Here is a 1,153,433-nt window from a genome sequence, read left to right on the forward strand (position 1 = left end):
CTTCTGTGAGTTTGCTTCATATTACTCTGTTCTCTCTAAATTTTTTCTAGTAAAAAAGTCCAAAAGAGATAAAGCATGGTGAATGGCCAGCCTCCAGATACTGTTCTGGGTCTGTTAAAGCCAAAAACATTTGAAAATAGGTCTTTAGTTTTGGCAGCAAGTTAGAATAAATTCTCAAAAAGTTCACATTTTCTTCAAAAGATTTCAGCTGGTGAGCTTTCACACTGTAAGTCATATACTTTTCATTCATGTGCGCCTATAAATGTATCTCTCTCCAATTCATCTTCCTCATCTGAAAGATCATCCACCTGTTCCGAGAGCTGAAACCGCAGGCCCTGGATTACATCAGCTCCCGACTTCAACTATTCTTCAGATCTTTTCAGAACCTGGCATGAGAGCTGAAGGGAATAGTTCTTTAAAAGGAAGCTCTGTGGTCTCCTCTGCGACTTAGCCATGAAGCATCATCGTCATGTCCCAATACTTCCAATCAAGTTTAGATGCTGACACTGCATCTGCTATTGGCACATCTTCACAGTTCTCTTTAGAGTTCAGGTTTAGGGTCTGAGGCCTCAACTGTACTGAATCACTCATTTCATTTGTGTGACCTTTCCCTTCCCTGGAATCCCCTATCTGCTTTATCAGTTAGACTTGTAGAATAATTTAACTCATCCTCAGGAAGATCATGGGTGGGCTTCCTTTCCTGAGCAGCGCTGCAGTCAGAAGTCTGCCACTGGGCAGGGCTGGGCTCTCCTTCCCCTCGTGTGTTCCCAGGCCGCCCTGCACTCAATGATGCTTGCCTCACTGAAAGGTGCATCTCTTGAGACTGCTTCAACTGCCTCCTCTCTCTTGCTGATAATGGACGGTCCTTCTTTTTGTTTTTGTTTTTGCTTTTTGGGTCACACCCAGCGATGCACAGGGGTTACTCCTAGCTCTGCACTCAGGAATTACTCCTGGCGGTGCTGGGGGACCATATGGGATGCTGGGGATCGAACCCGGGTCAGCTACATGCAAGGCAAACGCCCTACCCACTGTGCTATCACTCCAGCCCCGATGGTCGGTCCTTTGATGTTGAGACCTTAGTGGTCCTAGAACTTCTCACAGAGAAAGAGACTACCATGCTATTCTTTTTTTTTTTTAATTTTTTATTGTGGAAAGTTACAAAGTTACAAAGTTTTCAGGTTTAAATCTCAGTTATACAATGCTCGAATACCCATCCCTTCACCAGTGCTCATATTCCACCACCAAGAATCCCAGTACTACCATGCTATTCTTTTCAGTATCATTTGTGCTGATGTGACACCCATTTCTCAGGAGCAGAAAGAGAAGGCAAATGTCGAGGAAGAACCTCTTGGGATTCTCTTCTTTCCCTGTTCTAGCTTAGTCTTCCATTGCTGTCGAGACAAAGGGCCAGGCCCTGAGCTGTGTGGCTCTAAGCCTGGCTGAATCCTGTCCTGCTTTTCTGTAATGCATCTATCAGCAACTTAATCTTGGTCCTTCAGCTTTTGATGTGTGTGTTTGGGGGCTGCAGTGGCTTCACTGGAACACTCTTATCCCCGGTGACATCATCAGAGGACCATGTGGGCATTAGGCTCTAGGCTGAGGGCTGGGCGCAGTGTTATCCTGAAGCCTCTTTGTCCTTTGAGAAATAGTGTGTTTACTTTCTCGCTCTTCAGCAGCATCTGTGTCTCTTGGCTGATCTGCCAGGGCTTTGCTCCCTGAGTCCCTCCTCTCTGTAGTTAGGAGGTCAATACCCTCCCGGCTGATGGTGGCCAGTGATTCTGCAGTGTTGCTTGGGTCTGCTTTGTACATGGGATCTTTCATACTTGCAGGTGTCTACAAGGGCTCAACGACTATGGGTTTCTCCTGGGACAAACATCTGTGTTCACCAATTATGATTGTCTCAGAGTCCTCAGAAGAGCGTTGTTGGGAGGGAATACTTCATGATTTGAATCAGCCTTTCCAGAAACCACTGTAGCAACAGGCTTGGATTTAGAGTCACCATTTTAAATATTATTTTTGGAGGTTTTACCTTTTGGCCTCCAAAAGACAAGACTACTCGGTGTTTTATGTAAGGCTGCGTCAGGATGCTGTGCACAGAAGTCTCTCTTCAGGCCTTTTGCTCAGCTTTGATCTTAACAGTTGTGCCAGCTCTAACACTTGGCTCTCCTAGGTCTACCCACTTTTTGATGATGTTTGTTCTGGTTAGGAATACATTTGCGTTTTGAGATCTCGGGGAAGGGTGTGTTACTGCAGAACTATACAGATCTTAACAAACCACTCCACTAGCCGACTCTCTGGCAGAGACTCACCAATTCTGGCCCTCAAGTTTTCACTTAAATGATATCTTCTAGGCCTAATGATATTGCAGATGACAGATTTTCTCTTTGTTACCAAAGAGTATTTCATTATATGTGTTAGTTGTATGTGTTTGTTATCTAATGAGACTTGGATTTCTTTTGGTTCTTGGCTATTTTTACCAACTGTTCTTTATCCAGCTATCTGTTGATGGGCAGATACATTTATCCAAACTCATATATATTAATAATAATGCCATGATGGACTTTGAGTTGCACGTATCTCTTTGAATTAGTGTTTTTCGAGTTAACTGCCAAAATTTGGATGAGTAAATCATCAAACTACACAAAAAATTCACAAGTCTCCATACTGTTTTCTATATGGCTGCCTCACTCCAAAAGTGTGTAATGGTTTGATATGGAGTTTTTAATTACTTAAACTAGATGGGAAGACAGAAAGTCATTCACTCACCATAATATTTCAAAACATTCACTTCTGATAGATCAATAAAATTCAGGTGCACCTGACTGTATGTAACAGGTACTTTTAAATTACAATAATATCTGTGAAGTCTGGCTTGTCATTCATATTTTTCCTTTTATTGTAGCACTTTTATGTAGGGAGCTATTTTACCTTACTGATCTTATCCTATCACCATTTGTTTATCATTATCTAATGCCCATGCCACACCCTGCATTTCTATTGGGGGTCCCGGTAAGCATACTATACCACCTCCTCCCAGCAGGGAGGTATAAATACTGTAATTGCCATAGAATAAACGCCTTTTCTCCCTCTTCTGGGCTCTATGTCTGTTCATTCGGCTGTGTCCCCTTCTCAGCCCCATGAAGAGTTCTCCCTGCTGAAGAGGACGAGACCACCACACTTTTATATTTTGATTTTTTTATTATAGTTTAGGAGATAGGCTTATGATATTATTAAACTTCATAATATTATTGTCCATAGTTACTACATACCACCAGTACTCAACTGTCTATATGACCTTCCGCCTTTGTCCTTATGTCACCTCAGATGTAATCCTCAGCTCCATACAACCTCCCCCCACCCCAACCATCACCCTCCACTGTTTGCTAATCAGTTTTGAAATTCAAGGCCAAGAAGAGTTTACCATCATTTGTTATAGTCAATGACAATGTTGTTTATCTCCATTTTCCACAGATGAGATCATCCAAGTATTTGTTTTTCTCCTTTTGACTTATTTCATGATACCCTCCAGGGTATTATTTTTTGACACCCTCTAGTGTCGTCCATGTTGCAGTGAACTGAATGAGTTCATGTTTTTACAGCTGTGTAACACTCAGTTATGTATATGTACTATAACATTGTCCATTCATCTGTCATTAGACATTTTAGTTGTTTCCATATCCTGGCTATTACACTCAGTGCTTATTATAAATATTGGTGTGCATATTGCTGATCTTTTTCTTTAAAATAATTTTTGTTTGTTTGTTTGTCTTTGGGCCACACCCAGTGATGCTCAGGGGTTACTCTTGGATGTGGATTCAGGAATTACTCCTGGCAGTGCTAAGGGACCATATGGAATGCCATGGATTGAACCCTATTTGGCTCCATCTAAGGCAACTCTCTACCGCTATAATATCTCCTCAGACCCTGCATATTTATTTTCAAATCAATGTTTTTGTGTTTTAGGGAGAGTTGCCAAGCAGTGAAATTGTTGGAAAATTTTGATTAACCTAAACAGTTCAAACACATTGCTAACAAGTGCTTTCATTCTACCTGATACAAGTATTGGTATCCACATGTGTAGAGCCTTTGTTTTCCCGTTAGAGAAGAAAGAATTTCAGTTGTGAGGAATTATTTGAAAGAAGAGAGACAGAGAGCATGATTTTGTTTCGAGTTCATTATAATTTATAAGTAATTAAATTAAATTGGATTATCAAAAAAATCTAAGTCCCTACATCCTTTTGGAAAAAAAATACCTCAAATAGCATTAGGTCAAGAATCTGTGACCAAACTTGATGGTCCTTTTTCTGCTGTAGATCCTGTGAGACTCGAACCTGCAGAGTCCATGCCAAAGACAAAATGTAGTGCCTAGTGTACTTAGAGCTCAGTTTTTCTTCCCTTATCTTCATTTAATAGTACATCGGGTAGGGCGTTTGCCTTGCACATGGTCCACCTGGATTTGATTCCTCGGCCCCTCTCAGAGAGCTCGGCAAGCTACCTAGAGTATCTCGCCCTCATGGCAGAGCCTGGCAAGCTACCTGTGGTGTATTCAATATGCCAAAAACAGTAACAACAAGTCTCACAATGGAGACATTAGTAGTGCTTGCTCAAGCAAATCAATGAAGAACGGGGTAACAGTGATACAGTGATCTTCATTTAATATAGTTTCCTATGAGTTTTTTAGAATCCCCAGTGTGGGAAGTTGGGTTTTCATATCCAGCAGCATTGACTCTTTCCAAAGGCTTCTGCTGGCCAGGAATTAACATATGTGAGCTTGAAAGGAGCTGACGATGAATATGAATGTGACATGGTGACTCCAGCTGAAAGACTGGATTTTAAGCTTGATGGCAATATCTTTTGACACTTCACTTTCAGAAAAAAGAAAAAGAAAAACAGAAAAAAAAAGCCAAACATGGATGAAGGATTGAGAGGAGCTTATTTCCTGCTTAGACAGGGTGGAAAGAGGTTGATGACTCATAATTAAATATCTCTCTGGTTTCTAAAATCAAAGTCTGTTTAATTAAGGCTTGGGAATACTGGTTATAATTAAAATAAGTCCCTATCAACTGAGATAATATCAGTGTATCCTAAAAGATTCCTTCCAATCTGAAAGAGCTTAGCTAATGCAATTATATGGTATACTACCTATAAGAGGAGTATACTGATTGAAGTATTTGAGAATTTTTTTCTATTAAATTAATTTGGAACTGGAAAAGACAGATTTATTTGTTGTTTATGTTTTGTGACCTTTCAAGACAGAAAAGGCTGTTATCAACAAAATGAATTACAAAGATATAAACCAATCACATAGTAGAATTTCTTTTTTAATACTTGAATTAATTTTGACTTTTAACAAATGATTAATGGTTACTATAAAATTATATTCATCTTACTTTATTTTTGTTTTGAACAAAATATTATAGCTTCACAAGAAGTTTTTCAAAAGTAGAAAGAAAGTTGTGTGCTTATCATCTAGCTTCTGCCAACAGTGACATCTTACATAATATATTACTCAAGGCTGGATATTGATATTAGTAAAGTACAAAACATTAAGCCTCAGATATCAGAAGCCACTAAATCTCAAGACTAAGTAGACAATTTTAGTAGTTCTGTAAATTATAAAGAAATTCAATTTGTAATTTTAAAGCTTGTGAAAAGTAAATTTTCAGATAATTTTATTGAAGAAGTCTTAAAGAACTTATTAAGTAATTATAAGAATTCATGTCAGTTCTAGATCTCACACCTCCATAAAGATAAATTCAATATGGTTCAAAAATTTCAAGATATTCATAAAATATATTGAATATAACATCAGCAGAACTCTTCAGGAAGTGGACTGCAGAAGAGTTTTTCAGGAGATGATATCAGTTGCAGACAAAAAAACAAAAGTAGACAAATTTGACTACATCAAAATAAAAAAACTTCTGGACAGTGAAGGAAACACACTTTTTCAGCAAGATTTCTTTTGGTAGACATTCTTAAATATTGGCAAGACAAAGGAATTAGAGTAGTGCAAGTAGTTTTTAAAAAGAAAAATCTTGATGATTCACATTCCTCAAATGTAATATGCTTTTCTATATAATTTCACTATACTGAATATAAAATTTTATTTGTATTTATCAAATGTATTGTTTTACTATAAATTACTTTATATTTAATATAAATATATAACTTTATTATATAAAATTTTTTATAAATAATTTGCCCCTAATATGCTCAAACTTCTCTACCCTTTGAATTTTTAGAAAAGAATTACTATGATTATTTTCATCTTCTTTTTGATAATTCTAACATTGTTCTGTTATACATCAGTTACCATTGATTTCTTTCTCTCCTTCTGGTGTTCACAACTGCCAGCATCTTTGGATGTGTTTGCGTTTTTAAATGAATAGCAGGGAACGTGCATTTTACTTAGTTGGGCAGTAGATACTTTGGTATTTCTAGAAATACTCTTGACCTTTATTCTCAATGCAGTTAAGATACTTGCAAACAGAAATGCTCTAGTCTTACTTTTTAAATTTTTTTTTAAGGACATGAACATTTAATCCAGGGCTTTTATTTTATTTTATTTATATCAGTGAGCCAAGACCTTTCTGAGTATTCTACACCTAGAACTAGTGTTCCTAGAACTGTGAGGTTTTTCTGGAGGGAGCAGTCATGTGCTTTTTCTGATCTACAATGAACCACAGGTACCAGTTCTTGTTTTTTCCTCAGTCTTGGGTGTTTTCCTTACACGCATACACCAATTTGTCTGCAGACCGGAAGGGAAGCCTGTACTTTTTCCTGGCATTTTCTTCAGTGAAACTATTTTCTTACTCATACTCTTCACTTTGATTCTTGTCACCTCCATCTTTCTGGATTTTCAATTGCTTCTTCCCCACAGCGCATCTCTACAAAGCCTCGAAAACACTTCATGGAAGAAAACACACCTCATTTGTATACTATCACTTAGGGATTCCTCTCCTTGATCTGGTGCATGAAAGTATTTCATAGATTTTAATTTGTTCCCTCGCTCCTTTCTCCTCAGGGTCAGGTCCAATTTCTGACCCAGGGCTAGTCAGAATTGACTGGTATTTGCAGGAAATTCTGGAGTTTAAACCATGACCTTGTGATTTTTGGACAAGCCTGTCAAACCACTAACCCATAGACCCCACCCCTTTATATGCTTTTTTAAACAATTGTTTCAAACAAGAGGGTAAATTTGGTTTCTATTACTAGTTGGTTAGGTTGAGTATTCTACCACTCTAATTGAGATGAATGTTTGTTGTTTTCTACCTCTTCTTTTCTCCATTTTCATTTCTTCTAGAAAATTCAAAATTATGTAATTGAGCAAAAATTCTAAAAATCATGTTCATGAAAAAATGTATCTTGAAGAATGAAATTTAATGAAATAATACCAAAATGGTATAAACATCTTCTGTGGAAAGTACTTTTTATTAAAAAATTTTATTAGTGAATCACCGTGAGGTACAGTTACAGACTTACAAATCTTTCATGCTTGTGGTTTAGTCATACAATGGTCAGTGCCCGTCCCTCTACCAGTGCCCGTTTTCCACCACCAATGGTCCCAGCATCCCTCCCACCACCCCATCCCGTTCTCCCCTCACTCCACCCCGCCTCTGTGGCAGAGCATTCTCTTTTGCTCTCTCTCTCCTTTTGGGGATTGTGGTTTGCCGTAGAAATATTAAGTGGCCAGCATGTTCGGTCTATAGTCTACTTTAAGCCCACATATCCCATCCCGAACGGGTCCCCCTAGCACCCTTTACTTGGTGGTCCCTTCTCTATCTGACCTGCCTTTTGCCCTAGTATTTGAGGCCGGCTTCTACGTTGTGGAGTAATCCTGGTACTTATCACTACTGTTCTTGGGTGTTAGTCTCCCATTCTGTTACTTGATATTTCTGTGGAAAAGTACTCTTATCTTAATTGTTCTAGTGTAATAACTTCTAGTTATGCCTTTTACCCTCCATCTACTAATCAAGGATTTTTCAAAGGTTATGCAATGACCTCACATCTATTGATATTCATATAACCTTGTCTTCTTATCCTACTTTCCCTTACTCATCCTTTCCTTTATTCATTGCTTACTTTTTCTAGATTTAACTCACTGCTAGTAAAGGAACAAACATTTCCTTTGGCATATTTTTTAGTGGGGGTTGGCACAGGAAAAATGGATTGGAAAACATAGCCGTCATGGAAATGTGACTTTTTTTTTTAAGATTAACTGAATTTGAAATAACGTTATGCTGTTCATGCTGATGGTCTAAAGATTTTTCTTTCTGTGCTGAGTAGTTTATGTGTGAATGATTCTTCAACAACTCAAGTTTGCACTGAAGATTATCCACCTGCTCCCCTTTGTCATCTCTCCTACTAAGTCCTCTGGCCGTTGTCCAGAATTCTCTATTTTGTGCCAGTTTTACCCAATTCAAGGTTGGCATGATTACTGGATTTTATTCCAGGAAAGGCCCTTCCACTCTTTCCCCAGGCCAGCTGGCATCTCCTTAAATCCTTTCCAATATTTAAGGCCTATCTCATGTTCCAGGTTTCTCTTGCCTGGGCTTTTTTTCATCATGCACCAGATTCTCTAATGAGGCAAAGGCTATTTGCCTTGACTGGTGATGGGCAGAATTCCTAGTCCTATTACAAATCACCAAGCAGAAATTATTTAACTAGAAAGAAAAGGTGGCATTTGAAATGAAAAAAATAAGTCAAATGATTAAACTATAGAATAAAGTCTCCCATCTACACTTCAGGTAAAGATACCCAAGAGAATATTTTTTTTAAGAATTATAATATTAATTATCAACATAGGAAGCACATTTTGGAATGGGCTTCAAAATTGTATTCTTTATTTTAATGATTTGAAAGTTTGTGTGTAATGGTTTTTGAAGTTGTTTTTTCAGTTTTTAATCACGAGGGTGGTAGACTACAGAGTGGACGTGATATCTAAATTATATATCATTTATCATAAAATATTAATTAGGTACTGCATATCAGCAAAGAATGTGCTCAATTTTGGGAGAACAAAAGGGTCAATAATGGACATACACAATAATCTGCCTTCATGTACCTGTGTGGAATTTTAGCACTATGAGATAGGCTTAGAACTAAACTTAAACTTAAAAAAAATTTGGTACCTCTATAATATTTCTAATTATATAATATACTTATTGTACTTTCTAGAAATGAACATATTAATTAAAATACGTCTTTGTTCATATTCTTTGTATATCAGGGATGCAAAATTGGGTTAATAGTTATTTTTATTTTGTCACATGTTCTTATTTATATCTCCTGCATATTTATTTGTCTGTATATTTTTGTTTGCTAGAAATAACACAACAGATACCAACTAATCTAGCACTCAGCTTAGAAACTAAAATGTCTAATGATTTGGTCCTTGCTATATCTGCCATATACTTACTCTTGTTATTCTCTAGCCACTACCATTGTGAATCATACATGGAATTCTCTTGCTTTAAAAACTTGACACATAGCAAAGAATCCTTACAAAGTTACTTGTTTCAATTTTTGTATTTTTGTGAAAACATTATCATACAGTTATCTAATTTGTATTCCCACTTACATTTGTTTATTATTTATTTCCTCTTTGGGTTAGGTTCACACCTGGTGGTATTGAGTGTATTCCCAGGTCTGTGCTCAAAGGATCATGTATTGCCATGGATCAAACCTGGTCTCTGACATGTAAACCAAGAACTCATTGAACACTTTCCCTGGCCCTTTCCATTTAAGCTTAGATAAATTACATTTGTGCTGTATATAATATTTATTCATTTATTATTTAACAATGCTGCATTTTTGAAAGTGTAAAAATGTGCTACTTGCCACTGGATGTACTTTTTATTATATCTAGATTTTAGTTATTAGAAACATCACTGATTTAGAACTTCTTTCTTTATGCCTTGTTTACCTTTTAAGCAATTCTCTTTTCTATAAAATTATCTGAGTTAATGATGAGTTTCCTAAACATTTTAGGCAAATGGGATTGTTTAGCTTTTAAAATTATGTTAATAGTGTACCATAGAAAATTATGCTTATTATGATGAATATATGTGTCGTATTGTAATATACTTTGGTATGCCCCCTAACTTTATTTAAACAAGTTGTTCATGATGCATTTGTTAGAGCCTTTCAGTATTTCAACCCCAATCACACCACCACTGTGATCTTTCCTGCACCATCATCCCCGTTTTCCTAAGCACCTCTCAAGTCTGCCCTCTTACCAGGCCCAGAGTAATTCATTTTATGTTGATTGTTACCACGAAATGGCTAATGAAATTATAAAAAAATACTTCAGTAAAAGAAAATTTGTGAAAATTGTTATATCTTATCATGGGGACAATAAGTCATAGTCTGAACATTTGCTGAGATGTTATTGCTAGTTGAGCCTTCTGTGTTGTTTTTGTTAATTGAGCTTAGTTGGCTACTATGTCAATTTTCATCTAATTTGGTGTGCTTCTACTGGAGTAGTATTGTATACATATATATAGTACTGTATATTGTATATAGTGGGCTGAAGCAATAGCACAGAGGGTAAGGCGTTTGCCTTGCACGTGGCCGACCCGAGTTCGATTCCTCCACCCTCTCTGAGATCCTGGCAAGTTACTGAGAGTATCCCCTCCCCCCCGCACGGCAGAGCCTGGCAAGCTACCCATGGCATATTTGACATGCCAAAAATAGTTACAACAAGTCTCACAATGGAGACATTACTGTGCCCGCTCGAGGAGATCGATGAACAATGGGAGACAGTGCTACGGTGCTACTGTATATAGTATTGTAGAGTTTGGAGATGTTGCTCCAGAACATCTTAAATATTTAATTGGGCAGTGAGCTTACATGGTAGTGGTGGTGGAATGTGTGTGTGGCTGCCAGGGCTTCTAGAAATACAAGGGTTGGGGGCCATTGCCCACCCCCACTATAAGACTTGGGGTTTTCAGTCAAAAAAAAAAAATAAACCCAGTATACCTGAAAGTTTTGGCAGTTTGGCATCACTGTGGAGCTCAGTTGTTGCAGTAGAATCTGGCCCTGGGCCTGGCAGCAGCTGTTAGGGTTTGAGTGTGGCTGCCAGAGCTTTGGTCCGGCAAGAGCTTGGCCCACCTGCTCGTGAGATCTCCCTGGAGGTTTCCAATATCTGAGCAAGTTTTTCAGCTCTTGCTCTCTTTTGAGATTTACTCATGGATCTATGGAACAGTGCCAGTAAATGAGCTCGCATGATGGCCGTGGCAGAATGTGTGTGTTGCAATATTCTTTCTTACACCGTAATTCTTGGAAAATCTTGAATTTGCTATTCAGAGATTAAATTTAACTCACATTTTTTTTTCACTGTTGTCCAGTTTTCAAAAGTATACGCCATGCTCCTTTTACCCTAAAATGTTTTCTTCTCTTTCTTTCTTTTTATTTATTTGTTGTTAGGCACTTCAATTTATAAAATTACTGATAATAGAGTTTTAGTCATACCAGGTTCCTGTTTCAATGCCACCATCAGCATCCATATCTCTTCACCAGGTTTTCTTCCCATCCCCCTCCTTCTCAAACTGTCTCCTTGATAGACACATTTTTAAAAATTTATTTTGGCATTGTTTGGTTCCTATGTTTATAGTAGTGTTGGTTCTAGTGGTTTAGATATATACAGACACCCACTTCCATACCCCATCCAAAATCAAAGACTTTATATTACCTCCAGACTACTTCTTTTTGTTTTCCTCTCATTTTTTTCTCCTTCCCTGGAATTTTCATTTGGGACCTAGTGCCAAGGTTATGTTCACAATTAATACCTTTATCTCCCTAGTCATGGTATTCTATATGCCACAGATTATAAGGAATATCTGACATACATCCTTTTCTTCCAAGTTAAAAAAAAATGCTAAATACTAAGTCTAAGTTGTGTCTCACTTGGTATACAAGGTAAAGTAAAAAATATATTCATTTCTCAATGGTGAGAATTTCTCCTGTTAAACCAGAAAATGGAAGACAGGACTGTAAAAAATTTAGTATCAATGAAATGAAACCAGGTAGCATTGTTAAATAATATTTGCTTCATGTTGATGCTATGATTTTCAGGAGCCTCTCACAATTTGAGATTATCCTTTTGCTTTAAAGTTTCATATTAAAACCATTTATTTTGCTTTTCACAACACACAGCAAGCTTTTTCTCTATGATCAAATAAGCTCTTGGCTGGTGTTTCTTGAAAATGCCACCGAAAGGGTGACTCAGTTGGTGTTATGCTCTTGGATTTTTAAGGTTGCACTTGTAATTTATTACGTTACCACAAGGGTGCACTAAGGAGCTCTTATAAACACAAGAATCTGAGTTTTTAATCCTCTCTTACTCCTTTATGCTGAGCTGTAGAATGTTTCTATTACATTCATTTAAGATGTCTCGACTCATAGAATGTGCCTACCTTGCTAGAGATAGGAGTAATAAATTCTCCTCAACAGTAAAATACAAATTATAAGGATTTTTTTTTACAATCGTTAAGACTTAAAACTATTGCATAGGTTATTTCAGGCATAAACATGAATTTGATCAGAGTTTGAAACATTTTTATTTCAATAATAGTCTTTTTATGTAAATGAACTTTTAATTATTTTAGAGAAATAGTGATGGTATTTTAATATATACCAATTATGAGTTTTAAAACTCAGTGTGTGATGGTAGCAAGTTCAGGTAGCACAGTGGGTAGGGCGTTTGCTTTGCACACAGTTGACCCAGATTTGATTCCTCTGTCCCTCTTGGAGAGCCTGGCAAGTTACCGAGAGTATCCCCCACCCACACACTTGGCAGAGCCTTGCAAGCTCCCCTTGGCGTATTCGATATGCCAAAAACAGTAACAACAAGTCTCACAATGGAGACGTACTGGTGCCCGCTTGAGGAAATCTATGAACAACGGGAGACAGTGCTACAGTGTTACACAGTGCTACATTAAAAGATATGCATTTTGGGCTTTTATGAACCTTATATAAATCAAAAAGAAACTTTGCATACTAAATATACCAAGCTGATCTACTAGAATTGAGTTTTATTGTGTTTAATTGAACAAAGAAATAAACAACTATCACAGAGATTCTCTAATAAAAATTTTTTAAAAAGAAATAAACAACTGTACTCCTTTTGAATTATATCTCTATATAAGAAACCCATCACTTCTGTTATCTTAATGACAAAATGAGTAACACTTAGCAATTGCTGGTCTATATATTTGGAGATTTTGCTTATTGATTTTGTAACCTCCCAAGCAGTGCCTCGCGCACCTGGGAGATCACTCCAGGTTATGTTCGGCCAACAGGTCTGATGGTTCAGTCCTTGGGTCTGGGTGTAATAGTGCTTCTCAGACCACAGGGTGCTGGGAGTCATGAGGGAAATCCTGCAGTACTGAGGGGGGCGCATTTGGTGCAACCATTCAAACTTGGGTTGAACTGTCTCCCTGCCCCCTATTTGATACTTTTTCTATTTGCGGAGCCAGGGATCTAAATCAGGGACCCACACATGCAAGGCATGTGCTTTGTCTCTGAGCTCCAAGCTTCTTTTTCTCTGATGTATTTAGATCAGTCAGATCCTTTACTCTCAAGTGAGCACACCCTCACTGACAATCGTATCCCAGGGATTTCAACAGGACTGGGAGATTGGAGTCAATAGCTGTGGGAGATTCAGTTTCATGTATGGCATTTGCCATATATGAAAAGTAGACATAATTAGGAGTTATAATTACAAAAGAATATGAGGGGGTAAAATCTTTTCTTTTTTAAATTTTTAAAAGTTTAAAAAACTTTTTAAACTTTTTTAAACTTTTAAAAATTTAAAAAATTTTTTTAACAGTATAATGCAAAGAGAAAATTTTATTTTTGTAAATAGACCATACACTATTAAGTGAGAAGTCACTGGAAGAATTTTGTCATTCTCTATTCAAGTTACGTTTATAACTTAGCAAGCAGTATATATATTGAACAGACCATACAATTCATGCAAAAATCAGCATATTTGGAAATTATTAGGAAATTTTCATTAAATTCTTGTACCAAAATATCCTGCACTTGACAAGCAGTTTTGTAAATTCATATTGTTAAGAGAGTAAAAGCTGTCTTTCTAGTGTTTGTGGTAACTTATGATAGTGTACTAGTTGCTAAATATTTTAACATCATCTTTGCTGCCACCATTCAGTTTTTATAAAGGCTATTTTCTCTTTCCATATTATGAGGGGGTAAAATCTTTCTTTAATGATTATTACAAAATTTTCATTGACAACAATCAGAATGAGTTTATTGGTAAAGTACTCTCCCAGATTTTCCCGTTTTTTTTTTTTTTTTGGTAGTGGTGGGGAGGAGTTCTTCCAAGCAGTGCTCAAAGGGTCCCGGAACCACACCCTATAGTTCTTGGTGGTTCAATGCTGAGGCTCTAGGATGTAGCGCTGTTTGAGCACTGCTTTGCTGGAGAGCAATGGCATCACACTGGACCACTTGGGCGGTGCTCAGGAGCCTCTGGTGCTATATCTGTTGGTGACTGGAGTGCATGTGGTGCCAGAATTTGAACTCAGGTTCCCGTGCAGGCCCCTGACATCTGAGCTATCTCCCCACCTCTCCCACACCAGGCTTTCTGCTTGGATAGTTGAAGAAGTGCGCGGTTAAGAAGCTCAAATGCAGGGGTTAGTGTGCCAGTTTAGTCAATGCCAGTTTGGATTCAAGGAACTTCAAAAGATCTATTGTCTTATTTCTAAAATACAAGGGGTGAGTAAATAATCTTTCAACTTGCTTCGAGTTTTACATGCTATCATTCTTCTCATGTGACTGCATAATTAAGAGATGGGATTGACCAAAATGTGAAAGAAACTAGTTTGCAAACTGAGCATTTTGTAGTAACAGGACAATAAAGAAACTGTGGGCTTTTCATTTGAACATAAGGGCATTATTCATTTTTACAGTTTAGTTCAGCAGTAGGCATCTTGCCAATGTGATGGACACAAAACGACCCCTTACACTCAAAATAATCCTTTGACTACCACAACATTCCAGTCTGCTGCCATTCATTGCTGTAAATTTCTTGGTAGGCTATTTGACTCAGTGACGAAAAATATGGAATATCATTCCAAGAAATTATACTTCCTATTAAATATTTATCATTGTAAGACTTAAGTTTTACTTTTTCAGATTTGGGGGTGTTTGGGTTTGGGGACCACATACAGTGGTGTTCAGGGCTTACTCCTGGATCTGCCCAGGGGTCATATAGAATGCCAGAGATTGACCAAAGTCAGCAGGGTGCATAAGTGCTTTACCTTCTTTATTGTATTTTTTTCCACTGTGATGTAAAATATTACTGAGGATTTCCTTATTTTCTTTCAGACTTATTGCACACAAACCAATCTCAGAACCTGGAGGCTTTTGACAGAAATCCCTCCAGACTTATTACTAAAATATCAGAAATCCAAAATCGTGTGGCTGCTTCGTGGCCATGTGACATCATATGCTCTTCATAATCAGCAATAGTGAACAAATTATCTGATGATGCCTTTTCGGCAGGTCTGATTGTTGGGGAAAATTTCAAGTAATAATGGTGGGTCTTTCGTTGAAATATTGAATGTGATCAAAGTGGAGAGAGTAAAGTGGAAATCATATGCCACACAGGTAGGGGGAGGGATGGGATGGTGGGTATACTGGGGTTCTTGGTGGTGGAAAATGTGCACTGGTGAAGGAATGGGTGTAATTAACCCATTAACCCAATGGATCATTGTATGACCTAGACTTAAACTGTAAAGCTTTGTAACTGTTCTCATGGTGATTCAAAAAATAAAAATAAAATAAAAATTAAAAAAATGTAAAAAAAGAAATGGTAACTATGTATGTGGGTATATGTAGCTAGTAGCTTATACTCTGGTAGTGAGCATTTTGCAGATTATAAATGTACCAGACCAACATGTAAAGCCCTTATACTTACAACATTATATGTCAATTATATACCAATAAAACTGAGAGGAAGCAAAAGAAAAGAAAAATAACTAAAAATGGTTGTTGGTCTGATGCAAGTATAACAGTGGTATGGTACATGTGTTGATTATGTGAGGCCTCTGAGTTCAATGCTATCATTGGAAAAAGAACCAAACAAAAATCATAACCATGAACTTAGGGACTATCTCTTAAAACATTTCAAAAATATATAAATTATATAGTACATTCCAAAGTATTCATCACACAGTTTTATAATTATCTATCATGAGAATATCCCTTACTATATGTGAATGGATAATCAAATATCACTTCATTCTACAAGGAGAAATTCCTCCCCACCACCTAACTTTAAAATAGGATTTTTCGTAGTCCTTAAGTTGCTTGTATTTGACTTCCTATATGTCCATCAATGTATAGGTGACAAGAGATTTTGGGATGTCTGTTCAAGACACTTATTATTTATTATTATTATTATTATTTTTTGGTCACACCCAGCGATGCTCAGGGGTTACTCCTGGCTCTGCACTCAGGAATCACCCCTGGCTGTGCTCGGGGACCATATGGGATGCTGGGAATCGAACCCGGGTCGGCCGAGTGCAAGGCAAACGCCCTACCCACTGTGCTATTGCTCCAGCCCCATCGAGACACTTATTATCATGCTTTAGTCTTGTTTGAGCTTGATCACAAGCATACCATATATTTAGATTTTATGTCTTTTAAAAAAATTTTTAATTTTATGACTGTGAGATAGACCCTGGAAAAACTGTTCATGATTAGGTTTCAGTCACACAGTGTTTCAATGCTCATCCCCACAAGTGTACATTCCCTAGCAAATGTCCCCGGTTTTCTCCCATCACCCCCTCCCTTCAGCCTGCCTCTATGGCAGGTACTTCTCTCTCTTTCTCACTCTTTCTCTTCTCTCTCTCTCTCTCTCTTTCTCTGCTTTTGGGCATCCAGGCAAACTATATTATGCAGTCCTTTTGGGCCTGTCTGACCCCACAATTTAATGGATCTGATAGAACACAGCAGTTTCATATGTATGGTCACCTGGTTTTATATGATCAAGTGTTCCTTCATTTCCATGACCACATGTAGGTTTTTAAACTGAATAACCCTCCACCACAAATGGAATGATCTTGTTCCATTAAATGAAGTGCCTGCATTGTATTTCATCTCTTAGGAATTTGGCATAAATTCTGGACTACCTTTTTTTCTTATGAGTATGTTTTTATCTACCTCTATAAAGATTTGCAGAGCCTGGCAAGCTCCCTGTGGCATATTAGATATGCCAAAAACAGTAACAATGATTGGTCTCATTTTCTTAACCCTGAAAGAGCCTCCAATGTGGCACCATTGGGAAGGACGAGTAAAGAGATGCTGTTAAATATCAGGACTAGGACCAATGAAGATGTTACTGGCACCTGCTTGAGCAAATCGATGAATAACGGGATGATAGTGATATAGTTGAGATAAATACTTGAGTTTTATACAACCAGTGCTGGCATGGATGAGGGAAAAAAGGACGCTCTTTCACTGTTGGTGGGAATGCCGATTGGTCCAGCCATTCTGGAAAACAATGTGGGCAGTCCTTCAAAAACTAGAAATTGAGCTTTCATATGACCCCATAATACCACTTCTGAGAATATATCCCGAGGGTGCAAAAACGCATAGTAGAAATGACACCTGTACCTATATATTCATTGCAGCACTGTTCACAATAGCCAAAATCTGGAAACAACCCGAGTGCCCTAAAAGAGATGACTGGCTAAGGAAACTTTGGTACATCTACACATCTCTCCTATGCAGCTGTTAGGAGAGATGATGTCATGAAATTTGCTTATAAATGGATAGACATGGAGAGTACCATGCTAAGTGAAATGAATCAGAAAGAGAGGGACAGACCTAGAAGGTACGCACACAGTTGTGGAGCATAGAATAACCTTACATGAGGCTGACACCCAAGGACAGTAGATACAAGGGCCAGAAGGATTGTCCCATAGCTGGAAGACTGCTTCATGAGCTGAGGGGAGAAGGCAGATGGAATAGAGAAGGGATCACTAAGAAAATGATGGCTGGAGGAACCAGTTGGGATGGGAGATGCATGCCGAAAGTAGATAATGGAACAAACACAATGACCTCTCAGTGTCTGTGTTGCAAGCCATAATGCCCCAAAGTAGAGATAGAGTATGGGGAATATTGTCTGCCATGGAGGCAGGGGAAGGGTGGGAAAGGGGGGGTATACCTGGGATATCGATGGTGGGGAATGTGCACTGTTAGAGAGATGGGTATTTGATCATTGTTTGATTGTAACCCAAACATGAAATCTCATGGTGATTCAATAAAATTTAAAAAATAAATACATAGTGGGTAAAAAAATTTAAAAAACTATATATTGCTAAGACTTGTAAAAAAAAGATGAGCTTTATTATAGCTTAATCAGTAGTAACCCTACACTATGTCTAGATCCTTTTCATATTCCCTGTTTGCTCCAGGTCCAATCACAGATAGTATTATTTTGTGGTACCCAAGTCTGTGGACCAGATCAGTGTTCCTAAGTGAATAATGTGTAGTCTTCAGATTCTTAAGAAGTCAAAGAAGCACTGTTTAACCTCCTTTTTTGTTTGAGGGTACAAAATAACATCAGTTTATTTCTTGTCTTGACAAGCCTCCAACCAGTGACACTCCAACCACTTTGCTGATACACAGGGCCTGGAGTTTTAATAAAGAAGTAATTTCCTTCCTCTGGAGGTTTTGGTCATACCAGGAATTCCAGTGCACAACCCACTTTTTATTCATCTTGCATGATCATTATAATGTCATTGAAATAATGGATTAATGTGATGATATGGGGGATATTAATGTGATTCAGGTTTTTTGAACTGTGTTATGACATAGAGTCAGAGAACATTCAAACCAAAGAGTTAGGGACCAGAGAAATAGTACAACCAGTAAGACACTTGCCTTGCATATGGCTGACCTGGGTTCCATACCTGATATCCTATATGGTCCTCTCAGTACCACCATAAGTGATTCCTGAGTGCAGAGCCAGGAGTAACCCCTGAGCATTGACAAGTGTGGCAAAACAAAACAGAATAAGTCAGAGAATTTACCTGTATTTTGAGATAAAGTTGTGATTTTTATTGGACCACGAACCCAATGCAATAGCTACTACAACTATAAGAATATCTATCATAATTACTGATTTGGGGAGCAGGTACATGCATCCACTGCACATTGAATAAACTAGACTCTAGCCAAAACAATGTATTCCACATGAATAAGCCTCTTCTGTTCCTTATAATTGTAAATAAGCCTACATGTATAGTTATTATGGTCTTGAATGAGTCAGGCACCTTATAACCAATGTGCTTGAGCAAAGCCCTTATGTTTCCAGGAAAATAGCAGTGGAACTGCTTGGTTGAACTTGCAACAACACTTGGTCCTTGTCTCAAATTTATTTTTATTAGTCAAATTAGTTTATAAGTGGTTTAATATGATAGAAACTGCCAGTCTCAGTTTTCCACCATCCTATATCCACTTAACCTATAGGGTATAATATTTTCCTTCTTTTTTACTTCATTTAATTTTGGTTTTGGGCCTCCCCTAGCAGTGTTCAGGACTTACCCCAAACTCTGTAGTCAGGGATCACTACTGCAGGGCTCAGAAGACCATGTAGGGTTCCAGGGATCAAACTCGGTCAGCCGCATGCAAGGCAAAAGCCCTACTCACTCTATTATTGTTCTGCCCCCTGGATTTGTAATCAGTTTCTTCTCAAGTAGAAAGAACTTTTCTCCTTCTTTCCAAATACTGAGCCATTAATTGCTTTTTGGGTCACACCTGGCAATACACACGGGTTACTTCTGGCTCTGCACTCAGGAATTACTCCTGACTATGCTCAGGGGACCATATGTGATGCTGGGAATTGAACCCGGGTTGGTCACATGCAAGGCAAATGCCCTACCTGCTGTGCTATTGCTCCAGCTCCTGCTTTCTGTTTTTAAGCAATTTTTTATTTAAGTAGATTGGATGATATTTCCAACAAAAAATATTATGTAGTAATAGAAATAATGAAAATTTTTGTGTTTGTTCCTGACTTTACCAAGAACATCTGTAATATTTTACAACTTGGTAAGATGATTTTAGTTTTTAGATTGAGCTGAACATATTTTATAAAGTTGGTATTTCTATTTTCAAAAATGTAATTTTATTTTGTTTCTCTTTGATTTAATTTTTAGTTGAAAGCATTTCAAATTTGATAAAAAAGCACTTATTTTTATTGCATTGCTACCAAAAGTTAAAAAATATTATATTTTTTAATCCATTTTTTTTGTAGTCTATATCTTTATTTTTTCCCCTCTTTGATGTATCGTTTTTATTTCCTCTGTTTGGTACATTTTTAATTTATTTATTTTTTATTTTTTATTTTTTTTAAAAAGTCTTGATTTTATTATGTAATGAGATAATAAACATAATTTTACAAATTCTCACTTAATTCAATTAATTACATTGCTTCCTTAACACAGTGAACCATTCTACACATATGAAGTGAAAAACAGAACCCTTCAATTTTCTTTACTGGCAAAGCTAGGTGATGGCATTATGTTACAATGCTCCCTCCTCCAAGCCATCTGACTAGAGATCAACACTGATTCATCAGCTTTTCCTTCTACTTCTCCCACCTGGACGTCTTTTCTCCCCTGTGCATTCTATCCAGCTCCTTCATTCCACACTGACCTGAGCTGGCAGTCACGTAGGTCTTAGAAACCTGAGGCTTCAGAGCACATTTTTCTGCTCCCGAAAGGTTCCTCCTGCTCTCTGCCATTTCTCAGACTGTTTCCCTTTAGCAGCCCATTTCCTCCTCATTCAGACTTGCCAGTTTTTAACTTCACAACCCCATTTTCTCCATAGGGATTTGTTATTTAGATGAGCCCCAGCCCAATACCTGGGGGCTGGTCCTTCTCCCAAAGCCAGGCCGACAGAAGCAAACTCATATCAAAGCTCCATTCTATCATTTTCTATGAGTTGACCTTTGACTCAGCCTCCATCACCGTGAACTGGCAACCTCCTGAGGGGTGCTTCTCCTCTCACATGGACACTGGGGGTGGGTGTGGGCTGAGCTTATCTTCAGTCTCAGGCAGCCTCAGCCTGGGGGAGTTTGTCATCCACATGGTGAGCCTGAATCTGCTATGTTAGTTCCAGAACCATGTCCTGGGACACAGAAAATGTCCAGGCTCTTGACTGCGCAGCTGGTGAAGCTAAGTGCAGTCTTCCGCTGCTGGATTCTGTCTTTTCTCTGACCCTGATATCAAGCACTCAGAGGAGAGATCCATAGTCCTTATTCTCTCTTATTCCATTCCACGAAAGGTTCTGAGTTCTCTGAGAACTGTTGAATAATATCATTTGCCAATTCCTACTGTGTTCTGAAATTCTTCTCTGCAAGGGAAAAGGCATGCACCAAGAAATCCTGGATAAGATTTAGGACTGACTTCCTTCCCTGCAAAGGACAATTCTGTGCCCCAGCCTGAGTCCTCAAATCTCTGAATCATGGGTGGCAAGGATCATCTCCCACACCTTGCAGAAAAAGTGGACTCCTGGACAGCTTGATGGCTGTCTTGTGGGGCTGGTGAGATGTGAGGTTTGTGTTGTGCAGGGGCTCATGGCAGGCTCACATCTGTCCTAGGTTTCCTCCGACACTTTCTGGGTTACCAAGGCAGCTGGAGAGAGAAGTGGTAGACTTCCTCCTCGAGGCAGCTGCCTCTCTCTTCTTCCCACTTCCCGTAAGTCGTCTGCAGGAATAGCATTCTTCAAAGTAGCCATAAACCAGAAGTGATTCAGGTCTGTCAACTTATGAATCGAAGAGCTGAATGTGTGGCTTCCATCCCATAAAATCACTAGATGCCCATATTAGGTCCAAATTCATAACCTTGCAACTTCTTCAATTGTTCTTTCCCCTCCCGGGCGGGCACGGGGCCGAGGCTTAGTTCTCAGGCTGGAGACATTCTGCGAGGAGTTGCCCACGCTGAAAGAGGTTTTGCTGGGTCTGGATTCACGCTTGTGCAACTGCGGAGAGGCCGCACATGCGTGCGGCCCCCAGGATCACATCTCGGCGGTGGGCAACATTTTTAATTTATTTAAACATCATAATTTATAAAGCTATTCATAGTTGAGTTTTAGACATTCAATGTTTTTTAACATATCTTTTGATACTTGCACGTATGCTTCTGATAGTTATTTTATACTTATGGAATTATGGAATATCCTTATGCTCTATCCATCCTTAAGAGTTATTGCCCATTGATGTTCTGTATGAGTATTAAGGAATTTGGGCATTTGTTTCCTAGGTCTCCCATAGCAAATTACTATAACCGGAGTGCTTTATAAAACGGGGATTGATTATCTCTATAGTCTTGAGGACAGATGAATGTCTAAACTCAAGTTGTCTGCAGGGCCAGTCTCCCTCCAGAGTCTCTGAGGAAGTTTCCATTTTATGCCATTCTAGTTTCTGGCAGTCCGTTTCCTTCACTATCCAACAACCACATCAACTACCATAGCCACAGTGCCCCAACTCTTCTATGTGTTCCCATTCACATGTCTCTTCAAAGGCTCTTGTTGAATTTAAGATAATTCAGTAAGCTCTGATGTAAAACTCCACAATTCATGTGCAAAATTGTATTTCAGAATTTGAAGTGAATAACTTTTGACTGCCAGTTTTCTTTTAAAACATATTTCATAAAAATTATCCATCACCTAACTTTAACAGTTGTCATAATTTTTATTTTTAATAATTTGTGTTTACTTCACAAGTAGGGAGGAAGCAATTTTTAACAAATCACAGTGTCAGTCATTTTCACATCTTTTTTTTTGCAATTGATTTGAATTAGGCCTAAAGCATGGGATTCTTGCTTCATTTGATTATTAAGCATTCTGGATTATTACTAATGGAGTAAGTTCTTTTATTCTTTTGTGATTTCTATCACTGAGCAGCTAAAAAAAAACTGGGTCACATGTCCTGTAAAACGATGTGTATCTTGCATTTCCTTCTGTGATATCATTTAACGCATGACAGAGCCTGGCAAGCTACCCCTGGCTTACTTGATATGCCAAAAACAGTAACAATAATGGAACTCATTCCCCTGACCCTGAACACTACAGGGATGAGTGGAGACATTATTGATGCCTGCTCCAACAAATCCATGAGCAATGGGAGGACAGTGATACAGTGGTACAGTGAATATAATTTAACATTTTAAATTTACCTAAATTTAAATTTACCTAAATTTAAATTTTTCTATAAACTAGACTTTAGATTAGAAATTTAGAAGTAGGTTTCAACTATTTCAGGGTGCCTTTTTAGAATCACTGTATCACAGTCATCCTGTTGATCACCGATTTGCTCGAGCAGGCGCCAGTAATATCTCCATTTGTCCTAGCCCTGAGATTTTAGCAGCCTCTCTTTACTTGTCTTTCCCAACAGTGCTGCATTGGAGGCTCTTTCAGGGTCAGGGGAATGAGACCCTTTTTAGAATACTTAAACTAATATCTCTTTTTCTTATTAATACCCCTTACAAAAAATAGCATCTGTACTTTTATAGACTATATATATTATGATTGTTACTACCATTTAAAAGTTCTCTTGAAGCTTTAGGAGGTGGTTGTATTCTGGTTAAGGAATAAATGGAATTCTCCTTCCTTAGGCTTTTTAAGTGTCGAACTTAAGGGTATCCCAAAAAGGAATCGAAAGAACTATGCTTGGAGTATCACGTTTCACTCAAGTGAGAGAAGGAATCCGGAGTACTGACCTCCATTGATGGTCAAGAATCAGGGATGCTGTCTCGTTTGCCAAGGTGTCAAAAAATCAGATGGGACATGTAATGTGATTCAGAGACGACCACTTTACTAAAGCTGTTATTGATTGGATTCCATGGGATGTCAAAAGACCGAGTGGCCACCCACCAACGAGATGGTCAGACTTCTTCGTCAAAACCCTGTATGAACAATTTGAGGTTCTTCCTTTTTTTGGAGTGAACAGATATCATTGGTCTACACTAATGGAGATGTTACTGGCACCCACTTGAGCAAATCGAAGATCAATGGGATGACAAGTGAAGTGATACAAGTGAATTTTTAAGGGCTGGAGCGATAGGACAGGGGGTAAGGTGTTTGCCTTGCACATGGTCGACCCGGGTTTTATTCCTTCATCCTTCTTGAAGAGCTCGGCAAGCTACCGAGAGTACCCCGCCCTCATGGCAGAGCCTGGCAAGCTCCCCGTGGCGTATTCAATATGCCCTAAACAGTAACAAGTCTCACAATGAAGACATTACTGGTGCCCACTTGAGTAAAAAGATGAACAACGGGACAACAGTGCTACTGTGCTTTAATCCCATCTCTAATTAACTTTTTATTCATTATATATGTGAAGCTTGTAATGGACATCATGCTGATGACACTCACTTTTTGACTTGCCTAAACCAGTTTTCTAATAGATTCCTCCATGGAAGAAATTTCTGGTCATTGGTGTGTTTAATAGTTTGTTGTCCTTTTTTTGCGTATGTGTATAGTATATGTGGTAGTTTACCCTCATACAAAAATCACTGGTTTCGTTTTCATTTTCTATTATTGTGCTTTTTTTTTTTTTTTGGTTTTTGGGTCACACCCGGCAATGCACAGGGGTTACTCCTGGCTCTGCACTCAGGAATTACTCCTGGTGGTGCTCAGGGGACCATATGGGATGCTGGGATTTGAACCCGGGTCAACCGCGTGCAAGGCAAACGCCCTACCCGCTATGCTATCACTCCAGCCCCCTCTATTATTGTGCTTTTAAAATATATTTCTTTATTATCTTTTGGCAAAAGGTAAAGCTGTAATGAAATCTAAAAGGAATCCAACTTCCTTTTTCTTTTAGTATCTGATTATTGTTATCAAAATTTCAAGTTTCCCCTACTTTATCCTTTATTCCTATTTACTAAAATGTAGTGCCTTTATAAATGTCAGTTGTTTCCTATTCTGGAATATTTATCTAATATAAAGTAAGACTTATAATGTGTAGTTCAACTTTTTAAAGCACATTTTAAATCATATATTTGGAGTGTTCTGCTTCATAGCACATATTCATTTTCTTTTTCTTTTTCCATATTTCTTTAAAATAAGACAACCTCACAGAACTTGATGGCCCAGGGTCAAGCCTTGTTGATGCTCAAAAGTTATCAGATCTACACCCAGTGATGATTGTACGTTAATGTGATGCCAGGAAATGAGCTCCATTGCTCACACATTATGCATATACATGTGTCTTGAACCATATCCAGGGACCCAAGTATTGATTTTATAGGTTGTCTATTGTCCATATCCTAGTTATATACTTATTTATTATTGAGTCTACTTAAATATTTTGGTGGAGGAATGCCCCAGAAGTGATGGGTGTGCTATTCCAGGAGTTGTTTGGGGGTACAGTGCCATGCCAGGGAATCAACCTCGGGCTTCTAGATGCAGAGCACAATCCAGCTCTGTGATCCATCTACTTGAATTCATTTCATATTTTTTTTTTTGCTTTCTGGGTCACACCCGGCGATGCACAGGGGTTACTCCTGGTTCTACACTCAGGAATTACTCCTGGCGGTGCTCAGGGGACCATATGGGATGCTGGGATTAGAACCCGGGTCGGCCGCGTGCAAGGCAAACGCCCTACCCGCTGTGCTATCGCTCCAGCCCCTCATTTCATATTTTTTTATTGGATAACATTGATTTGTCATTTCTCCTCCCTCAGGGACCTTAGGTTTATTGAATTGCACCCATCACAGTGTTTCCGAAGCACACCCAATTCCATCAGGCACTAATAATCCTATATTGCTTTTCTCTTTCCTTCATGTTCTTTGCATGGTTTAACAATGTCCTTTTAGTATAGACACAGGAATACAGTTAATTGCCTTTGCAACTTGGGAATTAAGTGACTCCAATAACATTTTCTCCTGGGCATCCATAATATTTACTTGACTTAAGCCCCAGTTGCCCTTTCTTCCAAAGGACAGTCCTGGTGAGAAACTTGGATGGACCCAAGGTAAGACAGAAGCTACCCTGGCATTGAAAAGGGACAGACTAAGTGTCACAAAAAGTATTATAATTTCAGAACATGATCATGGAATGAACTCTGTCATAACTTCCCAAAAACGTAGCTGGATAAGGACCCTGCTGGGGTTATGAAAGACTAACCTGGCCTGAGGACTCTAGTTTGGAACATATAGTGAGATGTCCCCAGGAGGAGCCACCCTTTAAGTTTAATATATCTCTTACTGTGTTCATACAAAATGACTAAAAATATTATGAGAAGTAAATTTATTATGATTGTTTAAATGGATACACTGAATCACTTGCAGCTTTTTCACTTACAGCTCATATCTGGAGTGAAGGGAAATCCTATGAACAGCTAAAGGCAGAGCTGGGTGACGCTGCAGCCATCCAGAGGATCACCACAGTGAGCTGGACGTCTCGGGGAGGATGGGAGGAGCCAGGGAGCCGGGGCAAAGTGGGTTTTGTGTGTGTGTGTGTGTGTGTGTGTGTGTTCTTTTCTACACATGCACTGATTTTCATCTAGAAAGGCTGGTCTCAGAAGCAAGCTGCTCCAGGGTTGGAGGGCTCCACCCTAAAAAAATTTAGTTGCTAGGACTGGAAAGACACATTACTGTCAGTAGGGAGCTTGTGGGTAACAGAGTTCAATCCAAGGCATCTCGTCCTTGTTGCACACCAGGAGTGATCCTTGAATGCAAAGCCAGGAGTAATCCCTGAGTATCACCAGGTGTATCCCGCCCACTCGGCAGAGCCTGGCAAGCTATGAGTGGCGCATTTGATATGCCCAAAACAGTAATGGTAGGTCTCATTCCCCTGACCCTGAAAGAGCTTCCGTCGTTGGGAAAGTTGAGTAAAGAAGACTGTTAAAATCTCAGGGCTGGGAGGAATAGAGATGTTACTGGTGCCCGCTCGAGTAAATCGAGTAAATCGATGAACAACGGGATGACAGTAATACAGTGACAGTTTAAATGGATTACTGGCCAAGGAAAGGAGTAAACAATATGCTCTTTGATGGAATCCCACCCTTGAGTGGATCCCCTAGTAATCTAGAGTGTTGAATCCCCAGATGAGATTTTGTCCTTGAGTTAATCTCCTAGAAGATCTTTCCCTGAGGAAAGTTTTACAACTCTTTATTGTTATAATAATGTTCAATCACACCTATGTGTACCTCAAACCTTTACAATTTTATGTACTTATGCTGTGAGACTAGAATAAATGGCCATTGATTACCAAACAGCCTGTGACCCCATTCCTTCATTCCCCGATCCTGATCCTTTGTTCATTCATCCAAACCCATAATGTTCCATTTAATTTTATTTATTTATTTATTTATTTTTGGGTCACACCTGGCGATGCACAGGGGTTACTCCTGGCTTTGCACTCAGGAATTACTCCTGGAAGTGCTCAGGGGACCATATGGGATGCTGGGAATCGAACCCGGGTTGGCTGTGTGCAAGACAAACTCCCTACCCGCTGTGCTATTGCTCCAGCCCCTCATTTTGATTTTTAAATGTTAGGTTCTTTCCATTCTCTTTTCTTAAATTTTTTTTTTCAAGATGGTGCATGTGTGTGTATATGTGTGTGTGTGTTCTAATTTTATCTTCAATTCTAAAGAGATTTATTTATTCATATTTCTTTTGATTTTGGTGCCACACCCAACAATGTTCAGGGCTGACTCCTGGATTTGCACTCAGGGTTCACTCTTAGTGGACTTGGGGGACCATATAGGGGTGTCTGGAATCACACCCAGGTTGGCTGTGTACAGGGCCAGCAGCCTAACTGCTGTGCTATTACTCTAGCCTTAAGACTTATTATTAAATGAAAATTCCCTCTAATTTTTCATAGTATTTCCAGTATTTTAAAAAATGTAGTCATCACATTTGTGAGTTTGTATACTTATTTAATAGTTCATAATTAATACTACTACCTTAATTATTTGAACTTATCGTTAACAATTAGGTAACATTTATGGGAATGTTTTTCTAGTGCATTATCATTGTAAGGACATCAACTTATCTCCTTTGTTTCAGTTTTATTACAGTACACACACCTGTAATTCAATTGCAACCCTTTCTGTTTTCATGCTTGAGGCAAATTTTCTTCTCTCAAGAGAGAAAAAAGGGTAAGATAATATTTTCCAGCTTCACATTATTAGACCTCCATCTTCTGTTAGTGTAGTGAAGTGTTTTTTAATTTTCATATTTTTAATATTATAAGACCTTTCCCACCTCCAATATTAGATTATTATTTTTTCATTGCTCTAGTCCTATTTCCCACATCTTATTCCATTTCAATTATATTTTTCAGTTCTTTGAGGAGAGAACTCTGATTGTATATATTATTAATTTCATTCTCTTTTTAGAGTTCCAAGAACTTAGACTATTTTAACACCATATGATCTGCCATGTCATCCTATACTGTACCCTCCCTCTCAAGTTGGAGTTTAACGAGTCCTTTTTCAAATCAATTAGTTCTTCCACATTTGCTTTTCTGTCTTTTCCAAGCTTGGTGATTGAGGACTTATCTAGATCTCAAAAGTCGCTGTACTTTTTCTCTCTTTGCTCCCGTCCAGCTACCCAGTAAGACCACATAAGTTCTGCGTTTGGAGTATGCTTTTTCATATTAGCATTTTATGATTTGTGGGAAAACTTTCCATGTAGCAATGATGTGTATGTTTTCTGTGAGTTTTAAATATTGTTCCTTGAAGAGCCCCATCTGCTTCCACGATTAGCAAAGAATCAGTAACTGCTCAGTTTCAACAGTATCTGTTTGCTAAGTTGCTGGATAAATGCACTACAGACCTGATGTCTTTTCTGACAGAAATTTAATGTGTCACACTTCTGGAGACTCTAAGTGCAAGAAGGGAAACCAAAGGGCTAGAAGTGAGAGCAGTGCATACCTGCTCAAATTGTCTAGAGACTGTACAGTGATTATGTTAGGTCTCTGAAAGTAATTGGGAAATGTCTGGATAGGGATGATATGAACAACTTTCAGCGACCTTGAAATTCAGGCAGAGATTTTAGATTACCTGGAAACGTAAAATGAGAATTGATATTATTTGAGACATATTATGACAATTATATATAATTGAGACATGTGTTCATAACAAAGGTTGGGTTAGTCTGTCTGCAATAAGAGAGATCATTCAAAAAAAAGTTGAAAGTCAGTTAATTTACCATTAATTTATTTTATTTTGATTTTTGGGTCACACCTGTGATGCACAGGAGATACTCCTGGTTCTGCACTCAAGAATTACTCCCGGTGGTTCTTGGGGGACCATATGGGATACTGGGAATCAAACCTGTGTCAGCGCATGCAAGGCAAACGCCCTACCCGCTGTGCTATTGCTCCAGCCCAAGTAATTTACTATCTATAAAATATATTTAATTAATCTTCTTATGCTCATTGAAGATAAATGAAGACATTTTCTTTGAGAATTTCTGATATTAGCACAATAAATATCAGCATAATAGAATTAGTTTTTAGGATTGATATATAAAATTATACTTCTATATAGTCATAGGAATCTTTTTAATAATTCTTATTTATCCACTGTGATTTACAAAACTGCTAATAACAGAGTTTTGGACATACAATATTGCAACTGCAAATCCACCATCAGTTGTTGGCATCTCTTCACCAATGCCATCCTGAGGTTCCCTCTCATTTTCATTCTCACTTCCTTAGCAAACTTATTTAAAAAATATTTGTTATAATTAGGTCCCATGTTTACATACAATAGTATTTGTATGGCACCAATGCTTTTGAGATATATATTTATATATGTATATATATATATATATCACTGTATCACTGTCATCCGTTGCTCATCGATTTGCTTGAGCGGGCACCAGTAATGTCTCCATTGTGAGACTTGTTACTGTTTTTGGCATATCGAATATGCCACGGATAGCTTGCCAGGCTTTGCTGTGTGGCAAGATACTCTCAGTAGCTTTCCAGACTTACCGAGAGGGACAGAGGAATCGAACCTGGGTTGGCTGTGTGCAAGGAAGCACCCTACCCACTGTGGTATCACTCCAACCCAGCTTTAAAACTATGTAATTCAAAGGCTAGGGAGAGAGAGAGCTCAAAGGGTGTAGCTCATGCTCTGCATGCAATGTGGTAGCTCTGAGTTTAAGACTGAGCCCCTAAGACTCATGTATGCAATAATAACTAAATAATTCCCACCATATTCCACCTGAAAATAGCTAGAATAGTCAGCAAAAATAGCCAGATAAATCTGTGTGTGCTTATGGGGGGCGGGGGAAATCTGCGTTTCGCAGAGAAAGTAATAGGAGAATATCATTATTTTTCTTTTTGATGTATATTACGTCTGATATGAGATAATGGTCACCAAAACTTCTACAAACTCTTATATATCTGACTGAAGCGATAGCACAGCAGGTAGGGCGTTTGCCTTGCACGCAGCCGACCCAGATCCCGGTTTGATTTCTTTGTCCCTCTTGGAGTGCCCGGCAAGCTACTCAGAGTATTCGATATGTCAAAACAGTAACAACAAGTCTTCTTCCCTCCCTTCCTCCCTCCCTCCTTCCTTTCTTCCTCCCTCCCTTCCTCCCTTTCTTCCTTCCTTCCTTCCTTCCTTCTTTCCTTCCTTCCTTCCTTCCTTCCTTCCTTCCTTCCTTCCTTCCTTCCTTCCTTCCTTCCTTCCTTCCTCCCTCCCTTATCTCCCTCCCTTATCTCCCTCCCTTCCTCCCTCCCTCCCTTCCTTCCTTCCTTCCTTCCTTCCTTCCTTCCTTCCTTCCTTCCTTCCTTCCTTCCTTCCTTCCTTCCTTCCTTCCTTCCTTCCTTCCTTCTTCCCTTCCTCCCTCCCTCCCTTCCTCCCTCCCTCCCTCCCTCCCTCCCTTCCTCCCTCCCTCCCTTCCTCCCTCCCTCCCTCCCTCCCTTCCTCCCTCCCTCCCTTCCTCCCTCCCTCCCTTCCTTCCTTCCTTCCTTCCTTCCTTCCTTCCTTCCTTCCTTCCTTCCTTCCTTCCTTCCTTCCTCCCTCCCTCCCTTCCTCCCTTCCTCCCTTCCTTCCTCCATTCCTTCCTTCCTTCCTTCCTTCCTTCCTTCCTTCCTTCCTTCCTTCCTTCCTTCCTTCCTTCCTTCCTCCATTCCTTCCTTCCTCCCTCCCTTCCTTCCTTCCTTCCTTCCTCCCTTCCTTCCTTCCTTCCTTCCTTCCTTCCTTCTTTTCTTCCTTCCTCCCTCCCTCCCCTCCCTCCCTCCCCTCCCTCCCTCCCTCCCTCCCTCCCTCCCTCCCTTCCTTCCTTCCTTCCTTCCTTCCTTCCTTCCTTCCTTCCTTCCTTCCTTCCTTCCTTCCTTCCTTCCTTCCTTCCTTCCTTCCTTCCTTCCTTCCTTCTTGTTTTTGTTGAAACTAATTTAGAAAGACATGAGGGGAGAGGAAGAGGGAATTATGTATTTTAGATGAACACAGGCTTCTCCAGAGTGGAAATAAGCAAGCAAAGAAACAGAGATAAGCAAGACAGATAGTGTTCAAGGGAGAACAGGGGCTTGAAAAGGCAACATAATTTCTTAATAAAGTTGTTGAGAGAATTTTTATCACAAGATTGTTTTGAATAAAGAATTATGAGAGCCTATGGCTATGCATTTAGATTATATCAAGAAAGAAGCCCAGGTCCAGCTGTAACTGGTTAGAAATAGGAAATCATAGTAACTGGAGGAAGGAGAGGACAAAAATTCCACTTGTCTCACATAGGGAAAACTACATATATCCCAAAATAAATAAATTGTTTGTGGTTTCTTTAAAGTTAAAATGTAATTTAAAAGTACTGTATAGGGGCTGGAGAGATAGCACAGCGGGTAGGGTGTTTGCCTTGCACACGGCCGACCCAGGTTCAAATCCCAGCATCCCATATGGTCCCCTGAGCATGGCCAGGGGTAATTCCTGAGTGCAGAGCCAGGAGTAACCCCTGTGCATTGCCAGGTGTGACCCAAAAAGCCAAAAAAAAAAACCCCATAAAAGTACTGTATAGTGAAGATTTGATATTAACAAGTGAAATATCTGCAAAACTCCTCCATAAAAGTTATGAGAGAAATATTGAATGCAAGTTACCACTTCAAATACCTATTTAGCTATTCTAATAGTAATAAATATAACCCACAACTGTTTTACTTTGCCTCAGAAATGAGAAAAAAAAGATGACTCTCATACTAAATGTTAGGTAGTTTGCTTTACTAGAGTAATAGTAGTTCTGGGAAGCTAGAAGGTGCAGAAAACAGTGAGGAAAATGTTTGAGAAGAATAATCAAGATAAAAACTGAAAAATTTCAAGGATGAAAGGAGCATTGGACATAAGATGTTCTTTTTCACAAATGCTCATTTTAGTCAAGAATTTATGGCATTATCACATATAAGAGTATAAAGAAATAGCAAATATATTGCCATAAACAGATATTCAGTGGCTGAAAAGAATACTTAGTGGTATAAGTCATATTGCTAAAGAAAAATAATATCCTGAGGTCTCTCTGTTTTTTCACAGTGTTCCCATCTGTGTGAAAGAAGAGATGATGAACAGAAGGTACTATCATCCCTACAGAACACTTTTGACTCAGCAACTAAAAGTGACAGCTTAAGTTGCAGAAAATTGTAAGAAATATAATTGAATAAATAGAAGTCATTTTTCCTTCAAGAAGTTAGAGTATATAAACTAAGAAACTGGAGCTTGCAAAGCCTCAAGGTCCTTATCTTAGAGAAGAGGTAAGCAGATGCTCTTAACTTAGAATGAAAAACAAAAATGAGAAAGGATGCAGAATTGGGGAACAAAATGATAGTACAGTGGATAAGGTGCTTGCCTCATATGCTGCCTTCCTGAGTTTGATCCCCAAAATTCCATATGGTCTCTTAAGCCCCACCAGGAGTGATCCCACTGCTGCATATAGGTCCACATTCCCCCCCCCCCAAAAAAAAAGAAAGCATATTCGGATTGCTGATTTTATTTTATTTTCAGTCATTATCCAGAGATGAGGACAGATGTGTTAAAAAGTAAGTGAAGCAGCAACAAATGAAGACTGCTACCAATACACACAAAATAATCAAACATTAAAGTAAAGGAAGAAAAATAGTGGAGAGGAAAACATAATTAGATTCAGTTAATAAAATTAAGAAAGTATATGTATTTATTAAATTGTGAGTAATATATATGCAATAAATTTCAGAGCAGCTATGTTCTTAGGAGAAAAATAATAAACTTTTTAGTATTAGGTTTAGGGAACAGTCTGTTATTGAAACAGAAGCTTTGCACAGTGGCAGTATTGTAGTCAATGAGGTTTATCCGAGGTCCAATAATTGCTAATTGAAAACTATTATTGAAACAGAAAATAACAAGAGCAGAGTTTTTGTGGTGGTTGTTTTTAACGTGGGCCATATGCCAATGATGGTTGGAGGCCAGGGCCACTGCTGGTGATGCTTGGCCAGGTGATGTAGGGGTCCATGCAGAAGCTCACAGAACTGAATGTGAGAAGAGCTATACCCTAAGATTCTTGGGACGGACCATGGATTTTCATTGACTGGAATGGGAAGGAATGGGAGTGAAGATACACGGTAGGCAACTACTGCTGATGACGTCATTCTCATAACACCAAACATTAGCCAAGTGGCACAAATGCTGGCCGACTTTGACCATGAGTGTGGAAAGGTCGGACTGCAGCTGAATCTCAGCAAAACAATGTTCATGAAAAACGAACTAGTCCCTGATGTTCCATTTGCTCTCAATGTAACGAATGTCTCCGAATGCAGCAGCTATGTATACCCGGGTCGAGAACTCAACATGAGGAATGACTTGGCGCCAGAAATGTACAGAAGGAAGAGAGCAGCATGGAACGCCTTCAAAAGCGTTGAAGAAGTGGTTAAGAGGATGAAGAACCTCCAGCTCTGGGCACATCTTTTTGACTCCACTATTCTTCCTGCACTAATATATGCCTCAGAAACCTGGGGCCTACAAAAACAGGACGAGAAGGCTATTCGTGTATCCCAAAGAGGAATCGAAAGAGCTACACTTGACGTATCTTGTTTCACTCAAGTGAAAGAAGGAATCTGGAGTTCTGACCTCCATCGATGGTGAAGAATCAGGGACGCTGTCTCGTTTGCCAAGGCATCAAAAATCAGATGGGCTGGTCACATAACTCGATTCAGTGACAACTGCTGGACTAAAGCTGTTACCGACTGGATTCCAAAGGATGTCAAAAGATTGAGTGGCCGCCCACCATCGAGATGGTCAGACTTCTTCGTCAAAATCCTGAATGAATGGTTTGAGGCTCTTCCTGTTCCTGGAGCAAGCAGATATCATTGGACTACATTAGCACACGACAGGGACGTATGGAGACATTACTGGTACCTGTGTGAGCAAATCGAAGATCAACGGGATGACAAGTGACAAGTGCCCATGGATTTTCATTATAGTGTTTGGGGCCACGCAGTGCTAAGGATTGAACTCAGGGCCTTGTACATAGTAGATGCTCTCATATATAGCCATCTCCTTGGCCCAAACATGAGGTGTTTTATGAAAAAATAGTTATAGATACTAAAGATAAAGCCATTTAAAAACGTTTATATATGTATATAAAAGTCAATTATAGTAACATGATTCCATAATGTAGACTGACTCTAGTATCTTCTTTGGATATTGGATAGCAGATGTATTTCAGGCACTTTGCTTAGGCACTGGCATTTCTCAGGTGACTGTCAGAGCACCTGCTAGTAGGTTGTTTATAATGCAGTAAGAAAGAGACGTGTAACAGCAACATCTTCAATCAGGTACATTTGGAGAAGTGTGATGCTCTGCAGAATATAATAATAAAAGAGCTCTTAATATTGAAAATTCTCAGAATGATCAATTTGAAAACCATAGAGTAACATTACAATATTATTAAATACTGTATTTCCAAATACTGTATTTCCTAAAATTGTAATTGGAAAAGAAAAATACTCAGAATTTTTAGAATGATGATCAAAAATGCAATCACTCACTCAGTGCCTGCTAAATTTCAACATGGATGAGATGCAACAATTGGTGCTTCAGAAAAGGCAGAGAAACAACATACCAATATGCCCAATAACAAAAAAGAATAAAGGATGCTGATTATCTGGTTCATATCCAAGAGGATTATGTGTCTGGGGAGAAGAGGCAAAGTATTTTAAAGACTGAAGAGCCTGGAGAAGTGGACGGGACTTACTACTATGGATGAAAAATGTGTGGGATGTTGAACACATGCTTTGAAATTTGCTGAGCTAGAGAGAGAAAATCACTGTCATGCATTTATTTTCCCTAAAGAAAATAAGTTTCAACAGCTCAAAAAAAAATCTGGTTTAGATAGGGCTTGAATGAGAACCTCAATGAGAGTTGAGAAATTTCTGAGACTCGGAGAGGCAGAAAAATTTCTGGGGAAAAAGATTTAGGTTGCCTCTGGATATGAAGAGACACTCTAAGGTTCCTAGCAACTAAACTTCTTGTTTCATAGTAGAAGTCAGTTATTCTTCAAGAATTCTCTTCCATTTATCCTTGCAGTCTCTAAAGAGTTTTATCCTATGCTGCAGCCTATTTATGATAGATGATGGCTTATTATGACAAACTTTGGGGGAGTATCAGTGGTATGTGGAGGGTAACACAATAAAGTCTTTGATGACTGGTGCACATGGAACCTAGAACATTGCTTTGTAGAACATAGGTATTGTCTAGTAATATTAGTTGCCTTTGTCTATCATGACTACTTCTATCATTGTAAGTATTCAATTACGTCTTCCTGCTCCCTGAATCCATGAACTTTTCATGTAGTATTTGATTCTTTTCTTTTCCTTCTTTACCTAGCTTACACTTTTATTGAGGTAATTTGTTTCACAAGAGTGTATTCTAGAACTATCACCAAGGTGATGGAGGCTCCACAGTTGATTGGATATTTGCAACCTATTTCCTCTCCCCTTTGGCAATCTCAGTCCTGTGATTTAAGGAGTTGATTCTTCAAATACCGTTCCACTCTTGTTTTGTTTCTTTATATACCACACATGATTGTGATCATCTGGTATTTATCTTTCTCCTTCTGACTTTTTTCTTAGCCTGCCTACTATAGTTTCATCCAGGTTATTACAAAAAAGCATGATTCTTATATATATATATATATATATATATATATATACATATATATATATCTGAGCAGCATTCCATGTTGTATATGTAACACAGCTGTATCCATTCATCAGTTGTTGAGAACTTGAGTTATCTCCAGATTTTGGCTCTTGTAAATAACACTGAAACAAACTTAGATGTGCATAAAAATTTTCAAATTCATAGTTTTGAGTTAAATAAATATTTAAGAGAGAAATTGTTGGGTTATATGGTATTTCCTATTGGAATAGTTTGAAAATTTTCCATGCTGTCTTCAATAGACGTTAGGTTAGCATGCATTCCTACTAATAAGTGAATGAGAGTTTCTTTTTCCTCCCCACTTTACTTCTAGCAGCACTTGTTCCCAGAGTCTTTAATATAGTCTGTAAACAACTTTTATCCTTTTTATCCCTGTTTCCTAAATGTTTATCCACATTCCCTCAAATAAGCCATGCTAATCAATTCTATTAACATTCTGAGGATTAGGTCTAGGTGTCTAGGGATATCTAAATCAACCTAATCTTGTATGTTTATTTCTTGTGTTTGAATTTGATTTTCCCTCTAGTCTCAAAATTCTAACCAATCCACAAGGTCCACTGCAGATCCATAAATATACCTTTGACCCTAAATAAGTTTGTTTGAGTTCAGATCACTATTGGCTTTAGATTGGTACTACTTAGTGATTTTGAGATATGATATCAAGAATATAGGCTACTTGAACATCATGCATTTATATGTGCTTGAGTCCATCATGTGTTCCCCAAAGCTAAGCACAGGTTCATTAAGTGCATGTTTTTGATTTAAACAAGTATAGACCAAAGATCTTGGTCTTCAGACACTACTAAGACTTGGATCTTTCCTAGCTAGGAGAGGAAAGCTGACTATTTAGTACTGGAAATTTGCTTGATTCACTTTCTTTCTCTGTCAAACATCATTATCACCCCCTTTTTTGGTCATTCTATGCTTTTGCTTTTGCCATAAAAATTCTTCAGCTCTTCCTGTGGAATCTTTATGGTTATAAAATAAGATGAAATAATATAAGCTTATATAAAATGACATGGAAAAATTGTTGCATATCACTGAATAAGAGATGTTGCTCATTGTAAAGTAATGTGATTTGGTAAGGCCCACGTTACTGGAATGTTCTGGGTTTATTGTTGAGCACATCAAAAATGGAACAGTTACACCATGCATATATGACTTTACAAATGTATTTTCAGAATTAGTGAAGTAGTACCCATAAATAACTGCTTATATTTTTCTCTTTGATATATAAATAAAACACCTAAGTATAGACTTATCCAGTGACTGGGTTAGTCAACTCACTGTCACATATCCAAAACTTTTTGCTGTTGTGCAAATAGAAATGAAATAGTGGTGGTTTGTTTTTTATGCTCTATAAAGAGAAAATTAACTTAGTATATCAGAATGTGTGTTAATAATACAAATGTACAAAATATGTAAATTGGACAATTGAAATTAAACTGTTATACTCCTGAATATCTGTATCACAGAGTATTCTGAATATATAATTTTATAAATTAGACTAAATGACAAGTTAGAATTATATACACAATTATTTGATCTAATTTACTGAACTATGGTCATATTTTTTGATCAGTAACTTAGAATATTTGGAAAAAACAAGATGATATATTTCTGCCATTTTTCTTCAAGCAGAACTTTTTGTATTTTTACTGACCATAACAAAATTTTCTCCCTGATAGTGACAGAGAAGGGGAAATAGTCATTTTTCTCTAAGATTATCTCTGGTGGTTGTTCCCAGGAGAAATTGCCTAAAGGTCCTTTTCTTCAGTTATAGACTTTCTGAAAGACAAAAACAAAACAAACTAGCAAACACACACACACACACATACACACACACACACACACAAAGTGCCTCAAAAGCCATGTAGAACAAATTAATTCTTTCAGATTACTTTGTAACAAAATCTCTTCAGGACTTTGTCTCAACTATGGCCCCTCAATATATTTCTACCAGTCCTTATTTTAGAAATACTTAATTCAAAAACGAGAATTTAGAAATGCTTAGACCAATGCATAGTTATATTTACTCTAAAACTATTTTAAATTCATTTAAAATATGGCTGAGAACCCTAAGTGTTGGATAGCATTGAGTTATCCTTTCTCCTCCTGCAATTTTATTGTTTTACTTCCACCACAGTGCCCCTGAGGCACACCTAATTTCATCAAGCGCTAATAATCCTATATTCCTTTTCTCTTTCTTTTACGTCATTTTCATGTTAATTTAGCTCTGTCCTTTTGGTATAGACACAGGAAGGCGGTTCATGCTATGTTTTGTAGCATGGGAGTTAATTGACTCCAAAATAATATTTACTCCTGGGCATCCATATTTACTCGACTTAAGCCTCAGTTGTCCTTAGTTCCTAGCACTCCAAAAGCAGGGTGCCGGTGAAGGGACTGGATGGACCCAGGGCAAGCTGTAAGCTACCCTGGCATAGAAAGGAGACAAGCTAAGCCCCATAAGCATAACAAATTAAGAGCACGGTCATGGGACAAACTCTGTCATGACCCAAAAAGAAGTAACTGAATAAGGACCCTGCTGGAGTTAGGAAAGACTAACCTAGTCTGAGTACTGGGGCCTGATATATTTAGTGAGATGTCCCCAGGAGGAGTCAAACTCAAGCTTATTGTGTTCATACAAAATGATTAAAAATATTATAAGAATTAAATTTACTATGACTGTTTAAATGGATCACTAGCTGAGGAAAGGATAAAGCAGTACACTCTGGATGGAACCCCACCCTTGAGCAGATCTCCTTGTAATCTGAAGTGCTGAACCCTCAGATGAGATTTTATCCTTGAGTTAATGTCCTAAAGGGGTGACTTTACTTCTGTTGTTATAACAATGTTCAACCCCACCTATGTGTACTCCCACCCTTCATGAGTCCTACAGAAGTATGCTATAAGGGGGAAAAGGGGAGGGTAAGAACAGAGACTCTGGAGACTTTGAGACTTTGGAACTAGAAGGAAGATTAGATGGCAACAACGACTGGAAGTAGAGGACTATGAGACTATGACGAGATGTGGAAGAAGATATAAAGAAAGAGAGGACTTTGAGGTCTACGAGGAGACTAGGATGATGGAACTATGATGATGGGGACTATGACCAAAACTACAGCTACACTTACACTGTAAGGGGAGAGATCGGACTATGCTGGGGAGGAGAGAGATAAATAAACTGACTACTGACCATCCTGGGACCTAGTTCCCCAGTTTCTTTGTACCCCCAGTTTCTTTGTCCATGCATGGCCGTGAGCTAGCCAGGGTAACTGTTCTCAGCCACAGAACAATTGTGTCCCACATGACCACACCTTTGTAGATTTGAAACTCATACCTAAGTAGAAAAAGAATAAGATACATGAATACAGTATTGATTTTGATTTAAAAAAATTTTGCAATCCTCAGGCCTTTATTCTTTTTCGTCCTATTATTAACTTATTGTATTACAACTCTGCTTACATTTGTTACAATTTAGGCTTTCAGAATGAGCTAGGAGATACACTAGGTCTTTGCTGTAGATTTTGGGGCAAAGATGGTCTCCTCTATGAAATTTATTTATTCCAGAAGAATTGATCAAGCAACTGCTGTGTGGAGGTACATCATTATACGTCTAGTGAGTAGAATCAAGGACGATAAGAATATGTCCTTGAAGTAATCCCAGAAGTAAAATCATAGGAATGATGAAGTAGGACAAGGGCTTTAAGAAAAAATGAGTAGGTGTTCACTGAGTAAGAGGAATAAAAAAGGGCATCCACGAGAAAGAGACCGCCTATGCCAAGTTTCAGAGACAAGGTTCCTGCTTAGGAACAGGAAGTAGTTGTCAGGGCTTGAGGGAAGAAGGAGCTTTGTTGCTTTTTTTATAGTGCAAATATGTAGACTTTTTGTGTGGTAGTCATACAAATACATTCTAACTCTTAGCAATGATTTTTTAAATTAGATATAAATAGATTCCTTTGTTTCTTTTTTTTTTCTTTTTGGGTCACACCTGGCGATGTTCAGGGATTACTCCTGGCTCTGCACTCAAGAATCACTCCTGGCAGTGTTTGGGGGACCATATGGGATGCTGGGAATCGAACCTGGGTTGGCCACGTGCAAGGCAAACGCCCCACCCACAGTGCTATTGCTCCAGCCCCTAGATTCCTTTTATTAAACCAAAGAAATGCATCTATATTACCATTCTAATGGCTTACTTCCCACTTTTGGATGTATTGGAAGAAACAGAAAAGAGCTATATTGAAATGAGGACCACTATCTATGAGAAACATAATGGGCTTATAATTTATCGTTACTTACTTTTTTTTTTTATCAATCTGTCCTCAGGTGTTCAGCCACAACAAGGACTGGAGCAGTAGTAGTAGTTATAGAGGCATCAGTGTCTGAGTCCCACTACCACAGGGCAGAAGTCCTATATTACTCAGCTGACATAAGTGCCTGTCTTTTTATTTACTCATCCTTTCTCAAATCCCATGTACCCTTAAGCTGTGACAGTTGCTTCAACTAACATTGAGAATTTTACAGAAAACTGTTAGTTTATTTCTTCTATTTCTACAGTTAGACTGTTAAGTTAAATTTCTTGTTTTCACCAGTACTTATATTTTCTTTCCTCATCTCCCCAAACTTCCAGTCTGCAAGTATACAAATTTAGCAAATATTTTCTTCCTTGATATTAGAATGAATAACTAATGATATATAATTGTGCTTATCAGTTATCAATGTGTTTTATCTTCATCTTTACAGTTCTTTTCACTGATATTATGTAGAAGAAATGTAGTCAGGTATTTTTATTACAATTAGTATAGTGAACTGTACTAATATTTCTATATGGTAGGTAGTAATAGTACTGTTAGTCTACAATTGTATCCCAAGTTTTTACTGCAGTCAACACATAGACACATCTGAAGGTTTTGTTCCTGCCATATCTGCCTCAGTGCAAAATTTCCCCAGGGACAATCTTTTCCAAGCATTACCCATTGGTTGGCTGAGATTTCATCAGGTCCTCTATCACTGTTAGAACATTCCCTTGCTCAATCTTTCTTTCAGTTCTCTTTTTCTTTCGTAACTGTCAGATCTTCACTGCAACCCTGTCTTTCTTTGTGTGATTCTACTTCCTCCAACATTTATCTTTTGAGGGAATTATCACTCAATAAAATTTTTGTCTCAGAGACTACTTCCCAGGACACCCAACTGACAGGATTTTAAGTGGTTTGTAAATTCCACTGAAATTTATACCATTTTCCCTTTACTCACTTGATGAAGGTCCCCAAGAAGAAAAGGCTGACACAAGAGATTCCCTCCAGATGGTGTAGCTTGTAATGTCATTCCAAAGAATAAATGGGGCAACAGTTAGAATGAAACTGATGACCATGGGGGCGATTGAGATCATCACTGCAAACTACTGAGTCTCAGGGCCATGAAGACCTGTAGAGGAGGCTGTTCAATCTTCCACAGTCTTCTCCAGGAGGAAAGGGCAAAAGCAGCAATTTTCATCAACTTCTGTCCTTCACCAGTATGAGTTGCCATTGGGTTACTAACTTCTTTGTGCCACCTGATTTGCATATGTTAGCAGAATGGCCAAATGGATTTCTGACGACATTCGAACAGTGAGACTGCAGAGAATCATCCTTTGGAAAGGAAGTGAGAGGGAAGAGGAGCAGCTGAATTTAGATGCCGCCATTTACAAGTTTGCCCAGTTACTAGCTGCAACACAAGAACTAAAAGAAGGGTCAAAAAGATATGTAGCCTGCCGCATAGGTTTTCCATCACACCTCCTTCAAGAACTTCTGTACTTGAAGTTAAATTGCATTAAATTTCTCATATTCCAAAGTCTTCTAATGCTTTTATGTCTTTCAACATTTTAAAGGAAACAATAAAGTAAATAGCAAATTATAGTATAATTTCTGCATATCCAGCTTCAACAATACCAATATTACACTGATCTTCACTCATCAATCTCTTTCCTGTCCTTTTCTCTTTCTGTCTTGTATTTTATTATTTTTTTTGAGGGATGACAACCCAAGTAATGAACAAAGGGTACTGAGGCACTTCCGGCAATATTTCACCAACTGGAGTGGTGGTTCAGTACTAGGGCCCACAGATGCAGTACTTCTTGGTCCTAGAGTATTAAGGATCTCTATTTCCACATCCCACAATACTCAGGGGATCATAAGGAGCCAGGAATTGAAACTGGATTGAGCACGTGCAAAACGTGCGTCATGAACACATTGCTACCTTTTCTGCCCCCTCTGCTGTGTTTTTTAAACCAAATTTAAGGTTTAAAATTAAAGTTTATCAGTAAGAATTATATAGGGCTTAGAGAGATAGTAAAGCAGGTAGGTTGCTAGCTTGCCTTGAATATGGTTAACTGAATTCCCGGCATGCCTTATGGTCCCCTGCATATTGCCAGGACTGATTCCTGAGTGCAGAGCCAGGAGTAACCTCTTATCATCACAGGGTGTAACCCAAAAACAATAACAAAAAGAAGAACTTCAGTATAGTTCTCTATTAGATTAGGATAGTTAACACTTATCTCTCTATTAGATCAGAAACTTTCAACCTAATCATTTCAATTTTATACTAAGAAAATGAAACTGAATCTAGGACAGGATCCATATTCATTTTCTCCCAGCAGTTTCCAAAATGGTTTATTTAAATTGGCATATGAAGTGTATTTAGTTGAACATCTCTTAATTTCATTTTAGAAAATTTGTAACACCATTGTATATTTATTGAAGACAATGAGACATATATTCTGCAAATCCTCCAAACTCTTTATTTGACTGATTATAACTTCAGGGTACTATGTTGTGTAAAACACAAAAATAAAAAGAAAAGGCGCGCAGGCGGCGAGGCAGGCGAAGGAAGGAAGAAGGCCAAACTGGTTGCTCGATTGGTTTATTTCATGTCCATCTCCATTCTCCTCTGATTCTCCTCCTGCTTCTTTCTCCCCCATCCTACTTCATTCTCTCTCTCTCTGCCTCTCTCCCGGCTCTCGGTCTCTCTCTTGATCTGTGGATCTGGCCCCCGTGGATCTGGCCCCCGTGGATCTGGCCCTGTGGATCTGGCCCCCAACCCACTCTTACAGCCTAGTTAAATCTCCACAGCATGAGGGGGTTGGGGCATACACATAGGTGTGGTCAGCAATAGGGTAAGGTTCCTTTCCCTCAGGGGATGCTTCTCCTAGGACTTAATTCTAACAGAGTTTGATTAAGGGAAGAGCAGATAAACTGGTAGAAATGGTTACAGATAAACAAAGGAATGGGAGTGACTCAGGAGCACTTTGATGGGTGTGACTGATAAACCTAAGCTCCTAGTGGCAAGGGGGAAAGGACAAACCAATGATATCCAACACTATGTGAAGTTCCTTCACACCAGTACTATTAATGTGATAGTTGCAGACTCATTGGATTCAGGTCTTGGAAACATGGACAGGCAATAAAGCCATCAATTTATTCCAAAAATCAAATAGCAATTTAATATTTTCTTCATTGTGAATATAGGCAACAAACCTCAGAGGTAATAACATGACTATACATATATTTGAATTGTCTAAAATAGCATTATATATCCATATACATAATAGTTAATATCTGTGACACATCGAATACCTTGAAATACAGTTTTTCTTCACTTTAATTGTGTGTTTATTCACTAACTTGCCATAGTAGAGATTAAATTCAGTATGTGTTATAAAAAAACGTATAGCCTGTATCCAGGTCCCCAACATTAATGATTTTTACTCTGACTAAAAGCTACTTCAGTAGACCTCAAATAAGTGCAGTCTTCTTGTTCAAAAACCTGACTGGACAACTAAGGGACATAACTAGTTCTAAAAATAATTCAGTGACAACACAGTGATTTCTTGAATCCTGAATAAGCCACACAAGAATTTTTAGTTCTGTTTGTGTTGCAAAAAGATGATGACATAAGTGGTAGTACTTTATATTTTACCAAGCAAGTTTAAAAGATCCTGCACTTGAATTAAAAGAAGTAGCTGATATTAATATATATTTTTTAACTCTAAGTAGATTATATAATAGATTAAATTGTTTTATTTTTATAAGTTGTAAACTCTGTATCAGGGATTTGTTCTTTTCTTTTTGTACTGCTACCACTTAAATTCTGTCCATATTATGAAATACAATATTCACAAACAGAAAAATTAGCAGTGAACCATCATTTAAGAGGTTGTTTATTAAGTATAAGAAATCCTAGATGTTTTTGTATTGAATTCAGTTCAGATGTGTTTCTTTTGACAAACCTAAATTAGTTAAAAATCATTGCCTCAATTTCTGTCACTTGGAAATAAAGAACATAAAGAACTGTGAAAAAATATTGTTTTTGTTAGAGATGATTCTTTTTTACAATTTTGAGATTTATGAAAGTTTTTAAATTGTTGAGACTAATTCAGCAAATGACAAGTGACAAGAAAATATTAGAAAATTGTATTGTGTTTTGTCCTTTTCCCCTTGTAATTGCCAGGTGAGTAATTTTGGATAGACTGCCACTACTGCAAACATTTGATAAGTTCTAGTGGCATACTGCTTTTTCATTTTGCATTTTTTATAATTAAATCACTGTGAGATACACAGTTACAAAGTTGTTCACTATTGGGTTTCTGTCATACAATGTTCCAACACCCATCCCTTCACCAGTGTACATTTCCAATCACCAAAGTCCCCAGTTTATCTCAGTCTGCCTCTACAACAGACACTACTCTCTCTCTTTCTCTCTCTCTCTCTCTCTCTCTCTCTCTCTCTCTCTCTCTCTCTCTCTCTCTCTCTCTCTCTCTCTCTCCCCTTTTGGGTATCATGGTTTTCAATACAGATATTGAAAAGTTATCATGTATATCTCTTTAACTACTCTCAGACTCAATTCCTGTCCAGAGTGATTATTTCCATCTATCATTGTCATAGTGAGCCCTTCTCTATCCTAACTGTCTTCTTCTCCTACTCGTGGCAAACTTCAACCATGGGCCAGTCCTCCTGGCGTTTGTTTCTACTGTTCTTGGGTAATACTCTCATACTATGATTTTTATACCCCACAAATGAATGTAATCATTCTATGTCTGTGCCTGTCCTGACATATTTTATTCAGCTTGATATTCTCCATGTCCATCTATTTATAGGCAAGTTTCATGACTTCATTTTTTTAATTGTGGCTGTTTAATATTTCATCGTGTAGATGTACCATAGTTTCTCTAACCAGTCATCTGTTCTCAGGCACTCAGATTGTTTCCAGATGCTGTCTATTGTGAATAGTACTATGATAAACATTAAAGTGCAGGTGGCATTTCTGCTGTGTGATTTTAAACCTTTAGGGTATACACCCAAAAGAAATATTACTGGGTCATATGGAAGCTAGATTTCTAGCTTTATTCAGAAAGTGGCATACTGTATAAGTGTCACAGATAAGTTGGTATATTTTTTAAGAAGCTACTTTAAGTGTTACAATAAAATGATATTTAAGAAGTTATTTATCATTTATTCATATATTATAACTTAAATGCTAAAATATTAATGTTTCTATTTGAAAAATGACAAGATTTAGAATCCAAATAATTTTAATGAAATACTTCCATTTTAATAAACATCAATTTTTATATCAGTATACATCAATTTCAATAAGTATCAATTTACTTGGGGGATAAGGAATTCTTTCTTGCTATAGTTTTTAAGTCATTCGTTAAAACTTTGACCTTTGTATTCATAGTAATATAAGAACTTTAGTCTTTAAAAAAATGTTTTTGATTGGGATAATCTGATTTATAGTATTGTTAAGATGGTTTTCTGTGACATAATTCCAGCATCACATCCATCACCAGTGTATCCACCTTCCTGATGCCCCTGCTTCTCAAATCCCCCACTGCTAACTTAGTTCATGTATCAGTTCTCTCATTAAGTACTTTATTCTTGTAAGAATAATATGAACATGTTTGAAACTTAGATTGTAAGGATTTGGGATGACTCAATTAAGTAAGTTTGAGGTGGATATCAGGAATGTGTTTTAGATGCTGACGGCCAAGAAATCACACTTTTAACCAAAAATAAAAATGAAAACAAAAAAACTTAAAAAATAGAATAAAAATAAACAAAAAAAGATTAAAAAAAGAAATCACACTTTATGTATCTCTACTGTAAAATTCATGAAATTATTTAGTTTCCAATTCATTCATTTAAAAAACTTTAAAGTTTTTTAAGAGTGCTATGTGCAAAATCTGAAAATTTAGAAGAATACCAACCAATTGAGAAACTACACTCCTACATGACAGGAAATTAATCTGAATAATTGCCTTGGATCACTTTCTATTTATTTATTCATTATTTATTAAATATTTTTATATATGAAATTTATTTTTATTTGCTTTAAATTTTAATTTAAATAATTTACTTTTTTTTAATTAAGGCACGCTGATTTGCACGTTATTCACAGTTGAGTTTTTTTTTATATGATGTGACACCAGTCCCACTACTAGTGTCAATTTCCTTCCAGACTTGGTTCACTTTATATCATAAAATTGTTAACAGCATTTAGTTTCTACTTCAAATTTCATGTTTATATATTATTTATTCAGCACTCGTTATTTTCCACAGTAAATTAATAGACATTCTATTTTTAAAATCATGGCAATTAGATTTTAAAATAAAATGTTTTTGATTTAACACAAGTCATTATACTAAATCTGAAAAATGAGGCACATCTAAGTACCTTCTTTATAGAGTAGACTGAGATAGTCTACTTTGCGCAGGCACCCATAACCAAGTCTCATCAACTGGATGAATTAAACAGCAAGCATTCATTTCCCAGACTTCTGGAGCCTCAGAAGTCCAAGATCAAGGTGCCAGCAGGACTGGTTTCTGGTGAGATCTCTTTCTTGTCTCATTCTCATAGTGTCCTCATATGGCTCTTTTTCAGTGCCCTAGTATTACTGGTATTTTACTCTTTTATTAGCATACTGGTCATGTTACGTCAAACTTGTCATATTAGACCCCACCAGATGCCCTCTTTCTAACTTAATCACTTCTTTGAAGGGCCTATCTTCAAATACCATGTGACCTTATTTAACCTTAATCATCTCTTCAAAGGCCTTGTCTCCAAATATGGTTATATTCTCAGGGCCTGGGGATTAAGGGTTCAACCTTTGAATTTTTAGCGAAGGCAATTTATTCCATAGCAGAAACAGCTGTTACAAAGAAATTTACACTTGAGGATACAACTTTAAAATAATTTTCTGAGTTTGTATATAAAAGATTTTATTTTTCACACAATATGTCTGTTATATATTAAAAAGCTTTAATATTATTAGAACTATGATGGGCAAAAAGAATAAAGGATATTTACTCTGCATTTCACTTGGATAGTTATTTCAAATGTAGATTTTTAAATTTGTAAATTTTGCTGCATAATCCTACAGAAACAGTACTTCGGTTGAGAATCAGTTTCTAGAAGAACTGAAAGTCCACTTCATTTACAGTGGGGTTGAAGCATTGCAAACATAAACTAATATAATTCCCCTTTGGATTAAGTCACTGCCACAAATGTATTACCTCCTGAACTTTGACATCACATTTCATCTATTCATTCAACAAACAATTCAACAATTGTTTTGCATTCAGCGAATTATCTGATAGCCTAAAATAAGGCATTTCATATAATGAACAGTTTTTGTCACTCTTACATGTGAATAATGACACGCAACTGTGTTGTTGATGATTGAAAAATGAACTTTTTATTAGTCAAAAGGAAACTGTCCATAGCAATATTTGACAATTTTGGGTGCCCAAGTGGTCGAAAGCATTTTATCCTGGATAACTCAGAGGAAGGGACTTTATTAAAGAACTACCTTAGAAGATATATCTCAAGGTTGAAGAACAATGCAGGAGACTGAGTTTCTCAGAGCTTAATTCAGTCACTATTCTGAAGAATCCAAGAGGGGAAATACTATCATTGGAACTCATTGAGAAGGTGAATCACACCCGAGAATACTGGAAAGCTACTGGTGGAAACACAGTTGAAAATAAGGAAGCACTGAACATATAATCTCAATTTTCCTTTCCTGCTGATTTCCATTCTCCTGATAGTATCTTCCTTTGTTCAACTCTTAAAAAAAATCCAGGCATAAAATAAATGACATAAGGTCCACTGCTACTCCACTGAAACTAATAGAAAAGGAGGAAAATAGATGGGAGAAGTGTGATCAAAGATATAATAGCAAATCCCACTCACAGTTAAACTACTGGAAGTAGTGATAGCACACATTCAGACATGTGATTTGCAGACAAGAATACCAATATGAACAGCACTGCTGCTGGGTAATAAAGTTTAATCAGGTGATAGATAATGTATAATATGCAAAAAACTACCTAACTATGGAGAACAATAGTCATTTACAAAAAGGGAGGTTTAGACAGAGAAACCCTTGGTATCTCCCAATTTATATTTTATAGAAAATCAGTTTTGATCAATGAATTTATTTACTGGTGGGCTAATTTCTGACTTTGTGCCCAGTGTCATGGTACCTCCATGAGTGATATAAAATATTTTTTTCCAATCTGTGAAGCGGATATATTCTGCTTGAATGTTTCTGTGAGAAGTCTTTGACAGGAAGGTTTTGGCAATATTTCCAGGATGACAGTCTTTCTATCTTTGGAAAGAGCTGTACTATTTCAGAAACGGCTAAGGAAGTCGAGTAGTACATGGATTCAGTATAATTGGATAGTATTTTTAGGAGTTGGTGTGAGCATGAAATTTATTAATTGAAAAGGTAAATACATCCTCATAAAATTACAGGAAATCAAATATTTGTGCACACAATACAGTAAAAACTAGAAATAATTTTATAAAATAATTTTTGAATAATTGGAACAATTAGAAATAAGAAATCTACCATATGATCAAGTTGTTTTTGTCTCTGTCATATCATGGTTCTGTAAAATGAAGCATATAATGATTGACTATAATAATTATTTTTTAGTTTCTGTACCTTTTCAGATAAGTATTTCTAAGTTCAATCTATTATAATATATAAACTCTCCAAGTCATTATTCCCTTCGTTTATCTTTTGCACAAAAATGCATCCCTGCTTGAAATAATTACTTGCTTAATTGCAAGCTTTAATTCTATTTGTTAATTTTCTGCTTATTATCTGTATCATATATGTAGTAATGTGAAAGTTTTATTTTCTTAAACCTTAATTTGAAAAGAAGTTCAGTATGCTGAGAAGAATCATGCAGTAATAATCATGTAGGTTTGATGTTGGATTCCATGGATTTCTGACTCAGTTCTTTGATAGCTCTTTTTCTGGACCAAATTATTAAACCCTAGAAATGCTTCTCTGTTGTTGTTTATGATCTTTTCTTCCCTTTTATTTCAGTGTCAGGGATTGCACCCAGTAGAAACTTAATTTTCTTAATTTTTAAAATGAGGAACAAAAACAGCTGTTATCTTTATAATAACTCAAAATTTTAAAGATCACTACTTTTATTCCCCATTTTATTAATGTTTATTGTGTTATTATAAAGAACACATGAAAATGTATTCCTGATTAAGCAGCAATGGAGAGGTTTAAATTATTATGATTCATTAGTAGTACATATAAGTATCAATATAGGTATTTAAAATATGTATTAAAAATGTCTAGTTGCTTTATGCATCAAAATATTGACACATTATTAACTTTGGCAATCAAACACAACATAATATTCCCATACTTTAGAATATGACATGGTTACATAGTTTAGTTTATGGTACTCTTAAGTATTGTATAAAATTAAACATTTTAAACAATTAGTGTTTCTATATTATGGTTGCTGATCTCCTAAAATAACTTCTTACTAATGAGCTTTGACAAATAAGGTTTTTCACTTGAAGTAGTTTATCTCTACCACTGTAGCACTGTCGTCTCGTTGTTCATCCATTTGCTCGAGCAGGCACCAGTAACCTCTCCACTGTGAGACTTGTTACTGGTTTTGGTATATCGAATAAGCCACAGGGAGTTTGCCAGGCTCTCCTGTGTGGGTGGGATACTCTCGGTAGCTTTCAGGGCTCTCTGAGAGGGATGGAACAATCGAACCCCGGTCGGCTGCTTGCAAGGCAAATACCCTACCCACTGTGCTATTACTCCAGTTCTGGACTGGAGTTTATCTCTATATAAATAAAAAGTAACAACATGATTTAAAGAAAATATTTTAAAATATCAGGTGTTTCCTCTAGTCAAGTTATAAGGCATTGTAACGTATTGACATTTCCATCTGTTCTTTCTATGATTAGTGATGCAGGTGGTATATGCAACCTTCCAGGTAAAGAAAAATATCTTGTGGGCTTTAAATGATTCTAATATAAAATTAAAAGCATGTTGCACAGCAGGTAGGGTGTTTGCTTTGCACACAGCTGATCTGGGTTCAATTCCTCTGTCCCTCTCAGAGAGCCCAGCAAGCTACCGAGAGTATCTCGCCTGCACAGTGGAACCCGGCAAGCTACCTCTGGCGTATTCAATATGCCAAAAACAGCAACAACAAGTCTTACAATAGAGATGCTACTGGTGCCTGCTGGAACAAATCAATGAACAATGGGATGGCAGTGATACAGTGACAAGAGATAATAAAAATAAGTATTTTTCCATAAAAATGACAAAAATTAAAGTTATGTCTACACAGTGATATATATACATACACACATACACATAAATATATACACATATACACACATATAATAACAACACATATATTATTCAGTTTGGGGACACCTACTGTATTTGGAGGCTTCTCCTGGCCTGGTGACCAGGGACAACTTCTGGTCATAATCAGATGACCATAGGAGGATGGAATCAAACCCAGGATCTCACACATTATTGCCATAATTTAAAAGATCTTCCAGGGAAAGGATTATAGGAGATCAAAATTCTATATCTATAGCTATATTTGGCTTTTCTATTACACTATTCTATAATCTTTATGCTGCATGTTAGAGAAAGTCCCATAGAAAGTGAATTAAATTTTAAAGGTGATGTCTTGGCTTCCATAAATGTATAAATCTGGAAGCAAGCTGAGTTCATCTTGATATAGAACCTGAATGATATCTTTAATACTCTCTCCATTGTCCAGATAATTTAGAACTCTTTTCATATTGACAAAATAGCTGTAGTATTTCCAGTGTTTGTAACCAAACGTTTTACAGAAATAGGAGTGTTTCTTTCTAAGACTTTAAAGCAAGAGCCACAAATTAATCAACTAATTAATTGTTTTGTTTGGGGGCAACACACAGTGGTGCTCAGAGCTTACTTCTGACTTTGTACTCAAGGTCCACTCCTGATGGGGCACAGGAAACCAAGTGGGTTGTTAGAGATTGAACCTGGGTCAGCCATATGTGATGCAAGAGCTCTACTTTCTGTATTATGATTTTGGTCCAAAAATTAATTTTAATAAACTCAGACTTTTGTGGGATTGACTAAATTCACCTCTCTCTGAACCAATCATTATGTAAGAAAATAGAAATATGTCTAGGTAGTTGTATGTGAGCCTCTTAAATTTAACTGCCCTTTCACATCTGGGATGCAGTTTTAAACTAGAATTAATAATGGTTTTAGGAAGGAAAAATGAGTCTATAGATGATGGTTGGTGAAAAATAAAAACCACTGCCCTCACTTTCATCAACATTGAAAAATGGAATCTCAAAAAGCCTTAAAATTAATCTTGGGATTTTATAAATACAATTATGAACTTTAATTTTGTCTAGAAAATTATGAAAAGTCACACTTAATAAGCATATTCCCTTATGCTATGCTGAATGCTTACCTTTTTGACTCTTCCAAATGGATTTACATTCCTAATTTATCTATTTTACTAGGTAGACTTTATTGAAGACTATGGATATGAAACTCCAAAATTCTAAATGACCGTGGCTGTGTGTGTTGGGTAATGTATTCCAACTGAGAACATTATCAGTATGGGAACAAAAACTTATATTTTTGGAAGCTATGCATTCATGGAACGTAGCTCCTGGTGGCTTTGAGCAGATGCCATCATGCTTAGGCTAGATATCTTTACATTTGGAATTATGAATAATGATAACAATCACCCATTGCTCATCGATTTTCTTGAGTGGGCACCAGTAACGTCTCCATTGTGAGACTTGTTGTTACTATTTTTGGCATATCAAATATACCACGGGTAGCTTGCCAAGCTCTGCCCTGCCGGGGGGGGGGTACTCTCCGTAGCTTGTTGGGCTCTCCAAATCGAACAGGGTGGAGGAATCAAACCCGGGTCAGCTGCGTGCAAGGCAAATGCCCAATCCATTGTGTTATCGGGTCAGCCCAATGATAACAATATTAATAATATCTGCTAGATCTTGAAATTTTAGTAATTGAAGAATGCTGAAACATCAAAGTGATATACATCAGATGTCATTATTAATCACTTTTCCATATTTAAATAAACTCCTGGTAGCAATATCTGAAGATTGAGGAAGAGTTATCATTTGTCCTTTTGTTTTTCTTTAATTTTATTTTTATAATGTTCACAATGTTTGATTGCATTTAATATTCAAACACCAATCTCACCACCATTACACCTTCCCACCACCATGTTTCAGATGTTTCCATCCCAAATCCTAAACCCTGCCCCCAAAGCAGAAGTGAAATAATTTATTTTGTATTCCTTGTCATGAATAATCTGCTAAAAATGATCCAAAAAAGGTTTCTTAGAGAAAAGTGTATGAAGACTGTTTATTTCACCCAGGAGCCATTAAGCCATATAAGAGATTAGTAACATGTTTTAAAGGTTGAGCCTTGTGTGCTTGTATATTGATCTGTATAAATATATTTCCCCCCAAGATTGGTTGCCTTCTATTTTAAACTCAATCAAATGTGGTGTGCTACTCTTGGTATACTGCTGGTGTAAAATACGAGATGTCCAGGAATAGATTCACTGATGGGTGAGGTTCTTCCGCGTGTGTGGTGAGCGGCCATGAGCAGGGTGGTAGTTGAGTTCTGAAGGTTTTTGGCTGCTGGAGCTGGGTCCTTTGGGGTGGGGAGGGGCTTCCGTAGGGTCTGGATGCACGGCTATCACATTTGTCCTTTTGATTTTAACAAATGACTGAGTGAGCTGAGGTGAACATCCGGTTAGAATGAGTGAATTGTCCAGTTAGAATGAATACTGTTTTCGTATTTCAACACAAAATCAGAATGTTTTGTCTTAAAAAGCTGGTGAATATGTGAAATTCTTCAGGGACTGAAATAATTCTGTTAAGACTTCAAATAAATAATTGTAAGGATAAATCATTACAGTATCACATACAAATCTTTGAAGATTTTATAGGAAATTTAAAAAATTTAATACACTTCATTCATATTTATTGATCACACAATGAAAATAAATATAGGTTTGAATGATTGGCTTTAGAGGAAAGAGAATATTGAAGACATACTATTTAGGCTAAGTAAATAGTTTCAGGAGGGATTCTTGATAATATGTCTATCTTCATACCACAATAATAGGTAAAAATTTCCAAAACACGTTTGTGGTACTAGTATCTGAAAAGTCTCTGGAAGACAAGGCTGTTAAAAAATTGATAGCCCTGGTACTATAAACTATACATAATAAACAGTTACTTTTGTTAAACTATTCCTATTCCTGAGTTGATTTAGACAAATCAGCAAAAACTTGGAGGTGATTTGTGCTTAGTTAGGGAGAGAATGTGGGGAGGTGTGGAGATAGATCCTTGAGCTCTTTGGAAAGACTGAACCAAGGGAGGATCTAGCCAGCAGTACTGAGTTGGTGTTCTGGTTTAAAGTATGCCATTGGTTTGCTTTTCAAGCTGTTTGTTTTTACAATCTGGATAAAATCCCATACTTCCTCTCTTTCCCCTCATATCTTTTTTTAAAGTAAGCTCCAATTAAAACCTTTCTTGCAAAAAATGAAATGAAATACGATAGATAGAGATAAAGGTGGAGATTTGAGATAGAGATAAAGCCAGAGCCAGAACCAGTGTTCTGTATAGGGAGATAGAGGTAGTGATAGAGACAGAGAGAGAGATAGAGATTAAGGAAGATACTGAGAGGTAGGTTTTCCACTTGTTTATTTCTTCTGAGCAGGACAGCTTGACTCAGACCTGATGAAGCCTGAAAGAAATACTGTGTGATTGATCTGTTCTCTACTGAATTCTTAGCTTTGTAAGAAACAAGAGAAACTACCCTTTTCTTTAGGATAGCTAGAAATAGTATCCTAAAATACTATTTTCATGGAGGACCAGCTGTAGTATACACTCTCTAGTGTATACTCTCAGGCCGCCTTGAGAGTGTATTGGTAGATTAGAAATTTCCAATACATTGACAAAGACCAGAAAGTTGGCAGACAAAACCACAGCAGAGGGGGCAGTGTGTGGGTGTGTGCATTTTTCTTAGAGGAGTGGAAAGGTGATTTAGTTGTATTTGAACTATGGCACTTAAGATTATTTTTTATTGTTAAAGGTACAAATAGTACCATATCCCTTGGTTTTTTGCTTTTTTTTTCTCTCTTTTTGGTCACACCCGGCAATGCACAGGGGTTACTCCTGGCTCATGCACTCAGGAATAACTCCTGACTGTGCTAAGGGGACCATAGGGGATGCTGGGAATTGAACCTGGGTCAGCCGCGTGCAAGTAAGGAGAGGCTGCTAAAATTTCAGGGCTGGGGCGAATGGAGATGTTACTGGTGCACCCCTCGAGTAAATTGATGAACCACTGGATGACAGTGATACATGATATCTCAAGGAAAACAATGATGTATGCTATTTATATTATTCAGAGGGTTTGTCCCTTGCATTTTTTTCATAGTTCTGATTTCTAACTTAAGTAGTATACATAATAATAGTTTTGTTTTTCTTCAGTTTTAGTGTTTTTTTGGGGGGTTACACTGGTGATGTACAGGGGTTACTTCTGGCTTTGCACTCAGGAATTACCCCTGGTGGTGCTTCAGGACACCATATGGGATGCTGGGAATCGAACCCGGGTTGACCGCGTACAAGATAAACACCCTATCCTCTGTGCTATCACTTCAGCCCCTTATTTTTATTTTTATCTCATGAGAGGGTATGAAGTCTGTATAAATTAAGTAAAGGGGTCAGAGCTATAGTACAGCGGGTAGGGCATTTGCCTTGTATGCGGTGGACCGGGGTTCATCACTGGCATCCCATATGGTCTCCTGAGCACCGCCAGGAGTGATTCTTGAGTGCAGAGGTGCAGAGTCAGGAGTAAGCCCTGAGCATTGCCGGGTGTGACCCAAAAAGCTAAAAAAGAGTTAAGCACTTAAATGTGTGGAGGAAGATTTAGAGGTTCATTTTATTTTCTGGGAATCTGGCATATTAAAAAAGTTTTAGAGAACAATTCCTCAGCTTAAAGTCAGTTGATTTTATAAAGAGAGAAAAAGAAAGCAAATTAAATGGACTGGCATCAAATGGCTTCAATACATTGTCCTCATTTTGAGTTTTTTTAATGACTTACAGCAGAACTTTTTTTTCCCTTAAATAAATTTTCAAGTGTGTGGGTTATACAATAGTTATTTCATACTATTTCTTGTTTTGCTTATAATAGGTAAAATTCAGGTATTCTAAGAACAGCCTTACTTGGAAAAATAGACATTGAAATAGAGTAAATTGTGTTTCCTTTTTTGAGACACACCCAGAAGTGCTCAAAGCTTACTCCTGGGTTTGCATTCAGGGATCACTCCTGATCAGGCTCTGAGGACCAAATAGGGTGTGAGGAATTGGACTGGGTCAGCTGCATGCAAGGCAAGCACCACACCTACTTTATTATCTCTCCAGTCCCAATTAAATCATGTTTTCTGTGGAGTTGCAAAAGGAGACATACAGAATAATTTTTGTTTCTTTGTTTGGTACCATTTCTAATAATGCCTGGGGCTTACTCCTCTCAGTGCCCTCAGTGATCACTCCTGGCAGGCTGAAGGGACCGTCCAAGGTACTGGGGATCAGATCCAGGTCAGTCACATGCAGGCAAGTCCCCTGCTATCTCTCTGGCACCATGGCATTCACAATTTTAATTTAACACGTTTAACTGAGTGTCATCAAAGACCTGGTTGTCTGAGATTTTACAAGCATCTTTTCACAATTGCTGCCTTTTGGCTACAACTTTGTTTAATAATAGGTTTAGACACAAGGGAGGAAAATGCAAATGTATTTTATTCAATAAATTAAGACTCAGCAGTATCTTATAAACACAAATCCTGATATTACCTTTTAATTTCTTAAAATTAGGATTCTGAGTTCCTTCAGTTAGTGGTGGGCATGAATTAATAAAATATACTTATTATTAGTTTTCTATGAGTTTAAATACATTCAACATCCCTACCTTTTATAGTAATAACGTGGGTATCCAAATAAGAAAGCATGGAATTGTTTTAAACTCTACTTCCTATCAAACAGTTAGATATTTATCAAGTTCTATTATTTTCACTTCAAAATCTGGTCACATTTGTTCAACTCTTTTTAAAAAGAGTTTAAGAATTTACAAATTGTTTTCTGATTGTTAACTGCTTTTCTCATCTGTTCGCACTGCTTCTGGCTTTCCATTTAATTTTTTATTTTCAATCTACTCCCAGAAATGCTGGACTTGCAATGCACCGTGTCATAGTCTTGACTCAGCTCAAAACCATGGAGGTTCAAACTCAAGCTCTACATGAAAAGCCTTACCGTGGGGATTGTTTGACCACTAAAGGAAACAAAAATTTCCATTAACGTTTTGGTTGTGAGAGACGAGAAGATGATCTATTGTGGTACTTAGAAGAAAGTATAGCATGATGTTGATGCAAAATATGAATTTCATGATAATTTTCCTCTAATCTTCTAATCTCTAATTTCCTCTAATCTTATGAGTTTATTTCTATTCTAGCTTTCACAATGTTTTAACTTTTGTGGTTTGGCTTTAGAGCAATGTCCACTGATGCTCAACTTGGGTTTACTCTCAGCTCTATGCCAGAAAGGGGAGGAAGGCATTGCTTTTGGCAATACTCTAGGGAGTATGAGGTTTCAGGGATTGAGTCTAGGCCTCCTGCATGCAAAGCATTTGCTCAGCCTACACCTTACATGCTCAGAGATTTTCACAGTGTTTATAAGATAACTGTCTTGGTTTGTCTCTATACCATCAAAACATCCCAGATCTACTCTAAAGTGATGCTATTTTATAAATGCATATGTATTCCAACTACATCTACACTCATTTTTACTTTTTAATCTTGAAATATTTAGTGTCTGGAAAGTTCCCATTTGTGTTTAAAATCACAATCAATTTCACTACTAGGTGTAACTTTTTCTAACTCTCTATAAATACTCTATAAACCCTCTCTATAAGAATGGACAATTCTTATCTATTTTCTCAGTTCACAATTTTTTCCAGATACTGAAGCCTAATTTATAATGACCCTGTAGCCTTTGAACTCTTGAACCCACTTTGCCAACTTGCTGTTATATCTATTTTCAAAATAAGATTTGATATAAACAGATATAAGTACTTGGGAATAAACATACCTCGAAGAATATCCTAAATTGTCATATATTATTATTATTATATAAATTGAGTGTGGGGGCATGTGTTTTACAGGGATAATCTAGTAATTTGGTCTGTCCTTGGAAATTCCTTGATATTGGTGTCTTAACTCTACTAGTTCATGATGACTATTCTTTTCTGCAAATAATTTCTAGGTTTCAGTCTTGGCTCAGGCATTCTCTTTGGGGAGTTCAAAGTAATATACAGTTTTGTGTACTTTTCATAATATTTTGTACATGCTCTCCATGTACATCTTAAGTATATTCACTAGTTTTTATTTGTCCTGCCACCTTTTTTCAACTTCAGTAAGAGGTCATTTTTTTCTTTGCATTTCCATGACCAAGAGCTAAATATGACCCATGGAGAGCTTTCAAGAAATAGTTGGCAACTGAAATAAATTTTCTGGTTGTCATCAAAGTCTTTAATCTTATTTTCAGTCCTTTAACTAAACCAGAATTTGACCTTGCTAACGATTGTAAATTTTACTTCTGGGTCTACAATCCTGTACCTGCAATCCAGACTCATGTTTTTGCCTTCTCATTGATAATGATTCTGTTACTTAGGTTGTTCTTTCCTGAAGAACAGAAGAAAGGGACTGAGACAGAAGAGATGAAGAAAGTAAAAGAAGAAAAGATGAATCAAATTGGGTGAAAAAAGGAAAAAAATGAGGAACGAGGGATGAGAATAAGAAGTGAAGGATAAGGAGAAGTGGAAGAAGAAAGAGGAGAGAGGAGTGAAAGAAATGAAATGGAGAATATTAAGCGTTCAGACTATATCTGCTTTCTCTTTTCTGTGAATTAGATAAGGAAGTGAATGGCCAAGACAAAGCACATAAGAAAGCACAGGTTTGAAGGCAGAAGAAAGTGGATATAAAAAACTGTTAAGAAAATTACAGAAAGAAAAAAAGGAATGAGTTAAATTATCAACATCTCTTTATCAAAGAGCAATTACTGAGCATGTATCTGTTTCTAGTCTCATACTGAGCAGGATTGAGACTAGTGCACCTGATATATAAAATATATCTATTACTTTGTATAAGATTTTCATTCTAACTTTAAGGTCATATTTCCTCAATTTCATGCAAACAACACCATTAAAGTATAAGAATATCTATATATAAAGAAAATATACTAAATTATTTAATCATAGAAAGTCAGTATTCCTCCATAAGATATAGCTGTTATCAGTGTTGGAAACCAGAATTTATTTATTTATTTATTTTTGTTCAGTAAAGAAAAAATACCTCTGGCTATATTACTTTATTATCTTTGCCAATGTTTTCCAGAAAACAGGATATTGAGTCATTGTCCCAAAGCAGAAAAAGTGCTACTGGAGGTCTGCTCAGACATTTGCAATATATTCTAAAGTGTAATTTTATATCTAGAGTTTTCTGACCCATTTTCACAATCCTAAGAAATTTTAGGCCTATGGCAAAAGTCTTAATCTAATGAGTCAGGTTTTAAATTCAATCACAATCTTATATATTTTTTCTTTCATATGACATTCCCTTGGTGCTTTATCAGTTTTCTCCAAAAGATAAGCAATATCACATATAAAAATTACTATATTCTTTGGAACTTGAGAAAAGTTAATTATGCAATCGTAAACAATGCTGTGTATTACATAAGGAACTGTGTTTGATGTCTGAAAGACCTAAATATACATATATGTGTATATATATATATGTTTATATATATTTTTTCACTTATTACCTAAAGTATATATATATATGTTTTTACTTTTACTTATTACCTGAGAATATAGGAAAGGTATTTAAACCTACTGTGTTTTAGTTTTCTCTTCAAAAATGGGGAAAATTGAGTAATGCAAACTTTTAATATGTTAAAAGGTGGTAAACTCATAAATTTCTGTCTGGTGATGACAAGAACTTAAAAAGTGTGAACAATTCACATTGCTTATTTGTTTTTCTGCTTCATAATTTAAGTGGTCCTTTCAAAGAACTACCTTTTAATACTTTGGAAGTCCTTCATCTTAAACCCTGAGAAGGAAAAAAAATCAATTTTTTTATACAGAAGCTTAAATGGCAAGCATTTGTGACGCTTATTTGTCTAGCTGTTGGCCTTGCACTAGGTTTGAAAGGAAACCAATTGTCTATACTTTGAGTTAGATGCAAAGAAATACTCATGGAAGTGGCTCTGTCTGTTGAAAGTAGAGGCAACTGTAGCAGCAGAGACAACTGTAGGAGCAGCCGCCACTGAAGCAGCAGTCCTGAGAATGGCATCCTCAGTAGTTATTGATTGCACTGGAGGGTCAGCACTGGGAAGAGTGTCACAGGGCGTAGGAGGCTTGTAGGGTGTATGTAATTTAGCTCCTGTATCAGCAGGGCGGTTTCAGTGTGCATTTCCTTTTCTCCTGGGAATAAACTGGAATAATTCTTTAATCTTGAAGCAGTCAATATTAGTCTTTGTCTCAGTGAAGTGGCTGTTAATGAAGATCATCAGCTAATATAAAATTAGAATCAGAAATGTTTGCAGTCAATGGCCGGAGCGATACTACAGCTGGTTGGGCATTTGCCTTGCACCCGGCCAACCCAGGCTCGATTTCTGGCATCCTATAAGGTCACCTGAGAACAACCAGGAGTCACTCCTAAGCACAGAACTAGGAGTAACCCCTGAGCATCACCAGGTGCAGCCAACGAATAAACAAGCAAAAAATGCTTTCAATCAATAAGCTTAAAGGAAAATGGAGAGAACACATTGACAAATCTGGGATTTAGAATTTTTTCAATTTAGAATTTTCCTAAAGGCAGAACAATTCTGGTGGATATTAGAGGATAGGTAACCAATGGCATGTGGTACCATGTGATTCACTAATTAAATTATCCCCTGATGTCATCCACTATGAGAGAACAATTTAAAATAAGGAATATGAGATCAGTGGGTATTACTGTGGGCATAAAAGGTAATTTATGAGAACGAGAATTTTAAAAATTATGTAAATTAATGGATTTCTTTAAAAAATAATGGTTCAACTTAAATTACAAAATTCTTGGTTATGACATAATGGTAATTTTTAAAAATTATGTCCATTTAGAAGGAAAGGCAGTCTGCCATCAATCAATGAACAGAGCTATGATACTGAAAACTAAAAAGAACTAAGTTACTGAAAGCTGCACATACGCTTGCAACTGTGTGTTGCTGAATTGTGTAGGGTGAATCAGTTGCCTCACTTACTTTCTTAGATGAAAGTTGGAACACTTAATGGGGACAAGTGCCCAGGAAAATTTCAATTGAGGTATTTGGAAAATTTAGATATTTCAGCCTAACCTCCCAAGGCATTCTGAATTTTGTTTGCCTCTTGAAAGTTACCGTTCTTGCCTTTGATGAGATTGTATTTCTGTTTAGCTCACCTCAGAGAGTTAATTGCAGGAAAAAGTCAATTCTACCCCTATTCCCATAGATTTTTCCACCTGTAAACCAGTAAAAAAAAATAAATTCCAGCATCAAATTTAAGTTAAATTGTATGTTAGAAGTTCAATTAGAAAGGAAAAACTTGCAAAGCTATATACAAACACAAACATATTCACAAATAAAAAAGTTTCAAAAACTTACAAATTTATAAGCTATACTTACAGATTTATAATTTTTAAACTCTATAATTAGAGGTGACTGGCAGACTAATTTTGCTCCTGTAACTGTGTTTATAGGTAAATTTCTATTGGAATAGAAATTTCATTTAGTTGTATGCTCATTTTATTATATGATGTTTATGGACATTCTATCATTCCAATGGTAGACTCTGATAATGAGAATGAAAATACACCCTGCAAGTCTGCATATGTATTGTCTGATATTTACAGAATAAAAGTCTCAGACTCCCAATCTAGGAGGAGAGAACAAGTTTTGAGTAGACTTGAACTTGTTGATTTTGGTTGGTCATAACCAGTAGTTTTGGAGCCAATGTGTTACTTGAGCCTGAGAAAGTTGTTCCAACTCTTTACTTTTTAAAAAATTTAATTTCAACTTTATTTTATTTTTCATTAGATGTTTTATTGGCAAATTCTATATTAAGTTAGGCACCACAAATTCCTTAGTATGATGTACAAGATTAAGAAATTCTCAGTATTGGAAAGACAGTTTTGAATGGATTTAGTATATCTATAGAATTTATTTCCTTTAATTTTTCATATCCTTTGCCCTTATAAATATACAAAAATCAAAGACATATTTCATTTTCAGTAGTAAGTAAGGTTGTGTTCAATCTGAGTACTTTATTGATTCTATATATTTGATTTTCACTGCTGATATTATTTGAAGAAAGGTCTCCATTGCAAAAATATCTTTGAGAAGCAGAGGATATGATAATGCTTAATGCCCATTCCAAATATGAAATTCAATGAGTTAGTACTTTAACAATAACATTCATAAAATTCTACCAATTTTTAAAATATGTGATAATATATTAAAAATACTTGATTAATTTGAAAGAAATTAAATATATTTTAAATTTTATTATAAGTAAGAATATAACATTTGATAGTGGATAAATACATTAAATTTGAGAAGAAAATGCTTTTTTAACTTAATATTTTAGAAGTGTTGAATATTTGTCCTACCTTTTTCTAGCAATGTGAACTGTATAATTGCCTTGAACTCTTTGTTATTCAATTTCCTCATTTGTAAAATGTCCATGATAAATGTACTATTTAGTGTTTATAAAAAATATAAGATTTAAAAGCTTTTGGAGAGTTGCTGAAATCAAGTAGGCAGATAATGTAGATGAGTAATATTAGTAATACATATATTGAAATTGTTAACTCAATTATGTTCCCACTGATAATTTGAGTAACTAATTTATGAAACCACAAAATTAGAAAGGAAAATCTGGACATCTAGAATAATTTGAAGTAGAAATACAAAGGCAAGACAGATGGGCAATATCCAGAAAGAAAATTTTGGTTAGTATTGCCCATCTGCTACTCTTTGCCTGCATGCTTTGTAGCAATATAAATTTTCAAACAGTCAAGCAATATCATTCTCAATCTAGTTTAATTTGTGTTTGCACCTCATTGGTTGCTGGCAAAGGAATGCTTAGGTTCAGACATGATCACAGAGCTGCATAGTCCTCATGCTTATCCCCTGAGAAGCAAAGCTGTACAAAAGATTAAAAATTGTAGGCGGTGATTATTCTCCTTATTAATCAGTTCTAGACATATTTGGCAACTTTTCTCTTGCAACAGAAGTACTACTCAAAGGTGCTAGAGACTTCCTGTTAATAGGGTCATTTTAATTGACAACACCAAGTTTTCATTAGTAGTTTTTGTTAAGAAGTTTTAAGATTTACTTTTAGTTAAAATTACATAGCTTTTTTAAGCAACCATAATTATTCATTATTTTATAAAAATATGGTTATTTACAGCAAAATAAATTTAATTTTAAAATTATTTTTTCCTCAAAAATTAGACAACATTGCATTTTCTCCTAATGGAATAATGTTGATTTTTTTTTTCAGATAATAAATGACCTGTCACATATGCCCAGATCAGATGCCAAATGACATTTTAAAAAACAATACCAAGATAAAGCTGCAATATTCAGTAAGTAATTGTACTTCGCAGAAATAAAGGCGGTGTGGAATTTAGGCTAAACATTACTAGACCAGATGGTTAATTTTCTCTTTTATCAATCAGTTAAAACATTTAGGACTGATTTTAAAAATAACAATTATTACCTATTACCTACTCTGAGGCTAGTAGAGGAAGTACATGGAAGATTTTTTTCTCCAACTTCTCCTGGTGAAGGTTGGTATTTCTAGGGAGAAATGTGCTCTACTATATAGTCTACCACAACTCCAAACGGTCAAAAACTTATAACAACATCTGTGGTGTTTTTTCTTATTATTATTTTAAATCTCGACATGCCCAACACGCCCCTCTTAAGCTCCAGCCAATGGTAATGTTTTTGTTTGTTTTTCTGGGACATTACTAGTCCCCTTGACAGAGGGGAAGGAAAGCATGGCGAAATACACTGGGTGACAAATATCACGTTTCTTATTTCACTGGGCAACAAAAGTCACAGAACAAATCTGAGCTTAGCACTAAGAAGACGGACAATCTGCCCACTGGCAGGATCAATGAATATCTTTTGTGGGACAGCTTTTGATATCGGAAATTCCAATAAAACGGGCCATTTCAAATCCCTATAGGCCCACGTCTGAAATGTATAAGGAGAGAGAATTTATGTTGTGGGAAGAAGGAGAAGAGAATACACAAGTTAATTAATAAAATCTGACCTTTTCCACTGAGTATCTCCTCAGGCCAACCCTCAATTACACTGGTTGAAAGTTTTAAGAATCTGTATTTTCACAGGAACTTAGACTTGAATTTAAAGGAATTTTGCTCACACACAAAAAATTGAGTACCAATTTATATTCCTTGCCTGCAACTGTAAATTTTGATGTAAGAGCTCTTTCAGTGAAAACTTTCTGTACAACTACTCTAGTTACAAGGAAGACAAAAGCATGTGGTCATATTTCATGTGTTCCTTTTTATATAGACTTTGGTCACACCTGAAAGTGTTCGGGGGCTACTCTCAGTTCAGTGCTCAGTGTTATCCCCAGTAGTGTTTGTGAGAAATATACAGTACTGAGGAATTCACTCTAGGCCTCTCCTCCAATCCAGCATGCACTCAGCCTCTTGAGTTACCCCCAAAGTTACTTTTTTTTTCTTTTTGGGTCATACCCAGCGATGCTCAGGGGTTACTCCTAGCTCACTCAGGAATTACTCCTGGAGGTGCTGGGGGACCATATGGGATGCCGGGGATTTAACTTGGGTCCGTTATGTGCAATGCAAATGTCCTACCTGCTGTGCTAATGCTCTGGCCTCCCTTCCCAGTTACTTTTTAAAAATGTTTTTTGCCTTCCTATAGTTCATGATGAATTTTAATATCAAATTACACTACGAACTAAGGTAAAATAGGTTGCTGGGACATTTAGACCCTAAAGACCATTAATTTCAACTCTATTTTTCTTCATTAGAGGAGGACTATAATGTTCTTAAAACTTAAGTCAAGGTTAATGGTGCTTTTTCAGTTTCATATAATGGCTTTAAGGGAATATGCTGCAGAAATTGCATAAAAACAGCTGAAAAGTTTCCTTTTGGAGAGTAGAAGCTATTGCAGTATGCGTTCTTATTTTTGTTTGTTTTTATTTTGAGACCACGCTGGCTGTATTCAGGGATTACTCATGGCTCTACACTCATGGATCACTTGTTGCGGTGCTCAGGGAACATATGTCACGTGGGGAATCAAGCATAGGTGGGCCATATGCCAGGCAAGTGCCTTAACCCCCTACCATCACTCCAGCCCTGTGAGTCATTAACTGTGACTTAGTTATTCTTCATGCTTTTCCACAGCGGAGCCTTCTCAACGACACACTTAGAATCCAACTTCCTCTTCCAAGCTCTGGAAAAGGCCAGGCTCTATTGCTCTCATCCTTGTCATGTGGAAGGACAAGGATGAACACTGATGCCTCTCATTCCTACGTTCTCTTTTCTCCCTGTGAGGACAAGTGAACTTTCTGGTCACTAAACTAAAAAAGGAGGAAGGGCTGTGAAGGAAGATGTCCCTATTTTTGGTATTCAAGTGCTCACTTGGGTTTTCCATGCCATAAATAACTTTTATTTGGGTGGGGCACCGTATGTGCGAGATGGTATGTGATTTCAGTTGCCCAGGGTTGTCTGTAAGTGGGTGGGTAAGCGTCTAATTCTGGGAGTTTGTTCTGAGAAATTCTCATGACTCCAATGGTATCATTACACAGCCTGATATTTTATTTCTCCTCTCCCTCATTTCTTTGTTTCTTAGTTGACCCTGAACTGAAATAAGTAAAAAATATTGCTCTTCTTTTAACACTCATCATCTATCCTAACACAATTGCAAACATATCACCTATTTTATAGTTAAAAGCTTTTAGAAAATAAACAATTTAGCACCTGTGGATTTCATTTTACATTCCAAATTTTAATGCAAAGTACATATTTCTTAGGAACATTTTATATCTTGCTGATATAAAATCATTGCATACTTGCAATTATTGTCCCTGCAACATATCTCTTTCCTCACGTGTACAAGTAGATTTTTCTAATGATGCATATGAGCTCCTAAAAATTTCATCTCCATTTTGAAAAAACTTTTCTTCAAAATACCACCAGATTAAGTAACAGGGCATTAAAAATAAGGCAGTGGGAGATCTCTAAAACCACTGCATCTTTGAACCTAGAGCTCCAGCAAAATAAATCGGTACTTAAAGAAATAATGTTCACTGCCTTGGCAAGAGAGCTGTGTTCCCGAAGACTATCTCAGTAGGTCTGAAAAATTAGATGACAGATCAGATCATGCTGAAAGAATGCAGTCAAGGTTAAACCGTAAGCTGGTGGGTATAATTAAGATGGGCAGAGAACAGTGCAACCTGTCCTAGTTGATAGGCAGAGCTGAGGCTAATCCATCATGGAAAAAAATCTGGGTGATGGAAATTATTTTTAATTGTTTTTAAAACTTAATTGTTTATTTGGTTCAGGCCACACCCAGCAGTGCTTATGGTTAACGCCTGGCTTTGTGCTCGGGTATCACTTTTGGTGGGTTTGGGGACCATAAGGAATTCTGAGACCCTAACTTGGGTCAGCTGCATGCAAAGCAAGTGCCTTACTTGCTATATGATCACTTCAGACCAGAAATTACTTTTAATTCTTTTAAACATAGAGCAGAAATCCAGATAAAATTATATCAGCCCACCTATTCAACTGAAAATTAAATCTTTTACTCTGGATTTCTCTCCTAGCATGCTTGGGAAATAATATATAAACTACATAACTTTTGTGAATATTTGTATTAACTCTAGTTTATAAATTAAATATGAACAATTCACTCAAATTTGAGAAATTAACTAGGTAAAACTGTTTATGAAGCATATGCTTGCAAGTGAAATAACTGAAAAAAAGTGATGCTTGTTTTAAATATGCATTTCTGTCAGATTATTACCTAAGAGGATAATACTTTATGAAGATAGGATATGTGAATATCTTTTTTTTCCAGTAGCAAGTAGGATGAAGCTTTAATTTTTGGATTAATTTTTTTTTTACTCACCAGAGCAGGAAAAGATATTTCACTACTGTTGTTATTTATATTTCTGAATAATATACTGTACAAATTTATATTTTGGGGGAAATTATTATTATCATTATTATTTGTTGACATTGCTTGATATTTTGGGGGGTGGGAGATCATTCAGTGTTGCTCAGGGCTTACTCCTGGCTTTGTGCTGAAGGATCACTCCTGATGGGACTCAGTGGACCATATGAAATGCCACGGATTGAACCTAGGTCAGCTGAGTGCAAGGCAAGTCTCCAACCCATCGTAGTATCACTATAGCCCCTATTGCTTGCTTCTATATTAGGATATTTGCTTGCTTGGTTGTTCTTAGAAGTATGTTAAAAACAATGCTTATAAACCATGTGTGCTCATTAAATATTTGGAAAAATCATAGTCTTTTGCTATAATTTAATTTTACATGTGTTTTCTTTTCACATGAACAAAATGGAATGCTTTTATGTGGTCAATTCTGCTGTTTTATTCTTATGCGGTTCTTGGTTTTGTGACTTATTTAGGAAGAACTTTCAAATCCCAATGTCATTACCATTGTTTTTGATAATTTCATTTGTCTATTTGAAATTCTTTCGTTAGTTAAAATGTGAACCCAGATAATATTTGTTTTTATGCAATGTATTCTATCATTAACTAATTCACTTTTTTCCCTCAGTTGATAGTTAATAGTCTTGGTTTGAATCTTTCTACTATATTCATAAATATATTATGAGAGACACGTACTATAAAATTGATCTCTATACATGTTGCTAAGACTTTAATTGATTCCATTATTACTACCCCTCCTTCCAGTTTATAAAACTTTATTGGCAAAATACTTAAAAAATTATAGATCCTGGCCCCTGCACCAGGCTGTCTTCACTGGGGCCCTCTTGGAGAGGGGGTGAGTTGAGTTTCCCTCCCCACCCCACGCAGAGCCCCAGCAGCCAAAAACCTCCAGAACCCAGCCACAGTCATGCTTAGAGCCACTCCCCACACGGTTGGACAAGCCTCAGACATGAAGGAACTGACAGAGAAATCCAGGTATGTGGGACCGATGGCTGAGATCTCCAAGACTGCTTGGATTGGGACTGGGTCTCCTCCACCCAGATCCCCGGTTTTCCAGTAGTGTGTCAGCCACACCCACAAACCGCCCCCAGCGCCCTGTAATTTCATCAATGACCAAGATCCAGAGACTATAACACAAAGCTCCCAGAAGAGAACAATGCAGAATCTCTCACGGCAGAGCCTGGCAAGCCTCTGGCGTATTCTATATGCCAAAAACAGTAACAATAATGAGCCTCATTCCCCTGACCCTGAATGCTACAGGCAAAAATGAGACCTTACTGGTGCCTGCTGGAGCAAATCAATGAGCAACAGGACAACAGTGATACAGTAATTGCTTTCAAGTCAGTATAATGAAGAATTGTGCGCAGGACACATCAATGATCCTGACGTAGACTTAAGCTTTGTCAGCCCTTATTCATGGGTCTGATTGTAAATACTAAATATTTTGTCAAAAAGTTCTTTGGGTTAAATAAAATTTCCTCTTCTTTTACATTTTAATGACTCACCTTCTCATCTTCCTGCTAAGTTGAATGTAGAAATCCACAAGAATGATATAGAGCTTTAAATGAACTAGATTGTTTCCACAGTTCACAGTCACAGTGGTCCTGAGTTTATAAGCCTGCACAGGCCTAGGAAGAGTGTCAATTGTGGTCAATTAAGTCACACTCAGATTCAGGTCAATGTGGAGTGGCTTCAGGTGTTCCTCAAGTGCCCAAGCCTTGAAAATGTTGATGATCTGTATCACTGGACTCAATGCACCTGCCTTGCTTGATGGGATGTAAGTAGACTTGGTTGTTTGCTATGACTAAAGAACTGTGTCAGGTGAGATGATAATTGTATAGTGCTGCCAGAACTCTGATCTAGAATCTTCTAGGTTTAGAGCGAGGATTGGATATGAGTTTATGCAAGAAGTGTTTAAGAGGCTCAAGGGGGACACATCTTCCTGCCTATTCTTATCCAACAGGGAGAGCAGTTCTAATCAAAGGTCAGAAATGCTGTGATGTGTTGAGAATTATCCTGGTCATCCAAAAGGTGCTAGAGAGTCATTTGTCCACATCTGGAATTTCTTGAATGCCTCTAGAGCTATATTGGAAGCTGCTCAGGGATCATGTGAAGCTGAGGATGGAATTAGGGACAGACAAATGCAAACCATGTCCTCTAACCCCTAGCTATCTATCTCTTTTTAATATCATGGACCATTGTGTATTAAAAGTAAATTATATATATTTTCCTTAAGAAAGTTAGAATGACTGATACATTCTTTGACCAAAATTACATGAATCATTTTGACTCTTCTTATAGATTAGAACTTATCCTTGAGCATTGGCTATCATCCATGGAGAATCTTAATAAGAACCCTGCCAAGTCTGTTTAGAGTGAATCTTTTTTTTATTATCTTTTTTTCATGTGATCACCCACAATATCTGATCAAATCACTCATATTTCATCATCCCACATCATACATATCATTTTGGCATGCTTTTAGAGAGTCTTGTTAAGTCTTCATTATCATCATCATCATCATCATCATCATCATCATCATCATCATCATCATCATCATCATCATCCTACTGATTGTCGAATTTCTCGAGCGGTCTTAGTACCGTCTCCATTCATCCTAGCCCTGAGATTTTAGAAGCCGCTCTACTTGTCCTTCCTAATGATGACGCATTGGAGGATCTTTTAGGGTCAGGGGAATGAGACCCAGCTTATTACTGGTTTTGGCATATGAATACACCATGGAGAGTTTGCGAGGCTCTCACCTGTGGGCAGGAAACTCTGGATAGCTTGCCAGTTTATCCCAGGGGGAGAAGTAGGCTATAAGATATTGCTCGACTTCCAGTTGGCCATGCAGTTCCAGGAGCTTGGTTTTAAGTCTCTGGATGCTGGCTATTGGTGGGATTACACGGAGCCGGGAGCAGTCCCTGAGTGTGACCACCTAGCTACTGGAAAATGGGAAATCTGGGCGAAGAGGCCCAGTCCCGATCCTAGCAGCCTTGGAGATCTCAGCCCCGGGTCCCACACACTTGGGTTCCTCTGCCGGTACCTTCATGTGTGAGGCTCATCCAAACGTGTGGAGAGGGGCCTTGAGCATGGCTGAGGCTAGGCTCCAGAGAGTCTCTTGCCCGTGCACCTGGCTGTCTTCCCCAGGATCCCTTGGAGGAGATGGGCTCTAGCTTCCCTCCCTGCCCCGAGCAGAGCTTCCAGCGGCTGAAGACCTCCGGAGCCTGTTAAGTCTATTTAGGAAAAAGTATCCCTATCTTTGAGGTGACCTCTTAGTAATTTTACATACATTAATGCTACACATACAACCTTTCTTGTCTATGTATGGTCTTGTTATACTCAATCCAGTCGTTCTTATATTTAATGTTGAGGTAATCTCTCTTTCATGCTGTTAACATTTCACTGTAGTACTCTTATTTTGATTGAAACCTATAGTATCTAACACATATCAGAATAACTTTTTGTGTTTAAGTAAATCCAGTTAGACTTTATCAATTATTCTGATCTAAATTGATATTGATTAATTTTATAAACAAATGATCCTTTTATGTTGAATTCTCTCTTCAATAAACCAGATCTGCAATCTTATACCAATTGAACACAATGTCTTATTTTTTTCTCCTTTAAAAAAATCCCTTTTATTTCTTATGAACGCAAAAGAGAGTGATAGAGTGGAGAGGTAGCTACAACAGAAAATGCTAACCCACTCCTGGCTGACTTGCCAAAACAAAGTTGGTTCTAGTGAAGTCAGTAATAATAAACTCTGTACCTGGTCCTTCACAGCACAGACTCTAAGATCTCATAGAGTTCACTAAGATAGTCATCAGGATGCATCTAAAACAAACTTGTTTTGTGTGGCAAGGGAGTTCATCCTTTCCTTCTGAATGGTGAGGCAAGGAAATGTTCTTTATGTTCTTCATAGGAAAAAAAAATCAGGTCTTAATTTCCACACTGCTTCATTTCTAGGTTCATTATCTATTCCTGTGCGAAGGATTTTCCAGGGAAAACTATTAGCCAAGTAAATAGTTTTATTAAAGCCATGTGAGAGAGCGAAGAGAAAACTCATTATGTGAAGGACATACCTTGAAGTGGGATGTGGGAAACTCCAGAATGCAGTGTGCTTCGAGCCTTTTCCACGCTGCCTCTGCATGGGGCTTTTATGTTCTGATGAGAGTCAGATGCTAGGGCATCTTTAAGGAAAAGTCTTTGAGTCCTGGTGGTTTTCATTGAGAGTTTTGTCAGGAATTTATTCCTGTTGAACTGTCTCTTAATTGTTCCTGACCTTAGGGTTTGAGGTATATCCAGTTCCCCCCCCCCTCTAATTGTTAAGCCCTGAGATTTATAATACTGTTCATAATCAAGTTCAGAAACAGTGTTTAAACACCACACTCACCTTCATAGTGTTCATGTCCCTTCCCAGTGTATCAAGATTTCTTTCCACCTACCCTTGACTTACCCTATCTAAACTTAAGTCTTCAGGCAGGCTCTCAGGATCTTTTACCACTGACCATTAATTCCTATTATTATTATGTTTCCTTATATCCTAGACATGAGCTATCTGTAGACAGATACAGAATATTCTAGACATTCTGTATCTGTCCTTCTCCTTCTGGCTAACTTCACTCAGCATACTACCCTACAGCTCCAATCATGTATTGGCAAATTGTATGATTCCAATTTTCCCCCCTCTTATAACTAAGTAGTATTTCATTGTGTATATACACCATCGTTTCTTTATCCATACATCTATTCTTGCACACTTGGGTTGTTTACTGATCTTGGCCAATATACAGAGCAGTGCAAAATATCTTTTGAAAATAGCGTTTGGATATCCCCAGTATTGAGCTAAGGACTAGGTGAAGGAACTCCCAAAACATATCTTTGTGTCTGTGTTTTTCATATGGGTTTCCTGAAATTCATTGACAAGGAATCCATCTGCTTGAATAACTAGTTTACTTTTATTTTACTGCTTATAGATCTAGAGTAACAACATAGAAAAATACAAAAAAGTTGTAGTTTTAGTGACATGATTTTCAGTGATGTTTTTGGCAAGACTTCAGATCTTATTCTTCTGAAGTTAGATAAGCTTATGCTGGATCAGATATTTTGAACATGCTTTTTACCGATTTAATATAATTTGTACTGGGTAGCACTTAAAAATAAACCCCTTATTAAAAACAAAGTTTTGCTAATTTTTTCTTTAAAATTAGACTAAAATTAAATAAATATTCTCTAAACTTATAAGAATTCCTGATTATATGTTTACTGTTCTTATTTTTCTGCATACCTAAAAATGAACGAAATGCTCTTTTCTAATTTTTCCTGACAAATTGCCTAAGAACAAGATATGAGATCATTTATTTCATACTTAGCTTTGCAACATGGTCTTGTCATTTTTACTAAAGTATTTAGGCTTTGCTATAAATATCCCAATCTTAAAACCAATCTTGTTTAAAGAATTTAAAAAAAATACCAGCTTCTTATTACGTTTCTTCATTAGTTCTTCTTTAATAGTTAATATATCTAGTGTCAAATGGTTTGATGTATAAATTGTGAAACATTCATTGACTTTATTCAGTCTTATAGGTTTTGCATAATTTTCATATTAAAATTTGCTTATTGTATTTACGTACTGTAATTTTAAAGTAATAAATTATATATAGTATTTTTAAAGTAATAAATTATAATCAAAGTGATGGGCATAAGAGGGCAGTTAGGATAAAGAAGGGACCACTATGATAATTGGAAACGATCACTCTGGACATAAACCTGGTGCTGATAAAAGGTATAGTGCTATGCATGATACCCTTTCAATAACAATATTACAAACCACAGTGCCTAAAAAGAAATTAAGAGAGAAAGAGAGGGAGAAAAAAGAAAAGTTTCTGCTACAGAGCAGTCTCCGGGAATGGGGAAACTGGAAACAGTAATGGTGGAAAATGTGTTGGAACATTGTATGACTGGAAATTGGTCTTGAAAACTTTGTAACTGTGTTTCTTACAATGATTCAATATTACAATAAATTGTAGATTCAATAAAACTTATGAATTTAATTAAAATGTGTTTACTATAAGCAACGCTATGCTCCTTTTTTTTTTTTTTTTGCTTTATGGGTCACACCTGGCGATGCACAGGGGTCATTCCTGGCTATGCACTCAGGAGTTACTCCTGGCAGTGCTCAGGGGACCATATGGGATGCTGGGAATCGAATACGGGTTGGGTGGGTGCAAGGCAAATGCCCTACCCACTGTGCTGTCGCTCCAGCCCTAACATTATGCTCTTAAGCTAGAGGCTCTAGAAGAAATGGATAGAATATTTGTTATTTAATTTCCTAAAGCTGAATAAGGAGGAAATAGAAAGTCTAAATAGGTCAATCACAAGTAATAAAATTGAAACAGTAATTTAGAATCTCTCCAAGAACAAAAATCCCATTGAAGATGGGTTCTATGGTGAGTTCTATCAAACCTTCAAAGAACTTTTACTGCCTTTACACCTTAAACTATTCCAAAATGTAAGACACTGGAATCCTTCCTAAAACCTTCTATGAAGCAAATATTACACTAATACCCAAAGCAGACAGAGAAACTTCCAGAAAAGAAAAAGAAACTTCCAGAAAAGAAAATTTAAGACCAATCTTTGTGATGATTATTAATGCAAAAATCTTTACCAAAATCTTAGCTTATTGAATCAAAAGACATTTTAAAAAAATCATACACCCTGAAAAAATAAGATTCATCCCAGGCATGCAAGGCTGGCTCAACATAGGAAAATCAATTAAAATAATACTGTTGTAGCACTGTTATTCCATTGTTCATCCATTTGCTTGAGCGGGCACCAGTAATGTCTCCATTGTGAGACTAGTCGTTACTGTTTTTGGCATATCAAATACGCCACTGGGAGCTTGCCAGCCTCTGCCATGTGGGCGGGATACTCTCAGTAGCTTGCCAAACTTTCCTAGAGGGACGGAGAAACCAAACCCATGTCAGCCAAGTGCAAGTATCTTAACTGCTGTGCTAAATGTATTACTAAAATAATATATATTAGTAAAATTAAAGATTAAAACCAATATCAATTGATGTCAATGCCTTTGACAAGATCCAACATGCTTTCATGAAACAAAATTGGGGTGGAAATAATTTTCCTCAAGGTAATAATGGTTATCTATAACAAGCCTGCAGCCAGTATAATCCTTAATGATGAGAACTAAAAGAATTCTCTCTGAGATCAGGTATAGGGCAAGGATGTTCACTTTCTCTAATTCTATTAAACATGGTATTAGAAGTCCTGACTGTAGCAATCAGGCAAAAAATAATCAAAGGAATCCAAGTTAGAAAAAAGGAACTCAAATTCTCACTACTTGCATATGACATGATGATATACATAGAAGACTCTAACATGTCCACAAAAAAGCTCCTAGAAACAATAAACCAAAACAGGAAAGTGATCAGGTACAAAGTCAATACAAAAAATTGGTCAAGATCTTATAGACAAAAATGAATCAGAGGAAAAAACAACCAAGTACTCTATGCCATTTAAAATAGTATCCAAAACATCAAGTGCCTAGGAATCAACTTAACAAAAGATGTGGGAGATCTATACCATGATAACTTTAAATCACTTAAGAAAAAGATAGAAGAGCTTAGGAAATGGAAAATTATTACATACCCATGAATTATAAGAGTCAATATTATTAAAATGACTATTCTACCTAAGCTATTATATAGATTCAGTACAATACCCATCCAAATTCAGATGACATTTTTACAAGATCTAGGAAAGTTAATAATAAAGTTTGTATGGAATCAGAAAATGCCACAAGTAGCCAAAGCCGAAATGAAAAATAAGAAATAAAATAAAGTTTTTTTTTTAAATTAAGTAAATAAAATAAGCCAGAAGAAGAAAAACAAACACAGGATGATCTCACTTATCTGTGGCACATAGAATACTGGATGAGAAAACATATTGTAGTAAAGGGGGATGCCAAGATCACCCATCACCCCAGTGTTTAGAGAGAAGGACAGAGAGGGAAAGAAATCAAGGGTGTGGGGAGTGGAGAGAATGGGAAGAGACTTCCGGTCTTTAATTATACTGGTGATATAAGTGAGTGGTATAGCCGTATATCCAAAACACAGACTCAACAAAACTGAACACTTGAGATCTAAGCTGCAACTACTGGAACTATATGATATGCCTGTCAAGTTGACAGGCAGGGATTGGGCAAGGGTCGGACTGTGGAGAGAATATGGGAACACTGGTGGACAGAAGTTGACAGTGGTGGTGGGATTGATGTTGAAATATTATATGCCTAAATCTCAACTATTAACAACTTTGTAAATAACAGTTCTTTAATAAAACTAAAAAAAAAACCCTGTGGTAGTTACACAAAATGAAATACTACTCAGCCACAATAAAAATTAACATCGTAAATTGATTTTTTTCCTTCAAGTTCCATTTCTACCTCTAACTAGGTTGGAGACCTATGAAAGGTATGTAACTTTTCTGTGTTTCAGATTTTTTACTGCTTAAGCAGGAAGAATAACAGTATTTACTTCGTAAAATTATATCTCAGAGTTAAATGAATTAAATAGTGTAATCAACGTACAAATCTAAAGGAAAAGGAACTGAAGAAATTGAAGACTTGAAGTTTGCTGCTACAAAGACGAAAATGGTGAGTGAAGTGATCACTTGATCATTCTGCGTAAAGGTAGTGGATACAAAATGATCTTACTCTTATGTGGAGTATAAAGAAACATAGTAAGGGAAAATATGATGTCCATTTACAACAGACTGTAAGAGTGTTCCTACTGAACTGAGTCTGTGAGCGGAAATGGAAAGGGGAGAAGATTGAAAGTGGACCAGTGGCACTTTAGGGATGGTGATATTCTTGTGGCAATTGCAGTGCCAGCAACATTGTATTTCTGAAATGTTAGTACTAACAGCATCTTAAATCAAAGAGTCTAAATTTGAAAAATTAATTGCTTTAAAATATCTGTATTTTTGGAGTAAAATGTACTTTCAATATATATCAAGTCTATCTCATCTAAGTTGACATTTAATGCCTTAAATTTGCAGGTGATTTTCTGTCTCTGTTATGTGTATTGCTCTAAGTTGCATGTTATGTTCCCCTCCTATTATTGTTTTGCTGTCAATGTATCCCTTTAGGGTTGTTATAATTCACTTTATATATTTCAGTGATGCATATATATTAAGAATTATTTATTTCAGTTGTAGTGATTTCTTTTTCATTATGTGTCCATATTTGTCTCTTGCCATCATTTTTGGTTGGAAGTCTTATTTTATTCTTAGAAAGCTTGAACAGCTTCTTAGATTGCCAGAAAATCCATTTTGTGAAAAGTTTAAAACAAGGATATTCCGGACTTTTGTTTTAAAGCACGTCCGGAACCTGTCACTCATTTCCTCCCTTGTTATTCCTTTGGCTCAGGCCACCAATGTTCTGGATTTTTGTAGGAGCCTGATAGTTGTGTCTGCATTCGCTCCCAATAGGTTAACTTCAACACAGCCACCAAAGACATCTTTTTTAATGTACTATAGTAATAGCTACCCTCTCCACTCAGTAAAATCAATGTCCTGAAAATGGCTAAAATGATCTGGTCCATTACCCCTTACAACACTCCATCTCTTACCACTTTTCCTACCTTTTTCGATGTCCCTAATGGTCTTCAAGTGTACATTAGCTTTAGTTTATATACCACCTCGGATGTGTGCATGTGTCTTGCCTTCTACCTAGAGTAGATTGCTTTGTTCTCTCTGACCTTGGACTAGATGGCTAGTGTGGAGGCTGCTACTGCTTTAGATTTATGTCGTTTCTATTCCTGTTGTTTGTTATCCTTCTTTTATGTATGGGAATAACCTTATTACCTCCTGCTTTAGAGTGTCCATTTTGCCACTGACCTTGAAGATGTGGGCACCAACTCTCTATTCCTCTCAGAAACCCAGATATGTGTTACTTGAAAGCGTGAGAAATAAATTTCAAAGTGGGGAACTTTGATACAAGGGATAGGGGAGTTTGTGGATAAAGATGTATTCTTTCTCCCTCCTTTTAGAAGCAGAGTTATATTTTGTGACATTATTAAACTGATGTGAAGATCCAGTAATCAGCTTGTCATAAGAAGTGTCTAGCTCAATGATTGAGAAAGGCGCTTAACATAGATCAGTTGATTGAACTAAAAGATTGAGTTCTGGAACTAGTTCTACTGACTGCTGAATGTCACTGCCACGGCCACTGTAATATACCTGAGCTTGTCTCTACTTCTTTCTTTTTTGTTCTAGGTTAGAGAAGTCTTGCACGTGTGTGAGTATCTGAATACGTTTTGCCATCAATAGCTTTTGAAAGAAAGGTTTCTTTTGGTCTTCTTTATCGGGAGACAAGACTGCTCCTGTCAAATATTAAAAATTGTTGGGTTCCCCTCAAAGAATGAACTGAAAAAAAAAAGCAATGGTATTCCTTACAAGATTGCAATATTAAAGGTTGATAAATTAATTTGGAAGGACTGCTAATAAAATTAAATATCTAATGTGGTAAAATTCTGTCTTTACTAACTCTCCTTGTTAGGTATTAAAATGTTAGAAAATGTTTTGCAAATCACTTTAAGCACCTTTATTTTTAAATAGAAATGTGCAAATTTAGTTTGTTAGTTTCTTATTTTCTAATTATTTTGATATATGCTATGAATTATTGTTTCTATAGAAATTTTGTGTAGGTTTTTCTTGTTCTACTCAATTTGCTTTTAAAATAATTTTTTTTACATTTAATAATTAACATTATTTGAAATTTTATATCTGCTGTTCAGTGAAGATCTGACTCAATCTTACTTTTTCAAATATTCAATTTTCTAAGAATAGTTTAATGTTCCGTTTTTAACCTTATTAATTAAAAATGCAAATGAGCAAATACATGTTATTTTATGTGTTTACATTTGTTTCTAAGCTACTAGTCTCCTTTAATTATTCCCTTTATACCTGTTTTTCAACAGCACAGAGAAATCTATACTTCAATTTTGGGTCATGGGATGTTTCTGAAACTCCTTCAGAAGAACTAAAAATAACCAACTGGACATTTCCAATGGCTGTTACTTCAGCATGTCCACTCACATCTGGCAGACTTCCTGTCTTTCCTATCTCAGTTATGAAAACTGCCAGACAACCAGTTGCTACAACCTGAAATTTAAGAATGCCCCTTAAATCTCTATATCCGGTTTGTTAGCAATTCACTCTCTCAAGCGTCTCCGTCATTCTTTCCCTAGTGCAAACACTATAGCCATTGCAGTCCTATGCTCTGCTCTCCATTTCATTTTTCATGCTAGTTATAGTGTCTGGTATTTAGATTACAAAGGGCACTCTGTAATGACTTATCAGAATAATGAAGGAATGAGTGAATGATAGAATAATCTCTTGCTAAGTCTGTTGGCTTCTACTTCTCTTAAAAATCTTTCCTAACCAATAGTTCCTCACATACACCGACTCATTTATTTTTATTTATTTTTTTAATTTTTTAAAAATTTTATTGAATCACTGTGAGATAGTTACAAGCTTTCAGGTTTGGGTTACAATCTCACAATGATCAAACACCCATCCCTCCACCAGTGCACATTCCCCACCATCAATATCCCGGGTATACCCCCCCTTTCCCACCTCCCCCTGCCTTGATGGCAGACAAAATTCACCATACTCTCTCTCTACTTTTGGGCATTATAGCTTGCAACCCAGACACTGAGAGGTCATCATGTTTGGTCTATTGTCTACGTTCGGCATGCATCTCCCATCCCAACTGGTTTCTCCAGCCATCATTTTCTTAGCGATCCCTTTTCTATTCCATCTGCCTTCTCCCCTCCACTCATGAAGCAGTCTTCCAGCTATGGGGCAATCTCCCTGGCCCTTGTATCTACGTTCCTTGACACCGACTCATTTATTAAAAACAGATAGCACAGCGGGTAGGGCATTTGCCTTACACATGGCTGACCTGAGTTTCCTCCATCCCTCTCAGAGTCCGGCAAGCTACCGAGAGTATCCTGCCCGCACGGCAGAGCCTGGCAAGCTCCCTGTGGCATATTTGATATGCCAAAAACAGTAACAAGTCTCACAATGGAGACATTATTGGTGCCCGCTCGAGCAAAACCGATGAACAATGGGAAGACAGTGCTACACTGCTACTTTTATTATATTGCTTCCTTGTTTAGAAACTTCCAGTGTCTTCTTAAAGACAAGATGGATGCTAATTCCCTTAGGCCTTAATCTACTTTAAATAAGACTTGCAGTAGAATTAAATGTATAATGTTAGTTTTAAATCTTAAAATTAAATTTGGCCTCAAATTCTGAATTAAAATCTCATTTTCTGTTGATATTTCAAATTAAAAAACGGTGTGAACTTGGGAATCAGGAGATAGTATACTGGTACCTCAAGTCCTGTTGGATTCTCAGAACCTCATAGTCCCTCAAGTATTGCAGAGTGCAGTTCTGGAGGAACCCAGAGTACCACTTGTGTGTGATTGAATAACCTCAGCTTTCCTGCAGGTGCTGGAGATCCCTGGTACTACAAGGACTGAGTAGCTCGACATTCTCCGACCCTTGCATTGAACTACTGGCTTAGTTGCCCAAGAACTTTTGGTGATACCCCTGAATCTCCTGAGAATTGTTTGGGAGCCCACTGTAGCACTGTCGTCTCGTTGTTCATCGATTTGCTCAAGCAGGCACCAGTAGCATCTCCATTGTGAGACTTGTTGCTGTTTTTGGCATATCGAACATGCCACAGGTAGCTTAGGCTCTGCTGCGCACGCAGGATACTCTCTGTAGCTTGCCGGGCTCTCGCAGAGGAGCCCACCAGCTTAAATTTATAACTGTGTCTATATTTTTTACTTTTCAAAGGAATAATTTTTTTAATTGGGTCTAGGAGATAGTATAGCAGGTATGATGCTTGCCATTTACACTGCTTACTGGGGTTAAATCCAGGGCACATTGTATGGACCTGAGCCCCTCCAGGATTGAACCCTATGTATATCTATTTAAGTATCAACGATTCAGGTAATGTGTTGATACTTAAATAAATATACATAATTTTAATATTTTATGTGAAAAAAGTAATACATTTTTTCTATTCTTTATCCTCTTATATTTTATTTTCCCCCTTATTTCTTAATTAAGGGGTTATTATTTATAATTATTCATAAGCGAGTTTTAAGCATATAGTATTAAAGCACCACCTACCTCCAGTGTCAACTTTCCTCCCCCAGTGTCCCAAGGTTCTCTCTCACCTCACCATCCAGCCTACCTCCTTGAAAGGTATATATTTTCTTAATATTTTTGGCTACACCCTTCTGTACTCAAGACTTACTCCTGGTTCTTTCTCAGGGATTACTCCTGGCAGGCTGGGGGTCCATATAAGTTCCATGGACAGAACCTGGGTGTGCCTTGTTCAAGGCAAGTGACTGACATGATGTACTATCTCTCTGGTCACAACAAACATTTTGTGTGTGTGTGTCTGGGAGGTTACACAGGTGATGCTCAGGAGTTTCTACTGGCTCTGTGTTCAAGGTTCACTCTGGCAGTGCTTGAGGGACCATTGGGGATTTCAGGGATTGTACTCAACTTGCCTAGGTGGAGGGCAAGTGCCTTACCTGATGTACTATATCTGCTACCCAACAGACACATTTTTAAGTCTGGAACTAATGTTTTCAGTGTTATTGCCTCTGTGGTTTCGGTATAAAGTTGTATCACTTCCCTACACCACCAATGTACCTGAGGTCTTTGACCCTTAGCTCGTCTCCATTATCTCTTCTAACTTTCCTTCCGAATTTCTTTCCTATCTTCTGGGGTCAAGGGTGATCCTTGTTACCAACTCCCTTCCCCCTTAATATCTTACATTCCCTCATTCAGTTGTTTTGAAAAATAAGTGAAATCATCCTGTGTTTGCCTTTTACTTTAAGCTTACTTCACTTAACATGATGTCCTTCAGTTACATCCAAATTGCAGAGAATTGTTGGATTTCATTGGCATTTGCAACTGCATAGTATTCTATCATGTATATATATCACATTTTCATAGTATACGCATCTCTCCTTCAGGACTTAGGTTACTTCATATCATAGCTATTATTCTAAGTGCTGTAGTGAATAATGGTGTACATATCATTTTGAATATTAAACAAATATCTGTGTCTTGGCTGTAGATATCCAGAGGTGAAATAGCTGAGTTGTAAATATGGCAGGTCAATTCTTTCTTACTTTACTTAGAAATCGCCAAACTGTTTTCCATATGGGTTGAGCCAGACAACATACCCAACAGCAATGGATGAGAGTTCCTTTTTTGGCCACATCTCACCAACACTGATTGTTCCCATTTTTTCTTGATATGTGGTATTCTTGCTGGTGTGAGATGATGTCTCATACTTGTTTTGATATATTTTTCCCTAACCATCAGTGATTATGAGAACTTTTTCATGTGCCTATTAGCCATCATCTGTCTTCTTCATTTCCATCACTTTAATCATATGTCCATTTCCTCTCCCCATTTTGATAGGGTTTTGTTGTAATTGATCTTTGTGAGTACTTCACAGACCCTGGAAATCAACCTTTTATCTGGTGTGCTGAATGAAAATATTTTCTTTCATTCAATTAGCCAGTCTTTTAGTTTTAGCCCATGTTTTGTCATGAAAAAAATCTTTATTTTGATGCAGTCATCTTTTCTTTAAGTTTGTTTCTATTATTTTGGTCACTGCAATCATGTTGAAAATACCTTTGAGGTCTACACCTTGGAGCATACTGTCAACATTTTCCTCAGTGTACTTTATAGATTCCAGTTTGATCTCAAGGTTTATGACCCACATTGAACTGACTTTTGTGTAAGGTGTGAGATATGAATCCAGCCGTAATTTTTTATGCATGGATATTCAGTTTTCCCAGCACCTTTTGTTGAAGAGGCTATCTTTACTCCATTTCATTTTCTTAGCTTCTTTGTCAAAAATGAGCTGATCATAGATATGGAAATTTGTCCTTGGGTATTTGATTCTGACCTGTTGGTGAGAGAGACTGTTCTTATTTTATACTCTTTTTAATTACTATAGCTTTAAAATGCAGTTTTTGCAAGATAATACAGTTCAGTTTCTTATTTTTCAGCATGACTTTGGTTACTCAGAGTATTTTATTATTTCCTACAAACTTTACAACACACTCAATTGTGGCATATAGAATAACATAACATGAGGATGACACCCAAGGACAGTAGATACAAGGGCCAGCAGGATTGCCCCATAGCTGGAAGCCTGCTTCATGAGTGGAGGGGAGAAGGCAGATGGAACAGAGAAGGGATCACTAAGAAAATGATGGCTGAAGGAATCAGTTGGGATGGGAGATGTGTGCCAAAAGTAGATAATGGACCAAACATGATGACCTCTCAGCGTCTGTGTTGCAAGCCATAATGCCCAAAAGTAGAGAGAGAGTATGGGGAATATTGTCTGCCATGGAAGCAGGAGGAGGGTGGGAATGGGGCGGGTATACTTGGGATATCTGCGATGAGGAATGTGCACTGGTGGAGGGATGGGTGTTTGATCATTGTGTGATTGTAACCCAAACATGAAAGCTTGTAATTATCTCACGGTGATTCAATAAAAAACAAAACAAAACAAAAACTTTGCAACTGAGAGTTCCAAGAGGAGTCTAATCTGAATTTAAATGAGGATTGTACCAAATCTATATAAAAATTTAGATCAGATGGTCATTCTGACAACATTGATTGTTGCTATTTATGAGCATGGATTAGTTCTCCATTTCCTAAAGTCATCTTCTATCATTTCTTAATTGACTTAAGCTTTTTATGGTATAGATCTCCCATCTCTTTTGTTAAATTGATTCCTATATATTTGATGTTTTAGAACACTATTTTGAATGGGATAGACTTTTTGATTTCTTTCTTCTTTGATCTTTTAATATATTTATATATGAGAATTTATATATAGGAATTATTTGTATATATATATGTAGTAAATAGATAAACAACTAGAAACTGGGGAAAAATTAAAATCATGTTTTTAATTTCTGTATAATAGGCCATGTGATAGCAGGAAGATATTCTGGGAAAAGAGATTAATACTATAATACTAACTGGCTCCAGTGATTTATTCAACATTCCCTCTAGAGATGGTATGTGAATCCCTGCATAGTGAGAGAAAACCCCCAGAAGATTACTGCAGTCCCACTAAAATGCAGAAATACAGATATGATTTGGGGAGAGCTTAAGAAAATGCACAGGAAGCACTGGAGGCTAGTAGATTTGAGGGATGAAGCTCCGGAAATTTACTGGGAAATCCCCTCGTTTTTGTGGCTGAACATCAAACATATGAAAGTTTCACATGGGAGTTAAAGTCGAGTGTGTAGATTTGGGAGGTATGTCATTTCCAGTAAGCCACAATATGGAGATATTATTTTTGACTTTAGAATTTACTAAACACCCTAGAGCACTTATGCTTTAGCAATAGAGAAAGCTAGACCTAAGGGGAAGACCATTGCCATAATACTCTAACAAAGCTTAAAAGCTAACATTGAAAGGAACATGCTAATCTACAAAACAAAAATCATCCTTCAAAGGAAGATAACAAAGTACAGACAATTTTTTTAATTTACCATTTGTCTAACTAATAATTATTGGACACACACAATAGAAAACTATAACCCCCAAATCAGAATAAAATGTCAACAGAAAAGAACTGTGATAGGCAGATAGAACCACAAAAAAAATATTATCAAAGAGTTAAAGTTGAACATAAGAAAGGGTGAACTATCAGAGTTAAAACTAATAGAATTTTCAGACTGACACTAGTAAAAATGAAAAAAATGAACAAGTACCGGATGAACTTTAAAGAAGATTAAGATGACTTAGAGGAAAAGATAAATACAAAGTGATTTAGAGTAAATGTTTATGTTCATGTAAGTATCACATGAGGAAACATAATCTTTAATGTGATAGTATTTGGAAATGGCTCCTTTGAGAGGTGATTAGGTCATAAGGGTACAGTTCTCATAAATGGGTTTAAGTGGTCTTATGAAAGAGAACTTTCAGGGAACTTCCTGCCCTGGTGTCTTACAAGTAAAATGCAAGGGCAGAAAAAGGAAATAAATCTAGGATCAAGAGAGTGACTTCTAACTAGTCACTGACTCTTCAACTGTTTCATAAATGGACTTCCTAGTCACAAGAACTGTGAGGAATAAATTCTCTATTATATAAAACATATGGCTTATAGCCACCATATTGTTAATAAAGTAAGATATATATATATACATCAACAACTAAACAAACTGAAAGTGCAGAAGAAAATGTTTATTAATGAAATAAAATTATTTTAAAAATTGACCATTCATTTAATAATTAACCATTATTTAAAAAATTAACCAAAAATCAGATGGGCCAGACACATAATGCGATTCAGAGATGACCATTGGACTAGAGCTATTACTGACTGGATTCCACGGGATGTCAAAAGACCGCGTGGCCGCCCACCAATGAGATGGTCAGACTTCTTCGTCAAAACCCTGAATGAACAGTTTGAGGCTCTTCCTGTTCCTGGAGTGAGCAGATATCATTGTTCTACACTAGTACTTGACAGGGACGAATGGAGACGTTACTGGAGCCCGCTCGAGCAAATCAAAGATCAACAGGATGGCAAGTGATACAAGTGATACAACCATTCTTAGAAAATAAGAGGGAGAATTCAAGAAAGATTGTCAAAGATTGTCAAAATTTCTCAAGTGTTGAGAAAACTCTAAATTTACAGGTCTAGGAATCTCAATATCTTTGCAATAGAAGAAAGGAATTTATACCAAAACACATGAAAATAGATTTCTGAAGACCAGGTAATAATAAACTTACAAAACTTGCCAAAATTAAAATTAAATACTACTCTTCTAATATACATTTGACCTAAATAATAAATTTTAATATACTTTAGAGAAATCATTTGTATTGAAGAATTTTTTTTAAATCAGATTATATCTAAATCAGTAATATCTTTGTAGTGAAACAGCAACAAGCCCACTCCCACTTTCCACTCAATACCCACACAACATAAGTAGTCTGAGAGTCTTCTTAGGTAATAGCAAAAAAATAAATTGTAATACATGTATAATAGAAAATTCTACTTGGTTCTTTAAAATAAGTGTAATTTTCAACAGTGTTTTTTTTCTTATGGTGAGGAAAGGAATGATGATTAAGAGGAAAATTATTGTCTAAAGACAGGAAAATAAAAATAAGAATAAATGTATGCTACTTGCCAAAAATTATATAATCTAGAAAATAAGTTAAAACCTTAAAATGTCAAAAAACCAAAAACATCAAATGGTATTTAAGTTTATAATTTGGGGGGAGGGATACTTCTTAGGGTTCATTTGTAGCTTTGCACTCAGGGATCACTCCTGATGGGGCTTTGGGAACCATATACGGTGTCAAGACTCTAACCTGTGCTGACTGCGTGCAAGGCAGGTACTTTATCCAGCGTACTATTTCTCTGTCTCTGTACTTATTTTTTTTTTTTTGCATTAAAGAAACATTGGTTTATACCATTAACTTGGTTTCAGGTGTCATACTAAAAATCCGTACTATTATACAAAAAAGTTTGCTCTTATACAAAAAGTATATACTATTTTGTTTACTTTAATCCCCCACTGTACAATTAATCTCTTTGACCAGATACCCAATCTCTTCCCTCTTTCCTTCTGTGATCACTAATTTGGCTTTATAATCGAAAAGTTCTCTTTTGCCTGATTTAGTTCACTTATCTGTTCTGTTTTGCTATGTCAAACATGGGTGAAATTATACGGCATTTATCTTTCTCCAGCTGACATTCTTCTAAGCATAGTGCCCTCTGGGTACATTGATCGAGCTACATCTATCTTGTTGCAAATGCCAGGAATTAATCTTTTTACACACATATAATTTTTATATATGTGTGTATATCTGTTTATATAAATAACTGAGTAGAACCTCATAAACATTGACACCATATCTTCTTATCTAGTTTTCTGCAGATAAATGATTTTCATTTCTTAGCTATATTAAACATTACTATTAATAAACACTGAGGTTTGTATGTCTCTTTGATAATTCAAATGTTCTATACGTAAATGCCACGAGGTGGAATAACTGGACCAAATAGCCAATGACGAAGCATATGTACCAAAATATTGAGCTCTACTAGTTACAATTTTAAAAGTGGATATTCATCTCTAATATATCCTGTAGATGAGTCTGTCCCTGTATCTTGACTCCAACCTCATGAGACACTCAACTGAAAAGGATTTCCCAGGTTGTTCTTAATTTCTGGTTCAAAGTAATTTTGAGATAATAGAAAATACTGACCTTAAACTTCTAAATTAGGGGTTATCAGTATTCTACATATATTTCCTGTGAAGTAATAAAAAACTAGAACAAGGCTCTCGCAGTTTCGGAGACTGAGAAGTATAAGTCATGATGCCAACATATTTGGAGACTCGTGAGAGTCGACTTCCTGGAATCAAAGTCAGCTGTCTTCTTGCTGTGTCCTAATGGTAAAAGAGTACAAGAGTGTTCTCTGGAATCTGTCTTCAGAGGTCATTAATTTCTCTCAGAGGCTGTCTACTCATTATAGATACACAAAATCTACACTTCCTAAAATCATTACATTGGCTATTAGGATTTCGGACTATGAAACTTGGGGAGACACAAACAATGAGATCACAGCAATACTTCTCAAAATAATATGTGGATCAAGATATATGCATAATTTAAAAAATATTTTGGCAGGCCCTGGGATATGGCTTTTAGTACTGAATATCTGTTTTGCATGAGTGAGGCCCCAAGTGAGTCTGATAATTTTAAATAATAAATTGAGAACACTGGCATTGCTGCTGACATCTGGGTACCACAAATGTGACCTGTGGAGCATCACATCCAAGAATGAATTTCTTAGAAATTGCAACATGAGCGGCAGTAACAACAATAAAGGAAGGAGAAGAAGATATTGAAATTTAAAATTTAAAAAAAATATTTCAACATTTAAATTTTAAACATTCCTAAGTCTTTGCTTAGGGAAAATTTCAGAAGAGTTTTCATAGTTGTGCAAAAAGAAAGAAACATTGACTTTTATTGCTCTATGCTGCTATGACAAGGAGCTAACAAGAAGAGTAAGTGATTCTAAAATAAGCAGGATGAAGAAATTTTAGAATCAATGAAACAAAAATAGAAAACTAATTGAAGAAAACTAATGAAACCTAAAGCTTATACTTTTGAAGAAAAAATGAATAAAACCAACAAGGTTTTATGCAAAAAATGGGTATGAAAAATAGAGAAACCATGTATTACCAATATTTGAGAAGGGCGGAATCATTACAGCAGAAACTAGACATTAAAAAATAATAAGAAAATATTATGAGTAATTTTGTGCCAATAAATTTGACAACTAAAACAAAGAACAAAAACAACCCAATTCCTTAAAAGTTACATATTCTTTAAAAGATATAAGAAAAAAATCTATCCACTGACTGATCACAAAAATGAGTTCAGAGGGACCAGGAAGGAGGAGGCCAGGGTCAAACAAGACCAGTGAACTGTGGTAGACAGATCTTTCTACTTTCCTCAAGGTGTAGTTTTATTGTGGAAATGGTATGATAATATCTATTTAAGAGGCAAGAAATTGTACCCCTAAAAAGAATGCATCCATGTAAAACAACAGTGACTAAAAAAATGTACTGGAACCGAAAAAATAAAGGTATCCTTTTAGAATCTTAAAAGATTAAATGAAGTTACAAATGGAAAGCACTCATTCTCAAAATAAAAGAAAGAAATGGAATAATTATCGACTTAAAACATTGAACTGTGGGACTGGAGAGGTAGTATAGGTGGAATGATATTTGCCTTGCCCTCGGCCAACCCTAGTTTAATCTCTGGAGCACAGCTGGGCCTGAGCAGAGTCAGGAATAAGCCCTAAGCACCATAGGGTGTGGCCCCATACCCCAAAAAACCAACAACATAGAGCTATTATAAAAACCTTCCAGAAAAAGAAAGCTATAAGACAAGTATGACCTATTTGTGACTTCTATTGCTTAGGAAATAAAGTGTATAAATGCTATACAAAACTCCTTATTCCAACTAAATATATAAGGTCAACATGACCTATAAACTAAAATCAGATATTTATATTAAGATGAAAATTATATATTTATATAAATATATAATAATTATATATTATATATAATATACACAAAGATTATATATTTACATAAATATATAATAATTATATATTATATACAATATACATGAAGATTATATATTTATATCCTTCATGAAAATACACAAAATACTTAACAAAATCCAGAAATGCATAAGGGATAGTATACCAATAAAAATGGATTTATGTATATAGTCAATCATCTGTGTCTACAGATTCTGCATTTGTGGATTCAACTACAGATGGCTTGAAAATACACACCCTGTAGTTAAGCCAATCATGGCTGAAACTGTGATGAATATGTACAGAATATTTTTCTTATTCTTATTTTTTAATGAATACACTATAAGAACTATTTGCATAGCATTTACATTCATTAGTATTATAAATAACCTAGAGGTGATTTCCTCTACATGAGGATATTTATTTATTACCTGCAAATACAACGCCATTTTATTAAAAGAATTGGAGTATCTGTAGAATTTGGTGTTTGTGAAGGTATTAAAAATAGTCACCCATTGTAAAGTAAGAGAAAAATAGATATTAGTCAAAACATAAACAAACAACAACCACCTGCCCCCAAAAAACATACACATGATCAATTGACTTCTGAAGAGTTTATCAGATGGGAAAATATCTTTCTCAACAAATGATAATAGAATGAATAATCATCTACATGTAGGACAGAAAGTCTTCACCTAATTTTTAATTTAATAACAAATAAAAGATATTATTTCAGTAAATGAATTCAAATATAGTAGTCAAAAATATAAAATCTCCAACAAAAAATAGAGAAGGTGATGGTAACAACTTTGGTGAAAGTAAAGATTTCTGATTCTAAACAAATCAAGTAGTATAAAGAAAAAATGTTAATAAATTAGCCTTATCAGAATTAAACATTTGGAAAACAGTCAACACATTGAAAAGTCAAGTAACAGAACGAGAATTAAAGGTACTGTATTTTAATTTTTATTTATTTATTTATTTATTTATTTATTTATTTTGGGGTTATACCCAGCGACGCTCAGCGGTTGCTCCTGGCTCTGCACTCAGTAATTACTTCTGGCAGTGCTTAGGGGACCATATAGGATGCCGAGGATCAAACCCAGGTTGGCCACGTGTAAGGCAAATGCCCTACTTGCTGTACTATCACTTCGGCCCCCTAAAGGTACTTTACTAAGTATATTTGACAAACTTTTCTGCAAAATATATATTTTAAACTGCCAACATAATAATATGACAAATAAGTAAATAAAGAAAAATAAGTCAAATATTCAAACAGACATTTTTAACAAAAGAAATAAGAGAAATTCCTCTTGGGTGCAGGAAAACACTAAATATTTGCAAGGAAGTGCAAATGATGGAATTGGGATACTTCTATGCAACCATTAGAGTCAAAAACATTAAATAAGTTTAGTCACATGGTAAAGGTTCTAGAAGCAAAGCATTTAGAACTCTCTTAATGTTATGAGTGGAACATGAAATGATAAGAACCAAAAACAGAAGAGACAGATAATCCTAAGAGGTACTCATTCACTTCAGGACCACTAGGTCAGCGTTTTGCTATTTATTACTCAGCGATCCTATTACTTACTTTAATATATTTTAAAATAATACAATCTTTAGGAAAAAACAGTAGTCTAAATAGACTATTATTATTTTTAATATAAAAGTAGTTTATATATTATTTTATAGGTAAAAATCGTCTATATAGATTATTTATCTCTGTATGTAGGTGCTTGTACCATAGCAGACAGAATGAAACAAAAGCCAGTATTAGTGTGACAATGTGGTAGATGACGTACTGCTACCCTCTTGAAGACAAGAGGCAAATTGGAGACATGGGCAAATTTCCCATCAATGATTCCATGTTCTGATAGAGGAAAGAAATTTTGATAAAATTTTTTTAAAAAAGGACTTGGAGACAATACATGGGCTAAGGTATGTGTAATCTGGATTTGATCCCAAGTACCACATGGTCTGCAGAGCATCAGGTACTGGGTCTAGTGAGAGGTCCCTGCGCAGGCTGGTGAGGTCTGGAAACTCAATGATGGGTCCAGTGCTGGGAACCAATGCCTGGGAACAGCCAGAAACCCATGCCTGGGAACGGCCAGAAACCTATGCCTGGGAACCAATATGTCAGTACAAACTGACAAACTAGGAACAACCGCTACTTGGGAAAGGTTGCAGAACAATGCCCGGGGAAACTGCCACCAGGGCCCACATCCAGTTTCGTTTAACATTTGCATTCTTTGCTATTCCCCCATTCTGCCCTCTTCCTCATATAATCAATATAAAAGACTAGCTTAGGAGAAATAAAGTTGGTGCTTGCTCCCATTATTGTGTCTGTCTGTGTCCGTCTCTTTCTCCTTGCGTCTGTCTCCTTTTCACTCTCGCACCCTCTCCCTGTTACCCACGTTGAACAAGTCCCGCAGGACGGGACAGTCCAGGGCGGCTGAGATGATACGTGACATTAAAGGGCCTTAGAAGAACCAACTCACTGAACCAGTCATTTGAGTGTGTGGCCATGGGCTTCCTGAACCACAGCTTGGGTGACTGTGTCAATCTTGAGGTGTGGAGGAAGCCTTTTTCAGTTTCTATGGAAGGAACATCCTGGATGTGCAACACAAACACAAATATATATTTTCTGTGTAAAACAGACTGAAGTTAGGTTCCAATTATAATGCAAAATTGTCAATAGCTATGAATGCTTCAGAAGAACCTCACTGTCCGGCAATTTATGGTTTAGGATTGTTCCTCCCATTGTTGGATAAATAATTAACACTCCTCAAAGTCCATTAATGCCAGGAGTAACCCTTAAACTGAGTAAACCATTTTGCAAATCTTACGAAAATGCAGTAGGAAGTTGTCTCGAATCTTATGAGAACCAATGACAGAGGAGTTGGAAAGAAAACACAAAATTGGTAAAAAAAAATGGTTATTTGAACCTGGGATGGCAAAATATAAATATGTATTTATATATATAAATTCTGTTGAGTTAAAGGGAAGAAATAGGAACTGGAGCAGATGAACTTTCAAGTCTGAAAATGAAACAATTTCAGTGTATGTCTGACAACAATGGAAAGCATAGTTTTAAACTCTTTTATTTGTCATAAACATTGCAGAGAAGGAGTGGGATTTGTTTCGTGTTGCTCTTTCTTCCCTAGCTACCAGCCCATCACTCAGCAAGTCCCAGCCCTGATTTGCAAAGTTCCCGTGGGTCTTCTAGGGAGTTCCCTGCAGGCAGGGACCCAGGCCTTTGGGACCGGTCTCCAAGGATCACCTATGGATAGACAGCTGTTCTTGCTTGACCCAGCTCGGTCAAGTTCCTAGAGTTGCAACTTTCTCAGGAATAACGCTTTCCCAGGGCCGGCTTTTCAAGAGCTCGCAGAATGCTTTCTTCACTCGGACTTTCTGGAAATGAAAAGTTCAGCGAAGAGATCAGGCTCAGGAAAGAGTCCTTCTTCGAGGGAGGGGCTTTGGCAAAGGCTTCCCCGAAAGAGCACGCCTTTAGGGCCAGTTGCCTGGACGTCTGTGGGGCTCGAGCCGGGGAAGGGGGAGGGCGGGGGGAGTGTCCTCTTTCTCCCCGCACGCTCTGGGCGGCCGAACCCGAGCCGGTGGGGGCTGTCTCCTCCTCTTCCCCAGCAGCTGCTGCTCACTCAGCTCACAAGTCAGGGCCACGGGCCAGGGGCGGCAGCGTCTCCTCTCGGGGCTCTCCAAGAAGTGGATCGGCTCGGGGCCACCGCGATGCCAGGGGCGGCCGGGGTCCTCCTGGCCTTGCTCCTGAGCGGAGGCCTCGGGGGCGGCGAGGCGCAGCATCGGCGGCAGTCCCAGGCGCATCAGCAAAGAGGTACAGTCGAGGCACGGGCTTTGGTTCGCATCTTGTAACTGCAGAGGAGGTCGCGCGCCGCGGTCCTGTCTTGGGACTCAGCTCGGGACAGCTTTCAGACTTGGCTGGGGGAGTGCGCTTCTTCGGGGGCGGGGAGCACCAAGCTGCAAGCAAGTTCATCCCCACTTCCCAAGTGGTTTGGGGTGGAGGGGATGTCCTTCCCTCCCTCCCCAGCTCTCTCCTCCTGAAATAAGAATTAGGGAGCACTTTTCATTGTATATTTGCTGTTGAGAAAAGTTGCTGCACAGCAGATACTGCAAATTGGTTTCCAAAGTCTTTCCAGGAGGCAGATTTTGAAAGAGATGGATTTCCCCCCCCTCCCTTCTCCCAATCAGCTTCCATCCCAGCAGAGAATGGTTTCCTAAGCTGCGGTTCTTCGTGGAACTTTATAGAGGGCTGCTGAGGCGTCTTCTCCCCTCGCCACCCAATTTCCAGGGAAACTTTGTTTCCTATCTGCAAAGTTGAGTGGATATTCTTCTTTCATGGCAAGAGCTTCCCCAGCCTTAACTTTGCTCGGCTCGCACCCTGTCGCGAGTGTTTTACTAGAGTGAAATATCTCCTGGCACTTAAACCCAGACGAGACCTCTGTGTCATCTGTGTTTTAATTAAGACCACAGTGACCAAATATACACTTCAGGGGATGCTGGAAAACAGTTGTATTTAATGTAACCCAAATTATCCTCTTCAGAGGGCCTTAATGTTTATATGCATATCATTTCTGACTCTTGGGAGTCTTTGAAAGTTGCTTTATGATCATGCATTGTAAAAGAAGCACATGTGCAGCATTTTGAAACATAATCTGTAGGGCATTATTCCAGCAAACAATTTTGTAAATGGGAAAGCCTGTATCAAAGTGGGAAACACAAAGGAAGACATATTTAAGGTTAGGTTTCAACTATCAGATATTTACTCTAAGAGCACACACTCTGAAGGCATGCAACACTAGGAAGTTGTGAGGAGTCTGGTTCTGCTGAAGTTTTGAAAACACCGATTAACTGATTTTAAGAAATGTCTAAGTTCTCATACTTTTTTTCCCTCATAGAATAGAATTTCAAGCAGTAGTCTTATTTTATACAGGGTAATAAATACCCTAAGCCTCCTATAGTCATAACTCCCTGATTAAAATTCCAAGATGAAGTGACCTTAAATTTACCATAATAACTTTCTTCCTTCTAGTTTTGCTTTTCCTTCCCTGAAAGATGACATGGAATCGTTAATAGAAGCAGTGATTTTGGGGGGTTATTCCTGACAGTTCATTTTTAAAAATACTTCTAAGAGAATTGACCAAAATATTTTTTTTAAATAAAGATCACTCAATAGAGCTCAACTCCAGTACCCTGTAGTACTTGGCAGCTACCAGGCCACCCCCAGCCATGCTGAGGAGGGCTGTGTGGGGCCTAGGATGAAACTCAGGACCTTGTATATCCTGGGTAGAGGCTATTTCCCTAGGGCCATCTGTAATATTTTAATACACACAATATTTCAGTATTTTAGTGAAGTGAGGCTTCAGGAGCATGGGAGAAAACTGGTCAGGAGCTCAAATCTTTTTCACTGTTCACTTGGAATGGGGCAGAAGCTCAAAATGTGTAAAAGTTCATGAGAATTTCCTAGTGTTTGCCTATGCTTTGATTACTCCCCTTCACTGCCCTTCCACTCTCTCTCTCTCTCTCTCTCTCTCTCTCTCTCTCTCTCTCTCTCTCTCTCTCTCTCTCTCTCCTTCCCTTCCTCCTTCCGTCCCTCCCCTCGTTCACTCAGGTTTCTATGCTCCAAGCATATGGTGAGGTGAGTGCCTAAGGGAGACTATATTGCTGTCCCATAGAGAAATCACTAGAATGCTATAGACTCTTATTAAGTAATTATTATTATTATCTTAGAGCCACACCTTGCAGTGCTCAGGGCTTATGCTTGACTCTGTGCTCAGGGATCACTCCTATAGGGCTTGAGGAACCATATGGGCTGCCAAGGGTCCCACTCATCACCCTCCCACCCACATGGGTTGTTAATGCAAGCAAGTGCCCTATCCAGACTCACTGTCCTCAGCCTTGTCTAAGAAGTTATTTTCTTGCAGAATAGCTATCACATAGTATTCATTTTCTGCATTCATATATTTATTATTTTATATTTTATGGATGATTATATATTTAGATGTGCTCAAGAAAAAATGATTAAAACACATTCATATTAATACTAAAATTATTTATGAAATGTGTTTAAATTTTATAGGACATCAACCATCTAAAGACATTTTATATACTAATTTCATAATCTCATCCTCAGCTATTATAATTCTTTTGGACAAGTTTTTTTTTTTCTTTTTGGGTCACATCGGCGATGCTCAGGGGTTACTCCTGGCTCTGCACTCAGGAATTACTCCTGGCAGTGCCTGGGGGACCATATGAGATGCTGGGAATCGAACCCAGGTCGGCTGCGTGCAAGGCAAAAACAACCTACCCACTATGCTATTGCTCCAGCCTCCACGGACAAGTTTTAAAGGCTGGAATAGCTGTGACTTAAGTCCATGTAACTTAGAAAATAATTTTTATTAATTTATTTTATTTTTGGGTCACACCCTCCTGTGCTCAGGGCTTACTCTTGGCTCTGTGCTCAGAGATCACTCCTGGTGAAACTCAAGGGACCACAGGGCTTGCTAGGGACCAAGCATGATCTGGCTGCATGTAAGGCAAGCACCCTACACTGGGTACCATATTTGAAACCATCAGAAATGAACTTTTAACAACTAACATTTTTATTATTATTTTTGCTAAATTTACCTTTTCTGGTACCAATAATTATTTTCTTTTATTTTAGGAGGTTTTGTGACTTCCTTAGTGTTGTTATGTTATAAATCTCAGTGAAGAGCTTTGGTTCTGCATTTGATTAAAAAGTGTTTTTTGACTATTATCAGTTTTTCTCTTTTGATTATACTAGCACTAATCTTTTTGGCCAACCTCTAGTTTTTCAGAATGAGTTTTGTTTTCCCTTTGAGCATCCAGCTAATTTACTGGAATGTTGACATGAGGTAACCATTTTGAAATATTGCAACAGAATTTAAAAGCTATCAGATTTTTTGCTTCTTTTATTTTTTTATTTAATGGCATATAGTTCCATAGTATGCTAACTTGTAGTATGAATACATTCCATATATATTCTTTAGCTAGATCTAATATAAAAAAAAACAGAATGAGAAAGTCAAAGTGTCTCTGTATTCCAATAAGGCAGTAGATGAAATCTTTTCTTGATAGTTTTGTGAGTAACATGGAAATAAAAATGTAATGGTAGGTAGATTGAAATGGCTGAAAATAGATTACAAAGAGGTCTTATAGTTAATTTTCCCAGTAAATCAAGGTCAATCTGGACAACACCTTTACTTCATTTTTTTTTTCGGGTAAATGCTTGATTAAAACTGAAATTCAAGTTTTTCACAACTGCAAGTGGCACAAAATTAATTTGAGTGGCTAATCTGACCAATGAGATAGATTCAGGAAATTGAAAGGTATTTATTTCCTTGATCAAGAAAATAATCTAATAGAGTTGATTTTGTTGTTTGTATCTAGAAGTTAAATAATTTTGTATGCCCTCTTCTGGAAATTTTTTGTGTCCTTCATGTATACAGATATGAGTACAAAGATGAGAAAAAGCAGTTTATATTGTAGCAAATTCAGTATAAATGTACAGTGTGCCATATAGGTCGATGCCTACCCACTTTTATAAAAAAAATTCATAGAAGCAGATGAGTTAGTTTAGAACCTATTTTGGTTTTTCATTGAGATATGAATATACAATCAAAGGAGGAAGCATCAAAAATATTTTCTGAGAATGACTATTTTTACTTTGGAGAAAAAATTTTAATTTGTAGGGAGAAAAATGTAAGAAACCATAAGATGTATCCTCAAATTTTTGGAGAGATTTTTATTTTGGAAAGTAAGGAAAACCTTTTTTCTAAATAAAATCTAAACTTATAGCTAGAGAATAGGACAAAGAGGAATATGAGTTCAATAAAATGGGAATCCCACTCTCCCCACACTCTTTATTCAGAATTATTTAGAAATAATAGAATTGTGTTGTAGAAACTTTGGATATGTCCACAGAGTGGTCAGATGTGCAATTAGTTATAGATGATTTAGGATAAAATGGTTCTACAGAAAAGAATTAAGACTCACAAAATCTCTCATTCTTTTCAAAGTCTAACATTGTAGTTCTGTAGTAATTATTTTTGGAGTGCAGACCTTTATTTAAATTCTGAATTCTTATTGATATATTAACTAAGCATTAGGTGTATGTAAATGTGCACTGGTTTTGCTTCTGGCATTTAAAATTAAGTCATATTTTAGATGACCTTCTTTCACTTTTGGCAACAGTAAATTGGCAAGTTAAGAAACAAATGTAAGTTCCCACACTATATCACCATCAATTGCACAATTGTAAAACACTTTGGGAATAAAGGTAAGAATGCTTTGTAATTTGTTTCAGAACTTTTAAGGTTATTTATTGTGGCTATAAAGTCAAAGTATAATTGTGTGTTTGGGGAGAGTTTTCTTTCATATGTTTATAACTTCACTTTTAAAATTATATACTAGACTAATAAATTACTAAAACTGACTCAGAAGTGATAAAATGTGTGATAAAACTGAGTGATAAAACTGAGAATAAGATCATTCAACTGACTATTGTAATAGGTATGGTAGATTATTAAAATGTATATATGTATTATCTCATATAATCAATATAACCAAATGGATAGTGCTTTATCTTAGTCCTAAAAATATACTACCCTTAGAATACATGCAAAATATATCAAGACTTGCTAGGATTATGGGAAAAATATGCATAAACTCTGTGAATTCTTGGTTTCTGGAATAGTGTCACCTACTCTGTAATAACTACTATTTGACATTTCGATATACTGCTTTGAAACTCAAATACATTTCCAAAAGTTCTACCCAATAAGAAAATACAGATTTATATATAATGTGAAGGATATCATTAACTTGGAAGATGAATTTCTGAAATGTTGGTCCACAACATGACTCTGATGGTAAGGAAAGACAAAGAAGAGATAGAATTCCAGATTGATAAACAGAAATTAGTGAATTAAAAATGCTCAGTGAGTTAAAGAAATCCCCCCTCCCAAATAAAAGTCCCTGTTCTTATAAGAATTTCTACTATAGTTGGAGTTGAGAAGAAGGAAATATGAAATTATAGAACTAAGTATCATAAAAATAATTATGTTGTTTAAATATGGTATATTATAATATTCCAGGACAAAAAACCCACAACAGGGTCAAAGATATTGGGAATTCTAGAAGTGAGAATTGTAAATAGCAGTAAAGATAGACCACACTGAGAAAATCACATGTGAGCCAAAGTTGACAGGCAGATGAACACTTGAGACAATAGAACAGACATATAAGACTATAAAACCGAAAGAATGGGAAGGTCAGAGGCATAATGAGTGATTGTATCATTGTAAAGAGCCTGCCTTTTAAGAGACCTGAGAGATGTTAAGAGAGACTTAAGAGATAGGAGGCAAGATGTTGTCTTACATGTGTGACAGATCCTGATTTGGTTTGATTTTGATACCTTATGCAGTTACTAGCAATGCTGGTGTTGCCCCCAAATCTAGAGTTTGTCTTTCAGTCTGAGTAAGATGGAGTGGCATTGGAGAGTTGAAACTAGTTAATAGAATAACACAAAGTTAGTATTTCTATTCTTGAAGAGCCTCAAGTCCCCTAGGCTAGTTTAAATGTGGGATTAATTTATATTTGTCTCTTGTCCCAAACGTCCTATCATAGAGCATATTTAAGTGGCTCTACATTTCATCTCAATAGTCTTATTGAGAAGCTCAGATGAATTTTGTTAAACCTGTTTTTTGTTTTTCATTTGACAGCCCAGTGCTGCTCAGCAGTGAAAAGACTACCAGGACTCAAAACAACTCATTTGCTGGGAACTTCTATATAACCTTTTATTTTGTACTCAGTGTATTTGGAAATATGCCAACGGCATCTAAGAGTAATTTAAACTAATGTATATGAAAAAGCAAAAATAAGTCATTATTGCTCAATCCCACATGAGCATGTGTGTTCCTTAGAATTATTTTTAGTACTCCTTTCAATATCAGAGCTGAAGTTAGGCATTATTGTAAGAAAAATAGCAATGATGTTTTGATTTGATGACTTATTTTATGAAATGAGTTTTGAAATGTTACCTCCCTTTATAATCAGAAGATGATGCTATGTTGTTTCAATTTTTATAAGTTTTTTAAAGGATCACAGGGTGTCTTACAAAAATTTTTGGAGTCAATGTAATTTCGACTTGACTAATTTGTCATTTAGAACAAAGTTTGAATGAAGAATATTCAGTTTCTTCTTAGTATCCTGCTTAGGAACAAAGTATGGTTTTCAAAGAGAGTGTTCTAGCAAATAAACTTTTAAGAGAATAAGTAAGGCATAATTACAATTTTTGGTTTTATTTGTAGTTTTTGGGCCACACCTGCAGGTACTCAGGGTTTATTCCTGGCTCCTGTGCTCAGGGGTTAATTTTTTTTTTAAGTTAAACAGATTTTATTTGGAAGGTTTTGAAGGTGTGGGGGGGAGGGGAGAAAGAGAGAGAGAGAGAGAGAGAGAGAGAGAGAGAGAGAGAGAGAGAGAGAGAGAGAGAGAGAGAGAGAGAGAAAGTGTAATGCACTCAAGAGAGAATGAAGGCTTCTCCAAGGGCGGAGAGAGTCCCTACACACATACCAGCATTAGACATGAAAGCATGAAAGTACACATCTCAAGAGGGGAGATGCGGGCCACACATGTGCTCGGCCACATGGGCGCAAGCAGCACACAGGCTCGGGTAGCATATGTGCCTCAAGGGTTACTCTTGATGGTACTTGGGGGACCATATGGGATTCCAGTGTTAGCTATGTGCAAGGCAAATGCCCTACCCACTGTACCCAAATCACATATTTTTTTAAAATAATAGTTATGAAGAATTATTGTCTAAAGATACTTTTTGGCTAAGTTTAAACTTAAATGGTAAACTAAAGCTGCATGTTAGATTGTCAATGATGTCAACAATGTATAAATGATCAGTAAGAAAACTCACTTTCCTGTCATCTTAAATGTGAATTTTAACTGGAAATTTATGTTGTTTAGTTTTTTTTTTGACAGATAAATTTAAAAAAGTATCCTAGAGTACCTATTACTGGGCTGTTAATAGTAAAACTGGAATTCTATAACAGACCTTGTTTAATTCAAATAGTAAGTTAGTCCATGTAAAGTCCGGATTATGAAAACCTGAGAGTTAGCACCTGTTGACTGGGAAAGACATCTTATGTAATGCTGGCAGCGTCTCTCCCCAATGATTCTCCTGTTTAACTCCCACTTCAACCTACTTCTTATCTTCAAAAAGCCCTTTATTTCACTGCATCCTGATTGTTAGGTGCTTTAGACATGTTTAATAATATCTAGTACATTTTGAGTAGCAACTGTTTAGTCAGCCAATAAAATTGTCCTCATTTTATAGAAGAAAAAGATGCTTCACACTTTTTAAAGACAAACACAAATTTTGATGCTAGTTTTAGATTTAGGAATTAGAATATGTTCTTACTCCAGATTTTATGGATGCTGAGATGTCCTCTCTTTTTTAGTTTTAACTGCTGTTTAAGACTCTCTTGCCCCCTAGCCTGCTGTCTTCCCTGGGGCCCCTAGGAGGAGGTGGGTTTCAGTTTCCCTCCCTGCCCCAGCAAAGCTTCTGTGGCCAAAGACCTCTGGAGCCTTAGCCACAGCCATGCTCAAGGCCCCTCTCCACAGGTTCAGACAAGCCTCACGCATGAAGGAACCAGCAGAGGAACCCAGGTGTGTGGGACCTGGGGCTGAGGCCTCCAAGCTTGCTCGGATCAGGACTGGGCATCTTCTGCCCAGATTCCCCATTTTCCAGTAGCAAGGCGTTCACCCCAGAAACTGGCCCCAGTGCTGTGTAATCCCATCAACGGCCATCAACATCCAGAGACTATAAAACTAAACTCCCGGAGTTGCTTGTCATCTTATATCCTTGTTCTTCCTCTGGGAGAACCTGGCAAGCTACTGAGAGTTTCCTGCCCACATGGGAGAGCCTTGCAAACTCCCCATGGCGTATTCATATGCCAAACCAGTAACAATGATGGATCTCATTCCCTGACCCCGGAAGAGCCTCCAATGCGCCACCATTGGAAAGGACGAGTAAGGAGAGGCTTCTAAAATCTCAGGGCTAGGAAGAATGGAGATGTTACTGAGACTGCTCGAGAAATTCGACCATCAATGGGATGATGATGATGATGATGATGATGATGAATTGCTGTTTATTTTTATTAGATACTACAAAGCATCATATCTCCTTTTTGAACTACATTGCTATTGTAATTTGCAGTTAGACAGTCACTAAGCATTATAAAAGAATAAGGAACTCTGTAGTTTTCAAGAGTCTTTAAAAATTTAAATATATAGATATATTACTTAATTATATATGAAAATCTGGGGAGTAGTTCAAGGGACTGGAGCACATGTTTTGCATGCAGGAGGCCTGGGTTTAATCCCTGGTACTACAAGACCCTCAAGCACTGCTGACTCTGGAATACTGAAAACTATACCAGGTCTTTTACTGCCAGTGTGGTCCCCAAATGAGAATAACAAACAAGCAAAAATTCTATACAGAATTTAAAAATACATAAATTGCACTGTATCACTGTCGTCCCGTTGTTCATCGATTTGCTCAAGGGGGCACCAGTAATGCTTCTATTATGAGACTTGTTGTTACTGTTTTTGGCATACCGAATATGCCACGGGTAGCTTGCCAGGCTCTGCCGGAAAGCAACGGAGGAATCGAACCTGGGTCGGCCGCGTGCAAGGCAAACACCCTACCCACTTTGCTATTGCTCCAGTTTATAGCCATACCACCCGTCTATGGCCAAAAATACATAAATTAATTTAAAAAATTACTTAAAATTTACTTTTACTGTTACTTTTTTTGGTATATAGAATAAAAGTATTCAGCACACTTAAAAAAGTTTGATGTGGAACATGGGGCTACTCTTGGAGGTACTAAGAGAACCTTGAGGTGCTGGTATAGAACCCAGTTCTACACGCCGAACTCCAGTCATTTGAGCTACCTCCCTACTTCTCAACACATTTTAAACTTGAAGTTCGTAGAATTTCATTTATTAGACATTGGAGTCAAGAAAATATTCATTAATTATTTGGTTTTGTGAAGTCATATTATACAAATTATTTCAGCAGGCAGGCTGTATGGTAGTATATATTATATAAGAAATTCTTTAAAAATAATTCATGTGTCATTTAATGGGAAAAACAAGAAGTAGAGATAAAGACCTAACAATCAGGATAGAGTTAAACTTGAAATTCCTTCTGGAAAACTGTGGAGCAATGACATCTTCATAAAAAGATTAAAAAGATTTTTATTTAAAGCTGAACTGCAATTAAGAAAAAAATTAGGGGCTGGGGCAATAGTACAGCAGGTAGGGCATTTGCCTTGCACACAGCCGACCCAGATTCAATCCCGTTTAGTTCCCCAAGCACTGCCAGGAATAATTCCTGAGTGCAGAGGCAGGAGTAAACCCCTGAGCATCGCTGGGTGTGAACCCCCCCACCAAAAAAAAACAGAAAGTAAATTAAAAACCCTCATAGATTTTGCAATGTACTATGTCAGTGGGCTGGAGCGATAGCACAGCGGTAGGGCGTTCGCCTTTCACGAGGCCGACCCATGTTCGATTCCTCCGCCCCTCTCAGAGAGCCCGGCAAGCTACTGAGAGTATGGTACCCGAACCGCAGAGCCTGACAAGCTACCCGTGTGTATTGGATATGCCAAAAACAGTAACAATAAGTCTCTCAGCTCAAACAAATCAATGAGCAACGGGATGACAGTGACAGTGACTACGTCAGTAGATATATATGTACATATGCATACATACCTATACGTAGCATTCACTGCACATAATGAGCATGCCCTGTGGGCGAGATACTCTCAATAGCTTACCAGACTCTCCGAGAGGAGTGGAGGAATTGAACCTGGGTCGTCTGCATGCAAGGCAAATGCCCTACCGCTGTGCTATCACTCCAGCCCAATGTCTTGTATATTCTGGATATTAACCCATTTTCTGATGGGTATTGGGTAAACAATTTTTTCCATTCTGTGGGCTTTCTCTGTATTTTGGTCACTGTTTCTTTTGAGGTGCAAGAGTTTCTTTGTTTAATGTAATTCCAGTTGGTTGGCCAGTGTAATGTAATTCCAGTTGGTTGGTCAGTTGGTTGGCCAGTTGGTAATGTAATTCCTGTGGTGTTTCATCCTTAAAGATACCTTTAGCTTCAATGTCATGGAGGGTTCTGCTTACCTTTCCCTCCATGTACCTTATGGATTCATGTCTGATCTTGAGGTCTTTAATCCACTTTGATCTTTGAATAAATAGTTCTAATTTACTAACATGTGTGTGAAATATTCGGCAGCCAATCAGTAAATGTTATCCCTTTTTATAAAACTACTTATTACAAAGCTAAAAAGTGACTTTTTGCAATCTATGACATAACCTTTTTCTTTAAAAGGAGTAAAGCATTCTAAAAGTTTCTTTGAGTAGGTTTTAAGATATTGTATACAACCATTTTTTTGTGTTGAAGAGAGATTGAAGAAGAATTCTGTCAAGGTCACACAGTCAGTAACAGCGATAGGAAGAAACACAAGTTTCTATAATTAGGTAATTGTTATGTCAGTGACTCAATGTGAGAAGTGATTTAAACAGGCAACAGGATTGAAATGTTAGCAATACTTCACATCTAATTATATTTAAAATATAATATCACAAATATTGTTTTCATAGAACATTTTAGATAGTGATTTTATTAGACATTGATATACCTACTTAAAAGTAATTTTTAATGTATTATGTCTTAGAAAAAATACATGGCACATAGTAAGTACCCTATAAAGTTATTATTTTCAGACTATTAAGCATATGTCCTTGTTGACATCTGCTGGTCAGAGACAATAATTTAGCATTCTTGACACATAGTAGAAATTAATTTTAAAATGGCCTTCAGTGGAAAGACTAATTATAATGTAGATAAAAGCTCTTTAAGAGAACTTATTTATTTGCATTCTCTCTATTCAGTAAAGAGAAATAGTCATGGAATACAGTATTTAATACTAACTTAATGTAAAAATTTTTTAAAAGTCTACTCTGTATTGAATCTAATGGTATTACTTAAAATCAAAACAAAAATAATAAAATCTAATTCAAGGAACCATTAATCAACCAACAAATTTCTAGGGAAACCTGCTTTTCTAAACTTGGTAGTACTTAATTTTGAGAAAATTTTAGACAAGTCACTTCTGTTAATAATTGTCACTACTCATAAAGTTTCAGTTATGTTCACTATATAACTTACAGCAATTAAATTTTTATTCTAATATGTTAAAACAATCTGAATATCTTAGTTATGGATTTGTAACTGAAAATCTACAATGAGTTTTTTTTTTTTAATTTATTTATTTTTAATTAGAGAATCATCGTGAGGGTACAGTTACAGATTTATACACTTTTGTGCTTATACTTCCCTCATACAAAGTTTGGAACCCATCCCTTCACCAGTGCCCATTCTCCACCACCCGTAAACCCAGTGTCCCTCCCACCCTCCCCAATCCCATCTCCCCCCCACCCCACCCTGCCACTGTGGCAAGGCATTCCCTTCTGTTTTCTCTCTCTAATTAGCTGTTGTGGTTTGCAATAAAGGTGTTGAGTGGCCGCTGTGCTCAGTCTCTAGCCCTCATTCAGCCCGCAACTCCCTTCCCCCACATGGCCTTCGACTACAATGTAGTTGGTGATCGCTTCTCTGAGTTGACCTTTCCCCGGAACGTGAGGCCAGCCTCGAAGCCATGGAGTCAACCTCCTGGTACTTATTTCTACAGTTCTTGAGTGTTAGTCTCCCACTCTGTTATTCTATATACCATAGATGAGTGCAATCTTTCTATGTCTGTCTCTCTCTTTCTGACTCATTTCACTCAGCATGAAACTTTTCATGCCCATCCACTTGACTACAAAATTCTTGACCTCCTTTTTTCTAACAGCTGCATAGTATTCCATTGTATAGATGTACCAAAGTTTCCTCAACCAGTCATCCGTTCTGGGGCATTCGGGTTTTTTCCAGATTCTGGCTATTGTAAACAGTGCTGCGATGAACATACATGTGCAGATGTTGTTTCGATTGTACTTTTTTGCCTCTCTGGGATATATTCCCAGCAGTGGTATTGCTGGGTCAAATGGGAATTCAATATCTAATTTTTTGAGAGTCGTCCAAATTGTTTTCCAGAAGGGCTGAACCAGTCGGCATTCCCACCAGCAGTGAAGAAGGGTCCCTTTCTCCCCACATCCTCTCCAACAGCGGTTGCTTTTGTTCTTTTGGATGTGTGCTAGTCTCTGTGGTTCTACAATGAGTTTAATCTCAACTCTTTTTACAGATATGACTTAAAACAACAGATTTTGTATTATTTTGAGGCTAAATTTTCTGCCTAAAAATGAGAAGATTGTATCTAAACCTATCTCAGAACATTGTTTTATGGATTGTTATTTGTCATACAAAAAGTATGATAATTACATAGTAAATAGCAAGTTTGGCCAAAAGAATTATCAGTTTTATGTTTAGCTTCATCCTTTTAATTTTATTTTATCAATGTTATTGGTTTTTGGAACACACTTGGCAATGCTCAGAGCTTACTCCTGACTGTGTGTTCACAGATCACTCTTAGAGATGCCTGGGGTTCCAATGCATGGTGCCAGGAATCAAACCAGGGTTAGCCAAGTGAAATGCAGGTGGCCTTTAGCCATTTGGTCCTCATCCCTTTTATTTTATCTCTCTGGTGACTCTTGATACACTTAGTTTTTCTATAGCGAGGACTATATACTTTTCTGTATAACATGTAAGGGAAAAAAGTTGGTATAGAACGGAACTATTTTAATTTTTTTGTTTTCCCTCCTTATCTTTCTCACTCTATTTTTTCTTATAGAAAACTAATTCAATTATTAATGTCCACTGTTTTTAAAAAAGTTTTGTTCATCCATTTTCACTCCTTATATCACGGGCACAGATGAAGTCATCTAATACTTGTCTTTTCTCTTGTGGCTTATTTAGTTTCACATAGTTTTAAAAAACTATTTCCATTTTGCTGTGGCACATTTCCATATTTAAATTTAAAAAATATTTTATGTTGGCAATCCTAGGAATTGAATCTGGCATCTCAAAAATGTAAATCACGTAAGGTAGAACTAAGCAATATCCCTGGCTCCCATCTTAAAAAAATTAGCTAAATAGTATTCCACTGTGTAAATATAAAATATCCCTATTCAGACATCTGTGGATAGACACTGCAGTTCTTTCCATATTTTAGCTGTGACAAATAATACTGAAACATTTTGCATTCTTTGTTAGGATTTCCAGATTTTATGGTAGACTCTCTGTCCATAGAACATCTCAGAAGTAGGTGTGCAGCCACAGCTTATTTTTATTTTTATTTTTTTACTCAAAGAGGGTCTTCCAATACTAGATCCATGGAAAATTTGTCATAGAATAAAAAGTCTAAAAGATATAAGAGTGACCATTTCCTTGACTGATATCTAAACCAGATCTACTCAACCCACTATTGTTGGGAGAATTTTTAAAAATATTTTATCCAGATCAAGGTCATAGGCTGTCCTTAAACTTTACCATACAACCTTATCTTCTTTTCACTCTTTCTGCTCTTTCCTATCTGGGGAAAATAGAGTCAGTAACTCCTTCAAGAAAGCTTTCCCTTGGTTCTTCAGCTTGATTTGGGTCATCCTGTTTGTTACTTACTTTGAAACAGATTTGACTTTGAAAACAGCTTAAATAGACGTTGATTCCATAGTAAAATAATTTAGAGACTCATTTTCCTTTGTCTCTGTCTCCCAAGATAAGAGTATATAGAGGCAGATTTCTCACTGAGTTCCTTAGCTTTATTGCCAGGTCAAAAGCCAGGCATATTAGCATGAATCATGTTGTTCTGCCTCTAGAAATCAGAGCATAATAAGCATTGTGAATTTAGTTAAATAAAAAGACATCTGTTTAAGATTAGCTTTCTTGTGTTATGTGTGGGAGTTGACAGAATAATGTCGATTTCCCAAAATGCATTTTTCTTTTGCTTATATGCAAATTTAATTGATGGAGAAAATGAGTTAAATAAAATAATACACACTTTCATGTTTTTAATTGGAAGTTACTTGACAAGTACTCATAGGAATAATAATATAAATTCTAGAAATCAGTTAACTTCCAAGATTTTTCTGTACTTTGGGATATATTCTGAGCCATACTTTTCTATAGTATAAGTTTGACAGACCTTGAAATAGATAAATCTAGAAATTGCTATTTCCAAAATCTGCCTTCATTTTAGTATTCTTTAGAACTCTGACTAAAATGGTTCCTACTGTTAAGTGTCTTTTGCTTCTAATAATATGTATTTTGACCAATTAAGTATATGCAGGTAGCAAGACTGATTTTGAAAATAGTTTGTAGGTTGATTTTAAACCTCTTTACTATTTGGTTATCACAGAATTTCTTTATTGATGTGGTAAATAACAATTATGTGACTCAGGTTTTATTTGTATTCATTCAACTATTTCTGATTTCCCTGAGGACAAATTTTACTCTGGTTACCACTCTACTGCTGAGAAAAGGAGGCTTCTCTGAACATTATATATTTATAATATGATGGAAAAGCACAATCTCCTTTTATTTTATTTTTATTTTAAATTTTGATTGATTAATTAATTTTTTCCACAATCTTTTAAACCTCTTTTTTGATGTATAATTTATGGACCACACACACAAAAATATTTACTCACACATGTAGATTGATGACTTAGCCAATGTGTACATTCTGGACACCACTTCCTCAGAGAGGCCCTGCTGATTTTTTTCAGTCTCCTCTCATACAACAATCTCTAATTAAACTGGTTGCATCTGTTCTTGGACTTTCTTCATTATGAATGATCAACTATTCTCTTATGGATGTGAAGGGAACCTTCCAAACAGAGCTCAGTGAGTCCTGGGGTTCCTCTCAACAATTCTTGGCTAAACAAGCTTGTGGTTCAACAGGAGTCAGGATGCAGTACTGCTCAGGTCCTTTAAAGGCATGGATTTAATGTTGTGCTGTTTTCTTCTGGCAATATCAGTGTTTGGCAAACTAAATGTTAGGATTAAGATTGATAAAATAATCGCTTGCTCTTTACCCCTTTCTAATTTTGAAATTTAAATAGTAAAGGTAAAAATCTTGTTCTATATGCAAGAAATTTAAGAGACATTTTGCCATATGTAAGACTTCTATGAAATTCTACATGACTATGCATTCCTCATAAATATAGTCTGTCCAACTTTGAATCAGGAAATGAGGCACTTAATATTAATTTTAATTTTTAATTATGTTTCAATCATCACTGCTTTTAATGTATTATGTCCATGAGCAGTTAGAAAAATAATAATAAAGGTAAAAGAAACATTTCAGTGTACTAATTAAATGACATTGCTTTGAGCATATAGAAGTTTTCTATATGTTTTATACAAATTGAGCAATATGTAACTTCCTTCTCAATGCTAGTAAAAATAGAGAAAAATAAATCCACATACTCCCTGAGATTAAGAAAGGCAGTATGCATATAAAGAGATTTTTCTTGCAGTTAAAATAGGGAAGTGAGTGTTACCATCTTTAAGTTAGGACAATTTTACAGAGGAGATGGAATATAGTTGAGTCAAACAGAACAGAAAAATTTTGATAGACAGATCAGGAAATGAGGAAATCTTGAGAGAACGTGACGATTATGGCATATGTTTCATCAGAAGAATAGCTAAGTAAAGTAGGGTTGATAATCTTGGGAAGCAAAGAATTACCTGTACGTTTCTTGTTAGAAAGGAAACTGGTTATTTTGTGATGAGAGAAAGGAAGCTCAAAATTAAAATTTGAAAATGTATTCACTCTCAGGGATTATGAAAACTAAAGGTCAGTTCTAGTATGTTATTAAAAACATACGGAAAATAGTCTTTGACTTTGATGAAGTCTAGAAGCTGTGGGGAAAAGGTCATTGATTTGTTAGCATTTTTAAGTAACTGGAAACTTTTTTATATGTTTCAAATTTCATATTTTTAGTAACTTAAAATTTCATAACTTTTGCCAAAGAAGACCCCACTGTATCATTGATTCTACCAGTTATGATGATTTATTTGATTGGTCTACTTTTTAATCCAACTAAAGCAAATTTTAAAGACAACAGATTAGTTTTATTCTACCCAAGCTCTTTGCTATGACTTTCACATCTGATAAATATTCTTATATATTTAAGCTATGTCATTATCTCAGGTGTTCAGATGAAGCTAATAATTTGTTTTAATTTGTTATTTGGGGGGAAGGGCTCCCAAGAAGTGCTCAGATGAACTGGGGGAGACTCATTATTAACTACAGATGATTTAAAGCCCAATTCCCTTTAGATTTGTGTACTTTTCAATGTGGCAACATAGCAGCTGAAACTGTTATACTGCTACCTCTGGAATATGATTTATGGACAGTGTTTACAGTTTATTCTCTAACTACAGTAACAAAAAACTGAGAGCTAAGCTCTCAGGCTATCTTCGAGGTGCTTGCTAACAATAAAATACAGTCAAAATATAGTAGACATAAACATATTTGCATGTCATCAAATTACCTTATCACATACTTAATTTAAATTAAATGTATTTATAATTTAGGTTCGTATGTGAGAGAAAATTTATCCGTTGCACAAACTATATGTGATTGTAATCACAGCCATTCTTAACTCTCTTCTGAGAGTAGAGTGCCTTTAAGTGCTGCTCTCCTCCTCTGCGGTGAGGAAAAACATAGAGCAGAACTCAACCGAAAGAGAAATGGAATTGGGATGTGGCTAAGCAGTATGGTAGAGCACATGCCTTCACATGTGTGAAGCTCTGAATCTGATGCCTGGTACTATAGGTCCCTAAAAATACCACTTGGAGTGGCCCCTACAACCACAACCACAACCACAACCAAAAAATAAACTAAATTAAGAGAGAGAATGATAGCACAGCGGTTGGGTGTTTGTTTGCGTTTTACGTGGCCGACCTGAGTTCGATTCCCCCGCCCCTCAATTAAGAATTGAGCTGTTTTAAGACCTAGTAATCCCACTTCTTGGGCATCTACCCCAGGGACCAAAAAATCCTATTCAAAAAAGACACTTTCACTCATATTCACTGTAGTGGATGCGAATGTAGAGGGCTGGAGCAATAGCACAGCATTGGGCGTTGGTCTTTCACTCTGCCAACCTGTGTTCGATTCCTCCACCCCTCTCGGAGAGCCTGGTAAGCTACCGAGCGTATTGTGCCCCCACGGCAGAGCCTGGCAAGCTACCCGTGCGTATTGGATATGCCAAACACAGTAACAATAAGTCTCTCAATGAGAGACATTACTGGTGCCCGCTCGAACAAATCTACGAGCAATGGGATGACAGTGACAGTGACAGTTAAAGAGAGAGAGAAGGTGGGGAATTGAGACAGGGCCCTGGCAGTAGCTCTGGAGTGGAAGACCTGACCTACAAGAATAAAGCTGTGAGTCTGATCCCTGATGCTAGCCCACAGCCAGCACCACAGCTATGAGGGGGGCCTGACATTTCAGTGAAACATATGAATCATAATCAAGTGTGCAATCGCCAGAGTGCACTGCAACCAGTACTTGTGCGGTCACCACAACTGAAGTGTGCCACCCTTAGCGAGTACCACAATCTGGTATGGGAGGAAGCATTGTGACCAGGTTTGTGAGACCTCACTCATCACAAAAACAGAGAAAGGGGAATAGACAGGGATAATTAATTCATTAAATTAAATAGCACTGTAGCACTGTTGTCCCATTGTTCATTGATTTGCTCGAGCGGGCACCAGTAACGTCTCCATTGTGAGACTTGTTGTTACTGTTTTTGGCATATTGAACACACCATGGGTAGCTTGCCAGGCTCTGCTGTGTGGGCAGGCTACTTTCGGTAGCTTGCCAGGTTTTCCAAGAGGGACAGAGAAATTGAACCCGGTCAGCCACCTGCAAGGCAAATGCCCTACCCGCTGTGCTATCGCTTCAGCCCTAAATTAAATAAATAAATGAATATAGAGAAATTAAATAAATAAATAAGGAAGATGGAAAAGGAAATGTGTGAAAATGGAAGAGAAGAGGAAAGCTGATTTCTTTTTTTCTTTCCTCTAGGTTATTACTCAAAATGATTTTCCATCTTAATATGAAAATAGAGGAAAGTATTTCATTTTCATTTTAAAAATAGTTCTGTAGAGTTCAAGGTCATATTCTATTGTTTTACTGTAACAAATCTCAAGAACTACATGACTTGGGTATGTTATATTAATTTGATACTTCAAACATATGGTTGTCTTAATGGATTTCCTGCTGTAAATAGGGAATTAAATGCTACTTCAACAGTATTTAGGTGCCTTTGATTTTTGTACTTTAGAAACTGTATCTTTCTTTCTTTAGAAAAGTAAATGTTGAAATTAGCAAACAAAATGTGACATGAGCATCAAAGAAATACTATCTTTGACAAGAATTGATTTGTATAATTTGACTGTATAATGGTTCATAACATGTGTACAAATATAATACTTCAATTTTAGCATAACTCTCATGGCCGGCACATTCTAGTCTCAAGCATATCTAATTTTGAAATAGCTATGTTCACTTCAAAATTTGTTTTAACTTTGTTTTGATTGAAAGATGTACCATTTAGGATAAAAAGCAGTCAGGTTTCATGGATCCCAGGAATTCTTGAGATAATTCTTATACTTAAACCTTAGGATGAAGATGACAAATTCTCTATAAGTGATGAATCATTGAACTTATGTTAGCCATTCTTTAGTTTATTGCTTTATGCCAAATATGTTTTAATTTATAATGTCTAAAATGGGCTCTTGAAGTTTATTGAATATTTATATTATGCAGTATTTTAAAAATTTCATCTTCAGTAGATAAGAAAAATATAGTATTTATACTTCTTTTTTTATTAGCACTGTCATCCCATTGTTCATCAATTTGCTTGAGCGGGCACCAGTAACATCTCCATCGTGATACCTGTTGTTACTGTTTTTGACATATTGAATGCACCATGGGTAGCTTGCCAGGCTCTGCCATGCGGGCAGGATACTCTCGGTAGCTTGTTGGGCTCTCCAAGAGGGATGGAGGAATTGAACCTGGGTCGGCCATGTGCAAGGCAAACGCCCTACCCGCTGTGCTATCACTCCAGCCCCCAAACTAGATTTTGAAAAAATAATTTTATTTTTGAGAGTACCTCTACAAGCAGCACACAGAAGGTTATGAGTCTCTCCCTGTGGCTCTTGGCCAACCAGACTGGTGTTCAATGTGAGATCCGATGTTTGATGCTGTTTGGACTCTGCAGTGCTGGGTATTATGAGGTCCACCTCTGCAATCCAGAGATTCTCAGGGGACCCTGTGGTGATGGGAATCAAACCAAGATTGACTGCATACAAAGCATGTACTTTAAGCCCTAACTCTTTCTCCAGCCCTGAAACTTGAAACTTATGGCGGTTGACCATCGCTATTTAAAACATTACATAGATAAAAGAAATAAGGAATAGAGGAGGAAAAGAAAACCAAACCAAACCAAACGCAATAGCCCTACCCACTGTATGATCTCTGGCCTGAGATAAGAACTTTTAATATCACCACCTGAACTCAGAGCATGTCTGCCCCAATCAATACTGTGATAACCTGATAATTATCTTCAACAAAATATTTGTATACTTAGTATGTTTTATTGATTTTGAATGGTGGGACACCAGAATAATTAGCTCGATTCATTTATCAATCATTCTACTTGGATCTATTTCACACTTCCCTCTGTTAAGTAACAAGGATAAAGTTAATATAGAAGAATAGTATTTTAAGTTTTAGTACTCTTCTTTTCTTGAGATTTTGCATGAATATTATGTCTGTGTACTCAGTGTTTGACTAAGTGCTAAAAACCAACATATATTTGCCTCTGCCAAAATATTTTGTATATATTCCAAACAGATACTTATGTGAATAAGAAAGGATAATGGGGAAACGTTTCTTTTCTTACACACACACATACATATATCCGTTCCTTTAATTGCTAGTCTGTTTTCTAAAAAATTAGTTTGTGGCTGACTTTAAAGAGTTTTGGGAAATTCTACCCAGGGCACTTCTGATTCTCTTAGTATTTTGTGAAATAGGGAGAGAACTCTTTCAATTGTGTAGGATAAGTATAGCCCACTGAATGTTCCTTTAAAGCAGTTTACCACAAGCCAGTTATAATGTCAAAAATATTGGAACCTTTTCTTTTCTTTGCTATTTGAATAATGATAAACGCCTTCATGCTGGGTGAGCACTATTGAAGTGTGTTTCTCTGCAGGTAAACTTGGCAGTGTCTTATATAACTGCACTCAATGGGAGTATTACTTAAACAGTGTGAAATACATTGTCTGACAAGAATTATATCACAATTTAGAATGATGTTTATGCAAGTGGATAGTCTGCCAGTTATTTGTAGTTTAAATAAATGGACCTCCGAGGCCACAGTATAAAATCGAAGTCTTTATTTGGATATTTGTGGTGAAAATTATGATAGTTTCTCATGGAGACTAATGAAAGTTTGATCACTTGACCAGGCCTATCAACAAAATGAGTTAACTTTCCTGTTCTTGTTTTTAATATAAGATGTATAATATAGTTAATCACAGTTCTTTCAAGTGGGTAAATATAATTACATAGACATTTGATATTATTTATTTAACTAACTATTTGATTTTGGAGACACTCTAGGTACTCACGACTTATTCCTGGCTCTCTTTCAGGAATTACTCCTGATAGGCTCAGAAGACCATATGGGGTGTTGGGGATTGAACCAATGTCAGCCATGTGCAAAGCAAATGTCCTCTTCACTGTACTATCACTCCAGTCCCAGAAATTTCACTTATCTTTAATCATATATGACTCTATTGTCTGATCTCTTATTTGCAATTGGCTGCTGTTATTTATTCTCTAATTGCCATGCTATTCTTTATTGCTGCTATGTTGTGACCATCCATCTATCTTGGTGATCATAAACATATTTATAATGTTCTGTTTCAATAATTGTTCCATGATCCTAACTGGTAAATTAATAGCTAGATAACCAAAAAGATTGTTTGGTTAATAGGGTTATAGAAATGGAAGGTGATATTTTAATGTTCTTAGAAAATATTTTTACTTGATGTCTTCATAGACCTTCAAAATTAACATGATAATCAAAGTTCTTTAGGTGTAGATACCACTTTAGGAAACTGAAACTGTTGGTATCTGAATCACTAAGCTGTAATACGTTAACAGATAACAGACTAGTTATGATACTACTTGTGAAATTCACTGTCCAGTGCTCTAAAAACCGTGCATGTCAGTAGTGTACTTTTGAAAGATCTCACTGTTCTGATCATGCTTCTGTAAAATAACTGGCATCTGGGAGGATTTTGTCACTCCTGATACTTCGAATCTTTTGAATCTTACTTCCATTACCTTTTACTCTCTTTAATTCTTTTTCTTTTCAGTTAAAATATGGTTTGATTCACCTTCAAGATTCTTTCCTAGAGGTATGCTGTTTTGAACAACTTAGACAATAAGAAGCCTTGGAGATGCTGTACAACTAGAAGTGATTGCATAGTGTCATTAGGGACTCTAAGGTCAATCATGGATTTTCGGTGTATAATGAGTTATAGACTTCGCACCCATTTGTCCATGTGAGTGTTCACGTAAAATTGAAAATTTGTGAATCAGCAAGTCAAATCTTTTTTTAAAATAAGAATAATTTGTATAAATTAAAGTGGATACGGATAAGGTGTATTTGATATGCAAAAAACAGTAACAATAAGTCTCACAATGAGAGTACTGGTGCCCGCTCAAGCAAATCGATGAACAACAGGATGACAGTGACAGTGACAGTGATGGTAAGATTGGATTCTAGGAAATGTAGCTTTGGGAATTAAAACATTATTTTACCCTCCCTCCTTCCGTCCCTCTCTTCCTTCCTTCCTTCCTTCCTTCCTTCCTTCCTTCCTTCCTTCCTTCCTTCCTTCCTTCCTTCCTTCCTTCCTTCCTTCCTTCCTTCCTTCCTTCCTTGCTTCCTTCCTCCCTCCCTTCCTCCCTCCCTCCCTCCCTCCCTCCCTTCCTCCCTCCCTCCCTCCCTCCCTCCCTCCCTCCCTTCCTTCCTTCCTTCCTTCCTTCCTTCCTTCCTTCCTTCCTTCCTTCCTTCCTTCCTTCCTTCCTTCCTTCCTTCCTTCCTTCCTTCCTTCCTTCCTTCCTTCTTGCATAGATTTCTTTCTATTTTACTGCTCCCATATTATATTGTTGCTTCTTTCCTTTTTTCTAATAGGACACGAAATATAAGCTTTTTTAAAATTAGCCTGGTAAAATATCATGTTAAATGAAGTAAGTCAGAAGAAAAAACACACAAGATGATCTCACTTATATGTGGTATATAGAATACAGTGTTTGAAGAGAGTGCTATATCACCCTTGACCCCAGAGTATGACAGAGGAGAGAAATCCAGGGAGAAAGAGTAAATAGGAAGCAAATTGGAGCAGGTAAAGGGGATTCCAGTACAACAGTGATATAAAGGAGTGATATAGCTAAAATATCCAAACCACAGGGTCAACAACACTGAAAAAAAGAGTTTCAAACTTCAACAACCAAATTTAAAAATGTGCCTGTCAAAGTGGCAGGCCGGGAATAAGGGGTAGGGGAGTGGGTGGGAAGGAACCTAGGAACCCTGGTGGAGGAAGTTGAAACTAGTTGTGGGATAGTATGTCTAAAACCTAACTATGAATAGCTGTGCAAATGATGGTGCCTTAATAAAATTTTTCAAGTAAAAAATAGCCTAATGACAATATGGTGTAAATGATGTTTGTTACTTCTATAAATAGAAACTATATTTAAGCCCCCACCAAAAGAGAGAGAAAATTTTCCCATTATTTCACAGCAAAACTGAGAGTGTTTTGCAGATTTGTAAAAACCAAAATAAAACTAAACAAAACCATTTCTAATTCTTCATCTTTTTCTCATTTTGTATGTTTGGGAGCTAAATTAACATCAGCAGAGAAAGGTGATCCCCTTATTTCAGGATTTATATATATGTATATATATATATATATATAAAATCGAGAGATGAGGAAAGTGAGAGAAACTTGACATTAGCACTAGCTATTCTCTAGAGATTTTTTTTCCATAAAATCTCCATTTCAAACTGTTTACAAATTGAGGGTTTTCATTTTCTTGCAGCTTTCCTATTTATTTTACTCTATATCTTTACATCTTTATCTCTCTTAGTTTATTTTCCTATTCTTTATCTCTCCTCCTTTATTTTCATATTTAACATCCTTCATTTGTCCTTTTACTTCCCTTTTTAAAAAATTCACGCAATATAATAGTTTGAGTCAAGCTGCTATGAAAAAAGGCTAGTTTTATTGTCTTTTATTATGGAAAGGCTTAGAAGCAAGCAAAAGTAATTATTTTCCCCCACTTGATGATGTTTACCAAAATCTTCTCTCATTAATGAGTATTTTCTAAAAATCTAATTCAGTTTAATGAGGTAGAAATTCTGTTCTTGACTTTAGAAATACTGGAAACATATGTTTCAAGTATCTAATTCAGGTTACTAGACTGACAAGACACATATTTGAAATCTAGTAGTAGTTGTGTTTATCAAAGATTTAATATGACGTTAAACATAAAAATCTAGATGATGTTGCATTATCTAAAAAAATTGGAGTTAATATACATAAGGAAATACTGAAAGTGGGAAATTTTAGTCTTCTTTCAATAAACACTTTCTAAAAAATAATCACCAAAGCATTGTCTAATCAGAATCTGACTAGTATTTCTACTCTTATTTTCTAAATTCTTTACCATCTGTCCAGTTATCCCGGGCTGGAGCGATAGTGCAGTGGGTAGGGCGTTCGCCTTGCACGCGGCGAACCCAGGCTCAATTATTCCATCCTTCTCGGAGAGCCCGGCAAGCTGTCGAGAGTATCTCACCTGCACAGCCAAGCCTGGCAAGCTTCTCATGGTGTGTTCAGTATGCCAAAAACAGTAACAAGTCTCACAATGGAGACATTACTGGTGCCCGCTCAAGCAAATCAATGAGCAACGGGATGACAGTGGACAGTGATACCATCTACCCAGTTACCCCAAAACCCCCAATTATAGGTATAAAGTTCAAAATTGTACAAAAGAAACACCCTTTGTATTCTTTTTGTAGATTTTTTTTTGAGATGCTAACTCTAATTTGCTGAGGGTAAACAACTTAATTCAGTGGTTTTGGTGTAATTTTAGTTCAGTTTAACTTTCTACTCACCTTTACACTTAAAAGTTAGTCACTTTATGGGCTAGATGGTGGTACAGTGGATAAGGTATGCGGTTGACTTGGGTCCCATCCCCAGAACTACATATTGCCACCTTAACCTGCCAGGAGTGATACCTGAGCACTCGAGTCAAGAGTAAGTCCTTGAGCATTGCCAAGTGTGGACTAAAAACAAAACAAAAAAGAAAAACAAAACAACCAAAAAAGAGTGAGTTACTTTGTAAAGTTCAATCTCTTGTTCTTTCTTTTGGTATATAATGTGGTAACAGCTAGGAGCATTTGTAAAATCAGGATTATGAGGTTCTGCATTTTTGGAAATTAATTAACTGTTCTAACACTGACCAACTGCTCCAACTAGTAGAAATAATGTATCCTTTCTATAGACATATTAAGTTCACTCCCAATATTTAAACTGTAAATTTCATGGTTTTACACCCATGTTGTTTACATTGCACTGGTGATCTCTGACTTTAGTTCTAGTGATCTCTAGCTATTGAACTAACTCCCATACTGTCTCCTTAACGGTAGGGTCACATGAGTGCTTTCTTCTGCCTCTGCCTCTAAGAACCATGTAGCACTCATGGCAATTATTTAGTTTAAGGGTTTTTATGTTTATGCATGAACCATTCATGATCAACTATTCTCCCAATACCAAGAGATCGCATTCTTCTTAGTTTTTCGTTTTTTGGGCCACGTCTGATGTTTTGCAGGGCTTACCTGTGCCACTGTGCTCAGCCATCACTCCTGCTGCAACTGCTGGAGATGTTCCTGGGTATATATGTGGTGCCAAAGGTTGAATCAGGTCGACCACATGCAATGCCTTACCTCCTGTTTTATCTCTCTGACCCTAGAGATTGCAGTTTTCACTGTTCTGCTTTAAACTTCAGTGTAAAATTTGTCAGTCAACTCTAATAATAGTATAAATCACTATGAATAATATAATAAATATTAATATATTAAAATATCTAGTATTTGCCAAGTGCTATTACAAGCAGATGCAAGTAATATATTAACTTAATGAACTATCAAGACAATACATTAGAGTAGACAATACTGTTCTCATTTTGTACATGAAGGACTTGGGGCTTGAAGAACTTGAGGCATATGACTCACCCAAGGTAATATATAGTAACAGATGCATGTAATTTAACATTAGAGTTTGTATACTTAGTTACCAAACTTCTTGTTGGGGGCATGTGTATGAATGTCCTCTTTTAACTCCCACCAGCTATATTTTTCCTTAGTGGTCCAGGAAGTAGTCTAGCCTAAGGGATAGTGGTGGTAGACAATGAAGGAATGTGTTCATCAGAGAGAAAATTTGATCTGCTCTCAAATACCTGCAAACAACTCTCACCTGAATTCTAGCCTTTTACATTTAGCACCACATATTATGAATTTTTTCGTTGTTTCCTTCCTTGTGTGTTTTTCAATTGTTGATTTATATGACAAGGTGTATCCTTCTATTTAAAGATACAGTCATTATTGGTCACATGGGGGAAAACCAGGACACATTATTGTGTCTAGCTGTCAATTTGTCTGATACCCACTTCCCAAAGGAATTCAATCAATTCCATTTCCTGAAAACCTATTAGTTGATGAAATACATCTTTTGTAGGTTAAAATGGTGAAAAGCAGCAATTTTATAAGGTTCAACCTAATATTGCTTCATCAATTTCCTTACAGATTCACCGTCATTACAATGATTCAGGCCACCATCATTTCACAACTAGAAGTCATCACAGCAATCTTTAAACAGATTTTGCTGCTTTCAATGTTGCCCTCTCCCATTTGTCTGTTATACTTTAGCTATAGTAAGCTATATAAAACGCAATAGTGTGGAGTTACTCCTCTATAAAATGCTTTGATGGCATCTGATTGACCTCAGTATAAGATCCAGACACTGTTACTTTGATTTGCAAGTAATTTAGCTACACATCTCAATTAATCTCTTATAGTCCTAGATTATACCTGCTATCTCAACGTAATTATTGAAGGTGACCTTTTTATTTATGTAAGTGACATGAGTCAGATGAATTATATGCTCTCCTTGCTTATAAAGTATTTTATGAGTTGGTCTCACATTTCTCTTTTTTTTCATCTCTCACCACTTTTTAAATTATAATCCGACCTATACCCATCTTGAATTTATGGGACATGTCATGCTCTTTCTCAGTTCAGAGCTTGAGACCATGATGTCATTGCCTAGAACACATCTCTGTTAACTCAACTGTTTCATACCCATTTGTCTTGATTGCATTTGAATTCTTTCTACAGGAAGAACATTATGATCTCTAGACCACTTTGAGTTCTCCTATTTCCTGTACATACTAAATCATCTCTTTTTTCTACTTAATGTTTGTATATTAATTATGTGCTTCCATTCAGAATGTTAATCTTAGTAAGACAAAGTTTTTTCACCATTCTGTTTTTTCACCATTACATCTCCAGGGCTTCCTAAGTGGTTATTGTTACCTAGATAAGACTAAGATATATGTATATGTTGAATATTTTTGTAAAAAATTAATTTTAGTGTGACTAGACCATTTGATAATAGATCTTGACTTTTGTGAATGAAAGAGATATTGACAGAATTTGAAGCACTGTAACAAGGGAGGAGAGAAGGGAGATCATATAAAAATGACAAAGTTTTGAGTATTATGTAAGGAAAAAATGGGGAAAAAGCACTAGGTAGCTTTAAACTGACAATTTGGATGGACATCGGCATTCCATTTCGGATCCTCTAATCCTGTCTCTGCTCTGCTGTTCCCACTTAGCAGGGACACTTGAAAAGTCTGAGCCCATTATATTTTGCCTGCAGTGTGCAAACTTATTAGAACATCTTATATAGTGCCGTAATTTTCAGTAAGTGCAGAAAGTAATTATGTTTGAATGTGAGGAAGTGTTAGACCAAGATAAATCTCTCTTTTTCAAACTTGGTAAAAGTTAGATTAAACAACAAAACAGTTTCTAGAATCCTGACTCCAAATAGGTGCTGTTTAGATGTGATTTGTAGGATTCACTTCAGAAGATGAAAGTAGGCAACTGTAAGCTATTATTGTGAACTACGGTTTGCCAGCTACTGTTTTGTGTTGAGTTGTGTCTTCCAAAAAGAAATTTTAACTTGACCATCCATTACTATGAAAGTGTCCTTATTTGTGTAAAGGGATTTTACAGTTGTGATAAAGTCAAGAAGAGGTCTTATTGATTTAATTCAATATGGGTGGTGTCTTAATAAGAGAGGAAGAGACATCCGTAGGGAGAAGGGCATGCATAAATAATGGTAAAAAGTGGAGTGATGCGTATGCATGTTAAAGAATTTCAAGGATTGCTGGCCACCATCGAAAGGCAGGAAGGAACTATGAACTAGGTAATATCTCACAGCATCCAGAAGAGCCATATCTTCTGAGACACTTATTCTGGACTTCCAATGTCTACAACGAAGAGAGAACACATTTCTATAATTTTAAGACACTCAGTTTTTTGTCATTTGTTTTAACAGAAGAAGGAAACTAATGCAATTTTTTTAAAAGTAAAAAAGGAAGGTGCACCACTAGGTTTGAAATGGAAAGAATAGACATAGAATGGCATAATGATCAGAGGAATTCTTATTTAGGATTTAATTATGTGTTACTCTTAGAGCTCTCAATCTCACTGTTAATTCTTCTGCTAACACAGTTATTCAGCTGCTGTTGGGATGTTATAAACATTGACTCATGCTGTGGAGACAAATAAACTTTGAAATCTTAATAGCATCACATTTAGGTGCTATGCTCAGTCATGCTATATTATATTAGTCCATACTGGAACTACTGACAAGATTAGTATATTCTCTATCCAAAATTAGCCCTTATTTAAATGTTTTTTAGCATTTGATTCATTGAGGGTCAGGGACCAAAGCAATAATACAGCAGGTAGGTTGTTTGCCTTGTACGTGGCTCTTTCAGGTTCAACCCCTTACACCCCATATAGTCCCCGAGCACCACCAGGAGTAGCACCTGAGCACAGAGCCAGGAGTAATGCCTGAGCATTGCCAAGTATGGCCCACAAAACAAAAAACCCATTTTACTCTAACATAGTTTGAACTACTTATAATGAAGAGAAAGAGATGAACAGGTGGGACAGAAAGATTGGGGAGTGGATGTGGAATACACTGAAGATTTTAAGAGTAAAAGAAATATCCTGACATTTAAATTTACTATCTTGTTTCTCAGTTAAGATATCAAAATATGTAGTGCTCCCTACCACAACTCATTATTTATCAAATTATTTTTTAAAATTACTATATAGTCAGGGAATTTTACTTCTGGGTTTATAGCTGAAGTAGCTGTGATTTCTCAATTATTGAATCCTGAATTAGTGATTCCAGTAAATCAAGCATTTCTACCAATCTAGTTGTATTTATTTTTACAGTATTATATATCCATGTAGGAATAAGATTATGTAACCAGAAATTATATAGAAAATCTTTAATAGACATACATGGTTAAATCTTAGCATGTTTTAAATGTGTCTAAAAAGGGCTGAGATAAGTTCAGAAAATAATGACTTTTCTGTCTAACGTATTTTCTGCCTAACCTCTTCAAAGAATTTGCCAGTTTGAAATATTTAGTATATATTAAAGTTCAGAGTTAGGTGTTTTAGTATTCAACAGATATAAAGATGTAGTATTATTGGTAAGATTGTGAAACAATTCCCAGTACACCTAAGCTCTGCTAACAAAGACGAAATTGAGAATTAAGTAGGTATATGCTGAATCTGATTAAAGTTGACATCCAGTTTGAATACATTCATTCTCTAAGGTATAGTTTTGAGTATAAATTACCAACCAAGCATACAACAGAGAAGTTCAAAGAAGTAGGGCACAAAGAACTAGAGTATTTTTAGGAACTAATAATGTTCTATGACTACTGAAATGGAATCCATAGCTGATATTTGTTAATAAATATAGAGCGATGAAAGACATCCCTGTTCAAAGCATTACTCGTTTCTCTCCCCTCACTCCTAATGATTTTCAGTCTCTTTTATTATTAAGAACAATATTTAAATTAAGGCCCATTCTTTCTTACACATACACACACATTTATCTTCAAGCAAGATGCTAGAGAGTTAGCTATAGGGGGTGGAAAGAGTTTATGCCTCATGTTTAGCATATATGAGGCAAGAAGTCCCATCCCTTGTACCATATGGACTCTGGAACACGATTGGTTACATAGCCCATTATCTTTGAGCATTGGAGGGTGTGATTCTGGTGGATCAAACAACCTACATCACTGACCAGAGCACTAAACAGCAGAACTGCTGGGCCTGTAGTGATACCTGCAGGTCAAATATTACTCGGGTGGCCTTGTTACCCATCTGGCACTGGGAGGCTCCTATTAAGACAAAGCGTCATGGGACTAAAAAGCTAGTATGGTGGGTAAGGTTTTTTTTTATTTTGCCTTGCATGCAGCAGATTAGGGTCTGATCCATGGCACCCCATCCAGTCCCCTAGCTCTGACAGTAGTGATTCCTGAGCACTGCTGGGTATGGTAGCACTATAGCACTGTCGTCCCATTGTTCATTGATTTGCTTGAGCGGGCACCAGTAATGTCTCCATTGTGAAACTTGTTACTGTTTTTGGCATATCGAATACGCCATGGGTAGCTCTGCCGTGTGGGCGGGATACTCTCAGTAGCTTGCAGGGTTCTCCAAGAGGGACGAGGGGGATGGAGGAATTGAACCCAGGTCGGCCGCATGCAAGGCAAATGCCATACCCACTGTGTTATCTCTCTAGTCCCTGGGTATGGTACAAAAATTAAAATAAGGTTTTAAACAATACTTAGACTTTAGACATTCTATATACTTCAATATTTCTGATTTAAATTATTTTTAAAAAATGTAAAACATGGTCGTTTTTTATTAACTGAAACTTGCTTTGAAAGATGTGAGAAGTGAGTTGAAATGTGTTCAAGAGAGAACACAGGCTTCTCCAGAGTGGAAATAAACAAATAAAGGAATAGAGACAACAAGACAGTGTTGGAGGGAGAACAAGGGCTTGAAGAGCAAGCCTCTGTTCTAAATACTTTTGTGAAATGCTAACTTAAACCTAATAAATTTATTTCAATATCCATTCAAAGACCATAATAACAATTTGAAAAATCCTAGTGTGTTTCACTTAATGTATTTGAGTTCATTAGGAGAGTAATTGAATGTGTGTTGACTAAGCAATGGCTGGCTACAATTTACCTGCGCAGACAAATGAAACATATTTTTGCAAAGGATTTTGCTCATTACATCTTTACTAAAATTCTTTTTTTCTATAGATACTAAGGCAGAGCAAAAGTTCTGTATTTTAAATGTTACAAAGTTGCTACAATGCCATAGAGAGAATTATTTTTTATGTATGTACTTATGTATGTATGCACTTTATGTGTGTACTTAATCTTCATGAAGATTAGCAGTCTTCACTTTTATTTGCATACTAACCTAGGAATTAGCTACAAAAAGTGTCAGGTTGTATTAATGAACGAAAGAATCCTGAAGGATTCAAAGTTCATAATCACCATTCATTTCATTTTCAAATTATTTATTTATTTATTTTGTGTTTTGTGTCACACCCGGAGGTGCACAGGGGTTACTCCTGGTCCATGCACTCCTAGCAGTTCTCAGGGGACCAGATAGGCCACATGCAAGGTTAACACCCTGTTAGCTGTCCACCATAAACACACTATCCAGCCCCTCACCATTAATTTTAGTACTGAAAATACTACTGTTACATCTCTCTGAATAACTTTGGAGCTGCTTGACTGTATTATTTCATAATCATTAAATTTTCTTTCAAGAATATGAAACTTGTAGAATAAGATCAACATAGTCTCTAATGGTTCAAGAAAGTGGTAAATTAAATATAATGATGCGAACTTTGTAGTCTAAGCTCATAGCATTAAGCATTAAGTGGTTCTATATCAAGACTAAAGTTCTTATTTGAACTCTTCTGTGAAACCTAGCTTATAATTTTCATCTTTGGATATCCTTGCTTGTGTATCCCTGTGAGGACTTACAATTTATCATAGTTTAAACATTCTGTCATTACAATTTCATATTCTCTCCACCGCTCTCCTGTCACATAATCAGTTCTTTCTCTTTTGTTTCATAATTTCTGCAAAAACTGCAAAATGTCTTCCAGGTATAAACCCCTAGAGACATACTAGATTGTTTCTTAAATCTTCTTTATTATATCAATAAGCATGGTCTTACTTCTACTTAGAGAATCTTTTATATCCTTAATCCTTTTTTCTTTCTGTTATTTACCGTGAGTTGCATAGTTGTTTACTACAGCTTTTCAGGTTTACAATGTTCCCACTCCCAATCCCACAACCCTCTGTCTTCCTTCCATTTTACCAATGATGCTCTAAACCCCCATCTTGACTCTTTGACCGATGCATTTTAATTTAATTGTTGTAGTCTGAGTCATGCTTACATTATCCTGTGATCTAGTGGTTTAGTAACAGACAGATGATTGGTCTCTCGATCACAGAGGGGCACAAGGCACCTGACCCTTGCCCTATGGAACTTTCAGACTCCCTCTTCTTGCTTCTGCTCCCAGCCTGTTTTTCTTTTTTTCTCGGTATTTTTTGTTTCTGTAATCTAGAGTCAAAATTTTGCCCACCTTTTTAACCTACCATCACCTGGACACATTGCTCTATATACCACAGACTTAATGTGTTTTTTTTTTAAATTCCCTTCTAAATTATTTCAAATAATATAGGATACTTCAGTTCCATGCATGTTTCCAGAAATTGCATGAATTAATCATTCCTTGTGTCTGCACAGTATTCCATTGTGTATATATAACACACTTCATTACACACTCTTCTGTTGTCAGATCATTGGGTTCTTTCCATACTGTGGTTATTATATGAAGTGCTGCAATGAACACAGGCATAAACAGACCCTTTTGAATGCATGTTTTTATATCTTTGGGTCAATGTCAAGCAGTGGGATTCCCCCATCATAAGGTAAGTCTATCCTTAAGTTTTGAAGGAATCCCCATAATGTTTTCCAAAAGAACTGAACTAGACAATGCTCCATGTGAGTTTATTTTCATTTTTTTTGAAAGATCTTGGAAACTTTACTAGACTGTTAATATTTTTCATTGTTTTTTACTTTCAACTCTGTGTGTGTGTGTGTGTGTGTGTGTGTGTGTGTGTGTGTGTGTCTTTGGGAGATCCCACTTTTATCCACTGTCTGGAGAAAATCTTTTCTTGAGAGGGGCTACAGGAGGGTGCCATGTGGGGCCACTCACATTCTGACCATACAACGAACTTTTTTGTTTACCTCTAAGACCAAAAGATTTATTTTTCACACCAAGAGCTATACTCTTTGAATACTAAGAGGAGGGAAGATAGCCAAGGATTTCCTTGAGGCAATGAGCAGGAGGAGGCAAAATAGAGAAGCATTATAAGTTTTTATTGAATGAAACATACTTAAAGAGATTTGAGAGGAGAGAAAAAAGGAAATACATGTTAAGGAGGGACTATGGGCTTATCTAGAGTGTCAAAAGCAAGTAAACATATATAAAGACAAGTAAGTAAGACACATATTCAAGGGAGAACACAGACTTGAACAGCAAGTGAGAGAGTTTATCTTTTGCCACAACCTGGCTAGAGCAAGTTGTTTCTATACTTTGTGATATATATAATTCTCACTGATGTCCAATGATATCTTATTGTTAACTTAACACATTTTCATATGCTTTAGATCCTCTGCAGTTCTTCCTTAGAGAAGCATCCATTTCCTCTCCCCGTTTTTTTACTGTGTTAATGAGGTCTATTGATGTTAATATTTGTGAGAGTGTATATCTTGGATATTAATGGTTTATCTGATGTATTGTGCACAGCTATTTTTCTCCCAATCAGTAGGGTGTCTTTTTTCTTTTTTCTTTTTCTATTTTTTAAATTTTAATTTCCCCTTGAACCTAATATAAACATTGTGGTTTACAAAGCTGTCTGTGATGATTTGTTATAGACATTTAATATAACCAACTCAAATCTCACCTCCATTGTACCTTCCCACCACCATTATCTCCAGTTTTCCCAACAACCCCTTAAGTCTACCCTCATAGCTGGCCTTCAATACTTCATTTTATATTTCTTGTTATAGTTTTCTAAAAGAATGATCCAAAAAATGTTTCTATAGAAGAAAATTAGTGAAGATTATGAATCTTACCATGGAGCTATTAAGCCCCTGTAGAAGAGATTGCTAAAATGTTGTTACAGGTTGTCTTCTGTTTTGATATTTTGTTAATTAAGATCGGATGCCTTATACATTAAATCCCATCCAATCTCATGTGCTACTCCTGGTTGTAGAATTTGAAGTGTCACTCCAGGAAGTAAAAAATTTTTAACGAGGTCATGCCACCAGAGTCAATTTTTTTTGTTAAGTATGCATGTTTGGGGGTCTGTGTGTGACAGTGAGTTGGGTGGAGATAGCCCATCCCTGACTCTGTAAGAACATGGAAATTCCAGGCACAAAACCCGAATACCTGAGTCTTGAAACAGATTAATTTATGGATGACGTTCATTTTGAGCAGTGGAAGCCGGCTGGAAATATGGCGGTGATTGTGGGGTGTGGAGGTTTACAGCTGCTGGGGCTCTCTTTGGGCAGGTGCTGGGCTCACCCTCTTCGCTCTGGGGTACCCTGAATGACTCAGCCTTGTTCGAGATCTGGGAGAATCTCTGCATCTTGTTGGTCTCTCTTGAGATTTATTTATGAGTCTCTGGATTATGGCTGGTGAAAGAGCTTACATGGCATTGGAGGTGGTTTGTGGGTGTGATTGCTGAAGCATCTTAAGTTGTGTGTCTTTTGTTTTGAACCTGCATTTCTTTTGCGTGCAGTCATTTTTGAGTTTGATGTAGAACCGTTTATTTATTTTTGTTTCTTTTGTCTGTCTATGGGATCATATTGTTGAAAACACCTTTGAGGTTTAAATTTTGTAGTATTCTTACTATTTTTTCCTCATTGTGTTCTGTGGAATCTGTTGCACTCTTCAGGTCTTGGTTCACCCTGAATTGACTCTTGTGTAAGGTGGGAGATACGGATACAGTTATTTATTTATTTTTCTGCATGTAGCTTTCAGGTTTTCCTAACACTGTTTGTTGAAGACTCTTTATTCCACTTTATGAAATTGAATCCTTTGTCATAAATTAGTGGATGTATATCTGAGAGTTTGCCATTTAACACATTGTTCTATAGTCTATTCTTATTCCTGTAACATGCTGTTTTGATTACTATAGCTTTGTACTATAGTTTCATGCCAGGAAATGGAATGCCTTCTAATTTCTTATTTCTCTGGATAGCTTTAATTACATTTATGGTTCCACAGAAATTTTATCATTAGCCATTTCAAGTCCTTGAAGAATATCATAAGGATTTTAATAGAGATTATACTGAATCTGTATAATAATTTAGGTAGAATAGTCTTTTGACAATGTTGATTCTTCCAATCCATGAATATAAAATAAAGTTTTATTTATTGATATCCTCATATTTATTTATTTATAATTTTTATAATTTTTATTAGTGAATAACTGTAGACTAATATTTATTTCTTAAGAGACTTATTCTCCAGGTAAAGGTAAAGGTTTTCACCTTCTTTGGTTAATTACAAGATACTTGTGTTTTGGGACATTATTTGAATTGAGTAATCTCTTTGATCTCTCACTTCTGGTCCACTTTTTACATATAGCAAACTAAATCCAACAACATATCAAAAAGATTATATATCATAATCAATTGAGACTCACAACAGATGTGTAAGGATGATTCAACATTTGCAAATCAATTAATGTAATGCACCCTATCAACAAATGGAAAAATAAAAATCATATACCAATTGATGCAGAGAAAACTTCTGACAAAATTCAACACATACACATAATAAAAATCCTTAGTAAGATAGGGATAAAAGAAAGCTTCCTTAAGATACTAAAAGTAGTTTACAGTAAACCTGCAGCTATTATCTCTTAGAAATACCAAAAAACTACTAAGAAGACAAACACACAGCTGTTACTCTTAGAAATAACAAGAACTACTCAGAAAAATAGAGATTCCAAGTCTTCCCTCTCAGATCAGGAATAAAGCAAGAGTGCCCACTTTCCTGCTTTTTATTATATATGAAACCAGAAGTTCTAAAGGTAGCATTTTGTCCAAAGAAAGAAATCAAAGGATCCAAGTGGGAAAAAAAGCCAAACTGTCACTAGTTTCAGATGATATTATGATATAGATAGAGGACCCTAAGGATGCAACTAAATTTTTTTTAGAAAAACTAATCAGTGGAGCAAAGTAGAAAGATACAAAATTAATATATAAATGTCTTTTGTATTTCTGTGTGTAAATAACATTAGTTCTCTTTGTTTGTCTTGTTTATACTCTTATTATCTATTTAAAATTTTTATTAAAAACACCATGATTTGCAAAATAGATTATTGTGCAGTTGTTTCAAGTATTCAGTCCCATCCCCAACCTGTCCCCTTAGGCACATAACAAATTTACTGTATATTGCTTGTTCCAACAAAACTTTAAGATACAAATACCAAGAGAATTGATCAGAAAATAAACCAGAAAGAGCCAATTTGTGATTGCTATATGATTTGAGCCTATGTAAATAAGAAAATAAAATATTTAAATGTAATATAATAAAATTCCTTTTCTCATTTACATAATTAAGTTTTCACTCTGGAATGTAAAGTATATTGCATTAAACTTTATTTTATATTTGGATCTCATTATGGTAATAATCATGCCATACTTGTCTTGAATAAAACTTTTATAGAATTTCTGTGCTAATATATTTTGGAGTTTACATGAAATATGTAATGCATATTTGACATAAATTTCCCCCCTATACTTTATATAAACAACGTCGTTTGCAAAGTTGTTCATGATGATTTCTTATAGGCATTCAATATTTCAACACCAATCCTTCCACCATTGTCTCCCAATTTTCCCAACCACTCCTCAAGCCCACCTCCATAGCAGGCTCACAATAATTTATTTTATATTGCTTATTGTCAATAAATTGCTAATAGATTGATCAAAAATATTTTCTTAGAAAAAAATTAGTGCAAATTGTTGTGTCTCTGGCAAGCTACCCTTGGCGTATTCGATATGCCAAAAACAGTAACAACAAGTCTCACAATGGAGACATTACTAGTGCCTGCTTGAGCAAATTGATGAGCAACGGGAGACAGACAGTCTTATAGTCAAATTGTTGTGTCTCACCATCTAGACATTAAATCTTTGTATGAGGGATTACTAAGATGTTATTGCAGGTTTAACATTCTATGTTACTGTTTGGTTAATGGAGATTGGTTGGCTTCTAAATTTATATCCTAATTATGTTTTATTTTAAAAATATTGCAGTCACCTCTTGGCATTGAACTTTTACCCTCAATGGGGCTACTAATAGGTATTTTCAGGTATCTTAGCTCTGGGATCAAGGTTGGTCTGAACTTGCTCATCTTCTGAAGTATGCATAGCCATAGTCAAAGAAATGTGATATGTGTTACTCCAAGTCTTTAGAACCAGCACACAATTTACTATGTTATAGTGACAGTGATTGTGCCAGATGGATGTCTGAGTGTGAAGTATCTAAAGTGAGAGGGAGAAATAAATGTAATATAATTTACTGAGACTTTGGGCTGGAGCGATAGCACAGTGGTTGGGCGTTCGCCTTTCATGCAGTCGGCCCATGTTCAATTCCTCTGCCCCTCTTGGAGAGCCCGGCAAGCTACGGAGAGTATGGAGCCCGCACGGCAGAGCCTGGCAGGCTACCTGTGTGTATTGGATATGCCAAAAACAGTAACAATAAGTCTCTCAATGAGAGACATTACTGGTGCCCGCTCGAGCAAATTGATGAGCAACGGGATGACAGTGACTGAGACTTTAAATTTCCATTTATTCAATATTCTAGATTTAGACTAGAGATAGTACAGAAGATAGGGCACTTATTTACCTTGCAAACAGCCAACCTGAGTTTGATCCCTGGCACCCCATGTAGTCCCCTAATCAGGAGTATTTCCAGGAGTAATTCCTGAGTACAGAGCCAGAATAAATACTGAGCACTCCTGAGTGTGGCCCCAAACCACCACCACCACCACCAACAACAATGAAAACAAACAAACAAACAAAAAATTTTAGTGTCTCCTTAATCTATTAACTGATGTGCTTATTCCGATTCTCATCCTCTTCTAAGTATTCCCCATCACCATCAGTAATACTTATAATTATTACTAATAGAAATGTATGACTATTTTAGAGTCATCATGGTGGTCTTCAAATTAGTATTTATCTTTCTGTGTGAATAATCCTTGAGCACTTTGTGCCTCTTCATCTTTTTCAGTTCCTAAAAATGGGTTGTCTTGTCTGTTTAGTGTTGTCAAAAAGCTGCCTATTCTTAAATAGCAATTCACATGCTAACACCTTTTTGAGCTTTCTAATGGTCTCTTGAATGGAAGGATAAGAGCTGTTGCCCCATTTCTAAAGAGTTTTGAACCTGGAATGTAATTATAACACTTCAGAGTTACCATTGTATGTAGATTTCTAGGTTTTTTTTTTCAAACAGGAAATGGTCTTCTTTCACTTACATTCCATTGAAAATTACCTTGCAGAAAGCCTAGAATGTATTTTAAAATTTAATAAGTCAAGTGAACTAATTGATGGTAACAAATAATAGTTAAAACTGCCACCTTGTTTTTTAAAACCATGTAAAAAATGTCCTAAAGTTTATATATACATGTAAAGTTTACATATATATATTTGAATATATTTGTTTATATACCAATTATATATATTTGTATAAATAAAGATGTTTTATAGTCGTTTTATTTCAGCTTATCTTAAGAATATTTTTTTTTGACATTCACTTTTTTTTGGCTTACCATTGTATGACTTTTATGGATTTCTTTGTGACTCCAATTTTTAAATAGTAAAAATTACATTAGAGAGCTATTATTTTCAAGCTGTAACTTTCTAAGTAGCTTTTGAAAACTTACTATAAATTTGTTATTATTTTCCTTATAGCTGTATTACTTGATTTTAAAAGTATCATTTTAAAAATTTTATGTATTTCACAAATCACTTTAAGTGAACCATTCTTTTATGAGTTCAAGTACTCAATCCAATGAACATTAATCTACATTTCCTAACAATAATTGTTAAATAAAAATGTTATTTTGCTCTATAAAATTAAATGTACATAAGTCTCTCTAGGGGCTGGTGAGTGCTGGCTTCAGCAGCACATATACTAAAATTCTAGGGGCTGGTGAAATAGAATGGCAGGAGAAGTGCTTGATTTGTAGGCAGTCAACCTAGGTTTCTTCTCTGGCATCCCATGTGATCCCCTGAGCACTACAGGTTATTCCTGGCTCTGCACTCAGGAGTAACCCCTGAGCGTCACCAGGTGTGGTCCATCTCCCACCCCCAAAAATGCCTCTGTATTTTACAAAAGATTAGCCTTTTGACATATTGCAAGAGTCTAGTCTATTTCTGTGGGATTCTTCAGTAATATTCTAAAAGTAGAACTTTATGTCATTGACAGCACTTTTGCTGATGTGAAATTTTAAAATATATTTCCTGTCCTTATGCAAATCTCTCAAAGGTATATATATATATATATATATATTTTCAGTTATGTTTCCTTAGAGAGAGAATAAATCACTCAAACAGGTATTTACTGAGAGCTTACTGATACTCAGGCTTTAGGCTGTTACTAAAAAGAATACCGAGTGTGGGATATAAACTGTGATTCAGGGGCTTATGTTCAAATCTGACTTACATGCATCATAGGGAAATATGAGTAGATGATTAACTTTTAAATTGCTCTGAAGATGAGTAGAAGTAGCTGAGGCGAAGGAGAAATCAATATGGGACATTAGTAGTACAAGAAAGTGGTACTTAAGCTGCTTGTGATCACCCTAAGTAGCTCCCACTTGTCAGGGAAGGGTCTTCTGGATCCTGATGCCAATTTTATGTCTTGGCATTAAAAATTCTGATTCCTAAAGCAGGAGATACCTGGTTTGTCACAGTTTCAACACAGGTAAGATGTAACTATTGAGGCAACTCACTAGAACACTCTTCTTCAATTCCCTTATCTATAAAATGTGGATTATGACTATAATATGCATATATATCATTATCTTCATTTTTTCTTAATTTTATTCTTACCTCTTTGCTTTGTTTTTATGATTCTCAATCACAGACTTCTATAACAGATACAGTGGATAGCTTAAAGTAATTTGATTCATAATTCAGGAGTCTGGGTTTTAGTCCCAACTATTGTGAACATTTTTCTATATAGCATCTCATCTTAGCAATTCTCAAATTATTTTATATAGGAAAAGCCTGGCAAGCTACCGAGAGTATCCCACCTGCACGGGCAGAGTATGGCAAGCTACCCGTGGCATATTCAGTATGCCAAAAACAGTAACGATAGGTCTCATTCCCTTGACCCTGAAAGAGCCTCCAATCATTGGGAAAGACGAGTAAGGAGAGGCTGCTAAAATTTCAGGTCTGGGAGAAATAGAGACATTACTAGTGCCTGTTCGAGTAAATCGACGAACAACGGGACGTCAGTGACAGTGATACAGTGATATGTCTCACTGAATGGTGATGCTCAAATGAAATTGAAAATAGTTGGAATAGGGCATGGAATGTGATAAGTATTTGCTGTGATTATAACTGGTTTTATGAAGTTCTTAGAAGGCTTGGTGCTGCTTACCTGGATCATGTCACTTGATCTTGATCACCATCTTAGGAAAGTTTTGTATGCTCAAGATGAAGAAAGACTTGGAGAGGCTGCAGAGTGGAAATGTCACTGGAGAGCATATGGAGGATCTGGCATCCAAACAAAGATTTTCCCTCTAGCGCAGGAAGTGGAGGCTTTCACCAACACATCTCTCTCCCCAGCAAAGTATGAGGTCAGCATTGGGCTTGTTGGAAACAAGGAGAATTCAAGGAACTGGACAATAAAGTTTAAAATATCTGCTCTTTAGAGAACGTCCTTAGATGTTTTTCTTCCTACTGGTGTATTTATTTATTTGTACACATCTGGTTTTGATTTCTTATGCACCACAAGGAAATAAAGGAACACCCTAGGACGTTTAAGGGTGAGGCAAAGCATAGGTATCAGAAAAACGAGTTCTATTATCTAAATTGCCTGCCAACTCTTGTCCACACTGGCAATGTCTTGATCTCAGTTAAGCTTCTAGATAAGGTCACTCCGGAAGTTCAGAATTTCTTTCTGCATTGCTTGTTATTTCTGTGATGCCCAACCTTCACCCTAAAGTCTTATTATAGTTTTTAAACTCATCTTTGTGTCACTAACCTCTTCTTCTTTTTTTCTTTTTCCAACATCTTCTTTTGAGTAACCCTACACCCCACCCCAAAGCCATAATTATTTCAAAACAAAACCCAAAAAAGTTCTTTTAGATTTTAATTTTTCATCAGTTTTCACTCAGTTCATATGTTCATCATCCATTATCCAGGATTGATCATCTTTTTTGGCCTGTGGCCCAAGGACCACAAAGGCTGTATCTGTGTGTGTGTGTTTGAAGGGGGAGGAAAGGAGGGAGGGGTGGTTGAACTCGTTCAGTTTATCCAGTTTAATTTGCCCAGTAAATCCTCCCAGAGACAGGGTAGGGGGAATGTTGTTGAAACATAGAAATACTCATGAGCAGGGCCTTCACCTTTATCTTTAATATTCAACAATGAAAAATGTTGCCTTTTTTATGGAAATGGATACCTGTTTTAACATCAACAGTTTTCTTTTTTTGTTAGTTTCTGTGATAATCCTTATAATAATTTTTAAAAAATTTACGTTCCTCACTAGCACCATAAAACAAGCATTTTCTTGATTTTCTGATGTAAAATTACTCAGTCAATACTGTGCTGAGTGAGTCCATTTGTAGCATTTTTTTGAAGTAAAGAATTTTTGTTAAAAGTAAATAGGGAAAACAGACTCAAGACAATATGGTTTCTTCAGGAATAGGAGTGAGCTCTGTAAAGAGATAGAAAATAACTACACACCCCTGTACCAAACTATTTTTTCACATGAATTTTTTAAGGGTGAAAGTCCTTCTAAGTCATCTACTCTCTATTTTCTTAGCGAAATATCTGATACACATCTAGAGTAAATCTTGGCATATTCTATAGTGAGTCATAAAAGAAAATTTCAGTATTTAGAAGTCCTCCTAATTGTTAGAGTATTCAAAAATGTAAGGTTATAAACAAAGCAGAGTGATGGGGGTTGCGCAAGAAAGAAAGGATCAGTCATGTTGAATAGAAATGAAGAATACTCATCCCTCCAGCGTCTTATTGGCCGCCTTGCATTTCTCACAAGGCACTTAGCTCAAATATGATTTTCTCTAAGAAGTGAATGTCTCTCCTAGGAAGTTTGAATTCTACTGTTCTCCTCGTTCTCCATGAATCTCAAGAGTAGGTGCCCATTATTGTCTTCTAAATCACATTCCCTTATTCTTGTCCACTCTGATCAGTTCTCTCCATGAAAGCTGGATCTATAAATCATTTTGCTATTTGAAAGTTTATAGTCTTTTACCATTTTTTCTTACAATAATACTAAAAAAAGGATCCACCCTTTCCTATTGTGGGTTTTGCTGCACTTTTCATACACTTTTTTTTCACCCCCATAGTGTATCCGCCTTGAATGTGTTTTGTTCTTCTCACTTTGAACTACTACAACTCTGAGCCTTCTGAATATTTTGGAAGATGACCCCCCAACCCCTGCTGTAGCCAATTCAGTTTTTCAATCAGTTCATTTAGCACTTAGAGCAGTCTCATTGAAATGTCCTCAACTTTCCAACAAGACCCTTTTCCATGATTAGGGGAGCTATTGTTTTCTGTGATTTTTCCTCTTAGCACTCATTTTTGGTTATTATTGTTGAATTTTTGACAAGTTGATTAATGTCTGTTTACAGGGGTGAGAATATTTTGTTTTCTTCACTCTCCAACTATCTCTCTTACTCCCTCCCTCCTTTTCTCCTATCTTAACTTTTTTTTTGTGCTTGACTCATTATTTTGAATGGTTGGGTATCTAATAAATATTGGTCAAAATAAATAAATATTGAATAAAGAAATAAATGGTTAATGCATTCATGAATGGATATGGAAAAAATTTCGCCCCTCAAATGTGACAAATATTTTGTTTACTTCCATGGCTAAGTCAATATTCTAAAATACAGCCTGGTGATCAAAGGATCAAAGAGAATAGATTATATGTGTAGAATATTTTTAAATATTAATGAAATATTTATAGTATTTATATCACATATACTACATAAAGACCCAAGAACAATTCCATGAAAAAAGTATGACACTTAAGGTATGTTGCCTGAGAAGTAGGTTTTTTGGGGGGGGCGGAGGGACAGCAGTAGAAATAAGGTTGCTGAAGTGAACCAATTAAATAGAAAATCTTCAGAGTTAGAAAAAATTTAAAACCATGAAATTTTTGTTGAATTCAAAAGTTCATATAATATTGGTATTAGGGAAATTGAGGTAAGTGAGAGATTTATTGCAAACATTTAAGTTAGTAAAGCAGATAATCAGTGTTTATGTTTGCAAGGGCAATCTAAAGCTTTTGAAAGATGTACTGGGGATAGGTAGGTGTGTTGAACAAATAAGTGGAATGAAAGAAACTATCTTTTTGTTTGTTTATTTGTTCTTGGATACACCCCTGGCAGTGCTCAGAGCTTACTGCTGGCTTTCTGCTCAGGGATCAATCCTGGTGAGGTTGGTTGGGGGACCATGTATGATACCAGGTATCAAATCCTGGTCATCCGGTTCTTCAGCATGCAGGCAAGCACCCTATCCACTGTACTATCACTCTGGTCACAAAACTATCATAATTTTGCATGGAGACTTTGTTTATTCTTATTTCATTGCATTATCTTAATTGAAATTTACCTTTATATTCTCCTAATTCTTTGGTTTTGTTATACTTAAAGAGACTTCTAAAATATAGTTTTCAAGACTCAGAAACAACATATAGTGACAATGAAAGAAAGAGATAAGCTTAGAATTTAAAAATAAACATAAAGGAGCAAGTACATATATAAGTGAGAAGCATGATAATGAACTTCATTAACAAGATACACCAGTAAGTGCAAACATATTCTCCTGTGGTGAATGATAGTTTTATTCCCTGTGCCTAACACGCTGATGGTGATTTTTTTAATTCCCTGGGCAGCTCAGGGTCATCTCATAGCCTCATTCACCTCACTCATGTTGAGGTTCAGAGGTAGAAGATGAAGGGGAACAATATTGGCCTCCATTAATCTTAACTTGAAAAGAGCAACTCTGGAGAGCACTCTCTAAATTTAGCTATGTTTTTAAAGTGTTCTACCACAAAAGAGCAGCAGAAAACAATCTCATTAAAGAAAGCTCAGAAAACAATTCCAAGATATATGATTAAAAGCAAACCAAAGAACTGAAGCACAAATAGTGTGACCTTCTCTTGACTTCTATTTTCACAGCAGTACTTATTCAAGTCCTGGACATTAAGCTTTGTTCATAGCCATGACTTTTGTAGTTATTCACCCATCTCCAGCTATTATTTTTTGAATCTGTTTTCACTGAGTATTGGAAAAGCTGGAAAAAGTATTGACAAAGACTTAACTCAAGTTATTTTAAATAAATTTATGTTTACATTAGTCCTTAATATTGTCTATTCTATTGTTTACTTTACCACTTACTGAAAATTTATTGAAAACTAGAGAAACATATTTCTTCCAGTTCAGTTTAATGGGAAAGCAAAAAATATGGACAACAGCCAGAGACATGGAATAAATGATCAATTTATTTAATTTTCAAAAGTATGAATTGGCTTATTTAAGTGAATTATAAAAACATTGTGAATGAGTCTGAATATAATTTTCAGGAAGATTAAAAATTTTAATCAGTCATGTATGTTGGAAATGAGACTTTATTTCTACTGATACTTCAGCAGAAAAATATATAAAGAACCCTCTCATTAACAGTATTATAAATCCTGGTATATCAAAACAAACAGTTTCTGTTGAATTCTGTAGAACAATCTTCTCGTTTTTTGTTTCTTAAATTGTGACTTACTACCCTATATGGGAATAGGTAACTGAATGTACATAGGGGAGTATCACAGAATATCTGGCAGCAGCAAAGGTTTCCTGAATGTACAAAGACAAAAAATTATTTCAAAATCAAATGCATAATACATGTGAGGTACCTCTGGTAGAACTCACTTGTGTTGTATTTCTCAGCAAAAACGGATTGCAAGTAGAAAAAGCTTATGAAGCACTATTCCAGTTGACTCTTCTGTAGAACAAACTGTCACTGTCACTATCATCCCATTGCTCATTGATTTGCTCGATCGGACACCAGTAATGTCTCCATTGTGAGACTTGTTGTTACTGTTTTTGGCATAACAAATACACCACGGGTAGTTTGCCAGGCTCTGCCATGTGGGCGAGATACTCTCGGTAGCTTGCTGGGCTCTCGGAGAGAGGCAGAGGAACCGAACCCGGGTCAGCGGCATACAAGGCAAATGCCCTACCCACTGTGCTATAGCCCCAGCCTGGGAATAAAACCCGGGTCAGCCGTGTGCAAGGTAAACACCCTACCTACTGTGCTATTGCTCCAACCCCTGATGAAGTGTCAGTGAAAATGCTAAAAAAATTATTTAAAAGGACCAAATATATATTAATTATGTAGAGAAAATTGAAATGCAGTATTATGACATGGAAAAGAAAGATACTGTCTGCCTTGTGTGTTAACCACTATAGGGCAAAGGAGAGGCTCTTAAGATAGAATGCACCTTGTGAAGAAAGTCACTGATATTAATAAAGATTTAGATTCCAAGCTGTGGGGCAGACCTCCTAATCCTTATCTCTACAATTCTTGGTTGTTAGTCTCCCACTATGTTATTTTATATTCCACAGATGAGTGTGAGTTTTCTATGTCTGTCCCTCTCTTTCTGACTCATTTCACTTAACATGATACTTTCCACATAGATCCACATGCTAGGAGAAAAGGCAGCTCAGAGAAGGGAATACCAAGTAGAGGATGTCGGGAGGGTTAGAGGATGTGAGCTGAAAGTAGACTATAGACCAAACATAATGGCCACTCAATACCTCTATTGCAAACTACAACACCCAAAAGGAAAGAGAACAAAAGGGAATGCCCTGCCACAGAGGTAGGGTGGGGTACTGGGGGATGGGGTGGGGGTGGTGAGAGGGATACTGGGATCATTGGTGGAGGTGAATGGGCACTGGTGGAGGGATGGGTAAAGGATCACTGTATGAGTAAAATGCAAACACATAAGTTCACAAGTTTGTAATTGTACATCACAGTGATTCTCTAATAAAAATTTTTTAAAAAGGGAAAAAATATTTAGAGAAAAAACACCTACAATGTACGTTTATAGCAGCAAGTTCATTAGGCATATTCAGTAGTATTTGAATTTTGCCATTCCCAGTTTCAGTTACCAAACTGGTCAACTGATGCCTAAATATATTATTTATAGTGGTACATTTGAGAGGGAGGAAAATGGATGGGAGGAGAGAAAGAAACCTTATATACCTATAATTAAAAAAATGAGTAGACATTATAATTATTCTATTTTATTATTAGTCATTGTTGATGTCTTTCTGTATCTAATTATAAATTAAGCTATCACATGTATGTATAGGAAAAATAATATTTATATACACTTTGGGCACTCTCCTTGGTTTCAAACAAGTACTAGAGTACATTGAAATGTGTCTTCTGATAAAGATATGGATTTGTGTCTTTATAAATACACTATCTGATTACATGGGCGAGCAAAGCGAGGCCTCAAAAGATCTTTAAAGGTCAGCATAGCCATCTATAATAATGCAATTTATAAGTCACATGTCAGGCATTTTGTGACTTGTTCCTAAAAATCTGATAGTCTCATACTGAAAAATCCTGCAAAATCTTAGAGGGCTTCAAGAACTATAATATTAACTCTCTGGGGAAATATCTCAAAGGGCTGGAGCACATGCTTTGCAAGCAGGAGGACAGGTTTTATTTTTCGTTTTTGAGCCACTTCCTGTGGTTGCTCAGGGTTACTTCTGGCTCTGTGCTCAGGGATTACTCCTGGTGGGCTCGAAAGACTATCGAAGGGGCTGGGAATTGGACCAAATCTACTGCCTTCAAGACACGTGCCCTTGCTACTGTGCTTTGGCTCATGCCCCAAAGACCACGTTTGATCCTGAGCATTTTATGTTGTCCCATTACTGCCAGGAGCAAACACTGAGCACTGACTTGGGAGCACTTACTTGAGCACTAACAGATGTGTTTCCCTCAAAACAGAAAAACAGTAAGACCTAGACCAATAGTCTTACATGCAGATGACCTACGTTTTATCCCCAGCACAACATATGGTCCCCTCGTCTGGAAATGGACTGATCCCTGAGTATGGAGCCAGGAGTAACCCATGAGCAATTTGGGTGTGGCTCAAAAATAAATTAAAAAATTGCAAATGAGCCAATGGGATCTTACATTGGTTTTAATAGGTAATTTACCAAATTACACAGCAGGTAGAGCATTTGCCTTACATGCGGCCAACCAGGGTTTGATGCTTCCATCCCTCTCGGAGAGCCCAGCAAGCTACCGAGAGTATCCCACTCGAATGGCAGAGCCTGGCAAGCTACCTGAGGCGTATTTGATATGCCAAAAACAGTAACAAGTCTCACAATGGAGACGTTATTGGTGCCCACTCAAGCAAATTGATGAACAACGGGATGACAGTGCGATAGTAAATAATTCACTTGAGTCTAATTTCTCAAGGTTTGATAATATACATTTAAGGAACCCGACCCAGATTTAAATTTTTTTTTTTATTTTATTGAATCACCATGAGACAGTTACAAGCTTTCATGTTTGGATGACATTCTCACAATGATCAAAAAACCCATCCCTCCACCAGTGCACATTCCCCACCATCGATATCCAGCCAATCCAGATTTTTAAGGAAATTAATCAGAATATCTGAATTTGAGTTCAGAAATAGACATTTTTACCAAAGTCCTTTCCCAGTGGAGTTGGGAAACCACTGGTCTAAAGTAATAAAGATTATAATTCTCATCTTTCCTTTGTTTACTAAATTCAATAAGGAAAATAGAAATTTCAGGTGCCATGTTTCAAATTACTTGTTTTCCTATGTGACTAATACTGCCTGTTAGGGGCCACTGGAACAAATTCAGGAGAACAATAGTAGCCTCCAGCGCAATTGGTGGGCTCACTTAATTTTGCTCACTTAAGGAAGTTAGATTTCTAAGAGAGTGCTGAAAATTTTTTTTTCTCTGAAAAGAAACCGACAAAACAAAGTTTGGGAACTTCTGTTTCAGGAGAATTAGTTTTTGAAGGTAGGGTGAATGTGAGAATGGAAGTTCATTTGAGGAAAGGCTAAATAAAGTGAGGGAAATATTTATCCTATACCAGACTCAGAAAAGATATATGTCCAAATATCTGTGAATTACAGTAGGAAGAAACATTACATCCTTGTACCTAAATTATTCTTATTAAAAATGCTTTTTAGTAAAAACAGTCATCATTTTTTTTTCTTCCTAGGTCCCTCCATTTGAATTTTGTATATCTGGGCCTATGGAAAAATGTTTGTCAATAACATGTATTTGCTGGAGCCAACTTTCTCACTTCTGGACTTTTTAATCAGCTGAGCTGTAATCAAACTGACTGATCAGTTTGTCTGCTAATGCATGTGATCCATACCACACTAATGTAGCAAAACATCAAAATATCAGTGTTCTTATTTTATCCTCTTCCTGTCATGCTATCTCTAGATATCATTAGCTTCGGATAGGTGTTTCATCCAAAAATAGCATTTTATTAGCTTGAATTTAAACATCAGCTAATTTTTTCCATAAAATAAAATATACATTTAAATAGCACTGTGCAAATAAAATACGTAGAATTGGTAATTTTGAATTCTGGTTTGTTTTTAGGTGACAGGCCTGCCTTTCATCTAAAAATATTGAAGTGTGTAAATATAATATTTGTGGAATCATCAAGAGCTTTTGAGTGGTTTTCTTATTGTAAAATGGCCTCAAATGTCCTGATTCTGGCAGCACAAGTCTGATCAAATCACTATTCCCTTGAATGTGAATGGGACGAGCAAGTAATGATGGAATATCAATTCTATGATTAGGTTACGTTTCAGGACAAAGTAGAAGGGGAATTTCAAAATGTAATTCAGTTTCCAAAAGACATTATTTTGAGTAATCAAAGGAGAGATTACACTGAGTGGGTCTGACCTCCTCAAGTGAGCTCTCATGACTGCATTTAGAGGTCAGAGAGATTCTTGTGCTGCCCTTGGAAAAGCAAATAGCAATGTTGTGAAAAAGTCACTGTGAAAGGAACTTTGGTGCGGAAAACAGCCAGCCGCTGGTTAGTAATCAGCAGAGAGTAAAGCTAGGTCAACACCTGGATTGCTACCTTGTGAGACCCTGAACAAGGAGGAATCTAAGCTGTGTCGACTCCTGGTGCACAGTAACTGTGGTAGTGAGTGCTTGCTGCATTGCTTGGGTACTTCCATTGGTGCTTGGTGGCTATTCCAGGCTTTAAGCTGCAGGGAGAGAGGGCATTGTGACCAGCTGTACTGTGGAACCATGCAGTGGCAAGGATCAAAGCTGAGCATTTTCTCAGCTATTTGAGTCATCTCTCTGGCTCTAAATGCATGTTGTTTTGAATAAGTATGTGATGATTAGAAGCAGCAATAGAAATAAAATGCAGAAAGATTTAAAATTAGTAGGCCCAGGGAGATAGCTCAAGTGGAGAGCAAATTGTCACATGTTTTAGGTCCTGAGCTGATCCATAGTAATGAATCAGAGAACCACTGGGTGCAAATTTGGTGGCCTCTACGTACTGCCTAGTGTAGTCCCTGTCACTGTCACTGTCATCCCATTGCTCATTGAATTGCTCAAGCGGGCACCAGTAATATCTCTCATTGTGAGACTTATTGTTACTATTTTTGGCATATAGAATACACCACGGGTAGCTTGCCAGGCTCTGCCGTGCAGGCGGGATGCTCTCGGTAGCTTGCTGGGCTCTCTGAGAGGGGCGGAGGAATTGAACATGGGTCAGCAGTGTGCAAGGTGAATGCCCTACTGCTGTGCTATCATTCCAGCCCAGTGTAGTCCCTGTCACGAGAAAAGAAAAATACTGCCAACACCCAACTACTCAAATTGCTAGATCTTATTTTGGGGGGCGAGAGGTGAAACCACATCTGGTGGTTCTCAAGGCTTATTCTGGTGTGGTTTGGGGTACCATACGGGTGCCAGGGATTGAACCTTGTGTTGACTCTGTACAAGGGAAATGTCTTACCTGCTGTAGTATTGCTTTGCCCTCCCAAATTACTAAACTCTATTCTCTTACATCATTTTGCTTATATATGTGGTTTATAAATAATGATTAAAAGAATTTGATAACAGAACTGAAAATTTTAAATGACTATGTACTATTTTATTTTTTAAAATTCAGGTCAAAATTCAGTTTAAACAATGTTAGTTTTAATTTTCAGGTTATAATGCACAAAGAGTTGAAATTTTTCTTGTTGATCATTCTCAATTAACATTTGATATGTATGTTTTATCTGACACACAACTTAAACTATTGAAGTAGACTGAGAGATATTCTTTTTAATCAAGGGAAAAAGGGAAGCATGCTATCCATTACCTCTAATTCACGGGTATTGATTGGATAGTCTACAATTTCTGTGGTTCCTGAAATTGATGAATAGTGAGAAATAAATTATTTGGTCACTGATAGGTTTTTCAACTCCAAGCCATCAATTTTGTTTATTCATTTATTCACTAGCTCTAATGTTATATCAAACAGCTTATTAGATATGGGATACAAAGAGATATAGAATTCCTGACCTGTAGAATCTTTGAACCTTGTAGTATTATATAGGAGAAGAAAAATTTAAAAAGGTAAAACTGCCAAATATGCTTTACAACTGAGTTTACACATTTTTCTATATGCTTATGCTTCATTTGGATTTTCTGAGCCTTCAATGGTTCCATTTTTATAACAAATACAAAGAATTAATTATTTATTAAGTTCCAGTGATAGTACAGCAGGCAGGGCATTTGCCTTGCATGTTGATAACAACAGTTCAATTCCCAGCACCTTATATGAGTCTCTTAGCACCCCCAGGAGAAATTCCTGAGCACCCTTGAGTGTGACTTCCAAACCCCAATAGGTATATATGCATATATATTCATAATAAAACAATACATATTCACATAATAAATACTAAACATTCACATATATACATATACATGTATACATTTATATATACTGTCACTGTCTGTCATCCTGTTGATCATGATTTGCTTGAGCAGGCATCAGTAACATCTCCATTCATCCTAGTTTTGAGATTTTAGCATCCTCTCTTTATTTGTTCTTTCCAGCGGTGCTGCATTAGAGGCTCTTTCAGGGTAAGGGGAATGAGACCCATCATTGTTACTGTATTTGGCATATTGAATACGCCATGGAGAGCTTGCCAGGCTCTCCCGTGTGGGCAGGATGCTCTCGGTACCTTGCCAGGTTCTCTGAGAGAGAGAACTATGCTATAAGAGGTTAGACTGCTATATGGGTGCTGGTGAAGGGATGGTTGTTTCAGTATTGTATAACTGAGACCTAAGCCTGAAAGCATTGTAATCTTCCACATGGTGATTTAATGAAATAAAATTTTTATTTAAAAAAAAAAAGAGGTTACACTGCTGCAAATGTGATAGCGTGCTTCTGAGAGAGCTTTGTTCTATAGTTTCTGGATCTTGGCCATTGATGGGATTACACAGTGCTGGGGGCAGTTTGTGGGTGTGGCTGCAAAGCTACTGGAAAATGGGGATCTGGGTGGAGAAGGCCCAGTCCCGATCTGAGCAGGCTTGGAGATCTCAGTCCCGGATCCCATCCCGCATACTTGGGTTCCTCTGTCGGTTCTTTCATGTGTGAGGCTTGTCCAAACATGTGGAGAGGGGCGTTGAGCATGGCTGTGGCTGGGTTCTGGAGGTCTTCAGCTTTCAGGGCTCTGCTCTGTACAGCATTTCAACTACAGAACAAGTATTACTGCGTGTGGTCCTCTGGGTTTCCTGTGTATTGTTTTGGGGTTCTTACCTCCCTCAAATCAAAAATTTCCAATGTTGAATGAAGATAGAAATTATATTTAAACATATATTCAGTATGACTCCAAATTTGTTATCCCATTTGTATTTTTTATGAGTGAATATAACATAGAAAATCATTGGCTGTTGTGATCAAAATGTTAGTGAATTCATTCTTTGGTGACATTGTGAGTGATTTCTTTTAGGGGCATTCCAGGCGGTACTTGGATGCCCTGGGACCCTCCAGACCTTTGCGACCAACTGCGGAGAAGTTCAGTGTGAGGGCCCAAGGATGCCATGCTGCCTTATGGCCCCAGAGATTCCCCAGGTACCCCATCAGTGCTTGGGGACTCTAGGGCCACCTATGTGGTGCTTGGTGGCCTTCAGGATTATACCCAGTGATGCTTGGGGGACCATGTGATGTTGAGGACTCAAGTGTGGTTGGCTGTCTGTTAGGTATATACTTTTACTCTTGTGCTATAACTTTGTCTTTAAAAACAATGTTACTTTATTCTATATAATAAACATATATTCCTTTTAGAATAAAAATAAGACTTTCAAAATAGAGTGAGTTTATAAATTTTCTTTTATGTAGATAGTTTTTGATAATTCTGTTAGCCATTTAGTTGTATCAGGCAGTATAAAATAATTTTGTGCCTGCTAAGGGGCAAGTTTTGGGTTGACTGGGAAAATGGGGACAGTGGTGGAAGGAAGGTGACACTGGTGGTGGGATTGGTGTTGGAATATTAAATGCTTGTAACAACTGTATTATGAACAGCTTTATAAATCATGGTGTTTAAATAAAGAGAATTTTTTTAAAAAAGGAGTATGTTTAATGTAACAAATAAGCTAATAATACATTTTTGTGTAATTCAATTATGAAGGGAAAGAAAGTAATATTATAAATCCTGAATTGAGAAAGCACTGTAGCACTGTCGTCCCATTGTTCATTGATTTACTCAAGCAGGCACCAGTAATGTCTCCACCGAGAGACTTGTTGCTACTGTTTTTGGCATATCAAATATGCCATGGATAGCTTGCCAGGCTCTGCCATGTAGGCGAGATACTCCCAGTAGCTTGCCGGGTTCTCCAAGAGTGGCGGAGGAATCAAATCCAGGTTGGTCGCATATAAGGCAAATGCCCTACCCACTCTGCTGTCATAATTTTATGAAAGTGGATATTAAGTTACTTTGCAACCTATAGAAGAAATTGGATAGTGTATCTAACATCAAGGAAAGAAATAAATAGCACAACACACTTTTAGAAAAATTAAAATGACTCAGATTTTAAATCTGGTACAGGATTAGGCAGAATTTAAAAGGTAAAAAATCTTTTGTGGAACCATAGAAAGGACATGAAATTGATGTATCAGAATACAAAGACATGAATGTAGAAGTTGAAAGGAGGCCATATATGTAGACTAAAATTGGACCTTGAATTAGCAATCCTGGCCATTAAGTGCAATAGGAGAAAGTAGAGTGGGTGTGGAGCTAAGGCTTGAGAAAATCTAGAAAAGCCAGCGTTACTGCTGGCTCTGCACTCAGGAATCACTCCTGGTGGTGCTGGGGGTACTAAATGGGATGCTGGGAATTGAACCCAGTTTGATCACTCCCTTCCTCTCTTGCCATAATAAGAGATTTCATGGCAGACTATTGAGCAGAGTTGTGGCTGGTTCCTACTGTTACCTTGAGATTGGGCTACCATGAAATTTGACATTTCTATAGGAATACCCATTTTTCTCTTTCATAGGTTATCATAGAAAACATAGATATTTTGAGTTTATTTCTTAATCCAGTAGTAAAAAGTGCTGTTGTTTCAAGACACACCATGTCCACTTCTGCAGTGCTCCATGCCATACACATAGATTATGCTTCACTCATTCCAGATGACATGGTCATTTATGAACATTAGTGTGAAATTATGAAATAATAGAAAGGTGATGTTTAGTATTTTCTAGTTCATTGTATAGCATCCAATTATGCGATATGTATGGTGAGACTATTTTAATGTTTTGAAGAGTTCCTGACTAATTTTATTTAATTCCTGACAGCCTTAGTGAAGTATGTCTTGTGTTAATGTCATTAAAAAGATGAGGACAAGTCCGAGAGGGTCACTGAGTTCTCAAGGTCATCCTGTCTTAATGTAAGAGCTTGGTTTAAACTAGATTCTTTTTTCTCTCTGGCAGTGAGGTTCAGGGAAGAATTTAAAACGTTGGGAAAAATTAAACATGTGGAATGTCAGAGAATAGCACATAGTTAGCAGGGGAAAAATGAACAAAAATATCAAATGGGAAAAATCCTTCATTTTGAAGAAAGACATGATGGGAAGAAGGAAGGAAGAAGGCAAGGAAGAGGGATGTGTGCTGAATCTGTGAGGAATGTCTTTTAATTTTTTTTCTGCCACAGAAAATGTTCTATTTTTGTTTAGGTGCATTTTCCTTAAAAAAATATAGCAAAGAAAAAAATTTCCAACTAGATATTTTCTAGTAATTTAAGATATCGTCATTAGTTGAATTCTCATTTCATATGCTTCTCATCATTTTTTACTTTAGACACTTAAAAATTTGTAGACCTCTTTAAAATGCACAATGTCACTAAAAATGATCACATTTTTAATGTTAGGGGCATATATTTTGCATGACAACCTAACATTTACTACCGAGTGTTAAAGGGGAGCCAGTTTATAGAAAATTAAAAAGTTTAAAGGTGTATTTTAGGATTTTAGATTGCAAACTTAAATGTGAGGTACTGGTTAATTTCTGAAATATTTTGATCCTAATCTCTGCAAATGCTATGTGGGAGGGTATCCAGAACTAAATATTTAATAAAATATTGTTCAGTACTTATATGGTGGGCTGGAGCGATAGCACAGTGGTTGGGCTTTCACCTTCCACGCAGCCGACCCGTGTTTGATTCCTCCGTCCCTCTCGGAGAGCCCAGCAAGCTACCGAGAGTATGGAGTCTGCACGGCAGAGCCTGGCAAGTTACCCGTGTGTATTGGAGATGCCAAAAACAGTAACAATAAGTCTCTCAATGAGAGACGTGACTGGTGCCTGCTCGAACAAATCGATGAGCAACGGGATGACAGTGACAATGACAGTGACTTATATGGTATTATATACTGAGAGTATTTGGACACAATGATTATAATCTCTAGAGGTATATCATTTAGATAAAGAAAACAAAACACAATGTAATATGATTCAAATTTGTTACACTCTTGAATACTAGATAGGTAGTGAGAGGGGTAGGATGCCCAAGACTGCAGTCAGGGGAGAGTTTCTGATTGCTAGTATGCTTGCAAGGGAGGTGGGGGAAGTGACTTGGAAGGTCCATTATTCTGCTTCTCTTTCTTTCTTTCTTTCTTTCTTTCTTTCTTTCTTTCTTTCTTTCTTTCTTTCTTTCTTTCTTTCTTTCTTTCTTTCTTTCTTTCTTTCTTTCTTTCTTTCTTTCTTTCTTTCTTTCTTTCTTTCTTTCTTTCTTTCTTTCTTTCTTTCTTTCTTTCTTTCTTTCTTTTCTTTCTCTCTCTTTCTTTCTCCCTCCCTCTCTCCTTCCCTCCCTTCCTCCCTCCTTCCCTCCCTTCCTCCCTCCTTCCCTCCCTTCCCTCCCCTTCCCTTCCCTCCCCTTCCCTTCCCTTCCCTTCCCTTCCCTTCCCTTCCCTTCCCTTCCCTTCCCTTCCCTTCCCTTCCCTTCCCTTCCCTTCCCTTCCCTTCCCTTCCCTTCCCTCCCCCTCCCTCATTCCCTTCCCTCCCCCTCCCTCATTCCCTTCCTTCCCCCTCCCTCATTCCCTTCCCTTCCCTTCCCTTCCCTTCCCTCCCCTCCCCTCCCCTCCCCTCCCCTCCCCTGCCCTCCCCTCCCCTCCCCTGCCCTCCCCTCTTCTCTTCTCTTCTCTTCTCTTCTCTTCTCTTCTCTTCTCTTCTCTTCTCTTCTCTTCTCTTCTCTTCTCTTCTCTTCTCTTCTCTTCTCTTCTCTTCTCTTCTCTTCTCTTCTCTTCTCTTCTCTTCTCTTCTCCTTTCTTTTTTTTCCCTTTCTTTTCTGTTTTTATCACACCCAGCAATGCACAGGCGTTACTGCTGGCTCTGCACTCAGGAATCACTCCTGGTGGTGCTGGGGGTACTAGATGGGATGCTGGGAATTGAACCCGGTTTGGTCATGTGCAAGGCAAACGCCCTACCGGCTGTGCTATCGGTCCAGCCCCTCTGCTTTTCTTTCTTCTCTCTCTCTCTGTCCTCCTCCCTTCCTCCCTCCCTCCCTACTCTCTCTCTCTCTTTCTCATTTTTTTAGGCCACACCCAGTGGAACTTAGTGTTTACTCCTGGCTCTGTGCTCAGGGCTCTGACAGGATGCTGGCAATTGAGGTACTGGGGGATTGAATTCAGTGACCACGTGTAAGGAGAGTAGTCTACCCTGTTCCCCATGGGCCTCCACGGCCCATCATTCTGAAAAACTCCCCACAAAGGGGGCAGGAAAGGAGAATATGGAATGGGGGTGGGTGAAGAACCAGGCAGAGATATGCCTCATTCAGGGCACTGGGTGGAATTTGAAATTGTTTTTCTCTGTGAGTTCTATTAGTGCTAGTAGTACTAGTTGCTTTATGGATGCTTTGTGTACTTAACTGCTGATAGAAAATTCTTAACTTTCCATGTATTATCCAATTCCTAGATAATTAATGACTTGAAAAAGTGCCATTGTCAGACACTGTTTCAGTGGAATCCGGAATCCTATTTCCCTGGGACAATGCATTTCTGGGATTGGATCCTCAGCTCTTATTTATTAGCTTAGTTATATATAACCACTTTTTGCCTTATGGTAAAGGGGTGACAATAACAACACCAACCTCATGGAAATATTGTGGTAATTATATGTTACTGTATTGGTAAACAAACATCTATCCTAGCAGAGAACGTGGAGATATATAAATATACACATAGTTATGAAAATGTATGCATGTAGTTATATATACACATATAAATATACATACACATATATACACATGTAAATATACATACATAAACATGCATGTATGTATGTTTGAGGTGCTTAGCAAAGGCCTTGACACCTAATAAACTATGTATAAATTTTAGATACTATCATTCAGGTAACCTGAAACAATCAAATGGTATCAGACTTTGAAAAGGCATTCGTAAATCTCAAATATTGAAATGTTATCATATTTGAAGGTATCCGTATTAGAAAGGAGAAAGGTGAGAAAATACTCTTATGTTACTTTTCAGCTGTGAGTGATTGAAATCCAAATTTTGTCTTTATTGACCCTTCTGTCAGTTTGTATGGCGAGTGCTAATAAGACCTGACTTAGCCACCCTTTGACAAAGGCCACCATCAGTTCCTCATGACTCTCTGACCTCTCCTCTCAGCTTTCCTTCATATTTGTTTTTATTTAAGCTCCGTCCATAAGGTGCATAAGGAGGCATTAGCAGTTGCAGGATTAAATGTTATATGTCACAGTGGAGAAAGAACACTGTTATTTTTCAGGCCTGTATTTATTTCTGTTAGGCATACCTAGGTTTTATCCAACCATGGGCTCATAAGCATCAGGGGACCTTGGCCAGTTTGAGTCACATTTTCTTGAGTAACATCAGATACTGCCTGGTAAGGACTCCATAGATAGTAAATGATAGTTGGCATTGGAACCCGTGTTTCTTATGAACAACTGCCTGCTCTACTGAAAGTAATTTGCAACTAAATCTACCTCTCAGTTTGTTTCTTGGTTTGTGAAAAACTCTATTGCTCTCATTTTTATGTAAAAGAAACAAAAATCTAGATATATTTTGATTACAAAAAATCTAGCTCATCTTTACACTACATTTCTGTAGTAGATCTACTCTTTCAGGAAGATCAATGTTCTAAAGTATATTGGATTAACCATTATTGGTTATAACTAGCTGTGCTCAGTGCTTACTCAAGGCTTCAAACTCAGGAATCACTCCTGGAGGGCTCAGGGACCGTATGGGATACCAGAGGTCCAATCGGGGTCGGCCACATGGAAGACACGGGTCATACCTGCTATGCTATCTCTTCAGCCCCGTCTCCTAACATTTTTGGCAGCCTGTGTAGTAACAATGATCCATTTTCTTAGATATGCCTCTTGTAAATACACACATATCTTAATCCTGTCTTATTATGTACCCTAGTGCATAGGAATGTGTATACGTGTGAATGTGTATATATGTGAAAATGTGTACGTTCACTTGTAGTGGATGTAAGAAGCAAGGAAAAGAGTGAAAAAAAACATTGTTATGTTTTGATGTACTATGGTAATTTTGTTGAATGTTGCTTTTTATTCTCTTGCAATATGATGAAAAATAATTGGGTTGTTCTTTTTTAAAGGAGATGAACTTTTCTTTTCTGAGGGTGAATTGAAAAGAAGTTCATTTCTCAGATGTTTGAGTCAAAATGACAAACCTGTCAAGTACATTTGCATCATTCTACTCTATTTTATTGGCAGTTTTCTTTACCTTTGGAATCCCAACTGACTTTCTTGATCTTCAGAAAGTTCAGGGACCAAATTATATCCTGCAGATATTTTTGCTTATTGTTTTGCTAAATGTCTCATTTCATCTCTTCTGTTTCAATTGTACAGAGATGCAAAATAAAGATTGTTTGAAGATAGACATGTGTCCAGAAGTTTGTATCTTGGACTTGTGGGACGTTTTCCTAATTTAAAAAATCTGTAGCTGGCCTATTGAAGATGTTTATTTTGAGTGTGAGTGTATTATCATTATTAGCAGTAGAACATATTTTTTCAAAGGGCGAAAATATGGACTTTATAATGATGCCCTACAATGTAAGTTACTCTTGAAGTGGTTCTTATTTTAGAAGTTATAAAGTAGGAAAAATCATCACAGGGCATTAAAATGTAATATCCACAGTCACAGCAGCATACCATTAAATAAAGTGAAGACATGAATATTTAAATAAGGATTTGTTTTTTATACTGTATTATTTCAGGAAAAAATTACAAGCCCTGAAAATTCTTTGTGTCTTAGTGAAAGAAGATACTTTTTTTATTTTAAATTTTTTTAAAATTTTTATTTTATCATCATGTGGAAAGTTACAAAGTTCTCAGGTTTATGTCTCAGTTATACAATATTCAAACACCATCCCTTCACCAGTGCCCATATTCCACCACCAAAATCCCCAGTATACCCCCGCCCCCACCCCCTACCCCCAACTGTATAACTGATGAATTTCACTTCACTTTCTCTTTACCTTGATTACTTTCCATATTTCAACGCAAAACTCACTATTGTTGTGGGAGTTTCCCCCCAAAAAAGACAGCCCTACTAAGGAAGCATTTGATAATTAGTTTTTCATTAAAAGATTGTATGTTTTCAGTTTTTAGAAAAGGTTTGGATGTGTCCCAGTCCCGCATCCCGGAGCTGTGTTAGTTGCTGCTCAGTGTCGCCAGGGCTCCATCTGGAGAAGGTGTGGTGGCTGGACCTCCTCCGTCCGGATCCCTGGTGTTGCTGGCCCCGATTCGGGTCCGGAGGATTCTCCGGCCGCGTTGCTCACCAGAATGCCTGGCTGCTTCTCCAATACTTTTTTTTTTAAATATAACTTTTAAAGGAATATCTGCACCAGGAGAAAATTGCTAACAGTTGTCATTTTTGAGTTTTTTAATATTTCTTAGGCACCAATGATTGTTTTATTGAAGGAAATTTTGTTGGCATTTTACATAACTGATTTTTTAATTTAACTTTACTCTGAGTGCTGACATGTCCTAGGGGATTAATCTACTGCAATAGTATCACTGTCACTCTCATCCCATTGCTCATCGATTTGCTGGAGCAGGCACCAGTAACATCTCCATTGTGAGACTTGTTGTTATTGTTTTTGGCACACACATAGAATATGCCAGGGGTAGCTTGCCAGGCGCTGCTGTGTGGGTGAGATACTCTCGGTTGCTTGCCGGGCTCTCTGAGAGGGGCGGAGGAATCAACCTGTGTCATCCGAGTGCAAGGCAAACGCCCTACTCGCTGTGCTATCGCTCCAGCCCTGGGGAATAAATCTACACTATAGTAAAACTGTTTTTCTCAAGGGTGCAGCCAGACAGAAAAAATTTGAATAAACAATTGCAAGGTGATCAGTGGGGATTCTACTTAAGAGCTTTTAAAACAATCTTTTGGTTGAACACAGAGAAGTATTCTCCTATCAAACACTTCATTGCATAAGATGAGTCTGTGTGTTACAAGTTAAATTTATCAGTCTAAGTACTCTGACCACTTGAATTTAAATTTTATCATTATTAATGTGGATCCTTTAGGTTGTCAGGAGAAAAATTATGATTTACTAGCTATCTAAGCCTATGCAGCATGGGTATAAATATGGAAAGTGCTGATTAGGAATCACTATCCATAAGGAAATACTAGTAATCAAATTATTTTGTAAAGCTTCAGCTCCTTCCTTCTCCCACACCCACATGCCCAGAAAGAGTAAGAGCTTAATCTTACAGGAGTTATAGTGATAGTACAGTGGGTAGGATGTTTGTCTTGCTTGTGGCTGACCTGGATTTGATACCTGGCACCCTAATGGTCACCCATGCCCTGAGTGCAGAGCCACGAGTAATCTCTGAGCACTGTTGGTGTGGCTCAAAACCCAACAAAATTAAGAAAAAACAAAAAGTCTCAATCTAAATAATCACTGGACTCTGTAAAACAGGATAATGATAACTATCATGCTATGCCAAATGTATTAATTTCTTATAAATTGCTTTGAAATAAGAATGGTTCCTATCCACATTTTTCCAGTGAGGTTATAGGTAGTCCTCAAAACACTTTAGTGAGGCCACATAATAGCTAAGCGGAAGAATGAGAGTGTGAGCATGTCTAAAATGGCGGAGAAACTGCACCATTAATCAGTGATTATGGCATCAATAAGTTGTAGAAAATTATAGAGAGGTATTAAGTTTTAGCTCCATTGAAACTTGAAAACAAATGGCTAGGCGTGTGACTTAGTGATAAAGTAACTGCATTGCATGCATGAGACCTGGACTCAATGAAAACTAACAGTCAGATATGTCTTTATTTATGATTTTAAATTTCTCATCTATTTATTTTTATTTTCTGAGTCTGATTATACTTCAAGATTATCCAGTGAATTATCAAGTGAATATATAAATAAATAAATCATATATAAGTGATATGTTAATTATATAAATATATGTTATATTTATTGTATCAAGTGAATTAAAAAACTTCTACCGATGCTTAAACAATTTGTGGACAAACCCCCTTCCACACTTTGATGCCTGTTTTGCTTTGGTCAGTGGTGTTCATATTGATCATACTTAAGAAATTTTTATCATTATAGGTAGCACTGTAATCCCGTCGTTCATTGATTTGCTCGAGTGGGCACCAGTAACAGCTCCATTGTGAGACTTGTTGTTACTGTTTTTAGCATATCAAACATGCCACAAGTAGCTTGCCAGGCTCTGCCATGCAGGCAGGACACTCTCAGTAGCTTTCCAGGTTCTCCAGAGGGATGGAGGAATTGAACCCGGGTTGGCCGTGTGCAGGGCAAACACCCTACCCGCTGTGCTATCGCTCCAGTCCCATATTATATTCTAAAATAAGGAATTTAACTTATTCATTGACAAGCATTAAAAACTTACCTTACTTTTTAGAAGTCTGTATTTATTGCCAAAGAACCTCATGATAGTTACTCTTGTTGATAGTTGCAATTTCTCAGCATTTTATCCTTATCTGAAGTAGATACCTTTCTCTGTCTCTCAGAGTAAGCTAATACAGGCTTTAGTTTTAAGATGCAAATATATTTAGTTTATTTTTTTTTAATTGAGGGCACATGATTTACAATGGTATTACTATTAATGTTTTAGATATATTTGTCATTACAACCACGCCCACTGCTAGTGCCAATATTCCTCGGTCACTGTTCTCTAGGTCACTTGTTATGAACATTCCCCCAATCCTTTTCTTGGCAGCCTCAGTTCTGTTGGCCAGATCTCAAGGTTTGTTTTCATTGGCCATTGTATATCTTCTTCCTTTGTTTCTTTAGACTTCACAAATGAGACAGATCATCTGGTATTTGTCCTTCTGACTTCACATGATAGCCTCAAGTTCTACTCAAATTGCAGCAAACTGAAAAATTTGAGACTATTTTACAATTTCTAAAATTCTTAAAACCACTTGTATGTTTTACACATTTTTTTCTTATTTGAAGATAGAAAAACAACATAGTAAATTTCTAATCACCCATGGTGTTATGTTATTGAGGCATCAAATGTTGCATGCATCATTATAGCCTGCTGTGCACACTATCTTAAATTTTATTCTACCAGAGAACACACCTTTTCATCTGACTACCGACCACCTGTATGTCTTCTTCTGGAGCCTGTTAGTCATATGTCTACTGACCATTTCTATGTATTTTTTTTGGAAATGCCTGTTAATTACCTCTCCCCATTTCTAAATGGGGATATTGGTGTTTTGGGTTGTCAATGAGATTTGTGAATGCCTTTTTTTGGATATGTGACCTCTTGAAGATCCCGGCAAGCTGCCGAGAATATCTCGCCCTCATGGCAGAGCCTGGCAAGCTACCCATAGTGTATTTGATATGCTAAAAACAGTAGCAACAAGTCTCACAATGGAGACATTACTGGTGCCCGCTCGAGCAAATTGATGAGCAACGGGATGACAGTGATACAATGATACAGTGATACCAGAGAACAAAACTATAGTTTTTCATTTGTGATCAGAGACAGTTTTGGTTCGTTGTGATGATATTTGTATATTCTGTACTTTCTTAGTAGTTATTATAATAGATTTTAAAATTTAGAAGTAACCATAACATTTAATTTAATAAATTTAATTATCATCTCCCTCTTTTCCCAGTAAGTTCTTTTGTATAATTATACAACATATTTAAGAGCGTTTTCATTTGATTTAGTTGTTTCTAAGTAATTCCTCTTAGAATAAAAGTAGCACTGTAGCTCTGTCATCTCATTGTTCATTGATTTGCTCAAGTGGGTACCAGTAACGTCTCTATTGTGAGACTTGTTGTTACTGTTTTTGGCATTTCAAATATGCTATGGGTAGCTTACCAGGCTCTGCTGTGTAGGCGGATACTCTCAGTAGCTTGCTGGGCTTTCCAAGAGGGACGGAGGGATGGAACCCATGTTGGTCGCGTGCAAGGCAAATACCCTACCCACTGTGCTTATGACTCCAGTCCAAGTAACAGTGAATAATTCAAAAGAAAAACATGTGATTTCCCTATCTTTCCTTCAGTTAAAAACATGATAGATCTCTTCGCTAAATCTTCCACTTTTAACCTTGGAATTTTAAATAATAATAAAAATAATTGTATCTTGATTTTTAAATTTTGCATATTACCTTTATTTTCCTATTTAAAAGCATAAAGCTTTCTTATCCAATTCATGTAAATGCCTCCCCCTTTATCTTTAAGCATATGTTATATTTGAATACATATTTCATGCTAATAACATTAAAATTGTGAATTTTACAGTAGAGCTCTGTAGTAAACCATTCCTGTATTTTTCCTCTCTTACATCTTTCCTAGAGTTAATAATTACCTTAAATATGTATATATGTAATTATACTCCTTCACAGAATTTTACGAACCCTTTTTCACAGAATTGATTGCAAACTCTTCTCAACATATTCAGTTCCACTTGGAAATATATTAGTTGATTTTGTTTTGAAACAACATCCTGTGACTCTTTCCATTTTGTTAATAACATACTCCCATAGTGCCCCTAGAAAGTGAGTAAATGTGGATGTTTTTACAATTTGCATGTCTAAAAATGTCTTCTTTTCCCTCCTTTTAAAATGCCATTGATTATCCAGGTCTAAGTGGAAAGCATATCTTCTCGGAAATTTGAAGCTTGGGGGACAGAGTGATAGTACAGCAGATAAAGCGCTTGCTCTGCAGACACGAGCATGGGTTTTACTCCCGGGACAGCCTATGGTCCCCTGGCCCCTTCTGGAGTGATCTCTGAGAGCATAGCCAGAGGAAGCCCTGAGCACATCCAGATGTGCAACACTGGGTGTGACCCAAAAGCCAAAAAAAAAAAAAGTTTGAAACCTTGCTTCATGGCTGCCACAATCATCCCACTTGTAATCAAGCTGTCCTCTCACCATTACTACACTTATTTGCACAAATGTGTTTGCACTTCACACCTTTGTATTGATGGGTTCTTTGTAATGCTTCCCTCCATTATATTGGCAAGACTAAATACCTCCCATTCTTTTTTTTTTTTTTTTGCTTTTTTTTGGTCACATCCAGTGATGCACAGGGGCTCTGCACTCAGGAATTACCCCTGGCAGTGCTCAAGGGGCCATATGAGATGCAAGGAATCAAACCTGGGTTGGCCGAGTGCAAGAAATGCCCTACCCACTGTGCTATCACTCCAGCCCCAATACCTCCTATTCCTTAAAAAAACAGCAGAAGTATATTATTTTTCACAAACTTATTCTGATTTCATTTAGTTTTTTTAATAACAGCCCACATCTTTTGAATTCCTTATTCCACTGTATAATTTTTAGGGTATATATATTCAATTTTATATATAATATCAAAATAAACTGCACAGCTTACTTTTGTATTAGGGAAACTTTGTTTATATCATCTTCTCTCATGTACATATATTTATGTATGTAATATGTAATTTATGTGGCCATTATATTCCTGACACCAGGAATGTGTGTGATATAATCAGAAATTAAAATATATATATTTGTTGGCTGGATGCTCTTCTGATTCCCGTATTGAAAGTTAGAATTCTTGCCACTATTTCCTCACCATATCTTTGCTACTCTAAACTCTTAGGACTTTATGCTGAGTTCAGAGTCCTGCAATTTGATGAAGCTATGATTTACTATAAAATTTGACTCATACCTTTACCCATGAATTTATTCATGGAACTAGCTATTTGATAAAATCTTCATCTTTTTTCTAATATTTTGATTGTCCTTTTATTTTTATTCTACCTCACCAGAATGCCTTGGCTTTTATCTTATCACATTTTATTAACATAAATTTACTTTCAATAACTCATGGTGCTCAGGGTTTACTTCTAGCTCGGTGCTCAGAGATCACTCATGGCATCTGTACATGGTGCCAGGGATCAAACCCCAGTCGAACCACATGCAACACAGGCACCCAACCTGATGTACTATCTCTCTCGCCTCATCAGTGCACACACTGCTCAAACTTGGAAAGAAATTTATGCTTTCCTCTGCTTTATTTTGTTTTCATGGTAGATGTGAAATATTTATTACTACTCCAACATCTGAGGCACTAAAATTGTTAGATGTGTGGGTCAAACAAATTTATTTTTGTCAAGAAAATCTTGAGAGTATTATCAAGTTGTAATTTAATTGAGAAATTCCAGAACACCTTATATAAACACTATATTTGTGAACAGATATTTTCTAGCCTTTTTCTCTTCTACTAGCATTTTTTTTCTGCTGGGAATAGAATAAGAGCTGAGGGCTAATACTCAACAGCATTCACTGTGTAGATAATTTCCTTGTCTGTTTCAGCATGGATCCCTATCCTCACCTTCACTACAAAGATCAGGGACTTTCTGGTTTTATTTCTCTGGAGAATAAATCTCTGCTCTCCTGTCAATTTGTCTTTTGGGTAGAAGTTAGATCCAGTGGGATTGGTGAGAGTTTATTGACAACCCATTTTTTCTTCCAAATTTTATTTTTTTTAAAGCACCTTGAGTTACAAAGCTATCCGTAGTTAGATTTTTGGCATAAGTTCCACTACCAATCCTGGGGTGGGTTGGGTGGAGAGTGGCAGGGTGGGAACAGAAACAGATGTTATGTTGTCATAAAAATATCATTTTTTGTTTTGGTGGCAGGGAAACCTGGTGATACTCAGGGGTTAATCCTGCACTCAGGAATTACTCTAGGTACCGCTTGGGGGGACCATATGCAATACTAGGGATTGAACTAGGTTGAGCACATGCAAGACTAACTTCCTATCCACTGTACTGTGGCTCCGCACCCCTGCTCCCACTCATCTTGTCTATTTTTTTAAATTTTATTGAGTTACTGTGAGATTGTTACAAAATTTCATGTTTGGGTTACAATCATACAATGATCAAACACCCATCTCTCCGCCAGTGCACATTCCCCACCACCGATATCCTGGGTATACCCCCCCTTTCTCACCCTCCCCCTGCCTCCATGGCAGACAATATTCCCCATACTCTCTCTCTACTTTTGGGCACTATGGCTTGCAACGCAGACACTGAGATGTCATCATGTTTGGTCCATTATCTACTTTCAGCACACATCTCCCATCCTGACTGATTCCTCCATCTTGTCTTTCAAGGCATGTTTTTTTCCCATCTCAAATCTTATTCTACTTTATAAAGTATGTGTTTCAAAGATCAGATAATTTCTGGGTCTTAGCAGATAATGATCAAAAGATAATGATCTTTTTAGCATGGTTTTCCTCCACTCTTCCTGCAAACACCTTCACCCCAGTTTCTTTACTCTGTTCTAGAACTCCTTATTTCATCTGCTTTCTTCTCATACACTGTGAAGTAGTTGGTACTTCTCTTCTGTTAATATCTGTCAGTCATCTAGTTGCTATAGATTCTTTTATTTAATTATTAATTTAGGTTTTGTAGGTTAAGTAGGAATTAAAAGTATGTATGAAACCTTCTTTCACCAAAGTTCCAGTTACAGGTAATTTAATGTGAAACACAAACAGATTATTATATAACTTCCATTTTGAACTTTTGAGATTCTCTGGTTGAGCCCTACTTGCACTCAGAATCAAATTTCATGGTAATCATATTAAGCTGTTTAATTCTATGAATATTATATTACTACAAAGAAGTATCGGGTTACCTTACATTTTTCAATTACATGATATTATTTATATAGAGACACGGATAATGAAAATTTAGGAAAACTACAATAAGAATTCTATTAGAGTTAGGTAGTATTTAAAGTAAAAGTTATTTCTAACATGCTTTTCTAAAGAAAAAGAGGCCTGAATGATTTTCTTTTTAGAGCTGCATTATTCCTGTGACATGAACCTCTGAGTCCTAAGACACAAATATAGATCATAAAAAAATATTAGCTTTTAAAGTTATATGCATTTACTTATGTAGTTCATACCGGAGGTAGAAACAATTAAAATTATTTCAATGGTTTTGCTTTCCTTTATTTGAAAACATTTTCTGAAGTAAACAAGAGAAAATTACTCATCTTCTATTAATAACAGGGCAACAAGCAAATGCCTGTTTCCCCTTCAAAATAAAAGAAACTAAAGAGAGATTGCTATAACTCTTTTAAAAATTTTAATTGATTTTCAATTTTTAAAAACAATATGCAATTGTATTGAGGCATAAGAATAGTTTGTTCTCATATCATCTTTTGCTATTGAAGGATTTTAGTCTCTGATGTATTTTTGCCATATCTCACTGTAGAATTAGAAAAATGTCACTTTTCCTATGTTTTACCTCTCTGTATATGCTTTTTCCTCATTTAACTTTTTGGTACTAAGACAAAACTTTATACTCCCAGTTGGGTCACATTCTAATAGTTAAAAAAAGGGTCAATATTATTTTTCATTATCACATGAGAATTTGGGAAAATACAGATTTACACAATACATGGTGGGCACAAATCTTAAAATTGTAAAAACTCACATTTTGTGTAAAAATGAGGTATACTTTACCAAATTTTAATTCTTACGGAATAGTCAGTCTCTCCTTTGAGTCAGGACATACTTAAAAAGTGTCTCAGGGCTGGAGCGATAGCACAGCAGGGAGGGTGTTTGCATTTCACGCGGCTACCCCAGGTTCTATTCCCAGCATCCCATATAGTCCCCTTAGCACCACTAGGAGTAATTCCTGAGTGCAGAGTCAGGAGTAACCCCTGTGCCTCACAGGGCGTGACCCAAAAAGAAAAAAAAAGTTTCAATGTGAGTAATGAGTACAATTTTTCATGTATGAGAGTCCTTTAAACCCAATGCTATGTAAAATTCACCGAATACTTTAAACTCAGGGCTTTGTTTATGATATTAAATCTAAAATTTAAATAGTAGGAAAGCTTTATTCAAAAGAAACTCAGTAAAAGCTCCAAAAAATTTCACTTAGTAAAAAATAAAAACTCACACCATCAAAAAATGGGAAGAAGGGATGGTAAGACACTTGCTCAAAGAAAACATGGCCATGAGACATATAAAAAATGATCTGCATCACTGAGCATCAGGGAAATTTTGATCAAAATATCAATGAAATATCACCTCACATAACAGAATCAAAGGCCTTCTTTAAATCAATGAATGTTAGAGTGGCATCTTGAATCTTTGTGAAACCTCAATGAGCTTGGTCACTGTGTGGATAAGGTCAATTTTGATGAATCCTTTTCAGAACCCGGCTTGCTCGCATGGTTGTCCTTCACTTAGTGTTCTGCCAATCCTATTTGGGAATGACTCGTGGCAGATTCTTCAGGTGTTCGGGTATGACCTTGACTGGACTGGGTGCTATACACTTCTTAAACTCAGTACATCAGGATCCTTTGTGAGCAGTATTACCACCAGGATCTCACCATTCTACAAAGTGATCATCGAAGTAAAGAGAGGGGTTAGGCAGGGTGACAGCTTTTCACCAAAACTCTTCAGTGCCACCATCAAGAACGTCATTCGAAAACTTGAATGGCAAAGAATGGGAGTGAAGATAAACGGTTGGCAACTACACCACCTCTGCTTCACTGATGACATCGTTCTAATAACACCAAATATAAGCCAAGCAGCACGAATGCTGGTTGACTTTGACCGTGACTGTGGAAAGGTCAGACTGCAGCTGAATCTCACCAAGACAATGTTCATGAAAAACGGACTAGTTCCTGATGTTCCATTTGCTCTCAACGGAATGAACATCTCCAACTGCAGCAGCTATGTGTACCTGGGTCAAGAACTCAACATGACAAACTACCTGGCACCTGAACTATGCAAGAGGAAGAGAGCAGCATGGAACGCATTTAAGAGTGTCGAAGAAGGGTTAAGAGGACAAAGAACCTCTGGCTCTGGGTACATCTTTTCAACTCACTGTTCTTCTTGTACTAAAATATGCCTCAGAGACCTGGGCCCTACGAAAATAGGATGAGAACGCTATCTGGGTCTCCCAAAGAGGAATCAGAAAAGCTATGCTTAGAGTATCATATTTCATTCAAGCAAGAGAGAAGGAATCCAGAGTTCTGACCTCCATCAAAGGTCAAGAATCAGGATGCTGCCTCGTTTGCCAAAGAGTCAAAAATCAGATGGGCCAGACATGTAATGGGATTTGGACTAGAGCTGTTACTGACTGGATTTCATGGGACATCAAAAGAATGCCTGGCTGCCCACCTACGAGATGGTCGGACTTCTTTGTCAAGACCCTAAACGAATGGTTTGATGCTCTTCTTGTTCCTGAAGTGAGCAGATGCCTTTGGGCTACAATAGCACTCGACAGGGATGAATGGAGACTTTACTGGTGCCCGCTCAAGCAAATCAATGGGCAACAGGATGACAAGTGATGCAAGTGATACAAGTGATCACCTCACACAAGTGAGACTGTTGCACACTACAGAGAATAAAAACAACTAGTGTTGGAATGGATATGGGGGGGAAATGAAACCCTCATCCACTGCTGATGAAAGTGCTAAATTTTTTAACCTACTTAGAAAATAATATGGATGCTACTCAAAAAATTAATAATTGAGCTGTCTTAGGACCTAGTAATCCCACTTCTGGGCATCTACCCCAGGGACCAAAAAATCCTATTCAAAAAAGACATTTTTACTCATATTCACTGTAGTACTACAGCTAAGATATCAAAATTATTCATATGGCCATAAAAAGATGCTGGATAAAGAAATTATGGTATATATCCACAGTGGAATACTACTAAGCAATAAGAGAAGATGCAACTGGTCAACATATGGATGGAACTTGAGGCTATCATGTTGAGTGAAATCCGTCAGGAGAGACAGACTTGCAAAGTTATCTTTATTATATATGAAAAAATCAAATCTATCATAAAGGGATACCAAGTTGTCAAAAGCACCAGAATCTGAGAACTGAGGGGAGTAGGATGGAGATGGTGAGGTGTGGGGTGTGGGGTGGGTGGGTGACCCTAAGGCAATGGTGGAAATAGTGGAAAGAAATGGACACTAAGACGGGGCTCCGAGTGTTGAAATGTTATATACATAAAATCCTCCATAGGCAGTTCTGAAAAATTGTAAACCTCAGTGGTTAAAATAAAATTGAAAGAATAAAATCTTGCTTAATGCAAAAAACCTATTAGTAAAGAGGCACTGTTTATAGACTAACTAGGCTAATCATTCACACTTTGATGTAAGCTATCTGTTGCCTAAGTTCTTCAATTGTCCAATAACAGCTTGGACATTCTGATTACTTTTCAGAAAGTGTCATTCAACATAGTTAAAAATAATCCCTTCCTTTAGAATATCACCTGTATCCCTTGTCATTCCGTTAATCTTCGATTTGCTCTAGCAGGTGCCAGTAATGTCTCCACTTGTCCCTGTTGTGTGCTAGTGTAGCCCAATGGTATCTGCTCACTCCAGGAACACGAAGAGCCTCAAACTGTTCATTCAGGGTTTAGAATAATTGAAAGGAAAGAGAAAAAACTGGAGTATAGAATTTTTGCAGATAGAAATGTTAAGAAGTTGCTACCCTGTATTTTATAAATGAGAACAATCTCTATTATTACCCAAAGAATCTATACTTTATATCATTTCTGACATAGGGTAGGAATGCCTGATGTGTAGGCAATGTTGTTGAACTTGCAGTGTTTTCCAGCTGAACTGTTTTCTTACGAAGGTAGCATTTTAGTGAAATTGTACGTTTTTCTTTCTGAGAGGTTCTAATTGAAGTTTGAAGGTTCATTACAGTGTGCTTGGGATATGTTGTCAAATACAATTCACCTCTCTCAGAGTGAATGTTGGCATAATTTTATAGGACAAGGAACTCCATAGTAAACAACTGTCATCATGTTTGACTTTGATTTCATTCATCATGGATAGAATTTCTACAATATTTTGAATCTCACATTCAGATGTTACTCTACAGAGGCAAATATTAAAGAATAGGTCGAGTCTAAGTAGGTTATCATTGGCATTCAGATCATACATTGCAACTTAAATCTTATGTCTCTTTATATTGACAATGTAACCTTAGCATTTCACAGATATGTTCTAAAATCTCCCCCCAAAACATGCTACCCGATCACAGTCATATTCATTTAAGTATAAGGAGAAAACAGAAATGGAAAATGTTAGCTCTTATTATGCACCCACTTTTCATGCAACTGGACATTTCTGATTTTATTTAGAAAATTGAATATATGGCAGTTCAGATTGGGTTGCTCAGTAAATGAGTCTACTTCAGTGCACAGACTGTTTTTCTTAACAGATTTTATAAACTGGCTTGGTAGTTTCCAGTTCTGTGGCAAGACAATCTATCATAATAAACCTGTAACATAAATATACAGGATGCATTCTTGTTTCAAGAGTGTCTAAGCGGAGTCCCCTCATGAACAATTTATATGAGGGAATCATAAAATGAAGTTCAGCAGCAGCACAAGCAACTACAGGGAATGGTGTGTTGTGTGATTAAGGTCCTTTAAATCATGAGAAAAATACTTTAGAGGATTTATTAATCTTACCATATATATATATAGTCAAATGACAAATTGGAAGTAAGAAGTACTGAGCTGACTACATATTAGAAGAATAAATACAGCAGGTTAGTGTTTTCTGTTCTGAGCAAAATCTTTCACTCCATTTGACATATGTGTGAAACAATGGTTATGCCAATAACATTTTATTTTTCTCTTTTGTGAGTTCAATAAAATATTTATGGACTAATTTTTATTTGGGAAAATACAAGTGTTATTATAGTTAGAATAAATTGACCTGACAATATGAATCGGATTTGATGAAATCATCGGCAGCTAAGCTTTTTGTTTAATTATTTGTAATAGGTAACACAGTGAGAGAAAATGGTATTTGTTGATTTTTTTTTACTTCCTTCTCGTTTCTTGTTTGTCTGAATAATTCATTTTATTCTCTCAGTTTAGAAGGGCTAAGCTTTCAAAGGGAAATAAGAATTAATTTAACAAACAACCCCATATAAATGGCATTATTATTTATGGCATTTAAGAACTGTATTTAAATTGTTTAAAAGTATCTGTGGCAAATCATATTTATAATGTTTAAAAATGAAACATTGAAATATCTCCCAATGTCATTCCATCCTCAGAAAGCAAGATTTAAGTCCATCTGAAGTCATCTTTTATTCTAGTTTTTTCTGTATTAACTCTACAAGTAATAAAAAAAAATACAGAAACTTGATCTTTAATTTTTTTTTCTGTTGACATATAGTATATCCTTTGAAAGAGTCAGCATGGACTCTAAAACATGATAGCACAGCAGGTAGGGCATTTGCCTTGCATGTGGCTGACCTGGGTTCGATCCCTGGCATCCCATATAGTCTCCCCAGCACCGCCAGGAGTAATTCCTGAGTGCATGAGCCAGGAGTAATCCCTGTGCATCGCCGGGTGTGACCCAAAAAAGAAAAAAAGTGCTTAAAATAATCTGACTCCACTCAAATACCTCGTCTATTATTATCTAAAAAAATGATATTCATATAAAAACTAATAAAAATGAAAATTTTACTTGAATAACTTTTTGATAAATAGGAAAGTCGAGCGTGTTTTTTTTCTTTCTTTCTTGGGTCTCCACACAATGTTAGTGGGCCTTGGGGCCACTCCCATGATACTCATCCAACAAGACCAAACTGTTCAATGCTCTATTTGGGCCCCATGGCTGTGGGACTACATCCTGCACTGCTTTTGAGAATATTCAGTGCCTGTAATTGAACTTCAAACCTTTCACATCAATGCAATTTTCTCCAGCTTTTAAGCTATTCCTCTGGCCCCCAGAACAATATTTTATAAAAAAGACTTTTGCAGTTAGTAGAGCTTCACATTGAGTTCAATCTGGTATCTGAAATGTAAATACTTTGATTTGCTTTTTGTTTCTTTAACAGTTGTCTTAGGAGATTGGTCATAGATTAAAAAATATGAGTATCTTCATGAATTATAAGTTTAAACACTTCCTTAGGAGTAATTGAATATCTTAGCTAAATTCTCTTTAGGAAACATAAATTTTCTGTCTAATTTTTACCTTCTGTGGAAAACTTTTGAAATTCTTTCCTCATGTTCCTAGTTACCACACATGTTCTTTAACTCAAAGAAATGAACTAAAACAATAACATAAGGACAATGACTGGAAACAAAAGAAAAATAATTTGCACCCAAAGGATTTTTCTGGCCAAGGCCATAGACAATGTGCCAGCACTTTTTAAGAAGCCTGCATTTAGCTGAATAGATTGAACCATCCTTATTATTTTGATTAATGATTCCATTGTTGTCTCAATGCTGTATATTCATAAAATTTTCTATCCATTCGCAGTTTAAAATTTGGTAAATTAAGGGGAAAAACAGGTCAATCTGTTGAGAAATGAACATTGCTTTTTAAAAAAGTTAATAATTTGTTCATTAAAATGAGCAAAGATCAGCTCCACACAGGAAGTACTTGTGATAATGAGTGTTATATATAGGAAAGCTGTCCTTCCCTTTAAATCTAGAGTTGTTAATTACATTTTATTAAAAGATGTACTGCTTAAAACATATTTCAAGAGTATAAGGAAGTTTGGTCAATCAAACACCAGGTTTGCATAAGAAGAAAACCTCTCTTTTCTCCCCAGAAAAACACACATTGCTATTTAGAGGAGAATGAAAATTTGAATTTGAGCATGTTGCATCTTGTGTTGTTTCTAAGCTAATCCATCTCTAAGAACATACAATTTCCATCCCCATTTTCATCATTCCTCAAGACCCAGACTTGCGTATATGGTATTCTTTCAATTCACATTAGGAAAACTGTTTGTTTCTAAGGATTATCATTAAGCTAATCATTCATTATACTTTCTTTCTACAAATAAAAATATTGTTCATTGAACCAAACAAACGTAACCAATATGGAAACTGTTAAGGAAACTCCTTACTGCCAATCTGCTGATCAGTTGATTGGTCATATTGGGATATTTTCGCAATGACAAAACTAAAATTTTGTATCTCTAATGTCCTAGATGTAATGTTTCAACTCTAAAGATATTAATTTCATTCATTAATTTATTCATTTGAGAATATTTGGGAGCTGGGGCACTGCACACAATGATGGACCAAGTCTACTCCTGGCTGTCCGATCAGGGACCATGTGGTGACGGGAACTGAATATGAGCCTCCTACAAAGCATTTGCTCAGCCTTTTGAGCTCTCTCCAATCTAAACAGATATTTATGAGCTCCTGTTATTTGCAAGTCACATTTCAAGAAGTGGGAAAGCAGGAGTGTTCTAATGCTGTTCTTGTGATCCATTTTAGAGTGAATGGTCACCAGAGTGATAAGCTTATAGACAGGAAACAAGTTGATAAAATAATTTTATATACTTATAAAGAGTGGAGGGCTGGAGTGATATCATAGCAGTAGGGCATTTACTTTGCAAGTGACCGACCCAGGTTCGATTCCTCTGCCCCTCTCAAGAGCCTGGCAAGCTACCGAGAGTATCTTGCCCTCACGGCACAGCCTGGCAAGCTACCCGTAGCGTATTAAATATGCCAAAAACAGTAACAAGTCTCATAATAGAGACGTTACTGGTGCCCGCTAGAGCAAATCAATGAGCAACCGGATGACAGTGATGCCGGTGATGATAAAGAGTGAAAAGGAAAAAAAAATGTAGGTGACTGTGAGTGTTCCTAAGCCAGAAGTCTGGGTGACTGGGTGGTCAGGAAAGGGCTTGTTTAAAGATGAGAGGTGTTACTAGAAAGCCAAGTGAAGACTTTTCAATTATGAGATAAATGAGAAGTACTGGTTACAGATGGACCGAGAAATTCAAAGGCCATATGGTAGAAGCAAACGACTATGCGGGGATGAACTTTCCAAACCTGACTGAGAGAACCAAATATGTTAGGGCTACGGTGCTGTGTGTTAGGGCAAAAGTGGTAAAAGCGAAATGAGTATAGGTAAGGGTCAGGTTTTATATGTTTCTTTTAAACTGTGAAGCTTCATTTAAATTTTATTCTACATACATAAGGAAATCATTTGGTGGTTTAAAAATAACTTACAATTGATACTATGCCACTCTACATGGGTTTTTTTGTTGTTGTTTTGTTTTGTTTTTTGGTTTTAGGATCACCACCTGGCCGTGCACATCTGGTGGTCCTCAGGGTTAACTCCTGGCTCCCTGAACTCAGGGATCACTCCTGGTGGACTTGTTGGATCATACAGAATGCTGGAGATCGAACTCTGGCCATGTGGAAGCAAATGCCCTACCTGCTTGCCCCGCTTGATGTGCTATTTGGGCAACAGTTTGTAGAGACGAGTTAAATTCCAGTAACATTCAAGTCTTAAGTTTCATAGGAGCTTTTATCAACTCCAACTGCTATCAAACTCCTTGAGATTTGTTCCTCAGTTAATCCTCTTTGTTATGGGCAACACTCCTGAGCCCATGAAACTTGGGAACAATTCTGTTATTGGCAGGTGTGAATGACACCTTGACCAGCTGAAAGAAGCAAATGCCATTAAAAGAGAATGACGGAGGGACAACTATATTTTATCTGTAAATTTTTAAATCTCTTCTTTGGTTGCTTTAGGGTGACAACAACACTATAATAATGACATTAATGCAATTTATAGAAATTTGGGATCTTAGATTATTGGGCTGGAGTGATAGCCCAGCGGGCAGGGCATTTGCCATTCACCTTGCACATGGCCAACCCAGGTTTGATTCCTCCGCCCCTCTCGGAGATCCTGGCAAGCTACCAAGAGTATGTTGCCCGCACAGCAGAACCTAGCAAGCTACCCATGGCATATTTGATATGCCAAAAACAGTAACAAGTCTCAAAATGGAAAAGTTACTGGTGCCCGATCGAGCAACTCGATGAGCAGTGGAATGACAGTGACAGTGACGGATTATTGTGACATTTTAAGGGCAGTCCTCCTGATTTCTCATAGTTGCTTTAAGGATATATTTTAGTTCCAAAATGATCCTTTCTAAATACATAAATATTAGCCTACATCTTAAAATGTGGGTCGCTATTTTCTTAAACCAAACATTCTGTATACTGAAGCCAGAGCAGTAATATTACTATTATGTAAGCAAGAAAAATTTAAATGTGCTCTACAAGTAGAATGCTTACATATTTTAGAAATAACTTTGGTATTCTCCAGCAGATGGGCTCTGGAGTAAAAATCAATGCTAAATGCAATTTTAGCTGGAACTGTTATTTTGAGGGCTGGAAAGAAATGATAAATATATACCAGGAAGAAATAAATCAATAGAAATAGCTAATACCTTATGATTAAACAAACTGAGGAAAATATAGGGAGAAATACGATATATACTTAAAAATGCATACACTATAAATTGCAAATGATTAATATTCTGATTGTAAATTACAAATTTAACATTCATAAGAAAATTGAAGTGAAATTCTGAACCCTATGTTATATTGTAGTTATCTTTTTGTTTTGTTTTGCCATTTGATAATAAATTTATGAAAGAACACAAAATTATGATGAATTTTAATATACTGTAAAAAATTTAATTTTTTCTGCATGAGTAAATCATTATGGACTCTGAATTCAATGCATAAAGGTAGAAATTAAAGCACTAAAACACCTTCAAATATTCTATTACTTTCAATAGTTCTTTACTATATTACATGAATTACTAATTTTAAGAATTTGCAAGAGACTTTTCAGCACATTTTATCTTACCAACTAATGTGAGTACAATTAAGATAATGATTTATTTGGGTGTATTAAAGTTGAAATTGGATAAGGGTCAAAGATTCTATATGTATAAATAGACTTTTATTAAGAATAATAAAATTTATAAGAAATTGCTCTAACAAATTTTCTCTACAATCTATTCTTATATGTCAGCAAAAAAACTTACATTATCAAATAGAAAACCCAGTTGTTGAAAAATCATATTTTGTCTTACTCTAATAATTTGCTTGTCTTTAAATTATATTATATAGTTACTAATTGAATGAATTATCATTAAGCTGATCTTCTTTATTGATCTGTAAGGTCCAATTTGGGATAATTGTAGCCTATAATCAGGAACACTGAAAGTTTAGTGCATCTCTGGTGATGGGAAGAGTCTTCTTTGGCATGGCCATAGGAACTGAAAGTTTTACTGGTGGGTATGTGGAAAGATATGAAAGCCATAGAGCTTGTTGCTTCTCCTGCTGTGTTATGTTTCCCTGCTCTGCATCAGTCTTTCCATTTGACTCCAGAATGTTTGGTGTTCTTGGCTTTCACAAATCAGCCAAAGCTTGTCTCCTTTGCATTCCTTCACTGACAGTGGAAGGGAAGAAAATGATTTTCTTACCAAGAGAAGTTATTTTACTTCTATATTAATCTGGCATCATAACTGTATTGCAGTTTCAACAGTTAGCTCTTATTTCAGTGGGTAATTATTAAGTATTCACAGGCTTGGTGGTATAGGTATAAATGAAGAAGGGTACCTGCCTTGAGGAAGTGTATGCTTTTGTTATGGATAATGAGAAGAGATCTATTTTCATAGAAAAAAAAGATAAGCAAGACAACTTAGATAAATAGGTACTGTGAGAATGTATAAGAGCATCTTCTATTTACCAGGTGGATAAGAAGAGGACATTTCCCCAAGAGGCAGCGTTTGGGACTAATCTTGGAGAATGTGTTGACAGGAAATAAAAGAGAGATGACAGAGAATTCATCAGATCTTCCTGGCAGAAGCAGACATGGTAGCATGGATTTAGTTAAGAAATGTCCTGGGAGAGCTCTCTCAGCTTGCGGCAAGCAGTAAAGAGTGGGACAGAAACAGAACACAGAGGGCCTTTGGGAGCTGCCAAAAAAGCCTTTTGGTGCTGCCTCTGCTAATGATGGTGTTTTTTTTTTGAGAGATAATTTCATCATAGAAAAGATTTCTTTCATAAAAGAGGAGACCAATATCTTATACCCCATTCAATGAGTCTTTGACGGGGAGCCACAAGTGTGAAGTAGCACAAGTGATACTGTGACTTGCTGTGTGTTCAAGAGTGAGATGGCTGGAACCCACAGAGAGCAGAACCCAGGCCTGGCCTGGTGAGGCTATGTCATTAACATATAGCCCAGGCTGCAACTGATGGATGGATGGTCAGGACAGAGGGTCTGGGCGTCACATCAGTGGAATTTCCTATGTGGAGAGGTGCTACCATCCTAGGCAGTTAGGTGAAAGAGAAGCTCTTCATTAGTGCAGGTTAGTCGACACTTATAATTGAGAATTATTAGTTCTTTAACACTTCATTAATCATTGGATGTTGTTCCTTTCAACATTCTTTGAAGCAGTGACCCCATTTTGGAAACTCACTCTGCTTCAGACTCCATCTGTACTATGTGGACAGTCATGTCTGCTCATGCTTTTGTGTGAAATGCAGAATTCCACATGAAATAATCATCACATTGCCTTGTACATAATACATTCAGTGAATGGTGTTTATTTCTTCACTCCACATGGTCATATTTATTTTTCCACATAGGTTATTTAAGAACAGTGCAGTTTCTTTTCTGGAGGCTATTGACAGGGCTGGGACCCCAGTGAGGTGAATGAACTGCCTCAGGCCAACTTGTTTTTGCACAACCCTGGAGTGAGGCACTTCTGAAATGTGACCCAAAATACCTTGCTTAGATCATCATTGAAAAGTCAAACAATTCTGAATTTAAAAAATAACACCAGAAGAGATGGCTTAGAGATGTTGGGAGCATCTATAAAATCCATTTCTAAGAACATATATTAACAATGAAATGATTTTAGCAAGTAACTCCAACATAATTCTTTTTTTTCATTTTTTTTATGAAAGCATTGGTATCATTTCAGTTATGACATTGGTATTTCAATTTTGTTTTAATATTCTTTAATTCTTAAGATAGAATATTTCAACTGCATGGAAAGTATACAAGGGTTGAAAATAGACAAGGAACCAGCAAATTGCAAATTAAGCAACTTATTTATTAAAAGAAGTTTCTAGTGTTACTGAATAGCAATGGAAAAATAGTGTTTAAGATTTGCAAATTAACTATTGTTGCCCTAATAGCGGAAGTCTCTTTCATGTGGCTAAATCAAAGCCACTGTAAGATGCTCCAGACCTCTTAATAGTCTGGTTGGGATGTTAAAGAGTCCAGGACATCAGATCTCATTTGAGAGAGAAGCTGTGGTTGCCTTACTTTGCAGCAATTTTAATCTGGTTTTGTCTTAAAGACATATCCAAGCTTGAAAGACATTGATTATAATGGAGTTTAATATTCTTTCTAATTTTATTTCTGCAAGCATCACTTTGTAGTCTTTGCATCCAAAGTACAAGGGAAACACTGTTATTTTGTGCCTGAAAACTTTTAACTTATTGATTCTCCCTTGCTCTCTATTCCTTCCCTCTGTTGATCTTGTTGCATACACGCTTAGTTGTGGAGAGTGCACATTTTCAATTTTTTATTCATTTTTCTGGGGCGCTTCCCATCAGTGCTCAAGGGAGGTGGTGACATCTGCATGTAATACGTGGCCAAGCCAGCAGTTCAGTGCCCTGAGCTAAGACTGCAGTACTGCTCAACCCTTTGGAAATGGGGAGTAAAAAGACCACATGTGGTGGTGCAGAGGGCCTCCTGGAGAAGCTCAGCAGGCCAGTTGGTACTGAGGAATGAATCCAGATCAGACATATGCGAGGCATGCACCCTCAACTTACCAAACCCTCTCCTGGCCTCACACATTGCTTTTCAGGTGTGGTGTTCATCAGGGGGTGAGCATCTGGTCCAGAGGCTCACAAAAGCAGTATTCAGCAGAACTCACCCTGCTGTAGTTGCACCCTTGCTCTCTGGAGGTTGTGCTCTCTTCATTGTGGTATTTGTGCTCCGTTGTGGTACTGGTTGGGGGTCCCATGGTGCTCATAAGATAATTCCTGGGGATCATACCCCTGAATATAATGCTCACACATTGTTTTTGTGTGTGACTCAACATAGGTTTTATTGAAGAAAAAAACCCTTTTTTTTTTCAAAGATGTGAGAAGAGAGAAAGAGGGGAAAATGTGTTCAAGAGAGAACAGAAGCTTCGCCAGAGTGGGAATAAGCCAGCAAAGAAGCATTGAGACAGCGAAGCGAGATATGTATTCAAGAAAGAACACAGGCTTGAAGAGCAAGCTACCATGAATTTTGAGTTGCAGTATTTGCCATGGTTGTAGCCATTAGTTACAAGCCTCACACACCTGGCTGCCAGTGCAGCAAGAGTCGCTTTGGTACAGGACTCTCAGGCAGCAGAGCATGCGTGGTGACACAGGGGTCAAACTCAGATTTGAATTGGTAGGGCAAGAGCTGAGCCACTGTCTCCCAGTGCATTTTTTCTTTTATTCTTTCTCTAAAATAAATTTTGGGCTGCCCCTGGCAGTGCTCAGGGTTTGTTCCTAAGGGTACTAGAGATCAAACGATGTGCAAGGCTTGTTCCCAACCTGCTGTACTATGGTTCCACCCCCGGCACTTTTTTTTTTTTGCTTTTTGGGTCACACCAGGCGATGCACAGGGGTTACTCCTGGCTCTGCAATCAGGAATTACCCCTGGCCATGCTCAGGGGACCATATGGGATGCTGGGATTTGAACCCGGGTTGGCCGCGTGCAAGGCAAACGCCCTACCCGCTGTGCTGTCTCTCCAGCCCCCACCCCCGGCACTTTTTAAAAAATTTTGTAATGGTATCAACTTTACTGGTGATCAAGATACTAAAATTATAATAGCATTTATGGCATGAGTATGGATTTATTAGTTAATTATAGGTGTATATATTTATCTTACTGTGACTTAAAATTTTGGCTCTACTTTGCTAATGCTAATTATGAGATTTTTCCAGGGTTTTGTCTTGCGCATTTTAAAAATGAAGAAGTGGGGAAAGAGGAGATAAAAAGAGCTATGGAAGGCAATTTTTCTATCTAGGGAAGGTGTCTTCAAACTACTATTGAAAGGTCAACTCATAGGAAGCAGGCCCCAGGAAGTATAGTGTTCCTAAGTTAGTCATATCACTTTTCCTGTTCCCATGAATATATGTCTAAAATGATTTAGCACAAATATTAGTCACAATCAGAATGGATGAATTTCTTGCTCTGGGGTGATATTGCTGTGGGGACCTGTGGACTGGACCTCTTTCCTTTAGCTGGAATTTACCTTCTGGCTTCAATGCAGACTCTCATTTCAAATAAATGCATTTCCTTGCCCAATTGCCTTTTAAGCTCTGCACTTTAACACTGACCTAGTGTGCCCTCCTGAAGTCCCAAATACATCATGACAGTGGCTGCCCAATCAAGGTACAGAGTCAGACACCAGCCTGTTCTGTCCAGGTTGTCAGCTAGTCTTCCCTGCAATTCACGATACTCTATTTATGCCTAGTTAACCAAATGACCTCACCTTTGCTCTATTAAGCAGAGGCTTGACTGTTGAGGTCACAATCAGATGAAAAGTATGTCTGTTGCTTAAAGAAATAGTTTCTTGAAACCTCAGACTATTTGCCATTATTTGCTAACGTCCAGTTTCCGTGAAAAGACACGCTTTCATGATTTGTGAAGCAATCTTCAAGGTGTATAAGAATCTGAAATATTTATGCCTAGTGGGATGTATAGCAGCAGGCCAGGAAATAGTCACCACTATAGAATAAATATTATACTATCTTGTATAATATCAATTTTATTAGAAGTTTTCATGGGGCATAGGGTAAGAAAATCACTATTTTGTATTAAGATATGTTCAATATATCATGGGATGCAACTGAAAATTTAGGTGTTGCCTTTGGATCACACCCTACATCCAACGTTAATATAAATCAGGGGTTCTAATTCAGTTTCATGCTTGAAAAATTTGAAGACTCCTAGCTACACTGTTACTGATTTTTCATGGAAATATTTGCAGAATAAATATCTAGAAAAATTAGAGGAAATAATCTGGATTTAACCTCCCTTTCTTCCTTCCTTCCTTCCTTCCTTCCTTCCTTCCTTCCTTCCTTCCTTCCTTCCTTCCTTCCTTTCTTTCTTTCTTTCTTTCTTTCTTTCTTTCTTTCTTTCTTTCTTTCTTTCTTTCTTTCTTTCTTTCTTCTTTCTTTCTTTCTTTCCTCTCTTTCTTTCTTTCTTTCTTTCTTTCTTTCTTTCTTTCTTTCTTTCTTTCTTTCTTTCTTTCTTCCTTCCTTCCTTCCTTCCTTCCTTCCTTCCTTCCTTCCTTCCTTCCTTCCTTCCTTCTTCTTTCTTCTTCTTCTCTTTCTTTCTTTCTTCTTTCTTTCTTTTCTTTCTTTCTTTCTTTCTTTCTTTTCTTTCTTTCTTTCCTCTCTTTCTTTCTTTCTTTCTCTTCTTCTTCTTTCTTTCTTTCTTTCTTTCTTTCTTTCTTTCTTTCTTTCTTTCTTTCTTTCTTTCTTTCTTTCTTTCCTTCCTTCCTTCCTTCCTTCCTTCCTTCCTCTTCTTCTTTCTTTCTTTCTTTCTTTCTTTCTTTCTTTCTTTCTTTCTTTCTTTCTTTCTTTCTCTTCTTTCTTTCTTTCTTCTTCTTCTTTCTCTCTTTCTTCTCTTTTCTTTCTTTCTTTCTTTCTTCTTTCTTTCTTTCTTTCTTTCTTTCTTCTTTCTTTCTTTCTTTTCTTTCTTTCTTTCTTTCTTTCTTTCTTCATTTTGTTCTTTTTATTAAAATTTGACAGAAAAGAACTTGGCAGGTGATTGATGTAGAGGGTGAAGTCAGATTCTTAACTTTGTTTTAAAAAATCAGAAAAATAAAGAAACAGACATTATTGCTTGGATTAGCGTTTTTTGGAATGAGGATGTAGGTCCTCCTGGGTCCTCCTTGTTGGCCATGCAGGTCAGTGATTCAGTGTGTGACTGAGGAAGCCATGCTATTCATGTCCTGGGATGCTGGAGACTTCTCCCATCACCCAGGTTGTGTTTGGGGTGCTCCAAGAGGGACCAGGTGATTCCTGCTTACTAGATTCAGTTACCTGCAAGGAATGTGCCTTTACCTCTGTGCCATTTCTTGGCCCTTTTGATTAGATTCATTTCTTTCATTTTTTCTTGCTGGACAGATATTCTCATGCACGAGCCAGCCACCAGTTGTTCCAGCTCAGAGGAGAACTCTAGCTGATGATAATGATTTGTAAATTTCCATATCAAATAGCCATTTGATCCCATGGGAATGAAAACTCCTTGTTTTGGAAGCAGCTTATAGAGTGAATAATGAAAGCAGCTTATAGAGTGAATAATAAGGAGCACTGTGAGAAGCATCAGTATGGACAGGAAGGGAGCCTGGCTTCAGGGTATGCTCTGTTTTGATTTTTCTCCTTGAAGAAAATATCATGATAGAAGAAGAAATTATTATCCCCATATTTCTGACTTTTTACAGTGGGTTCTCATCAACGAGGAGAGTAAGTTGTGAATGCTCTTGATGTTCATGAGAAGTGGGTCTTGGTCCCTTCACATCTGCAATATCATCTTAGCACATATAAACCACTAGACATTCAGAGACATTTAGGTTAACAGTCTTGTATAGCGAAATATTCTCCCAAGATAGCACTTAGAAAACTCACTCATGTAGCAGTCTTATGACCCAGTGCCAATACATGGGCTGATTTATTCTATTCCTGAAAATGGGGTTTCTAGTATAATGATTACTCTATACTACTACAAAATAGGAGACATGGTCTGTATTTGATTAGCTTCTCCTCTTTGGGTATATTCATGGGTTCATTTTATTCTGGTGCTATCTGTGACAAATGCATTTTCTGACCTGTGACCTTTTTTGTTATGATCACTGTACAGAAAGATTGAAAGAACTTTGATTAGAAAGCATTTCAGGTGCTATATGATCTACTATCAGCCTCTCTCAATAATCTTCTTGCTCTTTTCAAGAGGGGAGCAGTTATTAAACTGTAAACACCATATTTTACTTAGGATAAATGCTGATTCATTAGCCTCGGCGCTGCTTTCAATGTCTGTTGCTTGGAGAGATGATTGTGTATACTTTACATTTTTATCTGAATTAGGTTTTTGTTGAGACATGTATTTTCTGAATATGTCCTCACTTCACAAAACTAATTTACTTTCAACCTCTCTCTAGTTTTATCAGTGTTTTTGATAAATAGTTTTATAGCTGAGGAAAATATATTGAAACAATTTCATGATATTTTTATTCATTCCCTCTCTAGATTGGAACTACTGCAAAATCAATGTTTTATTTTTAAATGAATCCAAAATGTGTACATTTTAGCCAAGTACCTTTAGCACTATGAGCTTATTTGCTTTTAAAGAGAATTTTTCCTTTTTTAAGAGAAGCCATTAAAAAAATCATTTTCTGAGTGACTCTATAATAGAAGATGAATGTGAAGAAGCAGTCTGCAGTGGCATAAATAACCTGATGCCCACCAATTTTATTGACTAGCAAACTGATCCACAGAGTAACCAAAGAGCTTTGAGATTCAAAGCAGGACCTGAGGAGGATTACCAAGGAATAACTGTAATGAATTACTAGAGCTGTTTATGAATAGTTGAAACTGCAAATGTGTATCCCAGCAACGCAAAAATTCTCTTAGCAATCTTTCTCTACTTTTTGTGGCTTTAAGTATAGATAATAAACAAACAACAGAAGTCCCACCTTTCTTTCCTTTAACATTAGTATAATTTAGCGTGAAGCAAGGTAAAAGACATCGTTCTTCAAAATATGCCACCAAAGGATGTGATCTTTCAGAACAATGGACATTCGGAGACATATCTCAGAGAAACTGAGTCTCCGAAGAATGAGAATGAGCTAGGAAGCTCATGACTATGGTGGAGCAGGGGGCCTGAAAGGCGTTTATAGAGAGCTATATAAATGTAGTTGTATTTGTATACTCTAAGATATGCAGCTTGCAGATATCGAGAAATTATGTTAGTATTAGAGCACACAAAGTAACAGAAGGAAAGTCTGAATTGAGGTAGAGAACTGACTATGCTAGGGCTTAACCATTAAATTAAAATTGTGGTTCATTATTCTAAGTAATGTTTTATATTTAAGTCAGAAATGGAAAAATTATTTGGCAAAAATGAGCCAGTTTACAAATTGTTGGAGCTATTTAATTCTGCTATTTTAAGGTAAAAGCAGTTGTGTGTGTGAAAGGGTGGATGAGTTGGTGTTACTATGTGTCAGTAAAACTCCTTTCACCAGAACTAGTCCCTGATTAGATAAATTCTAAAGGTATTGCATTATATCCAAGTTTCTCTATCAAACTGGTACAGAGACATTTGGGAGGACCTTAGCAGTGCATAGCCAGCTTCACCGTACCTTATTGAAAATTGGGTTAAGAAAAGAAATTGAAGTCTCTGATTTTACTTTGAAATCCTGAAACAAGAAGACAGCAGCACACTAGTTCCTCTGCCATGGGAAGAGCTTAAAAGGCAAAATGAAGTGCCAGAACTGGATTACTAGAGAGGAATGAGTGCTAGAAATGTTAAAAGGTTTCTTGAAAAGCAAAGATCCCTTGGAAAGTGAACTAGTTCAAAGCCTGCATTAACTCACCTCTTGCAGGAACAAACTGTGTTATAACACACTGCTGGAGCTTGTGTAATATACAACACCTGTTTTCTCCAGGGACAGCAGAATCTGTACGTAAAAGGCATTGAACTTAGTGGTTATGCTCTCTAGAATGATTTAGTGTCATGAAAGCATACTGATGAATTTGGAAAGTTAAAAAGGCTTTGAAAATATACATTTATCTCCCCTTTATAGTCATGGTTTTACATTTTTGAGTTGTTTCTGAAGAGTTTCTTATGCCAAAGAGACCAGTTTGTAAAATTCTTGCTAAAATATCACACAGTCCATTTAAAATTTATTAATGTCTATACAAATAGAATTGTAACACTGAACACAATTTAAAGAAAATACTGTTCTGAATAGGCAATATCTCAGTGGTTATAAAAACTGCCATTTAAAAAATCTATAATTCATGTCTATCATATTCAGCACAGAATTCTACTAATTATAGTCACTAATGGAGCAGTTAGCATCTCAATGCTGCTGGTAGCCGCAATTGAAGGAAAGAACTCTGGAGAAATTAAATACTTGGCTAGAAGTGATACATACTAATTTTCTTAGAGTGATTATAACTGTACTATGTCCCCTAGTTAGTCATACAGGATCATGATATTTAGTTTACCCATCTGTGTACTCAGAAAGAATAATATGAAATACTTAGAAAGCAATGTAAATAGTAGCAGTTTTATATTTTAATGTCTATATTTTAAAATATTATTTCTTCAGCTTGATTGGAATCAATGTAAGTTCAAGGAACTTGGCATTTTTGCTCAGTTTTCTATGTGTCTACAACAATGCCAGGCACAATGAGTGGCTCTGAAAATATCTGTTTAGTGAGTGAAATTCATTATCAAGCCTTGCCCATTGACAAGAGGTCATACAAAATAATGTGCCTATTCTTGAGATCAAAGATCTTCAGGAGTGTATCACACTGAACAGCATTCTCAGTAGTTAGAATTGAAATTTTTTCCCCTTAAGCTCAGGAATAAAACATGAATGTCCACTATTACCATTTCTATCTAATTTCGTACTAAGTTCTTAGCCAGAATAATTATACAACAGAGTAAAAGGAATCCAGGTAAAAGAGGAAGTAAACCTATCAGCATTTGCAGATATTTGTGTGCATATATCTATGTATCTATATATTTATACACATATACCCTTAATGACATCACTAAAAAGCAATTAAAAACAGGGAAAATAGCAAAAATAACAAGTGACTGTTCACATATGACTATTGCGATTTATTGAAAATAATAAGAAGTTAGAAATACCACTAAAATTGCCTCCAAAAGAATGAGATATCTGGTAATAAATTTGAAAAAGTGTTATACAATACAAAGTACAAGATTCTGTTAACAGAAAATGGCACTGAGAAATGGAAAGATATTCCATAACATATATGGGAAGACTTAATAATCAAAATGTTCATTCTACTAAAACCAATTTACATATCTAATTCAATCCATATATACAGAACCATGATGTTTTTAAAAAACTAAAATGAAAATATCAAGATTTATATAAAACCGTAAAAACATAGCTATGCCAATCCTCAGGAAGAAAAATAAAAATAAAGGTATTTGACATCAAACTACACTACAGGGGGCAAGAGAGATACAGAAAGTGAGCAATTTGTCTGGCATGAAACTGACCTGTGCTTGATATCTAGTCCCATGTATGGTCCCCTGATCCCCACCATGAATGAGCCCTAAGCATAGAGCCAGGAGTAAGCCTTGCACAGCTTACACAGTTTTGTATAATCCAAAACTCAAACAACAAAATTAGTAAAGAAAAATTTTAATAGTGAAAATTATACAATACTTGAATAAAGATAATATATATCTATGAAATAGGATTGAAAGTTCAGAAACAAATATGTGTGTGTGTGTATGTTTACCTTATGACAGAAGGTAAAAGATCGTAAGATGAAGAGAGTCTCTTCAGCAAATGATGCTGGGAAAACTAGGCAGCTACATGCAAAATAAATTAGAATATTCTCTAATCCATATATAAAAATAAATTAAAAATGGATGAAAAACCCGAATGTATTATTTGAGCTCATAAGTAATACTGTCAAAGATAAGATAGGTGAAAAGTCCTGATATTTTAGTGTTAATAGTATTCTGAGTTTATAGCTAGTAATTAGGGATACAAAAGTAAAGATAAATAAGGTGGAGTGATAGTGGGGTGAATAGGCTGCCAGCCTGGGTTTGATCCCCAGCACATAAGATCCCTGAGCCTGCCAGGAGTGATCCCTGAGTGCAGAGCCAGGTATAAGGTCTGAGCACTTCTGAGTGTGGCCCCAAACATATCAAACAAACAAAAAACCTAAAGATAAATAATTTGGACTATATTGAATATAAATTATTTGTACAACAAAGTTAATATCAACAGAATGACAGTACAGTGTGCTACATGGGAGCAGATATTTTCACACCATACATCTGATAAGGAATTAGTATTCAAGGTATATGAAGAACAAATATTGATCAACAGCAATCCAATAAAATATTGATTGAATACAAGACTAGATACTTCTTCAAAAAGGACATAGAGGGGCTGAAGTGGTAGCACAGCGGGTAGGGCATTTGCCTTGCACGTGGCTGACCCGGGTTTGATTCCCAGCATTACATATGGTCCCCTGAGCACCGCCAGGAATAATTCCTGAGTATATGAGTAACCCTTGTGCATTGCTGGGTGTGATCCAAAAAGCAAAAAGGACTTAGAGCTACATGGTGAACAGGCCTAAATAAAACTGTTACTCATGTAAGTCAGTGCAATCCTTTTAGAAAATTCTGTGGAGCTTTCTCAGGAAACTAAAAATATCATGATTGATTCATGAATCCCAATTTTAGATAACTACCAAAGTATCAAAAATATTAACACAATATTTATATTCACTTTGTTGTTCGTTGCAGAATTATTTTTGCAATAACTAAAATATGGAAGAATCTAAAAGATTTGTAGCAGAAGAATAGATAAAGAAGGTGTGTACATTTGAACAGTGGAATACTTTTCACCAAAAAAGAGAAAAAATTGCCATTCACATCCAAATGACAGAAGTGGGAAATTTGCATCATGAGTAATTTAGAGAATAAATTTAAAGTGATAGGTAATTTTACCTATATATGCAATATAAAATTATATAAATGAGGAGCAGATAAAACAAAATCAACAAATATAAATAAGTGAACTTTGATTATAGAACTAAGGTTACCTGAGGAAAGGGGTTGAGGGGAGAGAAATAAGATGGGAGATGTAAAAAAATCATTAGTAATTTGAATTCTTTGAAATGTTACCTTTGAAGTAAATATAAAATGATGATTGCAATTTATAATCAGTAATCTATGTTTAAACAGATACTCTTTAAAATATATTTTTTTCTTGAACAATGTGTTTTGCTGGGGGTGATGTTTCTCAAAGCCCTTTTATCACTTTTATGGATGACACTAGAGATTCTACACATTTGAACATGGGGGGAGATTTACTCTACTGCTAAGCATACTTCATAAACAACTCCTCAAATCTGGGTAATCATATAAGAATGGAGAATTTTGTTTTGCACATTAGTTGTTTGACTTTGATTATTAGGGAGGTAGAAAAAGGGGCTCTACTTTGCATAGCTAAATTAGATAGAAAGTAATGGGTGTCCAACTGTGTGTGGGATAGTGTGTACCCTAAGAGAGTCCCATGCCTCTACCTGTGCTCTAGTTTGGATGACAAATATCACTTAAACCTAAAGATCATTGACATAAACCGATGATATGGCATTAGCAAATGTCAGTAATCTGTGTGTGAAGGAAGCTATTGGGATATTTGTAGGATGATCCTTTTGAATTCATTAAAGAATGGGATAAGGTTAGTTGGAAGACTTTAACATGTACAAATAGCTATTGATGAGCTCATTTGAAACCCAGAGGAGGGTTTATTTCGGTTATGAAACTCACTAGAAAGTGATTATATGTAAAGACCATCAAGGGTAGTAATTAAGCTTATTCTAGATAAGTTAGAATAATAAGTTATCCTTAATAAGTTAAGATTTATTTTTAATTTATTATTTTTTTATTAGTGAGTAACTGTGAGGATACAGTTACAGATTTACATGTTTTTGTGCTTGTGTTTCAGTCATACAATGCTCAAGTACCCATCCCTCCACCAGTGCCCATTCTCCACCATTGATGATCCCAGTATTTCCCCCCCCCACCGCCATCCCGCACCCCCACCCCACCCTGCCTCTGTGGAAGGGCATTCCCTTTTGTTCTCTCTCTCTCCTTTTGGGTGTTGTGGTTTGCAATAGAAGTATTGAGTGGCCATTGTGTTCAATATATAGTCTACTTTCAGCATGCATCTCCCATCCTGAGCGGGTTCTCCAACCACACCTTACTTGGTGTTCCCTTCTTTATCTGAGCTGCCTTTTCCCCCAGCATGTGAGGTCAGCTTCCAAGGCATGGAGCAAACCTCCTGGTACTTATTTCTACTATTCTTGGGTGTTAGTCTCCCATTCTATTATTTTATATTCCACAGATGAGTGCAGTTTTTCTATGTCTGTCTCTCTCTTTCTGACTCATTTCACTTAGCATGATACTTTCCATGTTGGTCCACTTTCATGCAAATTTTATGACTTCATCTTTTCTAACAGCTGCATAGTATTCCATTGTGTAGACATACCAAAGTTTCTTTAACCAGCCATCTGTTCTCAGGTATTTGGGTTTTTTCAAGATTCTGGCTATTGTAAATAGTGCTGTGATGAACATACAAGTGCAGATGTCATTTCAACTATACTTTTTTGCCTCTCCAGGATATATTCCCAGAAGTGGTATTGCTGGTGGGAGCTCAATTTCTAATTTTTTGAGAAGTGTCCATACTGTTTTCCAAAAGGGCTGAATCAGTTGGCATTCGCACCAGCAGTGTAGGAGAGTCCCTTTCTCCCCACATCCATGCCAACAGCGGTTGCTTTTGTTATTTTGGATGTGTGCCAGTCTCTGTGGTATAAGGTGGTATCTCAGAGTTGTTTTGATCTGCATCCCCCTGATGATTAGTGATGATGAACATTTTTTCATGTGTCTTTTTGCCATTTAGATTTCTTCCTTGAGAAAGTTTCTGTTCATTTCTTCACCCCATTTTCTGATGGGCTTGGATTTTTTTCTTCTAGAGTTCAACCAGTGCCAATAAGTTAAGCTTATTATAAATATTTTCTATGTAAATGCTAGGATGATAAAATAATTACAGATATAAGAGAAGAAATAAATTCAATTTTTAAGTTATGAATGGGCCCTCAAACTAGAGTAGATGGTACAAAACAACGAATAGTCTTTGCTTTTATTTTATAAACTGGGCCAATATTCACTTTTGACATCATATATTAAGATGATGCAAGAGAAAAATAGTTATTTTAGTTTATACATTGCTATTGCAAATATTAACATTTAATGCACATTTTTAAATGTTTTCCTCATAACCCTGTAAATATCTTGGCTTTCTATCCTATTTACCACTTTAGATGCTGCTATTTCATAAAGAGGAATAATTTGCTGATAATAGTTCCACCAAACTCTTTCATAGTAATTAATGTTAGCAGAATGCAAAAGTTTATTTTGTTTAAAGCATATAGAGTAACACTCTCAAACACATGGTTCTTTTTAAGATTTAATTTTTTTGAAAAAGACTGTGTGTGTGTGTGTTTGTGTGTGTGCTTGTGGGTGTGCTTTAAGGATATTTCTCATGAATAATAGGTCATATTAGGTTAAGCTTAGGAAACTTATGTTTATCCAACTGTCCAGAGAGCTATTTAAAATTTTACATCTATAAATAAGTAAGCTTATTTCACATAGTGCCAGATGTATAATGAGAGCTTGATGGACAAAGATGTGTGGTGGATGAAATATCATGATTATTCTTCAAAATATTTCCTCTACATAATGCTTGGGCTGGAGCGATAACACAGCTGGTAGGGCATTTGCATTGCATGTGGCAGAACTGGGTTTGATTCCTCTGTCCCTCTCTGAGAGCCCGGCAAGCTACCAAGAGTACCTCGCCTGTCCTGCAGAGCCTAGCAAGGTACCCGTGGTGTATTTGATATGCCAAAAATAGTAACAAGTCTCACAATGGAGACGTTACCGGTGCCTGCTCAAGCAAATCGATGAGTAAAAGGATAACAATGACAGTGACATAATGCTTAGTATATTGTGTGTCTGTTGGTATGTAGAAAATAAAAGAAAATTTTATTTTCCTTGCTCCTCGAGGTCAGTCAATAGCAACAAAAATATATTTGAATTTATGTAAATATTTCAAGATTTCTTTGGATCAATGATAATAGATATTGGACATAAGTCTGGGATAACAAATTCTTTTAAACTGATGGCAAAGTAAGACAAGACTCAGAAAGTTTTACCTAATCTTTCTAGTTAAAATTTGATCATTGTTTGCTCCAGATGAAGCAACTTATTCTTTATTATATTTATAATTTGGTAAAGAACATTTTAATCATACATATGGATATGTGTGAAACCCAGAGTCATCTCCTTATTGTTTCTGCTTCTCACTGTCATGTGTAGTTAAGTCCATAGACTTCAGTCCTTAAATAAATTCTGATTACCTTCGTTCTTGGTTTTCAAATTCAGTGATCATCTTTCAAGCACCTTGTATTGTAAGAGAAGACCAGTATTTCTGCAGTGATATTTTTCTCATTTATAGCTTGTAATTTTCTCCTAAGTTTAAGTCATTCGTAGCTGATCATAACTCAAGATAAAGTTCAAACACTGGAGAGTGTGATAGAATTCTCACTATTTATCTAGTGAGACATTTAGACAAAAAATGACTACTAGTTTCTCAAAAATATCATTTCCCTCTTGCAGATTTATCTTTGGGAACAATATCTTACTGCCCTCAACACATAAATAAATTCTTCTGCTACTCATTCATCACCTTCTCCTTTTTTCTTAATTGCCAGTGCAATTCAGAGCCATTGTATAGTTCTCTTGAGTTAGACAACCCTTCCCTCCACTCATAAGAATTTATGGGTTCTCCTAACACAGGTTCAAATTGTTTTATTTGCTTCCCTTTTTTTGGCTGCATTATTTCTGAGAATAACAATGATGTCTTCATTGTTTATTTATTCTTTTCTAATGAAAACACTTTAAAATAAGTGGTGGGCAGGTAATAATAAAATACATACACATAATTTATTTGTAATAAATAACCACCATTTTACTTTTGTCATGTCTTTTTAAAATATAGTAAAAAGCCTAATTCTATTTCCTAAGTCCTGTTTTTTTCTGTGATGCTTTAGAAATATTTATAATTTATTTTAATTTTTTGTTGAATTAGGTGCCATGATCGTTATAGTGCTACATATTTAAGGTTTTGGTGTGTACAGCTACTGCCTTTTTATCATCACTGAAGTATCCAAGAACCTTTACCACTACCAAAAATCTTATTTTAATCCCCCCTTTTATACCTTTATTTAGTTATACCCCTGAAGTCATCTATGTATCAGGTTGTAAGTGGCCAACTTGCCTGGATGTGGTATCAACAGATTTATTTGTGCTGCATTGAACATAGCACAAATGAGCTCCATGAGCCTCATGCATGGGAGAGCTGGCGGAGGAACTCAGGTGTGTGGGACCCAGGGCTGAGATCTCCAAGGCTGCTCGGATCGGGACTGAGCCTCTTCCACCCAGATCCCCCATTTTCCAGTAGGTAGGCAGTCACACCCAGAGATTGCCCCTGGCGCCATGTAATCCCATCAACAGCCAACATACAAAGACTATAAAACCAAGATCCTGGTAAAGAGCAACGCAGAGTCTCTTGCCCCTGCTCCTGGCTGACGTCTAATAGCCTAGTTCTCCCTCTTAGAGAACCTGACAGGCTACCAAAAGTCCATTTGGGAGAGCCTGGCAAGCTCCCCGTGGCATATTCATATCCAAAATACAGTAACAGATATGTCCATACCTCTCACAGAGCCCGGCAAGCTCCTGAGAGTATCCTGCCCACAAGGCAGAGCCTGGCAAGCTACCTATGGCATATTCAATATCCCCAAAACATTAACAATAGGTCACATTCCCCTGACCTGTAAGAGCCTCCAATTGTTGGGAAAGACGAGTAAGGAGAGGCTGCTAAAATCTCAGGGATAAGTGTAATAGAGATGTTACTGGTTTCAGCTCGAGTAAATTGACGAACAAAGTGAGAGTGTTGAACATAGCACTTTGTTGTAGTGCCAGGGAACCTCAAATAGCAATAACATTGAGGTCACCTTTTGCATATGGGTTGCTGCTGGGGATTGAACTTCTGACTTTGTACCTGCAAGACAGTCATTCTGCAACTGAGCTACATCTCTGTTTCCTATTCTGTCTCTTATAATCAAACTCAATGATGGATTTGCATACCATCATATACCATACATATTTTTCTAGTTTTCAAATTGCTTCATACTGTTTTAAGCTATGGCCTTGCAAATTTACTTCAATATTATATCTATGTAGATATATTTAAAAAGCATAATATTTAATGAAGTATCAAAAACAGATACAGCTCCTTACCTCCTATGTCATTTCTGCCTCCTTTGTATTCAGGTACTGATTAGCATTGTGTAAGTATAAAGGGTTAATATTTTTGAAAGTCTCATCTTAGGAAAGTGGCACTGGCAAGGTTCTTTAATGGAGTGAAACAAAGAGTGTGTTTTTTCATTTTTAAACTTTTTTTTCTGTCTTTTTTGGGTCACACCCAGAAATACTCAGGGATTAATTCTAGTGGTGCTCTGGGACCCTGTTAAAACTGGCACAAGACAAATGTCCTTCCTGATGTCCTATCTCTTTGTCCCCTATTGGAAACACTGTAAATGAACTTTACTATGAGTAGGAGTACACTTGGGGCGCCCCAGAGTGGGGCGGGTGAGAACCCTCCCTGCCGCAAGGGACCCAGCCCTGGCAGCCGACCTCCACTACCCAATCACCGCCATGTTCCAGGCTGCTTTCTGGATGCTCCGGCCAAGCCTCACGTGTGAATGAAGTCCCACGGAATCCAGATAATGCAGAACTTTGTGACCTTGGACTCTGGACTTAACGGGACCCGGAAGCAGAGATCTTTGTGGCCGTGCAACACATTATAAGACACTTTGTACCCATTTTCCATAATTACCACACCATATTTGATGGAGTTCAGACAGTAGGCAACAAATCATAGAGAGGAATATACAAGCTACCAAAAGTATCTAACCTGCATGGGCAGAGCCTGTCAAGCTACCTGTGGCGTATTCGATATGCCAAAAACAGTAGTGATAGATCTCATTCCCCTGACCCTGAAAGAGCCACCAATCGTTGGGAAATACGAGTAAGGAGACACTGCTAAAATCTCAGGGCTAAGAGGATAGAGACGTTACTGGTTCCCATTTGAATAAATTGATGAACAATGGGATGACGATGACAGTGACAGTGATATTTAAAAACATAATATTGAGTGAATGTATCAAAGGTAGAATGTTTTCTAAAGCTTAATTTTCAGATTTATTCATGAAATATTGTATAATTGTTGCTTTTATTTCCTTTTGATTAGGAATAATATTTAAATTTTTTTCCATTGGCTATTCAGGTATTCCTGATTATGACAATCCTATAGATTTATGCTTTTTCCCCACTGAGATGGGATGAGTGCTTACAGGCTTAAAGGTATGATTATTTTCTAGAATGCTTAGGTAGATGAGTGATTAGTATTCCCTTTACTGTTGAAGAATAGTGAAAGAGCAGAATAAGAAGGAATATAGAGGAGTATAGTGTTAAATATACTAGATTTTATCTTCATTTGATGAAAATTTATTGCTGGACTCACCTAGGGAAGAAATTGCCTTGGAGTTTTAAAGAATCAGCTTGTGAAGAATGATTTTGAGGTTAAGGCATCTGGAAGGAGAAAAATCAACTTAGAAAAATGCTGGAGAAGGTCAGACAATAAATGGTAATGGTCTGAAATGAGTAGAGGGAATAAAGTTTAAAAGAATTCATTGCACTTGCTATCAACAGGTTTGGGAAATTGAATTTTCAAAATTTGGACTGGACCATGGATAAAGTAAGGTACTTTATGCACACAATGTAAATAGTAATCATCATATTTTAAAACATATGTATGGACTCAAGTTATTTTTTATTCATTAAAATTAAAATTAGGGTTTTTAGACCTTATTCACTATGTCTTGGGCTCACCATTAGATCAGTTCCAAAAATGCAGTGAACATCCAGAATGGATACTTTATCACACGCTTACGTTTGATATAGTTTTTATCTATAACATTTATAATCGCTGTATCACTGTATCACTATCATCCCATTGCTCATCGATTTGTTCAAGGGGGCACCAGTAATCTCCATTGTGAGACTCGTTGTTACTGTTTTTGGCATATCGAATATGCCACAGAATATTATATATAAGAACTATATATTAACTATGTATATATATTCTCTTTATAGTGTTATATATATTCCTATTCTAGCCCTTCCTAGATTTTTTGCAATTCTAATTTCCCCAGATATGATTCAACCATGTCATATTATTTTGCTTTGCTTTGTTTCTTGCTGTGATACTGCTGCAAATCAAACTACTAGCAAAATTTTATTAGTTTGGCATGATCTTTGTTCTGTTCATCAGCTGCTTAGGTTCTTGCTGTGTTGTATTCACTATGTATAACCAGTTTGACTCTTACTTCTTGCATTATGACATCTACTTAATTTAACTTTAACTTTCTACTCATATACATTTAGACATGAATATTATTAGAGATAAGTGTTCATGCATAAACTCCCTCTGCTTCGCTCTTTTAATCTAAATTTCTCATTTTGTCTATTCGAAACATTACTGTCTTTCAACTTTCTGGGTACTTCTAAAAACAGCCATGTCTTATAAATTCTGCATATTGAATTACGTATTTCTCTACTAAAATTCACTTTCCTATGGAAGAAACAAAGTTTGTGGGAATGAGAATGTAAATGAATGTTTTGCAGTAGGAAGTAGGAAAGGGAGAGATTTCTATCCAATTTTATTGGTTTCTATCTAAATTTCTCGGTAATTTAATCTTGATAGTCACTTTGGATGGTGACAGACATGGTTTAGTTAAATTTTACTGCATTTCTTATTTTCCTTGGGGAGTACCCTCAGCTGTATTTGTAATATAAAACAGTATAAGTTGCCTATATATACCTTGGGAATAACTTAAATGCATTGACTCAGGACAGTAAATATAAGGAAGTCATGAATATTTCAAGTTTACTAAAAACTACCACTTTCTAGGTCTTCTGCATAGATCCACAAGTTAGTTGTTAGCTTTGAGATAGATGACTTTTATTATACATTTAAAGACTATATTAGTTGTTTTCCTCTTGTATAAATAATAGTATAGTATCTTTTAAGACTAGTTTAAAAAATTCTAGTTTAGAAATGGCCTCATTCTTTTTAAATTTATGTCCAAGGAGTACATGATCCAGAATGTGAAATGGGGCTGTATGAAGAAAAGTGGGTCAGATAGATGGTTGCTTGTGTAGATTATGAAGAAACTGATAGTTTCCTGAGTTCTTTTGAAGGGGGCTGTTTTAAAATATGGATTAGTCAGAGTTTGCAGTGCTGATACTAGCTCAAATACTTCAAACCACTATGTAATTTTAAACTATTCAGTGCTTATGGCAAAAATCTGGCCTTTTGATGTTGGGGTGGTAGACATTTTACTGGAAAGACACAAAAAACAGAGCAAAACATTGGGTAGTTTTGGGGAGGAAACTGGTTTTCTTTCTGTAAGATCTTTGAGTCCTTCAAAATCTAGAAATACCAACAGAATGTAATTATAAAAAGAGTTTATTAGCATATTTAGGAATCTGATACTGATCTTCCAATGATGAAAATGTTGCTAAGCAAATTAAAAGCCATCTGAGGAGTGGAAAGAACAGTATAAAGAAAGTCTTAAGAATACATTTGAGGGCTGGAGTGATAGCACAGCGGGTAGAGCATTTGCTGACCCAGGTTCGACTCCCAGCATCCCATATGGTCCCCTGAGCACCACGAGGAGTAATTCCTGAGTGCAGAGCCAGGAATAACCCCTGTGCATCACCAGGTGTGACCCAAAAAGAAAAAAAATAGATTTGTCATATCAATGATTTTACTCATTTCATTGGTCTGTAGCATTTTGTTTCCTTCTCCCCCTGTCCCTAATTTTACTGTCTCTTTTCTTTCCCACTTAATTCTTTTGTGGAAAACCACAAATATTGTATCAAGAATGTGTAACATGCAAATATGTCATATATATCTAAAAGACAAGGATTAAAAAAATTGGTTTGGGGCTTCACCTGACTGTACTCAGGACTTACTCCTGACTCTGTACTCAAGAATCATCCCTGGCTGTGCTCCAGGGATCCTTTATGAAGCATGGGTAGAATTTGGGCTGGGTGTTGTAAGGCAAAAGACTTGCCCACTGACCTGTCTCTCTGGCCCTAAAAGACAAGGGTTTTCTTTCCTTTCATCAATTGATTTCCTTTGACTTACAACACTGTTAGTGCTGGCTTCCCATGCACATAATCCCATTACCACATCCATCACTAGTGTTCCCACATTTCACTCCTTAATTCTCCACTGTCCCCTCACTTTAACCCTCCTCCCTCCACAAATTGTTTTGTGTCTTTATGGGGAACATAATCCCAGTGTTGTTATACACTAATATCACTGTCACTGTATCAACGTCATCCCGTTGTTCATGATTTACTCAAGCGGGTACCAGTAACGTCTCCATTTGCCGCCCCCCACCCCGAGATTTTAGCAGGCTCTTCTCACTCGTCTTTCCCAACAATTGGAGGTTCTTTCAGGGTCAGGAGAATGAGACCTGTTATTGTTACTGTTTTTGGTATATGGAGTACGCCATGGGGAGCTTGCCAGGCTCTGCCATGTAGGCAGGACACTCTCGGTAGCTTGCCGGGCTCTTCGAGAGTCATATATGTATATAAATTTCCCTCTATGATTTTATTGAAAAAGGGTAGGGAGTGTCTTATGATGTGCTGCGTGGTCCAGGAATACGCATGAGTGAACGTATTCCTGGACACTAATATAAAAATTTATTTAAAATTATTGGTCAGTGATGTTCAAACATCTCTTGGTTATATGTTAGCTAGAATAATTACATAAAGAAAACTTTCCATCATTCACAATTTCTTTCCACCCTAGAAAGGGTTGACACAAGGAGACCCACAAATGCTATAATGGTCAGCCAAAGGCTCAGCAGAAAAGGGAGAGCTGGTCTGTGAAGAAATAATCTACACAGTAAAATAGTTTCGACAATTCACAAGTTTTATGAATTTGCACTAAATTAGAACCATTTTATTTTCTTTAAGCCTTTGAAATCATGAAACAAAAAGAAATTTGCTTCTTTACATTTATTGTCCGTTGCTGGGTATTACATTTTATCTGAGAAGAACTAAATAAATTAAAACTGAAGCATTCGATTTGGAAAAATCAGAAATATCTTTGGGCTAAATTTTTCATTTAAACAAGTCTATTAGATTCAATTCAAATTAATAAAATGCTGAATAAAATGAAATTATTCCTTCTTAGACTATTAAATGAACAGAAGAACAAAATTATATAGTAATGCATATTGAGTTTCTAAAACAGCAAGTTTCATTACTCTTCATGAAAATATTCTAGTGGTGGTGTTATATTGTTTAAAATAATTCTCAGTTATGGGGGCTGGAGTGCTGCACAGCGGATAGGGCATTTGCCTTGTATTCGGCCGACCCGGTTTTGATTCCCAGCATCCCATATGGTCCCCCAAGCACCAGCAGGAGTAATTCCTGAGTGCATGAGCCAGGAGTAGACCCTGTGCATCACTGGGTGTGACCCAAAAAGCAAAAAATAAAATTATAAAAAATAATTCTCCGTTATAAAATATTATGGTTATGTTTAATTCTGGGCACTGTAATATTTAGTTGAACCGGCTTATTGATACTTTAATTTTTGAAATAGCTGAAAAATCTGGCTCCATGATTCAAGGTTTCAGCAATTAAATATTTAGAACAGAATTTATATGTTAGACATTTCTTTTTTAAATTATTAAATTATAAAGATCAAACATAAATGATGAGAATGGAAATGCAGAGAAGTTAAAGACGGGAAGGAGTAAGTCTAAATTATGTGAGCTTCAGTTTATCTGAGTAAATGAAGTCATACATAGTATTTAAATGCTCAGATTTTTAGAAAGTCAATTTAAAAAACAACATTTGACTTTTTTGTATCTAACAAAGACCTTGAAATTTGTGCTAAAATTCTTGATGTACCTGTTCTAACTAGACTACTGAAAAGCAAAAGTGTCTCTCCTGCCTGAGACAATCTAAGTCTAAGTTATAGGACTGTCATAAATATTAGAAAAAATAATTTTTGAAAAACTGCCACATAGTAGGTGCTCATTAACTGTAACTTAGAATTTTTCATTTTACAACTGCATTTGTTGAAACTTAGAAAGTCAGCTTTGGGCTAATTTGCTGAATAGGATTGAGAGAAGTTATAAATAAACAGTATTTTTAAATACTTTCAAAATTTTATAACCTCTATTAACATAAATCTCTGGCCCCACACAAGATAGTTTCTGTAGCTTGGCTTCTGGAGAATTTTTATCGGGCTTCTATAGCATTAAAAAAAAAACATATTTTACTTTTCTGTCATTCAGTTCCTCAAATTATGCTACTTCAGAAAACAAAAATTATTCTCATCTTATTTGTTGTTTCCCTGAAGGGAGAAATTATTTTAATTATTGATTATTTATGGCCTAGTGGGAGGCCATTTTATTCTAGGACAACAACAAATGAGAACTATTTGAAACATCCATAAATGTGTATCAGACAAAGAAAGCATACATCTTCAATTATGAATATGCATTTAGAGTCTGGCCTGCTGCTGAGACTCAACAAGTTAGTGTTTCAACTTCCTACTGGAATAGATTCTGCAAATGGCAGCTCTGGGTTCACAGTTAGAGGTAACGACACCCTGTAGGGTTCTGTGTCTGGGAAGAAATGCACTTCCTCCTGATGAAGTGATTAAATATTTAGCAGTTTCTCTTGACCCAAGTACATGGCAAAGATGAGTTTGCATTATTATTTTGTTTTTAAATAGGCCACTTGGCTTTCTGTTTATCTTTGCATAATCAGAGGTCTTTGTTTATTGAAAGGCTTTAATTGGAAACACTTTCATTGTATGTACATTTGTTATCTAAAACAAATGAGCCCAAATATGTTTAACTGAGTTACAAGTGATGAGTTCTCACTATGTAAATTATACAATATTCTATGTCCCTTAGTATGCATGAAATGTTTTCACCCATATCCACCCTATATTTAGTGTTTGAAAGAGCTGCTCTATTGAGCTAAAATGCAGCTTTTGGAAAGGAAAATCAAGTTATCTTTAGAAAAGAGACAATTCCATTTTACTGCTCAATAACTGGAGATTATAATCCAGTCAGCTTAAACAATAAGTATAGAAATGATTATTTAGTTTAGATTTTTTTACTTGAAGAGGAAATTTTGGAGATTCAGTTCAGTAAACAATATATTCCATTCTAGGGAAAAAATCACCTTCTTTTGCTTTCAAAATTTATTTTTTATCCTCTGAAGACTGCCTTAGCCTGGGAAGTTTATTTATTTTCTTAGATTTGCTTCCTTGATATTTTTTTCTAACAATGATTGGTTTACAGAAAAAAAAAATATCAACAGACACAGTCCCTTTTCCTTCCACTCTTGATCTCAGTACTGCTAATCAGTCCTCAAATATGAAACACTATTGCTATTTTTTAGTTCAAGAAATATGCCTAAGATGTAAATGGATGAAAGTGTTTGATTTGACTATGAGAGCAGAAATATTGCATTTACTCTATAATTTTTCAGAGTAAAATACTGTAATATTTGTGGTCTCACATAAAAACTATTTTAGAATTCTTCACAATGAAATGAAGATAAAGAAACTCTTGTATTAAGAAATGAAGAAAGTCATGCTTTCAAAAGACTAGTTACTAACTTCTTTCTTTTTATTTTTAAGAAACCATGATTTACAAAGTTGTTTCTAATAAAGTTGTTCCAGACATAAAATATTTCAACACCAATCCTACCAGCAGTGTCCGTCCATCCACCAGTGTCTCCAAGTTCTCTGTACCCCCCAACCTCCCCTCATTGGCAGCCATATCACTGTATCACTGTCATTCCCTTGCTCATTGATTTGCTCGAGTGGGCACCAGTAACGTCTCCATTGTGAGACTTGTTACTGTTTTTGGCATATCGAATATGTCACGAGTAGCTTGCCAGGCTCTGCCATGCGTGCAGGATACTCTTGATAGCTTTCCAGGTTCTCCAGGAGGGGTGGAGGAATCAAATCTGGGTCAGCCACGTGCAAGGCAAATGCCCTACCGGCTGTGCTATTGTTCCAGCCCAGTAGCCATATAACAAATTTGTTTCATATTGATCGCTCCAACAAAGAAATGGCAAATGGATAATCAAAAAATAAAGCAACAAAAGTTAATTTGTAGTTATTGGTTGCTAAATGATTTTATCCTACATCAGTAAAGAAATTCAAATAATTTAATACAATATAGCATATTGCATATTCTCATTCACATAAGTTAGTTTTCAAGTCCAGCATCTAAAATTTCATTTATTTTATTTTGTGGGCTGGAGCAATAGTACAGTAGGTAGGGTAGTCTTCTTGCATCTAACTGACCCAGGTTTGATGTCTGTCATCTCCTAGGCGTCTCCTGGAGTAATCCCTGAGTGCAGCACAGAGCCGGGAGTAACCTGAGCGTCACTGGGTGTGGCCTCCAAACAAAATTTAAAAAATTGTACTTGGATTTTATTGCCATAATTATCATATCTCCCCCGTCATATATGAAGATTTTTGTTTTGTTTTATTTTTTGTTTCCTTGGAAGTCATATACCAAATTTATTTCATATTACTTGGTTCAAAAAAAAGCAAACCTTGAAAAATGTCAAATAGAATTATCAGAAAATAGATCAATGAAAGTAAATTTGTGATCATTAATTGCTATAGTTTTAATCTTTCTTAGTCTAGTTGAGGAGGAAACCTAAAGCACTATCAGTGTCTCACTCGATGTCACATGATGGGAAGTTTCTCCTGTCCTTTAAAAGGGTTCTCTTAACACTTCTTGCAAAACTGGTTTCAAGGCTCTAAATTCCCTAAGCTGTTGTCTGTCCATGAAGTGCTGTTTAGATCTTCAAGATACTTCAAATTTGAATGATAATCAAGCTTGTTAGAGTATTGTTGGTGAGGTGTTTCTTTTGTTGAGCTGTTGTATTACATCCTTCCATATTCTTCCGACTTGTAGAGTCTCAGTGTTAGATCTGCTATACATCTTATGAAATTTCCTTTGCATATAAGTTCCACTTTTTTTTTAAATCTTGCTGCTTTCCATATTCTATCTGTCTTTAATTTTTGTCATTCAGAGTATAACATGTCTTAGGATTTTTCCAATTTGTTCTATTTTTCACTGGGACCCTTCAGGTCTCATGGATCTAGGTACCGTAGGTCCTAAACTCTGGAAGTTCTTATCAGTGATTTTACCTATAATTTCTTCTTTATATTTGTCTTTCTGTTTTTCAGGGACTCTGATGATTCTTCTTCTATCGTTCCTCTTTAACTCAACCTGTAGTTCTCTGGTATGCTGTTCATTTCTTTTCAAACAGTTTTACATCTTTGTTTCCTAGTAGTGTCCTCCTTCTCATTTTGGAACTCCTTAACTTTTTGCTGGACTGGAGCAATAGCACAGCGAGTGGGGAGTTTGCCTTGCACATGGCTGACGCAGATTCAATTCCTCCATCTCTCTCAGAGAGCCCAGCAAGCTACTGAGAGTATTCCACCTGCACAGCAGAGCCTGGCAAACTGCCATGGCATATTTGATATGTTAAAAACAGTAACAAAAAGTCTCATAATGTAGAGGGTACTGGTGCCCGCTCAAGCAAATTGATGAACAACAGGATGGCAGTGCTACAGTGCTAACTTTTTGCATATCTGTTGTTATTCTGAGCTTCTATTGACTTTTAGATCACCTGCCATGTTCTTTTTTTCTGTCCTTTCTGACTATAGTAGTATATTTCATTTTATGTTCCTGTGTTTTTCTGACCACCTGTGCTATTGCTTCTTTGAACTCAGAACATTATACAGTTTTACTAATGACACAGAAAAATTACTGATATTTTTTATGTCATCATTGTTACTATTTTTACTCATTGAGCTTGGTTAGTTTCTTCATGTTTTCCCCATTGGTTTTTACTGTTCTTCCTGTGCTGGGGTTAAGTCTTTGCAGTTAACCTCCGTGGAGGGTTCTGAGGGATTCTCTGCCTACCCTCCCATGATGACAGGAATAATAACTGTGAATAGCATGCAATTTTTAAAAAAAATATTTAGTGAATAATCATGAGATACAGTTACAGACTTACAAACTTTCATGCTTGCACTTCAGTCATACAATGATTGAGTATGACTCATCCCTCCACTAGTGCCCATTTTCCACCATCAGTTGTCCCAGCATCCCTCTCACCACCCTCACCCCATTCCCTACATCCCACCCTGCCTCTGTGGCAGGGCATTCCCTTTTGCTCCTTCTCTCCTTTTGGGTATTGTGGCTTGCTATAGAGGTATTAAGTGACCATCATGTTCAGTCTATAATCTATTTTCAGCCTGCATCTCCCATCCCAAGCGGGTCCTCCTAACACCCTTTGCTTGGTGGTCCCTTCTCTATCTGAGCTACCTTTTCTCCCAGCATGTGAGACCAACTTCGAAGCTGTGGAGTAATCCTCCTGGCACTTATCTATACTATTCTTAGTTGTTGGTCTCCCATTCTGTTACTTTATATTCAACAAATAAGTGCAATCTTTCTATGCCTGTCCCTCTCTTTCTGACTCATTTCACTTAACATGATACTTTCCATGTTGATCCACTTATATGCAAATTTCATGACTTCATCTTTTCTAACAGCTGCATGTATTCCATTGTGTAGATGTACCAAAGTTTCTTCAACCAGTCATCTGTTCTTGGGCACTTGGGTTTTTTTTTTCTAGATTCTGGCTATTATAAACAGTGTTGCAATGAACATATAGTGCAGATGTCATTTTTACTAAACTTTTTTGTCTCTCCAGGATATATTCCCAGAAGTGGGATTGCTGGGCCAAATGGGAGCTCAATTTCTAATTTTTTGAGAAGCGTCCATATTGTTTTCCAAAAGGGCTGAACCAGTTGGCATTCCCACCAGCAGTGAAGGAGAGTCCCTTTCTCCCCACATCCACGCCAACACCGGTCACTTTTGTTCTTTCGGATGTGGGCCAGTCTCATTGTTGTTTTGATCTTCATCTCTCTGATAATTAGTGAAGAAGAGCATTTTTTCATGTGTCTTTTGGCCATTTGGATTTCTTCTTTAAAAAGTTTCTGTTCATTTCATCACCTCATTTTCTGATGGGGTTGCATGTTTTCTTCTTGTGGAGTTCAACCAGTGCCTTGTAAATCCTTGCTATCCCCTTATCACATGGGTATTGGGTGAATATCCTTTCCCATTCTATAGACTGTCTTTGTATTCTGCTCACTGTATCTTTTGAGGTGCAGAAGCTTCTCAGTTTAAGGTAGTCCCACTTGTTTATCTCTGTTTCCCCTTGCCTGGTCAGTGGTGAGTCATCTTTGAAGATACCTGTAGCTTCAATGTGGCATGTAATTTGTTAAGTAAATCCCTCAAGGCTGCTTCAGGAGCTGCTGTGTGGATTAACATGGTGTAAGACTCTACCTCCCATTGGAGCTCTGGTTCCCATTTGGAATCACCCAGTGATATTAGCCAGAGGGGAGCCTCACCTGGGATAGTGGAGCCACAAGCAGAAGGTCAGCCTGCAGTTAACTAACTTCTTTAGGAAAATCTTTTGATAATACTTTGGATTGACTATAAAATATACTCTGGGATATTAGAATTATATCATTGCAGTTATATAATTCATTGACTGATGAGAGATTTAGATAGACTGTTTATTTGGGTTAAGATTTTTATAAATGATACCTGTGTATTCCTGATATCTGTATATTTAATTCCCAATAAATTGAAGATACTTTAAAAAAATTAAAAACACTTTAAGTCATTAAATTTGAGTATTCACTTGGAAGATATATCCATAAAATAGTAGTTTATTTTTATGTCTAGAGTACCATGGATTTATCATTATATTATGGCCAGATCACATTTTTTAAAAATGCTATGTCATATGACATTGATATCATTAACTATTTAAAATGCTAAGTGGCTCAGTCTTGGATATAATTTATAACTTCAAATTAGAGTTACAATTTTTTCAGTTGAAAATGTGAGAAAGCTCAAAAGTATGGAGTATAGTTTGCAATTGGTTGAACAGGAATTTTTTGGGTTTTTAAGTTATACATCATTAACATTGTAGATTCAAAGGAAAGTACATTAACACAATCATAAAACTGTCACAATTATCCATTTTTAGAATTATATTTTAAGATTTCAAGCAGAAATTATCCATTTAGTATGATTACTATTTCCTTCTTGCTCCAGCCATTTATACTTTATTTGTTTTTTATGTTTCCATGAATTCTTCTATTGTAGGTTCCTCATAGAAGTGTAGTTATATATTAATGTCAGGACAGAAATTTGTATTCTCTGCTCATCAACAGCTACTAAGTCTGAATTACTACCTAATGAAGACATTATGACGTGGTTTTCTGTTAATTGTGACATTAGTTTTATGAAATAATAAAATTTTCATTTTATAGAAGGAACTGACACTTAAGAAGATCAACTGCTAGTCTTTTAGGGGTATTATGTAGTTGGATAGTTGTGGTCTCAGCATATATCTCTCAAAGATGTCACTGCTTTACGGGACTTAGAAGACATAGCTTATTCCATATCAGGTTATTTCAGTAGCTGAGAATGTTTGGTAGTTCAGTAGTTCAGTTTCTCCCTCTCTTTTAAAAGAGAAATATTGAGGTTTGAAAATGTTTGCAAATGGCAAAGCAGATAACTATAATTTGTAATAGAAGTACTTTTCTTTCTTTTTCTTTTTTGCAATTTATGGTATCAAGGTGTAGTACCTAAGATTTGTTACTTTAAGAAAGCAACACATAGGTTTTCACAGTTAAATTTATATAAAATGTCTACATTTGATAGTATTGATTTACCTTCATTGTGTATAGAGAAAACGATGAGTTGAATTCTTGATTAGCTAAGCTAGAAAGACTCTAATTCTGTAAATTATGTGCCATGACATCGTAGTTTCCCCCCAATACCTTATTCTTTATTCACTTCTTAACGACAGTTTTTCAATGGGTACTTCACCTTCATTATCTTACTTAATCTACTGATAAGAAAATATATATATAACTCAAGTTGAGAAAATGTCACAATAAACTTCTAAACTCAGTTATGTACAAGAGTTTACTAAAGAATAATGGAAACTTCATTTAAGATAATCAGATTTTTTAAATAAAATATTTAATTTTCATTTTAAAATATGACATTGCTGATGTTTAATTTTCTGCTTGTCAGAGAAAACCATTTTAATTCAAAATATTTCTCTGAAAGAATTCACCCAAATCCTAGCAGAATATGAAGTGGATTATTTAAATCAGCAACCATATTTTTCTGTACATATAACAGTTCATGCTCAAAATATTCTTACTGGCAAATTGAAATAAAATTTAAAGACACTATCTTTTATATATGGTAATGATACTGGCAGCTAAAATGGGAAAAAATATTCTCAAAAATTTTGATTCAATATAGATAGGTTCTGACTTCACTATGAATGAACTGGTAGTTTTCACAAATTCCAGTTACATTGTCTTGACAGTGGTTTCCTGGTGCTTCTGTGTTGCTAGGCAACTCGAAAGGGGATGGGAAATTTGTGTTCAAATTTACTTACCTATGTAAGATTTGATACATATTACATTGTGAATGTGTTTATTATAAGCTACCTTACATTTCCATTCTGTCTTGTGTGAAACTGATCCTTATATACAAAGAGTGAACATATTCTCCCTACATCCTTGCTCCCTTGAAACTAATGTGATTCTAACATACATTGAAATAGTCAACTTTTGTGGTTACATAAAAGAAAGCTTGTAGCCTCTGTGTTTGTCTTGGTGGGCCCATGTTTCGAAAACAATAAATCTGTGGAAGAGTGTCTTAAGCAGGCAAGGCACTATCCTGGCATGCAGCAGTCCTGGGTTCCTTTCCCAGCACCCAGCACCCCTTATGATGCTCATCAGCCACGCCAGGAGTGATCTTGAGCACAGAGGCAGGAGTAAGCTCTGGGCAACACTAATGCAAGGCCAAAAACAAACAAAAATTGTCACAGAAAAGCCAGTTCTCAGTGGGCTGAGCACATGCTTTGTGTCTGGGAGACCAAGGTTTGATCTTTGGCAGCACAATACCCAGCACCTGCTGGGAGTGATTTCCAAGCACAGAATCAGATGTAGTTCATGAGCATTGTCAAGTGATCAATCTATTTTGAAAAAAGAAAAAAAAATGAAAAGATTTGGTCCTTGATTCTATATGGTTTTCCTTACGTAATTGCTAAAATTAATAGGCACAGAAGAAAATGAATAGATGCTTAAATCCACTGAGATGGAAAGTCTAAACTATGTACATTGAATGAAAGTTTAATCAATTTGTGCCTTTTAGAACAATGTGGTGTTTAATAAGTGGCAGCATGATTTCAAGTGGGATTATTTTCCTTGAGAATTGGTGGTTATGTGAATCCAAATTTAAGAGTTGATATTTCATCAATGTCAGATGCCACAAATCAGACAATTAGATATTTATAACAAAAAAGATTAAAAGAGTGATGCATAATAGATTGTGATGATGATATGTGCAAAAATTGATGGGCCAAATCAAAAGGATGAATTGGTAATCTGTGGAATTATTAAATACCTGAAACAGTGTGAGGAGGACAGATAAGTAATGTGAAAAGTATGAAGGATTTATGTTTCAAAGAGAGTATTGAGCCCAAGCGGCAGAGCCTGGCAAGCTGTTCGTGGTGTATTGGATATGCCAAAAACAGTAATAATAAGTCTCTCAATGAGAGACGTTACTGGTGCCCGCTTGAACAAGTCAATGAGCAACGGGATGACAGTGACAGTGACAGTGATATTTACATAAGGCAGAAATTTTAAATAATCCCTTTCTATCTTTTCCATCTTCCCTCCTTTTCCTTTCCTTCTCCATTGATTTTAAATGTGTATATATATCACATTTCCTTTAATAATATGAGGGATAGGTAATGACTACTACATTCTCAGGCCATACTAAGATTGTGCTCTTATTTAAAAGCACTGATTTATAATATTGTCTATCCTGCTTTATATAATGAGGTTTAAAGAAACAAGCAAAATTTTAGCTCGCAGCTACTTGTATTATCCAAATTTATGGGCCTTATTAACTTTTGCACTCTTTATTATTAAAACACAGTTTCATAAATTTTGTAGTAATTACATATCTTAAGTCAAGTTCTGGCTCCTATATTTGATAGTTAAAGAATGATATTGTGATGATATAACAAGTTTTATTTTGTAAACATTATTCTGTTATTCTAAACCTCTTCAAATTGACCAAAGAAGTATTTCTCTCTCTCTCTCTTTCTCATATGATATATATATATATGTATATATATATATATGTATATAATGTTGTCTGTATCTGGGAAAGCATGTCTCTCAAGAGTTGCTCAAAGTTCTGGGGGTCCTTCTAAATAGTTATTGGAATTATTGGCCAACTGTAATTGCTAAAAGGTCTGGGGGTCCTTCTAAATAGTTATTGGAATTATTGGCCAACTGGGCCAGCCTTTCAATGTCAGCACCTGATAATGCACTGCTTCTTGAACCGTGTGATTCTAGGAATTTTCCTAGCCACTCAATGGTGCTTGGGGAACCTTAAAAGTTCAAAAATGCTAACATGTGGTGTCAGGGATGGAACTGACACTGGGTGCATGGCAAGTTATACACTGTACCTATGTTATCTCTCTGGATCATTTGTAGAATTTTATTATGAACCTTTGAGTAATTTTTTTATAAAGTTAAATATTTTATTACTAGTTTGTTACTAGTTGTAACAATATAATTTTAAGAAAGAAATTAGTGATGTTAAATTTATCTTTTTTAAAATTAAATATTCTTGTATTATGTTACACACTGGACACTATGCAGCATGATCTTTTTAAAAATGTATTTTTATTTAAAATTTTTAAAAAGTTTATTGAATAACCATGAGATAGTGCATTACAAAGCTGCTCATGATTTTCAGTCATATAATGTTCCAACATTCATTCCTCCACCTGTGTAATTTCTCAGCACCAATGTTCCCAGTTCCCCCTCCCGCCAAATCCCTCCCCACTCCTGCCTGCTTCCATGACATGCAACTTCTCTCTCTCTCTCTCTCTCATTTTAGGCATTATGCTTTGCAATGCGGATGCTGAAGGGTTATCATGTCTATCCCTTTATCTACTTTTTACACTCAGTTCTTGTCCAGAGTGATCACTTCCAACTAATGTTGCCATAATAGACCCTCCTCAGGGCTAGAACGATAGCACAGTGGGTAGGGCTTTGCCTTGCACACGGCCGACCTGGGTTCGATTCCCAGCATCCCATATGGTTCCCTGAGCACCTTCAGGAGTAATTTCTGAGTGCAGAGCCAGGAATAAGCCCTGTGCATCGCCGGGTGTGACTCAAAAAGAAAAAAAAAATAGACCCTTCTCTATCTTAACTACCCTCCATCCCCCACATCCTTGTAGTAATATCCAACCATTCACCAGTCCCCTTGGCCCATTTTCCCAGGCCTTGGATATTAGTTTCATACTGTTTTTTTATATTCTACAAATGAATGCAATAATTGTATATCTATCTCTTTTCTGAGTCATTTCACTTGCATGGTACTCTTCATGTCCATTCATTTATAGGCAAATTTCATGACCTCTTTTTTTCCTAACAGCTGTGTAGATTTCCATTGTGTAGATGTACCATAATTTCTTTATCCAGTCACCTGTTCTTGGAAACTCAGGTTATCTCCTGATTCTGGCTATTGTGAAGAGCTGCAATGAACATATAAATGCTGATGGTATTTCTGCCGTGTTTTTTGAACCCCCAAGGTATATTCCCAGAAGTGGTATTACTGGTTCAAATGGAAGCTCCATTTCTAGTGTTTGAAGATTGTCCATATTATTTTTCTGAAATGACTGGACCATTCGGCATTCCAACCAGCAATGAATGAGGGTCCTTTTCTCCCACTATTCATGCCAGCACAGGTTGTTCTTGTTCATTTGTATGTGTGCCAGTCTCTGTGGTGTGAGATGATACTTCATTGTTGCTTTGATTTGCATCTCCCTGATGATACATGAGCACTTTTTCATGTGCCTTTTGGTCATTTGAATTTTTTCTTTGAGGAAGTTTCTGTTCATTTCTTCTCCTTATTTTTTGATGGGGTTGGATACTTTTTTCTTGTAAAGTTCTAGCAGTGTCTTGTATATCTTTGATATTAGCCCCTTATCATATGAATAATGGCTAAATAATCTTTCCCATTTGTGGGCTGTCTTTGTATTTTGGTCACTGTTTCTTATGAGGTGAGTTTCTTAATTTAATGTATTCCCATTTGTTAACCTTTGCTTCCACTTGTTTGGTCAGTGGTGTTTCATCTTTAAAGATGCCTTTAGCTTCAATGTCATGGAGGGTTTTGCCTACATTTTCTTTCATGTACCTTAAGGATCCAGGTCTGATGTTGAGGTCTTTAGTACACTTTGATCTGGTGTGGTGTTAGAGGTCAGAGTTCAGGGGTTATTTTTGTTGGTTTTTTTGCTTGTAGCTATATAGCTAGCTGTCCAGTTTTCCTAGTACCACTTGTTAAAGAGGCTTTCCTTGCTCCACTTCATATTTCTTTCTTCCTTATTAAAGATTTTGTACTCATATATCTGAGAAGCTGTGCCAGGATAATCAACTCTATTCCTTAGGTCTGCTGGTCTGTCTGCATTCCAATATCATGCTGTTTTCATTTCTACTGCTTTGTAGTAAAAGTTTGCAGTTTGGGAAGGTGATGCCTCCCATCTTCTTTTTCCCAAGGATTGCTTTAGCTATTCATGGGAGTTTATTTTTCCATGTGAGTGTTTGATCAGGAGTGTCTGATCTATTTCTTTGAAAAATGTCATAGGTATATGTATAGGGACCACATTGAATTGTATAATGCTTTGGGGTGTATGCAGCATGCTCTCTTCTTTCTTTCTCTACTTTTTGATCTCAGAGAATAGTTCCATTCACCTATGTTTCCACACTACCAGCTACACTAAACACTTTCTTTTTGTAGTTAACATTCACTCAGCCATCATCTCTGACATCTTTTTAAAAATCCATGTATTTATAACTTTTTTAGAAATAAGAAAAATGCCAATGACTTTCTCCAATATCTAAATACTTTTTTCTTTGATAACTGAACAGCCTCTACAATAGTATCCTTCCACTCTTTCTGATTCTCTAAAGTAGCACTGTCATCCCATTGTTCATCAATTTGCTTGAGCAGGCACCGATAACGTCTCCATTGTGAGACTTGTTTCTGTTTTTGGCATCTTGAATATGCCACGGGGAGCTTGCTAGGTTCTGCCGTGCGGGCCGGATACTCATGGTAGCTTGCTGGGCTCTTCGAGAGGGATGGAGGAATCGGACCCGGGTCGGCCATGTGCAAGGCAAATGCCCTCCCCGCTGTGCTATCGCTCCAGTCCTATTCTCATACAATTTCTATTTAATAAGCTCCTAAATATCCCATCCCCCAATATAAAATTCATGTGAAAACTTTTTAAAAGTCTTAAATAATATTGTCCCTGTTAATCTGCCAGTGTTTGACATTTTCTCTCATTGACACACTCTACTGTTGTAATTTTATATTATTGTGGATAAAACCGCACAAACTTTTTCATAGATTGTTCCATCTGCTTCTTTCCTTAAAAACTACATTATTTCAATAAGTAGTATACTTCCATCTTAAAAAGATTTCCTGAAACTCTCTCTGATTCCTGATTAGCCCTAATTCTCAATAGGCATGACTTTGAGTTGGCAGAGGTTTTGATTCTTCTGTCATTTCCCATAGGCTGTTGCCTCAGAATTTGTGTCTGTTTGCTACCATAAAGTTGATTGGCTATGCAGAGGATCTTAGAGGAAACAGTCTGGCAGGGAGGTCAAGGAACATTTTCCTAAAGTGTATCTGTCAGAGCAATGTTTTACTTAAATTATGATGATTTGAGGACAGGGAAGCCAGAGAGATGACTTGGAAAAGAAAGATGGGATTATAAAGGATCCTAAACACCTCTTTGACAGTATCATTGCTCTTTACTACTTAGTGTTTGGCAAATACTAAGTTAACTGTGAATTATACTGCTATTCACTTGCCAATATTAAATTGCTTTTAAAAAGTAACCCTTTTGTGGCACTGAAATCTTAAAATGAACACTCTCCACCCCAAATAAATGCCTGACCCCTATGACTTGGTTCTGATATGTGGACACAAGTAATGAAAACAACCTGGTTAACCAAATGTGTAACTATCATATGAGTAACTAGTCTATTAGTGTATTCACCAATAAAATTTTAATGAAAAAAATCTACTTTTTTCTAGTGGTTTTCTGGTGGAGGTATAAATCAGAAGTATTAAAAGTCTGCGTTTTCTATTTTAGACTGCCATTTTTTCCCCTTCAGAAATTCTAGACATCACGTATGCCTAAATTGCTTTTCTGAAATACAGGAAGACAAGTATATTGTCAGCAAAATGGTCTGTGTTGATTAGTTTGTCTTTGGAGTGTGGTTGATTCATCGGATGACGGAGATGCTGCTGGCATTTCATGTAACCGGCTATAGTGTGTGGGCTTTATTGGTTTTCCAGCGGCAACACTGACATGAATTGTCAGAGTTTATGGGCAGTTTTAAGCCTAATGAAATGCATCCCTGAGAAACTTCCTTTGCCATTTTAGTAGCTATACAATTTGAAAGAAAAGAACCAATATAGGCTACACAACTCAGGGTAGTTGAGGATTGAAATAATGGAAGAGATGACAACATGCTTAATTTGCCTTTTGCACATGGTATCATTACTTGCACGATGGGGTACTGATCTGCCTCAGAGCCTGGTATTAATCTTTGTGCCAAAACTTGTAGAAACCTTGTGTGCATTCACTGGCATAAGTGTTGCTGTCCATCTTTTTGATCTTAAGATTACTCCTTTGAGGTCTAACGTAATATAAGCCTGCTAAACTTTAAAAAATATTCAAAGTTAGTGATGGTAAAAGATAATCATTTTCTTGCAATGCTGAAACTTTAGTGCCTAAAGCTACCCAAAAGAATGGGGTCCTATTATTGTTTGGTTTTGCATACATTATGCAACTCAACCAGAACCCTGAGAATTAAATATTGCTATTCCTATAGTACCGATGTGTTACTAATTGATTTACTGGTATTTTATAAAATCTATGAGAACCCAATATTATATTATTGAAACTATTTTTCCGAATATTCTATCAAATCACTTGTTTAACTGTTTTATCTTCGAAAAAACATAGATGCAAAAATACTACTTCCACAAATAAAAGTGATGACACAAATATATGTTCAAGAATTGCTAAACTTTTCATTTTTTCCTACTTCTTTAATTTTTTGGAAATAGTGAGATAATTGGAATCTATATTAAAGGAGTTGTAATATAATGAGTGATTACTGTTTATCAAAATGAAAGATCATTTGCAAGAATTTTCCAAATGATTCATAGAGAATCAAATTATTCTTTTGGAAAACATTTTAGAATTTGCAATTGACTATTATATCTAACATTTAGTCTGTTTAGTGCATTGATTTTTCTTTTGATATGTATAGTATAAAGACTTAGGTAGAAATGAGTAACTTAAAATTAATTTTTTGTGCAAGACTTTTCTATAAGACAATATCTTAATTTATTGAAGAATAATAAATAGGATTAGTTGAGAAATATCTTGCTAATAAATAGGATTAGTTGAGAAAGATCTCATCCCAATGGGATTTTACCTGGTGGTAAAAGAGAAAATGATTCTTTCCCTTGGTTGTCTTTGAAGAGTGAAGATGTTTTTGAATCAGACATAGGAATGCATAGTATAGAAAAAACTATATAACCATCTTGTGAAAACTAATTTTCTCCCACATAAAATATTTCATATACTAGAAAACAATTTTTCTCCCATGTGCTTTATAATTAATTATGGAATAGAATCTTAAAAAAATTAGTGTTGTGATTAATTTTTGAAATATTTTGACAACTATTGCACATTGTCTTCTATTAGTTATTACATAGTTATTTCAAAAAGTCACACTATGTTTAACCCCCCAATCTGGCATAATCTATTGAACTCCAGAGAAGTGAAGAAATTATTTGCTTTTGAAAAGTAATGAAGTCTTTACTACTTCATTACTTTTCAAATGCGTATGTTAAAAGTGATAAAATAGCTAAAGAGGAAAGATATGAGTGTAGATTTAGTATTTGAGGACACAGTTAGTTAGAATATACCCAATATCTGGAGAAAAACCTTATTGCCCTGAGGTGCATGTTGCCCAGGTTTTAGAAGTCCCAGGTTTGATCCTTCATACTACATTGTCCCTGACTAATCCCCAGAACAACTCTTCAGCACTGCATCAGGATTGGTCATTGAGCACCACCATTTATGGCCAGAAAAGAAAGAATAATAATTTGATATTTGACAGATATTCATATTGTAAATGAGCACTTTAAAAAATTTAAAACTGGGAATATGCTGCATGCAATGTGTTTTTTACATACGCAATGCAGTTCCTATTGCTATCCAGCTGTTCCTATTTCAGGATATGACCTTTCCTATAAATTTCATATGTTGCAGCTCATAAAATACATGACTCTGGAGGACAATTATTATGACAGGGATTGTGCTTCTTGATTATATGGTGGAGTCCTGGGCCCACCTCTATTTTTGAAGGATATTAAAGGTAGCAGACTTAAAATACTCCAGTTGTTTGTAACAGAGAAGACAAAATTGATCCTAGCTCATGGCTGAGTGTTTTCATGTTATTTGGCAATACTTATTGAAGATTATTGCTGGTTTCATTGTCAGGAACACTGTTACAACAATAAATCCCATTTAAACTGGTTAGTGAAATATTGAAAGCTGTTGTTGTTTTTGTTGTTTAAAAGTGGTAGACTAGAAACTCCACCTACCTTGGGACAACTTTTATTTTCTGAATTTGAGTAATGATTTTCATCACACAGTTCCTGAAACTAGAACAATTTGATTTCAGACATAGAGTAATACTGAAAAATTCCCTTCAGAGAGGGGCCAGCGCAACAGTACTAGCAGGTAGGCATTTGCTTTCCACAAGGCTGACCTGGGTTCCATCCCTGGCATCCCATATGATCCCCTGAGCACTGGCATCAGGAGCCAGGAGTAACCTCTGAACATCACCAGCTGTGTTCCCAAAGACTAAAAAATAAAAATAAATAATAATTTTCTCAAAAATAAAATCTTCCTATTGACAGACCTAAAATGAAGATACACTTGTTTAAAATGTTTGATTGTAGTTTGCAGTACTATTAATGATAGGGTTTCATGCGTAACAGTCTCTCACCACACCCTCCCCTGGAGGATAATATAGTTTATTACTTTTTTTTCCTCCCTTCTTGGTTCAGGTTAAATGGAGACTACAGCTTTGATGATTAGGGTTTTACAAGGCAAATGCTTATTTAAATAGTGGTTTGAGGAAATCAATTTTCATTAATCTGGAAAATTCTCTCTCAGGAGAGAAGGGATTTAGAAACTTTCATGATCTATTTAAATTCATAGTGTCTTTCTCTTATTTGAATAGTGAAAAGTGACTCTTAGGTCTTAAAATTAGCTTTTCCCTTCTTAGTATATTTTAGTATGCCATATTGAGGTAAAGGGAGAAAATTTCAGAAGGAAAAATATGGAGATAAAAGGTAATTCACTATTCTATTATTTTTATGACATTATCATCTTTAAAACTTTTATTATTCCTGTTATATGTATATATGTGTACATATACATACATATATATAACCTAGCTTTTTTTCTGAGTTTCAACATTGAAAAATTCACAGCTTTTAGTTTGTTGAGAAATAGAACGGTTTGTAGTTAATACAGAGTTTTAAATAAAATTCTACTCAATATATTTATTTCTGAACCTTATATCTTTATTCATGTAAGCATGTCCTGTTCCTTGTGTATTCAGGGTTTGTTCTTCCATATTCATGTTGCAATCTATCAGGATTAATTTTATTTTTATTCAGTCATATACTATCTTGTCTTTCTGTAAACAAAATATGTAATATTGTATTTCTAAACTTGACCATCCATAAAACATAGGGACTTTTAATATTATTTGTCAGCAAGAACATTTGAAATATCTTTGGCTATATTGTAATGAAGATAATATATCTACTTTTAAATCATTTATATTTGATGGCTTATTTTTGAATTACATACATTGTTAACATTAATAATGTTTACCTTACTTGCAAATAACTTCACTTTTATACTGTCTCACTCTTAAATTTATCTATTCAAAATCACTATATCCTGACATTAAAGGTATTAAAATTGCTAGAATTATCTATGAAATAAAGATTCTCCATGTTTAAATTGAACATATATTTTGTATATTAAGAATAATTTTTATTCTATTATGAAAATCTCCTGTTTCTGAATTTTCACTGGATACATTCAGTTTTGATTTTTAATTTTCAAATTTATTGCAGTTTGATTAGAAATATTTTTTTATCCAAGAAAAATAATACTATGCAAATAATTCTTGCTTAGTGAAGAATCAGTATATACTGTATTATTTTATTTAATCAAGGTGATGGTTCATAAAAAATGCCCAATTCAATAAGTTACTTATATATTTTAACATTATATAGAAATTAAAGAGCAATAAAGGAATATATGTTTTTAATTGGTTATACTTTTCCTCGCTAATTTTTTTGCCTATGGGATATAGATTTTAAAGACTTTGTTTAGAATTGGTGATATGTATAACATAGTTATAGATAGCAATATAATTTTTTAGAATGCAAATAGAAAAATGCTGAAATAGCCAATCACTTTTAACATAATCATATACGTATTGATTAATTAATTAAATTAATTGTCATTGTTAAATTTTTATCTCTTCTTGAAGTATTATTGATGATGATAAGGCTATGATATAAAACTCACATTTTAGAAAGTTTTATTTGGTGTCCAGGTACTATATATAATTTATTCTTGAAATATAAGACCTGAAGAAAATAGAATTGGAGTCTCATGGAACTCAAGAGTGATGGCGACTTAGAATGGTAGATTTCTTGAAAATAAAAAATTATTTTGGTATTTTAGTAACTAAGTCCAGAGAAATTTCTGCCAGAAGTTGCATCATTGCAAGCTCATACCTCTCTGCTACTTTATATTCCACATATGAGTGCAGTCTTTCCATGTCTGTCTCCTTCTTTCTGATTCATTTCACTCAACATGATACTTTCCATGTTGATCCACTTATATGCAAATTTCATGACTTCATCTTTTCTAACAGCTGCATAGTATTCCATTGTGTAGATGTACCAAAGTTTCTTTAACCAGTCATCTGTTTTGGGGCACTCTGGCTTTTTCTAGATTGTGGCTATTGTAAACAGTGCTGCTAAAATACTAAAATACAGAAATCCAAAATCTTGCGTCCGCTATTGTGGCCACATGACCTCATATCTCTTCATTCTCAGCAATGGAAAACAAATTATCAAATGCTTCTATTCCAGCAAGTATGACTTTGGGGTGAGAAACTTCAAGCAACAATAGTGAGTTTTTTGTTGAAATATTGAATGCAATCAAAGTAAAGAGAAAGTAAAGTGAAATTTATCAGCTACATAGGCGGGGTGGGGTGTGGGGTGGAGGTTTGCTGTGGTTCTTGGTGGTGGAATATGTGCACTGGTGAAGGGATGGGTGTTTGAGCATTGTATAACTGAGACTTAAGCCTGAAAGCTTTGTAACTTTCCACATGGTGATTCAATAAAAACAAATTTAAAAAATTAGTATGGGATACTTTATCATGAATTTCATGATACTAACAGGCCAAATGTAGTTAATAATGAAAGCAAGACAAAAAAAACAAGGAAAAATATAAAATCTAATTCCTAAAATAGTATAGTTATGAAAAAGTATGGTCATTGACTATTAATTTGTTTTCAATATTGTCATCAAAATTTAAGCATAAATATATCAGATATTATATTCTGTAAGAACTTTCAAGTCTCAGTCATTGAAATATAATTAAAAATCTTATTCAAAAATAAATCATATAGAATGTATTCTAAAGTAACAATTTAAATATTTCAAAATAACTGGGAATGTGCTTGTCTGAAATTGAATCAATGTAGATCATTTATCATAAAATACTATTTTAATTATATAATACAAACCTAGAGTTTTAAAAATGCAGACAATTTTATTTGGTATTATAGCAAGAACACACAAGAAATAGCTACCATTTTGTTTGGGGTGACACTCAGTAGTACTCAGTGCTTACTCCTGGCTCTGCAATCAGTGATTGATTACTCCCAGCGAGTAATGGCAGGCAGTCAGGGACACCATATGAGGTGCTAGGGATCAAACCTGGGTCTAATTTTTGTACTACCTCTTCATCGACCCAAAGCAGCTATCTTAACCATATCAAATAAATCTCCAGGATTTCTACTGTCCCCACTTTAAAAATGTATAGCACTTGGTGGAGAGATAATATCGAGATTAAAGATGATTTCACCTTTCATGAAATCAGCTCTGATTAGATCCACAGTACCACGTCTGCTATCTCCATGCGTTTCTAGTGCAGCAAGATAGCCCTATGAACCCCACCTTGCATGGCTCTAGAAGCCCCTCATTATTGCTGGAGAGTTGAGGTAATCCCCAGCACTCCAGGCAGGGTCTGAGCAGCACTGCATCTCTGGAACCCTGCATTGAGCCATAGCCTTGATGGTCCAAAACTTGCAGATAGGCCCCTGGGTCTCCTGAGTAATGCTTAGGAAGCATCACCCCAAATAACTTATAACTAATAACAGGTTTATTAATGCCTTTGCTTTGAGATCATCAAAGTCACGTGTTCAGTCTGAAAACCAGAAATTTAAAAAAAAGCGCATGATAAAAAAATCACAGAAGTGAGCCTCATTTAGGAAACCCAGAGAAAAGGAAATTCTTGGTCTCTCAATTTGTCTTTGCCTCTCTGTACAGTTTATCTGTATTATCTACATAATAAACATATCTTAAAATATTTAAAATATTTTACTTAATAACATTCAAAAGTATTTCACCATAAAAGGCTTTAAGCATTTCAAATATGCTACATAAAATTCATCATCTTTGATGAATATTTTATTGACAGTATTCTTATTTTTAAAGGATACTTCATATTCTAAGACTTCAGAATTTTAAACTTGTTATATATTTTTCGTTGATATGGTGTTGAATGAAAGCATTACTTTTGATAAGTGTAGTTTTCATCATTGTTTCTAATCAAAAAAGATTTCTTTTTGTGTGGTATGTGAAAAGAACTGGAAATGATGCATCAAAATGCAGCTTTTTATCTTACAAGGCTTTTATGCACCTTACAAATGGTTTGCATTTGCAAACCTGTGCAATTTTTAAATAGCCATTTGTACTTAGTATACTAGTTTTTGACTATAGTGGAAATTTGGATTGGAAACAGTAAGAACTGTGATGTACATTATACAAACTCGCATCCAACTGAGAAACTCCACTCTTGTCTGTGCTTCAATCAGCAGGAGGTTTTCTTTTAGTTTGTCTAGAAGAAACAATCCTGTCATCAGCATGGGATACACTATCCAACAACAGAAAAAATTACTGTTTCTCTTTGTGGCTTAAATACTGAATTCCACAGAAACATCTCTCTAGCTGAATGACAGTTTAAGCACTCATTGGATGATAATGTTAACAATAAAACTAAATAAAAATTTTTAATTCATCATACACAGCAGAACAAAAGCCTATGTCTGAATACCAAAGAAAACAAAAAGAATTCTCTGTGACTTAGATCAGATAAAATATTTTGAGAGGCCAAAGAGAGAGCCCAGGGGTGAAGGTGTTAGTCATTTATGTGACAAACATTGGTTCAATCTCCTGTATCATATATCATCTCCTGAATAGTGCCAGGAGTGGTCCCTGAGTATATCAGAGTATGGATCAAAAATTGAAAAAAAATTTTTTTTGAGAGCAAAACTGTTCTAACCAATGATTTCAATCTTAGCATGGATAGGTATTTGAAGGTATTAGTCATGTAAGGTATACTGCATAACAGGAAAAAATATATACAGATACCTGCTACAAACAACAGCTTGTGTGATTCCTCAAAGCTAATGTTGAGCAAAAGAAATCAGATGTAATACTACAATTCTACTTATGTTACAGTAGACACAAATTATAATTCTATTATAAATAAGGAGAGTAGCTGTTTTATTAGAATGGAGTCTCCCAATTGGTACTTAGGAGACCCGAGGCCCCACTGGCTAACTGGGTTAGAATTTCAGTGCAGAAGTCCAAAGATGTAATTCTGTGCCAGAGATATCCAGGACACTATAGAAGTGCTGAGGTTCCCCAGACAGCATCAGGTCATGCTGGGGTGACCATATAATATTGTGAATTAAAAATAGATGTGTACTTACTTATGCTTACATATGCCCTAATCAGTGTAGTATCTTCTACTACCTAATAATAGGTGGTAAGCCTAACCATTAGAGGTTGTAGACATAGGATATAAAAGGTATATTTCTGAGTGAGGTCTCTAATTTCTGATAAAATATACTAATGTAATGCTAATGCAATAATAATTTAACCTATAGTTATCCTTCAATCTAGGATTTCATTTTGTTTTTACTCCATGAAGCACTGTGTTTTTTTATATAATAAACATTTCTTATGCTGGTTTCCCAGTTAGAAAATGTCATCATAGAAGCATGATTTCAGCAATTAAGATTATACAAAGATAATATACTTTTAAGTTTTAATAAGATATGTATATGTTATTTAATAAGATATGCATTATATGTATACATATACAATATATGGCACATATGATAACACTGTATCATTATGTCACTGTCATCCATTATTCATTGATCTACTTGAGCGGGAGCCAGTAACGTCTCCATTAGTCCCAGCCCTGAGATTTTAGCAGCCTCTCCTTACTCATCTTTCCCAATGATTTGGAGGCTCTTTCAGGGTCAGGGGACTGAGACATGTTATTGTTACTCTTTTTGACATATCGAATACGCCACAGGAAGCTTGCCAGGCTCTGCGGTGCAGGCAGGATACTCTCAGTAGCTTGCAGGGCTCTCCGAGAGGTATATATATATATATAAGCATGTGGAAAGCGACCTGGAGCATCATGGCGGTTGGGTAGTGGAGGTCAGCTGCCGGGACTTGGGGCAGGGAGGGCTCTCACCTGTCCCCTTATGGGGCACCCCAAGTGGAAACAGGCTGGTGCGAAGTCTAGTGATGTGGTTTTAGGGCCTCATTTTATGCTCCCTTCTGGCAGAAGCAGCCATGAGTTCTGGAGGGTGGCCGATGAGGAGATTATACATATTATATATATGCACATTTATATAATGCAGTATGTTACTATATAAAATAGACCATATCTAAGGAAGGTAGAAACTCATGCAATAAAAATATTCCATTTACTGTGGTTCTTGGTGGTAGAATATGTGCACTGGTGAAGGGATAGGTGTTTGAGCATTGTGTAACTGAGACTTAAGCCTGAAAACTTTTTAACTTTCCACATGGTGATTCAATAATAAATAAATAAATTAAAAAGATTAAAAAATATTCCATTTATTCTTCTTTAGAGACAACTCAGTAATTTAAAGTTATGTATGTGATGCTTTTGTCAGGTATATGTATTAGGTAAAATAACTTAGAAATTCTGCAATTTCATTTAGACAGCCTATGGATCAAAAATGGAGCTAAGTTGAGTTGCAACATATATCCACTCAAAGGATTAAAATAAAAATTTGTCTTTGTACATAATTTTCAGTTACTTTAATGTAAGAAGGCTTGTCTATTATAAAAATATAATTTGAATCTGTTCATTTATTTTAATTTATCCTGTTCAAAATTTACTTCAATTTTTAGTAAAACATTTTATTTCATTTTACTCCATAAGGCAGTATGGTTTTATATAATAAATGTTTCTATTCTGATTTCCCAGTTAGAAAATGTCATCATAAAAGCATGATTGATTTCAGCAAGTTACTGCATGTATTAGTCTCTAAATTACTTCTCTACTGTTCAAATTGTATATTACAAATGGTAGAATATTTGTGTAAACATGCTTGGCATCTGACAACTAATGTTGATAACATAATGTCTCATAAAATTATTTAAAATTATTAAAATATATTATTTAATGGTCCAGACCAATAGCAAAGAGGGTGAGGTGTTAGCCTTGCACTTGGGCCGACCTGGGTTCGATTTGTCCACCCCTCTCAGAGAGCCCGGCTACCAGAGTACCTCACCTGCACAGCAGAACCTGGCAAGATCCCTGTGGTGTATTCGATATGCTGAAAACAGTAACAACAAGTATCACAATGGAGATGTAACTGGTGCCCACTCAAGCAAATCGATGAGCAATGGGATGACAGTGATATCCTGATATTATTTTTTCAGTCTCCTGGGTTAAATAATTCAAGAAATAATGAGAGCTGCTATTTAAAGGACATATGCCATGTGCCAGGCACTTACTATCATGGACGATTGTACATATATTATACATTTGTTTTCTGAGAATCCTAAGAAATAATTGTGTTTTTTTTGCCTTAAAATTGGTGGTCCTCCTAAAATTTTATCTCATGAATACTATTAAAGAGAAACTTGACCATTAAAATTAATTATAATGTTTCGATGGCTTTATCTGAGCTATCAAGAAAATAGTTTGGAGACTTCTCAAAAAATTAAAAGAGATTCTGTTTAATACTTCTACTCCTAGAACAAAACAGCATGAATCCAAAAGATCATATGCACAACTAGGTTCACTACAGCATTGTTTACAATATCCAAGATCTCAAAAAACAAAAACCTCAAGTGCTAAACAACAGATTAGTGATAAAAGAAAATATACATCTATAATGTGTATGTATATACATATGTAGATATGCATGTATATATGCATACAATGGAATACTACTCAGCTATAATAAAAGCTTAGTTATCCATCTTTCAACACTTTTTCAAGACTGAATTCACTAAACTGTTGCCTGTCCATAAAGTTTTGTATTATTCATGTAACTCTAAATGCCAAAATACAGCTGCATAGAGTTTTCTTGGTTAGATACTTATTCTGTGGAGATTTCCTTTGGTTTCTTTTGTGTTTACCATAGACCATCATTCTCTTCTGGTCTATAGTGTCTCGCTTGATAGATCTGCTGTGAAACTTACAGGAGTTCCTTTGTATGGAAGCTCTTTCTTTGATTTTGCTTCTTTCAGTAGTCTTCTTTGACTTTTATCATTCGGACTTGTAGATTTTTCTATTTTTGACTCTTTTTCTTTCTTGGATCTGGGTATATGCATTTTCAGAAATTTGTGTTTATGCTTGCTTTGACTAGTGGTTCATTGAATACACCTTCCTTTTCCTCAGGAAATCTGATGATTCTTTCTCTTTTTTTTAATTTTTGGGTCACACCCGGCAATACACAGGAGTTACTCCTGACTTTGAACTAAGGATTTACTCCTGAAGGTGCTCAGTGAACCATATGGGATGCTGGGGATCGAACCCTGACCCCGGTCAGCAGTCTTATAAGACTTCCCCACTGCTTTCCTGCAGCTTGCTGGTGTGCTGTTTATTTTGTTTCAGAATGACTTCTGTTGTGTTTTACAGGTTTCATTCATCTCTTCTTGGAGATCACCACTCTTTTGCTCAGCTTCTGTTATTCTACTACTCAGATCTTCTATTGCTTTTTTTTTTAAAACATTGTTTACCACACTCATAATATTTTTGTCATTTTGGGTTATAGTTTGTTTGTTTCTATTCTTATGTTTTCTTATGCTTTGACTATCTGTATCATTATTTCTTTGTATATATGCAACATAGTTTAAGTTAAGTAATTCCATGAGAATTATCTATGACAGTTATTTAGAGATAATTTAGTTATGCAAAGCTATGTGTGTGATATATTTATGTCATGTGTATGTATATAGTAAAATATGCTAAGTAAGAAATTCTTAGAGAACAAACAAAAAGCTGTTTGGTCCTGTTGGAATCTTCCTTGCTATTATTGTCACATATTGAGCTTGGTGGACTTCTGTGAGATTCCCTATTGAATTTGCTGTGCTCTGAGGTTGAATCTTTGTAATTGTCCCACTGGGAGTCGCTGAAGTCTGGGTGTTTCTCTTCACTACACAACAGGAGATAAAAATGTTCGCAGTAGTAGGAGTGTTGGGAGACCTGCGGTGCACCCGGGCAGTCCATGTAAAAGCAGCTCAGGTGGAATTATGGGTGTGAGGTTTGCTTGTTGGCTTAGAAGTTTGACTGAGCAAGTGGAGGGTCTCTGAGATGTTTATATAGCCTATTGAGATGTCAGGTGTTGGGTATGGAGACAGCTAGGATCTAGTCTGAATAAAGGGGGATTTATTTTGGTTCCAAAAGTGCTATGGGGAAGTCAGGGAGGAGGATAACCCCCTCCAAGAAAGTTGAATAAGAAAGTAGAAAGTCTGAGATGGGGATATCCCTTTAGATGCTTTAGGTTAACAATTTTTAGTTTATTGGGATATTTTAACATAAGTTCCTATTCATATTACTAAATTGGTTCATTATAGATACTTTGTTTTGATACTTTGTATTTGTAAATCATGCTTTAGATACCTTACATTCATTTTTGTTTGTTTTCTTATCCTCCCCAATTTTGAATTATAAATTACTGAATCACATAAAGTCCTGATTAATGAATAACCATATTGACATTTTAAAATCTATTACTTATTTCAAAATTGTTAGTTTTTGTTTTTGTAATGCAGGGATCAAGCCCAGTACCTTGTAAGGGCTAACTGGTATACCACTGAGATGCATTCCCTCACCCTATATCCTGATTCTCTTAATTTTCTTTCTGCTGAATTTGAAGTAACTTTGGAAGGAAAATTGTTCAGATATGAAAATTACATTTTTTGTATCAAGTAGATTATGGGTAGGTATAATTAGATATATGGAACACATCTTATTTCTTAAAACTATACAGAAAGTGTACATAATTCTGGAAATAAAACATTCAAGAGCTAAGAAGCTCTCTCCTTTTCTGTTAATTTTCTTCTATTTGCAACACACACATTTAGTGTAGTTGGTCTGTAATCATAAAATTAGTAGCAGATTTAGGGGGGAAAGTTAAGAAAATAATGCCCTGAGCATCATTTCAAATAGCTTAGGCAAGAACTAGGAGTTATTTTCTCAGGAGGAAATTATAAGGGACATTTTTTTTTTCTGTAATTGCAAGTGTGTCCTGTCCTGATAAGAACTTGAGGATAAGGAAACAAGAGAGTAATAAATAGCCACCGGTAGAAAGCTTACTGTGTGTCTGTACTTAAATATATGTCATTTCTTTAGGGATTGCAGGTTTTACAAAGGGATGTGGACTAATTTGGGATGCTACCTACCTCTGTTTCCAATGGATAAAGATTCATCATAATGTGGTTTTAAGTAGGCCATGGACAAAAAAATTGGCCACAAGGCATCTCAAACTACTTTATGAACTTTAAGGTTCTAGGAAATTTCACCCATTGGAGAGTTTCCCGTCGTTTAAAATAGTATTAGAATGGAAACAGCAGTAAAATTCAACCACATCAATAAAAGTTTCTCCTACAAGAAGTTACTGAGTGGTAAAGCCTAAGTTATTTTCACTATTGTTTCAATCGATTTGGTGATTTGTTCTGAATATTTATTTCTTTGCTTGTTGATTTTTAGTGTGTGAGCTTATAAAAATGAATCAGTGTGAATCACTGTCATCCCGTTGCTCATCGATTTGCTTGAGCAGGCACCAGTAACGTCTCCATTCTGAGAGTTGTTACTGTTTTTGGCATAACGAATTCGTCACGGAGAGCTTGCCAGGCTCTGCTGTGTGGGCAAGATACTCTCGGTAGCTTGCTGGGCTCTCTGAGAGGGATGGAGGAATTGAACCCGGGTTGGCCATGTGCAAGGCAAACTCCCTGCCGCTGTACTATCGCTCCAGCCCTATAAAGGTATGCTTTTTATGTATAAAAGTATACATAAAAATATTATAAGTATACAAATAAGTATATGTAAACTTTATATAAACTTTGCAAGTTCAATGTAGTAAAAAAAGTATACCTTTTAGGAGATATTAAGATAGAATTTTTTGAGTTTTTTAATGCTGACATTCCAAGTTCTTTTCTTAAAAGAAATGTCATAGTGCTGAACATTTTTGCTTATTCTACATTTTATTCATGAAACTCAGAAGAAATTCTTTCCATTGAAAAGCTCTCATTGGTATTCATCACTAAACTAAACTCTCATTTACTCCAAAATTGTGTCCAATGATATGCATTTTATAAATTCCTTCTCAGCTGCAACATTTACTTGATGCTTAAGAAATTTTACTTTAATCACCTTTGAGAGAAGATTTGGAAAAAAATAGCACATTGATATACAATGTTAGTGTGTTCTTAGATTTTGATAAAGGTGGACAAAATCTAAATGTAGATACCTAATGAAAATCATTTTACTGTGAAAGTTATTCTAGAGGTACTTCACAATGGACTTATCTTTTCAAAAGTATGAGAAAGTAGCTTGATAACAAGAAAGCGGTTATCTAAATTTTTATTCGTAGAGCATTTTTTTATAAAAGACAAAATAAAATTCATCAAAATTCAGTGAATTGCTAAGTTTACAAAAAACAGTTGTACTTGAAGTTAATGTATATAGTTATTTAGTGTTTCTGTTTTAGATGCTTGAGGTGACTATATACAAATATATAACAATATGAATTGAGCACTTTAAGTTTGAATAATCTCTATTGTTGGAGTTCAAGTCCATCTAGCGTATCGTGTGCTTCCTTTTCTTTTTAAAATTAATTGTAAACCGTTGATACTACCTTAGACGATTGTGAGATGGAAAGGTCACTTAATATGATGGCACTGTGGCTAAGAATTCACCCTTGCCCTGATATGGTTTTAGTGTTTTTGCGTGAGTATATATGTGTGCATTTCTGTGTATGCGTGAGAGGCTTGTCTTGATTAGGATAAGGGGTCAAATTCAAATCTGGTCCTCATTCTTTTCCAGTGTTTCTTCACAACTGTGAAAGAAGACTGGAACTATAAGTTTTGACAAGAATCTGAAGCAAAGGGAAAAGGGGAAATCTGGTATACAGTTGGCAGGGAATATAAAGTTTTGAAGCCTCTCTGGGAAATAATATGGAGATTTTTTAAAAAAGAAAAGAAAATGCATTTTGTTCTATCAATACTACTTCTAGGCATTTATTCAAAAGGAAAGAAAGCATTCACTCCAATGAGCGTTTACATCCTTATAGCTGAGTTTCTCACAATACAAAACAAAACCAAAAAATAGAATCAACCTATATTCTCATTTATAGATGACTGAAAAAACAAATTCCTGATGTCTATACAACATGATATAGTCTTTTGCTATTGAGAGTAGGAAATCATGTATTTGGGCACAAAATAAATGAGTTTTGAGTTGATTATTCCAAGTAAGATAGGAAAAGAGAGACAACTGCCAGATGGTTTGTCTATTATCTAACTCCTAGAGTTGGTGCAAACAATGTTACTAAAGAGAACAGGGAGGAAGTTGTGAGGAATGGGTTCTAGTCATGCACTTAATGGCAGGTGTTGTGAGAGGTCTCTGTATATATCTAAGGATTTGAAGCTTACTCCTGAGTGTCATCTCACTCCAAACCAATGAAATTTTCGTTAAAATATGAAAAAGAGGGGCCGGAGCGATAGCACAGCGGGTAGGGCGTTTGCCTTGCACGGGGCCGACCCGGGTTCAATCCCCGGCATCCCATATGGTCCGCCAAGCACCGCCAGGAGTAATTCCTGAGTGCAAAGCCAGGAGTAACCCCTGAGCATCGCTGGGTGTGACCCAAAAAAGCAAAAAAAAAATATGAAAAAGAATAAGTACCAATACATGCTCCTATTTAAAAAGTTAAAGCAAACAGGTTTTGCTAAAACTGGAGACAGCACATTTTGCAACAACTTTGCTTATAGGTAAAAAAGAAATTATATCTAAGAAAGGACTATGGACAAAGATAGCCATTTTTTACATAGACCAGCCATATAAGAATTAAGATTAAATTGAAAATAATTAAATAATCGAATCTTTTTTTTTTTGCTTCAATCAGTGTGATGTGCAAATTCATGCATTTAAAAAATGGGAGATTGGAAACTTCATAACTGCTGAGCAGCAGTGATGTGAATTTTGTGGCCAGGATGATGTAGGGTACAAAATACCTGTGGCTGCTTTTGCTCATTTAAGGAAATTAAATTTGAAACACACAGACTGCACTATGGAGCCATAAGAAAATTTACAGTGATTTCTTTTTAGTGGAACAAAGTACTTTCTCTTTTTCAGCTCAAAATCATTTCTCAATCTTTTCCTGCTTAATAGGCACTCAGATTCAGTCAGGAAAAAAATGTGCTTGCATTCATAAGTATTTGCTGTGAACAAACCTGCACACATACTCGCCCATGCACAATTTTACTTACCATTTATACAGTTCTTTGCACTTCCACAGAGCCATATATTAGAATTCATGTACTAGTCTGAACATTAATTTAATACCCCAATAAAAATTTCTCTTATTTTATTATTGCATATAGGCGTATTTGATATGCCAAAGTCAGTAACAACAAGTCTCATAATGGAGATGTTACTGGTGCCTGCTCCAGCAAAATTGATAAACAATGGGAAGACAGTGCATTACTGTGCATATAGAAATTTTATGATAATAATTTATTTTTTAGTGTTGTGGAATAGAATGGAAGGTTTATAAAAATATAACCATAGTATCAATTACCTATCATGAAGAATGAATTCTTTTGACTTTAGTACACTGTAGCACTGTTGTCTCGTTGTTTATCGATTTGCTTGAGCGGGCACCGGTAACCTCTGCATTGTGAGACTTGTTCTCACTGTTTTGACATATCCAATATGCCACGGGTAGCTTGCCAGGCTCTGCTGTGAGGGTGGAACACTCCCGGTAGCTTGCCAGGCTCTCTGAGAGGGACGGAGGAATCAAACCCGGGTCAGCTGCGTGCAAGGCAAACGCCCTACCTGCTGTGTTATCTTGACCTTATATATAAATATAAAACTTCTTATTGCTCAAACTTATCCATATTGTCTCCATTAAATGTGTAGATATCAGTTTATCAGTTTAATTTTATGATATTTAACTTAAACAAATATACTATCAAGTTGGAAGTAGCACAATACAAAATATTTTGGATTAAGACATTTGCCTAAATGTCTACTAAAATTTAGTGTAACAGCAAAGATGAAAGTAGTAACTACAAATTTAGAAACTCCAAGGATAAAATTGTTTACAGACAATTGGTATGTATGTGCTTTGTTAGACGAAAGAGAAAGTATTACGAGAGGGATTGTATTAACTCTTTCAGACCTATGGATCCTATTTTTCAAGATATCTCCATTCATGTAAGCAATATGCTTTATGTAAGTGAGATTTTTCAGCCTCCAGCTGTTTTCTGATGTTGAAAAGTTAAACACTTGGGTTTGAAATAGTTCTGGGGACACAGCCTTTCCTGTCAGTGATCTAGCAGATGCTGATATAATTTAATATTCGTGGAAGACAGAGCAAATATAGAATAGCATCAAATTGATTTTGCAGTTTTCAAGCCAGATGTCCCTTGACATTTACATGGAAGAAGTCTACTGTGTACCACGTTGCATATTTTTGTGTGTAAGTTCTCAGCCATGGTATGCAGTCTATGGTGTTTTGACAGCCATCTGCTCAGGCCTTAGTTATTCTATTCAGCCATAACAGAAGTTGAACACTTTTCAAAGTGGGAAAATCCTAGGGAGTTTTAATTATAAAAGAACAAAAATCTATTAAACTATTAAAAAATGAAAACTACTACATATAATTTGTTTAATAATAGCTCCTGTGTTGCAAGAATATATCTTATTAATGGTCATACAATTATTTTACACAATAAGTGCTATAAGGGCAGAATATCACACCTTTCTGATTGAACTTTTTAAATTTTGTGAAGATTCTAGATAGATACAGAAGGGAATTAAAGTCATTTTACACAGACTTCATAAAGATGGCTTTGTCTTGTACACAGAAATAAATATTTGTTGAATAAATTAATAAATGAGCATGTGAATTACTGTGATGTGCTATATATGTCATAGTTTAATTGTAGAAAATATTGCTTGTAAGTTTTAATATGCAGAGAGGTGTTTACATACACACATGAGTATATGTTATGTATATGTGATAAGTATATACATATATACATTGTAACTAAGTGGGAGTTAAATAAAGACTTTGTAACACTTTTCTGCACTTACTGGGCATTCATGTGATTCAAATCAAACATTCAATAGTTTTCCTAATATTATGAGACCAACTGCAAAAAGAGGATAAAATAAGAACATTAAAAATGGATATATATAGAGATTAGTGACGAATAATAGGAATATTTGGAAATATTTTATCAGCAGGTAAGTTTTATATGTCTTTTAAAATAAATATTAATTATAGATCCATAGGATTACTTTGGTAGAAAATGGCAGAGAGTGGTAGAAAATAAATAGCACTTAAGTGAGGTAGGTAGTGAGATCATGCTTCTCAAAGTGAGATAAGAAAGTTATTTGACTAGAAAGTGAAGTTTTAATTGAGATTGTAGCACTATAGCACTGTAGTCCCATTTGTTCATTGATTTGCTCGAGCAGGCACCAGTAACGTCTCCATTGTGAGACTTGTTGTTACTGTTTTTGGTATATCAAATATGCCACAGGTAGCTTTCCAGGCTCTGCTGTGGGGACAGGATACTCTCAGTAGCTTGGCGGGCTTCCAAGAGGGGCAGAGGAATCAAACCTGGGTTGGCCACGTGCAAGGCAAACGCCCTCTATTGCTCCAGACTAAGAGGAGATAAATTTGGGTAAGAAATATGAATTCAAGTAAGATTATGGGATATATGAAATACCTAGGTGCAATATTTCTCTTTTATGTAATAGACAAGTGAGAGTTGTTAGAGTCTGAGGTATGGCAATTATATGAAGAAAGTTTACTTCTGTGGAGCTTAATCTGACACTAAGGAACTGAAGCCATCAAATTATTTTAACTTCTACTTTTAATAATAATGGGGATATAGGGCACATAGTACTGACTGAGGATAATAAATGTAAAATGCATTTTGAAAAACATGAATGAGAAGGATTAGTAGAAGATGAAAGAAGAGGATTTGTGTTCATCACAGCTGAACAATGTAAAGTTACACACACTAAGCCATATTTTAAATTGCATATTGTGTTTCTATTTGCAGTAAAAAGTTTTCTGGTTCATTCTGGAAGCCACTTGTTTATGCTACACAAATTAAATCATTTATCCAATTGTTCTTGAACATGTTTTTAAATTCAACATTACATTAAGCTGATGCATTATTAAATAAATTTTCAACTAAGTTTAAATTAGTAGAGATGCTAAAAAATATTATTATGAGTGTGTCAAAATCTTAAGGTCCCAAATTCATCTATCAGTTTCATGAATGTGATTTAAATGTCTGCTTCTTTTCTGACAGACTAGACAAAATATATATCTCTAAAGAACAACACTCTACTGGGTGAGTTGTTGTAGCCAGGCAAATTTATAGTATTATGAACGTGTTGTTTAAATGTCTTGTTTCAACATGTTTGGAACAAGTTAGTGTTTACAGTTTTTTGAGTGATAAATATATACTATAAAAACGTATTCAATGTCAACTTAGTAGAGTTTTGAATAAATCTTGGAGCTGCAGAGAATTAATATGGTCCTAGAGTTTAATCTTCTATTTGTGTCTAAAGTTAAGTTCTTACTATAATAAAATTTTTATTTTTACTTCAATAATTTTATTCTGGGATATTTTTCTCTGACCAATATATTCCAACCAGAAGTCAGCAATTGGTAATCATGAAATTCAATATCAAAAAGATAAATTGACTCAGCTTTCGTTGCCTTTGCATGTCTATACTCCCCAAATATATCATTTCTAAATACCAAAATAATTTCAGGATTTTAAATATACATAATTTTAGTTGATATAAGATATTTTTAATAAGTCAGAAACATATAAAATGGATAAAATACTCTTAAAGTTATAAGGAATGGAGAGTAAGCTAGAGAAATGGGCAGACATAAATCAGAAGTTTAATATGAAAAACTAAAGAACAAATTGCTTTGGAAGCAAAAACCCCATGACACCAAAGCATGATGAAGAAATTACTCTGTGAGCAAGTGTGGAGAAAAAAATAGCATGTGTTACCATCGTGATCTGAGAGCTCATTATCCATCATCAATGAAGTACTCTAACTACTATGCAATTAAAACAAATACTCGAGAGTATAAATAAGAGTGCATCATGTTTGGGGGTAAATCGAAACCCAGAAGTGGACAGTTTAGTGAAATGATACTCTTGAAAAAAATTAAGAGATGTCTAATTACAAAAAGTTACAAATCTTTTCTATGACATCTTTCAAGCAAGAGCTCCAAACTTGAACAAGCAAACTTAAGGTGCCTGTCAAGATTGCGGGCTGGTGATGCAGCGGTCCTGGGTAGGAAGGAAGCTGGGGATCTGAGTGGAGGGAAGAAGACGTTAGTGGTAGGATTGGTGCCTGAATTTAGTATTCTATAAACCAATTATGAATAACTTTGTAAATTATGGGGTTTTAATTAAGAAATTTTATGTTTTAACTTCTATTTTTATTTATTTATTTTTTAAATTGTATTGAATCACTGTGAGATAGTTACAAGCTTTCATGTTTGGGTTACAATCACACAATGATCAAACACCCATCCCCCCACCAGTGCAGATTCCCCACCAACAATATCCCCGGTATACCCCCCCATTCCCACCCTCCCCCTGCCTCCATGGCAGAAAATAGTCCCCATACTCTTACCTCTTGGATATTGTAGTAAGTTTGATGTTCTAAAGATGCATCATTCCTAAATGTTGTCTTTCATTCTCAGCAGCATAATTCCTAGATTACATCAACTTTCTTTTGTCAACTTGACTTATAACTGAGTTATAGACTGAGTAAATTTCATGCTGGATAACTAGTTATGTTTTCAATTCCATTGACTCCAGTAGCAATTTACACATTCTGAAAATCTGGGAATACTTGCAATAGTGCTTAGTCTGAAAGAAGTCTCAACACAATTAAAAAAAATTTAAGGTTGGCTAAACTTATTAAAGAACATAGAATTGATGATAATGAATTATTTTCTTATGCCTACTCATAATTTTAAAAAATGCCCCCAAATGTATCTGTCACTGTCATCCCGTTGCTCTTTGATTTGTTCCAGCGGGCACCAGTAATGTCTCAATTGTGAGACTTATTGTTACTGTTTTTGGCATATCCAATATGCCACGGGTAGCTTGCCAGGCTCTGCCGAGCGGGAGTGATACTCTTGGTAGCTTGCTGGGATCTCCGAGAGGGGCAGAGAAATCAAACAGGGGTCGGCCACATGAAAGGTGAATGCCCTACCATTATGCTATCGCTCCAGCCCAAATGCATCTATTATGAAAAAAATTGGGGTACATGATCAAATAAAGAGGAATTTTTGGAAATGTTTTTGAAAAGCTGAAATAATCTAGTTTGGTAGCATCTTGAAAGTAGTTTGTAGTAGATTTTCCAGTTTGGACAATCTTAAATTCGTTTTAGGAATGTTGTGGCATGTCTTCATTTGACCACTAGAGCAAATAACTGTTGAGACTTACCTTTAACAGAGAGTCAAATCTGCCTTCATACTAAAGGGTACCTCTTGCTCTAAAGTACAGAACATTGAGAGATTCTTCTCTTTGAAAGGAGTTGATTCAGAATTAGTTCCTTTACTTAAGCAATTTTCTTTAATATCTTTGTCTCCAAATATGAGTTAACAAATCTTTACTTGGGTTTAATAGCATATACTATAAAAATTTGTTAAATTTCTATTCTCTAGATTTGTATTAATATTAACTTTTAGCTCACCCTCTGTGTTTGACCTCTCGTGACATTTACTCTAAGTTTCTTAAAGTCTTTACTATCCCCTTTTCACCCCTTACTCATGGTCCTTTATTTACCATTTGCAATGTGGGATTAATTAAAAACTATATATGTAGAAATTCTATCAATTCTCTAGTGTTGTTCTGAAGTTATGTGAAAGCTTGTGTGGTTCTTTCTTGTATAGTTACTGCCTAAAATGTTTGGATAGTTGTAGGAATTCAGTGGACAAATGTTGAACATAGTGGAAGAACTGATGTTGATTTTGAGAAAACAAAGTCCATATTTAGGAAATTATGTCATTGCTATATTTCATTATTTCATCTATAAAATTGAATGAAAGGTGTCTATTCCCTGTATCTTACATTTTCTTGTGAAAATCAGAGATAGCTGAAAATACTTTGTAAAATTGTTACCAAATTATAGTCATTGGTAAATTTTATTGCTCAAGTATTAATGGCATGTACCCAGTAACAAAGAAAAGATCATGTTTTGTTTTTGGTGATATTGTTTATGGTGGGGCTTGTGACCATGTGATCAGCCAGCTTGAGTATTTCTCCTTGGAACATTGGGCCAGTTTTTCTTTACTAGGCCCGGTGGTGGGGTCTAACACATGAGGTTTAACAGGGTCATTTTAGCTCTGTTGGAGGCTGTCAGGCTATATTCAGTGAAGCTTCGGGAGCTACATGGTGCCTGGATGTGCCATAACCTCTTATACTATCCTTTTTTGCCCCAAGATCATAGATTTTGGTTTTATTTGTTTTAAACAAAATCAGAACAAGTATAATTCTCTATGCATGACATAAATTTTAAATTAAACCTGATAAGACTAGGACTTCAAAGAGGCTCATTTATTAACGCAATTTGTTAACTTTAAGAACATTTATTAGGTACCTATTAGCTATCCACGAGTCTAGTTGTCTTTGAAAATAAGACATTTAATATCTATGGACTCATTTAATATCAATGTTCCACTTTAAGGAACTTAGAATTTATTGGCATAGAATATTGGTAAAAAGGTAAAAAATAAGTTTCTGACAAAACTACAGTATCTGAGAGCTTTTATATACTTGGCAAATAAATAGTATTATTAGCAACTCTATGCTAAATGACTGTAAAATGATGATTTTTCACTTCAAGTATTTACAAGAGCAAACAGAATATTTGTGAGTTTTTCTGCATATTTATGTGTGTTCAAACAGCTGCTAGAGAACAAAGTGTTTTTCTATAAACACTGTCAAATCTTACTTCAAAAAATTGTTCATAAAACAAGCATTTCCATAGATATATTAAAACTGCATAGAATTCGCTTTTAAAGCATAAAACAGAATTAGATGCTTGAGTCAGCTGGAGAGCATTTTTTTCATGCAACTCTCATTCTGTTTCTTCACCTTGTGTATCAGACTAAGACTTGGTGCAATTTTGAAGGAGATATTTCATAAGAAAACTCCAGAATTAACCCAACAGTTATTTATTAATACTGTATTTAATAGAGCCATACGTTTATGTTTTCAAAATAGTTTATTTTTCTGGGGAGGGAACTTGGGACTTGGGAAGCATAGACTGAGATACTGGGAAATACATCAATTAGTCAGACTGCTGATTTACCAATCAAATAAACCTAATCTCAGAGAGAATTAAAAATAATCTAGAACAAACAAAAAAAATTTTACTTTCATGACAGAAGATCAAGATCTGTCCAAAGTTTTCAGATTTGTATATAGGATGATAGCACAATAAACTTCCAGATTGTTAGTTTTAGCCTTTGATGCAGATATAGTACCTGTGCTGTCAAGTATCATTTAATAAAATAATAAAGGCTATGAATTTTATTGTTGTATTTTGCTTCTCCATATGTTTTTGTACATGTATATTTTTTTAGTGTTATTTTAGCTTTGTATCACACCTAGAGGTGCACAAGGTGTATTCATGGTTCTATGCTCTAAAATTATTTCTGGATGTGCTTGGGGAACAGGATGGGGTTGGCATTATCCAAAGCAAGTGTCCTAGCTGCTGTTCTGGCCCCTCTCTTTTTGTAAATTTTAATAAGTTGTTGGAGACTAAAGCAGGGTGAAATGATTGTCTTGACAACTGGGTTCAACCCCCAGATCCTCAGATGGTTCCCCAAGCATCTCAGAAGTGTTCTCTGAGCACAGAACTAGGAGAAAGCCCTGAGCACAGGTTGTGGCCCCAAACCAAAATAAAATGAAATAAAATATTAATGAAAGGAAGCTGCTCACCCTGAACAAGTAAATATTTTATATCCTGAATTCCAAGGTGAAATTTTCATTGAAAATATTTTTAAGCATGTTTTTACGTCTTGCTTTGGGCAGATCAAATTCTGAGCTCAAAACTAAACAAAGAAAAATGCTTTCCATCATCATGGAACTTCTGTTTCAGAAATGGAGATAAAATAGATAAACAATCCAACTATACAGAATTACACATCGGAATTGATGTCACTTAGGAAAAGAAGAATATACATAGGGATTGTAATGCAGGACTCTCAAAATATTTGGTGAGGACCTCAGTGGAAAGACAACACCAGGAAGCAACGCTGGTGGAGAATAGAAAAATGGGAGCTATGGAAGGAAGTTAAAGGACAGGGGTTTCTAGGCAAAATTCTAAAGACAGGAAAAGCACAGCCTTGTTCCAGAAATGGAATAAAGTGTTCTTTCACTGTGACGAGAAGATATTGCAACTCAAGATAACGGCAGAATTTTACCCTAGGTGCTATTATAATCTATTGAAATTTGAAAGGGTTACTCTTGTTCAGACTGACATTTTAAGAAAATTGATGTTAAAAATGGATTGAAGAAAGGCAAACGATAATCAGGACTAGGACTCCAGTTAAGAGACGATTGCAGAAGTCCAGATGTTAAAAATGCTCGTGACTTGGCTTCCAGTTTTGGCAGTGATACTGGAGAGAAGCAGATGGATCTGAAATTAATTTTGGAATTAGATGAGCCTACAGTGACAAGGATAGCATCAACAATGACAGTCCTAACTCTCTGTGGGAAATACTGGGTCTGTAAAGTAAAATGTTGAGAGAGAACACTGGAATAGTGTTGAACAATGCGTAGAGAGAACACTGATGTAGCTAATGTCACAGAAGAAAGTATGGTAGGGGATGCATTTGTGTGTAGAGGAAGAAATTGTGGTAGTGCAAAACAGTGAAAGTCATGAGCTCTGCTTTGTGTAAATGGAGCTTGAGATGATCCTGAAGCTTCTAAGTGGAGCCATCAAAAACTGGCCTGAAGATAGACATGGGAGTTGTTGACTCTGCAGATGGTATGAAAATAAGTTACAAATGGACATGACCTGAGAATGAAAATGAAGTAAGATTCCAAGATCGAGCCCCAGAAAATTTAAATACAGATTAAAAAAATAAATATAAAAGAACAAAGTAAATAAATGGGACTTTCCTTTTACATTTTGTCTTTTAAGTCAGCATAATACAATGTGGAATACTATATATTTTAAATACCACTTTTATCATTAGAAATAAGGAATAGTCTAGCACTTGTTAATAGTACAGGGCCCATGGGAAACAGCATTGTTTCTTGCTATTGTAGTCATCAAAGCTTACAAGTGCTCCTTCCGATGTATTATTTTGAAAGATACAAATTGTAGTCATACTCCCTGCATAGAAATTAGTTTTAGATGTATGTCATATGTTGTTACCTTGAATTATTAAGAGCAGAAACAAAACTCTTTTAAAAATGGTTTTTCTGTATTGAAATCACCTCTGTTTTAGGGTAGTTACCTAATTTTGGCTAGAAATTTCACATTCAGCAATTTGAGGGTGTTTTTGATTCTTCTACTTTGCTTTTCCACTTCTCATTTTTGGTTTGCAGACAGACCTGCCAAAGAGACATCTAGTTTATAAGAATGGTTTTGGAAACCAGGCAGAAGAGAGCAGATACCAAACATATGTTCTGCTGGTATTGATGAAGTGAGTCTGGAAGAAGCTTAGAAACAGTCTATCCCCACTGCCACCCCCTCAATGAATATTTTGGGTACTTTTATGCTAGTGCATTCTAAATAAATATCCCAGTGATTAAAATTACTTTTATCACATGATTTTCAAAACCTTAAAAATTTATTCAGGATTCTTCTACAATTGGAGTACAAAAAAAGATACTTTGTAGATGTTAATCTTAAATGAATATTGGTTATAGACATGGAGGTTTCCTTGTAAATTCTAAGGACATGAAATCTGATAAAGTGGTGTCCATAAAATAGTAGGAAACAATATATAATGACGTAGGCTGGAAGTTATTATTATTATCATTGTTATTATTATATTGCATTTCAAGAAGTCTATTCATCTATATTAATGTAGCCTACGTCACACAAGGGTGGTTAGAGTTGCCTCAAAAAATTTTACAGTCTTAATAAATTTAATTTTCTTTAACAGTAGCTAAAAAAAATTAACATGGCTTCATTTTCTTTGAAGCTACTGTTAAACACTATGCTCAGTTATTCAGAGAGCACTTTGCATATCTGACTCCTGATTTGATCTCTAACACTGAAAAGAAAAACCAATCAAAATTAATCGGATTAAATTTGAAGATCTAACTGGCTTTGTCTAAGAACTCCTGAATTGAGTTGAATTTCTATTGAAAAAGTATAAATTTAAGGCTTACTTCAGATAGAGCTATTCTTCCTGGGGGAGGGGGTACCTTCTGAAAGACTAGCTTGCAACTGTAGACCCAGGATTCTTGAGTGACGATATTATTTTTGTGGGAAAGGTTGAAACTGAAGTAAGTTAGGTATTAAATCTTGTTTTGGAGACACGAACCTTAATAAGAGCCTCCATTATGAGCTGGTGATCTCTTTTTTTCAAAAATATCTATTATGTTCTTGATGTGTTTATCTGTTAGCATTCTTATAGGACGTATATCTTACGTTGGCAGTTATTTTCTTATATGTGTTTAACTTTTAGGTCACTGTAAGTCATGATTATAATCCTTCTAATATGATCAATGATGTCTTTGGTAAGGAATATAAGATCTTAGCATATATAACTGGTTGAAGTGACTCAGTGTCATTTGAGTTCACAGTTTCCATAGTAGTCTTTGTTTTAGCATGAATTTCTGCCACATAGAATAAATATTGATATTCTAATAGCAAATCCATTGGAATAAGTGTAACTACATCAGCTTTATTTTTGTTTCTGGTGATGGGGAAAATACCTAAAAGTTTTATTATAATCTGTTTGGAGGAATAGAGTAAACAAGTTTTAAAGTTCATTCCACAGTGGAACATTTCTCCTTTTTCTGATTAAAATAGAAAAAAAAAGACCACACTGAACTAGAAGACTCCAGAAATATATTTTTGTCTTAGAAGCTTGAAAGGGCAGAACTAAGCAATTGGTACAGGATGACTCTGAAAGATCAGTAAACAAGAGTTAGAAATGGAGTACGTGTTCTCCTTAGTTTATTTTTGCTTGTGAACAACTGCAATCAGCCTTCTTTTCCCCCAGCTTACATGTATTGTTGTGTCTGGACAGCTATTAGTTCAAATTGGACTGATTTCCTACTTCTGTAAAACTCTTCATCTGCATGGTGGATCAAGAGCATTAAGTTACTTCCTGCAGTGCACAGCTGGAAATCATTCTCTTCTGCAACATTTTGTTTTGTCCCATTTTTATTTTATACCAGTGTGCTCCTACACACCCACGTAGCTCAGGATTTCAACAGACAAATATCTCCTTTTCATTCTTGACATTTAGAACATTTTAAATTGGCAGGTTCTCTTTTGTCTTTCAAATTTGGAACCGCTTGCAAACAAATCTGTTTGTGAGCATGGAATTTGTAAATGTTCCACAAACCTAAGGGACTAATGTGAAAAGTTAGAAACATTAAACTGACAGTTCTCTTATAATTTTTTTTGTGAGGTGATAGGTGCAACGTGAACAAGCAAGAGAAATATCACTTACCAGCACAAGGATGAGAGAGGTGGAAAAATGAAGGGAAAAGAGATGTGTAATGTCCTGTTATAAGTAATCTTTAGAAATTCTCAAACTTTGAATATACTCGAGAACTCATTAATAGACTGGATGACTTTTAAGTATCACCTGTTACCAATTAAAGTAATGATGCTTTTGCAAGATATTGATACGAAACAACAACTTGAGAAATTGGCATATATGCTATGCGTACTATTAAGTTATCTATAAGATAATATGTGAATATATGAATATTAATAGATATGCAAGACACAACGAAAAGAGCTTACACTACAACATTCAATTAGAATAATATTTAAACTGATGTAGATTAAATATGCATTTAGAATTCTTTTTACAAGATTTCCTTAGACAAATATTCTTTAGAGTCATGAGTTAGTGATAATTTAAAAATGGTAGTTTATCAAGCATAACAGTTAAAAGTGGTAAGAATATAGAGCATTGGGGAAAAATAAGATAATATTCACTATAAAGGAGAATTTTAAAGTGATCCTGTGCCACATCTGATTTTGATCATTACATAATAATTTGGTCCTTGTTTCAACAGTTGTGATTTTTAAAATAGTTATGTTTGCCATCACAGTATTGTTTCTCCACATTCTCATCCTAAACATGCTTAAAGGAAATAACTATCTACATATTTATTCATTTTTATCACAACAAATCTAATCTCCCTTGATCTTCCTATCTTTACTCTATGTGTATGTTTGTGGGGATGTAGGGGCCTGTGTACACATGTATATGATCTTTATATACTTTCGGTTCTTGGTCAGAGATAACAAGAACCACCAATGATGTTTGAGTTAAGCATAAAATTTATTTGAAATATGTCACACAACTTCCATAACTGTTGGAAATACTTCAAAGCCAGGCATGGATTATCTTTAAGGCCATTCTTAATTTTCACTATATGAGTAGTCTAGTCACATCATCCTTCCCAATTCCTTCTGGGACTGTAATGTCTTTCATTATCCTGATCTGATCTTCTCTTCCTTTTCCAGTCTTATACATGAGATGCTCAAAATTCTGAACCCTAAGTCAAAGTCATATGTATTTAACCAAAACTATGAGAAGGAGGTGGGAAGAAAGATTTTCCCTATTTTCACTTCCAAGGTGAAAGTACTTTGTATTTATAAGGAGAAAAATATCTACTCTATCCTAGTATAGAAATAAAGACTTGATGTTCGACAGTCAAAGCCAGTAAGTTTTTCCTGTATTTTTAAAATATGTTATATTTCATTGAATTATCTTGCTTATTATCTACAGTACTAAAGCAGACCCCTAAAGCCCCACTAAGTCTTGGGTCTGACTAGTTTTAGGACTTTTTGCTTGTCATATTTATTTCCAAAAAATTTTATAAATATATGTATTGATTATTTCTCAATACTTTTAAAATTGATTTTGTCACTAAGTAGGATAGCCTATTAGTTATTTTATGCATAATGGTAAATTTTTATTTTATAAAAATGGTAAAATTTCAATGTTACAGAATGTCATCTACGTTAGTACTACAGATAGCAAGAAGAAAAACATAAATTCTTTATGACAAAGTCAAAAATTTTCACAGAGCATAGAATATTTGACATAAGTCATAAAAAATGAACAGATGACCATGTAACAAAAAAAGAAGCACCTTATGTAGAGAAAGATGTTTGTAACAAAGAATTTTCAAAGCTGCTGATGGCATTCACAGGTGGGGAGTTATCAATATGTAGAATTGGTATTAAATCATGAAAGAAAAGTGCCCACACTTAATTAAATTAATTTATTTAATTAATGATTAATTAAAGAGAGTTTCTTGTCCGCACACCTGGCTGTCTTTCCCGGGGTCCCTTGGAGGGAATGGGCTCCAGAGCCCCTCCCCGCCCCTGCCCTGAGCAGAGCTCCCAGTGGCTGAAGACCACCTGAACCTAGCCACAGCCACGCTCAAGACCCCACTCCACACGTTCCGTTCCGATAAGCCTCACGCATGAAGGTACCAGCAGAGGAACCCAGGTGTGTGCAATCCCATCAACGGCCAACATCCAGAGATTTAAGAGCAAACTCCAAGAAATGTGAGGCCGCATGATATCTTTTAACCTACTTCTCCCTCTGGGAGCAACTAGCAAGCTACTGAGAGTTTCCTGCCCACAAGGGACAGCCTCACAAACTTCCCATGGTGTATTCATATGATAAAGCCAGTAACAAGCTGGATCCCATTCCCCTGACCCTGAAAGAACCTCCAATGCCGCATTGTTGGGAAGGCCGAGTGGAGAGAGGCTTCTAAAATCTCGGGGATAGGACGAATGGAGAGGTTACTGAGCCCACTTGAGCAATTCAATGATCAATGGGATTTCGTGATTTGTGATGGAATGATTGATTTATTAATTCAATTAATGATTAATCTCTTAATTAAATTAAATTATTTAATTAAAATTAAACAATTTACATTACTATTTTGTGAATTTTTATTTTTATTGAAGTTCCTTAATTACATATTATTAATTTAACTTCATCCATACATTATTATTCCAACCAAACCCACCACCTGAGTACCCACCTCCTTCATTAATGTCCCAAGTTTCCCTCCCACTCCTTTCCACCTAGCTCCAGGTAAATTCAGTTTTGTAGACCCACTCTTCACTAATTTATTGCTCTACATGAGAGATAGCATTCTGTATCTGTCCCTATTCTTCTGACTTCACTCAGATTCATCTATATAGCAGTAAATTATATAATGTCATCATTAGAAGGCAGAAAAGAGACTCTCTCCCACCCCCAAATGATTTCAGAAATCTGTTGAAAAACCCTCAGAAGTCCCATTGTCAGAGGAAATCAAGGCTTCAGTTATAGTAAGTGGAGGAAGTATATTTTGAAAAAGAAGGGATTTAGAAATAAGTTGTTAGGATTATAAAGCAATGATAAGAGCAGAACTGTGAATGCCCATAAAAATGAAAAAAAGAACTAGAAAAAAAATAATGGAATCATTTAATGATGTGGATGGGAAGATTTTTTCATTTAAAGCATGTGATGGGAAAAAAAAATAAAGCGTGTGATGGGAGAGAAATCAATGGGATACTAAATAAAGCTAAAGCAAACTACTGGATGTGTGATACTTATATTTGGGAATTAGGTATGCCGTATGGGCTCTGGGAATTATTTTCTTCACTTATGAAATTAATATTGAATATGTAGTTTTTGAGAACCAAATTAATTTTAGTCTTTCTACTTTAAGCCCCATCAAATGTGTTGCGTTACTTTTGGAATATGAGTGGTGTGAGGTCTGAGATGTCCAAGGATAGCTTCACTCATGGGTGGGACATGGCACGAGCATGTGGAGAGTGGACATGAGCATGGTGCAGTTGAGTCCTGGAGGTTTTTGGCCACTAGGACTGGATGCTGTGGGGTGGGGAGGGGCCTCACCCGTGCCCCTCTGGGGTGCCCCAAATGAAACAGCCTGGTGCAGGGCCCAATGGCTTGGCTATGGCGAGTCGTTTTGTGCTCTCTTCCAAGAAGGACAATGAGTTTCTGGATCATGGCCATTGATGAGATTATCTGGTGCCAGCCAGAGGTGGCTTGTGGGGGTGACTGCCGAGTTGCTGAAAACGTGGGGGAACATGGGACACTTGTGAATTAGCTGTTATTCCAAGTCAAAGTTATTCATTTTTTTTTTTAATTTAAAGTTCATTTTTGTGAAAAGTTATACAGGAGTGAAAGTTGCCTGCTGCTGGTAGACTGCAGATGTTACAAGTGAATTTCAGCTGTTTTGCTAACCAGAATTATTTTGTATTTGGTTCCTCTGATTCTGAACAATGTCTTAGAGTTTCTATTTATAGTAGCCAACAGAGTTTTCTACATTCATTTTAAAGGAGGAAATTTTTATTTAAATATTTATTGGTACTGAGATTATCAATTTATCAACATAAAAATAGGATACATCACACATATGCCTATACACAAATGCATATATTGCATACTTAAACAACTTTGTTCGAGCTTCAGTTTACTAAATAATGGCCTTCACTCAGAGTGCTGATGGGACCTGGGGGTCAGTTCCAGTGATTCGTAACACAATCGTGTGGGCAGAAGGTTTAGTGCTTAGGTCTAGTGAGGCTAAGGACTGCCAGGATTTGCTAGTGATTGAAATCAGAGACACACTTGCAAAGCATATATTTGGTCAATTTGCACTGTCTCCTGCCCTCGCATACAATTTATACACATTCTTTCCAAGTTCTATTTTTTTTATTTGCTAAAAGAGGCTATTCAGCCACTCTTCAGGAATCAATTGGTGATATTCTGGGGACCATATTGATCCAGGGTGGGCTATATGTAAAGCCGGTGATATAATCTCTTTCTATCTTTATGGCTCCTTTGTTAAATAACACTGTAGCACTGTCGTCCCATTGTTCATCGATTTGCTCAAGCAGGCACCAGTAACGTCTCCATTGTGAGACTTGTTGTTACTGTTTTTGGCATATCGAATAAGCCACGGGGGACTTGCCAGGCTCTGCGGTGAGGGCGGGATACTCTCGGTAGCTTGCCGGGCCAGGCAAAGACCCTACCCGCTGTGCTACTAATAAAGTGATCACCACCTAGGAAAATTGACATGAATGCAAACCCCTTTGTTTTCTGAAATTAGCATGTCTACATAAGTACCCATGCATCAGTCACATTTTTTTACATTGTAAACTTTATTATTTGATTTCAGTTCACTTAATTTTTATAGTGAGTGTTGACCTCAACACCTCACACACATGAGCAGTGTGTAGTATTTCTGAGGCACATTCCTTGCCCCGTTCTTTCCTTTTTAATGCAGTGAAATGTACAAGCCTTTGTTGGGAATTACATTCATTCAGTGAGCATAAGATTCAATGAATTTTAACAAATGTATATACCTATGTAATACAAACCTTTATCTGAATCATTACTTCAGAGATTTACTTTTTGTCTTTTCTCAGTCAGTCCCTTCCCATAAAAATCAATGTTTTTCTTTTGTGTTTATTTCCCAACAGAGTAAGTTTGTCTGTTCTAATAGGTCATGTATAAGAATAATAACATAGCATTCTTTTGTATGAAGTTTCTTTATTTAGTGTAATGCTTTGGGGAGTCATTTTATTTCTCCTTGTATTAGTAATTTGATTCATTTTTATGCTGAATTGTATTTCTCACCACAGTTTTTGTATCTGCTCTTCCACTGGTGGAAATCTAAACTGCTTCCAATTTGGATTATTTTGTAAAACCATCAACAAATAATTTGTACTGGTATTTTTATGAAACTGTGCTATCATCTCTCTTTAGCATTAAGAGTAGAATCTGGAGGCCATGAAGTAGTGTAGGCTAAAATTTAATAAAAGTTGCTTAGCAATTTTTATAAATGGTTGTACTAATTTGCACTCCCAGTAGGGGTGCAACAGAGTTTCAGTTGCTCCCATAAACTTTTATACACTGGATATTAATTAAAACATTTTTGCTATTTAATAAAGAATGCAAGAACTTTGTTAAATGTATATATACACATATAAATATATAGTTGATCCCCCTATCAACCATTTCTTTGTTACTTTCAGTATTATTAGAATTATGGTAAAATCTAAACTAAGTACTATGTAGCAACCAAGAAGGAAACAATGAATTCTTTGTGGCAATTTAAAAAGATTTTAGATGACTGGGCTATGTAAATGTAATAAATTTTTGTCATAGGCATGCAATTTGTACTATGACCCCTTCCAAGAGAAGATTATAGTTTTTTTTAAGAATCATGTATATGTATATGCATATATGTATCTTTTCTATGTTCTTTTTATATATGTATGTAAATATATATGTATATGTATGTTCTTTATATATTTATATATACATGTGGCTCTGTGATAAGGAATATAAATAATATGAATATATAAAACATAAATATATAAAGAACATAAGAGAGATAGTCTTGATTTATCTTGAACTTTATCTATGTCTTCTCATTCATCTTGTTTTCCATTGATCTTGTGGAGTGTTGTTTTTAAAATTTTAAACACCACATTTTTAGTTTCTAAAATTTTGGATATTTTTTAATTTTTTATTATACTTATGAGATTTCTTTTCTATGTTTTTATGATGAGTATTTTGTATGTGTGTGTTTAAAATATACTTAAAATATTTATTTGTGTGCTAATTCCAACAACTGGTTAATATCAACATTGGTCTCTGTTTATTGTTTTTATATTAAGTCTGGGCAGGATTTGTTATTTCTTGCTCTGTCTAGACTTTTTTTTTAATTGTGTTCTTGACACTGAGTGATACATTATTGAAACTCAGAATCCTTCGGTGTTTATCTGAAGCATCCATTTTCTATACTTTTGTTATATTAGTTGGTTAAGTTGTCTGGACTTAAATTCCAAACCTTTAAAAATTGGTGGGAGTATGAGGATATTTGATAGCAGAGCCTGGAAAGCCACCCATGACATATTTAACATGCCAAAAACAGTAACAACAATGAGCTCTTTGTGTTCCTGGAGCAAGCAGATGCCATGGGGCTACACTAGCACGAGACAGGGACAAATGAAAACGTTACTGGTGCCCACTCAAGCAAATTGATGAACAATGGGATGACAGTGATACAGTGATGAGGATATTTAATGAGATCAAAGGAACAATAGCACAGGTAGTAATTAGAGCTAGCAGTGCAAAAGAAAAGATGGATGCTGAAATGAGAAAACTGCAGGCAGAAATGAAGAGCATTGTAGGCAATTCAAAAAATTCAAAAAACTCAATAGTAGCTCTGAACAGCAGATTCGTAGCAGCTGAACAAAAGATAACTCATATGGGGAATATAAAACAACAGAATGGAAGACTAACACCCAAGAATAGTAGCAATAAGTACCAGGAGATTTACTCCATGGCTTTGAAGCCGGCCTCACATGCTGGGGGAAAAGGCAGCTCAGATAGAGAAGGGAACACCAACTAAAGTGTGGTGGAGGATCTACCCGGGATGGGAGAGGCGGGTTGAAGACAGACTATAGATTGAACACGATAGCCACCCAGTACCTCCATTGCAAACCACAACACCCAAAAGGAGAGAACAAAAAAGAATTCCCTGTCACAGGGTGGGGTTGTGGGGCAGAAATGCAGGGTGGGGGGTGGGAGGAACCCTGGGACCATCCCTGAAGGAGAATGGGCACTGGTGGAGGGATGGGTACTCATGTAATGTATGACTGTAACACAAGCATGAAATTCTGTAACTGTACCTTCACAGTAACTCATTAATAAAAAAATAAAAATTTAAAAAAAAAACAAAAAAAAGATCAAGGAGCTCCAAAATGAATGAAGGAAACCAGTAGGAAACAACAAAAGGTAGAAGATAGTTTGAAAATAAATGAACATCATACCAGAGACGTATAGGATGAGCTCAAAAGGAACAATATAAGAATCATCAGAGTCTCTCAACAATAGGAAGGCAATTAGATGAAAAAAAAAAACAGCCACCCAATATTTAAAGAAATCATTGACAGGAATGTCATAGATTTGAGAATAATAGGAACCAAGATCCAAGAAGCCCCAAGGATCCCAGGAAAAACTTGTAATATTCAAAGACATATTGCACTCAAAACGAAAGACTACAGAGATGGAAACAATATTGAGAGCAGCAAGATCAACAAAAGACACTTACATACAAAGGAGATCTCATGAGTCACTGCAGATCTATCAAAAAATTAGAGCCTATAAGCCAGAGTGAAGGGATATAGTACAAATTCAACAAAATGAATGCCTCATCAAGAATACTCTATCAAGCTAGCTTATCATTCAGATTTGAAGGAATGATACAAAGTGTCAGGGGCAGTCAACAAGTTAGGAAATTCCGTTTTACAAGTAGCTTTATAGGAGGTTCCTTAAAGGACAGCACACACTTCTCAGCACATGGCATTGAGTATGGCACTCACTCATGGTGCTTATGGTTGCCTTTTATTAGATAAAGGAAGGTGTGTTTACTGTTTGCTTGCTAAGGGATTTTATTCACTTTTGAAAATGAATTTATGTAGAATTTGCTATGTCTTATTATGTCCCCTTTCTTGGGACAAAATATTTTATACTTAATAGATTTCTTAAGATTTTCTCACTAAATTTTATTACTCTTTTTTACTTTTACTGAATTTCACAACTGTAGACTTTACCTATTTCATGTAAATTTGATAATATATTAGCAAAGATTAAAAAAAACATTTCTGTTAATGGCAAGGAATATAGGATTATTACCACAATGAGACACACGTACAACACAAAAGTTAATGAAATTATATTTTAGATGCCAGCGTTGAAAACTTACTTATGTCAATAAGAGTAGGCATTCTATTAATGCATTAAATTATTTTAAATTATTTATTTACATAGGTTAAATATATAGCAATCAATCATCTCAAAGTGACTTTTATTAATTTATTTTCTGATAACTCCATTTGCCATTCTCCTGTTGTCTTGGAGGAAGAAATATAAATTAAATTTGTTTTCTGCCTGATAAGGGGGCAGTCTGGTGGGAGGGGGAGGGAAAATAGGGACACTGGTGGAAGAAAGGTCACACTGGTATTGGGTTTGTATGATGGAGAAAACTATATTATGAATAACTTTGTAAATCATTGTGTTTTAATAAACATTAAAACATGGCTGTGGGTTGCACCTGGAAATGTTTAGGGTTTCTTCAAGTGGGATCATTCTTTGGTACTCCTGCATACAAAGCACATGCTCCAAGCTTTGTACCATTTTCATGACCTCTGAACTTCATCTACTATCTGTATGCTCTTCTAGTCATAACTGAGATGCATATAGCACATCCAGCATCAATGAGAGATTTGTGAATGATTTAGACACATATTTTGAGGTCCCCTTTCTGCGATTTTCTCTTTTACAGTATTTTAAACTCACATTGTTGGCTGAAGTAATTATCCTCAGTTATTTTCTTTAGTCCACCAAGATAGTAAAACTATGTTTTTATTTGAGCTTTAGCCACCTTCTGTGACACAGTCTGAAGGTCATTCAGGGTTTTTCTTTTAAACATATACATGCTGCCTGAGTTTTTCTCATTTCTTCAGGTTCTCTAAAAATAAATTTTTTTTCCCATCAAGAATAGGCTCAGCCTCGTTTTTTAATGCAAAGTTCCTTGGTCGCCAAATGAATTCCTCTTTTTTCTTTAGGATTTTATTTTTTAAGATTTTATTTTATTTTTTTAATTGAATCAGCGTGAGGAACACTTACAAAGCTTTAGTGTTTTGAGTTCCAGTAATACAATAATCGAAAACCCATCCCTCCACCAGTGTACATTTTCCCCTACCAATGTCCTCAGTGACCCTCCCACCCTATTCCCCCTGAATTCCACCCTTTTCCCTGCCTCTGTGACAGACAGTTTCCCTCTTACTCTCTCTACTTATGGGCATTGTGGTTTGCAATACAGATCATGAGAAGCCATAATGTTTGGTCCTTTATCTAGTTTCAGCACACATTTCCATCCAGAGAATCTCTTCAACCATCATTGACTTAGTGATCCCTTATCTATCCCAGCTGCCCTCTCCCCCAGCTCATAAGGCAGGCTTCCAACCATGGAGCAATCTTCCCTGACCATTTCTCCATTTTTCTTGGATGTCAGTCTCATAATATGATACTTTATACTCCACAAATGAGTGCTGTTATTCTATGTCTGTCCCCCCTTTCTGAGTTAGTTCACTTAGCATGATACTTTCCATGACCATCCATTAAAAGCAAATTTCATGGCTTTGTTTTTCCTAACCACTACATAGTATCCCACTGTGAAGATGAGCCAGTCATCTGTTCTCAGGCACTCAAACTGTTTATAGATTCTGGCTATTGTGAACAGTGCTGCAATGAACATACAGGTGCAGATGTCACTTCTGCTGTGCTTGGTTGCACCCTTGGGATGTATTCTCAGAAGTGATGTTGCTTCCATATTCATATGGAAGTTCAATTTCTAGTTTTTTAAGGAATGCCCATATTGTTTTCCAAAAAGGCTGGACCAATCAGCATTCCCACCAACAATGAGAGTTCCTTTCTCCCCACATCCAAGCCAGCACTGGTTGTTCTTGTTCTTTCTGATGTGTGCCAGTCTCTGTAGTGTGAGATGATATCTCATTGTTGTTTTGATTTGCATCTCCCTAATGATTACTGATGTAGAGCACTTTTTCATGTGCCTCTTGGCTATTTGTATTTATTTTTTGAGGAAGCTTCGTTCATTTCTTCTCCCCTTTTTTTGATGGGGTTGGAGGTTTCTTTCCTTGTACAATGCTACTAGTGTCTCGTATATGCTAGATATTAACCTCTTATCAGATGGATATTGGGTAAATATTCTTTTCCATTCCCTGGGCTCTGTATTTTAGTCACTATTTCTTTTGAGGTGCAGAAGCTTCTTAGTTTAATGTTAAACCCATTTGTTTATGTCTGTTTCCACTTGCTTGGTCACTGATGTTTCATCCTTCAAGATGCTTTTAGCTTCAATGTCATGAAGGGTTCTGCCTACATTTTACTCCATGTACCTTAGGGATTCAGGTCTGATATTGAGGTTTTTAATCCACTTTGATCTGACTTTTGTGCTGGAGTTAGACAGAGGTCAGTGTTCATTTTTTTTTTTTTTGAGGTAGATGTCCAGTTTTTCTCAGCATCACTTGTTGAAGAGGCTTTCCTTGTTCCACATCATATTTCTTGCTCCTTTATCAAAGATTAAGTGGTCATATATTTGAGAATTTGTGACAGAATATTTAACTCTGTTACATTGGTCTGTGGGTCTGTTTCTAGACCAATACCATGCTGTTGTAATTACTCTGCTTTGTAGTACAGTTTAAAGTTGGGGAGAGTGATGCCATCCATCTTATTTTTCCCAAGGATTGCTTTAGGTATTCGTGGGGGTTTATTGTTCCATATGAATATCAGGAGTTGTTTTGTCTACCTCTTTGAAGAATGTCATGGGTATCCTTATAGAGACCATATTAAATCTACATAGTACTTTGGGGAATATTACCATTTTGATAATGTTAATTCTCCCTTTCCATGAGGAGGGAATGTGTCTCCATTTCCTAGTTTCCTCTCTTATTTTTTGAAGTAGTGTATTGTAATAAAAATTTAATATTTAAAAAAATTATAACTTATTTGTGAGGTCTGTTTTTCTTTACTTGTCACGTTGAGAAGAAACCCAGGTGTTCTGTTACTGAACCACATAACTTATCCCTTCCACACTAAGGTTTCAAAAATTCATCTCTATTATTTAAAATCAGGAATTTTGAGGATTCATATACCACTTCAATGAAGGAAGCAGATATAGTAAAAAAAATTCAAGTAAGAATAGTAAAAATTTGATGAATTTTTACAACATTTTATAGCAGAATTTCTATTTTTAATGTGATGGAGACAGTTTTTATTCTACATTGTTTAGTCACTAAATGTATATATTATAGAAGACATATTGTATTTTAATTTATAGCATATATCATATTTTTTTGTAAAATATACAAGAGAATAAATATTATTTTATTTCCCTTCTGATATAAGTGTTTTATCCACAAAGCCAAATTAATTGATTTAATTTGGATACCTTTCAGAAAAACATGTCAATCATAATTATAAGGATAATGATCCTTGACTTTTAGGTTATTAACTTTACCTGATCTTTGATTGAATTAAGAGACTATAAATCAATATGCTCTAATGGTTCATCAACTATTTATAGTCTATTTACATTCAAAATGTTTATATATATAATATCTAACAAATTATCCATATCAAATAGTAGAATTAATATTACTAGTTTTGAATTGGAATAAACAGATGCAGTTTAATAGATTTGACATAAGGAAGGTAAACTTCAGTCTCTAATAAAAACTGCTAAAGATTCAATAAAAGCCCAGATATTGACTGACTCTTTAAATTTTTCATACAATTAATTACAGACCTTCCCTGACAAATATACGTGACTGATTAAAAAAAAATACACATCAAAAATAGCTGACAATGTTTCAAAAAAGCAAGTTTTCCTTGCCCACAAAGGAATACAATTAATGTTTGAAAGGTTACTTTTGAGCAGATGATCAATACAGGTAACAGAAGCAAATTAATTGAAAAAGCTAGAAGATAATAAGTGGAGTTTTTAATAATATAGTTTATAAGTGGAAAACTTTGGATAAAAGAGGTTGTAACTGAATAGTTATTTTATTAAAGAGATGCTATTTAATATTATTTATACTACATGTAATATATTGTTAAGTTGTAATTATTGTTTTTGATAATTAATTAACTAAATGAAAATCTTTGCTGAAAACCAGGTTTTGGTTCTTCATGTCATATGAGGATCAATACTGTGAGTTTAGTGCTGGAGCAATAATACAGTGGGTAGGGTTGTACTATTCGTATAAACGCAAATAGTCAACCAGACCAGAATTTGATCCCTGATGTTCCATATAGTCCCCAAGCATTAATAGGAGTAATTTTTGAGTGCAAAGCCAGGAGTAACTCCTGAGCATTATAGGGTGTGTCCCCCAGACAAACAAACAAACAAAAAATGAATAGAAGCAAAAAAAAGTGAGTTGAGTTCAAATTTTAAGTAATCGTCCTAATTGATAATTTTGTGAGCTTTTGTTCCCTAAACTATACTTTTTATAGAATGTGGGGCAAATAAAATCTAAATAATGGATAACAAGGGCATTTACATCATATGGTTAATGACCTAGCTATATCTCCTGAATCAAAGCTGCTTTTATATCTTTTTATTGATAAGTCTTTTTAGTCACATTATATTCATTTAACTGTCAGAAAATTGAATAAAATTTAATTAATATTTTTTGAGTACAATTCACAATCAAATAGTTTTTGCCATCCATCTTTCCCATTTGATCCTCTCCCAATATTACTCATATTTCATAAAGTAAAGGTCTAGTTAAATTCAAGTTAGTTCCTAGTGGGCTGATCCAAAGCAAGACATGGGGAGTCTTATTTATACCTACAAAATAACCCAAGGTCAGGATCAGAGATAAGACTACTCAGAGGTGACTGAAGTGACAAAGATTATAGAACAAAACTGACAATGTCCTGGGGCAGTTCCAGAGATGTTGGTCCTCAGAGATCACTTTTGTGTGAATAAATAAACTTCTTGTGAAGGGATGTGGCTGACTTCTTGCTGACCATCAAGATAAAACATATTGTTTTGCCCTATTTTCTTAAAAAACAGAGTACTCAGCTACAAGATGGATTAAAAATTGAAATGCTGGAGAAAATTTCAGTAAATGAAATTCCTAGTAGTGATAAAGAATCAGTGGTCTGTATTAAATATGTATCATTAAAAGGCCATGTAAATGTTGAATATTTTTCCTATGCATTTGTCTAATCTAACCATTTGGAGCAATTACAAACGAAAATATTCTGGAAGTCTCTTAGTATTTTAGAGTTGAATCCATACTCCTATGCTTTCCCTTTTCTTCTTTATGTTTGTGTTTTGCTCCTTGCTTTCTTCTCTTCTTTAATACTCAGCTTGATATCATTTTCCAAAACGAGCTCATTTTAGCAGAATTTTTATTCCCAAGTACTTTATGACATCTGTTATAATATAGCCTCAAGATATGTTTCATGAGAGAATAATTATATGGTTAAACAAATAATAATGAATGACAGAAGATAAATACAGATAAACTTTCATATTTAGTTCTAGATGATTTACAAACCTAAAGATATAAGGTGTAGGATAAAAAGGTTCTCTGTAATTACTATGAGTTTTATAATTACGAACCACAAAGTTGTTGCAGATACTATTTAGTAAAGCCTTGTTTACACAAACAAAAATGATAAAGAAATATATGTTGCTTTACCTTGTACATAATACACCCCATTTCCTCAAAAAATAAACTAAAGCTATTATAAATGTCTGATACTTTTGTGTAATATTAGCTGAACTCAACATCAGGTCTCTTTAAGTGAAAGTCACAGAGATAGAAATGGAGATAGAAGAAATAGATTATCAGGAAGAATTAACGTGATAATAATTGTAATTTTGAAAAAAGGAATAATAAGTTCACAACTCCTGAGGAGAATGAGCTGAGAAAAATTAGAAATCTCAAGTAATTATTAACTGGAGAAAAGCCTAGCTGTGGTGGTTAATGGAGAAGGACTGGATTAGAATGAAAGAACCTGAGAGATTTCAGAGACTGGTAAGTGTGGTAGAAGAAAAGGGAAGATTTACAGAGGCTTTAGGACAGCCCTGAGAGTGACTGAGATGAGATTCAAGGGTTTGGCTGATCATAAAAATTTATTTTACTCTAAAATTTTTGAGAGTGACTACAATAGAAATTCAAATTTAAAACTTATTATCTCCATACTTTCATTCCCATTCTGGGGATTGAATTTGGGACCTCACACATGCACAGCAAGTGCTCTACCTTATTCAAAATAACTTGTTTTACTTCAACACACAGCTTTGTTACTTGCTTATTGTAATTCTCAGGAATTCACTGACCATCTTAGGGAAGTAGTGGTTAAGTAGTGCTTAGTTTATATGGCAATTGTGTATTTCAAATCATTTCATGCAGATATTCGTAGGACACTGCTTGGTGAAGTGCCATGCATTATAAATATCCATTACTCTTGTTGATATCATTTTATGTAAAAGATACAGAACAGTTGCTCCACTTATATAACATTGCATAAATATTGAATGCTGTGGATCCAGCTGTGCTAAATTGTGAAATTGAAACACAAAATACTTATGACTCAAAAATTTAGGATCAAACTGGAGCAATACAGTACAATACAGTGCCTTATATGTGGTCAACCCAGATTAGATTCCCAGTACTCTATATGGTTCCGACTAGGCATGTGCATAGGTACAGAGTCAGGAAGTAAGTCCTGAGCACTGTCAGGTATGGCCCCAAAACAAAAATCAAAGAAACAAAGTCTAGGTTTTCAGCAAAATATGAATATTCTATAAATTATAATTATATAATTTATGTATATATTATTTATATACTATTTATATGTTAAATATTATATATACATACATGTGTTATATATGTATATATGAGACTTTCATGGAAGGTTGAATTAAGTAGATCTACTTGGTGTCTATGTAGAACAGAGACCACTTAGATCCTTACCATGTTTTCTACATAAAGGAGTCCAATTATCTATAATCTCAGATGCACTTTCTCTAATGTATTGTTTTCGTTATATAAAAAATGGCTTTTGATAAGTGAATTTATTGTCATTAAAAGAGGTCTATAAAATCCAATTACTAGACATGTATGAAACAGCATTTACTTTCAGTTATAACCGAAGTGAATTATAAGGAAGTTTTCCCCGGCCTTACACAGAAATGGGTCTCTGTGATTATGTCTAAACCAGTCTAAACTATTATTGTATCCTAGAAGTGGAAAGTGGTAATGGACACTATGATTACTTGTTTCCGATGTTATTTCTTACATTGGCAGCCATGGGGTTCATGTTCTTGCATTGAGTATCTGGTATGCCAGTTGGACCCATTCGATTTTCCAAGAATTGCTGGGTATAGGCATGGGACACCTGAGCCAACCTTCAGGGTGGCCCTGGTGGTTTATGATGCCAGAGACCAGAGTTACACTCCACCCTTGGACCTAAGAACTGCATTTTCCAACAGAATTGTCTGTAAGACATTAGGAACAGCCCTTCTGAGAACCCTGGAGGAGGCTCCTCCCCAAAGGAATAACAATAATTATTTGTGACTAAGTGATGATCGAACAATTAAAAGGAGCTGAGAAACATAGATATATTAGTTGTGAAAAATCTTAACATATGATTAGAGTTTGCTACTAGACATAAAATGCTTAAAGTGGAAGAAGAAGACAGAATCTGTACGATCGGTAAAGAGCAGTGTATAAATTGTTGCTGAAGCATGTGTTTGAGGGTCCAGGGAGTGAGTCCAGAGGTCAGGAACACATAGTTACTTTCATAGAACACTGAGTTTGATGACAGCACTGTGTGCCTCCCAAACAACCATTAGGTCTCATCCTTGAGCATAGCTGCAGTGACCCTGGGAGCCTTTGCACACTGGGCCACAAGTGTCACATTGCCAGCCAGAGTATTGAAGCACCTGGCTCTGTTTGCTGTAAATCAGTAGGGGTGATACTCAGTGATGCCACTGATTAGAACCTGATGTACCTCATACTTTCTGAGCACTGTTTGGAGGGACTTTCCCGCCCTATTCTTCCTAACATATTCACTGGAGATGAGACTTTTGCCAGCTTTCACAGTTATTAGAGGTTAAAAATTAAGAGTCTGTAGAGTCTATATTTAAGACTCAGGAAGAAAATAACATCATTTAATCTGCACTGCACTGTAGTACTATCGTCCTGTTGTTCATTGATTTGCTTAAGTGGGCGCCAGTAACGTCACCATTGTGAGATTTGTTGTTACTGTTTTTGGCATATCGAATACGCCCTGGGTACCAGACTCAGCCATTGTGACAGGATACTCTCTGTAGCTTGCTAGACTCTCCGAGAGGGATGGTGGAATCGAACCTGGGTTGGCCGCGTGCAAGGCAAATGCCCTAACTGCTGTGCTATTGCTCCATACCTACTATTTAATTATTTGATTTTAGATCACTTGAACATTTTAAAAATATTCCTTAATACCATGATATTTCAGGCTCATGTACCTTGATTTTCTCCATGTTTTTCAGGTCTATTCCCTGCTGTTCTAAATCTTGCTTCTAATGCTCTCATTACTACAAATGCGACGTGTGGAGAAAAAGAACCCGAAATGTATTGCAAACTGGTCGAGCATGTCCCTGGGAAGCCTGTGAGAGACCCCCAGTGTCGAATCTGCAATCAAAGCAGCAGCGATCCTAAACGTATGTATTTAAATATGTATTTCTCTGCCACTGGAGAGAATCTATAATTGAGAGTTCTTAAGGCAAAGTTGTATTATAATAAAAAGATTTGTGATGCCTAAAAATTCCCAGAATTTTTCTTCTTCTGTGAGATTCATTACAAACCTGCTGGGTCATAATGAGAATGATTTGGGTTGTTTTATGCATGTTTCTCTTACTATCTGAAAATAGTAGTTTCCTATGAAATACTTTGCAAGTCACAGTATCTAAAATCAAAGAATCAACTAATATTCATTTACATAAAAATTTTAACAATCCTAGATCTCAGAAATTTCTACCAAATTATATCAAATAATATAAAACCTGAGTAATATTAATGTAAAGTAAAAGCAGGAGTGATATGGTATTTGGTATAAGTGATATGACACTTCATCAAATATGAGCTAAAAAGGCAAAGAAGAAAGAGAGGAAAGAATGCTAAAAATAAAGATTGGAGCAAGGTGGAAAATTTTACTTGTCAAGGGACAAAAAGTAGTTAGAGTGGCTTGGACTTAAGATGTCAGGGATCAGAAGGTAGAGATCAGTTTGGTGCAAAGATGAGAATCAGATTACAAGAACTCTTATATAGTTGAAGCAGAGCGTTTTAAGAAAAGATACTGTGAAAAGCTTTTTTGCTAACCTCTATGAGCCACATTGATACTTCAAATTTGTTCATGTATTTATTCAGTATTTGAATGTCTATTAATACCTTATACTAGGACATAATGTTAACTTATACATAGCTTTTGGCTTAAGGAACTTGCAGAGGGATTAGTGGAAAGCTAAGAGTAAATGGAATTTGATGGTATGTGAAAGAGGTCATCTAAAGATCACTGGGAGAAAGTGACCCAAGTTATGTGAAAAGAAGTCAGTGATATGGGAAGGAAAAAAGTATGTTTAAAAAAAAATGTAGATCTTGGTGATATGAGATGGATCATTCATAGAACTATAAATAATTTTGTTTAAAAATTTATTTGAGAAAAGTAGGATAAATCATATAACTTTAGAGAGGAGTATTAATTTATGTACAATATTAAAGATAAAAGAATGAACAATCACAATATAATGGAAAGGTCAGTAAAGTGAATTCTTGAAATCAACAAGGTACAGTATAATAGCAATGAAACTCTTTAGTTACTTTTAAATTTCTCATTTGCAATTGTGAACCATTTATCAGTTTAGGTATACTAACATTAGTATATTTGGAGAATGGGTATGTCTGCTATTAAAACTGGCCTTATATCTGACAGAAAGTTGAAAATAGATAAGCAACAAATAATCAGAAACTTTCAAATCCTTCCTTGCCTTTTAATTAGTCTGATTATTTCATGTGCTGTAAATCAGCATTCTTCAGCCCTTCTGCATCCACACACCATTACTGCTCTGTGAGCCCGCGGTTGGATACCATTGCTGTGGGGTGTTATGTTGTAGATATACAAGTAGGAAGTTGTAGAAAAACACATCCTCTCTGTCTACAGTTGTTGGATAGAAGAATTAGGACAAAACACCTAGGTCACAGTCTTAAAAAAGTATTAAAAATTCAGGTTAAGTAGGTTCCAGGAGAGTGAGGGAGAGTTAGGAAAGTTCAAGGATACCAGAAAATAAACAGTATATGTGTTGAAAGAAAGAATTTTCAGGAAGAATAAATCGTCAGCAATGCTAATTTTTTCAACATTTGGAGCAGTAAAAATATAAAATGGATTGTCTTATTTTAAAGATATGAAATCCTTTGGAGGACTTGTCAAATAGTCATTGGCTTGTGAAGGCAAAAACACACTGCAGAGTTATAAAACAAATGCTGAAGAGGACATTCTCGGAGTATAGAGACACAGAGTTAGCAGAAAGACAGTATCAATGAAACCAGACCCTGAGTCTATTAATGGGGTTGTATATGTGAATGTGGGGTGTGTGTGTGTGTGTGTGTGTGTGTGTGTGTGTGTGTGTGTGTGTGTGTGTGTGTGTGTGAGTGCTTTATGTTCTGGGAGATGGAACCCAGAAACATTGTTTTAGGGATATTTGCATTCTAGTAGTGTGTTGTGGTGACTTAGTATTCTTAAAACAGGAGTGGGAAATCTTTTTCAGTCACGGGCCATTTGGATATTTATAACATTTTTCACAGTTCCTACAAAATAGGCAGATAGGCTGAAGGAAAGAAAAGCACACATCTGTTCCATCAAGTACCAGGGCCAGACCACATTATTGCACAGGCCTTATATGGCCTGCAGGTCAGAGATTTCCCACTTATTTATGCTTCTTAATATTTTTTTTTAAAGGAGAGGAATTTATGTAGGTGCTATGCAGGAACATTCTCTCAAATGTCCTTGATGTTCAAGAGGATGGAGGCAGAGACAGGAAAAGATGTGGTGTTGCAAACATTTTCAAAGATAGGAATCTGTGCATGTTTAGATCCTGAAAGCATATGGCAGAGAAATTAGAAATAAACTTGTGGTGAATGTGATATCTCTCCCAGTTTTAAAAAAAAGTGTTGGAGCTAGAGTCGGGGTAGATGGATATGGTGCTTGCCTTGCAGGCAGCCAACTCGGGTGCAATCCCTACCCAATATGGTCTTGGGTAGGGATTGGGCCTACCCAATATGGCCCAATATGGGCCCACCCAATATGGCCCACCAAGAGCACAGGCAAGAGTAATCACTGAGCACCACCAGGTGTGGCCCCCAAAAACAGTGTCATTTAACACTTGTGAAAAGCCTTAAATTAGGAGATACATACCTTTTGTTATCTGATGAATCAGTAAAAGGTAAAATGATAAGAGACAGAGAAAGGAAATAATGGGAAGGAAATTCTTAATTGTCTTAAACAGTTTATTAAGATGTGAGTCTGGTCTTCTGCTGAGGAAAGAAGTGAAATTGTATTAGCCCTGTAAGAAATGAGGAGAAAAATCACTGAGTCATACTCAGACTAAGATGAGAATTTATGCAGGAATAAATGAAAGAATATTGTTTGCACACATCTTTATTGAGTTTCAATAAGTAAGCAGACATAGTTGGGTATTACAAAGTACATTGCTTGAGATAATGATAAGTCACTATGGGAAAGGATAAATAGAACTGTGATTGGGGTAGAAAAAATGGAGTGGAAACTTTGGGCTGGAAAAATGAGTAAGATGCACTTGACAAATTGAAATCCCAGAAGGCCTCCATCACTTCCCTCTTCAGTGTCCTATATTTAAGATCTCTTCTGTGAATAAAAGACCCCACCAAGTCCTTCCACACTGAGGCAAAGAAAAAGTTGAGTAAAAAAAAAAAAACAAAAATGCATACAGGATATGCTTTCTATTTTCCCATTATTATTAGAGTATTTTTTATACTTGTCACAGTCTGAGTTGACTTTGTGAGATTGATTTTGTTAGCAATTTTCTTACATTTTTAAAGTTCAGCTTTGAAACTCAAAATTTAGAATAACACTACTACAAGCATAAAATTGTAGCAAAAATGTATTTTTAATAAGAATTGGATTAGCCAATGATAAAATTCTACTAACTCAGCCAATAGCGAAAGCAGAACTTGAAGGTCTGTACTTTAATTATCTAACACAGAAAAGAAAACTTGAACATCTTGGCTGTTAATAGATTGTGCTTCCCAATTAAAAACTAGCAGTTTGAAAGGTTTACTTCATCAACAATTTCCTTGCCAATTTTCCGATGCAGTTAGCCTTTGGATTGACTTGTATAGCTATCCCTGTTGTGGATGTTATACATTTCTATCTCCTTTGAAATAAGGGAAGTATGCCAACAATTAATCAGTATTCGCAAATTAATTATGATTAAACTTTCATAATGAGGATTGTGGTTAATTGTTGATTAATCTTCTTGTTTTCCTTTTCATGACTAATTCTCATATCGATTTGACCCCAGGTGGCAGATATCAAAATTTCCAATTAGACAGCTTCTCTCAGAATTACCTAAGGGTCACAGATATGTTTTGGAAATGTGATTGTTGTGTTTTTATACCTCATATTACATCCACAGTCTGTAAAGAAGAATCAGGAGGATGTGTAGGGGATAGTTGTGATATTTTTTTCTTCAGAAACAATGCCAGAAATATTTCATTTATGACTCTGATTCCTAATGTGCCAATTTCAGCACCAAGTCATACCACCAAGGACATTTACTTGATATTTAGTTATGCTTCTGGTAGTTGCTTTTAGTTGAAGACCTCTCACCTTCCCTAACTTCAACTGCTAATTATTAAACATATTCAGCAATTTTCCTTTTGACGAAAGGGTGCCTTATTTTATGATACTGCAAAAGGGATAAAACTTGGTACAAAGCAGTTCATCAAACTGAATGAAATAATTTCCAATAAGATGGCATAATTTTGTCCTTTCCTGTACTCCCAATTAATGAAAGTATTCTAGGAAATAAGTAGTTTTTAGTACACTGTAGCAGAATACTTTAATAAAATTAATATAGGCAAAACTGTTCACAAACATTTGAAAAGGAAACTTTAATAAGTTTAACTAAACTTCTTTATTTAACTTTACTTAACTTAATTCTTATTGACTTTTTAACTTGGGGGACCACACCCGACAGGGCTTGCTCCTGGCACTGCACTCAGAGCTCACTTCTAGAGGGGATGAGGGGAACTTAGGGGGTATTGGGGATCAAACCAGGGTCAGTCGCATACAGGACAAGCACCCTACCACTGAACTACCTGCCTAGCTCCTATACTCAGCTTTTTAAAATAGTAAGGTTTTGCCTTTTAAAGGAGTAGAATATGAATATCTTTTATGAATATGTTTTATAACTAATCATTTTTTAAAATGTGTTTGGAGTTGATTGTATTATATTATTAAACTTGTACTATAGTTCCTATTGAGAAACTTCATTTTTCTTGGTTGTTACTGTCCTTTACATTCTTTATGAGCTGCAGTTTGCTTCTTATTAGGATACAGAACAATGTATGTCTTGAATAGACGTGTAATTCATTTTGTGCATGTGTATTAGCATGATTGGAATACTAATAGTTTCAATGATTATCTGGTAAACTTGTGAGTGATACCTTCCCATCTAAGGTAATTCCACTGGTCCATGGGAGAATGAGAGTATAAGACATTAAAATTTAAAATAAAAAGAGTTTTTGGATTTCAATTCTTTCATTTTATGACATAATAGTAATGACTCATTAAATGGTAATTAAAATAAACTGGAAATTACTATTATTTGAAAAAATTACTATTATTTTATTATATAATTATATTATTGTGCTACAATATCTCGGCTGGAGTGATAGCACAGCGGGTAGGGCATTTGCCTTGCACGCTGCCGACTGGGTTCAATTCCTCCATTCCTCTCAGAGAGCCCGGCAAGCTACTGAGAGTATTCGGCCAGCACGGCAAAGCCTGGAAAGATACCCATGACGTATTCAATATGCCAAAATCAGTAACAAGTCTCACCATGGAGACGTTACTTGTCCCACTCGAGCAAATCGATGAGCAACAGGATGACAGTGCTACAGTGCAACTATATTATTATTTAATAAAAATAAGACCTTTAATGTATAATTCTGTATCTCTCCATGTGATAGCACTCTATTTATTTTAATTATCATTTATCATCTATTTTTTTTGAAATTTCTTCTCATGCACATTTTTTAAAACTTGAATATTTGGGGGTAGTTGGAGCAACAGTACAACAGGTAGAATGCTCATCTCTCATGCAGCTGACCCAGGTTCAATCCCTAAGACCTTATATGATTCCCAGAACACTGCCAGGAGTGCTCCATAAGTCAGAAACAGGAGTAAACTCTGACATCAATAGGTTTGGCTACAAAATAGAAACACAAAACAAAAACTTGACTCTTGATCCTGACGATTAAGAATCTGGAATCCATTTCTATGTAGGTTTTATTTTTAAATCCCTTTTGTAGGAATAGCAGGTGACATGTCTATGGTCAGTTAAATATCAAAAATGTTTCCAGGTAGAATATATAGATCTTGTATGGAGCTCCTCATTTTCCAAATCTTGTCCTCTCATTACTACTCTCATTAAAATACATGTTAGATGAGTGAATTATGTATCAAATCGATAGTGTAGGACTGTTCCTCGGAGTATTATGTTTTATTATTTGAAGTTCAAGTAAGAACTTGTCACACGCTTTTTGAAAATTTGGGTTACACCACTGTACTAGTCCCAAAGCACCTGATTTTGTTAATCATGTAAAATTCAAAGATTTTTTTCTTTTATGACAAAAGGAAAGAAAACAAAATTAGTGTTCAGTCTTTATGTCGCTACACTCACTAGACTAATAGCATGTACCCCAAGGAGTCAGTGATACCCCCAATTTCAGTCCCGGAAACTTCTCTGTATAGACTGCATTTATTAGGGCCAGAGAGATAGTACAGAGGCTAGGATGCTGGTCTGGCATGTGACCAACCTCTATCGGATCCCTGGCACTGTCCCTAGATGCCCACCTGTTGTGATCCGTGAAAACAGATCCAGGTGTAAGTCGTGAGCACGGCAAGGTATGGTCCCCCCAAATAAACAAATAAACAAAACTCCAAAACAGACTTTGCATTTATTATACCCTCCTGATTCTGAGCAAGGATCAGTGCTAGTTTAGATTTTGTGTATTTGGTATAGTTTGAAAGTAATTTTTTGAGTCTGGGAACAAAATCCTATTTTTTAAAAAATAAAAATAAACGATGAGACCAGAGAGGTGGACTAGGGGTACATAAGTTTGTGAATTTTACCTGGTTTAATTCTCCAGGTTACCTGGTTCCTGAGTATCACCAGGTACAGCCTTGGGGCCCCTGGGGCTCTGCTTCAGTGGTCTATGTGGTCCCTGTTACTGCAGGGACCAAAGAGCATCGCATCCCCAGACCTTGAACCACTGGTAAGTTATTGTTTCACTCTATGTGATTACTGCTTACAAAAGGTTGTATGGGGACACTACATTCAGATAGCAGAGAAGAACTCTATTTCTTCAATTTATGGGAAAAAAGATTCGCTTTTGAAATGATATTGTCAGGCCATTCTTTTGAAGTCTTCCCAGAGAATATGAGCAGCTAATATATGGAAGAGAGGCAGGGAAGCTAAAATCGACTTTGTTTATATTTTATGGGCAACATCGGCAGAATTCCAAATAAGATCGTAGGAAATGAAGGCCCATTGCTGCAGTTTGTGAAACAGAATAGAGACTCCTCCAACCAGTATTCCTGTCCTCCTCACCTATGCATACACTGGGCCTGCTTAGATGAGCAGAATGGAGCAGAACTTACAAAATCAGAGAAAGAAAAGAACAGTGGGAGAGGACTGGGTGCCAATGATTGTTCGCATTTTTTGTTTCCTTTCTCCAATATCCCTTTTAATGTCCCATATTCTTGTCTCTTTAGAGTAAATATAAGAGAAACTCTATTGGTAGCTTGGTGTTTAATTTGCCATCTCTTTCTGTGCTGTCATTATCTTCCATACTCTTCCACTGACTTAGGGATGATGGGATGGGAGTTATGGAGTATCTTTCATATTATTCTTAAATAGCCATTAACGGCCATTAAGGACTGGCTACAAAAGAGGCACATAGAAACTGACAGCATTTTATGTTAAAAAACCAGATACTTATTGGTTTGCCCATGTCTTGATAATAATGAATGTGTCAAAAGGGCAAATTTTCAAGGACCTTTCAACCAGGCTTCACAATTTTATGTTAACAAAGTTGATGGGATATAAGAGCTGTATCCAGCTTTAGAGATTTTGCTTCTTAGAATGATTGACACATCTATTAGATTTCAATATCATTTCTTCACACCTAATTTCTGCAGCTATCTTTAAATTCGCCCATTTGACTGGATGGCCAGAGTGCCAATAATTTCTTTTCTTGTAACCTAAGCATTTAACCATTTCTCACTACCTTGGGGAATTCTATAAAAAAATCAACATTAAGTAAATCCTATTAAAGATATCAGTTGATCTATCTTTATGTTGTTACTGTTTGATATCCTTTTGATCATTTAAAATTATTTTTACCTCTTGTTTTCTTTAACGGACCAGGTAGAAATTTATTTTATGATTTTTATCTCCTTATTTCCCATGTTGCTGCTAACATAATAGAGAGACACCCAATTACGAACGCTATTGACGGCAAGAACACTTGGTGGCAGAGTCCCAGTATCAAGAATGGAATTGAATATCATTATGTGACAATCACACTGGACTTACAGCAGGTAGAGTGCTCCTCGATTTTTTCATTTTCCAATTTTATTATTATTATTTAAATTTGTATTATTATTTAATTTTTTATTTTAGGTTTCAACATTTGCAGTATTGATAATTGCAGGGCATCATGAATAAAATATTCCAACACTACCTTCCACTGATATCAGCCTCCCTCCACCAATGTCCCAATTTCTTCCACTCTCATTCCTATCCCTCTTCTCCCCTGCAGTGATATGCTATTACAGGCCAGTTCTCAGTTTCTGTTGCCTTTGGGTATTGTTTTATTACCAGGTTTCTTCATATCTCATATATGAGGGAATTCATTCTATGTCTATCCATCTCCTGACTAATTACATTCAGCGTGATGCTAGCCTGACCTATCCACACAGCAGCATATTGAATAATTTTGTCTTTCTTACAGCCGAGTAGTAGTACGTTGTGTATATGTACCATAGTTTCTTTATCCAATCATCTGTTCTTGGACACAAGTTACTTCCTGATTTTGTTGACTGTGAGGGGATGCTGCAATAAAAATCGAAGTGCAAATGACTTTTCTAAATAGAGTGTCTGAGGCTTTTTTAAAATAGATGCCAAGCAGTGGAATTGCTGAATCATATGGAAGATCACATACTAATTATGAAGAAGAGTCAATATTGTTTTCCCTAAACACTGGACCAGTCAGTGTTCCTACCTGGAGTGGATGAAGGTCCCTTTCTCTGCACACCACGGCCACACTCATTGTGTTTATTCTCTTTATGTGTAACAATTTCAATGCTATGAGATGATATCACATTGTTTTAACTTGTATTTCCTTGGTGATGTAGAGCACTTTTTAATATACCCTTTGGCCATCTGCCTGTCTTCTTTGAACAATTTTCTGTTTGCTTCCTTCCCTCCATTTTGTTTTTTATGAGATTGGTAGTTTTTTTCTTATAAAACTCTACCAGTTTTATAATACCAATATTGCATTTTAACCCTTTGTCAGAGGAGCGGTGGGAAAATATTTTCTCCCAGTCAGTGATTGCCTTTTTATCACAGTTATAATTTGGCCATGAAAGGGGGAGCTGGGAGGGGAGACATACCCAGTGGTACTCAGGCCTTATGCCTGGCTCTGTGCTCAAGGATCACTCCTAATGGTCCTGGGGGACCATATGTGGTGCTGGGAATTGAACCCAGGTCAAGGTATTCAAGACTCTACCCACTGTACTATCTTTTCAGTGCCATCATCATTTTGTTTCTGGGACAGAAGCTTCTCAGTTTATTTTTGCTTCTGTTTTATAGACCAGCGGGATTGAATCACTGAAGATGTCAATATGTCCAATGTAATGAAATGTTCTTTTTTTTAAATCTTTTTGGTCCATACCCAGCGATGATCAGGGGTTTCTCTTGGCTCTGCCCTCAGGAATTACTTCTGGCAGTGCTTGGGAGACCATATGCCGGGGATTGAACTCAGGTCAGCCATGTGCAAGACAAATACCCTACCCACTGTACTATCGCTCAAGCCTGAAGTGTTTTAACCATATTTTCCTCAATATAATTTGTGGATTCAGAAGTGATATTGAGGTCTTTTATGCATTTTTATTTGAATTTTGTGCATGCTGTTAGAAAGGGATCTGAATTTATTTTTTGGCATGTGATCAACGAGTTTTCTCAAAGTATTTCTTGAAGGGGCTTTACTTGCTCCACTTTATACTTTTTTGTTCATTTGTCAAAGATTAACTGTACATATACCTGAGGATCTTATGAACTCTAACTAGACTTAGAGTTTCTTATTTTAAATTATACTATAAAGTCTTGATAACTTGTAGTTTTATAGTATAATTTAAATTGGGGCATAGAGCCTTCCGTATTCTTTTCCTTTAGGATATTTTGGTGATTCTGGGGGTTTTTATTACATTATATAAAACTCAAAAGCTCTTTATCTATGTCTTTAATAAATATCATGAGTATTTTTATAGGTTCTGCTTTGAATCAGCATAGTGCTTTTGGCGAGATTGCCATCTTGACAGTATTAATGCTTCCAGTCCATGAACAGGGAATATGTTTCCATTACAAAAGTAACCCAAAACTAGCAGAAGGAAGGAAATATTAAATAGAGTAGAAACTAATGAAAATGAAATTCAATCTAAATTAAACCAAAAGGTCAATGAAACCAAGAGATTTATTTTTGAAAAACTAAACAAGATCAGCAAACCATTATCAAGACTCACAAAAAGAGAAAAAAGAAAGAAGGAAAGAAAGAGGAAGGAAGGAAGGAAGGAAGGAAGGAAGGAAGGAAGGAAGGAAGGAAGGAAGGAAGGAAGGAAGGAAGGAAGGAAGGAAGGAAGGAAGGAAGGAAGGGAGGGAGGGAGGGAGGGAGGGGGGAGGGAGGGAAAGGAAGGAAGGGAGGGAAAGGAAAGGAAAGGAAAGGAAAGGAAAGGAAAGGAAAGGAAAGGAAAGGAAAGGAAAGGAAAGGAAAGGAAAGGAAAGGAAAGGAAAGGAAAGGAAAGGAAAGGAAAGGAAAGGAAAGGAAAGGAAAGGAAAGGAAAGGAAAGGAAAGGAAAGGAAAGGAAAGAGAAAACTCTGGTAAACTGAATCAGAATAGAAAGGGGAGACTGTACAATAGATACCATAGAAGTTCAAAGGATGAGCTGGGATTACTTTTAAAATCTTTATGCCATGACTGGGCAATTCTGAACAAATGGATACATTTTTGGACTTGTATAATCTCTCAAGGTTAAATCAGGATGAAGCCGGGCACCTGAAAGGGCCAATTACCATTGAAATCAAAATAGTAATCAAATCTTCTTAAAAATGAAGTCCCAGGCCCATTTATCTTTACCATAGTTTGCCAAGTTCTTCCAAAACTTTAAAGAAGACCTACTCCCAATATTTTTCAGGTTCTTTCAGAAAGTTAAAGAAATATGAATCCTCACCAACAGCTTTTATGAGGCAAACACTAATCCTGATATCAAAAGCAGAAACAGCACACTCCAAAAAACCCATACCTATATCCTGATGAACATAGATGCAAAGATCCTCAATAAAATGTGAATGCATGTATTGTATATGTCTACTGATTCTAGTGATTCTAGGAGCTTTTTTGAAGCCTTTAGAGTTTTCTTGGTACAGTATCATGTTATCTGTGAAAAGTGAAAGTTTACTACTTTTCCACTCTGGATGCCTTTTACATATTTTATTTGCCCAATTACTATGGTCAGCAGTAATGATCCTCAACAAAATCTACCAAACTGAATTCTAAAATATATAAAAAAGGTAATTTGCCATGACTAGATAAGATTTATCACAGGGGTGCAAGTATATTTTGATATACATGAGTCAATTAATGTCATATATCACATAAATACAAGAAAAATAAAAACAATATGGTCATATCATGCACGCAGCAAAAGATCCAATACCCTTTCTTGATCAAAACTCTGGGTAAAATGTGGGTTGAAGAAACTTTCCTCAACATAATTAAAGCTATTTACCATAATCCTGCAGAATTTATGGCAGAAAGTACATAAAGGGATATACATGCTAACCTTTCAGCAGCTACATTGCAAACCATAATGTTGAAAAGGAAAAAATGGGTGGTGCGTGGGGAGAGAGAGAAAGAGGGAGAAGGGGAGGGGGGAGGAAGAGGGAGAGAGTGAGAAAAAGAGAGAGAGAGAGCGAGAGCGAGAGAGAGAGAGAAAGAAAGAGAGAGAGAGAGAGAGAGAGAGAGAGAGAGAAGAAGGAACATATCTGCCATAGAGGCAGGTTGATGAGGGATGGGGGGAGGGAGGTAGGGTAGGGAAACTGGGGATATTGGTGATGAGAAATGTGCATTGGTGAAGGGATGGGAACATTGTATGCCTGAAATCCAATCAGGAACAACTTTGTAACTATGTATGTCATGGTGATTCAATTAAAAATAATCCTGGCAAGAAGACCTACAGCATCATAAAGGTGAAAAACTAAAAGCCTTCTATATAATATCAGGCACAAAACAAGGCTGGCCACTCTCTCCATTGCATTTCAATATAGTATTGGAAATTCTGACCATAGTAATTGGGCAAGAAAGATATGTAAAAGGCATCCAGATTAGAAAAGAAGTAAATTTCCACTTTTTGCAGATGACATGATACTGTATCAAGAAAACCCTAAAGACTACAAAAAAATCTCCTAAAAATCACTAGAATCAATAGACATATACAGTAAAATAGTAGGCTGCAAATAAATGCACAGAAATCCATCCCTTTTCTATAGGCAAATAATTCAATAGAAGAGGGAAATTAAAAAATAAATGCAATCACAATTGTGTCTCAGAAAATTAAGTATCTTTGTATCAGCTTACTGAAAGATGTAAAAGTCATATGCAAAGAACATTATACATCTTGTTTCTAAAAATCATTATATATTTTGGAAATTTTAGTTTTGATTTGCTATTTGTTTAGTAGATTGGAAGCAAAAGTCTGTTTTATTTCTTATCGCACTCCACTATATCTTTAAAACAGTGAACAAAGGCATCTATTTATTTTATTTATTCTTGTTTTTAAATATTTGACTTTTATTTCTGATGAATGACTGCAATGAAACCAAGCAAACAGTTCAGGTTGAATTAGTACCTGACTCTTGATTCATTAGAATTTAAAAAGATAAAAACAGGGGATCAATATAATTTTATGTAAAATATGAGTGTTTTTTAAACTTTATACAAATAACAGACCCCACAGTATTCCTGGTATTTTCTGAAAGGTTTTTGAACAATATCAAGGCACTTGAGTCAGTTGCCTTTTCTTACTGAGAGTTGTGTAAGCTGTGATAGTTGATTCTCAAATTAAACGTGGGCATTCAATGAAATAACAAATCTTGTAGTTGCATAAAATTGCTACTGGGAGTTTGTGTTTTAACTTAGTTTCCTTGGTTCTCTTTGACCTTTCACTTAATTCAGAAATTCAGGTGAGATTGACTTTATCAAGAGTCACCATCATCCCAAATTATTTAAATTTACAAATAAGGTGGCTAGCAAAATTTACCTACAATACAAAACACAAATTTATTTAATTGCCTGAAGGCTAAGAGTGGAGCCACTTTGAACTTAGATGACCTCTTTGATTCAGGTTTTCTTTCTCTTTTTGTCTGGAGTCAGATGAGAAAGATATTTAACCTCTCCCATCTGGCTCCATAGGGCAGTTAGGGAATTTAAGGTTAGCACAGGGGAGCAGGCCAAGATGGCTAATTACAGACACTATACAGGTCATCTTTCCAAAGTTGGCCAGAGTGGAGGGCAGTATCAGCCAGTCCTCTGGGGGTTGCCACATTCTACAGAGCCCTGATAAGTACCAAGCATTTTTTTTTTATGGAAGCTGTTTTTCACCTTTTGGAGCTATAACCTCCTAAATTCAGGGGCTGAGTCAGAGTGTCCACCTTCAGCAACTACAAAAGTTGACTGGCAGTCTTACAGGAGATTTTTAGAACACTTGGGTTTTCTCAAAACTTGGGCAACTTGGTGGAAGCAGGAACTCAGTGTAGCAAACACGTCTCCAACTGGGTTTATTTATACTCAGACAAGAAGTGCAGTATCAGTCTCAAATTAGTGAGATTTCTCAGGAAGCCTCAGAGAACGGTTGGAAAAATAGGACAAACTGCCACAGTGATCGGGCTTTAAATCAGTATAGTGGGATGTATGAATTTCCTGAAGACCACACAGTGGACTTTGTGCTCCTGATGACTTGGTCCTTACAAGTCATGGCCTTTCTCCCCCAAGATGTGATATTGAAATTTGGTTTTCCCATTCAGTAGTGTTTCTGTTGTCTGTTGTCTTTTACTATTGTCATCTCCTGGGATATGTGATTAATAGTGATGATTTTATTTCTTTGATTTGTTCTTCATTTGTTCTTTGAGACTTCATATAAAACAAGGGAGTAAATTATTAACATAATGCCATCAATATCTCCAAGTCCTTCTTTGTTTTAGTAAAAATAGTATTTATCAAACATAAAGCTTTCTCTTCTAATTTATAACTGAATGATATCAATAAGAATTTTTTACTAAATAATGTCTATCCTATCACTATTTGACAGGTCAGAGTTGACTTGGACACCCATTTTTAGTGGCACCATTTATGCTTTTCCAAGTTTGATTTGCATCTATGCACATCCATTCTCATACTGTATCTCAAGAGTTAGAGGAATTGGTTTTCTTTTTCCCTCTTCTATTTTTGTTTGGCGGTGGGAGCATACCTGGCATTCTTAGGACTTTTTCCTGGCTGTCCTCAGGGATTATTCTTAGAGATCCTCAGGTGACCATATAGATGCCACAGTCAGCTGCATGCAAAGCAAGTGCTTACCCCATTATATTATCTCTCTAGCCCCTTGGTCCCTCTTCTCATTTCCTTTAATGCTCATAAGATGAGCAAATGCTCAAATGACAGTTCAGGGTTTAAGTGACATAATTCTATTTATAATATGCCCTCATTATTCATTTGTTCCCCCTCCTTCCTAGAAATCCACTTACCTCGTGTCTCGAAAAAGTGGGACATGCTTATAAAATGAAATACTTATGAAATACTTATTTCACTTAACTAAATATTTTAATTTAGCTAATAATTTGATGATATAAGAAATTTCAGCAGGTGTGATAATTAGGTCTTATGGAATTTCTCAGACAAGATTGAACTTAAGAGCTCTGGAGTAACAAATTGAGGAATACATTTATGAATTACATACAAACTAAGGAGCATTATAAGAGGGCATTTTGAAACGTTGGCAATACAAAATGCAACCTTTATAATCATTTAATTTATATTCTGTAATAATCTTGTAAAGTAGCTAATGGTATTAGTTTATTTAATAGTTGAAGACTCCTGAGACATAGAAGAGTTAAAGAACATTTTTTTTTGAATGACACTGATTATGGACAAGATAAAGGTTTCAACCTGAATAGTCTGATTCCAGACTGTGAGTGGCACCAGTATTAATTAACTGGGAGTTGAAGATCTATTCTAGGAAACTGACATGAATTTAAAGTGTTCCATATGTTGTTTGGGTTTAAGAGATGCCACATTATGATCTTCTAGGTCTGAAAAGACCATAGCCTACATTTGCTTTGATATAAAACTTGGGTCTAGGTCTCCCATATTACAGTTCATTTTACTAAAATTCTATTAGCATAACTTCTGTCTCTTCCACTCATTCAATGGAGGTTTATTGGTTTTTCATAAAAATAAAAATGATTATTTAATCGAGAGTGAAGAGCAGTACTTATATGAATAGGTAAATACCACTGAACATTAGTTGTTGATTCAGAAAGAGAAATGGACATTTATTACTTCTCCCTTTTATTTTTTTATTTTTTTTTACTGGATTTTTTTATTTATTTTTTTTATTTTTTTTTTAATTTTATTAGTTTATTTTTAATTAGAGAGTCATCGTGAGGGTACAGTTACAGATCCATACATCTTTATGCTCATGCTTCCCCCATACAAAGTTCAATAACCCATCCCTTCACCAGTGCCCATTCTCCACCACCCGTAAACCCAACATCCCTCCCCCCCTCCCCAGACCCGTCTCCCCCCACCCCACCCTGCCACTATGGCAGGGAATTCCCTTTTGTTCTCTCTCTCTGATTAGGTGTTGTGGTTTGCAAAAGAGGTGTAGTCGAAGTGACATATGCACTTATATGTTCACCGCAGCATTGTTTACAATAGCCAGAATCTGGAAAAAACCCGAGTGCCCTAGAACAGATGACTGGTTGAAGAAACTCTGGTACATCTATACAATGGAATACTATGCAGCTGTTAGAAAAAATGAGGTCATGACGTTTGCATATAAGTGGATCAACATGGAAAGTATCATGCTAAGTGAAATGAGTCAGAAAGAGAGAGACAGACATAGAAAGATTGCACTCATCTGTGGAATATAGAATAATAGACTATAAGACTAACACCCAAGAATAGTAGAAATAAGTACCAGGAGATTGTTTCCATGGCTTGGAGGCTGGTCTCTCATTCTGGGTAACTCAGGGAAGGGACCACCAAGCAAAATGTGGTTGGAGGTCATGTGGGGGAAGGGTGAGGCGGGCGGAATACAGACTAGAGACTGAACACAATGGCCACTCAACACTTCTCCCTTTTATTTGGAGAACTAAAAAATTTTACAAATGACAATGTTTTGATGGTTTATAATTTGCTTTATGAAATAGCTTAAATTACTATTTTTAATATAAATTGTTATCATTGGAGATCCTGATTAACTATTGTAGATTACAGTGGGAAATTTCTTCCAGATTTTGACACACTTGATAAGTCCTAGAAAAATTTAATAATTCACTTAGGAGAAAGTAGCTACTTATTTTACAAATTGTTTATTATTAGATATTTATTACTGTGAGATTTTTTATTTTTTCCAACTCTGCTACTTACTCAAAGCACATTTTTAGCAAATGTTCTGATCATAATGTGTTTCAATTTATATATTAGCAAAATAAATATTAGAGTATCAGGGGAAGTCATTTGAAATAATGATAATATTAACATAACATCTAAATTCCATCTGGCAAATTATGTTTATTATGAATTCCTATTATTGCTGTAATCTTAAGGAGAAAAGTACTTGTTTTAATAGTATACATGCAAAAATCCTAGATAAATAAAGAAAAACGTGTATAATTTAAAAGACAACAACAGGGATCCAATAGATAATAGGATGGTAGATATATTCCATTTTATTTGTTTTCCAGTACAATTTTATATTATAATATGTATTATAATGTATAATATTATATTATGATAATAAAAATCTATTTTCTCAGAGCTGTTCTTTGATTTATTTAGGAGAAAGTTAACTGCAAAATGGGATAAACAAGCAGGAATACTTTTAAATAAAGTTTTGCTGCAAATATTGAAGTTATGGCTATTCTAGATTATTCATATCAGTTTTAGAATGAGATATTTTCACATGTAGTTTCCTCACTAACTTCAGTAAACAATTCACTTTACTCAAGTTCCCACAGAACTAAAAATACATTGATCAAAATATGTGATCTTTACCTACAGACATCAGCTTAGGTATTTTCTTTCAATGGGGTTGTATTTTGGGCCATACCTGGTGATAGTCAGAGCTTACTACAGGCTCTGTGCTCAGGGATCACTCCTAGCAGTGTTCAGGGACCATGTCTAGTGGCAGGGATTGGACTGACATTAGCTGTAGGTGAGCTGAGCTCCTTAATCCCTATGCTATCTCTCCATGACTTTTGTTTTTTCTTGACATAGTCTTTATTGACCTTTCAGGGACATTTTTAGTGAGACAGTTAATGATTTTACATGAGAGTTATGTCTTGTAGTACTGTTGTCCCTTTGTTCATTGATTTACTCTAGTGGGCGCCAGTAACGTTTCTATCACGAGACTTGTTACTGTTTGTGGCATATCGGTATGCCACGGGGAGCTTGCCAGGATCTGTCGTGCGGGCAGGATACTCTCGGTAGCTTGCTGGGCTCTCCGAGAGGGACAGAGAAATTGGACCTGGGTCGGCTGCATGCAAGCCAAACGCCCTACTTGCTGTGCTATCGCTCCAGTCTTGTAAGAAGTTTGAATTAAAACTAGTTTGCAATTATTTTCATTCTTCTGCATCTTTATGTGGATAACTTGGAAGAAAAGTTTCCTAGAGTCTTGAAGCATTACTGTAATGATAGAAACTTTCTATAATAATAAAACATGAAATTTATGAAAGTTATTCAATAATTCATCTTTTTAATTTAAAAATAAAAGTGGTGATCAAATTTTTAATCTTCCAGGAAGGCTGTTATAATTCTTTTATATCATCTTCTATTTTCATTCTCCTCATTTCTATTAAGATGATCTGTTGTCCCATATCTTAGAGAGCATTATGACATATGCCTATTTAGAATAAAATGTGAGATTTATGCAATTAATAATCATCCAACAGATAGGAATATTTACGATACACTCAGTATTTAATATTAATATCTCATTATCTAATAACGGGAAGATGACATAAACATAGGATGTATTTAAAAACTTAACAAGGGTTGGGCATGTGTCTCAGTGGAAAAATGCATGCTCTGCATGTATCTAACCTGAATTCAGTCCCTAGCACTACAAAACATTATACAACAAGACTTAAATATCCCCGGGTAAATATATTTCTTTTCAGCAGTCAAATTTACATAAAGATTTTTGTGTATAGAGAAATCGCTACAAAGCATTAGCTTATCAAATGATGATTCAATGTTTCTTTCTATGTAGTTTCACTAGGTTGTAAGTTTTATTTTAAGGTGTGGGTCCTCAATTTAAGAGCTCAGACTGTAGCAAATCTGCAGAGGGCCTTCCCCATGATGCTTGCTTAACTGGACCAGAAGTTCAGTGGCAAGGCCTAAATATGCAGTGCTACTTAAGCCTTGAGGCGCCAGGATCCATTAAGGTTACCCTGGCAGTGCTTGGAGCTGTCCAAAATTATACCTTGGCAATGCTTGGAAGGCCATTTGGTGCCAGGAATCAAACTTGGGCCAGCTAATTTACAGGATCTCCTAGCCCCAAATTGTTACTTCTTAAAAGTAGGGATGGGGGTGGTGGGAGGGATACTGGGAACATCAGTGGAGGAGAATGGGCACTGGTGGAGGGATGTAAACGAAATGCAAACATGAAAGTTCATTAGTTTGTAACTACCTCATGGTGATTCACTAATAAAAATTGAAAAAGAAAAGTAGGGATCTCACATAGTTTCTGTTTTCTTTTTCTTTTGCTGTTTTATTGGCAGTACTCAGGGTTTCCTCCTGTCTCTTCTGTACTCAAGAATCACTTGTGGTAGGTTTGGGGGACTGGGGATTGAATCATGGCCTGCCGAGCCAAGGCAAGCAGCTTACCTGCTGTATTGTCACTCTGACCACAAAGATATCTCACTGTTTATGTCTGTCGTAGTGCTATACATTTAGCAGCAACCCAAAAAACGCTCCAGAGCCACTTTTAAAATCAGTTTTGTTCCCCCCTGATTTTCTTTAGGTCACTTGCTAAATTAATGAATGCTAAATTAAGTCTGGACGAGATGATAATCTTCCTGTACAAAGTGCTCTACATGGATACATCTTCTTAGAACAGTAGAATATAATTAAAATCACAGTGCCTTACTTGCTTTAGTGGTTTTCTTTTTTTTTTTAGATCATTGATTCAATGTCACAAATAAAATTTGTAGTTAATTAAAAAAGGAATATATTGTCTCCCAAAATGAATCTCTACTGACCTTTTAATCATTAATAACCAGTGACTTGTCTTTATTGTGCAGAACATTACATCTAATTGTCTCTCCTTTCGTCTCCTCCGAGTACTGCAGTTCCATTGATCTTCGTACAAAATCAGATCACATACTCTTTTCAGTGAAACTTTCCAACAGATTCCCTCGTGCTCAGTGAGACAAGCACACCGGCCCACAGGCCTAGCCTTACTTGCCCTTTCAACTCTGACCTTTTGTCTCTCTCCATTGGCCCTGCTTGCTCTTTCACTGGGTCTTCAAAAGCCAGGATTCTCTGGCTTACAGTCTTTGCACTTGCTATTTTTTTCTGCCCGGAATTATTTCCCCTAACTTCCTAGAGCTTGTTTCCTTATAACATTTAGTTTTTATTTAAGTGTCACCTCTCAGCTAGGAACTCCCTTGATAGCCATACTTAATATTGCAACATCCTCACTAATTTGTAACCTATTTTTCTGGCTTTTTCATTATAAATGCTTTACCATCTTACTTGATATGTACATCTCACTAATGCATATCGAAGGAAGAATAAATATAATTGCATTTTAAATGCAATTTCCATGACAATGAAGGTGTTTTTTTCTGCAATATCTTTTATATTTACCACATTCTGAGTACTTACGATACAATCACTAAAGAGTATGAGGCTATTAAATGAATGATGCAATATTACTCTGATTGAAGTATTTATAAAAGAGATCCCGGACAACTTTTTCATCATTTAGACCACATTAATTACAATTCTTAATTATGTATCTGATATTAAGATTTTTCCTTTCCGTCATGGCTAAACCTCAATTTCAGATTTTAACTTTTAGTTTTGTGCAACTTCTGAAATATCTGCATAGTTTTTCATCCTTTGAGTAAATTTTTGAAAGCTGTTTATCTTCCAGTTCCTTTCCTCTTCAGATTTGGGCAAATTTCTTGGAGGTAAAAGCTAAGCAGAGGATCGAGCTAATTTCTCTGTGGCACATGCAGCTCATGTCCTGAGATTGCAGTACTGAACTCCAATGTTTATGTTCTCATCCTGTGAGCATATGACAGCTCTAGGATTTACCTTTTTTACTTTGAGCCTGTATTCACCCATTGATTTATCAAATCAAAGCCTTGAGAGGAAAAATGATTGCTCCTCCTGATCTGTATCCTTATCTTATAATCAAGTCAGGCTCTCTAGTTGCTCTGAGACGCCTGCCAATTGCTGTATTTCAGCATGTATTCGACTTTCTAGCTGTCTTTGAGATAAAATGTGCATTTCTTTTATCCGTAATTTTAAAAATAGAGTGTGCTATTTAATAAGAATTGTATGTACCCGGGTTCGATTCCTCAGTCCCTCCTGGAGACCCTGGCAAGCTACTGAGAGAGTATTCCGCCCACATGGCAGAGCCTGGCAAACTAGCTGTGGCTTATTTGATATGCCAAAAACAGTAACGACAAGTCTCACAATGGAGACATTACTGGTCCCACTCAAGCAAATCGATGAAGAACAGGAAGATAGAGCTATTACAATGCTACAGTGCTATTTAAAGTAGAAAGAAATAAAGGAAATACTGTCCTAAACTTGGAAACACTATGCCCTTATCTGCCTTGCATACTACTCAAAGAAAAATAATACATTTGTAAAGTATTTACTGAGAAGTACTTCACAAGCACTTTTTTAAGTCAAAGTTCTGACCTTGAAGATTATAAAATCCTTTTATTTCCAGAAGCTTCTTTCTTTCTTTCTTTCTTTCTTTCTTTCTTTCTTTCTTTCTTTCTTTCTTTCTTTCTTTCTTTCTTTCTTTCTTTCTTTCTTTCTTTCTTTCTTTCTTTCTTCCTTCTTTCATTCTTCCTTCCTTCCTTCCTTCCTTCCTTCCTTCCTTCCTTCCTTCCTTCCTTCCTTCCTTCCTTCCTCCCTCCCTCCCTCCCTCCCTCCCTCCCTCCCTCCCTCCCTCCCTCCCTCCCTCCCTTCCTTCCTTCCTTCCTTCCTTCCTTCCTTCCTTCCTTCCTTCCTTCCTTCCTTCCTTCCTTCCTCCCTCCCTCCCTCCCTTCCTCCCTCCCTCCCTCCCTCCCTCCCTCCCTCCCTCCCTCCCTTCCTTCCTCCCTCCCTCCCTCCCTCCCTCCCTCCCTCCCTCCCTCCTTCCCTTCCTTCGTCCCTCCCTCCCTCCCTCCCTCCCTCCCTCCCTCCCTCCCTTCTTTCCTTCCTTCCTTCCTTCCTTCCTTCCTTCCTTCCTTCCTTCCTTCCTTCCTTCCTTCCTTCCTTCCTTCCTTCCTTCCTTCCTTCCTTCCTTCCTTCCTTTTCTTTCTTTTGTTCTGTTTTGTTTTGTTTGTGGGCCACACCCAGTGGTGCTAAGGGATTAATCCCTGGCTCAGTGTTGAGGGATTAATCCTGGCTCTGTGCTCAACAATCACACCTGCCAGTGCATGGGTGCTAGGATCAAACCCAGGTTGGCCACATGCAAGGCAAGTGTCTTGCCTGCTTTACTATTTCTCTGCCCCCCTCCCTGCCAAGTCACATTTTAATAGGAGGACTTGGTTTGCTGGTAAAGAGATTTGACAGTTAATTTACATAATTTAGAAAAGTGGAAATATCATGGAAAAACAGAATAGGTCAGTACAGTCATGAGAAAAGACTTCACTTAACTCCTATGTCGTGTGTATACATTGTTGCAAAAGTATTTCTCAGTAAAGCAGTAGGGCGTTTGCCTTGCATGCGGCCAAGCCAACCGGGGTTCAATTCCTCCGCCCCTCTGGGAGAGCCTGGCAAACTACCGAGAGTATCTTGCCAGCAGGGCATAACCTGGCAAGCTACCCATGGCGTAGTCAATATGCCAAAAACAGTAATAACAAGTCTCACAATGGAGACATTACTGGTGCCTGCTTGAGCAAATCGATGAACAATGAGATGACAGTGAAAATGACAGTGACTTCATTTGATATTTGAGTGAAGAATTGAATAATAGAAAGTTACAGCTTTTGGGGGGAAACAAGTAAAATTTATACAAGGCAGACAAAAATTTCAGCATGTTGAATCCAAAAGGAGAGAGAACAAAAGGGAATGCCCTGCCGCAAAGGCAGGGTGGGGTGGCAGGGGTGGTGAGAGGGATACTGAGATCATTGGTGGAGGTGAATAGGCACTGGTGGAGAGATAGGTAAATGATCACTATATGAGTGAAATGCAAATACAAAAGTTCATAAGTAACTGTACATCATAGTGATTCTCTAATAAGATTTTTTTTTTAAAGTTTCAGCATAGTGAGGAAGGGAAAGAAGGCTAATGCAACTGAAACAGAGTGATCAACAATACAAGTTGCAGGATATCGGGGAGCTCTCCAGACCTACTTATTTACTCTGGGGACTATTCAATTATGATAAGGAATCAGAGTTAATCCTGGATATAACAAAAGAACTACAATGAGACTAAAGCAAGGAATAGTAATATGTCATTCATTTCATTAGAAGTATTACTCTACCTGCAAAGTGGAGAATGTAGTGGATGATGAGTCAAAATTAGGCAGAAATTAGAAAACTATTTTATTTCCGACAAGGACTGATGGCTACTTCAACTATGTTGGTAGTAATAGAGACACATGTGATAGGCTTGGATTTATAGTAAAGCGTTTTGTTTGCTTGTTTTATTTTGAACAACATAGGCAGGACTTACTCCTGACTACACATAGAAATGACTCCGGGTGGGACGATGGGGATCAAATGTAGTACTGGGAAACAAACTTGGGTCAACTGTGTGCAAGGCAACACCTCACTCTCTCCAGTCTTACAGTGTAGCTTTTAGATGAGAGGAGAAAGTTAGGAAGAAATTTTGAGTCCTAGGATTTTTTATTGGAAAAAACTATTGTACTGAGTTAGAACAGACTGAAGGAAGTGGAAGATTGTAGAAGCTCTGTGATATTTACAGACTCAGTTTCAACATGTTCTGTTTGAAAAGAACATTAAACTGCCAAGTGGGAATATTGAAAACAACTGGATTTATGAATTATAGTTCAGACTGAAACTAGTAGTGCATCAATTTGTATATCACCAACAAAGAGATAATGTTTAAAGTTTTCCTTGTTTTAGATCATCTAGAAAAAATAAGCATAGAAACAAATGAAGGCCTAACTAATTGAAGGTGGATGAAGAAGAGAGAAAGGGAAAGTAAAATCAAAAATTAAAATAATATGACTCCAAAAATTGAGATTTAATTTGGAGGCTCCCAGTACAGTAATCTATATTGTATTTATTTAAAGACACAGATGTTGACTGTCTGATTTTTCAAACTAAGGTAACAGCTAATAAAAAATACAAATAAAATAGATTAGAGGTTCTCTTACTTATTAGCCAAGTGATGTTAAAACATTAAAAGTAATATATAACCCATCAAAACACTTGCTTATTTGTTTTTATAAATATTTTAATGTGCCTTTTCAGCTGTTTGCTTTTGGAAGGTCATGATAGATTAATCTCAAATTACCAGAAACAATGAGCAAAACTAAAATAAAAATCAGCCTGGCAATATACTGTAACTCTGGAAACCAACCTCAAACACTAATGAGCAGTTGCCTTTTCACATTGGGTCATTATGATGCTATTAATGTAATGCCAGGGTGAAAGAAAATATGAATAAAATTACAAAAGAACAGAGTGCACTTAGCTATTTGCCTTCATGCTATTTACTATTTCTATAGCTTTGCAGTAGTAGGCTGGAATATACAATTTTTTCAGTAATCATACTTTAATACAAATTCCAGTTTTGTTTTGTCTTTACTGCCACTTCTTTCAATTAATTCATCATACATGATAAACTTTTCCATCCATCATTGTTGGAAATATTAGTCAATTAGTAATCTTGAAAATACAGCAATTAAAATAAAAATTCAAGAAATAAAGTAATAAAGTAAAATGATATATTCTCTGGTTTTAGAATATATTCAAGGAAAGTTATTCAGTCACAAAATAGATTCCATTCTAAGATTATAATTTAATTGATTTTATTAGAGTACTCTTAACTGAGATGTCATGAAACACTTTACTAAATACCTGGCAGATTACTGTCATGATTTTCATAATTCTCCATGCTTTTATATGATTCTAAGTGTCCCTATCACCTTGTTACATGTGTATCTAGATAAAAATAGTTAAAATTCAGTGAGACACTGTGGAGACATTCAGTAGGTATTTACCTTTGTCCATTGGGGCTGGTTTAATAAAATATCATAGACTAGGTAGCTTATAAACAACAGATATTTATTCTTTTACAGTTTTGGATGCTAAAAGTACAAGATTTCTCTTTTAAGTCACACATAACAAGAATTTAGAAGGCTTTGTGTGGTTTCTTTCATAAGGGCACCAATCAGATTAATGAAAGCATTAACTATGGATTAATTATCTCCCCAAATTCCACTTCCTAGTAATGGCACCTCAAGATCAGAATTTCAGTAGACAGTTTTCGGGTAGCCATAAACGTTCAAGCTGGTCTGTTACTCTGTTTGGTCATGAGATATAGAATATCCTACTTCATATATATTTTCCTTTTAACAGAAAGTCTTAAGGCTTCTTAATTCATCCACGAAAGTTTCATTTCTTATATTGTCCTTCGATGTCAGAAAAATTCTCTTTCAGAAATCTATTTTTATTCATATAATTATATACACTCACAGTCAGTAATAGTTTTCATTTTCTTTAAAAACGACTATGTTTCTCAATTACTTTTTTCCTTTTCCTCCTGACTTGTGCAGCAATGGGATTACAGTTTAATTTTTGACTGGGCTCTCAGAGTGCACTGTAGTTCTTATTTGGATTTCTAGTAAAATATATAACATATATTTTTGAATATTTGTCAATCACCATTTTATTTTGTGTATATAACTATTTTATGTGCCATATAAGGTGGTCTCTTACTATATCTATTTCCTGTATCTGGCTTATTTTATTTAACATAATAACTTAAAGTGTAACATAATAACCTAAAGTTATATCTGGTTGTACTATGTGTCAGAATTTCTAAGATTGAATATTTCATTGTGTGCAATGAAACATATTTTATTTAATTGTGTACTTGTCATCCACAGAAACTTGAGTTGTCTCCACTTATGGACTATTGCAGATAATCCAGTTATGATCACAGGCTAATTAATAGATATTTGAGGTTCTGTTTATATTTTCTTTGTGTTTTATACCAAAAGTGGAATTGCTGGATTATATGGTAATTCTATATAAAAAATTTTAAGGAACTACCATATTTTTCCACAGCAGCTATATTATGTACAAAACACATAGTTTTAATTTTCGTATACATTTTCCAATGCTAAATAATAATATTTTTCACATTTTCTTAGAGTTGCCATTCTAATGGGTGAGGTGGTAATGATCCAGATTTTAATTTTTAGCCCTCTACTAATTTTTGAGACAATTTTGGAAAAATTTTTCTGAAAGACAAACTTTTAGACCATATGCTGTTAGAAATAAGAGCAATAAAGATTGCCCATTTAAAATCTGAGAAGCTCAAAATATGCCAAATATATGCATTATATTGAATGAAGTTAAATCTTTCACAATTTTGCTCTAATTCCAGTAATAGATCAGAAATACATGGGCAAAGATAGCCCAAAGAACCATATACTAAATGAACTTTTATTTATATTTGTATACTTGGTCATTTTTAATAGAAATAATTTTATAATATAATAATATACATAGTGTACTTGTGTCTGGAACAGACACTTTCATTTCTATAAAATCACTGCCAATTTTTATTTGAAAGTCTATTCTTATCACAGGCACTGTCCTCAAAGTATCTTTCTTATTTTTCTCAACTCTATGATACTTTTAGAGATGAGAACATTTTGTATTTAGAGATATGGAACAACTATATCCAAATTTTACTATTGGAAAATAGTATAATTAAAGCCCAAATCAAGTTCTTTCTGATTTTGGGTCTTCCAATAATTTAGTTTTTAAAATGTCATATATAGATTCACAATATTTCTTCAAGTATCATGTTTGATAAAACAATATTTTATACTTAAAATTAGAATTTGGCTATCTAATTAAAGAGTATAATTACATAATAACTTGAAACATATGTTTAAATAAGAGTTCTTGGTAATTTCTTTATAAGTGTTCATTACTTTTTCAATAATTATATGGGTGCAGAAGATTGACACATAATAAATAGATGTCCATAAGTTGCTGTAAAATAAGTAGACATAATTATTAATTGATGCTGTCTTAAATTTTCTTCTTTGATTTTCTGTGATATCAGTTTACTTTCATTTTCTATATTGTCTATATAAATTATTGCTTAGGTAGCATAAATTCGTGAGCTAATCCAATGGAGTTGGAATGTAGTGTTATTACTACATTAGGATTGCACCTTCAACTTTCCAGAAGGGTTAAGCTTCACCAGGAAACAACAGTGTTGATTGATTGCTTAAGTGGAAATTTCATTAGGGAAAAGTACAAAGTGTTATTCTACATGATAAAAAGAAACCTCTTATTTTCAATTTGGCTATACTTTCAATTACATGAGAATTTTTATTCCTGTGTGTACACTGATTACATTAGCTGTTTTAATTCTCTTAAATTTTATTAAAATGTCTATTTCCAATATTATTTTGAACCTCATGCCTATATGAAAGTATATTTTATCAAAATTTTCCTTACATGTTGAGAAATCTTTATGTTATATTACTTCCCACTGAGTTTAAAATGAGTATTTTCAAATTTTATTCTTGACATGTTTTCTATTCCTTCTTTCTTCCCCGTTGATAGTTGTTTTTCCAGGTATGTCTTAAATTTATTAGCAAACATATGGCATTTTGGCACATAATCAGAATGATTTTATGACAATATATGTTTTGCAGAAAAGTGGGAGCATAGTAGTTGTGCAAAACCCCTTTTTAAAATGTGCCACTACTATTTAAAAACTGCGTGTACTGTTGTATGATGGCAATATTTGTGAAGTGAAATACAATAGATGCATGGATAATATTTTTATTGGGTAATTTTAAAATAAGAGTAGTTTTCATTGAGAGAGAGACAAAGAGAGAAGAAAATTGCCTGCCATAAATGTGGGAGGCGGGGGGCGGGCAGAAGGGAAACTGGGAACACTGGTGGTGGGAAATGTACACTGGTGAAGGGACGGGGGTTGGAACATTATATTACTAAAATCCGGTTATGAAAAACTTTGTAACCATGTGTTTTAATTAAAAAAAAGAGTTTTCTTCATCGTCACTAACATTAATTTAATTTGGGATTATTATGCAAATAGCATGGGGATGGAGATGGCATGTTTTGCTTGCATAGGAAACTGCTTTGCTCTCTATAACCTCTGTGTCCATCCAGAACACTGAATAGACGTAGTCCTGGGTCCCAGTCACCACTGAATGTAGCTCAGATGAATTTAAGTACCATCAGTGTGGGACCAAACACCGAGGTTCAAATATCACTGTGATGTTGAGCCTTGGCGTTCAGCCTACCATACTATTTGGCTGGCGAAATATTACCCAGCGTGTCTGCTGGGCTCCTGGAGCTCTGCTGGGGAGGCCTAAAAATTAAACAATCACGTCAGCAGCATTAACAATTAGGTCCATTTTCTTCCAGTTATTCTACATACATAAACCGAGATGTGCTCATATGCATAAATGCATTCCTTTTAAGATGGTCTCAAGCTGTAGATAAAGTTGAGGTTTTTTTAAAACTAATATTATATTATGAACACTTTCCTCATATAATTACATAGTCTTTGACAATTAGTTATTTAAGTATTAAATTGCAAGCATATGGTTTTATAAATTTGACCATGTTCTTTCCAGACCTAACTGTTGTGGATTCCTTGAGAAGAAATGAAATTTAAAAAAAAAACAAAAACACTTAACAGAATTTAAGAGACTTTCTGATATCTGAAAATACCATTAGAGCAAGCAAGCAATTTAATCTTTCAAACCCACTAATTAAATCTATCAATAAATAAATTATTTGAAAAAGTATGCCGACATTGCATTCATAATAACTTTTCTATATTCTTACCTATAATAATAATGATAATAATAATAATAATAAAACCAAACCAGACCAGACCAAACACCCAAACTAAATGACTTCCTTAAGGAGAATTAGGATAGATGGGAGTTAGGACTCATGTAAACCTGACTTCCAATTGCAAGATTTTTATCCACTAATCTAATTTCTCTGTCTCTTTGGGCCATTGTATCCTATTTCAGTTCCAATTTTCAGACTGTTTCTATATTTTCCTTATTAACAACACAAATGGTTGGTTTTCCTTGAAAAATTATGTAATAGTATAACAACTAAGATTTACTACATAAGCTAGATGACATTGTTGCTACTAGATACAATAGTAATAGTGAAAGCTCAGCTTTTCACATATATTATATTTCATAAGTACCACAAATTCGTAAAAGTAATGTATTATTAATTTCATTGTTCCATGGAAAAGAAGTAAGGCACATAAATTATGCAATTTTTAGGTGGTAGAACCCATTTAACACTACACTGCATCTGTATCTCAGTCAGCAGTTCCACTTGAATGCCTAATGGAGCATAACAAATTATTACAATTCAAAACAAAGGTCTAGATAATTTCCTTTCCCCAAACATGCACCCTGTCAGTAATAGCAGTGCTCTTAATTCTGCATTTCAGGAAAATAAGAACAAATATAGCTTCTGGAGACTTACCCTTTTTCATTAGTTTCTTTTCCTGCTCCTTATTCAAGTTCTGCAAACTCAACCTACTATGTATGTCCAAACAGGGTCACTTATTGCACCACTTCTATCGAAGTTAGTATTGTCCTCATCTCTCAATGGGATGGTTAAAGTAGTCTCCTGTCTAGTATCTGTGCTTTCACCAAATATCAGCCACAGGATGCAGGAACTTTTTACATCAGTACCATGCAGGTTAATATTTTTGTAGCCATGTTACCAAAATAACACATCCAAATTCTCCATTGGATTCTTAACAAACAAACCAAATCTGTACTCTTCATTGCATCCTGTACTGTCTTCTTGACCTGTCCTTATGTGCTTCTTGAAAACCACAGCAAACAACAGTTATTTCTGTTATATTCTCACCAACTTGACCTAAAAATAAACTAAATTCAATTCTGCATCACAATTATTACACTTACTATTTCCTGTACTTTAAAAGGCCCTTTTGTAATTTCTTGGCATGACTTCATCCCCTGTGTTATTGAAGTTTCTGCTTAAATACCATCATCTCATAAAATCAGTTTCTGTTATAGAAGTCACTACCAAAAAATAAATCATCACTTATTGACCTTGTTTATTGCAGGGATCTTGACAAAGGTTTAACAACTTAACTTTCCAGGGTAGAGTGTTAGGTAATATTCATGATGCGAATATCATCACCATGATTTCAAATATGATATCAAGCTTCTAATATGGTATTATTGAACATGAATTTTGAAGTGAATGCACACAGTTGGAATGTTGTATCTAGCACATTGCTAATATATTTAGTTCCTTTTTTTCAAGTATAATTTTTTTTTCTTTTTGGGTCACACGCAGCAGCGCACAAGGGTTACTCCTGGCTCTGCACTCAGGAATTACTCCTGGCAGTGCTAGGGGACCATATGGGATGCTGGGAATTGAACTCGGGTCGGCCGCGTGCAAGGCAAACGCCCTACCTGCTGTGCTATCGATCCAGCCCCAAGTATAAAATTCTTATTAGAATACAGCTGCATTATCTTCAGCAGTGCATTTAAATATCTAGGTTCAGGACTTGTACTTGAACCTGAGTTTTATCCCTTGGCATCCCATAAGGTACCACGGTACCACCAGATGTGAGTCCTGAATGCAGAGCCAGGAGTAAGCCTTGAGTTGCTCCCTGCCCCCCGGCCCCCAAATGATATGAAATAGTGTATTACTTAGTAATATTTATAGAATAAATCAATCAATTGCAGTGGTTTTATAGAATATGTATTGAAGTGTGAAATATTGGAATCTAAATCTATCATGGTAATTTTAGGAAACAAAGGCAATATTAACCATAATGACTTTAATCAAAGTATATATTCCCTTTTCACCCTTTAGAATGTATGAACTGTCCCATTACCCAGTGAAATATTCTCTTCTAATCCCCAAAGAGATTGCTGAGAATGTAAAGATTAAAGTGTGTTCTATTCATACTTAATTCCATTTATGTTTATGCTGCAAAAAAACTGAAGTTAATCCATTATGTCTTGTGCTTTAAGCATTTGATTTGTGTCTAAAATGTTGTTCTTGTCAGGAAATATCTACAATTCAAATCATGACCTTCCTTTGGCTTGCATTATAATTTTAAAGTTTATGACTTAGATGCAAATAAAGGATGACATTCAAGAATTTTAATAATCATTCTGCTATTTTCCACTTCTGTCTATAATGATAAGTGATAGCATATCATGCTTTTTTGGCAAACAATGAAAGAGTCTCTTATACACAAAACTTAGAAAGTAAGGTTTTAGGAACTGACTTTATTACCTGCCTCTTTTTCACTATTTGCAATGCCAATCATACCCTCACTACAAGCATCAAAGCCAGGATAAGAAACTGGACTGGCATGAGTAGTAGTACAGTGGACAGGGCACTGGTCTTGCATATGGCTGACCGGGGTTCATTCTTCAGCACTTCATATGATTTCTCAAGTGACAAGGTGTAAGTTCTGAGCTCTCCTGGTGTACCTCTCTCAGAATAAAAGAATCTGACTTTACAGAAAGTTAATTGCCACATTCTATAACTTTTATAATGCTTTGCTAATTGCTGTGATTCTTTAAAAATAATTCATTGTATTTTTTTTAACTGAATGGACTCTAAGCTATAGATATGATTCTTTTTAAAAGAGACTGCAGAGAGTCTCTTGCCTTAGCACCTGGATGTCTTCCCCAAGGCCCCTTGGAGAGGGTGGGCTTCAGTTTCTCTTCTCGCCCCAAGCAGAGCTCCTGTGGCCGAAGACCTCCAGAGCCTAGCCACAGCCATGCTCAACGCCCCTCTCCACACGTTTGGACGAGCCTCATGCATGAAGGTACCAGCAGAGGAAGCCAGGTGTGTGGGACCCGGGGCTGAGACCTCCAAGCCTGCTCGAATGGGGACTGGGCCTCTTCTGCCCAGATTCCCCATTTTCCAGTAGCTAGGTGGTCACACCCAGGGACTGCCCCCAGCACCCTGTTATCCCACCAACAGCCAAAATCCAGAGACTTAAAACCAAGCTCTAGGAAGTGACGACTTATAGCCTAGTTCTCCCTCTGGGAGAACCTGACAAGCTACTGATAGCTTCCTGCCCACATGGGAGAGCCTCACAAACTCCCAATGGTGTATTTTATGCCAGAACCAGTAACAATGATGGATCTCATTCCCCTGACACTGAAAGAGCCTCGAATGCACCATCATTGGGAAGGATGAGTAAAGAGAGGTTTCTAAAATCTCAGGGCTAGGATGAATGGGGACGTTACTGAGACCACTGGAGAAATTCAATGATCAATGGGATGATGATGATGATTTTTTTAATTGAATGGAATATAAGCTACAGATATGACACTTTTTAACAATAATAACTGTTTCGTTTGATACAACTCCATGTTTGTTTTTTATCTGTTTCCTTTGCTGTTGGAAACAAATTCACAAAAATGTCTCTGAGAAGATTGTACAGATATATATATATATATATATATATTCCATGTTTTTTCATATTTTATGACTTTAGGTCTTATATCCAAATATTTAGACAATTTGATTCAGTGTTGGATATGGTGTGATATAATGATCTAGTTTAAATATTTTCCTCTTCCTTTTATCTGCTGCCCTTCCCTTCTTTGTCCTGCTCTTCCCTTCATTGCCCTCCCCTGCCCTCCTTTCCCCTGCCTTTCCCTACCCTGCCCCATCCCACTCCACCCACCCACCCACCCCTTTTCTCCCTTCCCCTTCATTTCCCTCATCTTCCCATTTCCTTCCTTTCTCCCCCTCCTTTCCCACCCTCCTTTCCCCTCTCTTCTCCTCCCATTCCCACTCCCCTAATCCTGCCTCACCTCTTCTCTTGGCTATCTAGGTTTCTCCACCCATTTGTTTGAGAGGCTTTACTCTCTTCATTGTGTAATCTTGAGTCCCTTTACATACATTAACTGTCCATGCATGTGTTCATATGTATGTGGTTTATTTCTAGACTCAGTTCTTATTCCATTGGTCTTCATTTCTGTTTTTCTTCATATGAATTTATTTAAAATATTAAATATTATATTGAGAATTTTTATATTGAGTAATTGCACTCAAAATTTTCAAGAGTGTTAAGGATTATGCAAGTTTTTAAAATAAGGGTTTTCTCCGTAGTGCTAGTTGGGAGTTCTAGAGACACTATCAGAGATTCAGGTCTGTGAGTTTGGTATCTGGACCAGCCATACACTCCAGAGAGTGCTTGGGACATTGGGGTTACACTCAGTGATGCTAGGAGATGGTTCTGGGTATCAAATTCCCAGCCTTACACATGAAAGATATGTGTTGTATTCCTTTCTGCGATCTCTTCAGTCCCAGGATGAGACTTTCCGAATTGGATGTCACAAGTGAGATAAAGATTGATTCAATACTGGTATTCCCCCAAACATACTGTTCTTTCAGATTTGTGTTAGACATTGAGAACATCCAGATGTTCTATTGAATAGGATTTTAGAGTTAGAATTTAATGACAACATTTTGTCATACTTTCAGTGGAAAGACATGTAATGTTTTTCTAGTGAAAAATTTTTTATATACATTAGGTTTATAAAAGAATGATGCTGGAACTACAGAAAGTATCCCAAATCTTTTGTTCTTTTACTGGACAGCTATAGCTATGACTTTCAAAACCTGTTTAATTGGAGGGAAACTTGTTCTATGTCATTTTCTAGCGACTGATTTTGCCTCTTGCAGCATGGATTATAATTTGATTAGCTTTGGTTTTCATTAGGGGTAAAGTTAAAACACTTTTTAAGTGGATTTTTTTTTACTCTATTGGAATCAATTAAGGCTCAAAGAAAGAGTTATGTAGCAGCACCCTGTCTAACAGAGCAAAGCGCTTGTTTGTTAAAGCATTTAAGGCAAGAAATGGAAATTGTCTAAATGGTTTGTCTGATATAGAATTGTTTGGAAAGTCAATAATCTTGCAATCAGTCCTTTATGCTTTAAAAAATCTTTTTTTTTTACTTGACATAACCGAAGTTATATGATGGTTTGATCAGTTAGTAACTCAAACGGAATCAGGAGAAATCTGAACAAAATGCAAAAAGCAAATAACGTGATGGGTGATTGTTGTAAGAACTCTATCATATGTCCTGCTAAAATGGAAGCCTTTCATAGATACTTGTCATAATATTTTGTCATCCTATCTGTACGAAATGTCTATATAGTTATATGAGTGTCATCTCTTCTCCTTATTTTTAAATCACATAGAGAATGAGAGCAGGTTCTGTAGCTTTCTCATTTTTCATTTCATTTACACTCTTTATACTTTCTTGACAGGTGAGGTCACCTATTTAAAATTTGGGGTTTAGAAACCATTTGATGATACTTGGCACAATACTCAATTTTTCTAAAGAGGGAAAATATTAAAGGCACACATATCTAATTTGGTGTTATGGTAGTATTTTACCTCAGGACAATTGTGGAGGATTTGTTCATATTAATTTTTATTTTATTTTTTTGCTTTTTTGGTCACACCAGGCGATGCACAGGGCTTACTCCTGGCTCTGCACTCAGGAATTACCTCTGGCGGTGCTCAGGGGACCATATGGGATGCTGGGAATCGAACCAGGGTCGGCCGCGTGCAAGGCAAACACCCTACCCGCTGTACTATAGCTCCAGCCCCGCATATTAATTTTCTAATATTAAATGTGATTTTCTAATATTAAATGTGATTCACAAGGCTACTCTTCAGATACTTTTAGAAATGTACTAAAAATTATAATCTTAAACCATGTGAATATGGCATTTCCTTTCGATCACACATTCAACTAAATTTTTAAAGAAATGAGTATTTATTACATAAGAAAGCACTGAAAGATATAAATAGACAATTCTACAGTTTCTATTGCTAGCAATTTAAAACTTGGCTCCGATAGCAAAGTAAAAAAAGTGCAAAAAATCCTTATAAAGTAAAATTGTTATAAATTGTTATTTTGAAATATAAAATGGGATAAAAGGACATGGTTAAGTTAAAAAATTCAGATTTAAGGGGAAAGAGTGATAATACAGGGTTAAAGTGCTAGATTTGCAGGCATCTCACCCTGATTTGAATACTTTTACATTTTGCAATCATATGGTTACATAAGCCCTACCAGAAATCCTACCAGGAAAGCCCTGAGCACAGGTAGAAATGGCACAATGGGTTTTTGTTTTTTTACATAAAGAAATTAAGATTTGGAAAATATCCACACACAATTATTATTATATACATGGGGGTGTCATATGACAAAACTAGACAAAATATAATTTATAAACTCATTTTATGGTTAACTTACTATGGGAAGTGGAACAAGTTATTATTTAGTACCTAAACACCCCCTTCCCCTGATACTCACAATATATTACAATTCAGTTAATTAGAGGGATGACATGAAATCTCACTTGTCTCATGACCACTTTCTCCATCTCTAAAGCTGGCATCAGTGGAGCCTGTCATGCTCTGGTGCTCCTTTGAGTCCATCTCTAACTATAAGGAGCCTTGTGATTATAGTGGATTATCTTCCCATCTTAAGATCTTTATCATTTCTACAAAGTCTCCTTTGCCACCTCAGGAATATATTCATAGATTCCAAGGATTAGGTTATGGACTTCACCGAATGACCATTTTCCCATCCACTATATCCTAGCTCTCATTAGATTTTTTTTCCCACTCAGTTTCTAACAGTATTACAAAATTTTTGTTAGTAGAAAAAATGTTGCATGCACAAAAAAGTGTCTCACAAAATAATAGGCTCTGAATAAAAGTTTACTTTTCCTAATGGAAAGTTTGTTACAAAAAAAGAAAACTAGTGGACACCTTGGTGAAGAAACTCAAATTATAATAACTAACACCAGATTCCCACATAAGCATTTTCACTTTCTTTCCATTGTTTATGTACATTTGATGCAAAAAAATAAGTAAAACAAAAACTATTCTTTTTTCTTTTTAATTTTTGCTTTTATTCACACTATGCTATGCTCGAGGTTTACTCCTGGCTTTGTGCCTAGGCATCAGTCCTGGTGGGACTCAGAGGTTATCTATCAGGTGCCAGAGATCAAATCTATATTAGCAATATTCAAGGCAAGTGAGTAACCCACTGTATCATGCCTCTGGCCTGAGTTTTCCTTTGAAATTATCTCTAAGTAATAAATAAATTTTTTAATGAGAAAAAGTATTATATGAAAGAGGATAACTAAATAGTTGAAAGCTGTGTAGGCGTCAACAACCAGGATAGAGGGGAAAAAATTTAAATTTTCTAACCAGGTTGATGGTAAGTCTTTTAAAAGTGATTGAAGTTGGATGTTGGGTGGTATATAGATTGCAGGGATGGGGGAAAGGTGCCTATGTGAAATGTAAAGCACCAGAGGATATAGACAACTCTTAAAAAAGTCCTTAGAGAAGGAAGGAGAAGTGAGCAGTTTACAGCATGAAAATAGCAGATGTCATTTCCTTGGTAATAGGTAAAACTGAGTAAGTGTTAAGTGAGTTCGATCTGTTTAAAGAATTCATGAACCAAGTTCACAGAGCTTTGTACTGTCTTTGATTTGTTATTCTACACTGTTAACGTTATATTTCTAACTCTTCTCATCACTACAAATCTATGCTATTATTCCCCAAAAGCTTTGAACTGGAGTGATTCATTCATGTCTGCCATGGCATAAATTGGAGAATCTGTAGATTCTTCCTATCCTGGTAACTATAGAACAAAAACAAAGGCAACACTGGGTAGGTATTTCTCCAGGGTGAATAATTTTTAGAAGGCCATCTTTAAACTGTCACATTCTGCTTGTCTGTGATTCAAGCCAATATTGTGCTCTTGTGATGTCTTCATTGAAAGGACTGTCGTGCTCTGTGAGGGACTCAGCCTACCTGCTCTTTTCCCAGTAACTGGTGTGCAAGCCATGCTGTGCCAATGGCTTGCTCACAGGAGGCAGGTCAATCTTTTGAAGCCACAGATTGTTCCAAATGAGAGAGAAATATGTGAAGAGAGAATAGATGTCAAGGGCAGTGCTAAAGAGAATGAAAAAGCTTGTCTGAGTTTTACCTGCGGCTAACAATGTTAAAAAATGATAGCAACTTAATGAAGCATAGAGTACTAAATGCATTAGTAAGCTGGGTTGCTGAGGAAGAACTTGATTCATTCCAATTTGGATCCCATTTGCCAGTATTACTAGTTTTTTTTTTTAAGACTGGACTAAAATTTTGGTATGTTCTGGGTTAGCAATGCCCTTTAGAGTTCATAATTAATTTGAAGGAATTGTTAAGACATATTTCTTGAGTGCAAAATGCAGTGTAGTTACAGTATGAAGCAGAGTTTATTGAGATAATAAAATGTGTTAAATAGTTGCTCCTTTAGAACAAGCACTAAATTTCTAGCAATGGTAAAATTATGTGATAGAGGATTATGTATGAAACAATATATGGTTTTTATTCTGCTTTTGAATTTTTTTCTCCTGCTCAAACATATAGAGAAGTTCATGAATCCAAATAGATCTTGTGCCTACATATAAGAATGAATTTAGACACTAACTTTTTATTAACTCCACACTCATTCCCACCCTATTCCCATCTTTAATTATTTGGAAGCAAATTACGTACATTATAACTTTTTCTAATTGTACTCTGAGCGATAGCACAGCGGGTAGGGCATTTCCTTTGCACGCAGCCGACCCAGGTTCTATTCCTCCATCCCTCTTGGAGAGCCTGGCAAGCTACGGAGAGTATCTTGCTTGCACGGCAGAGCATGGCAAGCTACCTGTGGTGTATTCACTATGCCAAAAACAGTAACAACAAGTCTCACTTGGAGATGTTACTTGTGCCCACTCGAGCAAATCGATGAGCAACAGGATGACAGTGATACAGTGAGACAGTGAATTGTACTCTGTCTCTGGAGTATCTTTTGAGGCACACAGGTTTTTCTAGGAGAGCTGGTATTCTCAGTCAACTAGGCCAGGTAGTTCAATGTTGGGGCCCGAGAATCCCAGGGGTTACCTAGGGCACCCAGGCAGTGTTCAAGAGTCTGCCCACTGGTGGAGGGTGCTGGGCTTCAAACCAGATGTGCTTGCAAGGTATGCACCTACCCTCTGCAACATCTCTTGACTCCTGAAGCATAAGTATATTATAACTAGAACTATTGCCATTTCAAAACAGGATACTTTCTTAATCCTAGCAAATAATATATACAGTCCATAGAAAAAGTCCTAAAGTTTTCACATTTTTAAAAGCTTTGATAGAATATGACACACCTGAAAGCTACAGATTGCACCTATCTCTTAAGTCTCTCTTTCTGTCTCTCTTTTTGGCCGCTTTCTCTCTCTCTCTCTCTCTCTCTCTCTGTGTCTTTCTCTCTGTGTGTTTGCCTCTGTCTCTATCTCTGTCTCTGTCTTTGTCTGTCTTCTGTTTCTCTCTCTCTCTCCCTCCACCCCCCCCCGGGTTCAAACCCAGGTCATCCAAGTGCCAGTCAAGCACCTGTAATGCAATCTCTCCAGCACCTCTTCAGTCTCAGCCTATATCACCTGACTAGCGTTTATTTCCTTGCAATATGATTTTTGAAAAAAAAAACAGACTGTTTATTCGATAGCCTGTTATATTCTGATTTTGACTAATTGAATTCCAAAGTGTTTATATAAACTATATTTCCTGCAAACTGATAGTTAAATTTAAAGATACCCTGATTCAGTTCATGTTTGGGGGCTTGACTAAATCATAGATAGTGCGATGTGCATCTATCACTGTAGAAAACACAGACTTTTCACTTTTGCAGCTATTGGTGGCCCTTAGGAACCACTGATGGCTATAGCCACACTGTTTAAATTGAGGTCCCCTTCTTGGCAGCCAATAGTATCCAGTATAGCTATTGCTGTCTCTAAAATGAAATTTCCTTTGACATCGCTCCTCTCACTGTCCTTCCACCTTAGGTTTCCTTGTCTTTTCTTGCTTGCAGTTTTTTTTCCAAATAAACCTGGTGGTGAATTTGTTCCACTCTGGGGATGAAAATCCCTGATTTTTTAAAAAAGTGAAATTGTTCTGTATTGACATACTCTGGGTTAGTTGAAATAACTCTTGCTATTTTTCAGAACTGGAGATTTGGCTTTTATTTGTTGCTAAGTGGAATAGAGAAGCTCTCCAATGCATTTTCATGAGCAGTTAGTTGCTGATTAAAACCCTTTTAACAAACAATTTCAACAAATAAGTTTTATCTTCAGAAGATTATTATTTATTCATCAGTTATTGTTTCAGAGAAACACCAGAGTGGCAGAGTAATTCATTTTGAAAGAAAGTATGAACTTCAAATGAATTTGATGTAAGGAGACCAAAATAGCTATGTTAATTGAGGAAGAGCATTCAGAAACCTGAGAACCACTTGGCCTGAGGTGAAGTGGAACATTTGCTCACCTATGGGCTCTTCACATTTGCACTCAGCAGCTGCAGTACACGTGCAAAGGAGGGGACTAGAGGAAGAGCAAGTTGCAACTGAATAACAATTGCAAACAATTTCCATGTAGCACTGTCGTCCCACGGAGCGGGCAAAACAATTTCCATACTTGAAATTATTGCAGATGAATATAGCATAAAGAAAGTATAGAAGGGTAAAGGACTGTCCTTTGAACCTGTGCCTCCTTATTAGTCTAAGTTTGTTGAAGTGCATGTAAATTTACAGGGGATTTTAAGTTTAGAAAGTAACAATGCAGCACCAGTGAAATGGTACCGTGTGCAAAGGAGCTGGTGTTGCAATGCAGCAGACTCTGGTTTAATTCCTGGCATCACAGAGAGTGCCCCAAGAACAGCCAGGGGCCAGTCGTAAGCATAGAGCCAGGAATACCCTGAGCATAGCCAGATATTCCATTCTCCTTGACAGCCCCTTTTTCCCCCCAAACAAAAACAAAACCAAAGACAGAAACAATCCATTTCCAAAATATGTTTCATGGACTGAAGAGCTAGCACAGCCAGTGGGGTCAGTACTTCCCTTACAGGAGTCTGGCACAAATTAAGTTTCTTAACGTTAAAGTATTATGCAAATACTTGTTGAAAACTTTTAAGCATAGGTTTGATAATAATATAAATTCTTATTTATATTAAATTTAATGTTAAACCGGATTAAACCAAGGTCTGCTGCATGCAAGACAAGCTCCTTGTACACTATACTATCTCTCTGTTCCTGCATTTCTTATTTTCTAAATTTTAAGCCCCCCCTGCAAATTTATCTGCACTTCAAAAAATCTGTATATTGACTTCCTCAGAGAAATATCAAGATTAGAGTAAGCTACTTTTTTCTGCCATTGCTCAGAAAGTGTTGCTGGTTTGTAAGAATTTTGTCACAGGTTCTTCAGTGGTATTAAGTCCAGGACTTAATCCTCTATTGTGCCTTCCAATGAATTCCTTGTGACTGGCCTCTTTTTCATCTTGACTACAAGTAAGACTTGTCATTGTCAGGTTTTGCTGGACTTCCCTGGGAGTAGGTGTTAGGAGAATGTCCAAATCTGGATCAGAAAAAAAGATGCGTACTGGATTGTTGTGAATATTTCAAAATTAAGCAATTGAATTGTTATGAAAAGCTATTTGTCATAGAAAGTTTACAGACAACGATATGGGGAGGTGAGCTCTCAACAAGGGGTAGAGATAGTTATGCTACTCTCTTTGGATATTTTAGAAAAGGAGAAATAAGAAAAATCATTTAGGCCAAGTTCTTATGAGATGAATGAAGTATGATCTTCTTATAGAGCAGCCCTTATTAAGGTACAAAGAATAGGCCACTTCCCCTACATGCTGCTGACCAGATTCAATCCCTGGCACCACATATGGTTCCCCAGTCTTCAGGAGCAATCCCTGAGTGACTCCAGGAGTGAAGCCTGAGTATACTTGGGTGTGGCTACCAAACCAAAACAACAAAATCTTGGGGGTGGCAAGATAATACAGTGGGTAGGGCACTTGCTTCGCATGCAGTCAACCTGGCATCCCATATGGTCCCTGAGCACCACTGGGAGTAATTACTGAGTGCAGAGCCAGAGAAACCCCTGAGCATCACCAAGTATACTTGAAAAACAATAACAAAAATAGTGACCTTTATTAATATGTTTTTCTATTTTCACGAGAATTGGTCTTAGAAAAAAATTTCTGTGACCTGTTATGTTGTAAGAACTACAGTTTGGCCTGATTTTCTTCACTGTGTAGTGACCTTCAAAATCTTAATAAAATCTCTAAAACTTTTTTTTGTGGGAAATCATTCTTCTAGCAAAAAACCCAACTTTGGGATAGTCAGTCCCCTAAGTATCTAAAATAATTTAGATCTTCGAGAACAATTTAGGGTCTTTCATGGAGAGGGCAACATAGTGTGTCTCCAATTTGACTCAGTGATATATCCCAGCTGCTGCTCTTAATGTAACCATTTAACTTTGATGCGCTTATGAGCTCTTCTTAATGTGTCTGTCAATGTTAGCAATCTCCTCCACTTAAACAAAAGCACATGTTGGGAAACAGAGTTGGGGAGAGATATTGTATTGAATAAATGACTAATCTCATGTGAGCTGCAAAATGTGACCCCAAAGCTTGTAATGTCCTGTATTTGTTAGTCATGTGTGTTGTCACTCATTCTATGGCCTTCCTCCCCTCCACCCACAGGATGTAAGACAAAGGTGCCAATCAGATTGGCTTTATTGTAATAAATTGCTATGTCTTTGACAGAATTTTGCTTAGACTAATTTTTCAGAGTACCAAAGAACGGTAGGAAAATTGGTTTCTGAAAGTCACAGAAGAGAATGCATTGTTAAAAAAATTTAGTTGTCGATTCATGCACTAGAAACCAATTCTGGAAGTAAGTTTTACTTATATGGGCTAAAGGGGGAACTAAGAGATACCTTAGTTCCCACAGTGGCCTTAGTTGCTGCGTTGCTCACTTTAACCCATGAACTATTTTTCTTTTACTACAGTGCTATATGCTATAATAATATTGATGCATATTTCCTATTTTGCATTCCAATTAAATATGACCCAATTTGTACAATTGTCTCATCCATCATGAGAATAAGGATTACAAATCATGACTGTTTATGATCTTAATATACATCTTGTAATTTTGGAACTGAAGGATCCTCCCCAAAGATGTTATTATCCAATTACCTCCTAAATAAGATCAAATCATTAATATTTTGCTTATTAAAGAATATTACTCAATGCTGAATCAAGGAAGAAATTATTTGATATTAAATAACTGACATGCACAGAATCTGAAATATTTTAGTTTCAGAAAAATATTAATATATATTATTATTTCAAAAGGTATTTTGAATTTTACTGAGGCAGCAGGTTTATAAAATGTCTTCTCTATAGGAAGAAGAAATGTCTTTTCTAATCTTAATACCTAAAGTTTATTAAAGTTCATCATTATAGCATCTTTGTACTTTTTATTATGAGATAATTTGATTTTCTTCTTATATTCCTGGAGATAGGGTCTTATTCATCTGAAAATAAGGTTTTATAACTAATAATTTTAAAAAATTCTCTATCCAGAAATATAAGACTTTGTAAATAAAAGCAACATAAGTATAATAGAAAATTATTCTGGTAGGATCATTAAAATTTTAAAGTACTTAGAAAAATCACTGTTAAATTTTTCACAGTCATTCTCTGATAGCTTCAAAGAATACACCTACTATTCATTATGTTTACAATAATGCTATTTTCTACAATTTTGAAAGTTTATTCAAAATACTACATGCCAGCTCATTTAATTAATCTCACATGAAATGTGAAAGAATTCATAGAAAATAAATGAAAGAAGGATATTGTTTTGATATGAGACTCTTCTAATATACTCTAATGCAATGAATGCCTTTCCATGTCACTTATTCTGACTATAATATTAAATTATAGAAAGAATTTTCAGGGTTTCTAGCATAACACTTTTTCCCCATGGATTTTATCAATTATTTTCAGAGTCAGTATAGAAGCCCCTAAGTTATAAATACACATTGTAGTTCCAAGAAAATGTTCCTATAGTTGCTTTCTAAGCAAAGTTCATTATTCAGAACTTCAATGCATCTTTACTTCTCTTACAGCTTTAATTATGCTTTTCATCTCATTTTATTTTCTATTATAAATGTATGTGATATTCTTTTGGAAGGAAAGTTGCCATTCTAAACATTTTAATAAATTCCCCCTCCAACCCAAAGAACACAGACTGCTTTATGTTCATTATCTCTTCCATTGTTTTGACTTTAAAAAAGAAACAATGGAAAGCAGAGGGTAAAAGGGTTTAAGCAATTTTCTCAGTTCATAGAAAAGTAATGGCACAAACAACCAAGCATATATGTCTTAATTCTTGCAAGTGACATAGTATACCAGTGTTGATGGAAATCCACGCTAACAAAATCAGAAAGAAACGGTGCTTTTCAAATAAAAGTAACATGAAAGCAGGTTGCAATGATTTTGAATATTTTGTTAAAAATAATGAAGATTGACAAGCCACTACATAAAATGAACAATTAGAAGGAAATAACTTCTGGCCCCTAGCAATAACAAAAGATCAGTTATTTTTTCTGTAATTTTATATATAAGAATTTGTCAAAAACGTCTATTAGTAGAAATGAGAATTAGAGTATTTTATGTATGTAGTAGATACTATTATTGCTATTTTTGATCAGATTAAACAATAGTTATGATATCCAGAGAAATTCTGTGTACATTAGTTTTAAAATATCAACTATATAAAATAAATTCTGTGGCAGACATCTAAAACAGAAATAGATATCAGAAGTATTAGAAGTAATATTTTGCATAATGATTGATGATATGTCTATATTGATCCTACCTTGTGCTTTGTTTGATAGCTTATTTTGTTTTAAATTTTTCTTATTTTAAAAATGATTAAGGATAATTCTGAGGCATTTAGTCTATAGTAAAAATATAAGGTGGGAGACAAAACAAGAAAACCAGCAGTATTAACTGATGATAAACCTCTGGCTCTGGATTTAAAAATAATCTATCAACAGTAGGGTAGATGATGAGGGGAGAGAGATCATATTCGTGGTGATGTAGCAACATTGGTTGAGTATCCTGTGCACACTGGCTGTAATTCTGTTCATCAATATGATAAGCTTGAATGCTATTACCTCTTGGATTTGGGAATGAAGTGTTCCTCTGACTCTTGATTCCCAGAGATATTAGCTTAAATATATTCCTGAATATACTTCCTAAATGTATCTAAGTATGTTATATATTCATCTTCATATATGTATGTAAGTGTCTTTCTAAAGTCATATTTACTGGTAAACCTTTAATAAATAAACACCGAATATTTTTCATCTGTAGTGATTCAATAAAATAGAACAGTCAAAGCCCAAACCATCCACAGCAAATGCCTTGGCTGTTTCATGTTATTCTGAGGGTAACCAGATGGTTAGAAAATAGGAAGTATTTGGAAGGCTTGGCCAGCAGTGACTTGCCAACAGAAACAGAAGTATCTTAGTGTGTTAACCACTGCCTTGAACACAACACTACCCTAAAAAGCAATTGTCAGATCTACTCTTGATCATTTTATGGCTATGATTTTTCTTTCATTATCCATAGTGTTCCCATTTTCTAGTAAAGATGTCAAAAGACCAACATCTGAGCCACTTGCATTTTCTTTTTTATGCCAAAATTTTTCACATTTTTTATATTTACATTATCAGACCTTACAGTAGAGGGGTATAGCTGAGGGGAAGCCCATGTGCTTCGGAGTTTACTATTGATCATATTCATATATTTATAAAGGTTTTATGTCAAAACTGTGGTTGCAGATAAAATTTATTTCTGGAACATTCCTTTCAGTATTTCTTCTGTGGCCCAACAACCACTTTAGTCAGAGTTCACTGATTTGTCCTTCCTGTTCTACCCTTCGGTGACCCACTCAGTGCTTGGGACTGGAAAGGTCACCAAGTTTCACAATATGTGCTGGAAAAATAGCATTTTGCTTTATTATTAGTGAATCTTTGGACTCATTTTACAATATATGTCCAATGGATAGTAAGACTGTTACTTAAAATGCCTTCTATCAATATTATATCCCAGGCTTTGCATATAAATATCACTCAATATTTTTGTTTTGTATTCTGAACTGTATTGATAGTGATTTGATTATTTACTATTACACAATATCCCAAACACTTTTCTACATCTTCAAATTTGATGCATGTTTGAAAATATAGGATGCCACAACTCCCTTATTGTCGCTCTGTTGACTTATACTTAACTGATAATTTTTCTTTTTCCCTCCCACCTTGTAATGTATATAATTACTCCACACAGAAGGTATAGAATGTATTTTAAGATGTCCTAGTTTTAATAAGATAATCTGCACATATTCTAACGTCTCTATTTTTCTTTTTGAGAGATAAAGGAGTTGTCATTTATTGAGTTCTCAGTGTCAAGTCTTTTGCCAGATACTTTGCAAGTATACGTTATTTAACTTAAATTCTAGCTCAGTAAATAATGACCTTAACTCATAGTAGAGAAAGAATTATGGAGGAAATATTCCCAAGGTTACAGAAAGGTTGGCACTGCAATTTGACACTGTCTCCCAGCTCTGATGATTTTATAATAGCCCACTATACTATATCAATGGTACTCTTCCAAGGTTTTATAAAATAATAATCACATTTTCTAGCACCAAATTCCATTCATATAATGTTGAAAATCATATCTTTTACATCTGACTGTAAGGTGAGTGAGTTGAATACATAATGCATGTTCTAGATGATTTTTTCATTTTATTTATTTTTTTCATTTTTTAATTAAAGAATGGTGATTTACAACGTTATTGGTAGTTAAGTTTTAGGCACACAATGTTTCAACACCAATCCCACTACCACTGTCAACTTCCCTCCACCAGTTTTCCCGTATTCTTTCCCCATCCTACCCCCTGCTCGATCCCTACCTGTCAACTTGAGGGGGATATTAGAAGATTTCAGGGTTGTGGCTTAGATCTAATGTTATCAGTTTTCTTGAGTCTGTGTTTTGGATATGTTTTGGATATGTCACCCATATCACCAGTGAAACTGAAGTCCTGATGTCTTTTCTCTCATTACTTTTAGTTCTCTTCCCCTGCCCCCCAACCTTGATTTCTTTTCTTCTTTATCCTTTTCCTCTATAAACACTGGGTCAAGTGTGATCTAAGCCATCCCCCTTTCACTACATTTCCTCATCAAGTAGTCTACACACAACAGATAAGTGAGATCATCCTGTGTTTTTCTTTCTTCTGGTATAATTCACTCAACATGATATCTTCCAGTTCCAACTACATAGCAGCAAATTGCATGATTTCACCATTCCTTGCAGCTGCATAGTATTCCACTGTGTATATATATAACATCTTCATAATCCATTTATCTGTCATTGGACACCTGGGTTGTTTCCATGTATTAACTATTGTAATAGTGCAGCAATGAATAATGGTGCACTTTTCATATTTTTCATATGTCCTTTTGAGAGAGTGATTTTTTGTACTTCGGGATAGATGCCCCAAAATGGAATTGCTGGGTCAAATGACAGCTCAATTCTAAGTTTACTGAGAACTCCCCATACTGTTATCCACAGGGGTTGTCCCAGACAACATTCTATAATGGATTATTTTAAAACTAGGTGAAATAAAATAACAATGGATGAAATGAAGTTAGTGAGTTGTTAGAGATCTAAAATTCAAATTCTTTTAAAGCTTCATTTCTCTTTAATCCATAGCTGCCCAAACAAAACATCTCAATTTAGAAAAGTGTATTAAATATGAACACGTAATGGTAAATGATTTCAGAGAACAAAATAGAGTTATAGAACAAAATCTCAAGTAGAATCTACCACATGTTCTAACAATTGATATGAAATGTTGAGACTATTTGGGAATTTAAAGGTACACACGCGCTTTCTCTTTTTTCCAGGTATTCCAGATTGCATACGTGATTGTAAAAGCAGCTAACTCTCCTCGGCCTGGAAACTGGATTTTAGAACGTTCACTTGACGATGTTGAATACAAGCCGTGGCAATATCATGCGGTGACAGATTCAGAATGCCTAGTCCTCTACAATATACAGCCCCGCACTGGACCGCCCTCCTATGCCAAAGATGATGAGGTCATCTGCACTTCATTTTATTCCAAGATACACCCCTTAGAAAATGGAGAGGTAAGATTAAAAAAAAAAAACCTCGTCATTACTACTTTTATTTATTTTTATTTTACTGAATCATTATGAAGGAAAAAGTTAAAAAGATATTCATGATGAGTTTCAAGTATAAAATGTTCCAGTGCCAGTCCCTTCTCCAGATCAACGTCCCTCCACCAACGCCCCCAATTTCCCTCCAGTCCACCACGGTGCCTCCATGGCAGGCATTATTTTTCCCCTCCACCATTGTCTTAGTGTTCACTTCCCTAACTCCCCCACCCTAGAGGCAAGCTTCCTTGTGAAGACCACTTCTCCTACTCTTTGTTTCTATTGCATTTGGGTATTTCATATTACCCAACTATGTTTCTTTATATCTAACATCTGAGAAAGATCATTATGTGTCTCTCTCTCTCCTTCTGACTAATGTCATTCACAATACTTCTCCAGATCCACGTACATGGCAAAAAATGGCATTATTTCATTTTTTATCAAAGCTGAGTAGGATTATATTTTGTACATGTACCATAGTTTCCTTATCCAGTCATCTGTTCATGGATGCTTAAGCTGTTTCTATATTTTGTCTATTGGAAATAATGTTGCAATGACCATAGGATCATTAGAGCCTTTTTTGGATTGTGCTTTTGGGATCTTGGGATATATTCCAAGGAATGAAATTGTTGGGTCATATGAAACTCAGTTCCTAGTTTTTGAGGAATGTCCATATTATCTCCCAGGGGGCTGAATCAATCAACATTCTCAATAAGAGTGAATGAGGGTCCCTTTTTCCCCCACATCCCTGCCAACATTTGTTGTTATTCTTTTTGAAAAGTACCAGTCTTTATGGTATGAGGTGATATGTAATTGTTATTTTAATTTGCATTTCCCTGATGAATAATAATAAAATTTATTAGTATGTAATAATAATAATAATAATATGATTTTTAAAAAATCTTTTGGCCATTTATTTTTATTTTTTTGCTTTTTGGGTCACACCCGGCAATGCACAAGTGTGTGCATTACTTCTGACTCTATACTCAGGAATAACTCCTGGTGGTGTCAGGGGACCATATGGGATGCTGGGAATCAAACCCGGGTTGGCAATGTGCAAGGCAAATGCCCTACCCACTGTACTATCACTCCAGCCCCTGGCCATTTATATTACTTCTTTGAGGAAGTTTCTGTTTATCTTTCCTACCCAGTTTCATAGCTTTTTTCTTATTATTTTATAGAGTTCTACCAATGCCTTAACTATCTTGTATATATGAATGGTGAAAAAACAATTTATACCAATCATTGGGAATGGTGGGAAAATAATTTATGTTCATGGTTTCCTTTGAAATTCAAAGATTTTTTCTTTCCAAATGGAATTTGTTAATCTCTGCATCCACTTATTTGCACAGACTTTTCATCCTTAAACATACCTCTAGCTTCAATGTCTTATAGAGCTCTGCATACATTTTCCTCTATGCACCTTCTGGATTCCGGTCCAATATTGAGGACTTTTTTGTCCTAAAAATTCATTCTGATTTGAATTTAAATTTATTTTTGCATGTTAGAAAGAGGTCTGATTACATTTTTTTTTTTTTTGCATGTGGCCAACCAGTATTCCTAACATCCTTTTAGAAGAGGTTTTCCTTGGCCCACTTCATATATTTGGCTACCTTTATCAAAGATGAAGTGATCCTATATTTGAGTCTCCAGATTTTCAATTCTAACCCATTGATCTGACAGTCTGTCCTTATTCTAGTACAACACAGTTTTAATTAGTATAGCTTAGTAGAACAGTTTGAAATTGGGGAAAGTAATATCTTCTGTCTTATTTTTTGAGGATTTCTTTAGCTATTGGCGGATGGGGGTTGGGATTATTTTTCTATGTGAACTTAATGAGTGATTCATTTATTTCTTTGAAAAATGTTTTGGATAGGGTCTGAATGATAATACAGTAGGTAGGACACGACTTGCATTCTACCAGCCCAGATTTAATCCACATTTGGTCCCCCTGAACAGAGCCAGCGCTAAGTCCTAAGTGTGTGGCACACACACAGAAAGTCATAGGTATCCTTACAGGGATTGCGTTATATCTATATAATGCTTTGGGGAGTTTTGCTGTCTTTATGTAGTTAATCATCCTGATATGTAAGCAAGGGATAGGTATACATTTCCTTGTGATCATAATTTCTATAAGTAGTACCCTTGTTTTCTTTACATCTCTTTAGCTAAGCCCGTCCCTGGCTTAGGTACTTGATAGGTACTTGATTTTCTGAGGCACAATTGTGAATGGGATGTAATAATATATATATTGCTTTTTCGTTTCATTATTTGAATATAGGAAAGTCATGGAATTTTACATGTTTTATAGTCTGCAATTGTACTGCACAAATTAGTTGGTTATTATGGATCATTTTTGTAGAATCCTTAGGTTTTTCTTTATATCATGTCTTCTGCAAATAGTGAGAACTTAAATTTTTCCTCTCTTATTTGGATGTCCTTAATATTCTTCCCCTCCCCCCTAATTGCTATGACAAATACTTACAATATGATATTGGATAATAGTGGGGAGTGTGGCCAACCTTCTCTTGTGCTGATCTTAGGAGGAGGCTTCTGGTTTTTCCCAATTCAGTATAATTTTGCTATGGACTTGTGGTAAATGCCTTTGACCAAGTTGAGGAAAGGTCCTGTGTTAGGAAAATTCTCATTTTATTGAGAGTTTTTATCATTAATGGGTATTGGATCTTGTCAAACGCCTTCTGCATTTATTGATATGATCATGATTTTTATTTTTTCTTATGGTGAGTTATGATAACTGACTTGCATATGTTAACCCATCACTATATTCCTGGGATGAATCTCATTTATTCATAGTAGATGATCTTTCTGCTGATTTGTTGGATTCAACTCAACAGTATTTTTGCTGAGGACCTTTGTGTCTCATATTCATCCAGGACATCATTCTGGTTTTTGTTTTTCTATAAATATTCTCCCTTTTTAGACTGCCTATTATGTCCTTTTGGTATCAGAACAATGTTTGCTTCATAGAAACTGTTCTAGGATGTTTCTGTTTCTTCGATTTCCTGAAAGAGCCTGAAACAAATTGGCACTAGCTCTTCTTTAGAGGTTTGAAAGAACTCAATAGTGAATTCATCTGGGCCTCAGATTTTGTTCTTGGGAGACTTTTGATAGCATTTTGATTTCCTTAATAGTGATAGGTCTTTTCAGGTATCCCATAACATCTTCAGTCAGCCTTGGGAGGTTATCGGAGTCCAAGAATTTATCCATTTCTTCTAGGTTCTTTCATATCATGGCAGAAAGATTTTTAAAGTAATCCCTGATGATTTTTTAAAGTTCTCTTAGTACCTTGTGTGATGTCCTTCATTTAATTCCATTGATGAGTGTTCTTTCTCTTTATTTGTGAGCCTTGCTAGTAGCTTATCAACCTTGTTAATTTTTTTGAAGGAAAATCTCTTGGTGTTTTCAAAAAACCAGATCTTGTTTTTCTCAATATTTTAATTTTTTAAAATTGCAATTCATTAATCTCTGCTCAAAGTTTTATTATTTCCTTCTTCCTGTCTGCTTTGGGCTCCTTTTGTTGATCATTTTCCAGTTTCTTAAGTTGTTGAGTTTTGTTATTTATGCCATTCCTTTCTTCCTTCCTGATGAATGCTTGCATAGTGATGAACTTTCCTCTTAATTCCACTTTTGTTGTGTCCCACAAGTTCTATTAGTCATGTTCTCATTCTCATTTGTTTCAAGGCATCTTTTAATTTGCCTCTCTGACCCACTGGTCTTTCAGTAGTGAGATGTTTAATTTTCAGGTGTTTACCTTACTTTTCCATTTCTGATTGTGGTTTACTTCTATTTTTAGAGCACCATGGTCTGAGAAGATAGTTGATATTATTTAGAACCTCATAAATTTATGTATGCTTACTCTGTGGCCCAGAATGTAGTCTGTTATAGAGAATATCTTGTGTATGTTGGAGAAGAATGTGTTTCCAGCTGTTGGGGGATTAAAAGCCAAATAAATAGATAGATAGATAGATAGATAGATAGATAGATAGATAGATAGATAGATAGATAGATGTTCCTCTCTTCCTTTCTTCCTTCAAATTCAGTATTTCCTTGCTGAGCTTTAAGTCTAGTTGATCTAACAAAAGTTGACAGATCAGTTGAAGTCTCCAACTATTATTGTGTAGCTATCATGTCTTCCTTCAAGTCTATTAACAGTTGTTTGAAATATTTTGCTGGTCCCAAGTTAGGTGCACATATATTTAAAGTATAAATTCTTCCTATGTACATATCCCTTGTTTATAAAGAAATGACAGTCTCTGTATTTTTTTTAATCCTGAAATGATGATGTCTGATACCAATATGTACAACCCAAACTTTTCCTGAGGACTGTTTGCTTGAAATACTGCCTTCCAACCTTTGACTTTGAGTCTTTAATTGATATTACTATTAAATATATATTTCTTATAGGCAGTCAATGGCTGGATTTAATTTTCTCATCCATTCTGCCACTCTGTGTTTCTTAATTGGTGCATTTAGGCCAATGACATTGATTGAGATAATTATTATGGAGTTTTGTGCCATATTTTCTGTAGAAGTTAAGTATGTTTGTGAAGTTTTTCTTCGGATAATGTAGCCCCTTTATTTCTTCTTATAAACATGGTTTCAAGTCTATGAAGTATCTGAACTGTTGCTTATTCATGCCATTGTGTTTTCTCTCCAAACTGGAATGAAAATCTGGCAAGTATGCTTTGTGAGGCATTCATTTCACTGAAGTGTTTTTTATTTGTTTTTGTTTTTAATCGCACCATTTTCTTCAGGCCCACAGGTTTTTATTTGATTCATGTGCTGTAAATCCTAAGGATGCTCCTTTATATGTAATTTCCTTCATTGACCTTGCTGATTTTGGTATTTTCTGTCTATAGCTTTGATCATTCTAGATTGGATGTGTCTTGGAGTCTTTTTATTTGAGTTTCTTATAGTTGGTACACTTCAACCTTCTTGAATCTGGGTGCATGCACACTTCAACTCTGGAAACTTCTGTGATGATTTCTTTGACTAAAGTGCTTCTTTATCTAAACTGCCTTTCTGGGTTTCTAGACTCTGATGGTTCTTATATTAGTGCTCTTGAATTCATTCCAGAATTCTTTTTTCTATGGCTCATTTATTTTGAGGCACATTACCATCTTCAGCTGTTGTCTGGAGGTTTTCTGCATTTCATTTTAGAGATTACTGATTTTGTCCTTAGCTACTGTCAGTCTGCTCCTGAGGTTTTCCAGTGAATTTTTCACCTCACCTACCAAATTCTTTAGTTCTGTCATTTCTGCTTAGAGTTTTATCATTTCTGATCTCGTCTTCTTGTCTTTTTTTTTTTTTTTGGCTGCCTGTTCCATTGTTTCTTTTAGCACTTTAAACATTTCCATTTATATGAGTCCTTATCTGAGAGGCTCTATATCTGGTTAGACTGGTTGAGTCTTCACTGCTACTATTCTCACTCTTTTCAGCACAGTGTTCTGTGCTGCTTCCCTATTGTGCTTGTTGGAAACTGAATGAGTTTCTCCAGTTCACAGCTGGCTATCTACACCGACAGGGACCTGTCTGGATGGCCTAGCTGTTTGGTGCTCTCTTCATTTCCTGTTGAAACCATACAATATAGTCTGTTACTACTTATTTTGGATTTCTTGCTCTGGTCCCAGGAGACGCTGTTGCCTTGTGGATTATTCAGGAAGGGTGTGATTTTTTATGGCCTCTGGGACTGGCTGAGTCTGCCTACCTGGTCCAGTGTGACTTTAGTTGAATATGCGGGTCTAGGTGTCCATCAGCTGGGAGCCCAGAGCCAGCTTTCTGTGCATCACGGATTATTTGACACGGGCTCCAAATTTCACAGACCTGGGTGTTGGGACTGGCTGACTCTGCATTCCTACTCCTCTGAGACTTTAGTTGACCTGCTGCTTTGGGACTGCATCCACTACTGCTAGCGCTCACATAGGTATGTTACAAAATGAATGGCAAAATAGTCCTGTCATGAAACCTTGAATATATCAGTAATTAATGTCAGGGAAATTTAAAAAGAGGATTTAGCAGAAGTACATTTAAATGAGTTATTAAATAGAAAGAGAAAATCCAAAGTGATTAGAATGTTAACTGTCTTGGTCTATGATGTGTCTCCCATCTCCAATAAAGATCAGAGAAGAGGAAATGGGTTTAAGTAGGAAAGTCAGTGATTAATTTTACATATAAAAAGACTTTTCTGACAATGAAGATTGCAAATAATTGCAGAAGGTGTGAGACCTTAAAGGAGATCTTAGAACTACCTGTATTCTGATCTGAAGATAGGAACAAAAGAAGCAAATTTTCAAAGAAATATGATTTATAGAATGAACCAAAGTAAAAGGGAATTGTGCCAGTTTTTATATATGTTTTAGTTGGTACCACAGTAACTTGGGATTTTCTTTCCTTTTAGACTGATTATAAGTATAATTAGATGCCTAATTCAAATATGCTTTTGCTTCTCTATAGTGTCTTTTATCCTATTGTAGGATTATTGATTCATTTATTGATTTTTAAGTTGCAAGTTCAAACCGTGGATTTACATGTTACTGATTCTGTGATCTTGAGCCAGTCAGCTAAATTCTCTATGACTTAAGTTCTTTTCTTCTCCCATAAATCACAGTAATTCTTATTTTGTATACTTGACAGGAAAGTTCAACAAATTATTTTTAAAATCACTGGAGGAGGGTTGATATATATATATGTATATATACATATATATATATACTGAGTTCTTTAAGAAGAACTTCTTTGTTGTTGTAGTTACTAATAATCACAATTAACAATGTTGTGTTAAAAATATTATTGGTCTCAAAACTACACAACACTTGACTTTGTGATTCCAGTTAATATTTCTTTAATCTGTGTTCCTGTTTGCACATATATGTGTGCATATGTATGAATATATAGAATTAATATGTATATAATATGTAGCTAACAACAGGTCTCACAATGGAGACGATACTGGTACCCGCTCAAGCAAATTGATGAACAATGGGACGACAGTGCTACAGTGCAGTGCTAAAACATAGCATATATTCTTTTGGTCCTGACTGATTTTGTACATTTCTATTCATATCATGACTTATATTTTCTTCTTCCTATTCCACACCGTAGTGCTAGTATGCTATTTTATTTTTGTATTTCCAGTAAAATCCTACTCCTATTCTATCTTGCCATCGTTAGCCAATTTAGGATTATCTCTTTAAACACTTCTGGGAAAAGTTAGGTTATTGACAAAGCTATCACACTCCCTTTATATGTCATTATTCTATAAATGAATTCCCTGGTGTTTTAAAAATACTTCCAGATTTCAAGTATCAAAATAATGTTTTGGGGTAAAAAAGAAAACTTCAAAATACTTCTCTTAGTAGACATCTCCATCTGTCAGGTGACAAGGAGTCAACCGTGGTGAATAGACAGCTGTTCAATCTGCTTCCGGCCCAGAGATGTTCAGCTTCTGGCCAGAGTGGTCTGAGGATATGGGACTAAAAGTGTTTAGAGAGACTGTCTTCAAATGGAATTTTTAATTATAATTTACTAGGTCTATCATTTATTCAAGATTAGTAGATAGCTATATTTATGTAGCATTTCTTTACCATTTAAAATAGTTCAATTCTGAAATTTGTTTAATAATACAAAACATACCTAAATAGGTCAAATCATAGTTTCTGTGAAAATCCTCAAAGCATGCTTCCTTAATATTGATGATGGCTCTCTATTATTTCCATCAGTCTGCCAATATGAAGTCAGAAGTCATAAACATTTTATTTTATTTTTTTTCTCCCCAACCCTCAAAAGTCATAAACATTTTAAATCGAATGTTTTAACTCCTAGGCATGGACTGAAAGCTATTCATGATACCAACTATTAAAAATACATTAAGTTGACGTTTTAGTATATGTGCTGCCAAAGCAAACACATACTGGAGCGATGGTACAGCAGGTGGGGTATTTGCCTTGCATGAGGCCGACTGGGGTTGATTCCTCCGTCCCTCTTGGAGAGCCCGGCAAGTTACTGAGAGTATTCTGCCCGCATGGCAGAGCCTGGCAAGCTACCTGTGGCGTATTCGATATGCCAAAAACAGTAACAAGTCTCACACTGGAGATGTTACTGGTGCCCGCTCGAGCAAATCAATGAACAATGGGACAACAGTGCTACAGTGCTAAGTTGAAGTTGGAGTGCTAGCACAGCAGGTAGGATGTTTGCTTTGTTTACCTTGCAACTGGGTGACCTGAGTTTGATCCCCAGCATCACATATGGTCCCCTGAGCACCACCAGGAGTAATTCATGAGTGCAGAGCCTGGAATAACCCCTGAGCAAAACCAGGTGTGATCCAAAAAGCCAATATGTGTGTATATATATATATATATATATATATATATATATATATATATATATATATACTTTTTATGTGTCTGGTGCTCGCTCGAGCCAATCAATGAACAACAGGATGACAGAATATATATATATATATATATGTATATATATGTGTGTGTGTGTGTGTGTGTGTGTGTGTGTGTGTGTATAAATTTTTTCTCATGTGATGTGTTTAAGTTGATCCCACAGGACAAGTGGATAAGGTGAAGGAAAGAAATTCAGAATAGTTGAAGTAAATGATAATATTTAAGAGTTAAATTCAGAATCCTTCTAGGACATAATCTTCATTTATATGAAAATTAACCATCCTTAAACCATTGGGTTAAATCTGACTTGATTGTGTTTTTTTCACCTTCTGTTTTTTATGCTGTTGGGTTCAGTTTGTTAAGATTTTACTGAAGTTTTGGAATTGATGTTCATTAAGATTTGTCTGAAGTTTTATATTTTAGAAATGTCTTTGTTGGCTTTGTGTAACAGTGTAACAATGTTAGCTTTGTAGGTGTTAGGAAGGATTCCCATTTCTTCAATATGTTGGAAGTGATTAGGGATCAACAGCAATTAGTATTCTCTGCAGGTCTGATAGAGCTCAACAGTAAACCTCCTTGGACCAAGAATTTATGGGGGGTTGCAGGGGAGGGTGGTGGGATTCTTGATTACTGTTTTAATTTTCTTGCTTTTGATTGGCCTGATCAGGCTCTCTATTTCTTCTTCATTCAGTTTTGGTTTATATGTTCCCAAGAAACTGCCCGTTCTTCTACAACTTAACTAAGAGTTGTTCATAGTAAGCACTTATGATTTCTTGGATTTCTGAATGTCCTGTTGTAATTTCTCCTCCTTCATTTCTGATCCTATTTATTTGAGTATACTTTCTCTTTTTTTTTTTCTCTTCTTTTTTTCCCTCATGAATTTAGCCAAAGTTTTCTCTGTCTTTTTATTTTTTTGAGGAACCAGCTTCTGGTTTCATTGATTGTTTAATATTGCTTTCTTGGTTTCTATATCATTTATTTCTCTTATGGATTTTTATTATTCTATACTTTGTGTTCTTGTTTTCAACATTTATTATGAAATAAATTTTAGTATCACCAAATAATTTACCAACATTATGGGGGATATGTTTACTAAAAATAGAATTATAGGCTTGTAGTTAATTTTATTTGCTATATTTTGTTATCTTGTAGTTTATCATTTTTCTAACAAAGTAAACAACTACTCATTTTTAAAAATATATTTTAAGATTTTTATCTTTGTCTTTGATTTTCTGTAGTTTTGCTATAACACTCCAGATCTACACTGTTTAATATAATGGTGATTATCCACATTTGGTTACTTAATTTAAATTTCAATGCATGATACTTAATTAAAAATTTAGTATTTTACTTACACAACTGCATTGAAACTTAGTAGCAACATGTGAGTACAAGATACCATAGCAAATTTTACATAATAGGCCATTTTCAGCCTTGCACAAAATTTTACCATAGTCCTACTGTATTTGATATCTTTTTATTGCCTTGCACTTGGCTGACCCAGGTTTGATTCCTCTGTCCCTCTTGGAGAGCCCAGCAAGCTTCCAAGAGTATTTTGCCCCCACGGCAGAGCCTGGCAAGCTACCCGTGGTATATTTGATATGCCAAAAACAGTAACAAGACTCTTGGTAGCTTGCTAAACTCTCTGAGAGGGACTGAAGAATCGAACCCGGGTCGGCCTCCTGCAAGACAAACACCCTACCCACTGTGCCATTGCTCCAGTCATTAATATTTAAATGTTCAGATCCTGGTTTTTCTATTTAAACCTTGAGTCACAGTCAGTTGAGTTTTTATTTAATAATTTAGTATCTAGATTTGCTGAGTGTATTTATTTCATTCCATGATTTTTTATGTATGTTAGGATTATAATTATATCCATATTATATTTTATTTATATTATAATAGCTGGGGCGATAGCACAGCGGGTAGGGTGTTCGCCTTGCATGCGGCCAACCTGGGTTCAATTCCTCCATCCCTCTTGGAGAGCCTTGCAATCCACCAAGAGTATCCCGCCCACACGGCATAGCCTGGCAAGCTACTCCTGGCGTATTTGATATGCCAAAAACAGTAACAACAAGTCTCACAATAGAGAAGTTACTGGTGCCTGTTAGAGCAAATCGGTGAACAACGGGACTACAGTGCTACTTTAACATATTTTGTCTGATTGCTCTAGTTGTTGTTGAGAGTATGAACACCAATTATAGAATCCATGAAAAGTTTATTCTCATTTTTGTTTTGGTTGTTGCAACTATGATCTGATTAATGTAAAGCATACCTCTAACACTGAGTTGTAATTAGCCCTAATTGGAACTTGTTTCATATATTTTTTGAACATATTCTAAAGTCATTTTAAGTTTACTAAATGTATGAGGAATACAGGGAATTTCAAGTTTTCTATCCAGACTGCCCTAAAGATAATATCTTACGTAATTTAACAGGCATTTGTCAAAACTATGAAATTAATATTTTTTACTTCAATAACATTTTTTTATTATTGAATTACTGTGAGGTAGTATCTCGTATGGGCGAGATACTCTCGGTAGCTCGCCAGGCTCTCCGAGAAGGACGGAAGAATCGAACCCAGGTCGGCCGCATGCAAGGCAAAAGCCCTACCCGCTGTGCTATCACTCCAGCCCATTATCTGATGGGTATTGGGTAAATAATTTTTCTCATTCAGTGGACTCTCTCTGTATTTTTGTCACTGCTTCTTTAGAGGACTTTGAAATTAATTTTGATAATTAGTATTCCCTAAACCATAGATTTCCCCAACATTTCACTCATATTATCATTATGTTTATTTTCTTTCCTGGGATCCAATTCAGCTGACTACCTGCATTTAGTTATATTTACTTTTATAGTATTCTATAGTCTATGGCATTTTCTTAATTGTCCATGGCTTTTTCATGATCAACTTTATGAACAATTGTGAGTATGTTTGCAACATATTCCTCACTTTGTATTTGCCTGCTATGTGTTTATGATTTCATGAGGTTACTGGGTTGGGAGGAAGAAGACAACAATGTTGAAACAGTATTCTCACTGCATGCTTCATATTAATTAATGTTTTCATGTACATTTTAATCTTTTTTCTTTTAATTTGTTTGTGTGTTACTGTGCTTCTAATAGATTCTTATTTTGCATAGCCATATCTATTTAGTTTGATTTGAAATGTATACATCTTGACTCAGCATTATTCAAACTAAAATCATTTTCATCATCAAATATTTATCAGAGATAAAATAGAATGCAATATTAAATATCCATCCATGAATCAAGATACTATGAACTAAATAGGTTTTGTTTACTGCATACTAATTAAGCTGTAGTATTTATATTATGGTTATAAATATTGATACAACATAGGCTTATATTAACAAAAATGTATTGAGTATAAGGTTTATTATATTGTTACTTGTTTGAGAAATCTTATAGATACATCAAACAAAGGTTATAGATAGTTATTATATATTGCAAAGCAATATATTCAGGTAAAATATATCTTTTATTTGTTTTTAGTTTTTAAATTGAATAAAACATTTTGTCATATTCCCATTTCTTTCATTGTTGTTGATGTTGTGATGACCAGGGGTCTTACACATATCTGATTGTAGTGTTTGCACATTTACTTGTGGTGTTCACAAGGGTTACAAAGAAGTTTCAGAGTTTGCATACTGAGCCATGGTGCTCACCATTGATTGCATTGCTTTAGTTGTGATGTTCCCAGATATGACACGTGAACAGGTGTAGCACCTGCCAAGTGTAGTTGAGAAGCTCTGTGATGATCAGGAGTTGCACATCCTGGTACTTGTACATTTTGTCAGCTGTGGTACTCATTAGGTACCATTTGGTATGGTGCTTATATGCCACTTGACTGCAGTATATCCAGAAAGCACTTTCAGTGCTGGAAAATCAAAGCGTAAAACTTGCATGCTCAAACCACAGAGCTGCCAGAATTATGTTTGAGACACATGGTGGCACTGGGCGTTGAACTCTGTACTATATGTTTGCAAGGCAGGCATTCAAGCCACATGTTCTTCCATGGATTTCTAAAATATATAACATTTTAGAGATTTTACACTATCCTTATACTGTAGGTAAATCCTTAATTATTGAATTAAAAAAATCCTAGCCCTCAACTTTGACTTTTCCATTCAAATGTTATATATAACCTTACTCTTTCCTTATCTTTATTGGAGAACATTTGGTCTTTTATTCAAACTGTCTGCAGTATAACATATTGTTGCTGCATTTTGTTATTTTTTTCAGTTATATTTTATTTTCCATTCACTCCCATATTCTTCCCTCTACTCTCTGGCGTTCTGCTGCTCAACTCTCAATGCCATTTTGCCTGTAAGGGATCTGCATGTCTCCTAAATAATTAAATTAAAATATGATAAGAAAAGAGAAAATTCCTAGACTTGCACCCAAAGGGATGAAGAAACTTTAGTCTCAGTTAAGAATTAATAATATCTCAGGGGTTAAAGGCCAGAGCAATAGTACAATGGGTGAGGCACTTGCCTTGCACCAGCCAACCTGCGTTTAATCCCTGGCACCCCATGTGATCCTTAAGCACTGCCAGGAGTGAACCTCGAGTGCCACGCTAGGATTTAGCCCTGAGAACTTCTGAGTGTAGCTCCCAAACAACAACAGAAATAACACAAAGTCCTCATGATTTGTCAAAGAAAGGATAACAGAAAACAATTGGGTGATAATAGTTTAACTCTGTACATGTTATCCAGCCTGTGAATAGAGATTCTTGAGTAAAAGCTTTCAGAAGGGCTTTTAAGGCAAACAATTTTGTATCATCAATGCCAGTAGGGGGTTCAGCATATATCCTGTTGCACTTTCTGCAAGAGTATGATACAGAGCATCTCAATAGAAATTTCAGAGCACTGATTGTTTCTCCAGGTAAGAAACAGACTGAGGCAGGCTCCTGTTTATTTTTTACTTTGTGGACAACCAAATCAAAACACTTTGGTTAGAAATACCAGTCTCTTGGGTATTGCCTCACCAACAGTGCCACAGGAAGTCAGCTTCATCAAGAGCAACAATTACCCCAAGTGTGACCTCTGCTGAAATCAGTTGCCTATAATGTTCTTGAAAAATGCAAACCAAAAAACAGCTTTTTTCTTTTTTAAAATTTTATTGAATCACCGTGAGATAGTTCTGAGCTTTCATGTTTGGGTTACAATCTCACAATGATCAAACACCCATCCTTTAAAGGCATTACTGAGGACTATGTTTTGAACAGTGGTTCTTCCTATAATCAATTTTACTTGGATGTCTCTGGGAAGGGCTGGGAGTAGTGTAGAAGATGTTATTAAGTCAGTATATTTGGAAAGGGTTTAAAAAGCTCTCTAGGGGCTGGAACAATAGCATAGCGGGTAGGGCGTTTGCCTTGCACGAGGCCGACCCGGGTTCGATTCCCAGCATCCCATATGGTCCCCTGAGCACCGCCAGGGTTAATTTCTGAGTGCAGAACCAGGAGTGACCCCTGTGCATTGCCAGGTGTGACCCAAAAAGCAAAAAAAAACTCTCTATATTATAAAAATTATTCCCAATTGCTTTGATGTTACGTCTCTTAGATTAATATTCTGATTTTCCCAGACTTATCAAACTCTGGAGAAGAACATAGACTAGGAAACTTATTCCAAGTACTAAAGACAAAGGCTTACTTTTGGGCCTTGATATAGGATCTTTCTTCTTCAGGAATTTAGAATGGTTCCTATAGAAATTAATTAATCTAAGTTTTAGGACAGATCCAATTTGATTGTGAGAGGAGGTAAATACAAAGCCTCATTATTCATCCAGATTACTCATGGCTTAATTTTTGTATAAAAAAACATATAATTGATTACATGTTTCATCAGTACCACAATTATTATAGGTAATAGAATTAGTAAATTATGAAAAAATAATATTGTAGAGTCCTACAAATACAGTGTTATTTTCTTTCACATTAATAGTGTAGAGATAAGCATACAAGCACTAAATTATATAGTTGATAAATATTCCACTTGTTATATTTATTCATTATATTATATCACAGAAAAAGGATGTATTAAACTTTTCTGAACTGTGATTGCTATCTGCTATCAGTTATTGTTGGTTGCAATTCTAAGATGCAAAGAAACCACAGAATTATAAAGAATATTTTATGTATACTGCAATAGGAAAAGAAAGTTGTCAAATGCTTTATCGGGGCCAGAAGTGTGGCTCACAATATATGACATATCTGTGAGATACTAAATTTAATCAGCATCACCTCAAGAAAGAAAATGTTTTAATTGCACTAGCTATTGAAGCACCTGAGAACATTGAAATTTACCTTCGGCTATTAAAACTCAGTCTAAAATCCAGAAAAACAAAACATGACACCATAGCAGGTTATGTGATTCAATAATATCATCATTTTTCTGCACTATTATTATAGGAACTGTGCCTTCCACTTACAGTGGAATCTTTTGGGAAAGAAGAGAATAGTTGCTTCACAGTTGTTTCTGTTAATAACGTTGGTAATTGTCATTTTGTGTATAGTATTTCATCTGTAGTAAATCCTTTGTCATACTCACATCTGGTCCTCCATGAAACCTAAGAGACATTCAGAGCCTACGTTTTATCAATTTCATTTTGCAGATGGAAGCTAAGTTACTTGCTTGTGGTCACAGAGCGGTAAATGTTCAACATTAATCCCTAGTCCAAGTCTTGTTCTTATCTTCTGATAGCAGCTCTCGTAATCATTTCACTTCATAAACTGAGCCCTAAGGTCCAATCTTCTAAAGTGTATTTACCATTGCTCATAAGTGCTGTGTGACACTGTGTGGATAATTAAGTGCCAGCCACCATCTCAACTGGGAAAAACTTGAGGGTGTGTCAGTTAATCAGTCTCACACAGGAAAGATAATGTACTATTACCTTTCTGGCAGCATATACGTGAAATACAACAAAGAATTTCTAGACCACTAAAACAGCTTCTGGTCCTTAGGGGAACTATTTCAACACTAAACCTATCATCAAAAGTCCTTGAGACAAGTAACCTCAGAGAGAAATGGTTATGATTACATTTTATAAGCAAACTTAAAAAGATATCAGGAGCTGCTTTACTAAGTTTCCTGCTATGAAATGAAAACTGGGAAAAATCTCCAGTGAAGCACTGTAGCCTCAGGATGTATGCTCTTTTGTACTGTGGCACATTGATTGCAGCCAAGTCTTTTCATTGGAAAATATGTAAATGACTAATTTTACTTAATGCTATTACCTGGGAATCATGTAAGATATACAATTTAAATTCAAAATATGTGTATGGAAGTCCTATGGTATTTATTTGACATAAGAGAATGGCGATTCTGACAAAATTTCAAGTTATAAAACTGTATTCTCCTGGATAAATTATAACCTGGTGAAAATTATAGTTTACTTCGCTCTTCCATTTTATTTAGAAATAAGAATTATGTTTTCTTGTACAACTAATACATACCCTCTAAAACTCAGGCTACTATTAGGCTACACCACATTGCATTGCTAATATTTGATACTTTAGTCAATTAAAACAACAATTTTAAATGATTTAAACAAATGTATGCCACAGCATGAATATAAATACTCACATAAAGTTTATTTTTTATCATATGTCTTAGAGTATATATTATTTTGGCAAAACCTTTAAATAGAAAGTGAATCACTGAAATAATCACATGTTATTTATTAAAGGTCCTTTCTTCCATTTTATTAATATGGTAAATATTAAGCTAACTATGAGTCAGACTGGGTTTTTATCCTAATTTTTGTATAGATATAAGAAATATGATTTTCTTATGAATATTTAAGTATCATATTAGATGCTATGAAGAATTACGTAAAAGTTGAAGCTGTATGTATTACTAGTAACAAATTTGGGAAATATATTCTTTTGATTCATTGACTATATAACACTGTATGCACATAGATCTAGACGTAATAAATCACATGTGTAGATTGCTATTTGTATCAGGAATTGCAGCTACTGCTTTCTTAGAAGAATTCAAATACAACTACTGCCTTCTTAGAGAAATTTTATATATATGTTTAATTTTGGTAGTATGTATACATATGCTTTTAGATACTATATATGTTTTTAGATGTAAAAACAAACCTATGTATAAACCTACATATATGTACATGTATGTAATATATATGTATATGTGTGTGAGTTTGTGTATGTGTGTTTTGATCACACAGGGTTTATTTTTAGCTGTGCACTCAGGGATCACTCTTGGAAAGAAAAGGGATCATATAAGGTACTGGATATCAAACCCAGGTCAGCCACAATCAAGACAGGCACTCTACATTTGCTACAATCACTCTGGCCCTCAAATACATTTAAACCTGATGCCCAACTTACAGAAGTTATCAATCATTCTTTGAGGACGTTATAAAATTCTTATAAACATTCTTGAAGATTATGTTAGGAGGAAAAAGACAATTGCCTACAAACCACCTCCAGCTCAGCTATACAAGCTCATTTATTGGTGTTATTTCAGAGACCCATAGATAAGTCTCAAAAGAGATCAAAAGCCACAGTTAATCTTGGACATGCACATGGCTGAACAGACTGGGGTAAGTCAGAGGGGGGCAGATTGGCCTGGTGGCCCACCCAAGCAGAACCCCCAGCAGCCTCTTGCTTCCACAATCCAAAATTGCCGCAGTACCCCGGCCTGACTCCACTGCTTCAGGACGTACCTCACCAAGATATAATCTGCTGAAAATTCTAGTTATGTGGGTTTTGTGACTGAAATCTCCAGGCTTTCTCAGAGTTGGGGTGGGCTACCTCCTCCCATTTCGTGATATTTATGGAAGCACTGGCAGTTACCCTCACAAACCAACTCTAGTGCCATCCTGTAAGCTGCACTCAAGGCCTTGCTTCAGAAACCCATAAATAAATCTCAAAAGATATCAAAAGCCACAGTTAAGTTCAGACCCATGCATGGCTGAACAGACTGGGGTAAATCAGAGGGGGCGAGTTGGCCTGTACCTGCCCAAGCAGGGCCCCTGGCCGCCACTTACTTCCACAATCCAAAATCGCTGCCATATTCCTGGCCTTACTCTGTCTCAGGATGGACCTCACCAGGATATAATCTGTTGAAAATTTTGGTATGTGGGTTTTGTGAGGGAAATCTCCAGGTTTTCTTAGGATTAAGTTGGGCTACCTACACCCCCGCCCCTGTACTTCCAGAAGTCTCGGCAGTCACATCCACACGCCAAAGCTGCCACCAAACTGAAAAAACTACTCCAGCCTTTCTGCCCCAATAAAAATACAAAATGCTCTGAACAAACACTATGACCTCTTAGCACCTGTATTGCAAACTATAATGCATAAAGGGAAAAGAAGAGAGAGAGAGCAAGAAGAAAAGTGCCTTCCATAGAGGGAGGCTGGGGGTCGGGCGTGGGGGGTTGATGGGGGAGACAGGGGACATTGGTGGTGGGAAATGTACACTGATGAAGGGATGTGTGCTGGATCACTGTGTAGCTGAAACACAATTATGAACAGCTTTGGAATGGTGTATATCAAGGATATCCAATGAAAAAAATTTTTAAAAAGCAATGTGGAGTTCATGCCCAGTTCAATCAACTTAATCAATGGCTGAATAAATAGCAGTACTACTACATTAAAAAAATAAGTACAGTGGAGAACCTCAGACATTAATCACTGCTGCTAAGAAAATAGAAAAGACATTGAAATTATGCCTAGGATAGTTTCAGTCAACTACAGAATGACTTTATGTTATTGATGGGTTTTGATGAGTTTATTAGTATTCCTAAATGGTTTCTTTATTTTAAAAATATTAATAGTACTAAGAACTATCTAGGTGTTAAACATGGTGTCAGCTCCATGGGGAGTAATGCAACATATTAAATAAATCAGAGTAAACATCCTACATCTTGGGTAAGATGGTAGAAACATGCTTCACTGTATCACTGTTATCCTGTTGTTCATCAATTTGCTTGTGCTAACATCTCCATTCATCCTTGCTGCATTCAGGGTCAGGGGAATGAGGCCTATTATTGTTACTGTTTTTGGCATGTTGAATACACCATGGGTAGTTTGCCAGACTCTTCCATGCGAGATTCTGCATTGCTCTTTTCAGGGAGCTTTGTTTTATAGTCTGGATTTTGGGTGTTGATGAGATTATATGGCACGGTTTGTGGGTGTGGCTGCCAAGCTTCTGGAAAAACGGGGATCTGGGTGGAAGAGGCCCAATCCAGATCCAAGCAGGCTTGGAGATCTCAGCCACAAGTCCCGTATGCTTGGGTTCCTCTGCCAGTTCCTTCATGCATGAGGCTCATCCAAGCGTGTGGAGAGTGTCCTTGAGCATGGTCGTGGCTGGAGGTTTTCAGCTGCATAGTTCTGCTTAGGGTGGGGAGGGAGACTAAACCTGCCCGCCTCCAGCCTGGTGCAGGAGCTGGAGATTCTGCCTGAATAAGTCACTTACTAAGTGATTTAGGTATATTCTCAGTACATTCAGAAATTCCTTGTTATATTTTGGGCACAGTTTTTAATGTTTTTAAACTCTCAGTTTTTAAACTGACAATTTTCTCACTCTTAATATGTATTAATTCCCTCTGCCGGTTAGCCATCATCTGGGGAGCTTGTAGCACTAAGAAGCACGTTAGTCTTCAAGATTGTACTGTGCTCGGTGGGGTCAGGGAGATAGTACGGCAGGTATAGGCATTGCAACGGACTAGATTTGAAGTCCCAGCACCACATATGGCTCCTCTGAGCACTACCAAGGGTGACTCTTGAGTGTCTTCAGCTAGGAATAACCCCTGAGCACCACTACCTGTGGTGCAACCCTTCACTCCTACCCCTTAAAAATGACATCCTGCATTCAAATATCCAAACAGCTGTCTAAATTTCCTAACCAAGCTAAAGATAAAGATTGCTTACTGCTTTTCATGGCAAAATGGGCAAAAATGGTGTAATGGGAGAAAGGGTGGGAACACTTACTGAAGTGGTGAGAAGAATACTAGGACTTTGTTATTCTCTCAATGCCCCTAGTGAGAGCATCGATCAATCATCTATGCTTTCCTAAGAGCAAATTCTCTATTTTTAGAAGTCCACATTCATTCTAAAAAGATAAGGATGCAGATGAACCAAAATTAAAAACAGATCCACACATAATCTGTTCTCTAACCCCTAAACAGATATGCATAGATGGTTCACTGAATTTTCAGTTGTCATTTTCTTTCTGCTGAAGTTCCAAGCAATTAATTTCTTAATACTGCTGTCCCCAATCTCTCAGGAATTTGTCTACTTACCACTTAATTCTCACTTATTTTAAAACTTCTATCTCTCTTCTACTGAGATAGCACAGAACTATACTTTGACTTTCTGTAATTAAAAAGAATCAAAAGACCAGAGAGATAAGAGTTTGTGTGCTGGAGCAATATCACAGTGGCTAGGCTGTTTGCCTTTTGCCTTTTCGGCCATGTGCAAGGCAAAAACATGCTTAGCCCAAATATTGGTTACTTGGAGAGAAATGAAGACTATAGAGAAATGGGTGTTACAGAGGAAAAAGGGGAGGAGAGAGAGAGAGGAAGGTGGGGGAAGAAAGGGATATAGAAAGTGGGACAGAAAAATACTATGAACTGTCTAGGGAGGAGTTTGGTTGCCACAGAAAATGGAGGATGAGTAATAGGAAAAAGATTGTGTTCATAACAATTTCTTTCACTCACTCTGGTTATTCCATCTTTCAAAGTATTATTGCATACTTGAATAAATTTAGAAGAAAGACTATTGCACTTGCTTAGTTATATAGAATTTTTTATTTCAACTGTAATTGAGAAAATTCAGTTTTACACTTAGAGAAAAACAATATTACCTTGAAGACATATGAAGAAGCATATTTTAGGGAACAGAATTATTTCCCTATATAATAATTAGGGCCAGATGTTTGCTAAAATAAAAAGAAAGGATTTATTATTAGCATAAGAACTGAAAACATTGCTCACTACTTTTTTTTTTTTTTGGCTTTTTGCTTTGGTTCATAATATCAGGCCTGTTTTGGGATTGTTTCCCGACAAAGTTCATGCCATACAAGTACATTCTTCAGCTTGAATGTCTTGTTACTCTAGTTGAATTATTTTATTTATTTAACTTATTAATATAGTTTTTACTGATTTAAATTTGGTTTGCAGTATGTAAGTTTTTGGGGGATACACTTGCCCTGTATTCCCTCGAAGATATTTCATAGCCTCTATGTGCTAACTTCATTAAGGATATGATGCTTGCTAACAAGTCTAGGTACTTTTATAAGCAATTTAAATTGGAGGGCAAACAAACACAACCACTCATCCAACCAAATCTCTGTGAACACAGAAATGGTATGTAAACTTGGATCAAATATAGAAAATGGTATTCTAAAGAAACTAAATTATTAGGATGTTTAGCAAACTGAAGGGAAATGGCTTTATGGCCAATGTCCTATTTTTATGATTCCCCTGACTCGCAGAGTCATTCTGCTAAATTTGTCAGAACTCATTGTTATCTTGAGGGTCCCCCCTATATAGGAGATCCTAGCATGATCGCCTTCAGTCCAGCCCTGCCTAAGATCCTATGTTAAAACTGAGAGGAATGATGGTTTGGGCAATTTATTCCTATGTCTGATGAAAATAACAATAGGTGCCCAACTTTCATTTCTGAATCTAGTACAGTTAATTTTTAGCCAAGTGAGATTTGTATAAAAAGAGAAAATAGAGGTAGCTGATGGCAGTGCTATTGATTATTCTAAATTTTGTTTTAAAATAGTAAAAAAATGGGCTGGAGCAATAGCACAGCGGGTAGGGCATTTGCCTTGCACTCGACTGACCCGGGTTCAATTCCCAGCATCCCATATGGTCACCTGAGCACTGCCAGGGGTGATTCCTGAGTGCAGAGCCAGGAGTAACCCCTGTGCATTGCCGGGTGTGACCCGAAAAGAAAAATAAAGTAGTAAAAAAATCTCTAGGTATTTAATGCTCCAAAATCAAAATCAAAATTCTATATATATATCTGTATACATATATCAAAAAGAGGCTGACAAAAGATTAGGTAAATACAAATCAATGTTGAAATATATAATCAGACCAAGAGCAAACAGTAAAGTAGATGCCAAGCCAAACAATACTTTGGTATTCTGATTTGTAAAGTGAGTCTGGGATTGTTTTGAAAAATGTCACCTGTTCTCTGTCCAGAACTCACAGCTGCAGAAATAGAAGTAAACAAGTCATCCTATGAGAAATCTGCAAGGTTAAAGAACAACCGAAGACTCAAAACACAATGATAATTTCCACTGATAAGATTATGCTACAATTTCCAAGAGTAAAACTACTGCAAAAGTGGTAGTTTTTAGAGATCACAATATAAACACCACTTGCTTGTTTGCCTTTAAATTGATTAACAAGAATGATTATCAAGTCAAAGAAGCATTCTTTATTTTATTTAAATACATTATTTTATTTAAAAAATCTAAATTGACCCAATTTTCAGATAAGAATTGATCCATATACTGTCATATGCAAAATATTTTATAAAATATTATAGTTGACTTCTATTTTAAGATCATCACATAAAAATTCAGTTTATTTTATTTATTTTTTAATGTAGGAGTACTGCTATTTATTTAGCCATTGATTAAGCTGATTGAATTGGACATGAACTCCATATTATGTTTTTTATTCAGAATGTTAATTTTATTTTATTGTTTATTATCATTTTAATCACCGTGACAAACAGAAAACTTGATCGAACGTACAATGATCCATCACCCAACCCTTAACCAGTGCGCAGTTTCCACTACCAAGGTCCCCAGTATCTGTTTCATTCCACCCCTCCCCCTGCCTCTATGGCAGAAAATCTCTCACATACTCTTCATAACAAGCAATAATTTTGTATTACTTGTTATGAATAACATAAGAGGTTGCAAGGCCATAATTGTGGGCACGTGCTCCTGGAATTCTAAAATTTTAGATAATTAGGGTCTGGAGCAGCCGAGAGGTTCAGAGAGCGGCCTGGAGCGTGGCAGTGGCTGGGTAGTGGCTGTAGTGGGGGTCAGCCGGTGAGGTATTTATCTGACTTGGGGTGGGGCATCTGGGTTTGACCCCCTCCCTTAAGGTGCCGGCGATTGGAGGAAGCAGACAGAGAATCTTGTTGAACCTATAGTTCAAGGTCGCAAAGTTCTGCTTACTGGTTTTGTGGGGCTTCACTCATGCGTGAGGTTCAGCCCAAGAGTCTGGAGAGCAGACTGGAGCGTGGTGGTGGCTGGGTAGTGGATGTAGTGGTGGTCTGCCGGTGAGGTATTTGTCTGGCTTGGGTAGGGTGGGGCGTCTGGGTCAGACCCGAACACCTGAAGAATCTGCTGCCAGTACTCATCAATACACTGGCTTGGCTCTTCACAAGATACCTGTATGAATGCAAGGTTCCGTCCCAGTGGAAAACCAGCAGGACTGTTCTGTAGTCGAAGAAAGGAGACATCCACGGCATCGGCAACTATCGCCCAATCTGCCTGCTGTCTGTCACCCGTGTCATCCTGAATAGAACACTAGATGAAGAACACTAGATGAACAGTAGATGAAGGACACTAGATAAACACTAGATGAAGGACAACATGCAAGCAAGCCGGGTTCCGAAAAGGATTCAGCATGATCGACCATATCCACACAGTGACCAAACTCATTGAAGTTTCGTGAGAGTTCAAGATGCCGCTCTGTCTAATGTTCATCAACTTAAAGAAGACCTTTGATTCTATTGAGACTGCAGCGGTCATCAAAGCCTTAACCAAACAGAGCATTCAAACTCAGTGCATCAAGATCCTCTGCGAGCTGTATTATGGATTCACCACCAGGATCTCACCATTCTACAAGGAGTGATCATTGACGTGAAGAGAGGGGTTCGGCAGGGTGATACCATTTCAATAAAACTCTTCAGTGCCACCCTCAAGAACGTCATGCGATGACTGGAATGGGAAGGAATGGGAGTGAAGATAGATGGTCGACAACTACACCACCTCTGCTTCGCTGATGACATCATTCTCATAAGGCCAAACATTAGCCAAGCAGCACAAATGCTGGCCAACTTCTACCACGAGTGTGGAAAGGTCGGACTGCAGCTGAATCTCAGCAAAACAATGTTCATGAAAAACTAACTAGTCCCTGAGGCTCCATTTGCTCTCAGTGGAATGAACATCTCTGAATGCAGCAGCTATGTGTACCTGGGTTGAGAACTCAACATGAGGAACGGCTTGGCACCAGAACTGCGCAGAGGAAGAGAGCATCATGGAATGCCTTCAAGAGCATTGAAGAAGTGGTTAAGAGGATGAAAGACCTCCAACTCCAGGCACATCTTTTCAATTCCACCATTCTTCCTGTGCTAACTTACTCCTCAAAGACCTGGGCCCAATGCAAACAGGATGAGAACACTATTCGGGTATCCCAAAGAGGAATCTAAAGAGCTATGCTAGGAGTATCATGTCTCACTCAAGTGAGAGAAGGAATCCAGAGCTCTGACCTCCATCAACAATCAAGAATCAGGGATGCTGTGTCGTTTGCCAAGATATCAAAAATCAGATGGGCCAGACATGCAACTCAATTCAGAGACGGCCGCTGGACTAGAGCTGTTACCGACTGGATTCCACAGGATGTCAAAAGACTGTGTGGCCGCCCACCAACAAGATGGTCATATTTCTTCGTTAAAACCCTGAATGAATGGTTTATGGCTCTTCCTGTTCCTGGAGAGAGCAGATATCATTGGGCTACACTAGCATGCGACAGGGACAAATGGAGATGTTACTGGAGCCCGCTTGAGCAAATCAAAGATCAACAGGAAGACAAGTGATACAAGTGAAGTGTCTGGAGAAATCTCTGCAGCAAGCTGCTCCATTTGAAGATGTTTTTGTGTGTCTCTGGATCATGGCTGTTAAGGAGCTTAATTAGCAGTCAGAGGCAGTTTGTTGGCATGACCTCCAAGATCCTATGGTGGTGGAGGGAACGAGAAGGACCAGACCAGCTCACCCCCTATCCCTTGAGGCCTGCAGTTTGCAATCACTGAACTCGAATACCTCCAATTATCATTGCATTCTGGAAGTTGGCGGCTGCCAGGGGTCTTTAGGGGGCAGGTGGAGGGACAATGCCTGCCCTTCTGAGGCACCCTGGTGAAATAGGCCTGGCTTAAAGTCCGGAGGCAACTCTGCAGAGAGCTGCTCAGTTTGGAGTTTCTTTAGTGTGTCTCCAGATCATGGTACTTATTTCCACCTTTTCCAGAGAGATAAACTGTTGGCATATGCACTGTTCCCTGACCCTAACTGCTGTTTTGGTCTCTTTCGAGTTATGGGTCTCAGAAATAGGACCAATAAATGAGCTTGTATAGCTGAGCCGGAGGTGGTTTGTGGGTATGGCTCCCACATACCTAACTTTTGGCCCCAACTTGTTGGTGTCCGGCCAAAGACACAGTGGCAATTTTGGGGTATCAGGAAGTCTGGAGGCACCATCAGGCTGCTGATGCACTCACCCTGCAGATACAAGTTGACCTGCTGGTGGCACCCTACCCCCGAAAGATGCTTTTGTATTTTCTTTCAGAAAATAAGATCCCTTCTTTTAGAGGGATCTGCGTATTTCATTTAAAATCATTTACCATAAAATCTTTTCCAATCCTCCTTTCATAGATCACTAGTTTCATAAGCCTAGTAGACAGACCAGTTTAACAGACCTAATTATTGAGATTTTTGAAGAAGGAGGCCTTGGCATTCTTGATTTATTTTATTTTATTTTATTAGGAGGCCACACCCAGCAGTGCTCAGTGTTTACTCCTGGTTCTGCACTCCAGAATTACTACTAGAAGGTTCAGGGAACAATATGGGATGTTAGGGATCAAACTCAAGTCACCTGCATGTAAAGCAAGCACCTTATAGACTATACTATCTCTCCCATCTTTACGATGACTAATTCCTTTCTTGCATTTTGTCATTCTTCATTTTGCATTACATAAGTTTATGTGTAAATTCTTACACTTCTTGGGAGTAGAAATGGGACTTCACTTATTTAGTTTGAATCTCCTGATCGATGAGCTAGACCATTTTCAAGTATCCATTAAATTTGTGACAGAAAGGTAAGACCTTAGAATTTTGTAGTATTTGCCTGTGTCATTCATTGATGTGCTAAAGCTACATGAAACTCCCAGGAAAATCAAAGTCAAAATGAAACGGATTATTCTAGAATCAAGCTGAAAACCCATAGAAGAATATTAATAGGGAAAATTAATTGTATATTTTGGGATCTTGAATGCTTCCCTGGAGACTTATACTTAAATCTTATTTCATATTTTTTTCATTGTATTCTGGGCTACACCTGGAGATGCTCAGGGGTTACTCCAAGCTCTGTGTTTGGGGTCTTTCCTGGAAGTGTTCATGGGAGCATGAGGTTCCAGGGGTCAATTCTAGGCCACCCACATGCAATGTATGAGCTTTTCTTATTTTTAAAGCAAGTGCTTTCTTAAACAGTAATAAACAGCTTCCTGCTGCTATTTAGCAAGAAAATTTTTTTAAAAACCCACCAAACTAGTATCTCCACTTTAATTTCTCTTTGAAATGAATTTCCAGTTTGATATTCCTTTGCCCCTGGTGTTCTGGATACTCATTTGGATACATCTGGACAATTTTATGTTAACATCTGGAATTGAGATTTTTTTATTTTTCTGATGCATATAGAGTGCTTCTATAAGAGATGTATTTTCCCAGCTGCTGTTTATTCATTTCAAAGAGAGACATGGTTAAGTGTGTATATAACAACTTCTAAAATTCCTCAGGAAATACAAAACATGTTTAATACAAAGTTTCACCAATCTGTTTTCCCTTCTACCAGCCTTTCCCACAGCAGGAATGGTTGGGTGATACAGAAGGAGTTTGAATGGGAACATTTGATATCATTTTGTGCATGTGCCTTTGAAATCCAGCCTGGCTTAGTGCTCCTGTCTGTCTGGCAGTCAATATGTATGTTACACTGGGAAAATATTTAAAATGAAATTTCCTTGTCTCAAAACGGTGAAGGTCCAACACTGGTTATATCAACTCGGATTACTTACGTACAACTTTGGACACATGCAGGGAAGATAGTTCAGCGGGGACAATGCTTGCTTGGCATATAGCTTACTTGCATTTAATCCTTGGTACCACATAAGGTCCTCTAAGCCTTTCCAGGAATTATTCCTGAGTGCTTGGTAAAAAGTAAGCCCTGAACACTTCCAGGTTTGGTCCCCAAAGAAAAAAAGTAATAATTTGAGGGGGGGTAGAGAAGTATAGGATTGGTCCCTGAAAGTGTTTCTTTCTTTCTTTTTTTTTTAATCACACATGAAATGTTCAGAGCATTTTGAAATTGTATTGGAGCCTGTTACGTTTTATTGGTAACCTCACCAAAAATGATTCCTGAGCAAAGAATTAGGAGTAAGTCCTGAGCACTACTGGGTGTGGCCCCCCCAAAAAATTGACAAAAGTTAGGGACTTAATACATGACAACTTTCCTTATCATCACTTATTCTTATTTATTGCAGACTGCAAATTATTTTCCCCTCCATGATTTCCTAGAGATTTTTGGCATGCAACTCAGTTAACTAATTATTTATATAAAGTTTTTGACAACAACCTCTGAATCTAGTCTTTTAAATTTTTACTTTTTCAGTGAAAAAATAAGAAAAGCGTTAAGATGGCTAAAAATTCTGGAGAAGAAAAGTACACTTCATTTCTAAGCTTCTGAGCACAGACTCTGAAATGCTTACGTAACTGGAAGGTTTTGAACAATGTTTCAAATGCATGTAATAAAAATCCCAATTTCCATGGTGGCAAGGATAAAAAAGCATTTGTTAGCACAAATAAAATGTTGATCAGAGCACTTTGAAATTGTGTTGGAGTCTGTTACTTTTTTATTGGTAACCTGTTTTCTTGATTCTAAATGACTTTTGTATATTCTTTTCACCCAATTCATTCACCTTTGAAGATAAAACATTTTAACATTGATTATGTAAAATAACATTTTACAATAAGGTTTTGAACAGAACTCTGATAGATCTCAAATCTCAGGTATTGTTGAGATATGTGCAGAACCAAGGCAGTTAATGTAAGAATTTTCCATTTATTTAGTTGTGTGATTTTTTATATTTTTGTTAAAAAGCTTCTTTTTTCAATAATGTATTAAAAGGCTGTTTTCATAGGAGCATCAAAGAAATGATTTTAATAATTTGGATTTCACACATTGATTCGAAAACCCAATGACTTTTTTTCCTTTAGGGTATTGTGGTTTGCAATACAGATACCTAAAAGTTGTCCTATATATCCCTTTACCTACTTTTAATATCAAAACTTCTTATCCAGCATGATCACTTCCAACTATTATTGTCATACTGGTCCCTTCTCTGTCTTACCTACCCTCTGCCCCACACACACTTGTAGTAGACTCCAACCATTGAGGACTGGTCAATGTTAGAAAGCCCAGTAATTTTTAAAAATATATTCTCCCCTGTGCTATTGTTAATTTAAGGAAGTTAAGGATTTGACTACTGTTTAATTTTTCTTAATTTTTTTATATTTAGTAGGATTGGTACTCATTAAGACTAGATTAATACTAGCTATTGCTAAATGAATTTTAAAAAACGAAGTGATGGTAAAATAAATACATTTATTACCAGCGGGTAGGGCATTTGCCTTGCACACGGCCAACCCGAGTTCAATTCCTCCATCCCTCTTGGAGAGCCTGGCAAGCTCCCTGTGGCGTATTTGATAGACCAAAAACAGTAACAAGTCTCACAATGGAGACGTTACTGGTGCCCACTTGAGCAAATTGATGAACAATGGGACGACAGTGATACAGTACTACAGTGCTCTTTGAGTCACTTGGCAGTGTTCAGGGCTTACTCTTGGATCTGTATTCAGGGATCACTCCTGGTGGGGCTCAGGAAAACAAATGTAGTGCCAGGACTGAATGTGGGTCAACCACATGCAAGAGAAAAGCCCTACTTGCTTTACTAGTGCTCTAGGCCAAGAGATTCCTTTTTAAGCCTCCACTTATTCTCCTTTAACATACCAAATGGTACACAGTAAAAAAAAAAAAAACAACAAACAACAACAAAAAAAACATACTTTTAAACTGAAAAAGAATTCCAATGATTAGCAAAAAATTAGAGACACAATGCAGCTTTGCTGCTCATCTGGAATGAATTAGTTATTGCCATTAAAATCTTAATTTAACTGGTGAAAAATTTTCAGACAATTTTAGGGCAAGAAAAAAGCTGTTACCACAGTTTCCTTGTCTGACAATGTAGACAACCGTTTTCTTGGCTACAAATTTTGGGGGCTAAATTTTGATGCAGTTATAATGTAGAGACAAGATAGCAAAGACCACAAGCTTATTTTCCCTGATCACATAAGAAAGTTAAATATACTAGTATTTATTGCAACAAAAACTATGTCTCCAAGCAGCTGAGACAAAATGATTTAATTCCACAGTTTTCTGTCTAGCAACCCAGAACAGAATTCTGGGAATGGATGAGTGGTAAGTCCATTTTTTAAAAAAAAATATTCTTTTATTGAATCACCATGTGGAAAGTTACAAAGCTTTCAGATTTAAGTCTCAGTTACACAATGCTCAAACACCCATTCCTTCACCAGTGCACATATTCCACCACCAAGAATCACGGTATACCTCCCCCCACCTCCACCTCCCCAGCCCCCACCCCACCTGTGTAACTAATAAATTTCACTTTACTTTCACTTTACTTTGATTACATTCAATATTTCAACAAAAAAACTCACTAATATTGTTTGGAGTTTCTCCCCCCTTAAGTTGGACCTGCTGAAAAGGAAGCATTTGATAATTTGTTTTCCATTGCTGAGAATGAAGAGATATGAGGTCAAGTGGCCGCACTAGAGCCTCATGGTTTTGTATTTCTGTATTTTAGTATTTTAGTAACTAAGTCCCGAGAAATATCTGCCAGAAATTGCATCATTGCAAGCTTGTAACTCTCAGCTACTTTATATTTCACATATGAGTGCAATCTTTCTATGTCTGTCTCTTTCTTTCTGACTCATTTCACTCAACATGATACTTTCCATGTTGATCCACTTATATGAAAATTTCATGACTTCATGTTTTCTGACAGCTACATAGTATTCCACTGGTTAAAGAAACTCTGGTATGTCCATGTTAAAGTGCACTTTCAAAAGTCAACTGCACAATCTTGTTTACAGGGTTTAATTAGGTGGTGTGGACTCTAGGCATCATTTTTCTTTGTTGTTGCATAATTTTCTGTGTCACTCACACAGAGAATATAGCCCTAGCCTAATAGATAGCAAGAGTAGCAAGACCACTGCCTGCAGCTGGACCTAGTTTATTCTCCCCAACATGCATCTTGAGTAATAATAGCTATTATTTACTTGTTACATATTAGGTGTCATTATCAATACTTTGAATCTCCTGACTCACCAGACTTTCATAGTTTCCCCCATGTAATAGATGTTTTAATTGTGCCTGTTTATAAAAGAATAAGCAATAAGAATAAGCAACCTAATTGCTTATTATGGACATGGGGTCTGCAACAGTGATGGCAACTGTCACTGAAAGGAGCGCTGGGCGCCCCCCAACTGCACTGCCCAAAGCACAGGTGGGGGAGGGGCCAGCAGCCTGTCCTTTCTCTGCCTCCCCCTTTGTTTAATTATAAAGAAGTTAAAGGGCCAGAGACATAGTGCAGTGGGTAGGGCACTTGCCTTTCACACAGGAGACCTGGGTTTGAGCCCTGGTACCACATAGAATGGGCTGAATGGGCTGGAGCGATAGCACAGGGCATAGGGCTTTTGCCTTGCACATGGCCGATCTGGGTTCGATACCTCCATCCCTCTTGGAGAGCCTGGCAAGCTACCGAGAGTATCCCGCCTGCATGGCAGAGCCTGGCAAGCTACCCATGACGTATTGGATATGCCAAAAACAGTAGCAATAAGTCTCACAATGGAGACATACCTGGTGCCTGCTTGAGCAAATTGATGAACAATGGGACAACAGTGCTACAGTGCTACAGTGCTAAGCAACCTTGAGCACAGCAATATTGCTTTGCTCAAGATTATGCAGGTAAACGATGAAAGATTTAGGATTTGAGTTAGCTCTCATTTTAGGCTAATGAAGCAAATGTTATACTATAAGGTGTGTGAGCTAGAGCCCGTGTGCTTAACCAAATCAGACACTTACCTTAAATCTGCTTATGAATTTATAATAGAACATCGATGCTACCAAACTGATATTTTATATCCCGTTTCCCAGCACTCTGAGTGTTTCTGAAAGATTCTTGGGATATGGGGCATATGGGGTGCTATTAGCCTTCTTGCAAAGGGGGGCTCATTTTTTGTTTGCTTCCTTGAAGAATGGAGATTTCTGGATGAGGTGGTGGTTTTTGAGTGATTTTCTTTTACTGAAGAGGGGATAATTGACTCAGTATGTTTGGAACCTCTGTAAATTCTTTCATAAAATGGAATGGTGAACTGATAAGAACAATGGCAATAGGAGCAATAACTAAAATTTGTTTGCTTTATCCATGCAAGAATGCCATTGTGATGCTCTGCTCATTATCTCATTACATAGAGAATTGTGTATTGTGATCCTAGTCTAAGATGAAGAAAATAAAATGTAAGTTGTCAAGTCAAGAAGTTGACATAGTCCCTGGAATCTGATTGGAAAACAGTGTTCTCTTTCACAAGTAGTTGTGGGCTTAATATAAACTACATTAGATTTGATGAAAAAAAAAAAACGAAAAACAAAAACAGGGCTTAATTCCCAGTTTTACTACCCACACTCTCTGTAACCTACTTTTTCTGGGTTCTTCAATGTGCCCTTATAGCTATTCAATCTTTTTAGCTCAATTTTCATTTTTAAAACAATTTAAGATGCCTGCTCTCTGCACTCTCCAGTTTTGATTTGACACCAAGCAAAATACTGTATGTGCAATTTGACAGTGCAGAACTCACTCATTTTTGCCATAGGTGAGAGTCACATATTCATTTCATGTACAAGCTGTACCAGGTTATTTTAGTTCAGTTAAAAAGACAAGTAGCTCATCTATAGTCCAATTTCATGGTATTGAAAGTTGGAATTTCATCTCTTATAAATCTGCATTTAACTACACTGATTTTGTCATTGAAGAAATCTTAGTAGGCTAGAATATATGCAGATTATAGAAGTCAAAATTCTCTAAGAATCAAAATCTGATGAGAATTTTCTGAAAGCTCTGAAGGATGTGTTATTGATTTTTACCACTTTCCTGAAGAATGGAAGCAAAGAAGTCAAACCCAGTAGAAATTATGATGATTCCTTGTTCCTTCAAGATGAAGTGAGAAAACTAGTCAGAAAATTTGTCAAGGGGGTAATTATTCATTTTCAGAGTTTTGTATCATTGAAAAAATGTCTGTTATAAAGTAAATAGCACATTATATAAAGCAATCTTAAGAAGATAATTACTCTGTGATTGATAGTCCAGAAAAAAAATAATCCTGTCTTCTCACCAATCTGTTTTCAACTGCTGACATCTATTAACAGTTTGGTATGTGTCCTTACGCATTTCTTAATGCAGCTATGAAGATGGGACTAGGAGTACATCATGCATCATTATTTTCACAAATGGAGTTATCCTCTAGATGGTATTTATGATTAGCTTTTTCTCTTATAATCTATGTTCTGTTTCAGTATTGGTAGACTGGCATCACTTTTGTTTTTGCTTTGATATAGCCAATTAATAAATTATGTGTTCGAAATTATGTTTAGTTCCCCACTCCCTTTGCTGTTGCAGTGACTAGGGCATTGCACACTTTTGGTTGTAATGCTTAAAACTTGGCTGTGGTGCACCAGAGATACACCACAGTGTATTTCAGTCTTTTAGGTTCACAGGAGAAAAATATTTTGAGGGCATGAGTTAAGTCAGAACAGATTTCATGGGAAAGCTTGTAACTATCTCATGGTGATTCAATAAAATAAAATTTTAAAAAAGACAGATTTCACTATATTTCAATCTGGGTTTCTTACATATGTCTATGCCTGGATTCAGAGTATTCCGAAGAAATATTTAAATTTCCAAAATCTACCTCTCTCAGAAAGAAAGAGAGAGAGATTGATAAAGGGAGAGAGAGGGAGAAAGAGAGAGAGCTCTATCACCAACATAGTAAGGTAAAGTTTAATATTGAGCTTTAAATATTTTGGGATTTTTTAAAAACACTATTAGCAATATCTATAGTATAGCAATTTGTGAAGTTTTAAAAGAATGAAAAGTTAAATTCAAATTAAATAAAACAAATTAAATAAAACAAAAAAGAACAATTTGTTACATAAATCATGCACAATATAAGCTGCCATAATGGATCTGTAGTAATACATGTAATACATTTTTTGAACCTATGAATTTTATGAGGCTTAAAGTGAGCTAAAAAATGTTAATTATGTTGTAAATCAACATGTTATGGGATTTAAAATTCAAAAACCGAGACACATGAAGTAGTTTTAGAAAGCTTACTAATAGGTAATAATTGGTATATAATAAGTCATTTGAATTTTATACATGACTTATATGACCTTAGAAGTCAGACTTTTCTCCCTGAATCACTTTTGCTGCTGCTATTTGTTTAAAGAGTTATTTATTCTCTATCAAGTGATGTCCCTAAGACTTTCTGCATGTCTCTTCCAATTGCATTTAGAAATCTTCAAGGAAATCATTATCCTCAAAAGTCTACAGAATCCGTTACTATTGAATTTATTATGATTTAGAATGAAAGCCCAAAATACAGCAAAATGTAGAAGTGAACACTTGCAAAGAATTCAAATGTATGTAATGTCTTCCCATGCTACCTCTATGTAGCATTAAATTAAAAAATTGCTTCTGAACTATAGGGATATTTTTAGGTCACATGAATCAGTATGCTCCTTCAGTTGGACTCTTCAAGGAGAATATTTGAATGCTGAAATGATTAACAATTTCTGAAGTAAAATTGCACAAACTGTGTGGTGTTGTAAAAGTGGGTGGGAATGCATATTAGTCAGAGGCCCCTACTGAGTTCAAGACAAAGATCTTCTTACCACTGTCCCTCACTGCTGGTGGCCCTGCAATGTATTTTCAGAAATAATTACTTGCAGATCACTTATAAAAACAAGTGAGTCAGCCTCTTCACTATGATTGTTCCATTTTGAGATGATTATATACTAGGTTGTTGAATCCAAATATTCGCCAGTTTAATAAAAAAAAATATTTGCTACTTCTCTGAAGATCTCAGTGACTTCTGCAAATGCACTTTCCATTTTATTACAAGATTCTTTGATGCTATTGTTTACCATGTATTTTAACAGAATTTGAATGTCTTAATTTAGGATGTCATTCCTGCAGCATAACTTCTTTGTGTTCTAAGGTATTCCTATCTTCTCTGTGTTTTTGATGGCATGTCTGCTATTATAAATATCTCCTTGAACTTTGCCCTTTAGAACTGGCAATGTCTCATGGTACCAGAGAGTAAAACTCGAGGGAGTTGCTAACAATTAACCTCAAATCTGGAAATTGCAGGTCTTAGAAAAATAATTTCTTTAACTCATTAGCGAAGCTCAGGATTGGTAAATAGTGTAATAAGTGGGTTTAAGAAAATTTGATTGAGAGTCACTAAAAATATGGAAAAATCTGTGGCTCGAGAATGTTATAAGGCAGCAGCAAATTGTAAATAATATATTTTGAAATTATAATTAAAATTAACCAGAGTCAATTTTCTGAGGCATTGAACTACTAAAGATTTATGAGTTGCTTAAAATCTAAAATCATTCCTGAGGAATCGCTTCAGTTGAGATAAAGGAAAGGTATCTTATTTGCTGCTTCACTGCTTAAACCAGCATGAGGAAATTAAATTTGTGATTATTGCTCATTATTATAATGTTATTGTGAAGCTACAGTTAACCCTTAGATTAATGTGGAAAGATCACTAAAAGCTGTTTCTTTAGTCTTCCCTTTAAATTTTATAATCAGGATTTACAATTAATCTCTATTTGTAAGTTTCCTAGACCATTTTTTTTTACTTTATACGAATATGCTGCTTTATCAACCTATGCCTTATTAATAGAATAATAATAGAATATTTTTATCAATTAACAATGCTCCTTTTGAAAATGTCTATGAAGATTTATCTCCTATTTGTCTTTCAAGTCACACAAATATAGATTATGACATTTCCCTTCTGTATCTGGATGTCATTTTGGGAGAGCGTCATTATGTGAATGTGCTCATTATTGCAAACACAGCCTTATTATTAATACCATGAACCAAATTCTGGTAACATTCACGGGAATATACCAGAAAGTTTTGGAAATCTAAGACTTGAAAATCTTATACAGATACGTGATAGGTCTACACAGAACATGAGGAAACAGTATTATATATCAACCATACTGCATATCTGTTACCTAAGTAGTTCTCAGTGAACCATTGTAATTTGTGTTTTTCTCTGGGAGCTGAATCATGTTCAGACTTCCTGGACAGAAGTTCTACAGACCGATTTGTGGTAGATCATGTTCCCCTTGTGCAGACCAGATCTAACTCCTGCGTGTAGCTCTACTATGTGTCTGTTTTTGGACTTGATTCCCAGCTCAGTGACTACAAATCTTTTTTTTTCTCTTGGACACTTTATGTAACTTTTCAGAGCTTGTTTTTTCATCTATAAACAAACAAACAAACAACCCCACCCACCCAGGAAACATAGTATTACCTTCTTAACACCATAGGTTAATGAGATTAAAGTTAAGTTATGAAATCAGTTTAATTCCATTTTTTTCTAAGTGGTCTCTAATTCAAACCATTTATTCAAGAGCTAACTTCTTGATAAAATAGTATTATGTTGGTTAATAGTTGGAAGCCTAAATATTGGGCCTAAATTCATATGACACACGATGGCAAATTGGTATAAATTTTGAAACCAATCATAGTGATTGTCTTTGTTCCAGACTATTTTCAAAGATATTGATAGAGTAAAAATCTTTGGTATCTGTTTCCTATGAAGCAAAAGTCAGAGCTGCTTACACTTTTGAAACATATAGATGGTGTCACCCCCAAGCAAGGTGCAAGTACACTACTGTCCAACATGCGATATTTAGATTCCTTATGCTCAGTTTTTCTTGTCTATAACATGACACTCTGGAGTTGAGTTATCAGAGGGTTCTTGAATCTCTATAGAAAGTAAAGCTCTGAAACTGGCACCAAATATGTTTATGTTGTATCCCTTCCTGTTTCATAAATAATAGTCATTTTTTTCCCTTTGTAGAAATTTCATGTTATCCCAGCATTTGAAGTTTATGTCAGGCTAGTTTGTTAATGATTTTGTAATTAAATGTAATCAATGTGTTAAATTTATCATCAGTTTAGGGATACAACATAAATCTTTAAAAATTGTCACCACAATGAGCCTACTTAACTCATATAGGTACAAAATATGTGTATTTGCTTTTTTGTTTGTTTGCTTTTTTTTTTTTTTTTTTTGCTTTTTGGGTCACACCCAGCAATGAAAAGGGGCACAGGAGTTACTCCTGGCTCTGCACTCAGGAATTACTCCTGGCGGAGCTCAGGGGACCATATAGGATGCTGGGATTCGAACCCAGGTTGGCGGCATGCAAGGCAAATGCCCTACTCGCTGTGCTATCTATCACTCCAGCCCTATGTGTATTTGTTTTTGATACAAACTTTTTGTTTGTAATACACTTGACTGTGCTCAGGACTTACTTCTTGACTCTGTGCTCAGGGGTCACTCCTGGCAGGGGGCAGGGCTCAGAGGACCTTATGCAACACCAGGAGAATAGAACCTATGCCAGACAAGCACTTTGTCCACGGTACTATCTTTCTAGTTCTTTTTATTTTTTAAAATAATGTAGGAACATTGCTATTTATTCAGTCATTTGATTAAACTGGTTGAATTGGGCATGAACTCTGCATTACATTTTTTTATTCTATTCTGAAGGTTAATTTTATTTTATTATTTTATTATTTCCCCCCCCCTTTTTTTTTTTGATTCACTGTGAGATACAGTTACAAAGCTTTCATGTTTGAGCCTCAGTCATATAATTATCAAACACACATTCCCTCACCAGTGCATATTTTCCACCACCAAAATCCCCAGTATTCCCCCTCACCCTTCCCCTGCCTGTGTGGCAGACAATTTCCCCCATATTCTCTCTCTATGTTGGTTATATTAGATATTTTGATACCAGTCTCACCACCACTCAAACCTGCTGAAAAGGCAATGTTAGACGATTTGTTTTGTATTGCTTGTTATAGATATAATATAATGTCTAGGAAATTCTGTGTCATTCTCTTCCGGGTGCTTTAGTTCATAGTCTCTGGCTCTTGCCTGTTCATGAGATTACATGGCACCAGGGGCAATTTGTGAGTGTGAGGGCCAAGCTACTGGAAAACTGGGGACCTGGGAAGAGAAGGCCCAGTCCCTATCCAAGTGGGCTTAGAGATCTCAGTCACGGGTTCCCACATACCTGGGTTTTTCTGCCCATCCACTTTCTGGTGAGGTTCATTCCATTTTGGGTGAGGCTCGTGCCCTCTTGGATGAGGCTCATTCAAGCATGTGGAGAGTGGCCTTGGGCATGGTAATAGTTGGGTTCTGGAGGTTTTCAGCTGCTGGGGTTCTGCTTGGAGCAGGGAGGGAAATGCAACCCACCAACCTCCGAGGTGCCCCTGTGAACACAGCCTTGCTCAGGGTCAGGGCATTCTGAGGCGCTCTCTTCTAGGAGCTTTAGCTTATAGTCTCTGGGTCTTGGCCATTGATGAGATTACATAGTGTCAGGGGCAGTTTGTGAGTGTGAGTGCCAAGCTACTGGAAAACTGGGGACCTGGGGAGAGGAGACCCAGTCCTGATCCAAGCGAACCTTGAGTTCTTAGTCATGGGTTCTCGCCTACCTCTGTGCTACTGACCCTAACTGCATCTTTTGATCTCTTTCAAGATTAATGGGTTTTTTTAAATAAGGCAAATAAATGAGCTTATATAGCTGAGCCGGAAGTGGTTTGTAGGTGTGTCTCCCACATACCTAATTTTTGGCCATTTAATTTCTTGGTAAACTTGGTCCCAAGTTGTTGAGGTCTGACCAAAGGCACAGCAGCAATTTTGGGGTATCTGGAAATCTGAAGGCACCATCTGGATGCTGATGTACTCACCCTACAGGTACAGGTTGACGTGCTGGTGGCACCATACCCCCCTCTCTCCAGTTCTTTATTTTTTTGTTTATTTGTTTTTTGTTTTGGGGTCATACCCGGCAATGCACAGGGGTTACTCCTGGCTCTGCACTCAGGAATTACTCCTGGCCATATTCAGGAGACCATACGGGGTGCTGAGAATCGAACCTGGGTTGGCCGTGTGCAAGGCAAACACCCTACTGTTATGAGCAATCTTTAATATATATATATATATATATATATATATATATATAAAACATAGTACTATGAAACTACTGTTCTCAGGCTGTGTATTCTAGCCTTAGGACTGATTTTGCATAGAGAATAGCTTGTTATCTTGCAAATAAGTAAGATATCAAACTTTTCTGGTTTATTTGTCTTTTAAATTAAGATAAGCTTCACATGTTACAATTTAATATATGAATGTATATAGTTCAATAGCATATTCACAGAGTTGCCCAATTATTACAGTATAATTTTAGATAAATTGCAACACCCACAAAACCTATACACATTAGCACTGTAGCACTGTCATCCCGTTGTTCATTGATTTTCTCAAGTGGGAACCAGTAATATCTCCATTGTGAGACTTGTTGTTACTGGTTTTGGCATATCAAATACGCCATGGGTAGCTTGCTGTGCGGGTGGGATATTTGGTAGTTTGCTGGGCTCTCCGAGAGGGACAGAAGAATTGAACCCAGGTCAGCTGTGTACAATGCAAATGCCCTACTTGCTGTGCTATCGCTCTAGCCAAAAGCTACAGATTCCACCTATACACATTAGCATTCATTTTCTTTTCTTTTACCCCAATATCTGTGGCTGTTCTGTATCAATTTTCTATCATAACAAGGGAGACAGAAACAAAAAGGCAGCTAAGATTTTGCAGTGGATCATGGGGTTATGACAGTGGTTAGAGCAAATTTGGTACAGTGAAGGTTCTTAGAAGAACATTAATAGAAAAAATGTTTTTCAAGTGCAGGCTAGTATTTCCTGATATAGTAGATATGTGAGAAAGAATTTCTGATGAATTTTTTATGAGTAGTGGGAAAATGATAGAAGTGTACGATGAGTTTTCACCTGAAAAACTGGGAGGATTGAGTTGACAGGAAGTGAGTTAGGATAAACAGGTAAAAAGTTCAGGTGATAAAATATAAGCATCATCTTTGGCTATGTTAAACTATAAGTTCCTGCTGGAGACTATGGTGTGATGCAATAGACAAGGCTATCATATTCTAAAGTTCAGATGAGAAAAGCTGCCTGAAAAAAAATCAAGAATTTAAAGCCGGGCGTCTGCATGAGATTGCCCAGCAAGTGCAAAAATAGAAGAAGACCAAGAAGAGAGACCATCATAGAACTAAGTCCTGGGGCACTTCAACCTCTACAGGTCAGAAGTATGAGGTAAAACTAGTAATATCAAAGCATAGACAGCAGTTTTGGGCAGAGAGCTTGTTCACAACACTAAGCACTATATATTTTATTTGTTGAGGGATATGAAAATCTTTTGGGAGAAGGTATACTCAGAACTTTGTGTGATATTTTTTGTGTATTTCATTTGGTTTTTAAGAAAATGAAAATGTGAATTAAATAATGACAAGAGAAGAGGGCAAGACCCTTTATAAAAGAAGTTGACTAAATTTTACCAGTAAAGTGTTAACAATAAATTTACTAAAGAAAAGCAAATTATTGTATACTGGAGCTGGACCAATAGCACAGCAGGTAGGGTGTTTGCCTTGCACGGGACCAACCCGGATTTGATTCCCAGAATCCTATATGGTCCCCTGAGCATTGTCAGGAGTAATTTCTGGGTGCAGAGCCAGGAGTAACCCCTGTGCATCACCAGCTGTAACGCAAAAAAAAAAAAAAAAACCTAATGTATACTGTTTATATTTCTTGAAGTTGAAATTCAAATTGTTATATCAGACCTTAAATATGTTATTAGTATGCATAATCACAGTGGCATATATATGTATATATATGAAAGCCACAAATATATACATATATATTCCCAATACTTCCCCAATACTTCCAGCTAGTCTTGAATAAACTAGAAGGAGACTTCAATGTCACTCAAAGGTACAAATAATAGCTGTTCTTAAAAATGTTTCACTTGTTTATTTACCTGTTTACACATTTGTATTTACTTGCAAAAATGAGATTGTTTATAGTTTTCTTTTTGTGTACTATGTAAGTTGATAACATTTACGTTATAAATGAGTACTTTTCTTTGTGTCAGTACCCTGAAGCTATTTTTTACATTCCATTACATGAGTAAATAAGGGCATATTATGTTAGGAAAGAAACAAAGCACATGAAAACTGGTCTTCAATAGGAAACATGTCCCTTGAGGGGGCTAGGGAATAGGACAGGGGAGGGACAACATCAATGGGAAAGGAAAGCATTTAAAGGGAGGAGTAGGTGGTCCTGCAAGGTGGTAAAGTGCTATGTATGAATTCCTATCAGCTACAGGACTGTATGCCAAAAACACTTATTGTTTTAAAATGTTCAAAAAGTTATTTACCAAAAAAAGCACCTCTCTTAGCAGACTAGTGGATAGGAGGAAAATGGGGCAGGGGGACAGTGGTGGAGGGAAGTGGACATTGATGAAAGGATTGGTGCTGAAACATTGTCTACCTGAAAGGCAATCATGGTTAACTTTGTAATTTCATGGTGTCTTAGAAACATTCAGGGCACAACAAGGTGGTAATTATAATTGAAAGTTAGAGTTACTTTTTTTTAATAACATAGTATAGACTCAGTTGAAGAGTCACAGGAGTGTATGTATCTCTTAGGAAAGAGGACTGTTATGGCAAATTATTAGTATAAAAGTTTAAAAAGAGAGTTTTTTCAGAAAATACCCCACAATTCATAATTATACCAGCCAGACATTAGACTTTTTATAAACCAGCTACCTAGAATACTGCAACTCATTCAGTATAAAAGTGATCTTTGGGCCATGACCTTTGTTTTCAACTCTGCTCTATGGAGTGATAGGATAGTGATAAGAAAATTACATGTCTGAGTCAGTAGGCAATAATTTCATATACGTGAATATGTTTCTGATTCTTCTGTTTCTTTAAAGAAGAAACTGTCATACTTAGCCACATAATAAGGATGAAAACACTTGATGCTTTTAATTAATGTCTCATCAGACTGACAGATTATGGAATGGCAAAGATGTAGTGGTGAGAAACGGAAGATGTGGAGAAAATCTGTGTGGGAGAGTTATATGAGTGAAAGTGAATATTAGAACTGGAAAAGATGGAAGGATTACATTCTGGATAGTAAATATTTGCTGTTTATAGTGCTTTTATCAATAAACACATTTCACAGAGCTCGATGCAACATGTGCAATCATGACACATGCTAACTTTTAGGATTTAAAATTTTTCATTCTTTTAAGCTAGCTCTAAAAAGGAATTCATGCTATTTTTTAAAAATTGAAGAGATAAAAAAATAGATATCTAGGGGGAAGAGGGTGCAAAGCAGTCTTACTGGGATTTCTCATTAGAGCTAGTTTAGAATGAAAACCAATACACCAGCAAAACTGCTAAGTCCAACAGCAACATTCATAACAATTTTCCTAATTTAACTCCTTTTCTTTTTTGCTAAGGAGGAACAGTTGTATTTTTGTCATTAATAGAAAAGGGAACAGTGCCTAAGCAGCCTATTATAAGTTCTTCTGGGAAAGCATATTACAAATAATTGAAAACAAACTTGATTCTGTGAACTTGGCAACAAATGTATAACAGAAAGCAATTCTGTGCTGGTCCCTGGATGATTGATTAAATGTTTTATTCCCTGTACCTTTCATTCATGCTGCGTTTTTCAAAATAAAGAGAGAAGGGAATGCTGTAAAACAAAATCTACCTAAGACAAATAATTTGCAATAATGATCAATTACCTTTAATCATTTGTTTATTCATTTTCCCCAAGTTTTACTGTTTCCAAATATTCACTATTATGCCCAAGTTCCTGGAGAAAATGAGGCCCTGGTTTCAGCATGTCCCACTCCCCCGCCAGCTAACCAACAACACAAGCTGTATCTGAGCTTTTCTGAGGGCACGGCCTTGCAGCTTCCTGTGGTCACTTGTTAGTGCGAGTCCAGCAAAGGAACAAGGACACCGTGTACTCGGTAAATTTGCAGAAAACTTCATCTTCTGGTTGTGTGGGAGGAGAGGTCCCTTGGTGCAGTGTTTCTTTGATGGGACTGGAGAACTGTTGGTGCTGGACAGATGTCAGAGGTACGCAGAGCCAACATCCTGCAAACCTAGTAAATAAATGATCATGATCCAGCATTGTACAGAACCTGAAGGTAGAATCCTATTGACGAGGGGCCCTGTCCTATATTTTTGCTGCTGTAAAATTAATACCAGACATCCTCAATGAAACACTTTCCTAAAGCTTTGATGGTTTTGAATGGCCTCTTGCCATCTGTACACGTCACAGGCCAGTGCTGTAAAAGTGCTGGGCTCTAGTACAAGTTTTATTAGTAATCCAGATATTAGGGGTATCCTTTCTCAGATTTCATACTTTCCCTGTTAATTTTTCTTATCTTACAAGTTACAATTCAGACATCAGTGATTCTACAATTTCTTTCAGGCAGTCTTTGTGTTGACACGTGGCCATCTACTCTTTCCTTAATTCCAAAGACCATCATGTCAGGGAATATAGGTCATCTCATCTCATCTCATCTCATCTCATCTCATCTCATCTCATCTCATCTAATCTCATCTCATCTCATCTCATCTCATCTCATCTCATCTCATCTCATCACATCGCATCCCATCATTGCTCAATAGTGCTTACTCAGAGCTGAGATGTGGGGCATGGATAAGATGGGAATTCTTCTGTTCTTTCTCTAAACATTTGTGTGAAAATAAGGGGCCATAATGATAGTACAGTGGGTATGGTACTTGTCATGCACACAATTGACCCAGTTTGATATTTGGCATCCAATATGGTCTCCTTTACACCTAGGATTAATTCCTGAGTGTAGAGCCAGGAGTAAACACTGAACCCCATCAGGTATGCCCAAATGAAGAAAAATAAAGAAGACCAAAAGCCAAAACAAAACAAAAATAAAAACCAAGAACAAAACCTGAAACCCAAAACTGTGTGAAAATACATATGAATAAGAAATCCTTGAGCTGTCACATGTCATTTTCTTTTGATAAATCATTTTGCTTTGAAATTCAACTACTGTAGCATTTCCAAAATCAACAACACAAATGGGAATATTTTACTACTGCTTATGTTTTCTGAGGCTAAAGAATGACTATAAAGCGTATGACACACCTTGCTTAAACAGCTAACACTTTATCTTCCCATGGCTTAGAGATAATTCTATTCATATTACATGCGTTATCTCTTTTGATTAAAAATAGCATTATATAGTAGGTATTTACATTATTTGCATTTTTGCAGAAGACACTTAAATTATAAGTAGTTTAAGCAAATCTCAAAAAGGTATCTGCACAAGAATGTTAACCCAGATGCTCTCTACCCAACATCTATCTGTTTTTTTTCCCTTTTTGGGTCACACCCGGTGATACACAGGCATTACTCCTGGCTCCATGCACTCAGGTATTACTATTGGCGGTGCTCAGGGGACCATCTGGCTGCTGGGAATAGAACCTGAGTCGGCATCGTGCAAGGCCAACACCCTACCCACAGTGCTATTGATTGCCCCAGTCCCACATCTATGTTCTTGAACTGTAATGATCTACATGAAAAAAACCATAGTGAACAGAAACAAAATCCCATATTGAAAGTTACAAGAAAGCAAAGAATACGCAGTCAGTCAAAAGTCAAAAAAGCATAGTTCTACGTACCTCTTAAACGTGGTCTCACTGGCACTGGATTTACATATCCTCAGAAATAAAAGTTTCTCACTTAGAGTACTATAAAATTTTGCCTTAAAAAACCTCCAGTTTTTTTTTTGTTTTTTCATCATGCAGTGAAAAATCTTAACATCAAAATTTCTCTTCAAAGCTAGGCAAGAACCCACATTTCAAGTATTAGTACACATGATTTCACATGAAAGTATAGGAACTTGACCAACTGTGTATGTACAATTTCACTCTAAAGATGGAATGAAATGAAGCAGGGCAATAGCCAAAAGTGTGAAAGAGTGAAGAATAGCTAAATATAGGAAAGGAGACACCAAAACATGAATAACTTGAAAATAAAAATATGAGGGGAGAGAAAGGACTTCTCAGAGAATAACCGGACTCTTACATTGCTGAGAGTAGGCAACTGGGTGGCAGTTGGCGGAGGGAGAGGGCATGTGGGCAGTCGATCATGGAACGCTAGTTTGCCAACATATCTGTTAGGGGTAATGAGAATGTCACTTGTGGACATGGTTGATCTTGGGGTCCTTGTCTAAAGATCAGTATTTCTCCATAATTTTTTTCTTATAAGACGTCTTGTTCTTTTGAGATTGAACTTAATCTTACAACTTAAACTAGTTGAAGTTGTAAGTGGCCATACTAAGGTGGTTTTATATTTACAGGGAAAAATAAAATGATTGATTTATATGCTAGTTCTATACTTTCAGCACATATGCACTCACACGAAATTTCTCTCCTGAGTAAGAGCATGAGAATGAAAGAGACTGAATTTTCCTTTCAAGTATGCTTCAAGGTTTTGTTCCAATTCAATGACAAAGGATCTGGCACAGTTCTTAGACCTCTTGCTCCAAGATTTTATTTTAATTTTAAACAAGTGTTCCCACACAGGACTGAAAACAAAACAGGAAAATGTTGCTTAAGTTTTCCTTTCTGCTGTTATTACATGTCTTTCAAGTGTACTGATTGTTCTTGTCCTAGCAATGTAGGTCATCGCACTTTCAATGGCCGTATCCCTTATTTGAAGATTTCCTTAATGACTGTCTGCACTTAGGAAGAGCATGTAACTTAGTATTTCCCCATTACTTTCTACAATTTAGGCATTAGTATTTCCTAATTGGTCCAGTTTGCCATGGAGTGCAAATTAGTATTTTTGCAGTACTGAAGTGAATGGTTTCTACTTACTAAAATACTTAAATACCAAACTTGTCAAAAATTAATTAAATGCATTATGTTTTAGTAGGACATTAGGGATTTTTTTTTTCTGAGTGACTGATGTATAAATACTCATTTTTTAAATGTGTTCTTGTTCTGGTTTTTATTTCTGTAGAACTTTTCCTCCACTTTATCAGAAAGATCTCTACTGGTGTGGATCAATGCCAGAAAGTGTTAATCAGATCTAGGACCATTCCTTGGCTCAGTGACTTTTTGTGATTTAATATGCTTTACTCCTACATTCTCCTAAAAAATGGAGCACGGATTGCTCTGTTGGTTATTCTGAATGGCAAACTGGGGTTTGGTAAGAATTCTACCCTAAGAAGTTTGACACATATGCATCTTATAAGGCAAATCCAACTCATATTCATGAGGGAAAGCACCAACTAGAGAAAGAATACAAAATAGATAATCTCAGAGTTTAGGTAACAAAGAAAATATGGAATTTAAATGTGTTGATACGTAACATATAAGGTTCAGATGGAAGTGAAGAAAATGAAAGAATGGGGGCTGGAGAGATAGCACAGCGGGTAGGGCGTTTGCCTTGCACGTGGCCGATCCGGGTTCGAATCCCAGCATCCCATATGGTCCCCTGAGCACGGCCAGGGGTAATTCCTGAGTGCAGAGCCAGGAGTAACCCCTGTGCATCGCCAGGTGTGACCCAAAAAGCAAAAAAAAAAAAAAGAAAAAAAGAAAATGAAAGAATGTGAAAAGGTACATGGATAAGTCTCTAACTGCAATGATGAAAGTCTTCAAATATTTCTAGAAATTTTCAAATACTGTCTAGATAATCAGATATTATGCTCTCCCAAGTGTGTATTAAAGTGTGTATTTGTTCTGTGAAATACTATAGTTTAAGCTCAGGATCTAAGTCAATAAAAATCATACTAGAACTGGAACATATCCTAGCTGTGTTAGTCATATTTATTAAAATTTCAGTGTCTGTTTTCTCTTTAAAGATAATACCTACCTTATGGAGTAGTTGTAAACATTAAATGAAGTAGTACCATATAAATTATATAGTAAATATGCATTAAGCCATTATTTTATATGAAAGGTCCTGTGTATGACAAAGCAATTTCTGAAATAAGTGTGAAGTTGAACTAGATGACTGTTGATTCTATTTTCTGAGGCTGGTTTTGATTGAGGCTTACCATAAAGGATTGAAATGTTTGAAGAGAGTAAGAAAATTTTTCTCCTAGTGACTTTTCCTTTATACCATCTCTAAATTTATTCCTCTCCTTTACTAGCTGTGAATTTCTGATGTTGTCTGTATTCCACTAAAGTCTTTTCTTGATAGTTTAAATATTTAGTAATGACATCTATATTTGATAAAATTTATATGAGGAGCTCCCAAAAGAGAGTAAAAATGTTTGTTCTGACAAACTCTTCTTTTATCCATGCAAATATTTTATACTTTAACTAAGAAAATAAAAACACAAATAATAAATGAAAATTTTCTGACTTGGAGTATTTTTTCATTATTATTTGAAGATACCAATACATTTTAAAATAGATGTAAAATGAGATGTTGTGAACCAAGATCATTTTAGAGATAAAAGAGAGTAAGGTATTTGCATTTTATTTTCTCTTTTGAAAAATTCAGAGACAGAGTTGTCTTTGTTTTATATATCATGATGAGTGGAAAATATACCAAGATCATCCTTTCAATTGTGATGGATTATGTATCACCTATCTGGGCATGTTTCAGATGAAATAACCTAAGTTCATCTTGAACAGAGGGCTTAAAATAAATACTCTGCCAGATTGCTCTGAGCTGTCGGAAGCAGGGAGACAGCCAGGAGCTCTGTGAAAGAAAGACCATACCAATTTTGAGATTTTGAGAAAAACAAAACTCCAAAACAGCTAAGATTTTGCTTCTATATCTGATCTTGCAAAAAGAGCTTAGCCATTCTATCCTTTTTATCTTTGCATGTACTGCATAGTTCCGTATGTGTGCATCGCTGGGTGTGACCCAAAAAACCAAAAAAAAAAAAAGGTACCATAGGTGGTGTCAGGGATGCTTGGGGTGGCCGCAAGCAAGGAAAAGGCCTTATCTCATATACTCTCTCTCCAATCCTATACCTTTTATTCTTGGATTATAATTTTTCATTAAAATATAAACCGTTATCAATAAAACTAAAAATAAACTACATATCTTGAACATTTCTAATTGATGGCACTCCTAATAAGACTGACTGATTTTGCTATTGCACTGTATATGTAAATACAATACTAATTATACTGTTGATATGCCATTTTAGTAATAGGGCTCAAATAAAGATTTAATTTATTTAGAAACAAATATCTAGATAAATTAATATCTTCAATTATTATCTGTTGAATAATAAATTAATACTAATAACTAAAATTTTATTTTATAAAATAATTTCTGACAAATTAACCTCCTTTAGATATTTATGCTGTATAAGTCATTTATGTTGTATAGGTCATTTTACTCTATTTTATATTAACCTATATTTTACTAATTTTTTCTACTTTTATAGTTTGCTGATCAAAATATTGAGGCTGTAAAGAGGCGTAAATAATATTCATTAGATTATTTAAAATCTGTTTTAACTTTAGTGAAATTTACTAGAATTCTATATTTATAAATGAAAATATGGTATAAAATATTTACACTAAGTTTTCAATAAACAATCCAGAGAAAAATTAATACACTAATAGAGACATTTATAAAAGAGTAAAAACAATTGTATATATTTATACAAAGTTATGTATCCCTTTTAGTGGACCAGCGTTCCTTCTTAATGAAACTGAAAAGATTTTCTTTATGTACAGAGCAGAGTAACTGAATTAGTCATGTAAATCTTTAATAAATATCCCACTGTATTAGAAGTTTGTAAGTCCAAGCAAGACAACTGGTATTGTATAGTTAATAACTATAAGGATTCTTAAAAGTAAATTATTTTAATAAAATAAATATCAATGATATCCTTAATTAATATATTCCAATAGTAAAGGATAATGTCAGCTTAATGAGTTGTTTCATGAATATACCAGAACTACTGATAATTTTTGCCCCTGGCCTTACTATTGACAGTTTCAGTCTATCATAAGGTGATATTTTGCTTTAACGTCTACTCAATTACAAGCCCCTTGATACTTAAAACTGTTATCATACTTTTTAAAATAATTACAATTCTCACAATCGTGACTCCTATTTAAAGCTTTTCACTCAGGAATTACGCCTGGCGGTGCTCAGGGGACCATATGGGATGCTGGGATTCGAACCCGGGTCGGCCGCGTGCAAGGCAAATGCCCTACCCGCTGTGCTATCGCTCCAGCCCCGGTACCTTGAACAAAGAGCCAGGAGTAGCTCCTGAGCACTGCCAGGTGCCTGTCCAAATTCCATGCCTGTAGATCAAACAAAAAAATTAATCTCAATATAACCTTTGTATCTCCAAGAATATATCAATTTTATTATAAACTTTGTGTCTCCTATATTATAATTCATTTAAAAATACTGATTTTTTTTTTTAATTTACGACAGTGTTTCTTTTTTTTCAGTGAGTTTGCCTGTAGGTGCAGGCACATACAAATAAACCAATAGTGATACTAGAAGTGGGTCAGGGAGTTCAAAGTATTCAGAAAAGGAGCAATGTGACAGGAAATAGATGTCAGGAAGGATTTGACACTCATCTGAGTGCTGGAAGTGTATTTGTTCACTGAGGAAAAGTTGAGATACAGAAAACGCTTGAAAGAAATGAGAGCTGGTCTAAACCATGGCACAAAATAATAAATGAAAATAAGTCAGTGACTTGGAATATAATAGATGCACAACATGTATTTTTGAAGTTCAAATCGACTTACTATAAGAATGACTAGGAAATAGGAAAATGTAGAATGGAGTACAGAGATAGATCAGTGAAAATGTAATCATGAAATTTGCTGCCACGTGGATGGATCTGGAGAGTATCATGGTGACTGAAGTGAGTGAGAAGGAGAGGGACAGACACAGAATGATTCATCTCATAGATGTGCTGTAAGGAAATGTAGTCAAGTAATAACAAATGCCCAAAGGAAACTAAGAACTGGTATCTAGAAGGAAGCTTCCTACAGGAGGGGGTAGGTCGGTGAGAGACACTGAGAAAATGGTGGAGGGAATCCAACGCCTGGGCAGAGGGTGTGATGCTTGAATATTTCACATATGAAATCCTAGTCATTACCATTGTAAACCATGGTACTCTAAATAAATAAATAAATAAAAATTTTCAATAAAAAGTGAATGAATGGAAAATGCAAAATTGTAAAGAATGAGAGCAGAGATCAAGCTGTTCCAACATATATACAAGTCTTTCAGAACACGTTTCTGGATATGAAAATGAGTAGTATTACAAGTATTATAATCATCCTAATTAAATAACACCAATTGGTTGAATGAAATAAAATATGGGGTAAAGAAAAATGAAATAAGAACTAAAATGTGCCTCATCTAACTGGAAATAAAGAACTAGGAATAGATTTATTCCACAGTTTCGAATTGTCTCATTGCACTGTAGCACTGTCATCCCGTTGTTCATCGATTTGCTCGAGCAGGCACCAGTAACACCTCCATTGTGAGACTTGTTGTTACTGTTTTTGGCACATTGAATACGCCACGGGTAGCTTGCCAGGCTCTGCCGTGCAAGCGGGATACTCTCGGTAGCTTGCCGGGTTCTCTGAGAGGAATGGAGAACCTGATCGTCTGCGTGCAAGGCAAACACCCTACCCTATGTGCTATTGCTCCAGTCCAGACCTCATTAAGCTCTTAAAATTCTTGCTATCCCAATCTCTATTCTAAAGTGCTCAAGTTTCTTATTAACCAGTTTTATCGATTATATACTATTGAAATTATTTTGTCATGTGTTTTTGCATTATTTTCCTTATATGTAGGTGTGTCCAGATTTTAAGGATATTAATGTACACATTATTTTTAAAAGGTTTTAAACACTATAGTAATTTTGTCTGATATGTAAAGGAAGGTATTTTTGAATAATATATAGTTATATAATAAAACTAAAAAAATATCTAAAGATGAAATAATAGTCAGAACATAATTTTTCCAAAGAAGAAACTAAACAATGAGAAAGATTGACTTTTCTCTGGTCAACAAAATTAAATCAAGGAGGTCAATACAATAGTCAATAGAATGTTTGAATAAATACAGGTACAAATACAATGTAATATATTCGAAAAATACATTTGTGTTGTCAGCTGAAAATAGCCTTCTAAAATGAAACTTTAATGTAATAAATAATCATGTAACTAATGTTTAATATTAACAGATGTAATCTCCTTAGCAGTAAGAAAATGATGGTCCAAAGCTGTTACTTTTCTAATTTGCTCTAAATCAACTTAACGCAAATTCTTGAGTAGAAAATTATAAAAGGATTACTGCATTTAATTTCATTTGGTGGAAATAGCAGACTTGAAGAATTATTCATATATCAGAAAACTGATTAATTATGCAGTGAAATTTCATTTTAAATAGAAAACTCTTTGAATTTGCTAAATATTTAACAATTACATAAGTCTTGTTTGATCAAAAAACTTTTAGTGCTAAATTTTGGATGATCTAATCATATGAACTGCAGGTTATATCAGTGAACAAAACAACAAAATCTGAATATGTCTTGGAACTTCAGTGCTAGCAGAGGTTGGAAATTTTGGAGAAATCATGTGATCAGGCACTGGTACAGGATGAGGCAGACACATATACTTTTTAGCGTCTACCCATTGCCCTCCTGCCTGTACTGTAGCTTGCAAATGATGTTTTAAATATCCTATGGCCCCTTCCTTGGCATAGAAACAGTTTCCCATCCAGTCTTTCGGATAGAGAGAAACAATCAACAAGGTAGATAAATCATATTCATGATGTTTGAACGAAAGTGCTACAGAGAAGCCAGTATGGACAAACTGAGATGCAGGATGAACTTTATATTGTTAAGTAGTAAGTGACATTGTGATATCTGCACAGCAAGGCTTGGAATTTCAGGCTTGGGAACCTCAAGTATAAAAGCCCTGAAGTAGAAACCTATGTGGTGTCCTAACTAAGAAGCCGTCTGGGTGAATTGATGTGATAAGAGAAAGAAATTAAAAAGAACCTTGAAATATCATTGTTTTACTAGCAGTGTTTTCATGTGTTGAGAGGAGGGTTTTCAAATAATATAGGGTGTCATCATTTTATATAAAATGTGGGAGTACATTGTAATTAAATAGAAAAGCAGTGGAAGGTTTAAGGGAAAATGACGTGATCAGAGTTATATTGTAAAAGAAATATCTAGCTGTTGTCTTGAAAATAGACCTCAGGGAAGTATGGGCGGTAAAATAAAGGCCGAAATGGATCTATTTGTAGTGTCTAGATGAAATATGGTAAACTTTTTTTACCTAGAGGCTTTGACAAGAGTTGGTGAGAAGTGTTTGGTATTAGATATATTTTGATATCAAAAACATATACAGGAAAATTGGGTGCAGAATGAAGAAATTGTTTTGCTTGCCTCTCCATGTTGTTGGTTATTCACAGAAGAAAACATGGAATTAGTTAGTGAAACCAGGAACATTTTGGGATGTATAGCATGGACTCAAAAAGTACCACAAAATAGTTGCATTATATTCCGACCTTCAGAGCAGAGGTCAGGACCAGAGAAATAATTTTTTGGAGGTATCAGTAAAGATGGTATTTAAATTTGTGAGCTTAGATGGAATCATTAATTGCAGACAGATTACAAGAAAGAATCAAAGAATGAGTGCCATAGTGCTTCTATATTAGAGGCGAGGAGGTGATGTAGTAGTTAGGTTAAAGGTACTAAGGGAGATTTGAGAATGGGGAGCTAGAGACTGGGAAGGACACTAGGATAACGTATTGTCCGGGAAGTCAAAGGGCTGATCCCCATTTTTTTTTCTTACAGTGCCACTAATTATATGTTACAAACTTCAAATTGGTCATTTTGGTTAGTAATATAGGTAGTGTTAATAATGAAAGATACTGGTGATGATTCCAAGCATAACTTCATTGGATGATGAAGAATTCAGCTGGAATAGTAGGATATAGAGGACAAAGTTTCCTTCTGACCGCCCAGTGACTTTGTCCTGTTCTAACAACATTTAAAGATACTGGAGTGGTAGTTAAAGAGTTATGGTTCTTTCTTTCATGTGACTAACCAAGGTTTGATCCCCAAACTACATATGATTTCCCTTTTTCATAGGTATCATGTGATTCACTTTCTTTCTCCAAATACCTTTAAATTCCCATAGAAGACAAAGTGATATCTATTAGGTTATTTTAAAAAGTTATTTTGATTTACTTTCTCTCTATGAAATAACCTATTAGTAATGATTATATGTAAGAGGTACCCATAAGACTCCAACAACAGATTGCCTAGCCACATCTAAAAATAGGACCATCTGCTACATTATGCATTGTTCTATCTCCTGTCATCATCTGACTTTCAAGTTATATTCCAATAAACTTTTGTTTCAAGTGAGTTTTTCCTCCTCCTTCTCCTCCTCCTCCTCCTCCTCTTCCTTCTCCTCCTCCTTTCTCCTCCTTCTCCTCTTCCCTGTGATGACACAGGGGAGAGTCTAGTCCTCTCATATGAAATTTTATAATGTGTAACTCCATCCATTTTCATCACTCATTTTAAAGTTTTGGATATATGATAATGATAGCAGGCTTCACTCACTCATGTATTCTTTCACTAGACAAATTTGTATAGTGGTGAGAATATTAAGAATAAAACTCTTGGGGCTGGAGTGATAGCACAGTGGGTAGGGCGTTTGCCTTGCATGCAGCCGACCCAGGTTCGAATCCCAGCATCCCATATGGTCTCCTGAGCACCGCCAGGGGTGATTCCTGAGTGCATGAGCCAGGAGTGAGCCCTGTGCATCGCCGGGTGTGACCCAAAAAACAAAAAAATAAAATAAAATAAAACTCTTCCCGCAAACTAAAGCAGATGTAGTAATAGAAATAGAAAACGCCTAACGATAAGAGATAACTAACCAAATTACAAATCTAATTATTAGCGGCATAAATCACTTTTAAACTGTCTCGTTGTAAAAGTAAAAAAAAAACACAGAAGTTCTTATCCATCTGTGAAGGAAGCATGGCCTGTATAATATTCTTCTATCATTAAAAATAATTATTTGTTATTTGGAAGAGTTCGAACGTAATACTGATCTAGTTCTTTGAACATACATCGAGATATTCTGCATGTGATTTTCCTCTTCCTCCCCCCTGAAGACCAATTTCAAAGAAGAAAACAGAAGTGTAATTTTAAAATCTCAGACCCAAGTTGTAAATAAGGCTGATAGTTTCAGCTAAAATGAATTCCTTTGACAGCATGAATGTACACCCACCAGCAGCCCTGTAATAGAAATCAGTTCAGGACACACTAGACTGCCACAGATTTCCCACGGCTTCACAGCAAGACCAGGCTGGGCTTGAGGACTGACACTTTTCATCTTTCTGAAGACAGACACCCTCCAGTTGCCACTTCACAGGAGAGCAGGAAGTAAGCTGAACTCTCCAGTGGACGCGACTCCGTACAGCATCGTGCCAGGAGAAATATCCTGTCCAACTTTGTGACTTATTTTCAAGGAGAAAGGGGGATTGAAAAAAACAAGAGGGGAGGTGAATAATGGAGGAAACTGCACACAACATGGCCAAACAGCTGGCTGGTTTATGTCCCAGAAACAGCTGGGGACTAAGTATACTCACAAGATCTCTTGGCAGAGCAGTTTGATGAAAATACCAAAACTGTGAGGTGACATGTTCTTTTGCTGAATCCTGTACATAGCTATCATATGTTTTATGATCCTAAAAGAGAACACGTGTACCATTTAAGTAGATAGAGCTGTCTGTTTAAGTGAGGAGCTTCCTGACGCCATGTATAGCACAATGGATGCTTTATCAGAATATCAACACCAAGTAAATCTTGATACTTTTCAAAAGCATTAATCTTGGTCATGCAGTGATTTTTCTCCTTTCAGTCGAGTGCGGGAGTTGGATGAAACAGAATGTTTAAGCATGAATACAAGGACACTGGCAAGTTCTTGGGAGCCAAAATTTATCTCCATGGAAAGCTAATTTTTGCTTCATTCATATATTCCTTAGTTCTTTTAACTGTCATTGATACCTTTCTGATATAATGAAACAACTTAATTTTAATCCTTACCTTTGGTACACCTGCAAGATGCCTTAATTTTGGAATACATAGGACATGTTTTGCTCTTTTAGAAATGTTTTCATTGATGTCTTTTTCAAGTCTTTTCCGTTCCTGACCCCTTTTGAATCTTGTTTCCTTTCTGTGTCTCCCTCCCGGTCCTACTGATTGTCCCCTGCTCATTAATGCAGTTTATATCCATGACCCTCTTCAAATATCCTTGGGAGTTTTCAGGGGGCCATAAAGCCCATGGTTGAAAAAAGCTGCATTATACTAAGGGTATTTTTGGATCCAGTGTTTTAAGGAAACCTATGTTCCATCAACCTCAAATAAGTTAAATTAAATTATTTTTTCCAAACTATTCAGGAGCATTCAGTTAGTAAAATCTTTGCTTTTTATTTTTAATTTTTTTATCATATTGTGCCTACTTCTTTGTGACATCAATTTGTTTCTCATCTCAGTGTTTGCTGCATTTATTTCTCTAGTGAGCCAAGTGGTTTATTGGCAGTCAGTTTTTAAAATGCTCTCAGGGATTATCTAAAGGCAGGATGTTAGAAATGAAAGCAGGTATCATTGCCGGTTCTGTCAAAAAACGTAATTAACACACATGATGTATCATCTTCAGAAGTGGATGAATATTCCAGAGGTGACCTCAAGTCACAGTTTCCTGTGAACACACGGGCAGAGTGTTGTGTCTTTGAATAGCTCTGGCACTGCCTGGTACTTTTGTATATTTCTGCCTCTAGCCTGCTAAGTGTGGCCACACATGCTTGTGTGTGTTCAGTCCGAGGGCAACTTTCAGTGTCAGTTTCTTCTGCACTCTTGATTTACTTAATTGATTGTTAGATAATAATGTATTTCCAAAGTATGAGGAAGTGCAAAATACATTTCCCTAGGAGTATATCGTTTCCCCATTCTTCTTTAACAAAATGCCTATTGAACTACACAGACTTATACTTTAGTCATTCTCACACTAATGACTGTTAGGTTGTTTCCAGTCTTTTGCTATTGCATATACATAATGTCTGCAAAGTATTGTCCCAGAAGTGGGATTTTTGGATCAAAAGTCTATGCATTTTATATTTTGTTAGCTTTGACTACAGTCACTTTCACAGGTGTGTGTGCTATTTAATTCTTGTTTCTGTAAGTATATGATACTGACGTTACCCCTGAAGAAAATATTACCAATATTATCAGTGTCTGTGTAGTTTGGAAACCTGAAGAATAAAAATGTTTATTAAAGTTATTTTAAACAGCTTTTTTTTCCAGTGAGGAGGTTCAAATATTATAAAAATTTGACAGCAAACAGTATCTCTCTTTGAATAATATACCCTTTTACTTCTTAACCTTTTGTGTTACTGCTTTCTTGTTGATTTATAGGCATTCCTTATATACTTGGGTATTAATTCTGTTATTTGTGATAGGATATCTTTTATCAACTAACTTATTGCAAATAATTCTGTTTTTGTGAAAAATGTATCTTGTACCTTGTACAGTATACCTTATAGTATTATACTTTCATTCCTTCTTGTACCTTTGGAGGGTAATTCTTTATCAGGTTCTCCATTTATAATAAAAATAATGTAAGGCTTTTACTTCTTCTAGTATCAATTGTGATAATTAGTTTTCCTTAAAGTAGTACCAATCAATACAGGTTTTAATATATTGCAGTTAAACATTAGCCTTCTTGATCTTTTAATTTTTGAGAAACAGCCAACAACAAAGTATCCTAGTTAGGTCTCTTGCAGTCATTATAGATTTGTCCAATTTTCCTTGTAATATTCCAGTTTCTGCTTTCTATATTTTGAGAATACATAACCAGTTATTTTCAAGCTCCAAATTATTTTAAGTTCCTGTTAGGTTTCTATTCTTACATATTTGTAACTTTTTAAACAACATTTTATGGCTTCCTATTTTTTAAAATCATATTCTTAATTAATTTTAGAGTGCAATAATTTTCAGAGAAAAAATGATTTAAGAATCAATATAAATTCTAGGACTGTTCGCTAGAGGCCATTCCTTAGAATGGAGGAATAATCATTGCAGTATATAAAGAATGACTAAAATATGAGCAAATGTTTTTCCTCTACATATTCACTAACATTCCTGAATTACTTCACTATCTTCTATGAGTAAATATGAACCAGGATTTACTTGACTAATTTGCAGTGAGTGAACTTACCTTTATTAAGGAAAAATTTAAAAGTATTCTATATTTAATTATACACTAATTGTTAAATTCTTACCACATTGTGTAGATTCACATCTCTTTGATCAATGGAAGACCAAGTGCTGATGATCCTTCTCCTGAACTGCTGGAATTTACTTCTGCTCGCTACATTCGTCTGAGATTTCAGAGGATCCGCACCTTGAATGCAGATTTGATGATGTTGGCTCACAAAGACCCAAGAGAGATTGACCCCATTGTCACACGGAGGGTAAGTTTTGATGGATCAGATTGGTTTTTGTGAATAATATTAGACTCATCTTTTTAATTGTCTGATAAATAATTTAAAAATATGCTTCAATCTTTCACAAGCATTGTAATAAAAAATTTTAAAACTCAGTAGACCATTCTTAGTTTAAATCCAAAATCTGCTGATTAGTAGATTTTTTAATTAAACTTTGAAAAAATAATCATAAAATGTTGCATTTTCTTTTGTAAAATGGAGTTTATAATAATTACTTCTGGCATTGAGGTTTAAATTAGTTATCATTTATAAGACTTGTGTACCATGATCCTGCACTTGAGGAGGTGCAATAAGAACTCCATGGGCGGTGCCGGAGCAATAGCACAGCGGGTAGGGCGTTTGTTTTGCATGCGGCCGACCCGGGTTCGATCCTATCCCCAACATCCCATATGGTCCCCCAAGCACCGCCAGGAGTAATTCCTGAGTGCAAAGCCAGGAGTAACCCCTGAGCATTGCTGGGTGTGACCCAAAAAGCAAAAAAAAAAAAAAAAAAGAACTCCATGGGCATTAAGATATTTTGCTTGCAACCTACACTAAGATATATTTTGGGGGCAGAGAAATAGGACAGGGATACATTATTTGCATGCGCTGATTCCAGTTCTGTCCAACCTCAATCACTACATGGCATTGTTGGGTGTAGCCCTGGTGATCGCAAATATCCCGAGGATAGCCTGGTTAATTCTCCTCACTTCAAAGATGGGGCAAGTCAATTTTGGGACTCTCGCATTGAATCACATAATGGATTATTTTAAAAATCGCTCATAAATCTGGGTTCTTTTGAGCACTGCTTGGGAGGCAAAATAAATTGACATTATAACACATTATACACATATCACACATGTACACACACTTGCACACATCACAATACATCTTAAATTTTAATTGTGTCACTCTCTTCCAGGAGCTTTGTTTTATAGTTTATTTTTATAGTTTCTGGATCTTGGCTATTGATGAGATTACATGGGGCTGGGGGGTGACTGCCAAGCTACTAGAAAACTGGGAATCTGGGTGAAGGAGGCTCAGTCCCGATCTGAGTAGGAGACTTGGAGAACTCATCCACGGGTCTTGGGATACCTGGGTTTCTCTGTGGGTTCCTTCATGGGTGAGACTTGTCCAAGTGTGTGGAGAGTGGCCTTGAGCATGGCTGTGGCTAGGTTCTAGAGGTTTTCAGTTGCCAGGGCTCTTCTGGGGCTGGGGAGGGAAACTCAGCCACCCCTCACCCTGCCCCTTTGAGGGGGTCAGGGTGAAGACAGCCTGGCGTAGGGCAGGAGATTCTGCATTAAAATAAAGTAAATAAATAAAATTAAGAAAATGGTAAAACAAATTTCTAGTTAGGAAAATTGTATTTGTATTTTTATTCTTTATATATCTTTTAGAATTCATTTTTCATATATATAGTTTCAGATAAGACTACCACTGAGACATTTATTTGTATGCTATATTGTAATGAGAAGTGTTCTTACTATTGCAAAATATTATAGGCACATTAGCTGAAATGTTAAAAAATTCAATTCTGTAATTGTATGTAATTATTAAGTAGTTAAAATAATCATAAACATGATTCTATGTTAAATCAAGTAGAAGGATAATTGCATGGGCATTTTGACATAAAAAACAAACAAAAATTTTCCATACAGCTTATTCTTTATGTTAAATCAGTTTTTAACTTACATTTCAGTTTTTACTATGATTAAGATATGTATTATTTGAAGTAAGAGTATACTTATTCTTAACATTTTTTATTATATTCAAATCCTTCAAGTAAAAAAGCTTGTACCTACTTTCTGAGGACCAAGGATCTGGTAATGACCATAAAAGTCACTTTCTTTTAAGAAAGTAAATAAAACAACTTTATGAAGAATTCTTGTCCTGTCCTCCAACTTTTCCTCATAACAACTGGCTCGCAGACACTCCAAAATAAACTTTGAACTGTCTGTGGAAAGGAATTTCTAGTATTTCCATCTATCGAATATAAATTAGAGGCATTCTTTATTTGGATGTTATTATAGTGTAGGGACATACTCTGCCCCATTTATGAGACCACAGTTATCTTGGAGACACACAGATGTGCTTCAAACAAAGAATAAAGCCAGAAAGTAAAGATTTTAATCAAGTATTTCCATTTTTAGCTTTCTTTTACCTTGCAATCATCTTAACAGTCTCTCTGAATTGCCTTTTGCAGTATTACTACTCTGTCAAGGATATTTCGGTTGGAGGGATGTGCATCTGCTATGGTCATGCCAGGGCTTGTCCACTTGATCCAGCGACAAATGTATGTATATTTATAGGATGCTTAAGCAAAATGATTCCAAAACTGTAAAATGCTTCCTCAGAGGCTCTGCTGACAGGGCCACTGTGAATGGGTGTCAGGTCCTCACTTAGATGTTGTAACAGAAAGCCATGCCAGGGTGAAATAGAGCTGGCATTAGGATGATAGACTTTGAAGTCAGCCTTCACAGAATCAGAAAACAGATTAGGTTTTTTTTAAAGACTTCACACTCGTCTATCTGTTTTGAAACCTCTCTAGCTATGACAGCCTGAAACATGATTTAGCTTTGGAGAATGCCTACCATCAATCAACCCAACCGTATCTTTCAAAAGTTTTCATCAAAAAATTAATGCAAGCAAATGAAAAAATGTGCATGATGTAAATGTAAGTGTCCATGGACCTGGGTGCTAAGGTAGGGCAGAAAAAGAATAGGGTAGAAAAGAACATTCAAAGTATCTGGCTAGAAAATGATGGAGTGCTTTGGTGCCCAATTTTTCACTAATAGCATTGTATTAAGTGAACATAATCTAAAAAAGTTGCGTGGGCATCTATTTTTTGTCATAAGATGGTAAATGCATTAGCATCTACTGCAGATTAAATTGAAGAAGTGCATCAATAGTAAGCTCAATGAGTGTAGCAACCTATGCATAGATTTCTTTTCCCCACAAAAACTGTTGTGCCAGTGGGTTTCTCTCAAAACTTTGAGTAACACATCATAATGTTAACTCCTATGAACGGTTCAAGTATCTTGGGGGAAATATTGTGATATCTATCAGGCATATTGATGAACAGTGTTTCTCCAGCTTTCAGAGCCGAGAGAACTTGTGGGCTGATGCTATGTCATGAATAAAGACTGCACTTAGAACTTAGATTACAAATTCAGTCCTGGAACCAGTTGATTGTATTTTCCCAATTTACCCAGGCATTCTTCTTCTTACACCCCAAATTATTAATCGTATTTTAAGAAACACTTGAAAAATGGATAAATCCAGTCCAGAATACTTTCTCTGATCATGTTTTAGGTGGAAGAGAAAAAAAAATATCTATTTCAGTTCCCCTCACAGATGGACTTCTGATCTCTTCCAAGCCTGAACACAGTGATTCTAGAACCAGTCTGGGCTCCCTAAACTGGCATAGATTCAGTATATCCACTGGCTCTTCTTCCACGCCACACTAGTTGGGGTGTGTCATATTCAACATATAGTTGAGAAATATTCTCTTTTCCTCTCCCTTTTTCTAATTTTGCCCCACCTTTGTGCTTTTGTAATGCTGAAAGTATACTTCGCTCCACTTTTCATCTAGAAATCCCGCTGTGAGTGTGAGCATAATACGTGTGGAGACAGCTGTGATCAGTGCTGTCCAGGATTCCATCAAAAACCTTGGCGAGCTGGGACTTTCCTAACGAAATCCGAATGTGAAGGTATGTTCCATAGAGGACAAAGGCATGAACAATTCTTATTTCCTAGAACAAGATAATATTAACATGAAATAATATTTTATCCAGACAATAGCTAGTTCTTTCACACAAATATCTTACATACTGAAGTTTTCAAGGTTTTATTTCTTTCCCCAACCTGGTAGGTATTTACCAAGCACTGTACTTATCACTGTGGAATAATGTTAATTTGAAGGAAAAAGGAAGGGAGGGAGGGAGGAAAGAAGGAAGGGAGGGAGGGAGGGAGGGATGAAGGAAGGAAGGAAGGAAGGAAGGAAGGAAGGAAGGAAGGAAGGAAGGAAGGAAGGAAGGAAGGAAGGAAAGGAAGGAAGGAAGGAAAGGAGGGAGGGAGGGAGGAAGGAAGGAAGGAAGGAAGGAAGGAAGGAAGGAAGGAAGGAAGGAAGGAAGGAAGGAAGGAAGGAAGGAAGGAAGGAAGGAAGGAAGGAAGGAAGGAAGGAAGGAAGGAAGGAAGGAAGGAAGGGCATAGGCAAGACATTATACCTTATGTTAACACCAGTTTATTACTTGAAAAATTGTACTCAGACTAATCAGGTCTACTTACTAAATGGTGATAGTAAGGTAGCTGTTGGAAAATAATAAAAACAGTATGAGAAAAAATGGTAAGGCAGCCTGTTTCCAGGAAATAAAAATCGTATTTAAATAAGAAGCTTACAAACCTAATATTAGAAAGGGCATTGCTGTCAGTCATTAACATGGACTCTATTTAGCAATTCCTGGATAGTAATAACAAAGAAAATTTTATCATGAGAAGTAGTAAAAAAAAAAGAGAGAGAGAAAAAAAAACCCTGTCTGGCCAGAACTGTGTCAACAAAAACTCATTTATACTTTGAATCATTTTTGAAGGCCATATCTATGTTCATTTTTTTCCAAATGGGAAATACACAGGAAGTGTTGCAGATATAGCTTCATATTGCTATATTGCTTTATAGCCTCATATTGCCATCTAGCTCAACCTGGTAACAGGGAGATTAGAGCAAGTTTTGTTTTTGAAAATCTGTCAAGGCCAAGATGAAGCCTAAAATCAAAAGTTGTGCTGCACTATATTCCCAAACTAGCCCCAGAAACTAGTCTAGTTGAATTAAAATATTAGTTACATATAGTCTCCAAAAAAGGTTTGGTAGATGTTTGTAACTCAGATCAACCATATATATTTATTAACTATACATATGTTGACCCAGAAAGATAGTGCAAGAAGGTAAGATGCTTGCCTTCCATGTGCCCAACCCAGTACTGTAAATAGTTCTCTTTTTACATAGATCACACCTTCAGGAGTGATCCTTGAGTGCAGAGCTAAGAATAAGCCCCGAACATAGCTGGGTTTGATTCATCTCACCAACTTTTAAACCCATGTGTTAGACATTAGGCTGTTAAAATGATTCAAATTTATTTAAAATATCATTTATTATAAAATATTCCCCAACCACATAGTCAATTTTTCTTTCAATATAAGATTCTGCATATAATATCTATGCCATGAATTGCTTTATTTTTAGTACTTACCTCTTTTGTCTGCTGATAAATGGCAGCTTGTTTCTGAAGCTAATATGGTTTAGAAATTATTTAGCCTTGCTAAGACCCATCCAGAAGAATACCCACCACCACTGCCATTGTAAGAGTTGCATTGGATGCCAAGCCATGGTGTTCTTCAAGTACTCTGTCGACCCCTTTCTGATGCCTTCCCCAGGTTCTGCAAACTTTGCAAGGAGAGCAGTCATTTATTCCAAAGAATGAATTTATGTCACTGCCAACCATGGAGAATAGTTCTCAAGCCTCTTTAAATTTTAATTACACTTTAATTTTTATTTATTTTTTTTGTGTGTGGAAAATCAGTGATCACAAATGTGAATAGCATCTGAGGGTAGGAATTCTTTCTGTGGCCTCTGACATTCTGTCACACCGTTATAACTAGGTAGTATTGACTGGATCCAAAAATTCTTTTACCACTCTCCACATTGTACACATGTGTTTTAATCAGGAAAGAGAGAGGGTGCATAGATGACATTTTATCAGTATATGTAGACAAATATCAGTATATGTAGAATAATGCAGAAGATTATTCCTATTTGCTACTATATAAATTTTGAATGCAAATTGTAAAAAAAATTCTTTGTGGGACAGATGGGAGATTGCAGTTCCAAATTGCAATTAAGTGTTTTTTTTTAACACTCACAAATTAAGAATGGCATCTTAAACACAAATCCTTGTATAAATATTGTTCTTTTTGGCAATTTGCTTATTCCTGAAAGCTTCTAAAATTTTTTCCAGTTGAATTGTTCTATAATCACCTTAATATTTAGAAAAATCCTCCTGTAACATGACAAATCCCTTCATAAAATGATTAATCATTTCTAATTCCTTTGAGTTTAATTTGGATTTTCATCAATCTAACTTATTTGAGAGGGTGTATGTCTAAACAGCAAGAATATTTATCCCATAGCTGAGCTTTAACTAAAGACAGTTTCATATCATGAGTCTTGGACAGTCTGAATCAAAAACTGTGAAGAACAGAGCAGAAACACTCTGTTAGAGACACGTTCTATTCATTTTCTCCAATGCTATACACTGTGAATGCATTGCTCCTTTATTTATTTGCATTTTGTTGTTGCTATTTGTTTTATCCTGTTTGGGGGACAAACTAGGTTTTACTAAAGGGCTATTCCTGACTCAGTGCTTGAAGATCACCCTAGAGGTACTTGGAAGACCATGTGTGAAGTAATAAATTGAACCTTAACTTCCTGGATACAAAACAAACATTCCAACCTGTTGAGCTACCTGTCTGGCATTTTAGAGCATCTTTAAAGAGCATCTAGGGACATATGCCAAAAAGTACAATATGTGTGGAACGTGAAAAAAGACCCACTCCTTAACTATACTACAAATATTAGCTCATTTGAAAGTAAATTTTACTAATTTTTAAAAGCTTTAACAAGACATTACTTTTATTAAGAAATATGAAAAAAAGTAGAAGAAAGAGTATAGAAAGCCTGAGAGGATGGACACAGGAGGAAGGGGAGGAGAAAAAAATTGATTAAAAACTCATTAATAAGGCATGATGTTAATGATTGAACTGCTTTCTAATTCATTGTTTTTAAATGTCTTCATCTGACAATGACTTAATGATTCTGTCTTTCACATAAGTCCAGCCTTTGTAAAGTTAAGAAGCGATCCACACTGAATGACTACTAAGTAGTGAAAAGGACACCTAAATCTACTACTGGTGCAAATTAGCACGATCTCAACCACTGAAAACAAATAGCTCTAATTTATTATGACTTCTTATAATACACGGCAGAGCCTGGCAAGCTACCCGTGGCATATTCAATATGCCAAAAACAGTAACAACTCTCACAATGGAGATGTTATTGATGCCCATTCAAGCAAATCGATGAACAATGGGAGGATGGTGATACAGTGATAATACATTTTACTTGTCTCATCACATAATACTTGATTATCTTACACTGACGCAGTCTTCAGCTATACGAACTCGGGGGCCTCAATTGACAGAACTTAACCAGTACTGATTTCAGTATTTCCTTACATATATAATGCAAGTAACTTTTGCAAGCTACTTTTCTTGGTAACATTTCGGCACTCTGTATTAATGAAGCAATTGATAATATCAAACATGTGAGGATGTTTTTGAAAGTGAAAATTAAAGGAATTGCATACAAATACCACAAAATAGCATATGAAAAATCTTGTTTTAGTTGCTATTAGTGATAAAACAAAAGAACTATATCCTGACTGCTTTTTTCCATTGAATTTGACACAGATTTACTATAATATTAATTCCATACTAACTAAACATTTAGTTTAATATTTATTTTGCAATATTTTACCACAGTGACATAGTTTAACATTTATTTTGACATAACAGGGAATTATAGATAACATAAAAGTTTAAGATAAGGCCAAATATTGCTCATTTATATGATTCACTTTAAGTAGTTCACACTTGACTAAAAGTGAATTTATTAATGCATCCAAAAATCCAAATACTTTCTAGAAAACTTTGTACAATTTTATGTAATGTAACGTCAATGTAATATTATTTGCCATGTTATAAGACAGCATTATATAACTGAAAACAAATTATAAACGAATCTGGAAACTGCAAATTAATGCTTATGAGTTCATTTTGCTTTAATTCAGCGTGCAATTGTCATGGGAAAACTAAAGAATGCTATTATGATGAAAATGTTGCCAGAAGAAATCTGAGTTTAAATATACATGGAAAATACATTGGAGGTGGTGTGTGCATCAATTGTACCGAAAATACTTCGGGTATAAACTGCGAAACATGCATTGATGGTTTCTTCAGACCTAAAGGGGTAACGTATGCTTTTTTTTGCTTGCAGTGTTTTTTTTTTTTGCTTTTTCATGCAAAGATGTATTATGGTGGAAATAATTTTTATAGACTTCAAACTCTAAAAGGTGACTAGAAGTGTTTCATAATGGAAAGTGACAAATTTTGAGAATATGATATAAAACATTTCAATCTCTCTGGAAAGTTCTATTGTGGCTTATTTCAGTCAATCTCAACCCTTAGGCAAAGCTGTTCTGACTTTCAGAATATAAATTTCATTTGCCCTTTAGTGACTTTTTAAAGTCCACACAATTTGTTTCTTTCTTCTTTCACTTAGCATTTTGAGATTCATCAATTTTGTGTACATCAATAGTTCTTTTAAAAAATACTGATAAGTAGTATTCCTTTGTATGAAAGTATCACAATCATTAATTTATTCCCCATTTGTTAGATATTTCAGTCATACATAAACAATATTGCATGTCTCCTTGTGCTCATGTTTTATTAAGTTTGTGTCAATAACATATAAATGATGAAACTTCTGACAACTTGCAAAATAGTTATGGGATGATGTATATAATCCCTCAAAAATTTGTATGGATTCTAGTTTTCAGCTTTTTCTAATTTTTAATGTGTGAGGATGTTCTTGAATTAGTGGGTGTAGATGCAATTGGTACAGTGGGTATTTGGCAGTCACTATTTCCATCACTGGTGCTCAAGTAGATATTCAAATATGAATTTATGGTAGACCAAAGAATTGTATTTCTGTTGGGAGGAGAATGGAGACACTTGGTGGTGCTCAGGGTTTACTCCTGGCTCTGTGCTTAAGAATCACTCCTAGCACTGCTCAGGGAACCATTTTCAGCACCTGGGAATGACTTTAGGTCAGTTACATGCAATGCAAGTGCCTTACCCCTGCCCTACCTCTTTGCCCCCAATATTGAATTTCCTTTTAAGTGATGTAGGCTATTTTATATCTTCTTATGTGAAGTGTCTGTTTTAGTGGAACTTTCTTTTGTGGGGGATGGGGTGTTATTTCTAGAAACACTGCATGTTTAGGAATGTAGTTACAAGCTACATTTGTAAGTCGCTTGAAATATTTTAGACAATACTCTTCTGAATGTTTTTAGGTCATGGGGGGTACCCTGGGATGCTGAGTGCCCAAGACTCCTCACAGCAGTTCTTGTTAGCCAGATCAGCTCTTCAGTGATGGCCAGGTGTAGCACTGACTGGGCTCTGTGGTGCTGATTCTGATGATGCTCGGGTACCTCTAGGCTGCACAGAGATTCTTAGGAGGCCGTGAGGTGCCAGGGATCACACTGGAGTTGTTGTAAGAAGAACCTGTACTTTAATCCCCTCTACTATCTCTTTACCTTTTTTTTTAAATTAGTTTGAAGAATTTGTTGAAATAACTTGATTAAGTCAGTCTATTTTTGCTAATTTCTGGACTTCCAGCTCAGTTCCATGAATGTATGTGTCTCTTTAACTGCTAACAGCAAAGTATCTAGACTACTTTAGATTTATCAAGTCGAGAATTCATAAACATGCATTCGCTTTATTCATCCATTTGAAGATTGTTTTGTCTGTAAAAGATTCTTTACATTTCCATGCATATTTTAAAATTAACTTGTCAATGATAGACATGTTATTATGTTGTGATTGTTAAATAGAATCAGAAAACATGTGAAGAAGACAAAACTTTTTTTTGTTTTGGAATACTGAATATTCCAAAAATGAAATACAGTATATTTCTTAACTTCTTTATATTTTCCTTAATTATTTACAAGTGTTTTCAGTGTAGCAACCTTAAATTATTTTATTAAATTTAATATTTTTGTGATATTTTTATAAGTATACTTGTCATTGTCACTGTCATCCCGTTATTCATCTATTTGCTCAAGTGGGCACCATTAAGTCTCCATTGTGAGACTTGTTGTTACCATTTTTTGCATATTGAATACACCACGGGTAGCTTGCCAGGCTCCGCTGTGTGGGCAAGATACTCTTGGTAGCTTGCCGGGCTCTCCAAGAGGACAAAGGTATCGAACCCAGGTCGGCCATGTGCAAGGCAAATGCCCTACCCGCTATGCTATAAGTATACTTACATTTTGTTATTTTTGGAAATATTTTTGAATGTAGATGGCATATCCTATATCTAAGTTCAGTTTATATGTTAATTCTGGAAGGTTTAAGCTAGTATATTTAAAAGTATGCACATAAGGAATCATGGTATCCTTATACAAATTGATATCTGTTTCTTCCTTTGCAATTTATCTGATAATAACTAAGAATGTTAGAAACACACATCTGTGAATGATATCTCACCATTGCATAGGATGTGATTATAAAGTTTTCAAGAATGCTTCTTATCACATCGAACAGGTTACCCACTAAATGTAGATTTCTGGGAAGTCCTATATTATAGAGGCATGCTATTTTTCATATTTTTTTAGTATCTACTTCTCTGAATGCAAGAATTTTCTCCTTTGTTCTATTAATGTGATCAACTGTAACTTGGGACGTCCAAGTTCACACCACTTAAAATATAAAATATATTTACCACACCACACCCACCAATATTGAAAGTACCACTGTCCCTCTAACACAGCACTTTGCACCTCAATTCCCCCTTCTTTCCCTTCTCTCCTTCTACTAACTTCATTTCTGCATAAGAGTCTATGGGACTGCTTTTGTATGGCTTTGTCTGTTCTATTGATTAGCTTCTTTATATGTCATTGAGAATGAAATAATCTGGTATTCCATTGTGTGCGTGTATCTCACTATACTTCTCTCTCTATCTCTCTGTATATATAATATATTATATATTATTAAATGTATATATAGAACTGGAGCGATAGCACAGTGGGTAGGGCATTTGCCTTGCACATGGCCAACCCAAGTTCTATTTCTCTATCCATCTCGAGAGACCAACAAGCTATCAAGAGTATCCTGCCCACAAGGCAGAGCCTTGCAAGCTACTTGTGCTGTATTTGATATGCTAAAAGCAGTAACAACAAGTCTCACAATGAGACATTACTGGTACCTACTCGAGCAAATTGAAGAACAACGGACTACAGTGATATACACACACATACACACACACACACACACACACACACACATATATATATATGTGTGTGTGTGTATAATTTCTTTATCTACTTGTATATCATAGGGCATTTTTCTTATTTTTGTATCTTGGCCATTGTAAATAGTGCTGATATGAATATCAGTGTGCATATATCTTTTAAAGTAGTTGTGCTTGCTTGTGTGTTTGCTTGGATAGATACCTGATTCATGCTCAGGAATCACTTGTAGCAAGGCTTGGGGGACCATAATGTGATGCTGAGGATAGAACTCAGGTCCACTGCATGCAAGGCAAGCACCCTATTTACTATATTATTTCTCTAACCCCAGATTGATTTTTTTTTGAGGGGACTATATCTGGCTGTGCTCAGGGCTTACTCCTGGCAGTGCTTTGTAGCTAAGGTCAGTCACGTACAAGGCAAATGCCCTAGTTGCCTAGGAGTGGAATTCCTGATGATATGGACGTTCTGAGAGGATTCCAAACCATTTTCTAAAGAGACTAAAGCATGCAGCAATTCCACTCAGTTCCTCCTTCACCATGCCCTCCAGTGCTTATTATGTTCAGTCTTTCCTATAGACCATTCTTGCTGTTGGGAGTGAGATCTCACTGTCTCTTACTGTTGAGTTGTAAATGTAATTTGTAATTTGTCAGCTCTCTCGTGAATGTCACGCAAATATTGTTTTTATCAATTAGTAAGTTTTGAGAGAAAATTTTAGATTAAATTTGAATTTTATAAACTAAAAGCTTTGAAGTTCTAGCCTCATGTCTTTTGAAATGCAGGAGCTATTCAGTTTAAGGTAGCTCATTTGTTTACTTTGTATTCTTTGTCATTGAGGTCGTATTATTGAAGACCCCTCTGAGGTTTGAGATAGTGTAGACTCTTTCCTATATTTTCCTCAGTGTATTTCACATATATGTATATGTACATATATACATATATATGTTTGTTATCAAGGTACTTAATCCATTTTAAATTAATCTTTATGTAGGTGTGAGATAGGGATCTGCTTTAATGTTTGTTTGATATTTTATACATGACTAACCAGTTTTACTTCCACCATTTGTTAAAGAGCTTCTTTAAATTTCTGTTTAAATATTATTATTTCTATAAATATTACTTAACCTTATTGTATTATGTTATAGCCCTTTCCTTCTTTATCCCATAATGTTCTGTTTGTGTTTCTCTCTTACCACTTATTATGTTCCATTTTATCAAAGTATTTCAAGCCTGTTATTCCTATGAAATCAGTTAAGGAAAATATTAGGACATTTCTATCTTTATTTTGCATAGTCATCAATTTATGGAAAAATGAGTTAATGTACATTAATGATAATGTTAAGCCATTAGGTATTCATAGCTAACTGATGTTTTCTCTGACTTGTAAATGACTAGTTATGACATTTTGACTAATATTAGCAAACACATTTCCATTTGTTAATTAAGCCTAGATGTGTGTGTATATATATGTGTGTGTGTGTGTGTCTGTGTGTGTGTGTATGTGTGTGTGAAAACTATTCATAGAGGGAATAAATAATAAATATACAACTGTATTTCACCACATGTCCTTGTCCAATTACATTTGGAAAATAAATTATACTTATAAACACTATCCAGATTTCATTAAAATATATAATATCAAAAACTACTAATTATATTCTGTGTTTAATATATGTGCAAAACCTTATGAGATGCTTTATATGGTATTTATTGTCATTTATATTTAACATCATCTATATAGCTTCTATTATAATACTCATTTACAAGGGCAAAATAGGTTACATAAGACCACATAAATAATACATGGCCACCTTGGGATATGAACCCTGATTTTGTTTTTAGAAAGGAGGATTTGTGTCTCACTTGGTGATCTCAAGGCTTCTGGCTCTGTGCTCAGGGATTATTCCTGAAAGTGTTTAGGATGTTCTGAGGATTGAACTTGAGGATAAATGTATGGGGGATTGGCCCTGGGTAGGAAGCAGGCAAAGCAAGTGCCTTAATTCCTACAATATATCTTTGGCACTCAAGTTTTTAAATTATGGAACCTATATTATTTTCTTAGATTGTGCTCTGTTTTAGAAAATCGAGTTTTAATTTAAGCACTGTAGCAATGTCATTCCATTGTTTATGTATTTGCTCGAACAGCACCAGTAACATCTCTATTGTGAGACTTGTTACAGTTTTTGGCATATCAAATACGCCATGGGTAGCTTTCCAGGCTCTGCTGTGCAGGTGGGATACTCTCAGTAGCTTTCCTGGCTCTCCGAGAGGGACTGAGGAATTGAACCTGGGTTGGCCGCGTGCAAGGCAAATGCCCTACCTGCTGTGCTATCACTCCAGTCCTCAATTTAAGTAGCACTGTAGCACTGCAGCACTGTAGTCCATTCATCTATTTGCTCGAGTGGGCACAGTGACGTCTCCACTGTGAGATTTGTTACTGTTTTTGGCATATCAAATACGCCATGGGTAGCTTGCCAGGCTCAGCCATGTGGACGGGATACTCTCAGTAGCTTGCCGGTCTCTCCAAGAGGGGCAGAGGAATCGAACCCAGGTCGGCCAGATGCAAGGCAAACACCCTCATGCTGCGTTATTTTTTTTTTTTTTTACTTTTTGGGTCACACCTGGAGATGCACGGGGGTTACTCCTGGCTCTGCACTCAGAAATTACTCCTAGCGGTGCTCAGGGGACCAAATGGCATGCTGGGACTTGAACCCGGGTTGGCCGCGTGCAAGGCAAACGTCCTACCTACTGTTCTATCGCTCCAGCCCCCGAATATATATTTTTCCAATACCAGATATAATTTGGTGTGGGTGGGGCAGGCACACTGGCCACACTCAGGACAAACTCATGACACTGTGCTAAGGGATGACTCCTGGTAGAACTCAGCCATGGACCATATGGGGAACCATGGTCCCCCAAAATCATCCCTGGTTGACTCCTTGCAGGGCAAATGTCCTACCTGCTGTACTATAGCTCTGACCCCAAATATGAATTTATATTGAATCACTCAATAAGGCTTTTTAAAATGAAATGCATATTAGATAATATATCAAGCAAATATTGGTACAATAATATGATTATGAGAGATGCATACAGAAAAGTGGGGACTAAATTAAAACTTTCATTTGTGATATATCTTTTTAAAATTCAGCATAGAATACATGTGATAAAACTTACATGTCAAAAATCTTGGTAATTGTTGAGTTTAAGGAACAAATATATGAATTTGCCCTACTATCTGTTTTATTTCTAGATTCCATTTAAAAGAAATAATAAACCTTGAAACAATATGTTTTAGAGATAATGTCTTATCACAATATAATTTATTAATTTGTATTATTAAAATTAGTTTGTCCTTGAAAGTTTGTTGAATTGAAATATGTATAGGTATTTTTATTACATCAGATTAATAATATTTTAATATTTTTATTAGGTATCTCCAAATGATGCAAAACCTTGCCAGCCATGCAATTGTGATTCAATTGGTTCCTTAAATGAAGTCTGTGTTAAGGACATAAAGCATGCTAAACACGGTGAGAGCAATAGCCAGGAATGCTTTTTATAAAGAAGTAAACCTAAATATGATTATTTTCATGAGAACATTTTATGGTGAATTTTATTTCTCTAATTTTTTATATTCTTAAAGATTCCTCAGAAAACAAATTATATATACATATACATATGTCTATATCTTAATTATGTTTTAAAGGTGTTGGATTATTTGTGTTGCTTTATATATATGCATATATATGTGTAGAGAGAGATTTTATATATATATATATACATATATATATGTGTGGAGAGAGAGAGAGAGAAACACATATGTATTTGAGACTTTCTACATTTAGGCATAGTGATTTTGAATACTGTTAATGATAGGGTTTCATGCACATGGCATCCCAACACTACAACCCCACCAGTTTCCACATCCCACTTCGACTGTTTCAGGGTCCCTTCCTCCAACCCACTATCCCTTCCTGACACCTGAATTTTTATGTAGCTGTTCAAATATATATCTTCTGGCCAATCACACATTTTCAGTGCATATAATTTTTGTCTTGTTTAGATTGATTTGCAGCTTCTGTGATTTCTAGCATGAAATGACAGCATTTATTGCAGGATGTGCCTGTTACAGTGGGAATAGAGAGATCGCCTACTGAGATGTCGTCAGCAATAAAAATGCTTGAAGTGGACATATAAACCTCAAAGTGATAGGACTCACATGTTGAGGAGAGAGAGGCTGACCCCACTTATAGGCAATATATTTTTTTATAGGATTGAAGTTAATGATGATTTATGATAAACTCTGTACATTAAGGTATCAAATGCCAAAGTAACTCCTTGAGATAAAACATTTTGGCACTTTCTTTGCATGTTTTTAATTATTGTTTTTTATTTTTTAAATTGAAATACCATGAAATATTCAATTACAAAGTTGTTCATGCTTGAATTTCAATCGTACAATATTCCAACACCCATTCCTTCACCAGTGCACATTTCCTGCCCCCAATGTCCCATTTCCCTCCTGCCCTCACCCCCTCGGCCCCCAACCACACCCCATCCCCACACAGCCTGCCTCTATGGCCTCTATAGCAATTCATTCTCTTCTCTCTCTTTCTCCTTCTTTCTCTCCTCTCTCTCTCTGCCTCTCTCTCTCTCCCTCTCTCTCTCTTGCTCTTGCTCTCTCTTATTTTCCTTTAGTCACTCTAGTTTGCAATGCTGTCACTGAAAAGGTATCACACATATCACTTTACCTCCTTTCAGCACTCAGTTTTTGTCCAGAGTGATCTTTGCATCTTTGAGTGTAGAATATCTGGGCTCGAGATATAGAACAATGCCTAGGGCACTTGTTTTGCACCATGTGACTTGAGTTTGATCCCAGCAGCCCAAAGAGTTTCCTGAATCCTACCAAGAGTAATCCCTGAGTACAGAGTCAGAAGTTGTTTCATTATTTTTTTTTTGTTTTAAGTAATAATGTTTTTATTCCCAAGACATTTATTTTCATGTGATCATAGTTTGAAGGTAATTATAAGCAAAGGGTATGCATAGGTTACTGCTTATCTTTAATCCATTGTCATTATGCAGTTATAAAAATTACTGCTTGATCTTTGTCATTTATATAACAAGGATTTTTATAGTGTTGGTTTGCTGACACTTTTAGATTTGATCTCTATATTTTACATTCTTAATATTTTAATGATACATAAAAGATGCTGTGTTAGCGAACTTCTAAAGAGACCTTATACATTTTGGGTTTTAGCTGCTCTATTTTAATGTACATTGATAATCTAGTTTTCAAAATATCAAAAGGAAGATTTAAGATTACCCTACTGAAGATCTTTGGAACTACATGACACTTTCATTTTTAAAATGCTGGCCCGTCTTTCCTTAGGTCTGCCCCCTGGGTCCTGCCATTGCAAACCTGGCTTTGGAGGAGTGAGCTGTGAACGGTGTGCCAGAGGCTACAAGGGCTACCCAGATTGCAAACCGTGCAACTGCAGTGGTGAAGGAAGCACAAATGAAGACCCTTGTGTTGGACCCTGTAATTGCAAGGTACAGCTTTTCTTGTGGTTAGAGCCTGAGTCCAAATATCAGGTCATTGTCCTTAACTTCTCTGTTTCATCTGCAGGTATCAGGCAATTGCAAAATATCATGTAAATATCTGGGATCTGTTCAATATGTGACACTCAGAACACTACCAGTTTCAATAAAGCAAGCAACTGTCATTTTCCTGAAAGCAAATAGACAGAAGATGAGTCACCTGAAGATTCATTTTTATAGCAAAATCAGTTTCTCACACCTACCTATTGCTAATCTCACTGTCACTGTCACTGTCATCCCGTTGTTCATCGATTTGCTCAAGGGGCACCAGTAATGTTTCCATTTTAAGACTTGTTACTGTTTTTGGCATATCAAATATGCCATGGATAGCTTGCCAGGCTCTGCTGTGTAGGCAAGATACTCTCGGTACTTTGCTGGGGTCTCTGAGACGGGCAGAGGAATCGAACCCAGGTTAGCCGTGTGCAAGGCAAACGTCCTGCCACTGTGCTATTGCTCCAGCCCATGCAGTAGTGAGAAGAGTTATCTTTAAAACTACACACAGAAATCTACTATGGCTTTATATGCAAGCATAAAAATGAATTTACCAAACATTTTATTTTGAAATTTTAAGGTAGATTCTTCAATTTGAATTTAGAGTCTAAAAATACTATTTTCAAAATCCTGTGTTTACTTACCAAAAACTGTTAAGAATTTTAGTGCCATTGATAAAGGGCTTCCTATTTCCTCATCAGAGTATAATTTTAGAAAAAAAATCTTATTTTTTAATGTTTAATTAACATATAGCCATGTTAATGCAAATGGATATGTGATATTGCAATTTATATTGCAATATAATAGTTGAAAGGAATAAAAATGATCACCTATAGCTAAAATGATAAGTCCCGATTTATTTTCCAGTTGATCAAAATTAGTAGTAGCTCTATTAATTATAAGAACTACCAAGATAGTAAAAATGTTGGCATGCCATACTGATGCAGAAGTAAATATTACTTTCATTTGCTTTGCTTTCATTCATAGATGAAAGTTGCTAAGAATCTTTCCTTCACTCAAGTGGAAAGCATATATTTTGCATGTGTGAGGCCCAGGGATTGAGCCCCGGAATTTTGAGCCCTCCTCCCTAGCCTAGCAACCCCATCCCAGACTGCTAGGTGTGACTTTCTTAATATCAATGGCAGCAACAGCCAAAAAGAATATGCCAATTGCTGTCTTATTTGTCTTATCTAGGCAGCTGTAAGTCATGTGTTTATAATTGTCATATGTGTGCGTATGTGTTAGAACATTAAACCAAGACAGAGGGATAAGACACTGGTATCAATGTTAAGTATTGGAACTAGAGCATCTTGAAGATCAAGTTGACTATATTAGTTAAATAATATGTATATTAGGGTATTTAGGTACCTATCTTAGGAAACTAAAAAAAAATAATGTTCTCTATTTATATGTAAACAAGCAGAAAGACCAGTGCATGGCAGACCATTGTCATGTACAGGCAATAGTAAGTTGTCTAGACTTAGGGGCCATAGAAAGAAATTAACAGGCTAGCGTGCATAATTTGCATGCATTAAGTCCCAGTTCCATCCTCTACATAGATAACTCCCTAAGCATCAGCAGGTATTACATTTATTTATTTATTTATTTATTTATTTATTCTTTTTTTTGCTTTTGCTCCACACCCTGTTGTGTTCAGGATTTATTTCTAGCTCTGCACTTTAAGGATCGCTCCTGGCTGTGCATGGGGGACTGTATGTGCTAGAATGCTGGGATTGTTAAATCAGGTCAGCTGAGTGCAAGGCAAGTGCCTTACTCACCATATTGTGTCTCTAGACCTGGGATGACTTCTAAGGAACGAATGTCATACCAAGCAATGGCAGGTCTGCCCCTGCTCCTACACACACCAAAACAAAATCAAACAGAGACTAGAGAGATAGTGTAGCAGGAAGGCTCTGGCCTTGCATACATCTGATTCTTTTTCCATCCCAAGTACCATAAGTGCTGCCGGAGCACTGCCAAGAGTGATACCTGAGCACAGCATCCAGAGTAAGCTCTAAGCACATGTGTTTATAATTGTCATATGTGTGCAATTTTGGGAGCAGCCCCCAAACACAAACCGACCAAACAAAAGCAAATATAAAATGTCTATATATAGTTCATTTCACTCCCATGTTATATAAAATTAAAAATGATAATATTAATGCTGCCCTAGCAGAATGAACTGTATAGAAATATGTGTTAACTGAGTGTTTAAATTCCCTTTTCATGCCTCTCTGCTGCATCTTTTGGGGCAACCAACCAAACCTTACAGGCTCCTAGTATATCTCTAATATTTACCAAAATATACTCTCTGTGTGCTTTATTCCTTTTCCAAAGCTCTGCTGAAATCTCTATCTTCTACAGCTTTTTTAAATAAAGAACAGACAAAGTTGAGTATAAAATGGAAGAGAAAACTCCCCAGGGCCTAGAATATAGAAAATCAAGCTAGGAGGTGATTTGCGTTGCATTTTTATCCACCTGGTGTTTATAAGAAAAAAATAACTAGCGTGCTAGGGAGACTGACTTCACTTTCTTCGTTTTCCTAGTAAAGAGAGTGAGAGGGGCTACAGCAGGAGAGCGGTAGCCATTAGCAGAGCTCTAGGGACAGCTCCTTGAGTTCTGTCTATTCTCTGTCTGACTTGACATTGCACTAAGAGTAATTATGATCCTAACAAGAAAAGCACCTCCTACAAAGATGTTTAGAGTTCCATACAGAGAATTAAAGCATAACAATAAACAGCAATGAAGGACTCTTTAAGAAGAATGAAAGCTTTTGCAATATCATTCAGAGCTGCCTTGTGAAAGGGACAAGGTCCAGGCTGCCATTTCAGGAGAATCTATGCTGACTTCTTCTCCTCTTAAGCAGATACTTAGACTAATATACAAAGTGACTAACCCAAAACCTTGATAAGCAAAGCTTCACAATAAGGATGAAAAGGGGAACACTTAGATGGATGGGGGACAGAGAGATGCTCCCAAGAAAGAAACCCCACCACTGGGCAACAAGTGCAATGAGAAAGGCGGTTCTTAGATGGTCATTAGGTTCCTGCAATCCACATCTGACTGTTAGTAAGCAAGTCAGATGCTTGGCTCCAGACAGAGAGGGCACTGCAGTGCTCCCTAATGTACCTCGTGGGAATCCATCATTTGAACAGTCAGAAGATAACAAAGATTCAAACATTAAAAGGAAGAAATTAAAAATTGTGAAACATCGAGAGTTTCTTAAATTATTTTCTATTTCTTTTTTTTTTTTTTTGAAACACCAGGTGGAAAATTACAATGCTTTCAGGCTTAAGTCTCAGTTATATAATGCTGAAACAACCATCCCTTCACCAGTGCACATATTCCACCACCAAAAAAAACCCCAGTCTACTTCCCATTTTCCCCCCATCCCCTGCCCCCTGCCTGTGTAACTGATAAATTTCACTTTACTTTCTCTTTACTTTGGTTACATTCAATATTTCAACAAAAAACTCACTATTATTGTTAGGAGTTCCCCACTAGAGTCAGACATGCTGTGAAGAGATATGAGGTCTATCGCGGCCGCACGGTTTTGGATTTCTGTATTTTAGCAACTAAGTCTAGGGAAATTTCTTCCAGAAATTGGATCATTGCAAGCTTGTAACTCTCATCTGTGGTCCTCAAAATATGACAGTTGCCACGCCCTTCCTCCCCCCCCCCCCCGCTGCCAGCAAGGAAAAGGTGAGAGAGAAAAACCTTTCCCCTCCTGGGCAGGCATGGGGCTGAGGTTTAGTTCTCAGTCTGGAGACATTTTGCAAGGAGCTGCCAGTATCAAAAGTAGTTTAGCTGGCCTCTGGAATCATGCTCTGCAGCTTCAGTGAGGCCGCGCTCGTGCGACCCCCGTATTTTCTATTTCTTTTTTTTTTCTTAATCAATAAAGTGATACCAAATATTCCTTGCCTTAATCCCAAGTATAATACTGATATATACTACTGCATAAATATAATACTGCATAAGTACAAGTAAAACCTGTATAAGTATAATCTTAAATATCTGCTATATTTTTTGTTTATACTTTTTTAAGGATAATTTTTTCTTATTTTCCCTACTAGGATTTTTACTGTGTTTGTTAACATTTTTAATTGGTTTTGAATTTGTCTCCTTTCTACTTACATATAAGAATGATCACCTCATTAACTTGTTAGATATGAACCCCAGGCATTTCAACAAAAAAGGCCCTTAATTTAGTTGTTTTGATCTTTTTTACCCCTGTGGACTGGCACTGATGCTCAGATTAGTGGTTGAAAATCATTGTCAGTTAAGTGACAGTAACTTTTTCATTGACTGGTAGGAAATTCCTGTAAATGAGCACCAGTTCTGACAGATACTAGATGACAGACAGAAAGTTGAAAACCATTGTATTAATTTATATATTTGGCCCTGAATCTAACTTACAGGTAGATGTAAGATTTTTCATGTAAAAAGAGCACAAAAAATGTTTCTCTTGCAATAGCTACAGCTCAAAAATAGTGTAATAATTATTTAAATATCGAGGGCTAAGTAAGTTAGTGAAAAGTGCAAATTAATTTCTGTTTTCTCTTTCTCCTCTTTCTAATCCACTGTATTATTTAGCCTAGACACAGTGTATTTAAAGAATAAGCACTCAACAAATACTGCTAATTAACTAATTATCCCTCCTTTTGTTGCATCTTTTAATACTAGTATTCAGTAGAATGATGCCCATAGCAGAGAAAAATCTATAATTGAGTAGAAATACCCTTAAAAAACAAACATGACTGCAAAATTTCTAAAGCAATTATCACAAAAAATGACTTAAATGTCACTGGAGATTTTTCCGGTAGCTTTGTCAATGAAATTCCCAGTTGACTAACAATCACAGTTAAACATGTACTGCTGAAGTTGTACCTAATTTATAAAAAAGCTTCTTCCTGAGAAAGAGTTCAGGGAAACTATTGAGACTTTATTTCTCTAGAGAGAAACTGTACCGAGGAAACTATAGCACAAAGAAAATTGATGTCAACACAACAGTTTCTGACTTCAAGAAAGAAATAACACCTAGGAATCTTTTTCTAATTCACATTTGTTTTTAATGAGAATTACTACCAAAGAAATAAGAAAGAATTGTTATAGAAATTGTTGTCACATAGCCTGCATCATTAAATAATCAGTTAAATATTCAACTGAATATTTAATCAGTTAAATATTCAACTGAAATTTCTCCCTATGGAGATGAAAATAATTTTTAAAGGGGAAAACTATCATTCTTTCATATGGAAGCATTCATAGTATATATGGATAAATCATATATCTATATATCTGTAATATTAAGCTTTCATGGTGAGAAGATTATAATAAAAAATATTAAGAATGTTCCTCAGAGACATGAAAAATAGGTGGAGAGCCCAAGGAGGTCAAGTGACATTTTTTATTATGACAATATATAAGAATACTTATATAGATTTATTATTTAACAATGGGAAATAATTGACTATTATTAATTCCTGTATTGTCTTTGATAACTTAGCCCATTATAATAATGGTTTATATAAAAGAAAAATATTTAGTTTAAGAAAATAAGGTGACGTAAAGGAACATTAATCTCTAGGGAAATATTTTACAGAATTCAGGACATTTCATCTTGCTTAGGTGTAAAATGGATATAAAATTTGTCAATTAATATCACTAATGGACTACAAATAAATAAAGTATTAAACTGGGTTTACTGCAATGAGAGTTGCCCAGTCGGAAGCTGGAAAGAGAGATATATTAGACCTTATTTGTTTAGGTAAATGGTCAAATGGTTTATAAAAATTGATGAGTTACATTAATAACAGTTTAAAGTTGATCATATAAGAAGTGATAGAATAATAGCTAAAGAACGAGAAATCTCATAATGACTAAATAGCATTAGGGTTGAATGTTGCAAAGTCATTATTTTTATTAGATATACAGAATCAATTTATTCACATCTGTGCTTTAGAAACTGAGTTGATTAATGGCCAGGTATAAGGCATGATGTAAGCCCCTAAAGACCTTGTAATATAAATGTTAAGAAGAGAACAAAATGCGGTTTAGCTATAGTTATGTATCTACCTATCTACATGATGCTCAGTAGGGCAATGACCTTTCTCTACCCTGTATTATAGTTAGGCAATCATCCCTTTCTCTGCTAAAATTAACTGCAGGGCTAAACTTCTCTGAAGGTCATATGCTTTCTGGCATTTAGTATAGTATAACTTAGGACTTAGCATAGAAATCAGCAATTGTTTGATAAGTGAAGACATATAATAGAGGATGGAGGAAATTAGACAATGTTGCAGAATGTTTATTAATAATTTGACATTGACTACAATGGAAATTAATTACTCATGTAACAAACCTGTAAAGCAGATCGTATGGTCTCAAGCAGAGAATTAAAAAATAAGTCTGAGGCATTTATCAGAAGAGTATATTTTAATAATTATAAAAACTGCAATCGGGGGAAAGAGATAGTGAAGGGATTAAGATGCTTATCTTGTACTTGGTTAACTCACGTTTGAACCCAAGATGAACTTTGAACTGTGTATGGTCCCCTGTGAACCACCAGGAGGGGCCCCAAAACCAGTGCATCAAAAGAATATAATTGAGGACTGCTTCATGGATAATAGTGTTATTTTACAGCTTGGATGAGTTTTAATAGAGGAGTTATATACTAGGATTTCATAAGAGTTGGGTCATGTCCTCAGAATTAACCAACTGTTAGGAAGTGGGGAACCAAATTTTGTCTTTATGAAAGGTGTAATGAAGTCCTATGATACTGTTCCTATGCTTGGATTGTGCTAGACTAACTTGCTCACTACATACTAAGTATAAAGTGGATGTGCTCGAGTACCACTATTTCAAAATTAACGTGTTTTTTTCTTTAATTGAATCACCATGTGGAAAGTTACAAAGCTTTCAGGATTAAGTCTCAGTTACACAATGCTTGAACACCCTTCCCTTCACCAGTGCACATATTCCACCACCAAGAACCACAGTAAACCTTCCTCCCCACCCTCCAGCCCCCCACCGCAACTCTGTAACTGATAAATTTCACTTTACTTTCTATTTACTTTGATTACATTCAATATTTCAACAAAGAACTCACTAAGAAAAAAATTTTAATTGCTATCTTTAAATAAGAAATTACTTATGTTAGTATTTTTTCCCTTAAAGGATATTGGGGGGAAAAGGAAGTATTCCATAATTTTATAGCTGTTGAAGACTAAGTCAAAAACACTGTAGTGAATACAAATATATACATATATACATGTATTTAACATTGACCATACGTAGTATTTAATTGGCCTAATATTTATTTGTAGTAGAGATTGAAGAAAATCAAAGCCTAAAACTTTTCAATTGAATGGAGATAGCTCTGTTTAGCACTGTAGCACTGTCGTCCTGTTCATCGATTTGCTCTAGCGGGCACCAGTAACGTCTCCACTGTGAGACGTGTTACTGTTTTTGGCATATTGATTATGCCATGGGTAGCTTGCCAGGCTCTGCCATGGGGGGTGAGATACTTCCAGTAGCTTGCTGGGCTCTCTGAGAGGAACGGAGGAATTGAACCCAGGTCGGCCGCATGCAAAGCAAATGCCCTATCCACTGTGCTATCGCTCTGATTAAGTACTATTAATTACTAAAGAAAAAGTATGTTGTGTACAGTTAAAAATAGGAATATAAAATTTCAGATTTGTAATATTACATTTAATGATATTTTCTTAAATTTGAGACATGATGTAAAAATCTTATATAAGTTCTATGAAAGTATTATGATTTAATCATTTTTGTGGACCAGACATGAATTGGGCATAGGATTGCAGAACGGGATTAGCTAGAGAACCTGTAAAAAAGGGTATAGAGTATTTTAACTCAAACATTTGTCATAATACATAAAAAAAACTGCCACCCCAGTAACTTTATTTTTATAGATGTGGACACATTATTATCATTACTGTGTTATACTGGGGAGGGGGATTCAAAACAATCCTTATTTTCAATGATATACTAGAAGGACTTAGAACTCAGGTGTCTATGAGACAAATGGTTGTGATTTATTTCAGTGAAAGAATACAGATTAAAGTCAACAAAACCAAAATGGTTAGTTTTGATACCGAGAGAAAGACTAAGTGCAAATTTCTACTTAACCTATCCCAATAGATTCACACTGACAGTCCTTAATGTTTGTCAGTGCATTCCAACAATTCCAATGCATTCCAATCAGGGAAGGCCAACAAAGTTTGAGGTCAATGACCCGCACCCCCAATTAGTCACTTACATAAAGGATACTCCTGTGTTTGATTTTAGCTAAGTATACAGCATCTATTACCTTCAGTTTGAAGCAATTCACAGGGTGTGCGTGTGTGCCGATGTGTGTGTGTGTGTGTGTGTGTGTGTGTGTGTAAGAGAGAGAGAGAGAGAGAGAGTGAGAGAGAGAGAGAGAAAGAGAGGAAGAGGGAGAGGGAGAGTTGGTAGTTGGGGGAAAAGGTGGGGTAGAAGTGTTCAAAAGAGGACACAGGCCTTTTGTAAGAAAAAAAGACAGAATACATATCTCAAGTTGAATTATAGCAAACTTCCAGTGTGGGAGAATGTACCCAAATTCCACTACTTTTTGGAAGCTTCTTAAGTTTTCACAGCAGAAATTGCTCTTCCTCTTCTATCTGCCATAATTTATTTATTTTTCTGAGCTGCATCTATCATATTAAACTCTTTTGAAGAAACACAATTCACCAATTTTTATTATTCTTAAAAATTCTTATAAAGTTTACTGTATTTTAGATAATATGGTGACAGTGGTGTTAAAGTTTATGAAATTGATGTAACAGTTACTGACCTTCACCATGGCCAAATTGCCCATGACCCTCACCTCCGTTACTGTAATCTCTGGTCAAATCTTTATTCCTCTCCACCTTCCCCTCACTGTTTATTAATAAATTTGAAACAGAAGGCCAAAGGTTTGTCATTGTTTGATGTGGTCTATTCTTAATGCTTAAGCCCTAGATTTCCTACCTTACTATGCTGCTTCAGGTCATTAATTTAAACTGAGTATTGCGTTTATTTAATCATACTCATTTCAAGGGCATATTGTCAGACTAAAATAGAGCTAAGGAAAATGCAACTAATGTCTGAAAATTTCTAATTCCGGAACTCCATCTAAAGCAGAGAAAAGTAATAATACAACTCTCAAATTAGAATAAATGGAAAGTAGATTAGATCACACAGTGTACAGAACAGCTTACTATGTCCAAAAATGGGATAAGCTAAATTATAATTATAGATGTGCTTTATCTTTCTTACCTATGTAGTATTCTTAAGATACTCTCAACTTCAGGGCTTGGAAATTTATTTGTCACCTTAGCCCTGAAATTTAATTGATTTTTGATTAATCAATCTAAAATGTGATTACTTTTATTGATACCTGCCATCTAAAATTATTTAAAATATGCCCCTGAAACTGATAGAGTATCAGACAGTTCAACTGATACATCTATCAAGTTGCTAACTTTTGACGTAAATGGAATTTTTTTTAAGTAGATTTTATTCCGAAGTTTCTGAGGGAGGGAGGAAGGGATAAGTGGGAGAGAGAATAGTAAGAATAACGCGCTCAAGAGAGACCTCGGGCTTCTCCAAGGGTGGAGGAAGTTTTACACTCATCCTAGCACTGGACACAAAAGCATGAAAGTCCACATCTCAAGGGGGGAGATGTGGGCGACACATGTGCTCGGGCACCACATGTGCTTGGCCACATGGGCACAAGCAGCACATGGGCTCAGGCAGCATATGCACCCGTAAATGGAATTTGAGAAACCCCTTTGCTTAGACTTCTACCTCTGTAGAAGTGATAGAATTTGTAAATGAAGTTTGAAAGTCGAAACATTAATTGCATCATATTTCTCTCTTGGATACATGAAGAATATCTTTATATATGTAGCCATTATATTTATTTATTTATTTTCTTTGTTCTTGGATCACACTCAGCAGTGCTCAAGACTTACTCCTAGCACTGCACGCAGAAAACACTCCTGACAGGATACGTAGTGCCAGAGACTAATTTAGTTCTGCCCCATGAAAAAAGTCTTGCTAACTATACTATCTTTCCAGCCCTTATGTGTGGATTCTTATAAATTTCTCTATTTCTCTGTTGCCCTTTCAATCTTCTGTTTTTCCTTCAATTTTATTTTCTATAACTAATATCTAATATTGAATAACATAGTGTTTTATGAGCATCTACTATGTACATATCACTATTCTGTGCATGAAAAACAGTCATAATAAGACTTCTTTAAATTTAATAAGTGTTTTATTAAACTATGTTCCATGTTGTTCCAGGAATTCTGCCATTTTCTGGTACTAGTAAGATGAGTAAGACACAGTTTCTAGCTCTGATTAGATTGTGTTATATACTTGAAGACAAAATTGTAGAAGACATAGCTATGCTTTTTAAAATGTAGCTATAATACAAAACTTTATAAAGTTCTATAGGGAAACAGTTGAGAAAGTATAATTCCATAAGTAAAATGAAATCTTTGTAATTGAAGTAATAAGATTTTATAACAAAGAGGTAATATGTGGAGCAAAAACAGGTGTTGAAAATATTGAGAATTTTTTTCCTGAAAGCAGAGTCCTCATTCAAAAGATGTTAATCACAATTAAACATTATTTAACTTGAAGGATTGCACCCCTCCCAATTTTTCTAATTTAGTTAACTTTCTCTTGCCTTTGTTCAGAGGGTAAACCCACATATAGACAAATAACTTTTTAATGAACTGAGGCAATAATTATCAGTTTCAACATCAAATTTATCAGGTTGGACATCAGTCACTGAATAAAATTGCTTTTTTTTTCTCATAATGTCATGCAATGGTTAACTTTCTATGTCTCTGTGTTACAGGAAACGCTTTCAAAATTAACCAGGGAAAATTTTCCTTCTTTTCTGTTTTATGTCATCATAGAAATACTATGACACATTAGCAACAGTCAGTTTCTAATACTCTCCTAAGTGTGTTTTAAATCTATATGTATCAAATGGTTTTATATGTTGTAATACCAGTGTTTTATTATATCTATATATTAGTTTGATCAGTTTAATTTGTCAATATGTTATGTGTTTTAAGATTAAGTAATTCAGCAGAGAACAGTGAATTAAATTGATCCCATTTTCTTCAAATGACTGCTAAGAATGTTATGTAATATGTATACCCTACTCTCAACAAATATGAAATTCAAAGTTATAGCTTTTGAAATAGTTGGTTGCTACCTAATATTTTTCTTTGTCTAGTTACAAAGGATTTAACTCATAAAAGAGTTTTGAGAAATTTTGATCATTACTATTATTTAAATATGCTTTAGTGGTGAAATTCAAGATAGGCTGATTAATTTATTTAAAAAGAAAGGGACAGCTTTTAATCTGAAGAGCAGCTCTGTTGTTAACACACTTGTCTTTATAGGAAAATGTGGAAGGAGGAGACTGCAGTCGCTGCAAATCTGGCTTCTTTAACTTGCAAGAGGATAATCCTAAAGGTTGTGATGAGTGTTTTTGTTCAGGAGTTTCAAACCAATGTCAGAGTTCCTACTGGACCTATGAGAATGTAAGCAATACCTTTCATATTTGTATGTTTCTCTGTTACTTTGTTGCAACTTCTATTTCATTATGAATTTACGTAATGTGAGCTTCTACTTGAAGTTATCATGATAAAGTAATGGGATTTTCTCTCAAACATGGCATACATGTCTTTGATCAAAACCTTTAAGATTACATTTGTAATAAGGTCTAAATTAAACCTTAAAATAAGTAGATTTGTCTTAATAGTTTCCAGGATTAGTATCAAGGGAGATCTCACCCTAAGACACATGTATGCAGGATCATGCATTCTACCACCTAAGTCCTACACCCAGTCCTCTGGATTCTAATCATCGAAGAGTTGCTGAAGAGTTTTAGGAGAACTTTGATATGTCACCAAGATTATCTCTTTATATTTTCAAGGTTTTCTTTTTTAATTTAAGGGGCTGGAAAGATAGTAGAATGGGTAAGGTGCTTGCCTTGTACACCCTCAACCTAGATTTGATCCCTGGCATCCCTATTCCTCCGTGAAGTCAGTTGTAACACATGAGCATAACTCCCCCAATTCCCAAATAAATTAAAAAAAATTTAATTACAGGCACCAAATTCTCATGTCCCCCACCACTCCTCTCACTGTATGTTGATGTGGTTATTAATTCAAAGTCAAGAGTTATCATTGTTCAATACTATCTTTTCCCTTGCTTTGTCTTTATAATCCAAAGACAAAAAGATTTCATTGTTCCATACTGTCTATTCCCTTGTTTTATCTCTATAATCCAAAAACATAAAAGAACATCTGGTATCTGTCCTTCTTCTGACTTATTTTTGTGTAACACAAAAACATCTAATTTAATTCACATTATAGCAAACTGCATTATTTCATATTTTCTCACAGCTGCATGATATTCATTGTACATATACCACAAATAATGATTTATTAATCTGCCATTGGACATTTGGGTTGATTCCATATTTGGGCTATTGTATTTATCACAGCAGTGAACATAGGTGTGCATGTATCCTTTTAAAAATAGGTTTTTGTGTTTTGAAGATAGATGCAAAGCTCCCTACCATTTTTGAATAGAGCTTTGTCACAGTGATACAACAGTCTCTGGAGATGCAAGGTCAAATTATTGCCATAAAAATAAAAATGTATTTCATCCATATTTTATCACAGTTACCATTCTGCTACCCATCATAGGACCAAGATAAACATACACACACACCACACACACATATATACATATATACATACACACACTCCAACATAGATATATATTCTAGTAGGTCCCTAGTAGCAGAAAACTTTAATGTCCAGTGTTTTTTTTCCTGGCTTTTTCAAATTTGATTTATAACTGTCTGCCTTCTCTGATTGGAATATTGAATGGAATAGCAAATCATTCTGAATTCTTTAATTTTTTTCTGGGCCAATGATATAAAGTATGAATCCCCAAAGCACTTGTGATCTTTTGTAAAGAAGCAAGTGCTATATTCTTAATTATTATCGGACAAAAAAACCTGATGGTTTTTGATGTCCTTGAGTTAAAGTTGAAATTTAAGTTAAGAGGGATAGCGTGAAATACTGAAGAAAATGTTACCTTTCAGGCACTTGTATATTGTCTCTTTTCTTCCTCTGCTTTATGAATGCTTAGGAAGAGCCCTTAGAAATACTTTTTTCGATGACAGAAGAGATTACCTGTGACATGAAAAACATGAAATTCAAAATAGTTATTTTATTTTTTGTGATATTTTAACCAATTATAACTTATTTTGATTTTTTGCTTTATTTTGGTTTTGGGACCACACTGAGTTGTGCTAAATTTAATCTTTTTAATATATGCTCAAGGATCACACTGAGTGGTGGGGTAAGGGCTTGTATATGGTGCTGAGGATCAAAACTGGGTCCACCACAGACAAAGAGAGTGCCTTATCCATTGTCCTATCTCTCCAGTCCTATACTCCTATTTTGAAGAGATATCTGTTTTTAAGAAATACGGGTTAGTTTTTTGAATCATAAATTTTAACAAAATCATTGGGTCCATGAAAACAGGTTATTTAGTTGTACCAGGCAAACTCTTAGAAACACCAAAAAAGATGGGGGAGGGTATCTATAATGAATGCATATAAATTTAATGCTGTTTATAATACATATATCTTAATTGTTTTTGTTTTCACTTTAATTCCAATAAAAAGGAGATAGGCTAGTAATATGAAAGATGTGGATTAATTTCTTCCTAAGTAGTAATCATTCTATTTCTTCTTAAAGATACAAGACATGAGTGGCTGGTACCTGACTGACCTCACAGGCCACATTAAAGTGACTCCGGAGCAGGATGATGCCATTCCACTTCAGGAGATCAGCATCAGTAGTAGTGAGGCCCAGAAAGCCCTGCCAGAGAGCTACTTCTGGAGTGCACCGGCTCCGTATTTAGGAAACAAAGTAAGTCCACACAGTTCCTGCTCTTTTCTGTTTAGTGCTCAATGGAGAGAATGCTTTATTCAGTCTTTTATGAAAGATAAACTCTGATAACATGTGTATATGTACACATATATTTGTATATACTAGTTGCATATATATAACCCGATAGATAGATAGATAGATAGATAGATAGATAGATAGATAGATAGATAGATAGATAGATAGATAGATAAATAGACAGAGAGATCGATAGATATGTTGAAATGAAGTCCCATAAACAACCAAATGATTCACTTGTACATGTCTTCTACACCATATGGTAGAGATACAAATAAGAGAAATTAACGTGTCTCAGGACATTCACAGTTTTACATAGATTGGTGTCCTATACAGTATAGGAATAAGTAAATAAAGGTCTAGGAAGTTTTTGAAAAGTAATGGACCAATACTGGAAGAAACTTGTATTTATTTCAATGGCATTTTTTTTAGAGTAGATCTATAGTAGAACGCTTACTGAAGTTTTCTCAGATGTTTCTGTTTCATTTCAAGACTGATATTTATACCATGTATGAATGTTAATTGGAAATGAAATATATGAATAACTAATTTAGTGCTTGTCATGCTGCTTATGTAGACATCATATTTCCTGCCCTCAAAAGGAAAAGCACCTTTATAGAAATGCCAAGCACAGAAGATAGTATAGCAGGTGAGGCATTGCCAGACATGCAGCCAACCTGGCATGGATCCCCAGTATCACATGACATATTGTCCCTGACACTTGACAGGAGTAGTCCCTAAACCCAGCCAGGTATCCCACCCTACCCCCCAAAAAAGAAATGCCAAATTGAAATTGAAATCATATGTTTATTCAAAGTCACACTGCAACACATATAGAATTGTACAGGGATAAACATATGTAAGAATCTCAAATGTTGATGCTTTTTTGTCTTGGTGTGAATTAACTCTACCTAGATAAGTGACTTATTACTTAGTATTTTTATTTTGCTTTTAATCAATAATTCATTTGAAACAAAATCCCATATAGTTATTCTTGACATGAGTACTTGCTTATTCTGGAAAAAAGTAATGGCTTGTCAATTGATAGTTGTTGTCTAAAATTACACCAAAAACTATATTGGTCTTGAAAAATGTACATCATCAGATTAATTCATTCTACATATTCCTATCAGAGTATTGTGTTAATTTTGAACATAATGTCATTGGTTAAACAAATGGAAATGTTTTTTTCATCTCCAGTTTTCTTACGTGACACTTGAGACTCGAGAGAGAAAATCTTAATAGGTCATAGCTGTGAACTGGCCTAAGAAAAAACAAAAAAAGATCGTATTAGTTTACTTTATTTATTTTATTTTATTTACTTTATTGAAGAGATGGAGGTAACTTCCAAAAAGTGCTCAGGAGGTCTGGGGCTCCGCTGGTGATTATTGGGTAATTGGGTGATCGGTTTACTGCAGGGCCCCTAGGATATGTTGTTGCTTCTGGTCCTGAGGTGGAGGGGATTCCTGGGCTACAGTGCAGGGGGTCCAGGCCTACACCCAGGAGTACCCAGGGATCTCTATGGCTGCACTCTGTAGTGCTCAGGGGATGTGCAAAGACTTTTAGGTCAGAATTTGGATGATTTTCAAAAGTCTTCTTTGTTTCTCATTGTCATTTGTTTATGGAGATCTTATAAAAGAATTTCTTGCCATTATTTTCTATCGTTTATCTTCAGTTATATGCTTGCTTTCTTCGAATGCTGAAGACAAAACTGACAGAAGGAAAATAAGCAAGTGGGCTATGAATAAGCACTAGAGCAAAGAATTTGGACATCCTGTTTGTAATTGTTAGTTCCTAAAGATAACTTTCCTTATCCTCAATGAACTGTTTCTTATAGCCACCCACACTGAATCATTTCATAATCCCCACAGATCATTTTCAGATCCAAATGCTGTGCATGCCTGTGCTTCAGTTTCCACTCAGTGAGCAAAATAATGGTAACAGGGTGTGCAAATTGTTTGAATATGGAAGACAGTTTTAAATGCAAAGAGGAAGCCCTTCGTGGTTTACTGTCAGATATTTCAGTATGAATGAAACAATTTGCCTTAATAATTGAACCATATAAATTTTTTATACTACAATAATACTGCAAGCACTCACAAATTACCACAGTACATCTTAACTGTCATGTCACATCACATAAATTATAGTCATGATGACATGCTTAGTTTGGTTGATTTAATATCTTGCTAAGGAAATAGAAAATTGTAGGGCCTTGTTTGTAAATTTAGTAAAGCCATTTTTCTGAATAGTTGAGGCTAAATTCTTTACCAGTAATTGCTGTTTGAATCAGAGCCATTGCCAAAATCTGACAGAAATAGTGTATCAAGATACCAGTGCTTCTGTTTAGATAGTGAATTTCATTTACATCTATGACCAGGAGGCTTTTATGTGAGCTTTCATGTGTTGTTTTCTTTTTTACAGTGACAATTTCTAAGTCAAAAAATATTTAAAAGATGCAATTAGCTTTTCCCAAATATTTATATAACAATTTTAAAACATTTTCTAAATAATTTGATTATAAGGATGCTTATAGTAAAAGGGAGATGCATTGTGAATATTCTGCATAATAATGAAGATGTCACATATCATTATTCTCTATCACAAATAATAAAATGCTCTCAAAAAGGACACACATTGTGGGGGCCAGACAGATAGTACAGGGGAGAGGGCATTTGCCTTGCATACAGACAACCTAGGTATGATCCCCGACATCCCATATGGTCCCCCCAAGCACCACCAGGAGTAATTGAACAGAGAGCGAGCCAGGAGAAACCCCTGAGCATTAGCAGGTGTAGTCCAAAACGAAAAAAAATTTTAAAAAATGTACATTGCTAACATAGTTCTGCCTGATTGTAATAAAAGTCAGATAATAATGTAACCAGTTTTGTAAAAGGACACATTTTACCTTAAAAATATTTTAATTGGCTGCAATTCCTTTTTGGAGCATGGAGGCATACAGAAGTGCGTAAAAATGTGAATGTGAATATTAAATAAAGTAAAAAATTGTTATGTTATTATACTAGCCATCTATTTTTCCCATGATCTCAATTACAAAAAAAATTTTCTTAATATGTGATTGAATCTTTGGCACAATTAAGTATGAAAGATTATCCTTCACTCGAGATAGTCAAAGAACATTAAGTCAGGCACCCACAGTGTTACACTTGGCAGTGTTTCATTTTTAAAATGCTTGCAAGCATTGAAGCTTGGTCTTAGAGTATTTTTTTAAGGAGGAAGCCAGGCAGGATTGGAAAGTGCTACAGAACTGAGTCCTGCTGGTAAGCTACAGGTTCCAACTCTTCAGAAGCTGTTTGGGTATTTCCGGATGGAATAATTTACTACTTTGGTGAACGGAAGTGCTATGAGAGTATTGAAATAGTCATTTTCTTAAAGTTGCCCCTGTGGTCTGAAATAGTGTAACTTCCGAAAGCAATTCTGTTGGAAAACGTTCCCTGAGAATCAGCTTGGATCGTCCTCGATTCCTGTATTATTTATGAAGGCCTGATATTCTGTCTCTGAGAATTATTAAATTGTTTGTTATTTACATTTAAGAAGCAATTATTTTCTACAACACTATGCATTCTGTGTCTGAGATAAGCTTTTAAACTGTCTCATGGAGATGACCCGAATACCTGTAGCTTATTATAAGATGTGCATTATGCAGGGCTGCTGACAAAATAGCTTCTGGCTCCTGAAAGCATTCTTTGGTTCTTCTTTGTTGTCCTTGTTTAACTTTCAATTTTGTCTCTCAGATCCAAAATTAAATTTATGGGTTTAGAAAAAAAAAAGATTGATGTGTGACTTGAACAGGACAGGGTAGTTTTTGTTCCCTTATAATAGCTCAGCAAATATATTGTGACTAGTGTCACATACTAAATGCAACAAAGAAAAGAAATTTTGATAAAACTGCTCATAAATGATCTTAAGTTCCAATTTATGTGAAAGTTGAAAATTGGTTTCAGTCCATTTTTAAGCGTAACCCACCCTCTTTTTTATCAGTAATTCGGGTTTGTGGCTACTTCGCTCAAAATTTTTGTTTTGTTTTGTTTCTGTTTGGGGCACATCTGTGCTCAAGGCTTACTTACTCTTGGTTCTGCACTCAGGGATCACCCCTGGAAATATGGACTATATGGAGTGCTGGGGAGTGAACCTAGGTCAGCCAAGAGAGACAAGCATCCTACTTGCTGTACTATTGCTCAGAGACTTTACTTCAGAATTGTCAGATGTAGTAGTCAAACTGTCTTTCCATTCTTAAGTGTCTCCAATTAAGGTGCTGGATTAAATATATTAATAAGGAAGGCTGTTGTATATGTGAGGAATGAAATGATAATAAAAGTAAATAAAATATCAATTGATTTATTTTTGCCATTAATCAAATGTTATCAAGCATAATTTTGCAACAGAGAAATACCAACAAGAATGACTGCTTAAACAAAAATAACATTATTTATTAGGCTTCAGTGAGAAAATCATTCACGAAAATGTAAAATTTTGTTAATAATCCATTATTACAGGTATTGATGGCAGTCTCTAAAAAGCAAAATCAGTCCACCTATGAGGATTTCAGTTCAAACCTAAACATACATTAAACTTACCTAATATTGTCATATCTTCTTGGTTTCCTATTTAAATTAATTAAGTTGTAATAAATCTAGTATTTCCAAATAATAAAAACCCAAATATTTTAATATCTATATACAGCAGAGCTGGCAAGCTACCTGTGGCATATTCGATATGCCAAAGACAGTAACAACAAGTCTTACAATGGAAACATTACTGGTTGCCTACTTGAGCAAATTGATGAACAACAGGATGACAGTGCTAAAGTGCTATACACATGATTCAGTCATCATTCCTTATAATGAATAGCAATAAGGACAAAGATGAATTTTTATAGTTGATCAAGCAAGTGCTAGATAGGGAAGCATTCATTTAAGTAACTCAGTGGAGAAAATTTACTAAATAATTTCAACCTGAGTTGATTTTATGATATATTTGCCAATAAAACTCATGTAGTAGAGGGCTGACTATGTTGATAAGAATTAGCTTCTAAGAGCATAAAAAGTAATGATTATGTAATTTGCGAGCAAAAAAGGGTTGAATATTTAGTATTCTTGTGAATTTGTTTTTATATGTGTTAAGATACATAACCTAGGTCACTAGCTAATGAAATAATTCTAACTAAAGCAACAGAGATTGATTTCATTTAATATTTATTCATTTTTTAAGATGTTGTGTATTGGATAGATATTTGAACGGCTGTTCCAAAAAGTGTTAATAAATGGAAAATATATGTTACTTTATATTTCATAATTAATGGAATAAAAAACAAATATTAGGGGTCAGGGACATGGTACAGTGGCAAAGCACTTGACGTTGCATGCAGCTGATGTGGGGTGTTGGTCTCTGGTATCCTGTATGGTGCCCTGAGCCTGCCAGAGTGATCCCTGAGCACAGAACCATGGATAAACCCTAAGCACTGCTGGCTTTGCGACTCAAACAGGCAAACAAACAGAACCGAAATGTTAATAGAGAAGATTCAAATCCCTACACTCTTTGGAAAGGATTCCAAAGCAAGATTAAATGAGAAAAGGGGGTTTAAAATACACATAAATAATTTTATAAATATAAATATGGATATAGCAAAAATTATGCAGGAAAACTGAAAAATAATAAAAAAATCTGTGCAAAAATAACTGTAACATAAATATATTTCTAAAATTATGAAAATTAATAAACCTAATGCAAAGGAAAAACTCCTGGAGTCACAAGGATATCTAAGCAAATTGATTAATAGTGAAAAAAGTTGTCAGTAGGGCTGGAGAGATAGGACAAGTGCTTGCCTTACACTCATCCCGCTGTACTATCCGGGGCACCCCAGGAACATTACCAAGAGTTATTCTTGAGCTCGGAGCCAGAATTAACCCCTGAGCAACATAGGGCATAGCCCCAAAACAAACAAACAAGCAAACAAACAAAAAACCAAAAGAACAGAGTTAGGAGTAAGCATTGAGCATCACCAGGTATGTCCCCCATCAAAAGTTGTTAATAAAGAAACACTAGCTGTGTTTTGTTTACAAGCAGTTTCCATCAATAATTAAACTTAAAAAATAATCAATTTTATAGAAACTTTACTGAACCAAATTATAGAAACCATTCCTCAAGTAATTTGGGAGTTTGATATAAATCTTGACCAAAATAAAAAAAGAGTATGTAAAAGAAAATTATTATCCAAAGTTATAAAAATAGATAGAGGTTTTTTTTAATTTTATTGAATTGCTGTGAGATAGTTACAAGTTTTCATATTTGAGTTACAATCACACAATGATCAAACACCCATCCCTCCACCAGTGCACATTCCCCACCACCAATATCCCCGGTATACCCCCCTTTGTCACCCTCCCCCGCCTCCATGGCAGACAATATTCCCTATACTCTCTACTTTTGGCCATTATGACTTGCAACACATACACTGAGAGGTCATCGTGTTTGGTCCACTATCTACTTTCAGCACACATCTCCCATTACACCTGATTCCTCCAGCCATCATTTTCTTAGTGATCCCTTCTCTACTCCATCTGCCTTCTCCCCTCACTCATGAAGCAGGCTTCCAGCTATGGGGAAATCTTCCTGGCCCTTGTATCTACGTCCTTGGGTGTCAGCCTCATGTGATTTCATTCTATACAAACAAATGGGATACAGAGCTTTTAAGCAAAGCATTAGCAAGTCCATCATGTATAAAAATGACAAAACTAAGTTGGTCAATTGTTTTACTATAAGAGTTCAAAGTTTAATGTAACAATCAGTTCAACTAATTAACCATATTGATTGACTAAAAAAGGGAAAGAAATCTAACATTTACTATAGGTGCAGGACATAGATAAAATTAAATAATAATTCATGATGTGTTTAGGAATTAATAAATTAGGATGCAAAGATATTGCTTTAGCAATATTCACACAAAAAATAATTGCAAATATATTATTTAATATAAAATATTAAAAATGAAACTATTTTTATCATGACCAGTTTTATTGAAAGATGTATTATATCTTTAATAAAAGATAAGGAATATACATTAAGATAAAAATAAGTTATAGGCATATAAAAAGAAAAATAAGTTGTCAGCTGAATATTATATGATTCTATACATAAATATCTAAAATTTTATTTATGGATAAAATATTAGCATATGTAGATGATGACTGCTTTACAAACTTAAAAATATCTAGGGATTAATTATGAGCAAGAAAATCAAGGACCTAAGAATACAATTACTATATAAAAGTGTTGTGTTTCTTTATAGTAATAACTTTCCAAAAACACCTTATAAAAATGTGCTGATAAACTTAGAATATTGAATTATTGGAATTATAACATTGTAATCCATATAACTTTATCATTGTTGTGGTAACTGAGTTATAGTATTATAGGGATTTTGAGTGTATGTATATAATTATAAATTGACCTCTATCTAGTACATTATGCTTATCACTAAATGTCTAATTCCATCCTATGCCAAAGATTTGACCCCAAGTCATTTATAATGGTAATAAGTATCTAAAGTTCCTGACTCTGAGCTCAAGTATCATTCCTATAGTGGCTCAGGGGACCATATGAGGTGCCAAGATTTAAATCCAGATTGGCAGAGTGAAAGGCAGGCACTCTGTACTATCTCAGCAGCCCCTGTTTATGCTGTTTTGTTTGTGTAATTTGCTATCATGTGGCATAAATTGTTTATATATTTTGGCTTTACTTCTTTATCATATATGTTATTTCCAAACATTTTTTTACCCTTTCAAAAGTTGGCTTTCTGTATTTATTGTTCCCTTAAAGGTGAAAAAAGCTTTAGTACTTTAATTTGATGTATTCACTGGTTTATTTTACTTTATTTCCTTTATATCTGGAGTCATATCCAAAATACCATCAATTGACACCAAGACTGAGGTCAATGTACCTACCCTTCTATGTTCTCTTCCAGAAATTTTATGGTCTTGGTATCTTCTATTTAAGATTTTTTTTTGCTTATTGGGGTACATCTGGCAATGCACTGGGGTTACTCCTGGCTTTGCACTCAAGAATTACTCCTGGCGGTGTTCAGGGGACCATATGGGATGCTGAGAATCGAACCAGGGTTGGCTGCATGCAAGGCAAACAACCCTACTGGCTGTGCTATCATTCCATCCCAGAATTACTTTGTTTTATGTATATCATAAGAAAGAAAGTGGTGCACTTCTTTCTTGCATTATTTACACCATTTTTTTCCAAAAAAGTACTTTTCCCATTGTATATTATTGACTCCCTCTATTTCTGTATCTGTGTATCTATATCTGTCACATATACTCAAATCTATATTGGTGAGGAGGGTTGAATATTAGAGAAAAGATTACTGCAGGGTGAGGTGAGACACGAATGTGTACTTCAGATGTTTTTAAGGGAACCATCTACTCTGAATAAGTACTGAGCAGAAATTGAATGGAGAAAACTGCCTTGTGATTGTGGAAGAGCTTTAAAAGCATAATGAGTAAAAAATAAATTCAGAGGCAATTCAGAGCTAAAGGTAGTTCATATCCTTACCACCAAGATGCCTTCATTAAGAAGACCTGAGGTAAAGCCCTCAGAGTATATTACTGTCTTTGTTATTTTAATTCCAGTTTACTGATTGCTCCAGTTTCACCCTAAGAAATATTAAAAGCAAATGTGAAGGTTTTCTAATTTACTCCAAATAAAACATTTGCACTGCAAAACAAAGTTAAATCCTATTTAATTACAACAAAATCTAGCACTTGACAATGTGAAGTTCATCATGCCTGTCATAAAATAAAATATCATTTATAGCACAGAAATAGCTTAAAAGACTGAATAGGGAGATCTGTATTTGATCCTTGACACTGTATGATTTCCCAAGTATCTGCAGAAGCAAACCCAAAAACAGCTAGATGTGGTCAATACCCTCCTCCAAACTTACCAAACTTATGAACAAGTAGAAGCATACAAACTGTACCAAAAAAAAAAATAATCAATGGATAAAAGACGCAGATGGCAAGAAAATCAAAATAGTAAAATATTTTAATAAAAATGGTGGTCGATATTAAGAAACAAACCTTAAAAGCAGTTATAGAAGGAATATGTGACCCATGTAGGAGAACAAATGTCAGAAAGATTGTTAATAGATATATACAAGATAGAATACAATAGAGCGATATTTGAGTGTGTATTGGGGAAAATTACTAATAACCAAATAAAACCACCATTCTTAAAATTTTTATCAGACAAAAATATATTTAATAAATAATTAAAATATTTTCAAACAAATAAGTCAAGATAACTTTCATCAGCAGGTCTGTATTAGAAGAAAAATAGAAAAAATTTTAAAGAAAATGATATCACATAGAAATTTGTCTCTTCAAAGAGAAATTGAACATAGAGAAAATAGTAGAAATTAATGTTTTTTTGTACTGAACACCATCTGATACAGGACCTTAGAATAATCTCTTTAGCCCTAGGCTCAAACATAATGGAAAATCATCATTGTCATTATCATCATCATCATCATCATCATCATCATCATCGTCATCATCATCATCATTATCTCGTTGATCGTAGATTTTCTCGAGCAGCTCAGTAACGTCTCCATTTGTCCTAGCCCTGAGATTTTTAGGAACCTTTCTATGCTCGTTCTTCCCAATGGTGCCACATTGGAGTCTCTTTAAGGGTTAGGGGGACGAGACCCATCATTGGTTATTGGTTTTGGCATATGAATACACCACAGGGAGCTTGCCAGGCTCTCCCATGTTTACAGGAAATGCTGGGTAGCTTGCCAGGTTCTCTGAGAGGGAGAAATAGGCTATAAGATGTCTAGCTTCTGGGAGATGGTTTTATAGTCTCTGGATGTTGGCCATTGATGGGATTACATGGCACTGGAGGCAGTTTCTTGGTGTGGCTTCCTAGCTACTGGAAAATGGGGGATCTGGGTGGAAGAGGCCTAGTCCCGATCCAGTCAGGCTTGGAAATCTCAGCCCTGGGTCCCACACATCTGGGTTCCACTGCCAGTTCCTTCATGCGTGAGGCTCGTCCAAACGTGTGGAGAGGGGCCTTGAGTATGGCTGTGGCTGGGTTCCAGAAGTCTTCAGCTATGAAAAATGGCAAATAAGATTTAAAGAAACAAACACAGAGAACAGAATCTGATACTCTTTTTATGACATAGCCTATGAGATAGTTCTAAGGAAAACTAAGTAAGAGCACCAGTTTTTTTTTCTTCCTTTTATAACCAGAGTTTCTTGCCCCATCAATGGCCAACATCCAGAGACTATAAAACCAAGCTCCCAGAAAAGAGCTACACAGAGTCTTTTGCCTTCACTCCTGGCTGTCTCCACCAGGGCCCCTTGGAGGGGGTGGGTTGAGTTTATCTCACCGGGAAGGCAGCCAAAGCAGGCAGCCGAAGACCTCCGGAACCCAGCCACAGCTTTGCGGCTGCAAAGCATCTTATAGCCTAATTCTCCTTCTTGGAGAACCTGGCAAGCTACCGAGAGCTTCTTGCCAGCATGGGAGAGCCTGGAAAGCCCCTGTGGCGTATTTATATGACCAAACCAGTAACAATGATGGGTCTTATTCCCCTGACCCTGAAAGAGCCTCCAATGCTGCACCATTGGGAAAGACAAGTAAAGAGAGGCTTCTAAAATCTCAGGGCTAGGACGAATAGAGACGTTACTGAGATTGCTCAAGAAAATCGACAATCAATGAGATGATGATGATGATGATAACCCTATTGCTTATAGCCAACCTAAAGGAAAATTAGCAACAATTTAAGGCTTAAACACTTTTGCTGTGGTTGTTAACGACACCGAGTCATGTTTCAGCACATTAATTATATATACTCACTCTCAACCAAATCTTGGTATAGAATTCTACACTTTCTTTGATAATTGTTTGTTAGTTTTTTATATAGTCATATTTCATATTTCATATGACTATAAAATATAGTCATATTTCATATGTAGTTAGCTGAAAACTAAAGGAACTAAAGAGCTTACTTGTTTGATACCTAGTCCATGGCCTTGTGAGACAAACCTACACAAGCTGATTTTTGCTGCCTGTGATCTATTAGCCTACAACTATTGTAGGCGTTTAGTGTGGCAGTAATTTGAGAAAAGAGGGCAACGTGGTAGGGATGAGGGAAGCAGAGGGATGAATGAAGTGCCAAGGAAGATGCTTGGCTTACAGTGATGACCTGAGTTCAATCCATTGCAGTAGTTGTCTCCCCAATGTTGTGCTCAAGTCTGTTATCTTGATCATCATTGAAAATGAAGATTGCTGACCTTTATCCTGTATTCGCTTAATAATGAGATAGAGAGGAAAAGTAAAGCAATCTACATTTTAACAGCTTCCCCAAGAGATTCCTTAGATATATAATTCTGTGTTCTTCTCTTCTGTGATTGCATTTAAGGATTATTGAATTGAACTAGAGCACAAGGGTTAAGGTGCTTATCTTGCATGTGGTTGACTTCTATTTGATCCCTAATTCTGCAAATGGACCTCTGATCACAAGTAGGAGTGACTGCAGAGTGCAGAGCCAGGAGTAAGCCCTGAGCACAGGTGCATATAACCCCCAAATAAAAACAAACTAACAAACTAGCTAATTAGATTACACCAAAATGAAAAGCAGACTTATTGATCCTTATACTGCACTAGTGTTATACATTGATGCAATCCAAGAGGACGATTAAAGTCCTTCACTTGGGCTAAACAGATAGTATAGGGATCTAGGTACTTAGAATATAAGCTAATTCAATTCCCAGTACTGTATGGTGTCATGAGCACCATTACGAGTGATGCCTGAGCACAGTCATGTGAGGCACAGACACCCCCCACCATCACCACCCCCTCCCAGCTGCAAAAGAAAATCTTAAGGACCAGAGGAATAATAAAGGAATTAAGATTCTTGCATTGCATAGAAGAGCACAGTTTTATATCAATACTACATATGGTTTCCTGGGTGCCACAGAATTAATTCTGGAGCACAGAGTTAGGAGCAAGTCCTGAGCATAGCCAGGTGTGTCTTTGAATAAAATTAAATAAATGAATCTCCACCAAACTTAAAATTCACCAACGCATACATATTTATCTTTAAGGGATTTATTCTTCAGGGTTATATAAATATGTTAAAGGATATATAATTCATGAATGGTTGTTAAAGCACAAAACTATCTATAGTTTGCCAGAGAGATATTACAGTGAGTAGGATACTTGCTTGCATAGGTTCAGTTCTCAGCACCACATATGGTCCTCAAGCTCTGCCATGAGTGATCCTTGAGCAGAGAGCCAGATACCCTGGACCCCCACAGTGTCTATAATTGAAAAACTACATAAATGACTTCTGGTACATACATGCAATCGCGAATCACAAAATCCCACTGATCGTCGATTTCTCAAGCGGTCTCAGTAACCTCTACATTTGTCCTATCCCTGAGATTTCAGAAGCATCTCTCCACTCGGTCTTTCCAATGATGCCACATTGGAGGCTCTTTAAGGGTTAGGGGAATGAGATTCAGCTTGTTACTGGCTTTGGCATATGGATACACCATGGGAAGCTTGCAAGGCTGTCCCATGTGGGCAGGAAACTCTCAGTAGCTAGTTTCTCCCAGAGGGAGAAGTTGGTTATAAGATATCACTTCTGGGAGCTTGCGTTTTAGTCTCTGGATGTTGGCCATTGATGGGATTACATACACCTGGGTTTCTCTGCCGGTACCTTCCTGCATGAGGCCCGTCTGAACGTGTGGAGAGGGGCCTTGAGCATGGCTGTAGCTATGTTCTGGTGGTCTTCAGCTGCTGGGAGCTCTGCTTGGGGTGGGGAGGTAAGCTGGAGCCCATCCCCTGTGAGGGGTCCTGGGGAAGACAGCCAGGCATGCAGGCAAGAGACTCTCTGCAATCAAGATTGCATGAATACATACATGCAATCAAGCAGACCAAACCTCTCGATCAATAAAGAAATAATTGTTTGTATGCTAATATTGACTAATCCAACATATGTGATTTTACCTTGAAGCAAATAGTATGTATGTGACAACCATTTGTCTAAGTGATAATGGAGAAAGGAAACTATGTTTGTGATTATATGGTGACAGGTTAGGTACATAGATAATGTTTTAATTAGTTTGCCTCAGAAACTTTTTTTTTCATACGCAGAATAGTTTATAAAGTAAGAAACTTTAGTTATAATAGCTTTAATTTTAGTATATTATAAAATTATAAATGTGTTAAAAATTTGTTGCTTATTTGCCTATTATGAAAATACTGCTTTTGTATGTTCATTCCTGATGAATGGCTCAATCTTGTAATCTAAAATTTGTTGACATTAGCCACAAGGATTTGAAAAACATTTCTTTTTGGGGGGGGCAAAAACTGACTATGCTCATGGCTAATTCCTGATTCTGTGACCAGGGATCATTCCTGGAGGGCCTCAGGAAACACAGGGGTACCCCTGAACCTAAGCTGGTTTGACCGCATGCAAGACAGGTGCCCTTCATGCTGTGTTATCTCATGGGCACCCCTGAAAATTATTTCTGTCAATGGATTGTTTCAAGAATTTTTGCTAGAGTCCCCAGGGACTATCTAGAAAATAGGTAACTTACATTTTTCTTTCTGAAGTTTTCTCATCTTCTCGTGACATCCAACAGCAGCACTTGAACAAAGCAGGTGCACTCTGACCTTTCTTTGTGAAATTCTCTCTTCTACCCGGGTCTGAAGATTCCAGGTAGTTAAAATCCGACATTTAACTCATGGAAAAAGGAATTCTGTGATAAGACTCCATTCAGAAATGTGATGAATTATTGAACAGTTAGTTTGTTGGGTGATTGAAAATTACCTGCAAAAGGGTGCTTATCTCTTTGAAGCACTTCGAAAGCTAACGGAATTGAGCCAATTAGGCTCACTGTCTCTTCAATGAGTTGTGACCTATCGATGGTAATAGCTTATTATGATGATAAATGAACCCATCTCTCCAACTGAGCCTGAGTACACACTTCAGCAGTTTCCTTGAATCATGAGGCCATTACCTCTCAACTTCAAATCGACAGCAGTGACAGCTACGGAAGCAGACAGCATGCATGACTAGACACAGATGATTGTTTTACTCCGATGAATATATTTACAGCTATTTTCAACAAAATGGGACCTCCTCATGCATTGTGTGTTCACACCCGAGATATTTACCAGATGACGTTACTTTATTAGGAAGAAGAACTCCTCCCTGGTTGCATCTTTCTGAGCCAACTACATTTTGGTTTTCATTGGTTTTTGGTGTTTGTCTATTTTCAATATTTCAATTTATCATTTGTCTGTCTCTTCTGATTGGACAGATGTTTAGACTAAAAATAGTTTCTCACAACAAAGGTGCTTGTAATATTCATATAAGGGTGGCTTTAATTTAATCTTATTACATTCAGCTTATATTTGAGGAGGCTAGGAGGTACCACTTGGAGATGCTCCTATTTGTAGAGGAATATCACAGAAGTTGATGGCTTAAGAATTAACACAAATGTAAACACTTTAGATTTTTCCTCTTTATTTCAAAGAAATGTCAAAAATTCTTTAGGTAGTTGCTGAACTTGATATAAATTTCCTTGTTCTGCAGGTTTGAGGATAATTAGAAGGGGAAAGGCCATTTATCATGTTTATAACAAAACACAGCCTTCTAATTCTTAATCATAGATACATGTCTGTTGCCAATTTCCCAAACACATTTCTTAAAATATAAATCTGTCGACCAAGCTAAACTAAATTTGTTAAATTTCTATAGTAAAGTAATGCAGCAGCCAACTTGATAGGGTCTTACTAATGGTCAGAGGTGAAAATCAAAGAAAATACTCACAAGTTTTAGGGGAAAGGTTGGATGTTTTCAAGGTAAATCTTTTATTTCAGACAATTGAGTAGAGTGTCTGGCATCATAGCCCTAGATTTGTAACAATAGTGAGACAAGAATCTTGGACAGTGTATTGAAGAGCATGTAATTTGTATGTAAGTAAGCTAATTGTGATGGATAATAGTCCAGGAGCAAATTTTTCTTGGAACATATCTGCAGAACTGTTTAAAGTAGGGGTTGGGGATTACGCTTATACCCAGAATTGTTTAGCAGGAAGAAAACTGTGTGTTCATTAGTTTTGACAAGCAACAGCTAAGCAATGCTTTTAAGTTTAATTGCATACTTTTAAGTTTAATTGCATACTTAATTTTTTTCTTTTATTATTTTCTCATGTATAGACAATGTCAATACTCAATTTTTAGGATTATTGCAAAGATTGAATGAGTTAACACATATGCATCACTCAAAAAAATGACTGATAATTAAATGTCATTCGGTATTAGTTAATATTAAGTCTTCAGCTAGGTCTAATTTGAGGCTAAACATTATTTAACTGAATTTTTTTTCTTTTTGGGTCACACCCAGCGATGCTCAGGGGTTACTCCTGGCTTTGCACTCAGGAATTGCTCCTGGCAGTGCTTGGGGGACCATATGGGATGCCGGGGATCGAACCCGGGTCGGCCGCGTGCAAGGCAAACGCCCTACCCGCTGTGCTATCGCTCTGCCCCCCTATTTAACTGAAATTTTATTTAAAAAAATTTCTCACAGATACAGAAAGAAAAGGGAAGAGAGGAAGGAAGGAAGGAAGGAAGGAAGGAAGGAAGGAAGGAAGGAAGGAAGGAAGGAAGGAAGGAAGGAAGGAAGGAAGGAAGGAAGGAAGGAAGGGAAGAAGGTAGGGAAGAAGGAGGGAAAGAAAAAGGAAGGAAGGGCGGGAGGGAGGGAGGGAGGGAGGGAGGGAGGGAGGGAGGGAGGGAGGGAGGGAGGGAAAGAGGAAGGAAGGAAGGAAGGGAGGGAGGAAGGGAGGGAGGGAGGGAGGGAGGGAGGAAGGAGGAAGGAAGGAAGGGAGGGAGGGAGGGAGGGAGGGAGGGAGGGAGGGAGGGAGGGAGGGAGGAAGGAAGGAGGGAAAGAAGAAGGAAGGAAGGAAGGAAGGAAGGAAGGAAGGAAGGAAGGAAGGAAGGAAGGAAGGAAGGAAGGAAAGAAGGAAGGAAGGAAGGAAGGAAGGAAGGAAGGAAGGAAGGAAGGAAGGAAGGAAGGAAGGAAGGAAGGAAGGGAGGGAGGGAGGGAGGGAGGGAGGAGGGAGGGAGGGAGGAGGGAAAGAAGAAGGAAGGAAGGAAGGAAGGAAGGAAGGAAGGAAGGAAGGAAGGAAGGAAGGAAGGAAGGGAGGGAGGGAGGGAGGGAGGGAAAGAAAAAGGAAGGAAGGAAGGAATGAAGGAAGGAAGGGAGGGAGGGAGGGAGGAAGGAGGGAAAGAAAAAGGAAGTTAGGGAGGGAGGGAGGGAGGAGGAAGGAAGGAAGGAAGGAAGGAAGGAAGGAAGGAAGGAAGGAAGGAAGGAAGGAAGGGAGGGAGGGAGGGAGGAAGGAAGGAAGGGAGGGAGGGAGGAAGGAAGGGAGGGAGGGAGGGATGAAGGGAGGGAGGGAGGAGGAAGGAAGGAGGGATAGAAAAAGGAAGGAAGGAAGGAAGGAAGGAAGGAAGGAAGGAAGGAAGGAAGGAAGGAAGGAAGGAAGGAAGGAAGGAAGGAAGGAAGGAAGGAAGGATGGAAGGAAGGAAGGGAGGGAGGGAGGGAGGGAGGGAGGGAGGGAGGGAGGGAGGGAAGGAAAGAAGGAAGGAGGAAGGGAGGGAGGGAGGGAGGGAAAAGAGTAAATGGAAAAGGCGATATGACAAGAAGACTCTGCTCATATGTGTTTTAGATTTAGGGTATTTGGATTCCAAAAGATCTGTCTGCTGAAACATGTCTAATGACTATTCATGTCTAGACATGTCTAATGACTGTCTTATAACCCAAATATATCAAGAGGTATTCTGGTATTTGAGAAAATGCCTTTTTCTCCAGTTTTTACCTGGTACTGTGTTTGAGATGATCAGCAGCCTCAGTGTTACTGCAAATTAGTGCATTTTAATAAAATAGAATTGGAAATAACTCACAGGCAAGGAGTTTTTCAGACCACAGAAGGTTTCTAAAGCCATTTATCTGCCTTAACATATTCTTATTCATCATGAAAAAGAAAAATGAGTAGATTATTGTTCTTGTATCATATAGTTTTAAATTAAGATGACTTTCTAAAAAGTCAAAGGTTTTATTGTTTTTCTAAATTGAGAGATAAAATTCAGTATGTTCATATCAAGTTCTTATTCTTCTCCTGATCAGGAGTGCTTTGAAAACTTAACATAGGAAACTGCAGAGCATTTTTTCATATTTCCAGATATTTGGAAGATAATGTATGGAAAGAAGTTTGAAACAAGAAATAGCTTTCTAATATGTAAAAGAAACACACTGGTTTGCGGTGTGAAGGATTTGACGTGGTGTCCCTCACTTGTGCCATATTTTTAAAAAAGATGAAACCAGTTCTGGAGTTCAGAATAGCACAAGACTTCCTTTAAAAGCTTGTCAAAGGTACCAAAGAGGTACAACAGACTGAATGCAAGTTTTACATGCAGGAGGCCAAGGGTTCTATGCCCAACACTGCACAATCACCTGAATACTGCCAAGAGCCTAGCACCATTGGGTATGCCTCCCCACCACCCCAAAAAGAGACACACACACACAGATCTATAATGATTTCTCTAGTGTGGTGCTCAGACTCTTCTGGAGTCTTCACTGAAAGTGGAAATTGATGACTTCCTCCTGGATTCTTTTAATAAAGATATAGAGGGGCAAAGTAAAACAATCTACTTTCTACTGGCTTTCCCAAGTGATTCTTAGCTATAAAATTTTGAGACCCACTTTTATGAGTAATTAAAAAATATATTGATAAAAGATAATGGATATACAGGGCTTAAGAATTTGCTTTGAACATGGCAGCTCTGGTTTGGTCTCTGGCACTACATATGGCTCCCTGAGCACTTCCTAGAGTGATCACAGAGGCAGGTATAAGTCTTCAGCACAGTTTGTGTATTTCAAAAACAAACAAGGAAAAGGAACAGGAGGAAGAAGAGGGGGAAAAGAAGGAAGAGGAAGAAATGATAGGTACTTTAGTATTATACATGATTCCATAGACTTAAAATTATCAAGGCTAAAAACAAAGCAAAAACCCTGTAACATACCTTGGTTTAAATTCACCAGTTGACTTTCTTAATCACCAGTTTAACCCTACAAAAGTATTCTATAATAACAACGCTTAGCCACAAGTCTATGAACCAATTCATGTCTATTTATGTATCTCATTGTGAACTTACATATACAACCCATATACACATTCACACAGGAATTAAATAACCACTTCAAAACAACTGTTTTCTTTTTAGGGTGAAGTCAGACCCATTAAGACCTGAAATTGCTATAGGATGACCACAACATGCTCAGGTTCTTATCCATCCTGTCAGTCAAGATTGATAGCAGAGGACCAGAGAAGAGATGGCTGATTTCAGTATAGATTTTCATTTCACTTGAGGAAAGGTAGGGTAGGTTAGGGAAATTGAGCAATGGGGTGTTCTTGAGGAGGAAGCATGGCAAATATGGAAACCTTTTTAGATTCTCCTTAATAGGGGGATGGTTGAGCTTTCTGCTTTGGGCTTAATACAAAGGTGCATGGGAAAGAAAAGGATGCTTGTAAAGCTCATCCTTTTATATCTTGGGTGCACATCCAGAGCTCTTCTTTGACCATACTTAGGAACTTTCCCCCTGGGTCCATTCTTTCTAATCTCACCCTGCCTATGTACTCTTGTCCCTATGTGACTGTATCAAATAATCATGGCTGGACCAAAACATAGCCTGGAGATTACGGTCTTCTTCCGATCTAGAAGAGATCAGGCTCTTCATAAATGTGTTAACAGATTCACCATTTGAGCTATGTCACCCACTGTAAAGCAGAAATGAGAATTAATAAATTAATCCTCTCTAGTAGAGATAAACATTGGCAAGACCCCCAACTTTATTTAGTCTAAGGTCTTTATATGTGAAGTTGGAAGAGAGGAAAAAGAGGTTTACTATAATATCTTAGCACCAAAATCTATTTTTCAAACAGAATCACTCCCCCCCCCAAAAAAAAAGAGAAAGGTTCAAGAGGATGTCAGGGCAGCTTTGGATTGCAGGGAAAGGAACCGGTAATGAATACAGTGGATGGCAGGGGGTCTTACCAGGGGACAAGGCTAGGAGTTCTGTTTATATTATAGCCCCATGGTTTCATCGGTGAGTTCTTTGAAAGAAACATTGGTTCTAAAGAAGCATGGCATAAAAACAGGCAGATATATAAAAGTAGATCTTTTATAGATTTAAAACTATCTGATTCTGTCAACAAGTAGAATCATATGGTCAACTGACTGCTAACAGTGAAATAACTCTACAAAATATGGTAAAGTGACACCATGACATCAACTGGAAGGGGAAAAAATGCTACTCAGCTGAGCTATTTTTCTTATCCAGATGTGTTATTGGTACACAAACCAGCCATAGAAAATGTGGCTTACCACAGCATAGTAACTAAAATGACCCAAAGCATGGAATAGTTGGTGCTTAGCTGACATCATTTCTTACCTCTATTATGAGAAAAAAACATCAAGGATTCTTCTTTCTCCTGTCTCCCCAGCCTACTATATATTGGCTTACCTGATAGAGAACAGTTTGTATAAAATACAAATTTGGTTGCCCCAGATTCTTAATAAAATTTCAGTGTCAGAAACAAAATGAAAAGTTTAAGACATTTCAGACTTGTAAGTCAGGAAGGTGCACCATAATAACCCTTTATTTATTAATAACTATCATTAATAAACAATGATTTAATATAAATATATACATATAAATATGCATGAGCACACATGCAGATATGTGTGTATATATATGTATGTATAAATACATTTCATGTTTTTCATACTTGACCTATCTCACTAGTTTTGTTTTGTGTGAGCTTCTGTCCTATTATTTTTTCGATATACTAATGTTCATTTGTCTGTTGAATTACAATGCAAAGTCTAATCAAACTCTATAGGAAACATTTCTGATTATATCCTTTCACCCATACCCAGCACTGATTAAGTTAGACTTTCCTTGAGTTCTTCTCCGTGATGTGCACAGTCTACAGAATTATTCCTTCCCACACTGTGAATTCCTAGATGCAAGGGGATCCTATTTAGCATTTTTGCCTCTAGGATTTAGCTGATAGCTCGAGACTGATTAGGACTTTGATTAATGAATTACTTGTTGAAAGAATAAATATATACTCTATGAAATAGTATTTATGTGTACATAGAAGTTGAGTGGAAGAAATATAGCTCATATTCATCGGTAAGAAAAAAATAGAAAGGCAGAAAATTCTAGGTTAGAGTTTCTTTAGAAGTGCCTGTCTAGATTTTAAAATATTTAAAAAATCCAGTTGTGGAATCATGTGGGGCCATGTTCATTCTGAGCCAGGCAGACAATTGACATAGTTTGCTAAATTCTTTCAAAGCACTCAAATTTTAGAGCCTGGGAAGCATTGTTTGGGTAAAAGTCTCCTCTGTGACTCAAAGGAGGTTGAGATTTTTTTTTTTTTGGATATTTACACAGAAACAAAGAATTTCAGAATTGAAAAGAATTTGAGCTGCCTTCTATTCAGTGCTTTTTCACACTTTGATACATGTGCTCCTCCTGTGCTATGATAAGGGGGAGTGTGGAGAAAATAGGAGCCCTTTCCACCATTGCACAGATGGTTTTTCTATGTTGAGTGTGTATGCACCCAAATATGGGGACTAGGACCCTGCGAAAGGAAGTCATGAGGGAAATGATACACAGCTTCTCCAGGGTCCCAGCTGACACTGACGACCCCTTATGTCTGTTACAGATCTGTTTTTATTTTTTTATGTACAAAGTATTTAAAAATAGGCTATTCACACGAGGCGAGATAAAATTGTGATACTTGTTTACAAACTTCAATTTCGAGGTTATGCCACTAAATTGAAAAAGTTTGTTGACAAATTATTTTGCTTTCACTTAGAAAGCAGCTTCTTTTCAAGATAATAAAATAAATAGATGCAATAATATTTGATCAGCTGTGGCCTTTTAATTTAAATGCTTAACTTGAAGCTGTTTATAATCTTGTGCATTCCAAAACATTCTTCTATGAGAGAAGCGTACATGTTTTAAAGCTTTTCAAATATTTATTCTGGTGTCTTCGATCTGGCTTTTTTTCTGTGATTCTGCATTCCCTGAACAGACATGACAAATCTGGCCTCATATATTTTCTAATATATTTGTTATTTCCACAACCTAAACATTTTAAAAATGACAGATATAGGATAGGCATTTATATATATATATATATATATATATATATATTAAACCACACTATATCCATGGTTTTGCCTTTTCCAAAGTGTTATGTAGTTGAAAACAATAAAGTTTTTAGTCTATTCAAGTTGGTTTATTTTACTTAGTAAAATGCATTAAAGGTTTCTTGGTGTCTTTTCTTGACTTGTTAATTATTTTTATTGCTATGTGATGTTTCATTAGCAGAGTGTACTACAGATAATTAATCCATTTGTTATTTCCAAGTTTGATAAGAATGAATAAAGCTATTATGAACATTTATGTACATATTTTCATTTGAGGGGCTGGAGTGATAGCACAGCGGGTAGGGCGTTTGCCTTGAACGCGGCCAACAGGGTTTGATTCCCAGCATCCCATATGGTCCCCTGAGCACCACCAGGAGTGATTCCCAAGTGCAGAGCCAGGAGTAATCCCTGAGCATCATATCACAGGTGTTACCCAAAAAGGAAAAAAAAATTTTTTCGTTTGACTATAGCATTTTGTTACTTTGACTTGAAATTTGGGTTCCTTTAATCTGTATGGCTAAAGAAAGTTTACAAAAAAGTTTAGTGTAAAAAACAAAAAGGAAACACACACATAAAAAATAACAAATTCACCAAATTACCAAAATTTTCTTTAACTTGTCGTGCCATTTTACATTTTACAGCACCTTCTACACTGAGGGGGATTGCTGAAGCTTTATATCTTTTGACAATATTGGTATTTTGGGGACTGGAGGGATGACACAGGAGGGTAGAGCACTTGCTTTGCATACGGCCAACCCAGGTTCATTCCTCCATCCCTCTTGGAGAGCCTGGCAAGCTACCGAGAGTATCCCGCCTGCACAGCAGAACCTGGCAAACTACCCGTGGCGTATTCGATATGCCAACAACAGTAGCAAACAAGTCTCACAATGGAGACATTACTGTTGCCCGCTAGAGCAAATTTGTGAACAATGGGACTACAGTGGTATTGTTGGTCTTTTGGATTTTAGCCATTTTAATGATATATACTAGTATCTTATTATTTTAATTTGTGATCTCCTAATGATGTTTAATAACAAGTAGCTTACATGTTCTTTCTCTTCACAATATTTGTAAATCAAAAAGGTTGATCTATATATTTTTTAAAGAAATATTTTATTGAAACACAGTGAAAACAAGAAAAAAAATACAAAGCTTTCAGGTTTAAGTCACAGTCAAATACTGATTAAACCACCATCCCTACACCAGTGCACCCGTTCCACCACCAAGAACCCCAATACACCCTCCTCCCACCCCACACCCCATCTAAATAGCTGATGATATTCCCATTATTCTCACTATATATTGAGTACATTTCATATTTCCATACAAAACTCACTATTGTTGATTGGAAATTTTCCCCAACAAAGAGGCCTGCTGAATAAGCATCATCTAAAAATTTCTCTTCCTTGCTAAAAGTGAAGACTTTGAGTCCTATCGTGGCCACGCGGTTTTGGGTTTCTAATATTTTAGCTCAGTTCACAGTCAAAATGGATGGCTGCAAGAATCTGTTCTGGTGCCAAAATGGGTTAGGAGACCTCAGGATCACATTCAGTCGGCGGGAGGCTCTGCTTCTCGTGCCACGGCTCTCGGTTCATCTCTGGGCGGAAGGCGCGCCGGGAACACCCCCCCTCCCAGGATCACCTACAGGCTACGTCACTAAAGAAAGTCCTACCTCCTGGTGGAGGGGTCTTAGAGGGTGGCTCTCACCGCGTGGCTGCTGCCGCTGCCGCCATTTTCGCTCAGAAAAATGGGGTGGAGAGGGAAAAAAATCCCTCCCCGGGCTGCACGAGGTTGTAGTTCAGTTCACAGTCAAAATGCATGGCTGCAAGAATCTGCTCTGGTGCCAAAATGGGTTAGGAGACCTCAGGATCACAGTCAGTCGGCGGGAGGCTCTGCTTCTCGTGCCGTGGCTCTTGGTTCATCTCTGGGCGGAAGGCCTGATCTATATTTTTTAAATTAAATTTTTGATTTTACTTATTGTTGAGAGTTCAGAGTTCTTTGCACACTTAGTTTGCAAGTCTTCTCAGTTATTTTTCAAAATTTTTCTGTGAAAACTGATGTCTTTAGATTCCCTTGAAATATATTGTAAAATATATTGCAAAATGTATTTTACAGAGAAACTTCATAATTTGAATAAAATATAACATTGAGCACTTCTACTGATCACATTTCCTAGGTGAGCAGGTTGTGTGAAAGAGGCATGAGTAGAGGGATTTTGAGAACTTTGCTGGTGTGAAGTAAAGTACTACATCCAGGCCAGGCATGTCAGCACATTATAATACTATGATTTAAAAATATTGTGTTTTTATAAATTTACTGGAATATCTAAAATCATCTAGATTTTCTCCTTTGTTATCCTCAGGTGTGCTATAAGTCTTTGGTTTCATGAAGATTGTTAGTCTGTGGTTATTTTTTGTTAAGAGTATAAGGTCTCTGTATAGATCACATTTTTTTCTTTATGACACTTGAATTCCTTGTTTCAGAACCACATTTTGAAGAGTTCCTGTGCTCCTTTGTCAGTTTCATGAGTCTATTTGTGTAGATGTATGTCAGGGTTCTATCCAATGTATTCAATGTTCTATTGAATTATTTGCCTATTATTTCTATAGTACCACATTGTATTATTCACTAGAGCTGTAGGTTATGGGTAATGGGCTACCTAGAAATTGTTGCCTATACGATTTCATATAACTGATCCTGTAAATGACTTAATGGAATCCCAAGAGATTACTCAAAGTGGAGTTTTTTATTCTCAGGAAATTCATGTGGATCTATTCTGTCTCATTTTTCCCTTTGTTTTTTATTTTATTTGTACCACAATGCCTTAATACTACAGATTTATAAAAAGTAAAAAATTGGGAAATGTCAGGCACTGACATTTTTCTCCTTCTATATTTTGTTGTTTATTCCATATATTTGCCCCCTCTATAAATTTTAGAATCAGTGATTTGATACCCACAAAGTAAGTTGTTGGCATTTTGATTAGGATTGTACTGGATCTATGGATTGAGTTGGGAATGACTGCCATCTTAATGTTGTTGAATATTCTTATCCATAAATATAAAATCTTTGTTATTTATATAATTATTTAGTTCTTTAATTTATTTAATTTAGCTCTTGTAGTTTTATTATATAGACCTTTTATAATAATATAAATTATTATATAGATCTTGAGCTCTCCCTAAGTAGTTTTGAGGTACTTCAAAAATGCCATTGTTATTTATTTCAAATTTAACTCTTGCTCCTGGTATAAAGGCAAATAATTAACAATTGAACATTCTCTTCTTTAGATAGATAGTATCAATGACAGCAAGTGGCGTGTTGCTTTAGCTCTAATAACTATCTCTAAACTTTTAGGTTTCCTTCTGAAAAACATTTTCTATATATATTTTCTATATATATCAAATTTATGGGTAAAATGCCACTTATAAAATTTTTGTAAAGCTTACATAAAGCATAGAAGCATAGAAAGCAACCCCAGGAATTTTTTTTTTTTTTTTTTGCTTTTTGGGTCACACCCAGCGATGTTCAGGGGTTACTCCTGGCTCTGCACTCAGGAATTACTCCTGGCGGTGCTTAACCCCAGGAATTATTCACATCAGATTTTTGAATCCCAATGAATTCATAATGGTATATATACAGTATGTTAGCTACAAATCTAACCCAATGTCAAAACTACTGATTTACACCACTCCCCTATCTCCAAATGATGAGATTTATTTCCATCTCAGTAAGATAATGTTTCTTTGACACTCCATGCAACAATAACGCATTTCTGGAGGAAAGTATAATAGCTAACTCGTATCTATTTCCCAAGGGTTTTACTGTATTAAAGTAAAAACTTGGAGTCCCAAAGATCTGAATTTATATTTTAAACCAAATATTTGCTAATTTTGAGATCATGGATAATTCTTTCAGCTCATAAAATTTGTGTCTGAGGCTAGAACAACAGTACTGGGTAAGGCACTTGTCTTGCACATAGACCACTCAGGTTCAATCTTTGTCACCTCTTATGTTCCCCCAAGCCCTGCCAGGAGTGATCCCTAAGCTGAGAACACTGAGTACTGCTGGGTGTGGCCCAGAAAAATAAACAAAAGTCTTATAATTTTTTAAAAATTTTTCTTTAAGTTTCATTATATGGTAATTTAATAATAAAAACATGATCTATAATAAGAGCTTGATAATTATTATTTCCCTTGTTTTCCTTTTATATTTTCAGAAAACATATATCTCAGGTTATATATTCTATATTGTAATGGGTTGAGAGGTTTTGGAATGAGGATGTTTTGCTTCAAAACATGTTATTTTCCCCTTCATTTTTTAAAAAGTACCAATAGAAGAAATACTATCAGTGACTAAAAGCAAATTTATTGCTTACTGATTCATATAAACAAAGACAACATGATTAAATAAAGTGTTATTCTCTCGTGCAAAACTTAGAAATTATAAGTACAAAGTAAATTCTGTTTTAGTCTGTTTAGTTTGGCTTTGGGGCCATACCTAGCTGTGCTCATCACTTAACTCCTGGCTTTGTGCTCAGGATTCACTCCTGGAGAGCTCAGGAAACCATATTGAGACCTAGGGATAGATCCTGTGACCAAATGCAAGGCAAGTGCCCTCTCTGCTGTTTTATTTCTCCAGCCCAGTAATTCTATTTTACAAATTATGAATAATCACAAAACAAGTAGAAAGTATAGTTTCCAATAATAGAATACAGTTACTTGTAGTGACATTCTATGAAATCTACATCACCGAAGAGATAACATTATTATTGTTTATATTTGCATAGACTACTCTCCTTTTTTCATATCTATTATAAAGTAGAAGAATATACATAGAGTCAAAATGTTTTTTAATACATTAGACAATGTAAAGCATATTCTGGCACTTTCTATTATATTATGTAATTTAAAATTAAAATTATGCTCTTGGAATGAGGATTGAGATACAATGTTATCTGAAAAATTCTGAGCTAGTTTTGAACTAAGTAGAAATTTACTTTTTTATAATAGTTGATGAGTAATGCTATGCTATAAGTAGATATTAATGTTTAAAATATAAGAATGTTTTAGTTTATATAATATATATCAAAACTAAAGATAATTATCATTATAAGTGCTAGTTGGTATTGAAGCATGGAAGAATATATGAGACTCATTTTCACTAATAATGGAAATTATTTTGTTATTAATACAGTATATATAAATAAACTATAAAAGAGTAAAGTAAAATATAACTGAGATTCAATTTATGGTGTATGATATTTTTTCACAGTTATAAAATACTTAAAGTTGAAATTACTTAGTAAAGATTGTTTTTATGAGAAATACATATCAAAATAAAGGCTCTTGTTTTGAATCTACTTTTAGGGGAAAGAAAATAAACTGATGATTTTGTTCTGAATATGTTTGCATTTACCTAAATACAGAGAGTATGCTTTGAATACAAATCATATAGTTTTGGAATCTAAACCCATATTGCTTCTATATCCAAATCTCAACATATCATTTCTAGAACCAGTTTGTGTCTGTTATCTTTGTTAATTAGTTAATTGTATGGGCACAGACAAAGACTAAATTATTTGGTGAATCTTAGGGATCTTTCTGGAAGTTTCCTACTCTTTTCAACAGTGAATTCAGATACATGCAATTACCATATAAGACTATCATAGTAGCATTGGAAGAAAAATTAACTCAAGAATCTCCTGTAAATATGTCCATGAAAATCATATTACCTAGTTGATAGTAAACTAAAATCTCCCCTCTTTTCAGTCACTATTTATATTAAAACATAAAATTTTTCCTTCTTTAAAATTATTGCTAAATTGCCTGGTTGAGATCCTTTTAAATATTTCTTATAGCAAAACATGAAAATACATTTAATAAATGTCAAAGTTTTGGAGAACCCGTAGGTATGATCTATTTTAGACTGTCACTCAAAAAGACAGCTTCCTCTCTTATGAGCTTGGGGCCATTCAGCCTCTGTAACAAGACAAATGGATCATGTGAAGTTTCACCAAGTGTTTCTCAGAGTCCCTGGAGAAAATAAACTTGGGCCCATAGCCAATAATTTGTATTCCAGAAAATTTCATGTAAATGTAGCAGAGTCAAGGAATGTCTCTCTCTTTGCTTCTTAAAAGTATAAGGAAGAGGAGAGAGTTTCTACTGTAAGATACCTCCTTTTGTTGTTGTTGTTGTTGTTGTTAATTTTATTGAATCATTGTGAAAAAATACAAAGCTTTCAGGTTTAAGTCTCAGTCTTATAATGATTAAACCCCCTTCCCTTCACCAGTGCACATGTTCCACCACCAAGAACCCCAATATATCCCCCTCCAAACCCCTGCCACCTGACTTGCTAATGATCTTCACTTTATTCTCTCTATACTTTGAATACATTCAATATTTCAATAGAGAACTCACTATTATTATTTGGAATATTCCCCCAACAATCAAGCCTGTTGAAAAGGCATCATTTAATAATTTGTTTTCCATTGCTGAGAATGAAGACTCTATGAGCTCAGTTTTGGATTTCTGACATTTTATCTCAGTTCACAGTCTAGATGCATATCTGTAAGAAGCCGCTCTAGGTGCCAAAATGGGTTAGAAGACCTCCGGAGCATAGTCTTTGAGGAGCAGAGGGTCTGTTTCTCGAGTGGCAGCTGCAGATCTTATCTGGGCCAAGAGCGTGCTGGTAACACGCCCCCCTCTGTAAGATACCACTTCTATCCCAACACGGAAAGTTCTCAGCTCATACCACTAGACTACTAGAATTCAAAGCGGTGGCTTTATTTGTTTATGTTTTATATTAGAAACACCAAATGTTCATTGTATGGGTGTTATAGCATATTTTTAAGTACGTGGTAAAACTAGAAGGAATTAGAAGGGTTTAAAATACTCAAATATAAATTATGTGAAAACAATATCCTCAATTTGTTACCAATGGCTTTAAAAGCACTCATTAATAATTTTTATTTAATCCAAAAACCGTGATATACAAAGTTACTGATAGTTGAGTTTTAGGCCTACAATATTCTAACATCAATCCATTGGTATAACCACTGTCACCTTCCCTCCACCATGTGCCCTTGCTTCTCCTCCACCCCTCCCCTCCCCAACCTGGGCAGGGACATCTCAAAGTTCAATGGTTGCAATTTAAAATCTAATGTTTTCAGTGTTGTTGAGTCTTTGCTTTGATTCATTACTGCCAGTTCTCATCTTCTTATACTGAACACCCACCCTCGATTTATTTTCTTCTTGTCTTCTTCCTCCCTGTACCTTGGGGCCAAGGCTACTTGTTATGATATACAACATGGCAGTTAACTTAATGTATCAAAACCATAATTATACCCATATAGATTCAATATATCTTACTTGAAACATTTTTATCATGAAAAGAGATCATTTGTGCAGAGAGTATCTCCAACTTAAAAGTTTATAATGGGAGGACTAGTGTTTATTCAGCTTGTGGTGACCTCCCCTCTCCATACTCTCTTGGACATAATAGTGTTGTGATAATAAGTATCCAACAGTGTTCACTGTATTTTAAATTTTATTTGTTGAATTGCACAAATCTGGGACAAAATATCATATGTTTTTACTAACACATATTAGAAAATCTTTTATTTCCTTGTATCCTGACAAAACCATATTTACTTTTTTAAATTCTTGGGGAAATAGTGTTAAATATGAATTATGATATGATATAGTTACCATAAAACAGAAATATGTGAGACTAGAACTTCTCTATACATGTTTGATTCAAAAAAATAATAAAGAATAAGTATATTTTGTCAATGAATACATAGATTGGCTCTAATTGACTCATCTGATAAGAAAACATACTTAAAATGTTCTAATGGCAAAATGAGCATTTGCAAGGTGGGAAGATTTATAGTAGCAACCTCACTTGTTTATTAACTTTGATATATTACAAAAATTGTGCTTTAGTTTTGCTTTGTTGATTTATGTGTTATGTCACATAATATAGTAACCAAATAATCACCAAATAAATACAAATGTTTACTATAGCCCTTCAAAAAAATAACACTGAAGATTGCATTTACAACGCAAGCACAAGTAAGGAATAAGAAAATGTTAATGCTTGCCATCATTCTATATAAGTGCATTTCTGCAGTCACAAAATGAAGTGAAAGTAATGGCAATATTAAACCTGACAAGAAGTGGGCCAATGAGTATGAAATTAATTCTGTTGCAGCTTTTATTATATAGAAACATTTTTAAAGCAATTTCAGAAAGTTTCTATCATTTTGTGAGTCAAATAACTGTTTATAAACCACATATATTTTTTCTGTATTTTGGAACTAGAAAACAGATTTATATGATCTGTATTTAAAATCTTTGAATGCAGTTTTGGTGAGTTTCAAACTCACTATTAAATATGTTAAAATGACACCTTTTCCCCCTATAGTGTTAAATGCTGCAAATTAGTATAAGGAAATTGTTAATACTGTATATAGATTCTAGATAAGTCTGGGAAAAGACTGAAATGAGTACCAAAATTTGGTGTGCTCAGCCAATGATATAACAGGCAGTGTGCTTGCTTTGCATGAAGCAGATCTGGATTTGATCCTGGCACCCCACTGGTCCCTTAAGCTCCTCCAGAAGTTATCCCTGAGCACGGAGAGAGGAGGAATCCCTGAGCACAGCTAGATATGATACAAAACAAAAAATAATTAGGTAATTTAAGAATCACTGTCATCCCATTGCTCATTGAATCGCTCGAGCGGGCACCAGTAACATCTCCATGTGAGACTTGTTACTGTTTTCGGCATAATTTTTTTAAAAGTCATCATCATCATCATCATCATCATCATCATCATCCAGTTGATGGTTGAATTTCTCGAGTGGTCTCAGTAACGTCTCCATTGATCCTAGCCCTGAGACTTTAGCAGCCTCTCTTTACTGGTCCTTCCCAATGGTGCCACATTAGAGGCTCTTCAGGGTCAGGGGAATGAGACCCATCATTGTTACTGGTTTTGGCATATGAATACAATATGGGGAGTTTGTGAGGCTCTTCCATTTATTTTTTTTAAATCCTGATATTTTCAAATCTACAAAAATTCCTAGAAATTATACTTATATAGCAAAGTGACAGGCTATAAAATCAATGTGCAGGAATCCATAGATTTTTCTGGATGAAAATAATGATATAGAAGATATGGGATAGAGGAAAATGAAAAAGCAAATCTGGAACCTAGGAATTGTATTTCAACAAATCTGGAACCTAGGAATCAACTTTGCAAAGCAGATGAAATGCTTATACAAAAAAATTTATAGAACACTGCTAAAAGAAAAAAAATACGAACATGAAGAAATTCCCTGTTTCTGGATTGGAAGGAGTAGTGTTGTCAATATGACAGTCTTTCCCAAAGTGTTATATAGATTAATGCCTCCTCTATAAAAGTTTTTACAGCATTTTAAAACAGCACATTTACAATCTCCCTTCCTTCCTTCCTTCCTTCCTTCCTTCCTTCCTTCCTTCCTTCCTTCCTTCCTTCCTTCCTTCCTTCCTTCCTTCCTTTCTTTCTTTCTTTCTTTCTTTCTTTCTTTCTTTCTTTCTTTCTTTCTTTCTTTCTTTCTTTCTTTCTTTCTTCTTTCCTCTTTATTTTCTTTCCTCCATATTTTCAGCTACTCCCATTGATGCTACTCCTGGCTCTGCACTCAGGGATCACTCCTGGCATGCTTGGGGACCATATAAGATGTCACTGATCAAACCTGTCAGTCACGTACAAGGCAAACATCCTACCCATTATACTATTTCTCTGGCGCTCATTTACGATCTCTTAACTAATTATCCCACATCTTAGATATGTTAACAATATAAATAACTAATGTTACTGAGGACTTATGCATATTAAGTATCCACACCTATGTTTGGCATAGTGCTCACTGGTTTAATTGCATTCTCTTATTTGGTTATCACACAATGCTTAGAAGTGTATACTATGGTTACCTTTATTATGTGACAAAAGATAATAGAATATACATTTTACTGGAGAATAGTAAGATGTGACTTTTATAAGATTACATTCTAATTGTTCACCTTTATCTATGTGTTGATAAAATATTTTCAAACTGCTAAGAAAGCACTCTAGAGTGTTTCCATCAACAGATTCTATTCTGTTGTTCTTTTATTCCTCAAACTACTATGAACTTCCTTCTTTTTACATCAATGATTAAAACTGATAGCTCAGATCCTTTAATAAAGAAAGAAAGCTAGTGAAACATATGTCCTTTTAAATAGTTTAGTACAGCTTAACTATAAAAAGATTCAACTGCCTAACGGAAATTTTCCACTTCTGAAATGGTATGCCACTAGATATTAGTGACTCTTATTCAGAAATGAATAGCTCCCTTCTCTTTCAATGTAGTTAGAAGGACTTCCTCAATACAATATATAGAACTCCAAATGCATTACAGGAAAAAGCTATATAGAAATAATAGTGTTCACTTAAGTCACCTTAATTGAAGCTGTTTCATATGAAGTTCTCTCCTTTAAGCTCAATAACCTGAAATATATGACTGTCTATTTAAAGAGGACATTTTCTTGCTTGGCAGTATATTATCTTCATACAGCATATGTGCAGCATGGTCCTAATTTGTGACTATATGTGTTAGCTTAGAAAAGTCACTTGAGTTTTGCTGAATTTATTTTGGAGTTTAACTCTTATTTTTTGACATGATTTATATTCTAAGAAGATTTCAGTTTCTGTCTGCTTGAAACTCAGCAAAATGACATTGTATACATAGAAAAAGTATCTGCCCCTGTAGCTGTGTGTGTGCTAGGGCTACAGACCTGTTGGAAACCTGTCAGCATTTTTCAGTGGAAGCCATCCTTTTCTGGGTGTTCTGATTTAATCTGTTAAATCCTGTTGCTCCTTAAAGATTATAAACCCTGGCTGTTAAAGCTCAAGGACAGGGGCACATGCTTGACAACATGGAGGCCTTAGGTTGGATCCTGGCACTGCACATTCCCATGAGCTTGATCAAGTAAAGCACTGGTGGTCCCTAAATACATGTTTCTGGATCTGGCCTCCAGGTGCCTAAAGTAGCACTGCACTGTCTGTATCACTGTCATCTCATTGTTCATTGATTTGCTCGAGCAAACACCAGTAACGTCTCCACTGTGAGACTTGTTGTTACTGTTTCTGGCATATCGAATAAGCCACGGGTAGCTTGCCAGGCTCTGCCTTATGGGCAGGATACTCTTGGTAGCTTGCCGGGCTCTCCAAGAGGAATTGAACCGGGGTTAGCCAAGTGCAAGGCAAACGCCTACCCTCTGTGCTATCGGTGCCCTGAGTATGGCTTAAAAATTTCTTTTCGAAATAGCTGTGCTTCCGTCCTGAACTTTAGAATAAAATCTGTGAATAGAACTGATTTTCTCTTTCTTTGTATGTGAGGGAACTACAGAAAGTGGGGCTTCTTTCTGTCCTTTCTGTGACCCCCTGTGCCTACGTGCCTGCTGGCAGGGAATCTGGAAAGCTTCCCGCGTACATTGACCCATGGAATCCGGGAGGAGTCCTTGGAGGAGATGTCACCAGCGTATATCTGAAGGAGGAATTCTTCAGACGTACGGGGCATCTTGTAGTGTGTTAGAAGGAGGAATTCTTCTGACTGCTGTGAGAACAGACAAGAGACAAAACAGACCCTCCTCTGTAATCTCTCGTGCCTTCCCCTCCTAAGCACAACCGCATACCACGTAAATTTGTGACTAACCTTCTCGGGCTAAGGTAACAGTGCCTACGTGACTAGCTATGTATATAAACCCCCTGCTGAAAGAATAAACTTGCCTTCAGCCCTCAGCCACCAAGCTGTGTGTCTGCTGTTGGTCCCTCAGAACTCCTGTCTCGGCTGCATTCTTAGGGGCTGGACCCCGACAGGTGGCGCCCGGAACAGGGACCCTCAGAGGTGAGCGCGCGGAAGTTAAAGTTTTGAGGTAAGATGGGGCAAACGTCTAGTCAGACGATATTTGCACAGATGCTACAAGCATCTCTAAAAATGAAAGGAATAACTGTCGGGTTGGGACAGCTTGTGAGATTCATAGACTTTGTGAGAGAAATTTGCCCCTGGTTCCCTAAGGATGGGACCGTGAATATAGAGGCCTGGAAAAAGGTCAGAGATCGGATTAGAGATCATTACAGGGCTAATGGCCCAGAGAAAACGCCAGTGGATGCGTTTAGTCTTTGGATTTTAGTAAGAGATTGTTTAGTAACTAATAGTGAAGCAGAAAGATGGAGGTTATTATGCCGTGACGGAACTCATAACAGCCTTCGGAGAGTGAAATCTGACACCCAATTAAATAAGAATTTGGAACAAAAGAATGCTTTTGAGCATCACATCTATGATACCTCTGAATTTGGGTGTAGTAATAATAGCAAACCTGTTATTCGAAAACTTTATCCTGCACTACCTGATGAATTAAGTAAGGAAGATTGGCAACAGATCAGTGAACAGGCTGAAAATTATAATAGAGAAATTATAGGGGCAGCTCAGACTATTCCACTGCTGATGCAGCTTAGAAGTGAAATTCAGAACATTGCTGATGCAATAAGAAAAATGCAAGAGCCCCTGCAAGGGAATCCTGATTTTGAGAGAGCTTTTTTGCTCTCTAGATTACCAGCAACCCCATTGTCAGGGGGATAAGACCAAAGATAATGTGGACATCTGTAGGGCAGGTTCAGGAACTTCAGTGTGAATGTGGTGAGTGGGTGTGCACCCGTGTGAAAAAAGGACCGGTCCGAGCGAGTGCAGGAGTGTGCTTTGTACGTGTGCCTTTAGTGTGTATTTGTCTCATTATCTTTCTCTTAGTTCTGCTTATTATCAGCAGAGAAGGCAGGAAAATGCAAGATCATGTGGTTAAGTGTTTAATAATATCAGGAAATAAAAATATATCACTAAGGTAGCCTATCCCCAAATCTGATAAGATACTAGAACTGGCTGGTCAGGCGGGGAAACGGGGAGCAATGTTCCCAATCGGCCGAGAGGGCTTAACTTTGCCCTGGGGACTGCTCCTTCCTTTCTCGGTCTGTCAGTTTTCTCCCTGCCATTTCAAAAAGGTCAGATTGATAGATCAACTGCAGACGTGTGCACATGTATGTGTGGTGTTTTTTAGTGAACTTACTGTCTATCTGTTTGTCTGTCTGTGGAACACTCAGTGTTAGAGCTAGTTTGAAGTCAGTAATTCTTAGACCGGGCAGAAAAAATCAAGGGAGATCAGAGTGATATGAAGCCCAGCAATTTATAAGATCTAGGTATCTTTGGAACTTGTTAGATCAGGTTAAGCAAAGATTTCTGATTAGAATGTGGCGCCTACAACAAAATTGAAATTTTTAGTCTAAATTTCTTATCGGAAGAACATTAATAGTTATTAACAGTTGAAATTCTTTTGAATTCCAGTATCTGTGCTATCTAGAAAAAGCTACAGAACTAGAGCCAGAAAACTAAAAAGTGAAATAAGAATTCAGAGAGTGCAAGGCTTTATCTTACAAGCCTCAGTCAATTTTAATGAGGAATTTAGCTGTTTTTCAAGCAACAGAGGTACAGAAACCCTCAAAATAAATAAAGTTTTCTTATGTTTCCATAAACATTGACAGTCCAAATTTTTTTTATGCTATTATCAAAGTTTGGTTAAAAATATATATATATATACCCATAGGGCTCTTTCTGTGTTTGAAAGCATGTTTGTATTGTAGAATTGTTAAAATTAGAAAGCTCATGATTTGAACTAAAGTACAAAAACTCTCAAAATAAAGTCAAAGAAGTTTTTACCGTGTTTCACAAAAATTGATGGTCCAAAAGTCTTTTGCTATTATACCAATGTATATATTTATATCTGCACTGGATTAGAATTATTTGACCTAGAGAATCTTGTGAGTTGAAATAATTGTGATCTATGAAAACAGGTTCAAAGAATAATGCTTCAGTTTAAAATATAATTTTCTAGAGTTGCAAAATTGGTTGAAAAACTTATTGTACCTGTGTTTTATTTGATCTCTGAGACTTCTAGTAACTAAAATTTTTAAAGCTACTTAGCTCAGGATTATAAGGGGTTAATCTCAGTTGTCACTTTGGGAGTTTTTAAAGATTTTCCCTGGATCCACCCATCCCCCTGCATTCCCAGCTCAGCAAGCTCTGCCTCAGTCAGACTGGATATGCAGACCCTCCCTAACCTCAACAGTGAATTCTAATCACACTTTTGCTCAGCAGATAAGACTTGCTAAATTAGTTTGTTAACTCTTCTAGGTATCTGGCTCTTGCAACTCTGTAAATGAGAAAGGGCTTGGGAAACAACTGATCCTTATATTTGCATTAAAATCTGACGAACACACAATAAAAGAAAGGGTGGGAAACCTCCTTGTAGGAGGAAAGGTCTCTGCTTATATTTTAACAGATGACAGACCTACTAATCCATTCTGGATCCTGCTACGGCCTCATCTGGAGTAAAATCCATCCTCCTGGCTCAGTCTCCAGACCACCTGAAACTCCAACACTCCAAACTTCAGCCTAGAGCAGATCTCAGCTGGAAGTCACAAGAAAATCTAAAGAAGACTCTGCAAAGCAGAGCCCAAATGGGGAAGCACAGGCTGAATTGGCCTGAGGACTTAGTCTGGGATTTACGGTACCAACCTAATCCTGAACTTCAGAGAATTTTGTACACCAGTGTAGAATCCTTACTGTTTCATGGTAATCTATGAGTGTTTTAATCTTAAAAGTTGTTCCTAGAAATCAGAATTCTAAAGATGTCTCCAGGTTAATATATGTTGTAAGAACTTTAGTTGTGAGTATCTTTAAAACTTTTTGAAAATCTATAAGAACCGATATAATGTTTGTGACTGCAGAGTAGTTTTGCCATGTTAAATAAGATGATTGTCAACTTCTGTCCAAACTTGTGAGATCATGTTGTACCAATTTCAGTGAGTTTAAACTTGTGGGATGACTATAGATGTATGTCTTAAGTCAGAAAGATAATGTATGGAGATATCATCAGTGAAAAGTAGAAAAGCAAAGTGTAATTGTTTTTGAAATGGAAAAATTACAGGATGTAATGGATGTCACACATGAGCCTTCCTTTGGCCGTTTAAAATATGTTCATGTTTCAGTTGACACCTTTTCAGGCTATGTCTGGGCAGCACCCCTGCCTGGGGAAAATGTAACACAAGTACAAAAATTTTTTATTTCAATGTTTTTCTGTTATGGGCTATCCAAAGCATTCAAAAACTGATAATGCCCCATCCTTAGATGAAACATTTGTCCAAGAAGCTCAGGCATTTGTACAAGCGCTTAAACAACGATCTCCCCCTTTTTCATTTTCTCATTGGCTGTATTCTCTTATCGGTGTTGCTTCTGCTGTTTTGATCTTGATTGTATTAATCGCTGTTAGTTGTGTTTGTCTCCGGGTGCTTCTAACTATGGCCAAAACTTCAGCAAAAAGAATTCGGAAACTGCAATTAGAAAATGAGGCGCGTTCCTTATAAAATAAAAAAGGGGGGACTGTAGTGGGATTGCTTGGAGCACATAGACTAGAGACTAGAGACCAGCGTGGGACAATGAACTTTGTATGACCTGCACTGGGGGCTTGGGAGAGTCCTGTGCAGAGGGCCTCTTGAAAGAGGGGCCTTGAAGGTAAAACCTACCAGCAAGATAAGCAGGACACATCCTGCACGTACATACTTCTCGTGCTCTAAGTAACCTTGGGAATAATCTGACTTGGTATTTTTAATGAGAACATCTTGAGACAAACACAAATAAAGATAGAGCAAAAACTAAACACCTTGTTTGACACAGTAAACATTTTAGGGGACGAGCTACAGCGCTTTGAAACCTTACAACATTTGCGCTGTCATTATGAATATAACCATATCTGTGTCACACAAGTCTTTTACAATCGATCGCAATTTTCATGGGATAGAATCAAAAACCATTTGCAAGGTATTTGGCATAATGAAAATTCGTCCTTAAATTTACTTAAATTACATATGGAAATTAAGAATGTTCAAAATGCCCCTCACCTCAATACCGACCTGTTAAAAAATGCTAAAACTATTGCTCAATCATTTAGAAGCCAATTTCTGAACATTGATCATTGGATTTATTCTCTATTAGGATCTGGGCTTGGAATTCTTGTTTTATTGATATTTTGTTTTGTACTCTGTCTGGCATTAACTCTTATCCTGAGAAGGTTAAGGACCCTTTTTGTGTCCTCTAAACGCTTACAATTGGAACTAAGAGATCTGGCCACTAATAAATAAAAAAGGGGGAGATGTGAGGGAACTACAGAAAGTGGGGCTTCTTTCTGTCCTTTCTGTGACCCCCTGTGCCTACGTGCCTGCTGGCAGGGAATCTGGAAAGCTTCCAGCGTACATTGACCCATGGAATCCGGGAGGAGTCCTTGGAGGAGATGTCACCAGCGTATATCTGAAGGAGGAATTCTTCAGACGTACGGGGCATCTTGTAGTGTGTTAGAAGGAGGAATTCTTCTGACTGCTGTGAGAACAGACAAGAGACAAAACAGACCCTCCTCTGTAATCTCTCGTGCCTTCCCCTCCTAAGCACAACCGCATACCACGTAAATTTGTGACTAACCTTCTCGGGCTAAGGTAACAGTGCCTACGTGACTAGCTATGTATATAAACCCCCTGCTGAAAGAATAAACTTGCCTTCAGCCCTCAGCCACCAAGCTGTGTGTCTGCTGTTGGTCCCTCAGAACTCCTGTCTCGGCTGCATTCTTAGGGGCTGGACCCCGACATTTGTACATGTCTTTCCCCAAATATTCATTTTGGAGACCTCCCAAGCAGTGATTATAGGGCCTGGGGCTACTCCTAGTCATACTTGAACAATTGGGCCAGATGGGTAAATGCTGGGCCCAAGGGCTAGAAACCATGATAGCCACCTCAGCAGAGCTATGCAGTCATTTTCATTCTTTTTCCTATTAGTATCACAGAAACACATTACAAATTGGAATTATGCATTCGTTTATTGTGATGGTGACATGTAACCTCTCAGGAAGAATTGCTTTATACTGATTGGACTGAAAAATTAGACTGAAAAATAGCACCTCCAGTTATGTTCATGTCCTAACCCCCCAAAGAGGTAAATATGTAAATTTTTATGACAAAGCAACCGAGGCTTTGCACATAGTATTGAAATTTTTTTTTAAATTCCAGCTGGGTAAATTATCCTGGATTATCCAGAGCCCAATCCCATAGCATAGATCTTGACACTGAAAGAAGGCAGAAAAGGAGGGTAAAAGTGATATAACAATGGAGGAAGAAGAAGATAATAGAAACATGAGACTTTGTCTGTCATATATGATTTTGAAAAAGATGTAATCCAAAGGAACAGAAGCCTCTACAAATTTTTAAAAAGGTTTTAGCTGACAGCTCATGAGAACTTAGAAACTTCTATGTATGACTTATATACAAATGGGTGTATGTACTATGTAAAAGAGAGCTTTCAAGTAATTAATATCCAAATACTTATTTTAAATGATGTATAAGATGATACATAACATAGTTTAAAATCCAAATAGTTAATCTTTTATGATAATTTTACTGATAAAAAATCTTATTATGGGGACTGGAACAATCGCACAGCGGGTAGGGCATTTGCCTTGCAAGTGGCTAACCCCACTTTGATTCCCAGCATCCTATATGGTCCCCTGAGCACCACCAGGAGTAATTCCTGAGTGCAGAGCCAGAAAAAAAAAATCTTATTATGATCCTTTTTTTTTTTCTTCCTGACATAGCAAACATTACTACTCTCAAACTAAATCTCATCTCCCGCTTCTGGGGAAACTGGAGAAGGCCCACAGAGGACATTAATTTTGGTGACTTTTGTGCGGTTTTGAATTAAACCACTCTGAAGGTTTTTAGAGTTGCAATATGAAAAAGTAAGGCTAAAATTGAAAGTAAATGCAATAATGGGCTTTTCTTTTAGGAGGGCTGGGTTGTGGGTTATACCAGATAATGGTCAGGGGTTATTCCTGGCTCTGTGATATGGAGTTCTTGGAGGTCCATCTGGGGCCAGAGTTTGAATCTGAGTCTCCCAGATGCCAAGCAAGTCCCTTAACTCCTGGACTATGTCTCAAGCCCAGTGATGTAATTTCTTTTGCACACAAAATTTTTATTGTGATTAGGAATTCACAAACCTAAATTGCTTAATTTGCTGGCAATTTTTAATGAAAACATCAAAATGGGTTATTTTTGAGAGAAGGATGCAATTTATGAGCAACTACAAATTCACTGATTTTTATTAATTAATCTCTATTGATGTGAATAGTCAAAGTTAAACATTCAATGTTAATTGTGTATGTACGTTTGTGCTATTTAAAAAAATCAGTGAATATCTGGCATTTTAAAATATCAAGTGTTATTCCATCTATGTCATCTACTGAAAGATAATATTGATTAAAGCAAAATATCTGTGGATTTGACCTAGTCCATTTCAGTAACCTTGCACAAACTCTGATGTGGGTGTTTGAGTAAATGTAACAAAATAAAGTAAATCGATCTGATTTTTCTTATTTATTCTAGAAATCCATGATGTAAAAGATGTGAAAACTAAAATTTAAAAAATTCTCTAAAATGTTAATAAGATACTTTCATAATTTTAACCTTTACAAGTATTTATCAGTTCATCTGTGTTTTACATCCACTATTGAATGTTCATGTTGTTAAGAATTACAAACAAGAACATTCCTGAGACTGAGTAGCTTAGAGCCAACTGAACTGGAACAATATAAACTCAGGGATTTGGGTGCATAATATTTGTGAACACAGACAATGGGTTCTTAGCAATTATTATACTACTGGAATATCTACAGTTTGGTTTATTTTGCTTTGATTTTATCAAATCATGGCAAGGAGCCAAAAAGCTTCAACAAGAAGACTTGCTAAAATTTCTTCCCTTCCTCACTTGCTAAGCTCGCTCATGTTCTCAAAAAAACAAAACGAAACAAAACAAAAAACCATTCTGGTTTCAGCTCACCATTTCCATCTGCAAAGAAAGTTACCAGACTTTTCAATTACTCTAGCTTGCTATCAAAAATAAATATATTTGTAAATTGTAACAAAATTGAAATACATGATTCTTTTTACTCTATCTTAAAAATTAAACTTGCTTTGTGTAGGGCCAAGCTTAAAACCAAGTCATATGTAAGAATGTTTATTGAATTACCTAGTAACAGCCCCTATTATAAAGATTTTATTTAATCTAGGAAAATGATAAAATTTCCTTGAATGCCAGATGAATAAAATAAGGTATTATAAAAAGTTAATAAATGATTAATGTGCTTGCCTAATGATTATGATACACATTAACATTTCTTTAATTCTTATCTGCTTAATATATCTCAACCAGTGTCTACTATGGTATTAATTTGTTGAAATGATTATGCAAAGTACTTTGCATAAATGCTACTTTGCCTAGTATTCTTATTTTACTTTTATTTTAAACTTTCAGGAAATTTAAAGAATATTATCAGATTTAGTTACATATTTTTGAAAGAATTATATTCTTGGCTTGCACTGTTTACTTATTTAATGTTAAACTTATTATTTTAAATGACTAAAAAATGATTTAGTATGAAGACAGCCTTTTCTTTCTAGTACATTTGCTAATTGGAAACATTTCTATTTTATCATATAGCTATGAAACTGTATCTTTATTTTTTCCAGTATTTTTGTTGTAACTAAAAGCTATCAAAATATATTATAAATTTCTTCTTATAACTGAATGTTCAAAACATATATCTTGACTTTTTTTACTGTTATACAAAAAGTAACTGTAGTGGTGGTATATTTTACTACATCTGTTCTCTTTTAAATATAAGGAAGCAAGGTTTAAACTTTTAGAAAATATATTTTTGAATATAAAATCAATTTTAACCAAAGTTTATTGGAACTGCTCTTATTTTGTGTTTAAAAACACAACCTATACCAATGGAATATCTTTAAAAAATAGTATCATTGTAGGTCACATATGCATTCATGCACACATATATTCTTAAAAGATTTTTATTTAACCACAATCATTTGCAATTTTACAATACAATTAATGACAAAGCTCTCATAAATACAACATTTCAACTCCCCACCCCCCACCAGAGTGTATACTTACATTTTAAAAATTCTAAAACTAGAATAATCTACCTTTACGTTCTTGAGCCATGGTGTAGTCATTGTACATTAAAAGTAATAATTTTAAGTGATAATTTAAAATCTTAATAATGTGCTATAAAATAACTGTTGACATTAATTTAGTTATAACTATGTATATAATTTATAAAATATCATAAAATAAACTCTGATGTATGCATAAAATGCAAAGCAGTCAGTATTCAGGATGAAAAAGTCCTAAAGAAAAAAAAGGGGCTGGAGTGATAGCACAGTGGGTAGGGCATTTGCTTTGCACACAGCCGACCTGGGTTCTGTTCCCAGCATCCCATATGGTCCCCCAACACCACCTGGAGTAATTCTTGAGTGTAGAGCCAGGAATAACCCCTGTGCATCGCTAGGTGTCACCCGAAAAGCAAAAAAAAAAAAAATAGAGAAAAAAAGTTCTAAAGTCTTTCATTATGAAATTAGAGAGAAAAGAGGGATAATTAATTAAAAGCCTCTGGGTAAGTAACAAAAGGAATGAAATACATTTATATTTTTAGCCAGTTTTCATAGTTTTAGAAATATTCTAGTTTTAGAAATATTCCTGTAAAGACAGTGTAAAGGCTAATAGAGCTATCGCACATGCCCACAGTGCTTATTGCCAGCTCTGTATCGCCCTCCAGGCCCCACCTCCACTGGCAGGAGGTATGATGCCCTCCAAAATGGTAGGTGCAATGATAAACCTTCAGGATGACATAGCAAAGCCAAGTCACTCCCATTCAAATATTCCAATCGTATATATTTATCACTTCCAGGGAAATTCACAAGTGACCTAAATGACTTACTTAGGAGAAAGATAAATGTCAACATGTTTATATTAAGGTATGAATAAACTGAAAATGTATATTCTTCTTCCTCAGTAGGTGGATAAATTATTATTAAAAGGAATAGAAATTTTAATTTTTGCTATTAAAATTAGGGATTTTTACCATTACCTCTTATAATGTGTATGATTACCCCATATCTAATTTGAAATGTCTTATGTTGTCATTAATATTTGGAGGTAACCTTCAGGTTTAACTGATCCCTCAAGTTGATGATTTTTCTGCTTCCCCAACATCTAAATGCCAGTTCAATGAAAAAAGGAAAAAGAAAACAAACTGATGAGAAGACTTAAAATTAATGAGACATAAAAACTTTTGACTCTGACCTTGGGATGTGATTTGGTATTTATGATGTTAAATTACATGCCATCTTTTAGAGAAACAGCTGGCCTATGTAGGAGGGATGCTAAGTTGTGACTAAGAAAACGAAAATAACAGAAAACAACTTTAAATAATCAGAAATATCTTTTAAATAAATACCTACTACAAAATTCAATGCAATATGCAAAAAACATAGAACACAGAATCTGGAAAGGTTGACCCCTTCCCATTGCTGCGTTGATGTGAAAGTGCATGAAGAAAATAAGTGTCTAAAGCTGCATAAATATGTGCACCCTGGAGAGTTTGGGAGTGTGTGTTTCATGTTGTGATTGATAGGACTGCTTTTCTGCCCTACTTTGAACTCCTGGCAGGAACTTTGGAGTGTCCTTAGGGTCTGTCTGCCTTTGTATAGCGGGGGCTTTGTTTCTTTTTTTTTTTTTAAGAATAAAAATAAAGTGAACTGTTTGTACTCCTATTATTATAAAAGGGATCTTGAGTTTAGGGAAATTGAGGAACTTAAATAGAGAAATCACAATCTTTCTCACATTTGACGTGATGTTCAACTTTATTTTGAAACTTCACTCCTATCCTTCGTTTCTTTGATTTTGATGTGGGGTATGATTTGGTTTGGTTCTGTTTTGTTTCCACTAGACTTTCCCTAGTCAGATCTATGTTTAATTAATGTAATGAAACTTGACAATTCTGATGAGTCTCTTTTAGCCTTATGATAACTACAGAAATCAGAAAGATTTCGGTCCTTTGGTGTGGTAGTTGCAGTGAGACAGCATATATTTTTTAAAGATATGGAGTAATAACAAAAATATGTATGGTAGTATAAACAAAAATATGTATGGTAGTATATGGAAGTATAGGGTTATCCCATGGAAATAAGAGTTCGTCTTGATTCATTGCAGTTGTATGCTTTTCTAGATTATGTATTTTTATTGTCATTTAAGTCAGATCTTATTGAAGTAATATTAACTTACACTCCTACATATATTTTGGCGTATCATTTCATAATTCTTTAAAACATTGCTACTACATTGAAGCTACCTCCAAAGTACCCAAATTTTTCCCCTTTTAGTGACCTCAGCTCTGCAGTGTGACTGCAACTCACTTTATTTTTATTTGTTTGCTTGAGAGGGTGAGGTGAGCAGGCCAACTTTGTGTTTTCTCAGTATCATTCTTATTCCATTTTAAAACACATGCATATTAAATATGCTTTCAAACTCATTAACAGATATAATTTTCAATATTAATATTCTCTTTTAGCAGAATACATGCATCTATGTATAGATATACATGTGTATCTACATATAAATACTTATATATACATAGATACAAATGAAAACTATGTATGCATATTTATTTTTCCTCAATTTACACAAATAATTTAATATTACTTATAAAGAGAATGTGTTTTCATATTAATAAGCAACATTGATATTTTCTATATAGTCACAAACCATTAATAGACTCGAGTCAATTTTTGATTTCTACTAAGGCCCCAGAATAATTGAAGAAGAAATTAGATGTTTAAATAAATTTGCCAGTAAAAACAAGCAGTATAGGTTTCTCTCGTTATTTTTTTTATAAAAATATTCAAAGTAAGCATTTTTACTGTCTTTGGACATAGGCAGTTATATCTAATGATGAAATTACCCTATCCAGAGTCACACAGAAGATTGGTTAATAATGGCTTAAGGTGTCATCCCCGTTACTCATAGATTTGTTCGAGCAGGCACCAGTAACGTCTCTCATTGAGAGACTTAAGGTAATGGCTTAAGGTAGAAGTATGTATCTGTCTTATTTTAAAGCCCAACCTATTACCTTATAAAGGTAATGGCTTACCTTATAAAGGTAGTGGCTTAAGGTAGAAGTGTGACTCTGTATTATTTTAAAGCCCAACCTATTACCTTATAAACCCCAAATACATGAAAAGAATTTGACATATGTGGAATATATGTGTACCTATATGACATATGTGTACCTATATGACACATATGCAATATATGTGTACCTATATGTACATATATGCATGTAGAAAGAAATGGCATTAAAAACCAACATGGCAATTACAAACTAACTCCTACAATCATTGAAAACTATGTGATTCTCAAAAGGAAGGAGATGGAATAGGAAGCAGAAGCTTAGTGGTCTTTGTTTGATGGAATGGTAGTAGAACTTTAGAGTTGGATGTAGTGATAACTACACACATATTGATACTTACTTTTATTTTTTATTATTTTGGTCTTTTAGGAAATACCTGGTGGTGCTCAATGAATACCCTTGGTTTTGTGTTCAGGGATAACTCCTGGCTGTGCTCAGGGTATATGCTATGCCAGGGACTGGACCATGGTTAGTCGAAGACAAGGCAAACACCAAAACTCTTTTAAACTCTTTTTTTTTTTTGCTTTTTGGGTCACACCCGGTGATGCACAGGGGTTACTCCTGGTTCATGCACTCAGGAATCACCACTGGTGGTGCTCAGGGGGCCTTATGGGATGCTGGGAATTGAACCCGGGTCAGCTGCATGCAAGGCAAATGCCCTACCCTCTGTGCTATCGCTCTAGTCTCAAACACCATAACTCTTGTATTATCTCTCTAGTTCCAAGATGCATGATTTAAATCACATAAATAAATAATGTTTGAAGGATTATTTGTGTGTGTGTTTGTGAGGATTATTTTAAATCAATGTAAGTCAAGGCTGATTTCAGTATTGTTTAAAGTAACAGTAGGATCTAGGATCTAGAGCACAATAATATCTTTTACCCCAGTATCTTATGTACAATTTAATAGTAACAGTATTATTTTTATTATTATAATTAAACTACAGTGTGAGATTTTTGGACATTAATTAAAATGATCTTAAACTCATAGTCTAAGTTTATATCCAAGTGTTAACTTGATTATACATGACTCAGTAACTGAGTTTCCATAATTTTTTTATAAATAACATGTTTTTATATCACCCATAATCCAGCTAAAAAAGTTAACAGTTAAATAGTTTTTGTTTTCATTTTTTTAATTGAAAGACAGATAGATTAGTTTTACTTTTTAAAAAAATATTTTTGGGTCACACCCGGTAATGCACGAGGGTCACTTCTGGCTCTGCACTCAGGAATTAATCCTGGCAGTGCTCAGGGGACCATATAGGATGCTGGGAATTGAACCTGGGTTTGCCGCGTGCAAGGCAAATGCCCTACCAGCTGTGCTGTCACTTCAGCCCAAGTTTTAAATATATGGTGATTGGGAACTCTGACTCTAGACAGAAATCGAATTTTTTGCATAGTGGCAATAATAAGAATAATGATAGCAGTTAACTTTTACTAAACATATATAAAATATCAAGCACTATTTTTATTGTTAAATTGAATTCTCATCAATACTATCAAGCGTTTATTATTATCATGTCTATATTCCAGAAAAAGACTTGAAAATAAGAGAGATTAACTAATTTACTCTCATCATACATATCTCATAAGTGGAAGAGCTGATTTTAAATCCCAGGAATCTAGCTCTTGAGACTATTATTTCTTTTCTCTATGCCATCTATTTCTCTGTACAAGTAAATTTCTTTTAATGTGTCATCTCTAAAATCATAAAACATAAAGCAAATGTATAAAGCTAATTATTCTTTTGATACTCTACAATAGACATTGCGAAATGCTTCTACTACTCTTTAATTTACTAACTATGAATATAGGAGATGTAAAACTTAGCATGGTAGGATTGCAACTTGCCAGTTCTAGCCCATCTTATCAGCATAGTTAATGTTTCTTTTGCATCGTGAACAGATGCAACACTACTCACAATCCTTAAAAGTATAGATTCTACATGATGTAGATCATTCCATTTTTTATTGTCACAAGTGGTTGAGCTAAATTATTATTTAGAATCAAAAACTACCTCTTCCCATCCAGTTTCTTCTATTGTTTCTATTTCCATGCTACGAACAATATGTTATCTTCCTATTGTATACGTGGATTTTTTATACATTTTTATACATCATACATTTTAATGCTTAAATCTTCTCATCACCTTTCCAGACTTCTTGTTTAGCTTTTTGAACCATCAATATCCTGACCATATGCCTCTTTGGCTGAACTCTAATTTGTCAACTATTCCCTTAATTGGTGGTGCCAAGTACATGCTGTGATTAACAAGGATTCTAGAGGATTGCTGCTTCATTTAATCTCTATTCTAGGTGTCTTCTCAACACAGAACATGCTGTTTGCCAGTATATCAGAACAAATTGAAAATGTATTTATAACTTTTAAATTGCATGTTAGTGGGTGCTGGAGTTTATGCTTGTATTCTACGATACAGAAACTAGTGCAAAATAGTGGCATGTGGTTGCTTTATATGTCTAAACTTCTAAATGACTTAAATATTTTTTCCCTTTAAAGTACAGGTTAACTTCCAAATGCTAAAGCTTCATTGTTTTCTAATAAATCCATCTGTGGTCTGCCAGTCAGTAGCATCATAAGTTACTCTAGTTGCCAAATAACCAAAAGTTGCAAAAGATGTACTACCTTTGGTCTGACTCTTCTGACTGATGAATATAGGAATTTAGACTCTGTTATTCAATAAGGACTTAAAGACATTTCTTAGGAATTGGATAAATTTGTCTCATTTTTATAGAACTTCTCCATAATTTGAAATTTGTTATATATATATATGCATAACATCGACTTTGTCAAAATTCACAGGTATTTGTGAATCAAATGTGCACTAAGAAAAATGAAATAAACATGATGCTGATTAAGATTTTAGTGTTGTCATTTTTTTTTTCTTTTTGGGTCACACCTGGCAATGCACAGGGGTTACTTCTGGCTCTGCACTCATTAATTACCCCTGGCGGTGCTCAGGAGACCATATGGGATGCTGGGAATCAACCCGGGTCGGCCACATGCAAGCAAATGCCCTACCCGCTGTGCTATTGCTCCAGCCCCTGTGTTATGATTTTTAATTTTGAAAACTATCCTAAAACAGAAGACATAATATTTACGTAATATATACTGACTAATTGGTACAACTTGAGGAATTTTTTGTCTTTTTCATTTCTTCTTCAGAATAAACTTCTAGGGTGAGTATAATTTCCCTCATTTTGTGAAAATTGAGACTCTGAAAATGTGTATAACTTCCATAAGACTCATTTAAAGATAAAACTAAAACCCAAAATCATATCAAGAAAATCTCTAATATTTATCTTGAATTTTTTTAATTTACAATTCACTCCTTTTTAAATATCCATGTCAGAAAATTTACATGACTTTTTCTAAATGTATTAATTCCAGAGGATATTCTAATACATTTTGTTAGTGTGTTCATTCTCCTCTGGAGTGTGATTTAATTTTCACAGAACCTTTGGTAATAATTTCTTGGAAAATTTACAACCAAGTTTATTGCTACAATGAAGGATGACCTCTATGCTAATAAATAAAGAAAGAGTGAAAAAGAAATAATGATAGAGCAAGAGAGTATCCCATTGTAATAGCATTCCAAGACTAGTATTTTGGCTTCCACTTTTCTGGTAAATAAATTTATTACTACTACAAAACAAAACTCTCTGCAGAGAGTCTCTTGCCCACACGCCTGGCTGTCTTACCTAGGGCCCCTCAGAGGGGATGGGCTCCAGCTTCCCTCCCCACCCCGAGCAGAGCTCCCAGCGGCCGAAGATCACCAGAACCTAGCCACAGCCATGCTGGAGGCCCCTCTCCACACGTTCAGACAGGCCTCATGCATGAAGGTACTGGCAGAGGAACCCAGGTGTGTGTAGTCCCATCAACGGCCAACATCCAGAGAGAGACTTAAGGGCAAGCTCTCAGAAGCAAAGCGGCTGTGCGATATCTTTAGCCTATTTTTCCCTCTGGGAGAAACTGGCAATCTTCTGAGAGTTTCCTGCCCACATGGGACAGCCTTGCAAGCTTCCCATGGTGGATTCATATGCAAAATCCAGTAACAAGCTGGACCTCATTCCCCTGACCCTGAAGAGCCCCCAGTGCAACATTGTTAGGAGGGCCGAGTCGAGATAGACTTCTAAGATCTCAGGGAAAGGATGAAATGTGATGCTACTGAGCTTGCCCGAGAAATCGGTGATTAACGGGATTTCGTGACAAAACAAAACAAAATGATACTCTTCTAAAGTAGTGTTATATGGGGCTGGAGCGATAGCACAGCGGGTATGGCGTTTGCCTTGCACGTGGCCGACCCGGGTTCTATTCCCAGCATACCATACGGTCCCCTGAGCACTGTCAGGAGTCATTCCTCAGTGCAGAGCCAGGAAGAACCCCTGAGCATCTCCAGGTGTGACCCCCCAAAAAAAATTAGGAAGTGTATAATATATAATAATATATAATAATATATAATAATTAAGCTCATTTAAACATACGACCTTCCAGTTATACATGGTGTTTCAAATGTGAAAACAATGAGATTTCACTATCGTTGATCACACTGTTATTACTACTTTTGCAGTAAGGATGAAAGGCTATTCAATGTATATATATATATATGTATATGTATATATATAAACCAAAATAATGAATATTCTTATAAATCACAATTTCTAAATAAAGAGATAGGTCAACTAGAATTTTCTGTAAAATAAAAAAAGGTAGATTTTTTTGTTACAAAATTTTCACTGGATTAGATATTTGATTTTTATTTAATTATTTTAATAGTAATAATAAGTCAATTTCTTTTTTTTGATTATTGTAACTTGGACTAAAATATTTCATCTTAATTATCAATGTTATATATTAGTGGCATGCAGTTTCTATTTTTGCACAAAGAACTTGTAAAATTAAAAAGCATTGATTAATAGGGAACTTCTGTATATATATAAACATAAATTATGGTTTACTTTATCATATAAATATGTAGTAATATAGCAGCTGTATTTTTGCACTGAATATTTACACATAAATTAATCCAACCAACAGCAAAATCACTAATGAAATATTCAATCCAAACATAAGTAAACAGAAGACAAGCAGCTGTTGCAAAGACTGTTTTTGAATTCTGGGCCTGACACCAAAAGGCCACTTGGAGAATTTGGCTGCTACCATATACTCACATCTGTTGATATTGCACTACTTCTCATTAATACTTGTTCAGCACAAGAGGACAATTAGTTCTGTTAATCAGAAAAAAATAGAGGAAACCTTTTGTATTAGTCTGTTCTAAAAGATATACTTCTGACTTCATCTTATATGTAATGTTTACAAACCTGTTCTTAAGTTGTTTATGTAGTTTAGTGCCTTAAGGAAATATGTAAAACTGGAAAAAATATTCGATATTTCTATTATGAAACCTGAACTGCTTCCTTTAAAATAACTGTTCCATGAGAAACACTAATTGCCTTGTTTTATACCCAAAAGCTTTTTCACCTAATCAAACTCTTAACTCCATCTGGTTTGATTTAAAAATGAACTCAGGGGAAGTATAATTGGATCTTATTTGTTACACAAGATAATGAAGCCTTATGATAAACATAGGATGCTACAATTTAAAAAAAATAACCCATTTATTTAATTAAAACATGTAGGGATCATATATTGACTTCTCAATTCCTTTAGATATGTAAATATAGCTCTCACAATTCACTTTGTTTTTCACCCTGAAATTCAAAATATATAATGAATACCCCTTAAGATTATTAATAAGAAACATTGGACTACATATTGGCTAAGAAGTAATTTGTGAGAACTTAAAGAGTTGTGGTTAAATGTGAGGAAGAATAAATATGATGGAGAAGGCAAAGAAATTGTCAATTAGTGTTTTGCTGAAGAATATTTAGGGTGAATTGCCATAAAATTGCCTTTGATCTGATACCACATTCTTGATTTTCATGACTACTTTAATGCCTTTGAAATGTAGATGATGCCAAATCTTAAAGGATGCATTTGGCTGAAACATTTGAAGTGACCATGTCTAAAAAACAAATTCCAAAGATTTTTACTCCTAAGTCTAAAAAAATATATGTGGATAGGTCATAGTTGATATTGTTACTGTAAAAATAAATATTGTCAAAACTGCAATGCACCAAAAGTAAGAAAAAACAGAATGGAGTAGGGAGAAAGAGTGAAAAGAAAAGGGACAATGAGAGGAAAAGGCAAAGGGAGGAAAGAAAGAACAAAAGGAATGAAAGAATACAGGTACGAGGAGGAGAGAAAATAGGACTAGCAGGCAGAGAGGACACATTGGAGGGTAGGAATGGTGACAGCGCTCAGAATATCAATATATTCTTCTTTTAAGATATGAGGAGATCATGCCCCTCCCCAGAATTCATAGAGAAACCAACTTCCTTCCCTCCTTCCCTCCTTCTCTCCTTCCTTCCTTCCTTCCTTCCTTCCTTCCTTCCTTCCTTCCTTCCTTCCTTCCTTCCTTCCTTCCTTCCTTCCTTCCTTCCTTCCTTCCTTCCTCCCTCCCTCTCTCCCTCCCTCCCACCCACCTTTCTTCCCTCTCTCTCTCTCTCCCTCCCGCAAGTATCATGGACTCAAGACAGATATTTTGCCACTGCTTTTCTTCATATCCTTTGGACTAAGTAACATGGCTAGTCTCTTATCTTTGAAAGCAGTTTTCAAAATGCATTGTCTCTTAACACACTCAAGGAATCCATTTTATACACATTCCAAATGATAGGACTTGAAGACCTCCCATGTAAACCTGCTGGGTCTCTATTTTAACATCCCTTTACATCTGTTCTATTTTCAATGATTATCAAGCTTTGAAAAGGAAAAATGCTCTCTTATCTTAGTTCTATAGACATACAGAAGAATATAACAAAACTGGAACTACAATAATGTCTCTATGTTAAAAGATATTTCCATGAGCAGAGGTATTCATACCTACTTTTATGGGTGTTATAGCTTTTTAAGAGTTTAAGGATCTGGGCTTTCAGATTCTTGAAAGAGGGATCTAAAGATAAAAATCATTTTATTCCTGTTCATGATATTAAATCACAGTTGATATATATGCTTTATTTATCATTTCAATATCATAAAACTTTTTCTCATTTTATTTTAATATATCACTCCTGGTAAGCAAAAGAAAATATTAGGCTTCATACCCCGTTTAGCTGAATGAGATGATGGGGATGATATTCTGACATCTGAGATCTAAATATTTTGGAATTGTTTATATGAAATGAGTTTTCTACTGGATATATTATCCTTGGCAGGGGACCTAGACTTCACATCTCCATTCACATTACTTGAGATTTTGGGGAAAAGAATCCGAGCAAGAGGGAGAGGCGGGAGGTGGAGAAAAGAGAAAGGTTAGACGACAAGCAACCTAACATGAAATGCTTTCTTTCGTAATGCTTAGTTTTATGAATTACCTTTAGCCTTTTCTGTTTGTGAAAGAAAACTTTCCTGCCTCATTAAATCTTTAATGCAATGTGCTGCATGCACTCTACATTATTATGCGTGACATTAGGTTATATATTGCACAGTAACTATAATGCTACTTGCAAACAAGCTGTTTCTTTTCCCTGAAGGTAGAATTAAAATAGGTACTCATGGGAAACAGCTAACTTGTGTTGTTCTTTTCTTAATGGGGTGAATTTCAGGAGCAGGAGAGTAAAAGGCATAGCACAAAATTATCTTAAGGAATGAATGGGTGCAGCTCTCTTTCCTTGCAGTGCTTTCTCAATTGGATCTGACTCTCCCCAAAGACAACTCCCCTTAATAGATACGGAAAAAAGTAAAAGACTAGGTCTTTGAGAAACCTTATGAATTAGTTTTATTAAATTCACTTTCTCAGGATTGGAAAGGAATACAACACTCACCTCTGGTAAATATAGTCTAATCCATCCAGCATATCTAAAAATTGCCTCAAAGCAAAACTGAAATTGCACTTACTTCTACCTGTGGAAAACCATACGTCACTAGCCGATAGAGTGATGACTATTTCGTTTCTAAATAGCAGGAGAAAATGAAATGTTCCATTGGGTGAACTCTCAGTGCTTTGGTAAAATTACAGAAATCAGTGCTATTCCCCAGAAAGACTAATTTGAAGGTTTCAAAGATAAAATTAATAAGTCCAGTCTATACAATAGAATACTGTAGAAATTAAAATTATGTGGACAACAGATCACTCTCTTTATTATATATTTTTAGAATTGATGTTAATGGATGACTTTGCCGATAGGATTTGTCTCCACTAGAATCCCTAGAGCTCTTTTAATTATTATGGTTGCCACCGTGTCCTCAGTAGATTTTAGAATTATCATTGAAAACTATTTTTTATTCATTGTTTCAATTAGTTGTATATAGTTACATATAAAATAGTTAAGTAGCATTTAAATCATTAGAGAATTTTAGGAATGGATATTTTGATAGAAAAATTAACAACCTAAGTAGCAGAATGGATATAAAAAAGACTAGAGTTCTTAGCTTTTTCTCAATTCATTGTACTTTTATCACCCTCATAATTTTTCTTAGTGACTTCTTAAAACAACTGAATTATGCCACAGAAATCAGTGCCAGCAAATTAATAAATATTAATGTTTTGGCAACTTACCATCATTTACAAAGGCAATGAATGTATAGTAGGTCAAAATAGTATAATTTTTATTTTCCCAATAAACACCCACATTTACTTACTGATTAGATCTGTTAGACCAGGGGCAATACACATCTCAAACTGGAGAATCACATTATTGCTACCTTCATTTTCTCTTTCACATTCAGTTTTTTTTTTGCCACAATTAGTTTCTATCATGGCACACACTGAAAACTGCTTAATAATTGCCTTACAGTGCAAATAAACATAGCTTAATTTCTTGCAGGATTTTTTACAAAGAAACAGAACTGTGTGCTGGAATTATGAACTGTGTTCAGCTATTTGTGTGGTGTCCAACAAATACTATTATTGTATTTCCTTCAAACATACACCATATCTTGGGGCACCTTTGTAAGTTCCTGCATTGCTTCAGGAAAATCTGCACAGTTTGTGAACAAGGGCTTAAATAGATCCTTGAGGGTATAGAAGTGACTCTTGGAAGCTTGAACTATATTATAGATCCAGAACCACCGGAGGAACTTTATTAAGAAAGGGAAGCAACAGAAGTAATTGTTGATTAAAAACAAAAACATTTCCCTAGCAAGAATAATGAAGTCATAGAAAATAATTCAAATGCTTATGAAACCCTAGAAAATATAATGTGTCCATACAGTAAAATTAGAAAAGAAATATTTCAAGAGCATGGAATTATAACACTACTCTGATAAAAGTAGCACTGTAGAACTGTTGTCCCGTTGTTCATTGATTTGCTAGAGTGGGCACCAGTAACGTCTCTATTGAGAGACTTGTTGTTACTGTTTTTGGCATATTGAATACAACGTGGGTAGCTTGCCAGGCTCTGTCATGCAGGCAGGATACTCTTGATAGCTTTCCGGGCTCTCCAAGAGGGGCTGAGGAATCAGACCCAGGTCAACCACCTGTAAGGCAAATGTTCTACCTGCTATGCTATTGCTCCAGCCAGTAAAAGCAATATCATGTTAAAATATAGTTTCCAGTTGAAAATAGAAAAAAATAAAGCAATCATGGAGTTGGAAAAATGTGGTTTGTTTACTACAAAGAGACAGATAATATGGATAACTTCGGTATGCTAAATATTTGAGACTTATTGAATAATATTTTAGTATAAGACTGTTATGGGTTATATTATAACTTCCCATAATATTCAAATGTTAAAGTCCTAATAAATTCAAATGTGATTATAATTGGAGATAAAATATTTAAATAGGCAATTAAGTTAAAATGATAAAAATTAGTGTGGGCCCTAACAGAACATGAACTATATCCTAGTAATAAGGGGAAATTAGATCAGAGACAATAATAGAAAAAAAGCTAGATATTTACAGCACAAGATAAGTGTCTTTCATGAGAACACCAAACTCATATCCTGATCTTAGAATTTTTCCCTTCAGTAATGAAGGAAACTAAATCAGCCTCCCACTCTCTGATATTTTGTTATCATGCCATATATGGGGTGATGTAGATTAAGGAAACAGGTGTAATTATAGTATATTCCATGAGGAAAAAATACATGGTCAAGAAGAAAGAATTGCTTTAAAAAAACGAGAAGTTTGAATGTATTATGTCTTGAATACAGACTATTGGGATAAAGATATGACCAGGACAGGGAAAAGAGTATTAGAAGATTCAGTGTATTAGAAGATGAAGGAATCAAGGATCTTAGCAATTATTACTTGTCACAAAAAACTGAGGTGAGAGATGTCATCACTCATACAAATCTCAGAGAATCAAAGCAAAGAAATAGAAAAAAACATGGTCTCTGACAGTTGAGCTGAAGTTATCAGAGACGCCAAAGTGAGGAGCATTCCAATGGACTGTGGTAAGAGGATATTGGTATTAGGGCATGGGTGAAACTTGGTAACATATTTTTAAAAGCTATGAAATTGTGTCCCTGTAAACATATTAATTCCTATGGACAGACATTACCTCAGTTAAAAAAAAATAGTGACTGGGAGTGAAAGCTCAAATTGCTCAACATGTGATATAAATATGAGATATCCAGGCTCAGTCTCTGGCACCACCAAAAGTGATCCTGAAGCACAGAGTCTGAGAATGTCCGTACATGTGCCCAAACTTCCCAAAGTAAATTTTAAAAAATAAATAAAATAATACAAAATATCTATTAGTGTTTTCTACATGGTTAATAAAGACCTTTAAAATACACTCTTAATGGAATACTAAAACTGAAGACAGTTACAATGGAAGTTAAATTGGAGGTTAAATAGGAAAGATGTATGTATTAAAAGAAATCAATGGATTTAGTACCTGCATAGAGTTTGACATTGAAACTAATAAATAGCCATATATAGTAACTAAGAGAAACAATAAAATCACTTGTTTATTGAAATATGCCCACCAGTCTTGCTACATCAGACCTGTGCCCAACCGGTCTGTGGTAGCAAGTGAAATTTGGGATACTGAAGAGATGGAAAGCAAAGGGGTAGAAGTCACGTTCTGATTGCTATTAGAATATGGAGAGTATATGAATGGATAAAAAACAAAATTTTATTCAACACAATAGAAGGTCTAGTTTACGCATCAATAGTCTCAAAGCCTTTGTATCGGAAAAATAGTAGGCTTCAGAAAGTGTCTTTGATAATCAAGTCACCAGCACATCCTCACACAATGATATTAACTCTTTGGGGAAGACACATAAATTGCAAACAAGAGCAGAAAAGGCTTGATTTTATTGCTTATAAAAGGTTTCATTTTGGGAGTTGAAGGAAAAATACTAGAAAGATAATAATATGAAAGAAAAAAATTTTTGCTTGGGGTACAATCCCTAAATATTGACCATCAGAAGCAAACTTTTGAAAGTAGTTATTGTAAAAATTACTTCGAGCTGATCAAAGATATCTCTTCTAGGGTAAATAATAAAGATAATGTGACTATTAAAGAATTGTATACTTGTAACCGTAGGGGAAAAAAACAATATGGTAACAGCATTTCATGTATTTTTAGCTATCTTATTTTGGAAGCAAAATGAATCTGCTTATGAAAGTTATTGAGCAATCAAAAAAGCCAGTTTCAGTAATGGCAAAGGATAGATATCAAAGATACACAGACTTTTAAATGTCTGTTGTAGAAATGTAAATGAAAGATCAATTTATCATTTATATTACTAACATCAGTTCTCAGGAGAATAGGCTGAATCAATTCTACTTCTTAATTTATGTTTTGTAGTATTACTTACCTGTATAAGATATTGACTTTTCGGTTGCTATTTATTCATATATCCCTATTTCCAATCTTCTTTATGTTCTGTCATTTTATACCCATTCTGTGACTTTATAGCTATTATAGATATATATTGAAATTAGTTTAATAAGTCAAATATTTTAACAAATCAGATTTCTATTTCCTATAAAGTCTTAAAAGCTTGATTCTTAAATAAGAATACTGACATTTAAAAATTATTTTAAGTATTTTAATATGCAAATCTGTTAGTGGTATACTTGTCAGCCCCACACCACCACCAGAGGCAAACAGACTGACTTTTTTATTCATAAATTAGTAAATTATTTTTATTTTAACATTTTTTATGTTTTTAATGGACTGGAGTGATAGCACAGCAGGTAGGGCTTTTGCCTTGAACATGGCCAACCCGTGTTCGATTCCTCCACCTCTCAGAGAGTCCGGCAAACTACCCAGAGTATCTTGCCCGCACAGAAAAGCCTGTCAAGCTACCCTTGGCGTCTTCGATATGCCAAAAACAGTAACAAGTCTCACAATGGCGATGTGCCTGCTCAAGCAACAGGATGACAGTGACAGTGATAGTGAGCTAAATATGAAATTATTACTCTAAACTTTTTGTTTAAATAAATCTTTAAAAAATATAGTCCAGGAAAATTCTGACATGTAATCTAAATTTTAAATAACCAAAATATTCAGATGCTCAATAGCCTTATAACCTTGTAGATCTATCCATATGTCCTTAAGTTTAATCCCCATATTCTGCAAAATATTTTTATTAATTTAGAAAATTCTAAATACTTTAATTCGGTCGAAATACATAAAGAATTCTTTTCTGCTGCCTTTATTATAGAGTCCTTTCATTGAGAAAATGGCTGGCTGATTAGAATAAGCATGCTATGTGAATTTTTGGTTGCTTATTTAATAGAACCAAAAACCTTTTACATAAATTCACTCCTCATTACTCACAATAATGCCAAGTGCTATAGTCCAGGCAGATATTTATTATTTTTATATATGAAAAGACATTAGGGCTATTTCTCAGTGGAGCAGGGGGGATAAAAGTTTTCTGAATTTTAGTTCCTTATAGAGCTCCATGTAATGAGCTCTTCGAAGGCTATGTGAGTTGCAATTTAAAAACCCTGTTTAATCAGCCATAGTGAGTGATGTGCCATTCCCTGTGGTCCAAATCCGAGAGGAACACAGGTTCCTCCTCTTCCATCTCTTGCATCTAGGGGAATTGCTTTGTGGTCAGGTCTGCTTGGAGAGGCCACAGAGAGTCAAGGCTGCAAAGCTGGCCTCTGCTTGTCAGCGTGGAGGAAGCTGCAGAATACAAATCATCAGCTTTGTTTTATGAATGTCTTTATTTACAATGCTGGAGTGGAATATTTTAAAAAGGACTATAACATTTGCATTGAATCTGTCACTCAAGCTCCAGTGTTGATTCCTGTCTTATAAATGATCTTGCTGTTCTATTTTTTCCCACCTTTCTGCAAGGTTACTTTCAATGTCAGAGGATGCAAACCTCAAGACTCTCTGGTTTGGGGCTCGGTGTGTATATTAGAAGGAAAGAGTTTTGCTTAATAAAATAAGATGATAATATTCTTTCGAACCAAGCAAAATTGACTGCATGGGAAAAAATATATCTTCTCTGAGAGTTTTGACTGAATTTTTTTATTACACAACTTGCCGCTATCCTTTTGTTTTTCTTCATCCAACAACATTTCCCAGTTCACATTAAATTGTCTGTCAAACGGAGTGATTGTGGAAAACACTCAGGTACATGGAAAATGGATGACCCTCAAGAATGGGTAGAAATCCCCCAAATTTGACATAGATCCTTTTCTGTTTGGAAACTGTTAAGCTCAAGATGACTAGAAAATGACAGGAGGTGCTGTGTTTAGTTTCATGGAAGTTAACCTGTTCCAATAAGACTGTAGCGCTGGGGAAAATAGTGCATGAATTTATATTTGTGTCAGGCTCATTGTGTATGGGAACAGTGCATCTAAGGGTTGCTCCTAAAGAAATGTCTGTCCTTCTCACTATGCCCGCTTATAATTTCTGCTTTCCAAATCCTACCCTCTAGGAAAATAAAATGGTGTTAAAAGAATAAATTATGTCTTAATAGCCCATTTCCTGCCCTATAATGATTATGCATCTTTCCTCTTGTAGCTCACAGCAGCTGGAGGACATTTGACATTTACTACATCATATGACTTTGAAGATGAGGAAGAAGACACAGAACACAGACTCCAGTTTATAATTATCCTAGAGGTAAGACTATAAAAGCATCATTTAAGTTCAGCTGCCTTACGTTCTTGTGCTATGGGAAGTTATTCCTTAGTTGGTTTGACAATTTTCATAATACATCATAAGAAAAGATAATTTCTTGAAGATTTCATTTTTATCAGTCTATGCTTCACTCTGAAGCTTATCTAGAAGACTGAGTTCCTGTGATAAAGAAGATCTTTAAAACAGACTGGACATTTACATCAAAAACTTAATGGCCATGTCGTAAGAATATATTCTGGTGAAAGTATTTGCACAATGCTTATTTACATAATTATGCCTTTATCCCCCCTGGCTTCCAAGTAGATTTATTGCCTATTTCTTTTTAGATATAAAACATAAGTGAGTTAAAAAAAAAGAAACTTATTTATCCAGGTGACTTCTAAATCTTAATCGAAGAAAGATAGATGTAGAGAGGAACAGCCTTAAGGATTTGGAGGACCAAAAGCAACTCCAAAATGCTAAAAGTCTGAAGTCTTTCAGTGGGCCCTCTGACACCCTTTCCCAAGCCCTTCTTTTTGTAATGAATACTCTTTACAACACTCACCTTCACAGAGAGGATCTTTATTCAAAGTAAATAGACGTTTACTTAGCAACAAGTTTTGTTGCTCTTCACCCTGCATATGAATCCACAATTTTTCCCTAAAGTAAATATTACCAATGTTAGGCTAGTTGTCTTGGCACATACATATGTTATGTGTTTCTATATGTATGTGTGTATGTTTGAAGATAGAACTGTGTCTTGAAATGTATTTGGGACCAAGGGGGCTCCATGAACATAAATCGTTATGCTTTATATATTACAAATATAAGTAAATAAGAAAAACCATCTAAATGTTAAAAGTGAATAAATATACTCTATTTTTGATTGCATTGCCTCATGTTGTTAACTTTGAACTATACACTTTTTGCTTATTTCTGTCATTGTATTATATGTAAAAATCCTTTAAAATAATAGCACATTATTCTAAATGTTCTACTCTCTTGTTTTCTATAACCCACATCTACCATAAAATAACATGTTTGAAGTATATAATTTTATACACTTGGGTGAAATTAAGGTATTTTTGTTGCACATAAGCATGAATTTTCAAATATATAATATTTTAGATAATTGGAAGCAAGATCATACATAATCATGAAACTTATTTTGTAATGCCTCTGGTTAAAGTTAATATTTCAATTGACTTCTCTGCTTTTCATATATGCCAGAAATATGCTGAGTGACAGGGAAAACAAACCTTAAATTAAAAGCCTGCTGAGGATAATTTAGGATAAAGGAGAAAATGCGAATATAGTTATTTCACCCTTGCATACCCTCTTTCTATAGTTTTATTCTTATCTTTTCTCCCTTTAGGGAAATGGCTTGAGAATCAGCACAGTCCAAGATGAGGTATACCTGCAACCATCGGAAGAACTTACTAATGTGTTTCCATTTAAAGAAGAATTATTTACTATTCATGGTACAAATTCCCCAGTCAGTAGAAAAGAGTTTATGACTGTGCTTGCAAATTTAAAGAGGCTCCTCATACAAATCACATACAGCCTTGGGATGGATGCCATCTTCAGGTAAGCTCAAGAACTGCATCTCCCATGTTTACACATTTCCCTTGGTCCCAAGCAGGCACGTGCTACCAGATTCTGTAGGCTTTGCTGTCTTCAAGAAGGTAAGAATTGAGTATTATTTTTTCCAAAAAAGATTCCTATGAAAAGTCTTAACTAGAACTTTAAGACACTAAATACCTAAAGTGAATCTGTCATAGTCTTTAAATAAAACTATTTTTTTCACAGTTGTATCACATCATACAATAAAAATTATCTCTATATTGAGGAATGCTTTATTGGAAAATAAAATTTCTTTTGTGATGACTGAGGAAGTGGAAAACTAAAACAGTAGAAGCCTAGGATATTCATATGCTAAAAATAGAATATATTTTCTTCCTAAATTAGTTTCTGACTTAATAATGTATGCAGTCATGGGTCACTTTGCAGTATTTTTGTCAACAGTACGACACATGAGTACACAGTTGTCCTAGTAGTCTACCCATACAATCTATGTAGATAATAAGCTTTTAGGTCTGCACAATGACAAAATTACCCAACAATGCATTCCCCAGAAACCATTACATTGAGTGATGTTGTAATAAGATGGAAGAGAATCTCAATTTAAATAATAATAATATTCTTCTTCTTGAAACAGACTACAAAGAGATAGTGTAAGGGAGAGAAAATACAAGCTTTGGAGTCAAACTGACAAGGAGTTCAATAAGCTCCTTTGCTCCTTATATGGGTGCCCATTAGCATGTGACTGGTCCTTGTGGAAGCTTTATTTCTTCAAGTATAAAGTGAAGATATTAGAGCCTACCTTGCAGGGTCATTATGAAAATTATACATGATAATTATGTAAAGTGATCATTAACTAGAACACTTGCAAAGGTTAGTCCCCTTTTTGTTCTCTAATTTTTCTTTCTTAAAGAGAGAACTCCCTGTCAGAGCTAAGTATACCCGTGCGTAATTGCAAGCTGATCTTTGCATTTCAGTAACAGTGACATGTTTGTTTGACGAAAGTGTAGTGGTCCTGAAGACACTCTTCCCTTCTCCTTTACTACTCTGAGAACCAGTAAGATATCGTAACAACTTCCTTCTAAATTCAATTCATTTAGAAACTCAAGTGTGACACCAAGTTGACAATATACTGTAGCCACATAGATCATTTCTTATGCTGGCTTGACAAGAGGGCATTTTAAGATAAACGTTATTGGTGTCTTCCCACCCCCTCTTCTGGCAAGTTTATTTTTTCACTTGTATTATTTCAACTAAATGGGAAATATCATTAACATCTCCCTTTGGAGGCAGCTGCATATCCATCAACAGAACCATTGCTAAACAATGTTCTTTTGCATAGACAATTCTGCTAGAAGCTGGGTTAAAATGCCAAGGAGATGGGAAGCACTCAGCAATTAATTATGTTTTTCCCCATTTAGTAAATTAAGATTGTCATGATGTTGAAACAGTAGAGAGAAGAGTTTTCTGGCTTTCAGAATGAATGACAACCTGATTGACAAAAAGTGGTTTGGGGAGTGTGTGTGTGTGTGTGTGTGTGTGTGTGTGTGTGTGTGTGTGTGTGTGTGTGTTGGGGACATATCTTTTTGGTCAAAATTGCTTCTCAGACTAGTTAGTCTATGGGTGTTTCCTTCTGATTTATATCAGATCATTTCAGTGTCAATCCATCTTAAAACTCATCTGTTTTATTCTGAAGTTTTCCTACTTATTGACTGATTACATACTCACAGAGCAAGTTTATAGGCAACAAACCAGGAGTTAGTCTGAATAGACTGCTTTCTGCAGACAGCATCATCTAAAACTTAGTTCAAGAAGTAAAAGCTAAAGGGCTCAAAAGTACTACTTACTTCAGATGAGGTGAAAGTCAGCGTGAATCCTGAGTTAGCAAGATTGTTATATTTCATTTATATCTAATCTATGATCAGATTGAGTTAGATTTGTAAAACAACACTTAAATTGATTTCAACTTGTCTTACACAGTAGGTGCCCAACCTGGTATGCAGTTTGTGTGCAGCACAAGTAATTTGAAGCTATTGCCACAAAATTTCATGTTTAGATTTATTTCAGGAAGATTTACTTCTATGAGAGTTGTCTCAGCAAATGGACTAGGGTTCTCCCATTTAAACAGTTAGGTGGGTCTAAATAGTGGAAAGAAAATGGACTGCAGGTCAGGATTTTGACTTCTGGTCTTAACTCAGCTGGTTTATAATTGTAAACATAAATATAGCTTTGACCTCTCTGGATTTTAATCACCTCATCTGTAAAACAAAGAGGAAGACAATTGCTTTGTAAACTTCAAAAGGTCACAATAAGAATGAATTAGAAGCTTGCAAAAGCACTTTGCTAATAACAAATCAGCACAAAAATGGGAAACATTTTTGTCTGACCACCTTCATTCCAAGGAAGATTTTTCTTGATGCACCATAAGACTTGAAGAAAGCACATACCAAAATTTCCAAAATTATTATACTTTCTGCTTCAATTATTTTCAGATACCTTATAGACAATTTTCAGATACCTTATAGACACTGTAATAAATTTCTTTCTCATAGTCCTCATTGGTAAGGAAAAAACAAAACATTTTTTTTCTTTTTTATACTGAATCACCTTGAGTTACTATAGCAATGTTGTTCATGATTGGGTTTCAGCCATACAATGTTCCAATACCTGTCCCTTCATCAGTGTACCTTTTCTACCATCAATGTCCCCAGTTTCCCTCCCTCTATGGCAGGCACTTTTCTTCTCTGGTACACAGTCAACATCAGAATATAAAACAGCCTGTAGAAGAATTTACCTGTGAAAACGTTTATCTTTTGTTAATGCACTGGAAATTTTAGAGCTGTTGGTCAGATACAGCAGGAGCAATCTAACCATGACTTTATTGTGATACAGTTCCTGCGTCTTTATTATTTAAAAATCAGGACAGAATGTTTCAAGAAAAGATATTTCCATGCAGTATTTGGAATAGATTTGCTTCTTTTGAATACTAAAGTTATTGGGTAGAATTTGCATATTGATCCAGAAAAGTTGTACTCAAAGAAGTCTTTCATTGCTTATAAAAATAGTATTGATCTCCCTGTATCTTTCCTATATCACTTTATAAATATCATTACTCTCTTCAGTAAAAGGGCAAAAATCTTTTCTAAACTAAAAGATTGAAGGTCAGGAAAATTATGTGTCTGGAAGACCTGACATGTTCTCTTATGTAATATATAATGGGAGGCAATGTAATGTCACACGAGAATCATTAGATCTGTAATTTCACTGACTCTGAATCTTTTCAGCATCATTTGCTAGGTGCATTATTATGGTTCAGCACATTTTATCCTGTGCTTAGGTTCTTCTTTTGTAAATAGAAATGAAACAGGATTGGTATGTTGGGGTCATTGATACACAATGTACTATCTATTAATTCCCCCATTATAGTGCATAGAGGAAAGTAGACATTCAGTAAGCTGTGATTATTCAGATGTGGTAGTTCTAGACTAAGCAGAGAGTATGACAATAAACTGTCACTGTCACTGTGGCTCATCGGTTTTGCTTGTGCAGGAACCAGTAATGTCTCCATTGTGAGACTTGTTGTTACTGTTTTTGGGATATCAAATACACTACAGGTAGCTTGCCAGGCTCTGCCCAGCAGACGTGATACTCTCAGTAGCTTGCTGCACTCTTGGAGAGGGGTGGAGGAATCGAATCCGGGTCAGCCAAGGCTGTGCTATCACTCCAGCCCACAATAAACTAAATGATCACTAAATTCAAAGATGACAGTCAATTGTAAAAGTTAGATATGTACATGTGAGAAAGTATAATAAATAACAGAAATGTGTTCAGTTTATATTGATAGTATTACTGATGAAAAGATAAGTTCTCATTATCATATACTGTAAGTTTTTTTTCTTTTTGGGTCACACCAAGCAATGCTCAGGGGTTATTCCTGGCTTTGTACTCAGGAATTACTCCTGGCAGTGCTCGGGGGACCATATGGGATGCTGGGAATCAAAACCAGGTTGACTTTATGCAAGGCAAAACGTGCTGTGCTGTCACTTCAGCCCCTATACTATAAGTTTTTATGAATATCTATAGTATCCAATTTCATCATTACTTGACTTGAAATTAAAAAATGCTTGGAGAAAATTTCTATCTTTTCCCAGATGGCCCAGCATACACTGCCCTAGATTACTACATGATTCTATTTCCAATTTTAGAAATGGAGGGAAAGTAATTTGGTTCCTTGAATTCAGTAGTGCTTGTTGGAGTTCTAGATAGAGACTAATGGAAGTTTTAACCATAGTGTTAATTTTTTAAAAAATAGAGTAAGAAGCTTGCACAGAAATAAAATATTTTCTCATGACCAACCCTGAATAACATTTAGGTAAAATTAAAGAGATATTGATATGAAAACAAATAGGGAAAAATTAAAAGTTTTAAAGTAACAACTTTTGTTTTTCTTTTTCTGAAGAGACACTAAATAGTTTAATAAAATATAACACAAAAGTTGACTGGGAAATATATTAAAACAAAATATGAAGAATAGTCAATGTCATTATCAGAATGCTTCTGATATCATTTCAATGTTTTAAATTTTAAGTTATGTAATTATGTCCTTCTGGTCATCTATGATTTAATGCATACTCCTAAGTAATGATAAACTTGAGAACTTCCACTTAGTTGATAAATTTTTAATATTTTATGCATCTTCAAAGTGTAACAATTTAATTTCTGCCAGAATTATATATTTAAGTGAATACAGCCTGGTAGCAAGAAAAGAAAATGACCATATTGAAGGAAAAAAACAAGACAAAACAAAACTTTAACCTTCTTCATGAGTAACGCTTAAAACTGTTAAACACATTAAAATCTCATTTAACAAATAGCAGAACCTAATGAATATTGGGGATGCTAGTGAATACTAATGTAGAAAGGATGATTTGATAGAAAGGATGTTTGAATGTTGAAATTTAGCATAGCTCAAAATGGTTACATAGATTAAGGAGAGGAACATCTGCTGTTCAAAACGCTAATGAAATTTGGCATTTCTTTGAAAATATTTTTGGTTTGTTTTCTATTATAAATTATTCTCTGAAACAGTCATTTGCTCTCACTTTTTCTATTTTGAAATATTTCAATAATCTTTTTGTATATTTTCCTTATTAAACATAATTTTGTTGAAAGTAAAAGGAACTGTACCTCCATATAACCTGCAACTTAATACATTTTGACAATCTTTTGTATTGTAATCACCAAAAATGGGCTGGAGCGATAGCACTTCCGGTAGAGCATTTGCCTTGCATGCGGCTGACCCGAGTTTGATTCCTCCGCCCCTCTCAGAGAGCCTGGCAAGCTACTGAGAGTATCTCACCCGTACGGCAGAACTTGGCAAGCTACCCATGACGTATTTGATATGGTGCTCACTCCAGCAAATCGATTAGCAATGGGATGAGCGTGATACAGTGACAGTGATCACCGAAGATAGAGATAATTAAATCATTGGATTCTGAAATTGAAGTTATCAATTTTTCTTGTGTCAGTTCAATCATGCAGTCAGCTAGATGTTACAATACATTCAGATAAGGACCTTTAACAGTTCATGTAAACTGTGCTCCAAGGGAAGAGAGCATTCAAAAGTAGTGTTACACTGGGGTCAGAGAGATAGAACAACAGGTAGGGAGCTTCCTTTGCAGGCTACCAACTTGGTTTTGATCCCCAGCACACCATATAGTCCCCTGTTTTACACAGGAGAAATCTCTGAGCATGGAATCAGGAGTAAGCTGCAAATCTTGAGCTCCACTGTGTGTGGCCCAACCACATCACCCCCCTTAAAAAAAAAGTAGTGTTACATGAATTAACATGTAGATAAAGGTAATCAGCATGTCTTTAGAGAATTCCAGCTAAAACTCAGGGCTCACAATTATCCCATCCAACTGTCCCCTTTTCACACTTTCCAGTTTATTTTTCTCATATATTTCATGGTCCTGCATGGACACAAACAAAATTCAAGGTACTGCCAAGTGTGTAGGATTAGTCAAGTGGGAGTACAAACAATAAAGATTTGAGAAACTTGTTCTGAAAAGTTTACAAGTTGGTGAATTATCATCACTCTTGAAGATATGTTAATCAGTCCATTAGTTTTGTTCTCTGACTTGATATTAGTGTAAATTCAAAAGTCTGAAAAACTCTTTACTAAGTGGGAAACTGCAATCAATTAAAAGATATTACCATTCTTGAGATAATAACTTAAAATTTAAGAATTATTCATATGTTTCCTATGATCAAAGGATAGAATATTATGGAAGCCTATTGTTTATTATAAAAACAGTAATTATTATTATAAATAAATAATAGTGATTTAATTTTATGCTTTTACTCTATTCACACTTTATTTTAATATATTTAAATGATGAATGCTAAATTTGAAGATGCAAATAAAAATTTTGTACTACTCTGTCATTTTGTCTTATTTCAACAATTGAATAAAAGTATATTAATAAAATAATATTATAATTACAATGCTATAAATTACAGGAACAATTTTAAATTTGTGTTTCATTTTAATGTCTGTAAAGTATATGTTATATGAACTCATATTTCTTCATTAGTCAAATACAAATACTAAAGCCTATTGAGCCAGAGAGATAAAACATAAGTTAGGGCATTTGCCTTGCACATGGTCAATTGGGTTTCATCTCTGACACCACATATGGTTCCTTGAGTCTCACTAGGAATGATTCCTGAGCATAGCCAGACGTACTCCCTGAGCACTGCCAGATGAGAACTGCCAAAAGAAATACAACAAACAAAAAAGACTGAGGCCTAGAAAGAGTCAAAACCAATAAAACAATAATCACATTTATTTAAATCATTAATGCATCAGAAACTTTCATTATTTTGGAAGAAAACATACACATGTATGCATTTATGTATGAATATTTGTATATAACATATTATAATAATCAAATATGCCACTTTATAGGAGCTTTTCTAATATGGATAAAACAGCTTTACCCGAAAATGCCAATAGCACATCACTGTATTAAAATTAAAGAATAGTACATAAGTAATAAATGAAACATACAGATATCAGGAGAAATCAATTTAATTTAGGCCTCCCAAATTTTTTTTTTTTTTTTGCTTTTTGGGTCACACCTGGCGATGCACAGGGGTTACTCCTGGCTCTGCACTCAGGAATCACCCCTGGCTGTGCTCAGGCGACCATATGGGATGCTGGGATTCGAACCCGGGTCGGCCGCATGCAAGGCAAACACCCTACCCGCTGTGCTATCTCTCCAGCCCCTAGGCCTCCCAAATTTAAAGCAAAGTAGGTCTAACCAATTCACCTGACCATTTCAGAAACTTCAGTTGTGCTACTAACACAAGTTTCTGAGAAAAAGAAACAAAATTCTCCCCATCTTATTTTTTCAATTGTGTAGCTTGTACTCAATGAATAGCAATAGTATCTCTCTCTGCTTTTCTAGTTTATGTCTTAAAGTTTAGCAGTAACGTCTGTTTTTGTTTGTTTAAAATCCCTTCAACTGTGACTTTAAACTTAATATACAAAAATAGAAATCAAAACAGGGGCCAGAATAAAACTACTATGGGTGCAGTGATTGCCTTGCACTCAGTCAATTCGGGTTCTATCTCAAGTACCATATAAAGTCCCCTGAACCAGGTAAGGACTAATCCTTGCGCTAGAGCCAGGAATAAGCACAGATGGACATGACCCTCAAAGCAGAAGAAATCAAAATTAAAATAAATCAAAGCATGCATCTCAAACACAAAATATGAGTAGGAACATTTTCACCACAATCTTTGATTGAGGTGATTATGAGCATGTTAACAGGGGAGACTGTACCTCATATAATGAATGACCAGAGTTTCAACCTTGATTATTCACTAGTTTTATTTCTCCACATCAATAGTTTGCTACTGTTTATATTATGCTGCTATCCTTCAAGTTGTGTAAAACCTTAGGGTCTGTTTACTTACTTCCCTTATCTTCTGTTTTACCCTCTAGGTTGGGTTCTGTTGGCTTGGAATCTGCTGTCACCCATCCAGTCCAGTTTCCTAACGGAAGAACTGCAGTGGCTGTGGAAGTCTGTCAGTGCCCAGCAGGGTATACAGGATCTTCCTGTGAAGTAGGTTTGCAAAATGATACCCTTAGTGAATTCTACATTCTTTCAAAAACTCTTTTGATAGCAGTTCTAGAGAAGTTGATCTTCTCTGTCTTACAAACAAATAATAGTGCATTGTCTAAAGAGGGAAGGTGAATGCCAGAAAGTCATGGCTTTCAAATACAGATTCTCATACAATGTCTAAAACGTTTTTGAAAATAATTATACAGTTTCTTTAGCTTTAGCTGACAATATGGAGTTGCTTAAGTGTTCCCTATTTAATCTGTGTATAAAATAGAGTGGAGATAGCAGATTGATATTTAATATATTGAAATAATTTCCCTTCCTCTCTACCTCAGTACTTAACAGGAATCTAACACATTTTTCTTCTGTATTTCCTACACCTTTAATTTCATTTCTTATGCTCTTCTTTTCTCTGCTTCTTACCTAATACCAATCACAAACAACTTATGGATACAGTCTTTCAAATATAATACGCAAAATAAAATATGAGATAAACTTCTTGATGAAGAAAATTCCCTAAAATTTTAAAGTTTTTGATATACTATTGTTGCTTAATAGTATATATTTATAATAAAATTAGTAATTTAAATTAACATGCAGAATATAATTTAAGATAAAACATTGTTTACTTCTATGTATTTTTCTCAGATAGTTTGAAAGTTGATTTTATTTATAACATGTTTTTTTCAAAGTAAACTGCATTTTCTTCAGAGAAGCATGGTTTGTAGACAAGTGGGAGTTAAATTCTTTAAAAATGGTGCCTTTAAGGAATCATTTGAGTGTACCAAGATGTTCCATTTCAGCATGCTGTCCATTATGCCATTTATAGAAATACTCCAGGCATTGCTTTGTCAGTTCACTTGTATTTTAAAGTAATGCATATGTGCAGAGGCTTTACAGGGTTTAAAGTCATAATGGTGAAAAAAATGTTTTCTTTCACTGGGTCAAGATTCACTTTTCTAAAAGTAAAACTGAATATGATTCATTGAAATACTTCTTTTTCCAAACTTCACCTAAAGAAGAGAAAAATGATCATGAAACTATCTAACAACTGAATTGAATTTTATATGTAAAATACATGCTGTATTTGATGAGATGTATTGTTTTAAGACTCTAACTAGCTGTTTTTCTCTCAAATGAGAGGACTGTCTTTGAATTCTTTAAGTTTTCATTTCAATTGAAATATTTAATACCTTGATTCCTTTCTTGGTTTGGTACTTCATTCTCACACTAGTTGTTCTCAGTATTCATATTTCATAAGACTTGTAAGTACTTATTGAATATAAAAAGTGTCTAAATATTATAATTGCTTAATTCATTAAGCATTTAGCTTTCTCTTTTGTTTTTGTTAGAAAATAGTTATTGACAATCTTTGGCAATTGTATTCTGAATGATGAGTGGATTATGAGGATGATTACATCATATCCCTTGTCCTTAAATACCTACTAGTGAGTTTAGGGAGTCAATAAATACATGAAATGAAAAATTGAATCGGAGCGCTATGTAATTAGTGAACAGCTAAGTGGCATAAAACATAAGTGGAATAATCATTCAGAGGTATTTTCATCCCAGTGAGCAGTGATGTCACAGGAAGCAGTTAGAGTGTAAAAGTCTCAAATTGGATGCTAATTGTTCTTAACCAAAATATAAGAAGAAAGAAACATACTTGTGGAAGAGTTAGAATAAAGACACAAGAGATTGTTAACAAAAACCTTACGTCTTCACATAGCTGCTTGATGAATAAAGTTATTTTGAAGTTCACTAGAGAATTTAGTTTAATCGGTTGATAATGAATCCTAGAACTCCACAATTTGGGCTGATTTATTTTTATTCTACTCTCCAGTGATTGTTTCATTTCTTTACCAAATCTTCCTATCCCCAGATTGCTAGTCTCCATTCCTATTTAATTTTATTTTTCAATTATTTCACAAAGCCAGTTATTCCACCTTAAACACTGATATTCATATATCCCAGTAGATCAGAGGAGTCCATTATAAAATCATTCTCTTTTATTTCATTTATTTTAATATTGATTCAGAATCTTTTATTCTCTGTTCTACTTGGCTTCCTATAAATCCTTTCACAGCTCAACATTAAATATTTTCTTTCTTTCCCAGCACCATTATAATTTAATTTGACAGGTGGTGCAGGTGAGAAATTGAAAGCAAAGTGGAGTACTGAAAATAATTTTTTGATAAAAATTTCAATTTCTTTCCTTATATAATGGAAATAATATTAACTACCTCATAGAAGTATTTGTATATCATTAATAGGCATTGAATATGGATTTTTATATGATCAAGGATCTAAACATAAGAGGTAAAATGATGAGCACTATGGACATGGTGACTGTCCTAAAAGACATTGCATTAGTGATAGATGACAATATGACAGAAAGTAAATTGAAATAATTGTAATAAATATCATGAAGAAATTAAGTAGCATGATTTGATGAAAGTTCTGAGAAAATCATAGGAAAATTCTATGAGAAGGACTATGTTGGAAATATCAAGGATATTGAACAAGAGAATCAGCTATAAAAAGAGTGATGAGAAAGTAGAATAGATCTTAGAGCTGACATGGATCCTAAACTTGTCAGGAAGTTTGAGTTTATGAAGCCAAAGAGAGAGTTACACAGGATGTGATTGAAGAAGCCATACCATTAATTGCGCTACATGAGTAACAAGAATTCGAGATTTATTTCAAGTGAATGAGATATCTTAGGTTTTAATACAGGTCGCACAATAATTTGAATTATAGTTTCTAAAAACAAATTTTTGTAACTTTAATATACAAATGTGGGGCTGGAGAGATAGTTCAGTGAATAAAGCTTTTTCCTCACATGCAGCTGCCCTAGGTTCTATCCCCAGCAATGCATAATGTCTCCAGATCCCTGCCAAGAATGATCCTTGAGCAAAGAGCCAAGAGTAAACCCTGATGCAAAGCTGAATATGGGACAAGACAGAACAAAACCAAACCAATCGTAAAAGAATGTTTGATGTGTTATTGTGGTAGGATATTGTGATGATTATGGTTGTTTTAAGAACATGTTAGGAGGGATGGAGCAATAACATAGTAGTCAGGTCACTTGCCTTGCCTACAGCTGACCCGGATTCATTCTCCAGTATCCCATATGGTCCCCTGAACACTTCCAGGAGTAATTCCTGGGTTCTGAGTAAGGAGTAACCCCTGAGTGTCACTGAGTGGTTGGCCCCAAAGCAAAAGCAAAAACATATAAAGCAGTAGAATTTACTGTTAAACTCCTTACCAGAGGAAACTCATTCCAGAGGAAGGTGGGAAGTAGAGTTTACGATAACTCATAGATTACTCACTTGAGCTTTAAGTGATTGTAGAGCCACTTCCTGTGGAACTCAGGGGGAGAGATAGTTGGTATGGGGGATTAAATATAACACATATTTTAGAAATATTTTATTTGCAAAGACTATGGAGTGTAAATGTCAATAAGTTTAAATTATAAAGATGTCAAACTCTGGACAACATCATCAACTATAGTAATGAGTAATCTTAGTTCAGGCAGTGTGAGGACAATTAAGTTGATCAAGCTACTAGGAATTCATGAAAAGTAAGGTAAGAAAATGAGGAAACAGACATCCCCCCCATTGGCTAGAAATATGAAGAAATGTGGCATGGAAGTTGGTAGAAGAGTTTATATTATCTAGTGGATTTGACTTCCTGAAATTTGTTAAAACACATAAAATTTTTAAAAATTGAATGGTGGAGATACAAACATTAGAATAAAATGAAGCATGAAAAAGAGACATGGAAGACTTTATATATTTTTAATGAAAAAGATAAAGAGATATAGGTCATTAATTAGTATAGAGTAAAATATTGAGGCATTTATTTTGCCATTTCTCTTTTGTTTTGATGAGGGTTCTACATTTCATTTTTAAGATGATGGTAATAATCCATCAGAGAACTTTTTAACTAGTGCATCCAGGCAATGTGGCTGAGAGACTAGATCATGGTATATTGATTGAAGGTGGAACTGTAGTCTTTTGAAAGAGGAAAAATATTGCATGGGACATCACCTCCGACCAAGAAGTGCATATAACAGGTGGAGATAGTTGCTACTACTTATGGATCTGGTAGAAGAAACACGAACGCCAATGGTTTCACTTTGATTAATGACTGATAAAAGGAATCATTGACTAATAATAGAAATGAGTAAGGAGTTAGGAAGTTTGAAGATGCTGCAATAGCAATACACTTGAACATTTAAAATGTGTATAATGATTCCACAAAAATTATTTGTCCAGCTATAATCAACATTCTCAATTTCTACATCAAGAAAGGCAGCTTTACCAACTTTTTGAAATATGTGTTACGGAAACAAACTTCTACAATGAATGACAGCAATTTTAATGTGGAAAAATGATTAGAAATGAATAGAAAATTGACACCTCTGTTTTGCACTGCTTAAATTAAGAGGAAAATTGCTTTTGTTTTCCTCTCAGATGTGAAGTATCAGCACATCCTTTTTATGTATCTGTTATCGATGTTTGAATTTAACAGACCTTATATCCTGAGGCAGGAGAGAAAACATTTCCAACAATAAACAAACAATGCAATTCTATATATTTTATTACTTCAGTCTTTTCTCTTGTTTCCTTTTCAACTGAAAAAGACTCATGTTTTCATGATATACTATGTTGCATTTAACTATCAAGCAATATAGTAAATAGCCCACAAAATGCAGTTATGTCTTGAGGAAGATCATAAGCTACTAGAGGACAGCTATATTTGCTTCACTCTTATTTTCATCCCTTCAAGTAAACCTCACAGAAGAGAATTGTAACTAAGGGTGACATTGGTCTTAGAGCTGTTGCTGACACAAGCTACCCCAAAACCAAATATCATTTTAAATCAGAATTTCGTTTTTCTGTAATATAATGTTTTACATTTCGAACATGAAATGATAAATGTACATAAGGTTCTTATAGAATAGTGACATAAAATAAATATATATCCATAAAATAAATATATATCTAAGAGGATATATAATAAATAAATCATAAAGTATATTGTGTAAATTTGAGAAAGCATAATAGGCTGGAAGAAACAGAAGGAAAGCTATGAATTATATATTGTGTAAAAATCAACTGTGTATGATCAAACATAAAATGGGGCACTGTCTTTCTTCCAAATACAGAAAAGATTTTTGGAAGGTGAAGGCGTTCAGGGCAGACTACATGTGAGAAGGGGCGCATGCTCCAGAAAGTCCATATTCCTTGGAATGACATGAGGTGTTCTCTAAGGTTAAGGTTCTCTGATAAATCCTTTTATGCTGGCTGCTTTTATCCCCAACACTTTTTCTTTCTATTTTCTTGTCTGTGCTTTTACTTTGAAACTGTCACATTTCAATGCCTTATGTCTCTGCTCTATTTTACCATTTCAGAAAAGACACCAAGCTAATGCTTCCTCTAATCTCATACCTGCCAATAACACGAAGGTCAGTACGAAGCCCCAGTGTTAGAAGAAATAGCCCTGTGGCAATGTTTCAATAATGATTACACTTTGACAAGCACATTTGCTGAGTTTGCTACCTAGTTATTATCCTATATCTTAAAAATAAAAAGACAAACTTAAAAAAAATCCTCAACTGATTCAAAGGCTTCTCTTTCTTTTAAGTCTTGTTGGCCTAGACACAGAAGAGTGAATGGCACTATTTTTGGTGGCATCTGTGAAGCCTGTCAGTGCTTTGGTCATGCGGAGTCCTGTGATGATGTCACTGCTGAATGCCTGGTAAGTGTTTCCTCCTTGGAGGATACTGATTGACATAACTGGAATCAGCTCAATAAGCTCTGCAATTCAATTACTGCCTTTGGGACCTTAAACACTAGAGTAGAAGTGCTTTGACAGATGTCTTTATACTGAACTGAGTTGGAAGCTGAGAATGCGCTTTCCTATGTGATCTCCTAACTAACGTATATTAGGAAATACGTGTTCTTAGTAGTTTAAGAACAGAACTGGGATCAGATATAGCATAATAAAACATGAATGACTGGAATGCATATCTGCCATAAATCCATAGGGCCCATGCCTTTCTATAAATTTATCAGATACACTCTCTCTCTCTTTCTCTTATATTTCTAGAGCAAGAAATGGTTTCTCTCTATCTAAGACAAAAAAATATAAATATATCCATTTTAATAGGAAGAATTCCATTTTTTTGCATCAAATATGAGGAAAAACTGCATAGTCTTTTCTTTTAAATTTTTAACAGTTAGGGGTCTGAGGAGGCTGGAGCGATAGCACAGCAGTAGGGCGTACAGTGGAGACGTTACTGGTGCCTGCTCAAGCAAATCGATGAGCAATGGCATGACAATGACAGTGACAGTGACAGTGACAGGGGTCTCGGGGAGGAAGATGGCAGAGCTCCTGCCTTGCAGACTTGAGGCCTAGTTAATTCCAGACACCCAGCACACCTAGCCTGCAGTGTTTACCCTTAGGCAGTCACAAGTGTGCAGGTTTTGGTTCACACAGCCAACTATGTGTGTGAGCACAATGAAAGTTGGTGTATTCCTCTAAGAAACACACCTTATTTCAAGAGCCCTGCAACCATATGTGACCTTTGATCATAACAAAAACACAGGGAAATAGGGGGAACTAATTCATTAGTAGTAAACTGTTTTCAACATCCAACTGCATATAAAAATCTATGTAGGTAGAAATAATAAAGGTGTGCAATACATATTCATTAGATTTGTTTACCTCTTCTACATTTAAGTGTGCACTTTAGACAGGAAAAAAAAAAGACGGAAACACTTTCCATCACGCTTAGCAGCCTTTGGATTGAGGAATTACCCTGAATAGACCATTCTGATTAACTCAAGGGCATGCTAGCTTTATATTGTCTGACATGGTATGAAGCTTGAAACAACATTTCTCATTTCATTAGTCTTGCAGAAACACAATTTGAAACAGTGCCAATTTAGAAGGATATCATACTCTTATTTCCCTGTAGAGTTTTAGGCAGGCTCTCTTATCTGTATTTCTTAAACTTATCTTTCTCTCGAGTATACATACCCCCTCTGACACTCTATTTTTTTTCTTCTTAAAAGCTTCTGGGAACAATCCAAAATGAAAATTCAGGGCTCTTGTTTCAGTGTAATTTGGCATTAGGTTTATTGATTCTCTTTTTATTTTCTCTGTGAAAGATTTTGTTTAATTGCATCACAGTATAAAGCATGTTAGCTTTAATTTGTAGATCAGTAGATTTTTCAAGTGGCATTTTTATGATGGAGAGACTAAGTGATTTTCATTTTAATTATATCATAAGTCTTTTAAAATGTACCTTGGGAGAAATATTGAGTTACCTCTAAACACTTTATAACTTACTGTGGGAAATATCTAACTCCGATCTGACACAGCTTTGTTTATTTAAACCTAAGAAAAAAATGAAGATATAGAACACCAAAATTACAATGTTTCTAACAGTAATGTTTCATGGTGAATTAATTAAGAATAAGTAAAATCATGCTTTTGCTCCATTTGATTATGTAATGTTTACAAAAATGGAAGCCATTTTATTGGGATAAAAGTTTCATTCAGTGTAATTCAGAAAGGGGGTCTGGAAAGTGAAACATATTCGATGGCAAAGAGGCGCAGTATGTTTTCTGATATTTCTATGTTGGAGATTATATAAGACATTTTCCGGAGAGTTTCAAGTATCCTGAAATAGTATAGATAACTAACTACTGATATCAATTGTGAGCCTTATCTGATAGAGGGGGAAAAAAAACATTTGAATGTAACACATAAAGGATATTCTTATTCTTTATTTTATCAGTGTTCTAACTTCGTTTATTTTTTACAAATATTCCTAAATCTTAAACATAAAATGTTAATTAACCACTCATTTGTTTAATTGTCTTGAAAATTAATTAAAATGAGCAAACATTTTAACATCAGATCAAAAGTCATACTTCTGTTATAGTGTAGACCTGTTTAAAAAAAAAAAGGCATTTGAACACAGAAAACACTGGAAGTGACCCAGGAAACATTCACAGTCACTTGGGAAGATTGTGTACAATTTCCTTATTGTATTTGTGATATGATGTGAACAGACATTCATGGCAGAAAACCTATAAAAATTACCAATCTGTCAGAAGAACAAACCTTTCATAATTTTTGGTTTTGAGTTGCTGTATAATAATTTTATAGTTTAATTAAAAAGGAAATATTGGCACTTCAGATTAATTTTTATTATTTGTATTAAGAGAAAATGGAAATGATATGACCTTAGAAAACATAATAAAGGACTAAATGTTATAATAAAGGAGTTAAATTATCAGAGTGTCTGATACATGTAAAGCTTTACTTAAGTTTTAAAGGCTATTTTATATGTGTTCAGACATAATTAATTTTATGTTCTTATTTTGCAAAGCCACCACATTTGAATTTATAATTTTAGTGTTTCTGTATAAAATAGTGTGAAGAAACTATAATAGTTTTTGCTCAACTTGAAAACTGAAAGAAATGAATATAAAGATATCAAAGGTGGTCACCTTTTTTTCAACTGATGCTATTTTGCACATTCCATCTACTATGCTTTTAGCAGACAATTGTCCATACTGAAGTTAACCTCTGCACTATCTTTGAAAAGGAGTTGCTCGATCAATTTGAGAAAGAATTTCAAATAAATTAAAGAAAAATCTATTTCCTAGTATCATCAGGTACTAAAGAATTACTTATTCATTTGTAGTTGAGAATGCTGAAAATTTCAAAATATGAAACTTTATAAGTTGTAGGTGTTAGTGCCCTCACTTTACAAAAAGTAAGTGACAAGGAAGTCAAATGATTGAAACTTAACCTAAATATTCTGTATTCAATAAAGACATACTCCCCTCCCTCTATGAAATGTAATAAGATATATTAAAAAGAAAAAATATGTATATTATGCTTTTTAAAAATTAAATCCACTTATTAAATATAATTAAAATTAAACTTCCTTGGCGGTATACTGAACTAAATGCAGTTTATAATAATCATTAAATTTGGCTGGTTGTCCTAATAGTCATCCTGATGTATAAATTCATATTTAATATTTAAAGTAAATTGATAACTTATTGATTTTCTCTACATATTTGAATATTAATCAGATAAAAATTGTGTCCTTCTCTCATGAACACTCTTAAACATTGGAAAATATAAATTTATTTGGTTTTAAAATAAAATAGTGGAACCCTGAACAGCCACTAGATATGACCCCCAAACTAACCAAACTAATGAACAAAAAAAAAAAAATTCTAATTGGTGAAAATACAAGTTTAAGTTTCTTTTTTAAAGGACTGAGGAAATGTATTAGATACATTTTGTATTTTAATTTATGTAATTACCACAAAATTCCTATTATAGAGACTCTTACCACAACTAATGATGACAGACTGAGGTAGAGACAAATTACATAACTTCCTCAAAGTCTTGGTGGTTCATTGCATATTATCATATATTTTAAAGAATTTAATATCTGTGTTTAAGTTCAAATTATGTAAGTGTTTCTAGATGAAAAATGTACTAGCAAATTGTTCAAATCACCAGGCCCACAGAAATCCAAATTAGTCTCTGAAGAAAGAAGGCCAAATTCGCAGAGTGCCTGGGTGATAGGTTACATTTCTCATTAAATCAGCAGTTTTAATTTAAACAATGATTTTCATCTGAAATAAGTAATATTTCCAGCAAATTATATCATGGGACTCTTTAACTGTGTACACAATGCACACATAAAGTATGATCACATGGATATCTATAAGGAAAAAATTGAACACTGAAAATACTGGAGAAATATATTTTTTTAATTTTTTAAATGGGGAAAGAGGCTTTTCAGGGTGATCGCCCCCAGCTGATGTCAGGGTTTACTCCTGTGTGTTCTTTTGTTTTGTTTTGTTTTGTTTTGTTTTGTTTTTTATTTTTTTTATTTTTTTTAAAGAAATATTTTATTGAACCACCGTGAAAACAAGAAAAAAAATACAAAGCTTTCAGGTTTAAGTCACAGTCAAATACTGATTAAACCACAATCCCTTCACCAGTGCACCCGTTCCACCACCAAGAACCCCAATACACCCCCCTCTCACCCCACCCCCCATCTAAGTAGCTAATGATATTCCCATTATTCTCTCTATATATTGAGTACATTTCATATTTCCATACAGAACTCACTATTGTTGATTGGAAATTTTCCCCAACAATCAGGCCTGCTGAATAAGCATCATCTAATAATTTCTCTTCCTTGGTAAAAGTGAAGACTTTGAGTCCGCGCGGCCGCTATCGGGTTTTGGGTTTCTAATATTTTAGCTCAGTTCACAGTCAAAATGCATGGCTGCAAGAATCTACTCTGGTGCCAAAATGGGTTAGGAGACCTCAGGATCACAGTCAGTAGGCTCGGAGGCTCTGCTTCTCGTGCCGCAGCTCTCGGTTCATCTCTGGGCGGAAGGCGCACCGGGAACACCTCCCCTCCCAGGATCACCTACAGGCTACGTCACTAAAGAAAGTCCTACCTCCTGGTGGAGGGGTCTTAGAGGGTGGCTCTCACCGCGTGGCTGCTGCCGCTGCCGCCATTTTCGCTCAGAAAAATGGGGTGGAGAGGGAAAAAAATCCCTCCCCGGGCTGCACGAGGTTGTAGTTCAGTTCACAGTCAAAATGCATGGCTGCAAGAATCTGCTCTGGTGCCAAAATGGGTTAGGAGACCTCAGGATCACAGTCAGTAGGCGGGAGGCTCTGCTTCTCGTGCCGCGGCTCTCAGTTCATCTCTGGGCGGAACTCCTGTGTGTTCTTCAGGGGACTCTGTAAGATCTAGGAATCAAACCAACTTGGCCATGTGCAAGGTCAGTACCTTACCTGCTGTACTATTTCTTTTGGCCTAAAGCACAATTTGTATAACAAAATAATGTGTAAGTTTAGTCATTCTTTTTCATATATATTTATATGGGCTCGTGCCATAGCACAGCAGGTTAGGTGTTTGCCTTGCATGTGGCCAACATGGGTTCAATTCCTCCACCCCCTCGGAGAGCCCAGCAAGCTACCCGTGGCGTATTCCATATGCCAAAAACAGTAACAACAAGTCTCACAATGGAGACATTACTGGTGCCTGCTCGAGCAAATCGATGAACAATGGGACGACGGTGCTACAGTGCATGTATTTATATATGTAAGTATGCGCATACTGAAGCAGGGTTATATTTTAGCTATTGAATTTATTTTGAATCCCATTTCCTAGCTGTAAATGTAATCATTTCATGTATAAAGTTATTCTTTCTGACATGAAACAGACTAATGACTTTATAGAACTATTTTGGTAAGCTTTTGATACTTGAGTCCAAAATAATAAACTCTCATGTGTAATTTCTCCTCAGAACTGCAAGGATCACACAGGTGGCCCATATTGCAATCAGTGTCTTTCTGGTTTCTATGGCGATCCTACTAAAGGAACCTCTGAAGACTGTCAGCCCTGTGCTTGTCCACTCAATATCCCATCCAATAAGTGAGTAACAAACTGACACTAGTAATGAGTTCAGCTTCCAGTTCAGCATGTGCGTTTTTATATAGAATGTCTCTTTTATCCTGTCACACAGAAATAAATAATTAATATAGGCACAGACTTCTTGGGATAAGATGTGATTTTTTTTTCTAAATATAAAAACATGCAAAGATATGGCTACTTATACTCTATACTTTTTAATTTTAATTTTGGTATTTAAATACCCAGGCAGAACTCAAATATAATCCTAAGCCAACCACAAAGAGCATATTTTATATAAATATGTACGCATGCCAACATGCACACTCACAACTTCACACTCTTAACAAAAAAAGATCACAAATTCAAAGATTCATTTGGATCTCAGACTCCCATAAGTATTTATAAAACTTTGGAAAGTCACAAACTACTCAAAATGGTAAAATAAGAGATTATTCTATGTGACATTTATGTACCAATGTCATGCCATAGTTACTGCATGATTGCTCATATTGTCATGATACCATGACTTTATTGTATATTCTATTAAAACTATTATAACATATTAAGGAATATATTATACTTTGCTTGACCATTGAAACACAGGCAGTAACTATTACATTAATTTGCATTAAATATTTAGATATTCAATTATGGTGGTCCAACTATAGAATTCCTTGATTTAGATGCAAGTTACATAACTTTGTTGTGTAACTTTGAGGAAGTCATGTAATTTGTCTGTACCTCAGTTGTCATCATTAGTTGTGGTAAAAGTCCTTACAATAGAACTTTTGTTGGAATTATATAAATTAAAATATTAAATGTATATAAAACAACAATTGGATAATGTGAACCCAAGAACTATTATTAAGTGACTGACTCAGAGTCAAGAGATATTAAATTGTTCAAGTTGGAAGTGTAAAGTCTATGTAGATAGCAGTCCTCTAGAACCTATGTTGAGGAACTCTTTAAAAAACACATTGAACCTTTGGTGATAACAATAAAATCAATTAAGTGAAAAACTGTTAAATGTTAATGATCAGAACATTTCAGGAGCTTCCATGGGAGTAAAACTGAAAATCCTGAGGGAACCATAGGTATCTGTGAAGAAGGCAAAGGGGACCTATTGCAAAATAATGAACATAGGATGGCAATTTATTCTCAACCAATGATTAATCAGCCCAATATTGGCTGCAACATGTATTGCTCTTGCTCTCTGTTGCATATGTGATGTGAAATGTGTTGTACAATACTCATGTGTTGTACAATATGTAGTTCATATATCATGCAACGAAGAACCTACTCATTCACTCTTGCTGAATAAAATTTTCCAAAATTATCTGAAACACATGGATTTGCTGTTCGAACAAATTTGCACTGAGAAAAGTAAAAGTATCCCATCTGATTATTTATTTGTATTACATTCTTAGCCAATATGTCATAGTCTTGAATACAGCTGTCCATACAGCAGAGCCATTCTTTTTTGTTTTGTTTTGTTTTGTTTTTGTGCCAAATTTGGTGGTTCTCTGGGCTGACTCCTAGCTTTGCACTTCAGAATCACTCCTAACTATGAGTGGGGATCATATGCTGTGCTGGGGATCAAACCACGGTTGGCTGCAAGCAAAGCAAGGCCTTACACACCGGGCTGTGTCTCTGGCCCAGCAGCCCAGACTAGACTTAATGCTGTATAAATCCTGTATCACTGTATCACTGTCATGCCATTGCTCATCAGTTTGCTCGAGCGGGCACCAGTAACATCTCCACTGTGAGACTTGTTGTTACTGTCTTTGGCATACCCAATATGCCACGGTTAGCTTTCCAGGCTTTGCCATGCGGGAGGGATATTCTTGGTAGCTTGCTGGGCTCTCCAAGAGGGAAGGAGGAATCAAACCCAGGTGTGCTGCATGCAAGGCAAACACCCTACCCTCTGTGCTGTCACTCCAGCCCTACACATTATTTTAATTATCTAACTTATTGACTTGGTCTACCTTAAAGATTTATTCTCAGATTTGACCAATGTTACTTTAAATTCTGAAGAGTTTAAGAGAGAGAAGACTGCCTGCATTGATATAGAAACATTTATGACCTCTTCTTTTCTGTTTGTTGTGTAGATGTACCAAAGTTTCTTTAACCAGTCATCTGTTTTGGGACACTCTGGTTTTTTCCAGATTGTGGCTATTGTAAACAGTGCTGCAATGAACATAGAAGTTCTGATGTCATTTCTACTATGCCTTTTTGCCTTTCCGGGATATATTCCCAGGAGTGGTATTGCTGGGTCAAATGGGAGCTCAATTTCTAATTTTTTGAGGATCGTCCATATTGTTTTCCAAAAGGGCTAAGCAAGTCGGCATTCCCACCAGCAGTGAAGAGTCCCTTTCTCCCCACAACCAGGCCAACACTGGTTAAAGTGAGAATGTTTCTGTTACTGTCACTGTCATCCCGTTGCTCATCGATTTGCTTAAGCGGGCACCAGTAACGTCTCCATTTTGAGACTTATTGTTACTGTTTTTGGCATATTGAATACGCCACGGGTAGCTTGCCAGGCTCTGCCATGCGGGCGAGATACTCTCTGTAGCTTGCCGGGCTCTCCGAGAGAGGTGGAAGAATCAAACCCAGGTCGGCTGCATGCAAGGCAAGTGCCTTACCACTGTACTATCACTCCAGCCCACGAGTGTTTCTACATGATAAAATTATAAAAATTATGATTTTTAATAAGGTTATCAATGATTTTAATAAGGTTATTGATCTCAATAATAATAATTATACCATGTATGTATACATTCTTCAATTTCCAGTTGATAAATTATTAAATAATAATCTCATCTGTAGATTTGAGAATTAATTAGCGACATTCTTTATTTCAGCTTAAATTTGGCATTTTCATAAGTAGAAAGAGAAAATGATGACATTGTGCTTATTTTTCAAGCATGTACTTTTTTTAGTTGTAAATATTTTTAATTCAAACAGCATGAGAAACATATATAGTTAAAATTTATTGTGATGATTAATAGTTATCTTAAATTATACATTTTATTGTTTTAAAATCACTACACAATGGTATAGTTTCATGACTAGGGGAAACAATTTTAATTTTTAAAAATATCATCACTATTATAATTCTGAGTTGAATATTCATAAACAAAGACTTAAAGTTTCAGTTAACTAAGAAAGAAAATATGAGCTAAAGGTTGCTGCAACCTTCATCTCAAAGTATAAGACTTACTGATAGTTTTGCCATAGTGATTTATCTATTTAATCCCTAGCTATAAATCTTATAGATCACAAGCATTTGGGCTCCAAATTTCTTAGATAATATTGCTAAATAAATCAAATGTGTAGGGAGATAGAGATAGATTGGTATAATTATTATGATGTATGAATACAGACAAGCATATAATATTAAACTAAACATATATATCAAATTCATCAGCTATTTACAGTGTCCACTATTTGCCTGGCCTTCTCATCTTCCTGATGAATATTGAAGCTAACTATAGATTATAATCACCTAATGAATTTTCTTAAAATATTTTCTTATAATGAAATATAGTTCTAATTTTTTCTACTTAATAATTTGCTACCAAATAGTTTATAGATTAACTACAATATGAAACAATACACATGATTGTCTGTCTTGGACCTTTCAGATGTATATGAATTGATATAGAAGAGTGCAATCATCGTAGATTTTATCACTTCTTTAATAAAGTTCAAGATAGTATTGGCATAAATTTAGACAGAGGGTAGGTCTTCAATAAATTCCAATTACAAGCAGAATCGAGAATATTGTTCTTTGTCTTGTGTCAGGAGTACAAAATTTTAAACTTTGAAAAGAATGTGACAATTCTATGCCGGGTTTTTTTTTCTTTATCTCAGTTAAGGATTACATTGAATTATTGTAGTTAAAATTTATACTTATAATGGAGTGTATTAATATTCTAACTTGAAAGGTAAATTTAAGGAAAAAATAACAGTCCTTTAGTAATCTTAGAGTATTAGCTGTTTTTAGAGCACTTCCCTCCATAAAGGTTTTTATTTATATGAGTTATTATGATCTATTTTACTAGTTTTATATTCCAGAACAAAAATTAAATTCCAGTGAAATTTAATGCCATGATTAGGAGCATACAGCTTGTTTGTGGCAGAACCAATATTAGTAACTATATATTGTATATATAGACATATATATATATATATACACATATATTACTCTGATTCACCTTCCTGTGCTTCTTCCAATGGGGTAAATGGGTCTACTGAAACAATTGTTTTTTTTTTCTTTTTGGGTCACACATGGTGATGCTCAGGGGCTACTCCTGGCTCTGCACTCAGGAATTACTCCTGGCGGTGCTCAGGGGACCATATGGGATGCTGGGAATCGAACCCAGGTCGGCCACATGCAAGTCAAATGCCCGACCCACTGTGCTATTGCTTCAGCCCCTACTATTGAAACAATTGTATTGAAGAATAGCAAAAATAAATAACAACAATATGATGAGCATAGAGCTTAATATTAGACAAACTGAATGTTCACAATAAAGAAAATGATCAGGACGTTAACATCATTCATAATAACTCAAATGTAAATTCAAAGAAAGACATGAGTAAGATTATTTAGCAAATAACAAAATACCTTAAAACTGAAAAAATCACAGTTGTAAAATAAACATCTCAACTATAAAAATTTAAAATAAACCTATAAAGTTAACAAAACTTTGTTAAAAATTGTGAAGTGCTATTTAATTTCTGCAATACTTTATCGTGGAACTATGTTAAATATTTGCTTCCATATTTGGCAATAAAAAATGCAAACACACCCACAGAAGGGGAATGTGATGTGTGTGGTGTGTTGCTCGAAAACTCTTGGGGCGGCTCTCTCTCTCACCGCTTGCATTCGATGCTCTCGAACCACTGTGTATGGACCAGATCAGGATGGCTTCTCCTTTCTGCTCTGCTTCTGTGTGTGCCGCTGTGCTCTCTTCTGTCTGTCTCTGTATCTCTGTCTCTTTCTCTGGAGTCTCTCCTCTGGCCTCTTTCGACCTCTCTTTTTATGTCATCTCTCCTCTGGTCTCTTCCAATCTTTCTCTCCGGAGCCCTTCTGCTTCAGTCTCTAGAGCCCCGCTCGCTCTCCCTTCTTACTCACTTTGTGCTCTTTCTTTCCCCTGCTTCTGGCTCCGATGATTCTCTTTTGCTCTGTGCTCTGCTTCTGTGTCTTCTCCCTGCTTCTCTTACAGTCTTAGTTTATATAGCAATCACATAGGGTGGAGACACAAAGGTGGGTTGAACATTAACAAATCAACAAAGAGGGGTAAGACCATTCCTCCAGGAGATAAACAAAATCTCACCTAAAGAGATTACTCCAAATTACTAGGAGATCCGCTCAAGGGCAGTATCCCTTCCAGGGTGTGTCACTTTCTTCTTTTCTCAGCAAGCAATCCACTTAAATAGTTTTAGTAAATTTACTTCTAATATTTCTAGCAATGTCATTCTGTATGAGCACAGTAAGAGATATATCAGACTTAAAGTTTGGTTCTTTCTGAGGACATTCACTATATATTCCGGACCACAGTTCTCAGGTCAGGTTAGTCTTCCTAACCCCAGCAGGGTCCTAGTCTAGTCGTTACTTTTGGATCATGACAGCATTTGTCTATGATCATGCTCTCAACTTACAGTTGAGTATTTGGTGTTTTGGCCTGGACCATTTCAATGCTAGGGTAGCTCACAGCTTGCCCTGGGTTTATTCTGTCCTTCATCGGAATAATATTAGCACCCCCACTGCTTTGGGGGTACTAGGAACTTAGGGCAACTGAGTTGAGAAAACAGATGCCCAGGAGTAAATATTATTGGAGTCAATCAGCTCCCAAGTTACAAAGCATAATATTAACTGTCTTCCTGTGTCCATACAGAAAGGACATTGCTTTAAGGTAAACTAAATTCCCTATGGCAAGGCTGAAAGGACAAATCTAATGTTAGCCTACACTTTACCAATATGAATTTTTTTAGGTAGATAATATTATCCTATTTTATGGAACAAAAATCTCAAATTGGAGATGTATAAAAACCAAATAAGTAGACAATTCACAAATTCTACATATAAAATCCAATCATGTACATTGTATTCAGATTCATATTGTTTGAGGATAAGGGAATATGTTTTTGCTTACTGAGTCTTAGTTGTTCTGAGAATAAGTAAAACAAATACTACTGAACTTAGAGTTTATTTTAGAGTAAGTTAGAAAACAAAAAAAAACCTACATGTGGCCCAAATCACACTCATTAAATAATGAGTTTCTCATATATTTCTCTCCTTTTTCTCCACTCCTCACTTCTATTTTTATTGGGTAGTTGTGTTTGGGTATTTGCACTATCCTACTTCTAATTTCTTTATTGAATCTTGGCAGCATCTCATCTTATTTTGGTTTCTCTTTTCCTACCCCTGTTAACTATTAATTTAAAAAGAGTCTTTGTGTTCTATTGCATGTACAGATATAGAAACTTACCTCATAGTCTGAGCCTATTGTGAAAATTTCTTGCTATTAATGAAAGAAATCATAACTTCATATCACATCACAGTCCAGGAGGCAATTCATGTCCCTCTTATACTCACCATGAGAAACTCAATGCAATATCTTCATCTTCTATCAAATAAATATACACTGGACTATACATTTTGTGATTTTCAATCTGCTTTAGATTTTATCCTTTCATTTTTCAATTAGTATCTTCTTAACCTTACTACATTTTATCTCAAGATATATGTCATCAATATGGGTCATAATTCAAAAAGAAAAAATATTGACCTGCTCTTAAGAACAACCTTTCCATACTCAGATTCGACTATCTTTTCTTACAATAGCTTCCCCCCCCCTTATTATTTGTGGAAAATGTCTGTTGTTCTTGGATCTCTTTTGTCTTCAGTGGCATAGAGTAGATAATTGAACACTATCTTTGCTGGCCAACTAGTGCTTGCCAAGTGAAATTAAGTGACAGAATCTTGGAATCACTTGAAGTCAACGATGACCTTACAGCCACCTCCTTCTGTCAGGAACAGTTCGCTTCATAAATTGACCGACTTTGGAGCTAATGTTTTGTTTTTGCCTATCTAAGTTCAATATGTTGTTTTTGTTATCTGTGCTTATTTCTTATTATAATTTTGTCTTTTCTCTTGAATACCTGTAGTCATAAGTTCAGTGACAGCTATAAGACCTTAATTTGTGTTGTTTTAAAATATTAAAACAGATTCATAGGTGTATTTTATAAGGACGGTTTATTTTGATGTATTATGTTATATATTCCTATTACTAAAATTTTACTTTTACTTTTAATTATTGTAATTTGGGCTTATTCCTAATTTTGTAGTCAGGGATCACTCCTGGTGGTGCTCAGGGGACCTTATGTTGTGATGTCAAAACCAGTAGGCTGTGTGCAAGACAAGCACCTTATACACTGTACCATCTCTCCAGCCCTCTATTGCTAAAATTTTAAAGACATTTAATTCTCGAATTTGAGAGTTAGTATAGCATCTAAAGTGCACAAGTTTTTTACCTAGCATCTCCAGGTTTAATTCCAGGCATCATATATGGTCCCCTGAGCACCTCTAGTAGTTATTCCTGAACACAAAGCCCGAGAACAGCTCAGTGTGTCCCAATACCCCCACGCATTTTTAAAGGCATTTAATTCTTAAGGTAGGATGAATGTTGGTTAACTATATATAGAGGGAAATCATATAATTTGAAATCCAAGTTCCTACATCCATGGCTAAATGCTCTTGGAAATTATCTAGTAATTGAGATAGAAAAGTTATTACTATCTCAGATATTAATAGGAATTTGTGACAATACAAATAAAGTGGTTATAAAAGCACTCTGTAAATATAGAGTTAACTTTTTTTCCTGGAAAATTATTAATTCTTGACAAAGAACATATTTTTATCCCATCAGTTTTAGTGGATGCATAAGTATACTTAAGAACATGAAATCTATTTTAAAAATAGTTTTGAGGTATCAGAAGTCTTCTCAAATACCTTTTGACAATTCTTATGGTAAAATAAATCAAGATTTAAAAATGATGGATATTAAAAAATAATAAAAAATAAAAATAAGGGATATTATTTTTTCTTAGTCACTGAATCCCGAATGGGTGGAAATCCTGAAGCATTCCGTTAGAGTCAGTTTCTCCAAAGCTGATGTAATTTGGGACTGGAGCAATAGTACCGAGGGCAGGCCGTTTGTCTTGGGCACAGCCAACCCAGGTTCAATTCCTAGCATCCAATATGGTCCCCAGAGCATCACCTAGATTAATATATGCATTCTAGAAATATTAAAACCCTTCCCTTTCTTTTGTACCTGAAAATTACATCAAATCATGAACTGAGGATGGAGAAACTTCTATTACTTTATTTTACATTTCTTCTTCTCCTTAGTGAAATTACTTCTGCAAATAAAACATCCACCATGAATTTCCTTTGGTTCATAGATACTGAGCCACAGACTGTTCCCTAAAGTCAGTTCTGATCTGGTAGTAAATGGTAGTAGAGTTTGTCTTAGTTCTGCTGGTTCTGGCAGGCACTAGAACTGCTAAAAATGATATAATTTATCTGCCTGGTATTTATAAACTTATGATACTGAGACCAGAGCTCTTACCTTACTTCAAGAGATTTATGTAGACTTTCCACTCAGTTTAGCGCTAAAAATGATAGAACCACTTGGTTATAATCATTTTTTACTATTAAAAACTAAAATATCAGGGCTGGAGAAGTAGCACAGCAGGTAGGGCATTTGCCTTGCACGGGGCCAACCCAGTTCGATTCCCAGCATCCCATATGATCTCCTAAGCACTGCCAGGGGTAATTCCAGAGAGCAGAGCCTCCTGGCTCTGCACTCTGTGCATTGCCAGGTGTGAGACAAAAAGCAAAAAAATATTAAAATGTTAAATCATAATATAAATATAATGTAAAATAAATCATAATTATTATATCATAATGAGTTCTATGTGAAATTTTTTCAAAAGTAGTATCTATGGCTTATTTGCACAAAATTTCAAAAAGTGCTCCCAAGTTATGCAAGTGTCAGGAGCAGAACAAGATCAGAACTTGAAGTATTTAATTTGTTGTTCTCTCTTTAATTTATTAGCCATCATGCAAGCCTCTGCTGAATTGTACTGTCACATATAATAGAAAATAAATCTATTTAGGGAAAACATAATTGGGGAAAGATTAATTGGGGGCACATTTGTTTTTAAAATAATAGAGCAGCAGAACTTACAATTTGTAATGGTTGATGGCTTTTCAGAGAGCCATTGTGTCAATCTTGGGGTCAGAGATCATGCATGAGAAGTATCTCTCAAGACAAAGAAGTATAGGAGTTGCATTTTTTGGAGGCTAAAACTATCTTGTCAATTTTCCTCTGATTCCTCACTTGATTTTCAAATCTGTTCAGATCCAAATTGAATATATTTGCAAAGTGAGGTCAACTTTGGAACATGCCAGAGAGCAAAGTGGTTTTGCTTCACCACAAATTTAGGTCCAGTATGAACATTCAATCTCTTCTGGAAATTTTTTAAAGAATTCTATCCATGTAAAGAACATATCCATGAATACCTGGGAAAAGGGCTGTGAATGAATGATGTCACATACACACACGACATCGTATTGGGGATAGGACCTCCACACTACTTGCCACCAATCCAATCATCACTTCCAATCCTCGTATTGTTTTTCCAAATCCCTAGTAGATTTAGCATATGCTTCAAATGCAGAATAATTTGACTAAAGAGCATGAATGCGAGACTGCATTTTGCGAGACCTGGGGAATCCCTGAAAAGCATCTGTAGGGAGAACAGTCCCACTTGTTATTGATGAGAATGGGCCCAGAAGAGTCAAAAGTCAGTTAAAAACATGTCACAGAGATATTGCTCTCCACTGGGCTATATTCATGTCTGCAGAAATAGCAATGTCATTTCACCCTCAATTGGCCAGATCCCAATCTATCTGTAAGAGAGGAATGGCCAGTCTGTACTTTAGGGATACAACAGTATCAGAGAAAGAAAAATGAAAATAAACTGCTAATGACTTGTGTCTGCTTCTTCCTTCTTTCTGTTTTCCCCTAGCTTTAGCCCGACGTGTCATTTAGACCGCAGTCTCGGATTGATCTGTGATGAATGCCCTGCCGGGTACAGCGGACCGCGCTGTGAGAGGTAAGCACGTAGCACACTGTCTTTCAAAATGATTTCTGTCTTGGGAGTTATGAAACCACAGGCATCATCATCCTTTGCACTATCCCAGCAAAGCCGCCACACTCAGTGAAGTGAAATGAAGTTTCTCACCGTACTTGTCAAACAAACGCATTATACTTTTATAGTTTATTTATTCTTGAGAAATTGCTCTATAAATCTCCATTCACACTGAGAATATTTGATTAATGTTTTAATCTTGAAAGGTTAAGCATTAACCTACAGTCTTTCTAGGAAGTGTTGTTCAAGTAGAAAGTCGTGCACTTTAAGATTTATCTTACTGTCTACATTGGCACCATTTATTTTTCATAATTAGCATTCTGTCCTTAAAATGTGGCTTAAATATGTAGTTCATAGTTCAGTGAGTGGTCCATAATTTACCTCAAACATATTTGAAAACAGAAACAAAACATAATTTATAACCATGATTTATATCTTTTTCTAATAATTCCTAAGCCTGTATTTTAGTTCCTGTTGCTTTTACTTCACATTTCAGTGGAGATTTCAGTGGAGCCATAAATATCACCTCTTTGCAGTTTGTGTGATAATTTCTCCTTCTGAAATCATTTTGGAGAAAAGATTTCTCTGTATTTCAGTTCTAGTATGAAAGTAGTAGCAACTCACCCTTGATTTCATTGACAAACAGCACAACCTCAATCTGATTGCAGCTGGAAAAAGTCATCTTTTCTCTCCCCAGGGTGGGGAGGGGACAGCAGAGGAAGTGAATTATCTTTACCCATCATCCCCCAAACTCACTCCACAGAGGGCTATTTCTACCTCTCCTTCCGTGATCTCTTGGCAGCCATCACCCTGTCTCCACCAGGGTGCATAAAGTTAATGAAGCAGGAAGCAATCACCCAGAGAGAATTTAGCCAGCAGCTAGCAGTCTGTGAACAAAGTGCCAATGACAGATTCTGGCAGCAACAAGTACTTTTTGTGACTATGACAGTGTCTGTAAATTAGTCATGGAAGAACAGAACTGAAGTAAAGAGGATTTATCTACACTGTAGAAATGGGAGGTCTTTAACTGTTTAAAACAACAACAATAACAAAATGAGGGCACATGTATGTTGCTTATAGTAGTAAGACACTATATCATAGGCCAGATAGATTTGCATCAAATGCCTAAGCCCCTAGCTCATGATGGGCAACCTTTTTATTTTTAGTAACTAGAAAATGACAGTTGTTCTCTCATACTAGGCCATTAAATCCACTTACCTAGGTGAACATAGTCTCTGATGTATTTATATTGCTTCTATTCCTGCTCTGTATTTTTCTGTAAATGTTAGACAAGAGTTTCTGAACCATTGGCAATTTAACATCCTACATTTTATTTTACAAACATGTGTTAGCAACTGCCATTACCTAAGCATAGTGTTAGTCTATAAACAGATACATTCTCCAATCCTTGCCCTCAAGAAACTCACATCTTTGATGTGGATAAGAATGGTTAGAGTTGTATTCTGGAGAGAATTCTAATGTGGATAATAATAATCCCCAAGGATAGAAACCCCTGACAGAAAGCCTGATGTACCGTATAAAATCTTCATTAATAAGACTGAAAGGAAAATGGAAACATGAATCTGAGCTATTTGAGTTAGTGGCAGATTCTACATTCAATTCAATAAAGCATATCTTAAGCTACTGTCCTGCAGAAGAAAGAATATCCCAGTTATTTTCCAAAAAGCATTTTAATTAAAATTTTCAGGAATATTTAGCTTTCTTATTTCTCTATATTTAGAGGTCAAAAAATTAACTAGCTGGATCCAAAATATTAGGAAAAACTTTTTTAGAGGGGGCAACACCTGGAAGAGCTCCAGACTTACTCCTGGTTCTGTGTTCTGGGAATAAGAGGAGACAGGGATGGCTTAGGGGACCATATGGGGTGCCTGGAATCAAACCAGGGTTGGCTGCATGCAAGGCAAAATTTCTACCAACTGTATTATTGCTCTGAACTCTTCAAGAAAAACTTTCCAGATGTTCAGTTGATGTGGGAGAAAGAAGATTAAGGGACAAGTCAAAGAAATTCTGGTTGAATAGAGCATTTTGTAGTCAAAATTATTCTGAAAAACAAAAACAAAAGCAAAGCCTGGTATAATCCATTTATGTACATCATCTTCAGAAAATCAGCATCTGAAGCTAAGGCAGTATTTTCTAAACCAGAACAGTTCCTGAAATAAAGTTTTGTGTTCACTTAAATTTTGGAAAATTATACAAGCATGTAGAAGTTCTGGCAGGTCCTGGAGTAAAAAAAAAAATATGTTCAATTTGTTTTGCTTGGCATTTTTTAATCCTATATGACCTTATGTCCCTTGTTTTAATTATATAACAAGAGTGCATCTCAGATCACCACTAAGATGGACAAGACTTAATAACTATATCTCTCATCGTCCAACATGATATTTTGTTGGTAAAGACACGTAGAGCACCTGGTCCAGACAAGGTCAGACCCAAACACCTGAAGAATCTGCCGCCAATCCTTGTCAATACACTAGGTCGGCTCTTCACACACTACCTATTTGAACACAAGGTTCTGTCCCAATGGAAAACCAGCAGGACCATCCTGTTGTACAATAAAGGAGACATCCACGGCATTAACAACTATCGCCCAATCTGCCTGTTGTGCATCATCTACAAGTTGTTCACTTGAGTCACCCTGAATAGATTAGGAAGAACACTACACAAAGGACAACCATGCGAGCAAGCCATGTTCTGAAAAGAATTCAGCACGATCAACCATATCCACACAGTGACCAAACACATTGAAGTTGAATGAGAGTTCAAGATGCTGCTCTGTCTAATGTTCATCGATTTAAAGAAGGCCTTTGATTCTGTTGAGACTGAAGCTGTCATCAAAGCCCTAGCAAAACAGGGTGTTCAAACTCAGTACATCAAGATCCTCTGCGAGCTGTATTACAGATTCACCACCAGTATCTCACCATTCTACAAGAAAGTGATCATTGATGTAAAGAGAGGGGTTCAGCAAGGTGACACCATTTCACCGAAACTCTTCAGTGCCACCCTCGAGAATGTCATGCAAAGACTGGAATGGGAAGGAATGGGAGTGAAGATAGATGGATGGCATCTACACCATCTCTGCTTCATTGATGACATTATTCTAATAACACAAACATTAGCCAAGTGGCACAAATGCTGGCTGATTTCGACCATGAGTGTGGAGAGGTCGAATTGCAGCAGAATCTCACCAAGACAATGTTCATGAAAAACGAACTAGGCCCTGACATTCCATTTGCTCTCAAGGGAACGAACATCTCCAAATGCAGCACCTATGTGTACCTGGGTAAAGAACTCAACACGAGAAATGACTTGACACCGGAACTACGTAGAAGAAAGAAAGCAGTGTGGAATGCCTTCAAGAGCATCAAAGAAGTGGTTAAGAGGATGAAGACCCTCTGGCTCCAGGCACAACTTTTTGACTCCACCATTTTTCCTGCACTAATGTATGCTTCAGAAACCTGGGCTATTCGAAAATAGGACAAGCGTGCTATTTGAGTATCCCAAAGAGGAATCGAAATAGCTATGCTCGGAGTATCATGTCTCACTCAAGTGAGAGAAGGAATCCATAGTTCCAACCTCCATCGACAAGAATCAGGGACGCTGTCTCGTTTGCCAAGGTGTTGAAAATCAGATGAGCTGGACCTGTAATGCGATTTAGAGACGACCGCTGGACCTGAGCTGTTACTGACTGGATTCCATAGGACATAAAAAGGTGGCGTGGCTGCCCACCTATGGGATGGTCAGACTTCTTCGTCAAAAGCCTGAATGAACGGTTTGAGGCTCTTCATGTTCCTGGGTTGAGCAGATACCATTGGGCTACACTAGCACGTGACAGGGACAACTGGAGACATTACTGTCATCCACTCGAGCAAATTGAAGATCAATGGGATGACAAGTCATACAAGTGATTTTTCATCTCAATTTAATTTCTCTTCTGTGGTCAAACTCTCAATATATAGGAACTCTAAAAGCTTGGAAATGTAGTCTCAGTTGGTTTGGAGTTTTTTTTTGCTTCTCACTGTTCCTCAAGCTTGACTCAAGTTTTTATCAAGTTTACTTAGAACCAAGGGGCTTGTACATTTGAGTGAATGAGTGTGACTGAGTATCCAGGTGTATGTGAATTTGTATGAGCTAATTTGTATGTTTGTATAAAGTGTGTGTTTGCCTATACACGTGTGTGTGCTAACAATAAGTAGTTATATGCCAGTACTGAGAAATTTTGAGCATTTCATTCAACCATTTGTCTGCTGACTTCTTCCTCTGTCTTCTCATTATTGCCTTTCTCCTCAAGTCTGATAACTTTCTCCACTGCATTCATACTACAATGTAGGTACAAAGACCATGTGTTTCTCTCATTCCACACTGGGGCACTCCACTGCATCTAATCTCATCATTTTTCCCCATCTGACTTCCCAGCTATATCCATTATATATTTGTGAGTGACTTCTAAGAGGAGTTGCCACATTCATAGAAGTGGTGACATTTAAAACTCCCAATCCAGAAAATTCCCAGGGGTCTTCCTTCTTTCATGCTAGTCAGTACCTTCAAGGTTATATTTCTGTTTGAGTTAAAGGAACGCATACAAATTGTGAGCAAGAAAATGGTAGGAGCCATAGAGATAGTACAGAAAGTAAAGTGTTTGCCTTGAATAAGGCTGATCCAGGTTCAATCCCTAGCAACATAGAACAATATTGAGTGCCATCATGAATAATTCCTGAGCACAAAGCCAGAATTAGTCCCTGAGCACAGGGGCATAACCCCCAAATAAATTTATTGAGAAAGATATATATATGTTTATATATAACAGTTATATAACACTGTCGTCCTGTTGTTCATCAGTTTGCTCAAGTGGGCACCAGTAACGTTTCCATGTGAGACTTGTTCCTGTTTTAACATATCGAGTACTCCATGGGTATCTTGCCAGGCTCTGCTGTGCGAGCAGGATACTCTAGGTAGCTTGTCAGGCTCTCTGAGAGTAACAGAGGAATCCAACCTGGGTCAGCCACGTGTAAGGCAAATGCTCTACCTGCTGTGCTATCATTCCAGTCCTATATATATATATGTACATATATATATATATACACATATATATATGTGCCTAGTAGGATATTTAGAGCTATTCACCATATATTGATATATAGAGATAAAATAAGATATATATAGAATATGATAGGATATATTTTATATAATTGTGTTATATGTGTGTATATATATATATATTCTAATACTTAACACTAATTAAAATCTAGAAATTTCCTTGGGCCCCAGGCAATGTTCTTAGAGATATTACTTCCTTGTTCTGGCTAAGAAACTCTCTTGAGTTTCAAATTCCTGACTGGTGACTTTTGTGCTATGAGCAAAAGAGAGTGGTGGGTATGTGAATGACATAGTTATACTGCACTTACCTCTAGTCTAGGCTTTTATCATCTTGACTAGAAAAAAAATAAAAAGAGACAGTATCTTCCAGGATGAGAAAGGATATGTCTTGGAGAAACAAGAGAAATTAAAATGAATGTGGAAAAAAAGTGAGATAAGTGTTCTTCTGGACAGTAAGTTTCATTCACATTAAGTTATGATTTCAGAAATTTAACTCACATCATGAGGAAAAGCATTTAAAAAGCCTGTGGTAAATTCTCCCTGTGGGCGCCATATAACCTTGGGGAACTTAGTGAGATAGGTTCATCTTTTAATACCTATCCCTTCCCCAACTGACCAATGTTTTATTGATGCTCCCTGGAAAAAAAAAAAAAGGAGGTCAAAAGTAATACTAACTTTACACAATTAGCAGATTAAACTTTGCCAATAACAAAGCTAGGACCCAGATTAGGTTCCGAAGTACTGTTCATATATGATTGTACTGTCTGTCCTTGGCCAATAGGTTCTTTCCTGTCAGTGTAGTTCCTGGTGTCCAGCTATGCCATTATCTCTTAATTTTTCTCTCTTTGTCAGCCCAGAATACACTTTTGAAAAATAATTTTTCAGAATAAATACTTTTCACCCCAATTTTCAGGAAGGAACCATTATCCTAGTAAGGCAAACTCCCTCAGACCTCAGCTGATTTGTGACAAGCGGGAGGTAGTGAGAACACTACATTCTTGTGTTTCCTCTGCTTGGAAGATTAATCCTGTCCTGGTCTTACAAATCAGCTCTATCATCCTGAAAGTGTCCTTGATTAATTCTAATCTGAGTGGAATGTCCTTCTCCCTGCTTCCACAAAAGCATTTGCATATACTTTGGTAGTTTACCACTACATTTTACAACAATGCATTTATCTTCCATTAACTGTAGCATAAAGACTGTGTCCAATTTGCATTTGCATTATGTAAAAGTGTTCCACAGAGAAATCTTTGAGGGACGAGAGGAAAGGAAAAATAAAATAGAGAAGTTAAAATGTTTTAGCAGTTAGATAGTGGGTATATAGGTTACATATTGTAGCCAAAAGTTGTGGGGAAGATGGTGTAGAAATGAGAGAAGATTCGCCAGTGTTACTTCTCAATGTTGATTCTCTCTCTCATTGACTTTCTTCTCTTTCTCAGATAGTCTTTCTGTATCCTCAGCAGACCAACCGTATTATATAACTGTATATGCTATTGTTCTAAGTAGAAGATCCTTCCCAAAATTCCAATACTAATGACTTATATAAATCCTGTTTAAAAAAATTTATCAAGGGGGCAATGTTCTGAAATTGCTAAAAAGCTTTATTACAAGGGAAAGCTTGCAAGAAGGAAGGAGAGTATGACAAAGGGTATCCAGAAAAAAAACTATGCCCACTCCCCCATAGAGATGTGGCTGCAGGTTATGTTTTAAAATTATTAATTAAAACACTGTGAATTACAGAGTTACAAAACTATTCATGATTGAGTTTGGGGTTACAATGCTCAAGCACCCACCTCTTCGTCGCTCTCCACTTCCTCCCCCAAATATCCCCAGTTTGTTTTTTCTTTTTTTCTTTTTTTTTCCTTTAAGCACTGTACCGGTTCAATTCACTGACAATTTGACAATGATCCATCAAGGTTATGCTTCTGGAACATATCACAGAAAACAATGGCATTCACCCACATTCTTATTCTGTTAACATGCTTCTGAAATCATGTTGTACATCTGATCATTTTAATCCAACTTCTCTCTCTCCCTTACCAAAGAGTAAAAATGTTCCTAAACATTCAGCAAGTCTGGGAGTACATGATTACATGAGAAAACTCTACCCTATAATCAAACTACATACAGGCAATGGAACATTAATAGTGTACAGTTTAAATACATTTCCTTCTAGACTTTTTAATTTTTAAAAGTCTATGCTTATTAAATCATCATGATAGACACAGTTGTTCATAATACAGTTGTTTCAGGTGTTCAGTGTTCAAACAACAATTCCATCACCAGTGTAAACTTTCCTCCACCACATCCCAGCCTCCCACCTCAATTCCAGCCTGGTTCCTTAGCAGGCACACAACAGTTATTTCATATCACTTGTTTCAAGTAAACATAGAGGAATGGCAAATGCAAATATCAAAAAATAAATTTAAAAAGTCAATTTGTGGGGCTGGAGAGATAGCACAGCGGGTAGGGCGTTTGCCTTGCACGCGGCCGACCCAGGCTCAAATCTCAGCATCCCATATGGTCCCCTGAGCACGGCCAGGGGTTATTCCTGAGTGCAGAGCCAGGAGTAACCCCTGTGCATCGCTAGGTGTGACCCAAAAAGCAAAAAAAAAAAAAAAAGTCAATTTGTGTTGATTAAACGCTATGTGGTATTAACCTATATAAATAAAGAAATTGAAATCATTTAATGCAATACTATGCCTATTCTTATATTACATAGTTAAGTTTTCAACTCTGGCATCCAAAATATATTGCATTCACTTTTATTTTGTATTTGTGTCTTATTAAACTAATAATCCTATTTTCTCTGTCTTAATAAAACTAGTTTTAATGTTTCTCTAATATACTATAGTGTTTAAATCAATTAGGTAAAGCCTACAGCAATTTAGTAAGAGTAAAAAGAATTAAAAATATTTAAAGAAGAAAATATGAACAGGCCTATAAATGCAGAGGGTTTTGTCCTAATAAAGGGAATATAGAAAAGACTAATAAAATGTAGCATAGAGCAATAGTACGGTGAGTAGGGCATTTGTCTTGCATGGGGCCAACCAAGATTCAATCCCAGTCATCCTATATGGCCCACTGAACACTGCCAAAAGTAATTCCTGAAGAGCATACACAAGAGTAATCCCTGAGTGTCGCTGAGTGTGACCCAAAAATTAAAAAAAAAAAAGACATAGCACATTCAATGTAAAAGAGACATTAATTTCTAGTAAGCAGCCCAATGAATTCTGTGTTTAACAAGTATTCTTATTTTTCTTGCGGCTTGAGACATAGTACAGAGGGGATGGTGCTTGTCCCATACAGCATTCTTTTTTTAAATTATAATCACATTGTATGGTTTTATTTTTTATTTTTATTATTATTTTTGGCGGTCATACCCAGCAAGGCACAGGGGTTACTCCTGGCTCATGCGCTCAGGAATTACTCCTGGTTGTGCTCAGGGGACCATATGGAATACTGGGAATCGAACCCAGGTCAGCTACATGCAAGGCAAACACCCTATCCGCTGTGCTATCGCTCCAGTCCCCATCAACCAGGATTCTTTCCGTTGCACCACTTACAGTTCCTCAAATTCTGCTAGAAGTGATCCATAAGCACTTTGCTGGGAGTATGCCCAGAACACAGTCAGTTGTGGGTCAGAAACCAAAAAAATATATATATTCCTCATTCTGCCTTGCATATGAAAATGAGTAGACTTAAGCTTTGAAATTATAGCCAGTATTTGACAGAGAGAACATCTGAGAAGCTGGGAAGCTCCACAGGACTCTGACTTACACTCATTTTAAACAGGTGAATCCAAAGTGATCAAGCAATACAACACAATAATTATTCAGGTTACATGATCAGTGAACTTGTATTCATTAAGCTTATAACAACTTTTAAATTTGTATTAAAATACTTTGTTTGCTTTGCCACACCCTCCAGTGCTTGGGATTATGCCAGTGCTTGTTCCTGGTGGGACTGGTGACCATGTATGTAGTGCTGGGAATAAACTCAGATTGTCTACATGGAAAACTACATGCAATATAGCCTACTGAACGAGTTCTTTAGCCCCATTGAATCATTTTTATAAACCAACAGGTATATTACAGGGTTAAAATTAGCTTGTATAGAAACATAAATCAAATATTCATGAAAAATAAAGCAATTTCATACTTTAATGAAATAGCCACTGGAGTATTTATTGTTTAGTCAATAATTTTTATCCTCCTGCATCAAAAACTAAAGGCAGATACTTCTTTATTTAATAATCCCAATTACAGTTGTTTTACCATGTACTGAATTTTTATTATGAGTGAACATAGGGTATATTAATTGCATTTATGATGAGAAAAATCTCCAGATATTGTTATATGATGCCATCTCTCCCGAGGGCAATAAGTCATTTTGTAAAAGTGAAAGAAAAATAATGGGATTTTCTTGGTTCTAATGATGATCATTATATTGTTACTCTAGTGGAGAAAAGTCACGTTTAATAGTAAACAAAATGAGATGTAAATATGTGTGGTTGTGATCTAAACTCTGAATAACAAATAAGCAATAAGAATTAGGTTAATATGAAAAACACCTCCTTAGACTTATTACCTTTATTGATAAGGTAATGTTCTTATCAATAAATGTAAGATTAATATTAATCTTTAATATTATATTTGTTAAAATTCAAAATAAATAAAATATCTATTCCTTACTGGATTGTAGGAAATTCTTTGTACTACAGTTACTAGAATTTTATAAAAGAGACAGTAGGCAATTATATCAGTGGGTGACAGTGACTGTCCCAATACATACTGAATCTCCTCGTATATGATATTCTGGGAATCTGACTAAGAGTAGAAATCTTGGGTCTGTTGTGACAGTACAACATGTAGGGCACTTGCCTGATCTACCCAGGTTAGGTTTCTGACACCCCATATGATCACCTGTGCACCACCAGGAATTATGTCTAACTAAAGAGCCAGGACTCAACTGTGTGCACTGCTGGGTGTAACCCAAAAACAAAAATAAAAAATTTTAAAAATACTACAAATATCAAACTCAATATAAAAATCATGACAAATGGTTAATTCTAAGACTATTGTGGCACTTATAAGTATTCTGGGAAACTTGAATTTATCAATATATCTTATCACATTAATGATCTGGCACCTGACCTAAAATGCAAGTAAAAGACCCTGATGTGATTTAGACTGTTTCTAATTCAAATAGTAGGAAGTAATTCTCTACAAAGTGACTTTCGTGCCTATGAATAAAATGGAAGATTGGAATTCTATTGCCCCTGCATTGTTTTTGTTCTCAGTCATATTTGACTCTTGCAGCAAATGCCTTTTTATGTTGCTAAGGTGAAGATGATGACAGCAAAACTAACCTTAAAGCTGTAGATACCCTGCCTCATGTTTCCCTGGCTTAACAATAACCATGAAAAGTATAGCTGAGGCCAAAAGAGAACGTAAAGTATAATATCGATAGATGCTGCCTCGAGAGATGTATCAGTGCATCTGGAACATCAAGTCACATTTTTTAAAACGTAGCAACTGGATAAAGAAAAATTTGGCTTTAAAAGTTAAGAAATATTCTTGGCTGTGTCTTGTAAATAAGTAAGCAACTGGAATTTAGTGTTACCAATGATATGTAAAATAGCATTTAGATATTTAAAAAGAAGAGACTAGAGTCTTCTAATATGAGTCATGTGCACAATTAAGCATCACCTAAGACATGTTCCCCTAGTATGCACGCATGGCTGTTTCTCAGCAGAGACGCTTCAGTGAAACTGTCTGTGACTGATATGTAAACATGGAGGAAGCCGATGATAAATGTAGAGATACTCACAACTCCAAACACTTTGCAAGGAAAGTCACTTTTCTATTTAATAAATGCTGAATTCTCATAACTGAATTTCCTTATGGATCTGTTTCCCTAACAAGTCCTTGCTGCCACAACATAAAAATGTGAGTCTGATATTTGTACAGAAAACAACCAAATGGAGTAGATGCATGCATGATATGTTGTACTACAAAGGCTTTCCAACATGGTCCTGGATTCCTCTAGAGTGCCAGCAGCAGATTTATTATTATGCTTTGTCTCATCTTCAGTGCCAATGACAAGATTTTTTTTTATCTTGGCTAAAATCTAATTACTAGTGTGGCTGGCAGGATTTCATCTTGTATTTGCACAATCTTTACAGGAAAACAGTTTTTTAATATCACCTTGCATTTGAGAAAAGGAGCACTTAAAAGGAGAATATATCTTCATGAAAAGGAGTGTGTGAAAAATAAATAAACAATGGGTGTAATGAACTCCTACCAAATACTCACTGATAAATTTTTTCACCCTAGGTGTGCAGAAGGCTATTTTGGACAACCTTCTGTACCTGGAGGATCATGTCAGCCTTGCCAATGCAACGACAACCTTGACTTCTCCATCCCTGGCAGCTGTGACAGCTTGTCTGGCTCCTGTCTGATATGTAAGCCAGGTACAACAGGCCGCTACTGTGAGCTCTGTGCTGATGGATATTTTGGAGACGCTGTTGATGCAAAGAACTGTCAGCGTAAGTCCTGAACTATTGATGCCCCTGACAGAATTGATGCATTGCACCTCAAAGTAGCTGATGAGTTCCTGAGTGACGATTGGAGATTAGGAAATGATATGTAATACATGTATGAGAGATGCACACTGAACACAGAGTCAGAACATTCTAAACTATTTTTGCACTGAGCACATCCTTTTAAAATTGCTGCATCGTGATAATGTTTTTTAATGATGCACACATTTTTGTTTATATGTGGAATGAATATTTTATACCGAACTTTTATACATAATGGGGAAGAAGCATTTGCAAATTCCAAAATTCTTATTCATCCTTTTAAAAAAGTCAATTCAAATGATTTTTACTGAAACAAACTTGTTTACCCATATTATTCTATTAGTACCTGTCAACAGGTACTAATCTATTGGCTTTCATAGTGAACTTTACTTTCTTCATTTGTAATCTTGCATTTCATAATTGGTGTCCATTTTGCCATTTATCATTGTCAAGTGATTAACAAGTGATCACCTTAGAGTATTTCATAGAGTACTATTTGTGTACTTTATTTCCACAAAATCAGTGTTTGATGGACTTTATCTATTTTATATTGTACATGACCCCCTCATCTTCACCTCCTTAGATGTATTGTTCAATACTACACAGAATCTCAAACACTTTATACTGGCATTATTATGGCATTATTACTAGCAAGGGATACCTTATTATGGAAACTCAAAAACTTAAGTACGTGTTTTCATCAAGCATTCATTGCCAGCTCCATCTCCTAGGTTAGTGTTTAGGCTGAGCAGAGAAGGCTGGAGACCAGCCCAACAGTTCACTTCTTTAGTCATTATCTATAAAAAATTTGTTCAATCACTCACTTGGGTGTAGGACCTGAACATTTAATAGAAATTGCTGAAGATGTGGTTTATGTTATCATCTCAGTTGTAAACACTTAAGTACCCCATTTCAATAAGAAATGCTCATTTATCCTTGCATATTTGGAAATGAGTGACATCTTTTTATCATTAAGAATAAAATTGTATTGGGGCTGGAGTAATAGCACAGCGGGTAGGGCATTTGCCTTGCACATGGCCAACCCGGGTTCGATTCCCAGCATCCTATATGGTCCCCTGAGCACTGCCAGGGGTAATTCCTGAGTGCAGAGCCAGAAGTGACCCTTGTGCATTGCCGGGTGTGACCCTTCCCCCCCAAAAAAAAAGAATAAAATTGTATTTTATCCACAGTAAATCACTTGCTGGAATAATTAATATCTTTTAAAATGACCTTTGAATTGACGGTCATTTAAAGCAAACTTTAACAGGCTTAGGAATACCTTCTGTCACTAATTTTTAGCATTTGTGTAGAGTTCCAGGAAATTTAACAACTTCTCTTGTTAAAAAATATCTTGTATGATTCCCACTTGCCAGGTATTGTAACTCTGGACAAGATATTTTACCCTATTGAGTCTCTGTTTTTATTTATTAAAAGATTTCTTTTTTCCCCAGCAACTAAAGGATTTAGCACATAAAATGTATGTAGTCTCCACCCGGCTGCTGAGAGCTGGGATGCTCATGCACTGGTAGCTCCTTTGGTTGCTTCTTGCCTTGAGTGGAGTTCAGCAGGTGTCTCAGCACTGCATGAGCTTCCAGGAGCACTCATAAAGTACTGCCAGGAGTGATCCCCAAAAGCATAGCCAGGAGTAAGCCCTGAGCATAACTAGGTGTGTCCCACCAACAAAATTTAAAAATTAATAAATTCTATAAAATATTCATGTGACAAGTTCTCATTATGCCATAATAAAATAAGGGAATAATCTCGTACATTTTATAGAAGGGTTATTGGGAAAGAAAAAATATTAAATAGTCAATGCATGAGTATTCAACTTCTATTCAATATTTTCTATTTTATGAAATGGTCTCTAAAATTAGTCTTTTCAAATATGTCACTGAACATATTTAAAAGTTTTTGTAATAGAAACTTTTTAGGTCAACTAGTGGTTTCCAAATATACAACAAAAACTATTATCCATATTTTCATGCAGTATCTTGTGCTCTTATAGTTGTTTTTATAACTTAAAATTTATATCTTTTGATCCCTTCCTTTCATTTTGCCCACTGCCTGATCCTGACCATCACCAACCTGTTCTCTGTATCTTTAGAGTTTGTATTTTGTTTCTGTTACTATTTTAGGTTCTGCATATAATTGAGGTCATATATATTTGTCTTTTTCAGTCTGACTTACTTTTTTGATGATAATGCCATCAAAGAATGGCCAGATTTTTCTTTTTTATGCTTTTGATTCTTTTTTTATTTTGGGGCCACACCAAACTCAAGGCTTACTTTTGGCCCTGATTCAGAGATAACCCCTGGTAGTCTTAGGAACCATATGGGGTACCGAAGATAAAACTCAGCTTGACAGAGTGCAAGGCAAGCACCCTATACTGTACTATCTTTCCAGCCAAGATTACCTTTATTTTATGGCAGAGTAATATTCCATACTTAGTTATATTATGTACAAACAAGTATATGTATAGATATACCATTTATCTATAAATGGAGATTATTTTGTTTCCGTATGTTGACTGCTATAAATAATATTGAGCAATGAATATTGGGGTGCTTATATCTTTTTGAGTTAATGTTTTCATATTCTTTGCATAATGATGCAGAGTGGAATTACTGTGGCAGATGGTAGTTTTTCATTTCTTTGTAACCTCCATACTGTTTTATGGAGCAGCTGCACAAACTTACTTTTCGTTTTCTCCCACATCCTCGCTAACCTGGCTTGTCTTTTGATAATAGTCATTCTAACAGGTGTGAAGTGAGATCTCACTCTAGCCTTGATTTGCATTGCCCTGATAATTAGTGATGTTGAGCATCTTTTCATGTACTGGCTGGCCATCTGTATGTCTCCTTCAGAGAGAAAAAAAAGACTATTCATATCCACTCTTTTGTTTATTTATTTTCCATTGAGCTGTGTGAGTTCTTACATATCCTGGATATTAGCTCCTTACCAGGTATGTGATTTAAAAACTTTTTTTTTCCTTATTCAGTAGGTTGCCTTGTTTTGTTGATGATTTCTTTTGCTGTACTAGCCTTTTTAGTTTGATGTAATCCCACTTATTTATTTTAGCTTTTGATGCTTTTATTTTTAACGTCAGAACTCATTCTTTCTTTCTTTTTTTTTTTTTTTAACAGCTTGTCGCTGTAATGCCAACGGCTCTTTCTCTGATGTTTGCAACACTAAGACAGGACAATGTGAATGCAGACCCAATGTGCAGGGGTGGCGTTGTGATGAGTGTAAGGTAAGGAGCAGGAACTGATCAGTAAATTTCTTATTTATTTTTTTTGTAAGTTTTCAGTAGTCTTCAATGTCATATTCTTTATTGTATTAAATGAAGAGTTAGGGATTATCTAATTCTATGTAAAGTAAACAAAATTTTCTGTGCCCTAGGATTTAATCCTCAACCCATAGCTTCCTGGAGAGTGAATTTTTATAATATTTCATGAAATTCAGAAAATTCTGAAAAAATCATTATCAAAATATGATTGCAGTCTGCAGAGAGTGAAGTGCTTTTTCCTTACATGTATTTCTGTTGCCAGAATAAAAGACCACACGCTTTCCTTTATCAATCTCTTTGTTCTAGGCGCATCATTTAAAAGTCAGTTCCAGTGAGTACCCTTTTAACACAGGTTTTCAGGAGACAAAGAAATCAATCATTTTACACACATCATTTTGCTAAAATGAAATAATCCAAATACTCTACTCTCTGTCCTTGAACATAATGCCCTACCTATGGTATGATAAAAACCTTGCAATTTCCCTATGAATTTGGATGGTTATTTATATGTAACCTCTTTTGCATAAATATATGTTTTTAGTGGTAAGAATAGTAAGCAAGGAGCAGAAAGTCATGGAATCCGGGTGGTATATCTTGGTTGGATCCCCAGCACCACACTGCCTCACCATATGCCGGGAGCAGTCCTGCGGAGGTGGGTGGTGGTGGCACGATGCTTCCGGGCATCCCGGAGCCTGTGCAGCGCCTTATCCTCAGGACCTTGTCTAAGCCTTTCTCACATGCCCAACTGGTCTTTTTGTAAGAAATAGGAAAGATGCATCTGCTTCTCTCTCTGAATAACGTCGTGCGCTCTTTTGTTGTCGTTGTTTTCTCTTTCTCCTGGCTTCTAAAGCCCAATATGTGGTGGAACGCGGAGAAACGATTCTGTGTGTTATGTGACTGCAGTGCCCACGGCTCTGTCTCACCGCAGTGTGACTTTACAGGAAGATGCGCCTGTAAAAAAGGCTTCCTAGGGAAGCAGTGCCACCTCGGCAGTCAGGTGCACCGCCAGGAGGAGCAGTCACGGAAAACGCAGTGGGTCGTGGGGCCTTCCTCCAGGTGGGGTTTCAGCAGCTCCAGCGGGTGCCCTCGTGGCGCCTACCGGCCCGCAGCTCCGGTAATCCCAGAGACCACGCATGACTTGTGTCTCTGCATGGTGTGTTCTGTGTGAAGCGGCTCTCCTTCCCTGAGGGCATTTTACCCAAAATTTCCTAAGCATGCAAATTGCAAATGCCACCATTAACCAATTCCTGGTTGAAGTCTTACCTCTTTAAAAGTATATTTTAATAAGTATATCAAGGGCTCAAGGGGATAGCTCAAAGGGCTGGAATGCATGCTTTGCCTGCTGGAGCCAAGGCTCATCCCTGGCATCACGTTGACCCTTGAACCTAGTCAAGAGTGATCCCAAGCTTGCAGAGGTGTGATTCAAAATAAATAAATAAAATAAAATAAAATAACTCAGTAATGCACATTCAATCTCATAGCTCCAGAGAAGTCTTGCTAATGTCAAATACAACAAAACATCTCATTTGCAGTAACCTATGTGTGACCTTCAGTGGGAAGGATCTTAGGCATAACTTGGGGCAAACTTCAATTTTATGAATGAATAAATACAGGAAAATATAGCAGGAAAGTTATGTGCCTAAGAAAGCCATGGCTGGCATTCCATCACAATTAGTGAATTTTTCCACATCATATATTACTCATGCATACTATGAACACAGAAACACATTTTTACATATTATAAATACACAACATATAAAGAAAGGAAACAGATATTCTCCTACCAAAGACAAAAGATTGGTCCCTTCTCCCAAAGCTAAACAAACAAACAAAAAACTGATGCTGCTTGAGGAAAAGGAGGAAGTAGGCAAAAGGGTGAATTGCAACATAGAATAACCAGAGTTGCCAGTGTAAGATCACAGCCCGTGAGGGTGTTGAGGGTATGAATAGAAGGTGAGAGTGAAATAAAAAGTAAAGATGAAGAAGAAAAAAGAGAGAGAAGTGACTTTATTTCTTAACTCTTTATTGGCATTTTTTTGAAAACTAGTTCTGATATCCAACTGCCTGCAGTCAAATCGTCGACCTCACCGCTTCCTAACTATAAGAGAGTTTCTTAAATATTCTGCAATTCAGCTTCTTTGTACATAGTCGGGTCTGCTTCCTAGGACTTATGTTTGTATGCCCTTAAAAAATGCCAAGGGATTTACCAGGGGAAGTAGGTGCAATAGATGAAAAAGGAGAAAATGTACTATGCCCAGGGCCATTCCTACATACAGATCTATGTGAAAAAAGGGAAAGATTAAATGGAAAAGCTTCATTCATTGTGTGCTGCCCAAGTCCCAATTCTTGGCATGGTCAGAAGAAACCTAAGCCAAGATTGCTCATCAGAGTGAATTAAACACTGATTCTAACGCTTTCAGAAAATCATTCTGTGATGGGGATAAGTAACGCATGGTGTGGACACCTCCAGAGGACCCAGCAGACTGAAACTGCAGGTTGTCAATCAGTATCACTCCAACTGCAAGGTCTCCTTGAGAGGAATTTGCTGAGGTTTCTCTGGGGTTGATTCCAGGTGGTGGTGAGAAGAGTGAACTCCCACACTTCTCGAGAATTAGTAATGAATGTGAGATATTATTACAGTTTTCACTAATATGGTCAGTAATTATATTTAAAAGTGATCATCAAAAACATCCTTGTCCCTTTGCAGTAAAAGACAGAGCTGATCCAAGCATGTTCAAATATAAATGTAACATAAATTTTACCCTAATTCATGCTCTTTCCCTACCTGTCCCGCAGTATATACTCTTTTGTTTAGTGTTTTGTTCTGAGACCGTTTTTCTCCTGAGGCAGTATGTGTGGGTTAAATGCTCGGATTCTCAAGATAGCAGGCTGATTTGAAATTCTGACTCCTAGCTAGCTGATGACCTTGGGCCAATTACTTGACCTTCAGTTTCACCAGTCATCCTGTGAAAGGTGATGATGATAACATCTCCAATGATTGTTACGAGGATTAAGTGAATCTTATTTCTTAAAGGCTGTAGAAGAGTTCTTGGCACATAGTAAGGACAATATGTAGTTTTAGTTGTCATCATTATTCCAAATGAGAATAATTGATTGAAGCCCATCAAATTTGCCACTGAGACTATACATGCACTCTCTCCCATATTTATTTTACCTCATTAATTTCAATTGCTGACTCGTAATGTCTGCCCCTTAAAGTTGTTGCTTCAAGGTTTTTTCCCTAGCGTCTGAAATTAAATTTTGGACATCAGGTTTTATTAAATCTTATTAAATCTCATTTATTAGAATTCTATTACTAAAATTGGGTAGCGTTTGAATATAACTTAACCTTTAAAACTGCATTATTGGCATTTTCCTTTTCTAAAGAAGTCTGTGTTTAGTATCTCTCTCTCTCTGTCTCTCTCTCTTCATATTCCTCTATGTTACTTTCTTTTAATGAAACTATTTTTTCTTTTCCAAAATATATACAAATTAAAGTAAAATGTATTATACAAATATTTGGAGAGAAATAGAGACATTTCCCACATATTTCTTCACAAAATTTGAAATTTTACATAATATTTTAGCAATTTATCAATTATAAGCATATGTGATGAATGTGATAAATAAAGAAAATTTTAGTAAATAAAAATGACTATAAAGTTATAGAATGCAATTCATTTTTCCAAGCCAAAAAATTTTTGGAAATAAAGATGAATGCAAAGTAATCCCATGAGATATTTTAGAAAACTGACATGTTCTAGGCTTTTCTCCCATGCATATATGTTTTTATTTGTACTTGCGTTATGTAGGTATATCAGTGTTCATAAAACTTTGTATTTTAAATTTAACTTAATGTCATATCCTAAGAATCTTCATTCGCAGAATTAAAACTGCTTCAAAACATAATTTAAATGATTACATATCATTGCATAGTATAAATGCACCAAAAATTTAATTAGACTTTTCCTCTAAAATTAAAAATGTAAGTGAATAAAGTGAATATATAATATTGCAGTGGGCCTACTCATACTTTAAGCTTTTTCTGAGTTTCCAATTATTTCTTTCAAGTTTCCAAAATTTTATGTTGAGGTACTTTTTATAAATAAAATAAGATTGTGGGGCTGGAGTGATAGCACAGAGGGTAGGGTGTTTGCTGTGCATGCAGCTGACCGGGGTTCGATTCCCAGCATCCCATATGGTCCTCTGAGCACCGCCAGGGTAATTCCTGAGTGCAGAGTCAGAAGTGACCCTTGTACATTGCCAGATGTGACCCAAAAAGCAAATAAATAAATAAATAAATAAAATATGATCGTATAGTTCTTCATATAATTTACTCTAATCTTAATTTTTAAATCATATTGATAGAACTTAACTTAATCATTTAATGAAATCTGAGCTAGAAATTATTCTGCCATTAAATGGAAGATTAAGTGATTATAAAGCTTAAACCATTTTACTTTTTTTTTCTTTTTTTTTCTTTTTGGGTCACACCCAGCAATGCACAGGGGTTACTCCTGGTTCTACACTCAGGAATTACTCCTGGCGGTGCTCAGGGGACCATATAGGATGCTGGGATTTGAACCCGGGTAGGCAGCATGCAAGAAAAACACCCTCCCTACTGTGCTATTGCTCCAGCCCCAAACCATTTTACATTTAAAAAACAAAATATTTCTTAATTACTATCAATTGAAAAACAAATTTTTAATATGCTCTTGTGTTTTAGAACTTTTTAAATACTACTATGAATAATGAAATATATGTGTGTATAATGAAGTGTATAAAATGATGTGTATTCATTCTGTTTTGGTAGTTCATTTTAAATTGAAAGCTTTATTTTTATCAGGAAATAATTAAGTCTAGTTTTAAAAAGTGGACTCAATTTCACAAAGAAGGAATTACTGAGGCTAATTTTGTAAATTAAAATATCATAATAATGTGACATACTTTATATTTTAAATAAAACTCTGACATACTTTCAATAGGATGCATGCTTTTTCTAGTATAACTGATATTTTATCTATCAGTGTATACTAACATAGTAACTCTAACTCCGATAAAAATGCGTCTTAAGAAAATCAGCCAAATTTGACCATAGGAAGCTGATCATTGTAAAAGTTTGACGTAGAAAAAAATCACCAAAGATTCAAAGTTTTCCTCCATCCAGTTAGATAAGTGTTCTTACTAACTAATTTCTGTTGTTAGACTAAGATGTAAAAGATTAAGTGTTTCTCAAGTCAGTTTTTTTTTGTGAGTGTAGACATTATCTCCAAGCACATAGTGTGAGCCTGATTGTGATATATAGAAGTATTTATGGATATGACAAAAATGCAATCAAATATTAGAGGCGAGGCTTTTAATTTTGATTTTTAACTGCTCGTCAATAATATAGAAACATTTTATATCAAGTATGAGAACTTCATAAAATTTGAAAGTTATCAATCATATTAATAATAAAGGAAGTTAAATTTTCTATTATATTATCACCCCATAGCTTATTTTCACATTGTTGACAGTTTGTTGGAAGGATGGTGAAAATGTAACTTGACTGAATGACAGTGCCCTAATTCTCCTGTTGATCTTGATGAAATTTCAAATTAATTATTTCTATTTGCATATCATAAAAATGATCAAGAGTTTATGAGACAACCCACCTGTCATCATTAAAGAACCTTGAATGAGCATCATCTTCTCTTTCCCTTCCTGATCTTTTAGTGTTGTGTGTGTTGTGTGCTTTGATCCATTATAACTTAACAGATTTAAATCAACTCTTTGTCCCTCTCTTTCTGTGCCAGCCTAAAACCTTTGGCCTGCAGTCAGGAAGGGGTTGTGTTCCTTGTAACTGCAATTCCTTTGGGTCTAAATCATTCGATTGTGAAGAGAATGGGCAGTGTTGGTGCCAGCCTGGAGTCACAGGAAAGAAGTGTGACCGCTGTGCTCACGGCTACTTCAAGTTCCAAGAAGGAGGGTGCACAGGTTAGTAAATGAAACATCCCTGTTTCCTGGTGAGAGATCTGACTTATGGAACAGTTTTGTTTTTGTCATTTCCAGCAGTTACAGGAAGTGCATATTGATATGACATAAAATATTTAATAAGTAATGTTCAAGAATATTAAATAAACTAACAAATACACTTGTTACTTGTAATTTATTACAAATATGTTGCCATTTGAAAACATTCCCTACAAATCTGCTTGCAAGTACTCAGGAAAACTTATCAGCAGATCCCAAATCTGCTGTGTTCTCTATTACCATCATTGAACCACTCATGAAAAGACTATTTAGATTTAAGACAAATGTTTATATTTTTCTGGTGACAATATTATTTTAATTTAAACTCATCTCCCGTTCAACTTTTCCTTCTCCTACTGCAAAATGGTACAAGGATCAGGAAAGGTGATATATATTTTTTCAATATTAAAATAATTAAAAGAGGGTCAGCGTGATGTTACAAGAGGGTAGGGCATTTGCCTTGCAAATGGCCAACCAGGATTAATTCCCTGTGTCTTATGGTCCTCTAGCACCACCAAAAGAATTATCCCTGAGTGCAGGATTAAGCCCTGAGTTCCACTGGCTGTGGCCCCAAAACAAAACAAATGGAAAACAAATTCAATGCTTTTATCCACTCTTTAGCTGTCTTGAAATCTGTAATGTTCTGATTAAGAAATAGATTGGCTCTCAATTATTACTAGTTCATGGGAAAACGCAAGGCACTCTGATCATGTATTTTCCGTCAGCACTTTCATATATATTCAGTGTTAGCCTTTCACGAGACATAATTTAAGAAAATAGAAATTAGCACTACAAATAAAATTAAATAGTAAACATTAGTCTTGATTTATATGATACTAATTTGAAGTTGACCCTTATTCCAAAAATCATTATGTTGAATATTGTCTTTGTTTACCAATATCACTGATTCAACCTACTTGATAGTCCTATATTCTTTGTACCTTAATAAGTACATAGTAAAATTTTAAGATATCATTATTGAATGTTACATAAGAAGTGACAGGGATTGATTTTTTAAAAAAATCAATAATCTTTCAAATGTTCCCAACCACTTTCACTGTATACTTTTACAATAAATTAAGCTTTAGTGAATTATTCTGAAATGCATAATTTTTGCTTCTCCAGCAATCTGTCTGTGATATCTTAGCAAATATGTTGATACACTAAAATGTATAAAACTGTGCTTTAAAATATACTGTGATATTAGACCCAACCATCAATCAATTTTGCTTAATTTGAATAAATACCAAAGGTACTATACAGTGTCAATGGTACTATGCCAAAAATTTTTTCAAATATATCTACTACCAGATATTATGAAACCAGTAACATAATATGAAATACTTTTAACATTTTTTAAATGCAAACCTGTAGCTTCCTCGCCCAGAGAAGAAAAACAGAAATCAAGCAGGAAACAGGTTAATGTTGCAGTTGAGAGCTTGACTCATCCCAAGCAGTTTAGGTTGTTTAAAGTAACAATTTATTTAAATTAAATTAAAGTAACAATTTAACATAACAGGTTACTTCACTGAGTAACCTGGTCTTCCTTCACTGGGTTCTTCCAAGAGTTGTTTAAGTTAATGACTAAAAATCTTTTAAATAAAATATAGCACCTAAGCACTATGCAGTGTTTATCATTATTATTAGCATTGTTTCTTTTTAACACTCTCAATTGCAGTAAACATTCTTCTATAAGAGTAAAACTAATTACTCAAGTCATCTTCTAATCATAATATGATTCTATTGAATAGCTATTAAAATTTTATATTTACATGTAATGATTTAAACTGTCCTAAGACATATTTTAGCAAATACATTTAGACATAGTGTGACATTTTCCCCATGATGAATAGTATGCGTAAGGTACTTTGGATTAAAATTAACAATAATAATAACAAAGACACTTTAACATTTATTTGGCACTGACTTATGTCAAGCATTGCTCTGGATGTTTTTCATAGCTGCAATGGATGTTGTGAGCAATCATAATTGTGATCACTTAAAATATTAAAAATTAACTTCAGACTGGAGAGAAAGCACAATAATCTGAGTACATCCTTTGCATTCTGTATGCCTGAGTTTGATTCCCAGCTCCACATGGCTCTCAGGACTTCTGGGAGCAATTTATGAGCACTGATCTGGGAGTAGCACCTGAGCACCACCAGATGTGGCCTGAAAACAAAGCAAAAAAAAGTGAATTTCAAGTAGATAGCTCAAATATGTTCCAGCAAATGGTTGACTCATCTTCTGGTCAATTCAAAAATGTATTTCTTGTAGTATTAGTGCTCCTATTTGAATCCAAGTATTTGGTCTCTCCTCTTTGATATGAAATACCCTAAAGCATACTCAATAACAGAATAGCAGTGTCAATTTTAGCTGAGTGTCATGTATTTCTTATTGTTAATTTCTTGTTGCCGATGACATTGAAGTTCTAAAATCTTATTTTTGTATTCTTTGACAAATGCAATGTGCATTTATTCCTGAATAATGAATTGAAAAGTCTTAAAAAGAGATAAGGTGGTGCTGGAGAGATAGTAAAGTGGGCAATGTGCTTGCCTTGCATGCAGCGTGCCAGCACCCCCATATATTCCTCAGAACACCACCAGGAATGATTCCTGAGTGTAGAGCCAGGAGTAAACCTTGATCATTGTCAGGTGTGTCTCCTCAAATAAAAAGAAAAGAAAGGAAATAAGACAGTTGGTAAACAAACTTCAATAGTGCATTTATGTGTGTGTATGTAATTGACCTTTAACAAACATGGGTTTGAACTATGTCAGTCTACTTAACGTAATTTTTTCAATAATTACAAATGCAATATCTTTTTTAGCAGCTTATTCTTTTTTCTAGCTTTCTTTAAGTCTACCATATTATATATCTATAACATCAAATTATGTGTGTATTGATAAATTATGCTATTGATAAAAACAGCAGCAGGGCCAAGAAAACAGTATAGAAATTAAGGTGCTTGCTTTGTGTGTGACCAACACATGTTCAGTCTCTACCGCCTCATTGGTCCTTTGAATAATGTCAGGAGGAATTCCTGAGCACAGAGACAAAAGTCAGCCCTGAGAAGCACTGCTGTGTGTCCCCCTCCTCACAAAAAATACAACTACAAAATAATAGTTCATATTTTGAAGAATAATTTATATGCATAAATTTGCAACTGTTCAGGGGGATTTAGTACCCCTGTACAGGTCTAAATTTATATTGCTATAATTCAACTATTTAAAAGTATTTACCCAACATACTAGATTTAAGAAACCTATTATAAGCAACAGTTTTTATTACAAGCAGGAAGGAAATTTTCATCTACACAGAATAGAAAATTACATATGAACTTAAATGCAACAAACAAAATTATAATAGGTTTAAAATAATAAATCAACAAGGAATCTTATAAGCAATTTTCCCTTTCTTATCCAAAAGTTAAAAATGCTTTACATTTGAGAAATGATTTTAACGTATTTTCATTGAACAACACTTCTGAATATACATAATTTTTCCAGTTCAGTAATCTTAAAACATAGTATAAAAATAAAATAATACAAATAACATAAAGCTCAACATTTTGTATTTTTTTATTGTCCTTTCATCTGTGAAGCTTGTGACTGTGCTCATCTGGGTAATAATTGTGATCCAAAAACTGGTCGATGCATCTGTCCTCCCAATACCATTGGAGAGAAATGTTCAAAATGTGCACCTAATACCTGGGGTCACAGTATTATCACTGGTTGTAAGGTGAGTGAATTGTTTTTATTCAACTGATAATTTTTTAAGGTTTTCATTTTGACACTGCTATATAGTTAGCTATTTCAAACCCAGCATCATATTACAAAATAATATAAGGCTATCACTGTAGTGTGATTGCAAATATTGATCAGTTTTCTACTTGTAAGAAAAATGAACCAAGCACACATATGCAATTTCATCTATAAGTTCTATCAGAAAAAGAAAAAAGAACCCTACATACTAATAAATACCAATAACATAACAGTGAAATATGCCTGCAAGATACAAAGAAATGACAAACTTACTGAAATTATTTTCCAAAAATGTATATAAATTGGCTAAATTAAACCTGCTTTCAATTGACAGGAGTAATTTAAGAGTCCAGAGAGTCACATTACCAGTCTTTAATTTGAAAAGGTCTTCATTTGTCCCATTGATGTAGAAAGAGGAATGACCATCTCAAGTATCTGTTTGGAAAGTAACATAAGATTGTTGCCGAAATATTGGGTGAGAGATAACAAAAATTTGGGTCAATTGATGCCCATCCAATAAGTCAATAAGTTATAGACTATCCAGCTCTTGCACTCATATGGCTTGATAAATTTTTAGAAGTAGAATGTAAGAAAGAAGACTTAAAGATGACTCGTAAACCTTTCTTTGCAGAAGAGTAGATGATGCATCATTTTCACTTGTGAAAACTATGGAATAAGTGAGTAAAGGAAATAAAAGTTATGTTGAGTTTTTAGATCAACTTTTTATGAGTAATCAATGGATACAATAAAATTTACCCACTGAAAGATGAATTTAGAACAATGAATATGGTCATGTAAGCGTTGCTATATTCTACTTTCTCTCAACCTTGCATGAAGAAACAACTGTTTAACCTTCTATCATTGTTAATTTTCATAGTACCATTTACTTCATCTCATGTGCAGGTCAGTTCTCAGAAGAAAAAAGGAAAAAAAACTTAAACTGGTCTTTCTGTAGATACCTGGAATTCTAACTATATGTAACTTCCTTTTGGGGTTATATTATGATTTTTTTCTCATAAATTCTAACTTCCTAAACTTTTCCAAATTCTAATCTCTTAAATAAAGTCATGATGATCTTTATTTATTTTTCTTTTCTTGTTTTATAATCTACAAACTACCTTTAAGTATAATCTAATTGGTTTTATTCTTTTTTAAAAAATTGTATTGGTTCACCGTGAGATACAGTTACAAGCTTTCATGTCTGAGTTATAATCATGCAATGATCAAACACCATCCCTCCACCAGTGCACATTCGCCACCACCACTAATATCCCCAGTATACCCCCACCTTTTCCAACCTCCCACTGCCTACATGGCAGCCAATATTGCCCATACTCTCTCTCTACTTTTGGGCATTATGGTTTGCAATGCAGATACCAAGAGGTCATCATGTTTGGTCCATTATCTACTTTGGCACACATCTCCCATCCCGACTGATTCCTCCAACCATCATTTTCTTAGTTATCCCTTCTCTATTCCATCTGCCTTCTCCCCTCCACTCATGAAGCAGGCTTCCAGCTATGAGGCAATCCTCTTGACCCTTGTATCTACTGTCCTTGGGTGTCAGCCTTATGTGATGTTATTCTATACTCCACAAATGAGTATAGTCCTTCTATGTCTGTCCCTCTCTTTCTGACTTATTTCACTTAGCATGATACTCTCCATGTCTATCCACTTATAAGAAAATTTCATGACTTCATCTCTCCTAACAGCTGCATAGTATTACATTGTGTAGATGTACCAAAGTTTCTTTAACCAGTCATCTGTTCTAGGGCACTTGAATTATTTCCAGATTTTGGCTATTGTGAATAGTGCTGCAATGAACATATAGGTATAGATGTAATTTCTACTGTGCTGTTTTGCAGCCTCGGGATTTATTCCCAGAAGTGGTATTATGGGGTCATATGTAAGCTCAGTATCTAGTTTTTTAAGGACTGTCCATATTGTTTTCCAGAAAGGCTGGACCAGTTGGTATTCCCCCCAACAGTGAAAGAGCGTCCATTTTTCCCCACATCCACGCCAGCACTGGTAGTTTTTGTCCTTTGGAATGTGTGCTAGTCTCTGTGGTGTGAGATGTTATCTCATTGTTGTTTTGATTTGCATCTCCCTGATGACTAGTGATATGCAGCATGTTTTCATGTGTCTTTTGGCCATTTATATTTCTTTTTTTTAAGAAGTTTCTGTTCATTTCTTCTCCCCATTCTTTTGTTGGGGTTGGAGATTTTATTCTTATATAATTCTACTAGTGTCTTGTATATTCTGGATATTAATCCCTTATCAGTGGGTATTGGGTAAATGTTCTTTCCCATTCTTTGGACTTTCTCTGTATTTTGGTCACTATTTATTTTTAAGTACAGGAGCTTCTTAGTTTAATGTAGTCCCATTTGTTTGTGTTTGTTTCCACTTGCTTGGTCAGTGGTGTTTCATCCTTAAAGACGCTTTTCACTTCAGTGTCATGGAGGCTTCTGACTACATTTACCTCTGTGTGCCTTATGTATTCATGTCTGATATTGAGATCTTTAATCCACTTTGATCTGACTTTTGTGACTGGCACTAGACAAAGGTCAGAGTTCATTTTTTTTTGCAGGGAGCTATCCAGTTTTCTCAGTAATTGTTTTTGTTTTTTCAGAAATCATAATCCTGAGACTCCCATTATCAAAAATCTTAGAAAGTTATTTTTATATATTTTTCTCTTTTATCAGCTTAAAAAAAAGATAAACTATTCAACAGATACATAAAAACTAAAGACTTTCATAAAAAAGAAAAAATCATTTACTATTTAGTACCCAGAGTAAGACAGAGATCAACTAGGATGATGGCTGAACTGTGTCCAGTAAACTTCAAAGCAATAATAAGGCCAATTTTCTGTTCGTTAAAGTAATTACAATTAATTAAATTGTATCATAGAAGCATGAAATGATGAATAAATGTATTGCCTTTGATTCAATAGGAGCTTCCTAAAGACAATGTTAATCCAATAAATTAGCACAGAAATAGACTCTATCTCTACAAATATGATTTAAAACCTATGAATATACTGATTCAGAATACATTTGTTTTGCGGAAAATCAGTATAGAAAAACAAGGATATTGAGGCTTTGCTCAAGAGAGTTAAGCTCTCTAATTAAATTAGAGAAATTTAAAGTGAGTGAATAACTAAGTTTTTCCAATGCCAACAGTTCTAAGGATTATAAAACTGATTTTTAAAAAACAAAGTAAATATTTCTAAAGAGTTATAAGTAAGATTTTATGAGTATTAATAATCTAAATGTTTTATGCCTGACTTTGATTATTTGAGTTTTGTTTCCAAGACTTCACCCATTTTCTTGAGTTCATGAATAAGCTTAAGAAAATTAAGAAGGGTTTCATTCTACCCACAAATTCTATAAAGTGGCCAACCTCTTAATGAAAACCCTGAGCTGACTCTGGTGCCAAACATTTAGAATATATATCATGATGGAACATAAACCAAGTTACTGGAAAAATATATAGCTACGTATTTATTTAGCATTGAATAAACATCATGGTAACTGAAGCTGATTAATATTTTTGATTACTATGAATCTCTGTTAAAAGCCTAAATTTCCAAATAGACATTTCATAATTATGAATAATTACAAAATATTATAAACACCTCATAAATATTAATGACAACATGAGTAGTAGTATACTATTTAAAACACTTGAATGACTATAATCTAAATGAAAAGCGATTTAAGATTTATAGCTTTCCTTTCTTTGTGTCATGGATAATTTCTCTGTGCTGAGGTACATGCACACACATCATCAGAGCTTTTATTAGAGTAGAATACAAAGCCTGCCATCTTTCACAAACAGGCAAATAGTGCATAAATCCTCTAATGCTAAACAAACATTACATCTAATTATGATTTAAGTTTGATGTTGGCTATAGGGCTATCCAAACACACGGTTAATGGTCTCATTTATTTTCTCCTATAACTTACTGATTTGGAAAGTTAATAATGTCTATTTGGACTCTCAACTAGGTTTTAAGAATCAGTTCTTTGGTTTGATACAGCAAAAACTTAGTAGAAAACATTTCGTATTATAAAAATAGAGATATCCCCTTATTTTAAAATGTTAAAAATTCTAAAAATATATTGTGCAATTCCATTTTCTTTAAAATATTTCTATTTTTAATTATGCTCCATCTATAATGAGTCTAATGAACATGTCAAAATAAATAAGTCAATTATATTCATTTTAAATTTCCATTCAATATCTGATAACCTATAAGGATGACTTACCTGAAGTAATAGCAATGTTATATACTCTGTGCTTTGAAGTTATAACATAATGAACAATCACAGCTTGGATGTGTGTGTTTAAAATAGTTTTAGTTGTATGCATAATATAGTCCTTTTTGCTGAATTCTAATGAAGCCAGAAAAATATTTCATCAGTAAGACTCAGGAAAAAGACATGGTTATTATTTTAACATTGCTCTGTCACACCATTGTCTCGTTGTTCATTGATTTGCTCAAGCAGGCACCAGTAACATCTTCATTGTGAGACTTGTTGTTACTGTTGTTGGCATATCGAATACGCCACGGGAAGCTTGCCAGGCTCTACTATGTGGGCAGAATACTCTCAGTAGCTTGCCAGGCTCTTTGAGAGGGATGGAGGAATTGAACCCGGGTTGGCTGTGTGCAAGGCAAACGCCCTACCCACTATTGCTCCAGTCCATTTTAACATCAAAGTCTAGGAATACACTTTGCCAAATATTTGTATAGAAAATAATCGCTAGCAAATGGAGATTGTACTTTATATTCTATAAGGAATAGCCTCATTGGCAAACTAGTGTTGACAAAAGCAGAATCAAGAGTATCCCCACTAGAATTTAATACAAGGATTGATTTGTGCAATAAGAGTGAGAAATACAAAGTAAAATACAGCCAGATATGGTTTTGGGTATTTGACACATCGTTATGCTTCAGAGTCTGCATAAAACTATAGCTATAAGGAAACAGAACAATATCAAATTAGAGTCAAGCCACAGACAAAAATGTAAATACCATACATCAGAAACACACAGGTAGTGATACACACTTTGGTATCAAACTAGGACTCACGTGGCAGAAAGAAAACACAATCATCATTTAAATGGAAAATAAAAGGAATCATTTGTGGCCAGAGTGATAGTACAGCAGGTAGAGCGTTTGCCTTGCATAAGGCTGACCTGGGTTCAATATATTGGTTCAGTCTATCATGACCAAAGCTCAGTGACCTAGCCACTCAAAGAGAAGCATCTGAGGACTCATCTGGAATTCTTTCCTGGGATCCCGTTAGATATAATAAAATAATTGTAATGATCAAGACGGTAATGAAGAGACATGACAGAAAACCAGTTATATGCCTACCACTGAATTCTTCTAATCAGTCTTATTGAATCCTTCTAAAGCCCTCTGTTTGTCATATGTATTGTTCTAATGTTACATGGGCAGAGAGAAATGTGTAGAGCACTTAAGTATAGTATTTCAAAGCAAAGCAAGGAGAGTGAATTAATAGCTCAGGGGACTGGGGGTGGGGTGGACTGATCACTGGCAAAGCTGATCTCTGAATTCTTTTATGTCAAGACCCTAACCAGCATTATAGAAAATTATTTGACTTTTTTTAATTAAATTGAAAAGAAACTATTTAAATCAAGAACAGAAATCCTAAAATAACATAAGATAAAACTATATGGAGATGAGCAGAAATTGAACAAGAGTGAGATGAAATAAAAAATCATTGAAAAGATGCAAAATGTGCAATAGTGTAATTAAAATATATGTTGGCAGAGCTTACATGCCATGGAATTTTCATTATATGAACTGAGAGCTATAAACTGGATAATAAATGTGAGAAATATAAAAATTACAACAGAAGACATTAAGGCACTATGGATTTGAGTCATGAAAAATGTCATTAAGAATTGTAGGCTTTCTGCAGAAAACAACTGATAACTGAACAAAAGTATTTTTAAATTGAAGAAATAGCACTGAGTCAAAAAGTCTTCTCAAACTGAAAGAATTCTCCATGTTCAAGTAAACTTATGAAGTAAGACTCAAACTTTAAAAAATTTGAACAAAGTTTTGAATTACATAAAGAGAAAATTACTATGTATCTGCAGGAAGACTATAAAAGGTTACCAGCAGAGAGTCTAACATCAAGGATTGCTGCAAAAATAAATGTCAAAACCAACATCCTAGATGCCACTTCTCATCTAAATTATTTCTAGTTTCCACACATCTGGTTTAGTGCTCTTTTGATGTTCTCATAGTATTATAACTTCTATAATATAATGTTTATTCCTTCATGCTGCATTTGTGTATTCACCTGTCTATATCCACTAAACTATGAAGTATGTCACTAAACAACTTGGAAAGCTACAAAGATGTTAAATGACTGCATAAAATTCAGTCTTTGAAGCAAAGTGATGGAAGAACAGTGATATCTAAATCCTCCTTGCTCTAAAAAGACCTAAAAACCTTGTTTCTTACTCATCAGCATTATAGATTCTGGATGCATATGTTTTAGTAAAGGCAGGAAGAAATTTTAATGTTACATACACTGATATTTCCCAAGTAACTCAACTAAAACAGTAAGAAGCAGATAATAGACCCTTGATTAATAGACTTGTAATGAAAGTAGAATCATTAGAATTAAAATTTTAAGGTATTTTCCAAAAATGGTGTTAATGGTTGCTGTTTTTATCTCTTCCATAGGCTTGCAACTGCAGCACAGAGGGCTCTCTGGATTTTCAGTGTAATGTAAACACTGGCCAGTGCAACTGTCATCCAAAATTCTCAGGAGCAAAATGTTCGGAGTGTAGCCGAGGTCACTGGAACTTCCCACATTGCACCCCATGTGATTGCTTCCTTCCCGGCACGGATGACTCCACCTGCGATTCAGAAACGAAACGGTGCTTCTGTAGCGACAAAGTTGGGCAGTGCACTTGTAAGGTATGTGCTGCCTAAATATGGGAAGAAAATGACCTCCCTTGATTGTATTTTCATTTCTTGCTTGCTTCCTTTAATTTGGGAGGTAAGCTCTCCAAAAAACTGTTCAGAGGGTATGTGGATTTATCCTTGCAATTCTCTGCTACTTGTTCAGGAAGTTCAGTGTGCTGACCCTACAATGCTAGGATAGCCTGGGTCACCCTCGTAGTGCTCAGAGAACCAGGACAGCACCCAGCACCCAGCCATGTTCTTCAGGAACCATGAGATGCTAGAGACCAAGCTGGTGTTGACTGCATGCAAGGCATACTTCTTATTTTCTTTTATTTACTTACGTTTTGCTTTTTGGGTGACACCTGGTAATGCTCAGGGGCTCCCTCTAGCTCTACACTCAGGAATTAGTCCGGGCGGTGCTGGGGGGACCAAATCGGATGCGGGATGTCAAACCCGGGTCGGTAGAGTGCAAGGCAAACGCCCTCCCTGCTGTACTATCGCTCTGGTCTAAGGCATATAGCTCAAACCCTATATTATCTCTCTTGCCCATTGTTCAGTTTTCATAAGATTTAGTGCCATTATTCCTATTTTATAAACCTGGAACTAAACTTATTACCACAGTTTATACTCAATATGTTTATTGACATAGATATAAAATTGCTTTTGAAGAACTAGTTGACAAACCAAATTCTACCTCCCTACTTTGTAGGGATGATACATTCTCAATGACAATGATAAACTTGTACAGTATTTGCATTGTTTACACAAGACTAATATGGGAGAGGAAAAGAGAGTTTAACATCATCAGAGAAAAATCACAGCTAAATAATAAGACTTATTAAAAAAAGTGCTTCTCAGTTTAATCTGCAGAAAATATTTATTGCTGTAGAAATTCTATAAAATTTCATCACATATAAGCACTGACATTACAAAGAGTAGCTATGTGAAAATTTTAGTCCTCATTAATATTGTTAAATGATGTAGAAAAACATCCAATTAAAAAAATATAAGAAGGTTTTTCCACCCTTAGTTATTTCTGGGAAATCAATCCAAGGATAAGTGCAATTAAGACTATGTCATATGTATATTTACAAGAAAACGCCTATGCAAGAAGGAACACAGGAAGCAGGAGGATGAAATCTGCGTGGTAGCCTTTAAAATAATCATTGTCATATACTTCTGCCACTCAAAGATCCCATCAACAAAACAAAGCACAGGCTGTTCTGTCACACAGCCAGGTGGTGGTGCAGCCCAGACTAGCTCCCAGCTTTCCCCGGGAAGCTCCGGCCTTCCCCAGCTTTATTGCCTGGCTGTTGCAGGGAGGAAGAAGGTTCAGGAAGCTTGTTCCTGGAACATACTCCCGAGTGCCCGGCCCTCTCGGTGTTTTAGAACATTGAAATACTGGGTTCCCAGTCAAGGAATAAGACATTGAGGCTCAGATATTTTATTTCCATTCATCCGAATACTTGAATCTTACTTATTTTCCTTCTCAAAAAATTTATTTTAGGGTAGGAGTGATAGTACATTGGGGAGGGCATTGGCTTGCATGCAGCCTGCCAGGGTCAATCCCCAGCATCTCTGTGGTCCTCCAACCACCACCAGGAGTGATCCCTGAAAACAAAACAAAACAAGGTTATTTTAGTTAGTAAAGAATTAGATTTTTAGCAGCGTAACACAAATCCACTGGGGAAACTCTACCCATAGAAATGCATACAGATATGTGTTCATCCAGACATGCTCTAGAATGTTCTTCTTATCTGGTAAGCACTATTCACAGTAGCTGTTAGCTGTGGACTGGGGGAGAACCTCCCCACACTCGGCCTAGCTCTTAGCAATGAGGTTGGGTAAAGCACTGTGGCAGACATCACATACTGGACATTGACCATGAAGGCCAGATGGAGGACGGGGAGCAAGTTCAGCAGCTGAGTGCCTGCTTTACGCATAGGCAGCCTGGGGGTGGGCGCTGGATTATAGCCCCTAAGCATAGCCAGGTATGATCCCAAAGCCAAACAAGTGGGGGAAAAAAAAAAGAAGAGAGACTAGAGAGATAGTACAGCATATAGGGCACTTGCCTTGAACACAGCTGACCTGGGTTAATCCCTTGAGCACTTCCAGGAGTAATTCCTGAGTGCAGAGCCAGGAGTAATCCCTGAGCATCGCTGGATATGGCCTCCAAACAAAACAAAACAAGAATCTATCTATCTATATATATGGACTGGAGCGATAGCACAGTGGGTAGAGCAAAAGGCTTGCATATGGCAGACCAGGGTTCTATTCCTCCGTCCCTCTTCGAGAGCCCGGCAAGTTACCGAGAGTTATCATCAAGCCCACACAGCAGAGCCTAGCAAGCTACCCGTGGCATAATCAATACGCCAAAAACAGTAACAAGTCTCACAATGAAGACGTTACTGGTGCCCGCTCGAGCAAATCGATGAACAATGGGACGACAGTGCTACAGTGCTACACTAAATTTATGTATAGACATTTTAGTGTATCCATTTTATAATGACACTATAGATAAATTGCACGTCACTTTCTATTTTTAAAAAATTTGAATAATATAAAATCAATGCTTTTTATATTGCTTTTTACATTATTGTAACTTATGTTCCTCACACAATAATTGCACAAAATGAGCAGCAGAGGCTTTTTAAAAATAATATGCTAATTAATGTGCATATTCATAAATAAAGGATTTCAGGAATCATGAAATCAACTACATATGCCATCTGGGATGTGAGTCTAATTCTTAGAGTTCACCTTAACTTCAAAAATATATGCTCTTGTCATTCATTCTCAAGTTAATTTATCTCATAACATCCTTGTATGGATTCTGAGAACTTTTGTCTTCCTTCAGGTGAATGTGGAAGGTGTCCATTGTGACAAGTGTCAGCCAGGCAAATTCGGACTCGATGCCAAGAATCCTCTTGGCTGCAGCAGCTGCTACTGCTTCGGTGTTACTACTCAGTGCTCTGAAGCAAAAGGACTGATCCGCACATGGGTGAGTAAGGAGCCGCTGAGCCATGCAATGTTATAATGTGAATTCCTGCTGATGTCTTTTAGCCAGGCACTGAGGGATAGGATGAAGCAGCACATTTTGCAGCAAAACGTTTCCTCCATGAACGTTTAGAGATGGTGTAGAGATCATGCACCATTAGATAGTGGGAGATAATACCTTTTTATTCTTTCTTTTAAAATAGTCCATTTGTTGTAGATAAAGAGATAGATGCCAAGTGATAAAAGGAAAACAACAGTGTAAAGGCAGCATGCTTGGGGATGGGAAGACGCTGTCTTCTGATGTGAGGGTGCCAGAGCGTGTCTGTTGATAAGCGCTAATGAGGCACTGAAAACCAGAACTTGTTGCTCATTTATTCCAACCAGGAATCATCAAAATTGAGAACCAAACCTTGCTTATTTATTCTGTGAATTTTTCTTCATTCTTTACATGCTTATATTCTTTTTCATTAGTAAAAAACACTGCATATTTTATTGGGCTGGAGCGATAGCACAGCGGGTAGGGTGTTCACCTTACACGCAGCCGATCCAGGTTCGATTCCTCCGCCTCTCTTGGAGAGCCCAGCAAGCTACCGAGAGTATCTCGCCTGCTCGGCAGAGCCTGGCATGCTACCCGTGGCGTATTAGATATGCCAAAAACAGTAACAGCAAGTCTCACAGTGGAAACGTTATTGGTGCTTGCTCGAGCAAATTAATGAGCAAGGAGATGACAGTGACAGTGACAGCACATTTTATAGATGCTGTGATTTTCCCTGAGCAAACAGGTCTGAAAGATTATTACCCTGTTCTGCCTTAGTATAAGCAGAAGTTCTATTCTCAAGTGAGAACTCTTTTCCAGAGTGCTCAGAGGTCTGTTGATAGATGGTGAAATCAGTCTCTTACTGTGTTTTGATTCCATGAAGGTTACCCTGACACCTGAGCAGACCATTCTCCCACTGGTGGATGAGGCATTGCAGCACACAACCACCAAAGGCATTGCTTTTCAACACCCAGAGATTGTTGCACAGATGAATCTCGTGAAACAAGATCTCCATTTGGAGCCTTTTTATTGGAAACTTCCAGAACAATTTGAAGGAAAGAAGGTAAGGGAAAAGAAATCGAATTCACTTGAGAACAAGGTAAGAAAAAAACAAAACAAAACATGGGATTCACCCAACTCATCGGTCCTCATTTTATTTTGGCAGTTGATGGCTTACGGTGGCAAACTCAAGTACACAATCTACTTTGAAGCTCGAGATGAGACAGGCTTCTCTACTTACAACCCGCAAGTGATCATTCGAGGCGGGACTCGTACTCATGCTAGAGTTATCGTCAGGCATATGGCTGCTCCTCTGAATGGCCAATTGACAAGGCATGAAATTGAAATGACAGAGGTAAGACTATCAATATGTTTGGAACAAGGATAGCAATGGTTTTGCATTCAGTTTCCTTGACATCTCTTTATCTCTTATTAACAGAAAGAATGGAAATACTATGGGGATGATCCGCGAATGAGTAGAACTGTGACCCGTGAACACTTCTTGGATACTCTATATGATATTCACTATATTCTTATCAAGGCTACTTATGGAAATGTCATGCGACAAAGCAGGTAAACTATACTAGAAAATGTCTAAGTTAACTTCTTATTCTAGATACTATAGGGGTGATCAGAAAGGTCATGTCAGATGAGAAAGATTTAGAAATGGTTGGTTTGGAAGTATTGTGGTAGTCAGAAATGACTTTCCAGGTCACTTTGAAGAAGTTATTGACATTCCCTTCTAAAATAAAAAAGGAATGAGAAGCCAGTTTAATGGAGAGAATACTGAATTCATTTTCCACATAATGAGTTTTAGGTGCAAATCATAAATTTGGGGAAGATATTCGGTAGAGCAGAGATAAATTAGTTGTTGTGCAGATCTTTTGAACTACCATGAAGGGAACCTGGTAGGACGAAGTACAATATTATTCAACCATGGGATTCACATCTGTTGACTATATTGCACCATAAATGTTGTCATTTTTTCTGTCTCTTAGGATGGTATAAGATTGTAAAATCATTTTATTTTTTTAATTTTTTGGTTTTTAAGTCATAATACCCAGAGGTGCTCTGAGCTTACTCCTGGCTTTGTGCTCATGGGTCAATTCTGGTGGGACTCAGGGAACCACAAGGGGTACTGGGGATTGAATCCTGGTTGACCACATGTAAGGCAAACATCCTCTCTGCTGTACTGTCTCTCGGGCCCCAATTGTGAACCCATTGAAAAGAATAGAATACAGGACTAAGGGATAAGTGAATGTGGAATCATGAAAGTCAAAGGGTGAGGACATTTCAAGAGGATGTTGATTGTCTTTTCATGGTCCAGGGATGAAGCTTTCTGAAACTGCCACTTAGATTCACATTAATAACATTCTTCTTGGTCACCATAACTAGTGATCATTTTCAGTGGTAAAGAAATAGTCTCAAAAGTTTGAATAATGAATTGACCCAATGAACGTAATAATGAGTGTAAACTTATTTTCCATGAACATAATACTAAAAAGGAGAGATATGACAGTATAAAAGATCAAAAAATTATTATCTATGAGCAAATGAAGCATTTTTACAAAATAAGGGTGGTAAAAGAAAGAGTTAATGGATACATTAAAGATGATAGGACAATGCTGGAGAGAGACAGAGAGAGAGAGAGAGAGAGAGAGAGAGAGAGAGAGAGAGAGAGAGAGTACTTTGTTTAAGTCACTTGTTTTGCTTGTGACGGACTCAGATTACATTTCTGGGACTGCCAGGAGTCACCCCTGACCACAGAGCCAAAAGTAAACCCTAAGCGCAGCCGGGTATGGCTCATAAACAAAAATATAAAAGTAGTAGAACAAAGTGTAAAAGTAATGGAGAAGCTAGGAAATTTCATCATCATGAGGACTTATTGTCATGTTTCTCAGAAGGAAAGGATATCTTCTCTGAGATAAAGTGAGGAATTGCATACAATGTAGTTATTTGAGTTTGTTCCATCCATATAGGCTCAATCTCTCTGGCATGTTAGTATTGTGGTAAAATCTATAAAAACATAGAATAATTAGGTGTATGAGCATAGAATATTGTTATAAATTAGTTGATAAGCTTAGGAAAATAAAGTAAAAATTGCTTCAAACTTCTCTCATTAGTAGAAATCACCAAATATAAAATGAGCATATTTCAAATGCTTGCTCCTTAATAAATAGATAACAATTATTTTGTTGCAAAGAAGAATATATCAGGGACCAAATTTGCTTTTAAATCTTTATTCCTATATTTTCCTTTATCTATTTACATATCTCACTAATAACAGGATGTTGCTTTATGTAAAATATAAAAAAGATGTACCAAAATTATAGTGTAAGCTATATTACTAATTATTTTAAAACAACAAATGCAGATAAGTGTTAGAAGTCAAAGCAGGTTTGCATGTAAGAGGATATCAGGTAACTTGTGAGTGCACAGGTACATTTTTTTAATAAGGTGTCTGTATTGTAATAAAAGAGTATAATGTACATTTTGTTTGTAGAACTGAGACACAGTGTGAGAATACATATTTCATTATACTTTCATTTCATCTGTAGCACTGATTGAAATTTGTTACCATCATTTTTTACCCTAAAGTCTTTTGTATTTCTACTTTGTTTCACTAATAATAATATTTTTGACCTAAAAGGCATTTTTTAAAAAATATATAGAATAAATATTCAATATTTTCCATAGTCTAGCCAGCATTAAAACAACAACAACAAAAAAATCTATTAACTTAGTATTTGATTTTCTAAAACAAGGGTATGTGTCAAAAGTAAAATATTATGTACTTGAAGGCTGGAGGAAAAGATGAAGGAACTGCAGAACTTGCTTTGCATGCAAGAGCCCTGAGATTGATCCCTGGCACTGCATGGCTCCTGAGCTCTGGCATATGTGGCCCAAACAAATAAACAAAGAAAATATATATGCACTGGAAAATATATATATGCACTCAGTGCCTATATGGCATAAATGTGTCTCTTTGAGTTACAAATTCAACTGGTCTCAGAAACAGAGAGCTAGAGTCATAAAACATGTGTTGTGAAATTCAGGCTTAATGGTTTTATCAGTGCTAAAATTTTCTTTTTGTTCTTGTTGTTTATATCTTTTTTTTATGGGCTGAATCGATAAATGGTAGGACATTTGCCTTGCACAAAGCTGACCTGGGTTCAATTCCTCCATTCCTCTTGGAGAGCCCAGCAAGCCACCGAGAGTATCCTGTCTGCATGTCAGAGCCTGACAAGCTACCCGTGGTGTATTTGATATGCCAAAAACAGTAACAACAAGTCTCACAATGGAGATGTTACTGGTGCCCGCTCGAACAAATCAATAAACAATGGGGTGACAGTGATACAGTGATCTTTTTTGACATTTATTTGAAGGCCATCAATACATGTTTTTTTCAAGTATTCTTTTAAAGAGAAATGTAAATTTTGCCAGACCTGTTTCAGGCGAAACAGATGTTCTCTAATCACTTACTTGTCAAAGGAGGATCAATAATAAAAATGCACTTTGCTGGCACTAGTTATTTCACCTGGTTTTAAAATAGTCACTATTCTAGTGTAGACACATGAGTCACTTCCTACTTTATAAAATACATGAAGACGTGGCCAGGGAAGGGAGAACAGAGGTTAAATCACATACCTTGCATGTAGCTCTGGCACCGCATATGGTTCCCCAAATACTGCCTGGAGTGATCCCTGGGCACAGAGGCAGAAGTAAACTCTGAGCACTGCCAGATGTGGCTCCAAAACAAAGCAAAGGGAAAAAAAGTAGTGTCAGTGAATATGAACTTTTCAACAGATAGCATATAGCCTTCCTGTTTGTTGTATTCAGGATTCACAAAGGCTGAGTTCCTTCTAGAAAGGAGCTGGTTTGTTTACAACACCAACTACTTTGGGAGCTCTTAGTAGAGAGAGTAACTGAACTTGTGTTTTCTAAAATGTCTCTGATATTCTGAGTGTATGCTGCTAGACTAAAGTCAGGGCATTCATTTATATTCAGTATCAATAAAGTCTACCTATGCTTGTTATGAAGTTTATGATTCAAGTTCTATAAGCTGCTGGAGATATCTTTTATTGAAGCAAATCTATTTATTGTCTCATTTAAAAGTTTATTTGCAGAACATTTCATGTTTGTCATTAAATAGTCTGAGTTTATGGACTGCATGTATTTTTAATGTATCTTTTCAAATTAATAAAAAGGGTATTAACATTTTCACTCTGAATAATTATTTTTCTTAATAATAGGGCTCTTTTCACGAATAGGGATAGTGATTCAGTTGCTTGGAGATTTTATTAACGAAATTAATAAAATGGTACTTTGAAATATTTTTATGTTCAGAAAAACTTCAACATTATTAGATTGTGTTCACTCATTTTTCTGAGATTTCCTAAAGTTCTAGGAAGGGCATTCAGAGAGACTCAAGAGGAAGAAATTGAAGTTGCAAATGAAAAGCAATTTTCCTAGTGAAGATCCTAGGGGATATTCTAACAGGCAATAACCTTGGGTTGTCTGTTTGAAAGGAAGTAAATGTCTAATTAATCGACCATGTTCCACCTGAAGTCACCCACATTTTTAAAAGGGGGATGAAATCTTTATAATAACTAATCATCAGGACATCAGATATATAGTTTATAAAATTCCTTATGATGTATGTGAATATTTTGCTAATGTATATTCTCAACCTTTGAGGACACAGACATGCAATAGGAAGACACATAGTTTGGGTACTGAATTTTGGTTTGTTTTCAAACAATAATCGAACAAGCTTGAAGTGTATTACAAACAAACAGAAAAGACTTTTTATATGGTGTCAAGTGAGCAGTTTGCTAGCATGATAATCTAAGTCTATGCTCTATTTCCAGGATTTCTGAAATCTCCATGGAGGTGGCTGAACCAGGACAGATATCAGCAGTGACTCCAGCAGCTCACATGATAGAAAAATGCGATTGTCCCACAGGTTACTCTGGCTTTTCCTGCGAGGTAAGCTAATGCCTGCTCACGGTTGATGCTCAGCAATTTAACTAGAAAGTAGCTTCACTGCAGTCAGATTTACTTTCATGTACACTTGGGCTGTTGTATTTGATATTTCACTCATATTTCATCTGCATTAAACCTAATAAGATTAATTTCAGTGAAAAATATATACAAAGCCATTTACTAAATTAAAGTGCTATTTATAACCTTTAGCATTGTATGAGTTCCACATAATTTATGAAAAAATTAATAAGAATAATTTAAAATTATTTGTCAAGTGTCCGTGGAATAATTTTAAACTTTGCTTATTCATGACTACTTTTGATGGGAAATATTAAATGCACCTATTTTGGTCTAGTAAGTAATAAAATAATTTTATTTTTAACCATAATTCTTAACTCACATATAAATACATGTTAAATGTATTATATCCGAATAGTATGCACTAGTATTATGTGTCTGTGCCCTAATATATATAAATGTTTGTAGCAGTTACATGCAGTATTCACTCAAATGTATATATACTCCCATAATGTACATGTGATAAATGAGGCAGTAAATATGACAAATATATAATATCCTTTTTTCCCAATGAACACAATGCGTTTAAATATAGGAGACAAAACATTTTGAGATCTTCTTCATTTAAAAGACATAATTGATTATTTTAATAAATATTCTTTCATACTACAAGTTTTAGCTATTATATAATTGTCTAAATATCCAGTCTATAAAGTTAGAAATTAGGTTTTGAAGTCCAAATTCTATGACTACCCAATATAATATTGCTGTAAAATAGTACCAGTAGTAAGACTTATTTCATATATCTTAAGGAGACAATGTATGTCCAGCTACTTTATTAAGTATCCAAAGAGTAATGCTATTTACTTATTAACAAAGTATTAATAAAGCATCAAACTATTTAAATGCCTACATTCCATGTTAAAGTTTAAATGTTTAAAATGTCATTCTGTAATTAGTAGGCTTTAAAAATCACAATCACTATCATCTCATTGATTATCGATTTGCTCGAGCAGGCCCAGTAATGTCTCCATTCTTCCTAGCCCTGAGATTTTAGCAGCCTCTCTTTCCTCATCTTTTCCAATGGTGCCACATTAGAGGCTCTTTCAGGGTCAGGAGAATGAGACCCATCATTGTTACTATATTTGGCATATAAATACGCCACAGGGAACTTGCCAGGCTCTCCCATGAGGGCAGAAAGCTCTCGGTAGCTTTCCAGGTTCTCCAAGAGGGAGAACTAGGCTATAATATGCGTCTGCGTGCTTCCAGGAGCTTGGTTTTATAGTCTCTGGATGTTGGCCGTTGATGGACTTGTGCGGCACCAGGGGTGTTTGTGGGTGTGACTGCCTAGCTACTCGAAAATCTGGGCGGAAGATGCCCAGTCCTGGTACAAGCAGGCTTGGAGATCTCAGTGCTGGGTCTTGCACACCTGGGTTCCTCTGGCAGTTCCTTCATCCGTGAGGCTTTCCAAGCATATGGAGAGTGGCGTTGAGCATGGCTGTGGCTAGGTTCCGAAGGTCTCGGCTGCCGGGGCTCTGCTTGGGGCAGGGAGGGAGACTCAACCCACTGCCTCTGAGGGGCCCCAGTGAAGACGGCCAGGTGTGGCAGGAGACTCTTTTTGAATATGTTTTTTACTAATTTTTAGATAACAAGTCTCACGGTGGAGATGTTACTGATGCCCGCTTGAGCAATTTGATGAACAGCAGGATGACAGTGCTTCACTTTTTGTTTGTTTGTTTATTTGTTTTTTTGGTCACACCCGGCGATGCACAGGGGTCACTCCTGGCTATGCATTCAGGAATTACCCTGGCGGTGCTCAGGGGACCATACGGGATGCTGGAAATCGAATCTGGGTTGGCCACGTGCAAGGCAAACGCCCTACCCTCTATGCTATTGCTCTAGCCACAGTGCTACACTTTACTAATTTTCATTTATATAAAATATAAATTAACAAATTATATACATGATAAATTAATAAAAACAGCACTGTCATCCCACTGTTCTTTTATTTCCTTGAGCGGGCACCAGTAATGTCTTCATTGTGAGACTTGTCGCTGTTTTTGGCATATTGAATGCACCACAGGTAGCTTGCCAGACTCTGCAGTGAGGGTGGGATACTCTCAATAGCTTGCCAGGCTCTCCAAAAGGGATGGAGTAATCGAACCTGGATGGGCCACGTGCAAGGCAAATGCCCTACCCGCTGTGCTATCGCTCCAGTCCTAATAAAAACATAAAGATAACAAATTATCATTCACATCAGTGACTTCATCTATTTTCTGTGAATTTCACTTAAATTCTGATTTGCAGACAATAATTACAATAATATTTTAGTGGGTTTATTTTAGGGATAATGCTTATCTCATAATAATAAAGTACCTGAAGTGTTCTCCACAATCCATTGCCTCTAATCCATTATACATGTTATTTATAATTCATCTTGATTCTAGAGTGTAATTACCCAGCCATAAAATCCAATCATCAAAACAAGAGCTAAGGACAGTTTTAAAATGATACATCCTGTTCTGATAACATATGTTTTGGGTCACTAATACACGAATCAATTCCTTTACAGTTTTATCACCAAATGATTTGTGCTCTAGGAACAGTTAGAGAAACATCTGCATTTGTATTTATTTCATGCTTTTTTCATTTCATGTTTTAATCCTAAATGTGAATGCAAATAAATAAAATGGTTAGCTGACCGTAAAAATATAGCAAATTGTGGGGCCTCTAGCTCTGTTATTTTAAGCAAGTCTTCAGCTGCTGCTCCATAAACCAGGGCTGGTTTACAGGTGAGAAAGGTTGAAAACCGTGGGGCAGAGAGTACAGAAAGAAGGTAAGGCACTTGTCCTTTATACTGCTTATGTATGTTCAATCCCAGTCACCCCATATGGTTCCACCAATCCCACCAGGCGTGATCCCTGAATACAAAGTCAGGAATAATTTCTGCACACTTCTGGTTGTAACCCCCACCCCCAAATAAAATTTAAAAAGAAAAAAACCTAAAAATTACTGCTTTCCCTCAGTGATTATAACTACCTAATTGCCCGTGTATGGACTGTGTATGCACACAAGTTCCAGTCTGCTGGTAAAAAACAACTGAACAACATTGTTTTAGAGTGTTGTGACATTAGCCCTATTTACTGAAAGGCAACTTACTACAATTTGTGATTTGAAGTAGAGACCAAATTACTTTCCAAACACAAATAAAAGATACAATTTCCTTACCATATTTGTTGGTGTGGGAATCATTACATTTATCATACTATAACTGAATATTATCAGTATTCTCTTTACTGTGGTCTCATGTAGGGTTTTAACATAAAACCAGATTCATTTTTTTGCAAAAAGTGAGAAGCAGTGAATGCATGGTTATCTTAAATAAAATTATAGGAATTTGCAGCTTATCACTAAACCATATTATGATCATTTAAGCATCCTTTCCTCTCACAATTGAATGACTAGAGTCTGCAGGGTCAGTGCTCAAAAACAGTAATTTGTGACCTCTAAAAATAATTTTCAAGCTCTCAAATAATATGTACTCATTATTATCTCATAAAACTCAAAAAACAAATTATAAAAATAGAATACAAAAATTAAAGCAAATTACAAAAATGTTCTTCCTACACATGCATACCTCCTAGGGTTGTATTTGAAGACCCAAAGATTTTATATTCGTGTATGTAACATTACTTAAAAGATTAAGCTATTTATGTTGTTATGTCTTCTATTGTGGTACAGAACAATCATATACCCCTTAATTTTTTCTTTCTTTAATGAATCATACTTTAAAAATGATCTAGGATACAGGTGCCAATATTGATCTGTTGTGTATCAAGCACTAAATATTCATGATCTAATTAAGTTCTCATAGAAAGCCTAATTTTAAAATAATAGTATTTAGTTAATTAAGTACCTACTTATTACATATTTTCTTAAATATTTATACCAATATCACTGAATTTTATTGTTATTCTCATATTATTGACAGGAAATAAAAGTCCAAGCAAACTAAGAAAACCTTAGTTTTAACTGAATGAGTTTCAGGAAGTCTAAATATTTCACAAACCTACTTTTATAATGTATATTATTGTGTTTGACAAGTTTATGGTCTGCATGCAGAAACAGAGACTCAGGGTGGTCAAAATCTGCATAAAATCATATGTAAGTTAAATGGTGGAACTTTTACTAGGTGCAGAATTGCCTGCTTGCTAAACCGAGCAAAGACACAAGACAGAGCATTTTTATTGGTTATAACACTATGTCTATTTTTATTGCTTAACTCAGAAATGAAGGGGGAGTTGTGTTAAGTGCACCTGGGAAATGTTGGCTTTTTATTCTCTTTGTTTCACATTCCCTCTCTCAACCCTCCCACATTTTTGTGCAAATCTGATTCTAACATTTTGATGACATTCCATATTATGAAAATAAATAAAGATGGAAGGAGAGAAAAAGAAATTTGAGCTATGAATAATTTGTACATAAGAAAATAACTTTGAAAACATTTGAGTGAGAAAATGTGTACTTGATTTCTTTAATTTTCTATTTTGTTGCAGAAGGACTTTAGACAAGACTATAAAAAGTAGCTATTATCTTTCCTCTTTTGTTCCAACTAAACATATTCATTCTTAAGAATTTTTCCCGTTTATGGAGACAAGAAACATATGGTAAATGAATAAAGATCAACATAAAGGATCTTTAAAAAATGAAATGACAAAATAGGAATAAAATATCCTGTTACTTTTAAAAATGTATTTAAAGGTCTAATTCTTGGAGTATGGAAATCTCTTTTTTTACCCTAATTCATAGAAAATCGATCAGAGCTTAAAATAAATGTTGAGTGTCAAAACTAAAAGAAATTCAGAAATTATCTGGATCAATGAATTTGCTCATCTGTGAGATGAGGAAATCATGTTTTGTTGATGTTCATCAACTTGTCTATTGCTCAAACTAATTGTAAAATCAGTGTTTGCATGTTCAGTTGTGTCCCAACATAAGTTTGTCTGCCCTTTTAAAACCACACATTCCCCAGCAGACTAATAAGAAGCAGTGCCAGTGACTCTCAACTCTGTAAATAAGAATTTCACAACAAACTAGAATTTTAACAACCTTGGTGCTACTCTCCACCAATTAAATCAGAATCTCTAAGGGGTAGAATCTTAAGACTTTGTACTGTCTGGTTTGAGAAGTTTTGGCCTAAAATCTTCTCTGAACAGAACTCCATTTTGAATTCAGATCTGGATACCCACTAAAGCGGTTTTTGTACTATTTTTCAAGGAAATGGAATAGTATTAGAGGGAAGTTGTGTCTGTTATAGTAAACTTTACCTGAAGCACTCATCTTTACATGCCAGCCTATAACACTGCATATCCTATAACTCCTCAGTTTAAAGTACTGTTTTTCTTACACTTGCTTTAATGCTGTGTTTCAAAGTCTATCTAGAAGATCTCATTCTAAAACTTTTATACACACATACACACTCCTCAATCAAATATACCATTGCATGAGAGTTGTTCTCTAGACATAGAGATCAAATACTGTAAAAACAACTGAGTTTGCTCTAGAGTCAGCTTACCAAATAAAGGAAACAACCTGAAATATAAAACATTTTTAAAATACATTTCTTTTTTAAAAGTGGAGTCATTATTCAATCTCATTAGAATGTCTTATAGTCTGTGATAAAAATCGCTCTTAAGTACTTAATCACTTTTACATTATCCAAATTAAAATAAACAAAATTTTGCATGCTAGCTTTGCTAGAAATTTTCTTGTTATAGCGAATTAAAAACATAAGAAAAAGATAAAATTACTGGTGGCATAATATTATCAAGACATGCAGAACTATTATTATATTGAATTTTTTACCTTCTATCTTTTAACTAAGAACACTATAATAATACAACCATGGCATTTAAAAAATATTTTTCCTAATTTTATTGAATACTGATTCATGAAGTGCAGTAGAAGCAGATTTTAGGTTTTCACAGACATTGGAATTCTCTAGTCCACATAATTTGTTGAAAAAAAAACCTCTTATATATAGATTATATATAAGATAAAACCTAAAGTTCCATAATATTATATACCAGGAATAAGTTCATAAACATTAAAAACCAAACACAAAACCTACTTCTTTCTCAATAAAAAGAAGACTAAAGATTTTTCTGAATTTCTACGCAAATAAAAACTTTCCTTTTTAATTTGCTAAAGTCTGATTACTTTGACCTACGTTTATACCCCAACGGATCTATCAGAAAGTCACATTAATAACCAAAATTGTCACTTGTGTTTGGAAGTGGTGCTGTCTTTAATGAAGAAATAATTCTCTTTTAACCACCAAAGAATTCCCATGTTACCAAAGCTTGATTTTCAACCCTTTTGTCTTAATTGGCTTTCTTTTCTTTCAGAGCTGCATGCAGGGATTTTATCGAAGTCGCTCTGAGCTTGGAGGTCACACGGCTGGACCAACCCTGGGTACCTGTGTTCCTTGTCAGTGTAATGGACACAGCAATATGTGTGATCCTGAAACTTCCATATGCCAGGTATTCACATCTACTGTTCTTGGTCATGGCTCACATATTCATTTCTCTATACATGTGTTCCAATAGGATAATAAGAAAAAACATTGCTTACAACAAGAAATATATTAGTAATAGCATCTTAGATAATCACCTGAGGATACAAACAAAAAGTTAGCTTTTAGTCTGTTCCTAAATCTAAAAATATTTATTGGAAATATAAAAATTACACTAGAGTGTTTAAAAAACACCATCCAAAATTCAGCATAAAATAAACAATAAATTATGCATTTCCTAACAATGTTATAATGTCTTCTTAAACAATATCTTACATACAACATAGATATAATTCTGTGTTTTGGCCATTAGCTGTATTATCATGAAAGTATTATAACACCAGGTATTTTGTAAACTTTTTATAACCTACTATAAGCTATAAACTAATGATTTCCTTAGAATCTTCCTGTTCTTACTTTTATATATGTACTCATGCTTATTCCCTACTGTGCTATTGCTCTCTGCTTTGGAACAACCAGGAATATAAAAAAAAAAAATCCAGGTTTCCTGTGTCATTACTAAGTCCCCCAGATTCTAATCCCATCTATCACTCTGGACTTTTTGGTGAAATTTACTTCCATTCCCCCATATCCTAAAACATTTCCACGGGGCCTTGACTGAACTCATTGTCAGACATCAGCAAACATGACCTCCATTCTGTGCCCCTCTATGCTCACCTGTCTATGGTCTCTTGATTTTGATCTCCACAAAAAATATTTTCTTGCATGTGAGAGCCATTTTTCTCTTTTGTTCCTTCATTGCCCTGAGCATGAGGGAAGAATGTCTCTGGCTTTTCCATGCCATTTTCTTAGAACGCACATCTCTCTTCAATGTTTTTGTTTTGTTTTGTTTATTGCCATATGTATGTCTACTACACCTATTTGTTGAAGTTACCTACTGACTTTCAGTTCACCCAAATTGTTGTTGGAGAATTTTCTTCTGCAATATTGTCCTTCTCTCTAGCACTACAATTAAAAGTTGGTGATTTCAAGATTCATGAGCACAACGAGTAGGGCATTTGCCTTGCCCACAGCCACCTGGGTTCAATTCCTTCATCCCTCTTGGAGAGTCTGGCAAGCTACTAACAGTATCCCACCTGTGCAGCAGAGCCTGGCAAGCTAACTTTGTCATATTTGATATGCTAAAAACAGTAAGAACAAATCTCACAATGGAGACATTACTGGTGCCCGCTCAAGCAAATTAGATAAACAACGGGACGAAAGTGCTAACCCTTTTTTTCAGTTTGTCTCTTCACTCCATCAATTATCCTAAAAATTGTGCTTTCTAGTAGCTGCAATCTTTAGTCAATTTTTTCCCTAAAATGATATATCTTAAACACAGATCTTGTGCATGAAAAGCCCCTGTGATGTAGTTAGAGTCTCAATAAGAACTATCCCTTTTTTGACATTCATATTTCAACAATCCAGATTCAACAACTTAGTTTCACCATTGATATTGGTTTCTTATCTCTCCATGTGTTAACTTGCTTTACCAGATTAATAATATTCATTACCATTTGTTAGTGCCACTGCTTTGCACATTTATTTTCCTTAGCATTTTACTACTTATTCTCACTGTTAATTCCAGCATTGGTTAAATCTTGCATTAACAAATAAGTGCCTTCTTGTAGGATGACATTACTTTGTCCTCTCCCCCCTTGCCACAAGTAGCTTGTCCCGGTTTTACCCGGAGTTTAGGCTTACCCCAGTCTCACCCATCAAGGTGTTCCCGAATCTCTCCCATCCCTTTGTTTAGCTATAATCACTTCGCTATGCTCTCTTCCCCAAAACAGTTAATCTGCGACTTTCCCTTAATCTGACTCTGCTAATTTGTAAGGTCAGACCTTCCTAGGATACTGAAATTATATTATGTAAGTTAATATTGCCTTTCTCCTCTTCTTATGCCTTTTGAATAATTTACTTTAAATCAATGTCCTTTTTGTATGGACACGAGAAGACAATATTATGCTTTTGTAACTTGGGATTTAATTGGCCTTGAATATTATTCCCTCCCGGGCATCTGCTTTCTCCACCTAAGCCTCAGTTGCCATCAATTCCTAGCACCCCAAAACCAGGGTCCCGACGAGGGACAAGACGGATTCATGGCAAGCGATGAGTTATGTGCTACCCTGGCATCGAGATGGGCCTGGCCAAAGTGCCTAATTCTTAACTCTAAATTAAGAGGTTGATCATAGACAAAGGCTGTCATGATACAAAAGTAATGATGAGACTAGGACCCTGCTAGGGATAGGAATGACTGATCTGAGCACTGTGGTCTGAGATTGAGATGGCCCCAGGAGAGCAATTCTATAAGCTTTAATGCATCTCTTATTGTGTCCATACAAAATGATTAATATTATGAATTCTTATATGTTTGCTGGCTGAGGAGAAGAGAAACACACTCATGGGACTCCGCCCTTGGGTGGATCCTCCTGCTGAAAGAGAATTAAGTCCTAGGAGAAGCATCCCCTAAGGGAAAGGAACCTTTACCCTATTCATTGTGACCACACCTAGGTGTAGACCCCAACCCCCTCATGCTGGGGAGATTTAACTAGGCTGGAAGAGTGGGTTGGGGGGCCAGATCCAGAGATCCAGAGAGAGGCTGAGAGCCGGGAGAGAAGCAGAGGGAGAGAATGAAATAAACTAATCGAGCAACCAGTTTGGCCTTGTTCCTTCCATCGCCTGCCCCTGACCGACAGCTCATACAGCGGTTCCAGGGCACCGAACGCGGGTGGTGAGACAGAGCCACCTGGAGAGCCCGCGAGTGCTCGCGCCCCTCGGCGAGCTTTAGTTTTTTATACCTTCTAAGCTAAACGTAGCTATAGAAAAATATATAGCTATACTGTTTATTATTTATGATTAACTCATTATAACTCATTTCAAATGAACCTTGTATGGAACTATGTAATTACACCAATTTTCTCTTATTCATTTCCTCTTTCATATTTCTGGATATTTTGTGCCACCCCACCCTTTATTTTTAGGAACCACAGTTTACAATACTGTTGATTACAGGGCTTCGGGCATACATTTTGGCAACACACCCTTTAGTCTTCACCCCTTAACTTTTCCCTATCCTATCTCCCACCATGGTAAACTCATTTCTCTAGACTTTCACTCCCTTCTTTATTCTCAAAATTCTATTTCTTGTTTTTCCCCATCTTGACTCTCAGTCAATGGCTTTCCATCTTATTTAATTGGAAAATCAGAAGCACTTGGAAAATGGCATTCATGAGTTCCCACTACTTCATATCTCCACTTTCCTCTACCTTTGCTCAATTATTATGATTCTTTATCATTATTTAGAATGAACTACTAATACCCTCAGGGTGTAACTCAACCTGTTCTCTTCTTCCTGCATCTTCATGTTTTGTTTATTTCTCAAACTTTACAAAACTAAAGAAAACAAAAACCGAAGCAAACTTGTACCTATTGTTGTGAAGTCCACTCCCAAAAGTGTTTGGGGGGCTCCCTAGGCCACATTTCATAATGCTGTTGGAGAGTCACACCTTGCTCAGGACCAAATTCAAGGCATCCTACATGCGATTTGCTGCTCTACATCTTGAGCTCCATCCCTGGCCCATTGTCTTTTGGCTCCACGGTTGCTTTTGATTTCAGCCTCTTTATCCTTTCCTTTGATTAGTGAAGACACACTTGTCTTTTTTCTTTTCTTTTTTGGGTCACACCTGGTGATGCAGAGGGGTCACTCCTGGCTCTGCACTCAGGAATTACCCTTGACGGTGCTCAGGGGATCATATGGGAAGCTGGGAATCGAACTCGCGTCGGCCACGTGCAAGGCAAATGCCCTATCCGCTGTGCTATCGCTCCAGCCCCCACACTTGTCTTTTACCTATAATTTCTCTCCTGTAGCCTCTGCTACTATACTGAATCATAGGAAGGAAGGGGAAAAAACACTTTGTTTTGCACAGTTTATCTTACTTGATCTATCAATATTTGTTGCTATAATTATCCCTGTTCTTAAAATTTCTAATCTAGGTTGATAGGTATGATATCCTGGAGTTTGACAGGCACGATATCCTGGAGCTTTTCAAAGTACATGTCTGTGCCTCAATAACCTTCTTTGTTGTTTCTTTTTTACTACCCTCAAATTATATCTGTAGTTTTCTCATGTTTCTGTCTTTGGAGCAATTTGCATCTCTAAGTACACTCTTTGTCATGATAAATGTACGTTGACTTTTTAATACCTATACTGAGCTCCCACCGGATTTATCATTATTTCTATTATTTTAATTTTATAACTTAAGAACATATATATGTTCATCATAAAGGGAAATATATATATCATATATGTTCATAATAAAGGAAATACACACATATATACATGATATATACATATATAAATGTATACACATATACATTTATATACATGATATATAAATTATATAATGTAAATCATGTAAATGTATATACGTATACATATATACACATATACACATATATATGTATATATATATACACACCTGCCTCTTGGAGAGCCCAGCAAGATACTGAGAGTATCCTGCCCACACGAAAGAGCCTGGCAAGCTTCCTGTGGCATATTCAATATGCCAAATACAGTTACAATAATGGTCTCATACCCCTGACCCTGAAAAGAGCCTCAAATCATTGGGAAAAAGGAGTAAGGACAGGCTGCTAAAATCTCAGGGCTGGGATGAATGGAGACATTACTGGTGCCCACTTGAGTAAATCGATGAACAACGGGATGACAGTGATACAGTGATATATATATAGAGATATGTATGTATTTATATGTATATATATATAAATTTCTAACCTCCTAAACATACCTTCTATCAGTCAAGATAGGATACTGAAATTTATCATATGGTGATGTGTGAAGGGTAGAGTAGAATTAAAGATATAATATGATAAATAATATGAGAGTATGTAGTTGTTTTAATTTTACTTAAGGAGTATGCCTAACTTGCTGCCTACGTGAATAACTAACTTATATAAACCATACTTGCACTTCCCAAATAATTATTATGTCAGAATTATTTCGCCATTCTTCAGACTTACTAAGTTCAAAAGATTATTTCAGTGAAGGACATTAATTTACAGATCCTTAAGTGAGAATTAATATTTTTTTTTGTTTTTAACATTTTGAGGAGTTTTCTTTTGCAGAGTTATGTTCACTTCATTTATTTAATTAAGAAGCATATACAAAATACACAATTTAACTTCATTTCAATTTATGAAAAGAGCTTTCTTTATATTGTCCACTTGCCAATTTACTATTATTACTCTGTTGGTATTTATGAATTCTAAGCACTTCTCTGTTTTCTGAGATATCCCTAAGTTAAGTAAAAAATTAATATATATTTGCATTAAACATGCATGGCTAATATAAATTATTATGTTCCAAGCTTTTACATTTTCCCTTGGGGATCTTAAAACTTCTGAATCTAGAAAACTTTGTTCATTTTTTTTAAACCCATGAGACCAATAAGAAATAGCTATTGTTACTCGCATTCTATGCCAAAGAAAATTAAAGCATATTGATTTATTTCTATATCAGTATAGACCCCTGTTTAGTATTATGTCCTTCAAGCTGTTTAGGACACTATTTGATATTTAGTAATGGTAGTTATCATGATCCTGTCATCATACTCTCTTCATTTCAATATGGGCTTCAACCTGTATGGTCAGCATGAACCTACTCAGTTTATCTAGGGCTGATGGGGTTTAGTAACTTCATATAAAAAAATGAAAATATCCATAATACCCCCTACATAAAGTTTTCCTACAGATTCAGTGAAATACTGGATAAACTACTGGATAAAAATACAAAACACATGTAGTTTCAATAGAAATAATGATGATGATAATGGTGAAAGTAAAGATGAACATTACCATATATTTCCATGTATATATGTATACCATGATTTTCATTCTAAAAACCAATCACATGATAATGAAACAAAACTTATAATTAAAATCATCTCTAATTGTGCTTTATTTCCTCATATCCTTTGAAAAATTTTCTTTGGGGCTATGTTCAGAATCACCATGTAAAGAGAAACATAACTACAAAAATAGTTACAAACTGCATTTTAACTGTTAAATAAAATCCACAAACATAACTATTCTTTTTGTAAATCCTATAACACAAGAGAGCAGTTGCTTCATTGTGAAATTTAATAAATTCTACACATAGGCATTTTATTAACTTCAAAACTGTTGTCCCTTAAGAAACATTTTCTTTAAAATGGAAGACTAAAACCTATGTAATATTGAACTTCATGCCAGGAGAGAGACAGAGGATTTATGAGAACTAAGGCTAACACACAAACAGACATAGACACAGACACAGACACACACACACACACACACACACACACATACACACACACATACATGCTCACACTCAGAGACAGAGAGAGAGAGAGAGAGAGAAATTTCTAAGGTATACATAAGATAGTTACTGTCACGTCATCCTGTTGCTCATCGATTTGCTCAAGCAGGCACCAATAACGTCTCCATTGGGCACCAATAATGTCTCCATGGTGAGCCTTAATGTTAATGTTTTTGACATATTGAATACGCCACGAGTATCTTGCCAGGCTCTGCCATGCAGGTGAGATATCTTGGCAGCTTGCCTGGCTCTCCAAGAGGGGTGGAAGAATCAAACCTGGGTCTTCCGCCTGCAAGGTCTCGGCAGCTTGCCTGGCTCTCCGAGAGGGGCAGAGAAATCAAACCTAGGTCTTCCGCCTACCTACTGTGCTATTGCTTCAGCCCCACATAAGATAGTATTAATGTTTATATCTATTATCTCTCCTAATCACCACTATGGCCCCAGGGTCAGGGTATTTTCCCTTCTATTTCACTTGAAAGTACAGACAATCATTTTAGGCTTTCTTCGTTTTGGCAGTCTAGTTTGACCCTGAGATTTTTTCAGCCTCTCCTTGCTCATCTTTATTAATGCTGCTGTATTGGGGGCTCTTTAGGTGTCAAGTGAATGAGGCCGATTGTTGTTACTGTTGTTGTCATATTGAATACGCCACGGGTAGCATGCACTGCTATGCGGGTGGGATACACTCGGTAGCTTGCCGGGCTTTCCGAGAGGGATGGAGGCTTTTAGAGAGGCCTCCAGTCACCCTTAGAGATGTTACCATGGTTCACACCATATGTGAACCCCATCAAATATGGTGCAGGAGTAATGGGTATTAAGTGTCTTATGGTGTGTATGGAGAGAGGCCTGGAGCGTGGTTGTGGCTGGGTAGTGGATGTAGTGAGGGTTGGACGGTGAGGTATTCTGGCTTGGGTAGGGTGGGGCATCTGGGTTTGACCCCCCTCCCTCAGATGCCGGAGATTGAAGGAGACAGACAGAGGATCTTGTTTCTGCGCCTCGGTGAACCTAGAGTTCAAGGTTGCAAAGTTCTGCTTACCTGGTTTTGTGGGGCTTCACTCGTGCGTGAGGTTTGGCCCAAGTATCCGGAGCATGGCGTTGGCTGGGTAGTGATTTCCTGTACTTTCAAAGCACGTATTCTGGCATCAGAAGCACCCATTGAGGACCTGATGGTGCAAGCACAGAAGATCAAATACGACATCATTGGTCTGACTGAAACAAGAAGGCATCAATCACATCACGCCATTTTCGACACTGGAGAAGAACTGTTCCTCGGAACATGCGACAACAAAGACGTCGTTGGTATTGGTGTCCTTGTAAACATGAACTTGGCCATGAGCACTGATTCATTTGAATGCCTAACAACCCGAATCAGACAATTATGCTTGAATAGATGTGGCTCACTGCCTGCAGTTTCTATCTTCGTCATCTACGCACCAACATCCAACCATGATGAAGAAATTGAGAGGTTCTACATGGAACTGGAGAAGTTCTATAAAGACCACACCTTCTATAAGACCACTGTTGATGATTTTAATGCCAAGATAGGTCCAAGAAGGTCGCCCGAAGAACTCCACATTGGGACCCATGGCCTAGAATGGAACGATCAGGGTGAGAGACTGTCTGAATTCATCATGTCGACCAAGACCATCAATGGTAACTCACAATTCCAGAAGGCCGAATCTAAACGCTGGACATGGGAGTCTCCTGGTGGACAGTTCCACAATGAAATTGACCATATCATATTCAATCGAAGGTTTTGCCTGACCGATGTTGCTGTTGTCCCAAATTTCCAAAAAGAATTGGACCACCGTCTCCTTCATGCAAAATTCTACTTCACAGAGCGGGGAAAAACATCTGCAAAATTTAAGTCTAAGAAGGCAACTCCCAAAATGACTACCAACTGGGAGCTCTTTGGCACTATTGCGGCAACATGGGAAAATGCTGTCCTTGACAGCATCAACAAGGAATACAATAGACTGGTTCAGCACCTTCATGACTGTGCGAAGAATGCTGAGAGTGAGAAAGCCACAAACAGACACCTGTCTTCGGAAACTCTCGAGCTCATTCGTCAACAAGGTTTAGCACGAGCCTCAGGCAACCACAAGCTAACATCTGAGCTTGCAAAGCTGTGCAGAGATGCGATAAAGAAGACCTCAGAGAAGAGCAATGTCCTCCCTTCCGAAATTTCCTTGGTAAAGACGCGTACAGCACCTGATTCGTACAAGGTCAGACCCGAACACCTGAAGAATCTGCCACCAGTACTCATCAATACACTGGCTTGGCTCTTTGCACGCTACCTGTATAAATGCAAGGTTCCATCTCAGTGGAAAACCAGTAGGACCGTTCTGTTGTACAAGAAGGGAGACCTCCACGACATCTGCAACTATCGCCCAATCTGCCTGCTGTCTGTCATCTACAAGTTGTTCACTCATGTCATCCTGAATAGAATAGGCAGAGCACTAGATGAAGGACAACCATGTGAGCAAGCCAGGTTCTGAAGGGGATTCAGCATGACAGACCATATCCAAACAGTGACCAAGCTCATTGAAGTTTCGCGAAAGTTCAAGATGCCGCTCTATCTAACATTCATTGACTTAAATAAGGCCTTTGATTATGTTGAGACTGAAGTGGTCATCAAAGCCCTGGCCAAACAGGGTGTTCAAACTCAGTATATCAAAATCCTCTGCGAGCTTTATTGTGGATTCACCACCAGGATCTCACCATTCAACAAGGAAGTGATCATTGATGTAAAGACAGGGATACGGCAGGGTGATACCATTTCACCGAAGCTCTTCAGTGCCACTCTTGAGAACATCATGCAATGACTGGAATGGGAAGGAATGGGAGTGAAGATAGAAGGTCGGCAATTACACCACCTCCGCTTCGCTGATGATATCGTTCTCATAACACCAAACATTAGCCAAGTGGAACAAATGCTGGCCGACTTCCACAAGTGTGGAAATGTGGGATTGCCTCTGAATCTCAACAAGACGATGCTCATGAAAAACTAACTAGTCCCTGAAGCTCCATTTGCTCTCAATGGAATATAGCAGCTATGTGTACCTGGGTCGAGAAATCAACATGAGGAATGACTTGGCGCCAGAACTGCACAGGAGGAAGAGAGCAACGTGGAATGCCTTCAAGAGCGTTGAAGAAGTGGTTAAGAGGATGAAGAACCTCCGACTCTGGGCACATCTTTTCAATTCCACCATTCTTCCTGTACTAACATATGCCTCAGAGACCTGGGCCCTACGCAAACAGGATGAGAACGCTATTTGGGTATCCCAAAGAAGAATTGAAAGATTCTTCTATGCTAGGAGTATCACGTCTCACTCAAGTGAGAGAATGAATCCGGAGTTCTGACTTTCGTCGATGGTCAAGAATCAGGGACGCTGTCTCGTTTGCCAAGGCATCAAAAATCAGATGGGCCGGTCATGTTATGCGATTCAGAGATGAACGCTGGACTAGAACTGTTACCGACTGGATTCCACGGGACGTCAATAGACCACGTGACCACCCACCAACTAGATGGTCAGATTTCTTCCTCAAATCCCTGGATGAACGATTTGAGGCTCTTCCTGTTCCTGGAGCAAGCAGATATCATTGGGCTGCACTAGCATGCAATGGGTACAAATGACAACGTTACTGGCTTCCTCTCGAGCAAACCAACAGGACGACAACTGATACAAGTGATTTCACTTGAAAATGTTAAAGTCTCAGTTTTGAGGACTTAAAATTCAGAGTTTGTGAAAATATTATTTAAAATCTATCACATTTCCTATTTAAAAATGAAAAGAACAATCATTGTCCTTTGTCCTTTCCTATTTTCTGAAACATCATCAATATCTGCATTTAGAGGTTGGAGAGATAGAACAGTGGTACAGCACTTGCCTTGCATGCAGTTGACCCTGGTTGGATCCCGGTCACCCTATATGGACTCTTAAGACCATCAGAGATATGCCTGTGTGAAGATCCAGGAGTCAGGGGGCCCAAGAGATCTCTCCCAAATGCCACTAACATTTGTATTTCTAATGAGCATTTCTTATTTTTTATAAATCTGGCATAAAATGGAGTCATTACTGGTGTCCGCTAGAGCAAGTTGATGAGCAACTGGATGACAGTGACAGTGATACAGTGATACTGGTTAAGTAAATATTTAAGTACATAATATAATCAATATTTCTTACATCTTACTTTCCTTCATATAACTGAGAATGACATTTCACTGTTATCATTCCTTGATAAATCGATACTTTCATGATTTTGCAAATAGTTTTCACATAGAGTTCTTAATTACGTCATAGATCCTATCAACATTATGGAATAAAATTTTCATTTGCATTAAAAATTAAACTCATTTACTTAGCTAACTCATTTACTTAGCTGAGTATCTCTCACCCAGTCCACAGGTAGTATTTCTATAGAGAACAAAAAGCCTGGTTTTACAAATTTAAGACATCAATTCTGGTTAAAGCATCTTGGTATCGAATTTAGAGTTGCAATATATGTTAATAATCTTTAATTTGTTAAAGTTAGATGAACTAAAATAAGAGTTATAAAATACCTTTAAGTTATACTTGGGAATCTGTTTCCACAATGGACTAATTCTTAACAATATATATATACATATATAGAGATAGATAAATACTGTTTATATATGGAGGAATATATATATATATGTACATATATATATATATATAAACAGTGGTTCCTATAATCCTACATGGTTCCTAAGATCATCAGGAGAGATCCGATCCTTGTGTGCAGATCCAGGAATAAGTCTTGAGCCCTGCTGAGTTTGGGCTCTCCCAAATTAACTAAAAAAAATGTATATAAAACTATAGTACAGGGTCAGTTATATTATGACATGTAAGTACTTAATATTTATATATTTATACATATAGGTAATATGTGAGACCCCATATCCTAAATTACAGTAAATATAAATCTTATCAGAATATCATAAATTATACCTTCAAAAGCAGCTCCCCAATAGTACAAACGAGCAACTATTATGTGTTCAGAGCTAAGTATGTACCATAGTTAGGCATGGTCATTATGGACAATTTTTTTCATTTATTTCTTAATAATTAACTGTGGTACAAAAGGGATTATTCTCCCCTTTCTAATCATTATCCTGATACTGAGAGAAATTAATCAACGTAAGTCATAGATTAGTAACATTCAGTTGTTGTTTCACACTTTGTTTTTCCTAAATATGCATTTGACAGACTATTTTATAATATCCTCATAAACTATGCCAAAAATAGGCATCACAATAGCATCACAATCATCACAAAATCCCGTTAACCACTGATTTCTCGGGCGGGCTCAGTAACATCTCATTTCGTCCTTTCCCTGAGATCTTTGAAGTCCATCTCGACTTGGCCCTCCTAACAATGTTGCACTGGGGGCTCTTCAGGGTCAGGGGAATGAGATCCAGCTTGTTACTGGATTTTGCATATGAATACACCATGGGAAGCTTAATAGGCATAATAGTAATTATTTAATTTATTTGATACACAATAGAAGTTGTTGAGTAATATCACCTTGAATATGTTTTACCGTTATCCGTATTTTTTAAGTTATACTTTTTATTGAGATAATTGACATGTAATATCATATATTTAATATTATAACATGAGTTGATGCAAATTGTGCATGCATGTGCATGTGAAATGTTTACCACACATGTTCAGTCAACAAATTCAACACAGTACTGAGCTACAGAATATTTCCAAGAGAATTAAGTATAAATGTTCAGTTGTGGTCTGGAAAGACAGGATAGAAGGTAAGGTGCTTGCATTGCTTGCAGTCAACTGGGGTGGAATCTGGGGCACCCCATCTGGTTACATGAAACCTGCATGACTAATCCATGATCACAGATCTAGGAGTACCCATAGCTCCTCTAGCATAACCCACAAAATAGGCGCGGAGGGTCTGCTTCTCGTGCCGCGGCTCCGGTTCATCTCTGGGCGGAAGGCGCGCTGGGAACGCCCCCCCCTCTCCCAGGACCACCTACAGGCTACGTCACTAAAGAAAGTCCTACCTCCTGGTTGAGGGGTCTTAGAGGGTGGCTCTTACCACATGGCTGCTACCGCTGCCACCATTTTCGCTCAGAAAAATGGGGTGGAGAGGGAAAAAAAAATCCCTCCCCGGGCTGCACGAGGTTGTAGCTCAGTTCACAGTCAAAATGCATGGCTGCAAGAATCCACTCTGGTGCCAAAATGGGTTAGGAGACTTCAGGATCACAGTCAATAGGCGCGGAGAGTCTGCTTCTCATGCCGCGGCTCAGGTTCCACCGTTATCCGTATTGATGAGGCGGCATAGCTTTGTGTTTGACCCTTCTAAATTATATTTTTTTTATCAGTGATATAAAAGAGATCTATGAAATATTTAGATGGCATAAAGCTGAAAGTGTTGCTTAATGCATTAGATGTGGTCAAAAATTTCAAAAATCTGAAAATTAGTAGGTAAAGTTAATGGAAAATATTTTAACTTTAGCCTGATTTAGTTGTTTATTCATTCATAATGCCTCTGTCAATTAGTACTTCCAATATTCAAGCATTGTTTTTGTTGCTAGAATTATAAGAATGAGAGCTATTTGTCCACTGCTATCACTGTGGACAAAAAAAATGTCAAAATATATTGTCATTTTTTAAGGAAAAGAACAGAGGAAATATCACAAAATAGCAATTCCTGTGAAGAATAGTTCTTATTTCACTGCAGATGCATGCAATTATATAGGATTCAGATCAAGAAAGAATGTATGTTCAACATATTTACAAATTACATGCACAAACAAATTCTATTTTAAGAGAAAGTATAAGTAATCAGGATTATTAAATGTTTAGCTTAGAAAGTATTTTGGCTTTAAAAAGATATAGGAAGTAATAATATTCTTTAGCTAGTTGAGGATTTTCCTTCTGAAATGGGAATTAGGCTTAATTTGAATAGCTCCAGGAGGAAGAATTTGGTCAGTCACTGACTGAAAATTAAAGTGAAACAAATTTCCATTCACCATAAAGGTAAATGTCATATATTGCTAAAATTTTTACAAGATGAAAGGATTGCCTTATAAGAATTTCTGCATTTGATAATATATTAACTGTATTGGCATCACTGTAGGGAAAAATTAACTAATTTTCTACTTCTAATCTAAGATTCTAAAATGTAATTTTATATTTATTTGATTTAATATAAGGAACATATACAATTGAAAATTTAACTATATATTCTATAATTGAAAATATATTATCTCTTTCTTTTTACTGAAGAGTATATAAAAACCTTCCATTAGACACCTAAATTATTTGCATTTTTAAAGATTGCTTTTGGCGTATGAATACTATGGTCATTATTTCAAAATGGATATTTATATAGAAAGCTCACATACAAATATTTCAAAAATGCCATTATGGTTTATGGGTTGAGTTTTTGCATCTAACCAACACGTTTGATGCACTTTCCCAGTTTGTTATGTCAGCAACACTCTGGAGTATTGGCTGTCTAAAGATGGTTAACATATTTGCTTGCTCTATGCACATACTTTCCTTGCATGCAGCCATTCCTGGTTTCAGCCCCAGAAACCAAGAAAAAATACAGACTTAAAGGTATTAGGGAAGTAAACACATTTAAATCTCTGTTTTTAATAAAAATTATCTTATTCATGTAAATTCAGTTATTATATTAGGTTATATAAGATTATTCATTACATAGTAAGTTTTATTATAAAATTTCATTGGTTATAATTATTCTTTATGTTATTAAGTGTATTATTTTGCCACAACTTATTCCTATCATTCTGATACATGACAAACTTGCCCCAACTAGTATTTTGTCATCATCTGACACCATGTTAGATTATTTGAGACTGGACTCTGTATATGATGATTTTATCTTGGAATTATATTTTTCATGTTACTGTTAGTATGGAATGACTATTGCTAAAATTTAATAGTTATTTTTAATGGCTAAGTAAAAGGCTTATCTATTTAACGAAATACAAAAGACAATAATTTGTTTTGTCCTCTTGAGCCTCATTGTGTAACTTTATTATATTTAAGTTTTCAATTATTATCTCTATGAACCTGACCAGTTATTCTATACTCCCCAAAATGTACACCAATTCAGACCACTTTTCTAAACAGCAACTTGCAATCACTGTGTTCAGATAGAAAACATTTACCTAGATTTAAGACATTGTGGTGAGATAGACATCTACCTAGGTTAGGTGCTAACCAGAAAAAAATAAGGTAAAGGCATTACAAAACAAGGGGTTTTGCATATGTAGGGTTTCAAGAATTAGGGGGTGTTTCAACTCTTAGAACACAGTTTAGTGTTCATCCATATCCTTAGTCCTTAGTCCTAAAAGTTGAGGTGGCTAAAAGTTTAACAGGAGGCATCAGCAGTGACCAAATTATAAAGATCTTCATTATTATACCAAAACATTTGGTATTTCATGTGAAAATGGTAAATTAGTGTAGCCTTCAATAGGAAGTAGAAGATGACATGGTTTGTTATGCTTTATGGAGTTAATACTCTCACTTAAATGTGGGAAAATGACTGGATGAGAAATTTTTGAAGCAGGGTCTTAACCTAATGATGGTTCTAATAAACCAGTAAAATGATGACATGGTGAGATTAAAAATTAATAGCAACAGAAAATAAAGAAACATGATTTTTAAAAAATCATGTAATATGTTGCCTGAATGAAAGCGACCACTGAATTGCTAAGCCTGAGTAATTAAGCAGATGATTGTGACCCTAAATGAGTACCAAATAAATATAGTATTCACAAACATAAAGAAATATGAGCTTAATATTTGATTTTTTTGATTAAACTTTTTTATATTATTTAATGTGATTTATCCAAGAAGAAACTAGAAATTAAATCCAGAACTCATTAGACATAAATATTTTAAAATTAGAGTTTCCAACACATAAACAAAAACTGAATTTTTATCATTGAGGTTGATTAAATCACTTAGACATGGCAGGAAAAAAAGAGGAGGGCTTAAATTAGAATCAAGAACACATATTACTAATGGAAAGGGTCAAGAAGAAGCTTAAAAAGAAGGCGTAAAGGGAGAGTAAAAATCCACACTATGTGTTGTATGTTTAAAAAATATATAACTAAATTCAAGAATAATGGACAGAAATATCAGTTACTGCAGAAAACTAATATCATGAAGACTGATTAGCATCAGTAAATTTTGATTTAGTAACAAAAAAATCAGTAAATTTTGATTTGGCACCAAAAAATAATCATGGGGCATCTTTGATTTCTGTGTAGAATCAAAACTCCTGAAATCCATTTAACAGGTAAATAGAAGGTGAATAAGTAGAGGGGGGAAAATAGTAACAATACTTTAGAAACTTATTTTAGATGGGAGGCAACTTTGTCTAGTGTCTTGAAATCCCAAAGAGTTTTTCTTAAGATACAAAAAGTACCATCAAATTTAATGCTAGTAAGCCAGGCAGGTAGGAGAAAGTATAGATGCTAAGAAAAAAGAGAAAGGTAGGAATACAAGAAAACCAAACTTTAGAGAGAATGGAATAAATATTAAATGGTGGTAGCAATGCAGGTAAGACAGTGAGTCCTTTATAAGAAAACTGAATGAGAATCATAAGAGGGTTTCCCGTCCTCTGGAAACAGAAGTTATCTGCTAAGAGTGAGGCTGGAAATTAGAATCACTGAGATTTGTATCCTATCATAGTAAAAATCTGGTGTGATTTTATATTGAATTATAAAATATACTGTGACACTGCATATTTTCAAATATAGCACTGAAAATGGTAAATTGTGATGATATTGTTGTTGCAAACAGCAAATAACATGCTATTTGAGTGAATAGCATAAACTCAAAAAGAGTCAAGGAAAGTTTTAAAAAGAAATAAGTTGAGGGCCAGCAAGATAGTACACGGGTTAAGGTACTTTCCTTGTATGCAACCATTCCTGGTTTCAGCCCCAGAACTGCACGTGGTCCCCCAGAATGCACATGGTCCACTGAAATAATCCTGAAGCACAGGATGGTGAGTAAGCCATGAGTACAGAGGAGTGTGGCAAAGAAAAGGAAGAATTAATTGAAGAAGTGGCTTTAGAATTTTTTAATGTGAATAGCCATTAATTCACAAATACTTCAGCTGGACAGTAACAGTTATGTCTAGTCATTAGAACATCCTGAAACATTGTGTTCTTGATGGATTGATAAAAGAAAAGATCCCATCTGGAATGCTGCCCCAGTTTAATAAGAAGCCTACAGGTAGTTTGTGACTTCCACTGAGTGGATCACGGCATTGGTTATCTGGCATAGATAGCTTTTATTACTTAATTCTTTCATACACAAATCTTTTGATATAGCTTATAAGACACTCTATTTATGAACTAATCAAGTCAAACCATTAAAAATTAAACTAAAATTCAACTCAAAAGTTTCTCTAGTTTCTTTCTTTCTCTCAACTTCAGTGCCATATTTCTATCTAAAAACAAATTAAATATTGCATTATTGCAACCATGTTTATGATTTTCCATATTTTTTCTCAGTGTGCTAATAAACTCATTAGTTTGTCTTTTTCTACCTCGCTTGATTCTTCTCAGTGTCTGTTTTAATGCTCTTCCTAAATGCTTACTGTATGAGTGATTATTATATTTAATATAATTCTACTTCATGAGAATTTTAATCACAGTAGTCCTTAGTCACAATTTTGAAACCATTCTCATTTTCTTGTAGAAGAAAATGGGCTAGAGAGATAGTAGAGCAGGTAGGATTCTAGCCTTGCAGTTGGCCAAACCGGACTCTATCCCTGGCACTCCATATGGTTCTCCAAGCCCACCAGAGTGATCCCTGAGCACAGAGAGAAGAGTAAGCCATAAGCACTACTGATGTGGCCCGAAAACAACCAAGAAACTCCGTGTGTGTGTGTGTGTGTGTGTGTGTGTGTGTGTGTGTGTAAACATTTGCCACTTATTCTGTTGGACTGACAACTAACTGATCCAGCTTTTTTGGAAAACAAATGGGCACTTCTCAAAAACAACAACAACAACAACAAAAACTAGGAATTGAGCTTTCATATGACCCAGCAATTTCACTTCTTAGCATTCACCCAAGGGCCCAAGGGCCCTACTCAGTGGAGTCATTTGCACTGCTATGTACATTGCAGCACTAGTCACAATGACCAAATCTGGAAACCACCTGTGTCCACAAAAGAATGACTATAAAGTCTCTGGTACATACACATAGAATACTACTTGGTTTTAGGAAAAGATGAAATAACAAAATTTCTACATGTATTTGGAGACTCTCATGCTAATAAAGATAGACAGGAGATGAAGAGACCCAGAATGATCTCTCATATGTGAGATATGAGGTAACCTAGTAGAAGAATAACAAATGTCCAAAGGTAACACATTGAGGACTGGTTTGCAAGCAGAAACTTATGGAATGGTGGGGGAAGGAAAGCGTTTGGGAAGGGGGTGTTTTGTAAAGGTGGGGTGGGCACTAGGACAGAAGAGGAGAGAAGATGACACTCAAGTGGATGATGTGATAATGGGATGTTTTATGCATCAAAGCCTACCATTAGCAGCTTTGTAAAATACATGGTGTCAAAAATTACATATATATGTAAACATATGTCAATAAATCAAAGAAATACTATACTATTTTATGAAAGGATATTGAGCATCTAAGGATTTTGGTATTCCAAGGGAGAGAGGCTTGGAACAATCCCTGCACAAACTGAGGATAATTTTATTGGTATATCTATGTTCGTAGCAGCATGATTCATAGAAGTCAGAAGGTGAAAACTCGGTGTCTTTTAATAAAAGAATAGACATACAAAATGTATATGCACATATAAAATTAAAATTATTATTCTGTCTTTAAAAGAAGAAAGTCTGACACACATTTCAAATTTATAGAGAAATAAAGTTGAATGGTATTTGCCAAATACTCAGGGAAAAAACTATGGGAAATTATTGAGTGGATATGAAATTGATGGTGGAAAATATGCATTGGTGGAGGGGTGGGTGTTTGATCATTGTATGACTGACTAAAACTCAAACATGAAAGCTTTGTAACTGTATCTCACGGTGATTCAACTTAAAAAAAAAGATGAAACAGTCATAGACATATACTGTAGTGGCAGTTCCACAAAATGTGAATGTATTTGATGCCAATGAACTATACCTCTAAAATTTCTTAAAATGTGAATTTTTTATTATGTATAATTTAACATGATACGATTATAATACCTAAAAATGTTATATCAAGAGCTCTCTGTCACTGAGTGTGTGTGTGTGTGTGTGTGGTGTGTGTGTTTGAAGGACCACACAGTCAAAGATATGTGTTTCCTTTTTCCTTCACAGAATTGCCAACACAACACTGCAGGTGACTTCTGTGACCGATGTGCTCCTGGATACTATGGAATTGTGAAAGGATTTCCAAATGACTGTCGGCAGTGTGCTTGCCCTCTGATTTCTTCCAGCAACAAGTAAGTTTGAGAATCATTTCATATTTCCCAATAAGTAATACCATCTGTGTAACACATCTGCTTTCTCTGATTTGACTCTTTTCCCTATATAGACAGAAACTCAATTTCAGATGAGCATTTTTTAATAATATAAAAACATAAAAAGAGCACATAAAATAAAAAGAGCACATAAAATTTATCCTATGGTTAATTTTTCCTTTGTAACTCTATTCTAAGTAAATGACACTTTTAATTAAAACACATACAAATATGAATATGGTTATGAAATAAATGATATGTACAATGTGCTTCATCTTATAAATTGCTACGAAGATCTAGTGGGTGCAGATAATTCTTACGTACATAAATTTAGTTGTGAACTTATGTTTTGGTGTATCACTTTGTGACTATTTACATTCGTTTCATATATTTAATTCAAATTTCTAAAGAAATAATGTAAAAATAGTGTTATTAAGGCATGGTAACATTGTTATGTTTCAAAATATGTCAGTATCTCCCAGAATTGTAGTTCTTTTCGTTAAGATAGTCTGAGCTTGGTACCATGGAAACACAGTCATAAGGGGAAAGAAAAGCTAGCTAGAATATTTTATTTCAGTGCTTCCTGAAAAATCGGCATAGGTTTATGCATTGATGAACATTTTTAGATTTTTTCATTTAACTTTTGCTAAGGCTAACTACACAGTTTTTGCTTCTTTCTTAATATACATTTTTAAATTTTTTGCCACATCCAGTATTGCTCAGGACTTTCTCCTGACTCAGTCCTTAGGGATCACACCTGGTGGGGCTCTGGGGACCCTATGTGGTATGAACCCAAGTCATCTACAAGCAAGGCAAGTGCCTAACCCACTATAGTATTTCTCTAACTCTGCTACCTACACAATTTGTTAAGTGATTTATAAACTCCAGTCTCTAGATAATAAAGCTTTTTGTTTTTAACCTAAGAATCTACTTTATAAAAAATGCAAGGCAGTTTGTTTAATACTAGAATTATGGTATTAATTATGGTATTAATTATGGTATCACATTGAGCATATGATAATCACTGTGGTAATTCAAATCAAGGATCTTTCCCCCTATACACATGTAATAATTTTGACTTTGTGTGCCTTTTTAAAGACTGGAGCAATAGCACGGCGGGTAGGGCATTTGCCTTGCATGCAGCTGACCCAGGTTCAATTCCTCCCTCCCTCTCAGAGAGCCTGGCAAGCTACCGAGAGTATCCCGCCCACACAGCAGAGCCTGGCAAGCTATCTTGGCGTACTCAATAAAAAAAAAAAACCAGTAACAAATCTCACAATGGAGATGTTACTGGTGCCCATTCTAGCAAATTGATGAGCAACAGGATGACAGTGATACAGTTATCAAACATACCCCACCAAGTGTCATGATTTCTCTATGTTAATCAATGAGACTCTTTTAGCCCACTCTTCCTTGCTGCACCCACCACCACCCTCTCTACCTCAGGTCAGTTCTGTAGTTAACATCTAAGGGTTCGATTTCTTTGAAAACTATCTATTACCTTTTTTTTATATGCAACATATCATTTGATATGTCTTTCCTCTAGTGACTTATTTTGTTTAGTATGACACCATTCTATTACATCCATGTTGTAGCAAATGTACAGATTTCATATTATTTTATACTTGAGTAGTAATCCATGTGGTATAGACCATATCTTAATCTACTCATATGTCACTGAGCACTTGGAATTTTTTGTTATCTATTGTATATAAGAGGATATTATCGGGGCTGGAGAGATAGCACAGCGGGTAGGGCGTTTGCCTTGCACGCGGCAGACCAGAGTTCAAATCCCAGCATCCCATATGGTCCCCTGAGCACGGCCAGGGGTAATTCCTGAGTGCAGAACCAGGAGTAACCCCTGTACATCGCCAGGTGTGACCCAAAAAAGCAAAAAAAAAAAAAAGAGGATATTATCTATTGTATATAACTCTGAAGAAAACTTAACTGTGCATAGATCTTTTCAAATTGTTGCTTTTGTATCCTTGGGATAGATAAAAAAGTAGTTGGTTAATCTCTGGTAGGTTTTTTGTTCAGATATCATTGATATCATTTTTCATAGAAATTGAATCAGTTTGTATCCATGAACAATGAAATAGATTTTCTTTTTATTCATATCTCTTCTATTTCTTCCCACCCATTTTGATAAAAACCAATGTCTTTTGACATGCGTTGATATTTCATTATCATCTTGATTTTAATTTTTCTGATAATTTTATGGATGGGAACAATAACACAGTGAGTAGGGCATTTACCTTGCATGCTGTCAACCTGGGTTCGATTCCTCCATCCCGCTATGAGAGACTAGCAAGCTACCGAGAGTATCCCGCCCACACGGCAGAGCCTGGAAAGCTACCCATGGCGTATTCAATGTGCCAAAAACAGTAACAAGTTTCACAATGGAGACGTTACTGGTGCCTGCTTGAGCAAATCGATGAACAACAGGATGACAGTGCTATAAGTGCTATACAGATAATTTTATGATGAACAGATTTTTCATGTACTTATTGGCAGTTTCTGTATTATCTTCAGAGATATACATATGTATATATCTTCAGAGATATATATTTTTTCAGATATCTTTGGTATCTTGAAAATTCTTAATGAGATTGCATATGTTTTGTTGCATTTTTTAATTTCTTCATATATCTTAGATATTATCCTATTTTCAGATGTTTGGTGACAAGAAAATTTTCCATTCATTAGACTTTTTAAAATTTTAATTATAATTACTTTTACTGTGCATATTTTAATACTATACTATAACATTTGCTTATTTTTGTATTACTCTTTACCCTTTCTCTTGGATCTGAATCATTGAAGACACCTTTAAGATTAATAATATATTTTGCCTATGTTTTCTTCAATGTAGTTTATGTATTCAGATCTTAAAATCTAAGGCAACAATTTATTTTGTTAACTTTTATACATTATCTTAGATAGTCATATAATTTCATTCTTCTGCATTGTCTATTCATTTCTTTCCAGCACCATTTATTGATAAGACTATTTACTCTGTTCTTAATATGCTCTTCAATTATTTGTCATAAATTAACTGTTTATATAGCATAGGAACTATTTTTCATTATAAATTCTAATCCATTAGCCTGAGTATCTGAAAACTGCAGAAAACTAAAAGAGAAACGAACATGACTTGATGATGATCATAATAAAATAAGAATTAGTTTTATTAGCTCACAGAAATAGTACAATGGGTAAAGCACTTGTCCTGCGTGTAGTTGATTTAGGTTTGATCCACATCACCACATAGGTCCCCTGAGCACCAACAGGAATAGTTCCTAAGCACAAAGCCAATAGTAAGCCCTTACCACAGCTGAATGTGACCCAACATACAAAACATAAGAACAACACCAGTAAGCTTTGTTATTTTTAAAAGATTTTGAGAAGCAAGTTGAAATATTTTTACTGGTAGGCATAGTAGGAAATTACATAGGAAAAATTAGAAAACAGAAATTACAAGGTCCAATAGCTAAGAAGAAAAAGAATTTTTATTATGAAGACCAAAAAGATTTTCTAAATTACAGATTAAAATGGGAGGAAGAATGAAAACCATATTGTACAGATCTTTAAATGCCAATCTAAGAAAATGCTATTTAATTTTTATGTAGTCAAAGAAATCTTAGTTTTTATTTTTTTAAGTGTAATGCTTTTAGCTAAACTTAAGGAATATAATTATAAGTTGAGCATAAGGAATTGAAAAAGGGAACATATAAAAGTGAAGAGACTTATTTAAAAGCCATTGATTTAAAAGCTTAGGCAAAAGATAATTAGATTCGGAGGTAGGTATTAGCAACAAGAATGGAGAAAGGCATGGGCTCGAGAAAATTGCTGAACATAGCTCCACAGAACTGATAACTAATTACACACGAGGACCAGGCAGGAGTTGAAGCCAGAGGTGTCTGGTCAGATTGACCTCCAAATTGTTGGTCCCATTAGTTTTGAAATAAAACCAGGAAAGAGCTGCTGCTAAAGAAATTTATGTTTCAAATAGGTTGAAATTGATAAGAACCATTTGAATGAAAATATGCAAATAGCTGAAGGAAATGAAAACCTAAAAATTGGAAGGGCAGATGAAGGAAGAGACATTTTAACAAATTAGAATCAGAAAAGATTTCACTATCCGGATAATTTTATTCAAAGGGGGCGCATGCAAAGAAAGAGGGGCCGAGGGAGACCACAAACATTCAAGAATCCAGAAGAGAGAGACAAACAGACAGGAGCAGTCTTGGGGTTGGTGGAGCCGAGAGTTCAATGCCTCCAGCTCCGTAACAGAGAAGATCAAGATCTAGATCCAAATGCTGCTTTTTTTTAATCAAACACTATTGTCAAGGCTCATAGTTCATATGTCAGCCATCAACTACTGTTGCAGGGATACCCCTCCCCGGGCCAAAGTGAGGCGTTTTGTTTAGTCTGAGGAGATTTATCTGAGGAGACACGTCTTTTATTAAAATATATATGTAAATATATATATATTATTGAATCACCATGAGATACAGATACAAAGCTTTCATGTTTGAGTTTCAGTCATATAATGATCGAATATCCATCCCTCCACCAGTGCACATTCTCCACCACCAATATTCCAAGTATACCCCCCTGCTTTCCAACTCTCCCCCTGCCTCTGTGGCAGACAATTTTGCCCATACTCTGTACTTTTGCACATTATTGTTTGCAATATAGATACTGAGAAGCTATAATGTTTGGGCTTTATCTTCTTTCAGCACACATCTCCCAACCTGAACAATCCCTCCAACCGTCATTGGTGATCCCTTCCCTAATCTAGCTGCTTTCTCCCTCAGCTCATGAGACAGACTTCCAACTATGGAGCAATATTCCTGGCCCTGTGTCAACTGTCCTTGGGTGTCAGTATCATATGCTATTTTATATCCCACAAATGTGTGCAGTCCTTCTATATCTGTCTTTCTGACTCATTTCACTTAGCGTGATACTCTCCATGACCATCCATTTATGGGAAAATTTCATAATTTCATCTTTCCTAACAGCTGCATAGTATTCAATTGTGTAGATGTACCAAAGTTTCTTTAGCCAGTCATCTGCCCTCGGGCACTCAGGTTGTTTCCAAATTCTGGGTATTGTGAACATGCTGCAATGAACATGCAGACATCATTTCTACTGTGCTTTTTTGCACCCTCAAGATATATTCCCAGAAGTGATATTGCAGGGTCTTATGGCAGCTCAATTTCTAGTTTTTAAAGGAATGCCCATTTTTTTTCCCAAAAAACCTGGACCAGTCGGCATTCCCACCAACGGTGAAAGAGCATCCCTTTCTCCCTACATCCATGCCAACACCGATTGCTTTTGTTCTTTTGAATGTGTGCACAGGAAACACATCTTGACAAAAAAGCTTTATTGTGAGAAAGTTCTCCACAAAAGATGGTCTGAGTGTTTGCTTTGCATGCAGGAGGCTGTTTCCGACACCAAATTGTCTGAACACTGCCAGGCAGGGTGAAACGACCCCACCCCCCCAAAAAAAAAAAACATTTCTGCATAGAGAAACAGGGTAAGGGAGCACAGGGAAGAGCATGCTCTACCTCATGGTTTACAGGCAAGAGGATTTTAAGGAGTGACCTTCTCTGTCAGCTGAGAAGGGTCCCATTAGCTTAACTTACGCACCCAAGTTCGGCCTCTTCTTGATGACCTGTGCTCAGGTTCCTGCTTCTGAAGTTTGGGAAAGTTTTGGGCAGGACGTTTTATTTCCTAGGTTTTTCAAATATTTCCATGGGCAGTTTCATTGGTGGTTAGTAGTTTTCCTTCCTTCACATCAGAATATTTTATTATGGACCCAGGGACAGCAGTAGTGCAGGGAGAGTCTAGCCACAGTTGAGGCAAAACCAGCTGCTGCATCCACCGCCACTTCCCTGGGTATGAGATGAAATGAAACTTTTGAGAAATAGTGAACAAGGCATTCATTTCCAAGCTATACATTTACAGCTTTATAAAATTTCAAAAATAAAAAGGATGAGTACCATGTTGATTTGTTACTGAGACCAAAAAAAAGAATGTTTATTTTGATTCGTCTTGATTTATGCATTATATGTAAGTTAAAATTTTATACAGTATCAAATTAAAGTTGATTTTTGAATAATTATCAAACTTGATTGATTCCATCCACCATAAGAAATATGTTTATATCTAAGCCTATTACATTAGAAAATATACAAATATCTAAATATGGGTGTGTGTATATGTATATATAACATTCTCTTGCATTAGAGGTAAACTGAATGTAGTATACATATGTTGATTTTTTATTTTGGTTTTGGTTTTGTTTGGGGTTCACACCTGGTGATGTTCAGTGTTCGTATCTGGCTCTTTGCTCAGTGATAATTTCTAGTCATACGTGGGGGGATGATATATGATGCCAGGGATTGAACCCAGATAGGCCACATCCAAGTTAAGCGCCCCTACCTGCTGTGCTAACAGCCTGGCCCTCATATGTGTTGATATTTTTAAGATGCAGGCCTGAAATAGAACGTTACAATATAAGGTTTCTGCAACAAAAAATAAAAGGAGTAAAATTATAGCGAAAAAATAGCCAAGCCCAAATTTCATTCCATGAATCACCAATATTCCCATCTAATATTGCAACATAGTTAGCTAGTTAACAAACAAAAGATGTGATTAAAATTCAAGGCTAAGAAACCAGCCAAAGCAATTAAAAAGAGGTACTACTTCCTGAGATATGAAAATGAACTCCGAAAAGGATGATGATCAATGTTTTTCCCTTCAGTGACTTCAACCTGTACAGTCAATGAAAAGGCATCATTAATGGCACAAATTCATTCCATGTGCTTGCTCAAGTTTATAATATCTATTATAAAAACAAGTACAATGAACTCTTCACCATTGTGATAGCTCATATACCCTCTGGGATTTTCCTCTACCTATCCCAGATAAGATCAGATATTTATATAAATAAATAAATATTTATATATTTATATAAATAAATGTATTTATTTATTTGTGTCTTTATTTATTTATTTTTATTTGGGGAACATACTCCGTGATGCTCATGGGCTGCTTCTTGCTCTGTACTCTGTAATCACTCCTTGGTGGGGCTCAAGGGAATGTGTGAGACGCCAAGGACTGAACCCAGGTTGGCTGCATGCAAGGCCAGCACTTCACCTGCTGTACTAGCCCTCTAGCCCTGTAAGGTCAGATATTTAGTAGATAATTACAAACCCTTTGAAAAACACATTGCATTTGGGGGGTTCAGTAGCCTTTCCTCCATTTCAACATAATGTTTGACTTTCTTCCTGTTTTCAAATCTTCTTAGAAACCTTTGTTAGATAAATACTCCACACTTTCACTTACATATAACATCTAAAATAATTTTTAAAAAACCCTCCACACCCAAGGGCCTGGAGCAATAGTACATTGGATCATGGGATAGGGCATTTGCCTTGCACGCGGCTGACCTGGGTTCAATTCCCAGCATCCCATATGGACCGTGAGCACTGTCTGGAGTAATTCTTGAGTGCAGAGCCAGGAGTAACCTCTGAGCATAGCTGGGTATGACCCAAAAAGCCAAAAACAAACAAACAAACAAAAACAAAAAACCTCCACACCCAAAAAAACAAAAGCAATCAGTGTTGGAGTGGATGTGGGGAGAAAGGGAATTTCCTTCATTGTTTCTGGGAAAGCAGACTGGTCCATTCTTTTTGGAAAACCATAAGGATATTTCTCAAAAAACTAGAAACTGAGCTCCCATTTGGCTCAGCAACACCACTCCTGGGAATATACCCTGGGGGCTCCAAAACACAGCAGGGACAACATCTACATTCCTATGTTCATTGCAGCACTATTCACAATTGCCAGAATATGGAAACAACCTGAGTGCCCAAGAACAGACGAATGGATAAAGAAACTATGGCACATCTACACAATGAAAAACTATGCAGCTGTTAGGAAAAATGAAGTTATGAAATTTGCCCATAGATGGATGGACATGGAGAGTATCGTGCTTAGTGAAATAAGTCAAAAGCTGAGACCAGATATAGAATGATTGCATTCATTTATGGCATATAAAAATAATGTATAGTAAAAAATTAATATCCATAGCTAGGGAAAACAGGGGCTCGAAGGACTGGTCAATGGTTGAAACTAACCACAAGTGTGGGGAGGGGGCTGAGCATATATGAGATAGAGAAGAGACCAGTATGGCGATAATAGCAGGGAATGATCATGGCTAGACAAGATCTGATGTTAAAAGTAGGTAAAAGGATATTTTTGATAATATTTCAGTTACAAATATTGCAAACCACAATGCCCCAAGAAAAGACAGAGAGACAGAGACAAAGAGACTGAGAGAAGAGACAGACAGTGAAGAAAAGCACCTGCCATAGAGGCAGGCAGGGGGATGGGGGGTGAGGGCTGAAGGGAGGGAACCTGGTGACACGGGTGCTGGGGAATTTACACAGGTGGAAGGATGGGTGTTGGAATACTATATAACCAAATTTAATAATGAACAGCTTTGTAAGGGTCTGTCTCATAGTGGTTCAATAAAAAATGTGGGGGGAAAAAAGCACTTACCTTTTAAGGGACAATGAAAATGTATGTACTTATTAGAAAACAATAAATAAATAAATAAACACATGGGAACAGTATAGAATGGTATTATACAGGAGATGAGGAGCTGGGTAAATCTGGAAAGGCCGGTAAAAGTGTACACATTTAGGGTTTGAATAAAATCAGAATATCTATTATGTATGTGCAATAGCTATTAATACTTTGCTGTACAGTCTAAATTTGCTAAGAGAATAAGAGCTTGCCTTCTTGCCTCCCTTCCCCCGCAAAAACAGGTACATATGTAAGTCAATAGATGTGTTAATTAACTCAGTGGTGAGAATTCTTTCACAACTTATGTCACATTAGAGATTTTATGCTTTTTGCTGAGAAATTAAACTTTATTATTGCAAAACACATACACAAAAATAGGTATGTAATATCAGATAATGAAAATGCTGTCAGACAAAAAAAAATCCCAAGTGAATTTAAAGTAGCAAGAATACCATTTTAACCAGGCTGGTCAATGCAGATCTTTGCAAAAAGATCAGATTCTTATGGACTTGTGATAAAAGAGATGAGACAACCATGTGTCAGTGTGGATAGAAAAACAGTCCATGAAGCAAGGCAGTTTCTGGACACAGGTCTATGCTTAACTCATGATTAACAGGTAGCAAGGACCAAGGCCTGCTGAAGTGGAGCTTGTAAGAGGAAGGGTAACTGGAAATGGAGTTATTTACAGAACAGCAGTGAGTGCCTAAATGGAGTGAAGGCTAAAGTCTTACCATGGCAAGAAGTGGCATGAGACAAACTAATGCACTGATATTAGTGGTATCATTGGTAGTGGAAGCATCAGCAGCATTTTCAGACAGAATATTGTGCACTATGAGGGAAATAGGACACAAAGTTGACTCTGGGTTTTCACAAATGATAGCACAGAATGGCCACTTAACTGCGATCCGAGAAAACTATAGAAATGTAATGTCAGTGATGCTTTTTTTAAATGTAGAATCTCAGTTTTAGGTGTGTTAGGTTATATATAGTACTTCAAATCTTTAAGAATGAATAAGACCACTTACAGGAGTGAGGATAAGGCAGACAGCAAAAGGAGAAATCTGAAGGCTACCTGGGAGGCACCTTAAGAGGTCGAGGAAATGTAGTAGATTCTGCAAGGTAGACTAAAAAGGAACAACCAGTGAGCTGGCATTAAAATTAGAAGAGGATTATATTAAGGAAGCCAATTAATCTTCATAATCTACAGGGGACATGCCAGAGTGGCAGACTCTGTAAATCTTGGAAATTTTGTTGAAGTAAGTCATTTCACAGCTATAAGGAAAAATGAGGGATGGTCACCAAGAGAGAAGCACGATGATTTTTGAGTGGTACTGCAGACACTAAGAATAGAGAACTGGTGAGGGAGATGTAAGCAGAAAGAATAAACTCTAACTTCAAATACGATATGATTCTTACTCTTTCCATCACAAGTCCTTTTATGTGATAGAAAGACATGCATAATCTACAATAAAATTGTAAATCAAAAATACTTCTATCAACTATTGAAGGAGAATTCTATACTCCTCTAATGCAACAGAAATATATTCTACTGTAAAAAAATATAATTGTGCTGGCTTTCAGGAATTTCACTTTAAAAAAAGGCTAAAATCTATTTCTGGGGGCCAGAGCAATAGTACAGCAGGTAGGGTATTGCCTTGCACATGGCCCGCCCGGGTTCAATCCCTGGCATTCCATATTGTCTCCCAAGCACCGCCAGGAGTAATTCCTGAGTGCAAACACAGGAGTAACCCCTGAGCATCATTGGGTATAACCGGAAAAAAAAACCAAAAACATAAAAAGGCTAAAATCTATTTCCAAGTTCATGTGTGTATGAGTGCTATGTGAATATGTGTACAGATACACTCAGAATCAAGTTTTAATTAAAAAGTTAAATAAAATTTAAAGCTTCCCAAAATGTGTCAGTCATGTATTTGTGGATTTTTTTTATGATGGTAAAAAATTAATTTGTTGAAAATTAGTTTGTGGGTAATAAATCAATTTGTTCACATGTTTTGCAAAGGTTACAGTTTATTGCTGATTTATGTACTGTTGATTGAGTACATTAGAAGATGGTTAAAATAGGATGCTAATGTGCTTGACCAATAAAATTACAGCCTTGATCTATACACTTTAATTTTTAGAAAGAGTTGTTTACATGGATCAACCAGGGAAAAAATGGCATTTGCAGCATTACCATTTTACAATAATTATGCTTTTCTTCCAGTTTACAATGCACCACGTACTTTTATTCGGTGGAAATATACCTCTATTTATACATAAGGAATGCTTGTAATAACTGAAAATTAGATGTTAATATTGTTTAGTTTTTTTAATGTTGTCAATTCTTTTTTTAAGGTAAAATGTTTTGAAATACTATAATAAAACTGGCTTCGTACACCCACATAGTGAAAATAGGGCATGATGTCTAAGACCTACTTATAAAATTATGAGCAAATATTATTATTCACATGCAAAAAGTTTCCAAATAATTTCTTATACTGAATTACATTATTCTATGTTTGAAGTAAAATCTAGTTTGAAATTCATATGCAAATTAGAAAGACACTTTTAAGCAAAATGTTTATTCACACTTTTATTTGTTGAAATGCCAGTGGCAGTATGGGCTAAATTTTCAAAAAAAAAAAAATGACACAGTTTTCATGCTTTTCTTTTTATTTTTTTAAATTATTTTTTCAAAAACACTGTGATTTACAAAGTCATTCTTTATACAGTTGTTTCAAGCATTTAATGTTCCAAGAGCCCCAGTGTGACCTACCCTCCACCAGTATCTCCAGTTTCCCTCCCAGTCCCAACCTGCCCCCTCTGGCAGATTACAAATTTATTTTATATTATTTATTCCAACAAAACCTTAATAAATGATCAGAAAATAAATGGACTGATCATAAAATAAATCAGAAAAGACCATAAGTGGTTCTATATGATTTTAACATATGTACCACTGTAGCACTGTAGCACTCTCGCCCTATATCAGTATTCACTGTAGCACTGTTCATAGATTTGCTTGAGCGGGCACAAGTAATGTCTCCATTGTGAGACTCGTTGTTACTCTTTTTGGCATAATGAATACGCCACAGGTAGCTTGCCAAGCACTGCCGTGCGGGCGGGATATTCTCGGTAGCTTGCCTGGCTCTCCAAGAGGGAAGAAGGAATCGAACCCAGGTCAGCCGCATGCAAGGCAAATGCAATACCCGCTATTCTCGTTTACATATATACATTTTCAACTCTGGAATCCAAAGTATATTACATTGAATTTTACTTTATAACTGGATCTCATTATGGTAATAATCATATCTCACCTGTCATTAATAATTTTGTCACCTGAAATATAATCACTATATTAAATTGAATATTGTATATGTATATGTATAAATTCTACTCACGATTTAATTTTCATGTGTTCAATGTCAATTTCCCAAAAAATTACTTGTGGACTTTGAGTAGTGCTATTTATTATATGCTTTCAATAAAAAGAAACATAGTTATTATTTATTTATTAAAAAAAAGAAACAGAATAGATATTCTCCAGTGAAAACACACTCCTGAACTCTGGCTAGTAGAAGTTACCAGACTATGGGGATGGATGTAGTGGTCTAATACTGGCCTGGACATAGTAGAGGAAAGATCTAGAAACTCGATAGTAGTGGTGCATATAGTCACTTTTTTATGAAAAATCATAAACATTGAAACTGGTATAAATTCATTTACTCAATAATTATCACAATTATTTTTATTTTTATTTTTTAAAATTTATTTATTTTTATTGAATCACCATGTGGAAAGTTACAAAGCTTTCAGTCTGCTCAAACACCCATCACTTCACCAGTGCACATACTCCACCAACAAGAACCACAGTAAACCTCCCCCCACCCTCCAGCCCCCCCAGCCCCCCACCCCACCTGTGTAGTTGATAAATTTCACTTTAATTTCTCTTTACTTTGATTACAATACATTTATAATAAATACATTAACAAAGATGGCATTGCAATTATCTAAAATGAGTTCTAGCATTCTAAAAAATGAGCATTATTTAAATTAGTAAATTAAATGGAACAAAGTTTTTTAAGTTATTATTCTTTTTTCTGCTTTTCTTTACGTTTTCTTTTCTGATTGTTCTTTTCTATTTTCAGTTTCAGTCCTTCATGTGTCTTGGAAGGCCTGGATGATTACCGGTGCACAGAATGCCCCAGAGGATATGAAGGCCAGTACTGTGAAAGGTACAAAGTCAAAACTCATGAAATATGAAAAGCGACGATACAATGGAGATTATATAGTAAAGCATAGCAACAGAAAAGTACTCTATCCTCATTTACTCTATTGGCTAATATATTCATTGAGACTATTTTTATAATTTTAGACTTTCTCAGTGAAAGCTGTTATACATAATCCTATATTTTGACTTTTTCAAAGATCAAAATCATTTCACAATAATAATTTACTTTAATACATGCTTTCATATATGTATGTGTATGTTCATACATGTATGCATCTACATATGTGTTTTCATATATGTTGCACACATATATGTATGTGTATATGTTGCATACACACACAGTCCTCTGAGCATCACCAGTGGTGATCCTGAGCATATGTTGCATATAAACATGCATGGGTGAATGCATAATTATAGAACAAAAAGCTGATCAAATCCAATTCAGGCTGGAGACAGAGTGTATCACAATTCCTTTGCACAACCTAGGTTCAATCCCTGCTACCATATTTGGTCACCTATTCACCACCAGGAGTGATCCCTTACCACAGAGCTAGGATAGAGCTATAAGTTCTATAATATTATTGCCCCAGGTATTCAAGCTTATCAACATCTTTTTAAATTTGTTTTTCAATATTATCTCTAATGTAAAAATGCAAGTTAATAGTTAAGTCAATCCAACACAACATATGAAAGTTAGAACACAATTGGTGGCTGTATAAAAGTTTCATAAAGATCCATGAGCAAACCTCAATCTCACAGGAATAGAGAATAGAGAAACTTTTTCTGACAAGGTCCATTAGTATATTTATACTATCATATTCTATCCTCAAAATACGGGCGTGTGGTCATGGGCAGCCAACAGGAAGTATACATGTGTGTCCAGTCATTTGCCAGGGTCAACCCTATGATTTAGTGTGCCTCATATCCTCATAGCCCAGATGTTCCTCAGTCTTTAACTATAACATCAGAATAGGTGATGCTTTGTCTACTTAGCACAATCAGTGCAGGAATTGAGTTAGTAGGGGATATATTTATTTTTTTAATTTTAGTGAATTACCTTGAGATACAGTTACAGACTTACAAACTTTTGTGGTTACAGTTCAGTCATACAATGTTCAAGTACCTATCCCTCACACCAGTGTCAATTCCCCACCACCAATGTTCCCAGTATCCCTCCTGCCAACTTCCACCCATCGTTATGGTTTGTAATACGGGTACTAAGAGGCCATCATGTTCGGTCCATAGTTTACTTTCAGCAGACATCTCCCATCCCAAGCGAGCCCTCCAAGCATCATTTACTTAGTGGTTCCTTCTCTATCTCAGCTGTCTCTTCCATTAGCACATGTGACAGGCTTCCAAGCCATAGAATTGATTCTCCTTGCCCTTATCTCTACTATCCTTAGATGTTAACTGATCATATTAGATAATATTCAACTTTACTTCATACTAATTTATATTTACTTTATATTCAACTTTGCTTTATATTTAGTTTACATTATGTTACTTTATATTCAATAAATGAGTACAGTCATTCTATGTCTATCCCCCTCTTTCTGACTCATTTTACTTAGCATGATATTCTCCATGTAAGGGATATTTTTTAAGCCTATTTTCTCATAATAGGAACAAAAAGGCTTAATAATTTATCCACCATCCTTTAGATGGAATAGAGTGACTAACTGGTATGGAATACAAAAATGCATATAACTTTGCCCCACCGAAAAACAGATTTGTGGATGTAATTTATGCTCCAGAAACTTCCTTAGAAACAGATTAATATTGGAATATCATCCAGAATTAAACCATTACTTGGACCCTTTCTTTTCCATGTCCATCTTCACCAACTCATGTGTTATAATCTAAAATCTTGCCTTAAGTTTTTATCTACTTGCAAATATAAATCAATAATAACTGTATCATCATTTGCATAAGAATCTTCTTATAACTGGCAATGGCTTTATTAAATAACTTTAATAAGGAAATAATTTAATAATTGGAATGGTGAGGATCAGTCAGCTACACCCATTAGTACTCAGGGTTTATCCGGCTCTACTCAGGGATCACCACTGATGATGCTCAGAGGGCCGTGTGTGGTGTGTGTTTTGTGTGTGTGTGTGTGTGTGTGTGTGTGTGTGTGCGTGTGTTGGAGGATGGAGGGAATGAACCTGGCTCAGAGGCAAGACAAGGTGAGTTTCCCACTCACTGTACTATCTTCCAGCCTCTGGACAAGTTTTATAAATTCCAACGGTTTCTTTGAGTTTGCAAATTATATTTCCAAATAACTCTATATGTGCCAATTTTAAACACAATATTTATTATTTTCACTATATAATAATTATTAACAATTTACATGCCAACAGAAAACTTGGATCAATTAAATGAATTAAAGCACTGTTAAGTCCAAAAAATGTATTTGTTGTAGAGATTTATACATCACTTTATAAGTTTATGTTTTTAAATTTTGTCAGTGGGCTTGGGTTATTTGTGATTGGACTATTATTCATTTCATGCCCTTGTAAATACCAGTAGGATAATGACTAAAATCATCTCTGTACACTAAGGAAATTACATGCAGTAATTTATGAAACAGTGTTTGATAATATAGCTACATTTATAAATTTGAATTACCACTATCTACAAAAGCATCTATACAAAAATATTGGAAAGGTGCACTGAAATGTAATTATTGTCTTAAGACAACGTGACTGAAGAAAACATATTTTAAAATATGCATTAAAGTATAATCAATGAGAGTTGACAGATCATATTGCTTAAGATTAGCAGGGTTATACACTATCAGATATGAATGATTTGAATTGTTTTTCAATTGTCAAGTGTTTTCACAGCTTCCCATTTATCATTTCTAACATAAAATATCAAGTTACATTTCTTTGAAACATTTTTATTCAGCTAAATTAAAGCAAAGGTCTCATTTAAACCTTTATGCTAAGCTTCCAAATAAATTTGTACCACTTATGAGAGCTTCTTAAATAATTTATGCCACCTTATTACCTGCCCAAACTCATCAGCTAAAGTCTAAAATTGCTTAAGTATCATCAATATCATTTTAATGAAGAATCTCCCTCATATTTTTTCTTACTCTTGCAATAACTCTTTAAATTTGTCATCAATCTGGACCTATTATAATAGTTATTTCACTTGCAAATGTTAAGAAACAATATGAGTATACTTCTTTAAATAATATTTTATTGTGCATTTGTTATATTACATAGGAAATACAATAATCATACAAATTATAAATTGACATAAGGCTAATTTTACAGATAACCTCTGTGTTTTGGTATTTCTTACCAGCAGAGGATAAATTAGCTTTCATTATTGACCATGAAAATTTCTATCACCTGAGATCACCAAAAATAGCCCCAAATCGTCTAGCCAATAATTAAAATGTTTGTTTTAAATCTCCTACTTCCTCTTTCTTCCATACTTATCTCCATAAAATTGAGTGTTGGTTATATTCATGCGGACCTTCTAATTTATTTTCTTATCCAGAATATCCTAATGAAAGGCAGGAAGTATTTTTAATAATTAAAGTGGGTGGGACTGATTGATTGCATATGGCCAACCCGGGTTTGATTTCTGGCACTACAAACGGTCCCCTGAATTTGTCATGAATGACTCGAGCACAGAGCCAGAAGTAATCCCTGGGCACCACCAGATGTGACTCAAAAACAAAAATAAATTAAAATAAGTCAACAGGTAATCTGGTACTGTCTTGAGCAAACCAAAGTATGTTATCATAAGCTTTGACCTGTTAAGCTTATTATCTTTTAATCAACTGGTCAAGTTACCAAACAAATATCCAGTAAAATAGCCCAAAGTGGCATAATATGTAGGTGAGTGGATGTGTGTAGATGGATGACAAGAGTTATGAAAGGATTGAATTTTTAAGTGATCCAGTTCCACTCACTTGATAATTTTTCAAAGTATATAATTTATATATATGCACAACATTTGCCTTCTTTCACAGATCCATGTTAGAAAAACCTATCTTGAGGAAGATTTTGTAAAAGGGAGTATCAATCGAGTTAAATAGAAAATCTTAATAGTTTATTGCCACTTGATTCTTTTGCTCATTAGTAAAGCTAATGAGTTGAATTATTTAATTCTGATCTCTAAAGTGCATGAGCCAAGGAAAGCCCAGAAGTCAGTATAATTGTGCTAATCTCTAATTTTTAAGAGACTTTTGAAATAAGCTTATTAGAGAAGAGACAGGAAGGGTATGGTTGCCAAAATCTGGCTCATTGCCTGATTCCATATGGCATGCCAGCTGAGAATGGCTGGTCTGGGTAACATTTACAATTGATTTGACAACAGGAAGCACTAAGTTTGAATCCAAGTTATGTAAATTGAATAACTAAAAAATAATTCTACCCCACTCCTTAGAAGTTAAACGTTAGATTAGTATTATGAAGTAATTTGTATTTAGTTATTAATATATTTTGCATTTCATTGCCCTGCCCTCAATTTACGTTTAATTTGCATTGTCTGATTTTGATTTGGCCTCAACGTGTTCAATTTAAAATATGCCCTGTTTGGCTCTTTTTGAGGAATGTTTGCTGACTCCTGATTTATACACTTTCAATACCAGTTCTGTTTCATTCAAGTCAATACACCCTCCAACTTACCATCCATCTTCCTTGCTTTGTCACTCTCTGAACCCAGGTGTGCCCCTGGCTACACTGGTAGCCCACGCAGCCCCGGAGGCTCCTGCCAAGAATGTGAGTGTGACCCTCATGGCTCACTGCCTGTCCCCTGTGACCCTGTCACAGGATTCTGCACGTGCAGACCCGGAGCCACGGGGAAGAAGTGTGACGGCTGCGAACACTTGCATGCACGCGAGGGCACGGAGTGTATTTGTACGTATACTAACTTTATTATTAGTCCGGGCCTTGGGTCTAGCTCTGGTCTCATTTCCAAACTGCTTGGTTTGTTGTTTTGTTTTGTTTTGTTTTGTTTGGGGGGAGTGGGGGGAGGGCGTCGCCAGTGCTACTTTCATTCTTTCCCACACTCTCTACCCACCTTCTGCTGTCTGCCTGCTGTTTTGTCTCCATCCCGCTGAGCCAAGAACAGCTGAGAAAATCCTCCGCATGCTTCAGTCAGTTCATTGAAGACCTACAACAAAGCTCCTCCAAGGCAGATTTCATTTTATTTTGTCCATCTCAGGGTTTGCAGTTTTGCCTAACGTTGGCATTGCCTTTGTGACAGATTAAAGAACGGGGTTTATTAAATTTTTCAGAATCTGCCTGAATTTGTAGTCTGCTAGACAGACACTTTAAACCTTGAATTACAACTGACTTTTCTTTTCCTGGCTTTTACAGAGGAGAAAAAAAAAAAAGCAGGGCATGCTGCTTCTACAGTTTTATAACTTTCTCCTGAATTACGGAACCTAGAGGAAACGACAGTGAACCCAACTATTTTTTTACTCACATTTACAATATAGAGACAACAAGTCTTTGATATTGTCGTTTTATTATTACTGTTATTTCTGCTAGATTCTGTGATACCATATTGAAAGACATTGAAGTTAAGCATATTTTTTGGAACTTAAATAAATACTAACCTAAGTTTATTCATATATTTAGCAAGGAACTGATGTTTTCTTTTTTCTCTCACTATTTTTTTTACATTAAGTAGCAGTGCTCAGGGCCACCCCCACCGTGCACAGTTTTTAGTGGTCACCGCTGACAGCCCTTAGGTACCTGGAGCAGTGCGGGGGTTGAACCCAAGCCTCCCAGGAGCAATGAATGTACTCTAGTCCTTTGAGTTACTTCCATAGCCCCAGTATTCTCGTAATTAGAAGAACTTATATAGTGATCTAATTCTTTCTAACAAAAAAGAGCACTGTAGTACTGTCATTCCATTGCTCCTCGATTTGCTCAAGCAGGTACCAGTAACGTTTCTATTGTGAGACTTGTTATTACTGTTCTTGGCATATCGGATATGCCACGGGCAGCGTGCCAGGCTCTGCTGTGCGGGCGGGATATTCTCGGTAGCTTGCCGGGCTCTTAGAGGGACGGAGGAATCCAATGCAGGTCGGCCTCGAGCAAGACAAAGACCCTACCCGATGTGCTATCGTGTCAGTCTAACAAACAAAAAGAGATATTCAAATACTACAGTCACTTTAACTTACAGATTTTCTTGTTTTAATAACTTCTTGCATGTCAGCAATTCTAGTTTTTAACATATTCTATGTATCTAAATCTTAATAGCATTTTAATTAGAGTACTGTTTGTGGAACCAGAGAGATAGTACAAAGGTTAAAGCATTTGTGTTGCATGTAGTTGATCCTGTTTGCTCCCTGACACCTCATATGGGCCTCTGAGCACTGTCAGGAATGATTCCTGAGCACAAAGCCACAAAGTAAGCCTGGAGCACCCCTAGGTGTGGCTCTAAAACAAAATATATAAATAAATAAGGATATTCTTTGTACTCTCATCATATGAGCTACTTCAAAGTCTTCAATTAATTTTGAACATGTTGCAGAAGATAAGAACTAGCTCTTTGAGAGGATAAATGTTTTAATTCTTTTCTCAATATTTTAACCAAATTTTATGAAAAATTCATTGCATTTCAAATGAAAATAAGTGCCAAGATGAATCTAAAAAATATTAAATGTAACATATGCTTCATATTCACATTGTGCTCAGTTTTTATATGTAACCATTCACTCTTCTCAAGTATGATTGCATATTTTAATAATAATCTATGTGGACTGCCAATATAATCCAATGGGTTTTAATATTTCTTTCACATTTATGGAGTCTGGAGAGATAGTAGAGTGGGTAAGACAACTGTATGTGCGGCTGACCCTGATTTGATACCAGCATCCCATATGTTCCCCTGACCACTGTAATGAGTGATCCCTGACCACAGAACCAAGTATAAACCTAATAACACAAATATGCAAATTAAAATTTCTTTGAAGTTGCAATTATAAACATGGACATACATCATTGAGATAAAATTTAGTTCCTCCTAATATAAACACTAATGTGAAGGGGACTTGAATTTTAAATTATCAATTTTATTAATTGTCCATAAGTAAATTTAAAATAAAATTCACATTTGGGGGCCAGAGAGATAGTATGGTAAGTAGGGTATTTTCCTTGCATGTGGCTGACCACAGTGCAATCCTCAGCATCTCATATGGTTCCCCAAGCCTGCCAGGACTGAGTCCTGACTACAGATTCAGGAATAAGCTTGGGTACCTCTGGTTGTGGCCCACAAACAAATAAACAAAATCACAATTGTTAAAACACAAATAATAAATATTAAAATCTACAACAAAATGGAGAGATTATTTTCCATTTACATTAAACAATATCATCAGTCTATTTATCAATTACAATGAATATCATTTCTTAGTCTATTGATGTCACTGTCACTGTCATTCCATTGCTCATCGATTTGCTCCAGCAAGCACCAGTAATGTCTCCATTGTGAGACTTGTTGTTACTGTTTTTGGCATATCAAATATGCCATAGGTAGCTTGCCAGGCTCTGCCATGTGGGCGAGATACTCTTGGTAGCTTTCTGGGCTCTCTGAGAGGGACGGAGGAATCAAACAGGGGCCAGCTGCGTGCAAGATAAATGCCCTATCCTCGATGCTATCTCTCCAGCCCAGTCTATTGATGACCAGTATTATATATTTTAGATACATTTATAACAAGAAAACAAACAGTTGGGGATGAGGTATCCCAAACAGTGCTCAGGGGCCCTGCTATTTATTCCCAGAAATACTTAGCCCACCTGAACAGGCCAGATGGGTTGATGTTTCTCTCAAAGATACAGTTGTGCTTGGGTCTGGAAATGCTGTGGTAAGTGACAAAGGAGCTTGCAGGGCTGGGAAATGAACTCAGTGCTTCACGCATGCCAGCATGTGCGCCAGAACTGTGAGCTATCGGCCGGCCTCTATAAAACTCTTTTCCCTGTCACATCTGTGGATTTTAAATCCTTCACTATCCCCTGAGATATTAATAAAAGTCCTAGTCCTCCAGGTATGAAGTTACACTAGGCTTATAATGTTCATTTGCGTTATTCTTGTCCCAGAGGGAGATGTATTTTCAAATGTTACACATGATATGAATTCTGTTGCTGTGTCCAGGAAATTTTTTCAATCTGGAGGATTAAGTTCACAGTGATTTTTCTTTTTACAAAAAGCATTTAAATTCAGGTTTTTTTAAAAAAAATATCTAGACATTGTTTATCTCATAATCTCAGGTTGATAATTATTTGATCATTAAATATGCTTTTACTTAGAAAATATTTCTAATAATATTTTTGTTTAATAAATGCTTCTGCTGCTTTTAAACTTTGGTGGTTTCCACTTTTAGAAATATTTTCTCTTTTTCCTTTATTCAATTAACTGTAAATATTATTGCATAGAGTGTCTCCAGACATTTCTTCTTTGATCATATTTTAAAATTTCTCCTGCTATAGACAAATATGCCATGGTTTGTTATGATGGATTTGTACATCACTTAGTTCCTACTTCTGAGTTTTGAGATCTGATCATAAAATAAATGAGGCTGTAACTCTGATTTATCTTCTGGTTTCTTTTTAGTATCTAACTATATCCTAACTTTATATTAGGGTATGAGACCAGAGAATAACTTCAGGCATGGTTGATCTGGAAAGTTGTTTTTCTTTTTAAATCACATATGACCATAGCAGAATTTTATAAGAACTGGGGGTAGAAGTATGTGGAAGTAGTTTGGTCAGCAAGAAATACATGTGTGAACAAAATATGTCTCTGGTACTGATTGTTAGCATAGAGCTGACTATGGAAAATGATGTTTCTCAACTAAAAATGAATTAACACTTTTGGGTTAGTAGTAGCATATGCAATGAAATTTTGTTCTCTTTGGTTAATCCTCTTTGGCTAACCCACATCATAAATTTAAGTAGATACAATTATATAAATTTTAACTATATATATAGATGCAATTTCTCTCAAAATAACAAGCACCATCATTGCATTTTATCAAGTGAATTATACTGGTGGGAAGTAAAAATTATGAGTTTACTGTACTGTTAGATTAGACTTTTGATATATTTAACAAAGGATCTAAAACAGTGCTTTACCAATTAAACAACACAGAACAAATAAAGATATCCGGGAAGACCTTGTGACTTTTTTAATTCTCAAAAGAATCTGATAGCGGGGTTGGAGCCATAGGGTAGGGCGTTTTCCTTGCATGCGGCCGACCCGGGTTCGATTCCCAGCATCCCATATATCCCATATGGTTCCCTGAGCACTTCCAGGAGTAATTCTTGAGTGCAAGCCAGGAGTAACCCCTGTGCATCGCTAGGTGTGACCCAAAAAGCCAAAAAAAAAAAGCAGAAAAGAAATCTTGTAGCTCCCATGGAGATACACAGTTAGATTTTATTAGATCCTAACTGTTTAATTTATCATAGAATACAGATATTTCACTGAGTGTTAAAAGTAAGTAAAGGGATATACATGATAACCTTTCAGCATCTATATGGCAAACCATAGGGCCCAAAATGGGAGAGACAGACAGACAGACAGACAGAGAGACAGAGGAGAGGAGAGGTGCCTGTCATAGAGGGAGGCTGGGATGTGGGAGAGTTGAGGGGATTGGAGGGAAACTAGTGACATTGATGTTGGGAAATTACACAGGTGAAGGGATGGGTGTGGGAACACTGTATGGCTGAAACCCAATCATAAACAGCTTTGTAACGCTCTATCTCACAGTGATTCAATAAATAAATGAAATAGTGGTTATAAGTAGCAACCACAATGAAAACATTTAAGTGAAGGATCATGCACAGGGATAAATAGAACTATACAAACTGGTAAAAAAAAAAGAATACAAACATTTCATATATGGAGTTTCCAGTAATATCATGAGGAATGTACCCAATTCATCTGTGTTCTTAATAGGAAATATTTTAGCAATAGAGTTTCTCCTAGTTAGTGAGCCACACATAACCAGTCAGATTTGTCCATCTGACTAAATAGTCAATGCTCAAAGTCAAGCAATTCCAAGCATTACTTAAAGCCCCTCTTACTATGCATTCTTTACAGTAATAATGTTTTAAGGCTCACCCGTGCTGAGAACTAATCACATTGCATTAGCACATGATGTAATTTGGAGCAAATTTGATTCAAACAAATTCAAGCAAACATACCTAATAGCACAGCGGGCAGGGCATTTGCCTTGCACACAGCCAATATGGGTTCAATTCCTCCGTCCCTCTCAGAGAGCCCGACAAGCTACCAAAAGTATCCCGCCCACACAGCAGACTCTGGCAAGCTACCTGTGATATATTTGATATGCCAAAAACAGTAACAAGTCTCACAATGGAGAAGTTACCCACTCAAGCAAATAGATGAACAAGGGGATGACAGTGCTACAGTGAAGTGCAGTGCTACAGCCCTTTCCACATCCCTGTTCATCTTTTTTCTTCACCATGTGATAACAAATTGAGTTCAGGTGGTTTAAGTTACCGAGATCATTACTTACTTTTCAGTGAAACCTCCATCCATCTTTCAGAGCTGACTTTACTTTTTCCATTTTATTTTTTTAATTGAGGTAACATTGTAAAGCAATGTATATGTTTAAGATGTTATTTCATTACAAATTAATCATTTTGTTCCCATTATCACAATCAACCAAGTAAGAGGTTAAGAAGAGAAATGGGGTTTCCTATGTCCAATGTTAATTAGTTCAGTTTTTTGTTATTTTCTTAGAACCTACATGTTACCTTAATGAAAAATAAAATTGAGACAAGACAAAACACACATAAGAGATGTTAAATATGTTTAGTGTCCATAAGTACTTTCTTTCCAATTCTGACATTTAGAATCCATCTGCTAATATTTTCATTATTCATGTCTTTGTGAAAAGCCCATTTATAAGGAGTAAAGTGGTGCCTTATCACTACATAGCTAATGAATACATGTCTCAGATATCCTTCATAGTCTTTCATTGTTTTTATTGTTTCAGTGGGAGTAAATTGAGGCATTTCTACAAAGTATTCATCACTTACATCTATCCATGAATTCAGAATAGATGATCTATTGGACTTCCAAAATCAATCAGAACGGCTCTCTAGACTAGCACAAATTTAATTCTCATTCTTTATATGTTATTTTGTAAAATAGTAACTCTTTGACCTCCTGAGATCTGAGAATGGGCAACAAAACCATTAATTATTTAGTAGTTATGTTTAGTGCTTTGAAGCACAAAGCTTCTTTTTTTCTATCCTGTTCTCTACAGATGAGTAGTTTATATAGAACAGTTTATGTGATGTTCAAAATAGATTATGAGTAGTATGATAAAACATAGTGCCCTCCAAAGAAATAGAAATGAAAATTAGTAGTTGTTGGCAAGTTGTTACTTCATAGGAGAGCATGAGCTGGCTATTCATAAATATCAAATTGATGCTTTCTGTATTTATTCACAGCATGTGCAATATTAGGTACATGTGAATTTTATTGTTTTTAGGCAGAATTTATATGAAACATGGTATTTAAAATAAAGTTATTCTTGTTAATGTTGCAGAGGTGATTGTGAGGTTTGCTTTATTTTTACCAGTAACTGGAGCGAATCCTAGTTAAATATGATTAAACTGATGAAATGCACAGCTTTCACCCATATGCTACACTCTGTGATCTGAAGTTTTATCTTGAAGCAGATCTTTAGAGACACAACCAAGTTTATTACTAATTGTCACTAAGATTTTTGTCACAACAATGCAGAGATCCTTCTATATCTATATTCACTCTCTAAACTGTTTTAGTGTTATAATAAAATATGATAATTAATGATGGGTAATACTTCCTATATATGGAAGCAGATATAATGAAATATGGCCCGCCATTGTAAAGAAAATAGGACTTTATATAACAAAATATGGATACTCAAAATCAATTAACCTCTAAGTATTATTTAATGAGAAGTGTCTACTTATTGGACACATAATCACCCTCCATCCTTGCTCTTGGAATGCTATTCTCTTTGTTCCACTAACACCTATCTAGGGTAAAGTGTATCTTTCGTAGTTTTCTACAATCTAATCCGTAGCATGTTATTCAAATTCAGACTCCAGGAAACCTATAAAAGCTACTTCTTCTAGTCACCCTGTTGGCAACAGCTTTTTAAGGTTTTGTTAGCAAAAGATGCTTTGTGTTTCTTGCCAGTCTTCTTAGAATAGATCTTTGCTAATATTATTACAGAATAGCAACTACAGTACAGCAACTATCAGTTAGATTCTAAGTAATTTCCTAATTTTGCAAGATCAGTATTATTGGACTCATTCTCTCTCTTTCTCTTTTTGCCTCTTTACATACATATAAATATACATGTGCATATACATATATATATATATAAATATATTACAGTGAGAAAGCTGTTTTGTTAGTAAATTATGTAACTGTGCTTTTGAATTGAGACCTAGAGAAAACTGACAGCTGAGGGTTCTGTTTTCAATCAGATTATATAGGTTTTAAATTTTTATTAATGAGCCATGATTTACAACATTACTAATAGTTTAGTTTTAGACATACAATAATTCACCACCAATCCCTCTACCTTCCCTACACCTGCCTTCCCAGGTTCTCTCCCTGGTCCCAACCCCCACTCCACCCCACCTGTCATCTTGACGGACACATTACAAAGTTTCAGTGGTTGCCACCTAGATCTCATATTTTCAGTTCTATTGAATTTGTTTTGGGTGTATTCACACAATATATATATATGTATATATTGCTATATATTTTACTCATAGCACAGTATAACTGAAGTCGTGATGCCTGTTAACCCATTCCTTCTCATACACTTTTCTCCCCCATGATTTTTTTCCGTCTCTGCTTTTCTTATATCAGGTAACGTTGGTTCGAAAAGTATAAATATTTGTATGTTCTAGAAATACAAAGTTACAACACTATTCCCACCACCAAAGTACTCAATATTACTCTTCCTCCTTGGTCCCTGTCAGCTAACTCTTCAAATTCCCACTTTTTCGTCATCAGTTTTGTCTTCTTAGTCTAAAGATTTATTTTCATTAGAAATTATCTATTCTCTAATTCTGTTCATTTATAGGTCACCTATGAGTGAGATTATCCTATATTTATTCTTCTTTTAACTTATTCTGCTTAGCATGGCATCCTTCAGCTATACCCAGAATATAATAAAATAAAGTTTTTATTTTCTAAATATTAAATAATATTCTATTGTGTATAAAGACCATGTTTTCTTTATCCACTCATCTATAATGAAAACTTGGTTTGTTTCTGTATCTTGGTTATTGTAAATAATGCTACAATGAATATATGTGTGCATATGTCTTTTTAGCTATTTTGAATTCTTACTATAGAAACTCAAGACAGGAATTCTGTAGCATTTGGTGCCATTCTATCTACAGTATTTTAAAAAATTCCTGCACTGTTTCCTATAGATGCTGAATCAATTTATATCCTCACAATAGTGAATGAAGTTCCTTTTTCTCTAAATCCCCGCCAGTACTTATTTCGAGCTTTTTTAGATAAAGGCCATTTTTAGCTAGTATTAGGTAAAGTTCAGTGTAAATTTGATTTATAGTTCCCTGAAAAATTAGTGGTTATAAGCATTTTACCATGCACCTGTTATCCATATGTCTTACTCTTCATAGAAGCATATATTCATCTCTTATCCTCATTTTTTATTGAGTTGTTTGATCTTTTTGTTGTTGAGTTTTGTGAGTTCTTTACCTTAAATATCAGGTGCTTGTTGAACAAATATTTACCCTCAGTTAGTAAAATATTTTTTTGTTTCAAAACAATTTTTTTTGCAATTCAGAAGGAGATATTTGTAATTAATTCTAGTTAGTTGTCATTGCCTTTCAGAAACATTTTTGTTTGCTACTAATTCAATTTACTTATAGTTCCTTTTTATAAACATTACTGTTTGATCTTAATTCCATTTATTTATTTTTGGTTTAACAATCAAGGCAATAATATGTCATAGAATCCAGTATCATGGAGAGTTTTACTTACGATTTATTCAGTGCATTTCTGATTTGGGACCTAATAGAAAAAAATCTGATACATATTTATTTAACTTTTAATATGGTATGGTATAGAGATCTGATTTTATCCTTTGGCTTGTGTCTATTCATTTTTCCAAATAACATTTATTTAAGAGAATTTTTTTCTTGTTTTCATCGTGATTCTTTGCCATAAACTAATTAACATTTCCCCTGTATTCCTTAATTTCTGGACTCCAGGATACTGTTGATCTATCTGAGTTCCTCCTTTAGTTTCACCAACACACTGTTATAGTTACTCTAGCTTTATCATATAAAATAAGCAAATGTGATGTCTGCTATCTTCCTTTTACTCAAGATATGTTATACTTATACTAATAAATTCTATTGATGGTGTTCTATGTCTTGAGGTCAGCCCCTGAAATTTTTATCAGAATTATATTGACTCTGAAAAATGCTTTGAATAGGTTGATCATTTTGATGATAATTCTTCCAATCCAAGAACATGGAATATTTTCCTATTTCCTGTATCTTCTATTTCTTTTCTTTTTTTTCTTTTTTTTTTTTTTTTTGTCTTTGAGCCATACCCAGTGATACTTCCTGACTTTGATCATTCCTGACTTTCGAAGCAGGACTCAATCCTGGCCATATTTGGGGGACCATATAGATTCTGGAGATTGAGCCTAGATAGGCCCTGTGCCAGGCAACTTCCCTACTCACTTCACTATTTCTCCAGTCTCTTCTATTTCTCTTAATAGTAAACTAAAGCTTACAACGTGTCTTTCATCTTCTCTGTTAAATTGATTATCAGTATTTCATTCTTTTTTATAGAAATTGCAAACAGGACCTTTTAAACATTCCTTTATATTCTATTTCATTGTTAGAATAAAGAAATGCCACTTATTTCTGTATATTGATTTGATACCTGACAATATACTGTATTTATTTCTTGTTTTCAGTTTGTTTCTTCTTGAGTTTTTATGTTTTTTATATATTTTATGTTATCCATACACAATGGTATATGTATTGTTTAATTTAGCTTCCAATTTAAATTCCTTTTATTTATTATTATTAAATTACTGCAAAGCTTAGGACCTCCTAAACCGTTTTGAATTTTCTTTAACTGTGTTAAACTATCTTTATTCAGGTACATTCTTATCTTGTTCCTGATACTAAAGAAAAAAATTTTGTCTTTCTTCCATATGATTTTAGCTGTGGGGATGATGTATATGATCTTTCTATCTTGAAATATGTTGCCTCTGTCCCTATTTTTTGTGAATTTTTATTACTAAGAAACGTGAAATGTTATAAAAATGCTTTTTTACCATTAATTGATATTATCACATTATTTAAATTTTCTTTTGTTTATTATATATACACACATATAGATATATTAGTGTTTCTCAAACTATCTTTGCAGCCTAGAAATAATTACACTTATCATAATGCATGTAATATTTTTGTTGCTTGTATTAATTTTACTGTGTATATTTTAGTACATAAATATTTAGTTTGTTAAGATTTTGCTGGAAATTTTTGCAGCTATGTTTATAAATGATAGTTTTGTTGGGTTTTTATTTGGGCTTTTTAATAATTTATCTGTATACATTTGATATGGATAATTATAACTTCATGTAAACTGTAGCACTGCAAACTATGTGAAATAATCAGCTTCTTCAATTATGTTGGAAGAACTTTAAAAGGATATCTAGTAGGTCATCTTTAAATATTATTTTGGAACTTACCAGCTAACGATCTTTACATGGGCTTTGTTTTTGGAGTGACTCCAAATTACTGTTTAATCTTTGTCCTTATTGGCCTTTTGGGTATTTTATTTTCTCTTGGTTTAGTGTTAGAAGATGGTGTGATTCTGAAACGTCACCAAATTCTTCTCTATTCTCTAATTTTGTTACATAAATATGATCCTCAGAGATAATATTTTTCATATTTATTTTATAACTCCCCTTCATTATTGTCCAGTTCACTAGAGTATTCAGTCTTTTCTTCATGAGCCTGGCTCAAGATTTGTCAATATTGTTTATTCTTTCAAAAAAGTATCTCTTATTTTAATTTCTTTTACATATTTTTTTATGGCATGAAAAGCTTATCTTTCCAATCTCTCATTTAAAGTTGTTTCTGTGTTGGTTTTACCTTGTTGATCTGACCAATATTAAAGTGAATGAGATGTTAAAAACTCAGTACTAATGGGTTATAATGCATGTATCTCCTTAGGCCTGATATTTCTTGCTGTATATTTGATATTTTATTTGGTGTATATAAGATGTTGGAGCAATAACACAGTGGGTAGGGTGTTTGCCTTGCACGCAACCAACCCAGGTTAAATTCCTCTGTCTCTCGGAGAGCCCGACAAACTTCCAAGAGTATCTCTCCCGCACGGCAGAGCCTGGCAAGCTATCCTCTTATTGCTTTGATAGTTTAGCTACTATAATCTTTAGTTTGATGATCTCTCTTCCACTTAGCTTCTCTGTCTTCCTTGAAGTTCTGTTCTGTTGATTTTCTCATTTCACTCAACTTTCTTGTGATTCTTGTTTCTCATTCCTCATGTCATTTTTCATTACTAATTTTTGTTACTCCTAATTTCAGTTTATTGAAACCTTCACCAAGTCATTTCTAAAGCTCTGTTGTGCTTGGATGAGAGATTGGGTGGAGGAGAATAGTGCCATACCTGTTTTTTTTTTTTTGTCTTTATTCTTCAGTGCGAATGAACTCCCTCAATTCTTTACCATGCATGATTTGTTGAGAGGTTAAAAATACCTTCCTAGAGAAAGGCACAGAATTTCCTGGGCATTATATTCTATCCATAACAAGCAACACAAAACAAATCGTCTAGCATTGCCTTTTCAGCAGGTTTGAGTGATGGTGGAACTGGTGTCAAAATATGGAATGTATGGGGGCTGGAGCAATAGCACAGTGGGCAGGGCATTTGCCTTGCATGCGGCCGACTCGGGTTCGATTCCCAGCATCCCATATGGTCCCCTGAGCATTGGCAGGAGTAACGCCTGTGCATCACCAGGTGTGACCCAAAAAGAAAAAAAAATAGCGAATGTAACCAAAGTAGAGAAAGAGAGAGAGAGAGTAGGGGGGAAGTTGTCTGCCACACAGGCAGGGGAAGGGTTAGAATGGGGTGGGGGTGAGGGGAATACTGGGGATTTTGGTGGTGGAAAATGTGCACTGATGAAGGGATGGTTATTTCATGATTGTATGACCGAAGCTCTGTATCTCACGGTGAATCAAAAAAAAAAAGAGGGGGAAATAATACTAAAATAATAAAATAAAATTAACATTCTGAATTTAAAAAAAAAAAAGTAATGTGGATTTCATGCCCAATTCAATCCGCTTAATCAATGGCTGAATAAATAGCAGTACTCTTACATTATAAAAAAAATAAATACCTTCCTGATTGCAGATTAGTGTTCAGAAATGGGGCTTCTTTCTTGGCGAGGACATTCCTCTCTTTCTCATTGGTCTGGGAGCCCTTTTATCCCTCGCTTGTCAGTGATTCAGGTATGTACATGTTCGGCCATGGCGAGAGTCTGGTGGAACATTTCTAAAGCTTCTAGAATTATTTCCCATTATTTGAACAAATAGCAAACAAAGAAAGGGTTTTTTTTAAAGTATCAATTGGTTCTAGAAAAAAATTTTAAATTTTTATAAATAATATATAATAATTGGATTTATTCAATAAGACCTAACTCTATAAGAATCTAACAGTGCTTTTTCAAGATAAACAAACACAAAATATATACACAAAGAATTGTCAGTGATCTTAACATAAAAGAACTGAACTGAACAAAGGAACTTTACATATCATTTTAATTTTATTTAAATTTATGTATATTCATTATACTCATTTTGATCCTACTTGGTTAGAGCACACACTATATGAATCTTTACCAAAACATTATTAAGTTTGACCTATTGACTAATACCCAATTCATGCATTTCAGCATCAGTTTCTTCGGCTTGGATGTAGTGTATGAATTTTCTGATAGTAAGTCAGTAGTTATTATGCATTGGGGACTAGGGTAAATATGCAGTATTTTGTACTAATTACTAACAAAAATATCTGTAAAGTCAGCTGCATGAATTTCCCCTTACACATGCCCAGCTACAATGTTCAGAATTTAGTACTACATTTGTTAATATTAGACACAAATTCATCCTGACACTTTTATAGGCAAAGCCTCAGAAACATTTAGTACTGTAAAATATAATGATAGTCTTGAAATACTTGTTTTTGCTCCCATGTATTTTCAGTAGGGTTTCCTTTTATATATTTATCTCTATTACAGAATAGGAGAATAAATTAGATTGTGTTTTGGGGGTCCAGATCGCAAATGCGAATTTAGGCTGAATCCTTAAAGCTTGCTTGTAGAACAATTATTTATGTAACATGAATACTTCCACATCTCTACATATTTCTATTTTTCTCTATCGTAAGAAATTAAATGTAGTTTGAGTGTGCATCCATTTACAGTTTTTGTCACCAGGTAGTTCAGATTTTACTGAGTTGTGAGATCACTAGGAAGAGAGAATACAGTAGGTAAGGCACTTGCTTTTTGCACGGTTGACCCTGGTTCAACCTCCATGCCTCATATATTCCCCCAAGCACCATCAGAAATGATTCCCAAGTACAAAACCAGAAGCAAATCTTGAACATAGTTGAGTATAGCCCAGACAATAAAAAGATTTAGTGACAAATAGCTAAAGATATAAGTAAAATGTTAGAAAAATCATACTTTTGCAAAGGACACACTTTCCTGTATGTTTATCTTATAACTACATAAACTAGACTTGTACAGAAGCATCTAAAACATCTCTATATCTACAACATTCACGAGTCTTTGGGGTCCATTTGGACAGATGTTAATAGATAAATAATATGCATGCTATAAAATTTGTCTTTCACTTATGGAAATGAGATTGTGCTTTGTCTCTTCAAACTAAATACAGAGATGATAAGATATGATGATAAGTCCTTGACACAGAGACATAAAATGAAATGCAAAAGTCCTGGAAAAATCAATTAAATACATTTTTATTTCAACAACTGAAGATTCATAACCAAGACAATAGAATAAAGGGAAAAAAATTCAGTATTCATCATGTTTCTTGGTATTCTAGCTTGCCATATTGCTATGTAGTATATAATAGCAAACCAGGCCTAGTTTTAAATTGCTGATTTGTGCTGGTGTGAAGTAAAAACTGAAAGTTTCCCCAGAAATTTCTGGAAGCACTAAGGAGCCTCTAGCTATACTAATTTTCAATTAAGTTACTCAATTCCCTCTTGGAAATAGGTGAGTTATAAATTATGAATAACTTAGAAAAAAAGCAATCAACTGCTTCCCAAAGAATAAAAAAAACAACTTAAAAAACTATATCTCAGAACAAAAAGGCGAGATATCACATAATCTTGAAACTGGGACATGGAAATAAGTCTATTGTTTATATATATCTTGGTGATCTATCCAAAAGTATCTATACTAGAAGTGGAATGGAATATTTAAAACTAATTAATGTGAACTCAGTGAGAAAGGAACATTAATAGTCTTTATAATTTCAATAAAACTAACCATTGCTACTAGTATTTGCTTTTATTCTATGAATTACAACTTGGAAGAACTTGATCTGTATTCTTGCTTTAAATCACATATGTGAAGCTTGCAAATGTACATGAATTGTATATTTCTATTTCTGCTATACCAACCTTCCATGCCTTAAAACACCTCTATGTTTCCTCTCAGTAGTATCTGACCTGGGCTGGGTGCTATTGAAAAGTTACTTATTGTCAGTCCTGGGGAGTTCCTAGATGGACTTTTTACCTTCTGGCCTCAGCAGTAATGGTTGGGCCTGCTGCTTTTTTGTCGTGTTGTCACTCTTCCCCAACAAGACAAGTGTGGAATTTATTTACAAGGTGACAGGGTTTGATGGCATGTAAGAGGGGGAAAAAACACAAACAGAGCGGTAAAACACCTTGAAGTTTAATATTGAGGCTCCCAGAGTGTCCTTCTGCCACTCTCAGAGGGTCAAGTGAGTCATTGAGTCAACCAGATTCAAGTAGAAGGAAATAAAATTCATTTTTGCAGGGAAGCAACAGCAAAGCAGTAACTACTTTTAACCCACTTCAAAAAAGAGCACTGCCTTTATCAGCTCTGTAACCCAGCTATGTGTATTGTTTCTTTTGATAATGTTTTGTGTCCTGTTCCTCCCCTTTATATCCCCACTCCAATAATTCTTTTCTGGGTCAAAACAGAATAACCTCTAGCAAGTAATCGTATCAGCCTTGTCCTTGACATCAATCAGTCTCTGCCATTCCACTCACAAGACAATTTTCTCTCTAAGTATTGTTTTTATCCTATTTTCCTGTCCTTCACACATTTGGGTAGTTTTCCATTTCCTGTTCCCACATTCAGTCATTTTCTATTACTTCTATGTTTCGGCATTTCTGCTACTTCCCATTCCCTCTCTCAACCCTCTCCTTCTAACACCTTGACCATCTGCAAAATATTTTTTTTCTTATTTCTCAGAGATAATAGGAAAGTAATGTTGATAATTTACTGTATTCTAGACAAAGATGATCAAAGACCCTTCTCTGGTAAGGGAGAAATTGTACATAAATAAATTAATTAATAAAATGGTTCATACAAATATGTGTAATAAGAAGATATAGGGAATGCAGTTGTGTTACTGGGGACAGTAATGTCGAATCATCAGGGTTTTTTCTTTTAAAGAAACAACATTTGAGTAATTGCCCTGAGATCTTGTAGCTTCATAGAAAAAGCTCGAGGAGAAGAAATATAGATAGAGGAGATAGTCAGCAAAGTGACTTCTTCCAAATCCTTGCTTTGTTTAGAAGTAAACAAGTCTGAGGTTTATCATTTGGTCCAGTGACTCTACACCCTGGATGCATGATAAAAAACATCTAGAATCTATTTCAGAAAGCATTTTAAGAATTATTTTTAAAAGCTTTTACGAAAGTTTTCTCACAAACATGTCAAACGTATTCTCGAGAGGTCGGGAAAGGAAATGCATATGCATCTGTGTGTGGTAAATCCCCATAGGAGTCTAATATGAAACTGAAGTTGGTGACCTCTGAGTTATCACAGTGCTTTCCAAACACAGGTGTGAGAAGATCATGTGGGAATGTATCTGAAATGTAGGTTCTGGTTTCCTATGTTAGAAGTGCTGCAAACATGTATTCATGTATTTATTTGGGGATTTATTTATTTATTTTGGTTTGGGGGCCACACTTAGTAGTGCTCAATGCCACATTGCTTCAGACTCAGAGACCATGTGGTTCTAGGGATTAATCAAACCTGGCATTCTGAATGTAAAGCATGCACACTAGTGCTTTGAGCTATCTCCCTGTCCCGAGATGATACATTTTTTTATCATCTCCTAGATGATTCGAGTACTGCCACTCTGATATGAAGTGTAGAGCAGAAGTCTCAGTAAACTCCAGGGAACTTGATTAGAAGGACAATCTTATTCGCAGAATGAGAAATCAGATAACAATCACTTCCTGTATCAGAACATGAGGTGAGGGGGCGGGTAGGTCTGCCTGTGCCTTCTTTGTTGAACATCTCTCGATTCTGAGAGACACTAATGTTTAGAAGGTCATCTTAATTACATTCTAGACTGTGTTGTTTTCTAATTATTTCCTAGAGACCATTGCTATAGGGCCATCTATTGAATTGTCTCAAGCATTTGGATTGAAGTAAGGGTGTGCAGCCTTGGTGCTTTCTTCCATTTCCTTAGTCTCTGTGCAAAGAAAATTCCTCTCTCATTCTAGATTTAAAGAGAAGGCAATAGGGCTCAGATTTCACTTCTGCCTCTAATGTCTCTTGTATCCTCAACTTTCAAGGTGCCAGAGCAGGCACTGCCTAAGCCCTTGCAGGTGATACTCTAGTGCTGCAGATGTCCTTTGCAAGGGATTGACTGAAGTACTGCTGTTCAGTTCTAATAAAGGGATATGGTAACCCACCTCTCCCCATAGCCTATCAAAATATTGTGCTTTGTTCTACTTTCTTCTCAAGCTTCATTTAGTGGTCTCCCCCCCCCCCCATTGGGCAGCTCTAGAGAGTGCTGTTGAGAGAGGCAATTGAATTCTTGCCAGTTTGGGGCATGATTCAACACTGTTCCAAATCTCTGTGTTTACTCTCTTCTAAAATGTGTATAGTTCTGATACAATTATCTGAAGGAAAAAAATATAAAAGTTTTATATGCTGGAAATGATAACTACTTGACAGCATATCATAACTGTAGCTGTGCTTTTTTGTAAGGAATAGATATACTTCATTATTTTGTGATGCAAAAGTTAAAAAAAAAAAAGAGGGGGTTGAAACAAAATGTTCCAAGTGAATATATATACTTTTGTATCCTACAGAGAATCAATCTATTTTAAGTTTCAAAAGAATGCCTTATTATGAGAGTAATTTTATAACATAAAGACAATTCCTTTTTCTCTCTCCATCAACTCTGCCATCAGTTCCTTTCCACCACCATTAAATTGTAATAAAACTTCTTCCTCACCATTGAAAAAATTAGAGATAGGTCATTAGCACTCTAAGATATTGAAAAATAATATTATTTTCTGGAGCTTTGCAATTATTTATCCGCAAACTAAATATTTATCCACAAGTAAAAATTTGGAACTTCAACTAACCATGAATATTAAAGGGCTAAACGGCTAAAGAGGAAGATTTGGCAAGTAGGGAATATCATGTGAAACAAGCACAAATTCTTTCTTCTGATTTGTTTAAAAATATTTTTGCAATACATATTAGGTTAAGAGTTATAGTGTTCAGATACATATTACATCTTGTTGAGAAGTCCAATTGTTGGAGATACCCTACAGTGCAAATTAAGATAGCACTGCACAGTTGCATGCATTTTTAGATTCTGAAATAAGCTTTATTCCCTATAATCCATAATTATAGACTTCCTCTAGAGTTCCCATGTGAAAATTTCTGGGGCATTTGTGTGTTGTGTTCTGTTTCCTGCCTTTCATATAATACTTCTACAATTCACTTGTTTCCCTCAAAATCCATTTGCTCCTCCTCTTTGGTATTTCCATTCATATCATCATCCATAATTTTAGGTTCTGGAAGATGGCATGCCTGCTCTTTTGTGGTTCTTTCCCTCTTTTTTTCAACTATCATCCATGCAAAAGTGTTAATTATCTGAGATGAGTATCATTATCTTTCACTTGGATTATACTTGGGTCATCAAATATTCCGTATCTGAAATCTATGAACATCTGCCTAGGATGCTTTTCCAAAATTAATATTCGTTGTCATTTCCTTTCACAGTTTGTGGCGATGAATGTACAGGCCTTCTCCTCACTGACCTGGCTCGCCTAGAGCAGATGGCCACGAGCATCAACCTCACTGGCCCTCTGCCTGCTCCATACAAAATACTCTACGGTCTTGAAAATACGACCCAGGAATTGAAGGTAAGTTATAACCGTAACAGAAGGAGTCAGAAAAAATGACAGAAGTTGCCCAAGGCATAGTGTACATAACTTGTAGAAAGCTCTTACTACAACAAATCAGGAAAACAACCATTAGGGAAATTCAAATATTTCCTAAATGGTGTATTTTTTTTTAAAAAAAAACAACTTGAGAACCATAATATACATATTACTCTTCAAGAAAATAGCCTCAATTGCCCCTAGTGTTTGGTCTAAATGAATTTTATTATGTTACTTACATATATGCAGGCATAAAGTCAAGTAGGAATGCATAGCTCTATAAAACTAAAACAAATTAGTCCTTAGAAATGCCTAAAAAATAAAATTCATGCTAAAAACATGAATTATAAAATAATGAATAATTGTGTGGAAAGAAAACTGCAGCGTGCTCCAAGTTATGCTGTCACTTCAACACTGGCTCTTTCATTAGCCCATGGTAGTTGATAACCAAGTTCAAGTTTTATATTAAATAATAGATGTTTTTAAATTATTAAATTAAAGAATAAATAAATTAAAGAATAGATGTCCATACAAGAGATAGTGAAAAATGCTCATATAATTAGATAAATTAAAGCATTAGATAAATCCACATGATATATGTATCTTAATCTACAAGATGAGCAAATGTATGCAAATATGAAAGCTAAGATGGGGTGACTGTTTACAGGCCCTGGGTGCCCATTTCAGGATCCAGGAATACTAGTGTAATATTTGAGTTTATTATCCAAATGGAAACACAAGATTAAAATCTTTCACTAGAAACCTCATACTTTGAAAGTACTGCAGCAAGAGCTAATTTGAGAACTGCTTTAAAACATTGTTAATATTTGTTATAGTTAATATATAGTAGGAGGAAATATTAAGAAAGTTATGATTTCATGTGATGAAAAAAGAAAACAAGTGATTACTTACACAAAATTAATAAGAGTGTTTTGAGAATTGTTGGAATATTCCATTGTTCCCTAGAAGTTTTGTGACTCCTAGTGTCTGATCACTAACCTCAGCAACCTTAGAGCCTATACTTTTAAAATATATTACTGAATAATAATCAAGAAATAAGGAAAAATTCACCACACAATTAACCATCAACCACCACATACTTTATAATAATTTGACATACAACAGTGCAAAGTTATGTTGGTAAACATTGAAGAATCATGAATGAGAGTATAACTTATGTTTTATGTTGGAACCAAATAGACAAAAAATATTTACCTATTGTATGTTTACTTATTATTCCGAGTTTGATTTACTAGACATCACAGAGCCTTGCACATGCAAGGCATTTGGGAATTAAATTTCAGTGGAGGAATATTGTTACAAAAATCTCTGGGGCTGGAGTGATAGCACAGGAGTAGGGCGTTTGCTTTGCACACAGCTGCTTGGGTTCGATTCCCAGCATCCCATATGGTCCCCTGAGCACCGCCAGGAGTAATTCCTGAATGCAGAGCCATGAGTAAGCCCTGTGCAACCCAAAAAGAAAAAAAAAAAAAGACAAAAATCTCTAAGATAAATAGTATCAATTTTTCCAGACAAAAGTCAATAATAGTGAAAGAATAACAATTCCTTTTTTTTCTCTCTTTTTGGGTCACACCCAGTGATGCACAGGGGTTATTCCTGGCTCTCCACTCAGGAATTATTCCTGGCGGTGCTCAGGGAACCATATGAGATGCTGGGAATCAAACCCAGGTTGGCCGCGTGCAAGGCAAACACCCTACCCGCTGTGCTATAGCTCCTAAATAATATTTTCCGAGGAGTATCTATCTCTGTACTAAGAAATGACTAAAATATTACAGAAATTACCAGGCATAATTTTTTTAGAAACTTAAAAACATAAAACAAAATCATGTTAACTACATTTCTGTAGTGAAACGAAGGTACAGAGAAGTCATATTTGTATTATAATATTCCATGGGTGTAAACTGTAGAACTGGAATTTAAATTAAAGAGAGCATAACTTTAGGACCTGTGAGAATAAAAACACTTTTTCTTGCCATTGAATCTAAGAGCCATGTGGACAGAAGCAGAGATGTGCAGTAGAGTACCTGTCTGACAGACACTGAAGTCAGGCTTGCTAATAAAAGATAAGGGTGGTGATTTAGTACAAAGGGCACACTTGAAAGCCAGGCAGGGAAATGTGAGTTTACTTTGGATATCCAGTAATCAAAAATATAAAGAGTATTAATGAAGAAGATGTTGACCACCTATTATATCCACACATAGAAAAGAAAAATAAATAATCTAGATAAATAATGTCAGCAGCATGTTTGTAAATTAATATTTAAGCAGTAGATACTTAAATATTTTATCATAGAAGAGGTTTCAGTAAGTGAGTATCCCAAACAAAGGGACTTCCTTTTTAAAGGATGTTGGTTGATCAAAAGTACCTTAATTTTCTTTAAATTCCCATTCCTTCTTGATTCAGGTCTTGTGTTGTACTCTCAGAATTCATATAATAATTGCCTATTTCCACTTTTATATTTTTACAACATAGGTGGGTTATTTAGTTTTGGGCTCAATTCTTTTAACTATGACATTACCTACTCCCTGGGATCCAACCAGAGATCAACAGGAACAAACACGTGATGAAGCATCATTTGGATATTAACTTGTTCAAAAGAGGCAGTGGAGGGGCTGCCGTGTTAGCACATGGGTAGGGCATTTGCCTTGCACATGGGAGACCCGGGTTCGATTCCCAGCATCCCATATGGTCCCCTGAGCACCGCCAGGAGTGATTCCTAAGTACAGAGCCAGGAGTAACCCTGTGCATCACCAGATGTGACTCAAAACGCAGAAAAAAAAAAGAGGCACTGGACACTATAAAAGATTTGGAGGTGTCTCCATAAGAAGATATTAGGAGCAACTTTTGATCTCTGTATTCATGCTAGGCAATTTTCAGTGCAGCAGAATTTTACACTTCATTAAGTGCTGTTAGGAAGTTGTAGCAATTCTGTCATTCAATATTCTAGTGAATGTTGTCTTTTTTTTTAATTTTATTGAATCACCCTAAGATAGTTACAATCTTATGTTTGGGTTACATAGAAGAAATTAACAGAAGTTTCTTCAAAAAAGAAATACAAATGGCCACAAGGCACATGAAAAAGTGAATGTTGTCTTAAAGAAGGGAAAAATAAAGGCAACCTAAAGCTGAGATGTGATTAGTAAAAAGACAACAGTCGTTCTTAACTCCCTAGAAAATAAAAGCATTGGCAGTTTTACAGTCTGCTTAGAGACCATAGATTCGTGGGATTTTTGATAAAATTATGGAGTGGTGTCATGTTTTGTTACATCCATCACTGTCACCGCATGACCCCTGTTTCATGGGAGTGTTCATGTGATTGTTTGCATTCAGTAAGAGAACACAGTCGCTGTGAGTGCCAGGCCTGCTCTCACCAATACTGAGATTGACCAGCTAGTGTTCAGCCAAGGCCCTGGGTCAAGGGCGCTTGTCTTCTTTGTTACCTGCAAATTGGGCTTCTGTTGATTGAAATGGAACACTAAACAATCAGACCCTGCTCATTTTGAATCTGCTTCTGCAGGCCATGTGCTCTGCAGGCAGTTTTTTAACCCTCCGCAGATGACGGATTTCTTGGGCACGAAATGCAATGATATTTATCTCATCTGATTGTTGCAAGTTAAAGGAAGCAAAAGAAAAGGCCTAGTACACAGTAATTTCTCAACAAATGATTCCAGTTTTTATTGGCTACCTTAATATTCCACATGACGCTTTGAGTATAAAAGTGCAATTTCATAGTTCTCCTCCTGCCCACCCCCTTTCCTCTTTGAAGAAAAGAAGGGCAAGGTATTTGTATAATATAAAGAAAAACTGTGTTCTATTAAATGTTCAACCCATGATCACTGCAAGGCCATTCACTAAAATGTCCATGGAATCAATCTTTTCCAGCATTTGCTCTCACCCCAGCGAGCCCCGGAGAGACTAATTCAGTTGGCAGAGGGCAATCTGAACACGCTTGTGACAGAGATGAATGAGCTTCTGACCAGGGTAAGTTGGCAAAATTGTGAGAGTTCTTCAAATGGATCAAGCATATTAGGAAAACGTACTTCAAATTTCTAAAATGAAACATTCTGTCTTCCTAATTCTCAACTTCTTGTATGAAACAGATGTTTTTTATCTATTGATATTTGTTTCTCAAATAAGATCCTAGAATTGGTGGTGCAAATAAGGTTGGAATGTATATTTAGGGAATATCAGGGACATTATCTAAAAAGACCAGAATTCAGAGTATATTTTGAAAACTATTCATAGTAAACTTTACATAAATTCTGAATACCAAACACATTTTCTCTGATTATGCAAGAAAAAAAAAAAAGAAATGCAAACGCTTTTAGTCTCTCTTCTAGACTCTCTTACTTCATGGAATTTTTGCATTTGTATAGAATTATATTCTAAATCAGTATTCCTACACAAAGAGAGAAATCTTATTCACTTTGAAAACATAAAGCATTCAAGATATTTTTAATAGTCACAATGTAAAGTCCATTTATCAAACTTTCTAAGGAACTGAGTTTTAAACTTAAGAAACTGCAGAAGAGTTACGGCTCTTTTTTCCGAGAACGAAGAAAAAAAACATAAAGTCCGCCATCTAGTGGTTGGAAAGCTGTATGGACAGCAAAATCTGCCTTTAAGACCCACTTTGATTACATAAGCGTTTGAAATAACAAAGAAAATAGGAGCTAGAAAGTTCTTACAGATTATATGTTCATATCTTTTTTCCTAGGAAAGATTCTTTGTAGCATGTAAGTGAAATGGATTAGCAATGGCAGCACAATTCACTGAACTTAGGGAGCTGAATAAAGACCCAGTTTCCAGAATCCCATCGGGCCAGTCAGTGTGTTTTCAAACCAACCTGCTGCTGGTTTACGAATATTTCCACAGGGAAATCAAATGGGCTTCTGAGCACATATGCTAAACAATGACCCTGATGTTACAGCAGCAGCCAAAGACTTGCAGAATTGTATAATAGCAATGTGTAATGAACAGATATAACTTAGTCTCTTACCAAACATAGTTAGATATTAATTAATGTGTACAGTTATCTCATACTAATTGTTTATTTTGCATATGTGGGAGAATACAACTGAATAAGTAATTTTAAAAGTATCAGAGCAACGTTAGCTCAATTGAATAACCACGATGAATGCTTACCGCATTCATTCCAGTTACAGCTCAGATGGGAGATAAGAGGTGTCTCTGTTTTCATGAACCTTACATTTGTGTACATAGGTGTCTATGAGCATCTAGTTGTGTAGGGAGTCATTATAATAACAACTACACTTACAACTACCTGTAAATACATAATAGCACATGAACTGAAAAAGAGGGGTAAAAATGTACCTGAGAAATATATCTGCATTAAATAATGTAATTTGATTAAGAATATTTGGGAGGAGGGGCTGGAGCGGGTAAGGCATTTGCCTTGCATGTGACCGACCCAGGTTTGAATCCCAGCATCCCATATGGTCCCCTGAGCACCACCAGTAGTAATTCCTGAGTGAAGAGCCAGGAGTAACCCCTGTGCATGGCCAGGTGTGACCCAAAAACCAAAAAAGGAAAAGGAATATATTGGGGGAAATGTCATGCAAGAGTTGGCAATTCATTCATTTACTCATGCATTCATTTCATTAAAATGTATGTAGGATCTTTCGTGTTCTAGGGTAGGCACCGTTTATTATGACACACGCTGGGGATAATGGTGTAAGCAGCCCTGAAAAGATTGTCCTCATGGAGCTGATCACAGTAATGATCTGAGCCTGCTAGAGACAAATACTTCACCAGGAGAGTCAGATCTTTATGAGAACTTGGATTACAGTCTTTCATTGTTCCAGCAGTCTCTTTTATATTAAGTTTGTAAAAATAGACTGTACTTTAGAGAAGTGTAAGTTACAAAACAAAACTTACTGGGCAATGTCATCTGTATCCCTCCTGCTGCTACATATGCGAGGCCTTTCCCGACATAAGCATCCCGTGGTGCTTCGGCTGTTAAAATAGATGAACCTACGTGGACATGTTATTTTCACTTAAAATGCATAGTTTACTTTTCAGTCCACTCAGTTTATATTCTGCGTTTGAAAAAAACGTTTAATGCTTTTACTCCACCATTATAGATCACAGTGTAGTTTCACTGCCTTAAACCTTTGTGTTCCACCTGTTCCGCCTTGCCTCCCAAACTCTGGCAACCACTCATCTTCTTATTATCTCTTGACTTCTGCCTTTTCCAAAATGTTAGATAGTTGAAATCATGCAGCCTGTAATATTTTTTCATGTTGCCTTTTATCAATTACTTAGGATATATTTAGGGGTTTTGTTTGTTTCTATTTGAGGGTGATGCCTGACTGTGCTCTGGTTTACTCGGGCTCTGCACTCAGAATCACTCCTGGCAAGCTCTGGGTACCATATGGGACCATATCTAAGTTTACTATGTCTTCTTCGTGTCTTTTTATAGTGTGATAGCTCATTTCTATTTAATCCTGAATCTTACTTTCCACGGTATGAATGCATTTAGTTTATTTCCATTCACCTAATAAAGGACACCTTGATTACTTCCACACTTCTGGCAACTCAAGTAAAGCTCTTCCTAATATGTGGACCAGCATTTTTCGTTGTTAATGTCTTGAATTTTGGTAATTCTAATAGGTGTTCAGGGGCATCTCATTGGGTTTTTTAGCTTACAGTTTTCTAACCTATAGGATGATGAACATAATTTTATATTATCTTCTCATTATAAGCCATGCTTTTCTTTCATAAAATGTTCAACTCTTTCTATGAGCAGGATATTTTTGTCCTTTCTAAAAAGGTTTCTTTAATATCGTGGCCTGCAAGCTAGTGGTGTATAGAGGTCGTTGAGGGGCCAGAAATATGGAACAGCAGATAAGGTGCTTGCCTTACACATGAATAACCTGGACTGGATCCCCCACACCCTATATGGTTTACTGAGTCTTGCCAGGAGTGATCCTAAGTAGAAAGCCAGGAATAATCCCTGAGCACTGCCAGCTGTGGTGAAGGAAGGAAGGAGGGAGGGGGGAAGGAGGGAGGGAAGGAGGAGAGAAGGAAGGAAGGAAGGAAGGAAGGAAGGAAGGAAGGAAGGAAGGAAGGAAGGAAGGAAGGAAGGAAGGAAGGAAGGAAGGAAGGAAGGGAGGGAGGGGGAAGGGAGGAAGGGAGGGAGGGGGAAGGGAGGAAGGGAGGGAGGGAGGGAGGGAGGGAGGAAGGAAGGAAGGAAGGAAGGAAGGAAGGAAGGAAGGAAGGAAGGAAGGAAGGAAGGAAGGAAGGAAGGAAGGAAGGAAGGAAGGAAGGAAGGAAGGAAGGAAGGAAGGAAGGAAGGTCTTTGGGATAAGGGCATGAATGTAGAGTTCTTATACATAAAATTAGTGTCCATAAATAGAAGATGAAAAATAAATCCTTTTCACTATTACCTGAGAGGAAATAGTGAAAAAAGGCTTTTTCAGAACAAACAAACTGGTTTTCACCAGTATCCCGCCCGCATAGCAAAGCCAAGCTAACTACCCAGGCATATTTGGCGTATTCGGTATGCCATAAACTGTAACAAGTCTCACAATGCAGATGTTATCGGTGCCCGCTTGAGCAAATCGATGAGCAAGAAGATGACAGTGATATACAGTGAGACCCAGACTTCAGTTCTATAGGAAAGCAGTCAGAATGTTTGTAATGTTTTTGTTGGGTTTTTTTTCTTAAAAAATTATTGAAGAGTCATGATTTACAAAGTTACTGGTAGTTATGTTTTAGACATATTATAATTCAACATCAATCTCTCCCCCAATGTTAACTACCCTTGACCAGATTCCCTCCCCATTCTGACCCCCACTCCACCCCCGCCTGTCAATTTGATGAGCACAGTACAGTGTTCCAGTGGTTGCTGCTTAGATGTCATATTTTCAGTTCTGACTAATCTGTGTTTTGGGTATGTGGCTATATTCAATCTGGTATTATTTATTTTATATAGCATCTCAGGCTGGGATATGTCTTTTTCAATTTTAGTAGGGTTTCCTCCTTATTACTGGCTTTTCACAGTACTTTTCACACTTTGAATAGTAATGGTCCTTTATCAGCTAAGTCTTTTGCAAATATTTGTCCCTTCATTCGTGACTTGCTTTTTCATTTTCTCTAGAGTGTTTTCCATGGTGCAAGTGATTTTCATTTTAATGAAATCTAGCTTATCAATTATTTGTTTTATGACCATGACTTTGATGTACGTAAACAGTCATCACCACATTCAAAATCATCTAAATTTTCTACAACTGTTGTAGTTTTGCATTCTGCATTTAGTATATTATCTAATTTGAGTTTCCAGTAATAATATTTTAAGTAAGTTTTTATTAAAATAGTTGTAGATTCCCAGAAAAGCTGCAAAGACAGGACAGTGTTCCCATTTAACAAATACTTTGTTGCAATGTTAATATCGTATTACTGTACATCTGTCACAACTAATGACCTAGTGTATTTATTTCTATTAACTAAAGAGGGTATTTTATTATTATGTTCAATTTTAACTCACTCCTTTTTTATTGTCCCAAGATTCTACCCATAACACTATGGTTATTTGTCACTATTTTCTTAGTCTCTCTAGATTGTGACAGTTTCTCAGACATACCTTTTTTTTTTAAAGTGTTTTTAACAGCTTTGACAAGTTCATGTATTTTTTATGATGTCCCTCAAAGGGGACTTTCTCATGATGGGAATGGAATTATAGGATTTTTGGAGAAAGCCTTAGTGCAAAAGTGCCTTTTTAAAAATCATATCCCATTAACAAACCATGCAATCAACACGTTTCATGGTTTTTGATGTTGATCTTGATCACTCAAATGAAGTAGCATTTGCCAGCTGGCTCCACGGGAAAGTTACACTTTCTTCCCCTTTTCGTGCTCCAATACTATTTTCCTCTGTCCATTTCTTAGAGTTTGTAACATGATAAAAATAAACATAAATATGCAGAGAGTTTTCAGCAGGTCAGGCACTCACCTTCACCTTGTATGTGGCTGATCAAGGTTTGGTCGCTGGCAACATATATGTTCCCCTAAGACCCTCTGAGTGATCCCTGAGCACAGAGCCAGGATTAATATCAATGTATAGCCAGGTTTGTCCCCCAAACAAACAAAGAGACAAAAATTAACCTACTGGGAAGTGAAATGGTATAACAAATAAGGTGCTTGCCTTGCATGCTCCTGACCCAGGTTTGGTCCCTGACACCCAATGTGATCCCTGAGCTCCATCAAAAGTGATCCCTGAGTACAGAGCTAGAAATCAACCCTAGCATTGCTAAAAAATAAATAGAAAAATGATAAAAATGAAAACAAAAACGATAAAAATGAAATAAATATGAAACCTGCGAAACCCCAACATTTCCATAATTGGAGTCAGACTAGGAAAGGGAAATCCCATTATTAATTTTATTAATTTTATCCCTCCTACAATTATAATTTAAAATATAACTATAGTCAAGACCTCAAATATCCAGGTAAGCACAGTTCTGCTGTGGTCACTTACATGATATTCTAATGCATTTTAAACAAACTTAAAATAATAGAATGTAGCAAACGAATCATAGCGTAAATAATTAAAATATTCAGCAGTATCAGGCAAAGACCACTGTGTCTTCCACTCATGCCCATGATAAAGCACATGGGAACAGACTGAAAAGTACAGCAACTATCAATGCCCATAGCTACATTGGAGGAGATACAGCTTTAAGGACTAGAACAGCACAGTGAAATTACCTGGTGACAAGTACCACCGGCAAAGGTTGAGATATGATTACTCTGAGCTGCAGGATGGGTATGGCACTTTCCAAGGTCATTGACATTAAATGACTCTAATGTCAACTGAGATGAAGAATTTCTATGAACAGTTTTATCTGATGGCAATTCTCTCTCATTCTCTCTCTCTCTCTTCCTCCTCTCTCTCTCCCTTCTCTTCTCTCTCTCGTCTCCTGTCTCTCCCTTTTTCTCTCTCCTCTCCCTCACACTCTCTCCTCTCTCTCCACTCTCTTCTCTCTCCTCCCCCCTTCCCTCTCTCTCTATATATATACACATATATAATAAATATATAGATATCTCCTCTGTATATATATTGGTAAATCCAGTTTTTTGTTTTGTTTTGGGGCCACACCCTGCAATATTCTAGGGTTCCTCCGAGTTCCCCACTCCGGAATTATCTTTTTTCTCTGTTTTGCTATGTGATAAAACCTTTCCTAATTTGTTAAAACATCTGACAAGTTTTATGCCTGCATTGCATAACTAGTGTGGGAGCTTCGCTCTTTCTTTTAAGTGCATATATTTTTTGTGCTCTTTTTTGATGAATAAAGTTTCTAAATAATCATTTGTAAGGAGAATAATATTCCCCCTCCAAATAAACATTAAATGCTATGAAAAAACTGTATTTGAAAATTGTAATTGAAAACATTAAATGTAATGAAAAAAATGTAATGAAAAAATATATGAAAAAATTGTTAATATATTCACAGAATCAAAATACTGCATGATCATATACCTTGAATTCTTTTGGACTTGTTTTGAGCCCATACCTGATCATCCTCAGGACTTGCTCCAGGCTCAAATCATATATCTTTAATTAAAAAAATATATATACATATATATTATATAGATATATATAGATATATATATAGATATTCAGGGCTAGAGCAACAGCACAGCAGATAGGGTGTTTGCCTTGCACGCGGCCGACCAGGGTTGATTCCCAGCATCCCATATGGTCCTCCGAGTACCGCCAGGAGTAATTCCTGCATGCATGAGCCAGGAGTAAACCCTTGTGCATTGCTGGGTGTGACCCAAAAAGCCAAAAAAAAAAAAAAGAAAAAATATATACATACATATATATATCTTTTTTCCTGTTTATTTCCTCACTTAGAGTTCCTAGAATATGGGATCCATATTTAGCATATTCAAATTGTCCAACAATGTATGTGGAATACTGAGATGCTTTTTTAAAGACAACTATGAGCTTTTCAAATTTATAGCTGATATTCTGCTTTGTCCCAAGACAGAGATTTTTCATGTTTCCTTTAGTTTCTAGTGTAAGGAATCTTTGATATTTGGTTAAGTTCTGTTAATTCTAATTTACCTTTCAAACCTCAGCACATGAAACATGCCTGAGGAGAGCCGTCTGAACGCTTCTGATGTGATGAAATTCATTGTACAACTAATACTACTGTGTTTTTCTCTTTATAAATTTTTTCACATGATCATTAGTCAAATACCTCTCTGCAGAACCAGAGTGTAAGTTCTTTAAGGGCAGAAAAAAAATTTCTCACTATAGATTATTAATAGTGTACTCATCATCACTGTTCAAATGTGTTTAGTTAATTGTGAAGCGTTTAATAGCATTTTAACAACCAGATGAAAGGTGAAGAAACTCAAAAGAGTCTATTTATTTGAAATGTGCTAAAATTAAGCACAAGTTTATTTATAATGGTATTCAGTTGTATATTTTGCTTTATTTGATAAACATTTGCTAAATGTTTATTTCTGTGAGGGGAAAATACAAAAACAATTGACTGAACTCTATAAAGTTTTATCAGATTTAAACTGGCTTATATTCTTTAACTGCCTATTGAAAATCAAATTAAGATAAGGAAATCCCAGAATAAAAGTATTTTTTAAATGTATGCACTGACAATACTTTTTTAACAATGACTGATTTATATTTTTTGGTGTTTGAGTGCTTATGAAGTTTCACAAATACATGGCATTACATTCTTTTAAATGAAAGGAAACGATAGTATAACAAAAAAGCATACGTTGTTTTTGTTTGGAGCTTTCCAAAATGACTGCTAAAGTATTTAGGAAAGAATTCCACATGATGCCATGGGGTCAGTTATTGTTTCTGACTCTTTCTTTGTGTGTTGTCTGTCCTAATATCTTTCCCAAAGACCGCTTCAGCACTTAGGTACATTTTATATCTGAAGATGAACCTTGAGACAAGCATATAATTTTTTTTAGGTCCGAAATTTAATTTCAGCAGAAAGCATAGAAATCTGCAGATACAAAGGTGGGAGGTATCTGAGCAATGTTGTCTATTCAGTAGTTTTAGTGGCTCCATTAGATTTGCTTTTCACATAGAGAAGGTTGAAAATGAAAGACAGTAGAAATATCCAACAAAGAAAATTATGTGCAGATTTAAAGAGGAACAGTGAGAACAGCTTGAGCAAAAGCAAGAGAGAAACAGCAACATTGTTCAGGAGTAAATTAACTGTGCCTAATGGCAATGCATGCTGTCTAGATGAAAATACTTTTATTTTTTTAAGGGGAAAATAAAAGGAAAAATCAATACTTGAGTGAACTTGAATCTAAGCAACTGGTAATCAGAAGTTAAGAGAGATACATTTAAGTTAGGGCATTAGGAATTGTTTATAAGGGCAGACTGAAAAGACTGCATAATGGAGAAAATTGAATATCCAAAACTAACAAAACCAAGGATGATGAATAAAAGAGTTTGTACAACATATTAGGATAAATGAGAAGACATTTCGAGCAGGATACCCAAAGGAAAATAGTAAGAGAGAAGATGGGTAAGCATGGGCATGCAGTTTCATAGACAGAAAGAAGAGTCTGCTCAAATCAGACAGATTGTTCCTACCAAGCAGCAGTTAGCATTCATCTGAAGTTTTATCTACTACTGGTCCTGATGAGAGAGATTTTGTGGATTTTGCGCTCACAATGATATCACTATCACCACATTCCACAGCTCAGAATGCATTCGTTTATAAACAAGCTTCATATATGAATCCCACAGTAAATATTTGAACAAGGATAGCTTTGAATTTAATTCCAGGAATAATACAAGATTTAGAGAGGTGAGTGGGACCACACTCAGTGGTACTGAGGGACTAGACCTGCTGAGTGCTCATGAGTCACTCCTGGTGGTGCTCAGGGGAATACTATGTGGTGTTATATAGGATATATTGTTGTTGTTTTTAATATCAATCTAGGGAACAGATGAGCCAACTATGTTACTCATCTTGTAGAATGCTAATATCCTAAGTTTTACGCCTTTTGATGCCAGGACACTCACACTCCTCCTTCTTGTCTGTACAGAAAGAAAGTCACCTTTTGTGTGCACTGTAATGGCCCTGAAGAGTTCTTTTGATCCCTGATCTTTATTCCCATCAGCATGGTACTTAGAGTTTAGTTATCATAGGCCCACTTAAAATATCATGGAGCTTGTAACAAAAACCCAGTGTTGTTTAGACTGAAGGGTCTCAGATCTGGTATTCTCCTAGCATTCATCTAAACCTCTTGAGAAGTTTCCTATGAGAGTAAAAACTGTCCAGAAAACTACCCAGCCTTCTACATTTGCTGGCAACTATAGCACTAGGCATATGGCCACTTTGAATGGTATCAGGAAGGCATATGGACAGAGATTTGTTTCCTCCAACAGGCTTTAGAAGATAAAGTTGGTTTGATTATAATTGTAGCTGCCAATCATCCAACATCTTTGACTCCTGAAATTTGCCAGCACTATGCATGGCTCTCTGCAGACTTTAAAAAATAATCAAAAAGACAAAGCCCTAGTTCCCAAGGGAGAGATAAGTTCGGTATGGAAAAATACTTAACAAAGCAATTACCTACTTTTCTGATCAAAGTCAATAGTGATGGTTGTTTTTGAAAGTCTAAGAATATAGAATGTGCTCAAATAGTTCACAGAAAAGTTGAATTAGATCTGAATCTTGCAGCCTGCATTTATTTATTTTGGATGAGTGGTGAAGAGTTACAAACAATAATATGAACAGAGGCTTTTACTGGGAATGCTCAAAGAAAATTTGGTCAGAAGAGTAGATGGTAATACAGATAGCACTGTAGCAGGGTAGTCCCATTGTTAGTCAGTTTGCTCGAGTGGGCACCAGTAACATCTCCATTGTGAGACTTGTTACTGTTTTTGGCATGTCGAATACGCCATGGGTAGCTTGGAAGATCTGTCATGCCAGCGGGATTCTCTTGGTAGCTTGCCGGGTTCTCTGAGAGGGAAGAAGGAATCGAACCCGGGTTGGCCACATGCAAGGCAAACACCCTACCCGCTGTGCTTTCGCTCCATTCCCAGGTAATACAGATAGCAAGATTAATTGGTAAAATGCTGCTGAGTTATGCAATTAGTAATATCTATGTATGCTTTGGTATCATACTATGAACTGGCTTCAAACTGGCTTTAAATTTGATGAGCACATTCAACCAAGTTTCTGCCCTTTAATCTTTTAGTTGTAGAGCACACAATAAATGGGGAGTGATTCTGCTATGTCTGGTGCTATGAAGGAAAGAATCTGCTGCAGCAAAGATAGAAACCTAAATAAGTACCTCAGGAATGTGCACACCGAGAGGAGATACGTTTTGAACAAAACCTGATAGATGGGTCAAGGGGATGGCTCAGCACACTAGAGCACAGGCTTCCCATGCAGAAGCCCTGGTGAAATCCCTGCTGCCACTTGGTCCCTAGCACCAGTGACAGCAATTTCCAAGTCTTGAGCCAAAAGAAGCCCCTGTACTACTAGGTACAAAACAATACCTAAACAGAACACTAGTGGATGATATGTGAAAATGAATCACTGCACATGCTCATGAGAAACTCATTCCAAAATAAGACAGAGGAATATGAGAAGGTCCTAAGAAGAAAGTTTGGCCTCTTTTATAAATTTTATTTTAACTTTTTATTAAATCACCGTGTGGAAAGTTACAGAGTTCTCAGGTTTATGTCTCAATCATACAATATTCAAACACCCATCCCTTCACCAGTGCCCATACTCCACCACCAAAAACCCCACTATACCCCCCGCCCCCACCCCTTACCCCCTACTGTATTACTAATGAATATCACTTCATTTTCTCTTTACCTTGATTGCATTCCATATTTCACTACAAAACTCACGATAGTTGTTGGAGTTTCCACCCAAGAGAGACAGACCTACTACCAAGGAAGCATTTGATAATTAGTTTTCCATTGCTGGAAATGAATAAATATGTAGCCCCACTGCTACAAGTACATAACTCTTCTTCTTCTTTTTTTTTCCTTTTTCCTTTTTTTTTTTTTCCGTCATCCCCCTTCCCGCGCCTCATAGTATGGTGTACGCCATGCCATGTCGGCCAGCTTGGGGCTTTTACTTAGTTCACAGTCCAGAGAGGTGGCTGCTACATTAATAACCTTCAATATTTCAACAAAAACTTACTGTTATTATTCAGAGTTTCCCCCCCAAGTCAGACCTGTTCAGAAGGAACCATTTCACATTGCTGACAATTATAAATGTTAAGTCACGCGGACGCTGCCAGATTTGGATTTCTGTATAAAGTCCAGTGAAAATTCTGCCAGAAATTACATAGCCCAGCTCATAGACCCAGTGCATTGCTGTTCTGGGGACATGGTTGGGAGCACTTGCTGGGCTCAGAAGTCATCCATCTGGCTCCGGATGTTGGGCGTAGAGCAGCAGAGCGGCCGTGCCATGGCCACCCGGTTCGAATCCCGGCGGAGCGTGAGCCGGACTTTATTCACTTTTAAAGTAGGCAGAGAGACTGGTTGCACAGGGTTTGGGTGATAGCTTTTTAAACCTTGTTTCTTATCATTAGGTGTATATGTTTTTTGATGCTTTAATATTGAAGTACGCTTATTTGTATCACTGTATCACTGTCATCCCATTGCTCATCGATTTGTTCGAGTGGGCACCAGTAACATCTCTCATTGTGAGACTTATTATTACTGTTTTTGGCATATTGAATACGCCACGGGTAGCTTGTCAAGCTCTGCTGTGGGGGGCTAGATACTCTGGGTAGCTTGCTGGGCTCTCTGAGAGGGGCGAAGGAATCAAACATGGGTCAGTTGCATGAAAGGCGAACACCCTTTCGCTGTGCTATTGCTCCAGCCCATGCTTATTGATACTGAGAGTAAATGTTCTTAATAATTACTCTTACACATTACTCCATAGAATAGTTAGGTAAGTAGAAGTCAGGGCAATGAATACTATTTTAATCATTCAGAATATTAAAGAGACAGTATATCAGTTTACATTTATTTTTCAGTTAGATACTTCAAACTATTAAGAGGAAATAATGATGGTGTGATATTTATGTAAATTATCGTCTTATAGATAAAATATTTATAAAGCAAAAAAAAAAGCTCAAATTACTATGTGTATTTTTCCATAATAAGAGTCTGTTGGTGTTGGTCATACATTAATTATTAACATCTTAGTAAACTGGCCCTGAGAATTTAAGATCACGCTTTTTATATATCAGGGCAGAGAAGTAGCTCAAATGATTTGTGTATATGCTTTGCATGAGTGAGTTCCAGGTTCAATTCCTGGTAAAACGTGGTTCCCTGAGAATCACTGGTGTGACCTTGGGACACAGTGCTGGGATTAACCCCCAAGCAGTGCTTGATATGGGCCAAAATATAAAGATGCATAAATAAATAATATGTCATGTGTGTGTCATGTGTATGTGTAAAAAGTTAAAAATCAAATCTGTACTTCATGTCTAAAGATAAAAAACTCATTAATAATTCATAGCATTTAGCACTTTTATTAATATCCTCCAAATGATAAGATATTCAGGCTTAAAACTATAGAAATGTTAAGACTTTCAATGACTGTCTATCCTTTTATTCTTCTATTTTTGATACTAATACTTGAAGATGGAAAAATTAGATGATAATAGTTGGACCTTTTATCTCCCTTTTAACAAAACCCTGAATTTTTCATGAATAAAATTTCTTATTGTTGCAGGAAATTACAAAATTTAATACAATTCCTATAGTATATCTTATCATGGTCTCTGATGGACAGCACTTTAGTCTATTTTAAGTTCAACTTAAAATTCACTTGTGTAAAATAAATTTGATTCTCTGGGAGTGTCTAGAATGCAAGCATTTTGATAGGAGATTATAGAGTGTGAATACTCTGCCAACTTGGAACATATTCAAATTATACTGAGGCAGTTTATGATTCCTTCATTCATTATCTATAGTTAAATTATCTCTATCCTTTTAAGAAAAAAATAGTCATAATTTTAGAAAATATACATATGCATAGAAAAATGTAATGGAAACCTATTTCAAGGTGCTCTAAATCCAATAGGATATTGTAAGAAACTTTTGTTGTTATATGTGCTTATTAATTTTGGCAGAATATATATTTATATATTATTATATATACACATAAACTGTGAAATGGGATCTATTGTGTCAAATGACATTTGCAGTATTAATGGGAAATCTTTGGAGACGAGGCCCTTTGGGGTTTTCTTGTTTTACTTTGTGGACAATGATGTGTGGTTCTAAGTCACATGGAAAAAAGCATTACTCTCCTTTAACATTTTCCTGGCATTTTTAGAGTATGGTAAAACAAGCATTTACTCCTCAGGAACTGGGCATCTCTCCCTCTTTGTCTCTTTAATTACCATATTGATTTAAATGGAATCTATAGGATCGAACTTATTGAGACAAATCGCCTGTGCCTCCTTCATGAGATCATTGCCATGGTCCACACTCTTTTAGTAAATAAAATATGAAGGAAACTGCAACATGTGGCGGCTGAGAAATCCATTAAGGACTTTTGGCAATAGTAGCTTCGAGATATTTTTAAAATGTGTTTTATTGCTTCTCCTGTGCCATTTTATATAACCTGGCAGGGAGGGGGTGCTTAAAAAGACCAAACATAGCTCTCTGATTTCCATTTAATGAAAGAAGTAATAAAGTTTAATTGTATACTAGAGCATAGGGCATCATTTCCAGTACAACTGATCAATAATTCATCGATTGCCTTTGGCCCAAAGTAATATTTGAAAGAAATTATAGGCAGTGGGAGCTTATCTAGTGGTAGCTTTCTCATCGCTATTAATTATGATTTTCCTGATTTTGGATCATTAGGCTACCAAAGTGACAGCAGATGGCGAACAAACTGGACAGGATGCTGAGAGGAGCAACACGAGAGCAAATGCTCTAGGAGAATTCATTAAGGAGCTTATCCGGGATGCAGAAGGTAATATAATAGTCACACTTTAATCATTTTTTTTCTCCCAAAGGAAAAATATAGAAAGGAATTGCCCAGTACTAAGATTCCTTTAGAAAGAGATCACTGTATCACTGTCATCCGGTTGTTCCCGTTGTTCATTGATATACTCGAGCAGGTGCCAGTAACATCTCCATTCATCTTAGTCCTGATATTTTAGCAGCATCTCCTTACTCGTCTTACCCAAAGATTTGAGGCTCTTTCAGGGGTCAGGGGAATGAGACCTGTTATTGTTACTGTATTTGGCATATCGAATACGCTACAAGAAGCTTGCCAGGCTCTTCTGTGCAGGAGGGATACTCTCCATAGCTTGCCAGGCTCTCTGAGAGGCATATATATGTATATATATATATATATATTCACATATATACGTATATATATGTGTGTATGTATATATATGTATTTCCCTTTATGATAATGTGTTGCATGAGGAATATGTTAACTCATGCGTGAGGCTCGGCCCGAGCATGTGGAAAGCGGCCTGGAGCATGGCGACAGTGGGATAGTGGAGGTCGGCTGCCAGGGCTGGGTTCCTTGGGGGGAGGGCTCTCACCCACCCCCCTCTGGGGCATCCCTGGTGCAGACTCCAGTGGCATGATTACGGGGGCCTCATTTTATGCTCCCTTCCAGGAGAAGCAGCCGTGAGTTCTGGAGGGTGGTAGAGGGTTCATAAATCCCTCTGGAATGTTCACTTTTCATCACTACAACCAACTATCCAACTATCCAGACCTTTGTGTACTCATTTTTCTGAGCCACACCTCACAGTGCTCAGGTGTTATTGCTGACTCTGTACTCTGGGGTCATTCCTGGCATATTTGGAGAGCCATATGCAATGCCAGGTATCAAACCCATTGCAAGCACATTACCCACTGCACTGGCTCCATCCCTATACATTTTTTAAGCCCAGCTTTTCTCCCAGGTATATTATTAAATTTGAGAATTCAAATTTACCTACATCTTTACCTACATTCAATGCATTATTCAAAGAAAAAAATAGGTGTCCAGAGAGACAGTACAGGAGGAGGGCATATGTTTGCTTATGGCCGACCTGGTTTCAATCCCAGCAGTCATCACAAAACATCTATATATGTTAACAAACATTTATATATTAACCAGGGTTCTCTCTACATAGTAGCTAATCATATGTTTATTTTTTATCTTTAGAGACATTTGAGGGTTCTAAATCTGCTAAAAGATGTAAGAGTTGTAAAATTTTATGTACTTATATAATTTTTTTAAATGCAATTACAAAAAAATGTACAAAAATACTATAAAAATTCCTGGAATAAACTACGTTGCTTCTAATAGTGTTTTGTGTTTTAGGGCCACAACTGGTAATGCTCAGGGGTTACTCCTAGCTCTGCAGTCAGAAATTAATCCTGGCGGTGGCTGGGAACTATGTGGAATGCCAGGGATCAAACCTGAGTCAGCCGCATGCAAGGCAAGCTAACTCCAGACCCTATCCAGTTACCCTTCTAGCCTTGCTTTGAGAGAAATAGTTCACTATCACTATCACTATCATCCCGTTGATCTTCGATTTGCTTGAGCAGGCCCAGTAACGTCTCCATTCATCCCAGCCCCAAGATTTTTAGCAGCCTGTCCTTACTCATCCTTCCCGCTGTACTATTGCTCCAGCCCCATCACAAGGAGTATTTGTTTCATACCTGTGATACTGAAATAATTGTAAATGTTAATATTTTTTTCTGGTGAATTCATCAAAAAGAGTCATTAAAAAAATAAAAACATAAAATTATATATAAATTTAAGAGTGATTATATAAGCAGTCAAATAAATTTTGCCTAAGATTTATATATATATATATACTAATATCTTATCAGGTTAAAGAATTAAAGACAAAGGAGAGAAAAACTCATCAAAGCTTTAAATCGATAATACAGTAAATTCATATACTTATTTTTTCTCTCCACATTATAATTAAGAATAATATTAGTATTCTTAGGTTTTATTAGTGATAATATAATTCCATATTAAAGCAAATGCTTCAGTCTGGCATTTGCCTATTTCAGTTAATTTTTAGAAATATGCAGTACATTATTCATCCTCTTTCACTTGTCAATCAATTCATATTCTAACATAATAAAAGATAACCAACTTCTATTAATCATGAAAATTTTTATCTCACTATAATTTTTAAAGTTTATTGTTCTATGATTCTTTATTGGGCTGTGAGTAAGCTACTTTTTATTTTTGCACTATTAGAATTAACGATGACCATAAATAAATAAACCTATTATTGTTTGTCATGACATGTAATAGAACTAAGTGCTAAAATCTTTCTTTCCTATTTTTAAGTCATAGTAGTATTTTCTATTCTTAATAAACATACTCAACAGAAGTAATATTTTTAGTATAAAAATCAATATTAGTTCATTTAAGGAATGAACTTATTTATAATTTAAAGATTCCTCTTTTATGTTTTTACTTTGATCTCCTTGTACCTTGACTACTAAAATGCTTATAAATATATTTTTGTATCCACTGCACTGAACTTCTGATAGGGCTTTTTGTCTAATAATGCTTCTCCTAATTTGCATTCCCTTTTATATTTACTTCTATATTTTTATATTAATATCATTTTAATTTAAAGAAAGCTTGAAAGTGTTTTAAACTCCTCTGAAATTATATAGAAATTAATTAATTTATATACTTAGATACAATAATTTTTATATTATGGAAGACAAAGAACTATATGCTATATATTTATATAAAAGGCTCAAGGATACATCCATATTTAGCTTTTAAAACTTGGAGATTTTTTAAAAGGTAATATGTAATGTAGCACTGTAGCACTTTTGTCCTGTTGTTCATCGATTTGCCTTCTCCGCGCAGATCCCCCATTTTCCAGTAGCTAGGTGGTCACACCCAGAAACTGTCCCTGACGCTGTGTAATCCCATCAACAGCCAACATCCAGAGACTATAAAACCAAACTCCCAGAAGGAAACATTTTATAGCCTAGTTCTCCTCTCAGAGAACCTGGCAAACTACCGAGAGTTTCCTGCCCACATAGGAGAGTCTGGCATGCTCCTCGTGGCATATTCTCTATGCCAAAACCAGTAACAATGATGGGTCTCATTCCCCTGAACCTGAAAGAGCCTCCAATGAGGCACTGTTGGGAAGGAGAGTAAAGAGAGGCTGCTAAAATCTCAGGGCTAGGAAGAATGGAGACCTTCCTGAGACCGCTCAAGAAAATCGACCATCAACGGGATGATGATGATGATAGTGATGATGACCTCTACATTATTAAAATAAAACTTAAAATATTTCTTCTAAGATCAGGTACAAGGAAAAAGTGTTGGATCTCATCACTCTTATTCAACATAGTAGCACTGTCATTCTGCTGTTCATCAGTTTGCTCGAGCGGGCACCAGTAACATCTCCACTGTGAGACTTCTTGTTACTGTTTTTGGCACATTGAATACACCATGGGTAGCTTGCCAGGTTCTTCCGTGCGGGAGGGATACTCTTGGTAGCTTGCCAGGCTCTCTGAGAGGGGCAGAGGAATCGAACCAGGGTCAGCCACATGCAAGGCAAATGCCCAATCTGCTGTGCTATGGCTCCAGCCCATTCAACATAGTATTAATACTAAATTTAACTACAGCATTTTAATGAAGAATAATTAATAAGAGACATACAGATTGGAAAAAAGGTAATATTATCAATATTTACCCATAACATAGTAATATACATAGAAAACTCTAAAAAATTATAGTTGGATAATTATTACAGACAAGAAGCCAATGCAGTTTAAAGGAAGAATAAAAAGAAAAACACAAATAATATGTTGTATTTATATATGCAAATAATAAATAGAAGAAAAACAATGGAAAACCATGACACTTATTGTTACTCCAAAAAGGAACAAATATCAAGTAGCAAAAAAGAACAAATATCAACTTAGTGAAAGGCATAAATGACAAATGGTAAATCTATATATGAGGAGCAATAGATGCTAAAAGAAAAATAATATTCCATGTTCATGGATTTGAGGAATTAGCATTGCTAATGAATTAATCCTAATGCTGAAATTTCTGTTAGTTAAGCTACATTCAAGTGTAAGTCACTAGTAGTACATGCGGGCATCAATGTGTTAATATGACCATCCAACCCAAAGTATTATTTACATTCAATAAAATCTCTATCGAATATTCAATGGAATTCTCAGAACATAAAACAAATATTACTGAAATGCATGTGAAACTACTAAACTATCCAATTGCACAGCCCAAGCAATAATAAGCAAAAAGAAGATGTATATACAATGTTCCCTAACTTTAAACTTTTTTATAATACTATAGTAATCAAAAGAGTGTGGTAGTAGAATAAAGGCAGACACACTCTCATAGAATTCAATTTTGTATTCCAGAATTATACCCTACTATATAGAGAAAGCTAATTTATGACTAAAGAATCTAGAGTACACAAAAAAAGTAAAGAAAGCTATTTTAAGCAAATTTCCTTTGGAAAACTGGATAGCCACATACAAAGAATGAAATTGAATCACTCTCTTGCACCATGCCAAAGTTAATTCAAAATAGAACAAAATTTAGATGTTGGCCCCCATATTCAAAACTCATTGAAGAAAATATAAGCAAAGCACTATGATAGTTATTTATATAACTTAATTTACAATTTATATTTTAGACTGATATAGCAAGGAACAAAAATAAACAAAAGATATTACATCAAACTCTAAAGATTCTGTCCTTCAAATAAACTAAAACAAAATTCCATCCTATTGAGTGCAAGTGTATATATATATATATGTGTATATATATATATATATCACTGTATCACTGTCATCCAGTTGATCATTGATTTTCTTGAATGGGCGCCAGCAATGTCTCCATTCATCCTAGTCCTGAGATTTTAGCATCCTCTCTTTACTCATTCTCCCCAGCGGTGCCACATTAGAGGCTCTTTCACGGACAGGGGGATGAGACCTATCGTTGTTACTTGGCATATGAATGAGGGCTTGCCAGGCTCTGCCGTGTGGGCAAGATGCTCGTACCTTGCCAATTTCTCTGAGAAGGAGAACTAGGCTATAAGAGGTCTTATAGCAAAAAAAAGACAGTAGATACAGTGCACATGGAGAGTCCCCGCGGCTTCCTGCTTCAACAGTGCTTGGACAGACTTGGCACTCGTTCCCCCCATCACCACCCGCTGCCACCGCCGGCCGCTCGCTGCCTGTCCTGCACCACCACCACCACTGCCACCGAGGCCTCGTCCCATCTCAACCCCCTTGCAGGTGCGCCAGAGCTACCACCAGGACTCAGAGGCCAGCTTCAACCACCAGATCAACCTGGAGCTCTATGCCTCTAACGTCTACCTGTCCATGTCTTACTATTTTGACCGTACAATGTGACCTTGAAGAACTTTGCCAAATACTTCTCATGAGGAGAGAGAACATGCAGAGAAGCTGATGAAGCTGCAGAAACAGCATGGTGGCTGGATTTTCCTTCAGGATATCAAGAAACCAGATCGTAACGACTGGGAGAATGAATTGAACGCAATGAAGTGTGCATTGCATTGGGAGAAGAGCGTGAATCAGTCACTAATGGAGCTGCACAAACTGGCCGCCGACAAGAATGACCCCCACCTGTGTGACTTCCTGGAGACTCACTACCTGGATGAGTAGGTGAAGGCCATCAAAGAATTGGGTGTCCATCTAACCAACCTGCACAAGATGGGGTCTCCGAGTCTGGCATGGCGGAGTATCTCTTTGATGAGCAAACACTGGGTCACAGTGACAACGAGAGCTAAGCCTTAACTAAGTTGGCTTCCCCGAGCTATCGGTGACCTCTGGGCCACCCGAATAGCACATGCATGTTGGGGTCACCCTGACCTTTTCTATAAGTTCCAAAGCATCCATTTCAGTCTTACGATTTGTATCAGTCCTTCAAATAAAGTAATTTGGTACCCTCCCTCCCCCCCAAAAAAAGATCAACCTGGAGCTTCCAAGAGTGTCATTTTATAGTCTCTGGATCTCGGCCATTGATGGGATTACACAGGCAGGCGGGCAGTTTGTGGGTGTGGCTGCCAAGCTACCGGAAAATGAGGGGTCTGGGTGGAGGAGGCCCAGTCCTCATCCAATCAGACCTTAAGATCTCAGCCCCAGGTCCTGCACACCTGGGTTCTTCTTCTGGTTCCTTCATGTGTGAGGCTCATTCAAATGTGTGGAGAGGGGCCTTGAACATGGCTGTGGCTGGGTTCTGGAGGTTTTTGGCTGCCGGGTCTCTGCTCAGGGCAGGGAGGGAAACTCAACCCACCGTGCTCCAAGGGGCCTGTGTCAAGACAGCCAGGTGTGGGCGGGGGCAAGAAACTCTGGGTTGGAGCGATAGCACACAATGGATATATATTTTCCTTTGGATATATATATGTATATATATATATATATATATCCAACAAATAGCTGATAATCAAGATATATAAAGAGCTCATGTAACTTAACCACAACATTAAATAAACCTCACCAAAAATAAAAATAGAGGGAAGAATTGAACAGACATTCCTCCAAGAAGACATGCAAGGGGACAACAGATTTATATAAAAAATGGTCATCCTAATTGATTATAAGAAAAATAAAACAATAATGAGAATACTTAAGAACAGCCTATATCAAAAATACCACAGACAAGTGCTGGTAAGGACATTTAAAATAAGTACCCCTCATCCTCTGTTTATGAAAATGTAATATAGGCATTTCTTTAAAAAAAAAAGAAAAATTAAATGTAGAACAATCATATGACCCAACATTCTACTCTTTGGAATCTATCCCCAAAGCACATAAATATTAATTTGAAAAAAAATTATATTCACACAAACACACACTTACCCCCCAATATTCATTGCAGCACTATTAACAATATCCAAGATCTTGAAACTACCCAAGTGCCCATAGAAATATGAGTGGATAAATATGCGATATAAATACATAATAGAATATTACTTGGCTATATTTAAGAAAGGATAAACCCTTGTCATTTGCAAAAACATAATGAGCTGGACTGGAGAAACTTAACAAAATAAGTAAAAGGAGAAAAGAAAATAGCATATAATCTTACTAATATGTGCTATATAAAGAAGAAAGTCTCTGGGATCAGGGTGGAGATAGGTCAATGGCCTCGAGCACTTGACTTGAATGTGGAAATACTTTTTCTGGCAACACCTTCTTGTCCCCTGACAGCTCTGGATATAGGGCTAGTGGCCCCTCAGCTATCTTAGTTATCTGCATTTATAATTCTCAAACTCTAGTGTCCATCAGAACTTCTTGGTGTGGGGGTTCTAGGCAATTGTAAAAGTAGAGACTCCCTTCCAGAATTTGTCACTTCGTTGATAGTTTTTTTATAGTTCTTGGAAACAAGGTACCAGGTTATGCTGTTGTAGGTTAGGATTGGTTTGGTTTTTGAGACCACATGTGAGAACTACAGTTTTAACTTACCACATTCACCCATCTTGGCTGATCGTATGGCTCTAACTATCTGTATACAACCTGCCCCAGCAGCTCTGTCTATAAATCTTGGAAGAGCTCTGAGCAGTATGAATCAGAAATTTTCTTCAAGAATAGAAAAGAATTTTCAAAAATCTTTTATGTCTAGCAAAGGTCCAAAGATTTAATCTTAAATGTAGATGATGTCATTTGACCAAGGCAAGCTCTATTCTAGAGTTTTGTATGAGTAGTATTATAATAATTAGGGTTGAGCAGACAAAAGACTTCCAGAGAATATCTCCTTTGAGCTCTCTTACATTGATATTCTACATAACACACTTCAGGGAGCTGACCAAAAAAAAAATGATAGAATTGTTCAAATGTTTCAATTAACCAATTTTTTAGAGTTTTTTGACATAGAATTCTATTTTTTTTTGCTTTTTGGGTCACACCCAGCGATGCACAGGGGTTACTCCTGGCTTTACACTCAGGAATCACCCTTGGCGGTGCTCAGGAGACCATATGGGATGCTGGGAATCGAACCCGGGTCGGCCGCGTGCAAGGCAAACGCCCTACCTGCTGTGCTATCACTCCAGCCCCAGAATTCTAATTTTTTATAAGTGAAATCTTGCCAACCTATAAAACATTGTTGGCAGCACAGATATAATTTGTAGAATAATTGAATCACCTGGAGAACCCTAAGTTTTTGAAGAACACAACTGAAACCCCATTTAATGCATAATAATCACACTCTGATGATAGATGCTACTGCTGGAAGGTATCTTTGAGCCCTAATCTATAATATTTGTCCTTATCCCAGTGATCTTGTCCTCACTAAATTGAGCAGGGGAATGAGCATGGCTGCATGGACATGCAAGGCGAGTTCATTTACAGAAATGCCATCACTCATAATATTTCTATTTTCAGTTCTTTTCAATTGACTGAATGTGACTGTCTTATCAGCAGTACAAACCCAGTGTTTGCAGCCTCCAAGTGTTACATTGCATGTCTCATTTGTTGCTTATCTAGGGAGTATTTGAGCCACATTCTTAATATTTTTCTCCCTTGGGGTAACAAATACTATACTTTAATTATTGTGCTCTCCCAAACTAAAGGAAAAATACTATGGAAAAAAATATGCCACATTCTCCTGTTTGCTAAGAATTGTTATTTTAACTAATTCTTTATTTCCCAGTGGAAACACACATGGCAAAGTACATTTCATTTGGAAATGGTAGGGAAGAACAGATGCTGAATGCCTGGTTTGCATGTGGCATTTTATTTACTAATTCGCAAAATTTGTTTTGCCCCCTGCAGCTGTAAATGAGAAAGCTATAAAATTAAATGAAACTCTAGGAACTCAAGACAAGGCCTTTGAGAGAAATATTCAAGAGCTCCAAAAAGAGATTGACCAGATGATGTCAGAACTGAGGAGGAAAAATCTAGATTCACAGAAGGAAGTTGCTGAGGACGAGTTGGTGTGAGTAGATGTTCTATTTTTTCATTTAATTGACTGAGCTTTAAAATGTTTTATCGTTTTTAACTTTCCATCATGAATATGAGTAGAAATATTTTTATATTTGTTTTCTCTTATGCTTATACTTTAGTTTGCTCAAAAAATGGACCCAAAGCATGTTTTGCCTATGTATAAATAAATAATGATTATTTTGGTGCTGTTTAATCTATAAAGTTGGCTAGTGGATTTGTTTAATTAAGAGATATTTTTTTAACCTGTTAGTAATAGTTCTAAAAAGTTCTTTTTTGCTTTTCATTTTAAAAGTTTTATATTTTTATGAACTGCCATTAAAAATATCATATATATATGACATATATAAGTACAAGAATATACACACACATATATATATACATACACATATAGTATATGTATATATGCACATATACACACACAAATGCATATTCTTGACACAATACCCTGCAGTGCCCGGGACTTACTCCTGGCTTTATACTCAGGGATCACTCCTGCACTCCTGGTAGTGCTCCATGTGGGATGAGGGGATGGAACCCAAGTCAGCTTTGTGCATGGCAAGTACCATCCTCACTCTACTATTTCTCTGGCCCTTGATAATGTTTTAAATTCCATAGCATCCTATACATTTGTCATCCTTATACATGCTATGAGTCTTAAGTCATAAATACCAAATACTTTGAAATTTGTTCAGAGGATATGAGATTAAAAATAGTAATTTTAGGATTAGAGTGATAGTACAGGGGTAAGGGTACATTCATTGCATAAGGCTGATCACTGTTAGATCCCCAGCACCACTTCCCCCTATATCAAGGTGTACCCCTGAAGCCCTGGAGACCCGGCCGGATGACCTGGTCACTGAATCACTGGCCCCATCAATGAAAACTATATGATAATTTGCAGGTAGCCTCTCCCTGGCAAAAAGAAATAGTGATTTTACTAACTCTTGGGACAACGTTCTCCAGAGTGAGAGTGTATTTTTCCATCAGAGATCAGATAATTTCAAAGTTATTAGTACTTAGCCAATATACATAAAGTTAGCAAAAACCAATATATAAGAAAGGGAAATTCATTTTATCAAAACTTATTCCAGATTTACTGAATCTGAAGCTATAGGAAAAAAGCAGTTCACTTTGACAAATGCTTCAAAGGCTTGTATTATTTGTTAATTTAAGAATTGCTATTTTTCAAGCAGTTTGGCCTTTCTTAGAATTTAGAGTTACCGATTTAGTTAAACTCAGTCAACTCCCATGTTTCTTACTTAGTGGTAAGGTGATATATAAATTATATTAGCATGGCAATAATACATAATTTCATTCACAATTTCTAATAAAACATATGAAGACTTCAACTGAATCAAAGTAACAGGAAAAATCTCAATGTGTGAATTTAAAAAGTTTTTGAGAAGAATGTGATGTGTATTACAAAATCCATTTATTTCACCAGTCAGATTGTGAGATGATCATTTCCAATTGAATATGTTAATTTATTAATAAATTTTAAATGTTTATTTTTTCATTGAATTTTAATTAGAAATGGTCTTGCATTGGTCTTGCCACGGACTGGAACAATAGCACAGTGCATAGGGCATTTGTTTTGCATGTGGCTGACCCAGGTTCGATTTCCTCCATCCCTCTCGAAGAGCCCGGCAAGCTACTGAGAGTATCACGCCCACATGACAGAGCCTGGCAAGATACTCGTGGCGTATTTGATATGCCAAAAACAGTAACAACAAGTCTCACATTACTGTTGCCCGTTCGAGCAAATCAATGAACAACTGGATGACAGTGCGACAGTGGTCTTGCCACCTCTCAGTTCCAGTTTCAACTTAATGTAGCCTAAGCTGAATATGCTTTCAATCGGTCTTATTGTGCATTCTTGTAATGCATTTCTATTCCACCCACTTTAATACCAATTGATCTGAGACAGTCCGGGAATTTACCATCTGTTTTTTGTCTGTTGATCCATGCAGAGCTGCCGAAGGTCTTCTGAAGAAAGTGAAGAAGCTGTTTGGAGAGTCTCGAGGCAAAAATGAAGAAATGGAGAAGAACCTGAGGGAGAAACTGACTGACTACCAAAACAAAGTTGATGATGCTCAGGACTTGTTGAGAGAAGCCACAGACAAACTTAGAGAAACTAATCGCTTGTCAGCAGCAAACAAACAAAACATGACTATTCTCGAGGTGAGACAAGGCTCTTTCATTTGAGGGCAGAGGCGGGAAAAGTTGATAGGCAATTACCATGACTTCAAGAAGCCAGATGAGACGTGATGTCTCTTTTAATAATCAAAGACTATTGTCCATACAATAAAAATGTAGAGAATTCAAACTACTGAACCTTTGTAAGGAAACTGTGCCAGTAGAAAGAACTTTTTATTGGGAGTCAGGGGATCCTGATCTTATTCAACTGTACCGCTAACTGAAAGTGCAAGCTTGGTAAGTCAATTAGAGACTTAATACATCAGTCCCCCAACAATTCAAAGAGTGTATTATAGTGGAGGGTATCTTTAAACATTAAGGTGTTTGAAGTGCCTAAAACTTATCTAAACCATGCTTTAGCTTAATGGATGCCATACATCAAAGTACCAATGCAAATTGAACACAGAAGGAAGAGCTCACTGAAGGAGCAGAGGATGGGAAATTTCGGTTCTTTACTTTATAGCACTGTAGCACTGTTGTCCTGTTCATCAATTTGCTCTAGAGGGCACCAGTATCATGTCCGTTGTGAGACTTTTTGTTACTGTTTTCAGCATATCGAATATGCCACAGGTAGCTTGCCATGCTCTGCCGTGCAGGCGTGATACTCTCGGTAGCTTGCCGTGCTCGCCAAGAGGGACAGAGGTATCGAACCCAGACCAGCCACATGCGAGGCAAACACCCTACCTGCTGTGCTATGTGTTTTATGCTAATGATATTTTAAATGGAACTAAAATAAATCAGATCAGAATTATTTTTCCTTATATTCTTCAGAGATGAAAAGGACCCTGTCCTCAAGAAAAGAGGGTAGCTTCTGCCTTTTTTGGTTATGATACTAGAATACTAGAACTTAAGACAGATGCACTTCTTCCTTCCTCCCGCATTTTCCATCCTTTTTTGTCTCCTCCCTCCCTCCCTCCCTCCCTTCTATCTTCCTTCCTTCCCTCCCTCCCTCCCTCCTTCCCTCCCTCCCTCCCTTCCTTCCTTCCTTCCCTCCCTCCCTCCCTCCCTCCCTCCCTCCCTCCTTCCTTCCTTCCTTCCTTCCGTCCTTCCTTCCTTCCTTCCTTCCTTCCTTCCTTCCTTCCTTCCTTCCTTCCTTCCTTCCTTCCTTCCTTCCTTCCTTCCCTAACTGATCACTTTCTCCAAGACTAAATTCAGTATCTACAATGTTGCACACCTATATTCAGTATTTAAGCAACAACTTTCTTCCCCAAGACAATCAACCTTTTTCATTTCCAGAGTATTTTCTTTCACAGATCAGAAAGTAGCAGCTGAGCTCTATTGCTTCTACCATATAATTTTCCCTTCAGCTGTTACTAATATTCTCCTGCATATATTATGTTCTCAGAAATGTTTGTGGAATGATAATTGAATAAAAGATATCTGGCATTTCCCCCACTCACTTTTTTTCTAGTTCCCTTTAGATTACAAAGTAAAAACTACTAATTAATTTTTTTTTGCTTTTTGGGTCACACCCAGCGATACACAGGGGTTACTCCTGACTTTGAACTCAGGAATAACTCCTGGCAGTGCTCAGGGGACCACATGGGATGATGGGAATCAAACCCAGGCTGGCCCGTGCAAGACAAATGCCCTGCCCACTGTGCTATCACTCCAGCCCCTACTAATTAATTTTTTTGAAGTAAACTGATTTTATTTAGAGGTTTCTGAGGGAAGAAGGAAGGGATAAGTGGGAGAGAGAAGAGTAACACGTTCAAGAGAGAACACGGGCTTCTCCAAGGGTGGAGGAAGCTCTACACACATCCTAGCACTGGACACTAAAGCATGAAAGTACACATCTCAAGAGGGGAGATGCAGGCGACACATGAGCTCAGGTACCGAGTGTGCTTGGCCACGTGGGCACAAGCAGCACATGGGCTCAGGCAGCATATGTGCCCTACTAATTAATTTTTAAAGGTATTTTTTTCTGCATCCCTCTCCTTGGTTCAGTCTTCTCGCTCTAATAGAAGATTGAGCAAGCTAAGTTTTTCTTAACTGATATGGCTAATCTTAAGCAATATACAATTGATATTCTGGCAATATTAAAGGAAAGCAGTGTTGGGAGGCGGGGTACTGCAATGCTCACATCACATTCCCGTAGAATTAATTTTGCTCAGTGACATTCCAGTAGTGTAACTATCCAAAAAGTAAAGTGTACTATTTCATTTTATGGCAACAGATTAAGAAATTAAATTTCCTGGGTAGAAAGCACAATAAGCATTTGGGAAGTATTTGGGGAAGAGTTATGGTGACACTTTAAATGATGATTTTAGCTCTTTCTTCATTTTAAGTTGTTTAAAACCAGCAGCCATCATTCTTGGCCCCATAAGTTCAGGAGTTTATATATCAACATTCAAGTTCTCAGTGGTTCTTTTTGTACTTTCACTTATTTTGTCCTACTTAACTAAAGGCTTGTAACAATAGATAAATCCATGAAATTAATATCCATAAGTCACAGTTTAGTTGAGGTTGTTTGACAAGATTGAGTAAGGTTGATTAAGTTATGCGAGACTGGATAAAACAGGATCATCTGGAGAATTTGGTATATAGATGGGTTCCCTGGTTTCTCGCATAGGGTCTGAGTTAGTTGATCTGGGATGACTCCCAAGTTTCAAAGTTCTAAGAATGTTTATGAGTTAATCTGGTTTATGAGCAACTGCCACACTGGATCCCTCTGTGAATATTGTTGAGTATCGGGCCTGAGCCCACGAAGGTGAGATAGTTAGATAGGACTAAAATGTTTTCTGTTTGTTTTTAGGGAGTAAACGTTTATTTTTTATTAATATAAACATTTGTCAAAAGCCTAAATTCCAGGGAGTATTGTCACTGTCACTGTCATCCCATTGCTTGAGCAGGCACCAGTAACGCCTCCATCTTGAAACTTGTGGATACTGTTTTTAGCATATCAAATACGCCACAGGTAACTTGCCAGGCTTTCCTGTGCCGGCAATATACTCTAAGTAGCTTGCTGGGCTCTCCGAGAGGGCCAGAGGAATCAAACCCGGGTTGGCCATGTGCAAACACCCTATCACTCCAGCCCTCCAGGGAGTATTAAACTCCTCAAATGAATATAACAAAAACAGTGATCTTTATATTATGGCCTTGAAGCAGCGTATCAACTTTCTTCTAGAAAAATGTCCCACTCTCTATTAACTCAGAAACTTAAAGTGGGGCCCCGTACCACATTATTTAAATAGTCCTCCATGACTTTAGTATAGCACACAAATATCTCTTTATGTGATAATAGTTATAATGATGACAAGTAAAGGAAGGGCATCAAATTATTAATGAATTTATTAAAGGTTTTGTAAAGCACCTGACACTGTGCTAAGTTCTAAAGGATAAGCCCAGGTTAGTGAAAGTAGAAAGAATGTTAAAAAAAAAATAGGGATAAACATATCAAGACCTGGGGAAAGAGGGAAGTGAGATTCGGGTGGGGGGGCGGGGGACATGGACAATTTAATGGTTTAGAAATACTGCAATAAAGGCTGAATATGGGGGCTGGAGCGATAGCACAGCGGGTAGGGCATTTGCCTTGCACGATGCCGACCCCGGTTTGATGCCCAGCATCCCATATGGTCCCCTGAGCAGCGCCAGAAGTAATTCCTGAGTGCAGAGCCAGGAGTAGCCCCTGTGCATTGCCAGGTGTGACCTAAAAAGCAAAAAAAAAAAAAAAAAAAAGGCTGAATATGACCAAGTTGGGTGAGAAAAGATGAATTGGGGGAGAAAACCAGGTAAAGTAGACATATTCTTATCTTTAAATTACATTAGAAATGTGTTTTGAGTGAAAGTATTTTCCTGAAAGCTTTTGGGAATAATAGCATAATAGGTAGGGCACTTGCCTTGCATGCAGCCGACCCAGGTTTGATTCCTCCACCCCTATTGGAGAGCCCAGCAAGCTACTGAGAGTATCTCGCCCACACAGCAGAGCCTGGCAAGCTACCCGTGGTGTATTCTATATGCCCAAGACCAGTAACAACAAGTCTCACAACGGAGACATTACTGGTGCCCGCTCGAGCAAATCGATGAGCAACCGGATGACAGTGACAGTGACAGTGACAGCATTAAAATTGCACTTGGGGAATTTTGTATGAGTGGTATTAAAACTACATTTGGTGAAATTCCTGTAAGGGTTTTTATAAAGCAATTAATATTATATTGGAAAATAGTGTGATATGAGACTATTAAACTGGGTTTGGAGAAACATTTAATTACTTGTGAGGTACTTAGTATATCAAGGTACTGCTTTTAGCTACGGTATTTGAAGTTAAATATAAATCTTTCCTAATTTCATTGAGCTTACATACTCCTGCAAATTCAAGGCAGTCTTAGCCTTAAACTATAATGTAATTCTATGATTGAATAATATGAACTTGAGACACTTGATGATAAAATTTATTCACAACAAGTGATGATGGCATCTAGCAGAACCAAGAGAGATAGAAAGGAAGAAACAGCATACTCACAAGTACCAATTTCTGAAAGTGTAAGGTGATGCTAGGAAATGTCAAGTGTAGCAATAAAGTTAAGTCAAAGGCTACATAAAAGTCTATTGCAGAAGATGAGTCTGGAAATGGCATTTGGAGCCAGATCACAGAAGGCTTTGAATGTAGCCTACTAGAAAGGACACGGGGTTACTAGGGTTACTAAGCCATTACAATGGTAGAGAGAAGGCAGAGGGAAGATGGCGATATCAGAGTAAAGAGGTGGCTTATCTCTGGTAAATGGGCAGCGATGAGATCCTAGTCAAGCTATTGCTTCAATCTAAACCATAATCACTGCGCTCTAGTACCTAAAAATACTTAGGATTGGGATGAGTGCTATTTTATATAAGTGGTCTAATGACCATGAGTTAAACATGGAGAACAGAAGATCGAGATTTGGGCAAACATGAGGGAAGGAACTGCACGAATAGAGTCTTAAAGGCAGGTACAAGATGTATGTATCTGACATGTAAATGTGGTTGGTAAACTTGGGAAAGAATGGTATGAAATGAGTTAATAACGGCACAAATAAGAAATATTTTTTTAATTGATTTATTTTTAATTAATGAATCACCGTGAGGGTACAGTTACGGATTTATACACATCTGTGCTTATGCTTCCCCCATACAAAGTTCGGGAACCCATCCCTTCACCAGTGCCCATATTCCACCACCAGTAAACTCAGCATCCCTCCCATCCTCCCCAATCCCATCTCCCCCCAACCCCACCCTGTCACTGTGGCAGGGCATTCCCTTCTGTTCTCTCCCTCTAATTAGCTATTGTGGTTTGCAATAAAGGTGTTGAGTGGCCACTGTGCTCAGTCTCTAGCCCTCATTCAGCCCGCAACTCCCTTCTCCCACATGGCCTTCGACTACATTATAGTTGGTGATCCCTTCTCTGAGTTGCCCTTTCCCCAGAATGTGAGGCCAGCCTCCAAGCCATGGAGTCAACCTCCTGGTAGTTGTTTCTACAATTCTTGGGTGTTAGTCTCCCACTCTGTTATTCTATATGTCATAGATGAATGCAATCTTTCTATGTCTGTCTCTCTCTTTCTGACTCATTTCACTTAGCATGAAACTTTTCATGCCGATCCACTTAAATAAAAAATTTGTGACCTCCTTTTTTCTAACAGCTGCATAGTATTCCATTGTATAGATGTACCAAAGTTTCCTCAACCAGTCATCCGTTCTAGGGCATTCGGGTTTTTTCCAGATTCTGGCTATTGTAAACAGTGCTGTGATGAACATACATGTGCAGATGCCATTTCGATTATACTTTTTTGCCTCTCTGGGATATATTCCCAGCAGTGGTATTGCTGGGTCAAATGGGAGCTCAATTTCTAATTTTTTGAGAATCGTCCATATTGTTTTCCAGAAGGGCTGAACCAGTCGGCATTCCCACCAGCAGTGTAGAAGGGTCCCTTTCTCGCCACATCCTCTCCAACAGCGGTTGCTTTTGTTCTTTTGGATGTGTGCTAGTCTCTGTGGTGTGAGGTGGTATCTTGTGGTTGTTTTGATCTGCATCTCTCTGATGATTAGTGATGTAGAGCACTTTTTCATGTGCCTTTTGGCCATTCGTATTTCTTCTTTGGTAAAGTTTCTGTTCATTTCTAAATAAGAAATATTTTTTATGTCAAACGTGAGCCAGTGCATTCAGATTTTGTGACCCAGGCTCCAGCCTTTGGTGGACTGGAGTTCAGATCTTAACCACACCAGACTACGTGAATTTAAGTAAACTATCTAAGCTACTCAATTTCCAATTTATTTAAGAGATGATGATAACAGGATCCAAAGACTTAGAGTTAGATCCACAGAATTAAATAAGTTTTAAAATTACTTAGACATGTGGAAATCTAAATGAACATATAAGCTAGTGTTATCTAAAAAACAAAAATGACAGTTTTAAAATTACAATTGGTATAAATAAAAGCTAATTTTATTTATAAATAAAATCTATAAAAATTGGGAGTTTATAAAATATTCAAAGGAATAAATAAAAATAGCAAAAAAGTGCTTCAAATGTAGAAATAACATTTATTTTACTCATCTAGGCTAAAAATAAGTTCCATGGAATTTTTTAAACAAGTTATCAGTCTCAAAAGTCTGTATTATTCTAAGGAAAAGTTAACTTTGTCCTCCCATAGGATAGTTTCTCTCTCTCTTTCTCTCTCTCACACACTCTCTCTCTTTCTCTCTCTTTCTCTCCCTCTCTCTCAGTGGTTTCCTAAGTTTCTTAACATACAATTTCTTTCATTTTTTTCAGAGCTTCCATTAAAGAATAAATATGCTTAAGTTTTTGGTCACAAAGTATTCATTTGGACAAAGATTCTGAAATTCCGTATCTACTTTTAATGTAATTCACTCTAGTACCACATGTTCAATTATATATGCAGCACATGCATTATGGTTAAAAACAGATTTCATTTGGTTTAAAAGTTGTTTTTAGAGCCTGAAGTAAATCGGGTAGAGTATTCACTTTGCATGTGACTGACCTGGCTTCAATTCCCAGCATCCCATAGAGTCCACCAAGGAACCCCAGGTGTAACTCCTGAGCACAGAATCAGGAGTAACCTCTGAGCGTTGCCATGTGTGGCTCAAACAAAAAGCAAAAAAAAAAAACCCATAAAAAAAAAACAAAGAAAAGCACGAAAAGCACAAAAACAACTATAGAAATTAGAAAAGAATAAGTTAATATGTTTAAGGAATAAAGAAATGGGAGTCATCCAAAGCCCACCAAAATGAATAAGTAAATTTTGAAAATGCAGTTTTCAATTCCTAACCAACAATCATATAGCATTTCTTCTTCTGGATGACTTTCTTGTAATTGGAGGAAGATAATACCTGTATCGATAATTAAATAATTCTTATATGGTTTGCTGAGTTTAAGTACATTCTGACATTTTATTCATATTCCTATTACAGGCAAAGAAGGAGGCTATATTAAGTGGCAAACAAGAAATTGAGAATACTTTAAAAGACGGTAATAACCTCCTTGATGAAGCCAACCGTCTTGCAGATGAAATCAACTCAGTCATAGATGTGAGTATTTGATAAAATCCAACATTAAAGGAAGTGTGATAATGATATATACTTACGTTATTATCAGTGAGAATAAGTGATAAGTGGAAACCAGTAGAGATTTCTATCTTATAAGCAAACATTTCTTTTTCCGTGTAGGTGAAAATTATTTTTATTAGGCTATGGTACCTGTAGTGTATTCGATAAGCCAAAAACAGTAACAAGTCTCACAATGGAGAAGTTACTGGTGCCCGCTCGAGTAAATCGATTAACAATGGGACAACAGTGCTACAGTGCTATTATGACAATACCTACCTATTTAGGAACTAGAATTTAACATTATTCTCACAATAGGTATGAAAGTCTGTTAATATATGTTAAGATTTATACACATTTGCACAAACTGTTTGAGTTCATCTTGGTGAAGGGTATTTTTTGTTCCTAAGAGATACTGTAATCTGTTTCAATATTCATATAACTTCAGTTAAAAAGAAATATAAAACTTACATATATTTAATATGCTATTTGATATACTAGATATTATGATATATGGTAATAAAATGCAAATGATCTAAAAATTCTAATGAGTGTCATTTAGCATTTATACCTACAGGATAGCAGTTGTTCAAAAATTGTTAGGTTCTTGGTATAAATGGACTTGTTATTCCCTAATCTCTTTAATTTAATAACAGCTTTTATTCTCTAGTCTTTTTTTGCTCTTCAGTTTGAAGTTACATTTAAAAACTAAGCACGTGTAATTATATCCCATTGAGAAATTAGTAAATGAAAGGGGACTTGGTTCTCTTAGTAAAACATTCTCTCCTCTTTATACATTAGTATGTTGAAGACATTCAAACTAAATTGCCATCCATGTCTGATGAACTTAAAGATAAAATAGACGACCTCTCCCAAAAAATAAAGGACCAGAAACTTGCTGAGAAGGTTTCCCAAGCTGAGAGCCATGCAGCTCAATTGAACGACTCATCTGCTATCCTTGACAGGTATGTCTCTTGGGGCTGGAGATATGTATGTAGTTTGACACTCATCCAAAAGTTTTGACTAAAAGAAATGGTAGAAAATTGCTTTCAAGTCTTGATTTCTATAATTATGAACATACAGGCTGCATGACCCTTCCATGGGAGAGCATAATTAGGAGGGTCTGAGTAAAGCTCAATCAGATCATCATCAAAAGTCTGAACTAAAAGGGAATTCAAATATGGCTTGCTGGGGAGTGAACATTGCCCTTGGCCATACCTAAAAAAAAAAAGTTTTCTGCTTTTTATTAGAGAACACAGTTGTTGCTTTAATTAGCATTTTAAATAACAATATATAAACATAGTCGGATTCAACTTTTAGTTTTATATTTTTATGGAATCAAAACTATTTATTACTTGTTAAAAAGTGCCTTTTGAAAATATCACTTCATCTATAACCTTTAAATCATTTTTTTTCTTTTGAATTCCAGGATGATAACACAGTCCCTAGTGAAATAACAACTCAGTAAAGTTGGGGATCAGATATGGGTCAGAGGACAGAGAGGAAAATGACTGGGAATCTAAATTATAAGCAGCCCTCTAGGTATAATGGGCATGCTTCTCTATAATTTTTTGATTTTCATAACAACGATATTCTATTAACCCCAAGAATAAAGTTTTCAAATGAATATGTATGTAATAAGCAACATGTATAAGGTTCTATTCCAATGCTTAATATTTATTCATATCACAGAAAATATTAATGTGTGAAGACCCTGGGCACACAACTCATTCCAAATTTATTCTTTAACAAACTTTTGACAATTTACCAAAAAGGTAGATGGAGCAATAAGTGAGAAATCAGCAGATACAGATTTCCATTCCTTCATTAGTGAGCATTGCATATGTGACCTCAGACAAGCTTTTCAACCTTCAGAGATTCATTTATCCTTAACTGAGAACTGTGCTTTCCCTAGAAAGATTTTGTGCAATTCATTGCAACAATGTGGTACAAGTGTTGTGTAACCTTAGCATGCTTCATGAATGGCATAAATAAATTATCTTACTGCTTACACATGCATTCTACACATGGTTGCAGAAGCTTTTGGAGGATGTGATGGGCATTAAAAGTTGTTAATAGTATTTTATAGCTGAATTATATGGGATTACAAACTTAAATTCCAAAGTACAAAACAATTGAAGCACATCAATAATACAGTGATTTGGAATTGTAATTATAATGACCTTGCTCATTTGGAAGCCATAGTTGGTATAAATTGAGTGTCTTATATTTGAGTAGCAGCTGCTCCAGTGTCGGATTTTTTTTTTTTGATAATCCCAACAGAATCCTTGATGAGGCTAAAAACATCTCCTTCAATGCAACTGCAGCCTTCAATGCTTACAGCAATATTAAGAACTATATTGATGAAGCTGAGAAACTTGCCATGGAAGCCAAAGATCTTGCAAATGAAGCTACAAAACTGGTAAGAAACACTGTGAAGTGTGGATATTGGAAGGCATTATATTTGAGTATAATTAAATTCAAGTTTAAATTAATTCTGGAAAAGCCTAGTAAAGAAGAATTATTTTTTAATTATTGTCAATGCTCCTTTAAGATTGTAAACCCACAATTCATGCTTAATGTTCTATAGTCAGAGCATAACTCTATCAGTCACCTAGTACTTTTCAATACTGATTTGAGACTTAAAATAATAACAGTTGTACTTTGTATGTTTCTACTACCAACTAACAGTAAAAATAATCATGCATAAAACTCTAAACAGATATGCATTGCATTTTTTAAAAATGTTGTTAGAAAATATCATCATTGGACATAACATCATTGTTTAAATTGGTTATGGGAAAAATTTTACTATAGATGTATCTTTTAGAAAATTCATCATAGCATGTGTTTTTAAAGTATTTATATACTCTTTATTTACTTTCCCATTTTTTTTGAGAACCATGATTTACAATACTGTTAATGATAGTTTCATGCATATAACTGTCCAGCCCCACACCCACCACCAAAGTGCCTATTTCCCCCTATCTATGTTCCAAAACTCCCACCCCAATTCTCTTCTTTAGAACAACTCTCAGGTATGCTGACTTTATCATGTTATTTGTTATCTTTATATCCCACATATGTGAGAGATCATTCTGTATCTCTGTATCTGTCAGTGTCCTTCTGACTGACTTTACTCAGTATGATGCTTTCTAGATTCATCCATATTGTAGTGGATTACTTGATTTCATTTTTTCATGCAGTTTCTTAATATTCCAGTGTGTACCTATATTGCAACTTCTTGACCTATCATCTGTAGTTGGACAATGGTTGTTTCCATATCCTTGCAATTGCACCAATAGGTGCGCATATAAGCTTTGAATTATTGTTTTTGAGTTTGGGCATAAATGACAAGAAGTGATATTGCTGGATAATATTCTATTCTTCCTTTTTTGAAAATTCTCCATATGGCATTCTATATAAGTTGAGCCAGATGCTAATCTCACCAACAATGAATGAAAGAAACTGTATCTCACGCCATCACAAATGTTAACTCAAAGTGGATTAAAGATTTGAAGATTAGGCCAGAATCCACAAAATACTGAATATATTGAATAAAACATAGGCAGAACTCTCTAGGAAATAGACCACAGGGGTGCATTTAACTATCTGATCAGAAGCATAAAGATCAAAAGTAAAAAGCATTAAATGGTTATACATCAAACTGAAAACATTTAGCATGGCAAAAGCAACTTAAGCCAAGATAAAAGTACTGAATGGGAGAAAATATTTACACATATACATCAAATAAAGGGCTAATATCAGAGACTTATAAAGAACTCACAAAGCTCAGCAATAAAAAAAATCAATAACCCCATCCAAAAATGCACAAATAAGATGAACACTTCCCCCAAAAAATGCATAAGAATTGCTATTGGGTGTATGTAAAAAGGACTCATCATCACTTATTATTAGGGAAATTCAAGTAAATATCATCTCAGTATCATCTCAACAACACAATATCATCTCATACCATTCTCAATATATATCAAAAAGACTGTGAACTATTCAGATACTCTTTACTTTATTGAAACCTTGGTCTTTACAGAACTTTATGTCTGCTGTCATTGCTAACAAAAAGCTTGACCTAAATTTTAGAACTGGGAATTCGAAGAAAAGCATATTGTGTAATCGCCTGCCTTCGGCTCTCTCTTGCTGCCTTCGTTCGGCGGTCTTGGGCCACTTCCCCACCCAGGACTGCCGATACCATGGGCGGAAGAAGGAGGAAATGAGAGCCAGTCTGGCTGGTGATCAGTTGCCATTTATTCCATTCTCCCCACGCACCTGTTCCAATCTCACTAAGCCCCTAATTCCCCACTCCACCTGTCTCCCTCTCTCCTCTCTCCGCAGTCCCACTCACTGACTTGGTCTCTCTCTCTCTCTAGTCTCTCTCAACCTCTCCCAGCTTTGGTGGTAGGACAATCAACATATGAAAGCCCTTCTTGACCACCTGCAGCCAGGGGATCCGCTTAGGGGTGAAAAGCCACTTAGAGGTTTTTCTCCTTTCCTTAGTCCAATGTGAGTTTGGGTTTCTTATTTTTTTATTTTTTATTTATTTATTTTTTTTGTTTGTTTTTTGGGTCACACCTGGCAATGCTCAGGGGTTACTTCTGGCTCTGCACTCAGGTATCACTCCTGGCAGTGCTCAGAGGACCATCTGGGATGCTGGGAATCGAACCCAGGTCAGTTGTATGCAAGGCAAACACCCTACCTCGGTAGCACAGCAGTTGGGCGTTCACCTTTCACTTGGCCGACCGAGTTTGATTAACCCCGCCCCTCTCGAAGAGCCCGGCAAGCTACCGAGAATATCGAGCCCGCACAGCAGAGCCTGGCAAGCTACCTGTGTGTATTGGATATGCCAAAGACAGTAACAATAAGTTTCTCAATGAGAGATGTTACTGGTGCCCGCTCGAAAAAATCAATGAGCAATGGGATGACAGTAATATTAGTTGGACTGGAGTGATAGCACAGTGGGTAGGGCATTTGCCTTGCACAGGGCCAAACCAGGATCGATTCCTTCATCCCTCTCAGAGAGCCTGGCAGACTATCGAAAGTATCCCGTCCTCATGGCAGAGCCTGGCAAGCTACCCGTGGAGTATTCGATATGCCAAAAACAGTAACAATTCTCACAATGGAGACGTTACTGGTGCCCACTCAAGCAAATCAGTGAACAATGGGATGACAGTGCTAATATTAGTTATTTTGTATGGACACAGGAAGGGATATTTAAGATTGTAGAGTGGCTTTCCTGGGGACATCTTGCTATAGATTCCAGACTACAGTGCTCAGGCTAGATTAATCTTTCCTAACCCTAGCAGGGTCCTAATCTAGTTGTTACTTTTTTGGATCATGACAGAATTTGTCCATGACCATGCTCTTAACTTATAGTTAAGTATTATGGCGCTTTAGCCTAGCCCATTTTGATGCCAGGGTAGCTCACAGCTTGTCCTGGGTCCTTCCAGTCCCTTGTCAGGTCCCTGCTTTTGGAGTGCTAGGAAGTAAGGGCAACTGAGATTTAATTCTAAAGAACATATGCCCCAGATTGAATATTACTCGGAGTCAAGTAACTCCCAAGTCACAAAAGCATAGCATTAACTATCTTCCTCTGTCTATACAAAAAGGACATTGCTCTGAATTAACTATGCAAAGGACATTAGAAGAGAAAAGCAATATTTATAAGTTAATAGAGTCTGCTTAGCAGATAAAGGTGATTGACCAGTTGGGAAAGTAGAGCACAAAGAAAGAGTTAACAAATAAACACAGGAGTGCCTTGGGAGCACTGTGAATGGGTGCCACCCAATAAACCTAAGCTCCTTGGACAAGAGCAGAAAGGACATGCCAATGTTATCCTATAGCATATTATATGACTAACTTCAATAGGGACAAATCTTTGTCCTTTAGAGTTATAGCAGTATTTTCCTAATAACTTATATGATAACCCTTTGTAATACTACTTTCACTGTATCACTTTATCACTGTCATCCCATTGATCATTGATTTGCTCAAATGGGCACCAGTAATGTCTCCATTCGTCCTAGCCCTGAGATTTTAGCAGCTTCTCTTTACTCATTCTTCCCAGTTGTGCCACATTAGAGGCTCTTTCAGGGTAAGGGGAATGAGACCCATCATTGTTACTGTATTTGGCATATCAAATACCCCTAGCGCTGGTAATCGATGGCAATGGCCAAGATCCAGAGACTATAAAACAATGCTCCTGGAAGCGCAAATGCAGCCATGCGACCTCTTATAGCCTTGTTCTCCCTCTCAGAGAACCTGGCAAGGTACCGAGAGCATCTTGCCTGCACAGCAAGCAGAACCTGGCAAGCTCTCCATGGCGTATTCAATACTGTCTTAGCTTAAAAAAAATTATACAAAAGTTTGCAAGTCTGTAACTGTACCTCACAGTGATTCACTAATATTTTTTTAATTATATAAATCACACAATAAGTTTAAATTTTCTGAACCATCATATTGAGATTCACTTTATAGATTCACATAAATTTTTCCATTAACTATTTAAAAATAATTGGTGTTAAAGTAACATATCAATATTTCCTTTGCTTTGGTACCTGACATAAATGCAACTTTGGACCTTAGAAATAATAGCAATATTTACCATGATTTTAAAAGGCTTATTTTATAGTGATAATAAAATCATATTTTATCACATACAATTACTATTTACATTTGTCTGTGATGATTTCCATTCATTCTCTATGTTATGTTTCTTTCTTATTCAAAATAAGCTCCTACATAAGCAATACTCAGAAGTGTGCTCAGTTTCGGGCACAAAATCAGGAATAAACCCTGAAGTCTCTCTGGGTATGGCCCCGAAACAAAACAAAACCAAAATAAAATGGTGACATAAACATTGCAGAAACTTTTTTATACTAAGTTATTCTTTTATAATAGACCTATGCATTAAATCTAAACAGTCTATTATTTTCTCATAGATGTTCTCAGTTTAAATGCCCAGATTTCCCATTTTTATCTAATCTATTTTCTATTTAATACTATTTATAGCATCTTTCAGTGCCTAACAAATAGCAGAAACTCATGAATGAATGAATCACTATCGTTCTGATTAACATCTTTGATGTCTATTTACAATATTTCAGATCAAGAAAAATATCACAAGTCATTGCTATATTCTGTATAAATTAACATCTTAGTCATAAAATGGCAACTTTATTCAAATTTAACGCTGTCAAATGATATAAATTGGCTAAAAGTTTGTGAACATTTAAAAAGCAAATTCACATCTAAAAATCTACCTTTTTCTTACAAATTAACAAAGTCACATTAGTAAAGAATGAATCTGAAACAAAAACGAGTTAGAAAAAAGATATCTCTTATTTGAATTAAATGACAAAAGCAGGAGCTAGGGAAATGGTACAGAAAGTAGGGTACTTGCCTTGCACAAGGCTGAATGATCTGGAACTACGTATGGTACCTCAAGCACAGCCAGAAATGATCCCTGAGAACAGAGAAAGGAGTAAGCCCTGATCACTGCCAGGTGTGGCCAAAAAATAAATTGAAATAAATAAATACGAAGTAGTAGCAGGTTATACACAATTTTGTAGAATAATATTCCCATGTCAGGGTAACAGTTACTTGTTTGATATCACTGTATCACTGTCATCCTGCTGTTTGTCGATTTACTTGAGCGGGCACCAGTAACATCTCTATTACACTCAGCCCCAAGATTTTAGTAGCCTCTCCTTAATCGTCTTTCCCAATGATTGGAAGCTCTTTCAGGGTCAAGGGAATAAGAGAGACTGTTTTTGGCATATTGAATATGTCACAGGTAGCTTGCCAGGCTCTGCTGTGCGGGTGGGATACTCTCGGTAGCTTGCCAGTCTCTCTAAGAGATATGTCTATATCTTTTACTGTATTTGGGATATGAATACTCCATGGGGAGCTTTCAAGGCTCTCCCGTGCAGGCTGTAGACTCTTGGTAGCTTCTCAGGTTCTCCAAGAAGGAGAACAAGGCTTTTAGATGTTGCATGGCCGCTTTCAGCCATGCGCTTCCAGGAACTTGGTCTTATAGTCTCTGGATGTTAGCCGTTGGTGGGATTACACAGTGCCGGGAGCAGTTTGTGATTGTGGCTGCCAGGCTACTAGAAAACGGGAGGTCTGGATGGAGAAGGCTCAGTCCCAATCTGATCAGGCTTGGAGATCTCAGCCCCGGGTCCCGCACACCTGGGTTCCTCTGCTGGTCCCTTCATGCGTGAGGCTCGTCCAGACATGTGGAGAGTGGCCTTGAGCATGGCCTTGAGCATAACTTGTTTGATATAATTGCATAAAATATTGAGATAAAATTTTATTTTAGGAACAACAGTTAAAGGAGTGTAATGTAAAATAAACTCCAAATTTTAGCTCTTTCCAGCCACAAAATATAATCATATGGTTCCACCTCTTTGGAAGTAAATGTTTTCTCTCTTTATTTCCTTTATTTATATTCTTTGAAGTAGTATTTGTAGACAGTCCTCACTTTCACTAAGTATATTACATTAAAAAAACAAATCACACTTTTACTTCCATTAACACCTGAAGATATCCTTTCTTCAATCTCTTCTTCATCCTTCAGTGCATTTCAAATGGAACTCTCACTCTCTTTCTCTCCTTCTCATTCTCTCTTGTCCCTCTCTCTACTTGTATGTCTCTCACTCTCTCTCTACGAATATACACACAAACACACAGAGACACATGCATCACACACCTGTACACACATGTCCAAAAAATGTAGTCAACATCGTATCTATTTATTATTATTTTTGAATCACCATGAGATACACAGTTACGCTATTCATGTTTCTGTCAATGTTCCAACACCTATCCCAACACCAGCATACATTTCTCACCACCAATGTTCCCCTTTTCCCTTCTACACTGCCCCCACACACATACCTAGCCTGTCTCTATGACAAGCACTTTCCCTCTCTCTCTCTCTCTCTCTCTCTCTCTCTCTCTCTCTCTCTCTCTCTCTCTCTCTCTGTCTCTCTGTCTCTCTCTCTCTCTTTCTCTCTCAACTTTTGGGCATTATGGTTTGCAATATAGCTATGAGAGGTTATCATGTTTGTTCCTTTACCTACTTTCAGCACATAGTTCTTGTCCAGAGTGATCATTTCCAACTATCTTTGTCATGGTGCTCCCTTCTCTATCCCAACTACCTTTTCCCCAAGCAGTTGAGCCAGGCTTCCAACTGTGGACCAGTCCTCCTGCCTTTGTTTCTAATGTCCTTGGGTATTAGTCTCATTTTTTTTTACATCACACAAATGAGTGCAATCATTCTATGTCTATCCCTCTCATTCCTATTCATTTCACTCAGCATGATACTCTTCATGTACATCAATTTATATTCAAATTTCATGACTACATATTCCTAACAGCTGCATAGTATTTTATTGTGTAGATGTATAATAGTTTCTTTAACCAATTGTCTGTTCTCGGGTGACAACACTGTATCTTAATATCCCTTCTCTCAATCTGCTTGGCATTATTTGTATTCACTAAGAAGTAAAATTAAAATTGACAAGACTTTCTTTTGGGGAGGCATTGCATAATACCCGTAGTGCTTCAGGTTTACTCATGATTTAGTGCTCAGGAATCACACCTAGTAGAGCTTGGGGAACTATATTAGGTTTCAGGTAGTGTACTCGGGTTGGCTTCATGCACATCAAGCTTCCTACACTCTGTACTATCTTTCAGACCCCAAAATTGTGAAGACTTTATAGTACCACTTAACTCCAAAACATAATGTGATCTTCCTATTTACTCTCCAGTCTTACTTACTATTCTTAATTACTATTACATGCTACAAATATCAATCATTGCTAAAATCATGCTAAAAATTATTAGCATATTCTTACCCAAATATCTCTAAAAAATAATATAGAGGAAATAGAAGAAATTGAAATTAGAAGAAATATAGGGCAGTTTTTGAGTAACACATTTTCCTATAGACAGCATAATAGCAAGTGAGTTAGTAAAGAACAGTGCTGTTCAGCAAAATATAAACTTTAAATAAACTAAAAAGAGATGAAGAAAAAATATATTAAACAGGAGCAAATCATTCCTAAGTGTAAGTTTAAAAACCTTAGACCCTAGATCATAATTACTTAAATTTATCTTGCAAATGACTGCCCAGGGTTTATTTCTTAAAAAGAGAGAAGTTTTAAAAAAAATTTTGAACCTAGAAAATGAGCTTTATTTTGCTTTAGCTAAAGACAGTTAAGAAGAATAAATTGGATTTTTTTGTAAGTATTCAATTATGTGGGTAAAAAAGCCCCAACAAAAGAAAGGATACCAAAATAGAAAGCCAGAATCTTTTGATGAGCCTGGTAACCTTGGTTAATTCAGATTTGTTCTGATGTTATCAATTTATAAACTTAGTACCATAGGTGCCTGAAAGCTGGGAATTATACAAATTTTATTTTAACATTGATAAAATATCAGTAGTCTTGGTAGGACTTTGTTAACTGTTACCAACTATTAATATTTAGTATTTAAGACTAAGCTATAGCAGGTGGGATGTTTGCCTTGAACATGGCAGATCCAGGTTCGATTCCTCCGTCCCTCTCGGAGAACCCAGCAAGCTACTGAGAATATCCCTCTCGCACAGCAGAGCCTGGCAAGTTATCCATGGCGTATTCCATATGCCAAAAATAGTAACAACAAGTCTTACAATGGAGACATTACTGGTGCCTGTTCAAGCAAGTCGATGAACAATTTATAGACATAAAAGAAATTATAAGTTCCTGACCTTAGTGAATATTTTATGAAGAAAATAAATCTAGCTGTTAGAATAAAACCATCAAAACAGATGACATATCCTAGAACTGCTACTTTGGTGATACAATGAATTTTGAATATAAATACAGATTAGAAAGACCAGGGACTGGGATTTCCAGGTCTAGGGTTACAATGTTTAACTCTGAAATTTTGTTTGAGTAGTTGTTTATTTATTTATTTATTTATTTTCCTTTGTCACTGTCACTGTCCTCCAGTTGCTCATTGATTTGTTCGAGCGGGCACCAGTAATGTCTCCTTTGTGAGACTTGCTGTTACTGTTTTTGGCATATTGATACGCCACAGGTAGCTTGCTAGGCTCCACCATGCAGGCAAGATATGCTCAGTAGCTTGCCAGGCTCTCCGAGAGAGGCAGAAGAATGGAACCTGGGTTGGCTGTGTGCAAGGCAAACACTCTACTGCTGTGCTATTGCTCCAGCCCCATTTTCCTTTGCAACAATATAAAAGATTCTATTTTGTAGGGAAAAAGAATATGAGACTGTAGGACCTAAACAGACATTTATGCCCTCCAGCATGAGAATGTTTCAAGGAATTTTTTTTTATTTCTTTGTTCCTCTACTTTAAAAATAAGTGTCAAAAAAGATGCCTGAGATTACTTTCATATAGATTCAAGTTTAATTTTATGCTGTCCATATGGCATAAAACTTCCCTAGCTGAAAAGTTAATTGGGCAGGAGGAAAATAGGAAGTAGTTTTGGCTATTGAAAACCCCATACCATCTAGAAGAACGATATAGAAGACAAGTTTATATACTTAATCAATCTATATATGATAGAAAATTCTGAAATATTTAACTATTAAAAGGTTAGAAAAACACAATGTAATCCTGTTTGTTTTTAAAATGAAAGATAATATATAATAAATGTTTGAAAATATTTAATGTTGAAAGAATAAATTAGAAAAAAATACCAAAGACAAGCATTCTATAAAGCCTAAAAAATAATTATGGATATTTATAAAAGAAGCAAGTAAAATTTCTTACAGAGAAAATAGAGTAATAAAAATTAAAATGGATGGGAATAAAAAATATCATATTAATAAAGGATGAAAAGAGATAATAGCTAATTGAAAGAATAGGAAGCACTACCCCCAATACAACAGACATGACAGAACTTTAGTAAACTTTAAAAAGAAAAATATATAAATTATAAAACTTAAAAGTTCCAGAGACCAGAGTGATAACTCAAAAGTGTAGAGCCCATGCCTTGCATATGCAAGACATGACTTTTGAATTTCAGTGCTGCAAAATCTCCCTAAGCATTACAGTTGTGACTCTTGTGGCCCCCAGGACCTCCAGTCCCACGCATGCTATTACCAATGCTCATTATGCCTATCCCACCAGTTCTAGCATCTACAATGTGTCTCACAAACCTCTCAGGGCTACTGAAGGATCTCCTGTAAAATGTTTAAGAGAGCCATAAGTGGAAAAGAATGAAACTGAGGTGCAGTAATAGTCGTCAAGACAATTATGAAAGTTATTAAGTAAAATAATGTGAGAAAAGGTGTGATTATTCAAATTAGAGAAATTCGTCATAAGGAAAAGTAAATTAATACCTAGAAAGATCATGTCTAAATAATGGAAACCACATAAAGGAGAATGAAGACATAGTGTAGCATGTAGGGTGCTTACTTTGTACACAGCTAACCTGGGTTCAGTCCCTGGTATTCTGTGTGGTCCCCAGAGCACCACCAGGAGTAATTCCTAAGCAGGGAACTAGAAATGTCCCCTTATTATCATTGGATGTGGCCCCCAAAACACAAGAAAATAAAACAAAAAGAAACCATAAAGGAAAGAAAAGCAAAGTATTGAAATGATATACAATGAAAGCAGATGTAGATTATCTAGAAAGGATTAAGATTCAGTGGCTAGTATTATGACAACTATTTCCCAATAGTTGTCATAATAAAAATCAAAATGTAACCCTCATATGTCCTCATAATGATGATATATATCATCACTCAACTCAGAATTCAATACCCAGTTACACCTTCATCCATAGAAGACAAAAATAGTGGTTTCAGATATACAAAAACTGAGAATTTATGGATCAGTTTGTTATTATAAAAGAGCCTTTTGACAAATCAAATAAATCTATGATTAAAAAGTCAAAAGTGAATAAAAATTGTAAATATGTGAAAATCTAAATGGGCATTTATTATGAAAATTATGATAATAATCAAATGTATGCAATTTTTCAAAAATATAAAATGAAGAATAAGAGGATGAAAGTGGGAGTAGATTATCAGAATTGAAAGTTTTTAGTCCTTAAATTTGGGATACCTCTTAGGGTGTCCAAAAGAGGAATTGAAAGAGCTATGCTGGGAATATCATGTCTCACTAAAGTGAGAGAAGGAATCCGGAGTTCTGACCTCCGTTGACGGTCAAAAATCAGGGATGCTGTCTCGTTTGCCAAGGCATCAAAAATCAGATGGGCTGGTCATGTAATGCGATTCAGAGCTGACCGTTGGACTAGAGCTGTTACAGACTGGATTCCACGGGACATCAGAAGACCTCGTGGCCGCCCTCCAACTAGATGGTCAGATTTCTTTGTCAAATCTCTGAATGAACGATTTGAGGCTCTTCCTGTTCCTGGAGCAAGCAGGTATCATTGGGCTACACTAGCTCGCAACAGGGACAAATGGAGATGTTACTGGTGCCCGCTCGAGCAAATTGAAGATCAAAAGGACTACAAGTGATGTGTATTAATTACATACATATTTTATCTATATCCATCTGTATGTGGAGACACAGAGAAAGCAGGGGAGGGAAAGAAAAAAAGAGAAAATTTAAGAATATTTGTCTATATGGTCACTGAGGTTAGAAACTGAGTGTTACAGGACTGTCTAGCAGGTGTCAGATCCAGGGCAGAACTGATGTTGCTGAACTGATTCAAGAACAATTAGAGCAGAATCTCTTCCTCTTTGGGGAAACTATCTTTTCTCTTAAGACTTAAAAATTACTACTTTTATTCACATCATTAAAGAAGCAAATCTACTTAATGCAAACCCTACTGTTCTAAACATTAGCCACATTGAAAAAATATCTTTATGGAGGCTAGAGAAATAATATAGGTTTTAAGGTACGTGCCCTGTGTGTGATTGGCCCTGAGACAATACCAAATAACATTTGCCACCCCTACCCCTGCCCCATCATTGAAGATAACTCTGAAAAAACCCTCAAACTGTGAAGTAGCACTGGTAATTACCCTTAGGCCTTCACATTGATCCATCTTCCTGAGAATTAACACCAGAAGGGTCATCCAGGCCTCTGAGCACCATATGGGCAGCTAAAAAATAGAAATACCTTTACAGAAACATCTAGACTTCCATTTAGCTCAAAACTAGGTGACATAGTCTGGTAAATCAATTGTAAAATTGAATCAATCATAAATAAAACCTCTATTTTCAAAAACAAAAAAAATAAAAACAACCAAAAAAAAAGAGAGACTTTGAAGATGGAAATTGTCAGTAAATTCTATGACATTGAAAAAGAAAAGCAAAATATATGGCAATTATAAACCAAACATTTTAGAAATCAATCCAAATGTAGTTGTCACAATAGTTATCATTGACTTTGGAAATAATATCTGAAATCTCATCAGATTAGCATAATTTCATATATGTCTTATGTTACATGCTATGTATATCAGAAAACACTTTTTAGTCTTGTCACCTCATCATACTATATTGCCTTGAAGGTTGTCTTAGAAAGAAGAGAAATAGAAAGAAAAACAACATTCTCACTTGACTGCATTCTCTGACACATGTCTGGTATACTTACTAGAATAGTCATTTGCCTGAATTTAACTGTAAGAGAGACTGGAAAAATAAGAAGTGTACACACTATTTGGTGACATTAATTACCTCAGTTCCGGTTCATCATCCTGATCACTGGAAAAACGAAACTTTCCTGTTAGAATGCAATGATTTTCCGTTTGGATTTAACATGCATAATAAATATGCCCATCTATAATTTGTAGGATATAAAACATAGAATATAGAAAGACAGAAAAGACAAGAATGCATTCATATATCTCTAATCATGACAAAGGAAATGCTAATATTGATCACAATCACATTACTTTTTTTAACATTAAAGTTGTTCACTTGTATCACTTGTCATCCCATTGATCTTCAATTTGCTCGAGCGGGCGCCAGTAATGTCTCCATTTGTCCCTGTTGAGTGCTAGTGTAGCCCAGTGGCATCTGCTCACTCCAGGAACACGAAGAGCCTCAAACCGTTTGTTCAGGGTTTTGATGAAGAAGTCTGACCATCTCCTAGGTGGGCGGCCACCTACGACAAGTTGTTAGAGGTAAAAAAAAAAAAATTAAGGTCATCATAATAGAAAAGGTAATGATTGGAAAGAAGATTAAACAATCTTGAACCTATAAGGTAGAGAGTCTCTTGCCCGCACGCCTGGCTGTCTTCCCCAGGGCCCCTCGGAGTGGATGGGTTCCAGCTTCCCTCCCTACCCCAAGCAGAGCTCCCATGGCTGAAGACTACTGAAACCTAGCTACAACCATGCTCGAGGCCCCTCTCCACACGTTTGGACAGGCCTCACGCATGAAGGTACCGGCAGAGGAACCCAGGTGTGTGTAATCCCATCAACGGCCAACATCCAGAGACTTAAAAGCAAACTCCCAGAAGTGTGCAGCTGCTTTGGAGCCGTGCAATATCTTGTAGCCTACTTCTCCCTCTGGGAGAAACTGGCAAGTTTCTGAGAGTTTCCTGCCCACATGGGACAGCCTTGCAGGCTCCCCATGGTGTATTCGTATGCAAAATCCAGTAACAAGCTGGCTCTCATTTCCCTGACACTGAAATAGCCTCCAGTGCAACATCCTTGGGAGGACCAAGTTGAGAGAGACTTCTAAGATTTCAGGGAAAGGATGAAAGGAGAGGTTACTAAGCCAGCTCAAGAAATTGACAAATAACAGGATTTCATGATCATGATCATGATTGTGAATCTATCAGGTAATAGTTACACTAAAGAATCATTATAAAATATAGCAAAATAAGGACAAAACATATCTATAATAGTGAGACTATTAAGGTACTATATTAAAATCAATTTGTCAGGCAGAATTATTATAATGCAAAATCTTTTTAAAGTACCCGAAAAAGCTTGATTTAAAGATCTTATAGAATCCCGTACTAGTTAAGTAATTAGTTCCATTTGCTCCATTACATAATACACTAATGAAACATAAAACAAATAGCATGAACATAACAATGATTAGCAAAACCCAATGCTTGTAGCACTAAGAATACATCCTTGATAATACTGCAATGAGAGCCAGAGTATGGTACATGGATTACCACACTTGTTTTGCACGTGTATGACCCCAGTTTAGTCTCTGGTACCGCACGTGATCCCCGTGTATAGTCAGGAGTGACCTCTGAACGCCAAGCCAAAGGTGGCATCCGAGCAATGCCAAATGTCCAGCCCCCAAATGAAAAATAAATCAAGTAAATACAGGACAATAAAAGTAGAAAATTAAACTAATATCTAAAACACAAATATTTTAATAGTGGTAAATAAGCTGGAGCCAAAAACCAAAAAGCATTTGCCCCTGAGCTCAAAACCATAGGTAAACCATAGCCCAAAATCCTGAGTACTGCTAGGTATGTCCCCCAAGTCAACAAAACAAACAAAAGTATTAACATACTAGAGTATATGAGTGACATTATTCCCATTTGAGTTATTAATAAAGTGATTAAATCTGGACTGAAATTCGCTCAGAAACATGCTATAGTTTGGAATGTGACTGGGTGGTTAGGGATATGCTTTACAAACACAGCCCTGGGGTTAAACCCTGACACTACCAATAAAAAGAAATAATAATCTCTGTAAAGCTCTTATTACTAAAATACATTGAATCAGTAGTTAATAATTTATTTTCATGAAAATAATTTTTATAAACTTTTAAGTACTTATTTTCCAGAATATTTCAAAGAGAAAACAAAGATTCCCAGTTACTTATAAAGCTGCTATAATACTGGTAAAAAACTATAGAGTGATAAAACAAAATAGTGAGCCAATTGCAGATACAAATGTAAAATGATGCATAATATATTGTTAACCAAAACTAAAGATATATGCATATGTACATAGCGCTGTAGCACTGTCATCCTATTGTTCAACAATTTGCTCAAGCAGGCACCAGTAACATCTCCATTGTGAAATTTGTTACTGTTTTTGGCATCTCGAATATGCCATGAGTAGCTTGTCAGGCTCTCCAAAAGGGAAGGAGGAATCAAACCAGGGTCGGCCATGTGCAAGGCAAATGCCCTACCTGCTGTGCTATCGCTCCAGTCCATATATATTCATATACATAGCTATATGTATTAAAGATCTAAGAAAAACAGCAAACTATTAGCAATTCCCTTATAAAGATTCTGAATCATGTGGTATTTGCTAAATTATTTCCTGGTTTAAATAATATGAAATTCAAAAATAAAAAGAAGAAAAAAAATGGTTCTGCAGAAATATCTGGTCTCCTGTTTATAAATAAATCTAAAAGGTTTCATATCAAACAGTCGTGCAACTTTTATACCAGTCAGAAGTTTTGATTTTTGTTTTAATTTATGATGCATGCATATTTTAATTTCTTTTTAATAGGAAAGAAAATCAGATCATCTGTTTCTTTTAAGCAGCAACCCTTTGCTCTAATGCTTGTTACCTCTAAATTCACATTCTCAGGAACAACCACTTCTGAATCTTTCAAATCTTCTTCTTCTAGATATCTCAATACTTTTATAAGCATGCTGTCAAATGATTCATTAATTCATGAATGGTCTATTTGATTGCTGCTATAATGAGCAAGTTATAATTCACTGAGCATATCACATCACATTTCCCTCCTTCCCATTAAAAGTGTATCACCATTTTTGGATATTTTGTTTTTTCTCTTCCACCTTAATTAATTGTGCTTAAGTTGTATGTCTTGGTTATTAATAATAAGGTCACATACTGCAAGATGAAAGCACTTGTTCGTTCATTTTCTTTCTTTCTTTTTCCTCTTCCCTTCCTTTTTCTAATTTTTATCCTTTTGCTTTCATAGTGTGATATCCAATACTGTATGTTTTACCCAGAGTCATAATTGTTCCATTGTAGAACACAAGTCTTTTCTCTTGAGCTATTCCATTTTCTTAAAGATGATCTCTGATTATCCTGGGTTAAAACAGGGCACTTGCCATCTGATTGCCAGTTGCTCTGGGCAAGATTGAATGAGAGAAGAACTCAGTGTCACAAAATGTCTTCCTGCAAATTCATCTACTTTTCTTCTCACGACTGCCTTTTATCTTCTATTTTTCCATTGTTTCTAAAGACAAGAGTCTGTAGATTTTGAGCACTTCCTTCCCGGCCTATAATGTCCTGAGTAAGGTGTGGTGCAGAGGTGGGGTGGGTGGAGTGGTATTTACAATAACTACAAGCAAAGCATTGGGAGTAAGTGTCCAAAGCCCAAGCTGATCTGTTGGAGAAGGGTCTTCTTTCTTCCTCCTTGAAGTCTTAAACTTTCTCTTATCTACTTGTTTCTATGCCAACATTGTTCACTTCTCTCTGGTTTTCCCTTCTAGTTACTCCATTTTTTTAGTCTATTGGTTTTCAGGAAACAATAGTCTTTTGCCCCTGAACTTGAGATTTTTTTTTCTCCTGGCTCATGCACTCAGAAATTACTCCTGGCGGTGCTCATGCTCGAGGGACAATATAGGATGCTGGGAATAAAAGCCGGGTCGGTCACATGCAAGGCAAACGCCCTACCTGCTTGTGCGTTTACTTCAGCCCCTGAACTTCAGATTTTAAGATATATGTATCCATATTTTTCAGGATATTTCTATTTTCTTACTCTCTGCTGTCCTTCCTCATGTAAACAGCACTAAGTCAGGATGAATGGGTGAGCCAGACATCCCCGCTGGCTGAGAAATGTGAGTACAGAGAGTGCTGGAGCAGCACCTTGGTCAATTCCATGTCTTTTAATTACAACTTGTGGTCAAATCCAGACAATATATCTTCAACATCCCAGGTGATACCCAAACAATATATCCTCAACATCCCAAGTGATACCCAAACAACATATCCTCAATATCCCAGGTGGTATCCAAACAGTAGATCATCAACATGTCAGGTGGTGTCCAGACAGTATATTCTCAACATCCCAGGTGATATCCAGAGAATAGATTCTCAACATTCTTGTTGAACATCCAGGCACTGAACCTCTCTGCTTACTCACTGCTCAAAATTTTTCTAACATAAGGACCCCAAACCAGACCGAAGGAAAGAAATAATAAAAATTAGAGCAGAAATTAATGACATCGAAACCAAAAAAACAATCCGAAAGATCAATGAAACAAAGAGTTGGTTCTTTGAGAAAATAAATAAGATTGATAAACCGCTAGCAAGTCTCACAAAGAAAGAAAGAGAGAAAACTCTAATAAATCGAATCAGAAATGAAAAGGGGGACATCATAACAGAAACCAGTGAGATTCAAAAGATCATTAGAGACTACTTTGAAAGTCTTTACGCCACAAAAAAGGAGAACCTAAAAGAAATGGATGGATTCCTTGATTCCTACAATCTCCCAAGACTGAAGAAAGAAGACCTGGAATACCTGAATAGACCCATCAATGTTAAGGAAATTGAAACGGTAATCAAAAACCTCCCCAAAAACAAAAGCCCAGGCCCAGATGGTTTCACTGGCGAATTCTTCCAAACATTTAAAGAAGACCTATTGCCTGTTTTCCTCAAACTTTTCCAGGAAATTGAAAAAACAGGAACTCTCCCAAACAGTTTCTATGAAGCACATATCTCCCTAATACCAAAAGCAAACAAAGACACCACTAAGAAAGAAAATTACAGACCAATTTCCCTGATGAACACCGATGCGAAGATCCTCAACAAAATACTAGCAAATAGGATCCAACAACTCATCAAAAAGATCATACATCACGACCAAGTGGGATTCATCCCAGGGATGCAAGGATGGTTTAACATTCGGAAATCAATCAACATAATCCAGCATATCAACAAAAGTAAAGATAAAAACCATATGATCATATCAATAGATGCAGAGAAAGCATTTGACAAGATCCAACATCCTTTCATGATGGAAACCCTTGCCAAAATGGGGTTTGGAGGAACTTTCCTCAAGATAGTCGAAGCCATCTATCACAAGCCTACGGCAAGCATTATCCTCAACGGGGAAAAACTAAGGGCCTTTCCTCTGAGATCAGGCACAAGACAAGGATGCCCACTCTCACCACTCCTCTTCAATATAGTACTGGAAGTACTTGCGATAGCTATTAGACAAGAAAAAGAGATTAAGGGCATCCAGATAGGAAGGGAAGAAATCAAACTCTCACTATTTGCAGACGACATGATACTATATCTAGAGAAGCCTAAAACCTCTACTAAGAAACTCTTAGAAACAATAGGCTTATACAGTAAAGTTGCAGGCTACAAAATCAATACCCAAAAATCCATGGCCTTCATATATGCAAACAATGAGGCAGAGGAAAGGGACATGAAAAAAGCAATCCCATTCACAATCGTGCCCCAGAAAATCAGGTACCTCGGAATCAGCTTAACCAAGGAAGTAAAAGACCTTTACAAAGAAAACTACATAACGCTACTCCATGAAATCAAAGAGGACATGAGGAAATGGAAACATATACCCTGCTCGTGGATAGGGAGAATCAATGTTGTCAAAATGGCAATACTCCCTAAAGCATTATACAGATTCAATGCGATCCCTATAAGTATACCCATGACACTCTTCAAAGAAATGGATCAAGCAATCCTAAAATTCATATGGAATAACAAACGTCCAAGGATAGCTAAAACAATTCTTGGGAAAAAGATGATGGGAGGCATCACCATCCCCAACCTCAAACTTTACTACAAAGCAGTAACAATTAAAACAGCATGGTACTGGAACAAAGGCAGAGCCGTAGACCAATGGAACAGGGTGGAATATCCCTACACACAACCCCAAATGTATGACCATCTAATCTTTGATAAGGGAGCAAGCGATGTGAAGTGGAGCAAGGAAAGCCTCTTTAACAAATGGTGCTGGCACAACTGGACAACCACATGCAAAAAAATGGGTTTAGACCTTGACCTGACACCATGCACAAAAGTCAGATCAAAATGGATTAAAGACCTCAACATTAGACCACAAACCATAAGGTACATTGAAGACAAGGTCGGCGAAACCCTCCATGATATTGAAGATAAAGGTATCTTCAAAGGTGACACGGAACTAAGCAATCTAGTAAAAACAGAGATCAACAAATGGGACTACATTAAACTAAAAAGCTTCTGCACCGCAAGAGATACATTGACCAGAATCCAAAGACTATCTACAGAATGGGAAAGGATATTTACACAATACCCATCAGATAAGGGGTTGATATCAATGGTATATAAAGCACTGGTTGAACTCTACAAGAAGAAAACATCCAACCCCATCAAAAAATGGGGCGAAGAAATGAACAGAAACTTTACCAAGGAAGAAATACGAATGGCCAAAAGGCACATGAAAAAGTGCTCTGTATCACTAATCATCAGAGAGATGCAGATCAAAACAACCATGAGATACCACCTCACACCACAGAGACTAGCACACATCCAAAAGAACAAAAGCAACCGCTGTTGGAGAGGATGTGGGGAGAAAGGGACCCTTCTTCACTGCTGGTGGGAATGCCGACTGGTTCAGCCCTTCTGGAAAACAATTTGGACGACTCTCAAAAAATTAGATATTGAATTCCCATTTGACCCAGCAATACCACTGCTGGGAATATATCCCAGAGAGGCAAAAAAGTACAATCGAAACAACATCTGCACATGTATGTTCATCGCAGCACTGTTTACAATAGCCAGAATCTGGAAAAAACCCGAATGCCCCAGAACGGATGACTGGTTGAGGAAACTTTGGTACATCTATACAATGGAATACTATGCAGCTGTTAGAAAAAAGGAGGTCAAGAATTTTGTAGTCAAGTGGATGGGCATGAAAAGTTTCATGCTGAGTGAAATGAGTCAGAAAGAGAGAGACAGACATAGAAAGATTGCACTCATCTATGGTATATAGAATAACAGAGTGGGAGACTAACACTCAAGAACTGTAGAAATAAGTACCAGGAGGTTGACTCCATGGCTTCGAGGCTGGCCTCACGTTCCGGGGAAAGGTCAACTCAGAGAAGCGATCACCAACTACATTGTAGTCGAAGGCCATGTGGGGGAAGGGAGTTGCGGGCTGAATGAGGGCTAGAGACTGAGCACAGCGGCCACTCAACACCTTTATTGCAAACCACAACAGCTAATTAGAGAGAGAAAACAGAAGGGAATGCCTTGCCACAGTGGCAGGGTGGGGTGGGGGGGAGATGGGATTGGGGAGGGTGGGAGGGACACTGGGTTTACGGGTGGTGGAGAATGGGCACTGGTGAAGGGATGGGTTCCAAACTTTGTATGAGGGAAGTATAAGCACAAAAGTGTATAAATCTGTAACTGTACCCTCACGGTGATTCTCTAATTAAAAATAAATAAATTTTAAAAAATAAAAAAAAAAAATTTTCTAACATATATGCTACCCTGATTTCACTACTTCATGACTGTGATATTTTATTTTATTCCTACTTCCTTTTTTTCAAAGGATTTTTCCCAAAACTGAAATTAAAATATAAACTGACACTAAGCTTTCTAAATGACTGAAACATAAACAGCTACAAATGATTCTAAGTATTGCAAAGATAATATTCTAGTGTGTAATTAGTAAAATAGCCGTGCTCATCTTCAAACATTAGTACTAGTTATTCAGGAAGTACCAGAATTTTAAAATTAACAAGTCAGGGGCTAGAGCGATAGCACAGTGCGTAGGGTGTTTGCCTTGCACGCGGCCAACCCAGATTCGATTCCCAGCATCCCATATGGTCCCCTGAACACCGTCAGGAGTTAATTCCTGAGTGCATGTTCCAGGAGTAACCCCTGTGCATTGCCAGGTGTGACCCAAAAAGCCAAAATATAAGTAAATAAAATTTAAAAAACTAAATTAAATTAACAAGTCAATTATATTCCTTCCAGATAGAGCGAAGTTGGCTAGTGAAGAAAGTTTCAAAGAAAAAAAAAACTTATCAAATTGATAAGTATAGGAATTATGTTTTAGTCTATCAGAACTAGGTTCAAATGGTATGCTGAAACTGTGAAATTAATTTAGAGGAAAAGGTAGTTAACAACAGGTCAGGACATGGGAATTAGAAAATCTGTCTCGAAGTTGAGCTCTTGGTCTGTATTTAGCTGTGTCTATGTCCTTTTTAAGAAATATCCCATAATCGAGTCCAATTACTTCCTTGGCTTATTATTTTGTAATCAATGGCTACCCTAGCACTCAGAATTAAATTATTCCTAAATTTAATGTTCAAGGTCCTATTATAAAATATCATTTCTTAATTGGTATAGTTATAGTACATATAATAGATGCTCATGGACTTTGTATTGTTATGGGATACTAAGTATGTCCACATTTTTTATTTTTCTTTTAAGTTTTAACTGCATATTTATAGCATTTAATATACAAATGCATTATACAACACAGTAAAATAAATACAAATACAATTTTGCCTATATTCAAACTAGCATTAAAAATGTGTTTTATATGTTGCTGATATAATGTTTTCAACTTTTACCTACATAATTTACTCTTATAATTTTCATTACTATTTATTATTTTTTAGATATTATTAGCTATATTCCTAATAATTTCCTCCTTAAATGATTTTTAAGTCTCTATAGTACCAAGGCTTTTATATACTTCTCTAGCCAATAAATTTGTAAACACTGTGAACCTAGAGGACAGGACAATAGATGGCATGGTGGGTAGGGCATTTGCCTTGTATGGACTCACCACAGTCCAATCTGCACCAGAACGGGTCTCCTGAACCCCTCCAGAGGCAATTCCTGAGTGCAAAGCCAAAAGAAAGCCCTGAACATTACTGGGTGTGTCCCCCAAATCAAAATAAATAAATAGACAGATAAACAAACACTAAGTACCTTGAAGCATTTATTTATCTGTTGTATTAATTTAAAAAAGCCTTGATTTACAAAGTTATTGATATATAGGTCTTTTTATTTGTTTGTTTGTTTTCAGGTTTTTTGTTTATTTGTTTGGGGAGTGACACAGCAGTGCTCGGGTTACTTTTGGCTGTGCAGTCAGGAATGACTCCTCATGGTGTTCAGGGGACCATACAGGATGCCAGGGATCAAAGGCAGTTGACTTTGTGCAAGGCAAAAGCCCTACCCACTGTACTGTCCCTCTGGCCCCTTGATAGATGAGTTTTAGGTGCACAGTATTCCAACACCAACCCCCCATCCCAATACGACTGTCAAATCCCCTCCACCAGAATCACCACACTCCCTCCCCGTTACCCTGGACACCTTGACAGGCACATTTCAAAATGGTTCAAAGTCATTGTAGTTTTGATCTCATAATTTCAATGTTGGGTCCATTCTAAAGAAGTACTATTCTCCCAAATCTCTAGTACACCCCAAGCCCCTGACTCTGCACCCCCATTACTTACTTCCCTTTCTCCTCAGCATTTCTAATTAATATTCTTTAGAAATATAATTGTATCATTTATAGTATGTCTTCTTTAATGTTTGTTTTGTGTATTTTGATGAACTGAAATAGAAAATGTTTGCAAGGTCACTGAGACTTTATTTCTGACATAAAGACTGCAAATATTAGCAGACTGTACAAGTATGTGTGTATATTGTATTGAAAAAGCCTAACAGAATATGGTGTCTATCAGATAACTTAAGCTAGATACATATTGTATTTTATTGTTCCAATCTTTACTTAAAATCATTCAAATAGTGTTTTTTGACTTATTAATGTCTGTAATAATTAAAATTAAAATTTATAAAAGTATAGTGTCAGTAGAAATACAACACAGCTCCATACTTTATATGACAACTGAAACTGTAAATAAAACTAGTGACAGTTTCTTCTCCTTTAGTAATTCTTCAGCTTACCTCAAAACTGTGGGCTGGGGCGATAGCACAGCGGTAGGGCTTTCACCTTTCATGCAGCCAAACAGTGTTCGATTCCTACGCCCCTCTTGAAGAGCCCGGCAAGCTACTGAGAGTATCGTGCCCACACGGCAGAGCCTGGCAAGCTACCCGTGATGTATTGGATACGCCAAAAACAGTAACAACAAGTCTCACAATGAGAGACGTTATTGGTGCCCGCTTGAACAAATTAATGAGCAATGGGATGACAGTGACAGTGACAGTGACAGTGACCTAAAAACTGTAACATGAGGGCTAAAGCAAATGTAACATGTGGGCTAAAGCAATAGTACAGCAGGTTACCTTGCTGTACTATTGGATATCTTGGATATCCAATCTGGGTTTGACCTCAGCATCCCACATGGGTTCCCTGAGCACCACCAGGACTAATTTCTGAATACAAAGTCAGGAATGACCCCTGAGCATCACCAGGTATCTCACCTCCCCCACCCCCGTAAAAGCTGTGTAAAATATATAAAAAGTGGTAAGGATCTATTGTAAAAAATTATAAATGTGCACAGGCGAAAGGGGGTGATGTTATGTGTTGTTCGAGGGCTCTCGGGGCGGCTCTCTCTCTCGCTCTCTCTCTCTCACACACTCTCTCTCTGACAAGGGATGGCTCCTCCTTGTGCTCTCTCCTTGTGCTCTCTTGTGTGTGGGCCGCTGTGCTCTCATCTGTCTGTCTCTCTATCTCTGACTCTGTCTCTGTAGTCTTTCCTCTGGTCTCTTCTGACCTCTCTCTGTCTCTGTTGTCTCTTCCGATCTCTCTTCTTCTGATCTCTCTCTCCAGAGCCCTTCTGCTTCAGTCTCTGGAGCCCCACTCGCTCTCACTTCTGACTCTGACTCTGATTCTCACTTGCTTTGTGCTCTTTCTTCCCCCTGCTTCTGGCTCAGATGATTCTCTTTCACTCTGTGCTCTACTTCTGTGTCTTCTCTCCCCACTTCTGTGCTCTGCTTCTGTGTCTTCTCTTGCAGTCTAAGTTTATATAGCAATCACATAGGGTGGTGACACAAAGGTGGGTTGAACATTAGCAAATCAATGAAGAGGGGTAAAACCACTTCTCCAGGAGATTAACAAGATCTCATTGAAAGAGATTACTCCAGATTACCATGAGATCTACTTGAGGGCAGGATCACATCCAGAGTGTGTCACTTTCTTCTTTCCTCAGCTAGTAATCCACTTAAATAGTTGCAGTAAATCTACTTCTAATATTTCTAGCAATGTCATTCTGTATGAGCACAGTAAGAGATATATCAAACTTAAAGTTTGGCTCTTCCTGAGGATATTCACTATATAGTCCAGACCACAGTCCTCAGGCCAGGTTAGTCTTCCTAACCCCAGCAGGGTCCTAGTCTCGTTGTTACTTTTGATTCATGACAGAATTTGTCTATGACCATGTTCTCAACTTATAGTTGAGTATTGTGGTGCTTTGGCCTGGCCCATTTTGATGCCCTGGTTCATTCTGTCCCTCGTTGGGACCCTGCTTTTGGAGTGATAGGAACTAAGAGCAACTGAGTTGAGAAAGCAGATGCCCAGGAGTAAATATTATTGGTGTCAATCAGCTCCCAAGTTACAAAGCATAATATTAACTGTCTTCCTGTATCCATACCGAAAGGACATTGTTTTAAGGTAAACTAAGTTCCCTACGGCAAGTCTAAAAGGACAAACCCAATGTTATCCTACAATCTATGTTACATAGAAAATCAAATTTGAGTGTGAAAGCAGTGTTTATTTAACCACCGACCAAAAGCTATTTTCTTCTACATGATATGCTCATTTGGGTTGATAACTTTAAATCATTAAATGGAAGCAGAGAAATGAAATGCTATTTTACAGTATAAAATTAGATGTTTAAAACCCCCTAAACCATATAGTATTAGAAATATAAGAGCTATTTCATCAGCCAGAAAACAGAGATTCATTAGGGGCCAGTTTAATACATTAGAGGTTTGAATTAATTTTCTTCAAAGTATTGATTTTCTAAGATCCATTATTTAGGAATTCCACCTACATGTGAAATAATCAAGAGGTGAAATTGTCCTGTTGGATTTAATTCTGTTATTAACTTGAAGAAAAATCAAGTCCTCTGAGGATGTTACCTAACTCAACAGATAATCATCCATAAGATTTACTCACATTAGGTTCATATACTATCCACCCATCCTAACCTGAACAGTTTGTCTAGTCATTGCTCACTGCAGCAAACCGTGGGTGCCCATGGTAATGAAACAATCTCTAATGCTATAATTGGTGAAAACTTATTATCCCTTAACTACATATTAAAAAGTTATCCATTGGTTATCTTTCTTCTTAGTTTCATCCAGCTTAAAATCCATAGTCACATTTCATAAGAAATTCTGGGAGCTTTCTATTTCATACTTGAATTTCCTTTGAGTGATTAGTAACTTTCAGTCTTCCAAAAGACCCACCTTCTAGCACCTACAAAGCCATTTCAGTATGTACAGCCTGTCAAGGAACTTCTGACCCAAATCATCTATTTGAATTATTTCCTGATTTATATTTTGTGATTTCACTTACTACCCTATGGAATAATTAAATATCGGTCATATAAAATGTCCTTAAAGTTTAATGCAGGCTATAGTGATAGTACAGTGAACAGGACACTTGTTTTGTCCTGTGAGGTACCATATGAGGGTACCCTAAACCTGCCAAGACTGATCCCAAAGCACAGAGCCAGCAGTCATTTCTGAGCACAGCACAGTATGGCCTCCAAACAAAAAAATGAATCATTTTTTATTTAAAAATTATATGTGATATATTTTATTAAGGATGTATATCATTTTTAATTATGAGGGTAGTTTGTAATTATTAAAGGAACATTATAAGAACTAAATTAGACAGAGTAAATAAGGTTTCTAAGCAAAAAGTTTATTGAAAGAAAGTTATTCAGAAAGATGTGACTGAGTTGGGACAAGAGTGAGGGAAATGTGTTCAAGTGAGAAGATGGGCTTCTCCAATGTGGAAAATGCAGAGAGAGAAACAGAGAAAAACAGAGAGAGAGGGGGGTATTTGAGATAACATCAGTTTGCAAGAACCAGCTTCAAATGACTTTTAGGATGATGTTATATATAATTTTTCCAAATAACATTTTTTCCTCTGGAGTTCTCCGCACACAAAAAAATTGAATCTGCGCATTGTTACAGGGGCAGTCTTTTCATAATCTCATCCTGACTTTCAGACTTTTCTGTGGCTACTCCTTTTCTGAGGAATAAACTTTTTTCTGGGTGGGGTTTTGGATTGCTGGGTAGGGTCTCAGTGTCTCTTCTCATATTTGCATCTCAGATCTCAAGTATGTGCAAAGGGATATAGTCTTTATACCTTTGCCTACTTCAGGGTTTAAATGTTATTCTTCCTCCTCCCCTCTTTGACTTCTCAGACCCTTCAATCTCTAAGGAATGCAGGGATGTAAACAGGTTCTGTAACTTCAAGATAACAAGAGTATGAACTCTGCCTATGTACTAAGAGTGTGAAAGTTTATGGTAACAGTAATAAATAAACTGCAGGCAATGGTTTATTGGGTTTTAGAGCTGTCAGTCTGAAAAGCAAATCAGATAAATTAGACAACTTTTAAAAAACATTAGGCCCGAGAGGAGAAAGACTTTCCCTGGCCCAAGGCCAACAGTGAGTTTAAGAAAAGATCAATAGTCATATAGCATTGGCTTCTGTTCCTTTCTTTTACTTTTTGATAAAGGAAAGGGTTTTAATTTCTCCTTTTACTAGCCACCTGTCAAGGGGAAAATAATGTTCAAAGTTAACAGACATGTAACTTAGCTTTTATCTTTTTATGTGTTTCAACTCCTTCATGACTTCATAGACTAGTTTGATTGACTTTGCCAGAGTGTGACTATGGGAAGATGTAGATGGAGCGACGGAGCGGTTTTATCCTGGAGAGATGAACCCAACTAGAAATCCCATTAAGTTTCACAGTGAGATGCTTACAATGACTGGAGAGGGTCGTTCCTATTTAGACAATAGTTGGTAAGAAGAAGATTTTGTTTTCGAGGTTTTTAGTACGACACTGTGGAATTGTGGTTGAGGATACTAAGCTTATAGAATCCTGTCATCTCCAAACAGGCCTCAACTGAGCATCACTGTATGTGACCCCAAAATCAAACCAAAGAAAATAAATATGCTCTTTGAGGAACCATTTGAAAATCCAGATACATGGGGTTGAAGTGATAGTACAGCAAGTAGGACAGTACCCTTGTATGCAGCCCCTGGTTCAGTTCCCAGCACCCCATAAGGTCCTGTGAGTCTGCCAGGAATGATCCCTGAAAATAGAGCCTAGAACAAGTCCCAAAGACAACTGCATGCAGCCAAAACAAAAAAAAAAAACAAAAAATTGATAAAGTAAATTTAAAGTATGATACAGATAACAATACAACCAATAACTTTTAAATGTGCACATTTTAATAAAAGTCACTGGGTTATTGATATGCTTTATTATTTTAACTTCAGTTTCACCTATTATCTGTTCATAAAGCATCCTCTGAAAAACCGCACACTTAGGTCTTTCTGTGATCTCTTATGACAGTCATCATTTTCTTTGCAAGCCCTTTTCTGTTTGTCTCACGACACTATTGTTTCTTTAGGGAAGGCACAGCCCTTCCGTCTTTGATAAGCAGAATTTATTCCAGTGCTTGACAATTAAAAACTTCAGCCGGGTAAATCAATCAATTCATTGTGTCATCTATTAATCCAATCATATGATGCTTTAACAAGTGTCACTATGAATATTTAGCAATGAGAAGAAGAAAGCCACACACATTAAAAGTTAATTACTGGCCAAGCACTCTGTTAAATTTTTATAGGCTTCATTATTTTGTCTTTTTCTGTATCTTTCCCTTTCTTGTTCTTGATAATTATAATTATATCAAATTTTCCACACAATATTAACTAATAAAAACATTTGAAATGTAGACAATATCAACTAGTTAAATTAAACATATACAAATGTATACACTTGTACCAAGAAAAATTAAGTTTTATTTTAAAAGCACTATCTGATAAACAAGAAACAAATTATCTTGAACTCTAAGAACCTCATTTATATTTCACATATGCTGTAGACACAGCTCAGAAACTCAGATAGGCTGCTTATGAATATGTATGCAGTATAATTAGATTGGAAATGCTGCTTCATCACCTGTCCTAATATTGTTGATGTGCTCCAGTGACTTACTAAGCAATGTTGGAAGAGGATCTTTACAAATTCCAATGAGTTCAAACTTTTTTTTCATCTATAGTTAGTCTTTTACCATATGAGAAACTGTATTTTAAAACTAGATCATTGGCATACTGCTTATAACAGATAGTTGTATGTTATCAACCCTAATTTTTTGGAATGGGTGCCCATGCCTCTGCACAGCCGGTGGATGTGGAACGAGCGGGAACCAGAGACAGCTTTAGGATTTGGGGTTCCAGCAAGTGCTTGCAACCATGTACGGAGACTGTGAACTAAGCTTTTGCTACATGCTGTTCCAGGAAGGGAAATGATTCATTTTCCAACTTAAATCTCCGCGGACTTAATTACTATAATATAGAAATTGTAAACCGCGTGGCCTCTACCGCGGCCACGCAACATTTTATCTCTTCATTCTCATCAGTGGAAAACTTATTATCAAATATTTCCTTGTCAATAGAGCTGTATTCTTGGGGTATAAATTCCAACAAAAATAGTGAGTCTGTTTTGAAACTCTAACAATAGTGAGTTGTGTGTTGAAATCTGGAATGTAATCAAGGTAAAGAGAAAAGGAAGTGAAATTATCACTCACACACGGGGGGGGGGGTTGGGGGATGAGGGGTGGGATGTATACTGGTTTTTTTTTTTTTGGTTTTGTTTTGTTTTTGTTTTTATTGGTGGTGGAATATGGGCACTGGTGAAGGGATGGGTGTTTGAGCATTGTATAACTGAGATAAAAGCCTGAGAACTTTGTAAATTTCCACTTGGTGATTCAATAAAATAAATTTAAAAAAATAAAATATATGAATTAGAACTAAAATAAATAAATAAAACTAGATCATTGGCATACTGCTTATAACAGATAGTTGTATGTTATCAACCCTAATTTTTTGGAATGTTTCTTAAAAATTAAGAAGCACTTTCTTCCTTCTTATCTCTTGAACTCGGACCTGCCATTTCTATTGCTCCAAACAGAGGTTAAAATTTACTTTTCTCTCTTTCTCTTACAATAACCAACTGATGACTTTTTCCCCTAAAACAAATTTTCAGTTCATCTTCCTAAAGTAAAACTATTATTTTACACTCATATCAAAAACCTTTCAATGACTCCACATCGCTTATTTTCCATTGTCCTTAGTCTGACATTCTAGCATTCCTCCATAAATTGACTCCAACGTCTAATTTTTCCATAATGTCCTTCATAAACTCTACAGTAATATACAAAAAAACCTTCTTGTTCCCCCATGAATATATCAAACTTCGCTACCATTTTTCTTCTCTTTGCCTTATTTCCACCTGCCCTTCCATTCATCCATATATATGAAGCTATTCTTATATCTGAACAATATGTGATTGAATAAATAATCGACTTTCTGAAAAAGAGGAAAGATAAGATGCCTGGAAGCAAAAAGCAGACACTGTTTACATGTGAAAATATAGGGAATTCACAACATGAAATCTACAAGAAAATAGATTTTATTCAGCTAAGTCATATTACTTGGTAAAGGGGTAAGAACCCAGTCTAAAATCAGTACCTCAATAATCTGTCAATGAAGCTAATCAGAAAACTCAAAGAGGTCATCTGTTTCCAATCCTATGACTAAAGGAGGTATTGTACTCACCTTCTACTGATAATAAAGGATAATAAGAAAAATCATGGACAACTTTATAAAATAAATTTATCAGCTTAGATGCAATGGACAAGGTCTTTGAAAAAACTACCAAAACTAACTCACAGAGCAATAGCTTGAATAGCCCTAAATTCATTAGAGTTGAATATGTATTTTAAAATCATTGTACAAATATGTATACAGACTAAGTTCCAGGTAAGTTCACTGGTGAGGTCCTGCAAACTTCAAAGGAAAAAATAATAAATTATTCTGTGACTGAAGAAAAGAAACATGCCTACCTCTTTCTATGAAGCAAACACTATTGATTTGTAACCAAAAAAAAGTATACACCATTATGAATGTAAATGAAAAAAAATGACAGTTGTGTCAAATTCAAATATTAAGATGAAATACAAGCTAGTTTATATTTTACATTATGTATCTGACAAAATATTTATATTCAGATTATGCATATTTTTCAAGACAATAAAGACAACTTTAGAAAATGAAAGAAGAGATTTGAGCAGACACTTTGATATTCAATATTGTTAGTAACAAGGAAGGTGCAAATTTAAACCAAAGGGATTTATACACCTCTTAAAATGCTTAAATATTGATAAGAATGAGTATACCAAGAATAGATAAGAATATGACTCTAAAACTTTTAAAATTCTCTCTACTTTTAGATTTCTTTGTCCTCTTTGTCAGACAGTATCAGTTGTCACTTAATCTGTTTTCATGTAACCTAGAATACATTTTCATGTAAACTAGAACTTAGAATACGTGTCCTTCTTTCTTTGTAAAGAATGGCCTCTAGTCTGTTTTGATTCAGAAAGCCTCAGAGGGAGTAAGAATGACATATAAATTTGAAACAAATTAAGAAGCTAAGTGTAATAATAAGGTAAACTAGAGTTGAGTCATTTATAGTGAGTGACCTTTTCTCTTGTCAAGATAAATGATACTTAGGTGATGTTACTGTATCTAATTCCCAAAGGAAAGATAAGAGTGATAATTTGTGTGTTCTCAGTTAGACATTATTTTATTTTGTATTTGTTTTGCATTATTTTACAGGATTGTCTGACAACTTGTTTTGCATGTGTCAAATAAAAATGGACAATTTGCCTTTTTATTCCAGTAAATATGTTTAGTAAGTCCTTATGTAGCTCTAGAGTATTATATATTCAAACTATTCTAAAATAAAATGATTACTTATATATAAGAAGCTGGTATAATACCCTAAAGAAAACTGCATCTAAACACTATCAAGTTCTATAATCATTCTTATTTTAATGCTTAAATAATATAGTTGATTAAACTATATGTTTAGAGCACAGCAGCTATGTGAAAAGCTTGATGTTCAGGAATAGTCTAAGATCAGATTTATAAAATTAAAAGTAAATGCTTAGCAGTATCTAACCCTTATTGTACCTTGAAATACTTTTCTAATTTACATTTTACACATAAAGATCCTATTTGGTTTATCTGTTGGTATAAATATATAATGTATGATTGCTAAGGAACAAACACTATTAAAATAGATAATCAGACATTCAAGTTAAGTACTCTTTCCCTTCATATTATTCTATTACTGTCACTTCTTTTAATCTAAGACTCCGCAAATTTATTTTTGCTAGGAAGTAATTGTAGCACAGATTTCCACTTAGAAGATTTTTGCTTTGTCATAGTTGACTGGCATACATGGTAAAAGCATATTCTTATTTGAAAATCTGGGAGGCAAAAAAATGGTCTCCCTTTTTCCTCATACTGAAGTGTAAAGTATGTGTTTCTTAATTTGATTGATCATTCTAAATGCAATTGATCATTCTTCAACATTGATAAAACTGGCCAGTTTTATATCCTGGCAACACTGAGAGCATCCACTTGTACTTTGAGTCACTTCCATATCTCTTGATTTCTACAATTTCCCACTACAGTTTTTCTTCTCTGGAATTTTGGTCACTGTGCTTGCCTCTTTTGTCTACCTGCCACTTGAAGGTTGGAACTCCTAAGGCCTCTGCTTCAGTATTTATTCTCTTTTCTAATGATATCCACTTTAATTACCATGTTTTTGGATAACTTATCTTTAGAATTTATAGTTTAAGAACTTTTCTGAAAGCAAATGCTGTTTATATACTGACTTCTACACATCTCAACTCCATTATTCTATGATTTTAAGTCTGTAATATCTTTTTTTTTTCCTGACCCCAGGCAACAGGTCCTCAGGGTTTATTAAAGGAAGATGCCAAAACCTCTCTCCAGAAAAGCTTTGGGATTCTTAATGAAGCCAGAAAGTTAACAAATGATGTGAAAGGTCAGTATGATATCTTTTTTTAATTATTTTTAATTTGATGGGCTAGATAGTCTTCTATTGAAGAACTATAATTATTTCAGTAGGAATTCTGATGATTTTAATTATGTGGGTTTAATGTAAATAGATTTAACAAGTTGTCTTCAGATTTCATTTTATAATACTTCATTAAAATTTGAATCTAACTCCATAACAGCTCTTTACCTATGTATAGAGTAACATTGAAATTAAACTATGATAAGTTTGTAAGAACATGGCACCCTACTTTATTTTGGCTTGAGAAGAAACGTCACATAGGCATGGTTTAAGCAGATATATGACAAATGTCCTTGTGAAACTGTCAATTTTGTTACTGAGTCACACTTCTTAAAAAGTTTTCACACTTTAAAAAGACTTTTTGTTTTCATGTACCTAACTCCTATTTCAAGAACCAAAGTGCACAAAATACCCTGGAATAGTGGGGTTTGGGTTTCTTTAAAAAAAAATGTATTATTCAATTGAGCTGCTCTCTAGATAAGCTTTTATATTTATTATTTCATTGAAATGTCTCTTCGTTCTTATTTCAATTGTATGCTGTTTTTATCCCTGGTTTTACTTTTTACCTTTGCTGGATTGCTTCCATCTCCTGAAACTTACTAAAAAATTCATGGCCTCTCCAAAATCTGCTACCATTTCAAGGCTCCATGCTCCATGGTGTTATTTCTTATGACTGTAATGCTTCATCATGTTTCCTTATTATTCTGCCTTTTGGCAACCCTTAAAACTTTAGCTCAGAAAAATCTAACAGTCCAACTAATTTGCATGTCTTTTTTCATAGATTTGTCAAGCCACCACCTTCTATCTTGTTGGGGAGATGCATAGGATATTCTTTTGAACATCCTGTGACATGGCCAATTATACCATTATATCACAGTACTCCCTCAAACTAGCAAAACTTATTCTTTTGAGGGCTTCTGTTTGTTTGTTTGTTTGTTTGTTTGGGGGCTACACCTGTCTATACTCAGGGTTTACACCTGATGGTACTCAGTGGATCTTACGTGATATTGAGGATCAAAGGCAGGCCAGATGCATGCTAGGCAAGAGCCTTACCTGCATTATCTCTCCAGCTCCAAGATGACTTTCTTTAAAATAAATGGTGGAGGATACTATTACTGACCTTATAAAGCACTTTTTTTTTAATTTTTTATTGTGGAAAGTTACAAAGTTTTCAGGTTTAAATCTCAGTTATACAATGCTCGAATACCCATCCCTTCACCAGTGCTCATATTCCACCACCTAAAGCACTTTTATAATTCTTTGTCATTCTTTATGATCTTTTAGCCTCCAAGAGGGAGTGATATGCTTTATAAGTCATCTCCACATTACAGATGGCACTCTGATAGTAAAATGCTTTGAGATTTTTATCGCAGATAGGATAAGACCCTTCCTATATGCATAATTCTGGGAAGGATATTGGTCTCATTATACCTATAGGATGACTATCACTGTAACTGTCATCCTGTTGCTCATCGATTTGTCCAAGCAGACACCAGTAACGTCTCTCACTGTGAGACTTATTTGTTACTGTTTTGGGCATATGGAATACTCCACAGGAAGCTCGCCAGGCTCTGCCATGCAGGATCGATACTTTCAGTAGCTTGCCGGGCTCTCTGAGAGGAGCAGAGGAATCGAACATGGGTCAGCCGCGTGAAAGGCGAACGCCCTACCACTGTGCTATCTAAATCGGCTTTCGCATTGAAAAGACTTAGCTGATTTGGGGGCTGGAGCAATAGTACAGCGGGTAGGGCGTTTGCCTTGCACGCGGCCAACCCGGGTTTGATTCCCAGCATCCCATATGGTCCCCTGAGCACCACCAGGGGTGATTCCTGAGTGCAGAGCCAGGAGTAACTCCTGTGCATCGCTGGGTGTGACCCCAAAACAAACAAACAAACAAAAAGACTTAGCTGATCTTATCACTCTGTAGTCAACCCTTCCACTCCAGTATTCTTACCCAGACCTGTGATAAGCTGAAGCAAATGGGGTAAGACATGCACATATAAGGCCAGATCCTGTTTTCCTTTAATTTTTTTTTATATTTTAGTTAATCATTGATTTTTTTAATATTATTTTCTAAAATACAAACGCCCTGCATGCGGTCAACCCGGGCTTGATTCCTCTGCCCCTCTCGGAGAGCCTAGCAAGCTACCGAGAGTATCTCGCCCATATGGCAGAGCCTGGCAAACAACCCGTGGCATATTCGATAGGCCAAAAACAGTAATAACAGGTCTCATGATGGAGATGTTGCTGGTGCCCGCTGGAGCAAATCGATGAGCAATGGGATGACAGTGACAGTGACAGTGAAAATACAAACGAGATGTTTTTAATCTCATCAGAAATACTGAGGGAAGTTTTGTTTTGTTCTGTTTTGTATTGAGTGGCGTGGGAATATGGCCCAGGGGCAGAACATTTTTTTTCATGGTGGAGGCTCTGGGCTTGATTCCTCACTGTCAAAATTAAATAAGCATAAGGTAAATGTTATTCATCTTGCACCTAACCCTGCATTTGCCTTTATGTCTCCACAAACACTGGTATTATAAAAATTAAGAAAAATTCCATCCTAGGGATTTTTTTTTTAAGGAAAAATAAATCTAAGAAAAGTTATGATAGAACATGTTAGGAGACAGAAGTGCTCATTAGTTTAAATGTCTTTTCTGTACTTCAGGTAGTACATTATTTAAAGTAATGAAAACCCACAAACTACTGAAATAATAATTCCTCCAGAAATCCAAGCCAAGGCTCTGACGGAGATGGGAATGTTTTCTTGCTACATTATGACATTCTCCTGATTTGTGGCCAATTACACCAGTTATAAAATGGCTGTTAATCAGGGAAATGCCATATATTACCACCAGGAACTGCTGAAATAGCCCTACAGAGCAAAACTCTTGACAGCAGCTATTAAAACCGAGATTTAGTCATTTCTCTCTCTGTGGTGCCTGGAGTTAGAAGGAATAAAAATGGTGAGGGCAGTATTACCCTCCGTATTTCTAATTTGTTACTAGGTTCAATTCAGTACAACCCAGTTTGTGAGTTCTAGTCATAAATGACTTAGTGCCGCTCCTTGCCATTTTTATGCTGTCCTTGCCTTAAGGGAATCTGAATTTGCCAGGAGCAATTTGTTTTGCTTTTTAACATTTGAATATATATTTGTTAAAAGTAAATTTGCCCTTGTGTGCACATTTGCAATTTGTAGCCGGTCTACACTGAATTGATTGTCTATGGAGATAAAAATCATCTTGCTGATGGATATGAAGCTTGGAACAAATTGATGATAGAAAGAACATAAATTAATAACACTAGATAAATTAATTCTGCTCTGCTCTTGGACAAGAAATTATCAATAAAATACCTAGTTGAGGTTTTGTGGAATGTGCACAGAATAAGAGATAAAGATAAGAATAGTATATTAGAAGACTAGAAATACTGAGGATTTTTACAGTTATAGCATTATAATGTTAGAATGAATGTTCAATTTTATTTACTTCTAAATCTCTCCTTTATTTTTTTTCTTTGCCTAAAATAAGTTATATTACTTAGGAATAGATAACATTGTGTAATGATGTATGGCACTCACATGAAATTAAAAAATATATTCACAAGTCTTATAATATTGAATCAGCATATTACATGATATGCAGTGATGTCACCAAAAGTATCAAACATTCAGTTCTATCAAATTAATAATTATTTTTCTCCTATATCATGATCTTCTAAACATCCAGTCTTATGCTATACAAGAAAATCTCCTGGACTGTGTACATATTCCACTTGTAGTTACTAAAATGTTAGGATTCTGTGTTATTATTTTAGATTAGATATGTACATATACATATATATAAAGTTATAGTGCTATTAATTCAATGTATTATATAGGAGTTACTTTTTAATTTGGTTGGATGACTTTTCTCTTATTATTAAAGCTATACTCCTTTTGAATCTGCATACTGCTAATTGTTAGGTTATGTCTTTCCTTATGTAGGTCTGTGAATGACAAACAAAATCTACTTCATTGAAAAGAATTCATTTTGGACTAAATGGGTAAAATCTGTCCCCGGTGGGGCCTTGGGGACTTCATGGGACAGAGATCTGCCTGCTATACTCTTTGGCCCCAGAAAATATGTTTTTAATGGATTAAATAATCTATTTTATAATAAAATACAAAAGACAGAATAGTCCTTTTTCTGGTAAAGGAAGAAATCAGAAGTTTCAATAAACTGTGCAAGTAGCAGCTTATTATAAACTACCATGTCATAGTATAGAAAATAAATGCAAATTTTATCTATGTGACAATTTGACAATATATTCCATTTAATTTCTTTCAAAATTAATAGCAATTTTACAAATTTCACCATTGTTACAAGGGGCTATTTCAAGGTATTTATTCCCTCTTCATGTTGTAACACTGTAACACTGTCATCCTGTTGTTCATCGATTTACTCTAGTGGGCACCAGTAACGTCTCTATTGTGAGACTTTACTGTTTTTGGCATATCAAATACGCCATGGGTAGCTTTCCAGGCTCTGCCATGCAGGCAGAATATCTTGGTAGCTTGCCGAGCTCTCGAGAGGGATGGAGGAATCAAACCCGGGTCGGCTGCATGCAAGGCAAACACCCTACCTGCTGTGCTATTGCTCCAGCCCCTATTTATATTAGTAAAAAAATAAATATATACATATTTGGTACTGTGAATTAGTACCAAGTCAAATGTGGCATTATTATTAAAATGTATAAATTCATTCCGTTCAAAAGTGAGTTTTCAATGTTATTAAAAATTAGTAAACATAGGATAAATCATCAAACTAATATAAATTGTTTTATTATTATTTCTAATAGGTATGCTAAATAATTTCTTATATGTCCTTTAATGTATACCTCCTATTAATTGTATTAAGGGAGGGGTTAAACTCATTTTAATATGTCAAAACTGTTGGGACTTTTTTATTATTTTCAGAGTTACACCCATTAGTGTTCAGGAGGTACTCTCAGCTCTGTACTTTGGAGTCTCTCCTGGCAGTCGTCAGGGGACTGTTGATGCCAGGGATCCAATCCAGGCCTCCTGCATGCAAAGCATGTACTTTAGCCCTTTTGAAATCTCTTTCTGAATTAGCAAGAAATTTGAGCCCACATTTTCTAATCATTGTCATGATATTATTTTACTACATCACCTTTTTAATGATTGAAGTTCTATATATGAAGACATTCATTATTAAATAAATAACATAACAGCTGTATTTTGGAATCCTTCATAGCACGTTCAGAATTCTAACTTAATTAAATTTTAATCCATTTTTAGCAAAGTTCCAGGAACATGTTAAGTACAAGAAAATATGTACTTTAAGTGGACTCTACTTACAGTTATGTCTAGTTATTTTATACCTTGTGTGTGCAATGCAAATTAATTAGCAACTAAAGGAAATCACTTGGTCAAGTATGTTTGCCCAGAGACTACCTACACTACTATCTCTTTTCTTTCCCAGATTAGTCCTATCTTTGTCAAATCCATTCCTGGACATTTGTCTATAAATATGTCCTAGTAAGAAAGGCAAGGAAGGCCAAAGCTTAAGGTATATGTTCAGGAATTTTTTTTTGTCATTAGTTAAGTTTTATAAGGTAGTTCACAATATTTGATTATATTTAATATTCAAATACCAATACCACCACCCTTACACCTTCCCTCCATCATATTTTGGATGTTTCCATCCCAAACCCCAACCCCTGCCCAGAAATAGAACCAAAATAATTTATTTTATATTGTTTGTTATGAATAAACCACTGAAAAATTTCCAAAAAACTTTCCTTAGAGGACAGTGTGTGATGATTGTTGTATAACACCCAGGGGCCACTAAGCCCTTCTATAAGAGATTACTATTCTCCATCAATTCATATGAATGGCAAGTTTTAATGACACTGGCTTTATTTTCAAAACTATATACTTGATTATATGTCTAGAAACTTTATTTTTTTAATTATTTTTATTGCGCTACCATGAGATACAGTTACAAAACTTTTATGTTTGAGATTAAACTATACAATGATCGATCGTTCGTACCTCCACCAATATCCCATTATCCCCCGCCCCACTTCCATCTCAGTTTTTACCTTGTCTCTGTGGCAGACATTTGCTCAGATCCTCTCTCTCTTCTTTGGGGAATTATATTTTGCTCGAATTTCCCCACCACCATTCAAGCCTGACTTCCAGGGGCAGACGTCAGATCACTTACTTTCCGTTGTTCACTTTGGGTATCATGAAAAGTCACATGGCCACATGAGCGGCCATGCCCTTCTGAGATTCTAAATTATTAATGGTTCAGCTCCAGAAATATGTCTGTAGGGAGCTATTCCAGTGTGGTCTGGAGAATTAGTCCTGACACCCACAGTCCCAAGCGTTGCTTGTAGAAGCTCATGGTCACCGGGCTTCTATCTGGAGAAGGCAGGCAGACTACACCTGCTCCATCTGGGGCCTCCCTGTGACATGGTCTCAGTATGGGACCCAGAGAATTCTCCGGTGCTGTGATGTCCCCTTGGGACTTTTCGCTGCTGTTGTGCCAAGAGACTTTATTTTAGTGCAAGAAATTAAATCAAGAGATGTTTTTCTAAGATGATTGTGATAGGAAAAGAAAAAAATTAATTTACTTGAAAAGCATATTTGGAAGGATTAGAATTTAAAGTATTAATACCTTAGTGACTCAAATGAGACTACAAAATTTTAGAGCCATGCTTTGCTAGAATATTTTATGTTTTCTTTTTAAATGATGTCAGGTCATTGACTTGGAACTTGAAAGCATTCACCTTAAACAATATTATATCATTGTATTACAGCTTTATAATATTGATTTAATAAATCTGTTTATAGGAACCTTATAGTAAATGGAGTGTGTCATGAATGAATATGTTTACTACCTTTTTTCATACCCAGAGCACTAACAATTAAGAATCTTCCATTTCATTTGCTATTTTTCCAGATAAAAGCCAACAAATACAGGTATTATTCACTATCTATCAGAGGCCTTTCAATTTCTTTTAAAAAAATGCCACAGATGTACTCTCTCTGCAAGGATAGACATGTAGTCAGAACAGAATGTTCTAGCTCTATTCTGAGTCATATAGCTACTCCTGCGCATATTGGAGACTGGAAAAATATGATATAAACAGATTTCTTGGTTTTGGCCAATAACTATCTACATGGTATAGGTTCATTGAGTAATTTTTGAAATTGTTATTAATAAAATTAGAAGAATAGAAAATCTGTATAGAGAAAATAATTTAGTCATTATAGTAAATTATGAATTGGAAGACATTGGTATACTTTCCTTTATATCTTTATTTGTTAGTTTGGGTCTTGTTTTTAGGGCTATACCCGGTGTTGCTCAGGACTTACTCCTGGGTCTGCAGGCTAAGGGAACTATATGGGTCCTGGTAATCAAACCTTGGTCAGCCATGTGCAAGGCAAGCACCTTACCTGCTGTACTATCATTCTGGCCCATTTCCTTTGTATCTTTAACACGTTTACTCCATCCCAATGCCCTACCTTCTATAAATATAGTCACTGTTTGCTGTCTCTCTGCAACTACTCATCAGTGGACACCACTCTACCAAACTTTTATGTTGTACAACAACATATCTATGTTGAACCTTTCTTATTTCTATAAAATGACCTTATGCATCAGTTCCCCTTTTTTCAATCACTTAAGTTTTTGTTTAAAAGAATTGTCTACTGATATAATTCTCTTTAATGATTGCATCCATACTGTTATTTGATCATGACATTTTGTTATAAGCAATTTTCTGGTGCTGAGAAGTTTTGCTACTTTTATTATATTGCTGTTGCAAGTAAAATATTATGTTTCTACTGAGAGATATTATTTATAAGTAAATTCACAAGTTAAAATTTTGAGAGTAGAAATGCTATATTAAATACATGCTAAAGTTCTAATAAATCTGTTGAAAAGTGTTTTAGTAGTATTTATTTATACTCTACCTCTTGCAAAGACTAAGTAGTATCATACATTCAACTTTTCTCAGTCTCATAGATGAAAACTATCTCATTGTTTCTTGATGTATAGTGTTTTAATTATGATAACATTGGCTGTTTATTTAATTTGGCAGTAATTTCTACTTGTTTTATTGCAAACAATTTCTATATATTAGTCACTGTCCTTAAAAATGTGAGACATTGTACATGTACCTGTGTTTTGCATAGAGACATTGGTAATCCTCTCCAAATAATTTAATGTTATCATATCTATATAAGAGGTAGGGATAAAAAAGGGGAAGGGATAAAATGGAAGGGAGAACATGGAAGATAATGGGGTTGGGAAGGAAGACTACCACTGGTAATACTCTACCAATTAGAGATTTTTTTCGCCAATACTTAGGAGAATCCAGTACTTAAGAACATAATTTCCCCAAACAAACTGTGTGGATTTAACTAAAAATAAAAGCTATTTGATAACTACACAACCTTAGGAAATGAACTTAAAATCTCTAGGTCTCAATTTTCTCAAAGTAAGTTGAAGCTAGTGATAGTACATATGTCATAAAAGTTACTATAAATATCAATTGAAAGAGTTTCACAGCAACTGACCAACACAGCAGTTACTGGCCATTTTTTTTTGTTTTTGTTTTTGTTTTTTTAATTTATTGAATCACCATGAGCTAGTTACAAGCTTTCATGTTTGGGTTATAATCACACAATGATCAAACACCCATCCCTCCACCAGTGTACATTCCCCACAACCAATCTCCCTGGCATGCCCCCCCCTTTTCCCACCCTCTCCCTGCCTCCATGGCAGACAATATTCCCCATACTCTCTATTTTGGGGCATTATGGCTTGCAACACAGACATCGAGAGGTTCTATCACTAAATGTTGGTCAGGGTTACAGTGATAGCACAGCAGGTAGGGCATTTGCCTTGCACACGGTCGACCCAGATTCAATTCCTCTACTCCTCTTGGAGAGCCCGGCTAGCTACCAAGAGTATCTTGCCCTTACGGCAGAGCCTGGCAAACTACCCATGGTGTATTTGATATGCCTTAACAATTCTCACAATGGAGGTGTCTCACAATGGAGGCATTATTGATACCCACTTGAGCAAATTGATGAGCAACGGGATGACAGTGATACAGTGATACAGTGGAATGTTGATCAGGCCAGGCAAGGAAGGCTAAGCACATGCTCTCTCCTGCTTTTTTTCCCCAGTGTTCCATGTTAATTTGGAACTCTGCTTTTTATTTTCATTTTGTATTTCTGTGAAGCTAATTTAAGGAATTAACATGCAATTTCCCAAGGGAAATGTGATATGGCCTAATAAAGGATAAAATCTATTCAAGAAACAATCAGCTTTAATCACTCTGAAGTATTGTGGAAAGTAGAGTTTTACATCTTCCATTTTTCAGTTATATATATTATGTAAGAAAAGGGGAACATTTATTTTTGAGATTAATTTGCATTTTGATACATACCCAGCTAATATTTCTAAACTTATATTTTCAAATCAACAGATTAGTTCTTTATGTTCTTTCTCCTAAAATATGTTATAACTTTCACAGTCTGTATTGTTACACTCAAACTCTGAGCCAGTGGATCTCAACCTTATTATACCTGTGGGCCAGGAGCAGTCCACCACCAGCCATTGAAAGAGGCCTAAACTGCTCAAAACTGCTTAATCTTTATTATAATACAAATTAATCTAAGTTATCTATGAGGCTGAAAACTAACAGAAAGAAGCTGGAAAATTTGCACTTATATTATCTCTAATAAATATTTTATGTATTTTAAGAAAGCATTATAAATCATGTATAAAGCCCATTAAAGACACTATGTAAGTTTTTTTTTTCTGTAAAAATGACTATTTTTGACAGAACGAGATAACTCCCATATAGTATATGCCTAGCATGTGGAAGGCTTGGATTGATTCTCAGTACAGCAAGACCATCCCCCAAATACGGACTGCTACAGCCCAAGTGGCCTCCAAATGTTAGAATCATTACGGGATAATTTTCAAAGTAGATGTTGAGATGGGAAAATGGCAGAGTGACCAGGTTTAGAAGGGAGGTACATAAACGGCCCACTAGATTTTGAGTTGCTCTTAGGAAATACCTAGTAAAAGTGAAGAACAAATATTAGGATTTTTCTGACCCCACGCCTGCAGAGAAAGACCTATCCAATATCCTTGGTCCATCCTCTTATTATCATCTTATTATGATATAACTAGCATTCTGCTTGTTCTCCTTTGCCTTACTGGAATTTTCAGTCTTCATTATGCATCATTGCGTGCAAATAAGCAATTTAGAATCATGATCCGCATTTGTTAATACTCTACCTAAATTTCATTTAAAATTCCACCAATGTAACATTTCATAACATAAAGTATTAAAAAATAACTGTTTAGGCATAGCAGAGTCAGCTACAATTCATTTGGTCTTTCCATTCCTGTTTTTCCTGGAGTGCCCTGTACTTGAATCAACTTGCTTGCTTTGTTACTGCAGAATATGTCTCTACATGTAAGATCTTCAATTCTTTGCTTATAATACAAAAATACTGAGCACTGTTGTCAACCACCAGTCCACCTGGTGATGTTCTGATATCATCCTGATGACATAAGCATTTTCCATACCAGATTGATTACTAAGGGTTGTGATTCTTCCTCAAATGACCACTTATCAGAAATATGCCAGATGTTTTTCCATTTCTTTTATTTTTATTTATGTTTTAATTAAGTATTATCAAGTGATGTTTATTGAACTTTGGTCATACTGCTTAACAATCATCCATTGGGAATTTTTAATAGCTAATTTAATGATCCATTTAGTAATAATTTTTTTTAAATGAGTATCATTAATGGAAGTGATATCAGTAACATTAATGGGAGTGCTACAAAGAGGATATCATTACAAATGCAATAAAAAACTAATTCCTTTGATGCCTTCATAGAAATTTTCAAATTAAATGAATATCAGGTATGAATAAGAAAAATTATTGAACACATTAAAAAACCAAGTGGTCTTATAAAAGTATAGTTCATTATAACCTGAAATATAAATGCCAATAAATTAAGTGAATTAAATCCATTTCTCACTACTGTACTTGCAAGTACAAGCTCAGATATGATTAAAATTATTTAATCCTTTTTTGCTTTCTGTTTACAGAAAATGACCATCATCTGAATGGCTTGACAACTAGATTAGAAAATGCCGATGCTAGAAATGGAAATCTCTTAAGAGCTCTGAATGACACTTTGGGGAAGTTATCCGCCATTCCAAGTGGTAAGCATATAAAAGAGTGCCAGTTGACCTAAACTTTTTGAAAAAAAAAAATGCTTTGACTTATACTTTGTTTTTCAAACATTGCATTTGTCCTATTGTCAGGGTATTAGAAACTGGTCTTCCTATTTATAAATTAAGCTTTGTGAGCCCAGAAACTAGACCATACTCAACTTTTTTTTTGTCATTTATCACATTGACCTACATTTATGTAAATATGTTGCAAAATGACCATATAGACAATCTTTTAATTATGTTTCATTCATATTTCAGCCCAGAAAATTCTGTGTCAGTGGGAAAGAATACAGTCATACTAAATGGGAACAATGAACATGAAAAGTGTTATTCAGTAGGAAACATGCTACTTTCAGGGACTGGGAGTAGGACAGGAGGGCGGGGACAACATTCATGGTGGAGGGAATTGTTTAACCGAAGGAAGAGATGATGTTGAAAGGTTTATGTGTGTTATCTGTTACGTATGAAACCCTATGTATGTTTTCTGTTATATATGAACCCCTTTGTAGGTTATCTGTTATGTATAAAAACAGGACAGTACTCTAAACCACAGTGCAAAAACATTAAAAAAAAACCTTTCATAGAAGCATACTGGTGGATGGGAGGCAAATAGGACGTGGTGGGAGGTGGGGAGGGACGCATTGGTGGAGGGAAGTTGACACTTGGCGGAACATTAGTTGTTGAAAATTATATACTTGAAATCCAATCATGAAATATTTTAAATTCCATGATGACTAAATTAAAAAAAATACACCCACATAGATATTGTTGTCTAAAATGTTGATGCATTTCCATGAAGTTGCAGTTTATTATAGTACCTGCAGTAATTGGTAAGAGTCAACTGCCTTTTAGGGTATCTCGGGAAAGTTCAGTTCTTAAGTGTTCCAGCTTTCAGACTGGAGCAATAATACAGCCAGTAGAGAGCTTGTTTTGCATGCTGCCAACCATGGTTTGATTCCCAGAACACTTGTGCCCCCCTGAGCACATCAGAAGTGATCCCTGAGCACAGAGACAAGAGTAATACCTGAGCACAGCTGGAAGTGGCAGAAATAAACAAAATGAAAAGTTTCAGCTTTCAAAACCATTAATTGTTGAACTACACTTGCGCTATCTTTCTGCTTAATAAGGTACCTTAAGTTACTAGTCAATCTTAACTGCCGAAATGATGGTTGATTTTAACAGCAGATCTTGTAACACAAGAATTATTAGTATTTGTTAAGTGCCTCTTCAATATACATATGTTAGGCACCTATAATTCTCATACTAATCCTTTCAGATGAACATAATAATTCTTCTACCTTACCAAGAGACATAGGATAGTGACAAACATTAATATTAGTAGGCTGTCTGAAATTTGAACCCTACAGTGACCTTCAGAGTCTGTGGGCTTAACCACCAATCAACATATTATTAGGCACCACATGAACATTCTTTCTACAAATTATGATTAAAAATCAATATATTTATACAACATAAAAATAATTATGATTTTATTATTTTTTTACTCTTATTTTACTGATTTGGGGCCACTCCTGACTCAGTGCTTACTTCTGGTTCTGTGCTCAGGCATCAGATCAAATCCAAGCTGATTGAATGCAAAGCAAGTGTCTACCCACCATACCCACCATCCATCCCTGATTAATTTTACTTTGACCTCAAAAAACCTAAATTGATTTTCATATTTTCGTGTCACCTCTCCAATATAATAAAGGGTATCACTGTATACTGTCATCTCGTTGGTCATGGATTTGCTCAAGCAGGCCCAGTAACGTCTCCATAAATCCTAGCCCTGAGATTTTAGCAGCCTCTCTTTACTCGTTCTTCCCAAAGGTGCTGCATTAGAGGTTCTTCAGGGTCAGGGGAATGAGACCCACCATTGTTACTGTATTTGGCATATATGAATACGCCACAGGGAGCTAACCAGTCTCTCCCCCATACAGGCAGTAAACTCTCAGTAGCTTGCCAGGTTCTCCAAGAAAGAAAGGGTGTACATATAAAATTTCATTGTTGAAAGCATAGACCCAAATACATGTTCTAACACACCTGAAAAATTCTTATATCCTAAAATTGAAATGCATTCATCCTATCCAGTCTGTAAATGCAGATTAAATCTGAATCCTACCTTTCATGAACAGGACTCACCTAGATTCGTTTCTATGTAATATACTCAGTGACAAATTACCATATACCCTTACATAGTAATAATGAGCATTTAGGATAGTCATTTTGCTATTTTTAAGAACTAATAAGGTATGCATAGCAAAGGTCCCCAAGAAAATTTCATTTAGCTAACAATGTATTTCATCTGCTGCAGCTGAATGAGACAAAGTTCAGCCTTTCTCTGGTGAATGTGAGCAGCTGAAACCTGCCAGCCGTGGCCTCCATTGACAAGCATGGAGTAAGCCATGAACTCCAGACCCTTTGCTTTGTTTTTCATGATCTCTTCTGTTTACAGACACAGCAGACAAACTGCAAGCTGTGAAGGACAAGGCGAGACAAGCTAATGATACAGCCAAAAGTGTACTGGCACAGATAAGAGACCTTCACCAGAATCTGGATGGCCTGAAGAAAAATTACAAACAACTAGCCGACAGCGTAGCCAAAACAAATGCTGTGGTCAAAGATCCTTTGAAGAACAGTAAGATCGCCTTTTTAATTTGATTGTGTCATTCCTTTCTAATATTCTAGGCTCATAAAAGTTTGATTTGGAGGAAAATAGGGATGCCACTGCCCTCTCATTTTATAGACTGGGTGTAAGAATTGAGTGTCTTGCAGTTTCAGAAACAAAAACCAAATGTCCCAGCTCTGCCACATCCTTATTTTCATCTAAATTATTTCCAGCTGAGATTAGGAAATTTTAGAGTCTGTAAGATATTTGCTTTAGGATGCCAAATATTTTTTTTTCCTTTTTGGGTCACACCCAGTGATGCTCAGGGGTTACTCCTGGCTCTGCATTCAGGAATTATTCCTGGCAGTGCTTGGGGAACCATATGGGATGCTGGGATCAAACCCGTGTCGGTTGCATGCAAGGCAAACGCCCTGCCCGCTGTGCTGTCGCTCCAGCCCTGCCAAATAATTTTTAAGTCTCTGGTGTGATTTAAAATAAGGTTGTCCTTGGAAAAATTATTTTCTCAGTTCATAATGTTCCTTGAAACAGAAGTCATGGAGCATACTTAGTAGCAGGCCTCTTAGAACATGATTGAAATAGTGTCAGCTTGAAATGCATGAGAATTTAAAAGTACTGATGCTTATCATTTGCATGACAGTTAATGTTTTCTGGAAACTAAAATGTTTTTCCAGGTTATACTAAAAATTATTTATTTATTTATTTATTTATTAAATATTTCTTTACTTCTCACCTGTATTTCTTTAAAAGTATTGTTATAATGATTGAGAAATATAGGAGAAGTTAAAACCATTATGATGAAATTAAGAACAGTAAAAGCCAGTAATATTTTGTACAGTTTTACATTCCATTGGACATTTAAAAACCTATCACAGTATATAGGTTTCAGCAAAGAAGAAGCTTAATATCTTTGGTTCAGCTCACTTCCAGGAAACTAACCCCCTTTATGTACCAACATTTTCACTATCAAAATATTCGTAGGGTATAAAACAAAAACACTCTTGTTAACTTTCTATGCTCTATAATACAGAAGCTTTGTTGGCTGGAAGCAGAACCTAATTTGAACATTCCAGTCTCAAATCAAATACTAATGATGGTATGAAATAGCAGACATCACTAGTAGGAATCCTTCACAAGCAAAGAGTACAAGCACATATATCATACATTTTAGAGCTAGAAAGATTTAGTCCATGCCATTTCTTCAAGGGGGGAAACAGGAGATGCAATCATTTTTTAAATTGTTTCTTTTGTATATCCAAGGTTAGCTTCTCCCTGTAGTTCAAAAAATCCTTCTGAGTAAATGGATCAGATACATTCTCAATAGTAATTTCTGTCCCCCAAAATGAATGAAAGTAAGTTTGTTTTTAAAATATAAGATATATCTAGATTGAGTTTAGAATAATGATCAGCTCATAGTGGCTCTTTTTCACACTACCTTCAATTTCTTTGATTTAAATTTCTTTGATTATATTTTCAGTTGGCATTTGATTTTCTTTAATATTAAACTGGATTTTCTTTTTGATATATATAAAAAACTTTAAATAGGAAAAAATGTCTGCTAAATGATATGCTTTTATGCTTATTTGGTAAGAGTTTTATTTAAAGTTTGCCTTTGTAATCAGTACCTATTGCAAGCATATATTTTTTATAGTTACTACTTTATTGTAGCTTTAAAATATTTATAAATTTTCTAATTTATTTTTGTTTCTCTTCCACATGAAATTACCTGAAGAAATCAGTATGTATATGTTTATTTGACATTGTCTTTAGAATCTTTCAGCTTCATTGCCTGTTTTAGGAGTCTTCAGCTTTGCATGTTCTTGTGTTTGGTACTGCTTTAAATATTACAGAGCATATCTTTACAAAGTCATAGTTTAATGTTGCTGTGAAGCAAAGCAATATTGTATTACAAAAAGTTAGTATAGAATGTATTTGATATAAAAATGTTTTAATTGCATCTGAATAATTAGTGAAGTATATATGTGATAACCGCATAATAGTAAAAAAAAACTAGATTTAAGTATAAAGATTGAGCTTTATGTCACATCTTATAATGCAAATACTGAAATTTAAATATCTTTGCAGTAGGATTTATTTATCTATATAAAGTTTATGTCATTGTTACTTTACCCCCTACAGCAATTTTCCCCTTTCCCATTAACAAATATACTCCACTTCTAAAGAATTATATTTAGAAAATCACATGATATAATCAACAAAATGAGACCTTAACAAATGAGCAGTCTCTGATGCATGAAAGTAACATCCCTTAAACACCCCATCTTAGGTTCAAAATCAAAATAAAACTGTAAAATAGAAAATAATAATGTATTTTAATATACTAAAACCTGAAAAATTTATCCAAACTGTACTCAGCCAAAAATGATTACTATTACATACTAAGCAAGCATTGAAGTAAATAATTTAAGCAGTCAACTCTCTAAGTTAGACTAAATAAAATTGATCCAAAAAAAAATACGATGAACAAGAATCACTAAATGAGAAAAAAATCTCAATAAATGCTAGAGGTGAATATTTAAAATTATAGAGATTAAAAATAGATGATTAATAGGGTTAAGAAAAATAAAGTACAATAGACAAGAGGAGATAAAGTAAATATAGGAGTAAATCTAACACACACACAAAAGAGAACTTGATGAAACTATGTACTACTAGACTGTAAAGCCAAAGAGAATTACATACATTTTTGGAAAAAATAAGTCTATCCTCAGACATGAACTGAAGCAATAGAACAGCGGTTAGGGTATTTACCTTGCATGCGACTGACCCGGGTTCAATTCCTCCATCTTTCTCGGAGAGCCCGGCAGTATCCTGCCCTCATGGCAGAGCCTGGCAAGCTATCCGTGGAGTATTCCATATGCCAAAAAGTTACAATAAGTCTCACAATGGAGATGTTATTGGTGCCCACTCAAGCAAATCACTGAACAACAGGATAACAGTGCTATAGTGCAATACTACATCCTCAGACATGATTGTCAAATATGCTCAAATAATTATTAAACAAAGTCATGATTTTATCCTCAGACATGACTTTCAAATATACTCAAATAATTATAAAACAAGATCAAACAGTTTTTAAAATATGCTACACAAGAAAGCATCATACTTAGTAACACACAATTTATCTTTTAAACCTTTAAGAAGATAACTCACATAAATATTACCTAAATTCTTCCAGAAGATGGTAGGTGGGGGCAGGAAGGTTAAAGAAGAAGAAGGAAAACTTACAGATTCCAGCATGGAATAAAATCTTCACAGAGTTTTGCAATAGAAGGATTCATTATTTTTATATGCAAAAGTTATCTTTGCATAATGTCTTTTCTCTTAAAAATCTTAATCTAAGTAAAATTTCCAGTATTTTAATTTGTAGAATATCATAGTTATACCTTAAAAATAAGTGGAAGTGGACAAATGTTATATTGAACTCTACCTTAAATAAGTATCTCTGCTTATGTCATTTGTGTTTAAAATTATATAATACCTTTGACCTTAATAACCTGTGTTTTAGAAAGAAAATACTCTTTATTAAGCAAGTCTATTATAGTTAATAACAGCGAGCATCATTAACAATACAACTCATATTTTTTATCATGAGTTCAAAATACTTAAAAATCTAATTTTAAAATAGTTTTTCACCCTCCCTTTCTATTGACATATCTGATTCATTTCTGAGGATTAGTTCTCAGGGATCCATTATTGGCCAGAGAACATATCATTCATAGTCTGGCAGGGCTCCTAGCCTTGGACCTTAAGCAGTTTCACTTTTTCATCAGGGTTGCAATGACGGAAAGCAGAATAATATATTTTCCAGAATATAAAAAATGACATGGTTGGGACAAGACTGACAGCATCCCAGAGATAGAATAATGGCTTCCATGTGTAATTTGCCCTCTTCAGTAAAGCATACTCTAAAATTCTATGCATTAGGGATACACTTAAATTTCTCAGAGTTAATTTTTCTAAAAGATTGAAGAGTTCATTTGAAATTATCAAAATTTGACCTTTTTAAGCTGACAAAATAGCAGCTTTTAATGTGATTTTACTCAAATTAGAGTGCAGGATAAGAACGTATTTTTCCAAACAAACTGAAGCATGAAAGATTTAATTAAAGTATAGCATACGCCTTCAGAGTTAGGGTTGTTCAACATTGAAATTTTTTTCAGAAGACATTTTGATAGCTCTCTCTTTATGATGTGCAAATCAATACAGTGAGAAAAACAAAGAAAACCAATTTCCTGTGAGATCTATAATTTAAATACAGCCTTGACTTAGATTAGGTGACATTTTAAAGATGTTTTTATTTCCTTGATTTGATGACTAAATTTTATGATGGATATCTTTTAAGCTGAAATAAAAATTAAGCATTGAACTAACTTCATATTCTCTGTCTTCAGCGTTTTCACTTTAATCATAAAGCTAAAGTGTTTGTGATCTCTCTCTAACACCTTTTTCTCTGACTTGCTTGAATCATCACTCAACTATTTAGTTTCTGTCACAAACTTGAAAGTCATGGTCTTGTTTTTGTCAATGAATGAGCTAAAATCCTTTCAATCATTTAGTAAAGCATTTTTCTCTCTTCATTTCCATGCATGTGTATGCCTGTCTGTGTGTATCTGTGAATGTGATGGATATGTTAATACAAACTAATCTTGTTCTGTGCAGTTGAAGATGCAGATGCCACTGTGAAAAATCTAGAACAAGAGGCTGATAAGCTGATAGACAAACTCAAGCCCATCAAAGAACTTGAGGATAATCTGAAGAAAAACATTTCTGAAATAAAGGAATTGATAAATCAAGCACGGAAGCAAGCCAATTCTGTAAGTTCTCATTACTTTTAATATTAGTCACATTGTAATTTTTATATTATTCCCAGAAGCAATTCCTTTACCACTGGGTCCTGTCTGATGTTCTCTGAAGATTTTCCTTTGACTTGATGCTGTTATCAGGGTAAAGAGGGGGGAAGGGCACAAAAGAAGATTAGATGTTCCTGCCACAAAATTTCAGGAGGTATTTGATATAGAATAATCAGAACTTACTATTTTAGAAATAAAAAAATTCATATATTTTATTAGTTTTTAGCAGAGTAGTACAAGTAATACTATATAAGGGAATAGAAACCTTATGCAACTTTATGGATGCGAGTGCTCTCAACTGAAACACAAAACGGTCACCTGATGGAGTTGTAGTCATGATGAATGAGCAATGTTCTTATAAAATAGTCAAGGAATATTTATTTTATAAATGCATTTTTGTATAGGTATGAACAGGAACAGAAAATTAGATTGTAAGTTTGTAAAAAATTTGGTTAGAAATTTTATTAACCCACTTAGAAAACAATTATGATAGATATAAAACTTTCTAGAAGGCAACATTCCAGTGAGCCACACAACAGAATTGTTAAATGTCAATCTAAAACTATCCTAGTTAAATCATGCCATTTTTAAAAGATTACTTTAAAAAAAAAGTTAAGTTGTCATATTACCAAATTTAAACTAAAATCTTTTTAGGTATCTGAACAACTCAATATTCTATTTCCTGAGAAAAATGGAGCTAGAATGACAAGAAATGACTTTTCAAATCCGTAAATCTGTCATGCATTCACAAATGATGAAAATATTCTGCCTGACTTCAACTATATTTTTCTTCCACTTTTACATGTACTTGTACCTTTACATTTACACTTAGACCATACCCTACAGTGCTTATGGCTTAGTCCTGGTTCCTTGCTCAGGAATCATTCCTGGCAGTGCTTAGGGGACTGTATGTGTGTAGGAAATTAAATAAGAGTTAGCTCCATCTTCATATAGGGCACTTATTTCTCCAGCCCCTCATAGTCATGTTTATGATAATGACATTATCAAAGTGACAAGATGAAAATTCTTCACTATAAAATGTAATATTATCATTACTTTTCTTCTAAACAGGATGTAAAGATAGTTTGTAGAGCAAATGATAGAAATTTAAGAGAAGAAAGAAAATTTAGAAAGGGATAAAACTATAGTAGTGGTAGCAAAAGAAAGGAATAAATTGAAATATTTTTTCCATATTTTGCAATGTTAGTTTGAATAAGCAATCATCATCATCATCATCATCATCATCATCACAATCCTGATGATCAATGATTTTCTTGAGCGGTCTCAGTAACGTCTCCATTTGTCCTTGCCCTGAGATTTTAGAAGCCTCTCTTTACTCATCCTTCCCAACGGTGCTGCATTAGAGGCTCTTTCAGTGTCAGGGGAATGAGACCCATCACTGGCAATGATAGTAAATATTCTCTGGCCAAATATTCAGACTTAGTCATAAAATGGGAAAATCTGGACATTTTTTATTGTTTATTCCTTTTTAAATCTAAAAATATACTCAAATTTATCAGTTGTGTATGCTTCCCTTCCCTATAGCAAAAATTTAAAACATAAAATTCTGGTATGTAAGTATTTTGGCATGAATCCTGTCTCAAAATACAAAATGAAGGAAACATATAAAGTGAGTGCCAGAAAAAAATTGCCCCTTATCTATGCCTCTCAAATAAATGTTTAACTGTTTTTAGAAATGGAAGTTAGAATAGGTATCTTATTTTTTGAAGGATGTTTAAAAAAATTAAGCAGTACTTTTTAAATATAATTTGGTTGGGTGGAGGGTGTTTTGGTTTATTGTTTTGAACCCATATCCAGGTGTGCTCAAGACTTACTCATGGCTTTGTGATCAGGGATTACTCCTGGCATTTCTTGGGATATTCCTGAATCCCATTTTTTGGGATTCAGGAATCAAACTCAGATCAGTTGTGTGCAAGGGAACATTCTTACCCACTGTACTATCTCTCTGGCCCCATAAATAGTATTTCTTTTATATGAGTATTAAGGTTGATATTTGCTTTATTTATAGAGATACTCAATCTGGCATGAAGTCTGGATGTGGTCCATATATTCAAATAATAAAATAAAGACTTTTACTTTTCTTTTGCTTTTGGGGTCACACCCAGCAATGCTCAGGGGTTACTCCTGGCTCTGCACTCAGGAATTACTCCTGGCGGTGCTCAGGGGACCATATGGCATGCTGGGAATAAAACCTGGGTTCGCCAAGTGCCAGGTAAACACCCTATCCGCTGTGCTATCTCTCCAGCCCCAAATAAAGACATTTTTAAAGGTGATTTTTCTTTTTAAATTTAATCACCAGAAATTACAAAGTTATTTATGATTGAGTTTTAGGTATACAATGTTCCAACATCAATCCTGACACCAGTGTCCACTTCCCTCCACCAATGTTCCCAGGTTTATGTCTGCACCCAGCCTGCCTCTCTAGCCGGCATTTTTTCTATCCTTTTTTTTCCTTTTAGGCAACAGTATTGTGGTTCACAGTATTGTTATTGATAGGGTATCATATATGTCTCTTTACATCCTTTCAGCACCCAATCCCCATCCAGAGTGATCACTCTCCTCTATCATTGTCATAGTGGTCCCTTTGCTGACCTATTTTGCCTTCCCCCACAGTGCTAAACCTGCTACTAAGGGCCAGTTCTCTTGCTCTCCTTTTCTATTGCCTTTGGGCATTAATTATCCCCCTACTAAGTTTTTTTGAATCCCACACACATATAAGTGAAATCATTCTTTGTTTGTCCCTCTCCCTCTGACTCACTTTGCTCAGCATGTTAATCTCCAGATATGTCCATGTATCAGCACATTAAATGGCTTTATTTTTTCTGAAGACTGAGTGGTATTCCACTGTGTATATGTATCATAGCTTCTTAGTTCAGTCGTCTCCTTTGTTTTTCCAACTCAAACTGAGTGCCTTATAGTCTTTTGCTAAATGATCTGGTTTCTGAATAAACGTAATGTGGTGAAATTCCAATAGTTATAATAATTATATCTTCAATAATTATGATTTATTTTATGATAAGCAGTAAGTACTGTTTCATGAGAAATGCTTGAGGGATGCCTATTGCTTAGTGGATTTTCTTTAGAAGTCTTACTGAGGGCTCACTTGAAATATAATAATAATTGATAGAGCCAAGCATCCTAAGAATGCGTTTCAGAAATGTCCTACCATTTTTCAAAGAGATTTATCTTGAAATTTCTTCTGGGTAAAATTGCAAAGAGGAACCAGAGATATAGACCAGCATGTAAGGAATGTGCCTTGCACACAACCAACCTGTGTTCAATCTCTAGCACTTCATATGGTCCCCTGAGCCCTGACAGGTGTGATCCATGAGTGCAGAGTCTAGAGTAAGCACTAAGCACAACTAGGTATAAACCATAAACAAAATAAAAATTATAAAGCATAGTTTTGTTTACCAGATCTTTGTCCCAGATCCCCCATTTTCCAGTAGCTAGGCAGTCACACCCAGAAACTGCCTGCAGTGCCTTGTAATCCCACCGATGGCCAACATCCAGAAACTATAAGACCAAGGTCCTGGAAGTGACATTCTATAGCATATATCCCCTCTCAGAGAACCTGGCAAGCTACTGAGAGTTTCCTGCCCACATGGTAGAGCCTGGCAAGTTCCCTATGGTGCATTCATATGCCAAAACCAGTAATAATGATGGGTATCATTCCCCTGACCCTGAAAGAGCCTCCAATGCAGCACCATTGGGAAGGATGAGCAAAGAGAGGCTTCTAAAATCTCAGAGCTAGAATGAATGGAGGCATTACTGAGATGGCTCAAGAAAATCGACAATCAGCAGGATGATGATGATGATGATGATTTTTGTTTACTTGTTTTAAATTAGTTGAGAAATATCTGTAATGAAAATTTCAAATACGAGGTCTTTATTGGTGATTATCAGCTATTTGGACTGCCTGAAATATTAAAGTATCACTGTTGTCCCATTGCTCATCAATTTGCTCGAGCAGGCACCAGTAACATCTCATACATCCATTCGCATTCAGGGTCAGGGGAATGAGGCCCCTTATTGTTACTGTTTTTGGCATATAGAATATGCCATAGGTAGCTTACCAGGCTCTGATGTGCAAGATTCTGCATCACTTGCTCTCTTCCGGGAGCTATGTCTTATAGTCTCTGGATCTTGGGCATTGAAGAGATTACATGGCGCCAGGGGCGGTTTGTGGGTGTGGCTGCCAAGCTACTATAAAATGGGGGATCTGAGTGGAGGAGGCCTAGTCCCAATCCAAGCAGGGTTGGAGATTTTAGCCATGGGTCCCACATACCTGGGTTCCTCTGTCGGTTCCTTCATGTGGAGAGTGGCCTTGAGCATGGCTGTGGCTGGGTTCTGGAGGTTTTTGGCTGCTGGGACTCTGCTTGGGGCAGGGAGGGAAACAACCCGCCCCACTCCGAGGTGCTCCAGTGAAGACAGCCTGGCGTAGGGGAAGGAGATTCTGTATTAAAGTACTGAAAGTATATTTAAAACCAAAAAATAAAAGTAAAAAGTAAAATTTACAGAGAGTTTTTAATGTAACTTTATGGGTTGAGCAATAAGGTAATTTATAAGATTAATTGCTGGCATATTGGATATAACAACACCATTTTGTTTAGAGAACCATATTTTAAGTATGTAAATCATGCTATAAAGTAGATTAATTTTAACTCCTACACATGTTAATTACCCTGAGTTTTGAATTGTTACACTCTTAGCCTTTCAATTGTCAGATGGTGTTTCATCAGTCTCATTAGACATCAGTATTTTTATACTTTGACAAAACCGTTTCAACAAAAAGTTAAATATTATAACCCCTATTTTTTCTGCCCAATATAGATATGACAAAGACAGAAACATTCTGTAGCCAGATGACTATGTACTACACTCATATTCAATCCTTTCTACTCTAAATAGTAACCAAGTATCTATTAAAACATGCATGAAGTAAAGAAAGAACAAACAACCTACAGAGATGCACAATTGCTTTTGACCTCTATTCTTGGTCCATTAGAAACTTGGCTCAAATTATCGCTTCCAGGGACACAGCTCAACCTTTGACTCAGTTCTATACATGGATTATGTCAGAAGTTCTGATTATATAATGACGCTCATAGTGTGCCTTAAATATTAAAATTAAGTTACGACGTCTTTCTTATTATGGTTTTGGTCCACTACACAAAATTCCTCAAAGAATTCACTATATCTCACACCTTTTTCTGAATATTAAAAATATCTTAGGACTGAATTTTCTCTATCTGATCTCTATATATTTTCTTTCTCTTGTTTTAGTTTATTCTTTTTTATCTCTAAGCCCTCAATAACTCTATTGTGTAGCTGCTATTCTTCAACACGTTACCCTCTGTAAACTTTACTACACATCTTCTTTGTGGTATCAACATCTAGAAAGTGGGTATACATACCCTGGTTCTTTTTTCCTATAATTTCTTGGCACTCACTTATTCTTAATACTTTTTGTATAAAAGAAATTTTTTAATTATTTCTGGAGCAAAGAATGTACTAGTGGACTTAAAACCACATGGCCAAAAAGAATATACTCCCAGGACACAGAGCAAACACTCTGCGTAAAGTACTCCATTCCAGTGCTGTGCCCCTTGGCTGGTGAATCTCACACATAGGTAAGCAGTTTCTATAGAGTAGGCACCCTAGTTGATTTCAGCTGTAAGCTACTACACAGGGATTCCTTAAGTTGAAGGAAGGAATGATTTATTTTTCCTAGCTCACAATCTGCTTTGTGTAGAGATGCAAATTGATTAGCAGGCTAAACAAGGAGCAATGCATAGTATATAAGTGGTCTGTCAGAGGTGAAAATGTTGCAGGTCTGCCTTATCACCAGGCATTCTCAAACATATCATTTATGTGCATTTCAAAACCTAAACCCCCACCCCTGTTTCCTGTTTTTAGATTCAACGAATTGAATTTGGCACCCAGGAATCCTGGTGTTGCATATAACCACACCCTGATTAGATTCTTATAGGCACCTTGTTGTATGATACTTTATTTTGCATTTGCACAGTATGTCCTGATGGTAACCCTAATACCTAATTGGTTTTTTTCTAAGTGTTGAAACCACATCGATATCACAGTGCTTAAAGGAATGTGAGAATTGGGGCTGGAGTGATAGCAAAGCAGTTAGGGCACTTAACCTTGAATACGGCTGATTCTGGTTTGATTCCTGCCACTCCATATGGTCCACTAAGGACTGTCAGAAGTGATCCCTGAGGGGCTGGAGTGATAGCACAGCGGGTAGGGCGTTTGCCTTGCACGCGGCCGACCCGGGTTCGAATCCCAGCATCCCATATGGTCCCCTGAGCACCGCCAGGGGTGATTCCTGAGTGCATGAGCCAGGAGTGACCCCTGTGCATCGCCGGGTGTGACCCAAAAAGCAAAAAAAAAAAAAGAAAAAGAAAAAAGAAGTGATCCCTGAGTGTGTAGCTAGGAGTAAGCCCTGAGCACCATGTGTGGCCCCAAAAGCCATTCCCCTAGTAAAAAGAGAAATGAGAATGGAAATCTACTGCTAGTGAAAGTCAAAGGAGTTCTTGAGGCCAGCATTTGAGTTAGGAGCTAACAGAAGTTCTGGTGGTTTGGGGGCCACACCCAGTAGTGCTCCAAGATATTTCTGGTGCATTATGTTGGAATCACTGTTTCCTGCAATGCATCAGGACCGTGGTGTGCTGGGGATAGAAGCTGTACCTCTTGAAACAAAGTTGATGCTCCAGTACTTTGAGCTATTTCCTCAGAATTGAGTTTTCTATCTTTCTCTCTCTGCCTCCTACCTTGAGACTGGTCACTGAGCAAATGAACAGCTTTTATCCAAAGCTAAGAATCTACATTGCTGTCCTGAAAGTACCCATTTCATTGTCTATCTGACTCAAAGGAAATTAAATCAAATAATCAACTAGTGTACATTGGTAGTGAAGAAAGGCTTCCTGAATTCAAGTAAAAATTGGTATGATCTGTCTCAGTTCTACTCACAAAGGAAGTTCTTTCTTAGCAATTTTTAGTAATTTTTTTAAGTACTAGTAAAAATAAAAAGGAGCTGTTAAATACATTAGTAGTGATAGTCATTGGAAATTATTTCTGTTTCATTTCCTGGTGAGTTAATAAAAAGGTACAATTTATTCTGAAATACGTATTCTGCATGGAATGATTAATATTCTTATTATGAGAACACCTAGAACAAACTCTATTTCACCTCTTTCAACTGTAAGAACATGAAAGGATAGGTAATTTCCTCTAGGGGAAAAAAGATTTCATATTTTAGTGAAACCCAAATCATTTAATTTTAAATTATAAAATTTTATTAAATAACTTTAAAGACATTGCCATTAGCTTCATTTAAAATCACCTTTTGCAAGTGTTATCATGTTCATAAAGAGGAAGGAATGAAGATAAAAATTGTTATAGTCGTATGCTTCAAAAAACAGCTTGCTAACAATAGTATCTTGGGGATAATGAGCAGCTCATTGTCAAAATGCTGTGAAAAGCTGCTTTTCTCTACATTCATTAATAACTATAATGGTGTCTGCATATGAACATATAGTGATACTGTTTGATAATAGAAAAATATATTCAAAGAAAAGATGATGGTGGCTTTGTGGTCGCTTGGGAACTACTTTGAACTTCCTGAGACATTTAGTTTTGGTTCTTGCTACCTTGTTTTCTTAAAGATCAAAGTATCGGTATCTTCCGGAGGTGACTGCATTCGAACATACAAGCCAGAAATCAAGAAAGGAAGCTACAATAATATCGTTGTCAATGTAAAGACACCTGTTGCTGATAACCTCCTGTTTTATCTTGGGAGTGCCAAATTTGTAAGTATAATCACTTCTCTTTTCTTTGTTCTACTGTGTTCCTAGTTAGAATCCTGTTTGTAGGGGGGGGAAATGTATGGAATCCAGTAGCATGAATGCAAACTAAATTAAGTAGTTTTCAGATTTGAATACCTCAGCATCAAATCTCACAAAGTTATGAACTGTCAAATAAATTCAGAAGGCAAGTGGTATAAAATAAATGTCCAACTGTATTTAGACCCAGCTGTTTAAATGTGCGATTCACTCATTGAATTTGAGTTTTTATTTTCAGATCCAGTTATTTAATAAGACAAGTAGAAGCAAAGATTTTTATTTTTATATTTCTCTATGAAATTATCATAGACTATCATGTTAAAAGTAAATGGTAAATTGTGAACTATTTCCTTGCCAGTGAGAACTTCTGATTATACTAAATTCTGACTCAAAATGAGTGAATAGGAGTTGAATTAACAACTAACATTCACCCAATACATTCTAATTGCCTTTATTTGAATCATTTCTCTTTCATACATGGAGAATTTCCAAAATGAGTTAAAACTTTTTAACAAACTAGTTAGGGTAAAAGCTAGTACCTGCCATTCAAGATTGTAAGTCACTTTAGATACAAAACAACCAGCCTAGCTAGTCCTCAAGAATGACAGTGCCCTTGATAAAAAAAAATCATTAATTTTTAAATATGCTTTTATTTTGGCCTATACCACAAGGATCAGAGTAAGAAAAGACTTCTGTTGCAACATTAAACAAAACAAGAATTTTTTAAATGAGTCAATTACACAGATATTGAATGAAATTTTGTGTTGCTTTAAAGATTCAGTAATAAAATATTATTGAATCACATAATATCATATACTTGGGAATATTATGAGGTTATGATTATTTCACATACTCTCAGTGACAATTATTCAAAAGAACCCTGCTATCTTTTTCTTTCAAAGTAGTATCATCTCCTCAATACAAATGCTACCAATTGTTTTTGTTTTTCTGATCTAGGTTGATTTTCTGGCTATCGAAATGCGTAAGGGTAAAGTAAGCTTTCTCTGGGATGTTGGATCTGGAGTTGGACGTGTAGAGTATCCAGATTTGACTATTGATGACTCATACTGGTACCGTATTGAGGCATCAAGGTAACTAATTCTATAAAGACTATCATTATTTAATGATATCGATTTAATTGTCTAACTTTTTTGTTGTTGCTGTTTTTTAATTTTTTTTATTAGTGAATCACCGTGAGGTACATCACAGACTTACAAACTTCCGTACTTACGTTTCAGTCATATAATGGTCAAGTATCCATCCCCCCACCAGTGCCCATTTTCCACCCACCACCAATGGTCTCAGCATCCCTCCCAAAATCCTCACCCTGTTCCCCCTCCCCCCACCCCGCCTCTGTGGGAGGGCATTCCCTTTTTCCTTTTTTTTCTTTTTCTCCTTCTCCCATGTACTGTCTCTTTGTTGTCTTTTTTTTTTTTCCTTTTTGGGTCACACCCAGCAATGCACAGGGGTTACTCCTGACTTATGCACTCAGGAATTACTCCTGGCGGTTGTTGGGGGATCATATGTGGGATGCTGGGAATTGAATCCGAGTCGGCATGTGCAAGGCAAACGCCCTACCTGCTGTGTTATCACTCTAGCCCCTGTGTTGCCTATTTTTTTTTAATTAGTGAATCACCATGAGGGTACAGTTACAAATGTATACATTTTCGTGCTCATGTTTCCCTCATACAAAGTTCGAGAATCCATCCCTTCACCAGTGCCCATTCTCCACCACAAATAAACCCAGCATCCCTCCCACCCCCCAATTCCATCTCCCGTCACCCCACTCTGCCACTGTGGCAGGGTATTCCCTTTTGTTCTCTCTCTCTAATTAGGTGTTGTGGTCTGCAATAAAGGTGTTGAGTGGCCATTGTGTTCAGTCTCTAGTCTACATTCAACATGCATAGCCCTTCCCCTGCATGGCTTCCAACCACAGTTTACTAGGTGTTCCCTTCTCTATCTGAGCTGCCCTCTCCCCAGAATGTGAGGCCAGCTTCCAAGCCACGGAGTCAACCTTCTGGTACTTATTTCTACTATTCTTGGGTGTTAGTCTCCTACTTTGTTATTCTATATTCCACAGATGAGTGCAATCTTTCTATGTCTGTCTCTCTCTTTCTGATTCATTTCACTTAGCATGATACTTTCCATGCTGATCTACTTATATGCAAAGTTCATGACCTCATTTTTTCTAACAGCTGCTTAGTATTCCATTTATAGATGTTGCTGTCTCTCTTTTTTGGGGGTGTTGTGGTTTGCAATTGAGGTATTAAGCGGCCATCATTTTCGGTCTAAAGTCTACTTTCAGGGTCCATCTCCCATCCCAAGCGGATCCTCCTAGCACAATTTACTTGGTGATCCCTTATCTAACTGGACTGCCTTTTCCCCTAGTATGTGAGGCCATCTTCTAAGCTGTGAAGTAACCCTCCTAGTACTTATCTTTAATAATCTTGGGTGTTAGTATCCCATTCTGTTACTTTATATACCACAAATGAGTGCAATTTTTCTATGTCGTTCCTTTTTTTCTGACTCATTTCACTTAACATGATACTTTCCATGTTGATCCATCTATATGCGAATCTTATGACTTCATCTTTTCTAACAGCTGCGTAGTATTCCATTGTGTAGATGTTAATTTTCTGGGTTTTAAGAGAACTCCTGTTTATATTCTGGGAGTTGGCTTTGATATAATCATGTGCAACACTTTTCTATTTTATATGTGTATATATAAATCTGCATAAATGTGATTATTGGTCCTTCTAGAGACAAAGAAACCTTTACAACAGTAAATAGTTAGGACCCATGTCAGGAGTGGTCCTGAACACAGAGCCAAGAACACCCTGATCACTGCTGGGTATCTCAGCTCCCAAAATAATAATTAAATAAAATAGCCAATTCAATAAAATTAATTCAGGTACTGTCCATTTTGTCTCACTTCTTTGTTGGTCCCATAGGAATTTTGAGATTCTGTTGCTTTTTTTGTTTGTTTTGATTTGATTTGATTTGTATTAAAATGTTGAGAGAAGTACTGAGACTCCACTTTATCAGTGTGAGACAGACTTTAGAGCTGCCTTTGGTGCCTCTTCAGTGCTCTACCCCTCTGCTAGTTTACAGAAAGACTTTGCCTACAGTCGTGTGTAGTATCTAAAAGCTGCCATGAATATACAGTAGGTTAGGTTCTTGCCACTTAAAATCGAAAGGAATAGGAAGCTGATTGATTCTGTCTTTGAAGTTTCAATTCAATTAACTTCTTGTAGTGTATAGATTATGCATAAGACACACTGCTGTCCTCAATATTTTCCCTCGTTTCTTTGCTTTTGTAATGCTCAACATTCAAACTCAAAACAGCTTCCAGTGATAGTTATGTTTAAGAACTTGGGGCTAAGAGAGGAAGCTAACAGAGATAAGAAGATTTGGTAATTATTAAATCTAGGTGATGGACACAATGTAGAATTTTATTCTATGTTTGTGTTTACTTACCAGTGTTTTTCCACAAGAAAATGCTTAAAAGAAAGCTTAACAAGAAGTGATTTTTTTGTTCCTTTTTAATATCTTCTCTAAAGAAGTGTGTATGTGTACCTATGCATGTTTGTGTGAGAAAAAGAGGAAAATATACAAGCCTAAGTAATAGTGTTTGAAGGATTTAGTGCTTTACTGAAATTAAGAGCCTTTATATCATAAAGTAAAGTTCTTTTACAGTCCTTTATCCTGTTCTTAAAAACACCTTAGTAATAAGTTGGTTTTATTCTTTTTACTTATTTCGGTTAATATTTACCCCAAAAGATAGAAAAGAGTACCCCTCCAAAAAATCAGAGTGTAGTAAGAGGACTATGACACTAAACTTTTGGTGTGACTCCTTCTCTCTGAAGAAAGACCAGATTTTGATATACATTACAGTTTATGGAAATCAGGTGCCTTAAAAAAAAAAAGATAAAACAAAGTAACAATGGCTTTTAAAATTCTCTCAATTAAAATGAAAATTGAAGTTTTGTACAATTTGTATACACTGATTTTGAAGAGTAGATATTATACGCTACCCATCAGATGTACTGCCAAGCAGTAAAGGAATCGTTGTTCCAGGAATACTACTTCAGCAAATTTGGATCCAAGAAATAATAAGGGACTTAGGAGAAATGCTACAGCTTATAATGCAGAATAGTAGCTCACTCAGGGTTCAGTTGCTGAATTAAGTTAGGCCAAAAACAAGATAAAGCAATATAAACGTTTAAAATGGTATTTAGTAGAAAATAGTAAATTGTTTTTTAAAGCAAAGCTTTCCATTTAACAGCAATCCCATCAACTGATTGTTGCCATGTCATTTCATATCAGTGAGACGTGCCGAATCTGGGCTGTCACTCACCGGTTCTGGTGAAAATTGACAGTAAACATCCAGCAAAGATTAGATTCTGTACTTTGGTGTGTAATTTTATGAAGCTGATATGTTTGAAACTAATCACTTAATTTCTTAAATTATCCAAAGCATGTTTTACATTTTAAAACTGAAGATACCAGAAATGTGGTACATATGTTACTGCTTTTTCATTTCCTTCCATTTCGTTTCAACACACATCATGAAAGAACTGGGAGAAATGGAACTATTTCCGTGAGAGCCCTGGATGGACCCAAAGCCAGCATCCTGCCCAGTGTCTACCATTCAGCATCACCTCCAGGGTACACTATTCTAGATGTGGATGCAAACGCAATGCTCTTCGTGGGTGGCTTGACTGGGAAAATAAAGGTAACATATCTTTTTTCATTCTATTTATCATATCCTTCTTCACGACTCCTGACATGATTATTGTGGGGAAGACATGATAAAGTGCTGCAAAAATTTGACGAAAAATCAAATTTTATTTGGTTAACATAAATTTATATTTAATGAGACTTTTTTAAAAAATAGGGGCCACACTCAATCTTGGTTGGGGCCAGAGACCACTCTTAGTTATCCACTAGAGCAAGAATGGGAGCTCTGTCTGGTGGGATAAGTAACCATTCCAGCAAGGCCTCGACATCTATCATCTGGCAGCACCTAGAAGGCCATTTGGTGCAAAAGACTGATGGAAAGCAGACCTTGCATATGCTAGGAACATGCTGTAGCAGAGTTAGGCCACCTCCCTGGGCCCAGAATTTTTTCATTTTGAATATTCAGTGTGATAACATAATACTTAAACCTTTGTGTACTTATTTAAACACTACCATTTGGCCCAGATCTTTGATATCATTTTTATAGTCTTGTTTTAGTTGCTCAATGATAAATTATTTTTAAATATACCCCATCTCCTGAACCAATTTATGACTTATTGATATGAATGAAGTACTATAAAGTTCAAACTCATGTCTAATTAAAGGATTTATGAATACCTTGGGAAATATCACAGAGGCCATAAGCTTTCAAATCATGATCTGATTGCAAAAGTTTTCAAGTTGCTCTTCTCATTCTTGTAAAGTGCTTGATATTCATAATTGCTTCAAGAGAGGTCCTTGTGCATTTCAAATTGCCAAGGGCCTGCATGCCTGCATTTTAAAGAAGTTTTTGTTGATTAAATGGAATTAGGTGTTGAAAAATGACCTGTGGGTGAGATGTAAGAAGAGCACGACAAAATATAATGGATAATCCTGGGCTTGTCAAGAATCATCCTAGGATGAGATTAGTCCGAAAATGTGAAAAACCACAGTGACCCCAAATTTATGAGAACTCAACCTTCATATAGAGCGAGGTTGTTTTATTTGCTTTGTGTATGAGATGTGACTCTAAAGTATTAGAATTGGTTCCACAACTACACACTGGAATCATACTCATTTTTTGAACTCATATAAATATATATGACACATAGTCATATTGCCGACTTTCTCTCCTTCCCCCAAGCATAAATATGCGGATAACACAGCACATAAATATGATTTGAGATCAGATTCAAGTTGTTTTTTCTGCTTTATTACAGACTAAGATATTAACCCCTTAGACTTCAGTTGTCTCAAGAGACATAAACAAGGCAGACGAGCATATCTACTTCACCTGCATGTTGTAGAATACAATAATAAAAGTTCAGTGCACTTCTGTAGTCTTTACATTGTGCTAGGTGGTAGTCTAACCATTATGGATTAAAATTTTCATAATAAAAAAGTAAAAAATATTTTTATTTTTATTGAGAAATATGAATAGAAGAAGTTAAATACAGCCCAGAATATGAAGAAGTTAGAAGCAGAGTTGTGATTTGGATCCATCTAAGCATGTTTAAGAGTCACCAATATTAATCACCTCTCTCCACTGCCACAGTAAAACTAAGGCAGTGTTAAGAAAAAAATGTGTGGAAAAAAAAGTGACAGTGGCTCCAATCAGCCCTTTTACTCTGTACTAGTGAAATGCTTAATAACAAAAGTTGGAAGTACATTTTAATTATTCAGTGACCATCTTCCTATATTTATTCTAAAACATAATCATGTGCATTCATTTTCCCTTAGATTATTCGGATGAATGTGGAATCTCTTTAACAAAGCATGTCTAAAGTTATGGCACTGTGAGAGTGTGAGAAAGAGTGTGTGTGTGTGTGTGTGTGTGTGTGAGAGAGAGAGAGAGAGAGACAGAGAGAGAGAGAAAGAGAAGAAAAGTGCCCATCAGAGGCAGGGTGAGGGTGGGGGATGATGGGAGTGAAACTGGCGTCACTGGTGGTGCGAAATGAATACTAGTGGAGGGGTGGGTGTTGGGTCATTGCATTTCTGAAACCGGATCATGAACAGCTTTATAACTGTATCTCACGGTGACTCAGAAATAAATAAATAAGTAAAGCATGTTCTTAATAAAAAATTAAAACTAATAATTTTTGGTACTACAAAAATGTGTTGGTAACATTTATCAATGCTTATAACAATAGTTGCTCAACTCAGAGCTTCTCAACTGGGGCCCATGTAGATATTATCCCCCAAGAAATTCCAGGGGATACCCAGGTGAAAATTGCATAAATGGACACTATGGCATGAGTCTAGGGCCCCAAAAGAGTATGACAGTGGTGCGGGATGTCACAGGAAAAGAAACAAAGTTGGAAGAGGACCACTGATAGAAAAGGGTGAGAAATGCAGGCTGAAATAACAGCACAGTCTAAAGTGGATTCAGTCATTCCCCTAATTGACTATGTGTTATTTATCAAACATAATAATATTCTGTTACAATGAATATAAACTGAATGATCTCGTTTAGCGCAGTGGGCAGGGCATTTGCCTTGCACGCAGCCGGCTTGGGTTCAATTCCTCTGTCCCTCTTGGAGAACCCAGCAAGCTACCAAATGTATCCCGACCACACAGCAGATCCTGGCAAGCTCCCTATAGCATATTCGATATACCAAAAACAGTAACAACAAGGCTCACAATGAATACGTTACTGGTGGCTGCTCAAGCAAACCAATGAACAACGGGACAACAGTGCAACAATTCTCCTTATAACCTAGATACTACAGTTGCCCCCACCCTTGCCAAATTAGAGTATTATAAAAGATAAGTGACTTATCAGAAATCAGAAGCTAAGATGCTTTATTTACTAATGCTGATAAACTAGTATAGTACAAAATAACCAGGGTCACTGAAGGGATTACACGGTTAAAAGATAAATAGGTGCCTACTCAGAACTGTAGAAAGAATGAATAGCCACTTGGTGCTAATAACTCTCAGGAAAACATTAAGACTTTTGTGGACCTCTAAATTCTAGCAAATTTCATGTTTCTCTCTACAGAAGGCAGATGCTGTACGTGTGATCACATTCACTGGTTGCATGGGAGAAACTTACTTTGACAATAAACCAATAGGATTGTGGAATTTCCGAGAAATAGAAGGTGACTGCAAAGGATGTACCATTAGGTGAGTTACAGGGTTTGGTCTGTGTGTTACAGAAACTCTTTGTGTGTGTGTGTATATGGTGTGTGTGTGTGTGTTTGTGTGTTTGTGTGTAATAGAAAGGTCATGCAGATGATCCAGAGCAGTTTCAAGTGGTTGTTAAAGGTGATTTCCCATAGAATTAATGAAAATTTAAGTCCCTCGCCAGAGACATGCAGGAATTTTCCATGGAGTCTGGAGATGCCGAGCAGTATTTTTGTTGTGTGTATGTGTCCTTGCCTGGTTTGGGGATAAGGGTAATGTTTGTCTTTTGTAAAATGTGTTTTGAAGTAATATATCCATATATTCTGTTTTTTAGGAAGAATTTGAGGGTTGTTATTTTATATTCTTTGTTAGAAAATTCACTACGCTAGTCATGTAATCCTGAACATTTGTCCTAAATACTATGTTGATAAACCTATGATAACAAAACTAGAACATGGAAGTTAAAAATTTCTATAAGGAGAATATCTGGGGACTTTCCTTTTTTTCTTTATTTTTATTGTTTATTGAATCACCATGAGCTACAGTTACAAAGCTTTCATCACCCTTCCATGAGTGCTTGTTTTCCACCTCCAATGTCCCCGGTATCCTTCCCCCCATCCCAAACCTCCCCCTCCCTCAATGGCAGGCAATTTCCCCCATACTGTCTCTCTACTTTTGGGTATTATGGTTTGCAATACAGATACTGAGAGGCTCTCACACTTGGTCCTTTGTCTACTTTCAGCACACATCTCCCATTCCGATCCATCCCTCCAACCATCACTGACTTAGTGATCCCTTCTCTATTCCAGCTGCCTTCTGGGAGCGACTTCCTTCTATCACATCCTGAAGCTTGAGAAGCAAATGTTTGGGTCTTAATAATGTACTTGTACCCTTTAACAATGAAACCTTACTATTATGCAATGATTTAAAAATTGCTATGTGTGTATATATTAATTATCCAGATAATTTAGCTTTATACTTTTAATTCACTATAACTCTAATTTTCATCAACTTGGCTAGCTTTAGGCTGTAATAAGCTTTGTTTATTTGGGGACCACAGCCAATAATGCTAAGAGGTTATTCCTGGCTAAGAGGTTATTCCTGTAGTAAGCTTTGTTTGTTTGGGAACCACAGCCAGTAATGCTAAGAGGTTATTCCTGTTATTCCTGCCTTCAGGAATTACTCCTAACAGTGTTTAGGGGACCATATAGGATATCAGGAATTGAACCCATGTCAGCCACATGCAAGGCAAACACCATCTCCACTATGCTATAGCTCCAGCCCGTAGATTCTAAGACATTTTATAAAAACAAAAACCTTGTGCTTCCAATTGATTACTTAAATTATTCTACTCAGAATTATATAAGATTTTTTCTATATATATGCTACCATGCTTGTTAAACATTTTTAGATTTCTACATTCTAACACTATCTTCCAAGTTATGATGTTGTATATGAAGGAAATTTCTCCTGACTGACCTCAACCATTTCTTCACTTCTCTACTCACATAAAACCTTCAAATCTCTAGAATTTCTACTCAAAAAATTTACAGAAGACTGTGAGTTATTTAAAAAATTCAATAAGACTTAACATCCGAGTCTCTACACAACATTTCTTCAGTGTACTTTCAGAAATTAATGGATTTCTTGTAGGAAAGAAAAAATAATAATTTATCCCCCATCAGTTGTACTGCTGATAGCTGATTCAGTTCTTCAACCTTGTAGTTAATATTTTTCATTAATATTAGAAAATTATTTTGTTTACATTAGAAAAAAATATAACTAAGTGTTGCTTGAACTTAAGATATGATTGTGAAAGATACAGAATAACTCTCTTCTCTTCTTTAGAGCTTTTTCTCTATTCCTAAAACAGAGAGAAAGCTAACTTGTCAAAATGCTTAACACTTCCCCACAAGCCAGTTAATGTTTGTACACTGTTATTATCTCATAGATCATGATTTCATGTAAATAATATTCTTGAATCTTGTAAGTTTATAACATTGATGTACCATTTGTAGATCTCCTCTCTGCCTTCAAGTTTATCTGACACAATTCAAAGATTCAACCATATGCTAATATGCATATACTAATATGCTAATATGCAATGCATTGAATATGCATATTCAATGTATTGAAATTCTCTTTAGATAATGTTGACTCTTTAACTCCAACTAAATAAATGAGTAGAGGGATAAATGAGTAGATGGATAGGTAAATACCTCTTATTTTTGAAATAACTTAAAATCTTTTGTTTGCAACCCACATCTTATGTTTTTACAAGTTATCCAAACAATATGCTTAAATGTACATTCTCTGTGAGGCAATTTGCTGTCTAAAATTTCCTTAATTCCACAAACATCTCCAAGCTGCTATAAGCAAGCAAACATACTAAATGCTAAATGCTTTGTTTTTCTTTTATTCTTTTTTTTCTTCTTTTTTTGTTTGTTTTGTTTTCTTGAGCAATGGCACAACCAGCTGTGCTTCGGGCTTACTTTTGGCAGAATTTGCTGAACCATTTGTGGTGTTGGGGATCAATCCTGGCTCAGTTATGTACAAGGACAGCACCTTATCCACTATAACTGTCCTTGGCCATAAATTTTTAGTTTCTAGTTGTGATAGACGCCAGTACATAGTCTCCAGCTGTTCTCATGGAGCTTGCATGCTAATGGAGAACACAGATGAACAAAGGTGCAACTAGATGAGGGCATCCTTCATTGTCTGAATTAAATATATCTCAGGAAAACACTATTAGGTAGTGAGTATTCAGAAAATCCAAAACCTGTAATCCATTTGTAGATTTTTTTTTCTTTCTTTCTATAACTGGACATTTGGACTTTGATCTCCTTCACCCCTTTTGGACCCAACTCCCAGATTTTGTTATGTAATGTGTGAAATGTAATAATGTGGTCTGAGACCATCTAAATGTCCAAAGTTTATACCATTGAGATGCACTTAAATACAAAGTGCCTAAGCAAGCCATTAGCACTATAAATGTTAACGACCTGCTTTTTCATATTTGATGATTGTTTGGTCCCAAAGAGTGAGGTACATGGTATGGATGGAACTGGAGGTTATATTCCCTAAAAAAGTAAGTTCAGAAGGAGAGAAACTTATACAGAGTAAATCTATCATCTATGGGATATAAAGAAATGTAGTGAGTTAAAGGCATGAACTTTTAGCAACTCAGAGGCAAAAGAACCTGAGAACTGGTCTATAGAACTGAGCTTACCACAATGGTCTGAGGGTGGGGGAGTTTTGTGGGGGGAACTCTGAGAAAATGGTGGAAGGAAATGGACACTCTGACAGAGGGTATGGGGTTAAATAAAACATTGTTTTCATGAAGCCTTACAATTAACAATATTGAAAATCACAGTGATTAAAATCAAATAAACAAAAGTAAGAAATATATTTTAAAAAGAGTTACAGTAAAGATATGGAGAAGTTTAAGACTTCAGATGTATTTTGGTAGGTTACTGCCATATATACAGTTTATAGTCTAGTTTCTGAGAAAAAATTTATACATTGAAGAACAATGACTCAGAAGAAAATGGTGTGATTTATATGCAACATCTCTGCTTCCAGTCCTCAGGTTGAAGACAGTGAAGGGACAATTCAGTTTGACGGAGAAGGTTATGCTTTGGTCAGCCGACCCATTCGCTGGTACCCTAACATCTCCACAGTCATGTTCAAGTTCAGAACATTTTCTTCAAATGCCCTGATATTATATCTTGCCACACGAGACCTGGTAAAGATGTGCATTTCAGACGTTCCATGATTCAAAATGTGTTTGTTTCTTTTCCATAGGACTCTGATGTAATTGATACTAATAAAATGATTAGTTACTATTAGAAAGGAGTCAAAGATAATTAGTACACTTGATAGTCAAGCGTATGGGTGAAATAAGTTGAGTTCTTTTATTTTTCATTGCTATCTTTAAGTTCTGACACAAGTTAATTACTATGTATTTTCAGTATTACTTTTCATTTCCTTCCTTTTTTTTGCCTTTGTAAAGATTTTCTTTTCACTCAATTCTTCAAGAGAGCAACAGTAAAGATTCGTCTCTTGCAGGAAAACTACTTTCTTGTTTTCCCTCTAGAGACCTAAGATAAAAAGGTGATTTTTTTTTAATGTACTTAGTGTTTGTTCCAGGTCAGTGTTTCTTAGTGGAAATATACCTTTTAATTTGCCTATAGATTTTAAAGGAATCAGACTATATTACTATGATAAAAGGATACATCCTAGTAATTTTGTTGTGGCCATCTGTACCATAATATCACATCCAAGAGCATTCACAAAATAGTATCACAAATTCTCCTTGCAAAATGGTTGGCAATTACTAAGCAACACATTTAGTAATTTAGTTATGAGGCCTAACCCTAAAATCTACAAAGTGACTAGCCAAATTTCTCTGTATATCTAATCACCAGTATATGTTTCTTCTATTAATAGAGGGATTTCATGAGTGTGGAGCTCACTGATGGGCACATAAAAGTCAGCTATGATCTGGGTTCTGGAATGGCTTCTGTTGTCAGCAATCAAAACCATAATGATGGGAAATGGAAATCATTCACCATGTCAAGAACTCAAAAACAAGGTGAGGTTTTATAGTTATAAAGCACTATACCTTAATCATGCTATCCTAAGCTTCCCTGTACCTAATCATGAGAAAGACGCTGTAATTTTAGGTACTCACAAATTCTGTGAAAAATTGATACAGTCATTTATGTAGCTTAGATTATAGGTGTTTTAGGTTAGACATAACTGATTGAAGAGCCAAATGAATCTCTGTCATTTTCTTTTGAAACTAAGAATTTATTTTGAAAGCATAAAACTGTCTTAAAACTTATAAAATTATATCCTGTAGTTGATTTGAAAAAGGTTACATGTTTTTATTTTCTTATTTTTCTGAGGTGTTTTTCTTAGAGTTGTCCCTATGTAGAATTTCTAGCAGTAGTAGAGCACAAATACCAGTTGTTTTCTTTTAAAACGCCCACCAATTTGCTTCTATTTATGTTAGTAATTGACTAATAATAACGGGATATTTTAATGGTCCTAAGACATTTTCAAAACTCTTTCACATACAATATTCCATTTACTTATATAAACTAATATTTCTCTCATAGATAAAATGTGTAAGAAAAAGGAAAATATATTGACATATTTCCGTGAGGTCACAGGTACAAGATAATATCTTACAACCATGACAGAAATCTCAGTCTGTTAAGAACATTTAAAAAGTTCTTAATGCTTTTTTAAACATATTATTTAAATTATTGCTATCTCAGTTATTTAAGCATGAATCTCGTTATTTGTACTACACTACAAATATCATCAAATGAAAATTTAATATTTCTGCTTAGAGTTAAACCTAATTAATTTTGACAGTACTGATGTAACATTTAATGAAAATTTAAATAACATCATCCTGAAGGATTTTCCTTCATTTCACATATATATCCACTAAGAACCTACTAAGTCCTATGTAAGAAACAAATAAAATCTATAGCAATTCCTTTCCTTCAAGGAACTTTTAGCTGAATGAGAGAAGAGTGAGTAAATCAATGATTAAGGGACAGGAAACTAATTACTACATAGATACGTTTAAAGCAGGCTAGAAATCTTAGAGAGGCATTTAACTTAGCATACAGGTCAGTTCTAAGGGAGTATGCTTAAGGCATGAGGAAGTCAGAGAGGAATGAAGCCCTATGGACATTCCATGCATATGGAATGGGAGATTGCATGCATTCCAGAAAACAGAACATAATATAATATTTGCCAACTATTTTTTTTATTGGAATACAAAACCTTGGAGAAACTCCTTAATTTTATAGTTGTATATATTGGAGCATTGTTTTATGTGTGTGTGGTATATATATGTACATATATATATATATACATACAGTTCCCTCATAAGGGAGCTACAATACATATTAGTATGCTACAGGTTGTACTTAGTAGTTGATTAAGTAATGTTTGATACTTTTGACCCACCTTTTTTCTCTCATTACAAGAATCTTTGTTCATTACAAGAATACTTCCATTCCTCCAGTGTTGATATTTTTCTGAACATTCTCTGAAACATGCTACAGCAATGACAGTAGATCCAGAAGCCAACGGGATGAATGTTGGTATAAAATTATCAAATGACGCTAGACAAATATAAAGCAAGTTCTTAAAGAACCTTATGAGCTCACCTAATAAGTTTCAACTTCATTATCAAAACTACTAGGAACTAATAAAAATTTTAATCAAGAGTGTTACATCATCAGATTTAAGCATCAGTAAAGTTTCTTTAAGAGCATTTTGGAAGGTAGATTTCTGACAATTCAGATGCTACTGCAGTCTGCAGTAAACCAGGTGAAGAGTGAGGAGAATGAAAGATTAGTCAACATTCATGAAAATAGAGTGAAAATGGCATTGAAATATGTTATACAATTTAATATTAAAGAGTTTCATGATACACCCTGTGTAGAAGCTAAGTTTTTAAAGAATAAATGAAATTTTTTATTTCCTCTTCTTATTTTCTTATTTTTGGGGGGTCTGGGGGCTTTGATAGCAATAATATGCCAGAGAATTTCCCCAAGTTATTGGATGCAGATTTTTAAAAAGATTCTTGGAAAGCTACTGAGTTCCATGCTGTCTCCTTAGCATCCTAGTAAAGCTGTGTAAATTGATAGTCAAGTAATTATGTGTGAATCAGCAGATATGCAATAAAGACATGAAAATGGAATAATCATCACATTTTTAATAATTTTTGCTGAATATAAATAGGGAAAAAAAGTTTTATCTAGAATAAGCTGATCCAAATCCTGAGAGAAAACAATGGTTACTGAAAGAATATACTACTGGAAAAAAAATACCACAAAATCGGTGCTAAAGAAAGAAAGAAAATAGGAAAAAAAGTGATTGATTTCAATAGAACAAACTGAAGCCAAGAGTGACCAATGAATACTAGTAGTAGTCCAATCAGGAGGAAAAATGATGGCCTGAAATGAGAACTGTAGTGGGATTTGATACTTAGGGAAACGCAAAATTAATTCACAGTGATACCACTATGCAGCTATTAGAATACCTAAACTTTAAAAGACAGAGCATACCCGCAGATAGCAAAGATGTAGCACAATTAAAAACACTTACTACTGATGAGAATGTTAAAGGATATATCCACACAGGGAAACGTGGTGGTTGTTAAAAAACCAAACCAGAATCATACCAGCTCTATTCATGAAACTCAAAAATCAAAGCTACTGAAGTCCTCCAAGACACACCATAGTAGAGTGATACTCATTCTGCAGTAATGCCCTGAGCACCAGGGAATAATTGATATCAGCGTGAGGGATTAGGGCCACTGATAAGATTAGGGCCCAGGTCAAGACTGCAGAATTTGTGGAGATAAGGCCAAGGACAAAGGGTTGGACACCATCACCCAGCAGAATCAGCTGATTGAGGACTTGTACAGCAAGTCCCTGAAGAAGATCTACCTCTGTTCCTTGTCATTCATGATCTAAGACAGCACTGATTTTTTTTTCCCCTGGGGCTGCTCTTAAGAGGCTTTGAAAATTCTGACCATACAAATAAACAGACCCACACTTACCACTGAAATGAGTTTAAGGTATTTATCAGTCTAAACTTTGTTATGAATATGTCCATCTAAATGTAAGTGTTCCAAAAAAGATCATCATCTTGGTCCAACTCTCCATCATCCCTGGTAAGTGAGTTTACTGAGGTAACCAGCCTCCATGACCTTTGCAATGTGAATAGCCCCAATTCTGTGCTGATGTACCTCATCCTTGCCGTGAGAGGCACCAACACCGTCTCATGCCCTGGAGTTGCTGGCTGGCTAATATTGAGGATGGATAAATCTCAGTCATTTTCTGCATGAGTAACCTGGACAACTTTTCCAAAGTCACAGGTCTACTCCAAGACTTAAAGCCTTAAGCCTTAAGTTTTCTGGCCGGGGGGGGGGGGGGGTAAGGGAGGGGGAGGCAGGAAGAAAACAGTGCATTCACAAAGTCCCCCTCTCAGATATTTATTGAAAAAGTTGTGAAGACATATGCCAGAATATCCATATAAGGGCCCAGGCTTCGGTTGTAGCCATGACATAGTTTTATACAGAAAAATATAATGTTTAAATAAAGGTAATTGAGTCTAAAAAAAGTTCCACGAGAGAGATAATTCTGTGTCTGTCCCTCTCCTCATAATAATGCTCAGCATGATACGCTCCAGATCCATTCACATAGCAAAAACCTGCATGATTGAAGCCAAGTAGTATTTATCCAATATTGTATGTATGCCATGGCTTCTTTATCCAATCGTCTATTCTTAGACATTTGGGTGGCTTCCTAATATAAAAGTAAAATATCTTAAGGACTCAAGAGATAGCACAGTGGGGCTGGAGCAATAGCACAGAGGGTAGGGCATTTTCCTTGCACATGGCCGACCCAGGTTCGATCCCCAGCACCCCATATGGTCCTCTGAGCACCGCCAGGAGTAATTCCTGAGTGCAAAGCCAGGAGTAACCTCTGTGCATCGCCAGGTATAACCCAAAAAAGAAAAAAAAGAGAGAGATAGCACAGTGAGTATCACATGTGTTTTTCATGTGGTTGACCTAGTTTGATCCCCAGCATTGCTCCCTTGGGTCCCCTGATCCTCACCAAAATGATCCCTGAGTACCAAGCCAGAAGTAGGCCCTGAGCACAGCCAGTTGTGGTCCAAAAACCAAAATAAATAACTAAGTAAATTCACTGAAATATCCATTCAGGTGAATTTATATTCAATTGTTGTGCATCTGCACAATTAAGTCATAATTAGCAATCAAAAGCAACTGACCATTATTAGAAGAATAGTTCAATAATTTTTCCAGGAAAAAAAAAACTTAAAGGAGCACATTAATATAAGAAGTAGATACTAAGCTCGTCTTTAGTCATAGAAGTGAGAGAAGCTACCTATGGGTATGAGAGGAAGAGGAAGGAGGTATAAGGATGCAAAGGAAAGTTTTGAGATGATAGTTATATCCATCATATGATGGCTTCATGGGTGTATACATATTTCAGAACTTGTTAAACTTTAGGCTTTAAATATGGGTAAATAGACCAATTATATTTAGGTAAAATGAACTTCAAAAGGTAGAACAGATATGAGCTGAGGAGATGGCTCAAAAGGCTAGTGCGCATGCTTTGTAGACAGGATATATAGGTTTGATCCTATACACATGGTCCCTGAAATACTTCCAGTAGTAACATCTAAGTAATTCACTCAGGGTAGACTCTGAATGCTACTGGGTATAGCCCCAAAACAGAATTAAAATAAAATAAAAATAGTACATAAATTTATTTATTGATTTGATTATGTGTAGAATAGAAAAAGAAGCAACAACTTTAGTGTAAGTGATTGGATAGGGGTCATTCTGCTACCAAATAAAATAAATACAGATTCAGGAGTGACAATAAGTAAAAACAGGAGATAACTATTTTGATTTGTATTATGTTTAGTTTGAAACACTGAGAAGTTAGTAAAACTGATAGCATCTCATAGTTGATGGTGTCAGTTGACTGAGTTTAAGGTAAAAGTAAAGTTCAAGCACAGATATTTTGGAATTGTCAACATTTCATAAGCAGATATAAATTTGAGTTTACAAAAAATAGTAAAAACCTGATAAGGTTCCATATTAGGGGACATTAATAAACATCAACAGTTTTAGAAAGGTTCAAATAAATAAGCACTGTCTGTCACTGTCATATGACCTATAGTCACAGACAGACAGACAGATTATTTATCTTACATGAACTATTCTCAATGTATTTGTAAATGCATTGCCCCACGAAACAAAATATACTCCTTAAAGAGGCGTTCCCCATATTCCTCAAGACTCAGTAGAATCATAGTAACTAATGGAATTTTGCCATATGCACCAAGGAAACAACACTGAGATCTTTAATGAACTCAATGAGAGAAGAAAAGAATATTCAAAATAAAAATAACGCACTCATAGCAACTCAGCATAGATAATAAACTGTTAAGCATCTTTGCCATATGTAAGTGTTTAATAAAACTCTTATTTCCCTGCTTACCCATAAATGATGCTTAAACTCATCAACTCTGAAACTGTAATAGCTATTCTGTAAAAGAAAGAAATGAAGCAAGAAATAAAAGCAAATGTTAGCATTTCATTGGAAAACCCACTTCATTTCTATCACTCATGAGGGATAGAGTAAAACTCTTCCTTCAAATCAGTAAAAATACACCATTCTAAATCTTTCTGCTGAAGTTAACTCTTTGGACAGTGAGTTTCAGTTCAATTGTGTGGCTGCACTTTAATCAGTTTTTCTTCAAGTGATTTCTGAAAATGCATATATTCATTCATGGATAAGGAGGAAAAGTACCTTCAGCCACTGCCTTGCCTTGATAGAGAAGCAGAATCTCATTTTCACAAATACCATTAAAATACGCACCAGCCTGTATAAAGAGGCTATTTTCATGTTCCACTAAACAGCTCCATATAAAAATTCTTTGCTGATCTGGATAAGAAAGAATATGTATGAAGAATGTATTGAAAGTAGTCTTATAAATCTCTTTTTAATTTAGCCATCATTCCAAAATGATATGTGCATGTAACTTTTATCTGTATGAAAGTAATTAAATTTATAAATCAAACTTAATACATATTTTAAACAGGGAAATCATTTTAGGTTATTTTCATTGTTTTTATTTTAATAAAGATCTGCTTAAAGAATTTGAAGTGTTACTAGGCTTGGATATTTTATTATGGCCACTTTTATAAGATAATTATTTGGTTTTACTAAAGAGACTTCCTTTTGGAATTAGATAGGCTAAAGATTATAATGGAATTTTGGAGTTTGATACTTCTCTTTGCTTTTGAAAGAACATTATTCTAAATGATGAGGGAGGGGAATAATAAATTTATTTCTTTCGTCAAATAAATTTGGAAATTACTATTTTTTTCATCTCCATCTGTGGATTTATGTTGGAAATGTAGGTAGCCATAAAATGAAGATGTAAATTTTACTTTGCTTAACTTGGTATGTTCATATTTATTTGAATAGAAATATCCAAGAGCATAGCTTTCTAAAGAATAGACATTTAGGTATAGCCTTATAATCCTCTACTTAATTGTCTATTTTCATTTTTCAACTAATTTGGATCCTAACAAGGCAAAGATTTAGAGGCAAAATCTGTCATATTAATTAATTGATACTTCAGCATGCTCCAAGGACCCAAGATATATGAAGCATTTAAAGGCTTAAACTAAGCAAATATTGTAAGGAAAAAAACATAATTAAGAGTATAGCTTCACTCTTGAGAAAGAAGAGAATGTGGAGGAATCAGTCAAGTAAGGAGTTGTTATCTGATTTGTGAATCAAGCAATTCAAATAGAGAAGTGTCTTTTTTCCCTTTTCCTATTTCTGAACTCTTATCCTCAATATTTTCAAAGTAGCTCTAGACACCCATAAGAAAATTATTGAAGAATGACAACTGTACCTCTCACATAACTCTCAAACATCTTCTGAATTTAATTTGCTGTGGATATGGATCCCATAATCATACAGAAACAAACATTCCATTTATATGCATAGCCATTTCATGCATATCACTTTGCAGATAAACTTACATGTTATTCATTCTGTGTACCCTGAAATGTGTAGAATGTATGCGATTGATTTAGTATGTTTCTAATTAACAATCTAACTCCTAATTATATATTTATCTTAGCATTTAGAAATTTTTTTATTTTAAACCACATATCCATATTATGTACACCAAAGAACCTTTCTTTGATATATATATATAAACTTTTATCTTTACTTGTTTATGTCTTTGGCATTAAGCATGTTAATTTCACCTTCTTTTTAAAAATAATTGAAGAGAGACTTATATCATTGCTATTATTTCTGCCGTTTGAAGTTGTATATAATGCCAATACTTGAAAAAGTCAATGTAAATTTAAGAATAAATGTAAGTGCATTTTAGAGTATCAGCAATGATATACATGCAATTAAAGTTGCTCAAATAAAATGTTAAATATTTTATCTCATTTACAGCCAACATATCCATTATAGATATAGATACTAACCAGGAGGAGAACATTGTAACTTCATCTCCTGGAAACAACTTTGGTCTGGACTTGAAAGCAGATGACAAAATATATTTTGGTGGCTTACCAACACTGAGAAACTTGAGGTAATTTAGTGCATATTTTGAGTTGGGGATTAAGTTTTAATTAAACGGCCACTATGTTCACCAGAGTCCTGAAGTTTAATTATAATGGGAATGCCATATAATCTTCAGTTACAGAAATATCTAATGAAAAAAATGATGTGGCAAGTTAGAACACCAGAATGGAGAAATCAAAGGATTAACCTGATATGTCTTTGTCGAGATGGGTGGGAATCATTTTTCCCCCCTTAAATTCTCCTGATGAACACAATTATAAAAAATAATTACAGGTGAAAACTAGATTTGAGTATGGATCTTATAATTGTTTTCCTGACACAATTGCTGGAGACAATGGCACAATGAAATCTTTAATTGTTCTGAAGATTAATGTTTCATGATGCTCTGAATATATCGTACTTTATTGCTTAGCTTTATCACAATAATAACGTATTAGAGTTTTCTCTTATGCTTAATGATAAGGCTATATTAGCTATATTAGTTATTCTTATACCCATGGTAGAATTTTGTTTACAATTTTTTAGATAAGAAACTATCTTAGCTCATAGTTTCAGTTATTTATATAAAGCAAAATAATTAAATTTTTCAGAAAAGATTCCAATGTAGTCCACATGTATTTAATTTATTTCTTACCATTAAAATACTATGAGAAATAAAGGCTGTGGAGAACTTGGTGTTCAGTAGATGTTAATTCTATTTTATTAGAATGGGATGGATTGTTTTCATTAAACTGTACACTCTTACAACAAATACAAAGTACGGTGCTTTTAATTTTTGTTTTGTTTGCTAGTTTCAAATATGTCCAGAAGTCCTATCTCCATGTTTCCATTCTACAAAGTGATGCTTTGGCTTGACCTCAGAATAACTGAAACTCAGGGAGCCAATTGCGTCCATATTTCCAAAAATGAGAACTAGAACCTCAGTCTCACTTGTGACAGCTAGCATGCAGAATGAGGCTTACTCTTTTCCCTATATCTAAACCTTCAACCGAACAACTACTTGCCAATACTTCAAAGGCATAAGATTATAAGCTTTATGTTTCAGGTGAACTATTTTGATAGTCATCTACATTAATATATGTTTGAGTTTAAAAATATATTAAGCATATTATCAGAAAAATTTAAATAAAATGTATTTAAGTAGAAATTTTTGTTATTACTCAAAAATTCAAATATTAAGTCAGGTATTTTTTGAGAATTTTCTGTGTGCCAGGCAGCATATAAATACTAGATATCCAAAAGTTGAGTCTAAGATACTTTTAAACCATTGATCAAATTCTCAGTGACTGAAGTAAATAGAACCAAAATAAATTTATCCAAATAAGTCTTGCATGGTTTTGTGATGACTTGATTTTGCCCCAAAGTAGTTTTCAGGGATTAACTACAAAAGTGCATATGTTAACTTCATTAAGATGCATTTATGTATTATTTCAAAGAATATATCGTATGTATCTTTATTACTGAGATTTCTTTTTAATTTCATCGTATAGCATTTTATAATTATAATATTTTAATGAAATGATATAATATTTGACATTATTTAGAAACATTTAGGTATATGTTTCATCTATGACATGATTATGCATGATTAATCAAGGAACCATGCATTCATGGTTTACATATATGAATTTGTAAATTCATTTACAAATTCCCACAGATTCAATAACAGTTTACATGTATTTTTACGCTCTGATTTTTAAAAGAAAATGTGTTCATGTATATGCATATAGATGTGTGTTACTTAAGATTCCTACAGAATAATGACATTTATACATTTTTTCATTCTTAAGATAGATAGAAGTTAATACTTGAAATCCATACGCGAAATAAAGATATTTGGATAGAATTGGGGGGATGGTTATCATTGAATTCTATTTTTTTGTAGCATCAAGGGCATGTCTTTTTTTTTGTTAGTATTTTTATATTCCTTTTTTGATAGCTATCTGAGTTACTTTCTTAAAAAAATTGTGATGAAAATTTATTGTTTTATCAAATAAAAATGCAATTATAAGTAAATTATTTTTTTTCTCTTTCCTCCAACCTAGTATGAAAGCAAGGTAAAATTTAAATTTTCGCATGCCTTCTTCAAGTGCATGGGTTGGACAAATGCAGTTTCTTAGAGATGCAGAAGCCAAGCGACACCTATGCAGCTTAAATCATAGCAGATTTCACTTGCGAGTTATGTATTCTAGATCATTCTAATGCTGCTCTTTGCTCACAAAGATGCTGCTTGCCCTCCATCAATTGTACTGCCATTTGATCATTGTCACCAACAGTGATGATAGATTCGCTGTGCTTATTTGCTCAATGGCTTGTGCACATAGCCTGCTGGGGCACACACACACACACACACACACACACACACACACACACACAATAGCATATATTCCAGGTAATACTGGTAAGGTTTATCTGCACAATCTAGTATGGGGCTATAGTGCAAAGTGATCTTTTGAATTGGACCCTGGACTCAGGCCTCCCTAGTACCATGCTATTTGCTGACCAATCAATGTGTGCACCCAAATGCTTACTACTGCCTTGTTGCTTTGTGCAAACCTGCAAATTTGCAATCATTTACATGGCCTTTGCACCTCTTAGCAAAAGTGCTGATTCATTGCCACGTTTACTTAGAGTTAACTTTGAGTTATAGCAAGCATGGACATTAATGGTAAGGACATTTTTATAGTCTTCTAGCTTTTCAGGGATATTTAAACTCTTACTTGAGGACCAGCATTTTCATGAAACCTGTGAGTAGAAGGCCACTGTAAATGGCTGATTCAGCCCCCGGCGTGTTCGAGGCTGGTGGCCTCTGACTAGCACCAATGCCTAGTGTTTTACTATTTCACCACCTCACTGTGAAAAATTTATTGAAAGAAAATAAGTTGAAGGGATTCAAGACCAGACTTTTAGCATAAAAAATAGATCATGTAGAAGTGAAAATGCAGAAAAATAACCCTGTTGTGTCAGCACGATGCTGTTATGTGGCCATTCATGCTATTTGCTCAGATGGTTAAAAGGCAAAGACTGACTTTCCATGGAAATATATGCTAATCAAGGTCTGTAATGACACTGTGTAGCTTTCAATTTCGCCTCTGAGGCAAATAGAGGAAACAGAGACCTGTAGTTTCCATTAGGATTCTGATCACCATATGTGATTACTTCTCTTGGGATTGTCATAGCATTGAACTTGTTAAATCAAATGGTTCTTTGTATTTCTGTGGAACGATGAACTTTATAACTCGTGGCAGTGCTTTTCATGATTTCCAAGACTTTTAAAATTGCCACAAGAGATAGTACAGTGGATAGGGCACTTTCCAGCTTATCTTGCCTGTGACCAAACCAGGTACAATCAGGTCCTGCAAGCCCTACCAAAGTTGATCCCCAAGCACTGAGCCAGGAATGAGCCCAGGGAACCACTGGGTGTGGCCCTCCAAAACAAAATAGATGAACAAGTCAATTAATCAAAGTAACATTTTCATAAATACACTTTTCTCTTTAAATATATAGAAGTGCTGCTAGGAAGATAGTATTATCTTTTGCATGCTGGAGGTCACAGAGTTCAATCCTTGGTACTATATGGTCTTCTAAGCAAAAAGCATGATGTAAAAAACTAAAAATGCATACACATATGTGTGTATATAATATAAACATTTAACATTGCAAGTGAAATTCTCTCATTTACACTGCTTCATTAAAAAAAATGTAAGCAAGATCCTTCATCCACTAGTTTGTCATGTTCTCCAACTAACTGAGTGAATAGGAGAATAACTTAGAAAAGTGACCAAAAAAAGTGATCCAAAAAAAAATAAAACAATCCCAAAGAAAGGATAAGACACTAACCAATACCTTACGTGGCATAAATTATGGGATTGACATGACCAGGGTCTTACTGGTTTTTCCAACTGTGTTTCCACCTCTGACATGTGTTTTATAGTAAGATTAAATAAATAAATAAATAAAACGCTGGCATTACAGAACGATGAGAAATATAATTATCCCAATAAGTCTAATATTTTATGTCTACTGGACAGCATCTGCAGATGCTTCCTAATACTAAAAAAAAAAAAAAAAGTTTAACTTTTTCTATCGCTATAGACCTGTGCTATTTAATATGGTAGGCACTACCCACAGGAGCCATTTAACTTGAAATTAGGGGCTGGAGTGATAGCACAGCTGGTAGGGTGTTTGCCTTTCACTCGGGCGACCCAGGTTCGTTTCCCAGCATCCCATATGGTCCCCTGAGCACCGTCAGGAGTAATTCCTGAGGGCAAAGCCAGAAGTAACCCTTGTGCATCACCAGGTGTGACCCAATAAAGGCAAAAAAAAAAAAAACCTTGAAATTAAATCACATTAAATAACAACAAATGTTCAGTTTCTTGTGTTTTCACAAGCTACATTTCAAGTGGCAATCAAAGGTTTGGGGCTAGTAACTATTGATTTGGATGATGTAGAGCAGAGTGTTTTCATCATCTCAGAAATTTTTTTCTAGACAGCCCTGAACTATTCTAAAGATGTGCCCTCACCACAGACATCCTGTTAGCTCCTCTCCACTGAGTACATCCTGGGGGCCAGTATAAGAAAACTAAACGTTCGAGGGGTTTTTGAAAATTTTTTAATGTTTTTTAAAGTTTGTTTCCAGATCTTTTCCCTCTGAACTCTGAACAAGAGTTAACTATTTTTTTGCTACGGAGTTTGACGGTGCTACCTACACCTATTATTTTCTCTCCATTAGGACATTTCATTAAGCAATTTAAAATCTAATTAAGAAGTCAGTTCATTCCTCTACTTGTGCTGAAATTCTGAATTAATTGGTGTGATCATTTTTAAAAAAGAAGAAAAGACATAGTTTCCTGGCTACCGTTTGCACATATACACAGCTTGAAAAACACACATACTGGCCTGCGTGTGTCAATATGCTTCCTATAACTTGCTTCAAATAGTCAAGGTCATTAACTCTATTTCATTTTTCTAACACCATTGCTTTTGTATTCAACAGACCAGAAGTAAATCTGAAGAAATATTCTGGCTGCCTTAGAGATATTGAAATTTCAAGAACACCTTATAATATACTCAGTAGCCCTGATTATGTTGGCATTACCAAAGGATGTTCTCTTGAGGTTTGTCTGTTTTTAAGAATTTCCTAAATGCATTTATATCAGAATTTACTTCCTTAGTTTTGGTGCTCTTAGAGGGACCAGTTTCCTGTTGATATAATTTAAATTCCCACTGGTTGTAGCCTTACTTATGCATAAATAGCAAGACTGAAGCTTTTTTAACTTACAGCTGTGGCTGAATTTAGGAAATAGTTTTATAAAGAGTGAAAGTTGCAAATGAATTTCTCACATGGCTAGCCCTTCATAATAGGTATTTTTAATATTAATCTTTTTTGTGATTCTCTTTTCTTTCTTTTCCTTTATCTAGCTGCTTAATATTTTTAGATTTATTTCATTTTCATGCATCGTATGTTTTCATCGGGCTGAAGTGATAGGGCGTTCGCCTTGCACACGGCCGACAGGGGTTCGATTCTTCTGCCCCTCTTGGAGAGCCCGGCAAGCTTTCGAGAGTATGCGCCCGCATGGCAGAGCCTGACAAGCTACCCATGGCATATTTGATATGCCCAAAACAGTAACAAGTCTCACAATGGAGACATTACTGATGCCCACTTGAGCAAAACGATGAGCAACAGGATGACAGTGACATGAAAGGATGTTTTCGTCATTATTAGCAAGATTGATTTTTTTTTCTAGACTGTATTTAGTTAATACAAATAGAAAGTAAAACTCTACACTATAATCATTGGTAAACTTTATTTTACCTTTAGTTTAAGTCAAATTCATTTAATGCCATAGACTAAAAACCGTCCTCAAAAACATGATTTTGACAGGACTCCAAAGTCCTTTGTAGTCAGATATCTTCAGTGTCTTTCCTTTGTTGCCAAAGCCGTTCCACACCCCCCAGATTTCTCTGGCATATCCTGCCATCACTGTTCAGTGGGGCTGACTCAGAAAACTAAACCCAGATTACAGCTCTGCTCTCTTAAAACATCTACCAGCCCACGTCAACCATCATCCATAGATGTTAGTGAGGATTTATGATGATTCTAAAGTAATGAATTTATTTGAATAAAATATAAATGTATCATATTTATTAATTCTCAATTATCCTGACATGACACAACTAATTATTATAGCTGCTATATTCAACTCGCATTGTTGTAAGGCATTACTATAGTATTCAAGGGAGTAATGGGAGAATGAAAAAAATGTAAATAGTGAACCTACCACTGATTCATGTTTCTGAAAAAGAACCTAGAACCCAACTTTCAGGAACTTAATTATTTTATAAGTCTAGACTTCAATTTTAACTCAGCCATAGATATCCTGAGTTGGATGCCCTCAGAAGTTGTGGGATAAGGAGAAAAGTAGAAAATACAGAACTAAAATGTTAAGAACCCATACTAGATTTTTTTTAACTGATTGAATCTTCTAAAGCTTACCTCTCATCCACCTGCCAAAAAATATAGACATTATATAAAACTGTCCAGAAAATGTATCTATGTATAGAAATGATGATTCTATAAAAGTGATTCAATAGCCAGGAATTATTTTGTAACTAAAATATGATTCAGAAATTTGACGTGGATATATTGGAAAGATCTACAGTCATTTTATATGAACAGTCCTAAAGCCTATTTTTGATATTGGAATAGAAAATAGATTACAGATTTTACAGCACATGTGTCACTTAACTGGACCTAAAACACTGTGGAAAAAATGTATTCTATATTAAAAGATTCCTTGCTTTTACTCAAGAAAATCACAGGACCTTTAACTGACTATGTTAAGCATTCTTAATGTCCAAGTGCATGGTCTTGCTTAAGGTAATTCTAGTATATCTATTAATTGGAAAATCCTCTCATTAAAATTGATGATTAAATCTAGGTTTACTGATGACTGTTCTCTTACATATGTACTGGGGGTTGGGGGGGAAAAAAGAAGATACAGCTGTATTTGTTTACCATGATTTAGTTTAAATACAAAGACAAAGATATGAAGAGGGAAAAATTGCGAAAGAGTAAGTAACTGTATGTATACATAAATGATTGACTAAAAGCTACATGCTTTTTTTGATAGAAGTCGCTTTTGATTCCCCTTTTTCATGTATTAGTGTTTAAAATGTTGCCATTTTCATTTTAATATATCAAGGATAACAATGTTATTTTCTTTTTGAGATAAATACTGAACAAGGAATGATTTTATTTGGTTTTGATAATTAGATTTACATTATTTAAAAACATACCTGGAGTGTATTTATACATGTGCTAGGAATGCACATCTTAGCCCATTCATGCGAAAGGATACAAACACGGACCATGGAATTACTCACCTGTAAATAACAAAAAAAAAAAAAAAAAAGATAACCTACTTTTCCCTCTGGGAGAAACTCACAAGCTACTGAGAGCTTCCTGCCCACATGGGACAGCCTCACAAGCTTCCCATGGTGTATCTATATTCCAAAGCCAGTAACCAGCAGAATCTCATTCCCCTGACCCTGAAGCCTTTAGAGGCTTCTAAAATCTCAGGGATAGGATGAATGTAGAGGTTACTGAGACCGCTTGAGCCACTTGACAATCAATGGGATTTCGTGAAATAACAAAAAATGAGAGAAAATGTCTCACAGATAAATTAGAGTGTCTTCGAAGGAGAATTAGCAAGAAAACAGATAAAAGAAAATTTTCTCTGTCAATTTCTCTATAAATGCCTAAATTTCAAATCCAAAGTACTAGACTAGGAAACAAGCTCCAGGTATTTTTTTTCTTCTTGGGTCACACCCGGCAATGCACAGGTGTTACTTCTGGTTCTACACTCAGGAATTACTCCTGGCGGTGCTCAGAGGACCATATGGGATACTGGGAATCGAACCCAGGTCAGCCGCGTGCAAAGAAAATGCCCTACTCACTGTGCTATCGCTCTAGCCCTGAGGCTCCAAATTTTTAATCAGTGCAAACTATCCAAAAGATTCAAGGTTATTTCTGAAAATAATCTCTTCACTTGTTATTAAATTCTCTATGCAACTGGGTTTTAATACTTTCTAAAACCACAATGTATGATTGTACCACTGAGAGTGTTGGGAAATGGGGTGAGATAGAGAAATTTATTGAACTTTTTTATTTCTGATGTGTTCTTCTCCTCTTTTTCTTACTTACAGAATATTTACACAGTGAGTTTCCCGAAGCCTGGATTTGTGGAACTCTCCCCTGTTGCAATTGATGTAGGAACAGAAATCAACTTGTCTTTCAGCACTAGGAATGAGTCTGGCCTCATTCTGCTGGGGAGTGGAGGGACCTTTAAGAGAAAAAGAAGGCAAACAGGACAGGTATCCTCAAATCTGGTCAATAATACAATTTCTCTAATATGTACCTGAAGTGGCTGTATTATCAAAACACTAAATTGCTGTTTATAGTGAATATTTATATCATTCTCTATCATTATCATCATGATGACTCACTAATCAAAAATGGCCATTTCTTTCATACATGCTAGTTATTCAAATGAGTCAGTTTCAGGCAAATTTACACTTGTATTTTAACTGCTTTTCCACATGAGTTTAGCACATTGAGATTCAAAATAAAAAATTTAAATACATTCAAATTATATTAATCGTTTGCCTCTCAATTTAGTGTCTTATTAGATCTAGAGATATGCAACCTAGGCCACTTAAGCTTAAATTTGAATTTAAATGTATTGCATAATACAGTCTGTTATGCCTAACCCACTCCACCCTCTCTGATTATAAAGAAGAGCAAAAAAAATGGAACTGGAGAAGAGGAAAACAAATAGAACCCAACCAACTAGGCAGAGTCTAGAGTGTATGCTCAATCTCACTGATGAACTTAAGATAAATTCTATACCCTGTTTGCTTTGTATGATAGTGAAATTCAGTGCTCATACTCTTAGTCATTTCATTCTCTATAAAGCTATTTGAGCCAGAGCAAGAAGTTGATGGAGTAAGCTGAGACCTGGGTTCCATCCACATGCCGTCTCAAGCACCTCCAGAAATCACCCCAGACATGAAACTTGGAGAAGCTCCTGAGCACACTGACTGTTTCCCAAAAAAGTTTGGGTTTATTAAAAAAGAAAAGCTCTCAGTTACCCAGATCTAACACCATAATGCTTTGCTACCCTGATATTCCTACAACACATCCAATCATCTATTTTTTTTTTAAATTGAATCACCATGTGGAAAATGACAATGCTTTCAGGCTTAAGCCTCAGTTATACAATGCTGAAACAACCATCCCTTCACCAGTGCACATATTCCACGACAAAAAAAAAAAAAAAAACAGCATACCTCCCATCCCCCCACCCCCACCCCCACCAGTATAACTGACAAATTTCACTTTACTTTCTCTTTACTTTGGTTACATTCAATATTTCAACAAAAATCTCACTCTTATTGTTAGGAGTTCCCCACTAGAGTCAGACCTTCTGTGAAAAGATATGAGGTCTATCGCTGCCGCACGGTTTTGGATTTCTGTATTTTAGCAACTAAGTCCAGGGAAATTTCTTCCAGAAATCGGATCATTGCAAGCTTGTATCTCTTATTAGTGATCCTCATTATATGGGGGTTACCACACCCTTCCCTCCCCCTTCCCCCCCAGCAAGGAAAAGGCAAGAGAGGAAAAACCTTTCCCCTCCTGGGCAGGCATGGTGCTGCGGCTCAATTCTGTCTGGAGACACTTCTGCAAGGAGCTGCCGGTACCAAAAGTAGTTTAGCTGGCCTCTGGAATCATGCTCGTGCAGCTGCGGTGAGGCCGCACATGTGAGGCTTCTGGGATCACAATCATCTATTTTTAAATACTTTTTCATTAATGTTTTTTCTAAGTGATAGGGTTTGTAGAAATTACCTAGACTGCCATGGGCCAATTATGGAATTTTCACAATGTGACTTTAAAACACAGATTTATCCTCATCATTCAGGCTATATGTGTATGTATATAAGACTACAAATTAAAAACTCTGAGACAGATCCTTACAAAGAAAGCATATTTATTTCCTCGAACACTGTCAAATAATAAGCACCACCTCCTTGGATCCAAATTTTTTTTCAGTGTATGTTCTTGGATAACCAGCTTTCAGGATCATCCTTAAACAGAACATGATCCTCTTAAAAAATACAAATGAAAAATATTAAGTATGCTAATACAAATTAAATTATAAATGACATGCTCATGTTTAATCTTTTCATGTTAATGAGTATCTGGTTTGTAAAATCTCATCATAAATATTATCTGAAAGAAGAAATGACATTAAACAGCTCATGTGTGGGTTAGAATCAGGCTTGTTTAATGGGCTTTTTTTTTCAAAGTGAACAATGTTGATACCCCTAGGATTATTCATGATTCTCTTCTGCAAAAGGGGGTTGTGACATCAAGCAGTCAACTAAAAAATTTTTTAATGATCTGAGTGGTTTTCTGATGTTCCTTTCATGAACTCTCAGCACAAATCCTGCAGGTCCTTTGGACATTTTGTTTCGGAAATGCTGCTGTGTAGAAGATTTATTTAATAATCTGGAACTCTGGTGTTTGACTAAAACCTTCGCCAACATTCCAGAAGCCCAAGTGAGCTTGTGAGCAGGTACTCCCTGTTCCACAAGAAAGAGAGCACATGGCATCAGCTTTGGAGAGAACGATGCATTCAAGCTCTCCGGGGTTCATCATCTGATCTCAAAACCACACTGGTTACTATAGAAACGGGAGCAAGGAGAAAGCAGGCATGTTTGTGGATAAAAAAAAAAAAAAACATGTCTTCCGTCTTTCTAAATGTGGGAGACAAGTTATATGCTGGTGAGAGTGATCCATTCTACCAGCTCAGAAAACAACCTGAAATCTAAACATCAAAAATGCCAAGAGGTTGAGTGTCAGATCTGATTTCTAGAAGCAGGCTATCTGTCCACTTGAGACTACAAGGGAGAAGAGTTTTGTTGACACCCTTTATTTTCTGATGGCTTTTGGGACGTTGAAGCCCCATGCAAGTGCAGCTGTTAGCTCCAGCGCACAAATGCGCTCTGCAAGAGCCTGCCGTATGACTCCCTCCATTTTCCACATGATCTAACAAGTGAAAAATGGTCAGTGATTAAAGGGATCTCTCCAGTGACTTTAAATACTCTGTTTTAGAAAATGAGCTTAACTTCTCAGGTAAGATCTCAGAGAGAATGAATCTGCAGTTCTGTCAGGCAAACTCTAATGTGAAGTCGTAAATCAGACTCCCCTTTAATCTTGCATCACCATTTGCTATTGCAGGCCTATTATGCGATATTCCTGAACAAGGGCCGCCTGGAAGTACATCTCTCCACGGGGGCACGAACAATGAGGAAAATTGTCATCAAACCAGAGCCGAGTCTGTTTCACGACGGGAGAGAACATTCTGTTCATGTAGAGAGAACCAGAGGGTAACAATAGCCCTAGAGTACTTACTGTCATAACTAACATGAACTTCCTTTGCTAGCATTTAGTCTCTGACAGAACCTTTGTGTGTGTGAATATACAATGCGTTGCAAAACTCTGGGGTAACTTAATTCATTCTTTACATTTTTTTTTTTTTTACTTTAGGAGACCCATTTACCTCGGCCCTTTGGTGTCCCGTTCTTCAGATTTTTAATCCTATGCAGCTCTCCTCTTCATCGTTAGGAAACCCGGAACACCTCTTCTGAAGCTATAGATATGAAAGGCCCCTCCCTCTAGCCCTCTCCAATATTCTCTTCCCAAATAATGTATGCACATAGTGAGAGGCACAGAATAGCTCAGCTGGAGCCAGCAGCCTTTGGCAGCTGCTTTTTTATTCAGGTTCCCAAGCACTTATGGCAGCTGCTTAGAAGCCTGTTACTGATCCAGAGGGTGGCAGCAGCTGTGGGACCTACTGAACATGCTTGGTCCCTGCCCCCTCTCAAGTGTGCTGCACCCCTGTGGAGCAGCTGTGTGAGGGACAGAGTGAAGAGCAGCACGGGAGGCCACCTCCTTCCGTCTCCTCCAGAGCTCTGGGCTTCCTGCATAAGGGAATGAGCTGGCAGAGTGTTCTAAACTGCTTCCTCATTTCTCCAAAGTGTTGTAGGACTTCATTTTTTTTTAAGTTTTAGTTGAGGGAATGTAGTTATAATAGCATTTATGTTTATCATATCGGTGCACCCAGCACCGGCAAATCATCCATGACCCTCCACTTTTGTCCTTCCATCACATTTTGGTATTATTAGAATTTATAATGGTAGGTCTTTCTACTTGGGGAATCATTTGTACGTTTTCATTAAAATATTGTAATCCAACTCCGAGAGGTAATTAGTTCAGACGGACAAATAGAGGAAAGGAGAAGCCCAGAGATTTCAAACCTGCAAAACAATAATCCAATTGTTTATTCTATTTATTGTACTGAGAATCTAGTAAAACAAAAACAAAAAACTAGAAATCAAATTTGATGAAACCTCCAAGCTCAGAAAATACAACTGCAGTATAGATGTGGTGATTACTCAAATAAGCAAATACCCTTCTGAAATTAAAGACTCACATTTTAAAACTATTCCCTTGTATGAGTAAACCATGGGTTGTTTAGATAAGTAATGAAAATGTCTTATCTTCTAAGTAAGTGTTAAAGCTTTCCTTGGATTCTTTTCTTATTATATAGAACAATAGCTTGTGGACTAAATTAATACTAAACATTCTTGCAGAATGTCTTCTAAGATGTTTAGAAACCATGATTTAGATAAATGAAGGAACAATAAATGGACAATCTAAAAAATCTTACTAACCTGATAGATATTTCAATCATGGTCTTTGATGAGAAATGTAATCATTTTTTCCTTTCAAATGTAAAAGAAATGCTGTAGAATACAGAATTTATATGTCTTCTAGATTTATATATTTCTGGTCTCTTGCCAAACTTTAATTCTCCTTACTGGTAAAAAAATTTTTTAAAGTCTTTAGACAATTTCAATAAGCAAGAACAGAATTGAGAAATATAGTTGACAAAAATCATCTGAAAAATATTATTTTATAGTGAAAGAATCCTGATGTTCCCAGTTGTGGTATTATGTACAAAGGTGTCCTTTTAACAGGTGTTTTTTTAAGAAGGGCATTTTATTATGCCAACTTCCCAGCTGTTGGCCATCAATCCAACCTTTATTTGATTAAGCTCACTGAAGAGTACATCACTGAAAACTGGTCATTCGGTTAATTGGCCATATAAACAAACAATTTTGCCGTTCGCTTTTAATTAAAGGATAATGTATTGGACATATTAGAGTGTAGTTACTGAGGTCTATGGCAGAGCAAGAATATATTTGTTACTACAGTGTCTTATTCAACACTCTAAGGTCAAAAAGCCCTCACCCATCCTTTAAGTGCTACAATGAACTGATTAACCAGAGATCAATAATGACCCCAACTCAGAACATCCAGAAACATTTTTAAATGTTTTATAGACCCATTCTCTGGCATGCTCTGTGTAAAACACTATGATTATATCCTTCAGTCATTCTAAATGTATGTGAGATCTGTGTTTATATCCTTTCATCACAGATGAGGAAATATTAAGTCAAAATCACATTCTTAGTCCATGAGTTAGGATTTAGTAACAGAGATGCATTGGCTTTAACACCCTCATCTGTATTCACCAACTATTTGTTCCAATATTTCTTTGTGACCTCAAATACTTATGTGCTTTATATTAATTACGAGAACCTTGTATTTCTTTTTCCCCATGCTTTCAGGACATAAGTATCAGTTTCCATTTCATTTCCTAATATCCTGGCTAATATGATGATTCAGTACCATCTCAAAAAAAAATCCACAGACTTTTACTAGGTATTTACCTTCTACCTCTCTGCCACTCTTTATCCCCATTCTTCATTCTCTCTTCTGTCTGCCCCTGCTTCTCTACAACCTCACTTTAGTCACTTTGAAATCTAATTCCATGACACTCTTGCATCTCCTGACTTCTGTGACTCCTTTTCCTTCTCTTCCATCTTTTGGAGTCCACCGAAGTGGCCAGGAGTTCTAACTGGACATAAATATTAAACGATAAGAGCCTTGCCTAGATACACAAGCTTGTAAGTTGTCACTTCCTTACAGTATTTTTCATACAGGTAGAAAATTAATCTAGACACCATGATGTTAGATCAGGAATTTGAGATATATGTTGGGATTTAGAAGCTGATTCATGATTTCGAATCATGACTTATTACAATTATTACTACAACCCAAATATTTCTTCCTTACCATCCAAAATATGTGCAATAGAAATATCTTTCAGATTTTTCTCAGGTGGATTATAAATGTCAAGTGTATTTTCCTTATTTTAATATATTTGTCCATGGTATACAATTCCATAGGTGATAGTTTAGAGAAAAAAATCTTAAAGCAATATTCCAAACAAATAAGAGAATGTAAGTAATGATGTTAAATTATGACATTCTAAAAATCAAATAACTTCGATTATAATAAAATAATCATACTATCACAATGCTAAAGATAATATGAAGTTTACTTGTTTGCTATTATACACAATGTTTTTCAATAAAGACTTGTTAAACAGATACATAGCAGAGATTACACCAAAATTAAAATGGGCATATTGATAATGTTCCTCTTAACAAAAGAGCTAAATATATTACACAAATGTGTCATTTCTAGAGTGTGAAAATGAGCAAACTTCAGCAATGGTCAGGGCCAGAGCAGTAGTACAGTTGGTAGGACATTTGCCTTGCACTCGGCCAACCTGGGTCCAATCCCTGCCATCCTATGTGGTCCCCTAAGCACCGCCAGGAGTAATTCCTGAATGCAGAGTCAGGAATAACCTCTGAGCATTGCTGGATGTGACCCAAAAAGAACATTTTAAAAAATTCTGCTATAGGGGCTGGAGCGATAGCACAGCGGGTAGGGTGTTTGCCTTGCACGCGGCCGACCCGGGTTCAATCCCCGGCATCCCATATGGTCCCCCAAGCTCTGCCAGGAGTAATTCCTGAGTGCAAAGCCAGGAGTAACCCCTGAGCATCGCTGGGTGTGACCCAAAAAGCAAAAAAAAAAAAAAATTCTGCTATAGCCTTCTTACAGTGCCCTTATTAAGTAATAGAACACAGTGCAATTTCTTAATTAACATTTTCCACTGTGTGGAGTACAGCAGGTCCTTAAATAATGTTTTCTCTTAAACTATCTCATTATAATGATGGAAAAATATTCTCTAAGAGAGCAGTTCTTAGTGGTATCCCAAAGTGGTATTCTAAATGTCTCATAAAACAATTTTTAATATATAATATTTATTTATGTTATTTATATTTAGATATAGTTCACAATCAGGCTATAATTTTTAGATGACTTGCATTGATTACTTTCAGGTGAATACAATGATTCAATATTTCTTAATATAAAAAAGTCAATCATCACCAGTCTAGTTATCCATCACCATACTTAATACAATTATTTCCTATGATGAAAACTTTGAATATCTAATCGACATCATTAAAATATAGCAGACAGGATTATTAACATGGTCACTGTGCCATAGCATTCCATTATTTGACCTATTTACATTATAACTGTAAGTTTGTACTGTCTCTGAATTCTGTGACTCCTTTGCTTTCTTGTCCTTTTTTTGGAGTCCACCAAAGTGGCCAGGAATTTTAACTGGATAGATAAGAGTCTTGTCTAGATGCACATGCTTGTAAGTTGTCGCTTCTGTGACAGTATTTTTCATACAGATAGAACATTAAGCTAAAAATTATGAAGTTAGATCAGAAATTTGAGAATTATGTTGGGATTTCACCTATTTCACCTTTCCTCCTTCCTATACCTCTGACAAGTACCAGTCAGTTCTTTATATCTGTGAATTACTTTTCAATTGCTTTTTTTATTCTGCAAATAAGTATGTTCACATGGTATTTTCTCTTTCTTGTTCTGATTTTTTTTTATAGAACATAAGCCCTGAGAAAAAATACAAAGATCTTAGTTGAACCTCTGGATTTTCATGAACATGTTCTTCCAGAATTGTAGCATCTATGTGTGTGATTTTTTTCATATATTCTACTTTGAAATTAAATCCTGCCTTCTCCTCTTTACCCCTTGAACCCATTGTTCATTTTGAGCCACAACAAAATCATTTTCTCCATCCTATTCCTTTGATTTATTTCAAAGTAGGCTGGTACTCAGTCATCTCATTGCCTCTATATCTTGGTTGGGCTCATTACCTTTAATTTTACATGTGGATTTTTTTTCCTTTTTATAAAATCAAGTAAGACGGCATTTTAGAACTGGGCTTCTCACATAAGTATGTTGATTTTTCTCCCCAGATAAGAAGTGAGTTTTCAGTAATCCTTTCATAATCCTCAGGCTAGTGACTAATATGTATGACTAATAACCTTATGCTAACTCTTAGAACTGACACTCAAAACCTGCTTCTGGAATAAGAGGGAGAAAAAGGCCTTTCATCATTCTCATCATCAGAATTCTTTGTCTCCTTCTGATCATCACCCGAGGATCCAAGAATTGTTGAGAATAAGTAGCATGAGTTCCTCAATTACTCATGTGTGAGATATTTCTCATAAGCAAATTAGGAAAATTAATGAAACAGACACCAAGGAAAATCATTGCGAAGAATAATTAGCATGGTGTTCTTGCTTGGTTCTCCTGTTCAAAACCGGCAGTTACATTCTTTTTAAAATGTTCTGTTAAGTGTTCGCTGTTGATTCCTGCAATCTAAGCTCTCCAGAGTACAGTTTGTCCCCTAGCAGGAAGATAATTGCTAGCACAAACCAAGAAATAAAGAGCAAAACAAAATGTGAGCCCATGCTGTGCTAAACCCATCGAGCCCTGTACCATTAGACATTACTAAACAGCACAGAACCCTCTACAGTCTCATGTGTTGGATTGTGGACCATTGTCATCAACTCCACCAAAGGCTAATGTGGCCGATACACCATTTGCCCATTTCAGTAAACTTGAGGAGAGTTAACGAGGGAGGCAAGATTCATCTTAAGGAGGACAAGATCCTGAGAAACATTATCTTTTGTTTAATTGTCAAGTTTCCCATTATCATGCCATGGCTCACTAAAAGGGAAGAGAAAGGGATGAGGGCGCAGCGGAGAGCTTCATTTCCGAATGTATTCGAGGTGTGTTCTGAAACTTTTTCACTTTCAATGTTTTTATCAGAGTCTTGATTGTTCAAGTGGATGAAGACAGAAGACATATGCAAGACCTGACAACAGAACAAGCGGTGGAAGTTAAAAAGCTTTTTGTTGGGGGTGCCCCATCTGAATTTCAGCCCTTTCCACTCAGAAACATCCCTCCTTTTGAAGGCTGTATTTGGAATCTTGTCATTAACTCTGTGTAAGTGAACTTTCTTACTACTATTATTGTGCGTATGTGCATATACGAACTCTGTTGCATCAATACTATCCAAAGCCATGGGTCTAAGGAAGCAATGAGAATCTTCAAATTTGATTTAGAAAACTGCTTGCAAATGAGGGAGTGAGAAAAGAAAAAAGAAAACTTTTCTTTTCATTATTTTCCATTAGCCCCATGGACTTTGCACAGCCTGTGTCCTTCAAGAATGCAGACATTGGTCGTTGCACCCATCAGAGACCCGGTGAGGATGAAGAGGGAGTAGGACCAGCGGAAGCAGTTATTGAGCCTCAACCAGTTCCCACCCCAGGCTTCCCTACACACATCCCATTTCTGGTACATGTGAGTATTTGCATCTGATTCTTTGTGATTTTTTACCCTGCACTTTCAGTCACTTTCAGAAGTAAGTTTCATCTAAGATATCCTGTACATTTCTCTGCTAATCTTAGAGAATGACTGGCTGGCTGCACACTCCTACTCTCATTAGAACTATATTTGATATATTTTGGGGGGGTAAGTCTTTCCAGTGGGGCTTAGGTGGCCCAGAGGTCCTCCTATGATTCTCAGCCAACTGGGCTGTTGCTCTTCCTTTTGTTTGGGGGGCCACACCCAACAATGCTCAGAGGTTACTCCTGGCTCTGCATTCAGGAATTACTCCTGAGTGTGGTTGGGAGATCATATGGGATGCTGAGGATTGAACCCGGGTCAGCAACATGCAAGTCAAACACCCCACCCACTGTGGTATTCCTCCAGTATCTGGACTTTTATTTTAATGCATGAGCCTGAGGATGTGGACTGCTCAGGTCATGCAGTGCCAGGCATCACCTGGGCCACCGTGGCAATGTTCAGTGGCCTACATGGTTGCACCCTGCAATACTCAGGAGATCATGAGGTCCCAGATATCATACTGGGGTTAGGAAGATGTAATCATGTTTTAACTCCTACACTATCTCTCTAATGCTGTTCTGAGATATGCTTTCTTTAAATTTTCCTGTTTATAAAATGCCATGTGTTTAAAAAGAAAAAAAAAACACAGAATTGTGGACTTGCATAGAAGTGGTCATTTCATGAAGACTTTTATAGAACGTAACTGTATCAATTTATAGTACATTTTATTTGTGTTTTACATTGCACAGCTCAGTTATATATACATTTAATACTTTATTCTTTTTTTTTGTTTGCTTTTTTTTGGGGGGGGGATCACACCCAGCAATGCTCAGGTGTTACTCCTGGCTTTGCACTCAGGAATTACTCCTGGCGGTGCTTGGGGAACCATATGGGATGCCGGGGATTGAACCCGGGTTGGCCGCGTGCAAGGCAAACGCCCTACCTGCTGTGCTATCGCTCCGGCCCAATATTTTATTCTTAAAAACTGCTAATATATTACTGACAATATTTTAAGCTTCATATAAATATGAATATGTACCATGACTATGTTATTTTATATGCATTCATTAACTCATAAAGGCATACAAAATATTCACATATATCATGGCATTGCTCCAGTCTGGACTGAACTGCAGCAATAGCACAGCGGGAGGGTGTTTGCCTTGCATGAGGCTGACCCAGGTTTGATTCCTCCGTCCCTGTTGGAGATCCTGGCAAACTACCGAAAGTATCCCACCCACAGGGCAAAGCCTGGCAAGCTCCCCGTGGCATATTCTATATGCCAAAAATGGTAATAACAAGTCTCTCAATGGAGATGTTACTGGTGCCTGCTAGAGCAAGTCGGTGAACAACAGGACGACAGTGCTACAGTGCTACCATGGCATATCCTTGGGTAGAGCACAGATTCCAAAGTCTGGCAGGTTCAGATTACAGCACTCTACCAGCTGGATGAACTTGATAAGGCTACTTAGCTAAATGGTCCTCAGCTTCCTCATCTATGCAAAGAGGATATCAATAGCATACTTGTCAGAATATTATGAGGCTACAAAAAGATAATGTTTGTTAAATACCTGGCATATACTAGACATTAAATAAATGTAACAGTTACTGAAAGTAGTAATCATGATAAATGTTAAGTGCTTACTATTGTGTCAAGCATTGGATAAAGAGTTTCACTCAATATTTCACTCAATATAAATAATTCTCACAATAGCTCTATAAATATATATACATCATCCTCTTATTTTTGAGTTGGTAAGAATTTGTTAGCCTATCTAACTCAACCACTATCAGCCATTAGATGTCAGAATAGGAATATAGCACGTGGAACTTACTATTTAATCCAGGTCCTCATTTCTGTATCACTCTAAGTTTACAATGGATTCCATTTCTCTATTGTGTACAATTTTGAATTTGTCTTACCTTTACACCATTCTAAACTGTATGCTGGGTGCCAACCATTCTTACCACTTCTTTGTTTCTTTTTTTTTAATTTTATTGAATCACCATGAGATAGTTACAAGCTTTCATGTTTGGGTTGCAATCACACAATAATCAAACACCCATCTCTTCACCAGTGCACATTCCCCACCACCAATATCCCCAATATAACCACCTTTTCCAACCTCCCCCTGCCTCCATGTCAGACAATATTCCCCATACTCTCTCTCTACTTTTGGGCATTATGCCTTGCAAAACAGACTGAGAGATCATCATGTTTGGTCCATTATCTTCTTTCGGCACTTCTTTGTTTCTTAAAATATACATTTAAAACAAAATTATAAGACCAAATAATGGATAAAGTTAAGGTTCTAATTGTATCACTGTCATCCCTGTTTTCATCAATTTACTTTCACAGGTGCTAGTTACAACTCTATTAGGACCAGCCCTGATATTTTAGCAGCCTCTCCTTACTCGTCTTTCCCAATGATTGGAGGCTCTTTCAAGCCAGGGGAATGAGACCTGTTATTGTTACTGTTCTTGGCATATCAAATACGCCACAGGGAGCTTGCCAGGCTCTGCCATGTGGGCGGGATATTCTCAGTAGATTGCTGGGCTCTCGGAGAGGTAAATATATATATATATATCCCTCATGGAAGTTAAATTTCTTAATACGCCAATTCAGACAATCCTTCAAGAAACACAATAATGGCACTTTATAACTCTTCAAAGATTTCAGGTTGCTCATTTCAGTGACCAAAGTTCTTAACATTCTTATTATAAGCAACTCACAAAAGCATCTGATCCTCCATTTCTGAAGCAAACTGAAAATTGGCAGTAAGGTCTCCTGACAGTTACGTCTGTTAGTTTTTGCATTCTACCAAAATATCACCTATAGGTATGAACCAATTCATGGACCAACATATCTCATGTGCTATGCACATGTTTAGGTCATGTTGGGAATATACAAATGGTCTGATTATGAAAGTAATTAGCAAACATAGTATTCAACATTCTCACACTGAAGATCCACTTTTAACCTATACTGTACTCTGTACCTAAAGAAACAATTTGTTTTATGATTTCCCAAACAACTGTGATTAAATTATTTTTTCCAGTACCAACTGTGTTCTAGTGCATCAAAGAGGGTGTATCTCACTAAACATTGACAGCACAGCATCATATTTGTGATCTTTGTCACTTGGATAAAACCCGTTTTCCTAAGTGCAGATTCTAAAATCTCTTATAGAATTACTTTTATTCCTAAATTTTCATATTGGAATTGGGCATAATCTTTAAAGCAATGTGCTCCTTTTCTCTAGAAATATCTGTTAAGGTAGAGTCAAATAATCATGTTTTAACATTGGCAATCTCTCCCATGATTCATTTTAGCCTGAGAAAAATGTGGCTATTACAACTCACTGGCAGACCACATGGGATCACTGAGTGTGTCATGTAGAATAATTTATGTGGAAGATCTTTAAAAATGGAAAGAACTATATGTTAGTGAAGTGAGAAATCTCCGAATTTGTTGAGTTTAGTACTCTCAGGAATTTTATATAATGATTTTTAATTACCATTAGCTATCCATTGTTTCTTCATCATCATCATCATCATCATCATCATCATCATCATCATCATCCCATTGATTGTCATTTTTCTCCAGCACTCTCAGTAACGTCTCCATTCGTCCTAGCCCTGAGATTTCAGAAGCCTTTCTTTACTCGTCCTTCCCAACTGTGCCACATTGGAGGCTCTTTCAGGGTCAGTAGAATGAGACCCATCATTGTTACTGGTTTTGACATATGAATATGCCACTGTGAGGTTGCCAGGCTCTCCCATGCACGCAGGAAACTCTTGGTAGCTTGTGAGGTTCTCCAAGACAGAGTACTAGGCTATAAGATGTCTCTTCCGGGAGCTTGGTTTTATAGTCTCTAGATGATGGACCTTGATGGGATTACACATTCTAGGAGTAGTCCCTGGGTGTGACTGCATAGCTACTAGAAAATTTGGGATCTGGGCAGAAGAGGCCCAGTCCCAATCCAAGCAGGCTTGGAGATCTCAGCCTGGTGTCCCACACATCAGGGTTCCTCTGCCGGTTTCTTCATGAGTGAGGCTCATCTGAACGTGTGTGGAGAGGGGCCTTGAGAATGGCCGTGGCTGGGTTCCAGAGGTCTTCAATCTCGGGCGCTCTGCTCGGGGTGGGGAGGGAAACTCAACCTACCCCCTCCTCTGGGCCCCAGTGGAGACAGCCAGGTGCGAGGGCAGAAGACTCTGCATCGCTCTCTCTGGGAGCTTAGTTTTACAGTCTCTGGATGTTGGCCATTGATGGGATTACATGGTGGTGCCCATTGATGAGATTACATGGTTGGGAGGGGGGCTTGTGTAATTTAGAATAATTTATGATACTGACAGTGGTATTAGCCATGTTTTACTGAAGAAATTGTGTTCAGGGTCAGAGTAGTAGTACAATAAGTAGGGCACTTACTTTGCACACAGCCAACCCAGGTCTGCCAGGAGTGATCCCTGAGTTCAGAGCCAGGATTAAGTGCTGAGCACACCACCAGGTGTGGTCCAAAAACTAAAGAATATAAAAAAGAAGAAAAGAAATCATGACAATACAGCTAAGTGAAAGGTTGAGACATTCAAATAGTTGGTTTCTTCCTAACATATCACTAAGAGTTGCCATGTTTTCTAAATGTTTCCAAAAAGTCTTCCTTCATTTTTTTCTGCTTGAATTAGGACTAACTAAAAGTGTGCTTTTAATTGAAATTTTCATAAACATTATGGAGTGATTAAACTTGTTTGACATTTTTATTTTTTTTTAGTTTTTTGTTTTGCTTTTGGGTCACACCCGGCGATGCACAGGAGTTACTCCTGGCTTTACACTCAGGAATCACCCTTGGCGGTGCTCATGGAACCATAAGTGATGCTGGGAATCGAACCCGGGTCAGCCGCGTGCGAGGCAAATGCCCTACCCTCTGTGCTATCTCTCCAGCCTCACTTGTTTGACATTTGATCCAAATGACTATATATAAAACCCTTCTATAAGAAAATTATCTTAAATTTTAAACAGCTAATTTTTAAAAAAAAATTTATAATGTAGGAGTACTGCTATTTACTCAGCCATTGATTAAGCTGATTGAATTGGTCATGAACGCCACAAAAAAAACAGCTAATTTTTATTTATAAATTATACTTGACATTGATGTTCTGAAAATGATCTAGCCCAATTGCCATGAATACATGAATCCTTTTTAATATTTAATATGGACATGCAACCTTTGCTTCAACACTCTGCTGCATGAATTTTAGGCATTAGCTATTAGCAAATCATTTGTTAAAGTGAGGTAAAACTCCATTCCTATAACTTCTATGTAATTATTGTATTACATAGAGGTTATAGAAAACACACAAATTTTACATCTTATCTGCATTATACACTTCAATGTTTTGAAAAGAGTGTTTAGTCTTTTCCTGCTTCTGGCTGGATGTTATGTTATCACTAGTATTTTTGTGTAACCTAGTTTCAAATTCCTATATCTCCACTGACCGATATTTTTAAGTTTAAAATACCTTGTTCAAAACCTAGCCTCTGTCATACACCACACTAATCCAAATACAGTGCTTAGTTCAGAGAACAGGACTCTTCCTTCAACTGGTCTTTCATCATATTTCTATTAATACACCTGAAGCTGTTTTAATATTTTTTTTGTACAAATATATTGCACCATTAGGTCATTTGAAGGTACAACATTCAGTCAACCAAAAGTTCAAGGGCCTTTGTATTGCTCAGATTCCTCTTGAGTCAGTAGTCTCGGCCAGTCCATGTTGAACTCTGCTTTGGCTTATTAGTGGGAAACCCTGCTGGTCCCCAGTGATCACCTTTCTTTCCTAAATGCAGGTGTAGACTTTGTTTTAGAAGGAGTTTGAAGCATAGCTCTCTGTAGTGTCTAGAAATCACGTTTTACCTGTTTTCTGAAGGTAAAGATACTAGCCCATCTGGAGCCAGAGATTTTAATTCATTGAAGTTTTCTTATAACCCGCTGTTCTAATTCTAGTTTCTATTTACTCTCAGCAGTAGATGTTTTAACTTTTCCAAAACAAAGCATTCCACTTAGAAGATAAAAGTCTAAGAGAAGTTGAGTAGCAGTCCTATGGCTTGGTTTAGAAAGAGTCATAGAACATTAGTGGTAGGAGAGACCTAATGTTAGTTCCAACTCAATTTTTCGATAAGGAAAGAAGGCCCTAGAACTTACCCTAGGGTTGTACAATCTCTTGATAGCAATGGAAACCTAGATGTCCACATTTCAATTGCTGTCTCCTTTTCTCGTGCATATATATGCTTGTTATCTATGGCTGTGTGATCAGAATTAATATTTTTAGAATTGTCATCTATATTGGGTTGTAGAGTGTTTTAGACATATTTTCTCTGTTCGTTGGATTTATTTCTTTTGTGTGTGTGAAAAGTATATCTGCATTTTAAAGGTATCTGCAGTTTGACAGATACATACTAGGAGTCTCTTGAATATAAAGATGAATAAGAGATCATCATTGCTATCCGGAGATAGGGATAAAGAGAGTGGAACAGAGAGAGGAAAATATTTACAAGCAATATACAGGTTCTAAGAGCAGTTACATTATAGATGAAACATTCTTATTATTTTCAAATATTTTAAATACATATTGTTCCTATAACTTTATTTCAATAAGGGAAATAGAAATCTGTGCCATTCCATCTTTATCCTCCTGCAACACTAAGTTATATTAAATCTGTGTTTTTCCTCTAATGAAAAAGAGAGAGAGACATGTGAGTGTACTTCTCTCTCACACACATGATAGCTGAGGAAACAAATCTTTAACATAGATGATCCATGGTAGAGCTCTGCTTGTACTTCCTCCCATGATCCACTTATTTGTATTCAGTGAACTCTGATGGGTTACAAATATAACATAGGCTAAGGATAAGAAACAGAACTTCAAAAAATATTAGGGAAGAATAATTTTATGCAAACCAACTAGCACTGTGGTGACTCATAGGAACATCCCACTCTTGTTTTTGTTTTCTTTTGTTTTACTTTAGGCACCATGATTTACAAAGTTATTCATTATTTTCAGACAATGTTCTATCACCAATCCTTCCACTTGCCTCTACCAAATGTCTCCAGTTTCCCTTCTACGCTCCTGCCTGTCTCTATGATAGCTATCTTTCTTTCTTTCTCCTTCCTTCCTTCCTTCCTTCCTTCCTTCCTTCCTTCCTTCCTTCCTTCCTTCCTTCCTTCCTTCCTTCCTTCCTTTCTTTCCTTCCTTCTTTCTTCCCTTATTTCTTCCTTCCTTCCTTTCTTTCCTTCTTTCTTCCTTCCTTTCTTCCTTCCTTTCTTTCTTTCTTTCTTTCTTTCTTTCTTTCTTTCTTTCTTTCTTTCTTTCTTTCTTTCTTTCTTTCTTTCTTTCTTTCTTTCTTTCTTTCTTTCTTTCTTCCTTCCTTCCTTCCTTTCTTTCTTTCTTTCTTTCTTTCTTTCTTTCTTTCTTTCTTTCTTTCTTTCTTTCTTTCTTTCTTTCTCTTCCTTCCTTCCTTCCTTTCTTTCTTTCTTTTTTCTTTCTTTCTTTCTCTCTTTCTTTTTTCTTGCACTGTAGTTTACAGTACCATTACTGATAAGGTTTTATGCATAATGCTTTACCACTTTCCAGCACCCCATTCTTCTGTGAGAGCTAGGGTGTTTGCCTTTAAACACTTTGGGGCTAAGTTCAAGGACAAAAAAATGAGAATGATTATTCTATTTTTAAACAGTCATACACACCAAAATGATATGGTTATAATCTTTTGAGGGTTTTTTGTGTTTTTGGTTTTTGTTTTTGCTTTTTGGGTCACACCTTGGCGATGCTCAGGGGTTACTCCTGGCTCTGCACTCAGGAATTACTCCTGGAGGTGCTTGGGGGACTGTATGGGATGCTGAGAACCCGGGTCGGCCGCGTGCATGGCAAACGCCCTACCTGCTGTGCTATCACTCCAGCTCCCTCTTTTGAGTTTTTCATTCTTTTTAATTTTCACTATTTTCTTTCCTTTTGTAACTACAATTTCTACTTTTAAGAATTTAAGACCTAAGACAGACAAGTTTATTGATAAATGATACCTGCCTATATTGGAGTCTTTGGTTTGCTCTGATACAGTTAATGGGAACAATCTTTTCTATCCAGTTTTCTCTTCTTATTCTTTCTGCCCATCATTCCTGCTCCCACCATCAACATTGAACACTGGGTTGATATTTATAATACTCCAAGGCAGTTTCAGGGCATCTTCATAAAGCCTTATCCTGTTAAAGGGAGTGTGTTAATCTTATTATTAATACTTGTCATAATTCATAGATCATGGACAGTTTTATACATATTGCTTTATATTGGATAGTGGGTTGACATTTCTTCTCTCTGTACTTGTTTTTATCCCTTAGCTCACTTACGGTTGAACACAATATTTCTATTTACTTTGTGGATATTTCTCATGAATGGTGGTGAAGGGTGGAAAAGTAAAAGTGTGGATTTCTAGGATTATAGAAATTTTTCAAATGGTGACAAGTTCTCTGAAAGTTTGTGTAGTATTTAAACCAAGTTTTCATAACTGGCATATTATGAATGAATTTGTATTCAAGGATTTGAATGCATGTTTATTTGACTTGCATGAAAAAGATGAGCACTAAAACCTAAAATTGTAAAATATGAAAGCTAAGAAAAGTAAAATAACTATCCATGATAGGTTCCTATAGTCAAGGTTTCTTTGGAAAGAAGATGATAGGAGTAGACAAGGAAATTTTAAAAAATTATCCAGCATCTTTAATGCTACAGTTTTAAAAGTTAAGTATGACCCAAGTTAAAAGACATATTGATTGGATAGTGATACGTATTTAAAGATACTATACGCATTTTACATAGAGCAAGTAATCTCTATCCAATCATTAGTATGAAAATACTAATGCCATTGACTAATGCTTACCAAAAAAGTTTGTATTTGAGGACTCAACATAATTTAGTTTCTCAGTAAGAAATTTAAGGGAAGACTTTATATTTCAAAACATTGAAGTCAGAGCTGCAAAGAAAGGTATTTTCCACTTACTATTTATCTATAAAAAGGAACATCACAAAGAAGAATAAACTCTTCAGATGTGATTTTATCTCATATTTGTTAAGGGGACTCGACTCATGAGGGAAGAAAATGAAGCCATTTTAATGATCATTTATCATTGGCTGCTTTCAAGAACAATGGTGCCAGTTTTAATAAGTGCCGTTTTAATCTCTGCTCTGCATCAGCCATAGGCTATCCAGAGTCCAGCCTCTCATTTCCAAATGTCAGCTGACCACTAACACTTGGAAATGACCATCTCTTTATGCTGACCTAAAATTGAACGAATGGCATTGTGTGGGTGTGAAAGTCCTTGCTGCTTTAGGAAGCCACTGTGCTCATTATCCACAAGCCAAAACCCGGCTTTGGAATGGCAAGTTTCCTTCTGAAACTTCTCCATCTGCATCACTGGGATTCAACAGGTATTCTGCCGCACGCAGTCTCCCCACTCAGGTCCCATCGCCCACAACTTAATCACCAGCCAAGCGCAGAATAGAAGCAAGCACCTCAAGGCTGCCTTTCATAACCATTTCCCCGTACCATTGGCAGCACTTTAAAGAGTCCCCACAAGGTGGCAGAATTGTAACATGTTGAGATTGATGAGCGCATACTGAGAAGATTGTCGTTTTTTTCCTTATTGTTCAAACACGTATCAGAGATCAGTGTTTCCAAAATAGCCCAGGTAAAGTACCACGTCCATAAAGACAATGGCCGCCCTCAAGCTCACATTTCCTGGGATGATGTGAGCCAAGATCATTTTGTAAAGCATCCTTAAAATTACTTCATCAAAGACTCACTCCTCTTAGCTGATTTCTATGGTAAGCATGATAGAAAATGGTCTTAATGGCAAGATCATTTTATTGGTGTGCAAACCACTATGTTCATTTCTCTCTAAAATGTCAGAGAAAACAAAATGCCTGAGGAACAGTGTGAGGAGCTCTAAGATAAAAGGTAGAGAATTGAATCCCAGTAGGCTAACGGCTAAGAACAGGGTCTTCCTGCACACGACCAAGGTACAATCAGATTGGTTTTACTCAAGGCAAAGCAATTTCAAAGCATTCTAATCCCTCCTTATTTGACATGCAAGAGGTGAGATCAAACACATTACCAGATTTGTTTGGAAATTGTCTTATGATTTACAATCTTAGTGAATATACATACAAAAACCCACTTATACTAGCTTTTCTCAGTCCTTTTTTTAGCTATCAGTTTCATATAGGAAAGTGATAGCAAGTTTTACTAAAGCAATACTCACATTTTACAATACAGTTGTGATAGTGAATACCACTCTGGGTGTTTTTATTGTATTTTTATATTTTTAAGTTAATTTTTATCGTATTTTTATTGTGATTCTATGGTTCCTCACGCACTTAATTCCAGCACCACACCCATGTGATTTTGGGTGTTTATAAGAAACTTAACAGAACACCTATATATTTGACGTTACCTAGTAGAGCGTGAGCTATTTCTTATCGTTTCCTTTTGACATCGCCCAGTCTTAGGATATTGCTCTTGCCTGGCCTTTGACATACACCTGTTGCCAGGTTGCATTAAATGTGCCTCCAGTGGGCACCCTACTTCCTAAATTCCAGGTGGTTATGTCATGTCAGGACATGTACTCAGTCTATGTCCCATTGTGGCTAAAGTTTTATAGATTCTTTCTCACCGAAATCTTCTATAGCAAGCGACAGAAACTTGCTGTTCAGCTCAGGACCTGTGCTAGAAATGCGGATCTGTCCAGTCTACCTGCAGTATGATCATGGTGTTTGGGACACAGCAATAACGTAGAGAAAAACAAAGCTGTCAGCAGCAAATTGATGCTTTACATAAAATACCTAATTTTTACAATAGCTGCCTGATTCATGTAAAAAATTGCCTTAGAAAGTTCTTGTATGTTAACATTTCTACGCAGTAACTGAATGTGTGACAACATTACTAACAATAACAAGGAAAGAACGTACTAGTGATTTTCTTTTAGTCTACACACATTGTTCCCTCCAAAACCTCCATTCACCTTTCTATCTCCCAATTTTCAGAGCTAAGGCTTTAAGAAAGTGTTTGCCAAATTATATGCCAGATGGACTCACAACACAGGATTTTTGTAGATATTTTGGAGACGGAATGCAGACCATTTATGATTGTTGTGATAATCTTTGACGCAGGATATATTGCAAGAGGTCGATAAGTGATCTGTACTCTATCAGTAGCTACTTTGAACACTGTGACATTAGGATACTGAGCCTTTGCATTTGGTCTTTTTTTTTTTTTTGCAAGCAAAAAAAAAAATAGTGCCACACATTGATTTCAAGAGAAACCATTCAACTGTGCCAATAAATAGCGTTTTCCTGTTCTCCCCACTGGGTTTTTGCATATCTCTGTGAATTTCAGCCACAGTCTGCTTTTTGTAAGTGACCATCTCCTGGGAAGCAGGAAGGGAAATACTTCCATGAAGACCAATTTTATAGCATTTCAAAAACACTTAAAGCCTTTTACCTGCTGTGGCAGAGTGTTCCATTTGGCTAAGCTCAAGAGAAAAGAAAGCATGGCTTTTCCTCATCAAATAAAAATTTCCTGTGTACTGATGAGTCATCTCCAAGGTACACTATTTGGGAGGAACATTCTGCATCAAAAGCCTGCCTAGGGCAGTTTGAAAACCTCCGCTGAGTCAAGGCCTCACTGGGCCACTGGCCCATTCAGAACTATTAAGTGCAGTTCGTAAAAAACAGATGTATTGTTGAGAATGTGCAGGTAATTTATTTTCTCATGTACTGTCTGTTCTGAAAGTCTTTCTAAGCAGCGGAACATTGAGTTATTTTGTGAAAATAGAAAACAGGGAAAGAAAAAGTGGCTTTTAGTGATTTGATGAGCCTTGATTATATATTGAGAAAAGGGTTACAGTAGCCAAATAGGGTCCACGCGGCCAAGGTTGGCTCTTCAATTTGCAGGACCCAGAACAAAATGCAAATGCTCGTTCAAAAAGCATTAAGCATTTTTGTAACTCACAGTGCCTTAATAAAAATAAAATCTGGGGAAAAATATTAAGCATTTTAGGGCCTGAGTAATAGAGTGGATAGGACTTTTAACTTGCATGTGGCTGACTCAGGTTCAGTCCCCTGTATCCCATCTGGTCCCCCAAGCCCCACCAGATGTGATCTCTGAGTTCAGAGCCAGGAGTAACCCCTGAGCACCAGAGACCCGTGACCCAAAAACCTAAAAAAAAAAAAATTAAGCGTTACAGGATGGTGACAGCAGAGCATTAAACCAAGTGACAGCGCAGGTAATGGTTCTGAAACCAAGCCCACACCTAGCTCTCCCTCAGAAGCACCCTGGGATGTTGATCTTTGAACAGTGGCAGTTGAAACGGCCTATGGTGGATAACATTTTTTGTAATGTGCTGGGTTGCCTAGCAACTGGCTAAGGGCCTGAATGGGCTGACTCGCAAGTTTAGATATACCATCTTGAAAGTCTAAATTCATGGAAGCCTTCTACTAGACCAATAATTTTCAAGAAAAAGTAATATAGTGGGAGAGAGAAACCAGGAGGGTAAGAAGAAACACATTTTTCTCCTCTTATAACTCCCATAGATAGCTTGTCATTTTTCCTGTTCAATCTTCTAAGGAAAAAAAACTCCTAATGGAGTAAAAATGAACAGGAAATTCCAGTTTTCTCAGAAGTAGAGACAACGTTTTCCTTAGAGGATAATAGAAACACCAATTAATCAATAACTGTTTTGAAGCATGTTCATTTGGCAATTCAAGTGTGCTATTTCAGAAAACTCATTCACAGTCCTGGATACTGAATGTAGTAGCATATGATACAACAGTACATAGTAGCATGCAATACAATATAATAGTATGTACTACTATGTTGTAGCATACATACAACACTATGTCCTACTATGCAGTCGCATACAGAGGTGGAAAAATCAGGTTTTCCTTTGTTCTTTTTTTGCTTTTGCTTTTTTGGGGCCATGGCTGGCACTGCTCAGGGCTTCCTCCTGGCTCTCTACTCAGGAATTACTCCTGGTTGGTGTACGGGGTACTGGGTGGACCGTGTGCAAGGAAAGCGGCCTACCTGCCGTACAGTTGCTCTAGACCCTATTCTTATTTTTTTCTTAACTCCCCCTCATCCCCTCACCCCCCCCACACACAGTGGCTATATCCAGTCATTCAGTCCTGATGATAATATTCTCCTATTCTCCACTCAACAGTGCTTAAAGACCACCATGTGCTTGGGGCTGGCAAGGCCTATGTTCGCCATGCTGAAGGGAATATGTACTATGGGAGATAAAATTCAGAGCCTCATACATGCTAGGCATGTGCCCTACCCTGTGCATCCTCAGGCTCTAGTCTTTCTTCTTAACAAAATTTTACAAGAATGTTAAGCTAATCTAGCGTGCTGAAAGTAGGCTATGGACCAAGCATGATGGCTGCTTAGTGCCTATGTTGCAAACCATAACACCCAAAAGGAGAGAGAGAGCAAGAGAGAATGTGTCTGCCACAGAGGCATGGGCTGGACAGGGGTGGGTGGCAGGAAGGACACTGTGAACATTGGTGTTGGAGAACGGGCACTGGTGGAGGGATGGGTACTCGAACATTGATTGAAATGTAATCATGAAAATTTGTAAGTCTGTAACTGTATCTCACAATGATTCGTTAAACTAAAACCAAAATTTAATTAAAAATCTGAAAAAAAGTCCAAGATTTTAAATTGCTAAGAATTGCAATCAAATCAGTAAACAAAAGCAAGTAAAGTGCTGGAAAAAAAGAATATTAAACTAATCTCATAACAGATGGTCGCATTTAACTTCTGAAGACTGAATTCCACGGTGTCTTCTCTTTTTCTCCCTGTGCTCTAGGGCCCGTGTGCTGCAGAATCAGAACCAGCGCTTTTGATCGGGAGCAAGCAATTTGGCCTTTCAAAAAACAGTCACATTGCAATTGCCTTCGATGACACCAAAGTGAAAAACCGGTATGTATTTTCACAAGATCACATAATGAACTGATCGATGGAAGTGCTACATATTTTGCAATTTATTTGAGTCTAATCAATTACATTTATTAACAAATGAGGTGAGCTTTTTTTCCTTTACATTGATAGATTGCAATCCAGAGTAGTTCCATTTGACTGTGGCTGAGAAATGTAGTGTAGGAAATCAGCAGACCTGCAATGTCCTTCTCTCAGAGCTGCGTTTGTCCTTTATAAAAATGCATCCATGATCAGATGTCACTCTCTCATAGAATGAGATTTTTCTTCTGTTTTACCTTGCATGCTTTTATTTCACAGTCTCACAATTGAGTTTGAGGTGCGAACCGAAGCTGAATCAGGCTTGCTGTTTTACATGGCTCGGATCAATCATGCTGATTTTGCTACAGTTCAGCTGCGAAATGGATTACCCTACTTCAGTTATGACTTGGGAAGTGGTGACACAAACACCCTTATTCCCACCAAAATCAATGATGGCCAGTGGCACAAGGTAATAGTCCCCTGGATATTGGCAGTGCTCTTTGGGGGGGTCTGGGGGGGTTGTGGGTGGCAGTCATAGATTTTCCCCTGATGCCAATTTTATTTCCTCTGTCCTGAGGCTCACTCAAGTCCTACTGGAATGTGACTAAAGTTCAAAATATAGCAAATGCCATAAGCAACTGCCCATGTGGTCTAAGAGTAGATTTATATTTGACTATGAACAGGCCTCATTCTGCTACCACAAGATTCTGTCATTTTTAAACAGCTGTGGCTCTTGAACATCTGTCTACAAATCAGGGTCAGAAATGAGAAGACATTTTCAATGTTCGAAGTGAAAATCATGGGATAAGGCAGGTTGTTCATAATCGAGCTCTGTGTATTTGATTTAAAGGAACAATATTTATTCTGAGGTTATATTTTCTTTTAAGGAGCCAAAACATATTTTCTTTTGTGAATTTCTTTTTCACAGATTAAAAAACAGACACCACTAGGATCTAAGATTTATTCTTTACACAATCTATCCCATCCCTTGCCAATTTATGCAAATCAAAAGTGTTTGAATGGCTCTAGGGTCTCATTTCCACCCACAGCAATTTGGAACAATTTTTAAACATTGGCCTTACACCCAGAAACTGATACTATTATGGGCACAGAAGGCATTTACCAGCTTACTGTCATCTCTGGCATAACTGCAAACGGATAATAGACCGCCTGATTAAAATAAAAACTCAGAATTTGTCTCTCTACTTGTGATAGCCTATTAAATAACAGTTCCCTAGATACAACTCATACAGTGTTTAATTATTAAGTTGTGTTTTATTAAGTTTTGAATGGTACATATTGATATACAAGTCTTAATCTTGCCATATTTGACATAGAAAGTCAAAGTAACTGGAAAATAGTGGAAAACACAAAATCAACCACTTTGTTATCTTGAAAACAATAAACAGAACCCATATATTTTCTTGGGATTTTATAACAAAAAAATACCAAGTTTTATGAAGGTGCCTCATTGAGGTTGGCTCGCATCTTTAATAGAATAATAGATATGAAGCTGAGATGAATACAGTGTTATTCCCAGTGGAATAGGATTCAGCAAGAAAAATTAAATGTGATAAGTAAATAAATTAGTGTTCATATATTTGCTCTTTTGAATTGGGAGCCAGCACCACTGACATCCCTGTACTCGGGGGTCAATGTTGGCAGTGCACTAGGGATTATGTGGTGTCAGGAATCAAACCCAGACCTCCAATATACAAAGTATGTGCTCAGCCCGGTTAGCTATCTCTCTGGCCTTAATTTAAAGCTTTGTTAAAGCTGACTTTCACTGTAAAATGAGGTCTGACATTATTCTAACCCTGATGTAGATGCATTTCAAACCATCACCAGGCTCCAGTTTTTCACAGGGTCACATGTGTTATGCACCTTCTCTTTAACTGAGGCACAAGGTTTTCTTACTCGAGCCTGTCGGTACCTCTTCTTTCACTTTGTCCCAAAAGATAATTTAGTCCACTGCTGTAATTTCAGTTGCAGTCAGCTTTCCATCTTCCTCCTTGATTTTTTTCTAATCAGCTCCTGCAGAAATGGCAATGCTTTCTGGATGAGCCGACCTTTTTGCAATTTTGCAGAAGGACCTGATAGGCAGAAAGATGGAGCATATCTGAAATTGTGTTGGGGAGATGAGACTTTGCTCAACCAAATTGATGCATTTTTAAAACCTGACATGAATTTTTGCAGCCCACTTAATTCATGCTCTCAGTCTGCAAGGTCCCTTACAGTAAGCCTATCTTGGGTACATATGCTCACTTAGCATCCTAGAGAAATATCTTCATTCAAGAAAAATCACCCCAGAAGATTTTGTGGGTGGCAGTAATAGAAAAAAACAATTTGAAATATTCTGCAAAATAGATGTAATTTTATTCATGTTATAGACTTAGTTCATAGCGGGAACTCACTAAGTTATTCTGCTTTTCCATGAAAGCCTTGTTAGTTTGATTGATTCAGTTTGGGGCGGTACTCAAGGGCTGCTTCTGGCTCAGTGTTCAGGAAACATTTGGTTCTAGGGACTGAACTCAGGTCTCTAGGATGCAAAGCATATACTCCAACCCTTTATGCTATTTCCCTGACCTTTGAAAAAGCAGTGAAGTCATTTTTTTATGCCCTGTATATTTCAAACTTCCCTATGACTGATATTATAAATATTTTTTTTTCTTTTTGTAGATTAAGATTACGAGAGTTAAGCAAGAAGGAATTCTCTATGTAGACGATGCTTCCAACCGAACCATCAGTCCCAAGAAAGCTGATATCCTGGATGTTGTAGGAATGTTGTATGTTGGTGGGTTACCCATCAACTACACCACCCGAAGAATTGGTCCAGTAAGTGTCGAATTTGTTTCTTTGGGGCCACAGTAGATGCCTAAGTCATACAAGCATTTAGAATTAAGTGAGACTGTCCATCTATTAGTAATGAAGAAATCATTCTTTAAAGAATGGACAGGAAATAGTCTAAGTATATTTGAATATAGGAAATAATATCCCCAAACAGAGTGTGAGCCCTGAAGCCAGACCTGCTTGATTGAAATACCTGATTCACTGACTGTCTAATATTTCATAAATTATTTAGTGTATTTTTGACAAACTTTTCTTTTCTGAAATGGGATAATAATATTAATACCAAATATTGAAAGGTTGCTATAAAGATTAAATGAGGTGATATTTAAAATACTTAAAAAAAGTGTCAAGCATATAGATAGCATTGGACAATGAAGGAAAGTGGTAATAATAACTGCACTGTTACAGGTCTACAGTTTTCATAACTGTGTGAGATGCAGTATCCAATATTGGATTAAGAATTTAAAGTCCTAAAATCCTTAAAATTTTGTAAATCAATAATGACAAAATTAATGTTTTGTGAGATCATAAATCCTGCTTGCTTTGGAAAGTATTGTTTTGAGATTGATGTTTTCACAGAGTATACTGAATACAAATATGATACAATACTCAGATTAGAGCACATAAAATTACAGACCTATTCTTCAAAGTCATTCATCTATTATGTTTCTAATTCTCAGCATTAGGTCTCTCTTGTGGGTGGTCAATTTGCTTTTCCCTCATAACTATTGAACATACTACCTCAGTCAGCAACATTAGGTGCTGAAGTGAGACTGGAGAAGAATGATTAACTTGTTGCCAAATGAAATATCATGGAGCAGAATGTGATTTAATTTCTTTCTATAGTCTCTGAACTCTGAATGCTTGATACAGATTTTCAAATTTTATGTGTATGTGCATTTTCTTACAAGTCTACTTCATTATACTTTCAAAAGAAAGAACTATTCATTCCAAATAGATAAAAACAACAAATAAAAACAAAAGTGTATGGGGGCTGGAATGATAGCACAGCGAGTAGGGCATTTGCCTTGCACATGGCCAACCCGGGTTTGATTCCCAGCATCCCATAGGGTCCCCCAAGCACCACCAGGAGTAATTCCTGAGTGCATGAGCCAAGAGTAAAACCTGTGCATCGCCAGGTGTGACCCAAAAAGAAAAACAAAAGTGCATGGGATAAAGTTAGTAAATTATTAGCAGAAAATTTGAAAACTGGATCATAAAGGACTGATTTCTGTGATACTCTAGGGACCCACAACTCTGTTGAATCAGTGGTCCACTCAGACACATAGTGTATGGAATGTGCCTTCTTCCAGGCTGGAGAGATCCTCATAATACAGAACTCTGTACCTATGCTGTCAAGATTAGAGTGATCTGCAGAGCTAGGATGCTCTGAGGGGGGATACCACAGGACAGTGTTTTCCCATTTTTTTTGTACCTGAGAACTGGCAACTGGCTCAAGCAATTGTCTGTGGCAAGCACTTAAACTGCTACATAGAAAAGTCATTTTCAAGAATTTTATGCTCTAACATTTGCACCAAATACAAACCTTTGGAAACCACTTTCCTAAGACAACAGACCATGGGAGGGAGCGGGGGAGGTATACTGTGATTCTTGGTGGTGGAATATGTGCACTGGTGAAGGGATGGGTGTTCAAGCATTGTATAACTGAGACTTAAACCCGAAAGCTTTGTAACTTTCCACATGGTGATTCAATAAAAGAATAAATTAATAAAAAAAAGATAGCATACCAATGACTCCATGGATAGAGCACCCCACAGATAATTGTATTCCACATAAAAGCAGGATTTTATTAAGAGTGATACTCATTGCTTATGACCTGAACATTTAGGTGACCTACAGTATTGATGGCTGCATCAGGAACCTGCAGATGGCTGAGGCTCCTGTTGATCTTGAACAACCAACCTCCAGCTTCAATGTGGGAACGTGTTTTGCAAATGCTCAGAAAGGAACATATTTTGATGGAACAGGTTTTGCCAAAGCAGGTGAGACTCTTCAATGTCCTTCCTGTTGAATAATAACTAGGTACGAATATTAACTTCTTGCTCATGCAGAAAAATAAAAAGTTTCTGGATCTTAATCTACTATACTTTATTTAAACCCAAAATAAAATACATACAGAAGAATTGTAACATTGCCTCCTTTTAAACTAACATAGAATATCTTGATAAAAACGTTTCAAACAAAGTTTAAGTTCATATTGGGCATTTCCTCTTGCTCTTTCTGGAGATCAATGGCCAGAGAAATAGTTCTGCAGGTAAGATGCTTGCCTTGCAGGCAGCTGATCAGGTTCAATACCTAGAACCCTACACGCCCTCACTGGCCCACCATGAGTGATCTCTGAGCACAGAGCCAGGGAGTCAGCCCTGAGTACTGCTAGATGTGACTCCCTACAACAAAAATAAAGAGTTTCTGGGGCTGGAGAAATAGTACAGCAGGTAGAGCATTTGCCTAACACTTGGCCAACCCGGGTTTGATTCCCAGCATCCCATATGGTCCCCTGAGCACCGCCAGGAGTAATTCCTGAGTGCAAAGCCAGGAGTAACCCCTGTGCATCTCCGTACACCACCGGGTGTGACTGAAGAGGAAAAAAAAAGTGTTTCCAACCACTAAATAAATAGGAGTTTTACATCCTCCTCACTCTCTGTCTTTAAGGGAAATACTTCCTATTGTGTCTTTCTTCTTCTCCCTTTCAGAAACAGAAACAAAATTATTCTTGGTTTTATTTTTTTAGAGAAAAATGTAGCTTCTCTTAGTTTCACTTCTAAAAGTCCTTTCACCTTTGTTCTTCCAAATTCATCAAAATTCTTAGTACAATAAAGTCTTTCACATAACAAGTGCTAATTTCATTGGCGACAATTATTATCACACATACCATTTAATTTTTTCCTAATAAATAGGATACTAAGAAAAAATTTCAGTGAACTCTCTCCAAACACTTCGTGTAGTTAATGTGCTATAGCCTGATTTTAACACTTTACCTAATAGGCAGATCTTAAATATTTGCAAAATATTAAAGATATGAATGAAATATGAAAAAGTATAACAACATATTAACTCGTTGAATTAGAAAAGTCTATTCAACTCCAAGAAATTTCTCCTTCAGAATTTTTCCTGAAATTCCATTTTTTATTAATAATATATTTAGAGGGGCTGGAGCGATAGCACAGCGGGTAGGGCATTTGCCTTGCATGTGGCCGACCCGGGTTCGATTCCCAGCATCCCATATGGTCCCCTGAGCACCGCCAGGAGTAATTCCTGAGTGCATGAGCCAGGAAAAACCCCTGTGCATCGCTGGGTGTGACCCCCCCAAATAATAATAATAATAATAATATATTTAGAAACTTTTGAGCCCTCTCAGTTAAAATTTTGCTGAAGCATCACTGACATGCTCACCTTAACAAAACAATGGGATTTCTACCATAAACATACCTCGCTATGAAGTTCTCTGAATAACTCTTAGGTGTATTCTCTCATTCATGTATTGACAAATATATGTATGAAATCTCTACTATGTACCAGATACGTTGTTAGGCACAAGATAAAATGTTGAATTAACAGTATTGTAAAGCACAGTAACCAAAATAAATATTATTTTTAAAATTATATAACAGTTAAGTTGTTACTCTCATCAATTCATATTTTAGGAAAAAAAGAAAGACAAAAAATTAGCAGTAAATACATACTGTTATATAATACAATGGTAGCTTGTATAGGTTATATAAAAGACTGGAACTTAATAGTTGCTCTAATTGAAATCTAGTAAAGACAGTGCTTTATATCAATTTTGATTAGCAATCCTTAAACCCTTGTCCAAAATTTTTTTTAAATATTTATTTTACAGTTGGTGCGTTCAAAGTAGGATTGGAACTTCTTGTGGAATTTGAATTCCGTACAACTAGAACCACTGGAGTTCTTCTGGGAATCAGCAGCCAAAAAATGGATGGAATGGGTATTGAAATGATTGATGAAAAGGTGAGCAAGCTATCAATATATTTCTGTTCTCTTCAAGATTTTGTTGCTTATGTGTAGAAATTCCATTTTAAAACCTTACTCTATTCTATGTTAGAATAAAGTTAGACTGTAACATTTCATTTATTTTGTATGTTCTCAATTCATTTTTGTTCTCAACACAGTCTGCAGACTAATGCAAACTCTTAAAGTGCTAATTCTATATTTAACCAATTGTCTTAACTGATAATTGTCCAAATGGTTTTATATCTTGGGGTCTTATTGTGTGGCTAAAAGTATAGTTATTCTCTTCTTTATGAATACACAGTCTTTGAAATATTGATTCCAGTTGGGGAATGGGTGGAGGAGAGGTGTATTGGATTGTCTAAATGCTTGAATTGTCTAAAATCAGTCTTTGCCACACAATAGGAAAAGAACCTTTCAGAAGTTAAGATAGCAAGTGAACACATTAGTTTCTCAACTGTAATTTGTTATGTTTTATTTTGTTTTTGCATCACACCTGATGGTTTTCGTGGCTTATTTCTGGCTCTGTGCTCAGAAATCACTCCTGGCCATCTCTAGAGACCATATGGGCAGCTCAGGATCCAACCTGGAGACTAAACAGGGTCAGCTGTGTGCAAGATCAACACCTTAACAACTGCCCTATCACTCCAGCCATCTCAATAGAAGTTTAAAAGTATCTATGTGCCATTTTAAAAAAATAAAGAAAGAACAAATATAAGCCAGAGAGTAAAGGAGTGAAGCATTTATTTGCCTACCATGCATCCAACCCTCGTTCAATTCCTGCAACCACATGATCTCCCATTGAGAGCAAACATTGAGAGCAACCCCACCTCCACCCTAGCACAGAACCAGGAGTAGCCCATAAATACCACTGATATGGTCCCCAAACACCAACATATAAACAAATGAGATTTTTCAAAAACATCTTTACAATAACCATTCATTGCAGAACATCATCTTTTATCAATTTACAGGCAAGGTTGATTCTAATTTTGAAACCTCTTTAGTTCCTGCTACTCTGTGAGCCGCAACCTGCTGTGGACAACTTCTTTGTCTAAACTTGATATTACTGGAGGCAGATAGAAGAGGAAGTCAAAGCAAGAAATTTCACATTTCCTACTTGGTTATTAAATATGAATCACATTCTAGTTCTGCCTGCATTTTTTACTCATAAGTTGTGTTGCCTCCTTAAAAGTAATGCTGTTTAGTTTTCCTCTTGGGGAGAATTCTTTTTTTAAAATGTGTTTTGTCTTTCTTCCTGTTCTTTAAAACCTCATCAAAGAAAATTAAAAGTTCCATGGCACGGAAGCAAAAATGGGAAAGAATTAAGGAACACTTAATATTTTTCCAGATTTTCAAAATACACTTTCACTTCATCTTGAAAAAAGCCCTTTATTTCATCACCTACTTATAATACCACGGTTACTATCAATTAGCCAGTGTATCATGTTCCATTCCAAGGCATGTACTTTTCTCACCTCACTGGTTTATATGAAAAATTGTGTATTACAAATTCCACCAAATGGAGCAAAGTCTTAACAAAAATTCATATCTTTCTACTGCTTACAGGATTTTCACCTATTTACTCACACATTTAGTCTTTTTAAAATTTTTGGTTTTTTCTTTTACCTTGTCAAATGTATTGCCAGATTGACGAATGTTTTAGTGTTTCAATATGTTTTTCTTCATCAGCATCAGAAGAATTTTGTCATCTCAAATTTCAGGAACTGTTCCATGTAACTGAAAACAGATTTTTCTCATTTAGACAAGAACTTCCCATTTAAGTTTTTCATTGCTAAAAATTTAACTGGCCTTCTGGCTCAAAGTCTTTGGCACCTGTGACATAAAGCATGCTGAGAAAAATGTAATTTATGTAACACTCAGTCTTATATATAAAATGATATCTATGAAGAAAAAATACAATTAAAACATCAAAGCTTACATTAAAAAGTTCTAAAGATGTTTTTAAATGATTTGTAATGCAAATGAAGTCATCAGTCCCAGTAACATCTTTTAAGAAAATTTTAATAAGTTTGGTAAGAATTCTCATATTCTAAATAGGTCTATAGTGGATTTTTTCTATGTATACAATTGATCTTAATTTTTGATAGGGATCCTCAAATGACTTATTACATTTTTGGAAAGCAGAATTTTTTAGACACTCTCACATCTTATCTATTGGTCTCAACAATGTCCAAAAGCAAGAACACAATTTGTGAATCCTGGTAAGTAAATGTACATTTCAGTTATCAAGTTTAAAAATAAAAATGTGATATACTTTATCCATTTTTATTTTATACTAGTCCAGTTGATATTTTATTAGCATGAATACAATGCAAATACCTATCTAATGAAATCATATGTGACTACTCAATTTTCTGCCTTCTAGCTCATGGTTCATGTGGACAATGGTGCAGGCCGCTTCACTGCTGTCTATGATGCTGGGATCCCAGGGCATTTGTGTGATGGAAAATGGCATAAAGTCACAGCCAGCAAGATCAAACATCACATTAAACTGACAGTAGATGGTAACCAGGTAGAAGCCAAGAGTCCAAACCCAGCTTCGACATCAGCTGATACAAATGACCCTGTGTTTGTTGGAGGGTTCCCAGGTGAGACTTGCCTATGCCAGCAGAATTTCTTTGCTCCATTATGTTAGTGGTTTGGAAAACATTTATATTTCTATAAATATGTTGAGGAATGTGTACTTAAATTTACTCACTAACCTTAGACTCTACTCCCATAAATAACACCTTACGTGAAATTCCCCCAGTGTGTAAAATGAGTGTATTATTTATAGAAAACCTATAGGACTAAAATTTTCATGATAACCCACAAGGTTTAATTCATGGGGATATGGAGGCTAGAGGAAATGAAATTGACTTATAAAAGATGTGAGGCATTTAAACAGCAAACAAGGCTAGGGTTGTTACTTCAATTTTTTTTAAGTAAATATACCAAAGGAATCATAAAATACTATGGAAACTTATTTAAGTTCTGGAAATCATCGAGTTAAACATAGTTTATTAACCCCCATGTTAGTATAGAGGTTATATATATAAACATTTATGAATGTGTATATAAAAATATTTCAGAGAAGCAAAAGCAATAAATCTTAATCGAAAATCCCTAACACATTAAACATTGCATGAAAACCACAGAGTTATTTAAAGTGCCCATAAACAAAAGTGCCCAACTTTTGATGGGGGATAGTAAGTACTTAATATTACAAGGAAAAAACACCTGGAAATTTTGGTCAATTTTTGCAGGATAATTTTCATTCCAAATATAAAAATCCTTTATTTTTTAAAGATCATCATCATCATCATCATCATCATCATCATCATCATCATCATCATCATCCCATTGATCGTCAAATTTCACAAGAGGTCTCAGTAACGTCTCCATTCGTCCTAGCCCTGAGATTTATAAGCCTCTCTTTGCTCATCCTTCCCAAGGATGCCGCATTGGAGGCTCTTTCAGGGTCAGGGGAATGAGACCCATCTTGTAACTGGTTTTGGCATATGAATACACCATGGGGAGTTTGCAAGGCTCTCCCTTGTGGACAGGAAACTCTTAGTAGCTTGCCAGGTTCTCCCAGAGCGAGAACTAGGCTATAAGATGTCTTCTAAGAGCTTGGTTTTAAGTCTCTGGATGTTGGCCGTTGGTGGAATTACACGGCTCCAGGGGCAGTCCCTGGGTGTGACTGCTAGCAACTGGAAAAAGGGAAATCTGGACAGAAGAGGCCCAGTCCCGATCTGAGCAGGCTTGGAGGATTTAGGCCCCTGGTCCCACACACCTGGGTTCCTCTGCCAGTACCTTCATTCATGAGGCTCATTTTTTTATGTTTTTTTTTTAAATTAGCCTAATGGGGGCTGGAGTGATAGCACAGTAGGTAGGGCATTGGCCTTGCACACGACTGACCCAGGTTCGATTCCCAGCATCCTATATGGTCCCCTGAGCACCACCAGGAGTAATTCCTGAGTGCCAAGCCAGGAGTAACCCCTGTGCATCGCCGGGTGTGACACCCCCCCCAAAAAATTAGCCTAATGTATATTTAGCAGTAGCCGATGAAGGTAAAGATATAGAAATAATTGAGACCAAATTATGATTCCCCTTTCTTAAGTTGTTTCTGGATTTTTTTTCTTGGACTGGGTCACACTTGGTGATGCTCAGGGGTTAAGTTGTGGCTCTGCACTCAGGAATTACTCCTGGCATTGCTCAGGGGTCCATATGGGATGCTGGGGATCAAACCCAGGTCGGCCACATGCAAGACAAATGCCCTACCCGCTGTACTATTACTCCAGCCCCTCTGGATTTTTTTTAAACAAACCTACTTCAGTTTAATCAGAATAAACTTCTAAATACAATGGAGATAATGTACTTTTTCGTACTTTTTCACTCAGCTGATGAAATGGGATCCCAGTCAGCACATGGGCTACTTTGGAAAGGCAACATCTCTTTAATAAGATAAAGGCCAACTAACTTAACCTTTTTTGATTTATTTGTATAATGTAAAGAAGGGATGTCATCACTATTAAAATGCAATATCCTAAGTACTTAAAGTAACTGCGCAGTTGCTTTGTTTTATTATAAAAATGTAATAATTTTGTCACGACTGTGTTCATTATTTTGATACCTTAAAGTCTGAGAATCTGGATGTCTCTACAGTCCCTAACTCATCCTTTTTCTTGTTATGCCTCTATAAATTTAACATTTATTAATCCTAAGAACAAAATCACCAACTCTATATCAAGCACCCTTCTACTTTAATCTCAGGCTAACAACTGATTTGAAATATGCTCTTTAACATCACAGCTGAGTCCTCTTCCTTCTGCTTTTCAGATGGTCTCAAACAGTTTGGTCTGACTACCAGTGTTCGCTTCCGTGGTTGCATCCGGTCTCTAAGGCTCACCAAAGGCACAGGCAAGCCAATGGAGGTGAATTTCACTAAAGCCCTGGAACTAAGGGGTGTTCAACCTGTATCCTGCCCAGTCAACTAATAGAAACTAAATTCCAAGAAGTGTCCTTTAAAACATGTGTAGGCAAAGAAAGCATATACATTTTACTTATGTATGTTATTAAAACTAATTTGTGCATGTATATTGAACTCATTCTGTATTCCGATGGTGCTAATTGAGATCCCAGACTGAATTTTTATTTCTTTCCAGAATAAAAATTTAAGTTGTTTCTCAAGTCGGTGAATATTAAAGTTGTTATTTCATTCTACATAATTACTTGTTTTGTGTTTGATTTAAGGATGAGTCAACTAACCACAAATGGTTGAATTTACAGCATACCTCAGAGTCATCTCAAGAAGAGTTCAGCTATAATTTGATATAGGAAGTTTTTTAGAAATTAAATCCTATTAATTCTTGCATCATTCTTTTCTGGATGTGTCAGCTTTGGCTTTCTATGCAGGCTGCTAAAACAGTGGTGAAACTGTCCTGTTTGATTGGGAGGGAATCAGTGGTCTTAGTCCTTATGTTTGTGAAAGCATTATAAAATCATTTTCATGATCCAGTTTCATTATTAAAGAGTTTAACTAGCCATAAGAGTGAATACCTTTTTATGCTGAAAGCAGAGAGTATAGATCAGATTCAGGCCAGAGCCCTTAATTACTTGATTTTCTTGTTTGATAATGATTTATAGGCTTTGGGGAAATACCGGCACTAAGCTCCCGAATGACAATTAAGAACAGATTTGATACTACAGTATTGAAACTCTGGGATATATGTTTTCAGCAAATACCATGATCTACTCTTACGTGGAGAGGAATAATGCTGAAATGTGTTTTTATTTAACAGGAAACAATAAACCAGACTCTTAAAAGGCATAAATTATTGAGTGTTCTTAGAGTTGTAATTTGACCTAACAAATACATTTCCTAAAACATTTCTGTTTTTTCCTTTTACCCACTGTTTCAATCATCTTCAAAGAGCTCTGTTAGAAGTTTGACCTAGATTTTATTCACAATTTAAGAGAAAATGTTTCTTTTGTCATTTTCTGTACAATATATTTAGTGTAATAATGCAGAACATGAGAAAGAACAGACTGCCTGATAAAGGTAATTTTAGCAAAAGAGGAATGTTCTATGACAACGTTATACTCAGGGGAAAGGAGAGTGCTGTTTCCAATCAAGGAGATAGCTAACATACTCTGAGCATTTCATCATTGGCCAGTTGCTCCATGCAATTTGTTCAAACAATTCATTCTACTGCAAGTGATTCTCAAATATGGCTCTATTTTGACATAATCTGGAACACTTGAAGACGCTATTTGCTGATTCAGAAATTTTGGTCCCATTTAGGATATAACTCAAGCCTAAGAATTTTACAAACGCTTTGTAGGTGAGTCTAAGGAATCATCAGGGTTGAGATCGATGATCTATTTTATTTATTTATTTATTTATTGCTTTTTTGGGTCACACCTGGCGATGCTCAGGGGTACCTCCTGGCTCTGCACTCAGGAATTACTCCTAGCAGTGCTCAGGGGACCATATGGCATGCTGGGAATCGAACCCAGGTTGGCCGCTTGCAAGGCAAACACCCGCTGTGCTATACTTCCAGCCCAGAGATCAATGATCTAAAGAGAAAAAAGGATTTAATCACTTACAATCCTTGCTGTTTGACTTTATCAATACCAAATTTATAAAAATATGCATAATATTAAATTTAATTAATGCCTTTTGGCTTATTGTTAGAAAACAAAACTCTTAGAAACCAATGGGTTTTAGGACATGACTTTTGTGCTTATTCTGAATAATGAATAATAAAAATTCTGAATAATAAACAGGTATAAAGATTCTTAAAAGCTAAATTCTTGGATCTTGTACCAAAAACAAAATATGTAACAAATTTGAAAGTAGATAGTTGGCATTCCTCTCAGTCAAGTGTTGTTGAGGTCATTTTGTACTTTAGAATGATAGATTAGGAAAAGCTCTTTGAGACCAATAAATAAGTGATTCTCCATTTTGTTTCATAAATCGCATTGGGTGCTTAAAATGATATAAATGGCTGTTAACCTAATTAATTTAGATCTTAGGATAGGGCACTGGCATTGGCATTTTTTAATTATCCTTGATGATTCTGATAGGTTCCTCAGGAAACATTTAGTTATATTTCATATTTTGTAGGATGAATAGAAATCTGAGAGAATTTTTTTAAATATACTCAAAGTCTAACATTAATTAAATTTTCCAATATATTCCCAAGAAAATTTTGTCTGGGCCCCAGGAAAATTTGATGCATCAAGTGATAACAAAAATTGTCCTATACAAAATCATATTCTGGAGTGACATGATTTTGTATTAGACAAACTTTGTCCAAATTCTAGAAATAAAGAAAATGCTATTAACGGAAAACTTTTCTCCATTATATTTTAAACTAATTTTTCTATGTTAAAATCAGATTTTTATCCCAAAACAAGATAAAATATTTTCTTTGCCCAACTTAATCCCCTGGAGAATTCCTTCACCTCCTGCCACCCACAGAGACAGAGAAGAAAAGAGAATGCTTTTTGTTTCTTTTCCAAACACCCACTTCTATCAGTTGTCAGCTAGCTTCTTTAAGAAGGTGCTTTGCACTTCAGAAGAAAAACATTTGTGAGGGAGTTTTATTGAAGTTTCCATGGTGAACACCACTGACAAAGGAAAATAAGGAACAGAGAAAACTTCAGCCCGCAATCACCAAAACACTACCAACCGCTTAAAGCTTCAATTAGTGGTTTCAGAAATCATAATCATTTTCTTCTTTGATTTAGCCTATTGTCCCCTACTACAAAACCCTTTTAGATTTTTCCTTAACAACAGATGAATTTTTTGACTCTTTGAAAACCTTTAGATTTTATGTGATTTACTGTGTATAAAATGGATACGTGTGATCAATGTAGAAGCAGAGCACAAGTCAGTGTTTTCAAGAACAAAGTATGTTTTATGTTCACTACCATTTGAAAAAAGATATTGCTTATTGTCAATGCAACTTTTTAACCTGTTTTTTTACTGTATTTTAACCTGTTGAGTAAACTCTTCTGGATTTTTACTTAACAACAAAGAACTTCTTTAACAAATTGAAATCTCTTTCTTATGTAATTTACTGAGTTATTTTGTGCACAAAAATGATATCTACTATTAAAATGAAAGCAGAATATAATACTTTGTTTCTGCAAGGACAAAGTACATTTTATTCTCATTACCACTTGAAGAAAGATATTTCCTTTTGTCTAGTTTTGGGATTTCATTTGTTGGGGTCACACCTGGCATTGCTCAGGACTTACTCCTGGCTCTGCATTCCCGGATCACTCCTAGCAGTGTTCAGAAGACCATACGGGGTGCCAAGGATTAAGCCTATGTCAGGTATTTGCAAGGCAAGCACCTTACCTGCTGTACTACTTCTTTGGCTCAACATACTAGTTATAGTCGGTGTAGATTTTTAATCTATTTTCCATTGCTTTTTAGTCTGTTGAGTAAAAGGGAAAAACAAGTATATGCATTGCACTGATTTGCCTGACAGATTAGTGTATACCCTGGACTCAAGGGGTAGCTAAAAGCAATGGATGTTGTGATAGACAGTGAAATCCATTAATTTGGAACCTTGACATGAGATGAAATGGCTCTAGATTCACTCTTAGTCAGTTTTGCTACTTACTTAGGAAGCAAGATTTTATTTTGCTAAAGTAAGACTATTATGACATGAATTGTGCTTCTCTTCAAATTTATACATTGAAGTTTTAACTCTCAGTAACTGCAAAAGTGATTGTACTTGGAGGTAGAGACTTTCAGAAAGGCAATGGATGTAAAACGAATTCACACAAATAGGACCTAACCCAACATAACATGTTTTTTTTAAAGAAAATAAGATTCATGCTCAAACAGGTATAGAACATGTGAAGACACAGAAACAATGACAATGTACAAGAAATATAAAAAGTTTTCTCAGACATCCAGAGCAAACTAACCATATGGACATCTTTATCTTGAACTTTTAGCTGTCAAAATTATAAGAAAATCAATTTCTGTTGCTTAAGCCACACATCCTGTGGAATTTTGCTATGGTAGTTCTATTAAACTAATGCAGAGCTTTTCTGCTTCAGTGAAAAAAGAACAAAAAACAAACATGCAAAGCATCAACCCATTTCAGGTAGCACAAAGATTTACATATACATTAGAGAAATAAATTATTTTAAACATTATCATGTGTAAATTAAGATTGGAAAACTGAGGAACATAAAAATAATACTCAAAACATCTTAAATAAAAGACATTGTTTTATATGAGCAAGGGGCTATTAGAAATAGCTACAGGGCAATTTTATATCAAAGAAATAATGTTCTGCTCAATCAAAATACTTTTTTAATTTTTCAGAATAGTTTATATATACAATTGACTCATATGTTTAGTCTAAGAAAATGACTGATATATTCTTGGATGAAACAATGCTTTATTTGGGAAAGTTATCTCTTTGGAAATCATCATTTATTGGAGACATAACTAATGATATAATAAGGTGTGGTAGCAGGGAGGTGGTAAGAAGTAAAATAGATTCTGGTATGTTTTAGAAATGGAGTCACATTTCTTGAAATATTGTCTGAGGTGTGTGAGAAAAAATTAATTATAATTTATTATTACAGATACTATTGAATTTTTGCATCAATAAATAAAATATTATAATAAAATGCCTATGAATATAAATAAAACACTCAGGCATAGAGCATTCGATATAAATGAGACATTGATTTGTTATTGAAAATGTGTAAGATCCCTAAATAAGCTAGTAGCACACATACCTTTCTTAATCTAATAATGGGCAACCTTAAGTGCCATGAGTGAGTGACAAAGTCAATGTCAAATGCTAAAAAGTTTGTCCTTTCTTTTTTTTTTTTTTAAAAAAAAAAAAGACTCCTTGGGGCTGGAGCAATAGCACAGCGGGTAGGGCGTTTGCCTTGCACGCGGCCAACCCGGGTTCAATTCCCAGCATTCCATATGGTCCCCTGAGCACCGCCAGGAGTACTTCCTGAGTGCAAAGCCAGGAGTAACCCCTGTGCATCATCAGGTGTGACCTAAAAATCAATAATAAATAAGTTAAATAAATAAATAAATAAAAAGACTCCTTTACAGGTTCTTGCAAAACTGGTTTCGAGGCTACGAATTACTAGGCTGTTACCTGTCCTTAAAGCTTTGTATCATTCCTTCAAACTGGAATGATATCTAGTTGGTTAGGTTATCCTTGTTGACATTCATTTCATTCTATTCTTATACTGTATTCCTTCATTCTTTTCTGACTTACAGAGTCTCATTTAATAGATCTGCTGTGAATCTTACGGGTTTCCCTTGGTAGGCAAATTTTTTCTTTGATCTTGCTACTGGAAATATTCTGTCTATTCCTTTGGTTTCCATCATTCTGAGCAGATCTCCTAGCAGGATGAGGTCTTTGTCCTAGAAGAGCTTCCCAGGAAGGGCTTTACATATGTTGATTGTGCTATCTGACCTAGGTGTAGTTGTCACCCCCAAGGCTTGGAGGTTGGGCTCTAGACTAAGGTTGTAAAACTGGGGACAGAGACTAGCATGAGGGACAGGAGGAGACAGGAATGAGGAACAGTGTGAGACTGTGGGTGCTCAGGGAGAATGGAATAAACAGTGGAATCACTGTATCACTGTCATCCAGTTGCTCATCAATTTGCTCAGCAGTAATGTCTCCATTGTGAGACTTGTTACTGTTTTTTGGCATATGGAATATACCACTGGTAGCTTGCCAGGCTCTCTGATACTATTCATACTTAATTTGTTACAGTATAAGTTTGTTAACTTGTTGTACATTCTAACATAGCACCTAATAAGAACAAGCTTCAGTCCACTGTGGTTGCAGGGAGCCACACCAAGTGTTTGACCCGGCTGGGTGCTTAGGGAAACAGCGGAACAGAGATGGGAATAAATGGCAACTGATCACCAATCAGCCTTCCCTCCTTCATGTATCTGTGGGCAGCGGCTGCAGGCTATGGTGGGGAAGTGGCTCTGTTACTCTGCTGTGGAGAAAGTCCGCTCCGTTGGCTTCGTGGACTCTTACACTTCCTTCCCTATAGCACAACTTCCTCCAGTTGTGCTCTGAAATAAATCTACATAATTCACTCTTGTGAGAGTGATCTGAATGGTTTTAACTAAGGAGCAGTTTGGAGCTCCTCAGAGCTTTACAGTTTACACGTGGGATACTGATATGTGCAGTATGAGGTTAGAGGAATAGAGACATAGATGACGGCACGGTTCAGGATTCAGGAGGTGGAAGGTGAAGGTAAGATTCCATACCATCTGGGGCTGGAGCTACAGTATAGTGGGTAGCGTGCTTGCCTTGTATATATGGCCAACCTGAATTCAATCCCGTGTATAGTTCCACAACCACTGCCAGGAGTGAACCCTGAGTGTAGAGCCAGAAGTAGGCCCTGAGCACCATAAAGTGTGACTCAAATGTCCCCTCCACTTCACCTCACACACACCAGGAAAAAACACTTTCATATGGTCCCCTGTAGGACTGTGTGAATTGGCCATCCTAGAGCAGCTACTGCAAGCTGCAAAAGCTCCATTGGCAGGGGATCAGGGCTATATTTCAGGCTAGACTCAAGAAGCAGGTTCCCATCGGGGGAAAAAAGAAAATGGGGAGAGAAAATGTACAGAAACTCGACATCATAATCAATCATCAGAGAGATGCAAATAAAAAAAATGAGATATCGTCTTACACCACAGAGACTGGTACACATCAAAAAGAGCAAGAGCTATACTGGGATTCTTGGTGGTGGAATATGAGCACTGGTGAAGGGATGGGTATTCGAGCATTGTATAACTGAGATTTAAACCTAAAAACTTTGTAACTTTGTAACTTTCCACAATAAAAAATTAAAAAATAAAAAAAATAAAAAAAAGAGCAAGAGCATTCAATGCTAGTGTGGATATGGGGAGACCAAGACTCGCCACTGTTGGTGGGAATGCCGACAGGTCCAACTCTTCTGGAGAAGATAGGCATTCCTCAAAAAGCTAGAAATTGTGCTTCATTATGACCCTGTAATGTTACTTCTGGGGATATACCCCTGGGGCCCAAAACTACACCTCAGAAATGCTAACTGCACTTTTATGCTTATCGCAGCACTATTTACATTAGCCAGAATCTGGAAACAATACAAGAACAGATGACTGTGCCTGAGAACAGATGACTGGTTAAAGAAACTATGGTACATCTACACAATGGAGTACTATGCAGCAGTTAGGGAAAAAGAAGTTGTAAAATTTGCTTATAAATAGATGACTATGCAGAGTATCATACTGAGTGAAATGAGTCAGGAGAAGGACAGACATAGAATTATTGCACTCATTTGTGGAATATAAAAAAAAAGCCAATATGATACTGATACCCACGTACAGTAGGAAAAAAAGGGAAAGGAAGATTAGTCTATGGTTGGAAGCCTGCCTCAGGTGCTGGGAGAGAAGGCAATTGGGATAGAGAAGGGACCATTATAACAAAGATAGTTGAAAATGATTGCTCTGGATAGAAACTGCATACATAATAGCAGGTAAAGGAACAAACATGATCACCTCTCAGTATCACTATGGATGCAGACCATAGTGACCAGAGAGCAGGGAGGGGAGGAGGGAGGTGGAGGAAGGGAGGAAAGGAGAGGGGAAGGGGGAAGAGAATGAAAGTGTCTGCCATAGAACCATAGTCAGGCTGGAGGGTGGAGGGGCAGTGGCAGAAGAGAAACTGGGGTCCTTGGTGGTAGGAAATGGATACTGGTGAAGGGATGGGTGTTGGATCATTGTGTGACTGAAATCTGATCATGAACAGCTGTATGATTATGTATCTCACTGTGACTCAATTAAGAAAATTAAATTTGAAACAAAAATAGAAACAGGCCACGTTCTGGCTCTGTGAGGCATAGCTCTTGCTCACCTGTCAAAGTGGTTGATCTGGACAAGCCATTGCAAGCCTAAAGCTACCAGATACTTGTTGGAGAGGGGAAGATAAAATTATGTGTAGGGAGTGATAGCACAGCGGTAGGGCATTTGCCTTGCATGCAGCTGACCCGGGTTTGACTCCTCCGTCCCTCTCGGAGAGCCTGGCAAGCTACCAAGAATATCTTGGCTGCATGGCAGAGCCTGACAAGCTACCTGTGGTGTATTCAATATGCCAAAAACAATAACAACAAGTCTCACAATGGACACATTACTGGTGCCTACTCGAGTAAATCAATGAGCAACGGGATGACAGTGACAGTGAAAAACCAAAATGAATTAGCATATGATTTAAGGTAATTTTATAGAACTTAAATAGTAGTTTTTATTTATTTTTGATACTGGGACAGAGTTCAGGGGGCCTTCAGGGCTCAGGAGGCCCAGGGACCCTGTGGGTGATTCTTGGCCACCCTGACTAGCAGTTCAATGCAACTGCCCAAAGACACAGTACTGCTCGACCCCTGAGATGTTGTAAGTTAACAGGGCTATCACAACAGTGCGTGGTGTTCCTCGACCTCCAGGGCTGCACCCTCCAATGCTCAGACACCATGTGGTACAGAGAATCAACCCTAGCTAGGGCATTCCTAGTCATGCTACCAACTACTATACTCTCTGCCTATACCTAGATAATAGTTTTTATAGAGCCCACTACTTTACATAAAACTGAAATTAAATTTTTGTTTTGCTACTGTGAAAAGCTGGGCAGATATTTATCAAGCTGATAAGTGTTTTATAGGATAAATACTTTATCACATTGCTGAAAATGGAAACAATGACTGAACAAAGATTTGAATTTCTTGTGAAAATAGATGTGATTCAAGATATTTGTATTAACAAGACAAATGTCAACATTACCTCATATTTACTAAGATAAAATATTATTATGGTTATTTATCATATGTACTCATATATTTCCTGAGCCAAACCATGAGTTCTTAATCAATTAACGGTTGAAAATTCTTGATACTGCTATACTTATGGATGTTAGAGTCACTTCTCAGCACAAATATTCTAAATGGGTTTCACTGCATCTGTATGTTATTAGGTAAATTACTAATGACTAAAAATCATACAAGAGCTACCTGAAGACATTTTAATGAAATGTAGAGTATGTTTCCTCTTAACATTAAAAGTATGTACCACACACCAAATTCACCAGAGATGTCCCAATGGTAAATTAAAGGAGATGATGAACAGTAATTCCTGAGAGTGAAATATTAGGACCAGAGTTACGTATAGGGAGCAAGGCCTTTCATGTGGCTGAGGCAATTCAGTCACTGTCACTGCATGGTCCCCTGAGAACTTCGAGGAGCAAAAGCTCAGCACAGAGCTGGGAACACTCAAAGACAGCCGGTTTTGAGGCAGTTGATTGCTTATGGAGAAAGATGTATCATATACTGTATAATATAATGAGTGGGGAAAATGATGTTAAAAATGATCCTAAATCAAATATAGCACTATTGTTCCAATGTTCATCGATTTGCTCGAGCGGGCACCAGTAACATCTCCATTATGAGACTTGTTAGTGTTTTTGGCATATCAAAAAAGTCACAGGTAGTTTGCCAGGCACTGTCCTGTGGGTGGGATACTCTCGGTAGCTTGCCGGCCTCTCCAAGAGGGATGGAGGAATCAAGCCCAGGTCAGCCATGTACAAGGCAAATGCCTTACCTGCTGTGCTATCGCTCCAGTAAATCAAATCAAATATATAATATAAAATTTGAACTAGATATTTGGAAATATAGTATGAACCAATCCCAACTGTGCTCAGGGCTTACTCTGTGTCATCAGAGATCACACTGGTGATGTCCAAAGAACCATAGGACATATGGTTTATAAAACTGTGGCCATAAACAAGGTAACTGCCTTTACTCCTAAATTTTCTTCCTTGACCCTTAAACTCTATTTTGCACTGATAACTCTGTAGAGTAAGTTCCAGAGTTCCAGAGTTAGATGAATTAAGTAATTTCTTTAAATAAATAATATGACTCATAATTCTTCAAAAAGGTATTGGATTAGATAGCTAACTCTATATAAATGTATTAAGTTGGTGGAGATAAAAAAATGAAAATAGAAGGGAGGACTAGAGAAAAATATGGATACATTTCTCATTTAAAAGGCAATGCCTATTTTCATTGAATTATAAAATTAGTTGATAAATTTATTCTTCATTTTATATGTACAATTTATACTAATACTTTTCATTGAGTAAATGTAACATAAAATTGTTTAAGTATAAAATATACAGACAGTGATTTGGCCCAAAGATTTGGAGTTCATGTTCTCCTTTCAAGAAGTCTGAGGTCCGTGCCAAGAACTGCATGCTTCCCTGAGCAAAGCTGAGACAGAATACCTGGAATTAATCTAGAAGTATCCCTCTGAGCACCTCTAGGTATGGCCCCCAAAGATTGCCAGGTGCAGCCCCAAAAAGTGCATGCATATTAGTTTGATACATTTATGTGTGTTAATATTATAACTGAAGTGACAGTATTTATTACATTGAATCATTATTGTATAATAATATATATTAATTATGCAGTGCACTGGAGGTATAGGTGTATTGATTATATAAGTTTATACACTTGCACACATTCATATGCTTCCTCTTTCATATATTTTGGTTAAAATTTAAATAAAATTTATTTAAAATTTATTTATATTTTGGTTAAAATCTAAACAAAACAATTACACAGAAGGCTCAACTAGCAAGAATCTAGTAAATCTTTAGACAACTTTGATATTCTTTATAATTTTTCAATAAAATTGAGAGGCATTATTATTCTATAACTATTTGGAGGCATTTTTAATAATCTCTGTATCACTGTGTCACTTTCATACCATTGTTCGTTGATATACTTGAGCAGGCACCAGTAATGTCTCTATTCCTCCCAGTCCTGAGATTTTTAGCAGCTTCTTCTTACTCATATGTCCTAATAATTGGAGGCTCTTTCAGGATTAGGGGAACAAGACCTATAGTTACTGTTTTTGCCATATCGAATACATCACAGTTAGCCTGCCAGGCTCAACCTGTGTGGGTGGGATACTCTCAGTAGCTTGCTGGGCTCTCTGAGAGGTATGTGTGTGTGTGTGTGTGTGTGTGTGTGTGTGTGTGTGTGTGTGTATGATTTGTTGCCGACTGATTGAACTCCATCAAATATGGTGTGGTAATTATGGAAAATAGATAGGAAGTGTCTTATAATGTGTCTTGAAAGTGGCCTGGAGTGGGGCAGTGGTTGGGTGGTGGAGATTGGCTGCCTGGTCTGGGTCCCTTTGGGTGGGGAGGGTTCTCACTCACCCCCCTCTGGGGTACCCTGAGTGGAAACAGCCTGGTGCGGAGTCCCATTTTTAATAATAAAACATTGTTTTTGTTAATAGTTTAGCTCCAGTAAATGAAACGTAAATAGGATTTAAGTAGTTCATCTAATAAATATGCTTCTAACATATTAAAGATAATCATGATGAATTATGCAATATCTTTATCCAAGGAATATAAATTATGGACCTGATGCAGTAAATTTACAGAAATAAACATTATAGTAGCCAAAGTATCAAGACATCCAGAATCAATTTATTGGTCAGTAAATCAATTAAGCAACCATAGTCTGATGTATATCTGGTTTTCACAAATCAGCATGAATTCTAACCCAGTATATTCTCGTGAGCTCTCACTTTGTAGCTATTTAAGGAACTGTAGCACTGTAGCACTGTTGTCCCGTTGTTCATTGATTTGCTCGAATGGGCACCAATAACGTCTCCCACTATGCTACCACTCTAGTCCAGTTTAAGGAAAAGTATTAAAAATTATTTTGTATAATGCTATTTTAATGGAAATAGAAATATTTATGTTTTACCTTTATGTGAATGGAGTGATAGCACAGTATGTAGGGTGTTTGCCTTGCACACTGCCAACCCAGGTTCGATTCCTCCGTCCCTCTTAGAGAGCCCAGCAAGCTAACGAGAATATCTCGCCCGCACAGCAGAGCATGGCAAGCTACCCGTGGCATATTCGATATGCCAAAAACATAACAACAAGTCTCACAATGCAGACGTTACTGGTGCCCGCTCGAGCCAATCTATGAACAAAGGGACAACGTTGCTACAGTGCTACAGTGTTACCTTTATGTAGATTGAAACTCTTCCGATGCAATTATAAAATCCTATGAATTCGAGATCTGCTGAGGAGATGCTATTAAATAATACTTAAATAATAACTGTTGCTCTCAAGAGACTAAATAGTATCAAATGATTATGGACCCTTAATCTTGGATAAGCAATATGCAGAAAAGAGGGAAAAATGTTAGGGGACAGAAAGATGGGCTGAAGAAACATAGGGACAGTGGTTGAAGGGGTCTTGGGGAATTTGATGGGGGTATAGTAGTAAAGTAACTGTGTAAATTAGGAAGGAAGGAAGGAAGGAAGGAAGGAAGGAAGGAAGGAAGGAAGGAAGGAAGGAAGGAAGGAAGGAAGGAAGGAAGGAAGGAAGGAAGGAAGGAAGGAAGACAATATTGTATTGTTGTAATCAGTATTAAAGTAATGATTTTTGAAGAGAAAATTATACAGTAACATAGAATGGAATTTAATCAATAGAATACAAAAAACAGGGCTTAGTGTACAGAGGTATATTGTGTTGCACTGTAGCACTGTCATCCTGTTGTTCATCAATTTGCTTGAGCAGGCACCAGTAAGGTCTCCATTGTGAGACCTGTTGTTACTATTTTTGGCATATTGAATATGCCACGGGTAGCTTGCCAGGCTCTGCCGTTTGGATAAGATACTCTTGGTAGCTTGCTGGGCTCTCCGAGAGGGACGAAGGAATCATGTAACTTATTTAATATAGGTGATTGTGTATATATGCAAAAATCATAATATAAAATGTCTATTTTGTAGGTTAAAATCTTTAACTTTAAATAGATATTACAGAAATAACGTGGGTAAATGAGGAAATAAAAAAGGATGTTATCAAGGACATTAGAATAACAAATCTTTAAGAATTATGTGTCAAGAAAAATAGTGGATTAAATCAAAGGAATGTATACTATTAAAATGAGTTCTTAAACAGTACTACATATGAAAAGCCAAGTTTAATAAATTCCAAAAGGGTAAGATTGTGACTCTGCTGGATATGAAGAAGTGCAATTGAATCTAGAATCTCATCTCTGAAAAAAATGTGATTACAATAAAAAAAAAAAAGACGGGGCTGGAGCAATAGCACTGCAGGTAGGGCATTTGTCTTGCATGTGGCCAACCCGGGTTTGATTCTCAGCATCCCATACGGTCCCCCGAGCACCTCCAGGAGTAATTCCTGAGTGCAGAGCCTAGAGTGACCCCTGTGCATCTCTGGGTGCGACCCAAAAAAAAAAGCAAAAATTAAATAAATAATAAAAGTAAAAAATAAAAAAAAAAGAGCCACCAGGGAAGAAACACCATGAAAAGATAATTAATGGGGTGTAATATAGAAGGCAACATATCTTGGTCAAATTAAATATGTATATATATATTAGCATACAAGGCTCAACCCATAATAACATGTTAATAATCTTATATAAGGGCTTAATGGCGAAAAGGTGAGATACAACAGTTTTCACACACTTCCCTCTAAGGAAATCTATTTGGATCATTTTTTAATGGGCTATTCACAATAAGAAATACAAAATAAATCATTTAGGATCTGCCTTTGGGGCAGGCTGGGAGGTGGTGGGAAAATTAGAAGTAATGGTGGTGGGAAGGTGTAATGGTGGTGGGTTTGGTTTTTGAATACTGAACGTAATAAATTACTGTGAACAACTTTATAAAAATAACATTTTTTAAAAAAGAAAGAATAATTAAAATAGAAATATATAGCAGGGGATAAATTCATCTGATCCATCTCCTTCAAACAAAGAGAACCCGTTGTTTTTTTTTAATTGATATTCTGCCAAAATCCTTGGAATATTTCAAGAGTACAATTCCTATTAGGAAAAAAAAAAGAAACATGTTTGTGCCAACTTTTCAGTTAAGAATTAAATATTTTGTAGAATCCATTTCCAAAACCAGTTGGAAATATAAAATCAGTTACAATTTAGAAAATAATAGCTTAATTATCAATGATAAAATAATAAATTGTGATAAGAATGATAGAATATTGTGAATGATCATCTATCTTAGATATTTTTAATCCTTAAAATGTAAAGGTAGAAATATTGAGTTTTTGCTATCCATAGGATGTCTGCTCCAAATTTATTTCCCTTGCCTCTTTTTGGTTGCGGGGAGGGAGAGTGAGGAGTGAGGAATGTTATAAGTCACACAGGAATGGGTAAGGATATTTTACTGGTTCTATGCTTCTAAGTGAGCCCTACGGTGCCACAGCTTGAACTGGGGTTGCCCAATAAAAAGCAAGTATTTTCCACAGTACAATCTCTCCAGTGCATCAATCTTCCTTAGTTCTAAAACTTTCTTACATTTCCCACTGTTTCTACTGCAGAAATGGGGTTGAAGTGATTTATCAGTGGAATACTATCTCATCCTCCTTTCTACAGTGACTGGAAGGATAAGGAATGCAATCAAAAGGGAAGAGTTTTTTCTGAGGTCTGTTTGAAAAATATATACCACTCTCCTGAGCTAAAGCATATTATATGCACAAGGATGTGGCAGCTGGGACTATAGCATTCAATTTGCTACTAAGTGGGGGAAAACCCAGATCTGTCAAGGGACAGCAGAATGGGATTTGAAGATGAAACTGACATTGCAAAAGGCAACGTGTTCACTCTGTCTTTGGCGGCAAAATCTTCATCTGAAGGCTGTTGCAATTCTGGCCTTTTTTGCAACATGCACCAGGATATTTTTGTTTTTGTTGCTAAGCCAATATTAGAGTTGTGTTTCACTTGTAATTTTTGTCTTTCAACTGATAGGCATGCCAGCTATGTGGTTGGCACAATTTCCCTATTAATTCTTTCAATAACCATTCATGGCAGCACTGTTATCATCTCTTTTTTATAAAGTAAAAAGCCAAGATTAAAAATATTTAAGCGATTTTCCATAAGTCAGCCAGCCAGGAAATCCTGAAGCCACAAATTTTAAATTAAAAAACATTTATGTTAGATTCAATACTTTCCCAAAGTCCTAGATTATTCTTTTTATATTACTTTAAAAAATGGAACTGGCAGGATTAAATATACATTTAAAAAAGTAGTTGCTGTGAGCCTTGGTTTGTTTTCATTGAGAAGAAAGACAAATGTTTTAATTCTTGAAGTTTTCACAAATATTTTGAAATCTTGAAGTGTACTGGCATTGTTAAAATGAGAAGTACGTATTTTATCCAAATTTCTTTGTGATGTAAATAAACTATACGTGATAATGTCACTTATAATAAATAAATATTCTGGCCATTCATCCAACAAAAAGACATTATCACGCATACTTGGTTTTGAAACTTTCTGCTTTTTTGCCATACCTTCTTCTATATGTCTCTTCCAACTGCTCTTATGACAATACAACTCTTCTGAGTCATGTCTTCTATAATAAATCAGAGATCTACTACATAGGTTTCCTGATTTGTTCTAGCTTCCCCTGGTGTATTCAATATGCCAAAAATAGTAACAAGTCTAACAATGGAGACATTACCGGTGCCCACTCGAGCAAATCAATGAATAATGGGAATTAATTAAAAATGAGAAGAATATCCTGGGAATCTCTGATTTATCATCAATGGTTAAAAAGCACCAATAGTCTGGTAAAGGAGGGCTTGGGAAGTTATAGGAGTGGGAACTTCTAGTCTATTAGTGGTCTGCCAGAAGTCCAAGTGGCATCCTGGACTATTGTCATCTAAAGTGGAATTTGGTGTTGAGAGACTGAGCCTTTAATCTCTAAAATTGGGTTGATACTGGAGCGATAGCACAGCGGATAGGGTGTTTGCCTTGCACACAGCCAGCCGGGTTCAATTTCTCTGCCCCTCTTGGAGATCCTGACAAGCTACCGAGTATCCCACCAGCACGGCAGAGCCTCGCAAGCTACCCGGGGTGTATTTGACATGCCAAAAATAGTAACAAGTCTCACAATGGAGACGTTACTGGTGCCTGTTCGAGCAAATCAATGAACAATGGGAGGACAGTGCTATAGTGCTACTGTCAGAGTTGAGCTGAATTGAAGTGATATTTGGTCTATAGGGAAGCTTCCTACACTTCTGATAAAAAGAGTCTTAGTGTTAACTATATACATATCCTACAACTGGCCCAAGCAACACCACGTTGCTTATAGTATAAGAATGTCAGGGGATTTTGTTCTTTTGTTGGTTTGTTTTGTTTCATAGACAATTAAAAAAAAAAAAAAGGATGCCAGACTTCACTCAAAAACTGAAAGCCATCAGGTTCCCCAGCAGCTATTCTGCCTCCATCTCCGCTTCCCATTGTGTTACTGCTTCCATTTCCCCCTTCTCCGGATGGAAATCCCTGCTATGGCTGCATGTACATAGACGTCTTCTTACTATAAACGCTATTTTCAAGGATCCCACAGAAAACCTGCTGCTCTCCATGTGAGTTTCACATTTCCTATGAAAAAAAGAAGCATGATTGTTTTGTTTGGGGATGAGTCAAGTGTTAGCCTCTTGTGATACAGTCCGTTTGTCCATGGAAAAGATCAGATATGCTAGTGTATCTTAATCTAACTCTCCCCAGAATCTAATAGACAGAAGTGATCCTGAAAGAGAGTCATATAGGGTAAACAGAAACCCCAAAAGTTGTTTCATTATAACATAGCAGCAAGGCAATAAGTGATATTACTTTTAAATTAATTAAAATTATTGAATTTATTAAATTAAAATTTAACTTTAAATTTTAAATATTAAATTCATGTAGATAGATATACAGGGGAGATGGGATCCTGTGTGATTACAAGGGAAAACTTTGAATACACAGTGGGGCTTTAAGATTCTCTGAACCTTGGGACTAGAGCAGTAGCACAGAGGGTAGGGCGTTTGCCTTGCATGCGGCCAACCCAGGTTCAATTCCCAGCATCCCATATGGTCCCCTGAGCACCACCAGGGATAATTCCTGAGTTCAGAGCCAGGACTAACCCCTGAGCATCGCCGGGTGTGACCCAAAGAGAAAAATGAAAAGATTCTCTGAACCACTTCTGCTCACTAACTATAGCCCTGTACCCAGTTTCTAGCCTGTGGATTTTTTTTCCCTAATCAACAAGAAATTTGCCAATACCAGCTGAGTGTTCTACAAGTTACACCAATTCTAACACAATTTACCTGGAGATAACATATCCTACAGGTTAAGGGCAGAGATAGAAAGGCTGCATTTCCATACCCTTTCAACTCAGTCCTGCCATCTTTAGACACCAATTGAAACTCTGTGCTGCTGACTGACTATAAATTGAAGGTTCTGACTGTTTTGGGAAACTTAGGTGAAGTGGGGAGAAGAGAGGTAGAAGCCTTGACAGTGGAGTCCACAGCTTTCCTCTCTGCCCACCATCATTACCAGTAAAAGAGCTTGGGAGGGTCAGTCACGAACAGCCACTCAATGTGGATGCAGATATCTTACTAGGTCCACTCAAGAAGAACTAGATTGTGTTCTGAGTTCCACTAAATCTACATGGCATGAGAATTATTTCCTGTTACCCAGTTTCTTGAGCATCCCAAGAACTCAGGCTGGACTGTGGAATTGTAGCACTGTAGCACTGTTGTCCTGTTGTTCCTGGATTTGCTCGAGTGGGCACCAGTAACTTCTCCATTGTGAGACTTGTTACTGTTTTTGGTATATCGAGTATGCCACGGGGAGCTTGCAAGGCTCTGCCGTGTGGGCAGGATACTCTCGGTAGCTTGCCGGGCTCTCCAAGAAGGCTGGAGAAATAGAACCTGGGTTGGCCACATGCAAAGCAAACACCCTACCCACTGTGCTATCGCTCCAGCTCTGGAGTGAGGAATTACTTACTCACCCTAACCCAACCCAGGTTCTCTTCAGGTTCTTTGCTGAAAAGAATTTCAGGAGGAGATAATAATGCAGTAACGCAGTTTTATTTTGAGATTATGAAAAGGAGGAGAGAATGAGTAACACATTCAAGAGGGAATGTGGGTTTCCCCAAAGGGGAAAGAGCTGAGAATATCTCATAAAATAAAAGAAGGAGTTATACATCACAAGTTGAGATGTAAAACAGGAAAAATACATCTGCCTTTTAAAAAGTTGCTTTCATAGGTTTTCTTTTAAACCTTTCCTTAATGAGGAATTTCTACGTAGAGGAGTCTGTTGCTTGGAGTCTGTTTCCAGGCGAGGAATAAGCTTTGCACTTTTTGGTGGTCCATCTCCATGCTTTTGTTAATCCTTTTGTTCTTACTGGAGCTTCTCTGAAGGAGACTCAGTTTTCCTAGAAACTGTTGCTAACACCAGTTAGAGTCCTATAGATTCCAGCTCTTATATCAAAAAGTGTGTATGGCCTTTGTGCTTTTCAGTTACTTTAGGGTTAGTGACAAAGTATTCTCTAAACCATAACTTTTTTTTCTGTATTCTTAAAAAACTTTCTAAGAACTCATTGCCAACCTACCCCCTGACTACCTGCTTCACAACTATCCCCTCACTGGGCAAAATTAATTGCCTAGAGTAACACACAAAAGAAAAAGAAACACTTTTTCTCACTGGATTACAGGTTTATTCTTTCAAAAAAATCATAATTCAGGGATAGCTAGATAGAAGAGAACCTTGAGGCATGAGAAAGGAAGATGTGAAACATCCAATCTCACTCAGAACACATCATTCCCCCTCCACCTGCGAGTGTTCATCAACACAGAATCTCTGTGAACTATGTTATTCAATTTTCATGAAGGTTTTATAATATATTCGTGGAAGATTAAATCATGAGCCATCAGTGACAAAGTCTAGCTCCATCCCTTTTCCCCTCTTTTAAGATGGGGGAATGGAAGGAAATCCCTGTAATCACATTACTAGATCTCCTGACAATCAGCCCCAACTTCAGATTGCTTAAGTGTTTTCTAGAAGTTTCCTCATTTACATAACAAAAGGCACCTGTGCTGCTCTCATCACTTAGGAAATTCCAATGGCATGGAGTCTGTACCAGAAACAATGAAGGAGTCAGGAGGGGGTTGATGGCATAATTATGCCATAAATATACATATGTGTGTATATATATATGTATATATATACATACATATACATATATATATAATTACAGCCTACTTGGCTGTGTATAGAAAAAGGGAAAAAGGCAATTCAAATAGCAAACTCTGAAACCTAGACTCTTAGAGAAAGTAGCTTGATAAAAGAAAGCTTTGTAATTTGATTAAATATATTGAAAACAAGAAACTGACATGAGCTAGAAATTATTTTTTTCTATTTTTCCCAAAGAGATTGTATTTCAGGTTACTTCTTAAACCTCTTCCCAAACCAGCAGATGATACATGAATTTTTAAGCCATCTTGTTTCTGAACGATGTATCACTGCAAACAAATGCAGACTTGACGGTGCTGGAAATAGAACCCAGGTTGGGCATGTGATGGGAATTGCTCTAACTGCAGTGGTATCTCCCAGACCAATTTGCTGTGCTGACTTATGTGAACTACGGAGGAAAGAGGTAGCAGCCTCTTGAGGGGAGTCTACTGCTTTCCTCTCGACCTACTCAGTGAGTGCTTGGGGAAATCTAGGACTGAGAAAAGGCTGTTCCAGGCACCTGTACTCTACCGATCTCAGGTCTCATTAGCCAAGAGTCAGTCTGCACCTGGAAATAATTCCTGCCACCTGATTTCTCCCGAAACGATGGAACCTAGCCTGCAGCAAGGAATTGCTTCTCGAAATAAGGAAAGTCAGTCCTAAATTAGAGCCAGGCTTTGCAGGAACATCACCTTCCCTCACAGAAACATATTTCAGGAGGAGATAAATAGCAAAGTAAAACAGTTTCATTTAGAGAGTATGAGGAAGGAAAGAGACAGTAATGCATTCAAGAGAGAATTGGGTCCATTCCAGAGAGATGTGGGGAGAGTACATATCTCAGGTGAAGAGACATGAGGAAGCATCCTGATCACTTTAAAATATATATATATATATATATATATATATATATGGAGAGAGAGAGAGAGAGAGAGAGAGAGAGAGAGAGGGCCTCCTGCCCCCGGGCCTGTCTTCCCTGGGGCCCCTCCAAGGGGATGGGCTCCAGCTTCCCTCCCCGCCCCAGCAGAGCTCCCTCGGCCAAAGACCTCTGGAACCTAGCCACAGCCATGCTCAAGGCCCCTCTCCAACGTTTGGACGAGCCTTACGCATGAAGGTACCGGCAGAAGAACCCAGATGTGCGGGACCTGGGGCTGAGACTTCCAAGCCTGCTCGGATTGAGACTGGGCCTCTTCCGCCCAGATTTCCCATTTTCTAGTAGCTAGGCGGTCACACCCAGGGACTGCCCCCAGCGCCATGTAATCCCATCAATGGCCAACATCCAGAGACTTAAAACCAAGGGCCTGGAAGTCAGAAGCTCATGGACACTTTGCAACCACGTGATATCTTATAGCCTAGTTCTCCCTCTGGAGAACCTGGCAAGCTACGGAGAGTTTTCTGCTACATGGGAGAGCCTCGCAAACTCCCCATGGTGTGTTCATGTGCCAAAATCAGTAATAAGCTGGGTGTCATTCCCCTGACCCTGAAAGAGCCTCCGATGCGGCATCCTTGGGAAGGATGAGTAGAAAGAGGCTTCTAAAATCTCAGGGATAGGACAAATGGAGAGGTTGCTGAGACTGCTCGAGAAACTCGATGATCAATGGGATGATGATGATGATGATGATGATATGTATATATATATACATATATATTAAATTTTATTGAATCACCCCATTAGATAGTTGAGTCCTATTATGGCTTTGTAAAGAGGAAGATCTTGGAACTTTCAATGTCCACCTTCATGTCCTTTTTACACCTCTTTGCTCTTGCTGAAGCATCTCTCCAGAGCAGGATCTGACCTTTGCTGGGTGAGTACTGATGCCAATTAGAGATCAAACCTGGGTTGGTCGCATGCAAGGTAAATACCCTACCCATTGTACTATCTCTCAGGCCCTAGTTTGCTTTTCTTTTTTTTAATTTGGAGGGACCACACCTGACAATACTCAGGGCTTACTCTTAGCTCTGTGCTCAGGCCAGCATGGGGGACCATATGGAACTGAAGAACTTTAAACTCTTGGACAGCATGGGGGACCATATGGAATTGCTCTGGAACAAATCTGAGGTTGGTCATGTGCAAGGCAAGTCTACAGCACACTCTGTCTCTGGTCCCCAAATGGTGAGTTTGTAAAAATCTTTGTTGCCTCTCACCTTCTTAAGAACTAGTGTCTACAGAATGTATTTATGGTTTGTATGTTTATTGCAGTCCACTGTGCTATAATATTAAAAAAAAATCTAATTTTCTAAATGGAAGAACTGTAACTGACTCAATCTCATGTGTCCTGAAAGATTAATAAAGGTAAATTTTCTCATGGCAAACATTAAATAAAAGCATCTCTCAAGAGTGAATAGTAACCTCAGTGACCTCTTTTTCAGTAAACACTTTATAAACATATGCAAGGCTATCCATTAAAATCACTGGAGCCATACTCAGGTTTATGGAAACTAGACTAGACTGTTTTCCCAGTGAGAGACAATAAAGCTTGGAAAGTTCCTTTAGTAATTTTTATTTATGCTTTCTAGATCTCACACTTGGGTTCTCAAAAGTGATTTTTCCAATTAAGTTTAAAATAAGATATTAATATTCATGCCATGATAAATTATATCATCCTGCACTTTATTCTCTTTCCCCATTTCTCTTTTCTCTACATAACACTCTCATTTAAAATATACTTATTTTTATAAATTATAGATTAGAATCAAAGAAATAGGTATTAAAAATAAGGAAAAGGAAAGTTTATTGTTTCTCTCCCAGTTAGGTGGTGGAGACACAATATTGATAAAGGGATGAAGATTTGTGGCAATCTTGCAGGAGAGAAAACTAAGTCAATCATTAAATTAAATTAGCATTATAAGGGACACACAAAAAACAGGAGGCAGTATGTTAACCAACTTTGGAACACGCTCTTCTGCCAATACCTAAAAATGAGAAAATGATAATCATGTGAAAAACACTTGGCTGGGTCTAGGGGAGGCTGAGATCCTATCAGAAGATAGTCCAAGCAGAACTTAGATGTACACAAGAATTTTGATTAGAACAAATGCCTCCAGATGATGAAACACTAATCAGTGTTGCCAGAGAATAAGACAGTGGATGAATGACATGAATCAAGGTTCCACAGAGTAGCAGGTCACATCATACATGGTGTTGCACTTAGCCAGAGGGATGGAAAGTGATACTGGTTTAGGAATAATAAGTAGCAACTGAATAACTTTAAACTCCATGCCCTGATGCTATTTCAGTTGCTGTTCTCTGGAGGCAAAATTGGAGAGGCACAGAGTACTAGGAGCCAAATTCTGCAGTAATTCTGGTAGAAGGAGTATGATGTCATAGATTAAGATGTGTTTGTGAAAATAAAGAGGAAATAAAATACTGGTCCATGGATGGAAGCTTGCCCAAAACGGAAGGGCAGGAGTAGGGCAGTTAGGATAGAGAAGGAACAACAGGACAATGATAGTTGGAAATGATCTAATGATCTTTCTGGACAAGAACTGAGAGCTGAAAGTTAGTAAAGTGATATATATATATATATATTTACATCATATGTATATATATGATAACTTCTCAGTACCTATATTGCAAACCATTATGCCCATAAGGAAAGAGAGGGTGAGAGAGAGCATGTGTGTGTGAGAGAGAAAGAAGAATACTGTTTGTCACAGAGGCAGGCTTATCATGGTGGGGAGGAAGGGAGGAAGTGAAACAGGACATTGGTGGTGGGAAATATACGTTGGTGAAGGAATGGGTGTTGAAACACTGTATGACTGAAACCCAATCATGAACAACCATGTAACTATATATCTGACAGTGATTCAATTTTTAAAATAATAAATAAATAATAGTTTTTAAAGGAGAAGAATGTTCTGAAGAAGCAGTTGGATTTACTGGAGGATTGGGTTCATAGGAGATGCCAAAAGAACACAGTAAGTGGCACCGAATTCAGAACCACTTTCAGATTTCTGATTTAAATGAGCATATAAATGATTCTATCATATTAGAATTAGGAAACCTGGGAAGATAAATATAGTATAATGACTGTGGTTCGATTGGATAACAGAAAGTGTATACTAAGATGCTTACAATCTTATAAAAATGTTATCTGACATAAGAAAGAATAAATGACAAAACAGGACCCATGAATGTCCTCAGAGATCTGTATCCATCTCTCGAAGATCATCCTTATTAGATACAATATGTGCAGCATTTTCAGGCAACAGTACATTCAGTGATTGGGTCACCCTCTTTGACAACTTCCTCGGAATAAAGATTTTTCTAAAACTTTTTCTGAAGTTCCTACTTAAGTGTTATTAGAATAAGACCAGCCCAAACCAACTAAATCCAAGAGCAAAGAACTCCACATTGTCTTGTATGAATCAGGATAGTTCCCTGACACTAAAGATAGAATTACCTCCATAAATTAAGTGAAAAATTAGCAAATAATCAAATTGGGATCTAGGAATACACCCAAATGTGCTGAAAATGTATGACCACCTCTAAACTTCCACAAGAATGTAATAGCTTTTTTAAAAATTTTAGAAAAATTTAAAGCAACCAGGATCATTCTTATTAAATTATATTTTGTTTGGGGGCATCCCTGTCAGCATTTTGGTCTTACTCCTGGTTCTGTATTAAGGGATCACTTCTGATGGGGCTTAGGAGACCTTATGAGATGCTGGGGAATCAAACCCAAGGTTATGCATGTGCCATGCAAGTGCCTTACCTATTGTACTATCTCTCCAGCCTGTAACCAAGATATCTTTAAGTAGATGAGCAGATATACAAACAGTGGCATATCTATAAATATGATATTACTCAATGATGCAAATAAATGAGCTCACAAGTATGAAAAGACCTGAAAAAATCCTAGATGGTGTACTGCTGTATAGTGAAAAGAGCCAATCTGAAAATACTACATAAAATATTATTTCAAAAACATCACATTGTAGAAAACGTAACACAGTAGAGATAGTAAAGTTAATTGGTGTTTGCCAAAGACAAGGGAGGAGTGAGTGGGTGGAGAATGGTGGAGGTTTTGGAAAGTGCATCATTTTGTATGCTCTAATGATGAATAATGATGAAACTAATGAGGTAGGAGTGTGGTTGGTGGGTTTGAGGAGCAGCACCTGGTACTAGAGGAGCTTAAAAGAAGCAAATGGAAGGGTTGCGAGGAGATAGAATGTGGCATCTTCCAGCCTTCCCTGCATTGACGTCAGCACTGTGTTCTCCTCTGATCCAGCTTCTAGAAAAACACTGAGGAAGGGCTCAAGGGGGAGACTTGAGATTACACATAGCTCTGAGGCTGTTCCCACCCTACATGGACCCCCGTGCCATTCAGCTGCCCCCTCAAGGTGTTGGTCTCCTGCCCCTGGAATCTCTCTCAAGGGAAAAAAACTCCCTAATCTAGCCTTACCAATATGAAATCTGTGTGAGTTTTTTGGCAATGTATGAGATATATAGTAACATTATTTAAAATGAATAACTTATTGGGGCCAGAGCAATAGTATAGCAAATAGAGCACTTTCCTTGTACCCGGCTGACTTGGGTTTGATCTCCCAAACTCTATATGGTCCCCTGAGCACCACTTGAGTGATCCCTAAGTACAGAGCCAGAAAGAAGCCATGAGAACAGCTGGGTGTGGCCAAAAAAATAATAAAGATTTTGATTGGATGGACGATTCTCAAAAAATTAGAAATTGAGCTTCCATTTGACCCAACAATACCACTCCTGGGAATCCCGGAGAGGCAAAAAGGTATAGTAGATATGACATCTGCACTTCTATGTTCATTGCAGCACTGTTTACAATAGCCACAATCTGGAAAAAAACAGAGTGCCCCAAAACAGATGACTGGTTAAAGAAACTCTGGTACATCTACACAATGGAATACTATGTAGCTGTCAGAAAACATGAAGTCATGGAATTTGCATATAAGTGGATCAGCATGGAAAATATCATGCTGAGTGAAATGAGTCAGAAAGAAAGAGAGAGACATAGAAAGATTGCACTCATATGTGGAATATAAAGTAGCAGAGAGGTACATACAAGCTTGCAATGATGAAATTTCTGGCAGAAATTTCTCTGGACTTAGTTACTAAAATACTAAAACACAGAAATCCAAAACCATGCAGCCGTTAGTGCGGCCACTTGACCTCATATCTCTTCTTTCTCGGCAATGGAAAATAAATTATCAGATGCTTCCTTTTCAGCAGGTCCGACTTTGAGGGGGAGAAACTCCAAACAATAATAATGAGTTTTTTGTTGAAATATTGAATGTAATCAAAGGAAAGTGAAATTATAGTGAAATTTATCATTTACACAGGCAGGGTGGAGGACTGGGGGAGGTGGCGGGGAGGTGGGGAGGTATACTGGTGATTCTTGATGGTGGAATATGTGCACTGGTAAAGGGATGGGTGTTTGAGCATTGTATAACTGAGACTTAAACCTGAAAGCTTTGTAACTTTCCACACGGTGATTCAATAAAAGAATAAATTAATTTTAAAAAAAGATTTTGATTGGGGGGACAGTTTCAGATTTGCAGAAACATCAAGGAGGGTAATTTAGAGTTCCATACACCCATACTCAGTTCCCCTTTTATAAACCCCTATGTCTGTGGTACAGTTCTTAATCTATAAGCACATAAATTATCATTCAACCCCACAGTTTATTCAGACGTTTAACCTGATGTCTTCTGTTCCAGGATTGTTAGGGATCATTCTGGGTGATATATGGCCCAGTTGTGCAATGCTGAGTATCACCAGGGCCACACCAGGAGGAGCTTATGAGGCCATGTGGTGTCAGAGCTAAAGTCAGGGCTTCTCTATCCAAGGTACATTGCCTTTTGTTCTATCTCCCTCTCCCCATCATTGCAATCTAACATTCCCTTTAATACTACTTAAGTCTACTTCCTCCAGTGGTCAACACTGTCAGTAGTCCAGAAGGGTCTATGTACACTTATTTCCACAGTTAGATAGCAAGGGAAGTGTCCTTTATTACTCAATGCATTGTTACATAAATAAAAGTTGTTGTCCTGACATAGCTTCTAGAGTTTAGTGTTGGTGGCTTGGTTGGGCCTCCCTAGCAGTGCTCAGGGGGACCAGTGGCCACGCCCAGTGACTCTTGGGCCAACCAGACCAGGTGGTTCAGTTGCAAGGATCTGGTGTAGTGTTGCTCAGACTCTATAGTGCCAGGGACCACCAGAGTCACCTCAGAAGGACTCTGGGGCCAGAGTGGGAGTAAGAGCTGGTGCTGAACTTCAAACTTGTTTTGTGCATATGTGTTTTGTTTAGTTTGGTTTTTTGTTTGTTTGTTTGTTGGAATAGAGTGATGGCACAGTGGGTAAGGCTTTTGCCTTGCACACAGCCAACCCACATTGGATTCCTCTGTCCCTCTAGGAGATCCCGGCCAGTTACCAAGAGTATCCCGCCTGCATGGCAGAGCCTGGCAAGCTACCCCTAGCATATTTGATATGCCAAAAACAATAACAACAAGTCTCATATGGAGATGTTACTGGTGCCCGCTTGAGCAAATCGATGAACAACAGGTTGACAGTGCTACAGTGACAGTGCTAATGATGAATACATGGCATTATGCATTGATTAAAGCCCTCTCTGTACAATACAAATGTAAACAATAATATACCCTATAGATTTTAATTAATTATAATTTATTAATAACTGTTCAAATGTACCTTGAAATGTACCAAACTGATAGAAGTAGTTGATAACAGATAAAACTGTGTGGAGGTAGAAGTGTGAATGATGGGAGAATGGATGAGGAATTGCAGGAAGAGCTATGATACTCACTCTGATATTTGATCAATCTTACAATAAAACGAAACTTGGTCTAAATTAGTCTATTAAAATTACAAGTTGGGCCCAGAGCTATAGTACAACAGGTAGAGCATTTGCCTTGCATGAACCAAACATCAGAGAGTCTATTGCCCGCACGTCTGGCTGTATTCCCCGGGGCCCCTCAGAGGGGATGGGCTCCAGCTTCCCTCTCCATCCCAAGCAGTGCTCCTGGCGGCCAAAGACCACCAGAACCAAGCTACAGCCATGCTCGTGGCCCCTCTCCACACGTTCGGACAGGCCTCATGCATGAAGGTACCAGCAGAGGAACCCGGGTGTGTGTAATCCCATCAACGGCCAACATCCAGAGAGAGACTTAGAAGCAAGCTCCCAGAAGCAATATCTTGTAGCCTACTTCTCCCTCTGGGAGAAACTGGCAATCTTCTGAGAGATTCCTGCCCAAATAGGACAGCCTGGCAAGCTTCCCATGGTTTATTCATATGCTAAATTCAGTAACAAGCTGGATCTCATTCCCCTGACCCTGAAAGAGCCCCCAGTGCGACATCGTTGGGAGGGCCGAGTCAAGATAGACTTCTAAGATCTCAGGAAAAGGACAAAATGAGAGGTTACTGAGCCCACCCGAGAAATTGGTGATTAACGGGATTTTGTGATCGTGATTGAACCAAACAGTAGTTCAATCAGTGGCACCATATATGTTCCCTCAAGCCTTGCCAAGAATAAGTCATCAATGCAGAGCTAGGAGTAATTCCTGAGCACCAGCAGGTATAGCCCCCAAAACAAAATAAAACAAAAAAATTGATTATTTGGGGCTGTAGCAGTGATAGTACAATAGTTAGGTCACTTGCCTAGCACACAGCTGACCTGGGTTCAATCTTGGCCACTGCATATGGTCCTCTGAGCACCACCGGGAGTAATCCTTGAGCAAAGAGCTAGGAATAAGCCTAGAGAACTGCCAAGTGTGACCTCCTTCCCCAAAACAACAACAACAACAATAACAACAAAATTGCAACAGGATCCTACCAGCAGAGAAACATAAAATAGAATTACATTTGTGGCAGATAACGTCTACAACGGATGAGAGAAATAACTAAAGTTTCTTTTGAAACCTATTAAATTTGAGAAGTGCATTTAAAATGAATGTTTGGTGGGCACATAGACACGTGATCCTACACTTAGAGCAGAGAGCTCGATGAGATACACCATTTGGGAGGTAATAAATCAAGACTCCAATGAGAATAGGATTTCCTTGGTGGAGACGATAAAAAAAAAAAAGAAAGAGGTCCCATCTGAAGAACCACAACATTTTGCATGGTTGGACAAGATAACTTGTCAACAAAGAAAAATGAGAAGGAGCTGAATATAAAGTTTCAAGAAAATGGGATTTGGGAGAAAATGGAGTGAAAAGCTATTAAAATGGAGATAATGTGGAATGTGGGTTTTGCAAGATAAAGACAGCTTCTTTGTGTACATCATGATGACCTGAGGAGAGCTGTTTCTGTAGATCAGTAGAGGAAAAAATGCTTTGAAAGGTGAATGCAAAACAAAAAAAAATGTGAGGGTATGTTTATTGACAAGTAAATGCTCCCTATTTTTCTACAAAAGGATTTTTGGTCAGCTCACTATCTTGCATATACATTTTTCTTGCTCAATGAAGGGATAAAATGCAATAAGAATAGTAAATTATTTGAATAGTTGTGTGCTGACATGGTTATGATTTAAAGTGTTGGCCTGTTGAACAAACTGAAATCATAAAAATGCTGGTTTTCAAAGATGTGCAGCTTGAATAAGTGAAGGATCACTAGTCAGCTTATGTGTGCCCTCTTACCTAGATCTTGGGCATTTTCTGCATTGAATAAAAGTATTTAAAGGCAGACTAATTTAGGTCTTAAATAAGCTAAACTGAATCACTCTATCACATCTAACAACAAGTTATGAAACAATAGAGTAGAATAAAAACTGTCACTGTCACTGTCATCCTGTTGCTCATCGATTTGCTCCAGGTCATCCGCATGCAAGGCAAATGCCCTACCCGCTGGGCTAATATATTAAAATTAAGAACTAAAATATAGACAATCCATTGTAATAAAGCAGACAAAAAAAAACAAAGTTAAGGAGACATATGCATCTCAAAATGGTGAAACAGATGTCTCAAGAGCAATGTCCTAAATTAGATCGCTGTCCTGTGTGGTCACCTGAATATAATTGGGTTTGGCCTTAAAGAAAATCAAAGTTGAATAGCTTAAAAGCACTAGCACTGCTAACCATATGTATCCTCTCTCCCCAGCATAAAACACACACACACACACACACACACACACACACACACACACACATTCTCAGAGCCCACAGATAATGAGATACCTGTGGCAAACTGAACTCCTACTAGAAATAACATTTGATTATTTGAGGAGGATATTTGATTCTTAGAAATATCTAATTTGGTCACAAAAATGCAGTGAAAATTCCCCTCTATGACTTTAAAGGTATAAATAAAACAAAATTTATAAGCAAATTTACTTGACATCATTTAAACTCCTTATCTTATTTCATTGCCAATGTATTATACTGAGGACTGGTTGTAAAAGTGGATTTATGTTTTACGGTAAGTTAGGATCCAGGAACAGTTCACAAAGTTCTTGCAATGGGAATAGCATTCAAGGACTATGTCAACTGTAACCAACAACTAAGACATTAGATAACTAAATGGAAATAAAATACTGTGTATAAAGATTTAATCTGAAAGTTATTGGAAAACATTATGATATAACCATGTGTCAGAGCTATTATAGTGTGACCTCTGAAAAATTATGGAGACATTTCAGTTTGCTGAGATATAAAATTTGGGCATAAAGATAAAACAAAAGTTCACTGCAATACTAGCAATAACAACCAAGATAGAAACATCCCAAGTACCCAATTAAAAATTAATTGATAAATTAGATAGTAAGTGTGCACACTCAAAAACTATTCAGCTCTAAGATAAAATTTTGCCTTATTAGATAATGTGGATATAGTTTCAAGCTATTCTGATAAAAAAATAATAATAAGCCAGGGTACTTACACATCCCCAGCCACTTCTTGTAAATAATTGTCTAACTTTGCATTTAATGACTATTCTGGGAAGAGATGTAAAGTTAGCCTCTATAATTCATGGGCACACTGTTCTTTGGGCTGAAAACTCTGGGGAACCCTTGGGAAAGGAGCAGGCTAGTTCTCTGTCTTGCCAAAGCCGCAGCAACTGCACCCACACCCCACAGCCACCACCAGGTAAACCATGCAGTGAGCCAACTTCACTACTTCACAAGTAACCTCTGCAGAGATGCCAAGCTGACAAAAATTACAGGTATACTGGTTTGGGGACTGAGATCTCTGGGGTCATTCAGGATGGGGGCAGAGAGCCCCCCATACTCACATGCCACAGCAGCCATACCCACATGCCACAGTCCAGACCATGTAAATAATGGCCCAACTTTATAGTTTCAGGACTCTGAAGAGATGTAAACCAAACAAGGCCACCGAAACTCACCAACCCAGATTTACCAATTCTGAAGTTTTGGAGTGTAGCACTATTATTGTGGCCACAATATTGACTTCTCAGTAGGAGCACGCCAAATTAGATGGGAAAGTAGTAAAAAGCCAGCTAATCTCAGTGAACAAAAACAGTAACACAGATGGTTCAAGTAGAAAGACAATGACTTTAATGGCCCTCTAAGGACACAACAATTCTCACGAATTTTCTTTTACGGAAGTATCATTCAGAATTCTATTAGCTATTTTACTGTAAGAAGTGACATAAAATAAGTTATTTTGTGCCGGCTAAGGGAACAGGATTGTGCAATGGGTGGGTGGCAAACTGGGGACAAGGGTGGAAGGAAGATCTCACTGGGGGTATGATTTGGTGTTCAAACATTAAATGCCTGAAACAACTTTTTAAGCCACATTGTTAAATACCTGTATCACCTGTATCACCTGTTGTCCCATTGATTAGTTTGCTTGAGTAGGCACCAGTAACGTCTCCATTCATCCCTGCCTCGTGCTTTTATCAGACTCTCTGTACTCATCCTTCCCAATGCTGCCAAATTGGGGGCTCTTTCAGGGTAAGGGGAATGAGGTCCCTTACTGTTACTGTTTTAGGCATATTGCATACACCACGGGTAGCTTGCCATGCGGGCAGGATACCCTCGGGACTTTGCCGGGCTCTCAGAGGGGAACAGAGGCTTTTGGGGAGGCCTCTAATCGCTCTTAAAGGTGCTCCCAGTCTACCAAATGCAAGCTTTTGGTCGATTGGCATGTTGTCAACCAAATATTGCATCAGTATAAGAGTGATTGATTGTTAAATACAGTTTTTTAAAACGTAAATAAAAAATATTAAACCTAAGAGCTCTGATATAGAGCAGAAAATTACAGGGGAAAAAAAAAACAGAAAGAAAAAGACAAGTACTGGATTATCTCACTAGTATGCCAGATATAAGGAAACAAAGCAAGAGAGTATACAAAACCAATCCAGACTTAACTCTTAGATTTTTATTGTAGGACTAAGGTTTCCAAATGGGACATGTAGAGGGGACACAAATTTTTAAACAGGTACAGCATAAAGAAGAGCAGAGGGTGTCAAATTGACTTGACTTAATATCTGTTTGGGGAAAAAATAGAATATCTTAGCGTACCTTTAGAAATATACTTTATTTACACACACACACACACATATATGTGTGTATATATATATATATACACCAGAAAGAGTATCTTCAATTGCAGCTGAGTCTGCTACACCACCCACCTAAATCTTACCAGCCCTGACAATGGGTGATATTTCTCACCTAAGGTAAGATTTGAGCAATTTGGTGTTGTGTGTGTTGTGACAACTTTTTCAGGATTGTATAAAAGCATTCCTAAAATATTTACTAGGTTGTTACTTTAATATAAAAGAATAATGTAATGAATTCTGCTATGTCAGTATTCAATTTTGCCTCTTTTTTGCCTTTTGTCTCTAAGGTTTCTTAAATATATTTTCTTCTCTTTTTTCTAGTTTGCAATTGTAATATCTAGTCTTATTCTTTCATTTCTTGTAAATTTAATATTAACTCTTCAACCTTGAAAATATACAACTTAATAGCAACTTAATATCTAAATTTGTTTGAAAGTCTAAAGATATTTTATTTTATATGGGTTTTTTTTGTATTTTTGTTTTTATTCTGCTTCCCTTTAAAATCCCCTAAGTTGGTCACTTTTTGGGGCTTTGTGTTTATTTGTTTATGTTTTAGGAAGTATTAATTTCCATTTTAAACTTTGCTTACCAGTGCTTCTTGGATTTTTACCCTTCTGAATTCCTATGTCATTCTTCCTAAAAAATAATATTCGGTGCCTCAGTTTTTATTTAAAACTCTTTTTTTAATGTCTAAAACTGTGCTCTTAAAGCATATAATAATCATTCTGGGTGTGGAATTCTAAAGTAACATTTCTCTCAGCACTTTGAAGATACAGTTCCATTGACCTGTGTCAATTATTATTGACACAGCGACTACTTTCAGTCTGATTACCATCTCATTTTCCTCTGGCAAGTTTTAAGATATTTTCTTTGTTTATGATAATCTCTAGTTTCACTACAGTGTAATTAGGCAAGAGTTTGATCTTCTTAGTGCTGTTTAAAATATAAGACTTGAGCCTTTTTTGCAACCTGGGAAAATTAACATAGTTCTTGAATATTGCTTCTTCTAAATTCTCCTATTCTCTCCACTTAAATCTCACTCAGTTTAAATTAAAGATTCTCATTTTATTTCCCAAGGACAGCTACAGGTTGGAAAGAGATAGAGGTTGGTGTTGAAATTTACAAATCTCAACTAATTTTAATGAAATGTACTACATCTGAATTAAGAAAAAAATAGAGGCTAAATGACCATAGATTTAGAAGCAACAAAAATTAAATCATATCAATTATAAATTGAAACAAAGCAAATGATACAGGCATTGTCTGGAAAAATAAAATGTTTCGATTGACGGTTAGAAGGCCTTTTACTTTGTACTTCTTCATTACCAATCTTTTTCAAGTTTTCTTTGACAATTTTTTATAATAACTTGTCTCTTTTCTTGCTAGTTTTTTTTTCTGGTACTTTGGGTCACACCTGGTGATGCTAAGGGGTTACTCCTGGTTTTGCACTCAAGAATTGCCTCAGCAGTGCTCAAAGGGTCATATGGGATGCCAGGGATTAAACCCAGTCCAGCCTCATGCAAGGCAAATACTCTACCCGCTGTACTATCATTCTGGCCCCTTGTTCAGTTCTTACTATTTATACTTTTCTCTTAAAAATGTAATCTATAACTTATCACTAGTAACACTTGTGTTTAAGATGACTTTCAAAATCCTGGACAATTATAATGTGCTTTTGTGTATTAATTATAAGAATTCTTTCTGATCCATTATATATCAGACGTCTTCTCTTCTTCATTGACCTTACTGTCTCAGTGGATAGTGTTCTATGACATTTTCCTATAAAATGACCACTGGCTCTGTTATTCTGTGACAGGAGCTCTAGCACAATATGCTAGAAATATTTCTGACAATCAGTCCTAGACTAATCTGCTTATAGTAATTTAATTATATAAAGAAGCCCATGCAAGCTATATAATATGTATATTTTGTGGTATACACATATATTTACACTGTATGTCTCTCTATATTTTTAAGGGACACACACACATATATATATGTATATATATATTCCTCTATAAATTTACACATGATGTCCCTCTCAACACAAACCAATATGTCAAGTCAATTTTCACAAAAATATCTCTTTCCAGCTGCACCCAACATAAGGAAAGTGTGAAGAGGCCAACAGGAAAGGGTATAGAATAGTCTTGGCCTGTTGGAGTTTGTAACTTCTCCAAATTGTATAGAGACAAATAGCAGTATAGACACATTGTTACTTAGCATATTCTAAGCATATTTCTGGAAGGGAACAATGCAAGTGAGAGCCTAGAAGTCTCATCATTTTATTATAAACCTAGGGAAACTGTGCTATGCATCTATATTTCCCATTTCTTTCTCTCCACTCAGATATTTTTACTTCCATTTTACATTTTACAACTTTCCTTTGGAATGATGTGAATCTGTCTTATATCCAACCACTGACTTTTTTAAAGACATTTTCTTAATGTGAGGTTTCTATTTTGTTAACTTTTACATATTCCAGTAATTTAAAAAGTAATGTCCTCTTTTTATCTAATACATTTGATTTTCCTACTGTGTCTCTGAGCACGTTAAAGAAACTTAAGCTTTGATGTGTTAAACTTGTTCTGTGGTTTATAATCCCTTTAATAGTAATGCTCCCTACTTTTGTGCCAACCAGCAATCTTGGCATGTTAGAATGTCTTCTGAGTTTTGCAACTTTTGCAACTCTGTTCTTATCATGATGACAGCCTTATGTGTCCTGTTTAGGGAGTCGACTTCATGGTACAGTTTCCTATAAATCCTTACAAATTGAGTCCAGATCCAACACTCCATCATATATGGAGCCTGGAGCCCAGCATATGTCTGCATGATCAATAAACAATGCCCCTTTGTTTTTTTTTAATTTAATAGTTTATTTTCAATTAGTGAGTCAACGTGAGGGTACAGTTACAGATTTATACATTTTTGTGCTCATGTTTCTCCCTTACAAAGTTTGATAACCCATCCCTTCACCAGTGCCCATTCTCCACCACCAGTAAACCCAACATCCCTCCCCCCCCTCCCCAGTCCTGTCTCCCCCCACCCCACACTGCCACTATGGCAGGGTATTCCCTTTTGTTCTCTCTTTCTGATTAGGTGTTGTGGTTTTCAATAAAGGTGTTGAGTGGCCATTGTGTTCAGTCTCTAGTCTATATTGGGCCCGCATCATCTTTCCCCCACATGACCTCCAATCACATTTTACTTGGTGTTCCCTTCTCTGAGTTGCCCAGAATGAGGGACCAGCCTCCAAGCCATGGAGACAACCTCCTAGTACTTATTTCTACTATTCTTGGGTGTTAGTCTTATAGTCTATTATTCTATAGTCCACAGATGAGTGCAATCTTCCTATGTCTGTCTCTCTATTTCTGACTCATTTCACTTAGCATAATACTTTCTATGCTGATCCACTTATATGCAAACGTCATGACCTCATTTTTTCTAACAGCTGCATAGTATTCCATTGTATAGATGTACCAGAGTTTCTTCAACCAGTCATCTGTTCTAGGGCACTCGGGTTTTTTCCAGATTCTGGCTATTGTAAACAGTGCTGCGATGAACATATAAGTACAGATGTCATTTCGACTATACTTTTTGGCTTTTCTGGGATATATTCCCAGCAGTGGTATTGCTGGGTCAAATGGGAGCTCAACCTCTAGTTTTTTGAGAATCGTCCATATTGTTTTCCAGAAGGGCTGAACTAGCCGACATTCCCACCAGCAGTGTAGAAGGGTCCCTTTCTCCCCACATCCTCTCCAACAGCGGTTGCTTTTGTTCTTTTGGATGTGTGCTAGCCTCTGTGGTGTGAGGTGGTATCTCATGGTTGTTTTGATCTGAACAATGCCCCTTTGAACTTAGTATTATTGTAACTAAAGTTTGCTTAATAAAGTACAGAAAGACAAATTCATGGCGAAATAACAAGAAGGAGGTTTTGTTTGGTTTTCTTGGGGCAGGGGCAAGGGACAGGGGGTCAGGAGGGGAGATATACTTAGCAATGCTGAGGACTTAATCCTGGCTCTGCTCTCAGGGATCACCCAGGTAGAACTCAGAGAACCACATGAGGTGCCAAAGGTCAAACTCAGGTCTGCCACATGTAAGGCGAATGACCTACCTATTGTACTACCACTTCAGTGTTATGGAGGTCTTTATTTACAACACTTGATCAGACCAGTGATGTAGGCTAGGCAAAGCACCTGAAGTTGGACAATTCCAGGGATCTAAGAATCTGGTTGTCCAAGAACTGAGGCAACATGGTTCAATCTCCAGCATTACTCTGTCTCCTGAATATCTCCCAGCCTTCCGAGAACCAAGGAGGACTACGTAAAGTATCTCTAAGAGTGACACTCAGACTTACTTAGCATTGTATGGGAGTCCTTCAACATGAAAAAAGATTAAAGAATTGCATACTTGTGATTGTTCACCATTATAGTACCTTTTATGGAAAGCAAGCTCGGCGTTGGAGAGCTAGCTCAACAGGGGAGAGCGCCTGCTTTCATATAGGGCTGGGTTTGATCTTCTGGCACTGGATAGTATCTGAGCACAATTAGGAGCAATCCCCCAGTGCAAGCAGGAGTAGCCAAAACACACAAAATGAAAGCAAAAACAAAAAGCTATTTCCAAGAGAGAGGCAGTATCCTTATGGTAGCACCACCAAGACTCAGTCAGGCTAGGTGAATGACAAAAGAACAAGAAGTAGGTGTTTTTGTTTGGGTTTGTTGGGGCAGGGGATGGGGGCATGAGAATTTCTCACATTGAGCCTATTCTTGCCAGGATCTGCAAAAATAGGCTCAGTGTGAGAAAAAGATGGCAGCAGCAAGCCTGCAGGCACCAGAGCTGGCAGAGCTGCCCCAGCCCTGAAGGCTCTGAGCAAGCCAGTCCCTGCAGTCACAGAACCTCTGCATGAATGACTGTTAGTGTCATGTAAATATCCTTTCTCAAAAAGAGTGCCTATGAGTTTAACCTAGCCCAAGGAGTGTGGGTTCCAGAGTAGGACTCCTGAAAATGGCAGTAGTGTGACCCAGGTGCCAGGGCTGGACCAGCTGCATGAGGCAGCTCTCTGCACTCTAAACAGCGGGGATGCTGAGGTCACAGGATCTCAGTGTGAATGAATAGTGCTTCTCAAATCCAACCTGGTGGCATCACTGCTCCTGAGCACCTGAGCAGAGCACCCGGGCCAAGTCACTCACAATCGTCATCCCAGCTCTAGTCCAGGTCCTGCCTTTGCTGCCCCCACTATCGATGGGGTCCTGAGGGGCACAGGGCCACTGGTGGGTCTATCTGGACTTGCTGGCTGAGAGCATCAGCTGTCTGACAATGCCCTCAGGATTTCTGACACCCCTAAGTTACTGCCATGACTCCAGCAACTCAGACCGAAGTGTTATGAGGAATTAAACTGTCAAAATTTAGGTATATGGGAGCCGCACCCACAAACCACCTGCAATGCCCTATGTAAGCTCATTCACCAGCTCCAGAGAATGATAAATAAATCTCAAATAAAATCAAAAAGCAGAAGAAATTTTTTTCGGACCTGCACAGGGCTGAATCTAAAAGAGCATACAAAAGGGGGGTGGGTTCCCAGTGCTAGCTCAAATAGAGCTCCTGGCAGCTGCATGTTCCTACAATCCAAACTCGCTGCTATGCCCCCACCAGACTCCACATCTCAGACAGAGCTAACCAAGAAATTAACCTGCTGAAAATTCAGGTATGTGGAATTTGTGGCTGAAATCTCCACACTTCCTCAGAGTCGGAATGGACTACCTCCCCCCACTTTCCTGTACTTCCAGAAGGCCTGGAAGTCACATGTACACCCCAACGCTGCCACCCAGTTAAAAATCTACTACAGCTGTATCTCCTCCTGCATCTCAAATGCTGCAAAACTGAAAAACCAGTAGTAGCACACCACATCAGAGAAGGCAACCAATCTCTATTAACATAACAGAGAACATAAACATAAGCATAAACACAGAAGGCTTAACCTGTAACATCTCAGTAATCTCTCATAGAAGGATTTACTATCTCAATGATGAGATACAACAGTTCATTGGTTCATGCGTTGGAAGCCTGCCTCATGTACTGGGGGAAAAGGGATAGAGAAAGGACCACTAGGACAATAATAGTAGAAATGGTCACTCTGGATATGACCTGTATTCTGAAAATAGGTAAAGGGACAAATATAATGACATTTTAGTACCTGTATTGCGAATTCTAATGCTCAAGAGGAGAGAGAGAGAGAGAGAGAGAGAGAGAGAGAGAGAGAGAGAGAGAGAGAGAAGGAAAAAAGTGTCTGCTATGGAGACAGGCTGGGTCGTGGGGGTGGGGGGAGGGGAAGTTGGAACATTGGCAATGGGAAATATACACTGGTAGAAGGATGGGTGTTGGAGCATTGTATGACTGAAACCCAATCAAATACAGCTTTGTAATAGTGTCTTTCATATGATTCAATAAATTATTTTTTTAAAAAAGATCAATGTGTTAGAGATCACAAACTACAATAATTCTATCAATCTTCTAAGCTACTGTTATATTTGTACTTGTGCAATATTCCTAACCTAATGTCTGTCTTAACAGTGACTTATTTCCCTAAAGAAAAATCTAATATTAAACTAATAATAACCCTTTCGGTGAAAATGTTGGTATGTGAAATGTTAAGTGCCCACATTTAACAATGTGGATACTAATAAAGATACTTCAAATGCTAACTAACTATATGTGTTTCTAAAATTACCAGCTTTCATCTTTCATATTATAGAAATATATCCCCTATATAACATGCAAGATAGACACTAGAAATTCCTCATATCACATTCCAAAATCTTCAAGACCACTTTCAGGTTGGAAATTCCAATGTGCAATACTCCTCTTAAGTGTGGTTTTTAGAAACAAGTAGTCTGATATAATTCAAAGAATATCAAGTAAACTGGTTTTGATGATCACGGCATGTTGTATTTTTCAATTTTTAGCATCTAATTGGCTAATGCTCAATTTTAAACTGCCGGTTAATTTCAACATATGCACAATGTACTCAAGGTAAAATCCTTCCATACTGAAATTGTATGACCGAGTTTTAACTTAAATTTAATGCTTTATGCAGCCCTTTTACATTTAATCTTATAAATTTCCCTCCATAAAGTCCATAAAGCCCATGTTGGTGTGTGTTGTTGTTGTTGTTTTAAGAATATTTATTCTACCATCTGGGTGAACAGATGGATGAATGGATAAAACATCTAACATTACTTACTCAGTAGACCATGTTTTACAATCAGCAATGCTGTCCTAAAACTATTTCAGGCTCTATCCTGCTTCTATTATTTCCCTATCATTGCCCCACTTTCTCTCTTTTTTGGATATTACAGTCACCACTAGCAGCCAAGGAAACTGCAACTCAAGAGAAAAGCTTATCATGAAGATGGTTAATTTATGGAGTGGCACCCCAGTGGCCTGGATTATTACAGGTTCCCAATGAGCCTAACTCCCTTTGGGGGAGCAGCTTATTCTGTAGGAGAAGCTGATTCAACGCATTTCTGATTTCTGCATCCTCCATAGTACCAGGAATGCAATAACCAATTCCGCTAAGTGATCGAATTTCATGGCACATGTAATGATAGCACAGCGGGACTTGAGCAAACAACAAAAATTAAAGGTAGCTAAGGAAAGCAATTATAAGAAAGTTAAGGATCATAGAGAGAAGGCTCCTAGGGCCAAAATTTCTTCCTGTTTCAGACTTGAGATTAGGGAAAACATAAATACAATGGGCAATTACACAACTGTCCAATAGTAATGGTCTTTGGTCACTATCAGCCTGGGAGCATTTGTACGAGGCAATCTTAAAAGTAATTCAGACAAATTATTAGTCCCTGAAGTCTTCTTGGCTTTCTATGCTAAATAATAATGGCAATAATAGTACTTTTTAAAGTCTGGCAGATAGTAAGCTTTGGAAAATATAGAAGTCCAGCACCCTGTAATTCCTTACAAAACTAGATATACTGAGAGATATAGTTCCAGATTGCTCACCTGGGAGATGCCCTTGAGGGGTAGTGATAACCTCTTGGATATCTGAAACTACAGTTTCTGTTCAATGAATGATGTGCCTGGAGATTCTTTTAACAGGTGCTAAAGTCTTGGTTCTTCTATTTAATTACTTTTCCTCAGAAATATTGACATCTACATTTATATTTAAACTCTGGGATTAATGCTACTTCCTTTGTGAAAAAGAAAAAAAAAAATGCTGCTGCAAACACTGCCAGTGTTCTTTCTCAAATGAACACTACCCGTGTTTTTTCTCAATTTTCTCAAATGAAGATTTGAGAAGAGAAATCATTGAGATGATAAGCATCAGTAGAATCACAAATCATGAAAACATGGTTTCCTTATTAGTTGCTGCCCACATTTGATTCTATCTCTCCCAGCCCTGATGGTTTTAGTACCAAAGAAAACCATGTGTCCGATACTCTGTGGATCTGATTTCATGAAATATGCTGGCCAAATTCCCTTGTAAGCAATGAGAAAATTGCTCCTTCTTTCTTAATTCTGGCTTATCTTCTCCAGCCTCTTCAGAAGTGAAAGGTAGGAAGCTGGATATGTCAATCACAGGTGCAGCACAGAAAACCCGACTCATATGGAATAATTAGCTCCAGCTCTGACACCTTGACTGTTTTTTCTAGGGCAGCTGAACTATGTCATGACTGAGCTGTGGGCTCAGCATCAGAGCAAATTTTTGTACACAGGTTTCTTATAGGGTAGTGCCTCCTGAAGTTTTGTTTGGAATTCAGGTTGCAGGAGAGGAATATTTTGCTCAGAAACAAACAAACTAGCAAATTTAGCAAGGAAGTTTCTCCCCCAAGTAGCCAAAGATGTACATAGTGTCATTGGATGTCGATTGACTAGAATCCTATTTAAGAAGGCAAGATTTCAGTTTTTCAGTGTTAAGACTAAGTGCCTTTTCTTTTGCTTTATTAAGAAACAGATGCAGAAAATAAGTAAATACAAAAACTATGCTGACCTAAATAACTATTTGCCTAGTCGTCTACAGATGTAATTTGAAGGGGCTTATAAAGAAACTAGAGTTCCTTAGAGACCTCCATGTAATTACAAAGGAAACACTCCAGAAAACTAAAATGGCAAATATATTTAAGGTAATTCCCTGTGAATAGGTTTTGGCCGCCACCATCCATTTTATTATTGCTTTTCTAAATTGCTTTCTTGCTGTTCTCTACCAGAGCCTCAGATCAATCTCTGGGTATTGTTGTGAGGGCTTGTCCAAAGTAATGACACCTGGCACCGAGCTGTAATTGTTTTATGTGCAGGGCATGTTTAGCTGTGCTCTAAGTCCTTTTCTTCATTAAGAGACTTGGAATTTCATTGTGGGCTTTAAGTACAAAGGAGGGCAACTTGTAGTAAATGTTTTAGGTTAAATAGAATCTCTCCAGAAGGCAAGGAGCAGAGGGCCACTCGGCTCCAGGGAATGAAAAGTGGTAGTGGGTTGGGGAAGACACACCTATGGATTCCTTTCACCTCAGCTCCATATCCACTTTGCCTTGTTCTGCAATAAGAGAACTGGTTTTGCAAATCCAGTGCCAGCTGGCCTGGTGTGCAATTGTCAGAAGAGGGATTCTGTAGAAGGGCAGAAGGTTCTCTTCCTGGTTCCCTGTTGGGATGTCCCCTGTAGAGTGTAAGTGATACATCACACCTCCTTTCAGCAGAGTGACTCTAACCAGTGTTTCACTGGGACAAGCTTCTTGGGCTATTTAGGAATTCATTTAGGAAGGGTCACTAGCTCTCTGTGAACCATTTCCTTATACAACCCCAGAGAGTGTTGATAGGCCTGGCTTCTCCTGTTCAAAAGCTTCCGGGGCCTCCATGGGGTGTTGAGTTCTGAGACACTGCATCTCCACTAAGTTCTCTTCACCCAGAACAGCAGGTTTTGAATGAGACTGACGTAACTGCACCTCCTTGAGCTCCATTAGGCCCCAGGAGCTAAGGCTGTGAAGCCACCAGCCAAGGTGGCGTGGTCTTCTTCCGGAGTGTTCTTTCTCAATAATGGGGTGAAGACTGCTCCCTGGAATCTGCTCTTTCTTATTTTCTTTACTAGGATTAGCCAATCCCTCAGGACTGAGATTCCTTGCTAGTTTTCCTGTAAAATTTTCTTCACTCAAATGTTATCTGTAAGTGTTTCCTGTTTGTAGACAACAACTGATGGAATTTCTCATCAGTTAAAACAAGGGGATATTCTTCTTGAGTTAGAGAAAGAAGAGCTGGGTTGGTACAGTAGTTTCAGCCTCCCGTGCTTATCTTCATACCAACACCTTCCTCTATTCCTCTACACCACTGCTCTCTGCAAATGGCTATTGCTGGCGTAAGCCCATTGGTGCCAATAATATCTTAATATTAAGCTTCAACTTCAATATATTTTTCAGTTTTCCCAAATCTCTGCCCATCTATGACTGCAATGGAGTGAAAAGAATAAAAAGAATCATTTAAACTTCTATACAAAATGTACTGATGTGTCTTGGCTTCTGAAAAATTCACAACTTGATATTTTCTAACAGACACTTTAATAGACTTCTGACTTGATCAATATTGCAAATTGCCAAGTAGTAAAAAGTCTCAGAAAATCAGGCTAAGGAAAGAACTTAAATGTGTTGACACTGTAAAAGTCAGTCAGAAATTTCTGAATTGCATTGGATTTTGAATTGCAAGGTACAGAAATCACAGCCAGAGTGACCTGATTTTGACCTCTCATCCATCTCAACCATAGCACTGTAAGTCAGTGCTCATTATATAATTTTTCAATAACCAGAAGAGTAAAAAATTGATTTCCCTTAATGACTATAAATACGTGAAACACACTGTAAATTTCCCTTGTCTGTATTCTGGTATGGTATTCTCTAGATCCGTTAGACATTAAATATAGAAGTTCTAAGATATGCATTGTTCTTTGCTCTGATCTTCAACTTGCCTGGATCCTCTGGGATCAAACAAAAATATGCTGCAGTTATTTCTCTGGCTGAAGGTAATTCCAATCTCAACTAAAAAGAGAATCCATCTGAATAATCTGAAGTCTGGGCATAAAACACAAAACAAACAGTGGACACTCATCTCAAAACAGAAACACATGACAAGATTCCATTTTACAGGAGCCAAAGATGCATAGATGCATATTTATATTCTAAATGTGTTCATTCAAGAGTAAGACATAAAATCTGATACCTGAAGTCAAAGTAGATATTGAGGATTTTCCCAGGCTGTGCATGGAAATAGAAATTTCATTTTCAGGTCCATTCTGTTCCTGCAGCTCTTCTTTTCATAAGCCTTAAGAATGCCACACATCTCATGCTGCCTGTCCACCAGAGGCCCGGGGGACAGCCTGCTTTCCAACATGATCACAAAAGACACCATTGACATGGAACACACGTGTGTGGTCCTATTGTTGCAGAGCGTCTCTCTGCAGTACTGAGAAGGAAAAAAAGGCAGAACTTAAATTAATCAGATTTGGGGCTAAGGACTTGGAAGCACAGAGCTGCCATTACTGGAGATGAGGGAACTTAAGAAGAGGAAGTAACTGCTCCTGAGAAAGGAAAGAAAGGAAGAAGTTCTGCTCTGGTTCCTCATATACATTCATTTCACAAGCATCAGACTAGTCATTCCCTCATTTTTGACTTTCTAAATAACATCCAAACTCAGATTTTTGATGCATGGGTATAGGTTCCTCCTCCTATTCATCCATCATCCAAGTCCCTACACCCAAGAGTCCATTTCTATAAATCCTTTCGACAGGGTTGTTCAGTCAGCTAATTGAATCCTCTCCTCCTTCCAAGTGAAGTTACTGAGAAATAACCCCTTCATTGCATTTCTGATGGAAAATATTTCTATCAGTGTGGAGAACAGAAAGAACAGTGTATGAACAGGTAACAGAAGGCAGAGGAATTCAGCCTCTGATCAAAGGTGCCCTTATTCTTAGTTCAAATTGTCTCATCTGTGCTTCCTCAAAATTGGCTCTTCCCTATACCATAGCTCCCTGCCTTCTGGTCCAATTGGTCTGGGATGTGTGGATCAGAGCTGTGGCTCTCAACCTTCACTCCATATTAGACAGACAAGGAGAGCTCAAGACACAGTGATAGCTGGATCCCATTTCAAAGACGACAGTTCAGTTCCTATGCTGTGGCATGGGAATCAGGATTATTTTAAAGCTGCAAAGAGATTATAAAGTGACTCCAAGTTCGCAAAATCCAGGAGCTGTCTTCACCCTCATTTTTAAAAGACTCAGAATATGTTTCTGATTAACTCAGTGATCCTGGACTTTTAGAATGAGCTAGAAAGTGGAAATGAGAACAACAAAAATCTAATGTTCTTTTGAATTGAATTAGAACACCTAAACCATGCATAAGATTTTGCGGGACAGGGCGAGTGTGGTGGGGGGAACGAGGGACACATCCAGTTAAACTCCAGGCTTACTCCTGGTTCTGCATTTAGTAATAACACCTTCTAGGTTTGGAGGACTCTAAGGGGTGCTGAGTATTGAACCTATGTCCACTGTGTGTAAGGCAACCACTGTACTATAACTCATATAGTGTTCTTTTAAGTTCCTTGGGTGATTACAATTTGTAAGAAAGGTTGGGAACAACTAAGTTAACTGGAAGATTTAGACTCAGATATGTTGGGACGCAAAACTTTAGCTTTTGTAAAAGGTCAATTACATGGGAGGGTCAAGGGAGATAAGCTTTGAATGTATCATCATCATCATCTTCATCCTGTTGATCATTGATTTTCTGAGAGGTCTCATTAACATCTCCATTTGTCCTAGCCCTGAGATTTTAGAATCCTCTCTTTACTCATCCTTCCCAACCGTGTCACTTTGGAGGCATTTTCAGAGTCAGGGGAATGAGACCCATCATTGTTACTGGTTTTGGCATATGAACACGCCATGGGGAACTTGCCAGGCTCTCCCATGTGGGTAGGAAACTCTCGGTAGCTTGCCAGATACTCCGAGAAGGAGAACTAGGCTATAAGATGTTGCTTCTGGGAGCTTGGTTTTATAGTCTCTGGATGTTGGCCATGTATGGGATTACACAGCTCCAGGGGCAGTTTCTGGGTATGAACGCCTACTGGAAAATGGGAGATCTGGATGGAAGAGGCCCAGTCCTGATCCAAGCAGGCTTGGAGATCTCAGGCCCTGGTCCCACACACCTGGTTTCCTCTGCCGGTTCCTTCATGCATGAGGCTCGTCTGAACCTGTAGAGAGGGACCTTGAGCATGGTTGTGGCTGGGTTCCGGAGGTCTTTGGCTGTGGGGAGTCTACTTGGGGTGGGGAGGGAAACTCAACCCACCCCCTCCAAAGGGCCCTGGTGAAGACAGCCAGGCACGGGGGCAAGAGACTCTGAATGTATATTTACATGTGAACATCTCCCTATGAAGTGGATTTGATCAATGGAGAAGGTAATGTTAAATGATTTTTCTGTTCTATTTACTTATTTATTTATTTATTCATTGATTTATTTGAATCACCATGTGGAAAGTTACAAAGCTTTCAGGTTTTAGTCTCAGTTTTACAATGCTCAAATACCCATCCCTTCACCAGTGCACACATTCCACCAACAAGAATCACAGTATACCTCTCCCCACACCCCCCACACCCCCACCTGTGTAACTGATAAATTTCACTTTACTTTCACTTTACTTTGATTACATTCAATATTTCAATAAAAAAACTCACTATTATTGTTTGGAGTTTCTCCCCCCAAAAGTCGGACCTGCTGAAAAGGAAGCATTTGATAATTTGATTTCCATTGCTGAGAATGAAGAGATATGAGGTCAAGCAGCCACATTAGTGGCTGCATGTTTTTGGATTTCTGTATTTTAGTAACTAAGTCCAGAGAAATTTCTGCCAGAAATTTCATCATTGCAAGCTTGTACCTCTCAGCTACTTTATATTCCACATATGAGTGCAACCTTTCTATGTCTGTCTCTTTCTTTCTGACTCATTTCACTCAACATGATACTTTCCATGTTGATCCACTTATATGCAAATTTCATGACTTCATGTTTTCTGACAGCTGCATGGTATTTTATTGTGTAAATAATACACAATAAGAGTTTCTTTAGCCTGGTTTTGGGGCACTTCATTTTTTTTTCCAGATTGTGGCTATTGTAAACAGTGCTGCAATGAACATAGAAATGCAGATGTTATTTCTACTATACCTTTTTGCCTCTCCGGGATATATTCCCAGCAGTGGTATTGCTGGGTCAAGTGGGAGCTCAATTTCTAATTTTTTGAGAATCGTCCATATTGTTTTCCAAAAGGGCTGAACATGTCCGCATTCTTAATTGACCTTTGCCTTCTTCCCCAATTCTTTTGCATTTGCTAAGCTATTTAAACTTGACACCTCAAGTTCAAAAGTGCATGGCATGTTGTTTAACTTTGCTGGGTATCTACAGAACGCATACAGTTATTAATCATTCTCTCCAAAATTTTCCCCCTTATCAATCTTTCTGATGCTGGTTTATTTTTTTCAGTCTGAAAAACAGAGAGGGGGGATGCATAAGGAAATTATTTGAAGCTATAGCTAAGTGGTCTCATTGTTAGCCTACTCGACTCTCTATGACTGTTTTTTTCATTAGTTTAAAAAATTGATCTTTAGGCATAATCGCAACCATACTTAGAGAATTGTTATTTGCATCTTCAAAGTTAAGATCTATGAAGTAATATTCTAAGTCAGGAAAAAAATATTAGTCACAAAAATTGATCTTTATTTTTCATTTTAATCAAGTGTATTTTAATTTTTTAAATTTTACTTAACTCCCCATGATTTATAATACTGTCAATGATAGGGTTTCATGCATACAACATTCCAACACCATATCCTCCACCAGAGTGTCCATTTCCCTCTTCCACTGTCTCAGGATCATGCCTCCAACCACCTTTCCCCCAACCCCCACTCCATATATATATATATATATATATATATATATATACATATATATGTATATATAGAGATAGATAGATAGATATACACACATATATATTTGCTTTGGATATTTTGTTAATACTCTCATTTTACTTGTAAAATCTGACAGATTGAGGTTTTATTTAGCTTACAAAAACTATGAATATATCAGAGCCACCACTGTCAAATGGCCTCCAGCTGTCATTGTTTCTCAGCCCATTGTTAGATGGTCCCTCAACTGCAGCATCAATTTCCTCTTTCTGGGTCATCTCTAAAATCAGTAAACTATTCTGTTATGTTCCCTGTGCTTAAGAAACAGAAAAAAATCTATTTTCTCATGGCCCTGCTTCTCTTGTCAGTTAATACCTATGTTTTAAGTTGCTTTTTGTGTGTGCTTGGGTTTTTGTCTTAATAATGTTGGGGTGTTGAGAATTTAGTTAGGGAAAATGGAAAGAAAGAATAGACTCACATTCAGTGGTGCATGAGGAACCATTGGGTGTTGAGATCCAACTCTGACCACTCAACTAAGCTACTTCCCAGAGCATCACATATGTAAGGCAAGTGCTCTGCTACATCCCCAGCTCTATGTTTGTTTGTTTTATTTGACTCGCTGCATCAGCAATCTATTACAAACAATACTAAAAGATATGGATCAACAGAGGGAAGAGGTGCATAGGGTGAAATGTAAGGAATAATGTATCCAGCCAGCCTCTATGCCCTTCCCAGACGTTCCCTGGTGCACTATTCTCTTCCATATCTTCGTCTGTGCTCACCAACTCAGAATCTCCCAATATTCTTTATAAACAAATTTTTTAAAATTAAAAACTGATGATAATACAAAAGTAGATTTTGCCAATTCTTCTTCCCATGTTTCTCAAAACTTCTTCAAGCTATTTCTGTCCTGTGACTCTACAGATCTATTCTTATCGATTACAAATAATCTTCTTGTGCTAAATTTGATGATTGTCATCCTCCTCTTCTAAGAGTTGGTAGATTGATACAGGTGGTGGTTCCCTCTTACTTGATATGCTTTCTATTGTTTTTTAGAGTGCATATGGGGGGTGTTTCCCAATAAATTGTCATTGGTCATGTTGGTAGTTGAAAGCAAGGGCCCAAGGATGAGCAAGGGACCATGTGGTACCAGGGGTTGAACTGGGATCAGCTACATGCAAGACAATGCCTTAACCCCTGTACTATCTGTCCAGCTCATATCTGATATACTTTTATGCATATTTTTCACTTTAAAATTGCACACTTTCTGGGTTTTTCCCTTAACATTAAGCTTTATTTTTCTCTTTTCTTTAATTCATAATCTGGAGTGCTCTGAATCTGGTTTTTAGTTCACATTACTTTTGAATATGTACTCATTCTTTTGGTGGGCATACCCAGTTTTCTTTTTTTTAAATAAATCACCATGTGGAAGATTACAATGCTTTCAGGCTTAGGTCTCAGTTATACAATGCTGAAACAACCATCCCTTCACCAGTGCCCATATACCACCACCAAAAAAAAAAAGAAAAGAAAAACCCACACAGTACACCTCCCATCACGCCCCCCATCCCCCGCCTTGTAACTGATAAGTTTAACTTTACTTTCTGTTTACTTTGGTTACATTCAATATTTCAACACAAACCTCACTATTGTTGTTAGGAGTACCCCACTAGATTCAGACCTACTGTGAAGATAAAGGAGGTCTTTGTCTTCACAAAGACAAAGACCGCTATTGCGGCCATGCGGTTTTGAATTTCTGTACTTGAACAACTAAGTCCAGTGAGATTTCTTCCTGATATTGGATCATTGCAGGCTTGAAAACCCAATCTGTGGTCGTCTTAATATGGCGGACACCGCGCCCTTCATCCCCGGAGAGAAAGAGGCGAGAGAGAGTGAGAAATACCTTTCCCCTCCTGGGCGGGCACGGGGCCAAGGCTTAGTTCTCAGGCTGGAGACATTCTGCGAGGAGTTGCCCATGCCGAAAGAGGTTTTGCTGGGTCTGGATTCACACTCGTGTAGCTGCGGAGAGGCCACACACGCATGCGGCCCCCAGGATCACATCTCGGCGGTCTATACCCAGTTTTCTGTCAATAAAGATGTTGATGACTCTTAAATTTCTCTTCCATTATCTTTTAAAATGTCTTGCAAATAACTTTCAAAGTTACTGTTTTCATATCCCTCAGATTAATACTTCATAGTTATATTGCTGGATCATATGATATTTCTATTTTTAAGAAAATATCCATATTGATTTCCATAGAGACTGCACCAATTTACATTCTCATCAGCAGAGTTCTAGTGTTTCATTTTTCTCCACTTTCTTGCCAACTCTTGTCAATCATTATATGTAGGCCTTTCTCACCAGGATAATATACCTCATTGTGGTTTTGATTTGCATTTACTCAGTGGTAAACAAGACAAAGATTTTATTTTATTTTTTTAAAATATCTATGTGGATGACTCATATGATTTTAGAACAACAATGTATTAAGGCCTTTCAACCATTTTAAAATTGGGACGCTTTAATTTGTGGTTGAAATGAGTGAGATCTTATAAAATGAATAATGTGTAACTATCTTCTCCCAAAAACTAAGTCGACTTCTTGGTTTTGAGATCATTTGTTTTGCTGTGCAACATATTTTGTTTTGTATATCATTTTTGTCCCATTTCTTTATGATTGCTTTTGTGTCCTTTGCTAATGAGTCACCACATAGATTTCTGACATGAAGATCCTGAGTCTCCTTATGTATTTTACTGTTTTAGAAGTAATATCTAAGACTTCCATCCATTTTTTAGTTATTGTGTGTGATGTTAAATAGTGATCTGATTTTGCACTTTAATTTTCATATGGCAATCCAGCTTTCCCTAACAAAGTTGAAAAGGCTTTTTTTCTCTTCATTGTTAGTCTTGGCTCTTTTGTGATAGATTGAATATCTATTTATTGTATAGATGTACAGATTTTCTTCAGGACTTTTTAGTATTTTGCCCTAAATGCCTGGCTTTGTTCTGAGTCCTACTGTTTTTAATTATTATTACTTTTTCTCAACTTGGAGTTAAGAAGTAAGATGCCTTAATTTTTCTTATTTTCTATCAGGATATTTTTGGGCCATTTGAAGTCTTTGTGATTCCATATAAATGTCAATTTTTTTCTTCAACAATAAGAAATCACTGCACACCACTGAAATTGGCACACATTAAAAAAAGAACAACAATATTTTGTTTGCCCTAAAGTACTCAATCTTTTTTGAGTAAATAAAATAGTAAATGAGATTGTTTCTTAACTTTCCTATCCTCAATACTCAATTTATTTATTTATTGTTTGCCAGTAATAATAATAATAATATTTTTTCAATATTTGCCAATAAAATGCAACAAATTTATGTATAATTATTTTTGCATCTTTCAACTTTATTGAAATCAATGGCTACTTTTAGCAGTGTTTGTTGAAGCATTTATGGTTTCCAGTGTATATTATAATATCATCTAGTAGTCATAGTTTTATATCTTTTTTCCAATGTAATTCTTTTTTATATCATTTTCTTGCATAATTTCTCTGAATAAAGTCTTCCCAAATTGAGATGAAAGATAGGAATGAGAGCAGAGAACTTTACATTTTTCCATATGATAAGGTAACAAACTTGTTTTTATTCCTCACCTTCAAATTCGACTTAAGCTAGGGGTTTGTTTTATATATATAATCATTATTATGTGGACATGTTTCTTTTACTCCAAATTTATTATTTTAAAATGAATGGATATTGAATTTTGTGAAATGGTTTCTCAGCATCTATTAACACAATCATATGAATTTATCTTTTTTCTATTGATGTTGTGCAATATGAATTGGTTTGCATATTGAACTATATTGCATTCCCAGGATAAAGTCACTTGATTATGGTATAGTTCTTTTCATGTGTTCTTGGATGTGATTTGCCAATATTTTGTTAAATTGTTGCTACTAATTTTCTTTTCTAGCTTTATCTATGCTCATCAGAGATATCAGTTTGCATTTTATGTGTGTTTAGAGCTGTGTTTCTGTGGTTATCAGTGTGTTGATCATATAGGCTATATTTGGGAGTAGAAACCTATTTTTGATTTTTTTTCTGAAGAGCTTGATAAGTTTGGAAAACAGTTCTTGAAAGTGGTCTCACCAATAAAGTTTTCTGGTTCTTGGCTTTTATTCTTAGGAAGGCTTTTGAATAAAGCTTCAATTTCTGAACTTATGATTAGCTTTTGCAAGCTATTCCTGGTTTAGTCTTGTAAGTTTGTGTGATTCTAAAATTTGCCCACTCTGCCAAATTGTCAAATTTATTTATACCGTGATGTACATAGTAGTGCTACAGTCCTTTATATTTCTGCAATATCCATTGAAACATTGCCTCCTTTATTTCCAATTCTTTTTGTCAGGGTTCTTTTCCTTGCTGTGCATCAAAGTTACCGACTTCTGGTTTTGTTGAGCTTTCAAAATAATATTTTAAAATTATATGTTAGCTCTAACATTTATTCTTTCTCATGTTGTTTTTATTTACTTGTTTCATTGTCCTAATTCTTTCTGAGGGAAGGTAAAATTGTTTACTGGAAACGTCCTAGTTTTGTTTGGTTTGGGGTGTGGTGTGGGAAGGTCTTCCAAAGGTGCTCAGGAGTCTAGGGGGGCACATTTTGGCCATTTTCGTCCAACCTGGCCAGCAGTTCAATGGGATAACCTGAAGCAGCCATGCATGGTACTTAGCCCTGTACTGTCAGCAGTGCTGAAGGAAACTTTTCTTATTTTTGACACAGGCTTATGTTGTGCTGAACTTCCTCAAGACAACTTCTGGAAAATTGTATGACTGAAACCTAACCATGAACAACTTTATAACTGGAGGTGGGGTGGGTGAAGGACTGCATTTGTTATATTACAAAGCATGTGATATTTCTCTATTCATTTTTGTGCTTCTCCAGATACTCTTAATTTCTGCATTGTCCCAAGAATTATTCAGAAACATGTTTCTTAACTTCCACATTTGAGATTTTCCTGCTCTTTTGCTGTTGATTTCTTGTCACAAGATTGTGATAAAAAAGAAATGCTTGATTTGCTCCAGTATGCACATATTTATTGACTTCTTTTGTGCACCAACGTATAATCTCTCCTTGAGAATGTTCCATATACACATAAGAATATGTACTCATTTTTGGAGGGAGTGGAAAGTTTTATGTATATCTATTGAGACTATTGTATGATTTAATTCATTTGTTGTGATTATTTCCTTGTTAATTTGTTTATTTTGGTGAGATTCAGGATCAAACTGGGGAATCTCACTTATGTGAGACATATGCTCTACCTCTGAACCTGTAAGATAGAAGACTCAATATAAGCTGGATCTTGACCCTCACTAAATTTTTGTCTCCATTATTATTTTAGTACAAGTCATAATGCAATGTCCTTATTGGCTCACTATCAAAGTGCCCTTGGAGTCTGCTAATCATTTTTTTATCCATTTAATTGCCTCATGTTGCATTCTTGGTCAACAAACCATTATATGTTCTTAATATATTGTCCTCTTGATCATAATAAAAACATGCATCTTTGTTTCCTATCACCTTGTTTGTGTAAATTTCTATTTTATGTAATAGTCTATAAACATAGCAGTTTCTAGTCTTTCTCAATATTTGTTTAGAAAATTTAATTTAGAAAATTTAATTCCATCTGAGTCTGTCTTTTTTTCTCTAAGAGTCTTGTAAGGATAGTATATACAAACATGAATCTGGCACAATATATATTTTGGTGAGTTCAGAATATTCACCATTAAGTTTATTATTGATATTTGGGGGTCACTTTCATTCTATTTTTTTCTCATTGATTTATATAGCTTCTTTTTTTATTTATTTCTATCTTCTTTTTTTATGTGAAACATATTCCCTAGTAAACTATTTTCCGCTCTCAGATTTTTGTTTTTGTAGTTCCACTGGTTATGCCAGTCTTTTTTTCTTTTTAAGATAGTCTTTTCGTGTGTGCTAGTGTTAATTAGTGCTTCTTCTGATTAACCAGATCCTATTTTACTCTTCCTTTGTTTCATTTTTGATTCAGTTTATTACTGTTTCCAATTCTTCATTCCCATTATCATTATGCTCATGGTTTACTCTTCATTTTCTGACAAACCAGCACAACAGTTATTTTCAGCACTCTTTGAGTGCAGGCAGAATGGTAGCAAACTCAGTTAGTTTTTGCTTATTGGGGGAGGCCTCTTTCATATGTCAGAATTTTCTTAATGTAGGTTTGTAATCCGTTAGAACTTTTATCTTTTAGGATTGTGACTATGTTGTTATATTACCTATTCTACTGTTTCTATTAATTAGCCAGTATTTGTTGCTATAAATGAGATGCTAGCTTGATAACGGTCGTAACTTTTTGTCACTAGGAAAGAATGTAATTTTTTCTGGTAAACACTATTATGTCTTGGTGAATTTCTTTTTGCCTTTTACAAATGTGGGTATTCTGTAGCAGCTTCATAGGTTTCTAGGATTAGTTCTTTCTGCTGGTTGGCAGGTCCTCAGCTATTATTTCTTTGACTGTGCACTCAGTTCTCTTTCTCCCTCTCATCATTTTCTGGTATACCTATTATACTAGTATTTCACCTTTTGATGAAGTTTGGAACTTTTCAAAGGGTTTCTTTATTTTCATAATATATTTTCTTTGTTCTCTTTTCATTTGAATCATTCTGAGACCTTTATCTTCAAGCTCACTATTTCTTTTCTTCCCAAAAGTGAACCCACCCTTGTCACCTAATGAATAAGGTACTGGCCTCCAAATTTGAGCCAATTTGTTTGTTTCTTTATAATTTTTTAACTTAATATATATTGGGTGGAGGACACTCAGCTGTGCTCAGGGCTTGCTCCTAGTGCTGTGATCAGGGATCCTGGTGATACTCAGGAAGCTATTTTCTATGCTGGGAATTGAACCCAGGATGGTTGCATGCAATGAAAGCACCCTACCTACTGTACTATTTATCTGGTTTTTACATATATATTTTTGGAATTATTTCATAGCTTTAATCTTTTTCGTGAAGAAATCCCTCTATTCCTTCATTTTCTTTTTTATTTCATTGATGTTCTATTTTGTGTTAGCATACACTGATGGTCTTGTTGATTTTCTTTCATTTCACTTGTATCACTTGGGAATTGCAATCACATCCCATTGCTCATTGATTTGCTCAAGCGGCTTTAGAAACATCTCCATTTATTCCTGTAGCATGCTAGTGTAGCCCAATGGTGTCTGCTCACTCCAGGAACACAAAGAGCCTCAAACTGTTTGTTCAGGTCTTGACAAAGAAGTCTGACCATCTTGTAGGTGGGCAGCCACACGGTCTTTTGACGTCCTGTGGAAACCATTTGGTAATAGCTCTAGTCGAGCGGTCATCTCCAAATCGCATTACATATCCGGCCCATCTGATTTTTGATGCCTTGGCAAATGAGGCAGCGTCCCTGATTCTTGAACGAAGATGAAGGAAGGAACTCTGGATTCCTTCTCTCACTTGAGGGAAACATGATATTCCATGCATAGCTCTTTCGATTCCTCTTTGGGTGACCCAAATAACATTCTTATCCTGTTTTCGTAGGGCCCAGGTCTCTGAGGCGTATGGTAGTGCAGGAAGAACAGTGGAGTCAAAAAGATGTGTCTGGAGCAGGAGGTGTTCTTTGTCCTCGAAACAACTTCTTCGACACTCTTGCAGGCATTCTACACCACAATCTTTTTTCTGCGCAGCTCAGGTGCCAGGTCATTTGTCACGTTGAATTCTAGACCTAGGTACGCATAACTGCTGATTCGGAAATATTCGTTCCATTGAGAGCAAATGGACCATCAGGGACTAGTCTGTTTCTCATAAATATTGTCTTCATGACATTCAGCTGCATTCCAATCTTTCCACACTCATGGTTGAAGTCGGCCAGCAATTGTGCTGCTTGGCTAATGTTTAGTGTTATTAAAACAATGTCATCAGCGAAGCGGAGGTGGTGTAGTTGCAGACCATCTAAATTCATTCCCATTCCAGTTGTCACATGACATTCCCGAGGGTGGCACTGAAGAGTTTCAGTGAAATGTTATTGCACTGCTGAACCCCCCTCTTTATGTCAATGACCACTTCCTTGTTGAATGGTGAGATCCTGGTAGTGAATCCGTACAGCTCATGGAGGATCCTGATGTACTGAGTTTAAATGCTCTGTTTGGCGAGGGCTTCAATGCCAATTTCAGTCTCAACAGAATCAGAGATTTTCTTTGAATCAATGAATGTTAGGTAGAGCAGCATCTTGAACTCTCGCAAAACCTCAATGAGCTTTGTCACTGTGTGGATATGGTTGATCATGCTGAATCCTTTTCACAACCCAGCTTGCTTGCATGGTTGTCCTTCATCTAGTGTTCTGCCAATCATATTCAGGATGACTTGCAGACTACAGACAACAGGCAAATCGGGCAATAGTTGCCAATGTCATGGAAGTCTCCCTTTTTGTACAACAGGACAGTCCTGCTGGTTTTACATTGGAATGGAACTTTGCATTCAGACAGGTAGCATGTGAAGAGTGGGGCCAGTGTATTGACTGGGGTAAGTACTGGCAGCAGATTCTTCAGGTGTTCGGGTATGACTTTGTCTGAACCAGGTGCTGTATGTTTCTTTACTGACAAAGTGGACTTCAGAAGGGAGAATGCTGGGAACAACATATCCATCCTGTGAAATTTGGTATGTGGGCAGGTGGATGTGGCTATCAAAGAGATCTGAGTAGAAGTTGTGGATAACCTTCTCCATAGCCCTTCTGGAAAATGTGATAGATCCACCAGTTGTGGAACTGTCCACCAGAAGACTCCCATGTCCAGCGTTTGTATTTGCCTTCTGCAACTTCGAGTTAGCATGGGTGGTCTTGGTCGACATGATGAACTCAGACAGTCTCTCTCTGTTTGTTCCATTCTAGGCCATGGGTCCTGACGTGGAGTTTTTCAGGCGATCTTCTCGGTCCTATTGTGGTGTTAAAGTCACCAACAATGACCTTGTAGAATATGTGGCCTCCTTTATAGAACTTCTCCAGCTGTATGTAGAACTTCTCAATTTCTTCGTCATTGTAGTTGGATATTGGTGCATAGATGACAATGATAGAAACTGCCGGCAATGAGCCACATCTATTCAAACGTAAATGTCCAATTCTGGTTCTTAGGCATTCAAATGAATCAATGCTCATGGCCAAGTTTGTGCTGATGAGGACACCGACACCACCAGTGCCTATACTGTCGCCTATTTCGAGGAACAGTTCTTCTCCAGCGTCAAAAACAGTGTGATGTCATTGATGCCTTCTCATCTCGGTCAATCCAATGCCATTGTACTTGCACCATCAGGTCCTCGATGGATGCTTCCAATGCCAGTGTACATTCATTAAAAGTGCAGATAGTCATTTTAGTCCTTCTTCGTTTTGTCAGCTTAGTTCGGTCCTGAGATTTTAGCAGCCTCTCCTTGTTCATCCTTCTCAACGCTGCCATATTGGGGGCTCTTTCAGGGTCAGGGAAATGAGGCCCATTTTTGTTACTGTTTTTGGCATATAAAATATGCTGTGGGTAGCTAGCCAGGCTCTGCCATGCAGGTGGTATGTTGGTTCACTCTTTGCTAGTTGGCACCATTGCCAATCCCTCACCAAGATGAGGCAGTGAATCATCTAAGGGATGATTTTCTTTATCATAGTAATTTAAGTTCACTATGAGTTAGAATCTGTTTCTTTGGTCATTCAGAGTGATTTTTTTAATTATTTTTTTTTATTGAATCACCATGTGGAAAGTTACAAAGCTTTCGGGTTTAAGTCTCAGTTATACAATGCTCAAACACCCATCCCTTCACCAGTGCACATATTCCACCAACAAGAATTACAGTATACCTCTCCCCCACCCGCCTCCTCTGCCCCCCATCCCACCTGTGTAACTGATAAATTTTACTTTACTTTCACTTTTCTTTGATTACCTTCAATTTTTCCAAAAAGAAATAACTCACTATTATTGTTTGGCGTTTCTCTCCCCAAAGTCAGACCTGCTGAAAAGGAAGCATTTGATAATTTGTTTTCCATTGCTGAGAATGAAGAGATAAGAGGTCGAGTGGCCACAATAGCAGCCACACAGTTTTATATTTCTGTATTTTAGTACTTTAGTAACTAAGTCCAGAGAGATTTCTGCCAGAAATTTCATCATTGCAAGCTTGTACCTCTCTGCTACTTTATATTCCACATATGAGTGCAATCTTTCTATGTCTGTCTCTTTCTTTCTGACTCATTTCACTCAACATGATACTTTCCATGTTGATCCACTTATATGCAAAATTCATGACTTCATCTTCCATTTGACCCAGCAATACTAGTCCTGGGAATATGTCCTGGAGAGGCAAAAAGGTATAATAGAAATGACATCTGCATTTCTATGTTCATTGCAGCACTGTTTACAATAGCCACAATCTGGAAAAAAACAGAGTGCCCAAAAACAGATGACTGGTTAAAGAAACTTTGGTACATCTACACAATGGAATACTATGCAGCTGTCAGATTGATTTTTGAAGTTCAGATTTATTTCTAAATTTTCTTTCCATCACTGGATTAAAACTTTTGTGAGGGCGCTTTGTCTAAAAATCTGTTACCAGATTTGGGGCAGGAGAAAAAAAATATTTTGTTGAATTCTGGATTCTGAGTCCTTAAATCAATATGTTTCAGGGCTATATATCTTCTGGAGCATTCAAGAAGATTCTATTTTGCCTTTTTAAAGTTTCCAGTGTTTGCCTAAATTCTTTGGTTCACAACCCTGTCCTCTCATTACTCCATTCTCTTGCTTCTGTTCTCACATATGCATAGTGCTTCAATCTCTTGCCTCTTTTTTCATGAAGACCTTTGTGATGATAACAGGCAAAATCAGGTAACCCCGGATACTGTTTCCATCTCGAGACACTTAATTTAATCACATCTGGAAAAGCTAATATATATATATAGCTTGTAGATATTAGGATATGGGTATCTTTGAAGAAACATAGCTGAGCCTACCATACGTAGATTATGTTATAGGTTGAGAATATAAAGTATACAACACACTAGGCAGTGACTGTAGAAGTGCAAATGAAACAGCAGTATTTGACAGAATGCCAGTATACAATAAGGGACAGCTAACTAGGGAATCAAGCTTTATTCAGATAACTTGGGAGACAGACAATACTGGAATGAACACTGGAGATGGGGTGAAAACCGGTGTCACTGGGTTTGAAGAGTTTTAAACAGAAAAGTGAGATTTGAGGCTAAGAATTGGTTAGGTGTGAGATATTGCAATTTCTTGAGTGATACTGAGAGATTTTTTTAACTTAATTCTAAATGTTAAGTATATGAAGAGAACCTAAGTAAATTAGTCTTTAATAAATTTGCACTTAATCAAATTAATAAACTGAATGGCTCTGAGGTCAGATGTTTTATATTCAGAGACTGCTCCTGGCTCTGTGTGTAGGAGTTGCACCCAGTACAGCTCCAGGGACCATGTGTTTCCAGGGATTAAACTGAGATATGCAACATAAAAAGTATGTGTTCTGTCTCACTGAGCTCTATCATAGGCCTCCCAGAATTATATTACAAAACATCATTATGGCAATAATGTGAAAACACAATGGGAACATAAGATAAAATGTTAAAGGATTGAATAGGAAAAATATCCAGGTAATACAGCTTGCTATCACACTGTATCTTGCTTTCCTCCTTTTAAATATAGTGATATTATTAGCCTCCCCTGACTACTGCAGTTATTCAATGAGGATAGATATAAAATACTTTGTTGGGAATGCAAACTAAGCAAAGTATTGACCATTTCTAACACAATTTATGAAGATGCTACTTAGAAAAATATAGATATTGAGTATATCTAGCATAAGGTATCAAAGAACTAATAAAATATCAACATAATCACAGTGGCATAGAAAGCTGGCATCTCCACCATCTCATTATGTTAAGAAGACATGTTAGTAGATACTTCCTATGAAAAAAATAAGAGATGACCATGAGATCAGAGAAAACTTTTGATCTGGGATTTCAATCTCAATGAAACAAGATCACCACTGGGAAGTCTGGCCACCCAAGAGTGAATATTAAAAAATGAATAATGATGAAACTTCTCAGAAATGCTTTTTTGTTGTCCTCAAACAATGAATGTAGATTTGTGCATGACTAGTGGATTAAGGTCCTAGCTCTTTCACTTGCTAGGTTTGCCATTAGGAAATTCCTGTAAACTCTGAGACCCAATTACTTTTGTCCAAACTCAAGATGATGACAGAAATGCCTCACACAGAAGACTTTATCAGGATGTATTAAGGGGGAAATGCTTGAAAAATACTAACAATGCATGGCATAGAATTTTCATATACTTGTTACTTATTAATGATATAATTACTCGCTATCAGCTTTTTCTTTTTTTTCTTTTTTTTTTTTTTTTGCTTTTTGGGTCACACCTGGCGATGCACAGGGGTTACTCCTGGCTCTTCACTCAGAAATTACTCCTGGCGGTGCTCAGAGGACCATATGGGATGCTGGGATTTGAACCCGGGTCGGCCGCGTGCAAGGCAAACGCCCTACCCGCTGTGCTATCGCTCCAGCCCCTCAGCTTTTTCTTAGGCTTATCAGTCCAACACATTTCAAGGTATTGCAAATAGAATCTAGAAAGTAAAGAGATGCAGCAAAAACGATATAGGGAGTATTAGGATCAATCCTAAGTATCCTCTACCAAATGCAAAATATATGGCCAGTATTCAAACAAGGACAGGAGAATATGGCAATTGCAGCACGTTAGAAAAGAGCAGACTAAGCACAGGCAAGGGAAAAAGCAGACCTGAGCCAAGGAGAGAGAGAATGACAGTATTGATGCACAAAGAGAACTTCATCTTCTAGAGTATCTGGAATGTCACCAGGAATCCAATTGGCACACAGGAGGAGGAGAATAAATGAGAACACTGGCTGGATTCTCAAGGGCTGCAGCTGCCCTCTCTATGAAAACACAAGCACATTAACACTCTTCAAGTGAAAAATGGTAAGAAGCTGTTTACAGCCTCTTCCAGAGGGCATTGTCAGAGTACAAAAAGGAGCCACTTAAAAATAACAAGACTGCTACTGTCAACAAATAAAATCGGGAAAGCCACCTCATTAAATATCTTAATTTTTTTTTTTTTACTGAATCACCATGAGATAGACACTTACAAAGATGTTCATGATTAGGTTTCAGTTATACAGTAATCCAACACCCATCCCTCTACCATTGTACATTTCCCATCACTACCATCACTAGTGTTCCCAATTTCCCTACCATCACACACCCCCACCTCACTCCCGCCGCCTGCCTCTATGGCAGGCACTTATCTTCTCTCCTCTCTCTCTCTCTCTCTCTCTCTCTCTCTCTCTCTCTCTCACTCTCTCTCTCTCTGTCTCCCTCATTTTGGACACCAGTTTGCAATACAGATCCTGAAAGGTTATCAGGTATATCCCTTTCCTATCTTTTAACACTCAGTTATTATCCAGCATGAAGATTTCCAGCTAATTTTGTCACACTGGTTCCTTCTCTATATTACCTATCCTCCGCCCCCCACACACTTGGAACTGATTCCAACCATTGATCAGTCCTCCTAGCCCATGTTTTCACACACAGATACAGATATACATATACAGACATATATTTCAAACACACATATATGTACCGCAAATGAATGCAGTCACTATATATATGTCCCTCTCCTTCTTAAATATATTTGAGCGTAAGAGGGCCCATGTCGAGGAGCATTGCATGGAATTAGACTGATGCAATTTATAAATATTATATAGCTAGAAAAAACAAACATAATTTCCCAACAACGATGGTGGAAGTATAAATCAAGGATGAAAATGGATTCCTTCCTGAAAAGAAGGGAAGGAGAGTCACTTAGTCATCATGCTTCCTACTGAGGCTCTAGGACCTCAGACTGAGATGATTGCATTTAGTTCTATGGAAAGAAAGTACTTTGGTTTCATTTTGGCAAAGTACATTAAAGTAGGCTTATGGAGTGACTGTTATAACAGGAATTTAGCAATTTTCCAAACTGAAAGTATTAGATGTCTTTGGCAGACTAGATATGATTGATTGCATGCCACTCTCCCATGAAAAAAAAATATTTAAATGGCTCTCCATTACCAACCAATTACAAGCCCTTCACTGTGATTTTGGGAAATCTTCATTTCTCTACTCAGTCCCCATGGTTGGACAAAGTAATTCCAAGTGCTCCAGGGGCAATACTAACTGGGCGTTGCGACCAGGAAGGGTATGCTCGGTCTAAGTTTTGAATTCCTTGGAAGAATAGGCCTGTCAATGTCAAGTTAAGTACCGACCCCTGTTCTAGTTAGACATGACTGGAGCCTGAGAGATTGCACAAGGGGTGAGCTGATGCCTTGCATGCAGAAATCTCAGTAAGATTTTCAGATTTGCTTCCTGAGCAAAACCACAACTAGCACCCCTGCAGAGAGCCAGGAGTAAGCCCTGAGCATTGTTAGGTCTTACCCAAACAACAAAACAGCCAATTAGACATAGCTAGCTGCACACCACAAACAATGATCAGGGTTACATTGCTGGTAGAGATCATGAAATGTGTCTGGCTTAATTTTCTTCTTCATTTATATCTCCTTTCCTGTATGGGTAGACAGTTTGCCATTCTTTCCTCCAGTTTTCTTTAGAAATTTCTTTGTCTATAGACTTACCTGTTAAGAGAAGGAAATCAGATACTCTTCAGCAACTAGGTTTAGGAATTGGCCAGAATTTATGCTCAGAATCATAGCTATTCAAAAATCAATATTTTACTATAAGGACAAGGTATAAAGAAAGCTTACAAGATGACATAAAGTTGGGAATGTTCAGTGAGTGAGGTTTCTCTGATATGGGCAGTTTCTTATCAGTTAACATGTGAAAGTTGACAAACGTCATGAAAACTTGTATTAGGGCATTGAGTCTTATTTAATCTCAGCTAGCTACTTTGAAGACAATGCATTAGTATCTTAAAGAAGATCTTCAGGGGATGGAACGATAATAGAGTGGAAGTAAAACACGTTGTATGCAGCAATCAACATTCAGTCCTCTGCATCTCATACGGTCTCTGAGCATTGCCAGGATGATCCCTGAGTGATGATCCCAGACCCAGGAGAAAACCCTGATCACCACCAGTAATGGAGAAAAAGGAAGAGGAGCAGGTGGAGGGAGGGGGAGGAGGAGGAAGGAAGAGGAGGAGGAGGAAAAAAAGGAGGAGGAAAGAGGGACAAGAAAGAGGAAAGAGGGATGAGGAGGAAAGAGGAAGAGGAAGAAGGGAGGAGGGAGAGGAGGAGGAGGGGGAGGAGGAAGGAAGAGGAGGAGGAGGAGAAGTGAGAGGATGAAGGAAGAGGTGGAGGAAGGAGAGATGATGAGGGGGAGGAGGAAGAGAAGAAAGGAAGGAGGAAGAGAAGGAAGAGGAGAAGGAAGAAGAGAGGAGGAGGGGGAGGAGGAAGGCAGAGATAGAAGGAAGAGGAAGGAGGGAGGAGGAGGAAGGAGGGAGGAGGAGGGGGAGGATGAAGGAAGAGGAAGAGGAGGGAGAAGCAGGAAAGAGAGAGGAGGGGAAGAAGGAGGAAGGTGAAGGGGAGAAGGAATGGAGAGGAAGAGGAGGAGGAAGGAGAGATGAGGAGAAAGGAGAGATGAGGAGAAAGGAGCGAGGAGGAGGAAGGAGGGAGGAGGGGGAGGATGAAGGAAGAAGAAGAGGAGGGAGAAGCAGGAAAGAGAGGAGGGGAGGAAGGAGGAAGGTGAAGGGGGATGAGGAATGGAGAGGAAGAGGAGGAGGAAGGAGAGATGAGGAGGAAGGAGGGAGGAGGAGGAGGAAGGAACAGGAGAAGGTAGAAGGAGAGATGAGGAGGAAGGAGGGTGGGTAGTTTGGGAGGAGGGGGAGGAAGAGGAGGGGAGGAGGAAGCAGCAGCAGCAGTAGCAGTAGCAGAAGCAGTTTAGGGGCCAGGAGCTAGATTCATAGAAGGCACCAGGCGTCAGTCCCTGGTACCATATCACTGGATGCAGCCCTGGAAACCCCGAGCACTGCCCATGCAGCCCAGGGCCACCACGGCACCACAAGGCCTCAATTAGCAGCTCATCGTTGGCCCTTGCATGGAGCTCTGGGCTGGTTGCCCGAAAGTCAGCAGTAGGGCCTCTGAAAATGGGAGACTCAGGCTTGATACCACACGCTCCCCCACAACATCACCAAGACTAGGTCCACCAGGCATGGAGCTTCGACCAGTCCCAGGGCACTGCGAGGTACGTCCTCTAACTGAAAAATACTTTAACTTAAAATTTAAAATAGACTTAAGGACAGTGAAGCCACGTGGGTTTTCCACTTCACCGCGCCCGCCGCTCCAGTAGGACTGAGGAGGACAAGGGAGCTGCTTTGGACACCAGCAGCCCACTGAATAACTTGCAGTATGTGAGCTGAGCGTTTCTGCCAGGCCCCCCATGCGGGGGCCCGGTATTTCTCTAGGTCTTCCCATCTTATGAGCACCATAAAAGGGTAAAAGGTTGTAGCGATAGAACTTCAGGCAGAATTTTCCCTGGACTTTATACAGAAACCCAAAACCGCAATATGAAATGGTTCCTTAGTAATGGATTGGACTTTGGGGGGACCAAAAAAGGGTAAAAGTTTGTAGTGACGCGTAATTTCTGGCTATACTTTCCCTGGACTTCACACAGAAACCAAAAACCACGCGGCTGCTGCCGTGGCAGCGCGACCTAATATCATCTAATCATCAGCAATATGAAATGGTTCCTTAGTAATGGGTTGGACTTTGGTGGGAAACCCTAACAAGAATAGTAAGTTTTTTGTTGAAATATTGAAGGCAACCAAAGTGGTAGCCATCTCTCTAGACTGAACTAAGCCATACACCCACGCCAGCTGAGAAGAAATACCCTTCTTTGTCGGGAAGAAACGCGGCGTGGCGTTAACCATAGTATTATATCCATTAAGTTGACATAGACCTGGTGGCATGGGAATGGGATACAAGGGAATAAAATATTATGTACATGGAACAGCGGGACGCTGGTGGAATCTCGAGCCAGGGCCGATACCAGCGCACTACTTTTGATTCCAGAAACTGCTTGCAGACTTTCTACCAGACTATCAACTAAGCCAGAGCCCCACGCCGGCTGATGACGGGAAATAACCATCTTTTTCGTTTTTTTTTTTCCCTTTGTCAGGCAGCGTGGTGAATACTAAACAGGCGTGAACTCGGTGGCGCGGGACGAGGGGGGAAAAAAAATAGAAAAGTTATGTAACAAACAGCGGGACTTAATATCTCTACATTCTCAGCAATGGAGAACTATCAAATGATTCCTTGACAATAGGACTGTCTTTTTCTTTTTGGGGGGAAACCCCAGCAACAATAGTGAGTTATGTGTTGAAACATAGAATGTAACCAAGATAAAGCGTAAACGAAGTGAACTTATCACTTACAAGGGTGGGGATGGGGGGGAGGGGACGGGAGGTATACTGGGGTGGTTGGTGATGGAATAGGGGCACTGGTGAAGGGAAGGGTGTTTGAGTATTGTATAACTGACATAATCCTGAGAAATATGTAACCCTCCACATGGTGATTCAATAAAATTTAAGAAAAAAAATAAAATTTAAAATATTAATAAATTCAATCCGAAGACCACCAGAACCTAGCTACAGCCATGCCCGAGGCCCCTCTCCACAGGTTCGGACAGGCCTCACGCATGAAGGTACCGGCAGAGGAACCCAGGTGTGTGTAATCCCATCAATGGCCAACATCCAGAGACTTAAAAGCAAGGTCCCAGAAGATATCTTGTAGCCTACTTCTCCTTCTGGGAGAAATTGGCAAGCTTCTGAGAGTTTCCTGCCCACATAGGACAGCCTTGCAAGCTTCCCCTGGTGTATTCATATGCTAACTCCAGTAACAAGCTGGATCCCATTCCCCTGACCCTGAAAGAGCCTCCAGTGTGACATCATTGGGAGGGCTGAGTCGAGAAAGACTTCTAAGATCTCAGGGAAAGGACGAATGGAGAGGTTACTGAGCCCGCTTGAGAAATCGACGATTAATGGGGATTTCATGATTCGTGATTCGTGAATAAATTCAAAATATTTAAGGCCAAACTTGGTTAAATATTTTTCACTGGTAAAAATTCTATTAATGCTGACTGTCATATATTGCTTCTGTAGGCCAGGCATTCTTCTGGACATTATATTATTCTTGTCAATTACTTGTGCAATATAAAAATATGGTAAATGTAAGTACCCCAGTTTTATAGTTTAATTTTATATGCAAACTATATAATTGCTGCTTTTATAGAGAAAACAGCCAGGGGTATAGAGATACCTCTCCTGACTTATAAATTCCTGAAAAAAATATATAATACATAACTATCCTAATAATTATCCATGAACTGTAAATTAAAGTAACAAAATAATAGTCTTTCACCCATGGAATGTTAAAGGAAGTAATAGTGTGGAGATATTAAGGTAATCATGTTATCTCTCATTTTCCTTTGATGAAAGTATACATTAGTACAACTTTTCTAAAATAGCTAATTGGCAATATATGAAGCAAGAATTTAAAATAGTTTTAAATTCTCTGGATCGGCAAAATTGTTTTGGTATACCTCTCAGAAATTGATGAAATGAATCAGCGTAACAGTGAGGTAAGAAACTGATTACCTAGTTAATCTAATGATAAGTCAGATTGTTTCAAATTAAAATGATTATCCAAGAACTGTAATTAACTGTATTAATTATTTAATTTAATTTCAGCTTTTATGATTAAGGACCTGTCAGCTGATACACCTTCTTCTAAGGTTCTTTGACATCTCCTCCCTCCGTCTAACAGAATCACCATGTTTTATTGAGCAACATTAATATAACTATTTTCACCTAGTTTCTTTTTTTGGAGGGTGGGGTGGGGTGGGTAGTTTGGGTCTTACCCAGCTGTGCTTAGTGCTGACTCTTTGTTCTGTGCTAAGGGATCACTCCTGTGGTGCTCGGGGAATGGCATGCAGTTCTTGGGTTCAAATCAGGGCCAGCCCCACGCAAAACTTTACCATCTCTTGGCCTTTTGCTATTTTCATTGCTGTATCTTTATCATGAGTAAAGAACTTTAGTAGAGTCTTTACTATGAGTCTCATCCTTTTAAGCTTAACATGTTTTGGTATCCTTCCTGGAAATTCAACTTAATGCTTCCTTGGAACCACTACACACTAGCCAATGACCTTTATTTTCTCATTATATATCATCCACAGTTTTTCCTCTCGAAGAGTCCAGCAATCTACCGAGAGTATCCCGCCTGCACGGCAGAGCCTGGCAAGCTACCTGTAGCATATTCAATATGCCAAAAACAGTAACAATAATGGACCTCATTCCCCTGACCCTGAAAGAATCCCTAATGTGGCAGCATTGGGAAGGATGAGTAAGGAGAGGCTGCTAAAATCTCAAGCTCTTTGTGTTCATGGAGCGAGCAGATGCCATTGGGTTACACTAGCACGTGATGGGGACGAATAGAGATGGTACTGGCGCCCGCTGGAGCAAATCGATGAACAACAGGATGCCAGTGATGACAGTGATGATATCATCCATAGTTTGCTGTATCCACTTCTACCTGCTCCATCAGAGTTCATTTGCAGAAATAATTTGCCTGGCTGGGTCAATATTATCTACTCAGCTACACCCAATCTTCTGAAGAAATACATCATAAAATCTATTCCTGCATCACGACATACACCACGTGCAGCACATAAAAAATAACTTAAAAGTTTGGAAAACAATGAAGGAGAAACAAGAATCTCATCTATTTTTGACTTCTTCCCCCTCATAATAACATTTTTCAAATGAATGCAGTATATGTCATATAGTTAAGGATATTATCTAATAATGTTTAATGCCTTTCTTGTAATAAATTTGAATTCTACTCCCTCTTAATATGAAGACACTGATGAAAATAAACAAGACATGTCCTAGGCTATGTTTCAAGAGTCTTGGATGAAAATCAACCTATCTGCATAGTCAATTTTTAATGTTTTCACTAGCATTTTCTTTAGCCATATACCAACTGGGTGATACAAGCAACCAAACCTTCAATGTCCTAAGATTTTTCTCCCCTACCCTGAGCATTTTAAATGTACACTTGTAAGCCACTTCCTTTTTTCTCTTCGGCACAAGACTGCCAAGTGAGAGCAAGTTAGTTTTAACTGATGGGCTCCTCAGTGCTGGGCCGCTCCACTCTCGTGGCTTCCTTATGAACTTCCCACCGGGGGAAACTCCTTGTTCACTTTGGCCTTGGTTGCAGGGAAATGCGACTTAAAGCTGAGGTTACATGAAAGCCGTTATTTTGTAAAGGTTATTGGAGATGCAAGACGAGACAGAACTGAACTGCCAAGGTGCAAGGAGCAGTGAACATCAAACGAGGCGCCAACACTGGCGGGGGGGAGCTGCTTACTCTGAAGCTTATCTGAGCCCCTTTGATTGAGCTATCAAGACTGGAAATTTTCAGATAAAAAGCTGCTTGCGACAGAACCACTTTGGCATGCTGGCTTCGGTAGAAAATGCCATGGGACTTTCGCCGGCAGCCAGCCTGTTTCTCTTGCACAGTATGCAGCTATATGTGAAATAACTCATTACATCTTAAGGAGCTTGACAAATGGTCATACGGAGGCCAGGAGGGTGCGAAGGTTTCCTCGGAAACCCTTTGTACTAGAGCCAAGTTACCTCATGCGATGTTTTAGGTGAAGAAGCAGCTAGTGCCAAGTCCAGATCCTAAGAAGTGAGGCCAATTGGAATGGAAGGGAAATGACTACGGCTCTCTATTTGTTCAGTATGAAATTGGAGAAAACATGAACCCCTCATAAGGAGATGATGAAGTGTGAGCACTCTCAGCAGGAGCAGCTACCACCAAATGAAGGGGCCAATTATTATCCAGTGAGAGTCTAAGGCACTAAGAATAGGAAAGAAACACGGGTGAGAGTTTATCATCCTGGGCCTCTGGGATGAAACGCCACGGTAGTGGGAAAACTCAGTTCCTTACACCCGTGTATTTACTTAAGAAAAACAACATTTTTTTTTTTTTTTGCTTTTTGGGTCACACCCAGCAATGCCTAGAGGTTACTCCTGGCTCTGTACTCAGGAATTACTCCTGGTAGTGCTCCGGGGACCATATGGGATGCTGGGACTTGAACCCGGGTTGTCCGCATGCAAGGCAAACACCCTACCCGCTGTGCTATTACTCCAGCCTCAAAACAGCCAATTTTAAAAACACTGCTTGGGGCTGGAGCGGTAGCACAGCGGGTAGGGCATTTGCCTTGCATGTGGATGACCCGAGTTCGATTCCCAGCATCCCATATGGTCTCCCCCATTCCTGAGTGCAGAGCCAGGAGTAACCCTTGTATGCATTGCTGGGTATGACCCAAAAAGCAAAAAAAAAAATTGCTTGGATCTCACTTGAGAAAACATATTGTTTTGTTTCTCTACCCTTTTTAGTCCCACAAATACCATGAGGAAGTTTCTTCCATTGGTATGGAGCTAAAAAGGTAACACTGCATTGGAATCGATAATCATGATAAACACACCTGGCAATGTTAATCCTAATGTCCCTAATAAGAGTATTTGCTTACTAATACCATCAGGTAAATATGCTGCCGAGCCCTTCACAAGAATTAATTGTAAGAAATATTCCATTTATTCCCTTTATGCATCAAAGTAGAAAATGAGGCACAAGTAAGCTACTTACCAATGATCACATTCGTGTTATCCTGAGGTGTCTGGGTCTCATATCTGTGTCACCTCTGTAAATATCAGTGGCCATCAGTTCCAAAAATTATTTTGCTCAGCATCTAAGGCTCTAGCAATACTCCTGCTGGTGAGGGTGCCATTTATTTGTCACCTTGGGTACAAATGGGTAGCAGTATGCCTTGGAAAAACTGTCCATACTCACAATCCTTTATTCTCCACCACCAATCTGCCCTGTTCGTAAACAGTTTTTCATCCTATCATGCTATCAAAATGAATAATGACCTCAATGAAGATTAATCTAGAGAATCAATTCCTATCCTTGAGCTTATTTGAGCTAGGAGCAGCATATGACATCACAATTACTCCTTTCACCTTGCTATCCTTCTCCTCTTGATTTCAGGCACATCTTATCCCATTGGCTAGCTGAAAGTCCCCACCTGTTCAATCTCTTGCCTGTTTCCTTGTCTTCTTAACTTCTACGATTTGGCAGCTCCACGCTAAGATCTTAGAGGTTTCCTCTACTACATCCATGCTCACTTCCTTGGTAGCTCATGGTTAAAGTTGAAATATAAAGTCTCATGATGAAGGCCATGGAGATAACACCAAGGACTGGCGTGCTTATTTTGCATGTGGAAGATCTGGGAGAGATCCCTAGCTTCCTATGGTGCTCCAGCACTTCCAGGAGCTACCTCATGCAAGTCAGGAGTAACCCCAGAGCACCACTAGTTGTTCCCACCCCCATTCCCACCACCACCATCTAGCACAATCAGATTACTTCAGCCCAAACCACTCTCCTAAACTTCTTTACATAGAACTTACTACTCCACATTGCCACTGGACATCGAGTCAGCACCTCAATTTCAATACATTCACAATAAAACTCTCAATGTCTACTCAGTTATCTGACTGATTTACCATCACTCTTCTTATTTCTATTGTTGGAAACTCCATATTCCTGAATACACAGCCCCCCAAAACATGCTGCTCTTTACTGGGCGGAGGGAAACACATGAGAGTGCTCAGGTGTCACTCATGGCAGGATTGGGGGATAATATGGGGTGCCAGGGATCAAAACCAAGTTGGCTGCATGCAGGGAAAACATTCTACCCACTGTACCCATGCCCTGAGTATTCTTGACTCTAAATGCATCCTTCTCTTTTATGCCTTCAAAAATATCTACAGAGGGACCCAGAAGGTGGTCCCGAGGCTTAAAAGCACTTGCCAGAACTTGAGGCTGCAAGTTCAATCCCAGGACTGCTAGAGATGCTGAGATGATCATGAAAGCCTGCTGTTTGGACTGCTGGTGAGAAACAGCCCAGATGGCTCAGTTGTTTCCATCCCCCAGGCCATTGGTGAGTCCATTGGGTGAACGCCATATGTACTGAGAGGCCCCCTTCACTAGGATCTCCAGGAAGTGGTTATAAATACATACACATATTCAAAAAAATACAGAATCTTACACTTTTTGTCACCCACTGCTATGGCCTCAGCATAGGGTATCTCACTCTAAAATATGTCCTCATTAGAATACACAGTAGTCACTCTAAGGCAAAGACCTCCATGACCTCACAGTTCTAGTGTTTCCTCTTTGTCCTCATCTATGACTTCCCCCAGACCTTGCTCAACGCCAGCCATGCAGGCATCCTGGCCTCTCCTTGGTAACCCAGACACGGTCCTACTTTTGGGCCTGTTACTTCTTCCCTGTGTCTGGAAGAGGCATTTCCCAGAAAGCCAAGAAGCAACTTTCTCACTTCAAATATTTGCTCAGTTTTTAGATGTTTAGGGAGATTCCCATTTATTACAGCAATGGGCATCCCTCCCTACCCTTAATTCCTTCTTTTAAAAAGTCTATTCTACTTTTATCCTTAAATATGTGGTATAATTTCATCTATTAATCATTTTATTCAATTAACTTTTGGTTTCTCTCACTAGAATGTTAGCTATATGAAGCAGAGATTCTTGTTATTTTCTTGATATAGCTTGAGTATACCAAGCCTAATACATGTAGGTGGTAGTGAATTATTGTTGAACACACACACACTCACACACACACGATCACTATATGCTTCATGAGATTCTGTACATAGCATTCCATCTCATCCTGGCCCCTCGTCCCTTTTTTGTTGTTTTTTATCCAACTGTGCTCAGGGGTTTCTTTTGGCTCTGTACTCAGGAATCACTCTGGGGTGCTTGGGGGGGTCATATTGGATGCAGGAGATTGAATCCAGGTCTCCTGCAGGCCAGGAAAACGTCCAGTTGGCTGTTTCATTTCTCTGGACCCTTGTCGTGATCTTTCTCCTTGAAATAAGCGTTACTAAAATGTCTAATTTTTTTGTCTCAGAAAACACTTTACTTCCCTCCGCACTCAAAAGGTTGGGTTGACAAATAGACTGACATAAAACCTTTGAAATTATGACGCACAATTTTCAGAATCAGTGATCCAAGTAGAGATCAGGGTGTTCTCACCTAACTGCCTTGAGGATGCCTGGGAAAATCTTTACCACTTTAGATAGGAAGTCGAGATCACCCTGTTTTGAACGCTTGCGGTTATATGCTGCGCCTTTAGATGCAAAGGAATCCCTGACCAATACTGCCACCTACTGGTTAATAGGTAAGAAATCAGGACAATGTGGTAGAAAATACAATCCAGTTTAAAGGAAAAGACAAAAGTGCAAAATCCCACAATGTTAGAAGAGTGCACTGCTTTCCTAAAGATGCCCAACAAAAAGTGTGCAGTGAATTCTTCATCGTGAGAAACAAAACGCTTCACAATAGCAAGTAACTTTTTTGAAAAAGAGGAAGCATCTTTGTAATATTAACCTGTCTCCTATACATACCAATTCTTCACCACTGCATTACCATTGCAGTTGCCTTCAGTCTTTTTCACACATGCCATTTTCACTCCTAAGATCACAATGTCATCTTGAGTCGCATCTCACTGACAGTAAGAAATGATGAGCACTTTTTCACATGCCCACTTGCTGTCCTTACCACTTACTGGGGAACAGGAACTTTGTACACCAGAATCACAAATGTTAAGACTATTGTGACCATGTTACCTAAACTACAAGTCAGAAGTTTCAAAAGTAAAAATATAAGCTCCTTTTTTCACCTGCAATTTAAGTTTTCTTAAAAAAAAATAAAACACAATAATTTGGGGCTATACCTGCTCTGCTCAGGGGTTACTCCAGCTCAGTGCTTGGGAATTGTTCCTGGTAGTGCTCAAGGGTACTACATGGAACAGGAACAAAAACCAAGATCTTGTACATCTCAGGCAAGTCTTGGCCCACTGAGCCACATCCCCAGCCCTACTGTAATTTTCTAAATAATTAAGATGTTTGGGTCATACAGATAATAAAAGGTTATCAGGTATATTCCTGTACCTGTGCCCTTCACCACCCACCACCCACCCCTACCTTGTGGCAAACTTCCAACCATTGACTTGTCCCCCTGGCTCCTGTTTACCCTCGCCTTGGATATTAGTCTCAAAAGCATGACTGGAGAGATAACACAGCGGGTAGAGCGTTTGCCTTGCATGTGGCCGACCCAGGTTCGATTCCTCTATCCCTCTCAGAGAGCCCAACAAGCTACCAAGAGTATCTCGCCCACAGGGCAGAGCCTGGCAAGCTACCCGTGGCGTATTCGATATGCCAAAGACAGTAACAATAAGTCTCACAATGGAGATGTTACTAGTGCCCCCTCTCTCAAATCGATGAACAACAGGAAGACAGTGCTACAGTGCAGTGCTATATATCGCTGTATCACTGTCATCCCGCTGTTCATTGATTTGCTCGAGCAGGCACCAGTAACATCTCCATTCGTCCCTGTCACCTGTCATGTGCTAGTATAGTCCAATGGCATATTGGGGGCTCTTTCAGGGTCAGGGGAATGAGGACCATCATATATATATAATATATACACATGTGTGTATATATATATATATATATTCTACCTTACAAATGAAACCAGTGATTCTATATCTGTCCCTCTTCCAACCCATTTCACTCAACATGATATTCTCCAGAGACACAGAGAGAGAGAGAGAGAGAGAGAGAGAGAGAGAGAGAGACAGAGACAGAGACAGAGAGACAGAGACAGAGAGACAGAGAGAGAGACAGAGACAGAGAGAGAGAGAGAGAGAAAGAAAGAATGTGCCTGCCATAGTGGCAGGTGGTGGGATGGGGTGGGGGAGCAGTAGGAAAACTGGGACTCTTGGTGGTGGGAAAAGTTGAAGGAAAGGGGGTTGGAACTTTATATGACTGAAAGCGAATCATGAATAATTTTGTAAGTGCGTATAACACTGTGATTCCATTAAAAAATAAACAAAGATAAAAACTAAAACAATAAAGCGTTAAAATGTTTGAGACTCAAAACAAATATATTCCTATTATCTACCTCCCTCCTTCCCATATAAATGAATAAAAACATATCTATACAAGATTTAAAACTCACTAGGAAAAATTATTCTAGACAAAGTATGTGGATTACTTTGAAGGGATTTATATTTGAGGCTCTACATTATCAAGCTCCTCCCCTTTAGAAGTGTAGATAAACATCTTTTCTGGTTATTTAAATGCAATGTTGTTTTATGTCAATAAATATAAATACAGAATTCTAAGTAGAATCCAAATAAAATGGTATTTTTCTAAGTACTTACCCCAAACAATGATACCTTTTTGTTATTAAAGACTCTTTCACCCACCTCCTTGGACCTTCTAGGTTTATATTAAAGGTAAAAGTAGCTGATATTCTCAACATCATTACACATAGTCCTCTATTTTTTCTTGAAAGTGGGTACTTAATTTTGCTTTTCATCTTGCTGTTTGATTTTTTGGCTTGTTTTTATTTGAGATGTAACCAGTGATAAAACTAGTGCCCTTACAAATACAAGGCGAGTGCTCTATCATCGAGCTATAAACCAGCCTACATTTCATATTGTTAAGTTTTTTCATTAAACTGATAAAACATTTTTCTAACTGGCAAGTGTGTGTATATTGTCAATACAGAAAATAGTATGTCAGCATCTTTAAAAAATCCTATAACAAGGAATAGAAATTTGCATCAGAAAAAACTAAGGAATAGAATGAGTTTATATATCCCTCCCGTTCTCCCAATTTAAAAATGACCCAGAATGAATAGGAGCAATGGAAGAGTGAAGGGACTTGTAAGAAAACGAAAGAGCCCTTTAGCACAATCACGGACACCAGGATTAAAAGTAAAACTTCCAAGAGAAAATGGTTTAGAAAAAAAAGTGTATTTAATTATAAAATTTTAAAAATAAACAAGAAATGGCACAAATCACCAGTTATTTAAGTGATTATATTCACAGGCTGCTCTCGTAATTATATGCTAAAAATTTTATGAATGTTCTCACTAACAGCATTTTAGTGAGAATGCTCCTAATTAGAGTGACATCAAGAGCTTCTGAGAATGTGTAATTTTTCCTAAAGTACTACTAAAAGTATCATAAACACAGTGTGTGCAACATTTCATTTATATCACCTTTTATTTACTACACTCTAAACTCATAAAATATTGAACATTTCTCTCTCACCGCATTCTTCTTATTTCCAGTACAGAGGCACATCTTGTCACAATATGGTGTATGCACTAAATCCCTGGGAAAAGCACTTTCCACAGCATTTTAATAAATTTATTCTGGTTGTTTAAAATAAGTACACAAACAAAAGCGTGTTTATATGACTGTGTCATACTCAAAAGAATAATTATTCCTGCAGACTTCCTTATGAGTAAAAATTTGAAAAAAAACTCTTTATAGAGAATGCATACTAAACACTACTGGATTATACTATGACGCGTCTTGATGCTGCTAACATGACATCAGGTAAAGCCAGCTATGATGTAACATTTCATGTGAGGGGCACAGAATATATATACAGTGATTTGGCTTCTACTTTCTTGTTCTCCATAATCCAGTTATTCCATGTGGAGATATTTTATTTATTTTCCATGTGTAATTATTCATTCTTTCAGTTCTAATTGGCAGTTTCTGAAAGACCTATTTCCCATGGATACAGCCCTGCGCATTGCAGATGAACTGAAAACAATGCCACGTAGAACATGTGATAAAGCAGAAAGAGAGCATTACTGTGGGAGCAGCTGATTCAAAAAGATGGATATTAACATTTGACAGTACTAAGATAACCACTGAGTCTGGTCTGGTTTTTAGATGTACTGACTTCACAACTTACCATACCTAGTATTCATTATTATTATTTTTGTTGTTGTTGTTTGGAAGAAAAACCTAAACAAGGAAAGGCAGATGCAAGGAGAAGAGAAAGTATCTGTTACTGTGTATAAGATTTTTGGTCAAAAACAGTGAGAGACAGAGAGTATATTTTCACATTTAAAAAAATGGTGTCACATTTGGGCTTATTTCAGTTTATATAAAAATAGCCTACAGGCTCATGAAGCCTCTTTCCTTTTTCTCCAGAGATACCTGCTTTCTAATAGTAATATTGCTAACTATTATTAACATAATTCTGGCAGCCGCACAAATTTACATTTTCGAGCTTGAGAGTGTCTCTCCTCAACAGTCTGGAACACTTGAATAATGACAGTCTCTTGTTCCTTTTATTTACACTCTTGTCCAAGCAAGTATTAAGAAAGTCCTTCTAGTTCTCTGCAGCATATGTCTTCTATGATGGCTTTGACTTTATAACCCACTCAGCATTTGGGTTGAGCTGATACAAGTCCTTCATATATGTGTCATCATGCAGGCAGCGTTCCCCTATAAAGAGATGTTGGACCAGTTAAAGCAATGGGAGATGGGGACGCAATATTAAACATAAGCTGAATGGTCTGTTTTAGGCTGGACATATATCCCATCCTTTCCCATATCCACAACACTGTAAGACCTGGCCAAATATTGGAAAGTCAATTTATGTCTTTCTCTAAATAAATAAAGATCTCAGATTAATTTAGGAAACTGAAAATATATTTTGTATGATGGGCTTTTAAATTGTTCCTTAAAAGCTTATTGACCTTTCTTAAGAGCAGCAAGAGTGTTTGATCCACCTGAGTTAGAACCATACTTCCCCAATATGTGATGCCCCAAACGCAGAATTAAATATATTAATATTTGAAATATTTTTACAAATAGCATTAACAATTCCAATTTAAAGAAGGTAATTTGTTTAAATTTTTGAGGCGTTTTTCACATTCCTGAATTCAATTTTTTATATTTACTGACAGAGATTCACGGAAAAAAAATCCCAAGAATTTACCTTCAATTTATTTTTAATTACTATTCAGAATTAAATCATTTCAGTTATGTGTTAATAAAAATCACCTCAGCAATCCTTAAAGGTCAACATTTTCATATAAAATGTTAATAAAGAGGTGGTTACAGCCCACTAATAATCACAAATGGTCAAATAAAATATAAGGCAGTCTAATGTAATCCATTGTCACACTACTTTACTTAGAAACCAACAGTGAGAAGGTCTTTTTTTCACTAAAATGATCTAATATTGTACTATTAAATGTTAACTTGCGTATAAGGAACAAATTTTTGGTTTACAACTACTTCTTTTATTAAGATATTACAAAAATATATAAAAAGAAAGGAGCTCTGAATAATTTCATTAATCAGTCTAGAAATTATTCTTATCTGGGAGAACAATTTTCTTTTTCTTTTTGAGATTTAACAAAGATGAGTCTCAAATAAAACCTTTAGAGAAAAATCAGACCACTAAACAAAGCCAAAATGCATATCAACTTCTACAGCACACTGCATTTTAACTCTAAGTGCCCTCCCTCTGCAACCCCCCCTCCCCCAGCCATGCAGGGGGAAAAAAAAAAAACGTGCCTTACCAATATTTCCTCCAATTTCATACAAACAAACTTCCCCTTTTTTGAGTGTCTGGGCAATTCCACTATTAGGGATAAAACAAACTGATTAGTTGTATCATCAAACAGCTTGTAAGTAAATCACTTTAATGTGCTTGGGGAATTCTGACTTGTATGGAAAATTCATAACTTAACCATGCTGTAATTATCTATACATTTATATTTCTCCATCTGTTAAATGTTCTCAGGAGCTAATAAAAATGTCATACCTATAAATTAAAAGAAACAAATGGAACCGTATATCTTAAAGCAAAATGATAAATTGGTATAAGATTATACAAGCAAAAAGAAAAGTAGTAATACATTTGAGTTTTTAAGAAATTATCAATATGAGCATCCCCTTTGCCTGGAGATCGAAAAGGTCACAGAAATTCAGTTAACATAAATATTTCCACCTGAATTTTTACATTGCATTGAGTCAAGAAGTACTTATCCTGGGTTCTCTGCACAGACAAACCTAACAGCGAGAAAAATCAGTAGACAAGATGAATGTGGTAGCAGGACATGGTTCAGAACCCTACTTGTGGACAACATTCACATATGGGTAAGTGCAGACACTCAAAGAAAAGGTAAACTCTCATAAGGAGGACTTTATTGATTTATTTATTTGGCTTTTTGGGTCAAACCCAGTGATTCTCAGGGGTTACTCCTGGTTTTGCACATAGGAATTACTCCTGGCGGTGCTCAGGAGATCACATGGGATGCTGGGAATTGAACCCGGGTAGGCTGTGTGCAAGGCAAACGCCCTACCTGCTGTGCTATCGCTCCAGTCCCATCATAAAGAGGACTTTAGAAAGAGAAAATCTTTACAGATTTACGCTCCTCAAAAAATAAAATCTTCCCAACATCAGTGTCAAACAATAAAAATATTGTTTTTTTATTGCCAAACCATACTTTTGGTAAACTTCAATGATTTTTTTTTCAAAATTCTACATGTGAATAACCTGGGAGCCCTGTTAAAAATTTAGAACCCGGAACTCTAGACACTTAGATGTAAAGTCTCTAGAACAAGGCTGAGAATCTGTTTTCAAAGTGCTCAATGGAGATTTTGGTTGGAGAATTCTGATGCACAGAAAAGGTTTGTGATTCACTGATTCAAGACACTGAGGACATATTCCCTGCAAGTGAGAAAACTAGGTCTGGCTTTTAATCAAATCTTTATTAAAAATAGAATATAGGAGCAGCTTTTCAACCATTTAATGACTCATCTGATTCTCTGACCTTACTCTGATGTCTAAGGCACGCCAGATACTCAGGACTATAAATATGCTCAGACCCACCTGCTGAGTTACAGCCAAACAAGAGCCAGTTCGCTTTGTTTCCAAGTTGGCATTTGCCTATTCTTAAAATGAAATTATCATTGTCATTTTATGTATAGTTTGGCATGCATATACATAAGGACATGTAATATATAATACATAAATAATGAGTATAAAATGTCAGTCATCCCCTGAAAGTCAAGTTGAACATTTGGGGGAAGTTGAGAAAAAAAATAATCCAGTCAGATACTGATCTCAGGTTGCTTCTCTAATGTCTATGTTCCTTCTCCATTTTACAGAAACTTAACTGAATTTCCTGGTATATATAAGATTTCACATAATGGCAATTAAGAGATATAGCACTGTAACACTGTTGTCCCACTGTTCATCAATTTGCTCGAGCGGGCACCAGTAATGTCTCCATTATGAGACTTGTTGTTACTGTTTTTGACATATCGAATATGCCATGGGTGGCTTGACAGACTCTGTCGTGTGGGCGGGATACTCTCAGTAGCTTGCTAGGCTCTCCAAGAGGAACAGAGGAATCAAAGCCGGGTTAGTAGGGTGCAAGGCAAACACTCTACCTGCTGTGCTATCGCTCCAGTCCAAGAGATATATAATTTAAAAAATTATCAAGGACTGGAGATTGAATATTCAATGTCTTATACCTTTATTTTATATCTTTCATATGCTGATTGGATTCACTAAGGGAAAGTCAAGAGAAAAAAAAGTATGTGGGAAGTAAGGTTTCTAACTGATCCTACATACACCTGGAATTCAAATTGGGTAAAAAAAAATGCCACTGGCAAGATGTTTATTAGTATACATTGAGATTATCACATAATAAATGGCCCCAATAGCAATGTGTGCTTTGTGGCCATTTTCTAGTTAAGTTTTAAAAAGACTACCACATAGACCCTATTCGAGTTCCTTTTTTACAAGTGAGAATCTTGAATAATAGATCATAAAAACCAGGCTAAGTGAAACAGCAAAAGATGGCACATGAACAAACCCAAGTCATCTGTCTCCAGCATCCCAAGACATAAGGTAAGACACTAAAGATTGTGAAAAGTGAAGAGGTAGAAGACATCAAATTCTGAGCACGCTTATCTAACAGGAGCACCACAGGCAGAACACTTACATACCTTCAGAGCAGTTATCGAAATGGATGCTTTCTCTAACAATATGCCCGATACTGCCATGCTTACTCCAAAGACTTAGAGCACAAATGAATATCTTATACAATGCCATGGTCTAGCTTTTACTCTCTTCAAGTACAGGATCAAAAGTACAGACTAAATGGAGCAAATGGGGACCTAAAATAGAATCTGTATCAACTACCTCTGTCTAGACTGAAAGAGCAGCTCATATCTGAAGTCTGGTCAAATCTTCAGGTAATTCTGGGGAAGGATGACAAGTCATTCCCAGAAGGAGGAATGGCAAGAGATGATAGCTCTGAGCCACAGCAGGGAACAGAGGAGAGTGTATTAATTTTGCTCAAGTGGAGGGACCCTTTGAAGAGCAGACATCTGAGAAATTACTACTGCTCCCAGGACATAAGCTTGTGAAACTCCAACTGCCCCCAGACTTAATCCTCCCTGAATGCCATCTGTTCCCAGGATCCGCACTAATGGCCCCTGTATCTGTGATGTGTTGAGACCCGTTGAGCATGAAGAGTGGTTAGGGCATACCTCCAAAGGCAGAAACCCGGACTCAGCTCTGCCCTTATGAAATGGGGGCCCTGAAGAGTCTCTGGTTTCTGATCAGTAAAACAGAAGTGATGGGAAGCACTTGGGAATCTTGTTGAGAGGCAAGAGTATCCTGGCTTACTGAGTAAAGTCCAGATATTACCAAGAAGCCTCTCTTCTATTTCATCACCATCTGTTGATGAATAGGCTCTTCTCCTCTCCCAATTTATAAACCTCAAGAGAAGATGCTCCAAAATATAGTTTAAACATCCTCCAACAATCTACCAGGGGTTCTTAAACAGAACAGAGACAGACGAATTCTTGTGATAGCGCATTAAAATTAGAGAGGTGTTGGCAGAAAAGTTTTATTATTCAAAGCCCTTGAACATCAGGAGAAGAAAAACGTCTGCAGAAGAATGAAACAGTTCTCCCAAGCTGAGATGGCACAACCCATAATTTCTCTGGTGTGTGTGTGTGCGTGTGTGTGTATGTGTGTGTGTGTATGTGTGTGTGTGTGTCTGTCTGCCTGTCTTTGGTTAGGTAGCCTCTTTTGTCAGTGCTCAGGGATCACTCCTGGTATGCTTAGGGGAGCATACATAATGCCAGGGATTGAACCTGGGTGAGTCACATACAAGGCCTTAAACTCAGTACTGTCTCTCCAGACTGAGTTCTTTGTGTGTTTCTTTTTTTTTTAATTTGAATTGTTTTACATCTTTGAGAGGAAATGAAGAGGGAGCACATTGAAAAATATGACTTTATGGGGCTGGAGCGATAGCACAGCAGGTAGGGCGTTTGCCTTGCAGACGGCCGACCCCGATTCTAATCCCAGCATCCCATATGGTCCCCTGAGCACTGCCAGGGGTAATTCCTGAGTGAAGAGCCAGGAGTAACCCCTGTGCATCGCCGGGTGTGACCCAAAAACAAAACAAAACAAAAAAACAAAAAAAAAGAAAAATATGACTTTAGCTACAAGTGAAAATTCAAAAGAGAAAACTGAAAACCTAATACATCACTTGAACTGCTAAATTAAAACACACACACACACACACACACAGACACACAAAAGCATAGACTCCAATGTAATTAAAGAGTGAATGCCAAGTGGTTTTTCAAAGGACTCCTCCCACACTGAGCTCTCCAGCAGGGAAGAGCTGGTCATCTCTAAGGGACAGTGTGTTCTGGGCTCATGACAAGAATTTGAGGGACAGCTGTGCCTCTCAATTCTTTGTGCCTTTTAACATTCAGGCATTTCTTTGGATTCACTGCATTTTATAGAAAAAGTTGTATCTGCTATCTGCTTTAATGCCACTGTATTCCATCTAGTGATTTTCTTAACAGCCCCCACACAGTAATTAACCTCCATTAACACGCTCTGGAGGGTCTCTTGACACCCTGCAGACACGTTGAAGGAAGAGTCAGGCATTCCGCTTGACCCAGGTCCAACCTGAACCCCAGCTCCATCAAATGAGCTACACCGATCTCATTGTTAGGCCTGTTCTTTGCTGCAGGGGGGAAAAATGTTAAGCACATCACGAGATTCATAATTTTAAAAAATAAAATAAAAGGAGGGAAGGGAAAGAGAGTGAGTTATACCATGGGATAATTAAAACAAAACAAGCCTCTACCTTTCTTGGCTGAGAAATCTGGCAAGTACATCACTGGCTTTTAGTTCTTCAGTTAGCTGTATTGCCATGGAAACTTTCGAAAGATGGGGAGCTTGCACTCGAATCACTCCCTGAGGAACTTCAGCCTGCAAAGCAATAATGACACTGGAACAAAGCTGGCGGCAGCTGGAACGTGTAACTCTGTACAATGCATTATATGGTAAGTGTGCTTAACTACTACGCATTTTACTTCACTACATAAAAACCTTAACTACTGTATAATGCAATTTGCTAAATTACATCAAACCTCAAATATCCTCTTAATGATGATAGGGGAACTTTATAATGCCTGTGCAGTAATGCTTAATTATTTTTAAAGATGTAAAGAATGACAGCAATAACCATTACTGCCATATTAAGTGCTGATTTCTGAGTATTATCTACTAGAGGGTGCGTCTTCATGCAGCAATTTATGAAATTGAATCAGAAAGAAGTTACTTTATGTGCTACCTCAATGTATGCATTAAAAAAAACTTCATTCACATTCACAAAATTTCAGCAAAATGCTTGTTGCTAAGGATATTAGAACAAGAATCATGCGTTTCTAATGTATATGTACTGGACGTATGGGCCTACATTAGGATCATACACCTGAATTTAAGATGACCAATTCTCAATCCTTTTTATATGGGTAGTAAGCCCAGTGCATTTAAGTAACAGCAATGCAAGATTTTGATAATTATATCAAAATGTTAGTTCTGGTGTTTGAAATATTAGTCACATTCTAAGATGGTTCGCTAAAACAAATATTAACTATTTTTATAACCATATGGCATGTAAAATATAGGGGAAAAATAGCATGCACAGATTATTTAAAAATAATTTAGCTTCAAATGCTATAAATACCATTTAATTCAACCAAGATTTTACTATTATCTACTGAGTACGGACATTATACTGGGTCTACTTACCCGGTAAATATTACAAATATTTAAATTTAAAATACTTTTTGGACCACATATGCAGTGATACTCAGCGGTAACTTCTGGCCCTGAAATTGTGAATCACTCCTGCAGGTGCTCAGGTGAACCATATGGGATGCATTAAAACTTGAGTTGGACGTGTGTAAATAAGGCAAGTGTAAGGCACTACCTTCTGTACTATCCATTCAGCCTAAATAACACTATTATTTTTGTGCTCATGATATCATTTTTTAATGTGCAGGCCCTTACTATATTTCTTGACCATTTTCGGAATTGACAGGCACTGACACCTTCATGGTATGGGTCCTATTCCTGAGCCATGTCTCTGGTTGAGTCTCTATATGTGTCTGTGTGTCTATGTGCGCACGTGTGCACAAACACACATATATAGCTAATGTGATTCCTTTCGAAGTTCAGTAAAACTGATACAACTATAGAATCAAACAAGAGCCATTAATTAAACATAATAAAACATAAACATATGACACAACGTAACAAACTAACGGATCACAACTTAAAACGGCATCTCAGCAACATCTGAAATGGAGTGAGGGGATAATAAAAAAGTGACAATGCATAAGACTGGACAGGGAGCCATACTAGTATAAAACCACAGTTCTGCTGCCAATGGTTTGTAACATCTGTTGCGTCTACAAGAACACTTCATGCAGGCATGCCTCCAGACTCAAATATCCACTTTCTGGCCAAAGAGATTGTAAAGGGGCAAGGCATTTGCCTTGCATGCAGCTGACCTGGGTTTGATTCCTAGTACCACATATGTTCCCCCAATCTCTTCCAGGCACGATCCTGCACACAGAGCCAGGAGTAAGCCCTGAGCACTGTGACCCAAATTACAAACAAAAAACCCACCTTCTTTTCCTGGCAACCCCGTGAAGGTCGGGGGACCTTTGCAGAGCAAACCAGCAAAGATAAGTATTCTGGAGTTCCTTTCCTGCTCTGTGAGGAATTTTGTTCCCAGAGTCCCTGTCTAACTTTCTTTGTTGTCCTGAGGATATAGTTCCCAACCCGTTCCTGGAAAGATGTTTCAATTCTACTCCTCACCCCACATCTCTCCCCTCCATCTCACCCACCTTTGGCTTAGATTATCAATTTGTGATTGCTGGAACATGTAGTTTGGCTTGAGATTTTATCTAATCTGTTTTACACCTTGCTCCTTGGGTGCAAGACTAATATACCTTTTACCTTGATTCTGTGACAGATTCTATTTTTCTTTGCAGCATTTCAGAAAACAATCCCGCTTAGAATGGATGGGGCATTTTGTATGCAAGTGCTGTTCCCTTTTCCTTCCTTTCAAAGCTGTGACTAAATCAATGGTCTATCTCATAACTCATCAATTATGCTGTGTGAACCTCTCTCTAGTTTATGTCCTGCTGTGCTTCTCTACCTGCTGATATGGCCTCAACCATCTCTCTACTAGTGGAGGGTAGATGAACTACCTGAATAAGAATGAAAACCACTAAGAAAAAGTGTTAACAAAATCATGTTTGTGTTTGCAAAATCATAACATCTCTATCAATATACTAAGAAATTGACAGTGCTATTTGTATTCTATTTTTATCATTCTTATTATATAAAGCAGGGCCCTGAATGATAAGGTAGAGTTCACAGAAAGCAATATATTTTGTGCTATGTTAAAATTTAGGAAATCTTGTCTTATTGATGGCACCAAATATACTACCTCTAGATGTTCTTTGGTGAAAATGATAGTAACATAACATGTCTCCATATTAGTGCTTTACCAAGTCCTAAAATATCAAAAAGGCAGGCAAATTTTTGATGATATTTAAAGCAGCAATAAGATGATATGACTAAGTTTTTATATAGAGTTCACAATAAATGAGTTACTTAAGCAAAAACATGATCTATAAAAACAAATATAGAGTTTAGGAATATCGAAACTTGGCTCTATCATTTTCCCCATGAGGTTTCGTGGCACATCAATTATTTGGATAAGAGATCCATCAAAATACACTAAAAATTATCCCTGATTTCCTTATAATCATTTATGCTCTACTAACCTTCTGAATGGGTAGTATGGCTCTACTATCCTTTATGCCATACACAATTCCAGGCCCAGCTCAACTATCTAAAACTTCCACAAGCCACATGATCTCCTTACACTGAACTTCCCACTAAATCACCTTTATGGACCCAGAGTGACATTGCAACAAAGGCGCACCTCCCTTGAATGTGGTTGCCCCGAGTTTGATTCCCAGAACCACAAAACCCCACCAAAGCCCCACCAAGAATGAGCCCTGAGTGCAGAGCCAGGAGTAAACCTCAAGCATTGCCAGGTGTGGCCCCCAAACCAACCAACCGACCAAATAAATAAATAAATAAATAAATCTCCTTTATATCCTGGGTACTAAGGAGACACCTGTCTATGTTCTAGCTGCACGCTACCTGTTTGGGTACTATTCATTCAGAAAGATTCAGATTGGTGCTTGCTTAAAAGAAAAAAAAAAACTTGTTTTTTTTTAACTGAAGCAACATTTCCATAGAATAAAATTAAGGGCAACACTTTCCTTAAGAGGAAATTGTATTATGGAAAGCGTATTTCCTTGAGAGCAAACAGAAGCTTGAGGAGGATTGTCTAAAAGCAGTAAGTTGCCTCGATCTACCATATGGTATCATTTGTACTACTGAGAACAGGGAGATGGGGAAAGGAAATGGAAAATAGGAATTAAAGATGTTTCAGCAGATAACTCAGTTATTTGTTTCTTCAGGGAGCCAAGAAGAAAGCATAGGATAAACCTCTTTGAGGATACAGTCACTTGCCCATCTTCACTGCCTCCACCAGACTTGAGTACAGAACGCGGCCATCCCAAACAATCCTCAGGCCCACGCCAATTGAGCTGACAGTTGCTGGGAGTGGTCTAGGGACCCCCAACACCAAGGAGTGTGGCCCCTATTTTTTTTCTTTTTTTTTTTTTGCCTTTTGGGTCACACCTGGCACTGCTCAGGGAATACTCCTGGCAGTGCTTGGGGACCATATGGGATGCCTGAGAGAGGACCAGGATCAGCCACATGTAAAACAAACGCCCTAACCACTGTACTATGGCTCCGGCCTCGGCCCCTATTCTTCTTTTTTTTGAACTATTTTATAAATACACAAAGGGAATATGGTATGACTATAAGCCTATGATTTCTAAATGAATTCAGGGATCAAACTTTGGAGAGTATGGCTGTGCAACTTGATACAGAGCAGCTTGAGTTGGTATGGAATGCAGCTGCTGCTTCTTTTTTCTTTTTTTAATTAGTGAATCACCATAAGGGTACAGTAACAGATTTACACATTTTCATACTTGTGTTTCCCTCATACAATGTTCGAGCACCCCTCCCTCTACCAGTGTCCATTCTCCACCACCAGTGAACCCAGTATCCCTCCCACCTCCCAATCCCCCCAACCCCCCTTGCCTCCCCCCCCTCTGTGGCAGGGAATTCCCTTTTGATCTCTCTCTCTCTCCTTTTGGGTGTTGTGGTCTGTAATAGGGGGATTGAGTGGCCATCTTGTTCAATCTATAGTCTACTTTCAGCAGCTGCTTCTTTCTTAGAAAATTTGGAAGGAAAGTACCCAGGTAGTAGTATCTGAGGCGCTTGAGCATTTATGTAAATGTTATGGTTTTTGACTGCTTAAGGGAAGTAAAGGGGATCGAATCCAGATGACTGTTAAACATTTTCTTAGCTCCCCCACCCACAAATATATACTCACACCTCAATTTACATAGGAATAGAATATAAGAGGCCTAGAATGTGACTCAGTGGTAAAGCATATATCTTGCCTGCAGAAGACCTGAGTTTGATCCCTAATCACTGCAAAAAGAAAAATAAATCAGTATATATACAAAATGCTTATTATTTAACCAATTATGGCACATAGCATCTTTCTTGGTTGTCTTACCACAATTCCCTGATGCCTAAAAGCTGTGTTCTATAACTCTGTGTGTATGTGATGTGGGTAACAGATAATTCTCAATACGTTTATTTCTTCAGTGAAGCATCTCATCCAAATTCTTACAAAAGTACAAAGATAGACAATCTGACACACTTTGAACCTGCTGAGCCCTTTACCATTGGAGACAAAATGAGCAGAAGAAACAGTTACAGATGAAGGGTTTAAAACCTATTTCTCGGAAGATTTTCCTGGACAACCTGATACATACTAAAGTGATTAACAGTGATGGTAAAGCGCTCGTTTAAATGGTGCAGAACACCTAGCAAGTGCAAGGACTATACTTTATTGCATATTAAAAATACCAATAATACTAATTACAGAAAGTTGTCTGCCTTAGAAATTATGCAACATGGTTGATGTTGAAATCCAAAAAGCTACCAGAGTTTTCATAACCTCCCTACTCCATAAATTTTTGTTTGTTGCTTTTTTTTTAAGTTGAAGTTATATGATATACAGAAATATTGGAGAAGAGCTATTTTTAAACTAATACATCATTAAAATTTAGCCACAGAGGATTTTACAACTTGAAAAACGTTAATTCGTTATGCATGCCAAGACTATCATACAGAAAATTATCTCAAATGGTTTCACATGTTTTATATATTGAACTAAAGTCTCTCTCTACATATTAAAATAGACTTTCTTACATCTGCTAAATAAACAAAAAATTTAATATTTTTAGAGGGTATAGATAAACAGTGCTTGCTCATATTTTTATGCATTCCAGAGATTAGAAATTTAATGCTAGGCCTTTGAAGAGACATTAATTTTTTTATTAAAGTCTCATTTAAAGTTACAACCATTTTGATGTTATAGTAAACTCTTTTTTTCCCTCCAAAAAGCAAGGTAGAAATTACAGTTTTCTCACTCAAAAATGGCTGGATATATCACATATTTTAGAAAATAAGACAAGGCTGATTTAGCAAGGTATTTTAAACTAAAATGGCATATTCATCATCTATTCTCTAATAGCTTGAACCATCTATTCTGATTATAATAGGGTATTTGTTATATGCAATGCTTAAATTTTCAGCCAACTCACAATTTCAGAGATTTTAAAAGAAGGGTCCTAAAGAACTCCTGTGATTAATAAGCATTTAATTTACAAGAAATTAACTGCTGACATTTTCCAAATATGGTATTTTATATGGAATTAAAAAAATCAGAATATCTTAAAAAAATACAAGATTTTGCATTTGATACTGTAATTGGATTTTCCATGTGGGCTCCTCAAATAAATCCAGACACCATTTCAGACCTAAAGCAGATGCTTGAAATAATACCTACAACGGCTCTGAGTCAGAGCTGTTAAATGAAAGCAGAGATGAAATTCTAAACAGAGTAGTGACTAAATCCTGGTCGCAAACAATCCAAGTCTACAATGTCCAGCTGACACTCCACAACTCTAGAACAGCAGTGAATTTTCTGTCCAGAGCCCTGTGCAATAAAATGGTAAAAAACAAACAAACAAACAAACAAACAAAACACCATTTTAAAACTCTGGCAAATCATGTAAGTTTTCTAAAACTTGCTATTTCTGTTCAGAATTGACACTCGATCACACCAAATGAAACGAAAGGGATTTTGTATCCACTACTCCAGGAGGCTGATGTAGTGAGCAGCTTGGTTTATTCCACAGAATCTCAGAACCTCGATGTGGGCCCCCAGTTTACAAATGAACCACTGCCCTTCTGAGCGTGAGGTGGTTGGCAGAAATAATATCACATAAATCTTAGTCACCATTGGATCTTGAGACCTTCATGACTCAGCAAATCATAACCAGATGCTCATCAAAGCTACTAAGACTTTATAAGATCCAGAGATGTGATCTGAGGTTGTATGGGTAAAATAAGGAAAACAGTTCCTTAAAAATGATAAAAGGAGAAAAGATCTCAGAGATACGTATTAGATTGTTGGAAATGGCTTTTAAGGGTTCATATGTTATTTTCTCTATCTTATGTAAGAAAAATCCCACAGGACAATGGGACTTTTTTCATCCATATACATGGTACACATACTTATAAATGCCCCATGGAGGAGAGAAGAATCACTGATTTACACAACGTTAATGCCCAGTCAGTCTTGTTCTAGGAGATTTCTAAAGAAGTCTGCCATTTTTTACTTTTGTTTTAAATATTATTTTTAGATACTATAGATAAAAGTTCACATACTTCTTTGTGAACATTTATCTGGTCTGACTTCCTCAATTTAAACAATAGCAGCCCAACAGAAGATTTGTGATTTATATATCATTAATACTAGAGTAAGAGCTACGTTATTAGTCCAGTGACTTTTGTTGAGATGTCATGGGTGTACATGATCAATATCAATTAAAACTGAAGATGATCAGAAAATTGCTATTTTAACAGTCTATAATTTTGTTATGTTCTCAACAAATGTACTCCTCATATTATAATTAATAGATAATTCCCGTTAGGATTTTAAAAATTTACATTTGTACACAGGCTGGAGCAATAGCACAGTGATAGGGCATTTGCCTTGCACATGGCCAACCCAGGTTCGATTCCTCCGCCCCTCTCAGAGAGCCCAGCAAGCTACCAAGTGTATCCTGCCTGCATGGCAGAGCCTGGCAAGCTACCTGTGCCATATTCAATATGCAAAAAACAGTAACAAGTCTCAAAATGCAGACGTTACTGGTTCCCGCTCAAGCAAATTGATGAGCAACGGGATGACAGGGACAGTGACATTTGTACACAAGTCAATATGCTGTAATCATGAAAAACATTTGTCTTATTAAGTAGATTGAGGGTGTCTCTTACTAACAAGTTCAAGTTATTAATTTACCAAGTCAAGCATGTCTTAATAACATGAATGCCTGATTATACAGTTAACACTAAGAACATAGTTTATGAACTGTTTCTTTTCATGAACTACAATCTTTTATCTTTACTCTTCAATCCCTAGCTAGATGACTTCTTTTATCATAGATACTGAAAGTGCTTTGTAGAAAGTTAACAACGGACCTTTCAAATGCAAAATCCACCAGACCATTACCCAATAGTACTCTAGTTTGATATCTCTATAGTACTTATTAGAACTAAGCATGCTCTTTCCACATTATTTTTATCTTCCCATCCTTCTAAAACACAATAATACTAAATGTTCTCTTACTTTACTTCTTGGTTTCTTTTGCAAGTTCTTCTTCCAAAAGCCTACAATTATGCATTTTGATGTCTCACCCCATATATCTGTTCTGTGAAATAGGAACAATGCTCTTATTCCAGAGAGTCAGGAATAATAGATTGTCAAGGAGTTTCATGTCACGATCCAAGTGAAGAAGTTACCACTATATAAAATCAGAGTCATTTGGGTTTTTTGATAGACATAGTTTGTATTTTAAGAGGAAGAAATAATTCAAGGACGATCAAAAATTTTGGCAAACAAAACCATAACAGGATTGATGCTTAGTTGGACTAGACCACAAACTTTAATTTGCAGTTGTCATCCCTGTGCTGATCTCCAATGTGTGCCTCCCTCCAGTCCTGGCCGCACAGTGACCTGTCACATTTGTCAACTCCAAATGTCAAAAGTGACGACTTCGTCAAAACACTATTCCTGTTGTCTGATGCTTCAGATTGATAAGACCGCCTACAGTAAAATCATAATTCACTCTTGGTTCTTGCCACTTTCTCACTCCTCACATATAATCAGTGTTTGAATTCTGTCCACCCTCGGGGGCCCCCATTCTTTCTTTCCATTCTCCTTGTGAGGCTTCGGCTCCACCCAGGGTTTGTTTTAAAAGCTATCTTTTAAACATATTTTAGAAAGGGCCAATACATACACATTGTATTACTAAACATAAGCTGAGGATTTGTGTACGTCTCCTTCTCAGTTTTCTATGATCTATGAGGAAACAGAGGATAAAGGTAAAGACATCTAGATTTAAAGTCATATAGATTTGGTTTCATATTCCTGCTCTACCACTTCCTATGGAGATAATTTTAAGTAAGTGGTTTAAGATGGCTGATCCTCACTTTTCTGAGCTGTAAAAAATGAGACAATAATATAATCCAACTCAAAGATAATCAATATTAAATAGGATAAAGTTTGTGAAATGCTTAGCATCATGCCTGACCTCTGACAAGCAATTAAAATGATTATTATCTCATACATACAACCACAGATTATTCCCCAATTGTGATTTTTCTTCAACGTGTTAGATTTTTCTGACTCCAGTATATAACTTGTACATTTGCATGGTATTTCATTATATTGATACCATAATGTATTTTCTAATGACCTCTCTCCTGGAGGCGTGCTTCTAATTTAAATAAATTAGTAATCAATTTAAGTATAATTATTTTGCATACTTACTGTATTATTCTCTTTGAATCTAATGAGCAAGACAAATTCAGAATGTTACTATATGTCACCTGCTTGTCAGAAGGACTCTACTCATTTATTCCCTGTCTAATCATCAATTGGGCCTTTTGATCATTCGGTTACCTGTCATTATAGCAACTGTTCTAAAATGCTAATATAATTATATAATTCTTGGGCTCCTATCTTTCAGCCATCCTCTACTAACTAAGAAAAGAAGCCTGGCTTCTTGTTGAACCCTGTTGACCTCCCCAGTCCCCCACCCTTGTCTCCGCCCCCGCCCACCGTACACATTTTGGGGGAAGAAGATGGACCACATCTGTTAGGGTTCAGGGCTTACTTCTAATTCTGTGTTCAAGGGTGACTCTCGGAGGTATTCAGAGGATAATGTGTTGTGCTGTGAATCAAACCATCTCAGTTGCACGCAAAGCGAGCTTAACTCCCATATCTTCCCTCGGGGTCTGAGCCACACTGCAACCTCACTCCTGTTCCTGTACCCCCATGCATCGCAGATGGCCAACTGTCCTTCAAAAATCCCCCGAAATATTTTCATGTAGATACTTAACAGATACTTCACACTCAACCTGTCTCCAAATAAAACTGTGGTCTACTCAAACCAGCATCAATCCTACTTTTCTGGTTTCTTAACACAAAAAACTCGAGTCATTCTTGACTCCTTTCTCTCCCTTACAGCTCCAATATTTGCATCAATAAATATTTATTATGGCTCTAGGTATTGGAGTAATGGCTCAGTGAGAAGGGCATTTTCTACCTCTAGTGCTAATACCATGCTAATTTGGATTAAGATACAGGATTTCTATATGATCTCCCTATTCTATCCCTACCCCCTTAGATTCTATTCTCAACACAACAGTCCAAAGGATAATTTTAAGATATGACAGACAAACCTTTGCTCAAAACATAGTAATAACCCTATCTCACTCAGGAGAAATCCAAATTCCTATAAATGGTGTACACATCCTTATATACTTCCTTGGATATAAATACAGATCAGCTTACTGCTCTTCCCTGAAATAAAATATTCAACTTAACAGTTGAGTTTCCAACAGACAGGGTTGGTGGGCCAGTGAGAAAGAAACTCTTCATCAAATGTTGGCAGAAATGGTTTCTGGTTTGGCATTTATAGAAAGCAATAAGTAGAATAATTCAAAAAGTAAGAATAGAACTATGATATAATTTAGTAATATCACTTCTTGACATCTATCTCCAAAACTCAAACGGAATTCACAAAATTATATAAACACCTCAGTTGATCATAGCATTTAATACAATAGCTAAAATACAGACACAATCCCATCATCCACCTACAGATGAATGGATCAAGGTATTGTGCTATAAATACAAAATGAAATATTATGCAGCTCTAAAAAAGGACAAAAGAATGCAATCTGCAGCAACATGCGTGTAACCAGAGGGTATCATGCAGAGTGAAGTAATTCAGAAGGAAAAGGATAGATGCAGGATGTATGGCTCTCATAGTGGACTTGAGATACACAACAAGGTAGCAACAATGGTCTAATGGCAACACAGTGCGAGAAGTGATGCACACAACTGAGTTTTGGTGGGTACTGGGTGTAAAGGGTCTTGGGGCCTGTAGGAGAGGGAGATGTACATTGATGATGGCTGTGGTACTGAAATTATGTGTATGGGAAATGATTATTAGTAGCATTGTAAACCACAGAATCTCAATTAAAAAATTAATTTCCAGACTATCAACTTGATATAGCAAAAGGTTCCCCAGGCTCATTTTCCTACTATTTTTTAAATTATTTTAGGGCACTTGTCACATACCAAAATACTATCAAGTTTGCTTCTCCTTCACTTTTATCTACAGAATATAAATAATATAGACAAATGTAGCAGTTATTAATTTTGTTCAATAATACAATTAAAGTGACTACAGTAGTGTCTCATATATAATAGGCAAATTTACATAAATTAAGAAATGAATACTATATCCAAGCAGTTTTATGTACTATAGACTTAAGCTGCATATTCAAGGGAATTAAGAGAAGTGTCAAGAAGCATGAACCAAGAAGACAGAGTCAAGCCTTGGCTCACAGCAAAGTAACAAGGTCTCAAGTAAAGGCAGCAGCTGCTACTCAGATGAGGGCTATTGTGCCCCAGATGAAAGAGGTTCCCAACTTCCAGGAATCCTAGGGAAGCTCCCACATCCATTTAGTCCAGATAGAAATCCAGTGTTCTAAGTCTTTTCATGGGTAAGTTCGGACAAGCAAGTGGGAGTTTAGGTAGCAAACTCTAATGAGTGACTCACTACATAGCCACAGTGTTTGATGCTATCTTGTACTTTGTTGTTTTGAAATTTGCATGTGCATGTATTTATTTTCCTTTATAAAATGAGAGCCACTTTAAAAAGAAACGTTGTCAAGTGATTGAAATGTTTCAGTCAAAAACACAGGTGAAGCAGGCTTCCACATGAGGCAGTCTCAGATTTAGGCACCACTCTACCAGCAAGCTTCCCCTGCTGTCTACTGCAGCTTCTCAACTTCCTGCTTAAGTAACACCAGTGAGTTTTCACACCACAGCTCACCTTCCTATTGAATGCTGCTTTCTATCCCACAGGTCAGAATTCTATCACACACCTTAGCACCTCTGAATGTCTCTCTATAAATTCCAATCCAAGTTCTCAAAGGTGAGCACCCAACTCCATCACTATTTAGGTACCAAAATAAAAAAAAACCCAAAACAAAAAAAAAACCAAAACCCAGAGAGTGTGCATGTGCATGTGTGTGTGCGCGTGTGTGTGTGTGTGTGTGTGTGTGTGTGTTTGAGTGTAAGAGGAGGAGAAGGTATGTATCATGGCACTAAGGAGGTTCTTTTAAGTAATTTTTTATTAATCCAAAAGGAACTGCTGTTTATTTCAGGAGACCCAATCTCTAAGAAATTTAAGTGACAGCTAACAAATGAGAAAACAGGTTTTTAAAAAAAAATCCAGATTTAAATCCTTGACTTTAAAATGAGGATAAAACTTCTAACCAGTAGACAGATAATTCTTGAACCAGTCCATGTCCAATTAACCTAATGTAGAAACTAATGAAGTCCCTGTTAATGCCTGTAAATGACAAAATTATTTGTGTTTTAGCTCAAAAATTATATTTTAGTGCTGTTAAAGGACTTATTATTTTAAAAGCCCGGGACTGATTTTGCTTCCTGAGATACAGACCATACATCAGACTATCACACTGCAAGTGTCTCATAAAAAAGACAAGAAGGGTTATAAACTGGGAGCTCTTCTTATATCTACAAATATTTCAGAAGCAACTCCCTCCCATGATGTGTTAAGAAGACATCACAAAAATCCTTTCTAACCCATTAAAATTTCAAGTCCTTTTTTTAAAAAAAAACTATTCTAAATTATCCCTTATTAAATTTTATATTTTAAAGATCCTTCAAAATAATACAAAATAAGTGCTAAGAAAATGTCATAAGCATGAGAGCTATGAATGAATGGTGCATATATGTGTTTATATATATATATGCATATATATGTATATATGTTGTGGGACTGGAGTGATATAGCACAGTGGGTAGGGCATTTGCCTTGCACGTGGCTGACCCGGATTCGATTCCTCCACCCCTCTCTGAGAGTCCAGCAAGCTACCGAGAGTATTTCGCCCACATGGCAGAGCCTGGCAAGCTTCCTGTGGCGTATTCGATATGACAAAAACAGTAACAGCAAGTCTCACAATGGAGACATTACTGGTGCCCGCTCGAGCAAATCGATGAGCAATGGGATGACAGTGATGACAGTGATATATGTAGTGAGCAATAATATATAATAGATACTTACTGCTGGTTCCCTAAGTAGGCCAGAGCAAAAAAAAAAAAAAAAAATCAGACCAATAATTACATTTCCACATTATTCCACAAGATGTCAGCATGTAACTGAATATCCTCAACTGTGGGTATGGTGGTTATGGTGGTGGTAACGGTGGTGTGTGTGTGTGAGTGGTACGGGGTTCTTCATGAAAAATAGAACAATAGAAAATCTTTTATCTCACGATACAAAATTCTAACTTAATTCAAAAACATTTTCATAAACATTTCATTACTTTACATTCCATTCTTAATAGATTTTTAGTGCAATTTGCAGACATTGATTTTTTTTCAATTTAAAAAATATTTTGATTTTCTTTTTTTCCAACAGCTTTTTAAATTTTTCTTATTAGTCAAGTAAAAACCTTTAATTATTTACTGGAGTCTGCAATGATTGCTGGGCACAAAAGAAACACTGACCTACTTGTCTTTCTGTTTTTCTTCATGCTACAGAAAGAAAAAAAAATGAAGAAAAAAAATCAGAAAACTCAGAATGCACTAAACATTCAGTGAGCACTTGGAGGTTTTTGTATATGTGTGTTCTGACATTTGGGTGTGAAGGGAATGTGGAGACCTCAAAGTCTTGCTCTCTTCCTTTGTTCCCCATTAACTCATGTGCTGAGTCACACACATACCTGAGCAATTATCAATACTTTTTCTCAGTACAGTAGAAAATATTGTCATCATTATTAATGTCTTTCATATATTAGTGATCCCAGAAACTATAAATCCATAGAACGTTGTTCCAAAAGTTTCCCTGGAACTCTTTCTTACATGCCTATTAAATAAAATCCAGACTTCTATATAAATACACATCTTCAGATTTTTCTTACATCATTTGTATTCTTATCTTGTTTTTCATATTTTTCTCGATCATGAGTCATTTTCTTCAGCAATTTCTTCCTGGCTTTTTTCTCTTTTTTCTGCTTTTCAGTGTTCAGCTTTCTCACTTGGTGGAGAATAAATTGGGGAATCTACAGAGAGATGAAATTAAGGCGAGAGAGGAAAAAGAAACAGTGCCATGTTAAATAACAAAACAGTAATTTTTTAACTCACAAAAAAGATAAAGGTTTTGTTTCTTTGATGAATCTACCATTATATATATATATGTATATATATATATATATATATACTATGCAATATATCTGTAGCTCATTGCATTGTTTCATCCATTTTCCAGCAATACAGAGCAACTCTTAGCCACCATCCCAAAAGACAAGTGATGTTCCAGGTCATAGGCTGACATTCAAGATTACAGTAGCCACTGCCCATGTCACGTATGCAAATATAGAAGACTGTGCAGACTTATATCAGAAATCAGGACATTGGCTATTGGTACCTTTAGTGGTCATTGGCCTAAAACCTAGGCTCTAACAAACCCTAAGTCCCTCCGTGACCTTATGAGCCACTTGATTGTCTGTCAAATAAGAGGAAAAAAAAAATCCCTCAACAATAAACAGCAGCTGACAGAAACCTAGCAATAATCCAGGAAAAAAATGATTCAGAGAAATAGCATTGGCAGAATTAAAAAAAAAATTAGGGGGGGGGGGGTAGGCAGTACTAGGCCTCCTACATCCAAGCTAAGTGCTTTACCAATGAACCACATCCCCACCCCAAACCAGGATCTTTTAAAAGCTACCCAAGTGACACTCTGAAACACTGAAGACATTTTGAAAACTGGGGTTAGACAAACTGACATTAACCTTTAATTATGTGAAGTCACCTCTCCCAACTGCTTTAAAAAAAAAAAAATAGAGAATATAACAACAAAAAGACTTCAGAATCTAGAGAGCAAGGCTTATTAACAACACTTAAAAAATATATATATATATATGTACTTACTGTCCATAGAATTTTTTGATACTTAATCAATAAGTGCATGACATTAGCTGTGTCAGCTGCCATTCCAAAATCTTGCTGTTCATTGGACTTTAATCCCCATGTGTGACTCATGAAGAGATTGGGGGCCATGACCATTGCCACGTTCATCACTGTCATCTTATTTTTCTCTCTCTTATCTATTACTCTTTGCAGAAATTCAAGCAGAGCCTGAAACAAAAAAAAAAGATTTTAAGATTACTGTTGTATAAGACGCTAAGCGATGAAATCACTATAGAATATCGGATATTTAAATAAACTACATAACCAGAGTCCGCTTTATCAATTCATCCAGAAGAATTTGCTGTCAAGCTTCTCCACGAGGTTAATACACTCCCAGGTGCTAATTTGTTTTTACTAAGAAACATGGCGCTAGGAAATGAGACTGAGAGGACTCACATCTGAAGGAGGCAGGGAGGGAGGAAGGGAAGAATAATCTTATGCTAGCCTACTGGAGCTATGGGACGCTGAAAAGCAGCTTAAAACATCACCCAAATATGCACTTGCTTCAAGAAGCACTGTACAAAATTTATCTCTAGGAATTTTATTGAGTCCTTTTTAAAGGCTCATTCATCCCCAGTTTCATTTGTTAAGGAACTCAATAGTTGACTGACATGATATCTGAAATGAATGGGGCTTGTGCCGGGAGGAATGGAGAATGGAGACCTAATTTTTTAATTAAAGTAAGTGAATGAAAAGGAACTTTCTTATCAGCATAGACGAGATTATGTTCAGTCTGGTACCACTCACTTTCTGCCTCTAATGCCAACATCTCATACATCCTCTCAGCCTACTCTCCACAAAAACCACGGTAGCTTAGAGCAGCTGCCTCTTGAAAAGCTTGTTTTTAAGCTTTCTTTGACCATTTTTCTTAATTTTGGTCTATGAAAATAATAACAGTATAAGCATCCAGTGCTCATTACTCATGAGACATTGTTTTAAACATATCACAGAGAAAATTACATTTAATAATCTCTGGATATAACACAATTATACCCATTTTACAGGTGAGAAAATAGTGGTAACTAATTGACAGTGGTCACGTAGCTCGCGAATGATGGGGGGAAATTAATTATATGTCTGTTTGACTTTAGTTTCTTCACTGTTAACTGAAAAACCATGCTTTTATGTTTCATCTAAAATCCCTATCTGAAAACACTGTATCACAGTGGAGAAAGGAAAGAAAACATAACCTGTCTTTCTCAGAGGACTTCAAGAGGGTGAGAAAAAAGAAGGATTTCTTGGAAGTACTAACAAGTTGATTTTGGAATCAAATTTAACTGCTAGCTAGCTATGTAGATGGTAACAATTTGAAACAAAGGCATAGCTTATTTCAAAAAGATTTATGGATGCAATTTTCAGTACAGTGCCCAGAAAGTTTGAAATTATTACTAAAATTCTACAGAAACAATGCCTCTTTATTTATTTATTTAATTTATTTTTTCATGGATTAAGTTGCTTTTTATTATTTTTTTTAATTAGTGAATCACCATGAGGTAGAGCTACAGTCTTACAAACTTTCATGCTTGCATTTCAGTCATACAATCATCAAGTACCCATCCATCCACCAGTGTCCATTTTCCACCACCAATGGTCCCAGCATCCCTCCCACCACCCCCACTCCTTCCTCACCACCCCGCCCCGCCTCTGTGGCAGGGCATTCCATTTTGCTCCCTCTCTCCTTTTGGGTGTTGTGGTTTGCAATAAAGGTATTGAGCGGCCATCATGTTCAGTCTATGGTCTACTTTTGGCACGCATCTTTCAGCCCCAGTGGGTCCTCCCAACATCCTCTACTTGGTGTTCCCTTCTCTATCTGAGCTGCCTTTTCCTCCAGCATGTGAGGCCAGTTTCCAAGCCGTGGAGCAGACCTCCTGGTCCTTATCTCTACTACTCTTGGGTGTTAGTCTCCCATTCTGAAAAAATGCCTCTTTACATGAGGACAATATATTGGTGAGCTTTGAAAAAATATTTAGTTTTGTTGAATACCAGAATAATTTTTTGGGATTCATTTATCTATCTACAAATGTGTATTATAGAGATCAGGTAAGAAACCATTTTAACTGTTGTGTGAATATACTATGTTATTCAAAATATTGCTATTAGAATACTAGAAATATCTACCCCTTAGATAAGAAATCAAAAAAAATGTTAGCCTCTCACTTGCTTAAAAAATCATCTGCAAATGCATTTTTTCTTCATTTGAATATGAAGCAGAATTTTATGAAAACCTAGTTTTGGTCCCATTAGTCACCAACTGGATGTAAAGGTAAACCATTTGGTATCTCAGCTATTTATGGCTGTTCTACTGCAAGATGATAATATGATTTCCTAGCCTGCTAGTGCTAAGTAAAAAAAAATAAACTTCCTAAATCTACAAAAGGTATAAACAAGTGCAAATAATAACATTAATTTGTCAATCATGTCAGTGTTAGGTGTGATCATTGTTTCAAATATACAATATCTGATAATTAAAAACAAATACCAGTTACATCTTTTGGCACGTGTCACATTAGACTCAGGTCAGAAAGTGAAATTTAATATGATGTCTCTAAACCTTATATGAACTGTAGAAACTGTCCACATCACATAAGTCAAATTTGGATCCTCTCCCTCCTACTAGCAACTGAAGATGGGACACTGACACCAGAAGAGAGAGAGAGAAAGAGAAAGAGAGAGAGAGAAAGAAAGAAAGAAAGAAAGAAAGAAAGAAAGAAAGAAAGAAAGAAAGAAAGAAAGAAAGAAAGAAAGAAAGAAAGAAAGAAAGAAAGAAGGAAGAGAGAAAGAAAGAGAGAGAGAAAGAGAGAGGAGAGAGATAGAGAGAAAGAGAAAGAGAGAGAGAAAGAGAAAGAAAGAGAAAGAGCAAAAGAAAGAGAGAAAGAATGAGAGAAAGAAAGAATGAGAGAGAAAGAAAAAGAGAAAGAGAAAAAAGAAATAAAGAGAAGAAAGAAGAAAGAAAGAAAGAAAGAAAGAAAGAAAGAAAGAAAGAAAGAAAGAAAGAAAGAAAGAAAGAAGGAAGGAAGGAAGGAAGGAAGGAAGGAAGGGAGAAAGAGAAAGAGAGAGAAAGAGAGAGAGGAGAGAAAGAGAAAGAGAGAGAAAGAGAAAGAAAGAAAGAGAGAAAGAAAAAGAGAGAGAAAGAATGAGAGAAAGAAAGAGAAAGAGAGAAAGAGAAAAAATAAAGAGAGAAAGAAAGAAAGAAAGAAGATAGAGAGAAAGGAAGAGAAAAAGAGAGAAAGAATGAGAGAAAGAAAGAGAGAAAGAGAAAAAAGAAATAAAGAGAAAAAAAGAAGAAAGAAAGAAAGAAAGAAAGGAGAGAGAGAAAGAAAGAAAGAAAGAAAGAAAGAAAGAAAGAAAGAAAGAAAGAAAGAAAGAAAGAAAGAAAGAAAGAAAGAAAGAAAGAAAGAAAGAAGGAAAGAAAGAAAGAAAGAAGGAAGGAAGGAAGAAAGAGAGAAAGAGAGAGGAGAGAGAGAAAGAGAAAGAGAAAGAGAGAGAGAAAGAGAAAGAGAGAAAGAGAGAAAGAATGAGAGAAAGAAAAAATGAGAGAGAAAGAGAAAGAGAGAAAGAGAGAAAAAAAGAGAGAAAGAATGAAAGAAAAAATGAGAGAGAAAGAAAAAGAGAAAGAGAAAAAAGAAATAAAGAAAGAGAAGAAAGAAATAAAGAGAAGAAAGAAAGAAAGAAAGAAAGAAAGAAAGAAAGAAAGAAAGAAAGAAAGAAAGAAAGAAAGAAAGAAAGAAAGAAGGAAAGAAAGAAGGAAGGAAGGAAGGAAGGAAGGAAGGAAGGAAGGAAGGAAGGAAGGAAGGAAGGAAGGAAGGAAGGAAGGAAGAGAGAAAGAGAAAGAGAGAGAAAGAGAGAGAGGAGAGAGAGAAAGACAAAGAGAGAGAAAGAGAAAGAAAGAGAGAAAGAGAGAAAGAAAAAGAGAGAGAAAGAATGAGAGAAAGAAAGAGAGAAAGAGAAAAAAGAAATAAAGAGAAAAAGAGAAGAAAGAAAGAAAGAGAGAGAAAGAAGAGAGAGAAAGAAAGAAAGAAAGAAAGAAAGAAAGAAAGAAAGAAAGAAAGAAAGAAAGAAAGAAAGAAAGAAAGAAAGAAAGAAAGAAAGAAAGAGAAGGAAAGAAAGAGAGAAGGAAGGAAGGAAAGAAAGAAGGAAAGAAGGAAGGAAAGAAAATGTTGTGTGTTTGGGTTCCTGAAATTCCTTGATGATGGAGTTTCTCTTCTGTTTTCTAAGTCTAAATATAAATAGCTTATTGTCTTGCACATATTAAATATTTCAACTCTTCTATTATAATTTTTTTTTTTGCTTTTTGGGTCACACCTGATGATGCACAGGGGTCACTCCTGGCTCTGCACTCAGGAATTACCCCTGGCGGTCCTCAGGGGACCATATGGGATGCTGGGAATCGAATCCGGGTCGGCCGTGTGCAAGGCAAATGCCCTACCTGTGCTATCGCTCCAGCCCCTCTAGTATAATTCTTGTTTGAAACCTTCACAAGAACTGCCTAAAAGGTTGGGGCAGAGAGTTAGGACAGTGGGTAGAGCGCTTGCCTTCCATGCGGCTAATCAGGTTCAATCCCTGGTTGTCTATATGCTCCCTGGAGCACTTCCAGAAGTAATTTCTGAGTGTAGAGCCAGTAGTAACCCTTGAGCACAACCAACCAATAACCAAACAACCCCAAATAAACAAAAAAAGAACAACTTAAAAAGTTATAACAACTTAAGTAAATCAGCTGTTTGTACTTTTCCAGCTTTTTAATACAAAATAATGCTTTCACCTTATTTCAAAGTACGATCTCTTAACAACTCTAAAACAAAAAGAACAGTTTAATCAAAAATTCTCAGAGTGTCTCTGGAACTTTGAGGATAATCAGTTCTAGACCAGCCTTACCCAGGGGCAACCATACTGAAACAAATATTTCCTCTTTCAACTCTATGAAATTATTTCAAGACAGGTTTATTTGTAATTAAAATATGTCTATTGATTCCTCCAACCTGTGGTGAACTGGGTGACCTTACAGACAGTTTCTTCTAATCAAATAAGAAAAAGCCATTCCCCCATCTTGTTATCTGGTTGTGACACCCATTGTCCTGGGCATTGTTGGCAGAGGACAGACTGGACAGTAGTCCCTACTTTGTCCCTGTTTCAGCGCCATAGACCTAGTCACATAGAAACACATAGGATTTAAACAGAACTTATGACAGAGTTGGCCTCTGTGTTAAAAACAAATCAAAACATGCAAATGAGTGTGATCATTCAATGTCTGTCCCTCTTACTCCGATTCATTTTGCTCAGTACAATAAAATTCAGTCCCATCTATGTATCAGATAGTTTCAGGAGTTCATTTTTTCCTAATTGTTGTATAGTATTCCATTGTGTATATGTACCATAGCTTCTTTATCTATTTGTCTGTTCTTGGGTATTTTAGGTTGTTTCCAAAATTTGGCTACTGTGAATAGCACTGTAATAGCATAGGAGTGCATACGCTATGATAGCACTGTAATAGCATAGGAGTGCATATGCTATTACATAGGAGTGCACCTATGTAATAGCATAGGAGTGCATACGCCTTTTCTGAATTGTATTTTGGGGCTGTTAGATTATATTCCCATGAGCAGAACTAGTGGGCCTTATGGAAACTCAAGAAACGAAGGCTGTCAGAGGGACTGGTCCCTAGCAGAAAGCTTGCCACAGTGGAGGGAGGGTAGTTAGGTAAGGGAAGGCATAGTGGGAAGTGATCACTCTGGGCAAGAAATGGATACTGAAAGGAGGTAAAGTGACATGCATGACATACTCTCAGTAACAGGTCTACAAGAAAAAAAGCAAATGAAAAGTGTATGCCAGAGAGGCAGGTTGGAGGCTGGAGGGAATCTGGGGACACTGGTGGAGGGAGATAGACACTGGTGAAGGGATGGGTGCTCAAACATTGTTCAACTTAAACTTAATCATGAGCCATTTCGCTATCTCATGGCAACTCAATAACTTTTGAAAAAATCAAAACAAGTTGCTGCCTTCACTGCTATTCATTTCACAGTTAAACAAGAGGGTTTCCCCCTCCCCCAACTTGGTAATTAGAATAATCATTCTGAGTTCTTCTGTAAGTACGTAATGTTTTTATTCCGGTAATCCTCCCTTCGGGTAGGGCATTTGCCTTGCACGATTCCTCTGTCCCTCTCGGAGAACCTGGCAAGCTACCGAGAGTATCCCAACCGCACGGCAGAGTCTGGCAAGCTACCTGTGGCCTATTCGATATGCCAAAGAAAGTAACAAGTCTCACAATGGAGACGTTACTGGTGCCCACTTGACAGTGCTACAATCCTCCCTACTGCCTCATCTATTACAGTTGGGTATTAAGATTCATTCCGTGGATATGAAAGAACCATTACTCACCCAATTTCTGTTCAAGGAGTCCTAATGAGGCTCAGGAAAGACTGTTCAACATTTACCAACAGGTGGTTTCTTTTTCTTAACGTACTTCATTTTAATTGAAATACATGTAGGGAAATAATTATTCAAAGGTTCCTTCTTTATCTTTAAAAACTTAAGCCATACTGAAGGTATTCTGTTATATATACACATATATTTATATACTTACATATAATATATATATTTATAAATATATCATAAATAAGTATATGTGTTATAAATATATATTTAAAATGTTCGTGTATATATCTACATATGCAGGTATATATTGATTGATTTGGTTTTGGAGCCATGCCTAGTAATGCTCAAGATTTACTCCTGGATCTGCACTCAGGAAATATCCCTGGTGGTGTGCAGGGGGATGAAACCCATGTATAAGCAAGGCAAGTGCCTTACCCTCTACTATCTAGAGTCCCTAAATTAGATATTTTGTTTTCACTTTTTATTTTTCAAAAGGGGATTATTTCTTTTACAATAATTAAATAGGTTAGATATTCAACATACAACTTATTCAATAAAGGTTTCCCATTAAAAAATAAATCAATGTGCTACATCCTAAAAATTATTATAAAAGCCTTAATACTTAAAAATAAATGGCATTAAATCATACCATTACTATACCAGATCACTTTTAAATGATGGCATAAATCAGAAACTTAGGGTATAAAGTACCTTAGAGAAATTACTAAAATTTTTTCAGTTGGTTCATCTCTTGGCTAACCAAGTATTCTGAAATCATCATGATTTATTTCAAGCTCTACTGCTTTAAACTATACACACTGGCCATAATTTTGGGAAACTCTAGGTTATATTTGATGAGTCTAGCTTTTTAGCTTCTTTTCAATATTCATTTTTTAACCCTTAGTACTCTAAACATATTAAGGAAAATTTGGAAATGGTAGAATATTAGAAAAAAAAAGACAAAAAAATTCACATTTACATAAGAAATAAGCTTCAATTTTTGGGGTAGCACTGTAGCACTGTCATCCCGTTGTTCATCAATTTGCTCGAGTGGGCACCAGTAATGTCTCCATTGTGAGACTTGTTACTGTTTTTTGAGTAGAAAAATATTTTAGTAAAAATTTAAATACATGCATTCTCTTATCTGGGGGCAGAGGCCCACATGTCTGCCTGTTGTGAACTCTCTCTCTTTTTTTTTTTTTTATGGTGCACATTCTTTATTTGAGAATTCACTGCAGCTCTGCTTGGTTTTTGTCCTTGGCCTTCTCCACTTTGTGTGTGAAACTCTCTTTCTCTCTCCTCATCTTCTAAATAAACTTATCTTCAAAAATCCAAAACTAAGACACTTGGTAATATTAGTACCACGACTAACCTAGCAAATAAATTTAGCAACGTGTATTAAAGCCCTTTTCTTTCTTTCTTTTTTTTTTTTGTTTTGCTTTTTGGGTCACACCCAGCGATGCACAAGGCTTACTCCTGGCTCATGCACTCAGGAATTACTCCTGGCGGTGCTCAGGAGACCATATGGGATGCTGGGAATCGAACCCGGGTCGGCTTCGTGCAAGGCAAACGCCCTACCTGCTGCGCCATTGCTCCAGCCCCTAAAGCCCTTTTCTTACCACCTGCCCTTCTTAAAAACATTGCTTTTCTTTATATAGACTTCTACTAACGTTTCCATGACAAACATAGCCATGTTTTGCCATAAATAATGAAAAAAATCACTTTGCTGAGTTCTAAGGACTATTTCATGTAAATGAATCCCGCTGACCTTCAGGGTGTCTCTGTTGGCATCAGGCAGGAGAATGACAAGAAGGTTCAAGGCCTGCAGCTGCTGCGTCCTGGTTGGCAGACCTGCAGACAGAAGACACAGCGCTGAAATCGACTCTTTAGTGAACCAGTTCCCTTTGCTTTCTTATGACAGTTATCGGAGGGGGAAAAAAAAAAGTTATTTGGCATAAACAGCTTTGAGAAATGTAAGATATGACGGCTGAGCAGCGCTTCTTGGTGCAAGTGTGTTTGTGGGGGAGCGGGAGAAGCAGCTGCTGCTGTAGAACTTCCTCTCTCCGAATGCTCACTTCCAACTGTGATCATATGACGCACGGCCTTATGTTTGCAGACACACCACAGTGCTTTGGAAATAAGTTCAACCTCCGTGTGACAATTACTCCCCCAATAAAGAGATACAGAAGATTGCCCGCCCCCCTCTCCCCCTGTGATATGGCAATAAAGGTACATCAGTGAAGTTTGATTTCCCGCCCCCCCTCCCCCCGTGGGGAGTGAATAAGCTACAGGGTCTGAGTCCATCGGTCCCAGAAGGAATGTGTAAAACAGAACCTGGAACGCAAGAGATATTTGATAAATATTTGTGGAAGAACTTAGAAAAACAACCAGCAATGAAGACTCAAAGCAGCATCTTATTATCACAAGCTCATCTGCAGCAGCCTTTTTACCACTGAAGCAATACTCAAGCGTATTGGAAATTACTCCAGCATTTGTTTTTCAGGTATATCTTTTGGCTCTGTAGTTGACATCCAAGGGTCAACAGTAAAATAGCAGACCAAACATTTTCAAACCCCAAATCTGATTTCAGTCACGTCTTCTCTAGAAATTCTGGAAGGCAGTAGGTTAACTACTCTATTGCTAACATTGCTGAACCCTAGAAATTCTAAAGTAATAACCTGAACTGACTCCTGAGAAACATCTCAAAGCTGCATGCTTTAAGAGAAGTCTAGAACAGTTCTGATCTTATGATTTATCATTATCATTCCTTGTGCCCTGTTTTACTCTCAAAAGCACCCAATTTGAAAATTAAAGTATGGTCAGTAAAATGTGGTTAATACACTTTTTTTTTTCTTCAGTAGCTTCTATGAGTAAATGAGAAATTATGACAATACACAAACCTCCTAAAATCTCTGTATTCACTAGAAAGGAATTGAGAACTATTCAAGGCATTCATTTGGAGTCAACCCAAGACCACAAAATGGCAAGGCATGAGTTTGTTGCCCTCCACCAACAAGACAGCCAAGTGATTTCTTCCCTGTTTCTGCATGATAATTTCATATTTTTAAAGAAATAATCGCAGACTCTGCCACATCTTTTTGTGCTTTCGTGATAACTGTTAATCCACAGCTTCTCCAGGAAGTGTTGCTTTTAACACTTGGCAAGAAAAATCTATCAGAGATCTTATATGACTCATTGTAGTATAAAAGATATATGAATTTGCCTCGTTTCTAGAGTCAAATATATTGTACTGCTTAAAGGCCATGTAATTAATCTGTATTTGAAGAGAACAGTCTGCTATCTATTTACTCAGAGACATATATTTGTGAAGGAAAAGCAAAACAATATGTGGCATGTGAGTACCCGCTGACATCAGTGAGTCAATATGTCCCTCTATATATAGCTGGTTATTGTCTTTGTAGTGCAGAATGTCACTAAAACTCTTCCTGTAGGTGGCACCAGTACAAAGAGTGCCTCGAAGAAGGATGGCACTTACTCTGGACAGTCTGGAAGGCTCTGAGATACTCAACGCTAAGTAGTGGCTGTGGCAGCTCCCGGATGAAGTGCTTTAGCAGGCTGGCCGCGTCATGCTGTTTGACACTTTCCCAATTAAAAGTCCCTTCATAAAACTTTGCTTCCAGTTCTTGGCAGAGATTCTGAAAGACAAGAAAAAAAAAAGCTACCAGTAAATGCATATATATCCTGCTGAGAATGTGATACAATTTTCACTTTGCCAGAGATTCTACTCTTCAGAAGAGATATCTGAAAGCACTAATGACCAATACAACTCCTACCATCCCAATTGGACTTTCCCGATGAAAAGTTGTCCCGAAATTCCACCACCCCCAAATTCTTAAAAAGTATCTCCTCCACCCCACCGGGCACTCCATAAACATTAAGCAGAATAAACTTAGTAAGATAACAAGAGGCCCAGGTCTACATTTCCTGAACCTCTGCTTGCTCCTCCACCTTTCAGGTCTGATTAATATCCTGGCTGACATCTGCACAGGTACACCCCTACAGCGTCTATGCCAGACCTCTGCCATATCAAAAGGCCCAGTTCCACATCTCCTGAACCCTGAGTCCATGTATGCAGTCATGGCATAGCTCTACTCATCAAACCTTACATTTCTCACAATTATACTTCTTGTCTCAGGGTGAATCCCTGCAGAGAAGGAAAAGATCATCTACCAGAATAATCCCTCAGCAATTCTGGAGATGAAAGGAGGAGGCTGCTAACTATGGGAGATTTACCCTCTGCACAGCAGGAGAACAGCAAACCCAATGGAAACGATGGAATGAAGCCCACCGAGCTCAATGAGCAAACAAGGTCACACAGAAGACTCAACCAGCACCGACAAGCTCTGTAAATTCTCAGAGCATGACTTCAGTGACACCATGTTGAGAATGTTTCACGAGCTCAAGGGAATAATGGCACAGAGAGCAAAGCACAAGAAAGTATGTGAGCGGAAATGAGATAATTACGAGTGACACACGTTACAGAAATGAAGAAGATACTAGGCAAAATAGAAAGCTCGATAGGAGGTTTGAGCAGCAAACTAATAGCAGTTAAGAAAGAGACCAAGGAGCTCCAAGATGAGATGGAGGGAACCTTTAGAAACAGCAGAAGATGGGAAAATGGTGATTAACACAGCAGAGAACTATAAGATGAGATCAAGAGGAGCAATATAAGAATGTAGGTGTTGGGGGTCTCAGCAGCCAGCCTGAGACTTTGACCAAATCCTCTGGCCCTGGAAGCAAGAGCCGGCCCTGTTTACAAAGACCTAGGGGCTAGCGCCAGCACTCCCAACACTTAGGCACTCTGGTTGAGGGTGAGGTACATGACTGCGACCCCCCTACCCGTACTGATAACCACCCCTAAGCAGGGTATGTAAATTTTTAGCTGACATCTGTACCGGCCCAATGGGATGAACATGCTGTACGTGAGAATCCCACCCTGAATATATGTATAAGAACACCTATGTAAGGGCCAATAAATGGAGAACTGCTTGACCACCAGACTCCCCCCCGCCCCGTGTGGTTTTCCTTCTCTACTTCTTTGGCAGTGGAAGCTGTGGCAGGAATCCTGCCATGAGCAAAGGGACCAGGGCAGAGGCTTTTCCCTACCCCACTCCCTTCCCTTTAGGAAGTTAAGTCCAGCGACTCCAGGGAATCATACTCCAGTTTGCCAGGGTCGATTGGCCAGGACCCCGACAATAGGAGTCCCTGAACAACAAGAAGGGGGATCACTGTATCACTGTCATCCCCTTGCTCATTGATTTGCTAGAGCGGGCACCAGTAACGTCTCCATTGTGAGACTTGTTGTTACTGTTTTTGGCATATTGAATATGCCACGGGTAGCTTGCCAGGCTCTGCCATGCGGGCAAGATACTCTCGGTAACCTGCCGGGCTCTCCAAGAGTAGTTAAATAAATAATAGATAAGAATTTCTCAAAACTAAGGAATACAGACACTCTGATACAGGAGGCCTAAAGGCACTCAGTGAAAACATATTCAAATAGAAAATCTTCAAGTCACATTGAACCGAGAATGACAAGAGTCAAAAACAGAGACAGAATAGTGAAAGCGGCAAGAGCAACAAAAGAGCCTTACATTCAAAGGAAAGTCTCTAAGATTCACAGCAGATCTATCAAATGAGACTCTACAAGCCAGAAGAGAATGGAGGGATATAATGCACAAATTCAATGAAATGAGCACAACACCAAAAGCGCAGTATCCAGCTAAATCAATGTTCAGGTTTGACAGACAAAATCAAAGATTCGGAACAGTCAGTAGCTTAGGAAATTCATAGACCTGAAACCAGTTTTACAAGAAGTATTCAAGAAGATTTTCTAAAAGATAAGACAAACTCCTTAGCACTTGGCCTTGAGTATAGCATTCACTCACGCACTTACAGTTTTCCTCTAGTAGATTAAGAAAAATCTTCTTTACTCCTCCTACCTTACTAAGGGATTTTTCACATTTTCAAAAATAAATTTATGCCTCATCTATACTGAGCATTCTATGTCTCATCAGGTATTTTTATAGCCATAGATTTTTATTTCAATATTTTTATTAATGCATATACTTAAGAATTGTCTACAATATTTTTTAACATACACTACTCCCTTTCCTAGCCTTAAACACATTCTCTCCTTAAAATGTTCCTAATTGTCCTCACTCTTACTGAATTTAAAATTTGTAGGAATTATCCATTTTGTGTGAGGTTTTTAAATGTATTTAACACATGATTATAATATTAATTTTAACACATATACATGTAAAACATGTATAGTTTTTGAAAAAAAATGTGTCTCATCAACTTGTCACTGATTTACAATCCTGTGGAATTTCAGTTTAGCTCTAATCATCTATAAATTTGTACGTATCACCACCTCCATAATAAATTAAAAAGAGAAAAGATCTCTCATATGTGGGATAAACAAAAAACATAGTAAGGAAATAACAACTAGTCAAAATCATCAAACTGAAGATTTTGTCTATAGAACTGAGCTTACTTGGAAGGGGGGCTAAAAGAAACCACTGAGATACTGAAGCGGATTCTCTGGTATGGTACTGAAATGATGCATGAGTGAAAAATGCAGTTACTCCCCTCAATAAAAAATGGTCAAAAAGGAATTAAAATACAGGCTTAATAAAAATAAGAGTTAAATGGTGTTTCCATTTGTGGGGTGGGACCTGACTTAGATGCTATGATTTTCATTCAATAAATCACTAGAAAACAAGTTTATATTTCAAATTACTCAGAAGTATATTATGCAACAAAATGCATAATCAATCTCTGGATGTAAAGCTAAGACTACCTCTGATGAGTCACCTATGGGAAATAGAAAACCAAAGCCTACAGCAAATGAAGCATGAAAATGCATCAATATAGCTGTCTAAGGCGCAAAGGCAGTAAGTAACACAGCCATCCTGCTGGCAGCTGCAGAAAACAGTTTGAGCCCATGTTGAATTGGAAATACCTAATTCATTTACCTCAAGGACTCTAAAATATTTGCCAGACAAATTATCATTAATAAATCAATTTAGTTTCATAATGACTATTTTCCATGTGATTTGTCATGGTGGCATAAATCTTAGCATGTTAGAATTCTTTACAAATTCCTATCACTGATTTCAATTATTTGCAGCTTTTCTCCCCAGAACATTCTTTTTATTTTCAGGAAAGGTAAACTTATTGCACCTTTCCCCCAAACAACTTCATCCCCCGCCCTAATTATTTCTTGGTAAAATTCATAATGTTAAACAAATAAATGGGGGGAGAGAGAGAAGCAGAAAGAGCATGAAAACTAAAGGGAGGAAAAAGAAGAAAAGAGTGGGACTCAGAGGGAGAAAAGGAATGATACAGGGAAGAGGGAGAAAGAGGAAGAGATATGAAAAAGAAATAGAAGAGGAGGAATAGGAAAAGAGGACAGAAGCACAAAATATTTTGGTATGGAAAGAAATTAAAAAACAAAATTTTCTGTATATTATTTTAAAATTATAAAGAAACAGCTGCTGCTAAATTTGGTACGTGACAGCAGTTTAGGAGTTAAAATAGCCAAGTCTACTTACTTGACCTCCTTAGAATTTACCTTTAGATCAACTGTCCTTCCAGCCTTCTGTAATAAGGTAAACTGCACATCATATTCACTGTTCTTGCTATGTGTTTATGACTATTTCAAGTTGGTCACTACACTCTACTCTGAATATTGAACTAAAAATTATATACCTGTTGGCACAGGTAACAGGAAGTCACATAACCTGTTTTTAATGGATTTTTTTCTCTGTATGGAAATGAATTCCTCAACAGAACTGATCTTCAAATCACACATAGTGTCTACAAACTGTGTACAGTACAAAGTGGTGACATTGCCATAGGTTTTCCCAAAAGAAGTGAGACAGTAAAAGCTTATTAAATTAAAAGAAGCAAGGAAAAAATTTCATGGGCCTCTGTGTACCAGACACCCAACACAAGGGACAGACACAAGCTGAATGAAATGTGTGGTCAGGGTGTATCAGGTTACCAGAAACTGAATAAATTGAGATTACAATGTAGTGGAAGCAAAGTAGGCTGAAATAACCCCCCTCCATGGAGGAAATTTATCAAAACAAGCAGGAGAAGCCAAATGAGGAATCTATGACTGGGAATTCAATTCTGGAGGTGTCACAGCCACAATTCAGAGTTGTAAGACTTTGGTATAGAATAGGTCTCTTTATGAACAGACTATCTCTTCTCTGTATCCTGGTTTGGATTTGCAGATTCAGGAAGCAATACATGGGCTACGGAAAGTGAGTGGGATCAATTTAGCTTAAATATTTTGCAACTACAAATCCCCCGGGGGGGTTAGGTATCTGAATATTAGTGTCACCAGAATCTGTCTTCTTCAGAGTAGGAAGTGTGCAAGAGAAAGAAGAGAGAACACACAGAACCTTTTGAGATAATGGGGAGAAAAATGCAATTTTATAAGAGAAAGAAGCAGAAATCCAGTGTGGGATCTAGGGTAGTCCACTCTGGATGGTGGTGATAGAAAACTGAATGTCAACAAAGTGGCTGAGGGACATAGTACCTGTTATTGCTCTTATTACAATTAACCATGTAAGGCACGATTAATGTCTATTCTGCTCACCTGATGGAATTTATCATCTTGTTTAAAAAAGAAAGATAAAAGCTCAATTGCTACTACTCATGGTGCCTAAGCAAATCTATCACAAGCCCCTATTAATATTTTAACTCATGGCATTCATTTTCTTGTCATAAGCAGGGAACTATGCACGCCTTTGATTATATACGTTGGTTCCCATTTTAGACTTTTATAATGGAGAGATAAAAATTATTTGCCTTTTCATGTATAGTAGTATCACATATGGTATCACACATATTATCATGTAAAATAATCCCCGTATAATTGTGAGGATTTTGAAAAACATTCAAGTACTCAAAAATTCAGAAAAGACTAGAAAAACTAAGTGTAAATCAAATGTTGAACCTTTATTGTTCTACATTTCATGAATTTTTCTGTCAAAGGGAAGAAGGGAGAAAGAACAAGTTAAGTTTTAAAATGCAAAATAAGGGGCCAGAGCAATAGTTCAGCAAGTAGGGTGTTGGCCTTGCAAGCTGCAGTTCAATCCTTGGTATCCCATATGGTCCCCCTGGCATGCTACAAGTGATCCCAAAGTACAAAGCCAGACTAATCCATCCCTGAGAACTGCCAGATATAGTCCCAAGACAAAAGCAAACAAACTAAATAAATATAATGCAAAATAAAATTAGTATTAATACAAATCAGAAATTACCTTGATTCGAAATGCAGCTCCAGGTATTCTTAAGAGGCCTTCTGTTTCCAAACCTCCTTCTTCAATATGAGAAATCAGCTGTGCATAAGCAAAGACCATTCTGATGTTGGTATTCATGACAGGTACAATTCCAAATTTCACATGTGTTTCACATATAAATAAATGGAAACCATTTGCAGTGACATGCAACTGGATTTTATAAAGTTGTGCAAGCTATGACACTACCACTGTCCTTTAAACCAAATAGGCCAAAAATGTAAGTCATAATTTAGAAAACATTGAGTCTTATTTTTCTTTGAAACAGAAACCTCAAATTTCACACAACAGCTGCAGTACCGAGAATGAAGATGTTCCTTATTGAAAAGCACCAAAGAACATCCATTTCTCTTGATTTTACAAAAGCACATTCTGCAATCAAATAAATCTTATGAAATTCTTGTATTTACACATACACCTCATACTTTTAGTTTGCGCAAGGAAAAATAATTTATAATATGGCAAGAGACAATAGTAAATATCTACTTCTTAAGGCTTTAAACTTTTGTAGTAAGCTTAAACTTAAAAAGTTCTTATATAAGTTTCCTAAATCATATTCTATGAACATATCCAAATCATTCTACCTCCAGAACCACAATAAAATTTCAGAGATTTTCTTTCAAAAAGGCAGAAAGCCTGAACAAAGCACATGGACAAATTATAATGATAAACTTCTGGGGCTAGGAAGAAGATAAAAGAGTGGATAGTTCTTGGCAATGATCCTCCAAGAAGAATATGCATTCCCTAGGCAGGACACAAAGGCTTTAGAAGAGACGCTGCTATTTTAAGGAAATCAATTTCCTTGTTCTCAGTTTGAATATAAGACATTCCAAAAATCATATGGATTCTCCTTTCTACTACCTCCTTTCTCTTTATACCCACTTTATAAAAGACAGACCTACTCCACTCATTTTCAAACCTACTAGGATCCTTGATGCACACCCTGTAGCACTGCACTGTAGCACTGTTGTCCCATTGTTCATCGATTTACTCGAGCAGGCACCAGTAACGTCTCCAATGTGAGACTCGTTGTTACTGTTTTTTGCTTATCGAATACACCACTGGTAGCTTGCCAGGCTCTGCTGTGTAGGCGGGATATTCTTGGTAGCTTGCTGGGCTCTCTAAGAGGGACGGAGGAATCGAACCCGGGTTGGCAGTGTGCAAGGCAAACACCCTACATGTTGTGCTATTGCTCCAGTCCAGTGCACACCCCAAGCATTAAATATCCCAGTATGTCAAAAGAAAGTAAAATTGATTAATCAAGATTCTATGAGCTAAACCTACTGCTTTTGCTTTGCTTATGAAATGTCTGTTAAGACTAAAGCATGGAATCATAAATGTGGTCTTTGACCTTTGTCCAGATGTTCTGAAATCAGATATATTGCAGTACATAGGTACTAGAGGAGATGGCAATTTTTCTATAATGACCTCACCTCTTCTGTCCCTGGATTTTAGCCAAGGAATGTACTAATCTCAAAAGAGGTCAGAATAAAGCATAGGGAAGTCTCAAGATTCTCTCAAGGATTTATGAGCTGAAGAGAAGCCTTGACTATTCCAAGTAGAACATATGTTTTTAAAATTTCAACTGGAATATTTCCCAAGATAAAGTTTTTACAAGTTACCTGAATAAAAAAATGCCCAGAAAAAATTTGCATAAATTATTTTTAGTAGATGGGGCATGAGTCATTAAAAATTTAATGCCAAATCTATCAGATAATATAAAATCTAATCAATGTACAAACAATTCATTTCATCTTATAAAATGTTTTAATTATCCTATTAACAAAAATCAAAGTTATAAAATTAAATTATATGCTAGCTGCTGGGACATATCAGCTTTTAGCAGCATTTGTCTGTTGATTTCCTTAAGATCACAGAAAGTATTATAACTAGATAACCTAATGAAAATACTTTCAGATTTTTGAATAATATTTTTACTTTTTCCTAAAGTTGAATATGAGCATCTATTGAGATTTATACAGATATTCTCCTTGAAGGAATGCCTGTTACTTCCTTCAATTTCTAAAACTAAAATAACATTTTTAGATATATTACATTGTATTAAAATATAAATAAATACTTTGTAGTTTTCCTTTTATTTAAAAATAAAATAATTCTGTATATTTTAATCATCTATTTTAGAAACTAATTTTAAAGATATATTCTTAGCCATATCAATCATTTCCTTAGCATTTTCCAAAATAAATTTATTTATATGAATTAACAAATGAATTAAAATTAGGTAGGCTTTACTTTTATACAAAGTATGTTAGACTTTGCTGATTAGAGTGACAATGAGAGTAGGATTTGATAATTTGGTAGAATTTTTCCATAGATTCAAAATTAAAAATGCATATTTTTATTTTCTTCATCCTTTCTGAGAATATGGTCAGACAATGTAAATCTAAGTAAAAAAATACATAAATACAATTCACATATATTAAATAAGTTTTACTAAAGCCCTCTTTAGATATACTTCTCAGTGATTAAGAAAGCACAATCCCTTAAAGATTAATAGTAAATCTTGTGCAAAGTTTTTCATCGAATTATCTGCAAAAATATCAAGGGAATACCTAACTCAACTGTCAGCTAATAAACTACGCAATGTTTTCATAGAGCACTGTGATTTTTTTTCTTTAGCAAGTATGCAAACAAAACGGAGGTTATTTAAGAATAAACTCTGTGTCTTGAAAGAAAATAAAAATAGGAACATCAAGTTGTTAGTGCTATTATTCGATGACTTCAAATGTCAGAGAAGCCAGAATACTGCAGAGTCAAAAATGTTGAAGAAAGAAAGGAGCAATTTCAAGAGAAAATGACAAATGAGTGGATGAAATCTTGAGCCTTAATCAAAAGGTACCACTGAATCTCTGCGGCAACCAAAGCTTACCCTTCCCTGGTGCAATGGTAAATCTGATATGTCAGCTTGACTGGGCTATGGTCCACAAGCTATGTGGTCTTACATCAGTTTACATGTAGCTATGATTGTACGTTTTGGATTTAGTAACATTTGAGTACAGTAGACTACTCTACAAAACACAAATGGGCCTCGATTGGTAAATTAAAGGTTACAAAAGCAAAGAGCAAGTCTGCCTTTGAAACTGCAGCACAGAACCTCTACCTAAGTTTTTAGGAGGCAGATTTTGAATTTCAGACTACAGCAATAACATTTGCCCGGGTTTTCAACCTGTTGGTCTACTCTCCATATTTGAGACCTGCCAACACTTACAACTGCATAAACCAATTCTTTGAAATAAAATCCTCAATCTCAGGTGCACACACACACACACACACACACACACACACACACACACACACACTCACACACACCCTGTTGAATTTTGCCAGAACTGTAATTCCAAAGAACTGATACGATAATATCCCTTCTTTGAAGAGTAAACTCTGCATAATAACTTGCATGTACTATGGCCACTAAAAGAACATAAATATATGGCCTACAATTATTAGCATTGGCATCTTTTTGTTAATTTCAGGCACCATTGATAACTATTCATGTGGATTCCTGTTCTAAGAAAATGGATGGTTGTGGATTATTATATGAATAAGAGAAATTATTTAGTGTCTAAGCCAGAGATTGGAATAGGAAAAGAATTAGTGCCAAATGGATTCAGTTTTAATACTGAATGAGTTTGTTGAGTCACACAACCCTAAAAGGTCCGATTGCTACACTTACTACCCTCAGAATTTTCAAAACCCAAGAATCTTCAAGAAAGATACTTGGATAGTTTGTAAACTACATGATCTGTGTTCTCCACTGAGTATTCTGTTTTTTAGCAAATGTATTCTATTTCTAAGCAATGAGGCTCAGAGGTTAGACTGAATTTTCTTTATTGCCATAGATAATCCCCTTATGAATAATTGAGTGTTGACTACAAAAGTGACTTGATAGTTTAGCAATCAGCTTCTAATTCTACTTTATGGCTTCTCTGCCTACTTTGGAAGTAGGCACTGTTAAATTAAATTGGACATCCTCACTGTAAATAGAAAAGCTTGGGAAATACATACAGACATGAAATATTCATGAGGATTCAATTCTCTAGAAATTTATAAGCAGTTCCAACTCCTATGTATTATAGAATTGAAATCTCAATTATACAAAGCCAGATAATATAAGACAGGAAAATGATGCCAGGTAATCACAGCTACAGTAATAACACAGAAAGCATCACCATGAAATAAAAATTATGAGCTCTTGAAACAAATTTGTTTTCTGAATACAAAATCAAAGTACAAAATAAAAGAGCATATCAATGGGAAAACTATACTATAATACCATGAATGCAAAAAAAGAGGACTATTACGCCAAGCATGTTCTTTCTATGCTGACCCATTCAAATGTACTTACTTTTTGAAATATTAAGGGTATTCGAGTCCCTGGTATTTTTCTCTGATCTTGTTCTAACAATACTGTCAGTGGAACACCAAAGAGGCCAGAATCTAAAACAATAAAATAAAAAGTTTCTTAAGTTTAATCAAAAATAAGATACCATTAAAGATGTTAAGGCATAAACTTCCTAATACAGTCATCCAATCAGACAACAATTTCCTTACCTCTCTTTTTTCATGTCAGAGACTGAACCTAGGGTATCATGCGGGCAAATCGCTCACTGCACCACTGAGGTACATCCGCAGCTCACAGAAATCATTCACTGAGTATCTGCTAAGTGAATGATACTGTCTAGTCATTAGGTACACACACAGCAATAGGAAAATTCTGGCCCTTCTATACAGAGCAATTAAAAAAAGGAGAAATAACAAATGATTGCATTAATACTAATTTTTAAAATTTTTACATGAATCACCATGAGGTAGTTACAGATACCAAAATAATAATAATAATAATAATTATTATTATTATTATTTTTTGCTTTTTGGGTCTCACCTGGCGATGCACAGGGGTCGCTCCTGGCTTTGCACTCAGGAGTTACTCCTGGCGGTGCTCAGGGGACCATATGGGATGCTGGGGATCAAACCCGGGTTGGCCTCGTGCAAGGCAAACACCCTACCTGCTGTGCTATTGCTCCAGCCCCCAGGAGATACCAAAATTATTTTTAAAAGTATAAACTGCTATCTACAAACAAGTACTGCAAAAATACAAATACACTAACTGTAATAAAATTAAAAGTTCTAGCAAAAAGCTGTATTATTTTATATTTAACACTCTATAATACAGCGAAGTATAAACATTTTCAGAAAATGGTCCAATATTATTATCCTTTTCTACAAATGCTTTTTTTTTAAAAAAAAAGCAGGTACTTGGCATTTCTAAATTCAAATGTGCAGTTTTGTTTATGTGGGAATAGCTTCAGAAGAAATGACAGGTACTGATTTACAATTTTTCTAAATTAAAAGAAAATGCCTAGAGATTGGTATGAACATAGTTTCTACCAATCAATCACACCCCCATCCCATCACTAAGTGAATAGTTAACATGGAAATGTGACAGACATCATCAACAGATGTGTAAATCATTTGTCAGCACAGAAAAGGGAGTACCTTGTGGTGAGGACAAGACACTGGAAACCAGGACATTCAACAGAAATGTCATTCAAGAGAATGCTAGCAAATCAGGGAAAAAAATCTTAGGAGTTTAAGCATTAGACATAATCATCAAAAATACTAAAAGTCTAGTTTATAAGGAATATACGTTTAATAAAATACAAAATACATAAAATAAAGGAGAATCTAAAATAAAAGGTGCAGAGAGATAGATATCTCAATACTCTGAGCACATGCTTTGCATGTAGAAAGCCTGTGTTTGATCCCTGGTACTGCATGGTCTCTAAGCACAGAGCAGGTAGTAGTTCCAATCACTAACCACCCCTCCACAAAAAAAAAATAGTGATAATCAGGAATGTTTGATATTTTTTTCCCCTAAGAATAACCTCACATAAAAACATTTTATAACTCATTTACAAAGTTATGTGTACTATCACAGTTTAAATTATATTTCCACTTTGTAAGACTTTGTTACTAGCCCTAAAATATCATCAAAAATCTTTATCATCCATAGTAGATTTGCGAAAACTCAAAATATTCTTTTAACTCAAGAATTTACCATCCCAAGCTTTAAGCTAAAGATACAGAGAAACTGAGCACAGAATGAGGTCTCAAGGGACCCAGTATGGAAGGAAGAACCTGAAGGGAACATACACTTTAGTCTTAGAGAGAAATTGCTTTTAAACCTTAAATCAGGTGCATGTTTGTCTTTGCTAATGTTACCATAGAAACATCATAATCCACATTCTTGTTTTCTCTTTAGCAGATAACTTCAATGTTAAAAAAAAAAATTAAAGGGAACAGAGATTCCTAAGCAGTAAAGAATGTCAACAGAGAATCATCTGAATTTCCACACTAATAAAATCTTGGGAAGACACAAACATTTCTAAGAAATGTCTATTCTGTAGCATAGTTTTTAAAAAAGATTCTGTTTCTATAATGGGTAAAACAAGCTGCTTACAAACTAAAAACTACATCGATCTAGGATGAGCAAAATTAAAAGCAATTGTATGCCACAATGATATTATTTTAACAAATATTATATTTTTATAAAATAGAGAATAATTTGAGTAAGGGTTGATAACAATTGCCCTCATTGTTACCCATAATATGAATATGCACAAGTTTTTATTCAAAGTGGCTGATAAAGTCATTTTTAAAGATCCAACTTTGGAAATAATATGCATACCAAACATTTTTTAAAGTTAAAATAGTTTTAAATATATAGTGCTTTTAAAAAAGAGCATAACTATTAATATTCTTTGATCAGAATTCCCTTTTATAGTAATTACGTATTTGATTATGAACTTTTTAGTCTAGGACACAGAGTATTTTTATCAAGTCCTAAATTTTTGAAAGCAGTATTTTATTTGGAGGGGGCGACATTCATCAGTATTCAGTTTGCTACTCCTGGCTCAGTGCTCAGCAGTTATTCCTGGCAGTGCTAGGAATCAAACTCAGGTCTTCTTTTTTTTTTTTTTTTTTTGCTTTTTGGGTCACACCCAGCAATGTGCCGGTGTTACTCCTGGCTCTGCACTCAGGAATCACCCCTGCGGGAGCTCAGGGAACCATATGGGATGCTGGGAATCGAACCCAGTTCGGCTGCGTGCAAGGCAAACGCCCTACCCGCTATGCTATCTCTCCAGCCCCAAACTCAGGTCTTCTTCATGCAAAGCATGCAACAGCCCATTGAGCTCTCCTTCTGGTCCTGCAGGAAATGTTTCATAGTCTGAACTTCAGTTGTACTCAATTTTGGCTAAAGTGTAGGAATCCATTCTCTCCAAAATAGACAAAAACCTAAAAACATCCTGGCAGCAGAAGTCATTTCAGCTGTTTTTCATTTCAAGATTACCTCTTGTTTTTATTTTCACAGTTTTTTGTTGCTTCAGTTCCAATCCCAAGACATCATAGAGAGCAGTCAGTTCAACTAGGACTATCGGGCAAACTTTCTTCATGTCCTGGGGTGCGAGGTCACCAATCTTGGTGGTGCCAGTTTTGTCTTTTGTCAACTTTGAATTCTAAAAGAGATCATGAATCAGTAAATATTCACATTTATGGCTCCTTTTAAAATGAAAGATGAACAAATTTAAGTAGAATAAATAACAATGCTCAGAATACAGACAACAAAATTGGCGGTAGAATTTTTCCAGTCAGAAAAAAGTGCCATATTATAAAGGACTAATGATCTTCATGACATTCATGGGAAGTTCAGGAGACAATATCTAAAGTCGGGCATTAGGGCCAGACTATGTACTCAGATTCCTAAGAACAGTGTCTCAGAGGACAAGAGGGACAACAACCCATATGAGAGAAAGATCTCCAACAGACCTTCAAAACCCTAGGAAGATTAGGAACCAAACTATGAAGAGCGGTGGAAGGGTTTGCTGGATAAAAGGGAGGGGAAGAGTAGCTATAATTGTGTGATTTGGATATGACAACTATATCCAGGAACTATATGGATATGAATATTAAACATAGATCCTCTTGCATGAGAGCTATACATTCTGTCACTGAGCTACAGCCAAAGCCCTAACTATACAGATTATTTATTTGTATTAGCTCTGTAAAAAGCAAGTCCTCAAAACACTGGATAAGCACGCAGAACTGTTCCTCTCCATGGAAATCTTCAGTAGAAGGCCAAAGACCGGTACAATCTGAAGAGAAACCAGGGTATGCACATGACTTATTTTAAATAGTCACAAAAAGCCAAAGAATGCATATAGGACAGTAGATTGGGGAATAAGAGAGTAGAGAGGGGCATCAAAGCATGGATTTTAGAGTCAGATGACCTATAGTCACCTAGGTACTAATTATATTTTTATGGATCTGATAATGTTTGAACTCATTTTTCAGTAGAAAGAGAAGTAGACAAGGGAAAGGAAGTAGAACAGGTAAAGGCAAAGGGGAAGAAAAAGGGCCATCGAATGCAGGGAGCTACTGAGAGGTCACTTGTGACAAAGTTTTCTTTTTGTTCGTTTTTTTTTTTAAATTTACTTATTTTTTTAATTAGTGAGTCACCATGAGGGTACAGTTACAAATTTACCCATCTTCGTGCTTGTGTTTCCCTCATACAATGTTCGAGAACCCATCCCTCCACCAGTGTTCATTCTCCACCACCAATGAACCCAGTATCCCTCCCATCCTCCAATCCCACCCCCCAACCCCCACCCCACCCTGCCTCTGTGACAGGGTATTCCATTTTATTCTCTCTCTCCTTTTGGGTGTTGTGGTTTGCGATAGGGGTATTGAGTGGCCATCGTGTTCAGTCTCTAGTCTATTTTCGGCACGCATCTCCCTTCCCGAGCGGGATCTCCAACCACATTTTACTTGGTGTTCCCTTATCTATCTGGGCTGCCTTTTCCCCCAGCATGTGAGGTCAGCTTCCAAGCCATGGAGCCAACCTCCTTGTATACGATATTGAAGCTACAGGTATCTTCAAAGATGACACGCAACTGACCAACCAAGTGGAAACAGAGATAAACGAATGGGACAATATGAAACTAAGAAGCTTCTGCACTGCAAATGATACAGTGACCAAAATACAAAGACAATCTACAGAATGGGAAAGGATATTCACCCAATACCCATCCGATAAGGGATTGATATCAAGGGTACATAAAGCACTGGGTGAAATCTACAAGAATAAAACATCCAACCTCATCAGAAAATGGGGCAAAGAAATGAACAGAAACTTTTCTAAGGAAGAGATACGAATAGCCAAAAGGCATATGAAAAAATGCTCTGCATCACTAATCATCAGGGAGATGCAAGTCAAAACAACTATGAGATACCACCTCACAGCACAGAGAATGACACACATACAAAAGAACAAAAGCAACTGCTGTTGGAGAGGATGGGGGGAGAAAGGAACCCTTCTACACTGCTGGTGGGAATGCTGACTGGTTCAGCCCTTTTGGAAAACAATATGGACACTTCTCAAAAAATTACAAATTGAGCTTCCATTTTATCCAGCAATACCACTTCTGGGAATATATCCTGGAGAAACAAAAAAGTATAGTTGAAATGACATCTGCACTTATATGTTCATCGCGGCACTGTTTACAATAGCCAGAATCTGGAAAAAAACCCGAGTGCCCAAGAACAGATGACTGGTTAAAGAAACTTTGGTACATCTATACAATGGAATACTATGTAACTGTTAGAAAAGATGAAGTCATTAACTTTGCATATAAGTGGATCAACATGGAAAGTATCATGATAAGTGAAATGAGTCAGAAATAAAGGGACAGACATAGAAAGATTGCACTCATCCATGGGATATAAAATAACAGAGTAGGTGACAACGTTTTATGTATACTTGACTTCCACATTTAAAGGCCAAGCATGTTCAAGGGGTTTGGTTATATTCCCTTTATTTTGCTCTTGTTTGCAGCTCTGGAAGCACTGTTCAGGGAGCCATAGAGACTATCAATTGAATCCAGCTGTCAAAACAACTTTAATAATCAATGCTAATACCACTGTAGCACTGTCGTCCAGTTGTTCATTGATTTGCTCGAGTGAGCACCAGTAATGTCTCCATTGTGAGACTTGTTGTTACTGTTTTTCGCATATCAAATACACCACGGGTAGCTTGCCAGTCTCTGCTCTGCGAGAGGAATAATCTCGGTAGCTTGCCAGACTCTCCGAGAGGGGTGAAGAATTCGAACCTGGGTCGGCCAAGTTCAAGGCAAATGCCCTACCACTGTGCTATCGCTCCAGCTCCAGAAATAATTACAACAATGAAATATTTTTTACCATAGACAGCGCACAGATCAAAAGAACAACCTGTGCTGGCATGGATGAGGCAGGAAGAGACATTCATTCACTCAGGTTAGAATGTAAATTGGTTAAGTATTTCTGGAAAACAATATGGACATCTCTATACCATCTAGGAATTGATCTTCCACTTGACCCAGCACCCACAGTTCTTGTAGTATACCCCAAGGGCCAAAAAACAAAACGGAGAAGTAACATTTGCATCTCTGTGTTCCCTGCAGCATTATCACAATGACCAAAATCTAGAAATAATCCAAGTGTCCAAGAACAGATGAGTGGATGAAGAAACTATGGTACATATACACAGGAAATATTATTTGATCGTAAGTAAAGATAAATTCATGCAATTTGCTGCTACATGAAGAAATCTGGAGAGCATCATCCTGAGTGAAGTTGGTCTGAGGAGAGAGACTGACACAGAATATTAAAAAAAACACAAAACACAAACAACAAACCATAACAGTGGAATAATGAATACCCAAGACAAAGGAAACAAAGAACATAAAAACTAGTATTCAGTAAGAAGCATGCCACTTGAGGGGGCTGGGAGCAGGACAGGAAGTGGGCAACATCTATATGAAAGGAAACATTCAACTGGGAGGAGAAGGTGTTGCTGGAAGGTAGAAAAGTATTATGTGTAAAAAAAACACTATCAGGAACTGAAAACTATAGTGAAAAAACATATATTAAAAATGCATCTTCTATAGATGTACACTTGTAGGCAAATGGGGTTGGGGTAGGGGTATTATTGATGAAGGAATGTGGACACTGGTGAATGGATGGGTGTTGAAATATTGTATGCTTGAATTGCAATAATGAATGACTTTGCAATTTCAAGATGACTAAATAAAAAAAAAAACTGTCCCTTAATCCATACATATTTTATAGCTCAGAAAAACATGTCTTCATGAGATTAAATTCATAGAAATTCTTTACATTTCAAGATCAGTGTATTCCAGTCATCATTTCCTCAAAATATTTTATGGACTCATAACTTAAGTAGAGCTCACCATATAGGACCTTTCTTAGTATAATCGCCACAAATTTACAGAAGCTGTGAGCCTCAGGAATACAATGAGCATTCTAATGATAAGAAATTGCAATGATTGGCCAGATGATCACACAGCTGAGGTTTCATCAAAGTGCTAGAAACCATAGCAATTAAACTCTTCCACACCCCCATTGCTGGTGCCCTTAACTTACTAACACAACAACCTTTTTTGAGGTCCTCAATGAATCTAAAGAAGCTGAAAAACCAACTGTCTTGCAACAACTCCTAAAATTTGAGCTGCTAATTCCGCTCAAGCAAATTCATTATCAAGAGGAAGACTTCCATAAGAACTTTCTATGTAACCATTTTCTATTGATTGTGCTATAGTTCTGAGTGTTCATTATAGGAGAAAAGAAGTCTTAAGTCTGTATTAGATGTTCCCTACGAGAACATTAAACAAGGCAACAATAAAAGTCATTAAATATGTAGCTTAAGTGAATTTCCATCTAAGTGGAAATTCTAACACTTAGAATTTCATCTAACACTTAGAATTTCCATCTAAGTGTTAATGATGTAGTACAATGGGCGTAGGAGCAGTGGGGACAGTGGTTGAGAATGTAGAGCCAGACTGCTGGGAGCAAATTTCATCCATCACTCACTACCTATCTGTTCTTTGGAAAATTACATCACCTCTGCATTGCCACCACTTCATCTATAAAATGGGTACAACAGTTGTGGTGAGGATTAAATGGCAACAAAGAAATTACTCAAAAAGTGTTAAGTATTACTGCTGTACTTTTTGCACTGATCTTTCAATAAAGTCAAGTTTTACGGTTTTCTTTTCCTCCTAAATATTACCACAGTGTAAGAATAGGAGAATGATAATATACTCTATTGTTAAAGGGTTTCTTATCCTACTCTGCAATAGAGTAAGACTAATCACAGCATGTTTTGGATGGAGAAAGTGAGGCTCAGAGAAGAAGCTTACATATGGCCATAGCCACGGGCACAATGAGGGTGTAAACTCAGATCATCTAAAGTCTCAGAGCGGCAACCAGTCCTGTTCTGCTCCACTTTCCATGTCTACCGCAGCAGGAAAGAAGGAATCTAGGTCAACCCATGTGAAGGGACAGTGAGAAGCCATGACCTAATCATGACCAGAATCCTACTATACCATAGACCTGGTGTACTGCAGTGCATTTATTTGATGAATGAAGACACACCATATCAAAGGAGAAATCACAGATCCCAAGCTAGAGGTATAGTTATCAACTTACTGGACCATTTCCTGTGATCTGCACTAAGCTTAACTTTTCAAATTCCAGAAAATTGTATCATTTCCTTCATACCTGGTCCAGCACATTATTTACCATATATATGTATGTGTATGTGTATATATATGTGTATATATGTATACATACATATGTAATCTCTAAATGTTTCATTATAATTAGTTTTTTTGTCTAGTAAGTCAAACACATGTAATCTAATTATTTAAGGCATTACCCAAGGTAAATGTTTAGAGAAACCTGAAATATTATCAGTTCAAACATTGGATTTACCCAGCAATATATGTCAGGAGCTTTATTTATTTATTTATTTAACTTTGTGCTTAATGAAAGGAGTGAGTTCTTTATCCCAATGTTTAATTCATAGCAGCAGCTTTAAATATTTATGAAGTTTCCTGTCGTTTTTTGTTTAGTTAATAGACTGGATGGTTCAGTAAGTTGGCTAAGAGGAGGCAGTGCAATTTCAGAAACAGAAAAGCCCTCTACCTTTTGAAAAATACGCTTGAAAGGAAGAAATAAAATAAAAATTTTCAAAAAGATAGAAGGTCATTGGTCCTCACATGTTCCCACGCAGTAATTAGAGTATTCTCCAAGCCTGCGTCTCTCATCTGCAGCCCTGACAGTACCGAAGACCCTTCAGGCACTGCAGCAGTGACGATGGTCTTCTTTTTCCTTTTCACTCCTCAAATCACTGTTGCTTCAAAAGCAAGGGAATCTACTCTTACCTGCTCAATTTCTACAGATGACATTTTTTTTTTATTACCTGCCAGAAAACTCATTTTTTCACCTAAGGTTTCCTCATGTAAAAAGTATAATTTAATTATGCTTTATTCATTGCTATTTCCAGAAGATTAAAGTGTTTTCTAAATAAAGAACATTTTAGGAAACTTTTAAACCTGTAGGCTTTTACTATCTTTCTTATTTTTTAAAAAAGAAAAAGCAATTGTCACATTTAACCTTTACTTTAAAAAAAAAAATTGAGAAAAATTAGCCTAAACATCTTTTTTTTTTTTTTTTAACTGTGTACAAGTTTGTGCTAGTCTTAGGCCTGCAGTCCCCTCACCTGGCCCACCTACCATTTCTCCTACTGTCCTTTCACTTTCTCTCTGTTGTTTCATCCTTCGGCAAACTCCCACCTGGAGCCTCCATGTCTCTTTTTTGTCTGTCAGTATGCATGAAGCTGTGTTGCTAGACAACCAAAGTTGTTCTAAAACATGAATCTACTTCAAATTAAAGGTAATTCACTAACAGTTCAAAAGACACAGAATAAAGGGCCAAGATCTAAAGTAAAGGGCATATGTCTAGAATATGAGCTTCACAACAGTTACCATTTCAAAGCTATGATCTTAAAAAGTCCTGAATGAATCTTTAATGTTTGTAGTCTCCAAGAGGGGATGAAAGAGCGATTAAATTTCTACTGTGTATGATGGACCCAGCAAATAGCCTTATTGATATGACATCCCCAAGATGTGCTGAATAAGTTGTCAGTACCTATAGTACAAAGACACTTTAATTCGTGTGTATGTGTGTGTACACACACACATATTTACGTGTAACACATACTTTAAGTGAAATCTGCATGGTCTTTCAGAAAAAAAAAAACTCCACATTCAAAACTCCACAAGCCATGCAATACTTTCAACCTAGTTACTAGTGTGGAAAGTATCACAGTATCTATACCATAGATATTCATGAATCAAGTAATAACAGAGTGTATGTCTAAGATATCATAGTTGCACAATAACACAATAAGTAGTAGCTAAATTTTCAAACCGAAGCACCTTCAAGGTCATAAAATTTGATCGTCAAATTTAAGAGAAGAAATATGAATCCACTGTGAGATATCATAAAGAATTTTAACAAAAACTGCTCAGTGTTGTGAGACACGAAAGAAGTAAATATAAAATGCCATCTATGAAGAACAAAGTGTTACATAAAGCCTACTATTTATTTACCAAAGCAAGGGAGCATGGAGTAGAAACAGATCTTAGAGTTTTACATGCTTAGACACCTATACCTGCCTCAGAGAGGTGAATAGAAATATTGTGGAAAGCTTACACCATACCCATGACTTCTAGAAAACTTAGAAAAACAAATGGTCGTATAGATGAACATCTGTAGCACAGTAGTCCTGTTGTTCATCAACTTGCTCGAGTGGGCACCAGTAAAGTCTCCATTGTGAGACTTGTTGTTACTGTTTTTGACATACCAAATATACCAGGGGTAGCTCGCCAGGCTCTGCTGTGCGGGCAGGATACTCTCAGTAGCTTGCCAGGTTCTCTGAGAGGGGCAGAGGAATCGAACCCGGGTTGGCTGCATGCAAGACAAATGCCCTACCTGCTGTGCTATTGCTCCAGTCCATAGATGAACATCTAATAAATAAAAATATGGCTACATTGACAATAATTGCTAAAGCATGTTATCTGGTAGCTTAAAAGATTTTATATATTTTCTCAATATATATTTTTATTTATTTCAACAACCCTGAAAAAAATTAACAGGATAGTCATATCCTAATGGGTATCCTAAAGGTTCCTTGATTACAGAGTGAAAATGGGAAGGCCATTTTAAGCTGGGCACCACATGAAAGAAATCATGTAGGAGGCATTTTAGACTAGACTGTTAAACAGAGAATAAAGTGATAGAGGAAGTGATGGTCTCTCAAGTGTAAATTAACTTATATTTTATTGCACTTCTGAATCAACACCTTAACATCTATAAAATTTCACTTTTTAAAAATTTTACAAAACATAACATCTGTCACAAAAGGTATGTTATACTAAGGATAGTCTGGGAACATGAATCGCCACCTCGTAACAAATGAGGCATATTCTTCACTTTTCCCCACTAGGTGTAAACGTGATTAAAGGCAGACGCTTGTTTGTGTTTGTTTTTGTTTGGTTCCACACCTCATAGTGCTCAGAGCTTACTCCTGGCTCTGTGCTCAGGAATCAATTGTTGCAGAATTCAGAAGACCACATGGGTACCAGGAATCAAACCCAGGTGAGTCATGTGCAAGGAGAATGCTCTACCCACCATACTATCTCTGGCACTAAAGGTAGGTTCAAAAGAAAATGCATGATAAAAATCTGAAAACAACCAAGATGTCTGCTCTTAAGGGTTTTATTGAATAAATTATGATAAATCTTCACAATGCATCTATAAAAAAAAGAATAAGATATTTCTCTGTACAACTACAGAGTAAGCTCCAGACTATACCATGAGGTTAAAGTGTGTGTCATGGGCTAACATGTATTAAAAAACAGATGAATAAATTTTTAAAAATTAAAACAAAAAAATTTACCTGAAAGAGGAAAAATTAGGTTAAAGGCTTAAAGATAGAAACTAAATTTTTAATATATCTTGGTTGCAGATTTTATTTTAGACCATCTAAATAGTTTACATGCTTACCAAGAAAGAAAATATAAGATTAAAAAACAATCCCTGAAAACTGAAGATGAAATGGAACAAATGAACACAGCCAAGTATACAGTTGGTGGCTTAACCATATGGAGAATAACTATCCTAGGAAATCTAAAACACTCTAACTGCATTGTTACATTCCTTTTGGGATATATTCCAAAAACACAAACAACTGAAGAAAAAGAAAAACAAATTTACAGTGCTTTCTAAGAATCATATGTTGACGGCAGCATTGGTATTATTATTCTGAGAATGCTGGGCGTCAATTGAGACTAAAACAAATACATTATTATGTGCTATTTCAATTACTGTATCTGCCATTTCCTGGGAACCACTATTCTCAGCATGGAAAATGCAGATGTACATCTGGTCTCTGAAAAGTTATTAAACAATGACCAGCCCAGAGAAAAGGATACTCCTAGTATTCTGATCATAACCATAATAACATAGCTCTATTCCAGAGAGATAATCATTTATAGAAACAAATAAATCTCCGATATAGAAAAATAACACCATAGAAAATTCTATGATCATGTCATATAAGTTTAAATCTACATATGAAGGTACTTGTTACTGTTTTTGGCATATCCAATACACCACGGGTAGCTTGCCAGACTCTGCCGAGAGGGCGCAATACTCTCAGTAGCTTGCCAGGCGTGAGAGGGGCGGAGGAATCGAACACCAGCCGCGTGAAAGGTGAACACTCTACCACTGTGCTATCGCTCCAGCCCAGAGACAATACTGGTGCCTGCTCGACCAAATCGATGAGCAACGGAGTGACAGTGACAGCGATTAAGGTACAATTTTTACAAAATTTTACAAAATAGTTTTAGTAATAAAAAATTCTGTGCCAGAAGTTAAAGCATTTATTTACCTTGAACACTTCTGACCCTGGTTTCAACCCTGCATTGCATATGGTCCCATGATCACACCTGCCCCCTGAGATCCAGAAGTAAGCCACGAGCACCACCAAATGTGATCAAAAACCAAAAATGAATGAACAGACGGTAGATAAATTAAAAATCTGAATTGGTAATCAGTATAGACACTACAGAACCAAAATATTTTAACAATGCTAAGTAAAAGGGAGAGATAATAATTTAGGATGGTTTTTCTTAAAAGAAATATATAAATTCAAAAATGGAAAATAAAACATTTGAATAATATTATTCTGTAACTATTAGTCAATGAAAGGATCCAAGAACTCAACAGCAGCAACATCCCTCAAAAAAGACAACAAGCGGGCTGGAGAGTAATACAGTGGGTAAGGTGTTTGCCTTGCATGCATCTGACACACACTAGGAGTGATCCTTGAATGGAGAAGCAGGAGAAAGGCGCGCACCAGAGCACTTCCTGGTATGACCAAACCCCCTCTCAAAACAAGAGAAAAAGCCAACCAGGAATTCAGTCATTGTGTGCCTGCTGAAATAGTCACAAAGGAAGTAATCTTGACAATAAATCTAAATCTGATAGATCTAGAGTCAATTTATAAGAAATAATAAACAAAAACACACAGTGGTAGAATATGTCAGAGGGGAAATGTTATACAACTTAACCAGGTAACTTCACCAAATACATTTCAAGTGAGGATGGAGGGAGAGAAGAAAACAAGCATAGGGAGGAAGAAGAAAGAAGGGAGGTGGGGGAGGGTCAATAACGATGGAGAATAAGAAGAATGGACTTAAGGAGAACAGGAAGAGAGAGAGAGATAGAATGAGATAAAGTGAGTAGAGCAAGAAAAGAGGGAGGGGAGAGGGAAAGAGTCTGAAAGACTTAGAACCAAACAAGCTACTTTAGCTTTATTTTGATTCTGACTTTAACAAAACATCTCTAACAACACATCTTTTAAAGGCATGAAATTTATGATGCAATTTGAAAACTTAAACATTGATGGGACTGTTGCAATTAATACGTGTTAATATTTTAGGTAGGTATAATAACGACAATATGAGTATGAGCTTTTAGCTTCTACTTCTCGAAATACATTCTGGAGAGCTAACAAAAGATAATTCCAAAATTACACAGAAAAGAGAACTGGCTGGGTATGGAAAACTCCAGACTAGTTAGAGGTTGGTGAACACTGCAACTGTCAATATGACTTGGTGTTTAGGTTCCCATTATACTATTCTTTTAACTTGTGGTGATATAAAATACCACAGATAAACATATTTTTAAAATCTAAGTAGCAATTAGATAACCCAGTGCTCTGAATCTGGTTTTAAAATATAATCTAGGGGCCGGAGCGATAGCACAGCGGGTAGGGCGTTTGCCTTGCAAGCGGCCGACCCGGGTTCGATCCCCGGCATCCCATATGGTCCCCCAAGCACTGCCAGGAGTGATTCCTGAGTGCAAAAGCCAGGAGTAACCCCTGAGCATCGCTGGGTGTGACCCAAAAAGCAAAAAAAAAATAATAATAAAATAAAATATAATCTAATGAAAGAAACCAGGGATTCTGGAAGTAATTGATTCTGAGTATAGAATTCATCCCATCTGAGTATAGAAGAGTACAAGGTAAGCCCTGACACTTGTAGTAGCAAAGAAATAAAAGACATGAGACAGTAAAATGGGAGTCAGCTTGAAGGGCTTCCATTGTTCACATTTGGGTACAGTTTAATATTTTAAAAAAATTATTATCATTTAGAAAATGTTGGATGAATAAAGGAACCCACCACAGTCCATAGTAATATCAAAAGAAGGGGTTGCAGCAATTTTACAGGAGATTGTCAATGTGAAAGGAATAATGAAATTAAAAAACTGCCATTCTTCAAACACCTGTTTTAACTATTTTTTAGGCTATCCAAGAGTTACAAATGCATGGTAAAATTCATCTAGCTGTTGATGAACAAAATATTCAGTTACTCTCCCAGAGCACAAGTTTGAACTTAACTGCATAGATATTACCATCAATACCACTTCTGGAATATACTCCGGGGGTGCAAGAAGAGAGCAGAAATACCATCAGCACTTCTATGTTCATTGTAGCATTATTCACAATAGCCAGAATCTAGAAAAAACCTGATTTCCTGAGAACAGAAGACTGATTAAAGAACTATGGTACATCTATACAGTGGAGTACTATGCAGCTGGTAGGAAAAATGAATTAATGGAATTCACTTATAAGTGGATGGACATGAAGAGTATCATGCTGAATGAAAGAGTCAAAAGGAGAGGTACAGCCATATTAATAACTGCACTCAATTGTAGGATATAAAAAAACATAATCTAATAAGACTAATACCCTAAGACAATAGAAATGAGGGCCAGGAGGGTTGGTCCACAGTTGGAAGCCAGTCTCAAATAATGGAAGTTGGGATAGAAAAGGGACAACTATGACAATGATAGTTGGAAATGATCACTCTGGATAAGAACTGTGTGCTGGAATTAGGTAAAGGACCAAATATGATAACCTCTCAATACCTGTATAGCAAACCTTAAAGCCCAGAAGAAGGGAAAGAGAGAGAAAGAGAAAGAGAGAGAAGTCTCTGTGATAGAGAAAGGCTGGAGGGAGGAGGGTGGTGGTGGAAGGGATACTGGGGACATTAGTAGAAAATGTACTGGAGTAGAATGGTTGATGCAACATTATATGGTGAAATGGCTATCATGAACAGCTTTGTGTTCATGTGTCTTCTCACGATGATTCAAGTAAAAAGTTTAATAAATAAACAAAATTTTAAAATCGAATGCCTCACAACCCCCCCTTCCCCAAAACAAGAAAAGGTATTTTTACAATGAAAATATTTGGTGAACATTTCCTGAAAAAAAAAAAAAGATCAAATGTCCATCACCCCAAAACTGGGCAATTTTTTGCTTTTCTGATGATGCAATTGGAGGCATTTATACCACCTATGAAGTAGTACAGCTAAAAATGCTTAACTTAAATTTTGTCATGAAGATAAGACAATCAGAAATCTGAATCAGACTCTTGAAAACTATTTAAAAAAAGCAGAGGATCTGATTCAAATGAGAGGAAACTAAATAAAAATAATATCAAATGCAACAATATGATCTTAGTTTGAATTCCAGATGAGGGCACTGAAAGAAAATGTAATGAATGGACAATACTGGAAAAAACATAATTTTTAAAATACTACCTAATATTATATTCAAAGGCTTAAATATAAATATTGCTTTTGTTTTCAATTAATTAAATATTCTGCCTTATATTTTATGTACCCTTATTAAAATGTAAAAGTATAGATAATACACCATACATACAAATTATTTAAAGAAAAGAGTTTGTACATTAACTATTATATGGAACGACCTAAAGGCTGTATGGTTATTTGCTATATTAGTTCTTCCCTTTCTCTATGGATTTGAACTTTTCAAGATACAAAGCTAATGAAATTGCATTCACGGTTAGTAACAACTGATCAGTGTTCTACGTACAGATAATTGGGCATTGTTGCCATTGCTCTTCTGGATTTTATCCTTGGAATTTTCTTTCTGAGTGGCCGCTTGCTCTGCAAATGACACATTCAGGTTGATATCTGCTTCAGGGGTGACAGTTTCTTCAGACACTGGTGGAATCAGCTCCTTTTTACTCAACGATAGGCTAGATGTCTGGTCTGGGGGGGGAAAACAGAAGTATTATTTCATATGCTTTATTTCTGTTTTCATTTAAAGGGTCAACTATATGAATGTTTGAAAAGTTCTGTATGCTACAGGCAATGATGAATGGTAATTTTAATAGTAGGGTACACTAAAGGAACCCTATGAATAGTGTAGAGTGGGTAGCAGAGGGAAGGGAAGAAAGTAGAAATCCATGGTTCAATTGTGATATTTTTCTTCGAGATCATATTTTTTATGAGATCTGATTCCGCAGCATTACCAGATGACAATGACCTCAAACTTTGAAAAACCCTCACAATAATGAGCTACACTTAACTGTTAACTTATTTTTACCCTGAGGATTTAATATCTCTTAGAACTAGCTAGGTATGTACCAAATAATCTCCTCACAGAAATCATAAACTAACGTTTCCACACCCCTGCATTTCCTTTCTGGAATGTTATCTAGCACCATATCAAAATTTCCAAAACAAGGACTGGTGCCAAAAAGTTATCAGCTTGAAGTCCGGTTTGGAGGTACCTAGCACAGGAACCTAAAGGTGTGGTACCTGATTATGTCAAAGACTATAAAAGTTCTGGCAGCCATCACCCTGGTTAAATAACTTTCAATATTGATATCTTTATCTACTTCACATTTCTAGAGTCTCATAGATTTAAATTTTGTTGTGGTTTTTACTACTCCAGATAAAAATAACATTTGAGGGGCTAGAGCAATAGCACAGCAGGTAGGGCGTTTGCTTTGCATGCAGCTGACCTGGGTTCGATTCCCAGCATTCCATATGGTCCCCCAAGCACCACCAGGAGTAATTTCTGAGTACATAAGCCAGGAGTAACACCTGTGCATAGCCCAGTGAGACCAAACATTAAAAAGAAATAACATTTGAAAGTCTCTTTGGTGAAAACACTAGCATTAAACCTTAAAGAAAGTATTTCAAAAGTTGACCATTTGCTGCAGTCTTGATTTTAACCAAATTCACATTAATTTTGAAATGGCATAGCACCAATGACAGGAACTCTTGTTGTTTGCTCACTGCAGACGTTTAATTCACCAGCCACTCTAAACTGCAAAATAAACTACAAAATACATTGATATATTTCTAGATTGACAAAGTGATAAGAGGCAAAATCAATTAAAATTTTAATGCGTATGTTATATATGTATGTATATATATGTATACGTATACGTATACATATATGTATACGTATGTGTATATGTATATTGGCAGAGAGTCTCTTGCCCTCATGCCTGACTGTCTTCCCCGGGGCCCCTCAAAGCAAGATGGGCCCCAGCTTCCCTCCCCACCCCAAGCAGAGCTCCCGGAAGACCACTGGAACTTAGCCACAGCCATGCTCAAGGCCCCTCTCCACACGTTCGGACAGGCCTCACACATGAAGGTACCGGCAGAAGAACCCAGGTGCAGGTGTGTGTAATCCCATCAACGGCCAACAGCTAGAGACTTAAAAGCAAGCTCCCTGAAGTGATATCTTACTTCTCCCTCTGGGAGAAACTAGAAAGCTACTGAGAGCTTCCTGCCCATATGGGACAGCCTTGCAAGCTTCCCATGGTGTATTCACATGCCAAAGCCAGTAACCAGCTGGATCTCATTCCACTGACCCTGAAAGAGCCTCCAAAAGAGCACTGTTGAGAAGGCCAAGTGGAGAGAGGCTTCTAAGATCTCAGGGATAGGACGAATGGAGAGGTTACTGAGCCCGCTCGAGCAACTGGACGATCAACGGGATTTCATGATTAGTGATTTATGATGTTATATATGTCACTGTCACTGTCATCTCATTGTTCATCGATTTGCTCGAGTGGGCACCAGTAATGTCTCCATTTTGAGACTTGCTGTTACTGATTTTGGCATATTGAATACACCACAGTTAGCTTGTCAGGCTCTGCCGGGCGGACAAGATACTCTCGGTAGCTTGCTGGGTTCTCCGAGAGAGGCAGAGGAATCGAATCCGAGTCGGCTGCATGCAAGGCAAATGCCCTACTGCTGTGCTATTGCTCCAGTGATACATAGTGTATAAATATATATATATATCATATCGCTGTTATATATATACATAGCATTTAAAGTGCATTGCCTTCAGAAAAAGTAATTTTAATCATTAAAAAAAAAAAAACTATGGTTGTTGTTATTTGGGGCACAACCAGCAGTGCTCAGAGCTTATTACTGGCAGGACTCTGGGAACCATATGGAGTGTCTGGGATGGACCTTGAATCTGTTGCATGAAAGGCAAACACCTTGCCAGACATACTATTTCTCTGACCCCCAAAATACAACCTAGGTTTTAAAAATATAACCCTAGTTGTCTTATAACAAGAAGTCAATATAAATCTAGCCTGGGTCACTCATTAAAAAAGCTGGTGGGCTTTGTGAATTTATGCAGACACACACAGGACTCGTACTTAGAAGGTCCCATGCTGGGTTAAATGTTTGCTGTTACTGAAATAAAATTTGAATGAGAAGTGCTGTATTTTCCACTTGCATTGGGCCCTGCAAATTATCCTGCTGGTCCTTATAGCACCTCAAAGTGAACAAAGTAAATATTTGCCTATGTCAATGCTAAAAATAAGAATAAACTTAAAACTCCTTTATTTATTTTAGTAACTGATGGCAGTTGTGCCTTTCCAACATTTGGAGACTTTTTAAAAAGAAATTAGAATAACTCAACGTTTTCACAATTTTTAAAATATTAACTCACATGTCAAAGCATAGTTTCAGCTTTATTTTTCCAAGAATGTTGATTTCCTAGGAAACCATTCTAAGAGAAGAAAATGATTCACCAAGCCACACCCACATCCCACCACTGACACCATATAAGCTCATCCACCTGCCCTGCTCCAGAGACTCAATGAAATCTTGGAAGATATCAGTTAGCTTCAAAAATGTCTCGGATACAGCAGTCCCAACTTAGAACTGTGGAGCGATCTTGGAAGGGGGGCACGTCAAGTCCCTGCCCTGCCAAAGACCCTGTGGCCACACTCACAACAGCTGCCATGTGTCCAACCAGACTCTACCACCCCATGACTGACCTCCACAGGGATGCTAACCTGCTGACAATTTCAGCTCTACTGGGTATTGGGGGTCTGAACCCCTAGGCCTTCTCAGATTTGAGGTGGAAGATCTCCCATGCAGCTCTGTACTTCAAAAACCCCTGGCATGTAGCACAAATGACATATGCAAGGCCCTGAGTTTAGGTTCAATCCCAAGTGCTGTGGGCCCAAGCACCACCAAGCCTGGAGTACCTCTGGAAATAGTAGTTCCACAACATCAATTAAAAAAAATGCTAAAAAATTAAACGTTTTAAAGGAAAGAAGTATCTTTCCAGAAATGAATGTTTGTAGGCACTTTTTTAGGGGGGATGGGGGAACAGAGTGAAGATTGATATCTGGGCTTCATACGTGCAATGCAAAAAATTCGTCCACAAATCTACATATCCGAATCCAAGAATTTTATAACTGTTTTCTTTTCTCCTTAACACTCCATGTCAGTGTTATAATGAATGTCACCAAATTCCTTATGCTGTTTAAAACTGAGTAAAGAAATTATAACAGAAATTATAATAACATCAGAACATACTTTAGTAAGAACATACTTCAAAACATGACAGAATTAATGCATTTATACATTTATAAAACAAAAATTAATGCATTTATGCATTACATAAAAAACTAAGAGTTCAAATGATAAATAAAGCTAAGGCAGATATAAGGAAAACAGCTTTCAGGAGTAATGGGGGTATTTCTATAAGAAAGAATTATGTGGCCAGTGAAAGTCTAATGAATCAATGATCTATTTTCAAGGAAAAAAATAACAGAAAATTCTAAGTAAGCCTTTCATTTCTTAAACTTTTAAAGCATAACTAATATAGGTTCTTCCATACATTTTTCTTTGATTTTTTAAGTGAGTAATAGCACTGGGTCACAAATAATTTATAAAACTTAAAACTATTGAATTATTTAAATATAAGTAGCTTCATTAAAAAGCTCAATAAAATGCAAATGAAAATAAGAAAATATATATAATAAGGTTTGTTTTAAGTTATTAGTGTTAGAAATATCAATAATTTCTAAGACATGTTTTCATTCATTCAGAGTTGTATCATTTGATGAAAAGCTAAGATTGATACTTAGAAGATTAATTCATTGGAAATGTAACAAACTTGGCCATGTTAAAACTAGATAACTGAGGGGCTGAAGCAACTGTCCACTGGGTAGGGCACTTGCCTTGCACATGGCACACCGGTTTCAATCCCAGTCCCCCGAATTAGCCAGGAGTGATCCCTAGGCACAGAGTAAGCTCTGAGCACAACCCCCAAACTAAACAAATCTTGGTAACTTTTTCCATTTATAAAAAAAGGTCTTTGACTGAAATTATATGAAAGTCCACGTGTAAGTAAAACATGTAAAATTGGTCCTATCACTCACACCTATGAATTTTTGCACACACACACACACACACACACACACACACACACACACACACACACACACACACCCTCGAAATTTGAAATCCAAACAGTGTTTTTCATGAATTTCATTCTGAACCTCTTACTGTTTGTATGACACTGGTTAATTCACAAGCTAGTGAAGGAACGTGGCATTGCTGAGAACAGGTGCAGCATCAAATACTCAGTGACGTGGATGGTATTCTTACACTCTAATTGGAGGATCTATGCCCACTTCATAGCATTCCAACAAAAGCAGATGTAAAACAGACATTAAGATTGTCATTTTTTTTTATTTGTCTGCTGCAAGCCACACTGGAATGTACTCATATAACAAATGTGTCTTCCAGAACTTCTGTTTATATTGCCTACATCACCATTTCTGGCGAGGAAATGAGAGGAAAACATCAAGAAAGAACAATGTTTCCCTCAGTAATCAGTTAGCAGTTGCCAGTCGATCTTTCCCAAAGTCCAAAGCATATTGACATTGGCACAAAAGGTTCATCTGTCTCTCTTGATGACCCAACTTTTTAGCAGGACAGGGTTGACTACTCCAGCATGTATGCCATTCAATATTTGCTGGAACACAGACTTGTGGAAACAGTCATTTCATTCTGATATAAAATGTTTCACTAAAAAAGGTCCATCGAATAGCAAAAAACAAGTACTTTTATGCAAATATATATATGCACACATATCTGTGTATGCATATACACATATGTGTATGCACAAACATACATCTCTCTCTGTGTATACAGATATATACACACATATAGTTGGTACAGAAAGAAGTTCTAAGAAAATTATGGAGGGAAAAATAGGGATAATGGATATTCTGAGTTTCTAAGATGCCCCATACAATCTTAAACTAACACCTGTTTGGAGCTGGAGCACTAGTACAGTGAGGAGGGCATTTGCCTTGCATGCAGCCAACCTGGGTTCAATTCCGGCATCCCAAATGGTCCCCCAAGCACCACCAGGCGTAATTCCTGAGTGCAGAGCCAGGAGTAACCCCTGAGTATCACAGAGTGTGGCCCAAAAATAAAGAAAAAACTAACACCTGATTTTTAAAGGAAGGCTGAAAACATTTCCCAGTATAGTTTATCTGAGCTCCCTCCTCCACAGTTCTCAATGAAAATACAGCATCTATTAGCGGAATGAATGCTCCAGGTGCAGGTTTAAGAACACGCACAAGAGAAAGGAAAAGTCTCTTGAGTATAAATCAGCAGCCACAGACCATCTTTGTTACAGTTTGATAAATCATACCACATTAGTCATTATGTATATTTTTAAGTAGGGGCCATTCCTGGTGGTGCTGCTCAGGGACCACCAGGGATTCACCCATAGTGCTCAGGGGTATAAGCAGTACTGAGCATCCCGCTTAGATACTCCCTAATCCTAGTCATGTGCTCTACTGCAGCAGACAGTGTTTGGTTGCTCTGAGTGCAGTTCCCAGGGGTGGCCATGGCCAAGGTCAGGGGACTGTGTGGTGCTTGGGATCAAATTCAGGGTTACCACATGGAGCAAAGAATCCCTTCAAACTATCTCTCTGGCCCTAAGATTACATTTTTTAAAGCTTAAATCTACAATAGTAATTTATAATATTTTCCTTTGGGTATACAAATGAAATAGCTACAACTTCTTTCTTACTAAGTACTAATACATTCTTAATATTTATTTTCATTCACATCTTGAACTTCAAATCCTTTTCTGAAATAATAGAAAAAAGGAAAAACTTTAGAAAGCATAGTAATCAAAAAGTCAGAAAAAAATCTTTAATGTATTTTAAAATTGTTTCCAAACTTTCTGAAAAGCTATAATACATTTCTGAATAATTTATGATTTGTGAAGAAGTCCCAAAGTTACTGGCACTTTTCATAAGCCACATGATCATAGGAAAGTGATTTCATGTATGTGAACCTCAACTCTCTCATCTGCAAAATAGATTAATAACAGTTATCAACTGCACAGACTTCTTGTAAATATTAATAGTTAACATCCCTACTTAGGACTAAATATGTGGTAAATATTTTAGGGAAAACCAACTGTGTATAGACACAAAACAGATAGAAACACACAAATGTTAAAAAGAAAGTTAAAAACCATAAGCCTTTTGTATTTTTCCACTAGGACACTTACATTTTTTTCTATTTACTTTTGTAATTTAAATTTTATTTTAATCTATTTTGGGGGGCTACAACTCAGCGGTGCTCAAGGATTCTTGCTGGGTCCATGCTCATGGACCACTCCTGGCAGAGCTTAGGGGACCATCCCAGATGCAGAGATTGAACCGTATCAGCTACATTGCAAGGCAAGTGCCTTAGCTCCTGTACTATCTCTTCAGTTCCTATATTAGCATCTTAATAAAATTTGTCCAGCAGATTTGAAGGTGAAGAGTTTAAAAGGTTGCATCTGTTTGCTATACTAATAAATGAGAAAATTCAAGAGAACAGGTCCAACATACCATCTTTTCCTTTGTATTTGTTTTCATTTGTTCTGTCTGACTGCAATTCAGTGCCATCTGGAGCCTAAAGATAGAAAACAAGCCATTTAGTCATCTCTAGCACACAACCATAGGCATAGTTTTGTAAATAATTCCAGTACTAACCTTTAGAGCACAAAAAATGCACTTGGAATTATAACAATCACAGAAAAACATACCACAGTTGTAATCATCAAAAAAAAAATCACCCAACAGATATTTATTACCTACCACTTGTAGAACACAATAATAAGCAGTGGTGGATACACAAACATACACACATATATATGTGTCTATATGTATATGTATACATACACACACACACACACACACACACATATGTGCCTGAAATGTCCCTGCCATCAAGAATGCTGTTATTTAACTGGAAGAATAAAGACATCAAAAAAGCTGGTCACACAGCAAGAAGAGTAGAAAAATAAAGATTTTTATTCATAAACAGAATATTCATGGCAATAAAAATAAATGAAGTATTGACACATGCCACAAAATAAATGAACCCTTTAGACACTTTACTGTGGAAAAGGAATCAGTCAAAAGGTCACATATTATGAGTCTATTCATATGATATGTCCAGGCAAATCAGAGACAAACAAGTAGATTGATGATTGGTAGGGAAACCTGAGGAATGACTACGAATGGGTACAGGCTTTCTTTGGGAGGATGATGAAAATGTGCTAAAACTGATTGTGGTGATGATTACGAACCTGTGAATCTACTAAAAACCACTGAAGTACAAGGTCCAATGAGTGAATTAAATGGTAAGTGGATTACTAAGCCATGTCATTAGCAAAGAAAAGAAGGTTAACATGTAGGCAATGACATAGAACAACACCTAATAATGAATGTGAAATGAATTAAAACTAAATGTCCAGTTAACAAGAGCTCGGATACGAAAAAAGCTTTCCTTCCAAGGGGGTGGGCAGTAACATGAAGAAACCGTTTATGGACGCGGTAAAGCAAGGCTAGCTCGCTCAGCAGCGAGTGTGGCAGGCGGCATTTCCTTCTCCAAAGTGCTGCAGAAGGAATTCAGGGAGCAGGAGAGGGAGTCCAGGTCAAGCAGCTACAAAAACCTATTTGGCTAAACTATTCTTAAAAGAAAGGCTTTATGGGATGTCATCTTTATGCAAAAGAAAGTAGACTCTGGTGCACCCTCATTATGTCATTTACCTCAACCTGCTGGCCAGGAAGGACTTCCCTCTCTGTCCGAAATTTAAGAAGAGTCTAGAAATACCCTACTGTATGTGCATAGAGCCCATTTAACCTAGAAAAGAGCAGGAGTCAAGGGAGTACTTCACTCCCTGGCAGACAGAGCAACCCCATCCTTTTCATCTCTGCCACAGCCCAAAGAAGGCTCGTCCCCCATGGCAAAATGAACACAGTAAGTGAGTCTAATCTTACATGGAAACACATTTGGAGCATGTGCTTCAGCTGTTTACCTTGGCAATTGAAGATGACAGTGCAGATGGTATTAATTTCTGTATTGTACTTCCTTGTGTCAGCAAGGGCTTCATGAAGAAGCCTTTAAAATGGGAACGCTGAAAAAGTACTTATTTGAAAACAGAAGATCTTCAAGTGAGGATGGCTGGCTCATGTTTGCTTGAGACATGTAGATATAACTATATCTATATACTTTTCTAATGATATATTTTTTCCAAGTATTAGACACCCTGGTTTATTTGTAAACTGCTGATGGTAGGATTTCATGCATCACACAAGCCAGCACCACTCTTAAATAACAGCCACTGCTGTCCCAGTGCATCCCTGTCCCAATCTTCCTCTAAAGACAAGTGTTTTATTTCTGTTGTCTTTGGGCATTTGTAATTCCTCTACTAATTTTTTTTAATATCCCACATATGAAAGAGATCATTCTGCTTGCCTCCCCCCACACTCTCTCTGACTAACTTCACTTAGCATAATACTCTCCGGATCCACCCAAGTAGCAACAAATTGCATGATCTCATAATTTTGCACAGTGGAATTGCATTCCATTGTGTGTATGCTCCAGGGTTTCTTTATCCAGTCCTCTGTTCTTGGACACTTGGGTTGTTCCCAGGTTTTGGCTATTACGAATGGTATTGCAATAAATACAAGCATGCAAAGGCTTTGGGTAGAATACACTTATAATGTGTGACAGTATTTTAATTAAATGTAAACAGCATAAGTAAGTCATTTTTTTTTTCTTTTTTGGGTCACACCTGGAGATGCACAGGGGTTACTCCTGGCTTATGCACTCAGGAATCACTCCTGGCGGTGCTCAGGGGACCATCTGGGATGCTGGGAATTGATCCCAGGTCGGCCGTGTGCAAGGCAAACATCTTACCTGCTGTGCTATCGCTCCAGCCCCAGTAAGTCAATATATCACTTTATTTTATTAGGTTTGGGGTACAGACCTAGAGGGCCTGGGAGAAATTCTTGGCACTGTGCACAAAAGTGACCCCTGGCAATGCTTGGAGGGAAGGGGCTTATGTGGAACCATGTTTCAACTACATATAAGATATGTCTTAGCCTCTATATTTTCTCTCTGGCTACACATTTTAATTTACTTGCAATAGTTTCCTCTTAATGACTCCATCAGATGATCTAATTCACCAGTTACCTAGGATACAAACCATGTCATTTAAACATTACCAGAAATTTGCTGGAAAATGCTATTTCTACAACCATGTAGTAAGATCCTTTTGGAGGCTGGCAGTAATTCCTCAGTGAATATTTTGCTGAGCTCAGTTCTGCTCCTTCCTCCCTCTTACTTCCTCTTAACTCCCTTAGGAAGAGTTTCTTAATTGGGAAGGAAATGTCATAGTACTATATTTCTTTACTACTGATTTTTGTGCAGCTGGAAACCTAGACCAGTTATTCAACTCCAGTGCAAATAACCACTGCGTGGTTAGTGAACCTTTAATCTGTCCAGAGAAATTCATAATCCCTCAAACTGACTGAACTTTACCCACAATTGACCATGCAAAAAGAATCAAAATCTGCAGCTATATGGGATTTCTAGGGGAAATGTCAGATCCACAAAAATCAACTGATAAACGTTACCTGAACTAAAAATTCTCTCATTCCTTCTTTTCTTTCAAGGAATCTTAAGAAAGCATTATTAGTTTATCTTTGTAGCATAATAGAATCTTCAGTTTAAGTTACTTAATATCAAAATCATGTGTAGAAATCCAAATACAGCAGAATACAGGGTGTTTAAAAGCATAAGCTTGGATCAAATTTGGGTTTATTATTATAGGACACGCCGCAAGTTACCAAAGTCTGTAAGCGTTGATCTAGAATGAAAGTGAAAATGTTCCGCTTATAGGAGAGTTTTGAGGATTAAATAGGATGAAGCATAGAAACTAGTTATCACTGTTAAGTGCTCAGTAATGGTGAAAGGAATTGTTACTGTGGTAACAATCCTGATCATTGTAAGCATAGTTCAAGATTCTTTTGTTTGTTCTCTGGGTCTACTAGGCCAATGCTACCTGTTAGCCAAAGACAGATCAGACTACAAATCAATTATGAGCCTACGGACACTTTTATTTATTTTACTATTATTTATTATTATTACTATTTTAGTAGCAAGTTTATCTTGACGGACAGAGGTAATAATATTTTGTGCAAGATCTTATGACTTCATGGGCAGTCAAAAGCCCTGCTATCTTGAGTTGCACTGTTCTGAGGTCACAGTGTTTATTACTTGTGCCAATCCTTCCTTGACATCCCTTCACCAGACCCATAATCACTAGCAAAATTCCAACAGTTCCCACTAATGCATTAATCATCTTGACAAATATTTGCTCAAATCTAGGCACCATGCTATGCATTAAACACAATGGGAAAATTACTTCAGGTTCATGGCTACTGCTCTGTAATTCAGTTGTAATTAACTGCCTTATATTCTACATCTATGAATCCCCCAATGAATTTAGTGGAACTATAAGAGTTCATAGCTAAGGAGAAAACCCCACCCCTGTACTTTTCTACATTTAAAAAAAGGCCATCATGTTATCTGGAAGGTCAAAGTCACTTCTAATGTTCGAAGGACACTTAATGCAAGAATTATCATACTGAGCCTTTAATTTTCTGCCCCATCAGTAGAACTTCTAGAGATAAGTATCACATCCTGCTTGACCTTGGCCAGCATGGGGCTTTAATACCCGACATATAGTAAGTGCTCATTAAGTTTTTTTAATGATCTGAATTACACTGACTGAATCCAGTTAAATCTAGCCATTTTTTCCTTTACTTAGACATGAAAAAAAATTAAAAATACTTACTTTTTCTTTTGACTCTCGATGTTGAGCAAATATGTCTCTGACATCAGGAATCTGGTGCTGTTTGTTTTTTTTCCTCAAGGTCTGGGAGACTGTTTCTACTCGTTTCTGAACAGCAGCTCTCTGGGTCCTGGTCAATGTGGATAAAAACACCATGCTATCTTGGGAGTCTCCAGCAGACTCGCCGAAGAGATTGTATAAACCTGCCTCCTTGAGCCATTCTTCTTCCAGTTCTCCCTCTAAGACAGTCCAGAAAAATAACATGTAAGTCACAAACTATGAGAACTTTCACATTTGTTTTAGCTGTTTAAAAATCCTTGCAAGAAACTCTTGTATTGCAACCAAACCACAGTGCATAGAGTCATTATCAGAAACTTGGACAACTGCCATAAACTGCAGCCACACAGATATCAAATTTTAGATCCATTTCATATATACTCAATTAAAAATTTGAAATGACTTCACATGTAATTAACCTCTATAACTTCCCTGCAGATTAACTAGGGAAAGATAATACTGTTCCCTTTCCAGAGATGAGCAAGCAATGAAAAGATAACTTACTTCCATCAAGTTACAGAAGGAAGTCAATGCTGGAGCTAGTCATTAAAGTCCTGTCTCTTGGCATGAGTTCAGTGCTACCCCAGCCTGCAACACTAACTGAGGGTAGCCTGGTTTGCTCTGTTCACTGAAGCTGACAGGGACTGTGCCATAGAAGTAAAGAACATCTGGATATCAGGAACCAATCAAGTTCAAATTAATTTTTTATTCCTCCTAGTCAGCACATCAGTTTCATTTTCCTCTACAAATTAGAAAAATGTTCCTCCAGAAAGTTTATTAGAAAACTAAAGAACTGTATTAATAAAAACTCTAAAAGCAGTAAACAGTAAAGTAAATAGGGCATAAAATCCAAAGAAAAATACAAGGGTGGGAAAAAAACAGAATAAAAGTAAACTAGAATAACTTCATTTCAAGCACCAACTTTATTTTTTTAATTAACTAATTAATTTTTCTTAATGAATCACCGTGGGGTACAATTACAGACTTACACATTTTTGTGCTTACGTTTCAGTCATACAATGGATCGAGTGCCTATCCCTCCACCAGTGCCCATTCTCCACCACCGATGGTCCCAGTATCCCTCCAGTCTCCCTCTATTCCCCCCCTTCTCCCCCCTCCACCTCTGTGACAGGCACATTTCCTTTTACTCTCTTTCCTTTAGGGTTTTGTCAAGCACTAACTTTAAAGATAAAAATGAGAGATGTTTGATTTGTGATGCAAAAGACCTGTGTTCACATGCCCTTTCTGCACCTGGAAAGCCAGATCACTGGGGACAAGTCACTTGTCTCAAGCCAATTCTTTGTTCATCTGTACACTAAAGCACAGCTGTTATCCTGGCACCAGCATGACTAAATCTGAGAATGCTACATGGGAAAAGAGCACTGCAGAGCACAATTATAGCTTAAATCATATGATGGCTGACTGATTGTCTCACTTATCTCTGCTTCTGCACTGCATAAACTCCTGTAGTGTAGAAATCAAGACTTCATAAACTTGGCTTCAAGAAATATAATATAATTCTGGCATTCTTCACGCCAGACAACAAAAACTCTTTACAGAAATGGTCAATCATTATTACTAAAGCTATTGAGAGCCAGAGGAGGTATGTAAAACCAAATTGCTAGAATAAAAGTTGATCATTGGTACAATAAGGAAAGCAAACAAGATTATAACATAGAATCACTTTTCTCCATTTAAAAGGTAAAATAAAACAATTTACAGTAAAAGAAAAGAAATGGTAGAAGAGAATCAAACCAAAACAAGTAAGTTTTTTACTTTGAAACAAGTCCAAGGTCTATATTTAAGGTGTTGTAGGGAAATTTCAAACCATATAGCTCAAGAAAAACATTATTTGCATAGATTTGACTGCTTTAAAAACTCAGTCCTGAACTGGAGAGAGATCACTGTCACTGTCATTGTCATCCCGTTGTTCATTGATTTGCTCAATCGGGCACCAGTAACGTCTCCATTCGTCCCAGCCCTGAGTTTTTAGCAGCCTCTCCTTACTTGTCCTTCCAAACAGTGCCATATTGGAGGCTCTTTCAGGGTCAGGGGAGTGAGACTCGTTATTGTTACTGTATTTGGCATATTCCATTCGCCATGGGGAGCTTGCCAGGCTCTGCTGTGAACATAGAGCTACTTAATACAAGTTAAAATTAATCTGAAAGCCAGGCATAGTAAATCCCTGCATACTATTCAAAAATAGAAGAACAAAGATCACACAGTAAATATAAAAATGTTTGCACAAAGAAATACAAAACAGTATGTAAAAAGTGATATTGCTGGGAATGTTTTTTCAATGTTTCTACCTTCTCTTACATTGGATGCTTGACTATAAGTAACTCTGAACATATATAACAACACCATGAATATACCAAACTCCCAAATACAATCCCGCACCCCCAACCCATCTCTATCCAGTCCTGCTCCTTTATCACCACCACCCCACAAAATCCTCCTTTTGACTATTATGACTAGAGAGCTATCACATGGATTTAGGCACTTGTGCCAACTCTACTTGGACCCCAGCACCACATTGGAGTAAGACTCCAAACCTGGCTAGGAGTAAGCCCTAAACATAGCCAGGTCTGCGGCCCCAAATAAACAAAAAACAAAATAACCAAATCCTCAATCTCTTAGTTATAATTCTTGAGAATATGATCATTATTTGAGAAATTGCAGGACAGCAGCTATACATCTCAGTTTGGGGCATTTGTAGCAATTTATACATGAAAGATATATTAAAATATTTATGGATGATACAAGGCATAGGAAGAAAACTAACAAGACAGATACTAGAATTGGGCAGCAAATTCTTGGTGTTTGAGTTTAAAAGATTTGAAATAACATGAAATTCTAAAGGGGAAACTAAAATTGTGCATATTTCTTCAAGAATATCAAGCATATTTAGTAGTGGATACTATATTTGCTAGACAAAATAGAGGGAGAAAGTTGTTGAAATACATATAGGAAACAGCTATTCAGAGACTTGGGAGAAATTATAGTGCACATATAAGAAGTAAATAAAGAGATAAAAATGTTAACACCATTTTTTTACTGTTCAAATCTACTCTTAGATGAGCTGGCTATGTTACATGTGGCATTCTACCCAATTGAGCACTATACTTTGAAAAATGACCTGGCTACTGGGATAGATCTGAAATCAATCCATGAGGACTGATTCAGGTAAGTCTTTTTTCTTCTTATTCTTCTTCTAGAAAAAACTTCATCAGGAACCAGATAAGTACACACAACTATTGGAAGGGCTGTTGTTAAAAACAGAATAGAGGCCAGAGAGATAGAACGCGGGTTAAGGAACTTGTATTGGACCTGGCTGACCTCAGTTCAATCGCTGGCGCCTTACGTGGACCCTCCAAGCACCGCCAGGAGGGATCCCTGAACACTGCCAGGTGTAGCCTATAACCTCCTGCCCTAATACGAAAATATAGAATAGACAGTATCTTTCCAAAGGGCAGAACTATAGCAGAAAAATCAAAGGTCACAGAGAGCATACTGTCCAACAATAAAGCAGATCAAGGCAGACTGACCAATAGAAAAATAGCATTACTGCAAAACAGTGAACTTTCTATCCTCATCTATAGCAGTGAGGCCAAATAACTGTGTTGCTAGGATACCACAAAAGGCATTTAAAAAGATGTTAAATGATTTCAAAAATCAAGTTTAACCCTAAGAGCCTAAACTAGCTTAGCCAACAAGATTTTAGCCATACGCAAGACTAAGTAAACTTAATCACACTGCTTATACTTGGCAGCTGCATCCATCAATTTGCACAAACAAGCAAATTTCAAGTTGAAAGGAACCTAAACCTTTTTCTCTGGCTGCCCTATCTTACTTATTTTGTTTCTTTTTCCTTTCCATAAATGCATCTCTCATAATTCCATGTACAGTAATTTTGTATGCTAATACCATAATTTCAAAACTATACTATAGCTATTGTTATCTAAACTGTAGTAATAAACATAACTATTTCTTTAATTCCATTTATAGAAGTTTCATTTAGTTAGTTATTACCATCAGGCTCTTTGACAACCACTTCTTCTTGATCTTGTCTGTTCTCGTTAGATTGTTTGATATTTTCTACTTCAGTCCAATAGTCCTGCATGTACATGTCATTCAAGGAATCTTGGGATGTAGATCGATGTAATGGAGATCTTCCTGTAATTTTGGTGAGTTCCTGGTTCATAGAATACTGGCCATATCTGCAACTGCAAGTTCAAAAGAAAATATTGTTTATTTTAATACATGATTTAAGTAGTACAATTTCTGGAATTTGACACTGAGCTGGACAGTTTGGAAACCTCAAATACCTAAGCAACATAAATTTATATCTGCTTATAGATATGCGCATTATATAATATATAAGTATATAATATAAATTATTATTCTCTATCAAAAAGTATCAAAAAGTACTGTGAAGAAAATTATCTAATCAATAAGTTTTTATTTTACTTGAATTGTATTGACTCCCATATATTTGAAACTTCTTAGGAAACAAAAGATTTGTTTTGTTAATTACAGGCTATAAGCTAATTCAATTGGGATTGAGTTTTATATAAAGGTTTGTATTTATCATATTTTATAAACCAAATCCAGTCAATGCTTCTATGAAAATCTACAATAAATATTGAATAATTAACCATATGCAATACATGTTACTGTTTGAATTTTCATTTTATTTTTGAAACTAAAATATAAACAAAAATAACATACTAAATTTACTCTTCACTCTATTATTGAAGGTAACTTAAAATTGCTATCTATAATGTACTCATAACTTGTATTCATTTTTAAATAATTAAGATGTATTTGTTGGCAATTCTAAATACTACAGATAACCTATTGGATATTCATATAAATATCAACAAAGAAAAGGCTAAATTGATTAAAGGTATCTTATGACATCAACTGTAGTTTTTACTTTATAACTCTGGTCACACTACAAAATTGAATTAAAGAAGTTCATAAGAATCTATATAGAATAAATCTTTTTTATCATTGTTTATATTGATAGAGAGAAAACTTCTAGTTACTCAAGAGAAAAATTTTAGTTACTTTAGTTGCTTCCCCTCTAGTTACAATCTTTTACAAAATACAAAAAAATGAAATTCTTAAGTACCTGTGAACAATTTCACACTTAATCTGGCTTTCCTATAATTACTTAAAGTAATATTAATACTTATAAGGGTGAGAGTTACTAATGCAATCGAAATGTAGCCAGCAGTTTAATTCCAACTTGAATCTTAGAAAAAGTCAAAGAACTGCAATAAATAAATACAATAAAACTATTTACATATAATAAGTTGATAGGCTAGTTCTTATTCCTTGACAGGTGTTTCTCTCTGTCTTCACTGTATATTTTTTTTATGATAGTCAGTTACACAGAGCAATGATGTCTCTAATCTCTACCCCTACCAATTATTGTGGGCACTAACTACTGGTGTCAGGTAGTAAGACTCCAGAAAACAAGCAGAAGTCTAGACCTGCAACTGTGAAACATTTGCCCCAAGACTTCATTGTCCACTATTTCCCTTTGTCACCTCTAAAATCAAGGGAGACATCGTCCTATCCTAACCCAACTGTCCTTTTTCTATCTATGTATCAATCCTGGGTTTGCTTTCATCCTAGTGGCCCCTATACACTTCCCCTGAGCACTTCCATTTTGGAGTCTTAAAATAAAAATAAAAACTGACGTGGGAAATATACAGATATATATTTTTTTTATTCTGTGATCAGCAATGCAATGTATCTGTGGGTCATATGCCTTACTTAGGCTTTATCGAAGTAGTTCAAGGTAATACAGGATGTTTCTCAAATTCATTTTGCGTTTATTTAATGCATAAACAGATGGTCCTTCTTATTTTGCTTTATCCTTTATTATAATGTAAGATTGTCTGCCTCAGCAGCATATCTTACAACCCTTAATCCCATGGGAAACCACAGTAAACACTGTGGAATGAGTGAAATATAATAGCTAATGCCAAATAATTTAGCTTATCTACTCATAGGAAAGAGGTGCAGTTGGACTACAAGTACATTGAGTCTTTCACTCCTAAAGGAATGTGTTTATTCTGGCAAGGTATGTCCAGGAAGTTTCCATTAAGATAGCATGTGTAGAAAAATGCAAAGGCATTGAGACACAGCATTGTTACAGAAATATGCCTTGTATATCAAAGCCCACTTTCAAAATATGCATAAAGCAAAAACCGAATCGTATATTGTTGATGAACAAACTCAATATTTTTAATAACATCTAAAAGCTGAATAGGTATATTGGGATAACCTTAAGACACGAGACACTGAAAAGATTTTTTTCCCCGAAGTAATTTTGTATTACTAGCACACGTTACAAGAAAACATTCTCCTTTTTAAAGATTAGCAGATGGGTAGTTAGGAGGAGGCAATCATTCAGCTACAGACTACTCTACTAGATCAGACTGCCGTGTATATTATATTTTCTATAAAAATGTAACAAACTTTTTCACTACGGTTTGCTCAGAATATACTTTTATTCCAGAAAATCCTGGCCCTTCTTAAAAATATCCTCATAGGAGACCAATTAACTAATTTCCCCTCTTCTGTTCCAGGAGTATGCCATGCCCATTCGGCCAACTGGGTTCAACATAAAGGGGCATCTGCTAGATATAATGAATTGCAGAGCATCTATATTTTATATTTCCAAAATATCCAAGATCCACATGGTACTGAAATGATTAAAACACAGTTTCTACCACAAGCAACTACTAATGCCACCACTTGGTTTATTAAGAAATGGCTGTTCTGGGGCTGGAGCAATAGCACAGCGGGTAGGGTGTTTGCCTTGCATGCGACCGACCCAGATTCAATTCCCAGCATCCCATACAGTCCCCTGAGCACCGCCAAGGGTAATTCCTGAGTGCAGAACCCCTGTGCATCGCTGGGTATGAACCCCTCCCTCAACAAAAAAAAAAAAAAAGAAAAGAAAAGAAATGGTTGTTCTATTGTGTAGATATACCAAAGTTTCTTTAACCAGTCATCTGTTCTCGGGCACTTGGGTTTTTTCCAGAGTCTGGCTATTATAAACAGTGTTACAATAAACATACAAGTGCAGATGTCATTTCTACTATACTTTCTTTGCATCTCTGGGATATATTCCCACAAGTACTATTGCTGGGTAAATGGGAGCTCAATTTCTAATTTTTTGAGACGTGTCCATATTGTTTTCCAAAAGAGCTGAACCAGTTGGCATTCCCACCAGCAGTGAAGGAGGGTTCCTTTTCCCCCACATCCTCGCCAACACCTGTTGCTTTTGATCTTTTGAATGTGGGCCAGTCTCTGTGGTGTGAGATGATATCTCACTGTTATAGTAACTGTAAATCTGTAACTGTACCTCACAGTGATTCATTTAAAATATTTTTTAAAAAATTTTAAAAAGAAATAAAAAATGTCTGTTCTAACAAAAATTAATTAATGAAAATTAAAAGTCTATTTTGCGTTATTTATTCCAGTTCCTCCTCTTCAATCCTAAGTGCTAATCATCGTATAGTCCATACTCACAAGAACAAAAAAAGCACATTTCTCCATTTCTCACTGACAGAGCTCAACATGGTTCTCCTAAAAGAAGGTATTTCTACCTACCTACAGAAAGCATTTCCCTTCTGGATATCACAATGTTTTCACTTAGCTTTACTTTCATGGTCATTACCAGCACCAGCAAGCACTCACTGTAAAGACCCTTCCGAGCCTCATAAAATGTTCTTTCCTTTTCTTCTCAATTTATGCTCACACTCTATATTTATAGAAGTTGGGCTTTGCTTCTTTAGACAAGCATGCATACTTAACAAAAATGATTATGCTCTGAAGGTGATTCAATTATTTGCAAATATCATGAAGGTACTGGCAGAGGAACCCAGGTGTGTGTAATCCCATCAACGGCCAACATCCAGAGACTTAAAAGCAAGCTCCCAGAAGAGAGCGATGCAGAGAGTCTCTTGCCCGCATGCCTAGCTGTTTTCCCCGGGACCCCTCAGAGGGGATGGGCTCCAACTTCCCTCCCTGCCCTGAGCAGAGTGGCTGTGCGATATCTTATAACCTACTTCTCCCTCTGGGAGAAACTAGCGAGCTACTGAGAGTTTCCTGCCCACATGGGACAGCCTTGCAAGCTTCCCACGGTGTATCCATATGCCAAAGCCAGTAACCAGCTGAACCTCATTCCCCTGACCCTGAAAGAGCCTCCAAAGCGGCATCGTTGGGAAGGCCAAGAAGAGAGAGGCTTCTAAAATCTCAGGGATAGGACGAATGTAGAGGTTACTGAGACCGCTTGAGCCACTCAACAATCAACGGGATTTTGTGATCGTGATTATTGAGTAATTATGTAAATGGTTTTTACATACTTACTAGATGGTTTGGAGCACCACATACCTAAACTTTCCACAAGAGCCTACCCAGACCATGCTTGAAGTGCCATTATACAACTCATGTTTCCCCAATATATTCTATCCCATTTTACATTTTTTAAAAAAACTTGTCAGTGAATTTTGATTTTAATGACCTCCATAATATTAGTAACACCCACGGTTTATTTTGTAACAGAGACTTTTACACTGTTCTGACATGATTTGTTCTTGATGGATCAAATGTATCTGCACAACGTTGTGATCAAGAAGCCAGCAAGCTGAAAGGGATTCCTGCTCACCCCAATGAGACTGAATGGCAAAATGATACGGACACATTTATGACTGAGTCAAAAGTACCCAATGCTTACACGTCTACTGAACATTTTCTGTGCTTTTATAAAATCACTTCTCTTTGAACCCCTTCTCTCTATAAAATGGAAAAAATCCCAATAGCCATGACTGCTCTTGTGGTCAGGTATCAAATAAGAGATCGTACTATAGCACCCCATAGGGAATCGTAAAGACAAAACTCAAGTTTGCATCAACACTTGATATCAACACTTGATTACCGCCAACTAGTCTAAGCTGCTCCTACCACGTTTTAATAATAGCATTTTCTTTTTTAAATTACCAGGTAATATTTTTTTTATCTTCTAGGACATAAAAGATATGTGCATTGAGAATTGCACGTATCAAAAGTAGTGGGAACAATCTGTGTTGGTGGGGATGTGGTGAAAAAGGAACTCTCATTTGCTGTGGGCGGGATTGTCGTCTGGTTCAATGCTTGTGAAAAACACTATGAAGAGTTCTCAACAAGCAAAGAATTCAGCTGTCATTTGACCTAGCAGTTCCAGCAATTTCATTTGTGGGCATCTACCATCAAGACAAAAAATATTCATTCAAAAAGACATAGGCACACCATTATCACTACTGTACTCAGTACAACTGCTAAGATATGGAACCAACTTAGTGTCCAACAAGAGATGACTGGTTTATGAAGATACGGCATATATGCATGATATGATACTATGCAGCTTCGAGGATCAAGGATATCATACAATTTGTTACAACCTCGTTGAAACTGAAAGATATTATGTCGAGTGGACATGAGTCAGAAGAAGGAGGACAAACATAGTATGATCTCACTTACCTGTGGTTTATGAAAGAACTGGATGAGGAAATGTAATATAGAATAGGAGGAAATGCTCAGATCACCCTTGACCCCAAAGTATAGTGAGGACAAGGACAGAGAAAGAAAGAAACCAAGGGGGGGAAGAAAGAAGATGAAACATCAAAGTAATGGGGAACAGGGGCCAGGATCCTCAGGTATACTGGTGATGTGGGGGAGTGGAATAGCTTAACAACCGAAGCACAGATTCAACAACACTGAAAACATGAGATCTAAATTACAGCAACTGAACTTTGCAATCTGACTGTCAAGGTGGTAGGCAGGGTGGGGAGGAGCATTAGAACACTGGCTCAGAGGGAAGTTGATACTGGTGTTGGGATTGGTGTTGGAATATTGTATGCCTCAGACTCAACTATCAATAATTTGGTGAATCACAGTTCTCAAATAAATAGATCAGTAACTTTTAGTGACAGATCTGCTTAATACACTTAAAAAGTTCGAAAATCCAGGTTATCACCCAAGGACAGTAGATACAAGGGCCAGGAGGATTGCTCCATAGCTGGAAGCCAGCTTGATGAGCGGAGGGGAGAAGGCAGCTAGAATAGAGAAGGGATCACTAAGAAAGTGATGGATGGGAGATGTGTGCCGAAAGTAGATAATGGACCAAACATGATAACCTCTCAGTGTCTGTGTTGCAAGCCATAAAGCCCAAAAGTAGAGAGTATGGGGAATATTATCTGCCCCATGTCCTGCCCCATGGAGGCAGGGGGAGGGTAGGAAAGGAGGGGTTATACCCGGGATATTGGTGGTGGGGAATGTGCACTGGTGGAGGGATGGGGTGTTTGATCACTGTGTGATTGTAACCCAAACATGAAAGCTTGTAACTATCTCACGGTGATTCAACAGAATTAAAAAATAAATAATAAAAATAATTTATAAAATAATAAATTTAAGGAAGTTCAAAAATCCCCAAAGATCTTTTGCTCATATAGGTTAGCATGTATATGCATCTATATGTATATAAATATCCTATCAAAACTGAAAAATGTAAATATTAATCAATTCAATAAGAATAAACTTCTTAGATAAATACCATTTAAACATTAAATTTCACACCAAAAATATACAATTAGATAAGTAATATTCTTCTACACTTCTGAACTTATCCCTTATGTCTAAATTAACAGAAAACATCTGTATTCTCACATTTCCTCTTTCCTTCCATCTTTTGTAATATTGTACATCAAGTAGCCTCTGGGAAAACTCCGTTGTATTTTCTTGGGGGAATGAGAGTGAAAAGGGTCAATATTATTTTAGTGTTATTATAAAAATAATTTTTGATTTCCTATGCCCCTAAAAAAGTCTTGAGACCCCTAGGTATTTTCAGACCACACTTTGAAAACTACTGTTCTAGGATTTCTCAAAACATCACCTAATGGATCTGAAAAACCACTTTTCAACATGATGGGCAAAGTTCCAAAAAGCTTTACTGAGAGAAAAGGACCTAATTCCTAGTGACTCTTGACCTACTTCATTGTTTATTTAAGGTTAGCTTTATAGCCTTTCATCAAAACTGGGACTTATTCCAATGATACATATATATTTAATTTATGCTATAATGACAAAGAATAAAAATGCCACTTAAAAACCCCTAGCTTGCCAGCATCTTGCATCATACACTTTTAACTGTCTGGTATAGGAAGAACTTGCATTTAAGGTTCCCCTTTTGGCTAGTGTATTTAAAATGTGAATATTCCTTGATGCTTCTTTGCCATCCATGTCTTCACCTGAAACCTTTTCAAGGCTAAATTATTTGAAACAAAGGCATTTCTTTGGATGTTTTCGTTATGCTTTGGTTTTGTTTGGGGGCCCCATCTGGTGCTGCTCAGGGCTTACTCCTGGCTCTATGTTCAAGAAACCACTCCTGGCTGTGCTCACCAGACTACATGAGGCGTTGGGGATCAAAGCTGGGTCAGCCTCACGCAAGGGGAATCTGCTGCACTCTCTCTCCAGCCACTCTTTTGATTTCTTTCTTTTCCAGTAGAAAAGCAAACACTTGCCATTTTAAAATACATCTTTTGCTAATTTTATGGGAGGGGTACTAATGGAAGAGAACTAAAGTTACCTGTGAAAGATGCTCATCCATGACCCCCTCATCTAAGTGTAGCTCCCAATAAAGATGTAAGGAATGAAAGGAGCAGAACTTAAATCCACGTGCTTTTATTTTCCTTTGCCATTTTTAGTGACCTTCTAAACCGACCTTACCTTCTTTCCAATTCCTCTGCATTAGTCAAACAATTTAAAGACAGAAGCTAAGACCACATGCTGTTATTCGTCTTTTAAGAGTTTCTCCCACTTATGCAGAAGGAGTACATGTTATTAAAAAATTTCTGTCCATTTTTTTTTTGTTTTTAGGCCACAGCTGGTGGTGCTCTGTGCTTATTCCTCATTCTATGTGCAGGGGTCATACCTAACTATACACAGAAGACCATAAAAGGGATAAAAAGAAGTGACTACCTGTGTACAGTTAGGCAGGGGTCATACCTAACTGTACACAGAAGACCATAAAAGGGATAAAAAGAAGTGACTACATTTGACTGAACTTGGTCAAAATAAAGTTTATTTTGTGTTTATTCTGCTTTTAGTATATAAAAATAATTAACTATATTTTAGATAACTCTATTTATTGAAGCATAAAATGTAGCATGTTATTGGACCAAAAGATTTAAACCTATCCTGTCATCTTCTGGATGAGGTAGTAAGGCCCAGGTTTAAATATTCTCTTAAGGTCATTCAATAAAGTAATACAGCCAAGATTCCTGTTCTCTTTTCTTCTTGTGTTTGTTTTATTATAGCAGTCTAGAATATTCTTCTTTCACATAAGATGAACCCATCTTTTCAGCTATGCATTACATACAATTAACATGTTTAAATGACTCCTACATTCATCTGAAAAAAATATGCACATGTTGAGCAAACAAACAAAGCCACTTTTGAAAGCATGAGAAAAACCTTTTCCAGTGCATTTTCTAAATTATGGTTTGTGCTATGCACCAGCATGAAAATATACCTGTTTTGTTATTTTATTTCGTTCATTATAAGAGAGCTACCAATTTTTTAATGCTTTAAAAATTCATCTGCTTCTCCATTTCTATTACATTGCAGATATTATTTTAAAGTGTTCTGATGTGTGGAGTTTTCTCTTTCATTTCTCCCTGGACATTTCAGAAGCAATCACTGCCATCAGAGATGGTGAAGCTATTAATACTCTGTAATGGCCCTGTCTATCAGAGTACACTGAATTTGAATGACTATGAAGAGCTGCAGTCTATGAATGACCCAAGTCATTTTTATCCCCTTGGAAGTGAATGCCTACTATTGTTTAGCTGAAAGCAGTAATTATTATAAGTGGCTCTGACATCCAAGAAAAAAAGAACACTGACAATGTCTGAAGGCAGTAAGATGTTGATTAGAAAGCAATACCCTTCTGGTTCTCCCTCACCCAGGCAGACTCCAGAACTCAAGGAAGAAAGGATTCCCAATCAATTCTACTTAACCCAATCACTAGAGTTTTGAAACTACATCAAGTTAAGGGTGAGAATATGTATGTACATATAAAGTAAAGTTTTCCATTTCAAGCAAACTTAAATTTTATTTTTTTACACACACTATTCCTCAATTTAAGAAGGAAAAACTAAAGTTTACTTAATATTTTTCAGCTTTTTATAAAAATAAGTCTTAATATTGGCATGGCACTTATATTCTTTTAAAGCGTGCATCTAATTTGATATAAAACAAAACAATAAGCAAGTGAACTGATTACCACCTTTCACATAACACTGCCTAAACAAAATATGAAAAAGATATCTTCAAAAACAGTTTTTCACCATTTTTACATAAAAATATTTAGGCAAAGCCAATGCCTATGTGAACACTACTTAAAGAACCAGACATAGGAACAACAGAGAAAGCTGAAACAGACAGAAACACTTGTGGAAAAATCAGAAAGTAGCAAAGTCAATTTGGATTAATTTCCTTCCTTTTTAGATACAGATACCAGGGGGCAAAAAGGGGAAATTATGGGCTACCACTAGCCACCAGACATACATATTTCCTATTTGAGGTATCTGGTTCTTATTAAAAATAAGATCATCATTGTTTCTGAACTTCTCACTCCTTGTAGCTATAGCTCATCTCCAAACCTCTTTCCCAGAAAGTTAAGGCCATAGATGCTTTGCATTCTAAGCATAGCTTTGTCAGCGGTATGTCATTATTCAACTTTGTATCTTGGTACATTTCTCATGGGGGTTCGAATAAAGGAAGTCATCTCCTTTCTTACCCGGACTCCCCACACCCTTGTCATATCTTACACTCTGATGGTTATGGTTCTATCTTTATCATTAAACTGTATATTCTTTGAGGCAGAAATCATGGGTTTCTTCATATTCAACATCTTTGGATTCAATAAACTATTATCATAAAAGATGCCTATGAATTGTTCAGGTATTATGGATATTGCTACCTCTGAATTAATGACCTTTCATTGTGTGAGTTTAATTTAATTACATGATTTCTGTGCTTTGTGTGCTAAATAATTTAATTATACAAAACAACAAAGGAATAAGAGAAGGTGAAAAGAAGACAGGAAATTGATCATCAGGATTGAGTGAAATGAGTCAGAAAGAAAGAGACAGACATAGAAAGATCACTCTCATATGTGGAATATAAAGTAGCAGAATGGGACACTAACACCAAGGAGTAGTAGAGATAAGAACCAGGAGGTCTCCCCCACAGCTTGGAAATTGGCCTCACATGCTAGAGAAGGGAACACCTAGTAGCGAATTTTGGGAGGACCCACTCAGGTTGAAAGCCACATACCGAAAGTAGACTATAGACCGAACATGACGGCCACTCAATACCTCAGTTGCAAACTACAACACCCAACAGGATAGAGAACAAAAGGGAATGCCCTGCCGCAGAGGCAGGGCGGGGTGGTGGGGGTTGGGGTGGGGATGGTGGGAGGGATACTGGGAACATTGGTGGGGGAGAATGGGCACCAGTGGAGGGATGTAAGCCAAATGCAAAAATTAAAGTTCATAAGTTTGTAACTGTACCTCACAGTGATTTATTAATAAAAAAATAAAAGAAAAAATTGATCATCAGGAAACCCAAAAAAATTACTATATAACTGTTCTAAGCCACTGTAACTCATGTATGTGTGATCTGAAAGTAGGCACATGTAGCAGAGAATAGAAATAGACAAAAGAAAGGCTGATTCCATAGTAGACTGGACATACCATTAAGTCACAAGCAAGCACAATCTTTGGTTTATAGTGTAAGTCTATATTCCCTGGTTCTATTCTCTCAACTCAATCTTTAAAATAAATCTTCAATATTTGTTGAATACCTACTATACAGTGGGTACCACAACAGAGATGGTCTACAAATGACACTAACACAAAGTACTGACAGAATTTTCCAGTCCCTCGGTGACTAGTGACCCAAGCAACTCTGACATAGGGCTTTGGGTCATGAACTCTGCTTTATCACTGGTCAGAATTCTTCATGGCCTGTGGTGGTTCATATTCCTTCCTCTTTAAACTTTTCACTTCCTCTCCAACTGCCGCTCACCACTACTTCATCCTCAGTTCAAATAATCACTGATACTAATTCAGGACAAGAACTTGCAATGATCTCCATATCCTCTTCCTCTTCCCTAGTTTCTTTCTCAAAACGGCTTTGCTTTTAAGTACACCTACTGGCTTATTATAAAGGCTGCCCCTGCCCAGAGCTTCCTTTTGACAATTATTTAATGCTGCCTTCTTATTTCACCACAGAGGTTCAAAGGTAATCATCAACACTCATTTTTCCCCAAACTTTCTTTCAATTAATCCGTGTGTGTGTGTGTGTGCGCGCGCGCACGCGAGTGTGCGAGTGAGTGTGGGAGGCTGTGGTTACTGACCCCAAGTTGACCATGTGAAAGGCTGCAAATCAAGTGCTCTACCCACTGCAATATCACTCTGGCCCCTCTTCCAATATTTTATTTCTTGGGTGGGGGTCGGGGGGCAGGAGGCACTGCACCTTTTTCGTTTCAAAGCTGGTTGTCTTTCTTCCTGACTAAACATTGGTTTATCATTTTATCAATACATTTTTGAGATGAAGAGATTCACTAAGAAAGACTAAACATCATTTTACAGTGGGTAGAGCATTTGCTTTGCATGCTGCCAACCCGTTTTCGATTCCTCCATCCTTCTCAGAGAGCCAGGCAAGCTACTGAGAGTATCCCACCCACACAGCAGAGCCTGGCAAGCTACCTGTGGCATATTAGATATGCCCAAAACAGTAACAAGTAGCACTGTTGCCTGTTGTTTATCGATTCACTCGAGTGGGCACCAGTAATGTCTCCATTGTGAGTCTTGTTACTGTTTTTGGCATATCGAATATACCACAGGGAGCTTGCCAGGCTCTGCCGTGTGGGCGGGATACTCTCCGTAGCTTGCCAGGCTCTGTGAGAGGGATGGAGGAATCAAACCCAGGTCGGCCGCTTGCAAGGCAAATGCCCTACCCACTGTGCTACTGTTGAAGAAATTTGGGCATCATTATTAAACTCCTCTTTTTTTGTTTTTTTTTTGGGGGGGTCACACCTGCCCATGCACAGATTTACTCCTGGCTCTGCACTCAGGATTTACTCATGGTGGTGCTCAGGGACCATATGGGATGCTGGGAATCGAACCCAGGTCGGCTGCGTGCAAAGCAAAGCCCTACCTGCTGTGCTATAGTCCCAGCCCCTAAACTCTTGATTCTTTGTGACTATCTTTAGCAACAGAATAACAAAAATTATCTCATATTTTAATGGGGCAGTAACTGTCAACCTTTTATCAGCCAGCAGAATGAAGCCATATACAAATACTAGAAGAAAATGTTTAAAGTGAAAGGATATCTATGCTTATGATAAAAATGAAGAGGATATGTATAAATTATTTCAAAGTCATGGTGGTCAATAGTAATAGAACAATTAAAAATAAGATGCAGGCACGAGAAGCAGAGCCTCCCGCCTACTGACTGTGATCCTGAGGTCTCCTAACCCATTTTGGCACCAGAGCAGATTCTTGCAGCCATGCACTTTGACTGCGAACTGAACTACAACCTCGTGCAGCCCGGGGAGGGATTTTTTTCCCTCTCCACCCCATTTTTCTGAGCGAAAATGGCGGCAGCGGCAGCAGCCACGCGGTGAGAGCCACCCTCTAAGACCCCTACACCAGGAGGTAGGACTTTCTTTAGTGACGTAGCCTGTAGGTGATCCTGGGAGGGGAGGTGTTCCCGGCGCGCCTTCCGCCCAGAGATGAACCAAGAGCCGCGGCACGAGAAGCAGAGCCTCCCGCCTACTGACTGTGATCCTGAGGTCTCCTAACCCATTTTGGCACCAGAGCAGATTCTTGCAGCCATGCATTTTGACTGTGAACTGAGCTAAAGTATTAGAAACCCAAAACCGCGCGGCCGCTATCGCGGCCGCGCGGGCTCAAAGTCTTCACTTTTACCAAGGAAGAGAAATTATTAGATGATGCTTATTCAGCAGGCCTGATTGTTGGGGAAAATTTCCAATCAACAATAGTGAGTTCTGTATGGAAATATGAAATGTACTCAATATATAGAGAGAATAATGGGAATATCATCAACTACTTAGATGGGGGTGGGGTGGGAGGGGGGTGTATTGGGGTTCTTGGTGGTGGAACGGGTGCACTGGTGAAGGCATGGTGGTTTAATCAGTATTTGACTGTGACTTAAACCTGAAAGCTTTGTATTTTTTTTTTTGTTTTCACGGTGGTTCAATAAAATATTTCTTTAAAAAAAAAAAAATAAGATGCAAATACCTGTATTCTATAAGAAACTGATACTAGGGGACAGAGAGATAGTACGGGGTCAAGGCACTTGTCTTGCGTACAGTTGACCCCAGTTTGAATTCCCAAGAGAGCATATGGTCTTCCAAGCACCACTCAGAGCAGCCCCTGAGTTCAGAGTGAAGAATAAGCCCTGAGCATAGCTGGATGGGCACCCACCCCCAGCTGCTCAAAAGAAATCCAACGGCTGATACTAAACCAACATCAGCTCAAGGGTTTCTACTACCAGTTTACGGTTTCCAGCCCTCTTGCTCTCTGGTTTTCCCATCACTCTACTTGGATTCTTATTTCTTCTCTGTCTCTATAAAATAATCCAGCAAGATTGATTTTTCAATTATCTACTGGATCACCTTTACTCAACTTCCTGAGTCAAACATTCTAAACCACTCAGAGTTCTGAGGACCCCCGAACTCCAGCCAAAATGCTATATGATTCTCCTAGCCAGGAAATAAGGGTCTTGTCTCCAGAAGTAACATTATAAAAGAAATTAGCAAGATACAATGAAGTAGAGAGCAGAGCCTCTAATACCAGAAGAGTAAATTCTAGATGGAGTGGACAATGGATTAAGAGGATTCGATGCCCCCCAGGCAGAAGGCAGTATGTGGGGTTGGCACCGAAGGCATAACCAGGGAAGATGATGGCAGCATTGTTGAACTTCCTTTAGTATCTAACCAGGGCAAACCTTCAGTCTAGATTGTCTGATAGCATGTACTTTAAAGATCCAAGACTTAGAACTATTTTCTGTTCCTGTCCTTTTTTATTTCCCTTCTTTTTATTCTATTTTTTAACACAGGTGTTTGAAGATCTTCTGTTACATCTCCCACATCATAAAGGGCCTCCGTCATTTGCTAAACCTCATTGCATAGGGTGAAGTTATGTAGTTTCATTAAAAAGAAAACTAAAACAGGGGGAAACAGAAGAAAAATCCTGCAAAACTCTAAGCTGATAGCAAATAATCAAATACAGGAAGGTTAATTTCTTAGTCCAATAACTTTCTGATTAGGAAGGATCACAGAACAATAGCAGGGCCAACATTTACTGATTTGGCCTTCATTACGGTATTGGTTAGAATCCTGTATTTTATTTTGCAAGATCATTGTGATTACGGTTTAACAATGAAATTAATTCACATAATCAAGTGTTTTCCATTTACAGTTAATAAGAGGACATTGGAAAAAAGCAAGAGAGTTGCAATAAAGTTAATACGCAAATGTCTTGGCGGGGTGATACTACAGAGTTTGTGTCCCACTTATTAATAGCAAACACATAACTAAATTGTGATTCATATATCTATGCAGGAAATACTGGCTCTTTATTAATTGCAAGATACCACACATGTTGCTGTCACCTCTAACCCCCAGGAGACTACATTCTCAGAGAGGAGAAAAACATCTCAGAAAATAACAATACACAGTAGCTCCAGATTCATGCCCAATATGCAACACAGTCTCCAGGTGCTAGAGTGCTCACTTCCATTTAAATAGAGGCAGACATGGGTGTAAAAGTGCCAAGAAAGCCACAGTACAGTAAGAGAAGGTATGAAAGGCAATTCCACTCTCTTACAATAGCCCATTCTAATTATACAAAGCTCTCTCTGGAGCCAACAATTTCTTCTTCCTGTTATTTGATTCAACTTCACTTCCCTCTAACTTAGGCACATTTCCTCAAAGCAAACAATTGATCAGTGTCTCTTTTTAGTAAGCCCTTTGCCGGAAATAAGTCAGTCTCACCTATATAGCAAACGGGCCAATGCATATAATTTCTTTGCCATTCCTCCTACATTCATTTAATTATTTATGTTTGGGTTTGGGGCTACTTTTGGTAATGTTCAGGGTTTACACCTAGCTCTGTGCTCAGGGACCACTCCTGGTGACCTCAGGGGACCATGCGGGGTGCTGGGGACAGAATCCCTAGCTGCCTTATGCAAGGCAATTGCCCTACCCACTGTATTCATCCTCCAGCTCCTCTTCTTATATTTAACAAAGCAGTATCTTAGTAGTAAACCCTAAAGTACATATTCTTTATAGTACCTGAATCATGAAGGCTTACCTACAGGTAAAAGCAAATCATCTTTTAAAATTTTCCCTTCGGGCCTTTTTTACACTGACTCTTGCTGTATAAGTGAAACCTTCAAGCTGATGTTGATTTTCATGAACAAGTACCTCTTTAAGCCCACGTGGGTGGTCCTTGGCACAGATACCAAAGAATTCTAATCGGTAATGTTTTTTCTTCTTCACTGAAGAAGTGAGCTCCGCTATTAATTGCTTTCTATGGTTCTGCTTTCGTTTTGAAAAGCCTTTGGTGATCATTTGCATTAATATTATGCTAATAAAAGTAAGGGATGCTAACTAATTCAGCCTCTTCAGTAGTAACTAAGGATCAGAGAGGGAATAAAAAAGTTATTTGCATATTTTCATGATTGAAGTAAACTGCACTTAAAATACGTGTCACCATTTTTGAAGAAAAATAATAATATACACAGATCAGCCTGGACATAAGTAATCTCTCCAGCCAAACTATCCAAAACCCAAGTATTTCAAGAGACATTTTGATATCTAAGAAGAATTTCAGATGACAAGGATAAGCATTCAAACACAGGGCAAACATCTGCATCATAAATACATTTCAGTTCCCCTCTCCAGAAGGAATTCATTTACTGTTGAAGGCGATTCACTTCCACTTCTGAGTGCTTATTCCTCAAAAAGCTTCCAAGTATTGTGAGAACAATGATTAAAAGAGGATCTTCCCATCTGCACTGCATTAGGCAGCAAGAGAGCTTCTCCTGCAGAAACAGCTTTTGCATAATTCATTCTGCCATTTTAAAGACTAATCAGTGAATTGCAATAACTGATGGAGTGAGTGCAGAGAAGGGAAGAGTAAATGACATTTATTGGCTACCTTCTAAGCGTTCACCTACCCCTCAGTTGGGGCTACTGTTCGAACCCTGATTTGGGGCTACATGAATCTAGGTCTATGTACCATCTCCTATCACCAACAGGCTCTCCCATCATTCCTGTCATCATTCCTAGGATAGAGTAATGTGCTAAAGAGCGTATTTCTTACTTCTTATCACAGGGTAGTATAGGAAAGACTATTCTGTCAGCAGACAGAAGATCTGACCTATTTCTAGCTCTCATGCTCATTTTGTGAGAATGACAGAGACATGGATCCTACCAAAAATGTATAAATCCTCAATTCTCTTCCAGTGGTGATAAATGAACTTTGAATTTGTTCATACTGAATTTTTTCACCTATAAGAAAAAATTTGGTCTGTTTCCTTACCTATATGTTTATTTTTTTTAAAAAAAAAAGCTATTGTGGTAGGGGCTGGTCTCTCTGCATACCCACTTTAATTGCTCAAACATAGCAGTAATGTATTGTTTGGAGACCCATTAATGAAGGCACTGGGATACTGGCACAATAGTACAATGAAAAGGGAATATGAAAAGCCTTGGTTCAATCCCTGGCTGACCCCACACTGCAAAGGTAATCATTGGGGTCCTGAGCACGGAAAGGCCAGAGCAGCAGAACTGTGTCCACACAACCCTGCATTGAACCTTCAGCCCTGATGGCTGAGAGTCACCATAAGTAACCCAAGGAACCACTGACCCCGGCTCCCTCCCAAAAGAAAAGAATACTGAAAATGTATACTATTTCTCATTAGAAAAGTAGGAAAGCAAATATCTTAGGCATCTCAAGTTAAATTTTTAGAAACCTTCAATTTTAATCACTGAAAACTAAATGAAACAGGTTTGAATAATGGTACGCTTTGTATATGATTTTAAATTCACAAAAGCAGAATATAGTTGAGGACACAAAACACAGACTCTGTACTAAAATACCTTCTTTTTAATTGCTTTTATTATCCACTAGGACATGGAAAAACACACAGAGAGACACACAGACACAGACAGACACACACATATGTGATAACAACATATTAATGACATAAGTAAAGTTCTGAGATAGATCCATAGTCTGAACAAACTTATTATTTCAAAGATACTACAACCTGAACTGAATGTGGTGACACTATCTTCACTTAGGCTTAATTGCTAATCAATACTTATATTAACTGAGCATTTAATCCTAAACACCACATCCTTGACAGAATTTTAGAAAGCCAATTGGGGGATGTCAAGGAGCGTTGTTGAGTCGTGTTGAATGTGATACAAATTGTTATTTGACAACTGTGTTATCCAATGGAAATGAAAGGAAATCTTAAAAGTTAAAAATTTTGATTGCCTGCTTTAAAAAGGTAAAATGAAATAGGTAAAACTAATTTTAATAGTATATTTTAGTTAACCCTAACTATCCAAAATATTACAAAGAAATCTCACTATCTGGTACTACAATAATATGAAATTATAAAAAACCTATTTTACTCTTTTTCACACTGTTTTGAAAATCTTCTAACTAATGCTTGCAGCCCAGTTCATCTTGGACGAACTGCAAGGTAAGTGCTCAGTCGTCACAGGTGGTTACTCTATTGAAAGCACAGCTGCAGGAGTGAATAAGGTACGAGGCAGTTTTCCTAGTGATAGCTCAGTAGAAACAAACTATGTTCTCCTCCTGCTTTCGGATATGCAAAAGAGTTAATACTTGTATGTCAACAAAATATTTGTCTTTATTTTCACCGATTCAGCAAGTATCAATTCAAAAGCTGCTTTACTCTGTATTTTGCTAACATATGGAATGCAGATCTACTCAGACATAGGAGGCCTAGAACCTGGCTAGGAGCAGACACACGATGCATAAGGAACTACAAAGTAAACTATAAGAAGTGACTGCTTAGGTGCACAGATCAGGGAAGTCACAAGAATGGAAGAGGGATAGAAATAGAATCTGAAAGACTGTGTAGGACTCTGCTAGGTAAAATATGAATCAAAAGGTATCCAGTGTTGTTGGAATCATAGAAGCGAAAATGCAGAATACATGAAAAGCTTGAGGAGAAGATGCAGGACTTTGTAAACTTTTTCTCTTCAAGACCCTTTTCACTGTGGCATTTTTAAGTGAACCCATATATATAAAAGAGGTACACTAATCAAAGATTTAGACAGTCGAAGAGATAGTTGAGGTAGGTAAGTTGCTTGCCTTGCACACAGCTGACCAGGATTCAATTCCCAGCATTCCATATGGTCCCTGGATACCGCCAGGAATGAATCGTGAATGCAGAGCCAGGAGTAACCCCTGAGCATCATTGGGTGTGTGTGGCCCCCAGACAAAACAAACAAGAAAATCAAAAATTTACTAATGACTAATAAATTTGTTTTAAAGGAAAAAATTTAATGTATGCCTCCCCATATAGTGTTGCAACCCACAATTTAAGAAGCTTGGATGCAGACAGACTATACTAATTTTCAGCGATTAGTTGGGTGGGTAAGATGTTGGTACTAAACATCCGGGTTTATACCAGGACTTTGCTTCTCGTACTGAATTTCTTTAATATTTAAGAATTTTAAATCACACATTTGCTTAAGAAGAAATGAATTTTAGGGCCAGAGAGAGAATACTGTGTGTTGGATGCTTGCCTTGCATAAAGTTGATCCCAGTTTGATACTTGGAACTACTTAATGCATCTCAAGCCTTACCGGGAGTTAAGACCTGAGCACAGAGCTGGGACTAGCTCAAACCCAACAAGAAACAAATTTGATATGTGGCATAATGAAATGCAAAACTTTAGAGGGCATAGCTGGCCGTGGTAAATATGAGCAGAGTCTGTGAGAATCTAGTTGAGTTTTCCCAGGCTTCACCTGCCTTCTGCACCAGACGCTGTAAATGAGTAGGCTCCCGAATGCGATTTCTCAAAAAGTGATTTCTAGCTGTGAATGTCTACGATTAAAACTGGTCACCTGCAGTAAGATGAGATCCATCTGCTGCCTCCAAACACTCTCTACCTATACTACAGCCAGAAGAACGTTCCACTCAACACTGCTAACCCTTCCCAACTACTTCAAGCCAGCAGCTCCCCCATGGAATGACATTTCTAAAGTTTTGTTCCAAATCCAACAGCTATTTAGACCTCTTTCCAAGGCCACAAGGCGGTCTTTTGTGTTGTTTCCCAGGTGACGCTGTGTCTCTGTCCAGTGTTGCCATGTGCATGTCCAGAACACTGCCACCTTGCAACCGACAGCCCCTCTCCAGACCCTAGCAAACAAGCATAAAATCCACTGAACGCTTTTGGCCAGATGCCGAATGATTAAAAAAAAACATTGTGCATATTTATCATTCCATGTAACAGCTTTAAAATTTTTATTTTCATATCGTTTTACCGCCGGCCATAGAAGCAAAGGCTGAACTAGCAAGCTGTGCTTTTGTGTAGGGGGGGAGAGTGCACATGAATACAAATATTGCAGAAGATGAAAGTACAGCGGACAAGGACAGACCGCTCTTTCAGGAGCAAGTGCAGGCCATATTGAAGTCAATCAGGGCACGATGCCTACTCTCAGACCCTCAAACAAATACCCAGTATACACCCACAGTCTCCTTTTGAAGTGAATGCAAGCCATCTATTGCCATCATCTTCTTTAAATCATGCTCCAATATGGATGTGGAGTGATGTTTTTGTTCTTCCAGAGCAGATGCCCTAGTCATTAGCACATGAAAGCTAATCGTGCATCTTCTCATGTAATAAACTCTTCTCCCTACAGCCAAGCTGCTTCTCAGGGTCCCCTTCAAAAGACAGCAAATCCTCCTATGCAAGCCTTTTTTATGTTCCCCCGCACGAGAGCTCATGGACTCATTTACCTGGTCACGTAGCCATACATCAGCTCTTTAGTGAACATCACAATTCCTGCAGCACACATCTATCTTCTTGATGAGAGATCTTTTTTAAAACCTCAATGCTTTAGTCAGTTGGTAACAATCATATAAGATACATGCTAAGCCTGCTAACTTTTCATTTCAACAAATCTTAGTTCCTAAGAATAAGTCAACAACTCCCAAATCTGCTATGCTAGGAACTAGCAGATCCTAATGCTGTACGTTTCACATGTAAATGTAAGTTCAATGACAATTTCATTGCCTATACCGCACAGTTTCTGTTTTATGAAGAATGAAAACATCATTTTATACTTTGTCAGAAACAATAATCTTCATAACAAGGGTATGAGTAGTCGACATTATTATCCCATTTCAAGAATAAAATGAAGCTGAAGCTTAGAGAAATAAATCAATACAACCACAGGAAACCCAGGATGCAAACAAAGTATGAGCCCCAGCATCCTTGTTTTTTGCTTTCACTGGATAAAGATCCTTGAAATACTCTCTTCGGAAAGGGTACTTCAAGTTGAGATGTAGTTTAGTATTGGAATAACCCTACAGATGGTTAAGTCAATTTATTCTCACTCTGTCTGAACTTCCCACATAACTCACAAGAGGACAACTAAGCCCACCATCTCACTGCCAGTATACTCAATGACATAAGTGATAAATACCAAAATACATATGATCTCATCATTGACTTTCTCTAACATCACAGATTTTTCTTTTTTTTTTAAGAGACAAAGCTAACGAACAAAGCCCACATGAAATCTTCTCTCTCCTTGGTTTCCTAGTTTTCAAACTTGGGCTTTAGTCATTCAAATGTAAATACAGAAGAGGCAAAAATATGTATGATTAGTTCGGTGACATGTGGCATATCTATTAAGTAGCTAATAGTGATACCAAATCTCTAAGAATGTTTCCTGATTCCCAGTTTGTAAATAACATAATCAACAACCTTCCACTAGGACAGATGGTATTATGAGAGACAAAATACATTATTCTTCAACTTTATCACCAGGGTAATTAAGAAAAGGTGATGAATACTCTTTCATTGGTAATTATTTTCCTTCTGTGAACTTTGACAGCCCAACCCACAGATCCTTTGGTTAGTCTAAAGAATAATTAGCCAGGACCATACCACTTTATATTTCCTTTAGTCTAGCCCTACTCACAGAGTTACTGCCATGGAAAGAAAAGAAGCTCTATTAGCAAAAAAAAAAAAAAAAGACTATAGCAGTCACGAACTGGGATCCTGCAGGCTAGAAGGGCTGGTCCATTTGAACAGGGCACAGACAGCTTTCCTCCATTGCCTGAAACTAGAGTGTTCTCGTGAAACTTCTCATACACTGAATGCCATAAAGTGAAGAGGCATTGTCATTACTTTACATAGAAAAGGTCTGAATGTCCACAACCCCCCAAAAAAACAAGCTACCAAATGATAATAAATATGAAACAACACTAACCAATTGTCAAAGCGGGAATGATACTGTAACTACACACCTGGATCAAGCTCTTCCCAGGAAAGTTGTGTGGCGGTGCCGCCACTCCTGCGTCCAGGTTGTATGCTATCGCTTTAAGCACTAAGTGCTATTCTTGCTTTTCAACTTTGCCATAAAAGGGAAACTCCTCTTCAGATTTCTTTGGGCTACCGAAAACAGGTACTACTGTAGCTCTTTCATAAATGTGACGGGACATGACTGAAACTCTCACCAAGTGGGGGATACATGCACTTCATTTTTGCCACGATTTCCACCAGGGTCCACTAAATGTGATCTGCCAGTCCCGATAAATACGTGCATTGGGGTCTCTGCTTTACTGCATTAATATTATGACACTGGAATCAAAGGACTCGTGACCAATGGCTGATATATGAAATTAGCAGCGAAATGGAGTCGGCTTAATTAAAAGTAAAGGCAATGGGTTTTAGGGGGTGAGGACTTAACTGTGAGTTAAGAGGAGTGTTCTGATTCTTGTCCTTCTTACATCAGTAAATAGTTACCTCAGTAAATAGAAGGATTCCTCCCATCAAGTCACCCAACTTCTGTGGATTATGGTTATTTCTTCATTTGTAAAACAGATAAGATGGACTGAGTATCTAAGACTTTTTAATTTTTTTTTCCACTTAAAACTCCCTGTTTTAAGTGGGGCTGGATGCAATAACACAGCAGGTAGGGCATTTGCCTTGCACGCAGCTGACCAGGGTTCGATTCCCAGCATCCCATATGGTCCCCCAAGCACCGCCAGGAGTAATTCCTGAGTGCAAAGCCAGGAGTAACCCCTGAGCATCACTGGTGTGGCCGAAAAGAGCAAAAAAAGAAAAAAAAACCCTTATGGAACTGGGAATATGGCTCAATAATACAGCACATGGCTTGGATGTATGAGGTGATGAGTTCAAACACTGACACTGAAAAAAAAAAATTGTTCCTCTTGTGTCTCTTATCCCAATCATGTACAAAATACAGACATTTTCCCAGAGAGAAGTGAGGGTGGTTTATGAGAAATTCATCTTTTTATTCAAAATATTTTACTGAGCATCTACTGTAGATGAAGTACCATCTAAAAATATTTTACTGAGCATCTACTGTAGATGAGGTACCATCTAAAGCGGGGCATTTTTAAATGTTTTTTAAAACTATTGTTTTTAATTTAGTGACCATGAAACTACAATGTTATTCATAATTTTATTCATAATATGCCTGGTTTTCAGGCATGCAATGTTTCAATACCAATCTTTTCGGGGCTGGAGTGATAGCCCAGCAGGTAGGGCATTTGCCTTGCATGCGGCCGACCTGGGTTTGATTCCCAGCATCCCATATGGTCCCCTGAGCACCGCCTGGAGTAATTCCTGAGTACATGAGCCAGTAATAACTCCTGTGCATTGCCCAGTGTGACCCAAAAAGCAAAAAAACATAACAAAAAAAAAACCAATCCTTTCACAAGTCTACTTCCACCCACCTAAGCCCATTTACTGCCCACCCCCCAGTGTGTGTCTATGAGAGGCCCATTTTGTTTAAACTATAAGTTTTTGCACTTTGGTTTACAGTACTGCTGCTGAGAAGTTTTCATATTTAGCACTTTACCACCTTTTAAGACGGGAATCATATTGATCAGATTTCCTGATGCTTACATTTCAGGGTACAGAGAAAAATTTAGGAAATATTTATAATCTGTAAGGTGGCAAGAAAGGCCAGAAAACTGAATTAAAGAGATGAAGAGAATGGGGGGGCGAAGTGTCAGATTATTAGATACGGGAAGAGAGGACCTCTCCGATAAATCAGCTAAGCAGAGAACTCAATTAAGTGGGAGGGATGTGTGAGGAGAAGAGCTTGAGTCAGGCAGATATTTGGGTAAATATTTTTCTAGGCAAATACCAAGTATTTATAAAAATTTCATGATGTAATCAAGAGAATTCCTGACAGTGCCATCATGATAAAACTGCACTCCTCCTCAGTCTTTCTCGTCCAAATATGTGTGCAATAAGTCCTTACATAAGCTGGTGTACACGCTCTTGGAAACTCCCACAGTTAGAAAAACTAAATTATAATAAACTGAATTCGTTCTAGGTTAAGAGATACAAACAAGACAAAAATATCACCAGCTTTCTAAACAAAGACCCCCAAACACTTCTAATATTAGACAACGTTTTTGTATTCATTCATTTCTCAATTATTTTATTTCAGTTCAGGGTCAGTGCTGATGGCCAGAATCTATTCCAGAAGCTTAAGACACAAAGTAGCACTGTAGCATTGTCGTCCCATTGTTCATCGATTTACTTGAGCGGGCACCAGTAACGTCTCCATTGTGAGACTTGTTGTTACTGTTTTTGGCATATCGAATATGCCACAGGGAGCTACCAGGCTCTGCCATGCGGGTGGGATACTCTCAGTAGCTTGACGGGCTCTCCAAGAGGGATGGAGGAATTGAACTCAGGTCAGCTGCGTGCAAGGACGCCCTACCCACTATGCTATCACTCTAGTCCAAGACACAAAGTAGGAGTCCTAAAAAGAGCATCCTTCTACTATTCTGTCTCTCTGCCTCTGCCTCTCTCTGTCCCTGTCTCTCTGTCTCTGTCTCTCTCAGACACACACACACACACACACACACACACACACACACACGCATGCATGCACACTTAATCTGTGGCAATGTAGAGATGCCAATGAACCTAATATGCACATCTTTACAAAGTGGGAAGAAGCCAGAGTAGAGGAAGAAAACCCACACAGCATGGGGAATAAGGTGAAAATTCAGAGCGTCCCAAAAGAAAATGATTTTTTCCCCATCAATATTATAATAAAATGACACTGAATGAAACATTATTTTCAGAACTCACTGTTGCCTTCATAATCTACTTCTTGTTTTTATATCAGCAAACATACTATATCAGGAGCAGGAAATCCCATGCTGTATCCAATGACAGTATATGCCTGTCAAATGCATTTTTTTTTCAATGCTTTCCTTGATCATTAAGAGACGCTAGTTCTTCCTCTACTATATATGGAGAAGAATACTTTCATAATAAAATACTCCAAAAATACATATGGTTATGATTGACACAGAATAAGATCAGTCTCTATGTCAAAAATTCATTGGTCATAGTCTATTGACTAATTATCTGTGTGATTTACTAACAGAAGTTACTTAGCCTCTCTGAATTTCCATTTCCACACGTGTGAAATGGGGACTAAGGCTGTTTTCTTCATTCAAAATGGGGAGTGGAAGTGGGGAGAATTAAATGAGCTGATTTCCACAAAACACTCTTGGCACAGGAGGAAATGCCCAGTTGCATACACACTTCTATCAGTTTGCTTGCTTTTTTTACATTGAATCACTGTGAATTATCACAAAGTTACAATGTTATTCATGATGCAGTTTCAGGCATACATTGTCCCAATGCCAATCCCTTCACCAGTGTCCTCATCCCTCCACCAATACCCTTATTTCCCGCCCCATTCCTACCCTTGTCTGCTTCTATGGCAGAAACTTTTATCTTTTTCTTTTTTTCCTTTAAGGCACTGTGGTTTGCAACACTGCTACTGAAAGATATCATGCATGTCACTTTACCTCTTCTCAGCATGCAGTTCTCATCCAAATTGGCCACTTCTCCCTTTCACTGTCTTTGTGGTTCCTTCCCTGTCCTAGCCTCCTTCCCCCAATTATGGCAAGCTTCCTCCACTCTCAGAGCTTTGGACTGCCAAGTTGCAGAGATCTACATTTAAATGATGAGGCTGATGTGTACCACTGGTACCTCAAACTTGAATTAGGTTTAATAACTCAAATGGCAGTGCCAGCATTAACATGTTAAGCACAGATGAATTTTATTAGTAGCTTATCGAGTCCAGTATATCTAGCAGTAAGGCATGTTGCCTGAAATGACACCATGAAGTGATCAGGAGATGTGGTGTAGCCACAGATGATAAAGCTCACTTATAGCACGAAATTTAGCCTTTTTATTTATTTATTTTATTTTTGTCTCTGAGAGCTGTGCTTGCAGCAAAGCTCAGAATGTCAGGAATTCCCAAACCAGAATGAGTGCTCAGATGCCAAAAGACAGATGTGGCTAAAAGAATGACAGGTATCCCACCACACTACTCTTGCAACTTCAGCCTTTGAATCATCTACTCAAAAGCATTTGAGCATTGAAGCATTTTCCTGCTGTACTTCTCTCACCTAGAATGTCTCCAGTGGTCTTCATGCAGTTTGGTCCCTTTCTGGAGACTCTCTGCCTAGGGAGGACTTTAGTTCTTGCTTTCTTCCTTCCCAACCTAATTCTCTTTCAAGGCACGTTATTATAAACTGATTTACACCCTTACTGTACATACCCATATACCCAAAGATACAGAACCTTTTGGTAATACACAGGAAAGAGATTAAAAACAAATGTATGTGTGGTTATAAATTACACTGTCTGGTTTACTAATCATTTCAAATAGGTATATTTCAACCCACAAATGAGGCTATAACTCCTTGTTGACAGTAAGCAACCACCCTTTCCTCCAGTACCTGTTAGAAGCCAATTTCCTGTTCTTAGCCAATGCTTAATCTCTCTTTTAAATCTGGGATGAAGCACAGTTTTATAGGGGGACAGCATAGTGAGTTCACCAACAGACATTCTTTTGTTAAGAAAAATAGATCAAACTTCCATATACAGCAGAGAAAGTAATCAGTGTCAATACATTTCACGATATTGAAGAATTTGCAAGGTGTAATACTCATTTTTTTCAAGTCATTTTAGCCTTATTTCAAATCTTTGACACCATAATAAAAAGAAAACACTATTTGAAAGTAGAGAATCCCTTGCTGCCCAAATTTTATCAAGAAAAAAGGCAGGTTGTTTTTTTTTTTTTCACAGACTAATGTCCCTAACTTGTGGGCATAATTGCTCAATATATTTTAAAAATTATGGTGGTACTTTCAGAACCCTGGTATCTCTTAATATATTTTTTCATAAATAGATAGAACTAAACTACAGTCCCAAGGGGGTCCTAAGAAAAAAAGTTCTCTCTGACTTAAAAGTTGCCTGCACAAAGCACTTGCAAATGTAAGATCATTTTAAAATGATAATACTGAATCCAACATCAATCAAATGCATAGAAAAAGTATATATATAAATATAAAATATTATATATACGTATGTGTATTTTATATGTATGTATGTATATATACATATATATATATATATATATATATATAAAAGATCCAGAGCTACCTTAGAGAGGAAGTGTTCCCAGGAAAGGGTTTGCATCTCCTAAGAAGTAATGAACTCATTTGGGAAACATTTATTGAGATTCAGACTGTCTAGCACAGCATTGGCTCTTATCCTCGGGTCAAGGTCTGTCAAGCAGAAGATAATACATATGTGAAGAGCAAAGGGAAACTGACAAGCGCTTCAGTGGTTTCAGCAGGGCTCCTGGTCAAGGGCGAGAGGATGATAATGTTTGTCTGGGCTCTCAGCCAAAAGCAGGTAGGCTGGCAGGCAGAAATATGTGTGAACAAAAGAAATAGGCAAGAGCCAAAGAAGAGTTAACAAGAAGGGAGCATGGTGAAGAAACGAATAATAGAAAAGAAAGATAATGGAAACACCAGTGGTAAGGAAGAATGCTCATCTATCCAAATAAAAAAAAAGCAAAATGGAACAAAGTGACAGCACAAATGTTAAGGCTTTCCTTACATGAGGTGGGCTCTGGCTTCAATCTTTAGCATGAGCACAGAGCCAGAGGTGCTCCTTGGAACCCCAAGGGTGGCCCTAAAGTCACCGCTTCCACAGACACAAAAAAAATTGAATGAGAGACTGAGGAAAGGGGCTAAGAACAGGTCTCCTATCTTTTATCTACACTCTAAATGTCCTTCAGGAATTCAAATCTACACAGAAGAGATAACACAGGTCTTTAGTTTCCTACTCATCATCTTCCACACTTTGGAAATTATCATGTAACAAGCATACTTTATTTTGCTTATATATTCTTCTTCCCTCTTCTACATAGCCCCTTTCTAGAGATAGAGGAACTACCTTTTCCAGACAAGGGCATATGTCAACTACTGTTTTCAGTCATCATTTATTTTAGGACAACCTATTTTATTGAAGATAGATAAATAACTTACTGTTATTTACTGTTACTGTGGCATAATGGAGCACCTGAGAAGTATAAATACAGCATCCTCAGTCATTCAGTCACTTAAGCCCCTAACCCATCATTTCATCTAAAGAACGAACCAGTGTGTGTGTGTGTGTGTGTGTGTGTGTGAGAGAGAGAGAGAGAGAGAGAGAGAGACAGACAGATCTGTAGATTTTATAGATCTTAGTGGCATCAAGTTTTCTTTTTAATAAAATTTCCCTGCCTTATCATTGGTTTACAATGCTAAGTACATTTCAGTTATACAATTCCCTATGTCTGTGGGTATGTACAGACCTCCCTACACTCACCACCGAACTTCTGGAACTATTACCCTGTCATGTGGGTCACCTCTATCCATATTCCTACCCCCCTTTTCCCTCTGGTAACCAACATATTTTTCTCAAATTCTAGGAATTATTTTGGTTATGCTTTGTTAGTTCATTTGCTTTATTTATCTTCCAAATTCTCTTTAAATCTTTTTGTAAACCACAGACTCCATAGAAGAGATGCCTTGTTTATCAAATTCCTAGGCATTTCAGTCTGTTAATCCGGACCCTGTGAGCTCTGTCCTGGTTTTCTCCAGATCTGGTCTCATGTCCTTTTCCCACACCTCCCTTTAAGAAATGGATTCTATCCAATGACAGGGCTTGCTGGGCCCCCCAAGACTCAGAGCATCATGTCTCAGAGCATCAACTTCATATGATTCGCCTTTCATCCTCCCTCTTTTCCCGAATGACCATCATGGTGAATAACGTGAACCCCAGTTCTCAGGGATCTTTGTTCTGAATCTGGTGCTGCAGAGCAAGATCAGGTTGTGAAACCCAACATCCTGCCATTTGCTACAGGAACAAAATATTTGCTACAGGAACAAAATAAAACCTAGGACAAAATATTTCAACTGTTGTCTATCCCTTCTCTTTCCCCTTATTTGAAAAATGGAATAATTATACCTAATTTGCATGGCTCTTATAAGGATTAGAAATACTTTAAGTAAAGGTAAAATACTTCATAAAGAGCTCTTCAATAAATCAGAATCATGCAATTTAAAGGACTAACTGCCTCAAGTATAGAAAAATGAGCACTCATGTATGGCTCTAGTACAAACTGAGCAGTAAGGGCTGATTTTGCCTCTTCATGTACTTAGTGCTCTAACCACTGTGTCTCACAGTCCATTTTTAAAGAGCTATAGAAAATATGACTAAAATAACACACAGCAAAATATTAAAGCAACCATTTTAGGTACTGACTTTTATAGGTAATTTGGGGAGATTTTTTAACTTGTGTTCTTAATATCAACTATATTTTTAGATAAAAATATTGCAAATATATTGCTAAATTTACTCAATATTTCATATAATGGGGGATTCCAATCTCCACTTATGCAACAGATAGATTTTGGATTAACAATTTTTCCTTTTCCTCATTAACTTATATCTATCCTCTCAAACTCTGTCTAATTTTACCTCAAGCACCCATGCTTATATAAAACCACTTAGACTAGAAACACAGGAAATTTTTGTTAAAATTCCTTGTAAAATAAAATATCCATAATATCCTCCCAAGATACTCACCAATTCTCATCCCCCCATCCCCAGAGTGAGTACTGGTGAATACCAAGTTCAAAATTTCTCTGGTCTAAAACCAACTTCAAAGAATAAAAAAGCAATAGACCAAAAAAGTCTCACACATCTTAAAAAGTGTCTCATTATTTTGACATTCATACCTTCTTATCTGGCAGCTGTCAACTGTCACTCGCTGTTTTAATATTTTAAGTATTCCTTACTATGTTATGAAATTTTAAGTAGAATATACAGAAATTCTACATTCTGAAATAAAATTGGCAACAGCTTGCTTATAAAATAAAAAACTGGACATTAGTGGTGCATGTACAGTTAGGCCATTATATGCCCAAGACTTTATTATCAAGAGTATTTTAAATAACAGTGACTAAATTTTTAAAAAAGGTTAAATATACTATAGTCAATAGTATCATTTTGGTGAATATTTTTCCTGAATTCAAACAGAGAACCTCCATACACCTGACAGATGACAGCACTATGTCATAACTGCAAAATAAAATAAACTGACAGATACAGCCATGAGTAGCTACAACACTTGAGAAATCTCTTACAACATATAGTTCACATTTTTAAAAATCACTAATATAAAACTGTCGTCCCATCTGATATTGAGGTCTTTAATCCACTTTGATCTGACTTTTGTGGCTGGCATTAGACAGAAGTCATGATGACCTCTCAGTGTCTGTGTTGCAAGCCATAATGCCCAAAAGTAGAGAGAGAGTATGAGGAATATTGTCTGCCATAAAGGAAGGGGGAGGATGGGAAGGGGGGGGATACCTGGATATCGGTGGTGGGGAATGTGCACTGGTGGAGGGAAGGGTGTTTGATCATTGTGAGATTGTAACCAAACATGAAAGCTTGTGACTATCTCACGGTGATCAATAAAATTTTTAAATAAAATAATAAAATAAAACTATTGTCCCATTGTTCATTGATTTGCTCAAGCGGGCACCAGTAACGGCTCCATTGTGAGACTTATTACTGTTTTTAGCACATAGAATATGCCACAGGTACATCAAGCTTGCCAGGCTCTGCAATGTGGGCAGGATACTGTCCATAGCTTGCCAGGCTCTCTGAGAGGGGTGGAGGAATCACTCTAGTCCAATATAAAACCACAAAAGGAAAAATGAAGTCAAAAATCCTATTTTGGGGTTTATTTATTTATTTTTTGCTTTTTGGGTTGCACCTGGCGATGCACAGGCGTTACTCCTGGCTCTGCACTCAGGAATCACTCCTGGAGGTGCTCAGGGGACCATATGGGATGCTGGGAATCGAACCTGGGTCGGCCATGTGCAAGACAAACGCCCTACCCTTTATGCTATTGCTCCAGCCCCCAAAATCCCATTTTTAATGCCTTACCCACTGCGCTGTGCACTGCCAAACCAACACACCTCCACCTCTGCATCTTGTCTGGCGAGAAGAAGCCCATTCTCTCCCGATCTCTCTAAATGCTGCCCGATTTCCTCATACTTTGTTAAGTTCACAAGAAATGGTCAGTTGCTATCCAATTACTAAGCCAGTGCTTCCTAGTTTAAAGCCAATTTCCAATGAAAGATGCCTCATTTTAACATTTTCCACTATAAAAAAACCTGCATATTGTAATATTCCATGAGTCATAGTATTTTAGAATAGTAATTTAGGAGATGGATGCTTTGAATGTCCTAGGGTTAAGTGATTTTTCAACCATAACAAACTTGCCCTTTGTATAATAAAAACTATCACCTCTAGGTTTGCCATACTAAACTAAAATGTAGATAACTTATCAAAACATAATTTTAATGAGATAAAATTGTGTACACATGTGTCTTTTGTTAATATATCAAAGGAAAAAGAATATGAGGGCTAAGTACTTTAGTAAATGAACTAATGCTTGGATAGCAGACTAACATGGTCAACTACTTGTACCTACTAACAGAGTGAGTTTAGTTTTGAGGAAAAGAACAAGATAAGAAAATAGTACTTACAAAAAATGCAGAAAATAAAAACGCAATGGCACAGGTGGAACATGGCATTAAAAAACTTTTGAGTTAAGATAAGCAAAGATGAGACATCTTTACATGACATCCTTTGAATTGTCGGTAGTATCACTGTTGAGCTATGCAGGACTCCAGGCAATATTCAAAAATGCAGGCCACTGAACAAAATTGGAGCTGCTCTCAAAAAAATAAGACAACAGAAAATATGCTAGACATTCCCAAAATTTCTTTAGAGAGTAATGCTAGCCCCACTGATAAGTACTAAGACATATCAACTCTCTTCACCCTCAGTTCACCTTTGAGAACACAGAGGCTTTGAGAAGGTAAGTGATTACACACACAGCAGGTTTCCCATGATGACACAGCTGGTTTCAGAAGCAAGTCTCATAAACACGACACACACACTTCCTCCTCTTCCCTATCTTTCCCCCTCCTGGCTCAGACTTTTCACCTCTATCTCCCTGCAATCATCACCCTTAGAATTTAAACATCTGTCTGACTGATCCTGTAGCCTACTTGGTTCCCTAATTATGCATCGTTAAGTAGCCCTCATTGCAAATCAAATATCATGAATATGGTCAAAACTTGAGGCTTATTAACACAAGTCACAAAGATCTTCCCTTTCATGAACCACCACCCTGATCTCCTTACTGCCAAAGACCTTCCAGTGCCCATTGGATTATTTCAGGTCTTCTCTTGTACATCGCATTCACTAAAGTCTACTACCTAGACATTGCCAGACACATGTAAACTTAAATCTTATTTAGTTTTGTTTTGCTTTGTTTGCGGGCCATACTTGACAGTGCTTAAGGATTATGCCTGACTCTCCATTCAGGAATTACTCCCGCCAGTGTTCAGGAGACCATATTAGGACACCAGGGATGGAACAAGAGTCGGCAGTATGCAAGGCAAGAGCCCTACCCACTGTACTATTGCTCCAACCCCAAATCAAATCTTGATGTAATGTTCTACTGTCAGCTTTGTCTGTAGTCCATACTACACAGAAAGGTAAAGTATGTTAAACTCATGTGTCAGCAGGTCTGTAATATTTCATAGCCATCAGCTACAGCATTATTCAATGTAGTTTTTCTAGCTACTTGAAATTTTCTTGCCATGACTATCCCATGTTGGTTGAACCAATCACAGACTCAATGCACTTTATAAAGGACTGCTTTTATAATAATCAGGAAGTAAGTTACGGGAACGCCCCTTCCAATAATGAATCAGTTCATGTCATGTACAAATGGAATACTTCTTTATGAAAAATGAAGTTTTTTATTTCCTTCAAAATCTGGTTTCTGTTAGCATCTTCAATAAAGCTTTCAAGCTCTTGGTCCATACAGATCTCTGAATTCTCAAATTATTAGTAATGACATATTTTTAGAGATAAAAAAATATTTACATGACCTCATCAAATCATCTTATTTAATAGATGAAAGAACTAGGACTAAGAGTAACCAACAGACTCCAGCCAAGAAATTGGCTATTTTGCAGACACAGTTGCAATTGGGTCTCTCCCCTCCCTCTGATCTGTATTTGCAAGTCTTTCAAAAACGAGAAAGATTTTTCACTTAAAAAAAATGCTTATAGTGGGTTGGGTGTTTGTATGGCATGCATCTGACCTAAGTTAGATCCCCAGCACCTCATATGATCCTCCAGAACTGCCAGTAGGGATACCTGAGAGTCAGAAGTAAGCTCAGAGCACCACTGGGTGGGGTACAAAAATCAATATATATGCTCTACTGTCACTGTCACTGTCATCCCGTTGCTCATCAATTTGTTTGAGCGGGCACCAATAACGTCTCTCATTGAGAGACTTATTGTTACTGTTTTTGGCATATCCAATATGCACAGGTAGCTAGCCAGGCTCTGCTGTGCGGGCTCAATACTCTCGGTAGCTTGCTGGGCTCTCCAAAAGGGGCGGAGAAATCGAACTGGGGTCGGCTGCGTGAAAGGCGAATGCCCAACCGCTGTGCTACATATATTAAATATAATGTATGGTTTATACTACATATATATAGCATATATACATATATATGTAAAACAACATAGGTGTTAGATGATTCTTCTACACTTCATACTGTCACTCAGTACTTACAAAATAGAATTTTTTATTTACTATGTGTTTATGTGACATAGTTATTTCATGTTAATATCTAGGCCTCTTATCACTGTCAATGTTTTTTCAAGTGAAAACCAATTTTCAAAACAGAATAAAAAAGCCATCTTCAGCCTCCTTTCTAAAATATCATTATAAAGCCAAAAAGAAAACTTTAAACAAGTAGCCAAACAAATGAATTTCCAAAATAGAGTTGCTTTTTGATTTTTACAGCATTTCAGTTTCAAACTGTTTTATTTACAAGTGTTCTTCCTCTTCATTTCATAACTATAAAAGAATGATATATATTAAAGAAAACCATATTTAATCTGAAACCATTTTTTATCATTCTAACATGTGTCTTGCAGGCTCTTAATACTGTTAATGAGAGCCAAGCGATAGTACAGTGGGTAGGGTGTTTGCCTTGCACACAGTCAGCCAGAGTTCAGTCCCAGGCAACCATTACAGTCCCCTGAGCACTGCCAGAAGTAATTTCTGAATGCAGAGCCAGTAGTAATCCCTGAGCTTCACCGGGTGTGACCCAAAAATCAGATATACAATATACTATTTCTGAGTCAACAATGATTTGCACACTCTTTGAGTTCGTGATATTGATCTCCTTGCAATATCTTAGCCCTTTTTTGATGGGAAGCATATTGAACAATCACATTACATTATTTTCACTGTTTTCACTATTGTTTCTTTCGATTGATGTATAATCAGCTAACTTTTTCAGTGGTGGCTTCACCCATTAATTATATTTAATAAGATCAGAAGGGACGCTCTCAAAGTCAAAATCGACTATGTCAACTCATTTCAGACCTGCAGGTATATGTTTACTAAACTTTTCACCTGTCCAGAAAGTCAGCTGTTCCTCTAGCCTTTGAAGTGTCTGTCCTTTGAAGTAATGTTATGCTCTGTCTTAAAACATGGAAAAAGGAAGTGAGTATTCTCTCAAAACCACTCAAATGAGTGACAAAATAGAAGAAGGTTTTCAAAGACAGTGTTTCAAATTTCATTTTTTTAATCTCTTTCCACAAAGTAATACACGCACACATAGACTCCTCTCTTTAAAAAGGTGTTAGTCACTAATCTGTTTTTAGCTTCTTCCCAACTCTGCCTCAAGCTTTTAATCTCTCCAGCATTTAGAAAACAAACCTTTTTGAAGTATTTTATAAACTGTCTAAAAGCAACCATTAACTAATTTCATCGACATGGAAGTATTTCACGACATTTTCATTATTACAAACATCCAATATTGAAGCAAACTGGAGTAAGGTGTGAGATAAGGTAACACACATGAAGGTCTGTTAGATAGTCCTATGATTTAAAAAAAATGAGGCTGTAGATTGCCAATCTTGTTCTATTATAATTACACAATCTTGAATAACTCATTTATCTAGACTACTTTTTTATAATTCAAGGGAGTTGATAATGTAAACATAATAAATTTTTATGTTATAAAACTCTGTAGTAGGGGCTGGAGAGATAGCACAGCGGGTAGGGCGTTTGCCTTGCACGCGGCCGACCCGGGTTCAAATCCCAGCATCCCATATGGTCCCCTGAGTACGGCCAGGGGTAATTCCTGAGTGCAGAGCCAGGAGTAATCCCTGTGCATCACCAGGTGTGACCCAAAAAGCAAAAAAAAAAAAAAAAAAAAAAAAACCTCTGTAGTATTGGGAAATGGAAAAATATACAGAGACTTTCTGTAACATGACCAATTGAAGAAAATATACATGTTTACATATGTTCAATTCCTCCATCCCTCTAGGGAGAGCCCAGCAAGCTACCAAGAGTATCCCGCCCACACGGCAGAGCCTGGCAAGCTACCCATGACGTATTCAATATGCCAAAAACAGTAACAATAATTCTCACAATGGAGACGTACCTGGTGCCCACTCGAGAAAATCAATGAGCAACGGGATGACAGTGATACAGGGATACATATGTTCATATATATATATATAAGTACACATATAAAAGTCAGATAAGATTCATATTCAAAATTATGCTGCTAATAACAGAATCATGCCGCCTTTGAGAGTGCTGGCGTCTTGTTAGAAGCATTGCTTAAAAGCTAAACTATGAGTTTCTTTTGTTTATAAAGGCAGCTCATTATCACATAAATGCAGCTGAATGAGCATATAATAATTCACAAGTTTTACTTTTATAAGGTGTTACTTGTACTTTTCCTTTTAAAACACTTGACAAAATTGCCAAGAGGGAGCAGAGTACGACTCCAATGCAACCAATGCTTCCCTTCCTGAACGCTCTGTGTCTGCACACTTCTCACAACTTGACCATACTGATTTGTCAGCTGGGAAACAGGGGGCAAGATGGTTAATTCTCTTGCCCAAGGTTAATTTCAGCAATAGGAGAGCGGGGCTTATACACCAGGTTATATATCTTTAGCTCATTCAGGTGGCTAACCCATTTACTCACCAATTTTCAATTAAGAGGCAATGCGTGACTTATAAAAGCTAATTCAGTCTTAACACTAACCAGCTACATAACCCTGGAACTCACTTTCCACATCCACCACGAAAATGGCTGTTCAAGCATTTAGAGCACTCTACTTATCTTGGTGTTATAACCAGGGAAGTCCACACAAACATTACTGTACTCTAAATGTAATGGTCCTGCATTTCTCTCTGCAGCGTTTCTTAGAGCAGCTGCCTGCCCTTTGCCCTACTTCATACACAAGTATCTATTACCAAGGAGACAGCCTTGTTCACAGCCCTAAAACACTGTGAGAAAGTATTTCATAAGAAATACAAAGCAGAGGTGTAATTGTTTTCCCGCACCCACTGATTTTTGGGTGACACATGGAATTCCCCTCCTGATAGTCATAGGAACCTATGACTATCTCCCTGTGTTGTCAATCAAGCAGCATCCAGCACCCATCTCCAGACCAAGTCCACGGTAAGCCAACAGCCACCTGGCACCACTCTCCTCCAGGTCACTCTTTTCATGTTTGCCCATAACTGAATTCCTTGTTAGAACTGACCACTAAGTGCCTAGAAGTCACTGAAAGGGCAGCTGTGGAAAGTATAAGAGACACCCCCATCCAGTTCCGGGAAATAGATCATTCATGTCCTCACAGTCAGGCACTAGATCTAATACATTAAGCATGAGATTTTTGCTCTGGAACCCAAAAGAGGCTGTTGAATGGTGAGAAAGTGAGAGAAGGATGGGAAGAACACACAAGGCCAAGGTTTCTCACTTTGGACACAGAGGGTATGTCGAGAGGGAATGGCTTGAGAGGGTTCATTATAAGCAATAGAAAACAAATGCTCTAAAAAAAAGAGGATTAATTCACGGGCTTTGCAGGTGGGAGGCCTGGGTTTGACCTCTGAGGCTGCACAATCTCCCTCTCCCTCGTATCATCAGGAGTAACCCTGAGCAACATACCCTGAGCATCACTGAGCATGGCCCCAACACCAAAAGATGAAATCAAATGAATAAAGGAATAAAAATACTTAGAAAATAATGATGTGTGTAGCAGGTACTTAATAATAGTCACTCAAGGACTTTGGGTTCTGAGCCTTCCACTACCAGATGGAGGTGAGTGGACTTGAATGACTATTGAACATTCATCATTAGTCATTGAGGATTTCATCACTAGTGGCATAGAGTTACTTTCTCTCCCACTTTGTCTCTTACATGAAAAAGAAACCAATGGCATTCACAATTCCTTAAACACAATAAGCAATGACACTTAAGTATCAGCCTTGAGGTAACAGATAGTATAGCATATTGTACCTTCCATGCAGCCAACATGGGCTCAGTCCGTGGTACCCCGAGTTCACCTGGAGTGATCCTTAAGCACTGTCATGAGCACTCCCTGAGCACTGTTGGCTTTGTTCCCACTCACCCCCAAATTTTTGTAAATATATTTAATCCCTGAAAATGACCAAAGAAGCAGTGCTTTATCAGAAAATCTATGAATAGCTGCTTGTCTACTTCAAAAGAAAAAATGAAATATCCAGAGACAATAAAACTCCTGAGTTGTATATTTCCAAATCTAGATAAAGCCATATCTAAAAATATAAATTCAGAGTTTATAAATACAGTAGTGACAGATCAATAAATAATCCATTTTTATTTACTGATATTTTCTTTACTGCCCTATATTGGTATTCATAAAAAATCATATTTACTTATGATTCTGAGCAGCAACCTGTAGCCACTTTGGTTAACTCTTTAAAAACATAACTTCAAATCATAACTCTAAAGTATAGGGGCACTGGAGCTTTTGTTCATTTGTGTGTGTAGTTGTGGTGCAAGACAGCAAACCCAGAGCCTCATGTAGTCAACGGAGTGTCTACTTCTGAGCTAGCTACCTCGCTAGTCCTAACGGCCCTATTTCAAGACATTCAGAGTCAACCTCTTGGTAGGACCATATTTACATGTGATATTTATCAACCACTGATGCTTTGAGAATTTGGAAACAAACACAATCTAATAATGATGAGAATATTTTCAGAATTCAACCACCACTGGGTGTATGCTGAAAGCTCACTAGCTCACTGGACACACATACCCAATCTCCTTGTCTTTTATAAACACCACTTCCCAGTCACTGCCTCCTACCACCACCACAACTTCTTTGTCTCAAAAATAACTTTATTGTCAGATTTCACCATTCTTTTTTGTGACAATATGATGCATAAATGGCAAAGAACATATGGTTGCCTGTGATCATCATCATCATCATCATCATCATCATCATCCCACTGATCATCAAATTTCTTGAGCAGTCTCAGTAAAGTCTCCATTCGTCATCCTAGCCCTGAGATTTTAGAAGTCTCTCTTTACTCATCCTTCACAACGATGCCACACTGGAGGCTCTTTCAGGGTCAGGGGAATGAGACCCAGCATTGTTACTGGTTTGGGCATATAAATAAACGATGAGGAGTTTTCAAGGCTCTCCCATGTGGGCAAGAAACTCTCGGTAGTTTGCCAGTTTCTCCTAGAGGGAGAAGTAGGCTATAAGATGTCTTCCAGGAGCTTGGTTTTATAATCTCTGGATGTTGGCCGAGCCTCATGCATGAAGGTACTGGCAGAGGAACCCAGGTGTGTTGGACCCGGGGCTGAGACCTCCAAGCCTGCTCAGATAGGGACTGGGCCTCTTCTGCCCAGATTTCCCATTTTCCGGTAGCTAGGCGGTCACACCCAGGGACTGCCCCCAGCGCCGTGTAATCCCACCAATGGCTGCCTGCAATACACTAGTTTTATTTATTTACTTGGTGTGAGGGGATCCTAGGTTGTACTGGGGGGGGGGGGAGGTGGTGGTGATTGTCAGCAGACCTACCACCATTTCTACCACCAACCAGAATGTAAGCTTCCCACACAGAAATGATACTATCATCAAAACTATGAGTCAAACCAGGGATGTGGCTCAAGTGGCAGAATGATCTTACGATAAATCTATGAGAATTTTGATGTGTTGCAGGGAAAGAGAATGCAAGGAATCAGCAGTGAGAAGGTAAAGAATAAACTAGGACCAGGGACAGAGCTCAATGGAATGGGCATAGGAGGCCCCAAATTCATTGCCCAGCACCCACTAACTCCCACTTCCTCCCCTCACTACCCCCACACTGACTAACTCCCACTCCCCACAAACTCCAGCCCCCACACTGCTGGGGGTAGTTCTGCTGACTACCATCCCTACCACATCACCCCACCGGGTAAGATCTGGGATCCCCTCACCCTAACTAAATAAGTAAAACTAGTGTATCACATGCCAGCTATACTTTACCATTTATGTACCACATTCCCACAAAACACAACTAAGGCTGTTATTGTAAGAAAGATGATTACATTAATATAAGAATACTAGCTCGGAGCTGGGGGGAGCAGCATAGGATTAAGGCATTTTACTTGTATATGGCCAACCCTAAGTCAACACCGAGCACCACCAGGAGTGATTCCTGGGCATAGAGACAGGATAAAGGCTTGAAAACACAAGGAGTAAGCCCCAAACTCAAACCTACCCCCATATCACCACCACTGCCCCCCAAAAATGTTATACTGGCTTATCCTCAGTGTAGGGCAGCCTTCAAGCTTTGGATATTTCTAAATGTGTCCCGCTGAACCACAGTAATCCATTTAGCAGGACCTTTGTGGCTCTCTAAGCAATTTTCACACAAAACAGACTAAAACTTCACCCCACAGCACTACACACATATTTGAATCTAAATGTATTGTTGAGTAGACAGTTTTCCATGAATGTTTTTCTAAAATCAGGGTGACATATTTGTGCTCAAGAAAAATTGTATAGGTAAAGACATCACTCAGACATATACAATATGCCCAACAGACGCTGGCAAAAGCAAGAACCATTGATTAAGTTGGCAACCTACAAATATGCATTGATTCCTACCCTGAATTACTCTCTTTTCTAGACACAAGGGATATAGCAGTGAGCAAACAAAAATCACTACCTTTGTGGAAATATAGCAAGCAAATGCATCAGAGTTAAGAAACAAAAGCGGCTATAAAAGCCATCTGGGGAAACACTGTAGAAAGTTTCATCTGTATTGCATATTAGACCATTATTATCTTTAGTGTCCAAATGGTATGGAGAATGCAGCGGTTCTTATACTTGTTGGCACATTAGAATCATCTGGGGAGAATAAATGAAATAAAGTAAAAAATAAAGATACCTCTGACCCTTTGGGAACTGATATTTAATTAGTTGGGAGTGTGCTCAATATGTTGGAATTTTAAGCATTTTAAATTAAACTGTGAATTGAAATGTAAGATTTATGTGTATTTTAAAACAATCCTAGCTGCTACAGCTTCTCAAGTAAAAGTTTTGTAGACAAAATCAACATAATCAATCATCCTGGTCATTTGATTCTCTTTTTTTCTGGTTTTTGGGTCACACATGGAAGTGCTCAGGGCTTACTCTAGGCTTTGTATTCAGAAATCACTTCTTGTGGGGATATGGGAAAGAGGGATCAAACTTAGATCAACAGCACACAAAGCAAGCAACCTACCCCTATACTATACTATCACTCAGGCCACTCACATGCCCTGTTAGATAGGACATTTTCCTAAATACAAAATTCAGTGATTTACAAGCAGAAGACAACTTTCAGATCAGGGGAAACAATTCAGAACTCAGAATAAGCATAATTTTAGCTTCTTAAAGTAGTTTTATTATAAACATTTTTGTTTGCATGCTTATTATTTTAAATACATTTTTTTAAATTTTAAATCATCTCTTCTTTGAAAAATCAGTGCCTCACCAACATTATCCTGATTATCATTTGCTGCAGGCACAGGATACGTTTGTGTTTTTGGCTACATGAATTGTAAAACTGCACTTTAAAGCACATTTTAAAATAAACCCTTAATGTACATTTTGATTTGTCCTATTTTGCCTCTTTCTCCTGGAGAGGGAATAAAATGTTCCAATTAATATTATATAGTCTATTCTAATGCCATCTGTTATCTGAACAGTTATTATTCATAGGGAAACTGTAGCTACAATTCATTATTTATATCTCACCAAACTGATTTTTTTTTCTGGCAAGAGCATTAAGAAGTAGTGAGAAATATAGCTGAAAAAGCTGACTGAAGCCCTGATCAGAAAAAATAGTCATACTTAGGTATGTACTCAGTTGGAAAACATTTAGCAAAGAACCTACCATGTGCCAAGCCATGCGGACACAATTGTAAACAAGCAAAGCAGGACCGCAAATTTATAGTCATGCTAGGAATAAAGAAAAACACAATTTAGACAATAAGAGACTGCTTTTGGAAAGTTAATCTGATAATCAGTACTACAATAAACCTGACTAGACTTGCTTAAAAAATGCATAATATGCACAAGAAAATAAAAGGGAGTTCTTTCTAGAATTTCAATGTGATGGTATAATTCTCCTGACAAAGTTGCTTTCCATTTGATTTTAATTCCTTCCTGTGTATTATTAGTTTCATGGGGCTGGAAATGACTGCAAACTTGGTGGCTTCAAATAATGGTAATTTGTGCTCTCGTATTTCTGGAGGCTGTAAGGTCAAAACCAGAATCAACGCTACCAAAGAGTCAACAGAACCATTACCCCGTCCACAGCTTCTAGGGACTCCATTCCTTGACTCCGTTTTTCTCTGTCCTCTAAGTGTGCAATCTGCCTGACTTTCATGAAGTAAACTGCGGTTGCACTGGGGCCTAAACACATAACCTAAGATAATCCACCATGTCAAGATTCTTAATCACATCTCCAAAAACTCTTTCTAAATGAGATGACAGTCATAGATTCTGGAGATTTGCTATCTGGAGATTTTGTAGATTCTTGCATATCCGGATATTTGCTATCTGGAGATTCTTGGATATTTGCTATCAGACTCTGACACCTACACAGGAATCCTGAGAGTCAAAAAAAGAACACAGAAAAAAAAAAAGTCAAACTGACCAAACCAGAAAGCACATAGCTCTGATCCAAACATCTGAGCAGGTGTCCCAGTGCAGGACTGTTTACTTTTCTAGTAATAGTGCATGTGTTAAGGACTTAATGAAATGAATTAAATGATTAAATGAAATTTGAAGGCAAAACATCACACAAATGGAAAATATCAGTACTTTTCTCCCTTTCTTCTGTGGCCTCATTCAACTGCAACTTTCCATGCAGAACAGAGTCTGTAACTGTCACTGAGCAATTCAGAATTCTGGCATGATTTTTCACTATATTAAGTACAAGGGGGAAAAGCCCCCCGTGATCAACAAGAGAGCCCAATACAAGATTGGTTCTTGAGAGTCTTCAGGTGAAAGTTTAACTTAAGCAACGTGTAAACTTGGTGGATTTGGAGGTCTTGGAACTAGCTAGCTTCATTCTAGTTCCTAGAAAGGAAAAGCGACATTGAAATTCATTCTGGAGGACAATCTGGTAAGAGTAACTTTTCCATAATGATAAATATCAATTTAACCTAGAGTTGCTACAGTCTGATGCCAAGATTAGATGAACAAAATAAATAATGGAAATCTCAGAACTTTCACCAAAAATATTGAGGGCCATTATATCATTTGTAGTTTGATTACAATAGTGAAAGTTGGGCTCAATTTTCTTAAGTAAAATCAAAATATTCGCCAGCAGAATACTGGTTTACCAAGTTCTCCAGTGTCCTAGAGATGGAGATTTTCTGTTATTCTAGAATCCATTAAACCAATGAGTCACTGCTAAAATTTTTGTTCTGAAGTATTTCTTAATATTGTTAAACACTAAGCTTTCTGCTATATGTGAAAACACTGTAATAAATTTAAACATGAATCACTAATTGTTTGTACACAATCCTTATTGTCTTTCTTCTCCAAGCTCACATTAGTATATTAATTAAATCCTTAACTTCTCAAGCAACAGTAAAAATAACTTCTTGTATGTTATGATGACATTACAAATCACTGTATCACTGTATCACTGTCATCCCATTGTTCATCGATTTGCTTGAGCAGGCACCAGTAACGTCTCCAAGTGAGACTTACTGTTACTGTCTTTGGCATATCAAGCATGCAGCCAACCTAGAGCCCCTCTCAGAGAGCTTGGCAAGCTCTCTGTACCAACATTACAAATATATTCACATTTTATTGATGCTATTAATATTTTTGCTATTTTAAATGGAATAAAAACAATGCATTTCATGTTTGCATTGGCTTAAAATAAAAACAAATGCAAAATAAATAAAAAACTAAAACCCACAAGCTCTCAGTCAAGGACTGACTGATGTAGGGCAAGTACTATGGGGCAGTCAGTAGATATAAAACATTGACTCTCAACTTCTTGATTTTCAAGAGCATGACAAGCAAGTTCACATGCAATGGATTATCTCCATTTCCTCATTTATTACCTTGCCTTCATGTAGCAGAGGTTCCAGCTACATAATAGATCCATTTGTTTTTCCTTGACTATATTGTCATGCAATACCTCACACTTATAAGACACATTGCAGGGGGCAGGAGTACCCTCACAGCCAGTAGAGCTACTTCTGGCTTAGCCCTCTGGGGTCACTTGCATCAGTGCTAAGGACTGCACCTGGGCCTCCTGTATTCTCCAACCAATTGAGCATTATGTATGTTCTCTGTCTCTGTCTCTATCTCTGTCTCTGTCTCTCTCTACCTCTCCCTCCCTCTCCCTCTCCCTATACCTCTTCTTCTCCCTCTCCCTCTCCCTCTCTCTCTCTCTCCTCCCCAGACTTAGTCTATTAAATTTGTATCACACAAAAAAGTGGCAAGAGCACACAATCATAGAATTTTTTAAGAGAACTATTACCTCCTTTTACAAAGATCCAGTGTTTGAAAGTCATTATATCAACCCTTGTAATAATGTATGAGGGAAAAAACCTTCCACCTTAAGTCCCACCATCAGTGAACCCAAGGTAAGTACAATTTTATTCTAAATATGAAGACATGCCAGGGGCAAAGAAGTGATAACTGCAGCTTTGGAATATAAAACAACCCAAGCAATTACTCTTTGCCAAGCCAGAAGCTGATATGAAAGCTGCAGATGCTTGCTCATTTCCATGTGGCCTGAGGCAATGTTCCCTTTCTGGCCCAATCCCCAGAGGAAAAGATCAGGTCTTAAAGCCAAACAGCAGCGTCAGAGGAATCAGCCAGAGCTGCCACCAACACAGGTTGCAAATGAAATCTCCACTCAAACTGGGTGCCATTATCTGAGGGTATTTGTTGAAACATGGTTTTCTGAGAGTGGTGTTAAAGAGGAAAAAAACTATTTCACACTATTTGGGTAAGAAATTTTTTTTTTAAAATTAAACCCTGGAAACAAATGATTCTGTCTCCACAGAGTGTCATTTCATCAGAAATCTTAGCTTTGACTCTACATGGCATAGCATTAATTAGATGTTGAAGTTCAAGAATGAAAAAGCATGATCAGAAGCAGAGACAGTACAGTATAGGGGTTAAGGCACTTGCCTTGTATGCATCAATTCTGGTTTGATCCCTGACACTAAAAATAGACCCCAGAGAACTACCAAGTGTCACTCCTTAGCACAGAACTGAGAACAGCCCCTACTTAAGCCCTGCTGGATTTGGCCTCAAATGAAGGTCAAATTCAAGGTCCTCCCAAATGAAAAATTAAATTTAACATTTCAAAAAATATAATGTGTGCAATGTTTTTATGGCTTATATTCCAAGATGGGAAAGAATGTGCATCACCGAAAAGAAACAAATAAATTGCATTAACAGTTCATTTTAAATCAAAGAAAAACAAATTCAGTGAATTTTAATCAAAGAATATAGCTTGATATATCAAACTTTGCTATCTCTCCCCCTCCTTCTTTTCTTTTTTTAGTTTTATTTTGGTACCCGCTCCCAGTAATGTTCAGGGGCTACTCCCAGCCTTGTGCTCAGGGGTCACCCCCAATGGTATTTAGGGAACAATGTGATCCCGGGCCTCCCACGTGCACAGCATGTGCTCAATCCCTTGAGCGTCCTTCCTAGTTCTCCTTTCATGCTTTTACTCCTTTGGTTTAAAATAGCTGTTCCTAGGCTTTTTCACACTGGAGAAGCCCATGTTCTCACTCGAACATGAATCTGTCTTTTGCTCTCCCCACACTGTAGCACTGCAGCACTGCCATCCCGTTGTTCATCAATTTGCTCGAGCGGGCACCAGGAACGTCTCCATTGTGAGACTTGTTACTGTTTTTGGCATATGGAATATGCCACGGGGAGCTTGCCAGGCTCTACCGTGCGGGCAGGATACTCTCTGTAACTTGCTGGGCTCTCCGAGAGGAATGGAGGAATCGAACCAGGGTCAGTCATGTGCAAGGCAAACGCCCTACCTGCTGTGCTATTGTGCCAGTCCACTAAAAAAAAATCATAAAATAGCTATTCCAGAATCACAAACTCCAAGATAATATTTTTCCTTGTAATCTTGAGTGGTGAGAAACAACACAACATACATAGCACTTAGAGTGTGTGGGGGGGGGAGGGTGCACCCAAGCAGTGCAGCAAAATAACATGGTGCTAAGATTAAACCTGGGACCCAGAGGGGGGCAGAGAGATAGTACAGCAGGTAGAATCTAAAGGGTACTTGCCTAGCTCATAGCCTATTGGGCACCTCATAAGATTCCCTTGAGCCTACCAGAAATGGTCTCTGAGAACAGAACCAGCAGTCTGACCTGATAACTAAAAAAGAAAAAAGAAAAAAAAAAACCCTAGGCTCCTATGCATACCAGGCATGTGCTTAAGCCCTTAATGAGAAAATATGTCTGCTTGCATGAGCTTCACTTCATTAAAGATACTTGGTCACAAAATAAAAATGTTATCATACTCAAATGCAGATCACCAATATTTCACCAGTAATTCCTTTCAGATCTAATTTGAAGTGTGAATTATGGAACAAGTACATCAAATGACAGATGATGACAGAAAACTCTAATGGACCCAGAATATAACGGAGAATGGAGGTTGGTGGAGGCAAAACCTTCCCTTTTTTCCCAATTTCTACGAGGGCCAGTCTAATTTTCCTCTAACAATTCAGCCACAAAGAGCCACGGAGTATCTTGGTCTTGCCCGGAGTGAATGAGGTAAAGAAAGACACAATCAAAAATCCTAAAATGAGGTAACACAGATAACTGGAAAGTAATAGAGACGAGCAATCATGGGGGAATCTAGCTAAGAAAGAGATGCCAAGAAGAGACTTATGAGAAAATTACTTTACTATGTGAAGATTAAAAAAGAAAAGATTCTTGAGGCCAAGAGACAACCCCTGCCAGCATCAGTACACATGGGCTGAGTACACATCTGTGCCATGGTCCTTGAAAAGTGAAGTGCAGATCTGAGAAATTCCAGGAAAGGGGTGAAAGAAAGAACAAAGCCCAATGAAGGGCTCTCTGTGTAGGCGCGAGGAGAGAGGTGTCAGTGATGACTCAGATGTCATGAGTCGAGATCAAACCGGCCAGCAGCAGGACTGCCAGCGACACAGAGGAAGTCAGGAGAGGAAATGATGCATGAGATAGCTAAGATACATTATAAATAGTCACATATCTGTGGTTTCTCCAGCAAAAATGCACGCGCAAGGCATTCTGTATTCCATACTTGGGCTCCAATTGAACTGGGAGAGTAACAACAATGTTAGAACACTAACTGGGGCTTGTTGGAATCCAGGAATGAGCACAGAGGAAAGGAAAATACAGAGGAAAAGTCACACTCAATCATGGCTAACTCTAGCATGACAGTCTAGGGAACCTTTCGGATCGTACTTCCTTTTCCATCTACTTTTCCAGATGTTCTCTAAAGAGAATGCCATCTTGTTGGGTCTTAGCTACTTCATGCCTTACTATATTTAAAAAAGCTCTGTGCTCTGTGTTGCTTTTTTTTTTACTGTTTGCTTGTTTTTTGTTTGTTTGGTTGGTTGGTTTTTTGGGGGGTCACATACCTGGCAGTACAGAGGAACCATAATTGATGCCAGGTATCAAATGTGGGTCCACCTAGAGCAGGGCAAGTGCCATACCCACTGTACTATCAATCCAGCCAATCTGTGTTGCTTCTTCAGTTTTGTGGGTAACACTATACACATCCAGTATCCTGGTGCTTTAGCATAGGAAATCACTAATTTATCTTAGAAGTTAATGTGGACAACAGTGATCTGCCCGCTAGTGATTCTCTGATATGTAAAAATAAACAGATTGACCATGCTTGAAAATTGATCATACTCAGAAATTTGAGCCCAAAAATAGGTCACGTAACCTAAAACCCAATACTAATTCAAACAAATCTATACTAAGGAACGTTTCACTGAGAACTATTTTTTTACAGCCTTTCTAGAAAATGTCAGCATTAAAATTTTCTAGTAGCAAATACTTCATAGCCATCAAGAAGTAGGAATGGGTCTTCCAAAGTAAATAGGGCAGATCCAGGATTCGAAGACACTGAACTGGAAAATGGAGTTAACTCTTTTTCATTCACACTCTTCCCATGGACCGTATACACAGTGAGATCTGGTAGTAGTGGGGTTATGTCCATGAAAAACTATACTTAGCAGTAGTGTAAATCGAAATTAATAATTTTAAGAGAGACAGAAAGAAGAAAGAGAGAGAGAGAGAGGACAGACTCCAGGAAACTGCTAGGATTTGATCTAGCCCAACTATTTTCCTAACATGACACCTCAAACACGTTTTATAATCTGTCTTGATTTCCCCAATTATAAAAAGGAGATCATGATTTTACTTTATTTCGTTATGAAGTTCACATTCATATGGAAAAACACTAACAGGCACATAGGATACTAGGATGTAAATGTGGAGTCTAGAATAAAGGGGGCCCATTATTATACACTTTTACTCACAGAGTGAGAAGTTCCAAATGCCCACCAGCCTTGTCAAAAAACCATGTTTCAGTACAACCCCAAAATGGATTTAGCCACATTGCAGATTATTTGATAGTTTTGCCTTAACTCAAAACACAGCGCTGCTTCTTTCCTTCCCACTTCCTCTTCACTGTTCCTCTGGCCTACATGCTGATTAATATAGCCGTACTAGAGTTCCTCAAAAATGACAGTGTCCCAAGAGTGAGCAGCCTATAAGACTCCCCTCCACCACCTTCTGCCTCTACCCCCTTCAACCACCCACCCTGACCCTGCACGCACACGGGCAGAAGTTCTTTGTTGCTCTAATTCTCCTCTAGAACGCACAAAAAAACCCTCAACAATCCAGTACGTAGGCAATGACTTTAAAATCAAAAGCAAGCTGTAAAAGAAAAGGCTGCAGCAAAGGGAAATTAAATCAATGTGTATTTTACAAAGACTGCAACAACAAATCATCCGTGGTCCAACACAGTCTTTCAGAACCCAACTCTGAGTACTTTCTTGTTGGATAATTTTTTTTTCCTAGCCTGGTGTGCATTTGTGCCTTCCGTCAGCACAAACTAGAAGTTAGATCTCTTTAGGGTCAAGCCCCACTACAGAGACAAGCTTTCGTCTTGCTCAGTCACATTCATTTTCTCTTGCTCTCTCCAGGCAGGACTGCTCAGCTCCTGAGCTTTTACTTCGCCAATATTCCTCACAAGGTTTTCTGAGCATGATAAACAGAAAGGTCCAGAAAGATCAGCCCAGTCCCCAAATCCCGACAATCTCCCCACCAATCAGATGTCAACCCAGTTTCCCAGTAAGGTAAGATATGTAGGAGAACTCCCCAGAATAACCTTGACTCCTTGAGCCTCTTTCAAGTTCAGTCTCTTTCTTGGGATACTGAGAGCAAATCCTATGGAAATTCCAGAAAAATTTGAGCTGAGCATTTCCAGAACCCCCACATTCATCATCATAGAAGTTTTTACACAGTTGCCTGGCTTTCTCCAAATCACGTGTCTTTGAGAAGTCAGAGCAGTCATCTTGTCAACTTTCTCCCTAAAAAGGCATTCTTCAGTAGCATAGTTTCACCAATTCAGGAAGGCAATTGGTTGCAGATGCTGAGCAGATATTCCAGTCACTGGTTAGGACTCAACTTCTAGAAGCTACTTTCGGGACTGCAACATGAATTCATGGGTTTTGGAGAAAAGGTAAACTACCTCTTACGGCATGCACCATAGTGATTCATCGGGATTCTTCAAGAATTTTTTTTAATTGTTATAGGCTGGAGAGACATCACAGCAGTAGAGCATTTGCCTTGCACACGGATGACCTGGGTTTGGTTCTTTCGCCCCTCTTGGAGAGCCCGGCAAGCTATGAGAGTATCTCACCCACACGGCAGAGCCTGGCAAGCTACCTATGGCGTATTCGATATGCCAAAATCAGTAACAACTTGTCTCACAACAGAGATGTTACTGTTGTCCACTTGAGCAAATCGATGAGCAATGGGAAGACAGTGACAGTGAGTCAGATTAATTTATAACAGTGTTAACATATACGGTTTCCATGTACAGTTACCCGTACCATACATCACCAGCACACCAGCATAGAATACCCAAGATCCTCCAATCAATGTCCTTAGGTTCTTTCTAGTCTACCTCTTCATCCCTTCCCCGCTACATCACCTTGCTCCATGTCTTGCTCAGTCATATTCATTTTCTCTTGCTCTCTACAGACAGGACTGCTCATATCCTAAATTTGTAGTTTCCCAGTTATTGGTAATCTGTGTTTTGTAATCCAAAGCAATTATCAGGATTCTTGAACCCATGTTCAAAAATCGCAAAAGTAGGTCTTTTTTCATGCTTCCCCGAGAATGAGAAGGTAAACAAGCACCTTTGGTCTAGGAAGACAGATTTCAGCACAAAAAAATGCTCAAGCCAAATTTATATTTCATAACAAAGTCATTCTTTTTTACCACCTCATTGACCATAGCTCTATCTTCTCACCACATTAATCTCTTCACAAACATATTGTGAGTTATACTAACAGTAGAATAGGGAAAAAAGTGAGTCTCAGATGAGGAAGTTCAGCAAGGAATCACCATCAGGTTCTTGTTGTTATTTGCTTGGGAATGAACCTGTGTACTTTACATGATTCACCTCGTTTAACCCTCAAGCAACCACAGAGGCACAAAGAGATTTAATAATTTGCTATAGGATGCATAATTAGTGATAGTTTGAAAAAATGAAAGCATATTTTGGTTCTATTCAGAGCTCCCTTTTTTACCATTATACTAATCCATAATATCTGTCCAATTTCAGTATTGCACTGCAATGCACTGTCGTTTCATTGGTCATCTATTTGCTCGAGTGGGCACCAGTAACGTCTCCATTATGAGATTTGTTTTTACTGTTTTTGGCATACTGAATACGCCACAAGTAGCTTGCCAGGCTCTGCCGTGCAGGCCGGATACTCTCGGTAGCTTGCCGGGCTCTCTGAGAAGGACGGAGGAATTGAACCCGGGTCAGCTACATGCAAGGCAAACACCCTATCCGCTGTGCTATTGTTCCAGTCCATACTTCAGTATCCTATGGTTACAGTGAGACACGTATTCTGAAAAATGAATAGGTAACACCAAACACTGATAGAAATTCCAAATATTCTGTCAAGATTAAATTTTAAACCTCCACCCCCCACTTTCAGCCATCCCTTCTTCTCTCAAATACCCTGTTTTATAGTCAAATCAGAGTTCACTCACCCTTATAGAGTTCACTCACAGCTGAACTTCCCTCTGCTCAGAATACATTTACCTTCATCACCCAAAGCCAAATCCTACCCAACCACTCCAACAAGATGAAACTTGAAACTTTCTCTGATCCTTAGGTGAATACAAAATGCCCTTTCTCTGCAAATACCTGTAGCAGGGCTGTCACTTGTTTTAAACTACTATTACAGTGATTGTGACTTCCTGCCTAACTCACAGGAATGTGCCACAGTTCATCATCCTTAGAAGAAATTCAAAAGTGTACCTAGTACAAGAGAGAATACAAAGTACCTGTTCAAACTTCAAGGTGTTACCATGGCATAGTTTTGTTTTGCCCTGTTGTGAAAGCGATCTCATCATTGACAACTGTTATATAGGGAAGTGAAAACAAATATAGCTTCTATGGGTGACAAGGATTCCACCTTTGGAAATTCTGTAGTTCATTAAAGATACCACACCTAACTAATGTCGTATTTAAAAATCTATAGTTTGGTCTACCTCCATAAGAGTTTCAATGACAAGAATGGGAAAAAGTAGGTACTAAGGAATTCTTTAAGTGTGAAATGCATGTAACCATTGATTGTCTTGTCTAGTATCTACTGAACAAACAGAACCTGAGGACCTGACCTTGCATTTCTAGAAGAATAAACAATTGCTACCACAAATGATCACTCCCTCATCCTGAACTTTACGGCTTCATAATGAGTCTGGAAAAAAGCTTGCCAAACTCTCACATGATAGATAACAAGAAGGAACCTCTTAAGAGCAACGGGTAAAAGCAATAGCACTTTCTGAAGAACATGGCTACTTCCCTGAAGAAAAAGAAATGGCCAGATGATGTTTCTGCATTTGAAAACATCAACAGACTACTTCAATGAAAGATTCTGGAATGACAAGCTATTTCCACTTTTTTTGGCATTGAGATTTCCTTTTGGCATAGTTCCAGAGATCATTGCACGTGGTGTGAAATAAGTATATTACTGACATAATACTTATAGTCATGCATAAAACAGCACTGTAGCACTGTTTCCCCGTTGTACATCAATTTGCTCGAGCAGGCACCAGTAAGGTCTCCATTGTGAGACTTGTTGTTACTGTTTTTGGCATACTGAATATGCCACGGGTGGCTTGCCAGGCTCTGCCGTGCAGGCAGGATACTCTTGGTAGCTTGCCAGGCTCTGCGGGAGGGACGAAAGAATCGAACCCAGGTTGGCCACGTGCAAGGCAAACGCCCTATCCACTGTGCTATCGCTCCAGCCTTAAACAAATCCTTGGAAAAAAAGGTCTTTCCAAACCTCCCTCATTCTGGGCATCCTGGACTTGAAGTTGCCATTCTGATTTCTAAATCTGTAGAGGTTGAATTTTTGTGGTTTCGCAGGACAAATTTTGACCACACTTGTCCATGCAGTGCAGTGCCCAGCCTCAGTGGGGTGTGCAACAGGCAAGATGAGTGCTTTACCCACTGTCATCTCCCTCCACCCAGTGAAGCTGAATCCTTTAAGGCAGCTTATCATTTCATTCTGACAAAAACAGCTATCTTCTGTTCTAAACAATAACTAATTTACATTACAAATCATGTAACAACAAGGAACATACAACTGCTTTCACTAAACAGTTCCATTTTTAACATTTTATTCATTGCAACATTGATGCTTATTTCCTGCCCATTATGTTCATATGTATGGGAAAATGGCTTCTATGGGATCTAGAACTAAAAATAAAACAAATCTCATGCTCATAAAATACTAATATGTTTACATGTGTATGTGTGCAATTCCTAGAGATAAGTGACATGTATCATAAGTGGATAAATCCATTGCTGAATACACATTTATCAGACATATTTCTCCATGTGCTATATTGAAAATAGAAAACAAATACTTGATGTGGCCTAAGGAAAAGCAGTAGATTTATACACTAGCCTCAAGTCATCTGTGATTAGAGAGGCAACATGTAAATTCTCCAAATGCAACATGATTCATGCCCCACATATGATGACAATTCAGATAAGAAGCAGGTTATTTAAATTACTCATGAGTATGATTTGAGAATATGTAAATAATATTCACTTTAAAAATAATGTTCTATTTACTTTGGGAGTTCGAGGGAGGGGTTTTCCAGGGCCCTTCCCAGCATCCTTCACTAACCAAGCAGGCGAGTCAACGAAAAGGCCTGACAATATGGTACTGCTCAGGTCATGCAGTGTCAGTGGCAAAGATTATGCCAGCAGTGCTCAGGGACCATGTGCTACTGGGGATCAGAGCAGGGTCAGTCAGATGCAAGTCTTGTGCTCTCTCTCCAATCCTATACTATCCCTGTACCATCTCTCCATTTCAGTCCTTATTTGCTTTTTCACCAATGTGTAATACTAATAATATAGTAAATATTAATAGTCTCTATAAAACTATCCTGCATAGAGAAGAGGACACATATCAATAATACACCACTCTGCAGATTTATAGCATTTAATATCCCTTTCCAAAAGAAATACTTTTCATACTATGATTTCATGAACATAACAACGTATGTGACAATTTAGAAGATTCACGGATATCTCATGGATGAAATAAATCTTGAATGTTGTACAATATCTCCATGTTTTCTTAAGATCTCCAAAACTAAATTCACTTCAATGAGTTATCAACACTTATTCACTATAACATCCATTTGAATTATGGAAAAATATACTTGGGATAAGCAAGAACACAGTGTAACAATTGCTTTACACCTCAATCATTTACAGCTTGGGATCAATGTTGCTGTTCTTCAATGAATCTCCCAACTTGCCAGTGTATTCAATCATTAATCTACTTCACTAATAAAAATGAGATGAGGGAAGAAAGAGTAAGGAAGGGAGTGAATGATGAGAAATGCAAAGTGACAACTCACCCCAGTAACACTTTCTCTATCCAAGTCCTTATAATGAACTGTACAGACTTTGGCCCCAATTATCACTGTGGGGCCCTGAGGAGGCTGTGCGGCTCCACTTAAAGGGCAAGGAGTTAGGAACAGGGGTGGGAAGACGCTGAAATAGTCAGAAAGTGGGTTAAGCCATCTCAATGGAAAATCATTTCAGTCTAAAATGAATTGTTTCCCTCTTTTTTGTTGTTGTTTTCAGCCTACTCTTGGGGGTACCCAGGAGCTTCTCCTGGCATACTGCTCAGAGCCTTCTTCCAGCAATGCTGAGGATCAAGCCTGGGCCTTCTGCCTTTAAACTATTCCCCTGGCCCTCTGTGTCAGTAACTTCGCTGCACTTCAGCATTTTGCTCAGTAGGCTAATTTTTCTTAATGAAATTCTCTCTTTCAACAATTGCTTCAAGATGCTTAGATGATCAGGATTTTAATTAGAAATTGGAATAAGCATCCAGCTTTAAAACTCGCCAGCCAAGGATTCAGAAAATAAAATTATATGAAGGTTTTTTCTTAAATTTTGGTTATTATTGATTTTAAAAAAAAAGAAAGTATAGCTAAGCATGTGTTTCCCTGGCCATCAACCCGGGAAGCACAACTGAGGGAATATAAACTCTGTTATAAAACAGGGTCTGGAGAGATGATACACCTGGTAGAGAGGTTGTCTTACACGCAGTTGACCTGGGTTCAGTCATCAGCATCCCGTCTGGTCGCCTGAGCTCAGGAATGATCCCTGAGCACAGAGCCAGGATGTGGCACAACCAGGTGTGGCCTCAAAACCAAAAAAAATAAAAATAAAAAGGTAAAAAATAAAAACTTCCCCACAAAACTATAGTGAATAAAAATAATCTAGTTGAAAACTCCACTCATAAAAATTTTAAGAATCTTCACCCACCCATAGTCTGTTTTCAGGTCTCCCCAGAGCTGTCAAATCCCCCTGTCACTAAAGGCTCTGGTATGGGATACCCACACACCAAGCCAGCCACAGTGACCTCCTTGGGTCCTAGACTGGTTCTGTTGACACCTGCAGAGTCAGGGATGCCAAGGAGAGACTCCTTTGGGACACCTGGGCTAGCTCTGAGCTGCCTCGGTGCTTCTCTTGCCAGCTGCTCTGGAAGATGCCAGAAGCAACTGTCCCTGACTCCTCTCCTTTTTCAGGCCTCTGTTCATTTTCTGACCATGACTTGGAAGGCCAGAGATACCTCAGCTCCTAGACTGAGACGCTGGGGTCTAGTCCCTGGGTAAGGGCTGGGCCCACCGGGCCCTCTCATTAGTCTTGTTTTCATAGTGTGAAACAAGTTTTACTCTTTACAAAATGTGGCTTCCGTCCTTCTCCCTCAAGACACAGGCAGTCCTGGGACTTAAGCCTGCCTGAACAAGCCCCTTTCTGGAGTCTTTCCATCAGGCGACTTCCCCCGGAGCACAGGGCTCCAACTTTCCTCTGCCTCCCTGCTGTCCACACACTGCATGTGCACACTTGGCAGTTTAGAAGAGCTCCATGCACATCATTTATTTAGGTACAGAGTAAGGGGAGGATGACAAGGTGGGGCCTGGGGGGAGTTTCATGGCTAAGCACCTCCCTTGCAAATATGAGACTGCAGATTCAATGCCCAGAGTTCCCTTTCTTCATAACCACGTGTCATCCCCATATCTCTGCTGTTTGGGCTTCCTGGTGCCACAATCAAGTGTGACCTCCAGTTCATCATAACCAAAAGTGTGAGAGCCTCGCACTCAGGAGGGTGACCGTTGGTGAGCACCACAAGCACGTTTGAGCCCTGCCACCCTCCATTCATCACCACCACAACATCAAGGGGAAGGGGAAACAGGTTGAAGATGTTATTTAATGTCAAAGGAAGAACGTCAAGAAGCTTTAAAAAAAAGGCACAGAATGTCAGAAGACGAAACAGCAAAGCTGGCAGACATCCCCCCCAAGAACTGCAGTTAGAGAAGGGCCTGGGAGGCATCCTGGGAGAGCAGGAATGCCTAAGTGAACACAGACTCTATTTCTGCTAAGAAGTGTGCAATTTGTGGCGGCGGGACATTTCGGAGAGCGTGCCATGCAGGGACACCGTGGCTTGGAAAGGAACTATTTCTAAACAGATCTAGTTTAAGACTAAAAATTAGGCAATCTCCAACCTTCAGCTTTCTGACAACTTTCATTTACTTTGCATGAAGACAGTAAAAAATGCTACAAAGAGCTGCACTGAGGTGATCTCTTAGCAAATAGCAATAAACCCAGAAAATCTATTTGCTACCACAGCCACGCCACGTAAGAGGCAGTTACAGTACGTGCCGTCCAGCGCTTCAGCCCTCCCGCACCACCTTCTTAAATAGCTTCAGTAATTTCATCAAAGGCACTTTGAAAGAGCCCAACAGATTATTTTATTTTGAGACTTTTGGGTCTGCGGTCTGTGGAGATTTGACCATCCTGGAGTGTCCCTGACATTTTTCAAATGATTCACCCAGTGACAGGGAGGAGCTGCTCATTAGGCACCTTGAGAATTCCTCACTTTCCTAACAAAACAGAACTGCTCCTTTAGATTTCAGTAGAAAGTTCTCATGCAATTGAAAAGGTTCTAGGCCCCTCTTACATTGTTTCCTATTGTCTGTTTATAGCACAAACAAATAACTGATTCATACTTAGCTTGCTCTGGGAGATAAACAATGCATTTGAAGAGTTTATAAATGCAAATCCATGCGGACCAGCGCAATGGCTCAAAGGGCTGGAGTAGATGCTTTGCATGTCGGAGCCCCTAATTTGATCCCATACATGGCATGGTCCTGAGTTCTGTTGAGTTTGACCTCGAAGCAAACAAACAAAATGCAAAGCAATGGTTAGAGAAGAGAGGCCCCAGCCCTGGCTTTCTCTGCTCTATCTTCAGGAAACTCGACTTCCTCATCAGCTCCTGCAGTTACAACTACAGTCATGGTCATCTCAGACCTCTGCCCTCAAAGACCCAGAGGAGAATCTGCCACAGAAGATCACACCCTTCCAAATGAGAGTCTCGTTGTATTCTCATCCAGAGAATGCTCTGAAAGGAGAAGCACAGTAACTGCACCATCAGGTAACTCTCAGCAGAACAAAAGCGACCAGTCCCAAGAGGAGTTGATCTATACACGGTGTGTTGATCTGTGGCCACGTTGTGCTCACTTTCTGAAGCTTAAACATATTCCATTTTAAAGGAATTTGAACATGGAGGGGATTCAATGAATATCTGTCTTTTTCCTGTGATACAATTTGCCCCAGTTATATGAACAGCTGACCACAAAATGCCAGAAGACACCTCAAGGCCACACAAAATTACTTGTTAAATGGCAGGATTTAAGACAACTATTTACTACTTCATTGCAGGAAATGGCATGTGAAGACTGAAATTAGTTAAGGTGATTTCCCAGAGTACCAATTTTACTACCAATGAATTGCCTAGAATCCAGATTGGCACAACCTACTTTCAATAGCAAAGAGAAGGGAATTTTATTATTATAAACACTAACACAAATTACCAGACAATCAAACAGTCTGTTGTAATTTAACTAGCTTTGCATATTCTTTCTTGAAACCCCAGTCAGCTTACAAAGGTCAGAAACAGAGCAATTTCCATAAATGGCAGTCAGAATGGAGAGTTTACAGCTGACAACCGCCCGGTCCCAATCCCAACCCTGGTCTACTAGCCTGGTGAACCTCAGGCAAGTCACGTCAACACTCCAGGTTTCTATTCCTTCCTGTATAAAATAAGGTTTATACTGCTTATCTGTTTGAGTTTTATGAGGAGTAAATAAGTATAAATGTGTGGTATCATCATTAGATGGAACAGGCATAGCACTGAAATAATGGAAATGACTCTTTGGAAGGCAGCTATGCTAACCACTATACCACCAACGCCACGTAGAATTGACTATTTGTACAAAATATCTTGTTTTATTTTCTTGGTAACCTCTTTCAAATGTGATAACCCAATAACCCATTTTTTTACTTATAGATGTAATAATATCATCTAACATCTGATAGCCTAGTTCTCCCTCTCAGAGAACCTGGCAAGCTACCAAGAACTTACTGCCCACACGGGGGAAAGCCTGGCAAGCTCCCCGTGGTGTGTTCATATACCAAATACAGTAACAATGATGAGTCTCATTCCCCTGACCCTAAAGAGCCTCTAATGCAGCACCATTGGGAAGGACGAGTAAAGAGAGGCTGCTAAAATCTCAGGGCTAGGATGAATGGAGACGTTACTGGACCCTCTCAAGCAAATCGATGATCAACGGGATGACAGTGATACATACAGTGAAATGAGTTAAGATAACTTTCTAACTTAAGAGGCATTAATTTTCCCGAAAAGTCAGGGTTCCACATGGTCACACTTGGGAAAGTCATACACAGCACATGTATGTACCATCTGTCTGAAGTACCGTTTCTCAACTGGGGAGTCATTGCGTCCCATTGGGTTCTCAGGACATTCTAAGGAGCCATAGGAAAAAATGGCAAACATTGAGAACCATGGTATGAGACTAGGGAATCAACTAATAGAAAAGAGGGGTGAAAAAGGAAGACAAGGGTGGAAGCTGGCCCTGGCTAAACACAGTTGAGAAGCACTGGTCTAAAACTCCCTTAACAACGCACACAGCAAAGCTCTAATATCTAAATTTAAAAAAAAAAATCACATTGAATGCAAAATGCTTCCGACACTGCTCACTGAAGACCAAACAGTACAGTCAACACCTTTCCAAGCAGTGACCTGGCACAGGCAGATTTCCAGAGGCCCATATCATCCTGAAAACATAATGAGGTATTCTCCCTACCTTTGTATTTAAAAACATCTTAAAAGCATAAGTAACAAATGACTTTACTATGTCTTTTTTTTTGTCCTGTGAAGCTCAGGTATTAAAAAGGAAGAAATAGGGGCTAAAGAGATGGAACAAGGCTTAAGGCACTTTCCTTGTATAGTGGTCGACCCCAATTCAACCCCAGGCACAGCATGGTCCCCACAACATCACAGGGAGCCACACCAAGCACAGAGCCAGGAAGAGTCACCGAGCACTGCAGGAAACAGCCCAATCCCTCATCCAAACAAGAAACATATATGTGTGTGTATACATATAAGAAATATATATACACATATATATTTATATATGTGTGTATATCACTGTCACTCTCACTGTCATCCTGTTGCTCATCGATTTGTTCAAGCGGGCACCAGTAATGTCTCTCATTGAGAGACTTATTGTTACTGTTTTTGGCATATCCAATACGCACGGGTAGCTTGCCAGGCTGTGCCGTGCAGGCTCGATACTCTCAGTAGCTTGCCGGGCTCTCCGAGAGGGGCAGAGGAATCGAACTCGGACCAGCCGTGTGAAAGGCGAACGCACTACCACTGTGCTATCGCTACACATATATATAAATATATATACACATATATACATGTGTATATATAAATATATATATGTATATATCTCACTTATCCCATTGCTCATCAATTTGCTCAAGTGAGCACCAGTGATGTCTCCATTGTGAGACTTGTTGTTACTGTTTTTGGCATATTGAATATACCTTGCCCTGGCAATACAGCTTGCCAGGCTCTGCCAGGGGAGGTTCTCTAGAGTGAGCCCTTATGAGCTAAATTCTGGTGGGCAACAGCATAAGGACTGTTTAAAACAAGGGGCTGCGATGTGGATGACTGATGCTCCATATGTTTTTCATGTCAGGATCTCGATTCTATGCCCCAAAACAACTTCTCCTCATTTTCTCCTCCTCATCCTATATCTGTTCCTCCTCCTCTTCCCCTTCTTCCTTCTAGGAAAAAATATAAATAAATAAATAAATAACAACTACTGTGATGATAATGACTACTAACAAAGAATTGAAACCTCAATAAATGTTCACTGTTAGTAGGCCACTTATTTTTTTTTCTTTTTGCAGAACTGAAAATTTAACCGAGAAATTTAACCTATGTTCAATGTAAGCAGACTGTCCACCACTGAGACACATCCCCAGCCAAAGCATATCATTTTAACAATTTTCCATATATAAAGTGATATTCAGGGATCTCACAAAGCAAGCTCCTTTTCATAACTATTCTTAAAAGGGGAGTTTTCTAGGTCAAATAAATTGGAAATATGCTCCTTGCTACAGTCTTTTAGAAGTTTATAATACATGGCTGCTGATTGCATGCTATAAGAAACATTTTGTTTACACCTACATATTAGACCTCAGGACTCTTCGTGAATGAATACCTAGTAACAGTAATCCATAGATAATTTAGCAAATAGTTCTAATTCTTTGGCTTATATATTACAGAAACCTTCTGTAAGTAGATTAACCAGGTATTGGTCTCTACTGAGACATACAAGAAGCTATTAAAACAGGCTTTTATTGTACTGACTAGACTTTACTTTCAATCTTCAGTCTTCAAACAAAGCTCAAATGGATATTTATCTTTTTCTTTTGCATGCAAAATGGAGATGATATGTTTTTCACTAGATAGTAGAAAGGCAAGAAACTTGGCAAACATTTTTAAAACGGTCAAAAAGATTTTAAAAATTGCCAAAGAATTTCCCAAATTACCTATAATCTTTGGAATTAAGTGATCTGACAGATGAAGAATTGTCATCATTTACATAAACAAATAATTTAAATTTCTGCAATAGGCACTCACAAAAATAGCGGCAGCACTAAGCTGGAGATATATAGGCACAGATATGGATATGAAGATATATACATATATAGTATTTGTTTTGTTTGTTTTGTTTTCTTTTAGATTTTGGTGGGTGCTGAACACTGAACCCAGAACCTCATGCATGCAAAACATGCACTCTTTCACTGACCTATATCTCCAACCCCTACAGAATATTTTGAAAGAAATATAAGTATTTTCTGGGGCCAAAAAGATAGTACTGGTATAAGGTGCTTTCCCTGCACGTGGCTGACTCTGGTGTAAATCCCTGACCCCACACACATTTCCCCAGGTACCAACAAGAGTGATCTTTGAGTGCAGAGCTAGGAGTAATCTCGGAGCAAAACAGGTGCGGCCCATAATAAAATGATAACAAATAATTTTAAAAATCAGTTATACTCTGGGGCCAGAGAAATAATACGACAGGAAGAATGCTTGTCTTGCACACAGCTGACAACCTCGGCACCCATATGGTCCCCTGAACAGGACCAGGACTGATCCCGGAGCAACAAAGAAAGAGTCAGAAGTAAGCCCTGAGCACCACCAGTATGGCCCTAAAATAAAACAAAACAAAACAAACAAATAAAAAAGAAGTATGTTCTAATGTTAAGGCACTGCTATTAAAAATGTTTAAAGAAAAAAATACTTTCCTTCCAGAGTTTACAGGTTGTCTTAGGCACTAATCTTCCTCTTTGCTTTGTAGGAAATGTGGCAAGGAACAAATACAGTTTAGTAATAGATACAGCACAGCAAAGCTTCTAAACAGGAAAGGAAATCCTACAGTAATGCTATTTAGATATGTTAAGGCTCAATAATTATTGGGAGACTGCTAAATAAAACTAATGTACTGGGAGTAGAAAAATCAAGTAACTCAAATACTGGCAATTAATTTTTATATTGCCTCTGGGATGTTTTCCGTATGTACTATGTGATCTCAAAAATATTATGTACTCCCAAATACTACATCTGTGTCCAATAGTCCCTTAGAGTAAATATCACTGAATACAAACAAACAAGGGCCTTTGGCAACTGTGTAGCTATCAGACAGAACAGGTCCTTTACAAGGAGTATCTCATTTCTCAGTACTCTATTCTCCTTAAATTCAAATCCATTCGTGCCTGAAATCAAGTTTAAATAAAAGAAGACAGTTTTGGGTGGTACGAAAAAAGATTCTTTAATAAACTGTTCTACAAATAATCAAAATACAATCCTTTAAGATACCAAATATTCCTAATATAGTTGATTCCTCTTATATGCAAGGTACTGAATCCATCCAGTGCTTAGGAGAAAGAAAATTTATTGTCTCCACCAAAAAGAAATGTTCTTAAAGAGCAGGAAAAAAAATGAGAAGATGGAGCTCATTGTAGAGCACTTGCCTTAAAAGTATGAAATGGAAGGAAGGAAGGAGGGAGGGAGGGAGGGAGGGAGGAAGGAAGGAAGGAAGGAAGGAAGGAAGGAAGGAAGGAAGGAAGGAAGGAAGGGAGGGAGGGAGGGAGGGAGGGAGGGAGGGAGGGAGGGAGGGAGGGAGGGGTTCTACAAGAAAACTTACTAAAAATGCATGAGAGGTCTGAATACACATAAGATCAAACTATACTAACAGAAAATTCTAAAGGCAAACTCTAAGGAACTGAAGTTCCCGTATAAGATCAGCAGGGAATGCATCCGGGAAAGGTAGATTGGGACAAACACAAACACAGGAATGATGATAAGAGTAGATGGATCCCAGAAATGCTGAATCTGGAATGCCTCTGACCAATTAGTCAATAGAATAAATAGAATATACCTCAGTGAAATAACTTGGCAGGTTCCACCTACACTTCCTAGAATTAAACTCGGAGTGCAGCCAGGTGAAGTGTAGGATGTTCCACCAGCCTGATGGAGCCCACCAAAACAAAACAAAACAAACAAAAAACAAAACCAATTTGACCATGCCCCTCCAGAATCCTTAGAGAAAATAGTCATTTTTGAGCAAATAAATTTGGGGGTGGTATGTTTACTCAGCAACTGATACTGAAATGAGCATCCTGACCTTCAGATAAAGGCCATAAACTGGTTCCTAGGTCAAACCCATCCTGAAGATAGGACTTACTTTGATTCTCTAGCTGTTAGAAATTCAGCCTACACTACCTTACAAAAATCTTTTTCTGAGATTCATACACTCTAATCATGCATTTCACCCATTTATTATATAAATTGTCAACCTCTGCAGATTCTTAAGTATATAAATCTTTCTCCAAAAAGGGGACTGCATGTCTACACCTAATTGAAATTATCCAGTGTGTGACATTGTGTGGTTGCACTATAAAACAGAATGGTTGAAAACTGGCACCACTTCAAAAGCCTAGCTTGAAAGTACTAAGGCATCTAGATTTATGTTTTTAATAATTAAAAAATAATTACCAGTGGTTTAAGAAAAAGATACTAGACCAATTTTCTTCTACTCTAACCCAAATAACTCCTACTAGATGATGTATCATAGCTTTGACTGTATTATTTGGATCAAAGAGAAATGAACAGGCACATAGTCCGTAACTCTAGTAAAAACATTAATTATGGAATAACTTGATCCAGTTACATGTTTCTAGACCACCTATAAATAGCCAAAGTTCCTTTAGACATTCAGTTATCAACTTAACTTTTCTTATTCAAACCAACTCTTAACTATGCAACAAATTCTTTTAAAGTTTTATACCTTAAAGAGACAATCTAATACATCATAATGGAAGTATCCAGCAAGAATTCTTATATACCTTTCATTGTAGACTTTATTATACCCAGCAAATATTCAATAGTAAGATAAAATTAAAAGAATTGTTAATTAAGTTTTCAATAGTTATTAAGCTAATTAGTTAAGATACACGTTAAGAGTTTTTAATAACTTGAGACATACTATATCTACAAATCCTTGAGAACTTTCTAAGTTACACAAATACATGATAGGATTTTAATTTTATCTTACTCATAAACAAAACGTAATACCAATTTTCCTCAAAACATGTAAGACTCTGACATTTTTTTCCATCTACCTCTATGTTTGTTTGTTTGGAGGGGGTCACACCCGGTGGTGCTCCGGTGTTACTCCTGGCTCTACAAACAGGAATTAATCCTGGCAGTGCTCGAGGGACCATACTAGGAAACAAACTGCCAGCCACATGCAAGGCAAACACCCTACCCACTGTACTATCTCTTTAGGCTCCCATATTTTACCATTTAGAGGGAAACTGGATCTTTGTAACTAAACAACTCAATCCTTAACTGGCTAGCCAGTCAATCATTTCTGTTAGTGAACATCAGTATTCTGTTACACAGCACCTCACACATGCAAAGCAAGTGCCTACCACTGAGCTACATCCCTGGCCTATACAGGTCTATTTTGGGGGTGGGGGGTTATTTTGAATTTATTTATTGATTTTATTATTTTAAAAAATATTTTAGTAAACTAAGGATACAGTTAAACTTTGTGGTACTAATGAACAAACTTACTGCATCTCACCAGTACCTATGTATTCAAGATCTGGGACCAGCTGGGAGAGTGTCTGCCTTGCATGTAACCAACCCAGGTTCGATCCCTGGCATTCTGTATGGTCCCCCAGCACTGCCAGGAGTAATTCCTGAGTACAGAGCCAGGAGGATCCCCTACCCACAGGAGTAAACCCTGAGCATTGCTGGGTATGACCCAAAGAGCCGGGGTGGGGGGGGGGGGGAGTATCCAAGATCCTATACCTTTGTCCCTATGTCACCTCTTGCTTGCCTCTGCACTTCCCCTACCTCAACTTCGTAGTGATCTCAGTTTTGTAATCTAAGGTCAAAGGTTTTTTACTGATGCTATCCCCTCGTCTTGTCTTTCTATAGTCCAAAGAGATCATATGGCATTTGTCCATCTCCCTCTTATTCAGACACTGTGACTTACAAAGCTATTCAGGCAAACAATGTTCCAACTCCTGTACCACCACCCTAGGCAACTACCCTCCACCAGTATACCCAGGTTCCTTCCTACCTCCCACCCTTCTTTTTTTTTTTTTTTTTTTTTTTTTTTTTAAATTTTTATTAAATCACCATGTGGAAAGTTACAAAGTTCTCAGGTTTATATGTCAGTTATACAATATTCAAACACCCATCCCTTCACCAGTGCCCATATTCCACCACCAGAAACCCCAGTATACCCCCCGCCCCCACCCCCTACCCCCTACTGTATAACTAATGAATTTCACTTCGTTTTTTCTTTACCTTGATTACATTCCATAATTCAACACAAAACTCACTATAGTTGACATAACTCTCTCTCTCTTTTTTTTTTCTCTTTTTCCTTTTCCCTTTTTTTTTTTTTCTTTTTCCCCCTCATCCCCCTTCCTGCGCCTCATAGTATGGTGTACGCCACGCCACGTCGGCCAGCGTGGGGCTTTTGCTTAGTTCACAGTCCAGAGGTGGCTGCTACATTAAAAAACTTCAATACTTTCAACAAAAACTTACTGTTATTATTTGGAGTTTCCCCCCAAGTCAGACCTGTTCAAATGGAACCAATTCACATTGCTGACAATTATAAATGTTAAGTCGCGCGGACGCTGCCGCGTCCGCGCGGTTTTGGGTTTCTGTATAAAGTCCAGGGAGAATTCTGCCAGAAATTACATAGCCCAGCTCACAGTCCCAGTGCATTGCTGTAAGAAGTCTCTGAATTCAAAGTCTTTAGGCGCAGAGGGTCCGATTCGCGCTCAGCAGCTCCGGGTTTATCTGGGCCGAGGGCGTGCCGGTTACGCCCCCTTCCCATGAGTTCCTGGGAGCCCCCAAAGTAAAATCCGAATACCTGTGGGTCTGGAATCAGAAGATGGCGCCTGCCACATGGTGCCGCCAGCCCGCCGCTTTCCATGCAGGAAGACAGGGTGGGGGGGGGAAAAATCCACCCCCAGCAGCACCGAGTTGTAGCCCAATTTGGTGTCCCAATGCATTGCTCTCAGGTGCTGCGCTGGATGCCCGAATGTGTTACATCTTTGGAGTCAAAGTCTTTAAGCGCCGCAGAGGGTCCGATTCGCGCTCAGCAGCTCCGGGTTTATCTGGGCCGAGGGCGTGCCGGTTACGCCCCCTTCCCATGAGTTCCTGGGAGCCCCCAAAGTAAAATCCGAATACCTGTGGGTCTGGAATCAGAAGATGGCGCCTGCCACATGGTGCCGCCAGCCCGCCGCTTTCCATGCAGGAAGACAGGGTGGGGGGGGGGGAAAATCCACCCCCAGCAGCACCGAGTTGTAGCCCAATTTGGTGTCCCAATGCATTGCTCTCAGGTGCTGCGCTGGATGCCCGAATGTGTTACATCTTTGGAGTCAAAGTCTTTAAGCGCCGCAGAGGGTCCGATTCGCGCTCAGCAGCTCCGGGTTTATCTGGGCCGAGGGCGTGCCGGTTACGCCCCCTTCCCATGAGTTCCTGGGAGCCCCCAAAGTAAAATCCGAATACCTGTGGGTCTGGAATCAGAAGATGGCGCCTGCCACATGGTGCCGCCAGCCCGCCGCTTTCCATGCAGGAAGACAGGGTGGGGGGGGAAAAAATCCACCCCCAGCAGCACCGAGTTGTAGCCCAATTTGGTGTCCCAATGCATTGCTCTCAGGTGCTGCGCTGGATGCCCGAATGTGTTACATCTTTGGAGTCAAAGTCTTTAAGCGCCGCAGAGGGTCCGATTCGCGCTCAGCAGCTCCGGGTTTATCTGGGCCGAGGGCGTGCCGGTTACGCCCCCTTCCCATGAGTTCCTGGGAGCCCCCAAAGTAAAATCCGAATACCTGTGGGTCTGGAATCAGAAGATGGCGCCTGCCACATGGTGCCGCCAGCCCGCCGCTTTCCATGCAGGAAGACAGGGTGGGGGGGGAAAAAATCCACCCCCAGCAGCACCGAGTTGTAGCCCAGTTTGGTGTCCCAATCCTCCCACCCTTCTTGACAGATACTATGTTATTTGGCTCTTCTGGTTGGACTTCTGGCTATCCGTGCTGTTGACCCTGTGGTCTGGATATATATAGCTACCCCACTCCTCCACAACACCAATGTATCCAAGGAGCCCGTGCCCCCTTGCCTCCATTGCTTTCCCATCACTTCTTGCTAACCCCTGCCCCTTGATTTCTTTCTCTCTCTGATCTTCTCCTTGTTATATTCTGAGATCGAGGGTGAACAAAGTTATCCCCCTATTTAATACCTTGCATTCCCTCATCCAATTATGCTATATGCCACACTGTGCCACAGATAAATAAGCGTATCCTTGTATAGATTCAGTTTTAAAACAGCATGATGCTGGGTCAGAGAGATGGTGCAGAGGTTAAGGCACTTGTCTTGCATGTTGCCAACTCTGGCTGGATCTCAAGCCACATATAATTCCCTGAGCATCATCAGACGTGATCCGTAAGCACGGAGCCAGGAGAAAGTCTTGAGCATGTCATTATGTCCCCTCCCCCCAACCAAATTAAAATAAAACAACATGATGCTGAAGCAGTTTTCACTTTATGAAATTAAGTACATAATACAATTACAATTATAATGCAGAGTCTCTTGCCAGCGTGCCTGGCTGTCTTCCCCGGGGCCCCTCAAAGGGGGTGGGCTTCAGTTTACCTCCCCACCCCGAGCAGGGCTTCCGAGGCTGAAGACCTCCAGAGCCTAGCCACAGCCATGCTCAAGGCCCCTCTCCACACGTTCAGACGAGCCTCATGCATGAAGGTACTGGCAGAGGAACCCAGGTATGTGGGACCCAGGGCTGAGACGGCCAAGCCTGCTCAGATCGGGACTGGGCCTCCTCTGCCCAGATTTCCCATTTCCCACTAGCTAAGCAGTCACACCCAGTAGGCAGTCACACCCAGGGACTTCCCCCAGCCCCATGTAATATCACCAATGGCCAACATCCAGAGATTTAAAACCATGCTCCCAGAAGCATCTCATAGCCTACTTTTCCCTCTGGGAGAAACTGGCAAACTACCGGGAGTTTCCTACCCAAGTGGGAGAGCCTCACAAGATCCCCATGGTATTCATATGCCAAAACCTGTAACAAACTGGGTCTCATTCCCCTGACCTCAAAAGAGCCTCCAATGCGGCATCGTTGGGAAGGACGAGTAGAGAGAGGCTTCTAAAATCTCAGGGCTAGGACAAATGGAGACATTACTGAGACCACTTGAAAAATTCGACAATGATGATTCAATTATAATCTGATTCAACTAGGATCATATTCTAATTTAACCCTCCTAAATATTCAAAAATAAATGACAATTTTTGATGATCTTTAGTGGAAGATACAACATTTAGACACACTCACTGGGTTGTACAAAGTCCCCATGCACCCTGGGAAGCACTTGCACTTTAGTAAGATAAAACTAAGGCAGTACCAGAAACACACTTTCATAGTCCAATTCGCAAGGAATGACAATAAAACAACAAATAGAAAAACCGAATTTAGATGGGAGATCTCATTTGGGGTGAAAAATGTGCTTTTAAACCTCATGTTCAGAACTCATTTTCCCAGAGCAACTATACAACACATACATGGTATTGTGACTCTTCCAATTAGTAAAATTATTGAAAAGTCAAAGTGCCTAAAAAATAAATGCATAAATTAAGTAAACTATTCTGTAAACTTTTACTGCCAGGAAGAGAAATGGGGCGGGGTGTTGCTGAGGGGACTGGGGCACAGTAGGCACCGTGGAGAGAGAGTTCTATTGCCCTCCTGCTTGTCACACCTCAACTTGACAGGTGAAGTGCCCAAGAGGTGAGTAAAAATAAGTGTAAAAACTATTTTTCCCGTCCAATGTTTTACTTTATTGATTTTACTATATTGATTAACCATAACTTTTACCTGCAAATAGTTCAATAATTTAAAGCCAATTTGCTCTTTTAAGAAACAGGAGCAAATCATTTTGCTTTGTCCTACACATGCATCTTCATTTTATTAATAGTAAGAAATGACTGACAATTTTACATCACTCTTAAACTGCAAAAACGATTCAAAAGAGTTTCCTGGGACTAGCAATCATTCATTAGTTAAAAAGTGTGTAAAACACATTTTTAGGGGAATAGGAGAATGTACGGCAGGTAAGGCGCTTGCCTTGCACACAGCTGGTCCAGTTCAATACCCGGAACCTCATATAATGCCCCAAGCCAAGCAGGAGTGCTCCCTGGTCACAGAGGCAGGACTAAGTCCCCAGTGTGGCCCAAAAGCCAAAATTAAAACAAAGACACATTTTTAGTGTTTTTCAGTTATTAAAATAAATAGGGGCTGGAGCAATAGCACAGCAGTAGGGCGTTTGCCTTTGTACATGGCTGACCCGGGTTCAATTCCTCCTCCCCTATCAGAGAGCCCAGCAAGCCACCGAGAGTATCTCGCCTGCAAGGCAGAGCCTGGCAAGCTACCCGTGGCATATTCGATATGCCAAAAACAGTAACAACAAGTTTCACAATGGACACGTTACTGGTGCCTGCTCAAGCAAATCGATAAGCAACGAGATGACAATGACAGAAAATAAATTGCAATGATATATTTCCTTTTTTTTTTTTTACTTTTTGGGTCACACCAGGCGATGCACAGGGGTTACTTCTGGCTCATGCACTCAGGAATTACTTCTGGTGGTGCTCGGGGGACCATATGGGATGCTGGGAATTGAACCCCGGCAGGCCGCATGCAAGGCAAATGCCCTACCCACTGTGCTATCATTCCAAACCCGCAATGAGATGTTTCTTAACTTATTTAACAAATATTAAGATGATGTTATACTGGATATACATTCAAGCAAGCATATTTTCCCTGAAGCAGTTACAAATTAATTTCAAAAATGCTTTTTACTATTACTTCCAAATTAATTTAACAGATATATCTTTGCTCAGAACCACAACCGAACATTGCTGAAATGTTATACTACTTGTCTATGTGTTCTAGAAATTAAACATATCAAAAACCTCAGTCACAGTCAGTCATTTGTACTCATCAATTTGCTCAAGCGGACACCAATAACGTTTCATTGTGAGACTTGTTGTTACTGTTTTTGGCATATTGAATACACCACAGGTAGCTTTCCAAGCTCTGCCTTGTAGGCACAATACTCTTGATAACTTGCCGGGCTCTCCAAGAGGGGCGGAGGAATCAAATACAGGTCTGCAGCACGCAAGGCGAACGCCCTACTGCTGTGCTATCGCTCCTACATTTATTGTAACTTTTGAGTTAGGCAGTGTGCTAGCAAGCAGCAGGGAATGAAAGTTCTGAGGACCTAGGTGATAAAATAACTTGTCTAAGGTCCCAGAGCTATTAACAGGAACCAGGACTCTGACCCAGACAGTCTAGCATCAAAGTCCATTTGTATAATAACTACACCCTTATCCCTCTAACACTCTTTAATTCATTTAAACTTTTACCTGCCTACAACAGCTCAGGTACTTTGCTAAGAAAAGCCTAAGTATAAAGACTTTTTAAGAAGCAAGACTCAAAGAATTTTACATCTTTGCACATAACAAAAAATTAAAATATAAATTAAACCAAATATCATGCTGAAGCAGAGATAGAACGAAAGCTAAGGTACCTGCCTTACATGCGGCCAACCTGTGTTCATTCTCTGGCACCATACACGGTCCCCCTGAGCACTCAGGGGTAACCACTAAGTACCACAAGGTACAGCAAAGAAAAGATTCAAAGAATTCAGCATGTCAATTCTTGCTAAGCCAAATGTCCAGGGAATAAGATTCTCATTTGTAAAGTATTTCTTAATATTCTTCATCAGTATGATTTTTTTCTTTTTTTTTTCTTTTGGGGTCACATCCAGCAATGCATAGGGGTTACTCCTGGCTGTGTACTCAGGAATTACTCCTGGTGGTGCTCAGGGGACCTATGGGATGCTGGGATTTGAACCCGGGTCAACCGCATGCAAGGCAAATGTCCTACCCGCTGTGCTATCACTCCAGCCCCCTTCATCAGTATGATTTTTAAAAACTCTTATTCTTTTATTTTTTATTTTTATTTATTTTTTAGTGAATCACCATGAGGTACAGTTACAGACTTACAAACTTTTGTGCTTACGAGTACCTACCCCTCCACCAATGCCCATTCTCCACCACCAATGTTCCCAGTATCCCTCCCCTCCCCCTCCTCCCTCCCCCCTCCTCCACCTCTGTGGCAGGCACATTCCCTTTTGCCCTCTCCTTTTGGGTACAAGTATTAAGTGGCCATCATGTTCAGTCCATAGTCTACTTTCAGCCCGCATCTCCTATCCTGAGCAAGCCCTCCAAGCACCCTTTGCTTGGTGGTCCCTTCTCTACCTGGGCAGCCTTTTCCCCCAGCATGTGAGGCCGGCTTCCAAGCCGTGGGGCTATCTTCTTGGTCCTCATCTCTATTATTCTTGGGTGTTAGTCTCCCAATCTGTTACTTTATGTTCCACAAATGAGTGCAGTCCTTCTATGCCGGTCCCTCTCTTTCTGACTCATTTCACTTAGCAAGATATTCTCCATGTTGATCCACTTATATGCAAATTTCATAACTTCATATTTTTGCAAGCTCTTAAAAGCTACAATATTGATCATTAAAACTTGTGAAAAAGAACGTTATTATGCTCGCTCATTTTACAGATGAGGAAACCCAGGAATGTATAAAGTCTTAGTGATGACATCAACATCCCTCCACTGGGAATTTCCCTCCTCATGAACACAGCTTCTCTACAAAGGCCCCACATGATCAAACCACAGGCAGCCTGGGTCAGCTACATTAACAGAGCACATCTAATTTCCACTGAAAACCTGAAATAAAGATACCGGGAGATGGGTCAGTTTGTTCTTGAGACACAAGGTCACAGAGGACAGCAAAGCTGAGGAACCTGTGAAGAGGCATGTGTAAATCCAGAAGGATGAGCTTATGAAATGAGTGAACAGAAAACGGTCTCCAAGAGCACATATGCCATGCGGCCAGTTGCTGAGGAAAGAAAGCGAGCGATGACTCCTTCCCCTCTGATCTCATTATTCAATAGCCCTAATGTTCCCTAAGGAAATGCATGTTCTTTGCAGCCAAAAGGCAAATACCAAATAGCATGTGCAACTGGGATGATGTTTCACAGTCTCTTCCAATACAGAAATTCAGAGATTTTGTGGATTTGGCCTTGGAAAAGGCTGTAACTGCAGTAAATGACTGCTAGCCTCCATAGTTGAGCTGAAGAGAGAGTACAGAGGTTAAGGCACTTGCCTTACATACGGCTGATCCACGTTCGATCCCCAGACTCCTTATGACTCTCCTAAACCTACCAGAGGGATCCCTGAGAACAGAGCCAGGAGTAATCCCTGAGGATTGCTGGGTGTGACCCAAAAAACAACAAAGTCTCTATAATTTTTGTGTATGTTCTTTCAAAATAGGGGTAAACTTGGCCTCATACAGTAATATAGTCCAAAGGATGTGTCTTTAGAATATGGCTTCAGGATTCTTCCACTTCCTCTTTCCTGACCCAATCCCAGTACCTTTACTCATCTTCACTCTCCTCAAATATTAACACTTTTTATTTATGTATCTCTTTATAACAGAAGAATAGTAACACTGACTAAAACATTTATAATGAATCATTCCTCATCAGTGTATCACTGTATCACTGTCATCCCGTTGTCCATCGATTTACTGGAGCAGGCACCAGTAACGTCTCTATTACATTCAGCCCTGAGATTTTAGCAGCCTCTCCTTACTGGTCTTTCCCAATGATTGGAGACTCTTTCAGAGTCAGGGGAATGAGACCTATAGTTATTGTTTTTGGCATATCGAATACGCCACAGGTAGCTTGCCAGGCTTTACAGTATGGGCGGGATACTCTCGGTAGCTTGCCGGGCTCTCTGAGAGGTATGTATATACCTTTTACTGCATTTGGGATATGAATACACCATGGGGAGCTTGCAAGGCTCTCCCATGTGGGTAATAGACTCTTGGTAGCTTGTCAGGTTTTCCAAGAGGGATAACAAGGCTATTAGATATATAAATACACCTTATCAGTGTATTTATTTGAAATGAGTGGTTTGGATCAGGACAAAAATCATACAAAGGAGAGGGTTAGCATCATACCTTAACCCCCAAATCAAGCAGAAAATTGATGCTTCCAAAATCTCCCACTGACCTCACCCCCCCACACACCCAGTATCACCACCACTTAACAACACATTGGAGGCATCAAGTTCTGTCACTGCCTGCTCTCTTTGGGACACCACTGAGGTGACAAGGAGAGAGGCTTTACCAGTGCAGTTTCTCCCCGGTGTGTTAGAAGCAAAGCAAGAAGCGCCGGAACAACAAGGCAGCAGAAGGCAGTGAGATCACCCAGATCCACCACCAACGAGTGCAGGGAACCTCCAAATCAAACAACAGACACCTTGAGTCCTTTTCCTATGTATCAACAGTACTGGTATTTATAGCTAGCACAAAATTAAAATATAAGAGAAAAATAATGTATTGGGGGACAGTTGTTAAAAACTACTAAGGCCTGGGTCTGGAGTGGTAGTACAACAGGTAGGGCATTTGCCTTGAATGCAGCTGACCCAGGTTCAATTCCCAGCATCCCCTATGGTCCCCCAAGCACTGCCAGGGGTAATTCCTGAGTGCAGAGCCAGGAGTGATGCTTGTGCATCGCCAGGTATGACCCAAAAAAACAAACAAAAGAAAAAGACTATTAAGGCCTAATTGGTATGCAATCCAGTCACAACACATGCATCATTAAATGTATCCATTTTTGTGAACTGGTTTTACAGCAAGACTCTAAAAATATGAAACAAAAAAGAACAGTTACAAGCCCTGAAATTAGCACAAGCACTACTAAGAAAAAAGAAAGAAGGTGGAAAGTGGAATGCAGGAAGTAAGTGGGTTGTGGGAAATGAGGTAAGTTTTCATACAGCTGCAGGGGGCAGCTTCCTTAAGATTTATAAATACTAAAGCTTGACAGCCATAAACCCAATATAAGTTCCAGGAAGATAACTTTAAATAGACTCACAAAAATCACTGGCCTCACAGATAAGGGCAATAAAAAAGCAAATATCACCTAACTCTAAGTAAAGGTAACACCTGCCCAGTTGGAATTCTGGGTGTGTCTATTAATAATTCAAGAGGAAAATAAGGATAAGACATCTTAGCTACACATGAAAGAAAATGAGTTACTCAGAAAGTTTAGTCTTATGTCATAAAATGAAAGAACTAGGTTCATACAGAAAACAATTATCCATTAGGTTAAAAATCAGTTTGTTACTGGATCTTATAAGATTAGAATGAAGAATACTTTAAAAGCTATATTTAGAATTAACGGCCATGATCCAGAGACATACAAAAGAATCTCGCTGCAGAGATGCTTCTGGACCTTGCGCCAGGCCAATTTCACAGGGGTGCCTCAGAGGGGAGCAGGCGTTTTTTCCCTCAACCTGCCCCCCTAGGGATCCTGTCAGCCACCAACTTTCAGAACCCAGTGAAAAGCTCAGGTACGTGGGACCAGTGACTGCAAACCCCAGGCTTCAAAGGGTAGGAGATGGGCCAGTCCTTCCCTTCTTCCCACCCCTGTAGGACCCTGGATGTGACACTCACAAACTTCCTCAGGCTGCTATTTATCCTCAGTAACAACCATGATCCAGGGACACACAAAAGAATCTTGGAACTGAACAGCTCACTGCAGAGATTTCTCCAGACCCTATTTACCTAAAATTTCAGAAGTCTAGGAGTGTGCAGCCACTCTCAAAGCCACGCAACATCTTACACTACTCATAACTAGCAATGCAAAATAAATTATCTAGCATCTGCCTGCTTGGCAGGTTTCAGTGGTGGTGGGAAAGTTCAAAATAATGGTGGTGGGAAGGTGTAATGGTGGTGGGATTGGTGTTGAAATGCGGAATGCAATCCATTACTGTGAACAACTTAATGAAAATAATTTTTTAAAAGCTCTATGTAGGAAAAATTAAAAAGAAATGTCATTTAACTTATAATTTTCCCCATCAAAAATATACATAAATTCTGGGTAATACACAAATTCAAAGGAAAATACTTACAATACAGCATATATTTGAATATGCTGTTATGCTCATGTAAAAACTATAATCAAATTTAGTGAGTTACCAATGTCCTTTTAATGCTTCTCTCAAAATCATGGCTTCAAACCCACAGAGACAGTTCACTGGAGCACTGAACCAGGAGTAGCTCTCGAGCACCACTAGGTATAAAGACCACCGCCAGGTACAACCCAAAATTCAAATCGACCATAGAAAAAATAGAAAAGGTTTCATTTTGTCCAAAAAGTGAGCTTCAGATTTTATTCAATCTTATCCATCAGCGTTTTACACTTGAAGTTTCCCCCTTTATAAAATGAAGTTGGGCAGGTCAAATCACACAACAATCTAGAACTCATCAGCGCATACACTTATAAAAAGTAGAAAATCTTAAAGACTCTACATTTAACATATTTCATCGCTGACCATCTCCTAAACAACTAAAATCTTAGCCAAAGCCACGAGTACCACAACCTCCTAAGAAATCACCCTACTTCTATAGTCTATAATCAACACAGTCACCAGCAGGAACTTAAAAACCTCACATGTATCCTGTTCCTCCCTTCACTAAAATCCTCACTACTCCTTGACTTCCCATTTCACTTGAAGCAAATAATAAATTTCTCAAGTGGTCTGCAAGGCTCAGATCTCATTTGTCCACCCATTTTTCTCCTCCTCCTCCTCCTCCTCCTCACTCACTCCCATCCCCCCCACCCAAGCTGCTCCATCCAGAGGCTAAGTCTAGCCTAGGGCTGAGTCTAGCCATACACCATATTTACATTTCTGGCCCTTCACTGCCCTAAGGCCATTTGTCCTAAGTCTTGTTTCCATATGTCTACAAGGCCACCTGCTCAGTTCTACATGGTTCCATCCTCCACACAGGTGCCTGCCTGTTTTGATTCCCATTATATCCCCAGCTCCGACTCAACTCGCTGCCTGGTGCACAGTAAGAGCTCAGTAATTACAGGTGGAATGACTATGGCTATATTTGCTACATAAGTATAGAGAGCCTTGAAATAGGTAGGGCTTGAAATATCTAGAAGTCTGCTAAGCATGAAAAGGTAGCAGTCCTCTTCCATCAGCACATTGGAAAGTAGAAGTATTAAAGGAAGAGAAGAGATGCAAAGAGACAGAAACAGCTCAGCTGTCAAAAGAGGACCCACCCACATTCCATCGCGCCATAAAAAAAAAGTGTTTGCAAAGCTCAGGGTAGCCTATCAGTGGCTCAAGATAGACTTGCTACAGCGACTGTCACTAGTTCAAATTGTAAATATTACTGTGGATGAAAAGAACATTCCCAAGGTTTTTCAAGCGTCAAAGTCTGCTCTTTTGCATTATGGTTCCTTCTCAAGAACCATGTTATTCTTAGTTAATCCCTGTGGATCACACCCATGTTGCTTAACACTGGACCAAAACTGATCAGAGCACTTTTGAAGGGAACCAGAATATATTATAGGATATCCAATTAGAGAATGTCTTTCCTTTTCTTTACCTACTGTTAGGTAGCAGCTAATATCCACCAGACACTGTTCTCAGAGACTCACATGACTCATCCTTTCAATCTTCCCAGGGAAGTGGGTACTGGCATGAAATTCAACTGACAGCAGAAACTTAAATAACTCCTTCACAGCCACACTGCTACTGGGTGGGAGGATCAGAATGTCAACCAAAATGGGTTAGCCCCAGAATTTCAAAGTTTATATCACAAGTATGTCTCATTTCTACTTGCAATGGCAAATGGGTCAATAAAACACAATCTTACCTGATAAATGTCATCTATTTATCAACTGAGGACATAATAAATATCCCATGTCCACTCCAGGGAAAAGGCCACATAGATAGTTCAGTGGGCCTAATCCCAGTACCAGATATCTCCTAAGTACTACCAGGAGCATGCTCTGAGCACAGAGTAAGGAGTAGTCCCTTAGCACTGATGAATGTGAACCAAAATTTAAAAATAAACAAGTGCAACAAGTGGCCAGTTAGGTATTTCAGAGTTATCGGTGCACACCTGGCATGCTCCAGGCCCTGAGTTTGATCCTTAACTGCCCCTCACACCTAACACTGCTGTTAGTTGTCGCCTACTGATGATCTTTCGATATCAGCATTTCTCAATCTATCAGCAAAAACTGATATGGAACAAGCAAAAATCATCTTGAAACGGTGGAAACTTCAAGCAACAACACTTAGAATACACAATAGACAATGTTCTGTATTCTTTGAGAAAGTGCTTTGCAAAAGTAAATATTAAGAAACCAGCTTAAAAGTTGACAAGTAAATAGAAGTCTTACAAAGTTAGCACTCATAAAATGTGCTTTCCTTTGGGATATTTGAATGTTTACAAGTCAGTCAGAACAACTAATATTAGCACATTTCTTCAGATTTTTTTGTGTTTTACAGAGGAAATATGACCAAAACATTAAAAACAGGATACTTGTAAATATTTTTGAAGCTCTAACCAGGAGTAGGAAGAATTCCTCAATCAAGCATCCAATGAATGTGTCTTGATAAAGAGGGAGGATGGAATGGAGAGCATTTTTGATTTACAGTTTCTTAACAAAAATATTAATTTTCCACTATGTCAGCCTCCCCCAAAGACCAAATAATTCAAAAAAGGTAACTCAGGAAGGCAAAGCTAAATACTTTCTTTGACTATCCTGATTCCTAAAGCCCTTTCCACCTTTCAAATGCCACCTATAAGTTTACCACGTTAAGCTAAACACTTGATTAAACAGTTCATCAAAGTACATGCTACTCAGAAAAAGCCCGATTTTGTATATTCAGTTTTGTTTTAGGGAGTCAGATCTCTGTGCTCCCTCCAGCAACTTTTTGCTTTGCTTTGTCTCGTTTGTGTTTTGAGGTTTGGGGGCCCTGTTGCTGGGGTTGCTCGGGGAATCAGTGATGTTTTTTGTTTGTTTGTTTCTTTGGTTTTTCATTTTTTTGCTTTTTGGGTCACACCCAGCGACTCACAGGGGTCACTCCTGGCTCTGCACTCAGGAATTACCCCTGGCGCTGCTCAGGGGACCATATGGGATGCTGGAAATCGAACCGGGACGGCCGAGTGCAAGGCAAACACCCTACCTGTTGTGCTATCACTCCAGCCCCAGGGAATCATTGCTGGGGAAAGGACTCGCCTTGGGGATGTTAAGGGGACCATATGTGCTGGTGCTAGACTGAACCTGGGTCCAACCTATTAAACATCCGTTCAGTGTCCAACAATGTAGGAATAGTAAGGAACACAAAGTCTGCCTTTTAAGAGCTTCTGAATTGGGTTCCTGATACAAAAAAAAAAAAAAAAATTGTAAAGGAATTTGGTTTTGCCTTCTGAAGCGCCTTTTAAAATAGACGTTATGAGGCCAGAGTGATGGTACAGCGAGTAAGGTGTTTGCTTTGCACGTGGCCAACCCCCAATCTCTGGCATCCCCTCTAGTCTCCCGAGCACCACCAGGAGCAATTCCTGAGTGCAGAGCCAAGAGTAACCCCTGAGCATCACTGGGTGTGACCCAAAAAGCCAAAAGAGAAAAAAAAAAAAAAACCAGACATCATCCAGTAACCTCTTTCCACTTGTTTGTTTTTGGCCACACTTGGCTGTGCTCAGGGTTTATTCCTGGCTCTGTGCTCAAGAATCACTCCCGGTGGGCTCAAGGGACCCTACGGTGAGCCAAAGGACCAGAGGATGTGCCAGGGATTGAACCTGGGTTGGCCGGGTACAGGGCAAATGCCCTGCCTGCCTTGTACTACCTCTCTGGATCGTCATCCAGTAACCTTAAGCCTCTGAGCAGCTTCTCAATACCTGAAATAGCAGTTGCCCAAACCAGACAAAACCAGCCCCATGCATCCCCTGACCCTCTCCCATGCTTACGGGATACTCACCCAGTCACACAGAAGCATCGTATCTCGTCCCTTCTATGCCAACCACCACCTCTCTTCCAGCCTCTCCCCTCCCCCCTGCTTCCATTCAGCTTCCTCCCACCCCAATTACAGTATATCAACCCTTCCAAATGAAAAAGGGTGCCTCCAAACGGGGCACTCAATTTAGAAGATCAATTACTCCTGGCTTAAGGGTGAAAGAGAAGTTTGACACTTCTTCCAGTCTTTCCTCTCAGACCTAGAACCAGGGCTTTGAAATAGTAGGGAACATCATCAAGTTTTAGTTAGCCTTTAGGTAGAACAAAGAAACTTTGTCCAGGACTTGAATCCAGTTCTGGGAATTTAGGGCCCGCATAGGCAAACAGCTGGCAGTGAGCAGGGAGGTACTTGAGAGCAGGGCTAAGGAGGCTGCAGGCAGGCAGCGTGAGACCAGCTGCCTTCCCAGCAGCCCGGGACCTCTTGATTCCCCTTCAGCACCGGCTGAGAATGATCCACTCCTCTCTGCACTCTCTCAATCCACTCAAGTCTAAGCCACCCACAACAAATTGTGCAAGTGCAAAGACAGAAACAGGTCCTCAGAACTGGGTCCGTCGCCCTCGGCAAGGGCCTGCAAGGTTAGAGCTTGCCACAAATTAACCAATAGCCCCGGCTGAGTCCTCAAGGTGAGGGAGGGCGGGTGCAGAAGTAATTTGGATTTACCAAGACTCTCCAGTCTCACAATCAAGATCCAAGATTCAGCCCTGATGATTGATCAGGCCACGCCAGAGTCACAAGGCAGTATGTGAAGTTCGCTTGCTCAGTTCTGGCAATTTTTGACTGCAGTGGATGTCTGAGTTTCACAGACAATGTGGATTTGGTGCTGCTGGCTGCTAAAAAGTGATCTTGTACATCAGTGTTCTGGAGAAAAATGAGTGAAGGCACCTAATAATACACAGAAAATATCTAGAGTGGCAGAAAACAAAAAGAGAATGCAAGTTGCAATTTCGCTTTAAGGAATGAATTCAAACGAATACATCCTGGAGTCGCTCAGGAAAGGGGCCCTACAGTTGGCCTGGGAATCTTTGATGGTTTCTTTTTTTTTTTTTTCTAATTCCCCTCCCCCACGTCTGGGGAATTTAAAACAAATGAAAGAAGGCATTATTTCTGCTTAAGGCATAAACATAAGTCACATAAGAACAAAGAAGGTTTTATTAGCACATTAAACATCACGGAGGAACTAAGCTTACTGATAACTTCTTTAGTGTCCTACTCCATCCAGCTGTCACTGGCCCTTTTGCAAGTTTCTAGAACCCTATCTACAACATGCACCTCAGGTTGGAGGGAAAAACGTTCAGCTGGTGAGAAGGTCATAAAGGGAAGGGGGAAAAGTCCTCTGAGAACCAGAACAAAGTACACAGATAGAAAAGCACTCTGTGCGTCTCAGTGGTCTGTAGGGAACATTGGCCCTCTCCGCTTATAAAGCAATTTAACATTAATCACATTTCACTGGGCAACAAAAGCAGAATGACATAATCACCCCTAAATAAATAAATAAATGAGGGCACTTTTCTGAAAGCTCCCATGGTGAGAGCCCTCTCCGCCCACGATATCAATAAAAAAAAAAGCTCAGACACACCTACCCCACCCCTCCCCCAAAAGCCAATAAATAAAATTAATTAATTAATTAAAAGGCATAGACATTAAAAGAATGTGAAACCCCGACTGCCCCCGGCCAGCAGGGTCTGGGGCGTTTTTTTGCCTAAGAGGTTGCTTTCAGCAGAAGGGAGCGAAACACACTCGTAACAACAACAGCTTGTCCAGGAAGGGCACCCCCCCAACCCCCAGCTTGTTGGCAGTTTCCCAGCGAGCAGCCCCAGCGGCTGTGCCCCGAGCCCATTCAAGAACTGCATCTCATAGGAAGTATTACACACACACACAAACACACACACACACACACACACACACACACACACAGAGTCATTTAATCTTCCAGCACCGGCAAAGGCACCTGCTAAGCAACAAGTCAGCCAGCCCCTGCCCGGGTCCCTCCCCTCCGAGTTCATCCCCCAGCGTTAATAAGGCAACCGGGTGATTTCACACTTGGACAGAGGAGGGCCAAAGTGCCTCCAAAGCCCCGAACCCAACACTCGGGCAGCTGCAGGGGAGATTAGGTTCCTTTCGGTGGTAGTGGCCGCTGCCACCACCAGGTCTAGTTGTTTTTCTTTTTTCCTTCCCCACACCAACTTCCCTCCTTGTCACTTTTTTTTTTCTTTTCTTTTCTTTCCTGGAGCAGGTAAGAGCTTTTTGTTTTGTTCTCAGCTTCCGACCCTCGGAGCTTACCTCGCGGTGTCTTCTCCCTTGTCCGGGAGGCCCCCCACGGCCTGGTCCTTGCCGCTGGGGTGGTAGGCAGTCAGCACAACTCCCGGGGAACTAGAGAGCCAGTTCATGGTGACAGAAGGGACATACTTTCTGAGAGATCCCGACGCGGAGAAGGGAATGAAGTTCCTGGCTCGCCCGGGCCACTCGGCTCATTAGCATTGCGCGGCTCCGCCCCCCGGGCCTGCAATTCACACGGCGGGGCGGGGCGGGGCGGGGCCGGCCCGGCGCTGCCCAATGCCCGGAGCCGTGACTCAGTATTGTTGCAAGCCCGCAATTCCTGACAGAGCAGCTTGAACCCGAGCAAGAGAAGTGAGGGGGACCTGTTGCCACCCCCCACCCCCGCACACACACACACACACACACCCCAGTCCCCAGCTCTTCTGCAGAGCTGATTCCACTGCTGGGGTGTAGACTTGATCTCATCCGTGTGTGTCCGGGCTGTCGGGGTTATTGAAACCATGAGAAACGGGGGAATCGCTTCAGCGTTTTCCACCCTCTTCCCCATTCCTGTTTTCCCTCTGATCATTTCTGCGACTTCGCTGTAACCTGAGTGTGGATGTTTCTTAACCCCTTCGCTCTCAGAGTTAAAGTGACTCGTAGCCAAAGCTAACGTGCAACAGCTGCAAATGCAACAGCTTGTAACAAGAAAAGCTGCACCGTTGGTGTTCAGTTAAAAAAAATAAGAGGCGCTTATGAAAAAGGTTGGGAAGGGCAGTGGGGGTTGGAAAACTACCTCACAGGGCGGTAGTTTGCAGCCTTGCATGCTCTAGGCCCCCAAGTTCAATCCCCAGCACCACAGCATGTCAGGCAGAACTCTGGTGGTCCCCAAGTACCTTCTCACATGGCCCTGGCACTCTCTCTGCCTCACCCATCAGTGCCTGGGCAGCATTAAACCTCCAAGCCCGGTTAGTCATTAATTAAGAGCACGACCAGAAGGGACCTCAGGGACCCCTGAACAATGAACACCCCCAACCCCAGCAAAGTGTTTATGTATCCTGAATAGTCTCTTCTTTCACATAAAATCCAATGGCAAGTTTACCTATTCCTTTTATCATTGTCCCTTCTACACCAAAAGAAAACCCATCTACTAATACTCCTTTAAATGTTAGAGTTAAGAATTTAAACAAGTAAAATATAGACATCATTTTGCTGAGTGCCTGTTACATGCCATGCCAGGGATAGGGAAACTTTGCTCTTCCAAGGGCCATTTGTATATTTTATGACATCCCGTTGCTCATCAATTTGGTCGAGCGGGCACCTGTAACGTCTCTCATTGTGAGTCTTATTGTTACTGTTTTTGGCATATCCAATACACCACAGGTAGCTTTCCACACTCTGCTGTGCAGGCGTGATAGTCTCGGTAGCTTGCCAGGCTCTCCGAGAGGGGCGGAGGAATCGAACATGGGTAGGCCGCATGAAAGGCGAATGCCCTACCGCTGTGCTATCGCTTTATTTATGACATCATGATCCATATAATAAAAGCAGGCGAGTAGCAAGCCACTGTGTACCAGAGCCAGAACATATTGTTCTGAGAGCCTGTGGGCCCTGTGTTTTTTGAGGGTTTTTTGAAGTAAATAGATTTTATTTGGAGGGTTTTGGAAGGTGTGGAGGGAGAGAGACAGAGAGAGTGAGTGAGTGAGTGAGAGAGACAGAGACAGAGACAGAGAGACAGAGAGAGAGAGTAACGCACTCAGGAGAGATTGCGGGCTTCTCCAAGGGTGGAGAGTCCCTACACACATCCTAGCATTACATAGGAAAGCATGGAAGTATACATCTCAAGAGGGGAGATGCAGGCGACACATGTGCTCAGGCACCACATGTACCCGGCCACACAGGCACAAGCAGCACACGGGCTCGTTCAGCATATGCGCCTGGGGTCCTCCCCAACCCCAGTCTTTCTCTTTGACAGCATGTTATGTGTAGTCATTCTTTTGAGTCAAATCTCTCTCCTTTCTCCACTCCCTCTCAGACAGACATACACACACACACACACACACACATACACACATATACACACACACAAACACACACACATCCTTCAACAAAGCTATCATTATCATCTTCATCTGAGTTTTGCAGAGTATAAATGAATTCCAGGGGCAGGTTAGGTAACTAGTCAGTAACAATTGCTCCTTGCTCTAAGACCTGGGTTGAAGCATAATTCTAGGTTTAATTCTGCTCTTCAACTAGCATCCTATTTACTATCTTGTAGAAGAAATAAGCACCAAAGTTATGTAAAATATGAAAGACTGTTCTCCTCTAGTTCCCCGATCTATACACCCAATAATCTTAATTAAATTTTGTTGACTATCTTAATTACCAGTCTCTAAATTTACTTATGACTTTGCAATACCATTGCATAAACTTTTCAATACCATTACTTTTGGTTTAACATGAGAAATTCATGCATACCTTAAAACAGTTACATTTCTTCTTTAAAATATTCTCCTTTGACAGTACAGGAGGTCAGGCACTTGCCTTGCATGTGGCTGACACTGGTTTAATCCCAGACTCTGCATAGGGTCTTCCAAACACCACTAAGCATGATCCCTGACCACAGGAGCCAGGAGTAAGTCCTGAGTACTGTTGGGTGTGTCCCCAAAACAGAAAGAAAAAAAAAATTCTTTGGGGGCAGAGGAAATATCTCAATAGGCCAGAGTGTATGTATACTTTGCATGCAGAAGGCCCAGGCTTAATTTCACCACTGTATATGGTCCCTTGACCACTGCCAGGAGTGATCCTCAAGACCCAAGCCAGAATTAGCCCCCGAGCACCAACCAGGTATTGTCCATAAACCAAAAATTAAAAAAATAAAATAAAATAAATTAATAAATAATTTTTTAAAAAATCTAAATGAAACTTTAAATATCTTTTATATAAACTCAAATTTTCAAGGGGGAAGTGATAACACAGCGGGTAGGGCATTTGTCTTGCACACAGCAGACCCAGGTTTGATTCCTCCACCCCTCTCGGAGGGCCCAGAGAGCTACTGAGAGTATCCAGCCCACATGACAGAGCCTGGCAAGCTCCCTGTGGCGTATTCGATATGCCAAAAACAGTAACAAGTCTCACAATGGAGACGTTGCTGGTGCCCGCTCAAGCAAATCTATGAGCAACAGGATGACAGTGATACAGTGATACAAATTTTCAAAATTCTTCCTTCAAAGAGAGTTTATTATCCCTTACCCTGCACAATCACACAGCCCTCCTTGGAGCTCTCCCAACTGTCTCCATGCAGTGCTCTCATCTGCCTCCTTCCTAGCCCCACTGCCTGAACCTTCTCCACACCCTATAATCAGGTTTCACTCCAATCTTTAATAGTCCTATTATCTCATTTCTCTGATTCTCCTCTAAATTATTTTGCACATTATCATCACTTAAGCAGAACCTTAATGATGGCTCCCCTTGTTTGAACACTTTCTCAGGCTTCCCACTGCTAACACAACCCATTCTAAACTTTGGACTAGATCCCTGAGCATTCTCGCTATGTCACCCACACTAATCTTTCCATCTTACCTGCCAGACACCGTTTCCCCTTGATACTCTTTCCTTTTCCTGTCACATCTAACTTATTCCCTCCACAGAGTGAGTCTTCAACGAATGCAGACTGGTGCAATCATTTCAAAATCGTTATGTCCTTAAAAAATGTCATCAGACGTCAGATATCTAGTACCGTGCCGTGGGTGAGGTGCTTGCCCTGCACAAGGCTGAACTGAGTTTGATCCCCAGTACCCCATACAGTCCCCTGAACTCAATCTAAGAGTGATCTCTCAGTGAAGAGCCAGGAGCAAGCCCTGAGCACCACCAGGTGTGGCCCAGAAAGCAAAAGAAAAACAAAAGTAGAATCAGGCTCTGGAGAACTAGTTATAGGGGTTAAAGGTGCTTGCTTCACAGGTAGCTACACGGTTTCTATTCCCAGCACCATTCCACAGTCCCTCAAGCACTGCCAGGAGTGATCCTTGAGCTCTCAGCCAGGAGCACTGCAGGGTGTGTTCCCAAACAAAAAGTATAATTAGTTTTAAAATGAAAAATGTTACTATCACACAACTATTTTCTATGCAGTGTGAGCCTAGGATGAAATACACATTTAGGCAGAAAAGAAGCAAAAGAAAATCCATTAGCATGTATGAATTCTGTCTTTTTATTCTCTCTGGGTGAAAAAAAAAATTGTTTCCCATGTTAACCCTTTCCTTTTTATGTAGTTGTCCTAAAATGCAAGAATGTTGGGATTTCTAACTGACACAGTTATCATGTTGGTACTACTGAACTCTCTCTTTGGTAAACTTTTTGTCTTTGTTTTACTCTCCACCCCAAATAGTTTCTTACCTGAGGAAAAATCCCACTAAGCTTTAAGCCAAGAGATTCCCAGATTTTTTTATATTATCCTTCTCTATTTCTCTTCTATTTTTTTCTCCTTCCTTTTCTATATCTTCAGTTGGTCAGTACTCAATGTACACAATGACAACAGCCACAGTTGTCCAATCTCATGCATGATTCATGACAAAAATTTTGTCCAGTTTTAACTCACATGATGATTAACTTATATCTGCCTAGCTAGGTTTCTTGTCACTTTTCATTAATGCTTTACAAAATTCAGATTAAAATACAACTATTTATATAACTTCAAAATAACATTTGGGATCAAAGTTACCATGCTTGGGTAGGTCAGACAGAGTACAGGGGTTAAAGCAATAAATAACTCTGCATTCCACTGGTCCCTGACAGCACGTAACAGCTCCTGGACTTGAATTTCTGGAATCATGTAATTTAGCTCCCAAGCACTTCCAAGGGTCAGTACTGAGCACAGAACCGATATTAGTCCCTGAGTACCATCAGGTATGACTCAATTCTGCCTCCCCACCATTAAAAAGAAAAAGAAAACAAAACAGCCATGCTTTTATTTTTTTTTTTTGTGGCAGGAAAATACAATATAATACAAGGTAGTTTGCATAAAATTTGAATATTACTAATTCAAATTTATGTAAATAAAAATCCTCCAGACTCCTTTCTATCCACTAAACCCTTTGTTACTGGTCTTAATAGCAGACAGCAAATAGGATTATGATCGGTGTACACAGCCTTCAAATATTGACTGAAGCATAGATTTTTAAAAATTATTTAACTATGACCACCATGAAAGTAAACTTTTCTACAGATATACTCTCTTGAAAAGCTGCTCTTATTTCATACCCCAAACCCTACTAAGATTTAGTTGGAATTCATCCCTTATTCATGTCTATGAGGAAGGATACTGGCCTTCTTTACAGAGATGTATTTTATGAAAAAAAAAATAACCTCTTTTTTGTCCCTTCCCCAGCTTCTTTAAATAAACACAGAGAACCTAATTTCCTTAAAAATATTAATATTCCTGGCTAGTGATTGCATGCCAAACACTTTCCTGTTATGAAACATCTTACAAAGTAATTAAAACATCAAGACAGTTTAAGCATCAATTTCTTTCATTCCCTTTTAAGATACTGTACTAGATGACAGAGGAAGGAAAAGGAAGCTGTAATTTATGCACCTAAACAGGTTGTTAAAAATAGGGTAGAGACAGTGCAGCAGTCTCAGACAATTTGACAACCATGTTCAAAAATGTTGAAAAAAATTTTTTTTCTCATGTTCAGTACTAGTAGTATCAGAGAGCTGATTAACTGGTTTTTCGTCTTTTGATTTAGGTGCCTATTTAATACTATGGAATTATATTTGAAGAGTACCAGAATTACAGTGGAATCAACATATCTATCAACCTTTTTCTTAATTACTCTCTGTCACTTTAAAAGGAGTGAACTAATGGTCTGGAGAGATAACTCAACAGGCTGAGCACACATTTTGCATGCAGGAGGAGGATCAGGTACTATCCCCTGGATAACAGCATCTCATGGGCCTCTGAGGAATCCAAAAACTGATCCAACCCTCCCACCCACCCAACATTGAATTGAGAGAAGCTCCCAAGCACTGCCTAAAAACAACAACAAAAGGAATGTAAGGAAAATGCATATGTTCAAACAATTACAAGATGAGTGAACCATAATATAGTGGCTACAAGGACCATGTGAAAACTAATTTTTCAATTGGCGAAACTGAACTCACCAATGATCAGAACTTGAATAAATCCCCAACTAACCTTAATTGTCAAAGGTAGCACTGAGAAAGTAGAAAAATGGAATACCTCAGTCCAAAAAGAAACATGTATATACCCAAGAGGAGAAAGGGGTTGGGAGAGAGAGCAAAAGACAGAAAGACGGGGAGAGAGAAGGAGAAAGAGAGAAGGGGAGAGAGAAAGGGGGGAGAGAGAAAGAGAGAGAAGAGAAGAGTTTGCCATAGACAGGCTAGGGATGGGGAGAGAAACTGGAGACACTGGTGGTTGAAAATGTACATTGGTGAAGGGATAGGAGTTGGAACATTGTATGACTGAGAACCAATCATGAACAACCTTGTAACTATGTATTTCATGGTATAATTTAAAAAAAGGAAGAAAGAAGAACTTTTAAAATAAATATATATATATATATATTTTTTAAAGAGGTAGCACTGATTAATGAAAGGGGATTTTCTAACATCCCTTCCCAAATCTTTTTTTCTAGTCTTTCTATGGGTAGTTCTTCTGAGCTTGCAAACAAGTCAATTCTATACGGGGGAACCGTGATGAAAGATTATTCCTTATGCAGAATCGAAAGGTACTCCTTGAAAATTACATTCACTGAAATAATTCTGTCTCTGGTACTGTCACTGTCACTGTCATCCCGTTGCTCATCGATTTGCTTAAGCGGGCACCAGTAACGTCTCCATCATGAGACTTCTTGTTACTGTTTTTGGCATATCAAATATGCTGTGGGTAGCTTGCCAGGCTCTGCGGTGTGGGCAGGATACTCTCAGTAGCTTGCCAGGCTCTCTAAGAGGGGCGGAGGAATCGAACCTGTGTCAGCCACGTGCAAGGCAAACGCCCTACCCGCTGCGCTGGTACAACCAGGGAAAATGTCCTTTTGCTCTCCTGGACAGCTCTCAAATTTTCTGCAAGGTATTTTCCTAACTGTTCCTCTAGGGAGAAAATACTAGCCCTGCTTCAGATAATTTGTAACTGCTATAGCCAGAGGCTAATTTAGACTCTTGACAAATATCTAATGAAGACTATTCATACGCTAGAGAGATAGGACAGTGTACAGGGCACTTCCCCTGCTGCTAGCTGACCTGAGTTCAGTCCACAGAAACCCCTGTGGTCTCTAAGCACTGCCAGGAGTGATCCCTGAGCAGAGCCAGGAGTAAGCTCTGAACACGGACGGGGGTGGCCAAAAATAAGTCATTAATGCTATTTATTTATTTATTTATTTATGTAAAAAAACACAAAAAAGAAAAGAAAGGGGCGCCACACCAGGGAGGTTGAATGGCGATGACGAGGCAGGTGAAGGAAGGAACGGAGCCAGGCTTGGTTGGTCTCAGTTGCAGTTTATTCCATGTCCATCTCCATTCTCCTGATTCTCCTCCTGCTTCTTCTTCCCCCATCCTACTTCATTCTCTCTGCTCCACTGCCACTTGCCCCCAGCCCCCTCATCAGCCTCTTAAATCCCTCCACCTAGGCCAGGGCTTACACAATAGGTGTGGTTATAGTCAATAGGGGGTAAAGTTCTATCCCTTAGGGGATGTTTTCACTAGGACAGAATCTCTCTCAGTGGGACATCTGCCCAAGAGCAGAATCCCATGGGTGTGTTTCTCCTCTCTTTGTCCGACTAGCATATAAGTATTCATATTATAAATCATTTTGTATGGACATAGCAAGAGACTCATTAAGCTTATAGAATTGCTCTCCGGGGGTCATCTGGATCTCAGACTACAGTGCTCAGGCTTTCCTATCCCTAGCAGGGTCCTAGTCTCATCGTTGCTTTGGGATCATGACATGACATGTCCATGACCAAGCTCTTAACATATAGTTAAGCATTAGGCGCTTTGGCCAGGCCCATCTCGATGCCAGGGTAGCACATAACTCACCGCTTGCCCTGGGTCCATCCTGTACCTCGTTGGGACCCTGCTTTCGAGGGTGCTAGGAAGTAAGGCCAGCTGAGGCTTAAGTCGAGAAAGCAGATGCCCAGGAATGAATAATATTTGAAGCCAATTAAATCCCATGTTACCAAAGCATATTAATAAATGTCTTTCTTTGTCCACACAAAAAGGATATTGTTTTAAGGTAAACTATTCAAAAGACATAAGAGAGGAGAAAGACAATATTAACTTACAATACAAGATCACTGTCCTAGCAAGGTCTGACCTTACAAATTAACAGAGTTTGATTAGAGGAAGAGCAGATAAACTGGTAGAAGTGGTTACAGATAAACAAAGGAATGGGAATGACTCGGGAGCACTTTGATGGGTGTGACTGATAAACCTAAGCCCCTAGTGGCAAGGGGAGCAGGACAAACCTATGAGATCCAACATTTATTTATTTATTTATTTATTTATTGGAAGGTGTCATATCCAGTGATGCTCAGGGATTTCTCCTAGCTCTGCACTCATGAATTACTCCTGGCAGTGCCGGGGGACCATATGGGATACTGGGTATTGAATACTGGGTATACTGGGATACTGGGTATGGGATATCGGGTTGGCCACATGCAAGACAAATGCCCTACACACCAAACTGTCATTTCTGCACCCCCTCTTTTAAAAAAGAAAACTTCAAAAGACTAATCTTACGAAGTTTTTGCCACCACTAAATAATAAAAACTAATAATGGGGCTGGAGCGATAGCACAGCAGGTAGGGCAAACCGGGTTTGATTCCCAGCATCCCATATGGTCCCCCGAGCACTGCCATAAGTGATTCCTGAGTGCAGAGCCAGGAGTAACCCCTGAGCATTGCCAGGTATGACCCAAGACGCTAAAAAATTTTTTTAAAAAAAGTTAAAAAAGTAAAAAAAAACCTAATAATAATAATGCTTGTGAGCTTACTTTTGCTAGGCAGGGTACATGATCCCTCAGCACCCACATCCCTAAGAGACAGCTGTTAGAATGTGAGATCACTGACCTAGCCAGTGGCAAAACCAGGGTATGTGAACCTAGATTTGCATGAGCACTGAGTCTGAGCTCAAAGGTTGCAGCTACCCTTGAACTGACTCTATGTTGTTTAGGAAAAAACCCAGATGAATAATTAATGAGGTTAAATAATCTTACCGAAATCTAATGTGTTTAACCAAATGAATACTGGAATAAAAGCAACTCCAACAGGTACAGTCATATTGGCCCCTTTGCCGGACCTCAGGACTTTTTTTTTTTTAATGTCCACTTCTTCAGAGGACATGGCAACCTCTGTGTGGGCCAGCACAAATTCATCTTCATCATCATATCTAACATTCTTCCTGCCTGACACACAAGAATTCTTCTTCTTAGGGTTATAATGTCATTGTCACTGTCACTGTCATCCTGTTGCTCATTGATTTGCTCGAACGGGCACCAGTAACATCTCCATTGTGAGACTTGTTGTTACTGTTTTTGGCATATCAAACACACCACGGGGAGCTAGCCAGGCTCTGCCATGGGGGCGAGATAATCTCTGTAGCTTGCTAGGCTCTTGGAGAGGGGTGGAGGAACCAAACCTGGGTTGGCCGCTTGCAAGGCCAATGCCCTACCTGCTGTGCTATATGAAGCTATGTTTAGGTTTCTGGACCCTGAGTCTCACAATTTTTTTTAGAAGCAAGGCCTGTGAAATCAGAGCCCTGTGAAATCAGAGCCCTGCAATAGTAAGAACGCCGAAAACTCTACTTTATTTCTTTTCATGGAAAATCTATCTCTTTGCCAACACCAGTAAAAATTAGAACTATGTCGAGATGTCAGTGGCTCTAAATTTTGCTTTAGCTTTCTCTTTAATGCTAACCACAATGGAATCTATATTACAAATACTTGTAATTAGAAGTATGATATCAGGAAGAGTGAGGAATGGAGAGATAGTGCCGGGATTAAAGTGCTTTTCTTATAACCTGCCCCACTGATTTGGATCTCTGGCAGCACGTATGATCCCCAAGCACCACCATCAGGGGTTATTTCTGAAGCAATGCCAGGAACTGCTACCATCACCACCACCCCCATGCACTGACGGGAATGACCACAGTGGCACACACACAGGTGTGACCACACACACACACACACACACACACACACACACACACTTGAGGAGTAAGGGGTAGAGGGGGCTGGAGCAATAGCACAGCAGGTAGGGGGTTTGCCTTGCATGCAGCTGACCCAGGTTCAATCCCCAGCATCCCATATGGTCTCCCAACCACCCAACCACCACCAGGAGCAATTCCTGAGTGCAGAGCCAGGGGTAACCCCTGAGCATCACTGAGTGTGACCCAAAAAAGCAAAAAAAAAAAAAAGAGTAAGGGGTAGAATATTCTAGAAAGAATGGCTTTGCTTATACATGCCTAAAAAAGTTATTTGCTTTCATTCTATTTAATAATCTGGCTAGATACCTTATTATGAAGATTATTAAAGAAGATTGCTGTAATCCTAAGAGTACTTAACTTTTTGAAAATTTAAAAAAGACTCAAAATTATGGGGTTGAGGTTGCCCAAAGTTTTCTATCTCTGGTTCAAAGGACTTTTATAAAAGCAGCTGCTAGGACAAAAGAAAAACAAAAGAAAAACATAGGCAACAGCTGGTCAAGCAGATGGTTACAGGGCCATGTCTCTTAAGATTTTAGGAAAATGTCATATCCTGGCATCACAATACATTCTCACAATATGAATTGCTCAAGTTCAGAGGCAGCCTCAGCAAAGTCTCTGATTCTATCAAAATGTCTATTGTGAAAATTAATGCCTAGCTCTTACAAACAACTCATAAATAATGTCCTCAAATTTTCTTTCCTTTCCATCTCCTGAAAAAAAAAAACCCATAAAGTTCTGTTCAATTCAAATAGTGAAAAAAAAATTGAATTTCACTTCATAGACTAGAAAATATATCATTTCCTATCAACCTGTCTTCCCACTAACGGTATTTCAATGCTGTATTTTTCTTTAAAAGTATGTAAGAAATATAGTTTTTCTTTCCCAATGATGAAATTATATGTTCAATATCAGATAGATATGTCACATTTCTGCAGGTAAGAATTAATATGTAACATAAAAGCAATAAAATACCTCAAAGTCATCATCCTTTCAAGCATGTCACAATACATTTACATATACATCAAATACCTACCAACACTGTAGACTATGCCTATTCATCTAAATTTAAAAAAAAAATCTTTGTCCAAAATTAGCATGAGAAAGAATAGAAGCAGGAAGTGGAGTCCCTAGATATGACAAAGGTAGATTATGCCTCAGAGTACCACAGGCACATTATATCATGTTACTTCTTCCTCTTAAACAGATGTTTCTCTTTTTTTTCTAGAAGGTGAATATAACCTCTAAGTTATATTCTAAAGCACACCCTGTGATATTTTGAGAAATTTATAACACCATTAGCTATCATAATTCAAATCAAGGGAGCAGAGTTACTTTTTGGGTCATGAAAATGAGACATATATCAGAGTTCTCCTTACTGGCAGGCTGCCCCTCTCCATAGCAATGCTATCTTACCATGCAGAGATCATCAAAGGAAGCTGTGGTGAAAAAAAAAAAAGTGGATCTATCAGTTAGAAAAAAACAAAGTGAAAAGGACAGGGGCCTGGATTTGAAGAGAGACTGACTTATAGTATTCCGTGCAGTCTATTATAAGGAATCACGCATTAGAGGAATATAAAAAGAAACATGACACACTCACCAGCGAACATTTTTGAAAGTGTTTTATTTTTCAAAGCTTTCCATCCAGAGCACATCTACCACCTCAGTGTGAACTAGAGCCACAAATGATCCTTACCAGATAATCCTCAAGTGTTCTAAGAGCTGTAGTGTGCCCCAAAGCAATCCTTGGGGCTAGAGAGAGAGAGAGTACAGGGGCTATGGCTTTTGCCTTAGCCAACCCTGGTTCAAGTGTCCAGGACCACGTAGGTGACACCTAGGGGTGTCACATTGGTGGACAGAGACCGAAAGAGACCCTGAGCACCCCAGAAATACAGTAGAAATACAGGAATAACAATAATTCTCCAAGAGACCACAATCCCAACGTTATTATCCAGGTGGGATTTTTCTAGCACACACAGCCACTGGCTCGCTTAGAACAAGTAATCCTAGGGGATAAGTGGGATCACAAGTAAGCATCTCATCAATTGTTTCTTGTTTTACCTTTCCTACTTGGTGACATTTGTCTATGCATCCAAGGATCCTTTTGCAGTTTCTGTCCTGTTTTAAGTCTAGACACCACAACTTCACCGGGTCAATTCTCCATCTCGTCTAAACTCAAGCAGTGGAGATGACATATTTCTTCCTGTAACCCTCAGCCACTTTGCCAATTTGCTGACCTTTGCAGAGGCCTTGCACAAGCTACACTTCATCATCCTTTTTGATGGGCATAGATTGTACATTGTACTTCTGTCTCAGCTCTAAGGGTAAAAGGAACAGCACCATCTTCCTGAGAAAGTGGCAAGGGGCACTGGAATGTCTCCTACCAGTCTCACTCCAATCAGAAGTCACAAAGGGAAACAACTTCAGTTTAGACTTTATTGCCTCAATGATGGAGACAAGAGGGAAGAGCACAATGCATTCTTTACAGTGGGATAGAAGTAGGAGTCAGAAGGGTACCAAGGGGAGCAGAGACATAGTATAGAATGTAGAATATTTGCCTTGCATGCAGCTGCAGTGGTCCTGATCCTGGTTAAAATCCCAGGCACTATGTGTGGGCCACTGAAAACTGCCAGAGGTCACTCCTGAGCACAGAGCCAGGAAATGTTTCTGAGCAATTCCCACTGTGTCTCAAACGTGAAAAAGGGGTAAGGGAGGTCCAAAATAACACCCAGGATTTCTAACCTAGATGAGGGCTAAAAGGGGAGTTGTTTGGGATTACAGCTGGTAAGGCGTTTGCCTTGCTCCTGGCCAATCCTGGTTGAACCCACAGAAACCCTGATCCCTGGTTGCAGAGCCTGGAATAAACCCTGAGCTCTGCCAGGTGGCAGGCACCTTTCGTCTTTCTTTCTGCCTGCTGTAGAGGCAAACCAGTGGGGAGGTGAAGGGGGGGAAAGAGGGATACTGGGGACACAGGTGGTGGGAAACGTACATAGATGGAAAGATGATGGGTGTTGGAACACTGTAGGACTGAAAACCCAATCATGAACAGTGTTGTAACTATGTATCTCATAGTGATTGGATTTAAAAAACAAACAAACAAAAACCAAGATGTTGGGTGTGGGGTGGATAAGAAAGAAAGCTGTTTTGTTAAGTGTGTTCCCACAGTAGCAAGGCCCGAGGCAATATGAGGTGCTGAAGTACCTGGAGACAGCCAGCAGGGAGTTAAGGGAAAAGTGTCCAAAATGTTCTTTCCATACTTGATCTATTGCTTCTCTGGCTAGCCCTGCCCAAAGGGTTTTTTCCTATGCCTGCCTCTCTGATGAGTACAGCATGCACCCACTTTTTTTGTGGACGTTTAATTTCCACACTGGGAGTCCATTTAGGCCCATTAAACTTCAAAACTGATCCAGACAATGAATTTTTAAACAAGACTCAGGGATTTAACAGAAAGAGAAGAAAGAGATGGGAAAGGTGAATTTATTGAGCACCTATCAGGTTTCAGGCACTTGCTAAGCCCTTTAAAAGATGTTCTCTTGCTTACTCCTTGATTTTAAAGGCAGAATTTGCTAAAGTTTGAAAGAAGCATCATTGCTTTGTGCTGCCCAGCTGGCCCAGTCAGGAAATAAACCAGTCACCCTCAGAAACCTCAATGCAATTTCAGACAACAGGCATCATTATCTCTTCATTTAAGAGTGATGATATTTTATTGCTGAAATAAGTCTATCTCCTTGTTATGTGATCCATCTGCAATCTAATTAAAAATGTGATTACTAAATGGGGGAAAATGCTGACTAAAAAAGAAATCTTGTGATTGAAAAATTTCAGGGATATTCGAGAAACATATCAAAGCAATTTTACAGCACCTATGACAAATGATTCCACCTGGGTGTTTAAGGCCTGAAGGTCTAATATGTACTATTAGTCTAACAGTAGTGCAGCAACAATAACTTGCGTTGGGCTTTATACCAAGTCCTGAGATTTTAGTACCAACATGAGACTTCAATCTGTCCACATAGCATTGTTTTCTCCAACTGAACGAATGGCATGAATTGATATGTAGAGCATAGTATCTTTGAACAATTGGTTTATAGCATCTTGAATCAGTTTTCTATGAACAATGCAAGGAGGAAAACATCTGTTCCCAAAAATGCAAGGCCAGGTGATATAATATCCTTTTCCCTCTTCCTTTTCCTCTTCTTTAAATAGAGACCCATCCTTGTTTACAGGATGAAGGCAAGAGGTAAAATCCTTTCCAAGGCGGATATAGTATGATATTGTTATGAAGTTATTGTGTAAAATTGTTATGCAGACTGCCTAGGGAAAATGGTAATGCGTCCCTGTGAGAAGCTTCACTGGGAAATGCTGAAAGCTCCCAAGTTCCTAGGAAGTTCTCTCTTGACTCACTCATTCTGCTCAGCCTCTTTTTCTGAGTCTGTGAAATGGAAATTAACATGTCCATACCTGAGAGGGCACTCTAAGATAGAAATAACCTAACAGAAGAATTTAAAAAAAAATGAACAAAGAGTCCCATGTTTTTTGCTGAATTTGTTCACCGAATGTCCCTAAGTGCAAAGTCCTAATGCGATGCTTTTTCCTATCTATCATGCACATACGGACAATGCATTGCAAAGATTAATGTGAGGGCAAGCTCAATGCTCAGATGATAAAAAATATCACAGAACCAGGATCCACAATACAATTCTTTTGATGCTAAGGTAGTGCTTTCCTATTATACAGCTCTGTGTAAAATAACAGCATGTGATATTTTTTTTTCCTCTAGGCCATTTCTGTGGATGCACAAGGCAACTTGGGCCACTATAAGCAGTGTTCAGAGGGTCAAACTCAGGGCCTCACACATGCAAGGCATGAGCTTTACCATTTGAGCCACAAACAACACAGCATTTAAACCATTAACACACACACACACACGTAGCCAATTTAAAAAACACATCCCTTTTAAAACCCATCATTATTTTGCAGACCATTGGTAAAGAAAATTATTGCAAAGAATATTATGAGTACCACCCGTTATAATTCGCAGGTTACAGAAATCTGCAATTCCAATTATAGAAATGTTCAAATAAGTATATTAGATGCAATAAAATGCAAAAATAGAAAGACCTAGTGGATTCAGCTTTTTAATTACACTAAAAAGTCACAGTGTAGTTCGAGACTTTTCAAATATTTCAAATATTTAACAATCTTATTTCAGTCATTTATTCAGCAAAAAGAATGTATATATATTCTTTAATTTATATGTACTTATCATTGTTTCAAAACTTTAAGAGTGTATTTACTGGAAAAATTATTAAGAAGAATAATCTGGGGCTAGAGTGGTAGGACTTCAAGGAAGGTTTCTACTAGCTTTATTTGTAGGGTATTTTGGATTTTCTAAGTGTAGTAATGTCATTTGCAAATAGTGAGAGCCTGACTTCTTCCTTTCATATCTGGATGACCTTAATATCTTTTTTTCTTACAAAACTGCTATGGCAAGTACTTCCTGTTCTATATTGAGTGAAAATGGTGAGAGTGGGCAATCTTGTCTTATGCTTCATATTAGAGAGAAGGCTTCGAGTTTTTTTCTCCAATTGAGTATAATGTTTGCTGTGGACTTGCACTAAATGGCTTTGAATATGTTGAAGAAAATTCCTTTAATTCACATTTTGTTGAGGGCTTTTATCATGACTGAGTACTGTAACTTGTCAAATGCTTTCTCTGTGTCTGATTAATATGATCATATAATTTTATTTTTTCTTATATTGATATGGTGTATTAGGTTGATTGACTTGACTATGTTAAATCATTTTCACATCCCCAGGATGAATTCTACTTGTTCATGGTGTATGATCATTTTGATGAATTGCTGAGTTTGAATTTCTAATATTTTATTGAATATCTTTGCATCTATGTTCATCAGAGATATTGGTCTGCAATTCTCTTTTTTTGTGGAGTCTCTGTCTGCTTTTGGTATGAGGGTAACATTTGCTTCATTGAAATTACTTGGGAGTGTTTCTGTTTCTTCATTTTCCTGACAGAGCCTAAAAAGCATTGGGAGTACTTCCTTTCAAGATTTGTAAGAACTCAATAGTGAATCCATTTGGGCCTGACATTTTCTTTTGGGAGACTTTTTTTCTCTCTCTCTCTATTGCTCTCTCTCTTTTCATTATTTCTATTGTTTTTAGGGCCACATCCAAGTTACTCAGGGCTTACTTCTGACTCTGAGTTCAGGGATCACTCATGGCAGTGCTCAGGGGACCACAAGAGGTGCCAGGAATTGAACCTGGGTTGGGCCCATACAAGGTAAATGCCCTGCCCTCTCTACTATCTCTGTCTCCCCTACTTTAATTTCTTTGATATTGATAGATCTGTTCAGATGTTCCATGTTTTCTTGGTTCAGACATAGGAGGTTATAGGAATCCAAGAATTTATCCATTTATTCTATGTTCTTTCATTTTGTGGCATATAGATTTTCAAGCAATCTGACAATACTTAGAATTTCTGTAGAATCTATCTACTGTGATGTCCATTCTTTTGTTTCTGACTCAGTTTGTCTTCTCTCTCTTTCTTTGTAAGTCTTGTTAGTAGTTTGTTGATCTTGTTTACTTTTTCAGAGAACCAGCTCTTTGTTTCATTAATATTTTGGATTGCTTTTTTGGATTTCAATTCATTAATCTCTGCTTCTAAGTTTTATAATTTCTTTCCTCCTGCCTACTTTGAGCTTGTCTTGTTGGTCATTTTCCAGTTTCTTAAGCTATGCAGTCAAGTTATTTATGTGGGCCTTTTCTTCATGATGAAAGCTTGCATAATTATGAACCTTCCTCTTGACATCGCTTTTGCTGTATCCCACAAGCTCTAGTAGCTCACTTCATCATTCTTATTTGTTCATCAAAATCTTTTGATTGCCTTTCTGACTCACTGGTTTTTCAGTTAGTGAGCTCTTTATTTTCCAGGTGCTTCTCCATTTCTATTTGTTATTTACTTCTATTTTCAGTTTATCACAGTCAAGATGATAGTATGATTTCTATCCTGTTGGTATTGTGGAGTTTTGTTTTGTGGCTGGGCATGTGGTATATCTTGGAGAAAATTAAATATGCACTGGAGAAAAATGTGTTTTTGGCTTTTAGGGGATGAAAAGTCATATACATAGAGTTATATAGAGATACATAAATATCTATATAAAGTCATATGCACATATTTATGTATATGTACTTGTACACACATATACAAATATATATATACATATATAAATATCCTCTATTTTTTCATTCAAAGTCATTATTTCCTTGCTGAGTTCTAGTCTAGTTGATCTATCAAGAGGTGACAGAACAATTGAAGTCTCCAACTACTATTGTGTTGATACCAATGTCTGTTTTCAAGTCTATAAGCTGTTATTTTTAGTATTTTGGATGGGATTCTCTCATCAGGTACATATATGTTTAGGAGGGTCAGTTCTTCATGATAAACATATCCCTTGATGATGAAAAAAAACATGCTCTTTATCTATTATATCTTTTCTGAGCCTGACTTCTGTGTCTTCTGATATTAGTATGGCCCTTCTTTTTTGAGGAACTTGTTTCCTTGAAGAATTGCCTTCCAACCTTTGACTTTGAGTCTGTGTTTGTTCTGACTATTCAACTATATTTCCTACAAGAAGCAGAATGTTGGATTCAATTTTCTAATCCATCTTGCCACTCTGTCTTTCAATTGGTGCATTTAGAATATTGATATTGAGAGAAATTATTGTCATATACTTTTGTGCCATCTTTCTGTAGAAGTGTGGTATGTTTATGTGATTTGCTTTGTTTTAAAGTAGCCCCTTGGGGCTGGAGCGATAGCACAGTGGGTAGGGCATTTGCCTTGCATCCAGCCAACCCGGGTTTGATTCCCAGCATCCCATATGGTCCCCTGAGCACTGCCAGGAGTGGTTCCTGAGTGCAGAGCCAGGAGTAACCCTTGTGCATCACCAGGTGTGATCCAAAAAGGAAAAAAATAAATAAATATAAATAAATAAATAAATAAAGTAGCCCCTTACGTTCTTGTAAAAATGGTTTCAAGTCCATGAAATTCCCGAGCCATTACATATTAGGTTCATAGTGGGTTTGGAGTGATAGTAGGACTGGCAGGGTGCTTGACTTAGTATTCCACATGGTTCTCTGACCCGCACCAGGAGTGTTCCTTAAATGGAGATCCAGGAGTAAACCTTGAGCTCTGCTGTATTGACAAAATATTTTTAAAAATAAGTTAATATTTTAAAAAGAAGAAGGTCCATAGCCTTTTGGAATGACATGGAAACCCTTGCAGTTTCACATGTTTATTGAAATTTGCCAAGACTTGGGTTCTTCAGAATTTGCCTATTATCTTTTATTACCCTATCTCTCCCCCTCATGTTCCTGGCTCACTCTGACAGCTTCTCAAAAGACCAGGATTGTCTGTTGGATAGCTGGTATCTCAGTATTCTCAAAACGTGAGTCTTGCTGAGTTTTCCACAAGTGCACTAGAAGATTTCAGAAGACTTCAGTGGTCTGAGCTTACTTGAAGAGGACACACCTTAATTTCTTTCAGATTTCTGTGTAGAACTAGCCAGAAAACTTATTGTAGCTTAATACACTTCAAGTTGAAATAGTCATTTGCTTCTCAGTCCCAATGTCACTTACCTGTCCCATTAATAGACAGAAGTCTTTAATTCATGAAAGAAAATTCTTTGCAAAATTTTCTCTTAATTTTCCATTTCTTGGATTATTCCTACCCAAATCATTTATGTCGCAAATGTTGTCAGGCCATTTGTTTAATATTCTATGAAAATGTTTTCCTTGGCTACTCATCAATTTATTCAGCAAACAAATGCTTCTCTCATGCGCAAACTCTAGTGCCAGGCACTATATTACTATACAATAATATATTGAATAAAAATCAAATAATGAACTTGCAAAAAGCTAGTTAGCCCATATCTTTAAATCCTAAGTTGAAAAAAATGTTTTTTATATTACTCTCTATTATTTATTTTTTGTTAAGTTAATCACAGTCTTGTTGTGTCTATTCCATAAATTAGAATACTAAAAGACAGAAAGAATGAACAATTAACAAGAAATAAAACCAGAAAGGCTCAGATTTGACACAGGTCTAATGCCTTTAAGTCAATAATGTGGGCCAGAGAGATAGTACAGGGCTTAACACTTGCTCCACACCCAACATCACATATGGACCCCCCAGTACTGCACCCATAAGAATGATCCCTGAGCACAGAGTCAGGAGTAAGCCATGAACACAGCTGGATGTGGGCCCCAAATAAGAAAACAAAAATAAATAATGCAATCTGTTATTTAATGTAGATTCATGATGGCATATTGCAAAATAAATATTTTGTTATAGTTAGATAGCCCAATACCAAGCACATTCGTATTGGTAAGTATTAACATTGTTCTGTCATTAATGAAAGCTTGAGGTAGACATTACTCAGCACAGTAGTACAGCTACAGGACCCTGGACAGTATTAATGCTTCCAATTTATGCCATAGATCTTTATTTCAATCATAGAACATCTCTTGAATGAGACTTATCCTTTCTATAAAATATTTAAGGGATAGAGATGAAGGAATGAAGTAGCTTGTCTTACATGCTACCAACACTGGTTCAATCCCTGGGACTACATAATCTCCTAAGTACGTCCAGGCAGATCAACCAACCCCAAGCCCAGAACCAGAAAGAGTCCCTGAGCATCATCAGTTGTGGCTCATTCTTTCACCCTACTCTCCCCCCAAAAATAAGAGAAAACTTTTATTGAAATTTTATTAAAAGCTATTAAAATTCTTACACTATAAGTGTTAACGTTGTAAAATAGTCATTGGACTCTCATTATAATAAATTTTTAAGTTCATAAAATTGTGCAAAGAGTGACCTACTCTTACAGAAAGATAAAACTTAGTCCCAGGAACTAATTTCCCTTTGATCAGAATCACCTATGTCGCATTTTCCAATTCATTTATTTTCCCTCATGTTTCAGTACCCTATCACACCATAAAAGGGATTCCATGGTTAAGGCATTTTGACATATATATATATATATGCATATATATATATATTTAGAGAGAGAAAGAGAGAGAAAGAGAGAGAGGGAAACTACTCTCACAGAAACAACTAGATGTTAACTAAGGCCTCCTTTGAACATATTATAAAAAGATCCAATTACTGAAGTACTAACCAAATTTTGATAGGTGATAATTTCACCTATTTGTTTTCATTGAATGTGTCTGGCCCTCTATTCTCCAGACATTTTATCATAATGAAGTTGTTTATATTTCTGACATTTATCTTCCCACAACCCTTGCATGAGCACTGTACATATTATAAAGACTTCAGTGGCAAAATATTCTAACTCTTAACTCAATATAACATCTGAGCACAGCCACTCATTAGTGTTCGCTGACCATGAAGTTCCTGCTTAATGGCCATTGATCTGGCCCAGGACATAAAACTCAAGAGCCCTATTTCCCAACAGAAGGGATCAGATAAGTTAATATTAGTACTGAGAATAACATAATAGAGTATTCCTGCTAAAATAACTTTTAAATAAAGTAAAAGCTAATAAAGTATGACTAATAAAGTATAAGCACCAGAAATATGTGTAAGAAAAAAACTATCCGAGTGAGTCAGTCATTGTTAATACAACCCTGCACCACTTGAAAAGGAAAAGCAATTTTACCATGAATGCAATGGGATAGAAAAATACTCACTTCACTCTGTCCTTGTGCCTATCCCTTTCCAAAAGAAACCTGAACCATTATCACACTAGCTTCAGAAGACATGATAAAAATGCATAGAGAGAACACAAGGTCCATTATCCCCCACAGCACAGCATTAAATTACCAGCAGCAACACTAATCAACAATTACAATTAAGCCTAATTATAAATTAGAAGTTTCTAATTTTAAGAGACCTTTACTTATAAATCCTACACATTAGACACATGATTAACTTAGCAACTTAAAATTACTCCAGAGCCAAAAACATCCCTAGTGTACTCTTGCCTCATATCTGGCCTAGAAATAGTATTGTCCTCAGGATCCTTCACTGAGGGTTATTAGCAAGAGGCTGCAACCCCTGGATATGAGAACCACTAAGAAGGTATGAAATTCTCTCTTCTACATAGACCTGAAACATCTCCTCAGGTTTCAGACTTTATTTTAACTCTTGCTTTAAAGTTAGTGTGATTTTTCTTAGGATCAGTTCTCAGAAAATGTGGAAAGTTCAAGCCATATCATTTTAACAGAGATATTGATAACGGAGACCAGACAGAAAGGAAAGAATTAGTTTACTGTTGAATGAACTGAAGTTTGTGGCGAGATATAAATACCTTGCTTCTAGCTTTGAAGCACTGATGTCCATGTTTCAGTTAGGTTTAGAATGTTTCCAACCACAAATTGAGATGACCAAAATATTGTCTCTGCCGGGTCAGAGGCCTGTTATAAAAAAAGAAGGGTGACACTAGTGTGCTACACAGGAGCCGATGGCTCAGTGATTTTCAGAATATTTTAACTTGGGAAATGAAGGGTGTTCTGCCCTGGGGGGTTCATGGACTCTGTTCAGCTCTAATATGAGAGGTCCATGGCGGATCACTGCTTGAATGCCCCAACTCGGCAATGGATCATAGTTCACCATTAGCAGGTTATGCAGTTAAGATCATGACAGTCACCAACGAATCCAGGCAGAGACAAAACTTAGACAAAAATCCCTGGGCTTCAGAGAGAGGGGATAGCCAAATGCTGTGAGCAGCAAGCCCGGCAGGAGGGAAGTGTGTATTACTTTGGCCTCCCGTTCCCTGAAAGGCCTTATTTAATAGGAAGCTGCAAATCACTCAGGAGAGCTGCAGGGAGCAGCAGCTTAAAGCAGAAAGATTCACTGGGTCTGTCACCAGGAACACAGGCAGTGGTGGTGGTGACTATTAGCCACTTCTGACAATCACAGGATGTGGAACATCTACCAAACACAGAGGCTGGTGACAGTGGCTTCCCTGTCGAGTGAAAGGTGGTATGTAGCAGGAACTTGCTTTGGGAAAGTTGACAGTTGCCTGCTTCAACCAGCTGAGCCACAGCATACACGATGTGACAATGGCTTGATAATGAAATCTCTTCTAAAAGCTCTCATCACTGGGCCGAGGGTATGACTCATAGGTACAGAGCAAGCCACACATATTGGTGAGGCTTTAGGTTCCACCCACAGCCTTAAACAACATTTAAAAAAAAATGCAATCACCACAGCACCAACCATATGCACCCCCTTGCCCAGACTCCCTAGAAAAAAGGCAGTTTTTCTGCAACAGTGTTATCTAATACCCACCTCCAGCCAAATTGAGTGATGAATCCAAAGGGTATCAATGTTTAAAAGACCAGAGGTTCTAAGAGCTCTGGTTTGACACTACTCACCATGTTCATATGAAATAGCTCTGTGACTTTGTGCATGTTAGCTTTTCTCTACTTCAGTTTCCACATCCGATAGATCATTTGGGTTCCTATGCCCTTCTAGTGACTTAGTGATAATAAAAACTAGCAACATTTATTATAGTTCTTTATTATGCACCCATGCATCATACTTTCACTTATCTACTTTAACCTTTACAAAAATCTGTGGTAAAAATTCCCACTTGATAGATTTTCAAAAATAAAATATAAAAACTCACAGGGCTTACAAAGGAAATGTGGGGTGTGTGTGTGTGTGTGTGTGTGTGTGTGTGTGTGTGTGTGTGTGAGTGTGTGTGTATGTGTTGATTTGGTGGCCATATCAACACCAAATATGTGGTTCATACAGCTTTCATTTGGCTCTGTGCTTTGGGATCCCTCCTGACTAAACTCAAGGGACCATTTGAAGTGCTGGGGATTGAATCTGGGTCTGCTGCATTCAAGGCAAATGCCTTACTAACTGAACTATCTTTCTGGGCTTTAAATATCTTCAATCAAAATGTATGCTTTGTTTTAAAAATCAGGTACAAATTCATTGTGAGCAAACCAAAAATAGAATTTTTTTAGATAAAACCAGAATAAAATGAAATGGTATTTTATAACCATTTTATTTTATCAACTGATGACTATACCTTTTAGTCTGCTTTTTAAACTGCCAAATCAAGTGAATAGATTCATTATTTTAAATACAATGTTGCATAAATCTCTATGATTCTTCTGACAAGTCTCTAGAAGATGTATTACTGTGATACTCAGGTACTGAAATCAAAAGCAGACTTAGGAAAATTAATCTTCTGTATCTGGGCCTTCACGTTAAAAGTGCCTCAGCCAGGGATGACTCCACTTCAGTGTCAAATGTTTTTCATCCACATGTCATTTTCATCAAAGCTTTAAAATGAAAAGGGTAATATTATTTTTCCCCAGTCTCATAATGTGGTGAACTCTTAGCTTTAATTTGGTTGCCACCTGCTGGCTAAAAGACAAACTCTTCCTTTTGCAGCAAAAAAGAGCTTGGAAACTCAGGATCACTGTAAACAAATGAATTCTTAGTCAGCAAAACAAGTTTGGGAGACATCGTGTTATCTTAAAAGGAGAGGGACTAATATATTTTGATGTGTCTATTGCATGTCAGGCATGTTGGATAGATTATAACATGAATCAACCTCCAACTCTGTGACTGACCTACATGTCAATGCTACCATTTTAAAGACGAGGAAACAAATAACTGAGTCTGAATCACACGATCAGGAGTGGTAACAAATTCAAAACCAGATCTCACATCAGTTTTTCTTCAGTGCCAAAAGAACTTCTTTCCATTGCTCTAGGATTCTTCTCTACCATTGTCTGTTCAAATCATCTTACTCTAAGCCAAGTCACTGATAATGTGTGTCTTAGAAGCAGAGCTACAGAGAGTCCCAAAGCCTCCATGATATTGTACAAATACGGTATCACTGTATCACTGTCATCCCCTTGTTCATGAATTTACTCGAGAGGGCACCAGTAATGCCTTCATTTGTCCCTGCTAGTGTAGCCCAATGGCATATTGGGGGCTCTTTCAGGGTCAGGGGAATGAGGACCATCGTTGTTACTGTTTTTGGCATATAGAGTCCTCTACGGATAGCTTGCCAGACTCTCCGGGAGGGATGGAGGCTTTTGAGGTGGCCTCTAATCGCCTTTACAGGTGTTCCCAGTCTACGAAATGTAAGCTTTTGGTCGACTGGCATGTTGTAATAGACATAAAGATACAAAATAATTGGTTTTGCATTACAAACAGTTACAAAATGGGAAAATTTCTTTCCTAATCTCCCCTAAGTATCCACACCTAATGCAAAAATTCCATATTTTCAAGACCACGGGCTGTCCACAGGCGGCAGGGGGGAAGCCTAGGGTGTGATCATCCCTGCTCAGCCCTTCCCACACCCACGGAGAGAGGGGCGCAGTCCAGCCCCACGTGTAAGTACGGCTTGAGCGCTAGAGCAAAGGGCTTCATGAAAGAGTGCAGATGAGACCTGTCTGTGGCGTTACAACTGGCCCAGCTCAGAGTCCAGGTAAACGCCGAGGGCCGCGGGCTTGTCCCTGAGAGCCAGAGGCACGGCCCCCGAGCTCACGGCCAGGTAGTCACCGTCCTGCATCTGGACCGTCCAGCATCTCATGGGAGCCGCCAGGGGTCACGGGGCTGCACACGCCCACGGTCCACTTGGGCTTTGCGCCCACCTGCACCTCCCAGTAGTAGCAGCCAGAAGCAAAGCCCTCCCGGCCCAGGACCACCAGCTCCGTTGGCACCTTCCCAGGGCCGGGGATCCCCATCCCCTTTGGGCCTTTTCCTCACGCAAGTCACTGACTTGAGGTCCTGAGATGCGCGCAGGCTGGGGTGAGCCGTGTGGGGGTCCAGGCTGATGTCCACTCGGAATCTCTGGATGATGCTACAGAGCGCCAAGCACAGGGGAGGGAGGCTGTAAGCCACCGGGGCTGAAGCGCAGGGGCTGCACGGCCGGGGGCTCCAGGCTCTCCCAGTGCTGCTGCAGGCCCCTCACACCCCTCAGCACCAGCTCCTCAGACACCACTCTCCTCTCGGCCACCTCCCGTGGAAGGTCTTTCAGCGCCCAGATGTGGTCTGAGTGGGCCGCCAGGTTGGCCCGGAGCTGCTGCTACAGGCGTTTGTTTTCTGCCAGCCTGCCGAGAGCCGCCTCTTGCTCACACTCTGCAAACTGGGTGAGCTGCTCAAACCCCGAGGCCAGCTGACTCTTGGGCATTCTCACCTCCTCCCACAGCTGCAGGAGGTTTCTGTCCTAGGTGACTTCGAGCTTCTGCACCTCTGCCAGCAGCTTCTTCGGGGAGTCGAGGTAGCCGCAGAGCCTCTGTCTGTACTGATGTGCAGCCTCGGCCACAGACCTGACTGACGTGGTGGCCCTGGTGGGCAGGGCCCTGAGAGCACAGGGGACACGCCAGCGCCTGGTCATCCTCACAGAAGAGGCTCATCATCTGAGCTCCACTCCCCGTGCCGTCTCGCTGCTCCTGGAGCTGTGGCGGAGCTTGCCCAGGTCCACCAGCCTTCCCAGCTGGGCGTTGGCACTGACGCGCCTCTCCTGGCGGGGCTGCCGGCAGATGTGGGACAAAGGAATCTGTCCTGCAGGTGCTTCCATGACACGCAGATGCAGGAGTCACAGAACTTGTGCCCGCAGTCGATGGTGACGGGGTCATGGAGGTAGTCCAGGCAGACGGGACAGATGAGCTCTGCCTGTGCATTTTGGCCAGGGCTGCTGACACCAATGCGGTACCGAACAATTAAATAAATAAGGAGGGTCGTTAAAGATTGGCTAAGGAAAGAATGAGAACCCTAAGCTGACCATCAGTAAAAGCAGTGCGCGCGCGCGTGTGTGTGTAAGGGGGGGGGGTGTAAGAGACAATAAAATTTTATAGAATAATAAAAATTATTTCAAGCTCGCAGTCCTTCAGCAGATAAAACAGGAGATTGGGTATTTTTTATCTGATCCATTTAGTGAATACTAACGTGCACACCCTTCTCTTCACCAAAATGCAGGGTACTGGTAACACAGGCACACACTGCTCATGCCTCAGCCAGTTTCCTACTTAGTCTGGCAGACCCTAAAGTAGAAACAAGCTTTTATATTCACTACCCCCTCACCCATCATTTTATTTTGTGCCTGGGAGGCATCACCTTTGGAAATAACAATGGCCAATGCTTGAGTGATAAATTTATTCCTTAAGTGGTTTCAGGGCTGGACCTATAGCATAGTGGGTAGGGTGTTTGCTGGGTTCGATTTCTCAGCCCCTCCTGGAGAGCCCTGCAAGCTACTGCGAGTATCTCGCCCACACGGCAGAGCCTGGCAAGCAACCTGTGGCATATTCGATATGCCAAAAACAGTAACAAGTTTAACAATGAAGACATTACTGGTGCCCGCTCAAGCAAGTCAATGAGCAACAGGATGATAGTGATACAGTGACAGTGAAGTGTTTTCCAGCACTTTACACATTAACTACCTTCATCTTCAGACAACAGCAAAAGGTAACTGGTGTGATTAATCTCCTTTATTGATGCAAAGGCAAAGAATTTGCCTAGAATCTGACAAACAAGTGATGGAATCAGTGCACAAATCCAGGCACTTTGCTGAAGAGTTTGCATATTTATTTACTTATTTTTAGTGCCAACCATCAAATCCAAGACCTCATCTCACACATACAAGACACTTGTTCTACCATTGAGCAAAATTCCCAATCATTGTGCATGTACTTAAAAAGCAATGCTTTTGACTGGTGAAGGAATGAGTGTTGGAACAATGTATGACTGAAACCCAACCATGAACATCATTGTAACTGTGTGTCTCATGGTGATTTAATTAAAAATAAATAAAAAAAATAAATTTCAAAACATTTTTAATTAAAATTAGAAGTAAATAAATAAATAAAAGAAATGCCTGGGAGCTGTGAAAGAAGCATGATTATCCTGATCTCAAACAAGAACACAGCATAAAGATCACATGACTACTCGGATGTTAAGTAACCTATAGGTACAACTTGCTCTCCAATCATTAGCCCAGTTTTCAGCTACTCCCATCTATTTGTTGCTTCTGAAAATAAGACTAATGACACAAGAACAGAAGCTACCCATCCATGGTAGTTCAATAGCATGCTATGGAGAACAGAACCTGGATCAGTGATTTTTTTCCCCCAAGGGAGTAATTATCACACAATTCTATAAGTGATCTAATAATACTAAGCAAATTGCAGCTTTACTTTGAGGAAGCATGTAAACTCTCTTTAAACATAGATTATCAAATTGGTATGGTCACCCATGTGTAAGGGTAATTTAGAGATCAATCTTATGTTCTGCGGTCAACTCAAAAGATACGAAAACCACAACCCACTCCACACATCCTTCTAGAAGTATGACTACACAAAATCATTATCTTTAGGTGAAATTATTTTCTTGGAAGTTTTAGAAAGGTTTGCTATTATGATTTAACAATTATTTTTCATATTTATCTAGAATTTTTAAATTGGAGAATATAATTATAACCAGTATTTGTCACCCAACTATTGACTCCAATATGTGTGTTGGCGTGTATGTAATGAGATAGACAGCTCAGGAAATTAACCTGCTCAGAATTAGGAAGACATAGTAAAGATAAGGTTAAGGGTCACAATTAAGTAGACCTAAAAGAATAGATGAAAGTTTCCTTTGATTGACTCGTTATTTAGTGTCTCAGAGAACTAATATTGTATAACTCCATGCATTTTCTCTCTTTTTAACTCTTATCATAGGATGTGTTTAAAGCCTTAATAAGGCCTGTGAAAAGAGGAATAAGAACATGCAAAAAGGAAATATGCTAGGAAAGAAACAAGCAAGAGAGAATAAATAGACACAATAAATATAGGTGATTTCATAGAGATTTTACAAGTTTGTGATAATGTTCTATATTTTAAATTAATTTATAATCACTACTAGTAGTTCTATCCCTGAGCAAAAAAAACAAAAACAAAAAATACTTCAAATTCTAATATCCCATTGCAAGAAAATTGAATATCTAAAGATTTCTAAAATATATCATGTGAGAAGTGGAAAAATGCACATGAATTTATTCAGAAGAAAATATTTAGAAATATTAATAGGAAACATTTACTGAATTTAAATTATATACTGAAGATTATGCTAAGTAGATCTCATGCTTAATTTGAGTTTTTATAATTGTTATTATAGATACTATTACATTTTACAAAGAAACAGGATTAGAAATACTTACCCATGACCACAAATTGACAAGGGGAAGGTAAAATCTTTGTGGGTGTGCCTTTCACTAATGTCTAACATCTCGTGATATCTGCTACAATGAATACAAGACAAAAGAGTGTCCACACTCTGGTGGAGATTCTGATGCCACTATTGTGACACACAGCACCCCCCAACCTCAGCAAAGTGCCTTTTTAGTAAATAATCACCCCTATATCCTCATGTTCAAAACAAGAGTTAGATTAATCACTAAAGTTTTTTATAGCTCAAATTCTATAACCCCAAGTATCTGAACATGTATTGAATACAGAATCAATTCTGTGTGGCTCTAGATGACAGAACTAGAATGAATGGAATGACTTAGAGACTAAGACTGGTTGTCTATAATATATGAATTTTTCAGGCACTGGTCCAGAATAAAATGAAGTGGAGAGATTCATTGAATAAGGGAATACATGGATGAAAATACAGGCCTCGAACTCATTCACAGTTTAGTATATTTACATTTTAACAGTATTTAAACATATTTCTTAATAATGGTAAGACAGAACCAAAAGCAGACCTTAAATTTTTATACCATAAAATTCTGGCCCCGCATCAGGCTATCTTCACTGGAGCCCCCTTGGAGGGGGGGCAGGTTGAGTTTCTCTCCCAGGCCCAAGCAGAGCCCAGGCAGCCAAAAACCTCCAGAACTCAGCAATACCCATGCTCAAGGCCACTCTCCACATGCTCTGATTAGTCTCATGCATGGAGGAACCGACAGAGGAACCCAGGTATGTGGGACCTGTGACTGATATCTCCAAGCCTGCTTAGATCGGGACTGGGCATCCTCCACCCAGATCCCCAGTTTTCCAGTAGCCTGGCAGTCACACCCACCAACTGCACCCAGTGCTATGTAATCTCATCTATGGCTAAGATCCAGAGAATACAAAACAAAACTCCTGAAGAGAGCAATGCAGAATCTCGCATGGCAGAGCCTGGCAAGCTATCCATGACATATTCAATATATAGACACAGTAACAATAATGAACCTTATTCCTCTGACTCTGAACACGACAGGAATGAATGGAGATGTTACTGGTACCCGCTCAAGCAAATCGATAAGCAGTGGGACAATAGTGTTACAGTGATACAGTGATACCATAAAATTCTAAAAGTATTTTAGCTCTATTTATGTTTTTCTACATTCAAGTTGTTGTTTTTAAATGGAACTAATCCATACTAAATAATTTTAACAATTTGAAATAGTTCAGATATAGTTTGATAGTGCTAATGAAATCTTATGAAACATACATAATCCAAAAAATTCATATTGACAGTATTTATTATAGTAATCCAGTCAAAATATAAAAATTTTAGACTATATATTTTTTGCTAAACTAATGTTATGGTAAAAATTTTAAGAAATCCATAGAAATTCCATACTGCACAGATATATTGCTATAAAACTTTTACGATCACTTCTGTGGAGATGATGTGCACTCATGATTTTGATGTTAATTTCTCTCTACTCTCATACTTCTATCTTATCTTTCACTGATTTTTATTTTTGGTCTGTTAATTTTTGGAGCACACACTGAGCAGTGCTTAAGGATCATTCCTTGCTCGATGCTCAGGGGACCATATATAAAGTGCATCTTTGCATGTAAGCTTCCTACATGCAAAAAATACACTCCAGTCTCTTGAGCTATGTTTCCATATCTTGCCTCGCATTTCTGATTTTTGGCTATTTCTATTGTTCATCCATCCGGTACCTCAACTGTATGTCCATGTTGTCCATCAAAGAGTACAGAAATATTTCTACTCCCCTCCTCATTTTTTTTAAACATTAGTGATAAAAAGTCCTTGGTCTGCTGATCCAAAGTAATCTGAAAAACAGATGACCTCAAGGTAAAGGGGGACAAGGAAGAGTCATATTGAGTACATAAAGAAAGATCAAGAGTGAGGAAAAAGAGGTAAGGGAAACAGTAAAGCAGACAGTTCCTTAAGAAATGTCATTATCTATCAAAATAACATCCAGAACACTAAGCCATAGAGCTTAGTTAGATCTTATTTTTTGAAGACAAAGCTCAATCTAATGCATCTAATGTCTCTAGTCTCTATGATTATAATCAACTTTTTGGAATCTGCAATTTTATTTACAAAGCAAAGGGAAATTAATCTGCAGAGGGAATTAAGTTTACTAATCAACTGACCTTAAAACAGGAGAGTTGACCTTGAATATCTTGGTGTCTCCACTGGAACTGGAAAGCTCCATATAAGAGAAAGAAGGAAGAATAAGAGACAGAAAGATCTACTCTTTGTTGTTGTTGTTTAGGGGTGGAAGAAAGCACACATGGAGGTGCTCAGGGCTTTCTGCTGACTCTGAGCTCAGGTATCACTCCTGACGGGGCTCAAGGAACCTGACATGTTGCTAGGGATTGAAGTCCAGTGGATAGTACCTTACCCATTGTACTATCTTTTCAGCCCCCAGAATGATCCACTGTGATATGAATTGAGTACTGCTGTAAGTGTTGAGAGATATAGGAAAAGAACCTCAAAGTAAGGAATGTTAATAGACTATAGAAGCTAGAAAAGGGCAATGATTGTCTTCTAGAGTTTCAAGAAAGGAAAGTTGCCTAAGTAACATATTGATTTCCTACAGATCTAGAAGTTAATTTGCATAGTTTAAAGTCAATACACTTGTTGCTATTTTTCACAGCTGCAAAATAAAATTATTATACACACTTAGATGCCTATTCTATAAAAAAAAGGATTTGTTATCATTTGAGTTTCTTATAATAGCCTTTTAAGAGTTTGATGCCAAGACTATTCTGATTTCATTTAAAAAATGTTGAGTGCTCTGTCTTTTTCTACTGTCTCAGAATTTGAAAAATACTCAGTTTTGTTTCTTGAGTATACAATTCACTGTTTAATTATAGCTGAGTCAACAGTATTCTTTGTATAAAGTTCAGATTTTCTTGGGGTGGGGCACACCCTGTTGTGCTCAGGGTTTTATTTAAAGGACTATGTAGAAATGTTTGGTTATATTTGTATATTATTAAGGCTTTATTATGCAAGGAACATATTTAAATACAAGAAAAATGCAAAAATGTGTCTTAATTTATCTGATATTTGCTGAATTATCTATACATTTTTATAATTATGTTGTTGAAAATGTGATATTTCTAAAAGTTTCATGATTCTTAAATATAAATCTTGTGATAATCCTTTATAATAATATTAATAATAAATCAAAAGACAGACTGTGAAAAAAAATAAAGGACTATGTAGGATGCAAGGGATCAAACTTTGGCCAGTCACTTGAAGGGAAAGAGCATAACCCACTGTACTATTTTTCCAACCCTGTATAAATGCTTTCATTATTCTTCTTATTTAAGAAAATTATATTTTTCTCTGTGTCAATTTTGTTAGATTACATATTTACTCATAATTTGCTTCAACTACATATTCAAATACAGTTGAAACAAGTAGTAAAGTTGGTCATGATATTCTGCTCTCTTTAAGATGTCTTTCAGAACTATAGTTGGACAAGAAAAAGCACAGAAATAATAAAAATTAGAACATAAATTAATGAATTGGAATTATATAAAATGAATCCAAAAGATCAATGAAATCAAAAACTATTTTTTGAATAGAAAAGATTGATAAACTACTAGCAAGTCTAACAAAGAAAGAGAGAAAACCCAAATAAAACAAATTAGAAATGAAAGGGGGAAATGACAAAAGATACCACATAAATTCAAAGGATCTTAAGAGACTACTTTGAGAATCTTTATGCCATGAAATGAGATAAACTGGAAAAAATAGATAAATTCCTGCACTTCTATAAACTCGCGAGACTGAACCAAGATGAATCGGAATACCTGAACAGATCTATCACTATCTAAGAAATTGAAATGGTAATCAAAAGTCAAAAACAAAAATCTCAGGCCCAGCTGGACTCACTAGTGAGTTCTTTAAAAACTTTAAAGAGAACCTACAACTCATCTTTTTTAGGCTCTTCCAGGAAATTGAACAAACAGAAACACTCCCAAACAGCTTCTTTGAAATGAACATCACCTAATACCAAAAACAGACAGACAGACAGACACACATACACACACACACACACACACACACACAGAGGGGGGTGCGGAGAGGGAGAGGGAGAAGCAGAGAGAGAGAGAGAATAATAGGCCAATATCCCCGATGAACACAGATGTAGAGATCCTCAAAAAAGTACTAGTGAATAGAATCCAACAACTCATCAAAAAGATCATGCATGATGACCAAGTAAGATTCATAACAGAGATGTAAGTTGTAAGTATAGTTTTATATATGCAGGTCAATCAACGTAATACCCCATATCAATTTTTAAAAATCATATGATCCTATCAACAGATGCAGAAAAAGCATTAGACAAGATCCAGCATGAATTCATGATAAAAACTCTCAACAAAATGAAAATTAAATGAACTTTCCCCAACATAGTCAAAGCCATTCACCACAAGACCACAGCAAACATTATATTAAATGGAAAAGAACTAAAAGCTTTCCCTTTAAGATCAGGCACAAAATAAGTTTGCCCACTCTCTCCACTTCTATTCAATATAGTATTGGAAATACTTGCCATAGCAGTTAGGCAGGACAAAAATATCAAGGGAATCCAGGTAGTAAAGGAAGAAGTCAAGCTCTGTTTACATATGATGCAATGCCATATTTAGAATATCTTAAAGAGTCTACAAAAAAAGGAAAGAGAGAAATCATTGCTATGTCATGCTTTTGAACTTAGTATTGGTTATTTTTTTCCTTCTCTTTTAAATATATTACTTATTTACTGGTCTTTTCAAATAATCTATTTCATAAATTACAATTGTTCTCTCATTGTATTTGTCACATCAGTAAGTTGCTATTCTCTATTTTTTCTTTCTGTTCTAAGGCTAAGTTTAAAATTTACATATTGGTTTCCTAACTCACTGATATTTTGATTTTCTTCTATTCTAGCATGTACATATAAAGTTACAGTCACTGTCACTGTCACTGTCATCCCGTTGCTCATCGATTTTTGAGTGGGCATCAGTAACGTCTTCCATTGAGAGACTTATTGTTACTATTTTTGGCATATCCAATACTCACGGTAGCTTGCCAGGCTCTGCCGAGCTGGCTCGATACTCTCGGTAGCTTGCCGGGCAGTATTCCATCTAAATAGGGCATAAGATTAACTGGAGCTTCACTGTCACTGTCACTGTCATCCCCTTGTTCATTGATTTGCTCGAGTAGGCACCAAGTAACATCTCCATTTGTCCCTGTTGCATGCTAGTGTAGCCCAATGGTATACTGGGGGCTCATTCAGAATCTGGAGAATGAGAAGAATAGCTGTCTTTGTTACTGTTTTTGGCATATCAAGTATGCCAGGGGTAGCTTGCCAGACTCTGCTGTGCGGGCGGAACACTCTAGGTAATCTGCCGGTTCTCTGAGAGAAACCAAGGCTTTTGGGGTCGCCTTAACCGCCTTTACAGGTGTTCCCAGTCTACCGAATGTAAGCTTTTGGTAGCCTGGCATGTTGCAACAATCTGCACACTGACAAACATGCACCTTCCTGCATCTTTCAGCAGCACTTGGGACATCCTCCGTCTCAGGTTGATCTCCTTGAGGTTGATGGAGTGCTCCCGGAGGTTGTTGAGCAGGACACTATTGAAGAGGGTCTGTGATACCAGGTCAAACACCTATACTGAGTCCGAGGTCACCCAGTGGTTGGCTGACAGCAGCCCACAGTGGATGAGCCACTGTGTGCACTGCCACCACAGCTCTATGTCCGCTGGCGCTACGACTTAGCCTGGCTGGAGCTTAGTAATATTAATGAATATGCAGTATTTTTAATTATTATTCAGCATAAAATATTTTATTTTGAACTATATCCAAGAATGATGTTAGAATATTTTCTAATCATAAAGGGTAATTTCTAGTTCCTTTGTTATTATTGTTGTTTTTAGTTTATTTAACTGTTGATGGAGAACATTATAAGATTTCAATCCTTTGAAGTTTATTGAGCATGCCTTGGTGTGGCAGTCAACTTTAGCAAATAATTTGCATTTGCTGACAAAAATCTGCACTTAAGTTCTATATACATTTGAAATCAGGTTTTGCTAATGATAGTATTCAAATATCTACATAACTATTGAAGCTTTTAAAATTGTAGTCTTTAATTTGGGGGAATGGTATGGTTGGTTTCTCTAGTTTTTATGGAGAGTGAGTTCCTTTTTGGGGTTTTAGAGGCCATATCCAGTACTGCTCAAAGCTTATTCCTGGTTCTGAAACCAGGGATCACTCTAGACAGGGCTCAGGGGACCATATAGTGAGTTGGAGGTTGAACTTGGGTCAGCAACTTGAAAAGCAAGCACTCTACTCACTGTACTATGTTTCCAGTCCTAATTTGTTTGGCTTTTGGGTCAAACACAGTTGTGCTCAGAGCATATTCCTGAAGCTGTGCTCAATAGTACCATACGTGGTGCCAGTTCAAATTTGAGCCAGCCACATAAAAGGGATGTACTTTTCCTCCTGGACTATCTTCATCCCATGAAACTTTTGGGATTATATAAAGAGAGGTGCTAAACTGGCATAGTATGGTTATAACATATAAACAATGTATGCTTCAGTCACTGTTCTATGTACTAGTGTTATAGCTGTAAATTAAACATGATGAACAGAAAAGTAAATATTATATCATGATTGTAAACTTCTGACAAAAGAAAAATCAAGAACTAATAAAATATTTTGAATGGCAATCATTCACAAACAGACCTTGTGAATTTCCAATTATCATTCCATTTCTATGTTTTTATTAATATGCAAGAGTAAGTGTAGATGGCAGAAAATGCAAAAATTCCAAATAAGCATAAAGAAAATTAATTACCCATAATTCCACTATAGAGATGTTTACTTTTTAAATTGTCTAAATAATTAGTTCTACTACTGAACTATGTCTAAATTAACAAGGAAATTCTAAACCATAAATTTCAGGATTCCTTTAATGTTGAAACAATATTCTAATCAATGCATCTCATCTCTCCCTAAAAAGCAAAACAGATGGCAAAGCAAGAAACTCAATTTGTGTGTTTATTAGTCACAACATTTTTAGGGTAAGAGGACACACCTAGCAATGTTAGGGAGCTATTTCTAGCCACATGCTCGGGTATTGCTCCCAGTGATGTTTTGGGGACCATGTGGTGCCAGGATTTAATGTGGACCTTCTACAAGCAAACTATGCACTCATCCTATTAAACTATCTCTCACAAGTACTCACTCGTAACCTTTTGCAATGATCAAGGGAATGTGAATTGAAGCAGCATTTGCAAAGTAAATTTAATAACATAAGAAATATACTAGGTCTGAGTTGTTTGGCCTTCACAAGTCTTAAGTGTATCACAGGATTTTGGAAAATTTTAATACATAAAGGAACTATAACCTTACAGAGAATGTGGAGTAAGAACTGATTCAAACTTAAGGATAAAGTATTCTAGTAGACTTCATGACCCACAGCAATATTTCCCAATGAGGGATGAGGGAAGTTGGTGTATTTAAGAAAGAGACTGGGTCCAGAGATAGTAAAGTGGTCACTAACCATGCACAAAGCCAACCAAGATTTGAACCTGGCATCTCATATGGTCCCCTGAGTACCACAAGGGAGATCCCTGAGCATAGAGGCAAGAGTAAGCCCTGAGCACCGCCAGGAATAGCTCAAAAACAAAAACAAACAAAAAAATTAAGAAACTTAAAATAAAGAAACAGACTATGACATTTCTTACCCTAGAAAAACTGGAATTCTCACTGAAAAAGGAATTGTCTTCAAACCCTTACAATACAAACAAAAACCACCTTGTTTGTACTGAACTTCTTCCAGAATTGTCTGTGTAAGCTGCCCTCTTGCTCCTATTCCTGATGCAAGTGAAAACTAAGAACATTCTGCATGACCACCATTGGGAAACATGTCACTGTCACTGTTATCCTGTTCCCCATAGAATTGCTCGAGTGGGCACCAGTAACGTCTCCATTGTGAGACTCATTGTTACTGTTTTTGGCATATCAAATATGCCACAGGAGCTTGCCAGGCTCTGCCATGCAGGCGAGATACTCTTGGTAGCTTGCCAGGCTCTCTGAGAGGGGGGGGAATCGAACCCAGGTCAGCCACTTGCAAGGCAAACGCCCTACCCACTGTGCTATAGCTCCAGCCCATGAGCACATACAATCAGCAGAACCCTCAAAACAGTCCCCTTCTGACCTGCTAACTTCAGCTCTCCATCCCTTTCAAACATGTTAGGATACCGAGATAGCAAATCCACAGCCACCCTCTGTCCCACTCTTATGATTTACAATGTCACACTTGGTACAGCCTCCATCCTCAGTAGGAATGCTCAGGTTTCCTTCTAGCGAGCTCCCTACTGGGAGAATCATTAAGTATACTTCACAGTGAACAAGGCTCTGCTCAACACTTCCCTGACAGGGAGAGTTGGGCCAAGCTTACTTTGTGCTTCCAGTTAATTCAGATGTGCTTCATCCCAGACATTTCCTCCAGATGTTGTCCTTGGTTGTCATCTTGTCATCTTGTGTGACTCACTGCACACACGTCTAAGTGACATACCTAGATGGACTGTTTATCTTTTTTGGTACTCTTGTTTTTTCTTTTGTCTAGGCCACAGTCAGATGCTCAGTTGTACTCAGGTATCATCACTCCTAAATCACTCCTAAATTATTTTAAAGGAATAGAATCAAAATGAAGGACCTCATTTTAATTTCAGCAACTCAGCTACGGTATTAGAATCCTCACTGAAAGCATGATCTGAATGACTATACATCTCTCCACTTGTTTTCTAGTGGGGAAAAACCCAAAAACCAGTATGATTTGCTGCCATACTGAATCTGAATCATTAAAAATGATTAAAGTGGTGAATTTTATAGCATGTCTATTTTTCAACAATTTATTTTATTTCTTTAGCTCCTCCTCATTCACTCTACTTTCCTCTCCTCCTCTCCTTGCCACTGTATATTTTTATTTTAAAAAGTGATTGGTAGTAATGAGACCTTCCTTTTTTCTCCTGATTTTTGGGAAGAGGTAAGGAAACAGAGTTGAGAAACACCACTGTAGCACTGTTGTCCCGTTGCTCATCAAATTGCTTGAGTGGGCACAGGAACATCTCCATTGTGAGACTTCTTGTTACTGTTTCTGGCATATCTAATACACCATGGATAGCTTGCCAGGCTCTGCCGTGCCTGCCGTGCAGGCGGAAGACTCTCGGTAGCTTGCTGGGCTCTCCAAGAGGGATGAAGGAATCGAACCCGGGTCAACCACGTGCAACGCAAATGCCCTACCCGCTGTGCTATCGCTCCAGTCCGAGAAACAACAGTACCTATAAAATTGAATGTGATTATCTTTGGAAAGACCAGCAATTTAAAAATGTGCTGAGTTGAACTAAAAACAAAACAGAATAAAAAAGAAATTAAAAAATTATAAGAGCAAAGATGGCTGTATTATGAAGCTAAACCACAAAGAGGTCCTTAAAAAGGAGCTTCCCTCCTTAGAAGAGCGGGAAGGCCCAAGGAGCAGGGTTGGGGCACTGTGGCAGTAGGACACTGTAGCAACTGTATATATGGGTATCAAAATCTTTAATAATGTGGTAACTTATGAAGCTATAAAATGTTTTTAAAGATATTAAAAGGGTCATAATCAAATTTTTAAAAAAAGGGATAGAAATGGGGAAAGACTAATCATAGAAGTATTACTGCAAATGACACCCCTATTAGTATCACTGAAATTGCTTGAGATAACTTACAGGTCACATGTGACTATAAAGTGAGTTAACTGGTTTTATCACAAAGCACATTCTAATATCACCTAAGCACTGTCTATAAGAGAGATTTTCATGTGGCTCATAAGCCTATTCTAAAAGATGTCCCAGTAGAGGATTCCTAGTATACTTTGATCCATGAAAGAAGCTTGTAATAACATATTCCCCAAGGCATTTACTACTCATAAATTTTCTTCAAAGGGGACAATATTTCTGGTGTATTTTTAGAATAATGTGCAGTAACGTTATAGAGAATCTGCTTGTTTATTCTAGAATCTTCATCACGATTTCCAGTACTTATAAGATGCAAAAAAAAAATCAATTGCATTTGAACTGGATCTATCTACAGTCACATAATTTATAGATATAAGGGTTAGGCACATTATGATTTTTATCATTCTTAAAATTAATACTTTGAGAATTGGCTTAAGAAATACTTTCCAGGTTTTCCTTACAACATATAACTATAATTGAAAATAATCACTGATGAAAAATTACTAGTTAATTTCATAGTGTTCCAATTCCAAACCTGAAAAGATACTTTCCTGAGACTATTTTCAGTGTAGCAGGTAAAGAGCATTGTAACTACTGTGGGGTGGGGTGAGGTGAGGGGTACACAAAAGATTTGTCTGTTAATACTTTGTAGCTGTTATTTTTAAAAGTCAAATGTGGAAAATAAAAAGGAAAATCATAGTATCTGTTTACTTATAGGAGGTAAAAGGAAAAAGAAAGTGTAGCATTTCTTCTGCCACCTTAATTGAAACTAACTGTATAATTTTGTAGTTTTATTTTTTTTATATAAGTAAGTAGCATTACTTATCAGGTTGGAGCAATAGCACAGCAGATAGGGCGTTTGCTTTGCATGTGGCCGACCCGGGTTCAGTTCCTCCACCCCTTGTCAGAGAGCCTGGGAAGCTACCAAGATTATCTTGCCCGCACGGCAGAGCCTGGCAAGCTATGATGGCATATTCTATATGCCAAAAACAGTAACAACAAGTCTCACAATGGAGACGTTATTGGTGCCCGCTTAAGCAAATCAATGAGCAACAGGATGACAGTGATACAGTGACAGTGACTTTTTTTCATAAGGTTCAAAGTCAGAAAGGTTTGGAGACCACAAGGTCCATACATGGTAGAGTTGAGAAAAGTAACGGCAGTGTCAGGGATCAAACTTAGGCTCTGGGTTTGAGATACAGTGTAGGAAGGAAGACCCTTGCTTTGCATGTGGGAGACACAGGTTCAAATCCTCACTACCATATGATAGTCTCTTAAGCATCACCACAGACTACTCTTTAGCACAGAGTCAGAAATAGCTTCTGAGCACGACTGGGTGTGACCCACAAGTAAATTCAGGGTCTGCCACTCCAATGATCTCCTTCTGTTGATTTATTAGATTTATTAGAACTGGGACTTTGCCTGTCCACTATCTCACATAACTTAGCCAACTTTACTCAAACTTAGTTTCTAATATGCCAATATTAGAAGACCAACCACTTTATAGTCAAAAACAATCGAATTCCAGACATGCCTCCCAACCTGGGCCTGCCAAATTCACTGTAATTTGCAAACTGAATAGTCCACAAAATAATGGGTATGATGGGATTCTTTCAGTAATACTTCAAAGTATTGGGAAGTGGGAGAAGAGACACATTTGCATAGTTTCATAGCCTGCAGAGTTCTGGGTTATATAATAAGAGCTGCTTCAAGAACTAGAATAGATCAAAGCAAAGATCATACCTGTATAGAAAAAGGTGAAACATGCAAGAAATGCAGAACTGGACAAAACATATGACACATCAAATCCAGTTTATCACCAAACAAAAAGGAAGAGAAACTGGGAGCGAGTATCAGAGCACCGTACATTATTTAAAGCATAGAATTGTGGTGGGCATTAACAAAACCCATTTTCTTCACAAAATTATAAATTTAAGAGTCTTTGGATAATATCACAGCAAGAGTGGTGGAGGAACACAGATCAGAAGGTATAGGTACTGCCATTATAGAAAACAACAAATACGTTAGTGAAACAGATGTTCTCTCAAACGTACGTAGATCCCACAGACAGAAGCAGAATGTTTGAAATTTGTGGGCATTTGTCTAGGTTGGTGGAGTTCTTCTGCCACTTTTTGCGATACATCGTTAACCATGAATTTCTAAGTTATTCTGGCTATATGGACCTATTCTTCTAAACTAATTTAACTACATATTTTCAAACTGAGAATGTATGAGTTAAAACTAATTGTTTCTGTGAAAACCAAGTTGAATGCCTTGGGACTTCTTTATGAAGGCAAACTGCCAACAAAAATGCTACTGAATTAGGTAAGAGTGAGATAACTATAAAAAACTAAAGTGAAATATATAAGCTAGAACTCTAGACTCATAAGAAGTTTTGGGCATTAGTATAAGATCATTTTTTCTTTTAATAAAATGATATACCTTAAAATACATTAGTCCATGCAGAAGCCCCAGTAGCCTCACTCACAGCTGCCACCGTACTGTGCCAAGGGCCCAACTTCACTGCTTCATGACTAATCTCTGCAGTGACACCAAACTGCTAAAAATTCCAGGTACATGTTTTTGAGGCTGACGTGACACCTTCAAATTCTACAACACTGACATCCTAGTAGGAATACACCAAATTCAATGAGAAAGTAACATAAAGCCAACTATGCTCAATAAACAGTAGCACAGAAGGCTCAAAGAGCAATGAACAGCTTTAGGTAACCCTCAAACAAGGACTAAATGATCCTGTGGTGAGATATGATGATTTTCAAAAATTTTCTTTTACTCACAGTTTCAATTTCCTTAACATTGATGGGTCTATTCAGGTATTCCAAGTCTTCTTTGTTCAGTCTTGGGAGATTGTAGGAATCGAGGAATCCATCCATTTCTTTTAGGTTCTCCTGTTTTGTGGCATATAGACTTTCGAAGTAGTCTCTAATGATCTTTTGAATCTCACTGGTTTCTGTTATGATGCCCCCCTTTTTATTTCTGATTCGATTTATTAGGGTTCTTTCTCTTGAGCGGGCACCAGTAATGTCTTCATTGTGAGATTCATTGTTACTATTTTTGGCATATCAAATATGCCACGGGTAGTTTGCCACGTTCTGCCATTCAGGTGAGACACTCTCAGTAGCTTGCTGGGCAATTTGAGAGGGGAAGAGGAATCGAACCAGATCAGCAGCATGTAAGGCAAACGCCCTACATGCTGTGCTATCGCTCCAGCCCAACTAGTGTTTAAATAAATTAAAAACAAAAAAATAAAACAGAAACAAAATAAAATACAAAAGCCCATATGTTCTTTATATATGGGAACATGAAGAAATATATGGAAAGTAGGTTGCAAATATAGGTTTCCTCTTGGTGCATTAATTTTTTTGAAAACAGCTATGAAGCAAGGGATAAGACGTAACTGTGAAATAGAAATAATTACACAATAAATAAGACACATAAATAGAATTATTAAGGGATGCCATTAAAATAATACTGTTGGTTATTTTGTAAATGCTCTCATACATATATTTATTGTTGTATATCTTACAGTGAATATTATTTTACATAATCACAAGAAAAATAAAGCTGTTTTTCAATTTGCAATTTCTTAAAATTTTAAAAGAGGAAAAGATCTATGAGAGTAATTTCAGGAGGGAGAATTAATGAACAGACTTTGCATTAAAATTTCCTTTGATTCTTGTCGATCATTTCTGAAAATAGGACAAAGCTATACTGAAGCACCTGTATTACTCAATTTCTATCATAAAAGTTTTCTTCTTCAGAGAATCCAGGGACTAACTTGAAACCACTTATACTTCAGTTGGCAACATTTGGCTTTAATGTCACACTTTGTTCTTCAGCTATATCTGCACTGTTTTTTTTTTAAATAATTGCCTTTCATATATCTATTGCCGATAGACATAATTCCAAGTCAGCACACTTTCTGATAGATTTTCAGTATTCAGTGCTGGGTCAGTACTTAATTTAATAATGCCTGTCACAAATTATCATTTCTAAGAGTGATGTGTCACCTTTTCCCTTTCCAATAGATAGGGAGCAGCAGCCTGGAAGGTGCTAATTGCAAGGGTAGTGGACCTCAAGTTCTAGTAATGGATTCCGAAGTATCTGATAGAAAAAAAATACTAAGAACATTCATATTTTTAAAAAGTATTTCACTTTAAATTTCATTTCAGAGAACAACTATAATGAGAGACAAATTAGAAATGAAATAATTCTGTCATGATACAAATTAATACCCACGAGATCTGGGATCACAGAGAAATATTCTAACACATTACCATGCCCAAGCAAGCCTTTGGAAATCTTATGAACTAAACATTCTTGCATGATTGAACAATTTTTTTACCATGTTTTCCCTTTAACAATACATTTCTATTCTTATTTTTTCAGCACTTCCTTAAGAATAAAACACAACAACCCTCCCCACAACCTTCTCAGCCTATTCTTTCTTCTCCAATTACTCAGTTATTAGAGTAAAGCAGGAGTAAGAATCTAAATATATGGTGAGCATCAAATTCTGTCATATTCTTTACTCACAGTTGTATATAGGGAAGATTCAGCCTCTCAGAGAAGTTACCTAGCCTGGGGCTGGAGGGATACTGTTGATGACAGGGCACTTGCCTTGCAATGAGACTGTGGTTCAATCTCCAGAATCCCATATGGCACCCCGGACAAACCAAGAGTTATTCCTGAGTGCAGAGCCAGTGGTGACCTCTGAGCATAGCAGGTGTGACCCCCAAACACAAACGAACAAAAAGTACCTAAATTGTTTTTATTTCTACATAGAGAATAAGTGGTAAAACTGGAATTCAGACACAGCTGGAAACCCTGCATTTCAGGGAAGAGCAAATACAACACATGTTCAAGCTAGGAGAACAAATCCTTACATTTTTGGTTACAGCTCAGTGAATAAAAAATCAGCCAAGAATTAAATTCTATTAAGATTAAGTTTCTCGGGGCTGGAGTAATAGCACAGCAGGTAGGGCATTTGCCTTGCACGCGGCCGACCCGGGTTTGATTCCCAGCATCCCATATGGTCCCCTGAGTACCACCAGCGGTAGTTCCTGAGTGCAGAGCCAGGAGTGACCCCTGTGCATCACCAGGTGTGACCCAAAAAAAAAAAAAACAACAACAAAAAGATTTAAGTTTGTCTTAGATGGAGCTCCTTTGCTTTCACCATCATTTAAAACTATCTCTTCTTTTCTCCAGGATTTGAGATACACACACAGTATTTCAAGGCCAGAGAGATCAGACAGCAGGTAAGGCTTGCCTGTAGCGCCTTCTATTCAGCCTACCATGATTCAATTCCTGACCCCACTCATGAGCCCCGGAGCCCTGCCAGGAGTAAACTGTGGCACAGAGCCAGGAGGTAAATCCTGAGCACTGCCAGATGTGGCCCCAAATGAAAACAGTTAGCAAAAGTAGAGTATTCTTCGGGCCAGGGGGGTGTTTCAAAGGACTGGAGCACATGCCTGGCAAGTAGAGCTCCTTTGCAGACCACCAGCGCCCCTTCTTTGCACCGATGCAGGGAAACCCCAACACTGTTGGGCTCAAGTAGCACCCTATCTCCAGTCAAGTCATGGAATGAGCCAGCACACCCAATGTGGCTGAGCAACAGAGTGGCCCCTGGACCACTGCATGGGAACATTCCTGCCCACCCCTCCCAACACACACACATGAATAGTATGTTCTTGAGTTATTATAGACTGGCACCAATTTTCTAAGTCCACCATAAAAACAGAGCCACTCACTCCAGGAAAAAGGACTGTCACCCTTTCTCTAGTACCCTTCACAACAGACTTGAACAGACGTTGCTTCGTTATGAGTCCAGGCAGCAGAAGGTGGAGTGCTTCTTGAAGGTGTTGCTGTTGGACGGCAAGAGCCTTAAAAGACATCCATCGATGTGTCCTATTGTGCTTCATGGCTTTTCTCATCCTCTCTTTGTGATATTTTGGCCTTCTTTTCACTCCCACGCATACAAACGCACACACCAACTTATCATGAGAAGTTATTACTATATTTAGAATTAATATCAAGAGATGTATCCTAAGCTCATCCAAAAAAAAAGTAATTATTTTCTAGGAAGAAAATATGCTTAATTCCACACAGCTTCTCTCCTGAAAGTAATAATTAGATTATTCAGATGCTGTTCACTCTAATGCACAGAACCAGACCTTGAAGTCTCATGGTATCAAAAAGAGTCAAATACAAAAATCAATTAATTCAGCAAAAGGATAGAGTTTGCCTATAATCTGCTTTCTAATTCCCTGCTATATCTAGTTACTGTGAAACATATGGGTTGCAGAGGGAGACTTCTGAACTTGGGGGTCAGAAGCTCTGGATTTTAGTCCTGACTCAACTCTAACCTGTCATGTGATCATGGGCAGGTGTCTTCATTGTTTGCTAAGTGCTAAGGCAGCTTGGTTTCCTTATGTGTGAGAAGGGCAGAAACAGGAGCAAAAAGGTCTAAACCCCCCTATCATCTAATCTCTTCCAATTATTCACTTTGAAGTCCATGATTCAGCCTAATGTTTACGTATTTTATGGTATTTTATGCTTGCTTGCCTGCCTGCCTGCCTTTTCTCTCTTTTCATTCTTTTATTTTTCAAATGGGCATGTGTAGACCACATCTGGCAGCGCTCTGAGGGAACAGCATGGTTACAAGGATCAAACCATGCTTAGCTGCATACACACACAAGATAAGCACCTTGACCCCTATATTCTCTCTTGCTCCTGCCACCCATTTTAAGTTTTCACTTGGACTAAGTTGTATTTTTCATCATTGTCCAGCACAGCCACTAGAAGAAATAGGTCACTTGAAAGAGTATCTACTCTGTTTTTCTTCTATTTGGTTGATAAAGAAATGACATATTCTATTAGATTGAAGTATACAACATAATGATTATGCATATGTGTATATATATGTATGCATACACTAGCACGCGACAGGGACAAATGGAGATGTTACTGGCGCCCGCTCAAACAAGTCGAAGATCAACGGGAAGACAAGTGATACAAGTGAAATGATACAGTAAATAATACCACAGCAAGTCCATCACCTCACATAGTTACTTCTTTTTTGTTGAGATTAGAACGTTCAAGATATACACTCTGAGAAACATTCAAATATACGCTATAGCACTTTTATTATCACCGTACTATATCTGACATCCCCTGAACTTATGGTCAGAAGCGTGTACATGTTCACTCTTTTGCAATCATTTCTGCCCACCCAGCGGTCTGTCCTGTTTCTAGGAGGCTGTTTAGTTTAGCTTTAGATTCCACATAAAAGTGAGATCGTACAAGTGCCATAAAGAAACACAGAACTGAAAAGTAGCGAAGTAGAGAACTACCAACATCTGTGCAGAATGAAACTTGTGGTTATTTGACACTGTTGACAAGGGCTAATATTGGGTTGCTTAGAATTACAAATGGGGTTAGAAGTACTGTTAGATATGAAGCAGATTCGATTTCACAATAATTAACAAGGGTAGAAAACGACGCATGCAAAATCACAGCTGAAATTTCCTTTGGCGCTTAGGCATGCCAGAAAGAATGTGAGTCAAGTTTTATTGCTGTCCTATTCCTGTGCTCCTGAGAGGGAGGAGTCGGGGGAAGAGCATTAGTCATCTGAAATTAATTACTCATTGAATTTTCGAAGCTATGATGATCTCTCCTTTTGAGCTTTCATCTAAGTAGCTCTAAGAACTCTTGAATATTAATTATAACAACACTGCCCTGAAATAATTTTTGGCTTTGATTAAAATTGCATGCCCTACTTTCGGTTACACTCTTCAGGTGCAGAGCCTCAAAACCCTGGAAGGCTACAGCCTGGACAAATGTCAAAGCACATCAAAGCTCCTCATGTCTCCCCAGACTCCACTATACAGAAGAGCTGCTGGAGACCATAAAGGGTTAAAAGACTTGACTGGTTTTTACCTAGTCAAGAGCCTGACTTAGCCTTCAGTGAACCACATCCTGTTCTCTAAGACCTCATTGGAGCTTTTGTCAAAATAACATTTCATAATCATCTTTGACCATTCACCCGCTAAGTTACTAAAAAACAAAAGATAATTTAGATATGAGGTCAGCATGTATGGGTAGGAGAGCTTTCTGGTTGTTCTGAGAGACGACATAGAGCAGTTTCCTTCCCGAACTTTTCAATATAAATTGTTCCAATTTTTTTGATTTTTCAGAATTAGGGTATTTAAGGCTCAATTATTCATTTCTAGATGCACTTGAATAAAATTTTGAAATTTAATAAATTGACTGTGCTCAAATCCATGACAGCAGTCCTTAAACCTCAAAAGTCTCCTTTAGGTTCAAGCATTATGTTATCTATAAAAGAGAAAAAAAATTAACTGCTAAGGGTCCAGGGTCAGTTCAGTGACAGAAATGCCTGGCTTGCATTGCCCTATAGACCCGATTACAATTACTGTGACCAGACTCTTTGGGATTTCCAGAACCACAACAAAGCACGCAGTCTCCAGCACACCAGAATCCAGTCTATGATACCTCCATCATTACAAAAATAAACACAGGTGGCAAGGGGAATAAAATAAAAACCAGTGAAATAAATATAATTGCTTTTCAAAAGTGCTCTGTAGAATTCAAGATTCTCTGGAAAACAGTGGGCTGCCAAAGCAAAAGGTGAATCTGAAAAAAATAGGCAAATAGTGAAAAGATAGCTAATGAAATTTCAATTAATTCACACATAGTTTAGTTCTGACTCTCGAACATTACACTTATTCCAACCAACCATATACCACCTTGACATAATTCAAAACTGAGACTTAGAACTGTACAGACCTGATCTCACCTAAGCAGCATCCATGAGACCCTGGATTTATAGATTTATGCTCTATCTCTCTAGACTCTGTTTTCTCATGCATACACTGGGGATAATAAGAGAACCTCCATATATAAAACTGTTGGGAGCATTAGTGAGGTAATATAAATAAGCAGCAAATGCTAGGCACATGGAAAATGCTCAATGAATCAACTCAAACTTGTTTCAAAACAATTAGTCTATCTTTATGGATTATGTAGTTGTAATGAACAAAGATACTCTTGAGATATTTCCGTTATGGATTTTTTCTGTCTCTCCTCAAAAGCTATTTAAAAAAATTAACATGAGCGGATATATCCCTTTAAAACTTTTGTACTTGAAATTACAGGGCTTAACCAGATGTTTCTGTGCACCATTATTTTTTATTTCTTCAGAGACATTTAGAAAATGAGGTGAAAAATATATAGACCTGGCTTGCAATAGAGCATCTGTTCTAAATACTTCATTGCCTCTATCCTAGTAATTCTTTCATTTGGTTTCTGCTTTTTGCTTTACTCTTTCTCAGTGTGCTCTACAAATCCTAAGGAAAGCATAGATGATCAAAAGAGAACTGGAAAAAATTATGGGTAATTGTTGATAATACACATAAATTGAGTTAATAGAGCCCAAAGTCTGGAAATGGATGACCTACAAAAAGACCACGAGAGAATAAATGTGTACCCGTCTGGGTTATTTTTTTGTGCTCTAAAAAATATCACAAGTCAATGATCCTGACAACCTATAACAATGTCCAAAGATAGCATAAAATTTCATTTACTAGAGCTCATCAGAGTATTCTTCGACTATGCTGCCTTTATCATACATGTGATTTATTCTAATTTTTGCTACAGCTGGAAACAGTGACTTGATAGAGATGCCACCTAGAAATCTGTTCAGTTAGTGTTCTGCTAAAAACAAAGAAATGGCTTTCTGCTTAGGTATATTAAGTTGGGTTTTTTTTTTCCTCCCAAATTGGAGATAAGGCAGACATTTACCTTCACAAAATACCAGGGCAGGCGTTCTTTCTTTAAGTTAATGGTAGGCTGAAAAAAATCAACTATTCACTTCGTAAAATAAATTCTATCACAAATAGAAATAAGGGTTGAAGCTAGCCTGGAAATGTTTCCCATCTCTTTTGTTCTCAAGCGCCATCTAGTGGTGCTTAAAGGAAAATTTAGCTAAATTCTCATCCCTGCAGAAAAGATGAAAGCCTTAGTCTGAAAAGAGATCATCTATTCCAGAGCCCTGCTCCAATTTTTCATATAAAGTAGAATCACTGCTTGATGAAGGAGAAACGCTGACAATTACTGATAGGCTAGGAAATCTATTTTATTCTGGAGTAGTGGGGGGATATTTTTTATATTGCCCTATCTTAATTTCTATTCAAAATCAGTATCATTTGTTAACATATTTAATGACACAGAACTAAGATGTATACAACATATTTCTTTTTCTAGAAACATAGGCATTGCATTGACTTTGAGAAGAGATAAATAACTTGGATTTGAGAAGCATTACATACTTCACTGAGATTCAGTTCCAGCATCTGTAAAAACAGGGCATCATCACATCCATTTCAGAGGGCTGCTATTACGGGCAGGGGGTGGGGGAGGGAGAATGTGCAAAGTCCCTAGAAGAGTTTATGATCCATGGAAATAGTCAAATAATGGCAGCCATTTTTAATACTGTACGAGTGTCCCTATAAAATAGTTTTCAGAAGCTAATCCTCAGTTGGATCATTAGCACCCATTGGCACAAATCAGACACAGTTTTGCACAAAACCAGAGTGTTCCTTCAATGTGCGCGCATGCTCTTCCGGCGATGTATGCAGAGCAGCGCAATTAAAGGATGAGAGCCGTGGTTCTAGACTCGTCAGGCGTGTCTCAAACCCCGGCCTTTCCACTTATCAGCCAAGTAACCTCAGACTTCCTTTGACATCTTTGTGGTGACATCCAGCATCTGCATAACAAAGCCTGTCTTGTGTTGTGCATGTGCACATACACACACACGTGAGAAATGTGTTGCTGTAAGTCCATGGCATATGAGAAATCATATATAATTTATCTACTGTTTTAAGTATTAGCTAAATTATACCTTAATTTAAAGAATTAAATTAATTTAAATAATTTAAAACAAAATGAGAGTTCATTTCCTTGGCATATATATTAGCAACAATAGAAAACTATTACGTAACTAGACCTACATTTTCAGGAAAAAAACTAACTCTGGTGAAGGTAGACTTTGTTAACAGAACAAACTAGGAACATTTCTATATTTCAGATTTCTAATACATATTTTTTTTTATTATTATTTGAGGGTGAGGGTTCAGCCACACCTTGGTGCTCAGGGCTCAGTGCTAGCTCAGGGATCACTCCTGTGGTAGTGGGAGAACCACACGCAGGCAGTGTTAGAGAAGGAACCACCAAATATTTACTATCTTGAAAGTTCCTGTCGATCGAAGTCTTTCTGTTTTAGTTTAAGCAATGATATTCTTTCGGCCTCATACTATGCTGTGTGTTTATTTATCAGGTAATCACTATAGCTATTAGTTTAAGGAAGGAAGGTAAGATTATTTTCCAGACTGAAGAACCCATAAAGAAATAAGCAATTTACTAAGTGCTAGTGTGTATGGGTGTGTGTGTGGGGGGGGGGTGGACGGGAAGGGCCCCACGTCAGGAGAGTTTATAACCATAATGTTAAATGGCCTCTCCACTTAAAAAAGGTTGAAACAGTGTCCTATGATGTACTATTTATATAAATAAATAATGCAAAAAAAAAATCTACGTAAGAGGCTGGAGACACAGTACAGAGAACATGGCGCTTGCCTCATATATGGCTGACCAAGTTTTGATCCCTAAGACTCCAGATGGCCACCCGATCCGCACCAGCAATGATCACTGAGTTCAGAAACAGGAGGAAGCCTTGAACACCATCAGATATAGCCCAAAATCCCAAATCAAAAGAAAAATAAAGATAAGTAATACATTATGCATCCAAGTATCAGTAGAACCTCTCAGTTCAGTCAGTACTGTTCAAGGGCCAATTGTACTTAAAAGCAAACCCCTATCCCAAAGCATATTTCTGTCTCTGAGTGATTTATTAAGTTGGATATCCAAAAATAGTGAAAATTCAAACATTTAAAGCAAATTAGTTTTCTTTTGTGTGTGTGGGGGCCACACCTGGTTGTGCTCAGGGCTTACTCCTGGCTTTGCACTCAGGAATTACTCCTGGCATGGCTCGGGGTACCATATGGGAAACCAGGATTGCGGGTCTGCCATGTGTAAGGCAAGTGCTCTACCTGCTGTATTATCATTTCATTAATGTGGTCAGTCAATCCAATAATCATTTTAAGTGGAAAGGTACACTGACTCATGACTATTTAATGGCATATTCCAATTATTATAAACCATCTCTATCAGTACAATAAAAGGTCAAATTTGTCAGGCTGGGGACGTGGCTCAGTGGCAGGGCACTTGTTTTGCACGTGTGAGCTGTGGGTTTGATTTCTAGTACTACCTGGGCTCCTGAGCACCAAATATAACTGGCATAACCTCAAACCAAAACTAAACAAAAATAAAGTCGAATGTTAAAGGTGTTATCTAATTCAGAATTTTAAAAGGCATAAGGATCTGTTCTTACATATATTTAGTCATTTTAATGACTAAAAAGTCTTCTATAAACCTAAATGAAAAAAATATTCCAGAGGTTCTAACTTTACAAATAAAATCTACAATGATAAAAATCTATAAGAAAATATCCTAAAAGTCACTTCATTAATTCTAAATATTCTTTTACTCCAGTAAAATTTGATAACAGAAACGTGATCTCTTCGTAGCTGCAGAGATAGAGAAGCTGCTTGGGTGCCTGCCTTGCATGCAGCTAACCCAGTTTCAACCCCCAGCACCACATATGGTCCCTTGAACCCACCCAGTGTGAGCCCCGAGTGCAGAGCCAGGAGTAAGCAGGGAGAACCACTGGCCATGGTCCAAAACCCAAACAATAACCATAACAACAATAATAATACTAAACTTATCTCTGTCAAGGAGAGCATGCCAGGGGTAGAGCACATGAGTAACATGTGCAAGGTCCTGGGTCTGACTTTCAGCACATCTTGCTGTCCTCACCTGTGTCTGCATCAATGCAAGGTTTGTCCCGGTCATACTGGCCTAGCACAAACCTGAGATCACCCCCCCACTCTCCCTCCATCTCTCCCTCCACACAGCTGCCTGAGTATCAGGTGGAGTAGCCTCAGGCCCCTACAGCACCACTGGAGGAGTGGCGATCCCTATATAATAAAAAAAGTGATCTAATGAGAACTGTGTGCTGAAAGTAGGTAAAGGAACAGATAGGAGAACCTCTCAGTATCTGTATTGCAAACTACAGTGCCCAAAAGGCAGGGGGAGAGGGAGAGGGAGACAGAGACAGAGACAGAGAGACAGAGAGAGACAGAGAGACAGAGAGAGAGAGACTGTCTGCCATAGAGACAGGCTGGGTGGGCGTGGCGATAGTGAAACTGGGGACCTGGGTGATGGGCAATGTACACTGGTGGAGGGATGGGTGTTGGACCATTGCATGACTGAAACTGGATCATGAACAACTTTGTAACTGTGTATCTCACAGTGATTCAATTTTAAAAAATGCGACCCAATTACTCATCAACCATTCCATTTTTTTATATCTGTATACACAGAACAAGTAGAAAAATCTTAACTCTGAGAGAAACCAAACTGCATATTAACAGAAGAGATATCACTTGTTTTTATTTCCCTCAAGTTGGCTGCTACATATTTGTCATTTTTTAAAAGAGTAGTATTAGGACTAAAGCAATAGTAAAGTGTGTAATGTCCTTGTCTTGGATGCAGCTGGCCCAGATTTGACCCGCAGCATCCCTTATGATACCCCCAAGCCTTCCAGGAGTGATCCCTGAGCAAAGAACCAGAAGTAAACCCTGAGCACCACCAGGTGTGGCCCAAGATGAATAAATAAATAAACAAAATTGAAAAAGACTGACATTAGCAATCTAACTACACCCAGTTAGCATACTTCCTACAGCACTGACTTAATAGACAGTACTAACCCCATAAACCACTCTGTTCTCTGGCCTGGCCAGGAATGTGAATTTGATAGTGTATCCTGAAATTAGGGATCTGATCTCCTCTTCTTGTTCTGCTGTAGCTGGAAGACGGTGGGTGCCCTACAGTGGGGAGTTGGGGGGTGGGGCAGGGACATTCCCAAAGGAGCTAGGAAGGGACACGCTGTTGGGAATCAAACGGAGAGCCTCATCTAAGCACAGCTTGTATTTGACTATTGAAGCCACCTCCCCACTCCAGGAATTGATATCTTCACCAATTAATATGTTGGTACAATAACTATATATGTAAGATCCATAATCCCTCACAAAACACTATTTGCTTTTTCTTCATAGCACTCTAACTCTGACATGTTCAGGAAATATCTATTTCCCCATCAAAATTCAGGGGCCATGACAGCAGGAACGAATCCATCTTCTACCCCTGCATCCTACTTTGGCAAAATGTAGCTACTGGGTGACAAATGAAATCATACCAGTGGTTAGAAAATTGCTTTCTCTGAGTAACTTTGACTCCTCACCCCCTCTGTTTGTTATTTCCACCTTTCCACCCACTATGGCCAATATCCTGACTCAGCTAACAGCTTTGTCATAGTAAGAACATTCTTCACAGACCAGGGCAGACAGTGGTGGTTTGGTATTAAGCTGTTAAATGACGAACTCCTTATCCCTGAGGACGTTTGCCCTCTAAGGGCACAACTTTCCTTTTGGCAGGAGACACTGCAGGGTGGCTCCACCTCTTCTTTGGAAATATTTCTCTTGGGTTTAGAAGACAGATGTTTTCATTCAGCAAGAAATACTCTAACCTGTCTAGAGTTACAAGATTCTTCATGCACTCAGAGAACGTGTCTTGTAAGCATCTTCATCTTTTAAGTGGAGCATTTAATCTGCATCATTATGATCCAGAATATATGTCAGATGTACTTCTGCATTGAAGGTTTGCTCTCAATCTGGAAATACTGGAGTACTGAGAGGGAATGACAAGCCTACAGCCACAACTTTTTTGAAAACCCTTCCACTTTATTCTCTTTCCATGTCTCAGTAATTCTGGCAAGATCCTCTTACAAGGCACATATAGAGGCATTATTCTGACCACTGGGTCTTTTTTTTTTTTTTTTTTTTTTGCTTTTTGGGTCATACCTGGGGATGCTCAGGTGTTACTCCTGGCTCTGCACTCAGGAATCTCTCCTGGCAGTGTTCAGGGGACCATATGGGATGATGGGAATCGAACCCGGGTTGGCCGAGTGCAAGGCAAATGCCCTACCTACTGGGCTATCACTCCAGCACCACCCCCCACCCCCGGCGCTGGGTCATTCTTTAACATTCTTCTAATATTTACTCTAATATTCTTATTACCTTCAACTACAGTCAGAACTCAATTAAACCTGAGCAGAGGTCAGTGGATTATTGCATTAATACTTGCAAGCAAGTACTTAATATTACTAAAGAGTACCTTTTTTAGAATTTTTGAATCATTTTTTAATTTTATTTTTCCTTAGTTTTATCATATGTTTTAATTTTTCCTTTTGTAACATTGTAACATCTTATTTGATTTGTCTGTGTTTGAGGTGTTTTTAAATATTTTTTAATATTTATATTTACAGACTTACAAACTTTCATGATTACATTTCAGTCATATAACGTTCGAGTACCCATCACTTCACTAGTGCCCATTCTCCACCACTAATGTTCCCAGTGTCCTTCCCACTATCCCCACCCCTTCCCATCCCCTGCATCTGTGGAAGGCACATTCCCTCCTACTCTGTCTCTTGGGTGTTATGGTTTGCAATACAGGTACTAAGCAGCCATCATGTTTGGTCCATAGCCTAATTTCAGCATGCACATGCATCTTCTATCCTGAGCGAGACCTCTGACCATCATTTACTTAGTGGTCCCTTCTCTATCCCAGCTGTCTTTTCTTCCAGTACGTGAGACCAGCTTCCAAGCCATGGAGCGATCCTCCTGGCCCTTATTTCTACTATCTTTAGGTTTTAGTCTCCTATTCACCTTTATTACCTGTCTCCCGTTGCTCATTGATTTGCTCGAGTGGGCGCCAGTAACATCTCCATTCATCCCTTTTGCATGCTAGTGTAGTCCAATGGTATCTGCTCGCTCCAGGAACGTGAAGAGAATTATTGTTATTGTTTTTGGCATATTGAATACACCATGGGTAGCTTGCCAGGCTCTGCTGTGTGGGTGGGATACCCTTGTTAGCTTGCCAGGCTCTCTGAGAGGGACAGAGGCTTTGGGGCGGCCTCTACCTGCCCTTACAGGTGCTCTCAGTCTACTGAATGCAAGTTTTTGGTAGACTGGCATGTTGTAACGAGCTACAAGCTGACAAACATGCCACATACCTTGTGCATGGACATGGTGCTCACGTCTAGAAAGTAGTAGCCAGATCAACACAGTTGATGCAAGGAGTCTAGCCCTGCACTTGCCTGCGTCTCTGGGCAGCACCTGCGTCACTCTCTTCTGGGAGCTATGTTCTATAATCGCTGGATCTTTGTCCTTGATGAGATTACATGGCGCCGGAGGAAGTTTGTGGGTATGACTGCCAAGCTACTGGAAAACGGGGGTCTGGGTGGAGGAGACCAGTCCTAATCTGAGCAGGCTTGGAGATCTCAGCAACAGGGTCCTGCATACCTGGGTTTCTTGGCTGGTTCCTTCATGCGTGAGGCTTGTCTGAGTATGTGGAGAGTGGCCTTGAGCATAGCTGTGGTTGGGTTCTAGAAGTTTTCGGCTGCCAGGGTTCTGCTGAGACCACAAGGGAGACTCAACCCGCTGCCCTCCGAGGGGCCCTGGTGAAGTCAACCTGGCACGCCAAAGGATTGTGCCGGACTCCTATTATGTTACTTTATATCCCACAAATGAGTGCAATCATTCGATGTCTGTTCCTCTCTTTCGGACTCATTTCTCTTAGCATGATACTCTCTTCATGTCCATCCACTTATATGTGAATTTCATGATTTCATCTTTTCTAACAGCTATATAGTATTCAATTGTGTAGATATACCAAAATATATATTAAAATAGATATACCAAAGTTTCTTTATCTGTCTGTTCTCAGGCACTCAAGTATTTTTCAAATCCTGCTATTGTAAATAGTATTGCAATAAACAGACAAGTGCACATGTCATTTCTACTGTAGTTTTTTTGCATCTTGAGGATATATTCCAAGAAGTGATATTGCTGGGTCAAATAGGAGCCAAATTTCTAGTTTTTGGAGAAATGTCCATACTGTTTTCCAATAAGGCTGGACCAGTTGGAATTCCTACCAGCAGTAAAGGAGAGTACCCACATCCACGCCAACACTGGTTGCTTTCGTCTTGTGGATGTGTGCCAGTCTCTGTGGTGTGAGATCTGCATCTTCCTGATGATTAGGGATGAAGAGCATTTTTCCCACGTGCTTTTTGGTCATTCTGATTTCTTCTTTGAGAAAGTTTCTGTTCATTTCATCGCCCCATTTTCTGATGGAATTGGATGTTTTTTTTTCTTGTATAGTTCAACCAGTGCCTTGTATATTCTTGATATTAACCCCTTATCAGAAGGGTTACTGAGAGGTTTTAATATCACCTTTCATCTCTTACAGTAAGAGCTGATGAGTATAAAATAAACAACATATCATATCCCTTGCAGTAGGGCATAAGCAATAAGACAATGGTAGTTCGATCTGTATCACATGGTGATGTGCTTGTTGTAGCACTGAATGTTATGCTAATTCTTAGCGTGCTTCTTCACCCATTTTATTTGAGATTTTGCTGGATGTACCTGGAAACTGATATTTTCCTTGACAACCTTGACAAATAAGCAATTGTATCACATACACTGGGTACCTGACAGCCTTAAAGAGATCCATGGAAGAATATTATTAGTTATACAAAGACGAAAGAGATTGATCCCAAAGAGATGTTTAACCCACACATGGTGTGAGTCTCAAGACAGTTTGATTGAGGAAGACTGCAGGTCAGAGAATGTGTATTCTTTAACATTTTACTCTTAGCTCCTCTTCTAGCCAACACTGTAATCAGTCACCTAGATAAGTCTGAAACATACATTTATGGAAACCATCTTAAACCACAGCCTTCTGGGCATAGCAGAAAGCACCAAAATCTATTTCATTTAGCCCTCAGATGGGGGGAGGGAACGTTCATTCAACATTCACTCAGTTTGCATCAGGTGTCACACTAAAATCTTCAGGGAAATAAGATGAAGATGTTGTGAGCAAGACTGGGTAAATCATATGGGGTCCAAAACCAAAATTAAAATACAGGGATATTGGTTCAAAAAATATTAAATTTCAAGACAATAGTAGAGCATTGGATCAAGTTCTGAGTCCCTCAGAGCATGGGCAAAACAGACACATTTTAGCAACAAGCACATGAACAGTGCAAAAAGCAGTAAGAAGTACTTCATTTTGCTCTTAAGACAAGAACTTTTAGAACTACATGTGGGTGTTGGGTCCCTTGGATTCCCTTCTTTTTTTTTTTTTTTTGCTTTTGGACCACACCTGCTGGTGCTCAGGACTTACTCCTGGCTCTGTGCTCAGGGATCACCCCTGGCAGGGTCAGAGGACAATATGGAGTGCCAGGGATTGAATCCAAGTCAGCTGACTACAAGACAAACACCATTGCTCTGGGCCCTGCATCCCCTTCTGAGAAATGAAGTCCAAAAAGGCAACAAGTGATGAATTAATCTGAAACATTTATATCATTAAGAGTCTGCATTTCAGTCAATGATTCTAGTTGAATATTCTAATGGCTCTCATAATGAATGTGCTTAAAATAAAACAATTACAAGATAACAAAATACTGTTTTCCATGACTTTGGGATTTTCCAGGGTGCCACTGAATTGTAGAAGCTTATTAATCCACAAGGGCTGGGGAGATAACTCAATGGGATGGGGTATATGATTTGAGTACAGAAATCCTGAGATTGATCCCTGGTATGGCAGGGTCCCTGAGCACTATACTAAGAGTAGACCCTGAGTACTGCCACCACCAGGTGTGTCCCCATTCTCAAAGTTTTAGAATAAAAGCATTGGGCTAAGTGCATGATAAAAAGTGATTAAGTGGGTAGGGTGTTTGCCATACATGCTGCCAACCTGGGTTCTATTCCTTCACCCTACACTGCAGAGCCTGGCAAGCTACCCATGGCATATTCAATATGCCAAAAACAATAACAAAACATCTCACAATGGAGATGTTACTGGTGCCTGCTTGAGCAAATCGATGAGCAACAGGATGACAGTGATACAGTGATACAGTGAAGGCATTTGTCTTGCATCTTTTTGACCAGGTTCAAACCCCTTGAAGTATATAAGGGTTTCTGAGCATTCCCAGGGATCACTCCTGAGCACAGAGCCAGGAAGGGTCTCTGAGCACAGCTGGTTGTGGCCCCACTCCCCAAATAAATACAGAAGTTTTAAATAAAGAAAGAATAAAAGCCCTTCTTTGTAGAACTGACTAAATCATAAGCAATAAGTTGATGAGAACCACGGTTTCATAAAAAGGAGAGAATAAAAAGTCCTCATTTCTATTTAGCTCACAAAAGCTGCTAAATATCTTTTCTAATCTTCCAATGAAATGCAAAAAAACCCAGTATGAACAGTTTCCACTTGATAGCCAGCTTGAACCTTGAATGAGTCCACGTGCACTTAATAAATGATCTCTTCTACACTTTAGAACATTATTTTTGTTAAGCCATTTGTCAAACTCACACACTGCCATTTCATGTTAGCAATCACCATGATTCCATAAAATAGAATTATGTAGTTTAATAAGTTGATGGCTAGATCGTTGCATGGATTTGGGAATCTATAAACCCAAATCTGGGTATTTATTCCCATCAATCAATGGGTAAGAATGAAGTATGCAAACTAAAAGCAAGACTAAATGCTTGCCCTTCATATATATTGCACTCAACAGTCCTTTGCATGATGCCTGATTGCCCCTGTGCCAAAGAGTTGGTTCTCCTACATTTACTATTCCATAGTTGTTTTGCCTTATTTGTATTCTGACATAATGCTCAGCTTCAGAACATTACAAATAGCAATCAACAAAATTAGAATGAACACGGCTATACTGTATGCTGAAATCGTGGAAGCAGAGAAACCAGGTCTCTATGCAAAAGCGCACACAGAGCAATGGGGCTTACTTGGGCTTAAAAAAATTCCCACCCAGATGTTAAGGTATGTTTTCCCACTGCAGTCAGAGATGGAAAAGTCAGCGGAAAAGATCTGTTTCATATTATTTTTAACCATTTCTTGAAGGCATGTGTTCATTTAAATTTGCTATGATAAAACTATGGGAATGTGGCAGGCAGTAAGCTGTTCATACTTAGCTTCAAAAGTAAAACCTTGTTTGCTTTTTTTAAAAAAAGGGGGGTGAGGGTTATAAGGCATAGAGTTATAATCAGTTTTATACAGGAAAAACCTCAAATTCAAAATGAATTGAACACAGTGTACTTTTGGACTATAATTTTAGTTGTCAAGGAATAAATGAAATGTGTATACAATAAACACTGGAAGTTCTTTGCATAGCTTCTACTGTAAAATCATCTCTTTTCTTTGGGGATGGGGGATTCACCAGCCGTTCACAGGGATTACTCCTAGTTCTAACTCATGGTGTTGCTCAGGGGATCATACAGTGCCAGTGATTGAACTGGAATCAGCAGCCGTAAAAGCAAGCGCCTCATCTGACGTACTGTATCGCTGACCTTGTCAAAGTTGACAAGGTCAACTATCACTGTGACTGTCACTGTCATCCCACTGCTCATCAACTTGCTCGAGCAGGCACCAGTAACGTCTCCATTGTGAGACTTGTTACTGTTTTTTAGCATATCAACTATGACACGGGTAGCTTGCCAGGCTCTGCTGTGTGGGCGAGATACTCTCCGTTGCTTGCCAAGCTCTCCGAAAGAGGCAGAGGAATCGAACCTGGGTTGGCTGCGTGCAAGGCAAACTCCTTACCTGCTGTGCTATCACTCTAGCCCCTGTCAAAACTATATAACCATAGGGATACCCTTGGCATTCTTCAAAGAAGCGGAGCAAGCAATCCTGAAATTTATATGGAACAATAAACGCCCACGGATAGCTAAAACGATTCTTGGGAAAAAGATGATGGGAGGCATCACCCTCCCCAACCTTAAACTCTACAACAAAGCGGTAACAATTAAAACAGCATGGTACTGGAACAAAGGCAGAGCTGCAGACCAATGGAACAGGGTGGAATATCCCCACACACAACCTCAAATGTATGATCATCTAATCTTTGATAAAGGAGCAAGAGATGTGAAGTGGAGCAAGGAAAGTCTCTTTAACAAATGGTGCTGGCACAACTGGACAACCACATGCAAAAAAATGGGCTTAGAACTCGACCTGACACCATGCACAAAAGTCAGATCAAAATGGATTAAATACCTCAACATCAGACCACAAACCATAAGGTACATTGAAGACAAGGTCGGCAAAACCCTCTACGATACTGAAGATAAAGGTATCTTCAAAGATGACATGGAACTAAACAATCTAGTAAAAATAGAAATCAACAAATGGGACTACATTAAACTAAAAAGCTTCTGCACGGCAAAAGATACAGTGACCAGAATACAAAGACTATCTACAGAATGGGAAAGGATATTTACACAATACCCATCAGATAAGGGGTTAATATCAATGGTACATAAAGCACTGGTTGAACTCTACAAGAAGAAAACATCCAACCCCATCAAAAAATGGGGCGAAGAAATGAACAGAAACTTGACCAAGGAAGAGATACGAATGGCCAAAAGGCACATGAAAAAGTGCTCTACATCACTAATCGTCAGAGAGATGCAGATCAAAACAACCATGAGATACCACCTCACACCACAGAGACTAGCACACATCCAAAAGAACAAAAGCAACCGCTATTGGAGAGGATGTGGGGAGAAAGGGACCCTTCTACACTGCTGGTGGGAATGCTGGCTAGTTCAGCCCTTTTGGGAAACAGTATGGACGATTCTCAAAAAACTAGATGTTGAGCTCCCATTTGACCCAGCAATACCACTGCTGGGAATATATCCCAGAAAAGCCAAAAAGTATAGTCGAAGTGACATATGCACTTATATGTTCACCGCAGCACTGTTTACAATAGCCAGAATCTGGAAAAAACCCGAGTGCCCTAGAACAGATGACTGGTTGAAGAAACTCTGGTACATCTATACAATGGAATACTATGCAGCTATTAGAAAAAATGAGGTCATGACGTTTGCATATAAGTGGATCAACATGGAAAGTATCATGCTAAGTGAAATGAGTCAGAAAGAGAGAGACAGACATAGAAAGATTGCACTCATCTGTGGAATATAGAATAATAGACTATAAGACTAACACCCAAGAATAGTAGAAATAAGTACCAGGAGATTGTTTCCATGGCTTGGAGGCTGGTCTCTCATTCTGGGTAACTCAGGGAAGGGACCACCAAGTAAAATGTGGTTGGAGGTCATGTGGGGGAAGGGTGATGCGGGCCGAATACAGACTAGAGACTGAACACAATGGCCACTCAACATCTTTATTGCAAACCACAACACCTAATCAGAGAGAGAGAACAAAAGGGAATTCCCTGCCATAGTGGCAGGGTGGGGTGGGGGGAGACGGGACTGGGGAAGGGGGGAGGGATGTTGGGTTTACTGGTGGTGGAGAATGGGCACTGGTGAAGGGATGGGTTATCGAACTTTGTATGGGGGAAACATGAGCACAAAGATGTATGGATCTGTAACTGTACCCTCACGATGACTCTCTAATTAAAAATAAACTAATAAAAAATTAAAACAAACAAACAAACAAAAAAAACTATATAACCAGGATATGATAGATCTACAGGACTGATTAACGAAAATATTATTAAGAATCAATCTCTCTCTTTTTTTTTTTGCTTTTTTGGTCACACCCAGTTAGGCATAGGGGTTACTCCTGCCTCTGCACTCAGGAATTATTCCCTCCTTGCAGTGCTCAGGGGACCATATGGGATGCTGGGATTCGAACTGGGTTGGCCGCGTGCAAGGCAAATGCCCTACCCGCTGTGCTATCGCTCCAGCCCCAAGAATCAATCTTTTAAAAACATGAACTACATGTATGTTTTTTTATTATGTTAAGTCTTAGAAAGGCTTAAGTGTATTCTACTTTTAAAGAATGCTGTTGTTGTTTTCAATTTTGGCTCCTACTTAGTGGAACTCAGAGGTGAGCTGATTTTGTGTTCAGATGACAACTACTGGCAACATTCAAATATACCATTTAGAACTTGGTATTGAACCTGGGTATCTCACATGCAAAACAAGCGCTTCAACCCTTTGATCTCTCTCCCCATCCTTTAGCATACATTGTTTGTAATTCCCCCAGGTGATTCTAATAGGAAGCTCACAACCAGGTTAAAATGGTGCTCAAATTACAATATTCAAACCATTAGCATCAGAAATACCTGTATTGTTTGAAAAACTGATTCTGTCACCACCTAGATCTACTGAATTAGAACAGCACTCTGCCCTCTTTATAATTCTGCCCCATGCCTAAGATTGAGAATAACTGTCTAACACAGTAAGAAGTCAAAATCTTTAGTCTTATGATTACTGAAACAAAGTGACCATATCTTTCGACAAATTTTCTTTTAGTTTCTACATTCAACACACCAATAAAAAGAAATATCAGAAACCCCTTTTCTCTATAAAAAAAAAACCCTAACAGCTGCAACTTTAGGCCTGTTTCTGCAAGCAATCACATTTGCCACTCTGATCTCAGCCTCAGCTCTTTCCCTGGGCTGGCACAAAGGTCAGATTTTACAACCTACATAGTATCCCCAGCCCTGCAGACCATATAGCTCCTGTCACAACCACTCAATTCTATTATGTACATTAGTGAATGGGTTTGGCTAGTTTCCAACACAACTTTATTTGCAAACAGGTATTAGACCCAATTTTGTGGTTGGGTACAATTTGCTGACTCCCAAGTTTAAAAAATGTTAACAAGGTCTGGAGCACATGTTTGTATGCTCAAATCCTAGGTTCCATGCCCAATAGGTCATGGTCCTCCCAACACTGTTTGGAGCTACCTTCAAGCATAGTGCCTGTTGCAGCCCCTACTATCACCAGGTATGACCCCAAAGGGAAACAAAAGGGAAAATAAAATGATAGCAGACAGGTTGTGGAAAAACAAACAAACTTGGTATCATGACCCTCCCCTATGAAGACACACTGTTGCATGAACACAGAACACAGATTTACCAGTATGGAAGCTGCTTCCAAATGAGGACAGATTATAAGGAAAAGCAAAGAAAAGTACTGTCTTATCTACTCATTTATTCATATAGTTAACATCAGTCAAGTGCATACTACGTTCCCAGAACAAAAGCTCTATCCTCGTGACCCAAATCCAACAAAAGAAAACAATATAAAGTAAAAAAGTCAAGGCACTGTGATCTGACTAGACAATAGAGTATTATTCAACACTAAAAATACCAGGATATAAATTTATGAAAAAACAGAAAAATGCACATGATTATGTGAATGAAAGCAATCTGAAAAGACTGGATACCATGTGATTGCACATATGTACTGTCAAAGACAGAATGGTGAAATAGTAAAAGACCAGCGGTTGTGGGGGTTTATACTTCCCTTTTCAGAAAAGAATAAATCAGTGGTGCACTGAGGAATTTTTAGGCAGTGGACATAGTCTAGGAGATACTATAACTGTAGGTATGTTCATAATACACTTATCCAAGTGCACAGAATAGAGAACACCAAGAATGAACCCTAATGTAAATTGTGCACTGTGATTTATGTTCTGTTGTTATAATTATGCCCACAAAACAGATACCCCACTCTTATTGGGGCCCATTGCTATGGGGGAGTTTATGTGCATGTTGGGATGGAGGGTACATTGGAAATATCTGTGTACTCCTTAAATGTCTTTGGGAACCCAAGCGAAAATTAGGGCTGGAGTGATAGTACAGTGGGTAGTGCGTTTGCCCTGCATATGGCCAACGTATGTTTGATCCTTGGTACCCCATAGAGTTAGTTCCCTGAGTCCACCAGGAGTAGGTTCTGAGCACAGATTCAGGGGTAATTTCTGAGCATGGAGTTACCTTTGCGCAATGCTGGGTAAGGCCCCAAACCACAGCAAACAATAAACAACAGGCAGAGAGCGAGCAAAGTGAGGAGGGCACTTCATATGGTCCCTTAGCCCACCATGGGCGATAGATATCTAAACAGAGTCAGGAGTACGTAAGTCCTGAGCACAGTTGTTTTGTTTTTGTTTTTTTGTTTTTGGGTCACACCCGGCATTGCATGGGGGTTACTCCTGGCTCTGCACTCAGGAATCACTCCTGGTGGTGCTCGGGGGACAATATGGGATGCTGGGAATCAACCCGGGCCGGCCACGTGCAAGGCGAACTCCCTACACTCTGTACTATTGCTCCAGCCCCTCTGAGCACAGTTGAAGACGTGCCTCCACCAAAAGAGAAAAGGAAAAAAAAAAAGGGAGATCACAGAGTGTGAACAGCACGTGAAAGTTTCCGTTCCTGGCACCTGATGGGGACTCAAGCACTGCCAGGGTGGCCCAGGGGCCCCACTTTGCTGCCTGAGCAGCATCTGGACAAGTGTCACTGGGAAGTGAACCCCAGACTCTCTGAGCACTGCTTGGTAAACAAAATAAATAAACAAAAACCAATATTCCTTACACAGGGTACATGAAAAGAGATATGACAGAACTATTAGGGATCCTAGAATGTAAATGTGCCAACAAAACAGCTGGTACTTTATTGTTGGAAACATGACAGTTGCAACAAATCTCACTTTTTAATTCACTGTTTTTGGATCACAGCTTCAGGATTAGGAATAGTAACTGATAGCACCGCGGGTAGGGTGTTTTCCCTGCACGCAGACGACCCGGGTTTGATTCCTCCACCCCTCTCGGACAGCCCGCCAAGCTACTGAGAGTATACCACCCTCACGGCAGAGCCTGGCAAGCTACCCGTGGTGTATTCGATATGCCAAAAACAGCAACAACAACTCTCAACAACTCTCAAAATGGAGACGTTACTGGTATCCGCTCGAGTAAATCCATGAATTGGTTAAGTGAGACTACCGGACTAAATAAAGAAAAAAGGCTGGTTGAAAGAGGCAGCAAACTCTGTTAAGGACCACAATAATAATGATCCCAAATAGCATCCTGCCTTGACCCTGTGTAACAGCCTTTGGACTGTTTTCACGAAGGGCAAATGTGTACTTTCACTTATCTCCGTTTCTTCAAGACGATTGAACAATTTAGCATGTAGGAGGTACACAATCAGAGGCCACAGGGACAGTATAGGGGTTAAAGAACTTGTCTTGCATCCAGCTAATTTTGGTTTAAACTGGGCTTAAGCGTGACCAGGACTGACCCAGGAGCCAGGAGTTAGACTCGAGCATTACTGGGTGTACCACACCTCAACTGCAGCCCTCAGCCACAAGAAAGGGAATACAAATATTGTGTAGTGAATGCCATTATTTGAATGACTATCTTTTAAATGCCTCTATATTTCTCTAGGAGTGTAAGAAAGGGAGACTGACAAGAAAAATGTCAGGTCTGGATCTACCAAAATGAAAATATACCTCTTGGAGAAGTAAAAATGATATTTTAAGGGGAAGTGTCAGATGGAGAAGCTTAAGAGCACCCATTCAAGAGTGGCAGAGAAATAGTATAGCCAGGAAGGCAGTGGACTTTCATGTGAGTCACCTGGGTTTATCCTCCAGAACTCATATGATTTCTTAAACCATACCACGAGTGATCCCTGAGCACAGAGCTAGGACTAAACCCTGAGCATTGTTGGGTGTGCTCGTCCCCCAAATAAACCAAAAGAAGATAAAAATAGCTAGCTTATGGGGTGGAGTAGTGGAAAAGAAAGAAAATTAACTTAGAAAAGAAAGGTAAAATGTGTTGTACCTTTTATGTCTGAGTAGTTCAGAGTTTATCCAAATGCATTGTATAACCTAGAAATTGTTGTGCTCAAGAAAAGAAAAAAGGAGGCATTCACGATAAGGCATCACATAAGAACTTTAACAGACCTTGGGGAATGGAGCCATAGTACAGTGGGTGACATATTTGTCTTGCACGTGGGTTTGATCCATAGCACCCATATGGTCCCCAAAGAAATGCCAGGAGTATTTTCTGGTTGCAGAGCCAGGGGTAACCAAACCCTGAACATCACCAGGTGTGGCACAGAAACAACAAAAAAAGGAATTTTAGCAGACTAAAGCAGATGTAACTTGGTGGCACCAAGAGAATAACTGGTGATATGAATGTAAGAAATTTGAGACTTTTCAAAACTCAAATAAACATTCTTTCTATAGGATTGGGGAAGAAATAGTAAAGGAAAATTCTTCCTTTCCTGGTTTGGGAGACTTTAGGAAAAAAAAAGAATCTTACTTTAGATAGGAAATACAGCAGAAACAATCTACTCTATTTTGTTGCAAATATATAAAATTTCAGTTGTTTAGAGAAGAATAAAGTGCACATAAAAATTTCATTTCATAAAGTTAACCTGTGAAATGACATAAAAGTTAAAAAATACAATGCAAACAAATATTCCAATAACTTTAACAATCACCAGGAAATGACATAGACACAAAATATGAAGGAATTTGAAACCAGATTAAGAGGTGAAATGGACATATTTTAAAAGATGCCAATTGCAAAATTTCTCCTTTGATGTTACAAGTATGCGGGCCTGAGGGGAGTCCAGTTAGTCCCTATCTGCTAAGTAGCTCTGGAAAGGTGAAACCACAGGACAAAAGTTATTTAAAAAAGATAAAGATTTATTCTAGCAAGTCCCACAATTTCTCTTAGTGCACTTTAGGCTCGGCCAGACCTAGTAAACTTAGCTCTTAGCAGCCACCTCTAGTGAAAAGAATCCAAAAGAGATAAATTCTAATGATCAGATCTTTATGTAAAAACAAGGATGGTGTACAGTAATTTTACATAAGAGGACAGAGGGTCAAATGCAGCTTTCCTAACCCCCAAGGATTGAAGTTGGGTTATAGAAAGGGATTTATTAAGAGAGCAGATCACATAAAGTCCTAGCTTCTGGGTTACAGGAAATGGCATCAAAGAAATGAAGTAACTCTGGCACATAAACCTATTTTTCTCATCCAGACTGAGAGCAGAAATTTTCTATTTAAGTCTAGAGAGAAGTCTTATTAGTCTATCCAGAATAAGCTTCCTAAAATTAATATATTGGCATCCAAAAGAGTTCAGAGAACAGATACGAAAATGGTGATCTATAAAATTAAGTGATAAGATTGTGGACTACTTAATTTGGGGGGAAAGAACTAGTCTCTTGATTTTCTAAATTTTATATAGAATAGACACCCAAAATGTCATATTATTTAAATTTGGGTGGAGAAATTGGGATTTAGTGTCTTTGAGAACCTGTATTCACTTCTTTAATATAAACAATTTATAGGAAAAAATTAAGTCAATGCGCTGGCCTCTTTTCACTGCTACATCAAGAGTTTAAATTCTCAGTTAATATCATCTCTAAGCAACTGCATCTTCCCTGACCAAACAGCTTTTTCCTTAACTCCTCACAGTGTAATTTCCGGAAGACAAAGGTGCTTTGTTAAAATATCAACCTTTCCAGTGGGTTCTTCGCACATGAAAAGTTTAGTCTCTGGGACCATGTGCTTGGGTCTGGCCTTCTAACTTTCTCCACCCTCCAGAGAAATCCCTACTTCTACCACCCTCTACCAGCCCCCAAAACTTCCTCCTTCCTGGTCATACTATTTTATATGTCACTACAACAACCCATATTGTTGAGCATGATCAAGGCTAAACTCCGTTTTCATCCCAGATCTAATGTCTTCTTTTCAGAGATGAGTTCCCTATGCTGAAGTTACACACTATTATTTCTGTCTGCTCGTCATAGCATGATTTCCTTCCACATGCAAACCACTATCTTCTCTCACTACACTGTAACATAAGTCCCTTTCGGAGCAAGAATAACATCAGTCTTGTGCAAAGGTCTGTCCTGAATATAAAAGCAAAAGTCATCATTCAGTGCTCGATAAATTTCCAGTAAGTGAGGAGATGAAAAATGTCATCGGCTAAGATTTTATCTGAACATGGCCTTCAACTTTATTTTATGATTACTTGAAATGATTGAGATTTCTAATTTTCTTTCTCAAGCATTTCCAACTATTGCAGTTTATATGATGCACTGAAGTAGAAGCAGAAAACATGGACTGAATAAAGTTCCATTAATTTTTTTTGGATGCTCTTATCAGGATACTTCCTGGAAATAAAGGTTTCTAAAGAGATTCATCAGAATAAATCTGAAGTGGCTTTATGTTTTTAGAAAGTAGATAAGTAGATATAAACAAGACATTTAAACACAATAAAATACAGAACTTACGGATTCATAAAAAGGGAGTAAATAGACATTGATTTGTTCCTAGATATGTAAATATTCAAATTCCAACTGTTCTTGAACTTTGGGAATGTCAATCATGACCTACTGTTACCCCATGGCTAAGCAATTTGGCAGAAAAAAAATGTCACAAAGAAACAGTTCTGGACTTATCCTTAAACTTCTGAATACCTCTGTATTCTTGAGTTCAATTATAAAAGTAGCAATCTCAAAAATTTTGAGCTTAGCTGAAAGCTAACTATGACCTTGTGAAAGGCACAGAATCTCTGGAATTTTGGACATCAATTCTAAAACTAGTTTAATATTTCTGGCTTTTTCCCTAAACTCCAGTTAATGTTTGAGTATTTCAAGTTCTGTATTGGTACAATTATTGCTTCCTTAAGTTGCTAAAGCCAAGGCTAAGATTGTCTTATTGGAAAATTCATTGATTAAACCAAAGGTAATCAGCAACAACAATAATGCTGTACAAGTATAGTTGATGACTTCATTTTGGTTGCTATAAAAACCTGATCGTGTGATAGCTAAGAAAGTACAATATTTTGTTATTACCTAATTTTTCTTGTTCATGTGACTCCACTGTTGGAATTGCTTTAGCTATATCCAGGTCTACATTTTGAGAATGAACAAATTATAGCTGATCCATATTCCAATCCTAAATAGTGGTTGAATCTATATAAAAAAGAGTAGCGGAGGGGAAGGGGTAAAAAAAAAGAGTAGAGGATAAATATATTAATAAGTTCTATTAAGAAACTATGAATATATATTATCCTCTACTTTTTATAATCATTTCTTTCATTAGAAAGAAAAAGTGACAAAGCATCCCTGGTAAGACTGATGTTCTGACACTATTTGATTATAAAAAAGGAAGATGAAACTTCATTATATTTCCAGAATTTGTTTCATAAACCAACTCACTCTAAAAGAGTTTATAAAATCCCACATATTTTCTCTTGATAATGAAGAGGCAAGTTAACAGAGGTTGGATTGATGCCATCAAAATTTTCCCCCCACCCCTTCAAAAAGGGGAAACAGAATAACTTGCAATGGAATGATTTTCTTTCATCGTGTTATAATTGTCTGAGGTTGGAGAGAAAGAACAGAGCTCTCTACCTACATTGCAATATACAAATATGGAAATAAAAATTTTTCTATCTTCTTTGATCACTGAAACTCTATTCTGGATGATTGCTGATTCTGGGTTGTTCCCATTAAAGTTTTTGAACTGATCAGTGTCACAAATGGCGGTAGGGGGGAGGGGGGCGCAGTGAGCAGAGGGAGCACCTCCCAGTAACCCAGAGAAGAACAAGCAGAGGCCGGTAAATTACAGAAGACAGCTTCCCCCATAAAATCCTGAGTCACTGGGAATATTCTAAAAAAGGTGCTTTTATGTTAATTATGCAAAGGGATTTGGACTGGAAATCTGGATGCTCAGCTGAGAACAGGTAAAAGTCTGTGGTTAATCTACTGAGAGTTTCCTGAGCAGCTTTGGTCTTGCCACAAGTTAGCTGGGAGCTCGGAAGTTGGGGTGCTTCCAATGTATAGAGCTTCCTCCCCAAAATGGGAGGAAGAAATATGTATCTCCAACTTTCCAGGCTAGAAAGAGAATTTGAGAAACTTGTCCTTTATATAAAGCCACGTGACTGAATGCTTTTGGGTCCTAGTCCATACAGAATAAACTAGAAATAGGAATAGTTCGCTCCCTCACACTCTTTCTTTTTACTTGCAGCTCTTCACGTTTTCTTAGTTAAATAACCCATGAGGCAATGCATCCAAACCACTAAATCACATCTGAAAGCAGGCTTGAAAAGCAATAATCTGTGCAGAAATGCCAACCTTGTTTTTGCATTCAAATACTTACTCCCCACGTCAAGTATTTCTTTGGGATATTTTCTTCATTATAAGATTTATATTTGTTTTGTTTCTATAATAAAAAGTCATATGCTGCCTCAGAGAAAAAAATGTTTACTACTTTTTAAATGTCTTAGTGTTTCTCTTCATAGTAAACTGGACATTTAAACATCTAATATCAAAATAGGAAAAACACATTTTTCTCTGCCCAATTTGATTCTAATTTGCTAATGTTTGCTATATGGGTAGTAGACCCACGACAGTTTTATTTTTCTAGGGATTTACTTAGGGAAATGATTGCCTCAATTTCCAGCCAAATTACTAGTAATATGAAGCTGTTGTTATATTATACTACATCTTAGATAGTTTTTCATTGGCAGTTCAAAGTTAATTACATTTATTTGAATGTCCTTGTTTTGTAGTCCAAAGGTCTCTCGTTTTTCTTCGCTTATTTTCACCTCATCATCCAACTCATCTGAAGATGTTGGCTTAAGCTCCCATCAAAAATATTAATGTGCAACCACAAAGCTACATGAAAATATTTCCTCTTTTAACCTTATGCTTCTGTGAGAAGTCATCTTATGCATAAAGATTATACCCTAAAATATAATTTTTAAATTTGTCTCTAAATTGTTGGACTATTGCGCCTTAAAAAGAAGTCCTGGACATTGATATTAATTTTTACAAATAACCAGAAAGCTGTAGCATGAGTATTTTCCTCTGGTCAACTGAAGTTCAAGGCTAACGAAGGTCGGTGCTAAATTTCAATAACCTTTCTTGTCTACAACGGCGATTGTCATCTTTTGAAAAAGATCCTAATTAATGGTATCCACTTACGTTTATAGCAAGACGTACAATTCCCTATATCTCCGGAGTCTTTGAAAGAAAAGAAAAGGAAAAAAACAACTCTAACCCCATCTTTAGAAATAACAAACTTCGAACCGCAAGAGAGGAACAGGGTCAAGAAAGACAGGTTAAAGAACAGAGCGCTTCAAGTTGAACCTGACGATTTTGAAGTACACCCAAAAGTCCTTCCCCACCCCGCCCCTCCCTAGTCTTCCTTAAAAACAAACTTGTAACGTGAGAACGCGATGGATCCTTTCAAGACCCTTTCGGGCAGTGGATTTCAGAGCTCATCAAAGCATTGCAAAGAGAAAAGCATGCAAAGGTGCTCTCCTTACCGGAGGTGAAAGCAATGCACCAGCTTCGCTACTACCGTGACCATCTTTCCCAGGTCTAGAGCAGATAATGCCATGGTAACAAGAAGTAAAGAAGACTAATCTGGGCTCCTGCAGGAGTCTTCCCGGGGCCACTTCCTTCCGTAACACACCTCCTCTTTCTGGCTCAGAACTCCCTCACCCTTCACGGTTAACCACAACAAGCTTGTCGTTTCTGCTCAATCATCCAGCAGCTGGTATCAGCCCCGAGCTCTCAGAGGATGAAGTGGAGCAGCTCGGGCTGATGGATTTCTGGGGAGTCCGCAGCTGAGCGGCTGCAGTTGAGGATGCTAACACCGCGCGTACTGGGGGCAGGGATCAGCTTTCCAGGAATGAAGGATCTTCTAGGGCACAAACACGACCGCCTCCGGAGCCGAGTGCTAATCTGTCTGGTGCAAGCCAAAGCCTGCTGTGAGCTCAGCCAGCCACCCCAGCTACTGAGCATGCTCCGCTTGCCCCCACGGCCTTTCGCAGGGCCTTCAGCTGGTGGCTTGTCTTCCTGATTTGAGAGAAGGAGTGGACAGAGGGTGAGAAGGTCAAGAAGGTCATTTCTGGACCGGAGAGAAAACTTACTCCGGAGCCCCTGAGGAATATGGGGTGGGGGTGGGGAGTGAAGAAGAAAAGGAAAGAACACCTTGCAAATAGTTTGGATTGATAGAGATTTTTGTTGTTGTTGATAAAGATGTTTGGAATCTATCAGCCTTGCTCAGTCTTAAGCCTGCATAATTAAGTTGCCCCTGGGCTCAAATATTTGGCGTCTGCCGTGAGATTTTTAATTCTTACTGTCAATCCTACTGTCAATCGACTCAGGTAAGGAATTGCCTAGATTTGAAAGTCTTAAGAAATTGTATCAAGCGCTCCCCAAAAGCGAAATCTGCCCAGAGATGATTTTTTTTCTAAAACAAGAGATATTTGGGAAATAATTTGCAGTTTGGGAAACGGAAATGTTAAGTCTATATGATAATGACAGTTTGAAATTGAAATTTTCCGGTGGCAAACGCAGGCACAGCTGGAAATGTTGCTTATTCATGATTGTCAACCCAAATCTTGTCCAAGGGTTTGGGAAAGGCAAGTGCTCCGTAGAAGTTTGCATGATCGACTGTCTGGCAGTTAGTCTGCAAATGCCATTTACAGAAGGCTGAAGTTCTTGAATTTGATATTCTAAAGTCTGACTCTTGAGCTTCTTAAATTTGCATTTGGGACTGGCCAAGTATTTTAACATAGGAATTTACTGTACATATTAGTCATGCAAGTGTCCAGTGCTAAAGCAAATTGGCTTTAAAAATATAACTTGTGGGCCAGAAAAATAATATAGGAACCAAGGTGCTTGTCTTGCATGAAGTCAACCCTTGTTGAAATCATCAGCACCACGTATCGATGCACCCTGATCAGCACCCTGATCGATCCTAAGCACAGATTCAGGAATAGCTACTGTGCACTCTGGGTGTGGCCCAGTCCTCAAACTCAAAATGACAGAAACATACAATTGTTTTGTATATTGTCCATGTGTGTGAATAATTTTTTCCCAACCCTCTAACATATTCTCTACCAAGATGAGCCAAATTCTGAGTATATACTCTCTGCTATTATTGATTATAGGGACGTTGAGTCTTATGGCTCTGTAGATAACAAAAGTATTTCATTGAGGGGGTCGGGGTGCCTTTCTGGGTGATGCTCAGGGTTTATTCCTGGCTCTGCACTCAAGGATCACTCCTGGTTACTCAGGGACTGTATGGGTTCTGGAATCAAACCTGGGTGGGGTATGTGAAGACAAGAGTCATACTTGCTATGTTCCATCTGATTATGTCATTTTCCAAAGACTGCTAGCCACTGATGACTGCCACGTCTGTGAAAGGAAAATCCAAGAGCTTTCTCTTTTGAAATGAGCTCTAGCTTATTTGATGAAAGCCAGCCGGGCCTATGAAATATAAAGAAAATGTGGACCATCTGTAAGTCAGGTGTTTCTAGAATCTTTAGCAGGTGCTGCTTTGGCTTATTAGTCCAGTCATTTGGGCAGGAAAACTTCTCTTTATCTCCTCCCGAAATTGATCTCTTTCACTTCCCCTCTGCCTCTGTCATCTGACATTTTTTTTTCCCTTTTTAGTTTTTGGGTCACATCCAGTGATGCTCAGTAATTATTCCTGGCAGTGCTTGGGGGACCTTATGGGATACTGGGGATTGAACCCGGGTTGGTCTCATGCAAGGCAAGCACCCTAACCACTATACTATTTCTCCATCTCCTCCATCATCTGAATTTTAAATGCCCTTAAAATTCATGTGCTTTTGTTGGTAGTCTAGTATTTTTAGCTAGTTTACAAGGCCCAGGTGCTACCTGAATGCTTCAGAATCCAGATCCCCTCTTGGCTTTTCTCCGTTCCCCTCTTCACTTTTGGGGTTGTCTTTTAAGCTAAATAATGCCCAGATTGCCACCAGCTGTAATTTCCTCAAAAGCAGACATAATGCTGGCATTTTGCATCCATTCAATTGCTCTATACAATCCATATCTGTAAAATACTGATTTTCACTAGTTTTTGGATTAGATTCCGGGCACGCAGGAAGGAATTCTTTCATTGCAGTGACCAATTAGGATCAGTCCCTGGGGAAAATGGTTCCAGAAGGGAAAATCTACTTTTTCATAAAATCTAATAAAAAAACATCATACTGGAAAGGAAAATGCTGACCTTTTTTGCATAAGTCTGCTTAATGCAGGTAATTAGGGTGATATTGTTTTATGATATTTTTGTTTGTTTGGGGTTACAACAGGTGACGCTCAGGGGTTACTCCTGGCATTACTTAGGGGACCATATGAAATGTTGGGGATTGAACCCAGGATGGCCGGACCTGGACTGTAGCTGCAGGCAAATGATAAAAGATTATATTATGGCCCTTATTTTATGATCTTTAATCCCAGGTTCTCTGTTCCAAATAGTAACAGACACTGAAGTGGAGACACATTTTTCCTGCCCCGAATATTTGGCACTCATTCATTTTATTTCATAGCGAAGATGCCTTACCATATCTCATCCATCCTCTGAATTTGTGTATGTGTGCATGCTATTCATTATATTGTATGAATCAGGTGCCAAAGGTTACCCAGAGTGCTCTTATCATCAAAGCCAAGAATTCCTCAGTCTTGATGACAAAATCATAGTTATTGGAATTTTGGCACTGTATTCTCCTTGAAGCAGAGCTGAATTCTTTATAAACATCACATTTAATCATCAAAAAAAACCCCATCATTTAGAAACATTTATCACGATTTTATATTTTGAATTTATGATACATAATTATGTATTTGTTCACATTAAAATTAAACAGACACATGAAAATAATTGGTAATGAATGAGGATAGAGAATATTATTTGCCACTAGCAAAACCAAGATTCTGAAAATATAGATAATATAGTGAATAGGTGTGATGGGGTGTAAATTATATCCTGTTTGGTGCTGTTTACTGTCTTGATAAATATGTATATTTGGAGGTACAGATCCATTTGAAGTAAACTTATCACCAAGGCCTAAGCTTCCAATGGTTGACATTCTATGCAAATCTTTTGTATATATACATCTCTATAAATTTCCGCTTTCTCTTGAAGTCCCTGATATTGCACCTTTCTATTCCTTTCTTTCCTTTTCTTTAAAAAATTTGTGTTTTTTATGTTCATTCATTCTATTTTCACTATGTTGGTTATTACTTCTGTGATTGCTACATTGCTTTTCAAGTAGTCATTTTGTTTTAATCTCTATTCTCCAATATATTTTTGTTTTGTTTTGTTTTGTTTTTCTTCTTGGGTCACACCTGGCAATGCACAGGGGTTACTCCTGGCTTTGCACTCAGGAATTACTCCTGATGGTGCTCAGGAGACCATATGGGATGCTGGGAATCGAACCCTGTTCAGCCAAGTGCAAGGCAAAAGCCCTACCCACTGTGCTATCACTCCAGCCCCTCCAAACTATTATTCGAAAGCAGTTTCCTCTCTGAGATGAGCTCTTTCTCTTCCTTATTGAAAATGCTAAAATCACTAAGATAAAATGAAATTTAGCATACATTAAATTAGAAACTTCTTAGCATAGTGTTTGGAAGTGCTTCCTTATTCCTTTGTGTTTGTAGCTCTGTCTTTCTAATCAGATGTGCATTTGCTTCCTGGTCTTGCTGACTACTTGCTCTGATCATAACAGATCCTCTCCTGGAGCCCCGTCTGTTTTGGTCCAGTATTTACTACTCTAAAATCCCAACACCTCTAGGTCCAGATTAAAAGATACTTTTTCTTAATGTATTTTCAGAATTAATCTGTCTGCCTTTTGTAATTTTACACACATGGCTTGTGTCTTTTTGTCATTCAAGAAGCTGTTAGTGCATGGGGGTAAGGCACTTGCCTTGCATGTGCCTGATTCTGACTTGATTCCCAGCACTATATATGATCCCTTACACACTACCAGGAGTAATCCCTGAGCACAAAGTTAGAAATAAGCCTTTGGTACTGCCAGGTGTTGCCCTCAAACAAAAACAAAACAAACATTTCCAGAAAAACATCTTGGTTTCAAATATTTCAACCTTGAATTTAGAGCCCAAAGAGAGATTAAGCCCTCAGAATTATGAACTGTTAATCGTCAACAAACAACTGGGTGAACAAAATGGAGCAAGGAAGCTTGACAAATGGTGTTAGGGAAATTAGATACCAACAAGCCAAAAAATAAACTGGATCTGTATCTTACATCGTAAAGGTTAACTCAAAGTGAATTAAAGCCATGATATTAGACCAGAGTCCATAAAAATATATTGAGGATAACATAGAGAGAACTCTTTAGAATATGGACCTCATGGCCTTCTATGATCTGATCATATTGGCAAAGTTGACAAAAACAAAATAATTAATGTTACATAAAATTAAAAATGGTTTGATGGTAAAATAAACTCAGCCAAAATTTAAAAGACACCTGCTGAGTGGGAGGAACTACTTATATGACATATATCAGATAAGAGGTTAATGTATATAAGTTATAAAGCACAATATCTATAATAAAACCAATAACCCCATCAAAGAATGGGAAAGGGGCAATGTATATAGAATAAGAAGTAGAGTATCTCTGTACACAGAGCCATGTCGGATTCTGTCTTCACACTACTTATTAATAGTCCTCTGGAAAGCATCAGCAGTGACTCCTGGGCACCACTCAGCGTAATAAACCAATCCCACCCCCAAGTGGGAGAAGAGATAAGAAGACTACTTCCTCTCTGAATAGGACATGCAGATCACATTAGACATGTCAAAAATTATGCATTGTCACATGCTGTTGGGAAAATGCAAATCAAAATGGCAATGAGATTTCTCACACTCTTGAGAAAGGGATATACATGACAACCTTTCAGTATCTGGTTTGCAAACCATAATGAGAGTGAGAGAGAGAGAAAAGTAAGAATAGCATGTGTATAAAAGATAGAAAATATCAATGTTGGTGGGTATATAGTGTAAAAAGAGCTCTCTTTCACTTTTGGCAAGAATGGCATCTGGTTCAATTTCTGTGGAAAACAGTATGGAGTTACTTTTAAAATTAAGGGTAAGGGACAAATCTGTAGTACAGTAGGTAGGGTATTGGTCTTGCACACGTACAATCTTGGTTCAATCTCCAGCACCCTAAGTGGTCCCCTGGACATGCCAGTAGTGATCTCTGAGCACAGAACCAGGAGTAAGCTCTGAGCTCTGCTAGGTGTGGCTTTTCAAACCCAAACAAACTAAAATTAAGGACAGAGTTTCCATATGACCCATATGACCTTGTAATTCTGCTTCTTGTAATCTATCCCAAGATTACAAAAATATTAATTTGAAAATATATGCATACTTCTATGTTTATTACAGTACTAAGTATAACATACAGGATAAGGAAACAAACCCAAACCTGTAGGATTGTAGGATAACACAAACCTACAATAACTGATGATAAAGAAATTATGGTCCATGCTGGGTAAGAACTGAGCATTCAAAGTAGGTAAAAGGATATACCTGGCAACCTTTTAGTATCTGTATTGCAAACCTCAGTGAGAGAGAGAGAGAGAGAGAGAGAGAGAGAGAAGTCACTGTGTCACTGCTATAGAGGCGACAGGGGATGGAGTGGGGTGTAATAGGAGGGAAACTAGAGACACTGGTGCTGGGAATTGTACACTGTATGACTGAAACCTGAACATGAACAACTTTGTAAGGGTCTATTTCACAGTGATTCAATAAAAAGATCTGGTTAAAAAAAATAACACAACCAAAAAAAATTTTGTGGTATCTATACACAATGGAAGGAGAGATGAAAACTTGCAGTTTGCTAAAACTTGGGTGGAATTCAGGGGCATCATGTTACATAATATAATTCAGAAGGACAAGATAAAATATCAGATGATCTCATTCATCTGCGGTAGGTCTTTTATTGTAAAACAAACTTCCATGCGGCGGGGGTACAGGGTGAGGAGCAAGGAGAGACAGTCTAGAAGTAACCTAAAGAGGATAGAGAATCTTAGTGTTAGAGAAATTGTAACATTTAAAGTGTTTTAAATATAAACTTTGCTGCTATAACAATGAAAATCAAAAATGCAGTAACTCAAAAATTTATTACATTTTTAATGTAATAGACAAAAATTTGAATCTACTCCATGATGTCCACTCAAAAGTAAACAACAACAACAACAAAAGCAAACCAAAAAAATCAGGAACACCGGGACCAAGGAAATAGCTCAGAGTTAGCGTAAATATCTATTAGAGATCCCAAGTTCAAACTTTGCCACATGATAGAATTCAGGACCTTATACAAACAAGCCGTGTATCCCCTTCTCCAGGACTGTTGGCTATAACCTTGTGGTCCCAACACCAATAAACCCAAGCAGCCCTACATCTCCAATCTTAACCATTGACCAGTGTGGTCCACAGACTGCGCTTAAGAATCCTCAGCAATACAGCCTAGACCCTCTGAGCACTCCCTGGGGCATCTTCCCCCTCACACATCTCCAAAAGAGAACAGAAAACAGAAGCATGTGAAAGTCTTTTGTGGTGCCAGGCATCAAATCCAGGGCCTTACACGCATGAGGTGTGTGCTCTACTGTAAAAAAACATCTGCCAGGGGGCAGCCTGAGGAGAGCCCTGGCAGCTCTTCCCATCGGACGCCAGGGTTGGGGGGGTCAGTCCTGGGCCACTCGCCCAGCCAGGGTGGCCCAGGCCATGGGACAGATGAAAGAGGAAACAAGGGCCAAGCCGGTTGATTGATCAGTTGCCGTTTATTCCATTCTCTCCATGCGCCTGTTCCAGTCTCTCTGAGCTCCCCATTTCTCCTCTCTCCTCTCTCTCCCCCAGCACTCTCCCTTCCTAGCTCCTCATTCCTCCCTAGCTCTCTTGATTCTTCTCTTCTTTCCTCACTAGTCTCTCCCCCTTACTTGTCTCTCTGGGTCCAAGGTATACCCAGCAATATCAACATAAGAAAGCCCTTCCTGAGGGCCCACCAGGTTCAAAGGAAACACCACCTAGAGGCACTCCCCTCCTCCTAGCATCTTATTAACATCTCAATATTAGTTATTTTTGTATGGGCCCAGTAAGGGATACATTGAGGCTTGTAGGGTAGCTCTCCTGGGAACCTCTTGCCACAGACTCAGACTACAGCGCTCAGGCCAGATTAATCATTTCTAGCTTTAGCAGGGTCCTAATCCAGTTATTAGTTTTGGATCATGACAGCATTTGTCCATGACCAAGCTCTTAACTTATAGTTAAACATTAGGCACTTTGGCCAGGCCCATCTCGATGCCAGGGTAGCACATAACTCACAGCTTGCCCTGGGTCCATCCCGTCCCTCTTTGAGACTCTGCCTTGGAGGGTGCTAGTAAGTAAGGGCAGCTGAGGCTTAGGTCCAAAGAACAGATGCCCAGGAGGAAAATATCATGTAGAGTTAAATGATTCTCAGGTTACAAAAGCATAGAATTTGCTACTGTCTTCCTGTGCCCATACAAAAGGACATGGCTCTGAATAAACTATGCAAAGGACTCAGGAGAAAAGAAAAATAATATTTTTAAGCCAACAGAGCACAAAGAAAGAAGTTACAAATAAACACAGAGGAATGGGAGCACTGTGATGGGAGTAACCCAAATAAATCTAAACTACCTGAGGCTATGTTATCCTATACTATCCTATGCCTAAAATAAGTAGACATTGTTTTGAAGTTTCACTCTGTTATACATGTGATTGGTACAGTAACAATTTTCTCAATCACCCATTAAATCTGACCCCATAGCAGACCCACAATAATTTCTTTTATGTTGCTTGTTACCATTAAATGGTTAAAGGATTGATAAAAAAATTATTTCCTTAGGAAAAAATTTGTGAAAATTGTATGTCACAATGATGACATTAAGTTTTTGTCTGAGGTTTTACTAAGCTGTTGCTACAAGTTGAGCCTTCTGTGTTAATGTTTTTGTTAGTCAAGATTGGTTGACTTCTATATTACATTCCCATCCAATCTGGTGTGCAACTACTGAGATATTAGTGCTGTAGAGCTTGGACATGTTTGTGACCACATACTCCAGAAAATCCAGGATATATAACTGGACATTTAAGTGTATAATTGGGCATGGCTTCGAGGTCTTCTCAAAATATGGGGAGAAATGGGGAGGTTGCCTACTCCGACTCCAAGAAGAGTTTTCAGCCCCAAAAGATCATGTACCAGGAGTTTGGGGCAGGTAAGTTTCTCTTTGGTGTTCAGTCCTAAGGTGGTGGGGTCTGGCTGGAGGCATGACAGTGACTTAGGGGAATGGGAGTGGCTGCCGGAGCTTGCTTTGAGTGGGTGTTGGCCTGCTGCTGGGGATATATTTTTTAAACAAGAATTGGCTTTCAGGACTTTACACTGACAAGACATGTGCCCCAACACTTGAGCTATCTCTCCAGTCTCCCTTTATTTTTAATTTCTTTATTTCCCTACAAATGCTTGCTTTTCTTTTTAAATGTGCCTAGAATTTCTAATAGTGGAGCCCAATTATGTCTTTTCTCTGAAATTATTTTTCAACGTAAGATAGTTTCCATATGTGTTTTATGCTTTAGAACTTGGAGTTCATCTTTCTAAGACTTTATGTACCATAATCCTAGATGATCATATTTCAGATATCTCTAGGATAAAACTAGTATTAAATTAAAATTTATGGGTTTTTTGGCATGTGGTTACCAAATTACAGAGATGATAGCAATTCAAAACTTTGACTCAATAAGATTCATGATTATAAGTTTACAGTGAATTTTTTTTAAGCAGAACTTTTAATGAATTTTCTTTGTCATCTAAGTGTATTGGGGATCATTTTAAGGTCCTTTCCTCCAATGCATATGTAAATTCTAATCCCTTATCTTGCTGTAGTCCCAGTTCCCTACATTTTCCATTTCATCATATATTTATACTTAAGTTTATGACTTTCTAGGGAATAGCATGGGGGCAAGTGGGACTTGAGCTTTTGGTGACTGAGAACCGTTCCCCTGGCCAGGCAATGGATGGACGAAAGTCCGGATGGATAAAGGTCCAGGGAATGAATAAACAGGGCCCCAGGTTGGTTGGTAGTCAGTTTATTTCTCTCTCCTCCCCAGCTTAGTTCAATCTCTCCCTTACGACACAATTGTAGTCATAGCTTTGGACATAGTCCCAATCATCATAGTTCCATCATCCTCGTCCTCATCATGGACTGGAGTGATAGCATAGCAGGTAGGGTGTTTGCCTTGCATGCATTCAATTCCTCTGTCCCTCTAGGAGAGCCCGGCAAGCTACCCGTGGCTTATTCGATATGCCAAAAACAGTAACAACAAGTCTCACAATGGAGACTTTACTGGTGCCCGCTTGAGAAAACCTATGAACAACGGGACAACAGTGCTACAGTCCTCATCATAGTCCTCGACATATAGCATAGTTATAGAAATCATAAAGGGTAGGGGTACACATAGGTGGGGTTGAACATTTTCATAACAACAGAAGTAAAGCCACTCCTTCAGGGGAAGTTCTAGGAGATTAACTCAAGGACAAAATCTCTCATCTGAGGGCTCAGTGCTCTAGATTACTAGATCTGTTCAAGGTCGGGATTCCATCTAGGGTGCATTGCTTTATCCTTTCCTCAACTAGTAATCCATTTAAACAATCTTAGTAAATTTACTTCTTACTAATATTATTAGTCATTTCATATAAACACAGTAAGAAATATATTAAACTTAAGGATTGGCTCTTCCTGAGAAATCTCGCTATTAGTCTCATTGCAGGTTAGTCTTTCCTAACCCCAGCATGGTCCTTACTTCGTTACTTCTTTTTGGGTCATGAGAGAGTTTGTTCCATGACTGTGCTCTTCAGTTATTATACTTCTTATGGCAATAAGCTTACAGTTTGCCATGGATCCTTCCAGTCCCTTCATCGGGACCCTTGTTATAGGGGTGTTAGGAAATATGGGCAACTGAGGCAAGTGAACATAATGGATGCCCAGGAGTAAATATTATTTGTAGTCAATTAACTTCCATGTTACAAAATCATAGTATAAACTGTCTTACTGTGTCTATACAGAAATTACATTGTTAAATTATGCAAATAACATAAAGGAAAGAGAAAAGCAATATGGGATTATTGGTGCTTGATGGAATTGTGTGTACCTCAGGGGCATGTTGTGGGAATAATTCAATAAACCTAAGCTCCCTGTGGGAGGAGCAAGGACAACCCAATATTATCCAACAAGTTTATTTCCAAGACTCCTCTAGACAAACATGTCCTTCAAAGAGAATAGATTTATCAACTCACCATATTTCTACTTATTTTTCATATTATTTTACCTCTAGAACTTTATTTTATTGTGAACATAATTGCATAGGTTATAATAATTTGTGTTATTTTTATCAATTTTATTATTTTCATGGAAAATTTTATACCTACAGCGGTATATTTTCAGAAAAGTTTTTATGTTGCATATAAAACGTTAATTATTTATACCTATACATTTTTCAAATATTTATTTTAATGTCTTTAAGTCAAAACAAAATTATACAAAATGACCAAAAAATGGTTCATAGAAAAAGATTAAAAGGCCAGTACTAGAGAAATAGGAACTAAAGCCCATGCCTTACACACAGCTGACCATAATTCAGTCCCTGGCATTACAGGGTTTCCACCTCGCATCCTGCCGGGTGTTCTGGGTAATCCTTCAGCTTCAGGGTCTGAGCATCATCACCCGCTGGCCCTCACAATGAACCACTGGCCCAGTAGCAGGCATCCTGAGGTTCCCTGGGCACTATTGGGAGCCCCTGCACAGATGGAAAGACCAATATAAACTATGTAGTATTCTAGAATTTTTGAACTCATATTATTTTATTTATTTATTTATTTTTACTTTTTGGGTCACACCTGGTGATGCACAGGGGTTACTCCTGGCTCTGTACTCAGGAATTACTCCTGGCGGTGCTCAGGGGACCATATGGGATGCTGGGGATCAAACCCCGGTCGCCGCGTGCAAGGCAAATGCCCTACCCACTCTACTATCTATCGCTCCATCCCCGAACTCATTTTATTTTAAAGAAAACATTTAATATATAGATAGTTGTGTTGAAATAAATGAGTAAATAAGTTGAATTCTCTCAAAAAAACATTTTATTAAAACGTTATGATTCTAGCAAGAAATTGGCATCAAAGTTTCAAGGTGTAGTGTGCAAATTAATGCTTCTGGATGTTCGATATTCATCAGCTCTTAGAGATATAAAAATGATTTAGTTCAGTCTTGGCAGGACTGCAAGGAAATGAATGAATACTTTTATGGTTGATGGCAATATAAATAAATGCCATTTTTTTCTCAAAAGAGCAAGAGGGCAATCTGTAACAGACCTTAAAAATGTATTTATATCACTTGTCAGAAGAATTTCACATATGACTATATAATTTCTTGTATTTTCGCTATTTGTTCCTCCTCTCTTTTGTCCACAGGCCAACAGTGTAGGGAGAACCAGTTATGCGTGAAGCAATTCCCTTGATTAATCACAGGTCAAATGATTTAACAGATTGCCCCTGTTTTATTCACCTCTGAAGTAGATGCATTATCGTTACTGGTAACTGGTAAAAGATATTAAATGATTGATTATTTGTAACAAACAGAACTTTTTATCACACAAACTCTTCCAATGTGAATACAAGGAAATACAATAACATGAAAAATACAAATTGGGGCCTCTACTTCTGCCATGAGGGAATAATGTAGTTAAAACTGACTTCCTGTCACCAATATCTAAACAGTTGAGCACTATAGGAGAAATTATACAGCACAGGACTAGAATTCTGAAGTAAAACCTTTAATGCTAAACCTATCATCGCCCATACTTCTTCCATGTGGCATAATTAGAAAAACTGAAAGAAGTCTGGCAGTCATGCTAAATTGAGTTGACAAGGTTGAGGATGTAAGACAATGCATCACAGTTCATTGCCTTCTTAGTAAAAGTCTTCAGAAAGGTGTAAGTAATTTTTGAGTCTTTATTGGAATACTAAACTATTTGCACATTGAGGAAATGCCCCCAAGAGTCAAACAAATTAGCTTTTAAGGAAAGAACAATTACTGCGGATTTATAATACAAATAATCTCCAGAGCTCTCATATAGTCAGAATTTGTTTAAGTACCCTTAAGTCAAAGTGAGAAAATCTCACTGAGGACTTTTAGACTAAATGGCTACACCTTAGACATGGAGCAATATTGGTTCTAGGGGAAAAAAATCTATTTTAGATTCAACTTTAAAAAAAACCTAGAAGAAAAAAATCAATTAAAAAGAAACTTATTTTTGCCCAAAAGGAAAGAGAGAGACAGAGACAGAGACAGAAATAGACATACATACATACAGACAGACGGACAAGAAGAATGTTTGCCATAGAGGCAGACTGGAGGAGTGTTATGGGAAGCAAACTGGGGATATTGGTGGTGAGACATGTTCACTGGTGAAGGGGTGGGTATTGGAACATTATATGACTGAAACCCAATCCTGAACAACTTTGTAACTATGTAACTTATGTGACTCAATTTGTTAAAAAGGAAACTTATGGTTTTCCTTTTCATAAGCTAAATTATATGAGCCTAAGGATGATAGTTTAGTGGTCAAATGAGCCACCTTGCAAGTGAAAGCCTTTGAGTTTGATCCCCGATGCTGCTGCCCACATGTGCTGGGTACCATCCTGGTAGCACTACTATTTGGGAGCCCTGGCACTACTATACTGTACAGTCTCTAGATGTATGCAAGTAAAAAGAACTAAAGTACTCAACCCCTTAGTAAGCACCACATGTTTGGCCAAAGCAGCAAGATGTGCAACTCATAGTGAGCACCACAGTCAAGTGTGTTTGTGTCTTCCCTCACCTCAGGCATCACAACAACAACAAAGGCTGGAAAGAAAATATAACAAAGTCTAACAATCAGATGTATACATTTCACAATGTTCAGGATTCCCTCAAAACTCACTAGATATAAATAAAGATAATGTAACCCACAACCATGAGAAAACTCAGTCACCAGAAACAGACAAAACAACAGAGATGAAGCTGGGGGATAGCTCAAAGGGCTGGAGTGTGTGCTGTGTTTGCAGAAGTCAGAGTTTGACCCTGGTACCACGGTCCCTTAAACACCAATAGGAGCAGTACCTAAGAACTGGCTCATAAATAGCCCCCAAGTAACACTGGGTGTGACCTATAGAGCCAAAAGCAAAAGAAAACAAAAGAGAAAGAAATGTCAGAGATGGTATAATTTGTAGGGAATTTTATTAAAGCATTTATTATAAATACAATGCATATGTTTTAATACATGAAAGAAAACAGGATCATGATGAGAAAGAAATTTAAAACTTTGAATAGAACTCATAGAGGTGAGAAACAATACCTGAAATAGAAAAACTCATTGAAAATATTTCTTTAAACTGAAAATGAGATTAGTGAACTGGAGGACCTAGAAATAGAGTCACACCAAAAAAGAGTACAAAGGAACAAAAGGCAAAAAAAAAAAACACAGACATGAAAGAATAGTAATCAGACTGACATATATACAATTGGAATCCCAGGTAAAAAGGCAGGGAAAGACAAAACAAAAAAAATACCAACATACTTCCAAAATTTGGGTCCAGAGAGATAGCTCAAAGGGTGAAAATCTGTGCTGGCCATAAGTGTTGTGATGAGTTTGATCCTTGGCACCACGTGGCCCTTTGAGCATCACTGGGAATAATCCTAGTGCTTTCACTGTCAGGATAAGCCTTGACAGCCTCAGAGCTTTGCACATGGATGGACACAATTTGAGAAACAGTCCAAGTCTATTTACTGATTTGGGTAAATAGTTGAAAGGGTATAAGAGAATTTATGGAGTTTATCAGTTATCCTTAGAGTAACAAAATAGAAGGATAAGTTTGTTTTATTAGGAAAAATGGAAATTAGAATATGTTAGGCAATGGACAATTTATTGTATCATGCAATATTTCATTGACGTGCCAATTACTGTCCCCTAGATATCAAGGATGAAAACCAGCCACCCAGGGGTCTGGTTCTAAACGCATCTTTAAGGATGAAACAGCACTGACCACACAAGTGGAAGCAAACATAAACAAATGGGATGACATCAAACTAAGAAGCTTCTGTACTTCAAAAGAAACAGTGACCAAAATACAGAAAGAGCCCACAGAATGGGAAAGGATATTTACCCAATAACCATCTGATAAAGAATCAATATCAAGGATATGTAAGACACTAGTAGAATTGCATAAGAAATAAGTTTCCAACCCCATCAAAAAATGGGGAGAAGAAATGTACAGAAGTTTCCTCAAAAAAGAAATACAAATAGCCAAAAGGCACATGAAAAAATGCTCCACATCACTAGCCATCAGGAAAATGCAAATCAAAACAACAATGAAATATCATCTCACACCACAGAGACTGGCACACTTTCAAAAGAACAAAAACAACCAGTGCTTGCATGGGTGTGGGGGAAAAGGGACGCTCCTTCACTGTTGGTGGGAATGCCGACTGGTCCAGCCTTTCTGGAAAACAATATGGACAGTTCTTCAAAAACTAGAAATTGACCTTATGACCCCACAATACCACTTCTGGGAATTTATTCTGAGGATTCAAAAAAAGCACAGTAGAAATGACATCTGTACCTATATGTTTATTGCAGCACTGTCCACAATAGCAAAAATCTATAAACAACCCAAGTGCCCTAGAACAGATGACTGGTTAAAGAAACTTTGGTACATCTACACAATGGAATACTATGCAGCTGTTAGGAGAGATGAAGTCATGAAATTTGCTTATAAATGGATAGACATGGAGTGAAATGAGTCAGAAAGAGAGGGGCAGACATAGAAGGACTGCACTCATTTTTGGCATATAGAATAACATCACATGAGTCTGACACCCAAGGACAGTAGATACAATGGCCAGGAGGATTGCCTCATAGAAGATTGCTTCATGAGCAGAGGGGAGAAGGCAGGTGGAATAGAGAAGGGATCACTAAGAAAATGATGGCTGGAGGAATTGGCCGGGATGGGATATGTGTGCTAAAAGTATATAATGGACCAAACATGATGACCTCTCAGTGTCTGTGTTGCAAACCATAATGCTCAAAAGTAGAGAGAGAGTATGGGGAATATTGTCTGCCTTAGAGGCAGGGGGAGGGTGGAAAAGGGGGGGTATACCGGGAATATTGGTGGTGGGGAATGTGCACTGGTGAAGGGATGGGCGTTTGATCATTGTGTGATTGTAACCCAAACATGAAAGCTTATAGCTATCTCATGGTGATTCAATAAAATTAAAAAAAATTCATTGACTCATAGTAACCCTAGTAAATAGTTTTATTGTATGCACATTATGGATTAAGAAGTTTAACAATCCAAGATTTATAAGTAGAGAATGGCAAATCTAGAAAAAGCATAATTTGTTTTTATCAGAGACATACCTTTCATTTTCTGCAGTAGAAGAGCTGAAGTTTTCACTGTGTCTAGCCTCAAACACTCAATGACTAGAATATCTCTATGGAAAACACCGAGGCTGCCATGGATAATGAATTCCCAAGTCTAGGACTTGAGCAAGGAAGGCTTTTGACTCGACTGAACCTTGCTCTTAAGATGGCCCGAGTGTGACAAACTTCTGTGAAAGAGTAATGAGACCATTCTGTCACTTGTAATCTGCACAACAATCAGTGCTGACAGGGAAGAAGCCATAAGCCTAAACATCTGCTCCTAGGAGTAGAACTTCCCATCCTCAGGGAAACGCTTCACATCTCTCCCTATATTCTTTAACAAATACTGACTGTCTCTGAATGCCATCAATATTTGTGGGTTATGTCACCAACATAGCTGCTGAGAGCAAAGCATTTGAGATGTAAAGCATGTGGTATACAAAAAAAAAGGGCAAATTAACCATGTTTGTTAAATCCTTCCTTTCAGGTAAAATTATTGCAATAAACTATATAATGAAGTAACCCTTCCCCGTGGTATCATTCATCCACATCTTACTTTCTACACTTCTAAATTCATTGCTACATATGGCTCCTAGGGAACATTTCAAAGTATTAAACAGATTATACTACCATATTTGATCTGTTTATAGTTTCATCTGCATACATAAAATGGATAAAGTGTAATTTACATTTTGAAAAAATAACTAAATGGACATTAAATGCAGAATTTAAAAATAATGATGTTTTTAAAGATTTTAATTATGTTCCTAATAACTTAACAAGACTATTGATATTTCCCCAAGATAATTAATTTTATTTTCCTTTCAAATTTTTATATTAAACTTTATATCAGTATTATATCTTGATTTAAATTTTGATAATTATGTACTAATATGAGTATTTTTATAACAACATTTTTGAAAATATAGAATGAAAAATTTGAAAGCTGGGACACAGCACAAAGAGCTGGAGCCAGGCACACACGGGACCCCAAATTCAACTCTAAGTACCTGATGTCCATGCTATTGGGTAGCCCCCAGTGGCATTGGGGAGAAAGAACCTCTCAAAAATTTTATACTTGCCTTTCCAGTGAAAATACAATCATACTGACTCACTTTGAAACTAATTATATTTCACTGCTTAACCCTTTAAATTAGTGAGAATGAGTTTGTGATGAGATCATATGAGTAGAACATAAAAGAGTACCGCTGGAAGGAAAAAGCTAAAAAGAATAAAGAAAGAAGTAAAGTTTAAATCAGCAACTCATTTAAGTTTTTAAATGCTAGAAACTATGAAAGAGAGGTTTATAGTAAAAAATTACCAATATAAAATTTGCAAACAGGCCATTACAAATTTTTGTCAGATTCCAACATTGACCCAAACCATGAAAATTATTTTCGTTAGATTTACATCCTGAACAAATCAAATAGAATACTAGAAATTGTATATAAGTGAAAATTTGTTGAAAGCTATTGGAAGCTATGGTAAAATAACTTCTTAAGAATTTGCATGATAAAAGTGAAAGGGGGTGTTCCCCTTGAGTGTGGCTGACCCGGGTTGGATTCCTCCGCCCCTCTCGGAGAGCCTGGCAAGCTACCGAGAGTATCTCGTCTACACAGCAGAGCCTGGCAAGCTACCCGTGATGTATTTGATATGCCAAAAACAAAAACAACAAATCTCACATGGAGATGCTGTTGGTGCCCGCTCGAGCAAATCGATGAGCAACGAGATGACAGTGACAGTGACAGTGAAAGTGAAATATTTCATGCAGTTTAATCTCATAATATTTAAACTTTGTAACTTTTGAGTTTATTCCCAAATATGTATTACAAATTTTATTAACAATTAGATTTGTTATGCTTCGGCTGAGAAGTTTCTTCAAACATAAATCAATTAAAAATGCTATAATAAATAAATACAGTGCCTTGATTTGGCACTGCTATTAGGAGAACACAAATTATAGGAAAAATTCTGATTATGACAACATAATTATTACTTTTTTCTCAAAGGAAGGGAAGAGAAATAAATCACATGGGATAATTATTTCATCTTGAAACCCATGTTACATAAAATGTAACAATTTACACAATTATGGAGTATGTTCTGTTCTTACTCAAACCAGCCCAATCAAGAAATCACTCAAACTTGTACAATAATAATTAAATCATGTCCTCTTGAAACCCCTCAGTTATATAAAATACATATTTTATATATTAGCCTTTTTTATGTTCTTTTTTAAATGGGGTATAAACATTTTATTTAACGATTTGATGTTTGATTTACTGTTTTCATGATTAATGACATATTGTGTGATATTCCACTTGTAATTCTTCCCACGGGTTGGTGAGTAGTTAAGCAACAGACTAGAGACAGGTCAACAGTTGCTCAGTGAGAACCCATTTTCACCAACTGTGAAATTCTGTCATTTATCCCAAGAACTGTGGAGAACTACATTAATATCCACTCTTAATAATACGCTGGGGCCAGTCAGAAAGCAACAATGCAAACAAATTAGCTCCAAGAAATTCAGCTAGGGTGAAAGAAATTGGAAAGAATACAATGTTTTAGAGCGAATTCTCAGTGACAAAGAATCTTATCAGAGTTTTCATGAACAGGGTCAGTTAAATTTTATCTGGAAAGGTCTGGGCAAATTGTTTTTAGATTATGTAAAAACCTGGAGTGTTAATGAGTTGTCTATTTATTTTTGGTATCGTTCTCTTCCTTTGGTTGTGCTGGTGTGTGGAAGCTATTGCAATAAAGCATGTTAGGTATGACTTAATGGTATCTTTTTCTCATTGACAAAATTCCAACCTCATTCTATCTATAATGAAAATAGAGTTTCTCTATAGTACATAAAATGGAAAAGAATTACTACTGTCAAAACTGATAGCCTGTATTACTTTCATAAAGCATTTTCTTAAAGCTGTAAATCACTGGTATTAGCTCAGTCTCATACATTTTTTTCTCATTTCTTCACGAATCTTCTCCCTGTTTACATTTCCCTTCCTTTTTATTTCTTTTTTGTCTTTCTTATAAGTAATTATTCATGCTGTCATCTTGATTAATACTTCCTATTAAGACTTTCAAAGTATTTTTTACATTTTAAACATATTAACATTCAAAAATTGAGGAACTTTGTATCACTGTATCATTGTATCACTGTCATCCCGTTGTTCGTTGATTTACTTGAGTCGGCACCAGTAACGTCTCTATTCCACCCAGGCCTGAGATTTTAGCAGCTTCTCTTTACTCGTCTTTCCCAATGATTGGAGGCTGTTTCAGGAGCAGGGGAATGAGACCTATCATTATTGTTTCTGGCATATCTAATATGCCACAGGTAGCTTGCCAGGCATTGCCCGTGTGGGTGGGATACTCTCAGTAGCTTGCTGGGCTCTCTGAGAGGTATATGTGTTGTGTGTATATATATATATACACATATATATACACACACATATATATACATATATACATATATACGTGTATATATATATCTCACTTATCATCCCGTTGTTTTTGATTTGTTCGAGCGGGTGCCAGTAACGTCTCCATCCGTCCCTGTCACATGCTAGAGTAGCCCAATGATGTTTGCTCGCTCCAGGAACATGAAGAGCCTCAAACTGTTCATTCAGGGTCTTGACAAAGAAGTCTGACCATCTCATAGGTGGGAAGCCACGTGATCTTTTGATATCCTGTGGAGTCCCTGATTCTTGATCCTGGACGGAGGTCAGAATTCCGGATTTATATTCTCACTTGAGTGAAATGTGATACTCTTAGCATCTCTTTCAATTCCTCTTTGGGTGACCCAAATAGCAAATAGCGTTCTCATCCTGTTTTCCTAGGGCCCAGGTCTCTGAAGCATATGTTAGTGCAGGAAGAAGGGTGGAGTGGAAAAGATGTGCCCTGAGCTTCTCTATTCTCTTAACCACTTCTTCAACGCTTTTGAAGGCATTACATGCTGCTCTCTTCCTCCTGCACAGTTCAGGTACCAGGTGGGGGGTGGGGAGGACTTTGTAATAAAGTAAATTCTCTTTGAATTTACAATATGTTAGTGAAAAGACTACTCTCAGTTTTGACATTCAGGACATTTGTTTCATCAGTATGAAATACAGTGATATTATTTATTTGAATTTTTATTTTAATATAAAAAAGGTTAAAAATAAAGGTGAACACTATTAGTCACACTGGTTTAGTTTAGGGATTAGGTTTAGTGATTTCAATTTAATCTTTCTTTATTTATAGGCTTTGTGACTTTTAACGATTAGTTTAACCTTATAAGCCTTAATTTCCTCTTCTGTCTATTAGTACAGTGATGCCTATTTTCTACAGATGTGAGAATAAAATAAAATTTCATTTAATGCTAGGAATATGAAATTTGTACTTATGAACATTGCTACTTGCGGATTCTACTGTTATTGTTATTATTATCAATTACCCTGACCTTTCTTTAAAAAATAAAATAATGCATACCTATAATATAAAATGCCAACAGAAAAACTTCAAATAAAGAATTTTTCCCTGCCAATTAATGGTTTCTCATGTGTTCTGTCTCAAAATGTGTTTGAGGGCTAGCATACATATAATCCTTCCTGAAACTGTACAGAAAGTTCAGGTTTTACATCCTGTTTTGCATTTTTGTTACATAACAATTTGTCTTGTGTGTCAATTTTCCTGCACAATTATATATTATGATCCTCTCTAGAAAAATTAGAATTATGTATACAGTTCCATTGAATCAATATACTTTAGTTCATACCAATGACCATATTATGCACATTTTTTGGTTGTTATTATTATGCCTGCAAGGAAATCTCCAAGCAGCACTTTGCAAATTTAAGTACGAATGCATTTTTCTACTCTGATATATTTTTCCAAATTACCCTTCCCAAAAGTTTGCACTAATTTACGTTAGTACTACTTTCTGCGTTTGGATAAGGTAGTGAAAGCTTTCATTTAAATAAGTTGTTTGGTATTTAAAAAAATTGTTGAGGGATTATGACTTGCAATACTGTTAATGGTAGTTTCAGGCATACATTATTTCAACACCATAACAACCAACAGGGTACCTACTTACCAATATCAAGGTCTCAAGTACCTCTTCTGTTCAATATGCCCTCCACACCCCACCACCCCCACAATACCCACATCATAAGTTAAGTTCTGTTGAGTAAGTTTTTCGTTCTGTTACCTTTGTCTACCTGTTTCTCCCTTACTGTGTGTATTTAGGCCAACATATGAGAGAGAACACTTGGTGTCTCTTCTTTTCCTTCTGACCTGCTTCACTCAGCATGATACCCTTTAACTCCACCCATGTTGCAGCAAATTGCATTATTATATCCTTTCTTACTGGTCCATCGTATTCCATTGTGAATAAATAGGTTGATAGATAGATAGATAGATAGATAGATAGATAGATAGATAGATACTATAAATTCTTGATACATTTATCCATAATTGGGCATTGAGGTTGTTTCCATATCTTGGCTAAGTTTGAACTAAGTTGGCCATTGATTGTTTTCTTGTTTGTTTTCTATATGCCCCCCACATGAGATCATTTGGTATTTCTCTTTCTTCTCTGACCACTTTGAATAGCATGATACCTTCAAGTTGTAGAAAATTTCACTATTTCATCTTCTCTCATAATTGAGTAATAGTACACTGTGTGTATATACCACAATATCTACTCAACTGTTGTTGGGTACTTGGGTGGCTTCTGAGTCTTGTCTATATTACACAGTGCTTCCATGAATATAGGTATAAATTTGTCTTTACAAAGTAATGTCCTTATGTTCTAGAGATAAGCACTGTAGTACTGTCATCCCATTGTTCATCGATTTGCTTGAGCGGGCACCAATAAAGGAGGGATAGCACAGTGAGTAGGGCGCCTGGCAAGCTACCTGTGGCATATTTGATATGCCAAAAACAGTAACAATAAGTCTCACAATGGAGATGTTACTGGTGCCTGCTCGAGCAAATCGAGAACAACGGGATGACAGTGATGCAGTTGAGTTATGCCTAAGTTTTCATCAATGTATTTTATTTAGTTTGCATATTTTTTGGAGGGGGGCCATAGCCAGGGAACACTCCTGGCTCCCTAGTCAGAGGTTACTTTTAGCAGTACTTGGGGACCATTTGTGGTTCAGGAAACAAATCAGGGTTGGCCACATGTAAGGCAAGTACCTTAACCCCTGCACTATCTCTACAGCTCTAAGTTCAGGTTTTTAATAATTTTGTTTTTTTTTTAATTTAAATTATATTGAATCACCATGTGGAGGGTTACATAGTTCTCAGGATTATGTCAGTTATACAATACTCAAACACCCTTCCCTTCACCCGTGCCCATATTCCATCACCAACCACCCCATTATACCTCCTGCCCCCTCCCGCCCCCCCAGTCCCCGCCCTTGTAAGTGATAAGTTTCACTTCGTTTACGCTTTATCTTGGTTACAGTCCATGTTTCAACACATAACTCACTATTGTTGCTAGGGTTTCCCCCCAAAAAAGAAAAGACAGTCCCACTGTCAAGGAAGCATTTGATGGCTCTCCATTGCTGAGAATGTAGAGATATTAAGTCCCGCTGTTTGTTACATAACTTTTCTATTTTTTTCCCCCCTCGTCCCGCGCCACCGAGATCACGCCTGTTTAGTAATCACCATGCTGCCTGACAAAGGGAAAACAAACCAAAAAAGATGGTTATTTCCCGTCATCAGCCGGCATGGGGCTCTGGCTTAGTTGATAGTCTGGTAGAATGTCTGCAAGCAGTTTCTGGAACCAAAAGTAATACGCTGGTATCGGCCCCAGCTCAAGATTCCACCAGTGTCCCGCTGTTCCAAGCACATAATAATTTATTCCCTTGTATCCCATTCCCATGCCACCAGGTCCGTGTCAGCTTAATGGACATCATACTATGGTTAACGCCACGCCGCGTTTCTTCCCGAGAAAGAAGGATATTTCTTCTCAGCCAGCGTGGGGATATGGCTTAGTTCAGTCTATAGAGATGGCTACCACTTTGGTAGCCTTCAATATTTCAGCACAAGATTTACTATTCTTGTTAGGATTTCCCACCAAAGTACGACCCGTTAAAAAGGAACCATTTCATATTGGTGATGATTAAATGACAATAGGTTGTCATTGTTCTGCTCTATTTAAAAATAGCATGTATAATAGTATGTATCTTCATCCACATGTGTGAGTTACTTTGCTTTATGTGTCCCTCTCACGATACAGAAGGTAGATATACAATTAATAAATCTTTTTCTTTTCCCTTTATGAATATCTTTGAGGCTCATTTATTTTTCCAGGCTCTGAATATCCCAGAGAGGCATGAAATGATTTCTTTTGCATACCAACAATTGGGTAAACCAAGCAAGAGAACTATGAAAAGACAGGATGCTACTTTTTGCCTATGATGACAACAGAGAAAGAGATCTAGGTCTTCTGAAAACTGGCAAGCAAGGTAAAAATCTTGGATTTTATCATTTTAAACTTCTAATATCTCTGTTTCTCTTTCAAATTTGGTATGGAAGTGGTGAATTTGAAGAGATTTATTTCCTTGTTTTTGTTTTGGGCTACACCCAGCTGTTTTCTGGGCATACTCTTGCCCTATATTCAGTGATCACTTCTGGCAGAGCTTGAGGGACCATACTCAGTGCCAGAGATCCAACCCGGGATTGGCTGCAAGTAAGGCAAGTTCCTTAGCCTCTGCTATTTCACTTGCCTGGAGATTTATTTTTTCAGTCATAAAAAAATCTGTGAAAAAGCCCTACAATCGTATCCCACGTGCATCCCAGCTTCTATATCTGAAGAAACTAGGCTGACCACAGTAGCTGTAAAGATCAGGTCTAATGTCCTCCTAAACCAAAGTTCTTCTGATGAACTACCCTCCCTGTAGGTTGCATATTCTTGCACCGAGAATGGATCTTGCATTGGATATGCTGATCTGAAGTTCCAAATACGCGTTTTCTTATTCAGTCTGGTTATTAGGAACTGCCATGAGCCTGTTGCAGACAAATATTCATTACTTTGATTACTTTACTCCACCCTCCTTCCATGACTTGCTGTTGTATGTTGTCCAAGGTTTGCACACTTGTTTGTGGTGCTCTGAAGATCAAACAACTGTGGTGCCAGGGATCACTTGTGGTGGTAATCTGGGAGCAATACATGGGATCACACCCACAGACAAGACTCTACCACTGAGTTACAGTCTCTGGCCCTTGATGATTTGAAAGGAATTGTTTTTCTTCTTGAGAATAGCCTGCTTATCTCAAGTGCACATAAGTTGTAGACCACCCAGTGGGTTAAGGAAAGAAGAGCAGTTAACCAGAACACTCCCTGTGAACTTTGCCTAGGAGTCCTGAAATTAAACTTTGACAATGTTTTGTCTTTTCTTTAAGGCTTTGGTGATACTGTATTTTTTCTCACTTTATTATTTTTTCAGGTTCCAGATCACCCAGTGTTACTAAGACTTTAATTTTTAATTTTTCTTCATGTGACAATACATTTTTCCCATCGCTATTTGATGCAGAGACTTTTCTTGCTTCACTCAAATATTCAGTGATTAGGAATCACTCCCTGTGGTGCTTGGGGGGAACTTCGGATATAAGAGTTAGACGCTAGGATTCCATAAAATATGCACTCCAACCCTTATCTGAGTCTTTTTTTTTTTGGTCCAGTGGTATTTTTTAACACACACACACACACACACACACACACACACACACACATGCTCATGCACACACTTTATGTTGGCTTACACAGAGGTTCTCTTTCTCCCTTTTTTTCTTTACTTCCCCACTCACTCTCTGAGGAAATCTAATGGAAGCCAGTGGTAATACATACTTTATTTCTCTTTCTAACTTTGATTGGTAACAGAAAAATTGGAGGTAAATTCCTGACTTTAATTCTTTAATATTGGGTCTCACTCCAAGGAGATATTTGATTTTTTTGTTTCTTTCCTATTTGTCTCTTAAACCATTGTTTTTAAAATTGCGTTGCTTTACCTCTGGTGAGCAGTGCAGGAATTTTCTATCCTGAGTTGATTTTCAAGTGAGATTTAGATGCTGGTGAAATTGGCCAAAGAACTTAGTTCTTTAATTTTGGTTGAACCTTGCTTTTTGCTTTTCAAATCTCCTGCTCATTCAATGTCTTCTTGTGGCCTATGTTCTGTTTGCATGAATGTTTTGTGCTATGATTTTTAGGTTTTGGGCCACTGCTTTTTCTGGTCCTCGATTTTTGATGACAATTTTTTTCTATCACCTCTAGGTGCTGTCCTATTCTTTTCCATGGATAAAAAATTTGGGTTCCAGGTTCTTATTACTAGTCCCATCCCCCGTTCTGTTATTCCAACTCTGAGGTTTGAGAAAAGGTATTTCTGCCCTGAAGCTCTCTCTCTAGTATTTTTTTAGAAAAAGTCAATTTTTTTTCACTTTTTTATTTTTTTGTAGTGCTTTGGGATTGAACCCAGAGCCTCCAGGAATGCAGTGTACAACTTCTGACCTACATCTCCTGTCCCTCAGCAGGGAAGAATTCATAGTGATGACAGTAAATGCTGTTACTAAGAAAATTTTGGAAGCCAAAAGTTAAAAACATTGAGGATGATGATACAAACCCATAAAAGCTATTAGACTTGTCACCTTGAGAAAGAAGTTCCCTAAAGAAGAGTGAATTGGTCATGGAATGGAGTTAAAGCTATATCTACCAACCACAAAAGAATGCTCAGACACTGTGAGACTCACAGTATTAAACAAGCCTGGTGGTACTTTTTTCCTAATTTTACTATTCTGGCTCCAAGAAATAAAAAAATTAGCTGAAAACTGTTGCTGTGCATTGGGATTTTCCTTTTTGTTATTTAATGCTCAGAATGAACTACTTTGGAAGGTCATAAAAATGCCTGTTGCTTGGTTTCAGTTTCTATTAAATTAGAACACTTCAGTAGGCAACTAGAATGATGTAATATTGAGAGAATTCTCAATCCAAATTTTTTATTTTAAAAAACACATGGGAAAAGGGGGGAAATATTTGTGAAAAATATTTTTGGTTTGCCTTATAGACATACTTAAGATAAAGATACAGATAAAATTATGTCTTCACAATGAATGGCCATGCAAATCCAAGTTAATAAATCAGATATAAAATACCAACAATGGCTTTAAAATGATAGTGACCATGAAGGACTCTTTTTCTGTTTTATTTTTGGGTCACGCCTGGCAATGTCAGGGATTACTTCTGGGTCAAGGGTCACTCCTGATAATGCTGAAGGATCATGAATCATGGCAGGATCAAACCAGGTGGGGCATATGCAAGGCGCAAGCCTTATATCTGTACTATCTCGCTAGCCTGGGACACCTTAGGACTTCTTAACTCTCAGAGAGAGTTTATGTGGTTAAAAGGTAAGTGTGGATTCAGGTATTTTCAGGTATTGTAAAATTTCCCTCCTGAAGGCTGTGTTTCCTCTAGCATAACAGTTTGTGTCCCTAAAGCTTCACCAAAAGAGGGTGCTAATGTATATCTATATCCATATCTATCTATTTATCTGTCTATATACACACACATAGACATCTGAAATGTATATATCAGATGAAAATGATATATTGTTATTTTTACATGGAAGTTACATGTATATTAAAAAACTTATGCATGCATGTGCATAATGCTGAGGACTAAACGTATGGCTATGCTCACTGCTAAAAGATGGGTTTCACTCATCACCTACTATTGACATTTTTGTTATTGTCTTGGCCCACACCATGCAGTGCTCAAGGCTTGCTCTTGTCTCTTCACTCAGGGATCATGGATTGCTCCTGCACACATGTGAACTCCCTGGTCTACCATGGAGCCACATCCACAGTCCCAACATAAGTTGCTTTTTTTCCCCCAGATTTCATATTTTATAGTTGAAGTAAGACTAATTATAAATTTTATAATTTGCAGGTATTTTATTTGCAGGTATAATATTTGAACATATTTATGCATTATTTTTTGCTCACCACCAAAAGATGGGTTTCACTCATCACCTACTATTGACATGTTTGTTGTTGCTCTGGGCCACACCCTGCAGTGCTCAAGCCTTCCTCCTGTCTGTGCACTCAGGTCAGGGATATCGATTGCTCCTGCAAGACAAACACCAAACTTGTATTTTCTCTCTAGTCTTCCTGATGATTTTCCTTACCCATTAGTAAAAGCTTATTTTTGTTTTGTGCTGTTTTCTTGATTTGTTTCTTTTAAAAATCTATAAACCCATATATTCATTGCAGCATCATTTACAATAGACAAGGGTATGAAAACAACTAAAATCCACATCTGAATTATGGCTGAATAAAGAGAGATATATATATTCAGTGGTACTGTGGAACAGTACTCAACCACAAAAAGATAATAATCTGCCCTTAGGAAAAATTGTATGATTCCTGGGCCAGAATGATTGTAAAGCAGGTAGGGCACTTGCCTTGAATATGGCAGACTGCATTGATCTTTAGCATCCCATATGGTCCCTTGAGCCTGCCAGGAGTTATCCATGAGCACAGAGATCAGAGTAAGCCCTGAGCACCTCTAGATATGGCCAAAAAATAAAAAACTGAAAAAAGGTTTCTTAAAAGGCTTATGCTAATTCATAGAAGTCAGACTTAGAAAGAAATAGTGAAGGAGCATCCCTTTCTCCCCACATGCATGCCATTTATTTTTTTCACTGTTGGTGGAAATGCCGACTGGTCCAATCATTTTGGAAAACAATATGGACAGCCCTTCAAAAACTAGATATTGAGCTTCCATATGACCCCACAATATCATTTCAGGGAATATATCCCAAGGGTGCAAAAAAGCACAGTAGAAATGACACCTGCACCTGTATGTTTTTTTTGCAGCACTGTTCACAATAGCCAGAATCTGGAAACAATTCGAGTGCCCGAGAACAGACAACTGGTTATTGGTACATCTACACAATGGAATACTTTGCAGCTGTAAAGAAAAATAAAGTTATGAAATTTTCTTGTAAGTGAATGGTCATGGAGACTATTATGCTAAATGAAATGAGTAAGAAAGAGAGGTAGAGACATAAAATGACTGCACTCATTTGTGGAATATAAAATAACATAATATGAAACTGAAGCCAAAGGACAGGAGATACATGGGCCAGGAATATTGCTCCACAGTTGAAAGCTTGTCGCATGAGCTGGGGGAAAAGGCAGCTGGAATAGAGAGGGGATCACTGAGTCAATAACGGTTGGAGAGATCGTTCGGGATGGGAGATGTGTGTTGAAAGTAGATAAAGGACCAAACGTGATAGCCTCTCCATATCTATATTGCAAGCCATAAAGCCCAAAAGTAGAGAGAGAATATGGGGGAAATTGTCTGCCATAGAGGCAGGGGGAGGGTTGGAAAGGGTGTGGTAATACTAGGGACATTGGTGGTAGAGAACAAGTACTGGTGGGGGGATGGGTGTTTGATCATTGTGTGACTGAAACTCAAACATGAAAGTATTGTAACTGAACCGCACTATGATTCAATAAGAGAAAGTAAGTAAGAAAGAAAGAAAGAAAGGAAGAAAGAAAGAAAGGAAGGAAGAAAGAAAGAAAGAAGCATGATTTAACTTGATATCTTTATTTACATTTCTCTTAAGATTAATCATCTTTTAGTCCATTTCTATAACCTTTGTGGGAATTTTTTGTTTCTGTTGTTCTTACTGTTTTCCACACAGATTTTAACTATGTTCTCATGGTTCTGAATAGACAGTGCAGTGGTTGAGGCTCTTGCCTTGCAATAGCCAACCTGGTTTTGTTCCCATCACCACATAGGGTCCCCTGAGCTCCCCAGATGTGGCCTTTTAAAAAAAAAACAACAAAAAAGACAACCTCATCACCTTCAACTTGGAAAGTTTTCAGTGTACAATCAAATGACCGTTTCCCCCTCTGTGTGATGTATTGCAAATATTTCATTCCAGCCTCTTTTTTAAAAATTTTATTTATTTATTTTAAATTTTTTTTTATTTTATCACCATGTGGAAAGTTACAAAGTTTTCAGGTTCATGTCTCAGTTATACAATATTCAAAAACCATCCCTTCACCAGTGCCCATATTCCACCACCAAAATCCCCAGTATATCCCCTGCCCCCGCCCCCACCCCCAACTGTATAACTGATGAATTTCACTTCATTTTCCTTTACCTTGATTATGTTCCTTATTGCAAAACAAAACTCACTGTTGTTGTTGGAGTTTCCCTCCAAGAAAGACAGCCCTACTAAGGAAGCATTTGATAATTGATTTTCCATTAAAAGATTGTATGTTTTCAGTTTTTAGAAAGGTTCAGATGTGTCCCAGTCCCGCAAGCCGGAGCCGTGTTAGTTGCTGCTCAGTGTCACCAGGGCTCCATCTGGAGAAAGTGTGCTGGCTGTACCTCCTCCGTCTGGATCCCCGGTGTTGCTGGCCCGGTTTCGGGTCCGGAGCATTTCTCTGGCCGCGTTGCTCACCAGAATGCCTGGCCTCTTCTCTCTGCAGCCTCTTTTTGACTTTGCTAGTAATGCTTTTGCTGTGAAGATTATTTTTTGTTTTACCTAGTCAAATCTACTTATTTTTATTACATTTGAATTTTGAGTTTTAATTAGAAAATCTATGATGTTAAATAGAAATTCAGTCATTTTTGTTTTTACTTAATCCATTTATTTCTTATCATTAGATTCCTATTTCATTTGAAGTTTATTCTCATGTCATATGAGGTGAGCCTTAAAGTGGCCTTTTTTTCCAAGTGTCTACTCTGGTTGTTGCTGAATAATTTTCAACAATTTAATTCCTTGTCTTAAAGATATGAAGGACTTTGTAGGTCTGCTTGTTTTGTTCATTGTTTTGCTGGGGAGGGTTGTGAATATGCAGAGTGCTCAGGGCCATGCAGTGCCAGGAACTGAACCTGCGGTTCCTGAGCCCTTTGAGCTACCTCCTCATGATGTTTTTTTCTTTTTTTTTTCTTTTTGGGTCACACCCAGCGATGCACAGGGGTCACTCCTGGCTCTGCACTCAGGAATTACCTCTGGCGGTGCTCAGGGGACCATATGGGATGCTGGGACTCAAACCCAGGTCAGCTGCTTGCAAGGCAAACACCCTCAAGGAATCACTCTTGGCGATGCTCAGGGGACCATATGGGATACTGGGACTCGAACCCAGGCCGGCCGCTTGCAAGGCAAACGCCCTACCTGCTGTGTTATCGCTCCAGCCTCCTCATGTGTGTTTTTATTATGAAGATTGAACTCAGGCCCCACACATGAGGATCGAGCCCAATACACTGACTTTCATCCACAGCCTTCCTCCCCTTCCTAATTTGACATGTTCCCTTTATCATATTTCAGTGTTAATGCTCTCTTTCTTTTTTGCTTTTCCTGCTTCATCTTTGCTTCAGCTTGTCTGTTTAATAGATGAGCATTTTTGAACAGATAAGCATTTTGCTGTTTTTGTAATTTTGTTTTCGTGGTGCCATAGATAGAGCCCTGGATGGATCTCACAAATGTGAGGCTGTGCTCTACACATGAACTACATCCCTAAACCCATTATTATTCTGTTTTAATTAGACTTTTATAGTGTGTTTTAATGTTTTCTGGTAGTGTTTTTCCTATAGCATTTTATGACTTTGTTTTGTTTTGATTTGTTTTGCTTTTCAAGTTACACCCAGTGATGCTCAGGGGTTACTCCTGGCTCTGCAATCAGGAATTACTCCTGATGGTGCTGGGGGACCATATGGGATGCTGGGAATCGAACCCGGGTTGGTCAAATGCAAAGCAAACGCCCTACCCACTGTGCTATCCCTCCCACCCCATATGATTGGTATTTTATCTGATTATTCTCTCATGTTTATTTTTTAGGTGAAATTTGTAGATAATTTTATTGGGATTGAATTACATTTATAAAATGCTTAAAGGTCTGACATTTTAAAATGTCGAAACTTACTATCAAAGTACAGGAACTATTTTTTCCATTTTTTTCAAATCCACTTTTATGCCTTTCTGGACAGTTTACAGCTTTCCAGCACTTTATATTGTTAATGTAAATATTTTCTCTACCACCATGTTCTCTTTCATTTTTGTAAGTAACTGCTTTTGACTTTTTTGTTAATTTCTAGTCTACTATATTACTGAATCAGTTGATTTGTTGAGTTTGACCATTGATTTTCTAGAGATTTTCCATGTTTAAGATCATAATGTTCTGTCACTGTCACTGTCACTGTTATCCGGTTGCTCAAGGATTTGTTTGAGCGGACACCAGTAACATCTCTCATTGTGAAACTTATTATTACTGTTTTTGGCATATCCAATACACCACGGGTATCTTGCCAGGCTCTGTTGTGCAGACGAGATACTCTTGGTAGCTTGCCGGGCTCTCTGAGAGGGGAGACGGAATAGAACACAGGTCGACCGCATGAAAGGCGAATGCCCTACCGCTGTGCTATTGCTCCAGCCTATCATAATGTTAACAAACAAAAATTATTTTATTTTATTATTACCAGCTCTTATCTTTTGATTTCTTTTGTCCATTGTTTGCCTGCCATTGCCAATACAGGCCAATGGTAATAGTATCTGGGAAGATTTTCTTTTGTTTTTCTTTTCATGCTTTCCATAAAGATGTACACTTAGCACTAGAGAATGCATATTTGTTATAGTAAGAAAGTATATATCAATTTCTGTTTATTATTTTTGCAGAGACAGGAATAAGCCAGTGGTTACATATAAACAAGGCATATGTTCTACAGCTAACTGATGCTTTACAATCCCTGTTTTATTGAGCACTTTTATCAGGAAAAGGTGTTAATTTATTTTGAGAAAATTTTCCTACGTCATCCATGGAAATAATCATATACAGTTTGAAAAAAAATCATGTTTCCTTAAAACTGTTAACATGACATCATATAAATAACATTTCTAATTATGAAATATCCTTGATTTCTTGACATAATTCTACTTGGTTTACTGTTTTATTTTAAACTTGGCATTTGACTTTTTTGCTAGCATTTAGAACTTCTGCAACAATTTTCATAAATAATAGCAGGTGTCAATTTTTCTCTTTGTTTTCCTCTATCAGGCTTAGGTGAAAATATTTTACTTGCTTCATTAAAAAGAAATATACTAAAAATCAGATTTGTGGCCTGTCCATGTTGTGAGCTAGGCTCTGCAGCCCCAAGGAAGAGAATAACTGACATAGATTGAATGCAATTTCTGCTCCCCAATTCTGACTTCCTAGCTCCAGACCCTTCAGCTATTTCCAATAACAGGTACATTGAGAAAAGTTAGCAGGTACTTTAAGAGCAAGGGCTGGGGTATTTACATAGCTGTGACTCTAAAGAGATTTTTAAATAATCAGAAAACACCTTTCAATTATAGTATTAAAATCACAGTAAGTTCTGGGGCTGGAGTGATAGTACAGTGGGTAGGGCATTTGCCTTGCATTCAGCCGACCTGGGTTCGATTCCCAGCATCTCATATGGTCCCCCAAGCACCATCAGGAGTAATTTCTGAGTGCAGAGCCAGGAGTAACCCCTGAGCATTGCTGGGTGTGACGCAAAAAGAAAAAAAAATCACAGTAATTTTTTATTCCATTCTTGCCTCGGCAGATGCGTGCTGCCTCATGGTAAACTAAACCTGACTTGTTTAGTCAGGGGGGTTTCTAATAGTGGGGTAATTATTAAGTGGACAATTCCCCACAATGTATCTAGATTTTTTTTTTCTCCTTCTCATCCCTTTGCTTGTCTGTAATGATCAGAGCTTATACTATTGGTTGAGATGGTCACCAAGCCTCACAAACTTTGATTTCAGTATTTGCACACTTTGTGTTGCCAGTGGTCACATACTTGATATTTGCAGTGCTCATGCATACTTGGTTGCAATGTGTGATGATACATTTTATTTTGTGATGATGCCAGGAACCACTACAGTACCACCCAGATCACAGTTGCCAAGTGGGAATTGAACCCCGGGCAAGACAGGCACTCACCAGTGAGCCACATTTCCGGGCCCTGTTCTCTTTCATTTTTAATTCTACTATATAACAATGGAACATTAAGACTAAAAGCTGAAGGTTTGCTAGTCCTTTTAACTCTATAGCACAAGATGGAACAGTTCTAACATTTCCTTCCCAAGAGTTGTGAAATCAATTATGTTGATGGACTTGGAAATGCTTTACAAATAGCACCTCATTAGTCATATGTTAATTATTATAATACAGGTAAGATGAAAGTGCGGTGTAGAATGAATAATTAATTACAATTCAGTTGAAAAAGAGAGATACTCGAAATGGTTTCATGGAAATTACCATTTAGTTCAGTTTTGAAAGAGGAATAAATAGCATCTTAATGAACTATGAATTGATGTCACAGATAAAAGAAAGATGAAGATATTGAAGCTTGTGGTTACAAAACTTATTAGTTTAGTGATAGACAGCAGTGGTCTACAAGTAACATTTCACCTGCATTAATGTCTCTGTTTCTTTGAGGAAGTGGGATTTGGGTTATCCCTAGCAAAATGGCCATGACTTCACAAGGAAGTGGCAGTCTATGCACTCATTTGTGAAATATACAATAACATAGTGTGAGACTAACACCTAAGGACAGTAGAAACAAGGGCCAGGAAGACTGCCCCTTTGTTGGAAGCCAGTCTCATGAGCTGGGGGAGAAGGCAGTGGGAATAGAGAAGGGGTCATTAAATCAGTGATGGTTGGAGGGATCACTCGGGATGGGAGATGTGTGCTGAAAGTAGATAAAGGGCCAAACGTGATGACCTCTTGGTATCTGTACTGCAAAACATACTGCCCCAAAGTAGAGAGAGTAAGATGGAAATTGTCTGCCATAAAGGCAGGGGAGAGGAGAGGTGGCAGGCGGGCGGGATACTGGGGACATTGGTGGTGGAAAATGTACACTGGTGGAGGGGTGGGTGTTTGATCATTGTATGGCAAAAACTCAAACATTAAAGTTTTGTAACTATATCTCACAGTGATTCAGTAAAAAACGAAGGGGGAAGAAGTGGTAGTCTGGTGCAGGACCTGGCCTTCGCTTTCAATAGGTATTTGGCCTTTCCTGGTGCTACAAAAGCACAGTGAATTCTATATTTTCCAATCATTGTTTCATCAATGTTGCCCTTAACTTTACAAATTAACTCAGCAGATCCGGGAATCTCTAAAGTAGTGCTCAGCAGATCCGGGGACAGCCACCGAGTGTCAATGGTTCATTGTGAAGGCCAAAGGAGACAATGCTCTCAGCTCCTCTGGTGCCAGGTCACCAGTGACCGGGTCACTCCAGTGCCTCACCCCGTGGTAATTTTTTTCTTTTAATTTAGTCACTGTGAGTACTGGGCATTGGAATATTGTATGACTGAAACCCAATCATAAACAGATTTGTAACTGTATATCTCACAGTGATTTAATTAAAATAAATATGCAAATAAATTTAATAAACTTGAAATTAAAAGTTATTCATGATTGGGCTTCAGGCATGTAATGTTTTAATGCTAATCCCATCACCAGTGTCCATTTCTGTCCACAAATTCATTTTTTTTAAATGAGCATGAAATAACTTAAAGAAAAATATTTTTAATTGAATCACCATGATATACACAATTACAAAGGTATTCATGTTCAGGTTTTAGTTATACAGTGTTCCAACACCCGTCCCTCTACCAGTTTTCATTTTCCTTCACTAAATGTCCCATTTCCTTCCCACCACCTCTGCTTTCTAGCCTATGGCAAGCACATGAAAACTCTCTCTCTCTCTCTCTCTCTCTCTCTCTGTCTCTCTCTCTCTGTCTTCTGCCCCACCCCTTGGGCATTATGGTTTGCAATACAGATACTGGGGGTTATCATGTTTGCTCCTTTATCTACTTTCAGCACACATTAAATGCACTATAGCACTGTCTTTCCATTGCTCATCAATTTGCTTGAGTGGGCACCAGTAACGTCTCCATTGTGAGACTTGTTACTGTTTTTGGCATATCGAGTATGTCAAGAGTAGCTTGCCAGGCCCTGCCATGTGGACAGGATACTCTCAGTAGCTTGCTGGGTTCTCTGAGAGAGACGGAGGAATTGAACCTGGGTTGGCCACTCACAAGGCAAATGCCTTACCCGCTGTGCTATCGCTCCATGAGCACTTAAAAATTATATATGTGCTTTCTTATGGCTTATAGTACTGTTGCTGCCACATAAAAATTTGCCTCCTTTCAGCACCTCTGCCTCATCCCAGCGGAATGCTTCCCTACTCCACAGATGCTGCCCCTTCCCTGTCCTGTCCCACAGCCACCTCAATGGAGTGTTTCCTACCAGTTTTCATGTTCTTTGTTTCTATTGTCTTGGGTACTCAGCTGTTTTTCTTTTTTTTTTTAACCGTTATGTTTTTTTATGTCCCACATATGAAAGAGATCATTTTATGTTAATCTCTCTCCCTCTATCTTCACTCAGCAAGATATTCTTTCCAGGTCCTTCCATGTAGCAGCAAATTGCACGACCTTATCTTTTGTTATGGCTTAATAATAATCCATTGTGTATATGTGGGGCTGGAACGATAGCACAGCAGTAGGGCGTTCGCCTTTCATGCATCTGACCTGGGTTCGATTCCTCTGCCCAGCAAGCTACCGAGAGTATTGTGCCTGCATGGCAGAGCCTGGCAAGCTACTCATGGCGTATTCGATATGCCAAAAACAGTAACAATAAATCTCACAATGAGAGACATTACTGGTGCCCGCTCGAACAAATCGATAAGCAACGGGATGACAGTGACAATGACAGTGACAGTGTGTATATGTACCAGAGTTTTTGTTTTTGTTTTTGTTTTCATCCAGTCCTTTACTCTTGGTCACTTGGGTTGTTTCCAGATTTTGGTTATTGTGGACAGTGCTGCAAGAAACAGAGGGGTGCAAATGTCTTTTTACCATTTTGGTTTTGGGCCTTTGGGGTAAATTATTTCAAGAAGTGGTATTTCTGGGCCAAATGGAATATCAATTCCTAGATTTCTAGAAATGTCCATATTGTTTTCCACAAGGGCTAAACCAGTCAATATTTCTGTCACCAGTCAATGAGAGTTCTATTCTCCCCTCATCCATGCCAGCATTGGTTGTCCTTGTTATTTATGATATGTACCAGTGTCTGTTCAACCTGTGGTATTTGGGAAGCCCCAGGACTGCATCCACAGAATCTCAAGGGACCATGTGGTGCTGGGAATCAAACAGGGTTGGCTATATGCAAGGCCATTGGTCCTTGTTTCACTGTATCACTGTCATCCCGTTGCTCATCAATTTACTTGAATGGGTGCCAGTAATGTCTCCATTCGTCCCAGCCCTGAGACTTTAGCATACTCTCCTTACTTGTCTTTCCCAATGATTGGAGGCTTCTTTCAGGGTCAGGGGGAGTTACTGTTTTTGGTATATCATACCAAATACACCGTGAGTAGCTTGCCAGGCTCTGTCATGTGAGACAGTTGGTCCCTGTTACTTCTTTCAATAGGTATCACTGTATCACTATCATCCCGTTGTTCATCAATTTGCTAGAGTGGGCACAAGTAACATCTCCATTGTGAGACTTGTAGTTACTGTTCTTTGGCATATCAAATACGCCAAGGGTAGCTTGCTAGGCTCTGCCATGTGGGAGGGATACTCTCGGTAGCTTACTGGTTCTTTGAGAGGGATGGAGGAATCGAACCTGGGTCGGCCATGTAAAAGCCAGACACCCTATCCGCTGTGCTATCACTTTCAATAGGTAGAGTACATATTTGATTTTTAACTTCTTTACACAAAGGAACAGGAAAGAGGAATTTTTTAAAAGTGGAAATACAAGTTTAGAAAAATAAAGGTAGATGTTAAAGAAAAAAAGGAAAGAGGATTTATTTTGATTACATATTTCTCTATTTAAGCATCACCAATGCATACTTATATATTAAAATTATTGATAATAGACACTTATAAAAGAAGAAAATCAAGCTTTATCATAACCTTAAGGTAGATATATTTTTATATGAAATAGAGCAAAGACATGTACCCATTAAGTTTTACTAGAAAATACACCCAGAGTCTTTATGTGAGAAGGATGACAATTTCTGGATTTTCTTTTTTTTTGTTTTTTAAAAAATTTTTATTGAATCACCATGTGGAAAGTTACAAAGTTCTCAGATTTATGTCTCAGTTATACAATATTCAAACACCCATCATTTCACCAGTGCCCATATTCCACCACCAAAAACCCCAGTATATCCCCCGCCCCTGCCCCCCCACCCCCAACTGTATAACTGATGAATTTCACTTCATTTTCTCTTTACCTTGATTACGTTCCATAGTTCCATATTTCAACACAAAACTCACTATTGTTGTTGGAGTTTCCCCCCAAGAAAGACAGCCTTACTACCAAGGAAGTGTTTGATAATTAGTTTTCCATTGCTGAGAATGAAGAGATATGTAGCCCCACTGCTCCAAGTACATAGCTCTTTTTTTTTCCTTTTTCCTTTTCCTTTTTTTTTTCCTCTCATCCCCCTTCCCGCGCCTCATAGTATGGTGGACGCCATGCCACGTTTCTCCCTGAAAATGGGAAACAACCGGGAAAGAGGGATATTTCCTCTTCTCGGCCAGCGTGGGGCTGTTGCTTAGTTCACAGTCCAGAGAAATGGCTGCTACTTTAATAACCTTCAATATTTCAACAAAAACTCACTGTTATCATTTGGAGTTTCCCCCCCACCCCAAGTCAGACCTGTTAAAAAAGGAACCGTTTCACATTGCTGACAATTAAGAGATGTTAAGTCGCGCAGATGCTGCTGCGTCCGTGTGGTTTTGGATTTCTGTATAAAGTCCAGGGAAAATTCTGCCAGAAATTGCATAGCTCAGCTCGCAGTCCCAGTGCATTGCTGTAAGAAGCTGCGCTGAATGCCCAAATGTGTTTGGTCTCTGGAATCAAAGTCTTTAGGGGCAGAGGGTCCCTGATTTTTCTTTTTTTAATTTTTTTCCACTTTTTTAAAACACCATGATTTGCAAAAGTTGTTTCTCATGATTTGTAACAGGCGTTCAATATTATAACATCAATTCCATCACCCCTGTCACCTTCCCTCCAGCATTGTCGCATTTTTGTCCCCCTCACCCTTCAAGCCTGCAGGCCCACAAAAATTTATTTTATAATGCTTGTAACCACTAAGTGGCAAGTTAAATGTTCAAAGAATTCTTCCAAAAAAGAAAATTTGTGAAAATTATTGTATTTCACCCTGGGGACATTAAGTCCTTGACCAAGAGTTAACTAAGCTGTTTTTGCTTGTTAATCCTTTTATGTTAATGTTTTTGTACTGAAACTTAGTTGGCTTCTATGTTACATTCCCATCCAATCTGGTGTGCTCCTACTAGGATGTTGGTATTGTAGAGTTTGGAGATGTCGTGCAGCCACAGCAGTTTCTGAATTTTCTAGGCACTTTTCTGATTAGTGCATCCTGACTTTCAGCCAGATGAAGTGTTTTCTATGTATATGTCCACTTGGGCTTTTGCCCATTTGACAGTCCTTTAGACAGTGCTGTATGTGGTAGAAAATGACTTTCATAATTCACTTCCTAATTGCTAAGTTCCATGGCAGGCCTTGACAGAGAATACATTCTGCCTCACATCTCCATCTGGTACTGTGGAGCGAGGTGGTTTTATAATCATAGCATGTTTCAGAGCATCAAACAACCCAGGTGACAGGGGAAGGGAGTCATTTCTATGGATGACTATGGAAGGGATCAGTACCCTGAATGCATTTTCTTGAAGGTGAATGTTTCTGCAACTAAATGGTACAGCTAATTTGATAGATTTTTAACGGACTTCTCTGAAGCTAGGAAAAGTGTCATTTCCCTCCATCTTTAAATAAAGATTTATTTGTGTAACTATAGAGGCTGATATGTCTCAGACACTGGTTCTGGAAGTTAGTTATATAGTAATGGACAAAACCATATGTCTGATGTCAAATAGTATAAGTTCATTCATCCTTCATGCTCTGTCATCTACCCCCCAAAAAACTAGTGTGAGATATGATAAATACAAAATGTGCAGCTTTTGAATATGTTGCATTTGAACATTTTTAGTGTATAAAACGATGTCCTCAGAACCTAGCAACATACTTGTCTGCTTAAATGAATGGATAAATAATTGGTTAGTTACAGGGGCTGGAGCCATAGCACAGTGAATATGGCTTTTTCCTTGAACCTGGCAGATCCGGGTTCAATTCCCAACATCCCATATAGTCCCCTGAGCAATACCAGGGGTAATTCCTGAGTGCAGAGCTGGGAGTAACCCCTGTGCATTGCTGGGTGTGACCCAAAAAGCAAAAAAAAAAATTGGTTAGTTAGTGTCCTATACTCAGAGGTATTTGATCTATATTTGTAGTTAAAGACTTCTCCAGAGAGTTTAACCATAAAAGAGGTAGGGGAAGAAGCAAAGAATGAAAAGATATTGCTATTCTGGGGTCTGGAGTAATAGCACAGTAGGTAGGGCATTTGCCTTGCACATGGCCGACCTGGGTTTGATTCCCAGCAATCCATATGGTCCCCTGAGCACCACCAGGGTAATTTCTGAGTGCAGAGCCAGGAGTAACCCCTGTACATCACCGGGTGTGACCCCCCCCAAAAAAAAAAGAAAAGAAAATTTTTTTTTTGCTATTCTGGTGGTGAGTGTGGTGCGATAATATACTTTTCTCTAGGTTTGAACTTGTACTCCTAAAACACATTCAGCCTTGTAAATTAACATTTTCTTATAGAAAATGGAGGAGGAGAAGGAGAAAGAAAAATGATAAAGAGTTTAAATATCAAAAACAAGGAAATGGTTAAATATACTATGATTTATTTATGGTTTAGAAAAATAAATAGGCATTAATGACACATTAAAAATACATTAATGGAGGGCTGGAAAGATAGAACAGACTTTTCCTTGCATTCACCAACCCAGACTTTATACTTAGTACCCCAAGCAATGCCCAAAGTGATCACTGAATGCAGAGCCAAGAGAAATCCCAGGTGTGACACAAAAACCTCAAACCAAAACAAAATAAATCTTAATAGAATGTTTAGGATATATAATTTAAAGCCTTTTCAAGGCAAAATTAGAGCTTGTGTAAGTCCTGGTGCTGAGAAATGTACACCGATGGGGGGGGGTGTTGGAGCACTGTGTGATTGAAATCAAATCACGAATAGCTTTGTAAAGGTATATATCACAGTGATTCACTAAAAAGTTAAATAAATAAAAACCTGTGTAAGTCAATATATTTAAAAAAATGTGCACATAAGTACATGAATGCAAATGCTAACTGGATTATGAAACTATATATTATCTTAATTTTTCCTTTAGATTTTTTATTTTCCTTATTGCACAATATATAATGCTGTGATAATCTCTAATAGAGTTGATAAGTAAGAGGTAGAATAATAAAGACATGAGTCCAGTTTGCAATAATTAAATATGATACCAGATTTGAAAATGCTGACAAATTAACAAACATATTTATGCAGGCTGAAATTTAAAATAATTATTGGAATAACATTTTTATTTTTTCTGTTTGATTATGGGACTATTAGGAAGTTTGATCATTCTCACAAAGAAGAAAGACAGATGTGAGTTAACTTTGTTTTCAAAGATGATTTGTTTTTTTTGTTTTATCAAAAACATTTAAATAGAATAAAGGAAATCCAAAGTAAATAGTTTAGGTTAGTAACAATAATCATTGGAAAACTTATAAATTTATTATTTTATATCAAAATATGGGGTTAGAGTGATAGCACAGCAGGTAGGGCATTTGCCTTGCATGCAGCTGACCCGGGTTCTATTCCTCCACCCCTCTTGGAGAGCCCGGCAAACTACAGAGAGTATCTCTCCCACATGTATTAGATATGCCAAAAACAGTAACAGGAATTCTCACAATGGAGATGTTACTGGTGCCTGCTTGAGCAAATCGATGAGCAATAGGATGACAGTGATAAAGTGGCAGTGATCAAGATATGAAATATTCCCCAATTATTATATCTTTTTCTGAACTAAAATTTTTCCTTAGAAGACATTTTCCACTCTGAAGAAGCCTATATTCTCTCTGAAACATGTATCTTTCACATTCTCTTCCCTCAGATTTCTTAAATTTCTTTCAACAAAAACTATTTTGGTTCACTAAAAAAAGTAAAATAAAATACATTTATCTGTAGAAGAATACTATCTTCATACTAATACAATTGCCTTGCCTCTCTTTTCTGATGGTTATTTTTTTTATCACAACCATATCCATAGATGATTTTATAATCAATTTATTTAAATAACAATTCAGTTTTCTAAAGTATATGAAACACCAACATTAAGAAGTACTTTATTTTTTGTACTAGTTTATTTGTCAAAAAATGTTCTCTCACTATATATATTATTATAAGTCATATTATGCTATATTACATACAAATATAAGTTTATTATATTACAATACATAATACACATGTATATATGTATATTCAAACTACTATAGGTTAATATCTACAGCTTTAACATGACATCAAACTGATTTCAAACTAAAAAATTTAGTTGCTTAGGCAAACTGGTTGAACAACACAAATTTTAGATAAAATTTTATATTTTAATACCGTTTAGATATTTAGATAAAAATTAATTCTCATGTTTATTTTGGGATCAATGTCCAATATTATTAAGCATGCTATTCATTCTTTGGTCAAATAATATTTCTGGGTTAGGGTGGGGTCCCATACCCAGCGATGCTCAGGATTAGTCCTGGTCATACACTCAAGAATTGCTCCTGGTTATACTCAGGGAACTTTATGGGATTCTGAGGATCGAACCCGAGTTGGCCACATGCAAGGCAAGCACCCTACCTGCTGTACTATAGCTCTGACCCTGATTCCTTTTGCTAAATATTGTCAAGGGCACATGTAGATGAATTACATTTCAAGAGTGGTATAATAAATTTAAAACATATTTATGGGAAAGCTTGACAAATTATACAATTATTAGCATTCTTAAAAATATAAAAATTAGCAGTCCTGCTTGAAAAATGTTCACCAAAGTAGAATTCTACCAATTTAACTTTCAATGTGAGATGCTTGTCCTTCTACAGGTTTATATAAAGGTTAAGGCGATAATAAACAAATTTATTTATATGTCTACTGCACTCTATTTTCAAGCAAAACTGCACCTAATATGTTTTTAAAATCATGTGTTGACTAATACCATTAGATAGAGAATTGTTGTCATTGTAATGAATTAAAAAAGAGAATGATAACTTTTATTATAATCAGGGGGGGATAGTAAGAGGACTAACCCAATAGTAGTTACCTGAGCCTCTCAAAGTGTGGCCCCAGACTAGACATTTCCCAGGATTTTTAGACAAACAGAATTATAGGCTGTAACCCAGACATCTTTTCTAAAAATCTGCATTCTAACAAGTTCCCCAGGTGAATTCAAGACACCTTAAATTTTGAGCTGTACTATAGCTGGAAGAAGTTCTTTGCAAAGGAAATAAAATAGAAATTAGTGCTTTTATTAAGCTATTAAGAAAATTCTGACATAGAAACTACTACATAGAAATTTTACATAGAAATTATAAAATATTTGAATCTAATTTTGCTCATTGAGATTGAGTAATTTTGAATCTGCTCTTTTCTGTATATGCTTGTCACAATGTACATAAGCATTTTCTAGTGTGTCTCTGGTCAAATATATCTGAGAAAAAGTATGTAAAGTATACTAGGTTTTAAATATGACTTGTTCAAAAGGCAGTTTAAGACTGAGAAGTACTAAGAAAGCCATGGACTTTTGGGTGTTGATTTTGTAGCCTGCCACTTTACTGTATTGACTTATTGTTTCTAGGAGCTTTTCTGTAGAGTCTTTAGGGTTTTCCAAGTATAGTATCATATCGTCTGCAAATAGTGATAACTTGATCTCTTCCTTTCCTATCTGTATGCCCTTGATATCTTTTTCTTGTCTAACTGCTATGGCCAGGACTTCCAGTACTATATTGAATAGGAGTGGCGAAAGCGGGCAACCTTGCCTTGTGCCCGATCTGAGAGGGAAGGCTTTCAGTTTTTCCCCATTGAGAATGATACTTGCCGTGGGCTTATGGTAGATGGTTTTGACTATATTGAGGAAAGCTCCTTCGATGACCATTCTGCTGAGAGTTTTCATCATAAATGGGTGAAGGGATGGGTGTTTGATCATTGTGAGATTGTAACCCAAACATGAAAGCTTGTAACTTTTTCACGGTGATTCAATAAAATTCAAAAACAAAAAAAAAGAAGGAAAAAAAAGAAAAAAAGACTGAGAAGTTGAAGTTCTGGAATGAATGTCATATTTAGACCCAGTATTCCTCAAATACAGTTGGCCATGATTTTTTTTCCTTTGTGTAGCACATTAACATCCTTAGAACTAGTGTTCAGTGGAATACACTGTAGAAAATACTATTTGAGGACTTTGCACTATTGTATTCATAAATTTTATTAGAATTCTTCTGCTTTCCATTCTCTCTCTTTTTGACAGTTAACAAGTATCCTAAATAAATTAAAGCTTGACTGTAGGTATAAGCACAAAAAGAAAAATTCAGCTCTACCACAATGTATGTAATAATATAGTAAGTGAAGCAAATTAATTCAGCTATTCTGTTAAAACTTATTCAGATCTGGATAGGTAAAGTTATCTTTGAATAAATAGCATGCTAAAGTCTGGCATCCACATATCATTAAAACTAAACAGGTTCCTACAAATAATAAAAGGAAAGTTTTGGTTAACTACCAATAATGAATAATTCATCAGTAAAATTATGAACAAGAACAATTGTCAGGACTAAAATATTATTTCTGAAACTGACAGAACAGTTGAACCAGAGTAGCTCATAGATTCAGCTAAAAGAGTGCAGATATACATTCATCTGACAATTTGTTGAAATTCTAAACTTCCTTCAGGGAAAAAGTGCATGAGTCTGAAATTAATATTAAGAAGTTTTTAAAACTCAAAAATTCAAAGACAATGAAAACAGAGTACATGTAAAGGAACTTATAGCTCTCAAATTTTCTTTGAGCTCTTCAGACCTGCCATTTCTTTTGTTTCTGGTATTTAAAACTGCATTTTCAGGAAACTGCATTTTCAGGAAGTATTTTCATTCAAATTATAAAAAAAACCTGCTCACTAATCTGGAAAATATTTTAAAATATAGTAAAGAAACCAGAATTACACATACTTATGCTATTTGTTTAAATGGAAATGCCTTAAGCTCTCATTTCATTGGGCCTATGATCTGGGCTCAGGGGATAATATGTGGTGGCAGAGTTCAAGCCTAGGTCAGTGTCATGCAAATCGAGCATCTCCCATTGTACCACCTCTCCAGTCCTCTTATTTGCTTCAAAATTTAAGATTAGGGCTGGAGAGATACTACAGCAAGTAGGATGCTTGCCTTGCATGCACTTGATCTGGGTTCTATTCCCAACATCTCACATGGTTCTCCAATGTGACAGGAGTAACCCTTGAGCACCACTGGGTTAGGCCCCCAAATAAAAAAACCAAATAAAAGATATATTTTAAGTACAGCTTCCCCAGAGAAGTTCTGGTTGTTGACTGGCTTACCTGCAGCTTCCCATTTGTATCTGGGAAACTGCATATATAGGAATCTGATAATTCCCAGCTGCAATTATCAGGTGAGAGCCCCAGTAGAGCAGGTTCCTGGTAGGGGCAAGGATGTCAGGATCCCAGCTTGAGACCTCAGATAGCAGTGACCCACAGGGGACCAAATGGAGACCTACCATATCTTCCACTGCTTGAATACTGAACCAAAATCTTTATTCTTTCAACTTCACACTGAGTACACCATTATTTAGGTGGAAGCCCACAATCCTAAAAGTAAACTTAAGGGAGATAATTTCTACAAAACTTCAATCCAGGGAATTGCTGATACATGGGGAAACTGCAGTAGAACCCTGAGAAATTCAATGAGTGAATAACCCAAAAGGAGATGCAAATCAGACAACAATGAGATATCATCTTACACCAGAGAATGGCACATATGCAAATGAAGAGAATCAACCAGTGCTTGCACAGATGTGCAGAGAAAGGGACTCTCCTTCATTGTTGGTGGGAATGCCGACTTATCCAGCCTTTTTGGAAAACAATATGGACATCCCTCAGCAAACTAGAAATTGAGCTCCCATTTGACCCAGCAATACCATTTCTGGAAATATACCCTGGGGTACCGAAACCATACAGTAGAAATGTCATCTTCACTTTGATGTTCATTATAGCACTCTTCACAATTGCCGGGATCTGGAAAAAACCTGAGTGTCCAAGAAAATGACTGGATAAAGAAACTACAGTATATCTACACAATGGAATACCATGCAGCTGTTAGAAGGAATGAAGTCATGAAGTTTGCTTATAAATGGATTGACATGGAGAGTATCATGTTGAGTGAAATGAGTCAGAAGGAGAGGGGCAGGTATAGAATGACTGCACTCATTTGTGAGACATAGATATATGTATGAGACTACTGTCCAAAGTAAGGTAAAGAGGGGCAGGAGGACAGGTCAATGGTCAGAAGCTTGCCACAAGAATATGTGGGGGGTGAAGGGCACAGGTAAAAAGATATACCTGATGACCTTTCATTATCTGTGTCAATAGGAGGGAGGGGGAAGAGAGATAGAGAGAGAGAGAGAGACAGAGAGAGAGAGAGGAAATGTGCCTGACATAGTGGCAGGCTGTGTCACAGGGTGGGGGAAGCGGGAGGGAAACTGGGACCATTGGTGGTAGGAAAAGTACACTGGTGAAGGAACAGGTGTTGGAACATTACATGACTGAAATACAATCATGAACATGTTTTTAAATGTGTCTATCACAGTGATTCAGTTAAAAAATTAAATAAATTGGGCAAAAAAGACTCTCAGCACCCGTCAGTTCTATTACCTTTCATATAACTATTTTCAGGATACCTTGATGTGGATGTTTAATGAGCTCAAAGAAATAATAGTGCAGGTACAGGAGGAACAGTTATATATGATAGCAGAAATGAGAAAACTATAATCAGAAGTGAAAGAACAGAAGAGCACGGAAGCTGAAATTAAAAATCTATAGAAGACCTCAACAACAGAGTGACAGTAGCTGAGGAAAAAAATTAGTGAGTTCCAGGTAAGATGCAGTGCTGGGCATCAAATCTGGATCAGTTCCATGATCCAGGCGCCTTGGCCCTGTACTATCACTTCAGCTCCCCCAATATTCCTGAATCACCATCTTATACATAAATATCTCTATATATATGTTTAAGTGACATATAAGTGACATGCCTGGCACCCCATGTGACTCCTGAGGACCATCACAAGTGATCCCTGAACACAGAGTCAAAAATATGCTTTGAGCACCACTGTAGCACTGTCGTCCCATTGTTCTTCAATTTGCTTGAGCGGGTACCACTAACATCTCCATTGCAGACTTGTTGTTACTGTTTTTGGCATATCAAATATGCCACGGGTAGCTTGCTAGTCTCTGCCTTGTGGGCGGGATACTCTTGGTAGCTTGTAGGGCTCTCCAAGAGGGACAGAGGAATTGAACCAGGGTCGGCTGAATGCAAGGCAAACCACCCTATCCACTGTGCTACCACTCCAGTCTGAGCACTACTGAGTACCCCTGAGTATACCCAAAATAACAAAAAGTAAATTAAGTTAAAAATCAAAACATATATGTTTTTATACAAATATAAAACATTAAAATATGCAAGCAAAAATAAAAACATAAAAATGAATGAGGAAATAGTTCTTTGATTATTTTTTACTAAATTATATCCGCATAACATAGAAATTTTATTTACATTTACAAAGTAAGGAAGCCGCAAAGTCTTCCTTACTAAATCACTGTCCACTGTCATTTATTAAATGATTTTATGGCTTTTTAACAGCTCGCAAAGTCTATCTGAAGTGAGCAGCAGAGATGATCTTAACACCATTCTGAATCATCAATTGCTCGACTCTCCAGAAGTCTGAACCAATTCGTCCTGAATACAATTTGACTTGTCAATGTTTGTTAAATATTTTCTGTCTGCCATGTGGTGGGTGATAAACATGTAACAGTTCTGAGCGCAGAACTGTTTTCCTATCTCCTACTTGAAGATGGAGCCACCTTGTGCTCCAAAGGTTTTTATGAACAGTCTGCAGCTGTCTTTCAGGCAAACGCAAGTCAACAAAAAATGGCAAAGATTGTGAGATGAGGCAGTCAGAGGAGCTCAGAGATACCAAGGAAGAGATTGTGTCTTGGAGAATTGTAGCCAAGAGATGGATACGCTGTCAATCTCCAATAACAGTGACCCTGAAATGCAGTAGTTCATTTGAAAATTGTACTTTCTTAACTTGAAGACTGCTCCCATCACCAATTGAATGACATGCTAAAACAGAGTGATTTAGGGGCCAGAGCGATAGTACAGCGGTTAGGGCGTTTGCTTTGAACGTGGCTGACCTGGGTTCGCTCTTCGGCAGCCCATATGATTCCCCCACCATCGCTAGGAGTAACTCCTGAGTGCAGAGTCAGGAGCAACCCCTGAGCATCGCTGGGTGTGACCCAAAACTTATTTGCTTAAATAAGTAAGCAAGATGGAGTTATCTAGGTTGTCAATAAATAATAACTTTGAATTGTAGTTGATTGCCACCCACAATTTGAGGATGATACAAATTAAAATGGAATACAAACAGAAAAATACTTACAATGGAAGGGTGAATTTTGGGCTGATAATGAATGAATGGAGAGAACTCATTTATTTAAAAAAATTATTATATGATTGGCACTCTGTCAGATAATTTTTCATTCTAATTGAAACATTTAATTTTATTGCTTTTTAAACTGTATTTATTACTTTCTCGGGCTGGAGCAATTGCACAGTGGGTAGGGAGTTTGCCTTGCATGCGGATGACCTGGGTTCGATTCCTCCATCCCTCTTGGAGAGCCCAGCTAGCTATCAAGAGTATCCCGCTCACACTGCAGAGCCTGGCAAGCTACCTGTGGCATATTCGATATGCTAAAAACAGTAACAAGTCTCACAATGGAGACGTAACTGGTGCCTGCTTGAGCAAATCGATCAACAACGGGAGAACAGTACTACAGTGCTACTTATTTCTTATTGAGGTAACATTGAAGAACAATGTTGTATAAATAACATGTGCACAGTCTCTTACATTATTAATACTATGTCATATGACACGCTCTACCCATGGTCTAGTTGCCATCTTCTTCATCAAACATCTTCTCATCCTTCACTGCTTCCGCCTGCCCCTTGTCTATCTCTATCTCTCTGGTAATACCAACTCCTTGTTATTATAATCTGAAGGTTTATCTATATATTTCTTTTTTTCTAATTGAAACACTTTTGCCAAAATTTCTTCACTGAGTAAATAGTTTGGAGTTCTTTGAGATTTTTATTTAAAATGAGGATATTTAGGAGTTAGAAAATTTCATTTTTTTTTCTTTTTGGCACAGGAATTACTCCTGGCAGTGGGGACCGTATGGAATGCTGGGAATCGAACCCAGGTCAGCCGCATGCAAGCAAACCCCCTGCTTGCTGTGCTATCACTCCAGCCCCAAGAAGTCAAAATTCTTGCTAAATAGGTATACTGAGGATTGCAATCCTGAAATGCAGAGAATTCTGGGCCTGAACATCTTCATATCTCACTTACAAGTCTTTATGTCTCAAGGAAGAATTTGAGAAGAAAACTAACCCTAGCCCTGATTTAGTTGAAGGAAACTATACCTGATGACAAAGTTAACATGAAAGGAGAAAAGGGAACACCGAAATTTTAGCACATTTTTTTATGGAAAGGTGTAGCTAATCAAAATATTTCTAAGAAAGTCATAAAAGAACTTGATAAAGGAGGAAAAGGGGAAGATAAAGAGCCTTTTTGTGATCATTTTATTGTCGTTATCGTAGGATAATGTTCATGCAACAAAATGTTCTCCTTAAGAAATAATTTAGGTCAAACATCATACTTAATAATTTTGCTTGCTGGCTTTTTATTACATACCAGTTGATGGACACACCCTTTCAAACCCCTGGCATTTTAGAATTGTTTTCCCGAACATTTTTAAAAGCATCTTTATTTATAGGTCACAAATTGTTAAAGCCTTGGACATGTAAGGGTCAACCTTTTACCTCTTATTTGATATAGATCTTTACAACTGCAGTAGCTTCAAGAAAGAATCCATCAAATACTAAAGTGACAAATAATGTGATATACCATCATAGTTTCTTTTTAATGACATCATTTTCCATAAAAATTATACAACTTTTCTTGAAAACATCACAAATGATTGATATGTTTATGTTATTCAGGAATCTAAATCTAGGCAGACTAGCTCCATATTTTTCAAGGCAGTAAATTAATTACAACAGCTTATTGTGCAGAAATAATTGATTAACCCCCAAAACAGCGATTGCCTATTGGATAGATGAGAAACTCATCAAGCAAGACCTTTGCTGGTCTTAGGTACATTCTTTCAAAGATATCATACATCTTCCTTTCTACTTAAGTCAACAGGTTTCAAGAGTTGAATGGAAAATTCATATTACCTCCTGTTGTATTATATGGGTATACAGCTGGTTCAATTTATCATGTCATTTAAAATGAAGGATATGAGATGACTGTTCTGCTGAATCATACTGACACTACATCTTGCTTCATATGTCCCTTCCTGCCTCCACAAGTGCCTCCTCATTAAAGGAAATAGATACCTCTTTCATCAGCATATAGATTTTATAGGTTAACTTGCAAATGCTTAGAGATGATGATTTTAGTTTTGAATAAGTTATACTTGCATATATATACCTATGGAAAAAGCTCATGTGTTATTAAAAAAATGAGAAAAAAAGCATGATTACAAGGAAGTAGTATAAAATTTGAAATAAAAATATCCATAACCAAGTCTCATCTTATGGGTTAAGAATTAAAAGACCCCATCAAAAAATGGGGTGATGAAATTAACAGAAACTTTCTCAAAGAAGAAATCTGAATGGGTAAGAGGCAGATATGACAATGCTCTACATCACTAATCATCAAAGAGATGCAGATCAAAACAACAATGAGATATTGTTTCACACCACAGAGACTGGCCCACATCCAAAAGAACAAAAGCAACCTGAGTTGGATGTGGGTAGAAAGGGACTCTCCTTCACTGTTGGTGGGAATGCCTACTGGTTCAGTCTTTTTCAAAAACAATATAGATGATTCTCAAAAAATTAGAAACTGAGCTCCTATTTGACCCAGCAATACCATGCCTGCAAATATATCCCGGAGAGGCAAAAAGGTATAGTAGAAATGACATCTGCATTTGTATGTTCATTGCAGCACTGTTTACAATAACCCAAATCTGGAAAAAAACAGAGTGCCCAAAAACAAATGACTGGTTAAAGAAACTCTGGTACATCTACACAATGGAATACTATGCAGCTTTTAGAAAAGATGAAATCATGAAATTTGCATATAAGTGGATCAACATGGAAAGTGTCATGTTGAGTGAAATGAGTCAGAAAGAGAGGCAGACATAGAAAGATTGCACTTATCTGTGGAATATAAGATAACAGAATGGGAAACTAGCATCCAAGAGTAGTAGATATAAGAACCGGGAGATCTGGCCCACAGCTTGGAAACTGGCCTCACATGCTGGGGGGAAAGGCAGCTGAGATAGAGAAGGGAACACCTAGTAGAAGATGTTGGGAGGACTCACTTTGGTTGAAAGATGCATGCTGAAAGTAAAATATAGACCGAACATGATGGCCACTCAATACCTCTATTGTAAACTACAACACCCAAAAGGAGAGCGAACGAAAGGGAATGCCCTGCTGCAGAGGCAGGGTGGGGTGGTGAGGGTTGGGGTTGGGGTGGTGGGAGGGATACTGGAATCATTGGTGGAGGAGAATGGGCACTGGTGGAGGGATGTAAACAATCATTGTATGACTGAAATGCAAACATGAAAGTTCAAAAAAGAGAAAGAATTAAAAAACCTCAAGTATGGTTTTAACTTCAGGGTCAGTCTGTTCCCTTGTATATAAATCGGAGAATAGAGTAATATTTCATCAAGCTAAAAATGTATAGGAGGATTTTAATTTAAATGGAAGAAGCTATGTGTAACCTATTCTCTGCCATATAAAGCAAAGATACCAATAGTAAACTTTTTTCAGCCAGACTTGCTTTCCAGTGTTTTTGCTAAACCTGATATTCTAAAGAAGAAAATCAGTGAAACAGGCAAGAAACCTGATCCTAAGTACATGCTCAAGACATGGAGATTACCCGTACATTTTTATCTCCATGATTAAACAAGTCAGAATCTCAAAGTACCTTGGAAGAGTTATGACACTTTTCCCTTGAAAAGTAAAGACTAATAGAGTAAGGCTTTATTGATATGTTTCTACAAATATTATTGTTTTGTGAAAGGAAGAGACAATGTAAACTGTACCATGTATCCTGAGAATCCTTACTCATCTCTGCTGTATTAAAATACAACCCTCCTTCAGCAAGACTGTGTCTTTGTGCTCTCACAGGATGAATTGATGACAAGAATTAAGTAACAGTTGAGTTGTGTACATCTCCCCCTATGCAAAGCATACAGAACATAGTAACTCTTTCTTGTGACTCTTTCCTTATCATTTGTGGAGAATGATGGTAGAAAATAAGCTACCCTATCTCCAAAAGGAAAGTTAAAATAGAATATTAGCCCATTGTATCATAGTATGTTGACAATTCTTTACCCTATCTTATTATTTGTTTATCCAAAATTAAATGAAAATGGCACCAATTATTACTCATTTGAGGTGGCTGTTCTAAAACTTTTAATATAAACTCAGAAATTCCAGTTGCTGAATTTTCTTGTGCAATTCATACTTGAAATCTGGTTTCTTTTAGTTCTTTTCATATTTGCAAATTTGTTTCATATAAAATACATCAGTTTTCTAAATAATAACAATGTCTAAAATGTCACAATTTATTTTAAAAAAGACTAAAGGGGAATTTAACAGAATATTAAAAATTGTTATATTTAAACAATAAGTTTGAGATTAATTTTTGTTTTTCTTCTTTCAACTCATAGGTGTTTTTTAAGATTTTATTGTTTTTTTCTGTATTACAATTGTTTAATTTTTTGGTTGTGGGGCTTTCTCCTAGTGGGCACAGGGTGACCATGCATTATTCTGGGGATTAAACTCAGGTTGGTGACTGACAAGGCAAATGCCCAACCTGCTCTACAGTAGCACTGGACCCTATCTATATTAGTTTCTAATAAAAGTAATGTAAATTATCATATTTTTATAAAGATGTCATCAAATTTCTGTGAGTACCTTCAAAATGAGTATGTGTAATATATATTCAGTATGCACAGGTAATATGCATAAATGTTTTGTAGTGTTTAGTTTTATATGTTTAATAAATAAAGTATGTTCATGAGATTTAATTTTTCTTATGTTCTCTATTATTTTTCATTCTCAACAGTTTTGAACTCTTTGGGGAAAAAACTAAGAAGAAACGTAAAGGAAGAAAAAGGAAAGTTCTCTGTTGACTGGCATACATTTAAAATAACAAAAGCAACCAGTGCTGGTGTGGATGTGGGGAAAAGGGACGCTCTTTCACTGTTGGTGGGAATGCCGACTGGTCCAGCCTTTCTGGAAAACAATATGGACAGTCCTTCAAAAACTAGAAATTGAGCTTCCATATGACCCCGCAATATCACCTCTGGGAATATATCCTGGGGGAGTAAAAAAGCACAGTAGAAATGACATCTGTACCTATATGTTCATTGCAGCCCTGTTCATAATAGTCAAATTCTGGAAACAACCCAAGTGCCCTAGAACAGATGACTGGTTAAAGAAACTTTGGTACATCTACACAATGGAATACCATTCAGCTGTGAGGAGAGATGAAGTCATAACATTTGTTTATAAATGGAGAGACATGGAAAGTATCATGTTAAGTGAAATGAGTCAGAAAGAGAGGGACAGACATAGAAGGACTGCTCTAATTTCTGGAGTATAGAATAACATCACATGAGATTGACACCCAAGGACCGTAGACACAAAGGCCTGGAAGAGTCTCCATAGTTGAAAGCCTGCTTCAGGAGCAGAGGGGAGAAGGCAGGTGGAATAGAGAAGGGATCACTAAGAAAATGATGGCTGGAGGAATCGGCCGGGATGGGAGATGTGTGCCAAAAGTAAATAATGGACCAAACATGATGACCTCTCAATATCTGAATTGTAAGCCATAATACCCAAAAGTAGGGAGAGAGAGTATTGGGAATATTATCTGCCATGGAGGCCAGGGGAGGGTGGGAAAGAGGTAGTATACCAGGGATATTGGTGGTGGGTATGTGCACTGGTGGAGGGAGGGTGTTTGATCATTGTGTGATTGTAACTCAAACATAAAATCTTATAAACTATCTCACCGTGATTCAATAGAATTTTAAAAAGAAAAAAAAAGAAGATTCTCAATTGTCCCAGCTGGGAGATACTAGCTTTCTGCATAATGTTTCATCTTTCTTAAATGGAGATAATGTATTTAACTCCATTTTACAAATGAATAATTATACTATATAAATTCTTTTATAATATTCATTTTCCAGTTTATATCTTATGATCATTTTTACATCAAAACAAAAAAGCATTCTTTCCTTTAAAAAATACTGAAACAAAATTGCCACCAAATAAAATTCATATAAGAATTATAATTTACTTAAAAAATTTAAAAAAGAATTATAATTTACTTCTTCCACTTAAGCTGTATCATTCCTTGGAAGTATTTATCTTCTAGGAACAATCACTTAAAACAGTTCTATGACACTTTTCTTCACTAATTTTTGAAGCTATTTAGACAGATGGCTGAGAGAAGTCATGATATTTTTTAAAGGTTTCATAAAACAAAATTTATTTTAGTTTGGAGGTACTTAGGTCACTGATTGGTGAAGATGAAAAATTAAGTCTAATTATTTTTATGATTTGTGTTAAGCCATGAGGGATTTATTTTTAAAATAAATGGTGTCAGGACATTCAGCTTATATACCCCGAAGACATAATTGGAGAGATTTTACTCTGGAACACGAGGTTCATAAGAGTTCATTAAGTGTTTGCACATCACTCCTTACACAGAAGAGTAAGTCATTATATTTACCCACTGTGGCATATTGAAAAACTGGCTGACTTAAATCTTAGCCAAATAGCCTCTTTTCTCTATAGTGTATTCTTTGTCCAAGGAAATGAACATTCTCAACAAGTGGCCTAGACTGTGTATAAAGTTTCAGCTGTAATCTTGGAAGTCTTTTCCATCATATATAATGAGAGAATATAATTCTGTGGTGAAAACATGGACTGGGAAGCAGCAATAAGTGATCTATAATCCCCATGCTTATCTTTCCCATAATTTCAATGCTTTAAAGATTATTATTATCGTTAGGTAAAATGACTACAATATTGCTAGTATTTATGGTTTTGACATGCACAGTTAATGCACCTTTCTATCACTGAGGTGCCCAAGACTCTTTACCACTGTTATTTAACTATAAACTTGAGGGAATCACTTAACCTTTCTGGCTTTATTTTGATATTTCAGGCATTGTAGAGCCTTCCTATTTAAAAATCTAGGTCTGTAAAGTGCACACCTCTACTGTGTCCAAGTTTGTAGCAGCTCAATCAGTTACCAGCCTTTTTGAGCTTCAGGGTTCCATTGCATCAAATTCCTTGCCTCTGGCTTATGGTAACTGTGAACACTTGAAATTCCATGCTCAGAGAACACTAAAGATTCTCTTTGCTTTCTTACTCCAGGCATGGCCTCTGTCTTCAGTCCCAGGCAACAGCAAGACCATATGAGCACCAGATGCTTCCTCAGTGGGTTTTGCCTGCAAGCATGCTGAAAAACATTCTTCCCATTGACAAAGTCGGTATGATTATTTTTTGATATTAATGTGCAGATTGAAATTGGAAGGCAGTAATTCCTTGCTGGCACAATAAAACTGAATTGTATAAACATGAAGCTTCTAGAAAATTATTTGTAACTATACATAATACATTTAAAGGCAATCAATGAGATGGTAACCTAAATTGTAGGAAAAGAATTAATCCGTGGTGAGACAAAGCAACCTCCTGAAAAATTGCTTCACATAAAACAAGAAATTATATCAGTTTTAAAAAAAGTGTTTCTTTGTCTCATGATAGCTCTATAGTTGGATTTTGACAAATGAAAACAATTGAAATACAAGACGCTCTAAGACTTAGTTAATATGAGCCAGGAAGTTTCTGAGAACCCAAGCCAGAAAGCAATATTTAAATTGGATGTAGATTATCTCTGAATTCCCTTCTAGTTCAGACCTGTTCTGATTCCATACCAGGCCAGGACAAAATAGCTTCACTCTTTCCATAACCGTCCTTTCAAGAGGTAAGAAGAACAATCCTGCCTTGTAGTCGCTTCAATTCGTGATTGCTCTGTTTTTTGACTTTCAAAGATGACACATGAGCTTATTTTTAGTTGAAATAGATCGGTTTTTATAAACTGCGTCATCTATTTTATAAAAATATGCCAAACATTAAATGTAAACTCTTTTCTTATTTGAGCTTCACATTGTGTTGCTTAAGGCACAGAGAATCAATTACTTGAGCATCTTGTAGTCCATGCACAGAACCATTGAGCACACAGCATGGAAGATGATGACACATACACAAAAGATCTACAAAACACCCCGCAGAGAACACATGTATGGGCACCAAGAGCTCGGGCTTTGTTGCACAGTTGATGCCAATGAATCTGACAAACAATAAACCACGAGTGACTACTAAATAGTAGTAGTGTTGACGACTAGCCTTATTTTGCTTGGAGACCAACAAGATGGAGAGTATTTGACAGTGCACAAGAAAGTGTTGCTGACTGAAAAGGCAGGCAAATTACACATCTGCACAGGAAATAGTATATTATATAAGCCCATCTATTTACCCCCTTCTACTAGAGGAAACTTCCTGCATGTCCATATTTCTATTTTTACTTAACTAAATGATTCTAAATCTTAGAAATCATAATAGCAAAAATATGAAAACCAAGAAATTTTGGAAAAAATGAACAGAAAATAAACATTACAGCAATACTTAAACTTAATTGCAAAAAATGCATAAAGCATATGGAAAACATGCAATAGATGATCCTAAAATGGAGTCTACTACATATGAGATTTAAGGTTAAAGCATTGTAGATTAAATAGGAACAGATGGATTGATTATTCAACAAATAGTATTAAAATGTTTAACTTCTAGATAGAAAAATCCCAAGAGATTCCAGTTTTGTATCAGACACTGAAACAAACTTCAAATGGATTAAAGGCTTAAGTGCCAAGAAAGAGAATGGAAGAAAATATTTAAGATACATATGACAGGCAAAGGATTGATATCTTAAATATATAAACATATATAAATGAAAAGACAAACCAACAGAAAAATGGACAAAGCATATAAATAGCCCATATGAATAAACATTTAGAAAGTCAATAAACAAGTGAAAATGTGCTGAGTCTTACTATAAATCTTTAAAAACACATTCTTGTGAATATAATAAAAATGTCAGTATTTTCTATAGAAATTTTCCAGTTTGTTCTTTCCTTTTTGAATCATTTAAAAATTTATATTGTTTAGTCACACATTAACATTTTATATTTATTCAATTTCTTTGAGCAAATCATTACTAAGTCTTTAAATTCATGTGCGTATAAACTAAGTTCTTGACTAGCGGTAAGAAAAGAGAGTTAGTAAATGGACCCAAATTTATAAATTTTCCAATATATCACTTTTTCCTGGACTGGAGCGATAGCACAGCGGGTAGGGCATTTGGTTTGCACATGGGTGACCTGGGTTTGATTCCTCCATCCCTCTCAGAGAACCCATCAAGCTATTGAGAGTATCCTGCCCCCATGGCAGAGCCTGGGAAGCTACCCGTGGCTATTCATATGCCAAAAACAGTAACAACAAGTCTACTGGTGCCTGCTCCATCAAATCGATGAACAATGGGAAGACAGTGCTACAGTGCACTTCTTCCAAGTGTCTAAAAACAGGTGACTTTAGAACATAAGAGTGGTAAACATCAGTGTTCAGGTTCTGAGGCCTTTGATTCCCACCCCTTATCATTTCATTGCCCCCATGCCTTTCTTAGCCCGTCTTACTTATTGCCTGTGGGCTACCCATTGCCCAGCAAGTCTCATATTTCCCTATCCATCATTCTTACTCTCAATTTTCTTTATTTTTGTTGCAGTGGGGTGATGTTGGGGCCACAGCTGGCTTTTCTCAGGGCTTATTTCTGGCTGTGTGCTCAGGTATAATTCCTGGTGTGGCACAGGAGATTCTCCATGGTGCTGGGAATCAATCTCAGGACAGCTGCCTGCCAGGCAAGCACCCTACCTGCTGTTCTCTCCCCTGAAGTTCTCTTAAATATCTCCCACTTTAAAAAATCTTTTGTGAAGCAGAATATTTTTTATTGGAAGAAAGTTACTTTGAAAAATGTGTGTGGATGAGGGTGGGGGACAAAAAGAGAGATGCATTCAAGAGAGAACAGAAGGCTGCTCTAGATTGGGAAAAACTCACCTCCCACTTTTAAAAAAAATCTCTAAATCTCTACTCTTGTGACCCTTAATCTAACTATTCACTGTCATCAATGTCATCCCGTTATTCATCGATTTATTCAAGCGGGCACCAATAACATCTCCATTTGTCCCAGCCTTGAGATTTTAGCAGCCTCTCCTTACTCATCTTTCCCAACGATTGTAGGCTCTTTCAGGGTCAGGGAAATGAGACCTGTTATTGTTACTGTTTTTTGGCATGTTGAATACACCACTGGGAGCTTGCTAGGCTGTGCTGGATGGGTGGGATACTCTCAATAGCTTGCCGGGCTCTCTGAGAGGCATATATATGTAAATACCCATATACATAAATATATATATAAATAAATACCCATAAGGGAAAGGATAATATTAGAACACATAGGGTTATAATACCACCTTGCACATGGCTGCAAGGTTTTGATCCCCAGCATTCCATATGATTCCCTGAGCCTAACCAGGATTGATCCCTGAGCAGAGAGTGAGGAATGAATCCTGAACACTGCCAAGGGAAGGGGGAGAGGGAAAGAAGGGAGGAAGGAAAGAAAGAAGGAAGAGGTTTAGGATAAATGGAAATGTCTTGTATAAATCTATGTCAAAAAGTAGTGTGTGTACATTTAGTTCAGAGACATTCAGACAGTCTTAACTGTAATAACAATTCATTAGAAAAATACCAACTGACATCCTTGCTCAGAAATATATAGTTCAAGAGAATTAAGTAACCACTGGCATTGGAAAGAGTTAACCAAGATATAGTGTAAAAGGAAAAGGGGCTGAGCTAGTCAATGCATGTAGCTACACAAAGCCAAGCAGAACAATTATGTATATAAGTTGTATAGATACAAAGAGAAGTTCTATTTGAAACATAATGAATTATTATGGCGATTATCTGAGCAGACTGCAAATGTAGTGATGAAGATTCTTTATACTCTACACATCTCTGGAGCTTGACAATTTCTACATTGAGAATATATATGTTAGTTTTATAATTAAAATATTTTTGGAGGCTGGAATGGTAGTATAGCGGGTAGGGAATTGCACATGGCTGATCTGGGATAAATCCCTGGCATCCCATATGGTCCCCCATGCACCATGAGGAGTAATTCCTGCAGAACCAGGAGTAACATCACTGGGTGTGGACCAAAAACAAAACATATTTATATATATAAAATATATATATATATATACATATATATATATATATTTATAAGGGCCATTAGGCAAATGCCATACCCATAGACTGTGCTATCATTCCAGTCCCCTGACACCCTACTTTAATTTTTTTTAAAGCCATACCCGGTGGTGCCTGGGGCTTACTCCTGCCTCAGCACTCAGGAATCACTACTGCCAATGTTCCGTAGACAATATGGGGTGCTGAAGATGGGACCTGGTCTGCTGTGGGCAAAGCAAATGCCCTCCCCGCTGTACCATTGCTCCAGCCCCTGATGCCCTCACTTTGTTTTTTGTTTATTTGGTTTTGGGCCATATCCGGCCATGCTCAGGGGTTACTCCTGGCTCTGCACACAGGAATCACTCCTGATGGTTCTCATGAGACCATATGGGATGCTGTGGATTGAACCTGGGTCAGCCGCATGCAAGGCCCTACCTCCTGTGCTATCTCTGGGGCCCCTGATGCCCTCACTTTAAAACCTAGAGAGTCCAGCTCACAGTTCCTTATCCAAGGGCACACATTTAGTCACAGGGGTCTCACACTGGCTCAATTCATTCCAAACCTTCTGAGCTCAAGGCTTAGACCTGGAGTTCGAGGCAAGGAAGCAGCAGGAAGCGCAGGGCTGGCCCTCCTGCCCTGGAAGATATATTGTTGTGTAAAATGTTTTTAAATGGACTTGCCTCTTATTTTACTATAATTACTATAGCGGCTACAACATTTATAATAATATATGTGCCTTCACTATTTTCTATAAGACAGTGAGATAGTTCATAAATTGCAGTTCCAGTTATTTGGACTTGACTTCGCTTCTTTCAGTTTTTGGAAAATATAATTGACTGCTTCTCTCCCTTTCTCCTCACAACTCATTTTAACCTGTCTTTCTTTTGGTCTTCATTATTGACTTAGATTCGCTGATTTTATAGATTTTTTTAAAAAAAAATATAGTTGACACAACATATCATAGAACCTTAAGGTACACAATTTGTTGATCTAATGCATGGAAATAATTAAATTTGATTATCACAGATCATCACATTAGTTAACACCTCTATCATGTCATTATTTCTTTTAATGTTTTCCCTATCTAGCAGTCCCTCAAAAATCCACACTGTGTGTTCTTAGACCATTCAATATCACACACCTTTTAAGAAGACAGTTGTAATTCCTCTGCAGTGCATAATTTCTTCCTGGTTCTGGGCAGATAGCCCAGTCATGAGCATCTACCTTGATTGTGGGGGTTCTGGATTTAATCACCTGAGACACACATACACACATACCCACACCTCTCATAATGTGACCCCGATTCTTATCAATTTCTTATTGTCCTTCACTACCCTTCCTCCAAGTTAGGGCAAATCTTTGCAGGTGCCTCTCCTTTTGCATGCAGTAGTAGGCCCTTTACTAGTACCATGGTTTGAAGTTACAGTGCATGCTTATTAACCTAGCTCTACAATTCACTGTCAAGCTCTGAAATAATTATTAAATTTTTTAGATTATCATTGTTCTTTCTAAAATAGTGGTAATAACAACTAATAGTAGTTATAGCTAAAAATTTTAAGAATTATCTAAGAATTTTTATGAGGATTAGATTAGGTAATGCATATATGGAGCCTGATACCTAGTAAGCCCACAATAAATGTTATAGTCAAACATTATCTCCTTGAGAAATATTCCTTGTCATCTCTACCACACCCCAAGCTGCCCCCATGTTCTCCTTGTCTCCTCCTTGGGTTTCTACACTTTGTCCACTTCTCAATCGTAGCTCTTTCTTTGGATCAGAGCCATTTGTTTACGCATTCTTCTTCCCTCGAGATAAGTGGGTCTCAAAATTTATCTTAAAACCAGAGGCACCAGCATTTCCCCAGAACTTTGTAGAAATACAGATTTTTTCCTCAAGATGAAATCTAGACCTATTAAAACAGAAACACTGGGATTGAATCTCAGGAATTTGTCTCTTAACTTATACTCAAACTGCGTCTGATACATGTTTATTTGAGAAACACTCATCCCTATGCCTGAGACTGCAACCAATTCTTCTTTCAGTGCCACCCACCCTGATAACAATTTGTCAGATGAAAAGTGGTTGAATAAATCCTGAAGGCAGTGTGGAACCATTGAAGGTTATTAAGGAAGGGCATGTCATAATCTGATTGCCTCAGAATATTCCCTATGATGCAGGCCTAATAGATTCTCAGAGTTTAGGGTATAAGTAATTTAAGTTATAAGAAATAAGTGAATTTCCTTACAGGAAAAGTACTGCTATTTGAAAATATAAATGTATAATCAAAGCACAATTTATTATTTAAAAAATCATTTGAAAGAATAATAATTTGAATATTATTAAATATAAAAATAATTTGAAAGAGTTTCAAATGATTTTTTAAAACACTGTTAAAATATCTTACTTTATTTACTTTTAGTAATTTTATAAATTTGTTGGGAAAGTAATTATAGCCATATGTAAAATGTATCAATAAATAATTATCTCACAAATTATTATTAAAGTTTGGGATTATTTGCTATAATCCAACAGTGGTCAGGATTAATCCTAGCACTGTGCTCAGGGATCATTCCTTGTGGTGCTCAGGATATTAACCAGGATCAGTTGTGTGCAAAGTAAACCTCATATTTTTTTACTATCTCTCCTAACCCATTATTTTATTTTTAAGAATGATTCCAAGCACTGGGAAGATGTCTTAAAAAGAAGGAGCACATCTCTAACATGCAGAAGGTCCCTAATTATTTCTAATTTAAAAAAAAAATTTATTGAATCACAGTGAATACATATTTACAAAGTTGTTCACGATTGGATTTTGATCATTTAATGTTCCAACAGCTGTTGTCCCTTCACCAGTGTATCTCCCCACCCCTGCCTGCCACTATGGTAGGCACCCCCATATTCCCCCCACCTCTCTCTCTCTCTGTTGGTGTCTCTTTCTTTTGGGGCCTCATGGTTTGCAATACACATCATGAAAGCTTATCAGATATATTCCTATACCTACTTTCAACACTTACTTCTGGTCCAAAATGATCATTTCCGAACTTGATTTTCATGTTGATCCCTTCTCTATCCTAATTGTGCTTCCCCACCCCCGCCCATACACATGCTCTCGTGGCAAGCTTCTAATCATTGAAGGTCCCTAGATTGATTTCTAGCACTGCGTGGCCCCCAAAGAACTGCTGGAGGACCCTTTGACCTCCACCACCCTTTGCCCCAGCAGCACAGCTCTGAAGGCTAAGTGCCAAACCATCTGCTCCGTACTGACTAGCTGAATTTCCCATGGAGTGGCTGGAACACTGCTGGAAAGGTGTTCTCCCCAAATGTGCAGTTCCAGATTTCTTGCACACATTAGTATTTTGGGGGTTTTCTAAGTATGTAGCTATACTACAAGGTTTAGATAATAAAGGTAAAATTTTATAGCAACTAAGTAATTTTGTAGCAACTGAAAAGTAAAAATACTATTTAAATTGTAATAGCAACAAGATAAGAATATTTTATCTTATTTAGTATAGGGATTATATTGTTGATCTTATTTTGAATTTAAATGACAAAAACAATGATCTAGAAATATTTCAACAGGAGGTCACGGATACTCAAATTGAAACAAAAGCAAAATGGCATTAATACATAAAATAAAGAGTAAAGCAAACCCAGCTTCATAAAAATTAAGAAACTGATCAGAAGTCCCATGATGCTTCTTACAATATCCACATCATCTATTAGCAGTCCCATTTCAGCAGCTGGGGAGGAATTCAGTCAGTTTGTCAGTTTAAATGTGAATACAAAGGTATAGCCTTCCTATTTTCTCTTGACCTTTAAATGATGTTTTCAACAAAAATGAGGGCTTTTAGTTGTTTCCTTATTGATTCCTCTGCCTAGAAAAAGACACTGTTCATTGTTGACCCCACCAAGGACCCCACTTTTCCTTCTTTGTTAATAGAAGTTCAATTTTTATTTTGCTAAACGGTAGGTTCTTCTTCTTGGGAGCAAAGTCGCAATATTCTGACTCTATCATAAACTCTTTTTGTCTATAATAGTTTGGGAGGTGGGGCATGACCCAATATGGTCAATGAGACATATGAGGATGACTGAAGGGGGCTTCTGGAAAAGATTTTTTATTTCACCATAAGGAGCTATGGAGGGAATTCTTTATTGCACTCATTATTTCACTTCTTGGAAGTTGTTCTTCTTGGAAGTTGTTATGTCAGCAGCTATGAACCATATGGGTAAGGCAGATCTTAAGGAAAGAATAAGCTTTTTGGCTATTGTGAATAGTGCACAATGAACATAAGAAGGGCAAATGTCTTTTCCAAATAGTTTTGTAGTCCTTGGAATAGCTGTGTAGAAGTGGAATTTTGAGGTCATATAGATGATCAATTACTATTTTTCAACGTGTACATATTATTTTCCAAAAATGATTTAATAGTCAACACTCTCAATAACAGTGGATGAAGGACCCTTTCTCTTTACAACCATTCAATCACTCACAGTTTCTATTTATTTTGAGGTGTGTCTGTCTCACTGGTGTGAGGTGATATCCATTGCAGTTTTGATTTGCAATATAAGGGTCCAGGTTCAGATCATTGGATAAAGAAACTATGGTATAGATTTACAGTACAATGCTTCTCAGGTGTAAGGGACAATGGAGTCCTGAAATTTGCCAAGGAGTGGATCTGGAGAATAATAAGCTGATGGAAATTAAAAGGGAATAAAAGGAAAAGATCTAGAATATCTCTCTCATACACGGAATATAAAGAAACATAGTAAGGTAGTAACAAATGCCCTAAATAGACAGAACTTGAGATAGGATATGCATATCTAAGTTCATGAGCCAGGAATGGAAGGGATTGTGTATGTGTGTGGGGGGGGTAGGGAGAAGGAGATGCAAGATCCTGACTGTTGGTTGCCTGAAACTCATTACTAAAAGTATTGTAAATTATAGAACCTAAAATATTATGAAGTAATGATAACAATAATATCAACCCTTATTATTAATTATTAATAATACAAATATATTACACATTAATAATTAATACATTATATTAATAATTATTATGAATCCCTTATTAATCCAAGCATCTTAATCCCTGCAATATTTCTTCAGCCCCTCTTATGGTCTGTTTTTCAGCCTTAAAAAGTGTCCATTGGTTCATATCTGTCCTGGTAGAATTAAGAATGTTTCAAGACCTTTGAGAATTTAAATAGGCTTGAGTTCTAGCCTTTAGATTTCTTATTAAATAATTACAATTCAGACCTTCTTAGAGGATATAATTTACACGTGAATAAATCACAAGTACACAAGTTTGTGAAGTCTATAAAAATTAAGTTTAGTTTAATACTGCCTCGTAATATGTAGCTTTTTTTTCTTTTGAAAACAATTTTAGGGGCTGGAGATAGGATCCAAGTAGTTGGACCGTGTCTAGCATGTGTGAAATCTTGAAAAATCCCTTCTCCCCTCTAGTACCCTTACTTGGATTCCTCCATCGGAGAAGAGCCCTCCAAGCTACTGGGAGTATCCCACCCGCACGGCAAAGCCTGGCAAGCTCCTGTGGTGTATTCAATATGCCAAACACAGTAACAAGTCTCATAATGGAGACGCTACTGGTGCCTGCTCGAGCAAATCAATGAAAAACATATATATTGAACTTATAATTTCAACCTATGCTAATTATTAAAAATGGTCATTTTTTATACATTTGTGTGTATTGATGGTGCCAGGAATTAACCAAGCCCTGACATGTACAAGGCATGTTCCTTATCATTGGTCTACACCTTAACCTTAAAGATCATTAATGAAATATTGATGTTGTTTATTCATACTGCATCTTAGAAACCTCAGAGCATTTTATGTGCAACATTACCTCCGTTCAGACTAGACATTTCAGAAGCTCAGCGGCCACTTGTCCGGTGGTTGCCTTTATTAGACCGCAGGCCTCTAACCTGACTTTCCTCCTAGTCTCCTATCTTAACCCTATCCCAAATAGTCGATAGTCTTAAATACATTTACTATTTTGGTGGAAGTACTATTCCAAATATATGACACATCTTCTCATTTTTTCTACCCTTCCCTGGACTCCAATATTAGGTCACACATGAAACATGAAGAGAGCTGTCCAAAGAGATCATACATAGATTTGGAAACTAAGGCAAATAGAGGTTAAACTTTTCCTAGCTCACGGTGGCCTATCTGTGGCCAAGCCCCAGTCTGTATTTATGAAAGGTCAGAACTCTTCCTCTTTGCCTTTTGATGTCATGCCGCCTCCATGATATTCTTGAAAATACAGCATGTTGAGTAATTAATTTTCATTTAACCCTTTATAAAAGCTATACACACTGTTATAAAGTGCTAAACTGAGACCTGGATATGTTGAGGAAATGGTGCAAATAGTCATTGCCTTATTTAGTAACAGAGTCAAGTTGGTGGGGGGAGATGAACTGTGTTAGACTGCTAAAAGAAAGACACTTAATAAAACTGTTCAAATTGTTACTGTAAACACAATTCCGTTATAATTTAAATATCATTATTTTAATTTAAGAAAATCTAATATATAAAAATTTAAATTCTTGGCGGTGATTTAAGCACAGCGCCATGTGGGTACATTCTTTTCTGCTGCCGCGTGAGCTCGACCCCGGAGGCAACTGAACTCCTTTGGACACGAGCAGCACCCCCAAAATGTCTCCCAACTGTGTGATTGGAGCTACTGGCCCATGGGCCTCCAACGGGGCACGGTTCTTCTCTTCAGGCTTCTCCATCATATGAGCACCACGAAAGGGAAGTAAAAGATTGCAGTGATGCAATTACCAAAAGAATTTTCCCTGGACTTCATTTGGAAATCCCAAACTGCGCGGCTGCAGCAGCAGCCGCGCGACCTAATATCTCCTGATTGTCAACAATGTGAAAAAGTTCCTTTTCAGCAGATCTTACTGTGTGGGGAAACTCCAAATAATAGTACCAAGTTTTTTTGTTGAAATATTGAAGGTAATCAAAGTAGCAGCTATTTCTTTAGACTGTGAACTAAGCCAAAGCCCCACACCGGCCGAGTTGAGGAAATATCCTTCTTTCTCGGTTCTTTTCCCTTTTCTGGGAGAAACGCGGTGTGGTGTCCACTATATTATGAAGTATATTAAGCAGGCACAAACTTAGAGGCGTGGGAATGGGAGGTGAAAACAAAACAAAACAAAAAAAACTATATACTGGAACAGCGGGACGCTTGTGAAGTCTCGGGCCAATACCAGTGCATGCTCTGCCGAGACTCGACCCGGGTGGCCACACTTTTGAGTGGCCGCGATGTTGCTGATCAACCAGAACCCGGAGCCTAACTAGACTACTTCCGGTTCCAGAAACTACTTGTAACCATGTCTCTAGACTGAACTAAGCCATAGCCCCACGCCGGCAGAGGACTGGAAATATCCTTTTTTCTCGTAGGGCGGCGTGGTGTCAACCATAATATGAAGACTATTCATTAAGCAGGCACGAACTTGGTGGCGCGGGAAGGAGGGGGTAAAAACTCTATGTACTTGAAACAACGGGACTTCATATCTCTCCAGTTCCAGCAATGGAAAACTAATTATCAAATGCTGCATGGGCACTAGGGCTATCTTTCTTGGGGGAAAAGTCCAACAATAGTGAATGTTGTGTTGAAATATGGAATGTAATCAAGGTAAAGTGAAAACGAAGTGAAATTTATCAACTAAGCAGGCAGGGTTGGGGGGTGGGGGGCAGGGGGTGGGAGGTATACTGGGGTCTTTGGTGGTGAAATATGGGCACAGGTGAAGGGATGGGTGTTTGAGCATTGTATAACTGAGACATAAGCCTGAGAACTTTGTAACTTTCCACATGGTAATTCAATAAAAAATAAATAAAATTTAAAAAAAATTTAAAAAAATTAAATTCTTAAAATATATAAGAATTTATAATCATCTACATATTAAACTGCTGCCCTTTTTTACTATTCTTAAAAATCAAATTAAAGTGCAAAAATTATGTTTATGACACATTTGTTTATTTTGACTTTAATATGTTAAAGAATTATTGTCAATATTTTAATAAGTGGTAAAGATGTTATATTTATGTCTCAACTTTAAGGACATATGTGGAAATAATTGCTGGTGAAATAATGTAATGTCTGGGTCAGCTGTAACATAAAAAAAATGAAATAGGTGGGGTATTTATAAAGCAAGATTAGACTTGACCAAGAACTATAGGACCATTTAATGGATAAGCAAAGTTTGGTGTGCTCTTGATTATATCATTATTTTTGTTATAATTTTGTAAAAATATTAAAATATATATAGTTAAGTGGAAAGAATTTAAATGTTTAATATATGCACATATTTACATCCCCTACATAAAAACACTAAATTATATTGAAAATGTATATATATATATGTGTGTTTGTGTGTGTGTGTGTTTTTACACATTGATCTATGAGGAATATCCCTAATTCTTTAGGGGCTGAGGAAAGGGAGAGCCTTTGTTTAAAATCTGTATGTCCTTGGGTGTTAGTCTCATGTGATGCTATTCTATACTCCACAAATGAGTGCAGTCCTTCTATGTCTGTCCCTCTCTTTCTGACTCATTTCACTTAACATGATACTCTCCATATCTCTCCATTTGTAAGCAAATTTCATGACTTCATCTCTCCTAACAGCTGCATAGTATTCCATTGTGTAGATGTACCAACGTGTCTTTAAGCAGTCATCTGTTCTAGAGCACTCGGGTTATTTCCAGATTTTGACTATTGTGAACAGTGCTGCAATGAACATATAGGTACAGATGTCATTTCTACAGTGCTCTTTTTTGCATCCTCAGGATATATTCCCAGAAGTAGTAATGCTTCAATAAAATTTAAAAAACTAAAATAAAATAAAATCTGTACGTGCCTAAATCCATGCTAGCCACTTTGCAAACTTTTTTTTTCTATTTAAATTTCACAATTACCTTTAACTGATAAGTTTTTATTTCACTCCCATTTGCAAATGTTTTCTCCTTTGATCTTCACATCAAGGACTTACCAGTGTTCTACTGGATTCTATATAAAGTTCTATGGGGGGGTGGGGGCAATGAGAAAGGGAAGAGCTTGCCTTATAGCAAAGAGGCAGACACCTCTTGTAGTACCACAAAAAGGTAATGAGTTCTGTAATGGGTACTTTGAGGGATTTAGCCCTAAGTGATGGTTCATCTGCCCTTGCTGGGAAGTCACAAATTGTTCTAGGCCTCAGTTCCTGCTGACTCTGCTTTCCTCCTTATGTTGCCTTTTTTTTGCTTCTGCCTCTGACCCTCCTACCACCTCTGGCCAGCTTCTGCCTTCCTTCCCTTTATATATTGTTCCCTGGTCTTTCTTCAACTAATTGCTCAAATATCCAGGATAGGATCTAATTGTTCTTTGATGCTTCTCATTTAACTGGAAGTAAAGGGTATAATGTTATGTTCACCAATATATATTATCTGACTGCTTCAGGCAAGGAAAGAGTGCTATGTTATGCTCACTGATATATTTATAGTATCTGACTGGTTCCTGGTGCTTATTTTGGAATAGATACTCAATGAATTGAGTAGAACAACTCATTAAGGGTTTGAGCTTGATAGTAGCGTGACTGATTTTCAGCATGTACCCTGGTTATTTAAGGAATATCTGTGATGACAGGCTAGAGCACAGGCCACAACAAACACTACCCCAGATAAAAGCAATCTTTGCTGTACAATGAGATTGTAATCGATCAGTGGATAATATCAAGTGTTGTGATGACGCCTAAAGCTGTTTCATATTTCCTGGAATTACAAAAGAAGTGAGACAGACAAAATTATTGCACAATAAGCAATTACAGCAAGCAAATACACCTAGCATTTATATGACTATTTAAAGTATAGTTGCATAAATTAACTAGCGTTTCAAAATAAGTCCCTGAGCTAGAATTATAATCACCATTTTATATATAAAGAAACAGTGTTTTCAGAGAAATTTATCTTCACAAAGCTGGTCATTGGAAGAGTTGCAATTTTATGTCAAGTTTATTAGCTCCGAGTCAGAAAGTAAACTTTATGGTTCTCATTAGAAAGGGAAAACTACCTCACAGAAGAGAGATAATTAGGTTTCATAAAGATACAGGCTGTTAGGAAGAATCATGACGGTCGACACTCTTCATATTCAATGTCAGTCTGTGTGTTCTGTAAGTGGGTCTCAACTTTATTACTCTCAAGAAATACCTTATATTGCTGCATGCTTGAAGCTTACATAATGTTATAAACCAAGTGTCTGCATGTGGAAAGTACACACTTCTCATACCTCATACCTCATACAGAATATTTATATTCTGTAGATAAAGGGTAGCCCCAGGAGTCTCTTAATTTTAAAAATTTCATTATTATTATTTGCTGTTTGGGGGCCACACCCAGTGATACCGAGAGTCTACTTCAGGCTCTGTCTTCTGGGATTACTGCTGTCTGGGCTCAGGGGACCACATGTGATGACAGGAATCAAACCCAGGTCGGCTACATGCAAGGCAAGCACACTAACCATTTTATTACTGCTCTGACCCTGGAAATCACTTATCTTTGCAAACCTCTAAAATACTGTGATGCATGGTATACTAAAGATATAGGAATAAGACTTGGATGATTAATAGCTCGTCTCTTATGTTTTCCTCCACAGATAGAATGATTAAGCAGGACTTAGATGGACAGCTGGGCAAAAATGCATGCTTGTCCTAAATGAACAAGATAAGCAAGAGGCAAATTTCCAACTGCAAATGAGCAAACATAATCTTTTGTCTCACTAATACTAAGGAAATGCAAGCTAAAAAATGAGAAACTGTTGTTTTCCTACCAAGTCAGTTGAGATATTTTTATTTAAAATATTTTAAATCTTTTCTGGAGAATTTTATTAAAGGATTTCCCCCCCCAGGGAATAAAATAGACATTTAGTGAATATCTATTCACATGCAGACATTCGGATGTGAATAGAAGCAATTTAGCATACCTGTATTAGAAAGCCATATATCAATTACATTTCTTCTAAAAGTGTCACTGAAGTGAAAAAACACATTGCTGGTAGGAAATTAAAACCAAACCAAACCAAACCAAAACAACTGAGTGGTGCTTGTCTTTATTAATATTTTTGGTTTGGGTGGGGGGGGCACATCCAGCACTGCTCAGGGGCTACTCCCTGCTTGGTGCTCTGTGCCCGGGTTCAGACCCTCTTTCTGCATGGAGTATGCCGTTCAGTCTGTTATGCTATCTCACTGGCCTGGTGTACATTCTCTCCAGGACAGCGGTGCTTGTCTTTATGTGGTGACAAAATTGATGCTTTTGCTCATTTTCCCCTTGCATTTTATAAATTGTTAATGGAAGAGAGAGACCTCGTCTCTAGCAATTACTGTTTGTGTGGTTGCAAGCAAGTTACCTAGCTCGGTTTTCATCTGGAAGATAAAGTGGTGGAGATTTTAACCCTTTGGGCTTAATCATCTCATTTATTGAATTGCTAATATAAATTATGGGCTGTAAATAAATACAGAGGCTCATTCATAATATTTTAAAATGTCTCCTTCAGTGTTTCACAGAACTTCTGAAGTTCTCTGTAAATTCTATATATAAAGATATTTTAATTTTGAAGGATTGCTCCAACTTAACCATGTAGGTGCCATATACATTCATTTACAGTCCTGAAAGAGAGATTATCATCTCATTAGAACAATGAAAGAAAATATTAATCTATTCCTAACATATACAATTATGGAAGATGCTAAAAGCTCAATAAATATTATCTGTGGGTCTATAATTTTAAATATCAATTTGCTCCTTAGGTAGCTTCTCTTTTACTTGTAGGGTCAGATAGAGCTTCCCCTTCCCATGGTGATTATTGGGAAAAAAATGCAGAAGTGTTAAAGGAACACTCTCAGCTAAGTTCAATTTTGCTCTGCCATCAGCCAGAATGCATAACTAACTCAGTAATTAAGCATACTGCAGTTAAGCACTGAAGGTCCAATTGGAGATTTTACTTTTTGTAAGAAGTAATCTGAAGTAGTACTTTCACTATATGAATGACTGTTTTCCCCTGTTATATACAATAGATTTAGCATTAATTACATATCTTTTTTTATTTGTCTTAATATTAAAATATTAAAATGGTCTGGAGCAATAGCACAGAAGGTAGGGCGTTTCCTTGCACTCGGTCTATCTGGTTTGATTCCTCTGTCCCTCTTAGAGAGCCCTGCAAGCTACCGAGAGTATCCCGTCCACACGGCAGAGCCTGGCAAGCTGCTCATGGCATATTCGACATGCCAAAGACAGTAACAACGAGTCTCACAATGGAGACTTACTGGTGTCCACTCGAGCAAATTGATGAACAACAGGATGATAGTGCTACAGTGTAACAATATTAAAATGGTGATCTTTTAGATTTGTTTTTCATTCTAAATATTAGTGGATGCTATTTCATAAGAAGAGTTCCCTTCTTACAATTAAACTCACATACTTACTGTTAGTCTTCTATTTTAAGGATTCTAATTTTTATATTCTATGTAATATTATGTATCAAGCAGGTGCTGCCCAGAGATACAGGCAGTGTGTATTTGTCAGCGTGCGGATCCTTACAACATGCCAGCTGACTTAAAGCTTGCTTTCGATAGACTGGGAACACCTGTGAGGATGATTCGAGACCTCCTGAAAAGCCTCCGTTCCTCTCGGAGAGCCTGGCAAGCTACTGAGGATATTCCGCCCGCACGGCAGAGCCTGGCAAGCTACCAGTGACGAATTTGTTATGCCAAAAACAGTACCAGTAACAACAATAACATGCTCTTTGTGTTCCTGGAGCAAGCAGATGCCACTGGGCTGCACTGGCACGCAACAGGCACAAATGAAGATGTTACTGGTGCCCACTCAAGCAATCGATGGGATGACAATGGGATGACAGTGATAGTGATAGTGATTGTGTATCAACATCATGATTCTTGTTGAAATTAAAATGGCTCCAAGTTTGATTATTTTTGAAACTTTTACATTAGTTTAAAAAAATGTATCCAAATCTAAATTAAAATTCCTGTTGTTCTATTCTTTTCCCATAGCCTCATCTTTTGGAGGTAAGGAAATTTAGGTGACACCTGGTCGTATTCAGGGCTTACTCCTGGCTCTGGTTCAAGATTTACTCCTGGTGGTGCTCAGGGACCATATGAAGTGCCAGGAATTAAACTGAATTCCAGAAAATTCAAGGCTAACTATTATTCCCTGTATGATTTCTCTAGCCCACATCCCCCCACTCTTTGCTTTCTGTAACAACTTGACATTCCGCTGAGGTATTATGCTTTTCATTACCATATTTCCATAAGCACTTTGTCTTTTGTGAGATTTGTCTTCTCTTGATCTGCATTTATGGGCCAATTTTATTTTCTCTTAATTATAAAAACTTTATGATATTATTTAATATAGTCACCTCTCTTTTAGGATTTGTATAACAATTTTTATGTTTTTTTTCTCATGTAAAATTCAATATTTACTGAATGATTCCACAAAGCATCTTTACATCATTGTTATTGGGATTATGAATTATGAAAATAGGAATACACAAATTTTATAATATTTAGTTGTGCTCTCCTAAACCAAGAAAAAATTACCAGGTTTTTATAATTTTTAAAAATTTTATTAAAAGTATTTTAATTTTCATATATTTTAAATGTATCATATAGATTTTGCATATTTCCTGTGACTGTCACTGTCACTGTCATCCCGTTGCTCATCGATTTGTTTGAGCGGGCACCAGTAACTTTATTGTGAGACTTATTGTTACTGTTTTTGGCATATCCAATACGCCATGGGTAGCTTGCCAGACTCTGCCATGTGGGTGTGATACTCTCAATAGCTTGCCGGGCTCTCCAAGAGGGGCAGAGGAATCGAACATGGGTCGGCCTTGTGAAGAGTGAATGCCCTACTATTGTGCTATCGCTCCAGCCTGTGTACTTTCTGCTAACTTAATTTTTTTCTTTTCTTTTCTTTTTAAATAATTTTTGATAGTGACATAATGTCTCTTGTCTTCTATTTCATCACTTAACTATATTTATGTACATGTGGGTGTCTGAGTTGTTTGGTTTGGGGTCCGTACCCAGAAGTGCTCAGTGGTTACTCCTGGCTTGGTGCTCAGTGATCACTTTTGGCACTTTTGGACACTAAGTGATGTCAAGGGTTGAACTCAGGCCTCCAATATGCCACGCACATACTCCAGTTAATTATGCTATCTCCCTGAGCTTTGAGCTTTATAATTTAGTACTCGATTTTGTTAAAGTTTATTGTGACAACATAAAAATGATTTCTTTGAATTTTCAAAATGTTACGCAGTACTAGCTGTGAATGTGTATTGCATCATTCCTTTATTTTAATTTTTTTGTGGTTTTGAACCAGACTAGTCTATACTCAGGGTTAACTCCTGGCTCTGTGCTCAGAATCACTCCTGATAGTACTGGGGGAACGAAGTGTCAGATATCAAACCAAGTTTAGCTACATGCAGTCTGCATCTTAACTCCTGTACTATCTCTCCAGTCTCTTTGCATTTTTCTATTTATGCATCTATTGCTTAAGTACGATTTATCTAATTAGTTTATCCAGTATAGCTTTGTTTTTTCCTAATATGCTTTCATTTCAATAGTAATGAAGTTAGTATGTATTATTTTGTCCTTATTGTCCTTATTCTTCAAAATAGAATGCTGGTTTTAGGACTAAATCTGTATGGACTTATAAATGTGTGCATTTTATTATGACATATATTGAAACTGAAGCAATAACAATAAATTACAACTTTAGTCAGTGTTTTAATCAGGGATGATCTTCAACTTTTGTCAAATACCATTTTTTTAATCTATGTGATGATTATATGTTGTTTACTTAACTTTTATAAGCATGGCGAATTTTGTCAGTAGACACTGAATATTGAACCATCCTTACATTTTTGGAATAAATATCATTTATGATGATTTTTATTTTTATGATGAGCTCTTGGTTTCTATTTGATAACATGTTATTTAAATGTCTGTTCTCATATTCCTAAATGAGAATGATCTGTAGTTTATTGTTATATGCTATCTCTATTACATTTAGATGACAAGTAATGATTCTTTCATGAAACTCTCTTATAGATTTTTCTTCCTTTCTATACTTAGAGATAATTGAAGTTACATTGTGAGTGTATAATCTTTGAAGATTTTGGAGAATTTCCCATGAAATCTGGGCCCTAATCCTTTTATAATAACCTTTCCATTTGTTCCGTGAAAACTGGAAGCTGTATGTAATTTTTGCAAAACAGAATGGTCCCACTGTCTAGAACAGACTTACTCTTCTCTAAAGAGCAAATATCTCTGTCATCATATTCCTCTTCCGCCCCCACTCCAGGATAGATTTGATCCCTCTTTATTTCATTTTGCATCCCTGGCATTGTACATGTCTTACAGATTTATCACATTGTGTTCCAGCACACTTATTTATGGAGCTGCCCATTTCTCTAAATCTCAAAGACAGAGACACTGATTTAATCATGCTTAATTTTCCAACCACAAAAATATTGCTTAGTTCCTGGCAAATGTCCAATAAATGTATTTTGAACAAACAATAGTACATGAAGAGAAGGTGAAAAAGTATAGCACACTTTAGTGGGGATAAGTTGATTCATTAAAATTGTGTACTCTGGGGTTACATATCCTGAGGTCTCATCTGCAGTTCCTCACTACCAAGTGTATGATATTGACCAGTTACTTTTCTTATCTGTTTAAGTTATAGGTAAAATCTCATAGGGGCTTTGTATCCAGCGCATGTCCAAAATTCCACTGTTAAGTACTAAACGCGTTCAATAGATAATAACTTGACCTTTACTTCTCTCCATGTGAAACCTGGTCTTTGATTCTCTGGACAATTCCTGGAAAAATCTTGAGATAGGGCTTTCTCAACTATGATATCACCGCCTAGGAGCTAGCCTACAGATAGACAGTGGTTCCCTATGGAAGTGTCTGCATGGATGAAATTCCCCAGCTCAGGTCAAAAACCACAAGGCAACTGCAGGCGAGTATTGTGCTTCTGATATTTTCACACAGAACATTTATTTTTGCAATTGTAATTTTAAACTAGTTCAACATAGCTATGAAAATGTGTTCTGGATTTCTGAACAACAATACATTGTATTCTCAACAACAATTTAGCAGTCCTCATACCTGGGCTTTCTTCCCAGATCCTGTGCTAGTTCCCCAGACAGCAAATTAATTAAATGGCCTTTGGCTATGACTCTTTTCCTTGAGTCAGCTTTCCTCTCACTTAAAGTGTAGAGATAGGGGGGAATTTAATTAGCCCAATGCCTGGCACATTGTGTGCACTCAATTGCTATTTGTTGAGTTTCAGAATTCTTTAGGTGAAGGTCGCTATTGCTATTACTATTAATTTATGAGTTTATCTGTAATTTGCATGCTGATAGTATTGACAATAACAAGGACTCAAGAGAAGTTAACTCATACTTATAGGAATGTATCATGAGGTTTCAGATTTTCAACAATTTATCTCTGTCAAATATGTTTCCTGCTAGTCTACACTCCATGGCTGTGATTCTACACATTAAGCCATAACATTTTAAAAAGGGAAGAGTGTGGGACTGGAGAGATAGTACAGGAGGTGCATGACTTGCATGAGGATGACCCTGATTTAGATCAGTGGCACCACCACTGCCAAAGGTCGGTCCAGAGCACAGAACCAAATAACCAATGAGCACTGTTTGGGATGGTTCCAAGTCCCACTGACCACACCCCTAGAAAAACAAAAAAGTGAAGAACAGCGACAATTAGCTGAATACTTCTATCCAAAGAGGCTTGTGTATGTTTGTGTGAGTGTGTGAGATCAGACTAAATATAGCATCCCTATTCTTTTTGTAAGCTACTTATGAAAAAGGATATTATCTTTTAAATGTTTTTGTTGCAGCAAAGTTATTATTGCTAGCTCAATCCGAGAATTATGCATAAATTATAAACAGATTAAAATATTATTTAAAAAAATTTTCCTGAAATAATGTCCTTACTGACCTAGAATATTTTTCTCAACTGCTGCCATACAAAGCATTTAATACTTAATGTTGCAGTGGTGGCGATGAGCAGAAAAAGTTAGAGGAAACATACACATCATTGATATAAAAATTCACCAATATCTTATAAAATCAGTTTTGCATAGTTTTAATCAGAATTGGATTTTAAAATAAAATTTTGACTTTCTAGAATATCTTTCCCTCAAGGCTCTATCTTTATAGGCCCTTTACCTGTATGAGTTTACACAGCTGCTTTGAGGCTTTTGAATATTTCCTTACTTTATGTGCTTTGAATTTTTTTAAGCAGCATTTTAATACTAAACTAAACATATACTAGTACTAAAACTAATACTAAACTAATAATCAACTATTAACACTAGCCTCAAATGGGGGAAGTCTCAAACCTACAGTTTAAAATGTTTTCATACTTGGCCTTTAAAAATCTTATACATCTTTTAGAAGCTGGAAAAATAAAAGCTATCTTCTTCCAACAAAGAGATTGAGGACAAACTGTATTTCGGAAAATGATAGCAGTGGCACAGATGTTAATATTAGAAAGCTTACCTCAGAGAAACACTACCTCCTAAGTCACCATTCTTGAACAATTTAAATTTTCTTCCTGGGCCTGGGTTCCTGAATACTACTGCCATTATTACACAGGCAGGCTAGACTGCAGAATATTTTGTGCATGGTAGCCAGCCAAAAGTAAAGCAAGTTATCTACTGGGTGTGAGTGTGGGGGAGGTCTTTACTGGAAATATTTGCTTACACCAGTGCAGGTAGTAATTGAAGTCAGTGCAAGGAAATAATTTCTCTTTATTTTTGCTTAGAGCAACTCTGACCTGAAGGACCATGTGCTTATCCTCCATCAAAGAGGGGATGCAAACCAGACTCCTTCTACCAGAGGATGTCTGGAACAAGAGACAATTGCCACCTTGTGCATTTCAATTACTCCTGGAAACTAAGTGTGAGACGAAATAGTGCATGATGATTGGATTACACAAAATGAGACAGAAGCCATCTGCGAGCCATGCATAAGCTGCCAGTGCCAAAATGCGCATCCTTATTAGGCTACTGAGTTCTCATACCATTTGCAGTTTGGTCAGGTTTGAAAGATGAGTTGATAGTCTAAACTGCAAATAGGCAGAGGCCAGAAATCCTCCCAGGCTGTATGAGTAATTACTGTCTTATATCTGGATCAGAGACACGGATTTTCAGTTTGGGCTGGAGATTGTCTCCAAAGGCTGCCTTCGCCATTCATGTTGAATCATGGCTTCTCTTCTGTTTCATTCATTAGCAGGGGCCACGGACTGCTGGAACAAAAAATCACTGGGCCCTTTTCGCACCATGGTATAGACATCTAAAAACAATAGCTTTCTGGGGAATGCAGAATTCTCATTGTCTAAGACAATATCCTTTATATGACGGTGACATGTTTTCAAAAACTGCCAGGATTGTGCTCGTGGAATCAGCAAGCAATTCTTCATTTTCCATGCTCTTTTTGTATATTTTTTAATTGATATCCTCTTGTAAATGGGAATTTACCTGTGTTCTTGAGTCCTTTCTCCATTATAGCATCTTCTTTAGAAAATAGATACTTACTCTTTTTTTTTTTTGCTTTTTGGGTCACACCTGGTGATGCACAGGGGTTACTCCTGGCTCTGCACTCAGGAATTACCCCTGGCCGTGCTCAGGGGACCATATGGGATGCTGGGATTTGAACCCGGGTTGGCCGCGTGCAAGGCAAACGCCCTACCCGCTGTGCTATCTCTCCAGCCCCCAGATACTTATTCTTTAGAGAACATTCTGCAGAATCAAACTCCTCATAACCTTACATAAAAACACTGTTCTTTTGAAGTGTCTTCAGCAAGTTTAGAGTGAGTTTTTTTTTCTTCTGGATATATTTTTATTATTCGTTTTTTAAAAAAATAATTTTCATTGAAATAGCACTATTATAACATTTTTTAAGTATGCTTAATGGGAGAATGACATCTGTATATATATTAAATTTGCCACTAAAAAGTTCTATTCTTCACTACTGTTAAATTTAACTTTCATAATGCACATTAATAACACTGTTAATGTTTTTTATTAATATTTCTTCAATAATTCTTTAATGTCTGGTCACTCTGTGTCTTTGATTATACTGTGAAACTTAAAAGAGAAAGTTTTTCTATTAGTTAATAACTTCGTAACAGCTACCCCACCCGCCTTTCTGTTTTGATTTTGGCAGATGAGGGCCCCTCAGTAAGTGTGGATTAGCAATTGGAATTCCCTGCCTAGCTCAATTTTCTTCTTTTAAAATGGAAGGTTTACTCCCGCTGGTTGTTGCATAGTATAGGGCAAAAGACCTGTATTTCATTTTCTCAACCTTAAGACACCAGGACTGCAAGAGACCCAATGTCTTATGTACAGCTAACATTCTAATGATGCTACTCAGTTCCAAAATAATCATCAAACTTTATCCATTCACGAAGTTGGCACAATAAATTAGCAAACAAGACTACTTTGCTACAACCACTGTACTGTATGAACTTTTGAAAAGTATAATTTTTATGTAATTATACTATAAAAATTAAGTGGTGAATGGGCATACTCAGTAGAGATTGTGTGTGTAAAATAACTATTTTTTATTTGAATGACTCCTGTGATCTGTTGTGAGAGTAGAATATAAATTTTGGCCATTCAATTGATAAAATACATAGAATATTATATGTACATGTGTGTGTGTATAAATGCTTACATAAGTACATACATTTAGCCCATGCTTATGAAAGATAAGGATAAAATATGTAAAACTTCACATCTGGGGGTTTCTCATGGTGCCCTTGACAGTTTCAGTAAATATGTGTAACTGGTATTCAGAGTTCTTTGTTAAAATCTAATTTAGCTGCTTCCTTCAGTGTAGAGACATGGAGATGTCAAGGTATTAAAGAGATATATCAAAATAAAAAATTAAAATATAGAGATGTATTCAAAAAATAGTATAGGATTTCAAATTATTCTTTGAGAAAATTAGAAAAGAAAATGAATTTGGGTCCATAATCACTAATCCAAAATTATTAATACCAGATATGTTTCCAATTTTACAAAAATTTGAATTTTAAACAGATAATAAGTGTCATATCACTTCACACACTTAAGTGACCTGGAACTTCACTATTTAAGCACATTTGAAACCAAGATATCCAAATACCAAGCTCAAAATAAATAAACAACATCTGCAAATAATTTTAAATCAGTTTTGATAAGTTTTTGACATGAAAGTAGTTCAGGTCAGGTAAAGTCTACCATTATAAGAATTAAAAAATAATGAGTTTTCAGAATTTTTCAGATTCTGTATTCACAAATAAAATATTTTTGCATATGTGCATGTTTAATCATAAATAGAAAGTAAAATGATATGGTGAAGAAAAGGGTTTAACAAAATAAAATTATTTATAAGAAACGGAATAGTAAAATTCCTTTGCTCTCACTGCCAGGATTTAATGAGACCAATTCCCACTAATGCTTTCTGTTCCTCTTGCTATAGCTGGCTTTGCTTTGGAAAGCTGGCACTGGATATTTTTGGATTTACTGATTCTCTCTAAGCCATTTCTCTCTTCCATAGTCTTCTACAACATCTGTTCTTCACTGACTTTTGAAATTATAATAGAGTGTACTGTAGGATACCACTAGATCAAAAAGTATTAAGAACAAACAGACCTATTTTGTTTTAGGAAACTGGAAATACTGATCAAAGTTGAATTTGTTTTTCCTCTATAGTCACAATGGACTTTCTTTTAGGTTTGGACTTGCTTTGAGGAAAAAAATATATGTGTAAATCACTTCAGTAACAGTTTGTGTCTTGAAAAGTCATAATAAGTGACTCTACCACTAAATAACAATGGCAAAAAAAGTCAGTAAAAATGTGTGACTGAGAAGCTACAACTATCCAAACCTGTGTTAGAATGGGATTTTCATTCTCCCTCCTATGATTGTGTAGTAGGATGAGAGTAATTGTAAAAAACGATAACCTGTGTTTGTATCTCACTTGTCTACTCTGTGCACATTTCTGTGCACTAGACTACATAGTATATAGTGAAAGAATGTTAAGAGTATATTAAAAAGAGCTGGAAAGCATATTATTGTATACACCCAAAATAATGCCAGAGAGAAAAAGGATTCAAGTTAAGGAGCAAATTCAATTCAGTGATCACAGCATTATATATATATATATATATATATATATATATATATATATACATATATATATATGTCATCCCGTTTTCCCATTTTTCATTGATTTATCAAGTGGGCAACAGTAATGTCTCTATTCCTCCCAGCCCTGAGATGATTTTAGCAGCCTCTCCTTACTCATCTTTCCCAATGATTGGAGGCTCTTTCAGGGTCAGGGGAATGAGACCTATCATTACTGTTTTTGGCATATCAAATTTACCATGGGTAGCTTGAGAGGCTTTGGTGGCTGTGCAACTTCTTATAGCCTAGTTCTCCCTCTAGAAGAGTTTCCTGCCTGCACATATATATGTGTATGTGTGTGTGTGTGTGTGTGTGTGTGTGTAACTCTCTATGATTTGTTGCCTACTGTCTGAATTCCATCAAATATGGTTATGGAAAATGGGTAGGAAGTCTTATATTGTTCTCACCTGCCCTCCTCTGAAAACAGCCTGGTGCAAAGTCCCATATATATGTATATATATGCATATAAATTATATAAATTATAAACACTATTTAGCATTTATATTATTATATGTTATATATGGGCTGGAGCGATAGCACAGCGGTTGGGCGTTCGCCTTTCACACTGCCGACCCAAGTTCGATTCCTCCGCCTCTTGGTAGCCAGCAAGCTACCAAGAATATCGAGCCCACTCGGCAGAGCCTGGCAAGCTACCTGTGCATATTGGATATGCCAAAAATAGTAACAAAAAGTCTCTCAATGAGAGACGTTACTGGTGCCCACTCAAACAAATCAATGAGCAACGGTATGACAGTGATGTTATATATAATATTTGTTCATAAAATGATAAAAGTAGAATCCTGATTCCAATAATCAATTAGATTTTCTACATAAAGAGAGTTTAGAGTGGTAGGTGAATGAAGGCATTCCAGAAACACAAAGTACAAAGGCCATGAGAACAAGCCAATGAAACATGCCTTGCTAGAAAGTAAGGACTGAGATAAGGCATTATTTAGATTGCTAAAACACCCTAGTTATGAAATGGCAGCCTTAATGACAAAGAACTATAAAGGAAGATGATATGCAAAGAGAAGTAAGACTAAACAAGAGTTTCATGGTAACAAATTAAGCTGATTGAGATGTTGTTGACAAGAATGGAGAGGCTAAGAAATCATTATCTATCGCGATCATCCTGTTGATCCTTGATTTGCTTCAGTGGGCCCAGTAACATCTCCTTTCATCCTAGCCCTGAGATTCTAGCAGCCTCTCTTTACTCGTCCTTCTCAACTCTGCTGCATTAGAGACTCTTTCAGGGTCAGGAGATTGAGACCCATCATTTTTACTGTATTTGGCATATAAATATGCCACAGGGAGTTTGTCAGGCTCTCCTGTGCAGGCAGGAAAACTCTCGGTAGCTTGCCAGGTTCTCTGAGAGGGAGAATTAGGGTATCAGAAGTCCTGCAGCTGCCATAACCAAAAATAATTTATGATATCCAATTTATCATGCATTACCACATATAGCTGAATCAAGTGTTGCTACTCCCCAAGAGACATATCAGTATTTCTTTAAACATGCAATAATATGCATCATTAGCATAGTTTAGTTATAGTCTAAGAAACAATCTGTAGCCAGATTTTTTGTTGTTGGTATCAATGTTGTCAGGACACAAAATACACCTATTCATACAGATAATGCCATGAGCACGCTATTGGGTTCCTAATCAGTGCTTACTTGACAAGAACCATAGGCTTAGAGTGAACAAGAAAGGTTAGAATCTTGTATCTGATCCTATATTCCAATTATCACTTAGAAAAATAAAACAACTTTTTTTTGGTACCAGATGCAAAGGGAATATCCTAGTCTAGAGTAGAAAGCAGCATTTTACACCACTGAAAAATAGGTTTTAAAATACTGCACTTATTTCTTTTTACTTGCTTAAACCCCATCTTTCCTCATGTTACTCCTACCTAAATGATTTACAATGATTGAAAATTGCAAAACCACAAGGTAGAAGAATTGCCATCTACAAACCTTAAGACCAAGACTTTAGAATTTCTATGCAATTACCAACAAAATATATAGGCATCAAGAGCAAAGTCTCATAATCAACAAAATAGTTCTTTAGGAAAATACACTGATATTCAAATCAGAAAATTTAAGTTAAATAAAAACTAGAGTTTGGCATCATTTCAAGTCAGATTAGGTATACACAGTAAGTAAACTCTGAAAAAAAATGGTTCTTAATTTTTTTCTTGAATCGTAGAATTTCAAATTAGAAATTAAGACACTTAAGACAAGGTAACGCCAGGTTAACATCCATTATAGTATTCATAAATTTAAGAGAATAAAAAGCAAACTGTTGGATTCAACATATTGAGTGTCAGGGTCAATTATATGGTCAAGAAGTATGAAGTTGCCAAAACACAGATTTATTGGCCCATTCAGAGCTCCTGGGTAAATGGGCAGGGGATAGACCCTGTGTTTGAAATTCTGGGCACCATGTTTTTAGAATCACTGACTTAAATCATGTCCTTTGTCAAAAAACACTTAATGATGGTGACAGAGGAAATGGAGATGTGGGGCCAATGATATAAATGTATATGGGAATTATCCATACTCAGATCATTGTTGGAGCTATGTATGTAACTTTCTGATTTATTGCATTTTCCATCATTTTAATGTTCCCTATCATCTATTTCCTTAATTATATTGCTGGCTTTAAAGTGAAATAAATGTCCAGTCTCTAGAAATTGTAATAAAAGGGGCTGACAAATAAAAACATTCATTCTTAAGTAGATAATTAAGTGTATATAAAGGAAAATCAGGGCATTGCTTTAGAAAGATGCAACAGAGAGTTAGGAGCAAATCAAATTCTGGAGCTGCTTCATTTGAGGAACAAGGACCTCTATGTAACTTGAATATCCATGCTAGAAATTTCCTTCTATTCTCCAGAAAGACACAAAAAGGTAGAAAGTTAAAAGGAAAAGTTAATAAGTCTACTTTGTATTTTAATTATTGTCAAGTACCCAGGTGCTTCAGTGAAGAGTTTCGTGTACATATAAATTACTTCTATGCCCTGCATATTTGCAGAAATCTAAATGAGATGTTGTTCCATTTAAAATTCAAATAAGTCCCTTGAGAATATGCCAACCAGATTGCTTCAACTAGAAACCAATGCATAAACATGTATTTGTTATTTACTTGTTAATGTGTTCCCTCATCTGGCATATTTTGGGGTTTTTATACGAAACCCTAAATTCTCTGTGATATGATTTAATGACCCCAAAATGGCATTCAGCTCAAAAGAAGTACTGACCCAACATTGTGCTTGATCCAGGCTACACCTTTAATAGAAAGTTGCCCTTTCAGACATGATGGTTACAAAGTGTGACACTGTGTTTTTTCCAAAAGGCTCAGACTTGCATTCAGATTTGCATTAGCTCCGGCTTTTACAAAATGGCAGCTTTCGATTCACAAGCAACATTGTTAGCAGATGACTCAGCATAGGGAAGATCGCCTGAGACTAGAGATTAAGAGAAAGGGGGGTGGTTGGGGGACTTGGCTATGTTCATGGAGCTCAGGCTGATTGAGTCAGCCTTGGTTCTGGCCAAACAACTGCTGGCAAAAATGTGCAGTCATTTTACTTTGTCTATGTTCTGATTGGAACTTACCTCTTACAAGAATAATTTGGAGATAAAATGGGGGTAGGAGAAGTTCAAGTTCAATGCTTAATACTCGAAAACGCACACTTTTGCTCCAATGGAGTGGGGGAAGGGACTTTTTGACTAAAAACAGATTATATATTTTTTTAAATGCCCCTAGGGTTTCTTGGACATAAAATTGTTTTTTGAAAACAACAAAATGATGAGTTAAGAGTGAATGAATCAGAAACATACGGATTAAATTTTCTCTATAATTTGCATGGATTTGGAAATCCTGGAGAAAAGGCCTCTTGGCAAGATACATTTGAGATTTTACCCAAACAAAAAAACACATGAGAAATAATTAGTGGTGCTTTGGTGGACAAAAAAACTCTGCCAAATTCTTTCATTTCTATTAACATCATCACAATAAAAGAGATAAAAATGATCTAATTGTAATTTAATGAAGACATGGGATACTTTTTTAAAGCATCTAGAAAGTTCTGCAGAGAAGCACCAACTTTTTAAGGGATGAGGCTGGGGAGAAGATTATACTATTTTCCTTTTCATAAGACAGAGTCAGAATTGTACAAACTTTGTTGCATTAGCAACACAAAATAAGCTTTTAGTTGCTTTATGAGCATTTGACACATTATTAAAAGATTTTTGAGGAAGCAATTTACTTTAAAATCATCTCAGTTTTGTTAAATTCATTGTACTAAATATTTTCACTTTTAGAAAAAAGGTCTAAGGGTAACATTTTCCCACATCTTTTTTCCAGTGGATCAAAAACCAAAACTGCATTTATATATAATTCTTTTTAACAACTATATTCATGTAATAACTTAAAAGTAGTAATGCAAAGACAGACACTTTTTAGCATTTATTGTTCAGTTGTAAAGAGAAATTGTATAGTGAGAAACTTTCATGGGGTTTGAAGACCAAATATGATGTTTGAAGTATTTACTCCAAGAAACCTAAAATTTAGGGGCTGGAGCAATAGCACAGCGGGTAGGGCGTTTGCCTTGCACGTGGCCGACCCGGGTTCTAATCCCAGCATCCCATATGGTCCCCTAAGCACCGCCAGGGGTAATTCCTGAGTGAAGAGCCAGGAGTAACCCCTGTGCATCACCAGGTGTGACCCAAAAACCAAAAAAAAAAAAAAAAAACCTAGAATTTAAATTATAGCATGGGCATAAACAAGGATATCAGAAACATTGACTTTGTATTTGCTCTATATTCCAGTGAAGTAAATTCACTGTCTGATTAATAAGCTATGGATAAAGTCAGTTTTCAAGTGAAACCAAGGAAGAACTTGAAGTCAGCTATAAAGCACATTTCTCCAAATGTTTGCTTAAAATTTAAGCAAACTAAGTTACATAATTAACAATTGAAATATCTGGAAGCCAGTCCCTCTAGATTATTAGCTAGACAAGACCACAAATGCAGAGAAGTGAAATTTGGAAAGAGCAAATAGCAATGCAAAATTTGATGATTTTATTTAGAAGAAGGTAATAGAGACAGACAAAATTTTGGGTTTCTCCAAAGAAAGACTCTAAAAGTCTTTCTGAAAGAAAAAGGTTTCATCCATTTGAAAGACACAGTGACATTAATGTTTCAGAGAGCAAATCCTAACCCCTGATTGAAGGTCTAAATTTGTGAATTCCTTCACAATGCACAATTCTGCTATAAAATAAAAACAAAACACATCAGGGTGTATTTATGCATTCCTTAAACTCATGATTTAACTCTTACTTGATAAGTACATTTTTATTGTTTCTGCTACCTTCTCAATTCATTTTTTCAATCCACTTGCACATGTTTCCACATAGAATCCACAAGGGAACTGAATTACCTCAAGGAGCAAACCCAACATTGCATCTGTGAAACCCAATATACCACTTTTTAATACATCAGCAATTTCTGTGTTTCTGGCTAAAAGCCTTACATTTCTTATACCAGCTCCCTTCATATTCACTTCCATCTTCAGCTTTAGAGGTTGACATTCTTTCCAACCCATATATTTTAAAAGAAATACTTTTTAAATTTTTCTCCTTGAGACTTTCTCTATATGCCATGTCAGAGAAAGAAAAGATGCTACGTGAGGTGTGGCAGCTGAATGAATGATGAGATCATGCTTTACAGGGGTGACCAGTTCTTATGGATGAGCAACCTGCACATGGGGCTCATACTAGGGCTTCAGCCTAGAAGTTACTCCCAGTGGGGGAGAGCTCCCAATGCACTTTTCTAGTCTAAGTTGTCTACCATCTTAAATTTGCTTCTACTTACATGTTCCTGTGAGAACCTACATACTTTCCATCCTATCTTATTTCTCATTATCCTTGCCTGTTTACTTATTTTTATATGCATTCATTTAAAGTCCAGTGAAGCACCAGGTTGTACTCTATTTGTTCACTTCTTATTTGTTTGTCTGTTTTGGGGTCACACTCAGAGGTGTTTCAGGCATGCTTCTGATTTTGTGCTTAGGGGACCACATGTGATAAAACCAGGTCAGCTGTGTGCAAAAACAAGCCAAAAAGCTTGTTTTTTTAAATTAATGGTCAAACCCAGCAATAACCCAGGATCCCAGCTTATTCCCCCAAAATCCAATAACCCAGCTTATTCCTGGCTCTGTGCTCAGGGGCTTCTCCTGGTAGTGTTATGGGGATGTATGTGGTGCCGGAAATCAAATCAAAGTCAGCTCGGTACAAGACTAGAACTTTATCCCCATATTAAATTGATTTACTTCTATAGTTGATAGAAAAGTTCTCAAGACATATCAGGCAATCATTGTTTTTAAATATATAAGTAAGTGTATTATGGTGTATTTCTAATGCATACAGTTCTTAAATAAATAGCATATTCTAAATACACTTGAAAGTATAAGGCATAAATAGCATAAAGAATGTGTAAAAGTTTACTTCTGAGCACAAAATGGAGAGACGCACCCAAGTGCGCGGCGCGGCTGGCGGGGGATCGAGGGCGGGGAAGTACCGGTCTCCGCCCACATCGGACACTTAAAGAGAGTGCAGCCACGTGGGCTTTCCCATTTCTCTGCGCCCGCACCCCCAGAATGACTGACGAAGAGGATGGAGCTGCTTGGGACACCGGCAGCCCACCAGCAACCTGCAGTATGTGACTTGAGAGTTTCCGCCAGGTCCCCCATGCGGAAATCTCTCTCTCTCTCTCCTTCAACTTTTTCCCTGGACTTTAGACAGAAACCCAAAACCGCGCGGCCGCTGCTGCGGCCGCGGGACCTAATGTCATCTTAGTATCAGCAGTATGTAATGGTTCCTTCTTAATGGGTCGGACTTTTGTGGGTGATCCTAACAAGAATAGTAAGTATTTTGTTGAAATATTGAAGGCAATCAAAATGGTAGCCATCTCTCTAGACTGAACTAAGCTATATCCCCACGCTGGCTGAGAAGAAATATCCTTCTTTCTCGGGAAGAAATGTGGCGTGGTGTCAAACATAGTGTGATGTCCATTAAGCAAACAGACCTGGTGGCGTGGGAATGGGAAATAAGGGGAAAAATTAGGTACATGGACGCTAGTGGTATCTCGAGCCGGAGCCGATATCAGCGCAAGAGCTTTGGTTCCAGAAACTGCTTCCAGACACTCTACTAGACTATCAACTAAGCCAGAGCCCCACGCCGGCTGATGACGGGAAATAACCATCCTCTTCGGTTTTTTTTCCTTTTGTCAGACAGCGTGGCGATTACTAAACAGGCGTGAACTCGGTGGCGCGGGGCAAGGGGGAAAAAGAAAAGTTATGTAACAAACAGCAGGACTTAATATCTCTATATGCTTAGTAATGGAGAATTATCAAATGCCTCATTGGCAATAGGACTGTCTTTTTCTTTTTGGGGGGAAACCCCAGCAACGGTAGTGAGTTGTGTGTTGAAACATGGAATGTAATCGAGATAAGCGCAAATGAAGTGAAACTTATCACGTATAAGGGTGGGGACTAGGGAGGTGGGAGGGGGCGGCAGATAGACTGGGGGGGTTGGGGATGGAAGATGGGCACTGGTGAAGGGAGGGGTGTTTGAATATTGTATAACTGACATAATCCTGAGAACTTTGTAACCCTCCACTTGGTGATTCAATTAAAAAAAAAAAAAGAATGTGTAAAAGTTTGACAGTAGACATAATTGAAAACAAAGCTCCCAGTCTAGAAAATTAAAGATAAACAAATAATACATATGAGTATTTCTTCCAGAAAGATTTCAATAATATAGGAATTCTTTTGACATAATAATTAATTATCTTTTATTCATCTGTAGCTATACACTATTGATGGCCTTAAACTTAAGTGAAACAGTGATTGAGTTTAAAATTCATTATCTTCAGCATTCCAATGATGTCTATCTTTGTTTCAAGATAATACATTTAGGAGGCACATGTGTGTGTTTTTTTTAACACGAATAAAAACATTTTCATTTTCCCCAATTTGACTGTTTTATAAAATAATAAGACAAAGTACAGTGAAGATTGCAACGATTGTACAAGGAATGCTGCACAGGCCAGAGGAGTCTTGGTGCCAAAAGAGCTGAGGTTTGGCAGGGGATCGACCCCCACATGCAATCCATCAGCAAGATCCTCAGGCTCTTCTTGCAAACCCAGCCTCACATATATCAACTTTTCTCACTAGTCTGTGACGACTCCCACGGCCAAGTCACCATCCTCCCTCCCTCCTACTGTTCCATATCTTTTCACCCCCAGTTTCCAAAGAGTAGCACAGACTCCCTTTAGAAATCATAGTAACAATCATTCTTTGAAAAATTCTCCTTGTTCTTGTCACTGTTGCAAGGAGATTCTGACTTGATACTCTGTTACACAAAGACCTTCTGGACTTCATCTGTTTGCTTACCTCACCCAATTTATGAGAATCAATGAGGATGCTATTCTCATTGGTCTTCGTTTAAACCCCGGTACACCAAGCTCCTTCTGGTGCTGTGGTCTTGACGTGCTACTCCTTCTGCCTATGATGTTTTTCTTTCTCCTTCCCTCTTTTCAGATCTTAGATTATTTGTCCTCTAAGATGCCATCTAATGACTTTGGTGTTTGAGCTTTCCTATGCATTTCTTGCATTTCTTACATGCTTCCTATGCATTATGTAGAATTTATTTCTCCATAGCCATTTTATTGTTTTTGGTTGATGGTCAATTTCCGTTATTACTTAAAGCTCTCTGAGAATAGGAGCCCAAGTCACTTGGGTAAGTTAAAGCTACTGGTTAATGGGCAGTTCTTACATTTTCTTTCCTCAAAACAAAAGTTGATTACACACTTAGGAAGAAAGTCATGCCAGGAAGGGGTTAAATGGGTCTAAATTCCCTTTGTCTGTGAGGTTCCTTTATCATAAATATTTAGTATCATTGGAGACAAGAAGTACATATGAAAGACTGCAAAAAATCATTGTAAACATAAAAATGGTAACGGGAGTACAGAAAATAATTAAAAAACTTTTCACATGGTACTTTATACATAATAAGCAACCAAAATTTCTTCAAGGATATCTCTCAATGTATATATCACTCATTATTCATGAATATGCACATATTATATATATATTTAGAGAGAGACAGAGAGTTCATTCATTATTCAATAATTCCTTTACCAATTTGATCACTAGATGTTCACCAGACCCATGGGATGCCAGTCTATATAGATTGTAAAAATGTTAGGTCTTCGGAGAAGGGTAAGAAGTAAATCCACTGAAGCAATTAAATGAGAGAATAGTGGGGCCTTAAAATGACTGCATGCAGCCTTTCAATCTTAGGTAATATCAAAATGAATAAAGAATTTAAATATTTCAGAATTATGTGCATTCAGCATAGAGACTTTACTAAAAGGGACTTGATAGAAGACTGTTGGAGTATCAAATTGTATACCAAACCTCAGAATTATTATTATTCTTAATATTGAAAGTAAGAATTAATTGGACCAGAGGGATAGTACAGGGGTAAGGCATTTGCCTTACATGCATACGTGTTAGATCTCTGGTACCCTATATACCATTAAAGCCCCACCAGGAGTGATTCCTGAGCACAGAGCCAGGAGTAGACTCTGAGCACTATTGGGTGTGTCCCCAAACCAAAGCAAAACAAGACAAAACAAAAGCAATCTGGGCTGGAAAGATATACAACAGATAGGGTAGTTGCCTTTCTAGCACTTAGCCTGTGTTTGATCCCCAACACCACATAGGGTCTCCTGAGTATCTCTAGGAGTGATCTGAGTTGAGAATCAGGATTAAGCCCTGAAGACTGCTGGGTGTAGGAATGCTTCCATCCCCCCAAACAGAGAATTAAATCTACAAACCTGATGAATTCTGCTGCATCTAAATGATACTCTACTTATGTCTTATTAGGGTTATGAATAACCCTAATACCTAATTACATAAAATAATGATTCATTATACTCACAGACTTTGTCATTCATTTATGAAGAGCAGTGTGGATAAGTTCTCACTTCAAACACTCTGTGGCTATAGTCAAATTGTGGTTAGGATGAGGGTCATCTGAAGGTCTGACTGGAACTTGAGGATCTTCTTTCCATGTGACTAGCTCCATGGTGTACTAAGTCAATCAGGTATCCTAGTTCCTCTCCAGATAAGCCTGTCCAAGGGGTAGTTTGACGATTGTCATGGTGTGGTGACTAGCATACCCTAAAATGAGCAATTCCAAAAATCAGGTAAGAAAGTGCAACGACAGTTACAAATATCAAAATCATTCAATGTGAATATTTTGAGTTGTTACTATGATTAGAGGCTGTCCAAGAACCCAAAGAGGAATTTTCCATGACTAAAGGTAAGAAAGGTGAATCAATTAGAACAATTTTAATGTACTTCAATAAATATTTTATTAGTGTTTAATAAAATGCACCATTGTAGAAGTATAATACCCAATTATTCTAATTGCAGCAAATTTTGAATGTCTTCCTAGGTGAGAACATTAATTATGCATCAAAATACACACTTTTACTAAAATTGATTGACTAGCTTTTATATTTATAGTCCCGTGAAAAAATTTTCTGAGGTTCACAAATGAATCTTGGAACCAAGCATCTCACTGCAAGGATGGCTCCAGACCATGTGTCAGGCTGATGTCACTGGGGCACCAGATGGGAGCAGGCATCCTCTCTACCTGTGCCAGATTAAAGTCCCAAACTTTCAGAAACCAAAACCCACCACCCTCACAGCTGATCTTCACAGGCCCATCTTTGGTCCCCCCAGCCCCAGAGAATTAACCCACTGAAAGTTCCAGTGACTGAAAACACCAGACCTCATGGGGTTGGAACTGGGCCGTCCCTTCCCTTATCCCCGCACTCCGGGGGTCCTGACTGTCACGTCCATGAACTACCTCCAGGTACCATTTAAGCACATTAAGGCCATGATCCAGAGATTCACAAATGAGTCTCAGAACTGAGCAGCTCATTGCACGGATGACTCCGGACCCCAATTATATTAATTTTTAGAAATCCAGGAGCACGTGACCCCCCTTTTATTTTGCTTTTGCTTGAAACACTGTGAGATAGACCCGTACAGATATCTTCTACTGTTCATAATAAGCAATATTGTAGCACTGTAGCACTGTTGTCCCATTGTTCATCGATTTGTTTGAGTGGGCACCAGTAATATCTCCATTGTGTGAGTTGTTGTTACTCTTTTTGGCGTATTGAATACTCCATGGGTAGCTTGCCAGGCTCTGCCATGTGGGAGGGATACTCTTGGTAGCTTGCCGGGCTCTCTGAGAGGGATGGAGGAATTGACCCCTGGTTGGCCGTGTGCAACGCAAATGCCCTACCTGCTGTGCTATTGCTCCAGTCCACAAGCAATACAAAAAAAAATTATCTTGCATCTGCCTCTGGGGCAGGCTTGAGTGTGGTTAGAAACATCGAAATAATGGTAGTGGGAAGGTATAATGGTGGTGTGATTGGTGTTGAAATATTGAATGTAATCAATTATTGTGAACAACTTTATGAAAATAAAATTTAAAAATAAAAAGTAAAAAAATTTTTTTTCTATCATTTTTTCAGTAGAAACTTAGGCCAGAAATAGTATTAGTGTTTTGACCAAGAAATTACAAAAGTATAAGTCTGTGTATAGGTTACTGTCTTAAAAATCATGCCAAAAAAAAGGTTTGGAACATTTAGGACCAATTTTTCTGATTTTTCCACTGTTCCTTCCGGAGCAAACCCACAGTATGGAAAGGTAGGATAGAAGTTTTGGAACTTGATTTGAATAATCACTAAGTTGAGTGTACTCTTGTTCCTTATTTAAGGTCAGTTATTTTCATGTGTACACCGAAGCACACAGAAATAAAACACACTGCAAGCAAATTCCTGTGAAGTACTGGGTTGGCATTACGTTGCACAGCTGAATTCTGATCTTCATATTATTCTTCCTGAAAATCAAGTGCAGATAATGGTAGCCCTAACTTACAGTAAGAAAGAAAGTGAGATCTCACCATATTTAGACTGAAACAAAGACTCACGGAAGCAAAGATTAGATTAAAATGCATGTTCAAATCTCTTCAGGTTTTGCTCTGCCCTGCAAGGCATATACATCTCTCCTGTATTCTGCAGAATGAGAGGAGAAGCAGCAGAAGCAATTTCTTAAGAAAGTTCTGAAACCTCTTAGACATTAATTATCTCAAATGCAACAACATCTGATAACTTGATTGTCACATATCTTATAAAGGGTTCGATTACACAGATGAGAACACTATTTGATCTGGAGGGAAATGGCAATGTTGGATGAATTTCTTCATCATTTTACCAAATTTAAAACATTTGAACATTATCTGGTAACAAATGAGCTTCAATTCCCACTGGATTTTTAATAGCAAGTGTGCTACAAAATCCACATATTCAAATTTAGTGGAAAGATCCATTCAATAATACCATAGTAGATTGTCAGTGTAAGACAGGTTTTCCAGAAGTAAGTCCATTAGCTCTATATTTACATTTCCAATCTGGTGTTCTTGTGAAGTTCAACCACAGTGGCTGCTGAGCCTGGTAATTCAGCTGATCATGGTTGAATATATACAAATGCACATGAAAAGTCTTGTGTCAACACTGAATATTTATACTGCATATAATGGCAGCACTACTAGACCATTTAAATTTTGCACAAAAACTCCAGGTGAGATAAGACCTGATTCTATTAATTTTGCTAGAGTAAACAAAGGACTATGCTATAAACTGACAGTTTCTTTATCGTGGGTGAAAAAAGAAAACCTGTTACAGGAAGTGAAACCTGATTGCATGAAACTGAACCCACGCAAAACTGAAGTTATTCAGATATAAAAAAAATTTTCCTCCTAAGAAAGAGCTTTGTGCCTTCCTTCATAACATGCAATGTATATTACATTATATGTGAAATTTAAATTTACCAATCATAAAGTTGAGAAACAAATGTGTGTCCAATGAACAGTTGTTTTTTTTGTTTTGTTTTTTTTTTTGGTTTTTGGGTCACACCTGGCGATGCACAGGGGTTACTCCTGGCTCATGCACTCAGGAATCACTCCTGGCGGTGCTCAGGGGACATATGGGATGCTGGGAATCGAACCTGGGTCCACCATGTGCAAGGCAAACGCCCTACCCGCTGTGCTATCGCTCCAGCCCCCAATGAACAGTTTTTTTTTGTTTCTTCTCCTTTCAGTAGCATGCTTGTAATTGTTTTATGTCTACTTACTTTGGGGGGGGGGGGAAATTCATTTGTTATGTAAGAGATTTTTGTTTTGTAGAAAATTTTTTAGATGCACTACAATCTTTGCCAGTGTTTATATAAATATTTAACCCTAAGAAATAAAGCACTTTGACATATGTACTATTAGTGAAATTGATTTTAGAAAGAGCCCTCCTACTTCCACTGATTCGAGTTTTGCCTTGAAAAATTATTAATCATTTAATTTTCGGTGGTAACTAAGGTGTTCAGAGACTACTGAAAGGAAAGGTGATGTGAGTCAGGCCTTCCTGTGGACTTTAGCAATAGATCACTGATGAAATAATGAAAACTAAAATGAAACCTACATACAACAGATCAGGAAAGAAAAGGTTGGGTTACCACGACCTAAAGCAGATGCACTGACAGCAGCACCTGGTCCAGAGAAGAAATAAACTGAAAATTGGAGCCAGGGTGGGGAAAGGGACCATACCCAGCCATGTTCAGGAACCTTGTCTAGTTCTGCGCTCAGAGGTGGCATACCCTATGAAAGTCCCTTACTCTTGTACGATCCAACCTCACCACGTTAATTTCCTTTCAGAGCTAGAAAGACAGCAGACCAGGAGATGCGTCAGATTCATTTCTAAAGTTAGGGAAAGATGGAAATTCAAAAGTAATAAAATTAATTCAAGGCTGGATAGATGGTACAGCATGCAAAGCACCTGCCTTGCATGCAATAAACCTAAATCAATTCCCGGCATCACAGACGGTACACTAAGCACTGCCAAGAGCAACCCCAGACCACAGCCAGGTGTGACCAAAAAAAGCAAAAGAAAGAAAAAAAATTAATTTTACAAACAATTTCACCCCAAAGGTACAATTTTTGTGGGATATCAAAAATATTGACAAAATTCTCTCTGTTAGAGTTAAAAATAGATTTTTAAGGGTGAACTGCCATTTTTATGGGCCTTCTTTACAATGACTCTGGACTGCTCCATAGCATGGACATCTCATTTTATGTAACAAATTACTTATTGCCAGAATTTATTGATATAGTTTGGTTGAAATTATTGCTTTTGTACTATTTTAAAATAAAGCTGTCATATGAATTTTTTATGATATCCATGTAATTTTTATCCATGTAATCATTGTAGAAAGTTGGACTGGAATTGCTAGGCCTTGGGGCCTAGCACCTATTTTTCTGAAATTGGTGGAGCATTGATAAACATTCTCTAGATACTGTATCCAACTGATACTCACAGTGTAGACAAGTGAGACTTATTTGAAGACTTCCACACAACTGTGCTTCAGTGAGTCCGAAGGCCTAGCGTGTGGGAGGGAAAGGAAAAGTCTGGTTAAATTTATCTGTATCTGGACTTCCATCAGTTTATGCCATCTAATAAAGGTAATGCTTTGCAGGTGGAACTGTTGGGTAGTGTTCAGTGACAAAAGTAGGATGAAATTAGGCTTCATGTTTTTCTCTTAAGGCTGGGAAAGATTTATTGACTCTCTGACAATTATGTAAGCAATTCAAGACATGACCTAAAATAAACCAAAGGCTAGTAACTATTTTTTTAAATTTTATTGAATCACAATGAGATAGTTACAAACTTTCATGTTTGGGTTACCATCACACAATGATCAAACACCCATCCCTCCACCAGTGCACATTCCCCACCACCAATACCCCTGGTTTACCCCCCCTTTCCCACCCTCCCCCTGCCTCCATAGCAGACAATATTCCCAATACTCTCTCTCTACTTTTGGGCATTATAAATTGCAGTACAGATACTGAGAGGTTATCGTGTTTGGTCCATTATCTACTTTCAACTGATGAAGAAGAAGCCGTCAAAGAGATCATTGCTATGACATTCCCAGAACTGAAGAAAACATGCGACCACATTCAGGAGGCCCCAAGAGTACCAGCCAGAAGAAATCCAAATAAAAATACCCCAAGACACATCCTGATCTAAATGACCAAAACTTTAGACAGAGACAAAATTCTGAAAGCAGCAAGATGAAAGAAAGAAATTGCCCATAAAGGGGTAACCATTAATTACCAAACCATTTTTTTCTTGCCAAAAAAATGATTCAGTTTAATCTAGGTTATTTTTGTGATTAACATGATTTATAGAAAACATAATTAATATGTAATATTCATTTATATATATATAATTAATAAAATATGCCAGTTGAATAGTTCAGAAAGCTTCCACCTTTGTAATCGAGGACCCAAACAATAACAGATTACTCATTACTTCATACAAGAGTAAACTAAGATTGCACCTCTTCGTGGTCATGACGCAAAGCAGAATCACATATTTCTAAGGAAGTCAGTAAGATCAATATCTTAAGACTTAAAATGCCAGATGAATATAAAGCTCTGGGGTCTCTTTAATGGAGGGGGAGAAATACCCAGGCTGGCTGTAATAGAAATGGTTCACTCACTTTGGACATTAAAAATCATTCTATGGTCATTTTAAGCCATTATTATTTGCTTTCTGATTTTCTCTCCATGCACACAGGCAGACGGCAGCACAGTTTTGAAGAGCACATGGGAAATGAGGACCCTTGGCTTAGCTACTAACTAGCCAAATAGCTTTGGAGAATTCTCTTCCCCTCCCTGGTTCATAATTATGTAATTTGTCATGTGGCAATTTGCATTTATCACAAGAAAATGTCACTCATAAACATAGGCATAAGCTAGTTTAGTTTATATGGTGATTAAGATATTGGATGATGAGTCCTGATTACAGGTTCAAGTCCCAGACATTTAGTAACAGCATAGCTTTGGGAAATTTGCTTCATGTCTCTGTATTGCAGTTTTTTCATCTGTGAAATATGAAATAATAGTACATTCTTCTGAGAATTCATAAGAGAATTCAATGGTATAGTTTTTGTCTGGCATATGGTATACACCCACCAAATGTTAACTGTCAATAATTATACTCATCATAGTGTAGGAGAATTTTATTGTTAAGACCCTCAATTCATCTAGCTTAGGAATACTTTGAATTAGTGTTTTACTGCGTCCAAATTGAGTACTATTTAGTCTAGTGTAATAATTTTCTTAATAGTAATGATTTGTTTTTATGTGTCTCATGTGGTTAAATCCGTTTCATTTTCTAAACAAATGAATTTTCTAAACTGTCCTACTTAGACCTTCATTTTTTTCTTTATCTTCTGTTTCAGACCTGCTTTAAGAATAAACATCAAAAGAGTTCGTTTGTATTAATGGTATAATTAGAATCAATTAGCTTTTAAAATACATTTCAAGTTTCATGAGCACCTAAAATGCTAGTTCTGTTGAATTAAAAAAAAAATAGACTCCACAATCTACTACAGTCTCTCAACGCAGCATTGTGTGCTCCGTGAGGTGTTTGCTCTGAGGCAGGTTAGTTATCACAAAGGCAGATAAGCATCATCACAGCAAGTTCATTCTGAAGAGGATCTTTAGCTGTTTCCAGAAAGCAATTTGGCTTAAGAGTATGGCTTGGATCAAAAAGGAAATTTTATTAGTAAAAGTAATTTTTATTATATCCAAAATGTAATGACACCTGTTAAATTACTTCAGTTCTCCAGTGATAAAAGTAAAATTAAATAAGCTACCATTGTCAATTCAGATATGACCCTGCCAAGCTTACAGTGTTTTGAGACTAGAATGAAATCTTCCATTTCAAGAGGAAATACGTTCTTTTAAAAAATACAAAGAATTAAGGCTCTGTTATCTGAGTTGGTGAGAGAGTGACAAGTAATAAAATAGTAGCAAAAGAAATGTGTTTTCTATGACTTATCTATTATATCTCTCTTTCTTACTCTCTCATCCCAGAAATAGAAAGATAAATCTTTTGCTATCCCAAATTTGTGATAATTTAGAAAGACCTAGTTTTCCTTAGATTTGTATCAACAAGATAAATAAATGAGATGAATGGCTGGATCTTGCAAGGCAACTGACCAACATTGATTTAGTCCCTGGCACTAGAAGCCCTCCAGAGCACTGTCAGGAGGGAGCTCAAGCACAAACTTGGAAGTAGCCCCTGAGCACCACTGGACATGTCTCCTCCAAAATAAAAGAAAAAAATTCATTCTTGGAAAACTCAGTCCTTCCTATCTCCACATAGGGAAGAAAAAATATTTCTTCAAAATAATGTAATGTTTATTTTTTAGGATTAGTCATAAAAGTAGTTTTAATTTGAGAATTCAATGCAAAAATAACAAATAGAACTTTTTGTATTTTTATCTTTCTTTCATCATACCTGAGTAAAGTTGGGTTTATTTTACGTTTCTGATTTAAAACCACAATGTAGGGAAATCAGAACAATAACTCAATTTTAACATTGAACATTCTGATGAGGATAGCGCCTCATCAGTTTAAACTGTTTTCTAAATATGCATTGTGATTGGAAGACATAAGGTAAAGGGGTATTTTACTCCCAACTTTTGATAGTAAAGCAATAAAAACACATTATTGCTAATGTTTTTTTAAATAAATCCTTATATGAGGCAAACCATGAAATTAATTTTGTCTAAAATAAATTTAACAATAAATTACATTTGAAATACATATATAGAGAACTGAAAGTAAAAAGAAATATGCATGTGTTATACTGGATCAAACCAGTTGGCAAAATGGAACTTGCTTTGTGGATCATTTTTTCATTATAAGAAAATAAAAATAGAAAATATTTTTTTCACAAGATAGTCCATACATCAATGAAAACTACAGTTTAAGTCAACATTTCAATTAAGAGTAGTAAGATGCAAGCAATTAGTGGAAGAGTTGAAAGAAACTAGTTAACTGCATTTCCCAAAGGACCATGCCCTGTGTCTGCCTATATTCTAATTCTAATCACATCTGATTAAACAAAAGTCATACGCATGACCCACGTTACTTCACTGACCCACAAAATTGTCTTCTCTAGGTTTGGCTGTCTCCTTGCTTCTCCCCAAAAGACATTTCCAGAAATACTGTTGTATTTCATTTTTGAGGAAACTTCTGTTCATTTCTTCTCCCCATTTTTTTATGGGGTTGGAGGTTTTTTTCTTGTACAATTCTAATAGTGTCTTGTATATCCTGAATATTAATCCCTTATCAGATGGGTATTGGGTAAATATTCTTTCCCATTCTGTGGACTCTTTCTGTATTTTGGTCATTGTTTCTTTTGAAATGCAGAAGCTTCTTAGTTTGATGTAGTCCCTTTTGTTTATGCTTGCTTCCACTTGCATGGTCAGTGCTGTTTCATCCTTAAAGATGCTTTTAGCTTCAATGCCATGGAGAGTTCTGCCTACATTTTCCTCTATGTACCTTATAGATTCATGTCTGATATTGAGGTCTTTAATGCACTTTGATCTGATATATGTGCCTGACATAGACAGAGGTCAGAATTCATTTTTTTGCAGGTAGCTATCCAGATTTCCCAGCACCACTTGTTGAAGAGGCTTTCCTTATTCCACTTCACATTTCTTGCTCCTTTGTCAAAGATTAAGTGGTCATATATATGGGGGTCTGTGACAGGATATTCAACTCTGTTCCATTGGTCTGCAGATCTGTTTCTAGCTCAGTACCATGCTGTTTTAATTACTACTGCTTTGTAGTAGAGTTTGAAGTTTTGGAAGGTGATGCCAACATTATTCTTTTCCCCAAGGATTGCTTTAGCTATTCATGGGGGTTTATTGTTCCATAGGAATTTCAGGATTGTTTTGTCTATTTCTTTGAAAAATGTCATGGGTATCCTGATAGGGACAGCATTAAATTTGTATAGTGCTTTGGGCAGCATTGCCATTTTGATAATGTTAATTTTCCCAATCAGGGGATTGGGAAAACAGGGGATGTTTCTCCATTTCCAAGTGTCCTCTTTTATTTCTTGAAGTAGTGTTTTGTAAATACAAATGGACAAAAGGCACATGAAAAAATGCTCGTCATCACTAGTCATCAGGGAAATACAAATCAAAACAACAATGAGATACCATCTCACACCACAGAGACTGGCACACATTCAAAAGAACAAAAGCAACCAGTGCTGGCGTGGATGTGGGGGAAAAGGGACGCTCCTTCACTGTTGGTGGGAATGCCAACTGGTCCAGCCTTTCTGGAAAACAATATGGACAGTCCTTCAAAAACTAGAAATTGAGCCTCCATATGACCCCGCAATACCACTTCTGGTAACATAACCTGAGGATGCAAAATATCGCAGTAGAAATGACATCTGTACCTATATGTTCATTGCAGCACTGTTCACAATAGTCAAAATCTGGAAATAACCCAAGTGCCCTAGAACAGATGATTGGTCAAAGACACTTTGGTACATCTACAGAATGGAATGCTATGCAGCTGTTAGGAGAGATGAAGTCATGAAATTTGCTTATAAATGGATAGACATGGAGAGTATCATGCTAAGTGAAATAAGTGAGAAAGAGAGGGACAGACATAGAAGGACTGCACTCATTTGTGGAGTATAGAATAACATCACATGAGGCTGACACCCAAGGACAGTAGATACAAGGGTCAGGAGGATTGCCCCATAGCTGGAAGCATGCTTCATGAGTGGAGGGGAGAATGCAGCTGGAATAGATAAGGAATCACTAAGAAAATGGCTGGAGGAATCAGTCGAAATGGGAGATGCGTGCTGAAAGTAGATAATGGACAAAATATGATGGCCTCTCAGTGTTTGTGTTGCAAGCCATAATGCCCAAAAGTAGAGCAAGAATATGCAGAATATTTTCTGCCATGGAGACAGGGGGAGGGCGGGAGAGGGGGGAGTATACCGGGGATATTGGTGGTGGGGAATGTGCACTGGTGGAGGGATAGGTGTTTGATCATTGTGTGATGGTAACCCAAAAATGAAAGCTTGTAACTATCTCACGGTGATTCAGTGAAATTTAAAAAGAAAAGAAATACTGTTGTAGCACTGTAGCACTGTTGTAGCACTGTTGTCCCATTGTTCATTTATTTGCTCAAGTGGACAACAGTAATGTCTCCATTGTGAGACTTGTTGTTACTGTTTTTGGCATATCAAATATGCCACAGGTAGCTTGCCAGGCTCTGTAGTGTGGGCTGGATACTCTCAGTAGCTTGCCGGGCTCTCTGAGAGGGATGCAGGAATCAACCCGGGTTGGCCGCGTGTAAGGCAAACACCCTACTTGCTGTGCTATTGCTCCAGTCCTCCAGAAATACTAGTAACGTTTTCTGAAAGCCCCACCTTCCCACCTTCTATATATTCTAGTGTCTCTTCAACTAGGAAAAAAAACTCTCATAGGAACTTTTTTGTTCACTGTAAAGAAAGGATTTGTCCCCCTTTGTTTTCCTGAAGGTGCAGAGCCAAAATTGATCCAGAAATGTTGTAACTCTGTTAGGTCGCCTGACATGCTTAACTTGCATTTTCACATTGTGCTCTTTTTATCTTTCTGTCTGGACATGTTTTTGCTTTATTATTGTAATACCTAATTTTCTTACAGTATTTTTTGTATGTGACTTGAAATTGTGGGGATGGGAGGAAGTCATAATGTCGTAGTCACCTAGATTGGTTGATCTGAGGAACTGGGGGGAATCAGTTGGTAGAGCTCAATAAATTAGTCTATTGGGAAGAAATTAATTATTAAAAGTAATATCTTATGCAGATGGTAAAAGTATATGTACATTAATGAAAATGCAAACAACAAAAAAAAGAGAACAGAGAATTCCCAGAAGACCACTGCCAGAGACATCTGCTGTTGCCATTTGGGTGTCCATCTCTTCAGTGTTTTGTCTCCACAGAGGTCGTGTATCAGAAGGACATCTTGGCCTACCCCCGCTGCACACGTCAGAGCTTCCTTTGTGAGCACTGGCTGTGGGTGGGTCCTAATCTAGGCAGTTCACTTAGGATTAGGATATCATCCTCTTTCCATCCCCATCCACCCACCAAGAAAGCACTGGTGTAGAAACAGAGGCACGGTCTACTTGGCCCCAAACTAATGATATGAATGTCCTTCCTGGGCAGACTGATTGGAAATGGTGTAATTCCTCATTGAATTGTTATTTGAATAGAGAGTAAGGATCCTGAGTATTAAAAATCCTGTTTAGTATAAACTTAGTTCAGGTTGAACAATATTCCCTATGTACTTTGTTAGATGGATACTCCTTGTTTTTCATTTTAGGGGGATGAAGGGGGACCCACCCAGTGATGTTCAAGGGTTTCTTCTGCTCTGTTGTCAGGAATCACTCCTGGCAGTGCTCGGAGGCCATATGGGACGCCAAAGGTCAAACTGGGCTGGTCACTGATCTACCTTCTGTACTATTACTCGAACCCTGCTCGGGTTTTTCTTGAGATGAAGTTAATGACATAGAATTTCTGGGGATGTCTGGAATTGTTAGCATGATATATGACACCTATTTGGAGCCCCTAATTTCTGCTCTCACCTCTATATACTGGGAACCCTCACAATTATTTTTATTACATAATACTGTACATGCGGATATTAAAAAATTCCACTGGTTCCACAATGCTTACTTGGCTGACAATGACTTTTTCCAACTTAGGGATATACATGTATGAATATTTATATGTGTGCGTTTGTGTGTGTACTCACTATATATGACTGACAAGACCTAGTATCCTTAAAAACAAAAATCAATAGATAAAAATAAAACTCACAAGAACAATTGGCAAAGGATCATAAGAATATATATTATTGCTCAATAAACACATTAAAAATGTGCCCAATCTCACTTTTCCCTAAGAAATATAAATACAAATAGTAAGAAATCATTCTTCCTCCCTCTTTTGTTGATAAATTGACATGCAAATGCATTCAGGTAGCAAGAAATGAGACTTTCAAAAGACTGTTTATAAGAAGAAAATAGTGCAAAGATTCATGAGATAATTTTGCATTATAATTTTTGATGTGTTTAAAGGAGTAGAATTGTTATTTTGCATTTTTATCATTAAATATTTATCCATTCATGGGGGGGGTTACACCTGTTCATACTCAGGGTTTGTTCCTGCATTTGTGTTCAGGGATTATTCCTGGAGATGCTCAAGGGACCATATGTAGTGTTGTGAATCAAATTTGGGTCAGCCACACACAAGGGAAGAGCTGTAATATATCTCTGGTCCCAACTATGTATCCTGAAGCTATACTGCACATTTACACAGAGAAAGTTGATAAATGTCATGATACTCTTGTAACAATCTTAAAATAGCAAAAACTGAACACAATCTAAATTCCTGCAAATGGTAAATTATGTTTACAGATTGGAATAAGTTCCTGAAGCACCACTAGGTATCGTTCAAAAAGCAAACCATAAAATAGAAATAAAAACACATGCAAAACTGCCACATAACAACTAGGACAGGTCATTTAGTTATGAATAATTCTCTGTATGTATTTATCAATTGACTACACTAGGCATGCCAAGAGGTTTATAACTTCCAGAGTCTCATGCAAACACTGGAACAATAACTTGATACCTTATTAAATCCTGGCCCACATTTTCAGCTGAAGTTTTTTATGTCAAGTACCACAACTTCTGTATGCCTCACTTTGCTTGTCTGTAAATTGAACCTGGATAGTATCCATCTCTTAGATTGTAAGATAAATAATTCGGTATTTGCAAATTGTCCAAATGAGGGACTGGCACATAGGCATGTATATTTTTGCAAAATGAAATAAAAATTGTCTAAATCACACAATTTATAAATTAATGATGTATATTGAATAATTTCACGTGTCTAAAAAAAATTTGTAGAATTTGCATAAGAATACATTTGGGGGCTAGGGATGAAACCCAGTAGTAGAATACCAGCTTTGTATATCTGAGGCCCTGGATTTGACTCCCAATATAAAAATAAATACATTTTTGGAAGTCATAATCTTTGGAAGTCAAAAAATGTTTAACTGAATTATGGATTATGGAAAGGAAGTGGATGATGTCACATCCTTTCTTATTTTACTTTCTAATGGAGCTTGAAATTCTATTTCATCAGGAGACAATAGCAAAAATAGCTCTTAGAAAATTTAATGAGAGGGAAAGTTTGCTTTGGCCTGAAGTCATGAAGGGTCTCTGAAAAGTGTTTTCAGTGCCACAAGCCAGATTCCCATAGTTTTGGTTTTGTCATGGCAAAAACACTATTACATAGGGCTTGCACACATATAAACATTAACTTTGCTCAAGTACTATTACACACATACACAAACATACACAAAAGCACATACATAAATAAACATATTCAAAGACTCACTATAAGAAAACATATGCATATTTGTCCAAAAATTATTATTATGCCAAAAACAGTAACAAGTCTCACAATGGAGACATTACTGGAGCCTGCTCGAGCAAATTGATGAGCAACGGGATGACGGTGACAGTGAACATAGATTAAATACAAATTTAGGTCATCTCTATACTTATGATATAATTGGAATATGTCATGTTTTTATTAAATAACTTGAAGATATGATTTTAATAAAACTGCACATTGTAGTCATTATGGTCTTTCCTGACAGATCTAAGGGATTAAATGGACCTAGTTGAACAGATCAAGTTAGGGGGCCCTGTAAAGTAAACTGTCTCCAGTAACCTAACCTTCCTTTCATTGTTAACTTGTTCTGTGTAATTCCATCCTTACTATTATAAAAATTCAGGCAATATTTTGGCAAGTTTATTCACTTAAAGGCAGAAAAATGCTGGTAGGATGGAAAAAAAAGCTGATAGTAATATGGAAAAAATAACTCTTTATTTGAACAAAGAAGAAACCATTAATCCCAGATTTAATTTCCAGTGGTAGATTTTTCAGTCATCAGCAAAAAGAGTAAGCAAAACATTGAGTAGGCTCAGAGAAACATTTAGACTTTACAATTACAGTTTGGACTCAGTAAACGTTGGCTGAATTGAAATATTCAGAAGCTGGCACAAATAGGCCTTCAGTCTATCTTCCTTTTATAATTGCAAATCGTTACTGCATATAAGGCATAGGAAGTCAAACGAGTCACAACAATAACAACAAACCATAGAGCTTTCAGGAATATAAAATAACAATTTCCAATTTTGTCTACTTATGCTTTCTAGTTTTGTTATAACCTTGGACAAGTTTGCTTAACTTCTCTGGGTTTTCCTATTGTCACCTACACAATATGATCTACCCAACAAAAATATTGCGAGAAGTCATGCTCAAATTATGAAACCTGGGCTTCTTGTTCTCTTTCTCCTGCCCTGTTCTCATTGAGAGGGTGGATGTCACAGAAAAATAGCACATGAAGCCCCTTGACTAGAAATATGAATTCACTGCCTTTAACACAAAGCACTTTCTGGACAACTAGTCTGAGCCTCACTTTACTAATCAATGAAAGTAGACTAAAATAACATAAATTAATGTTTTAATTTAATTGAGTCTTAAAACCTCTTATGCCTGTTGCCTGCCACTTTTATCATCCCTGAGAGAAGCGGAAGGATAAAAAACTCATTTCACATATTTTAGAATGTGAGTTAGGTTCTTTGGTTGATTATATCCTTTAATCCTTAAAATAACCCTTGAAGGTAGATGTTCCTCACACAGAAAGATTAAAGCTTAGAGCTTGTGCAAATGTATATACCTGAGACGTGGTATAGATGGAATTACAATTGGAAAGCCTCTATTTGCTCCACATAATGGCTATGTGATCTTCAGAAGTTTGTAGAAACATATACAAATTAAGCATTATGATTATCATATTACTAAGGAGGTTATAAAACTAAAGTAGTGTGAGTCACCAAAATGAGGGTGACTCACCAACATCTCTAATGTGAGAACTTTTTGTTCTGAAAATCTTTTTTCAATATGGAAGGGACTAATTTATGAAATGTTTCATAAAATAAAGCCATGATATGTCAATGACTATGACTTTACATACCAACAATTACAGGATTTGTAGACAGATTATTAGGTTTACTGAGGTATGTAAAGCATATTTAATGGGTATTTATATAGCCATATGTAGGATAATATGTATAAGTATATGTTTATTTTAATGGTATGTGATGGGGTTCACTTGTAGCTGACACTGATATGTAAGAAGAAAAATACTTGAAAAATAGGCTCATTCAATATGTATCTTTTGTACAATGAATGATGTGCTCACTTTTGAGCTACTTGCCTGGAAAAATCATCTTAGAAACATGTCCATTCACATTATTCTAGTTCAACCATGGACATCAAGGAGGTGCATTTATACACCTGTCTTGTACTCATTTCCCTTTGAATGTCTCCATATACCAGGCTGCAGTGTTGTATGGGATGTCAGGTGCTGCCTTGCACACAGCTGATCAGAGTTCAACCCCAGCTACCTATACTATCCTTCAAGTACCATCAGAAATAATCCAGGATCTGGAAGCTAGAAGAAAACCCTGAGCTCTGCTACATAAAATAAATAAATAATTTTTGAGACTATATATGAGTAAATAATATATAGTTATTATATATTTTATTATAGAATTATATTATATAGCCACCACATATGATATAATAAATATATAAATAAAAATTTAAAAAACGAAAAATGTCTCCATATATCTTACCACTAATTCAACAAACATGCCCGAGTCCCTTTTCTCTTGCTGACTGACTTCCAGGCAAACGCAGATGAAGCACGTGCAGACTGTAAGTTTCTCTGTTCTCTGAAAATTCACAATTCCATGAAATGATGACATATGCAGGGTAATGATAATGCAAAGCTGAGAAAACTCCAGAGCTGCCAAAAGCTAAAGAGAAAGTCCTCTTTACAAGTAAGGCCACTAGAGAGGGTCCGGAGTGAGCCAATGATGGTTTTTGAGAAAGTGTGAGAAAACTGATGAGGAAACCCATAAAAATGAGTGATTTAAACCACATGGTTTTATAAGTTTCTTTGCTTGACTTGAGATATTTTCAAGTAAACTCTGTTTAGGAAAAGAGCTAGGACCTCAGGCACATTAACATCCCCATCTTCTAAGCTGGAATAGTTTTGTCTACTAGCAGCTAGCAGCTAGTATCCTGGGCTTGCACTGAGCCAGCTAGCCAGCAGCCCCACGTGAGAACCATCCCAGTCTCACCTGAGCTGCGGTATGATTAGAGGGGCTCAGGAGTACTGGGAAATTTATACTGCCTACCACTTGCACTGAGACCTGTGCAACTGGCTTGCATTTTCTGCTACTTGCATTCTGGGTATAACAGAAATGTAAATATCTATCTCATAAGAAATCCTATCAGTACAAATTTCAATATATCTTTATCTAGATACAAATACCCTTAGTCTAGTTCCTGACATATGGTAAACGTTAAAACATTGCATTTAATGTTATTTTACTTCTACACACATGTCATTTCTCCCCTTATCTATTCCCCTCATACCTCCCCAGGGATTCTTATGTTATTTCCATTCGTGCAGCCTTACTTTCACACTTCTTATGTTTATAATCGTCTCTTGATTCACTCATGCTGCCCAGATTCATGTGCCCCTTAGTCTTCCTCGGGACACTCAACCCTATAGCACTATCTTCCTTATTACCCCATCCTGGTACTAAACTGCCTTCAGGCCTCATGTACATTCATATTCTGTAAGGTTCTGAGACTATTTAAAAGGAAAATATATGGTAAGGATATACAGACAAGGAGACAGGGCTAAAATCTATTGCTGAATGAGAAAAGGGAAGTGCAACTCAAGATGATCTCATCTTTGAAACAGAATCTAGTTCTGGATCATATAAAAGTTTTCAATAAGCATGTTCATTACTCCACTTTTACCATTATGTTTGTATCTTTAAGGAAAATGTATAAATGACAGGCATAATAAAAGTCTGGTGAAATGAACAATGCAGGTAGAAAGAGTATGTTGTTCTAGTTTTGAAAGGAGTCTAACAAATATTTCCCAAGGAGCCAAAAGAACTAAAGTGGCAGGTGTTAATGACTTTGTTTTACAGGAAAAAAGAAGGCCTAAGTCATCTAAGATATTAAGAACACTAAATTAGGTGAAGTCTAGAGTATTGGTGATGAGAGTGTAATTGTGGAAGTGACAATTACACACATAAAAAAGTACGAAGGCGAACGCTTGAAATTCTATCAAATGATACCAAAGTTTAAATGAGTGGAAAACATAATTATTTAATGTTGCATATCTTTGAACCTTGGTTATAATAAAGCTCTCTGTGTGTCTGCAAGGTGGAGAGTCTATGTGGGAGTGGAGAGGGAGTGACCCCAAGGCTACACCTGGCAATGCAGTGAGAGGAGAATGAAGAGCTGGGATTGAACTCAGAAGCTCCCACCTGCATAACGTTGACTTTACCACTTGAGCCCTGGAAGTATCCTTTTCTATGTAGCAAGCCCAGCTTCAGCTTTCCTTGGAAAGGGCCCTCCAAATTTAAGAAAGGCTGACTGATTTTCACTTTCAATTTTTTTTTTTTTTGCCACACCTAGCAGTGCTCAGGACTTAGTCTTAGCTCTTCACTCAGTTATCACTCCTGGCAGTGCTCAGGGATGTCACAGTAAATTTGAAATATAAATAACTTCAAACTTATTTATAATGAGCTTAAAGGTAAAAATCAATACCTCCACCATTAGAGAGAAATATCTTCTTTACACAGTAGAGGAAAAGAATCTAAATACGTTCAAATGTTATTCTTTTTTTAAAAAAAAATTTATTACTGAATCACCGTGAGGTACTGTTACAGACTTACAACTTTTTGTGCTTATGTTTCAGTCATACAATGCTCAAGTACGCATCCCTCCACCAGTGCCCATTCTCCTCCACCGATGACCCCAGTATCCCTCCCATCCCCCATCCCATCCCCCCACCCCACCTCTGTGGCAGGGCATTTCCTTCTGTTCTCTCTCTCCTTTTGGGTGTTGTGGTTCACAATAGAGGTATTGAGTGGCCATCATATTTGATCTATAGTCTACTTTCAGTGCGCATCTCCCATCCTCAGCGGGTCCTCAAACGACACTTTACCTGGTGTTCCCTTCTCTCTCTGAGCTGCCTTTTCCTTTAGCATGTGAGGCCTTCTTCCAAACCATGGAGCCAACCTCCTGGTACTTATCTCTACTATTCTTGAGTGTTAGTCTTCCATTCTGTTACTTTACATTCCACAGATGAGTGCAATCTTCATATGTCCATCTCTCTCTTTTTGATAAAATGTTATTAAGTTCACCATAATCAGTTTTTATTTGGGCTTCATGTCTAAGAGATCAGATTGATTATCATCATTGAGTTCTTAGTTTAATGTTAACTTATCCCTGTATGTTCCTTTATTCTTTTTTTTTTTTTGGCTTTCTGGGTCACACCCAGCAATGTTCAGGAGTTACTCCTGGCTTTGCACTCAGGAATCACTCCTGGCGGTGCTCAGGGGACCATATGGGATGCTGGAAATCAAACCTGGGTCAGCCGCGTGCAAGGCAAATGCCCTACCCGCTGTGCTATAGCTCCAGCCATTTTTTTTTTCACCTTTACTCTTAAGTTAGTCATTAATTTATTCCTTTACTTATTCCACGTTATGTCCATTTTCCAATGTATCTTTTCTCCTAAATTATCCTAATGAATTTAAGTATACAAAAAGAAAATTGGAAATGGGAGATTTAGTATTTTTGGAATTTATAAATTGATTTATATTATATATTCTATGTTGTAAATTATATCGCATAATTACTTTCTGTCTTTAGCACTATGTTTTTAAGATTCACTCTGATGCATGGTGATGCATAGCTGTTACTTTATATTGCTGCATTGCAAAATGATAGATCCTGATGAAAATTTATTATTTTTGTTGTTTTTCTAATAACACCCAAACTTCTTTCATTTTCCGATTTCTACAAACTATGATGATGGTTCTCCTGTATGTCTTTTATGGACTGTGTGAGACAGTCTCTGGGGTACGTGCCCAGAAGGAGGCCTTATGTTGGGTCATAGGCTACACATATATTTAAGAGCTGTCATATTGTCCACCACACAGCTGCTCTAGTCTACATTCCCTAGTGCCTGAGGTTTGGTATATCACATTCTCATCTAAATTTTTATTAAACAGATTATAACTTTTGATAGTCTGCCTGATATAAATTGACATCTCATGTTTATCTGCAGTTTTCTAAGAACTACTCTGAACATCTGCCAAGGATTTTATGGGGTTAGGAATGCAAAATATATTTTGATAAAATTTAAAAATTAAGACATGATTACCAGGAAAAACAAGTAATTTTTACAGCTCCAAATGCTCAGATGTTAAGTCAGTAAGTTTTACAACTATGTGCTTACCAAGTAATATTGAATGCAAGACAAAAGCCAAAATATCCAAAGAACATCTTAGTATTTTATGTTAAAAGTTGGAATGTTCATTTTATCATTTTCTGCATTCTTCTTGAAATAGGAAATGACTTCTGAATATACTGTTTCATCCATCATTGTCAAGAATTAAATATGAACCAAAATTGCAAAGTATTTTTTAAGTTTATGAGAGCAGAATAATGTCATTGTCAACACTTTTAAACATTATGACTTTAGGGTTTTTCCTTAGAAGATAAAAGCACGTTGCCAAACTAATTGTAATCGGTCATGAATATTAATGTTTGAATTGAAAGCAACTGCCACTAGGTGGCAAACAATCTACACATAGAATTATACAAAAGAGAAAATTATAAATATGAAATATCAAATAAACACATTATACTAGACAGTGCAAAAATAGATGGCTAATTAGTATCTTCAATATATTGTTAATCTCATCCCCACTCATAAACATCAGCCTACCAGTACAAACAGTAATGAATGAAATCATGAAATTGAGCTTTCTTTGTCTTAAGTGAATTTTTAAATTTTCTGGAGAAAGAGAATAGGAGATATTTGGCTTTAAAATCTCATATTAGTCATTATTGTGAAACTGAAATGTGAACATTTATTATTTATCTCATTTGTGCTCTACAAATAAGGCATCTTTTTCTGTGGTTGCAGTTATATTTATGATGAAATATGGTAGCCCTGAATGACCTTGAACTTGTCTTTGTTTTTCTTGTCTGCCCACGGATTCTGTATGGTCATCTGGTTTAAGACATGTGTGATGTGAAAGGAGAGATGTAGAAACTGATAATGTTTTCTTTCTCATTTTGAGCGATAGCACAGTGGGTAGGGCGTTTGCCTTGCACGAAGCTGACCTGGGTTCCATTCCTCTGTCCCTCTCAGAGAGCCTGGCAAGCTACCAAGAGTGTCTAGCCCACAAGTCAGAGCCTGGCACCAGCTACCCCTGGCATATTCGATATGCCAAAAACAGTAGCAACAAGTCTTGCAATGTCTTACTGGTCATACTGGTGCCCGCTCAAGAAAATCGATGAGCAACGGTATGACAGTGATACAGTGATACTCTGAAAAATAGAAAATGTGTATTATGGTAAAGAATTTAGACTGGCAGCTTTGTGTATTAACAGAACTTACAAATTGTACATCTGTAGTTGATTGCACTACTGTTTCCAAGCATTGCTTCCCCTTTGTAAAGAGGACAATATATAATTACCCAGTAGGTCTGGGGCCTAGTCGTTTTTGTGCTTTAGCTAGTGGAATGTGAGTCAAAATCTAACTGGAAGTTTTCATAGCCATAGTACAAACGTATAATCTCTCTCCATTATTCTCTCTATCAAAAAAGATATGGCACTAGCAAGAGTTGGCTACTCCTTCAGTTTAAGCCCTGAAATGAAGAAGGGCAAAGAAAATTATGCATAACAACCAAAACATAAGAGAAAATGGGTTGTTATAAGTACCGGAAGTAGGGATTATTTATTATTCAGTATTGTTTAGTGAATTCATTATTATAATTAATCTGGGCAGAGTTTTCTCACCTCTAGAAGAAACCTAGAAATAAGGTTTGGCAAATTTAATAGATTAATACAAATAAAAACATGTATAAAGTTTTAGTTATTGACTGACCACTATAACCTTGGGACATTTTACTTATGATTTTATTGAATTATACAATATGTAAGCTATTCAATTTCTTATAGAAAAGAAAACAGATTCAGAATAGCTTCCTAATACAGTAATTTTCAAATTACTTGTGACTAAGGATTATTTTAGCATGTTTCCCTCCCTAATCAGTCATAGATTAATAATAATGCTATTAAAGTATAATAAACATTAGTTATTAGAAAATTAAATAAAATGATGGGTCATTGTGGAGAGAAGTTGACACTCCAGTGATATTTGTAGTGTTAAAACTATGCCTGCATGAAATTCTGTCATTAAAGGTATCGTAAGAAACAGTGCCTCAATAAAAGTTGGAGCTGATTTAAAAATAGAGTATAATTCTATTTTTTACTGTTAGATTTAATAAATTTTAATAAATTTTAACTGATTGAAACAGCTCTAGTCCAGCAAAGATGAGTCCATGCATAGACTAGAGCTGTTACTGACTGGATTCCACGGAACGTCAGAAGACCTCGTGGCCGCCCACCAACTAGATGGTCAGATTTCTTCGTCAAATCCCTGAATGAACGATTTGAGGCTCTTCCTGTTCCTGGAGCAAGCAGATATCATTGGGCTGCATTAGCTCGCGACAGGGACAAATGGAGACGTTACTGGCGCCCACTCGAGGAAATTGAAGATCAACAGGACTACAAGTGATACAAGTGATTGAAAATGTTTTTATCAATGTCATTAGGACAAAAGCATTAAAATAAAATTGCAAAACTATCCATATTATTCAGTAAAAGTATACATAATAGATAACTAATATCGAAAAATCATTATAGAGTTTTGCTATCCATAATTGAAACAAAACAAGGAGTGTGTGTGTGTGTGTGTGTGTGTGTGTATGTATGGTGTCAGAAATTAAACCCAGGATCTCATATTTGCAAAGCATGTCCTCTGCCACCATGGATGAGCTAACTTCTCACTCCTGAACACAAAATCACAAATATAATATCATCTTTCCAAGTTAACACCTATAGACATAAACTACAAATTTCTCATTTGACAAATATGACTGCTTCTTACTTGGCACTTTATCAACCACTTTTTTTTTATGGCACTGCTAGTAGAGCAAAGCGTCAGCTCTTTTGAGGGGACTCGAATGAAAGCTAGTGTGTGTTTGAGGGAAGGCGCACCTGGCTGTGTGCAGGGTACTACTCAGAGCTCAGTGCTCAGGCAGAGCTTGGGAGACAGCCTCATGCGGGACTGAACTGGGCCTTATGCAGAGCACGCACTCAGTTCTTTGATCCATTGCACTAGTCCAGAAGAAATACATGAAAACAAGTTATAGATATTGACTTTAATCCTTATCAGAATGATGTAAATGATTTCTTTTTAACACAAGACTCTCTTATTTGAATAATTAATTTATTGAGGTCAAGCTGGCTTAGAAGACTGCAAATGTTTATATGTTTTAGGGATGCAATGTTTAGGAGTACCATGACTACGACAAAGTGTCACTATCTCTCCAGCACCTTCCATAAGATTCTCCTTTCACAGACCCACCTTCAGTACTATTCTCAGAGTCTATGAGTTTTTGTTGTTGTTGTCGTTATTGCTTTTGGGGCCATACAATGGCAATGCTCAGGGGTTACTCCTGGCTCTGCACTCATGAATCACTCCTGGCAGTGCTTGGGGGACCATATGGGATGCTGGGATTCAAACGTGGGCCAGCTGTGTGTAAGGCAAATGCTCTACCCATTGTACTATTGCTCCAGCCCTATGGGTTTGTTTTTATGGGGTATTATTTATTTCCTTTCTTGGTTTCCTTATATACTACCTATCAGTGAGATAATCCAATATATGGTTTTCTCCTTCCGAGTTATTTCATTTAGATTAATACCCTTCAGTTACATCCATGTTGTAGGAAAGAAAGAAAGAAAGAAAGAAAGAAAGAAAGAAAGAAAGAAAGAAAGAAAGAAAGAAAGAAAGAAAGAAAGAAAGAAAGAAAGAAAGAAAGAAAGAAAGAAAGAAGGAAGGAAGGAAGGAAGGAAGGAAGGAAGGAAGGAAGGAAGGAAGGAAGGAAGAAAGAAAGAAAGAAAGAAAGAAAGAAAGAAAGAAAGAAAGAAAGAAAGAAAGAAAGAAAGAAAGAAAGAAAGAAAGAAAGAAAGAAAGAAAGAGAAGGGGAAGGGGAGGGAGGGAGGAAGGAAGGAAGGAAAGAAGGAAGGAAAGAAGGAAGGAAGGAAAGAAGGAAGGAAGGAAGAAGGAAGGAAGGAAGGAAGAAAGGAAGAAGGAAGGAAGGAAGGAAGGAAGGAAGAAGGAAGGAAGGAAGGAAGGAAGGAAGGAAGGAAGGAAGGAAGGAAGGAAGGAAGGAAGGAAGGAAGGAAGGAAGGAAGGAAGGGAGGGAGGGAGAGAAGGGAAGGGGGAGGAAGGAAGGAAAGAAGGAAGGAAGAAAAGAAGGAAGGAAGGAAGGAAGGAAGGAAGGAAGGAAGGAAGGAAGGAAGGAAGGAAGGAAGGAAGGAAGGAAGGAAGGAAAAGAAATAGGACTTCATTATAAATAAGCAATGGAATGCTATTCAGCTATAAATTACTTTTAAATAAAAGGAGTAAATTCTGTATTTAACACTTTAAGACTGCAGTTGAAAATAAAATGCATTTGACAAACTAAACCTTAAAATACCAGTGTTGTAGGGTCAGAGAGAGTATAGCAAGTAGGGTGCTCGCCATGCACATGGCAGACCTGGGTTTGATTTCTGACAGCACAAACAGTTCCCCAAGCCTGCCAGAAGTGATCCCTAAATACAGGAGTAAGCCTTGGGTGCCTCTAGTAGGTGTGGGCCCAAAACAAAGAACAAACAAAACACTAGTGTTGTAACTAGATCCTGTTGAGCATAATTAGTCAGTCTATCTAAGACTCAAAATCTGTTCTATTCTCTCTCCATGTCTCTCTGTCTCTCTCTCTTTCTCCTCCCAGGCCCCCACTCCCCTCATCCCCTTGTCCTTCTTCCCCCCCTCCCTCTTTCTCTTTCTTTCTCTCAACTGCATAGTTGCATAGGGATAATCAGCCTTTCTTTAATTTTTTTTTTTTTAAATGATTAGAATGTAGGTGGGCTGGAGCAATAGCACAGCAGATCGGGCGTTTGCCTTGCACACAGCCTACCCGGGTTCGATTCCTTCTCCCCAGGTTAGATTACTCCACCCCTCTCGGAGAGTGAGCCAAGCTATCAAGAGTATCTCGCCCCCACTGCAGAGCCTGGCAAGCTACCAGTGGCATATTCAATGTGCCAAATACAGTAACAACAAGTCTCACAATGGAGAAAATACTGGTGCCCACTCGAGCAAATTGATGATCAACGGGATGACAGTGACAGAATGTAGGTAAAAATACAGAGTGTAGTACAGAGTGTAGTGACAGAGAGTAGGGGCTTTGGAGTAACCGCTTAGTTTTCTTGTTTGTTTGAGAAGTGTGGTGCCGAGAATCGAACACAGGGCCTCACTTATGCAAGGCATGTGCTCTGTTACTAAGTTACTGAGCTATATTTTAATCCCTACTGGGTAGTTTTAATAATAAAAAATAATGTATTGATGTAACTTCAGTTCCAGAAGAGTACAACTTTATGCTTCACATCTAGGTAAACCAGGTTATGACCACCATAAAATTCTAATTTCCACCCATCTCCATAGAGCTAATTCGTTTTACCCATTCATTCCTTTCCTTTTCCATTCAAATGCTCTCTTGATTGAGATCAGTCAATAGATTACTATTTGAATCTTTCAGAAATTTTCTAAAGTTTCTGAAAACATGCTCCATTTCTGAGTTTGTCTTTGTAGACCAACAGTAAGCAATGTGCTGATAATGCTATTCTATAAAACACATCTTATAAAGCTGTGGCTTTGTTAATGGGGGGGGGGGGTCACAAACTGATTCCAATCTCAGGATTGGTTGGCTTCTTCATAGCATAGTGTTCTGTTTCTGATTGGATATTGCTAATCTGTAAACCGGTTGTCTGAGTTATGAATTTTATTTGTTCTACTGCTTATACTGCTTTGCAAGAACAGTTGGCTCACAATAGCCTAGAGCCAGGCAATGTGTATGGTAAGTCTGATAAATAAACTTATAAGTTAACTGTGCATTGAACTAATAAATATTGTTCTCTGCAGTTCCAACCTAAACAGTAACTTTTAAATCTCATTCCTTTTGTTTTCTTTCTTTCTTTTATTTTTATTTGTTGGCAATGATGGGATAGACCTAATTTCTTTGCATTGTCAGTTAAATTGCCAAATTGTTTTAAGGGTTTCTTGATGACAGAACATAACATTTATTGATTTTTAGAAATATGTCTACATTCATAATTAATTTGCTGGTTAGTTGGATAACTAGTTCCTGTGGTTGGTTATGACATTAAAAAACATATTGGATACCTGGCCTACAGAGCCAATATTATTTCTTAATTTTCAGCATCAGGAAAAAAATGTGAAGATTTTTTTAATATTTTCTCATTAGAAAAACATTTTTATAAGAGTTTAGATAACATGGTTGCAATAGTTATAGCATTTTCACTTCTGATATACTGGAACTACATTACTACTAAAATACCCACAGCCCTTTGTGACTATTTCTTTTTAAAATTTAATTATTATTGTTTAGTTTATATATTTACAATAGCATTGACTTTTATGGTTTTGAAGTACATGTGTACCTCACCTTATCACCCAAAGTGTCCAAGACACTCCACAATGACCTTTTATTACTCTGGTTCAACTCATGATTCCCCTGACCTCCAGAACTGTCCCACCCAGCCTAGAGTTCTTAGTTCTGTAACCTAATATCCAGAATTTATTTGCAACTGATATTATCTATACATCATTATCTATACATCACTGTTCTGTTCCTCTGCATCTGCAGATGACCAGAGATGATTTCTTTTCTTTACTTGTCTTTTAAAAATTTTTCCTTTTGTGCTACATTCTGTGGTGATCAGGGCTTACTCTTGGCTCTGCGCTCAGGGATCTCTCCTGGAGGGGATTAGAGAACCATATGTGCTGACAAAGTCTGAACTATTGTCTGCTGTGTGCAAGGCAAGTGCCTAAACAACTGTAGGCGCTCCCCACACTATGTGATGAGTTTTCTTAATGGGGAAAAAAAAGAAAAGGAAACACCTCACTTTTTCCTTTCTATATATCAACTGGCAGGCATAGGAAAAGGAATTTGAATAGAACCAAAATAAAAACTTCATCATCCACACAAAGAGAACAGGTAATTATAAAAATGTTGATGATTTGCTTTGGGCCCACCAAGTGGTGCTTAGGGCTTATTCCTGGCTCTGAGTTCTGGGACTTCTCCTAGCAGGGTTCAGGTTCATATGGGGGAGGGTGCCAGAGATGGAACCTAGGTCCACCTGTGCAAAGCAAGGACCTTATTTGTTATACTAGCACTCCACTCCTAGGGCATTTTAAAGGCATGTTTTAGAACCTAGGGCATCGGTTCTCTTCACTCTGAATCATATTTGAATTCATGTATTTGTCATTGTAAACAAAAGGTCATTGAACTGAAATAGTTATTTCTTATTCAACCTGTACTTACATAAGAAATATGTAATCAAACTGTACACAAAGAAATGAGCTCGCCTGTGCGTTTATCGGTTGTTCTTAAAGTAATTATTATCCACAGTACACATGAATTTTATCTTTTTAATGTTAAATTAAAATTACCAAATAATCCTTACTTGACTTTTTGTTTTGGGTTCCTAAACAGTGTGGGGCATTTAAATTATAATTAAGATAATATGGGCTGGAGTAATAGCACAGAGGGTAGGGCGTTTGCCTTGCACCGACCTGGGTTCAATTCCTCTGCCCGTCTCAGAGAGCTCGGCAAGCTAACAAGAGTATCTCACCTGCACAGCAGAGCCTGGCAAGCTACCATGGTGTATTCGATATGCTAAAAACAGTAACAAATCTCACAATGGAGATGTTACTGGTGCCCGCTTGAGCAAATCGATGAGCAACTGGATGACAGTGATACAGTGATTAAGATAATATAAATATTAAAGAACCTAGGAGATGACTTGATGATCTGAGCACAAGCTTTGCATGTGGGAGACAGAGCCTGCAGGCCTGCAGGCAGTCTGAACAGCACAGGAAGTGACCCTTAAACAACATCATCAACAACAATGTAGGGAAAGGGGTGAGGTGGAATCAAATTGAAATAAGTGAATATCTATACTGAATATTTTCAGTCTAGAATAATAATTTTAAAGAGAATACTGAATTCCTTCCCCCCCCCAATAGTTACAGAAATAAGCTACTTTTGGGACTGGTGCAATAATACAGCAGGTAGCGTATTTGCCTTGCATATGACTAACCTGGGTTAGATTCCCAGCATACATTTGGTTTCCTGAGCATCTCCAGGGATGTATTCCTGAATGCAGAGCCAGGAGTAACCCCTGAGCACTGCTGAGTGTGGTCCCAAAATCAAAATACAAACTAACTGTTATAGATTGAATTTTAATTTCACTTTGTTGGTTTTTTTTTTTAAAGTGATGCCTGTTTCTACTAGATTGCTTAGTGCTGTGTCATCTTTGAAGATACCTTTATCTTCAATATCGTGGAGGGTTTTGCCGACCTTGTCTTCAATGTACTTTATGGTTTGTGGTCTGATGTTGAGGTCTTTAATCCATTTTGATCTGACTTTTGTGCATGGTGTCAGGTGGAGGTCTAAGCCCATTCTTTCACATGTGGTTGTCCAGTTGTGCCAGCACCATTTGTTAAAGAGGCTTTCCCACGCCCTCGGCCCAGATAAATCCGGAGCCGCTGAGCGCGAATCGGACACTCTGCGCCTAAAGACTTTGAATTCAGAGACTTCTTACAGCAATGCACTGGGACTGTGAGCTGGGCTATGTCATTTCTGGCAGAATTTTCCCTGGACTTTATACAGGAATCCAAAACCGCACGGACGCGGCAGCGTCCGCGCGACTTAACATTTATAATTGTCAGCAATGTGAAATGGTTCCATTTGAACAGGTCTGACTTGGGGGGGAAACTCCAAATAATAACAGTAAGTTTTTGTTGAAATATTGAAGGTTTTTAATGTAGCAGCCACCTCTGGACTGTGAACTAAGCAAAAGCCCCACGCTGGCCAACGCGGCG

At 37.0% G+C, this 1,153,433-nt stretch overlaps 2 protein-coding genes, 1 non-coding gene and 3 pseudogenes across 4 annotated transcripts; 3 read left to right on the plus strand and 3 right to left on the minus strand.

Moving 5' to 3' along the window:
• Window positions 1-242: 242 nt before the first annotated feature.
• On the minus strand, window positions 243-41,692 carry LOC101556262 (serine/threonine-protein kinase Nek4-like; annotated as a pseudogene).
• LOC129404491 (U4 spliceosomal RNA) lies at window positions 33,262-33,385 on the plus strand (annotated as a pseudogene).
• A 50,128-nt stretch (window positions 41,693-91,820) lies between the features above and the next one.
• LAMA2 (laminin subunit alpha 2) lies at window positions 91,821-737,200 on the plus strand. Its single transcript, XM_012932852.2, has 65 exons — window positions 91,821-91,923; window positions 249,205-249,375; window positions 257,461-257,573; window positions 295,882-296,124; window positions 352,276-352,455; window positions 354,671-354,760; window positions 356,060-356,177; window positions 360,369-360,547; window positions 367,042-367,141; window positions 369,001-369,161; window positions 380,651-380,791; window positions 383,030-383,203; window positions 441,800-441,901; window positions 443,274-443,485; window positions 451,491-451,611; window positions 457,264-457,377; window positions 462,987-463,114; window positions 473,198-473,284; window positions 484,774-484,985; window positions 488,165-488,271; window positions 494,103-494,283; window positions 497,921-498,057; window positions 504,808-505,044; window positions 507,890-508,033; window positions 508,950-509,129; window positions 509,232-509,420; window positions 509,505-509,638; window positions 513,937-514,054; window positions 520,477-520,611; window positions 539,384-539,508; window positions 552,276-552,362; window positions 557,045-557,238; window positions 575,706-575,848; window positions 579,771-579,869; window positions 593,763-593,874; window positions 602,670-602,832; window positions 604,811-605,021; window positions 612,439-612,555; window positions 613,372-613,535; window positions 614,854-614,992; window positions 646,470-646,572; window positions 657,757-657,873; window positions 660,341-660,523; window positions 662,244-662,249; window positions 665,195-665,349; window positions 673,092-673,235; window positions 674,226-674,359; window positions 677,844-678,003; window positions 680,989-681,113; window positions 684,696-684,858; window positions 685,563-685,707; window positions 693,173-693,311; window positions 695,350-695,361; window positions 698,301-698,421; window positions 701,513-701,680; window positions 704,607-704,755; window positions 710,496-710,672; window positions 710,861-711,029; window positions 724,985-725,097; window positions 725,413-725,602; window positions 727,813-727,968; window positions 729,833-729,986; window positions 731,846-731,976; window positions 734,366-734,588; window positions 736,822-737,200. The coding sequence occupies exons 1-65, from the start codon at window positions 91,821-91,823 to the stop codon at window positions 736,977-736,979; spliced, it is 9,360 nt and encodes a 3,119-aa protein (XP_012788306.2). The 3' UTR covers window positions 736,980-737,200.
• LOC129404201 (ferritin heavy chain-like) lies at window positions 598,439-599,686 on the plus strand (annotated as a pseudogene).
• Window positions 737,201-810,552: 73,352 nt separating the features above from the next.
• Window positions 810,553-1,035,631, minus strand: ARHGAP18 (Rho GTPase activating protein 18). 2 transcript variants are annotated; one of them, XM_055137109.1, is made up of 15 exons: window positions 1,035,199-1,035,631; window positions 884,355-884,548; window positions 880,269-880,504; window positions 875,968-876,031; window positions 868,866-869,044; window positions 855,850-856,015; window positions 852,844-852,935; window positions 848,442-848,519; window positions 842,639-842,798; window positions 840,911-840,993; window positions 832,735-832,941; window positions 831,726-831,866; window positions 817,756-817,880; window positions 813,148-813,209; window positions 810,553-812,062 (listed from the first exon to the last, which is right to left on the minus strand). In XM_055137109.1, the coding sequence occupies exons 1-15, from the start codon at window positions 1,035,270-1,035,272 to the stop codon at window positions 811,971-811,973; spliced, it is 1,953 nt and encodes a 650-aa protein (XP_054993084.1). In that variant the 5' UTR covers window positions 1,035,273-1,035,631; the 3' UTR covers window positions 810,553-811,970. The 2 variants fall into 2 exon arrangements, with proteins under 2 accessions (XP_054993084.1, XP_054993083.1); XM_055137108.1 differs by lacking the exon at window positions 1,035,199-1,035,631 and adding an exon at window positions 964,592-964,787.
• On the minus strand, window positions 856,555-856,671 carry LOC129404496 (U5 spliceosomal RNA). The gene has a single exon (XR_008629895.1). It is a non-coding gene; the product is annotated as a U5 spliceosomal RNA (small nuclear RNA).
• Window positions 1,035,632-1,153,433: the final 117,802 nt, after the last annotated feature.

This window comes from Sorex araneus, chromosome 4 (genome assembly GCF_027595985.1).
Source record: "Sorex araneus isolate mSorAra2 chromosome 4, mSorAra2.pri, whole genome shotgun sequence".
NCBI classification, from domain to species: Eukaryota; Metazoa; Chordata; class Mammalia; order Eulipotyphla; family Soricidae; genus Sorex; species Sorex araneus.

Coding starts and splice junctions, on each gene's coding strand:
- LAMA2 (XM_012932852.2), top strand. CDS start 91,821: ATGCCAGGGGCGGCCGGGGTCCTCCTGGCCTTGCTCCTGAGCGGAGGC. Junction 441,902..443,273: donor AGTTTATAATTATCCTAGAG/GTAAGACTATAA, acceptor TTCTCCCTTTAG/GGAAATGGCTTGAGAATCAG. Junction 443,486..451,490: donor GGGATGGATGCCATCTTCAG/GTAAGCTCAAGA, acceptor TTTACCCTCTAG/GTTGGGTTCTGTTGGCTTGG.
- ARHGAP18 (XM_055137108.1), bottom strand. CDS start 964,698: ATGAACTGGCTCTCTAGTTCCCCGGGAGTTGTGCTGACTGCCTACCAC. Junction 842,799..848,441: donor GAGCTGCATTTCGAATCAAG/GTAATTTCTGAT, acceptor CTTGTCTTTCAG/AATCTCTGCCAAGAACTGGA. Junction 832,942..840,910: donor CCAACAGAGACACCCTGAAG/GTCAGCGGGATT, acceptor TTTTTGTTTCAG/GCTCTGCTTGAATTTCTGCA.